The sequence below is a fragment of the Pipistrellus hanaki genome, assembly GCF_964339955.1.
Source record: "Pipistrellus hanaki genome assembly, chromosome: 4".
Taxonomy (NCBI): domain Eukaryota; kingdom Metazoa; phylum Chordata; class Mammalia; order Chiroptera; family Vespertilionidae; genus Pipistrellus; species Pipistrellus hanaki.
The window spans coordinates 12,847,536-13,731,380 of record NC_140506.1 but is presented as its reverse complement, the minus strand read 5'-3'; the positions used below and the strand labels follow the sequence as shown (position 1 = coordinate 13,731,380).

Genomic DNA, 883,845 nt, shown 5'->3' with positions numbered 1-883,845 from the left:
TTGGATGGGTTCTATTTGTATATTGATGGGAATAATCCAGTGTTGGGGCATGTGTAATGAGACAGAAACAAAATCCTGGAGGTGAAGAGAAGGATGGGACCTGGAGCACAAGAGAAGAGGCTGCCCTTGGCTAGAAGCAGGAATCGAAGCTCCACCCAAAGAGAGAGAAGGTGGGGTCTGGAATCACATGCAGGTCAGCGGCTGGATCTAGGGGTGAGGACATAGGTTGTGCTGGTCTAATTTCTTCCATAAGCCAGCACCTGCCAGGGGAGAAAACATCACTGTGTACATCCATTCAGAAGCTCCACCATACAGAAAGTATGGTGCTTTGTTAGGCAGGCAGGCATATTGCCAGAAGAGATCTTAATCACCTCTGCCTGGTACTCACACTGTCCTACTCATCCCAGGTAGGCTGCCTATGTGCTGGTCCAGCAAGAGGCTGGTCAGAAGGATTATAGTCAGAATGGATTGCCAGGGCTCAACTGCTGCTAAGCAGCATCACAGCAGCCTATGGAAGTCTTGGCCAATTGCTCAACCTTTAGTCATTTTCTCCACCTTTGCTCTCTGGCCTAAGCCACTGACATCTTGCACCAAGATTATTATTATAGCCTCCCTACTCTACTCTTTGCTTCTCCCTTTTAGTATATAGATTTTTCAGAATATATTCCCTGACAATATCATCCAGGATGATTTCTTTTTAACAGGTTAGGCCATGTTTCTCCACTGTCTTGAAATCTCTTGTTTTCCCTTCTGATTCAGAATACCATCCAAAGTCCTTTTAATTGCCATGTCTGTACTTACATAACCTTCCTGATATCTATATGGACTTTTTACCTGCTTTTCCCCCAGACTCTCAACCTGGATTCTTGACCTTTGCTCCCCAAGTTCACAGACTCTGGGGCCTGATGGTGTACCACACTTTGGTGCTGGCTTTCAATCGTTTTGTTCTGTTAAATTTACTGGGGTGGCATTGGTCAATAAAATTATATAGGTTTCAAGTGTACAATTCTGTAATATATCACCTGTACATTATATTGTGTTCACCATCCAAAGTCGTCTCTTCCATCTCCATTTATCCCCCTTCACCCTTTTATATTTCTCCCCACCCTTTTCCCCTCTTGTAATCATCATACAGTTGGTTGTGTATGTCTAAGGATTTCTCTCTCTCTCTCTCTCTCTCTCTCCCTCTTAATCTCTTCACCTTTCCACCTAGCCCCCCAATGTCCCTGTGGCCCCTCTGACAGCTGTCAGTCTGTACTCTGTGAGTCTCTTTCTATTTTGTTTGCTTGTTTATTTTGTTCATTAGATTGCACATATATGTGAAATTATATGGTATTTGTCTTTCTCTGACTGGCTTATTTTACTTAACTTAATAACTTTTGAAACCACAGTTCTTGGGAATCCAGTTGATCTTAGGCCCTAGCTTATTTCTTACCAGGCACATAAAGACTTCAGAATGTTTGGTTTTCTTGGGCAGGGAACACCAGAAACAATTTGTCATTAATTCTCTTTGTTTCCCCCAAAGTATTACATCTTGCAACTCTTGAGAAGAAATTGGACCAATTTATACAGCTGTTTTACTAATTTATTCCCAGGGCATTACTGTTAGGAGAAATATAGAAAGGTAAACTTTTATGATGTAAGATCACTTTAGATATTATATTTTCAATGATTTCTTTTCTGAAAACAAAATAAAGTGATGCTCACAGAAGTGAAAAGCTTGTCTAAGAATCTTAGCTATATGTAATTTTCAAAATCATTAAACTGGCTAATGGATTTTGACGGGTAAAAAATATGCAATTTCTAAATATCTAAATAAATATCTTAAGTATAAAGTCTGGTCTAATTTAATTTTGTCATGTTAACTTTTATTCTGAACAGAAGTTTAAACACTAATAACCAAAGAGTTAATAACAATCCCTAGCTGAAACCGGTTTGGCTCAGTGGATAGAGCCTTGGCCTGAGGACTGAAAGGTCCCAGGTTCGATTCCGGTCAAGGGCATGTACCTTGGTTGCAGGCACATCCCCAGTAGGGGGCGTGCAAGAGGCAGCTGGTCGGTAATCTCTCTCATTGATGTTTCTAACTTTCTATCCCTCTCTCTTCCTCTCTGTAAAAAATCAATAAAATATATATTTAAAAAAATAACTGTCCCTAATTCAAAATATGCCCCTCCTAAAAATTATCTTTGACTTGAAACATAATTTTATATTTAAGTGTGTCTTTATTTTTAAAATATATATATTTATTATTGATTTTTTTACAGAGAGGAAGGGAGAGGGATAGAGAGCCAGAAACATCGACGAGAGAGAAACTTGACCAGCTGCCTCCTGCATACCCCCTACCGGGGATGTGCCCAAGCCAATGTACATGCCCCTGACCAGAATTGAACCTGGGACCCCTCAGTCCATAGACCGATACTCTATCCATTAAGCCAAACCAGTCTCAGTGTGTGTGTCTTTACTTTTTAAAATAATATTCTAAATTAGGGGTGTCGAACTCAATCAGAGAAGGGGCCAAAATCTAAAATCCAGCCTAAATCGCGGGCCGAATGGTTTACTGAACAGTCATAAACTGACAATGTCATAAACTGACAGCGGAGTGCAGTGATGACAGCGCGGTGCGGGCCACATTGCAAGGCCTGGCGGGCTGGATTTGGCCCGCGGGCCTTGTGCTTGACACATGTGTTCTAAATAGTTAATCAAGAGTATTAATAGCAAGCCTCACAAAATTTGTTAGACTTTACAAAACAGGTAAATTTTTTTCCTGAATTATGAAGTCTGAAATTCCTAATTCTTGAGAAACAGGGCATATATGGAATAGGCATCAGCTCCATAGAGTGATTTTATCAGCTGAAAGAACAATCTGAGGTTGGTCCTAATATCTCTCAAATACTCCTAAATCTAGAAATTTCTTTCTATTTAATTCATTCTTTTGAGTCAAAGAAAATGGACGGGATCATTGAGTCCAGAATGTCATCTTTATCTCCTTTTCTCACCTACAAATCTGTCTGCATTCCCCCCTCTTCCTAAATTGTATTCATTCATCTATCAGTCAATTTGAGCTCCCTGAAGGAAAGAACCAAGAGCTATGCTTGACACATAGAGGAGAATTTACCAGTTTGTCAAAGAAATAAAGATGAGTAGTGATTAGAGAAATCACAATAGAGTACTTCTATGTGAGTTACATAACACAGCCATTGGAAATAACATTGCCAAAGAGATTCATATGACTGGAGAAGATTATATATATATATATATATATATATATATATATATATATATATATATATATATACACAAGTTTGAAGAAATAAGATAGTAACAAGATAGGTTCATAGGTTTATATGCACATGTTTTCGACTTACTTACAATAGCTATTGTCAATTATGTGTTTCTCATCCTATTGTGGATGTCTGGACACTTTCATACTTTTCCTTATCTTTATGGAGTATGTAGTTAAAGAACTATCCTCCTACCCCTCCCACTGTTATTGCACACAGGTGAACCTCAAATAATAGTTCCACCCGATATTCTGGTGCCCTGAATAGATAGCTAGGCAGCAGGCCTATGCAAATGTAGTCTATTGTTATACTTGATTGGGTGAGCTACTCATTACATGAGACCACTTAATCACCTGAAATTCAATCTTAAGAGTTGGCAAGAGAGAGAAGGAAGGGAGGAGAAAAATAGTATTAATGAGCATTAAATATAAATTTTACCTCTCTAGTCTTAGCAGAGTGCCCAAGAACATCTGATTTTCTATTTTAAAAAATCTCTGAACAATACAGACCATAACTTCAAATTAGCTCCACATTCCTCCTGAAAGTACAGCAAAAACTAAGTATTTGAATACTTCAATACAACTTCCTCCTTTTTTTTCCCCCCAAGATGACTCAAAGACACCATTTGTGTGGGAAATACAGACACTGGATAAAGGTCAGTAAGATTTTAGAGTATTCTAAACTTCAAGCAACAAAACACTAATATTGTTCTCCTTTTCCTTTTCCTAAATCCCATTCTAATTTGTCCCTCACGGTGTTTTCTTTGGGTGTTTATAAATTCTCTGTCCTCATTGAAGAGTAGAATTAGAGATTTTGCTCTAGGGAAGTGCACTATAAATATTTACAGTGGATAATTGTTTAACTTTTGTCTGAAAACTCAGTAGTTTTCAGAGAACAAAACTGTTGCAACAATTAAGCTTAAATCTTTTTGCAACCTGAATGCACATAGAAAGAGTCTCTTTCAGTTCTTTCCTGCCTTTCATGCTTCCTCTCTTCCTTCTTTTCCAGAACTTTCCTTTTGGCTCAATCAAAGATCACCAGAAGCAAAAATGTATAAACTTTTAGACCATATGCCTGACTTTACCTTCTCTCCAATGCTGCCTTAGTGCCTTCTATCAGTGACTGATCCACTTAGAATACAAGGCTCTCCAGCCAACTAATTATAAAACTCTTCTTAAAAGGAAAAGATGAGAAATTATGTTTTCTGAGACCTAATGTGAGAATTTTGATTTAGTGTAATTTTGTTTAGAAATCATTTTTATTCTCAATTAATCTCAATTTTAAAGGTGTTTGTTAGTCTTTTATTTGCTTACCTTGAAGCTACATTGGCCCCCTGTTCCTTTTGCTTGAGTCTATGACCTCTCAATTAGATGGGCTTGTCCCTGAAGAAAGCATGATAAATTTGACTTCTTACTTTGAAACCCTTCTCTTTTATCATCATCATGCTGAAATTATATCTGCGATCTATACTTACACTGACTCCAATCATATTACATAAGTATCTAAATTCTTATGTATCTGCATGGCATGTTATTTCTTTACCAATGTCCATCTTTTTAGCCATGGCGAAAGGGAATGGAATTGGAAAGAGAGATACCGGTATGTTAATCAATAATAAGTCTGAAAAATGTGTTAGAACAAGGTCATCTCTTCCTTTTGTGTAATTTTTTTTTCTTTTTCTTTTAACATCAGCAAATTCTTTTGATATTCCTGATTGTCTCTTTGAAATGTCTTAATAATCAAGGTTGATTTCAAAACAAGCACTAGCCAACATTTTATAGTAAATTTGTGGCTGGCGTTTGCATTTATAATCAACCTTTGTTTGTTGCTTGATTCATCCAGAGTTCCTCTGTTTTATATATATAATTTCATTGAATAGAAGATGCTACATGCAAATAAGTACATTTCAGTTACAGAAAGCAGCTGTCAGGACACATTTATATTCTAGCAGCAGAAAAGAAATTAATCTCACAGTGGCTTCAGTTCAAATTGGTATGATAGTCCCATAATAAATTCCCTGCCCAGATGGAATCATTTTCTCTATCATAAATATTTTAAAGCACTTGATCTGTATTAAAGTTGTACAGGACTGAAACTGATTTTAAATATTTTAAATATTTTAAATCAAGCCCCAAATAAAAAAGCAACATTTGGCTACATAGTTTAAAAAATAGTTTCAAATTTTATAGAAGTTTTGCTATCATAGAAATTATTTAAACAAAAAGAAAAGCTCATCAAATGCTAATTTTGTCTGACCTGGAGCACCAAAAAGAAGCATACCTATATACTCTGCATTAATTATATTTCTATCATATGTTTTAATGACACCAAGTCACTCCTTCAATATTAAAGTAAACTGAAAATAGATGTATTGTAACTCTATCCGTTTGTTGACTAGAATTACGTTGCCAGTTGGTTTATTGGTTTGCCTTTTAAAGATGATATTCTTCCTAATGTTAAAATAAAGGTTTTTTTTTGTAGTAAGGAATCTCTACTGTCACATACAAAAGACATCCCAACTCACACCCCTACTGTAATGATCTCAGTATGCTCAGGATCGTGACCTTAAGGAGAGCAGACATTGGCTTCATCAGACCAATGGGTAGAAGCCAATTCCTGAGTTAAAGTTAATCAGTTAGGAATTGCCAGCTTGCAGGAGGTAAAATTCAGAACCCATTGGCTTACATCAACCATCAAGATGATGTGGAGAGAGGGAAGCTGTCTTCAGGATTGCCAAAAATCCAAATCACATGTGCTTTTACAGATTAGCATCAGCCCTGAAATTATATCTGAAAGTAAACTGGAAAGTAGCCTGGTATATTTAGTGTAAGTATTACATAACCAAACAAGCAATCCAGAAATCAATGAAAGTTTTTAGGCACTAGCAGATGTTTTGAACTATCTGTAAAACTAATCAATCCCATGCATAATGCAGGGAAACTGCTCCAATGACACTGACATTCAAGTTTGTCCCTGTTTGATAGTCTATGGACCAATTCCATGTCAGGTTCTGGTTCTCACTCCTTGAAAGACTGGGAAGGCAGAGATGCTTTCCTCCAAGCATCTCAAGTGGATACTATGATTTAGCTTGAGAGAACACAATGGTGGGATGGTTTCAGCAAGATCCAAGTGCTCACACAATCATCAGTTTCAGGTAGCTTTAAAATTTCAGGTCACTGGAGGCAATCATAAAAATGGTACTTAAGAAGAGAAATATAATCCGGGGGAGCGGGAGGGAAGCAAAAGCATAATTTAAAAATTTTAAATAGAATTAAAAATGAAAACAGAAATCCTGTTTGTTTTAGGGTCCAAATAAATCTATAGTTTCTTTGTTGCCCTTGATATTGATTCAAACGATGAGTCAGGGCCATTCGAGGCTTAGGTTTTGTAGTTTTTAAAGTTACCTAGACATAACAAGTCACAATACACGCAGGAGGAAAATGAAAAGAAATTTTTGTTTTCTCTTGTTTCATGCCTATCTGTCTTCCATCGACATAAAACACTTATCATGTGTAAAATATCTGCAGAGAGGGGTGGGGGATTCTGCAACCTTTCCAATAGTCCCCTTCTAATATATACAATTGACTATTGAACAACGAAGTTTGAACTGCGCTGATCCACTTATGTGCAAATATTTTTCAGTAAATAAGTAAAGGTATATTTTCTTCCTTATGATTTTCATAATAATGTTTTCTTTGGCTATCTTATAAGAATACAGTACATAATACTGTATAAAATATGTGTTAATCAACTATTTATGCTATCAGCAAGGCTTCTAGTCAACAGTGGGTTATCAGTGGGTAAGTTTGAGGAAGTCAAAAGTTATACATGGATTTTCAACTGCTTGGGGGGGAGAGAGGGGATAGGTTGCCCTAACTCCCATGTTGTTCAAGGGTCAACCTTTCTTCAGGAGGATTCTAATGCAAATCCATACTCTAGCTATTTGGAATACCTGGTCACCCCCTTGTGTATAATAACCTTCCTGTCAGATAGAATATTATGTCTCTATTTCATCCTTTATTTAATTGCAACAGTCCCTGGGCATATTAATGATGATGTCAAGAAAATTGTAATGCTTACCAATTAGGAAAAGGAAGGTCGGAGAAGTAGAAGAGGGTAAAGGGGAGGATAAATGGTGATGATGGAACGTGACTTGACTTGGGGTAGTGAACACAGTATGATACAAATGATGTATTATAGAATTGTACACCTGCAGCCTATATAATTTTATTAACCAATGCCATCCCAATTAGTTCAATAAAGAAAGAAAAATGGCACATGAGAAGTTTAAATAAAACTGTTTCATGAAAAAAACCTCCTTTGCTATAAAAAGAATACTGTCAAAATAAATGTCAAGAACGAACTTGAATACAAGATATACAGAAATTCTCCTCAGAGCCTGACAGGGATTTGTGGGAGAAGGTAAGGGTAGCAATGATCACAGAATATAAATGCTTAGGAGAATTGTTGCTATTAGATTACCGAAAATGAAACTAAGATCCAGGACAAAGAATGTTTCCATAGTAAGTAAAAAAGTTAACATCAGGGCTAAGACAGTAATACCCAATGCCTTATGCAGAGTTCAGTGTACTTTTCAAAGGTTTCACAATTTTAGTTAGGTAGTCCTAGTATGATAATATGTATATACTTGGACTTACTGTGTGTGTGTGTGTGTGTGTGTATACATGTATATATATGTATATATGTATGTATATATACACACAAGTATATATATATATGTATATACTTGGACTTACTATATATATAAGTATATATATATATATATACTTGGACTTACTATATATATATATATATATACACACACACACACACACACGTATATATATGTATATACATGGAGTTACTATATATATATATATATAATTCCTCATCTCTAATTATTACCTTGTGAGTCACTCTAGCCATAAGTGTTTCAAGAGCACATTGAGACAGCAGGAGACATTCAAGTCCATAGAAATGACTGTTTATATCTTTCAGCATTCCTAGAATGTGGATCAGGACTTGGCTCTTAGAGATGCTCGGCTTCTAACTCTAGTCATCACTAGAGCAGATCTGCTTCTCATCTAGTCTGCCCAGAGATTGGTGGTTCTTGTGAAACAACACAGTTCCATCTGTTTTCCAAACCAACACTCAAATCCTCTAAGTAGCCCAGTGGAGAAATACACTCTACTATGAATTTATATCTTGGGAATTGTCTCTTGACCTTGACTCTGGAGCCAATGGGACAGGTAGATCTGGGCTTTCAATGTCTGACATTAAGAGACATTTTGTGGGATCTCAATGACCATGGTGGTCAAACAGTGACTTTCCTAAAGCTGTTACTAACCTCTCAGCTAACCTCTCCTACTGAAATACAGCAAGTTAAAATAAGGCCCTTGCTCAATACCACAAAAAAGGAGTGACCTGAACATACATTTAAACAAAGAAAAATAGATAAGAATTGCTCAACTCAAGCTATCAGTTGCTCAACAAACAACTCTGCCTTACTGTGGGTTTAAAACAAATTGATATTTCACTTGTGGATTAGTCTACATTTAACCTCACATCTTAGATTACAGGATATTCATCTGCAAAATTGACAATTGGAAAAATGCAGCCAATTTTGGAAAATGATACCAGATTTTTTAAAGATCTGAGTCAAACAAAGTTCTATGTTTTTTCAGGCTGTAAACTATTAAGAAGAACAATTTCTGTCAGATAAGCCTACTTGGAATAAACCCATACCAGCTTACATTTATAGATATTAAAGGCTTTTAGACAATTGGAGACTGGGCTGCAGGTCTTCTGGATCTTTGTCTTTTCCTTGCTATTAACTGGATATGTCTTTGGCCAAGTTACTTTACCTCTCTGTGATTTGATTTCCTCATCGGGAAAACAAGGATCCATTCATACGTTTATCTAACACATATCTCAGAGCACTGTTACCTTCCTGGCTTTTTACACATCACAGAGTTATGTAAGAAATAAAGATGGTTTATTTATAGGAATTCTTCTGAGGAGCAGGAATCATTGAATACATAGGATATCAAAATTATCTGTCCTCTGCTAAAATGATCCTCAGAGGAGAGAAAGCCTAAATATCGGCAGGTCATATAGGAACCAAAAGTGAAGACCCCAAATTATGGACATATAAATTGATATAGATGTTTAAAAAAAACCAGATGCCCGACTATGGTGGTTCAGTGGTTGAGTATCGATCTATGAATCAGGACATCATGGTTTGATTCCAGTCAGGGCACATACCCGGGTTGTGGGCTCGATTCCCAGTGCAGGAGGCAGCCAATCGATGATGATTCTCTCTTAGCATTGATGTTTCTATCTCTCTCTCACTCTCCCTTCCTCTCTGAAATCAATATCAAAAATATATTTAAATACATTTTTTAAGTTGATTTCAGAGACAGAGAGAGAAAAACATCAATAAAGAGAATCATCATCGATTGTCTGCCTTCCACCTGCCCCACACTGGGGACCAAGCCCACAACCAAGGCATGTGCCCCTGACCAGAATCAAACTCGGGACCCCTCAGCCTGCAGGCCAATGCTCCATCCACTGAGCCAAACCAACTAGGGCTCAATAAAAATGTATTTAAAAAATAAAATAAAAAATAAAGGAACATGGATAATATATGGTCTTCAAATTTAAAGTTCAGACCAAAGTTTGTGCTGATTTTGCAAGTATGTAATAGTACATGTTATCATTTCTTGATGGTCTATTATGTGCCAAGTAAGGACTAGTTGCTTTAGATATTAAATTTTAATTTTCAGCCCAATCCTATTAAGTAGATATTATTATTTTTAATTACCTATGACACATGTGTCAAACACAAGGCCCGCGGGCCAAATCAAGCCCGCCAGGCCTTGCAATGTGGCCCGCACCGCGCTGTCATCACTGCACTCCGCTGTCAGTTTATGACATTGTCAGTTTATGACTGTTCAGTAAACCATTCGGCCCGTGATTTAGGCTGGATTTTAGATTTTGGCCCCTTCTCTGATTGAGTTCGACACCCCTAATCTATGAGGATGTTGAGGCATAGAGAAATTGTCTATTTGCCTGGAGTCCCACTCCTAATAAGTAGCAGATTTGGGAGTTAAATCCCCAAATGCATGGCCATAGTTTTGTCCACTACCCTAAATGGCACTAATTGAAAGGCTTTGTTGTTGAGAGGTCAATAATTGACCAAAAAAGGTCTTTCTACATCATACCTATTCTCTTTGTGCATCTGGGGGATAATAGGGTAGCATTTAAGTCTCTGTTTTGCACAGAAATGAGTATTATGCATGTAAGAAGCCTATTTTAAACTTTCTAGCACTTTTCTCAAGAATAAAGATTTTCAAGGACAAACATTATGACATATTTTAACTTGACAGTGAATGTCTTAAAACTCTGCAGTCTTTCATATTTGAAAATAAGCCAAATTTATGGGGGGTGGTGGGAAATGCCCATTTCAAAAGCTTAATGGAGGCAATTTGTCAACAATTTCACACATCATTTGCCCACAACCTTAGAATAAAAGATTTTCCACTTACCTTTTTCCCATGTGAACTACTGATCATTGGCATTTAGTGATTCATTAATCATATCTTCCCCAGAAACAGAGATGCAAGGAGAGTCTGTGAAAATATATTTTATGTGATATGCTTATTGTTTTTACATAATGTCAGAGAGATGTATGTGCATAACACAAGTCTTTTAAGATCAGAGGCTGGTCTAAGACTTGGGATGAATTTGCCATATAAAAGCTTAAAACAACTTAATGCACCTTAGTATATCTATATCTTAGATTTCTAAAAATTCTGTGGAGAAGAGAGGATAGATGAGGAGAAAAGAAGTTATAGATGATTAAATGTGATTTATGCAAAAACAAGCAGAGCCTCCCTGTGGCCCTGATTCTTTAAATAATTAACTAGAAACTCTGCAAAATAACCTACTTGTCAAATAACTAAGTTACAGCCATCAGTGTCCATTGTCTGCATGCTTTTGTAACCAAAATGCCTGAGGGATAAGTTGATGGAAAGTAATTAATAAGACCAAGAATAGGTTTACTGCATGTAACTGATACTATTTGTAAATCTGGGACTCATAAAGTATTATACTGATTGAGGGAGGAGATGCAGATGTTTTTTTTCAGTGAAGAGAATAAGTATAAAACACTGCAACCAACAAAAAAGGGGATGCAAAACATTGGAACTACAGTACTTACCATGGAAACGATTTTCTGTTCCATTTTATTGTAAGGTTCCATTTCCCTATTGCATAGTTGGGGGCACACATATGGAACTCAGGTGTGGCATCTACATTGGCAAATAAAGGTTGTTTTACGTATAAGAAAAGGTGACATGTATGGTTGACCCAGCTATCCAGATAATTTGGCAAAAAGTTATAAAGGTAAAACTGGTGGAGAATGTGGGAAAATTTTGGAATAAATTATTCAGATAATTTTTTTGCCCTTTAATCCACTTTTTCATCATAGAGAAGAATTGTGTTTGCTAAACTACTTGGACCATAATGATTCACAGTACTGGTGTTAGAATTTGGCATGTGTTTGTGTGTGTCTCTGTGCACACATATTTATGTTTATGCTTGTGAGTGCTCTGTCAGAATGAAATGTTTGGGCTACCCTAACTACCCACCTGATATAAATTAGTTTTACCAGATATTTACTGAAATCATTAAAGTTCTCCATTTAGAAATAATTTGGCAAAGGGTCAGTTGCTGCTATTTACATTTAGATATAGTATGTGAAAAAATGCACTCGTGTTGTGATAGACAAACCCTAGGGCAGTTCTTAATGTTCATGCTCTGGATACCTGCTCCCCTTGAGTGTGGGAGGGATTTGTTACAGATAATGTCATCACCAACTTACAAAAATCTACCCCTTTCTACTGCTACAATTTTTAAGCAAAGGCCAATCATTGGATGAAAATGAGATACACTAAACAATCTCACCCAGAAAAACAAAGCAGGAGGATTCACTCTTCTCAATTTCAAAATTACATTAAAGCAACAGTAGTGAAAACTGTGTGGTACTGGCACAATTATAGTCATACAGACCAATGGAATGAAACCGACATTTCAGGAAGGTGTCCACAAATCTATGGTCCACTGATTTTCAAGGATGTCAAGACCATCCCTTAGGGGAAAGAATAGTCTTTACAGCAAGTAGTGCTGGACATGAGGAAAAATAAAGTTAGACCCTTATATCACACCATAAACAAAAATTAACACAAAATGGATCAAAGACCTAAATATAAAAACAGAAATAATAAAACTCTTAAAAGAAAACATTTTATATATGTTTTACTCCCATTTTATAAACCAAAAACACAAGTGACAAAAGAAAGAAAAAAAGAAAAGAAAAATTAGACTCCATCACTTTACTAGTATGTCTCCAATGACATCGTCAGAAAGTAAAAAGACAATCTACAGTATAAGTAAAGATAGTCAAGGCACTTCTTAAGACACAGCTATGTCTTTATTTTGGCAAAATTGACTCCTTTTATTACATAAAATATATTGAGTACAGGAAAGAAATTTAACTTGAGGTCACTTATGGTCCTTGTCAAACCCAGCTCAGGTAGTTGGTAATCATTTTGGGGATGAATAGGGTGACTCAATCCCTGAGTTATACAAGATTTTAGATGAAGCTAAGATCATTGGAGCTATTTTGAGAAGCTGTAGTATAAATCCTGACAGTTATCTTTTTTTTGTATAATACAAGTGCCTCAATAATGCTTTGATTGTCACTAGGCATCCACTCCCCAGAGGCATCCACTTCAAAACTGGCTATTTCCATAAACACATTGTCAGCCACAGGACTAGACTAAGAGCCAGTCCTTCCCTTGCTCAGACCTTTTTTTTTTTTTTAGAGATAATAGCTGACCAGGCTACCAGGGGAGGGCATTTAGGGGCAATTGTGAGGCAGGGGAGTAGTTAGGCATTGATCAGGCTGTCAGGGAAATGTTTAGGGGGTGATCAGGCTGGCAGGCAGAAGTGGTTAGGGACAAGCAAGCAGGCAGGTAAGTGAGTGGTTGGGAGCCAGTGTGAGAGGGATGTCCCAGATTGGAGAGGGTACAGGCTGGGCTGAGGGACATGCCCCACCCCCCATGTATGAATTTCATGCACCAGGCCCCTAGTTGATATATAACATGCATTAAACTTAAGGCATATAATATTTGAAGTGACATGCTTATCTATCGCAAAACGATTACCACCATAGCATTAGCTAACATCTCCATTGTATCACATAATTACCATTTATATTTTGTGGTAAGAACATTTAAGACTTACTCTTTTAGAAACTTTGAAGTATATAATACCTATAATCACCATGCTAATGATAAGTACACTCTCAACACCAGTCCAGTATAGGGACAACAGGTATTTTGCTCTAGCACTGTTATTGACAGAATGTTTGTGTCCCCTCAAAATTCATATGTTGAAATCCTAACCACCACATGATAGAGGTAAGAGGTGGGGCCATTGGAAGGTAATTAGGTTGTGAGGGCAGAGCCCTAATCAATGGGATTAATTACCTTATAAAAAGAGACATAAAAGATCCCTCTGCAAAACCAGAAAGAGATTCTGGCCAAATACTGGACCTATGGTACTTTAATCTTGGACAGTCCAGCCTCCAGAAATGTGAGAAATAAATACTTGTTTAAGCTACCCAGTCTATGAATTTATGTTATAGCAGCCAGAATGGACTAAGACAACCACTATTCTAAATGGTATAGCATGCAAATGCAAACTTTTAAAAGGAGAAATATAATTTGTTAATCTTTAACAACATTAGTATAATATCTCTGTGGTTAATGATGGGTATATTTAATGGCAGAAAGCAAAGCTGCCGTTAGAAAAGCTTTAAACCTTGCAAACAAGTTTGGGAAATCTAGAATTAGAACAAAATAAAGTTATTTTACAGTATGTTTATTAAAAGGTTACTCTTGAGTTTCAGTTTCTTCTCCTGTCTATTGTTTGTGGTGTTGCTAATTGCTATTTTCACTTGCCAGTACTATTCTCTCAGCTTTAAAAAATGTCCTGTGCCCCAAATATGATACTTCAAAAGAAGACCCATTCTGGTTCAAGTCTAGAAGTACAAATAATTTTTAAACTGGAAGGATCCATTTTAAAAAATCAAATAGTTTGCCTGGCCAGTGTGGCTCTGTGGTTGAGCATTGACCTATAAACCAGAGGGTCACAGTTCTGTTCCTGGTCAGGGCACTTGCCTGTATTAGGGGCTTGATCCCAAGTGTGGGGCATGCAGGAGGCAGCTAATCAATGGTTCTCTCTCATTATTTTTGTTTCTCTATTTTCCTCTCTGAAATTAATACAAATATACTTTTTAAAAATCAAATAGTTTAATTTTAAATGCAAGGAAACTCCCAAGATTGTAAGGGATGTAGCCAATGTCGCATAACTTTTTAGAAGCTGAGCTCAGTCTTCTAAAACTTCCACTCTGGGAAGTAGCACAGAACTGCACAGCTAGCAGATAGACAATCCCTAAGAGGAAACATGGAAAATAAAAAGAACTGCTTTCATGGGCAGATTTCTGAATCATTTCCCTCATTTTTCATTTCTTTACTGTTATTGTAATATGCTGTTATAATGAACAAAAACATCGGAAAAATAAAAATGAAACAAATTGCAAACAATTTGATTTACCAGTTCTTCCTTAAAGATAACATATTTAACATATGTTTCTCTGGATTGTAGCAGCCTGGAGGAAAAACAGTTTTGAAATAGCAGCTACAAAGAAGGATTTTTCTGACTCAGGCCTTGCCCACAGGATTGTAAGAAATTTAGCCTCCCTTAAATTTTCCCCAACTAGTTCAGAAAGTCATTAGCTGGGGGTATTTCATCCAAACACACATGCTCATTCCTCCAGCTGAATAGAAGCCTACCATTTCTTTCTCTCTATGCTCTGCTGCTGCCACTCTGGGCCAACTAGCCACTCACCTCTGACAAATTTGGGAATCAGAAGGAATCTATGCATATGGTGCTGTGCATCCTGTATGGCTATGTCTGGGATATTGTTAATGATGAAAGCAGTCATGTCAGGGAGTTACTTGCTTTTGGCCCAGACACCTTGTGATATGTCCCTGAGGCATGGGGTCCATGTCCTGGCAGTGGGAAGACATTACCCTACTTGATTTCAGATTAAACATTCTTACACAAGTAGCTACATGAGCTTCGAAGGCCAAGGAGTGCCAGTATAGTGTATTTTATTTCATATATTCAACGTATCAGCTCTGAATCAGGTGTACATTGCTCATCTACTAGAATCTTAATTTTTGTGCTCAATGTGGAGAAAGACAAAGAAGTAACATCATCTATCAGAGAATTCGGCATCAGGGAGGTAGATAGTTGTTCTGTTTAGGTTGCATTGGATATCTCCTCTCAAGATACACAGGACAGTCCTGAGCTGACGGGTAAAATGAAGAGAGAAGAGCTTGCTAGAGTTCCTCATATGTGGGGATCTAGAAAAATGGAGAGAAAGGGAAAATGTGAGGGGATTTGGAATGAGTAAGATGTTAATACAAAACCTCTCCTTTTGCAGGTTCTGCTACATATTTAAGTGGTAGGTGTGAGTGTTTTCATTGGGATCATAGAAAACGAGCAGTGTTCCACAGTTAAGTAAGTCAGCGTAGAGCAAAGTAATAAGAGAAATGCTGGGAGGTGAGAGCAAGAGCTTGGTAGGAGCCAAAGGTGACCAGGAGAACACGAGTCTCCTGGGAGGCAACAAACTCAGGGAGGCTTTGGACTCCCCACCACGTGTGGGTTATAAAACGTCTTCCCCATTTAAAGAGCTTGAAGGGCCTCACTGGACATCTGAATTACATTCGTTTCAAGAAAGTCAGTTTCTGCTTTTGAAAGAAAGCATGTTTTATAAATCTCATGAAGCAAAGGTGAATTATGAATCTATTACACCATGTTACAATCAGCTGGATGAGAATAGGGGGTTGAGATGCACAGAGAAGAATTCTGGGGTCAAAACATGGAAAGAAGAGCAAGGACATGGCAGCAGAAAGGAAAACTGAGCAGTGAAGATCATTTGAGAGAAGAAACAGGCAATACCAGAATGTGGCCAAGAAGGTTGCAGATAAGGGATGGTTAACCATGATGCTCACCACTGTGGAAGTAAATGTGCAGATTCATTTTGGGGGGCAATGACATAACAGAAAAGCAGGCAGATTTGCTGGGGGTTCTCCATAATCACGTTGAAAATTTTTTTTGAAGGAGAGGAAGCTCTGAGATTTAAGAATCATTTTAAAAACTCAGCTTCGTTTTGGCCATCAGTTTGGTCAATTGTGGCGATTCACGTTTGTTGATCTTCCTAAATATTACAATATGTGGCAAAGTGAAAGAAGTTTTCAGACAGATTGAGTTACTTTTATATTGAGTAACATGGGAAATCTGTCAGTGAAGGTTGTAAATTTCAGACTTCTGAATGAAAGACAATAACTTATCCAGCACATGAACAGAGTTAGCCAATGTAATTATGGTAGATCTTGAGAAATTGGCCAAAAACATTCCAGCACAGTATTTGGGGGAAGAAAAGACCCCCCCCACACACCCTCCAAGCCACACTAAATCAGCAACAAAAACTCATTTTAGACACTGTCTTTCTAAAGGGAAGTAAAGTTAGGGCCAGGAAGATCTATTTTAATAGCTTTAAAATAATTGGATAGGTAGTCAAGTAAACTTTAATATGCCCTCTTGATGAATTAATCCTTTCAATATTAGCAAGATTTTAAAAATCATGAATAAATATTGTCTTTTTCCAAATAATTTTTCTGTATCTATTTAAAGATTTTTTAAAAAAATATTAAACTAATCTTCATTATTTGAATAAATTTGGCTATGATTTATATTTATATAAATACTAGGGGCCCAGTGCATAAATTTGTGCTCCTTGACAGAAACTGTAGGCCGTGAGGCTGAGGTGGGCCCAAGAGCTGGTCTTTGCCCATCCTCTGCACCTTTGCCCAGCCCCTCCTGCTGTGGCTCCCAGTTCCCTGTCTGCCCGCAGCCCTCCTCCTGCTGCCACTACTCCAATGTGCTGATGGCACTGGCCTCACTTGCACCCGCTAACAGTGTGGAGCAATTGGGGCGATCACCAGCAGTGGGTGTGAGCAGGGCCAGCACTATCAGTGGGTACGAGTGGTGGTTGTTGCCCCGATCCCCACACAGGAGCAGGGGGAGGTGGAGAAACCCTCAGGGGTGATCTGGGCCAGTGCTGGGTGTCAGCAACAGTGCGAGCAGGACCATCACCAACGGCAGGTGTCAGTGGGGCCATCACCAGCAGCAGGTGCAAGTGGAGCTGTCACTGGCAGCAGGTGCAAGAAGTTGTTGCTGGCCCTGATGACCCCTCAGGAGCAGGGGGAGGTGGAAAAGCTCTGAGGGACAATCAGGGCTGACAGCTACCGCTCACACCCACTGACCACATCAAGCAATCAGGGATGGCACCAGGCACCAGGTAGTAGGTGTGAATGGGGCCAGTGCTGCTAGGGACTGGCAGCTCACGGGACCACAGCTCGCGGGAGCAAAGAATTTTCAATAACCACCAGAGGCTTGCTCTGATGACAGTGACAGGCACCTGCCTTGGTCTGGTGGCCCAACTCACCTGCTTTTCCATGCAGCCGATGCCTGCCATATTCCACACATGCTCCCTGGTGACCAGCACACGTCATAGCGACTGGTTGTTCGGCCATTTGGTCAATTTGCATATTAGCCTTTTATTATATAGGATGTACATATCGCTTGACTTAAAATTTTCAGTCTTTTGTTAAATTTTTCCCCCATTTGTACTCATATGGCTATTTGTCTGTTGTTCGCTTTTAACTCCTTGTCTGGTTTTAGTGCCAGTGTGAATCTTGCTCTATAAAATGAATTGGAAAGTATCCCCTCTTCTTTTATTTCTGGAAGAATTTATTCAGCCACTCTTGTTTATATATATATATATATATATATATATATATATATATATATATATATATATATATATATATATGTGATTTTTTTACAGAAGGGAAGGAAGAGGGATAGAGTTAGAAACATTAATGAGAGAGAGAAATTGATCAGCTGCCTCCTGCACACTCCCTACTGGGGATGTGCTCACAACCAGGGGATGTGTTCACAAATAAGATACATACCTTTGACTGGAATCGAACCCAGGACCCTTCAGAGCCAAACTGGTCAGGGCTCTTGTTTGTTTCTTAAATGTCTGCATACCAGTAAAACTGCCTGCTCCTAGGCTTTTTATTTGTGAGAAGGTTTTTACTATGCAGATTACTTCTTGACTGAGCTTTGGTGGTTTGTATTTTTCAAATAATGTCTCCAATTTGTTAAAACTGTCATATTTGTTATTTTATATATTTTATATTTGCCCACTTATTGACAATCTGTAAATCTCTTCATTTCTTTGTGCAGATTCAGATTTTTTAAAATCATTTTTCTCCCTTCTGTAAAACTTCCCTGAGAATTCTTATAGAGGGTTGATGACAATAACATCTCTAATATTGGTTTTTCTATAAAAGTTTTTATTTTACCTTTATTTCTATAAGATATGTTTGTTAAGTACAGGATTTTCAGTTGACATTTTCCCGACTCTATTTTTTTAAGATATTGGTCCATTGTTTTGTGGGTTGCATTTTTCCTGACAAGAATTACACTGTCATTCTTATCTTTGTTCCTCTATTCTTAATGGATTTTTTTCTCTTTGGCTGCTTTTAAAATGATCTCTTATTTACTGATTTCCAAAAATTTAATTATGATATAATGGGATGATTTAACTTATGCTTTCTGTATTAGAAATTTGTTGAGATTTTTGAATCTATGGTCTACAGGTTTCAACAAATTTGTAAAACTTTGGCCATTATTTCCTTAAAATATTTTTCTGTTTCTCCTTCTCCTTTTCTGGAACTCCAATTACATACTTATTAAAGTGTTTGAAATGGCACCTCATTGATTCACTGTTAATGATTTTAGTGTTTTTCTTTCTGTGTACTTTAAGTACTTCTATTATTAAGTCTGCAAAGTAACTATATTTTAAAAAATTTATTGCCTACTTCATTTAATTTTATCCTGTGTAATATCCATTTGCAGAGATCACGTTTTCAATGTATAAGTTCTCTATTTTCTTTTTAAAAACTTTTTCATTTGTCTTTACTATGATCATTTCCCCCCCTACATTCTTGAACATATGAAGAATATTTCCAAGAGCTATTTCAATGTTCTTGTTGGCTAGTTACATTATCTCTGTCATTTCTGGGTATGTTCCTATTGCACTATTATTTATGGTTGTGGGTTTTATTTTCCTGTATCTCATGCCTAATATATATATATTTGGATGTTGATTACCATGAAGCTTACAATTTGGTTTTGGTTGCTAGATTATTTTATATGTCTTTGAATTATTTCTAGTTCACACATTATTATTTGGGATCAGCATAATCCTTTTAAGGCATGTCTAAATTCTTTGTTAGGACATGCTAGAACACCACATAGTTTAAGGCTATTTAAGCCCTCTGCTAAGGTGATACCTTTGTGGACTCTACCTGATGAATCATTTATCACAGGGATTGTCTACTCTGGCTGGTGGGCACATGAACTATTCTCAGATTTTATGAATGCTGGAAATTGTTCTGCCTATAGCTTTTCTGTGCTTTTTCCCACCAGACTTGGGCATTTTCTTTTCCTGTACACAAACATCGATACTCAGTGAAATACTTGAGGCATCACTTCCATAAATATCCAGACCTCTCTTTATGGAATTCCTTCCTGTCTGGCATTTGCACCTTTTCTCCATGAAAGGGACAAAGCCTCTAACCTATATCTTCCCAACTCTGAGACTGCATGGCTCTGTTTGGGTTCTTCTTCCTCCCTTTACCACAGCCTAGAATTGTATCCAGATGGTGAGCTGGTGCCATCATAGGTATTACTTCCTGTGTTTTTATTTTCTCAGGAATCATAACATCGCACTATCTGTTGTCCAATGTCTGAAAACCACTATTATATATATTTAATAACACTTTTCTAATTGTTCAAGGGAAGCCATCATGAGAAGAATCAGAAGCAGCATTTCCTCATTAAGAGCTTTGACAAAGGCCATAACGATCCTTGACTTTATCCCAAATGTGAAGATAAGTCACTGTAAGATATTAAGAAGAAACATGGCATAATCAAAGCAAAATGAGGAGCAGACAATTTGGACACTTTCTCTAGCCCTTTTCTGGTATCCATCCTTCAAGAGGAAGCAGAGCTTGGCATCAGTCCCAGAGAGGGAGCTTTGATTCAGAAAAGAAACAAAACTGTTTTTGGAGTTAGAAGGCTGAGAGTAAGTCCTGGTTCTTCCAAAGACTAACTATAGTATCCTAGAAAGTTTCATGAAATAGTTACTTAATAGGTGACACTGGTAAATGAACTTGTTTCTTTACCGGCTAAACTGTGATAAAACCATCTTTTTCATAGGGTTCAGTGGAAAAGTAGCTGGGCATAAGAATGATCAGATTTGTAGATGTTAAGATCTAATTCCATTTCAGCCATTACCATGCTTTACTTACTATAACTACAGAAAGTTAACCATTAGGACCGATCTTGTATGAATTTTAGTATCTTTTACTTATAAATAAGAAAATTCAGATCTTGAACTTACCTACATAATTTATAATATTTTTACTATTACAATTATTTCAGGACTATAGTACTTGGAATAAAAGCATTTCTAGACTTCATGTTTTGGCAAACAAAAATATTTTTTAAAGTTTTATTAATATCTTGCCGAAACCGGTTTGGCTCAGTGGATAGAGCCTTGGCCTAAGGACTGAAAGTCCTGGGTTCGATTCTGGTCAAGGGCATGTACTTTGATTGCGGGCACATCCCCAGTAGGGGGTGTGCAAGAGGCAGCTGATCGATGATTCTCTCTCATCGATATTTCTAACTCTCTATCCCTCTCTCTGTAAAAAAATCAATAAAATATATTTTTAAAGAAAAGTTTTATTAATATCTTCAAATGTCAAGAAGGCAGAAGAGGGGTTTTTAGTTTGACCATGAGTTTATTAAAAATGTACAGTCTAGGTAACCCTTGCTTATGAGTATAGGTGATAAAGTTGGGAACTGGCCAGGAATGTGGAGGGAAGACAAATAGCTCACTCTGCTCCAAAGACAGTATGAATTGGTGATATGAAATATAGTGCTAAATATTTTCCATATCCTGTACCAGAATTTGGAATGAGTACATTCAAATGTCATCATAAACTAAAGATACAGCTACTATAAAACACTTAAAATATTTGTGAGAAAACTTGAGGTGGGAATTCAGTGGAATCTCAAAGTAAAAACAAAATTCTAGTAAGAAATCCTAATTAGGAGTTACTTTTATGACTTCTTGCTTACTGGTGAGCCATAACCCCTTTGTAGTTAAAATATTAAAGTATTATTAACATAATTTATCCTATTACCTCTCTTCTAAAAATGAGGTTTTGTAGTTTCTTCTTTCACAAACTTAAAATAGGTATACTTTTCCCTATTTCTCCTGCCAAGTACATGCAGCTAAAAACCTTGACATTAGATATAAAGCAAACATAAGATTATTTTGAAAGATGGAGAGAAGGCAGTAATCAAGCTAGGACCTCAGGATTCAAATAACAACATGGAGGTGAATCTCCTGTTTTTGTTGTGTTTTGTGGTGTGTGTGTGTGTGTGTGTGTGTGTGTGTGTGTGTGTGTGTGTGTTTATCCTGTTTGGAAGTAAAAAAGCCAGCAATCTGGACATACCAAATAATGCAAATAAAACTCTCTAGCGAAGAGAACAGGAATTTGGGAGTTTCTTACCAACAAAAATTAAGAGCCCGAATTCCATAATGAGATGCCCCAATTTCCTGCTGGGGTGATGTCAGGCTTATTAGGACACCAGATTTTATGCAACTGATTAGGGATTAGGGGTCATCCACCACCCAACTGGCATGATGTTAGAGGATGCTGAGTAGTAACAAAGCCACCCTCTATCCTGTGGCATCATTGGAAACTAAGTGGGAAACAATGAGGCATTTCTCTCCTCCAGACAAGTTAGGATATTTACTTGGGCACTGAAATTCCCATAATGCCCAGCACTAACGAGGATTATCTCCTTTCAGCATCAGAGGAGGCTGAGAAGGGAACCTGAAAGTAATGAGAGTCTCCCCCACAGTTCTCCCGACAGGGTGGTGCTAGATAAGAGATTTAAATAACCCATAACATGATTCCCAAAATGTCCAGGTTCAATAGAAAATCACTCAGCATACCAAGAACCAGGAAGATGGTAAGGTGAGTAAAAGAAAAAAAAGAAGAAAAAAAAGATAACATTGCCTCACCAGAGTGGTTTAGTGGGAGAGCATTGACCCATGAACCAGGAGGTCATAGTTGAATTCCTGGTCAGGGCACATGCCCAGGTTGCAGGCTAGTTCACTAGCATGGGATGTGCAGGAGGAACAAATCAATGAATCTCTCTCATCATTGATGTTTCTATCTTTCTATCCCTCTCCTTCCTCTCTGAACTCAATAAAAAATATTTTTAAAAAGATAACACCAAGATGAAAGAATGTTAGAATTATGTCAAATATTTAAAGCAGCTATCAAAAACAAGGTTTCAGTGAGCAATTGTGAACATGTTTTAAACAAATAAAAAATGAAGATTCTAAGTCAAGAAATATAAAATATTTAAAAATACAAATGGAAATTTTAGAGCTAAAAATATAACAACTGAATTAAAAGCTCAATGGATAATATCAGGAGCAGAATGGAGGAAACAGAGAAAAAAAGGTATAAAGGAATATAGAACAATAGGAATAACTCAATCTGTACAACAATAGTGATAAAATACATTGAAAAATAATATCAACAGAACATGAGACCTGTGGAACGGGGATGATTAATTTTATGAGTCAACTTTGCTAGGCCATGGTATCCAAATATTTTGTCAAACATTATTCTAGATGTCTCTCTGAAGGTATATTTTAGATAAGAATAACATTTAAATCAGCTGAGTTTGAATGAAGCATATTATTCTTCATAGTGTGAGTGAGCTACATTTAATCATTTGAAGGTCTTATTAGAAAAGAATAACCTTCCAGATAACGAGGTAATTCTGTCATCAGGCCATCTTTGGACTTGAACTGTCACTCTTTCCTGAATCTTCAGCCTGCAGCCTACTCTGCAGGTGTTGGACTTACCAAACCTCCACAACTATGTGAGCTAATTCCTTAAAACCTATCTATTATACAGATATAAATTTATTCATATAAAATATGTTAATAGAGATATAGATAGGCAGGTAAGAAGGCTAAAAAGTGTTCAAAGAAAGGATGGCTGAAAAGTTCACAAAATGAGCAATAGATGTAAAATACAGATTCAAGAAGTTGAGTGAAATCCAAACAGGATAAATTCAATGAAATCCACATTACAGTCAGACTTCTGCAAACTAAAGACAAAGAAAACATCTGTAAAGTAGCGAATTAAAAAAAAATGATGCCTTATCATAGGGGAAAAAGAATTCAAAGGACAGTGGATATCTCTAAACAGCCATCAGGGAGACCAGAAGAAAGCGGCACAGTATTTTTCAAGTACTAAACAAAACAAAATCCTGTCAACCAGAAACCTACCATACCGGGACCTTGATTTTGGACTTCAATTTTCCAAAATCATGGGAGAGCAAAGTTCTGTTGCTAAAACCACCAGCCTATGATATTTTGTGATGGCAGCCCAACCTGACAAGAAAAGGGAGCAATTGGGTAAAGGGTACATGGGGTTTCTCCATATTATTTTTAAGAATTGAATGTGAATCTAGAAGAATCTCAAAACAAATGGTTTTAATTGAAAAGAATAAAGTTTTGTATTCATATTGAAAATTAATCTTAGTTTAGGATTATTTTTTGGAATGCCTTAGTGTGCTATAAGATTAATACCTTCCATTAATATGGTACTTTGCTTTGGTGTTTTTATACAAAATCTCTTACTAGAACTTTGTTACATGTTGGAGAGCAATTGTTGCCCTTTTAGAGGTGAGGAAGTTGAAATGACTAGAGGTAAGCTAGCTTGAATATAGCTGTGTAGCTAATAAGTGATTGAGGCTTTGACACCGACTGAGGAACTTTTCCTGTTTCAACAAGTGTCACCAGTTGGCCTAGATGAATTGCTTCTATATTCCTTAGAATAAAATCAGAATCATTAGAGAATTACATAGGGACACATTAAGGCCAGGCTGACAATATCAGGAGCAGTGTGACTCCATGTCCCAGAGAGCAGTCCACGTTGACTTGATTGGTCCTTGATTGGAGATGGATCTGAACGGGGTGCCTCTGAGAAGGCAGAGGAGGTGCAGGCCCAAGGGCCTCACGAGCACACAAGGGTTAACTTGCAGTTGGTTATTCTAGCCCCGGCCCTCCAGATGAGGCTTTCCTGTGCACACCCTCTGCATGCAGAACTGGTAGAAAAAAACTGTCTCCACAGAATACGTTCAAGTATAAATATGTAAGGAATGTATGGGGAAAAGCAGTGATCCTCTGTTTGCTTTTCATTAGGAATGGATGCCTGATATTCACTGTCCAAGCAGAAAATCAAGGCCAATTCCTAAAACCCAACTGTCTTTTCTTTGTAGGCCTCTGCCAGGTTTACAGAAAACATTATACGATGCAAAAATACTGGAGCGGGGTTTTGCGTTCTCTCTCTCCAGCTGCTTTCCCTGTGTTGGGAATGAAATGGCAGGCTCTGCCTTTCAGCCAAGAGCCCAAGGTTTTATTTTGCATTTGAGAATTCAGAACAGAAAGAACTTCTCCAGTAGTTGTTATTTTGTGAAAATACACAGTAAGCTACATTTATTGTAAGAAGAGCCCATTTGAATTTAGAAATTGGTGTGTGTGTGTGTGGTGTGTATGTGTGGTGTGTGTGTGTGCGTGTGTGTGTGTGTGTGTGTGTGTGTGTGTGTGAGACCAGCCATGGCATTTGCCTCAATGTTATTATTGTACTTTAATTTCCTTTTTCAGGATATAAACCACCAAGGTGCTTTGACAAGAGGCTTGTTTAATGTAGAATGGAACTAAGTTATTCACTGTGTTGAGTATATCTATGAAAACCAAAGTTTATCTTTCAGGTAGTCTGATGGCTCACTTTGACTTTTCAGATAACAAGAGGATTATGTAATGCGATGATTCCCACCGTTAGCCTGAACATTTTACCTCATGGCTGTGCCACAAGCCACAGCCAACCATCATTGAACTAGTACTTCTTGGGGCATCTTTCTCCAGGTCTACTATTAAGCCCTATAAATCTAATATCATCAGGGCCATGCTTAAGTAGGCCACTTGGATAGAGGATAGAGGCATTTTGCTCAGGGCATCCATATCATCTGGATCTGGTAGTTTCTTAATTCTTGGATAATAACAATAGTCACTACTTACTAAATTGCTATTATTCACTGTGTACAGGAGCAGATGTGTATTATTATCTCATTTAATCCTCACAAAAATTGAAGAGGTGGTTCAGATTAATATAATGTTAATGAGGATGAGGAAACTGAGTAAGTACCTATCCTGAGATTATATATCTGGCAAGTACAGAGACTGGACTTAAATATAAATCTGGCTCTCAAAACCCATGTTTGTTCATTTGTTTCCAAATCCTATTCAACATAATGGTTGGCACTAAAACGTTTTAAGAGATAAATGCTTGAGAGATCCAGAGATTAGTATGCTGGAATGGAGTGTCAGAATATGGAATTCTGATTATTAAACCTAACAGATTTTAAAATCTCTAAAGCCCCACATGTACCAAATAAAAGGAATCTCTTATGCTGATTTAAGTATCTTTGAACAGTTTTTTCAGGGTTACCTTTACTGGTTGGTGGCATTTTATTCTTCTAAATTAAGGCCTGGACATTTGGCTGGTCAATATTTAGTGACTTCAGAAACTCAGTGTGTTATTGTGGTGGGAGCAGAGGGAATTATAAGCCAGGAGACCTGGGCTCTGATCTTTTCACACTAATTTTGCAGTTATGACATGAGAGAAGTCAGTTCAGCAACCTGTGCTACAGTTCTATGTCAAAAGGATACATATCTGCATTATTTTACCAGTTAGGAATGTTTTCAGATGCAAGTAACAAAATACATGACTAACAGTAGCTAAGGGTATAAGAATATTTATTCTTTATTAATAAAAATTTGGTGGTTGGAGGCCTAAGGATGGACCAGTAATTCAGCAATGGTGTCAAGGACCCATTCTTTTTTATATCCATTGTACTCCACTACTTGCTATTTTTTCATCCTCATTCTTATTGTCCTATGGTTGCAAAGTGGCTGCTGCAGCTTTCATATCATATCCGTATTCAACAAAAGGCCAATAAGGAAGTAATAGAATTAATAAACTCTCCTTTATAGCTGTTCTTTTCATCCACAAACAAACTCTATTTTTTAGAAATCTCATATCACATTCCCATTATCAAAAATTGGGTCACTTGGTCCTCTACCCACAACTGAGAAGCCAAGAAATCAAGTATCTATATTTTCAACCCCATTATTGAAAGGCAGAGAGAAAGAAAATGGTTCAGAATAGCTTTTGTAGGTAATCATCACTGTCTACCACACTCATGACATCAAAGGATTTGTTTCATCAACCCAAACTTTCCCTCTTTCCCCCCCTCCATTCTAACTCATATTTGCAAGCAATATATTAGATATTATTTATATCCAGCCATGTTTTTCTGTGTAGTGTTTCATACATGTAAAGTACAAAAATGCTAAGTGAAAAAATATCATTGATATTCAAGAAATGAATTATTTTAATGCAGGGAAATGTTCACCTGTGATCTAATGCCCAAGACATTTTTCATGTCATTTGAACTCACCTCTTATATTTGTGTTCTCTTCCTGTTTCAATAATAGTAAACTAGACATGAGCTATGCATAAATAATGCCAAAACATCTGGATGAAAAGGAAAAAAAAAACCAATTATCTGGGTGTTTTGTCTACATAACATCAAACATGTAGCATTGTGTAGACAAAACATCTAGATGACTGAGTATTTTATTATTCATCCAGACATTTTGTTGTCATGTAGACAAAAAGTACTGCCAAGTTAGGGACAAAGGAGAAAATATAGGGTACAATAAAACTTGCCTGATTTGTAGAGTTCAAGAATTATTGCTAAGCTTATTATGGGAAAGGAGGACAACTAATGAGATATTAACTAATTACTTTTCAAAAATTCTCAACTGATTTCGAAGAAACTTTTTACTACGGGTTCATCATAAATGATAGTTCCATTATGAGACACTTAATAGAAAACACACAAACTACTTTTTTATGTGACATTGTGTTTATTTTATAAATGAAGCAATGCATTCACAGAAAAGAACAGTGACTACTAAAACCTCCTTTTTATTCTGGGAAGAACAAATATAGAAACTGATCCCAGTTTCCTAATCATAGGTCAATGTGTGAGGCCAGATTCAGTTCAAATTCAAGAATTACTTATCATTGATGTTCCAGGTATTGTGCTGGCCATCATTTAACTTATTCTATATTCATTCTGCGTGGTTTCTACTGTTACTCCCATTTTATAAAGTTGGAATCTGGGTTTTGAAGATGAAGGAAACTTTCTCAAATCCGACAGGTTGATTACTTCTACAAATAACATGATGCTTATTTATTTTCCCCTTTTCATTTAGCATGCATTATTCTTTGTAAAAGGAAGGAGGATCATAGAAAACCAAACTTCCAAAGTTTGGGTGCCACAACTCCTAAAAAGCTAGGAAATATGGCTAATGCACTATCATGCTATCTTATTTCATGTCAGTACATACGTTTTTTTTATATATATATCCTAAATCAAATATACTTCATTGAGTACTTAACTTGAGAAAGAGGGATATTGGTATTTGACAGGAATATTTCATCCTTGAGCACCTGATAGGGCAATATCCTTAAACACTATCTGAAGGGCCTTGCTGAGATAACAAATTGTTTTATGACTCACCATTCCAATTCCTTCTTAAGCAGACAGTTCCAAATTCAATACACAGAGGCCACTAGGGAAATATCCTGCCTTCAAAGTCAGCCTTATATAGTCTCTCATTTTTCTGGCAGTGACTTAGCTGGATGGGGTAGGAAAGGAGAGCGAGGAGAACATTGTTTGGAGCCAAAAACTTTGTGATCAGGACCCAATGGTCTGGGATTTTCCAGTTCAAAAAACTGTCATAAATATCATCCGTAAAGAAATGGGTCTGGTCAGGAAAGGAATAGACTTTTGAACTGTGGAGTCTTACTCACAATGGAGAAACCCATCCTTGTGTTAACCCCTGAGCTTTGCAGCTACTTTGCTAAATAGAGAATTTTTCTGATGTATGGCTTGTGGTATGAGGGCTGGAATGAGTCTCTTTTCTACAGCAAAAACTCACATCACGTTCCAGACCAGGAGTGTCAAGGTGAACTCCACTATGCAACTCATGCATACATTTTCTACTGTTAAAATTCAACATTCTTTAAGATGATGTGTTTTAAACCTCTATTGGCTTCCAAAATTAGAAAGTGGTAATGGTTGCACATCTTTGAGAAGATACTAAAAGTTACTGAATGGTACACATTAAAAGGGTGAAATTTATAGAATGTGAATTATATCTCAATGTATAAAAACGGTGTTGGACTAATTCAAATGGCTTCTTGGACATCAAACAGATCTTACAAAAAATATTTTGGTGATTTAAATGCAAATGAAACAGAAACATGTGGAGTAAATTTCTGCAAAATTGCACATCATTTCAAAAATTAAGGGGGAAAAGTTCTTGGCAAAACCTAGTTTGGTTTTATCTAATCCAAAATACTTGGAAAATAAATTGAGATATTTCATGAACCAAAATACAGCTGGTTTTTCCATTGTAGCACATATTTGTTATGAGCTGTCCTTCTCACTGAGTGCATTTTTACTTATATTGAAAGGTACAGGTAGTTCAGGCACCCAGGTACAAAACTATGAATACTTACGGCATCCTACATAATAAAGCAAGGTCAAATGTAGAAATTTTGCTACAGTCTATCAAACACTATTTTCAAGGAAATATTCCTTACTGAAACAATTAGGGAAGAAAACCTCTTGTAATAGCCTCTGAGTTGTTAAAAAACACAGAATCACTGAAATCCCTGATTCTATTTTTCAAGGTCCAAATTATCTCCATTATGTGTTAACAAACTCTGGCCATATAAGTACTATTGTTACTAAAAATGTAGTCTTCTTTATCCTATATAATAAAAGCCTAATATGCTAAGTGTTTGGTCCATTCAACCAATCAATGCACAATATGCTAATGATATGCTAAGGCCACTCAATCACTCACTATGACATGCACTGATCACCAGGGGGCAGATACTAAATGCAGGAACTCCGCCTGGTGATCAGTGAGCTCCCACAGGGGAGGGCTGCTCAGCCAGAAGTCTGGCTCATGGCTGGCTAGTGCAGTGGCAGTGACGGAAGCCTCTCCTGCCTCTGCAGGTTATCCGTACATTCCCTGAGGGTTCCCAGATTGCAAGAGGGTTCAGGCCAGGCTGAGGGACCCTGCCCCCTCTCAAATACCTGAATTTTGTGCCCCAGGCCTTTAGTGGCTTTATAAAACCAATCACAAAAATGGTAGATATTTACCCATATGTCAAAGTTTTGAGGTTGTCACTCAAGCCCTTTAAATCATTTTAAATCTATTCCTCTTCTTCTTCTTCTTCTTCTTCTTCTTCTTCTTCTTCTTCTTCTTCTTCTTCTTCTTCTTCTTCTTCTTCTTCTTCTTCTTCTTCTTCTTCTTCTTCTGGTTAAAACCTACATTCTAAGCTAGGGGTGTCGAACTCAATCAGAGAAGGGGCCAAAATCTAAAATCCAGCCTAAATCGCGGGCCGAATGGTTTACTGAACAGTCATAAACAGACAATGTCATAAACTGACAGCGGAGTGCAGTGATGACAGCGCGGTGCGGGCCACATTGCAAGGCCTGGCGGGCTGGATTTGGCCCGCGGGCCTTGTGTTTGACACATGTGTTAAGCTCCTAAGTAGCAATGGTGGGTGTCCTTTTTACAGTTTATTTCTAGTTGCCTGATAGATCCTTTGAACCAACGAAGATGTGTTGGATAAATGCTCTTTGATAGAATGAAATTTTAACTTCCCTCACCTCTGCTCAAGTGTCATGTCACAAAGAGACCTTCCCTGGCCACTCATGACCATTGGCTCTCACTCTATTCATGACCTTTTTTCACTTCTGAACATGCTGTAACCTGGCATTATATTAAACATCACTATTTGTTTATCACCTGACTCTCTCACTAGAATATTATTCCATCAGGTTAGGCCTTTAGTTCTGTTCACTGTTCTTTAGTAATCTGAAGACAAATTTTTGAAAGATACAGATAAGCCAGAGTCTAAATCAACTAAGTGGACATTGGCCCCAAGGCCATAGGAAGAAACATTAAAACCCACTGCCCTTCTCACAAAGAGTCATTTTTAAATTACCAGAATTTACAAAGGGAGCCAGCACATAGGACTACTGGACCCAGTTGATATACCCCACAGATATGCTCAGATAAGGCTGTCCCAAGGGCCTTGGCAACTTACCCCACCTCCTGGCCCACATGGAGCCACTGATACTTTATGTTTCTGCTGTGACGGTCAAGCCCCACCATGATGCCTATGGAAAGTCAGAAAGGCTGGTCTGGCCAGAGCAAAGCTGATGCTGGCAACAAGGGTAACAAAGGCCCATTCTTGCACAAATCTTCATTCATGCATATGGCCACTAGTGTATAATACACTGAATGGCCAGGTTATTATGGTCTCTGAATGCGTAATAATCTGGCCACTCAGTGTATATCCTATATAATAAAAGGCTAATATGCAAATTTCCCCCTTGACCAGGAGTTCATGGCAAGCTACCCAACCACCCATGTCCCCACCCCCTGGCCAGGCTGGCCAGACCCCACCCCTGCACAATTATATATACACATATATGTATATTAAAAAACCATATGTAATAAGGCACTATGCATTGTTTTAGGCATCCTCTGGGTGTCTTGGAATGTATCCCCTACAGATAGGGGGGACTCCTATAATTAAGGAAATAAAAGGACAGGTTATGTCTATTACATCGACAGAGTAATCTATTTCCCACCTATTTTTATAAACAGGGTCTAGTATTACATTTTTGTAATCATCTCTGAATTGTCAGTTATGGAGAAATGTCATTAGTGCCATTTTCAATCAATTTCCCTGCCTTAGCAAATTAACCTCTGATGGTGATAGATTTGGTTTTCAAGAAAGGTTTATTTTCCATGATAAACTATAAACAGAACCATTTCAAAATTGTCTCTAGGTTCTTGGTGAGCACAACCCAAATAAATGTTTTCTTTTCAATTCTCCCTAATATAGCACCAGTATTCTGGTGTCCTTTGTCCAGTTAGACCTCTGTCCCACTTCTGTGACTATTCAGGACTTCATAGAGCTTTATGCAACACAAGACTGTTGAAGTGGGAAATCAGCGTGCATATTAACAAGATACTGAGACACTGACATAAACACACAGATTTAAGTAATTGATACAAACCATTCATGCTTAAGCAACATGAAATTAACAGTTTACCTCCCTGTTGATTACAAGTGTTTCCCAGTCTATTGTGAAAGTGATCATCAGCACCAACTGTCACCTCTCGCTTTCTCCCAAGAAACTGGGTCTGATTTACTCAATAACTCGGAGCACTTTTCAAAATGATACTTTTTAGAGAGCTGGAAAATTACATATTTAAAATGTATTTTCAGTTTACTGAACTTTTTCTACAACCTAAACTGAGAGTCATGCATTATTTTTCTAACCAAAACACTATAGCTATAGCAATTTAACCTGTGGAGAATCTCTCTGAAGAGTGTATAAACATGTTAGAGTGCACAAAACAACTAGTTTGAGAGGCATTTCAATAGCTCCAACTGTTGGTCACTGCCACACCTACCTATATGAGAAATTCTAATACTACACTGTATATATGTTTGAAATAAACACACTAAGTATTTGGCTCTGTTGGATATTTTTCTTTCTTTGTGTGTGTGTGTGTGTGTGTGTGTGTGTGTGTGTGTGTGTGTGTTTATTAGCTAAATATAGTGAAAAGTGAAAATTACTTCTTCAGTGAATGTGTCCCATTTTGTGAGCCATTCATTCAGCAGTATTTGGTTAATGTGATTGGGGGGTGGCATTTTTATAAATCCAATATATTTTATAAATCCAATATATTCACCCAATATATTTATTATTTTGGCACTGGCAGCATATTAAAATCAGAAAACACACACACACACACACACACACACACAACTATCTACCCTGACTGGGAAAACTCGATTATATCCAGATGAGGAACAAATCCACTTCATATTTTCAAAGCAAATAAAATTAATTGTGTCAAAAATTAATCCTGTGGAGACCTCTGGAATGTATATTTATTCCCACTGTAATTACTGTGGCATTCCAGTGACCTTACTTTGCACATATTCCCATTGTCTTTCTTGTCTTCCTTTTTATTCCTCATGCTACTTATTTCTGAGTCACACAGTTTTTCTGAATTGAAATGGAAAGTTGAGGCAAGTATATAGGGGATTTGAATAAAGAAAAACCATATAATATTTTTCAAACTTATATATCACTAGAGGCCCAGTGCATGGATTCATGCACCAGTGGGCTCCCTTGGCCTAGCCTGTGGGGATCAGGCTGAAACTAGCTCTCTGACATCCCTTGAGGGATCCCGGATTGTGAGAGGGCTGTTCTCGGGTACCGCATCCCAGAATCGGGCTCTCTCCTCTCCTCCCTCATTGAGTATCTGCCCTCTGGTAGTCTGTGCATATCATAGCTACCAGTCAGATGGTTGGATGGTTGGATGGTCACTTAGGTTTTTATATATATAAATTTTGGACTCCCCCAGCTAATTTGTTTGGCTTTGGAAGCTCATACTTTCCTTTATCAAATGTGCCTCAGCAGATAGTCCTCCTTAAACACCCTAGCAACTTATGTGACATCTTTGAATGCCCAGGGTTGAGAACTACACAAAAGTCACTGCGATGGAAGAGAAAGGAAGATAGTTTATATTAATTGCATGTTGGTCAAAATATACAAACCTGCAACTAGGTGATGAGTAGGTTCTGGGGGTCTAATGTACAGCTTAGTGATTATAGTAAATAATATTGTGTTACATACTTCAAAGTTGCTAAGAGAGTAAAATCTTACATGTTCTCACCACAAAAAAAAGAAAGAAATGATCATTAGGTAATGTAATTACCATGTTAACTAATGCTAAGGTGGTAATCATATTGCAATATATCAATGTTTCTAATCAACTCATTGTACACCTTAACCTTATACAATGTTATACATCAAATACATTTCAATTTGAATAAAATAAATAAGATAAAATTATAGAGTGATTGAATAAACTAGTCTATGAGCCATTACAAAAATAGTGATTATTCACTAATCCCAATTTACTTGAGATTGAAAGCATTATTTCCTGGTTCATATTGCAAATAGGAGCATGGGGCGCTCTCTGGGGCCTCTTTTAGAAGGATATGAGTCCCGTTCATGAGGTTAAGACTTAATCACCTCACAAAGGCCCCCACCTCCAAATTCTACCACCTTTTGAGTTAGGTTTTAACATAATGTAGAAGCACACAAATATTCGGTCTATAGCACCCAGCAAGTATTTTCTTTGGACCACCACTCTGTGTAAGGCATGATGCCTATCTATGAAAGTATTCTTATGTTGGTCTACTCTGAACAGTCTCTAAGGCGTCTTCCCTATCTAAGACTCTATGATTTGAGATGAGCCCAAAACAAAACAAAATTCCATAAGAATGAGTAGAATAAAATAATTTTTAGAATAAATATTCACTGAGCATCTTCTTAGTGCCAGTAACTCTTATTACATTACCTCATTATAGTAGATGCCCCTTCAGGACTGGCACTCCTTGTCCATCTACTAGGAGTACTGAGAGCTGTGCTGACATCTCCTTCTTTCTCTAGAAATTGCTGTTAACTGAAGAGGTCGTCCCACTCAAGGTTATGCCTCTTTCATGGAGGACCCTATCCAATCCAATAGCTAGACTGGCACTCATTGTCTATCTGCTGAAAGTATTGACAGCTGTGCAGACAGCAGTATAGTGATTGCCAGAGGGAAGTAAGGTTGGGGATGGTTAAAGAGGGTAAAGGGGGAATAAATGGTGATGGAAAGAGACTTGGCTTGAGATAGTAAACATACAATACATATATAGATGATGCATTGTAGAATGATATAAAAACAAATAATTTTATTAACTAATGTCATCCCAATACATTCAATTAAAAATAAAAATAAATAGTAAATATATATATCATTGACTCTGGGAAAATGATGAGGGAAAAATAGCTGTTGATATCATTTGTTGGCCTATAGCTGGCCCTTGCTACATACCTCTTCTTTGCCTGATATTCTTCAGCTATACTTCAGTCTCTCAAACTCTCCAAGACTTTCCACCATTTTTCTCTGCTTGAGTCTTAACTTCCCTTCTACCGTGTTTACCTGAAAATAAGACATCCTCTGAAAGTAAGACCTAATGCATGGAAAGATAAGACATCTCCTGAAAATAAGACCTAGTGCAACTTTGGGAGAAAAAATTAATATAAGACACTGTCTTATTTCGGGGAAAGAGGATAGTTTCATTTTAAATGGACCTTTCTTAGGGGAGCATTTTATGGTCCCGACACTAAGTAAGGGTCTTGCTGTTATATGCACACTTAGAAACCTGTACTTTTCCCTTTTAGCATCTATCATTATAATGATTATATACTCAATGGTGCCTTTATCTTATCCATGGCAGTAATCACATACATCCCTTACTGCAGAGCCTAGGAGATAATGATTCTTCAAGAAATAGTTGTTATTGATTGAAAAAATATTACTTGACCAAAAGAAGAGTTTACACAGAATGTTGTTTGTTTATTTATTTTCATGGTAAGGAGCATGAAAGCTATGACTAAATTTGAAAGATTAAATATTTTTTTCATAAGTACTTAAAAAAAGAGAGAAAGCTTCTCAACTCCTTTCTTATTTATATCCTTTGCCAATATACCAACTCATGGCTCCATATTTCTGTAATGCTTTGTAATTTCAAGTAAATTAGAGGATAAAATAAGACTATATTGGTAGAAATTCCCCAACTTTCCAGAGAAAAATGAAAGCATTGTTAAAATAATCTTCCTCTGACTGTTATATAAACTGGTCTTATAATGGTATTTTAAGATAAATGAGTACCCAAATTCTAGAGAGCTTACAAAATTGAAATTCAGCAGTAAAAACCTTAATTCTGGGTAACTGGTTAACCAGGAAATGCCTGGGTATACTGGAATAGAAGTCAGGAGACTTTGGTCAAGTGTTAAAATGTCCCAATTTTTTTCATCAATAAAATGGAAAGTTTATTCATTTAGCAAGTATTTATTTTGCACCTTCTATGTGGCAGCACTATTCTAGGCTAAAAAAGGAAAAATGCCAAAGGAAATAAATGTATAAGTACTAAAATTAGTCTTAGAGGTAGTAAGTGTGGTAAACATTAAGGAAAAGCTGGAATCATGATACAGTGGTACAGCAGGTTCCTGATATGTGTTATGGATTTCAAGTTAGTCAGGGTGTTCTTAAGAGGGTGTCTATGTTTGATAAAACTTGGAGAATGGTGCACACTAAATTTCTTATATGGAGAAACAAAATTCACATAACCATACCAAAATCTCTTAAAATTCTCACAATCAGTACTCACAATTATTCAGTTTTATTTAACAAATACTTTCCCAAAATCTTGTATCTACAGATCCGCATTTTCTACTAAAATAACCTGGACATCTCAAAGGACAACATGATAATCTTGAGGAGAAATAGACATGAAAGAGAACAAAAAAAAGTAGAAATATCTCCATGGTGTTGCTTCCAAAGGATTAAAAGTTAATTGGTGCCAGTGACCCCAGGTAGCAGCTGGAGGAGGAGGGGCCTTTTCTTGGTGTGAAGGGAAAAAGAGTAAGATTGCTGAAACCAGTTTGGCTCAGTGGCTAGAGCATCGGTCTTTGGACTGAGGGGTCCTGGATTCAATTCCAGTCAAGGGCATGTACCTTGGTTACGGGCACATCCTTGGTGGGGGGCGGGGGGGTGCAAGAGGCAGTTAATCGATGACTCTCTTTCATCACTGTTTCTAACTCTCTATCCCTCTCTCTTCCTCTCTGTAAAAAATCAATAAAATATGTATTTTTTTAAAAATGAGTAAGATTGTGTGACAGAGATGTGAATGACCACAGAAGTCACAGATGAAATTGGGCGGGGGGGTTGGGGGGAGAAACGGAGAGAGAGAGAAAAGAAGGGCCAACATCATCCCTGGGAATGTCCACAACCAGTAATGAGTAAGGAAAGAAAAAAGAGATAAGACCATTAAATTCTACAAGCATTCATCAAACTATGATCATTTTAGGCACTATGCTAACTGCTGTATAAACAAAGATAAGGCACAATGATTTGCAATCAAATATCTCATAATTTAACAAGAAAGAACAAACACATAATGTCTGTAGTGATGAACCTTAATGAATTATATTGCCTGTTATGCATGCCCTGGTGCAGTCTTCTCCACATTGAACCTAGGATAGCCTGATACCAACATTGACCAATAGAATGTGGTGAAAATGAAGCTGTGTAACTTCTAATGCTGAACCTTAAGAAATTTTGAATATTATCTTTTGCTATTTGGAACACACCCTCTTAAAACTCAGTTTCCATGTTCTGAGAAGCCCACTTTTCATGGATAGCATACATGGCACATGACCAACTCTGCAGTTGCCATTCTCATCGGAACTTCCAAGTGAAAGCAACAGCCTTTGGACAACCTTCAGAGTGAGCCATCTTAGATATCCCACATCCATCAAGCTCCTAGATTATTTCAGTCCCAGCCAACACCATGTGGGGCAGAATACCTACCTGGCTGAGCTCTGTCAACCCAAAGAACCATGAGATGACTATATTGTTGTTGTTGTTGTTGTTGTTTTAAAGTGTTTCTATTGATTTCAAAGAGAGAGGAAGGGGAAGGAAGAGACATAGAAATATTGATGAGAAAGATATGCTTCTTGCACCCCTACAATCCACCACTGGTAGCAGGAAGGTAGAGACAGGAAAGTAACATTTCAGAAGCTGGGCTGGAAATTGTAGAAAACCGACTTGATATCTAAACAACAGAGAAAGGAAAACTGAGGACAACTCCAGTTTTAATCTTGAATAAAAGAGGTTTATTAACTTAAATAGAAAACATACTAAGAGACTCATATATGGAGAGGAAAGATAATAAATTTTGTTTGTGAGCATTGCATGTGAGGTATTACATTTATATAAAACTTAGTAACTGCAAACCTGTCTACAGTGACAGAAAACAGATCGGTGGTTACCTGGAGACCAGATTGGAGGTGTTGGAAGTGAACCAAGAGATTATAGAAGGTCATCAGAAAACTTTAAGGGGTGATGGTTATATTTATTATCTTGCTTGTATTTTAAAGCTTACCCCCGTGTACAATTTAAATACGTTCAGTGTATTTATTTATCTATTTCGTTATTTTTACTGAGTTTATTTAAAGTTACATGTCAATAAATTTTTTACATAAAGAAATGCTGCATTAGAAGAGATTTATGAAGAATTGCGCAAACATTTGCAAACAAACATTTGCAAACTTGGACAAAAAAAATAAGATTAAAATCAGCCTGAACTACTTGTGATGTGCAAAATAAATTACTATATGATTTAAAGAAAAAAAAGAATGTCCTTTTGACTTATGGACAAATTTTTACTTTAACCTAAAACAAAGATAACAAGATTGGATATGGGATTAGCAGAAATAATTTATTTCTGCTAGTAAGAGTTGAAGGAATTTTTTTAAAGTTGAAAATAAAATTATCATAAATAAGAAAGCAGATTAAAATAAATTGATGATAAAATGAGAAATATAAAAATATCTCAGAAAAGCAACCTTGACAAAGAAAAATCATTGCTTGATGAGAAATGAAACAGAAAATAAAATACCAATAACAGAGAAACTGTCTATAGTAAGTCAAATATTCCTATTTATTATGAGTATTGGTGTGACCAAAGGAAAAAGCATTATCTAATATCAAAGTAGAAGAGAAAATGATGAAAAAATAAGAGTGGAAGAAAAGGCCACAGATTAAATAAAATATAACAATAACAGCAAGTTAAATGTAATAGTTATGTTAAGACCAAGATAATAATCTCAAAATAGAATAGTTTGAGGCCTGTGAATCTCCTGTTTTTCTTCAAGGCTGATCTCAATATTCATTTATTTGTTTATACACAAAAATACTTATTGAAAGCTTTTCTTGTGTCAAACACGGTTCCAAGTGCCAGAGTTATATTAGTAAATAAAATAGATTAAACACTCTCATGGAACTTATATTTATTTATTTTATTGATAAATGTTAAGTTGATGAACTAAAGTATTAGTAAATATGTTAAAATAGTATCTTTCTTATTGGAACAACATAGCAAATTTTAGCATAATGTTGATAAAATATTTCTGCTTTTCCCAGGGAATACATAGCATCAGTTTTCTAAGAGTAGTACTATCTTAGTAGTTAATAAAACTATTTTTATTCTGTACTTTAAGCAAATAGGCTAGAGGGGCTATCTTGTTCTGTATGCTCTCAAGAGACCAAAGCTCAGAAAATTAAAACGTTATCATCATACATTTTCATCCCCTCTGGCATTGCTTTTGTTTCAATCATATCTTGTCTTTCTCCAGTTAAGAAAAGAATTGAAAATCCTTTGCCTGATGGGCAGTTCAAAAGTCAGGATTGGGATAGCATTGCCTCAGGAATTCCCAGCACCAGGGAATCTCCCAAAGAATGCTCAAACCCGAGTTTCTTCACAGCCCCTGCAGTGCATTGCAGGCAACAGCCCAGTTGGACTTGGGCTGCCAATGGAAACATGAAAGTGAGAAATTATGTGCAGGAAAAATAACACGGTCATCTTGTTGGGACTGCCTTATCAAAGGCAGAATATTCAGCTCAGCTAACCCTTTAGGTTTCAAATAAAAATGTTTCTTTTCCTTTATTGATCCTAGATGTGCCTGGTTGGAAGTTGGCTGAACAACCAAGAAAAACAACTTTTTTTTTTTTAATAGCAAAGACATTCTATAGCAATAAAATATGGAAACACTCGAAGTATTTTTCTTTTGGTAGAATTCATCTCCTTATGCAGTGTTGCCTCTATGGGAATTGGCTTTGAATTGCATGCAAACAGCAAAGAATAGCTGCAATCCTTATATTTGGAGAGTGTTATTATCCTGCTATCATTTTCTAACTGATTTATTATAAGTAAAATGTATGACTCCCATTTGCCTTCTCCTTTTTCACAAACAAAAATCTTCCCCACCCAACTGAAAGTTGAATTGTATTTCTCATTTGGCCCAAGCTCCTAAAAATCCTATAATATATCCAATTATATGTAAGAACAGATTAATCTACTTTTAATATGAGTAAGTTTTTTTTTATTTCAGTCCTCATGCGGATACCCTTCAAAAACTTCTAAAGGTATTTCAACATCATCCCAGTCATTTGTACCCCTCAATACAAAAGAAAAATCAACGCACATAAAACCAAAAACTGTATTCAATATAGCTTTAAGCTATGTCTTCTTTGCTCCTAATAAGTTTTTATAAAAGTAAAACCTTATTTCCTGCCAAATTTAGTTTATTGGCCTTTAAAATGAAAATTAATGTTTCCTTGGCATTATGGTTGCCAAATCAAGGAAATTCATAGCATAGGCATTAATGTGTGATGCATAGAAAAGCAGGAAGTGTGGTGACCTTGGCCATATGTACTTTATCTGAGAAAAATCTCCCAGTTCTCCCTTTATTTTTGAAGACTGGTGATGAATCTCACAATGAAAGTAGGTTTCAAATACTCTCCAATACAGAGAAATAGAAAGTATAAATGAGGGCCCATTTAAAGAGAAAAAACACTTTAAGGCAGTAGTTAAAGTGAATGCAAGAAGGCCAAAAGATATTTGGTTTGTCGCTTTTTATGAAGTGCTAACAAGGAAAAGAGTACAACTGCAAAAAACCCTACTATTTAAATGTCTTACTGCTTGAATTTTTCTGACATGAGGCGATGGAATATGGATGTTCTTGAACAAATCTTTTAATAACTAGAGCCTACATGTTGCCTTTAAAAAAATATTGATTTGTCTCCTGGAAAAGAACCCCCAAACCATAATTGTCTAACTTTATTTAGCTTGGGCTAAAAGGCAAATCCTGTACCTACGCACATGCTAGTGTGCCCACCAAAATAACTGTTTAGCTAAACCAGTTTCATTTTGCCAGAAAAAAAAAAAAAAAAAAAAAAAAAAAAAAAAAAAAAAAAAAAAGATTGCAAAGCTATTCTAATGGTCCAGAATTTGAAGATGTAAAAACAAAGACATTTGTCAAAATCCAGTTGGGTCAGCTCACTGGGGAAACTTCTGTCTACAGTTCTAAGGTTTAGGAAATAATTTCCATTTTCACAATTGTGACCCCTAAACCTCTGAGGACTCCTGGGAAAAGTAATCATAGCTCTTTCAATTCAGCACCATTATCTGTACTCATGGAAAACCCAGTTTCTTTGTTTTAATTTCCTTCATTGATTTTAATTTGTAATCTTCAATATAAATAAAATGAAGTTAATTTGTTCTCTGCCTTTTGTTCAAACAGTCAGAAAAAGAGGTCTAAAGGGAAGATGTGTGTATCTCTGTAAGTCTAGTTACAGTTACAACTTCCTCTAATGCCAGGAACTGTGACCTGCCCAGCTACACCCAACAGGTCAGCATCAGCTACTCAGAGGCACCTGGCATTTATAATGTATCTGTACCCAGCAAGTGGTATAATGAATATGACCATCTTTTTTATTGATTTACTGTAGGCGTTTTGGAGTGGGAATTTGACAAAACCTGAAGTTTCTTTTCACATTGCAAAGCATATGCTGTCTAAAATACTTCATCTCCTCCTACAGATGTGTTTAGATAGCGTTTATTTTACAACTTCACATAAATCTAATTGGACAATGTTTTCAAAAGTTATCATAAGATCTAAAATAATTATAGACATTCTGAAATGTAAATTAAAATTTTTGGTGTCCAAATGAATGGGCTAAAAGTATAAAATACATACTAGATTTTAGGAATATAGCACAAAAAGAATATAAAATATTTTTATATTGATCATATGTAGAAATGATAACGTTTTATATATACGGGGTTAAACAGAATCTATTGTTAAAATTTTATAATACTCTCTGTATACTGTAATGATAAATATATGTTATTATACATTTATCCAAACCCATAGACTACACAATACCAAGAGTGAACTTAATGTAAATTATGGACTTTTGGTGATAATGATGTGTTCATCAATTGTAACAAGTGTACAACTTTGGTGATAAATGATAATAATGGGGAAGGCTATGCATATGTGGGGGCTGAGGTATATGGGGAATTTCTGTATCTTCCTCTCAATTTTGCTCTTAAAAATAATAATAATAGTCTTTTAAAAATTTTATTGTAAATTATATGTGCATTTTACCACAATTAAAAATTCAAAAAGGTGTACAAGCAATATAAAACATACAATTGTGAATCACTCTGTAATTTTAATTTTACTCATTCAAAGTTCAACTTATTTATCTTGCACCATGCCAGAAAGAACGAAACTGAATTGATTTTAAGGCAGAGCCATACTCCTGGAGCTTATATAAGACTGTAGAAACTATAAGTGGAACTAGCTTTTTTAGGCCATATATATCCCTTTGCCAAATTGACCAAATTCACCCAGACCTAAAATGAGCATCAACTTCTCTGGCTACACTCAAGTTTAACATGCAGAACAAATCTGATGGATTTTGTCCCGTGTGCACTCCAGATGTTGACCAGATGTGTGCGCATTACAGCCCATTGGCCTGTTTGGGGATGTCTGGACATTTACGTTACAGTCAGTCTCTATTTTAGTATCATTAGAAGGCAATTTGCTTAAAACCAATTCTGGGAAGTGATCATTGTCACTTGAAAACGGTCACGTTGAGGCATGTCATCGTTTCTTTGTCTCTTCAGTCCTTCACTATGGCTTCCCACTTTTCAATCAGTTAATCATCCCCGGTCATCCTTTAAGACCCAGCTTCCATGCTGGGCCTTCGGGAAGCCTTCCCTTGGTTGACAACATCAAGCCTCTGTTGGATGTCCACCCTGCTCTACATGCAGCTGTTTTCCTGGACACCAACTTCCTTGTCTCTCGCATCAGAATCGTCTGCTTTTGGCAATTTATACTTATCCTTATTCCAGCTGGAGTCCTTGCTAAGTACTTCAAAGAAGGAGCAGAGATCTGTGAGCAGGAACCATGCTCCCAGGACCCCATTACCACCCACTTCTAGTAAATATTTCCACCTTCCTTCCCAGCATCTAGACCAGGGCCCAGCAAACAATGGCTCCCTTTTTTTATATGGACTACCTGCTTACAATGTTTTGTTTTGTTTTTATATTTTAAATAACTGAAAAGAAAAAGATGAATCATGCATATTTCATGGCATGTGAAAAATATATGAAATTCAAATTTCAGTGTTCATAAAGAAAGTCTTTTTGGGACAAGGCCATGCTCATTTGTTTACTGATTGTCTATGGCTGCTCTCTGTGACAACCATGTGTTGAGTAGTTGTAGTTTAGTTTTAGACTATATGGCACAGAAAATATTTTCTCTCTGGACACTAATAGGTTTGCTGACCCCTGATCTTAGCGAATCTCCTTTTTTCTCCCAGCAAAACAAAGGGAGGCCCTCCCCTTCCTCCCTTCAAGCATGCACCTCCTCTGTGAGGCCCCTGTCTATACAAGCACCTCACTAGAATCTGTCCTTTGATCCCTGAACCTCTTCACTGCTCCCTTCACAGCCAGATTGTTGACACCCGACAATTGACTTTCTTTCTGCCTTTCTGCTTACTCACTCTCAGCCTTACTGTTCTGTCCTCATCTTCAAGTTCCTCAGCCTCTGTCCAGACGCCTCTCCTCTCTACCATTTGAGCAGGTAATCCCATTAATCACTGGGACTTCAAATAATATTCAGGTACTAAAGTTTCCCAAGGTTATCTTCAGATCTCCAGCCCTGACTTCTCCAACATACAGTGTCTCATGTCCAAAGGTTAAGTTGTCATCAATAATCTTCTCAGTTTTAATGGGTCCTCAAGGGAATGGTGGTTTCCCCCCTCATAAATCTGTCCTTATTTATTTACTAATTTTTATTTTGTTTTCTGGATTATCAAGTTTATTACAAAATTTGAAAGATGCAAGTACTTTAATAAAAACCCCACAAACATTGGAGCAAAAGATAACAGGGGCGGGAAGGGACCCAAGAGAAATTCCAGTCACTTGACTGTTTTTTGAATATTTTCACTCAAGTCATCCCATTCTCCCTGGACTATAACTGCCTTCTAAGTGGCTTGGTCACATCTTCAGGTGGGTGGCAACCAGCTTCCCTAATTAGATGTACTCAAACCCAGGCAGTGAACGGGCTCCTTCCTGAAGCCCAGACAGGGAAGTTCTTGATTGACTTCTTATGAGGTTATATATACAAAAAAAAAAAAATCAACCAGCTTGGCTTTTATTAGGAGGAGTAAATAGGTTAGCAAAAACCGGGGTGGGGCAGTGAGGGTACAGCGAACCCGTGTTTTATCTGCAACAGTGGTTTTCTCTCAGTTTTTACTTCAAGAATCTATTACAGTCTTAAAAATTAGTGAGGTCTCCAAGGAATTTCTGTGTGTGTGTATTTTTGTTTACATAATATATATCTATAGTTATCTTATTAAAAATTAAAACCTATAGGATGCTTCAGTATTATTTTTATTTCTAATTTTAAAAGCTGTAACAATTTCTGGCTTTTAAAGAGCTCATCATGTTTACACTTCAAATAACCAATTACTTTTTCTTTAAACCTTAAATGACTGGTCTCAAAATTAGGCTGCAAATTAACTAGCACTATAATAGTATTAAAACATGTCCTTGCATAAGACTCAGTAAGGTGCATTACTAGCATCTGTAAAGCTGAAGGAATGATTGTTTTTTGACATATTTCCACTTCTTATTTGCAGTTTGGCCCAGTTTTTTTGGAATAAATTCTTCCCTTCCATGGGTCAGAGAATTCAGATATGTCAGTTAAATAGGAAAATTTCAGTGTGATTGAGAAAGCAAATCTTGTAATCATCTTTTTAAAAACTATATATTTTATTCTTGAGAGTATTATAGATATCCCCCATTTTCCTTCATTTCCCCCTCCTTTGCTCCCCCTCCACTCATCTTCTACCCCATCGAGGGCTTTCACTTGTGTATTATCCATGTCCATGGGCTATGCATATATGCTTATAAATTCTTTGGTTAATCTCTTCCTGTCCTCCTTCCCACCTTCCCTCCAATCTCTCTCTCTCTCTCTCTCTCTTTTTTTTTTTTTTAAGCAAGCAACCTGTCAAATGAAAACCCGATTTGGATTTAGAGAAGGAGAAACTATTCAGAAGATGATGGCAATAAAGAGATGAGACTCTTGCAATGCCATAAAATCTCATAGTGTTTCAAAAGTCCGGCAGAAAGGGCTTGGCTTTTATTAGGAGGAGTAAATAGGTTAGCAAAAACCGGGGTGGGGCAGTGAGATGAACTCAAGGAGCAATGGGACTGTTGCCTAGGAAACGTCTTACTTCGTGGCTAGCTATTGCTCCCATTCCAATGCTAGCTTAACTTCCGGGCAAGTTAAAAGGATAGCCACAAAGCCTAATATATTTATTATTTGGTCCCTTACAGGGAAAGTTTGGTGACTCCAGTTCTGGAAAATACAAAATTCACTGAATATTTATCTACTTTTGATAAAGTATGGAAACATAATTATCAGAGTATAAGCTTTATGATGGTAAGGATTTTTGTCACTGTTTTATCGTTAACCCTAGAATTTTGCATGATACATGGTAGGTGCTCACTAAATATTTGTTGAATGAGTGAATACATGTTCACTAAAGCAATTTAAAACGTAAAATTTAATCTATTGGACCTTTGTTGTAGCTACAATATATAAGAACTAATGATAATTTATTTATTTTATTTTTGTATTTCATTGCCTAAAGTAATAAACTTATTCTTTGATTTTGGGCAACAGATTCATACAAACAAAAGTTATTAAAAAAAAAAGGAAGAAATTGTGTATATAATGAATCAAAATGAAAGCATGAATAATGGGTTTCAGTTAAAAGGATATAGTGACCTGAAAATTTTCAACTGTGACTTGGTGTCTTGATATTATTAAAAAAAAAATACCCTGACTTTGGAGGTCACATACCCTACTTATTTTAGCCCAAAGAAAGTAGAATATTTCGCCTAAACTATAGCAACCACTTTGAAGTCATGGAAGAATGAAAAACAGCACAGACACATTTTTCCTTCTATTTGCCCCCTTTCTTAACATATTTTAACATAAACGTACAATGTCTTTAGTTATCAGATCTGCTTTGGCTAATAATTTGAGTGAGAAATTAATATAATTTTCAGCAAGTACAACTGTTTGAAAGATATCTCTATGTTCATCCAACTACAAATGATATTTTTTTCAGGCACTTACACATGCCTAGCAGGACTCTAGCCAATGAAATATAGCAGTGAACAAAATATTCAAAGTGCTTACTCTCACATGAGCTTACCTTCTATATATTCATGTATATAAAGAGCAGAACAATTGTACCACAAGTTTCAAATACTATAGAGGTTACTCTTAGAAATAGATGGATTGCAAACCTTCTTAAACAATCCATAACTAAAAAAAGAAGCAAGCAAGGTATGGAAGAAAAAAACTTTGGATGTTGCACAAAGAGACTTGAATTTTAATTACTCAGCCCCATTAACATCTAAAGATGGCAATATTCTGTCCTGCCTAGAACTGTTCTGTGTAGATGGCTGCATGTCCCCCCATGTTCCATTAAAAATCCTCTCTGGCTTGTGCTTTTAAGGTGGACCTCATATGATCCTCAGTATTATGGGGTCCCCTTCATCACCCACTCCAAGGTTCCATCATCATGGGATCTTCTGTGCATCAATGGACTCAGGCTCTTCCTTATTGCCACACTACAGGTGCCAGCAATCTTTCTCATTTTCTTCCCTCTTCTCTATGTCTTACTTCTTGCTATCCTTTTTATTTCCAGTTGGTTCTACACATCTTGGCTTGGCACAAAAGCAGAGTGTTTCATCCATCTACTATGAATGTCTATGGCCCATAAATGTCATAATGTGGTCCTTTTAGGAGCCGCTTCTGTGGATCAGACCTAAGAAAGGGTCATCAGAGTCTCCTGGTACCTCTTTCGGCTCTTTAGCATTTTTGACTCCCCAGATCCGCCTTCTGTCTATTGTAGTGAAGATTGTGCCCCTTTGGTAGGAGAGCAGTTATTTCATTTCAGAGAGTGACTATCTAAAAACAATATTATTATTAAATTTTATTACTAAATTTATTATTAAATTTTAATAAAGACCCAAAAAGGTGATACTTCTCTTTCTCACTTCTGTGAGATGCCTTATGCACTTGTTCTTGGAACTAGAAGACACATCTGTCTCTCCCCTAGGTGTGAGATTAGTGCTATGGGAGTAGTACCAGAAAATGTCTATGGGTTGGTTTAACCCTTCACAAGCCCAACACTACTCTATCCTAGACAGGAAAAAAGTACAAAATAACCGAGTTTTAAAATGCCATAACCTCCATTTGAAAATATCACGGAGAATTGCCCAACGAGCAAAGAAAAATGGCACATTCCCCATTAGAACTGTAGGAATATTAGCTGAGCACCACAGATTTGCAGCAGACTGGAATAAAACACGTGCTGCTTTTTAGCAAATCTGTCCTCTTTTTTCTGGACTTATTCAGCCTTGGCTTTCTCCACCCCAAAGCAAGCCTACCAAAAATCAAGAAAACATGCCAGATGCTATTGCACTATTATTCAGTAAAATGCCACTTTCATCTGGTCTGTGTTATTTAGTATCCATTCTAAATATGAATAAGCATCTTATTTGTTCTTTTGATGACTGTTGAGCACTTGGCAGCTGCCGGCATTGTTCTACACGCAGTAATTCTGACAACACCCTTGCTCGACAGAACCCAGCAGAGGGCATGGGAAAATCTGGCCAGTCTGTTTGAGAGCATGAAATACCCAGTCCAAATAAACTTTTATTTATAATACAGCCCAAATCCTCTAATCCCCCTAAGCCTATCCAGTTGTTCCTATTAAAGAATTAATGATGTTAAGAACTCAAGCTCATCGTCTGCTAATCATACATGAAACCAATAAAATAAGGTGCTGCGAATATTTTGATTCGATTAACTTTGTCAAACTCCAACTTGGAAACAGTTATGTAAGCAACAAGATACTGACACATCTTCCTTATTCTTCTTTTTGTATAATAATAAAAAATAGCACCACAACAAATATTTGGAACCCCTGTACAATAAATGCCACCAACTAGTTATCTTTCCCAGTGACCTCATTTTGTGCAGGAGGAGGACAGGCGAGAAAATAGTAAAATTAAGAGGAGAGGATCACATCAGAGAAGAGCTTGTTTTTATCAAAGGTTTTGCTTCTTTTTATTTTCTCTATCATTCTGCATCAGTTAAGCAATGGAAATTTCTGGATCCCTGGCACCCAAGTTGAAGCCCTTTAAATGGAAACAGCAATCATGAGCCATGATAATAGATTTCCCATTTCCAAGGGTAGTTGACGTTTTTGGAGTCAGAGCACAGAGGGCCTTTGTGTGAGCCAGAGCTGTGTGTGACAGGAGTGAGGAGAGCTCCAGGTGGTGCGAAGATTCGCTTTTCCAAGCCCTTTAATTCGTTTCCTTCCTGATGGAGCCTCTCTTTATTTGTCACAGACACATTGTGATCAGGTAATTTGGGATATGGGCAAATAAGAGAAAGCAGTAACATTTTCCAGAGTGTAGAAATTGTCACAATAAATAACCAATAGAGTATCCATGAGGAATACTCTCTGTTCATGTTTTTCCTGCCAAAGCTGTCAGGCTCTGACTTGAAAACTTTTGCTAAAAGGCATGGTGTGGAGTAAATATAAGCATTTCCTTAATCATCTGCTTTACTCCTATTCTTTGGAACAGTCCATGGAATGGTGAGTTAACACCCTGGATCAGTCTTATGCCTGCCAATTCAGAATTCCATCACTTGCTCGGTCTTCTGCTGTATTATAGAAGTCAATTAAGGCCAGCTTTCCTTTCAGGCCAATTATTGATCTATCATTCATTAATTTTTTTAGGACCAGTATGTTTCTGGAAATAGTAAGGAATCACAGAATTTCAGAACTGGGAGAATTTCATGAATCATAATTTCATGAAATGTGACTTATTCAAAAAATAATTTTTTCAGATGTAATTACATTACTATCTTGAGATGAGAACATGCTATAGGGGTGCCCTAAATCCAATGAGAAGTGTCATTATAAGGAATGGAGAGAAGACACAAGAGGAGGGGGTCAGGTGAAGACCGAGGCAGAGATCACAGTTATTCTGCCACAAGCCACGGAATTCCAGTGGCCACTAGAGGTCAAAGGAGCAAGAAAGGATTCTCCTCTAGGGCAGTGGTTCTCAACCTTTCTAATGCCGCAACCCTTTAGTACAGTTCCTCATGTTGTGGTGACCCCCAACCATAAAATTATTTTTGTTGCTACTTCATAACAGTAATTCTGCTACTGTTATGAATCTTAATGTAAATATCTGTATTTTCCGACGGTCTTAGGCTCTACAGCATGGCCACAACCCACAGGTTGAGAACCACTAGCAGGGTTGCCTAAGACAATCGGAAACACAGATATTTACATTACAATTCATAACAGTAGCAGAATTACAGTTTTGAAATAGCAACTAAAATAATTTTATGGTTGGGGGTCACCACAACATGAGGAACTGTATTAAAGGGCCATCGCATTCGAAAGGTTGAGAACCACTGCTCTAGGGCCTCTGAAGAGAGTATAGTCCTACCAAAACCTTGAATTGAAACATCTGGCCTCCAGAACTGTGAGAGAATAAATTTCTTTTGTTTTAAACCACCAAGTTTATGGTAATTTGTTACAACAGCCACACACACACACACACACACACACACACACACACACACACACACACACACAAAATGAGTCTCTGACAGACCTACATTCTTCTATGCCCCCTCACCTACACTCCATGTAGACATAACTTCAGATATTAATGGTAAGTGGTATATTTAGTCAACCAACTACAGTTGGTAAGATTTCATTTCCACATTATATGACTCTCCAAATTTCCTGATCAGCATGACCAGAGTTACTTCCCAAACTTCATTAGAAGCCCCATAAAAGAAATACCCTACAGTTGTGAATAAATGTACAATCCCTTAGATACAGATACAGAAAATACAGGACATCAATATTGGATGACCATTTATGATTTTTAGGCTTTAGAAGAATAGCAATCTCATGCTGGAATCATTTGCCCAGGGATTCTATTGTAGAAAGGACTTAGCCCTTGTAGAAAGGAAACTCTACATTCTCTATACATAATGAACTCTGTCACCTACTTAAGTGTGAATCCATCAAGTTGCATTTTATTAGGCTATATCACAGGATGCACATGGAACAGACAGGTGAGGGCTACTCCATAAATGCTTTGCTTATTTCTGAATCTACTTTCAGTATTTTCTACACTTTTTTTCTCTGTTGTTTCTAGTATACTGTGCCAGCTCATTGCTGTCATTCCTCTTCTAAATCAATAAATCTAAGACAGGCCAAATTCTGTGGGAATCTATAAGAAACTAAAATTACTTTTGGTCTGAGGAGATCAAGACTTTCCTGTACTGCCGAAACTGGTTTGGCTCAGTGGATAGAGTGTTGGCTTCTGGACTGAAAGGTCCCAGGTTCGATTCCAGTCAAGGGCATATACCTTGGTTGTGGGCACATTCCCAGTTGGGGGTGTGCAAGAGGCAGCTGATCGATGATTCTCTCTCATTGATGTTTCTAACTATCTATCCCTCTTTCTCCCTCTCTGTAAAAAATCAATAAAATATATTTTTTAAAAAGACTCTCTTGTACTCATAGGGCACTGGGTTTTTCCTTCTGTGACTCTGTGTGAGCTCTGCTTTGTAGTAAAGATGTGTGTGTGTGTGTGTGTGTGTGTGTGTGTGTGTGTGTGTGTGTGATATGCACATGTCTGATCTTAAAAATTCCTTGAAGGTAAGGATGTGTCTCACATGCATGTTCACAACCTCCCTCCTAGCACCCACAGTGTCAACCCAAGGCCCTTCCATACAGAAGAAGCTGAAAAGCCCATTGCTGAGTACAAGCTTCCAAGCTGCTCTGATCTTCTCATCTAGAGATGCTTCAAGGGCTCTGGTGACCAGCTGAATAAGGAGATCAATAATGCAGGAAAAGCAACAATAACTGTGGTCAAATCATGTTCCATTTCTCTCATAAACTTTCCATTTTAGTCAGCATTATCTTGGAGGCTTCCCCCTTGTTGATTACAAAGATTCTGCTGCCTGACCTGGGCAGCTGCATGGCTCATGTTCATCTCCTCCGGAGGACACGTGGGAATGCCCTGATTTTGTCTGCTTGGTCCCAGCCATAGCTTGTTAAAACCCAGCCATAGAGTGTATGTGTTTCAGTTGTCCATTCTGTGGGATGCATTCCCCTATGTGTTTTCAGCCTCACATGCAAGTATGCTGAGCAATTAAATCTGTCATTCTTTAAAACTTAAGCCCTGCTCTTTTGGCAATGGTTGGACTATATCCCTGGAAGTACTGAGGAAAACAACATACTTTTCACATGATTATTTTTATATTTGCCTTTTACTCCTGAATTTTGAAGGGATGTTTGTCAGTGTTTGAAAAAATGTTGGGGTTTCTATTTTCTTTTCTGTTTTAGTGAAGGTTAGCTGCCCTAATGAACAAGCAGACATCCAACTACAGAATTAAATGTATATTCCTTCTTGCAGATACCTCTTATATTGTTTTATAAGTAAATCTTTTCCAGTCTTTCTTCCTGTATTATGGAAAGGGAAAAGAACTTCTTTCCATGAATACTGCATAAAGGTGCCAAGGTTACATAAAATTAACCCTTAATAACTCATGCTTGTTGCTGGCCTGACCTACTGCTTTTTATTAGCTATTTTCTAACTACAGGGTGGTATTCATTTATCCTGTCATGTGCTTAAATGCCTTAGTCTTTATTTTTATGGATTTTGGATTCCCTAGCTTTAAATTATAAAAGAATATTCTTATATTTTATTCATAACTTAAATTTCTTACCTTAAAAATTTAGATATTTGCCTTAAGTGAAATTTAAACTTGCGTATGGTGTGGGGTTGGGATTAAATCATATTTTCTCTATAATCACATTCATTGACTTTGTGAAATCCTGAATTTTTTGCAAGATTTGCAATTTTCACTAAAATTGATTCATCTAGTTTTTACATTTTTATTTGAACAATGTATAGAATCTGTTTATCAGCTAAAAAGGCTTACTACATAACAGTGACAGAGAAATTGACATATTGGGGACACAAGTGGCTTCAAAAAGGAAGAGATAAAGAAAGTATATTTCTCAGTCTCAGTACTTTACTCAACACTTTTGATTATGATGATATTTTTGTTCTAGATGTACCTTCTAAGTGTAATGAAGCAAGTGAAATTTGCAGAGTGAATAGTGCTCTTATCTCTGAGAAGCTCCACATTCACTTATTTCCTTTGGTTGTAAAGCAGTGTAGAGTTGTGAGTCTGGAGTAATGTGGGTGCCATGCAACCTCCCCAATATTTACGACAGAGGAGATAGGCATGTCACCCAGTATCATCCTGAGATTTTCTAAAGTCCCTATTATTCAGTGACTTCCCCAAAGGAAAAACAAAACAAAACAAACAAACAAACAAAAAACAAGGGCTTTTAACCCCAGGCAATAAAATGAGTCCTATAGAAAGAAAACATATATCTTGGAAAAAAAGAAACTTTGGCTTATATGCACTTTGTTAAAGAAATTATGTTAAAGTCCCAGATATTACCTTTATACATTCAATCAATAAATCACATGAGTTTACCTCCCTCTCACCAATTTGCAAGGCTAAATGGAGGAGGAAAGTCAGAAGTACATAATAAATGATCATTATTTGATAAGGTTCTCTTTTCACAAAGAGCTTTTTCTGGGTAGGGAGACAAAACACTTATTTATGAAACATTAAACACAGAAAAAGAAATTCTGTGAGAGTGATGCATCAGTAAAGGCGGTGATTGCCAAGCAGCTTTATAGAGGGAGTGAAAAGCCACTGAGCTCTAAAGAACTAGGTGCAGAGAAAAAGGAGCAAAGGATATTTCATGAGGGAGAAATGTGAACGAGGAAACGAGTGAAAATTCACAAGTGTCATCTTTCTACTTGATTTTACTTTTCAAAAGTCAAATGTGAGGTAAAAACGCTAGACTTTACTTTAAAATGTTCTTAAAATTTTAACTTAATTTTTTATCCCATAAATATTGATGAAAATCTATGAAGATTTTTTCTCCCCAAATTTGTTCTAAAGAGTACTTGTGCTCCAAACAGAAGCTGTCTGATTTGGTTATCACTGTAATGCATTCTCATATACTGTCTTTTTAGTACCTTCACCAACTCTACAGAGAATGAAAATTATTTAGGAAACACTCAGAATATAATATAAAAGACACAATTCTTAGAGATCTGAAATAATTACAGATCACACCAAAAAAAAAGACAACCCGGAATACACTATTGGACAGTCAAGTCTATTGAACTTCAGGTATTAGTAAGAGAGGCTTAAGCAGAAAGCGACAGAACTGCAATAATAATAGTCAGTCTATAAAAAGATTCCATGTTTATTCACCATGCATAACAATGCTTTGAATAGACCCCGGAGTTGGTCTCATACCTCAATCAGCAAAGTTGCTCTGGTTTTGAATTGCATGCTTTCTTTGCCTTTAGCATCTCAGAGATTTTCTACCTTGGTGATGCATCCTTCTCCCACTTTCAGAGCTCCTGGCAACTAACAGAACCTTTTGCAACATTCTGGCTTTTATACTCTCCTTTCCTCCCTTCTCCAGGCTGCCCCAGCATCTCCCCCCAACCCTGGCAAACCCTGGCACTGCATGCCAATTCTAGGTCTTGGAACCACTTTGCAATTAATGTACAGCAAGTCTCCCCACCCCCAGCTCCATTGAGAGTCTCTCAGGGAACCAAATGCTCTGCGAAGCATTCCAGCCCCAACAGCATTGCCCGGCAGCGTTTCTTTTGTGCTGGTTTATGCCGTTAGGCTGAAATGATCAGGGAGGCATGAATAATTCCTTTGCCCGAGTGCCCTAGGAGCACTGAAGGTGCCGTGTCATTCATACAGAATTGCCATGGGAGAATTCTGTCTCCTGAGCTGTTTTGTCCTGTACCCTTGGGGAACATGTCAGTTCCATGAATGGCCCTGTGTGTCTCACAATTCCAACCTCAGTTCTCCCGTTAGATGTACCTGCTTTATTGACTTTTCTAAAACCATCGGCTTCTTATTATTTTTTCCCTTTAAGTTCAAGATCCAGGCACAAAGGTTAATGGCCAGAGCTTTTGGTGGTTGGGGAGGGCTCATCCCGGGATCCCTACACATGCAAAGCATCCCTGGGCACTAATGAGGGGGCAAGGGGCCTGCGCCTTTATTTCAAGTTTTAAACATTTTGTGAGGTTTGGCTGCTGAGCGAGGTTATTTTAAATGTCCCCTCAAACCAAATCGAATCCACACTCCGCTGGCAATTACTACAAAATCTCTTACCCTGGCCAGAAATATTTCAGGGGGAATAAAGTGCAGAGTAGAAATTCTCAGTGTCTTAATTAAAAATGTAACCATTTTTGTTTTCTTTATTCAGAATAAGTGATTAGAAGGTAAAAAGAACTTGCTTCAGTCCACAAGGCAGCACGTTTTCAAAACATACTGCATTGCTTTGGTTTGTTTCTGTGAACCTTGACACATTTTATAAATGAATGCTGGATAACTAAATGATAAGTGAGGTGTTCCTATGCCTTGCACTATCATCTCTCTAGACAGGGACTAGTCAGTCTGCACAGAGAGACCAGATTGTCGGTGGGGGAGGAGGACCTTGGGTTGTCACTTAGCTAACATCCTACTGTCTCTTTCATATCATTATTGCTACACCTTCATTCATGGACTCCTGCTCCCCTGAAGCTCAGGCCAGCCAACCAGCACCACCCTCTGTGCTTCTTCATCACTATCTTCTACTGACCTTCTGGTCAATTCCATTTACTCACTGAATACTTTAAGACCTGACCCACTTTACTCTTCTCTAACAATACTTCAACTACTTAGCCGGTATAGTCTGTGGTTAGAGCTATGTAGGTATTGCCTGTCTGGAGAAACTTAATGACCTCCAGGTGACCTCCTTCTACTCTGAAATGGCATTGCCATGTAGCAAGTGCATCTGGAAACCTAGTCTTGTTTCTTTAATTCCAGTGATCATTCAATCTGCATTTTGTCACTCACCATGTCTCGTCTCAAATCCTAGATTTGGTTATCACCAAATACAATATTGCCTCCATCCACAACTATTTGCAGTTTCTCTCCTCTTTAAATAAAAGACCTTCCTGGATTTTCTAGTTATTAGACTTCACGCTGCATCTAAACACCTCTAAATAGGGCTGAATGTTTGCTATGTTCCTTTCATTGCTCCCTGTCATTCCTAAACCCTTGTGACATGGCATCCCTCTCCACTGCTCTACTGAACGTGTTCTCTCAGGAGCCACCCAATATCTGGATTCACAAAGCTGGAGGGTTTGTTTCTGGACAATTCTACAGCACTTTATTCTTTATCCTGCTTCTTTGTCTTATACATGTGACAGAATGTTTATTGTTCTGCACATATTTTTCTCAGTTATATTCTTTTTATCTTCTTCATGGATTCCTCTTAAATAATACTTTTCTCCAGGTTCTAGCTTAGATTTTCTCTATTTTATTTTCCATTATGCTTTCTCTGGAAGACCTACTCTAATCCCAACCTTTAGCTAATTTTTGAATATATGGCAATCATTTCACAATCTGTATACTTAGCCATTCTCCAAGTTACAGACTCATAGTAAGTATTACCATCTTACCTCTACCTGCTGTCATACAAGTACAAATCTCTACACCTCTACAAGTACAAATCAGAACTCATCATCTTCCCTCAAACTGGCCCTCATGTTCCTGTGTATTCTAGTGTCAGTGGTCATAGCCAGTGACAAAAGCTAGAAGAATGGGCTTACCTTTATTTCTTCCTCTCTTTCATTCCCACTTTCAATAAATATAAAGTCCTTAGCATAGTGCCTGGCTTATAGCAAATGCTCAGTAAAATTTGTCAATTGACATTAAGACACAATTCCTAATTTAGAATTTGGGGGGGAAAAACATGCTTAATTTGAAATGTATAAATCTAAACATGTGGCAGGTTTAGTAAACAGTTGGCTTACTTATAAATTTACCTAAAATAAGCAGCTCATACTATATGTGATGTTACCATTAACATATATCCTTCCTCTCTATGGAAGTAATGGAACATTGCAATTCTAAAGAGGTTTGCTTTCTTCTAAAGTGTGCTATTCTGAAAAATGCCTCCTCAATTTTATTGTCTGGACTTGACTTCATGCTTTATTATCTCCATGCCTCTCCCTGTTCCATCAAGTCTGTCAACCTGTTTTGGCGAGGAAGGAGGATTTTATATTCTACTCATTTTTCCCTCTAGAAAAAGGGAAAATTTAAGCTGAGCATGGTTGTTTGTGATCTGGTGTTACATTTTGAATCACACACCTGACCATTCCTGCTTTTGATCTGAACTTTGGTAACTAGCAAATTGCCACATCATTTATCTATACCCATGTGGCTCTGACTCACATCTAATTAATCGATGGAATGTACTTTTCATGGGCTTTATTTACTAAAACTCAACCACCAGATATATTTTCAACACACCAATTTCTTTAACTGGCTCCCTGACAGTTAAAAAGTTTAGCCTTACAGGCATCTCCTGCTAGATATAAAGTGTACTGTTAAAGTCCTAGGTGTTAGGATGCCGAGGTGCTGTTTACCTGCCAGCAAATGTGTCCACTTTAAGCAGTTGAAATGCCTACAAGGTTATGGCTGCTGTCTTAGTCAGATCAAGCTGCTTTGAGAAAGAACCATAGACTGAGTGGCTTTATTTCTCACAGTTCTGGAGGCTGGATATCTGAGGTCAAGGTGCCAGTGTGATCGGTTTCTGGGGAAAGCTCTCTTCCTGGCCTGCAGTTGGCCATCTTTTCATTGTATCTTCATATGGAAGAGAGAGAAAACCAGCTTCCTGATGTCTCTTCTTGTAAAGACAGTAATCCTATCAGATAGGGCCCTACCCCATGACCTCAATTTCATCTTAGTAACCTCCTTACTCCAAAAATAGTCCCATTTGGTGGTAGAACCTCAACATATGAACACCTGCTTTGTGCTGGTTGCATGGCAAGTTATTTGTAAACAAATTAAAATATTTCAAAAAAGCAAATGGAGCTCAGAAAATAGGTCAGATGGATTATTAATGGGACAATCAGCAAGGTAAGATGTCTTCCTCCATTGATAGGCAGAAGCTCTGGAGCAAAACAGTGAAAGAGAGGGCATCCTTTATCTAGGAATGAAGGTGGACAAGGCAGCAGCTCATAAGAAAAGTGAAAATTTAAAAAGTAAAGATTAGCAAAGAAGTCAGAGCCATTTATTGCTATCAGATAATAAAACTCATCTGATTAAATTTCCCTCAGGATCCAGGTAAGGAAACGAAGGCCCAAAGCCATCCTAAGACAAGGAGTCTATGGCAAACCAGGGTGAGTTGGTCATCCTATCTTTCCAACATGGCATGATACTATAATATATGAATGTAAGAAAGAAGACATTCCTCACAGTCATTGAACCCCTAAGTGCACTTGAACTGCGATGCTCTATGACAAATACAAAATTAAATTTTCGTAGAACATTCCTCTGCAAAGACTGGCAAATTTCAAACTTCCAACAAGTTTCCCCCACACATGGGCCTTATTAGAGGCACTGCATTTCCCTCGGCAAGGGAGTCAAGTTGCATTTAAATACTAACTGGAGCTGCTTTCCATAATGTATGCAGAGTGGGCTTCAACCATGTGGCGGAATGACATCAGCAACCCTCAGACCCAGCTACAGAGGTTCAGAATCATTGCCTGCCAGAAAGATGAAAAGAGTGGGAGTGTTCTGTGTCAGAGAAAACCTGACAAACCCATCCACTCCAGCTAACGGGACTCCCAAATTTGCCTCAAATTGAGTGGAGTCATGAAGAATTCTCTGATCTGAGCTGGAGTATTTATCTATACATTATTCAATAGACATGAAGATGAAGTGCTAGGAAATATGTCCTTCATTTGCATGATTAAATGAGTTCCATAGGAAAGCCATATGAAAGCCCTCATAGTTTGTGGATCTGCTCTGGGACCCCAAAATGTGCACCATACAGGAAATAGACTTGAATCAGACACCTCCTCCAGGTTGTTCCCAGACACAAAACTTTCTTCCCAGAACCCAAATCTTCTAGCAAATAAGTAGAGGCTGCTTTTATTTAAAAGAATGGATGGACCATGTGTCATCTCAACACTTTTTTAAAAAAACTGACTTTCCAAGTTTTCATAAAATAAAATGGTTCCCACAGTTTCTTTGGACTGGTAACGTTCAATCATTTCCTTTTTCTTGACTGGATGGCAGTTCTGATACCTGCCCACAGATAGGTAGAAGCCAAGAGTCTGAAACTTTTGCTGACAAGGAAGAAGATAAATTGACCAGGCTGCTGCTGTTCTATCTGTGAGAAATACTCATGTAAAAAATATCATGATGAAATAAATAGATTCCTTCTTCCTGCTTGAACATGTTACATGCCATTAAGACAAAGAGAATTTCACAGGATTGCTAAGCTGGAAGAAAGAGGGTGTGGAATTTTTAATGGTTTCAGTCTGGAAAGAGCAAGCAATAAGCTTAAGGTTGGAAAAATTGGTTCAAAATGGTGTCTAAGAGTTATTGGTGGTATGGATTGTGCACAGTGATTCATCGCTCAGGTGTAAAGTCTCCTCACCCAATTCAATGGGCCTAGTGCATTAAGTCATGTCTTCAAGCCTTTCCATCACTAAAGTTCTATGAGGCTAAGATCCCTCACACTATAATTCAAAGCACCAGGGAAACATCTTTTCATTATTTTGTACAATACCAGCATGAAGACACACATAAGGCGACCCAAAGAGATGAGCCATGAACTCTGTTACAGACTGAATGTTTGTGTCTTCCTAAAATTTATATATTGAAACTTTAGATTTTAATATGACTATATTGGGTAGTATGACCTATGATGAGGTGATGAAGGTCAAATAAGGTTATGGGAATAAGGCCCTAATCTAACAGGGTAGTACCATTTAAGAAGAGAAACACTCATCCGCCACTCAAAGAGATAACTCTTGTCAGATACTAACCCTGCTGGTTTCTTGATCTTGTCCAGAACTGTGACACAATAAATTTCTGTTGTGTAGCCACAGTCTATGGTATTTTATTATGGCAGCTGAGCAGACATATATACTTATTATATATTTTAAAAAGTTAGTAAAGTCTCAATTCCCACTCTCATACCTTGATTCCAAAGATTCAATTGTGGCTCCATCTAGAGAATTGCAATTCTATACTACTACCACTTTGGAATTGGTCCTTTTAGGCAAAACTACTTTATCACTGAAGTAAAAAAAAAAAAATCTCTTAGCCCATTAACCACAGAGAGTTTATAAAACTTTGAACTTTGATTTCAATCAATCTAAACACAATATTTTTGCTCCCATAACCACGCTGCTGACACTGCTTGGAAAAATCATTTGGGTGAAAAAATGTCAAGCTTTTAAGTGTCCTTAGTCACCAACCTCTCTGCTTAAGAACTATTTATGCTTTCTTGTCTCTCTTTATCCCTTTGCCCCATCCTGACTCTCAGCTGGTGCTTTACTTCTTGCTTCATTGCTGCTTGGAGTTCTCCCAGCCAGGAATTCCATCAGCTATTCCCCATTCAGCTGATAGATTTTCATGCATCTCTGTATATCCATATTCTTGCTTTCTTGTTCAGGGTAAGGCATGGCCATTCCTTAATCTGCTCTCATGATCCCTTCCCTACTTGCTTCCCCTGGTATTTCATTCCATGTGTTTTCCCATTCTCTATAGATCTTCAAATTCTGTCTTCTGATGGCATCTCCACCTCAGCATGTAAGAAACCTCAAACTATATCTTTCCCAGACAAGCCTGGGAAAAAGAGTAGCCAGTGGTCTCTTTTGCCATTTTATCTCTCAGTCCAATTAGGTGGTGGCAAACGCAAACACATCATGCTGCCTCAGAGGGTGTATGAGGTAAAGAGAAGGACTAAGCACAGAAGTTCTTGGTTCTGGTCTTGGCTTGACCACTGTGTGTCTGGGATGAATGACTTTCATCTCTGGGCCTCATAAAGGAAATGAACATATTTTATAAAACAACTAGTGGTCCAGTGGATAAAATTTATGCAAAAGGGAACAGGCCAGGCTGAGGGACCCTACTAGTGCACAATCTGGGCAAAGGAGGGACACAGGAGGTTGGCCAGCCAGGGAGGGGTCGTGGGAGGGTTCCAGGTCATGTCCAGCCCATCTTGCTCAGTCCCAATCAGCCAGAACCCAGCAGCAAGCTAACCAACTAGTCAGAGCATCTGCCCCTTGGTGGTCAGTGCATGTCAGAGACTGGTCAACTGGTTGTCTGCCCCCTGATGGTCAGTGCATGTTATAGCAAGCAGTTGAGCAGCCTTAGCATATCATTAGCATATTATGCTTTATTGGTTGAATGGCCGACCGGATGACTGGACACTTAGCATATTAGGCTTTTCTTATATAGGTTAGATTTTGCATTCAAGCACTTAAATGTGTGAAGGTTTTTATTAATTATAAAGGGATATTTAAATATTAATTTCTAATTATTCTTTCCCATGTTTACATTTTAGACTGTATCTGGATTTTTCAGGTTTTAAATCTCTTTTGAAAAAAAGCATGCTTATAATGATGAGATTTCAGGCCTGGGAGGGGTCAGTACAAGAGTATTTTGGGAAAGTGGTCATCATTTCAGTACACTCAACTTCAGCTTGATATCAGCCCACCATGACTTAGGTTCCACTGGATACATGCAAAAAGGAGTTTAGAATTGAGCTAAGATAACAGTCTTCTGAAGGTCACAAACTACTTTCCAAATGTTTGAGGTTCAATAAATTTCCAGATGTATTTGGCCCTGAGCAATTTCATTTTTTAAAAACCCATGTGTGTTTTAAGGAAAAATTTACCCATATGTTTTTGATTCATTTACACTTCAATCATTAAAATTTGGTTTATTTCATAGTTATCTAATGTCCAAGAAGATTTTTTAAAGTAAATGTTTAAAAGTACTTTTTAAAAAGCAACTCTAAAAAAAAGGTCAAATAACAGGAAGCTATGGTTTGCCAAGAGTAAATAAACTTTACACATCCAAGTTTCCATTTTGAGTCCCAAACTGCAAACCTGTCATCTCTGTGTTGTGTCTAAAGAAACCATAAGAAAATAAGTTTTAATCTCCAAAATAAGCAGAATAGTGCCAGGTGAACACAAACTTAAAATAATTAACTAAATATAGCAGTCAAATCCACAATTGCAAACATCTACCAGCTGATTTGTAAATAGATATCAGCTCAATGGATTGGAATCAGGAGGAGCACTTAGGTTATTCTATTGTGCAGTCATCTTTGGTCAGTAGTTATTTTATAATGTGCCAGTTTCCCCCTTAGGAATATGGAGATAATAAGACCTGTCCTGCCTCTGTCAAAGTGTTGAAGATAGAGTCAAGGCATGTATGGGACATTACAGCCCTTTGGAAAATATGAAGTGCTATGTACTTACATTGTATCCAAAAGAGCAGCAGTAAAAATGTATAATCATTATTGTGGAACAAAGAATTTTATAAAAATATCAACTTTTGATAATATGATGGAACACTATTAAAGAGAAAAAAATAAATAAATTTGAATTCAGATTTTTTGTTTTATTTATTATTTTTAAACAATATTTTTTAATTACAGTTACCATACAATATTATATTACTTTTAGGTGTACAACATAGTGGTCAGATATTTATGTAACTTACAAAGTGATCACTGCAATAAGCCTCGTTTTGGGCTTCTTTACTTTATTATAACCATCTACTTTATAATACTGTGGCATTTATTCACTCTTATTTTTTCTTGATCTAGAGGTATTCAAGAACAAGTTTAAAGAATTTTATAGCTGCAAGGTTGTAGTAAATACCCGTTAAGTATTTACAATGTGCTGGTGCCTTTAATGTATTGTGTTACTTGATCCTTTTTAATCCTGGGAAATAATATCATGATCCTCAATTTGTCAATGAGGAAATGAAAATAAACTAGTTGAAAGTCACATGGGAATTGGTCAAAACAACACTCACACAAACGTAGCCTTTAGACTCTATATTTTACTTCTTTTCCAACTTCTCAAAATGTAAAGAAAATGTGCCGAAACCGGTTTGGCTCAGTGGTAGAGAGTCAGTCTGCGGACTGAAAGGTCCCAGGTTCGATTCCTTGGGTTGCGGGCACATCCCCAGTGGGGGGTGTGCAGGAGGCAGCTGGTCTATGTTTCTCTCTCATCGACGTTTCTGGCTCTCTATCTCTCTCCCTTCCTCTCTGTAAAAAATCAAGAGAATATATTTTTTTAAAATGTAAAGAAAGCGTTCCTACTTCAAAACATAGCATTACCCTTCCTGGAAATATAAAGGTAATAAAAATAAATAAAACAATCATCTTTAACATTTTCCTGGTTCAATCTTTACTTGCCATGGATGAATGGCTATGCATAAAGTATCTTCAAGCATTAAGTTCAACATTTAGGCATTCAGTTAAACGTTGCTATGATTTGGTTCATACAGGAAATTTCATTGCTTCTCTCCTAACATTGGGATTTACATTCTGTTCATCATCTGAAAAGACATATTTATCTTTTCCAGTTTTATGATGCCCCTATGTACTTTTAGAGGGCAGATGGACCACCCCAAGAAATATTTTTAATGAAATCATATAGAACCTGCTTAGCAGCCTCCCATATTTGCCCAATGCTTTGTGTGTCTATAGTCTTCATATGGTTTCCAGCTTCTACAATTCACCAGGAATTTTTTTAAAGAGCACTGTGTCAGTTAGCTTTTTCTAACATAATAAATGTCCTCACAACCCAACAGCTTAAAACAACATTTATTTAGTTCTTAATTCCATAGATCAGCTGAACCATTCTTCTCATCTATACTGGCCTGGCTAGTATTTACTGGGCATCCTCATAGGTATGGAGTCAGTTATTTGGCTGGTTGGTGGCTGGCCAGTTTCACTGAGATATCTGGCAGCTAGCAAACTGGGGAAACTTCTTAAATTACCAAGAGCAATTTTCACTTCCTGCTCTTTAATTTCAAAGAGCATGACACCATCCATGTAACAGATCAGTGTGCAATCCTGTGGAACAGAGAGGTGAACAACATTTACCATAAAATAGAGAAAGGGCTGGAGGGTTGATGTAGCTATAGCTGGGATAGTGAAAATGTATTGCTGGTTGTGTCAGGTGAAAGAAAACGATCTTTACTAAGAGATGAAGAGAAGAAAGAATACTTTCCAGACCAATAACTACAGGGCAGGTACCAAGAGATGTGTTGATTTGGCTTACAACCGTGGTTATCAATGGAGTGGTAGTAGGGAGGGCAGGGAGGAAGTAAGACCAAGAAGAATTGGTAATATCTGGAGATATTTTTAATTATCACATCTGGAGTGGAGAGTGCTTCTAGTATCTAGTGGATAGGCCAGAGATGCTGTGAAACACCCTACAGTTTACTGAACAGGCCCTCACTAAAAAGAATGATCTGTCCAAAATGTCAACAGTGCCAAATTTAAGAAACCCTGATCTAGAGAAAAACTGAACAGGAACAGAGATGCAGTTGGAGTCCATGCCAGTTTAAGTTTACAAGAATCTACTGTCATCTTCCAGGATGCATCCATCTCTTGCACTGACTACATAAGCGATTTGAAAGATAACTATTTACTAGCTAAGCAGCAAAAACAAATTAGAAAAAAATAGACTAAAAAATATCAGCCAATACTTGACTGGTGAAATGTAGCAGAATTTTTTTGACAACGCCTATTCAAGATTTGCAGTCATAAATTTTGTCTCCTTATGAAGTGTTAAGATATGTCAGCCTTTAACACTAAGTAACATCATGAACTGACTTTAACACAGGTCCTTAGGATTAGTGTATAATAAGTGTTAAAATGAGATTTTCTGAAAGTCATATTAGTTTTATCAAACATATAATGAAAGCAAACATTTCATTTTGCTTGTGTGTTATAAGTTACATGACATGAATCTATATCATAAAAGGCCTGTGGTTGTGACACTGTCATGACAAAATGAGCAGTAGCTCTTGCAGTGGCGGGGTGGGGTGCCAACCGCATCCAGGAGTGTGTGAGGCATTGCGGGGCGGTGGACACGACCCTGATGGCAGGCTAGGCCTAGGAGACCCTACATGTGCATGATTTAATCATGCACTGGGCCTCTAGTGTGATTATAAATGTATATACTTTGTAAATACATAAATATCGTTAGAGGAGGTAATATATATGTATTACTTCCTAGAGATGTTGTAACAAAGCATCACAAACTGAAACTTATCATCTTATAGGTGGAGGCTAAAAGTTGGAAATCACGGTGTTGGCAGGGGTATGCTCCTTCTGAAACCTACAAGGGAACATTTTCTTGCCTCTTCCTGGATCCTAGCAATATGCTGGCAGTCCTAGGCATTCCTTGGCTTATACCTGCATCACTTTGATATGTGCCTTCATCATCACATGGCATTCCTGCCTCATGGGTCAGTATCTCTTCTCCTCTTTTTATAAAGACATCCTATATAATAAAAGGCCAGAGACCATAACAGTGTTACGACCATAATGACTATTAGACCAGAACCACCATGGACCCTGCTCCCAAGCAAGTTGTTAAGGGCAATTAGACAGGCAGGCAGAGTGGTTAGGGGCGACCATGTAGGCAGACGTCCCCTCACAGGGCTGGTCATGCCCCCAGCAAGTAGTAGGCAGGCAAGTGGTTAAGGGTGATCAGGTAGGCAGATGGCCCCTCATTGGGCTGTCTCCACCCCCAAGCAAGGGGTTAGGGGTGATCTGGCAGGCAGGCAGAGTGGTTAGGGGCGATTAGGCTGAAACAAAGAAAGAATTTTACTTCAAAAAATAAGACCTATGGTCCTAGCCAGTTTGGCTCAGTAGATAGAGCGTTGGCTTATAGATCAAAGGGTCCCAGGTTCAATTCCATTCAAGGGCATGTATCTTGATTGCAGGCTCCTCCCTGGCCCTGGCTCTGGTTGGGGCTCATGCAGGAGGCAACCAATCGATATGTTTCTCTCACATCAATGCTTCTCTCTGTCTTTTCCTCTCTCTTCTTCTCTCCCTGAAAAATCAATGGAAAAATGTCCTTGGGTGAGGATTAAAAACAGCAGCAAAAAAATCACACCTATAGATATTTCTTTTGTTCCCTTTCCCAAAACAATAGAAAGTTCTAAACTTTTGAGCCCCAAGATACTTAAGGAGCATAGATGACTGTCTGTTGAAAGATTGACTTACCCACCTGCTTTCTGGTATTTCATATATCTTACCTATAATATTTTATCAAATATAGAATCATGTAGTCTCAAAAAAATGAGAGTGACTTTAAAGATAATTTTAACTATGGTCTAATCTCTCAGATTATGTCGCAAAGCTCAAAAATTTTAAAGGACCCTTACAGGTCCACAGAGCTCATGAGCCCTAGTGCTCATCCAGAGACCACATACCAGGATCATCCTTTCAATGCTCTTTCTACTACCTCAAAAAGTGACTTCTTCCTCACATGTATATGCATATGTGAACTCATGATTACAATATATTCTTTTCTAATCACCCTACGTTCATTTCCACTACTCTTTGGTGGTACTTTGTGTGTGAAAATGGCACAATAAGAAAGACAAGTATTTTAGGTACAACGTCAAATGAAAGTTTTTGGTTAATTTAATTCTACCCTCTCAATATACTCAGAGTATCCTCTGAGCTTTTAGAGCTTTGTGTAAATAAAGACAGACTTGTAATATAGAAAATCTTCAGAATTTCTTACTCAGGGTCCAGCCACCAATCAATTAAGTTCCAAATTGCCCAGGAGACACCCTCCAAGTGGTAAGCAATGCATTTTAAACATATTTCAATTGGGCTCCTGGAGCAGCTGTGGGCCTCTTTCTTATTTGTGTGAAGTTTCTGACTGTCTGCTTATTTTATCTCACCATATGGGCTAAATTACACCTTCCTTTAGATATGTAATTTAAATCACCTTCCTGTCCAGCAGCTTGTCAGAATTTGGCCACCTGTAGGAGCCCAAAGAGATTACATGCTGAAAATACTGAGCTTTATGCCAATCCCAACCTCTGCTCTTGAGCCCGAGGCTCGGTAATTTTACAACTCAACATTTCAACAAACATTTATTGACGATTCAAAAGTACTGTGTGAGTCACTCTGGAGGATACAGAGGTGAATTTTACCTTCATCCTCCAGAGATGCACCATCTGGAGAACACAGATGTGCTTGACACCACATAAGGTTGACTGTGATACAAGCCATGGTAGAAGCACAATTTGATGAGATCCTGACAGACCCATGGCATGTCAAATGCTATCATGGGACTGGGAGGGTTGTGGGATGTGCTAAGGGAATGGAAGAATTGCCACTGTCATTGAAGTTAAGGTTTGCATATGTGTTGGGAGGGTACAAGGCTGGAAAAGAAGTTAGGAAACAAATGATAAAGTGCCTTGAACTTCAACCTTCAGGGTGGGGCCAATGTTCTCATTGCAATGGCGACTTATAAAAGTTTTGATCCGGAGAATGATACAACCATGACTGTGTTTTATGAAGACAAGGTTCATGTGGAGGACAATTTGGAATAGAAAAAACCTGGAGACACGAATGGTAATAGTTGTAGACAAGGTCTGTTGTCTCTTGCTTTCTCTACAAAACCAAGCACTCATGGTCTTTTACTTTGAAACAGTTCCTCTGGTTTCCTTTGGAGGACAATTCTCCCAACCAATGGACTTCAAGTGTCATTGACTCAACTTTTGTCCACATTTGACTTGTGGCATCCACAGAAAAGTGTTTTCCCCTAACTATAAGTGACTGGTTTTATAGTAAGTACTAGTGCTCCAGTGAACAGATTCATGTACATTGAAAGAAAATTAATTAGAAGGTTGGCTGGTGGGGCAAGACTAGGTGAGACACACCCTGGAGCCAACCTCCAGTGGTCCTTCCCTGGCTGGTGGCACCTGGGGTGAAGATGCCGCTCGAAGGGCATCTGTGGAGTAAGTGTGGTCCCTTCGGCAGGTGGGGTCCCTCGGCCTGGCCTGTGGGGATCTGGACGAAACTGGCTCTCTGACATCCCCTGAGAGATCCCCAAGTGTGAGAGGGCACTCTGCAAAGTTGCTATCGTACATGGTGTAGATGGCAAACACAAGTGTTCAGTAAACTAGATTGGGAGCCAACAATGCCCCAGCAACAAAATAACCTATGGCCAACAGTAGAATTAGGCTCCCTCCTCTCTGGTTCCTCGGTGTGTCACCCAAAAACCATAGTTGCCAAATTACCGCAGCTCAGAAACTCCTATGTTGAGCATAGGCCTCCTGGTTATCAGTACATATCATACCTACCAGCCAATCAGATGGTTGGACAGTTGCTTAGTCTTTTATGTATATAGATGTTGGGTGTCTTAAAGAGAAACAGATGATTATTTGTATTGAAATTGTACTTGGAAGCTAGAATTGACTGCTATACTGTATGTATTGAGTGATAATTTTTAATAAATGAAAGCAACCATTTGCCACTCAGAGAAAAAGAAAAAGAGAAATCCTGGAAATGGAACTTAAACTGGGATGGAACAAGAGATACTAGGACCTGATGACACTGTTTGAGCCCTGAGTCAAACCTTGTTTAAAACTGTCTCTAAAACTTTTGCCAATGGAAGACTTATAACTGATCAAGTAGAACACCGTGTGCTAGTCCAGGGATCTATCTTCAGACAAAGGGTCTACTTGTATCAGTCAGCTATTGACACAATAATTCTGTGCATTAAACCATATGAAACTTACTGGCTTAAAATAATAATCATTTATTCTTGTTCACAGGTTTTTGAGTTGGCTGGAGGATAGCTGAAATAGATCAGCACTGCAATTTGGCATCAACCTGTGTGTTTGACTCTTTCTTACTCCTCACTGGAGATTTAACTCAGGTCTACCCCATGTTTCTTTATTCTGTAGTCTATAATTGGCAATAGCTATACAAGACAAGTTTTCATAGTGATGGCCTAAATGTAAGATGACAAGCCCAAACATGTGAGTATGGGTCAAGTCTTTGCTGCTTTTATGGCTGCTAACTTTGTTTTAGCCAAAAGTAAGACACAAGGTTGAAACGAAGATCATGATTTCAGGAAAGCTCATTTTACCTATATGAGGTCAAAGCAAAATTCACACAACCAAGTGCAATTTCAATGGGAGAGGTATTTTACTCTGCATAAGAATTAGAGAAAAGGAGTAAATATTTTTGAATAAAATATATTCTGACCTACTATTCTCACAATAATAAGATTGGACCTTATTAATGGTTAGAAAATAACTCAGAGAATGGAAAGAAGGTCCTTCCAGAAGCCATCACAGGGTAAGTTTATGTAGACCCCTACTGCTTAGTCCTGGTCACAAAATAATGAGTCCTCAAATGGGCATATTAAAGTCCAAGTACAATGATATATACAACCAAGTAATAATGACTATTAGAAGCTTATAAATAATGAACTGTATTATTCTAGCGGGGAAAATGTGCATGTCGTAAAAGAAAGAAGCCAAGGACTGAAACTTGTGGGAACTCTACATCCAAGGAGAGGTAGAGAAGCCAATCAGAAGATAGAAAAACAGGGATAAAAAGACAAGAGACTCAAAGAAAGGCATTGACAGAAGAAAAAAAAACAACTTTCAGATATTTGAAGTAGTTGTTCCAGGGTCACAATGTTAAATAGTTTTGAAGAGCTCAAAAAGAGTAAGAACTCAGAAAATGAGATCCTACTGAAAAGTAGGTTCTTAAGAGAACAGCTAGGTAGCAAAGTGGGGTCAGAAACCAATTACAAAGTGCAGGGGAGAAAATTGGAGTGGAGGAAGTAAATAGCCACTGGTAAAATTTTAAAGCATTTTCTTCTTTCTACACACACACACACACACACACACACACAAAATTCTGTATTTTTATTTTAAAATTTATATTATAAAAAGTTTATTTTATTATAAATTCTTTGAAAATACTATTTCTATTTCAAATATGATTTCATAAAACTCATATAAGTATTTTCTTATTATAGGGCATTTAGATTCTCTTCTTTATCCCACATAAAGAAAATACTGCCCTGACTGGTTTGGCTCAGTGAATGGAATGTCGGTCTGCGGACTCAAGGGTCCTGGGTTTGATTCCAGTCAAGGGCATGTACCTTGGTTGTGGGCCCATCCCCAGTGGGGAGGGGGCAGCTGATAGATGTTTCTCTCTTGTCGGTTTCTAACTCTTTATCCTTTTCCCTTCCTCTCTGTAAAAATCAATAAAATATTTATTTTAAAAAAAGAAAATATTACCATATGTTTCTTATGAAAACATAGCCCATCTTTCTTTATTAAAATAAATTATTTAATCAAAGTTTACCAACTTGTTAAAAATTCATATATTGTAAAACTTCTCAGTGGAATAAGTAACTTAATAAAAATCTCAAGTAAGGAGTATCAGACTTAAAACTTAAACCAACGTTTTTTGATCCTGTATATGTTCCTCTTCCTACAATATTATATGGCTACCTGATCTTACTAGCTTCATGAGATGAGCTGTATCACTCTTGAGCCCTTGATTTGTATGAAATGTGTGGTAAAATAAATATATAAGCAAACAAAACCCATGGAATTAGTCATGATTCATTGTCTGACAAAGGCAAAAAATCCAAATACTTTGCAGAGACCTCCTTTCCATAGGAACTAACTGAAAGAAAATAGGGATTTCTTTTTAAGGGCCACTGAATGACAAAAAAGTAACTTTAAACTACAGATTTGCAAAACATGCAGAAAAACTGATCAAATACATGATTCTCAACTTGTCATTGTCATAGGCTGAGCACATAAATATTTAATGTTTACTTGGTACAAGCATTTATTGATGAATCTAAAATAATATGATATATATATTTACCGTTAGTAATTTTTCTGAATGCAGGAATGGCATGTGGGCAATTTGGAAAATATATTCTTCAAATACCACCAGAGACCTGGTGCACGGATTTGTGCACATTGAAAGGAAATTTTAATTTGAAGAAATATTTTAATATCACTATTCACCCTTTCTCTATAATAGAAGTGTCAACAAAATTCATGATTGACAATGACAGATCAAAACACACACATGCAAGCTCCAGTAAGAGCTTTGTATGTATTGTGCATTTGTGAGTCAACTTAGCCATATATATGTATGAACTTGCCTAATAATACCTACTTTCTGATTTAGCTAAACTTTTTCCATCCCACTGAAGCACCCCTACTTCTCTTTCAGGTAATTGTGAGCAACACAGAAGTAAATATCAACACAAAGCAGATTATTATGGTAGATCATGTTGGGAGAACAAAGGGTAAATAAAATATTAACTACAGCAGTGTTTGACTATATTCTGTGCAGTGAGAAAACCAAATGTCATTTTCAAGGTCCACCATTTTTTCTTTTCAGTGGGGTCAAGTTTCTAACCTTTATAAATCTTTGTTTTCCAGCTAATGAAAATAGGATTCTACCAAGTCTCCTATTTACCTACTCCAGAACTTCTGTGAGGATCAAATGAGATGAGGCATGAAAAAATGCTTCTTAGACATTTGGTTAAAGTGTAAAATGTTTGCACTTGACTATGAAGCAAGTCGTGTAACTGGGCTGAAGAAATTGCAAGGAGACTAGTCTTTAGGAAGAGGAAGTTGGGTGTTTTTATGGGACATCATTACCTGGTGCCTACAGTAACCATTTCCAGGCTGGGCTGGGCTGGGCTGGGCTGTGGGCTACATTTTGAGCCATGGGGTCTTGGCAGTGTTGGCTGTGATTTGGTGGGTGTTGCTCTGGGGTGGTGGCGGGGCCTGGGTTCCACTTGTCAGTGCCAAGTCTCCAGTGCCTTTTCTTTGTAAATGGCCAGTGTACATCATGGCAGCTCCTGTGTTGAGTGTCTGCCCCCTGGTGGTCAGTGTGCCTCATAGTGACCAGACAGTTAGAGGGACATTTAGCATAGTAGCCTTTTATATATATAGATGTTTATTATGTGAGCAATTTGCAGAACTTGATTGATCTTATCATGATGGAATTTTCTGTCATGTATTTACAACATCTGTGTAGTTAAAGTGGGAATTCTATGTTTTAGGCATTATAAAGAGTGGAACAAATTTGCCACAGCCCTGAAATGGTCAGTGCTTTGCTTATGTTTTCATGACCCATAAGTTCACCCAACCCACATCAGCAGCAGTATGAGCACCTGATGAAATGTGTTAACCAGGTGAAATGTAGCCTCACAATGCAGAACAATGATTGCACTAGGACAGTGGTCAGCAAACCGCAGCTTGTAAGCCACATGTGACTCTTTGGCCCCTTGAGTGTGGCTCTTCCACAAAATACCACAGCCTGGGCGAGGCTATTTTGAAGAAGTGGCATTAGAAGAAGTTTAAGTTTAAAAAATGTGTCTCTCAAAAAAAATTTCAATCATTGTACTGTTGATATTTGGCTCTGTTGACTAATGAGTTTGCCGACCACTGCACTAGGAGATCTTGGTTCATAGAAAATTACTCCTTCTTTCACATGGTAAATCTCAAGTATAAAGTACAAACTACAAGCAAAAATTGCCATTTCTCTCACAACATAAAGAAGACACCTATACTAGTCTACTTCATGCAAAGATGCCACTGACAAAATCCTCCTTTGATAGGCATGTTAACTTTGGCGGTCTTAACACTTCAATTTCAAATTAAGTGTCTATATGGGGCAATTTTACTCAATGTTGAAATGTTTTCTAAATATGAAGTGTGATTATACTGATTTGACATTCTCTCAGCAATATGTTTAACAAATATACAAGTGAGAAACTTTTTAAAGTCAATTCATATAAGTTATATCACTAATTACATTTTTCCAGCATTTAGCATGTCTGGAGAGTATCAATTCCGACATACTTTGTCAACTGAAATAATAAACAAAGCTTTCCCCATTGTAGCAATACTATACTGACTAAACATTCTACTCTTATTTGTTTATACTGCAATGGATTTATTCTCTTACTATTGGGATCTTTCCCCTTCTAAATACCCAACTTTGATTGTAGACTTGTATGGATCATTTTACTGTCTCTCTAAGCTCAAATTTCCAACTTCCTGAATTAAAATTACATTTTTTTAAGTTCTCAGGAATATGTATTCCTCTCAGATATCCCCTCTAATATACAAAGGTGAGACATGCTTTGCCTAGTCCTTGACTGGCACAAGAGGAATAAAAAGAGTTTAGATTCAATGGCACCATCTATTGGAATGTCCTTGTATGCTACTTAGTACTGTTGTGTGTTTTTTCCTAGGGTAAAACATTATTAATGATAGTAAGTTTAGTATAATAGTGCACATTTCTGGTATCTAGTTTGCATACAGAAAGAAGCAAACTAGATATGTAAATATTAAAAATTCATAAATAGGTTTAAAGATATTACAAAGGGGGTGGGCAGAATTCTGCTATAAATTGAATGTTTGTGTCACTTCGAAATTCAGTTGTTGAAATCTACACCCCAATGTCATAGTGTTAGGAGGTGGGAGCTTTGAGGATGATTAGGTCATGAGAATGGAGTCCTCGTGAATGGAATTAGTGCCCTTTTAAAGAGGCCCCATAGAGATCCCTCATCCCTTCTGCCATATGAGGACAAAGTGAAAAGCTGGCTTTCTATAAACCAGGAAGTAGGCCCTCACCAGACACCAAATGTTCCAGCACTTTGATCTTGGATGTCCCAGCCTCCAGACTTGTGAGAAGTAAATGTCTGTTGTTTATAAGTCACAAAGTCTATAGTATTTTGCTACAGCAATTCAAATGGACTAAAACACCCTCCCAATATAAACAGCTATAATATTGCTCAAAATATATTACAAAACCACTTCTGGCCTTATTTAACTGGCATCAAATTACAGTTATCCTTAGACAAGAAAAATATGCAAAGTTAATGCTGCATAGACTTCAGCATTCAGACCACAAGCACTTACCTCACTATGGCACAGAGAAGTTGTACACAAGCAAAACAGAATTGAGTTTTGCTAGCCTAGGAGACTAAGATAAGACTTCCTGGCTGCTGAGTCATATAAAATTTTATGTGTCAGGATACTTATGAAGAGAAAGGAGAGAGGAACCATGAAATCTGCACAGGTTGCTCTTGAACCCTTGGCTAGGACTGAGCTGTGCCTGCACCAGGAAACACTACATAATGCCTGGCAGAGAGTAGCTGCCAGAATGAAAGCTTCACAAAGGTACAGGGATCATGCAGCTCAAAGATAGGGGAACCTCGGAGCAGCCAGGATGAAGACACATGATTGAGCAATTTAATATAAAACCATGAGAGGTGATGTTTCAGGAATCAAGAGCATGCCCTCAAGAAAGGAACAAACTGTAGGAAAAAAGACAAGTCCAATGCAGGTCTGCTTTAACGCATAATCCGAGTCTGGTAAGATTAAGAGAATGTTCCTATAATTTCATTGCTGTAAAAACAAAACTGAACACTCTCTGAAGGAAGACAACTTACCCAAGACACTACAACAAAATATCCACAATGTTCTGCATACAGAAAAAGAAAAAAAAAGAATGAGGCAGGCAAATGAAAACTAGCAAAACGTAAAAAAGTAGGGCTCACTGACATGGCTCAGTGGTTGATGCTTCTATCTCTCTCCCTCTCCCTTCCTCTCTGAAATATATATATATATATATATATATATATATATATATATATATATATATATATATATATATATATATATATATATATATAAAAGACTTTAAAAAAATAAAGAAAAAACGAGGCAATAAAAACAGACCCAGAAATGACCAAGGCATTGGAATTATCAATGCAGGGTATTAAAAGAAAATATTAACATAATGAAGGACCATAAAAGAAATACCATGAGAGAAATTATAAGTACAAATAATAAGAAATGGAAGTTGTAGAGTAGAATATTATAATATCTAAAAATTTAAAAAGTACTGGGTGGAATTGAGTGGATTGTGGGAGTACTAGTTCCAAGATGGTAGTAAGAGATGCTCTGTGAACTCCCTACCCAGATAAACAAACTTAACTGTTGAAAATTATTAGAAAAACAAAACCATTCAAGTTCTTGAGAAACTGTCCTAAAAGCATACTAGAAACAAAATAAAAATCAAGAAAATCTACCAGAACTCCATTGCACATTGAGAATGTGTTGCATTTTGAACTACTGCCCCTTGCTTTCCTCATTCCTCTCAGCTCAGGATAATGGAAATGCCAGTCCATGTAGATGCAGACATGAACACAGGGATCTTTCTTCCTTCAGATCTCAGTTGAGGTCTACAGTATTGCTATGGTGTGAATGTTTGTGCCCCTCCTCCCATTCATATATTGAAATCCTAACCACCACATGTGATAGTATTAGGAGGTGAGACCTTAGGGATGTGCTTTAATCATGAGAGTGAATCCTCACAAATGGGATTAATGCCTTATAAAAGAGGTTCCAAAGAGGTTATTAGCCCCTTCTGCCATATGAGGATACCATGCCAAGTCTCAGTCTCAAAGAGGGCCCTCACCTCACCATGCTAAAAGCCTAAACTTCAGCCTCCAGAACTGGGAGAAATAAGTTTCTGTTGTTTATGAGCTATCCAGTCAGTGGTATTTTGTAAAGTAGCACAAATGGATCAAGACAAGTATCTTCCCAGATGGGCAGGCCATAGTGCTTCTCATGACCTCCACAGACATGTTGCAGATACTAAGTCCCACATGAGTGCCTCTGAGAGGGGATCCCATCTTACTACCAGAAATAAAATTTAGCAACATCGGAGGATAAAAGGTGAATATACAAATGTTAATTGGGTTTTTGTATACAAAAATAGATTAGAAAATTAATATTTAAATGCCATTTAAAAGAGCACCCGAAGGACTTTCTAGGAGCACTAGGGGTAAAGGGCACCACAAACGGGTTTCTGCAGGGGCAACAAGATGCTACTGCCACGCAACCTGCAGGAACAGACAGGCTTTGAGGAGTATGGTCAGAACCGCTGGTGTGCAACCAGCAAGGAAAACTTACTCCCGGAGTCTCTGTGGGCCATATACTTGGAGGGCTTTATGAACCCCAGCTCCTAGTCTGGCACCATTACAACACTCACTCTGCAAACTTTTGGGGAAAAGTATCTTGAAGTGTCAGTTTTACATTATCTGAAAAAGTACCCAGATAAATTTTTAAGGACCAGGATCTCCTATTTTCAAGACATCATACACTATCAATGGAATAGTATAAGAACAAAATGTTTAAAACAAAAGCTCAAAATGGAGAAGGAACTTTAAAAAAGAAAATAGTTAAACTAAAATTGGAGTATGATTTTTCTTCATTGGTTTTATGGAAAAAGAAAGCTCTCACACACATTCTCAAACTCCATGAATTGCCAGGTGTTATCAAAGATAAAATAGGTTTTAGGTAGCCAGGGTCACTCAAACACCTACACATTCTGGAGAATAAAAAATAAGGGAAAAGTCATCAATACATATAGATATGTATTCTTAATATATTATGTATGCCATTTCTTCTGAAGAAGTGGTGGTTTTATTATTAGAACTGATTCTTTACATTTTGCTAGATGCAATGAAATTCAACCATTCACAAGATTTTTGGAATAAAACTATATTATTGATTTTTAGTAAATAAGAGAAGCAATAAGTCATTTATATTTTTCCCACCTTTGTTGAAACACAAGGATGCATACCAACTTACAGTGGCTGGGCTCATGCTGCCTCTTTGTCCTGTTGGTCTCCTCTAGTCTCCTTTGAAGATTTCAAAACTGCTTATACCTACTCCACCTAGATAGAAAGATCACAGTGTTAACTGCAGACCTAAGTACTAGCCTCAGGCATTTTTGTTATCACCAATCACAAACGTCACATGTTAGGCCTCACGCAGTATACATGAAACCATAAAGGCTACTTAAGAGTCCTACGTCAATGGTTAATTTAAAAGCTAAATTAAACTGAAGAGTTAAAAGGCATTGCAAATATTAATCAAATTCATTCATTCATGGAGAAAAATTCATATTCATAGATTGGAAAATAGGAATGTTTCCATTATTCTTTTTCCTAAAATTGATTTATAGATATAATGAATGCATGGTATAATTTCACAAGCAGATTTTAAAATTTATATGGAAATGAAAAGAACCTAGAAGAGAAAAAAAAAACTATCTTGAAGGAAGAAAACATAGTTGCAGGAGATATACCCTGCTTGACTTATCATGAAGATATAATAATCAAGATAGAGTGATTTTGGCAAAAATAGATAAATATATCAATGGAATAGAATCCAGAATCCATGGGAAAATATATATGTAATAAATTTTCTGTCAAGAATAATGTGAATCTACTAAATGGGGGAAGAAAATCTTTTAAAAGAATAATTTTGGAATAATTAGGTAAATATATGTATACCATTGAAGCTGAAAATCGGCCTAAACTTTAAGCAATAACTTTAAAGCTCCTCAGAGAACACATCAGAAAATATCTTATGATGTTGGGATAGGCCAAGTGTGCTTAGGGATATAAAGCATGAACCATAATATTAAAAAAAGAAAAAAATTGGACTTCAAAATTTAATGCCTCTACACTTTAGGAAATACTAGGAAGATAACAAAAAGATCACATTCTGGGTGGAAAGTATATCTATCATCTATCTTACAGAGGACTTGTATCTAAAAATTATAAAGGATATCTACAAGTCAATAATAAAATATCAAATATAGATATAGAATATAGAATCTACATCCAACATAGATTCTAAGACACTATTTAAATAAATGCCACGTAAAACAGTGCTGCTGTTTTATGAAAGTGATGAAATGCTAAGCAGGCAACGAGCCAGCTGAAAATCTAGAAGGCTACTGTAGATATTTGAATGCCTGAAGTTATAGGTGCTTTTACTCAAGTATTTGTAAAGTGTGAATGATATCCCCAAGGATGTTAGGAATGTTACAGAGCAAATATTTAAAAAACGAACCACAATCTCTTCAAGCAAGATTCCAAATTAGCCAGGAATGACCGAGTAGAACAACTCTGAAAGGGAAACCGAGACACCTGTGGTCTAGGACCATCAATAGTTTAAAGTTTTACTGTGTGAAATCAGCCAAAACAAAGCTTCACTGAGGCTCATTTTCCTTTCATAAACCATGGAATTTGGACAGGAGAGCCCCTAACATTTCTTCCAAATAAAAATCCTATTATTTATTCATGCATTCATTTGTTTCATTTATTTATCAACCATTTGTCGGTGCCGACTATCTACATTTGCTATAGCAGAGGCGAATAAAATAAGCTCTATGCTGCTGAGCTCAATCCAGCAGAGAAACACAGATAAACAACTGGAGACATTTGTAAACTGCTAAAAGAATTCTGATTCGAGCATTGCCCAAGGAAGGGCTGAAAATTCTTGGTAGGTCCAGAAGCAGCAAATGGTCCCACGTGGGAGTGATGCGGGGTGTCTTAAATCTGCATAGTGTCACTCAAGGAACACTGACACATTATTAGAAACACAAAGATTTTCCAGGCAGCTTGTCTAAAGGATATGGAGGAGAGTTAGCTTGTCTAACTAAAAGAAAAAAATAAATACAGTCTTCCCTGCTGAAAGTAGCTATCACTCCCATTTCCTTCTCTTTTTGAAATGCAGAAGTTGGAGCTCAAGTAAGATAGAAATAAATTTTAAATAATAATGTTTTAAAAGGCATATGGTTGGATCTGAAATGACTTTCGTACAACTAAAACTGTTCTTTTATTCCTGTTTATGTTGGCAAACTCACAGTGATTTAAACTGGCAAAAAAAATTGGCAGTATAACATTTGGGACACCAACATAATAAATTGGCTGAATATTCAAGCAGGCCACTTACATCTATTCTGTTTTACAGCTGAACCATTTGAGCTATATTTTACAATATACAGTGTGTTTATTTACATATACTCCTTTTATGGAGTACCTTTGTATTCTCAGAACTGCTGCAGATAAACGCTTACTTAGGCATGCATTTTGGGATACTTTTTGGGAAGACATTCTCAATGTTCACACCACAGTCTTATAGTATCTTCAGAGTAGCTAATGGCCAAATATAGGAATAAAGATTCAGTACACTTATCAGTCAGAACATGGCCAGAAAAACAGAGATTATGCTAGGTATTTTAACCGAAAGGGGAGTAATACACAAAATTACAGTCTTACACAATTATTTCAAAGCCAAGGAAGGTAAACATAGCATCAGCCAATGAGAAAGTAGAAGAATCCCAATAAACCTGCACCAATGACCTATGCTTCATACAGCATTGCCGAAGGACACTGAAAACCACTGGCAAAACCCCTTAGCTGCCATCTGCAGATGCCCAGCTGGTCCTGGAGAACAATGGCTTCTCTCTCTCCTCCACTTCCAAAGCTTGCTCAAATGCCTCCCATTGGCAGAATTTAAAGCAAATCCCTATTGGCCAGGAAATCTGGTTAATGTGGCTTTCAAACTGTCAAGTGCCGTGTTACATGCTGGAGTTTAAAAGAATAGGGATTGTGATATATATATATATATATATATATATCAAGACAGAGTCTCTTGTTTGATTCTTCATATATATATATATATATATCAATAAAGTTCCAAACAACACTATTATGCTTTTGACTATGTCCCTCAATCTATGAAGATGTGCTCACACTCTCCTTTACAAGGCAATTTACAAAAACCCAAATATTACTGTATCCATTACTGAATATGAATTTTTTTCCAGCTCAATCACAGTCCCTATTTAATGTCCTGTAATTTGCAGACTACACTGTAAGTTTAAGTAGCATGAATATTTCTTACATAAACTAGAAGAGCAAGGAGAAAATTAATCTAATATAATATAAGCATAATACAGCAATGAAGAATATAAGCATGGTTACTATATTCCTTTATTCTGCAACTTATCACAAAGCTATAATTGCTTTAGAAATTTTTCTATGACCCATGCCATATTCACTTTGTCCACAGTGAGCATCTCAGGTGGATGTGCACTTTTGCCTGGCAGAACAACCCTAAGCTTCATTTCTGAGTGGTCGAAGCTATTAATAGTCATGCCTTTTCTAGGTAGCTGTGATATTTCTTAAACAACATCGAAAGAAAGCATTAAGAGGCACACTCACACAGTGCCCTGCGTTTTCTGCATACTGCTCTCTCCCTACTGGTGGCATCATCCATACTTCCCTTTACTGACCAGAAATAGTCACCCACCAGTATAGTATTTCCTTTCTTTGTTGTTAGTTCAGTGGCATTGAAAGTCCAATAAGGCTAAATTGCAATCTGAACTTCAAGGTCAATGCAGCTCCTATAGAAACTCTCTTTCTTGGGAACGAATATCTTGTTATCTAATATGAGAACAAGAAACATAACTTTTGAGGAAAGCTTATTAAGTGAAAAGATTGAGAAGAATTATGTCCATTTCCATTTCTTGTTTCTCAGACCTATGATATCCTATTGTAGGAGAAATTTACCATATTATGTACATAGACATAGGTATTTGATTTAGCTCCTGCTAGGTATTGTCTCCTAGCCAGCATAAAGCTAAATCTTCAGCAGGCTATTCAATTTTTCTATTAGGCTAGCTTCTATTATTATAAAACTAATTCTTTGGTTGCAGGTGGTGAATGCATTATTACCATGATCATAAAGTTACAATTAAATCTATAGAGGATGTTACAGAGAACACAGAGACTTATTCATAACAAGAAGAAGTATCTATTCACAGCACTACCCTTCCATGATAAATGAGGTCCAATGTAATCACCTGGCATCAGAGGGTTGGTAGTTGCTCTGGAAAATTATGCCATATCCAGGGGTTCAGTGTTGGTCTCTGCCATTGGCAGCTGGACACCCAGCAGTGATCATGACCAGATCACCCTTGGTAATGGAAGCCCATGATTTTAATTCTAGTCATAACCTCAATCCTATTGCCATGGTATTTAGTTCATGGGCATTGAGGTGGATGGGAAAGATGCTGATTGACATTCACAGTGAGTAACCTTTGATTAGCATGTTTATGGAAAACAAATATTTTCCTAAGCTCATGCCCTCTGAGAGCTCCATTCTTATACCTCCCTGTCTCCTATTCTACTGTATAATTTCATCCAAAACCCTGATCATCTGACCAAGTTGTTAGATACTACACATGAATTTGTATAAAACCTTGTTCTTAGTCACTCTCCTCTCATGCACAATAAAAGACAAGATGCTTGGAGTTCCTTTCACTGAAAGTATTTCTTTTCCTCGCTGCCTTCAGGGAGCTCCCTGGAGGAGCTACGAAGCTACAGCAGTCCAACTGTGACTAGTGCCAGCATATCTGAGGAACCAACATTCTCAGTCAATGGTAGAGGACACATGAGGCGGCAGCATGAGTTGAAGGAGAGGTAGAAATGCATTAGGAATGGTTTCATGAGTCACGTGCTCATTAAACTTATTAGCCTTCAGAACCTACTTAAGGCTGACCTTGTTTGTATGCCATAACCACCACGTGATGATAAGTGCTTCCATGCCAGCCCATAATTTTGTGCCTTTTGTGATTTGATATATCAAGTCAGTTTGATATATCAAACCAACCATTTTATAATCATGTGATCACATTCTGTCCCATGACCAGGCAATTAGTCCCTACATGGTCCCTGTAGCAAATCAGAAGTTGTTCTTTTTTTTATTGTTGATACTATTACAGATGTTCCCCATTTCCCCCCACATTGCCCACTTCCAATCTTCCTCATCCCAGCGTCAGTCCCAGCTCCACCTTTGGCTTTCACCACACTATTGTCTGTGTCCATGAGTTATTCATACATGTTCTTTGGTTAACCTTTGCATCTTCTTTCACCCACTTCCCTCTTTGCTCCTCCCCTCTTACGTTTGTCTATCTGTTCCATGTTTCCATGCCTCTGGTTCTATTTTGTTCATCAGTTATTTACTCATTAGATTCCACTTATAAGTAAGATCATATAGTATTTGTCTTTCTCTGACTGCTTTTCCAGGAGTTGTTTCTGAAAAGGAGAAAGTTATGTGCCAAAGAAAGCATGGCTTTGCTCTGAAACCACAGGGTCTTCACAGTGAAACTCTTGCTAATAACTCCATACACATTCCTATTTGCCCCATAGACGATACAAGCTCCATTGGATGTCCAGGTCATAAAGGCATAGTTGGCAGAGTGGCCTGGACAAGTAGTAGCCTTAAGGAATGCTTAGAAAATGGGTCAGAGCAGCACAATAGTGTAGGTTGCCTCCAAAATAAAACGGGGCTTTCAAGCAGTTCATTTCTTTCTTAGGAAGAGTGAGTTAAAGTTTGAGCAACTTGTTTTTCACACTGAATGTGATATGTGATATCTCAACCAGGCCAGAGCACAAGGCCACTAAAAAATTCACTGAGGTGGCATGTCACTGCATTTTAATGAGGTTATCCCTCATCATTCATCACACATGTGTCTCAGCAAGGCACCTACAGCACTGTCTACATCCTGCTCATCGGATTTTATTAATGTTCCGTGGAACAGTGACACAAGTTACTAAAAACTGACATCACTCCAAGATAAGTCGGAAAAGCTGTGTTTCTGTTTCTTTAAGGTGAAAGCAAACTGCCTCTGATGTTCTTTACTACTTACCAATGATAAAAAGATATTTTCTAGATCAACTAACTGAATACCAGAAATTGTTGTCATTATAGAAAATATCTACTTCAGTTTACAATAATCTACTCATTCACCAAGATCTGCCTCTCCCATGAGCCAATTAGTTGAATTAAATGAGGGATGTAATAGGACTCAACTGCCAGCATCTTTCATGCTTTGATGGTGATATTAATCTCTGCAAGCTCCCCTGTGTTGTTGTTTTTAGTTTACTCTTTGGTAGTGGTTCTGAGGCTTCCACTTTCCCTTTTTCCATAATAGCCCTATTTCCATAAGGGAATTCTGACAGTCCCTAACTATGTCTATGTCAAGCAGGCACACAGTCACAAGTGTCTTCAAATGCTACTCTAAGCTAATGTTTTGTCTCTGTGCTATGATCTACCTTTAACCCATTTTTCTATTTTCAATGAGATAATTAATACCACCTTCAAATCTAACTCAGTCAGATAACAATCTTCGATTCCCATCTATGAGTTTCTGTACCTGTATCAAACATTGGTACCAAATCCCATACCCAAGAGAATGAATCAGGAAATCAAAACCCACTGTTGATATGTGTAGAGGCTGCGTAGTCACTGTAAATAACAGGTCAGAGGACAGGAGTGAAAATCAGGAAGCTGCGATTAGCAAGGAGAGATCAGAGGTGCTGATCCCAGAAAACTGGCACGGGGTGAGGTGACATGCCTGCAGCACTACTCTCGGTGGTTCTGAGAAGTCACCACGGAGCCACTGGCAGCAGCCCATAGCCATTTGTCACTAGAATAGGAGCTTCTTCTCTTTTAGCCTCCAAAACTCACTACGAACATCTCAATGGCAGAATCTAAATTGGACCCTGATGACAAGGAAGTCTGGGGCTTCCCACCTGCCGCATGGAGAAGGGCTTAAAAGGCAGGGATGTACTGAGTTTCAACAGAGAGCATCTGACACAGTAACCATGAGAGAAAATAAAATCTCAAGAATTGGACTTCTTTTCAGAATGTCTCAAACCAGATAAACTAACCATAATAAAATACAAGTTCAATTCTACCAATTCTAGATGGATAGATTAGGATAACATTCTTAATCTTTAACTTTTATTTCCTCCTTTATAATTGGAGTTAATTATGATGAACTTTCTTAATTTTGTTGAGAGGATTGAATATACATATGGAGAACCTGAAACAGCCCTGGCTGGGTGGCTCAGTTGGTTGGAGTGTCATCCCACACACCAAATGGTTATGGGTTTGATTCCCAGTCAGAGCACATACCTAGGTTGCCTGTTTGGTCCCCAGTTGGAGCACATATGGGAGACAACTGGTTAATGTTTCTTTCTCACATTAACGTTTCTCTCTCCGCTCCTCTCTCTTAAAAATAAATGAACATATCCTTGGGTGAGGATTAAGAAAGAAATAAAGAAAGAAGGAAGGAAGGAAGGAAGGAAGGAAGGAAGGAAGGGAAGAAGAAAGGGGAATCTAAAACAAATGTAAACAATAATTGTTTAAAAATATAACATTTTTTTGTTTATATGAATGCTTTATATCTAACTGCATTTCTGTTCATATTACATTTTGTATCTTTAAAAAGGCACAATTTTAGGAATAACTACCAAAATAATATAGGCAGAAAAACAATGTGAAATAAGAAAACTCAAAGTACAATGAGATTAAACGTTATATCTGTAACAATGTATCTGAACTCAGGCCATCTGCCTTGCAGTTTCTTATCTTATTTACTATAGATTTGTGATGACATCAGCACTACATTGTTGTGCCTAGTTTATATACCTTCCTGATTAAAGTAAAATCATTAATTTTGAACGCTTTGCCTTAGAAAAATGATACCATATGGATCATGAAAACATGATTAATGTTTAGTTTTAAAGCCAGAAATTAAGTAATCATTAACTGTGATAATGCTAATTCAAGATGTAATATTTATTCCAATTCAAATCTCTTGAGGGATTTCTCCTTGAGTTAAATGGCAAGTCACGTCATATCTTCAGACTATGTTATTGAAATCAAGATTGAGAAGTAAAATTATATATTTTCTACCTCTATAAAGAAGGCTTTATCTGCTGTAAAATGGTGTGCTTTATTGGGAAACTTCCCATTTTATTACCCATCTGATAATCTAAATTAGTCATCATTGAGCTTCATATGATGAACTACATATTTTATAACTTTGTTCATTTCTTTCATGTGTTTAAAGTATTTCTAATGATAGTAGTAGTGTAGAATGAAAAACGAATGTATACGTATAACTAATTGCATAATAAATTTTTATGGCCATCTATTTAATTATTTCCTTTTCCTATTTTAAACTTATTATCTCTAGTTACATGTTCCAAACGTTGATTAGGGAAACTGTTTTTCAGTGCAAAGGATTTTTATTTTCTCAAAGGAAGGCAACAAGATACAAAATACATGTATTGTTTTCTGAAGGTAACATTTTAAATGGAAGGGGTGTTACTTAGTGATATATAAATTGCCCCTTATCATTCTGCTTCATAAATATATTTTCCAATGATATCAGACCAATCAGAATGTGTATTACAAACATTTCTATCAATACGAAATGCCAGATCAAGTTGTGCAGAGATAAAATATAACTATAATTGGTTTGTCCCAGGATCTACTATAAAATTAGAAGAGTGTGAGGCTAATATCTGACAGACAGAACTCTTCATGTTAACATAAAAGTCATCCCTAAGAAGATCAGAATATCTGTCCTTAAACAACATATGTAGAAAATTAGCTATATGGATATATCCTGAAATAAGGAAAGGATCACTGGTATTGGCAATGATTTTTCTAATGGTTCCAAGTTGATTGCATCTTGTTTTTCTCATTAGTCCAAATGTTCCAGAATTATAGATACCATTTGTTTTTACTTTGTAGAGAGCCATTTTTGAGCCAAAGTAGAGGTCATACACACTTGGGTCAATACATATTGTGCTTATCTCTAGCTTGTTACCTTATTAGTCTAAAATGAACAAAAAAGGCAGCCTCCAAGTTGGAGAAATGTGGTAATAATTATAAAATGGCCTTTTGAAGAGGTGTTTCAAAGAAGTGGCAATTCTATCCCATCACCTCCGTAACGATAGAGGTTGTCAAGGTCATCAACCCTGATTGCCACAACAGATAAGTTTGAGGACCTTAACACATAAAATCCAGTGCAAATCCAATGGCCCTTCCTGTCCCTGTGCCAAGTGCATCCTCCCAAGTAACGTGGCAAGGAAAGAAAGAGCTGGAGAATCTTGAGGAATTTATTGATGGGTCGGGCTTAGAAATGACTTATATTACTTCTATCCACATCCCAATGACCAGAATCAAATCCAACTACAAGTGAGGCTGAGAAATGTGGAGGAGCAGAGGGCCATTTGGAGATCCCTGTGACAGACAGAGCAAAGGTCAATCATTAATTACACAGTTCTCATGCCTAAGAATGAAATGTGGTTATAGCTAGGGTGAGCTCTCACTCATTCTTTCTCTGTCGCTGTATCTATCTGTATCATCTTTCTCTTTCAAGGAATCAAGTATCAGATAATGATAATGCTGTTTTTCTTTAGATTTACTCTTGGGAACTTTCATACTACTAAGCCTTTCTCTCACTCAGGAGGGGTAGATGAGTGGGACTCCTCAATTAACTTACAAACTACAATCAGCCACTATATGCAATTAGCAGATGTGCTGTGTTCATCTGCACAGTTGGCACCACTGCTGCCCTTATACTGGTAAGCCTAGCAGTAAAGCCGCTTTCAGCCTACCCAACTTCGTTTCTCCATGGCTGCTGAAAGGCTGTCCTTTCTTCATGACGCTTCTGTGCCAGGCAATGAAACTGAGCTGCAAGGAACTACCCAAAAAGAAAGAGAAAGATCATATATATAGATCATTAATCTTTTTATAAAAATCTGTTTAGAATAACTATACAAGTCTTTCTGTTTCTTTTCTTATTTTTATTTAAGGAGAAACCACTTTTGAATTTTTATTTGTTTATTTCAGACCTAAAGACGTTGAGATATAAAAAAGAGGTAGTGGGCTTAACCACCCCTGGAAAGGAGTAAGAAATCACTCAGTCTTCCTTACTAGAGTGCTAGAGAACAGAGTTGGAACTCAGTAAATGGCTTTTACTTGAATGGAGCTGTTGGGATTACTAGATCATTAATGATACAGAGCAACTTCCGTTTTCTTTCCCTCTTGCCCATATTTTATACAGGGGAGAATTAAAGAAGGATGTTCATTCCAACAAGATACATATACAGTATATATCACACATATTTTAAAATAAAATGGAAGAGGGGAGTCAGTTCCTTTTTCACCATTCAGAGATTTTTGAAAGTATAATGTTTCATATGATAATGAATAACTGAATTGATCCCAAGTGGAATTAAAATGGTTTAGATTTCAAGGAGACTAAGTGGTCCTCAAATTATTTTTCTTCTGGTTCTGTCAATCAACTGAAATCCAATGTATCCTTCCATAGTTAATTTTTAAAATTAAGATAATAAGCAAGTGTAGATTCAGAAGTTATCTTAAACTTCTCCCTCTTTCTAATCCTGTTACCTAATAGTTGCCAGATCCTGTAAATCCTACTCCTTAATATCTCTTAAGCCTTTTCCCATTGTCACTGCCTTATCTCAGAATCTTCTTATCTCAGTTTACTTCTGACTCTTCTTTCTGAATTTAGTTTCATTTGTGCTATTTTCAGCCTCAAATCTATAGTAATTTTTCTTGAATAAGAATTAACCACAACACTCTTCTGCATAAGATTTCCCAGTGTCTCCAAGGAACCTGTGAGGTAAGTCCCCTGATAAGATGAGTCAGAAGAGATTCTTTTAGCCCCAGACAGTGGTGTCAGCTGAGGCTCTGTGGGCAGGAAAAGCACAAACAAAATTGTTATGGCACATGAAATACTAGGGGGGGCAGAGGGGGGGGACTCGAAATGTCCCCAAACAGTAAAATAGTTAAATAAGATGTACATCCCAAAGATGGGATATTAAGCTGCTATTAAAAATTACTTTGAAGATATATATTTAATATCTATGGAAATAGTCTTTAACATAATTTTATGAGGAAAAAAATCAAGTTGTTACTTCAAATTATTTCTAAATTGAATTTATGAGTTTGACAGCACACAAATTGGAAATAGGTTATAGGTTTTAGGAAAAGGGAGAAATTTTCTGAATTGAGCAGCTAGGTCATTAGGAGTGTCATTTTGTTGAGAAAGAAAAAAGAGAAGAGTACGTTTCTAAGGAAAATGTTAATTTCCATTACAGAAACACTGACATTTTAAAAAACATTTTGAAGTAGGTCACAGAGAGATCATAACCACAATATTTCCCTTTAAAGCAATTGTGTCATTCAAAGGGCTAAAGCCACTAGCATCTTTTAGTTACAGAAGCTGGGCAGAGTTCAGGTTGCCTAACCCTGGCTGTCTGGATCCCAGTCACTTTCCCTAGGTCAAGTCCAAGTTCTGCAGCTTCTTAGCTTCTTAACCTTGGGCTACTTCCACTTCATTAAACAGCCTGCACCTTACTATCTTCATCTATACAGGCAGATGATAATAGTGTCTACTCAGAGAATTGTTGCTGTGGAGTGAACATTTTTCAATGCGTGATTATCGCCCTTGGGGTCATTTGGCAATGTCTGGATACAATTTTGCTTGTCACAAATGGGGTGAAGTATGCTACTGGGAGTTAGTGGGTAGAGGCCAGGGCTGCTGCTCAACATCTGGCAAAGTACAGCATAGTCTCCCCCACTCCATTCAATATCATCAGAGCCAAGGCTGAGAAATCCTGGCTTAGGCAGAAGCTGCCATATAATAAGCTCAAATAATGAGTTATTATTAGTCTGTTCTCAGCCCATGTACTTCCTTACTAGAGTGACTTTTTTTCCGCTGCTGACATTATTAAAACAGAATTCTTATAATGTGAGTGTGCTCTCTGAAATTCTCCCCTGTCTGCATGTACAGTATACTCACTCACTGCCAACTCCCAGGGAGAAAACACAAAAATCCCATCCTGTCACTATGTCCAGGATTGATGGGTAACATGCTATCTGACCCATCCGTCCTACCCAGATATGGCACTGATTGGTATGCCTCCACCTGCCACATGTCCCAAACCTGAAGTCCAACTTAGAGCTCCTAAAACTATCTGTGAGGAAGGACTAGTTTAGCATGCTTGCTTGTCAGTTTTTCCTCCTAATACACCATGCACTGAAAATTCAAAAATTTAATTTAAATACAGGGCTGAAAAAAATTAAAAAAGAAAAAGACATGCAAAATACAACTCCTGGTCTTTTATATTAGATTCAAAAATTGCAGTATTAAATTTCAGTAGATAAAATAATAATAAACTTAGCACAAAGAAACCAAAAAGTTTACAAAGTTATAGTCATTGCTCATTGAAAGTATATACATAGGAGATTAATACTGATAATTATACGGAGTATAAATAAAACAGTGATTCCTACATTAAACATTTTTATGTAAACTTTTAACGAACACTATACATATCAACATGTAAAGCTTTAAATGTAAAAAATGAGCTGTTTTCTAGTTTGTTAATTTAAACAATCTAGGTTGGATTGATAGCAACACCTCTCAGGGCATAATGTGCATCTAAACTATTAATACAATTTGTTTCTATAATCCTCATAACGGGGGAATTATTTTCACAGTATATTTGATGGGAACTAAAATCCTTTTTTTTCTTCTTGGCTTAAAGTCTGGAAGTAGAATTCAAGGTGTTAGCAGTTTTATTTCCTTCTGATGACTCTGAGAATCTGTCCCGTGACTCTCCGAGCTCCTGGCAGTCTCGGATGTTCCTTGGCCTATAGATGGCATTCTCCCAGTGTCTTCCCATCTTATTCCTTCTGTATGCATTTGTCTCTAGGTCCAAACTTCCCCTTTTTATTAGGACACCACTCACATTGGACCAGGGCCCACCCTACTGACCTCAATGTAACTTGATTACCTAGGTAAAGACTATTTCCAAATAAGGTTGCATTCTGAAATACTGGGGGACTTCAACATAATTTGGGGGGAGAAAACAGAATTTAACCCATAACAACGTCTATCCTCAACTCCCCATATTCCAGCCATGCTTCCCTCTTACCTTTCTGAACACCACACAACAGATCCCTGGAGGTCAGCTGCCTCTCAGGCATCTTGGCTTCCAACAACCACTTCCCCTCACTGCTCTCTAGAAAGATCCCAGGGTTCCCACATGTCCCTGCCCCGAGGACTCACCTCTGCAGCCTCTGGGAGTCCCTTCCTCAGTCATTCCCAGCACTGTACTCCACCTTCTTTAAGCTGCCTAGAGAGGAAGATGGATGGCTCCTAGAATCCCAAAGCCAGAAATCTTTCCTCAAGGTACCTCATACACTCAAGGCCAAGGCCTATTTCTCTGTTGCCTTGGGCTATACACCAAATTCTGCCCCACTCTCCCAGCAGAACTAGGCCTATCTAATTTTGGGGTTACAGTATCTGGCATCAATTTTTCTCTTTAGATTCACCGAAAGCAGAAAAGATCTTAAAGCATCTTCAATAAACTAAAAATATTCATTTTTTACTTTAATTAATTCTAAATGAAACAACTAATGAATTTTCAACAGTCATTTTCAATTCTTCACCAGTAGCCAGTTGCAATAATTTATCCATTAAAATTATAGTCAATTTTAAGTTATCATTTGATAAAAGATATGGAATATATATATATATATATATATATATATATATATATATATATATATATAATTTTCATAGGAAGCAAAATTCAAAATGTTCCATCATTCAGGCTATTCTCAACATGTGGCCTCCAAAGGATAGAGAAAAAAGACAAAAATTGTGCAGAGAATTATGGGCCAGAACTGCAAAGCTGTATACCAATTGGCCACACTCTACTGATGAGACTGAACTCCAAGACCATCTAAGTAAACACAGTTAGAAACTCTGTTATTCACACCCACCATTATAAGTAACCTCATCAGAGGAAGATCCAGATGCTCTGGAGTCGCCTATAGGGAGACCAGTAATCCAAATCAAAACGAGATGACAGGAAAGGCTTGAGGAGGTCACATCTGCAAGAATTAGCTGCTGGTTGTAAAATTGGATGTTTGAGTCCCCCGTACCCCAGATTTGTATTTTGAAACCTTAACCACAAATGTGAGGGTATCATTAAGAGGTAGGGCCTTTGAGAGGTGATTAGGATTAGGTGAGGACATGAGAGTAGTCCTCTGCTGGGATTAGTGCCCTTCTAAGAAGAGGGGAAGAGGCCAGAGGCCTTCCTCTCTCTGCCATGTAAGGACACAGTGAGAAGGTACTGTCCACAAGCTAGAAAGAAGGTTCTCACCAGGAACAGAATCAATGCTACATTAATCTTGGACTTCCAGTCTCCAAATCTATATGTCCCCAAGCTTTGTGATTCCATTTCAACAGTCACAAATGTCCTCTAAGAATCAAATGGGGGGAGGGGGGGAGAGATGTATTTAAGAGTTCTCAAGATGTAGAAGGTATAAAAATAGGATTATTTTTTAAATGGTATGAACTATAACATCCCATGTGCAATCAACATCATTCTTGTTGCGCCACAAGGCAACTGTAAAACTGGACAACCAATTGCTTTATCCTCAAATTAAGTACATTTCCATGGCAGAATATTCACATATCCGGGTCAAGTATCATAAAGTCAGTGTCCTTATTGGGGAGCCTAAACCTGCAGAAAGAATTGGGGCACTTATCTTTTATCTGAGATGTTATGGAACTTTGCAGGGTACAAATCTTTAAGCTGCCTCTGGTAAGAGTTACTTGGCAGCTTTTTCTCAAAGAGGTAAGAGCTGAACATAAACCGTTCAAGATAAGTGTGTGCCTGTCAATCCTTTTGGAACGTGGTGAATGGTGTTAATAAGCCTAAACTCCATTTGACATTTGTTGCTTTTTCATTTCACCAAAGTTTCTGTTAGATTTCTCTTCTAGCACTATTTTCAACTCCACAAACCATTTTCTTTTAAGTGAATTTGTAAAAAGGAGAAAATCTTGCAAGGTAGATTTCAACTAGACATAGCTAACACTTTAATTCTTTTTTTCTATTAGAAATAAAAAATATTTTACTCAAAATCTCAAGTTTTTTGGAATTGCTAATATTTTGGTTGCCACACTAAAATTAAATTAATCAAGAAGTGAATAATGGGTTGAGGAGTTTCTCAATAACTGACTTCTCAGTAATGCATAGATTCAATCTTAAGAATTTTCATTTTCAGGCTCATTTTCTTTGTGTCGCAATAAAACAGCAAGATGTGTTTAACCACATAGAGATAATGAAATCTTTTTACGGTTTAAGATTTGGGCTTAGATCATGATTTCCCAGTAATTCACTTTAAAGTTGATTTACAAAAGGTTGTATTTGAATGGGTTGAGATATTAAATATTTAGCAAACTCTATTTATGTTTCAGATTATATCCATGAACTTATATGAAATATAGCATCCCCAGAGAAAACTCTGCAAAAGATAGCGCTCATATTTTTATGTTTTTTACTGTACACACCAGAATTTTAATTCTAATATATAGAATCTATCAAGATCAGGAATATTTTTATTAGTGATACCATAAAGGTTGCCTAAACCTAGAACTTCATGCACAATGTGATCCACTGAAAACTTACATTCTGCGAAAACCATAATCAGTTTATTCAAGTGTTGCGACATGCTGACCTTTACAGATATTGACCAATGTATTATTGACTACTGATTTTTTCTTTTCCCCTCAGCCCCTCTTATGTTAAACAGGAAGACCTTCTGCACACAGGCCTCTCAGAATGGGAGCTGGAGCTGGAAGCAGGGGAATCAGACCAGCCATTCCAGGTTTCAGAAGCTCCATGTTCAGGGAAAAGGCGTAAACAGTAGGTTTAAGAGAGTGTCTGTTGAAGCATGTCTTCTGCTCTGTGTTCTTCCTCTTTCCTTACTATAAACTAAGAAAAAGAAAAAAATCTTTCTAATCCTCGGGGTCAGAAAAGACCCAGAGGGACAGCACTGAGATTGGGTGTCTAGTGAAGGGTATGGGCCCTGTCATTCACCCTACTCCCCGGTTATCAGAAGCAGAGTGCCTCATTTGACCATTTCCAGAGAGATCTAAGGAGCTGGCAAGACCCCAAGGTAATAATGGCTATAAGGTCATCTAAGCAGATGGGATCCTAGAAAGCACAGGGTACCCTTGGCCCATAATGGAGCATGAACAGCTGAAAACCCCCCAAGGGGTTCCTGGGGGTAACCTCAGATGAGGTCCAGTGTGGTAGCATGCACAGAAATGGCTCTGCAATAGCAGAGAGAAGGGGCTTTGAGTTGGACTTTAGGGATGAGTCAGTTGGACTCATCCCTTTGAGTTGGACTCATCCCTTTGAGTTGGACTTGAGGGATGAGTCAGTAGTGCCCTTGGATGGACCTCAATGGACCAGATGGAGCAGTAGGGCCAGGCAATGCTTAGACAGCCAGATAAGTGGCAAACCAGCTCCTTCCTTCCATCTAGTGCCGAGCACAACACAGTTTACTCATTATGTAAACACACATTTGGAGGAAAAGAGGTAGAAATGGTGGGATAAACTTGAATTGCCTGAGATTAAATGTCTACTATCTGATGGAATGGGGGCTCCAAGTTGAATTAAATTCAACTGTTAAAAAATGGAGGTATATGTCGAAACCGGTTTGGCTCAGTGGACCTGCAGACTGAAAGGTCTCGGGTTCAATTCAGGTCAAGGGCATGTATCTTGGTTGTGGGCACATCCCCAGTGGGGGGTGTGCAGGAGGCAGCTGATTGATGTTTCTCTCTCATCAATGTTTCTAATTCTCTATCCCTCTCCCTTACTCTCTATAAAAAATCAATAAAATATATATATTTTAAAATGGATGTATATCATAGAACACTTGAATTTGTGATCTTAAATTTATACCTAGTTACTTAAAAATATATCTTAAGTCTTCTGAAATCAGTCTATAGTCTATCTTTATGGTAGAGCCTAGCATGACTTTCATTAGGCCTAGAGAAATCATGTTGGTTGAATCTGGATCCTATTCAAAGTTCCCTAGGTGTTCTTGGCATACATGAGATGGTATGAGATGTCCATATCTAGCCTTTGAGCCTGTGTTACTAATTCTTAGTATCTATACCCTTATATCTATATGCTCAAAGTACATCATTGGGCTGAAGTTTTGCCAATTGATTCAGTGGAAGGCTTTGCTTTCATCCAAAATGCAATGCAAGATTCTAGTTCTGGCAGTGTTTCCTCGCTGCATTTCTCTCTGATCTCAGGCTTCTGTGTCTGCCAGCAGCTTCATTCAGTCTCTTTGTGGGAACCAGTGCACTATCCCTCTCTGGCAGCTGTGCTCTCTCTGTAGGATCATCAGTCTTCTGCAGGCTGTGGTGATAGTATGGATTTTTAAACTCTTTTGGCAGAAAGAATCACTTCCTTCCCAGAGAAAGATGAAAGTGAACCCCACCCTGTGCAGAAACATGGACACCATGACACTTCCTGCACAGCATGGTTCAGCTCCCACCACGCCGCCATGTGCATTCAGAACTTAACGGCCTCTGCTCTCCTTGACCTGGACCATATGAGCTGCATCCACTTCTCAGCTGATGTCACATCTATTCAAGTAAAAGCTGTATTTGACTATTGAGCTCTACAGCTTTAAAAGTTTAGATTGGTTACTGTATTTCCTACTATTATCTGCAAACATTTTAATATACTAGTAAGACACCCTCAGTAATTGAAACATGTGTACCATACATTAAAAAATAACCACCATGGCCCTAACCAGTTTGGCTCAGTGGATAGAGCATCGGCCTGTGGACTGAAAGGTCCTAGGATCAATTCCAGTCAAGGGCATGTACCTTGGTTGTGGCACATCCCCAGTAGAAGGTGTGCAGAAGCAGCTGATTGATGTTTCTCTCCCATTGATGTTTCTAACTCTCTATCCCTCTCCCTTCCTCTCTGTAAAAAATAAAAATAAAAAAATAACCATCATTAAATCTCTGAAATCATTCAGTGTGGCTATAGTATAGGGGGGGGGGAGTGTTATGTGATAGTCACCGATTATTGGAATGCAAAGGAAAACGCCTATATTCCTGATTCCTTTCTGTGACATGACTTTAAGTCAATACAAGGTAAGGAAGCAGTGCAGAATCTTCTGTGGTCTCCATATGCAGATAAGGTCTTTGCCAAAGCTTAAATAATCAAAGGAAACTGAACTTGTGGGTGTGAAAAAAGTCCTAGGGAGAAATAAGGACATCTAAGCCTTGTGCCAGAGCTGCCCAGGTAGACATTTCCTTCTACTGCTGCTTTTACATGTCCACAGCCCATGAGGATTTGGGAGTTATCACTAGATGGTTTCACTTATTTGGAAAATATATCCCATTCCACTTTCTTATTCATCCGCCCACTGCTCTTAATTGTCACAATGCCTGGTACATTGGAAGAGCTCAATAGCAGTGTGGAAATATGATTGAACTGGGACTTTTAGTAGAGATTGCCCCTCCCTTCGAGGTCTCAGCTAGGAGCTTGTGGGGAGCATGAAGACCCTTCTCCCAGACTACTAGCTCTCTTTACTCAGAGAGCATGCACTCTGGCAGAGGGGAGAACCCCAGATATGAGAGATTTGACCTTTGACCAAGGATATAATGTGTCTCTCTGATGATAAGAGCACCCTTCACTGCTGGATGGCAGATGTGCCCCACCTCATTCCTTAGTGAGATCTCTTGATGATCTTGGAGGACCAGGAAGACAGCCTGGTGACCCTAAATAGAAAATGAGAAAGGAGCACAAACAGCTGGTTTCCACTGACAGTAGTCCCACCGTTTACATTCAGTTTGTTTCTGACACTTCCCAGTTGGAAGCAGATGACAATAAAATGGGCTGTACGTTTTTAACTAAAGCTCAGTCCAGAGGCAGCCAGGCAGACAGTTTCTGGAGTCATAAACCCGAAAGAAATGTAGCACGGAGACAATAATACCTACCAAACAGTTCTCAGAGAACATGAGATTCCATGTCAGGGAACATTATTTGTCTCTGCTACAGGTCCAGTTTACTTTGAAGATTTGGTCCAACCTAGGGATCAGGGCTGAATTGGTCTGAGCCCCAGAAGGGAAACTGGATGCAGCTACAGTTTTCTTCCTTATCCCATGGGTGCTTTTGCCTCTGATCCAAGTAGATAATAAGTTGTTGTATATAAAAGGCATCAGTTCATTAACTTACTGGGTTAGGACTGGGATATATAGTATATTGGGGGAGGTGGCACACTATCAACTTAAGGCAAGTGCTGCATTTGCCTCACCCTGGTCTCAGCCCCACCACAAAGATATGTGCCCTAATGCCTTCTCATCATTAGAAAGTCACAGCTGGTCCTTCCAGGTAGTGTGGAATGAATTAATGAATGGGACAATGAAAAGAGGGAACCGCACACACAAAAACAGGGGGGATGCCCTGTAGCCCATTCCATCCTTTCAGAGAGAGTATGGCAAGGAAAAGAGAAATGTCATTTCTCTGCGCTGAAGTTTCACATGAAAATAAGTTGTAGAGAAGTCACTAATCTTCTGTCATTACAATAACCTGCCTTTTGCGTTTTGTTCACATAATTTTGTCCCTTGACTTGTTTTCTTTCAATATTTACTTTATACATAAATACACAAAACTATTGATTTTTTTAAAAGCACAGCTGCTTGGCTGTTGTAAATCGAAATTCTTAGAGCATGATCTTCTTCCTATAATCATGGGAAAGAGCAAGCTACTTTAAAAACTCACATCCCACCACACTTCTTGACGCCATATGGAGGTTTTATTCATGCAAATAGAAGCTTGGTTTTCTCCCAATTTCCCACACGGCACTCATTAGCTCTGAGATCTTTGCCCCTAAGTAGAACCTGTTAGGCTGATCCCTTCTGATAAAGTCTCCCCCCTCAACTTGCCTTGACTTCTAAATGTGTACATCCCTCATTGCCACCACATTGGCATCAGGGAGCTGCAACATGTGGAAAAAGGTCTGCAATCAGTTCTGATGAACAACTTACATTTTTTAGCTAACATATAATTTCAGATGAATCTACATGTGAGTTTCTATAACGTTAGACAAATTATGAGTATTATTTCAAAAAGTATGTACGAATTCAGGGTGTTTGGGTAAGCTTTTCATATTTACTACATTTAAAACCTGGCATTACGTGAGCAAATTATTTGCAGATTGTTAGACAGGATGAATATTCTGACATCATATGGAGACTAGTTATAAACCACAGCAATTTCCACACAGTTGATCATGTGTAAGATAAACAATGTAACTTAAGTGAATTATTACTTTTCCATTATTTCCATGGTATATTATATTTAATGTTTAAATTGAGAGAAGCAGTTTTGAGAGATCCTCTTATACACATCTTACTATTCACTACTCAGGGGTAATTATTTGGCTTTTTATTTTGTGACTTCAATACAAATCATGTTTTCCTTTTCCTTTGTGCCAACTGATATTTAGAGAAAAGAGTTAAATAACAGAATATTAAGTAAACAGACACTTTTGCTCATGTAAAGTGAATCTTAGAGAATGTATCACTAGGAAAAATGGTGTAAAATAGAGGGCATGTGAGAATGGGTGCATGGTGGACAATAGTTGTGAACAAACAAACAAAAAAGGATTCTATGGAAAGAAACCTCACAGGTAATCTGGTCATAAATTCCTGATTGGGCAAGTCATGATGGATAGTGATGCCCCAGGTTTATCATTGCCTTAAGCAAGCTCTGACCATTGTTTCTGGGCCTCTGTGTTCACACCCCTTTGAAATGAGCCATACCCTCCCTCAAAGGAGCGCATAATATTGTTAATCCAATGTCATCCTTGCTTTTTTCAACTGCCATGTAAACTTTCTCAACTGCAAATGCATAAAAGAAGTTGCCAAACTTATTCTCCAGAGCATTTGAGATTTTGCTCCCCAGCATATGCCGTCAGTTTGGCTCACATAAACTTATAAAAATCTCTACAGGTTTGCACATTTCTTACATCAACACAGTTATAGAAAAATGAGAATTCTGATTGCATGTGTCATCTTTCATTCGAATGGCACTCTCAACCTACCTCCTCATGTGACCATGGGTGGGAGGAGAGGGGATCAGTGAATATTGGAAGAGCCTTGAAGGGACATCATAACAAGCACTAACTACTGAACTACCAAGTTATCCTCCGAACCAATTCTCCTTCGCCAGCTTCTGTGCTACATTCTAGCCTGCACTCGGTTGTTTTAATACCAACTTCACTGCTCTCTACTGCATTAATCCCTCACTCAGTCCTCTCACACGGCCAGAAAATTTTTCCAAAAATACAAAGCTGACATGTCATGCCACTGATCAAAAGTTTCAATAGCTCCTACAAAATAAATTTCTAATTCTAGAGCAGGACTCACAAGACCATTTGTAACCACACAGTCCATGGGTCTGTGCTGCCAGTTACTACTTGAACCAGTTAAGCAGAGACAGGGTTGAATCATATGAACGTTTCAATCTAGTTGTTCCAATACTGCCGGCAGCAGGTCATCCACAAAAATATGCTCTGCACCCCACCATAAGCCAGCTGCAAATATTGGGTAGAAGAAAAAGATTACATGGGGAAGTAAGCCAAAGGGTATGACAAATGGGCATTTTACAGAGACTTGCAAAGGCCTGGGGGTAGCACAGGCTGGGGGTCTTCAAAGGACAGGCAATATGAAAAGGGCTGGCAGCTCTGGTTTCTGCAACAAGGTTGTTAATCTTTCCCTGGTAATAGGCAGCTCCTTGATGGGGAGAATGGGCCACATTTCCAGGTTGAGCTCCCAGGTCCCATGTGCAACTCCCAGGCAGGTTAGAATGTGCCTTCTATAATTAGAACAAAGCAATCATAGGTAACAAAGCATGATTAATATTTCTTACCATTATAGCCAGTCCCAATATTGTATTTCTGGCCCTAACACGTTCATGATCTGACTCAGTCTGTCTTTCCAATCAATCTATCACTTACTCCACTGGATATATTGAATAGTCAACCTCTCAAGAGTAGAGGGGAACCATAATGGTTTGGAAGTAGTGATGAGAAGTGAGAAGAAAAAAAACACACAAAACTCTCCAAACCCTCAGCAGGAGAATAGCAGCATGCACATAAGTGCTTCAGGTGAGTTGAGGGGTATCTGCATCCAGTAGGGGCAGGTTTGAAATTTTCCCTCACAAATATTTAAGCCTTTCAGAGACTTATCCCATACTTTAATATCATACAAATGTTTTATTGATTTTCTTGACTATATATTTTTTAATCAAGCAATGCTCGAAGAGTTTGGAGTCACACTTTATTCACTGGTGGGCTTAGAGAAAATGAATTCAGATTCTAAACAAGGCTACAAGCTGAACTTCCCTTTTTATTTAAGAGCCAGCCCTATGTGCGCTTAGTGGTTATCTCCCAACTGGCCTTGAAAACAACACAATTCTATCCAATTAAAAAATGCACCTAGCATGGCATTGAGAGTATAAGCATATCTAGTCTCTGACTTACAAGGTCAGACAGCTAAGTTTATTTTTCTCATTATTCAAGCAGGCTAAAGCTGGCTAGAAAGCAAAGTTATTTTTTAGAATAAGAAACCATCTAAAAAAAATAGCAGAGAATTCCAATTAGTAGTTTTACAAAATAGGGATTAGCCTTCTCAAAAATGATCTTCACTAGGGAACAAAAAGTCAATATTGATTGAGCTTCTGTAAATTGAAGGTCCTGATATGGGGACTGAGATGAACTGAAGTATAGCCCCTATACTTAAGGAGTTCACAGTCAGGGCCTTTATAAGCTTTGGATTTTTCATGAGAAATTAACATATTGCAGGAAATTGTGGCTCAATACCTCTTGTCATTCTCATATAACCAAAATCCTTTCCAAGACAATAGAGAGATTGAATATGATGAAAAGAAAGATGTCCTGTAGAGAAAGTTTAATGAATAAGGCCTGGGAAGCAGAGGACAGGCAAGGCTGGAGGTTTCTGGTGCATGGATGAAAGTCAAGGGCATGCAGCAGGCAATCAGTGTTGGTCTCAGCAAGAAGGTCCTGGCAGGCAGTATGCATTGTCATTTTTATCTATTGGAGGAAAAATCTTTTCTCTACTCTTTAAGATTCTTTAAGCTGGTCTAATAATTAAATCTGCATGAGACAGATTAACAAGAAAAAATGACCCAATTTAATTATATACGTACATAGGAGAACTCCACATACATGGAAGGCATACACAAAAGGCATAGGGGCAGAAAGTTAAAATGAAGTATATGTGTCATTCTGAGCTAAGGATGGGTTAAGGCAGCTTAGGGCTACTCTTAGGAGATGAGGAACAAGTTAAAAGCTTTCACTGGAGTCTTCCAGCTCTCCAGGCATATTCTTAATTTTGTTCTTATGTAGTGCAATAAGAAGTCAGATATTGTTGTCAGTTGTCAACTAATGATATGTAATAAGCTACCCCCAATGTCAGTGACTTCTCACACAGCATTTACTCTTCTTGATCCCAGACCTGAGGATTGGCTGAAGTGGCTTTGGGCAGAAGTTCATCTGGGTTGGCCTCAGGTCAGGTTCATATCTTCCCATTTGTCTCATTCTGAGAACCAAGTTGAACAATCAGTAGCTAGTGGGGACAAGCTCTTCTAACAGTGATCTTTGGGATGCAGAACTAAGAAAAACTGCCCAACTCGTTAATATCACATTTGCTCACATTCCATTGACCAAAGCAAGACAAGGTCAGGGGGTAGAAAACCCACCCATGGAAGGGTGTAATGCAAGTGCCTGACATTAAGATTTTTTATTGTAATATGTATGATGTTAAGCTTTTGATTGGTGAGGCATCTATTTTTAAAGACTTATTACACAGCATTCAGTAAAACAACTAGTAGATAAGAAACCAGGCTGTCCCACCCATAAAGTTCCCCTTTTAGAAAGGCCTGGGTAATCTAGATAACTGACCACTTGTATGACCCCACTTTTCCCTTGCTGTGTCTTAGTTCTTGCTCTTGTGTTTTCAATTTGCCAATACAGAGGGAACTCATGAAAACCTAGCCCCAGGTCCTTGCTCCCTCTCTCTCTCCCATTCACTTACTGTGTAGCCCTTGAATGTGTTGTGTACTCTCCAGAATTTGTAAGTAATAAAAATCTTTTTTTGTTTTTTCAAAGTTCCCTGATAGTTGCAGCTGAGGTGTATCTTTCAGTCATAATAAGAACCACAAGGCCTGAGCTAACTACATTGGTTCCCATCTGGGAAATGTCTGTGGGGGCTTTGCCATAAGTAGCAAGCGCCCAGGTGAGTGCCCCAGACATTCCTAGCCAATAGCATCACAGTTGATAGACTGAAATGATACAACACTGAGGGGGAGGTTAGTGAAGGGGTACAGAACAATACTCCATTCTGTCATTTCAGGTGAGGCTACAACTTTCGTAATCACAAGGGTTGGCATAGTGACTAAATGCCACAGCTACTACATCTCCAATGTCCTGCTCTACACATGCATTTCACCCCATGTTATCACTAGTGATGATATGATTTACCATGATGCTACTGCATGCCATAAATTACCAGTGTCCTATTTCCCTCAACAACCTGGTTATTTAAGACCTCACCTAATATTAAGAATCAACCAATCCCAGAAACACATTTTCAGGATGTGTTTCCTGAAGCCACTCCTGGTACCAATTATGTTGTCTGACACAGAAAATAAGTTATACCTGGTTTATATTCAAAATACTTTATGAGAGATCACACTGAATATCCAGATTTTATTCATCCCATGGATAGGAAAGAATTGATATCTATATCTATATCTATATCTATATCTATATCTATATCTATATCTATATCTATATCTATCTATATCTATACCTATCTATCTATCCTATCCTTTAATAAATCTTACTATTCAAAAAATACATAAAAATTCTTAGCATTATTCCCTCCTCAGGTTCTTTACAGCAGATATTGAAAACCCCCAATATTACTAAGAGTTTTAAAGACACAAGAATTATATAATGCAAAATTTATAAATGTAATACTAATTTAAAAAATTGTGTTCACGAGGAACTGCAATGTAGAATATATATAAAAGCATAGTAAGCCAGGCCAGCATGAATCAATGGTTGAGCATTGACCTATGAACCAGGAGGTCACAGTTTGATTCCTGGTCAGGGCATATGCTCAGTTGTGGGCTCAATTTCTATTTGGGGTTGTTCAGGAGACAGCCGATCAATGATTCTCTCTCATCATTGATGTTTCTATCCCTCTCTCCCTCTCCCTTCCTCTCTGAAATCAATACAAATATATATATTTAAAATATATATTTAAAAGCATAGTAAAAATTGGGGCGGGGGGAGAAACACCCCACACAGGTCTTTTAATGTGAGTTGTAATTGAAGGGGTTCAGAACAGGTCTCCCTGGGATGTGCCATTTGACATGTGAATTATTTTGATTTGAAGACAATTGAGACCCTGAAGGCTCACAAGAAATTTCTACCTTTTGTTAAATAATTTAAATTAGGGGCCTTGCCCATAATAAGAGTTATTAACAGAGATAATTTGCTATGACTTATTTATAGGCCAGAGCAAACATCCAATTACTGAACATCTACTCTTATTGTCCTATAATGACCTTCCTCTCCTTTGAAGCCCCTGGTACCTGACCTCATCCTTAGTTCACAATGTCTCATTTTCCCTTTCTGTCTCTGAACCTCACATGTATGTGGAATCTCTGCCTCTCTTATGTGAGGTTCCCATAGGTATGTATATAAATAAATTGAGTTATTTTTCACTTTTTAATCTGTCTTGTGTGATTTGATTATTAGACTAAGAACCTAGAAGGGTAGAGGAAAGTGCCTTCCTCCCCCACATAATACTCACAAGTCTCCCAGGAAATTTTATCAATATATCATCTTTATGAAAAGAAACAAGAGAACATAAGGAAATTTTGCTGGTGAAAATGGGAATTTAGACGAGGTCTGCAGAAACTTGGATGGAGATCCTCATCACCCTTTGCTAATATTTTTAAAAAGTGAAAATAAAATCTGGGCTAAACAATATCTTTTAGATTGTCAATCAGTTAGTGTGTGTGTGTATATATATATATATCTCGTATCTTAGATTGTTTTTAAAGTGCAAAACATAGGTATTTCTTGTTAATTGTTAAAGAGAAAACCATAGGCACAAAATGGCAACACTGTGCGAAAGCCCATGGTACCAAACCTAGATTCAATACCTGACCTAGTTGTTGTTAACCTCTCCCAGAAATACAATCTTAATTAACTAGCCTGAAGTTTTCTAGTCAACACCAACTAGGTATCTGTCACTTGGGCCTTCTCTATCTCATTTGCATGATAAAACCCTTGCCATTCTCTTCCCCTAAAAAGAAGATGCAATGCTCTAAAACTAGTATTTTCTTTTCTTTTGTTCATAGATCCCTTGTCTCACCCTTATTTCTATAAAAACCTTCCATCTGTACAACCCCTCAGAATGTCTTTCCAGTTGATAGATTGGATGCTGGCCAATTTATGAATTATTCAATAAAGTCAATTAGGTGACCAAATTTACTCAGTTGAATTTTGTTTTTTAACATTATAAACATAAAACATAAAAATCTGTGGAAAGTATGCTTTCTCACATCAAGCAACTACAAATCACAAGTATTTTTTTTCCTACCCAAAGAGGTGCATGGGGAGTGACAACGGAGATTGCTTGCTGATGAAAATGTGATTACCACATTTGGTGATGAGGAGACACCTGCATTCACTTTTAATTCATCATGTTTGTTCTCACAGACTGGACACCTCAAAAGTCTTCAAAACATACACATGCAAACAAAAGACATTATGTTATCATCTGCATGCTGAAAATTTCATTATTTGCACCTGGCGCTGAAATGTCACTTCTTAAGGAAAAGGATTTAGGGAGGTTTGGAGCATGAATCTGGTGCTGACACTGACAGGCAGGAAGAATAGAGCTTTCTGCCTCACACAGTTATGCTCCTGTCCTGTCTGGGAGGGCCTGGGGATGCCCAAGTGGCCCTGTCCTGTTGTAACTCTACCTTCAGGTAAAGTGAGAAAGATATATTCCCTGGGAGACTGCAAGGTCTGGGTGAAAAAAGAGTTTGAATGCTCTCCACGCTCAGGTATGATAAATGTGGAGATTCCACTGGCACGAGATCAGAAGCACTGATGCTGGGATGGATAGCCACATGCAATTATTGGCAAATTTGAGACTTTCCTTGGTAGCTTTTCTCTTCCTCCAAGCAAATACTTCTTTCTTTTCTTTTCTTTTTTTTCCATACAGCTAAACTCAACATTTATTTTTTAAACTCAAAAATATTTAATTGAGATTTTATCTGCAGTCTTGCAAATAATTCAGTCCCTTTGACTAAAATTTCTTTTTCTTTCTTTCTTTCTTTCTTTCTTTCTTTCTTTCTTTCTTTCTTTCTTTCTTTTCTTTTCTTTTTTTTCTTTTCTTTTTTTGTCAAGCATTTTTTAATTTTTAATTTTTTTAATTTTTTTAATTTATTAATACTTCTTCTTAGGCATCAGCTAGCTATAAAAGGTAAATGACTTCAATAACCAGGTCTACTGGCAGCTCAGACACTTTATTTTTCAGATCTCAACTTTCTTTTCACTTCAGTAGGATGGCAGGAAACAAATCCATCTTCTTTTGGGTTAGGGCTGGGTGACTGTGTGTTTTGCTTTGCCTGGGACAGTACTAACTTATGCTGTTTATCCCAGCAAAATTGTAAGTACTCTCAAATGTGTGCCGGCATTGACATGTGCTCACCTTGGTAAATCACCTCCCCAGGCCCCAAGTCATTTCAAAGTTCCCAGAGGCTTACATGCTTTGGTATAGGAGAAGGGGACAAGGATCTGATCATTAAATTACACAGATTTCCTCAGAAATGCCCATCTTTTGGGATGTGTAGACAGCCATTCTATAGGCTGGGACTTTCTGCCACTTCTCTGCCATGCATGGGAAGGGCCATCTTTCTGAGTCTGTCCATATCATGATGCAGAGAAGCTGACATCTCCTTCTAGAGTCTGGCTGCTTCCCTGATACAATTCCATTGCCCGTGTGGGAGGCAGACTGCTATGGAATCCTGATATTCATGCTGTGGGGTGGACTAGAGACATGCTTCTAATAGAATACAGCAAGAGTGGTGGGATGTCACTTCCAACATTAGGCTACAAAAGACACTGGCTTCCATCTTGTGTGCCACCTCTTGCTCTTTTGCTTCATTGCTGATGGAAGCCAGTAGCCATATTGCAAACTTCCCTAAAGAAAGGCCCATAGGAGCAAGCAGCAAAGACCCCAGGCTCTCAGTCCAACAGCCCACGTTGAGTGAGCTGGGAAGCAAACCATCCCCCTGTCTTGACATGAGGTGACTGAAGCCTGTGAGAGACCCTGAGTAGATGACACAGTTTAGGGTGAATTTAGGTCCTGATCACAGAAACTGAGGTGGTGAATCTTTGTTGGTTTAAGGTGCTATATTTGGGGTAATTTCTTACATGGAAATATGAAACTAAGAGAGCCTTTTCTGTTCCTGGGCCCTACATATCCATCTCATTGGTACCAGTAATTAGGAAACAAATCCTTCCTCATAACAACAATGTCTTTTACTTCCTGTATTCTGAAAATGAAATACAGAGAATTCTTTGGCATCTGGGGCCTTGCTGACTCTATAGAGACTTCTTCTCCCAGGATGAGCCAATGCTTAGAGATAGTAAACAACTCCCCTGCAAATACAAATAAACTAACCCAGAGCCCACACCTCAACAACCTTCTCTCTGACTCTCATACTACAGGCCACTGGCCACCTGCCCTAAACACCCCCAAGGTCAAGTACCAGACAACTAGGAATAGCCTCTGGGCTCTAGAACCTGAGAAAATCATTCAAACTAGCCAATTCTAAGCCAGCTTCCTCTGCCTTCCCCATTCTTACCTGCAGAAACCACAGTAAAAATTCTCACCTGTTTTCCCCCATTCCACCTGGCTCCCAACTGACCCTGGTGCTTCCCCAAGTGGCCCCTCATGGTTTGGCGTGCCCCTTGAGAATTGTAACAGACTGATTTTTTAATGCCAGTGGTGCCCTGATCTATTTGCCATATTATACTTCAACTTTCCTCTTAATTCATTAATATGTCAAAACACTCCTCTTTTCATCTTCCCTCTAATCAGAAGTACCTTTTGTGGTTTTATTGATATAAGTTTAAAGGAACCTCCACCATCCTTCCTGCTTCTGTCTAAATACCTTACCCATCTTATTTACTCAACCCAATCACTAAATGTCATGGACCAGAGGTCTTTCTTATTCTCAGTCTATGTTCCTAATCTTTTTATAAATGTAAAGGGTGAAAAATACAGAGGTTAATACAATAGAATATACTGCTATAGCTGTGAAGGACTTACAAGAATGTGAAGCTTTTTCAAAGATAGTCTTGAAATGAGAGGACCTCAGGAAAGACCTGGATAGGAAATGGATAGAAGGTGCGTCTTCAAGGTCCATAAGACAGAAACTGAAGTCCTACAGGAAGCAGGCTGTGGCTGAAGGTGATTTTAAGGATTTACATGCCAAATAGGACCATCAGAAGTTCAGTAAGTGGATCAAAATGCACAATCCATGGGGTTTCTACATGTAGACTATTTTTAAAAGAACTAGTTTCTCCTATTCTCCAGCTCTAGAAAGAAGTCTGTGATTAAAAGCAAATTCTGCCACAAATGTTGACTTCTGAACAGCAAAAAGTTTTTTTTTTAAGCCTTTGGGTATAAAATTAGAAGAAATAGAAAAAGGGCTATTCTAAGTATGTGTATGCTTTTCCATCCACACACGCACCCCCAGGGTAAATTTATATTGAGTAGTTCATTTAATAGAAGCCTTCTTGAAAACCACAGCCCATGTGGCAAGGTTTGTTTTACATGGGTCACTAATGTAGAAAACTTTGATACCTTATGTTGAAAGTAGAACAGTCAATTAATTCCATGGGTGTGAACTTGGCATCATATTCAATTTACCCTTAGGTGAAAGCTGCCAGCTTTCCAAATACTGGTTTCTAAATAAAATAAAATATTTAGTTCTCTGACTTGAAGTAAAAAAAAAATGCTGCTTTAATTCAAGAAACATGAGCTGAAAATTCTGTATATTTTGTCTTCTTGTTTCCCCTAAAGGAGTCCTGGGCAAAATTTGTCTTCAGAAGAAACAGGGATTCTGCTTCCTAACCCTCTGCAGAGAGATGCATAGCCATCTGTATTAGTCAGGATAGAATGGGTTATGCCACAGTAACAAACAATTCAAAATCTTAGAGGACCAAGGGGGAAAAAAGATTTATACAAACTTTTTTTTTTATATACAAACTCCCTCATACAAACTATCCATCAGAGATTGGCAGTAGTGTTCTGCTCCACATAATCTCTCAGTGATTCACACTAATGGCAAAGCCATAGTTTAAATGTTGTCCATTTTCTATTCTAGAGAGAAAAAAACATATTGGAGGATGTTGAACCTGCCAGTAACGATGAAGCCCTCACCACACTGGGCAGTGCTACTCTCATCGTCCCACTAAAACATAGCAGGTCCAGAAATTCAATCTTTATGGGGTTCAGACAGAGAGGACAACTGGATTTTGTGAAGTTGTCCCAATGACAACCACAAGAACCCTTATGAAAACCAACTTGAATAAATGAAAATGCACACCAGGCCCAGCTCTCTTGCCTGTGCAGTGGATTCAATAGCATGTATTTGATCAGATTCCAGAGTGCTAAACAATGCTTGGTTTTGACCATTTCATCGAGTTTTAGAGTTGCTTGGGGCAGGGGACTTGCATTGCCAGAGTCAGAATAACTCCCAGAGCAGATCTTTTTTTTTTTTTTTTTTAAGGAAGAGAGAGAAAAGGATAGGGAGAGTAGAAAGAGAAACACCTAGGAGAGTGATACTTCTGATGGCTGCCTCCTGCATACCCCCCTTGAGCCGGTAGCCTGAGCATGTGCCCTGACTAGAATCAAACCAGGAACCTCTCAGTGCATGGGATGATGCTAAACCAACTGAGTCACACTGGCTAGGGCTCCCATAGCAGATCTCAACCCCCATGAATTCTTCAGAACAGCTTTCACACACACAGACACACACACACACACACACACACACACACACACACACACACACATTGCACTCCCTTGTTTATCACTATCTAGTACTACTGATAATCAGTGAAGCACATTTCTGGAATTAATGTTTCCCCTGGTAGAGGTATTGAGCGACACAGGAACACTCACCCTCTTCATGCAGCCCCAGAACCCAGCAGGGTGGCTGGCCAGGGCACAAAGCATTGTCTCTTTTGACATCTAAATTTTTAGTACAAATTTCAAAGGCACCTTGCTCCACCACCTTATTGTAACGAGTAGTACGTTCTAAGTGCCTAAGCTAAAAAGTGCCGCCAGCTCACAGGTGAGGTTAAGGGCGCTGAAACCATACCTGCTCAAGTATAACAGAACCCACTGCTAGGGTGCTTCAGAAACATTCTCCCTCCAGAAAATTTCCCCAGCTCACACTGACAACATTCTGAAAAGGCTTCCACCACAACAAAAAAGATAAAGAATTGTTTAGATAGAAAACACTCCAATCTTTTCCATGTATTGTCTAAGCTGATCTGATTATCTCATGAGAATAATTCCAAACCCTTGTCAAAGCATAACAGGTTTCTCCATAGGTCTAGTTGGAAAGAGAAAGAAAAACCACGTACAGCTGTTCCAAGGCTGGGAAATGCTGTGCAGACCTGACAGCAGCTGTTTCCATGCCAGAGAGTTCCAGCAATTTCTAATTAATTCCAGCTCAGGAGAAATTTTATGATCCGAGGCACATAATTCTGCATATATCTGGGATGCTTTCTCTGCCTGTTTGGAAAGTCCCTCCAGCAAAGTCTGTCTATTTTCTTCATATTAAAGGGCTAAATAATTAAGAAGCAAAAATATCATTTTATTTGTGAGGTTAGCACACCCACAGGAGTCAACCACCAGAGTTGTAAGGAACTAGAAAAGGTAAAACAAGAAATGGAAGAAAATGGTAGCAGTGTGACTATTGATGGTGCACCTTTGGTAAAGATGAAACAGAGCTTAAAAGCTGAAGCAGGAAACTGTTCAGGTGGACATTGGAATGGGTGTTGTGGAACACATATTACTCCAACCCTATGATGCTAAGAGATGAGCAATTGGGATGATTGCAGTGAAAGCCCCTAGTGCAGCCCCTTCCGGTAGCTCCTCTGTAAGGTCGTCGCATCTACTAGCAAATGGCATGCACATTTGTGCTTTTTCAACATTGGTGACTCCTTAAGAATCTAACTTAACTGTCACAATCCATTGGTATAAAACATTTTATAAAGCACTTTCATGCACAGACTGGGAAGATATTTATTATGTCTATCTAACAAATTAAAACACTGAAGTTCTCAGACTGGATGATTCCTGGTCAATGTTAAGGTAAAGGCCAGTCATTATCAGAAAATACTCATCAGCAGATTTCCCAGTCCCATGACCATCAGTACTTCCATTTGGCTCACTTCCTTATCACCTTATTCAAAGGGCACACATGTCAAACTTTTCCTATGTTCAAAAGTGCCATCTTCCCTAAGTGCATCTATTTATTCTGCAGGGGAAATATCCATATTTTTTATAACCTGTGTGTGGTTCCAAATTTCATTTTTCCAACAGTTGACAGAAATGTGCTGTAAGAATAACTGTCCATGAGGCTGACTGAAATGAGAGCACGAGACAGATCAGAGTACGCATTAGTGAATACACAGTATACTTAAAATTAAGAAGTATTCTTTATCTATGGCTGACTTTATCTTAGTCAGCCATAAGAAAGGCTGAAATAGTGCCATTATTCAGCAACATGGATGGACCTTGAGAACATTATGCTAAGTGAAATGTCAGTCAGGGAAAGCTAAGAATCATATGATTTCACCCACACGTGGGATATAAAATTGAAACTCATGAACACAACAAATAAGTATTCTTGCCTGAACTGTACAGGACTCTTTTCCCTGGGACAAAATTCCCAGAAATCAACCTATAATACACATTTGCAAAATCCCTGATACCAAACACTACAATAGAATTTATTTCTTGCTAAAATAGAAGTCGGGCAGTGAAAACAATTTCCATCAAGGTAAACAAAATAACAACCCATGACCCTTTCACACATTCATTCAGACTATGTCACTACACATTCTAGTCTATTGATAAGTGTTTGAGGGGCTGAGGAACACTTTTCTGCCCTTGTTAATGAGATCTTTATTTAAGGGGACCAAATTTAATAGAGGTATATTTTTTTAACAATATGATTTATTTTTAGAGAAAGAAGAAAGGAGAAGGATAGAGAGATAGAAACATAAATGAGAAACATCATCAATCGGCTGCCTCGTGCCTATGTCCCCTACTGGGGATTGAGCCTGCAACCCTGGCATATGCCCTGACCAAGAATTAAACTGGGACCTCTTGGTTCACCGGTTGATGCTCAACCACTGGCTGGGCTGATGGAGGTACTTGACTGTCATCATATTTGATTATTTTCTGAGTTTATTAGTCAGGATAATTAACACTCTTTGCAACAAACCCCAAAATCAGAGACATAATACAAAAAGTCTATTTGTCACTCACACAAAGTGTGGTGAAGTTTTTGGGGATCTGAACTGCTCTCAAGGGGTGGTTTTAAATGCACACACTACTGAGAGTAGCACACACTACTTCCATGCACAATACAGCGACCAGTTTCATAGCCCAACCCCACAGCCAGAGATTTTGAGTAAGGCAGTCTTCCTGTTTTGCCATGGAAAGCAATGGCAAGGGAGGCACACAGCCTTGTTTCTGCCCACACTGAGAGATGTCTATGCAGCTGGTCTCCTTCTTCTGCAACCACATCATTCCAAAAGTACCACATGCTCTGTTTTGGAGCAATAACCAACAAGAAGTTACTACCATTAAAGGGGTTTGTCTGTTGAAGAGTTATTCTCAAAGCTTCAAAAACTCCTTCTTTAAAGACTAGAAGTGGAAGATGTACAGGAGGAGGTTGTACTGAGGAGAGGAGATGACTGACCTATCCACAACTGTCATCCCAGTTTCATAATCAAATACAGATTTGTCTATCAAAATGTATGCATTCAGCCGAAACTGGTTTGGCTCAGTGGATAGGCCTGAGGACTGAAAGGTCCCGGGTTCAATTCTGGTCAAGGGCATGTACCTTGGTTGTGGGCACATTCCCAATGGGTGCTGTACAAGAGGCAGCTGGTTGATGTTTCTCTCTCATTGATGTTTCTAACTCTCTATCTCTCTCTTCTTCTCTGCAAAAAATCAATAAAATATATATTTTTTAAATGTATGCATTCATATATGTATGTAATTACTAGTTTATATACTAGAGGCCTGGTGCATAAAATTAGTGCACTCAGGGGGGCCTCCCTCAGCCCAAATTGTGAGAAGACACAGGCCAGGCTGAGGGAGCCCTCTGGTGAAAAATCGGGGCCAGGGAGGGATATGGGAGGTTGGCCAGTTGGGGAGAGGTCATGGGAGGGCCCGTCTCTTTCTGTCCCTATTGGTCAGACCCCAGCAGCAAGCTAACCTACCAGTCAGAATGTTTGTCCCCTGGTGGTCAGTGCACATCATAGCGAGTGGTTGAGCAGCCTTAGCATATGATTAACATATTACGCTTTGACTGGTTGAATGGCCAACCAGATGATTGAACACATAGCATATTAGGCTTTTATTATATAGGATATACATATATGTACACATATAAAGAAATATATAGGTATAGACATTATATACCTAGAGACATAGACATAGATATAGAGATTTAGATAAAGATATAATTAAGTATTTCTGCTGAGCTGACCAGGGCAAGCTTTGTCATAAAATTTGGATTGACCACCTTGAAACCACAATTGTTTAGGGAACTCTGGATTCCCACAAAGGATGATGTTCACCAGCATCCAAATGCATCAAATGTTTAAGAAACTCTTCTTGTAGTGTTGTCTTTGCTTTTCTGTAAAGCAGTGCCAGTGGGTACACTCATGCTCTAAGTCATGTGCTTTCCTCAGGATTGAACAAGAAAAGGTTTCTGTGATAATGCTTCACTTTACTGTCCCCTACATGCTGTTTCTCGGTGCCCTCACAACCATCACTCTGAGGTGCTAGAATTCATGATCTTATTATTCAGCTTTTTCATAGCTCAAGAAGTTAAGCTGCACAGGTTAGTTCCTTATACAGTCCAATTATTTTGTCTGTGTGGTTTTTTTCCTTAATCCTAGAAGAAGACACAGCTAGGCTTAGCCTTACATATCCTGACCTGCATTAAACCTTCTCCCATTAATGAGAGAGAGAGAGAGAGAGAGAGAGAGAGAGAGAGAGAGAGAGAGAGAGAGAGAGAGAGAGAGACTAAAATAATTTTGCTAATCTTCCAGAACACTCCTAAGGGAGAAGAATGGACAAAACCCTTGACACTGAATTCCCAGCCATGCATGCTATTGCAATTCAGCTGCCCACTTTTAAAATGTGGGTGCATCAGACTCTGTACAAATACAGTATGCATATATATTTTGAAATAAATTAAATAAGGCTGGTCAGTTCTCAACAGCTCCATTAATATGTTTACTATACATATTTATTTCCCCAAGAGTGGAGCAATGTATGTGAGCCTAATAGAAACAGAACTTCAGTTTCTTAAACCATGCAGTCCATTCCACATTGACACAGACAGTATCACTTTTTCTCTCATCTCAAGAATGTTCCAGATTCTGTGGCATGTGTAACATATCAAGAGACAATTTTCTGCCCATACCAGAGTGGTGTACATTTCATGTTCAAAGTGGAATCAGTTCTGTGTGACAACAATGCTGTGCCATTGGGAATTTTGAATTTATTGTGGAAAAAATTAAAATGATCACTAAAGTAGGTAGCTGTAACTATTTCCTCACTTTCCGAAGAGCATCATTTTTGCCTTAGAAAAATATTAGAAACCATAGAACTTTGTTAGGTATTTTAACCACTTATATATTTTCATATACTTCTGAGGTTATTATATATTTTAAAGAAATAAAGGGAATTCTTACAAGCAGCAGAAAATAAATAATGTTCAAATTTCTTTTTTATTTTTTTTCTATTAGATTAAGAATATATTAAGAATCAGCACAACTGATATAAATACAGCATTTTCTAAGCCATGTGTATGGAACACTTAATACCATTAGAAATAGAGCTCATGGCCAAAATAACTGGGAGTGCTTGAGTAAATTAAATTGAACAAGCTCTTTTATTGAAGGACTTTTCAGAGCCCTTAATAAACTAATATACGTTGAAACTCTCCCAGATGTATGGTTTCCAAATGCCGTATTTTCTAAACTTACCTGGCCACCATAAAGTCTTTCTGGCAGATCTCAGTTTAGCATCTTGAGTCACATTAGTATTTACAGAACAAAGTTTGGGAAAGTTGCAGTCGGTACTAAAACCCCCTCTTGCAATTTCTAGAAAATTTGTCTTTGCTATGTCTACACAATGGCAAAGGAATTCATCAGGTAACTGGTGGTGGTGGTGGGAATCAAAACCAATTAGATCTATGTGAAAGCATTTTGTCAACACAGCAATAATACACTGAGTCATTGCAATGAGATACCTGTGCCATCTAAAAGTAATCACCTAGTCCTTGCCAGTTTGGCTCCGTGGATGAGTGTCAGACTGTGGACTGAAGGGTTCCTGGTTTGATTCTGGTCAAGGGCACATACTTTGTTGCAGGCTCCTCCCCAGCTTGAGCCCCTCAAAATTCAGATGTGTTTCTCTCACGTTGATATTTTTATCTTTCCCTCTCTCTTCCAGTATCTCTTAAAATCAATGGGAAAATATCCTCAGGTGAGAATTTAAAAAAATTAAAATAATAAAAAAAAGTAAGCACCTAATTAGGAAAATAACCTAGAAGTAATTAAACAGTCACATGGAAACTGGTTATATCTCTCAGACACACCACCTTTTATTTATTTTACAAATAATGTAAGGCATCGTATGTATAAACCAGGCATTGGGCCAGTTGCCAACTGCACAGTAGTGAGCAGACCCCCAAAATCTCACTTGCACAAAAATTTCGGAATCTCTGGTGAAACCATCCAGGCATTATTTTTATATCTCTTCTTCTGGTGATATATGGGGTGGGGCAAAAATGTGTTTATAGTTGTTCATATGGAAAATACTACAATAATTAATAAATAATAATAATACAAGAATAAACTCTCACAAGAGTAAACCTACTTTAGCCCCACCCTGTATATCAGACTTACATAGGTTTGCCACAATAGAGAGGAATTATACTTACCATTACAATAAGAGAATACCAGAAATGTGTTAAAACAGAACATTCCTACTAAAGAGTTGCAGATATGTCAGTATGCAGATGATTAAATGTTTTATTTTAAATCTTTTTAAATACACATATGGAACTCTCTAAACAATTAGTGAAGTTAGAGCCAAAAATGACATTTTTATCTCAAGTTTCTATTGAGTTTACCAAACAATGTTTTTTACAGGTTTCCTCTAGACACTTTCCATCCCGAGAAACCATGAAGCTATTATGTTTAGGAAATGTCACAACATTCCCCCCACACCATAAAGGAACCGTACTACCATTTCCAGGCAGTCATACGTTTTCCAAACAAAACATGAGCTAATCTAGAAGTCTTTTTTCAATATGTAAACTTTCCATGTTGTCCATGCTTGCCAGGTTAGAGATGAGGCCAGAGAGATTACAACAGTAATGGAATGTAACTTGCTTATGTAATATAGGAAACTGCCATCCTTTTCATCAGGTCTAAGGGCGGGGTAAAGAGGGGAAGGAGATAAAAATGGATTGAACCCCCTTTTTCCTTTCTCGCTTGAAGCTTTCCCCTTTGTCCATCCCACACTTCAGGCTTTAGTAGCTAGGAAGAGAAGCAAGAAGAGGAGGGGCAGTAATGGAGGAAGATGCCTAGAAGTGTCTGGAGTGGGCAGTGTGTGAGCATGTACAGGAGTGCCTGGGTGAGGGGGAACATGAAGGGAGAGGCACTTTTAAAAAATGAAGAATGACGTTGGCTTTTTTCTTCCCTCCACTGATGTCTTCATCTACAGTAGGGGTGTCGAACTCAATCAGAGAAGGGGCCAAAATCTAAAATCCAGCCTAAATCGCGGGCCGAATGGTTTACTGAACAGTCATAAACTGACAATGTCATAAACTGACAGCGGAGTGCAGTGATGACAGCGCGGTGCGGGCCACATTGCAAGGCCTGGCGGGCTGGATTTGGCCCGCGGGCCTTGTGTTTGACACATGTGATCTACAGCAAATTTAAAAATTCCACCTTTAAAGTGGGGGGATAGGTGATTACACTTTTATTTTATTTTTCCATCACCATTTAGTCCTTCTATGCCCTCTTTCTGCACCCCTGCCACCCCGTATAATCACCACACTGTTGTCCATGCCCATGAGTTCTCTCTCTTTTTTGTTCAATCCCTCCACCCCCAACCTCCACCAGAGCTGTCAGCCTGCTCTCAATCTATGAGTCTGACTCTATTTTGCTTGGTAGGAGACTTGGTTCATATTAAACTGTTGTAAAGTCCTTGTATTATGTGACAAGAGAATAAAGATTAACTTTAGACTATGTTAAATCAATTATACAATTGGATTTTTAAAGAGTAACCACTAAAATTATATGAATGCCATGTATAACCTCCAGGAATATAAAAATTTAAATCACTCAATTGTATATTTTTAATACACAAACACAAAAGAGAAAGGAGAAAAACAAAATCCAGGTATATGTGTTGTAATGGACAACTTTAACACATTAAGACACAGACTGATTGGCTAATGAATTTCCAGGTGAAAAGAGATACCAGGAAAAACTACCCAAAAGAAAGCAGATAAGGCTATGTTAGTAACACACAAAACAGGCTTTATGCCACAAAACATTCTTAGTGATACAGATTTATCACAAAGATAGGATATAAATGTTCATATACTATTATATCACACAGGCCTTGAGGCAATTAAAGGTTTTCGGCTTTTATCTGCAATGAGGTTTCCAAGTAAACTCTTCTTTATCCATTTTCCCTTGTGCCCATATGCCACCTCAATCTATAATTTATGTCTGCCTTCATTTAGGGGCAAGCTTCCTGTATTATACCTCTGTGTGCTTTTCTCTGTTCCACTGGTCCAGCTCGCTAATGAAATGAAATCAATGATTTCTATTTTGCTAAAATTTCACAGGATTCTGTTGATTATCATTATTTTCTTGGTAATGTTCATGACTGTTGGTTAAATCGATGCAGAACCACTTGTAGCTCTGTCCTTGCCTACCAGCTTTAGAAAGTTTTAACATAAAATTATATATTTTTATAGTTTGTTGCTACTAGTAAATTTTAGCTTTTCTTTTAACTTTAAATGTTTTATTTTGATAGATTTTGGAAAAATATTTGTGACCTTACATTACTCTTCCATCTTTCTTCTTTGTTAATTTTTACAAAAAATATTTAGTCCAGAAGAAATAATAATATCCCACATACTAGTAATACTGGCATGCATATCACCAGATAATCCAGTGATTACTGGAGATGGTGTCTTCACAGTTACTTTTATTACCAGAATAGAAGAATTTGAATGATTTGAAAGTAATATCTCCAAATGCCTTGAATCCAAATGGGGGGGCGGGAATCATGTTCCCCCAAAATCTGTATCTTTGTGTCAGATGAAGCTGTTGTGTTTATGCCTTGGAATATGCATATTATGGACTCCTAGAATTCACAAGAGTTAAGCAGCTATTTAGCAAATAGGTTCCACCTCCATTTTATTCTCTTTCCCTTCTTAATTAGAGTTTTGAGAACATTTGTCATGACAATAATCTTCATTTCCAAGAAGTGTAAAATTACACAGTCACTGCCTGTCTATCTGCGGTAGCTGATGGCCTCCAAGATCGATGTCTAGTGTATTGGTCTAACCAATTCCTCAAAGATTTCTCTGAACAGCTCGTGAGAAGAGACAAGGAAAAAAGAATGAGTAAGGAAGCTGCATCAAGGAAAAAGAAATATTTATTAAACTCAATGTATTGAATACTTTTTCTCAATGTCATTCTGCAACATTTAGGGTTTTCCATGGGGATTTGGTCTTCTCCTCTATGGGTGAGCCCTCCCGGTGAGTAAGTGGTCCCCAGGTGTCATGTTTGGGGCACATTCATGTGAGTATGAGTCAATTAAACTTAAACTATTTGCTGAATGTCTAATTGGTATTTTTAGCATTATTAGGCATCTTTCCAGGATAAGAGTTGCAAAATAAGCAATTTTTAAGTCAGAAACATACTATAATAACTCTAGTTTTAAGTGCTCAATGCCATTTCGAGTCATTTGCTAAGCAATAGGGCTAACACCTCTCCATCACACGTCTGATACAGAGCTGGAGGGAGACCAGAAGCACGGACCACAGTGGGTCCTTGAAAGCTCTGGACTGTGCCATTCAAGGTGGGAGGATTTGCTTCCCTGGTAAGCGGAGGAAAGATCCTCCATGGATTAAGACCTTTTGTTTCTCTTAAAGGATGAATGGAGATTATAACTCCCAAGGATTCAATAAAACCTTTATAACTTTAGCACAGCAGAGCATCCATCAGCCAATTCTGTGATTTTACTGTGTTTGTCTTTTGCAGAAATTCATGTGAAACCTCAAATGTTCCTTTTACGAGTTCTTTTGTTATACACACATGTTTTTGGTTAAATTAGTGGTGGTTCAATCTGGAAAAGATATCTGTAATTAGAGTCTGATTTTTGAAGTTAAAAAAGGGGGAGTTAGCACATTTTCTATCAACTATTCCTTACAAACAACTTGCTTTACTTTCAAAGGCAGTGGCCTAAAATAGCAGCCCCTGGGACCTTCAAAAAACAATATTTTTCTTACTGTCATATTGTTAGAAAAAGAGAATTCTAGAAGCTTTAAAGAGCTTTGTTTTTGTCCCCTCAAAACTCAAGTGGATACTGATCCTATATAATAAAGAGGTGATATCCAAATTGGCCCTCATGCCCTAGCAACACGAGATGGCCACCCCACGTTGTCACAAGATGGCTGCCCCATATCATCACAATACAGCCACCCCCATATTGTCACAAGATGACTGCCCCCACATCAACACAGGATGGCTGCCCCCAGTCATCACAAGATGGTCACCACAAGATGGCTGCCCCCACATTGCTACAAAATGGCCAGCAGGGGAAGGTCGTTGGGGAGATCAGGCCTGCAGGGGAGGGCATTTGGGAGGACCAGGCCTGCAGGGGGGGGCAGCTGAGGGTAATCAGGCCAGCAGGGGAGCAGTTAGGGGGCTATCAGGCTGGCAGGCAGAGTGGTTAGTGGTAATCAGGTAATCAGGCAGGCGTGTGATTAGGAGCCAGCAGTCCTGGATTGTAAGAGGGATTCCAGATTGGAGAGGGTGCAGGCTGGGCTGAAAGAAACCCCCACCCCAGTGTATGAATTTTGTGCACAGAGCCTCTAGTTATATAATTATTCGTCACTTTTACAGTATTTTAGCTTTCAAAAGCCATGTACATAATCAAATCTGATTCTTAAGCCAGTATTTCACTTATACAGGATAAATATTATTATTATCCTCATTCAATAAAAATTATGCCTTTTGTCAAACTAAGAGAGATTAGGTGAAAACTTACCTCTCCATGTAGAAAACTAATTCCCATTTCTTTTCTCCTGTTATCTGTGTCAAAAGATACAACAGGAGCCCTAACTGGTTTGGCTCAGTGGATAGAGTATCGGCCCATAGACTAAAGGTCCTGGATTCGATTCCAGACAAGGGCACATATGTGAAAATGACCCACATCCCTCATGGTGCAGGGTTCAGGATCTGGAGAAGAGGCCAGATGCAAATGAAAGAGATGAGACAAGAAATAATAATTTGGATATTGGGGAGCTAGGTGGGAGCCCATCCCAAAAGGAAGGACTCAGCCTGGACTCAGGCCTCGCCACCTTTTATTCAACTTTGGAAACACCTATAGCCCTTAGGAGGCAATTTCCGTAATAGATGGACTATCTTATCAGTAAGGATTTACATGACTGTCTGGTAGGGAAATTGCTTCAGCTACCATTGTCTCAGCTAAACTGTGGGTGCATAGCTATGACCTTTGCCAGAGCTCAAGGGTCACCAGCATTCTAGTCTTTGTCCACACCTCTCTGCTAGTGAAGACAATATGCAGTTTCCCACAAACATACCTCGGTTGCAGGCTCAATCCATAGCCCCAGTTGGGGCTTGTGACATGCAGCAACTAATCAATGTGTCTGGTATGTCTCTCTCACATGTAAGTTTTTCTCTCTCTGTCTCTTCCCCTCCCTTTCACTCTCTCTAAAAAGCAATGGGAAAATATCCTATGGTGAGGATTAACAACAGCAACAAAAAAGATACATCAATACAGTGTCTTAGCAGAGAGATGGCAGAAATATCACAACTCTGGCATTCCCTAAAGTATTGCTGGACTACATTGCCATTAATTTGAATCGAAGACCAAGCTGCTTTACAGGCATACCACATTCTTAACCATCAAGAAGGAAGTGGATAGAGAAAAAGTGGAATAGAGGGTAAGTTCTTTTTCTAGTTTAAAAGACTCTTGTGACAGCTTCTTCTCAGATTCCCACACTAACCATCCTGCCACTTCCTTCCCTAAGATTACCACAGCTCGCTTAAGATTGCTGAAGTAGTAAATGGATATCTCAGGTCATAAGCAAAAATAAAAAGTATTATTCCCTATTTCTTTATCCTTACCATGCCCTTTCCATTTAATTTCTCCATTGCAAAATAATATTTGAATAATAAAAAATTAAATATGCTCATGGGAACATTTTATTCTATGACCATATTTTGAAATTTTAAACACAGGCTATTGAAAACATTGAGAGTACTTTTTAAAAATATATGCAAAGTTGGGATCTGTTTTACATTTTTAAATCAGATTTTTAAAGCAACTGAAGTATTACTCTATTGAATTTATGCCATAAGTTGAAATGAGCAATGAGGATAATAAAAATTCACACTGGCATGAAAGAAAAATCATAGAATAATTCTCAAAAATAGTTTTCAGTAATCTCCCAAGATAACAAGAGTTGTTTTTCCAATGAAATGTTAAGTGATATTTATTTCATGTTTCTGGTTATTAGTAGTACAAGTCTATATCAGAATTTCTCAACCTCATCACTAATGGCACTTGGACTGGATAATTCTTTGTTGTAGGATATTGGGTAGCATCTCTGGCTTCTACCCACTAAATGTCATAGCATTTCCCCAACCCACAGTTGTGACAATGAAAAAGTGTTTTTAGATATTACCAAATGTCCCAGGGGTAAAAATTACCTTCAGTTCAGAACCATTGGCTTAAAGTATACAAAAATCATATGTAATATTTCTAATAATATTATATTATTCAAGTAATTTAAAATAGAATTACATATTCAATTCACCAAATATTAAATGAGCCTCTGATATATTTTAGGCAGTATGGGGATTACAGCAATGAGTGTAACAGTCCCCAGCCTTAGGAACACATATTTCAATAGGCAGGAAGAGTCAAGTATACAAACAATAGTAACAACATCAAAATATGGTCAATGATATAAACATATTTTTCCTGCTCACACCCCCCCCCCCCGCAACACACACACATCCAAAAAAGCTATTCATGCCTAGAAAGAGAATAATCCAGATAAAGAGAAATTGTTCATGGATAGTGAACAATAGCATACCAATTATTATGATCTACAAAATCCTTTCACATATTTTTATTTAATCCCCACAAATTTATTAAATGGTTTATTATTAAACCTCTGTTCAAAATAAGTTATGTGTCTTTTTTATATAAATATATTTTAATTATTTTTTTACAGAGAGGGAGAGAGAGGGATAGAAAAATTAGAAACATCGATGAGAGAGAAACATCGATCAGCCACCTCCTGCACACCCCGTACTGGGCATGTGCCTGCAACCATGCTACATACCCTTGACCGGAATTGAACCCAGGACCTTTCAGTTCGCAGGCCGACGCTCTATCCACTGAGCCAAACTGGCTTCAGCAAAAAATAAGTTATGTGTCTTAATCATGGTCAACAATAGGCAAGTGGTCAAGCCAGAAATCTAAGCTAAATTGACTGGTCTCAAATCCTGGTTTTCTGGTTACAGGGAGATGTCCTCAGCATCTTCTATGGTGTTATGACAGAGTTATGGTGGTATCACAGAGGTGTCACATCTTTGGAATGAAAGAAGATTGAGAGAAGGCATTATCCAGGGAGGGCATTTAGGGGGACCAGGCCTGCAGGGGAGGGCAGCTGGGTCTTGTTGGACAATTAGGCAAAATTCCATTGGATTGAGAAAAGTGAGATTCTTTCAGGTGGGGGAACTGGCCAGGAGTCACAAAGGATTCTGGCTGCTTGACCTGGTATAGAGTAAGAACTTGCAGAAGATAAAGTTGGCCAAGCAAACTGAAGCCAGAGATTTAATGTTCTTATATGATAAGCTTTTTTTTTTTTTTTTTTTTTTTTTTTACTTCATCTTAGTTTTTTTGGTGATCAAAAACTATTCTAAGATTTTAGGTATGATAGTAATATCATTTTTCTTGTTTGGATGAGGTTTGATAAAGAACGGAGCTAGGGAAAGGGGCATAGGCAAGAGACAATTTCAATGGTGCAGTGACAGGTGGGTCATGAGGATCAAAGAAGACAGATCAATCAGCTAACTAAAAAATAGATCAGACAAGAGATTTGGGGATGACTGGATATGGAAGATGAGAGTGTGAAAGAAGACATTGAGGCAACATGATTCCATTTTTTAGGGCAATTTATGCAGGAGACTCCTGCTTTCGAAGGCAGAACACAGTAAAGGACTAGTGAGAACCATTTAAGTGTAGGGTGCCCAAAGGATAAGCAGGTTGTGATTTGCCTGGGGAAAAGGGAATTGTGGGTCTTGAGCTCAGAGGAAAGGCCACATATGAAAAGACTGACTGGAAGCGCACCAGTATATATGGTCAGCAATTGAGAAATGACATGATAGGCTGTGGCAGAAAGAGAACTGAGAATTCTAACATTAAAAAATGAGATGAGTCTGAGAAGGAGCAGGTAGGGTGTGCAAGGCCTTGCTGTAAAAAAGTCAGCAGGGGTGAGGAGGAATGGAAGAAAGCTGCCAGATACAGTTAGAGGACAAGAGGGTGGGAAAATGCAGAAATGCAAAATAAGATGAGATCTGAAAAGAAGCCAGTGGATTATTACTTTTCACTATCACTCTTCCAGGCTTTGCCAAAGAGGCCTAAGATTCTTCCAAAAAAAATTTGTGTTGTCTCTGCAATATACTGCTGGTTCTCTCAGGCAGAGGGAGTCTAAGGCATGGAGGCATATCGTATCAAAGCCACAAAGATCTATCTTATTTATTTATTGTTTTTAATACCCACCCAAGGATATCTTCCAATTGATTTTTAGAGAGAGTAGAAGAGAGAGAGAAAGACAGAGAGAAATATTGATATGAGAGAATTGGTTGCCTCCTGCATGTGCCCGATCATGGCCCTGGCCAGGGAGAAGCCTGTAGCCAAGGTATATGCCCTTGACTGGAATAGGACTCGGAACCCTTCAGTCCACAGGCTGATGCTCTAACCACTGAGCCAAACTGACTAGGGCCACAAAAATCTATCTTACAGTGAAATAAAATACAAGGGAAAATTTAAAGCCTCTCGCTGTTTTCTTTCTCCCCAAATTGAAGTGTTAGTAGGAGAGCAGAAGCAGAAGTCAGATGGTAACAGGTTGAGAGGTAGCAGACAGTTTTGAGGAATTTTGTAAGAGAAAGGAAGAAGCAGTAATATAAGTCAACAGCTGTAAAGCATGGCAGGTTAGATGAGTAGCTGCTCACTACTTCAAGGAGAACAATGGAAACCATTATGCCAAAATACAGCCCTCTTAGAAACAAAAGCATTGCTAATGGGCTTCAAAGTTCAGAGTTAGAACTTCCCACTATAAGGACAAGTTGATATCTCTGACCCAGTTACTATTTAACTTCACTAAATTTGGTGATCTACTTAGACAATTTTCTTCTCACAGTTTTTCTCACAGCAAAAAGACTGACCATCTTCTGTTTTCTTCACTTAGCATTAACAAAAGAAAATACTCCATGTAAGAGGTTTTGTTTTGTGCAGAGAAGTAAACTTAAGTTTGGGATTGATATGTACTCTGCAGAAATATAATAAATAAAACCCCTAAGGCCACTCTTAGTACCCTAAAAAGATGTGACACCTCTGTTGCTTTTCCCAGGATGAGTCAATTAAGTGGCTTTTAAAAACAGGTTTTAATGACCTTCTCCAGAGAACCAGGAATGATCTATTTGTCAAGTCACAGTGTGGAGGAAATAAAACGCTTTATCCTATAAAAATTTTAATGCTTTTTTTGAATAATAATAAAGAGAAATTTAGACCCAAGACTAGAGAAAATCAACAAATCCACTGAGAATGGTAGAACGTGTTCTGCTCTTCTTAGCTTTTTGGGGTTTTGATTTAAATTTGAGGTCTACCAATAAATATTCACAAAGCACATTACTGCTGTTTATGAGAGAGAGAAAGAGACACACAGAGAGAGGAGAAGATAGATTGATTGATTTTTTCCTTCTGTTGTATCATCACCTTGGCTCCAAGTCTTGAAATTTAAAACCTCATTTGCCCATTGTTACTATGTTTTTCTACTCATATAATATAGAAGATTAAAGGCAGAACCTGTGGGAAATGTGAAAATTAATCTTACTTTAAAAACAGTGAATTAAAAAAGCACTCTGCTGAGCATTTCTAATGTGTTAAAACCTGTCCAGAACAATGAAACAATAATAGAAAGAATTGAACTCTTGAGAGCTGTGAGTAATGTAATGAAAATAGCTGAAAATAGATGGAGGATGGAAACAGAAGACTCATATAGTGCTAAACCTTCCATGGAAACATTCTGAATTCAATATGTCCCAACAACAAGCCTATGGGACAGAAGTTTACGGTCTGTTGCCTTTCAACATTTTATTGTGTGGAATTCATTCAACAAGAATCAGTTGAACACCCACCAAGCATACTCCAGTTGCTTTGGGGAATTCAAAATAAGAATATGGATTTTTTTTTTTTGCCTTCAAAAATCTTCCAAGCCAGTTACACACACTTCAGGATATGTCTGCATTTTTGTTCTCCCCTTTGATTTGCTGTGCTAATTCTTCTGGCATTAAGTGTATATTTCTAACCCTTTTATTTTTGTTCATATATGCATAATAGTAAATCATTCATCAGCAAACTTACTAGACAGTCAGCTGGTCAATAGCAAGAATAGAATGGCCTTTGTTCTATCCAAGGGCATGTTTGATGAGTACAAGAAAAAGAATGAATATTATGCTAAGTAACCATCCTAATTCCCCCTTGCTACCATTGTAATTGGCTAGTTATTAATAATAGGAAGAAAGCAAAGTAAAGGCCAGACATTATAGACGTGGCCTTCTGGGAAGCTTCATCCAGAAGCTGCAACTTTACATTTCTCAGGAAACCACCATTCCCAGCAAATTACTGGGGGCAGGGGTCCAAAAAAAAAAAAAAAAAAAAAAAAAAAGGAAGAAGAACACATGTAGTAAAGTCAGGGTGGCCTAGGGAAGATACTTGCCAGTCAATCTAGCCTAGGAAACCATGGATTGGCTAGAGAGGATGGAACCAATGCAAGTGTATGAAACCTTAGACATTAAAATCCTCAGATAAGGAAATTCTATCTCTCTTGTTGCTCCTGATCCCTTGCTTTCTCTGTGTTTCCTCCATAGTCATGTGGACCTAGAACCTACATGGCCCATGCCCATGCAGACCCCACATGCAACAGACTAGAGCTGAAATGCAGAGTAAGCTAGTCTGATGCAAATAAGGAATGGAAACTCTGGACAATGGCTTTAACCCTAGCTCCACTGAAGACACAGTTGGACTTTCCTCCATGGCAGGATGGAGGGAGAAGGGGCCTTGGAAACTCAGGGGTTAATTCCATGCAAATAAACACCACTCATTCTCCAGTGTGAATCTCAGAAAATTCCCTTTCTCATAACATCGCAAAAAGCCCACTTCCACCGGCAACCAGCGGGGACACAGAGAGCTCCCCACTAATAACACCCTTAGCACACATTTTCTTGTCTGGATGAATTTCCAGAACTGCAAACTCAACAGAGCCATGAATGAGTTCAAAAGATAGCTAACCAAGGCTGTGGTTTCTAGAAATCACCACAGTGGTATATGACATTATTTTGAATATTCTGGGAATACTATTAACTTACATAAATGAAACCAAAGAGAAACCACCTTCTCTCTGTTTCCAAGATATCATTCATCTTAATATGAGGTGACCACCTTACCTTCTATTCCCTGGTTTCCATAACTCTTCCTGGGCACTGGAAGTAATTTAAAAATTTCCCGTTTCCTCTTGGGCAGGATTTCTGTCTCCAGTTGGCCCCTATTAACTAACTCAGGTTCAAACACTGAGAAAGCTCACCCCCAAGTAAACCACATATAAATAAGAACTGAAAGTATTACTTGACTTACTGTAAAAAAAAATTACTTCATAGCATTATTTTGTGGGTGTTCATGTAACTGCAGTTATTAGATTTCAGTGATATATTCTTGAGACAAGTGGAGTCTCACAACTGGATAGATAAATAGACAGACCAATGGACCTGTAGAGATACTCAACAATCTTTTCAAAGCCTTGCTTGTCTAGTTTAAATACATTTAATTGTTTATTACTATTTAATTACCTTTAATATGACTAACTTTAGCATTCTCTTTCATTGAGCTCATCTTGGTCCATATTTCCTTTAGAAAACAGGCTCCAAGCTAGTGGCATTGAAGGCTCCCTGGGTTATAGAGACAAGTGCTCAGAAAGCTGGGTCTGAGATCTCTAGACTTTTCAGGGCTCATTCCGATACTTCAGTTTCACATCTCAAGTAGCACTCCTCGATCTGCCAGTCTGGCTTGTGCTCCTTCACTCTTCCCGCCACCAAACACTACCTCTAGAGGCCAGGAAACTGCCTATATCACAGTAGTGCTATGGCTGAGACCATAGATGGATCAGCAGGAGCTGGGAGCAGCCTCTTCTCCTGAGGAGCAGTGAGGAGAGAGATCAAAGACCATGCAAAGTCCAAGTAAAGTTCCCACTGGGGGGGGGGGGGGGGGCGGGGGGGTACTGCACATAACCTTCTTTTTTTAAAATATCTCACCTGTGACCTATAAAATGGCATTGCTTTTCTGACTCGGCTTCTCCGAATATAAGAAACAAAACAATCTTCAAAGCAAGAAACAGGTAAAATTCTTAGGATAGGTTGATATTGGTAGAAAACTATGAAGGTTTTTAATGAAAAATAAATTTCCTTCAACAGAGACACTTTGGGCTGTTAGCAGGGCTTGGGGATCTTGTTGAGAAGATTTTTTTGGGGAGAAGCAAATATGTATTTGAATTACTATTACAGGCAGTCCTCGGTTACATCGGACTTGACTCATGTTTCATAGTTATGTTGCCATCTCCCATTTATTAAAAAAAAGTTCCATCATTTCGACATATGTCCATATGTGCTTTTTGTTTATTTATTATTTATTTACCACAAGTAAAGGTCAGAAGTTATCTTTCTTTTAAATTTTTTGATTGTTTCACTTCATCACTGCTGTGTATGTGCTCCATGTGAGCGATGTAGGTGCTTATGGAGGTGGGTTCTGACTTATGGTGAAAATCCCATTACGTTGCAAATGGATCTCCGATGTAACCTGTATTGTAATTCATCCTTCTCTCCCAACCCTGGAAACCTGCCTGGGGAGGGAAGAAGGGAAAGACCGAGTGTACCAGTACCCCAATGCCTGTGTCCCCAAGCTACCACAGTCAATCCACTTTTGATATCCCCAGATTCTAAGACACTAGCCTACTTTGAAGAGTTTCATTTTCTTATGTGTTGCTTTTTCAAACCTAAAAATTTAGAACATAAGATTGGAAGAAAGATGCAGTTAAAAATCATAAGTAAAACACTCTTTACTAAAGGTCATTGATTTCCCTTTACAAAATAGAATAGACAGAATTACTGATCTATGCAGGACAATTAAAGTTTATGTCTTCTCTCTGACATGTTCCCTTCATGTTTAGCTGTTTCTGTGATGACTGTACTCAGCAGTGAAAAGGGTTTGCTCTTTGGGATGTCAAAGTAACAATTTTTCAAGTGTGGGTGGGGTTAATCGGATATGCCCTGAAACTAAGATCCCCAATATTTTCTATCTGCCAACATCTGCATGTGTTCAGGGTTCTTTTCAGACCAGACAATTCCTAATTAGAATCCTAGGTTCTTAGTGCCATGACTGATGCAGAAGGGTATTTACTTTTATCCATGCAGTAGTTTTTTAAAAAAATTAAAAAAACAACAACTCTGTGACTCACAATGTCCTTCACTATGACAAATATATAGTATCTAGAAATTCTATTTTAAAAGCTCATCCTATATAATCAAAGCCTAATATGCAATTTGACCAAACAGCGGAATGACTAGTGGCTATGACATGCACTGACCACCAGGGGACAGACGCTCAATGCTGGAACTACCTCCTTGTGGTTAGTGTGCTCTCACAGGAGGAGCTCCTCTCAGTCAGAAGCAGGGCTCATGGCTGGCAAGTGCAACTGCAGTAGCGGGAGCCTCTCCCACCTCTGTGGTAGCACTAAGGAGCAGAAAGCCCAGCATTAAGGACCAATGAGTGGGCAGGTGGTAAGGAGTGAGGGGTCTTAGACTGTAAGAAGGTACAGGCTGGGTTGAGGGACCCTCTCCCTCCCATAGCACAAATTTCTTTCACCGGGCCTCTAGTTAAAAATAAAGTTATTCATTATATTTATTTTATCTTTCATTCCATCCACTCCTTTATCTAAGAAAATAAATGTTAGTGAGAAGAAAAAATAACCCCATTTCAATCAGAAGGGTGTCAAAGCAAGACTGCCCCAATATATATTTATACATAGAATCTCCTTCAGAAAGGGGGTATATTTAATGAGAATATTTAAGAATCAATGGTTTGATTTAGCAGGCTATTCTCTTTGTTCCAAGTAAAAGTGTTTCTTTACTTTCTCTGGGTCACATAGGGAGTCAGTATAAGAACATGATTAGAATTTAAATAATCCCATGCTGTTTAGCCTGTTTCAAATGTAATAAACCTTTTTCTTCCTTAAACATGAATAGTCATTAGATAATGGTCCCACGACATGGGTGGTAACTATGAAATATTGTGCATGATTTCCTTAAATCATGCAAGAAAATAGTTCCACAGATTTATCATGATTGCACATTCTTATTAAGTACCCTAAAAGAGTAGAAAATGGAAAGATGAAAACAGAAACAACATTTTAAATTAATATTATCAATTTTGAAATAGGCTACTTTATGGGTATTAGTTTTACAGAATCCATGGATGAAAGCAGGAGAAGCATAGGCATATAACAACTGTAATCAAGGATTATTATTTCTAATGAGCCTGTGTCCCCAGTCATTTTATAAATCCTAGCAGAATAAATTAATCTGTAATAAGGGAACGTCAAGGTCAAGAGCTTAACTGCATTGATGTTCCATTAGTTAACAACACACAATGCTGTCTTCCTTCCTAAGTCTGACATTCTTTAGCAGACTTATAGCGTTCTCAGTTCCCTCTCACAAAAGCAAATTTAATTAGTGTCTATCCTTCCTCAGAGGTGGATAAGAGCGTGAGATGTGGGTAAAATAAGATTCATGAACCTAGCTACCTCTAGTGAATTGACATGAAAGGAAATTGGTCATTAAAAGCCAATTTCTCAGGGCAGAAGTTCTCTGCTGAAACAGCTTTCCTTTCTGGGTCACCTCAATTAAAAGTTAATTCCTCTACGGTACACCTAGTAGGTGATAATCCTCTCTGGTTTGTAAACTGACATAAATCTGAACTGATGGTACTACTTCCTGTGCTCAGAAAAAGGTTGGGGGAGAAATACAATGGCAGCCAAATTTGTCTAATCTTTCCCTCTATGGCAGGAAGTCTGAGATAAATGTTAATTGGGAAAATATAATGCCTGACATAGTCTTCCAAAAGAAAGTCTTCTTGAAACTGGTTGCCTCTGCCCTCCCTTTTTTTCAGCGTCTCCTATGGGAATGCAGGTTACAGTACAATTGCAGGTGTTCCACAAGTGACCTGTTTTCAGCCCTGCTGAGAGCTCACTCTAGCAAGAACACACATCAGTTCTCTGATATCACATGCTTTGGTCCAAGTTACCATTATTATGAAACTAGAGGCCCAGTGTGCGAAATGGCACATGGTAGCCAGCTGCTGCTCACAGCCCTGCCCACCTGCCCGTTCACCACCTGCCTTGCTGCTATCGGAGCCTGTGGGTGATGGGGGAGAAACCAAGAGGTGCTCAATGTACCTCATGATGAATGGTTGATTGGTCATCAGGGTCATCATGAACAGTGGATTTATAGATTAGACAGATAGATAGATAATAGATGATAGATAGATAGATAGATAGATAGATAGATAGATAGATAGATACCCAACTCTGACCCTATAATTCAGGTAGGAATGTTCCTAACCTTACCCCTGCAATTGGGCAGGTGACCCATACCCATTCAATCATAAAATTCCATCTCAGGCTCCAGAGGTTGCTTCACGGTCAAGCATTTAACCTAATCCAGGCCAATCAGAGTGAGTCCCAGGTTACATGTCAGAGGTGCTCTTTTCTCCTCTGAGTTAACTTGGCTGATAGACTGTAAGCCTGCAACTGCTGGATTCATCTTGTCTCCATGAAGAAAAGGGCTGGCTGGGAACAAAGCTGAGACAGAAAAAGTATGGCCAGGAGATGGGGAGAGAACAGGTTCCAGATGTCATCATGTGTGCATTTGACCTTGCCTGGTATTATCCACCTTAGAACTGGTATCATGTGAGACAACCAATTCCTTCCCATGATGAAGATACTTTGAGTCAAATTTCTCACTTCCACTAAGAAAATGCTGACACAAGCAGGAGCCTGAGTATTTTCCTCTTTTGTAAATGCTTTTTAAAAATATATATTTTATTGATTTTTTAAAGAGGAAGATGGATAGAGAGCTAGAAGCATTGATGTGAGAGAAACATCGACCAGATGCCTCCTGCATACCTCCTACCGGAGATGTGCCCACAACCAATCTACATGCCCTTAATTGGAATCGAACCTGGGACCTTTCAGTCTGCAGACCAACGCTCTATCCACTGAGCCAAACTGGTTTCAGCCTCCTTTGTAAATGTTTGATCATGATTTGATACTCTCTAAATAAGTGGCAATGTGTTATTTAAATATTTGTAGCAATTATATGTTTTAAATTCTTTAAAATTTATTTTTATTTTTAAAATACCTCATAAAATATCAAGTGTTTTGCCTAAATCAACAAGCTACACTAGTCTATTTATGGAAACACACTACATTCCAAAGCTGAGGTGCTCAATTTCCCAGAAATCCTCTGATCACATATCAGAGCTCATCAGTGCCCAAGACCCCATTTGTTACAGCTGCTTCCGCTGAGAGGTGTGCAGAAGGGTGTGGCCACTTGGTTTTCTGAAAGGAAATGTCAAAGATGATCTAGACCAATGGTCAGCAAATCAGTGGACTAGACTAATGTTATTGTGTAGTTAGAAACTGTAAGGATTAGACAATTCTGGCATATTATGTGCAAAGAGGTAAAAGGTAGTATATGACAGTGGTCGGCAAACTCATTGGGCAACAGAGTGGCAAACCACGGCTCTCAAGCCGCTTGTGGCTCACGAGCCTCGATTTGCCAACCACTGATCCAGACTGTGAAATAAAGCCATGACCATTTTTCTCTCGCTAGTGTCTTAACCAGGCAGATAATTGTTTCTTAGTAAAGTGATGATGCTCTTTTTCCTATTTTAAGAAAGATGTTGCACTTTGGACTGACTTAAATCCAAGAAAGGGCACCTTTTGTAAAATGCTTCAGAATGACTATTAGATTTGTTCTCCTGCTCCTTCCCATGATGGAATAACCACATTTCTTGAATGAGATGGGGGACACCTCTTACGCTCAAGTCCACAGCATTGTGTGAGGGTATCTGAAGTCTCTGAGGACAAAGCAAGCATTCCTTTGATACAAATAAGTGATTCCCCAGTTCTTCCTAAAGGGGCCTCTGACTGAGGAGTGCTTCATCAGGAAGGCGGCCTATGGGAGTAGAGACTTGCTCAAACAAGGAGGAGTTTGTGTTATTAAAATGTTTATTTAAATATGGAAAGGATGTTAATATGACCAGGAAATTGAAGGCTATCAATTGAAGGTTGAATCCATAGGGCCTAAGTCTATACTGCTATAAATTCTACAACAAAACCAAATTCCAAACCCAATCAAGTCTTAAGTTATGCTGGTAGGCAAAAAGACTGGAATAAAACAATGGGGTTTGCTTAATTTGCTTCTACTTGAAACCTATAAAATAACTCCATTTTTATGTTTAATATTCATCTCAAATATAAAATGCCAAATATTGAACTCCTGGTTGTCTCTGAACACACACAAAACATTCTTTCTCATCTCAGTAAATAAAAAATTAAAAAAAACATTTTTTCCTTCTTTCTTTTACTTTTTTTCCTTATTTTCTTTCCTACTTCTTTTCTTCATCACATTCATTTTTGTTATAATTAAACAGTAGATTTGTAGTATAGAAAATATAAACAAGTGTTTCAGGCATGAACTTGTGGGCTTATATGCTTTTAAAAATATTTTTTTTTGTTGATTTTTAGAGACAGAGCGAGAGGGAGAGAAACATCACTGTTGGCTGTGTCCTGCACAACCCCTGCCTCCTACAACTCCCCTACCACTACCCCAGCCCACAGTCTGGGCATGTACCCTGACCAGGACCCTCTGAAGCCTGGGTAAAGTCCCAACCAACTGAGCCACACTGGCCAGGGCTGGGCTTATATGCTTTTAAATTTCATTATACTATTGCTCCATTGCATTCCAATCCAGCTTATGGCTCATCAGTGTACTTGAGAGGGGCAATTTTTCTGTACTTAGAACAGCACCAGGTACTCATTTGCTTTACCTTTATTATCTCAGTGGGCAAAAATTAAAGTAACATTGCTTTTAGACTTTTAGTTCTTTGATTACCAGAGGGGTACAATTTTCCTTTCTAAGGGGGACATTACACTACCTGCTCTCTTCTCTTGGAAGTTTGTCTTATGGTTTATAGGATGTTAGAACTGAGAACAGTACTCACTTCACAACTGAGAAGATTGAAGCCCGCAAGGCAACGTGTCCTTCTCTAAGTCATTCTCTTAATTTGGAAAAAAAAAAAAAAAAAAAAAAAAAAAAAGACTGGAACCAGCATAAGTGACCAGGACCAGCTCTCCGTCCATGAGACTGATTTTTAAAAGGACCATTTTTTAGGCTGTTATAATGGAAAAGTTATTTAGAAAACACGAGCAGTGCTGGACAGGGTGCTTACACAAAAGCAGCTCTTTGAGAAGCTGGACAAAGGTGGATGGATCCTGTGAGTAGCAGCACTAAGAATTCACGGTTGAAGTTTCATGATTATGCTCTGAGTTCAGAGGTGTGGCCCTTTCTGACACACATGAAAATGTAAGATTTTCCTCTCCTGTAAACATACAAACGTTAAGTTTGCCCAGTTCTGCCACTTGGCAGTGCACCTGAGGACTGTGTGATCAGCAGACATAAGCAATCACCCCAGCCATCTTACTGATGTTTTCAAGACCAGCCCCTTAGCCTTTGTCATTTCCTCTTCATTACAATTTCTTTCACTCTCCCAGACAGAGGGAGGAGTTCTCTACCCAGAGATATCTCCCTGGATGACTTGGCCTCTGCTTTTTAATGCATTCTCTCCCTGATTCTTGCCTGTCTTAAGCAAAGAATGATTTACCATGGTTGCCTCTACAATAGACAAAAACAGACTCAGCCTCTGTCTGCAAGAGATTAAGATCTAAACACATTTGACAGAGAGGCCCATGTTTTCTCCGGGAGAGGATGTCTAAGAGAGTAATTCTGCAGTGAGATTGTGCCAGGTGCCATGGAGGGCGGACCTGGACCTACAGCCTCCTGTAAGGAGAGCTGGAGAGATGGAAGCAGTACAGATTCCCGAAGATCCACGGATCTCACCATCTCTCACCTTCCCAACGGCTTCAGTTCTGCCCCATCAGTTTTTGCCTTGCTTCTGAATAATTCTCAGCAGTGTACAATTGAGCTCTAGTAAATACCGTCTAAACAAGAGACTCCTTCATTGCTCTTTCAGGCCTTTCCATTTCTAACTGCCATTTACCTCCTCTCTTTCAAACAAAAATGTGTAAGAGATGTGTCTGTTGTTGCTGATTCTGGTTCCTCAGCTAACATTCTTTCCTCAATCCCCTGCAGTGTAGATACTATTCCATTGCTTCAGTGCCATTGCTCTTGTCAATAACCACACAGCTCCAAATCCAGTGGTTGGTTATCCAAACTCACTTTACTTCCCAGCTCAGCAGCATTCATCACAGGTGGCCCACCCCATGGTCAGGACATCGCACTGCCTTAAGTTCCTGGTTTTTCTTCCTGTTCAGCTTTCTTTGATGTGTTTGTCTCTGAGAGATCTAGAGATGCTGGAATAGCCCATGGCTGGTTCTAAAAACTTGTTTGGTGTCAGTCCACTTTGTCCATATATATAATATAACTTCCTTCCATGGCTTAAAATTCCATCCTTATGCTAAGAAGTCCAAAATGGAGTGGTGTATACATTTAAAATAGTCTATACACAATTGGAAATTAATGCAGAAGTAACAAATATGTATAAAACATAAAGCAATCACCTGGAAATGTTTTATTTCTAAAGAACATCAAATGGAATGATAAGAGTAATCAGCAACCTAGTGCACATATGTGCTATCAACTCAGGGATGAGAAGCAAGGACATTCTGATACTCTATGTGATCATGTGTATAAATCGCATGTATATGTGTGTACTTATTTAATTATAAATGATATATAGCTTTTATCACATTCTCTGTGAAAACTGGGGTAAACTTGGTTTTCTGAAGCAACTAATTTAAGAACTCTTTTATTGGTTAGAGCTTATGCCACTGTAAATTTATTTTTTGTCCACCCTTAACACCAACTAAAAATTTTCTGAGTCAAATTTATCTGATATAATTTTATTAGTAAGCTTTAGTGCCTATATTTCATTTTTATGTGACTATATTTACTAATGATTATTAAGTATATAAATTGGATAAAAGACAAATAGTTCTGTGTGTTTCCAGCCCAGGAAGGATAGTTTGGCAGACAGGATACTATCACTGGCCAACCAGGAAGCAGTTCCTCTAAATCAGCTGAGTTATCCTTTAAAAAAAAAAAAAAAAAGGGCAGTGGAGGGGGAGGTAATGCTGGCCAATTCAACTATAAGTACTCATTTCAAAAAAGCCAGGAGAGCCCTGGCTGGTGTGCCTCAGTTGGATGAGTGTTATCCCATGCACCAAAGGGTCATCAGTTCAATTCTGGCCAGGGTACATGCCTGGGTTGGTGGCTAATCCCAGTAGGAGGTGTGTAGGAGGCAACCAATCTCTCTCTCTCCCTCTCCCTCTCCTTTTCCCTCTTTTTACTCCTCTCTCTAAAATCAACGAAGAAACATTGTTAAAATTAAACGAAAAGCCAGGAAAGGTGCTGCAGTCATATGGCACATCCTCCATGCCACCTACAGCGGGAGTCCCATAAGATGCTTTGGAACTTTGTATCTGAAGGCTTCTCCTTTGCTGCTGTTTCTAGAGTCATACCAGAAGCGTTTCAAGAGTAAATTAAATATTTTTGCTACCTGAGAGTCTTTTTATTGAAAACATATTTACATAGAGCATGGAATGTAAAAACAGTGCAGCAGGGTTGGGACTCCTTTTCCGGGTGGCAGAATTTGGCAGTTGGTAGTGGCTGCTATGGCACTAATTGTTTCTTTTCTTTCAGCGCTGGCATTTGTTGGTAGTGGAAAGTGTTTAGAACCTTGTACAATCTCCACTAATTTCGGCTGTAATATGCTCTTCATATCATGAAAATTGAATCTGGTCTCTTTTGCTCAGTTGTACCAGACCCATGCAGATTTGCAGATTTCATTTTAAGGCACCAAGAGGCTGGAAGGGTTTTCAAAGCCACAGCAACTGAGGCCCACTCTCCCCAGTACTGGGTTCTCGTTTTGCTTTTCAAAATGAAGTGAACTTTTTTTGGTCTGATCATAAATAAGTTCTTTGGACAACAAATTTCATGGAATACAGCTTTGTTACAATAAAGCCATTTGAAGAATTATTCTATTAGGACATTTCTTAATTCTCTGGAAATAAATTCAGAATTGTGTATTGTAACTTGTATTTACCTATAATTTAAATAACAGTTAAATCCAATGAAAAGTGATTGAATTTTGTGCCTGGCGTCAATATAATGATTATTATTGCAAAATAGGGCCTTTGGCAACAACGGGATCCCTGAGAACTATCAGAAATGGACTAACTCATGTTATTTGTGTTCAGTGTTTGCTTTGTCAATATTTAATCCTCAAATAACCAAAATGATTAGTGTATCAGAAAATCCTAATATTAATATCCTAGATAACTGAAAGTTTTCTATACTTTTATTTAAATACAATTAATACCATTGTTTGCATCCTGAATATTATACAGTCAGTTAAAGAAATGTTATTACATAACAAGTAAATGTCTTATCAAGGACCAAAATGTAGAAACCTCTGCACAGAGTTTGGCATGGAATGCTTACCCAACATGTCTTATATTGGCCAACCTTGAGTAAGAAGCACATTTGATCCTACAGATCAGCAAAGGAAGATTTTGCAGGTCTGGGAACATCAGTTTAGTGAGAAGCAAGGCAGAATTGTATGTTTTATGTCAACATTAATTCAATTTCATACATTTGCGATGTCTTGAGGTTCTACTATGCTTACTTAATTCCTTTCTTTTTTGTTCTACTGCATCATCCACTCCCCTTATTTTAACTTTCTCATGCCAATTTTTCTCCAAGTAGCACCTATTTTTCTTAGCCAAGGGATTGTGTAAATGTGGACTCAGCACTGCTCCCAGTTGCCTAATCAGGAGCTCATATCTGAAACCAAGGAAAAGATTTAACCAAGTATCCAGAACTGATTAGATAAGAGCGCCTTGGTGCTTATTGTGAGGTACTTATTTATAACCCTGTAGGATCACCACTAACACATGTCCTTGGCAAAGTCAGTCAGGCAAAATTGTTGCAATTATTCATTTGACATTCACTTTGGAGGTTTGGTCACGACGCCTTCTTTTGTGTCGTGGGATTTGATTCCTGTCCCAGCCTAACAGCTAACTGTCCTTTGTTCATTTTGGACACCTGTTTCATTTCCTGGCCAGGGTCAGTAGTCCCCCCTGGGCTCACTTCTCCAGCATCCTCTTGAGCACATGACTCCACTTCTGACTGCACCAAAGACTCTGTCTCTTCCAGTGAGTGTCCTGCATTCCCCCAGAGCACTTTCCCTACACATGTGCCTATTCGTTCCCACGTAGAATCCAAGTAGTGACACAACCCTAATTATTCTCAGATGATCTTTAATGACGTCGTTTTATTTGAGTATGAAGTGAAGAATAAAAGTGAACACACACACACACACACACACACACACACACACACATCTATGCTTGAAATAAGTACCTAAAATGAATGAACTTCCAAATTCCTTTAACAACTAATTATATGTTATATTTATATACTTCTGTGTTTGGTAAAACAAACTTCCCAGTGTGGTCTTCATCCCAAAGAGATATTTTAAAAGGCAGTATAGCTGCATTTGAGTGAGCCAAAAAGTCCCTGGAAGTGAACCAGCTAGTCATATGTCATATATTAGATGTTTCAAGTACCAAGATCTTGCTATCTTTTCTGTTTACAATAATCACTTAGGTAATATAATAAAAGCAAACCCATTTATATTAGCAATGGTTAATATATAATGTTTAGAAAATTGATTTTATGAGAAATGTTCAAGCTTAATATAAAGAAAAAAAATGGAAACTTCTCCAAAAATCATAAAAGAAACATTTAAAAGATAGAAAAATGTCTCATGTTCCAATCTGGATAATTAATAACATAATCCTGCCAAGTCATCTAAAATTTATTCTGTAAATTTAATACAATACCAATCAAAGTTCCAAAGTGTTTATTCTGTTGGCAAATTGACTTTAAAGTTCATTTGAGAGGTTTAATGCTCAGATGCAATGCTAACTATAAGTAAACTAGAGGCCCAATGCACAAAATTCATGCAATAGTAGGCCTTTGCAACCCCAGCCACCCTCACAGCCCTGGCTATATCTGGAAGATACTCCAGAAGGGACTTTGTCTGTAAGGTAGTCCAGAAGGTTGTCTGCATGGTCATTCTGCTGTTCAGTGGTTTGGTCGATTTGCATATTACCCTTTATTATTATAAATTGGTCTGGGAACATAATGGCAATGTTATTAGATTTTTAACTGCACCATGTAGCCACTTATATGATAATTATGTAAGAAAAAACTAAGATATTTTACTGACATCTAGAGATATAGGGAAAAAAGATGTTGAAATTTAATATTATCTTTGACTTTTTCTACTTCCCCTTCTCTGTTCCTCTAAGTCAGTAGTCGGCAAACTGTGACTGGCAAACCACATGTGGCTCTTTGGCCCCTTGAGTGTGACTCTTCCACAAAATAGAACATGCTAACATGCACGTACAGTGCGATTGAAACTTCGTGGCCCATGCACGGAAGTCAGTTTGGGGCTCTCAAAAGAAATTTCAATCATTGTACTGTTGATATTTGGCTCTGTTGATTAATGAATTTGCTGACCACTGCTCTAAGTAATCAATGACTCTTCCTCAGTGATGTCTATTAGTTGTGATACTTGTGCTGAGCTAGCCTCTTCAAATGACCCCACATCTTCATCTCTCAGTGCTCCAAAACATTCAAAAGACTGCTTTCTTACCTTACACAATAGCTTCAGAATTTGCAAAGACCTGCAGATGATTATGAAGTCAAATTAAAATGACAACATACATGGTTTCTAGGTGCTATAACTGTGAAATTAACAGACTTCCTACCAACAACGTAATCATAGGTATATTTCTAAAACCTTTCAAAGCTTCAATTTCCTCCTCCTCAATGAACATTATAATATTACTTCATAGGGTTGTGTGACAAGTAAATGTGCCAGGATGCCCTAGCCAGTTTTGTTCAGTGGATAGAAGGGTCCCTGGTTCGATTCCCATCAAGGGCACATACCCACATTGTGGACTTGATCCCAAGTAGGGGGCATGCAGGAGGCAGCCAATCTACGATTCTCTCTCATCATTGATGTTTCTTTCTCTCTGTCTCCCTTCCTTTCTGAAACCAATAAAAAATATATTTTTCAAAATGTGACAGGATAATGAATTGAAATATTTAATTCAGGTTTTTGTGCTCAAAGACATAGAGTACCAAAAAGAGTAAGACAGTCTTCTCTCATCACAAGAAGCTAGATGGACATTGTGCTTTTTGTTCTGAGTTTCTTACATTGGGTTTTTGAATCATAAAGATGACAATAGAAATCCTGAAGCGCTCATAGCATCCAGGCTTTTGGATATGTCAACATTTCCATGGGCAGTAATAGGCCAGCATAGAAATGAGAAATTTTGAGAGCCCATCCATAGACTTAAAGGGTGGTTAATGGGGACTTTTCAGGTCCATGAATAGTGAGATTAATGCCTGGTTTCCCCCAGTGGCTTGGCTAAGCCTTAGAACCTTAAATGGGAGAAATTAATAGATTCTTCTACATTGACAAAGATTTTTCAGATAGTGGTATCTCTCTTGCATTTTACTAAAGGGCAGAAATATGCAGATATTTGTTGGTTTACTTGGGACTGTCAAAATTCCAGCCTTGACTCAAACAATTTGTGTTGGTTCACAACAGACTGCAATGAAATATCTATTCCTTCTTCTGCTTAAAATCTTTGACTTTTGCTTTTCTTCCTAAGCAAGAGTTCCTCAGTTGGGAGCCCTCAAGACTTCTATTTTTAAAAAGTGCATTTATTGCCCTGGCTAGTATTGCTAAGTGGTTATAGCTTTGTCCTGCAGACCAAAGGGTCACAGGTTTGATTTCTTGTCAGGGGCATGTGCCTTGACTGCCCCAGCCCTGGTAGGGGCTCATTCAGGAGGCAACCAATGGATGTGTCTCTCACACATCAATGTTTCTCTCTCTCTTTCTCTTCTCCTTCCCTTCTACACTTTCTAGAAATCAACTGAAAAAATATTATTAGGAGAGGATATATTTATATATATACATATAGACTCTCAGTCATGGAAAAATGATCTCATTACATCAACCATAAATAAATATAGAGTCAATATAGAGTCTAGAATAATCAGACAACTTAAATATCAATAAAATTTCTAATATTAAATATGCATACACATATAGTATACTATATTTTCATATATGTTCATATATTAAGTATATATGAATTTTAAAGAAAGAGGTAGAAATTATTAACACATGACAACTAAATACAAGCAAATTTTAACAATCTAAAATCTGCCAATATGAACTCAGAATTTTCAGAAAAGTTAAATTTTCATTAAACCCATCCTCCTCATAGGCAAGGGCTACTGATTTTCATGGATCTTACAGGTAAGGATTTTTCTGCATAGAAAGTTGTTGTTTAAATATAGCAATTTACCTACATGTATTAATTGCATTAGCAATCAGAAGACCCAGTTTAATTCATTAGCAATCAGAAGACCCAGTTCAAAGCACATGCCCGACTTTCAGGCTCAATCCCTAGTAGGAGGCATGCAGGAGGCAACTGATCATAGGTATTGATTCTCTATCATCATTGATGTTTCTATCTCTCTCTTCCTCTCTGAAATCAATAAAAATATTTTTAAATAAAAATAAATAGTAAATATTGAAAATGCATGAAGTTGCCAGATACATTACCTATAGCTTTGATGAGCTTGAGATCTTCAGCAAATAAAAGTTTGGAATTCTCCCCACATAAAATATTCATGGGTAAGTTGTTGTAATTTTCTATTATTACCTAGGGCCCTCCAGTGGCAGAACATTTGTGCATCGCATAATGTTGGGTTACAATTATTTTGACATATTATTGAAATATACCAAAGACCAAATTTACTCCTTTCGTTAATTCATTAATTTAAAAAATATGTATTGTGCACCTACTGTATAGAAGCATGGTCTTTAGGTTTCATCATTGGAAAAACAAAACCAAAAACAAAGATTTTTGCACTTTAGGAGCTCATAATTAACACTGATGATAAAAAAAAAATAAGCAAAATAATTAAGTGATATGGTACTTTGTAAGGTAATAAGGACTATGAAAAATAGAAGAAATAGTACAGCATAAGGAGGTATCAGGAATGTGGAGGAGGTGGAGAACATCCAGTTGCCATTTTACATGGAGTAACCAGTGAATAGTAATACCAAAAGAGCTAAGACAACCATGCAGATATCTGAATTGAGCATTTATGGAGTTTGTCAAAGAAAAATGTCACTTGAATCCTATTGCCAAGGATATTACCAACACTTACTGATTGCCTACCACTGCTCTCCATGGCCAAGGTCTTCTACAATGAACCCAACTTCTCTAATGGAAGTTGACATTGCCCACAGTCATTTATCAATTTCTCAGCTCCCAGATTCAGGAGCTGATCATCCACTGCTGTGCCAGTCCAAAGAACACCTGGTTGATCCAAACCATACAAGCTAGCTGATAAGTCTCAAATTTTACCTATAATTTATAGACAGCTAAAAACAAACCCCTAGTTTAAGAGTTATCAATCTGTCCTTAATTGACCTAAGGTGACTCTTGCCCACTCAGGGAATACAGAAAATAATCTCCAAAGGATCTCTATCAGACCTGTGTCAGCAAGGAAACTTTAGAATTTTAACTGTTGGTTTCCATCTACTTTTTTTTTTTCTTATTTATTTACCATCTACTTTTGAATTTGCCCTAAATGTTACAGGTTATCATTGTTATCTTAAAGTAATTTTAGATTGGCTGCCTTTAAAAAAGGAAAACAAACAGCAAATTTGGAGACAGACCAATGCCAGGTGGGGGTGTAGAAGATGAGTTGAGACCTGCCCCTGTACCCACCACAGCCTCGTGGCCCACAGTTCCTTTCAAGGTAGACAAATTGTGCACCAGGCCCCTAGTATCCTATCTAATAAAAGAGTAATATGCAAATGAAACATCACTCCGCTATACCCACATGTCACACCCACCAGCCAATCAGAATCAGATATGCAAATTAACCCCAACCAAGATGGCTGCAGCCACAGAGAGCAGAAGGGAGGCTTGTGTTTCCCTGGCAACGGAGGAAGCCAAGCTTTCTACCTGCTCTTGCCAGCCTAGGCCTCCACTCAAGGCTACAAAGTTTCAATGATAGAAGATAAATAAATCCAAACAGAAATGGCAGCAGCCACAGAGCTGGAAAGAGCAGGAGGCTAGAGTTGCTCCCGGTGATGGAGGAAGCCAAGCTTTCCACACACCTTGGCTGGCCCATGCCTCCACTTAAGGCTACAAAGTTTCAATTATAGCCGATACATAACCAAACAGAAATGACTGTTGCCATGGAGCAAGCAGAAGGCATGGCTCTGCTCCAGGCTACAAAGTTTCAATTGTAGAAGGTAAATAAATTCCTGATAACAGGGTCTCCACTTGGGTTGCCAGGGGGCATGGCCAGCCTGCAAATCACCACAGGCCCCTCATCCAGGCCACCCCATATTCCAAAGAGAACCCTTACCCTAATCCAGGATATCCTTCAGGGCAAAAACGCTGGCTCCCACATGAGCACCAGGCTTCTATCCTATCTGATAAAAGAGTAATATGCAGATTGACCATCACTTCAACACACAAGATGGCTGCCCCTTGTGGTCAAAGATTGCTGCCCCCATGTGAACACAAGATGGCTACCACAAGATGGACAGCAGGGGAAGGCAGTTGGGAGGACCAGGCCTGCAAGGGAGGCAATCAGGCTAGCAGGGGAAGGCAGTTAGGGGTGACCAAGCTGGCAGAGGAGGAAAGTTGGGGGTGACCAGGCCTACAGGGAAGGGCAGTTGGGAGGGACCCAGGCCTTCAGGGGAGAGCAGTTGGGAGGGACCAGGCCTGCAAGGGAGGGCAGTTAGGGGTGACCAGGCCTGCAGGGGAGGGTAGTTAGGGGCAAACAGGCTGGCAGGGGAGCAGTTAGGCATCAATCAGGCTGTCAGGGGAGTGGTTAGGGGGTGATCAGGCTGGCAGGCAGAAGCAGTTAGAGGCAATTAGGCAGGTTGTGAGCTAGCAGTCTTGGATTGTGAGAGGGATGTCTGATTGCCCATTTATGCCTGATCTCACCAGGCAGTCAGACATCCCTCAAGGGGTCCCAGATTGGAGAGGGTGCAGGCTGCGCTGAGGGACGCCCCCCCCACCCCATCCAACATTCATGAATTTTGTGCACCGGACCTCTAGTATGTATATAAATTTGGGGAGGTAGGTATTAAAATCTGAAGTGAATCTTATACAGATATAACTTTAAAATAATATGGTGCCAAAAGAGGCATCAAGAAGAATAACTATTAAAGAATATTAAACCTGTTTATTCTTTTCTTAAAAACAGACTCCTAAATCTTTTGTTAAGTATCAGTTTCCTTTAGGCCCTACATTCCTGATTCCATTCTTACTAAAAGAAATCCTGTGTATAGCCATAAATATACAGGCTTTCCTATTAAGTTATGTTTGTAAAAAGAATTCTGAAAATATGGGTGGGTTGTTTATGTAGTTACCAGAAAGAGATGGAATTTCAAAAGTAAGAAAGACCATTAAGAAGAAATTTGTTTGATACAGTTGAAGGCTGAGAATATTCACTAGAACTAAATTCTCTTCAGGGTTTAATAACTAAACAAGCACTCTTTTTATTTGTCTATAAAATCCCCCTTGGATCCTAATGGATTTCAAAGGCTCATTGTTATCTGTAATAAAATATGAAAATATCACATGCTAATTGGATATCATGGTACCAATACTGAAATTGGCATCGTTAAACCTGAAAAGTTTTGATTGGCAGGAGAACCCAGACTCATTCCATCTCTTTTCTACTTGGCCAAAGGAAAATTTCAAATCAATGATTCCACAAGATAATGCATAGAGAATTTGTATGGCCACTTCCAAAGCAGAGAACAAGAGAAGATTAAGCTAATATTCTAGATCTATGACTAGACTATTTTGTCTTTTCTTTCATCATCACACTACATTCCTGAAGGCAGGGGAACTTGCCCTTAGATCCTGTATATCTCTAGAACCTTTGACTCCATACTTTTAAAACTTCAAAATTCTCCCATTGACTTTAGAAAAGTCAAATACTGCTGATCCTAGCAACCAAGATTCTTCATAATCTGGTTCCCTCACTACCGTCCATTTTCTCAGTACATCACAATGTGAGACTGAACCAGCCACAATGCTTCTTCTTGCCCTGAAACACACTACACTGATTCTTTTATGATCTGGGAAATGATTCCTATCAAGTTATCCCAATTCTACCCAGAGATGGGAAACAGAATGATGCCTCCAATTCCTAGCAGCTGTGATTATGTTGCCTGACATGGTTAAACGACTTTGCTGCTATGGTTAATGACCTTGAGAAAGGGAAATTATCCTGGATTACCTAAGGCTTAGTGGGTATGTGTAACCGTGAGGGTCCTTATTAGTGAAAGAAGGGGACAGGAGAAGCAGCATCAAAGAAAGACACATACACACAGAAGCAGGGATTAGAGCAATGTGATTGCTGGCTTTGAAGATGGAAGGAGGAATCATATGCATCTTTCACTTCCGATAGACAATTAATATTGAATTAATATGTTATGACTTCCCCCATAATTTAAGAATCTCACACCAGTACAATTCCATTTAAACCCTCATTCATTTTTGCACTGTTATTGTTATATATTTCATTTCTACATATATCACAAACTTAGTACTCTGTTAATATTTTTGTTGTAAGAAGACAATGGACTTTAAAAGAATTTGGGTTGTTTGGTATTTAAAGTAACTGTAGTGAATATATTAGAAGAAAGTTAATATTCTTCAGATAAGTTGGAGTTTTAAGTAACAAATATATTTTTTTTCTTTTTTAGTTGGTATAGTCTTAATCCAGAAGTAGTAGAGGTAAAGCAGGGAGATATCTTAAGTATAACCTGAGTGTAGATTTACATGTTGTTGTTTTTTAATTTAGTCCCTCGCATAAGGTGATTCTTAGGATATTGCTTTTACTGCAGAATGTCAAGTTTATACCAATTTTAGATAGATGTTCTGTTCCTAAATATGATTGTAATGCAGTGTGTGATATGTTCCTGCCTTATTTTCTGTTAGCTTATTGGCCCCATTTCAATGCATCCTGTACACACAAGGGGGCAGAATTAAACTAGTGGTGAGAATACAGATTCTAAGCTTTCTGGTTTGAAAATAGATGAGATTTCATACTTGATTTACAACAATTTTTCCTATGTAGAATGTTTTTCTTTTCCATTGAAACATATTTGTTCGTCAGAAGCAGTCTAGTTAAATAAGATAAAGTCTATGCCTTAGAAATAAATGGTCAGTTTATGTTTACAGGGTTATTCTTATTCTCCAATGTCTCTCATTTAAGTATTACCTAAATTACACTCATTTTTGGTCTCTGAGGAGAATGATCACATAAGTAAAACATAGTGACTGTCTCAATACTGAGAATGCAGACCTCCATTTGTTTCTATCAAAAGAAGGATAAAATTCAAAGGAGACAAGACCTCAGAGTAAGCTTGAGAGTTGCAATCAGAATTAAATATCCTGATTTCTCAAATATTGTCCAAGACTTCTCAAATATGCCCCTGTTTCTCAAAAACAAAACTCTTCACATATCTGTTCTCTGTAGCCCACAGGCATTTCAGGGGGAAAATGTTCATTCCTTTCTTGGTCATCATGGTCCATCTTAAGTATAAAATATATTGAGTAGCCAGATAATTATGAACTGTGAATGCATAATAATTTGGCCACTCAATATATATCCTATATAATAAAAGGCTAATATGCTAATTGTCCCCTTGACCAGGAGTTCAACTAGCAGGCAGGCCAACAAACCCCCCCATGTTCCTCCCCCTGGCCAGGCTGGCAGGACCCCTTCCATGCACGAATTCATGTACCGGGCCTATACTGAGTGGCCAGTTTATTATGTATTCAGAGATTATAATAATCTGGCCACTCAGTGTATATGATCATAGAAAGACTAAATAATCCTTTCTTTTCTGTTTTATACTATCCTTCCTTCACCTGTTAAGAATGTAAATGTTACCAGGGAGAAAGTATTGTCTTTGATATTTATTGCTAACACTTAAAATGCTAATATCCATGGGAGAAATAATTCACTGGCTTCAATTTACATAGAGAAAACTGGATGAAATAAAATCCCTCTTGCATATTTCGAAGAGCTGAGAGGGAGGGGAGACGGAAAGTACTACCTGTCAAGGGGAAGTTGAGGAAGAAACTAAGAAAATGGGAACCAACCCGGAAGTAGAAAAGGGTTGATGCTATGACAACATATTTATATCACAAGTTAACTTTGGGAACAACCTGCTAAGCAGGCTTCTTTATCTGTCATTTATTTTCAGCCTCCTTTGAGAAGATATTTCACTGAAAATTGATATAGAAATGGGATCTGTCTGATGTTTGACATGATAGCAAAAACTAATATTTCCTCCTCTTAATTCTTGTGAAATTTTTGGTTAGGTGTCAGTAACTTGACTTATAAAGCAATTAATTTTTTCATCTGTGAAGGTCACATACTGTATCCAAATATAATGAACATATCACTAAAAACTAAGACTACAAATATATAAAAGTATATCATACCATATCTGCATTTTGTCATTTTGAACGTGTTTCTTTTGTTCAATTAAAACAGCATTTTTACAAGGGTAATAATCTCAAAACAGTTAATATCCTGTTATTAACTCAGGGGAGCTATTAGAAAGACAGCCTCATAATTTCATGTTGTGGTTAAAAAAACAACTGAAAGTCAACAGTATCTTTAAAAAATGAAATAAATGAGGCATAAATGAAGAAAGTGCCTGGAGAAAATTTGAATGGAACTAAAAAACAAGCATCATGATTTCTGAATCCTAATTATCTACTAGTTAACAAAGACCATCCCCTGTCCCATTTTTTTATGTAAAAATGTAACCATAAGGAAAAGTTCCACAGCTACTAGATTCATTCCGAATGTTTAATTTTAACATTTTAAAAAAATCCATCTAACTGCTTTTTTAAAAAAGCATGCTGATTAAACTTGCCAGTGTGCCAGGAAAACTAATGGGTACTTTTTGCTGATTATTTTAGGAAGGCCTCATTTGATATAAAATAATTTATTAGGTCACATTTTTTTAGACTTCTAATATTTGATCCTTAACAGCATCTTTCCCCCTTCCTTCCATATGAAAAGGAGTTGCTCTCTCTTAATTCTTTCAACTAATATAATAATAACCATTCGAACATTGAAATTAAAGAAGTATTCAGGTAAGGCATTTGAGGAAATAATACAGACAGGATTCTTACGAGACAGTAAAAATTCATCAAAGGAAATGCTCACTCTCAAGACCCCTGCACTTACAATTATCATTTACTCCTCATGCATGAGATTGGTTATAAACCTCATTTTTTTGCGAAGACACTGAGGCACAGAGAAATTGAGTGACTTGTCTGAGTTTTCAAGGCTAGCAGAAGAGCTAGGGTATCACCCTGGGTTCTCTAATTTTATTATAAAAAGATGAATATAATTAACATTAAACAAGTTCTCATTGTATGACAAGCACTATTCTAAATACTTTACATGCGTTATTGTACCGAATCCTTAAATCAACTCCTTATTTGTATCCCTGTCTCAAGAAGAGAAAGCAGGTGTGGGGTGTTGAAGTAAGAGTATAAGTGGTCAAGGCAGGATTTGCTTCTCATGCTTTGCTATCCTCCTCATTGAAACGCTTTCACTCGTAAATGCTGCAAAATGTTTGCCATCTTTCTTTGCTCTTAATCTAGATTCCCAAGAAACATTTGAGGTTGTCCATCATGGGCTTTGGTGTATTTTCCTTTTCTTTTTCTCACGTTCTTAGCTGGGGACTCAGACCCTGGCATTGGGAAGCAGAAGGCTGGAATTCCGGACCCAGCCTCCCATCACCAACTGTCACCGTGGGTGGGTCATCCAAACTCCTCCAGGCCTTCGTTTTCCCTGAAGAAAAACTCTAGTTTGCTCTAAAGAGGCAGGGTTAGAATTGATAATTTACAAAGCCACTTTCTATTCTCACATTCACAGAGTTATGCTTTTGAAGTCCACTCCTATTTTTGAAAGAAAGGTTGTTTCTTTTTTTAAAATGTATTTTTATTGATTTCAGAGAGAAAGGGAGAGGGAGATAGAGATAGAAACATCAATGATGAGAGAAGCATCGATCAGCTGCTTCCTGATGCCCCACACTGGGGACAAAGGCCCACAACCTAGGTATGTTCCCTAATCGGAATGGAACCATAACCTCCTGGTTAATAGGTTGATGCTCAACCACTGAGTCATGCTGGCTGGGCTGTTTCTTTTTTGGTTTGTTTGCTTTTTGTTGTTAATTCTCACTTGAGGATATTTTCCCACTGATTTTTAGGGAGAGTATAAGAGAGAGGGAAAGACAGGGAGAAACATCGATGTGAGAGAAACACATCAATTGGTTGTCTCCTGCATGAGCCCTGACCAGGACCGGAGCCAGGGAGGAGTCTGTAACTAAGGTATGTGCTTTTGACTGGAATCGAACCCAGGATCCTTTGGTCCATAGGCTGACACTCTACCCACTGAGCCAAACCTGCTAGGGTATGAGCTGTTTCTTTTTGAATTGTGCTGCCATAATGTACAACTGTAAAAGCTGCATGATTACTGTACCAAGCAGGACTATAAAATGGATTTGATTCCACAAAACTTCATTGAGCACCTAAACAAAAATATTTTCAATTAGCAGCTGTATAAGACAATATACATAAGCCAACCATAAGTTATGCATTACAAAAATGAAAAACAAGAAGAACATCAATAAGATGTTATTAGATAAGACTTTCAAAATATAACTTGATTTTAATAAAGTCCAGAATTAGCTCTATAAATAATAAAATTTACTCAGATTATCTCAAGTGCAAACTTATTTCTGATGTTCAGTGTATGATTGAGGTGACAATGTAGGTTATTATGAAAAGGCAGAGGAAAAAATGTTTATAAAACAATTCAAAATTAAATCTATTTTTGTTATTACATCTTTCAAATGGGTACAGTAAGAAAAAGAACAATTTAAAACCAGTTTTTATTGATTAAACTCTTGTTGTTACAGCAAATTTTACAAAAGACACTGCATATATTGGAAACAATAAAGTTTGGAAATAGAATAACTAATTTGAAATTCTGACTTCAAATTACTTCTCCTTGGGCAAGTCCCTTAATTGTTCTGAGTCAGTTTCTTGTTTGTATTATGTGATACCTGTCTTGGCTACCTCAGAATTAGCCCAATTCTGGGCTAATTTTTGTTTTCTTTATGTATTTGGCCCCTGAGATATTTTACTGAGTTTCATGCTTTTAAATGGCATCTGTACATTCACAATTCAAAACTTTATTCTGGTATCTGGTGTTTTCTCTGTCCTCCAAAACATACATCTGACTCTGTGTTTAACATCTCCATTTGATGTCTACTAGATGTCTCAAACTTAAAAAGAACCAAGTTTCTGAATCAAGCCTTTCTCCATATCTTGGAATATGCTTGATTTTAATAAATAGTAATTCCTGCCCCTCATCATTCTAATCTGTGCCACAAGCCAAGAGATAACTGAATCTATTAGAAACTGGAAGAAGGCAAAGAACAGAATCTCCCCTAGAGCTCTGGGAGGGAGGGGGCCCTGTGATTTTTTAATTCTAGCCTCCAGAATTGCAGAATGAATTTCTAGTGTCTCAAGCCACCAGTTTGTGGTAATTTGCTACAGCAGCCCTAGGAAACAAATATGTTTGTGTCTCTTCAAGTACTAGTAATCCTAATAGGTTTCAAATTGGCAGTAGACATTAACCCAAATTGATGTAACTGTACTCATTCATCCTTCTGTGATTTTATTTATAAAGTCAAACTCTTACTACCACCACTAATAATTATAATAATGTTATATAATTATAACAAGCATTATTGATATTATTATAGAATGATTTATGAAGCAGCAACTCTTCAAGTTTAAAGTCATCTTAATCTCAAGTAAACACTATGGATTAGGTGCTCTTATCAAGGCAGATTTTTTCAAATAATTAGACAGAGCTCAGCTTAATTGCCCATGATGTCATAGTTAGTATGTGATGGAAATGGTATTCAAATTCAGATTTTATTCTCATCTATTTCTACTATACCACAGTGCCTCCTTATACAGTGATGGATTAGTTAATTCCTTCAATTACCTTTCATTAACGATGAGTATAGTGCCTCTCTTGTATTCAAACAGTCTCTCTCTCTCTCTCTCTCTCTCTCTCTCTCTCTCTCTCTCTCTCTCCTCTCTCTCTTTCTCTCTCTCCATCCCCCCCTCCTCTCTCTCATCTTTTCTTCTTCCCTCCTTCTCTCTTTCTTTGTCTCCCTTCCTTCCTTCCTCCTTTGAATTCTTGCCAGCTGAAGGAACCCATGTCTCTGGACACTCTGTTCAGTTGAAATATTCAGAGCTCCAATCACATGAAGCTGGCAGGTTTGATACAATCCCAAACTTCTGAGTCCTCTAAGGGTTCGAGATTGGGCTTTGTGGAGGAGATTTCCTGGAAGAAATGTCACATCCATTATTTTCAGTTTTAGCTTTGGAAAGGTTGCCTGGAGAATGTCACTGAACACCAAATTTAACCTTTCAGTGATATTTGATATGAGAATAAATGAAACAGTCTATAAAGCTTGGACCTCCCTAAAATAAAGATGTTAAATAAATCCAGCAAATGTGCTGGAGCTATTTGGGAGTTTTCATGGCTAACTTAATGGGTTGGAAACAAAGTGTTCAACTGTTCCAACTACACAAGTCTCTGCTATGATACAGTTGTTGAATTTGAATTTATGGATGGAATAAATCTGGCTAAAGAGTGGCTGGAAAGAGTTTTAGGTAACTCAAAAATAGCCCTTGACCTCACGTAGGCGGGCATAGAATAGCCTGGGAAACTCTTATACTTTTTTGGGAAATCAGCTCAAGGTGACTTCTCTTCCAGAAAGCCTTCCCATCTCTCCTCACGCCCTCCCAGGAATGAGCTATGGGCCTCTTCTTGGTATTACCTAATCAACTTGTTATATTCAAATGTTTTGTTCTTAATGTCTCTCCCCTAAAGGACTTTGAGTTTCTCAAGAATGGATGACTTCATGTCTCTGCATCCCAGTGCCTAAGCCAGTCCCACTGTGAGTCCTTCATAATGGTGTGTTCTTTACGCAACTCTTAAACCTACACAAGTGACAGAACCTGACTTACAGGTAAAGAATGCAGTATGGTCCGTGGAACAAACACAAGACTTGGTGGTGCTTTTCATGTGCTTTCTCGGCCTTCCATTTGGAGAGGGAGAAGGGTGAAAGTGGAGGTTGGAGAGGAGAAAAATTAAAACAAATATCACAGTAAATAATCCGATGAGCACTGAGTTTTGAGTCCTCCTGAACTTCCATGTAATGCTAACCCTGACTGAAGATCCCTTATTGACTTCAAGGGTCCATAAGTTCTCTTCCTAAGATGAGAGTCCTTCAGAAAATTCTACTGTTCACCACCAACTAGAATATCAGAGTGGTTGCTTTGAGCACAGTCTGAAATCTAAGTTATAGAGATCCCTAGCAAGTGAGCTGACCTTAAGAATACCTTTAAAAAACCTGATTTTTCCAGAGAGAAAATGCTAACATATCAGAGAGCAGAGAAGAAATAGGGTTTGTTGTATGGCACAAATTCGCTGGAATTCAAGGACCCTGTTCTAGTCCTTGCATTTCCAAAACATTACTCAAAAACATCACAAATATAAATTTTGGAGTTATAAATGGATTTTAGCAAGTAGAAAAATTTGCAAATATGAAATCCACAAATAATGAGGATTCACTGTAGGTATAAGTATTTTTTCAATGTTTTAATTTCTATTGAATTTCAGAAATGTGAAAGCTGTGAAAATCAAGGGAAACCTGTACATTGGCTTAGAAATTTACCAAAAATTAGTCAGTATTTTGTGTTTTTGAAGACAACACTGCTAGTCAATATTTTGTTACTGAAGTTGACACTGCTAGTGAAATTTGAATCACCAGAACAACACACCACTGCCACTCTGCATTGCATACTGCTCTTGTAGTTCTCAGCATAGGTGCAAGCAACTGTTTGCTTCTTTATGGTGTCTATCACAGTTATAGATGAGTGTTTTAGCACTGAAACACACAGAATCTCAGTATAAGTCAGTGTCCTTTCAAGTTAACTGCTATCTCTATTCCACTCTCCTAAAATTAAGACCATAAAACACAATTTATTGAGTTACCACATGCCTGCCATCTTATTTTTTATTTCATATAAAACATTTCTATCTTTTTTTAAAAACATAAGAAAGTAGTCATTTTCATAGTTGAAACCTAATTTAATTCCCCGAAGATTTTTTGCTCACAGGTTTTGTTTTGCTTTGCATCCCACTTCCTAGAGTGTGACTACCCTTAACTGGTTCTTTCAATGGAAAATTATGGCAGTCACACTCTAGATGCTTGGGAATGTCTACATTTAACCCTCATACATAAACTATATCTTAATATTCCAAGTTAAAACCTATTTTCCCTCAACATTTTGAATATATTAGGTTTATTATATATATATATATATATATATATATATATATATATATATATATATATATATTGTACGAACTCAACCATCTTAATTTATTGTAGACTCTTCTTGTTTGGGTCATGATTCCAGTGTTCTGAACATTAATAAATATACATTTGTTTTTAAATCTTCATATATTTTTATTGTCGGGAAAATTACTACCAGTCGGTTTTCATTTGCAAGTAATCTGTATTTCCTGTCACTAGGTCTTAAGATTTTAAGATACCTTATTTTCTTTTGGTTGTTTTTAAGATTTTCTCCTAGTATCTATTTTGATGTGTTGCAGCTTCTCTCTTATCCATGCCTATTGCATTAGTCAGTGTTTTCCAAAGAAACAAAACAGAGGAGAGATAGATAGATGACAGATAGGCGATGATAGATGATAGATAGATGATAGATAGATAGATAGATAGATAGATAGATAGATAGATAGATTATATGGATCTGTTTTAAGGAATTAGCTCACAGGGTTATGGGGGCTGGCAGGTCTGAAATCTGGGCAGGCTGCTTAGCTGGAAACCCAGGTAATACTAGAAGTTGATTTGCAGTCTTAAATCAGACTTGTTTCTGTTCTGCTAGTATTTGAGGAGGTGTTTGTTTGCTTCTTTGTTTGGTTTTTCTCTGCCACTCTGAGCTGACCCTTTTCCATTAAGCTGCTTTGCCTCCATCCAGCTATTCAAGGTATTATCTTAAGGTGATAATAAAGACCTTGTTGTCTCTGTCCCTAAGCCAGTGGTGATTTGGCCCATGTCCTGCTGGTGTGACAGACTCTGTCTCTCCTTCATTCTCTAAGAAGTGGACCATAGGTAACAACTGGTCTCAACTTCTCACTTGCTTTTTAGCAGTAAACTTTACAGCACCTCACACACATCACTTCATTTTTCATTAACATGGGAGCAGAACATCCAGGCACCTCTGCTAACTTATTTATTTGGAGTCAACAGTTCTGTCCAATTTTAGTTCTATGAGTCCTGTGCTATCAGTTTAGTTTAGCTCAACTTCAGTTCTAGACCTGTAACATTGCCTTGAGATTGTGGCTCAGACTTTTTTTTCTCTTTTTAAATGGTTAACTGAGATATAGATAGATAGATAGATAGATAGATAGATAGATAGATAGATAGATAGATGATAGATAGATAGATAGATATAATCTGTCATTGTTTTGTTTAAAAAATAGTAAAGCATCTAAAGCTACACATATCTACTGAGCCACCTTGACAAATTTGCTCATGTGCAATTTATTTAAATGCCAATTTGGTCACTATTTTCCATCAGAGTTGGTTTCATATCTTTCAGTTATTAAGGAACAAAAACACATTTTCTAAAGTAGGAGAGTTTCTTGAAACAATACATGAGCAATTTAAGATAACAGAGGCAGTAAGCAAATAGCCTTTATGGAGAGCTGGATGCTATTCATGAACCTAAAGCCAAACCAGCATCCCAACCATAACCCTCTCCACCACCACTTTCTTCTCCGTGCCCTGATTTCTCTGTTTCTGTCATCTAACTGCTTCTCACTACTTGCTGCTCTACCTCATCATTTCTGCCAATTCAAAGCTTCTGCTGCTTCATTGCTTTCTGCTCATACCCCACCCTCTCTGCCTCTCTCAAATTTTGTTTTATTCTACTATCTATTTTGGTTTTTCTTATCTTACTTTTAAACTTCTCCTAAGAGAATATCTCATTGGCTTGCTAAAGTTACCACCATCAGGTGCCAAACACCCCTATTGGGTAGAGCTTTCATGCAGAACTGTATTCTAAGCAGTTCATCTTGCTCATGCCCAGGTTGTATCCCTGGTCCCACCAGTAGTAGCCAGGTCTACAGGTCTCAATCTATCCCATGAGAATCTAAATGCAACACAGCCTCTTGTTTCTCTACTCAGAAGGGGAGAGTGTATGTGGCAGGCACTTGGAAAAGAATAAGCTATGCAGAGCAGAGCTGGTCTAAATCCTTTCTGTCCCTGGCCCCAAGTATCTACAATTATCTTCAGGGTAATTGAGGGTTCTTTGTAAATGTCATTATAAGATTGCTTTTATCTATTAGTAAATCCTCATTTTGTGGGTAGTATTTTTCTTGTGAAATTATACCCTTGGAAAATGTGCATTTCTTAAGACTGCAAAATACACATAAGCATTCCTCAAAATCATGCATACTGTCTCTAAAGTGATGTGCACAACTGTGAGAAAGATGAAGAAATTAAGGTAAAACCGTGTCTGGAGACTTTGCCAAATACTCTTTAAACACATATTCTAAAGCAAATCTCATTTTCTTGGCATTATTTTAAATTGTCTTATCTGCCTTTTGGGCTTAAATGTAACAAATATAAAGTCCATCTAACAAGCCATCTGTGCTTTTAATGGGCCACTCTACCAAAAGTGAACAGTTGCTCTAGATAGCATTTGGAAACCCTATGCCAGCAATTGAACAAATGGCCACATTTAGGGACCTATCTTTTGAATCTCTAATCCAAAGGCAAAGACTATTGAAGGCCATTCATATTGCATTTAAGTTCTACTTTCCAATTAAACATACCACGTATTGTTAAAGACGGCAATATAATGTTGGTTACTATGCTATAAACTCCCTCAATTTCTAAAGTTATTTTTGCTAATTTTGTTCCCTCTATGGTGGGTTGGTGAGAGAAGCAAATCCCATCTGTTCTCTCTAATGGGACTAGGGAATCTATATGTCGTATTTCATATATGGCCTTTGGCTTAAGTTTATGTTTGTAAAACCCACAAGGAAAAAAGCCCAAAGGACTTCAATAGTGCCTGAAAGCACTTAGAAGGCCCGACTGTGCCACACAGGGAGAGAAGCATTTCTGGTAATATGGTAGGCTGTGTATTAGACTAACTTTTCCGTGCAAAATAATTAAAGTCCTAATTCAAATAAAAAAAATTACATCTTCCTAAACGTATGGATGCGCTGCAAGACAGTAAGACAGTCTGTGGTCAAAATGTAAGCAAAAAGTTGGAAGCTATGAGAGAAAGTGTGTGCTTTAGTCCCTTTGGCCTGAGGGCATTTGCCAAAGTGGGAACTTGAGAGGTGATTTTCAAGTTCTCATTAGGGCATGAGGAACAGAGACAACGTGGGTGGTCTAATAACAAGCCTTCTCCTCATAAAGCTGGGACCCCATAGAGTTCCACTTTCAGTTTAAGGATTAACTGGAAAAAAATGATCACCCTCCTCACTGAAGGCTGCAAAGAAAGTTTGCTTTGGTACTCTGGCAATGAGGAAAGTGTGGGGGAGGAGAAGGATGGTAATGACAAGCTGATTTTTGCAAAATGTTTGTCCAAATTCACATAAGCAAATTCAAGCCATCCATTTTGTTTAAAGAGTGTCTAGATTGGGGTGGCACCTGGAAAATTCTATCTGGAGGAACTTGCCTTCTAGACCTCAAAAGTTTCCACAATTAATTCTCCAAGGAAGTGAGAACCATGAACAATAACCAACAGTTCAGAGTGAAAATTAAAATTCAGGCTTGAAAACAATTCCAACATCAAGGAAGCTACAAAGTATGACACTGTACAGTGAAGCAAGAAGCAAATTAAGCTTTTAGATAGAAACACAAAATATAATTGAAAGTAAAAAGTCAGTGAGCAGGTTTAACAGTTGAGGAGAAATGAAGATTAGAGTGAATATATTTGGAGAGATTTCAGCCATTATCACTTGAAATATTTCCTGTGCTCCATTATCCCTATTTTCCTGGAGCTCTCAATATATGATTTATATAACTAATAAATATGCACTAACCTCCAAAAACTCAGAGTTTCTTGAGCATGTTTACTGATTTCCTTACTGCTACAGATGATGGTATTGCAACTCTTCCCCATTAATTATCAAGGATTTCCTTGCTTCCAACTTCCAATAACACCTTTTTCATGTTCCTATAAGCCTTTACTGACAGACACCCTTTAGACTTTCACTAACACTCTCCTTGAGGTCTCGTAAGCTCTCACTAACCATCTCCTTAAAGTCCTTCCAGCTTCTGCCTGTTACTCAGGCCCAAAGCCAATGTCAAATGTTTTCCATTTTTAATGGACGTACTCCATGCTAAGAAACTAAATCTGCTGCAGTTTTCTATTGTGTAACCAACCCAAAACTCAGTGGCTTAAAACATCATAAGTTATTTTACTCATGGGCTTGATATTTGGTTATGGCTTGACAGGGCTGGCTGTCTCTGTTCCATCTAGAACCAGCTGTAGAGACTTTACTGGGGGATATAGGATCTGCTTTCAAGATAGCTTATTCAGGGACTGGCTAGTTGGTGCTGGCTACCAGTTGGCAACCCTGCCAGGGCTGTGGGCCAGGGTTTTAGTTCTTCTCCATGTGGCCTCTCCGCAGACTGCCAGGGCTTCCTCACAATGTGGTGACTGGCTTCCAATATCCAATATCCCAAGAAAGTCACCTACAAGTATATGGCTGTTTTATAGTGCAAATACATGGTGTCATTTCTACCAGACACTATTGGAAAAGACAGTCATAAAAAACAAACAAACCAAAACTCACCTATATTTTATGAGGAGAAAACATAGACTGCACTGCATGATAGGGGCCACTTTACAAAATGAAATCTACCACATTACTTAAAAACAATAGATAGGTATGGGTATAGGTATAGGTATAAGTATTGGTACAGATATAGATAGATATGGATGATCTATATGTACACATGTAGAGATATATTTAGATAATATTTATGCAGAAATAGATACAGACATAATAAATATATTAGAAAGAAATTTTCTTATATCAATATCCATTTCTATATCTATCTCTAGATAGATATCTTAAAAACAGCCAAAAGAAAAAAAAATATTTTTTAAAGGAGCAATAGTCAGACTGATGACTTCAGAAGAGCATCAGTGGCAGGCTATAACAGAGAGGAATGACAGTTTAGTATAATGGTCAATTTTTACAATGTCTATTTTTTCTATCATCCATTCCCTATTACCCTTGCACTTTGTTGTAATCACAAATAACTATTATAATAGATTAAGCACCATAGGGGTGTATTTTCTCACATATAACAGTTTGGCAGAGTGTCACTGCCTCATGTTGTCATTTAGACCTCAGCTACCTTCCGTCTTGTTCTGACACCCCCAAGGCTATTCTCGCTGTCTGTGTGGACAAAGCTGGGAAACGTCCATGTCCACAGTCCAGGCAGAAAACAGGGGGAGGGGCATGGAAGAGTCCTTATCCAATGCTTCTGTTCACACTTGGCTGCAACACACATTTCTTCTCATAGCTGGATTCTAAGGACTTGGTAAAATGACTACAAAAGCTAGAAGGAAGCCATGAACATAAATCTGGCTGGGTAGCCAAGACTGCAACTAGAGAGGAAAGTGAGAAAGGTTTTTATTGCAATTTTCAGTCACTGCCAGTCATGAATCTCAAGTGGATTCTCAATGTTGCCCAGCAATCCTGCGATGCATCCTCAGTCTATTTTCTCTCCCACTTTTTAAACCAGCGATTCTCAACCTAGGGGTCATGACCCCTTTGGGGGTCGAACGACCCTTTCACAGGGGTCATCTAAGACATCCTGCATATCAGATATTTACATTACAATTCATGACAGTAGTAAAATTACAGTTATGGAGTAGCAACGAAAATAATTTTATGGTTGGGGGTCACCACAACCTGAGGAATTGTATTAAAGGGTCTTGGCATTAGGAAGTTGAGAACCACTGCTTTAGACAGACCATTATGTCATATTTCTTTCTCTATCACAAATGGACAGCTCCTCCCTCATCCTCACTCTGAACCCATAGGCTTTGCTTCCGAAACTACTGAGAAATTTGCTTTATTCAGAAGGGAACTTCCTCAGGCTCCAGACATTGCATCTATGCACCTGCCTTCATGCCCTCAGTCACTAGCTCTATCTTTTGCATAAGTGGACTGTATTCCCAACCCGTGAAAATTGTTCCACTTGTCCACCAGATCCTGTGCCCTGTCACTATTCAAGGACATTGGTCCAACGGTGGTCCCTTTTCTCTTCCCACAGCAGGTCAGTTTGGAGTGGCCACTTTTGCAGTGCTCAAGAGCTGCATGTGGCTGAAAGCTACTATATTGGACAGCAGAGGTCTAGACTTTACTTATTTATCTTGGTTTTGTCTTTCCTCCAAGAATGAAAGCCATATAAAGACGTCAGTTTTTGTTGTGTGTGGTGTTGTTTTTTCACTCATATATTTGTCCCTGGAAACATGTCTGACTCTAGTGGCCCTCAAAAATATCTGTTGAATAAATGGATTGATGAATGTCATTAGTGTGCTGAGAAAAAGCATAGGATTAGCTACGGTTTATGTCCTTTCTCAGAATCTCCCAAAGATGTAAACTCACTAGTAGCTTGCATTTTCCCTTCCTGACCCACCTCTTTACTCCCTTCCTAGGGGAGTAAGTCTTTATCGCAGGGTCTACTTTGAGGGAAATCCAAACCAACACATTGGCCTCAGCCTATCGCTTAGTTCCTTCTGGTTTCAGCTAGACATGAGTCCCTTTTTCTTAGATTCCCTCTCACTGCTGGAAGAGGGCCTTGATTCATTTACAAAAGAGACATGAGAGTGAGTAAAATGCTCAGCATAGTTCCTCACCCAGTTGCCATTTCTCCATTCATCTTTTTTCAGCCAGTAACAGATTCAAAGCAAGTCATTTGTTAGATAGAAATTACCAAAATATTACCCAAGGCCCATTAGCATGCCTGGAAACATTAAACATGAGCTACATCTCAGAAATTCCTGAGGAGTGACAAGGCTTTCCTTACATGTTCCTTCGGTGTTGACAACTGAGAAAAAAATGCATGCAAAACAGTCCATTGAGATAACTTAACCTAAGGCCAGCTCAGGCTGGACAGGGCCATTTCATTTTAAGTGACAGAAACAAAAAAGCCTTTTATTTAGGATCACTTCTCCAAAATCAACATTCTTGAAACGGTGCCCATTCTCATAGCCTCCTTCTCTGAAGCATAAACATTGTAACCACCTCTTTGAATCTTAAGCGTTAGGCCACAGGGTGTGGGTACAAATACTGAGTTCCAGTATTCAAGGCTAGATCAGATATCAGCTGTAATCCCTTTTAGTACAGAATAGCTGTCTGAAGGGGAAACATTTTTTCCCCCAACATAGCAGATTCTGCAGCTCTGAAACTCTGAGTTCTGGATCGAGTTTGTTTTGGTAATGCATACCTCAGCTTCTCCAGAGAAAGTTCCTCTCAGGAGTGAAATGATGGCTTCAATTAGACTTGGCTGCACCAGTCAAAGCCTGTGATTGTGATTCAATGGGCTGTCGATGTTTTATTCTGTCACCTTTGACATAAATTGTTTTCTGTCTGTGGCTCAGCTCCAGCTCTGTTCCATGGAAGCCATCCATAAGTGTAAAATGTGCCCTGTGCACAATAGAACCATTGATGCCTTCTGAATGGAAGGGTGCCCATATCCCGCTTTCAACCTGCGGATTCCTCTCTTAAAGGAGAGCCCTCTATCCCACTTTCTCTCTACAAAGGTAAGTCCATGTGTTATTTGCAGGGTGCTAGGATAAGCCAGGGAACTCAGAAACCCTAAAAAAAAAAAAAAAAGTGAGATGCAAGCTGACTTCTTCGCTGACTTCTTGCGATGGTGCCTGAAAGATTAGGAAAGCTCAGAAACACTGAAGAAACTGAACTTTTAACATGTACGTAACGTTCTTCCAGAAGCAGAAAAGCCATTATCTTCAGGAGCTATTTGAGATAAAAATAGGTTTCCATTCACAGGAATGATTCCTCTACCCATTTTCTCATTTCAAAAGTTATTTCCCTTCCTTTCCTCAAGTCTTTGCTCAAATACTCAGTTGTTTCCTTCCCAATAAGGTCTACACTAACCATTTGATTTAAAATTGCAAAATCAATACCTCTCCCTCACCATATTCTCTCTTTTGCTATACTATTTATCACTTTCTTATATTTTACATAATTTACTAATTATATTGATTACTTATTATATTTAAAGCAAGCTCCATGAGAGAAAAAATTCCATCAGTTTTGTTCAAGCATCTAGAATAGTGTCTGTCCGAATTGGCACTCACTAGCTATCCTTGAATGGATGTAGGAAAGAATTAGTGAATTGAGAAGCCACAATGTAGCATACACGAATCGGGGCCCTGTAATGACTGGATAATGTCATACTGTTCATCCTGAATCAGGGATTGCAAACTAAAATTCCTTCAGGGCCCAGGGAAGTGCGGTCCATGAATGAAGTGGGCCAGGAATGGAATAATGGGAATTGTGGAATTGGAGGGTGGCACCTGGAGAATACCTACACCTCCTAAAGGCATAAAATTCAGTTTAGAAAATTTCTTGGTCAAACGAAATATATCTGATGCATGCATGGGCTTCCACATGATGATTTCTATAATTCTCTGTAGTTTCAAACATACCCATATTTTCTTCCTCCTGTTTTAAATTATTTTCAAACTTCCTATCTCAGAAAGTCAAAATACTAGAAAATCAGACTCAACTTAAATAAAATTGATGCTCTGTTTGAAAGTTATTCCATTTCTGGTTCTAATTAAAAACAGTTATGATCAAGTATTATTTAAGAGACTTAAAGTGTTTCATGTGTAAAAAACTAACCACCTCTCAGAATCTGCATGATTGACAGCTGAGGTATATATGGAACCCCGGATTAATCAAGCTTGTTTTTTCATTTAAATTGCCATGTGAATTGAGGAGTTTTACTTAACCTTTCTAGATCCCAGTTTATTTATTCATATAAGAAATATTGTGTTTTTCTAAATTTATGACCCTACCTAGATTTTACTTTTCCTCCTTGCCTTAAAAATCTAAAACCAAACATATTTTAGTTTATGCTGAAGAATGCTATATAAGGCTTTTTATATCAGGCCATGGTATCAGTCAGCTACTGCTGTGTAAGAAACAATCACAAAATCTCAGAAGTGCACACATTACTCTGCAGGTTGGGAAGGGTGGCTCTGCTGCACATGTCTCATGCCGGCTGCCAGTTATGATGGCAATGGCAGCAACATCAGATGACAAGTCTACCAAACACACATTTTGCAAGCCTCTGTCCACACCACATTTAATAACATGTCTCTACCCAGGGGAGGCATAAGAATACACCACTCAGAAATGAACCAACTAGCCGAAACCTGTTTGGCTCAGTGGTAGAGCATAGGTCTGCGGACTGAAAGGTCCTGGGTTCAATTCCGGTCAAGGGCATGTACCTTGGTTTTGGGCACATCCCCGGTAGGGGGTGTGCAAGAGGCAGCTGGTAGATGTTTTTCTCTCTCATCGACGTTTCTAACTCTCTATCTCTCTCCCTTCCTTTCTGTAAAATATCAATTATATATATATATATATATATATATATATATATATATTTAAAAAAAAAAGAAAGAAAGAAAGAAATGAACCGACTGTAGATCCCAATTGTTACTACTGTGCACCCACCTCTATTTTATGGTGGGGCCGCATTTCCCTAGGGCTGCTCCCAGCCAATGTCTGAGTTAAATGATAGAGAGTACTAATGCAGGACCATTCCTGTAAGATATGGGACTCTTCAGTTGGGTGACTTTGACTTGAGGACTTCCCATGAGTTTGGCCAAAATTTTCCTTGAACTGCCCTGAAGTCTGTCTTCTCTCCCACTTTCTTCATTTCTCCTTTCCTGCACCTGTCAGGTTTGCACCTGGGTCTGAAAAAATTTCCCTGTCTCTCAGCACCATCTCCTTTATCTTTCCAAGCAAGTTGCTTGGTCAACCCCAAAACCAAGGAGTATAAAATTATCCTCTTCTCACTGTAAAGCCATGGCAAGTATGCAGATGTCTCATGCTCCTACAGGGAAGGGAAACATGGGAATCAATCCTTCAGTTTGCCACAGTAACAAAATGTAGTATAATGTACGAAGTTGTTATATAAAACACAAACAAATTATAAAGAATTGTGGTAGGCAGAATTCTGTGATTGTTTCTTACACGACAGATGCTGACTGATACCATGGCCTGATACAAAAAGCCTTATATAACATTCTTCAGCTTCATAAACTAAAATAAGCTCAAGATTTCCAACCCCTAATATACATGCCCTGAATTGCCCTCTCCCTTTTAGTGTTGTCAGGAATTTTGAATATGATGGGATTTTACTTCCATGACTAGACTGCCAATCAGTTGACTTTCAGTGGGTTATGTTGGGTGGGCCTTACATACTCAAGTGATCCCATAACAAGAGGAAGTCAGAGAGATTCTCCCACTGGCCTTGAGGTAAGCTGCCACGTTGAAGAGGGCCACGTAGTGATGACTTGAGAGTTGTCCCATCTAATGGTCATCTGGAAAACCAGGACTTTAGCCCTACAATTGTAAAAAATTGAATTTTGCCAACAACTCAAGACCTTAAAAGAACCTGTGCCTCACATGAGATTGCAGACCCAATCAGCACCTTGATTTCAGCCTGGTTCAGACACTGATTAGAGGACCCAGGTAATGTGTACCCAGACTCCTGATGCATGGAGAGTGTGAGAGAATAAATGAGTGGCATTTTAAGCAGCTAAGGTTGCAATAATTTGTTATGCAGCAATAAGGCCTTAATATAAGAAAAAACATTATAAACTCAGTGGGATAGGATGGAAATATTTCAGGTTTACATAAATTAAAGAAGCCCTTCAAAAATTAGTCAACAAGTATCTGAGAGTACCTCAACACACACACACACACACACACACTCACACACACACACACACACACACACACACACACACACACATACACACACACACACACAGTAGTTGATAGCAGCCCTGATCTCCTACCTCCACTGTCCCTCTAATTACCTATGAATTTCTTCCTTAGCTGGATTTCTTTCCCATCAACTTTAGCAACAGCCCGCCCCTGTCTGCTCCTCTCTAAAACATACAGCCCCTCATGTCCCCTTCAGTTCCAGATGACATCAGCACCTAATTTCAGCCACATGGAACAATAAATTCCATGTGGGTTTATGCCACTTTGATTTAGGCTTTCTGTTGCTGGGAATAAAAGATTCCTAGTGAGCAAATCTCTTCCAGCAATCACCGTTCTCTCCCTATTTCCCCTGTCCGGCCAAAGCCATGAACACTTTGCTCCATTCCCCACCACTCCAGATGCATGGTTGCTGCCAAGCTCCCCACAGTCTTTTGTCCTTAGGACAATGGCTTATTTTACTTGGTATTTCAGTGGCAATTAACAATACTGACCCCTCTTTCCTTTGAAAATATGCTCCCAAGGCATCAGTTCTTCCTGATTTTTCACTTTTGATCATTCCCTCTTAGTTAGCTTTTTGGACCTCTTTCCCTCTGCTTTCTCCTGAAATGATGATATTCTGGGGTGATGTTTGGGTCCATAAACCTGAAAATTATGCTCGATTTCATCCTCTTCCTCGTTCCTTGAAACTAATCATGTATCAACTTCTACGAGGTCTCCTTCCAAAATATCTCCTAAATCTGTCCACTTCTCTTCCTTCCCAAATGCCACCAGTGCCACCCAGGTCATCATTATCCTGGTAAATATTCATCTAACACCTCTGTTTTCACCTTGCACAAATCCATAATCCTTGCTGCCGATGGGTCTTTCCTTCTAAAATGCAGACCTGGCTTCATCACTTCGGAGCCTGAAACACTCCCCACCGCTCTCCAAAGAAATGTGCCCAATGATTTACCTGTCCATCTTGACTCCTTGCCTTCTCGCCCTTCCCACATTCTCAGCACCAGCCATGCTCTGGTTTCAGAATAAGCCACTTTCTCTCCTGCTTTTGTTTCCTTTAGGGGAGGGGATTATTTTCAATCCTTGCTCCCCAGTACCTCCTTCCTCCAGGAATTTCTTCCTGGTCCTTACACTCTGGGTGGGTATCCTTCCTGTGTTCCCTAATGCCTAGACAACATTGCCCTGGCACTTCTCACTCTCTTTTAACTGATCCTTGCTTGCCTCTGTCCTCCACCAGACTGCCACCTCCATGAGAACAGGCACCACCATGTCCCCAGCATCCAGCATAGTGCCTGACACAAAATCAATGCTCAGAAATCATTGACTAAACATTGAATGAATGAGTATGTGCTATGTGTGTCAATTAGCATCATGAAAGAGTATATGCCTAACAGTGCTCAGTAAAGAATGATAAAAAGGATCCTTGGCTCTTGATTTGTTCCAGAAGACTCTGCTTCTTCCTGTGCCCCAATTCCCCTCCTACTCTGGGATGAGAAGCCACTGGGCAGCTGAGCAATGTGGCTTAGCAAGAGCAGGGAAGACTTTAGCAACATCCCAGGCATTGGTGGCTTGGAGTGGACACCACAGGTGCACCCCCAGACACCCTCATAGCAGAACTCAGTCTACAAATGATCCCTCTTCTGTTACTGGAAACACCCTGGAAATGCTACTTCAGATAAGAGATGTCCCCTTCTACTCTCCCTGTCCAGCCAACCACTTCTCAAAGCTCCACTGCCTCATTGGTGGCCATGACCATGGTAGTTAAGTGGCTGACACTCAGCACTAGACTCACTATGCCACCCCTTTTCCTTCTGCCCCTGCTTGACTCAAGAAAGCAAACTGGTAGATAGTTCAGGTTTTGAGGAGCCAGTGTGCAATTCCCTGTAAATACATTTTACTTTTCCATTTTTCTCTCTCTGTGTTATTTTTATTTAGACATCTGCAGCCATCCTGGAAACTCATGCATTTATGATGCCATCAGTGTTTTGAAAAGCCAGTGCATCTTTTCCCAGATGTCATTTTGTATAATATATTTCTTCTTCTGTACTAGTTCAAATAAACCAAGGCGTGGATCTTTCTTGAGTGAAGATGCAGACCTCACTCTCTGTCACACGCCAGCTGTTGTGAATAAATATTATGACAGCCCGGACACATGATGAGTCTCAATGCTAATAAGGACAAGGCAGGCTTCCACTTAAGAAGGCAGCAAAAACTCTAATGTTGGCACACTGCTGTGGTCTTCTCCCAGACTGCTGCCAAGCCATCTGAAGGAAGCACCAGCATAATTTGCAAGCTATCACAGGACCTCAGAATCAAAGGGGTGGCTCTAAGTACCCATAATTCTGTGTAATTGCTTAATTCAAAACTCTGAGATGTACAAAAGTGCATACAGCACACCCCAGGGTTGTCCTTTTAAACAGGAAGTCCTAGTATGTTATTCTGGCCCCTGAAATCACAGGTCAGGTAGGTTGACCATTAGGATTCATCTTAGAAATAGAAAAATCTTAACATGAAGAAATAAATTGTCAGGGTAGAATTTAGAGATCATAGATGGAGATATTTTCCCTCAGAACTCCCTTGCCACTCCTTATATTACAAAATGTAATCCAAAGGCTATTTCTATTGCCTAAAAGGAGCTATTTTTAGGTGACATAAATATGAGCTATTGGTATCAATTGCTCAGTGTTTATGAAGACAATTTTGCCCTGCCCAGAAGGAACTGTAGCATTTTTCTCAGCACCATGCTTCTGACAGGGGAGATAAAGCTTACCTTGCCTTCTCTGTATTAGGATTTTGTAAGTGAGAGGAAAAAGTGAAAGTGGGGAAAGATCAAAGAAAAAAGCCTTTCTCCCATCACATCTATCAAAGTCCTTATGATCCCAAAGCCAACTCAATATTTAGGCCTATTCAAAAACTAAATACCCAATGTGAGTTTCTCAACTTAAGAATTCAATCCCAGAATCTGTAATATTCTGCAATATTACCATTCGATGGCATGTGCACAACATACCACTTTGTAGAATGATTGTGTAAACATTTCTATTATCACCATTTTTTGTTTTATTTATTCAGCCACTTTAAGGAACAGTTCATATGTGCCAGGTTGTGGGAGTAAAAAAATGTGATGATTAAATTTCTGTCCTTGAATTGCTCACAGACATAACTATCATAAAAAGGCTTAAGAACAATAACGTGTTTTTTAATCCATTTAACTGTATATATTTATAATGGGTAATTTTTAATCCATAACTGTATATATTTATAATGGGTAAATAGATATATAAAAGATAATAGGTATATAGAAGATAGATAGATAGATGATAAATAAATAAAAAGTTAAAATCAGATCTAGAGAAAATATACATGGGCAAAAGTACTGGTAATTATATAGTTGTGAGTACATGAAAGACAAAAATTTATTCTCATATTATTTATTAATTATTGTATTATTTTCCATAAGAACAACTATTAGCCTACTTTTGCCCACCTGTGGATATGGAAATGAGGCTATCTAAGGAAAGAGGATATCTCAGGAAGAGAAGGAGGAGAATAAAACAAAATATATAACTCCATGTTAAAAAGCACCCAGATTAGGGAGAGAGTGAAAATGCATTTGGACAGCAAGATAATGTGTGAACATTACATTCTCTTTTTCTTTTTAAATATATTTTTTATTGTTGATAGTATTACAGATATCTCCCATTTCCCTCTCCCTTTAACCTCCACCTCCCAGCTCCTACCCACCCACCCCACTATTGCCCATGTCCATGGGCTATGCATATAAGTATGTAAGTTCTTGGTTTATCTGTTCTCATCCTCCCAACTCCACATCGAGGTATGTCAGTCTGTTCTATGCTTCCATGCTTCAGGTCTTATTTTGTTGGTCAATTCATTTTGCTCATTAGATTCCACAAATAAGTGAGATTATGTGATTTTTTTTCTCTATTTGGCTTATCTCAGCATAATATTTACAAGGTCTATTCATTCTATTCCAAAAGATAAGAGATCACTCTTTTGTTACAGCTGCATAGTATTCCATAGTGTAAATGTCCCACAGCTTTTTTATCCATTCATCTACTGATGGGCACTTGGGCTATTTCCAAGCCTTAGCTATTATAAATAATGCTGCTATGAACATAGGAATGCATATATCCTTTCTAATTGGTGTTTTGGGATTTTTTAGGATATATAATATTCCCAGAAGAGAGATCGCTGGGTCATATGGAAGATCCTTTTTTAATTTTTAGAGGAAACTTCTTAATAATCTAAGTTATTAATTTTTAATAACTAATAAAGTGTTGATATTTACTATTTTGAATAAATTGATAACTTAATAATTTAAATAAAATTAAATGAAATTTATTTAAAGTAAACCAATATTTTTATAGTAAATGTCTAATCATAAATAATTTCATGGGCACTAGAGTAGTACTCTCTTCATTCACTAAAATTATTGTCAATGTTATAACTTTCATTTTAACCTACACACAAAACACATTTCAACCTGGAAGCTTTAAACCTGCCCAATACACCACTTTTCCTCTTGGAAGAAAATGTGAGCATACTCAACCAAACTCCCAAATAACAAAATGAAGTGGAGCATTTCCAGGTATGAATATGGCTCCATCTGGTCAATTACTCCATTATTTATGACAAGCATGATTCTCTACCTGTGCTAAGAAGAAACAATTTATGCTCTGCAAGGGTCCCAAATCTCTCGCTTCTAATAATAATGCCTTTTTGAGAGATACACAAATGAATAAAAACCTTAGAGAAATTTAAGTTGATTGTTATGGATTATAAGTACACAAAACAGGCATTGGGGCTTCTCATTGTCCTAGCTCTCCTGGACACATATAGAACCCCTACACTTTGCTGAATGGGGCCGGGAAATAACCTTGACTGTTGAATATATATTTGTATTGATTTCAGAGAGAGGAAGAGAGATAAATAGAAACATCATTTATAAGAGAGAATCATTTATTGGCTGCCTCTTGCACGCCTCCATTGGAGATCAAGCCCACAACCTGGGAATGTGCCCTGACCGGGAATTGGACCGTGACCTCCTGGTTCATGGGTTGATGCTCAACCACTGAACCATGCCAGCCAAGCCCTTTGTTGCTTTAAACCACTGAGATTCAGAGGCTGCTTTTTAATCTCAGCATAACCTCATTCACAGTCATCTATAGAAGTGATATAGAAACATCTTGTTTGAAAACATCTTTTGTATCAGTCTAGATCCCTAAAATATTTAAAATATTTTTTTCTCTTTTCTGAAGGGTTTGAAGCCATAAGAATTTAATTGAGAGGCTTTTAAAAAGAAGTGATCTCTACTATAGCCCATCAAGTATACAGAAATCCTCTTGAGGAGAACATATCTCATCTTACAGTTTAATTTCCCATGAGAAAGAACATTTGTATTAGAACACCTTGTTTAGGTTTCATGAAGGAAGACTTTCTAACTCTTTAGCTCTCAGGTTGACCACCGTTTAGCTATTTATATTGAAGAAGAAAGACTGGAGAGTCTTAGTTCACTTTGAAACAATAAATGTTTCTGGGCTTTGTCCAGAAACTTGTGAGCTCTTCCAGGAGTCACCAGGAAGAGCTCACGAGTTGCTCTTCTGCTCAGGAAAGTCAGGGCTCCTTTGCTCGCAGGGTGACCTGTCAGATTAAATATATTATACACCATGCTATAGCACATGCAAAAATTGTTAAATGCATTTTACACCAAACCAAATATCAACTTGCAAGCAAAGTTTACAGAGCCAAAATAACTGTGAACTACCACCACATTAGTTTCATTTAAATAAATGATCTCATCATAAAGTTAGGGCATGTAATTAGCATTTTCTCTTTCCTAGCAGTGAGAAAACCACCCTCCAGATTCCAAAGAATGGAAAATCTTCTAGCTACATTAAAAAATCTCAACTGTGCTGGGAAATTTTTCCTATCAATTCAAAGATTCATTGAGAATGGCTGAAAATGTGATTGGTCCCTTGTCCCTCACCAAAATTTGTCTTCCCCTCTCTCTCTCTCTCTCTCTCTCTCTCTCTCTCTCTCTCTCTCTCTCTCTCTCTCTCTCTCTCTCTCTTACACACACACACACACACACACACACACACACACACACACACACTAAAGACTTAGGGTGTGCCTGGGCTCTGGAAAAACAGGAGACTTTGTACATGCTCCTTCTTCAAAAGAGAAAAGTATAGACGGTAACTCATAAAATTATCTAAACTAATGATACATATCACCTACATTAAATTTCCTTCCTAGGGGCTATGATTTTGTTGGGCTTGTAAGAGCCAAGATGAAGCTCTTTCATCTGGGATATAAAAAGCAATAAGTGATACACATTGCTGTCTTTATTAAAAGAAATCAAGTTATCTTCATTACAGAATGTGCCATATGCCCTTGGTCTTTACAAAGGCTTGTGCAATCAACAAGGGAGCATGTCAAGCTACCTACATGGATCCTTTGTAATTATAAGGAGCTCCCACCAAATTGGAAAACCTGGTTGAATGTGAGGATATGGAAAAGCATTCTGAGCGCCTTTCCGAAGGTCATGGCTCCCACAAAACCTCAAGTGCAACTGGCCCACCACGTTCACCCTTCACTCTCAAGCTCATGTGTATTTTAAGGGAAATTTAATCCATATGTTTCTGCATCATGGACACTGAACCCATTAAGATTTTTGTTTGGTAAGAGTTTTCTAAGTTCCAAGATGACTTATGGGACTTTTTATAGCCTGTTTATTTTGAAGCAAAGAAGTCACGTTTTGCTGACAATAAATAAGATTTTCAAGTAAGAAACTTTGAGGCTTAGATAATACAAGAGTTCAAGAAAATGTATGCACATCAAACCTGCGCAAAACTCATTTAGGTGAGCCCTTCAATTTACTCTACCCAAAGCAGAAATAATGGCACCTTGGGCCAATAAATAGTTATTTTTATAAACATAGTCTCCGTTATTTTAGAACAGCATAGCTCTTTTATTTAAGGCAATAATTAGTCATTCAATAGAATAGCATATTTATTCCTTCTTCAGTGGAAACATTTTCAAAACTGAGTGTTGCTGATTGTGAGTTATGACGTGTGACTTGATTTCAGAGTGTGGGCGCGCTCTGAAGTGCTCTTGGAAAAAATCTTCATTAATTCACGTGCTGTTAATTTGGAATTTATGACTTGGGATAAATTTACTTATAATTCAACTGTGGGAAAGGGTATCAAAACAATTTCTATATAAGCAAATGTTAGAGTCTTATTTCACATATTCATGATAATAAACTTCTTTAAAGTATTCAATAAACACTCCTTTTCACATAAAAATATACTCCTTATAAATAACTCTCTTTACGGCAAAGTTACTAAAATACTTTAGTTGTCAGAAGTGTAAATACCTTGATTTAGTAGGTGTATGTACTTGATAGTAACATAATCCAATTTATTTAATTAACCTATCAGTTGGGTTAGCCATTCCTTTCTTATGTGCCTAAATTACTGATGTGTATTTTCTGGTGTCAGAAATTTAGTAATTCAAACAGATTATCAAAGTCAAGGCTACACCACTTTTTACTTTGGCCACATTAGTTCTAACATATTCTGGTTCAGAATCTGTGTAACAGATATCCCAGAAGCCACCTCAATCATAGTATTTCCTCAAATGGTTACAGCTTTGAGAATATCAATAGCACACACTTCATTAATCTAAATGTCTTGAAATAAGTCAGCAAATGGCAACAATAAATATATTTTAGGCATCTGTTATGTTCACGGCATCATACTACATACTATAGAATCATCACCAATAAGAGACTACAATTTTATTGTGGGGTAAACTTATAAAAATATATGTGATTAATCCAAACACTGGCTGAGTGGTAAATATTTTAAAAATGTACTAAAATGTTGCCTGACCGGCGTGGCTTAGTGGTTGAGCATCAATTTATAAAACGGAGGTCATAGTTAGATTCCCAGTCAGGGCACATACCCAGTGTGGGGCGGGCAGGAGGCAGCCAATCAATGATTCTCTCTTATCATTGTTGTTTCTATCTCTCTCTCCCTCTCCCTTTCTGAAATCAATAAAATATATTTTTAAAAATATATTTTAAAATGTTTAAAGAATGTACTAAAATGAGATAGGGCAAGACTGGAGAGAAGACCATAAAGAAAGCAGCTCATGATGTGAAATATACACAGAGGGTGGGGACTCTCACAGTGGATGCTGTCCTCTTTGCATGTGTTAGCAACTCTGCTGTTGATTAACACAAACAACCAGCAGACTGAGAAGTACAAGCTCAGCAGGACTACCAGCAACTGGAGGTTGGAGGAGCTCTGAAAGGTATGTGGGGAGGAGCACCCAGTGTGTTCGGAGCCAAGCTCCCTCTACCTGTGCTTCTGCCTGAGCTCTTCTTCCCGAGGGGCTTCTTCTCCATGGCAACATGGATCCAAACAAGGAGGGAGCTGATAAATGGATAGTTTAACCAAAGTGATGTCTTTCTTAACAAGTAGACTTTTTTTAGTCTTTTGAAAAATATCTTTCTTCAATCCATCAGGGGGTAGGGGAGGGCTGGGGGAAGGTCAATGGGGGGGGGGGGGAAGGAGATATGTGTACTACTATCATATATGTAATTCTTTAAACAATAAAAAAATAAAAGTATTATGAAATTAAAAAAGAAAAATACCTTTCTTCAATAGCCATTTCTATTTCATTTTGTGTTTGTATTTCCCTATGAGAGATGAATCTAACCTACCGCAAAAGCCCAAGGGCATAGATTGTTTTATTTCTGTGCATTTCTATGGTACTAAAACAGTAGTTGGAAACAATTATTTCTTTTGTATTTCCTCTGTAGTGCACACCAGAGCCTCAGAAGGTGGCCCTTGAGAATGCAAACAAGCATGTGAGCCTTGTTTCAGCTCATTACAGCACTGTGTCTATGCCTATGCTGTGTATGGGGAAGTTCCCTAGTGCACTCTGATTCACTAGGGTTGCAGGAACCCAGAGGCAGAGGCATAGGAAGGTCAGAGACAATAGCAGAGAGACAGGGTGGGACTTGGAGAGGCTGAGTGCAAATGCATCTTAGGTTGGGATCCCCTAGAAACAGTCCCTGAGAAAAGCATTTTTAAGCCAGTAGTTTTTTTGTTTTTTTGTTTGCTGTTGTTGTTGTTTTGAGAGATATACTAGTCAGGGTTCTCCAGGGAAACAGAATCAGTAGGATATATAGAGATGTATAGGAAGAGATTTATTATACCATGATGCATTTGTTCATGTGAATGCAGATGCTGAGACATCTGGTGATCTGCCACCTGCAAGCTGGAGGCCCAGGAACGCCACTGGAGTTCCAGTCCCATCCAAAGGCCTGAGAACCAGCCGAGCCTATGATATGAATCCCAGTTTAAGTCTGAAGGGTCAAGAGTGGAGCACAAATGTCCAAAGGCAGAAGAAGATGGATGACTCACTAAAAACAGACAGCAAATTCTCCCTTCCTTGGACTTTGATGCTATTCGTTCTTTCAACAAACTGGATGATGCCCCTTGCATTGGTAAGGGGTGGTCTACTTTACTCAGCCTATCGATTTGAATGCTAATCTCTTCTGAAAACACCCTCACAGAAACACCCATAAACAATGTTTTACTGGCTACCTGAACCCAAGCAAACTGACACATAAAACCAACCCTTACAAGAGGTGATCCAGGAAATTGAAGGAATGAGGATATAAGAGAAAAAAGCCAATGGGCAGGGGATATATTAATTGGGTGACTACAATGGAAAACTGATGCTCTATCCTGCCCTGGACCCTCTGAGAGACTATGCATGTCACTTCTCAACACAATAGGCACTAGCCACCTGTGGCTATTTAAATTAACTAAAATTTAAAATTAAGTTCCTTGTCCTCACTAACCACATTTCAAGTACTCAATTATGACATGTGTCTAATCACTACCATATTGGACAGGGTGGATAACAGAATATTTTAACCATCACTGAAAGTTCTATTGGACAGTGCTAGTATAGATCTCTCAACACGGAATTGTCATATCCAATAGACAAGGAAGCTGGGGTAATTATCTATTGATTTTCAACCGTTAACTGGGTAAGGGTCATTCATAGAGCCTTAACTATCTTACACTCTGGCATTCTTCCTCCACCAGAGACAACTCTCAGGCAGAGCGATGTACGGAGCCACCTATGTCACCAGGTATTTCTTGCAGGTGACCTCTGGAATAGCTGCAGGAACATGTGTGGGGCATCAAGCAACTGAAACAGTTGCATCAAAAAAAAAAAAAAAAAAAAAAAAAAAAAAAAAAAAAAAAGATGGGAAGATGGGAGGCAGAAATCTTAAGAGACACAGTGAAGATTAGAAAAGAAAGCCTGTTAAACAAGAAAAGAAGAGAAGAATAAGAAAGAGGAAGAAGAAGAAAGAAATCCAAAGGACGGAAGGAAAGAAGGGACGGAAGAGGGAAGGTAGGAAGAGAGAAAGGGAGAATGCGGGGGGGGGGGGAGGAGAAGAGGGGGGGGATAGAAGGTAAAAGAAGGAAGGAAGGAAGGAAGGAAGGAAGGAAGGAAGGAAGGAAGGAAGGAAGGAAGGAAGGAAGGAAGGAAGGAAGGAAGGAAAGAAGTCAGAAAACAGCCACATGCAAAGTACAATACATAACTTAGTCAAAACAAGGCCCTATCTCATCACCAAAGAAAGATGCGTGGCAAATATCTATATTGCACAGCTGGGAAATCCAAGCCTGCATGCACCCACACACCCCAGCCTGTTTCTCTCTCAAATGGAACGTTGACCTCACTGAGACCCAGCCCCAGGCCATGGTTTACTGCCTTTTTAAAAGAGTATTACAAATGGGAAAGGGAGCCCGGGGCAGGACTTACTGCCTAGAAGAACAGGCAGCAAGTTAGTCAGAACAGTGTCAAAGCTTCTGGAGAGAGAGCAAAATCTTCCCAACTCCTCTTTCCTCCCCTGGCCTGACTGATGACCCAGGAAAATATTAAACCTTTGCCAAGCTGCCTATCTGGCTGCTTGCTGGCTGAAATAATGTTAGTAGGAAGCAAAACCTTCTCTCTCTAATGATTCTATCATTAGAGATAAAGCCTGGAATCTAAGCACTCCTGGTGAGGAAAGATTATTAAAATATTTCTTGTTTGTATACAATTCTCTCAAATGTTTTCCTGAGATTCATGTGTTAAGTTGAGAAAGGGAATCATTCCCCCCCCCCTGAGTAAGAAGAAGGGGGTCATGGTGTGAACAGTGGGCTATGGAGGATGACAAGTAAAAATAGAGAGGCTGCCTAGTGACTGGGACCTGTGGCAAGTGGTAAATTTCACCAATGAGGACTGAAGTCAATCTCAGATGCCCTAAGAAAATGGAGTGAGAATGGCACTTCACCTTTGCTGTATTCTCAAATATCAAGAACCCCCCATGGAACCATGAGAAACACATCAGGCACACCCAAGTTGAAAGACAGTCTAGAAAATTCCTGAACTGACAAGATCATAAACATACACCCACACACACACACACACACACACACACACACACACACACACACAAGAAAAGACCAGGAAACTATCACAGCCAAAAGAGACAAGGAGAGATAAAGATTAAATGCAGCACTGGCTGGTTTGTCTCAGTGGATAGAGCATGGGCCTACGGACTGAAGAGTCTGGGTTGGATTCCAGTCAAGGGCACATGTCTGGGTTGTGGGCTTGATCCCCAATGGGGGGCATGCTGAAGGCAGCCAATCCGTGATTCTCTCTCATCGTTGATGTTTCTATTTCTCCCTCTCCCTTACTCTCTGAAATCAATAAAAATATATAGATTTTAAAAGACTAAATGCAATAAGATAATCTAAATGAGATCCTGAAAAGGAAAGAGACATTAGTGGAGAAACTAGCAAAGTCCAAATAAAGAAGAGAGTTTGGTCAATGGTTAAGCACCATGTTAATTTCCAAGTTGTGATAAATATGCCACAGTTGTTTCAAATGTTAACAATAGGAGAAACTGGGTAACGAACACTCACTTTTGTATAAGACTAAAATTGTTCTAAAATAAAGCTTACTTTTAAATAAAGGCTGTATTACCAAAGACCAATTGCATAATTCTACCTCAGGCTAGTCCTATGATGAGAGAAACTACAGGGAGGAGGGGGGAGAGGAAAGTTATAATGCCTAAATGTTAGAGACATTGGAGGGGTGGATAAATGGTTATATAACAGGGAAATATAAACGATAAAAAGAAAAAAAATTCTTGTTCCCTTACCTGCTTATCTTAAACTTCCTAAACTATTAAAAACCACAAGGAAAGGTAAAGTATTTATGTGCCAGAGAAGGTATAAGCTAATATATCAAAATAAGTTTAACTTGACAAAGTATAATATAAATAGTTGCATTCAGACGAGTGATGGGGAAATTAACTATGCTTTATGCGCCTGAGCCAAACAGAATGGTCTCGAATCAGTGGTAACAGATGGTGTACAGAAATTAAGTCCAGCCCAAAGCTTTCAGATAAGTCAGTTAAAATTAAAGGAAACAAAAATGTTGAAATGTGTATGCTTTTAATGTGTGTGCTGTGCACACTGGCCTACTGACAAATGACAAACTACAGTTTGATTTCGTTCCAGTGACAAAACTTCTAATTCAGGGAACTTTTTTGTTATTGTTTTAATTGACTTTCATTAAACACACACACACACACACACACACACACACACACACACACACCATATTTGTATGACAAATAACTGACTAGTTAACAATTCCAAGACTCAACAACTTCAGCAAGTGTTCTATAAATGGAAAAAAATCCTCCAAACCCACTAACAATGTAACTGGAAATATGGAAAACTTTACCTAGTTTACAAAAAGAAATCCTTGAGTCATATGAACCAAACAAATAAAGAACCCAGATTGCTGACTTGGGGTTTCAGAGGATGGAGATTCAACCATGGTAGGAAAAGCAATTAAGATGGGAGGACCATAGCTACAACAACGACACAGCTGAAAATAAGACTTCTACACATGCCAGTGTGATGACATGAGATGCAACACTCTTGCTAACCCTAAAACTAATTCCATGTGACCTAATTACTCTTAAAAATGTGCCACCTCATCTTTCTCTTCCATTTAATTTTCATCCGTTTTCTGTCTCAGTGTTTCATTATTCGGGACCATATGGGGCATGTATGTTTACCAGGATGCTAACTGAGACTTTGCCCAGTCTCAGCAGAGGTCCCAGGTGCATTGTGTAGGCACCATCCACTCCTGTAAATCCGTGATCATTTGATCATTGCCTCTCACATTTTAATATGCATAGAAGCCACCTGGGTATCTTGTCCCAATGCAGGTTCTCAGGGGTGGGTGGGGGTGTTGGGGGGAAGCTCAGTGCTCGTACATCTAAAAAGCTCCCAGGTGAAGTCCATGCCTCTGGTCCAAGAGTCTAGAGAACTGTGAAGGGACCAACTGAAAGATGAATAGCTTTGCAGGTATGGCTGTTTCACTTCCCTCTGGGCTACACAGCAGAAGACAGAGCCTCAGACAGTGCTCTGATGTGCTCCAGGGTTTCCCCTTTCCTGGAAGCCAGCTGGAGGTGGTTTTGAGAGAACTCCATGGATAGCCTAACTGTATCCTGTTTAAGAGACAAGGAGATGGCTGCCTGATTCCAACCTGTGTATAGGTGAGAGGTGGGGTTGGGAGGGAATTAACTGACGTTTAAAGTTTACAGGAGCAAGGATGCAAGGATGCAGCCACAAGAGAAAAAAAAAATTCACGTGTGGAAGCTACCATACCCGATGGAACCAACATCAGTCTACAATTCTCCCAGGAAAGTAAAAAGTCCCTCGCCTTTGCTACTCCAAATAGCAGCTAGGGAGCAGGGAGAGGAGTAGAGCCAACAAGAGAGAAACAACCAGTAAAAATGCCGACATTCCCCAACTAGACCCCTGCAGCCATGAGCAAAAGGCTGGCCTGATCCACAGGTGGGGAGAAGCTCTCAGGAAGAACTGAAAATGTGGCATCCTGACTTTGTCTTTATGAATCATTTTGTAAATGAATCACTCATTTTTGAGCCCTGTAAACAATGCTGCCTCATTCATTTTAAACATAATAAATAAGCACAAAGTAACATTCTAAATGTACATGTAAAAAATAGCAATACTTTGAAAAATTATGTAGCCATCATCTAGTTAGCATGAACTTGAAGACCTCAGTTCCATTTCTTTTTCTGACCTCTCTGAGTAAGCCACTCATTTGCTTTTAAATCTCTGTGCTTATATAGCCCAGCTGGTGTTGCTCAGTGGTTGAATATGGACCTATGAACCAGAAGGTCATCATTGGATACTCAGTCAGGGCACATGCCCAGTTATGAGCTAGAATCCCCAGTGTGGGGCATGCAGGAGGTAGCAGGTCAATGATTCTCTCTCATCATTGATGTTTCTATCTCTCTCTCCCTCTCATTTCCTCTCTGAAATCAATAAAAATATTTTTTAAAAAGATAAAGAGAAACCACTTATATTACAGAATCTGCCTTTACAAGGAAGACATTTCCTCCAGAAAGGTAGCCAGGAACCTTCCAAGCCAACTGGATGGTCTATATCCAGGTGACCTGAAAAGCAAGACACAAAACCACATGGGCAATTGTGAGTCACAGTCACAGGCTGCCTCTGTCTTCTGGGGAGCGCTACTGTAGTTTAAGCAATAAATCATCAACTGGAGAAATATAAGCACTAGTTACACAAACAATTCAATTTGAGATTGCCTCTATGAACCTATAATGAGTGACATGTGGGCAGCAAATGCCCTGCAGGCCGCCTCGGTGTGTTTGCTTTTGAAACAAAGAAAATTAAAAACGCATCAGTTCCCCTCATCTTATGACTCATCTTATTAGCAGAATGCAATTGAAACAACTGACTTTTGAATTAAAATGCTATTTCCAGAGGAGGAGGGAGAGCACATCTGTCATTGATAAAGAAATGAACCAGCTGAGAAAATATAATTCCCTCAATTAGGAAAGAAAGGAGCACACGGACACAGATCTTTCTCTTGATGAGTTGTGACCTATGAAAAAATCAGAACTTTCCATTTACCATATGTGGTGTCATAATCACAGTGACCTTCCTCACATGGGACTTTAAAATTATAGAGTTGTCCTCCTTAAAATTTATCGTTAGGCTGACACCTAAACTAAATAAACACACACACACACACACACACACACACACACACACACACGTACATAAAGCATTTCACTAGGGAGGGAAAAAAGATAAGGATTTAGGCTTGTCTAATGAAAGACTAGATAACAGCAGGCAGTGAGAGCTATGAGTTTTTCCATGAAGACGCAAATCAACCCACATCATTCCCATTTACTGATAATGAGAAGCACAGAGTCAAAATAGATAGGTCAAGAGAACAGTAAAGAATGAGCTTTATTAAAAGACTAGAGGCCTGGTATAGGTACCTGGTCAACCTCTACTAGTTCCTGACCTTACAACCCAGCTGTACAGTGAAATGACCTGGAAAATTTTTGTAAAAAATGGAAATATTCAGCTCTTCTGAGAGCTTCTGATTTCATGGGTCTGAGGAGGCTCCTGGGCATTCAGATTTTTTAACGTTTCCCAGAAGATTCTAATGCAGAGCTGGTGGAGAGTCACTGTCTGACCTGAAGATCCCTTTTCTTGGTAAACATCCCCTTTGCACCTTTAAGTTAAACTCCGTTTGAGTTGCTTTCTGCTCAGGAGTTGGCCATGGTGTTGCTTCTCTGCACAGCTGCTTTGAGCAAGAGGTGTTGGAACTGGATGTTTATGTCTCAACACTGACTGTTCATAGCTGTTTTTTCAGTTATATCCTCCAATAGGGGAGCCACACAGGGGAGGCCAGGGGCAAATGAACCATTTTCCTCAAGCCTCGTGTAGATGGAGGTCTCAGATGCAGATTTTCAGCCTTATCAATAAGTGGCTGGAGGCATGCAGTCAGATAGGTACAGTGGCAGGTTTGAAAGAATACTTTCATCTGGCACTTGAACCATGAATGCCATTAATCAACTGCCACCTAGACTGCTCAATGAACTCACGTTTTTATAAATTATAAAGTTCATTTTGAATAGCACAACTAGAATACATTTTATTTGGGGGTATATTTGAAGCACCAGTGAGTTCAATTGCAAGCATTGGAAACTCGCCACAAATTTTACAGCTCTGCTTTGGCTTCTTTTGTTTCAAATGTCCTGGCAGAGGTGAGAGCCCTGCCACATCTAGCCCAGCTCATAGACCTTACCCAGGTACATCAGGCCCCCACTATCCACAATGGACAGAACATTAAGCCAGAAATTTTTCCACCCTACCCACCTCATTCATTTCTAGTCACAAGGCCAGGACTGGAGTGTGATAAGAGAGATACCCAGGGTCAATATTTAAGGAGATACTCACTCTCAGGTGCCAGCTCTGCACTTGCACAACTCTTGAGAGTGAGGGCCTCCTTAAATATTGTACTGTGGGTGCTCAGGTACTTTCTGAGCCAACACACTCTTGCACACTTACGCACACATGCACACACATGCACACATGTACACACGCAAACACACACCCAGCCATCTCAAGACCAATGTGATGATGAAATTCCTGATATAAGGATATAAGAAATGCCTGTTTCTCAAAAGTATTTTTGCATGTAAGAGACATATCTGATCCATTGATTTTCTATTATAATAATGAAATAAAATGTTGACCCTGGCTGTTGGACATGAGTAATCCTGAGTTGGTTGTAAGGTACATGGAGAAGAGAAAATAAAATAATGAGTTGAAAAGGCTTATTTGTATGCAGTGCCTGACCTTGCAGAAATATAAGCAGGAGGGAGCAACAGGAACTTTTGGCAAGAGAGCTACTGAGACTGTTCATTATTCCTTGTGTTTCTTTCACAAAAGTTAAAATAGATGGAATTCTTCAAAATGGTGGAGACAATGAGGAAAAAGACCAAATCTAACCCAGCCAAATTGAAAGCAATGTGGGTCAAGAAATCAGTGATATGCCTGTGATTGATCCTGAGGCATTTTTCAGTGAAAAATTGGAACTACAAGAGAGCATCGTTCTGTTCTTCCTTTTAAAAAAGTCATAAAAGTTGATACTATTTACATCAGTTTTCTTTATTGTTTCAGTTCATTGCAAATTCAAGTAACTTGTCTGTATTTGAAATGATTCCTACATCACTGCATGTATAAATATGAATATATCAATATTCACACACACACACACACACACACACACACACACATACACACACACACAGAAACACACCCTAATGAGACAGCCCACTTGAACTCAAGATCACTTGCTCATTGCCTCAGCTCTCTGAAGAGAGAACCGCTTTTGCAGAGAACACCAGAGGAGAGCAGCTTGTCTCTCCATGGAATCCCCTCTGGAAAGCCTCTGCTTGATTCTGTCTCAGCATCCAATGAGCCTTGTCCATTTAAGAGTAGGGATAACTTAAAGAGTACGTCAGTGCAGAGAAAGGAAGGAAACAAGTGAGAGCAGATCTGTTTCCTGGGAGTTGGCCAAGGTCACTGCCAGTCCTAGGACTGCCATTTTTCTGAGTCTGGTGTCATTGAAATCACTATAAAAATAAATGACATTCTAGATTCAGTCTTCTGCCTTTACCTGGAAATGAGGCAAAAAAAAAAAAAAAATTATATTCTATTTACTTTACAATAAGGGGAAAATCCATTTTGGGGAAATTTTACCCATCCAATGAATTTCTTATACTTTAGTTCTTTATCTAAATATCAGCTTTTTAAATTTGACTTTTATAAATGAATAACCAATGGGATCAAGACTGAGAAGTAATATGGCTTTGTTCTTTTTTATTTTAATATATTTGTGTTGATTTCCAAGAGAAAGGGAGAGGGAGAGAGAAATAGAAACATCAATGATGAAAGAAAATCATTGATTGGCTGTGTCCTGCATGCCCCCCACTGGGGATGGAGCCCACAACCCAGGCAAGTCCCCTTGACCAGAATTGAACATAGGACTTTTCAGTCCACAGGCCAACACTTTATCCACTGAGCCAAACTAGGGCTGGCTTTGTTCTTAAGAGTTTGTTGATTTCACACATCTAGAGGAAATCATGAACAACATAAACTGATGAACAAAACCAGACCTAGAGAAAGAGAAGCAGGATCAGACTCTCAAACTTCAGAGGGAAGGTAGGGGAGAGTGGGGTTAAGGGGGAGAGATCAACCGAAGGACTTGTGTGATGCATAGAAGCCTAACCAGTGGCCAACCAGGGGGGTGGGGGCATATGTGGGTTTGGGATGAGAATGGGGGGATGAGGACAATTATGTGATACCATAATCAATAAAAAAAAAAAAAGGTTGCTTTTTCTTGGGGCTATCATTCCTCTGAAAACAGTGACTATTGTCTCCAAGCCCTGAATGATGGGTCCATACTGTTTGCTTGTAACAACAGAGGTCAATTGCTAGAGAAATATATAACTTCACAGTTTACACCAACAAAAGGCTCTGAGTGGAATAAACTAGCTGTTAATGTGATTGGAACCTATAAAATGCATGAATAGTAATCTTACTGCTAAATTCTGTGCTAATGAAATGGACTTTCTCAACTTCTTTCCATAGGGCCACTTTCAACATAGGCTGATGGTTTTCAAAAGATCTTCCAAAAGGACTTTTTAAAAGATCTTGTACCCTGGCAAATTATACAAGATTTTTTTTTTTCAGGGCAATCAACAATTATTTTATTCAGTATTTACTGGGAATGCAAGATATGTTTTAAAGGGGCCTTCAAAAATAATAAATAAACAAATAACCCCTTCAAAGGATCCTGCATCCTGACACATTACTTAAGGAGTCTTAATAATATTAACTATAATGGGAGCGACATTTTGAGCCCTTTCTTTAAAGGCAGACAATGCTCAGAAGCTCTTGCTAAGCACTTGGCAAGCATTAAATGCTGACGTTGAGTCATTAGTCACTAGAGTTTGCCCAAGGACATGTGGGCAGTAAAGTTGTTGGGGAGCACCCGAGACTTGGTTGGAAAGTTTGTGAGGAGGACGTTCTGATAAAAGGGAAGTGAGTGGAAGGCTGTCCGCCCTGTTTATCAGAATTCCAAGTTAGGGGAGACTTAGGGGAGTGTCGAAGGCGGCGCCCTTAATTATTCCTTGACCTTTCCAAACAAGTCTGTACGCACAGACCTCCGAGTGTTTACTGGAGTCCTTATTCTTAATCCCTGGATGCCCTTGCCTAGAGGACAGTGTAAACACATGTGTCCTTCCAAGATTACTCACCCTGCTGATTGTATCTAAAGATAAAAATTCCAATAAAAGGCTAACGAGGCAGGCAATCAAAGCTGCTCTGGCCGCTAGAGCCAGGGGCCCCTTAGCCGCCTCTTGCACAGACAAACTGTCTGAGTAATCTGGTTCATCTGTCGTTCAGGAGCTGCTGGTCAGCCCCGGCACAAAGTGGCAGATGCGTATGTATGGGTTCTGGCTCTGCCTCTTCTAGCTTTGTAACCTTCAGTAAATTCCTCAGTTCTCTGAGCTTCCATCTAAACAGGGGGTAATTATACTTACTCCACAGAATTATTGAGAAGATGCAATGCATTCATAGAAGAGCAGCACTAGTACAGTGCATGCACACAGTAGGTGCCTTGTTACTGACTAAGTATGTTTTATATCAAATTTCCCCCTCCCCCTTTTTAAATATTGCCAGTGGGTCATATTGCCTAAACCTGGGCATCAAACCCCTCAGCATGGCATGCCATGCCATCCTGGCTCTAACCCTGGCCTAACTTTCTAGGTTTTCTTATATCCTACCGTATGCTTCAGTCACAGGCACATGGTAATCCAGGTGCATCATGCTGGATTAAGCAAAACCTGACATACATTTTGCTCATCTCCTTGTTTAGGCTTTTATTGCCACTCTTGACTAAAGGCCCACTTTAACCAAAGTGCTTTTTAAAAATATTGCATACCGCCAAGGCCTGAATCAAATGAACTGTCATCCAGAAATATAGTTCTGGTCACCCCATTTGGAAAAATTATCTTGTGCACTACATTTTTCTGGCGCCTTCACTCTGCTATAGACACCCTCACATTCGCTCTGACAGTCCCAGAGTTGGGGGGAGGGGCAAGGTACCCAAAGGTGAGTCACCAAAAATGATCCCAGATCGCACTCTGTGATGTTTCTGCTCTGAAAGGAGAACATCCCTTAGATATAAGGAGAAAAGAAGGGAACTGAAGATGACCGGGAGAGCTGTGCTAACATCTGACATTCCAAAAAGGGAGGATAACATGTCCAACAGTAGTGGGACCCATGGCTTGAAGGAAGTAGCCATGGGGTTGAAATCATCCAAATCTTTCCACTCAAATGAAGGCAACTCTGATCCATTCAATAGTTACACTATCTTATACTTTACCATAAAGAGCATGTCTTCTCACTTGAGCTGTTGCTCTTAAATCTTTCTGAGAGCGTAGCTATCGCCAGCTAGTGTTACCTTCAGGCTTGCAAGATACTGGAGCCCCTTCAAAAGCAAAATGGGATGCCCTGGCCAGTTCCTACCCTAATGGTTTATGACGGTGCAATTTGCTAACATATTAATAGGAACAGTGTCAGAAACTGTAACTTTATGCAACCACTCTTTTGTGTGTTTATAGGCAAGATAATACTACACTCCACAGCAATTCACCCTTCGCCCACAATTAATACCTAGGATTTTTAGAAAACTGGAAACAAAAGGGAATCCATAACTTTGAAATAGCAAGATATGCTTTACCCCCAAGACAGGCTGTGCATATCTGGGTTCATAGGTGCTATCCAGGCATGAGCTCTCTATGCTTATTGCCATGTCCTTACGCAGAGGGAAGCCGTTTCGGCAGTTGGCCTGACAAATGACCTGGGGCTTAATTCAGTTTGTGGGTTCACCAAGTGAAAGACAAACGTTTGCGCTTCATGCAGGCTGGGATAATCCAAAGGTTATATGGCTCTAACAAGATAATCCTTTAAGCACCATTGCTTAAGTGTCTTTCCATTTGGGGGTAGAATTTATCAGGAGGTTGTCAGAGGAAAAGAACCCAAATGATGCTTCTCCAGACATTGAGCTCACCCTGCAGATTTGAGAAGGGCCCTTGCCAAAGAGCCCACACCGAGAAGAGCCTCCGAGCAGATTTATGGAGCGAGGAGACCACACTCACTGAGAGGGTCCCACGGCAGCCTCCTCACCTCTTCACAAGCTTGGGGGTTCGGCTTTACCAACACTGAACTCTCCTAGACATTTATAAAGATCTATGGCCTCAGTTTGAAGCTCATCCAAAGATAACTGCAGAGCCATCAAGTTTTATTTCTATTAGGCTACTCTGGGATTTACTGAGTCTGCACTGGATTTTGGACCCAAAAAAAAAATGACCTTGCTTTGCTTTGTCACAGGAACATGGGAATCATGCATTTCAACTATTAGCTCCTCACAGAGTATGAAAGCCCAGTAACAATAGAACCTATTAAAGATGACATCCTATATAAAGATTCTAAGTGAAAAATGTTTTTTTTTCTTTGAGTTTGAAGGATAATGGCAGTATAATAAAGATGCTCACACACATTAGTTCTATAGATACTCATAGGTAGAAAGAGTATTTTTTTCTTTGGTGGTTATTTTTAGAATTCATGTGACAAATAGAGTTTAGTGAGTTTTAATGGGTCATGGGATAGTAGAGGGAGATGCTAGGTAAAGTCCTAGCATAAATACATAAATAAATAACTATTGTAGAAGAAAATTACAAACGTAGTATAAGGACAGACAAGAAATATTCCATGCATGTCCATGGATAGCTGCCATAGAAAGTGGTTGAGTACTAGGCAAAGGATATCACAAGAACAACTCATACTGTCTTTTTCCCAATCCACCTTCCAAGTCTTTGTTTCGAACCTTTTTTATGATGAACACAGCATCAGAGCTGCCAACCTGCCATCCATGCCCTTCAGCCACACTCTCACATCTAACTTCCAAGCAGAGCAGCATTCTGAAACACTGCCATCTTGTGGCCACTCCCAGAGAGAGCATGAGCACTGGGTACCTCAAATACCAATCACCCAAGAGACGAAACTTGGAGAACCAATTTCCACAAATGGGCATTTGTGATTCACATAACAAGTGACATTTACTTAAATAGAACTTAGTTTTTAAAAGTATAACAATATTTCTAGAGTACTGAGTGTGTACACAGCCAAGGCGTCATCCTAGGTAAAATAAAATAGAATTAAAGAAACAGAAACAAACACTGAGCAATGTCAACACTGTCCAATATTTTCTGCAATGATTTTTTAAAAAGAAGAGAAACTAGTAAAACAAGCCTCAAGAAGATGTGTGCACATGGAAGACATTCGGGAGATGGTTGCTGATCTGTGAGAGGGACAGTAGTAGGAACAATGTTCCCCAACTTTTTATTTGGAAAATTTTCAAACCTTACAAAAAGCTGAATAAATAGTACCATGAAACACCTTTATTTCCATTCCTTAGAGTTCACCAATTGTTAACATTTTTCTGCTTTATTTATCTCTGTATTTTGATCCACTTTCTTTTCTCCTGAATGATTTGCAGTAATCGTGAGATCTGGAAAGTTAAGCATTTCTGTCCCAAGGGATAAGGGTCTTTTCTCTATGACCACAACATCAATGTCACACTTAAAATTAGCATCAGTCAATAACATTTTATACTATAGAGTCCATATTTCAATTATCCCCCAAAATATCTTTTTTCTTTTTTTCTGATTCAAGATCCACTCAGGGTTCACACTTCATCTGATTATTGTGTCTTGTCAGTCTGTATACATCTAGGACAGTTTCTCCCCATCACCATTTTTGTCATTCACAACATTCACACATCTGAAGAGTCCAAACAATTGTCTATTATATCATTTCTAACATTCTGGATTTGTTCACCCATTTTGACCTCAGATGACAAGGTTAGCTGATTCCTGCCTCTCTCATAACTGCTCTCATTTTTATTAAGTCTGGAACTATTTTTTCTGTGGGTTTCTAAGATGAGCACTGGAATGCCTCTGTGAGAAACTGAGAGATAGCTTTATCTTTAAACACCATGCCTATCTCTGCAAAATCTCAAGGGACAGACACAGAGATCCTGGGATTCCCAAAGGGGGTGAAGGAAGGAGAAAAACAGTTCTGCTCGTGATTGGCAGTTACTATCATAGGCTCCCTTCTCTTCTGATTCACATCCACACAAGCAAAAGTTAACAACTAACCTCTCCTTTTCAATCCCATGTTTACAGATATGTTTAAAATACATTTTTATTAACTTTTAGAGAGAAAGGAAGAGGGATAGAGAGAGAAAAACTACAATAAAAGAGAAACATCATCGATCGGGATTGAACCCACAATCCAATTATATACTCTGACAGGGAATCAAATCGTGGCCTCTTGGTTACTGGGTCAATGCTCAACCATTGAGCCATGTCAGCCAGGACAGATATTTTTATTAGAACTTTAAGAAAAAGAACAATAATATGGTCCAAGCATGCAAAAATATTCTGAAATCTATCAAATTTCAAAAACTTGCTTTGTTGTTTATCCTTTCCTACCTTCTCAGTCATGATCATTTGCAACTAAGTGTGTGTGTGTGTGTGGGGGGGGGGGGGGAGACGGGAGGCGGGAAGAGTTCCTTGCTACACCTTGCTACACTGTATGGTTGTGTTTTTCCATTGTTGCTAAACTCTGCATCTGCCATCAGCCTGGTATCCAGTACATCCCCACTGAGCTCTTTCTGATTTTGTTCTGTGTTCATTTGCGTTATTATTTGAGGTCTTACATAAAATGAGAAGCGTATAGGTTCCTTCAGTTATTTTATAAGCACATTAATCTATAACATAGAACTTACCAATGTCAAAGCCCATATTACACACACCCCCCTCTGAGTCTTACCTGGCTTCTTCCTTCTCCCAGATATTGTCCCATTTCCAGCACCCCATCATCTAGTGCTCCAGTAAAAACCTGAAAAATAAAAAAGAAAGAAGAACATGAACTCTGATTCTGAAGTCATATACCTGAAATGCCAGCTCAGCCAACCTCTAGGCAGTTAATCTGTGAGAAGTTACTTATCTCTGTTTTCATTTTCTCATCTGTAAAATATGAATACTGATAATAGGTACCCCACAGGCTGCTTATAAATCCTAGAGAGAAAATATATAATATGCTTTCTCTTTCAGGCACCTTCAAATATCCCAACACGATTGCTATGCTGATTTCAATGTGTATTACCCGTTGTTATGATGGTTCAGAAAATGCTCAGATTTTTTAAATTAGTGAGTTCCTGTTGGAAAGAATAAATAGTAGAGTTAGATAAGAAGCTGCAAATCTGAAGGTAGTGGTGCAGAAATTCTTCATGGATGATAAAAACGGTTACTTTGAGATAAAAATGAAAAGCCCAATTAAAGGACATTGCATACTAATTGTCTAGGAGCTTTGAACAGAGGCCTTTGCCAACAAGGGGAAATGTTAGTCAGCTAGGTCCATCTCACAGGATAAAGGACTATTTAGCCAGTCGCTGCAGGAAATCCTGACCACGCTTGGCTGAACATTTGGCCTCAGCTGATAGAAGCACATAGACCAATGTCCTGGCCAAATGGCAGAGATTAACTGTCTCACTCTCTGAATTTTTCCAGAAGCAAATTTGGATCAATCAGCAGGTCTGGGAACGTGAACTCACACTAGGTGGGGGAAGGCAGACATGGGGTGTGCATGCGCACACACAGCTCCTGAGCTGGGCAACCTTCCTCGGTCCCACCTTGCTTGCCCCTCCATTCACACTGGCCTCACCCGCTTCTCCATTCACCATGCTAAATTGTCATTATCAACTGATGGGCTGGACGCACCAGTTCCCACTAGTTTTCTGCTGGTAGATCACTCTCACTCTGCATATTGGAGATGTCATTAAGTTATTGGTATCGGACCCCTTTCAAAAGTTTATCCTTGTGATGCTTGAGTGTTTTTAATCCCAATATAGATCAGTCCTCTTAGTATTAACTTCACCTTTACTTTATTCCTTCTAGAAGAACGAGAATGAATAATAATCATATGACAAGAGTGTGCCATAGACTATGTAAATGCCTTATATTAAGTCATTAAGTTTGCCTTAAAGTTTGATACCACTATGATCACATTAGACATATGAGAATGAACTCAGAGAAGTTAAGCAGTTGGTTCAAGGTCCCATAGCTGGGAAGTGGCAAAGCTGGGATCTGAATTCAGGTACCTATACTGGAGTCCATGCAATTAAACACTATCCCACATGTGCCACAGATTCTAGTCAAAAGACAGTGGGGCAGGGAGAGACACAGGCTTTGTTAAGTCACACTATGCTGTGCACTTAGAATTCTCTTTCTACCCTTACAGCCACCCTGGGAGGCAGGATTCTCACTGCACAGAGCCAGAGTCTGTTACAGCACAGAGAAATGCCCAAATCCCTTCTGCAGGAAACCTGCTCTCAATGAAGGCAGTTCCTGGAATGGAAGTGACTTTGTACCATACCATGTGACCCCACCACTCCAATCCCATTTAGCATAGACAGGAGATGAAGGTGTCATCTGATGCCAGCTAGTCTCACAGGTATGTCTAAGAGAAACACGGTATGGGCTGGCTAATGGAATCATGTCTTTCCTGGGAAATCCAAACTCAAGACATACGGAAAAGGTGGTCAGCGGGTGGCAGAAGTAGTAGAAGAAACCACGGGACAGTGGCAAGTTACCAAAATGGTGGAGCACTAGCAACATGACCAAATGTCCCCGCCACTGAGGAGGAAACAGCCCATTTTCTCCCAGATGGCCATAGGCCATGCCTTATCCTGGGAGGGAGAACAGAGTTGTCACCAAGCACAGATGGGGTCCATTTAGGCAGGACACTGTGAAACTGTGTGATAACCAAGAAGAAACATGAGAATGACAAGTAAATGTCATGATTAAAAGTTAGCAGCAAATACAGGTCTCAGGAACCTCATACACCCTCCAAAGGGAAATAAGTTGATTTGGTTAATAATAATTTTTAAAAAAGGTTTTAATTTTGTTATCTTTTTAAACTACTTTCTCAGGACTGAAAGCAGCTACAAGATTCTATCTGCACAGAAGAAGCCAAGCTGACATTCTTCTCTGTCTGGTCTTCACCCACATGTTCCTCGGTGCCAACAAGAGTCCCATTTGTAGAAAGACAGCTGTGAAATTTCAGCAAATTGATTTGGCCACCACCACAGCCCAATGCTTTCCTTTCTCAGTTGCCTTTACAATGAAGGATGTTACTTCTAATGTAGCTGCTGAGTGGATGATATTTTTAAGAGCCATCTCTCTTCCCATGTCTCTCTGGGCTCCTACAAAAAGTTTCATCCTGACCCTTGTGAACTGGTACTCAAGTATGTACATTTACCTTTCCATTGCTCCTTTTAAATTGTTTCTAAAGAAAAGAATATATAAAAAGAAAAAAATGCATAAATGTATACATATATGGAGAGAAAAAGAGAAAAGGATATAGATACAAAGGTTATATATGGACCATTTTATATATTCTTTCATATCTACATCCCTTTATGTATATGTGTGTCGATACTTCATACATGTATTTATATCATACTAGAGGCCCAGTACATGAAATTTGTGCACTCAGGGGAGGGGGGTTCCTCAACTTGACCTGCACCTTCTCGGAGTCCAGAAGCTGGCAGTTCAGACATCCTTAGTGCTACCATGGAGGCAGAAGAGGCTCCCACCACTGCCGCCACCGCACTGACCACCAGAGGGCAGCTCCTCCATTAAGCATCTGCCCCCTGGTGGTCAGTGCATGTCATAGTGACTGGTCATTCCACCGTTTGGTCAATTTGCATATTAGCCTTTTATTATATACTAGAGGTCTGGCACACAAAATTTGTGTACTGGGGGAGGGGTCCCCTCAGCCCAGCTTACACCCTCTCACAGTCTGGGACCCCTCGGGGGATGTCCAACTGCAGGCTTAGGCCCACTCCCCAGGGAAATTGGGTATAAGCCGACAAGCAGACATTTCTCTTATAGTCCAGGGATCTCGCAGTCTAGGATCCCTCACTCCTTACCGCCCACCTGCTGCTTCTTAGTGCTGCCAAAGAGAAGGGAAAGGCTCCTGCCACTGCTGCTGTGCTTGCTAGCTGTAAGACTGGCTCTGGCTGAGTGGCACTCCCCCTGTGGGAGCACACTGACCACCCTGGGGCAGCTCCTGTGTAAGCATCTACCCCCTGGTGGTCAGTGTGTGTCATAACAACCAATCGTTCTGCCATTTGGTCAATTTTCATCTGAGGCTTTTATTATATAGGAGGATATGTGTGAATGTATACATATATATGAATGGATGGATGGGTAGATAATAGATAGTATACACACAGAGTTTATTACATATCAGATTACTGGAACTTAAACTAATTTTTTAAACCTAAGTATATACCATTTACAGACACCAGGATAATAGCATATTTATGGCCTAGATTTTATTTTAGAAATTTTGACTTTTAACTATTAATAGTTCATACATTTCTGTCCTAAGGCTCTTTACCAGTCAAACTATAACTTATATAAGCATTTGACAAGCACTCATTAGCTCTCTGACTCTCAAAAGAAAAGGTGGCCTTTTCAGCTCATTCTATTGATATTTGAATTTCTGATCTGGATAACACTTGAAATTGTAGGGTCATGCTGCCAATCAGACAGGTTTCTTTTCAAAGGTTGTCACTGGGGTTTGAGAAGAATAAGCTACATGAATGTAATCACATGAGGTCAGGCTGGTAGATTTCCTGCACTTCTGAATGTACACTAGCATGTTGCATTGTTCTTAGCAAAGAAGGAATCAAGTCTAATAAATTGGTGTCTTTCTAGGCTCTCAAAGATACAACTGTTGGCTTCCTTAATACATCACAAAGCTGTTTCATTTGAGATAACACCTGGGAGAAGCAATCTTCAACCAGGTAAGTGTCCTCGTCTCTAATTGCTATTCCAGAAATTCAAATCAGTCACCATAGAGAATCATATTAAAATCCCTGCATTATCCCAGGGAGGTTAAAAGGCTCAAGACTGACAATCAGCAAGGTTTAACTTAATAAAATCATGACCTACTTCGACATGTCACTTAACACATCCTCTTATTAAGTCTAATGGTCAGAGTTTTTAATGCTTCTGAGTAGTGTAAAAATTTTAGGTTAGAAGGTAAAGGCAGCAACACAACTCAAAACAGTAATATTATGAGAGAGGAAACATTGGAATACTAAATAGTCAACAATTGAATTCTATGCATGTTGTATAGAGTTAAATATGTCATATATACTGGGCACAAATCCATCCACCTCCCAAACTGCCTCTTTCAAGCGTTGAAAACTATGTCAATACCACTCCTCCTCACAACACCCAACTTTCTTAATTCCAGAGTAACGCATCTATTCACAGTGGCTGAGTCGCCATTGCATTTCGCAGCCAGTGCAACCTGATAATATATTACTCAGAGGTTATCTATCACTTGGTTCCTAATTGTTATGCAGATGGCTCCTGGGCCTCATTTCTTAGCATCAAGGCTAATTTATCACCATTTCCATTACTGCCAGTTATTTTTTTCTTAATGAATAAATAAATTGGGTTTAAAATTTTTGTCAATAGTTTCATGACATGCTTATTCTGTCTCTTCTTCTTTACTTTTTTCTTGACACTGTAACTTATCGCTTGTGTGAATTAATCCAACTCACTCTTCCTCAATAGCTAGGCTAGTTATTGGTAAGCTAAACCTCACCAAGAAGGGATTAAGTATCACACTTTTCTCAATACCTTAAAAATAATTTTCTGGAGAGCCTATAATTGGCCGTGATAAATGTCTGGATCAATATAGACAGCAGTGGTATCTTTCAAGAAGGTTTAAAACACACAATTCAGGTTAAATTATGTCAAGGAGTCACCATGGCCTATTGGGGGGCCTCTGTCATAGAGGCAACAGGATCCACTTAGCTCACAGAATCCCAGGAGGGTTTAAGGCTCCTCGGTGTCTAGAACACCTTTGTATTCTGGAACTCACCTCATGCCTGGATTAATGGGGGCAAAAGTCACAAAAAAAAGTTACAAATAAAATTTCCCACCCAGCCCAACATTATAATATTGCCTCCTGATGCCCTCAATTTTATTTATGCCCATAACCATAACAACTCATACCTATGAGAAAAAGGGTATGAAAGACTTTGATGAGGTCCAAGCAGCTTGGGCAATGAGAGAAGCAGCAGTAAAGCCATTTGGCATGCCTCAGCCCTCAGACACCCAGCACGTGCCTGATCCGCAGCCACAATGCCCAAGAGGAAGGTCAGCTCTGCCAAGGGGCGACCCACGAGGAGCCCAAGAGGAGGTCAGCCAGGTTATCAGCCAAACCTGCTCCTGCAAAAGTGGAAACAAAGCCCAAAAAGGCAGCAGGAAAGGATAAATGTGCAGACTAAAAAGTGCAAATGTGAGGGAAAAGGGGAGCAAAGGGAAAGCTGGCAGAAGTGGCTGATCAGGAACCTAAAGAAAATCTACCTGTGGAAAAGAGAGGAACTAAAAACAAGGAGAGTCCAGCCTCAGAGGAAACAGGAGGAAAAGAAGCCAAGTCTGATTAATATCATGAACCATGTCTTATCAGTGGTCCCTGCCTCCCTTCTTGTACAATCCAGAGGAATATTTTTATCACCTATTTTGTAAATGTATGTTTTTTTAGTAGCTCTAGAAACATTTTTAAGAAGGAGGGAATTCCAACTCATCCCATTGTTTAAAGTGTAAATGCTTTTTTTTTTAGGAGTTAAAATCATTTGCTGGTTGTTTATTTTTTGGCACAACCAGAAAATAGTGGGATATTGAATATGGAAGACATTCATTGTCTTGGGTGTCAGCTTAACATTCCATAGATGGGAGTCATTTTTATATCTTATAATATAAAGCATATCAAATGGCAACTTGGAGTCAGTCATGTATTTACTATGTCTTAAACATTTTAAATTATGTCTATTCACATGTTCTTGGTAGAATTGTTTCCTAAAGAAAACCATTCCTTGATCTTGGCTCTCCCTGTCAGAATTTTGTGCATCTGTAACATCTTTGGTGCGGTAGTCCAGTTTTCCTAATAACTTTGTCAATGTGTTGTGAACGATTGGAAATTTGATTATGTGGTATATATGATATTAAATTGTGAATTAGTGGGACTTTGATGTAACAGCATAGCAACACTTGAAGATATTGGCACTTGATACTTTATTAAGGAAAATTAGCCTCCAAATTCTAAGCTGGAAAGTCACTGGAATAACTGTTTAGGAAAGAATCACAACTACATGACTTTACATTTTGGTACATATGTTAATAATTGTGTACAAATTGAAATGTCTGTGCACTGATCCTCAAAGAAAACAATAAAATCTCAATTATGAAAAAAAAAAAAAGACTTAGATATTCATAGTTTTGTGGCTATTTAAGGGTCCAGCACTACAACTGAGTTCAAAATCAGGCCATTTGAGTGTTCATGTAGCGGCATGGGAAGGTCCAGCTAACATTTTAAAGACATGATTGTAACCCTAACTAGTTTGGCTCAGTGGATAGAGTGTCGGCCTGTAGACTGAAGGGTCCCAGGTTTGATTCTGGTCAAGGGCATGTACCTTGGTTGCGGGCACATCATCAATAGGGGGTGTGCAGGAGGCAAGCTGATCAATGTTTTTCTCTCATTGATTTCTCTAACTCTCTATCCCTCTCTCTTCCTCTCTGTAAAAAATCAATAAAATATATATTTTTAAAACAATAAAGACATGATTGTAGCTGGTGAGTACATGGCAGGAAAGAAAGCTGGAAGGGGGCCAGTAAGGGGGGCTATTGAAAGAGATGATGATACAGACAATGGAGATGAAGAAAACTGGGGAGGGGGTGGGGGAATCAAGGTACATTGGTAGAAGCAGAATTAATTGTATTTGTGGATGTATTAGTTGTGGGTTTCATAGAGGAGAAATTAAGGCTTACTCTTAGATATAGATTGGAGTACTGGGTGGATTTTGGAATCAATCCCAAGATGAGAAATTGAAGAGCAGAGATTTGGGAGGACTAGAAGTCAAGTAGTCTCAAAAATTAAGACTGTGATGCTTGTGGGACAGGACTTGCGAGCAGAGATGTGAAATAGACCTGCGAGTACATGACTCTGAGGCTCAGTGAGGTCTGCCAAATGCATATATGTTTGGGAGTCGTCACAATAGATGAAGCATGGGAAAGGGTGTAACTGCTTGGGCTTCCTCACAGCAGGGCGGTCTAGGTTAATCTCCTTACATGTCAGCTAGCTGTCCTTCAGAAAGTGGGTTCCGGAGAACCAGGCAAAAGCTGAAAGGTTTCTTATGATCTCATGTCGCAAGTTCCATCATAAACTGTGAAATTTTACACTTTGATTGGACTTTTCCCAAGTTCCTCTCTGCAGATTGCCTAACTGTGTCTGATTCTTCCAGACTCCAGGTTTAAGTTGAGATTGTTTTCTTACTGGGTCCATATTTTAAAATTGCATTCTCAAATGTGAAAGTTTTATTACAAAATATACTATCAAAAGTAAAAGTTGAAAGATAGCCTTCCTGGTAGGACAGCAGAAAAGGGAACACATAAATCATGAGAGAATGAATAGAAAATGGAAAACCCATTTAAAAAAAAAATGCGACGTTATTTAACACCAAACACACAAAATCTAATATGGATGTGGTTCACAGTTTGAGTTACAGAATAATCCCTACAAAGTGTTTCACAAACATAACAGCTTCTCTCTCCCTCTTTTTTACCCAATATCTCATTTCTAAAACTTCTTCTCTTTCCCTCTTCATAAGATTATTCATCTCCAAACCATGCCTTCAAAAAAGCACCACAGCCATACAGTATCGTTCCTCTTTTTGAGTTTTCTTCTATTTAATTAAATTTCAGGTCCAGATAGTCTACCAGTCTGTCTAGACAGCCACTGAAATTTGATTAAAATAGTTGTGCGCATAATTATATCAGTAATGTGTAAAGGTTATTGAGACTGCAGTATTTAATTACATAAACTTTTCTGCAATTATTTTTTCATAATGAATTTCTGGCCCTGGTCCTAATGATGAATGTGTCTCTATATTTCTATATTAATTTTTATTTCAGGGAACCTTTTCAATGCTACCTTGACAGGAGTTAAGTAATTGTGTGGGTTTTTTTTTTTTAATAAATTTTTATTGTTCATATTATTACAAATGTTCTTTTTTTTTCCCCTCCCACCATTGCTCTCCTCCACCAGGTTCCCACCCCACCCTCTGCCCTTTCCCCACTCCCCATTGTCCTCATCCATAGGTGCACAGTTTATGTTCAGTCTCTTCCCACATCCCCCTCTCCCCTTTTCCCTAAGAATCGTCAGTTCACTCCCCTTCCATACCTCTGATTCCATTATATTCAACAGTTAATATTGTTCATCAGATTTTTTTTAATTTCCTTGGTTTTCAGATTCACTTGTTGATAGTTACGTATTTGTTGTTCATAATTTTTATCTTTATTTACTTTCTCTTCCGAAAGAACCCCCTTCAGCAATTCATATAATTCTGGTTTGGTGTTGATGAACTCCTTTAGCTTTTTTTTATTAGTGAAGCTCTTTATATGACCTTCGATTCTGAGTGATAGCTTTGCTGGATAGATTATCTTTGGCTGTAGGTTCTTACTATTCATCACCTTGAATATTTCTTGCCATTCCCGTCTGGCCTGCATGGTTTCTGTTGAGAAATCAGCTGACAATCATATAGGTGCTCCTTTATAGGTAACTACCTTCTTTGCTCTTGCTGCTTTTAATATTCTCTCTTTGTCTTTTGCTCTTGGAATTTTAATTATGATGTGTCTTGGTGTGGTCCTCTTTGGATTCCTTTTGTTTGGAGTTCTGTGCGCTTCCTGGACTTGTAAGTCTAATTCTTTCACCAGGTGGGGGAAGTTTTCTGTCACTATTTCTTTCAGTATGTTTTCGATATCTTGCTCTCTCTCATCTTCTGGGACCCCCATAATTCTGATGTTGGTTCGCTTGAAGTTGTCCCAGAGGTTTCTTACATTATCTTCAATTTTCTGGATTCTCTTGCCTTCTAGCTTCTGCAGAGGAGTATCTTCTGGCTCTTTATTTTCCAACTCTTTGACTTGATTCTTGCGATCTTCTATTCTGTTTTTAGGACTCTGTATAATATTTTTTATTTCAGTCAATGTATTCTTTATTTCTTGTTGATTCCTTATCATTTCTTGTTGATTCCTTATTAATTCTAGTTGATCCCTTTTCATATCCTCATAGGTCTTATCCATCTTTTCTAGGAAATTCTTGAAAAACCTTATAAGCGTAGATTTGAACTCTATATCCAGTCGCTTTTTGTCCTCCATTTCTTTCGTTTGAGATCTATTTCGTCTCGGCATTTTTGCAGCTTTCCTGAGTTGGTAGCCTTAAAAGTCTCTGTGTTCTTGTGTGTGTGTGTGTGTGTTGGGGGGGGGGGGGTTGTTTGTTTTTTCTTTTCAGATAGTATCGAAGTACCAAATGCCACCAAGTTAAATATTGAGTGGAGAGACTGGTAGGGAGCACAGAGCCTGGCCACCAAAGGCTAATTTGAGGTGACTCCCTCTAGAAGTGTAGCTCTGGTCCTCCTCAGAGGGCAGCCTGTTGGTGTTATCTATTGTATAATAATAAAAGAGAACAGTGGAACAACCATCTGGGCGACCACGCTATGGCACCCACTGGTGCCACGCCAGACAAGGAGGATGCAATATGATTGATCAGAGGGCCCCACCATCTTCCCATGATCACCCCACAGAGAGAGGATCAGACCACCAGCCAATGGGGTGATCAATCGTGGGGAGGGGGCCTCCATGATCATCCCAAAGAGGGAGGTCCACTCTACCCAGTGGTGGTGCTGCAGCGGGTGGGCAGGGCTTCCCTCTGTGGAGCCATTGATTGTGGGGCTCCCAGACTGCGAGAGGCCACAGGCCAGGCTGAGGGACCATCTCCCCACCCTTCCCCCTCCGTTTTCAAGTGCATGAATTTGGTGCACTGGGCCTCTAGTGAATAAATAACAGATGCAGCATATCCCGAAAATAGGTAAAATGCTATGAGCCATAATTAGAGAGCTATCAAGACACATTGCCATTGTTAAAAACAGGTAAAATTGTTTTTAATTCAAAGGAAGATAGAATAAAACAACTTTGTCATTCCTACAAGTTTGGTAGAGAAATATTTGAAATCATCTGAACTATTAAAATGTCAGAGTTTCACCAACATCTATATTATTTAAAATTAGACATACTATAGATGTTTATTGATTCTTCTTGAGTTCTTTAGAAGATTAATAACACATGTCTGAAAAACTTTCATGTTAAATTATTATAGCGATACTTTTTGGCAGAAATCACAAATTGGATATCCGTAGGCCAAATGCAGACCTCATATGCGCTTTATTTGACCCACACCATGTTAAAAAATAATTGAGAGATTTCATCCAAAATTATTCACTCATGTATTCAGCAAATATTTACTGAGTACCCTCATGCATGCCAAGCTCAGTACCAGATGCTAGAAATATTTCATGAAAAAGAGGTGATCCCTGCTCTTATGAGGCTTAAAGCCAAGAAAAGAATACAGATAATTAAACAAGCAGTTAGGAAGCATGATAAATGTTATTATAAAGTCAAGGGCACTGTTGAATGTGTATAACTATAATAGTATTTATTGGGCATTTACTGTGTACTAGAAATTGTCTGATGTGCTTTATCACATTTTTAAAAATATATTTTTATTGATTTCAGAGAGGAAGGGGGAGGGAGGGAGAGATAGAAACATCAGTGATGAGAGAGAATCACTGATCAGCCGCCTCCTGCACACCCTCCACTGGGGATTGAACCTGCAACCTGGTCATGTGCCCTGACTGGGAATCGAACCCTGACTTCCTGATTTATAGGTCAACGCTCAATCAATGAGCCACCGCAGTCAGGCTGTGCTTTACCACATTTAATCACGTAATAGTTCTATGAAATAAGTACTGTTATTATCATCTCCATATTTCAAATGAGCATTTTAAAGCACAGTTTTAGTAATTTGTCCAATATCATATAACCCCTTTGAATTCAACATTTTGATTTATCTATTCTGTATTATATTCTCAAATCTTTAATTTCATGAAGGGAACATGGGTAGTTTTATGATATCAACAATTTTTCATATTCTATTGGGGATGCTAAACTGTATTTTCTAATATGTTTTTCTTATTTTAATCCATGGATACTGTCTTGATGATATAATGAATGAATACAGACTTTGAAGCTACTTAGACCTCAATTTGCATTTGAATCTGCCGCTTTCTAGTTTTATGACTGTGGTAGGCAGAATTTTAGTGCACATGACCTTCACCCTCTGGTGTTACACCCATAATTATGCTATGCTACATGACATAAAGGACTTTGCAGGTGTAACTAAAGTGCTGCACCAGCTGACCTTAAGATACAGAGATTATCCAGATGACTTGCCCCAATCATATAAGATGACTTAAAAACAGACAGCTTTCTCTGGCTGGGGGAAGAAGAGATATTGCAGAAGTCAGAGAGATTAGAAGCATGACTCAATGTGCTGCCACTGGCCTTTTGGGTGTCACATGGTGTCCTTGGCCCTTAGTAAACAGTGAATCTTGATGTCATTTAAATCTTAATGAGAAAGGCATTTTCATAATGTAAAATTACTTGCAACTATTATTATCAAAATCTAAGTCTCATAGCCATAATTATTTATTGGCCAACATCTGGATAGACCCAACCAAAGTCTCACTCTTCTTTTTCTATGTAACCAGTGGGCATCAGTGTTCACCATCCCACTTCAAACCCATCTTATGCTTAGGTATAAAAGCTTTCCTTTATTGCTTGTCCTCATTCATTTGTGTATCTCTAATCTGGTGTATTATAACTTTGTTTTAGTGTTGGAAACATTATAAGAGCCAAAAAAGCAGCCAGTGATTATGAGCCATGTATTTGCATTATGATTTAGCAGTAAATAGCTTCTAATCTTTTGAGGGAAAAGGCAAAATATAAACCAATGATTAACTGACTTTTCATTCCCAGCCAAAAAAAAAAAAAATGATTTGTATACATGGCAATAGACAAAATATACAATAGATTTGTTAAAATATGACATCTTCTAAGCTAGAAATAGTCTCTGCTTTGTTATACATCATTTTGAGTACACCATGTGTTATTTTTTACTGTAAAACATTATCAATAGATAAATTAGTAAAAATTTGACCATAAAATGAATTTTTTAAAAGTGAACTTTAATCCCTAGCCTGTTTGGCTCAGTGGATAGAGCATCAGCCTATGGGCCTTGGTCGGGGTGCATGCAGGAGGCAAGCAATGGATTTGTTTTTCTCACATTGATGTTTCTCTCTGTCTTTCCCTCTCTTCCACTCTCTCTAAAAGATCAATGAAAAAAAATGTCCTTGGGTGAGGATTAACAAAAAAAAAAAAAGTGAACTTTAACCTTAAGGCAATTTTTATTTAAAGTAAAATACCTATTTTGAACACCATCTATAAATTCACAATACTCAAAATTTTTTTTTATTTCAATACACATCTAACAATGCAGCTTTAGCAGGAAAATTAAATGTGCTGTATAGTTTCATCTATCCATCTATCCATTCAGGTATCCATTCATTCATCCTTTCACTTATTAGTAACATTAGTACATATTGAGCTATATTATAGACAACCGCTATTTTCATTTTTCTGCCTCCAAGAATTTTCAATCCATTATGAAGATAAGAGAGACCTGAATCACCATGCTACAAAGAATACAAGATAGATGTATATAGGTCACGTCCCAAGGCTGTGTGCAGAATCATCCCACACTCAGGTAAGACTTGGAGTAAATGTTATAGCAGTGAAAAAATAATTAGACTATGAAGCCCTGTCATTCATTCTTAGTGGCTTCAGGCAGCAACTTTGCCTCTCTGGATTCTGGTTCTCAAGGAAGTGGAGGGAACTCTCCATATAAAACAGAAGCAGTCACTTGTTGCCCCAGGACCTCACAGCCAGTCCACAAAGCCCTCATCCACTTAGATTCCACAACAAGAAAGTAAGGAGAACAAAGAGACTTAGGGGGGAAAAAAAACCAGCTTTCAGCCTCTTTCTCTCTCCAAATTAGGAGCAGGGAACTGAAATTTGCAAATGAGAAAGGAAAACATAATGTGGGAACTTCACCTAGATAGCTCAGCAATGATACAGGAATTAAAACCTAGGCTTCCACAACTTTTAGATCAATGGTCACATGAATTCAGAACAAAAGAAACTTTAACAAGTCTTATCTTCATGCCTAAAAGAAATCACCAACACCTGACATTATTGGAATTATGCTTACCAGAATTTATAAAACTATATGCTTCTAATATACAACTGTCTCCATACCTTTAATGAATAGAAACTATCAACATAGAATTTGGATTCAAGTCTCCCTCTTTATGTGAATGATTGGCAAACTTCTTTATATATTTATACATACCTTTTTATTATTGATTTCAGAGAGGAAAGGAGAGGGAGAGATAGATGGAAGCATCAATGATGAGAATCATCCATAGGCTGCCTCCTGCATGCCTCTACTGGATATCAAGTCTGCAACCCGGGCATGTGCCCTGACTGGGAATCAAACCATGACCTCATGGTTTATAGGTTGATGCTCAACCACTGAGCCATGCAGGCAAGGATAGAAGCAAGAGCCTTTTTATGACTGTCTCCAAAGTCTCACATCATCACTTTAGCTTTATTCTACTCATTTCAACTAGTCATTAAGTCCTGTCCACATGCACGAGAAGGGAAATTAGACCTCTTCTCTTAAAGAAGGCATCTGAGAGAATTTGTTGACATATTTTTAAAGTACAAAGTTTTCTGACAGGATTATGATAAAGAGTAAATGAATCGATACATGTAAAACACATAGAGCATGTAATGAGATTTTGATAAATGCCAGCATTTATCACTATTTTTATTATTCATGGTGTGTTCACTGTGTTTCAGGCCCTGTGATCTGTCAAGGAGAGGCAGAGCCAGAATAGAGTTTATTACAGTCTGACTGGAATGAGCGTTGAAACCAAGGATGGAGCCACACGTGGGACTGAAGGGAGACGAAAGAACACCCCGAAGCAAAGACGAAGTTAGGGTTAGGCCAGCCAGAATCCTGTCCTCCTTCTGGACTTGCCTCTTGCTTATGCCCATTCACATTTGTCATTGATGTTTGCACCCTCCCTGATCAACCCCTAAACATTCACAATCATTGATCTTCCCAACTATGTCTAGGTGGGTAACTTTGGTTATGGAAATGGGCTCAGGATAGTCTATTTTGTTCATCCAAATTTCATAGTACCCACATTGAAGGTACACATTCCAAGTGCCTGGTTAAATAGAAAGTACCAATGGTGGACTGGCATGAGGGTAAGTGTTATTATCACCTTGTAACATTAGTTTCACCATTTCAAGATTTAGACAATATTAGCAGGAAAATACAACATAGTAGCTCCTAGCTAAGTATACTCTTTAAGCATATTTTTATTTCTTTGAGAATATTTAGTTTGGAAAAGAAAAGGAACCACAGAATTTTTTAATAAATTAGAAAGAATTCCTGTGTGGAGTTTCGGTTAATTATGGGAACTCACACACTGCTAAGTCCTAGCCATCCATCTTTGGGCAGACTCTTTAAATTTCTTATTGGAGTCAGGATATTTTCTTTGGTTTGACATTAATGATAGCTAAAAATTAATTTTTCACCCACAGGAAATATTAGTCTCTCATTTGAGAGTCAACAATATTATTTTTCTCAGATAAATCATCAGTGAGTCAGCCAGCTCTGAAACCCAAGCTTCATAAATCATAAAAATCATGAAGTTGAAGGCATCTTACAATCATTCAGCCCTGTCCTTATATGGATAAGGAAACTAAATCCTAAAGAGACTAAAAGAATTGCCGCCAGTCTCAGAAGTTAAAAGCAGGCAGGTCCACACCCAGGTCTTCTCTCTCCCAAGGCCTTTATTTTTAAACTACATTATTACTGGAATTAAGATATTAATTAACCTAGTATTAATTCCAGCAATAATGTAGATATTAATATATTTTGTCCAAACCTAGCAAATTTGGCTTAGTGGATAGAGCTTTGGCCTGCAGACTGGAATCCAGGTTCAATTCCTATTAAGGGCCCATACCTCGGTTGCAGGTTCAATCCCTAGCCCTAGTCTGGGCTCATGTGGGAAGCAAACAATGGATTATCTCTCACACATCAATGTTTCTCTCTCTGTGTCTCTCTCCCTCCCTTCCACTCTAAAAAAATCAATAAAAAAATTCTCAAGTGAGAATTAACAACAAATATTTATTCTAGCAATAATATAGATATTAATCCAATTGTTGTTTAAATAAATAAAAGTATGAATTGAATTTTAATATGTTTTTATTGATTTCAGAGAGGAAGTGAGAGGGAGAGATAGAAACAGGAGTGATGAGAAAGAATCATTGATTGCCTGTCTCCTGCATGTTCCACACTGGGGATAGAGCCTGCAACTTGGGCATATGCCCTGATCTGGAATCAAACCTTGACTTCCTGGTTCATAGGTTGACGCTCAACCACTGAGCCATGCCAGCTGGGCTGAATTTTAATCACTAATCAGAATGGAATGGAGACACAGGTTCTGTTCTTTCCCAAAGTTTTGACTTCTCCAACTGACCTGGGTCTATCATGACTTACCTTATATTTTTAGCCTTAAGAGAAGGTATCTCACTTTTATGTTGCAAGTTAGAAGGTGGGAAAGTTCTACATTCTCAAGTAAAGGTCATTAGCTTTCAAGTCAGCCATTTAATTAGCCATCAGGTTTCCCTAAGAATGATTGGTGTTTTATAACTTGACCCTCTACAATTTGTTCCCTTCTCACCCAAAGATGAGCAGAGTTCTTCCTATGGTTGGTTGCAGCTCAAATACATCTGAAAATAACAGAGAATTTTATTTTGTAGCCTTATACCCATGCTCTTCACACTTCTGATCTGCCCAGGGAACACAATGAATAGCACTTATTAATCTTGTTGAAAGAATGTTGGCTTGGAATTCGCAATGTGCTCTTCAGGGAAAATCAGCTTTCACCTTGTGCGTCCTTCTCAGCATTTCATCACAGAATCTTAAAAAGGGAGGAGGTTGTGCTTTTACAAAAAAAAGCAATTTTCTTGTTTTACATCAGCTTCTTGAATTTCTCTATGAAAATTGTTGCCCAAATGTTTCATATTCATTGATTCCATTTCTCAGTTAATCACCCAGTCAACAGAGCCTCAATGACAATTTTTCATGTTGTAGTGTATCTTAGACTTTCTAGAGCAGAGATATATTTATATATCTTGGAGATCATTCTTATAATTAAAGAATATTGCATTTCTACAAAGCCGTAGTCAAACAGTATGTATTGAGACACAAGCTATGTCTCTGCCCTACGGCTATTAAAATGTTAAATTGATCAAGACTTTTCTCAGAATGCACCATGGAGTTAACTGGTAAAATGCAGTAGATTGATTCTTTGAAAAAGGAGTTCACAGTCCTGGCAGGCGGTTCAGTTGGTTAGAGCATTGTCACTACACCAAAAGGTTACAGGTTCCATTCCCAGTCAGGGTATATACCTAGGTTTCCACACAAAACCTGCATACAAATGTTTAGCGCAGCCTTATTCATAACTGCCCCAGACTGGAAAAACTGAGGATGTTCTTCAAAAGGTAAAGAATAGACCTGGTGGTTTGGCTCAGTGAATAGAGCATCAGCCTGTGGACTGAAGAGTCCCAGGTTTGATTCTAGTCAAGAGCATGTGCCCTGGCTGCGGGCTTGTCCCTGAAAGGGGGCATGTAGGAGGCAGCCGGTCAATGATTCTCACCATTGATATTTCTATCTTTTTGCCCTCTTCCTTCCTCCCTGAAATCAACAAAAATATATTTTAAAAAAATATTAAAGAACAAATGAACTTAATTTTAAAGTTTCCTATAAGAACCGTTAGCAATAAACACATGAACGATCACCTTTGCAGCAATATTTACATTAATCATGAAAAGTTGTTAGAGTGCAATCACAAACACAAAGCACAATTAAAAGTAAGAAAATCTGCATTTCACACTTGCTTTAAACTTGTATCATCAATTGCATTAAAAGTTAGAACTCACATAAAAGGAGAGATTTGATTAAAAAAAAAAACCTTTTGGTGTGCATATTTTCAGATTTGGTTTAGATAAAAATTTGAGAACAGATTAAAATATGTCCTCATCAAATAGTTTAATAAGCTCAAGAGGCATATTGAAAACCTGACTCAGAAACTGAGGTTCTCTTTTTGCAAATAGCTGAAAGAATAAATGTTCAATATTTTGTCATTTTAGTGGTGGTCTTCTGTAAAAACATTGCAACTTGCAATATAATTGATGGAAAATAGCTAGTGAGAAAAAAGGGAAGACAAAAGATCAATGAGTATTTCAGTGAGTACTTTAGGCTCAACTGGAAAAATTGAATAAAAAGCAAGTGTGGTGCTAAGTCATGAAGACAAAACTGCTGGAGTGGTAGTTGTCAGGCTCCAGGCTAAAAACAACAAATGCACCAGTGTTCATTTCATCATTCTCTAAGAATAAAGTGCTTGCCTCTTGATTTTCTTATTGTGTTTGATGGGGTGTTAAAAGTAAAAGGTATGGGCAATTTGATAGAACAAATAACATGACAAAAAAAATGAGGCTTAGAGATGTTGTCAATGAAATGGGAAGTAACTTTGAAAACTTACTCTGTCCCTAGCTGGTTTGGCTCAGTGGACAGAGTGATGGCTCATGGACCAAAAAGTCAAGTCAAGGGTTCAATTCTGGTCAAGGACACACATACCTCAGCTGCAGGCTCAATCCCAGTTGGGGTGTGAGTGGGAGGCAACCAATCAATGTGACTCTCTCACATTGATGTTTCTCTCTCTCTCTCTCTCTCTCTCTCTCTCTCTCTCTCTCTCTCTCTCTCTCCCTCTCTCTTTCTCTCTCTTTCTTTCTCTCCCTCACTCTCATTCTCTCTCTTTCTCCCTTCTACTCTCTCTAAAAATCAATGGAAAAATTCTCTCAGGTGAGGATTAACAACAAAATAAAGAAAACACTCTGGAAGACAGGAAATAGAATGAGAAATGTCAACTGATTTGTAGGAGCTGAAGAAATACAAGCCAATAATACATATAAAGGGAGCTGTAGGAAGAGAAAAAGGGGGTGATTTAAGACTCCAGGCCGAAACCGGTTTGGCTCAATGGATAGAGCGTCGGCTTGGGACCTGAAAGGTCCTGGGTTCTACTTTGGTCAAGGGCATGTACCTGGGTTCTACTTCGGTCAAGGGCGCATCCCCAGTAGCGGGTGTGCAAGAGGCAGCTGATCGATGACTCTCTCTCATTGATGTTTCTAACTCTCTATCTCTCTCCCTTCCTCTCTGTACAAAATCAATAAAAAAATATATTTTTTTTAAAAAGTAAACAAATTACCTTCTCACGGTAGAATTAAAAAAAAAAAAAAAAAGACTCCAGTTTTAGGGCAAGATGATGTTTTAGGGCAGAAGTAAAAAGAGAGCCTGGAATCCATTGACATTATTACAGGAGGCACTCATTTCCTCTCTTCCTTTTCTACACCAGTCTAGAAGGGAACTGAAAGATGGAGAGCTCCAGAAAATAGTATCCAGGAAAAGGGGATATTCCTGACATTTGAAATATTTGATACTGTCAGTAACAGTTGCCATTCTTTACAGTTTTCGGATGTGATCCATTTTACCAACTGAGAGCCCTTATGTGAAAAGGCTTGAGAAAATTTTTAAGGAAGACTATTACAACACACTCCTCCACCAGCAAGGGACCCATCATCACTGATCAGGATAAACTGTTCTGTGAGTACTCCTTATCCTCTTTCTTTAGTCACCTGTTCTTATGCAACAGACTCATGAACAAAGCGGCTATGATGACACAATGGACCTTACATGACCTTGATAATAATGGGAGTCTCCTTTCAAAGACTATCCTGATTACAACTGCAAGTTCCTGATATTCAAGCAATAGTGACCTAACCAGGCCTGAACTATGAGACTACACTTCAAGAGAACAAGTCCTCATGACATATCAAACAAATAGCAGTGTTTTTGCCATGAAAAGGAGAACTATTTGACAGACCAGCTTCTGCAGCCCCACCTTCACATCATCACATTTCTGTGGGCTGCATCCAGCCAATGATAGAGTATGGCAGGGATGTTTTAACCATGTGCAGGTATTGTCCTAATAAAAGTGATGCATTTTAATATAAAAATTTAATGTAAAAAATTTAAATTTGAGAGTTAGAAAAATAAAAGGTTAGTGATGAGCTCATGGGAACTAAGAGTTAAGACTAGTGGTTCATTTTCATTTGATTAAAATTATCAGTGGTAAAATAAAAGATTAAAAACATCAGCTTTCTTTTGGGGAAAAAAACTACTTTGAGAAATGCTTTCTTGAGGCAATAGAGGAGATCTGACTCATGAATCAGAAGTTATTCCTGCCTACATATTATTCACCTCTCGAATCTCTCAAAAAAGAACTCATCAAAATGTCCACCAAGCCTGGCCAGTGTGGCTCAATAGTTGAGTGTTGACCTATAAACCAGCGGGTCACAGTTCAAATCCTGATCAGGGCAAATGTCCAGGTTGCAGGCTCAATCCTCAGTGTGGGCCATGCAGGAGGCAGCTGATCTCTCTCTCTCTCTCCCTCTCTCTCTCTCTCTCTCTCTCTCTCTCCCCCCTTTCTCTCTGAAACCAATAAAAAAATTTTTTTAATTAATTCTGAGTTACTGAAATATGTGACACTAAGAAGCAGCAGGGAAATAACCTATATGGCATTAGTTCAATTCATTCCCATTTTCTGCAAATTATAATTTTAATTCATTAATATTTTACACATAAACTAATCACTCAGTGAAATAGGGTTTCAGGAATGGAACATTTTTGTCCATATTTGTCTGTTGTCTTGAAAGTATTTTAAAATATTATTTTTATAACCAGAGAAATACCTACCATTTGGATTTTACAGATTTACTCATGAAAATTTAAGATTAAACACAAACTTACAAAGAGTTCCATTTGCGGTTGGCTTCAAGCCACTCTCAAGATTCCCAAGGTTCAAGTTCACGGCCTTGCCATTAGGAATACTTTAGTGAAAAATTGTAAAAAGCAGATATTTATGGATGGTGCCTTGAATTTGGAAACAATGAGAAGCCATTTAAAGTTCAAAATAGAAGAATTATATCAATCTATGAAGACAACCAAATGGAAGATAGGTGCACAGGAAATTCAATGATTTTTGGTGTAAAATGAAGATTCCTTGCATAATGGAATGTTAAATAGAAATAAAGAAATTTATCCTTTATTAAAATTTCTAGTTATCTTATTTCTACTCTATGCACACTAAGCTAATACCATAATCTCTTACAAGCTCTTATCAAACTCTGCCAATCAATTCTTTCCTTCTACCCTCTCTTTAAAAGTTCTCTTTTTCAAAGCCATTACAAAAAAACACCAGTTTTAGAAAATCAACACGGGACTCAGTTGTTCTAAATATTCTTTATCTAGATCGAAGGACCTAGAAAGGATTGCTTTGAAATCTTGAATTGCCTCTGGCGAGCATATTATTTCAATCTTCCAAATGAATTTCCAGGCAGCAGTAAGGCTGGTTTTCCCTAATGAGGTGTCAAAAACTAAATAAGTATGTTACTTACACTTCTCTATGCTCCCCGTTTGAAATTTATTTCCCTTTTTGAAAAAAAAAAATTTATCTTTGGAATGAATACAAAGAACCTTCCTTATATTCTTTCTATTTTCTATTTCCTCATATTTCTCTCCACATGCTGCAAAATGTGCTATTGAAAACATTAGATAGATGATAGATTAGATAGAGGAACAGATGGATAGATACATATATACAGACAGACAAAGACAAAGAGATAATGTATATGTACATGCATACATACATAACAGGAATGGATATAAAATGTAGGTAAATAACTATGCTTAACTTTACTTAGGATAAAATAAAAATGTTTGAATTTTCAATTTGCTGTGCTATTTAGTTCTTAGGTAGCCTGGGAACTGTGCTGTCCAATAGATTTGCCACCAACCACATGTAGCTATGTAAATTTAAAGTAATTAAATTATATGAAAATTAAAATTCACTTCCTCAGTTGCATAAGCCACATTTCAAGGCTCAATATTCCTGTATATGTAGTGGCACCTGAATGCGACAGCATAGATATGGAGCATGTTTGTCATGGCAGTTCTTTCAGACAGCTGCTATTCTGCAATATTTTCACACACATATTTTTTCTACCATTAATAAAAAGGTTTAATTGAATATTCAAGGGCTGAAACATTCTTTTCTCAAAAGGAAAATTGCTTTTCTCAAATTCATCTAAGAACTCAAGAGATGTTCTACAGATTAATTTTTGAATCATCAGGAGAGTAGATTATAAAAAAGCAGAGCCCAAGACCTCTTGTTTCAAATTCAAGATTCCATCCAATAATCATTGAATCTCAGGGTTGAAATAGACTTTACAGGTCAACTGAGCCAATCATCCTTTCCTTGATTGCTATTGCCCCTTAGAGAACTCTACCAAAATTCAATCTACCCTATACTTGAAAACCTTCAGTAAAACTTAGTCATGCTTCCAGGATAAATCACCCCCTCCAAAAGGTCCAACCTAAGGGGTGTTAAATCAACAACTAATTATAGAATCATAGGTCTCAGTTGTTCCTGGCTTTGCTGCTGGTGATTTTGTTAAATTGCCACACTGTTAAATGCAGTAAGACCCTTCCTTTAGTGACTTACTTAAAAGAAAATGAATAGCTTCTGGCCAAAATGTGATTTGGAAGTCTTTAAGAACACATCACTGCTTTTCATAAATTACTTTTGTTTTGACAAAGTACTTGCTCATTCAAAAAAGTGTTTTTATCATTTTTTGCTAGTTCTTCACCTAGACTCACGCTAAACTATTGACCCTAACCCCAGCCACTATTTACATTGAACCTGAGCATATACTGTTGGTGCAGATACAGCAGAAGTCTTTTCTGCAGGGTCTATTCCTAGATGGAATATGGCTATGATGGATAATGAGGATTGAATTTGACTTGTTTATGATACCCTCATATGTAAGAGAACCAATAAAGTTCTCTTGGGAACGAACAGCGGACGAGATATTATAAAAGGGGTAATGTCATTTTGTCCTTCTATGTTTAGAAAGTCCCAGCCATTATAAAGATGCTATCAGGTCTTCCTAATGGAATTGTCATGGTTTAGTTATTTCACGCCAATAAATCTGCCTTCACCTTGGCGTAGCAATCTAGAAAATTTCTGGTTAAGAGAAAAATGGAACTAAGCCTATTCTGCAGTTCATAGATCATAATTAGTATTTGAAAGCCTATAAATAAAATCCATAGAGTTTCTTCAAACAAACAGCAGTAAATTGATTCAAGAATAGAATCTGTTCTCCACAAGGTTGCTGTGATGATCCCTTTAAAACATACATCAGATTCATCAGATTATGTCACACCCCAGCTCAAAGCCATTTCACTGGTAATACATTCAGAATCCTCTAATTTCCCAGATTATGGATCCAGTTGGACTCTTTGCCTCTTCTCTTCTTTCTCTCTGTCCCTGACTCGGTGCTGGCCACTTTGCTATTCCTCAAATATACGTAGCACATTCCTGACTCAGGATTTTATACTTATTGGTCCCTCTGTCTGGAATGCTTCCCCCTCCCCTCCACCATATATTCACAGGGTTCTCTTCTGTCGTTTCAACCAGGGCTCAGATCAACTGTTATCTATTCAGAGAAGATTTTCACACTATGAAAAATAGTACCTCTCTTCCATCACTTCATTGACCCTTACCTTGCTTTCCTCGTGGAACTTATCCACACCTTGAAATGTTACTGTTTTTCCTATTTTAAAATAAGCCTGTGAAATAGATGTCTTTGTCATTGCTATATGTTAGTAGCCAGATCAATGCCTAGCATTTAATAGGGGTTCATGAGTAAATGCAGCAATGAGTGAATGAGCACCAGCTCTCCAATGCTTCTCTCTCTGATAAGAGTACCCAGTATTTTCCCTTTACAACACTGATAGCTCTTGTAATTACTTGACATTTTTATTCTCTGCTAGATTATGGCTTCTTTCATTCATTGCTGTTAAGCCCCCCTCCCCATGCATTTAAAAGTCTTCTTTAAATATGCACTGAGTGAAAATGAATGAATGAATTGTCTCCTTTGATTACCCATAGGATCCATCCTGATGACATGTTTGACTCAACCTCAAGCAATAAAGGTAGACAGGAAAAATCTCATAGACTCATTAATGTTGTCATGATCACTAAATAAGAGGATTGAGAGTGCTGGAATCAATGGCCAGATCAACTCAGGAAAAGCAGTGCTCTATCAGAAGTGAGAGCCTTGTAGTACCCATGAAAAGTGCTCTACATTCCTGGCAACCAATAGCCCTACTGAGCACCAGGCCAGGAAATAGATCCAACTGTACCTGCAGACAGGCTTGTAAGGAATTGTTCATGCCACAAACCAATTTAGAAAATATTCTTCATTCATATTCTTCATTTAGTGAATAGAAGTGGCCTGGGGAATTTATTGAAAAATGTGGGTACTAGACATGTCCCTGTAATGCCCATTAGACACCCCCCCCCCTACACACACACACACACACACTCATATACACATACACACCCTTCACATTCTGAGTTAAGCTGTTCCCTACTTGGGAGACATTGCTTGAGGCAGGTATGAGTGTCTGACCCAAGAAGGCCAGAGACCAATGCAGCTGTCCTGTGTAAAGAGAACCAGGACAATGGTAATTAAGGAAGTCAACTGACTGGTTTTCTCTATACTTTCATTGAAGATTAAGGAGAGGATTGTCTAGCTGGTAGCAGATGGAAAACAGTAAAACAGAGATGCTTTGATAAAAAGACGTCATGTGGACCACAAGAGAGAGAAGAAAACCATCATGGACTAGGAGAGCCACAATTCCTGAAGAGCTTCCTGTGTCCTCTGAGGCTGCTTATATTCTTAAAAATAAGCAATGTTTTATAAAAGTAGCTAATGTGTGTCACTTTCAGTTCCTTAAGATACAGAAAAGACTGCCAGGCTGAAGGCTCTGAGCAATTTTTCAAAGAGAATATAAAAGGAGCATTACCTCTTCAAGTGGGTGAGGATGTGAGGTCCTTTCATCACTGCATGGAAAGCAAACGATCCATGCCTCACCACGAAGGGCAGTTAATAGCTGTTGCTTCTGATCTTTTGTGAGAAAGGCAGCTCAAAGGGCATAAGAAATACAGGCCAGCAGGGATAGAAGACAGCTTCTCCCAGGATCAGACTGTTTGCACTGCAAAAAGGTCTCAGGTTGCCCAGGGGAGCAGATAAGGACACAGAGCTGGCCATTGTTTAACTCCACTGCAGGAAAAGTTTCTGCTCAGCTATACAGCCTGAAGGCACACCAGGCACAAAGGCTGAAGACAATCATCAAGTGCTGCTGCTGATCTCTTTTTAAAATATATTTTTACTGATTTCAGAGAGGAAGGGAGAGAGAGAGAGAGAGAAACATCAATGATGAGAGAGAATCATTGACTGGCTGGCTCATGCATGCCCCACAGGCATGTGTCCTGACCAGGAATTAAACCATGACATCCTGGTTCATAGGTCGATGCTCAACCATTGAGCTATGCCATCTAGGTTTATGCTTTTTAATTCACAGGTGTCCCAGGTTTTGCTTAAAATGAATGATCTATTGGCAAAAACTATGACCTGAGAGTCAGAATGGGAGAACCCCAAGATTCTCCAGACATGAATCAGCAAGTGAGTCCGTCTGCCTTATTGTGGTTCATACATACTCAAGAGAGCTGGAATATAGCATAAGTCTTAGTAATGTGTTTTATAAGTGGATTGATGAGCAGTGCCCTCAGGGTCCTGGATCTGTCTTGCTTTAACAGTGTTTATTTTTTAAAATATATTTTTATTGATTTCAGAGGAAGGGAGAGGGAGAGAGAGCTTGAACCGTCAATGATGAGAGAAAGTAATTGATTGGCTGCCTCTTGCACGCCCCCTACTGAGGATCATGCCCACAACCCAAGCATGTGCTCTTGACTGGAATCAAACCTGGGACTTTTTATGCTGACACTCTATCCACTGAGCCAAACCAGCTAGGGCTAACAGTGTTTAGATGAAAAAAATCCAGGGAATGCCCCTTCCTCCAGCCTCCCACCACCCTCCTGCGTCTTATCCAATCACCACTTTCAGAACCACCTCTGAAACCAGCCAATACACTGGTGTGTGTTTTTTTCCCCTACCTTAACCCATTGCCAAACAACCCTGAGCTCCCAAATTCGTCAGAATTATTCCACCAAGGTGGAGGCCGGCCAACATACATCTGTGGGCTGCCCACACCTACCTCTCTCTGGGTTTGTGTTTTGACCTGACAATGGCTCTGGAGGGCGTGGACCACCACTTCCATGAGTTGGTGGAGAAGAAGCTGAAGGCGCTGAGCAGCTCTCTTAAAGATGCAAAACCAGTGCGGTAGCCACATTCTCTTCCGGGACATGCTGAAGCCTTCCCAGGATGAGTGGGTAAAACTCAAAATGCCTGGGAAGCCACGCTGGCCTTGGAGAGGAACATGAACCAGGCCCTCTTGGAACTGCAGGCCCCAGTTTTTCTCTGCAGACCCTCATCTCTATGACTTCCTGAAGAACCACTTCCAGGGTAAGGAGGTGAAATTCATCAAGAAGATGGATGACACCTGACTAACATCTATAGGCTTCCTGGCCCCCAGTCTGAGCTGGGCAAGGATCTCTTCAAAAGGTTTTCCCTCAAGCACAACCAGGAGCCTTTGAAACCCAGAAGCCTTTGAAGGGGTCCTCTACATCTCCTGGTGTCTCTGGCTTTTGCCTGAGCCTCTCCCTGAAACTACAAGCTATTCTTTTAATCACCCTGAAGCCCTCTCCCATGCACTGGAAAATTGTTGAAGACTAAGGAAGAGAATGGGTTGCTAAGGAATTTACAAGAGCTCATCCAAGAAGGACAAGTACCATTTTAAATCATCCAAATTCATTGTAATGAGGAGAGTGTACCTAAGATGCACAGAATCAAACACTGGCTGATGATGGCTGATATTAGGTAGTGCAGAAGGCAGAAAGCAAAGACTGGAAGAGAATATGCCAGCTAGCCCTGCCAGCTGTTAAGACACTTGGGAAATGGGCACCATATAGACATGACAGCAGAAAGTAATCAAAATGAGCTTATGATAGTTGGTGTATATGAAGATATACAGTGAAGATAGTTGGTGCTGGAGTTGATAGGTCCCAAGTGGCAACAATTAAAAGCAAATGAGAAGCTGTAAACAAGAAGGGAATCTTACCCTTTGAGACAGCATGGATGGACCTAAAATAAGCCAGTCAGAGAAAGACAAGTACCATATGTGGAATCTAATAAACAACGTAAACTAACAAAATAGAAACAGATTCATAGATAGAGACAGACTGAAAGTTGTCAGAGGGGAAGGTTGGAGAGCTGGGTGAAAAAGGTGAAGGGATTAAAAAGGAAAAAAAAGAAAAAGCAATTCATAGATACAGACAACAACACAGTGATTACAAGAGAAAAGAAGTAGGGGGAGGTAGAGGAGGATATGGAGAGATAAATGATGATGGAAGACTTGATTCAGTATGGTGACCATGTTACAACATATAGAAGATGTATAATAGAATTGTACACCTGAAACCTATATAATTTTATTAACCAATATCACCCCAATAAATTCAATAAAAAAGAACAAAAAGCAAGGAAGAAATGAAAACAAGGCTTCAGCCAGAAATACATATATATATATATATATATATATATATATATATATATATACACACATACACATACACATACACCCATGCACTGAAGGCAGTCAGGTGAGATGGAAATTTTTAAGATGCCCAAAGAGATTTCCACCCAACTACATGATATTTGTGAGAATGAAACAGATATTCAGCTCACTAAGTCTGTTGAATTTTTTGATTAGTTTGTTATTTTTGCAAAGCTCAATGGCTTAAAACCATCGTTCAGTATTACTCATACATGTATCCCCCTGCCAGCTGGGCATCTGTCTGCTGATCTAAGCTGGACGTGGCTGGGTGGCTCTGCTCCACATGTCACTCAGTCTCCTTATGCCAGAGGACGAGCCAGGACATCCTGTCCTCCAGGCACGGCAGAGGTGCCGGAGGGAAAGAGCAAGTGTGTGAGGCCTCGTGAAGCCTAGGCTCAGATGTGCACACGTTCCTTTTCACCCACGTACCACTGAGCAAGGCAACTCATGAGAGCCAGCTTAGAGCCAGGGGAGGGAGGGAATATACTCCACAGGATGAATGATGGGTGTGGGGAGGAATGAAGTTCTGGGCCCGTAATGAAATCTGCCACAGCGTGCAGCACCAGAACCCCAGGCCTGAAGGACAGAGTTGTTATTCTTCAAAGTTTCCAAATGTGAGCCATTTTGCACAGCAAATGGAGCCCCTTAAACAAACAGGTTTAAGAAATCTTTAAGAGAGGCTGTTTAGTGCATTCGTCTACTGAAAAGAGACCTGCTATCAGTTACCAGGATGAACCTCTCTGCAGATATTAGTCATTTTCCTCCCTCAATCAGCCATTTCCTCCCCCTCTTACTTCCCCCCTCCCATCCCTTATCAACTCCCTTAAGACCTCCCAAGGTCTTCACTACTCTATTGCCCGTGTCCGTGGGCTATGCATATAAGTTCTTTGGTTTATCTCTTCTCATCCCCCATCCCCACATTGAGGCATGAAACTCTGTTCTATGCCTCCATGCTTCAGGGTGTTTTTATTTTTTTATTTTTTTAGTCAATTAATTTTGTTCATTGGATTCAACAAGTAAGTGAGATAATGTGATATTTGTCTTTTTCATACTGGTTTATTTCACTTAGTATAATATTTTCCAGCCCCTCCATGCTGTCTCAAAGGGTAAGAAATCCTTCTTTTTTACTGCTACATAATATTTCATGGTATAAATGTCCCACAGCTTTTTTACCCATTCATCTACTGATGGGCACTTGGGCTGTTTCTAAATCTTAGCTTTTATAAATAATGCTTCTATGAACATAGGGGTGCATATGTTCTTTCTGATTGGTGTTTTGAGGTTTTTTTAAGATCTATTCCCAGAAGTGGGATCGCTGGGTCAAACGGAAGTTCCATTTTTAATTTTTTTAAATAAATTCCTTACAGTTTTCCATAGTGGCTACACCAATCTGCATTCCCACCAGCAGTATACTAGGATTCTCTTTTCTACACATCCTCTGTTAGCACTTGTTGCTTTATTGGTGGTAGCCATTCTGACTGGTGTGAGATGATATCTTATTGTGGTTTTAATTTGCATCTCTCTGATGACTAATGACATTGAGCATCTTTTCATATGTTTACTGGCCATCTGAATGTTCTCTTTGGAGAAGTGTCTATTCAGATCCTTTGCCCGTTTTTTAATTGGATTATTTGTCCTCTCGGTATTGAGTTGTCTACGTTTTTTACATCTTTTGGAGATTAACCCCATATCAGATGTATCACTGGCGAATATGTTCTCCTGTGTTGCCTTTTCATTTTGTTGTTTCTTTTGCTGTGCAAAAACGTTTTAAGCAGATGTAGTCACATTTGTTAATTTTTTCTTTGTCTCCCTTGCCCTAGGAGACTTATTAGCAAAAATATTGCTACATGAGATTTTACTGCCTATGTCTTCTTCTGGTATTTTTATAGTTTCGTGACTTACATTTAAGTCTTTTATTCATTTTTAGTTTATCCTTATATATGGTATAAGTTGGTGATCTAGTTTCAGTTTCTGGCATGTACCAGTCCAATTTCCCAGCACTACTTATTGAGGAGACTGTCTGTACTCCAATGCATACTTGCCTCTTTTGATAATAAAGAAAGTCTCACCCTAGCTAGTATGATTCCAGTCAAGGGCATGTATCTTGGTTGCAGGCTCGATCTCCACCCCAAACGGGCATGTGCAACCAATCAATGGGTCTCATTTCTATCGCTGTTGCTCTCTGTGTGTCTCTTCCCCTCCCTTCCACTCTCTCTACAAATCAATGGGAAAATATGCTCGGATAAGGATTAACAAAAATATTAATAGTAATAGTAATAGTAATGACAATTTATGCTCAAATGACAACCTGGCTACAACATCTTCAAGTTCTGGGATTTCCAGGCCTGGGAGAAGATGCCACTGCTTCGTGAATTTCCTTAAAGTATTTTTTCTATTCAATACATCATTTTTTCCATGGTTTAGATTATAACTGAAAGATATATACATACATATTTAAAGACAGTTAACTCAGTAATACTCACAGGTTCAGAATGGAGTATTATTTGAAAGGGAGTGTGCTAACTAAACATGTCTGCTATTGGATGGTTAAAAAAAATGACTCAGTCCATTTTATTATAAGAACCAAAAATTGTTAAATTCCTTGGCAATTAGATGACAATTATGGAATTCTGTGCGATTCTGCTTTTGTAAGAGCAAAAGGGCTTTTTGTTTAACAGTTCTTTTACATTGTGTTCTGCTGTATTATCAGCTTAGCATGTGCTGGAAAATGAAAAGCACAGTAGCTTTTAATATAGTTATAAAATATCTTAAATAAATCTGAGCAGTGGATTGAAAGATGTGCATTAGGGAACATGTTACCTGATATAGAAAAAGAAGCCAAAAGAAAACTAAGAAGTTTCACCAATAACCTCCTAAATCAACCTGACAGCAAATAATAGAAACTGTTCCTGGCTTAATGTTCAGGAATAAATGACATCCACAGCCTTGAGTTCTTCACTCACGTTTTACGGCCTTGCATACCTAATAGATGTTAACTAGGGCATATAGTCAGCAGATTGCCTTTTCTGTCAGCTCCTTTGGGTTCTAGCTCAGCTGCTTAGAGACTCCTCACACTAGGTCACCCCTTTTGGCGGCAGCCCATGCCAGCAACTGAGCAAAGGAAGAGTATGAAGATGCCACTCATTTGGTCTGACAAGGACAACTTGGATGAGAATGTTCCCCTCAGAGGACCCCACAAGGTTGGTCAATATTTATCAAGCTTACAACACCATGTCACTCCTTCCTCTTTCCAGTGTCTGTCCTTTCTGCTGATTCCTAAAAAGAAAAATCTCACACCCCAAACTCCATTTTAACTTCCAACCTGTGACTCTGCTGCAGACCCTGTCTGCCATTGGCTGCATGGTCTTAGCCCTACAGATGAAGGGTCTGGTTTACACAAACATAACTACACTCTTGGTTCACAGTTTCATCCCTCACTTCTTCAACTGAAGTCTAGGAGTAACACACACACACACACACACACACACACACACACACACGTCTCACCATTGTGATCCACCTAATCTCTAATTATATATGTAGGCAAGATCTAAAACAGGGATAAACGAGTGACAACTCACCATGTGCCACTGGGTCCCTGATATGCAAGAATTAATTCTAAACCAGGGGAAAGTCTATCCATTTTTTCTCTATGGAAGTGATGAGGTAGCTGGCTGTTCTCCTCATGCCTCCATGCCCCTTAATCGGAGGCATGAGTAGAACATTGAATTCAAGATCGCCTGATCAATAATAGAAGAGTAGAAAACTGGAAAAATGAAAAAGGCAGTAGGAAAAGAAAGAAAGTCCGATTTAGTAAAGTTGTGACTTTGAGTCATTCCTGATTTACAATTTAATTCTCAGGCTGAGTCTCAGCCCTCAGCAGGGATTTAGCACAAATCCTTTGAGCCCCAAACTGGTTCTGGAGCTAACTATCCAGGCTTCCAATGGTGCTTGTACAAAACCATCAGCAATCACAGGCTGTGGCTTCAGGCAAATACTAGATTAAGGAGAAAATTGTTTCATTGGTGCTAAATTAAACATGATCCAAATCCTCACATGACTAATATTTTGTACTTTTTTTTTCTCATCAAAAGGTGATTTATTGAGTAGGGGAAATGGACATTGGGAGTAACTTGCAAAGTGAATGAGCATGAGTAGGTAGAAGAGGCAAATGCACTGCATCAGCCTTTGTTTGCTAGTGAATCACCCCCTGTGGAATTATCACCAGCAATGCGAGAAGACATCCATCAAGCAGACAGTATGCTAGAGAGTCAGTGAACAAAAGCCAAGGAACCAGCCACTGCCTCCTGCTTTCCCAATGTGAGAGCATTCCAGAATTCAGAGAGCAAACACCAGAGTCCCCAGTTGTTCATATTACCCTCAAGTGAAACCTCATTACTATGAGTCATTATGTTCCAGAAGCTTTATCTTTGGTGCCTTTAAGTTGCAAGACTGTGAATAGTTCAGCTGGGATAGCGTGTGGTTTGAGGCAGTATGGAATTGCAAAAAGCAACCTAAATCACTTGAAGAACCTCAAATCAAATTGGATCAAGATGGCAAACTGAGAACATAGGCTGCTTCCTCTCCTGTTCCAAATCCCCAGAAATTTGATAAGCGCGCATGTGCTTGTGTGTGTCTGTACACATGAGAATAAATGTAAAGAAATTTGGCTAATTCCCAAAAGATGGAAGGCAAATAAGTTTGCTTTGACAGAGGAAACAAGAACCCAAAATTCAGCCCAGGAAGGGCAAATTAGAAAACAGAGCAGAGCTGGGTATGCTCTAAGCCTGGATAGAGCTGGAGCATATATAGAGAGGGAGCTGGAGAAACCATCAGAGCTGTGAATCACTTTTGGAGAATTTAAGGCAGCCTGGTGGGTCCATCCTCTTGCACCATCTTTTCACTCCCCACCTTCAGTGCAATCAGGAGAAAGCAATTGCCCTACCTTAGCCGTTAGTTCTAATGCTCAGGTTGGTGCCAGCATTGGCTTCTGACAAATTGGAGAAGCAGGAAGCCCCATGCCCAAAAGACAGAGAAATCAAATGTTCCATCCTGTCCTCTTCTCCAAAACACTGGAGTCAGGTTGCTTCAAACAAAAAAAAAATCACACGTGTCAACAAGAAATCTCAGATTTTAAAAATGAGTACATGGGCTGGGGGGGGGGGGAGGGGGAAGGGGAGATAAAGTATTTCTTAAAAAGTAACACTTTGCAAGAGAAGCATAAGAGATAGCCAATAGGAAAACATGCACAACAGAGCAAACAAAAAAAATATTTTAAATGAAGTATAATTAATAACCTCAGCATTATAAGAAAGGTTCCTATCTTATGAAATAAAAATGAGTTATTTTTACAAAGGACCAATGAGAAATCTTGGAAATAAAAGAACAAGATTACCAAATAGACCAAATATTAAAATAGGCACCCTGAGGGATAAATTACTAGGTTGGAGGACAGAACTAAAAAAATTCTCTCAGAATTCTGTATGGAACAAAAAAAGGTATAAAATAGAAGTCTAAAATATGAAGGATACTTGCAAGTATTTGAAAATAACATCAAATCAGAGAAATTCAGTACAATCTAAATGAAAATGCCAATACTTTTATTGAACTTGATGAGTTAACTATAAAAATGGAAAAGAAACATAGAATAAAAAAGAACAATGAGAGCAACTTGACCTATGAAATTTGAAAACAAGCTGAAAAGATATATCAGCTAAGACAATATAGTGATTGTGTATTGATTGGGTCTTTCTTGATACATGAACAAACATAGGTAACTATTTAAGAAATAGAAAGTTTATATTAACACTAGAAGCCCAGTGCACAAAATTTGTGCACTTGTGGGAAGGGGGTCCCTCAGCCTAGATTGTGAAAGGGCACATGCCAGGCTGAGGGACCCCCATTGGTGCTTGATCGGGGCTGGGGAGGGACATGGGAGGTTGGCCAGCTAGAAAGAAACTGTGGGAGGGTTCCAGGGCGTGTCCAGCCTGTCTTGCTCAGTCCCGATTGGCCAGGCCCCAGCAGCAAGCTAACCTACCAGTTGGAGCATCTACCCCTTGGTGGTCAGCACACATCATAATGACTGGTTGACCAGTTGATTGTCTGTCCCTGGTGGTCAGTGCATGTCATAGCAGGTGGTTGAGTGGCCTTAGAATATCTTATATAATAAAAAGGTAATATGTAAATTTACCCTAATGGCGAAATGACCAGGAACAATTGGTCACTATGATGCACACTGACTACCAGGGGGTAGACGCTTAATGCAGAAGCTGTCCCCTGGTGGTCAGTGCGCTTCCACAAGGGGGAGCTCCATTCAGCTACAAGCCGAGCTGATGGCTGCAAGTGCAGTGGCCGTGGCAGGAGCCTCTCCCGCCTCCTCGGCAGCGCTAAAGATATCTGACTACAGCATTAGTTGGATATTCCCCAAGAGCTCCTGAGCTGCCAAAGGGATGTCTGACTGCCAGCCTGGGCCTAATCCCAGCAGCGGTTCTCAACCTGTGGGTCACTGAGAACCACTAGCAGGGTTGCCTAAGACCATCGGAAAACACAGATATTTACATTATGATTCATTAACAGTAGCAAAATTACAGTTATGAAGTAGCAACAAAAATAATTTTATGGTTGGGGGTCACCACAACATGAGGAACTGTATTAAAGGGTCACGGCATTAGAAAGGTTGAGAACCACTGACTAGATGGTCAAGGTTCGATTCCCAGGTTGTGGGCGTGATCCCCAGGATGGGGCATGCAGAAGTCCAGCCAATCAATGATTTTCTCTCATCATTGATGTTCCTATACCTCTCTCTCCCTCCCTCTCCCTTCCTCTTTGAAATAAATAATAAGAATATATATTTTTAATAGGCAAGAAATGAGGCCAACTTTGATGGGAAGATAATCCTAAGCAATTGATCAGTGGAAATTGAGCAAAAGGAGTTTCTAAAGAGTCAGGAAAAAGTAAAAATATTCATGAGGAAGGGGAGATTTTATGGAAGGGTTCACTCTGAATTTTATAAACAATTCACAACTTTTGGCAATAGTGTCAAGGCAACTTTGGAAGGAACAGAAAAGAGTAAGTTGCTCAGTCCAGAAGGGGTTGGGGGGGGGGGATATGATTATTCTGCCTGCAAGAGCTAGAGAGAGGGCTTTACAGTTTGGGATATAGATTTTGCCTTGAGATCTAGACTGAATATTGATATCGTTGCTGAAAATACATCCAAAGGCAATAACCTATCCTCATTTGGTGCTGGAATACCTTTTTATTAGCAAAATTCACTGTTGCAAAATTCACTGTTGGGTGGGATTTTCATGTCATGTTCTGCATTGTCACAGTGCTAAATGCTTTCACATACTTTCTCTCATGTCATGCTTCTGTAAGAATAAATTAGGTAACTATTCCAATTTTGTAGAAATTGAGACTCATAGAGTTTATGTATTTTGCCCAATATCTTAGGGAAAACTAGGATGTCCAGGACTCATCCAGGTGTGTCTGAAGGCCCATGGAGTAAAATTAGTTACATAATTTCTCACAAGTTAGCATGGCCCTGGCTTCACAGCTTCTAGAGAAAAATGTTTAAAGAAAGGAAAGGAGCTACACACTGCAGACCAACCCTGCCTCTATGTTGTCAATTTTGTTTTTAATTCATACAACCTTTCCTCAATGTATGTATGGGAAATAATGTTGCTATACTTACTTCATTCTCTTGACTTTGACCTCCCAAAAGATGACATCATTGTGAGTTCAAAATAAAATAAAAATTTTCTTTGATCATACTAGGAGCATGGGGGTTTACAAATTATTTTATTTCAAGAACTATATTTTGGAAGAATGGTTTTAGTAAAAATCCAAACTATACACACTGAGTATGAAATGTTGCTGTGTGTGTGTTTGTGCATGCACATATCCTGTGTGTATGATCTACCTAGCACATCGTCCTAACATAAATCCTGGACATTTCACTATTGCTTGAAAACAATAAATTGTGTTTGACTGTCACAGGACCTTAGATTGGCTATAACTCCTTATCAAGGATCTGCTACTTATGCGAGCCTTACATCATTGTTCAAAACGGTCTTTTTCTGGTATCTTTCAATGAATGAGCTGTTTCTAGCAAGCAGAAGAAAACACTGGTAACATTTTTACCTTCATTACAATTGAAAACCTTAATTAAAAATGTCACCGAGCTCTAAAATAACAAGGTGAATTGGTTTGCAGTCACATGTGGACCGTGGGCCATGCTACCCAGCATGAAATAAAAGAAACAAATCTGAACACTAGAGGGCAACATTGTTCCTCAAATACACACTCAAAAACTAGGGAAGTATAAAAATCTCTCCTTATTCCTTTTCCCTTTAAGAAGTCTCCCTTTTGTTGTATACAGTACTCATGAAACCAGCACCACAACCGAGGTAATAGACGTACCCCTCATTTCCAAGTTTATTCCCTGCCCTCTCCTCTTCCTTTGTGTGTGTGTGGTAAGAACACTTAACATGAGAGCCACCCTCTTAACAAACTGTCAGGTGTACAGTGCATTATTGTTAACTGTAGGCTCTATGTTATACAGCAGATCTCTAGAACTTCTTCATCCACTGTTACTGAAACTTGACACCCATTAACCTCAGCTCTTTATTTCCCCCATTTCCCAGCCCCTTGCCAACACCATTTCACTCTGTTTCTATGAGTGGACCATTTTAGATACTTCATATAAGTGGAATCATGCAGAATTTGTCTTTCTGTGATTGTTATTTCACTTGGCATAATGACCTCCAAGTACATATCGATGTTTTCCCAAACAGAAGGATTTCCTTCTTTTTAAAGCTGAATAATATTTCATTGTATGTATATACCAAATTTTCTTTATCCACAAATGCATGGTGGATATTTAGGTTATTTTCACATCTTGGCTACTGTGAATAACGATGTAATAAACATGAGAATGCAGCTATCTCTTTGAGATCCTGATTTTAATTATTCTGGGTGGGATAGCTGGGTCACATATTAGTTCTACTTTTAATTTTGGTGAGAAAATGCCATACTGTTTTCCATACCCATTTTTCCAGATACTACAGATGATCTTCCCATGTTCCCAGCAATGGCCAAACCCTCTACTTGTCTACTATTTTCCATATCATCTGGTTTATTCAAGGGTGTTGCTCTGGTAATAGTCTTCTCCCACCTACTGCTTCAATTTCTTCCTCTGTACTGTGTATTTTCTAAAATCGGTAGCTAAAGTGAGAAATGGGATCAATAAAGTTAGTTTAAGTAAATACTTTATTGAAATACAACATATATACAGAAGTGTACACAAATCATAAGTGTGTATAGATCAATGTTGGTTTTTGTTTTTGTTTTTTTTCACAAAGTGAACACAGTGATATAACCAGCACAGAGTTTGGGCAGATGCTTAACGCAGGAGCTGCCCCCTGGTGGTCAGTGTACTCCCACATGGAGAGCACCATTCAGCCAGAAACTGGGCTCATGGCTGGAGAGTTCAGTAGCAGTGGTAGGAGCCTTTCCTGACTCTACCACAGTGTTGAGCCATCATAGGACATCCCCTGAGGGATTCTGGACTGCAGGAGGGCACAGGCCGGGTTGAGGAACCTCTCCATTCCCCCCTCCACACCCAAATGCACAAATTTTGTGCACCGGGCCTCTAGTATATATATAAGACTCCCTTTTGGAAAAACATTCCTATTTTCCAATGACATTGAAAATAATGTACTATATTCTACATATTCTATTGTAAACTCAAAAAGTTCCAAAACAGACAGTGTCTTTTCTGCTTCTAGACTTTCTGATTTGGTTGATATTAAGTAGCAGCTGATGCCAAGATAGAAATCTAGAAGGCATTCTGCCACCATCATGCTTGTCTCACTTCATTTCCAATGTGTCTTTAGTTCTTTTTTATCCTCACCTGACCTGAGTATGTGAGAGCATGAACTTGAATTATCTTACTGACTATTGTGTATTCAATGTTGCCATCATACCTATTATAATGTAAGAAATCTTGGTTAGATAAATGTCACTGAATACATTCTAGACTTTTTTCTCTCTTACATTCCTCACTTACTAAGAGTCATCAAAACCCTTAATCTATTCCCAAATATCTTTCGAATTCACCTCTTCCTTCCATTTCCAACAACTTTGTCCAGGCCTTTCTCATCCTTCACATTAATTTTCTTTTTTTTAATCTTCACCTGAGGATATTTTCCATTGATTTTTTAGAGAGAGTGGAAGAGAGAAGGAAAGACAGAGAGAAATATCAATGTGAGATAAAGACATCAATTTGTTGCCTCCTGCACACACCCTGACCAGAGCCTGGGCCAGGGAGGAGTCTGCAACTGAGGTACATTCCCTTGACGAGAATCAAACCCAGGACCCTTCTGTTTCCAGGCCAACACTCAATGCACTGAACCAGACCAGCTAGGGCCTTCACATTAATTCTTGCAACAAGCAATTAAATAAACTCTGTATCCACTTATCCTGCTCCTGTCCATCCTCTGCACACCACCACATCTTTCTAAGTATCTGCTTCCACCCTTTAATTGATTCGCCTTGCCTATGGCAGGAAGTCTAATTTCTGTAAATTCTTGAAGCTCACCTCTTCCCCACTTCACCAAAGTATTCATGGTTCAGACCACAGCAGGCCCTGTCCTGCCTCTGCCTTTACCACACCAGGTGTGGTGGCCTCCACCTGCAGCACTCCCACTCACCTCTTTATATCTGCTTAATTAACACCTGCTCTTTTCCCCACTGTACCGTAACATAGTTCGATGACAGCCATGTCCCACGGCCTAGAACTCTCTGTTCATCTTCCTTCCCCACCTGTGCCTTGAGGGCATGATTAGCTGTGTTTCCTCTTTGTATCCCAACCTCCTCACCTGGTACCTCTGGGATGGCATGCCCTTCAAGGACATTTGCTGAACTCCAGCTTGTGAACACACCTTTATTTATAAACATAAGTCTTTGCTCCCCCTCATTATTTTACTTTTCCTTGCTACTCTGCTTTTTATGCTTATGAAAGGTTGAATTTGTACTTTCATAATGACTTTTAAGAAATTTTTATTTTCAAAAGTACTCATTAAAACTAATTTGTGGTAACTGGATTAGGAAAATTGCAATCCAAGAGTTGACTGAATTTTCAGACAGTTTACCGAAATATAAGGTTTTCTAGTTTCCTAGACTCCTGGGGTAAGTTATGAACTTGGTGAATTCTCTTTGCCCAGAACTGCACTGCTCCCAGACAGCACTGTCCACCATCGTAACACCCATGCTGCTCATTCAGGATGCTTCCTAGGAGCTGCATTGTGTCCCCCAAAGTTCCTATGTTGAAGTCCTAACCCCAGTACCTCGGAATGTGACTATATTCAAGGACAGGGTCTTTGCAAGTGTGATAAGTTAAAATGAAGTTATTAGGGTGGACCCTAATGCAATATGACTGGTGCCATTATAATAAGAGGAAATTTTTGGATACAGACACACACAGGGAAGATCATGTGAAGACAAAGGAAAAATATGAGCATCTATAAGCCAAGAACAGAGGCTTCAGGAGATACCCTGTTTCCCCAAAAATAAGACATCCTCCAGCCGAAACCGGTTTGGCTCAATGGATAGAGCGTCGGCTTGGGGACTGAAAGGTCCCAGGTTCGATTCCGGTCAAGGGCATGTACCTTGGTTGCGGGCATATCCCCAGTAGGGGGTGTGCAAGAGGCAGCTGATCGATGACTCTCTCTCATCGATGTTTCTAACTATCTCTCTCCCTTCCTCTTTGTATAACATCAATAAAATATAAAATAAAATAAAATAAAATAAAGACATCCTCCGAAAATAAGACCTAGCTCATGGAACAATAAGAACCATCCCCTGAAAATAAGATCTAGGCATCTTTGGGAACAAAAATTAATATAAGACACTATCTTATTTTCGGGGAAACGGTACCAACCCTGCTCACATCTGGATCTCAGACTTCTAGCCTCCAGAATTGTTACTAAGCCACCCAGCCTCTGGTAGTTTGTAATGACAGCCTAGGCAAACGAATGCAATAACATTCATGTGTCTTTTCTTCCAAACTGTGGAATCTTACTGTGTATGCGATTTCACAGTTGTCTTTTTCACGTAACAAGAAGTGACTGTCTTTTCATGCCTAGCAGCCATTTTGGATAGAACAAAACATTATGCATACAGCCTTTTCTTAAAGGAAACATGTCTTTCCAGGACATTTTAAAACACACTTGACAGAAACAGAATCATTTTTGCAAAGTGCCCCATAGGGGCATGATGTCCATCTAACCACTCGTTGATTTCACTTTTTGAGTTAGGAAGGAGGAGAAGGAAAAAAAGAGACCCTTTTTTGGAGAATTGATGATTTCTTATTTTCATGGGAAGCACAAATATGTAAATTCTTCAAATACTATAAGCCTTAAGTGATTCTATTTTTAAATATTCTGGAAAGGCCCTGACTGCTGTGGCTCAGTTGATTGGGTACTGAAAAGCTGCTGGTTCTATTCTAGTCAGGACACATGTCTGAGTTGCAGGCTCGATCCCTGGTAGGGGTTATGCAGGAGGCAGTGAATTGATGTTTGGATATTTGGCTCTCACATTGATCTCTCTCTCTCTCTCTCTCTCTCTCTCTCTCTCTCTCTCTCTCTCTCTCAAAAATCAATAAAAATATTTAAAAAACAAAAATAGTCTGGAAAGTAAAAGCATGATCCAAAAGTAGCTTAGAATTCACATAGGGTTGACTTGCAAATAAAACAAGTATTATATAAACGTTGCTTTCTTGTGAATTCTTTGTTTTATATTTGAGTTTGTTTTTTTAACTAGAATGGAAGCATCTTTAAAAAAAACATGTTTTGTGCCTCCATGTAATGCTTTGTTTATGAAAGACATTCATTATATAATCAGGGAAGAATTTAAGCATTGGTAGCTGCTAGACCTCTGTCCTCTACTGACAAACCATGCCATGGGGCCCAAGCATCTTTAGCTCTCTGAGTGGGTTTCCATGTCTGGACTTCTGTAACATGTCCAGACTAACAATAGGGCTGTGAGGAAGAATTAATAAAATATAAATTACTTAGTGTGGTGCCTGATACATAATAGATAATAGGGTTTTTTTAATGATATTTTATTGCTATTGTCCCTGCAACTTTTCCATAAGGAAATCTCACATTCTGAGTAAAATATTCATATCTTAGATGTTTAAAACATACTGTATTAGGTAATGTATCATCCTACTCTTTATTTGTTGATTGGTGAGAAGAGCATGACCTAAAAAAAATTAAGCTTTCAAAAAGAAATCTATAATATAAACCCAGAAATTAACTTATTCTTTATTGTTGCCCCAAGAACATATTAATACATACTTGTAAATCTTTCTTTTCTGCTTAAGATACCTTTTTATGAACAAATAGTTTGGCTGCTGTTGTTCAGTTTAATTTATTCCCTTGGTAAATGTTTCAGAATTTTGGAAAATAAATATAGACGGGCAGAGAGTTACCAGAATTGACAATTCTTGGGTCTGAGGCCTTGGGTACTGAATGGCACAAATAAAGCTGAGTGAACTTCAATCATCCATTGATATTATCGGGTCTATTATTTTGTGTAGAATTATTTTGGGCACTTCTACCACAGTAATGTAAAGGCACTTATTTCTGTATTATTGGGGGAGCAACAGTTTTATTTGTTTTTATTTTTAAAATTCATTTTTAATTATAGTTGACATTTTATTATTAGTTTCAAATGTACAACATAGTGATTCAACATTTACATACCATACAAAGTGATCAGCACACTAAGTTTTGTAACTATCTGTCATCATTTTATAATCCTCCATAATAAAAGCCTAGTATGCTGTCTGGTCATCCAGTGGGCTGTTTAACCAATCAAAGCGTAATATGCTAATGATATGCTAAGGGATTGCTCAACTGCTTGCTATGACCACCAGGGGGCAGACAGTTGACCTGTTGACCAGTCAATATCACATGCACTGACCACCAGGGGAAGATGCTCTGACCAGTAGGTGAGCTTGTTGCTGGGGTCCGGCTGATCAGGACTGAGCGAGATGGGCTGGACATGCCCTAGAGCTCTCCTGTGGTACCTCCCTGGCCCCAATAATGCACTGGTGGGTTCCCTCAGCCTGGCCTGCACCCTCTTGCAATCTGTCACCTCTCAGGGGATATCAGAGAGCTGGTTTCTGCCTGATCCCACAGGCCAGGCCAAGGGAGCCCACTGGTGCATGAATTCGTGTCCCAGGCCTCTAGTGTTTTTATAATGTGATTGACTGTATTTCATGTGGTGTACATTACATCCTCATGACTTATTGTATAATTAGAAATTTGTACTTCTAAAGCTCACCCCCTCACATCAGTTTGTTCTTTGTATCTGAAAGTTGTTTTTTGTTTTATTTATTTATTTATTTATTTATTTATTTATTTGGCTCATTTGTTTTGTTTTGGGTTTTTTGTTTTGTTTTGGTTTGGTTTGGTTTTTTTTAGAGGGCTCTCTGTTATTTTAAATATATTTTTTGTTGATTTCAGAAAGGAAGGGAGAAGGAGGGAGAGATAGAAATATCAATGATGAGAGAGAATCATTGATCAATTGCCTCCTCACACTCCCAACTGGGGATTGAGCCTGCAACCTGGGCATGTGACCTTGACCAGAATTGAACCCAGGACCCTTCAGTCTGCAGGCTGATGCTCTATCCACTGAGACAAACCAGTAGAGTGTGTTTTGTTTTTTAGATTTCACATATAACTGAAACTATATGGTATCTGTCAGACAGTCAACAACACTGTCTAATTTGTTTTACTTAACATAAGTCATTCCATGTTGAGGGAGCAACAGTTATAAATAAAGGCACTTTTCCATCACGAATGTTCATCTCAGTATTTTACAAATTAGAATAATACACCACTGTAATGTGAGTCAGACACATTTTTTAGCTATTTTGAGAGGGTACTTAAAGGAAAAAAATTACACATCACACTTTATTTGCTCAAGAAATTAACTCATTTTTGCTGCTTTTTTATTAAACGTAGATCTCCCTTCTTAAATTCATTCCATGTCCCCCAGAATCCTACCCCTTCTATCACTCATCAAAGCATCTTTAATTATTATGTTAAGTGCCTGCCTCTTACCCAGAATCCCCTAACCCAACTACTGATATGCCTGGCTGGTCTAACATTTCACCCATAACTCTGAGACTCCTAAAATGCATCTTCCACTGAACACCAACGGCCTCCTGGGCTCTGAGCCCAAGACAGCTGTTCCCCCTTGGCTAACACTGACCCAGAATAATTCTTAACCATCTTTGATAAGTGATTTTTCTATGTTTCTCTCCTCTTAGAAGGTGATTTAGGGAATGATGTGTTAAAGTAATACTTTCTTTTAAAAGCAGAAAAAGGGGCCTTATAGAAGACAGTCTTTGATTGCTGAGAAGTTACTTTGGGCTTCACTCCATTCCCCCTTCTCTGCCTACCCACACCTCTGGAGTAGGCACCTACAAGAATCCATTGGGGCCAAAATACACTGACTAAATGGAACCACAGTGCTTCCTGAACACTCAGCCTTCAGATGACGCAAGATAGTGGTGTAAGTTAGTCATGCGCAAACAAGAGTGGCTCTTCACTAGCTTTATTTGCTTGGATTCCAAGTTTCACCACTTACACTGTACCAAGCCTGTGGTGGTAATAGCACTACTTGTTCCTTTAGTCATTGGTACAGCAATTGTTTACTGAACAACACTGTGCGAGAAGGAGGATGAATGAGTAGCATCGATTGTCACCAACAACACAATCCCATGGAGGAGAGGATAATTCCCAAAACAACATGGTAAGTGATAAGTGTGCAGCATAAAATAGGGTTTATAACTCAGAGAAGGGAAGGAGTTAGGAGCAAAGCCTCCACTGAATCTTATACTTAAAATCTCAGAGATCTACAGAGATCAAAATATTTTTACATGCCCAAGAAAATCCCCATGTTTCAAGGAGATTACTTCTCAAGCCAACTTGCTTCACAAATACCCTCAATTCCAACTGGAAAATGGGCTCCTGAGCCATGATTTTTAAATATAAAATTAAATTTTGTCCATTTACTTTTATTTCTTCCCATACAAATGAAACCATAAATCCTGTTCACAAAATAGGTGTTTCTCGACTTCCAAAACTTTGGTTCGGAAAACATCCATTTCCTGTTCGGTTAAATAAGATTCTGGCAGATGCAGGTTCTCACCCTGCTGCCAAAGCCATTCTACACGTGGGCTGCGGTGTTTGGACAGACTTTAAGTAGGAGCATTGAATCCCAACGGGTGTGTCCTGATGTGATAATTGCTTTTGGGACAGGTTATTGTGCTTGGTTTCCCAGCCAAGATTCAGCTTAAAATACATTTTGCATATTGTGCAAATCATTTGGGGGGAAAAAATCCCTGATGAACTGTCTATAAAATTCCTAACACAGGCTAAATCATATCCTCAAGGATTTTATTTTCCATTGAACCCAGCTTCCCCAAGAGATGGAGGTTTTTTTTATAATAGAGATTTTAATTATAGGTAGATTTTTTAAAATCCTCACTGAGGACATGTTTTCATTGACGAAAGGGAGAGAGAGAGAGAGAGAGAGAGAGAGAGAGAGAGAGAGAGAGAGAGAGAGAGAGAGAGAAACATCAATCTGTTTCCTCCTGTACACATGTCCCTACCAAGGATTGGAACACACAACCTAGGTATGTAACCTGACTAAAAATCAAACCTGACACTTTCTGATACGTGGCATGACACTGCAACTAACTGAGCCACACTGCCAAGGCATAAAGGCAAATTTTATTCCTCTTATTCTCAGGGTGGAGAAACTGAGATACTAGTGTGAAATGAATCACCTGCAGTTTCAGAAAAGGTTAGATGTAACATCTATCAGTAAATGATAGTTGAGAAGTCTATTATATGTCATGACTTCTTACATTCCTTTTCAATAAGACAGTTTAAGATACCATGCAACAGATCTGCAGAAAAGTGAATACAGAAAAGAAAATATAAACTATTGAGATGGATGTCAGGATATGTAAAAACATATCTTTAATTTTTTAGTCTCTGAGTACATATCTATGCTGTCACTCAATATAGACTATTAGGAGCTGTAAACTCTGCCTATTTCTGGTCTCTATAAAGTAGATTCTAGGACTATACTGATACTTTTAGGCTACTCCCATGCAAATATATTGCTCTATTAACTTATTTTTAATTTATTGTACATACCAGTGAATACTAACCAAGAAAATATACTTTCAACTTGAGTAACAGTCAAATGAAACTATCCTTTGACTATTGAGTGTTGAGAATGCTTTTCTTGGTAAATATTTCCTACTGAAGACAATTAATTAAAAATAAGTTAATGGGCTGATACCTTTGAGGGAGGCTGTCCAGTGGTCAAATGTAATCCTTGATAATTCTGGTCTTTGCCATGGCCTTATATTAGGTGCATTCCCAAAGGCAGGGATGGAATTGTGGCTGCCTCCAAGCAAGGAACCCTCTGCATCTTAGCAGCTGTTTAACTGACTTTCCTCTGGGGCATGTGCCTGAGCCTCATCAAGCTGCTGCTTCCAATTCTCTTGAGTGGGCCAGCTGCCAACAGTGGGGAAACCCATAAATCCACTATTCTTTCCATGGTTATTTATTGGGCACCGGTGGGGTGCTGGACCCTGTGTGACACCACAGAGAAGTGAATGCAATAGGTACAGCTTCATGGAGCTCACAGGCCAGTGAAAATGTGCACGGTGCTGAGACCATGGAATGAAGGTATTCAAGCTAGACTGGGAAATGGGGAAATTATGCATTTCTGTGGAGAAAACATCTAAGAACTGGTTCTCAGATTAGCTATACATTGAAATAGTTTGGGAGCTTTAAAAAATACTTTATCCTGGTTCCCACCTCCAGAGATTCTAATTAAACTAGTATGGGAGGAAGACTGGGCATCAGGGTTTTTTAAAGTTCCCTAGGCAATTCCAATGTGTGGCAGTTTAGGGTCATGAGTCTAAGGATAAGTAAAAGTGAGTCCAGTCAAGCCAGTGTGGCTCAGTGATTGAGTGTCAACCTGTGAACCAGGAGCTTGTGGTTCAATTCCTGGTCAGGGAACATGTCTGCGTTGCAGGTTCGATCCCCAGTAGAGAGTGTGCAGGAGACAGCCCATCAATGCTTCTTTCTCCCTCTCTCTTCCTCTCTGAAATCAATAAAAATACATATTTAAAAAAAAATAAAGGGTGAGTCCAGGAAAGACTTACTAGTGGAGGGAAATGCAAGTCCACAGAATTAAGGTCTGGAAGGAGCTTGGTGTCTCTGGAAACAAGGTGTCTGGAGGGTGAGAAGGAGGCTGGAGGAGCAGGAGATGGGACTGCAGGTGAGAGCCTGATGACTCTCTGCTTGGCTGGTTAGTACCATAGCCCTGGAAAGTAAGTTACAGATTTCATACTTTTCAGTAACAGCTATGAGAAGCTCCTGTCTAGCATTAGACAAGGATGTGATGTTATCAGACTTAATAAAAGGCATCCCTGGGCAAAGAATGTATTGGAGGTGATATGACATCCCCTAATACGACATATTAATCTAAAGCTCTATTTTTAAGTAGATCAGAACTATAGAAAGAGCACAGTGCTAGAGCAAGACAGGGGTGTGATTGTGCCCAGCAAAGCAGAAAGGAGTTAGGCTGTCAGCTGATTCTGGGCATTGGGAAGAGTCTGATTTTCATTTAGATGAGCCTCAGTGAGGCCAGCTTTCCTCCCTTTATGTTGACTTACTGTCTTTCCCCTCCAGATATAAATTCTGCCTTTGCCTATCCCATACTCCCAACCATCCAGTATAAACCAAGACTGTGTCCAATGGACAGACACAAGAGCACAAACAGAGAAGAGAAAGCTCCAGGGAAGAGATGGCTTTGTTTATCCCTGTTGGTCTCCTACAACCGGAAATGAAAGGGCCTTTGACAAGGACTTGAGAGCGGACAGGACCAGTGGCCAACTCTCCGCCACCTGAAGCTGAGGTGCAGGCCAGAGGAGCCACCTGACTACTGTGAGACCTCCTCCAGGATGAGCAAACTTGCCACAGCAGCATCGCTCTGTGGGGTGAGTGAGCCACTCCTTCCACAATAAACAACAAATTAGGAATGGAGTTACACTACTTTCCTTTCCAGCCCAGATTTGCTATGAAACCCTGAAACAAAGCCTCCTTGTCCCACTATCTGTCATCCACAAGATGAGTGTTTTGATACCTTGGGAGGAAGGCAGAGGACTCTAGTCATGGCATGATTTTGGAACTCAAAGAAATTAAATAGGTACTTAATAATAAAAGTCTAATATCTTCCATGAGCCAGACTCTAAGCACACACACTGCACACAATGCTTCCAACTCCTTTGTGAATAACATACAATTATCTCCACTTTACAGAAGCGGAAGCAGAGGTTCTCAGTGGCTACTGTAATTTGCCCAAGAACATGGGAGGGATAACAGAGTGGGCAGGGACTGGGACCCAGTTCTAGTTGACTTTGGGGCACCCATTTTTAGTCAGTAAGCCCACTGTTGTTCCTCTCTCTGCTTGGGAAAAGTCCCGAGCTCCACCTGCGTCAGAGCAGCCCAGCAGAGGTTCACCTGGTGGCACCAGCGTGAAAAGCCTGAAAACTTCATATTGGGGAGACAAAGAAGGTTTTTGTCCTCGAAATACCAGATGTGAAATCTGGGCCAGTTACTCAAACTCTTCGTGCCTCACCTGTAAAATGAAGGTAATAAGAATAATACCTACACCATACAGTCTTTTGAGAGTTGAACAGATCATTTTAAAAATTATTTAGTACAAAATCTATCATATAGTGCTCAATAACTGTTAGTGATGACTATTATTGCTATTATTACAATAGGTTTGCACACTCCCCTTCCATCTTTTTACCCCAGTTGGGCAGTTCCTTTAACTTTTGAAACTAAATTGGCAACAAGTTTAGATAAAAGTCTATAAATAAAGCTCAATCAGCTATGCTTTGGTCAGAATTTGTTTGATGGAAGTGAGGTAAGGGGTAGTGAAAAAAAAAAAAAAAAAAGACTGCTTTGACCATTACCACTAGATGGCGCTAATATATTATAACCCACCCACAATGCTTTTCATATAAATTACATAATAAAAATGTGCTTGAGGACTGGCAGGCGCCAGGGTATTATTTCCCAAATGTTGCCTATTATTCTGCTTCTGGCACAGGGCCTACAGTGCTCTTTCTACTAGGCCATGCCCTGCCCTGAGAGAAAGACAGGATTGTATTTCGATTGCTTTATTTTAGATACAAGGCAACTTCAATAGTTGCCTTTTGAGGTCACAATTAGGGTCACGCAATCAACTCAAGAAATCTACCCTTTTTTGTCTTTGTTCTTTTGTTTGTTTATTTCTTTGTTTTGCTAAATGTGAAGTGTAATGAGTCATTGCTATAAAAGACTGCCCCGGTGCAGAACCAGTGAAAGAATCTTAGAGAAGGAAGTTTTACAGTTCATGTATCCTTGATTAAGGAAAATTACATGGCTGCCTGGAATTAAAATGTCCTCACAGACTAATTTAATGAATATGATCATGCATTTTTCCTGCCACATTTTAAAAGTAAATTTTTGCCTTTTTTCAAGTTTTCTGTATCAACAATACCCAGCTTCACCCACAGATGGAAGCCTTAACACAATTTCAGGCTAGTTTCCATGTAAAGGTCATTTAAGGATTCCTGCTGATTGCCACATTGCCTTAGTGATGAAATACTGTTGCCATTGGTCCCTGGGAAGCACAGGTGGGAAGAGTTTTTGGCAACCTCTGTCCCAGGCCACAGAGGACTCTTTCCTGAGTTGCATGCATTGCTCTTCCAAATGGAAAAGTTCTCTCTTCACAACCATTATCAGCAGATTTCACACAAGGTGTTCAGACATCTCTCACTCACACATACTCCAAATGATGAGGCGAGGAGCTATTTGCCAAAGGGAAAATATCATGCTGTTTTCTCACAGCCAAAAAAAAAAAAAAAAAATCAAAGGAAGCCTGTTTTTAATTTCTTGCTTTGGTTTCCATTTGGACATGCTGAAAAGTCCTTGAAAGTTGTATCCTTGGGGATTCTGGATTCAAAGGAGAAAGACTAGCCTGTGCAACCCTGGTATGATTCAGATACCTCCCATGATTTGAATGTCTCCCATATTTCATCTTCCAGCTCACAGCCCATTTTGCATGCATTTTCTCATGTTGGCTTCCACACCAATGCTGTTGGAAGGCAGGGCAGGCAATTACTGTCAGTTCATAGGATCTGATTTGCCCAAGATTGAAAGTTAGCCACTGGTAGAGTTGGGACTCAACCCCAGGTCTTGTATAACATTGCTCTGGTTTTCACTAACACACATCACACACTGCTTCTTACTCACTTTTGCTCACTTGATAGTCATCAATTGCCTTCGGCTCTTCATGGATATATGTAGTCTCTGTCCAACTACATTTTAAGTTTAAAGACAGTGACTATGTCTAATAAACTCACAGTTCGCACAAAACCTTAAATATATAATAAATAATTAATGATTTGATCTTTATTCTGTGAAGAATGAGAGTTTTAATTGTGTTTTATTTATACACCCTTAAATCTAAATAAAATGAAATGCTTAGATTCTCCTTTTGTGAAAGGAAAAACATATCAGGGCTGAAAAATGGACAACTTTTTCAAATTCATTTTAAACGGAAGAAGTATGTCAATTCAGGGCAGATTCATTTCCTATTCTATATCCATTGTGGGTTTAGGTTATAATTTTGATGACAGCAAAGACACTAGGGTATTTTTCTGTTTTCCTTTGCTAAATGACATGATTTGGATACAAGTAAAATTGTGTTTCTGTGGGTTCGCCTCTATATTTACTCTCTGCCTGACTCCCATTTTCCAGTGTTTCATAGTCTGGAGAGGAAGTGTGGTCTAGTGGTCAGAAAAACAGTTTAGGAGACGAGAGTCGTGGTTTCTATTCCTGTTTTGCTTCCTGAGTCATCATGAGATCCTAAAAGAGTCACTATATCCTATTCACTTTTTTTCCTACCTAGAGTTATTGCTCAGAAATAATCAGATCATCCAACAATGAACATGAAATGAGAAATAAGTTTGGCTCTAAAAAGAAATAGTATAATCTCAATATAAGTCTTCATGAAATGGATAGTAATGGCTGCTTCCCTCTCGCCTGTTCTAGTTGAGGAAGGCAGCATATCTCAGTGGTCAGGATCATGAGCTTGTCTGACAGCATTGGGTTTCCTTCCTCATTCTATGGCCACAGAATGTGAAAATAAAATTTCAATAAGGTGATCTTATCATTTATAACTCAAACTAGATCACTTTGAAAACAAAAGTAGGGAGGTATTAGTTATTAACTACCCGAGAACAACCGATAGACCAGGACTATCTCAGGCAAACTGGGACATATGGTCACTCTAGCTTTTGTGGAAATCTATCAGTAAAATATTAGTAGAGCAATGTTGGTAATAGTAAATTATCTACACACACATAGACATATAAAAGTGTATATAACATAAGTAGAGAGCAATAAAGGAGGCAATGTAAAGAGAGTATGCTGAAAATATTGGTTAATCCTGACACTGATCATAAAATTAGCACATTGTCAACTTATGGAAGTAAGGAAAGACTTTAATTACCTGGAAATACTAGAAATTTCTATCTGAAAATGATGTTGTCTGATGAATGAACTTAATTTGTCTTGCTTGCAATTTCACTTCTCAGAAAGTAAAGGAAGTGGCAAAGGAACAGCTACTTTGGACGTGATTCACCTTAATAAAGAGGAACTTCTAGGAGATGTGAGATCTAACGCATGCCCAGATCTGTGTCCTGCTGCCATCCCAACAGTTTCAAAGGAAAGAGAGGCAGGGTCTCTCAGACTGAGATGGTTCAAAAGGGAAGAGAAGCCCATGAAAATGAAAATCATACATCAAAGTCACAAATTATCTCTACACAGTAAAGGGCACAATACAAAAAAAAAAAAATCAATGAAAATAGACCCAGAGATGCCATCTCCAAGACAGGTGAGGCTGTTGGAAAAAGTTCAAAGTCACGAAGGAGACTTTCTTTGGAGCAAGATGGAAGACATTCTCAAACATGTCTCTCCTTGGAGAACCCCTGTCATGTTGAATGAGCACAGTAAAAAGAAGAGATAAGTGCTATTTCATGATTTTGTTAATTTCCATATTTTTCAAGCCATGACAATTTATTAACTTATTTCTACTGAAGAATTCCCACTCTGAAGTTAGCCATCTCTGTGTCAAAACAAAACAAAAAACAAAACAAAACAAAAACAAGGAGAATCTAAGCTGAAGACAGTCTGTAGGAATAAATTATAGATGTAAGACAGCTGACAATAGCACTGGGGCTTATGGGATTTGAATATGCTTTGATATGTGGAGGTTTTTCTCATAAAATTGAAAAAAAAATAGTGTATGAGACACACTAAATATGAAATATTTAAATAGAAAACTTCCAGGAACTGGATTGCATCATGCATTACCACATTGTCAGGTTCTTGAAGTCTTACACTTTCCTGCTGTCTCACAGTGCCATTCACATAGTAATACTCAATAAGTATTTGCTCAATGAGGTAGGGGTGATACTCTTAAGATCAACATCCATCAATATGGTACACCAATATCTGTAGAACAATCCTTAAAGGACTTAGCATTTTATTAGCAATCTAAGGAACCTGAGTAAACATTATTTTTAAAAGACTCAACTTAGCATAATCAGCGTAGCTCAGTGGTTGAGTGTTAACTTATGAATCAGGAAGTCACGGTTCAATTCCAAGTCAGGATATATGCCCAAGTTGCAGGCTCCATCCCCAGTGGGGGGTCGATAGGAGGCAGCCAATCAATGATTCTCTCTCATCATTGATGCTTCTATCTCTCTTTCCCTCTCCCTTCCACTTGGAAATCAATAAAATATTTATACTTACAGTAGAGTAATATGCAAATCGGTTGGGACATCATCACGTAACAACCAATCAACAGGCTGCATGCACTACAGGCATGGGTGGGCAGGTACTTGCAGCATCAGGGATGGGAGTGGAGACTTTCACCCTCCAAGGCATGAGGCTGCCTCCCAGCCTGGCACCTGGCTGGGGATGTAAAGCTACCTCATTGGCTCCTGGTGTGAAAGGTGAGCTCGGGTCCTCATTCTTATTCAGTATAGTGGAGTGTGGGAATTGGTTTATAGAATCCAGTCCCACTTGGGAAAATGTTACTATAGTCTGAAAGCAGATGTAAAATGGGGATCATATTTATTCACACACAGGCTTGCTGTAGAACAGACTGTCCTCAGAAAATTCAGGATGCCCCATGTGCAAACCTAGAATGCAAAGTCAGCAACACCCCACCTGGCCAAGAACTAGAAACTGCCCTTTAAAAGGAGCATATACAACAGAACTATGAGTCCCAGGAGGGCAAAGAGGAAAGATGTCCTTGCAGTTAATTTAAGAGTTTAAGGTGCAAAACTGGCATCAGGAAGTAGTGGCATAACACCAAGTCATGCAGTCATGTGGCAATACTGAGACCATGGGAACCTTGGAATGAGTGGTTTCCAATGCTGTGGGACCCCCTGTCCCCACCCTGACTTCTGGGTGCTGGTTACAGGGATAAGGGCTCCTGGCCTGCATTAGTGGGGTGAGGGGACAGAGGATCTCTTCCCATAAAGTCTCCCACAGCCCACATAGCATCAGGCATCACCAGGTGATGTCACCTAGAGGGGTCGCTAGGACGGTTTCCCTGAAGCGGGGCATGTGCCCAGCTCAGGGATGAGGATGTACAGGCTTAGGGGTCATATGATTCCCTCCAGCCCCTGCAGCACAGCTGGAGCTGAAGCTGCAGGTCCATCTGCTGTCACTGGGCCTGAAAAGTGAGGTGGCCCCAGCGCTGGTGGCAAGTTCTGGGTGCCTGAATACGGGGAGCTGCCTAGATTCGAGGGCCTTCTCAGCTAGACCACTCTCCTCCTGCATCCCTCACCAAATCTAGGTCTGACCCTTATCCTCCCCACCAGACCCCAGGGGCCTAACCTCCCAAATGATGACCTTTGACTGTGTGCCCTCACCCAAAAAAAATTTCAGTCTCAGAACCTAGCACCTCCCTTTACCCCCTCACCTCTGATCTAACCTTTAACAGGAGCCACTGCCAACCACATCTGGTCCAGCACCACTCTCCCTCTTCTAGCCCCTCACCTTCCTCTATGGAAGCTACTATTGCTTCCCATGAATTCAAACAAAATAGGATTAATCAAAGAAGACTATGTCCGAGCAAAGACCTTGAACTAAAGAAGAAATAAAGTAACCAATATACATGAGAAGAGTTAACTTCAAAGGTAATCAAGTAATTGCAAAGGAAGGATACCTGTAACATTTTTAAAAATCACAATATTCAGTACTGGAGAGGGTGTAATGAAACAGACACCTAGAGCACTGCTCCGGAGTATAGGGGACAGCATTTCTGGCAACAGTTTGACAGGATGTAGCAAATATTCAGGCTCCTGGGCAGGATGATTACATTCCTAGGAATTTATAACACATAATAATTTTTAAAAGTTGGGCCAGATACGATCCTATCTAATAAAAGGGTAATATGCAAATTAACCATCACTCCGTGACAAAAGATGGCGGCACCCATAGCCACAAAGATGGTAGCCAAGCCTCCTGCACGCCCAGGCTGGCTGCTGAGGGAGACATGGAGGGAGTGCAGTAGGGAGACATGCAGGGAGTGAGCAAGGTTCCCTGTCTGGGAGTTCCAAATCTGATATTGGTTTCTTTCACCACTGATTCCCCTCCTCGCAGGTATCTTCCACTCAAGCCGTTCCGTGAAATATGTCATGTCCTTATGGGTGAATCCTAAACAAAATGAGTGTCACATCTGGGCAACCTAACTCCTGTTAGAGAAAGGACCTGGGAGGAGGGATTTAGGAATCATAAAGCTATCAGGACCTGCTGGGTATCTGGAACTGCGGTCAAACACAGGCAGTGTGAGAACTTCCCATACACCATCTGAGCTAAACCTGAGAACCAAGATATTTTTAAGGCCCAAAGTTGACGGGGGTGAGAGGGCAGGGGAACAAAGCAAGCAGAACAGCCAATTCAACCAAAGATGCAGGAGCCTAAGATAATGCAGAGAAATGTCCTGGCCACTGATGCTCTCCACAGATGTGGTGCCCACACTCAGCTGCAGGGAGGGGGTGTGTACATGGCCGCCGGCAGGAGGGAAAGTCAAAGCATGCCTAAGGATTTTTTTGTACATGTCCCACAGTCCAGAAGCAGAGTCAGAATTAAGAAGCAAAGTCTTACCTCAGCACTGGAGTGTTTAAAAGTATCTAAAAATATCAGTTCCATCGCTGAGTCCACCTCCATGTTTGTCGTAGATGGAGGTGCTCAGAGGACTTCCAGGACAGCCCTATAACCTCAGGGGCGACAGCAGCTCTGGAGAGGGAGAGACTGCAACACTTCCAGTGTCCAAAGAGCTAGCACCACAAACCTTGGCCTATCCAGAAGCTTAGTGCTGCTGAAGTTGCTGATCCAGCCTTCTCCAGCATGGTGGAGAAGGCTGAGAGAGGAGAGGTGGATATCGTGGCTCCAGTGGTCCCAAAGCAGAGCCTGAACAAAGGCTTGCATACAGGGAGTTATTTGAGAATGTGATCCTAGGGAGCAAAAGGGCAGGCAGGACCAGCCAAATGAAAGAGGCAATGAAGGAAGGGCCATTAAGGATGTGCAATCTAACTGGCTATCTCCATGTGATGACTATTCTTTCCAGGCACCTCCAGAGGGACCTTAGGAAATGTGTATTGGAACATTCTCTCTGGGGAACAATAGCAAAAAATATTTATTGACCCCTCCTGCCTCTCTGGGCACGAACTGCCTGCACTTTGGGGTGGTGTATGTCTGAGTATAGATGTCCCAAGCTCATCATCAGATTCTGTGCAGAGCTGGCCAGTCTGCAGGACTGGTGTTGGCAGCAATGTCCAGAGTGGAAGGGAGGACAGTGAAGCAGTGCAAAAAGGAGTTCCATGTGGTCATGAAGGGAAGATTTCCACCCCCACCAACAACGTGTCACCCTTAGACCTAAGCCCCATCTCTCTTCCCTCCTCTGCATTTCTTCATTGCTCTTGCCAGCATCTGAATCTTGTGCTAAATATGTGATTTAGTATCTGTATCTCCCCATTACTGTGTAAGCTCCACACAGGCAAGAATTGTTACAGGTTTAGTTAATGACTGTATCCCCAATACCCAAAGTCCACCCGGCACAGAGTGAGCTCTCTATATATGATCAATGAATGGTAAGTGAATGAATTAATGCATTCATTTTGAAATATTGTGAGAGATTATATCTTAGTGAGATTCTTATGAATAGAAACTCACAGGTGAAGTATATCATCACACATTATTATCTTCAAAATTTATCCATAAGTAATTATTTTTTAATATATTTTTATTGATTTCAGAGAGGGAGAGGGAGAGAGAGATAGAAACATCAATGATGACAGAGAATTATTGGTTGGCTGCCTTCTGCATGTCCCCATTTGGAACTGAACCTACAACCTGAGCCTGTGCCCTGTACAGGAATTGAACTGTGACCTCCTTGTTCATAGGTTGACACTCAACCACAAGCCATGGTGGCCGGGCCATAGTAATTCTTAATTTTCTTCATGCCTTAACCAAAAGCTGGCCATAATTAAACCCATTTAGACAGAAGACAAAAGCAACTAAAAATTCTTCAAAAGAAAATAGAAACATTTTTAGTACTTTCATTTCTCTAATTTTCTATCCCACTTCACCGAACCATATGTCATTTTGAGATGGCTAAGGGCAGCCACAAAACCTAGTTCCCTTTGCCAAATATTTTCCATTGCTTCCAACAAATATAGCATTCAGCCTTAATTGGCTTAATTAACTTACATTTAATATATGTATGTTTAATATATATTTATGTATAAACATTTTTATTTTTATATATTAATATAGTCACACAGATGCAAATTTTATGTCTTATTATCTTACTTTACAAATTAATATCTCTTGCTTTCCTTTCTTATTGCCACACAAGTTCAAATTTCTAAGCCCCTTCCTCCAATAGGACACGCTTAAAAGGTTACCCAAAATGTATTCAGTAAATAATCTAATTTAGGCACTGACCTCTTTGTGCCACACTCTTCACATCTTTGTGCTTTTTGTTGTGATTTTGTTGTTTTTGGCCCTGAATATAATCATCTCACTGAAGTGCTTTCTAATATTCCTGAGGGCAGGAAGGTTGTGATGTGCTTTACGAGGAACATACAAGTGTTAGGCAAGCTTCCTCAGGCATTAATTATAATGCTGTTGGCCTTGAGTCCAATATTAATTAACAATATATATTAAATAAGCTGTCTTTCAATAGAAACACATAAAACAAGATTATGTATTAATGTGCTGAATCATAGCTCACAGGCTCCTAACCCTGGATTTCCTCTGAGATTAGCATTCACTAATTTGGTGTTCATAGTGACTTCATGGAACATAACTACCACAACCAATGAGAATCAACTGTATAAGGTACTCTAAAAGCACAAAACAGGGATTTTCCCTGCTGTAGAGAATTGGTCAGTCCTCTGTCATATCTCCTCAGGCCCCACCTCTATATGTGGAAGGCTACCTGGTGCAGTGCCAGTGACTCTGAGGTCTTCTATCTGACCTCAGGACATGCAGAGAAGCAGGTACAAGCAAGTTCAGGCCTCTGGAATGACTCTCAACCAATGTTTCCCCTCAGCCCTGTAAAAAACCATATCACAGACACCACCCAACTTCCTGGAGCCTTAACTCGGATAACTCTGAGGCATACTCCCAGAGTTCCCCAGAGGAAGTGGACTCTAGTGGCTTTGTTCCCTGCCTGTCCCATGCACCTGGGACATTCAGATACTTGCACTGAAATCCTTGTCTCAAGGTCTGCTACATGTAGGAACCCAAAGACACATGATGATCTCAAGCATCTCAGTTGAGGTGAGGCCACAGCAAAGCCACCACCAATTCAATGATACCCCACACCATGCAAAGTATTACATGACTTGGAGATACACATAGCCCACAACACAAGGAGGGCACAATCACAAGGCTCCAGAACCCCACACTAGGGACCAACCTGCAGGCTAATCCCTTCACAACCCTCTGGAGCTGCTGAAGAGTCTATGACAAGACAGCTCCTGACAGTGTCTGGCATGTGATATGTGCTCAAAATTAGTTGGTCAGTGAATAAACATACAGAAGACTCTTCTTAACATCATCGTGTGAGTAATGCAAAATCACTGTGGGATTTTGAGCAATGAAATACCAATGCAAATTGTGTTTCAGAAAAATTAATTTGATGTTGGCATAAAGGATGGGTAGGAAGGGAGCTACACTCTTATTTTCCAGTTAAATGAAAAAAACAAAAACTAAAGCATTTATTTACATAATCAAAAGAGATCAAATTTTAAATGGAGAGAGAAAGAAAAGAAATGGGGAGAGATGAAGGGAAGAAAAAGGGAAGAGAGGAGAGGAGAGGAAAGGAGGGAGTCAACATGGAAGGATAGAGGAGGGAAAAAACCAAGAGAAAGAGAGAGAGATCCAAGTCCTATAATGAGCCCAGCAAAGACCTCCACCCCCACCAACAATGTGTCCCTCTTAGACCTGAGCCACGTAAATAAACCTACAAAACAAAGGTCCAGTCAAGGCAGGGTTAGTGGGAGCAGCGAGTTCAGCCTACATGGGGCTGTTGATAGCACACACAGCAGCAGACAGCTTCCTGTGCGAGGGGCAAACCACAGCAGGAAGCAGCCCTGTCTTTATTCCTTTCTAAGATATTTATACACTCTACTGTGGCCAGCAAACATAACTGGTATAACTTGGATGAAATTTTAATTATACGGGATTTTAATGATTTAAGTTGCTGTGGGTGGACAGGGGAAGCCAATAAGGAGACAGCAAAGGTTCACCCAAATGCAGCTGCCTGTTTCCCCTCAGCCTTGTAAAAAACCAGCGGAAGGTCTCAAGGTTCATGCGTAAGGTAGGAGAGAGCCACATAATTCTAGCTACTGGCTAGGGCTCTGGCTTTGTCAATACTCAGTCTCACCACAACATGTCAACAAGTTTACAGATCTGGACTCGATAATGTTGCTATAAAAAGAAATTATGGGGATAATTGTCATCTCCATAGTCCCCATTCTTTACCCACAATTTTCTTCTAGACCTTTTTCCCTTCTCTCCATTTATGTATCATTCTTCTGGACTAGCCTGTCCACACTCACCCCATTGTCAGGAGCAAAACCATTAGGAGACCACTCTGTTCTGCCCAGAATATGCTCATTCTTATCTTGCAAACAAGTGAGAACAATGTCGGCTAGACTGGCCTTATTGTGGATGGGGCTGGGTGACTTTCACCCGACACTCACACTATGGACCCATGCCTGGCCTGGGTTAGAATGAGGTCAGCACTTGCTCCAGTGGTACCTACCAAGAAGTTGAAAGGCCCTTTTTAAATTATTATGGAATCCTATTCAGCAGACCTACAACATCAGACTGCTCTGGGCAGGTTTGCAAGATGGACAAGTTCACCACACAGTAATAAAGTATGCGTTTTCATTCATTAAAACATTCACTGAGGGTTAACTATGGTTCCAAATGCCTTGATGGCTACAATAAGGAATATGACTGAGAAGAGTTGTTCAACTTGTTGATAATGGGTAAGGAAGCAACACATGTTCTCAAACAATACAACATAGAAAGCATCCTGACAGAGAAGATGAATTAAGACAACTCTCGGCTAAGAGTTCAGAAAACATCACAGGCAGCATTTGAACTTGGCCTTGGAGGATGAATGGGTTTTTTATATAGAAAAACAAAAGATCCCAGGTGGAATTAACAGAGGTAGGAATATACAAGTTGGAAGACCAGGAGACATTTATGCAAAATATATATATATATTATTTTGGCCAAGATATATATATGTTTAAGGAGTTAAGGTTGAAAGAGATTAGGGCTAGAAATTTTTTTACAGATAGTGAGGAATGAGCAATGAATACCAGAGCATCTGGTCCAACCCCTTACCTAGAGATTGGAACCCTGCACCTAGAGAGTTGTAAATCTTTCCAAAGATTCCATAACAAGTTAGAGCTGGCTCTGGGTTCCCAATCCCAGGCTCCCTCAGTGTGTGTGTGGCTATTCCACAATCAGAACTGAGCCTTAGGACAAATAATCTGGCAGAAGAAGAAAAAAGAGATGACAGAAGTGAAAGGCCGTAGGCACAGCAATGGCCAGGAGGCCTTCACAGATGCCAGGAAAGGACTACTGGGCACCTGGACCAAGTTGTTGGCAGAGGGAATGTGAAGGAAGGTACGAGTCCAAGAGTAATTGTCGGGGGAGAATTTACAGGACAAGGTGACTGTTTACATGTGTGGGTTGTGGCACGGAGAGGCAGGAAAGTTGATTCCAAGGTTTCAAGCCCAAGTGACTAGGAGTCCCTTTTATGGAAAAAGCAACTCGCCCACTCTTTCCTTCACTCCTGGCCGTGCACCTTCCACTCCTCCCCTCTGCTGCCAGGAGCACTCCCTCGGAGTCTTTCCTGGGCCCTAAGTCAAGGCTTCTGTGTAGAGCCTTTGCTCCCAGACCCATGATGACATCAACACTGTTATCTGCCTCTCCTTTCTGATAGCCTCCTCCTTCATGGATTTCTTGTCTCCATAGACTTTTATTACTCCCTCTTTAATTTTTCATCGGCCCTATAAATGTAATTGTTTTCTAAGTTTATATTCTTTTCTCTCTTCATAATAGTAACATATGACAGAAACCCAATTCAAACTAGTTCAAGAAAAAGAGGGAACTTATTGGTTTCAGAAACTGAAAAGCTCAGAGATATGATGGCTGTAGGTACATCTGGATTAAAGGTCTAAATTGTTGTATTTCCGTATTTCCTCTCTCTCTCTCTCTCTCTCTCTCTCTCTCTCTCTCTCTCTCTCTCTCTCTCACACACACACACACACACACACACACACACTTTTGTGTCTGTTGGCACACACATACACACTTTTGTGTCTGTTGGCTCTGCTCCTAGGCTGATTCCACTGGTAAGACGGCCTCCAGCAGCTCAATGGCCTCCCAGCTCAGCTGCTGAAGTGAAAGGAAGCGCTCCAAGGGTTCCAATAAAAGTGATGGAATTTAGTTTTATTGGACCTAATTTCTAACCCAGTCATTGTCACCAGAGGAATGGAATGTGTGATTGGCCAGGCCTGGGTGAAAGGTGATCAGGGTTAGCTTCATCCAAGTCACATGAACTAAGAGTTGGAAGGGGATCCTTTAAAGGAAATCACATCATTGCAGTCATCGGAGAAAAAGAGTGGATGATTGCTGGGGAAAACAACAGGTTTTTGTTGTTGTTTACATCTATTCCCACCCTAAGTATGTAGTTCTGGTTTGTGTTTTTAGTTTCTGGACTCCTTACTTTCTCCTAAAGACCTCACTTCAAGTTCTATACATTCAAAAATGAGTGTTTCTCCCACTATATTTCCTATTTATTTATATCATGCCACTATATTCTAACTGATCTGCAATCATGACTTTGGAGTTATTTTTTATTCTCCCCTCCTTTACACCAGACACAGTTTCCACTCCCCAAAAAGCAGTATTTGCATATGCAAATACACATAAACACATCCAGCCCGCTCTGCTTCAGCTCTCACATCAGCCATCTCACCAGTGTGGTAGATTATAAAAATGGCCAAGTATTTCATTCTTCTCTACCCACACCCTCTTTAATGTATCTTCCACCTCTTCCTAGCGATATGTATAGTTTATTTCTAACTCCGTGCATCTGGGTTAACTTGCAGCTTTTTTGGCCAATCTTCCTGACTTTGCTTAATACTTGCTCCCCTGTCGTCACCATGAGACCGGCTATGGAACAAAGATAAACTGTCCCAGCTGATTTTGGCCTAGACTAGCCAGGTAGCAGATGACCTATCAGTTGGTCACAGATGCTTGAGAACAGAGCCAAAAGCGGAAAAACTGCCAAGCTGAGCAGAGTCTAATTTGATGAACCATAAAATCATGAGCTAAATAAACAGTGTTATTTTTAAAGCACTAAAATTTGGATTTTAGTGTTACACAGCAAATGCTAACTGATGTGCCTTCCCTCCTTCTGACACTAATTTAATCCATACTTCCCATTTTCATCACATCTGGTTGGTGAGTTGTTTAAGCTGGTCTTGGAATGGTTAGTAATAATTATTTCTAACATTTGAATCTAGGCAGGATTCTAAGCATTTACATATAATAATTCATTAAAAGTTTCACAGCGGTAGACTGAGTCACTGTCCAGGATACAGGGAAATCACAGTGCATGTGATAGAAAATCATTGGAAAACATTATTCATCCTGGAAACAGAAGCCAGACACTCAGGAATATTTGGTCACCCAAGAGGCATCATGGACTTCCATGACCAATTTCACATAATATACACTGTCTCTCTCCAGTATAAAACTGCCAATCCAAGCATGCACTCTTCTTTAAAAAGCAAACAAAGACACACACAGTAAGCTTTTCATCACTCTTAAAATACACAAGAATTGCAAACAAATCAATGGGAATTGCCTATGTATCTCTGAGGACTAAATTGATCTTTATTAATTAAGAAACCCACTCAAATGAAATATTACAGTACTAAAAGAAGGATTGCATTACTGTATCCTCTTGCAATGTTTATCAAATTGGTTCTGTTCAACAGGCCAATTTAATCAACAAAATTATCTACGTATTTTAAAATAGCAATAACAATTTTACCTTAAATAGTTCAAAATAATAAAGATTGCCCAGACACTGCCGAAACCGGTTTGACTCAATGGATAGAGCGTCGGCTTGGGGACTGAAAGGTCCCGGGTTCGATTTCGGTCAAGGGCATGTACCTTGGTTGCGGGCATATCCCCAGTAGGGGTTGTGCAAGAGGCAGCTGATTGATGACTCTCTCTCATCGATGTTTCTAACTCTCTATCTCTCTCCCTTCCTCTCCGTACAAAATCAATAAAATATATTAAAAAAAAAAAAAAAAAAAAAGATTGCCCAGACAATCCTGCTCCTTCAATTAATCTGCCATTGTCCCCAAAATAACTTATATCCAAAATGAATAGAGACCATTCTACCATGACAAGGTCTCCATTGTAAAAGAATTCCCAGAGTAATGATGGAGGGGGCAAGAAAGAATGGGAAGAGTTTTAGAAAAACACAGCATTTCTAAAACTTAAATTAAAGATTAAATCTGAGAAATATTTGAAAGTCTTACACAATTTAAGACTAGACTCAGCAATGCCCTCAATGGTCCCCAATCTGTCTCTCGCTTCAACAGTGTTTGGATGAAACAGACCCAGGGATGCCCCTTCTTCCAGCCTTGGACCACTCTCCTGTGTCTTATCCAGTCACCACCTTCAGAACCACCTCCAGGACCAGCCAACACACCAGTGTGTTGTTGTTGTTGTTGTTGTTGTTGTTGTTGTTTCTACCTTAACTCCTTATTGCCGAACAACCATGAGCTCCCAAATTCATCAGAATTATTCCACCCAGATAAAGGCTGTGGTCAACCATCTGGACAACCTGCATCTGTGGGCCCCCTACACCTACCTCTCTCTGGGCTTCTATTTTGACCTGACCATGTGGCTCTGGGGGGCGTGGACCACCTCTTCTGACAGCTGGTAGAGAAGAAGCCAAGGGTTCTGGGCATCTCTTAAAGATGCAAAACTAACGCAATGGCAGCATTCTCTTCCAGGACGTGCTGAAGCCTTCCCAGGAGGATTGGGCAAAACTCAGGACACTAGGGAAGCTGCCCTGGCCTTGGAGAGGAACCTGCACCAGGCCCTCTTGGAGCTGCAGGCCCTGGGTTCTACCCCTGCAGGCCCTCATCTCTGTGACTTCCTGCAGAACCACTTCCAAGGTGAGGAGGTAAAACTCATCAACAAGATGGGCGACACCTGACTCACCTCCACAGGCTGCCGGTCCCCAGGCTGGGCTGGGCGAGGATCTCTTCCTAAGGCTCACCTCAAGCACGACCAGGAGCCTTTGGAGCCCAAAGGCCTTTGAGGGGCCCCTCTGCATCCCTGTGGTCTGACTTTAATCTGAGCCTCTCCCCCAAACCACTAGCCATTCTTTTAACCACTCTGAAGCCCTCTCCCATGCATTGTACCAAATGAAACAATAAAGCTTTTTGCAGCAAGAAAACAAAACAACAGCCAAAAAAAGACTAGACTCAATACTTTTTTTTCTCGTTAATCCGATATTTTTAATAGCTATATTTCTTATTTTTATTCAATTTGTCCAAGTATAGAAGAGAGGAAGAGCTGTTAACAGCCCTCTGTTAACAGGTAGGGTTGAAAATAAAAATTTTATAGTCAGTCATGAAAATAAGTCCAGCTAAGAATTTTATTTTTCTCAGAAAAAAACCACAGATAGATAGAGGTCAACGTTAACAAGATCATAAAATAAGAAAAAGTTGCGGAATCAGTCTGGCCCTGATTCCCAGCACAAAAGAGCTCATTGTACTAGTCATGCTCTCGAAATACGAGTTAGGCATTCTGTGGCCTGGAAAACATCATTTCAGTGTTGTTCTTGGAGCCTGACTGTTTCATAATCTTTGTGCTGAAATACGCACAACATCCATTAAACATATATGAGCAGAGGAGCAATGAGGAAATAGAAATGGGGCAAAGATGACCTGATTTTGAAGGAATAAAATGAAGCCTAAAATGTTCTCATGTTGCAAAACCATTAAATATATGTCACACAACCTGCCAGGTGTTTAATTGTTCAGAATTATTTAGTGTCCTACTGAGATACTCTTGTTATATGGCTTTTTTTAAAGTGTAATTTCATTTCTCATTATTGGTAATTGCAAAATGCAAGTGTTAAAAAAATAAACAAACAAACAAAAAAACACTTCCATAATGGGTAAAACATTAAAAATGCCAAACAAGAAAAATCTCCTGGCTAAGTTGAGAAAAAGTGACGGTGGCAATGAAATGTCTTATTGACAGTCCAGCAAACATTGAAAAATGTTATTAATATACAAGTTCCATTCTGTTTTACTCTACAATAAATACCTTTAAAGAGCATACCAGGAAAAAAATGTAACCCTGCTTTCCACTTATTACCTATATCACATTGCTGGGTATTCTTTATTGTCTCTAAATTCAACCTTGGGGTGATTTTGTAACCATTTCCTAGTATCTCTTAAAGACAAACCTAGAACAAATTTAGCTCTAAAGGAGTCATATAGCCTTTTCTAATCACACAGCTTAGTGAATGCCCACAGTTAGACAATCTGAAGTGGCCCATCAAAGACTTGCCCCAGTAGCATTGCTATGACTTCCTCTTCAGAGCAGAGCTGCTCTCTAACCATTTCTTAGTGGTTAAAATAGATTGTACCAGCTACAAAAATAATAGCTGGCGAACAGGCTAGTCTTGTCAGCCATTGAGAAAGTATCCATCATTTCAAAATATTAATGCTCCATATACACTCAATTTCCTGTATGGGTAAGGATGTTTTAAGTTTCCATCTGTATAGCTATATAAATGTTTCCTTATCATGTTGCTCTTGATTGATAGTGCTAGACTTGGATATGCCCCCAGAGACCATCAGTCCTCATTTCATAAATAAATAAAAATGGAAACCTGAAGGGAAAAAAAGGAGGGGAGGTGTAATTTCCCCATGATCACACTCCCAGCCAATTGCAAAGCAAGGATGAAAACTCAGGTCTCTAGACTTCCAGTAAATTGCTCTTTCCAATTATGAGAAATATGTGACCTTGAAGCTCTGGAAATGCACACATGTTCCTTGTAGCAAAGCTGATAATGCTGGACTGTGGAAAACAGGTATGCACTTAGGAGAGCTGTGCTTCCTAAAAATCCCAGAACATCTTGTGGAACACTTCTGTGATCGAGTTGAAGAGAACATCATTGAAAGTCATTGCAGGCATCCAAAAACTTTGAGAACTCTTGCTGCAGCCCAGCCAGCATGGCTCAGTGGTTGAGCATCAACCTAGGAACCAAGAGGTCACGGTTTGATTCCCAGTCAGAGAATCACATGCCTGAGTTGCAGGCTTGATCCCCAGAGTGGGGTGTGCAAGAGGCAGCTGATCAGTGATTCTCTCTCATCACAGATGTTTTTATTTCTTTCTCCTTTTCTCTTCCTCTCTGAAATCAATAAAAATATATTTTACAAAAATAAAGAGAACTCTTGCTACAAAGGATATTCCAATAAGGGTAATCAAGGCCCCATGATGCTTAGATCACCTGACAGCAATGATCACGAGATAAATTGCTTCATGGAGTACCAGAAAGACCAGTGAATATTGCATAAGACTACTATAAATTCTTGTCATTCCTTTGGTTTTACCCAACCACTCACATTATAAATTCTGGGATAGTCACCACCATCCTTGAGTTTCATGTGACTTGCTTGTCCTCCGAATACCATTTTACACCAGAAGTTAATATAGTGCGGAAATTACCATTTTACACCAGAAGTTAATATAAGTGGCATAATAGCTCTGACAATTAAGGCAACATAAACTCCACCATCATTTAATAAACATTTGCTCTCAGTACCTGCACTGTGCCAGGTACCGTATTAGGTGCTAAAAGTAACACACAAAAAAGAATAGCTTTAAAGCCTTGCCCTCAAGAATTTCACAAACTTTAACAAACTGTTAAGTGCTAGAAAAATAAATAAAATGCTAAAGGGAACACAGAGAACAGCTATTAAAATTCTGAGCAAAAGAAAACCAAGAGGTCGAAGGGGTGACCTCATAGAGGAGGTGTTTCCACTACTTATTATTGTTTAACAGACTGCCCAGAACTTAGCAGCTTAAGCCAATAATGACATTTACATTGCTCTCAAATCTGCAATTTGTTCAGGAGTCAGTGGGGACGACTTTGCTTTATTCTACTCAGTGTCAGCAGAGGCTGTTGGAAGGCTTGGAACTGGAGTCATTTAAAGACTCATCCTTTCACTTTCCTGAAGATTGAGGCTGATTACTGTCTGGGGCCTTACCTAAGACTGTCAACTACAACACTTATATGTAGCATCTCCATGTTACCTGGGCTCCCTCACAACATGGTGGCTGGATTTTAAAGAAAGAGAGAGCCTGTCTCGCATGGTTCAGTAGTTGAGCATCAATCTATGAATCAGGAGGTCGTGGTTTGATTCCCAGTCAAGGCGCATGCCTGGGTTGCATGCTTGATCCCCAGTGTGGGGCGTGCAGAAAGCAGCTGATCAATGATTCTCTCTCACCATTGATGTTTCTATCTCTCTTTCTCCCTTTCATTTCATCTCTGAAATCAATACAAAATATATTTTTAAAAATAATAATTATATAAAAAAGAGAGAGAAAAAGAGGGTAAGAGAAAGAGAGAGCTATGATCTAGCTCAGAAATCATGCATCATCAATTTTGCCACACTCTAGTTATTGATATGGTTACAAAGTGCTGTCCACCACTTGATGGAGAAATATTTTGATTGCTGGAAGAGCTTGTGAGATCAGAAATATTGCTATGGCCATAACTACCACAGCAGGTAATTTTTGAGCTAGACCTTGAAGGAGATAACTTGAGAGTGATATCATGGAGCCAAAAGGTTGAGTGACCTATGTCACAGAGGGCTAGAGTAAAATAGGACATAATGTGTCCTCCGGATTTGACATGTGCATGGTGACAAAGCAGAGGCCAGATTTCATGCAAAAGCTTAGGTAGAAATTTAAGAAAAGAATTTGTACAGCTAACAAAAGTGTATTACTCAGAGCGATGGGTCTCAAACTGGTTCTCCAACCATCAGCATCACCTGCGAGCTTGTTAGAAATGCACACTTTTGGATGCTACTTCAGACCTATTGAATCAGGAACTCTGGGAATGGAGCCCAGTAATCTGTGCTTTACCAAGTTTTCTCAGTGATTCTGGTGCACATCAAAGCTTGTCAGACACAGGCCTGGAGAAGTTTATACCTGGAAAGAAGAAATAGTAACTGTTGGTGGGAAGAAGACAGTCAAGGAAGGTTTTGTTTTCCAAGATGGGGAAGATTTTGTTTGCATACAAAGAAGAAAAGAAGCTGCGTTGGTGGTATAGTGGTGAGCATAGCTGCCTTCCAAAGAAGAAAAGAATCTGTATTTTAAAAGAATGAACTGGATATATAGAAAAAGAAAAATGTTGGGCTAAGTCTTTGGAGAGCCACAAAGTAGATGGTGACTATTTTGAGATATAAAGAGAGCCAAGCAGCCCAAGAATTATATCCCAGTATCGGTACCCACCTATCCATTAGGTAAGGCAAAGAGGACAACGGATGTTTATTTTGACAAGCCTGCTTCTAATACTTCAACCACTGCCTCCTCCAGGAATCTCCATATTTTCATTTACTGAGTGACTAAGATCTGCAGAGCTTTGAGCATTTCACTTCATCTGAGTTTTAAAGTCTAGGCAGGTCACAGTCCAGCTAGACCAGGTCTCAGGCTATTGAAACACGTGAGCTGGACTCCACCATGCTTCGGCACCCTGGCCAAGGCCTCTGTCTCCACACTGGATATGCCCCATCCTTGGGGCAATGGAGCTACATCACTCAGAGTCATGGCCCAGAGAGGCTGGGAAGAGCAGTGTTTTCCTAGGGCAGAGGCAAAATGACAAGGGGTGTCTGGAACTTTTTCCAGACAAAGTAGGTAGGAGACACCCAGTAGCTTCAACAAAAACAGTATTCCATCTTCTAGGGTGATTCAAAATGTCAAATACAGACAAAATTTTAAAGGGGAAAAAAAGAGATTTGTCTGATGGGGGAAAGAAGGGAGGCTGCCGGTTATGACAGCCACCATTGGTGAAGTTTTCCTTGTTTTTCCTCTGGTCAAGTTGGTCTGCAATGACTTGGCACACCAGGCGAGAGACAGTAGCAAAACAAGTGTCTGCACAGAGTCCTACAGGGAGAGTCAAAGGTTTTTAACTTTCATTAACCCCCATTTGACTTTCTTTTTCTTAAAAACATGGTGCTAAATCTTTGTGGTTAGAACCCTGGGTTCACAGCCTTTAATAAAGAAGTCCAGACATTGGGAACCCCAAAATAAATAGAACTCTGGACCAAATGACACTCCCCTTTGAAAGTTGCTTTTGAAAACCCAAGGGAGCACCATTGAGACATAGGAAAAGAAAAGTAGGCAATTAATTTCCTTTCAAGGGGTTTTTGGAATGTCTCTCTTCATGGTCAACCAGAATTGACCATGAAGAGAGAATTAATGCCACATCAAGGTATTAATCCAGATCACCAATTAGTTTGTCTACCCAAAGTTCTGTCTGGTGGTAACTTCTGCTTACTACTCACATGGAGGAGGCATGAGAGCTGTAAAAAGAGCCCCTCTTCCCAGCACCACTCCATGCACTGTCCAGGTTTCAGCTGACACTAGTTTTCTCCTTTCCCTTTCCCATGCACTTCAGGGAAAGGGAAAGAAGAAAAGTAGTATCTTACTGAAAGGGACACCTTCCACTCTTCTCTCCTTTAGCCTTCTGACTGAGGCGGGAGCGGGGGCAGAGAGAGAACTGGGCATGTTGCCATAAACCAGTGTATATGTGGGCCAGACTGCTCAGTACAGAAAAACTTCTTTCATCGTCAATGTCCATGAAAATCTACCAACACTGACTATTTTCTAGGAGTAGATCCAGTGTTGTTATTTTTTTTTTTTACCAGAGATTTAAGTGTCATAAAATTAATTTAATGAATCATGGCTAGTAATTTGGATATGGATGGGATCGGATAGGATAGAATAAGGTGGAATGGGATAGGACAAGATGTGATGGGACAGGATACAAAATATCAGAACAAATCACAGGGAACAGGGAGGAGAACTGACTCTGGAGCTTCTGTTTAAGTTTGGTGGGCAAGTGTGTACGTATATACACAAGTGCAGTTGTGTTATAAGTTACAAGGCAAAGGGATCTTTCATAATCAAAAGTTTGAACACTACTGTAATAGAAATGAGACTTTCCACCTAAGCTCAGTATTGCAAGTTTTCACCTGTAGATAAAAAACTGCTTACGTTGGCTTAGCTTGTCAGGAAAATATTCATTGAGCGGTGTCAAAGGCAAGAGTGGGCCCATCCTTACTGAACATGGCCTCCCCAGCTCTGTGACACCCCGAAGCGAGGCCTCGCTGGGATACTGTGGGGACAAATATTCTGGAGCTGAAGGGATGTGAAAGCAGAAAACTGTGGGGCTTATTTCCAAGGTTTCTCAGAAATAATGTGTCCAGGCCTATCCACACCTCATCACCCCACAAAGGCAAACACCCAAACTCTGAAGACCACCCATCAATAAACTCATGAGCTCCACAGTTTGCATTTTCAATTTCAAATGATGTTTTAAGAAAACACTTAAGTATTACTTTCCAAGGAAATGGTTACAAGAGGCTCAAATACAAATACTCCCTGTATTTCACCCTCAATCAAGACAAAAAGGTCGGGGACAAAATTTTTCCTCTCTAGGCAGCAGATTCCCTACCCTGAGCTTTTCCACCACAAGCTGAAAGATGTCCTGCTTGAGAAGCATGACCACCCTCGCTGCTCCCAAATGGCTCTCCTTGGGGGTCCCACTCCTGTTAGCTCGCTGGATGTGCACGGGGGTCACTCCCATTTGCTCAAAATGTGGACAGCATTCTTTTTTATCCTGGCAATAAATACTACTGCAAAGTTGCTTGGTTCCCTCCACTCCCCTGCTTGAAATTATCTCAAGATAATTTTACTTGAAAATAAAAATCAAAATACTTAAACTTTCCTTTTCCTCTTCACTGACAGTAACAGAATTTAGAGGCCTTAAAACAGTAAAAAAAAGCTAAGGGTTTTTATAAGGAATATCTGTCACGCTCAGGAAACATCAAAGCATCTTAGTGTGCATTTAATATGTTCATATCAGCAGAACGTGTATTTTAAAAGTTACATTTGATGAAGTGCAGGCTACCCAAGAGATGAAAAGATCAAAGAAGCTTTTGGTAGAAGAAGAATTTGTATAACACATCCGATAAACTCCACTTACCAAATAAAATGGATAACTATTCCCCTTTGTATTTCACCTTGGATGGGTCCATGGTTAGTGAGCAAGGAATTTACGCCTCTTCCTTTGAACTTAGACCTAAGTTCAAAGTTTCTTTCTTACTAGATATAAGTTGCATTCATTCTCATTGCATTCATTTTGTATATTCTAGCATAATATACTATACTTAAAAGTATAAAATTGCTCAACAAACAAAAGGAACTATGTGTATCATACTTAACATTTTTCAGCTATAAAAATATATAAAGTCACTATGAAAACTTCTATGAATAAATATTGATGGACCAAGTGCACACTGTTCTAACAGAAACATTACTCATAAGTAAAGAATCTGTACCTACACAAATTATACTCATTCTGGTATCTTTTGAATGAAGAATCCTTCAGAACTAAGCACAGATAACAAATTCTCTAAGACCTTTCTCTGCACCCCATCCTCCAGAAGCAAAGGCAAAGTGGCAAGGACAGCAAAAGTGTGGATATTCATTCTGAGAAACTTATATGACAAATAAGAAAGTTCTGCCTTGGAGTCTATTGTATTAGGAACCCTGAAAAAAGGCAGCATGATCTGGGCTTTGTCTCACAAGCAGGCGAAGGAGTCCACCTAGGATGAGAGAGCAGACGTGCAGGCCTCTCAGGCTGGAGTCATTATAGTGAATACACTACATGGTCCTCCCAGATCGTTCCTTTTAAACCAGAGGTGAGTTTTTCATGACCAACTCTTAGTCTTAGGTGTCATTGCATCAAGGCTACCTTACTCAGTGATTCAACCCCACATTGGTCTAGGTGAAAGTATTTTGTAAATGAGGCTATAACTACAGTCAGTTAACTTTAAAGAAAGGAAACCACCCTTGCCCTACCTGGTTTGGCTCAGTTGATAGAGTGTTTGCCTGCAGACTCAAGGGTCCCAGGTTTGATTCCAGTCAAGGGCATGTACCTTGGTTGAGGGCATATCCCCAGTGTGGGGGTGTGCAGGAGGCAGCTGATTGATGTTTTTCTCTCATCAACATTTCAAACTCTCTGTCCCTCTCTCTTCCTCTCTGTAAAAAAATCAATAAAATATGTTGTTGTTTTTTTAAAAGAAAGGAAACCATCCTTGATGGTGTGTGTGATGGACCTTGCCTAATCTGCCAAGGCTTTAAGCATAAAAAAACTGAGTTCTGCCCGAGATTTTCCAGACAGTTCTTCCCGATGGCCTGCCTTCATAATGTCAGACTGCTAGCCCTCATAGATGGTTCTGATCACCTGATAGAATCCTGACTGAAATAAAAGTAGACTGGTCTGAGATGGTGTCAATCTAAATTCATCTGAGAATATAGGGCCTCAACATACTCTAAATTTTAGTCAGTTGACAAACCCCTAAACACTGGTCTTATAAACTATGGAGCATACAGTATCAGACCTTTAAAATGCTTTGCTGCTCTGTTCTTAAAGGTTCTTTAAAGATGGGAGTAGTACAGATTATACTCTAATATACAGCTAGTTAATCTCAATTTCTAGCAAGTTGAAGAGACACTTGAAATTGGCGCTTGCAGTTCAGTTTCCATTGTTAAGTGGCTGCAGCCCTTCAAGGCAGAAAGAAACCCACAGTTTCTGAAATGTTACCAAAACCAAAGTCATCTAAAATAAGTAGGGCTTGATGAATGTTAAGTTGAAGTTGAGATTGGTTTCATCCCATTTCCTAAATTGCAGCTGTTCTTAGGATTCTACTTCACCTGCCTTATTTCAGTAGTTTCCTGCGGGCTGTTTTTATTTTTTTAATCCACATCTATGAAAGAATCTGTATTCTAAATTTTTCACGCAAACTATCACTGAAGAGTCTTAACACCGCAAAAGACTACAATTTTTCTTCCTCTGACATTTCTCTTTTGCCAAAATAGGCCCCTATGGCTGGGTGGCTTGGTTATGTTCCATCATAAGGGAGTTTAATATCAGCCTGTCAAAAAAAGAGAGAGAGACAGCAATGACAGTTAAATGAAAAGTGGTACCAATTAACATATTTATAGAATACCGCAGGCAGGCAGACAACAGATGAGGAGAAAACATTTATACAGCCGAAGCATACCCGCTTCAGCATTAATCAATTTTGCAGAAAGGCTGTGTCCCTGACCTATTAATTAAAAATTTAAAAAAAAAACTTCAACATTCTAAATAAGGTCATTTGTCCTGCCACCTGACTTTCCCTGGACCACAACTGTGACCTGGGAGGAAGTGGCACAGGGGTATAGGCCACCAGAGGAGGGATGGACTGTCACCCTCTCAGTTACCCATCTGCTGAGTACTGTGGGTCCATGTAGGAAATACAGGCCATCAAGTCACCCGGCCTCTCTGGTTTTCCTGGCAATAGAAAGACCACTTGCCCCGGTGCCCTACACACAGACAGAGACATTTACAAAATGTTGGTAGACTGTGCTCCTCTTTCCTGCCTCTTTTCCTCTGTCATAGCTTCTCCCTTTACCTCAGGCCTACTCTTAAGGAAAAATCTGACATCTGTCACTCATGGAAGTTAATGTATTTCCTATTCCATGCTCTCAGACTTTTAAAAAGTTTCAACAGATTCCTCTAGCTGTGGAATATCTTCCTTCTTGAAGGGATTTCTGGCATCAGCATCAGGCAGGAGTGAGAGAGAGTAAGAAGGCACTAAGGCTGGGGGGCTCTCCTGGCTTCCTAAATGACACTAATCTTTCCCTGCACGGTGTGTGTCCCTCTGGAGCAGCAGGGGTGGTGAGAGGTGGCTCCCAGAGAGTAAGGTGTTCTCTCTCCGCACTATAGGTCACTTCAGAAGAAGGAGGGTCCGGAGTTGGCAATGGATTCACTGAGACAAAGCAGCCTCTCTAGTGCTTCTCTCCATATATAGACACTTTAAATGCCACAAATGCTACAGACTGAATGTCTGTGTGTCCCGCCCCCCCCAAAAAAAATTCATATCTTGAAACTGAATCCCCGAGGTGATGGTCTTCAGAGATATAGGAACTGCCAAAGCAACCAGGCAGAATTTGGGCACCAGATCCAAGAAAAAAGGGAAACCTACATAGGTGAGCCTAACTTTCTGCATTCCCATTTCACCTGCAGGTTAGAACAGATTTTGTTCAGGAACTATTATAATTGGGGAAAAGAAATTTCAGTATAGAACTGGACTCAATTCCAAATACAGTAAAGCCATCTGGGAATTTAATTTTTTATAAAAATGGCACATCAGTAAGGAAAGAATGGCCTTTTTGATAAACTGTACTTGAGTAAATTAGAAATCTATATGGAAAGAAAAAAATTTAAATCCCTACCTCACACCAAACATAATAATTAATTCCATGTGTACTGTAGCTATAAAAATATATAGAAAAAAAATAAAGATTTTAGGGAATAAAAAAAAGAGAATATCTTCATAACTTTGGGGTAGGTAAAAAAAATACTTAAGAAAACACAACATCAATAACCATATATAAAATGATGAATAAAATTGACTAAATTTGAAAGAAAGAATTTTAGTTCAGCAAAAAGATACTATTAAGAAAGTGAAAAGGCACATAACAGACTGGGAAGGGGTGGGGATTGATATTCAGACATCCAATAAAGAACTTATATTCAATGTATTTCAAATCTCATACAAGTAAAATGAGACAACAAGGCCATTCAATAGAAAAATAGGCAATAGACTTGAACAGGCACTCAACAAAAACAAAAAACACACACATCCAAATGGCCATCTAACATATGCGAAGTCATTTATCATTGGTCATAAGGAAAATGCGAACTAAAACCACAATGAAATACTACTATGCACCCTTGACTACATGCTTCCTCCATGTTCAGCAATTCTACTTCCAAGTATAATCCCTAAAAGACAATGAGTACATGTGTACCAAAAGACATGTACAAGAATGCTCATAGCAGCAGTCTGCATAGCAGCCAGAAACCGGAAACAACTAACAAGGTCATCAACCACAAATGGATAGTGTTTTGTGGAATGGTATGTAGTAATGAGACTGAACAAGCCCACTAGATCAAGCCTGTCAAACTCAAGGCCCGGGGACCACATGTGGCTCACAATGAATATTTTTGCAGCCCAGTCAATAAAATGATATATAAAAAAAATTCAATAAGAATTTTGTAACTTAATTTTTACAATATCCTGTTATACAAAATTATTAATAACAAACTACAATGTTCGCTAATGACTGATTACTATATTGTTTGCATTATTTTTCTTGTGTGCCTTGTGTGCAGTCACACCGTTTCTCTCTACTAATACTAGTGGCAAATATTTTAGCAGCTAATTTCCACATCATTAATCTTGGACTGACTTGTTTGGTGTGCACAAGGGGAAATATTTCGCTTTTGGAAAACAAGCAAAATAGGTTTATTTGCATTATGCTTATTCATTTGTGCAGTTATTCAGTGTCTGGTAAACTAATGTTTAAGAAAAAATATTAATTTTAATTAAAATGTTCTATTATTTTATGTTAATTATTACTCACTTATTTCAGCCCTTTGTAGTCAGCATGTCTCTATCAAAATAAGCCTACGTTTCTATGAAAATTAAAGCTTTTAGCCCTAGCTGGTTTGGCTCAGAGGATAGAGCATCAGCCTGTGAACTGAAGGGTCCCGGGTTCAATACTAGTCAAAGGCACATGCCTGGGTTGCAGGCTCGATTCTCAGTAGGGAGGTGCAGGAGGCATTCAGTCAATGATTCTCTATCTTTCTCTTCCTCTCTGAAATCAATAAAAATATTTTTTTTTAATTAAAGCTTTTGTTTTTTGAAGCCCACATAAACTTAAACATCGTTTATTTGGCTCGTGTTAGCTTTTGAGTTTGACATGCTTGCACTAGATTAACAACATAAATGAATCTCAAGGTCAAATGTTGACTAACAAAAACCAGACACCAGAGAGTATCCTATCATTTCATTTATATAAAGTTCCAAAACTTGCAAAACCAACAATTACTGGTTGAAGTCAGGATATTGTTACCTTTGGGGGAAGAAGAGGATTTACTGAGAAGGGCCTTAGGAGGGCTTCAGAGTTACCAGTAATGTTTTACATCTTGGCCTGGATGGCACTTATAATTTGTGTTCCCATTGTGAAAACCAACACATAATTTTCTTTACTTTTGTTATATTTTAATTAATCATTTATTCTTGTTGTATAAGAATATACAATAGTAAATGTACATGTTCGCTCTTATACAATAGTAAATGTGGAGGTTATTTCTTCAAAAATGTGTAGGTGTGTAGAACTATGCAAGGGGTTGATTTTGCCTGGGATTGCCCTGGGAGCTTAAGAAGGCTAGAAGACTACACCAATGCTTAAATTATTTGCAAAGACATTAGACAACTTGTTTTTGCATTTATAATAACCTCTTGTTACTTTATGTCTCTTATGTCTCATTCTATTCTTTCCACTCAATTTTCTCAATGCCCTAAATAAAACTACATAATACAACAAATTGTGCTGTGTTTTCCTGGCCCATTGACATCCCATTAAAGCGTAGGCTAAAAGAATTAAAAACTGAAACCCCAATCTCCTCCTCACTATAACATGGCCATGGGAAGCACACAATGGCCCAGAAGTGGAAGCGAGCATCTTGACCGGTTCCCTGAGGAAGGACCGCCTCAAAGGCTCATTGTGGTATGGCAAAGGACAAAGCTTCCAGGGCTAAACCCCTCAACAGGAAGAATGTGCCTCACCAGGGCTGTTCCAGCACAGCTTCTGCGGATTACACTGCAGAAGTGAGTCCTTCCTGCTAGGGGCTAGTAAATAATGATCAGAGGAAAGCGTAAGGAAAGGAAGTAGGTAACGGTATAGTAGGAAAATACTACTGAATTTAACGTTTAGCTCTGTTTCTAACCAGTTGTTGAGTGCTGGCCAGCTCATGAAACATATCAGTACTGAATGCCTTTGAGGATGGATATATGATTGGATGATCACTAAGCCCCTTCCCAGGGCAAACATTGTTGGATACTTGAGTGAATCCCTTAAAGTGAATTTTGAAAATAATAATAAAATAATAACAATTTAAAGCCCCGCCTTGATATTATGGTTCTAAAGCTGAACTACATACTGGTGCCCTCCAGTGGATGGCATATGCCAATGCTTTGTTACACATAATGGAATATTAACTGGGGGCATGTTGTAAAGTAGTTGTTCTTCATTCATTCCCAGCCAGTGAACTTGTGTTTTGAGAACTTAATATTATATTCCCCCTGCTAGAGTCTCAACCAGGCAATTGTATTATTTAAGCTCATGACTCCTGGTTCTTGTTTTTTACATATCAGTGAATAAAATGGTACACAGTAGCAAAATATAATTCTTAAATAAGGGCCAAAACCCAGGACAATTCTCTCTCTCTCTCTCTCTCTCTCTCTCTCTCTCTCTCTCTCTCTCTCTACATATATACACACACACACACACACACACACACACTAGAAGCCTGATGAACAGATTCATGCACATTGAAAAGAAATTAATTAGACGGTGGCTAGTGGGCAGAACTGGGCAAGATGGTCTGGACACACCCTAGAGCCAACCTCCCTTGGTCCCTCCCCAGCTGGTCGCACCTGGGGTGGTGCCAGGGCAGGTGGGAGCCCTTGGCCTGGCCTGTGAGGATCGGCTGAAACCGGCAGTCTGACGTCCCCTGACCGAGGGGTCCCAGAGTGCGAGAGGGCACTCTCCAAAGTTGCTATCGCTAGGCATCTCCTGCATTGAGCGTTTGCCCCCTGGTGGTCAGTGTGGGTCAAACCTACCAGCTGGTGGGCCAGTCAGCCGGTCGCTTAGCCTTTTATACATATACTATATATTTTAATAGATTTCAGAGAGAAAGGGAGAGGGAGAAAGAGATACAAACATCAAATGATGAAAAAGAATCATTGATCAGCTGCCTCCTACACACTCTACACTGGGGATTAAGCCCACAACCCGGGCATGTGCCCTGACCAGGAATTGAACCCTGACCTCTTGGTTTATAGGTCTATGCTCAGCCACGGGGTCACGTCAGCCAGGCCCAGCACAATTCTCTTAATCCACCAGTCAGCTGGTCATAAACAAAGAGTTTTTACTTCTGTTTTCCCAAATGTTTGAATGGGATGTTATTTCCAATCAGAGGCATTTTAAATGGTTTTGAGCAAAATTTAAAACCTGCATCCAATTAACATGTTCTAAAAATGAAAAGTTTCCTGTTTACTTCTCACTAAATAGACACATTAGACAGCTGCCAACCTTAATGTTCTGAGCATGATGTGGCCAACATGATTATAAGTTCCCAGATACTCAGGACCAGGTATAGAATGCCTACTTGCCCATGCTCAGGTCCTCAAACCAGCACTACCAACATCTTTGAGCTTCCTATGCTAGCCAAAGGGCAGACTGCATGCTGAGAACAAGACAACAGGAAGTTTCCTGTGAAGCTTAACTGTATGAAAGCCCTTCTAACTCTCAGTTTAGAAAATATCTCATTAATTTTGTATACAAGGGGACAGGACTATGAGGTGGTAGTGGGGGGCAGGTCATCCCAAGACATTTAATTATTATTATAATTTAAAGTTGGTTCTATATGTTAGTGATGAAGTCAATGTAAAAGCTGAATATATAGCAGAAATGCAATCCCATATAAAGTAGCTGTACTCTCAGTTTGGCTGCTAACCAAGTAATAACACAGGTTGAGAAACTCTAATATTTTCCCAGAGAAGACAAGAAGAGATCTAACCAGAAGCATGAGGAGAGTAAACCCTGGCAGGTTGGGCTGCTGGAAAGAAGCCTGTGACATCTGAGGAATCGGAGACAGAAGAACTGAGTTTGGAAGAGAGTTGGACTAAAGAAAGAGAATTGTTCTCTTGGATCTTTGATTTGGGCTGAGTAGTAGGAAAAGATTTATTTCTTTCCCAGAAAGTTTTAGTTTATAGATTCTAAAGAGCTCCAAGGGGAGGGTTGGCTTGCTCACAGACTCATGAAGGGTCAGCAAAAGTGGAAGAGAACGCAGAGTTCTGCAGGTGAGTGACACAGGCAGAGAGCGTGAGACAACCAGTGAGAGAACTTACAGTTTGCTGACTCACTCCTCTGTGTGGGCAATAAACTCTCTCTCAGGGGAATTCAAAAATGGCCTATTATTTGAACAAATAAAATGCCCACTTTGAGGACAGATGCATTTGTGGTTATGATTGTTTAAAAACAATCCCTTAAGTTAAAGTTATATATTAGCTAATCATAAACAACAACAACAAATAAAAACAACCCTTGCTCTAATCACAGCTGTATTTTTACGAAGATACAACACTGGGCTTTGAGTTGAACAGAAAGGCCCTGCAATTGGAGATAGGGGTCATGTACCTCAAAGTCAGCTATCATTTTTTAACTTTCGGAAGTAACAATGAGAGACCAAGAGACAAGCAATTTGTGTAAATAACAGAGATGCTTTGCTATCAGGTGAAAGCTAACAGTCCTGGCAGCTTTGATAACCTGTGAAATTTTCCACAGGAAAGTCCTGCTTGGCTCCATGACCCTGACACATCTATGTATCCTTGATGCATGGTTGTATATACTAAAATAAGGCAGGACCGGTGAAAATGAGAATTTTGAACAATGTATTATAACATGTAGCTCTAAATGCAATTTTGCATCATTGGTTATAGGGTCTAATTAATGCATGTGGTTTTAAAGCAATCATATTTTTCAGGTGCATCATTTAGTTGATTAAATAGAATGTCTTGACATTTCTATGAAAAATTGAGCATCAGAGTAAGCCTCTCTCATACCAATATTTCCAAGTACAAATCACTTCAGATAATAGCCCCTTTCCTGAATGTAAACTCCCCTAAATGGTGTATATGCGTATTGGCAAACCCTCTTTTGAGCTCTAAACAAAAAAGAAAGATTTCTAAAGTTAACCTTCATTGTTTTCAGTGGATCTTAGGAGTCCATTAAATAATGCAATCTTGTCATCCTCTCCAACCTACATTTTTTTTCGAGGATTTGATAAATGTCACATCGGTGAGTAAGGTAAAGAAACAGAACTATATTTAACATGACCGATGTAAGTAGCTGTCAGGTTAGGGATTTCAGATGAGGTAATCCTTTAGTTCCTGCCTCTATGAATATCTACAGAGCATGTAATTCCCCTGAGACCATGAAATTGGGAGGAAAGAGCTTTATGAATATGGAAATTCTGATTTGTATTATCTAGTAGATTTTAGGTGTTTTTTTTTTAATTTGTCTTAACTGTTGTTTATATTTATTATTGGGTACTTAATAGGATTAAAGCAGAGAATAAAAATATATCAAATCACCCCTTTGCTCAAATCCCTAGGAAATAGGAAAGGGATAATGAATTTCAAATGTTATTTTGGAACCAAGCTAATGTCACAGTTTCTAACCTGCTGAGCTGCCATATATGCTGAGAAACAAAAAGATAACCCAGAAATAATGCTTAAGATAAAAGTATTATCTGATGTGATTTGATTTGGTTTGATAGGTTAGCTTTCCACAGAAAATGGAGAAAATGTATTCCATTCCTTTAGGATCTTTGGGTCTGTGAGCATATGAGGCAGGTTTTCCAGCTCGCTGAGGTCTCTACATCTTTCCACAGAGGTGCTGGGGGAAACAGAGCATGCAGGTGGCTGTTTCAGGATATTACACCAGCTACTTCACTTCCTTGTACCTTCAAGCCAAAATGTGCTCTGGGAGGAATTAATTTTCCCCTCAACAGACGGCTGCAGTCCATGAAAGAAATATCTACCACTTGTATCTTTTTTCATTCCAATGCCTAATGGAAGAACAGCCTCTATCGAAGATCTCTGCCTGCTCTAACTATATTAAAAACAAAAATAAAAGGCAAGAAACATGCTCTGGAATTGAACTTTCAGAAAATCTTTTCACAACAGCTTATAATATAACTGCTGTTCCCAACAGGGGTTGGGATGGGGGCTAATGACATCAGTGACTTGAGTGGGCAGCATTGAAAAATGATTTCTGTTGACTAATTTGGCCAACTTCAAGCCTCTTTTCATTTCCCTATAACATAATGTTTCCGAACACAGTTTTAAAAGGCTTTTCAAAAGGAATTCTTTTAAGGCATATAAAAGGGTTCTTGCAAAGCAGTTTGAAATTTAGGGTAAAGGTTCTACAAAAGAGAGAGGAAAGAACCATTCCACTGTTACTGCTAGAAAACACTGAGCACTTTTTTCCTATGGACTTCTTGGAGCCATTACCCTTAATTCCACTTAGATAACTATTAGTCATGGTTCATGATTGCGTGATCATTAGACACTTTTCTAGACTGTTTTTTTTTTTTGTGCTTTGTCATAAGCATAATGAGCTGTTCTTGTCGCAACATCAAACGTTCATTCAAATGTAAGAAGAGGGACAGAAGTCAGTAGAAGAAAAAGGCAGAGGCTAAGGGCCACTTGATATGCTAAATGCTAAGCAGATTCCAGTCATCCAGGAAAACTAGTTTGGGTACATTGTCCAGACCAGGACAATTTGCCAGAAGATTATCTCAATTGACATTGGAAGCTTCAGGTCCTCAAATATTTCCTTCAGAGAATCCAGTCATAGAAACGGTTCTTCATTCAGAGAGGCCTTAAGCATAAGCACTGTCTTTGTGGATTTGTAGAAGACACAAAATAAATGAGGATTTGTCTTATCCCAACAAGCTTTCATCAGGAAAAGCACTTTCCATTACATCACCACATGCAGACTGTCTAGCTCATTGTTCCCTTCTCATCAAATAGGAATTGTTTTCTTTCTCAAGGAACAGATAGGGGTGTTCTTATCTAGGTAGCTGTCCTTTTGACAATGGGCAATGGTATTTCAGTCCAGATTGACTGCAAGCTAGTACAAGAATAGCATTTAAAATAGAGTCCTTAAATTGCCAGGAAAGAGATACAGAATTTTAGAGGTGCTATTTCTCTCTTGTCAAGACATTGAAACTCTTTTTTTTTTTTTTTTTTTTTTTTTTTTCAAAAGTCACTGTAAGGAGTAACCAATATTTTCTTGGCTTTCCCCTCCCAATCCAAAAAGAGTATAAATTTTCTTGCATCTCAATGTCTTCAGTTAGAATTATAGACTCAGTTTAATTGAGAATGGGTGGGTGGTTTAAAATACTTTACTACAGAGCTTTGTCTATCTGCACATGGAAATAAGGCTTCCATTCCTTGGTTCCAACTTACTTTCCTGTTCTTATTTCCTCAAAGAAATAATAAGCTCAATACCGTGTTTCCCCAAAAATAAGACATCCTCCGAAAATAAGACCTACCGCATGGAAAGATAAGACATCCACTGAAAATAAGACCTAGCGCAACTTTGGGAGAAAAAATTAATATAAGACATTGTCTTATTTTCGGGGAAACAGGGTAGTACTTTCCTCACTTCAACCTCAGTCCCACCAGAATACACTAATCTCACATTGTGCTTTTTTTTTCTTCTGTTGTTCAGACCAGCACCCATTGGTACATACTAAGAGCTGTGGTGGGAATAGCAGTAATATTAGTAGTAGTAGTAGTAGTAGTAGTAGTAATTAACATTAATTAGAAATATTCATTACAAAGTTTAATTAATATCTGCTTTCTATATGCCAGTCATTGGGCTAAATACATTATCTAATTGAACCCTCACAACAAACCTACAAGGCAGGTAGTATTGTTAATTTATTTCTCCATAGTGGATACTTAGGTATGAGAACCTATTTAAGTTGTTCAAGGTCACATGACTGATAAATGATAAAACACCAACATGTGAATTCAGGTAGACTAACACCAAAACACCCCACTTTTAAGAATTTGGGATGCAGTACTTTGAGTGAATTAATAAAGAGAAAGAAGAAGCTACCAGATGCCATTCCCAGGGACTCCCTTATTATTATCAATGTTCTTTGAATTTCCAGGATGCCAACATTATCAAAGTACTGTTAATACTAACACTTAGAAACATATTAGAATCTCACATACATTTCTGGAAGCTAAGAAATAATTTCCCCAAAGGCCTGCCTTGTAATTTGCATGAAAAATTATTGTAATGAATATATTTGCATTGGGATGGATACTCCAACTAGAAATTGAGAGAGAATACATTTCATCCTTCACATATCTCCCCAGAAACTACACAAAAATCTCAGAATAAAACAATTTAATGACAACATATAATAAACAATAACAATGAAACAGGGACTAGACTATTGATTTTTTTGTACTGGTCATGGTCTACCCAAGTGACTACATGTGCAGAAGGCCAAGGCTTTGCCATCTCCATCAATGAAGTAGCCTTAGAAAGCATCTGCTTCGAAGAATTTCTCTAAAAGTTACATACTGTCAGATGGCTTAATCCTTCCAATCACTTAGTATAGTAGTCTTGATGGTTAACTCCTCAAAATTCATTCCACCCCAAATGGCCAGCTATGGTGATCCCGACCCCATTCCTCTTGTTGGCAGTGGCTTAGAGGTGACATCCAATTAAATATTGGCAAAACAAAACATAACAAATAAACAAAAATACCTTTGGGAAAAGTTTACCTTTCCTGCTTTAGATAATGCCTTGTATACTTCAATACCTGAATTGCAGCCATGTGGTCAACCCACTGTGAAAGTCAAAGTAAATAGAATTTACAGAAATGTATGAGAGGCTCTAATGTGTTTCCACGTTTTGCTATTAACAATATTTTGTTACTGTTGTCATACTGGAAATTAAAGAAACTCAGAAAGCAGAGCTAGGACCCTGAGATAACAGCAGTAGCCAACCTACCTATGGAATTCTTGTTAAGAAACATAAAAAAGTTCCTACATTTCCATCAGTTTGAGTTGGAGGTTTCTATTATTGAAAACCTCAGTTGTTCTAACAGCTTCTCTTAACATTTAAAACCTAAGAAATCCTTTAAAAAACAAAACCTCAAATTTCTTAATAATCATTAAGGATGTAGAAGGCATTCAGAATTGTACTTATTTATGAAGAAATTAATACCTGCAAAAAACTCAAAGACTAACCAACCAAAGGCACCTTCCTAGAAACTATTGAAAAGTGGGGTGAATGAGGAAGGGGAAAAATCATTTCTCTCCCTGTCTTTTGCACATCTAAATACAAAGGAAAAAATCAAACAAAGGAAAATGTCACAAGTATGACTGAAATAGAGTCTTTTTACTAATTCTTTTCACAGTGCTTTATACCATGAAAAGTATTTTTAAAGTACTTTGCACGCATCACATTTGATGTTACCACCACCCTGAGATTCAGGTAGGATCTGTATTAACTTCCTTTAGCAAATGAGGAAAATATGATACTTGTGGCTAGTACTTAGTAGATGCTCACAGATGACTCTCATTACTTTTATCATTGTTCCAATAGCCACCCTTATCCCCTATGTCTTCATCAAAGGGATGCACAGGCAATCTTACACTGGAGAGTGATTATCAAATGTAAGATCTTGCTACAGTTGACAAGTAACTTTTACCATGTTTACCTAAACTGAATCATGTCTGATTTTTAACCATCATTACCTTTTAGCCCTTGGAATCATAAATGACATTCATATGATTAAGCATGTTCCTGTAATAGCTTTCCTTATGGTGGTGATTGCTTTGATGTGAAATTACTTATCAACAAAATGACAGGGAATGAAACCATTCCTAATGAGAAGGGTTATCTTTCTCAGTTCCTGCTAATACCTAGAAACTAGTCCAGACCAAATCGTGGGTCTTTTCCACATGATGTGGGCCCTGAGGGGACTCAGATGGTCCCAGCCTACTTTGTTTTGCTATGAAGATTGAGGGGGACACAAGAATGGCCAAAAAGATCTGAGCTGAAGCCAGCTCCCCATCACCCTGATCTCTGCATGGACCTAAACCCACCAGCTCTGTCTTGGCCACACTCAGTATCAACTGGATTTGGGTTGACCTTCAAGCAGCCTCACATCACCAGGACAAGAGACTCCAGAAAAGAATACAGAAAAACTGGAAAGGGCCACCACTATAACAATGAACTATAACCTCACTTTCTTCTCCATAGAAAATCTGATTTGCAGCTTGAATAAAATTTTATCTTGTTACTAATTTTTTTCCAGGATAACACAGTGGAAATAATGAGGGAAAACACTCACGGGGTCCTAGTGGTTTCAGTTAGAATGACCAGCCATCTCAATTTGTCCAAGACAGTTCTGGTGTATGCCTGTTGTCCTGGCAAAATTAATAGTGCACCCCTTCTTTCTCAGAAGTGTACTGATTTGGACAATAAATTATATGGTTTCTAAGATTTAGTTGCTAGAGAAATGACCATGTGTCTCTTGGTCTAAATATTTATTGGTAAAACTATACTCAAATCACCCCCACTAAGCTCTTGTATCAATAGAAAAAATATGTCAGATAACTCTGTTTCAAAAGTTGTTTTATCATTTCTTATAATAACTAATTTCCCTGGCATCGGCAAGGAACAAGACATGCAATGTAAGTATAAAATTAATGAAATTGAAACTTGCTTTTCTGAAGATTTTTTAATTTTGTGTTTAATTTCATATGTAAATGTACTGAATGGGTTATTTAAACATAACTTGATTTCTCATGGCTATCTCAGTGTTATTGAGTTATTGATTTCATTGATATGGTCACTGAAGTAATCAGCATTTCACTTGCCCTGTTATTGAACTCCTTCTAATTCTGTTTTTCTCCCACATACTCCCTTGTTGTCAATTGTCATTTTCCTAAGTGTTAGCTGATGGCATTCCCAACTCTCTCACTGCTTTTAATTCATTATATGTTATAAAGTAGAAAAAAATACACGTGTCTATTGAAAACATCAACATGACTAAATCAGTAACCCTAATTTTAGAAATGGTTCTTAGTTAATTGGTTCTTACCAGAAAGTAAATCTCATCAATAAGACACAGCTTTGTTCCTTTTAAGAGAACTATTCCAGTTTTTTTGTGTTCTTAGATATGTTCAATATAGCAATTTGCCAAAACACCTAACCTCAAAAAGGATGGGGCATTGTTAAACCACTGGCTTTAGTTTGTGAAATGGAATAAATGAAAAATGTTCTGCAAAATCCATTACTTTTGGTAGAATGTTGACTAGAAATGATGAAAATGGGCATTCTTGTCTTGTTCCCATTTTCACCACTATTATTCAAACTTGTACTGGATGTCCTACCCAGAGTAATTTGGCAAGAAAAATAATAATAAAAGGCATCCAATTTGGAAAGAAAGAATTAAAACTATATTTATTTGCTGATGGCATGCATTCATATAAAGAAAATCTCAAAGAGTCTACCCAAAATGACCAGCAAAGTTGCAGGATATAAAACCAACACACAAGAGCATCTATGTCTTTATATATTAGCAATGAACAATTCAAGGAAAAAAACTAAGAAAACAACTCTATTTACAATAGTATACAAAATAATAAAACCTAGCAATAAAATCAATCAATTAATTCTGTAAGAAAACTTAAATAAATGAAAAGACATCCTCTGTTCCTGGGTAGGAAGACTTAATATTGTTGAGATGACAATACACCTCAAAGTAACCTACAGAGTAATTACAATTCTCAATAACTATGCAGTACCCCCAAGTTTATGAATCTTGGTTTCACTAAAATGTGGTATTATGGAAAAGTCTTTCTCACAAGTACACTGTAGCAAATCAGAGATGTGAATCGCTGGGGTTATTAAAAAATATATGAGTAATTATAAATTAGGCTGCTTTAAAATGCATAGGTTATAATTTTATAGAAACCAAAGACACAGATTATTAATATTCTCTTTAATCCTGTTCAGCTCCTGCAGGGGGAATATAGTTTGAATACCCCAATAGCACACTTTTCTGTTTAAATTTTCTCTGTCACCTATGGACCTTGGGAAGTGAGTTTCTGTGATGTAATTGGTTACTAGCCTTCATGCATGGAATAACATGACTAATGTAAATTGTAATTGAGAGACAGGGTACATAGCATAGATCTCTGATCATCTGAGAAAGTGTTCATGTTAAGTGGACCTCTGCCTCCCTGTCGTTGGCAGGCAGAATGTCATGTGTGTTAAGCAGTCTTCTTACATCTAATTTTTCAATAGAATTTAAAGGGCAAACATTCACAGCTAGTATTTCCTTTTACAGAATGATGAAAAGGAAACTCAGTTGCTGCCTCAAGCTAAGGCTTGCTTACATCTTTCATAGAAAACAAAGTGGTTAATACTTGCAATAATGGCTCTCTATTTCTAAAAGATTATTCCATTCACCATCTGTACCTGGTGACTCCCTTCGAGTGGTTTTTTGTTTGTTTGGAAAGCTCCAGGAGAAAATAAAATGTAGCTTACTTTCCAATTCTTTGAAGCAAAGAGAAAGCATAGGAAAGTCATTTAGCCCATTTAGAATTTAAACTAATTATAAAGAAACTTAATTCCACCTAAATCCTGATGAAGTTGTCACAATTTAGTATTATCCAGAATTAGAAGTCTGGTTTTCCTTCATTTGGGTAATGAAAATATTGCAGGCAATAAAGATTAAAAGAAATTGAGCACATAATATGACTGGAAGCCTTAATGATCCCAAAGTACCAATAATAATATTTTGTCTCTCTGGAGCAGCTCTCAGCCACCGAGCTCACAGCGGAATGTAGTCAGAGATACGAGCCTCTAAATGTCCTTGAGAAGCACAGACTGGCATTTCGGGGTGGTGAAGTCGTGGTGAGGACTGGGTGTTAGAGCAGATTTGGATGGGGAAAGCCCCAAAAGGAACAGGGACGGTCCCGTTCCCTGCCCCTGCTCTTACCAGCTCACCATGCCAGTTGCCTCACAACCCAGATGAAATCTTACCTCATTCAACGGAAGTACCATACCCTCCGCACCCTGACTTATAGCCATCTTCTGTAACAAGGTGGGTGACTGACCCCTTTGCACTCATGTTGACCACAATTCCACTTCTCCCAAGGTAACTGACCGGAGTAATTCCAAAGGGGTGGGTCTCCCATGGGGAGAATCAGAGCGCCGTAGGGGAGTTAGCCCAGTGGGGTAAAAAGGACAGAGATCCGGAGGATAGAAAATGGGAAATGGGACCCGCTTAGGACTTGACCCCTAAACAATGTCATTGGGCCTCAATGTCATCGGCAGCAAAGCAAGGAGGCTAAGGGATGGCCCCCAAGGTCTCTCCTCGTGCTAGCAGCTAAAGACCCCGAGAGGAGTGTGGCCTCTGCCCAGCACCAGTGAGCCGGCCGGGACCCAGCCCCGCCTGTTGGGCACATAATGCAGAGACGGGATATGACTAGGTCGCAAGCACAGGGTGAGTCAGCCTGGAGGTTAGGGAAGGCCGGCTGTCCGGAACTCAGCCCACACTGGGTAAGGATGTGTGGGAGGTGGAGAAGCTCTCTCACACCAGATCTCTCACCACGGCTGCCTGCGTTCCACCTTCTTGGCCATCCCCGGAGATGAGATGCAATACTAGAAAAACATTCCGAAGGCAAGGGTGGTGATTAAGCCCTGTCAGCACTAAGGGGACTCCACAGACTGTATCCAAACCTCAGTTTCCCTGTTAAGTCTCTTGACTGTGAGCTGAGGAGGCCCTGGCTTTTGTCCAGAGTCCAATGGTTGAAACAGTAAAGAGAACATTGGGCAGATTCTTGGGTAATTCTGGTTCTTATTCCTGCAAAGAAATAAGTAACATTTTTGTTTTTTAAAAAATCAGTCTTATCCATCATACGCTGCAAATTCTTATGTGTGGCTGAAGACGTGTGTTCAGCATTAGCAAACCTCTTGGAGCACACACCTGGTTTTAAAAACTTGAGCTTATGAGTAAAAGTTTTATTGTGTGCTTGTTTGTCATAGTGAAAATTTTATGACAGTGGTGAGTTTGTTTCACAATTCTTGTCTGTAAGAGAAGCCACAGTTAGATATTTAAAGCAAAAGTGACAGGCTAACCACCTCTCCTTCCTGCAGTTAGAATGATAGGAAGTGATTTGAACACTGTCGTCAGAGTTAACTTGGCTAAGCCATGTTGGCTTTTATCCCATTTAGCTGGCATGGTTTTAAACTCTAGGCAAACTAAAATAAAAAGCATAATCTTCATCTATTGTCAAACAATGAGATTCACAACTCAAAAAAAAGTTTTTAAAAAATTAAATGGGGGGTTATATGTAGAGAACCTTCCAAAACTTTGGCCTTAGATATATAATGAAGTTATCTCAGTGAGGTCTGGGCGGTCTATAAAACAAATCTTTGGGGGCATAAGCTAATTCCTAGAGAGATCAAGGAGAGTTTGACAAGAAGAAGCTAATACTGTTTTACTATTCTCTAAAAGTCAGATATGCTCTGCACTTGAATGCAAAATATCAGTAACAATTGCAGTGGAAATTTCAATAAAACTGTAAAAACTTCATTGCTTTCGGATGATCAAGCCTCTTTTCCAACAATTGATTCATATACAAGTCACCACCTTTGTTATTTCGGCCCAATTTTCATCCATCCACAGAAATCCCTGGCACATGTTCTACTAAAGAACTCTGTGGCAAACCACTAATTAAAGTGAGGTTTGTATCTTACATAGTAGAGATTCTCTAATATTTGTTCATTTATTGTCCTAAACTTTACTTCATACCACTCACATTAACTAAGGATTATTATCTTGGCCCTAAAATAGAGTAACATATTTGAATGTCATTAGAAGTAAGTAGATAAAAATATCAGTGTAGTACCCTAGCTGGTTTAGTTCAGTGGATAGTGTTGACCTTTGGCCTGAAGAGTCCCGAGTTCAGTTCCAGCCAAGAGCACATACCTCAGTTGCAGGCTTGATCCCCAGTCCCATTCAAGACACATATGGGAGGCAACCAGTCCATGTATCACTCTCACACTGATGTTTCTGTCTCTTCCCCTCCCTTCCACTCTCTCTAAAAACCAATTGGGGGGGGGGGGGAGTAACATATCCTCCGGTGAGTATTAACAAAACAAAAACATCTCAGTGTATTAACATCATCTTATTAATAAAACTTCATTGTTAAATTTATTTAAAATTTAAGACATATAATAAGCTTTCAAATGACAGTGGCCAAATAGCCCCCATCTGTAAAAATTAAAAATTGTTCAAAAATCTCATCGATGGCCAAAACTGGTATGGCTCAGGGGATAAAGCACTGGCCTGTGGACTGAAGGGTCCCAGGTTCGATTCCAGTCATGGCCATGTACCTTGGTTGTGGGCACATTCCCAGTAGGGGGTGTGCAAGAGGCAGCTGATCGATGTTTCCCTCTCATCGATATTTCTAACTCTCTATCCCTCTCTCTTCCTCTCTGTAAAAAAATCAATAAAATATATATTTTTAAAAATCTCATCGATGGATGCATGAATTATGTCAACACCATAGAATATTACAGAGCCATTACAAATGAATTGGAAATAAATAAAAATAAAAGTAAATAAATTTAAAAAGTGAATTGGAGCCCAGCTCGTGTGGATCAGTGTTGAGTGTCGACCCATGAACCAGGAGGTCACGGTTCAATTCTGGGTCAGAGCACTTGCCCAAGTTTCGGGCTCAAGACCCAGTGGGGGAGCATGCAGGAGGTAGTCAATCAATTTTTCTGTCAATCCTTCTCCCTTCCTCGCTCTAAAATCAATAAAAGTGTATATTTTTAAATGAATTGGATTTATGCCAATTGACTGGGAGACTTTCCAGGAGGTATAGTAAATCCAAAAAATAAAATGCAGAAATGTGTTATTAGTATGATTCTATCACACACACACACAAAAAAAAAAAAATTTATAAATGTATTTACATATGTATATATCTAAATATTTGTATGCAGGTATATGATGTATATATGCCTATATGCATATTCAAATATATTTATATATGGACAATTGATTGTCCATTACTAGGTACCCAGGGCTTCCACCCTGGGTACCTAGTAATGGACAATCACTAAAGTATACACACGAGGTTGCTACATTTTACCTGAGAGAGTAAAAGATGGGGTGATAAGAAAGAGGGTAAAAGATAGAAGAAAAATTTAAAATAATGAAAAAAAGTGTGATTTTACTTGTGTAAAATTATATGAGTATGTGGCTTCAGAATACTATGTTAAGTTGCAGGCCTGGCTGGCATGGCTCAGTGATTGAGCATTGACCTATGAACCAGGAGGTCAGGGTTCGATTTCCAGTTGGGGCACATGCCTGGCTTGCGGGCTGTATCCCCAGTGTGGGGCTGCAGGAGGCAGCCAGCCTATCAATGAGTCTCTCTCATCATGCATGTTTCTATCTCTCTCCTTTTCCCTTCCTCTCTGAAATCAATTTTTAAAATTTTAAAAATAATAACAATAAAAGTTAAGTTGCAAAGTAATGTGTCTGGTATGATTCTCTTTTAGTCTCTTTTATTTTTTAAATAGATTTATTCTTTTCTTTGTTATAAAATGAGCATTTTCTCACAACAAAATATATTAGAAGTAAAAAGTCAAGATTATCTGTAATTCTAATAAGCAGTGCAGCCACCATCAAATTCTTGTCCCACATCCTTCCATGTTTTCCAGGTTTTGTATTAATGAATATGGTCATGTGTATGACACTCTAGTCTTTCCTTACAGGGTCAAAATAAATCATTAGTAACACGTGGTCAGGTGTTACTCCTCGCTGGAGCCCCAACCCTCTAGCACATTCTCCTTTCGCTCTCAGCCTGAGTGGTTCTTCTTTGGCCTTCACTGAAAGTCCACTTCCTGCTCTCCTTCTGGCCTGAAACTCAGTTCCTTTTGCATGTCTGTACCCACCCCCATCACCAGGAGCTCCAGGGAAATTCTAGGCCCCATTCATGCCCCTCCAGAAGAAGAACAACTCAAGCAAATGAAGTCCTGGCCCACTCTGTGATTCCAAGTTTACTTCCATGTGGATGTCCCCAGGTCTATTGTATGTAAGACAATCTCCTCCTAGACCTCCAAACACAAAGTTGGATCAAAGATCCAACAGTTTCAGTATTGCCTCAACTTAGTAACACACCTTCTTTCACTGGACTCTCTCCCAGAAAGATGCAATCAAGACAATGTGGAGAAAGGGGAACCTTTGTGCATTGATGGTAAGAATGTTGTAATCTGGTGCAGTCACTATGGAAAACATAGAGAACTTCCTCAAAAAATTAAAAATAGAAACTGTGATAGGCAGTTAGACAGACATGAGCAGAGCAAAGACCATGGGCCTGGTACAAAAGGCCACCAGGTTGGAAGCCCCAGGTGCCTAGTAATGGACAATCGATTGTACACTTGGTTGTCCATTACTAGGCAGCTGGGGGACTTTCCAGGCTTAATACCTTCTGTACCTGGCACATCAACCTTGCTCTGCTTGTGTCTGTCTAACTGCCTACAACACTCACCATCCGGTCTAGTGTCCTTCCCATACCACATATTGAAACCCCTTTACACACTTCCCTCACCCTCTACCTGGCCTCATCTAGTAACCATTCTTTTGTTTGTATCCATGAGTTTGTTTCTGTTTTGCTAGTCCATTAGTTACTTTTTGTTTTTTATTGCACATATGAATGAAATTAAGTGGTTTTGGGGGCTTTCTGCCTGATTTATTTTACTTAGCATAATATATACAATTTTTAATTGTTAATTATTCTTCAAAAGAGCTGGAAGTAGGAAAAGACTACACTTTTATTTCTTCCTTTTCCTGGCTTTTTTCTCCCTCTTCTTCCCACAAAAGCTCGGGAACAGAAGGGCTGGGTTTCAGACTTTGATAACTTGGGTTCTCTGTCAGCAAACCCTGGCCTTCAAGCCTGTTGTTTGGCAACAAGAAACTATTTGGACTGTCAGAAGTTGAGGATTAATTTTTTAATTTCCCTTGACATTTCTGTTGTAATAGCAACAGAAATATCATTACTTACCCCAGTGCATACCCATGAGGCAGATGGATACCTCGGGGTCATAACAAGAAGGTAACTTACCAAAAAGTTCAGAAGAGAAAGTACATTAATTTTTTTCCTAATATTACTTCCATTTCACAAGGAAATAACATTTCAGTAATCATCAATAGCCTTAATAGTCTCTAAATGTATTCCCAATTGTGTTATACTCTGAGTGACATTGGTTACACTACAAAGTAATTTAAACCGAAAACTCCTCCAAGAGTAAAAACAGAAGATAACCAACAAAGAAGATATGATCAGTTAAACACAGATAAAGAGCACAGCTTTAATCTAAAAGATATAATCAAAGTATACTAAAGTATGATATTTCTGGATCAGAAGTTGAATTTTCATATTTTGATGAATGATAGGAGAGAGAGAACTTAGAAATCTTGGGTTCAGTGTGGAATGACTGAAGAGTATAGGGGTCATGTAACAATGTCAGGAACAAGGGCACCACTTCTTTTAGCCAAACAGGCTCAAGGAGGGCAGCCAGGCCAAGGACAGGACCAAGAGGGAAAATGTAATGGTTGGGTCCAAGTCAAAGCATGGCTTCCAGGGGCCCAAGCTGGGCGGTGGGTGGTAGATTTGAACTTGGGCAAAGCTGAGGTCAGGAAGCCAGCACCCAAGAGTTCACATTGAGCAGGGAGGCACAGATCCAAAGAGGCTGGAACCCAGCACAGAAAACTGGTAAGAGCAAACAGGCAGGTCGTCAGAGGATAGCATAAAGGGGACCCACCCAGGTGACTGTGGTCTGCCCTCTGCCTGGCTGAAGCAGTCTCCTGGTGGGGCAGACAATGGCTGGCAGGCAGGTGTTACTCATCAGAGCAAGGACAGGCCCCGAAGCTGTTAGTGATTGCAGCACATCTCTGGGAAAAGAAATACAGACTTCACAGGAGGAGCATTGGAGCAAGTGAGAGCCTGCCTTTAGAATGACATGGGGCTCTGACACCAGATATGCCCTCTCTCTGCCAGAGCCTCCATCTACTGCAACTCACAGATCAGGGGCAAGAAAATTATTAATGAAATGTAGGTATGCCTACAAGCTACAAAAGTTTTACCTCCGTGGGATCAGAAGCAAAGTTATAAGGGAGGGTGCTTCTGCAATATGTAGAATGAGTCATAGTTAAAGAAGAAAGATGAGAGAGAGAGAGAGAGAGAGAGAGAGAGAGAGAGAGAGAGAGAGAGAGAGAGAGAGAGAGAGAGAGGAGAGAGGAGAGAGAGAGACAGGGAGATAGTAGAAAAGGGTACAGTGACCTCTTAGATGCAAAAATTCTGAATTAAATGCATTTCAATAGGACTCTATTAAATATAGAAAGAAACACACGGTAGAGCCAAACAGATGGTACTCAGAAATTCAAATACAGTGAACACAGTGGCCATTCTAAAAACACCAGTTCCTAGCAACAGCTGGTGCCTGGCCAACATTCTCAGCTGGAAACCATAAACTCACTTTATTTGGGGACATCTAAGGCCTCAGGGCAGGATATGATGAGTCCAATAAGTGCCCACGATCCTCCCTACAAATATTTCCAGAATACATCACCTCCAGGCCATTCTCACCACCTGGGTTTGAATGCAAGCCCTCATGGGTTCTCACCTGAATTACTAACACAGCCTCCTCCCCAGGCTTGCTGTGCCAAGCTCATGCCTCCACCCCCATCGCCAGATGAATGCCACAATGTGCTTTTTATTAAGGCTCCAGGAGCCACTCCGACCCAGGGAAGTGAAAAATGGATTTGCCAGGGGTTTCCTCTCCTTGTGTGTCCTGACATCCTGTGGGTCCCGTGTGGGTGGATCCACATCCAGGTACTGAGGGGAGAGGAGGGGGGAAAGAGTACAGAGGCTCAGTAGAGAACCAGCCATTCACAGGGACACCTCCTGGGGCTTACATTTGACCTTAGCCAGGAGGCTACTGGATGGGGTTTATTAAAGCTATTCCCTGCCCTCTTTCATCATGAAAAAAGTTTACTCATTGATATAGCTCTTCCTTCTCTCCTCCATCCATCCATTTACCCACTCATTCAATAACTATTCAGCAAGCACCAAGTAGGGTGCAGGCACTGCTCTAGGAGCTGGACATAGACCACTGAACAAATATTGAAGGGACTATGACTGCCTGTATCCTTCATGGCCTACAGCTATGACCCACATGTTTCTTAGCAGGAAAAAAAAAAAAGTGGCTTCACACTTTAAACACAAGAATGATGGGCCCGGAGAGAAAGAATATTTCAAAATTGGCCTGCATCAAGGCCACGTGCCTGCAGAATTATCTTGAGTGGGATTTCACATGAGTCTGAATTTTAATGTTGACTCTTGCCTTTGGCACCATAAACTTGTCCCTGGTTCCCCCTGGCCTAACAGTGAGGTCCCCTGGGCAGTCCTGGGGTGACCTCATCCCGTGTTCCCTTTTTAGACACAAAGAATTACTGGGGACATCAGCGGAGCATTGTTAGCTTTTACAGCAGTTCTCTTGGCTCACTCTTCTCTGCCCATAAAAGAGGAAAGAGTTTTGGATTTGGGCAGACCTGGGTTCCACTCCCAGTCACTCACTTACTAGCTGTGTGGTCTTAGACAAGTTAATTCACACCTCTGAGCCTCTGAAATTTTAGAATTGTAATAATTGCTATTAACATATACATGGTATGCCCTGTGTAAAGCACCAACCTAAGTTCTTCACATATGTTCCTGACCCAGGGCTCACAACCACCCCTCAGATGCACACGCTCGTTATTGTCACTTCATAGTGTGGGGAAGGAAGGAACTTTCCTCTACCTTCTAATTCTTCTAGCTAGTCTAATAATCAAATAGATTATTAAGATTAGCAAGAGAAGACCAAATTTAATTATATATGTAGATGTTCATCCTGCCCTATAGATAGCTCATGAAGAGTAATCTCTGGTTATAACTCTCACTATGGTCAAAGCCCCTAATTTAGATTCTTCTTTAAATATATATATATATATATATATATATATATATATATATATATATATTACTGATCTCAGAGAGGAAAGGAGAGAGAGAGATAGAAACATCAATGATGAGAATCATTGATTGGCTGCCTCCTACTGGAGACTGAGCCCACAACCCAGGCATGTACCCTTGACCAGAATCAAACTGTGATCCTTCAGTCTACAGGCAGATGCTCTATCTACTGCGCCAAACCAGCTAGAGCTAGTTTAGATTCTTTAGGGAAGAGGTAGAAGCTCCTCAATCGCCTTCAGCTCAGAATAGACCACTTGCCACAGTGAATCACTGTTCTGTGGATAATATCTCTAGAAATGTTTTTTAATAGATTTTATTTATTCAATACTTCTTTATTTTATGTCTTCTTCAAAAGAGATACCAACATCTTGGAAAGCCAATTCTGAACCCCTCCAGCAGGCAGGGAAACTGAGGCTCAGAGAGGTAAGTGACAGGGCCAGAATAGGAAGCCAGGCAGCCTCTCTCCAGAGCCTTTGCTCCCAACTCTACTGCTTCCCTGGCTTGTCAACCAGCAGCGGACTCCCAGTGAAGGTCAGGCACATACCCACCAACACACTGACTCTGGCGTGCCATCCTACTCCCCTGCCACTACCCGCCACGTCCACCAGGCTCTCCCAATGCACTGTCCAGGCCTGAGTCACCCTTCAGGACTTAACACATACTCAGATATAAGTCTGAGGAACAAAAGATATTGAAAAATAAGCCTTTATTTTACCTCCTCACACAGAGCCTGTTGCCTTGTTTATGGAGCATGAAAAATAAAAATTGCCTTTTTGCCTGCTGAGGGTAGTCTACTACTTTGAGACAGGTCTTTAAGAGTAAGTAAAAGTTATTGCTTTCATTATAAGTTTTTCCCTCCAGCTCTAAAACTCTCTGCTTCAATAAGCAGCGTTGTGAGTGATTACTAGAAAGGTGGCTTCCCATCACTTCCTCAGGTGAAAAGTTCAGGGCTAGGATCTCACAGTGCACTGACTGCAGGCCATTATCGTGAAGGATTGTCTTGCTCGCTAATGTGGGTGCATTATGCCATTGCAGTGGGTAATGAGACGCAACACTGCCTGAAACACGAGTATCAGTTCGACCTAGAAGCAAAAACAGAAAGAAAAGCACCAGTAGCTGTTGCCAGCTGGGATTAACCTCTTTGGGACCCCTCAAAACCATGAACACTCGGGAAAGCCAGAATTTCGATTCAACAATCCTCAAAATGGCAATTGGACTAGTGAGAGAATATATACTGTAGACTCAAACAGACCTGGCCTCTAGCCTAGGCTTTTCCCCTTTCCAGGTGTGTGATCTTGGGCTGGTCAATCACCTTCTCTGAACCTAATTCTTCATCTGTAAAGCAGGCAATAAAATCCATTTTGTTGGGTTGCCCTTATTATGGAAGGAAATACGGTAAACACACCATAGTAGTATCTGGAAAGTAGGAGACAATCAACAAATATTTCTGACTTTATTTTAAATGTATAAAGTACTTTTAAAAGTATAAGATACTTTTAAAACAGGGTCATTTTTCTGAATCTCTGTTTTATTAATAACCTGGCAATGTTCCTGGGGGATTTCTATAGTAGACACATATAGGGTTATTATACCCAAAGTTTAGAAAGTTCTTCTCTTTGTTATTCTATTAACCAGACTTTCCACACATCTTTAGCACAATTATTATTGTTACTCATAGTCATGGCTCCTGAGACACTGCTATCTACGGAAAGATCTTCTGAATCATCAAGAAGCAGATGGAATTATGTTTTAAATGGCACTTTTTCAAATGTATCTTATTGTATTTTTAATGCACATTTGACAAAGAAGAGGTGCTCTTTTCTTTTAAGATACAGTGAAATATCTCCCCCTCTATTTCTTGTGAATTTCTAATTAGACAAAGATGCATATAGCAAGAGTTAATGAAGTTGCCTCAATTATTCATCTGTCAAAAGTTGGAAAATACATAAACCTTCAAAAAGTTGTTTAGCCATCAGGATCACAGCAGGAACTAGGGGGCACACACAAACCAAGAGTATTAAAGGCGCCCTGCCCTACCTCACTCTTCTCGCACCCTCAGATCCACTTTTTACCTCCCATTGGCTGGACCCAACCTGGGGCCAGTGGCAAGAGAGTTGCCATTAATGTATGCAGATAAGTCTAGTCTCTCAGGCACAGAACATAATGAAGAAGGAAGAAGAGTGGATTCAGAGGGTACCCGGTATACTTCTGTCATGAGGGGAGAAGGTCTATTTTGCCCTGGCCAGTTTGGTTCATTTGATAGAGCATCGGCCTGCGGACTGAAAGGTCCAGGTTCAATTCTACTCAATGGCACATGTCTGGATTGCGGGCTCAATAGCCAGTAGAGGGCATGCAGGAGACAGCTGATCAATGATTCTCTTTTTATCATTGCTGTTTCTCTCTCTCTCTCCCTCTCTCTTCCTCTCCGAAATCAATAAAAATATACAACAAGGGGATGGGGACATGTGTGGGGAGGGGTTTTGGATAGGAATGGGGAGATGAGGACAAATATGTGATACATTAATCAATAAAGAAAATTTTTTAAAAGTTTTTTAACTTAGCTACAGTGTGAGTGCTTTAAACTTTCCCTGACATAAAGTTTAAAAAAAAAAAAAAAAAAAAAAAAACAATAATCACACTATTATGTGGATAAGTCACTTCCCCTTATTCATTCAACACTTCACTTCATGTCTGCTTGAAAAGAGACACCAACATTTCTGATAGATTGTGACATATGCATACCTGAAGACACCTCACAAAAAATCACAGCATTTATGAGAAAAATAGGGTAGGGCAGATCATTTCAAACCTATGCAATTGTGTAACCAGAGTTCTCACACACACAAAAAAAAAAAACCAAAACAAAACAAAACAATAATTGGCCCTGGACAGTTTTTCTCAGTGGATAGAGTGTCAGCCCTCAGACTGAAAGGTTCCGGGTTCCATTCCAATCAAGGGCATGTACCTCGGTAACAGGCTTAATCCCCAGCCCTGGTCAGGGTGCTTATGAGTGGCAACCAATCGATGGACCTCTCTCATTTTGATGTTTCTCTCTCTGTTTCTCCCCCTCCTTTCTACTCCTTCTAAAAAATCAAGGGAAAAATATCCTTCAGTGAGGAGAAATAACAACAAAATAACAATAATTGGTTCCTGGGGAGATGAAGCTGCAACCCAGGTATGTGACCTTGACCTGGAATTGAACCAGAGTACCCAGGCTGATGCTCTAACCACAGAAAATGCAGCCAGGGCAGAAGCTATGTTTTTAACAAATACATAAAATAGAGATCTACAAAACATATGAATACTTATTCTCACCTCACTCTCCATAGCAACCAGTGCATATTGGGATGATTTTAATGCATATCTCTTCATATCACTCCCTGCCTGAAAGCCTTGGCAATTCTTTAGTTTTTTGTGGTGTGTTAAATCCATGCTTCATAATTTTGCACACAGGTCAACTTATCAAAGATTGTCCTTTTTAAGGGCATCTTTTCCAAATCAAACAGTTCTCAATTGTTCCCACCTCTCTGCTCTCTACTCCCGCTGTCTCTCTCCAATGCCCCCTTCTGCTGTGGGCCCCAGGGATGATGGCTGAGGTTGGGAGAAAAGTGAAAGGGTTAAGGCTGCTGGTGAAGAGATTACTATCTCACTGTGATAATCATCCCTGAATTAACCGAACAAACAGCATTTGGTTTCATAAAAGTGATGTGGCTTGACAGTTACCTTGATCCACCTAGAATGTCACATTCCTGAAAGGCGACGTCAGACAGTTTTTATCAAGTATATTTCCATGCCTTTCTGCCCTCAGACAGGTACTCATCAAGTTTTCCAGAAATATGGGATTAAAGATGCTTCTTTATTTCCTTGAGTTGAAAAAGAAATCATAATCCCATGAATATGCAAGTGGGGAAAGAGTGGCTGTGTTTTATTCCTTTACTTACCATCCATCCCCTTTCTCTTTGTCAGGGCATATGACCAGGAATTGAACTGTGACCTCTTGGTTCATAGTTTGACACTCAACCACTGAGCCATGCCGGCTGCGATTGACTGTGTTCCTTTAAACACTAGTCATATTACCAGCAAGATGGTAATATGTTTTTTAAAAAGAAAAGGCTTCATGAGCAAATAAACCAGGGACAAATGGGGTTATACAGACGTAAAAAATGCATCTTCACTGCAGGACCTTTATGTGAATGTAATCCTTCCTCCAAAAAGAGACTAAAACATGCAGTGTTCCCTTCCCCATTTTTTTTGAAATTTTTTGCCAGTGTGACAGTTACTTTCATATGTCAACTTGGAGGGTGTTTTTGGACTAGATTAACATTTAAACTTTGAGTAGAGCAGATTGTACTCCATAGTGTGGGTGGGCCTCCTCCAATCAGATGAGTGCCTGGCCAAAACATGAAGAGATCCTCCAGCAGAATGCCTTCAGACTTCAATGTTTCTCCTGAGCCTCCAGCCTGCCCACCTTCAGACTGGGAAAACCCTGCCTGGTACAGAAGTGCCAGAAGTGGGGTGATAAGCTAGCCAGGTTAGTTACACTGGACTGACTGTGTGGGGGCAGGTCAGTTACACTGGACTGCTTCCATCATAGAATGGGCAGTGTTTTGTTCTTACTGAACAAAAAAAAAAAATAGACACCCTGGATATGGATTTTCCTTCCCTACATGCAGCACTTCTGCCAAAACTACCATCCATGAGTGTCCATCAGCTTCATATGCACATAGAATTGCTTTTGGTGATGGAACTCACTTCACGGTCTTCAAGGCAAATGAAATACAGCAATGGGCCCATGCTCAGGAACTTACGGGATTCCCACATTCCCCACCCTCCTAAAGCAGTGGGCTCACTGGAATAGCAGAATGCCCTTTTGAAAACTCAGTTACAGCGCCAGCTAGATAGCTATACCTGGCATGCCTGTGGCAAGATCCTCCAGAAGATTGTATGTGCTCTGTGTTAGTTTCTATCATGTGTTGTTTCTCTGGTAGCCAAGATTCACAGACCCAAGAATCAAGGTGGAAATGGGAGTGGCAATCTCTCGCAATTACCCCTATTGATCCACCAGCAACATTTTTGCTTCTTGCTCCCATGACCTTCTGCTCTGTGCCTGATGGCCAAGTGATCTTAGTTCCAAAGGGAGAAATGCTTCCACTGGGAGACACACAGTGATTGCACTGAACTGGAAGTTAAGACTGCCACTCAGCCACTTTGGGTTCCTCATGACTCTGGATCAACAGACAGAGAAGGGAGTTGCTATGGTGGCTCAGGTAATTGGTCCTAATGACCCAGGGAAAATTGGAGAGCTACTCCACAATTGAGCTAAGGAAGAGTATGTCTGGAACATGGGAATTCCCTTAGGGTGCCTCTTACAGTACTATGCCTTGTGATTAAGGTCAATATAAAATTACAACAATCCAAGCCAAACAGGACTATTAATGGCCCATATCCTCCAGGATAAGATTAACATTTAAATCCAACATTTTGGATAGAGCAGATCTTTCTCCATAACATCGGTGGGCTTCATCCAGGCATTTGAGTTCTGAATAAAACAAATAGACGGGCCCTCCCAAGCAAGAGGGGCTTTCCCAATGACCTTCAGACTACATGAGCACCATCAGCTCCCTGGGTCTCCAGCCTGTTGGTCCACATTGCAGATTTGGACTTGCCAGCCTCCATATCCACATTAGCCAATTCTTTATAATAAATGTTTTTCTATTTATACACACTATCAGCTCTGTTTCTCTAGAGAAACCTGACTAACAAAGCCAGGAAAATCCTTTCTTTAAGAAACAACTATTAAGATTTTTGAGAGACACGAGAGTTCCAAGAAGAATAATCGATCAGAGAAAATGCCACCATAGGCCACAGCCTTCTAGAAGATCTACCATTGCACAAATGCAGAATGTTAGTAAGAACAGGATCTGAAGAAAGAAAAAAAAAAGTGAAGAAACCTAGAGCAATTATCACCATTGGTCGGCAAGCATTCATGTTAATGGGTTCATTCCCAGGGTAATATTTATATAACTAAATAGCCATTTATTCACATGCCTCTAGAAAAGAAATGGTAACACAAATATAAATATGACCTCAAGAACCCTTCGGAGATGTTCTTTCCATTTGACACACCTATATTCCATTGCACACATGTCACAGCTTTTCCGGGAGCTCTAATTTGCAGGAGAGGCCACAGCAGCATCTATGACACAACCAATGTTGACAGACATTCCATTTCAGTTCCAGATAGCTGGCGTACCGTCTCCACTCCCATCCCTAAGCGATGAAAGATAACTTGCGAAGGAATTTTAAAATGTTTTCCTGACCCAAGCAACCAATTATCTTGTAAGCAGGACAAAACGTGGACCAGTTGGGCAACAATACTAAGATAGATATCAATTCTTTGCTAAAATGCATGATAAAAACATAAAGGACTGGTTATTTTTATAACACAGTTACCATTAACTTCATTAAAATCTTAAGCAAATAAATTGGCCATTTTTTGCTACAGATGGAGGAAATTATCTTGAAATGGATTGTTTCAGGTACTAATATCTGAGGACTAAAATAACTACGTATACTTAAAATGTTATTAAAACCCAGGAAGTCCTTCCCATGGAGGAGGGGAAGAAATTAAATGTAGACTCATCAACAATTTTTAGGTAGTAAAAATATATTGGCTATAGAAAAGTCTATTTTGCTAGAACAAGCCCTATGGAAATTCTTTTTCTAACTGTACAACTGATACCGTAATAGGCCATGTGAGTTGTCTTACTTTACATGAAAAATTGGAAAAGTATCTCCTCCAAAACAATTTTTAATATATATTTTATTGATTTCAGAGAGGGAAGGAGAGGGAGAGAGAGACTGAAACATCAATGATGAGAGAGGGTCATTGATTGCAGCCTTCTGCACACTCCACACTGGGGATGGAGCCCACAACCCAGGCATGTGCCCTGACAGAGAATGGAGCCATGACTTCCTATTCATAGGTCCATGCTCAACCACTGTTAACAACTTTAAATATTTTAAATAGAAGGTGCTAAAAGTCCACAAAGTATTGTTTTTAAGGAATAAAATGTTATTACACTGGAAAATTCTGACCACTAATAATCTTGCTTTTTTTTTTTTTTGCTTAATCTTACTGAGTTAATATTAGCAATAACTTTCATACAACAAATAGTTTCCTAAATACAATAGATGAATTATTTTATATACATGCTTTAAACATATTATGTATTTACGATTCAGAAGCAACCTTGAACATTTTTAGGCAGCTACAAAATATTATTTTAAAAGATGGTAGCATTTTAGCCAGGCTAGAATGGTACACAAAGCATAAATTAACACAGATCATCAAGTGACTCCCAATGTTGGCAGTTCCAACAGATTAGACAAATCTGCGAGTAGATAAGGTTGCCAAGCTTCAAAAATGGGCTTCACGGCCCAGAAGAAAGGGCCTGAGATGCAGTACCCCACGAGTGATTGTGTGAGATCTACCCTAAAACTGGCGACTTTCCTGTAAGTGAAAGAAAAAGGCAAGTGAGAAGATGTGGCCCTAAGAATTATTATCCCCACAAAGATGAGCTGAAGGATGGGTGCCTTCCAGGAAAGATAGACAGCACGGCCATCCTTCCTCCAGGAGACTATGTCATTAGGCGTCATGCGATGCTCTTCAAGTAATGAAATGCCCTTGCCTCTCCAGTTCCAGCCGGAGTGTTAGTTCAGCATTTCTAATAGAGCACTGCAATATCATTAAGGTAGCAGAGCCCTTTTCTTAGTACATCTGGATTTTACTAATATAGCATCAAGGTATTAAAATAGTCACTGGATATCATCATTTGTGAATTTTATAGTGGTGAAAATGGTTCTTGAATAGGAGTTTAAAATATTTTTCTAATATTTTGACCCTTCCAGGAAATGAAAATAACTACATAACCAGAAATGTATTATCTTAATTGAAAGTCTTTTACAGGAAAGTAATGGGTTTAGAAAAATCCTTAAGGCAAATAACTTTATTCTGATAAAAATCACAAGACTCATCCTAGCTGGTGTGGCTCAATTGGTTGGGCGTTGCCTCATGCACTGAAAGATTGCCAGTTCCATTCCTGGTCAGGGCACATGCCCAGGTATCAGGCTCACCCCAGGTGGAGGGTATATAGGAGGCAGCCAATCAATACTTCTCTCTCTCTCTCTCTCTCTCTCTCTCCCTTCCTCCCTCCCTCCCTCTCCCTTCCTCTATCTCTAAAAATCAATGAAAAAAAATTTTTTTTAATCACAATACTCAAAAAGCCCTGAAGAATGATTTTTCTTGTAGAACAGCCTGAGAAATTTTCCAAAGCCCAATGAGAGGTCACGCACCTGCCGATTTCCATTAGCATCTGGTTAAAATAATGCAAGAATAATTAGGTTCAGGAGAACCTCATGCCCTAGAGCACTTCTGTGGTTGACTGTTAAAAGGGAGGCCAGCATCGTTCAGGGAACTGGCTCAGTGTTCACAGTGGACAGAAGTGACATGGAACACACAGACAGAATGACCACTCACATGATGTCCGTCATTGAGAACAAGGCTACTTTTTGCAGTGCCTGAACATTAAGGTGATAGTGCAGAGAAGAAGGAAAAGTTAAATAATTTTTACAAACTAGTTTATGACAGGTGTCACCTGTCACTGAGTAGGAATTTTTCATAAAGGATCTACATAGAAATAATAGCACCTAAAAACGTCTTCGGCTTACTTCTTAAATCAAATGTACATATGGCCTTTCCGTTTAAGGATATGTTGCCATTTTATTTACTTCCCATCTTTTTGGGGAGGAGGGGGGCACTTCATCTTTGTTTCTCTTCTATAGCTGAAGAGGCAGATGGAGAGAGAAGAAAATAATTTACTCAAATCATCAAATTCAATCAACCTCAGGCTGAGGTGGGAACCCACACCTCGCAATCCCTGAGCCTGTTCTAACATTTACCAGGGCTTTTTAGGGTTTTTGTTTATGTGAATTCAGAATTGCTATTTTGACTTTTTGACAATTTTTTTAAAATCTGAAAATCACCTATCAATCATTAAAACCCTATTGTCAACACTTGGAAACATATCTGCTGCAAGATATGTGATTTGAGTGTAATTTAATCACGGGAAAAAAAAACAAAGGATTTAGAAATGATATCTGTTCACACTTTTTTAAAATATGCAAAAAGACATTACTTTCAAAAGAACACCTGAAACTCAAGGGAACCATAAAACACAACATGGACCGCCCAACAGGTTATGTCACAAACAGAAGTATTTTGTTAGGATGCCCTAAAACACCATGAACTTCCCCTGCTAGACCATGGGCTTAGAACAATTTTCTATGGCACCTATTTTGAAAGCTGGGAGAGTCAGCCCAGCTCTTAGGAATGAGAATGTTCAGGCACTGCTCTTGCTCCAGTAACGAGGGCTAAGACAGCAGTTAGGGGAAACACAACCTTGCCCAGCTGTGCCCTAAACCCAGGCCACGGGCCCCATCTGCAGCTCTTAGCTCTCACCTCTGAATGCAACACACCCTTTGCATTGATTTAACCATCTAATCTCACCACATCCTGAACATGGGCTACAGCATGAAAAGACCCATAGCTACAATAACACAATCTGTCAATGTATACCTCCCTCCTCTGCACAGCGAAGAAAAAAACAGCCCCTTTACACCCTTGAATGAGTTCAAAGGCAGAACACACCAAAGAAGAAGTGACTATTGCAAAGAAAGATCCCTTCACTAGGCACCTTCTTGTAGTTTTAACTTATGTGACACATAATAAATACCTAATTATTGATCTTTTTAATATTTGAGCAAGCAAAAAAAGTCATTTACTCATTCTATGTGTGCTGTATGTAAAAACTACAAAGCAAGGAGTTTACAGCCTGGGAAGGAAACCAGCCACATGCAGGTCTGACCGCATTCCACATAAGGAGCATGGAGACATGGAGAGCCGCAGGATAAGCCCAGATAAGTGCGCTAAGGCTGGTCAAAGGGAGGTCAGAGTGAGGGGAAATGGTCCAGAAGGCAGAGCAGCCTGAGACTTGGGTGGATGAGATTGGCAGGGAGTCAGGCACAAACCAGGGTTGACCAGAGGGAAGGCTGGGAAGTTAGAATGGGATCTGACATGAGAAATATTCTGTGAAGAAGGAAAAAATAACATTTGTTCTACTCTTCTAAATTCTCCTAGCTCAGTGGTTCTCAACCTTTCTAATGCTGCGACCCTTTACTACAGTTCCTCATGTTGTGGTGACCCCCAACCATAAAATTATGTTTGTTTCTACTTCATAACTGTAATTTTGCTATATATATATATATATATATATATATATATATATATATATATATATATAGAGAGAGAGAGAGAGAGAGAGAGAGAGAGAGAGAGAGAGAAATTTTCCAAAGCCCAATGAGAGGTCCTCTTTGATATATATATATATATATCAAAGAGGAAGGGAGAGGGAGAGATAGAAACATCAATGATGAGGGCGGGTCATGATTGACTGCCTCCTGCACAACCCCTGCTAGGGATGGACCTCACAACCTAGGTACATGCCCTGACTGGAATCAAACTGTGACCTCCTGGTTCATAGATCTATACTCATCCACTCAGCCAAACTAGCCAAGATACCTAACTTCTTTTCGGCAGTTAGGGGGAAGGTCAACCTTTTGGGTTTAAAAAAACAGCTAAAAATAATCAATATCCCTTAAGTCATATTTTAAGTGGCACACTCGGCTTCCCCTCAATACATACACCAGACTGACTCAGGGGGTTGATGCTCTCCTCCACAGGTTTATGAGGATAATGCTTTATGGCTCAGCTAGAGACCAGGGGAGTGAGAAGACCATGCCCAGACCTTAGACAGATGACTCCCATGATGGCACCTCACTCATCTATGTGGCATTGAATTAAGTCGGACTGCTTACTGGAAGGAAAGTGTGGAGGCCTGTGGAGGCACCAGCATGGGGCAAACAAGAAGTAATGAAGGCCTAGAAAGGGGGCGCAGCAGGACTGAAAACGCCCAGCAATAATCTCTTAGAATAAACATGCTCCCATGCTATTTCATGAAAACACAGAAAAGACAACAATAACATCCTGACCACAACAGAGAGAGCAAAGGCAGGCCCAGAAAACTGGGGCTTTTCTTTAGAAAAGGAGCTGGAGTCTGAGCCTGTGAGTCTGAGACCAGCACCCCACCCTCCGGCTTCTTTCCCCTCACTGGAGGAGGCAGGTCCAGAGCAGCTTTGGTCCTGGTGGTCTGCAGTCTTCAGTTTATCTCCACTACGACACCTACCGCATGTTCACTGTCCCTTACAAAACACTAGGGGGCATTGACTTCGTAAAGCAATAGAAGACATGGGCCCTTTACTCTCACTGGGAATATACAACCCACAAGCTAAAATCAAGTTAATAATTTCACACTAAAATGATAGCAATAATAGTGATGTCTCCCTGGCTGGTTTGGCTCAGTGAATTGAGCGTGGGTCTGCGGACTGAAGGGTCCCAGTTCGATTCTGGTCAAGGGTGCATGTTCAGGTCGTGGGCTCAATCCCCAGTGTGGGGTGTGCAGGGGGCAACCAATCAATGATTTTCTCTCATCATTGATGTTTCAATCTCTCTCTCCCTCTCCCTTCCTGTCTGAAATCAATAAGAATATTTTTTTAAATAGTAATAAACTCAATAGGCATCTTTTTATTGAATGCTTATTGCATGCCAGGTACTTAGCTGGACACTGAGCATGCATTGATCTCTTTTAATATTGACAACCATTCTTTACTAGAGGCCCAGTGCATGAATTAATGCACAGGTAAGATCCTTTTGGATAGCCTCTCCTCCTCCGCCCATCCCGCTTTGCTTTCTCCCACCTCTCTAATCTATCACCAATAGATTTCATGTAACCCACCTATGTTCCCTCCTTTGATTGCAATGTATAAAAATGGATGAAAACCTGCCATTCTCTGGAACATTATCTCAATCCACTGAGGTTCTGCTTCCTAGCAATTGTTTGGCTCAAATAAACTCACAAAAATTCTTTACAGGTTTCAATGTTTTTTTATGTTAAGAAAAGGACAGTCACACCCAGCCCACGTGGCTCAATCGTTGAGCATCAAACTATGAACCTGGAGGGTGTGGCTTGATTCCTGGTCAGGGCACATGTCTGGGGTGTAGACTCAATCCCCAGTGTGGTATGTACAGAAGGCAGCCAATCAATAATACTCTTTCATCATTGATGTTTCTCTCTCTCCCTATCCCTTCTTCTTTGAAATCAATAAAAATATTTTATTTTATTTTTTAAAAGAAGAAGAAAAAGGGACTCTGTGTTTTGGCTAAGAATATTGGCTTCCTATTGATATAAAATAGCAACAACTGCAAAATAACAGGTTGTCCTTCCTCTATGAAGGAAGACTAGGATACGTGTTAGCCACAGAGTAGGAGGCGGTGTGCAGTAATAAGACGCCCTCAACCTAATGACTGGAAGTGACTGAATTCATCTGAGGGAAGAGGTTGGCCCTGAGGTTCCCACAGGAGCAAATATTAGGGAAATCGCCCACCTGGCCTGTCTTGCAGCCAGAAGCCACTCCCTTCCTGAGGCCTAACGGCCCACTAGAGGAAATCCAAAAAAAAATAGACCAGAGGACCAGGAAAAACAAATTTGCAAAAGAGGTAGGGTGAGTTTAAAGTCTTATTATTGAATTAAAGGATCTTACAATCAGCTTGTTTCCTATACAGTACTGGTGGAAGTGTCAAACTTTTGGAAAACCATTTTGGTAATGTGTATCAGTAGCCTTAAAAATTCCCATACATTTTGAACCCATAATTCTATTCCTGGACATTTATCTTAATGGAATAATCAGAAATATACAATGCTCACAGTCTCATTATTTACAGTGACTAATTGCTGGAAATAGTTTATATATCCAGGTATGGAAAAATGATAGAATAAATTGTAATTTATGCAGAAAATGAATATTTTATAGCCACTGAAAGTCATGTCTTTTTTTTTTTTTCTGTTAATCCTCACCGCAGGATATTTTTTCACTGATCTTAGATAGAGTGGAAGGGAGGGAGGGATGAGGGGAGAGAGAAAAAGGGAGAGAGACACACACATAAATGGTTGCCACCCCCACTACCCTGATGGGGGCAGAGAGCAAGTCCAAAACCCAGGTACAAACTGGCAATTGTCGACAGTTTGGCTCAAATAAACTCACAAAAACTCTTTACAGGTTTCAATGTTTTTTATGTTAACAAAAGGACAGTCACACCCAGCTCACGTGGCTCAATTGTTGAAAATTTGGGTTGGAAATTGAACCTGAGACCCTTCAGTACAGGGAGAAGGGCAAGGGGCTCTAACCACTGCAAAACACCGGCCAGGGCGATAGTCATGTCTCTAGATGATGGCAAAGGAAAATATAATACATTAACTTTAAAGAGCATAAAACTGTATGTACAGTACAATTTTAAACATACCATCTACACACACATCGTGATAGGACAAAATGATGGCAGCGATTATGAAACCAGACAACCACGGTTGCCTGTCTCTACTTGAGCCAATTCAGCAGACAGGGTTGAGTGATATATGAGCATTTATTCCAATACCACCACCAGTATGGGAGAGTAGCAGGTCATCCGCAGAAACCAGCTCTGCAACCCCCATAAAGTAACTGCTTATATTGGGTAGGACAAAGATTACATGGGGAAGTAGAGATTACAGTTCTGGGGAAGTAGGCAATGTGGGTTGTGTGTGTGTGTGGGGGGGGGGGGGGAAGGTCGGACTTCATTGTTTGGTCACCGAAGTTTTTAATATTTCCTTGATAATAGGCAATTCTTGAATGAAAATGGAACGCATTCCAAAGCTGACTCCCAGGTTCCAGGGGCATATAACTCCCAGCCAGGTTATAATGTTCTTCCTTCAATCAGGACAAGGCAATCACAGTTAACAGAGCATAATTAATATTTCCCATAACTATAGCTAGTCCCCAATATTCTATTTTTACCCCCTAACAATTACTAGTATATCTGAATAGTTACTTGTTTCTTCTATGCTTTATTTTCTAAATTTTCTACAATGGGCACACAAAAAAATTTCTATATAATAAAAGGCTAATATGCAAACTGGACAAACGGCAGTTTGACCATTTGCTATGACACACACTGACCACCAGGGGAAGATGCTCAAAGCAGGAGCTGCTCCCTAGTGGTCAGTGCACTCCCACAGGGGAGCACTGCTCAGCCAGGAGCCTCTCCCACCTCTGTAGCAGCACTAAGGGTGTCCTGCTGATGGCATAGACCAGGGCTTAAGCCACCAGTCGAATATTCCCTGAGGGCTTCTGGACTGGAAAAGGGCACTGGCTGGGATGAGGGACACCCTCCCCTCACTGAGTGCATAAATTCCGTGCACCAGGCCTTTAATTTTAAATAAGAGAAAATACAGAAAAATAAGAGAAAGTACATGAAATAATGGACTTCCATCCAGAATTAACTGTTGTTTTTGCATAACACATTTAATGAAGAAATAGAATGGCCTGGCCTGAGTGGCTCAGCGTTGTCCCTTTGGTTGAGCATAGTCCAGTGCACTGAAATATTGACTGTTCAATTTCCAATCAGAGTACATGCCTGGGTTGTAGGTTGGTCAGGGAGCATATGGAAGGCAATAGATTGATATTTCTCTTTCTCTCTCTTTCTCTCTCTCCCCATCTCATTTTTAGCATTTATATTCTTGGGTGATATTAAAAAACAAACAAACTACTGACAAACTGTAAGAAGGAGAAGGAGGAGGAGGAGGAGGAGGAGGAAGAGGAGGAGGAGGAGGAGGAGGAGGAGGAGGAGGAGGAGGAGGAGGAGAAGAAGAAGAAGAAGAAGAAGAAGAAGAAGAAGAAGAAGAAGAAGAAGGAGAAGAAGAAGGAGAAGAAATAGAATTTTTGAGATGACATTTGAGTCCATTTTGTTCCTAGTCTTAGATCCTCTCTTCCTGAGTATACATTCATCTAGTAGTCTGGGGTTTTTTTATATTAATTTTTATATATTATGCTCTTATTATCATATAATATTCCTTTTTGTGTACTTCAACATTTATGTACATTTTATTACACTATGACTTACTTTTTTTACTAACATTAGATTTTGAGAGTCATTCAGGTGGCTATGTATTGAACCAATTTATTTATTTTGACTGCTTTAGAATGGTTATTAAATTTACTATAATTAATTCATTAACTTATTGATAGACATTTATGTAGCTTCCCATTTTTATCTATTATAAATAATGCTGCAATATGGAGCCTTCATAATCAGAAAAAAGTCACTAAGTTAAAGAGATGGATAAAGGCGTAACCGGTTTGGTTCAGTGGATAGAGCGTCAGCCTGCAGACTGAAAGGTCCCAGGTTCGATTCCGGTCAAGGGCATGTACCTTGGTTGTGGCACATCTCCAGTAGGGGTTGTGCAGGAGTCAGCTGATCGATGTTTCTCTCTCATCAATGTTCCTAATTCTGTATCCTTCTCTCTTCCTCTCTATAAAATATTAATAAAATTAAAATTAAAAAAAGAAATGGGTAAAAATATGAAAAGCCTACTAAATCTAATGAAAGGGTACTTTTGCTTTCCTAACTCTTTGCCCTGGGACCCTCCAGAGGCCCCCTACCTCAGGGTTCCTTCTAATGCTATAAAGATGACCCAAAGGCCCGGGGGCCCTTGATTAGATGCCCTCTGTCCTGCCTTGTACCTTTGCACCAATACCTTCAATTGCTTGGACACCTGCAGCTCAAGCAGTGTCCCTGAAATGGCTCTCCTCAGAGGCAGCAGGCATCTGAATAGTGTGCCGGGAACACAGCAACCTTATCAACTTGTTTATCTTCATAACAACCTGATCTACTTGTTTAATTCTCACCATGACATTATCACCTAGTACCGTTGTTTCTCCTGCTTTTCAGTTAGGAGAATGAGGCACAGAGAGGTGAAGTAACTTGCTCAAGGTCACACAGCTAGTAAGAGTTAGAACTGGATTCAAACCAGGCAATGTGACTCCAAAGTTCACACTCTGTACTCTGTGGCCTCCGATAATTTTCCACCTGCCCACTCCTTATCTCATTTCCCTTTTAAAAGCCTCACCTCTCCCCCTGTTTCGGGGGAGAGAAGAAAGGTTATCCTGCTTCCCTGGGCCTGGACTCTGACTCCTCTCCCTGGTAGTCAACCACACTGGCTCCTGCACTCACTACTTTGGCCTCTTAGCCACTGCTACCCCACCCCACAAAATAAATCTTTGTATTTATAATTCTGATCGTGTCATCACTTGTACATTTCTTGAATCACTCAAATCCTAACTATCCTGGATCCTTCATTTCTCCTAATGGTATAGGCAGTGGGAATGGTACCAGATGTCCTTCTGGTAAGGTTAGATCAGTGGTTGGCAAACTCATTAGTCAACAGAGCCCCAAACTGCAGCTCGTGAGCCACATGCCGACCACTGGATTAGACCAAACCTGGGGTTAGCAACCTCGGTACTTGGGTTCTGGCTAGAAAAAAAATCAGAACCAAGACCCAAACAGTAAGTTATTTGGTAAACCAAAGAGGTAGAAGAAGTAATTCATAGAAGGAATGGACTTAGGAAACAAGTTATGAAGGTAAAGGAAGGGCTCTCGGAGCGTGGGTGTGAGGGAGCTAATGGTTAGGCACCTGGGGTGATGGGGAAGGGAAAGGGAGAGGCATAGACGTGCTCCTAGAAGTTTTAAAGGTAGAGATTTTAAGGGAGGTCCCAGGAAAAGATCTTACCCAGCCTTATTATTCAGCCTTACCCAGTTTGGCTCAGTGGGTAGAGCATCAGGTCCTGGCTCAGTTCCTGTCAAAAGGACACGCCCAGGCTGCAGATTTTATCCCCAGTAGGGGGGCGTGCAAGAGGCAATCAATATTCTCTCTCATCCCTGATGTTGCTCTCTCTCTCTCTCTCTCTCTCTCTCTCTCTCTCTCTCTCTCTCTCTCCCCTCTTCTCTGAAATCAATAAAAATAGATTTTTTTTTAAATAGAATATTCAGCTGAAACTGGTTTGGCTCAGTGGATAGAGCATCAGCCTGCAGACACAAGGGTCCCAGATTCGATCGATTCCGGTCAAGGGCATGTACCTTGGTTGGGGGCACATCCCCAGTGGGGGGTGTGCAGGAGGCGGCTGATCGATGATTCTCTCTCATCGATGTTTCTAACTCTCTATTCCCCTCTCTTCCTCTCTGTAAAAAATAAATAAAAATATATTCTTTTTAAAAATAGAATATTCAGCAGTTTTCCAAGTATGTCCTTTCAGGCTTTTGGTCTCCACTGATTAATTGGCGGGCACCAAAGCAGGGAGTTGTTATTTCATGGAGCTGGTCCTGACATTAGTGCTGGCTTGGTTTTGTTGCTTTTCTGGGCCTGGAGCTGTAATACAACTGAGACCTAGATGCTATTTCTAGGGAGGTAAGATCAGGGGGTCCAAACCTCATGACCAGAGATGTGCTAGGGGAGGGAAAGACACCCTAGGGGTGAGCTCCCACCCCACAATTGATTGTCCATTGCTAGGTACCTGAGGTTTTCCATTCTGGCCCATCATCCTTGCTCTGCTCATCTCTGTCGAACTGCCTAAAACACTAAAGTCCCTTCACCAAAGCATTGGAAGGTAGGAAATAAAGCAGGAAAGTTGCAAGCTATTCCCACTCTATCTTTATAGAGTGTCTGTGTAGAAGAGGGAAACTTTTTAATAAATAAACCAAAAACCAGCCCACACTTTGGAGATGCCCATGATTTGAGCACTGAGCCGAGTTAGTGCTTAACCACCGACAGCTGGATGTAACCACCGACATCCATCTGCCGGTGGTCAAGTACTAGTTCAGCTCAATGCTCAAATCAAGTTGGTAAATTGCGTTGCTCAAATATTTTGTTGTGCGTACTGATTTTTTTTTTCATGTAAGAATGTCCAAAGCTGTAGAGAATTTTCATAAAAATTTACTTGAGCCAGGGAGAGCATAGGAAGCAAGATTTCAACAGACTGAAATAAGTGTTTTGGATAATTACAGCTTGCAGCTTCTTTTATGCATTTGAAATGACTGAGGGCGTCTAAGGAAGATTATATGAAGGGGTGAGGAAGAAATTTAGAAATGGGATTATAGAAGAGTAAAGATTATATGTTCTACTGATGGGTCTGAAAGGGAGTATTTCAAAGAAATGATGGACAGACCTTGCTTAAGGCAAAGATGGGCCTTTTATTTAAAGAAGTTGCAGGCCTGCGGCATGTCTACCCATCAATGATCTGCCCAGTTAGGAATTTATGATCAAATCACTGTTTGACTTCACTTTCCATAGAACCCCATGTTTTGTCCACATTGCTTAGTCTATCAGTTACTGAGAGATATGTGCAACAATATCTGTAACTCTAACTTGGACCGTTATTTGTTCTTTGAGTTCTGCTAATATTTGCTTCATATAGTTTAAAGGCATGTTATTAGGTGTATACAATTTAGGATTGTTATTTGTTTCTGTTGAATGGCTTATTTTATCGAGATATTTCCTCTCACCTAATCTACCTGGTTTGATCCTAATATCACTAGTGTTTGTGTGGCATATTATTCTCCATCTGTTGACATTAAGCTTATCTGTGTTTTTGTATTTAAAATGTGTCTTTTACAAGCAATATATAGAGAAATATAGGTTATTTCTCATTAAGCATGATAACCTTGGCCTTTTAATTGCAGTGATTGTCTATGTGTTAGTTTCCTAGAATTTTCAGAACAAATTAGATTAAAACTGTCAAAACAAATTGGATTAAAACTGGATGATTTAACTGAAATGTCTTCTCTCAAAGCTCTGCATGCTAGAGGTACAAAGTGAAGGTGTCACCAGGACCACACTTCTTTGGAAAGCTCTAGAGAGGAATCCTCTCTTGCCTCTTCTCACTTCTGATGGTGTGGCAGCTCTAGGCATTTCTTGACTTGTGGCAGAATAACACCAGCTTCTGCCTCCATTGGCCTCTTCCTCACGTGCCTTCCTCCCTGTTGTCTGTTCTGTGTCTATGTCCAAATCTTCCTTTCTGCGAGTGACAGCAGTCATGGCATCAAAGGCTCACCTCACTCAGTGTGACCTTGACGTTTTCTTTCCAGTTTTATTGAAATGTCATTGATATACAACACTGTATAAGTTTAAAATGTGCCATATGCGTTAACTTAACATATATTGTAAAGTGATTACCATGGTAAGTTTAGCTGACATCCTTTCATAGAAATACAAACACACAAAAAAAGAAATTTTTTTTTTGCCTTGTGATGAGAACTCTTAGGATCTACTTTCTTGTACTTCATCTCAACTTGATTACATATACAAAGACCCTATTTCCAAATAAGATCATATTCACAGGTACCAGAGGTAGGACTTGAACATATCTTTTGGGTGTGGACACAATTCAACCCACTACAGTCCATCTGTGTTTAACATGATTACTGATCCTGCTGTGGGGTAGGAAGGAGGTGTTAACATGCACCAACAACATAGGTCAAAGTGTGGAGGAGAGCTTTCTGGTGGCCACTGTCCTGGGTTAGTACAGATCTCATGGTTCTGTGGTGGAATTAAGTTGTCCACTAGAATGAATCAAATAAAAATAAATGTGTTGTTATCATTCCACACTGTTTAGAAAGTTATTTCCTTTCCAGTATTTGTGAAGTGGCTTTTGTAAATTTCCTTTTACTCTAGATGGCTCTCAGATGTGTCCTCTTGCTACAATGCTCCACAGACTTTATTTTGTACTTGTGGTTATCTCAGGTCTCTCTCACTCCTGCCACTCACTCCTCCACCATCTCTTCAGGGTTGTCCGTAGAATAAGGTGACCAGACGTCCCGCTTTTGGCAGGACAGTCCCGATTTTTAACAATTTGTCCCGCGTCCGGTGGTTTTTTAAAAAAGTCCCGATTTTTGCCGATTTTTTGAAAGAATCTTTCCAAAAATCGAGAACTTTTTTAAAGCGCCGCGGGACGCGAGATAAATTGTTAAAAATCGGGACTGTCCCGCCAAAAGCGTACGTCTGGTCACCTTACAGTAGGAAGGAAGGAAGGAAGGAAGGAAGGAAGGAAGGAAGGAAGGAAGGAAGGAAGGAAGGAAGGAAGGAAGGAAGGAAGGAAGGAAGGAAGGAAGGAAGAGAGGGAAGGAGGGAAGGAGGGAGGGAGGGAGGGAGGGAGGGAGAGAGGGAGGGAGGGAGAGAGGGTGGGAGGGAGGAAGCAACGAAGGATCTGATCAGCTCAGACCTCATTACTCTGGCCAAACACTTACAAAGCTTTTTTATAAATGCTAATGCTCTATAAAGTGCAACGTTTATGATCTACTCTGCTAGCAAAGAAAACAAAAGAGAAAGTAGTATCTGCAGAGTTGGTGAACAGCAGCATTGTCTACAATAATCACATACAGAATAAAAGTCAAACTCTTCACTCTGCTTTTCAAAGCTCCCACAATCTACGTCCATCTTGTCTTCCGACCTAACTCTACTGCTCATCACTAGGAGCCCTATTTTCCACCTGCCCAGGTTACCCCATGGAAAAAGTCTTGTGCTTTCACACGCATGCAGTTTCCTCTTCCAGGAATGCATGTCCCTACATCTTGAAGCACCTACTCTTACTTAGTACAACCCCAAATGTTTCAGGTCCTCTTCTAGTCCCCACCCTGAGGGCTCAGTGCAAATGCCACCTGTTCCATGAAGCTGTCCCAGCCAGAACTCCCTCCCTTCTTGCCTCCTATATTTATCTCTCCAGCATTCATCACTTTCTACCTTTTATTAGGGTGGTACATATACATATCTTACATCCCATCTAGATTGTAAACATCCTGAGAACAGATTCCATCTTGATTGTCATCCCACTGCCAGTCTCCAACACATCCCTAGGAGGCGGACGCTGAGAGTATTTGCTTAGTGCTTTCATTGGAGATTCACTATATTCCCAACCTACGACTACTTTAATCCCACCCTCACCCACAAATCAATAAAGATAATATAAGTGTAGGGGGATCAGCTCTCTCACAGGGAAGAAATATTCTTGGGCCTTTCTCTCCTTTGCCATTCAGAAGTCCTTGTTTCCTTCTAATATTGAAATATTTAAAGGTGAGAAATACAACCAGATTTGATTCTTAATTGCTAATTCCAACATTATCTGGTTCAGAAAAAGAGGCAATTGTACATGAGACATAATAAATCCATTATGCGGCAGGATCGTTCTGGTTCTGGTCATATGCAATCTTTCTGATGTTGCTCTGATGCTTGTTGCCTCATACAGGTGGCTTTTTAACTTTTGAGCTACTCAGCACGGAGGGGTAGTTTTACTGCCGGGGTGGTGAATTCTGCTGGAAAGTGTGTCAGCAGTTTATTGGGCGCAGTGATTCATGACTCACCGAGGGGACAATAAAAATGAAGCCTGCCACATACCACGCCCTTTCTGGGGTCATGGTACATGCCTAAATGTCTCTTATGTTTTGTGATCTACTGCTTGACTCAGGATATTCTTTTTGAAGCTGTGGGTATCAGATCAGTTGTGTTAGGTAAGGCTGAGTGTTGTAAAGTGTGGGTAAGAAAGAGCATAATTACCCATATTTATACTGTCAGTCACTCTAATCGCCAGGAATGATATGAACACAATGAGAAAGAGATCATGCATGACTCTATTCTTCCTGAATTGGAGAAACTGTAAGAATTCCATCAGCTCATTTGATACTTCCATGTGGAAACTAGCCCCTTTTTTATGACATCGTGGGAGTTTTGTTGCTTGTGCTTATTTTTATTTGGACTTTTGCTTTTCCTATTCCTTTTTTGAGATAACATTAGTTAATAAAATTATATAAATTTATGGAGTACCAACATTGTAATTTGATATCTGTATAATCTATTGTGTGTTCATCACCAAAAATCTAGTTTCTTTTTTTAAATATATTTTTATTGACTTCAGAGAGAAAGGGAGAGAAATAGAAATATCAATGATTAGAGGGAATCATTGATTGGCTACCTTCCGCACTACCCCTACTGGGGATTGAGCCCATAACCCAGACATGTGCCCTAGACTGGAACTGAACCTGGGACCCTTCAGTCCACAGGCCAACTCTCTATCCACTGAGCCAAACTGACTAGGCCAAAAATCTAGTTTCCATCTGTTAGCATATATTTGGTTCCCTTTACCCACTTCTCTCACCCTCTTTTTCTATGGCAATCACAATTCTGTTGTCCATGTCTATGAATTTATTTTGTCTTGTTTATTTATTACTTTTTTTGTTTCATATTCCACATGAGTGACATTACATGTTTTTTGTCCTTTTCCATGTGACTTATTTCATTTAGCATAATACCTTCAAAAGCCTCTGCATTCTTTTATCTTCTCTCTGTGCACTTGATTGCCAATACTCTGGGTATGCCCGTTATTTAAGACTTGCTCGCATTAGCCCTGTTTCCTTATTCAAACACTCCTGGCCTTTCTAGGAAGTGCCCTGTTCTCCTCCCTCTACTCACCCCTCAATCACCCTCCTGCCTGGAATTCCAGCTGCCTTGCTTTCAGTCTTTAGAAACGTATGATCTCCAAGGACCTCATTTGAATAGAACTTTTAAAAAGACAAAGCCTGCAACGATTGTTCAACTCAAAGGGGTGTTACTCTTGTGGATCTGGTGTGGGAGGGGGTGTCTTATGATATGGGCATGATGGAAAAGAAGGATATTTCTGAGAAGTAATTCTTATTGCAATTTCACAATCACACACTAAAGGCACCTGCCTATCTGCCCTCAAATAGGGACTCTGGTTGGTTGTTTCTTAATTGTCTCTAGAACAGTTATTCCCAGGCATTGGGATCTCACAGAAGCCTTTTTTTTTTTTTTTTTCTTTAAAGGGATTCCAACTTAAAATGGTCAGTCTATTTTGCCAAGTAAGAATGTTAAAAACAAACAAACAAACAAAACACTACTAATTGTGTAAAAATATAAGAAAAGAAAAAAGTTCTTTTAGAAATGTTTTTATTTTATTTTTTAGAGAGAGAGGAAGGGAGAGGGAGAGAGAGAACAAGAGAAATATGGATGTGAGAGAGAAACATTGACCAGTTGCCTCCCACACAACCTTCAACAGGGAATCAAACCCAAAACCTGGGAATTTGCTCTGATCAGGAATCAAACCAATAAACCCACAGTGCCTAGGACCATGGGATGGTGCTCAACCAACTGAGTCACACTGGCCAGGGCATACAGGCAGTTCTCTAATAGAACAAATTTATTTTCTATCCAGAATATCCTTATATTAAAGACTGGTAAGTCTTTGGTCCTGAGCTGACTCTGGCCCACGGACCAGCACCGGGAACCATTGCTCTGGATAGCCTGCTAGGGAGAAAAACTTTTACTCTACCCTTCTAGGTTCTTCTGGCTGGTCTCATAATAAAATTGGCATGAGATAGATTGGCAGGAGAAAAACAAATTAAATTTTAATAATATGTATACCTCCTATATATATGGGAGGGGCCCAAGTAAGCTGAGTAACTTGCCAAAGACCAAAGCTATCACCTTAAATACCACCTTCAGCCAAAGACAAAAGGAGATGGTGGTGGCGGCGAGTCAGTATGGGTGGTGATGGGGAAAGCACAGTAAACAAGTGTAGGGTGGCTATGCAGAGTTAAATCCTACCTTCTCAATTGAAAAGAGTTTCTAGGGATTTAGATATGCTCCTCTTCCTAGCTCACCCTCACAAACGGGGAAGTCCTTTTACAAAGGATGACTGCTACTTAGTTCTTAGAGTTTCTCCCCTGTCTGCTGTTTCTTCAAGTATCCAGCCTAAAATTACCAATATTCCCAGAGGCAAACTCTGATCCCATTCAAGGTCAAAGCTATGATTAGCCACCCACGCTTTGCAGGTTATGGTAAACATAAATTCATTGTAGGTGCATGTACTCATTCAGTCATTCCAAAGTGATTAGGAAGAACGTGGGCTGAGGAGCCAGACATACCTTCATTCAAGGCTCAGTTCCACCACCTGATGAATGGGTGACCTTAGGTACATCACTTAACCTTTCTAAGCTTCTGTTGCTAAGTCTAACTGGAGCTATGCCTGACCAGAGTGGCTCTATGATTGAGCATCAACCTATGAACCAGGAAGGAGGTCACGGTTTGATTCCTGGTCAGGGAACATGCCCAGATGGTGGGCTCAATTCCCAGGGTGGGTGAGGCATGCAGGAGGCAGCAGACGAATGAATCTCTCTCACCATTGATGTTTCTATCTCTCTCTCTCCCTCTCCCTTCCTCTCTAAATATAATCAATAAAATATATTATAATTTTTTTAAAAAATGAAGAGACAGCGAAAATTCACTGCATTGTTATGAGGATTAAATAAGGATTACCAAAGAGTCTTTGTTTTGTCAAACCTGCATAGAATTTTTATGAGTTTGTTTAAGCCAAATTGATGACAATTGCTGAGAAGCAAGATCTCAAATCTTCTGGAGAATGCCAGTTTTGCAGTTTCTTATATGCACATGAAATTAAGGAGGGAACCAAAGGGTAATTACATGAAGGTGGGAGAAAGCAAGGCAGGGATTAGATTACAGGATAGTTAACAGGGTCATGTGTTCTCTTGAGGATAGTTGCTCTTCCATGGAGTCTGAAAAAATAAGCATTTCAAAGGTGTGTTAGCCTACATGCACAAAAACAATGAGTAGGGCTTGCTTAAGGCAAAAATCCACCTTTCACCAAAAAGTTCTATGCCTGAGGCATGACTACTCACCAAGACCTGCCCAGTGAGGAATTTATAATCAGACCATCCTGTGAAGTTATTTTCAGATGGATTTACTAAGGTGTGCCTTTTTTCCCCCACAACTTTTATATAGTGGGTAGAACAGTGTCTCTCAAAACATACATCCAAAACCTAAGCCCCAGAACCTGTAAATAAAATATTTTTTAGAGAAAAGGGTCTCTTTAAAACTATATATTTTATTGATTTTTTTTTACAGAGATGAAAGGAGAGGTAAGAGTGTTAGAAACATCGATGAGAGAGAAACATCGATCAGCTGCCTCCTGCACACCTCCTACCAGACATGTGCCTGCAACCAAGATACATGCCCTTGACCGGAATCAAACCTGGGACCCTTGAGTCCGAAGGCCAATGCTCTATCCACTGAGGCAAACCGGTTAGGGTCTTTGCAAATATATTAAGAATCATGAAATGAGCCGAAACCGGTTTGGCTCAATGGATAGAGCGTCGGCTTGGGGACTGAATGGTCCCGGGTTCGATTCCGGTCAAGGGCATGTACCTTGGTTGCGGGCATATCCCCGGTAGGGGGTGTGCAAGAGGCAGCTGATCGATGACTCTCTCTCATCGATGTTTCTAGCTCTCTATCTCTCTCCCTTCCTCTCTGTACAAAAATCAATAAAATATATATTTTTTTAAAATCATGAAATGAGATAATCCTGGCTTTGGGATGGGCCCTAAATCCAATGGCAGAGTTCTTACATGAGACAGGCAGAGACTGGGGTGGAAGCCCGGGAAGACAAAGGCAGAAATTAGTTTTGATGTCGCAAACCGGGGAATGCTTGAAGCCATCAGAAACTGGGGGAGTCCAGGGAGATGCTTCCCTGGAGACTCTGGAGGGAGCATAGCTCTGCCGACACCTTGATTTTGAACGTCAGGCCTCTAGAACTGTGTAAAATGTACCTATTCTAGATCCATTCAATTTTAGATGGGGAACTTAGGCTTGGAAATCTATGTTCAATGTAGTACTAATTTTATATGTATAATATATGTAAATAATATATGTAAAGTAGGGCAGGGTATTAGCTACTTTTTTCCTCAGAAATTGAAAATGGCTTTTTGTGCAAAATATTTTGCAGTCAATACATAACATTTTTAGTTACTTATGCTATTCCTACAGTGTCCTAATTAGTTTTTTTAATGTGCATTAAGCATAAAAGAGAGGGAAAGAAAAAGAACAAACATAAAGAGTTTAGATTGCACACACAAATCTGTTTGGTAGCCTGCAACTTCTCAGAAAAGCCTGCAAATTCCCCACTACATTTTTTGGTTATAAACACTTTTTATTTTGAGTCTCTCTCTCTCTCTCTCTCTCTCTCTCTCTCTCTCTCTCTCTCTCTCTCTCTCTCACACACACACACACACACACACACACACACACAGTGCATGCTAATAAGAACATTATAAAGCAATCATGAACACAAAATGGAGATAAGTGGTGATGCAGGATTCTCTTAAATGATCTTATCCTCACTGTCCTCGTTTGAATCATTCTCTCAAAAGATTTTGCAAGAACTTGTCACCCTCCAAATGGAGCGGAGATAGGCTTCTTCCTTGGAGTATTGTCCCTGTTTGCCTGGGAGGGGAGGTGAAAAGTCCACGACTCACAAACTGGAAGTAGGAAGGGGAATGGGTGTCCCCAGTGTAGTCCAGGCAGGGAGCTGTGAGATCTGGACTTAGCCTGACTGGTGTGAGCCCCAGCAAAGTTACTAAGCCTCTCTGAGTCTTGCATCCTCATTTGTAAAGTGTGAATAACTATAGTGCCCACCACATAAGGTTTTGAGATTAATGGAATGCATGTTGCTAAACCCTGTGGCCAATTCTATCTTCATCTTACTTATGAATGCACTTGACATACTTGGTCACTTTCTTGATTTGATGTCAAAATAGGCACTTTCTCTTGGTTTTTCCTTCCACTTCTTTGAACTCCCCTGAGCACCTGTCCATTTCCTACTCATGCATGTTGAAGTATTGTATCTTCTCACTCCCCTGATAGCCTCATCCAGGCCCATGACTTCACATAGCACCTTTTTCCTGACATCACCAGATTCTAATCTCCAGCCTCCCCTCTGAGCTTCAGACTAATTTATCACTCAGCTGTCTCTCTGACATTTCCACCTGATGTATAATAAGCATCACAAAGCATCACTAAACTTGATTTTCATCCCCAGGTCAGCTCCTCCTCTGGTATTGCCCGTGTCTGCAAATGGTTTTGCTAGTTTGGATTCAGGTCAAAACATGCCTTCTCTCTCATCCTCACCACACGTCCAAATCCATCTGCAAATACAGCCATCATAACTTCAGGGTACAGTGGTGCCTCGCATAACGAACGCCTCGCACAGCGAACTTTGGACAGGTTTTTCATGAAACCATCGGCCAAAAAGCAGAAAATGGATGAAGATGTGCAAGATTTGGTAGACTCTACTTAGTCTGTCTTAAAATTAAAAAAATGTGTGTGTTTTTTTTTTTAAATTATGTTTTTAGATGTATCTAAATAAAAATATGTCATCTTAGCATATTTTTTTATGTCATCTTAGCATATTTTATGCTACAGAACGAATTATTTTTTTTAACATGTATTGTTATGGGAAAACACGTTTCACATAACGAACTTTTTGCATAACAAGCTTGCTCCTGGAACGAATTAAGTTCGTTGTGTGAGGCACCACTGTATTTCCGGAATGCACTTTTCTCACCTCCTCTAATTAAGCTCATGGCTTCATGCCATCACCATCTCCCTCCTAGACAAAGGCATTAAATAGCAGCCTCCAAACTGGCCTCCCTGCTCCCAACCCAGCTTTCCTCCACTCAGCAAACAGACAATTCTTTTAAAACCTATGTCAAAACATGTCCCTGTCCAATGATCTCCAATGGCTTCCTGTTCCACTCGAACCCCCAGCCACACCGGGAACCTCATCACCCACCACTCTTTCTCTTTCTCCCTCTTTCAACACGCCACACCCTTCCAGGCTCAAGGCACTGCTATTTCCTCTTCCTGAAAAGCAGACAGATACCTCCTCAGCAGAATGACTTCTCTTGGCCCCTCTCTGTTCCCCTTTATCTGTGCTCAGATTTATTTTTCTTCTTAGGGCTTGTCTACTTTACGTTATATGTGTATTTGTTTGTTGTCTGTCTCACTTCTAGGATGTAAGCTCCATGAGAGCGACTCTTTGTTTCATTCATTGTTGTATCCTTGGCATCTTAGCACCTAGAATGCTGCTTGACTCATAATAACTGTTAAACAATTGAATGAATGAATGAAGAATGGATGAATGAATGAGGAGGTACTGCATTAAAGCACTGAGCATAGTATGTATGTCACTGATAAATACTACCTGCCAATGTACTTGTTATTTTTATTATTAATTATTATTTGTCTAGGCATTTTACACATCCTGCCTTTCTTCCTGGCCCTTCAACATCTAGACCGCCCATGGTCACACCCAAACCTCCCCACTGGAACCTAAGAACAGTAAGAAGAAATAAATGGAGATCACCAAGGCAAGAAGGAATGTCATTGGCTAACCCTCTTCTGTTGTCACAGGGTTTGCTTCTGCCAGATACACATGTAAGGAGGATAGTTGGACTAAATTGTCATCTCGTACAGTCAATAAATGTCCTGGACATTTTTTCCCCAATTTCGAAATGTGTTCTTTTATCTTTATATTCTAGCTAAAACTTAGATTTCTGCCTTTAAACTACACCTCCAACACTGGCTTTGAAATGTAACCAAAGATAGCATCTGGAGTTCAAAAGACAGAGTCAATCTTACCCTTAATGACTATTATGCTGCTTTAAAGATTATATAGAGTTAAATACATGGAATTTTGTGGAGAAAAGTTAGGTAAGTCCTGTAAAGCAAACCAAATAAATTGGTCCCAAATTTGCATTGGAAACTGCTGTTCAATGGCTCTCTCAAATCTAATTTATTATTCATCTACACATTTTTAGGATATGTTTTTATTGATCTGAGAGAGAAAATGGAGAGGGAAAGAGAGATAGAAACATCAGTGATGAGAAAGAACCATCAAGTGGCTGCCTCCTGCACATCCCATACTGGGGATGGAGCCCACAACCTGGACCAGAACACTGACCTCGGATTTGATCTGCATATTTTTTTAGCTTTGGCCACATGTTCTGCATGGAACACCAGGGAGAGGTGAGCATATGAGCAATACATCATTATAAACATGCCTTAGAAGCACTAAGCAGAGCTCTTAAGAAATGCTGGGGCAAGTATGAGATGCTTTTCTTTACTGCTTGAATGGGGCCTCCTGCAGATCAACTCTGGCCTGGTAGGCAGCCAAGCCACCCCTAGATAAGGCTCCTCACGGATACCTGGTCTGGTAGACAACCTGGCTACGGGAGCTGATGGGGTTAGTTAGTGTCAGGTTCAGGTCAAACATCCAGCTGGAGCCCAGCACCAGGAGAGAACTGGAAAATTCCCAACTCCAAGCTAAGAGGATTCTGTCTCATTCCAGAGCCACCTGAGCCCCCATCCACCCTAAGGGCAAAACATTCTTTTGGAGTCAAACTGGCAGCATTCTTAGACAGAGGGAGAAAAAAATCACTGACTCAGGAAAACCAGACCCTCTCTGAAGGGGCTAAGTCTTTCAAGACATGACTGGAACATTTCTTGGGTTAGGCATTTCACCAAAAAGCAAACCTAGAGGTTCATCTCCAACCAAAACAAGTCTCTCTGTGAGCAGCTCCCAGCCACTGCCTCCACCTGGGTGAAGCCACTCCAGCTTCCCTAAAGTCCAGTCTTGACCTTGGCCACAGACACCACACCCTGATGTGTCCCAATTCCTGACCTGCCACAGACCCCAGCCTGCCTGCAGGCTTCCCTTCCTCCATCCAATTTGGGGCTGCCTTCCTGAGCAATTCCTAGCTCAGTCCACTTCGGACAGCAACCTCAGCTCAAAGTCAGTATGGATGTGGCCAAGCCAAAAGGCACTTCAGAGAAAGTAACTGGGAGAACTGGCTTTGGAATCAGAGAGACCAAAAATTTTATGTCCACCATTTTCAGCTGTGCAGATGAGTGGGTCTGCCTGGTGAACGACTATGGGTACTTTTCTACCTTTCTGTTTCCTGCAACCAGCCAGCCCCCTAGTAACCAACTTAAATGAACCAGGAGGCCAAGGGTCTTAGGATCCACAAATCAGAACTACAACTAGGCAATACCCAGAGTATTCCTAAGGAGAAAGGAAAGTTGAGAGTTCTTATAGTGAAAAGCACACTCTTAAGAAGAATCCGGCTTACATTAGCCTCTGGATTGGTCCTTGGTTCTAGTCCTTTCCTGAGGGAAATGCTATGGGTTTGGGTTCTGTGGGACATACATGTATCTTCATAATCAATCCTTCTTTTCAGCTCAGGCTAGTTTAAGACAACTCCTCTTGCATTCAACAAAGGGACTCAACTAATATACCTTCTCATAGATTAGGTGCGAGAAATGAATGGTTTTTATATGTGGTTTGTGCTTTTGATGTGGATGCAAGAAATATTTCCCTAATCCAAGTTTTTTTGTTTGTTTGTTTGTTTTTTCCCCCAGAGGAAGAGGCCGGGAGAGAGAAAGAAACATCAATGGTGAGGAGAGAATCATCAATTGGCTGCCCCCTGCACACCCCACACTGGGGATTGAGCCTGCAACCTGGGCATCGATGTTCAACCAATGAGCCACCGTGGCGGGACACAAACATTTTTCTCCTATATTTTTGTCATTGCATTAAATCTATAATCTAATTTTTGTCCATTTGTATATATGACATGAAGTATGGTTGAAGGTTATTCTTTTGCATATGGATGTCCAATTGTCCCATCACCATTTATTGAAAATATTATTCTGTCTCCATTCAATTACCTTGGCATTTAGGTGAAAAATCAATTGGCCATATATGTGAGGATCTATTCTGACTCATGCTATTCCCCTGATTTGTATGTCTATTGTACCAGCACCACACTGTGGCGATTAAGCCCTGAAATCAGGTTCTCTGCATTCCCCAGATTTGTTCTTCACATTGTTTTGACTATCCTCAGTCTCCTGCTTTTCTTTTCCAAAGGATCTTGATTAAGATTATGTTTAATCTGTAGGCCAACTTGGAGAAAATTAATATCTTAATAATGGTTAGGTTTCCGATCCATTAACACATCACACCTCTCCATTTATTTAGATCTTTTTAAAGTCCTCCTGTTTGTAGTTTACAATATATAGGCTTGTACATGTTTTGTGGATCTATTCCTAAGTATTTCACAGATTTTAATACTATTGTAAATGACAGGGTGTTGTTTCTTTTTTTCATTTCAACTTCCAATTTTTTACTGCTAGTATATGTAAGTACAATCAATTATTGTATATTTGTATCCATCCTGTGACCTTGCTAAGCTCACATATTACTGTGTAGTTTTCTTATAGAATCTCCGGGATTTTCTATATAAATTATCTCATCATCTGTAAATAGCAAATTATTTTTTCTTTCCAATGGTGTATGCCTCTTATTTATCTTACTTTCCTGATTGCATTGGTTAGGACTTCCAGGATGGTGTTGAAAAGAGAATGTCTTTTATTCTCAGTCTTAGTGGGATTACGTTTGTTTTATTCCATATTATACACCCAGCACATTGCACCAGGCCTGGCACACCGAAGCCACTCAAAAGAGGTTGCTGAATGAATTAAAACAACTTTAACTGATCTATATGGAGATTTCATTAACACCTTGCTTAATTAATCAACCTATTGAGTCACAAGTGCAATTATGTAATAAGTAGCAGGATACCATTTTAAAATCGGGAACATTTTGAAATAAGCAAATGCTCTGGTGGGAATATAGGAATTCAGGGATATGCTATAGGTTAGTAGGGGTGTCGAACTCAATCAGAGAAGGGGCCAAAATCTAAAATTCAGCCTAAATCGCGGGCCGAATGGTTTACTGAACAGTCATAAACTGACAATGTCATAAACTGACAGCGGAGTGCAGTGATGACAGCGCGGTGCGGGCCACATTGCAAGGCCTGGCGGGCTGGATTTGGCCCGCGGGCTTTGTGTTTGACACATGTGGGTTAATGTGAAGGTGACACTACTACATATCTGTCTGATGAATTAATACCTGCTCTAATTTAATGGGTAACACTAAAAAGAAAAAAAAATAGATTCTATGAAATACAGTAACAATCAAAACAAACATTCTCTTCCTACCGCTTCTCTGGGATAGTAAGGCCTGAAATGCTAGAAATCTGATTTCTATGTATTATTAAAGTGTTAAGGATGTGGATGTACAATGGAAAGGATAATACACTTGTCAACTTACAGATTAACCATTAAAAACTTGCCTGGCAGGTGTGGCTCAGTTGTTTGGGAATCTTCTTGTGCACCTAAAGGTTGCTGGTTCAATTCCCAGTCAGACACATGCCTGGTTGCAGGCTTGATCCCCAGTAGGGGAATGCAAAAGGTAGCCGATCAATGTTTCATTCTCACATCACATCAATTTTCTCTCTCTCTCTCTCCCACTTCCTTCCTCTATCTCGAAAAATCAACAACAACAACAAAATAATGAAACACATCATTAAAAACTCGATCCAAAACATATTATTTAGTGCTTATTATTGTCCAAGGAGGGGAAGTGAAAAGTAGGGAGGAGAAAGGAGATAGAATAGTATTTTAAATAGTTCCCAACCTCAGGAAATTTAATATTTTGTGATAGATATTAGACTTACATACTAGAAATGGAGACTAATGCACCTCTCACTGTGATTGCCAAATATAAAGTGAAAGAGAAATTTTCAAAGTGAGATAGAATTATACAAGAAATATTTAAGACACAATATTTTTAAAGAACTTTAAAAAGTAAGTAGGCCTTGGATAAGTAGTAAGAATAAAAATGTAAGCATTTAAAATATTTTTAATTACAGACATTTTGTGACACTTAAACAAAAGCAGAAGTTAAAGAGAGGAAAAAAAGGAACAAAAAGTAGTTACATTTTTATCTTAGTTACATCTTCCATTTCATTTGCTTTATTAAGAATTGCCAGACCTTAGATTTGCAGGGCAGGATGAAGTACATACACACTCACCTCCTGTGTTTCACCATAGAAGCCAGCAAATCATCATATGCTCACCGACAAAAAGTGCATCCGTTTCAGAGCTCTGAAAGTCAGGTGATAGTGTTCTGAGTGGCATGAGCAGAATCCATCCCCAAACTTTTGTTTCATATGCCTCTACTCAGATGTAGGAATGAGTTATAATTGACCTAGCAAGAGGCTCCCAAATGTTTTATTTTCTAGCAATTAGAGGAAAATAAAAATTTATAAAAATGGTTAAGGCATATATATATATATATATATATATATATATATATATGCTCTGATGAAAGCTACCTCAAATCCTTTTCTCAGATTAAAAAAGGAATAAAAAGGGGAAAAAATGAAATTTGTTTGCTGTCTATAATCCTTTTCTTTTCATTTAACTTTATGTACAACACTAGAGACCCAGTGCACGAATTCATGCACTAGTGGGATCCATCAACCTGGCCTGCAGGATCAAGCCAAAACCTGTTCTTTGACATTCCCTGAGGGGTCCCAGGTTGCAAAAGGGCACAGGTCAGGCCGTGGGATCCCACCAGTGCACAATCAGGGCCAGGGAGAGATGCGGGAGGTTGGCCAGCTGGGGAGGGACTGCAGGAGGACTTGAGGGCATGTCCAGCCATCTCGCTCAGATAGGCCAGACACCCATCTGCTCAGATAGGCCAGACACCAGCAGCAAGCTAACCTACCAGTCAGAGTGTCTGGTGGTTAGTGCACATCATAGCAAACGGTTGAGTGGTCTTAGCATATCATTAGCATATTGCATTTTGATTGGTTGAATGGATGACCAGATGAGCAGACACTTAGCATATCAGGCTTTTATTATATAGGATGAACATTTCCAAAGCCAGAAGTAGATAAGGAGGTATAGTTAGAGTTCTTCTTCCATCCCTATTCTATCATGTCCTCTTCCTCCTAAATTAAAAACTATTTAGAATTTTTTGGCTCATGTGTTTTTTTCAGAAATATAAGCATGTGTTTGTTTTTTTCAGAAATATATGCATATGTACACATATTCATACACAACCATATTAATACTTCTTTCCTTTTTTACCACTAGCATACAATTTTATAGTCTGGAATCTCATTTGTTTTTCAAGTGCCAAAATACTCTGCAGATCACTCCATACCAGCATGTACAAATTTTCCGCTTTCCTTTTTTACAACTCAACATTTTGAAAGCATCTGTGTATTTTAAAAATACACATATGTAATTTTTAGTTTTTCTTTTTATATTAGCTTCTTCAAATATTGGAGTTAATAATTTAAAGCATCAAAATAATAATATATTGTTGGTCATTTATAATATTGTTCTGGGAATAATAAATTTTCTGTGCTTTGAAATCAATGCTAACTTGCACTTCTGATGAAGCTTTATAAATATTTTAAAGGTCTTTTTTTCTATCTATAAATTTATAAATGTTCATTGAGTTAAAAACAGAAAATGTATAAAATAAAAATATGAGTACTGATAGTAATAATAATAAATTATAATAAATAATGCAACTATAACCGTTGTTAATAGTTGAGCATATTTTCCCAGTACTTTTTTCCTATACTGTATGTGTGGGGTTTTTTTTTTTTCTTACACTGTTGTTTATAGCAATCAAATCTAACCTGAAGACTTTTGAATTTAAGATAAAGCTATACCCTCTGAAAAATAACAACTTCTGAGTCTAATTTAAATGACTGAGATCTCTTCTTGGGGTTCTGGGTAAGAGAGAAAACTTTCTATTAATTATCATTACTTACATTCTGGAGTTGTCTTTTCAAACAACTATTAAGTTAAAAAGAGGAAAAGAGAGAGGCCAAAAATTCCCCCTTGAAATCTATCTGATTTTGACACTTTTTTCCCTTTTCTAAATTAAATCTTTATGGTTAAAAGTATTATGTATCTCCTCCCCCACCCCCCCCTCATTGACCCCTTCTAGCCTGCCCCCACCTAGGCCCAGGCCTTCACGACCCTATTGTCTGTGTCCATGGGTTAAGCATATATGAATACAAGTTCTTTGGTGAATCTCTTCCTACCCATCCACATTCCCACTGCCCACCCCCTCCCCCTCTGAGATTTGACTGTTCTATGTCTCTGGATCTATTTTGTTCATCCGTTTATTTTGTTTATTAGACTCCACATATGAGTGAGATCGTGTGATACTTGTCTTTTTCAGACTGCCTCATTTCGCTTAGCACCCTACTCTCCAGATGATTTTGACTCTTTGATAGAAAATAAATAAATAAATAAATGTCTTACACACTGCCACACTGAGGACTTTCAAATCTAAAAATTTATGGCTCTTTGCCATAATCAAAGATGATGCTCTTAAATTGCTCATTTAAAAAAAAATACACTTTTAGAATACTCAAACAGGGATGATGATATTTCATTGACTTACTAGAACCCTCACCATTCCTTCTGTGGGTCGCAGGTGTGTGTTTGCATCAGTCAGCCGCAGCCGTGTGTCCTGACCTTGTCTAGGGACCAGCCAAAGCAAACTGCACCTGATGAGGATTGATCCGGACCTCACCAAGCCACATGCTAGCCAAAGGTCAGTGTAATTAGATTGCTTTAATAGAATGAGCCCACAGAAATCTAGACTAACAGAATGGGTAAACTGTAAGGTGATATTTGCTTTAGAGAAAAACTCCTTCCCAGAGAATTCCTTAGCATGTTTAAAAAGAGAATTGACTATATTAAAACATACCTTTCAGGAATTTGCTACTCGGGAGTGTCCTCTACATGAGAACACCCTGTTCTGCTGGGCAGTCTTTTCAATAAAGTATTTGACACATTTATAGTAACACAATGAATAATGACCAAAATTTCATTTTAATTACCGAGGATGCAATGTGAGGTTACGTCAGAGCCACAAAGTAAATTAGCTTCCTATTTCTCAAGGCCTTGTTCACACTGTGTGGGATTTACAAAAGGTCTCTCAAAGGGCATAAAACACGGAAAATGTATAATACTTCCAAATAATTGCAAAACACCTGAAACCAGGGCGTGGAAGTCTCAAGCTCACTATTGACACAAGCTATACAAAGCCAAATGTGAGGTAACCTTCCCAGGTGCAAAACTACTTTGTTACTTTTAATAATAAATTACTTTAATTCATTATGCTAGTTAAACTTTAAGATGCTTGTGGTCGTGGGGAGAGTGCAAAACGATGGGAGCAGGACTGGCTTCATCATTTGCCATGCCCCTTCTAACATGAGGAATTTCAAGAGAGCCTTAAACCGGCCACAGGTCCTTCCAGGTGCCGGGACCTTGGTGACAACTGCACATGAAACTGGCCATACACGAGGCTCTTTCCGCCCTCCCCCTTTTCAACAGCTCCCCCCCCTTTTTAGCAATTTTTGGTTCAAGGAAAAAATTGAGCGAAGGTACAGAGATTATCCATATATCCCGGCCTCCCTGGCCCTTCTCACTCATCAGTGCCTCCCACCAGGCCACAGCACGCTGGGTGCAGAGACGGAGGCCGGCTTTGCTGTCAGACTGCTCTGGAGTTTTAGGTCAAACACTCCGCACAGCTCTCATCTGCTCCGAAACCACGGGGCCACAGTATTATAACACAGATTTGTCTTTCTTTCCCCTTGCTTGTTCAAAAGAGACAGACTTTTCTAGTTTTTGTTTTGTGTGTGTGTGTGTGTGTGTGTGTGTGTGTGTGGTGTTTACAACCCTGCTGCATCCAGAAGAATCCCGGCTCCCTGTCTGCAAACTGTGCTGGGGGCAGGTGCGAACGCCCTGAAGCCTGAGCATCCTCCTCTGTGTGTCCAGAGGCCACGGTGACCCGCATCCCTGGAGCAAAAGGGCGCAGTGGGCCTCCCAGGGGCACCTCCATCTCTCCCGGGTCCCTACTTGCCCGGGTGTACCCTATGGGCCACTGGGCCCCCGGATGCAGATCGGGGACCCCAGCCCCGCACCAGGATGCACAGACCGACCGATCGCCCCTGTTCCCCCTCCCCGGGCCTCCGGATCGCTTCGTGCCCCCCGCTGCTCAGTCTCCCCCACCCCCACACCCCCACACCCCCCCCCCCCCCGCCCGGCCCTCGGGCTCCGAGCCGTGACGCCACCGCCGGGCCAGCGGGAACCGCCGGAGTCCCGGCCCGCGCCCCGGGAGCCGCGGAGGCGGCCGCTGGCGGGCGTCCCGGAGGCAGGCGGCGGCCCGCGGCCTGTGCGTGCGCAGCGCCCCCTGCGGCCGCGCTGGGGACGGCGGCGGCGGGGAGAGGGAGCCGCCCGCCCTCCCGCCCTCCCGCCCGGCCTCCTCCCCAGCCGGCCGCCCTCCCACCCTCCGCGGCCGGGGAGTCCGCGCCTCCGCGCCCGCCCCGATTTCCTCCGCACGGCGGCGGCGGCGGCGGCGGCGCCTCGTGCGCGCGGTTATTTATTTATTTCCGGGCCCGGAGCGCTTATAATGGAGCCGCTGTCAGCGGAGCCTTCTGCTGCCGCCGCCGCCGCCGCCGCCGCCGTCCCTCCTCTTTTTCTTCCCGGCAGATCTTTGTTGTGTGGGAGGGCAGCGGGGATGGACTTGAGCTTGCGGAGCTGCTGCTAGAGCCGCCGCCGCGCTTGCAGAGGGCGCCGCAGCCGCAGCCACCGGGAGCCGCCGCCGCCGCCCGAGGCCCCTCCGGCCCGCGCCCCGAGCCCCGGCACCGCGCCCCGCGCCGGCAGATGTGCGTGGGGTCAGCCCACGGCGGGGACTATGGTGAAATTCCCGGCGCTCACGCACTACTGGCCCCTGATCCGGTTCCTGGTGCCCCTGGGCATCACCAACATAGCCATCGACTTCGGGGAGCAGGTAAGCCCCGCCGCGCCCCGCGCCCCGCGCCCCCCGCTCCGGGCTCGCTCTGCCTCGGCCTCCGACGCCCCATCGCCATGGGATGGGGGCACCCGGGAGTCACCTGCTCCGAGTTCCTTTTTTATCCCGGAACAGTTGGTCGGGATTGCAGCCTGTCAAAGGATGACTTTTCCAGCAGTCCGTTGCCCCCTCCCCCAGTTATTCAGCAGAGTTTCCCGGCTCGCTCGCTCGCTCTCTCTCTCTCTCTCTCTCTCTCTCTCTCTCTCTCTCTCTCTCTCTCTGGAAATTGTTAAAGCATAGGCGGGTTTGGCGCTTCACCTACAGAAGGGTTTTTCCGTGCACAGTAGGAGTGTTATGTAATTTGTGATTATGTAAACCGCTGGTCTGTGCGTAAAAATGTAGTTTCTAGTAGTTCAGGTGCTGGTTTGCTATCTATCCGGGGCTGGCGATGATGGTGATGGGGATGATGGGGAGATGTGCGTTTTCAGCCCAGCTATGTATGGATGAGGGGTGTCCCCGGTGTGTCCTGACACGCCACCATTGATCATCTCTAGTTTAGGATTCGGGTGTGTTTTGTTTTTGTTTTTTCTTGCACCGCTCAAAGAGGGGAAATACGTTTTTGTTCCTTACTTTCCTGTCCGTGTTTCTTTGCCATGTTTTTCACCATTTGTCTCCATGTGGCGTCATTGCAAAGCGGGCGCTGCAGGCTCCCCAGCAGCCAGGCATCCATTGGTGCTCTGCACTGAGCCTGCGGGGACCGGTTCCTCGCCGGGCCCCCAGCGGGGTGCAGGTGCATTAGAAGGCCAGGAAGGGGAGGGGGGTGGACAGTAAGTAACATGCCTCCTTGATGTGCAGGAGCTGGAACTGGCCAGTGCGTGTCAAGGTCAATACTCCCGGTGTTTTGTAGCACCTTATTTATGTTCTTTTTAAGTCAAGAACAGCTTAAAGGATGTTCTATTTTTAAAATGCACCTATTTGGATGAACTTTTAGGTGTTTTTGTTTTTTTTAAAAAAGAACCAGGTTTTTTTTGTTGTTTTTTTTCTTTTCTTTTCAGAAAAGTGTTGATTTGGCACCTCCTTTTGGTGACAGTCTGCTTGCATTTGTTTCTTTGCTGAGAACTTCTGATTGATTGCTACCCTATAAGCTCCCTGATACTTAGTGACATTGAAAGCTACTTTTGCTTCGAATTTTATTGCAGCTAAGTGTCCACAGTGCCGTACAGCCTCTAGAGGCCTTTGTCTAGAGGCCCAGTAATTTCCTTTGATTAGCTGTGATCCCTTTTCTGCTACCTCTGTGCTCTGCGAGCACCACCCCAATGCTCCCTGCTGCTCCACCTTCTTCCTGCCCACCTTGCCCTCTTTAATAATTCCCTGGTCACTGTGGGCATTTCCTATAAGCTGTGGAAAGGTCTGTAGACCCACATTGACTACATGGCACATTTAAGGTGAGTCAAGTGCTGTCTGTTCACCTGAACCTTTTACTATATTAAGGCTTATTTTCCTGGAGCTGCTCCCAAGATTGTCAGCACAGGATGCTCAACGGATTGCTTCGCCCTGAACATTGTAGTGTGTGTGTGTGTGTGTGTGTGTGTGAGAATTGGATAGGGATAACTGGAGGAAATAAGAGTATTCTTTTTCATAATTAAATTGACCTGAAGCATGCCACAGTATTGTCTCACATTTGCTTTGATTTTTAAAAAATATATATATATTTTTATTTTTAAATATTTTTTTATTTCAGAGAGGAAGGGAGAGGGAGAGAGAGAGATAGCAACATTAATGATGAGAAAAAATCATTGATCGGCTGCCTCCTACATGCCCCACAATGGGGATCAAGCCCACAACCTGGGCATGTGCCCTGACCAGGAATCGAACTGTGACCTGGTTCATAGGCCAATGCTCAATCACTGAGCCAAGCTGGCCGGCCATTTACTTTGATTTAATACAAGGCTAATATTTGATTTTAGGGTAAGGGAAAGGATCTCCTGAGTTACAAAAGGGTGGGTAGACATAAAAGACGACTAAACAGAGGGTTTACCCTAGTGGGTCTACTAATTCAAACTCATCTTTACAACGTTGCTAACCTCATAATCATGGCTGACATAAGCAACGGACTAGAACAGTTATCTTTTTGCACAGAAGCAAGTTATATCAACAAATGTTAGTTGAGGGCCTTATCCCTTAAATGCCAGCATATTTAGGAGGGGAAAGGCTGCCTGGAAGTGGAGGTATTTTATCAGGGTTAGCGGTGGGAAGATGCAGGGAAGAAATTCATAGGTTCCCAAAGTCTTGCTTTGCCTTCCGGTAGCAGATGCCAATTGTTTTGCAAACTGTGCAGGGTGGGAAGTGAGAAGAATGGAGCTTATTTTTTCTTAATTTTAAATGAGGGAAGAATTACAGCATGAGCTAAAGCATGGCCTGATCATATGTGGGTAATAAATACAAGGACATTTTACCCCAACTGTTTCAAAGCCCAATAAAGATGAAGAAAAATGAATCTATTTGCAAAAGTAGGTCTATGTTAGGCTTTGAAAACATACAGCTCTTGACGTGAATTTTTATTAAGTTCTAGAGAGAGGGACACATGTAGATCTCTGCTATTCTTCTTTCAGAATTACCAGGTGAATAACGCCTCGGCCTGAGTGGACAGTGATTTCATATTTCAGTAATTGCCTAATCCTAAAGTATGCAGGTGACATGGGAGTGTAAAGATCAAAACAACCTCTGGTTCTCAAGCTTTTGAAATAATTAAGAAATGCAAGCTTAGAAAATAAAACATTTGTCCAGGTCAAAAGGATAGTAAAATCATTTTAAATGTTTCTTAGAGGAGTGTGTTTTTGTTATTATAAACATCTCAGTTTGTGGTTTCTGTAGAAAATGTGGGCAGAATTTTTAAAAAATTTTTTTTCATTGATTTTAGAGAGGAAGAGAAATAGAAACATCAATGATGAGAGAGAATTAATAATCTGTTCCCTCCTGCCCCTGCTGGGAATCGAGCCTGCATCCCAGGCATGTGCCCTGACAGGGAATCAAACCATGACCTCCAGATTCATAGGTCAGCGCTCAACCACTGAACCACACCAGCTGGGCCAGAACTTTTACAATGGAAATCCAGCTATATAAAAGATTCCACTGAAATTTGAATAAGCGGCACATATGTGATTGTGTGTAGGAATTACACATGAATTATCTCAGCTATTAGTGTATGTAGGGTTAGGGGGCATGAGGAAGTCTAACAATTTGTCCAGAGTGTCCTGATATTCTCCAAGAACATTATTGATATCGTATGTAGATTTCCCTGCAATTTCAAAGCTCAATCAGGGAGGGACCCAAATATTATGGGCTACTTACTCTGACAAGACTAGCAAAACCTATTACCATATTTTCAGTTTTGATGGTGGCAGTCATTTAAGGGAGGAGGGAAGGTTGAATTCTACACTGAAAATAAAAAAATATATGCAATAGAATGCTCTGCTTTATAATATTAAACATAGGGACAATAGAAAAGAATGTGAATATATTCATTATTGAAAAATGTAAAGTGACTTTTGTAGAGCCCTGTAGGTGAATAGAATAGTCTACCATACTGATAGTATACATTGAGTGGCCTGATTTTTATGATTTCTGAACACATAATAATCTGGCCACTCAGTGTATATCCTATATAATAAAAGGCTAATATGCAAATTGTCCCCTCAACCAGGAGTTTGACCAGCAGGCAGGCCTGCCAACTGCCCATGTTCCCTCTCCCTGGCCAGGCTGGCCAGACCCCACCCATGCACGAATTCATGCGCCAGGCCACATATACACACACACGCGCACACACACACACACACACACACACACACACACACACTGAGTGGCCAGATTATTATGCGTTCAGAGATCATAATAATCTAGCCACTCAGTGTATGTAGAATTATTATTTTGTGTTTATTTTTATAGATTGATAATCAAAAGTACTAATTACTTCCAGTTTTTGAGCACTTAACATGTGCTTACAGCAGCTCAATACATGTTTAATATGAGGAAAGAATGAGAGGCCTAGGCATGTTACTTGTCCAAGATCACGCAGGCAGTGCAGGACGGAGCCTGGGTTCACATCCATATCTGCCTGGCCCTTCGCCATTCTGCTCTCTGCCTCCTCTAGTCACGCTCACATGCTGAGATAGGCCCAGGAGTTTTATCATTTTTATAAATATATTTTTATTGATTACAGAGAGGAAGGGAGAGGGAGAGAGATTAAAAACATTAATGAGAGAATCATTGATTGGCTGCCTCCTTTTGACCCCCTCTGGGGATCAAGCCTGAAACCAGGGCTTGTGCCCTGACAAGGAATAGAGCCGTGACCTCCTGGTTCATAGGTCGACGCTCATGAGACAGAGTGGCTGGGCTAAAGCTAAGTTTTTAAGTAACTGTAAAGGAGAAACCTTTCCCTTCCAATTTATTGTACACTAATGGAATGAATTTCAAAATAATGTTTCTTTTTCTAATTATAAGAGGAATATATGCTGTTTGAAGTTTGGTTAAGTATAGAGGGAAAAATCACTATAATTATGCTCTAAAGGAGAAAACAAAACAAACAAACCTCCTTTAACATTTTGGATATCTCATCCCAATCTTTTCTTTCTCCAACATAATTGAAGATCTGCCTCTGTTTCTCTCCCTTCCCCTACCCCCCCCTCTCTCTTTCTCCTCTCTCTCTCTCTCTCTCTCTCTCTCTCTCTCTCTCTCTCTCTCTATATATATATATATATATATATATATATATGGAAAATGCATTTTCCTTATATTTAAAAAGTGTTTAAGTATGATTCTAAGTAGCATAATATTTGATTATATGAGAATACTGTAATTTCCTTTGTGGTATATTCCCCTATTGTTTAAATGGTGAGTTTAGGGGGAGGGGTGTTATTGTTTGGTTGGTTGCATTATTGTAATATAAAATTTCAGTGAGCCTCTTTTTTGTAATAAGATGATAATGTTTTCTCTGACAACCTTGGGCTTTCTGCTTGGCATAACTTGCTGCCTATTTCAGCTTCTCATTCATACATAGAAAATGAGGTCACTCTCCTCTGGCAGTCCATATTTAGTCAAGGACACAGTGACCTCCTTAATCCAATTGGTACCGACTCCTCTGCCATGTTTCCCAGTTCCCTTCAGATGTACTTCCATATTTAAAGGATCTCTTTCAATGTACTTAGGAACACAGATTGTTCCTAGAGCCGTGATGGTATAATCAATCCTATGGTTAGTTTGTTTGCTCATTTATTATTTTTTTTAAATATGTTTTTATTGCTCTCAAAGAGGAAGGGAGAGAGAATGAGAGATAGAAGTATCAATGATGAGAGAGAATCGTCATTTGGCTGCCTCCTGCACGCCTTCTACTGGAGAATGAGCCCGCAACCCGGGCATGTGCCCTTGGCCAGAATCGAACCTGGGACCCTTTAGTCCGCAAGTTGATGCTCTAACCACTTAGCCAAACCAGCTAGGGCTGTTTGCTCATTTATTTATTGAGGTGGTTTGATGACCAGCCTAACTACTGATTTGTCAAAATACTTCTTACCAAGCATGTCTTTCACAAATATTCAAATATCACACACATTAAGGCAATATCTAAATCCCTTTCTAGTAACACATCAAATTCTTTGAAAGCAGTTTTTAAAGTGTTCTGTGTGCTATCATTTGCACTTTGTAGCCATGACAAGCGCAGTTTTGTATTAGTGGCAAATAATTTGGTCTCTGTGCTGTTTCACTCTCGCTTGTCTGTTTGAGGCAATGAGGCAGAGGGCTTGTTGAGGGGGTTTAGGGTACAAGAGACCATGTGTGTTGGAATAAATAAATCTCATTAAACTGCTGGTGTAATATACTTAAGTAACTTGGATGATGTCTACATTTAAAAAAATCAGTCTGGAATTTTTTTTAACATCTGTGATTCTATTAGTTGCTGTGGAGATGAATTAAAAATATAGAAACCATTTTATGCAGTGTTATGTGGGTATGAGCTATCTATGTGATAACTGAAGCTTATCCTTTTATAAAATATATATATATTTTATTGATTTCAGAGAGGAAGAGAGAGATAGAAGCATCATACTGGGGATTGAGTTTGCAACCTGGGCATGTGCCCTTGACCGGAATGAAACCTGGGACTCTTCAGTCCAAAGGCTGATGCTTTATTCACCGAGACAAACCAGCTAGGGCTGAAGCTTATCCTTTAAAATGCAAATTATTGCTTTTTTTTTTTTTTTGCTTTTTTTTTTTAATATATTTTATTGATTTTTTACAGAGAGGAAGAGAGAGGGATAGAGAGCCAGAAACATCGATGAGAGAGAATCATCGATCAGCCGCCTCTTGCACCCCGCCCCCCACTGGGGATGTCCCTGCAACCAAGGCACATACCCTTGACCAGAATTGAACCCTGAACCTTTCAGTCCACAGACCGACGCTCTATCCACTGAGCCAAACCGGTTTCGGCGCTTTTTCTTTTTTTAGTATGAAAATCATTGTTGCTGGAAATCTGTGTTGCACATTTCTCTATCTTATTGAATAAACATAATATACAAAATGTAACATAAAATCTTTTTGGTGACTTGTGAATATCTGTCATCATATTGGGCAATTTTTGGATATCCACTGGCAGGTGATATTGGCACCAACCAATAAAGTAAAAATAATCCTATATAATAAAAGTCTAATATGTTAAGTGTCCAGTCATCTGGTCATCTATTCAACCAATCAAAGAGTAATATGCTAATGATATGCTAAAGTTCTCAGCCGCTCACTATGATGTGCACTTACCACCAGGGGGCAGACAGTCAACCAGTCGCTATGATATGCACTGACCACCAGGGGGCAGATACTCAATGCAGGAGCTGCCCTTTGGTAGCTCATGGCTGGCAAGCACAGGTGCGGTGGCAGGAGCCTCTTCCGCCTCTGTGGCAGCACTAAGGATGTCCAATTGCCAGCATAGGCCCGCTCCCCATCAGCCTGAGTCATCAGTCGGACAACCCACAAGGGCTCCTGGACTGTGAGAGGCCACAGTCCTGGCTGAGGACCCCAACCTGAGTGCATGGATTCCATGTACTGGGCCTCTAGTAAGTAATAAAAGTAGCTAATACATGATGACTACTTGCTTTTTAATTTTCTGCTTTGGATTTGCTCCAAATCCAAAACTTCATTAGCTTTCCATGAAATATGAAGAATAAATAATTTTGGAGGCCTCCTTTGGGAAAAACATCTATGCTCTATGCCTCTTGCCTTCCTACCCTGCTCGGATTTTGTTTCTGTTCTAGAGTTACCATCAGTGACGTGATCTAAGCACAATGTAAGCGTTGCCATATTTCACACAACCCCTGCCCTCAAATTGCTAAGAAAACATACATGAGCCTAGCCAGTTTGCTCAGTGGACAGAGTGTCAGCCTGTAGACCCAAGGGTCCCAGGTTCAATTCTGGCCAAGGGTATGTACTGCGGTTGCAGGCTCCTCTCCGGCCCAGGCCCTGGTCGGGGCACCTGCAGGAGGCAACCAATTGGTATGTTTCTTTCACACCGATATTTCTCTCTGTCTTTCCCTCTCTTCCAACCTCTCTAAAAATCTATGGGAAAATATCCTCAGGTGAGGATTTAAAAAAAATGCATATGAAACAGCTTTGCAATCAGCACCATGGGGCAGAATGTCTAATTGCACAGTGCAGTTGGTGATAGCGATGTGCTCGGAGATTGCAGTAGAGCAGTAAGAGTGTGGTCGTGGCAAGCTGTTTAGACATAGTTCTAATCTGGAGATTGTAGCCCCTGCTTCCTCTTTCTAAATGGACAGCACCCATCTGAGATGGTGAGATGGTTAGAAGGTAGGAAGAAGTAGCCCACTTCCTATCAAGCCCTACAAACCCAGGTTTTGTTCTTCATTTTTGCTGCGTCCGTGGTGTTGAAATCATTCAGCTGCTGTTCCAGCAACCAGACACCACTCGCAGCGCTGAGAACAAATGAGCTGAAAATGACAGACACGATAGTTATCTCTGTTAACTGCAAGACCTACGCATCCCAGCTTTCTGATTCTGCTGTGTGGTTGCTTCTTCAGACCGAACGTGTTTTCAAAGTCCATCTGAGAAGGGGCATAAACTTGATTATTTGTCAGGGCAGAGAGGGTGCTCATTCCCCTAGATAAAGAGTTGTCAGAGAACAGGCTGTCCGTCTGGCTCCGGAAATGCTCCGGGACAGATGCACCAACTTCATTTCTCATTGAGAGGAATACAGTTTGATTTGTTCCTCCCTGATTTCAGACTTTTTTATGGTATTTTGATCTGACTAGATGGATATGGTGAGGCATTCAATGAGTCGGACACCTCGGGCGCTGTTGGAGATTGCCTCTCTGTAAAGATGGGTTTGCTGGTATGAATCGGCAGTCCTCTTATTAACATGTATCAACATCTCTGTCCCCAACCTCAGGGCTAGAGGAGGGACTGTGTGTGGCTCCTTAGCCTGGAGCTTAAGGAGGTAAGAAACCACCCATGCACCTCCAAGCCCACATTCCCAGAGCACTTAGTAATACACACACACACACACACACACACACACACACACACACCCGCCCATCTGTGTCTGCATGATACCAGTAATCCATCGGAGCACCTGGATGGAGATGAGGCTGGCAGGGGGCGGGGCCTGACTCAAGACTGGGAGGATTTTAAAAGCCTAAGTGGGAATCCCTGGATAAGAACTTTCAAAGATGACTACAGAGGTGGGGCTCCTCTGGGCAGGTAGCTGGAATTCAATGGCTGAAAAGCAGAACGTCTTATCAGTAGGAGCAAGATGAGCCAAGAAGAAGGGGCAGGAGCCGGCTGTGAGAAGTTAAGTGAGAGGTTAAGGTAGCTCGTTTCCTGAGACCCAAGGAGGACTAGCTTTCAGCATCAGTCAGGCTGGTCACTCAGGCTATTGTCTTCACTCAATGAGTCCACACCGATACGTTTTAATGTTATTAAAAACATAACACCGAGTCTAGGGACGTATGTGAGTCCCTGACCGTCCTTTTTCTAGTTTGCCATTTGGCTTCGGTGTGTGGCTGTTTAGTTTTTAAAGCTGCTTTTCAGTCCCATCAGAAACCCATGCGCTCTTGAATGCTGCTCCACAGCAACCCGAGATCTGCCGGCCACCGTGCATTTCAATAAAAGGACGCAGTAGTGTGGAGAATCTAAAACAGCAGATTACAAAAGGAAAAAAAAAATTGTCTGACAGTCTGGGAGCTTTAAACGGCTTGGCAGGAAATTCACCACCACTCGGGCAGAGAGGCCTCCCACAATGCGCAGCCTAAACTTGACATTCCAGAAAGACAGCCTGAGCAGAGGAGGGTAACAAATAACCACATAATAAGAAAGAGGTAACTTGCACCCTCCGGCGTTCTGGCCGAGGCCAGGGCCAGAGCCAACGGAAGGACACCTTGCCCGCAGCCCGGGTCTGGCCTCCTGGCTCCAGACTCCACACTCAGATGCCCTGGCCCTCTCTGAGACCTTGTTTCTCCTCGGGGATGGTTATGGTCCTCGCCCCGCCCTTTTCTGCATTTCCTCCCCGGAGCCTGGCGTGCAGTCAGGTTGTACCTGCTTTCTGCTCCCACACAGCCGCACACCTTCAGGTGTTTCCCCACCTGGCCTCACCCCTGGTGGGCGGTGTACCAACCTTGGGCAGGTTCCTGGCACCACCTGAGGTTAGTCCACCATGTGGTTCCCAGACGTCCCCAGACAAACCTGTATCTCCAAGGCCGGGGCTTATTTCCAGGGACAGTGGAGACTCACCGAAGGGTCCCTAAAGCAGAGGGTGGCAGTGAGCGGCAGAGGCAGTTTTTTGTGTGTTTTTTTAAATATATTTTATTGATTTTTTACAGAGTGGAAGAGAGAGGGATAGAGAGTTAGAAACATCAATGAGAGAGAATCATTGATCAGCTGCCTCCTTCACACCCCTACTGGGGATGTGCCCGCAACCAAGGTACATGCCCTTGACTGGAATCGAACCTGGGGCCTTTCAATCCGCAGGCCAACGCTCTATCCACTGAGCCAAACCGGTTTCGGCCAGAACCACTTTGGTTTTTCAAACATTCTCATTTACTCTGATTTCCTTTAGGCATACCCTGCCTTCTTTCGTGGAAGGGGGCTGTTTTCCTCTCATCTTTGAAAATCAAAGTAAAATTTACATACAGTGAAACATACAGATCTTACCTGTACAGGTCCACAGGTATTGGCAAATGCCAAATGCCTGCCTGTACATAAGCCACACCCCAATCAAGGTGTGGAACATTTCTATCAGTACAGGAGGCTCCCTGACACCCTCCCCCAGCAACAGCCACTGTGCTGAGTAGAGAGCCTTTTTAATAGCTCGTGCAAAATGGCACACAGACATTTGGTGCCAGATAACTGCATTGGGGGTAACTGATATATAGTATATTTTATTGATTTTTTTACAGAGAGGAGGGGGAGGGGAGAGAGAGAGAGAGTTAGAAACATCAATGGGAGAGAAACATCGATCAGCTGCCTCCTGCACACCCCCTGCTGGGGATGTGCCTGCAACCAAGGTACATGCCCTTGACCGGAATAGAACCCCCGGGACCCTTCAGTCCGCAGGCTGACGCTCTATCCACTGAGCCAAACCGGTTTTGGCACTGATATTCTTTCCCGTCACAAAATAGGGCTCAAGATTGTGAATTTTCGTGGATTTAAAGCAGCTAGAGAGTTTGACTTTGCTTTTAATTCTTCCATTGACATATATCCTTCAACTGTATGAACTGCTGATCATTTTGAAGTTCGGGCATGCTTAAAATTAAAAGTCTGCCTAGAAAGCTAACATCATAAAACAAAATGTGATATGTACATTCAATAAACATTTACTCATCCCTAAAAAGGAATGGAATTATGATGTGTGCTCCAGCATAGATGAACCTTGAAAACATGATGCTACATGAAATAAGCTAGACACAAAAGGACAACTATTATATGCTTCCACTTATCTGAGGTGCCTAGAATAGTCAAATTCATAGGGCCAGAAAATAGGTTAGTAGTTACTAGGCTTTAGGGAGAAGGCAAAAAATGGGGACTTGGTTTTTTTTTTAATATATATCCTTTATTGATTGATTTCATAGAGGAAATGAGAGGGAGAGAAAGAGAAGAAACATCAGTGATGAGAATCATTGATCAGCTGCCTCCTGCACACCCCACATGGGACTGAGCCCACACCCAGGCTTGTGCCCTGACCTGGAATTGAACCATGACAGTTGCACAATAATGTGAATGTACTTACACCATTGAACTATATTAAAAATGTTTAAAATGCTAAATTTTATTTACATATGTATATTTTGTCAACATTTTTAAAAAATGTTTTTTAATTACTCATTTTTCCCATGTGTTTCAGCATGTTTTGGATCAAGTACATACTCTGAGTGAGGTCAGGCATAAACTTGGAAGGAAAAGGATTGTGTTCGTTTTACTTGGATGTTTCTGGGAAGATACCTGCCCCTGCAAGTTTCAAGGCAGAGAAAATGCTGTGTGTGTGTATTTGTGTGTGTGTGTGTGTGTATATTTGTGTGTGTGTGTGTGTGTGTGTGTGTGTGTGTATGATGAGTTCGGTGAGGCTCAAGGAGTTTCCTTCCCACAACTTCCCAGTGAACACGTAGGAGAGGAGAAAAAATGTCCTGACCTTTCTAGGTACCCAGGCCTGTTCTTGGCACATGGGGTGTCACCTTGCCTACTTTAATTACTTTATTTTTTTACATATATTTTTATTGATTTCAGAGAGGAAGGGGGAGAGAGAGAGGTAGAAACATCAATGATGAGAAGATCATTGATCAGCTGCCTCCTAGGCAGCCCAGACTGGGGATGGAGCCTGCAACCCAGGCATGTGCCCTGACAGGAAATTGAACCGTGATCTCCTGGTTCATAGGTCAACACTCAACCACTGAGCCACGGCAGCCAGGCACCTTGCCCACTTTAAACATGAATTGAATAGCTGTGCCAGGTCAGCCTCTCTGCAGCAGCCTGGCTCCTCTGGCTGATGGCTCATGCTTAGCATCTCATAGGAGATCTGGTGTTGGCTGTGTTCTCAGGACACGGAAGCTAGTGACATTTAGGGAGATGGAAGGGAAAATGTTCTCTCTTTCCTACCACCCTGACCGCAGTTTCCTCCATCTACCCCTGCCTCCTGGCTACGTACAGGCCACCTTAGAGGAAAGGGGCAGAGCAGAGGAAGAGGGAAGAGGTTCCTGCTCATTCCGGGGTGCACTGAGTTCCGTGGCTGCTCCTCCATGGTTTCCAGCAGTGGTGCAAGCTGACCACAGCATGAGCAGAAGCGCACCCACTCCTGACAGTCAGGATTCTTGGATTTGACCTCTGTCCCTGCACCCACTGGCCCTATGACCTTGAGCAAAGAATTTGACCTCTGTGGGATTCAGCTTTCCCAACTGTCAAATGGGGATAAGGGGCTTACTTATCGTCTTTTGGAGGTGTACACCAAACAGAGACTGGGCACAGAAGTGCTTTGAAAAGCATGAAGTGCTACACATAGGTGAAGTAGAATTGCATAAGATTTTGAGCCTGGAATGCTGCTGCTACACCTGTTTATTTTTATACATTGACTAGCTGACTTTTCTTGCTTTTCATTGGTTCATTGACTTGCATAAAGGGGGTTTCTTAAATTAGAACCAGTTGGGTTAAAGGCAAGCTGAAGCATGCTGGAGGACAGATGCTGGGGACTCTTGGATTTTATAATATGTGTGTCAGCAGTATTGTTGCTGCTGTTTGTTTGTTTTTATTGGTTTTTAGAGAGAGGAAGGGAGATGGATAGAGAGAAACATCAATGAGAGATAAACTGCATCAATCGGTTGCCTCCTGCACACCCCCTACTGGGGTTCGAGCCCACAACCTGGGCATGTGCCCTGACTGGGAACTGAACTGGTGGGTCCATGCTCAACCATTGACCCACACCAGCCAGGCTTGTTACTGCTGTTTTTTGTTTGTTTTGTTGTTTTCGTTTTCATATTTTGTGGGAAATACATTTAAGGCTGGATTTGCTCAGTATAGGGTTTTTAATGGAATTACTTGGATTTAGGCAATATACTTTTTGAAATGATGAGTTAAATTTAATTTCCCTTTGATTATTGTTGGACACGGGTTTGGAGGATGGTGGCTACATATACCACTGACCCCTTCTCTAATCTAGACTTACCAATGGGACCAAGCCTTTCTCCGTTTTGTTGACAATCATGGCAGTAACACACCAAGGTGTTTGAAGTGATGTATGGTGGCTGCTTAATGAGATGAAAGTTATACCTCACTTCCCAAGTGCTAATACATGATTTGGAGTGTTTTCACTATTAAATAATAATAAGGACTGTGGAACCCAGAGGGCAAAGGTGTCTTCATGAGTGAGTTCACTCAGCATATGTTTCTTGGACACCTGCTGCGTCCTAGGCAGTCACTTAGGACAAAGAAGAAAAGGACCGATGCAGTCCTGGCCTGCAGAGATTTATCCCGTAGGGCAAGCAGTCGGCAGGCGCTTACCAAATAGTGTGGTCAGGTCTGAGACAGAGGAAGAGCAGGGTTTCAGAGGATTGACTCAACACAGGGTTTAAGGTTCCTCTTACAAAAGGAGCCTTTAGCCCGTCATCCTAAGGGCTCGGGAAGCTTCCCGTTCAAGCAGAGACCTGAGACCTAAGGCAGATGGTGTGTCCCTATCCAGGAAAGGCAGGGAGTTTCGGGTGAGGAAAGACGGGTGCTTAGCTCTATTGGGACAGGGAACATGACCAGGAGGGAGCAGGCAGCGGGATGAGAGGGTGAGCAGCACACAGTCGGGGTAAGGAGCTCGGCCTGGATCCTGAGAGCCCTGGGAACTGGAAAGGTGTGGTCTGATTCACATATTTGAAAGATAATGTTGGTTTCAGTGTAGCTAATGAATTAGAGGGAGGTGAGACCAGAGGCAGGGAGATCCATGGAGAGGCTCCTGTGGTGACTACCAGAGAGGCAGAGGTGGCCTAGATTCTGGATTAGGTTTGGGGGCGAGGGAGAGGGGGAACAAATTGATTTTGGCCGCATATGATTGGGGTGGGAAGGGATGGGCAGATGAGGTCACCACCAAACTTTAGAAGAGCTTTGGGAGCAAAGAAAATGGGTTCCATTTCATCACGTTGTTTCTTTAATACATTTAGGGAAGTGTTTTAAATTGCTTGCCTGAGAGAGAATACTAGTTATGCATAATGGTGAGAGCCGCAATAACTACTTAGTGTCTGGATAGTCTCCTATCCCCGCTCCCCTTGCTCTCTCTCTCCCTTCCCCCTCCCTTGACCTCCTTCCCCCCCCCCCCCCTTCTTCCTGGGGCACCTTCATTAATTCTCTGTAAAGGAGAGATTTTTATATTTTTACTTAAATGCAAATGCTATAAATATTCCCTTTTTTTTAATTTCAAAATGTAAATCTACTTTATTATAATGCAGTCAGTTCTCAGCCGTTTGCCTAATGAAACAGTGATGTGGATGATTCAAAATCATTTATGAATATTTGGCCTTGGAACACGCTATTAGGACTCGGAGGGAAGTCCTCTCCGTGCTCTGCCGAGGATAATATTAGCGTTGGACCAGGTGCCTGGTGACAGGAGCGGTGCCATCTGGAACTGGCTCCGCCGCGCTCCTCAGTTTGCTCCGTCTGTGCATTAAATGTTTACTGTGTAAGCTGCAGGGAGCAGGCTAGCCTTGGACTGGCTCTTTTCGTGGCTGTATGTTTGTTTTTCGTGCTGTCCTCAGCTTGTCGTCTGGTTGTAATTCATAAAATGTATTTAGAATGCATTTTCCTATAGAAATAATATCACAACATCAGGGTTAGGTTTCCAGGCCTCTCCACCACAAGTTACATAGCCCTTAGTGTTATTAAAATACTGCATATCTGCACGGAAGAGGAGTCCACAGCCACACTGTTAGAAGAGTGGTCTCAGGGAAAGCAGGAATATGGAAATCTATTTCTTGTCTTCGTTGACTTTAAGAACAGTTGGTTTAATAACAATAAAAGGAAGGCAAGGCGGTGGCAGTTCCGAGGGGGGTGGGGGGGTTGGTGCCACACCTCACAGATTGGGCTCATTTACAGTCAGCCTCTTCTGGATGCACGTGACTCTGGCTGTGAGCCCGCTAATTTGAAAACCCGTAAATGGGAGTGCCACACGCTCCCAGGGATGACTTGACAAAACTTAGAAGAGGAGGATGGATGTGAAACAGAACCCCGTGAGTGGAATAAACAAGTGGGGATAAAGTGAATTCTCTTAAGGGGCCTGTGAGAGACCAAGGGCAGAGGAGAGAGAGACTGGATGGCCCTGTGGGCTGCTACAAGATCCTGCTTCCCACTGACCCTGGCAGCAGGGCCGGCTGGTGGTGAGCCGGAGTGGAGGAAGCTATGTGGGGTCAGCCCTTTGCCTGTGACTTGCCACAGTCCGCAACATGCTGGTAGTGAGCTGTCTGCTGTGCAGCCTGGAAGGCAGTGTTAAATGTTTCACACGGAAAATGACCCATTTCTTTACGGTTAAGGAAACACTTGTCATAATCAGTATCTACCTGGATTTAAAGTCCCTGCTCCCCGCCTGTCATTTCTTGTTCCCCAGCCGTGTCTTGCACGCCCAGTTCATTTCCAAGGGCCCTGCCACTTCCATGTCCCATTTCCTGTTCCCTAATCAGTCCTTCAGTGGCATTCAAGTTCTATTTTTAAATGTATTATTGTTATGTTTTCTAGTGAGAGTGAAATTTAAAAACGCCTACCTGCAGTTACAGACTGAGGCTTACTTGTGTCTCCATTCCAAGAACATCTGGAAAAAGCAGCAGTTACTGGGAAGGATCCTAGCTACAAGGAAGATCAGAATCTTCTGTAGTTAGACCACATCCATATTGTAAAAGAAATACCTCTACTCATATACATTATATTCAAACACATATGCTTACATTCACATATTCTTTATTTTAGAATCAAACCAGTGTAATACAGATGCCTTAGATTGAGAGTCAGGAAAACAAATGCTTAAGCCCTGTTTTTTTTCTCTGTTTACTTGAGCAGAAGTGGGTGGTCTTATTTGGGATGCAACAAGAGGGACATGGCTCTTCCCTTGCCTGGTGCACGCTTCTCATCTGTAGAGCACTTTATAGTTGGTGCATATATTCTCATTACATGTAATAGTGCTTCCACAGCGCACGGGCCCTGCCTGGGAGCAGAGGGAGGCCACCCCCAGCCTCACCTGGAGAGGACAAGGTTTGGGGAGCCCACTGGCCCCCCAGCGCCCTGGGCCCTCCTGCTGGGAGAGCTCCATTTCCCTCCCGAATCCTGGAAGATGCGTCCTAGCGGGACGGCAGGGGTCCCCTCGGAGGGCAGAGGAGCACGAGTCCAGTCGTGGAGTTACAGAAAACTGACCCGGAGAGCAGAGAGGCAGCCAGGCCCAGAGCCGCTGAGAGCCCACGATTGTGCTTGAGCCGAAGGGCCACAGCCCGTGGACAGCTGACCCTTCTCGAGATGCTTCTCAGTCCCGACCTCCTCCCGTCCCCTGTTTGAGGGCCTGTTCTGCCACAGTGAGGAGGATGGGTGCTCCTGTCAGCACTGGGGTGTGAGGCAGGGAAGGGGGTGGGGGGGAGGTCACAGCACAGGCCTGGCAGGGTGCAACAGCACCTGCAGGTTCCGCCCCAGGCTCCTGAATTCTGACCTATACACACAGCTCTCTAATTCCTTAAACATTCATGACATACAGCTCTGCCTTCGCAAAACCACTGGGCCATGTTTCACCCGGCCCCACCCTGCCCGAAGTTCCTTCTCCTTATCTAGGCTGCAAGTATTGCTTTCTTCCTTTCTTATTTATTTTTGTCTTTAAATTAAATGTATTGCCCAGCTGGTGTCACTCATGGTGGAGTGTCGACCTATGAACCAGGAGGTCATGGTTCAATTCCTGGGGTCAGGGCACATGCCCAGGTTGCAGGCTTGATCCCCAGTGTGGGGCATGCAGGAGGCAGCTGATCAATAATTCTCCGACATCATTGATGTTTCTATCTCTCTCTTTCTTTCCCTTCCTCTCTTAAATCAATAAAAATATATATATTGTTTAAACTGTATTGGTATAAACTGGTTAATAACATATAATTTTCAGGTGCACGAGATTTTAATTCTACCAATGTGTACTCTGCTGCGTGCTCACCATTTGAAATCTAATTTCCTTCTGTTTTGACCCCCTGTACCCACTTCCCCCTCCCTAGAGTATGACTTTCTTAAAATCTAATCATCAGGTAAAAAAAAAAAATACTCCGTGGGGCTCTCTGGGCCTTAATTGGCTGAACCTCCTGGCAGACATTACAGCTTTCTTTGCTTTTCAGCACCTTTTCATAAATCAGGTGTCTTTGTTTTAAAGATTTCTTTTTCCTTCCAAGCATTCATTAAGTTCAGATCAGGTAGCCTGCATGTCTATGGTGATGAGTTTCTTGCCTTTTCATGGCAGCGGCTCCAGAAGAGGCCGAGAGTCACATTCATTCCACCTACTGGGAGGCGCCAGTGCTGCTGCCATCGTCCGGTGCATCCTCCCGTCTCCGAGGTCCATCCACCAGCACATCTGTCTCCTCATCTCGCCACGGACCCCCGAGGGTGGGCTGGTGTGGGGCTCCCCCTTGAGCCTGCCTGCTGGTTCCTTCCCTGCAGCACTCTGCACAGAGGAGGAACCAGAGAAGGTGCTGGAATGAAATAAATAGATGAAGTGACTAAATGCCTGAACATAGAAGCGACATGACATATGCAGCTTGCTCAAGGTTGGAGCAGGTGTTCCCTCTTCTCTCAGCTGAGGCACATCTGTCCCTCTAAACGAGGGGACAACAGAATTTATTGGATTTCCTCCTGTGCACACTCCCCGTGCTTGCACTTAGCTCAGGGGGGCGGCAGGAGGATGTCCATGTGTTAACGTGCAAACAGAATGGCCTCCTTCACTGCCACGTTGAGTCTGGAACCCTGTCAGGGAGGGCATTGCTAGTGACATGGACTTGGTACTTGGGTTTGTCTACCGGTTGTCATGTAGATACCAGTGTCACTGACTACCCTGAAAAACAATCTTTTAAAAACATATTTTTTATTGATTTCAGAGAGGAAGAGAGAGAGAGAGAGAGAGAGAGAGAGAGAGAGAGAGAGAGAGAGAGAGAGAGAGAAACGTCAATGATGAGAGAGAATCATTGATCAGCTGCCTTCTGCATACTTCCTACTGCGGATCGCGCCCATAACTCAGGCATATGCCCTGACCAGGAATCAACCATCGGATTCATAAGTGTACGCTTAGCCACTGAGCCACATTGGCTGGGCTATTCCTGAGTTTGGGTGGGAATCCTTTCCTTGTGAAAGGAAACATGTAGAACCATGCCTTTTGCAGGAGGTGATTTCACCTCAGGGAAGGAAAGTCTGGGTGATTTGTGTGCCATTACTGCCTGGTGAGAAGGAGGGGATGGGAGGGCAGGTGAGATGGATGCTGGAGCCCCCTGCCCACACTCCCAGCCCTCAGCCCTGAGTCCACAGAGGAGACCAGCTTCTCCTCAGGGGTACATAGCCCAGTGACCATGGAAGCAGAATCATAGGGATGACAGTCTGGTCTGATTGACATGCATATATCTCCGTCCAGGGAGAGGGACCATCCAGCACAGCCATGGCTAAGAATTAGACTAAATAGGCCAGATGCAGAGCAATTTGAATGAGAAGAGTGGTTATTATGTTAGCACTCTTGATCGTCAGAGTGGGCTGTGGCCAAACCAAAAAGCTTTTAATATGCCATATTAATATGTGATCATAATGGCAATGTTATATGACACATCACAGCATGGAATCCAAACATAGAATAACTAATAAGTAATCTCATGGTTAGCCAGCAATATTGCCATTAAGTCTTCTCCATCACTATCACCATCTATTAAATTTATATCAAAATAACCTGTAATACATTATGGACTATGTCTATATGTTTAACACATTAAGTGTCCAGCCTGTTTTGCCTTCCAGACAGAGAGTATAGTGCCAGTCACTGGTGACTGGGCGCTTAACATGTTAACATTCTAAGAGGGGAGATTCCTTTGCTGTGTGGGTTCCGAATTTGTCACCTCACTTACCATTATACAAAGGGAAAGACTATGATCCAAAGTAGAACTAGAATGCTTTCCCACCCAAAGTCCAAATGAGAAGAGAGAAGCAAAAGTGCACTGGGGCCAAAACCGGTTTGGCTCAGAGGATAGAGTGTTGGCCTTCAGACTGAAGGGTCCCAGGTTCGATTCCGGTCAGGGGCATGTAACCTCTGTTGCAGGCACATCCCTGGTGGGAGAGGGGGGTGCAAGAAGCAGCTGGTCAATTTTTCTCTCTCATCAATGTTTCTAACCCTCTCCTGTCTTCTCTCTAAAAAATTTTATTTATTCATATATATATATATATATATATATATATATATATATATATATATTTAACTGCACTGGGGACTTAACCTGCCTTCCAAAGTTTATAAAGAAGAAATCTGCTCTCTAGTACTAGTATATACCAGCTCCTTAGCAACAGAGGTGGAGATGCAAAGCCTAAAGGAAAAAGATGGAAGTAGGAGTTATATATGTTTTCAAAACACAACACTGTTTGGTAAACTAGGGCCATGTCTTCCTTCCTCTGAACCAGGACAGGTACTTGCTTGCAGCAATTTCACTTTTTAGGTTATTAAATCATTAACTACATGACCTTGGAAACACTTTGATAATTTTCTGTGGTTTTCTGTAAGGGGTATTTCCCTGAGCATGATGTAAAGTATTATAGGTTGTTTCAAATAAGCCAGCTTTAAAAAAAAGAAGAGAAAAAAAAGGACGGTGTTTCATTTTAGAAAGAAAAAAAGTAAAAACATTAGCCAGCAAAACATGCACTTGCCATAAAGCTGATAGGAGTGCTTTGAAAATAAAGCCTGCAGCCCAAACTGGATGGGAGTACAGTACAATTAATCTTTTGGCAACTCTAGACTCCCATAGTCTACATATTATTATTTCTACATGTCAGAGTCTAGAAGTAACCTTTTTATTCATGTACTGTTGTTATTGTTACAGGAATGGACAGTTCCTAGGCATAAAAACATTTTTGTTCTGTTATCTTCTCTTTGAGGTATTGTTTACTTGTTTGTTTGCTTTTTAATTTTTTTAATTTTTATTTTTTGGAAGGCTGGGAGGGTAGGATGAGGGGGAGAATGGAGGAAGATAAATCACTTTTTTTTCTTTTTAAAAATAATTCATAATTTAACTTCTCTTCATAATAAATAGCATTTTCTTCCTAATAATGACTACTGCGTTATCACAGAAAAGTGCAAAATGACACTCTAAGATTGCTTTTTCATAAAACAGAGTGTAACATTTTAAAGAGCAAATTAAAAACCCTTACTGACTTCTCCACTGTCATTTCCATTGGTTTCATGGTGAGCATGGGTTATCTGGAGGCATGTGCTCCCCGCACTGAGTGTGCGGAACTCTTTCTCCTAAGGTTGTCAGGAAGACTGGATCCATATCTACAAGCACAAAACACATGGGCCCTTACATGTGTCTTGGCAGCCTGAGCACTGGGTTGTCCCTTAGCTGGTTGGCCCCAGGCAGGTATGGATTGAAGCACAGCAGAAATGAAAGGCTTGCCCTGTGCATAGGTGGCTCCCGGGAATACAGAGGCGACCTGGCCACGCCATTCTTCTTGATTACAACCATTTTGTTCACTTAGCCTCGCTGTGAACTTGCTGCTTCTCTTTTGCCTGCATGTCCCGAAGGATTGCAGACTTCCTCCCTTTTTTAAATTTTTCATTTATTGTTGAGAGAGAGAGAGAGAGAGAGAGAGAGAGAGAGAGAGAGATTTATTGTTCCAATTATTGATGTATTCAATGGTTGATACTTGTATGTGCCCTGACCGGGGATTGAACCTGCAACCTTGGTGTATTAAGACGTCATTCTAACCAACTGAGCTACCTGGCTAGGCAGACTCCCTTCCTTCCCCCTCCAGTCAGAGCGTCCTTCTAACAGCAGGTATTCAGAGCACAGTGGTGGCAGCCTCCACAGCAAAGTCAATTTTATTGTTTTATTTTATTTTATACTTGTAAATATTTTTTTTTATTGATTTCAGAGAGGAAGGGAGAGGGAGAGAGAGAGAGACATCAATGATGAGAGAATCATCCATCAGCTGCCTCCTGCACGCCCCCCAACTGGGGACCAAGCCCGTGACCTAGGCATGTGCCCTGATGGGGAATGAATCGCCATCTCCTGGTTCATAGGTTAAGGCTCAACGACTGAACCATCCCACTCTGGCAGCAAAGTCGATTTTGTTTCAAAAATTGTGAATAGCACTTATTCCCCCCTTGATGACCTCAGTTTTCTCTACTGGCCACATAATCATTCATTCTGAGGTGCCATTTACCTCTTCGTCTCCCCCCACCCCCCAATATGGTTGAAAATAATACAAGAAAGATTTTGCTCTTGCCCACCGAGCTTTTAGTGGTTCACCGGCCCCCTTGCTCTCCTCAGGAGCAGGGCACTGCTTGTGATGAAAAGCCCTTCATCTGACAAGACAACCTGCAAGGCTCTGGTTTGAAAAGCACCTGATTTGAGATTCATTCTCGGCGGTGCCTTCTGCCTTAGCCGTGCACTTAACCACTTAAGTGTGCCCTCTCTCTCCAATGAGTGGTGTGGAGTGACCTGAACTAGCCCCGATAGAAACAGCCCAGAACCATCGGGAGGTGCGTATCTGTGGTTTTGTAATTTACTCTTGAACTCTCATTGCCCATTTATAAAATGATTTTTTTTTAAAAAAAGAAACCACCTGAAAAGCTGAATGACTAAAAAAGCACTTACAAGTGATTATTAAATACATCTGTCCACTTGTCATAGTCCAAACTCTGTCACACCTGACTTTTGTAAATGCATTGTAAAGACGGTTGTTTTCCTGCCGCTCCGTGTGGAAACTAAAGGAGAGCCGTGAGGTGGCCTTCTTGAACGCTGAAAGTAGTAATCTTAGTTTGGTAGCAGTCCTGAAACTTTTATAATTATAATCGCTTCTTGGCACCTTGAGGTGGTCCTTTAAGCCTGATTTACCAAACAATACTCACAAAATTAGGATTTAACTGTGTCAAAATAAGAATCTCACTAGAATTTCAGGTGGAAAGCCTGCATAGGGATTCTCTGTGGCCACAGTTTGTAGTACCAGGGTGATTAACCCACTACTTTTGGCTCATCGCTAGTCAGACGCACCCTGGGTCTTCTTGCACCCATGGTCATGGCCCAGTGTTGTAGGATGTTAAAGCCGCTCCATAGAGCCCAGTGTGGGGAGAGTCACTCTGGACTCTGCTGGCTCCCTCGGGGGGTTGGAATCTTCGGGGAATGCTGGCACCTTTGTGTGGTTTCTCCTAGGGCTGGGTCCAGGGGGACCTTCTCTCAAGTCACTGCCAAGCCAAGTTTTGTGTAGGGGTTCGGAAGACCCTGTGAATATGTGGCACTATATGACAAGAGCAGGAGGCACTAACATCATATGAGACACTCTTCCAAAGTAGCTCCTTCTGGACACACACCCCTAAACACACACACATACACACCCCATTTTGATCACTTTATGTTGCCTTCTTGTATCTTCTTAATGAAATCAGAAAAGTTAAAAAACAAACAAAAGCCACCATGTGTTCTGCCGACAGTGAAGCCTTAACCTCAGGAGGGTTGTCTCAGGTAAAGAATCGGGGGCAGGGGGAAGGGGGTGGAAGGACAACTTGGCTCGTTTCCACCCAAACTAGGCTCTCACCATAGTCACTCGTTAGGTAAACAGGTAACATGATGCTTGTTGGTGTGTTGTGTGTTTTGTTTTGTTTTGTTTTGTTTGCCAAAATAATGAAATGGCTGGGTTACTGGAAAGCATGCTTCTGTCAGCACCATTCATCTGGATGTTAAGTGATCAGATGTGTGGTTCAGGTCTCCTCTGAAAGTTCCGTTGTACAGAAAGGCTTTTCCCCCTCCCATGCTTCCAGACACAGGAATAGGGGAGCAGGAAGAAGTGACAGTGCGATGGGTTGGAAAGCAGTTTCTCTGCCTGAGGGAAACGTTTTTAAGTAGAAAAATGATAGCCACCTGATGTTTCCAGGGCTCCTGGAAAACGGTCCTAGAAGTACTGGAATCCTGGATGCAAACAAAGAGTGTGTTATACCCAGAAAACTGGGGGAGGGGGGATATGCACAAAATACAGAAATAACTCTCAAACTCAGACTCATGAAAAATCCTTAAGGTGTGAGGGGTGCTAACCAGCACATCCCGGATCTGCAGGGTCTTCTTGTGCGCCCGTGAGGCCAAATGTGGCAGCTGGGGAAAGGGGTCCTCTTCACACCGCCACCTGAGGGAGGCACGTGGCTGGGCTCCCACTTGCAACTGAAACCAGAAGGAAAAAAAAGTAACCTTGACCTCCGCTGTCCTCCAGATGTGAGCTGTAGCTATGGCCCCCTAACAAAATGGAAATAGCCATAATGAAGGCTGAGCAGAATGAGAGCGAGTCAGAAGCTGGAAGGCCACAGGTGAGAAAGAAACAGCACTGGTGTCTTTGAGGTTAAAGAGCCTCCTCTACATGAAAGTGTAACTGCTGCTTATGAGCTAGGAGCCAAGGAGTTTGGAGGAAGCACTGAAATAGTGCATGTAGCTAGAAACACCTCAGGCCAAAAGTGAGGTCAGGGAAACTTGGCAAGGAGAAGGTAATTGTGTGCTTGGGAAATAAGCAGGCCTGGTGGCTTATTATGTAGAGAAAGATGGACTTTAGGAGAGAAACAAAACATCAGAATTGTCCCAAGACTGCCAACCTTGGGGAATTTTAAATAAATAAATAAATAAATAAATAAATAAATAAATAAATAAATAAATAAAAGACTTTATGCCATAGCTAAATTTGGGGGCACTAAGGCCTAGGCAGAGAGGAGACAGCTCCCGCAGCCCAGCTGAGGAAGTTGCCTGGTCTGCGGCCAAGACCTCTTCTTTCCTGTTCCACAGCGGAACCACAGTGGGAACAGAGCGTGCCCAGCACAGGTGTTCTGTCTAAGCTTCTTTACGTGCTCTGCCCTGTGTGTCCAGAACATTCTGCCCTAGGTGCCACTACTGAGAGAAGAAGGGGAAGTAAATCACCATGAGGTAGTGACATGATTGGTCAGTCATGGCTCATGGGCACTTGGTGAATGGAGGACACACTTCGTATTTGTCATACTAAAGGTGTCTTTTTTTAATAATAATAATAATAATTATTATTATTATTATTATTATTATTATTATTATTTATTTCAGAGAGGAAGGGAGAGGGCGAGAGAGAGAAAGAAGCATCCCTGATGAGAGAGAATCATTGATTGGCTGCCTCCTGCATACACCACGCTGGGGATCAAGCCCGCAACTGGGCAGGTGCCCTGACTGGGAATCGAACCATGACCTCCTGGTTCATGGGTCGACACTCAACCTCTGAGCCACGCCACCTGGGAGCACTAGGGGCTTTGATACTCTGCAGGCTTGGATGACCCATTCATTTCAGTTCCTCCATGTCTTATGCAAAGTGAGGCATAGCTGGTTGCTAAGGCCCTAGTAGGGGCTGAACCAATAGGCATGCTATGGGCCAAATCACACAACCCAAGTCTGAACCAGGACTCCTTAGAGTTGCTGAACTGGCGTGGGCCTCCCAGGCCAGTCTCTGAGCATGTCGTTTGGTCACAGCCTGTCTCTTGGCCTTCAGATCTGCCAGTGAGCTGAGCTTTATGTGTGGTTCACTCCTCCATGAAACCATCTCCATACCCAGCAGGTAAAGATATGATTGGCAGGCGATGAGCCAGTGAGAAGCCACACCCCATCCTTAGGGGAGATCACTAAATGGAACACACCAGCTAGCTGTTTCACAGTCACCAACTTAGTAGAAAACTGTAGCAGAAACAATTTTTTAAATGGGTTCCAGTCTAGGACAAAATGGAAAATGATGGGTCATGCTGGAATAATATAATGTTACTTCCTAGAAATCTTTGAATCGTATCTCAGATACAGAAAGAGGAAGAAATGAAGTGTTATAAGAAAAATTGGGGGAATTCCTTGCTCTGGCCAAATGCTTCACTTGCTGAGAATGAAAGATTGTTGGAGTCTCTTTATGAGCAAATCTGTCCACAGGCTGTGTGGTCAGGATGAAAGCAAAGTATTACCACCCATCTCTTATATGGCTCTTGCCATGTAAGAACTTGCATTTAAGAACTTTCCATAGTTCGATCTCCAGTCAAGGCACATGCAAGAGGCAACTGATCAATGTTTCTCTCTAACATCAATGTCTCTCTCTCTCTTTCTTTCTCTCTCTCTCTCTCTTCCTTCCTTCCTCCCTCCCTCTCTAAAAATCAATAAAAATCAACAAATATATTATAAAAAAAATAACTTCTCATTATATTCTAGCATGTTCTCTAAGGGTTTCTGTGACATTCGTAGAGGGTGTAACTAAATGATATGGACAAAGCCAGCATGGACATTTGTTTGTTTTTTAATATATTTGTATTGATGAGAGAGAGATAGAAACATCAATGATAAGAATCATCGATCAGCTGCCTCCTGCACACTCACTACTGGGAATACAACCCAAAACCCGGGTGTGTGCCCTAATAGGGAATTGAACTGTGACTTCCTGGTTCATAGATGGGCGCTCATTCACTGAGCCACACCAGCCAGGCAGCAGGGACATTTGTTACGCTAGCTCACAGAAAGGTCAGGTATGGACCATTTTCTCTGGTTCAACCTGCAGTTGGCTACATGGTGTTTGATAGTCAAGACCGAGATTCTACTTCTGATGGTGTGTGTCCGATCTAAACCCTGGGTCCTACAGACACCCACAACATGCATGGAGTGTCTTATTTGTGGTGCATAGTTAGAACATGAAGCTCAAACACTAACAAGTGAATGCATTAGGACTTTCATTCTGTTGTCCAGTTTCTTCCAGGAAAAGGAAAATCCAGGGCTTGCAATTTCTAGTCTTGATTTCAGGCTAAAAGTAATATGAGTTGGGAGACTGATCAAAATCTAGCTAGCCTTGAAAATAAAACCAAACAAAGGCTCTTTTATATACTTAAGATGGAAAAAAAAAAAAAAAAGACCCTCTCTGGGTTTTGTTCTTAACTGATAAAACTCTAAGAATTCAGTCTAGACACTTACCCTTGACAGAATACACCCATAGGTTGTGTTCTGAGAGGTATGCCAAAACCATGTGTGTGTGTGTGTGTGTGTGTGTGTGAGTGAGTGTGTGTGTGTGTCTTCAACTTACAAGGTTTTAATTTACTAGTAACTTATGTTAGCATTTTTAACCTGTGTACAGTACTCTCTATATTAAAGATTAAAATTAAATAACATAATCTTCCCTTTTCCAAAAATAAAAAGTAAGTCTATATCTTTTCTAATTCAACACTTAGGTTTAAACCTAATTTAGGAAGTGAAAAATGAGTGCCATGGTCACTATGGCAACTTACACATACATCTCATGCTTTATTCTCTAGACCGCGCCCCTCTGTTAAACTTCATGGATGGCACTAGGCTCAATGTGCTAAAAGTGAAGGATAGATTAAGTCAAAATCACTTTAAGGATCTTTGCTGAGACTTTTATGCACAGTTTTTCATTTGGGTGGTTGTTCAAAGAGATCCTCAGACTGTTTACAAACACCCGAGTCCCCAGGGCCCAGGCCTGTGGTGCTCCTTACCTTCACCTGGATAATGATTCCCTTTTGAGGCCAACATTCCCTTCGGGGCCAGGAGAGATTTGGCTGGGGTTTGCCTGCGCACACCTGTGGTTTGTATACCCTGGCAGAAAAATTCACACCGCACAGTGCTTTGTTCTGTGCATTAAGTGACTTATTGGAAAAATAGTTTCTAAACTTCCCTCAGTCAGAAAGTGTGCAGTGTCATCTGCCAAATAAGATAATCCTGTTGGAGTTAAGCAAACAGCTCCTCCCTGGGGGACGCGTTGTTGGGGTTTCTCCCCTTTTGTCTCCCCTCCTGTCTCCTCTCCCGTCACCTCAGCTAGGCAGCGGTCCCTCCCGCAGGCCAGGCGAGCCTTCTGGCTCGAGGCTTGCAGGTAGGAAGAGCATGGCTCCGAGTGAAAGATGCATGTGGTTTTCTAAAGATGGAGAGGGATGCCCCGGAGTGTGATTCTGTCAGAAGACAAAGAGGGTTGAGTGGTTAAGCAGAAAGACAAACAGGAAAAGTGATTCGCAGCCAGCAGGAGCAGCTGCCAGAATGTCACACGCCAAAAGGTCACAGTGAACGCTGTATGGGTGTCTGTGGATCTCCTGAGGGCTCACCATAAACTGATGGTGAGCGGGGTGAGCCGGCGGTTAGGGCAGAACGTGGGATCCGAGCTGCTGCTTATCACCAACACACCACACTCCCGGAAGGATGAATGGTGTGGTTGTAAAATTGGTTTTCAGGGTCAGTAGTGCTGGACTTGATAAGCATTTTCAACATGTACGGCACTGGGCACAGGCTGTTAGGTGTTTCTAAGGTTTCCTTTTACAATGAGCCACACGCTCCCAAAGACAAATTATTCTAATGATTAACCAGAGGCACCCATTCATCTCTTTAGCAACATTAGTCTCTCTTAGTCTCAGAATAAACAATAAGGGTGGAAGCACTCCGATATTTTATAAGCTCTGTCCAAATCCAAATTATTCATATATATAAATAGCACCACAGAAATTAATTGTATTAGTATCGGGAGTTTGATTCATTAATATAATTGATATCCATAAGCTTTTTTTCTGACGTTGGCTGAGTATTTGAGTTGAGAAAAGTGCTTTTCTTTGTTCTTATGATGGTTCTAACAGTCACTTAGCCTGGACTGCTCTAAGTGCTTTATGTATATTAACTCATTAACATGCCAAGTAACCCTACTGTTATGATCCTCTTTCTCCAAGTGAGGAAACAACAGTACAGAGACATTAAGTAGCCTGCCCATGACCACACAATTGTCTTTACAAGTTTTTAAGAATCTCGAGAAATGCTCTAGTAAATATATGGGCTTCCCCCCTAATGGTGTCCATTTCTCCCTGTGCTCTTTGAGCGTGATTGTCTGTACTGAAATTAGTAGTAATAATTCTATGTAATAAAAGCCTAACATGCTAAGTGTCAGTCTACCAGTCGGTTGTTCAACCAGTCAAAGCGTAATATGCTAAGGCTGCTCAACTATTTGCTATGACTTGCACTGACCACCAGGGGGTAGATGCTCCGACCGGTAGGTTAGCTTGCTGCTGGGGTCTGGCAGATCAGAACTGAGAGAGATGGGCAGAACACACCCTGGAGCCCTCCCATGGTCCTTCCTCGCTGGCCTACTGAATGCCAGGCACCTTCTGGATGTGGGGTGACAGTGAGTGAACTTCAGTGCTTTACCAGCTGGTCTGCCCAGGGCTCTTTTCCTGGGCAGTGCATGTGAAGGAGGTCAGTGGGGAGGCAGTTTGGGGAAACAGACCTTCAACCTTGGACTCTTAACTGCTCTTCACTGATGCGTTTGCATTTGCTGTTGTAACCTTTTAGTTGTGTCCACATTTTTCTTCTAAATTAGCAATGTTGCTTTTTTTCTTAAAGGTGCACACACACGTGTCCTTCCTCCCCCCTCCCCACTTACACACGCGCATTTGCACACAGATACATTCATTCCCACTCCTACTCCCAACCCACCACATTTAAATACTCTGGCCCATGAGGGGACATCTCAGCCACTGCCTTTCCCCGCAGCCCCCAGTGTGTTTGACTTGGCCTCTTCACTTAGCATAGTTCCTCCATTTCTTATTCATGCTATTCCCACCTTCACTTACCACAGCCTGTGTAAGTGTGTAATGGGAACCAGGCATCCCAGTGTTAGGGGCCAGCCACAGGCACATGCCACTGTGTTCAAAAACATGTTTGCCCACTGAGCCCAGACACAAGGATTCTAAGGTTTTGGAGGGCAGCCCCAGACACACAAGAAGGATTTTTTTTTTTTTTAACACTTTTACTGGCCAGAGCCTTTTTTTAAAAAATCCTCATTCGAGGATATTTTTCCATTGATTTTTAGAGAGAGTGGAAGGGAGGGAGGAGAGAGAGAGACAAATGTGAGAGAGACACATCGATTGGTTACCTCCCACACGTACCTTGATTGGGCCAGGATTAAGCCTGAAAGCGAGATATGTGCCTTTGACCAGGAATCAAAACCGAGACCCTTTGATCCGAGGACTGGCACTCTAGCCACTGAGCAAAACTGGCCAGGGCTGGCCAGACCCATTTTAAAGAGCATGCCGAGTAGGTATCCTTAAGTCTATATTCGATCTGCCATGGTGGTTTTAGTGTGTTATTTACAAGGTGCTTTTCAACTTGAAACACTATAGTTTTCTGACATTAATTCTTCCCTCCAGCCATCTTCCAGATAAGGAGCAGGTGGGTGACTTTACCCCATGCTCCCAAAATGCCAAAACCAGAGTCAGCAACTGAGTGTTAATAATTCCTGACTTACACAGCCTGGTACAACTATTGAGAGGGGTTATTTTAAAGGGTAGGTTGATGTTTTCCAGGCTGAATCTACTTAGTTGAGAGAAAATTCATGAGTTTTGATGAAGACACAAAACTTATTCATGTATTTCTAGATTGCGAGGATGCTTATATTTGTCACAGTTCCCTTTCTAAAACGCAGGAAATGTGCAACAACACTTTTATTTGGTTTGACTTTTGTGGGACAGTTTCCTCAAAGACTGATTCTCAAGACACATGATGTGTAATGGTTGGGCCGCACGAGCCTGGCAGCGAATTCTCCATCCTGTCAGGCATTCCCATTGATTCGATGCACGAGAACGAGCTACTTTCCCAAATGCGTTCTTCCTAAGCATTTGGTAGTTTATTTATAAAGCAGGGATTTGACACTTCTCAGAGAGGAGCCTGTATTATTTGTAGAACTTGACATTTTTCCGGAAGAAGCAGAATTCAAATGTTATAGTATGTTTGGCTTTTGATTCTGTGATCCGGTTATTTCTAGAAGTCTCACCAGCCAGATTGCAGAAGGAGAACAGAGGGAGCTCAGCATCTGTGTATTAAAATTAGTGTTTCTGGCCATACCCGGTATGGTATACTGACCAATGGACCTGATTGCAAGTACTGGCCTTGCCACTTACTAATGGTGTGATCTCCGTCACGTCACCTTCTCCCAGCCTGCTTCCTCCTCTGTAAAAGGCTGGTAAACAAATGATGGTAAAACGTATTTCATAGGGTAGTAGTGAACGTTAGACTAGAGAAAACACATGGGGTGCTTAGAACAGAGCCTGATGTTTAGCTTCTTCCGGATTCTATTTTTTTCTCTTCATTATAATGGACCACAAGAGTCATCAGTTAACTAAAATGGTAGCAAAAGGTCCATGCTTTGAAATTGCTTCTTTGAATGATTGACCCATAAGGAATTCCCTTGAGTAATTCAGGCCTTAAAGATAGCTGCACTGGACTCGGGCTGGTTCTTTCAGCTCTGATTTGGATATAGTGAAAGGAAATGTGCCTTATCTTGATAAACTGATACTATTCTAATAGCATGGCTAGAGGCTAGGCCATGAAATATTTTTAAAAGTAAAATTTTCATATAATGAGATCCTAACTGAAGGGCATATATTATTACTAATGGTTTTTTCCCAGGATGGGGGCTCAAAGAACTGAATTAAACACAAGCTTGTGCATATATATATATATATATATATATATATATATATTGATTTCAGAGAGAAAGGGAGAGGAAGAGAGAGATAGAGACATCAAAGATGAGAGAGAATTACTGATTGGCTGCCCCTGGGGATCGAGCAAAAAAACCCAGGTATGTGCCCTGACTAGGAATCAAATTGGTGACCTTCTGGTTCATAGATTAACACTCAACCTCTGAGCACAAGCTTGTTTTTAATGATAGAAGATATCCTTGGATGGAATCCAAACTGAGCTGTCATGGGCAGCTTAATGGCTGATTGTGTGGTGAGATTACCATGGTCCCTTTTTCTAAATAACATAAAATAGATGGTAGTGCTTAAAGTAGGGTGTTGCAACAACAGCTTAGAAACAAGGGGATGTGTTTTGCAATTTGTCTGTAGTCAATATGTTTTCATCCTATGATACAACAGTTCCCACATGGAATGATCAGCAGTGTGCCAAATATTCCTTTTTATTCAAACAAATATAACCCCTACATCTACCTGGAAACATTGGAAACTGTCCAATTAACCATTTCAGATGACGACATTGTCTCTTGAAGGCTCCTCCTAAATCTCTGTTGAAATTAAAAAATAATAATAATCTAAGAGGAGAACCTTGACATAACTATCAAATTGCTGAATTATAAGCTCTCTGCAAGTAGAATCACAAGAAAAATAGGTCATAGGTCATAGGCCAGAGCAGTTTTGATATAAGGAGAGATGAAACAAAGGTCAGAGAATTTATGGATTGTGCCCAGATTGGATCCTTAGTTAGAAACCTGGGAAGCCAAAGGAATGATGAGATACCTGCCTAACAGAGAAAGTGAGAAATGCTATGAAAGGGAACTTTTATTGGCAATCTTCTCAGCCCTTCCTGGACTGAGTAATCGTGTGTGCCTTTATATTTAAAAGGCAATATAGATGAGTGATTGAGAACACCAACTCTATAGCTAGACTGTTTGCACCTGAGCATATCAACTTGCCTTGGCTGTGTACCTTAGGTAAATGATTAAACTCTTTGTATTTCACTTTCCTTATCTGAAACAAACAAACAAACAAACAGCAATAACAAAAACAAAAAAACACCTGGCTCACAGGATTGTTGAGAGAATTAAAAGAGCTAATATATGTCAAGCATTTAAACTGTTTGGCTCAAGGTGAAAGGATTAGCTGTTATTGTTACTACAATAGGTGAGAGTCATGCCTGAGGGAAGGAGAAAGCCTGGATTAGGGTCTGTGAACAGTGCTGACATCTCAGTTACTTAGCATAATAAAAGTTTCTTTCTTGTTCTGCCATAGCCCGTGTCAGTGAGATGGCCCTGTTCCATGTGGACATCTAGGAATCCCAGTGCCTTGTATGTAATAGTTCTGCCTCTTGAGTTTCTTTGCTGATTTTCAGTATCCAATTGGCAAGTGAGGGAAGATAAGGTTTGTTTGCTGAGTGAGGATTTTTTTAGGGGCCAGACCTCCCACATTCCCACATGGTCCACATTCCATTGACTTTATTACAGTTCATTACTTCTCTCACATTCCATTGGCCAGGACGGATCACATGGTCCGATCTAACTGCAGAGGAATGTGGGAAATGTAGTTTAGCTACATGCCCAGGAAGCAGAGAAGAACGTGGAAGTTGGTCAGACCATGAGTAAACCTGGAGCAAAATGAGGACTTTGACTGGCTTATGGTTTCACTATGAAGCATAATAATTTTTCAGTTTCATTTTAAGAATGAATGGAAAAATCTACTCCCTTTATCTGGCACACAACCCTCAACTTCTAATGTTCATGCAGAAGGAAGTCAGTGACATTATCATTTCTGAATAAACTAAAAAGCTAACATCAATGGAAGACTTACTATATAACAAAATAATAAGAACTTTCCATGCTTAATAAAAGTTAATTTATTTACTCCTCACCACATCTCTTATGAGATAGGTACCAGAATGGATGAAGAAACTGAATCACAGAGAAGCCATTAATCCAAATAGGAAAAAAAAAAAAAAGTGAATTGTTGAATATAAACAGGATTAGCAGCCAAGCTGCCAATTTGTGTTTTCCTCTATCTCTTTAATCTATAACCTGATAAAGCTGGTAGATAGCAAGTTTATTGTCGTCAACTCTGTTTTCTGCTTAGGGAGTCAAATCCAGGAGTACAGTAGAAGAGACTTAATCCAATATGGGGAGTACATTCTACCTGATACAGCAGCACCCATTAATTTGTTATGAGCTGGGTAGCTTGGCAAGACAACCTAATACACATGCCCATGGAAAAACACACATTGGTGTGTACCTTATCCTTTGGTTTACTTTAGTTTATTTGCTTAAGCATGCTGTTTATTATCAGGTTAACCATGCATGCATTGTACTAGTCTGAAAAAGGGAGCTTTAATGTCTTAACCTCTGATATCTGTTTAGATATTCCTTGAAAAATCAGTTAGGTCCCTTGCATTGGATCTGCCATTAATATTTTAATCACAGGGGTTAAATAACCTGATGTCACTGGTAGGAGTGCTATACTCTTTTGAGCACAGCATCAAAGAGAGAAAAGATAAGAGTACAATTTAAGACTGATCTTTGAATTAGGCACTTAGTTTCTTAAGGGAATCTACATGGCCAGTTAAAATGAGTCAGTTCATTGCAATCTTGATCAATTCCAGAGATGTCAGGTGTCTGTATGGAACTAAGATATGTCTGTAACATTTCTGAAAAGTGGAAATTTACGCAGATGTCAGAAGGCAGCAGCAGATGTGGAATGGTACAAAGGGTTTTGTTAGGCCGTAGAATAGCTGAGTAATTAGAATTTCTGTGTGCCGGCGTCTCTACGTAAACACTTTTGGCCAAAACATGGGACAGTTGGGTGTTTGCCCAGTTGTCTGTGGCCTCCTCTGCCTCTTAAAAAGTCTCAGCAAGGCAAGCAAGTGAGGATGGCACCTACTTTTGAATATTTGGCTCAGATACTTGATTTCGTTTCTATGCTGCCATGTTTTGGATTTATAAAAACATGAGAAAATTAGGCTGCCTGTTTGATCTGTCCATTCCTAACACATAATAGTCTTATGCTTTTCACCTCTAGGTCTCTCGGTGTTTTCCACTGTGCAGAGTTTAGATATTCCTTGAAAAATCAGGTCCCTTACATTGGATCTGCAATTAATATTTTAATCATAGTGGTTAAATCACTTGATGTCACTGGTATGAGTGCTATAATCTTTTGAGTATAGCATCAGCGAAAGAAAAGATAAAAGCACAATTCTGGGAGCCCTTGTAAGTGAACAGTGTGATAATTTTCCTTATCACATTTGCTCTTCAAAGTCATTTTCCCGAGTTGATAAAGTGACATTGCTCTTCTTCCAGGGTGTGTGACCAGGCTCCTGGGGCCCAGAGGTGAGCTCTGGCAGGCCGCGCTCGTCTGGGCCAGGCAGAGAGGGGAAATATCCACGGCCAGCTTCGTGGGCTGTAACTCTGGTAATTTAGCAGGGACTTTGGACTTGGGACCTCATCCTTGAGAGCCAGGGACCCTTTTACAACGCACTAGGAACCAGGAGTGTTGGAAGTCACTCACATCAGCCCGCTAAATGCCCTCACACCTGCAGAATGTGTCATTGAGTTTATTAGCTGGCATTATTTGGAAATGATTCTCACCCAAGGATATTTTCCCATTTATTTTTAGAGAGAGTGAAAGGGAGGGAGAGAGAGAGAGAAAAAGAAAGAGAAAGATTGGTTGCCTCCTACATTCACACCAGGGCCAAGGATAGAGCCTGCAACAGATGTACGTGCCATTGACTGGAATCAAATCTGGGACCCTTCAGTCTTCAGGTTGATGCTCTATCCACTGAACCAAACAGGCTAGGTCTGACTGCTCATTTTTATTATGTGTAGCACAGCATGGTGATTCTCATTCCATGTGCTGCCCTTTAGGGTCTCTTTGGTGCTGTGGCATATAGGGCTGCTGTGTTAGATTTCACAGCCATGGACGTGCATGATCGTGCCTTCCCTAATTCAAAGCAGCTCACTTAGAACATTCAAAAAGAAGCCACTTTTGCTATCTGTACTCACTCAGGCACTACTGCCCTTTAAGCTTCCAGTCTAGTTTTGATTTTGATTTCTAACAAGAATAGGTTGTATGTATCAGACGAACTATTTCAAGACTAAGGCTACTTGACTTTCATTCTCCACACCCCCACCCCCACCTTGACCCCCACCCCGAATCCACCCCAACCATTAAAAAATGGGGGGAAATGAGTTTTCCATCAATTTTTAACTTTTACCTCTTCATATTTCATCAGAGCCTATGTTTTTCCTCTTTTAAGGAGGAATATCTGGCTGGGAATATGTCGTTTCAGCCTTGATATTTGTGGAGACAAAATGTCATGGGGATGGTGTTTTTCTCCAGCCAAGGCTGTCTGCAGCTTCGGCAGACTCTCCGTCAGTGTGATATTCTTGCTGCCACCTACTCGTTCAGTGGGTTTCTGTCTGCTGCCTGTTTATCTGGGCAAAGGCGCCGCAGGAAAAAAGGAAAGTTTAAATGTGGAAATGACTTCTTATGCATCAGAGGCTGTGAACTTGAAAGGCATTTGCTAGTTTTGATCTCCGGTTGGCTTGAAAATAACCCACATTTTCTGTCTCCATTTCCCAATTGTTGAGTTCTTTGTAGGAGGATTGCCCACTCAAACTCGGTGCTCTGATTGCTGTCTTGCCACGTATCATTGTAAATTATTCATTTCCACAACAAATTTGTCATTTCCTAAACAGGATCTCTCTTCTTTTTAAAAAATCATTATTTTTTAGTTTTTATTGCTGTTGTTATTTCTACAAATAACTAGATGTAGCCCCACTGACATCTAAATGAATCACACAGTCCATGCACTTAGAACCAATAAGATAATTTCCTTATACTGTAAGTTAAAAAAAAAAAATAGTATGGATTTAGCGTTTTGACTGCCCAACTGTCAGCAGTAATCTCTGAAGTTCATACTTTGCCCTTTGCAACAACTAGAGTCAATGTCAGATATGTAGTTGAGAGTTTGGTGTTGTAAAATTTCATAATGGTGTACTTAATGTCACCAGGCCCCGATAATCTCAAATTAATACTGTTTTAGTAGTTTTCAATGGCAGGTACATAGGGCACAAGAAAGGGCAAAAGTGGTTTTCCTGTATTTCTTGGATTTGAACATTTGTGGTCATGAAATTTCTGTTGTTTATTGGCAGGGTTTTTACTATTGCGGTTGGTATTGCTTCTGAAATGCAAGCCGTATATCGTGAAAAATGAAAGCCATTCTCTTTTTATGTACAGTCAAAGGCTTATATAACAGAGTTATATCAGTCTCTGAGCAGATGGGCCCTGGTAAGGTCATTCTGTGATTCTGCTGGTGTGCTGTTTCTGAGGTGTGAAATACTCATTCTGCTCAGCTGGCTAGGAAAAACAGCCTTCCCAAAAAAATTGGCTAATGCAGCTCTAAACCACAAAACTCACGGGAGCCACGTATGTGATTCAAAATTTTCTAGCAGCCCCATGTAACAGGTAAAAATAAACATGAGCATAATTTGTGTAATATATTTTTTAATTCAGTATGTCCCAAAAACTATTATTTCAATGTACAATCAAAATAACATTACTATTAGATATTTTGTGTGCTGAGTCTTTGAAGCGCAGTGTGAGATTTGCACTTACAGCACATCTCAGCTCGGACTGGCCACGGCCCAGGTGCTCAGTAGCCACATGTGGTTAGTGGTTGCTACATTGAACAACCCAGAGCAGACGTTTTCATCGAGTGAATTCATTGGTGGTCTGGTTATATTCAGGTAGGAGGAAGAAAGGGATTCTATGAAATGTCTGCTCATGTGCAGAAAACTGAATGTTGGTTCTTGAAAAGGAAAACGTTGACAGGATTTTCTGGAAAATATAACTTAAAATTTGAATTCTTTATTTGTACAGGTCCAATGTTGCTCTACAACAGTGTTGACTTTGTCTTGGTGGGGGGGACCCCACTAATCTGATGTTAGTACTTTCCTAAAGGAAATTAAAATTCAATAGCATACAATCTTAATGTAAAGGAATCCTTTCTCTCACTCATTTATCTGGGCCCACTGTTGCCATAGCTGCATGGATGCAATACAGTCAAAAATAAAGACTCAATTATAGTAACAATGCTTTCCTTGGCTATCATGTTACTTTCCAAATAATGGCTGCTTGTATTGTAATAGGCTTATGCCCCTGAAAATGTGGACGTTTTGCTTAATGAATGCTTATGTCTTTATTTGGTCTGGTCAGTGGGGAAATGGCACAATGCTATTCCAAATGCCTCAAAGCCCTCACTTACAGCAGCTCTAAGCTGTAATTACCAAAACAATTAGTGTTAACTTATTACCAGAACCATTGGCAGAGTCTTTATTTGTGGTGAATTTCCTCCTTGCTGCTTCCTCTGGAAGTTGGGGCTATTTTGTGCTGTTCCATTTTCAGAGTAAAAGAGCTGTCATTCTAAGTAAAGTGACATCATGCTGTGGTCAGTGTCAAGAGATGGCCGACCAGATGGCCCTCATTCTGAAGAAGCTGTGACCTTTGAGATTTTTACTGTTGATTGAAGAGGGAGGTTTTGCTAGGTGATGCCCTCAAAGGATTAGCAATAGAGGCACGTGTTCAGAATTACATGGGCCTTCTTTACAAACCCACAAATCTCTCATCCTCTTGATGTCAGGCTTTCATAAAGTCTTTGCTTGTTTTTGAAGTTCAATAATTAAAATTTTTGGTATCGTAGAAATTGACAAAGATTCTACCTATAACCAATTTTTAGTTAGCCCTGTTCTTTACGAGGCCTTGACCTTGGCCTTCTGTGTCTGCCCTTGCCTGGCCAGCCTTTAGCAAGAATCCTGCTGTCAGTTTAAAGGGACTCCTCACCCTTGATATCTGATCACCTTCAATATCTAATCAAGTTCCTCATCCCCCTTACCCTCCATGTCTAAGAACCCTTGGCCAGCCTTTAGTAAGAACCCTATTAGGCTAGTTTGGCAAGAATCCTCCTACCCCTGATGTCTCCTCTTAGTAATTTTTCATTTCTAACCCTCTCACTCTTCTCATTGGCTGGCTATAAAACCTAACTTGTCCTTGCTGTATTTGGAGTTGACCTTGATCTCTCAAGGTATTGCAATAGTATTGACCCCTTAATGGCAATAGTCCTGTGTAAAGTCTTTCCTGCTATTGAAAACTATAAGTTGCATTGAAAGACATTCATTTAAAACTTTAGGACAATTTTATTTTATAACTATAGGCTGGTGCACGAATTCATTCATGAGTGGAATCTGCCACTCTGCCCCAGTGCGGGGCAATCAAAGGCCAGGCCAGCTATGGGGAGCAGCCACAGGAGATTGGCAGGCCGCCCCTGCCCCCTATTGGGGTGGGAGTGCCAATCGGGGCCCTGATCAGGCCAGTTGGCTGCCGCAATGCACATCATAGTGAGTGGTCCTTCCAGTTGTTCCGGTTGTTCTATTGTTCTGGTTGCTTGGCTTTTATATATAGAGATGATACATAAGTTCTTATTTATTCCAACTTAAAAAAAAAAAATACTATTTTAAGCAGGCTAAAATAAAGTCAATGATTAGAAGCAAAGTTCTTACTTATTTTGAAAGTTCATTGTTTTTTACTATTATATTATTTATTATACTTGCAACCAAAAATGTAAAAACTGGCCTAAAACCTTAATAAAGCTTACTTATAAAATACTGAATTTTCCTAGTCTTAACAATTTCTGTAGAAATAATGTTTTTTTATAGAAAAAAAAATCTGACTATAATTTTTTATTAAATTTATTGGGGTGACTGGTTAATAAGATAATATAGTTTCAAGTGTATATTTCTATGATACATGATCCATATATCGTATTGTGTGCCCACCACCCTAAGTTAAATCATCTTCTGTCACCATATATTTAGCCCCCTTTACTGTTACCCCATCACTTCTCCTTCCCCCTCTAGTAACCACCAAACTGTTCTTCATTTATACCACGGTGTTCAGCCCAAAATATGTGGGCATGTATTTCCAAGTGATGCTGTCTACTGAGTTGCAAAGGTTTTTAGAGATTAGGTTTAATTTATTTTAACTCACTTGCTGGAGGTCAATGAGAGTTCGTATGGAAAGTGGCTCTCTCTATAGCAAAAGTACGCATACTAAAAAGATGATAAAGAATTCCATTGTAACCTTAGAGCAGCTTTAACTTCAGAGAGGACCTCTGTGTATAAATGCTGGGCCCCTTGGCGAAGGCTTATGTCATTAGAGAGTCCAGAACCTGGGGCAAGCCTTTATGTCCCACGTAGCATGGGGATGCACAGACCTGGCCTTGGTCTATTTCCTCAATGTTTGGCGATGAGTTATGCCACAGAAAGAGAGAAAGACAGCACAATAGTATGGACTGCCAACATTTCCTTTTTCTGAAGGTAACTATGGAAAGTCCCCAGAGAGGCACTGTCCAGGCCTGAGATGAGTTCTTTCAGGACGCTGGCCCACAGTGACAGAAAAGGGGCAGCTCCTGCCAGCAGCCTGGTCATGAATTCCCTATTCCCAGTTGAGCTTATAGTGAAACTACTCCTGCTCTCTCTGGTCACACCTCAATAAACTTAGAATAAGGTATTTCATGATTTTTTTTTTTAATTAGCTTTTTTCAGAAGGAGTGAGTGCTGCAGAAGCAATTCAATATGAATTCTTTGTTAAAGCCTTTGCTGAAAGATCCTTTACTTAGTGTCTATTATGTGCATGTTTCAAGGGATCAAAAACCAGAATGATAGTATTTCAGTAAGGTGTTTTATTTCTTAGTGAAAGAAGCCAGGGCAGACTCGCTACATTCCTGCTAGAAAGACGGCAACCAGGAAACTGGCGGTATGTGAAAGCCGGTTGCATAGAAGCAGCTGCTTATATGGGTATAATCCTTGCTCTGCATCTGCCTCGATAAAATAAAATTAAAAAAGTAAAAAGCTGGAATAGCTCAAGGAGGGGTAGATGGCAGCAGAAGGGGGCAATTTCTCTGCCTGCTAGTTCTTCTGGAGAGCAATGAAAACTTGAATGTGGAGTCTGAGCAAAACCCTGGCTTCTAAGTGAAATCAAGGAGGTAAGAGAAAAAAAACTAAAGGTTTCACCAGGATGCATAATAAATCATAGCCAGTATGGGCAGACTAATTGGATACGTAACAAAGTGTACCTAGCTATTGATGTCTTAAATCTTGCTGCATCCACTTTTTGCATCCACTTTTTTTTATTTTTTTTTTTATTTTACTGCTATTATTATAACAGACTCTTTATCTTGCACCATGAATGTGTGGGTGACACTGTTACCCTGGTAACGCTTATCTATGCTGAATGCTGCTCTTAGAGGCTGTGCAGACTTGAAAGGTGGCTTCCACTTGGGAATGATTCTCTAGAATCGCAACCCACAGGTTGAGAATTGCTAGCAGGGTCGCTTAAGACCATAGGAAAACACATATATTTACATTATGATTCATAACAGTAGCAAAATTACAGTTATGAAGTAGCAATGAAAATAATTTTATGTTTGGGGTCACCACAACATGAAGAACTGTATTAAAGGGTCACAGCATTAGAAAGGTTGAGAACCACTGCTCTAGATAAAGTACCCTTAGGCAGTAAACACTTAGACATATGAAGTGATGGCCTGTGTCACATTCTTGCCTATTTCTATAGAGGATAATGCAGTGGGGTATAGAAGAGGTGATTGGACAGCAAACGCAGAATGTTTATACTGGGAGAGGGTTGACTCAACACTATATATGTGTCCTATCTCATGATAGTTCAGAAATATCTGTGTTTCTTTCTTACATTCATGTGGACTCGTCAGGTTTTCTTTCTTCTTTTTAAAAATATATATATATATCTCTATTGATTTCAGAGAGGAAGGGAGAGGAAAAGATAGAAACATCAATTATGAGAGAGAATCATTGATTGGCTGCCTCCTGCACATCCCCTACTGAAGATCAAGCCCACAACCCACACATGTGCCCTTGACCAGAATCAAACCTGGGACCCTTCAGTTCACAGGCCAACGCTCTTTCCACTGAGCTAAACCAGCAAGGGCTCTTCAGGTTTTTCTCTATCCCTTTTTGATCATCCTATTTTCATCCTTTCATTTCACTCATTTCCCCTAATGCTTGAGAGTTTCCATAGCGTCACACATAGAATCCTCCCCATCAGCCAGCACCACGCAGAGTCAGACAGCCTCTGACACATGTGGCACAGGCTGCCAAGACGCACCCTGGAAAGCCAAACAGACTTTGTCAGCCTTGATTCATCATTTCTACTCCACAACGACCAATCCTAGACTCTTACACGATACATCCTTTCCATCTGCCTCCTTGGCAAAAACAACAGAAAAATGAGAAACCATGGCTAAAGGAATTTAAGCATTTTATTCAGTGTAATATTTGAATTTAGAAAATAGCATGCCCCACGATCATCAAAGCAAACGTCCTATAATTTTTAAATTTAAGATCTATATCCAGCAGAAGCTCATGGCAATACATGTAGCAAAGCCAAGATCCGTAGAATTAGGTGAAAGTACGTATTCCCAGCCTGTGGCTGCTTCTTTCTTCATATCCCTAAAGTGTGTTTTTCTTTTCCCTGTGGGAGAGTTTGTTTTGCCATCACGTTGCATTCTGGCTGGGGCTCACAGCTTGTCATGACTGCCCTGCCTCTCGGTCGGGTGAATTTTTGAGAAGCTTTTCTTGGTGCCAGACCAGCCTGTTACAGAGGCTCCACTGAGGAACAGTCAGGTGGGCTCGTCATCCTTATTCCAAGAAAGACAGCGGAAAGGCTTGGGTCTCATGAAAATATTGACGCCTGAAAAAGAACGTTCTGTGAGAGAGGAGATCCAGAGAGACGAGCCGTCAACAAGACTTCTCCATCCTCTGTCAGAGGTCATGGTCTGTTCTCCTTCTACACTTGACCATTTCCAATCTGAACCATTCCCTCCCTCTGTTGCCTGCTCCTTTCTTCTGCCTCCGATCACTCTCTGATGGGAATCAGATCGTTGGAAGTGGAAGTGCTATGAGAAAGAAATAATCAGCAGCGCAGTTGTTCGAGGCAGGAAAGAAATTAAACTTTGACCCATGTGAAGTAGCTCCTGTCTCTTTGCTTGGAGCTTCTAAACCAACCCTCTTTTATTTTGTCTGTAAGGAAACTGAGGCCCAAACAGGTGAGCTGTTAAAGATAACACACTCAGATCTGGCAGATCCAAAAGAAGAATGTCTCCTATGACAGCCACCTCCTTCCTTCAACCACTTTATGTCAACGAAGAACAATATTTTTAGGTTGGGAAAAGAAAAAATATTAGCATAATATGGCCTCTGCGTTATAATAACAACTGGGTATACTTTATAGGTCAGGAATACTGTTCACTATCTTATCTACAATGCATTGTCAACCGATTTGCCAATTTGTAAGTAGTGAAATTTTATTTAGAGAGTTGAGGGAAAGCAAGAGAGAAAGAATTGAATTGGGTGACTGTTAGTGAACTTAATGACCCCCAGGAGGTGTAGGTTGAGAGTGTGAGCTATTGCAGATGGATAGATAGATCCAAGGTGTATCCTTGAGTCTGAGTCAAGGAGTGACATAAAATGTATCTTGGTGTTGGAAATAGACTTTTGAGTTGTTAACATAAAAACATTCAAACCTTGCAGAAACTGGTTTGGCTCAGTGGATGAAGCGTATGCCCGCGGACTGAAAGGTCCAGGGTTCGATTCCGGTCAAAGGCATGTACCTTGATTGCGGGCACATCCCCAGTAGGGGGTGTGCAGGAGGCAGTTGATCAATGATTCTCTCTCATCGATGTTTCTAACTCTCTATCCCTCTCTCTTCCTCTCTGTAAAAAAATCAATAAAATATATTTATAAAAACAACAACAACAACAAAAACAAACAAACATTCAAACCTGTAAAGAATTTTTGTGAGTTTATTTGAGCCAAACTGTCGACAATTGCCGGGAAGCAGAACCTCAATGGATTGAGATAATGCTCCAGAGAATGGCAGGTTACAAAAAAAGAAAAAACAACTATCTTTAGGAACAAATGATTGAGAATATCTAGTCAATAATTTTATAGAAAGAAATATAAACATAGGGAGACAGGGAGGAAAGGACTATGATGGTACCATGAATTGAAAGAAGATAATATATTATTTTCTACATTCAAACTTGGAAAAGGGCTTCTATTGAGCCACCGAGGGGTCGTGTGCTTTTCCTCTTGGTCTTCAGACCTTGAAAAATTCAAATAGAAGAAGAAATTGAATAAGACAGATAGTATTAAACATGGACACTATAAAAAATAGTGAATATGATATTCTAGCCCTTGTTGCCAAGGTGATTTGGTTGTTTAAGTGGGAAAAGCGTTAACAGCAGACAAGAATTTTCTTTTTAAGGAGAAAACAGGAACTTGAAAGAAAGGGCCAAAGTTCCTCTTTAAGTTGGAACCCAGGGCAAGGAAAGGGGGTTCCTCTGAAATTGAAATGTGTTCTGATGTTAGCAACCTAACCTTTCAATGGGTTGGGAAAAAAAATAAAAGTTTCAATATTCTCTTTATTGCTGTTTTTATCACACAAGGTTAATTGTTTGCTTGCATTTAGGGACAATGTGTAACATATGCAGAATGCTCTTAAACTGGTAGTCACAACAGTACTGGTACACACCCACAAGGCAATTAAAAAGGGTCTACGGTAGACTGGGGGTTTTCTGAACTGAAGCCAGCAATCCTGCCTTCCATTGACAGTGGGCAGTTGCACATGGAGGCTTCTTCGTCTGGAAGTATGTGTCTGATCTGGGTGGCTGGTGGAGCGCTGAGAGGGGAGTCCTGGCTCCTAAGAGTTCAGGTTCCTCTTTTCCTCTTCCCTGTCTCTGGGTTGCAGTCATTGGTCAGTCCTGTCTTTTTCTAACGTATGAGCAAAGGCATGCGTGGCTGAGCTTATTTCATAGGCAGAGCTGAGACTTTGGAAAGCCAATGACTGCTCTGTTACCAGCCCCAGCCAGAGTTCAGAATGCACTCTGCTGCTCCAGGCAGTGGGGTTCCCTTATGTAGGAGGTTGTGTGGCTGTGCTGGACAGATCAGGAGCTGTAGTTACAGGAACGTGGTTTATCTTTGGCTCTTAATAGTACCATATGTTTCCCACCTGCCCTCTTCACCCACAGTGTCCTGTTGAATCATAGTTCTGTTCCATAACATTTTTCTCGCTACCGAAATGTTGGATCTGGAATTTTATGAATGCCCAATGCTACCATCCAGTGTAGAAGAGGTAAAAAAAAAAAAAATGACCTTGATGGTGATTCACAAGGTTCGATCTCCTACTAAATGTTTTTTCTTTTTGCAGAATTTGCATTTTAGAAACAGGAAGTTCAAGGAATAATAAGGCAGGGAGGCAAGGGCAGACAAGTAATGGCTTCTGAGGGCACTGAAAGTAGAAGGTACATGTGCAATTATCTCTTTAGTTTCCTGGTGTTGCAGGAGATTCCTGAAAACACTGAAATAAATGGCCAGGCACTGAATTCAAGGTTATTGTAATTAGTCTTGTTACTTGGGTTCTTTAAACTCAAAATCAATGATCATTAATCCTGCTCGGTGCTATCAGGTACTGCTCGTCATTTTAAGAGTTAATAATTGACATGCTTTGATAATGGTTATTCTCCTCTCCTGTGAAATTCAGGATTGCATCTTGCGTCTCCCCTCCCTTGGACAGGGTTCAGAAGCTGGTGGTGGTGCACATCAGGATATCGGGTGGCAGTGCCACCGGGGACTGGAAACAGAGTCCATGTCTGAGGCTGCAGGCCAGCTGGCATCCAAAAACCAGCTTCCTGTTTAGGCTCCTTTGGGAGCAAAAGCTTGGTTTCAGACCTTAATTCTGTTTTGACTTCGGGAGCCCAGCACCCACTCTAGGGGGACAGTGAGCCAAGCTGACTCAGAGGAAGGAACCTCCTGTTGAGTCAGCCGCCCACCTCCCCGTGGTCCAAGGTTTTCTTTAGAGGCTCCTGGCCCCAGCCTGAAAGGTCTGTGCTACCAGAGGGATGAGACTTGAACAGTGTAGGTCGTACTTACTTCTGTACTTTCTCTCCCTGGAAAAGCATCATTTCATCCCATGAACAGTTTATTTCAAGACCTACAAAACTGGAGCAGTGGTGGGAGAGTCGGGGGGAGGGGGGGTCAGGTCAGAGCTTTCGGTTGTGAGGCGCACATGACTCATCAGAGCTTTCAAACATTTCCCTTACCTGTGCCACTAGGGGGTCACAGTGCCTGCTTTTTAAATATTTATAATCTAAGCCCTGTGGGTAGTTCAGTGGTTGAGTGTCAACCTATGAACCAGGAGGTCATGGTTTGATTCCGGGTCAGGGCACATGCCTGGGCTTTGGGTTCGATCCCCAGTAGGGGCATGCTGGAGGCAGCCAGTCGGTGATTCTCTCTCATTATTGATGTTTCTATCTCTCTCTCCCTCTTCCTTCCTCTTTGAAATATGTGTGTCTGTGTGTGTGTGTGTGTGTGTGTTTGTGCGTGTGTGTGTGTGTGTGTGTGTGTGTGTGTCGCAGATGACTTTACCACAGGTACATGTAAAGACACACATAAAAATTGAAAATATTTTAATAGGCTTACCTATCTCATAACTGGTTAAGAATTGGAACCTAACAAAACAATGCTCAAGAAATATTAGAATCCTTCATCTCATGAACTCAGTGTGTGGACTCAATAACATAGAAGGGATATTATGGTCATCCCTGCAGCAGAGCCCCGTAGCTGATAGTAAGAAAGAGGCATAAGAAACATTTCATCACATGGAGTAAAAAATAAGAAAATATTTATTAGGTAGAACTGTATCTTCTGCATGCATGACAGCCAATCCTGTTCAGGGTTGTATATCTGAAACCCCTTGGGCTTCCTACAGGGAAGAGCTCTGCAGTGCAAAGGTGCTTTGTTTTTCTTTCTCCTTTGATAGTGTATCAGGTGCTGACCGGTTCAAGGGCCCGCTGTCTTTTCTGCATTTCCCTTTTATACTTACAAGAGGTTACAAGAGGACAGTTCAAACGGATGATGACCAAAGATAGAGCACATCTGATAGAAGAGCCACCACGGCCCATTCCCACTAGAAGGGCCTCCAAGAACAACACACACAGGAACTCACCCTTTCCGTTCCGAATGGTCTACAAAGTCATCGCTGCCCTCCTGGCAGGAGGGTAACCTCCAGCCAAAGCCCCAGCGAGCACTCCTCCGACCTCCTGAGAAAGGGTGGGGTTCATAGCACGATGATGGTAAAATATCAAACGCTCACCAGGCACTGCCATAGGGAGTGTTCTGTTCGACTCCAAGACAATTATCCAACAGTGATTTAAAAATTATTAAATTGTGTTGTGTATTCCATTTAAAACATTAAGCCCCCTGTTTTGTTATTGTTCATGTTTTTATTGATTTCAGAGAAGAAGGGAGAGGGAGAGACAGAAACATCAAAGATGAGAGTGAATCATTGATTGGCTGCCTCCTGCACACGCCCTACTGGGGATCGAGCCTACAACCCTGGGAATGTGCCCTTGACTGGGAATGGAACCCTGACCTCCTAGTTCATAGGTCAACACCCAATCACTAAGTGACACCGGCTGGGTTTAAGCCCCCTGTTTTAATCCTGTTCCAGCAGTAGGCTAATACAGATTGTTTCCACCCCTCAAATATATTTTTGATGGGTTGTTTAGAGTTTTGTTGTTCTTGTTGTTGTTATTGTTTTTTGGGGGGAACAGGGTGAAGGTGTAGTGAGAAAAAAGAGGAGCTACATGGGGGTAATTCTCTTTCATTTACTAACAGTTTTATTTTATTCAACAACTATTGACTTAAGAAGCTTATACCTTTAGTGTTTATAAAACATAAATGTGTAGACATGGCAAGGTGTGGAAGAATTGAAAATCACGGCACAAAGTCACACCGAAGTGTATATGACTATATGTCTATTGTATACGTTTACCATATCTCCCCGCCTTGATTGTAAACAAGTACTAACCAGATTACTTAACAGCACAGACCGTGGAGGTCAGAGGCCATCAGAGGACCTGTCAAGTGACAGCGGGTTAAGCAGGGTGCCATGGTATTTAGATAAAGAGCTGGCAGCACGTGCTGCCTGGTATCAGCATGGTCCTTTCTGTGGGCAAAGTAGGGTAATATACTTGCTGTTGCTTGGAACTGTGTATAAAGTGGTTTATACATCCTTTGATACCATCAACTAATGTGAGCTACTGTCTGGTACAGAGAAGACATGTGTAGGTTAGATCCGTAGACAACATCAGGAATCCTGAAACAGACTCCGTGGAAACTAGATACCTCAGATAAATACCTACAGCAAGAAAGGCTGAACTAACCTTCAAAAGAGCTGGACCTGGATAATCTCCATCTTCCTTGGGCTGTCATGCAAGGATGATGAGAATCCATCATAAAAGAACCTCTGAGGCCATTGAGATCATACAGAGTGACTCAGTGACCTCTAGGAAGCCTAAGCCAGTTGAGCCTGGGAAGGAACTAGATTTTTCCTGATTATACTGCTCCTCAGGGCATTGCCCTGTTAGATCTCCAGTGAGCACTGATAATGAGTCCTTTTCAAAAAAAAAAAAAAAAAATACTATACTATATTCATTCAGCTGTGTATGCACACCTGGCAATAGTATATCTTATTTAGACAAGTCAGCAGTGTGATGTGTACCCCAAAGACAGGCTTGTGCCAGCAAAAACATCTGGGAATACCATTGTTTCCTTGGAGATTTATAATACGCATTGTCATATAAAGTCATTGAGAAGGTGGGTCTTTTGAAAAAACCTTGAATCCTAGAGTTATTTACATACCTAGGCTTTTAAAAATATATATATAGCACCTATTAACATCTCGAAGCAACAGTGTTCCTGGAGCATACTTTCAGAAGCACTGTGTGAGCTCATCAAATTCCAGACATAGGCCCAGCAGGCATGGCTCAGTGCTTGAGCATTGACCTCTGAACCAGGAGGTCACAATTTGACACAGGGCACATACCTGGGTTGCGGGCTCGATCCCCAGTGTGGGGTGTGGGCAGTCGATCAATGACTGTCTCTTATCATCTTCAATTCACAGTCAGGGCCTCTCTCTGATGTTCTACCCCCTCCTTTCTGTGTATCCCAACCGCAGCCACACTGTGGATTCGTAGGCCAGGCTAGGCACACGGGGAGTTGCAGGCCACCCTTCCAGCTTTAGTAATCTGGCTTTTTTCAGGTCTCCATCCATGGGGGCTAAAATACGTGTCTTTCTGTAGGCCCTGTGGCCCCAGAACAGGCTGGTTCCGAGCAGGCTTCCCAGGAAGGCTTCCCTGCCCGAAACTGCCAGGACTTCCCAGAGTCCACACACCCGTCATCCTTTGCTTGAGAGAATAGAGCTATGCAGTTGCTCTGACTTCTTCGCCATCCCACGGGGACCTGGGTCTCAGCAGTGTAAACAGATCCCAGAGATATTTCTGTTTATCCCAACAGAACTTTGCCATCAGATAAGTGTCGGCTTAGCACAGACGTTTGCTTTGCCGACGCCAAGGCATCATTGGTGAGCATGACTTCTCGCTCTTAGAGAAACACATTTTTCCCCCAGTGGGCGGTCACCCCGTTCATTGTTCAACAGTCAGTAACAAAGAAAAGCAATGATAGCAGATGAAGAGGGAGAGAGCAAACAGGGCAGGGAGCCACTCTTGCCAGGGCCCTGCTCGCTGCCTCCCAAGGCCACCCAGCACCCTGAGCCACTTGGTCATCACCTGCAAGCGTCCAGTGTAAACTAGCTTGGAACTGGGTGTCTCCAGTGAGGAGTGGGCATAGAGAAGGCAAGTAGAGCAACAGGGTGTACTCTTGCCATCGCCTGTCTGACTGTCTTACTCCCTGTCCCCCAGAGCTGTCATTGTCCTGGTTCTGGCCCCTGGCCCTTTCCTCTTCATTCTGCCTCTTCATCCCCGTGCGTCTCAGACCACTTAGCCTGCTGTCCCTTTTTGGGAACTGCACTGCTAGATGTCCGGTGGCCCCCTGGCCCTGATGCCCTGCAGTCCTTACCAGCTACCAGGTCCACACGGGCACAGCTCTCAGGGCAAAGCCACCAAAGGTGAGGAGCACTTAGTGGTAGGGGTCAACGGGGTCCTGTGAGCAGTCCTTGCACACAGGGTGTGATCAGTGTGTGGCTGACTGACAAAGTATAGTTAGTCTACAGCAACTCACCATATCCCTGTTGCCATTTTTCATGACCAGGATCCTCAGATGTCAGGGTCAAGGCTGACAGAGACCAAGGCAGCTTGGTGATGGCCAAATGTCCTTCCTTGTGGGTTATATTCTTCTTTAAATTTAGGCAGGAAGTTCACCTCTTCAATTTTAGGCTTTGTTGGAATGAAGTGTTGTTTTATTTTCATTTTACATGACTTGGAGAATGAGTGGTCCCAGGTGTTGTTTCCACCTGTGTCACCGGTACCCAGCTACAGGCAGTGACGCCCCTGCTGCATCTCAGCTAGACAACTAATGTTGGTTGACAATCTAGAGACAGGCCCCACCCTCAGGGAGACTGACTCAGGAGGGCGGTGTTTGAGGCAAATGAGAAACAGACCTTATTTCTTACATCAAAATAAATGTTGGCTCCCAACTTTCTTTCCTGTCACCAATGCCTTGGGTTCTGGATGCCACACCTTTTCCCTGGGATTCTGCAGCAAGGGGTAGTTTTCTAACTCTGCTTTCTTGACATTTTAGTCCATTACCCACATTCCTACCAAATCAGTCTTCATAAACTCTACCCTCACAAGCTCCAGGTCTTTCCTATTGCCTATCGCATCCAATCTAAATTCCCATGCCTGGGATTAAGGAGATAGAGGAGGATTAGGTAGTCAGGGATGGGACCATGGGAGGGAAAGTAGACCCAGCTAGGTGGGAGCTGCTAGGGCAACCCAACTGGGAATAACCAATAGATTGAGAGTTTTCTCTTTGAAAGAACCAATCAGAAGCCAGCAGAGTGTATATCTTACCCCCCCTCCCCCCAGACAACTTCCAGGGCAACCCACTTGGATCTCCTCCATGCTAGAGGGAGTGTGTCTATCTCTCAATAAACTTTGCTTTCGATTACCTCTTTGTCTAACGAACTTATTCTTTGATTTTTCAAGACAAGGAGAACTCAGTCCCAAACACAGCATTTTGGCATCAGGATAACGTGACCCCACCTGACCCTCCACACCCAGCTCTCCTTTGAGCTGCCTCTCCATGTTCCCAGCAGCCAAGATAGATTTCTGACTTAATGAGGCGTCACTGTGAAAGCTGCTTTTGAACATGTACATGGCACACACTGCGCGCGTTTCCTTCTAAAGCTGTCAGACTAATGGGGACAAATATTACGTCATGAGAAGGTTGCTTGCTTTTGCTTAGCTACGGCTGCTTTTGACTGAGGCTGAATCTTTGAAGCCAGGGAACCATGCTTATAAAAAGAAAAGGAGGGCCAGATGGGGCTAGTAGAGCTGGAGGAGCCTGGCTGGGCAGCTCGGGCACGTGGAGGTGCTTTTAGAACCACTTTGTTGAATCTGTGTCTTTGCTTTTTTTTATGGAAATCACAAAGCAGCTACATCGTCATCTATTTCCTTGCTGCCCTTCTCCTTACTGACGAGAGGCATGAACTCTCAGGCAGTTTGGGTCCGCATGGTCACTTCTGGAAAACTGAGTTCGTCCAATACCCAGTCCCCACCGGACCACACGAAGGGGCCAAGTGAGAGTGACCCCATTCATCAAGGGAGTCATTTTTGCCTTGAATCACTCCACTGGCTGTGGCTATTCTAAAAAGCAAGAAGATATTTAGACCCTCCACAGGTCTTTAGGGCTAATTTTTTTTTTTAATTAGATTTATTGGGGTGGCATTTGTTTATAAAACCATGTAAGTTTTAAGTACATTTCTATGATACCTTGATCTGTATATGGCATTGTGTGCCCACCACCCAAAGTCATATCATCTTCTGTCACCCTATATTTGTCCCCCTTTACCCTCCATGCCCTTCCCTTTGGTAACCACCATACTGCTGCCTGGATCTGAGTTTCTTACATTTTAGTCTGCCCTGAACCAGAGCTGCATCCTGAGGCCCCTTGGGGGTTTGGGCATCTCTGATGTGTCAGGGCCTGTGCTGTAGGTCAGGGACTCACCCCCAAACATTGTATCTCCAATCTTCTAATTGGAGGGGGGAGAGGGGGTTGATGATGTGCCTCCTTTGGTACTAAGCACTGTCACACACATACTCTCAGTTAATCCTAAAATCTGTCCTACAGGAGACAGATTTGGGTGAGCATTCCTATTCTGCTATTCTGAATCACAGAGAGATAAAGTCACGTGCCCAAGATCACACAGCAAATCCGGGAGGGAGCTCAGATCTAAACAGATGGCCCTCATGCTTTCCAGAGTCCTTGGCTGGATTTAGAGGCCAGAATACCAGTTCTGCTACTGATAGCTCCGTTTTTCTCTATGAGCCTCCGTCTCCCCATCTTCCACAAGAGCTGAGACTCCCTACTGTGCTGGGTTTTCAGAGGATCAAATGAAAAGTGATAACTCAAGAGAAAATGCCCAGCACAGACCCCTATACCTGCTTAAGAGGTTGCTTGGCAACAGTCAGAGCCTCCTACAATTCTTCCATCTATACAAGGAGGAACATGAAAATAATCTGAGATTTCTACTTAGCAGTTCCTCTGAAATATATCTTACAAAAGGAAAGCAGTCGAAAAGAAGCAATAAAAAAGAGTTTGAGTCTCCTTCCGGAATATTTTTAAAGCTCTATTCCTTTTCAAAATTTGCAGCCAATGTCAACAAATACTTAGTTTGTCTAATCTTCTAGTGGTTTGCATAGAAGGTGGAATGAGTTTTTTTCAAAGTTGGGACTTCCTGTTTTTCCCTGGTCGGTGTTTTTCTCTTTGACTTCTTCAATTTTTGCATCAGCCCAGAAAACATGTAGTAGTCATATGGGATGAGTTTTAAATGCATAAGTGTTTGAGAGGGTTAGAAATTACATGATGTAATAGTTTATATCCTATTTTCTCTATTTAGCATACTTTCATCTTTACATAGAGTGAGTAATTATAGAGAAGTATCTTTTGTTTTATAGAAAGGGTCTTTTAGAAAGACCAAGGGGAAAATCTGAATGCATTTTAATTTTTGAGGAAGCATCATATTCTGTATTGAGCAACTAACAGGCTTGTTTTAAAACACATTATTTAAGCTTATTTAAAACAGATTATGTAAGCTTATTTTAAAACAGATTAAATTTTACTGTTAGAATTATGAATTTTATATAATGAAAAAATCTATTTACTAATCAAAGTCCAGAATTACCATTATTTCTGTCCTTATAGTTCAATTTTAAAAACCTGCACTGTATCATTTAGAAACTTAATAAATAACCTTGGAAAATTCCCTTTTACTCCCAGTAAAATAGGAAGAAAAGTTTACTTTATTTTTTTCTTTAGTGTTAAGGTGATTTTACCAAGCCAAGACACTGAACACTCCAAAGAATTTCTAGAAAAGGGTCTTCTGAATCACTGCCTCTTTGGAAAAACAAATAAGTTTAGGGCAATTGAACTAGACTAAGATAATTGAAATGTGTTGTGGGAATATTCGATTTGCTTTTAAAACAAAAACAAAAACGCATTTAACCCATTAAGGAAGCTCAAGCTCATGAGAAGCAGTACAAGAATCCTAACACTGAGGTTGGACTGATTCTAAATTCTTATGTAAATGCTGTTATAGGTAATGTCAGATGAGTTTAGATGTGGTTATACTAAAAGAGTTCAAGCTAATTCTTTTTTCTTTTGCACAGATATTTAGGTCACATTCCATATATTTTTGTTCAGAAGTTCCCTTTTGGACCCATTTGATCAATTAGAATTGCTGTCTTGTCTATATGTTTTTTTAAAATTTTTAAATAATTCTTTATTGTTGAAAGTATAACATATGTCCCCCTTTTGCCCCCATTGACCCTTTTCAGCCTGCTGTCTATATGATTTGACAAGCTGTAGTGCTGTGTTTATATTTTAGCACACTTGTTTCTGTGATAGCCTTTCTATGTGTACCTCTCTGAGCCTCTATCCTGTCTTCCCCACCCACCACTTTTTTCATCTTCAGGTTCTCAAATCTGTCCTTCTGTTCATACAAAACTGCCCTGGTCCTTACGACAGCCAGTGAGTAACAACTCATTCAAGCCCCTAGTTCTAAGATTTGTGAGGGATATAAAGAAAGATTCAAATATATGTAGGGAGTATGTCTTGTTGGCCTGGCACTGTGCTCTTCATTGACTAATGTAATAAGTGATGACCTATGACAGGAGCTGTCCTGTGACTGAGACTGGTTGGGGGAGGATCCCTGGGGGAGGGAAGACTTGACCTTGATCTCAGAGGATGGGCCGAAGGGACAAGGAAGATGCTGACATTTCAGCTGATATTAAGAGGTAGCCCAGTGAGGGAATTCATTGAGGGGGGGAGGGGGCTGACAGCCTCCAGGAAGCTTTCTCTGACCCAGCAGATAATAGACCGGCAGGGTAGGCGCCTTTATGCTCTAGTCAGATTGCATTAGAATATTTGTTTCACCTGTTTGTAAATAAATCATGATTTAAGTGCTAAAGTAAAAAAAAAAAAAAGAAAGAAAAATGGTGGAAGTAAGTCACCTTAAGTAAGTAGCAGCAGGACAGAGTGTCAAAAGAGAGAGGATTCCTCTTTTCTCCTGCCCCAGGTCGAGGTTTTACAACTGTCTTTTGGCCAGCACACAGCATCTAGTATTCAGCCTTGTTTTTAAAACTGTTGGGAACCATGGTGTATTTCAAGTGAGACAAACAGAGGGAGTTAGTTCTTATAAGAGGTCTCATCCCAGGTATTATGAAAGTGTGCCAATAACAGAGCAACGTTCACTTTTGGGGTGGTTACTTGGCTTTGCATCCCAGGAACTTGGCATTCCATTTATTTTGATGATTCGGTTTGATTCTAATTGATCCAAATACGTGGAAATTAGTGCATTAATGAATTTACCTTTTTTTTCTTTTAAATGATCAGAGTCTTGGTTGTAGCTCTACTGTTTTGATAGACACCTTTCCCAGGCGCTCACAGGGACCTCCCTGGAGGCTTCTGCCAGGCAAACACCAAAGACAGCTTTGTCACATTAAATATTGTCTTCCTGAGTGTTGTTGGGATTCCTTTTCAGGTGTACGTGTGTGTGTGTGTGTGTGTGTGTGTGTGCCTGTGCATGTGTGTGTATGTGTACATAAGTCACTGGTATAGAACATCAGTGGACGAGATGGACTGACCTGTTTAATGCCCAATTTTTACTCTCTTGCACCCACCACCTAAATGTAATCAGTTCAAAAGCCCAGACCCTTAGAAACCTTCCACAAGGCTTATGTGTGCCAGTCATATAAATACCAGCAGCAAGTCATAACTGAACCCCAAGCAAAAATAGATGAATTCTGCAGCTGAGAAGCCAATAAAATTTTTGGACAAGTTGTAGGTACTGGGGTGACGCATTATTCCCTGTGTGAAAGAAGCCCATAAACATCCTTGTCCACTCTCCAGAGCCTCTGAGCATCAGGCCACACTGGTGCTGGTGGAGCAGGTGCCTGAGCTCAGGGTGGCCCCTGCGGGGCTGGGGTCGCAGGCATGTACTTGTCCCCACGCTGTGTGGTGCTGATGGCAGAGCATAAGTAACCTGACCTTTCTTCTCGTTTTCTTGTCACAACTCAAATGTGTGATGACTTCAATCTCTCTCCATTTGGCTTCCACATTGGCAGGGTTAGTACTTAATACACATTACCGTTGAAAAAATAATCTACATTTCAGGACCTTGGGCAATTTTTATATCCAAAAGGTGTCTTTGATCTAATCAGCTAATCCTCTCTGTTTACATTGGCAGAATCTGTAATATCTGAAGCAAAGTGGAAGGAGGGCTTGGTTTCAGTGTAATAGAGTGATGGTTATGCTCCAAAGACCTGAGGTCAGCTGTCTGGGTTCTTCAGCTCCCTGTCTCCCAGGCAAAGTGGCTTAGACTATCCCTGCACCAGCTTCCCCAGCAGCAGGCTGGGAAATCATGGTACCAGCCTCACAGAGTTGTCTGGAGAAGTAAAGATCTGAGAGCAGCAATTGTCACAGAGCGAGCCCACAAATGTTGGTGGCTAAGATATTCTCATCACCATCGTTATTGTGCTAACTGGATTTCATGAGATCCAAATGCAAGTAGACATCCCCCTTTCCTTCTCTTGGTATAAGTGCATTATAAATGTCAATAGGAGACAATAGGAGACACTTCCAAAGGTTACAGTCGGAAAAACAGAATGGCACTTCTGAGATGCTCAGAGATCCACAGCTAAATTTAAGGTGCTGGAGTAATCAGTATGTAGGCAGGGAGAAAGTTAGGGGGAACCCACAAAAATAACTCCCTGATCTCAGAGTCTATTCCAGACTATTTTTTAGGAAGTTGTATTGTTTTTCAGTATAAAAGCATTGAAAACTCAGTTTGGAAGTGGAATAGATATATCGATAATCTTGAGATATTAACCAAGAAATATTATCATTTGGGGATCATATAACTTTATAAGTATAAAAAATATGGGCATTTCTGCAATAAAGATGCCATCTCAAGGTGAGGAATAAGTAAAGGTTCTTAAGTGGCACGGGAAACTTTGGGGATTTTTTTTAAGCACAGTAGAATGTTCATAGTAATAATATCTCTTCCCTATCAAGCCTCCCACCATCTTGAATTAAAGTTAGATTTAGGTGAATAAGATTTATGTTTACAAGGGGATTTGAGGAGGGTCCTAAGACGCTACAATATATTGAATGAACTAATATATTTCCAGATGATGAAGTCAAAGGCAAAAGGCTTTTATTTTCACTGAAGTGTAAAAGAAACCCACAGGAGAAAATGGAGTTAGCCAGACTTCATCCTGTTTAGTAGTGTATCTATCTATTCTTTATAGAAACTCCTCTCCAGGTTTGGGAAGTAACACAAGTGTCGTATTTTGGACTTGCCCTGTGTTGCCTCCAGGTTTTCGGGAAGCTCTAAATATGGACACTGCCCCACGGAGCCTTGCCTAGGACACTAAGGAGGCCAGGCTTCGTTTGACCGCTACTCCCTGAAACCACAACCTCATGTGTGGGTGTCAGGTTCTTGGCTGGAGCGCCAGCCAAACAGAGCGCGGGTGTCTTGTTTAGAGCACTATAGATCCTTGAGAAAATAAAGCATGGCTTGGAAAACTACCGGGAAGACAAATGATCTAATTTAACCCAAACCACTTTTTAAAATACAGACCAACAGAACAATAACAGTGGAAAATTACAGCACCCGGGCTCCTGGAGACGATGGAAGTCCAGGATGGTGATTACCCACCTCCTTGGGAGAAGCGGTTCCCACAGGTCGCTTTGCCTGCGCGTGGGCCTCTGAATTTCCACATTTCCACAAATGTGCATTTTCTGAGGACCCTGGGTTTGAAAAAGACCTTAAAACCATTTCATCTGTGACAATAGTGGGTTCGCTTTATGTTGAAGCTGTAGACAGGAGTAGTCTTTTATCAAAGAGATTAGATGGCAGTCTGTAGCAAGGCAGAGTTCTTAGCCAGCCCTGTGTGCCATTGGTTTTCTAATCCAGGATGAGGCCAGCGAAGGCAGTATTCATCTTACTCAAAGTAAAAAAAAAAAAAAAAAAAAAAAATGGGACAGTTAGCATCTCATAGAATAGTCTCTTGCTATTTTAGGGAACAATACCAGTTTCCAACTCAGCAGCTTTTTGTGGAGGAAATTGAAATGCCATTTCTATATGAGCAACATGATCAATTTCTTTCGACCACGTGGCCATGAATATGTTACAAGATCAGGGTCCAACAGCCTTTGGCCCTCCCTGAATGGTGTGGCTGTCTCTCTCTCTCTCGGAGCCTGGTTGCCCTCCCAAGCACCCCCCTTTCGGAATGTGGAGGTCATGCCCTGGCTGTCTGGGGCACACTGAGCTCTCAGCAGGGTTCCCTCCGCTTCTCCGGCATCTGGGCAGGAGGTTCTCTTACCCTCTGAATCTGAACTTCTTATTTGCTTCTGACAGCAGCTGACTTCTGTTACAGGATTCGACTCCATAGAGGAACAGTGTGTCCTGTATCCCAGTTGACATCCAAAGGATGGGGGGGGGGGGGGGGGGGGGTCGAAGAGTCAGAAATAATCTTTGCCTAAGCTTTACACCTAAGAAGCTAATCATGTGACCCAATATTGAATTCTATTTATGTCTGCGTGTCTGCAGTTAAGCAGACAGCCTTCTTCCAGTAGGTACCCGGTGCCAGTGTGGCAGGGGAGAAATGCCAGTGGAAGCCCTTGCCTGTCTCTTGAGATAACATCAGGACTCCAAGAAGGTCTATGGTGCTACCGCCATCCCTTTGCGTATTTTAAATACATAGATTCCACCAAAAATATGTTCATTTACCCAGAAAACCAAACCTGCAGTTGGAGATTTTATTGACCAGATATAAGATATCAGATTTGCTACCAGATCTAGTCTGTGTGTTACAGCAAACACATTCACTTCCTCACATACTGATTTTCGACTATGCTCAGCACTGTGCTGAGTAGATGTAGGAAAACTGGTGATAAACAAGCCAATTCCTACTTCAAGGAGTCTAGTAGATGGAGTTCAAGTACACAGGCAGCCACAGCACCCCTGGCGAGTGCAGTGATGGTCCCAGGGTCCATGTAGGTTGCAGAGCTCAGAGAAAGGGCTACCCCTAGGAGACAGCTTCCCAGAAAATGCGATTCCTAAATTGATGATGAGTTTTCCAGGTGAATGGGGTGGGAACAGGGGTAAAGGTGGTTCTGCGTAGAGAAAAGAGCTTAAGCATAAGCCTTTAGATGAGAGGGAGGATGATATATACTAGTTTATCCAGAAAACTTCAAGCGGCACTCATAAAACACACAGCACTCCTGACAGGGCAACTGTGGAGGCAACTCTTCCCAATTTGCTCTGGGCAACATGCGGCTCAAAGGCCTTAGCTGGCTCCGAGGGTCTGGCTTACGGTTTCCCGGTGCCCGGAGGGTAGGAATGGCTGTGGAAGGAGATAACGAGGTAGAATAGCTGGTGGAGAGTGTCACCGAGTTCCTGCGAGGCCCAGGCTGGTCCATCCCCATCTTGGACATCATGAAGCAGAAAATTTGAAATTTTTGATGATGATGAAGAAGAAGAAGGCAAATTGACCTGTGCTGAGATACATCAGGAATACAAAGAACTAGTTGGAAATCTGTTAGAAAGTTACCTCAAAGAAGTTGAAACTCATGAAGATCAATTTCCAGAAGTGTGCACTTCTCTTGCAAAGACCTGCACGTCACAGACCACTTTGCGAAGTGTGTTGGCCGCAGGAGGTTTTACTCTCTTTAAAGCAATGGTGGTCCAGAAAAACATAGAAGTGCAACTGAAAGTCATTCGAATGATTCAAGGGAGAAATGATGTATTCCCTGACTGCTTAGCAGATGGTTCTAATGTGGTCAGTGATCTCGAACAGGAAGCGAAGAAAATCCTGAGGAAAGTTCTTAGAAAATCAAAGGAGGAATATGCCCAAGGGGAAGAAAGGAAAAGAAAAAAAGCAGTTGTCAGAGGCTAAAACAGAAGAGTCCCCATGCATACCGATGAAAGTGCAGAAGGGATGGTAAACATGCACACCCACGCTCAGAAGTGAAAGTGCATTTTGCTAATCTGTCAGTGCATCCCTTGACTGGAAATGTTGCCTGAAACTTCCTCTCTCCCACAAAAAGGCCTGGAGAGGTGGATCTAAGACACGGAGCAGACAGAAAGTAATTGAAGTTGTGGGAGGGGGTGGGATCACTGAGCGAGAATGGAGAATGAAAAGAGGAAAGGGCCCAGACAGACCCCTGGGAATACCCACATTGAAGAGATGAAGAAAGAGAAAGCATCTAAAGCAGAAGAGGTAGGAGAGAAACGTAGAAACCTCAAAGTCATTATAGCCAAGGGGAAGGGGGATTTCAAAGAGACCATGGCCAACAGGGTCAGATCTACTGAGAGGTGAGACTGTTGAGGACAGAAAAGTACCCAGTTGGTTAGCAGGAAGACATGTGTGGGGAAGGGAATGCAGAAGCCAGAACTCAGTGTGTATTCAACAAATTATTTCTTATTGACCCTGTAATGTGGTAAGACCATGTTATAACTGTAGTTTTGGGGGTACAGACCAGGTTCCTGCAATTTGGGAGCTGCTATTTGAACAGGCTGAGAGATAAATGAAATGATGAAAAGAGGTGAGAAGGAGGGTGGTAAAGAAGGTAGAGAAGAGCTGGGAGCAGGTTTATTTTTAAAATGGAAGAAACTCATGTTTGTACAAGTAAATGTTGGGAAAGAGCCAGGCAAGTAGCATAAATCAGACAAGCAGGAGAGGAAGATGGTGGCTTGTGACAAGACTCCTGGCAAGGTTGGAGGGACACAGTTGTAAAGACCCAGGTAGATAGCCCTGCACTCACCCTGGACAAACTGACCTTTCTGTTGGATCAGGAGAGAGGAGGTGAGGGCACAGATGTGTTTTGCTGAGGTTTGTTTTAAGGGAAGACGCAACAACATATGTTCTTTCTACCTGGTGGATTTCATATTCCAGATGAAATAAGAGGTGAATTTACCTGCTGAGAATGGAAAAGATGGAAGGATAATGGAGCAGCTAGCAGCCCAGTGGAGGATGGAAACTATGAGCGTATTGTGGTCACAGTCTGTGTTGTTATATGTTTGATTTCAGCCCCATATAAGTCCAAGTAGAAGTCTATAAATACGGATAAGAATGGAATAGGTAAATGATTTGATGACTCCAAGAACAGAGAGTTTTCAGATAATAAGTTGTGGGTATTATTGACATGGGTGTGATTAAAGGGATGATCATAAAATCTAGGCTAGAGTAGTATGGAAGAACAGATAGGAGGAACCAAGATAGAGAAAGTAAAGGAATCAAGAGAGTGAGAAGAGTAGTGAGGATTAGAAAAGAGAGAGTGGGAGAAACAGAAGGAGAGCCTCACAGATCTCCCAGACAGAAGATAAGCTTGCCCCAGACCTGCTCTCAGGGAGGAGATGTCACCCCCTGGACCAGTTCCCCAGGGAGCACAGCATTCCTCCCAGCTAGCAAGGAATGCTTGCTGTTAACAATGGCATGAAATGATGGGAGGTGAGTTGGCGACACTTGGTCTGAAGAATCTCCATTTGCAGTACAGAGATGTTTCTGGTTTCCAGAGCCCAAGTTTGAAATATCAGAATCTCCCTTAGGGTTTAACGATCTAAGACCGCTCATACCAGAGAGATGACATGTGAGATTTTTTAGCCATTTCCCTGGAGTTGTGTTGTTGGGTATTTTTTTTGTTCTTCACTTTTTAATATTCTGTCATTTGCTAACTTTGGGGGGGGGGGGGGGGAGCGGTGTCATACAATAGAGCACCATGAACTTGGCAAACACTATGAGATACTCAGGCATGTAGGACCCACTAAATGCTTTCTGAACCCCGGTATGTTTTTAAGTCAGATGTCCCACATACATGGCTGGGTGTGAACAAGACCCCATCCCATTCCATCAGGGACCAGGCCAGCCCATGGCTGAAGAGCAGCTTTATTTTTACAATAGTTAGTTGGAGTACTATTAGATATGGCTCTCATCTAATATTTGTTCACTTTCTGAGTGTTTAGAAACTTGCTTGTAGACAGCAGGTGAACCTACTTCTGACTCTCTGGGGACAGTATTCTGACTCGAGGCCTAATTCATTCTAAATACATCTCAGACACTTGTGTAGCTGAATTTCAGGACTGTGGCTCTTCCTCTTTACCAGCCAGAGCAACTTTTCTTTCTAGTCTTGGCTTGAGATGCAGCCCATGTTCAGGGGTAACATGGCAGAACAGGCTAGCTCATTAATGCTGAACTACAGCATAATTATAACACTGGTGTAACATGGGAGGCTTGCCATATCCTGAAGCTGTTTAAATTTATTCCTAGAGTGCTATAGGACTAAATCTTGGACCCCTTTCAATCTGTATTCTGTCTAGATGATCTCATTTAACTCTTGCCTTTCAATACTGTATTATGTCCATAGTCCACATCTCTCCCCTGGACTCCAGTCATGTAGCCAACTATCTTGCTTGACTTTTCCGCTAGGATTCAACAGGGGCCCCCAAATAGAGCTCTTGCTTTTTTCCTCCCAAATCTTCCCTTCCCAGTCTCCTCACCCCAGTCAATAGCTACACCATTTGACCAGTGACTCAAGCCAAAACATTCAAGTCATCTTTGGTTTTTCCCCTTTCTTTATGTCCATCCTATAGTCCACCATCAATTCCATTTTTTATTCTAAAAAAAAAAAAGAAAGAAAGAGAGAAAAGAAAAGAAAAACTCTCAAAGCACTCTGCTTCTCTTCATCTCCTCTATTTCACCCTAGTCCAAGCCAGCGCCTTTTCTTTCCCAGGTGACCACAAAACTCTTGACTTCCTGCTTCTGCTCTTCCCTCTCCAATCCATTTTTATCCCCACAGCCAGTGTGAGCCTCTATCCACCCTCTACTCTGATCCATTAATGATTTCCCATCACTCTTAGAACAAAACACACATTCTTCACCAAGACCTGGGATGACCTCGAGTGGCCTGTTTTTCCAAACTCACCCTATCCCCCTCTCTATTTCTCTTACTGGCCTCCCTTCTGTTCTAAGCCCTCTGCAGACCTGTGCCTTCCTCTAGCTTTTCATTCAACTGGTTCATTCTTATTCTTCAGGACTCAGTTCAAATGTCACATTCGTGGAGGGATTTTCTTATCTAGTTCATCTGAATCAGCTCCTCTCGGGAGTCCCCAGCTCATTAGCACATTTTATTTCTTCACCTGTCTCAGTAAATGTTTATACTGCTTTTGCCCACTATACTTCATTTTCTCAAAAACTGGTCATGTGACCCCCTATCATGTTGTAGGTCTTTGGATGTAGCATGGACCAGACAAAGTTTTCTAGGCCATGGAACTTGCTTTCAAATGCACAAGAGAGACAATACAACAAATAACAAGTAAACAGACAATGTAATGTCAGGCGATAAAGGAAAACAGGGTAAGCAAAATGAGACAGGTAGACGGTAGATGACTGAAGACCATGTAATAACGAATGACTGATAAGTAAACATCCCAAATAAATGAGTATTGAGTGTTCTATTCAAGAAATAAACTATTTTTGAGAAAATTAATTTTAAGCCATATCTCACAGAATAAGTTCCAGGAGGACTAAAAAGCTAAGTGTGCAAATGAAACCATAAACCAGAACAAAATTTCCTTATCTGTGGGCGGGTCAGAATACAGAGTCCTTAAGTATGGAAAGAAACTCTATGAAATGATTGATCGACTACACAATAAATTTTTCTGTGTCAGAAGAAAATTATGAAGTTTAAGAAAGTGAACAAATTTGAGGAAATGCTTGCTACAAATGGGAATAATAAAAAGGCTGATAATGTTAATATCCTCAATCCTAAAGCTCCTTTTTTCCCTTGCATTTCAATATTTCTTAAAATCTGGATATGTTTTCCAATCACTATGTACATTTAATGTGATCACTAAAAATGTTAAACCAGTGGTTTATCTTACAAGTAATATTTCTTAATAAAATATTTTTTAAGTTCATAAAAACCAGTATGAACATTAAAGTTCCTGGTAGGAAACAGCTCATTCATTTAACAAATATTTGAACTTTTGTGCTGTAGCAAAAGAGGTGGGTGTAGAGTGGTAAACAAAATAGGCAAAAATCCTTGCTTTTAGTGCCTTCTCCAGTCACTGCTTGTATCCAGTCTAAGATCAGTTGAGCTGTTTCAGCAAGAATAAGGATCTTGGCCAAGGCCACTCAGTAGTTTAGTGATTGGAGCCAGTCCAGCTCAGCCTGTGTGGCTCTAAACCCAGTGTTCTTTCCTCACATGACCATAAATGGTGAGCTAAGGGGAGTTTTCACACTCAGTGTTGGGGACAGCACTGTCGCTTCTATGCCCTTTTCCTTCTCATCTGCCTCAGCACTGGGCTTCGGGCTCAGTCAGTGAACTGTCGGTACAAGTAGAAAGCATTGCAATGGACACATACGAAGTCTAACTCTACATTATTTAGGTGCCCTCTGCTATGCTTTTAAAACTTGTGCGAAGTTATATGTTCGTTTAAATTTGAACCAACGTTTCAGCAATGAAAGGTAAACCAATATACAGCTATAAATTTTGGGAAGGAAAGAAGGAAAAAGAACCAACCATAACAATTCTCAGCGTCTGAGAGGAGTGTAATTAGAAGGTGTCCTGAGTTGGGTTCTATGGAAGCAGACCCCGGGTTGGGGAATTCTTGTCCAAGTGACTTAGGGAGTGAGTTTCTCGGAAGGAGAGGGAAGCAGTGGGCGGTGGGGAGGAGTTAAAATTAAGTAAGGATGTGGTCTCCTCTTTAGATTTGCTTCCACCTAGTCCCACGGGGGGCTCTGGAGCACCAATTGTGCCAGAATGGTCCCTCACTGAGACAATGGTCCCTCACATGAGGCAGTCATTGGCCCCATGCTGCCTGGAGTCAAGTGTAGCTAAACCTACCCAAAGTGGCTGAGGGCAGCTGTGAGCCATTAGTGGACAACTCATAATATCTGGGGATGGGTGCACTGCCCAGTATGGGGATCTGGTTGGGACACCGAAGGGTTAGAGATATAATTGGAAACAATTACCAGAAACAAACAGAATGATACTGAATTACTGTAGCTTTTATATATGTTTTTAAAAATAGATTTTTATTGATTTCAGAGAGGAAGGAAGAGGGAGATAGAAATCAATAATAAGAGAGAATCATTGATTGGCTTCCTCCTGCATGCCCCACACTGGGGATCGAGCCCACAATCGTGGCATGTGCCCTTGACCAAAATTGAACCCGGGACCACAGGCCGATGCTCTATCCACTGAGCCAAACCAGCTAGGGCCTATCATACATTTTAATTCTAGATTTTTCTCAAATCATTTTGCACGTTGACACTTGCTTATAAATTCATTTTTTGCTAAGTGCTTTGCATAGAATGTTCAACTATATGATGATGGATGTATATCATTACATAGTTGCCAAAACCCCTAGAATATATAATACCAAGTTAAACCCCAGTGTGCACTGTGGACTCTCAGTGATAACGATGCATCCATTGTGGACCCATTGATTGTAATAAATCTCCTACTGTGGTAGGGCATGTTGACAGGTCGACGGGGGTGGGGGGACGGGACTGTGTGTGCTGGGGCAGCAGTTGTATGGAAACAGTACTTTCCTCTATGTTTTACTGTGAACCTAAAACTGCTCTAAAACACAACATCTACTTTTTGGAAGTATAGAACTCTGCAGAAAGCTGATCCTTCTACTCGGTCAGTTGTCTACACATACAGACTGAGACAATGTACTGGCAACAGTTAAACAATAGAATTCTCTCTCTTTGGACGCCCATTCCCACCATTTCCAGTGTAATCTATTGTCTAGTTGATGGGAAAGTTAGCTTGGAAATGCCACCCTGACCAGGCCCAGCCCTGGGTGCCTCACAGGGCCCTCAGGGAGGGTGGTTAATACAATCAGAATAGTCTATGATTGCATCTTGTTGAGCAGGCATAATTTAAAAACAGTATATTTGGTTTAATGATTTTCTTTTCATATCTGTCTGCACAGAACTTAGGAATATATTTCAAGTTAAAGTATAGTAAGAATCGGGTGAATAGCATCCATTGGTAGCATAATAAATTCCTTGGACACCTTTATTCACAGCACAGAAATCATTCTAGGTCATGAAGGATACCTACCTAATGCACGCACAATATTTTAGGTTATGCATGTAGATATGTACCCCCCCCACACACACACACACACCTCCATTTAAAGAAACAACAAATAATTATCCACTCCATCTAAAGCGGTTGACTCATTTCCAGAATGCCTATCACTGTTATACAGATTCAGCCTACAAATAACATTTAATATGTTAAGCTTTTAACCAAAGTTTCTTAGAATTATGTTCTGACATTAACATAAAATGCTCGTTGGGTGTTTTTTTTTATTACTTTAATGGACAGGCATCTCCCCTGTAGGAAGCTACTTCAGACGGAAGCTAATATGGATGAAAATGAAAACTAATAACTTTTATGAAATTACAGTGAGATTTGCCCTATAAGCTGCTTAGCGTTTCCATGGAAACGTGATCTGTTGAGCTTTGTTTTAGAAGTGTGATTCCCAGGAGATGAGAAGGGCTTTCTAATGCTGTCTGTGTGTTGTCTTCCCCCTCGCAGGCCTTGAACCGGGGCATCGCGGCTGTCAAGGAGGATGCGGTGGAGATGCTGGCCAGCTACGGACTGGCCTATTCCCTGATGAAGTTCTTCACGGGCCCCATGAGTGACTTTAAAAATGTGGGCCTGGTGTTTGTGAACAGCAAGCGAGACAGAACCAAAGCCGTCCTGTGCATGGTGGTGGCCGGCGCCATCGCCGCCGTCTTTCACACCCTCATAGGTAAGGCTGTGGCCTCGCTTTGGTCATTTCTCATCTCTTTACATCTAGTTAAATGTATGTGTTATAATAAGTGATTTCTTCAGCAATTATTAAATCTTCCTCATTCAAATTTCAAGAGCCGGAGGTTAATAGAGCTCGTGCTCCTGCTTCAAGAAAATGGATGGGGTAAGGCCTGGTGGTTTGCCTTTTGAATGTTGTGTGTTTTCTCTGGGAAACTGTAGTTTCGTTTCTCTGGTTCCCGCAGAAGGAGAGATTTCATTAACAAGTGATGCGGTCTGGGATCAGCATTCAGTAAAGCCCACAGGAGCCCGGTGCTTTTGTTAGAGATGCGCATTATTGTACACTCACTTAATCTGGAGAATTAGAATACAAGGATGTTATTTAAAATGAACACTTATCCGCAGTGAGAACAAATGACAGATTACATATTAAAAATAACTTCTTCCAAAGGGGTTTGTTATTCTGTTTTATTCAAAGACAAGCCTAAATACTTTGAGCACAACATTCTTTCCATGAAACAACAAGGAAGCCATATCACATATATAGTCACGTGCCTACAGTTTCAGCAGGACCCTGGAAAAGCACCTACCTTTAGGGCCACAGTCTATGTCTACTTCTAGGTGGTGATAAAACCCAGAGGCCATAATTTCAGAACTTCATGGCTTTAAAACAGCTTAGCTTACCTGGTATAAAAATTGAATGGCACATGTATTGGACCCAGTTGCCCAGAACCTTCAAATGACACTTCAGAAACCCCTTGTGTACCTTTAAACCAGCACTGGTTGAATGAAGGAGGAGGAGATTAACCCAAGCCATTTGCAGTGTACTCAGATGGCAGCTAATGCTTACTCCCATAACTGCGAATCTGAAAGGAAATGGCGGGGGGGGGGGGGGGGGGGGGGTGTCTTTGTGTCTTGCCTTTTTAATGTAGCAGAGAATTTTGAGCTAAAAGCAGTGGGGAAGATGCTACTCATGGGCCAAATGTTCGGCCAAAGTGTTGATATTCACCATTTAATTTGGGCTCAGAGCTTCAGGGCATGGGTTGAGAGGAGGTCACCATCACGCCCCAATATATGCCCTAAGTTTTGAAGAAAACTTCTGCAGCTAGATTTGATCTGGGCCATTTTCAAAAATGACATAAGTATTTGAGAAAACTCCATACATGACATATGTCTAAGCAGGTAAATTTGTTCCTTTTTGCTACTAGTGTTTCTGTATGGATTTCTGAATGAACCTACCACTCGGTCTCAGTCATGGTTGAATAAGACTTTTGGGAGGAATAGCTTATTAGTAGTAGCTGTTAGTAAATATGGGAGAGAAAAGTTAAGTGTTCACCTGTGCCATTGAAACTGTTGTGAGGAGCATGTGGTCATGAAGAAAAACGTCAATATCATTTCCAAGTTAAATCTAAGTTTTTCCATTTTAGAATAGAATAATAAAATCTTAAATTTGCCCCAAAATGGTTCTACTTACCAGATATATTTAGCAGTCGGTTTTTTTCCACTTTTAATATTTTTATGATCTTAGCGTTTTTTCTTCCACCAAACAGATGCTTTCTCCAATTGCTGAGAAAGCACATGTCAGTTTCTTCTGAGTACTCAAAACTCAGATTTTAATGATTTGCCCTCTTTCTAGTTTGTTGGCCTCATTTCACTTTTCTGCCTAACCCTTTAATCACTCTTGCCTTCTGCTGTCCCTGCATCAAACATCTTTGCTCCCCTTCCTTCCTCCTTCTTTTTTTAGTAACCCCATTAGCCTTTCCATACCTGGGGCTTGTTCATTTATTGTTTCCCACTGACTTGACCACAGGCTCCTGACGGCATGTTGCCCTGTCACTATCCCCAACCTTTTCCAAAACTATTTTTCTACCATCAATAAACATCCTCCCCATTCAGAATCTACTTTATGTGTCACCTACATAGACAGTTAAACCCATGTTCACGTCTTAGGCATGCTGAAAACAGTTACTTACATTTTTCTTTTAGTAATCACTTCTTGAATAGCTATGCTTGTGGCAGGGGAACAGTGACATAGATAAACCAAAAAGGCAAATATTCCCAATACATGGCACTCAAAAGTCATTGTGGGTTCTCAGGCCATCTTCCTAATGATACTTAGTTGGACTGATATGGAAATGAATATCTACTCTGTTCATGCTTGGCTCCTGAGGGGCCTGCAGGAAGCATAAAAAGCTATATATATATATAATAAAAAGCTATATATATATATATATATATATATATATATATATATATATCATTAAAAGCTATATATATATATATCACAAACTCACCAGGCTTAACTCACAGAGTGGAAATACAAACCAGGGGATCCAGGCTTGAAACCTATCTTCTCTACATTCTTTCATTCAGGTGAAACTAGCCTAATGGTCTTCAACTTTCCCCTTGGGGTGCTATTTTCATCGCCTTAATGAATTTATTTTTTAATCAAGATCATAAGTTTTTCTTTTAACTTTTAAAAAATATATTTTTTATATTGATTTCAGAGTGGAAGGGAGAGGGAGAGAGAAGATAGAAATATCAATAATGAGAGAGAATCATTGATCAGCTGCTCCCTACTAGGGATCAAGCCTACAACCTAGGCATTTGCCCTTGACTGGAATCCTTCAGTCCACTGAGCCAAACAGGCTGGGGCAAGATCTTCCAGCTTTTCAGTAGCATTTCTATGAGGACATGTGAGCATGGAGGAGGAAGCGATTCCTTCTCTCGGGGGTTGGTTTGAAAAGCCTCCTACAGGGAGTGAGTCGTTGCTTCACTGGCTCTGAATGCGTGAGTTGTATTTCAGCACAACTTTTTCTAATTTTTCCCTTCTCTCTGATATAAGATAGAGTCAAGAATTTGACCCAGTGCTCTAAATTAATAGTTTGCTCTAGTCTTGTAAAATTCCAAAAGGTGGCTCATGATTGTAACAATACCCGAGTGTTGTGCAGTTTTTCAGTTTCATGGCCAACTCTTCTCACCTGCAGGAATTTAGTGTTACCTGACTCCCTACTTCACATAGATGTAGAAACCACAGCTATAGATTTATTTCTTTACACGTCTATTCTCAACAACGACCTGTAAGCCTCTCCCATGACCTAAACCACCTGGGCGGTCAGCAGAGCTCAGAGCAACAACAGTTTTGCCATGAACAAGTGAAGTCATTTCTACAGTGGTTCTGTTTCTCAGTCTTCCCTTGGCAACAAATTTTTCTATTATTCATGGATCATAAGGCATCCCTCAAAATGGTGAATTGCTACAAATTGATGTAATTTAAACCAATGAGTGGGCTTGGAATGAACGGGCAGTTTCAGTACAGTCTTACAACTTACTGCTATAGAACAAACCACCCCTATATTCAGTGATTCATAACACAAGCATGTATTCTTGCTCACCAGACGATGGGTTGGCTGGGTAGTTCTTTTGGACATGGCTGTGCTCATGCCTCTGGTCAGCTGATAGGCGCAGGCTCTGCTGATCTTGGTGGGCTCACTGGGGGGCTGTCAGGTGACTGGAAGCTGGTCTAAATAGTCAGCGGGGACATTTTTGCAGTCTGTCCCAATCACCTCTTTGGGATAATGGATTCATGAATTTATTTAATTAATATATAATGCGTACCTCCTATGTGGCAAACACTGGGCTAGATCTGGGAATCCAGACATACCGTACTAAGGCATGTTCTCTAGAGAAAAGCAGATATTATACAAAAATCATTACAAAGCCCTGTCTTCCATGTCTTGATGCCAGTGAGATAGAATTGTTGTTTTTGTATTAATATGCCACATTAACTTTACTTACTTTGTATATAAGTTTATGCTACCTGTCCAAGGCCTGGGCAATTTTGTACCTCACATCCCCATATCTTCCAGATGAATGTTGCACAGTGCAGATATGGATGAGCTGATCATATGTCTGTGACCCAGCCTGATGCAGAGGACTGGACTCTGTACAGCTATATGTTATGTGGCACACTGCCTGACATACAGAAGTCATTCAACCACTTTTGTTAAAGTGATTTCAATATTAGTCATGCAAACACACCACTTTGGAAATGATACATTAGAGACACAAGAGTGAAGTTACCAGCTGCTATGTCTAATAAACAGAACATAGTGGGCCAATCAGCAGTGAGACTTTCAAGCTTTGAACTTGGGGATTTGAGTTAAAATAAGGTTTCTCAAATTTGCCTCTTGGAAATACACATATTACCCTGTTCTTAAAATGGGAGGAGGGCTTTCTGCTCGATTCCATGGGGAAATGCAGGTATATAGACTTGTTTTGGTGAATATTAATTTTCATGGCCTTTTGCAACAAGGGCTGGGTAATTACTGGATGAACAAGCTTGCGAGCCACTGATTCTGGAAAGGATCCATGACCCTGGCAGGCTGAGGTCAGAGGAGCCAGGATTTGGATGGGCCCTCTGGTGTCTTCTTGTTTGGGCAGAGTCAAAGCTGCCGACCTGTAAACAGGTCAGGCCCATGTCCCCTTACTGCGGCCCCGGCAGGAAATCCATTTACATCTGCTTAAACACCTTGTTCAATTTTCCTGTTTAACAGTTCCGCTCTTCATAAGGACTACAAGCTGTTACAGAGCAATCTAGGGAAGGCAGTGTAGAGAAGTTGAAGGTTACTCCGATGTTATTGAGGCAGCTAACCTGGTGATTAGGGACTCCGTGTAAAGCCCTTTAAACAAATTACCCCCAGCCAACAGCATAGCCCAAACAGCTCCAGGCACAGGCTGGGGAGGGAGGGGGGGCGGCAAAGACAGCTGCTCGGGTTTCTCTCCCTGCTCACAAGGGGGAAACAAACTTTGCAGTTATGATCAGTCTCTTCTTCTCTGTGTAGGGGAGGAGTAGAGGGAAGGAAGAAAAAAAGAAAGAAAAAAAAAGGAGAAAAAGCTTTTCTTGACCTCCAAATTTTTCTAGCTCCCAAAGGAGGAAAAGAAGGGAAGGGAAGCAAAGGCAGCCTTGAACCCATCAGTCCCTAAGAATGGGGGTGGGGTGGGGGTATGGGGGTGGGGACCGGGGACCCTGGAGGGCTCAGCACCAGCTGCAGCTGCTCACAGCAGGGATGAGAGGACCCTGCTGGCAGCAGGAAGCGGGGCTGGGCTCAGCACCATCAGCCTCAGACCCAGCAAGCTTTAAATGTTTCCTGCATCACCCTGCAGAAAGGCCTGCCTTTGCTGTTTTAGTCACACTGTCCTAACATGAGCAGGAATATTTACCAAGGCCGAGCAGCCCATTCGCATTGAGCTCTACCCTCCCAGGCCACACAGCAAACATATGCCCGCTCTCAGCACAGGTCCCATCTCTCCTGCCGCTGCCCTGGAGTCTCCCAGGAAAAAACTCTCTCCCTTTCTGAGGAGCCGCCCGTGTGCTAACGAAGTAGTGCAGCCTGGGCAGCTCAACAACAGAAATGGGCTGCCTCCCCGGTCTGGAGGCGAGAGGATCCAGGTGTCACAGGGTTGGTTCTCTCTGAGCCGTGAGGGCCACTTGTCCAGGCCTCTCCCCACTCCAGTTGCATCACCTGATCTCTCTCTCCTCGTTCACGTGGCGTTCCCTTGTGCATGTCTATCTCTGTCCAAGTGCGAAGGGCACCAATCCTATTGAGTTGGGAGCCCACGCTACTCCAGTATGACCTCACTGTAGTTAATTATATCTGCAAGGTCCCTGTTGCCAGATTAAGGTCACATTCTGAGGACAGGGGCTAGGATTCAACAAGGGAATTGGGAGGGGACACAGCTCAAGCCACACCATCACCCTCCAGATCTCAGCCTGTCACCGTTGTGCGGCCCCAGCTTTGGCTGTACAGCCAAGTCCGCTCGGCTGGCGTTTTATATCGGCTCTAACCTTTAGCAGGGAATTCTAGCTCCTGCGCTATTCATAGCCAGCGCTGGCCTCTTGCACTTGGCATCATGCCGCTCTGCTCGCCAGCCTGACTGCCTTGTGTGTGGCCAGCGGCCTCTGCCAGGGTGGGGCAGTGGTGTGGGCAGGGTCAGCACCAACTGCTTGCCGGTCCCGGGGGACGTTTCCTGAATGAATGAAAACACACGTACAGATAAACAGCAGCAGCAATCGATTCTGAGATGAAATTCCCAAGATTCAGCACCTAACCTAGACAGTTGGCATGATAAAATATATCATGTTACTTTGTGATCCCACCAGCTTAGTTCAGGTCTGCATGCCTCCATCATGCTTCTCTAATTCACGTTCTGATTCAGACAAAGAAGCTGCCTCCTTCCTTCTTCATCCCTTGCATGTAACTAATCCCACTTTCACACCCTCTTTCTGCCACATGACATCCCCCTCCCCCTTCCCAGATGTATCTTCTTGCTGCCTCAGTGGCCTGCTGGCCCTGCCACATTCCACATCTGCCACCTCTGTTCACCTGGCAGCCCACCTTATGGACCCTCCCCACGGCCCCTCCTCGGAAGACTCAGCCTCTCCTCCTGCTTTTGCCTTCCCTAATGGCTTAGCCCTTCCGGCCTCCACCCCCTGTAATCACAGACTTGCACCTCTGCGCCAAGTATGCATTTAAATACCCTTGATGTCATCCTATAGACCTCACTAAGTCCTCACCTAATCCCTGTAGTTCAAGAGGAGTCCTGACAAAGGATGAAGAGACATTTCTTTTCACCAGTTAATGTGGTAATGAGTTGTCCCCAAGCTTTGGGGGGGGGGGGGGGGGGAGAAGGGGTCGGCTTATTGTTTCTCGTGAAGCGAGACTCTCGCTGCATTCTCTCTCCTTTCTGCTTTCAAAGCAGCTTCTGTGGTTGTCAAGTGCATGAATGCTCATATTTAGAAAAGAACGAAGATAGCAGGGCACTCCTGTGAAAGCGCTATGTAAAACACCGTGAAAAACACAAAGATGATCATCTTCCTGGCTTGTCTAAACGTGAATCCGTGAGGAAGAAAACACGTAATCGTTTACTTCACCCCCGCTGATCCTGTCCGTCGGAATGCCTAGCGAACACAGGAGGAAGACCTTCCTCTGTCTTCCCTTTGTGCCTAGCTGGCACCTGCACATTCATTCAGCCCACGTTAGTTAAGTGCCATTATGTTCCAGTCACACACTGGTCACAAGTCCTGGTGTCGGAGGGACTTTAAAAGCACCTCAGAGATACCATTTCTCCACCAGCAGAGCTATCCCCAAGGTTGCCACACTCTTCCTCCCACCCCACCCCCGCCCCCAAATAAAACAAAATGGATAGCTAATGCTGAAAAGCTAACTATAAAATTTTTTCTGAGAAGGCATAGTAACATCTAGGAATTTTCTCTTAGTAAATGATTAAGAGTATGTTTAAACCTTGAGCTCCAAACCTATTCATCAAGCCTTCTTTTATAATATCAAATAATGGAAACCACCTAAATGTACAATAATAGGAGACTGAGTACGTTGACACTTAAGTATACCTACAGAAAGAAATTCAGTGCAACCATGAAAATGTAGAAGCATGTCAGGAAAAGGTATTCATGGTTTACAAAAGAGTGTATGTAAGTGCTAGAGGCCCGGCACACAAAATTTGTACACAAGTATGGTCCCTAGGCCTGGCCTGCGATCAGGGCCATCTTCCCCAGCTGCCTGCAATCAGCCCCGCCCCCCCCCGCCCCCCACCCCCCCCCCCCCCGCTGCCACTCACCCCTGTTCCCCATTAGACATCAGGCGATCGGTGCTTGACAGCCAGGGGAAGGGACAAAGGGGTCGGATGTTCCTGCCCACTCGCTGGCCCCAGCCCTGCAATGGTGGCCATCAGGCAATCGGAGCCTACCGGCTGGGGAAAGGAACCAAGAGGTAGTCAGTGCACCTCATAGTGATTGGTCCAGTGGTCATTCTGATTGTTCTGCCATTAGGGTCAATTTGCATATTACCCTTTTATTATATAGGACTAGTAGCCTGTTGCAGGAAGATTCCTGCAATAGGGCTTCCTGCTGCACTCTCCCCTGCCCCACCTGCTTCCCTTTCTTCTCCCCTGCCCCACTTGCTTGCTTCTCCACAGCTTCACTCCCTTCTGCAGTGCTTGGCTTCTTTCTACACTCTCTTGATATGCAAATTAACCACCATCTTGGTTGGGCTAATATGCATACTCACCATGATTGGCTGGTGGCGTGGCTTGGGTGAAGTGAAGGTGTGGTCAGTTTGCATATTACTCTTTTATTAGGTAGGATGATCACATTTTCTCTTAAAACACACATGCATACACCACACCCTCTCACCACAACCCCCCATAAAAGAACTGAGCAATTAGAGCCCAGAGAATTCACCATGACTCCCACCTTTCACCAGGTAGAGGGATGAGATTGGGGATGGTTTTCTTCTTTTTGTTCATCCAAATTTCCTAATTAAAAATATATATATATATTACATTTAAAATTGTTTTTAAACTGTTGAGAGAAAAAGCATATAAAGATAACGTTTTTCTAAATATCACTCTGTATGTTTGCAGCTTACAGTGACCTAGGCTACTACATCATCAATAAACTGCACCATGTGGACGAGTCTGTGGGGAGCAAAACGAGAAGGGCCTTCCTCTATCTTGCTGCCTTCCCTTTCATGGATGCGATGGTGAGTAGGGAAGATGGCTGGCTTGTGTTAACTGTGGTAAAATATACAGAATGTAAAATTTAGCATTTTAGCCATTTTTATGCGTGCAGTACATTCACACAATTGTGAATCTTCAGAACTCTTTTCATCTTGTAAAACTGAAACTCTGTCCCCACTAAACTCCCCATGCCCCTCCCCAGCCCCTGGCAACCACTCTTGTACTTTCTGTCTCTATGATTTGACTCCTCTAGGGACCTCATATAAGTGGAGTCATACAGTATTTGCCTTCAAATAATGTCTTCAGAGTTCATCATGTTGCAGCATGTGTCGAAATGTCCTTTTCAAGCCAAATAATATTTCATTATATGTATACTTCACATTTTGTATATTAATTCATCAATGGACGTTTGGTTACCTCCACCTTTGGTTATTGTGCATAATATTGCTATGAATGGGTGTCCAAATATCTCTTCCAGTCCCTGCTTCAGTTCTTTGGGGGAGACACCTACAAGTGGAATTGCTGGATCATATACCAATTCTCTTGTTAATTTTTTGAGGAATCATCAAACTGATTTCGATAGTGGCTGCACAATTTTATATCCAGTAATGAGAAAGGTTCCAATTGACCATTGAGTAAACCAGTCCATCTTGTCAGTGTATTTTATGAGAAGTGTCTGTACTTGCAGTAAATTGTGGCAGGCAGCAAGAGAGCCCATTCGAAAATTTTGATTGAAATATGAACTTCTATTCTGATATATTCAGGATATGGGGGATCAGGATAGCTTTCTGATAAATGTACCACTTGTGTGGTATGAATACCTAAAGCTTTTTAGTGTAAGAATCTCTTTAATATACTGATAGGATTTCATTCCTTTAAACACCAGTTTTACCACATTAGCTAAGGGCAGCTCATTTCCATAGATTAAATTCTTTGTCAGGATTCTGAAAAATTCTCATGCAATGTTTTCCTTCCATCCATCTGTATTATAGACTTAAAGGAGACTTAGCAAAAAACATATATATGTGTATCTATATGTCAGTCATATCCAATGCTAAAAAATAAGTCTTTTCTTTGGGCTTCATTTTAAATTACCGTTGCAAGGAGACTTAAAAATATGAAGATCAGTACAGTTTTTACCATCCCTACCTCAGGTTTTATTTTCATCAGACAACTGAGGTAAGGAGATATCTGTATTAGGGTGAGGCAGCAGCCCCAAATCTATGGAAGATGAAACAACATAAAATATACATGTGGCCCATCTTCTCAGATGTTACCAAAAGTCTTGGTGTGCCTACAGTTAGATCAATAACGGCTTTCTATAAGTTTGCAGGGTAGCCTTAACTATTAAACTCTTAAGGTTTGATGCGAAGATTCTGATTCTCAATTGTTATGACTTCATTTAAGTGGGAGAATTTAGCCATTTGAACACGTATATCTAGATTTTATTTTCTTTAATCATCAGGTTGACACATAACCAGAAAAAAATAGAAAAGCAAATGTGTTGGGACCCATAGAACCAGGTTTCCCAAGGTATCCCTGCTGGCTCACTGTGGCCTCACAGTACTGTCTTTTTTCTTTTTCTTTTTTTTAATATATTTTATTGATATTTTACAGAGAGGAAGGGAGAGAGATAGAGAGCTAGAAACGTCGATGAGAGAGAAACATCGACCAGCTGCCTCTTGAACACCCCCTACCAGGGATGTGCCCGCAACTAAGGTACATGCCCTTTTTTTTTTTTTAAATATATTTTATTGATTTTTTTTTACAGAGAGAAAGGGAGAGAGATAGAGAGCTAGAAATGTCGATGAGAGAGAAACATCGATCAGTTGCCTCTTGCACACCCCCCACTGGGGATGTGCCCACAACCAACGTACATGCCCTTGACCGGAATCTAACCCTGGACCCTTCAGTCTGCAGACCGACTCTCTACCACTGAGCCAAACGGGTTTCGGCCCCACAGTACTTTCAAATCAGTCAGAGCTGAATGAAGTGACAGCCTCGCATCCCAGACAGAGTCCAGGATATTGCTCTATGCCTGCCCACTGTCTGCATGGGACTCTGTAAACACCGAGAATTAAAGTCACACAGTGAATTCAGGAAATGGGACTATTAACAAAAATGAATTGCAAACTCTTAGTCACTCTGTATTCCACTTTCCTTCAGCTGTGTTTATTTGCAACAGTAGAGTTTCTAACACTTAGTATAACACCAAAATATGATTAGTACCCTTTTCTTCCTTGTTTCATCTATCACTTCCCCAAAAAGACACCAAAGGTAAGAGATTTCTAATAAAAAAAATAAATAAATAAATAAATAATGAACATGTAGAAAGAGCAGGTTATCTCCCCCAGCGCGCACACACATACACACACACACACACACACACACACACACACACACACCTTCAGCATGGCCCTGATATATTAGTTGGAGAGATAATATTTGAAAACCACAAAGCTTATCATCCAGATGGCTTTTGGTCAACAAATATAGCCCTGAGGCTATTTGCAAATGTTATCTACAGTGTGCATTTCTTTTCACATTCGGCACCTTAGGACCCAGAAGCTGAGGAAGGAAGTAGATGTGGCAGCTGCTATGTAAAATCATTTAGCTCAGATGAGATGTCGTTTCTGTGTCAGGCCAGGTCGGCCTTTCCAGGTTTGGAAGATGATCCTTGAACTGATCCTATCATGAACTTCAACCCTGCAGTCCCCTGCACTTCTCATTGTCTACTGCCCTTAAAGGACCTTCCTCTTCCTTCCCTCAAAGGCACAAAGTGGTAGATCAGATCCCGCCCAAACTTGAAGAGAAGGAAACAGTGGGACCTTAATAATCAGTGAGAACCAGTAATGACAGTGGTAACTCAGAACCAAGTTGAGCCCCATTATGATGGTCTGCTGCTCTGTGGTTCTGGCGGCTTTGAGAGAGAAAGAGAGAGAGAGATTCCTCTATTCTTGGTGTTTGCCCAGCTCTCCCACCAGGCACAAGACCCTAACCAGTATACTACTAGTCTGCATACAGTTGGTATGAGATAAATGCTGTGCAGCCACTAATTCCTCTTAAAAATCTAACAGGGATGTAGCCCCCAGGCCCAGGTATAGACATTTTACCAAACAAAGAGTTACCAGCCTACACTAAAGAGGTTTTAGGGGGTATAAAACCTATTCCAGGTATGCCCAGTGCATCACAACAACCAGAAATAATATAATCCCAAAGGTGTATCTCATGCCAAATTTTTTTTCTTCTGGCAGGCATGGACCCATGCCGGCATTCTCCTAAAACACAAATACAGCTTCCTGGTGGGGTGTGCCTCAATCTCCGATGTCATAGCTCAGGTAAGTATGGACTAGGGTCAGTCAGTGTTCTCAGAACTGGCTGATGCCTCCAGTCCATTCATTCACTCTGCGGTACATCAAATGTAAATGTTTGTGAATCCAATGAGAAAAGGAGTCTCCTGTGATATAAGTCTGTATGATCTCACTAGAATGAAGGTTTTAGGTAGTTAATTTAGTATCAGAGGTTCTGACCTTGACTTTTAAATAAGAGTTTGCATGTGGAATGACTCTAAAGTCACAGCTGGGACCTCTTGGGGTGGCCATAAGGTCGCTGTGCACTTGGCTGCATGGACCCTCAGCCCTCCATGTGGCTAACCACACATGGCCTGTCACTCAGTTTTAGAGCACTAAAGAATTATCCTTAAATGTTGCTAATGGCATGGCCGGTGTGGCTCAGTGATTGAGCATTGACCTATGAACCAGGCAGTCAGAGTTCGATTCCCGGTCAGGGCACGTGCCCCGTTTGCAGGCTCAATCCCCTGTGGAGGCTGTGCAGGAGGCAGCGCATCAGTGATTCTCTCTCATTATTGATGTTTCTATCTCTCTCTCCCTCTCCCTTTCTCTGAAAAAAAAAAAATGTTATTGCTCACTTTGCCACGCAGGGCTGCTATCCACACGTCACTTCCCACATTTAAAAGAACCAGGAAGTAGAGGCTGCTGGAGAAGAAGCCTCCCTTGCACTTTGTGCTGAGTCCAGTTCCCTGGGGTCTGGCACCAGCCCTGGTTTTCCATTCTCCGTTCTTCCTTCTCCTACCGGGATACCACATGAAAGATGTCAGCAGAAACTCAGATTTTATTACTATAATCTATAAATTAGACTTAGTTCAACATTCAGGGATTTAGGAGAAGGATTTTTCCATGGAGGAGGAGGAGACTGGACTGATTTCTAAGCTCCCTTCCCAGTTCTCCGTTCTATTCCATGAACATTTCCATGCTTACCTTCCTGGTTTTCCCTATTGTACACACTAGCCATCTTTTTGGAATGATCTACTGTTAGACTGTTAGTCCCGCCCTAAAGACCAAGAGTTAAATTTTCAGATTCATTGCATTTACTCCACGGATCACAATTGAAAGCAATTTAAATTCATTCCTGCTAACACTGTGTATGTATGCCTGCACACGCATGTCAAACAGCTGTGCGTGAACCTACAGCCATGGTCCTTCACAGTTTTAAACCTTATCCTGGCCTTCCCCAGTGGGGTGGGCTCCCAAATTCAGAATAAACGTGTCTGGTTAGTAGGAGTCATGGAAGCTGGATTCAGTTGGCATCTGGGCTTGGTCTATTCCTGGCGAAGTAGTTATTTTAAGCCTTGTAGTTTGAGTTTCTAACACAATATGGTTGGGGGAATAAATATAATTTTTGTTCTTAAGTATTTTACTCCTACTCCCACCGCACCCTCAGCTTCATTTCTCTTATTACCTAAAAGCATTTCTTAATTATTGAATTTGGAAATGAGTAAATAGTTTCTACAAAAAGTCCTTTGAAATACTACCTAGGCATAGATGGCAAGTAATCACCAATGTCAAAATGAAAGTAGTTGATAATGCTTTGGACTGCAGTGGCCATTCCCATTATTTACAAATTTTACTAAGCTAATTGATGTCACACAGTCGCACAATAAAACTCCTAGTTTGGTTCAAATGTGCAATGCTTTTCTGTGCCACTATTACTGTAACAGTCATATGTTCCAATGACATTGCCAAGGGATTTATGAAAAATGTTGCTGTGTTTGTTTCATTTCATGATCACCTGCATGTTCTTAGCTTGTTCAGTATCAAAATGAGAATCCTTTCGAGGCTTCTGGACCTTCCTGGAACCTTCAGTCCTTTAATCTTTCTGCTGTCATCAGCCCTTGCCTTTGGAAGTCATCTAGACCCCAAGGATCTGGTCAGACAGCTGGGATCCAACCTGGAGCACCCCTCTTCATCACCAGCCTTTTCAGTTTTCATCCTAGACTTTTCTTAAAAAATATATTTTTACTGATTTCAAAGAATAAAGGAGAGTGAGATAGAAACATCAATGATGAGAGAGAATCATTGATCGGCTACCTCCTGCACACCTCCTACTGGGGATCAAACCCAAAACCTGGGCATGTGCCCTTAACTGGAATCAAACCCGGGACCCTTCAGTCTGCAGGCCGATGCTCTATCCACTGAGTCAAACCGACTAGGGCTAGGTTTTTTTTTAATCTCCCCTCTTCTCCCCATCTCTGCTGTGCTCCCCCTGGTCTGAGGAAGCCCCTGTCATCTGCACTACCTGAGGTGCCTCCTAACTCATGAGCCTTCTCCTTTCTGCCCTGGATGTCCATCCTTACACCTCGGCCACAGTGATCTACTCTCAGGGGAATTCCCGTTCCCTCACAACTGCCCTAAAGCCTGCTTTAACATTGCTTCCTGGTGTTCATGAGATAAAAAGCCACAGTCCGTGGCCTGCACTCACCGAAGACCCACAGCCCAGCTTCCTCTCTGAGGGCCTGTCCTCCTGCCTCAGTGGCAGGCCCTCCTTTCGGGGCCTCGTGCGGCCCCGCCTCTCCCACTGGGGTGTTTGTGGAATGCTCTTCCCAGAAGGCAATGTTCTGCCTCAGTTCTCCTGCCTCCCTCTGGCTCCTTCCCCCTCCCCGCTACTTCTGCTGAGGTTGTAGGTCTCAGACACACTCCACACGGGGTGTCCTTCCTCCCCCACAGCCTGTCCCCCCAGCCATCGCCCTCTTTCCTTCAGGCCCTGTCGCAGTTTGTCAGCGGTCGCTCACTGGCATCACTGTTTGGTCCCCATTTCTGCCTCCTCCCCTAGACTGCCAGCTCCAAGACTACAGAGCCCGGGATGTGTGATTTATCACTGACTCCAGGCACTTGGTATGGGGCGAGCACATAACAGGCTCTCACCGGGAAAATCCTCACAGTAGGTTTCCCTCAGAAAATAACCTGACATTCTTCGATGGCTATATGAGATTCAAAGTCGTAATTCTAGATTGAAATGCCAAGGCTCAGGGTTATTTGGATTGATAAGCGATACCATCCACTACGAAGATGTAAGGGCTATGGCAAGTATTGGACCACATGGCACCACGTCCTTAAAAAGACAGAAGAGTGACAAACCTTCACCTTGATCTCCGGAGCTTTACTAGCCAAATGCACCCTCCTGTCCCTTCGTCCCACTCTTGCTCGCTGCACTTGGACCATTTTCTTGTTATCTCCACACTTAACGCTTTGCTTGTGGCTCCTTGTTCCTTCAAGTCCAGACCCTGCACTTTGGTCCTGCGTGGCCATCCTAATGGCCCCAGGAGCCTTCCTGGACTTGGCAGATGAGAGGTTGGCCTTCACCTATCCATTTTTCATATAAGTTTTAAATCTCTAAATATGGGCCGGCTGGTGTAGCTCAGTAGTTGAGCATTGACCCATGAACCTAGAGGTCACTAGTTCAGGGTTGCAGGCTTGATTCCCAGTAGGGAACGTACAGGAGACAGCCTATGGATTATGTTTCTGTCTCATTGAAGTTTCTATCTCTCACTTCCTCTCTCTCACAATCAATAAAAACATATATACTTTTTAAAATCTATAAATATAATCATCTCAGTTTAAACAGTGCATGAGTCCTATGTTACACTTGTGTAGACACACTAATCTGCATTAGCATGTTGGAAAGACTTAGAGGCCTCTGATTCATTAAAGAAATTTATGGGCATCTTGTCCACTACACAAAGGTCTCAAACTTCTGATCCAAGCACAGTGGGTTCTTCACAAGGCTTCCCTGCAGTTCTTAGTTGACACGACAGTTGTTCCACTGGGAAACAGTGGTCATGGCAACAGCCATGGGCATCTCGGCTATATCCTTGAAGCTTGAGCATGGCTGTGAGTATTGCTCCAGTTTGTGACCTCGCCCTGTGCTGCGGGCAGCCTGGTGTGTCCAAGGAGCCATGCAGCACCTCAGTCTGCATCCCCACGAGGACATCTGTGCTGGGGTCTCTCTCATTTACTGGGTTTGAAATGACTGCCTGTGTGCAAGCAAATCACCTCTATAGCTAATACTTTTATGTCGCTCAGAAGAGTTTCTCTGGATCTCCCTGCTTTTCTGTGGTCACTATGCAGCGGATGTACTTCATCAGTGAGTCTTGCTCGGTCTCCGCTTCTTTTTAACTGATTTCTTGAGACTGCAGTGATCAGGATAAGCCTCTTTGGTCAGGGTCACTCATTTTGGGGGGTTGTATTTTACATGCCTACCAGTTGGTGGATATTTGCCTATTGATGTAACTCAGGGACATCCCCCCTCGCCCATTACCCTACTTCTGCACTCAGTACACCCCAGTGGTCTTCTGAATGTATGGGTCCCAGGACTCTGGACAGAGGCTGGACTGCTTCTTGGATTATTTTTTTCTTCTTTCAATCTCCTCATCTTTATTTATTTATTTTTTATTAAGGTATTATATGTGTATATACCTTACCAATCCCCACCCCCACCCACTCCCATTTCTGCAGGTCAGGGAGGGTACATAGAATACTACATTTGCTTTAGAGACTCTTTATTATTTATAACCCTCTTGACTATTTTTTTACTATTCCATTTTTATAAGTTAATATTTTTAATTTAGCTTGTTTTATAATAACTGGTATTAGTACTTTTGCAGCATTTTTAGTAAATTCCATCTTATAAACACTAATATAAACTCTTCTGTATACTATTGTTGATCACCACTGTGTATGTGAGTGTGTGTATATGTGTGTGTGTGTGTGTGTGTGTGTGTGTGTGTGTGTGTGTGTAAGGTAACTTAGGGCCTCAGGTATCTAGCTTCAAGAGGGTAATGCTCTACTGCATCTTTCGGGGTCTGAGAAGCCAACATTTTTTAGCAATAACTTTAACCATATGTGTAGTTACCTGAAAAGAATGTTGGTGGTGAATATAACAAAATGATGGTATCACCTGTGAATCCTGTGAACCCCAAATATCTGGCCCTGAATTCTGTGAGAGCAGTACTGAGCCAGAGCCCAATTTCTGTTCCCTTTCTCATCAACATGGAGGTTTTCCCTCAGAAATCAGTTTCCTTTGGGTGCAAGAAATTGGGCTGTGCCTCTGTTGACTGGTACCAACTCCTCTCCTCTAACTCACTCTCGTCTCCCCATCTCGCAGGTCGTTTTTGTAGCCATCTTGCTCCACAGCCACCTGGAGTGCCGGGAGCCCCTGCTCATCCCCATCCTCTCCTTGTACATGGGCGCCCTTGTGCGCTGCGCCACCCTGTGCCTGGGCTACTACCGGAACATCCACGACATCATCCCCGACCGGAGCGGGCCGGAGCTGGGGGTACGTCCTCGGAACTCGTGGCAGCCTGCCTGTACAGCTGAGTGGGATTAAACTTTACCCCACCCCTCTGTGAGATGAGACGTCAGAACACTCAGCACACTCACCTAGATGTCAAGTGCCAGGGGCATCCACGGGACAGACAGCTGGAGAATTCATGAGCTCTGGAGGTGGAAGGGATCTTAGGATCTGTCCAGCTCTGTATCTCTGTATGAGACTGGGGCTCAGTGACTCAGGCCGGGCTGAGGAGTGCATACACCATTGATGGTTTTTCTTACTCTTTCGTCAACAGTAAATTATTCTACAGTCACCAAAGACTTTAGCCCCCATGGTCCCTTTGAACTCACATTTGATCATTTTTAATTTACACCAGGGATTCAGGCAATGTTCCTACACTCTGTGTTGGCCAAACACAGTCGCTCATTCAGGTACCTTGTGTGGAGAGAGGAGAGCATTTAGGTACCATAGAGGGACACAGGAAATTTTAAAATATGGCCTCCACTGTCAAGCAGCTGTATTCCCCATTCGGCAGATAAGGCCAGTACAGATGGGAACCCAAGACAATGCATAGATGCAGTGAGAACACTGCAGTGAGAGCCACTGACGCTGAGAGGAGGAAGTGGGTGAAGTGGCCGACAGGCCTCCCTGATGGAGGCAGAGGTTGGCCTGGGCCTCGAAATTTGAGTAACATGCAAGCAAGGTATAATCTTATTATACAAATGACCAAAGTTTCCTTTCCATCAAAAGGCCTGATTTATAGGTATGCTGATCTCCTACCCTTAGGTACTAGACATCATTTGGATTTATTTCCATCTGGCTATAAGGCAGATGTGCGTGATTAAATGTAGCCCTGAATAAATCAGCACACTCCACCCCTGACCCCACCTTTGACCACATGTTACTTTCATCATGTCAGAACATTAATTGTATTGCCCACTTACCTCAATTCCGGGCCAGGCCACCAATAAAACCATTTCTGTCCCAAGGACAACCACATCTAATTGACCTTAATGATGGCACTCCATCTCTTAACAGGCAGCCACCAGCTAAGGAAAATACATTAAAGTGGCTGAGATGGTCCCATGATGTAACTTTTACCCTCATGAAGAATCAAAACCAATGTTATTTAGTGAAAGCTGGGCTGGAGATAGCACACATCTTTGCTGTGGCATGTTCAACAAAATACTTACATTTTTGTTACCATGCTTTTATTTTACTTATGCTTCCAAACATTCATGTGATTTCTGTTAGAGCTTTTTTTTTTTTTTTTTCCCAGAGAGGAAGGGAGAAAAAAAAGATAGATAGAGAGAGAGAGAGAGAGAGAGAGAGAGAGAGAGAGAGAGAGAGAGAGAGAGAAAGGAAAAGGGAGCCATCAAAGATGAGAGAAAATCATTGATCAGCTGCCTCCTGCATGCCCCCTACTGGGGATGGAGCCCACAACCCAGGCTTGTGCCCTGACCGGGAATCAAACTGTGACCTCCTGGTTCATAGGTTGACACTCAACCACTGAGTCACTCTGGTCGGGCTCGTTAGAATAAGTACCTCTGTAGGAGATGAACATAATGCCCAAATAACTAGGCATATTTGTGAGCTGATTTCAAAATATTTTTTTTAATTATAAATATTGTTTACTTTTAAAAGTTACCTCTTCAGGGATGCGAGGCAGGTGAAAGACGGTAAAGGGGAGGTAAATGGTGCTAGAAGGAGACTAGACTTTGGATGGTGAGCACACAATGCAATGTGCAGGTGATGTATTGCAGAATTGTACACTTGAAACCTGTATAATTTTATTGATTAATGTAATGCCAATGAATTCAATTTCAAAGAAAGAATAAGAAGAAAAAAGAGTTACCTCTTCCTGACATGGCTTCCAGCCAGTCATCTTGAGGATTTAAACAAAAACTAATTTCCAACTTGTTTCTCGGACCATGGAGTTGGTTTCTGCCTGGGTTAGAGTTGCCCTGTTTGGAAAATAGTGGTTTGGATCGCTCAAGGCTAAATGTGTGTTTTGATTTCACAGCAGCATGCCAACTGTCTGAGTTCATTTCATTTTCACTGTACATTTTATTTTAATTCAACTTGGCTTGTCTACAGAGGCTTTTCCTTATATTGTTTTTTAAGTCCAGTGAATTGACTTGGGATCGACATCAAAAAAGAAAGGCTTTGGCTCCTAATTGTTCTTCCTGTTTCACTTCTAGCGTTTAGTGAACTTTTGCCTCCGTTACTTTTTTCTTTTTTCTTTTATTTATTTTTTATCCCCCCCTCCCCCATGGCCATTTATTCCCTCTGTTCCCTCTTCCACCTCCACCCACCCCTTCCACCTCTGCTATCTCCACACTGTTGTCCATGTCCATGAGTTCTCTCTCTTTTTTTTTCTTTCTATTTTGCTCAACCTCACTACCCACTGCCCAACACCACCACCCCCAGAGCTATCTGCCTGCTCTCTATTTATGTGTTTGCTTCTGTTTTGCTGGGTAGTTCAATGTGTTCATTAAATTCCACATATGAGGGAAATCATGTGGCATGTCTTTCTCTGACTGGCTGATAGTCTACCTTCGTTTCTTGATGCAGGGAGATGCAACAATCAGAAAGATGCTGAGCTTCTGGTGGCCGTTGGCACTCATCTTGGCTACCCAGAGAATCAGTAGACCTATTGTCAACCTCTTTGTTTCCCGGGACCTTGGCGGCAGTTCTGCGGCTACAGAGGTAGGGGAGTTTCAGAGGATGTGGGCACTTGTCACCTTATTAATGAATAGGGGTTGAGGAGGTGGGTTATAGATTTGTTTCCAGTGCATCCTAAGAGCTCAAGTAATCCTGTGATATTACATCATATGACACATTCCCACTAGGAAGCCATGAGGAGCTCATTCAGTGACTTATAATCATGTAATTCCATATCTCTGTGAGTCTGAAAGAAGACATCTCATTCATCCTTCTCAGTGACCACATGCGGAAACTGAGGCAAGGACCCACGGTTAACAACACAAAACTGGCAAGAAGCTGGGCCAGTATTAGAATCCAGGTTGTCTGGCTCTCGTCCAGTGACCTCTCCATTTTTCCGTGGAGTCAGCATGATGCCTCTCTGCTGTCCTGCAGAGGACAAGGGAGCAGGCCATTCGGCTGCAGAAGGGAAAATACCCAGAGGGTTTGGGGCCCATGCTTCCATTTGGACCCACCTGCTGTCACCTGATTTTTACTCTGCCCTCCTGCACATCCCGCCCACCCATTGTGGCTGTATGTGCTCTTTGGCCATCTGCCCTCTTCCAAATGAGGAGCTCACTCGCAACTCATGAAATTTACCTGGAAACTGGCAGCTACTCCAAAGAAAGAGTTGAATCTCTTTTTCCATCTTCCATGGATGGTATAAACAAATAAAATTACTTCATTAGTTTCCTCTGCTGCTGCTGCCATTGCTGCCTCTGGAGAACCAAGCCTGTCTCTGGAACGGCCTACCCTTCAGGAAGGCCAGCGGCTGCTCCTCGGCCTCCTGTTTACACTGTGCCCTGACAGCGCTGTCAGCATGGCTCCAGCCCGGGGTCTCCTGCCAGTTTCCATGTGCTGGGAAGCCGTTCCTGGCGACTTGGAAAGGGGAGCCCATAAATCACAAGCAGAACCCTTTCTCTCGCCTCAGTTTGTTCCTGGATTTGTGTATTGAGTCACATCATCTTGGGTGGCTTCTGAAACACAGCAACTGTGTTACTTAAAGATGGCGGTCTGGGTTGCCCAGTGAAAAGAAGGTGACCCCCATCAACTGTGGGCTGGAATTCCATCCTCCCCTTACAATAAATAAGGCAACTAATTTATCTGTTAGAGCCATTTCTCAATTGCCCTCCGTGGCACAGAGGCACAGCCCATGGGGTACAGGACTCCACTGTGTGCCTGGGAGTGGTGCAAGCTGGCCCCGGGACAGCACCTGGGACCAGGAGCATGGTTTTACAGGAATCCAACAAGAAACAGGTCCAAGTCCAGATGGCTGGCTCAAGAAGCCAGTTCAACCCAAGTCCAGACTCCAGAATCTTTGCTCTTTCCATAGAGCCAAACCACACCCTCTAGTTATCATCTATTTATCATCTACTTATGCACATTTCATTGGCTCCCCATATGCCTGTGGGATGGATGTTGTTTTTCTCCTGGTTCTGCTGGAGGAGCGGGAAGGGAGGCCTGGCAGGTTCGTGCAGCACACAGCTGGCAGGTGAGGAAGTGGAGGTTTGAATCCAGGCCCTCCTAATTCCAGCGCTCTTGTTTCTGGCACCGTACCCGTCCCCACAGCGGTTTCTTCAGCCTGCTGAGAACGCCCCTCGTGCTTCTGGTGTGGCTGTTACGTGAATTAAAAGCGAGGAAGCCTGCACTCCTCCTTTGCTACCTAGCTAGAGAGTTGGGCTTGGCCACAGTGTAGAGTTAGATGCTTTGTTTTCATTTCCTTCCTTGTCGTTCACAGAAGGAAAGAAACCCACTTTCATGGAAGAACGTATTTGACTTTCTGTAAGCAATAGCTATTTAGTTTTCTTAAATTAAAACTAAAAACCGGGCTCTGCTGCCTGCACCGATTGGAAGGGAGTTGAGAGTCAGAAGGAGAGAATACGTAAAGCCATCAACCAACACATGCCATCAGTCGCCCTGAAGGACAGGATGGAGTTGGAGAGAGGATCCTGAGCAAAGGCCATCCAGAGAGCAGCGAGGGCTCAGAACCACAATTGGAGATTCAAGAATTGGGCTGGACTAGAGGGTGTGGTTTGGTTCTATGGAAAGAGCAAAGATTTTGGAGTCTGGACTTGGGTTGAACTGGCTTCTGAGGCCAGCAATCTGGACTTGGACCTGTTTCTTGTTGGATTCCTGTAAAACAAGACCCATGCTCCTGGTCCCAGGTGCTGTCCCGGGGCCAGCTCGCACCACTCCCAGGGACTCAGTGGAGCACCTGCCCCTCCCAGGCCATCCTGGGGTAGGCCGATGCCTGTCACCCTGTGTGGAGTGACAGCTTGCTTTGCCGCATGGCAGACGGCCGCTACTGGAGATGCTCTCTGCCAATGCCCAACGCTAACTCTGCTGGCTCTTCCTCTTGCAGGCAGTGGCAATTTTGACAGCCACATACCCCGTGGGCCACATGCCATATGGTTGGTTGACGGAAATCCGTGCTGTCTACCCCGCTTTTGACAAGGTGAGTACCTGTGCGGCATGGCGTCTGAAACACACTCTGTAAATTAGTGTTTGCTAGACAGGCATCTCTGGAGAAGAGCACTTTGATGTTTCCCAATCTCCCCTCCCTTGGGAAGGTTAATGTGGTATTGGGGATGTTGACAGTAATTGTGGAATATTCCCTCAGAAAATAACAGAAGTAAATTCAAGCCTACCTTGATGCTGAGCCTATAAGGCCTCTCCAAAATGAAGTTTGTGTTTGGGTTAACCTACTGAGTAATTATGTTTGCAAAAAGGAAAATATACTCTCAAAAAAAAATTAATACTTTGGATTTTGTTTCTGTGATTTTGTTTTGTTTTCTTTAGTTAAACTAACCCTAACTTCATAGCAGTTGTGAAGGTACAGATAGGAAGTGTGTGCTTGAGCTCAGAAGTTTACGGAAGTCTTCGGTGTGCGGGGTCCACGCACGCCGGAGTGGTCTCTGCAGCGGGTGTGGGTCCTCGTGGGTCTGGACGCAGTGGCTTGTTGCAGCTGGAAGCTGTTGACAGAGCTCTGTCCCCGGCTGCTGCTGACACAGCCCTCTGGTCATGTGGCCTTTGGCTGCGTCAGGAACATCCCGTAAATGTCTATGTCATCAGGCTTCATTATTTGAACCTAAAACTAGTAGCCTTTTATCCTAAAACAAATGTCTAGCCAACGGGCCCCAGAAAAAGATAGTTAGTGTGCAAAGTTTTAAAATCAAACATGGGAAGAAGCACACAACCTGCTCCTGGTACTCTGAATAGCAACTGTTTGGCCTTGAGTTCCTATAGAACTAGATCAGAGCCATTGCCAATGTAATTTTATCTTTTTTTTATTTACTTTTCAATCAAAGTTGACATACAATTTTATAACAAGTTTCAGGTGTACCTCCTAGTGATTAGACATTTGTATACCTTACGAAGTGATCGCCAATATCATTTTATCTTATCCCAACAAAAGCTCAAAAGGCAAGGAGAGGAAGCCTCTTTGCCTGAGGTCTCTAGCGGGTCACCTGCCCTTATTCCCACACCCTTAGTCACCCATAAATAGCAACTCACCTAAAAACAGGCCTGGGATTGCCACCCCGCAGCCTCATGGGAGATAGAGCAGCAGTGGTACCCAGAAAGCTTTACTGGGTGTGGAGTCTTCCTGGGAGACCATCAGTTGGACTGTCCACCTTTTGCAAACATTCTTTGCAACCTCAGGATGCAGAGCAACTCTTATAAAAGAAAAAAAAATGCATTTGAGTTCTGCTTCCCAGGGCTCTGAGCACAGACTGCAGAGGCACAAGGCACTTGCAGGAGAAGGTGGGCAGCCCTTGTTTGAGTGGGTTTCATTCAGTCTACTGACAGAAATCATTGTTTTCATTTCAAGGAACATGTGTAGACAAGTAAATCCTAGAAAACCAAAATGGGTCTAAGTCCTCCTGCTAAATCTCTAGCTCTAGGAGAACAAGATTAGATAATAAAACTTGATGAGCAGAGCAGGTATCGAAGCGTTAGAGCCTCCTGGCCATGAAAGTCTCCTCTGAAATTGTTTCTGACTCCCTTGAAATAATAAAGCTTAACAATACAGCACTGTACAGTTTCGCTAGGCGCATCCAAGAACAACATTGTTTTATGCATGATCGCAGAGGCTGGGCGCTGGGAGACAATTCCTTTAATGAGCACACCTCCAACCAGAAGCCGGAGTTACTTACTCAGAGCCCTGTAGAAACCCCACCCATTGTTTCCAGGCATTCTGCGGGGCCGCTCCGGCCATTGCTGTGAATGCTTCTGTTCACCCAAACCATAGGCTTCCAGGATTTGCCGCACTGAAAGTTGAAATCCTTAGCCTCTTTGTGGGTTGCAGAGTCATAGATTTAACATTTCTCGCATAACTTCTGAGGGTGCTAGCTCGACACTGAACTAGAGTTTTCCACTTGCACACACTCTCTCTAATGTTCGGTTCTCATCTGCGAAAGAGCATGTTTCTGAGCAGATTGGACAAGCAACACAAAGCGCAGATGCCAATCTAGTGATATGTGCTAGCTTATCCTAACCGTACTTGCAGAAATAGTTGCTATTTAAAAAAAAAAAAGAGAAAGAAAAAAAAGGGTCCCTGAAGGGGCCGTGGCACGTCACTGTCACCCTGGGTGGCTGCTTTCCAGGGTGGCTGCTTTCTCGCTCCGCTCATGGGGGGGAGGGGGGACCACTCCCACATATCCCTGCGGTGGGTGGAGATGGACAGATGTCCTACCCACTGTGGTCTGCACTTGGCCATGGCAGCAGATGTGTAGTAGAGATTGGAAATGAGGCCGTGTCAGCTCATCCAGCGTTTGTGCTGGCCGCATCTGCGAGAGGATGGGACTGGAGAGATTGCTTTGGCCTCTGAAGTTGGGGAAACATCAACGGTTCTTTTCCAGTTGGGCCTGTATTATCTCCGCTGTGTGTCTCTCCTTGGGCGGGATGTGGGGTATGTTTTTGTTCGTCTGCTCTGGGGCTAATTGGATCCACAACGAGGAGGAGATTGTTCTGCTCTGCTGGTTTCCACAGTAGAGGGCCAGGCACGCGCTTGGACTGGGTGACGGCACGCTGAGCAGTGGCCCTGGGTGGCCTCAGCAAGGCTCAGATTCAGGGATGTGTAAGAAGACAGCGGAGCCATCTGCGTTACTTGCTTAAAATTCAATGTCACAAAGGCTATTGAGCACGTTTTGTGCTGGGGAAGATTGTGCTGAGTTGCAGGAGCTAAAGAGATGGGTGAGAGGCATGGTCCTTTATCTCAGAGAGCAAGCCCACCCCTCACGGGGCTTTGACACAAGCCCTGAGGACAGGCCAGGACGCCAGCCCTGACTTCGGGGTCTACACTGCAGGAAGGGGCAGAGGCAGTTTGGAGGGGAAAGATCAGAGAAGCTTTAAGGAACTGGTGGGCTGTGAGGATGTTGAGCCTTGAATAAAGGGGTGTTTTTGATGATTAGAAGATCCAACGGGAGGAAGAGGAACACAAAAGTACAAAAGCCTGGAAGCACCAAGTGGGTGAGGGGAAGAGCAAGTCCCTTTGGGACTCGGCTTGAAAAGTCACGGCAGAGAAGGGAGCCTGGGTCAGGGCAAGCAGGGCCTTGGATGCTCACTCCATCTTAGTGTCCGGATGGTAGGGAGGAAGGGCCCAAAGATCATGGAGCAGGGCCCTGGCATTCGGGGAGATGCCCACAGTGGCCAGGAGAGGGCACACAGGGCCAAGGCCCTGGACTGGTGTGGTGGGCACCCAGCATCAAAGGGAGGGGTCTGACTCAGGAGGCACTGGCCACTGTTCAGTCTAGAACTCTCTCTGGATACTGTTCATATCCAGAAACCGGACAGCTGTCTGAGCGACAAAACGTGACAGCCATCTTCCAAGCTGTCACTTGAAATCTATACTTTAGGCCAGGGATTGGGGACCTTTTTCCTGCCAAAGGCCATTAGAGATTTATAATATCATTTGTGGGCCATACAAAATTATCAACCTAAAAATTAGCCTACTATATTTGGCCAAATATTTAATTAACTCACCCCTAATGCCTTGGCAAGGCCAGACTAAGCCCTCGGGCTGATGTTCCCCACCTGTGGTTGAGGCACATCACATAGAACACAAACGAGATTCTCACACAAGGATATTTTTCCATTGATTTTTAGAGAAAGTAGAAGAGAGAGGCAAAGACAGAGAGAAATATCAGTGTGAGAGAAACACATCGATTGGTTGCCTCCTACACAAGCCCCGACGAGGACCCGGGCCAGGGAGGAGCTGACAACCGAGGTGCGTGCCCTTGACGGAAATCAAACCCAGGACCCTTCAGTTCAAAGTCAGGTGCTCTATCCACTGAGCCAAACTGGCCAGGATGAGATGCTTCTTAAGATGCCCATGCGGTCAGTCGAGGATGACCCGGAGCCCAGTCACCATTGTCCTTTCTCCCCCTAGAACAACCCCAGCAACAAGCTGGTGAGCACAAGCAGCACGGTCACAGCAGCCCACATCAAGAGGTTCACGTTCGTGTGCATGGCCCTGTCGCTCACGGTAAGGAGACACCCCCTCGCCATGTTTTTGGAAAAGGAGAAATGGTTGTATTAAAAGGAGATGTCGTGTATCCCAAAATGTGATGTTATGCTAGGTTAATTAACAAGCTCTTCAAAACATGTTCATCCCAAAACACGAGCGATTGTTATTTGAGGGAGCCACTGAGTCCAGGAAGCAAGGGTCGCGGTGTTTTTCAGGACTTCTCACATGCTGCAGGAAGGTGGGCCTTGCCTTCCGTTTTAATCATACTCTCGTCTTGCTGAATAATTTCCAGCCTGTTTTTTAACATCCAGAGTCAAACGTATTACCATCCCTGTCTCTTTTCCAAACTTAATGGGTGATATTTTGATTTCCCCTGTGAAAGTTCCTTTCCTAATTACGTTGATGCTGATGGCGCATGTTTAATTATTCTCCATGCAACACATGTCAATGGAGCACCTACAGCATCCCGCTGTCTGTGCCGTCTTCCCAGGTGCAGCGGTGAGCAGGTGCCCCTCCCACCATCCCGCTGGCAGGGCCTGTGGGTGACTGCACAGCCTTAAACAGCACACCTTCTTCCTTTACCAGCTCCCATGGCAGTTCAGATGTAGAAGATGATGCTCAAAAACGTGAAGAAAACACTGTACATGCACTGTAATCCAAAGCACATGGTATATAATTTAAGGCTGTTTATAACACTTATCAACAGTAGCCAAAGAGCACACACACCATTTATAAACAAGCTTACATGGTAGATTGTGCCCTTTGGAGACAAGAGGAGGATCAAAGGGAGTTCTGGTCTTTTGAACTCTGTTGGTTTCCCTTTGTTGTGGTGGTGGTCCGCATTGCCTGTCAAGTCCTATGGAAATTCCCCTTTTTTCTGAGTACAATATGAGGATCTTGTGCTGAAATGCCTGTGTGTGCGCACTTCTCAGCAGCAGTGACTGATAGTGGGACCTAGGCAGTAAGAGGTGTTGGGCTCTGCTGGTGACGGGGACACAGTAACTGTAGCCCTTCCTACTGTCACCACGAGAACTGTTTAGCTGGATGAGTCCTGGCAGTGGTCCTTTAAAATTAAGCCTTATATATGTTTTAAATATTTAGTGGATTTTTTAAAAACCCACAGCTTAATCTTGGATTCATTGATCCAACACCCGAGTAGATCGTAACAAGGGGAACATGGGATAAAGAGCCCATCCCAGAACGCCTCTGACAGCTGCTGACCTTGTGTCTGTCCTCAGCTGCCCGTCACTCCAACCCAGCCCCTCCCACCTATTTGTCTCTCATGAAACCGGTAGGGTGTCAGAAATATATTCCAGGGCCACCTGACCCGAGGAAGTTCTGGTGGCATGCCTGTGCGAGTCAGGACAGGTTACCCCGTGCAACCCGGCTCCCCTGTTTTCATTATTTCTCTCTATGGTGTGCAAATTTTTCCCTAATTGCCTAAAATATTAGCAAAACACAGAACAACCTGGAATCTGTTTAAGAGTCATTTAGGAAAAACAGAGAAGGCTTCTGTTGCGGGAACAGCCCTCAGCGCTGGGAGACATGTTAAATGACTGGGAGTCCTGTGTCCAGTTGGGATGCCAGGTTCTGTGCCTTGGACCCTTTCGCACAGAAAGCTGGAAGCTCTGGGTTGTTGCTGGCTCTCCTCGTCTGTCTCCTTTCGCTCCATTTAACCATCTTCCCACCGCTACAGTGAGTCCGAGGGGGGACTCGGCCAGATTGGATTTGAGGATATTTTATCTCTCCTTCAACTCACGGGCAGTAATCTATACTTCTAAATCAAGTACAAGTTTATTTTGAAATGACCACTGTCTATGATCTAGAAATATATTTTGGTTTTCCATGTAGAGTTTTTTTTTTAACTTAGTTATACTAATGCTACCTTCTGTAACTAGAAGTACCTGAGGGTAGATATCCACCAAGAAAATAGAGACTCAGAAACCTCTGTTGGAAAGGAACTTGGAGATGACCCATCATATTTTAGGAAAGGAAATGACTCAGGGAGAGTGAGTGACTTGTCCATACACCAGCTAGAAACCAGCAGGCTCATTCTTCATGCCCACCGCTTCCTCTGAACCACATGAGCAGGTGGTGCTGGTGGTGCTGGTGATGGTAAGGGTGCTGGTGCTGGTGGTACTGATGGTGCTGGTGGTGGTAGTGATGGTGCTGGTGCTGGGTGGTACTGATGGTGCTGGTGGTGGTAGTGATGGTGCTGGTGGTGGTAGTGATGGTGCTGGTGGTGGTAGTGATGGTGCTGGTGGTGGTAGTGATGGTGCTTGTGGTGGTTGGGGGCCAAACACACTGTGGTGCTCGTGGTGTCCTGGTTTGCGATCTCAGCACCTGCTCACACCCCCGGTGCGTGAGGCTCTGACCACGAGCACGTTCCCGGTGGCCTGAAACGCTCCGTGTCCTGTTGACTGACATCAGGTCAGCATGCGGGGAGTCGGCAAAGCCCAAGTCAAACACTTCAAAGTCGTTTTTGTAAACGATCTCAGATATATTAAGAAACACCCAGCAGAGGCAGGTCCATCAGGCAGTGTGTTAAATGAGCATGACAAGGACACAAACACCCCGTTAGCATGCTAAGTGGCCATTTTGTGTGTTTAATGAAGCCAGAAACCATTAGGCCCCGGAACGTAGGAAAACAATCACAAAACCACCTGGTCCCACGGAGGTATTCCTCCTGGCTGACAAACTGCAAAAGTGACCCGGAAAGTCAAGTTACTGTTTGCAGAGTGACCTGGGGCCTTTCTGAAAACCCTTCTTATATTTATCCTCATGAGTTTACCGCATTTCCAGCTCTGTGTCAGACGGCCCGCTGGTTCCGGCACAGTGAAGTTGTCACAGGTTATGCCGCAAGATTATTCTGGGGGTCTTCTAGGACCTTGTGAACAAGGTTCAGAGAACCAGGGCTGATGCTGAGAAAACAATCGTGCCTCAAAAACCTCCTCGCCTTTAACCAGGTGCCAGGAGGTTTGCAAGAGCCTGTCTGTCTCTGAGAAATGGCCCTTACCCACGTGGTTTGAAGAATGAATTGGCCTTTACAAAAAATAAAAAAAGAAGAAAAAGAAGTTCATAGAAAGCCATTGGGGCAGCCGAGACTGGTTTGGCTCAGTGGCTTGGGGAATGAAGGGTCCCGGATTCAATTCCGGTCAAGGGCATGTACCTTGGTTGCGGGCATATACTCAGTAGGGGGTGTGCAAGAGGCAGCTGATCGATGACTCTCTCTCTCTCATCGATGTTTCTAACTCTCTCTCTCCCTTCCTCTCTGTACAAAATCAATAAAAATATATTTTAAAAAGAAAGCCATGGGGCACTCACTAAGCCAGCGCCTGTGAACTGATGGCCTGCATGCCCCTGGGACTCTGGAGGCACCTGGCTGCCCTCTTTTGTTTTAATGAGTTGAGAAGAGAGGGCCAAAAAAAAGGGATTTCGCTCAAGCTTGAATTCAGGGCCACATAGCGCAGTGCTTATGGATGTGGGCCTGGAAGCCCCAGAGCCTGGGTTCAAGCCTTGGCTCCATCACCCACCGGCTGGGTGGCTTTGGGAAGGTCACTTAAACGTACCAGCCTCAGACGCCCTGCGTATGTATTCGTGACCCGCCGTGGACCTGCACCCCGAGTTTGAGGACACCTCAGTGCATATTCACCTGCATTCCTCCACCCCTCCTTTCTGCTCGGCACTGCCTCTGTTTCTCCCTCTCTCTCTCCAGTTTCAGCCTCTCCCAACTCACTGCTTTAAATATATTTAAGGCTCCCAACCTTTAAGAAAATTAAAGGATGCCGAAACCGGTTTGGCTCAGCGGTAGAGCGTCCGTCTGCGGATTGAAAGGTCCCAAGTTCGATTCCAGTCAAGGGCATGTCCATTGGTTGCGGGCACATCCCCGATAGGGGGTGTGCAAGAGGCAGTTGGTCAATGATTCTCTCTCATCGACATTTCTAGCTCTCTATCTCTCTCCCTTCCTCTCTGTAAAAAATCAATAAAATATATTTTTTTTAAAGAAAGAAAATTAAAGGAAACATAAGAACCATCTCTTTTTTCGCAGGCAGACTACATTTCTCTCCTTGACATTCGAACTTCTTGAGACAATTACCTGAAAGCACCCTCCCCCACCTTCCTGGCTACCAGGCCCTCTCCTCCCCTGCCCAGCCACCTGCCTCCTCTCGGGGAGCAAGGGGACCCTGCTTCCTTTTGAGATCGCTCCTTGGATCGGTATTTTTGCCCGTCTCTTATCTCCTTACAGAGCTCAGAGGTCCCCACTGTCTCACTGCCCAACTCTGGGGGCCCCCGTCCGGTACTCATGTTTCGTGTCTGATGCGGCCCACTCCTCAGTCCCCTGCTCATGCCTTGCCATCCATGACACTGTCCTCGGCTGGTTTTCCTTTTCTCTTTCTGATTTTTCCGTCACCGGCTCCTTAGTGGAAGCCCCTGTTCCTCCCTATTGAGTGAGCCCCAAACTCTGCCCTGCTGCCTGCCCCCTGTCCCCTCTCCCTGCAGGGCCTGCCTGAGGACACCGTCGCTGGCCTGCACTTGAGCGGCATCTCCTCCTGGGCCATCAGGCTCTGTCCGTGGACCCCCAGCTTCCGGAGATCAGCCTTGTCTGGGGGGTTAGGTTGGAATTGGTGGGAAGAGAGGAGGTGACTTGCAGCAGGCAAACACGGGTAATCGCCTGGTCATACCTTGAGGCCAAGAGGACTTAAAACATTTTCGTTCCAAAGCTTCGGAATCTTAGGCCTGAGGGCCCAGGGCAGCAGGGGAGGAGAGCAAAAGGCGGCCATCAGAGGAGGAGGCAGTCAGGCTGTCTCTGTGACATACTGCGATAATCCCCTCCAGTGAGGTTCAGCTCATCTTAAAACACCGTTATGCTGTTCCCACTGGTACAGGGACCCGGCCCCAGCTCCCTGCTGCTGACCTCACCCATGAGCTGTCACTCAGCTGTGGGGCAGGGACACCACAGGCCTTATTCCAGCCATGGCCGTGGTGCCACGCCGACCCCGTGTCTCCAACAAGGACGGCCTGTTTGGGGCTTTGTTTCTGCCGGGCAGCCCCACCCCCGCGCCCCAGACTGCCTCCTCATTGTTCCCGGGACCCAGCAGAAAATGGCTCCCTTGTGCACTGGGGGAGCACTGAAAGGACCAAAGGTAAACCAGCCGAATTGAAAACCCTCTCATCTGGCGCCTCTGGGAGCTAGTGTGGGTCACTGGGCTCTTCGGGCAGCTTCGGACACCCTGGAAACATGGGGGGAGCAAGGCCTCTGAGTTCCCAAGGCCGGAGCTGAAATCTTGGCCCCACCCTCTACCAATGGGGTGACCTGGGCCAAGTCACACAGCCCTGCTAGGCCCCCGTGACCCCTTTGGTAAAGGAGTAGAAAACCCTGCCTCTCCCAGGATTTTATGAGGGTTAAATGAAATCCCCAATGGAAAGCCCTTGGTGTGTGATTCCCTCCTTCCCAGGGACCCTCTGCTCCCCGCTTCACACTTTAGTAGCCCAGCATTCACTTAAAAATATATATATATATATATATATATATATATATATATATATATATATATATATATATATGCCGAAACCGGTTTGGCTTAGTGGTAGAGCGTCCGTCTGTGGACTGAAGGGTCCCGGGTTCGATTCCGGTCAAGAGCATGTACATTGGTTGCGGGCAAAGCCCCGGTAGGGGGTGCGCAGGAGGCAACTGGTCGGTGTTTCTTATCGATGTTTCTAGCTCTCTATCTCTCTCCCTTCCTCTCTGAGCCAAACCGGTTTCGGCTCTCCCTTCCTCTCTGTAAAAAAATCAATAAAAAAATAAATAAATAAATAGATAAATAATAAAATAAATAAATAAATAAATATATATATATATATATATATATATATATATTATTGATTTTTTACAGAGAGGAAGAGAGAGGGATAGAGACTCAGAAACAAATATCAACTGCCTCCTGCACACCTCCCACTGGGGATGTGCCCGCAACTAAGATGCATGACCGGAATCGAACGTGGGACCCCCTCAGTCTGTAGGCCGACGCTCTAGCCACTGAAAAAGCCAGGGCCCAGCATTCACTTTTTAAGTCATCATTATTGCAGATTTTAGGGGTTGGCTGGTTTGTTCAGGGGAACTCAGAAAAGAGTAAAGCAATCAAGAATGGTCCCCAAAACTCTACTTAAGTCCTTGTGATAAAAAGGCAGTACAGATGCACAGTGCAGTCTTAAAACAATGAACAGGTGAAGGAGCATGCTCCAATTTTTTAAAAGTAGTTCTAATTGTAATAAAAATACACCTAACTTAAAGCTTGGCCTCTGGACCATTTCTAAGTGTGCAGGTCAGTACACTGTCCTCCTGTCGCCGCCATCCAGTTTCTGTTAACAGTCAAGGAAAAGTAAAGGCTAAACAGAAGCTGGATTGGAATCTTCTAAATATTCTTCAAATCGGAGTAAGAATAGGAAAGAATTAAACATTCCGCAAAGGGATGGAATGGGCAAAGGTTTGATGGGCAGAGGTCTGACAGCCGGAGCGCCCTCTGCAGGCTTGGTGCGTGGCGCCCCCTGCTGTTTGAAGTGTGTATTGACCTTCCTAAGATTTGTCAGCTGAGGTCAGAAAGGAGCAGAGTACTCTGACGCAGTGTGCCTGTTCAGCAGTTTCATTTAAATGATAGTTGTGGTGATCTCGCTTTCATTTGCTTTAAAAATAACTGATTTCAAAACGACTTATGTTAACTTTTCGCCATTAGATGTGCTATAATCATGGTTTCGTCAGCTCCCTTATGGAGCCATTCCAAGTAGATGTGTAACAGTGGTTACGATGGTCAACAAGCCATACTGAGAATACCAGGTGCTAGGAAAACACTGCATCAAGTGCCCATCCACGCTCCTACTTTCACCGGAAACAAAGCTCTTTTTTCTCAGTGGGAGATGGAGTTTACTCCCTCTATTCCAGCCCCGTAAATAGTGTACCTGGCCTGATCTTACATAAAAAGTCCTCTGCATCTCCTCTCCGTATACCATTGTAATAATAGTAAATATTGTGATTTAATGTGCATTCTGTATTGTGCATGATAATACATATTGTTATATATGGTAATTATACGAATGATCCTTCCTCAGAGAGTGCTCCTTCCCTGTGCCGTTCTCCCGTGCTGTGCTGCGGTTTTCCTGCCCGCCCCCCTTCGGAGCATGCTCAGCTCTGCGGGCAATAGCTCCCTCCCTCCGGCCATCAGGACAGGCTCACTGCCCGCCACCCTCTGTCATGCTCCTCCCCAGAGAGTGGGCTCACCGGCCTTTCCACACACTATGCAGACGTTAGGGGTTTGCACTCTAGTAAAAGGGCATTTTTTTTTTCTTCAGAATTGGGACTCTCCTGGTTCCAAGAGCCATCCTACTGGGATGCTGCATCATCCAGGGGGACGTGGTGACTTCTCATGGGCTCGCTGTTAGCCTTAGGAGGACACTAGGGAGTGAACCCCAGGTGGTTCAGCTGGCGGTCAGCACGCGAGAGTGGGAAACCGTGGAGAGGACAGGCCAGAGGGTCCCCAGAGGGTGGCCAAGCTAGAGAAACACTCACTCACCTAACATCACTCTCCTCGTACCCAACACGGGTCCCTCAGCACATCCTGTTAGCACTAAGTGCAGATACCTCCAATTCCACATTCCCCACCTCCTCATGATCCCAGGCCATCTCCCTAATGTTACTGTAGCCCCCTGGCGGGCCTCCCTGCTTCTGCCCTGCGCCCCCACCCCCATACTCCATTCTCACCCAGCTTGTCAAACGGCAGTCATCACATCACTCCTCCACCTGCCACCTCCCATGGCTCCCGTCTGTCTGGGACCAAAAGCTGGAGTCATCCTCGAGCGAGGTACGCATGTGTGATACCTGACAGTGTCCTGCCTTGTTTGGGCCCCTCCATTCACAGGGAAATCAAATTAGTGTGCCTTCTGTGGAGTGACACCAGGCGCAATGTCCCAAGACGCTGCTTGTGAAACCCAGCTGTCAGCCCCTCCCTCTGAATCAGGACTTTGCTCATCCCTGTCCTAAATACTTATGAAGATGGACAGATACAGGGGCCCCTGCCATTTAAAAAAAAATTTTTTTTTTTTTCTGGTAAAGAAAAAGGAACACATGCTCTTTGTGGAAAACGGGGGAATGTTCAAAGAGGAAAATAAAATCAATCCTAATCTCACCACCTACTGACAGCTCACTGGTAGCATTTTACTCCAGTCCCAGGAAACCTTCTACAATAATGAGAGTAAGACCAACTGGTCCCACTCACTGTGCCCTTCTTGGGTAGAAGCATCTATATGGGTCATGGCACCACAGACATGCTGGTGGTCTGGTCATCCGGTCATCCGAGGGCTAAGGAGCTGGCACCAGAATGTAAATCAACTTACTCACCATCTTGCAGCCCCAAGCCAAGCTGTAACCACCTCTTTGTATGTGGTATTGATAAGGGTTAACCTCAGGTTTAGGCAGTGGAGACTTAAACCCAATTAAATGGTTGTTGAACTTTTCTTACTAAGTAAAGGCTCCCAATGAAAACTATGCCCAGCCATTTTAATGCATAACAGCTGCATACATTTCCTTTCTCACTGCAGGGGACAAGACTCTCTGGCTTGGTACTAAGCCTGATTGTTCAGGGTAATGGCGGCAGCTTGGGGAGCTCTGGAACTATGTCACAACCAGAGCTCTTGGCAATGTTCCCTTGTGGGCTGGGACCCTCTCCAGCTGTGCAGAAATGGCTGGGTTGGTGGGTGCTCCGAGTTCAAATGCTGATGGAGGCAACTGGCTTCTTCAAATTCCACATTCTTGGGAAAGAATCTGAGACTGTCCCAGGGCAGATCAGAAACAGACTCTGGTGGGGGAAGCGGGGGGCGGGGGGGAGGAAGCAGGCCTTGAGGAGGATCCTCCTTCTGTGGGCCTAATCACATGGATTCAGACTGTAGCATCTCAGATGGGGTGTTATATCTCTAAGGGTTGGGACTTCCTCCTTCATGCACACTATAATCCTACGTGGAGACTTTATCTGTGGTAAAACTTAGTCATCACTTAGTTCATCGTTATAGGGATTTAGAAATGAAAGATTAAACGCTGCCTCCAAGGTGGAACAACCCCACACAGGTAAAGCCTGCTTAACGGGTTGCTTCTAAGGAAGATGCTAAATTACCCATTGATCTGCCCGACCAGACCATCACTGACCAGACCATCACTACAAATCTGACCGTGGCACATCCACTACCCAGAAACTGCATGGGCAGGCTGTGAATGCAAGGGCTGCAGCCCAACGGGGGTGAGTTTCCAGGGAGGCTACTGTAATGAAAGAAAGGAGGTGCCAGTGATCGTGAAGGCAGAGGTGTGTCTGGAACGGACTATGCTTTACAAGCAATGAATATATGTTGAAATGCCAATAAATGTTTCAAAGTAAAAATCTCATGGTCAGTATCTGGTCCTGACCATGAAAAAGAAGCACATAGCCTGTCGAATAAAAGGGTGTTGGGTCTTGGGTCTCCTCCTTTCTTCCTTTCTTTCTTCTCCTTCATCACCTTTTTGTTTCAGAATTATTTCCAGTTGACAGAAACACTGTGAAAATTGCACACTGTTCCCACCCACCCTTCTCCCTCACTTGGCTGTGGTCCGTTGTCACAGCTAAGGAACGAACATTGACACGTTACTGTGAACTGAACTGCACAGTTGATTCAGGTTTCACTGGCTTTCCCCTCACAGCCTTTGTCATCGTGTCTGCTTAGCCTAACCCTCTGGTGTGTGTGAGTTTCTCAGACGTGGCTTGTTGTTGAGGCATTCCCAGTTTTAAGGAATGCCGGTTGGGTTTTGTGTAAATGTGCCTCAGCTTGGGTTTGTCTGAGGTTTTTCTCGTGGTTAGAAGGGGCTTTGGATTTGGGGAGGAAGATCACCTGAGTCAAGTGCAAGTCTCATCCCATCTTATCAGGAGCACAAGCATGACTCATCATTGCTGATGTTGACCTTGAGCACCTCCCGAGGTCATGTTTACCAGGTCTCTCCACTGTAAAGGTACTCTTTCCCCCTTTCCATGCCGAGCTCTCCTATATCAATACTATAGGCCTGGTGCACGGGATTCATGCACTGATGGGGGGCGTGGCCTGAGAGGATCTGCCCACTGCAGGAGTGTTGCTCCCACTGTGAGAGTGCACTGACCACCAGTGGGCAGCTCCTGCATTGAGCGTCTGCCCCTCGTGGTCAGTGCACATCATAGCTGGTTTGACAGGTCATTCTTGCTGTTCCACCATTCGGTCGCTGGGCTTTTATATATATAGATTGACTCATGGGTATCTGTTGTATACTCTATATTCAGTACTAAAGTATTTATTTTGTTGCCAAAATTGTTCCAGCTTTGCCCATGGGGAACACTTCCTGCTGGGCTCTTACATCCTTTGACATATTATTCCAGGCGGATCTAGAATGAGCCATTTCTCCAGGCAGCTCAGGTTCCTTCTATTGGGAAATAAATAGAAAAACCAAGATCTGGGCACCGAGTGGGTACTTCTATGTGGTTGGCTGCTTCCTAATGAGACAATATTGACAGCAAGCTCTGCAGCAGAAAAGCCAGCCCTGCAGCTGCTCTAAGGAACAAATCACTTCCATTGTCAGTAGTTTATTAGGTTTGTTTTCCTGGTTTGGAAAAGTCAACGTCGTTAAGCTCTGCAAATATTTGAGGAACACAGCATGTTGTGGTCAACTGGGAGGGCATGTTCCGAGCCAAGCCTCCTCTGGGTGAACTCATTTGAATCACACTTTCCTGAAATATTCTTTGTTAGGTTCACCTCCGCAGCTTCCTGTTTTCTGAAACTGCCTGGTTACCTTTGGTCTGGTTGTTAGCTGGGGCTCCACACGTTCCTTAGGGAATGCTGACCTCCAGAGAGGAACTGCAGCTTTTAACCAGCGCCGGACCTATTGTTATGTTGCAGATATTCCTTTCCAGGCAAAGCAAGAAATAGTCACATTTTTAGGAACTTACTGGCAGGCAGGGAACATTTTCATCTGGAAGCATGGCAAAGGCAAAGGGTTGAATTCAGAGACTTCCAGAAGAAATAGAAAGGCAGCTTCAATATGTTACCCGTGGCATTCCTTCGCTTTCAGTAATGTTCTGTGATTGCTTGAACCCCAGGCTGACGGAGTTCAGCTACATCGTTCTAGAAGGCCCAGCCTAGGCTCTGGTGGGCGTAGCAGACAGCTCTGCAGAGGCGCCTCAGGAGCATGCGGCCTGATAGGGGAATCAGGGCACGCTTGGCACAGATAGTACCAGGCAGAAGAGAGTAGTTCAGTGGTGCCACATTGAATCACACTGTGGCATTTGAGAAATGGAATATCAAAACCACCCTCCTCAGAAGCTCTGTTGGGGATCCACCAAACCTAACATTTTGTTCTCAAGGGGCCATTGCAGTCACCGGCCCAGGTTACTGGGTATTTTTTGTAAATGTCTCAGGTGATGTGGGTGTGCTCACCATGGTCCTGCCTTCAACTGGGCTCTAAGGTCTTCCAAGGCCATGAAACGCCTCGGGGTGCCCATCACCCAAGCAGAGAATTCAGAGTGGGAATCCCCTGGCTCTGCCACAGGCGCTGGCTGCACCCTGTGTGACATGCAGGGACACCCTCCCTTCCCCCTGACCTGTTGTGACCGAGAGGCCATTGTGCAGTGATTTCCCAAAGCCGAGAGATTGCCACAGGGGCATCGCCTCATGTTCAGATCATTGCTGGCTCCTAAATGCACACGGTATCACAGGGATTGTCCTGGAAGCCCTGGTTTTTAGCAGAGTGTGGTCTTTCCGTAAGTGTGGCTTCCTCTTCCTGGGTCTTGAGGCACAAATCAAGTCCGGATAGTTCCCACTGCCCCGCTCAGTGTTATTGTGAAGTTGCCACACGAAATGGCCACCTTACCTGGGCTGTAGGCATGAGCGGTCCCACACTGTTTCAGGCCGGCGCTTTGCCAAGGGAGGAATGATGACAAGGCCACCTGCCCGGGGCACGCAGAGGCAGTGAGAGAGCCTCTGCGCTCTGAGTTGCGACATCTGAGGGTGTTTTCCTTCATGTCAGAGAGAGGCTGTAAGGACGGGCAGCAGGCATGAGGCTACATGATGATGCAGCCCCCGGGGTATTCTTCCCAGATGTTGGAAAAGATATGGCAGAATTAAAGCTCCATTGCAGTTATAAGTGAAATATATACTAGATCCTCCTCTGTATTTTTTTTTTTTTTTAATATTTCGACATGACACAGTAAACAGGACCAGCCTAATTCCGGGAAACCTAATTTACCCAAAGCCTAAAGGGTGTTACAGTCTAAAATGCCAGTGTTCTGTTTTTGCATGACTGTCATTCGTTTTATAACGCATTCACTTTCCTTTTAGAGAAGAATCGCTCTCTTGCACCTTCATGAAGGGAGAGAATTAATTGGGAACTGGCGGGATTTTCACTCCACTTCCCTCCACCCCCGTCCATTTCGGTTCCCACTTCCTCAAAGGGATTCAGCACCCAGAGTTCCCCACCTCATGGCTGTGGTCTCTCATTCTCTGGACTAGACCTTGCAGGCTTCCGGGCCTGTGGTTCATCTCAGCATTGATGTTTCCCTCTCCATTAGCTGTGCTGATTCAGGGATGCTGCATGCATCCAGATGCTTCCAGCACTTTTTAATATTGGGTGAAAGCTGTAAAAGTTGTGTTAACAGACAAGTTCCCCCTGAACAGACTGAGCTGGTTAGCAGTCCAGCTAAACCTTCCATGAGAGTGGTCCCCGCTCACCGGCCAGCTCACCCACTCAGTGCGTCCATATCTGCCGCTGCCCGGGCCCCTGTGGGGCAGATGTGGCAGGTGGGTGGAGGCCGGTGCGAGCCGTGAGGACAGAGCAGGGTGATGGCGGCCTGAGGACCAGTATGCCAGCCTCCAGCTTGGGCAGCTCACCCTCTCTCTGAGCTCCTCGGGACATTAGAATGCCTGGCTTCCTCATTCCACTCGTTGATGCCTTTTCCTCACAACCTGGCTGACTCCTCTCCCTTCCCCCACAACCCCCCAGCTCTGCTTTGTGATGTTCTGGACCCCCAACGTGTCCGAGAAGATTCTGATAGACATCATCGGCGTGGACTTCGCCTTCGCCGAGCTCTGCGTCATTCCCCTGCGGATCTTCTCCTTCTTCCCCGTCCCAGGTAAAGCGAAACCGACCGAGGGGCGGGTTCCTCCTCACCCCGCTGCCCGGCTCAGTCTTCTTTCTTTGCAAGTGTTTGCAATCGTGTCCCAGACAAAACCGCAAATCCTCACCATGGTCCGGAAAGACACGGGGACATGGCCCGGTAGGATGCAAGTTCAGGACACGACGCCTACGGGAAATAATCAGTTTCTTAAAGGACAGCGGTTGCAAACACGGGAAAAAGAAAGCTGACCCCTAGGGACAGCGTGAGGAGTTCGGGGGCAGAGAACTGCCACGCACCCTGATCGTGGTGGGGACACGAGTCTAGGCCTGTGTCAACCCCCTGAGAACTGTAGATGCAGAAGTCAAATTGTAGGTATATCAATTTCAGGAGTAAAATGGGGTGAGGGGAGCAGCCTGTGAAACCTGGATCCGTACAGAGAAAGAGAGGGACCGCTGGAGACGAGGATCGAGGGGCAGAGTTGAGGCAGGAGAGCATGTGGCCAGAGAGAAGCCCACAGCCAGTTTGAAAATTTGAAAATCGGCCGAGTAGTGTGAGGTGTGCCACAGAGAAGGAGATAGCGCTTTATGAAATGAGAAAAGCGGGCTGCAGAACGGTTGCTTCGTATGTCTGCTAGCATGTCTGCAGCACATGTACCGCCCATTGTGTATGCCTGTGTATGCCATGTTCAGGGTACGTGCCTGCCTGTCTGCACACCGTTTCTAGAAGTAACTCACTGAAGGCAAACAGTGCTTGCCTCTGGGAAGCAGGACAAGGGCCCCCGGGAGCCAGGCCCGGAGGAAGACCTTTGTGCTATATTCCCCCGTTAAACTCTGTACCAAGTGCATGTTGTTTCCTGTTAAAAATCTTCTTGCCCAAAAATTCCACCCCAGTCAGGGAGCTGAGGAGCCAAAACCTACAGAGAGCCCAGTGAGGTTAAGAGACGGGCCATGGAGCTCGGCCAGCCCTCTGCACCTGCCAGCCCAGTTGTCCCCTGAGTCACACAAGCTGCCCTGCTCTTAGGGGCCAAGCGCTCCTGGAGACTGGGTCCCTTGGGTGTCGCCTTCTTGGCTGTGGCAGTCACGGAGGGATGAAGGAGCAGGGGTGGAGGGGAGGCAGGACCCTGGGGAGCCAAGCTCTGGAAGGCAGCGCCACCTTGAGGCGCTGCCCTCACAGTGTTGCTTGGAGGAGGGGCTGGAAGTCTGGGAGACCCGCTTCATCTCCGCTGGAGACTCCCTCACCTGTGTCACCCTAAGGGCTTGCAGACAATCCAGTTTCCACCTGTGTGTGCAGCCTGCAGGGCGCAGGCCAACCAGATTAGCATTCTTTTTTAAAAAATATATTTTATTGATTTTTTTTTATAGAGAGGGAGAGGGATAAAGAGTTAGAAACATCGATGAGAGAGAATCATCGATCAGCTGCCTCTTGCACACTCCCTACTGGGGATGTGCCCACAACCAAGGTACATGCCCTTGACCGGAATCGAACCTGGGACCTTTCAGTCCGCAGGCCGATGCTCTATCCACGGAGCCAAACTGGTTTCAGCTAGATTAGCATTCTACCTGTGTCCTCACCTGCGCCTTTGCCCAATCCCAGGTGTGTGTCTGAGCCTCCTAAATGCAGCCCTCCCCCCTGGGCGGGCAGGGCACACAGAGTGAGAAGACAGCAGGCCCTCCCTCCAATGGGCTTACTCCCTCGCCCCAGGTGAGCGCTCCTTAAACACCCTCCAGGTGGAGGCCATATATCCAGGCACTTCTTGTTGATAACTGTTTTCCTCCAAAACCAAAATCAGCCAGCAGTTCACACCTGTGGCTGGAGCCCTCCATGGCGCCCAGGTGGGGTGCCTGCCCTCCCGCAGTTCCCGTGGGGATGGGGAGACGGGGAGAGGTGTCTGTAACACATCCACCTGTAGGAATGACAGGGAACTGCCAGGGACAGGAGGAGGGAGGTGACTGAGGTTTGCGGTCGGGACGGCTGAGGACATCAGGGACGCGGACAGAGCAGCCCCTTTCCCTCCCTGACAACTTGTCTCTGGGCTTTTGGTCCAGGTTTGCTCCTCACTCAGAATCAGGTTTGATCACGGGCAGCCGTGTCTTCTCCCTGAGTTTTCTCTTCTCCCTGAGGTTTCTCTTCTGGAAAGGAAGGGTCTGAGCTTGAGACTGGGGGAGGAAGGGGGGCTGGGATGGCGCGGACAGGATTGTCTCTGTGGAGGAGGGAACTGCCTGCAGCCACTCTCTGTCTGGATGCTCAGGGCTGTGATGGGGCAGGAGCCGAAGTAGGGACGGGCTGCCAGGGAACCTGACAGGAAGATGGGGTGACGTCAGGGCAGCAGCAGCAGCAGGGCCTGGGTCCCAGCCAGCGCCCCAAGGACCCCGGTGTGCTGCCCAGGGGCTGGAAACCACAGGCTGCAGGCCCCCAAGGAGAGGTGGTGCTGACCAGCCCTTTGCTCTCCGTGCAGTCACCGTGAGGGCTCATCTCACCGGGTGGCTGATGACCCTGAAGAAGACCTTCGTCCTGGCACCCAGCTCCGTGCTACGCATCATCGTCCTCATCACCAGCCTGGTGGTCCTGCCCTACCTGGGGTGAGTCATCGGGGGCGTGGGGCTTCGGGTCCCCCTGCCACTTGAGTTCTGTTCAGATGGTTGCATTTGCTTTTTTTGTGTGAAATCCCCACACATAACTAGAAGTAGAAATGCAAAGTTGCATCCTGTTCTCTGCCTGCGAGGCTGTTGAGATTCATTCTCGAAAAGTCCTTTCAGGGTCAGGCCCCTACACACTATTCACTGAGCTCTCACCACAACTCCCAGTCTCCCTCGGAAGGGGTGTTACTCGGTCCCTCCAACTTGGAAGTGTGTGTCGTGTCCCCCCCACCCCCACCCCACCCCCCTGCACTGTGGGGGTTGCTACAGTCTGCGGTCTCTCGAGGGATGGGGACATGGCCCGGCCACCAGAGGTGCTGAGCTGAGGCAGAGGTCCAGGTCCCCACCCCATGCAGGTGCACGGTTTATTAGGTACAGACTCTGAATGCGATTGTCTACACCTGGTGCCTCTCGTCTACACCGTTCCTGGGTGTCGCTGGATTCTGACACTGTGTGTGCCTCCGCACCGATTTAACACACTAACGGCCTTTGCTTTCTCATCCCCAGGGTCCACGGAGCCACCCTGGGCGTGGGCTCCCTCCTTGCGGGATTTGTGGGAGAATCCACCATGGTCGCCATAGCCGCGTGCTACGTCTACCGGAAACAGGTGCGACTTGGGGACAGGCTCCCTGTGTGGCTGGGAAGCCTCCTCCCGGGTGGAGGGAGACCTGAGTGGCTCCTGTGCGCCCACAACAGGAGGCCTCCCGTCCTTCCGCTGGGCCCACACCACAGGGGCAAGGCCTCAGGGCAGCCACCCGGAGTGAGGACAGCCAGGCACAGGGTGGGAGAAAATGACAGCAAGCCCGGGGCTGGCCCGGAGGGAGGGATGCTCCCACAACATCAGGTCACATGCTCATCCCGAGGACAAAGGGTCTGTAGGGCCCTGAGCAGGAGGGTGGGGAGAGCACAGGCCCTGCTGGGAACTGGGGGGCAGAAGTGGTGTCCCCGGGTAGAGGCAGGTTGCCATCAGCTGACGGTGCGTTCAGAGGGCACCGGGGAGAGTGGTTGGGATAGGATCGCCCAGAGTACCTGGCACAGTGCCGGCGTCCCGGTAACCAGACAGAGGGGCACACGCTGGACCAAGGGGCAGCTTGGGTGAGGTCACCCCAGCCATCCTCGAGACCCAAGCCCGAGACCCTGAGGGCCTCCCCCTGCTCTTGGCCCCACTGTGACGTGTCCCGCCACAGCCCACGCTTACGTGTCTGCCTTGGTCTAGAAAAAGAAGATGGAGAACGAGTCAGCCGTGGAGGGAGAGGACTCGGCCATGACGGACATCCCCGCCGCCGAGGAGATCACGGACATCGTGGAAATGAAAGAGGAGAACGAATGAGGCGCGGGACGCACGGGCACGGCGGGGACCGCGGGGACGACACCCCGGCACCATCTCCTCTCCTGTCGCGTTTGGGTTTCGGTTGTTTTGATAATGAAAGAGGCCCTGGTTGGAAGGTTTCATGTGAACTCCGTCCGGCATACTGGGTATGCTCCCACCTACAGCAGCGGGACCCCGGGGATGGTCTCTGCCGCTGCTTTGTGAAAACCCACACCACGGGCGACTTCGAGCCCCGCTAGACGGAAACCCACTGGACATCGCTGCCCCGTAGTCGTCTCCTCTCCCTCGGACAGTATCCACTTGGAACCAAAGGACCGCGGCCCTGCCCTCCCTCGCCCGCAGCCACCACCGCCCAGCAGGCCACGCACGGCGCCTGCCCTTCTGCATCTCTCCGAAGAATCCACCGAATTACAACTCGGCTTTCCACGGCTTCCCAGCGGCACGGCTGTGCAGGGAGAGGTGACCCCGGTGGCCTGCCACCACGGAGTCATCGCCTGTCCACCGCACCCGTGCAGAGGGCCAGCCCGCCGGGGCCTTTCCCACGGAAGAGGGGAATCTGTGAGTGTGCGGGGCAGCTGGATGCAGAGAAAAGTGTGAGATGCCACAGGGACAGCCCGCTGCCAGCACCGACCACTCCGTCTCCCCTGGCCTCCTGCTAGGCCCGGTGAGCGCTCACACCCTGCCCCGCCGCCTGCCGTGTACATACCCGAGCTAACTGTAACCTTGTCACCAAAGCGCAGCATCTCCTCCGAGAGTTCCTGCATCCTTCCGCATGGCTTCCCCCACCCCCGAAGGCTTGCTTTCCACTCACCTCTCCTGAAGGTGGCGCTAGAGCAAGGGGATTGGAGCGTCCTAACTGGACCTTTTAGTTTTCACAGTGAACTGCAGCAGCTTTAAGTCGTAACCTAGCCTTCTCCTGCCAGGTTGTCGTATCTCGTAACTTTTGAAGTAGGTGTCTTACCTGGTCCAGCCATTCTTAGTCATAACCGTGCGGTACAGGTAATTCCTCATGTACGCCCCTCCCACGCCACAAGATAAAGCAAGACATTTTATAAAAACAACTTCCAAAGTCACTATGTGATGATACTTCCCTGAGATGATACTTCCCTGAGATGATACATTTGAAATCCATTTAGTGCAGTATATTTTTCTAAGTTTTGGAAAGCGGGTTTTTTCTTTTAAAAAAAATTAATATTAATAATATGGACACCGTTCAGTAAATTCTTGATTTCGTCAAAATTCCTAGACTGAAAGAACCTAGACACAAAACTATTTTAAAGATATAAATATATACTGTATATGTTATGTAATTTATTTTAGGCTATAATACATTTCCTATTTTCGCATTTTCAATAAAATGTCTCTAATACCAATATGGCGATTGCTTGTGTGTCCACATATCTGCCTATTGAAACGTACTGTATCGATGAACATTGTCTCTTATTTGTAGCAGTTTTGCAAAGCCTGTCATTTGTACCTAAATATAAGGATCTGTAGATGACAAGAGAACTACTTTTGATCCTGGATACGGGTATCAATGGGTTAGCTGGAGTAGACACTGGGGAGAGTGGAGGAGATGGATACTGGAAAGGGAAAAAGACGAAAGGAGAAGGCCAGGCGCTTGTACTTACTGTCTTCAGTGCTGTGTGATCCTATTGTTCCTCTAGAAAAAGGGATGTAAGGGCATAAAGTCAGGCATGCGCATCACGGGCTGCATTCATGTTTCTGGACACCCAGAGACCCTCAGGGATGCCGCCGCCAGGACCAGCCGGCAGGTGCTCCGCCGGAGGCTGAGTGCTGAAAACGGGATACACAGCTTTGGGAGCTTTCAGAGGCAGATCTGAGACAATGGGGGAAAATCTGATTGTACCGGCTTTTCAAGTACATGACTAGAAAAGTAAGCAGCAATGTTCCTTTAACCCAGGTGATATTTCATGCTGTTGGGTTAGAGCTTAAAAATTGAAAAAGCAGGGGAAAAATTGAAAAAGCGAATTCTTTCCCTCTAAATCAGGGAACCATCAACTAGAGATGCCAGTAGGCAACAAGATCATGTTGTGAGGACTTCCAAACCCTCTCGGTGAAAGGCTCACAGGCTACAGTGTTTTGGTAGACTTTTGGAGAACCCAGGAAGCAACCCGCAGACCAGACCACGGCGATGCCCCTGGGACAGTCCTGTCCACTCCTGCCACCCCAGCCCACTGCCTCTCTAGAAGAGAAAACTCACGGCCTCTCAGACGGTTCCTTCACCTGGGCTGCAAGCATCCTGACAAACACACACCTTAGCTTCCCAAGCAAACCCCATGCTGGCAGGGTCTGCCTCTCTTCTGAGAACCATGGCGGGAAAGGCAGCCAAACCGGGAAGTGGGGCCACTTCTTCCCCCTTTTTAGAGTAAGGAGGGGGCATTCTCTCTCTCTCTCTTTTTTTTTTTTTTTTAATGTTATTGATTTTTTACAGAGAAAAAGAGAGAAGGATAGAGAGTTAGAAACATCGATGAGAGAGAATCATCGATCAGCTGCCCCTTGCACACCCCCTACTGGGGATGTGCCCACAACCAAGATACATGCCCTTGACCGGAATCGAAGCCGGGACCTTTCAGTCCTCAGGCCGACGCTCTATCCACTGAGCCAAACCGGTTTCAGCAAGAGGAGCATTCTCTTGACTTTGCTGATCAAAGAAACATCCCCCAACACAGGTTTTTGTGTTTTGTTTAAAACATTTTTTTTTTTTTTGAGAGAGAGGGAGGAAGGGAGAGAGAAACATTGATGTGAGAGTGGAACATCGAGTGGCTGCCTTCTGAATGTCCACCCTCTGCCAGGGATTGAGCACGAAACCCAGGCATGTGCCCTGAGCAGAAATGGAACCAGCAACCTTTTGGCACATGGGGCAGTGCCCAAACAAATGAGCCATACCAGCAGGAGCAACACAGGTTTTTTGTTTTTATTGCACATTCAATGCTCAGCTTATAGCCTTGAGGGTCTCATGTCAAGGACCATGAGAAGACCTGGTGTGACGTTCTCCGTGCTGAGTGACTGCTTGTAGACAAAGAGAACCTAAAACTACAGGGGCATCAAGGCATTTTGTTAATATGAATGCTGACAAGGTGAGTTCGGGCAGCTCAGCGCAGTGTTTCTGCAGAAGGGTTTTCCCTGCACAAGCCCAGGTCAGAGCATCTCCTCCGTGGCCTCCCTGCCCTTTTGAGGGGCTGTGTGCGCTCTGCCCCCAATAGCGGGATCTCGGTGGCCCTGGGCAACAGTGAGACACCCAGGAACTGAGCTCCAGGAAGAGCCAGGCAAGGCTTCCTCCAGGAAGGTCTCAATAGGATGGGCCGCCGGCCACGTGGTTCAGGGTGTGTTGAGAGGTTTGGACATGGCAGGAACCTCTCACCTGTTTGGGATTCTGTAATTTGGGCACAGCCACAGGTTTCCATCATTGGGTGGAAGTCAGGTGCACCCCCTCGCTGCCTGCCTTGGGCTTACCTTGTGCTGAAGATCTCCTCCCCCCTACCCACCCCATTGTGTTTTGTTTTGTGCTGTTTTAGCGTCAGCAGGTGATTTGAGTTTGAGAAGTGGTTTTGACTTCTTTGACTTGAAGAAGTGGTTCTAACGCTGAGCCACACTCAAGAAGCCAAAGAGCCGCATGTAGTTCGAGAGCTGCGGTTTGCTGACCACTGGGTGAGGCACTATTGGAGGGGCCAAATACAGTTTCACTAATGGAGATGTACCATTTCACTCCTCGAGACTCGCAATGAAGGATCATGGGAGGGCGGGGCCGGAGGCCATGAGGAGGGGGCGGGGCTCCCCAGCCAGGGCAGCTCTGAGGGCTCACAAGCAGCTTCTTCCCGGGTTCTCTCCTGATGGGGCTAGTCATTCCATTCCGCATATGAGAGCAGTTATCCAGTGAGATTTTAGCGTCAGAAGTGAAAAGATTCCACGGCTTCCCTCCCCTCCTAACCAGTCATTCGTGGGGTCTCATCTCATGGGTAAGTGGATTTTTTTTTTACTTTTTACTTCAAGCTGAAGTGGGAGACTAAGAGCCTGCGTTGCGAAATAGAAAGTATTTATGCTGTAGTAACTAAAGGACGTGAGCTTGAGGAATACTTTCTTGTGTTTGAGAAGACGGCTCCAGTGCCTCTCCGAGCAGACCATGGCCCAGGGCAGCCTGTACCCCATGGGCCAGGGCCCGGCCTCTCCCTGTGCGGGTCCCTGACCTCTAACTTAAGATGCAGTCTCCAAAGGGATGCACAGGCCAGGGAGTTCCCAAGGGCTGCCCTTTTTGGTGGGGTGTGTGTTTTGGGAGCAGGGGAGAACCAAAGTTGCGATGGGCAGGGCTTTCTGAGACATGGCAATGTGTACACCAGCCGCCCGGCCCGCCTCCTGCAGACGGCCATGCTCACACACAGCTCTCCCATCGGAAAGCGTGTTTCTGAGCAACATGTTTGGTAAACATGCGAGATGCCCTCCGCCTGGGTGTCTGTTTTGGTCATTTGCGGCAGCCAAACCCCCCGTGGCTCATCAGCTGCCCTAACCGCAGGTGAAACAGGAGGGAGGGAAAGTCTGAGGCCACGGGCCCGAAAGCCCGGCTGAAAGAAAACACATGAATGTTCTAACGGAGAGAGATTGTGTTATGGAATCAAAATAGCCCACTTTGGAGTCAGGTAAACGTGACCGTCCAGTCTCAAAGGGGAAATTGAGGAGGAGGGCTGGTGAGATCTTGTGGGTTTCCTGCAGTGGCCTCTCCAGAGGGGAGGGTGGGACTCTTAGCCGTTGCCGCCTCAGCGGAGAACAGCAGCAAAGGTGGGCCTCCTGGGTTTGTTTTTCTTCCATTACCGTTGCCAAGTCCAAGTGGTTCCAAAGGAATGTTTTTCTCAGCTTCGTCTGCGTTCCGCCAGGGTCTCTCGCAGACTGCTTACGGAACACACGGTGGTAAGACCACGGCCCACCCCCCACACGGCAGAAGGTTCTTACAGGGTACGTCTGGTTAAGTTAGGCAACTCAAAGGGTACTTTGCTCCAAGAACTTGAGGCTGTCTTCTATGGTCCGTGCAGAACAAAAGCACACAAGAGCTAGGAGCCCTTTCTCTCTCCAGAAGTATATGTGGTTTCAGGTTAAAGAAGGGGGAGGTAACAGCTGTAACCGGTTTGGCTCAGTGAATAGAGCGTCGGCCTGCGGACTCAAGGTTTGATTCTGGTCAAGGGCATGTACCTTGGTTGCAGTCACATCCCCAGTGAGGAGTATGCAGGAGGCAGCTGATTGATGTTTCTCTCTCATCAGTATTTCTAACTCTCTCTCCCTCTCCTATCCTCTCTGTAAAAAAAAAAAATAAAATATATATTTTTTTAAAAAGGTGGGGGGTGGTGGAGGCAGAGCAGCCATGTGTACCATTGCCTGTCCGGTCTGGTGGAAATCTGGCCTGTGGAATTGGTGGTTACTCTAAGATTTAGCAGATGTCCTCCAACTATGAACCCGGGACAGGAAACGGTGCCTTTGGAGTTGGGGAACATTACAGCCAGCTGGCCTCTGCTTCCCTGAAGCATGGGGCTGTGAACATGGGGGACCCACAGTTTCGGTCCAACAAAAGAGTATAGGGTACACATATCCATGCCAGTCACTCAACGCCCGAAGGGTGGGCCAGTCACCCCAAAGCAGCCCCTTCCCTGGGGTGCTACGTCCACAAGGTTTGTGGGGCAGATACACAGCCCCTTGGGTCTCTGACATATTTGGCTTGCTTAGCAATGTATTAAGAGAGCAAAAGTCAAAAGCTAGCGTGACCAGGGAGCTGGTGTAGAGCTAAGAAATCTTGACAGGCCAAAACCGGTTTGGCTCAGAGGATAGAGCGTTGGTCTGTGGACTGAAGGGTCCCAGGTTCAATTCCGGTCAAGGGCATGTATGTACATTGGTTGGGGGCACATCCCCAGGGTGTGCAGGAGACAGCTGGTCGATGTTTCTCTCTCATCGACTTTTCTAGCTCTTTATTCCTCTCCCTTCCTCTCTGTGGGAAATCAATATATATATACTGTATATAAATCTTGACAGAGCTACCCAGGAGTCTGTTCAAGCCCACACCCATTCATCTAAGGTAGGGGTGTCGAACTCAATCAGAGAAGGGGCCAAAATGTAAAATCCAGCCTAAGTCGCGGGCCGAATGGTTTACTGAACAGTCATAAACTGACAATGTCATAAACTGACAGCGGAGTGCAGTGATGACAGCGCGGTGCGGGCCACATAGCAAGGCGTGGCGGGCTGGATTTGGCCCGCGGGCCTTGTGTTTGACACATGTGATCTAAGGGGAGCTTCCGTGCTGGGCCGTGGGTTCATAGCATGACAGTCCATATCACTCACACCTCTCCAGCCTCACCTTGGTCTCCTGTCCAGTGAGAGGCCTGGGCCATTCCTGCTCAGGCTCCTTCTGGGCCAGCAGTCTATGTATGATCTAAGATTTAGAACACAGCATGGGCCCTGCCATGGAAAAATAAAATTGCCTCATTCTTCATTTCATATCAGATCATCAGCAGTGATCCAGGTTTTTTTAAAAAATAAAATTAAGTCTAGTGGGAGTCATTCCTCGTGCGCTTGGTGGTCAATTCACGGGCTTTCAGTTTCACAGTAAAACAGTGGGTTTAAACTGCTGAAACCAATTACATTAAAATAGTTGTGCAGCCTTTAATTAAAATTGACTGCAGAGGTCAACATAAAATATATGTTGTATTTAAACAAGTGCTACATATGGACTTAACAGATGTAAATTTTTGCATTGTTCAGAGGATTTCTATCTACCTGCTTTGCTTTTAAAAAATTATTTGGGGGATTTGTGCTCATATATTGTCAAGTAGCTTTCATATTCTAACTTTAGTTTAAGTAAAGTTTCAACAGTTGGTTTACAATTGCGATTGCTTTTAGCTTCTTGATTTTCTTATTTTAACCATGAGTCTGTTTACACACCCCAAATTACATGGCAGCTGACTGCAATTTCCTTTTTTTTTTTTTTGGTCAAACGTACTGGAGATATTAAAATTTTGACCTTTGCCTATGTAGCTAAAACCCCTAACCATTGGGATAGTTCTCTAAATGCCTTAGTATTTAAATATGACCTATTTCTTCAAGCTCTACTTTGTATTAAAATAAATTTGTACTTCCCATAGCTACAGTAATATTGAAAGTACTTCTCTGAAGCCCAACTTCTCTTCCCTTCTAAAAAGGCCAGACTTAGAGGGATGCTAGGAAAGCCAGAGGCACAGAACCCCAACACCCCCTCCTGCCCACATCTAAGAGACTGTCCTTAGCAATCTTTACGTGAAAGGCATGCCTCTTTTTTTTTTTTTTTTTTTTTTTTTATGTAATGTCTTAACCTCAAAGAATCTCAGCCCTCAGTTTCTGTGAACTTCTATGGGGGGTGACATGGAGAAAGTGTTGTAATACATTGTGCACCAGGAGTTTTATTGCTAGCTTTACGCAGTGGCCAGAGAAGTTTTGATTGAACAAGGACAAAACCTTTTACAAAGTATCATACTTTAAAAAGATATTAGCTTGTAAGGACATGTAATAAATAACTTCAAAGTTTCAAGGCGTGCCTTTAATGTTTATGTAAGACGCTGTGTCATAGGAAAACACGAGAATGCTCGTGATCCGCCCACAATGTGTTAAGACACCTGTAATCAACAAGGGTGTAGGCATTCCACGGACTTGCTTGGCTTGGCCTGTTTCCCCCTGAGCTGCTTCGTTACATGGCTCTGAGTTAAAATCCCAGGCCTCAGCCCTGCCTCTGCCACACTTCCCCTTTCTGCCACCAATGCTTTAACACTGCCTTGATTTTTAAGTCTAAGAAATAGGCTTTGGTTCCACCCATGGCACTGGGGAGATGGCGTCTTCCTGCCTGGCTCTAATGTCACGCTGGGGAGCTGTGCTGGCATCAAATCGTGAATTTTCCCCGCAGCAGTACCACGAGGGCAAATCTCTCCCACGCTCCCGCCTGACAGCCAGGTGAATCCCTTTATCATCCACTGAGAAATCTCCCACACCCATCCTCTGACCCCCAGCTGTTTTCCCTCAAAGAATCTCTCACCCCTCCTCTGCATCCTCTCTAGTCAGACTGGCTCAGCTCAGGCGCTCCCGGGTGCTCTGACTCGAAAGACCAATAAGGAATGAACAAATACAATAATTATCATTCACCTCTACGCCCAAGTTCTTCCATCACATTCATACTCTGAGGGAAAGTGGCTGAGGCACACAGGCTGGGTCAGCTCCAAGACAAAAGCAATCCTAACTGTGACCCTAACCCTAAATCCTACCCATAACCCTAACCCTAGCCCTAAATCCTAACCCTAATATTAACCCTAAACCCAAACTCTAGCACTAACCCCAAACCCTAACCTTAACCCTAACCCTAAATTCTAACCCTAAATCCTAAACCTGACCCTGATTCTCACCCTGGTGGGACAGAAGCTCACAAATTCGTGCACGACTGATTCAAAGAGCGACATCTCCCCTATGCCTGGCAACTCCACGCCCTTACTTAGTTCTGCTCTGCCTTCCCCCACCTGCCCCCACTGCCCAGATTTCAGCACCTCCCTCACCCACAACTGTTCTAAATGCTGTTTAATTCCACCTTCTTTGTAAAAGAATAGAATGGCTCCCGGCCCCGGGCTTGCTCCCTCCTTAGCTGGGAATCTCGTTCTGCATGTTCCCAGGTGGCCTAATCTGGGCCTGTTCTGATTCCAAATTCACGATGATCCTCAGGGCTGCTAGCCCAGCCCTGGCTTGTTCCAGCCACCTCCCAGCATCTCAGAGGGGCCGGCCAGACCTGGCCTTCAGCCCCTCCCATGCTTTCTCCTGACAAGGTGAATGATGTCATCACCACCCAGAAACCTGCTCTACTGGCCCGTCCCCTTGCTGTCAAGTCACTGCCTTCGGCCCTTCCTCCTCTGTCTCTCCATCCCTCCCTCTGTCCTCTTCAGAGCAGGTGCTCCTGGACCCCGAGGGCCTGGATGCTGCAGGAGCCTTCTCCAGGCTCAGGGCCGCCAGACCAGGATGGAAGTAACCCCTCCTGGAATTCTGCAGTGCACAACCTGTACCACCATTCCCAGCGGTCTGACCACCTGCCCCCCACCCCCTTCACCTGCCCTTCCAGGCCGGCCCTTCCTCTCTCTCTTGGTCTGGGTTACTGCCAGGATGGCCCTGCTGAGCCTGGACTATGGGTAGTAAATGAGAGCCCAGCCAGGGAGCAGGAAGGTGCTAACCCCCCCAGAGCAATAGCAACACACAATGGGAATCCTGCTGGCACCCAGCCTCCTGCTCCGGCACCTAAACTCTGGCCCCATTCCAATCTTCTCCGTGGCTCTTCATTCACCATGAGGGCATAGAAGAGGAGACATTTAGAAAGAGAATCTGGAGAGATGGTTTCTCCTCCTCAGGGGTGTGTGCACATGTGTGGGAGAGTCCCTGATACTGAAGCCTAGAAAAGAGCTTTTCAGCGGGTACTCAGGGAGCTTGCAATGGGCCCTTCACAATTGGTCACCTTTGAATCCTATACCAGATTAGTTACTCCAGTTTTACAACTAGAATAGCATTTGGCAACTTGAAATAATGTGGTCTCTTTATTATCCAAGCGTGAGCAAGGTGGTATTCTCCTACTTGAGCTGTAGGAGACAAAAATAAAGCTGCTTTGTGATTCTACCCCTGGAGTCACGGCTCTCAAAGGTGGGGAGGGTAAGAGAGGACTAGGGAGGGCAGGGCTGTGCCAGCTCATCCTTGCCTCTGGATTTGGAAAAGAGCTGCCCTGACCAGGCTCTCTTTGGTGAATGAATGAAGGCATTCACACCTTCCTCACCTGAACAAGCTCTGACCCTACGTCACCTGCACATCAGCTCTCCCTCCTATGACCTTCTCCTCCAACTCTATTTTTATTTTATTTTTAATGTGGTTTTTTTTATTGATAGTATTACAGATATCTCCCATTCCCTCCTGCCAGTCCCTACCCACCCCCTAGGTCTTCACTACCCTACTGCCCATATCCATGGACTATACATATAAATATACTAGAGGCCTGGTGCATGAATTCATGCACGGGTGGGGTCCCGCCACTCTTCGAGTTGGCCAGGGGGACACAGGAGGTTTGCAGGCCAGCCCCGCCCCCGATTGAGGTTAGGAGGGGGAGGGGGCAATCAGGGTCCCGATTGGGCCAGTTGGCCATCACAGTCGTTCCAGTTATTCTGGTTGTTTGGCTTTTATATATACAGATAAGTTCTTTGGTTTATCTCTTCTCATCCCCCAACCCCACAATGAGTTATGTCAGAGGTCTGTCCTCCCTGCTTCGGGTCTTATTTTGTTGGTCAATTCATTTTGTTCATTAGATTCTGCAAATAACTGAGATCATGTGATGTCTTTCTCAGTTTGCTTATTTCACTTAGCATATTTTCCAGGTCCACCATGCTGTTCCAAAGGGTAAGTGATCCCTCTTTTTTTTTTTTTTTTAATTTATTTATTTTTTATTTATTTATTTTTTTAAATAAATTTTTATTGTTCATATTATTACAAATGTTCCTTTTTTCCCCCCCTCACCATTGCTCTCCTCCACCAGGTTTCCACCCCACCCTCTGCCCTTTCCCCACTCCCCATTGTCCTCATCCATAGGTGCACAGTTTATGTTCAGTCTCTTCCCACGCCCCCCTCTCCCCTTTTCCCCAAGAATCATCAGTTCACTCCCCTTCCATACCTCTGATTCTATTATATTCAACAGTTACTATTGTTCATCAGATTTTTTTTTTAATTTCCTTGGTTTTTAGATTCACTTGTTGATAGTTACGTATTTGTTGTTCATAATTTTTATCTTCGTTTACTTTCTCTTCTGAAAGAACCCCCTTCAGCAATTCATATAATTCTGGTTTGGTGGTGATGAACTCCTTTAGCTTTTTTTTATTAGTGAAGCTCTTTATCTGACCTTCGATTCTGAGTGATAGCTTTGCTGGATAGATTATCTTCGGCTGTAGGTTCTTACTATTCATCACCTTGAATATTTCTTGCCATTCCCTTCTGGCCTGCATGGTTTCTGTTGAGAAGTCAGCTGACAATCGTATAGGTGCTCCTTTATATGTAACTACCTTCTTTGCTCTTGCTTCTTTTAATATTCTCTCTTTGTCTTTTGCTCTTGGAATTTTAATTATGAGGTTTCTTGGTGTGGTCCTCTTTGGATTCCTTTTGTTTGGAGTTCTGTGCGCTTCCTGGACTTGTAAGTCTAATTCTTTCACCAGGTGGGGGAAGTTTTCTGTCACTATTTCTTTCAGTATGTTTTCAATATCTTGCTCTCTCTCATCTTCTGGGACCCCCATAATTCTGATGTTGGTTCGCTTGAAGTTGTCCCAGAGGTTTCTTACATTATTTTCAATTTTCTGGATTCTCTTGCCTTCTAGCTTCTGTGGAGGAGTGTCTTCTGGCTCTTTATGTTCCAAATCTTTGACTTGATTCTTGTGATCTTCCCTTTTGTTTTTAGGACTCTGTAAAATATGTTTTATTTCAGACAATGTATTCTTTATTTCTTGTTGTTCCCTTATCATTTCTTGATGATCTCTTTTCATATCCTCATAGGTCTTATCCATCTTTTCTAGGAAATTCTTGAAAAACCTTATAAGCGTAGATTTGAACTCTATATCCAGACGCTTTTTGTCCTCCATTTCTTTTGTTTGTGATTTATTTTGTTGTCGCATTTCGCAGTTACAGATGGGGCGAGGTTACAGGGTGGAGCCTGCAGCTTTGGCTTCCGTCAGCCCCGCCCTATGCGGGTCCTTCAGTGCTCGCTGCCGGCGCCTCTGAGAGAAAGGTGCCCTCGATTTTCGCCTGCTGCCAAACAGTCTATGTGCTCTCCCCCAATGAGCCCGGTATTGGGGTTCAGTTCAGTTGGAAGTGGAGTTGGAGGTGGCGTTCAGAGCAGTCTGGAGCCCCAGTCTCCTTCCGGCCAGGGCAATCCCGCGGCACAGCGGACCGTCCCTTCTCTGCGCGCCGCCGGGACCTCCTTTCGCCGCGGCTTCCCCGGGGTCCCGCCATACAGCCGGGGTCCCGCCTTACAGCCCGGCTCCCTATGGATGAGCCTTGGTCTCCGGGGTCTGGGGAACTGGGGTTCAGAGCAGTCGGGGGCCTAGCACAGTTGGAGTTTTATCTCCTTTCCGCTAGGGAACGCCCGCCAGGCACTCCGTCTCCCCCTCCTCTCTGGCTCCGTCCTCTCCGCGCACCGTGTCTCCGTACCTTGGGCTTTTCCAGCTCCTCGCCTCCTTCTGGTTTTGTCCTTGCTTCTCGCTGTAGAATTTCCAGTCAGTCAACCTTCCTGTAGTTCTGGGCAATGTCCGTTTTATATTTTAGTTGTATTTTATTGAAATTGTTGTGTGCGGCTGCGGCTAGGTCTTCACCTGGGCGCAGCCATCTTGGATTCTCTGATCCCTCTTTGGTACAGTTACACAGTGTTCCAGTGTAAATGTCCCACAGCTTTTTTATCCACTCATTTACTGATGGGCACTTGGGCTGTTTCTAAATCTTAGCTATTGTAAATAACGCTGCTTTGAACATAGGGGTGCATATATTCTTTCCGACTGGTGTTTTGGGGGTTTTTTAGGATATAGAAGTGGGATCACTAGGTCAAATGAAAGTTCCATTTTTAATTTTTGGGGAAACTCCATGTTTTCTACAGCGGCTATACCAATCTGCATTCCCATCAGTAGTCAACTAGTTTTCCTTTTTCTCCACATCTTCGCCAGCACTGTTGTTGATTTTTTGATGATAGCCATTCTGACAGATGTGATATGTCATTGCGGTTTTAATTTGCATTTCTCTGATATTAGTGATTTTTTGCATGTTTTCATGTGTCTCTTGGCCATTTGTATGCCCTCTTTGAAGAAATTTCTATTCAGGTCATCTGCCCATTTTTTTAAATTGGATTGTTTTTGTTGAGTTGTATGAGTACTTTCTATATTTTGGATATTAACCCCTAATCAGATGTATTATTGGCAAATATGTTCTCCCATTCAGTGGGTTTCCTTTTCAATTTGATGGTAGTTTCTTTTATAGTGCAGAAGCTTTTTATTTTGATGTAGTCCCATTTGTTCTCTCCTTAGTTTCCTTTGCTGTAGATGTACCCTTAAACATATTGCTGCGCAACATGTCTGAGATTTTACTACCTATGTTTTTTCTTAATATTTTTATGGTTACATGCCTTACATTTCTTTTACCCACTTTGAGTTTATTCTTGTGTATGGTGTAAGTTGGTGGGCTAGTTTCATTTTTTGCATGTACCTGTCCAATTTTTCCAACACCATTTATTGAAGTGAAATGTTTCTACTCCAATGTGTGCTCCTGCCTCCTTTGTCAACTATTAATTGAGCCAGAGTGGCTGGGCTCTTACAGATTTTTAAAAATTTTTTAGTACATCACAAGCACAATTAGGATATAATCATGTAGTATATGTGTCTTTTACTTTCTCAGCATACTGACATTTGGAGTAGGGCCATTTCCTAAATAAACAGCACAGCACATCATAAGGGCATTTCATCTGCCCTAAACTGCATTCTAGTTCTTGACTTGGGGAGATGTCACTACAGGAATATTTAGAAAGCACTGTTTTAGGCTGTAAGAAATAGCCTAAATTGTCCCAGTGAATGTAAAGTAGCATCAAACCTCACAGCCATCCTTGAGGGTGGAGGCTGGGCTGCGGAGTCATGGAGCTCCAGGGAATTGGGGGGTTGAATGTCACTCAGAGCTTTTCCACCCAAGGGCCAATTCTGTCCTGCCTCTCTGGAGCTGTTCGGGGGTGGGAGGCAGACAGGTCTTTGCTGGTTCATCCTTCATCCTCTATGCCCAGGAATACCTTTGAATGCTCAGTCTTCCCCCATTTCACATCATTCACTTCTGGTTGGCGGGCAATGCACAGTTCTTGCTATCACACTTTCGGGTGCGTTTCCAAAAGCCTGAATAGTTTTGAACACCTAAGAAGGTTGCACAGACAGCAGGCCTCTCCTCTGACACCCAGGAAAGCTGGGTCTGGATTATGGCTATCGCCTTCCCTTGCAGGCCTAGGGGACCTTCCTGGAAGTGTCTCAAATGTTGTACCTCACTTCACACCCCACCCCGCCGGAAGACAGGCTGTGTGGTGGGGATGCAGATGGAGGGAGTTCAAGTGACTGGCCCCAGCTCACCCTAATAGTGAATGATGGGACTGATACTGAACCCAAACCCAGTTCCAGAACCAGGCACCTACTCAGGCCTAAGAACATCCTATGAGTTCACACTGTGAAGTCACTGGGCACCGCAGGCCTGTCTTGGGGGTATTGGAAAGTTAAAGCATTAGACCCCAATCTCCCAAAACTCTCAAAGGCAGGCACTGAACCACAGCAACACAGCCAGGCCACTGAGTTTTTATTTTCTGTTTATTTTTTTTACTGTGAAGATGAGACTCAACAAGTCACAAAGGAAACTCTTATGCCCTGAGCCAGGTGTCCCACTGCAGAGGCAGGTGGGAGGCGAGGCTCCAAACTGACCAGAGCCTGGGGCATGTTTTTCAGAAAAGGAGAATTTTTTAACAAATGTTGACATTTTACAGTGTAAACAGAGACTTGACTAAAACAAGCCACGAAGAGCAGGGCCAGGTTCACACCTCGTGTACCTGCTGCTCTCTCTCCCTTCCCAGCCCCGCCTGCAGAGGGAGAAATACCAGACAGGTGACAATACCAAGACATTTCTATAAAAGCAATGGAAAAGAGCAGATAACTCATTAAATACATTCATTTTGGCTCTTTGTTCCCATATCTAAATACTCAGAAGTAATCGGAGTGAACCTGAAAGGGAGGGGTACCATACTATAGCACCATTTACATGAAGGCATTTTTCAATATAATACAACTGTTAAAATTAAATACAAAATGACTTTACTAAGCTTAACCACAGGGAAACGACTGCTAACTTGAAATTTCAGGCCGGGACTGGACCGTTTCCTGCTGTTACCCATGTTTTGGCAATTTCATCCCTGACCCAGACTTACACCCAAGAAATCAACAAGACTGAGATAAAACTCCAGTCAGTGTTCTCCATTAATAGCTCTGGCTATTAATAAGCATTTGAAATCTTTAAATAAACAGGTGGCCATAAGGCCTGGGAACAGAGACATACAATAAATGGTTTGTTGATATAACATTTCAATACAATTAATGTATTTTCAGATTTAATGGCCACTCTGTATAGTTTAATTATACATACATACTAACCCATTCCACTTTTTCCAGTCATAATTTTCAATTTACCAAGAAAAAAATACAAATGGGACAGCTCCCCTCCAACCTATCCAATTCTGATGGGCCCTCTGCTGTAGGCCTCCTGACATAAGACAGTCACTATGTGACTTCAGTACACATACATTTATATACATGCATGTGCTTGCATGCACATACAACACACACCCCTCCTGGGCATGGCGAGCCCACCTTGCTCCCAATGCTACTGCCACTAAGGTGCTGTCACAAGGAGTCAAATGAGTTTTGTGCTTTCCATGGCTCCCGGTTATAAAGAGAATTACACTAACATTTAAAAGAGTTGCCAGAAATAAGTCTTTATTCTCTGTACAACTCAGCACTGGCTCCCTGGTCTCTTCACCCCTCAGAAGAGATCACCAATGAGGTTGCCCAAAGGCATTAAATATTACACTTCTGTTACGTAGGGAATTAAACTTTAGAAAAAGGAATTTGCAGAATCCACCCACATAGGTCTTCCCTCTCTTTCAGATTTGTATTCTTTTATAATTTAAGCCCAGGAGGTCTGCAGGGCATCTGTTGCTTCGTTTCTGTGTGGCATTTCTCATCTAAAAATCAGTCCTCCTTCGGTTCACTTTGTACAGTTCCTTGGGCCATTTTTAAATGACTTGACATTGGACTCTGCTTCTGCTAAACTATTTGGGGACACCCCAGGCCTTTCACACACATTTCAGATTCACTTCACAGTAGTCACAGATCTTTTAAAAAGGCATTTATTTTTAGGTATGCCTACAAGTGAGATGCCCTGGAGGTATATATTTCTGAAAATAACTTTCTGGCTTTCAAGGGAGAGTGCCTGCAAAGTGTTGCTTAAGAAAGAGAAAAGAAGATAATCTAATTTTATTTTAATATCAGAAAGGAGAACAGCCAGAAAGAATACTGGAATCCTACATCTATGCTGATGGTAAAGGCTACATCATTAAATGCAATGATATCATTTTCATAAGCACTTCAGTCATTATCTGGAAGAAAACAGCATGTAGGGGTGAGGGTGAGAGCAGGAGGACTATCACAGCCCTTAAAACAAAAATACTTAAAGAAAATAAGCATATAACCTGCAAAGGCCGTTTCTCCCATCAGAGGTGTTAGTGCATGTGGCCTGAGATTTTACCTGGTAAGACTAATGAAAGAACACAAAAAGACAGTGTCTGTTTTTCTTAATCAAAGAAAAATTTCATCAGGTATTAACTGAATATATAACAGTGTAATAAAAGTGGAAATTGCTATATAGAGAAATCAGGGTCAGTTTTGTTCTGTGTATTTAAAACATTTTCAGACATGCCGTATTCGAACGAAGATGAACTGCAAGCATTTCAGATCAAATTCCACCTACGTCTAGATCACAAGTGAAAATCCACACACTGGCCTCATGTTCTCCACTGCCGACATCACCGTTCCACGTGTATGGGTGAGATGAACAGCTGTATATGCAGGTGAGGAGAGGAGCCAGAAAAAATTCTGAAGGAGCAAAGCTAATTCCATGGAACTTGCTACACAGAAATTCTTTATTAATTTTTTATGTGCCATTAATATTTAAATGAACTCAAAGGAATAAGTCATGCCTGCTTAAGGTGGAGATCATCTTTCTGCCAAAATCATAGGGTCCAAAATCTCTGAACTCTTGCAATAAACTCTGGGATTGAAAGTAAGCACAGTGCAATTCCCACTAACTTTCCTTATAGATACTTGATCATTTTAGAGGTCTTTCTAAATTATTGTTCTCTTGAATGGAATTTTGGTCTCAATTCCATTTTTATTCTGCTCATGTCACTGACCAGCCCAAGACCAGGAATGAGAAATGGAATTAGGAATCTGAGTAACTGAAGTTGCATGTTGCAACAAACATTATTTTTAAAGTTGGCCAGTCATCTGTATTTCCTGAAGCACTGTTTCATGGACAGCTTTGCTCCTCTTATGCTGTGACCTCACTAAGCCTGGATATGTCTGAGAGCAGAGTCAAATAAGGCCTTGGGACAGAAAACCAATTAAACTTATCTTTTTGAATTTTTAGAAGTGTAGGAGTGAAGATCACAATTTAATAATACCGTACACAGAAACAAAAAAGTATAAAATGTAAACAATTAAGTTGCCTAGAAGTCCAGTTCAAGTTCACTGAGATTAGATTATTTTCAAAACTCAAAGACAAATGATCATGAGTACCATTAAATTCAATGGTGAGTATCAACAAACGGTGGTATGTACTTCCTGTTATGTTACAAATACTAAAATGAAGCATCAAAACCAACAAGAAGTCATTATTATTACTTGAACTTGGCTTCTAGGCACCTCCTATCCAGGCACCATTGCATTTCACAGTGAAAAAACACAAGCCTCTCCAATCCACACACATTTAGAGCAGAATTTGATTCAGGGAATTAGCATCTACCAAAATGTGGTGACCAGTACTGACGAGGTCATGGGGAAAATGCTAATGTAACAGTCTGTGTAGTTTTGTGCGACCTCTGAGTTTTCTCAACTAAGAATTTGAAGTGAAAGCAAAACTTAATTTTCAAAAAAGGTTCGCCCTTCTGAAAAAACACAGGTTAGAGAGCTTATAAACTATTAAACGGCACCAAATAAAGACTTAAGTTATTCTAAAATAAAGCTCAGTGCTTCAGGGAAACACCACCTCCACAAATGCTGAGCCAATTCAGGTGCTGCTGGTACAACCCTAAGAGTGACGTGTCTGGTTACTGTGAGCAGTGTCCACAGTCCATGCAGACAATTCAAGTCCTAATGCAGGCCATGCTCGGAGAGGCTGCCCCGTAACCACCACCTGGTCACCAGGAAGGCAACTGCTCATGGCCCAGAACATTGCCTCCCTCAAGCTTTCCAAAAACAAAGCAGGGATACAGCATAGCCATACTTTTGCACTGTTTTAGTACTGCGTAGTACTGCTGGCAGAGATACTGCCAGCAATAGGAACATCCTTAAAAATAGCAGGAAAAGGGCACAGGAAGATCTAGATCCAGCATATCCCACCCCTAAACTCAGACGAGTGCCTACAGTCATTTGGCCTTGGCTTCCTCCTCTAAAAACACAGGTAGATCTGAGCTCTGTTCTGACTTTGGTAGTGAGCCTATGGGCCACAGAGTAATTAACAGCCCGACCCTAAAGCACCCCACTTGCACCCCGCACCAAACCTGGTGTGGCTGCGGACTCAACACTGGTCATGTCCTCGAAAAGCAAGGATTTCCAGGTGCCATCGTCTCCCTTCTGCTCCTCTCCAGCCTTTGAAAAACCAATTCTCAGTCTTCCATTAAGTAATCTGTTTAAGGTAGCTTTAATTAGTATGTAAATCCAAATCACTGCTTGCCAAGACTATAAGAGGATGTTGAGACTGTGCCATTAGCAGACTCCATCCCAGAATTATACTGCGTAAGCAGACTGCATAGGAAGGGCAGGTACCAGACACCCTTTACTACCAAAACAAAAAAATTGCTATTAAAAAAAACAAAACTGAAAGCCAGTTTACTAATAGAGAAAGTTTGGTTTGAGATAAAAAGAACATATTCTCCTGATACTAAAATATTTGTTTTATGGAAAAGATGTGCACCTTTCAACAGATGTGGCTCTGAAAGGTCCTACTAAAACATATTGCATCATATATGAGGAGAAAACTTGGTTAACTCATTATCAGAAGCTAGTCTTCAGAACATCCCACGCCAGCTTGGCTCGCAGTGTCCAAGAGTCCATGTAATTCATTCTAAGAGACCAGCAGGGCGCAGCCCGAGCTGAGGAGGTACCACACACTCTGGCCCTGCTGCCAGGCTAGCTAAGCTGTCCGGGTGTGTGTCTCTCACAAGCTCGTCTCCTCACACACTCTGACGGGGATGTTGTAGTGCCGGTCGTCCTCAGCGATCAGGGTCACCACCGGCCAGTCCCTGGGTGGGTCTGTGGGGTAGACCGTGATGAACTCCTCAGTGCTGTATTTGGAGAGCCGGTACACCTGGATGGTGTGGCGCACTGCATAGGCCAGGAGAAACATTTCAATCTGGGGAGGAGAACAAACAGGTAAGTGAAAGATGCCACCTACCTCCCGCTCCATCCCAGGTGTCCCAAGCCATGCTGGCTAAGCTAAAACCCTTCTTCCTCCCCATGGACCTAGCCCCAGCCCTTTCATATGGTCGTTGTAAACAAGCAAATCACCAACAATGGATTGTTTCTGATGAGGGACTTGTAACCAGAATTTATAAAATTCTTACAACTCAGCAGAGTCCAAAAGATAGCTATCCAAAGAAGATATGCAAACGGCCAATATGCACATGAAAGTCATCAAGGGAATGGAATCAAAACCATGGTGAGATACCGCGTCACACCTCTAGAATGGCTCTAATCAAAATGACAATAGATGTGGGGAGTGACTGCTTACCAGGTTTTTTCTTTTCAGGCATGAAATGATTTGATACAGGTGATGGTCACATAACTGGTAAATGTGCTTAAGGACACTGAGCTGTACACTTTAAAATGGTTACTTGTATGTTATATGAGACGTGGATGTGGGACTCAAACACTGCAGGTGGGAATGACCAATGATACAGCTGCTCCTCAACACTAAACAAAGAACTGCCATATGACCCAGCAATTTCACTCCCAGGCACTAAAAACATGTCCACTCAAAAAACTTGCACATGAATGTTCATAGCAGGATTTTTCAGAATAGTTAAATGGAATGAACCAAATATCCATCAACTGATGAATAAAATGTGATATATCAATATCATGGAATAGTATTTGTCAATAAAAGGAATGAAGAATTGACACATGATACAATATGCATGAATCTTAAAACCACTAAGCTGTGAAAGAAACCAGTCACAAAAGACCACATATTATATGATTTATGATTCCATTTATATGAACTCTCTCCATAGTAGGCAAATCTAAGGTGACAGAAAGTAGATTACTGGCTGGCTAGGACTGGGGGGGGGAGCAGGGAGTAAGAATGGGCATGAGGTTTCTTTTAGGGGTGATAAAATGGTCTAAAATTAGACTGTGATAGCTGCAAAACTCTGTAAACATATCAAAAACCCATTGAGCTGCATACTTTAAAAGGGAAAACTTTATGGTAGGTAAATTATCTCAATAAAGCTGTTTTTAAAAAATTGGACTCTCCATAACAGCAGACCTTGTGGAGACCCAGAAAGGACTACCTTCAGCCTAACATGCAAAACGCGCCCTAGCAGGATTTTCACTGCAGTGTCCTTGCTACTGTTCAGAAGACATTAGGTAACTTACAGATTGTTTTTAAAATAATGGTTATCTTCAATCCTGCCTGACCCAGCATGACCATCATCTTTGCTCTTTCAGACAGATCAGGAAAAGGCGAGCCAAAGAGCCAGCCATGGAAGAAGGAAGGAAGCACTTTGGAAGGATAGCCTTATTGCGACTTTAGTGGCTGGCTATTCAACTAAAAAAAGACGTAAGCTTTTTAAGGCAACATAATAAACCTCACCAAAGACAGTGAAAAGTGAGCCAACTGTTGCCTCCTGGGACAGCACTGCATTGGGTCTCTGTGTAAAAGATCCAAGAGCAGGCTGCGCTCTACTAGCTAAGGTGACCCCATTTCTATTTTTAAAGGATCCTAGCTAATACAGCTACAGCTGCCAAGATTGAAAAAAAAAAAAAGTCATGTGAAGGGTGTTTAGACTACCAGATCCAAAGATACTGATCCCATTACCACCTTCAGAAGCAAGCCCAGGCTGAGATAATCATGTTGTTCCTAAAATAGGTCCACAATTCTGCAAGAGTGGGGTGAACTTAGTGACTTGCTAACAAATATAACATGGGTAAGTGTGATGGGGTGTGACTTCCAAGATTAGATCATAAAAGGCATTGTGGCTTCTTTCCCACTCTCTTCTGGAATTACTTTCTGAGAGAAGCCAGTTGCCATGTTGTGAGCCCTATCTATATAAAGCCCCACATGGCAAGGAACTATCCCCTACCAGTGAGGAACTGAGGCCTCCTGCCAATAGCCAGGTGAGTGAGCCATGTTGGACATGGATCCTCCAACCCAAGTCAAGTCCTCAGATGATTGCAACCACCGGAGACCTCAAGCCAGAGTCACCCACTAAGCTGCCCCTGAATTCCTGACACCCAAGCACTAAGAGGTAATGTTTGATGGTTAACGCTGGTGTTTTGGGATAAGCAAAGGTATAACTCACCTGTTCAAGGCCACCAGTGTGTCCCACCTGATTTAGATGGTTCGTCAGTAGCTGTCCAGGGTCACTGGATGTGTCCCGAGCAAACAGAAGCACAGAGAAAAATGGTACGTCCTCTCCCTTCTCTTTATCATCATATAGTTCAATGGCTCTGTGTAACATTAAAAATTTTACAGCTTCATAAAGGCTATATTCTTCCTCTTCATTTGTGAACAGTTCATCGCAAGCTATCTGCCTTGCTTCAGCAGTTCTCAGTTCAGCCAAGCCTGCCCACTGCAATAAAAAAGTTACATAATAATTACGTTTCTGTTCTAAAAGTCCCTGGTATACTTCCATACTTTGAGCACAAAATCACCGTGGGTCACTACATTCAAGTTTCCAGCTCAAACAATGGTACCACTCTTTAGACCACACAAAATCCTTATTCAGTTTCTGCTCCATTAATTTGAAATAAAAGTACAATACACTAAGGAGAAGCACTGGGACTGAGAAATGGCAATTTGGAACCCTAACTTCCCAGGTAATGAGACTCAATCAATCGGAAATATTTATGGAAGACCTAACGTGCGTGTGTGAGTCCTAAGGGCAAAGCTGTGAAGAACTAAAATTACTCCTCTCTGTAAGGGGGCTTACAGGTACAGTTATCCAGTAACCTTCAAAAATGAAGATGGGCAAGGAAGCCTAGGGGATCTCCTAAATATTAGTTTACTAGATTTAACCTTCCAACCTCTTAAAAATTTCAAATGAATAACCCCATTCAGGAAATTCTGACTCCTGATTAAGAACAGAGCAGTGTCAGGTATTCAGCCAAAATAGACACACTCTTTATGTGAACAAGAAAACCCCATAAATACATGTACTTTTAAATTGAGAATAAAAGATGCCAATATAAAACTAGTCCTTATGAGAATAAAAGATGCCAATATAAAACTAGTCCTTATGAATCACCAGTAACTACCTCTCCCCTGAAAACCCATTAAAATTTTAAATCCAAGAGTAAATGTTAATGGTAATGACAGCACAGGACTCTCCAACAAGAGGGTTGAAAGCCGGAACACCTCATTTTCCAGAAGGAGACACGTTGCCAGTCAAGAGCAAAGCTCTAGAGTCAGGACGGAATGAAGGCCTCACCCAAGAGCTGATGAGCTGATGGCTTTTGCAGGGCATTAACCAACTGCGGGGCCTTAGTTTTCTCAGCTGTAAAAATGGGATAACCATAGCAACATCATCTTGGTAGTTGTAAGAATTAAATACATACAACTTTTAGTGTATGACCTGGCCCATAGAAAGTGCTGGCAATGAAGCTCAGTTTATTAATAATTTTCACATTACTGTAAATTGGAATCACTTAAACATTCCCCAAAACGAGGATCCAGTTACCCTAGATACACCTAAAAAAAAAAGCCAAAATTGCGATTTCACAAAAACTTAAAAGATAAAAAGGAAATCACAAATGATTGAACTCAAGAGCCTTCTCACTCACTCCTACAGGGCCAGAGCCCTGCCCTCAACCCTCCACTGACCCGGGGACTGGGCAGCACAGGTCTCCAACCCCCACAAATCCTGTGCTCTGCTTAACATGCAAGAACAAAGGAATCCCTCTGTCTTCCTTGTCCTCCCATTTCATCACTAGTGTTCCTGTGACAGTGTATTTTGCAGTAAATATTGGATCGGCAACTAAGTAATTGCGGGTTTCACACATGGCTTCAGTTGAATTTTTAGGTTTGCAGACGTAGTACAAATGTAAAACACATTTTGTATTTGATAGTTGGCTATTCAGCTGTTAATCAGTAAAAAAAGTTTTTTGATCTGTTTTGTAGTTTTTGTTTGGCGTTCGTTGAAAAATGGAAAATCAAAAGGAACATTTTCGTCATATTTTGCTTTTTTATATCCGCAAGGGAAAAACGCATCACAAGCTCATAAAAAGTTATGTGCTGTTTATGGTGACGAAGCCTTAAAAGAACGGCAGTGTCAAAATTGGTTTGCCAAATTTCGTTCTGGTGATTTTTCACTCAAAGATGAAAGACGCTCTGGTCGTCCAGTTGAAGTTGATGACGCCCTAATCAAAGCAATAATCAATTCGGACTGTCACAGTACAACACGTGAGATTGCAGAGAAGCTTCATGTATCACATACATGCATTGAAAATCACTTAAAACAACTTGGCTATGTTCAAAAACTCGATACATGGGTTCCTCACGAACTGAAAGAATCACAGTTAACGCAACGCATTAGCAGCTGCGATTTGCTAAAGAAACGTAATGAAAATGATCCATTTTTAAAACAACTGATAACTGGCGATGAAAAATGGGTTGTTTACAACAATATCAAGCGGAAAAGATCGTGGAGCAGGCCAGGTGAACCAACTCAAACAACATCAAAAGCTGATATTCATCAAAAGAAGGTTTTGTTATCAGTTTGGAGGGATTACAAAGGAATTGTCTACTTTGAACTCTTACCACCCAACCGAACGATCAATTCTGATGTCTACATTGAACAACTAACGAAATTAAACAATGCAGTTGAAGAAAAGCGGCCCGAATTGACAAATCGAAAAGGTGTTGTATTCCATCATGACAATGCAAGGCCACACACATCTTTGGTCACTCGGCAAAAATTAATGGAGCTTGGTTGGGATGTTTTGCCACATCCACCATATAGTCCTGACCTTGCACCATCTGATTACTTTTTGTTTCGATCTTTACAAAACTCCTTGAATGGTAAAAATTTCAATAATGATGATGATGTCAAATCGTACCTGATTCAGTTTTTTGCTAATAAAAACCAGAAGTTTTTTGAACGTGGGATTATGATGCTGCCTGAAAGATGGCAAAAGGTCATTGATAAAAATGGGCAATACATTACAGAATAAAGTTATTTAGTTCCATGAAAAAATTGTCTTTGATTTTCTTTAAAAAATCCGCAATTACTTAGCTGCCGACCCAATACTTCTATGATTGCAAACCCAAACTAGGTTCCAGGAAGTCAGGTCCTCAGTTCATCCATCAACAAGGTATTTACTGAATGCCTATTATGTGGCAGGCTCAGGTCTAGACCCTGGGTATAAAGAAATGAACAGTCTTTCATAAAGCTGAAAGCCTAATGGGGCATAAATTCATATCACTGATGTAAGAAATTTGGACTGTCCCTAAAAGGTCACTAGTTCGATCCCAGTCAGGGTACACGCCCAGGGTTTGGACTTGATCCCTGGTTGGGTGCATGTAGAAGTCAGCAGATCCATGTTTTTCTCATATTGATGTTTCTCTGTCTTTTTCTTCCTCTCCCTTCCTCTCTCCCAATTCAATAAAAACATTTTTTTTTTTTTAAAGAAAAATATGGACTAAATGTATCACTGAAACTTGTTAGTATGACTTAGCACAAAGACTATATTTGTTATGGTTTCCTTTTAAGACAGTTAAACAAATCATTAAACATATCTTCTCCAAGAATACTTGATGTTGATATTTCTCAATTTTATCAAAGACCTCACAGGAAGGGTTTGTGTTTGTCCAAACTTATTTTGCCTAAAAACCAGCCAAGAACATCTGGTAATCCACCAAGTGAGGACTAAGAAGTGGTCTGCTGAGGGGGGATAAGTGGGGATGGAAGGAGATTTGACTTAGGTGGTGAACACAATACAATATACAGATGATGTATTATAGAATTGTATACCTGAATCCTATATAAAATTATTAACCAATGTCACCCCCAATAAATTCGAGAGAGAAAAAAAATGGTCTGCTGGGGCAATTAGGAGCAGGAGCTTTTGCACTTCACACAAAAAAGAAAATTACATGTTCCAAACCTTCTTCCTTAGTAAAGTGAGGGACTCCTTAATTTTATCAACCAGGTCCTCGCTCTGTCCCTCAAATTTCAATCCAAGTTTCCACTGCTTGATCCAGCTGTATTTGCTTATGAGTTTTTCTGGTAACTGGAGTATAAAGAAACAGAGAGACAAAGAACATTAACCTTCCAAAAAGTCCATCACACAAACCAAGCTGTAAGAAACCACAAAGCCCTTTGTCTTTCTCTTTCTCCCATTTCTTTATCACTAGTGTTCCTACCTTCATTTCCAGAATTAATCCCTGCAAACCTATCATGTGGGTTTAGGCTGCATCTCCTAAACCTGAAGTCAGGAACCCAGAAAGTACTGCCCTAAAAAGGACTGCTGGAGTGAAATGAAGGTTAGGGTTGAGATACAGGGGCTCAATCTACCCTGCACAAGCACCTCAGCCAGGGACTCTGCGCAGCACTTTGTGAGTGTACTCCCCAGCCTCCCTAGTACTCCATGCTGCCTGCCTCTGGAAGGGGCTCCAGGACTTGAAAGATGGTCCAGGATAAAGTAAAAACCAGCTCCCTTCCTGACTAAGAAAACCTAATTTTGATATTAACACATATACTCAAAGTTTTAATATTCAATGAAGCAATATTGTATCTAGTTCAACTGCTAGTATAGTAAAATAAAAAACAGCACTGAGAATAAGAAGTAGGGGTTAAGGGAGCTGTAATGGTGGCAGCTGAACTCATACTTGTCTGCTTCCCTTTTGTAATTTCCCACCAATCATCAGTGAAATCTGGAGTCTTAAAGGCAAGATGGGACACAACTTGATGGATGACAGCATGGGAACTCACTCTCCCAACAGTGTCCGGTGTGCCAGGAAAAAATCCATATTATTAGGTTGGGCACAGGCATGTCATGCCACTGCTATAAAATTTAGAGAGGGGAAAAAAAGTTCACCTCCATATCAAAAGATCATTAAAGAATAATTCCTACAACATCCTATGTGGAACCTGAGCTTGTTTAACATTATAAATAGGTGGGGTTTTTTAAACATTTTGTATTGATTTCAGAGAAGGAGAGGGAAAGACAGAAGCATCACTGATGAGAAAGAATCACTGATTGGCATGCCCCCTACAAGGGATCAAGGGATCGAGCCTGCAACCGGGCATGAGCCCTTGACTAGAATTGAACTCGGGACTCTTTAGTCCAAAGGCCGAAGATCTATGCCCAAACTGGCTTAATATTTAATATTAATTAAATAGTTTTAAATGAGACCATATGTTAAGTTCTTCCGGAATCTAAGACCCTATCTACCCTTTCATAATGGTAATTCCAGTTTTACCTTCTCAGTCTATACCAATCATGTAAAACAAAGGTGGTTTTATCTTTGCAAAAAACAAAACCACGACTGGGATATAAATTCCTCTTGCAGTTCCCACAGTGATGCTCATCCACTCACTCATAGGTGGATAGGTGGAAGGGGCTTATCGTAATGACAAATGACCCGCCCCCCCCATGAGCCACCCAGCTCTGTGCCCACACTGTCCTGCATTTTGGCAGCATGTGGGCAGCTCTGCTGCAAACCTTCAATTAGGTTCTCAGTTTCATCCAGAACCTAAAATGCCCTCAAGTGGCAACAAGCTGAAATCACAACGGGGCACAGAGAAGTGCAAGTGAGCAGAAAATCTGGGCCGCACAGATGTGAGCTGGGAACCGAGGAAAGGGAAGCCCGTAAGCCCATCTGAGCATCACAGGACACAGCAGGTATTTAATAAGCAGGCACAACACTCAGCTGAATTACCCAGGAGACCCCAAAGATCTAACTATGCAGCCAGAAACCCAAATAAAAAGTCCATCTCCTCAATCCTTCCATGCATTGGTCAGTGTTGCTAGAGCAATCATCCAACTCAGGGTGCATAGTTCTGGAGACAGTGGAGAAAGTAAAAAAAATAAGGTGTGAAAAAGAAACTACAAGAAAAAAAATAATTGAGTTGGAATTATTTATTCAGAAGAAAGAAGTGAACATAATTTTAAGTGTTTTCAGGGCTCCTAATACATAGAACACATAAATAGCCATTCTTTTCTCCTGTACCTTAAGAGACTGGACTTTTGTTAAAAATTTGAGCAAGAAACAAGACTTATACACAAAATAATGATGGGAGATATTTAAGAATAAAATAGGTAATTAGCTTAAGTATAATTCAATTTGTGACTGAATTATAAAAACACCCTGTTTTCTCTAACAAGTCTATAATTCTTGAAATCAACACCATGTTAAAGGGATAGCAAATAAAAATGTGTCATCCCTACAACTAACTCATAAAGTAAGTTTCAGTATACCTTAGAGTCTAACCCACTCTAAGCAAACATTGCCCCAGGGCCCACCCACTCAGAGACATTCTAAAGCTTAGAAAACTTGGAAAGCAAAAGACTAAACTAAAGGACACCAGCTCTCAGGGACCCAGGCCTGCTCCAAGTTTAAGAACAGCCATGCCAAGCACCTCCAAGGTTGTTAGGTAATCTGACTGCAGTCAAATACCAAAACTGGAATCTGACAGATGCAGAAACAACACATAGGGAGCCCAGGCAAGGACAGGAGGTGAGGGACAGCTGAACTGTCCGAGGGGCAGGGAGGACAAGGCTTAACCTCCCAGGTGGGGAAGGAGCAAGGCCAGAGGAGCTGAGCACAGGCAGAAAGCCAAGTCCAGGCCCTCTCCACTGAGATCAGACTAAGGGGAGGGGCTCTCAGCCCAGCTCTCCCGCATCCCTTCCATGTCCTGTTCCAGAAGAGAGGGAAGAGGGCAAAATGCAACAGGGAACACCTTTCAATACAACTAGCGAAAGGGCACGTGTTTCTTGGTAACAAAGGCAGCTTCCCTGGCAGCATGTGGGCAGCCCTGCTGCAAACCTTCAATTAGGTTCTCAGTTTCACCCAGAACCTAAAATAAGCACAACACTTCCAATTTTTTTCTAATTATGCCCTATTGTCAGCTTGGCTCAATCATTCCAGCCCACCAAACTCTCTGAGGTATTCTATCACCCAACCTATGGCATGACCTCATCTGATGTTTGTGGACACATGACACGAGACATGCTTTTCAGGTGTCACTACCACATCCATTCAAATCAGCACCAGCTCAGAAACCAAACTGCTCCTTTACAAACTCTTAACACCTGCTCACTAATTCAGCTCAACTGTTCAAATAAATTTTACCATTTTTCTTTTCTGGGAAATACTATTTTTGGTCGCTTTTGCTATGCAAAATCATCCCAACCACACAAAACCCAATGAACCCACATGCTGACGTCATATTGCAGGCTAGGCTAGCACAGAGCACGGGCAGAAAAGGGAAGTCTTTCTCACAGAAACGATTGGAAACATTACGGACGCAAACCTGCAGCAGCAGCGTACCAGCGTGAGCTCCGGGTCCTGCAGCCAGGAGGGCAGCCCCGCCGGCTGGCTCATGGCCTGGAACAGCGTGGCACGCAGCGCACAGTAGTTATCTCCGCGGACTCGCCTTATGGAGGTGAATTTCTGAGATACCTCTTCGTAGCCCTGGGTGAAAGCATCAAAGAATTCAAATTGGTTGTTACTAACTTCAGGGAGAGTTTATTCCAGTAGGAAAATGTGCCCCTGAAAGACTGGAAACAAGACTGGTTGAGTCCTTCATGTAAGACATTCTAATTCTTTCTTTATTAATCAAAAGATATTAACAAATGTTAGTATTGTACAGAATATCAGCATGTTAACAGATGCAATACACTATACCATATAAATAATATACACAGTATTATTAAAATACCAACCACTCTCAAAATTGGAGATATAAGTCCTTCCTAAGCAATTATTGCACACTTATGAATTGGTAAGTGAATGTATGGGTAATTTTAATCATGTATTGATTGACTAGAGGCTGGGTGCACAAAATTATGTATTGACAGAGGCTGGGTCCCTCAGCCTGGCCTGCACCCTCTCACAATCCAGGATCACTGGTTACTAACTGCTCACCTACCTGTCTGCCTGATCACCTCTAACCACTCACCTGTCTGCCTGATTGTCCCTAACCACTCTGCCTGCCTGCCTGCCTGATCACCCTTCACTGCTCACCTCCCTGCCTGATAGCCCCAAACTGCTTGCCTGCCTGCCTGGTCGCCCCTAACCACCTCTGCCTCAGCCCCCGCCATGGCAGCTTCGTCCAGAAGGACATCTGGAATGACATTAGATGTCCCATCTAATTAGCATATTATGCTTTTATTATTATAGATAATTCTGAAGGGCTTAATCTGTATTTAAATTGACCCTAACTCTTTAATGAAAAGATAGGAAAGAAGAGAAAGATGTACTACATTTGTATCTCTGTATTAAAACACATACGGACACACACACATCCCAAAATCCCAATTTTCCATGGCACATTTTAAAAAGTCTAATTCTTGGGTAATTCTGTTATACTATTTTAAAAGTGGATTTAAGCCGAAACCGGTTTGGCTCAATGGATAGAGCGTCAGCTTGGGGACTGAAAGGTCCAGGGTTCGATTCCGGTCAAGGGCATGTACCTTGGTTGCGGGCATATCCCCAGTAGGGGGTGTGCAAGAGGCAGCTGATCGATGACTCTCTCTCATCGATGTTTCTAACTCTCTGTCTCTCTCCCTTCCTCTCTGTACAAAATCAATAAAATATTTAAAATAAATAAATAAATAAAAGTGGATTTAATTATCATTCTTGTTCAATCTGGAAGTGAAAGAAGGAAATGAAAATGTTCAGTGACATGCTCTCAAAATCAGCATTCAAATGGAATATTTTGAAGTATACTCTACAAAAGGACACTATAAAATCCTAGTGACCGGTCCACAGGCCTCTGATGATCTGATCTCCCTGGCTGGGCAAACTGCTCAGGCATCATATCAACCTCAGCACTCCCCCAACTCGCTCACTTCTATCCTGTCTATCCTCTCGCTTGGCCTGTTCTCCCTCGACAGTTTCTGGAGACCGTTTCCTACCCTGCACTCATTCTAAGGAGTCTCTCTCACCACGCAGACAGCCACCCTGTGTCCAAGTGCTGCACCCTCATCATGAGCTGTGTTCAAGGTCCAAGTCACAAGCAGTGCTCTTAGTGGGTATGAAACTACTACTTTATAACAAAATGTTGGGAGTCCCCTTTTTAGATAGTGGTCTAATCACTGTGACAGATGAGGGACCATCAAGCAGACTCCTGTCTACTAATGTGCATCTCTTCCCTATGGTGGATCCTCAATTACCTTGAATATTCACGATGACTTATTCAACAGCAACTGCACCTCTCAAAATGCATACATTACTCACGCTATTTCAGAGGTGAGTCAAACTTTGAAAATTAAATTTGGATTTATACACATCTCCAAAAAAAACCCAAACAGACAAATGAGGACTAAAAAAAGAACCGAGACCCATGCTGTTATCAGGCCCGAGATGCTCTACAAAAGGACCATGAGTCCTAATGTGACGATGTTTTTCTAACTGATGTGCCTTTGATTCCATTTGGTCCCTGAAAAACCCAACTACAGGGTCAAATCTTTTTCTTGAAATAAAATGACAGAGAAATTATTTCAGCATGAGTTCCAAAATATGGAATATTTGGATAACTTAGGGGTCATCTTCAATTATGGACTTTCAGGTGCCAGTTGTTAGAAAAATCCTTTAAAGAGAATGAGGTCATATAATAAAATTGCAAGCCAGTGGAAGTGGGGAACATGAAAAAATATGGGCATATTTAGGAGATATTACAGGTTCAGTTCCAGACCACCGCTGTAAAGTGAATATCTCAATAAAGCAAGTCACCTGAATTTTTTGTATCCCAATGCATATACAAGTTATGTTTACACTCCACTGTAGTTTATTAAGTGTGCAATAATATTATGCCTAAAAAAGCAATGTATAATCCTTAATTAAAAAAACATAATTGGCCGAAACCAGTTTGGCTCAGTGGTAGAGCATCGGTCTGCAGACTGAGGGGTCCCAGGTTCAATTCCGGTCAAGGGCATGTCCGTTGGTTGCAGGCACATCCCCTGTAGGGGGTGTGCAAGAGGCAGTTGGTCGATGTTTCTCTCATTGATGTTTCTAGCTCTCTATCTCTCTCCCTTCCTCTCTGTAAAAAATCAATAAAATATATATTTTTTAAAAAACACACACACAATTGGTAGTTACAAAACAGTCATAGAGATATAAAGTACAACACAGGGAATATAGTTAATAATATTGTAATAACTATGTATGTGCCAGCGGGATACCGGATATATCAGGGGAACACTTGTAAAGTATATGACTGTGAAACCACTATGCTACATACCTGACACCAATACAAAATAATACTGAATGTAAATTGAAACTGAAAAAAAATAATAAAAAACCCCACCCCACTTTATTGCTAAAAAAAAAAAAATGCTAACAATTACCGGAGCCTGATGGAAAAATGGCATCAATACACTTGCTCAGCACAGGATTGCGTCAAATCTTCAATTTGTAAACAAAGCAAAGCACAATAAAATGAGCTATGCCTGTGTTTAGATACTGGGCTACTGGTTATCTAGTCTGATACCAGGTGAAGGTTGTTAAAAAAATCTGAGTGGCTGATACGCAGATTCGGCTAATGGCCTCACCAATCTAGATGTTCTTCACCCTTCACTGCTGGCAGGAACTGAGAGTCCTGGTACTTCCTGATTGAGTTCTCTCACAAGGGACTGAGACACAAAGAGCCTGCAGTCCACACCTACAGGGGGCAGAGCTGACATTTGCTCTCAGAGCTTGAAAAGTGACAGCTACACTCTGAGTTAAGAACAGCTCATTTCCAGGTAGGCCTGGGCAGCTGAGTTGCCTGCTGAAAGATGTGCAATACTGTCTACAAAAACAAGCTCTGAAATAAAGACCAAATGTATTCAAATATTTAAACATTTTAATTTTTTTATATATTTTATTGATTTTTTTTTTTTTTTTTACAGAAAGGAAGAGAGAGGGATAAAGAGTTAGAAACATGGATGAGAGAGTAACATCGATCAGCTGCCTCCTGCTGGGGATGTGCCCACAACCAAGGTTCATGCCCTTGACCAGAATCGAACCTGGGACCCTTCAGTCCACCTGGCTGATGCTCTATCCACTGAACCAAACTGGCTAGGGCTATTTAAACATTTTAAATACTAAACAATAGTTACAAACAAAAAAATCTATTAGAAAAATATCTACCAAGTATAATAGATCAATATCTCCAGTATACAAGAAGCACATTCAGATTCACAATGTAAATAAACCCAAGAGAAAAATGAACAGGAGATATGACCCAGAATTTACAAGAGGTGGTGGAAGACTTAGACTGAAACTCATTTTTGCAGCTCACAACTGTCGAATGGTAGCAATTTTGCATGGTTCACACTAGTAAGGAATGTTGGATTCAGGACACGTTCAAGGGCAAGCAATGGTATGCTGTCCAGCTGGCTGTGCAGTAGGAGTGAGTCAGGGGATCTGATCTGAGTAATGAGCCAGTCCAGTCACAACAGGACCCTGGCATGTCCCACAGCCTTGGAGACTACCATAGGGTCACCAATCTGTACAATAGTGTTGGGAGGGGACAACTCCTGGGATGCCCTAAATGAGGGGGAGTTCCAGATCCCGGTGCTTGGGGAGTGTAGGAGCCCCCAAGACTGGAGGGCATGAAACAAAACCCAGGGGACAGTAGGGGATTAGACATCTTTTACCTCACCAAGCCAGTACGGCATTCCCAAATGATTCCAAGAGGACAAGCAATGGCTGGCCCAACTCTAAACAGCAGAGTCATTTCTGTGTTTTTCAAGGAACTTATACTACTAAAAAACTGATGATTCTATTTTAATACTGGGACTCGGAAAAAGTCCCTTATCTTTGGCAACTGTTCCTTATCTCTAAAATCAGAACACTAATATTTACATAGTGTAATAGCAATTGTCATAATTAATGTCTAAAAATATAAAAGGACACACTAAATAATTACCTATGACAGACTATTTGAAAGACTTAAAATATGTGCATGCAGGTGTCATACCTTTTTCATACATGTAGCTTTTTGAGTATTTCCCCTCCATTCTTTTTTGCAGTAGTCCATGATATCCATTTCAGGAGCTACACTTAATTTAGGTTCTGTAAAAGAGTCAAACAGAAGCAGAGAGGGGGAAATAATGAAGAAGAAAAAAAAAGCATAATCAGAACAACGGTACTTCTTTATGCAGGGATTATTTTCTCTCATTTCATTCAAAAAAAATATGGGATCTACCATTGCCTATCAGCTGATCCAGACCACTACCTCCTCGCTCCTAGATAACCCAATCAGTTTCCTTTATCACACACCCTACTAGCCATTCTCCAAATGGCAGCCAGAGTGATGTATAATACTTTAACATCACTCCTGGGGCCTCCCATCTCAGTTGGAGTGGAATTGATGTCCTTACTACCTACAAGGGCCACTGTCCTGGCTAACTGTCTATCTGGACTTGGCTCTCACCACTACCTCACTGACAACTTCTGCTCCACCTGCAGCCGCCCCTGAATTCCTTCAACACATCTGGCTCTTTCCTAGGCACCTGCTCCCAAATTCCATGCAGGCCTCTGCTCACCTGTGAGACCCCTATATCATAATGTTGCACACCTTCACTCTATATTCTTCTTAACACTGTTCTGTTTTTCTTCTTGGCAATGATCAACACCCAACATATTTCTTTTTCTGTATCCCCCTCCCCACCCCACTCCACTCCACTCCACACTCACACCCACACACAAACACAGTAAAACACAGCTCCTTGAGGGCAGGGGCTTATTTTATTTCCTGGCTGTGTCCCCAGAACCTACAGCTGCTCAAGACACAGGTGTCCACAAATACTGTTTCAATCAATTAAACAACAGTCTGAGCTATGAGAAAATACATCTAATTACTTGTAATAAGTTTTTTTCTCATCCATTATACAAAGAGATAACACTTTGGTAACAAAACATGTATTTGTTCTTATTAATTTATATCATGCCCTAATCCCCAAAGACTACAATAATTAATAATGAGTCAGAAACTAAAAGGGCTCTCAATGTTAGTTGAACCACAGACCTCATTTTACTCTAATAAAACAAAATTAAAAATATAACTTATGACCAGACAAATGACATAGTAAGAAAATGGCCTTTAGTTTTCCTTACTGTTTGGAGTTGGATTTTGTGGTCTACACATATGCACGTACATGCCTATATCTATGCATATGTTTTAGGAAGAAAGGGAAGTATATTCTCAGGCATATCTTGACTTTCTTTTTAAATTATTGAAGAAGTAAACGTTAGCAAAAAAAAATTAGGATATAAACACAGAAGAACCTTACAATGTATCAACTCCAGAGGAAGTTGACATAAAATAAAAATATTATATTCAGCTCAATTCAGCAAATATTTATGTCTAATACACATCAAGCATTGAGTTAGGAATATGAAGGCTTATGACCCAGATTTTGTCCTGAATGGGTTTAAAGAGACTCCTGAAGAAAAGACAACAGGCATTCACAAGCAAGGGTGTGATGGATGCTGAGATGATTAAGGAGCACAAAAAAGGAACTGCTAAGCCCTTCCTGTAGTTCAGGTAAATCAGGTTTTTTTTTTAATATAAAACATTAAGAACTGTATTTTTTAAAATCTCATGGTGAATCCCTTTATGAAGAAAATAAACTCTGTCTGAAAAGAGGAATAATACATATACAGACAACATAGATACATGTAGCTGACAACTCCTGTAGCATAAGTCAGGATTGGCTTAAAGGTGAAACAGACCCCTACTCATTATACAGAGACCTGAAACACCAATGCTCCACAGCCAATCTTCAAATAAAGACCTATAGCTTGAAATTCAAGAAACATTCTTTGACTATTTAGTAGAGGAAAGAGTTGTCTTGTATCTGCCTTTCCACTCACCTCCCCACAAACCACAAGGAACTGCTAATGTCCAGAGTCAAGGACATTTACTGGGCCGTGTTCTCCCACCAGGCAGAGCATGCTTCCTGCTCAGCGGAGGCCTCCAGGAAAGAAAGTCCAGCCTTTCTCCTCTCCTCGCTTGCAGTCCTCATTCCTGCACGTGCCAAAATGACACCTGCCTCCTGGGCAGGGCAGGCCTACCCCTCAGGTTTGAGGGGGAGAAGCAGGGCACCTCACCTGGCCAAGAAGCCAGGCCCAGGCCACAATCCTGTGCTGAGTCAGATGTGCACACTGGGCAGTGAGGGTGAGAACACGGGGTACCTGCACAGCTGCTAGATCAAAATGGTACTTTAATTCCCCTCCTGCCGCTGTTTTTTGAGAGGTGGGCTCTAGAGCCACTGACTGCCAACCTCTAGGCCAGGGGCAAGCTGCTTAGAGTGTTCAACAGCTCCTTTCTTTAATTGACTCTGATTATCAGAAAGAACATTTTTAATGGGAAAGGGGGGAAGAGGCTGAAAAACAGAAGGTAACCAGGAGATGAAACAAAAGGCCTGGTTCTTAACACCATGTGGTGACCAAGTCAAAGATCAGACCCTTGGGACATGGGAAGTTACAGATGAACCCCTCCAGAAAGCTGAGACTCAACAATAAACTATCAAAAAAGACCAGGCAATTTTTTTTTTTTTTTGGGGGGGGGAGGGCAAGAATTACACAACTTTTCTATAATGAACCAGACAGTAAGTAACATAGGTTTTGGGGGCCATAAAGTTCTGTCACAACTACTCCACTTTACCATGCACAAAAGCCACCACTGACAATATGTAACTGAGAAGTTCTAATGACATCCTTTCTACCAAAACAGGTGGCATGTCAAGTTTGGCTAGGGAGCCATAGTATGCTGATCCCTAGAGAAGGTGCAAGAAACCTTTTCACTAACAAAGAGTGAATATAAGAAAACCTTGTTGACCTGAACTCTGACTTGAGAATTCATAACCACAGGCCGGCTCTCAGACAGGGACAGGATGTAAATTCAGATCAGCCACAAGACCCTGGAAACACAAGTCTGGAAATTCATATAAAGTGGCCCAAGGGAGGTGACACCCTGGGTGCCTGGCAGAAACAAGGCCAAATTTTCTCACACTCAAGCCAAGTTGCATGAACTCTACACAGATACGCAAGAGCTGAGCTTATAATTCAAACTTTAAAGAAAGAAATAAGCAAAATAATTATATCTATCAGGATTTGTAAAAAATGAAAGACCCAGAAGAGTATGTTTAAAATGCTTTAAAAAATAAAGAAATTAAAAACATGAGCAGAGAAAATAAACTAGCCAAACGATCAGGCAAATGGAGGAGGAGGGGGAGAAAGAAAATAGATCTGAATAAACCATCTAGAATGCAACAGAGGCTACAAGATTAAAAACATATATGAAAATGTGTGTAATTGAGAGCCTCAGATGACTGAATGGGGGCTAGCAAATATCTAATTAGAGTCCTGGAAGGAGTGAATACCGAGAACTGGAAAAGGCAATATTCATAAAGATAATAGCTGAGAATTCTCCTGAACTGATGAAAAAAAAAAAAACTAGGCACCCAGAAATGCAAACAGAAAAAATATATATATATATATCAAGCAACACGTTAAAAAAAAAAAAAATCCACACTTAAAGAGTTATCAAGGAGAAACACCTAAGACAAAGAGAAGGAAAAGGCAGATTATCTACTAAGGATTAGTCTGACTGCAGTGTTTTAACTAACAGAAACCAGAAGACAACACAATAAAATGTTCTTCAAAAAGATTATAGGCAACAACTCTTCATCTGGAGTTACTCAAGAAAAAAATTGAAATAAATTTTTCAAATACACAGAGCTTCCCACCAACAGATCCTTACAGAGGCCCTTCCAAAGGTTGTTATTTCAGGAGGGCCCTGAATAAGCCCAGAGGGCTGAGATGCAAGAAAGAATATAAAGGGTTCCATTTTAATCTCAGACTAACACTGGAAGTGACCAGGCCCACTGAAAAGCTCAACTGCCTGCAATAGGGCTGTTACTGGCAGGCAAAAAAGAGCCTTCAGAGTGAAGGAGAAAATGAGGACTCTGCAAATGTAGCAGGAATGCCCAACAGCCAGAATCACTTCTTCCTCAGGAATCCTATATAATAAAAGGCTAACATGCAAATTGATCACACAGCCATGCACTGACCACCACAGGGGAAGTGCTGCTTAGCCAGAAGCCAGGCTCACAGGAAGCAGGCCTAAGCTGTCAGATGGACATCCCTTGAGAGCTCCTGGACTGCAAGAGGGTGCAAGCCAGACTGAGGAACCCCCACACCCACACCTCCCTAGACCCCCCAATCCCTAGTGCATGAATTTCGTGCACTGAGCCTCTAGTATGACTAATAAGAACTCTGCATCAGAAGTGAATTCTGTGTAACTGCAGCAGTAGAAACCAAGCATCCTCAGCAATTTCATGGAGGACTAGAACAGTGTGGCCCAAGAATACATCTGACTAGGCTCCTACAAAGAACATCTCCTATGGCCACCAGTGAGGAGTTCCACCAATTCCTAGTTGAGGAAGACTTGAAAACCATCAACAAAACCCCACTTTGTATCATTTCTTCTGAATTACACATACGGTAATGTTTTTGTTAACCATAAAATAAACAGAAGCTAGTGCTCAAAACAAACCACTAGAACACACACATTACATTGGGAATAAGAGAGAAAACGCCACTTGTGCCTCTCCCATGACACATCCCCAAATGGATGTGAAGTAATGAGGTGCTTCACACACAGCCCTTCTGGCTGTGCCCACAGTGGAGGAGGCCAGGATGTAACGCCTTGCTCTAGCAGCAATGATGGGTCAAAGGTCCCCGGTTGGGGTGAGAAGAGCAGGCATGACTGAGCAGAAACATGAAACGAAATCATGAAACAAGAGGATCAGTGCTACCAATCCCATGATCATTCTTTCTTACAAGTCAGTCAAATCCGCATAGCCATCTGATGCAATGACACGGTTCTCTATTAGTCTTCCCATGTGAAATGAAAACTGCATTGCAAATCCAAACTCTCCCTCCAAGAATGTAAGGAAATCAAGAACTAAGAGAGGGCAGTGTCAAGAGACTCAACCAATCCTGATGGGTACAAAAATGGCATGAAAAGAATACGTTCAATAAAATGTTAAGACCTCAGGAAACAATACTCACCAGACTCTAACAAAATGAATAATTGCACGCAGCTAAGACCATATGCATACCCCCTAGGAAGTACATCCTAATATTTTATGAACATGGATATACGGATTTAACAGCATTATCTACTATAAACAGTAGAACAATAAAACAATAAATAAAACAATTCCAAACATACCTGATAACCCTCTTTCATGTATAAGTAACTCTTTCTCCTTTTCTATTTCATCCGCAGCACGATACATGTCCTCCTCGCTGAAATCATACCAAATAAGACATTTCAAAGCTGTTTCACTGACAGTTTCCCTCTTATCACAAATGCAGGTGCTTAAAAATTGATAAGACATTTGAAGTTTAATTTTTTTCTTATTAATGACAATTTGATAAAATATGGATCTTTCATCTTAGATACTCGTGTTTCTATCATTCCACTTCAGAGTTTCTTACTTCAAATGAGACATTTTACATCACTCCATTTGCCACCTGGCTCTAAGGCCATTTTAATTACAAGTCTATTAATGCCTCATCTGCACATGTAAGCACCTTAGCATGTGTCTTATCAATGAAGCACTGTCATAGTCTATCAAGTTCCGAGAATAAATACAGTGCTATTAAAAGTGTTCATATAGGTATGCAGGCCGATGGTCCACCTTAATGTCACAAATTTGACAATAGCTACTCTAATAACAACAATAGGCAAGCATCAATTATTACAAGTCACCAGAGCTAAAAAAATAAATACCTTCCAAAGGCTCCCCGTGTTCATATTCATGTTCCCCTGAGCATATCCCTATTGTCCCACATACTCTTGTTGCTGCCACTGCTACTGACTTGGTACTTATATAATAGTTTCCTAAAGAGTCTCTAGTCTCACTTACTGAACTAATAAGAACCTACTAAGTACTAGAAAGGGAGACAAGGGTGCTAGACAAAGATGATGGGACTTTTGGTTTTAGGGTGCCTTCTCTCCCCCTCAACTTACACCACAACATGACAATGATGGGCAACAGAAACACTATGTTTGCTAAAACCACAAGACAGATGAAAGTCCAAACGTGGACAAAGGAGTAAATGATGAAGGACGGGAATCCTTGCTGCCTGCAGAAGGGCATCTGTTGAAGAGAAGACCAGTAAACCCTGCAGAACCCCAGAAAGGCCAAGTACTTCATTCAGAAGGTACAGGAGACACTGAGAACTGAGACCAAGGAAACTGACTGATGTACACACAAGGAGTGTTCAGACCCTCAATTCCCTATACTCCTTCCCGATGACAGCACACCCCCATCCTCACACAAGACAGGAGGCTCCAGGCACAATGGCACACAGGAAGGAGGAGTTAATAGGTCAATAAACAATAAGGAATTAAGTGAACGACTGAAATGCTCCCATCCCCAATTCCCTTAGTTCCCCCTGCTCCTTCTCCACGGCCTAGTACTGCTGGAAGAAAGAGGAAGGGGTGAGGGGAGAAAGAGACAGATGAAGGTGTGTTGAGAGAGGTGGGGAGTCTAATATATCTGCCTCTCCCCACCCAACCTGAAACTCTTCAATGGTTCCCAAATAAGCAGAAAAGTCTAAAATGTGGACTTAACCTACCAGTCTAGCCAGTATTCCGTGATTCCCTACACACACCCACACCAGTCCAAGGTTTCCCAGGCAGGCACTTTCACACCCTGTGATTGACTCTCCCCATTCCCTCTGCCTGATGGGCAATGGGCTAGCACAGCCCGACAGGTACTATGTGGGACCCCACTGGAGTGGGAACCCAGAGGTAAAATGTCCTCACTGCAGCCCCTATCAGCCATATGTATGACTGTAGAACTAAAGTAACTACATCTGTCAGCGCCTAAATTTAACCAAGGACAGTAAGAGTACCCACCTCAAAGGGTTGTTATGGGAAGAGACAATGTAAAATATTCAGCACTCAAAGTTAGCTATTCCTATTAATTCTCATACTATATCCATTGGTTCAAAGTATTAATAAACAATAATCTTTTTGCATACCCTTTTTCTTTCTAAAATAAAGGTGCTGGGGTATGTGTGGGCTGATTTTTTTTTAATGTTCTGGGGTTGAGGGGTCATATTAGGGAAAAGGTACTTTCCACATACTCTGGATCATCAGATTTCAAGTAAAAGGTGTGATGTCAACCATGGAGCCTGTGCCAGAGTTCAAAACAAACAGAAAGCAGATTCCCAGAGCCTATACCTCAAACACCTAAAATAAAAAGTGACTAAATGTGTTAGTTCTTCTTTTGCTAATTTAATATCTTTCGAGCCATGTTCCGAGCTTGATCAAATGTAAAAAATTCTGATCCTAAAACACAGGCACTCAAGTGAATCACTTTCAAAATATTACCAGAAGCATCTCTTTGGGCAAGCACTTACCTAATCTTGTCAGTTCTCTCGTCTTCATAAAGAGAAGACTGGATAAGATCTAAATGACCTACATCATCTCATGATACTCATAAACTAATTAGTAAAATTCTGAACCACACCAAAAAATGTATTTTTTTGCCAACTTGACAAAAAGAAATAGGTATCATTTGGATTGTTTCACATTGGACAGCTACTCTTGTGTTGGCTGTTGTCAGTTTGTTTTGTTTTATTTTTTTTTAAATATATTTTATTGATTTTTTACAGAGAGGAAGGGAGAAAGATAGAGTTAGAAATATGGATGAGAGAGAAACATCAGTCAGCTGCCTCCTGCATACCTCCCACTGGGGATGTGCCCGCAACCAAGGTATATGCCCTTGACCAGAATCGAACCTGGGACCTTTAAGTCCACAGGCTGACGCTCTATCCACTGAGCCAAACCGGCTTCAGCTGTTGTCAGTTTTTTATTTGACAATCTAAGGGAGAAAAGGTCAGTGCCCCTGATGAAACAGATATCACATGTTTTAAAATTCCTGTGGCATAAGGTTGAAAATTGCTGATCTACATGGTTCCTCTTCCAGTTCTTACTTCTAACAGACCAGGAATCTATTAGTCGTTAAACATTCTACCTCCAGGGAAAGTCTGTAGCTGTGCTACATGCACATTTGGCTATACTTTGTCCTCTTCCTTTTCAATCTATTATACAAAGTAACCAAAGTGCAATGCAATACCGGTGCCCAGATGGGGTTCTCTGAACAAACATTTCTCAGACCAGTTACAAATGCAAATTCCCACAAAGACCAACAATAGAGGAACAGAAATAAATCAAAGGGAAGATAGAAACAGAAAGTGAGATCATCTTATCTAATAAGAGTAATATGCAAATTGACCATCACTCCAACACACAAGATGGCCACCCCCACATGGTCAAAGATGGCTGCCACCATGTGGACATAAGATGGCCACCACAAGATGGCCAGCAAGGGAGGGCAGTTGGGGGGGGGGGAACCAGGCCAGCAGAGGTGGCCAGTTGTGGGGACCACACTGGCAAGGGAGGGCAGTTGGGGGTTCCGGGGCCAGCAGGGGAGAGTAGTTGGGGTGATCAGGCCTGCAGGGAAGGAAAGTTAGTGGTGACCAGGCTGACACAGGAGGACAGTTAGGGGCAACTGGACTAGCAGGGGAGCAGTTAGGCATCGATTGGGTTGGCAGGGGAGTGGTTAGCGGGTGATCAGGCTGGCAGACAGAAGCAGTTAGTGGCAATCAAGCAGGCAGGCAGTTGAGTAGTTGGAAGCCAGCAGTCCTGGATTGTGAGGGGGATGTCCAACATCCCTCGAGGGGTCCCGATTGGAGAGGGTGCAGACTGGGCTGAGGGATACCCACCCCCCCATGCACGAATTTTGTGCACCCAGGCCTTTAGTCTATATAATAAAAGACCAGAAACCGTTATGGAGGAATGACCAGAACGACTGGTTGCTATGATGTGCACTGACCACCAGAGGGCAGACGCTCAACGCAGAAACTGCCCCCCAGTGGTCAGTGAGCTCCCACAGCTGGAGTGCCGCTCAGCCAAAAAGCCAGGCTCACAACCAGCGAGCACAGCGGCAGTGGCAGGAGCCTCTCTCCACAGCAGCACTAAGGAGCAGCAAGCCGAGCAGTATGGAGCAGTGATCAGGCAGGCATTAAGGAGCGAGGGGTCCCACCCGGAGAGGGCCCAGGCCAGGCTGAAGGACCCCACCCCGCCCCATAGCAAAGTTCCCTCTGGAACTAGTACTAGTAAAGAAAAGTAAGACGAAGTCATAAATGTGACTTGATTTCCTGGGGAAGATGGCATGTGAATCACACTCAATTATACAATTTAATTAAATTTTAAAACCAAACTGTTAGCAACTCCTCCTTAGAAAATGTTTAGTTTAGCACCGTAATGTTATTTTAAAGTGTATATATTCAAGTTCCCATTTTCTCTTATGCTAGAGGTAACATATCTTATTAATATTAAGGCAACATACACCATTGAGAAAGTTACATGACATTGCATTCTATTGTAAATTATAAGCTTCCTCTTGCTGTTCAAAGACCTACATAACAATACATTTTTGAAAACTTAATTTAAAAATGCTTACTACCTAGAAACAAAATTACACTATTCCTAAAAACAAAAGCTATAATCTAAAAACATAGAGCACAGTGAAGCAGAACACATTTCTGTGAAGCCAATTTTTCAATTTCTGATACAAGTAAGATCTAGCATGAAAAAAGTCAATGCTGACATATATGCAAAGCTAACAAGACAGCATTCTAATCCCTCACCATTATGATCACTTGCACAAACTTCCCCTTGTCTAAAAAAGCTAACATGAAGATGATTTTGTTCAGCTCTCTTAACCTGAACACTGCAGTTCACGCTTAACTTGGCCTGTCCTGGGAGACTAGTGGCCCAGACAGTGTTGGTGAGACAGTGTCAACCACTGTGACACCAATGCACCTTCCCACACAGGAATAGCAAAGACCATTCAACCGAGCCTTTCTCCTCCGCTTACCAGTTGTAGAGATGGGTGAACAACACATCAAATGCAGGAAAGTACCAGCACCCAGGCCAAAATTCCACCACACTTCTGCAACTGGACTTTCCATGACTGGCTCACGATACTCCACACGACTTCCAGAGGTGTATGGGGATGACCCTGGACCCGCAGCACTGAGGCCTGATTCTCAGAGATATCTAAGCTCTCAACTCTGAAGCTGGCTCTACATCCAGGTAAGGGGAGGGGCAGGAGGGCATAGCTGATACCCCATCAAATATAGCCCCTTGAAGCTCCTCACGTGTGAGCTGGGTGGGAAAACACACTGGCACAGTGGTATATTTAGCAACACCCAAGAACAATGTTTTAACAATTTGTTGTTATTCACAGATCTTTTGAGAAGCCACAGCTTTCATCAGAAGCTCGGCCCAGAAACACATAAATACACATGAAGAGTTGCCTTCAATTTCAGTTCACAGTCATGCTCCCCCTACCCACCCACGGCCAACCCGTGGACCGCAGATTCAAACCCTGTCCTTCCACGAGGCAAGCAGGCAGAGAAGAGCCACAAAGCAGTCTCGCTTCTCACTTCCCTAAGCAAAGACGTGGACATAGCATAAGCTTCAAATGTAAGACGGGTGAGCAGGAGATGAAGCATAAGAGACCTGCTGATGATACAAGCAATGAAGAAGTGTCCAAAAAAAAACCAAAAAAAAACGAACTGAATCTGATCTGACCTACAAGGTATTTAAATGGGGCTCATCTCAGGAGCCATTCTCAGGGCTTAAGGGGGGTGGGGAGGATGCCAATCAACCTCAAAGGAGCTAAGAAGGAAAGAAAAGAAGGGAGAGAGGGATGAAGGGGGAAAAGATTTACCAAGTAGCTTATCCATATGATTTTTATGTCATTCTTTGTACTTCTCTCCCTTAGGAAATGCAGTGAACTTAGTCTAAAGCAGCAATTTCCAAACTTGTTTATCTAATGGCACACCCAACTAATTACTAAAATTCTTCAGTACACCAAAAAATATATTTTGCTGATCCGACAAAAAAAAAGGTATAATTTTTTTTTTTTTTAATCATCCACATTGGATGCTATTGTTGTATTGGCTGCTATTATTTTCTTCTTTAACCCTCACCTGAGGATATTCTTATTGATTTTAGAGAGAGGAAAAGGAAGAGGAAGAGAGAGAAAAAGGGGAGATAGAGAGAGAGAGGGAGAGGGAGGGAGAGGGAGGGAGAGGGGGAGGGAGAGGGAGAGGGAGAGGGAGAGGGAGAGGGAGAGGGAGGGAGGGAGGGAGGGAGAGAGAGAGAGAGAGAGAGAGAGAGAGAGAGAGAGAGAGAGAGAGAGAGAGGGAGGGAGGGAGGAGGGAGGGAGGGAGAAACATCGATGTGAGAGAGAACACTGAAAGGCTGCCTTCTGCACCTGAAACTTAGGTATACGGGACAATGTTTCAACCAACTGAGCCACACTGGCCAGGGTGGCTATTGTCATTTTTTTCATTTGACAATCTAAAGGGAAAGAGGTCAGTGCTCTTGACTCAATAGTCAGATATTGCATGTTTTAAAAATTCTTGCAGCCTACCGGTTGAAAATCGCTGGCCTAAAAGAATCAGTATCTTACAGCACTGCCTAGATAATGATCCATCCCTTCCCAATGTATCACTGCACACTTCAAAGAGACACATCTGAAATGATTGGTGGCTATAAAGTTGGGCTATGGTTTGTACTCATAAGTACTGTCAATAGAATGCATTAAAAATGACTGCAAGGTATCTCAAAACATCTGTAGTTTTATGCTATTTCATATATTCAGGTACAAATATTTTATTCAAATTCCTGTGCAGGGAAAACCCAATTCTTTGAGTGAGAAGAACGAAGTTGGCTCCAATGACAGAAAAACACAATTTAAAAGTATTTTAGGTTGTAATTCAGACAATTACACTATTTACTTAAATCTTTACCCAACTATTAGGTTGCATATTTCATCATATAAGAACTGATGTGCACACATTATATTGCAAACTATAAAATAAGCAGTTTATAAGATGCAGTTTCTCTAGCCCTTAAGAAAGTGTCACAGAGCAAACAGAAATAGCCTCACTGCTTATATAATTGGCCAGAAAGCGAAAAAATACAAGATGTGATGTTCTGCAGTTGGTGACACTTTAAGTTATCTTCACCTCCTTTCCTTGCTTCCTCTTGTTCTGAGTTAGAGAGAGTAAGATCACCGACAACAAAAAGCTCTAAATAAACTACATAACGAAACATCTGGTCCAGGAAAACAAAAATCTGAAGCGTGCTGTCCTAATTCATGTCCCTCGGCCTGCTTTGCTGAGGAAGCCGGAGAGACACTGGAGGAGGTTCCCACCCAGGCATCAGGGAACTTGGCCTTGAAACCTACTCCGTTTCTCCCTGGGCAAGCTGTACCTATCGATCGGCCACTCAGTTTCCTAATGTATAAAATGACAAACCTAGGCTGAGCTTTTTAGATTCCTTTCAGCTCTAAATCTATAGTTCTACTGGCAGAAGACAGAAGAGGCCAAAAAACCTCTTCACCGGGAAGGAGTGCTCCCTCCACACCAGGGGTCCTCAAACTTTTTAAAGTGGGGGCCAGATCACAGTCCCTCAGAGAGCTGGAGGGCCGGACTATATGAACTACTAATTCCTACTGTAACACCTCGGCTGCGCTCACTGCCCAAAAAACCTGGCGGGCAGGATCAGACTCCTCTGCGGGCCGCATGTGGCCCGCAGGCCATAGTTTGAAGACCCCTGCTCCACACCATGACCCATTTCCCAGGTGCGCAGATGCTGGGAGCCACATGCAGCAGGACAAGTTGCCAAGTAACTATATGTATACTTTCGGGAACATAATGCTCACTTCATAATTTCTGCATCACCCAAGGGGCACGAAACTGCTCTGCAGAGGCTGAGGATCAGCATCTGAGCAGCAAGGCCATTAGATGGGGGCAGAAGTGAGGTGGCAGCAGTTAGGCACCGCATGGGCCGGGAGAGGGGAGAGGCAGAAAATGCTCCTATTTTACAGGCTGCAGAGTCTGAGGTCTCCAACTCAAGGAGCAAAATGGAAGCCACAGGTCACACATCAGCTCACACATGGACCAGTTACTGGTTTCAATTAAAATATAAATATTTTAAAGTCAGGACATTTCATACAAAAGTCCGAATATCAGTTTGTTTGTTTTAATATAGAAAAGCCAACTTATAGGCTGAAACTTAGACTACCCCCCAACAGAGAACACCTACCTGGCCAGCTTTACCAAGGTTACCTACCTCCTCACTCCTGGGGGCCAGAGTTTGAAACCTCCTACTCTAAATACTTCCCAGCGGCCATTAAGTGTGGATAATTACATCGAAAAGGGTTTGGGTGCGCAATAAATGAGAATGCCACACAGCCCATGGTAAAGAACCACGCAAAGGAGAAGTATTACAATACACTAGCTGCCTAACAATCCTGCAACGGACCCCTTTTTAGGAAATGCAAAACTTTATTTTTTTTTTTTTAAAGAGCATTTAAATACACCTTCTACTTCAGCTTTCCACTTACGTTATCTATCAAACCGGTTATCGGCATGCTTTCCTCAATTTAGGAACTCAAAAACATGTGCTTAGAGCTTGCAAAGTGCAGCAAAGCTTCAGCCTTCAGCTGTGTATTCTGCTTCCACCCCCATATCCCCTTGCAGATCCTATGCCGCTTTCTCGCAGTTCCGTAAGGGATGGATCTAACCCGCACTCCCGTATTTAAGGCTAATGGGTGATCTCTGGCAAGCCGCTAACAAGCGACCAGATTGGAGCAGACTCCGCGCCAAGTCTAGCAACAGGTGGGCCGCTCCTCAAGCCGCGACTTGCCTTCCGGAACACACCTGCCGCCTGGCTCCATTTTCCTGCCAGGTTGGAGGAAAGATCCGCTGGGTGTTCGGTGTAACACAGTAGGTTTCCCAAGTTCCTGGCGCTTTCTTAGACTTCAGAGTTACCCTAACCCTAACCCCTGATGCAGACAGACTATGGGGGGGGGGGGGGGTCGGGCACTAGGTGACCATACCTGGGAGGGGGTCCCTCCGAAAAAACCTTCGTACTCTGGTTACAACTGTCTCCAAACGCCGCTGCCCCGACCACCTTACTGAGAACCGAGGGAACCCCCTGCCGGCTGCTTCCCAGCCCAGCCCACCCCATGCCCAGCCTCCCGGGGGGACCGAGCCCGGTGCCCCTGCCACCGCCCGCGCCCTGCCAACTTACTGCTCGGCCGGGCACCGCACCGCGGCCCGCGGCTGCCCGCCGGCCGCCGCCTTCCCGCCTCCCCGCGCGGCGGCTCTGCCGGGGCCCGGGGTCACGGCGCCCGCCTCCCGCGCCAGCTTCTCCGCACGGCCCGCGCCCAGCCAGGCTCCCGGCTGGGGCATGGTCTCCCGACTCATGGGGCCGCCGCGGACGGCGGCGGGGCCGCGGGGGGTCAGCGCCTCCGAGCGATCCAGGGCCCCTGCCGTCGGGGCGCCCGGCCGTGGCCGCCGCAGCCGCTCCGCCGCCCGCCGGCTCCCGAGGCTGCCCAGGGCGCTTCCGCGCGCGTCACGGCCGCCAGCCCCGCGGCCTCTGACCCCCGCCGAGGGGGCGTGGCCTGCGAGGGCGGAGCGTCCAGGGGCGGAGCCTGCGCCTGCGCCTGCGCCTGCGCGGCGGAGCCCGACGGGGAGGCGTCCGAAGTGGCGTCGCCACTGCGCATGCTCCGCCCCCTGGAGCTGTCACTTGGCCCCAAGGCGTGTGGTGCGCCTTCCTTTTTGGGGGGGGTCGCGGGCAGCCCCGGGGGGAAAGAAGAGGGGCAGGACCGGGAGCCCAGCGGGACGCGTCCTCGGTGAGGAGGGTGAGGAGGACGGAAACCGGCCCGTGGTGTGAAGGGCGCTGATGTGTTTGTTTGGGCACCTTTCAGTGGCACTCGGTGCTCCCGAGTGTCGCCCAGCGCCCACCCGCGTTTCCTCAACTGTAAAGAGAGGGATGTGGGCAGATAGTGTGGCGCGGCCTGCCAGCCCTTCCGAGAATGATGCCGTCACGGTCCGCCCCCGAGGCCGGAGGACCGTGGCCTTCCATGCCGAGTCAGGCTCCGGGTCCCAGGGCTTGGAAGTTACGGTCCCTCCCCTGCCTGTGGGCGGTAAGGGGGCGAACCTGTTCCACTGCGCAGGCGCGGCCCTGTGTGTTCTTGACTGTGCTCTTTCAAGTAGAAAACTTGATTTTAGAGGAACAAGAGTAAAAGGAAAATATTAACAGGACTTCAAAGATCAAATAGTGAAATGCCTGCAGTTTTAAGATCTCCCATACTAGCAAAGAAGCAGTTAAATCTGATTTTTTTTTTTTTTCTGGAATGGTTTTGTCACCCTCTTGCAGTTCAGTATATTTTAATATCTAATAGGTGCCCTTTTTTTTCTTTAGAGTTGAGAATAATTTTGAATGAACTGGATGATCTATTTTTTTCTAATTCTTAAGTGAACTATGTTATTTGTATATGTTGACTATAATCCAAAAGAGTAGACAACTATTTTTTTTACCCAGTTCTTTAAAAAAAACAAACAGATTATTGTTTAAACACCATAAAGTTCACTCATTTTAAATGTACAATGCAATGAGTTTAAATAAATATACAAGTTGTACAACCATCACCACCACCTAATTTTAGACTATTTCCATCACTCCAAAAATATCTTTCATGCCTGTTTGTGATCAGTCTTCATTCTCACCACCATAACCTCAGACAACAACCACTACTTTCCTTTCTGTCTCTATAGATTAGTGATAGCCTCTACACGTGAACAGCAGTCATGGGTACAAGGGGTATTATCAAGCAAACAGTACAGAACCAGGATACAGAAGGAGGAAAGGGCATGGCAATTGAGAAACCTGCAAATATTCTGGGGCAAAAACTAGGTAGCAGAGATTTTATTGAAAGACTAGGGGCCCAGTGCACGAATTCATGTACCTTGAAAGGAACTGTGGGTCACGAGGCTGCAGTGGGCACAGGGGTGGGTCTCAGCCCATCTGCACCCTCGCCTGGCCGCTCCTGCTGCAGCCCTTGGTCCCCTGTCTCCTGGCAGCCCTGCCCTGCCCCCCACCATTGCTCCTGGAGCATTGGGGCCAGTGCTGTCAGCAGGTTTGAGCAGCTGCTGTTGCCCTGATTGCCCCTCAGTAGCAGGGGGAGGTGGAGAAGCCCTCAAGGGTGGATGGGGCTCGCAGCTGCTGCTCACATCCTCTGATGGTGCCGAGGAATCGGGGTGATGCAGGGCACCAGCAGCGGGTGCGAGTGCTGGGCAGGGTCATGGCACACGAGAGAAAAAAATTTTCAGGAACCTCCAGAGGCTCACCCTGATGACAGCGACCAGTGCCCCACCTTGGTCTGATGCCCCAGCTCACCTGCTCCATCATCCCACCACAGCCGATGCCTGCCATGTTCCACAGGTGCCCCCTGGTGGTCAGTGCACATCATAGCAACTGGTTGTTGAGTTGTTCTGCATTTTGGTCTATTTGTTTATTAGGGTTTTATATATATATATGAAACTGGAAGAAGGATGCTGGAAACTAGATTATGAAAAGTCAGCTTCGGCTAACCAGGGAGCCTGTGCTTGGTCCTTGTTGAAACACAGGAAGGATTGTTTTGGAAGATCATTTTGTTTGCAGTTAGAGAAAAGATTGGAAATAGGCAAGACTGGAAAACCAGCATAGAAAGATTATATGATAGTGTGCACCAAAAGGAGAAACTGGATGGAAAGAATATTTGCATTTTAAAGCAAAGAATAGTGGGTATTTTACCCTTTTAATTTTATTTTAAATAGTAATAAATACACATGCTCAAAAAATCACAGCAAGTGAAAGAATATGTGAGTTATATATCTTATGAATAGTAAAAGTATATGATTATATTGGATTAAATATTGCCCAAAATTCATGTCCATCTGGAACCTCATGTCACTTTATTTGGAAATAGGCTCTTTGCAGATTTAATCCATGTAATGCTGGATTAGACTGGGCCCTAAATATAATGACCAGTGTCCTTATATGATGAGAAGATGAAGAAATATATAGACACTGAGGAAGAAGGATGTGTGAAGATGGAAGCAGAGATTGCAGTGAAGTATTGATAGCTATAAGCCAAGAACTTCTGGGAGCCAGTAGGAGCTAGGGAAGGGCAAGGAAAGTTTATTCCAAAGAGCCTTTAGAAGAAGCATAGCCCTGCTGACAACTTCATTTCAGATATTTAGCTTCAAGAACTAGGAGAGAATAAATTTCTGTTGTTTTAAGCCACTCAGTTTGTGGTACTTTGCCATAGCATCTCTAGGAATATAACAAAGGGATTGAGATGAAGAATTATCAAGTGCTGCCGAAACCGGTTTGGCTCAGTGATAGAGCGTCGGTCTGCAGACTGAAAGGTCCGAGGTTCGATTCCAGTCAGGGGCATGTGCATTGGTTACGGGCACATCCCCAGTGGGGGGTGTGCAAGAGGCAGCTGGTCGATGTTTCTCTCTCATCGGCGTTTCTAGCTCTCTATCTCTTTCCTTTCCTCTTTGGGAAAAAAATCAATAAAATATATTTTTTTAAAAGAATTATCAAGTGCTATCAGATTGAATTTATTGATATGAGCCAACTAAGATATTCTTCTTTTTTAAATTAAAATTTTTTAAATATATTTTTTAATTGACTTTAAAGAGGAAGACAGAGATAGAAACATCAATGATGAGAGAGAATCATTGATTGGCTGCCTTCTACCTGCCCTTCACTGGGGATCAAGTCTGTAACCTGGGCATAAGCCCTAACCAGGAATCAAGCCATGACCTCCTGTTTCATAGGTTGATGCTCAACCACTGAGCCAGGATGGCTGGGCTAATATATTCTAGATACAACATTTTCCCTGAAAGGGCTAGAAAAGCTTAACTGTTTAATTGGTTGTCTTTTCCTGTCATGAATGATATGAAACTGGGAAGTTAACCACAAGATGGCTTTGGGAACCCACTGTGATGGCCTGGTTGGGATCCTGGAACCAAAAACGACATTAGGTTAAAGACATATATATAATACATTAACACACAGGTACATGTGTGTGTTTTAATATGTATGTATATTGGGATATATTAAATTTTTTTATTAACATTACAGAAATAAATTATTAGCAAGTATATCAAACTAAATAAGTCAAAAGCTAAATTAGAGTTTCTTAGAAGAATTATGAGAAGCCCATTCCTGGAGATGACCAGCAGACCCTGAACAACAGGTAAATGATTACTCTGACACACGTTTCTGTGAAAGAGAGGGCTTAGGAACTACTTGGCTATCGCCATCAAGTAGCTCTGTTCGCCTGCCTCCTTTGGCTTTTATTGTAACAACAGCTTGAACTAAAATTAACTATTAGATGCTATTAGCAGAGTAAGCATCCTTGAGAAAACACATCCGTCCTTTAAGCAAGGACATTTTGAAGTCTAAACATACAGATTCTAGTAAAATACCCAAGAGATAAGACTTTTTTGGAAAAGTCAAGGTAGGGGCTGCCGCCTTTGGCAAGGTCCCCCCAGAGGCCCCAACCTTTCACAGCATCCTCCTAACAGACTTTCCAACCAAGTCCCGTGCTTCCCCATTGCCCATGAACTGTAATATAATTACAACAGTTAGCCTATTCTTATGTCAGGATGAAGAAGTAATAACAAAATATCTATAAGCTTAAGTGAAAGCCTACATACCAGTATTAGATATAATTACTAGAGATAATTTCATTTCATTTCTAGTTTCCCCTTAGAATCAAACATTCCTAACTTAGATAACTAAAAGTTATATGATGATACTAGAAGCCCAGCGCACGAAATCACGTGGCCCCACCCACCCACGCATGCCTCACCATGCACGCAGCCTTTCCCACCCATGTATTCCTCGCCACACCGGTCTTTGGTCATTACAGCATAACAACTACTAGGTTTTTATTATATAGATTACAATTTGTAAGTCCTTAGACTTGTAACTTACATTTTGAATCATCTCAAGTTAATAGCTATGTCAGTGGCCTTTCCTGGAATAGATAAAGCATGAAAGACTCTGAGTTCCTCTTCTTTGAACTCCACACTTACAATAACTTTATGAAGAACACTATTGAACCATTAGAGTGTTTGTTTTGTTTGTTTGATTGATCCTTAACTCTGCATAAGGAACATAGTACAAGTTGGATGCATATCTCCAGTTTCCGTACCATAAATATCACATTTTACAACAAAATCAAAACACACTAAATTTTCACTTTATGGAATTTCCCACTGTCACAGCAATAAAAAAATAGATTTCAAGTGTACACCAATTTTAAGATATTTATAGGAAAGGTACTTTTTAAATTTATTCTAGTTTCACAGGTTTGTATATTGTGTGCACTCAAGCTTGGAAGGAAGTATTGCTAATTTCACATAGAAATTAACTATTCTAGAAATACCCATACATTTATTTAAAAGACCCTCTTTTCCTCTTGACTATGGAATGCTCATTATTTTTAAACAGGACGGGTGGAGGAACCTACTCTGTCTTTGCAGTTCTGTGACAAGAAGAAATAACTTTATAGAGGGAAAAAAATAGGAGAAATAGTTAATTAGAAAAAGTATCTTGCAGTAATATTAGTTTACCTGGAAACCCCCCAAAACTGTCCCCATGAGTTTTTCTTGGGAGAAGTATGGGTCATAATGAAATTTATTTTATCATGAAAATGAAACTTTTGTACTCTAGAAGATATCAGAGAATGATGTTATACAAACCCTTGGAATTTTGGAAAATACAAAACTAGTCATTGGCCTCAGGTAAGTGGAATTTCATCCTAAGGAAATCATCCAGGCAGATGATAACCTTAATTTATTTAGAGAGCATCTGAAATGGAATTCCGTACTCATAATATCTGCTCTGAACTGAATTGTATTCCCCCTGCAAAAAAAAATAAAAAAAATTATATGTTAAAGCCCTAACCCCTAATACAACTATATTCAGTGTGTGGAATAAATGTGTCCTCTCCCCCAGCTTATATGTTGGTTGGCAAACTGCGGCTCGCGAGCAACATGCAGCTCTTTGGCGCCTAGAGTGTGGCTTTTCCACAAAATACCACGGCCTGGGCAAGTCTATTTTGAAGAAGTGTTAGAAGAAGTTTAAGTTTAAAAAATTTGGCTCTCAAAAGAAATTTCAATCATTGTACTGTTGATATTTGGCTCTGTTGACTAATGAGTTTGCCAATCACTGCCCTAGTGGAATGGTATTAGGAGGTAAAGCCTTTGGGAGGTAATTAGTATTAAACTAATGATCCAATGTATGAATTAGAAGAAATATTTCAATATCACTATTTATCCTTTCTTTATAATAGAAGTTTCAGAGATGAAAGAAAATTAGTAAAATATATATGAAAATAATATATAAATTGATTAGTAACAACATGAAATAATAAAGACATGATATAAAAACAACAAAACATGATATAAAGACAACAAAAACATATAAAAACATCATATAAAAACAACATTGATAAAAGCAATGACTGATAAATTGATCAAAATTATTCCAATATCTCCCTATACACCACATTAAGAGTAAAAACATATTCAGAGTGCTTGATTAATTTCCCTTGTGATGAAGTTTTTACAACTTTAACTTTAACATCACACACTCTTCAAACCTGAGAGAAAGCAACATATAACTGACCATGTCCGAAAACGGATTCAGGTAGGAATTTTCCTACTCTGTCTAGATTGGTGCCAGTGAGAGCTTTATATGTATTGTGCATGCACAAGGCAACCTTTATTTTTAAATTGCCAGTGTGAGTCATATGTATCAGGTGGTTGGACAGACATACAGTCAGTCACCAATTTTAAGGCCAGGGCCAGCGGGAAGCTTGGCTTCCTCCATCACCAGGGCAACCCAAGCCTCCTCCTTGCTCCAGCTCCATGGCCAACTGCCATCTTGGTTGGGTTAATTTGCATACCCCCTCCTGATTTGCTGGTGAGTGTGGCTTGTGGGTGTAGCAGAGTGATGGTTAATTTGTATGTTTCTCTTTTATTAGTGTAGATGAGGTAAAGAGGGTAGAGGGTAGAGCCCCATGAATAAGATTAGTGTCCTTATAAGAATCAGAAGAAAGCTTGCTTTCCCTCTCCACTTTGCACCAGGTGAAGATACAAGAAATTGGGAGTCTGCAAACCAGAAGAGGACCTTACCAGAACTTGACTATATTGGGACCTTAACCTAAGACTTCCATTCTCCAGAACTGGAAAACAATAAATTTTTGTTGTTTAAGTCACCCAGTCTGTGGTACTTTGTTCTAGTAACCTGAACTAAGACATCTGGAGATAAAGATTAAATAAGGAAGTAAGGGTGGGGCCCTAATCTGATAAGACTTATAAGAATAGAAGAGGCACCAGACTCTCACTTTCCATCATCCTGAGGGCATAGAAGGCAACAAATTGTAAGCCAGGAAGAGAGCTCTCACCAGAAACCCTAGTCAGCTGGACTTCCCAGCCCTAGAAATGTGAGAAATAAATTTATGTTGTAAGCCATCCAGTTTATAGAATTTTATCAGGGATGCCTGATAAAAAGTAAACTAGAGATTCTTTGTCAAGTCTGTACCAAAGTATAGGAAAACTTCACCTCCCTAAGTCATCTGATGTTAGGTTGACAATTTTTATGTAATCCCATGTTATCTCCATCAGAGTCAGAGGGGAAAGTATCACCTTTCTATTACCAAAAACTCTCTCCTGTGATAAGGTTGTCAACCTTCTCTTCAAAAATTGTATCAATATATTGCTGACAGAGTAACAAGGGCTTTCTGGGTCTCCTACTAATCTTTTGTGTCATGAATTTTTCTTTTCACTTGGTCCAGAATTTTTTAAGGATAATTGACTAGGTCTTCTTCAGAAGACAAGAATGTATAATTCCATTGTTATTGCATCTTTGCCAAAGACCTTGGCAGCCAGAATCCACCTTAAAATTATGGTCTTCATGCTGAGGTGGCTGTTTCATTAGGTCCACTTTATACAGCTGTGGAGGGAGGCCCTGGGGTAAAAGATACATTTTACAGCTGTATGAGGGCATGGATAAGCCTGTTCTCCTTTCCAACAACTCCTTCATCTTTATCATACTCTTATTTCACAAAAGCAAAAGTCTCATCTGTCATCCATTCCAAATGTCATTTTACAGTGTGTGCCTCAGGGTAATGGTATCCAGTATTTAGCACCTGAAATGTAGCTGGTCAGAATCAAGATTTGCTGTTTGTGTAAAATACTACAGGATTTCAAAGACTTAGTACCAAAGAAAAACAATGAAAAGAATATTATATATCTCCTTTTTAAAAATTTTATACCGATTGACTATTGAAATAACATTTAGAACTATCACATTATATATAATATTAATTTCACCTATTTCTGTTAGCTTTTTAAAATATAATACTAGAAAATGTAATATCACCTGTGTGGCATACATTGTATTTCTATTGGATGGTGCTGCTCTAGAACCTCAAAACAAATGAACAATTTGGATCTTGCTTTCAGAGAAGCCTCCAACATAAGGGACCAAAAACTTGCATCCCGACCGGAGATCTAAACTGCAACCCCAGCACATGGGGACTACTTAGCCAGGGCTTTTTTTTCTTAAGAGAGGAAATTTTTGTATTTAAATTATTTGGTCAATGTGCAAGTTCAGATATATTCAGAGTTGGGTTATATGAATGATAACTTCACTCAAAGAAAGTACCACTGAGTCAAGACTTGAATGCCTTAGAAACTTCTGGTGCCAAGCCCAGAATTCTTCTCACTGTTCAAAGTGATCCAAGACCTTGCAGAAAGTGTTCATTGTAAGATAACCATGGGTGCCACTAGGTCATAATTTCTGTTTTGTGGAATGAAGTAATTGACCAGATTGGTCTAACCCTTGAGGCAATAAGAGGCCAGGTAAAGAAATCTGCCTGGTAGGGAAAGAAAATGAGAAGGTGTTTTAATAGCTATTCTCTTGCAAAATTAAGCATTTACTTGCAATTTCCTTTAAAAAAAAAAAAAAAAACTACTTTTCAGAATATTTATAGCCAAAGCCTTGTGGTAAGTCCAGTCATGGACACTAGGTGGCAGCATAAGAACCTCTCCTGGACCAGTTCCTGACAGCCCATCAGCTCTTCCCCACTAGTACGTGCAGCCTGAAGATTTGCAGCACAGTCTGGGATAAAGAAAACTTAGAGAAATGCTCTTCCTTTTCTGTGTAGAGTCTATGAGTTTTCTTTCTAAGAGGTTGCTTTTCTGTGAGTATACACAGAAGAGCAAGGCCTTCACAGCAAACGCAGCAAGGAAACTTCACCTGAGACCTAATGCTGGCGAGAAATAATGGTTTTCTTGGAGAAAATGTATTTCTCTTCCTGTTTGCATCTCACCAGATTCCTGGGAGGACCATAGGAAGTCATGTATGAGAACTGCCATGTGCTAACTAAAAACCGAGGTTCTTCTTCCTCTGCAGCCCTTTTCTCCCTCGGAGGCTCCAACCTTACACCAGCTCCGGGCCTCTGCTAACCCAGCCCCTGCCCACTCTTTACCAACTCCAAGACCACTCTCAATATTTATAAAGGATTCTGACACCAGATCTGTTCATTTAAACATTCACTCAAACTACTGAAACTCACGGTCTGTGTCCTCCACACCAAGGGTGTTCAACTTCTCTTTAGCTTCGTCCAATGACTACACCCCGGGCCATGTTATCACCTGGAATTAAACCCCCTTAAAACCAGCAGCTTTTCATCCCACTCTATGTCAGAAGTCAGCTCTTCTTCCCCTCTTTCTCTTGCTCCTCAAGTCCATTGGGACTCCCAGCATCTTCACTTCTCTCCTGCTCATCAGTCCCCACTTCTCTATCCACAGAGCCTCTATTCTTGCCTAAACTGTTAACAGTAAGCAGCTACTCTCTCGTCAACACCCACAACTCCCTCCTGGTCTAGTCCTCAGTGTGACCATCCCTCAGCACCAGCCCCCATCCCCCAAGACCAGTGCAGCCCTCTGCAGCAATGCTGAGGGGGAGGAGCACAGGCACAGAACTGAATGAAACCCTCTGAGCACCAGGCTTGAGTAGTTAGGTTGCTGCAAGCATCTACTCACAAGAGATGTAATGGGTGAAATGAGACTTTTTAAAATATGTTTTAAAAATTAAGAGAGGTAATGGGTGAAATGAGACTTTTTTTAAATATGTTTTTACCTTTCACATCTTCCACATCTATGACTTTCCCTGTCATCCAGAGATATCTATCTAGAGGACAAGCAGGTGAATGGGTAGACTACAATTATTAGAGTAAAAATTTAATTAGAAGAACTATGCAATAGGTAACTGAAACTCAAAGCTAAAGGCCTGAGAAAAATAGGACTTAGAAGTTATGCCAAAATATAGTTTGGGAAGAAAATAGGAAAGGGCCAGGTGTACCTGCCCCTTATTTACCCGCCATCACCAGTGAGGATCAGGGAGGCCATAGAAGAGGATGCTGAGCAGGGCATGCCCTCAAAGGAAATGAGGAGGAGTGCAGAGAGGCTGGGCTTGTCCCTTTTCAATTCAACACCTACCAAAGCATGAAACCACAAAACCAAGGTGGGGCCCTCAACCCCCAGCAGAGGGGGTGTGGAAAGAAAATGCGTAGCATATATTAGTCATTTAATATATTCCTCAGACAACTCCACAAAACCTTTATTACCCACATTAAAACACCACCACAGACTATAATTGATCCCATTTTACCGAATAGGAAAGTATAGTAATGACAGAGTCAGGAATCCAACTCAGGCCCGCTGGCTTCAAAGGCCCTTCTCTTAACCACCATACACACAGACTCTCAATAAACATCCTACACTCACCCCAACCCTTTCTCTGTTAAATGCCAGGTTAAGAAGCCTATTTAGAAAAGTTAGGCTACCATGCGTTTTGTGCTTATTATTTAAGGTTTAAATTGGGCTTTCGGTTCTGCTCCATCACCTGTTTGTCGTCAGTCCACTCCCTTCCCCAATTCCTGCAAAGGACATCCTAAACCTTCATCATTCCCCACCTGACTCACTTTTAGCAACACACTCGCCTGTGATTCATATGGAGAGAATTGGTGTCACCAAGGATGGACTCTCTCAGCTTCTCTCCTTCTCCCAAGTAACTTATCTTCAAGGACACCCTCTCATCTGCCTTTCCAACCAGTTTCAGAGGAAGAGATGTCTGTCTGTACATCCCCCTGTTTTCAGACCACTCCCTCCCTTTCCCTTTCACCTCCTCCAGGATATCCATTGAGTGTCTCTTTCCAATATCTTCAAACCCCGCCCCCACCACCACCACCACCACTCTGCTGAGTTCTTTGAGCATATAGGCAAAGTAAGATCTTACCTTTCCTTCACATCGTTTCCATCCATAATTGTCCTAGACATCAGAAGTTTCCAAGCACCAGTCCTGGACTCTTACTAAGAAGTGACAAAATTTCACTACTTCTTTAAAATAGGAGAAAAAATTAGGATAAAATGGGGAATTTCTCATTAAATTTAAATGATTTTCTTTTCTTCAATTTTCTTTTCTTCTATTATCCTTTAAGAAATGTTCAGACATTCTCTGTATACCATTTTTCAGAAGCATTAAGACTATGCATGAAAAAGAAAAAAGACCTCATTGTTCTGTTAAGATACTGAGATTTGGGGCTGCTTTGTTATTTATACAACTTAGCCCAGAAGTTCCAACACTTTTGGTCTCTGGAAAACCTCTACACTCTTTACACTTTTAAAAACAATTAAGGACCTGTACTAACTATATTTTCTCATGTTCTGTATTCTCAATTGATACCCCTTTAAGAACCAGCTAATTCCTGGAGATAACAAACTATTTCCCCGTGAGCGCACCTTCATATGCACACTAACCTCTCTTTTAGAGATCACAGTTGCATCAAAAATAGAACACAGGTCCTATGACCCCCACTACATATGAATTATTTGGATAAAATATAAAAAGTACTTCAGATGACCCTAACTCTTACGACTATAAGATACAAGAGTGAAACATTGAAAGCTATATAAATTGGGTGGGAATTTCAGTTACTGGTAAATGAAACTATTATATTGTTCTCATTTCTGTTCAACAAAATAAGCATTAAAAATAAATATTAATAAGTTTCATCTACCATTAATAAATTAAAATCTAAGTGTTTAAATGGTTTTCTAATTATATTGATAGCCATTAGTGATTTTAGCAGAAGAAAGAACATTCCCTTAACTTAATTAAGCACATAGTGGAAAACTGCAAATACTGGGGAGATATATTCTCAGCCCAAGACTCTGAGAGTTAGAAGATAATTTTTCAACTAACTGTAGGTGTTGTAAATACTGTATTTGGAACTTTTTAAGATAATAAAACTGATCTCAGTTAATTTGCTAGATTCTTTTCTTTACTGTGCTTATCATGAAGGGGGAAAACACGCTTGCAGAAGATAATACTTTTCAATTAAAAAATAGTTCAATCTATTTCTGATTGTATAAAAGGGATTATTTTCTTGCCAAGGAACAGAATTTAAAAATAAGAGCTTAGGGAGTATTAGGATAAAAAGTAGTTCTGTGCTTCCATTTACTATTTTCTGGCTATCATTTCCAAGCAGTATAATGAGAAAAGTACAGCAGCTGAGGCATACCTCTTCTGCAGGGAACAGATGTCACATATTCTGCATCATTCAGTTTCATAAGTCTATTACCAGAGAACCACTAAAATTTTTCTTTCACATGGTATTTTCCAATGATTATATTGTAAATGAGTTTCCTACTACATAATCAGCTACTTAGAGATAGATATTGGAATTTTTATTATATTCTTTTAACAAACCCTTGGAAAGTGCTGAGGGAATGACTGAGAAGAATCACAGAAAGATCATGGTTTTGAAAAAATAGTCCTTTACATCATCAAGAAATTGAAAAGACAACCCACAGAGTGAGAAAATATTTGTAAATGATATATTTGATGAGGGGCTTGCATTTAGAATGCAAAAAGAATACTTTTACAATAGCAATAAAAAGAAAAATCACCCAACTTTTAAAATATGGGCAAAAGATTTAAGTAGACCTTTTTTCCCCAAAAAAGATAACAAATTGCCTATAAGTACATGAAAGGATGCTCAGCATCATTAGGAATTATGGAAATGCTAGTGCAAGTCAAACACACTATGGTAATTAAAATCAAGAAGACAAGACAATAACAAATGTTGACAAGGATGTGGAGAAATCTGAATCCTCATGCATTGCTTATAGAAATGCAAATTAGTATACCTGCTTTGAAAAAGTATTTAGCACATCCTCAAACATTAAAAATATTATTTAATCCAGCAATTCTACTCCTAGGCATATGCCAAAGGGAATTTAAGCAAATGTTCACAGAAAAAAACAACAACCTGCATATGGATGTTCCTAGCCAAAGAGTAAAATTTAAATGTTCATAGACTGATGAATTAAAGATTGAAAAGTGGTATATCCATAAAATGGAGTATTGTTTATCAATAAAAAGTAAGAAAGTGCTGATACATATTACAAAATAAGTAATTCTCAAAAACATTATGCTACATGAAACAAGCCAGTTCCAAAAGGTCATATTGTATGATTCCATTTATAAGGAAGTGCAGAGTTGGAAAATCTGGTTTCCAAAGGGGATAGGCTTCTCTTTTCAGTGATAAAAATGTTCTAGAACTAAGTAGTGGCAATAATTCCACAATTTTGTGACTATACTAAAATTTGCTGAATTGTATACTTTTAAAAGATAGATAACAATGGTATGTCAATAATAATAAAGCTATAATTTAAAATATAGCATTTAAAATGTTTGAAAAGGAAAAATTTATTATAAATACAGCTTTTATTAATAATATTGTCCCTGGTAATAGAAGCCTAGAAGAAAATATGTGCAAAAATTGAAGGCCATCTGCTGACCTTGTCACATGGCAGGTTCAGCACCAGGGACAGCTCCTCCCACAAATGCCCTCTTTTCAAAAGTAAGCACACCAAAGACTACCCAGGCCCTACAACATTGACCTTTCTAGTATACACTTGCTTTCTTTTCAACACTGCCATATACTATGGCAGCTATGATTGTATATTTTGTGAGAAATTGACCAGGAGCGAAAAGATCTACTACGTTAATCTATTTATATGGATTAATTGTTAGGTGCAAATTATATGGATTAATTGTTAGGTGCCAAGCATGAGATCTTAGACAAATCACTTCTTTTAGCTTCATTTCCTTATCCAAAATGTGTGTATAATTTGCATGCATGATAAACTAAGAAAATAATTGTGAAATAACTCATGGCTTGCGTTCATGAAAGGTATTATTGAATTCTTAATAATACTAAGATTTGGTAATAGAAGGCTAGAAGAAAATATGTACAAAAATTGGTGAAGGCAATCCTCTGAACTATTCATTGCCAAGTTCAGTACCAGAACAGCTGAAGTCACCCATTACATTATTAAGCAACTTATTTTTTTTTTCCTGGACATATAATACACCTAGATTGGATATACTTAGGTTTAATGTTAATTCTGTTAAGAGTCTTCAAGAAAAGAATCATCTTCTTAAGCATGCTTCTGATAAATTTCTAAAATACAATCCTGGATCTTGCCTGATAATGCGCCCATTTCTAAGGATGAGGAAAGGATTACAAATTATTTATCTAGCCCTGGCTGTGTGTCTCAGTTGGATGGAGTGTAATTCCACACATCAAAAGGTGGCAGGTTCAATTCCCAGTCAGGGTTGGGGGTTAGATCTCCTTTCAGGGCACAAAGGGGAGGCAATTGATTGATGTTTTTCTCTCACAGTGATGTTTCCCTTTCTTCCTTCTTCTCTCTCTAAAAATCAATAAAAATATATCCACAGGTGAGGATTTTTTTAAAAAAGAAAAAATAATAAAAGCAATGTATCCAATCACTTACCTACATTTAGTAAATAAAATAAATTCAAAGATGAACTTCAGTTGATGCATGATCCCTACAGATATTTCTATATGATCAATTCTGTCATAACTGAATTTATTAGTAAGGTAGATGTTGATGCCAACCCCATTTACACTTTTATAAAAGAATTCTATAATATTTAACACTTCAAAACTAAGAAATTATATATTGTAGAATAGTCCCACAAATGTTTGAACAAAATTGTGTCATATCATGCAACCTCGTGAGTTCATCTGTATGACTGTGATGGGGAGGTAGACCAGATGATCAAACTAAATATAATTGTTTAGTTTCACTGTTTTTCATAACGCTCATAACTACTCAAGTGGTTCAACTTTAATTGTCACTTACCAATCTTACTTATATTTAAATATCAAAATAACTAGCATAGGATGCTCTGAACTCTGCCAAATTCCACAAAGCCAGATGCCATTTCCTTGAGAAGAAAAAGAACCATAAAAAATAATTATTGATTTTTAAAGGGAGCCAAGTAGGAGGCAGCCCTTTGATCTCTAGATGTTCATTATTTCCTTTACTTTGGCTTAAGTAAAAATGTTGTGTAAGAGGTCAGAGTACATTTCCGTAGGAACCCTGGGGTTCATTAACACAAAGTCGTAAATAGTGTTTCCCTTCCTGAGGAAAGTGCAACATTTTGAGTGGGCCAAACAGGAATCTAACATTCTGAGAAGTTGGGAGATGGATCTCGAGTCCATATGTTTCAAAAAGCAAAAGCTTCCTATTCTCATTGCATAATGATTCTTTTTAAAAATATATTTTTATTGATTTCAAAGAGGAAGGGAGAGGAAGAGAGAGAAACATCAATTATGAGAGAGAATTATTGATTGGCTGCCTCCTGCCCACAACCTGGGCATGTGTACTGTCCAGGAATTGAACTGTGACCTCCTGGTTCATAGGTCAATGCTCAACCACAGAGCTACATTGGCTGGACCCCTAATGATCCTTTCATTTAATCTTTATATTTTCATTCAGTGAATAGTTAATTGCTTTCTGCAATGATAAGTGCATCTGAAAGATAGCTATTCTCCTTTTTGGTGCACAGAATTTCAGCAGTCTGCTTCTTTGCCTTAATGATTTCCCCCCAACTCCCCATCTCCTGCAAACTTTAAATGTGCCATATCATTTCATATCACTCAGCAATATTTACTATGCTTAGAATATCTTGTTTCCCAAAGTCATTAATGGATTTTCTTTCTGGTCAGTTTTAGAGCCCCACTAGAAAAAACAGCAACAACAACCCCATAACAATTAGTACACACTTATGGGAACACTTGAGGTAAGAAAACTGAAAATAAAGTCTGTATTGAAAAAACTGACACCATGAAATTCCCTATTAATAAGCCATCAACACAAACTACTGTATTGATTTCCTTCAGGCAAGAGGCAAGCCATATTATATCTATTATGTTGGGTTTAGGACCATAAATTCAATTCCCACAGATTTATAGCACAAAAGCATTAGCGCACATCTTACCCTCCTCAGTGTGGACCCCTCACTCAGGAATGCAGCTGGGTGATGTGTTACAGGTGCATCTGTATTCTGGGGGAAGTCCGAGGGACACTGCCCTGTGCACACTTCTCCCCGTGGCTCCTCTTCCATTTCCAGCCTCAAGAAAGGTGTGTTTTGTCTCCTGATGTCCATCAATCCTTCCTAAGAACACCCTGAATTTTTTGGGAAGTAACCCTTCCTATTTATGTGCTGGAACCGTGATATCAGGAAGAAGCCTTCCTGCTATTGAGATGTTCAGGGGTCCTGAGCACCTCCCAGTGGGTCCTGGTGTATCCAGAGACGGGTGTAATGAGTCAGGTGCTCTCTTCAAGGACTTAGACACTTGAACCAGTGACATAGGTTTGAAGTAAGATGGAAATTCATTGGTTCCAGTAGACACCTGACCAGACTCTCTGGCGATGGACCATCCCTGGAGTTCCTGCTTCCTCCCTGCTGGAGCTGCCTCCATTCCAGGACTACTTTTCTGGTCTTCCCAATAATGTTCTTCCCTTTAAGTCAGCCAAAGTCAGTTGCTGCTACTTGCAACCAAAGAACCTTGATCCCCTTATTTTTAACTTTCAGTGGGGTTTCTTGCCATGCTTACTTAGGACAATAGTTAGTATTGTATGCTATTACAAGATAAGATGCTAAAGTTATTCCAGGCTGAACTGCCTTCAGAGAAATATTGCACAAAATGTATGTCTTTGCTTTCTCTCCACAAAATGAGAGATGCATAGAAAACTATAATACATTACATAAAAGGAAAATATTAACAATATTGTTATAAATTCTATTTAACATTTCTGTTAACATTTTGTCATGTACACATTTCATTTTGCTAGTCTCCTGGTTTTTCATCACCCCTCCCTCCAACTACCCATAAACAAACAAATGTTAACACATTGTGGATGGATCATGAGAATTCTCGTGTTTCCTGTACTAAGGCTTGTAGCCAATCTTGAGAAATCTTTAAAAAGATATTAGCTTGTAAGAACATGTAATAAATAACTTCAAAATGCAATGGGTATTTAATTTTAAAGCATGCCTTTAACATTTATGTAAAACGTTTTTTTATACTTCTTCAATAGAAACTTATCTGGCTACTAGGTAAAGCTAGCAATAAAACTACTGGTCCACACAGCCCAATATTTATTCTTCCACACTTTCTCCATTCTCATATTATCATGTATGTATGTATATATCAAGAAATAGATGCTGCTTTCTATCCACTGAATCAAATTGAATCATACTCTATTACAACTCTGCATGTTGCTGTTTCAATTTTACAACACACCATGAAATTCTCTTCATCAACTGGATATGATTCACGCTTTTATTTTTATTTTTTAATTTATTTTTTATTTCTTTATTGATTATGTTATCACATAATTGTCCTCATCCCCCCATTCCCATCCCAAACCCCTCCCCACATATGCCCCCACCCCCCTGTTGTCCATGACCACTAGTTAGGCTTATATTCATGCACACAAGTCCTTTGGTTGATCTCTCCCCTTTACCCCCACCCTCCCCTATCTTCCCTCTATGATTCACTTTTTTAAATCAGAGGGTTTATAACTATTTACATTTAATAATTGGGATTAAGCCTACCATATTGTGTTTGTTCTCAATTTATCCCATCTGTTCTCTGCTTACTTTTCCCCTTATTTCCTATAATTGGTTTGTTAGCTATACCTCCACATTTTAGCTTTTAGCGGTTGTTAATTTTATAATATATTAGAAGCCCAGTGCACAAAATTCGTGTATGGTGGGGCAGGGGCGGTAATCCCTCAGCCCGGCCTGCACCCTCTCCAATCCAAGACCCCTCAAGGGATGTCTGACTGCCTCTCGCAATCTAAGACCGCTGGCTCCTAACCACTCGCTTGCCTGCTAGCCTAATCACTACTAACCCCTCTGTCTGCCTGTCTGATTGCCCCTAACCCCTCTGCCTGCCTGCCTGATTGCCCCTAACTGCTCCCCTACTGCCCTGATTGCTCCTAACTGCTTCCCTGTTGGCCTGATCACTTCTAACCACCTCTGCCTCGCACTGTACCCAGGACCCAGGATTCCCTCTTCCAGCTGGTCACAGGCACCCAGGACCAGGGCCAGCTATGCCCAGGCTGGCTGCGGCCATAGGGGACTGTGGGTGGGTGGCTTGTCCCTCACCCAGGCCACAGCCTAGCTGGTCCCCATTCCTCTCTTGCAAGCTCATTTGTGCCTGGCTGGTCCCTATTCCTCTCTTGTGAGCTCATTTGTGCCTGGCTGGTCCCCATTCCTCTCTCTCCAGTGTTGAGTGTCTGAGACATTATGGTGTGAAGGCATGACAACCATTTGCATATTAGCTCTTTATTATATAGAATATCCTGAACTCACTAAGTCTACTTTGAATAATAATATTGAATGTTTGTAATAACCTTCTAATAGTATACTTTTATTTTCTCCTCCCATCCTTGTTGCTAATGTTGTCATACAGTTTATTTCTGCATCAGTTATGAATCCAAGTTGTGGTGAGGGTACATAGAATGTGAGGTTGGCTGCAGCTGTGCAGGAGGAGCAACTCTATGGCTAATGCTGAGAAATAGAATGGTCCTATAAAGAAAAGTAGCTGTCAGAGAGTCCTGTCAGTAATCACACGGTCCGTAATTCCTATGATACTTGATTCTCTGTATATATCAGGATTTGACAGCTTTCCAGCCTGCCACGTAAGTGATGCTGAACTTGCTGGCTCTGTTGGGATACAATGGCTCTAGGAGTGCATTCATCTGACGGCATCACCTTGGGAGCCATCAGCCCACAAATAGGAACTCTGAGGTATTGTTACACTTCTGAGAAGGGTTGTCCCATTAAGTGTCTTTGCATACATTCCTTTACTTTGTAAACTTCTTTAAACAGTTTTATGGAACTGTTTAAAGAAGTTTAAACAGTTCATATTTTAAAATAAACTATTTTCCCCACCCATTTGAAAATATCTTTGGTTACAATCTTTCATCACTGCTCCTCGTTCAACACAATAACTGACTTTAAAAATCCCATTATCTGGAGGTTGAGGTGTAAAGTGAGGGAGATGGCTTTGGAACCATTTGAAATTACATCACTATAGTGGTGAAGCTGTAAGTCTGACTGGCTTGTTATTGTGGTTTTTATAGCATTGTTTGACACATTTATCCACTTACTTGGTCTTTCTGATCATTAGCTTGTACGAAATAGTTTCTCTTCTCTGTATTTATTTTTTAAGTCAAAACTGCTCTTAGCTTAGCTTAGTTGCATTGATAACCTTTGAAATCTAGGAGTTTAATGTCTCCAACACTGGCTGGTCCAGAAATATAGTGCATTATTAATCTTTAATACTAAACTATCTTTTCTAATGTCAATGAGGCCTTCCAGGTATTTGCCATTGTTTTTATTTCCTTAATGTCTAGAAAACCACAAATGCAATCCGGCTAGTGATAACAACCACCAGGTTTAACCTTTTAAGGGTTTGAGTACTATGCTCTGTCCCCTGGCCCACTGTGTTTTAACTAATATCCAGTAGAAATCATAAGAGGCATACAGAAAACAATATCTCATTACAGTAAATATAAAACTAACCTGTAATAAAGCTGTGGGGAATTCTGGGCAGGAGGTTCCAGACAATTAGATTTGACCTTTGTGCCTCTTCTGCTTCAGAATGGAGGAGCCAATTTCCACCACTGGTCAGAATTTACTACCCAGGCACAAAGAGAACAACAAATTAAGGAAGTTGTCATGGAACCTGGAGGAAGCAGACAAAACCAAATCCACCTTTGCCACAGGAAGTGCAAGTACTGGAGCCAGAATGCTTTTCAGAGCTGACCAACTGCAGGCCAGAAGTGTGGCTGAAAATGCACTTAAGAAGAGTTAGAGGACAAAGAACTGTAATTCACTTTCTATCAAAACGCTGCAGGAGCCCAGCTGGTTGAGGGCTGACCTATGAACCAGGAGGTCAGGGCACATACCCTTGGTTGAGGGCTCAATCCCCAGTGGGGGGCATGCAGGAGGCAGCCGATCAATGTTTCTCTCTCATCATTGATGTTTCTATCTCTCTCTCTCTCCCTCTCCCTTCCTCTCTGAAATCAATACAAAATATATTTTAAAAAACACAAAAAACTTTAGTCTGCATTGTAAAATCAGCTATTCAGTTGATCAACAGCAACAAACCTGCACACGAAAGGAATTAATCTGGACGCCTGTAACTTTTTTTTCTTTCTATCTTCCACCCTGACCACTGAGACAAGTACTTCATGCGGGCAACCTAGTGTGACTGCACCCTAAGTGCCACCTCACATATGTCTTTGTTTTTCAATGAACTCATGAACATTCCTATCAGTGAAGATGCTAATTGGATGATTACTAACCTTATTTGTGAGCTAGATTCTTCATCCATCGCTGAAGATCGCTGGTGTGTGCACTTTAGCTGAAAAAATCTCCACGTGTATTATATATGTGGTTTGAAGCACTTTGCTGTGAGGCCAGAAACTTTAAATCAGTGCTGCAGGCCCCCAGACCCGACTACAGATAATTGGGTAGAGTTGAGTATATGGTTCAAGGGCCATAGGTGGGCTGAGCCAATCAGCCACCTGTCAGGAATCTGAACTAGTGCATTCAGATGCAGTTTCCCCTCAATAGTAGGAGCTGCCTTGTGTGCCGGGAGGATGAGAAATAGGGACCAGAGGTGAAGAGAGACAAAGAGAGAAAAGGAGAGGGAGAACATGTACAGAGTGAGGCAGGGAACTGAGCGATGAGACCATCTCCCACATGAACCATGCGAGACACAGCTGCAAACCCTAATTCTTGGCTCTCTGGGTGCCAGACAACTTCGAGCACTGGCTGTACTTCCCACCCTGTCACTCCGTGGGAGTCTCCCTGGCAAACTCACTTCAGTGGTTTTCTCTCCTCACAACTTAAACTGCTTGCGCAGACCCCAAAGTATGTTAGGAACTCTTACTTTCTGGCAAGACTGACTTAAACTCAGGCTATAGTTCATACTAATCATAAAACAGCAACTTCAGCTTGTAAACATGTGTCGTTCACAATAAAACCCACTCAGAAGTGGGATTCATGGATTTGCTCCAAGCTCTTACTGGCTGTAGACATTTAACCTGTGCCGTCTTCAGCCCTGCATCTGCGGGGCATGAAAAGGCCACACACAGCGTTTGTCTCTCAAAGGTGTAAAGACCGGCAGGAACAGAGACGTGATCAACGTGCCTCGGTTTAATAGTCTGGTGGAGAAGAGGCCGCCGAGTGCCTCCCTTGGTTTTAGAACTCCCTCCAGTCCCGCTGGCTGCCAAAAGGTATTTTCCTTTGTGTTGGAGATAAGCTTATCTGGGATTTCACTCTTCCTGATTTCAGCTGTGCACCTTGGGCGTGTCCCTCTGGTTCGGACTCTGATAAATATCTGAGGTGGACTCCAGTGTTTTTGCCACGGCTTTTCCGATCCAGGCTGCCTTGCTCTGGCTTCCTGTTTGCCACGCCAGCCTAACCCCACGTTGCTGTCTCCAACCTGGGACCTGCAAGGAGGCTCTGTGGCATCCAGACCAGAGTCAGGCCTTTTCCACTGGCTGTGGACATGGCACGTGTGTTCCCTAATCATCTTAAGGCTCTGTTCATTCTTAAAAATCCACGAGTCCATAAATAGCATTTTTTTTTTTTTCATGAGCCATATTTGTTTAAGAACCTGTTTCTGGGTGAACTCGATGTCCTTGGTTAATCTTAACCTCACCAGAGATACGATGTTAGCAAAACTTGGTTTGACCTCTAACATTTGGTGTGGCCATTGCATAGGTCATACTCACTTGATGAATGTCAGGGTATTAGGAATTTCAGGAAGCTCTTCTCCTAGGGGGTACATCTAAAAAGTTGCTCTCTTCAAGTCCTAGATCAATAATAATTTTCAGGGAGAAATAACTGCACTTTAGATTCTTTGTTTCTTTAAGAAGTAATAGCTGAACTTGGCTCTCATTATAAACTTGCAGTTCAGAACTCAATCAATATTGGTATGAACACTGTTATCATAACAATGATATAAGCCTTCCTACAGGAGCTTGAAATCCAGTAAAGAAATAAAATGTGACTATTTTCGTTAAGCACAAATAACTAATATAAAAATGAGATTCTTGCTGATTTCTGCTAAGAGAATATAGAAATCTAGGAAAGCTTTCTCAAATAAGTATCATCCTACTGTAAGCTGATCCAAGGACCTCTGCCAAGCAGACCTCTTATGCAAGTGTTGTCCTTAAATAAACAGCCAGATATTTCTCCAGTAAAATGAATTTATTGGGGAACAACAAAGAAGTACATTCAGGTGAACCATGAGCAAGTCCAGAGAAGCAAAGGAGAGGAACACTCTTTTTTTAACTTGGGAGGGGCTGATGTAATTGAAGGTCTACTGAAGGGAACTGTAGGTTGGAGTCATAGTGACTTTTCATTGGCTGAGCTATGGAGGTCTCCCAGTGGCTGAGCTGTTACTGGGTCAGGAGGAATCTCTTCCTCCTCCTGCTGAGGTAGTAATGTAGTGTCACTTTCTGTTGGTAATGCAAGGTACCTACCGTACCTTACTTCCTGTTGGGGTCTGGTGATATGCATTGAGTGATGTGTATGTACCTTACTTCCTGTTGGGGTGGGTGATATGCATTGAGTGATGTGTAGCCTCCTGACTCCATTTTAAATAAGGTTTCTGTTTACTAATTTTCATGCAAGTTAGGAAAAAGGTGCCCCTGCTGGTACAGGACTTGGTCAGTGAAGTGATCCTTGTTGGTAGAAAAAGACACACCGTCCTCTGGGGCAATGGCATACCTTTCCTCAACGGCCATTGCTTAAAGGACAGATTCCAGCACCTACTCACTTCCTCAGTCAGGGTCCCTGAGCAAGGCACACACTGCACAGTTCCATGCAGAGGGAAGGAAGGAAGGGAGGAAGGGAACGGGGGAGGGAGGGAAAAAGAAAGGGGGGGAGAAAAGGCCCACAACCTTGGTGTATAGGAATGACACTCTCATCAATTGAGTACCCAGCTGAGGCTATCCAGCATGTTTAATTATAGCTAAAGGTAGCTTCTGATAAGAGAGATATAAATGTTTATCTTTCCTCTTTACCAACAATGATGTGAATATAATATTTTATAACAAACATCAATTTCAATGTGCATCACCTTATCCCTGCTCCTTTTTTTTAAGGGAGTCATAAATGTGTCTACTTAGAATCACATAGTAAAAGTTCCAGAGCATTCAAGCAGCCTTTCAGGTCTCCATCTTAGTTGATACTCTGCACCAGCTGCTTCTCTTCACCCATCCTTGGGCCTTTCCTATGAAGTTCAGTCCCACAGACAAGCCAGCACCGAGGAAGTCTGTACACAGTGGACAAAAGCCGAGACTTGAAGGGTCCTGGACATAGTTCCCAAGTTACTTCTCTGACTTTGTCTTTTGGGATGGCAGTGATAACAAGAAACAGGGCCAGGAAAGTCTCAGACTTCTGCGCTTGTCCTTGTAAATGCGTTGGTGTATGATTAGCGCAATGAAGGAAAGTCACGCACTGTCCATGAAACATTCTGACGTTACTGAGTTGACCCACATGCTGCCCTTTCCAACATGAGGGTGAGCAAAACAAAAATGTAAATTGCTCTGCTGAAGGTTTCAACTACTGTCATCTATCTAGCTCCATCTTAATGTTCTGTCTGAGATTTTATAAATTAGGAACAAGTAAATATTCTTTGTTTACAAGTAGGCTATCCCATTGGGAAAATATTTCTGTACTCCAGGAATGCTCCTTACAACACATTCCTGATTTAAATACACTACTTATTCAACCCATATAGACTAAGCTGAAAATACTCAAAGCAAGCTTTTTTTTTTTTTTTTTTTAATTTTAGAAAGTTCTCTTGACTAAATTTTCCAAGAATTATTAAAAATGAGTGACATTGCCGAAACTGGTTTGGCTCAATGGATAGAGCATCGGCTTGGGGACTGAAAGGTCCCAGGTTCGATTCCGGTCAAGGGCATGTACCTTGCTTGGTTGCAGGCATATCCCCAGTAGGGGGTGTGCAAGGGGCAGCTGATCGATGACTCTCATAGATGTTTCTAACTCTCTGTCTCTCTCCCTTCCTCTCTGTACAAAATCAATAAAATATATATTTTTAAAAATGAGTGACATTGTTGGCGTTAAAATGACTTAGACAGCAATCTAAGACCTGGGACATTGACTATAAAAACCAACAGAGCAATTATATACAGAGACTTGTGTTTGTTTTATTTTTTTTTAACAGAGGTTGGTATTTTTCCAGAGACACCAGCTAGGAATATAACTTGAACCCTCCACATGTAGCCGACTCATTCACACAGCTGGGACCACACTGTCAGAGCTCTCACTTCCTCACTCTTATTCTGTGCTCTTCACATGAAGACACATGGCATAACTTCTGGCTGTGCTACTGAGCACTTCGGCCTAGGGGTTGTTGAATATGCCAGTGAGTGGTGTTTCCATTATTTATAAACCATGTTGACATTAATATCAATCCACACAAGCTTTCATTTTCTTGGACTATACGAGTTTGTCAAGAATGAAGCCGACATGAATTTAGGGATGACAACTGTTTTGAACAAATAACATAGAAGTGACTGTACAATTTGGACCCACTTCTTCTGTGTCTGACGGTAAAATACTGTGACAACAGTAACATTTAAAGAAAACTGTATGGCTATAGATAAAAATAGACTTAAAAATGGTCAATAATATATTGCAACGGTATTCAATTTGTGACAAGCAACCCAAATGACTGATAAACTTTTAGATCCACAAAAAGATATTATTTTAAAATTTTACCCAGCAATGGGTCTTAAGCAATGTGAAACTCATTCTTATAAAAAGAATGACTCAGCTTTAGGAACTTGCTATTTAAAAGAAAACTAAGATGAATGGATTAATCATCTCTTGACTCAAATTTGTATAGGTTTTCACATATCAGGTTAGTTATCAATCTAAAAATAGTTACCTTCTTTAGTGTAGAATTTACAACATTTTCAGAGAACTCTGGAGTTAAATAGTTTCCTCCCTAAGACCAACCAACTTAGACAAAATTAAATTGGTCTTTCTCTGATCCCACTACAATATGAGAAAATCATCTGCTATATAACAATAACAAATATTTCCATCCAAAATGCATTTGCAGGAAGGCCCTTGGAAATGACACGTGATTGCCCCTGGTCCGAGCTGTTCCTGACTAGCCTGGCCTAGGGCTCTCCACGCACTAGAGAAGGTGCTGGGCTTTCCCCTGGCTCCCCAGTGAGTGGACATGATGTTCTGTCAAGACTGTGAAGCTCCACATCCAAGAAATTCCAGGCACCAGGGTGGCCCTGAACTAACAGTATCTTGAAAAAAGCTTTCAAATGAGAGTATTTCTAGGACAAAACCAGAAGCCACCTGTGATTATTTCTTTACTTTGGAGATGAAGTGAAACATGAATAGCCTGATCTATTTGATCATCTAGACCTCCCTTACACTGGACATCTGCACTGAAAGAAATACTCAGAATTAGAGGGTATGATATAAAGATAATGTGAAGTTAAAAAAAAAAAAAGTTCAGCTTTGCCCTGGCTACAGTTGCTCTCAGTGCACCAAAGGCTACGGGTTCAATTCCTGGTTGGGATGCATGAGGGAGGCAACCAATCAATGTGTCTCTCTCACATTGATGTTTCTTTCTCTCTCTCTCTCTTTCTCTCCCCCTCCCCCTTCCTCTCTAAAATAAAATAAAATTTAAAGAAAAAACAAAAACAAACCAGGTACCAGGTAGGAGAATTAAACTTGCCTCCTATCAAAAAAAGTCAGTCTTGCCTTAACTGGTTTGGCTCAGTGGATAGAGTATCAGCCTACAGACTGAAGGGTCCCAGGTTCAATTCCAGTCAAGGGTATGTACCTTGGTTGAGGGCACATCCCCAGTAAAGGGTGTGCAGGAAGCAGCTGTTCAATGTTTCTCTCTCATCGATGTTTCTAATTCTTTATCCCTCTCTCTTCCTCTCTTTAAAAAAATCAATAAAATATAAAAAATAAAAATAAAATAAAAAGTCAGTCTTGAGGATAACAAAAGTTCTGAGGATGGGTGGTGATGATGGTACCATGACAATGAGGAGGTACTTAATGCCACTGAACTGAATATTTAAAAATAGTTAAAATGGCCGAAGCCGGTTTGGCTCAGTGGTAGAGCGTCGGTCTGCGGACTGAAAGGTCCCAGGTTCGATTCCGGTCAAGGGCATGTACATTGGTTGTGGGCACATCCCTGGTAGGGGGTGTGTAAGAGGCAGTTGGTCGATGTTTCTCTCTCATCGACGTTTCTAGCTCTCTATCTCTCTCCCTTCCTCCTCTCTGTAAAAATATCAATAAAATATATTTTAAAAAATAAATAAATTTTAAAAAATGGTTAAAATGGTAAATTTTATGTACTAATGGTAAATTGTACTAATATTCATACCACCGCTCAGTATGGACACACATGCCCAAAACTTGAGAGAAACACTTAAAATCAGAAAAGACAATGGCATATCTTTTCATTTTTGCTATAATTTTCTCATCATTTAAAACAAATAATGTTAGAAGGACACTAAATGTTGGCATAACATAGGCAATTCACCCCCAATTAATTGCTGGCATTTAAAAAGTGGTGCTAATTTATATGTAGTTCCTCCTAATTAGTTTGTCACATTCAATATACAACTGAATTGAAAATAAAACCACCCAATACCGCCTCCCTTAAAATTCTGTGTTGATATCTTTCCCCAAATAGCAACTATTTAAAGGTCTCCACCTTTTCCTTTCGTTGTATTGAAGTGTCCTGTTCTTACAATTTGGTCTTGCCCCTCTCTTTAAAGAATTCTTGCCCCAGTCTGCCCTATGTCCCAGCGCACAATGAAGGGTAGACATAGTGGGCCACCATGTCACAGAGCCACAGGCTGCCCATCGCTGTGACAGAGTTTTTGCCTTCAATCCTGGATGGATGAGGAAATAATGACACTGGATAAGGGGATGCAAGGCGAGCCGTAATATACAGATGCCGGAAGTCAGAAGCAGCAATCCTACGGAGTGTCCGTCACAGCCCATGCAGGCTCTCATCTGCTCTGTTTGTCAACACAAAGGGTAGAGTTCATTTTCCCAGGTCACTGCAATGCATCAGTGTCAATCACATGACAGGGCTTGTGCAAAACCATAGACACTTCCGGGCAGGAAAGGACTGCAGCGATCAACCAAGAGGTCCTGTTTTGTTTGTGTGGCTCTCCAAGTAATGCAAAGTGGTCTGAGCTATTTACTCTCCAACCAGAAAACAAAACGACAGCGGGCAGAACGCAACGTGCGATTAGACATCTGGCTTATGTAGGACACACAGGTGATTATTCAAGAGTTAGTGTTATTTTTGTACATCACAGCATTTACCATACCTTTTTTTATTTATAGTAGAAGCGATATGAAAATGTGAGAAAACATCAGCCTCAAACACATCAAGGAGGCCAGTATATCGGTAGCCAAGATTTGAAAAGTTATTTTGTATTTATTGAAATTTGCGACAGACTAGCATAGTACCTCCAAAATAAAAATTACCAACATAAACGAGCAAAGTATTTCCAAAAGTAGTTAGCCTGAGAACTGTCTATTCTTGCTATAACACATTTCTGAAAACAGCTACTGGAACAACAGGAATTTATTAGCTCACAGTTCTGGAGGTCAGAGGTCTGGCCCAGGTGTCACTGGCTAAATTCAGGGCACTGGCAGGGCTGTGCCCCCTCCTGGACCCTCCAGAGGGATCCTCTCCCTTGCCTTCTCCAGCTCGCGGAGGCTGCACGCATTCCTTGGCTTGTGGCTCCTCCCCCATCTTCAACACCAGCATGTTGCATTTCTCTCTACTGTCCTTCGGATTTCTCACCTCCCTCTGACTTTGACACTCTTCCAATCCCTCTCCCCCCTTGTCAGGACCTTGTAATTATATTGGATTCCCCTGGAGAACCCAGACCCATCTCCCTAGAACAAGGTCAGCAGACTAGTACCTTAATTCCACCTGCAACTTGACCTTCCTCTGCATTTAACCCAACATATTCACAGGTTCTGGGATTAGGATGTAACATCTTTCTGGTAAAGTGGAGAAACGGGGCATGATTCTATCTACCACACATTAAATATACATGTCAATACAACACAGTTTAATATTTTCCTGATAGACACCACAGATTAATATTTTCCTGATAGTTTAATACTAGTAACTGTCATTCAGTTCCTTAATCTACAGAATTTATCATTTTTATCTCTATAAAACACATTAAACCGGCCGGAGGCAACAATAAAAAATGCAAAAATGTATAAGACAAATTGTACAACATTACCAAGTAGTGGTAATTTGTGTGTATGTGTTTGTATATGTAGATATAAAACTATACATGTATACAAATGGATGTATACATAATTTTACAGTTAATCAAGTGGTTCTAGAAAATCAATATATCATAGATTCCTGGGAACTAATGCTTATAAAACGAGGCCATGTTTATGAGGATCCAAAATCAACCAAAAAAAGAGACTCTTAATGAAAACGAATTCATTCTTTCTAGGTTAGAAGGAAAACCTGCTCATTTTCTTTTTTCCTGTTGTCGGTCTTGTCCAAATTAAATGTTCTCATGCTTGTCGCGGCCCACCGTGTGTGAACTGACCACAACCCTTATGAATGAGGTCAAGCCGCGACCCACAAATGCATTAGTGCAGCTGCTTCGGAGGAAATCACTGAAAAACAGAGAACAGCTACCTGTGCACTGCTGCGTCCCATGTACCTGTAACTCCAGAGAAGGTCCTCACTCCTTCGGTGGCTGCAACACTAGTTTCAGTTTCCCAGAAACGCTTTGCTGGCAGATGTGACCTCTGTCATTGGCGGGCGCCGGTCCTCACCAGACTTAAAAGACGGGAACATGGTAGTGGCGGTCATTCTCAGTCAGCAGGGAGATCTGCGGCCACTCCCGGAGTGGCTCCTCTGGGTAGCAGACTTCAAAGTCCCTGGAGTTAAACTTGAACAATCTGAACACTTTTATCTTGACTTCAAGGGCATATCCAAGTATAAACATATCAATCTGGGGAAGAGACGAGAGAGGTCACAGATACACATTTCCAGGTTCCTGCCCTCCCCCCAGCGCGGGAGCATGCTCCTCAGCAGCGTGTGACAGAGCGTGTTTGTGGACAGACCCACGCACGGACCACCTTATGGGCACGGGGTTAGGCACAAATGTCCGCTACGTGGAAGGCAGGGGACAAGCGGACGAGCATCTCTCTAGACTAGCATGAAGAAATCACAGGAAAAGCTGTTGTGGTTTTTTTTTTTTTTTTGGGGGGGGGGAGGGGGAATCTAATAAAAAATAAAGGAATGCTCATAATAAAAATTACATTGTTTTCCTACCAGTGTTATATCCTTTTAAATCAGTTTGAATAAAAAGTGCAAATGATTCTGTGCACCTTCTGGGAAAATAAAGCAAAACAAAACAAACAAAATCCTTTTTTATGGGGACATAAAAGCATTTTTTGGATTTAGAAAAAATCCAATTAATTTCTATTTATCTGCAGTAAGTAACCCAATGCTTTCCCAAACCTTATCTCATTTTCCGACTGGAATTTCTCCCAGTTCACCTCCGTTGTGGGAAAACCTGTTATCAACTGAGAGGCAGCGGGCAAGGTCAGAAAGGCTCCCAGCACCGGGCTGGAGGGGCACATGGCAACCAGCTCGGAGCAGTGAGGCTCGCTATTTCTTTTCCGCCCTTCAGGGGCAATAACACCAACCGGCCACTCTGTGCAGCTGGTCTTATCACTGCTGAGAGCAAACACCCAACGCCTACGTGTTCAAGGATTGCCAATACCCTCCGTGATCAAACACACACCATTCTTCTGCCCCACGTACCTGCTCTAGTCCGCAGGTGTCGCCTACAGAATTTAGGTGATTCATCATGAAGCTCAAAGGATCGGACGACGTTTCCCGGGAGAACAGGAGTCTGAAAAGACTGGGAATGACCTTTTTCATCTTCATTTGTTCGTAAGCTTCGGTGACCTGATACAGCATGATGAACTTTAAAGCTTCATACAGTTTATATTCCAGAATGGCATCGGAGAAGAGGATGTTGCACATGCTTCCTCTCTTGTGATAATCTTTAATTCCACTGAATTCAGTCCACTAAAAACACAGCCGCAAAAGTGAAACTTAGAAGGGTAAGGCTAAATATACACAACACTGCATAACTTTTTTTTTTTTTTTAATCCTCACCCTAGGATATTTTCCCATTCATTTTCTTAGAGAGAGTGGAAGGGAGAGAGAGAAACATCAATGTAATAGAGACACATGCATTGGTTGGATCAAGCAAGCAATTGAGGTGCATGCCCTTGTCTGAGAATTGAACCTACAACCCTTCAGTCCTCCGGCTGATGCTCTAACCACTGAATAATCCAGCCAGGGCAACACGGCATAACTTGTAAAGTATTTGTAAAATAAAACTAATAGAGGGGAATGGAACTTTAAATTTTCATTTTATATCTTTTGATATGGACTTTTTATTTTTATTTTATCTTATTTTTAAATATATTTTATTGATTTTTTTAGAGAGGAAGGGAGAAAGATAGAGAGCTAGAAACATCAATGAGAGAGAAACATTAATCAGCTGCCTCCTGCACACCCTCCACCGAGGATGTGCCCACAACCAAGGTACATGCCCTTGACAGGAATCGAACCTGGGACCTTTCAGTCCGCAGGCTGACGCTCTATGCACTGAGCCAAACCAATTTTGCCTTGATATGGACTTTTTAAAATAATAGGCATTTATTACTTTTACAATAACAAACTAGTTTCAATGAAAGAGTTTTTCACAAAAGCACCACCCACTAGGTAAAATACTAAGGGAGTCAGTTTCCTAAAACTGCCCAAGATGGCTGGGTTAGGCAAAGGCTATTCCAGCGGCACACAGTGATACACCAGCCGTGCTTTAAACCCACCGGTGCCGGGCACAGGTGAAGGCACTCTACGTGTATTGTCTCATTGAATCCTCACCAGAATCGTACAGGGTAGATACTATGTACAGTTCACTTTTACAGAGAAGAACACATGACCCAGAAAAGTTATGGGGTTTCCCAAGGAGAATCCATTCCAACAACCCCAAATCTGTTTTTATTAACGAGTTAACTGCCACAATATTTTTATTTTTATATTTTTATTTTTTTTAAAAGAGTTCTTTTTTTATATATATATTTTATTGATTTTTCACAGAGATGAAGAGAGAGGGATAGAAAGTTAGAAACATCGATGAGAGAGAATCACCTATCAGCTGCCTCTTGCACACCCCCCACTGGGGACGTGCCCGCAACCAAGGTACATGCCCTTCCCCGGAATTGAACCCGGGACCCTTCAGTCCGCAGGCCAACGCTCTATCCACTGAGCCAAACCGGTCCCGGCTGCCACGATATTTTTAATTTAATTACAAAAGGTCTGCCACTTGCATCTATAGACACTTATGGCGTACAAATGGTTAAAAGGCAGGGAAAATTCCGAGTCAAATGATAACATCTCGGCCGTTGCCCAGTTACTAATAGGGCACATTCCAGAAGGGCCTTTCTGAGCGTCTTGTCTGGAGCGTCACCTTATATTTCTGAGGACACAGGCCGATGACCGTTCAGGTTCCTGGCCAGCCCACCAAGGGCTTCTTAGCCCATAACGTGCCTAACGATCATGTAGAACAGCAACATTGCTCTCTCTCGTTCGTCACTCGAAAGGGAATGAAGATCAAGAAGAAACCATCAGTTCCTTGAAGCAGCTTTCTGCCTGGGTATCCCACTTCGCTGACATAAAGAGAGAGGCCTGACATCGGAGAAAAGCGGCCACATTTGGGACGGATGCTTTCATTCCTAGCCTTTCACCCCAGCCGCCCAACACTCACCTGTGTTTTCAGTAATTCCACACATTTTCGCAATTTCCCAAACACATTTGAACCTGTATAGTTCTCAGGACCAAAGCTGTATTGCTGGATCCAATTACAACCTTGTGAGAAAAGCAGTTTTTCAGGAAGCTTGAAAAAAAGAAAAATAGATGCCAAAAGTGATTAGTATCTCCATGTTTATTACAGTTTTTTAAAAAAAAATACATTTTATTGATTTTTTTACAGAGAGGAAGACAAAAGGATAGAGAGTTAGAAACATCGATGAGAGAGAAACACTGATGAGCTGCCTCTTGCACACCGCCCACTGGGGATGTGCCCACAACCAAGGTACATGCCCTTGACCGGAATTGAACCTGGGACCTTTCAGGCCATAGGCTGACGCTCTATCCACTGAGCCAAACCGGTTTCGGCTATTACACACAGTTTGGAATATGTCACAGCATATAATCTCATTTAGCAATCTTTATCTAGAAAGGCTATGACTACAGTTAAAGAGAACTATATAGTCATTCATTTTCTTTCAGATTTGTGGATTCTGTGATATGGATCATATTCTTAATTCACAATTTCACAACTGGTGAAAATTGAAATACAAGATTAAGTCTACAAAAAAGAAATAGGAATGTATCTATGACCATACAAGTTAAAACAAAACAAAACAAAACAAAAATTAAGTCTACAGAAACAAACTTTTTGAATAAAATATTTCCAAAATTACCTGGATATATCCCTTTAGAACTTATATTTAACCAATGTCAGAGCAACATAGTATATCTGGGAAGATGTGGACTTTAGAATGATGCACATTGATGTTCAAACCCAGCCCTGTCACTCGCCAGCTGGGAGGCGACTCAACCAGCAGATTATTTGACCGCTCAGCCTCATCCTCCGCTGTAAATCAGGGGCAATTTTACAGGATTCTTGTTGAGGTTAAAAAAGATTATGGGGCACGTAGGAATCTGGTTCATCGCATACATCCCATGCATTTCCCACCCCCTCAGCTTGTGCAGGAAGGCTAGCACAGCATACGCCTGTCAAGTATTTGCTAGATAAAATGAAACTAATAAAAACAATTGAAAATTAAAAATGTTGCAAATAGAACATGTGTAGCTATATACAGTATATAAGTATACATGTTATATTTCTTTGCTCCTCCAACTTAAATGTATATCCTAGATTAAGCATACTGCTTTCAAAATAAAAATTCAGGTTATCATCAAGAAGGTGCTATCTTCCGCTGTTAAGAAAGTAAGAAAACAAGGCACAGTCTGGAAGAAAATATCTGCAAATCACATATATGATAAAGCACTTGCATTCAGGATATATAAAGAATTCTTAAAACTCAATCAATTTAAAAATAATGATAATAAGTGGGCAAAAGATTTGAACAGACATTTTTCCAAGAAGATAATATGGATGGCAAATAAGCTCAACCTCATAACTCATCAGGGAAATGCAAACTAATAGCAGAATGACACTAGCACATATCTATTAGAGTGGCTGAAACAAACAAGAAATAAAGATTTATTTCTACCAAGTGCTGGTGAGAACGTGGAGCAACTGACACCCTGACACATTCATGATGGGAGTACATCAGGGCAGCACCACTCTGGAAAAATGGGGAGGGGGAGGAGGTTCTTATAAAGTAAGCACACCCCTAACATAAGACCCAACAATCTCCCCAAAAAGGAATGCAAATGTATGTTCATAAAGATTCTATGGGGACATTTATCACAGTTTTATTCATAGTATTAAACACTGGAAACAATCCAGATGTCTTTCAGCTGGTGAATGGATAAACAAACTGTCACAGTCATGTCAAGGGGCATCACTCAATAATAAAAAGGAACCAACAGCAGCACATCTGGGGAACCTTCTGGGTGAACTGCACATGCATTATGCTAAGTAAACGACCTTGATTCAAAAGGCCACCCACTGGATGATTCCATGTATATGACATTCTAGAAAAGGTGAAACTACGGGGACAGAAGACATGCCAGTGGTTGCCAGGGGTTGGGAGTGAGAGGACTGGCTATGAAGGGAAACGAGGGAACCTTTAGGGTAGCAGTTACACACTGTATTTGTCAAAACTCAAATATAGTAAAAAAGTGAATTGTAGTAGCCCACCTTACTTATAAAGGACAGATGTCTCTCTCGATGGCATTAAAAACAAAACTGAGTATAATTACCTTTCTGAGATGGTCTGTCAGCAAACGGACATGAGCGACAGAGGACCTGGTTAAAGGCTCTCTCAGAGTTCCTTCCATCTCAGGCCACCATGCACCCCGGCCGCCGCCCACAGGAGCCCGGAGTGGCCATCACAGTCACCATCAGGGTGGGTCTCACGTGTTTCCCGTGTGAGGACATACCTTCACAATGTCTTTTTCTTTCATCCAGGATGGGAAAGAAAGGCCCTGGCTGAATATCTGGAATAACACGGATCTTAGTGCATCGTAGTTATCTCTCTTTACTTGTCGAACACATTTAATGTGATGCCGCCAAAACAGCTCCTCATAAGCCTGGTGGCACAGAAAGAGAAAGTTCTTTTTTAAAGTCCACTGGATAAGAAGTTAAGAAAAGTGAGTTCAACACATTTTCAGTAAAATGTACTCCCTAATAAAGCAGACAATACAAACAAAAACAATTACAAGTGATGCGTTGGGTCACACGTCATTTCAAAGTGTGACTAGTCTGTAGAGAGACAGTGCCATGCTAGACAGCAAGTTCCCAGAAGCCCCGGGCCAGGGAATGTCACTGTGGGGATCCCACGGCCAGCTTGATCACAGTGGAAAACGCTGGACACTTTAAAACCATGCTAAGAACTACTTTAAATGCTCCACTTTCCTCCTCCTCCTCCTCCTTCTCCTCCCCTCCTCCTCCTCCTCCTCCTCCTCCTTCTCCTCCTTCCTCCTCCTCCTCCTCCTCCTCCTCCTCCTCCTCCTCCTCCTCCTCCTCCTCCTTCTCCTCCTTTCTCCTCCTCCTCCTCCTCCTCCTCCTCCCCCTCCTCCTCCTCCTCCTCCTCCTCCCCTCCTCCTCCTCCTCCTCCTCCTCCTCCTCCTCCTCCTCCTTCTCCTTTTGCTAGGCAGCACTGCTGGGGATGTTTACCAAGGCTTAGCCAATGGAAAATTCTGAAAATCCTCTAAATACTTTTGCTAAGGGGACTGATCCCTGCAACAACAGAAATCTCCCCCCCTGTGCAGAGGTTTCACAGGCCCGGCCAGGAGGGCTGAAAAGAGCCCATTTTCAGATTTCTGAAATCACAGACTGAGTTTGCCCCCATTCTCGAAGGCACTGGCTATAGGTAAACAGCCCAAAGCCAACAGTCTAGCAGCTGTTTAGCTTTTAAATTAGAGCCACCGTTGTCCCTTGTGCCATATTTGATATCGACTGGGTCCATAAAGCAGAATGGGCTGTTTGTTTCCTGACTTTTCCACACACACACTCTCCATCTTCCATGACCTTGGACAAACAGACACACCTTCCTCATCAGCTTGGCTCGGGGCGTGTCCCCTTTCCATTCTCTTGCACAATAGCTGAGTAAATCAACTTCCGCCTCCACGCTGAGGTTCCCTGAACCAAAGGAAAAAGAGAAGGCAGTTAATTTTCTCTTTCCTCTTCTTTCGTGAAACCTCTCGGCATCTTAAAAATAAGGGAAGATGTGCATGAAAACACTTACTTTTGAATTTTCTTTGCAGATATCCACTCCACCTAAAAGATAAAGGAAATAATAATAATACCAAAAACTGGAACAAGGATATTTAAAAATCGGAAGATGCTACAACCACCTACCATTTCAGCCGGTGCCCTACATGGAAGTGCAGCCTGCGGAAGTAGCAGAGGGCGGCCACCAGGAAGGAAACCGCCAACATCACGGACCCCTTGGCTATTCCCCACGCTACGTCTAAGGCGTGGCTTGTGACGAGTGCCCAGGAGTGAACTTGGTCATTTCCTACAAAAATTTTATTGGGGATAAAAATCACATCATAATTCCATAAGTTTGCTTTGTTCAATGGGTGGGGGGGGTGGGGGGGGGGGGAGACACACATTGGATAATTTTACCTGCAGTGTCTATGACTGATTTACATAAACACTGTTTACAACATTCAAACATTCCATCTGAAAAATTAAAGAAACGCCTAGTTCTCCTATATAATCAGTGTCATCTACAAGAATAGCTTTGTTCCCAAAATGTAAGAGGAAGAACGGAAACAGGGAGTGTGGGTTTCAGAATGCCTCAGACCTGGGCCCAGAGCCTGCTTCTCCTCCTAACCTGGCTGTGTGACTGCGGGAAGCCTCCCCTCTTTATGTGGCTTGTCTTCATTGTAAAAGAGGGGTAAGCCACTGGCCCCCTGGGGAAAGGCGGAATGAAATGATCTAGGAGCCAGCACAGCATGCCATGCTAGGTGCTGAAAATACAGTGATGCCAGGGCTTCACAGGGCACCTAGCACATAGGGGAGGGGGACAATCACAGCAGGGGCCTCTAGTGACGCCGCCACCATCCCCTTCTGCCCACTATGATATTCTTTTTGTTTCTTTTTTTTTTTCTAATACATTTTATAGATTTTTTTACAGAGAGTTAGAAACATCAATGAGAGAGAAACATCGATCAGCTGCCTCCTGCGCAACTCCTACTGGGGATGTGCCTACAACCAAGGTACATGCCCTTGACCAGAATCGAATCTGGGACCTTGGAGTCCGCAGGCCAACGCTCTGTCCACTGAGCCAAACTGGTTAAGGCCCACTATGATATTCTTAATCAGCACAGGCCATATCAGGGCATCACCCTACTGCACGGGATGGGTGACTCAGACATCATTGCCGGCCAGCGGCCCTTACGAGCCGTGGAGACAGCTGTGCTGCTGGGTCCACACTCCCACTCCTGATTTGACAGGAGGGGCACCTGACAGGCCTGGAGAGCTCAAACGGAGCACTTGCAGTATTTCACCAAGTGTGGAGATTCCTAAGGATGCTGCGTTTGCGCATGTGAAATGCTGAAGCCCAAATGAGGAAGAGGACTTCTGGACGGGGGCCAAACCTCCTGGGGTTCGTTGTGAAACAGTTTCTTCCGCAGTGTGGGGCTTAGGAAAATTCCAGTGATTAACGGAGTGGAAGCTTCACCAGTTTGGAGTCTACACTGCTAGCATTTTTTATCATCCTTGATGTGCAGTTACACTCTCAATAAAGAATTTACCAGGAGAGAAAGAAATGGAAAAAAATTACCAGCAAATAAAAATACATATCATTTTTATTTTATTACTTAACAGGTGTTTATTGTTTAGAATTGATTAAATATTCATTATAGACTTATTCCTACCTAGAAATTTAGTAAAACTTCTTATGAATTGTTTAAAAATGTAGAGCCATACTGCTTTACATCTATAATTTAGACTTTTATTAATTCAGTCTGATTTCCCAACTTTGAAAATTCTGGTATATGCAAATATTTTTAGTAAGTCCTTAAATTCGCATATGAACTAGAATATTGTCTGTGGTGCATAATTTCTCCTATTGTGCTCATAAACATTTTCTAGAAAAACGGAATGCTGCACAAGATTTGTTTTTTCTCTTCATATCAACACCATATCAAATTATACGTTGAACATCTTTTTATATCACTACATAGATATACATCATTCTTTTTTTTTTTTTAATCTTCACCCTGAGGATATGTTTTTCATTGATTCTAGAGAGAGGGAGGGAGAAAGAGAAACATTGATTGGTTGCCTCTTGTATACTTCCTGAATGGGGATTGAGCCCACAACCTGGGCATGTGACCAGAAATTGAACCCTCAACCCTTCGGTGCATGGGATGATGCTCCAACCAACCAAGCCACACTGGCCAGGGCTCCAATATTCCTTTTAAAGAATGCATAATACATTTCAGTATAAAGACAGACCATCACCTCCCTAACCATTGCCTAATTGATAAACATTTTCTTGTTTCCATTTTCTACTTACAAACATTGCTGAGACAAACATTCTCCAACAGCCCTTGTGGCTCATGACAGCTCTTAGCTTAATTTCAAGAAGAGGAAACTCTGGGTCAAAGGGTGTGCACATTTTTAGTTTTGACAGATGTTGCCAAAGTGCCTTCCAAAACAACACTGCCAATTAACACTCCCACCCCGGGCCCTGGAGCCCCCATTTCCCTGAATCCCACACCAGCTATGAATTATCGCTGCCGTCTGCACTTCTTCCTTTGTGAAGAGCCTCTCCCTGCATCTGCCTGCCTCCCACTGCGCAGTCTCATCTGTCCATGGACTTGGAGAGCCCGCGGTCTCTCAGGGGGGCTTGGCTGCACCCTCAGAGGGGCTCTGCTCTCACCTGTCACAGACTCCACCTGAACCGCTGAAGGTCTTACGTCACCATCTGGGCACTAGGGTATTTGATTTGAGGCCCCACACGAGGCAGGCCCCTTCTGAGCAGCTGCCCAGGCCTCCAGCAGGACCCACTGCAAGCCATGGTTCTCCCTGCTCCTACACACACACACACACACACACACACACACACACACACACACTTCTCTGGCCTCCAGTCCCTATGCTCAAAATGAAACCCTGCCTACAACCCAAGAAAGGGTGACAGTATCAGCTTATCAGAAAGACATATGAGGCTCAATCCCGCCTTCTCAGGCATGCCTCGCACAGAAGCCTGCACTCCCGCGGCCCTCTGCCTGGTGTGCCCACAGTTTTTGGTCAAATGACTCAAACCAGGCTATCTTGCCTTTGAGTTACGTAGCTGAGAAATCTTCCAATCAGCTTTGCCGCTGCAAATAAAGCCTTTAAAGAGAGAATAAAAAATAAAAAATCCCTGCATGTGTCAATAACTGGATGTCCCCAGACAGGGAACACCATAAGTTAGGGGCCTCGCAAACCCGATCATGACCCCCAACTTTGATGATGCCCCGAGTCAAATCTCATCTCCTCAAGCAGAGCTGAGATCAAATCAAATTCTCCATGTTATTCTTCACCAGGGTCCCCCTTCTGCGGGCCTGCCACAGAGAACTCAGCACCTGTCCACCCACCGTCCGCACCCCGCACACACCTGCCGGGAGAAGTCCTCTCCCTAACACGGAACTGGCTTCGTGGGCTCTGACACAAGGGTAGGAAGGGAGAGAAGGCCCCACCACCAGGGATTCAGTCATTCGACATCCTAACAAGAGCAGTCAGAGCGAGGGCAAGAAGCAAAGGGAGTGTGGGTGGCAGGTGGCTTTGGAGAATCGCCAGGTGGTGAGGGTGGCAAGGCGACACAGGAAACAGAAGCACTGCTGGGAGTTACAGATTTGATCCTCTAATGCTCGTCAAGTGACAACAATGGAAGTTGCTTTTTAATACTTTGGACCGGACTGCTTGGGTGGTGGCTGACAGGAGGCGCTATAGACAAGCACCAGGTGTTTCTATCAGATGAGAAGGCGGACTAACTAGGCTCACACATTGCCCCCGTCATCAGCACCCAAACATACCCAGAGACCCCAACTCACACCGTCAGAGGTTACACTTAGCAAAGACACCCCGAGTAATTCCCAGAACCTCCAGAAATCAACAGCGCGGCTGAGACTACAATCTCATCTGTGACCTCAGACTATATATGGCAGATGAGACCACAGACTAAAACTGGGGGGGAATGCCACCGTTTCTTGTGGTAAAATTCTACTTAGAATTTTTTTCCGTTCTCTAAAAGGTACCAAAGCTGAAATAATTCAAACAGGAAACCAAAAAGAAAAAAGAAAGAAAAACACCTGAAAACAAAACTAAAAGACACAAGAGCCGGAAACGGGTGAGCAGGCAGAGACCACCCCCCGGGAGCCCCAAGCTCGCTCTCACAGAAACTCCTTGTCTGGTTGGCCTGGGCCTTCCACGCTGCTCCAGGCCTTCACCACTTCCCTTTCCCCACGGCCTGCCACACTGTCCCCTTCTCCTCCCCATCTCTGCAGCACGGCAGGCCTGGGCCCTCCGAGCACTGACCTCCCAGCCCGGGGACTTCCACCTGCAGCAGAGCTGGTGGGTCAAGGGCTACCAAGTGGGCCACGGAGGGAAAAATCAGGCCTGAGCGAAAAGGCAGTTTCAGGGCAATGTCTGAGACAGCAGAGGGGATAGAGATATATACGTACATTAAAATCATCTTGCTAGAAACATTGAAGGTAAAAAGTGCTAAGTCTGATTTATTAAATATACTAGCTATTTCTATCTGCTGCAATGTCATGTTATGGTTAATCTCCAGGAGATAGAAGAAAGGTGGATTAAGAAGCAGACAGAGGGGGTGGGAAGCGGCCATCCCAGACAGCTGTAACTCCCCCTGTGGCAAAGCAGTGGGGGGGACGGGGGCGGAGTGCTGAGGGAAGGACACAAACACACACACACACACGCACACGCACATCAGAGGTGTTGGGTAAATTTTCCACGCTTTTCTGAGCTGTGTCATGGAACACTAATCCCTTTGAAAAACACGACTCCTCCTAGGTGATTCTGAGAGGAGCACACTGGGCCGAGCGGGCAGGGAAGGGCCTGGAAAGACCTTCTTCCCCTGCCCCTCACCCTTTGCTTATACTTCTTCCCACGTGGGCTGGGCGCTGGGCTGGCAGGAGGTGAGGTGACATGAGAGATGCACAGCCCGCTCCGGCCAGCTGGCTCCGTTGGGAGCATCATCAGTAAGAATATGAGGATAAAGTCAGGGAGGAAAAAAGAAAAACATACAGCCTGCCCTAAGGGAGCACATGATCTTCTGGTGTGATGTCTTGTCCAGGCCCACAGTGCCACCCCCCACGCACCCTGGGGTCAGCGCCTCCTGGAGTCGGGGACTGGCCGGGACACAGAATAACAGGAGCCCTGGGAGCCACAGGTGGCAGCAGACCTCCGTTCCCCAGTGGGCCAGCTCTCCCAGAGGTCAGTGTGAGGAACTCCGAGGCTCCAGAATAAAGCTTTTGTCCAGACAAACTCAGCAATGTGGGGACAGAATGATGGACATGCAGAACAATGCTGACAGGCCATCAAGGTCTCTAATAACTGGGAGCACTGGGAGACCATGAGCGGTTTTCCATGGGTCAGCACGGCCATGTAAAAAACTGAGTTTCAGTGGTCTTGGCTCTTGTAAAAACCATAGATGGTTGTTTTTATATCTGTTAGGGGAGAAATATTGAGAAAAAAAGGTCCTCTCAATAAACCTCTGAAATGGCGAAGTCAAAAAACTTTCTAGATGCTTTTGCATTTCAGGTATTAGTTCTGCCCGTTTTAGAAACGACAGTTTTCAGCTTAGTAAAGCACTGTGACCGACGACAAGATCGGTATCACGGAGCAGAAGCACCCGGTGAAAGGCTTTTATCTTGAAAGTCATGACCAGCAAGATGTTCCGTGGCAGCCCTGTCGTGCAACCTACTTTGGCGTTTAGCACAACCCCCACAGGACTGGGCTGGTTTTACCAGGGCTCCTGTGAAACTAGGAGTGTCGGTAATACAACAGGAAACTGCTCCTTGCCAAACACTGAGTTTGTGTGTGTGTGTGTGTGTGTGTGTGTGTGTGTGTGTGAGAGAGAGAGAGAGAGAGAGAGAGAGAGAGAGAGAGAGCATCAAAGCTCAGAAGGTTTTTTTAATGTATTTATTGGGCACATGCTTAGGAGTGTCAAATGCAACCCGTCATATTAAAAGGTGTAAGTTTATTTGTTTAACCTCATAACTATTAAATCACAAAAGCTGCAGGTGGGACGGGCTTCAGTTGAAGAGCAAGGTAAGTCTTCCCGGGAAATCCCAGAACACCAGGGTCACTTCAGCCAGCCAGCCAGCAAGCTCCCTGGCTGGGTACAGCCGATGGGTTTGGCCAAACAGGCCGGGGACTCTGCCCTCACTTGGCCACTTCCTAGCTGCAGGTCTTGGGGAAATTACTCTGCCTCTGTGATCCCCAAGAGTCTCCCCCAGGGCAGAGACCAGCAGTGATGACAGAGAATTGGAACAAAATGGAACACAATCGGCACGAGAGAATGCCCGTAACCACAGGCACTAACGCGCAGATGCAGACTCTCCAGTCCCTGATCCAGTCTCCCCTCCGCCTCCTCATGGACCAGTGTCACATACCTCTCCGCATGGGCACTCGCTCTCTTCCTACCATTATTCTATGAATATAGATTAAGCTCCTCTTGCAGGCCAGGCCCTGTGCTAAGAGCTGATGCTACGGTTGTGAACACAACAGACCAGACCAGTGGTCGGCAAACTGCGGCTCTTTGGCCCCTGAGTGTGGCTCTACCACAAAATATCTACCATGTGTGGGCGCGCAGGTACAGTGCGATTGAAACTTCGTGGCCCATGCGCGGAAGTCAGTTTTCAGCTCTCAGAAGAGATTTCAATCGTTGTACTGTTGATATTTGGCACTGTTGACTAATGAGTTTGCCGACCACTGGACTAGACCATTGTAGGGGCGATTCACAGATGGACCCTCCAGGTGTGTTTAGAGCACAACCACCGCCAGGGCCCAGAGGCAAGGAATGTGGCTCTGTCAGCAGAGGTAACATGGGAACCGACCTAGACCTGTGTCAGATGAGGGGCAGGGCTGAGACCCCAAGAATGGACCAGAGTTCATGGGGCCAGGAAAGGAGGGGAGGCCTGCCGGGCTCAGGTCTGCAGGGCCTTTAGACACGTGGCTGACACTGGCGTTTAACTGGAGAGCAAGCAAAGCCCCCTCAGGGTTTTAAGCAAAAGGCTGATGTGATCAGATCTGTAACCACAATTTAAGTCGTTATTGCTTGGGGTCATGAGACACGTCTGATTCCTCTTCTGTATGACAAGCTTTTAGATCTTTCACAGAATCACAGAACGCTTTGCGCTGAAGGCACTGGAATGCCACTGGCTCTCCAAGGCCTGATTCCCTCCCTCTATGCCCGTCCACACTGCATGGAAGCCCACACTGCAGGTAGGCTTATTCATGACACGTTCCCCACTGGCCTGAAAGCATCTCCAAGATGAAATCTGACTTCGTTCACTGTGCACGTGGTCACCTGAGGAGCTGTCACACGCAGCTTTGAGGTGAAGACACTGAAGCCCAGAGAAAGCAAGAAGTCTGAACTTGAACCCATGTGTTCTGACCCAAGGTCAGGGTGCCCTAAGCTACATACATAACTGCCTTCACTTAGTGATTCTCCTCCAAGAATTCAAAACAACGAACAAGCATGCACTCAGAAGGCAGCTATCCCTTCCACTGTGCTTCTTCCCGTCTAGATTAAACCTTCTCTGAGCCAGTTCTCACAGGCCATGGTTTGAACTGGCCCAGCCACCCTTCACTGTCTCTTCCTTCTCCTAGCAGCTCGTCTCTGAACCCAGGGACCATCCCCGAAACCAGACGAGACGTCGGAATGGGCCCACCACTGATGGAAGCACAGGGCAGAAGCTCCCTGTCCATCCCCCAAGTCTTTCTCTCTCTCCTCTCACAAGCCCATCTCCCTTTGTGTGATCCTTCAGGTCCGTGCTCCTAAAGAGAAGCCGGTGGCCTCAAAACCATCACATCACACAAGAGCTGTGTACTCCGAGTCTTTGGCACAGGAACGTCAACACAACCTGGGCACTGAGAACCACAGTCCAGAGCATCTACCAGACCCCAGCGACTCCCATGCACATGGAGTCTGAGGCACCTGAGAGTCTCTAGGAGCAGAGTATCACCTGGCCTGGATGCCCTGGGCATATTAACTGGAATGGGGCTTTTTAAAGTTCTTTTTGAAGCTCCCAGGTGATTCCAATGTATTGCCGGTGCTGAGAGACATAGCTGTGGCGTAAGGCTGCCTCCACCCTTGGCTGTTTCTGTAATCTCCAATATATCATCACATGCCAATTCATCTCCAAAATTACAGTTAAGAGCAATCATGCAGATCAAGGAAAGTCTCACTGGTCGTGTCATCCAACTGCACACAAGTGCGGCCTATGCTTTGTGCCTCTTCTGTTGGCCCACGTGAGGGGCGGCATTTAGCAGTCAACTGTTGTTTTCCTACGGCTGGGAGCCATGCTTACCTACAAAGGAACTTTCCTGAAATTAATAAGAAAAGAGCCCAACTATTAATGTGACCAGCTCATCCTGGCTGGCCTGGGACTCTCCTGGTTGTAGCACTGAAAGTTCCATGTCCCAGGACATCACCCCTCAGTCCCAGGCAAACCGGGACAGTGGCCACCAGGTCTGACCCAGGCTCCCCAGTAACCTCTCACTTCTTCCTCTTCCCAGCCACCTTCCTCCCTCACTCCTGCCACCTCCCACCCCTCATTCTCTGTCTCTCAGCTCAAGTGCCACTTCCGCGGGCAAAGCTTCTCTGCCCATTCCCAGCCCTCAGGCTGGGTCAGATCCCTGTTACCTCCTCCCACAGCACATGGTGTCCCTTTCCCCCGCGGCTCTCGTCCCAGTTTATACAAGTGTGTTTGTGTTTGATCAGGGTCTGTCTCCCTTTGTAGGCAAACGTCTTAAGGACTGCAACTGTGTCTGCTTTCTCTCTGCTTTCTGGGTGCTGAGCGACACTACGGACCGCTAATAAATATTTGCTGAATAAATAAAACGAACCCATGTGATCCAGATCTAGCCCCTATGTCTCCAACACAGATATGCTAGTGTCCACTCTCCCTGGTACGTACCTACTCAGAATAAAGCACGTTCCATCCTCCTGAGGTGCTGGAGGTAGCCGTGTGAGGGAATGCTAAGTGTTGTGTGCAACTTTCAGAAGGCTCTGTTGAGGGGGGGGAGAGGGGGTGTTCCTCACCCTTGCTCCTCCAGACTAGCTGGAATGTAACTGTGATGACGGGTGTTTGGCAGCCATCCTGGACCAGAGAGTAGCTGTGAGCATGGAAGCTGTGCATGGTAGAAACACGTGGAAGGAGTCCGGGCCGCTGCCACCCTGAAGCCCATTCCAGCCCCGGAGAGCCGCCTGTATGCTCTGACACGGGAGGAATGGATTCGTTTATTTGGAATTGTTCCATTATTCCACCATACCTAGTCCTTCCCAGTAGCCCTGGTCTCGGTGGTCCCTTCCAACTTTTACCATGTATGTCAGAAACAGTGAGCCGCCAGTGTGTTTTCTCTTCCCTTAACTACACTCACGACAAAGGAAAGCAGGAAGTGAGAATGTGAAGTGGTCACCTAGCGGGATGGTTGGAAGGCAGTGGAACAAGCAGGCCCTAGGCAGTCGGGAACTCAGGGTCCCATGCTGGAGAACTGAGCAGCTCTGGACCTCAGCTTCCGCCGCTCTGAGCAGACACCAGGGGCCAAGCCATTAACCACTATTTCCTTCCATCCTCTAAAGGCCTCTTGATGTTAATGTGCATCAGACTTATGTCGGAGGTAGTCGCATTGGGGCATACGGCACAGGATTTTACGTAGTTGTGATGCACCTGAAGGTCAACCAAACTCAAAATACTCCTCAAAACTGGCACCTCAGGAACTATGCCCTGAGCACGTTCAGTAGACACTTGAGACCTTGACAAATACTAGCAAATATTCCAACCTTCAGACGTTGACTTGAGACATAGTTTGTTAAAGAGCCTTCCATGGAGGTGACCAGTTTCCAAAAAATAGCAAGAAAAAAAGGAAGACAGAGAAGACTGGGACAGAGGCGAGAAGGAGTCACGTGTTGTAGGCTCCACGTTTTGAATGAACCAATCAAAGAGGCATAAATGGGAGAAGACACTGGGACATTAAAGCATGACAAAGTGACAGTTCAGGCAGGTCAGCAAGCATTGGCTGTACAAGGCCCATCATGACAATCAGCTAAGTACCCAGAACTGAATACTGGGATATGCCATAGAGAAAACTCATCTAATAAACGCTCTCTCAGTTCAGATGATTCTTCTGTTTCAAATGCAAAACTGAGACCCAACGTTTATACTAATAATTCCATTGGCTACGTTTGCATTTCAAAGTGAGCAGCCAAGCTAATCCTTAGCTACAAACTGAACTCCACGTTCATTTTTTTAAATGCCAAGTAAAGTGACAAAGTGCTGATCTTGTTCACTGACATGAGCGTCATCCAGCCCCTCATGCCTAGATGGGCACTGATCACACTCAGCCCACGCAGACGTTGGCTTGCCATCTCTTCCACTTCTCCTTTCCTATCAGCCCTTCTGCTTCCTCCACGGCCTTTCGACCTGTCCTAGCAGTTGATTTGGAAGACACAGAGCATAGAGTTCTCATGGCACATTAGTGATCACACAGGAAAGCCGAGTCTTCTTGTCATGGGTCAATAATACGCCAATGATGTGCAAATAAGCCTGTGATGTGCCAGGCGTTATTCTAAGACCTAGGGAAAGAGTCTCTCTTTTCCAGGTAAGAAAGAAATTTTTTTTTTTCCTTTTTATTTATTTATTTATTTATTTTTATTATTATTATTTTTTAATAAGTTTTTATTTTTCATATTATTACAAATGTTCCTTCCCCCCCCCCCCACCATTGCTCTCCTCCACCAGGTTCCCACCCCACCCTCTGCCCTTTCCCCTCTCCCCATTGTCCTCATCCATAGGTGCACAGTTTATGTTCAGTCTCCAGGTAAGAAAGAATTTAGTTCATTTCTCTTAATCTTAGGAGACTAAATGCTCTGAGGAACACTCCCTGCCCTGGCTTAGAGGAGGAGACACAAATTGTTCCAAGCATGTACTTTGATGAACTCCCTCCACCAGCTCCCAGCCCACCTGGGTCCTGAGCCACTCAGGAGCTGGTCTGTATGCTGAGGCTGTCCCAGACCTGGAGAGCAGGGAGCTCACGTCCACCGTAATGGGGACAAGAGCGGGCAGCCTGCTTGTCTTTTCTTGACAGTCAACCCTTGATGCTAAATGAGATTCTACTTCACTCTGAATTGGGCCAGGTCTCCCTTGAGAAACTGACTTCCAATGACTTTATTACTCCCCCTCTTAGAAGACTAACCCTATTATTCATTAAATAACAATAACAAGGCAGCCCTAGCTGATTTGGCTCAGTGGACAGAGCATCAGACTACAGACTGAAGGTCCCCGGTTCAATTCCCAACAAGGGCATATACTCAGGTTGTGGGCTCGATCCCCAATAGGGGGCATGCAGGAGGCAGCCGATCAATGATTCTCTCTCATCATTGATGTTTCTATCTCTCTCTCTCCCTCTCCCTTCCTCTCTGAAATCAATAAAAATATATATATTTTTTAAAAAACAGTAACAGGGCAAGCAAAGAAATACTTAATAAGTTATTTTAAATTACTGTGTATCTATCATCCAATAATTCCACATAGACTCAGAGCAGCAGTCACCTGGTTAAATCAACAATGAAAGACTTAAATTCTGAAGTCAGAATTTAGCAAGCATAGTAATTTATGTGCTATAGTTTCTGTGATTCTATTACATGGGAGAAATGGATTCACTTGTTTGGAATTTGTTCCATCATTCCACCATACCTCAGAATGCCAGCAACAGCACTAACAGTCCCCTTGATGTCCTAGAAATGGACTTATAACATTTTATCATCTTCTTATTTTAAACATGAGGCCACCTGTCTATTCTGCCTCCAATTAAATGGAAAAAGTAGGGAAAAAATGGAGCATGACTAGAACAAAAGATTACTGGCAAAATGAGTATGTAAACAAAAGCTTTTCTCTTTGGTTTATTGTGAAGTGACATCTAAATATTCTTCCATTAAAATAATGACCAATCAATAAATGTGTATGGTATACAACCTTGATTTGCAAAAATGGGTTGTTCTACGCCAGTGGTCGGCAAACTCATTAGTCAACAGAGCCAAATATCAACTATATAGCAATTGAAATTTCTTTTGAGAGCCAAATTTTTTAAACTTAAACTTCTTCTAATGCCACTTCTTCAAAATAGACTCGTCCAGGCCATGGAATTTTGTGGAAGAGCAACACTCAAGGGACTAAAGAGCCGCATGTGGCTCTTGAGCCGCAATTTGCCAACCACTCCCCTAAGCAATTGAACCAAAAGGCCAAATACAACTGGTCCGATAACTCCTCCAAGTTCCAGAGACTCCAATAGCCATGTAGGAGGACTGTGCCTGCAGGAAATTTTAGCGGCTAAAGATAACTTTTCATTATCTCTCTTCTCCCGTACCTCAGACCTGAGAGTTACCTGGAGCAACAACAACGGTATAAAGACAATAACCCAACTTTACTTTAGAACAGCTTAAGTGTGATGCGGTAACCTTGGAAACTAGAGTGCTCTCAGGTATAAGCCTGCACTGTTTCGGAGACAGATGCAGGCGGGTGGTTCCGAGTCTGTAGTGGGTGGAGTCACGCCACCAGGGTTGGAATCCTGGCCACCACTTACCAGCTGGAAACTTTGAGCAAATTCCATAACCATTCTCAGCATCACAAAGTGGCACTTAGACAGATTACATAAGACTATCTGTGGGCATGGTCTCCCGTCCAGCACCAAGAAGAGAACTAAAATGTCCACTGTTACAGTGACGGGGACAGCACTGGGTGCTACAGGCATATAGGACAGCACCCACCCACTCCAGGGAGCCAGGTGAAAGGTCACTGTCAGTTTACTAATTGTGCCAGTCAACAATGTCTACGAAGCTAAAACACATGGTACCAAAAGTTACATTTTATTTGGCATTTAATCTAACAGAAAGGTTGAGAGTAGCAGTATAAAGTGGGGCAAAGAAGCTGCAAAAACATCAACTATGGGCCATTGGCTTTAAGCGTCCTGTTGTGTGTGTGTGTGTGTGTGTGTGTGTGTGTTTAATTGCAGTGTTTGTTTTTTCCTAAGCCCTCAAACCATTTTTCAAAGTATATTTTTATTGATTTCACAGAGGGAGAAGGAGAGAGAAAAATCATTGATTGGCTGCCTCCTTCACGTCCCCATGGGGCATAGACCCACAACCTGGGCATGTGCCCTTGACCAGAATCAAACCCGGGACCCTTCAGTCCACAAGCTGATGCTCTATCCACTGAGCCAAACCAGCTAGGGCTCAAACTATTTTTTAAGGAAGGAAAATATTTCTCCCTAAGGTTATGACTAGCACACGAAGAACCACAGCTTCTCACCCCCTTCCCCTTGGCACACCTCCTGCTCCTGCTTCCGCTCCTTGAGAGCGAGGCTTTGGGGGCACTGGAATAAGGTTCTAGAATAAGGGCACTATTCTAAGCACTGACTTGTGTTGAGAAGGGAAAGTCGAAACCCCACAATCCTCATCACTCCAGCCAGTAGGTTCCAATCTGCCTTCTCTCTTCAACACAGAGGAGTGCTCACCAGGTTAACACAACTGCCTGCCTCATGTGGTACCTGGGATCCCATGGGAACAGGCCAGACTGCTCATGGCAGGTGGGAAACATCGGCTTCATACATACAGCCAGCCACCCTTGAATGGCTTTGGAATAAAAGAATCCATGACATTAAGAAGTACACCTTCTGCCAAACCGGTTTGGCTCAGTGGATAGAGTGTCGCCTGTGGACTGAAGGGTCCCAGGTTCAATTCTGGTCAAGGGCATGTACCTTGTTTGTGGGCACATCCCCAGTAGGGAGTCTGCAGGAGGCAGCTGGTCCATGTTTCTCTCTCATCAATGTTTCTAACTCTCTAGCTCTCTCCCTTCTTCTCTATAAAAAATCAATAAAAATATATTTTAAAAAAGAAGAAGTACACCTTCCACCCTCACCAGTTTGGTTCAGTAGTTGGAGTGTCGGCCTGCGAACTGAACGGTCCTGGGTTAGATTTCAGTCAAGGGCACCTACGTGGGTTGCAGGCTCAATCCTTGGCCCCAGTCAGGGCCCGTGTGGGAGAAAACTAACCGATGTGTCTCTCTCACATCAGTGTTTATTTCTGTGTCTCTCCCCCTCCCTTCCATTCTCTTGGAAAAAAATCAATGGAAAAATCTTCAGGTGAGGATTAATAACAACAAAAAGAAATACACTTTTTAATTAGCAGAAAACTCTAGGTGAGAAGTGGGAGTCTTAAACCAGTTTGTATGTGATTCAATTTCCTAAATGGGGATTAAAATTAACAACTACCTCATGTATAAGGTAACGATAATAATAACAACAGCAGCTAATCTTTGAGCACTTGTACTGTAGGCCACACGCTGTTCTAAGCACTTTATAGGCAATAAGTGAGCTAACACACAAGCAGCACTCAAACACATGAGTCATGACCTTTATTTCTGAACTTTTGTTTAGCATTAGACTCTTCGCTCCAAACCAAATCTTACCCAGAACAGCATATAAAGCAGGAGGGTGGCAGCGGATGGCTCAGATAGCTGGAGTGGGGGGATCTGGCTGATGGGTCCCCCATCCCACACTGGGCAATCCTGCTCCCCCTCTCCCAGCCAGGCCAGCCCCGAGGGACCACCATGGAGTCCCAGGACTCCTGAGAACACCCCTGAAAACTCTGATTCTCCGAAACAAATGGATGGATAGTGGTGAAGAAGAGCCACCACACACTTAAAAAGAAATAGTAAAGATGGCTGCCAGAAGCCCCTGTCCATCCCTGCCCACTTTGTGAGTTTTCTTCTGCTACTGCCCATTTGCTTTCTATTGTCAGGTGTTCCTTGTTATTCTTTGCTATTATCTCAAAAGCAAACCTTGGTCCCTCTCTTAGGGGTAGGTTAAAGAGCTGTGGCAGCCCAGCTTTGACAAGTGATTTTAAACTTTTTGTTTTTTCCAAACATCCCCGACAAAGAAGGGAAACTATGCTCCTACGTCCTCGGAGGTTATGTTTGGGAAAGAAAAGTTTTCCATAACCTGATCCTTGAATCGCATTCTTCCACCAACTGCAGGCCCCACCGGCTGGAGCAGGGGAAAGAATTCTCGCTGGGCCCACAGGGCTGGCACACCTTGACCGTGGCGCGTTGGAAGGAAAAATTCCTGGCGGTTATGTTAAGCCCAGAGTAGGCACCTTTCCGCTCCCAAGGCAGCTTTTTCCAGCTGTGACCCTACCTCTATTTCCAGCATTGCTTTCTCTGCCAAAATAAGACAGGGAGAAGATTAGAATAAATAACATACTGAAAGGTTAAGTGGATACACCCACAGGAAATATTTGGCTAGTTCTATAGTAATCCAAGGTGCAGAAAGGTTGGAAAATGAGTTTCTTCTCCAAACTTTTGAGAGTGGGAGGTAAGTCGATCACAGAATTCTCGCCTGGGGACCAAGCTAGCCCAATGCCCTTGTTTTATAGGTGAGGATGGATAAGTCCAGAATGGTTATGGCTTCTAGGCACCCAGTCCTGGGCAAAATGATGCCTACAACTCACACCCTGCCTCCCAGAATGGTGCTGTTTCCACTGTTCCCAATAGCAAAACCCCCAACGGTCTGCTGCGGGACCAAGAACAGCAGCAATCCATGTGCAGACCTGGCACCTGCTAACTTCCCATACACGCTGCAGAACCTGGAGCCCAAACGCAGTGAACAGGTAGCTCCCCAAATTCGGCGGTGGGCTCACCCCACCGGGACGGTCACCACAGTTACAGAAGGGGCATGTGCTCCAAGTGGAGAAGCGGTCGTGCCCCTCTAGGAGCTGAGACCACAGGATGCCTGGGGGGGAAAAGTAAAACCTTCACTTCTAAGGTGAGGACCCCGCTGCCCACGCAGAGGGCGGGGGCCCCGAGGCCCGGCGTGCCCAGCCCTCAGCGGGGATTGTCACCTGTGCCACCCGCGCCGCTGCTCCTGTCCTCGGTGACACTGCCGTTTAAAAAAGCCCGTTTTCTGTTGTTTGGCGAGTCTCGCTCGCATGGAAGGTGTGGGCCACATCCTCTGCCGGCAACAACGCGCGAAACCATCAACTTCCCTCCGACGACGACATTCAGGTTCTGAGGGGGGACGCCGAGGGGGACCCCGCCGCTCCCCGGAACCCCACCCGCGCCGCCCCGGCACCTGCCCGCCCGCCCCAGCCTGGACCCCACAGCTCTGCCTCCCGAAGACGTAGCATAACCCCGACGGCGCCCCAATCCTGCAGGGGGTGGACGTGCACACCGTCTCCGCCCCGGTCAGGGGCCCCCCGGCTGCCACCCCTCCGAGCGCGGGACTCGGACCCCGAACCAAGACTGACCGGGGCGGGGAGAGGGTGCCCCAGGGTCCCCCCACCCGCCCCAGCCCGGGACCCACCTGAGGCCAGGCCGCCAGGCCGCTCCCGCTCCCGCGCCCGCGCCCGCGGGGGGCTCCTCTGCGCCGCCATGCGGGCCGCGCCTCGGCCGGTGGGTCAGGAGCCGCGGCGGCGGCCGCCGGGCCCGGGATCGCTTCCCAGCGGCGGGCGGGGTGGGAGGCGCGGGGCCCCGGCAGGGCGGGCGGTGCTCCCACCCAGGCTCCTGGCGGCCGACGGACGCGCCGCTGCACCAATGACAGGCCGCGGCTGGGCCTGTGGGCGGGGCCTATGGGCCGAAGCGAGGCGGGGATAGGCGGGGCGGGGTGGGCGGGGCGGGGATGGGCGGGACCTCAGTCTTGGGGGGCGTGGGATGCTCCGGAGTGGCGCGGAGGCTGCTCCCGGGATCCAGGCGCTGCTCCAAGGGAAACAGCCCGGGAATGCCACCTGGACGCATCCCGGGATCTCCCTGGCGCTTCACACCGACGGCCCCGTTGAGTGGGAAGGGGAGGAAGAAACCTGGAGGCTGATGGATGGGGGGAAGGACCAGTGCCTTTCCTCTCCACCGCACAGTGTCATGATTCCCTTTTCTCAGGTCCCGCGGCTGGTCGGTCAAAGCCAAGACTGGAGTCCCGATACAGCTTTGCCCCAGAGGCCTGCTCCACTCGGTTGAGCATATTTTTTTAAAATTTTATTTCCCTCTGGGTCAGCAGGACGGGGTTATGCTTATTTAGAACTTGCAGGTTACTCGAGGAGCGGGAATGTGTGCGTTATTGGCAAAATTAATCCTCTGACAAAATGATCTGAAAAGGGAAAAATGTGGAATAGCAAACGGTAAAAATGAACAGCCCAACAATAAAAAAGATGCTCACAACAGGTTCTTTTGCCCCCAATTTCATAGTCAGATGGATATCCCCCACTTTTTTTTTTAATGTTTTTCAGGGAAAAAATAGAACTCCAGCGAACACTTCCTCTTTTTCCAATATACACAATTCCAGAGAAAGATTTTCTTGTGCATGTTTGGCACCTTTGGAAACAAATTTCACAACTAAAACAATATGTGGGAAATACCCTGCTCCCTAGCCAGTTTTGCTCAATGGATAGAGGGTTGGCCCTCGGACTGAGGGGTCCCCAGGTTGGATTCTGGTCAAGGGCACACATCTGGTCTAGGGCATGCAGGAGGCAACCAATTGATGTACCTCTCTCACTTCCATGTTTCTTTCTTTCTTTCTTTCTTTCTTTTTTTAATATATTTTATTGATTTTGTACAGAGAGGAAGGGAGAGAGATAGAGAGTTAGAAACATCGATGAGAGAGAGTCATCGATCAGTTGCCTCTTGCACACCCCTTACTGGGGATATGCCCGCAACCAAGGTACATGCCCTTGACCGGGATCGAACCTGGGACCCTTCAGTCCCCAAGCCGACGCTCTATCCATTGAGCCAAACCGGTCCCGGCACTCACTTCCATGTTTCTCTGTCTCTCCCTCTCCTTTCCACTCTTTAAAAATTAATGGGAAAATATCCTCGGGTGAGGATTAACAAACAACAACAATAACAAACAATAAAACGCCCTGCTATTTTAGGTGGCTTCAGTATACTTAGGACAATGTCTACAAGTAACAGAATCACTTTTCCCCTTTTCAAGAGCAAATAATTAGCAGATCACAGGTTTTTGGTGAATCCAATAAATTTCTGAATCAGAGCAATAGCAATTAATATAATGTTGGACATTTGCTGACAGCTGATAGCTATCAGGCCAGGCACTTGGGTAATCCTTTTACCTATTATTTTAGGCCTTCTTTCACTTAATCCTCACACTTGCTCAAGAGGTAGGTACTGTTATAATCTCCAGTTTATAGATAAGGAAGACAAGGCTCAATAATTGTGAGTGGAGCGTTTGAACCTAGATCTGATCTCTCAACCACCCTACCATGACTCATGGAAGATAATAAAAATGTTTCCAAACTCTGCTGCATGTTTAGGAAAAAAAAAATCCCTTTTATCCAAATCAGATTTTAACATAGAGGGAAGTGTTCTACAGCCATAAACCAACTTTCGTGTTAGACCCACATTACTCATACAAACCAAATATCTTTGGATTGCTGTGTTAAACTAGGTTATGAGCAGGGATGAGTACAATTGTCTATTAAAAATTTTTTAATTGATTTCAGAGAGGATGAAAGAGGGAGAGAAAGATAGAAATGTCAATGATGAGAGAAAATCATTGATTGACTACCTCCTCCATGCCCCCCCCCCCCCCCCTGAGGATTGAATCCGAAACCTGGGCATGTGCCCCTGACCAGAATTGAACCCGGTACCACTCAGTCCATAGGCCGACGCCCTATCCACTGAGCCAAAACCAGCTAGGGCTATAATTGTCTATTTTAGAAGCTGAAAATAGTATGACTACATTATTGTGGTGTAATAAAATAAAATTTACCTAAGCCTTTAAACCACATAATAAATTAGCCAGTAAATTCCTCTTCCTCCCACAAGATAACATTTATGAAACCTGTTGTTTGGACTCAGCCTAAAATAATCTTTTCAGTAAATTCATGCTCAGGATTTCATGGTTTGCTGTTCATTGTCACTCCAAAAGCTGAGTGGGAGGCCTCTTAGTGTGGTACTTACAGACCTAGACGTTGAAGCCAGACTACCTGGCTTGGCTACATATTAGACACCATCTTATGCAATTATTTAACCTTTCGTGCCTCAGTTTTCTCAACTGTAAAATGGGTCTCATAAGATTTTTTTCCTCATGGGGTTTTATAGGCATGCAATGATTAAATATGTGCAAAATCCTTAGAGTAATGCTTGGCACATAATAAACACCATCTAAATATTAGCCAAATAAAGAGGATGTGGCTACATGTAAACATTTGTGATTGACTTTCTGAGTGACCCACCTGTGAATTACCAAATGCCTTAACAATTACAAGGTTGTTGATTTTTTTTATAAAACACCTAGATTGTGAGCTTTTTGAGGGTAAGTACTCTGACCTGTTGTCTAGATTAGAGTTAGAATATTGGTGAATAGGATGAGAATATGGTGTGAGGCCAGCTAAAGATGGTCTCAGCTAAAATGTTCACACAAATAATTACACTCACCAAAATATTGACATTAGGCAAATTGAAAAAAAGGCAGTGCCCAGCATTATGCCTGGAAGCCATTGTGATGCTGGAGAGTCAGATGTGTGGCCGGTGCAGTGGCCACTTAAAGTTAGTCACATGAAGGATCCTGATACGGCTTAAATCAGAAGAGAGAGAGAGAGAGAGAGAGAGAGAGAGAGAGAGAGAGAGAGAGAGGGAGAGAGGGAGAGAGAGGGAGAGAGGGAGAGAGAGGGAGAGAGGGAGAAAGAGAGGGAAAGGGAGGGCAAACGAACAAACAGCTCAACAGCTCTTTGCAAATATTTTCTTAGGCTTTTCGTTTTCACAAAGTTTTGGCCATTTGAACTCTGAAATTGGAATGCCAACCTCCAGAACCTTTGAAGACATTTCAAAATGTATTTTCCATTGCTATGCCAAATCTTTCATTTCACTCACTTATATCTGGGTCAGCCTCGAGCTGGGATAAGTTGACATGGGAAACGGGCTATACCTTTGGACAGCAACTGCAATCTTCACTTCTACTGAGAATTTCCTTGGTTGACTGACCTCCACTTAAACATCCTCCTCAAGAAGAGAGATTGCAAAGGAAGTTGCTGGTCAGTTGCTACAATTCCTGTACCAAGAATGCTGCCTGGCACATGGAAGGTACTTGCTCAACATTCATTGGATGATAATATGAACGAATGGGTGAGTGAAGGTAATGGCTACACTTGCTACTAAGAATCAGTGAAATTTCCCCACCTGACCTCACTTCCAATTGACATCAAAATTCAGTGTGTGTGTGTGTGTGTGTGTGTGTGTGTGTGTGTGTAGTAAAATATATTTAAAATTTACCATTTTTAAGTGTAACAGTTTAGTGGCACTAAATACATTCATACTATTGTGTAACAATCACCAGCCAGCCATCTCCAGAACTTTTTCCATCTCCCCATATGGAAACACCATAACTCCATTTCTCCCCTCACACTCAAACCCCTAGCGACCATCATTCTACTATCTGTCTTTGACTACTTTCTGAATTTGACTACTCTGGGTATCGCACGTACGTGGAATCATACAGCATTTGTCATTTGTCATTTTGTGACTGGCTTAGTTCACTTGGCATAGTAAGGTTTTCAAGATTAGCCCCATGTTGTAGCATGTGTCAGAATTTCCTGCCTTTGTAAGGCTGAAAGTACTCTATTGTATGTTTAACACGTTTTGTTTACCCATTCAGTTCTCAGTGAGCACTTGGGCTGTTTCCTCCTGTTGACTACTGTAAATGCTGCTACGAACAGAGGTGTTCAAAAATTTGAGTCTTACCTTAACCGGTTTGGCTCAATGGATAGAGCGATGACCTGTAGACTCAAGGGTACCAGGTTTGATTCCAGTCAAGGGCATGTACTTGGTTGTGGGCACATCCCCAGTAGGGAGTGTGCAGGAGGCAGCTGATCAATGTTTCTCTCTCATCGATGTTTCTAACTATTCCTCTTGCTTCCTCTCTGTAAGAATTCGGTAGGGTATATTAAAAAAAAAATTTTTTTTTTCTTTTGAGTCTCTACTTTCAGTGCTTTGGGGTATAAACCCAGAACTGCTGGATGGGTTCTTCAAGCAGTTCAAGCTGGAGCCCCATGCTACCATTTAAAATGTGCTCCTTGGTCTGGGATTTAGTCTAATAGCCATCATCTAAGTGACAATAATAGTCATTGATACCTTAGCGCCAGCAGGCCTGAGTTCTTCCCAAGAGCAGTTGTTCCTAAGGAGAGACAAAAAGAGCTCAAGTGCTGGCGAGAGGAATACAGGAGGTCAGCTGAGGGCCCGAAGGGGAACTGAAAGGTGCGGGGGTGGTGTGTGTGGAGAAGAACTTCACAATTTTGTGTAAGTCCAGACCAGCTCCTAGCATTTCCTAACTTAAAAAAAAAAAGAAAAGTAGACAGCTTCACTGTTTTCCAAATTCCCCATATATGTCCTGCCTGCAGTTTGCCTAGAGTGGTGCTCACTCACTGTCTCTGGCCTTTGACCTTGATGTTTGCATTTCCTGGGCCCTGGCTGACCCTCCTGGTTTTTGCAAACTCTGCTCATGCCTCCTCTCCTTGGGGAGGCATTTCTGGACCACCCACGATGAGTTAGGAACTGGGCTCCACCGCCCTCTTCAGTATCCCCCTGTTCCCACTGCATGCGGGGAGCCACCTGTCTGATTCCTCGTCTCTCCCACACTTGACTCTGAGCTCCCGAGGCCAGCTTCTCCCGAGTGTCCTGCTCTATGCCTGTTGGAACTGAATGAGCGCTTGCAGGGTACAGAGTGTACCCATTATGCCTCTCTTCAAGGGCTTACTGTCCGCCTTGCTCCTCATCACCAGGTTCAGAGTCTGCAGGTAATCCCTTCCCTTCCTCGACAAACGGGCTCTGAGTACTTCAGATGTCCTTGTCTAGCGTTCTCTTTCCGAAAGATGGCACTTCCTCCTTCCTGCCTGGTAAGCTTTTCAAGATTGCAGGGACAGCAGGAGCTTTGGCACATGAAATATACAAGTGAAAAAAAACATTTGCGGTATAATCGGAAGATCAAATAAAAATATGTGGACAGCTACAATCTCTAAAACTTTGAGGCCCTTCACTGAGCTTGCAGCTCTGATTAACCAACAAAGCATTTCTTTTTTATATTGAGTTAAAGAGGAACAAACAAATGGCAGCCTTTGTGGCTTTGTCTACCCCCACCCCACCCCATTTTTAGAAGCAAATCCAAGAGCAGGGAAAAAAACCAGATTGCTCTTTTTTTTTTTTTGCGACTCACTTATTTCTCAGAATCCCCAGGCAGGCACACAGTTAGTTGACTGCTTGTCTAGCCTGAACTTTAAAAAATATATATATATATTATTGATTTTTTACAGACAGGAAGAGAGAGGGATAGAGAGTTAGAAACATCAGTGAGAGAGAAACATGCCCTTGACCTGAATTAAACCTGGGACCCTTCAGTCCACAGGCTGATGCTCTATCTACTGAGCGAGACCGGTTAGGGCTAGCCTGAACTTTTGCTGCAGGGTTGAAAATTTAAGAGAGAATAGCTGGAAGAAGAAAGTGAATCTTGGAATCATCTTGATCTGGCTCCTCACCATCAATTACAATATTGGGAAACCACTTACTCTTTTTGGGCCTCAGTTTCCTTTATGGAAAGGAATAAAGGTACTGGTTGATTTCAAACCCGATCTAATCCTGTAATCATGATTCTGAGATTTTAAAAAAAAAATCCTCAAAGAGATCAGTTTAAAAACTTGTGGTACATTTAAATAATGCAGCAAACAAAACTCGTAGTGTCAAAACTATTGACTGACACTAGGGAGGCAGGGGAGGTAGGGATTGCTGCTGTGTGAAAAGGTACCTTAGCAGCCCTTTTGTCACTATAAGGAAAGAAACTGCCTGATGTTGGCATATGTATGAAGTAAGTGGAAGAGCCCTAGGACATTGTGTGAGCTCCTGGATTCAGCCATACCTGAAGCAGTAATATTCCTATGTCTTTCACTTAGATGAGCCAAAAACTGTTCCTCCCTATTTTTGTTTTTTAGTTTTAGCCTATTGAAGATCAATTTCCTATTAGTTGAAATAATATTAGTATAGTGTGTGCAGCCAAATTATGTAGAAAAATATTTATGTACAGAAAAATATTGGAAGAATAAATCCCAAAATATTAATGGTTGTTAGCATGGGTGATAAGATTATCAGCCATTTTTATTTTCTTCTGCATACTTTTCAGTATTTTCCAAAATATATATCACTGGTATACATTTTTAATGTTATTGTAACATACAATTTCCTATGCTACTGGGAGACATTTCTATATTATAATCTTGCCTTATTTGTTGGTCCTTTTATATGAGTAATAGTTAAGATTTAATACACTTTTTGATGTTTCTTGTGGATTGGGTCATTGCTCAGGCCTGAAATTCTATAGAGGTGGCAAACTTCCTGTAAAGAGCCAAATAGTAAATATTTGAGGCTCCGTGAGCCATTATGGCATGAAAGCAGTCCCAGATAATTCGTATTCCCAAAAAACATTATTTCGGAATACCATAGTTCAAATTTCATATGATATTCACAGGTCACAAAATAGTCTTCTTCTTTTGATTGCTTTTCAACCATTTATAAATGTAAAAACCCATCTAGCTCACAAGTCAGACAAGGGCAGGTCCATGTTTGTCCCGAGAAATGAAGTTTGTTGACCTCTGCTCTACTAACATTAGTATGTCTGTCATCACATCCACTTTGGGTGCAACTAGAATTTCTGTGACTTTCTGGTTGAGTTTCCCTTAGGAATGATCATCCCATGATGGCCTGGCGTGTTTTTAACAAGCCTCATGGGTTTGGGTATTGTGGATGTTTGTGACTCCACAGGCATTTGTGTTCTTCCCTTTCACTGAGATGTTTAGAGGAGTCTTCTTGCTTTTTCCTTTCTTCACATTAGAGGCAGTGTCCCCATGCCTCTGCTCAAGAGAGTGGCTGCAAGACACTAGGGGTTCTCAAGCCGCATTTTGGAATCTGAGTTGAAGCTAATTGACCTTAAAAGGATTTTTTTTTTTCTTACATGCTGCCATAATGGGATAAGTTTACTGCTCTGTCAAACATATATATGGCTAATATGCAAAATGTCCCCTTGGGAGTTTGACCAGGAGACCAGGAGTTCAATTGCTCGCTATGACGTGTGCTGACCACTAGGGGCGGTGCAGAATGAAGGAAGCTGGGGAAGGAAGCCTGGCAGCTGACAGCCGGGGAAGGAAGGCCCCAGCCGGCAGCCGGAAGACCGGATCGGCCCTGATCGCCAGCCAGGCCTAGGGACCCTACCCAGGCACAAGTTTCATGCACCAGGCCTCTAGTATTAAATAAATGATCAGTCAGTGGCAATTTAAATCTTGTAAAGAAATTCAATTTGAGAACACTTTTGAAATTTCATTTTTTAAGGAAGAGAAAAATAAAAGGGTGTGCACTGATGGCTACCTTGATATGTTTCTAGTGATAGCTAACAACAAACCTAAATGATGGTGGATGCAAAGAAGGAAAGTCTCAGGTCACAGGAAGCCCAGAAGCAAGTATTGGTGCTGGTTCTGCTTTTCTAACCTCTGACTCCCTTGGTCCTTTGGATAGGAAGGCTGTTGTAGTTCTAAGCACTGTTTTCAAATTCAGGGAAAGAAGAAGGAGGAGAGACAGCACCAGATACATGTATTCTTCCCAGAAGACCTGGTAGTTAACAGCTCATAATTAACACTGACAAAATGGCATCATGTGACTACCCCGACTGCAGAGGAAGCTGGGATGGCAAGGTCTAGCTTTTTCAGTCTCTGTGGAGGGGCATGGCAAAAGAGAAGTGAGTTAGGAAGAGCTGTTGGGTTGGCATAACTTTTATGTGATGTTCAATAAGTCCCCATGGCAGGCAATGCTGTTTTACCCTACACCAGTCGAATGGGCCACTCAGGGAAGCATCGGCTTCTTCTGTCTTGTGCAATGAGGCATCCCAGTTCCTAGCACATTGCAGTCACTTGATAAATATTTGCAGAACTCTTGGAAACGCATTGTTGTTATGACCTATCCTTTTTTGGACAAAACACCAACAAAGAATCCTTTGGGTCCCTCATGATGCTCTGATCTTCAAACATGGTCCAAAGCTGTGCTATGTGACAAACGGACCCCCACTCACAGCTCAGCCAGCTGTCTCTGTCCACAATTCAATCCTGGTGAGGTCCTACCTGTTCATAGACATCTTTCTTGACTGGTAAGGGGAAATGCAATGTTTCCACCGTCTTGCCAAGTTCAGAATGAAGCTTATTTAGTGGCTTCCTAGAGCTAGAAATAATAAGATATATTAAGACAAAGAAGATAAAGATAAAGGGAGAGAGGGGTAGGAATTAAACTCACTTTCGCCTGACTTAAAAAGTAAGTAAATAAAGTTCGGGAGGTACCACAAATGTTCATTTAACCCTTCCTATGTGACAGACACAATGCTGGAGATTTTACATATGATTATTGACACTTCACTGAGGAGTAAGAGCAAGTTCATGCAATTAAGCACAAGCCTTTGAGAAACATCATGGGTTAAATGAAACAAGATAAAAAAGGGAAAAATTAAAATTACCAAATGCCAAAAATTGGTAAATAGTGCTTAATGGGGACAGGTTATCTGAGTGTTTTAATAACCTCTTCTACCTTAAAATGATGAGAGAAATTAAAAGAGAAGGACACAGAAAATCAAAGAAGAGATACCAGTGGACAAAAACTTGATCACATTTTTGGAGGAGAAGTAGGTGGAGAGGTGTGCCCGAGTTAGCAGAGAGAGAAAGCTGTCCCCTAAGATGCCTACTGTCCCTTTGAAAAGGAAATTCAGCCGGGACCGGTTTGGCTCAATGGATAGAGCGTCGGCTTGGGGACTGAAATCCAAGGTTCGATTCCGGTCAAGGGCATGTACCTTGGTTGCGGGCATATCCCCAGTAGGGGGTGTGCAAGAGGCAGCTGATCGATGACTCTCTCTCATCGATGTTTCTAACTCTCTATCTCTCTCCCTTCCTCTCTGTATAAAATCAATAAAAAATATATTTAAAAAAAAAGAAAAGAAAAGAAAAGGAAATTCATATTTATAAATACCAAAGTATAAAAACAACAGGGAGAATAGCTAATAATAATAATATTGATACTATGTAATGAATGATTATTATATTCCTGGCACTTCTCAGTGTTTTACATGTATCATCTCATTTAACCCTCACCAAGACTTCACATACGAGTAGGTAAGATTATTACCCCCATTTTACAGATGAGGAAATGGAGGCACAGAGATATAACAAGATGCTTTGAAATTGGATCAGAGGACAAGAAAGAATTCTTGGAAATAAAAAATGGGGTAATCCAAACAAAGCATTTAACAGTGCCTCACCCATAGTAAAAGTTAATCAATGTTAATGATTGTTTTGGACCATTTACTTTCTGGTTCCCCTTTCTTTTCCATGATTGTTTTGTGATGTACACCGAGGTCTAAGTCAGAGCACCCTTTATGTTACAAGCTCTTGTAGGACAGAGGGTACGATTTTTTTGGATTATGTCACAAACTCTAGTCTAGATCCTTCCTTTGAAGGGAATGGACACTGAGGTGAAGAGAAGCCCATGTAAAAGGTCATGTAACCATTATGGGTGCAACCAAGAATAGAGCCCTGGTCCCCTGGCCTCCGAGTTACTGTCCCTCCTGGCAATGCCTTTTCTTGGTTCAGCACAGCAGTGGACATGCAGGTGTGTCAGCTCAGCCCTCTTCTTTCAGGAAACACCCACCACTCCTTGGTTCCATGATGTCTTAACGGGGATGCCAAGCACAGGTGCCCTTAGAGCATCCTCATTGCTTCTGGTCAAGAAGGGGCCAATGAGACAGCAGGGGCCTTTCCCAGGTTTGGGATATAGACATTAAAACGAAGAAGTCACTTTTCACTAGGGTTGGTAGAACAGAAAAGGGAAAGTAACCTTTTTCTCTTACTCATCTTAGGTTCCCTAGCTGGGGTCCTCTAAATCAGACGGGCCAAAGATGGATTAACAAGAGAAAAACAAGATTATTAACAAGTTAATATACATGGGAGTACCCAGGCAAGAGTGACCCAAAGAGGTGGCTAGAAATGGGGATTATATACTCTCTGAGGCTAAACAAAGAAAGGGGTTTGGGACAGGGAGGCAAGTTTGACCAGGGAAAGAATAGTAAACAGAGTTGTTTACTAAGGTTGTTATGCAGATGTAGGTCCCCGGCTTCTCCGTTGATAGAGCTGTTAAGAGTTCTTCCCTTCCCCGTGCAGAGGGAGACATCCTGACAAATGGGAATTTGTAAATATGAATTTCCTTTTCAAAAGGACAACTTGTGTCTAGAGATCCATCAGTCCCATTGGGACAGGAAGCCAGGGGATTCCGGAAGGGAGGGCTCCAGGGAGAAAAATGGAATTGGTTATGTATTCATGGAAAATAACATGGTAGGCACCTGATAAAGCTGACGGCACACTTGGAAAAAATTTAAATGTGGGTACCTAGAAAATGAAGCAAGTGAACAAAAGGGAGGCAATTAACTCCAGGAAGAACGAACAGTCATACAAAAAGGGAAACACCCTGCCTCTTGGCTCAGCAATAAGCAATTGACACGGTTTTAATAAGGTTAGAAAATGGCACCGTACCTACCATAGCGGTAGGATAAAAGTGAGGAGATAAAAATGAGGGAAAAGAAAGAACTCTTACCATTCACAACAGCATGGGCAGACATGGAGAGCATTATGCTAAGCGAAATAAGCCAGTCAGAGAAAGATAAATAACACATGATCTTGCTCATTTGTGGAATAGAATGAACAACATAAACAGATGAACAAAAAATAGATACAGAGACAGAGGAGCAGTGAAGAGACCGTCAAACTTCAGAGGGAGCCCTAGCTGGTTTGGCTCAGTGGATAGGGTGTTGGCCCATGGACCGAAGGGTCCCAGGTTCAATTCCAGCCATGCCTGGGTTGTAGGCTCTATCTCCAGTAGAGGGCATGCAGGAGGCAGCTTAACAATGATTCTCATCATTGATGTTTCTATCTCCCTCTTTCTTCCTCTCTGAAGACGATAAAAATATATTAAAAAAATTAAATAAAATAAAAACTTCAGAGGGAAGGCAGGGGAGGGTGGAGGGCAGTTTAAGAGGTCAACCAAAGGACTTGTATGCATGCATATAAGCATAAACAATGAACACAAACACTAGGGGGGAGGGAGAGGGAATGTGGTGGGAGGTGGGGGTGGCTGGGGAGAGATCAATGGGGGGAAAAGGAGACGTATGTAATACTATATCTACTACTTTAAACAATAAAGAATTTAAAGAAATGAGGGAAAGAGTGACAGAGACAAATCATCTTGTAACTGGAAGTCAAAAGATAATGTCTAAAATGATAAGGAATAGAAAAGGCATATCATTTAGATATATGAAAAGAATTACCAGATGAATTAGGAAAAGAGCTGAAATTTTAGAGCAAAAGCTGAGGGGTTTTCTGCTGTTTAAAAGCAAAACTATGTAGCTCTTAAGACCATAAGTAGTTACTATTTTATATATATAGTATCTGTAAATAGTAAATATACAAAACCATATATACTATTATTTTATATATAGAAAGTATATACATATATATTCATGTTATATATTTCCAAAATGTGCATATTTTATTTTTATTTATTTTTAAAATTTATTTTTTTAATCCTTACCTGAGGATATTTTTTTCATTGATTTTTAAAGAGAGTGAAAGAGGGAGGAAAAGACAGAGAGAAATACTGATGTGAAAGAAACACATTGATTGGTTGCCTCTTGCAAGTGCCTCCACCAGGGACCAGGGCCCAGGCCGGGGAGGAGTCTGTTACCAAGGTATGTGCCCTTGACCTGAATCAAACCCGGGACCCCTTTGGTCTGCAGGCTGACACTCTATCCACTGAGCCAAACTGGCTAGGGCCAAAATGTACACATTTCAAAAAAGTATGTATTAAAAAGTCCCCAGAAGCCATAAATGTGGGTTGCATCATGACCTTAAAAATAAATCAGTTATCTTACTCCATGAAAATGAGTCAGTGAATATAAACATAAGAAACCAAGAACTATGTCTCCTTTAAACACAAGTCTCTGTGAACACAATGAAATTTAATGATATAGAAGGAAGTAAAGACAAGAAGAAAAGGAGTTTTCATTAAAAGCAACCTCTCTACTACAAAATGGCCCAGAAATACAAGGAGAGTCTTTATCTTGATGGTGGCCCTGAATCCAGCGAAGGGGGAGGTAGCCTGGGAGCAGGCAGGAGCCAGGTTCTGGCTCCATGCCCTTTAGAACATCATGCTCAAGGGCAGGGCTGAGATTTCAGGGCATAAAATATTAAACCTCTTCAAAATAATAGCTACAAAGGTGTGTGCATGCATCTGTGCCGGAGAAAAATGAAGAGTTTCCATTTTCCAGGAACTTGACATTCTCAAGTCTTCTTTGCTGGGCCCAATTCTTTCGATTAACTCCCTGTAACCCTGTTCCTGTGATCCCTGCCCTCCATAGTAACTTGTGTGAGGCTATCAGTTCCACCCCGGAGGCTAAGAGAAGATTCCCAGAGAGTACTGCTTGGTGCCCTCTGCCCAGCTGACCTCCAGAGCCATGAGGGACTGATTTAGGTCTCCCCATTCCATCCTGGGCCTAGAGTGCCACTCTAACCTCACTGGGAGGAGCTTTCCCACCGGAGACCACGCGAAGGCAAAAGAGAATGGCGGATCCATCCTGTGGGAGTTGCTTATGCACAAATAAATCGGGACCTTGTGGTTCTAAGGGACAGAATCCCAATCAGAACCAACATAGGTTAAAGATGGAACTCATCGACTCTCTGTTAACTGGGGAAGTCCAAGGGCTAGCTCTGGCTCCACGTATAACTGTTTCCCACTGTCATTGCTCTCTTGGTCTCTGTCTCAGTCTCTAAGGCCGATGGGATCCTTACTTAGCACACAGTCCCAAAAAGAAGGTCCTCTCTTCCCCCGCAGCCACAGAAATCTTAGAGGACGGGTGTGGTCCCACAGTAGACTCCACACCAGAGCACACATACAGGCACACATACACACTTCTGGAACAATCACTGCATGAGTCATTGCATGGACTTGGCCTGGATCATGAGCCCAGAGGAGCGGTGGTGGGCACTTGGTTTACCAGCCCACCAGCGAGGGCACAAACAGTTCCCACAGTGGACAGGCCTGTCTGTTAGCAGAGAAGGGAGAAGGAGTCACGGGCAGGCAAAAACGACAGACATCCATACTCCTAAAAAAAATATACTTAAGCACAACTGTGACGGAAGCAGAATCACATACTTAATAGAGTGTTATTCTTGCATTAAGCAGTTACCACCACTACCAGGAAATCAGTGAAACCCAGTGCCAGGAATAAGCCGCTATCCTGAGAGAGGTGGAGAGCGGTTGGCAACACCCTCCTGAATGACTCCTGAATGAAGTGGGTGTAGACCCGAAGCTCCCTGTGGTGTTTACTCTCAGGTTGGCCGCTCGAACTCCCACCTCCTGGTGAGCTCCTCCACGCCCATTCCGGGTTCACCCTCATCTGCTCCATTGCTCTGGCCCGACCAGCTGTCCTTTGCCCAGAGAGCCACTTGGGCAAACAGAGCGGTGGGCAGGGGGGGCAGGGAAGAGCCCTAATTACCCCAACAGAAAACACGAGGCAAAGAGGAAGGGCCTCGGGCTGGTTTACAGCAGGGCAGGAGCCTCACCCAGCAGGGCCCACAGGAAGCGGAGAGAAACTGAGCTCGCCACGCTAGGCATCTCATTGGCTCTCACTGGTGTGCTTTGAAGCAGTCTCATAACTAACATTTCAGCAGCCACTCAGAGAAAAGCAATAACATCAAGTGCGAAATCAGCGTAACTGTCCTGTGCTAGATGGCCTTATAGTTAAACATGGAGATTTTTTAAAATTTTCTTTCTTTACTTCCTTTAACAAGCAAGCAAGCAAGCAAACAAACAAACAAACAAAAACAGCCCTAGCCAGTTTGGCTCAGTGGATAGAGCAACGGCCTGCAGACTGAAGGGTCCCTGGTTGGCTTCCTGTCAAGAGCACATGCCTGGGTTGTGGGTTCGATCCCCAGTAAGGGCTGTGCAGGAGGCAGCCTATCAATGATTCTCTCTCATCATTGATGTTTCTCTCTCTCCCTCTCCTTTCCTCTCTGAAATTAATATATATATATATATATATATATATATATATATATATATATATATGTGTGTGTGTGTGTGTGTGTGTGTGTGTGTGTGTGTTTAAAAAATATATTTTATTGATTTTTTACAGAAAGGAAGAGAGAGGGATAGAGAGCTAGAAACAATGATAAGAATCATTGATCAGCTGCCTCTTGCACACCCCTCACTGGGGATGTGCCCGCAACCAAGGTACATGCCCTCGACTGCAGTTGAACCTGGGACCTTTCAGTTCGCAGGCCGATGCTCTATCCACTGAGCCAAACCAGTCTCAGCCATAAAATATATTTTAAAAAATAACAGCAGTCAGTGACCATAGAAATACAGCTTTGCTTCTGTGGGTTGATTTGAGACTTGTGATGGCCAATCGGGCTCAGTCCCCAGACTCCCTCTCCCGCCCCCTCCTCTTGAGGCTGCCCACGGTCAGCGGGAGCCTCTGCACAGACAAAACCAAACCAACAACGGGCACGGGGCAAAGCGCATGCGGATGCCTCCTCCTTTGGAGGACTTTCCCCTCTGCAAGTGGAAGGTGTGGGATTTAGAACGCAGTGCATGTTCTAACTACAAGTTGCAGATTTTCTGGTGGCATTTGCTTATGTAACCTGAGAGGCCAGGGCCAGTGGGCGGTGTCTGTGGTTTGCAGACATCTTCAGTGGAACCAGAACCAGAGGAGTCTGAGAATCACCCAGAATGAGGACTGGAAACCCATCACGTCACACTGTGTGCTTCAATGACAAGGGGACGTGATTTAATCCAGATCTTTTCCTTTCAAGCAGTGATCAAAAGTAGATTTTATGTGAAGCTTCAAACATTGTACATAGTCAAGAACCACCACTGTGACCCTGTCCTGCTCTGGACTCCTCTTCCCCCATGAGAAGCCCTTGGCTCATATCCACGGAGGCTGAGCTGACTCCCCAGACTCTGTGTTTCCTACCCTCCCACCTCTGGCAAGGGTCCCACCAAAAAAAAAAATCAAGAAGTAATTATGGAACACTGTCGAATTTCCTCTTAGAGAGGCTGTCTGTTGGTAAGCAGTTAGGAAATCAGATAGAGCTCCGGGCATTGTCCCTCTCTAACTCCAGAGCCCTGAGAGGCTCACCTGGCTCAGATCGGCATGGCTACTATGCAATAAAATGTCTGGAAAAGAGGGCAGAATATTCTATTCCCAGCGATGAGAAAGCATCCTGGGTGAGCTATAGTTTCAGTAGAGCCCAATGATACCCTTGTGATGGGCAAAATGCATTTGTCATTTTATAGAATAATAGAGGCTCGGTGTACAGATTTGTGCACTGCTGGGGTCCCTTGCCTGGCCTGCGCCCTCTCACAATCCAGGACCCCCAGGGGATGTCAGACTGCCGGTTTCAGCCTAACCTCTGCAGGCCAGGCCGTGGGACCCCACCGGTGCACGTTCGGGGCCAGGGAGGGACCACCGGAGCGTTCCAGGGCGTGTCTGGCCCATCTCGTCTAGCCCTGATGGGCCGGACTCCAGCAGCAAGCTAACCTACCAGTCGGAACATCCGCCCCCTGATGACCAGTGTGTGTCATAGAGACTGGTTGAATGGTTGAATGAACTGTCGGACACTTAGCATATAAGGCTTTTACTAGTATTATAGAGGATTGTAGCCCACAAAATACTAGTCATGTGACAATGAAAGCTGACATTCTCGAGAAGATGCTGCCCAGGATGACCCAAGTGTCACACAGATCTGCCAATTTCCACACCAGTATTCGGGGGAAAGGCCGTGCAAGGCCAGGCAGAGCGGGGCATGGATGTACGGGCTGCACTGACACAGAGCCTGTCTTCTCTGGGCACCCTGGTTGCCAACAAACCTCTCGTATGATTTGCAACAGAACCCCCCCTGACTGACCAGCGCACACTACCGTTTATGTTTGCATCACGCGTCTTAGGACTCTGGCGGTTGTGAGTGACAGAGACATAACCCAGGCTGCCAGAAACAAAAGGGGAATTCATGGCGGATGTTACTAACACGTCTGGGTTGCTTTGGGCTTTAGACATGCTGGACCTTGTGTTTAAACCATGTCCTCATCAGCCAGCCTACCACCGGAAACACAAGCAGACATTTAAAAACCCACTGGGACAGAGGAGATCCCCAGCCCCCAGCCTTTCCGAAGCTGGGTGTCTGGCAGGCAGGAGGAATAACGATGTGGACAGCAATCTGGTCCCAGGCTGCCCTCCGTGGTCTACTTAGCCGAGTGGGGATTGAGCCAGATGATGGGGAGTCCGTGTCATGGAGAAGGGCAGTAAAGAAATGCCGACCAAAAAGCCAGGGGTTCCCCACCTTTGTTGCTGCCTCTAGAACGCACGTGAAGAACAGGGGCAGAAGGACTGGCGAGAAGGGAAGTGGATGGAGAAACAGTCTCCTTCTGTCTTTTTATAATTCTGAAGGGTACTCAGGGCCCTGCCAAGGACTTGGGTAACCACAGCACCCATTCTGTGCAAAGTCGACTCTCCCCTGGAGGCGTGGGTGTGGAGGGCGGGGCTCGCTGGGCGGATATGTGTGGAGGTGCCTGAAACGCAGGCCGTTAGCTCCTCCACCACACCCCGAGGCATACACGGCACCTTCTTTATTTTTTAAACCACACACCTAACTGGTTGCTGGTATAAGAGAAATGGCAAGAACATCTGTCTCAGGCGTGTGGACGGGGGAAGTTCCCGCACCCCCCGTGTTACGCAGACATTCCCTGAACGAATGCTGTCTAAGAATCAGGGGCAGAGCTTCTGGCGTTCCCTGAGAATGGCAACAGTCCTACCAACGACTGCCTGGCACTGTTCTAGAGACTGAGTGCGTGATGACTCATTTCATTCTCGCCACATCACCACAGCCCTCGGGGTGAGAACTGTTTCCATATCCTTGGCTCACAGGACCTCCGCTAACAGGTGGAGCTTACCCCCCAAGGCTGCCTCCTAGCCTCCGACCCTCCACCTGGCCTGGGAAGCATGAGTCTGCCTGTGCCCCCCAAGCAGGGCCCCAGCCACAGGGCCCTGCTCTGCACCCCAGGAGGCTCAGCTGCGTGTGGAAGGTGGGGTGGGGCTGGCTGGGGAGGAGGGGTAACTGGCCACCGCTCTGTGAGCAAGGCCCACTCAGTGGAATATAGGAATATGGGGACCTTCAGCTAAGATATTTTTTTTTTACCTACATTTAGGAATTGAGGACACACAGAACTGAATTCATAAACCAACACAGAAACTGCACTAGGCCCGTGGTTGGCAAACTGCGGCTCGCGAGCCACATGCAGTTCTTTGTCCCCTTGAGTGTGGCTCTTCCACAAAATAACCATGGCCTGGGTGAGTCTATTTTGAAGAAGTGGCACTACGTTTAAAAAAGTTGGCTTTCAAAAGAAATTTCAATCGGTGTACTGTTGATATTTGGCTCTGTGGACTAATGAGTTTGCCGACCACTGCACTAGTCGAAGAATCAGAGGTCAACCTATTATAATGGGAACAAAAAAGTTGAAACTTACAAAGTAACGGATACACATCCTAAAAGAACCTAGAGGGTCGGGTGAACTGATAGGATGAGGACAAGCACACTAGGGTGTAGGGGCCCCAGAAAAATGTGCCGAGGGGGGAGGCCTAGAAAGAAGGTCCCAAGGGCTTGCTGCAGAGACCCCGGAGCTGCCTTGAGTTCCAGCATCTCTCCATCTGTCTCCAGGTGTGCCGTGTCCACGGCTGCCAGACCCCAAGGCTGCTGGTCCCCATTCCCAGACACGTGCACCCCCACGCAAAGCCCCGTGGCTGGAGAACACGCTAGTTAGTGAAACTTCGTTCTTTGCCTTGAAAAGCGTGCGGCTCGCACAATCCTATGCTGTATGTGCCTTTGCTCCGATGGGAGGGATCAGCGGTCCGGCCACCCAGCCAGTTTGCCTGCAGCTCATCCTGTGCTTCGTGGGAGGGTCCCAGCCTGCACTCATGACCCCCCACCCCACCCCCTGCAGTGCGGGGGCCGATGTTCTGGGTTGTGTGTAGGTTTTAACGTGGGGTGAGGAGGAAGAATGACATCTAAACTACAAGGGCACTATGGAAGCCAGCAGGGTGTGCCAGGGATTGCCTTAATTAAAAACAGGAAGCATTTTCAAGGATTTTTTCAAGAGCCTTTTCCGGATAAAAGCAGGGGTTACAAAAACACCACCCTGAGCAAGAGTTCCCCTCAGGGACTAGTGGACCCCAGTTTGGGAAGTGTCTCCCCTGCCCTTTTCTCCTCCAGAGCGGAGGTTTCCGACCCACACTGTGGACTTAGAGATTCTGACCCGAGCAGCACTGGCAGTGTCTGCTGCTGGGCACCCGGAACCCGCCGGAGCTGTCGCACAGAGCCCATCAGTCCCCACTGCAGGTTAGTGGGTGACTCCTATTCTGGCTTCCCCTGGGCTAAGGGGTTCCCCAGGGTGTCCAAACTGGCAAAGTCCCAGGCAAACCAGGATGCATGGCCACCCTAACGTGGCACTGAGACAGCAATGACTCCTCTACCGGCTCCTGCCCACCCATCCCCGGGGCCCCCCAATAGGACTCCATTCAGCCCTCTGCTGCCCCTCTCTACAAACCGGTCTTAGTTCTTGGACTGTCTCAGCTCCAACGAACTTCCTCCGCCAGATTACTGCTGGTGGGACCTCTGGACAAAGAAGAACATAAAGCTCAAGTCCTAATCTGATCGAACATTTAATTGCAATTTCATTACCAATTTGACAGAGAAGAGCTACAGGGAAGGGGCGGCGAGGTTTTGGCGACATGGTGGGATGCAAATGCCCTTTCTTCCCATTCCCAAGGTCCCCGCTGTCTGTATAGTCTGGTCACATATTTCTTGAGAGTCTGGTCCCTGGCCAAAGGCCTTGATTTCCTTCCAAGTTGCCGCTGTAATTTATAGGTTAACAACTCTTTCCTCTCGCGGGACATTGTTTGATGAGCTGTGTACAGTGCTCTGTGTTGTTTATCAGGCAAGACTAACACAGCCTGGCATGTTTACCTCGCCTGAAGAACCATGGCTGCGAAGAGACAAAGGCCTGTCTGACTCATCGCTGCTCCCACGCAGACTGCTCTCCTCCTGACCCTGTCCCTGAGCCCCCACCTACTTATCTCAGGGTTAATATACACTGGGGATGCTGTGTCCTTCCCAGCTGACCTTCCACTTTCATCTCTGTCATTTAAAAAATCTGCATGGACGAGTGAAAACCAAGATTTCGTCTCTGTGTCTGTTTTTGACGACACCGGCTTGGCTCTCGGAGTCTCCGTCAGTGGAGCCACGGGAAGGCCACCGACAGTGCCTTCTGCCCACGTGTGGCCTGCTCAGGCCTCTGAGCGCGCGCTGCCCTGAGGAGCCTGTTCTCAGGCAGATTCAGATCCAGTCGGTCTGGGATGGGGCCTGGTGTAAATATATTTATTTAATTCCCTATTCATTATAGATATGCATGGAAAGCAGTAGCAGGCATGAATGAAGTAATGAAACGTCACAGGGTAACGAGATGTAAGGTCAGTCCCTTTTGTAGGTGGACCTCTTAATTACCTCTACCTGCATCGGTTCACAGGCTCTGGGGCAGCAATGCATTGTGGGTCGAGTGCAGTGTGCAATCCTAAACTCTTCCAGCACGTGGATTTTCACAGTGACCACTAAGCTTTATACGTGCATCCACAGGTTAGAAACAGCATGAGGGGTGCTTTTTGCTTTTGGCAGAGAGAATGGCGGGAATGAGCACTCCAGGCAGGCAATGGCAGGCAGCGTTTCTCACCGCTCCTCGGCCACGTCGATGCTGCTGGCCCAGGGGCCACGTGCTGAGCGCTGACAGAGTGGAGATGCCAGCATGGAGGGGCCGGGATGAGGTTAACAATCAAAGTCTTCCTAAGACACCCTGTAAGTGTTCTCTAGACCACGGACTCTACAACTCAAGCACTTCTGTTTCTTCACCAATGAATAGGATTAATTAAATGTGGTTATGGTCATTGAATAAAAAATTAATCTTCACTACAGCCCTATTTAAGTATTGTTTAGACTTTTTAAGTTTCTCAACAACATTGTGTAGTTTTCAGGGAGGAGGCCTTGCATAGCTTCTGTGAGATTATTCCTGGGTTTTTAAATTTTAAAATTCATTGGATATGAGCTAGTTTATATTTGTAAAGGACCCTGGCTATTCACTGCTTGCGAAAGTCTTGCATTCATGACTTTCACTTACATTTGCTTAAAACTTTTTTTTTTTTTAATTCAGCTGAACAATGGCTTCCTGATTTGGGACTTATCACCATCCCTGAAACTGGAATGCCTTGGGGGACACTGGGAATCATTGATAGAAAAGATAAAATTTCACAGTAATTCTCCACTATTGACAATTACCCTGTTTCCCCGAAAATAAGACAGTGTCCTATATTAATTTTTTCTCCCAAAGTTGCGCTAGGTCTCATTTTCAGGGGATGTCTTATCTTTACATGCGCTAGGTCTTATTTTCGGAGGATGTCTTAATTTCGGGGAAACACAGTAGTAGCCCTGAGGGGGGAAAAGATAGAAGATGGAAGAGATCACATTTGTGGGAGATGAAGCTGGGGCCAGAAGGTTATGAACCCGCCAACCGACAGACACAGTGACCACATCACCCTGGCCCTCCCTCCCTCTCAGCTTCTCAGATGCTTCTTAGCTATCAACATCCCTAGGTTTGTCTGCTCTCCGAACCTGGGAGCATGTTAGGATGTGAGGTGCAACCAGTTAATCAATGGTGAGGACTGGATGTTCTTGCCTACATGTAGGACTTTAGCACCACTTTGCCCAACCTCAATTTCTGCCATGGAGTGGAGCTGAGAGTCATGACGGCTGGGTGAGCGAGCAAAGAAAGGCCTGCAGGGAGACCAGGCTCAGCGGCCAGTAACTGTGATGCCCACCCTCATTTACATTTTCTATGATGTCCACTCAGCAATCAAATTAAAGAAAACAAGCGCCGAGTTCTTCCCCCCACCTCTGATGAGCATAGCATGGGAGGCACTTTTCCTGTCTGCAGAAAGATGGATGCTTTGCATTGCTTCCCTTTCCACGTGAGGATCTGAAAAAACATATGAAAACCAGGGCGTTACCGTATCTTACAATCCAGCTGTGTGGGCAGTTCTCAAATACCAACAGGTGTGTCTCAAAAATCTGTTATTAGGTCACTTGTCCGGCTTATTCTTTCTTGCACGAGCACATTCACAGGAAATAAACTTAAAACGGATGGATATGGTAAAATGGAATAAAAGGGGTCTTTTTTAGACATTCCACATTATTTTACACTTGTTTTAGGTGCACAGCATATATTAGACATTTATAGAATTTATGAAGTGATGCCCTCCGCCCAAGTCCCATTATGTCCAGTACCCACCTGGCACCATCCATAGAGTAAAAGGGTTTGAACTAAAAATACGAAGCAGAGATGCATGTTTTCTATAGGCAGTAACTGCAGAAGAGACAGCTAGTTTTAAAATCTTAATTTTTGTTGGATTTTCGGAAGAGATTGCCTTGCAGCAAACCCTTGACTCTCCTATTCCCTGGGAGATTCCATGGGAGAAGGCAGGAAATGCCCCTTCATCGCAGGAGAGACAAAGGGAGGCCTCTGAGCTGGGATTTCCATAGCATGAGAGCTACAGACCGGGATAACCAACCCCCTAACAGGTTTTTGAATTGTAAATAAGAAGTGGCCGATGGATGAAAGAGATAGGAGGAGGCAAAAGCTCTGTCTCCTCAGATTACACCAGAATCCCCCTGCCCTCCCAGGGACACGGAGGAGGCAGGGTTCAGAGTGAGTGCCCAGTGTCCGGCCCTGGCTTAGGTCTCAGGGCCGTGCTGTTCTTTCTCGCCTCTTACCTTCAGGACTTCTGCAAGCAGGTGAAAATGTGAGCCCTGTTCTTCCCGTCCCCCAGGACAAGACGACGGCCATGTGGGGCAGGGTGGGGTCTTCACAGGTGCAGGGCCTTTGGTTTGCTGGGAGCACTGGTGCTTGAACCCAAGAGCTTTGTTTTCGTCAGCTCGTGGACAGTGTTGATTTTAGCTCTTCTCTCTGCTCCGAGTCTGCATCCCCCGAGAAACAGGGAACCTCAGATATTCTAACCAAGACAAGGCGTAGCCCACCTGAAGAGCTGACATTCTGGCTTATACATCTGGGTTCTGAGCACCGTCTGCAGGAGCCTCACCAGCTCCCAGTTTTGGCATGTTCAGCACACTCCCAGTCCCTGACCCACGAGCAGCCAGTCCAATTCAGAATACCCCCTGATCCATGAGTGGCCAGTCCAATCCAGAATACCCCCCTGACCCATGAGTGGCCAGTCCAATCCAGAATACCCCCCTGACCCATGAGTGGCCAGTCCAATCCAGAATACCCCGTGACCCATGAGTGGCCAGTCCAATCCAGAATACTCCCTGACCTGTGAGTGGCCAGTCCAATCCAGAATACCCCCTTGGGCCCTCCCTGACCCAATCTTCAGTCTCTCCCTCAGAGGCCAACCTCTCTTTTTGATTCAATAGTGACCCATTTAAATAAAAGGCCTAACACAAAACATCAGGCAAATATGTTTAATTTTTTAAAATAACTGATGGCAAAATAAAATATTTACATCACATCATACTGTGTAAACATGTAAGGTCTCTGTACAAAGAAATATACATGCAAAATAATGTAAAAATTTAACTGAAATGATATAAGAAACAATGCACAAATAAAAGTCGTGAGGTTACGAATACACATCCAGTTCTGAATCCAATTTATTTTAAAAAGTTTCTGTACAATTTTACAAGAAACAAACAAAACCCAGAAGAATAAATAAAATACACCGGAAGCTGCAAAGCTTAGCTACGCCACTGTATGGCTCCAGACCCAGGTATCTGGCTGGCTCGGGAAGCGGGCTGGCCTCTGTTATAGTGTATTTCACACAACGAAGGTAAAAAGACGTCCAGAAAAATTCAAGCGTGCCCAGAACCCCAGCTGAAGGCCTTCCCACACCAGCGATAGCTCTGCCCAGCGACAGGCAGGGGGCGCCAGCTCAAGGCTGCGAGTGCTTAATTGGCTCATATTTCTTACCAAAAGCTCCATGTCCAGCCAATTTGTGTACAGAAAGTTGAACGTCAAAAAGTCTAAAAAGTAGTAAATGTCCAGACTGATTTTTTTGGGGAAAAAAATAATACTTTGGCATTCTGAATAATAGCATAATACATTTTAAAACATTACCCTATTATCCAGTTTTATATTCAGAGTATGAAATCACTTTGTACAGTCCTCAAAACCGACAAGTTTCACGAAGAATTAAGTCTCCTGAATGGATGGCACAGGGCTGCGACCCCCCCAACCCCCGCCCCACCCCGACACACGCACAAAACCATAAAGCTCACCGTACGAAGTATGTGCTTTTTCTATGTATTTATTACAGGTACAACAGAGGTCTTCATAAATAGTTGCATAAAATGTTAAAGCCACAACATTGCACATGATATGAAATAAAACAAACAAACAAAAAAAACCCCCCAATGAGTGCATTTACAGTATTTTCATCTGACTGTATACTGCTCAACAATCTGATTGATGGCTTGGGGGCGGGGCAATGGGGTAGGGCCCAACCTGCCGTCCTCAGCGGATGGGCAGAGCCCTCTGGCCTCCAGAGGAAGGCCAGGCAGGGAGTGGGAGAAAGGAGGGGGTGGTGGTGGTGGTGGTCGGGTAAGGACAGACCGAAGGCAGGACCAGTCTTATATACAAGTAAGGCCTACATTTCATCAGAGCAAAACAATTCATTCGATTTTTATGCAAAAGTTTGAGGTTGAATGCACATTTCAGAAGCCCAGTCTGGCGTCCCTGAGAGACGCACACAGACCAGGAGGCTGGGGAGCTCGGACCGGGGGACGCCAAGCTCCGTAGCAGGTGCGGGGGGAGGCGGCCGCCCCCGGGGTGCGTCTTCCCCGGAGGCGGCCGGTGCCTCTGTTTTGTTCGTGAACACCAGTGGTTGAACATAGGCATTTCGTTTCCTTGAAGGAGTCTCTTGTAAAATGTTAAATTTGCAAAATTCTATGTGTGTTCGTTTAAAAAAAGTTTCTTTTTTTAAATTTTTTTTAAAATTTTTTTTTTTGCAGAAACCTGAATAAAAGACTGTGACACAGCAATGCTGTCTCGGCTCTCAGAGGTGAGAGAGGGTCCTCCACGCGGTGCGCTACGGCAGCGGAGCAGCTATGTTGGCTTGTGTTTCTCTCCGAAATCCAAACGGACAGCTGATTGGCAGGTGAAAGAGAATGAGAAAGGTCAAACCCGAGGCAGAAGCCTGCTCTGCAGGAAGTTTTTAACGCTACGGATAGGTCGAACGTCGTTCTGGTGTTTGCGCCGCTCAATGAAGGAGGTCAGTCTGGACGTGTCGAGGACGCCCGTGCCTTTGCCGTGGCCGTGGCCCGCCTGCAGCCACTGCTCCTGCAGGGCCAGCGCGGCCGAGGGCCGCCGGGCGGGGTCCTCCTGCAGCAGGAAGCACACGAAGTCCTTGGCCTTCTGGCTCACTCCTTTAAAGTAGTCATCTGGGAAACTAAAGTCTAGTCGGCAAATGTTCAGGCAGGTCTCTTCCACGCTGTCGTCCAGGAAGGGGGACACGCCGCTGAGAAGGACGTAGGTGAGCACTCCCACACTCCACGTGTCCGAGGTCAGGGAGACCGGGTTCCCCAGGATGATCTCGGGGGCTGCGAACTCGGGGTTCCCCAGTAACTGGTGGATGTAGTAGGTGGTGTTGAGTTGGACGGCATCTCCGAAGTCGGCCAGCTTAATCGTCGGCGTGGCGGAACTCTGGCCAACCAGGATGTTTTCGGGCTAGAAGACAGGAGAAGGCAACCGTAATTCTCACCGACACCCATCGCTAGCTGAGGCACGAGGCTCACCAGAGCCTGTGATGTCGACCGGAGCAAGCTGTTCACGTGCAAAACGAGGTGAACCTCGTGGCGGGCACGGAGGGAGGATCGGGCAGCATGGAAGACCCGCCCGAGGTGGCTTGGACCGGCCTCCCTGGTGGTCGGTGTGAAGCAGCGTTCACTATGCTGGGGGAGGAAGCTGGGAGTTCCTTTTCCTTCCCAGCAACAGAGCAATCCTCTTCCTTCCTCACTCCGTCACTGAGCCAGCCCACACCAGCCCAGCAACTTTCCGAAATCCCACGAAGTGTGTAAGATCTCATGTCACCGAGAGCAAACTCTTAAACGCGGAGTGGGAATCAGTGTTCCCATCTCCCACGCCCCCGTGTGTCCCCAGTCCCCCCGGGGCACCTGGCCTGAGTTCCGAGGACCGGCGGAGAGTGGCTCCCAAACGCAGGGCCGAGCCGCCGTCAGACAGGCTGCCGTCCCACTCACCTTGAGGTCCAGGTGCGCGATCCTGCAGTTGTGAAGGTATCGGACGGCCTCCAGCACCTCCCCCAGGTACGCCCTGATCTTCCCTTCGGTGAGGTTTCCCCATCGCACCACGCAGTCCAGGAGACGGCCCTGGTCAGCCCTGTAGAGGCAGGAAGGGGCGTGGCCGTCAGCATGGGGCTGCTGTACTTTGGAGACCTTTCTAGTCTAATATGAAAGAAACACAGCATCTCTGTCCCTACAGATTCTACCTCCACCTGAAAGCACGGCTGGATCAGGAGGCTGTGGGTTGCAGGCATGTACCAATTCTTAAAAAAAAAAAAAAAAAAAAAAAAAAAAATATATATATATATATATATATATATATATATATATATAACAGAAAATAATGCCCATAAAAAGGAGGAGTCGAAACTTAAGGCTAAATGCCGAGATGTTTCATGGAGCCCAGGATGCTGTAAGGGCAGGGCTTCCCAATGCCAGCACTGCCGACAGTTGGGGTGGCCTGTCACCCCAACCCTGAGTTGTGACACCAAGAAAATCTCCAGACACCACCCAGCGTCCCCCGAGGGACAAAACTGCCCCATGGAGAGGTCCCTGTGCTCGGGTCACGGCCCTCCACGCCTCCTTGTGAAACGACTGAACCGTTTACTGAGATGGCCGTGGGGGCCAGCGAGGCTGCTCTGGTGGGAGGCCACCCCAGGGCGTGAGCCATCAGAGGCCTGGAATTCTGGAGCCCTTTGGGGACCAGGGAGCACCCCAGGTTGGCTGAGACCACGCAGGAGCCTGGACGGGGCTGGCTTGCCGCTTCCCATGGGACGGCACATACGAAAGTGTTCTTTCCACGTTTACCAGAAAGCTCTAAAGCTGTGGTGTGAGAGCAGGCATATTTTTAGAAGTTCTGTGAATGCTGAAATCCCCATTTTTACTCCAAACAGCAGTAAAGCACTTGAGGCTGAGGCGGAGGGCTGCCGAGAGAGAAGGGCGGGTACGCACATCTCCAGAACCAGGACGTAGCTGGTGGGGGTCTCGAAGGTGTCGAGGAGGCCGACGAGGAGCGGGTGCTGGACGTTCCGCAGGACGCCGAGCTCGTGGGTGACCTGGTCGCGCTTCATCAGCTTCTTGTTCACAAACTTGGTGGCCACTGCTTGCTTGGTTCCTTTCTGATCACATTTCTTAACGACAGAGAATCTGCCCCTGGAAAACAGGTGGAGAAAGCTTTCAGGACACCGAGTGAGCCCCGGAGAAAGGCGGGAAGAGGCGGCCACCCATGCACGCTGCCCCTCTCTGCTGACACCTTCTCCTGGTCGGGGCAGGAGACCCCTGCTACCCGCCTACGGCTCCCTGTATAGCTGGAACCCGAGGGACACATGCAGCCTTTCCCAACCTGGACTCCACGGGAGAACCATGCCCTACAAGAAGTGGTATGGATGGCGCCTCCGGATTTCCCCCAGCACGGGGCACGGCTGTGCCACCGAGGTGCAGGGCAGGAGTCGCCCCCTGCCGCCACGGGAGGCTGACGGCAGTGGGCCGTCCCCCTCTCTTGGAACCTGAGCTGAAAACGTCTTGTTGCTTCCAGGGCTTAGTACTGAACGGTGACCACAGGCTGCTCTGCGAACGTAACACCTGTAACTCCGCACTGGCACACAGTCCGTGTACCTTCACTGTCTACTGCCACCTGAGCTACGGCCTGCCCGCCGCTCCCCCGAGAGGGGCGCGGGTCGTACCTGCCCAGCTCGGCCACTTCGCTGTAGAAGGAGTCGAAGTTGTCCTTCCAGGTCACCAGGATCCCGTCGCTCCCTGGACCTGCAAGAGAAGCGGCAGCTGCCTGAGCCCGGTCCCGGCGGAGGGCGCGTCTGGGGAGGAAGCCTGCAGGCCTGGCTGCCCGGTGTGGGCGCTCGCCGCCGGGAAGGGGCGCTGGGCGTGTACCAGGCACACTGCACACTGGGCTCAGCATGAAGAAAGACGGACTATGCGACAGAGACAACACACACACTGCCTCCTCCACAGCTGCCCGCTCTCCTGTTGTCTGAACTCGCTGCCTTAGTTTTCACTCCTGACTCTTATTTTTTAAAAAGCCACCTGCATAATTTGTGACGTTTCTTAAAAATGAGAATGTTGGTGGTTCTTTACTCTCAGATTCAAGGCTTGCTTTCTTGTGCCGTGACTTCCCAGTCATGTTACTTCCTTTCTTTGACTTAAGGAGGTTAATATATTTAGCCTTAATATATGTGGGATAAAAGGTCCAAGACAATTCTGTTTATTGTCTACACACAGGGAGCTCCGGACTCAAAGCACCTTTCAATTCAGTTTTTTATTTTCGCTCTTGGATACCTGCGACTTCCGATACCTGGCACAGCTACAGGGTGAGCAAGAACCCACATCAGCCCTATCACACACTGGCCCCGGGCAGCATGACTGCTGGAGGCCAATCAGTACTCACTGAGCACCTCCTTATGCCAAGTGCTCGTACGGGGAATTTGAAAGGCTTACAATATGGGTTCTGCCTCACAGCTGAGGGGAGGAGGGGAAAGGGCAGTAGAAAGAGCAAGGGCTTAAACCAGAGACTCCTCTCCCACCAAGGAGGCAACCAATCGATGTGTTTCTCTCTGTCTTTCCCTCTCTCTACTCTCTCTAAAAATCAACGAAAAAAATATCCTCGGGTATTAAAAAAAAAAAAGAGAGAGAAACTGCTACAAGGATGTGTTTTGAAATTCACAGCACAGAACACTCCTAGTTCCAGGTGAGAGGTTGGCTCAAGTGCCCAGCGGCCAGAGTCAGAGGCCTGACCTTGTGAGATGTGGCCAGAGGTCAGCCACCCCAGGCAGCCCCGGAGCCCGGGTCTGCCACTCGCAGCTCCTGTTTGGACCTATCTTCACGTTTCCGGCCGTGACGGGGTCGGGACGCTGGGCTGGAGGCCCCCCGTGCAGGAGTGCAGCTCACCTAGCACCCTCAGGCTGGCCGAGCAGGAGGCCGACCCCATGTCGTTCACAGCGATGCACGTGTAGATGCCGTCGTCATCCATGGTCACGCCCACGATCTTCAGAGAGGCCTCGCCCAAGTCACTGCCACAGAGAGAGCACGCCTCGCGTCAGAGGCCCAGCCCCCAGCCTCTCCCCTTCCCAGTCCAGAAAAGAAGGAGTTCATGCCAAAACCGGTTTGGCTCAGTGTATAGAGAGTCAGCCTGCAGACTGAAAGGTCCTGGGTTCGATTCCAGTCAAGGGCATGCACCTTGGTTGCAGGCACATCCCTAGGATGGTGTGTGCAGGAGACAGCTGATCGATGTTTCTCTCTCATCAATGTGTCTAACTATCTATCTCCCTTCCTCTCTGTAAAAAATCAAGAAAATATATTTTAAAAAAAGGAGCTCAGGGCTGACGAGGAATCTTAAGCGGAGGTTTCATTTCAGTGGCACACCCAGGTGGAATGTCCCCCGGTGGGAAGCTGCCCAGTGTGTAGGTGGCCATGGACTCAGCCAGGTCAGTCCCAGGAGAACCCACCTGCGAAAGGACCGCTTGTGAGCCGCCCTCACCTGTAGGAGATGCTGTAGTGGCCGTCGCTGTTCAAGGTGTTGTGCTCAGGGCCCTTCCAGGTGACCGAGGCCTTTGGGCGTCCACACACGCGACATCTGAGGACGACGGTCTCCCCTGCCTCACACGTGACCTCGCTCAAGGGAATGACGAATTCTGGGGGGACTGCAGGAGAAAGCGGTCAGTGCTGCGGGTCCTCTGGGCCCCGTCCCTCGCCCACCAACGCTTTCCTAACAAACAAATGGGACAACCAAGAAGCTGCCTGACCCCAGAGCTCCATGGAAAACCCGTTTCCCCAGGCTACACGTGTGTCCTGAGACTTGTCCCTGGACCCACAGCCTGTAAGACCAGCAGAAACGGTGATGGCACTCACCGTCATAAATGTAGTTGGGACTGAGAAGCTGAAAGGAAAAAGCACACAGACGTTAATCAAAGCACTGCGAGGCGTACTGCTCCACTCCAAGGCTACGATAACCCATGAAAGAGGAGAACATGTCTGGGTTTGCCTGGGTTTCATTCATAACCGGCCATATTTTCATTCCGTTAGACGCACTTGAGCTTCCTGTCATAAGAATTTGGGTGGATCTGCTAAAACATGGACATTCTGTTTTCCTACAAGCCGAGTCCAGCTGTCCCAAGACCCCTTCCTTCTGTAGAATGGCCATGTCCTCACCCAGAGTCCCCGGATTCCCAAGCAAACCCCTGGGGTTAAGGCAATCTGAGGAGGCCTGAGCCACAGCAGCTCTGCTCTATCCGCTTCTGAGAATCTCGCCCCTGCTCCTCCGAGAACCTAACGGTGTTCTTTGTAAAAGGCAGGTGGGCACCTGTGAGGTGTCCGCATGTATGCCTGGCTCCTTAGCACACATCTGTGTACCCGTGCCGGCCAGCACCGTCCCCGAGAGCCTCTGCAAAGCCCACGGGTCTGCTGGCGGGGCCCAGGGAGGGGGCATGTGGGTGGCACCTGGCGGCCAAGCAGCCCGGCCCGGGTCTGTGCCAGCCCCTCTGGCCACTGGGGACTGCACCAGTCCTTCCACCGGCTCAGGGGACACTGGGGCTCACCTTTACAGATACCTTGTTGCTGAGTCCTTCCCGTGATTTCCGATAACCGTTCTCTAACTTGCCTTCCCGTTTGCCGTCTTTATCTTTTTTCTCAGATTTTTTCCTTAAACGGAGTGCTGTGTGCCAAGATGTTGACTTCCTAGGGGAGAGCCACACTGTTAGTGCTCTGCCTTCCCACCCAGTGCTCGGCAGGGGATCCGGGAAGCGCTGGAGAGAAGCTCAACACGTGCAGACACAAGGCAGCGGCGAAGGCCCCAGTAACTGTGATCTCTGCCAAGAGCACGCTCCTGTGCTTCTCAACAACCGGGGACAGAACCGCCACTTTCTTAAGTCAAAGCGGGAGGACAACAGACCAAGGTGCCTGTGATGGCAGCTTTATGTATCAGCTTGGCCAATTACTCTGGGCGTTTCTGTGTGAGATTAACTTTTAACTGGTAAAGCCGGTAACTCTTCGAGCAGTGGTGGGCCTCCTGCCATCACCTTAAGGTACAGCTAGGACAAAAAGGCCGTCCGCTTCGAGCAAGAGGAACATTCTCCAGCAGAATGCCTTCAGATCGCATCTGCACCACAGGCTCCTGGGCCTCCAGCTGCTGGCCCCCAGGCAGAATTGGCCTGGCCGGCCTCCATAACTGCATGAGCCAATTCTTTATAATAATCCCCCCTCCCTCCCGCCCCTGCTCCACACACACACACACACACTCACACATCCTCTCTATTCTATTTCTCTGGAAAACCCTAAAACAGTGCCTAAGGATATTTTTGGAAAAACGAAGTATGAAATTGGAATTCTTGGACAATGTACTAGAATAAGATATTTCTGTGTACCAAGGGAGACAGGCTTTCTGCAGCCTGAACTCAAGCCCGGCCTCCCTGGGGAGTGAGGAGGGGCAAGCGCCGAGCCCAGAGGCGCAGCTTGTGGCTGGAATGGCACACAGCCTGTGCCGCTAACCCAGCCAAGGGCACAGCCGAGCTGGGACGGGGCTGGGTTTCTGGGCTGAAGCCTTTCGAGACCTCAAATATCACCAAGTCCTGCCGTGTACCCCAGAGGCCAGGGCCAGCCTTGGCCACAGCCGGAGGGATTCAGGAGAGGGAAGTTTTGAATCCAGCATGAGCCAATTCCTTATAATAACCGCTCCTCCCTCTAGTTTTTTTTTTTTTTTTTTTTTTTAAATAATATTTAACCCAGTAAAATTGTTTTCAAGTTTCTTAACTGATTTAGCCTTCCAGTATATACACCGAGTGGCCAGATTATGATGTGTTCAGAGACCATAATAACCTGGCCACTGAGTGTCTAAGGTAGGGGTGTCGAACTCAATCAGAGAAGGGGCCAAAATCTAAAATCCAGCCTAAATCGCGGGCCGAATGGTTTACTGACAATGTCATAAACTGACAGCGGAGTGCAGTGATGACAGCACGGTGCGGGCCACATTGCAAAGCCTGGCGGGCTGGATTTGGCCCGCGGGCCTTGTGTTTGACACATGTGGTCTAAGGCAAGATACCCGTCCATCTTTGCCTGCAGCTCCCAGAATGAGTATCCTCACTGAGGTAGGCCATTGAGTTAGGGGTCCCTGGAAAGTCCCCTCCCCCAGACATCCCGGGACTGAAATATCAAGGTGTGTCTAGTGGCTTGAAAAAGCCGTGCACGTCCAAGTGCAGGTCGTGAGGAGAACCGAGAACCTGTGGAACGCGTCTGAGAGATGGAGAGCCATCTTCCCTCGGGCCCACCCTGCCTGGCGAGGAGCTGGCACGGACGGAGGAGAGCTGCTCTCTCCCCCCGCGGGCGGCCCCGCACTCACTTGAGGGTCCCGTCGGGGCTCTCCATGATGACTGCGCTGGTGTGCCCCAGGACGAAGCCCGGAATCCAGCCCTCGGCGGCGGGGCACTGGTCCGTGGCGGCGCGGAACACCAGAAACATGTTCTGCTGGTTGCTGGCCAGAATCTGAACGACCTCTCCTTGATAGACGTTGATCTCATCCTCCTTCACTGCCGTGTAATCGTGTGTCACCAACATGGTGGAGATGTTGCTACTGCTGCTACTTTCACTCTGGAGGGGCGGACACGGAGAGAGAAAGGCAGAGGGACCTGAAACGAGGCCCACCCACGGACGCGCGGGCCAGTGTGCGTCGAGACAGGACCGCTCGGAGCTCGCTCACCAGAGTTCCCCTAGAAAGCAACTCAGGAACAATCCGAACAACATAGCAGCGCAGGCATGACACTTTACATGGGGAAGCTTTTATTCTGGGGCCACGGTGTCAGCCCCACCTCCTGGCGGCTCAGGTCTCGCGTTCGTGCCGTGGGGGGCCGTATCCACGTCACAGCAATGCCACTGCAACCACCACGCTCCTTTAAACAGTGTTATTCAACGGAAGAGCCGCCAGCAGGAGCCCTTCTTCGCACTGAAGGATTAGAGGGTACAGGAGCCCCCAGATCTGCCAGGAGAAAGTTCATGGAGAACGCATAGTCCAGGGCCCGGCCACATGGCTGGCAGAACTAAAGTCACTCCCGCCTCTTTTTTCCCTTCTAGAACGCAGAATACCTAAAAAGTAAACTGACTGCTATTCTGCTCTGAGGGCTACTGCTCCGCCTTCTTTACGTGTCCCATGGCGGACGTCCCGCCGTGTCCTCAGTGTCCAGCGCAGTGACGGGCACGCAGCTGGCACTCACTCCGTGTTCGGCCGCTCAGTCAGCCAGGCAAGGTTGCAAACACAGAATAAAGATCGTTGCCTAGGCCCACTGAGGGGCCCACAAGCTGAGTGGTATTGGCGGGCGAGTGGAAGCCACACAAAAGGCAGTATTTGTCCCAACCTGTCCAATGTTTACCAAGTGACCTATTGGTTCCGGGGAGGAGGAAGAGGAAGCGGAGACCGCCGGTGCCGCCGCCGCGTCCTGCGCTACATCCTGGCCAATCCCTTCTAGGAAGAGCCGGAACATGGGGGTGGCATCCGGTGCCCTGCTCCCAGGAGCTGGTTCTCAGGTGGGCCTCACCCCATCAGTTGAAGGCACCAGCGATGTTGCCTAGAGGCGTGGATCCCGGGGCCTCTGATGACGCTAGCCTCTGCCTGGCCCCCCGAGGCCCGAGACAGGTCCTGGTGGGTCGGGGTGGATGTGACGGAGTGGATGTGACGGAGACAATCCTGCCACATGCGGGTCACCCAGCTACCGGGCTGCTGTCAGGATGGCCGGGGCAGGTGGCAGGCTGCTGTCAACAAGCCAGCGCGCTGGGAACCGGCTCTGAGTCCAGACCCGCAGGGATGGGTAAAGGAAACACACCGGAGGGCTGGCTGCCGTTCTCTCCCTGGGGAGCCTGCTGTGTTCTCACCCCTGTGAGCGCGGGCCTGTGCACTCACGTACGCAGCTTTATCCTTTCGGGGAGCATGCTAGTGTTCTGGCCTACAGAGCAACAGCCAGCAGATTTGAGATCACAAGGCCAAGTTTGCTAGAAAAAGGAGCAGCCTCTTCTGTTAACATCGCACAGCGGGCTCTGCCTCATCGTTGGAGAGTTTTTCTACAATCGTGATAGCTATTGGTATTTTCTGAACACGTCCTATGGACCAGGCTAAGTACTGGGCGTCTACAATCTATCTCAATGTTCACCACCACCTTGCCAGGGGCAGGACCATCCCCCCCGGACGGCATGGGAGGCGGGAGGTGAGGGATTCACCCGGGACACCTGGCCCCGAAGGTGACCGCTGCCCAGGTGGATGTGTGCGGGGAGGGTGTGCCTCACACTTGGGGGCTGCCCAGTTTGGCTGATCCACTCCACTCTTGTCCTCGGTGGAACTTTCCAGAAGGTTCCCATAGAAAGGAGGAAGAAGAACCTGGGTCGTGGGTCAGGCACAGCCGCCTGCCTGCCTGCCTGTGACCGCAGACAGTTCCCCGGAAGTGGTCAAGAGGAAGGCGGCCGTGGCCGATGGCCGGGGGTGAGGTGGCCCCCGTGGGTGGGCGCAGGGCAGGGCAACAGTAACTTTTAGCTGAAACAGTCTAGAGGCCAAACCCCCATCTGAGCCTCTCTCTAGCGGTCTCCCCAGGCCTCTAGGCATTTCTGTCAGGACTCAGCAGCTCATCCACAAACACTGGCAATGTCCCCATCACTTGCCACGTAAGAAAAAGAGACCGACAGAAACCAGAGGCGGCTTTTGTAACCTACAACCTGCTGGTTACGTGCCTCAGAGGGAACATCCTGGGAGGCGGCCGCTGTGGGTGGCACAGGCTTGGAGGACCCCGGGGTGCTCAGGGGATGAGCTGAGGCGACGCTCCCTGGTGCACTGCGCAGGGCTTGCAGCTGTGAGAGGCCTGCAGCTGTTGAGTGTTCACGGGGTGCGTCGCTGGGCCCCTGCACCTCCTCCTGTGGCTGAAATGGGGTTCTGACCCTCACTGCCCACCGAGCACTGCAGGCCTACCACCGGGCCAAGCCGCCCAGCAGCTCACGGAAGGCCCCGGAACACGGACACTGGCGATGGCCATGCCGAGGGTGCCTGCCCGGCCACTCGCGTTTGAGAGTAAGACTCGGGGTAAATACAGGTACCAAGACCACTTCCTAATTCCTTCCTTGATTAAATATGGAGTTTAACAAGGTACATAACAAAAAAATAGGAGGACAGGGTAAGGCCACGCCAACCCAAACAAAGAATTAATAGAAGTCCAGAGGAGAGAGAGACATGCATAAGCCAGATGTTTTTATATATGTATATATAAAGAGAGACACACACCCTTTTAGGGAAATGTATTTAAAAACGTATAAAGCAATCAAACATACACCCATTAGAACAGTTGTATGCCCTCACGCATGCCTTCAGGAAGGTGTTGTGGGCCAGGCCATCTGCCGTGTAGGAAACAGTTGGGGAGGAGAGTGCGGAGGCCACAAAATGGGGGGGGGGGGGGGGGGGGGAGGGGGAATCCACCACAGCAACCTTTCTGCTTGAGATCACAACATAGGTGGCAGGCAAAATGCGGGTGAGGATTCCTGGGGCGCCGCAGCCCGCACTGCGCCCCCTGCTGGACAGATGCAGACACGCTCCCACTCCAGCCTCCGCCTCCGCTCCCAGCGCTGGCAGGAGCCCTAAAGCAGCCTCTCTCTTTCAGCGTGAAACTGTGGAGGGAGCAGCAGGTCCTTCCACTGGAGAGATTCCTTCCCCCCATTTGGTCAGCTCAGTTTGCTCTGAGTATCTGATGGACGTTTTCTTGAGTTGTTTTTTTTTTTTTTTCCTTTCAGATTTTATTATCCCTGCCCCCCACCCCAGCAGATGAGTCAAAAAACGCTGTAAAGATAATTTAAGGCATAAAAGAGCACAACCAAGCGATGAGCGAGAAGCGTGTAAAGTGTAGGTTTCGGATTAAACAGGAGGCAGGCAGCAGGGACACGGACCCTCTGAAAAATGAGTGAGGAAGGCGGGACACAGAGAGAGTTCCAAGAGTCTGCCGGCTGGGCCACGGAAAGGACGTACAGACGCCGAGCTCGGAGGGTTAATGACCGGTTTCCCCACGTGGAGGGAACACACACGAAGCAGAGAGCGAGTTAGTAGAGATGAGAGCAGCGCTGTCCCCGGAGCAGGGGGGTTAGGAGGCGTTTGCGTGGCTCGGCGGCGGCCCGGCTGCAGGCGGCGGACACGCACGCTGCCCGTGTCCGCGCGGCCGGCCGGCCGGGGCCCAGAGCGGCCGGAGGGAGGAGTCGTGGCTGCAGGCGGCGCGGAGGGCCGGGAGTTAGTACGGAGGCGGCAGCGCCGAGGTTTAGAAGAGCTGGCGGGACAGAGGCAGTGGGGCGGGCGGGCGGAGGCTGCCGGGCGTTCTTACCCCGTTGCTCTGGGTGGACTGCACGGACTGCTCGCTGGCCGAGGAGCAGGTGCTCATGCGGTCCGTGTCCTTGCCGGGGGCCGAGTGGCGGTGCGCCTGCCGCTGGAGGGAGTCGCTGTCCCCCGGGAAGGTGAAGGAGCCCGGCCGGCTGGCGGGGGAGGCAGGGATGGAGCTCCAGAAGGAGCCACCCTTCTGCAGGGGGCTGCTGGGCGGGAAGGGCTCCTTGCCCAGCGGAGAGGGGAACGCGGCGGAGAGAGGCGAGTTCAGCGGCGAGATGGCCCCGGGCCGGGGCTTGGCCAGGGGCAGGGCGCCCAGGCTGCCCCGCGGGCGGCCGTCCTCCGCGTGGGCCCGCGCCTCCTTGGCCTCCTTGGCGTGTCCGTCCTGGCTGGCCGCCGTGGCGCTCCCGGCCTGCTTCCTGGGGCTCTCCAGCACCTTCATCTTGGGGATCTGCTCCGCTTCCCGCTCGGCGCCTTCGGCCGGGCCGCCATGGGGGGGCCTGCCGGGCTGGCTGGGGCCGGCCTCCGGGCTGAGGCTGCTGCTGGGAGGAGGCAGTGAAGGGCCGGGAGTGGACGTACCTGACATCTTGTCTGCCTCTGCTTGGCTGGAGGCTGCAGAGGAGACCAGCACGGGGGAGTGGTGTCGGACGGGCTGGGGGATCCGGGAGGGCCTGCTTCTGCTCGAGCTGGGGAGGCCGCTGCTGTGGTTGCTGCCACCACCACCACCGCTGCCGCTGGGGGCCCCGCCCCCGCTGCCCCCGCCCCCGCTGCCCCCGCTGTGGTTCCTCTGATACTCGATGGGTGATGTCAAGGCTGCAAAACATGCAAGACAGTAGAAAGGAATCAGGGAGGGCACTGAGAGGCGTTCCGTCATGGGGCAGAGAAGGAGGAACACGGTGCAATCCAGAGGGGGTGTTGGGCTGACCCTCAGCCACGGGTCATCTCATGGCCGGCCTGCCCTCCAAGCACCGGCCATTCTGGAGGCAGCAGAGGACACCCCCTGGGTGCCCAGCTTCTAGACAGAAAAAGGTCTCAGTGCTGTCCATGAACTAGGCCAATGGGCCCGATGGAGGGGTGGGCATGCTGAGTGCCCCGGGCAGGAGCCCTGGTGCAGGAGGGCAGAGTGAATGAGGCCCGGGCGCAGGGGACCCACTGCCCGGGAGCAGCAAGCAGAGCCTGGGCCTCCCTGCCAGGAGAAAAGGAGTTGTTGGCCGGAGGATCCCAGGCAAAATGCTGGTGTCAGCGGGTGCCTCGGGCTGCCAGGGAAGCCGCGCCTGGAACTCCAACTGCTCCCGCGGGGGAGGGGGTTGGGCCAGCTGCCGCCTGGGACCTGCTGGGAGCTGAGTCCCTGGGTCACCAGGAGGCGGTGGGAATGGGCACCTCTGGGCTGCAGATCGGACACGAGAGACAAGGGATGGAAGAGAGCTCCGCACACTCCCCTGGGGGCCAGGGAGCTGTCTCACTTCCCAGCGACAGGACTTCGCTTGTTACCTAATCATCGGCAGGAAACGCAGCAGACACTAACACACATTCTTAAAATGTAAAGCCTTTGAGAAGCACAACCACCACAGATATGGGCCCTCCGGCCTGGGAGGCATCAGGCATGTGTGAGAGGCATTCTGGAGCCAAATGACATTGCACAAACTCTGCGTCGGCCACGCATCCGCTCAGGTCACCGAGGGAAACGCTTTCCTGCCCGCACAAGGAGCCCTGACCCTACACATCCGATTTTAACTGCAGCGTGGAGGGTGACTGGCCACAGTCTGGGCAGGAGCTTGGAGTTCACACCCAGGCAGCCGTTACCATGTGGCCCAAAGCGCCACACGCCCTTGGACTCCTCCCCGAGAGCCTGTGTCCTGGCTTTTGAAGGTCATGCAAGATGTGAAGGTGGTGTGGCGGCAACAGAGAAATTACCATCCTATCGGACTGGGGCACAGACACGGACCATAAACATGGAGGAAAAGACAAAGAAAAGACATTAGGTATTCAGCCTTGAATCCCTGAAGGTCTTCTGTGATCCCTGAATTAAAAGCAGAGACACACAAATAAAATAATAAAATGAAATAAAATAAAATAAAATAAAATAAAATAAAATAAAATAAAAGCAGAGACAGCCCAGCCGGCGTGGCTCAATGGATAGAGCGCCAGCTTGTGGACTGAGGGGTCCCAGGTTCGATTCCGGTCAAGGGCATGTACCTTGGTTGCAGGCGCATCCCCAGTAGGGGGTGTGCAGGAGGCAACTGATCGATGTTTCTCTCTCATCGATGTTTCTTGACTCTCTGTCCCTCTCCCTTCCTCTCTGTAAAAAATAAATCATATTAAAAAAAGAAAAGCAGAGACAAAGAGAAGCAAGCCACTTCAGGTCACGGACATAGTCAGTGCTCATCTCCAATGTAACCACTCACTCATGTCATGGAAACCGGAAAGGCAAAAAATGTCTTATTTTTTTAATGGAGGAAAGAGGTGCAATGTAACTGGACACAGTTTTTAAAGGTGCCCTGGAGAATGCCCCCAGTTCCACGTGCTGCCTCGGTTCCCCTCAGACATTCCCACCCCAGGACAGGGCTCTGTACACATCCGGCGGAGAGACCAGGTGGGACGGGGGGGGGGAACAGAACAGCAGAGAGAGGCACGTGCCCGAGAGCCAGGCAGTCTGCTCAGAATCCTGATTCAGCCAACAACCTGGGGGACTCTGGGTAAATTACTGCCTCAGTTTCCTCATCAGTAGCATGGGCACAGGAGTACTTGGCACACAGAGTGGCTATGGAGAGGGAATGAAGCAACATATGGATGGTGCAGAGAACAGTGTCTGACCATGCCAGTCCTGTCATCACCTTCCCGTGTGGCGGGAGAGAGAAGAGAAACAGGAGCGTGCACATTAGAGAAAGAAGACATGCCAGACGTAGAGCACACATTACCATTTAGAAAATTGCGCTGGTTTTCTAAAATTTGGTTGATTTCATGGATCCACGCCTGCCGGACACTCGGACTGGACGAGTGCAACACGAAGGTCTCCACCACGTCACCCGTCCGCGACGTCAGAGCAAACTTACAGGGGTCGTTCTCCACGCTCTCCTCCAGGCAGAGGCAGCTCACCTGGAAGATGTTAACCCGTCATCCCAACGGCCAAAAGGTGGAAGCAACCCAAGTGCCCGTCACAGGTGCGTGCTGGTGAACGTGGCGTGGCCCAGCCACACGATGGGACACTGGTCAGCCTTAAAAAGGAAGGCCGTGCTGACTCTTGCCTCCACGTGCATGAGCCTGGAGGACACTGTGCTCAGGGAAAGAAGCCAGTCTTTCACCGCTACGATTCCGTCAGACCAGGTCCCTAGAGTTGTGAAATCCAGAACAGACAGAAGGAGAGAAGCTGCCTGGGCCGGGGAGATGGAACAGGAGTGAGTGGTTAGTGAGTGTGGTGGTGATGGCTGCACAATATGGGAATGTGCTGAATGCTACCGAGCTATATACTTCAACACGGCTAAAGATGGAACGTTCATGTTACGTCTATTTTACAATGAAAAACAAAACAGAACAAAAAACACACTTATTCTTACGGGCCTGGTGCAAAGTAAAATGGAAGCAACCACACTTTGGTAGCCTACCAGGAGTTCAACTGGCAGTTTGAACGATGAACCAGAAATGTAGGCCTGGGATTGCCTGTTTTCAAAACTCTCTACAACGACCCAGTGTTTCTCACTTCCCCAGAAAGAAAAGGACACCGTTGAAAAAATCTTGATCAATACAACACATGCTATAAAGTTATGCGGGACACGGCAGGTAAATATGTAAAACAATTTTCCTGAAGCAAAATGTGTAAATTAGCATAGAAAGAGAATTTCTTTGGTGACGGAGTGGTTTTCTGCCAAGAGACTTACGGAAAGGGTGAGAGGTGCAGGTGGAGGGTGGCTGGACAATGATGGCCATGGAGGGGCCTCAGGCGGTGGGAGGGCGGGAGGGGTGTGAGACAGGGGAGGGCCTGTAGCCCGGCTTCATGCCACCAGCTCTAATGCCTCCAGCTGCGTGGGCAGAAGCCCTTCCCCAGCCCGAAGGGAAGGACCAGGGGGCAGGAGGCCACAGACGCCTCCCTGGGGAGGTGGAGGAAGAGGGTGTGGTGTCCCAGGTGTGTGCTGAGGCCTCAGAAGGTCTACAGGTTCCCTGTCCCCAAGAGGGACCCTGCCAGTTTGGGGCAGCAGCCCCTGACATTAGGAAGAATATCTGCCTTCTGATCTCAGGACCCCCACAGTGCAGAGGCAAAAAGAACTGGGGGTGCGGTGGGGTGGTGTGTATCTCCCATCTGCTGGGACCCCAGACCTCCTCCTCTGCTTTTCTCTAGCTCCTCCTTGGGTTCGCTGGTTTGTCCCCTTTATAGGACTCAGGGCCATGAGCAGTCCTTTTGTCTTTCTCTTCTATCAGGGAGCTAGCTGCCCAGGGCCCAGGCTGCCCGGCTCCTCCGTGCCTGCAGGCCAGCCGAACACTGAGTGCTTGCTGAGGGCAGGAGAGAGCCGGCACAGGGTCAGCTCTCTGCTCTGGTCAAAGAGCCACAGCCCAGGTCTGCCTCTGAGTTCAAGGAAGCTGTCCACGCTCCTAGAGCCGGGGCAGCACGGAGCCCGCTCGGGAGGAGCCGGCCCGCAGAGCGGCGGGCACTGAGGAGGCGCCGACGCCGTACCTTGATGCTGTTCTTGAAGAGGAAGCCCGGCGTGGAGAAGCCCTTCTTTTTGTCCAGCGGCTCGCTGAAGATGACGATCTGCTCGAACAGGAACACCCGCCGCTCTCGGCAGCGAGGCAGGAGCCCCGCGTCCTGGTCTGTGACCAAGAACGTGTCCTGCAGGAGCAGCTTGCCCTGGGCGACGATTTTACCCTAAAACGGGGACACGGCAGAGGAAGAGGAGGAGACGTTGCAGTCTAAGTGAGGGTGCAGGAAGCTCTGTTTTCATTAGATTCCCTCCCACCAAATTCGACCTGTTTCTTCTATTCCTTTACAGAGCTTAACATTCTTTTATTGTCACGGGTCCTTAGCCCCAAAGAGAAAAGGTATCTAAATAAAATTCTTGCCAATGTCTGCATAAACCCCTGGCTCAGTTCCAGTCACAGGACGTGGGCCTCAAGTGTCCAGCTCCCGGGGCAGGGGTCTCTAAGATGCAGTCCTGCACCCTCGGCGCCACGGCAGGGCCAGGGCGCAGCGCACGCAGCGAGCTCTCAGAGCTCCCCGCAGGTTCTGCGTGTGCCTTTCTGAGAACCACAGCAAAAGGACTTTAAGCCCAAATCTCGAGCAAAACGGCAGGCCAGAAAAATGTTCCCTCTCCTTACTCAACACATTTTAAAAAGCTGCTGGTTCTGAACGACCCTGAGGATACTAATGGGTAACATGGAACGGGCAGAGGAAAGTCCGTTAGACTAAGATGGGACCCTGCAGCCAAGCTCTGGATGATGCGTGAGGAGGCCTCTGCTTGCCCCCTCTTGCCGGGAGGGAAACCCCACTCCGGGCCGCAGCCACACAGCAGGATCCTGCCTGTTTCCGCCACGAGGTGCTGGGCTCTGAGCAGAGGAAGGTCCCCCAAAAGCAAATCGAATGCTCCAAAAAGGAGTGAAGGAACATGTCCATCAGTTTGAAGTGAAGTGAGAGAAGACAGAAAACCGAGCAGACAGGACGCGAGGTAAACAAGCCGACAGGGAGGAGCTGGGAGCCAGGGGGGGCAGGGTAAGGAAGGACAGTGCATTACGTCGAATCCCTGCAGCCGCCCGACGTTCATCATGTCGTTGCACCGCTTCGGGACGATGCACATGACCTCCACGGCTCTCTGGGGGTGGGGACACAGCGGAGACGGCCGTCAGCTTCCAGGGAAAAGCTGCAGTGCCGACCCCCGCCCACACCCCGGGGCCCAGGTCCTCCCCTCCAGCCCTCCGCGGTGGGCGGAGGGCCCAGGTGGTGGCGAGACCCACCCCACCAGGGACGGGCTGCTTGGGAGGCCCAGGCGGTGGGGGGTGGGGGTAAGTACCTCTAGTTCTGACGTGTCCAGGCTGGCTTTCTTGGAGTACTTGAGGAAGTCCTGCAAAGGGAATGGAGAGGACTGAGCAGGGGCTGGGGGGCAGCAGCTAGCCTTGGGATGGTCCTGCCGGGCCAGGCTCTGGGGGAAGCGCTTCAGTTCTGTTCCGCGTGCTTCCCTCCCAGTGGCATCAGGAAAAGTTCCCCTAGGTGGACTTCACGCTGCAGCCATGCCAGACCAGGCCAACCCTCCCGAGCAGGCGAGGCTCCTGCTTCAGTGCAAGCCCAGCTCTGGCCCCTTCGCACCCTGTTTCTAACTTTTATGGAAGAAAGAAATGGCACATTGAACTGTCACGTGTCTCGTGGAAACGGCGATGAAGCCGAGGAATTTAAATCCATCGAGGGCTCCTGATGAGCCAACAGAGAGGAGCAGGCAGGGATTAAGCATTTAATTTCATCCAAGGCTCAGAGGAGATGAGAAAATATGTAAGGTCAACAGAGCGGAAGAAAAACCATCCGGATTCAAAGGTCTGGGGGCGGCGAGGGAGGAAGTTTACTTCAATCGACATTTTTACTCAGAACTTGATAGAAATGAAAAATTGAGAAAACAGCGTAAGGTGTCTTATTCCACTTTTAAAAACCTTTTCTGAAATATTTAAAATCAGAAATAACCAGACTGCTTCATGTTTTGTTTATAGAAAAGAGCCCCCTCCCCTCCCGGCCCCTCCTTCTCCCTCCCCTCCCGGCCCCTCCTTCTCCCTCATCACCCAGCCCCTGCTTCTCCCCTCACAGTGTCTTGCTTCACCAAACACCTGACACCAGAACGAGCACCTGGCGGGCCCTTACCTTCAGTAACAGCTGGTATTTCATAATTCTCTGCACTGGTTTGATTAACAGATCTGTGAGCTGCAACCTATGGCCAAGGCGCTGCTTTAAATCCTGTGGTTTTAAAGGAGGGGGGGGGGGGGGAAGAGATTAAGTGTGGCTTTTTTTTTTTTTTTTTTTTTAAAGGGCATTTTTTAAGTCCCGGGCACTTGTCAGAAATGTTCAATACACCAGAATAAAAGTACCGAGAAAAGAGGCCAAGCTACACAAAAACCACAAGTGTATACTGTTCTCTCAGAATGCCCCAAGTTTACATTTTAACCTTCTTGAGCTGTTTTTCAAAAAACAGTCTTTGCTTTGATGCTTGTTTAAAGACTTTCTTTCAATTGCTTCTTTTCAGTCACATACATATTTTCCTTTTAGGCTAAAAATGTAGATCATGAATTATTCTGAATTTGTAACGAGCCTTAAGTTGAAAACAGATTTAAAATGAAAACAAAAGCCCTATTTTTACAATGACCCCAGCCTTCCGAATGCTAAGGGATGCACCCACAGACTGAACTCATACTTGTTCTGATTCACAGGAAAGAACCAAGCACACGTCCAGAACTCCTAGAACTGAGGCTAGTTTCCCGGGTCACCTTTAAGACTTCACGTTCTGAGAAGCTTACATCATCACAAGAGATTCAGAAAAACTTCGTTTCTATCGTGGATCTTACCTCAAAGAAGGTGTCAATGTATTCGGAGACAATGTGCTCGGACTTGGGTTTGTTCTGACAGTAAACTATGTACATGTGCAGCCTTCGCTCCTGGGGGTGACAGAGGCAGACGGACGGGTTAAAGAGCGGGAAGTTCATTAGGATGTAACCATGTGCATGTTTCAGTACCTCCAGAGAGGACATTTCCCAGAACAAAACCGCACGGTTTAGACCTGGGAGCACATTCCAGATTCATGACACAGAGCAGCCCACTCCTCCGTGGCTCCAGAAACAGACCTCCTTTATCACTCCCTCCGATATGTCAACCCCCCCGACACACACACATACACACACTCACACACTCTACCTGGCAAAGACCAGGCAGCAGAAGAACACCGTTCTCACCAAAGGAAGAAACACTCGCACCCTTCAAACCTGCCAGTGGCCCTAGAAGCCTGGTTGTTTTTATCGGGAAGAAGCAGTTCTTTCGTCTCAAATGTGAAGGCAGGGCAGGCAGACAGTGAACCATCCTCCACCTGGCGAAGCTCCAGGTGTGGTGTGCACCCTGTGGCCCCTCAGAACTGCTTCCCAAACACTAAGTGTCACCAGCCGGCTGCTCGGTGCCACCAGGTGCCCCGAGGCGCGGAGCTGACGGTGGGAAACGGCCGGCATCTCAGCAAATGCTCGTCACCACCTCATTCGCAGTGAAAATGCCAGCTTAGACGTTTTGTTAGACTGAACCACAGCAGGCAGCTCTTGAGCACTCTCTGACTCAGGGAGATCTCCTCGCACGCTGCCCCCGGCTTCCCCGGGCCGCCTCATGCGGCAGCTTTGACCCTGACTCTCGGCACTGAGCCGTTTGGCTTATTCTTCACACACACACTTGTGTCCATGGCGAGCTCGCCTTTAGTCTGACAAACCAATCACTAACCATGACAGTATGGGAACAGCACAGAAGCAGCAGTGTGTCACTTACATGTTTCACAAAGAGGGATCCCAGCTTCTCAGGATCTTCAAGGCACTTCTCCAGCTCTCCTAAAAAAAAGCTGAGACGAGAGAAGTATGACAACCACAGAAACCAAATAGCATGGACAAGTCCTCATTGCTGGGATGGCAGGGTGTGTATGATGGATGTCCAAGTTAATATCCTTCCCATGTGTCCTCATTTATGCTTGTTATTAACCCGAAAACCAATCAATGCTGCACTGAACTTGTGCACGTTTGGGTTGCAATATCCCCTAGGTCTGCAGCTGTTGTGGGTGACACAACCTCTGGGTGCCAATTTCTCTGTCTCGTCAGCCAGGGCCAGTTCTTTCCCCCTTCCCTGTCACAGCTTGAAAGTCAGCGTTAGGCGTAGAAGTCTGGGCAATAGTACCAAATACCCCTTTATACAGTCCACAGTCTATAGAGCCATAAGTTAGAGCTGGATTAGATATTATAGGAGATATTACAATGAACACCCGGGCTCAAGAGTCCTACAATCCATTAGGAGAGAGAGGTACTGAAATAATAAGACCCCAAGGGAGACACACCCTGGCGATCCCTCCTTGTATGTGTAGTGTGTTCAGCTCAGAAACTCTCTTGCACGTGTCATCCGCCTGGAGGGAGCACTCCTGCCTGGAGAGGTCGGGGCTCACAGGGAAGCGAGCACCTGACTGGGTCTAGGAGGCGATGGCAGGTGCTCCAGGCTCAGGGACGTGATGCCCACACAACAGGGAACCGACAATGCAGCTGAACTGTCCGCCACAGCACCAGCAGCTGACAGAGAGCACTCCCTGCACTAAGGATTTTTAAAGTCAGCAGCACGATGACCGGAGGGAGGGTCGTGCGGTGACCAGCTCTGCAGGCCGGGTGGCCGCTGCAGCGTCAGCCCTGACCCGGGTCTCGTTATGGCAGGCGTGGCAAAGTGCTGCGACCAAATCTGACTCCCGTGGGCAATCATGTACACACTTTCCATTAAGACTGAGTTGGAAGATGAGCATCTTCAAGACCCTCTGAGTGTAATCGGTATGTATTCAGGTGGTGGCTGCAATTCTTTAGAAATATGTATCGAGACTTACTCTACGCAGCTGATGTTCTAAGTGCTTCACATGTATTAACGTGTATTAATGGCTACACACCTGGGCCATTACTATGAGCCAGGTGTGTAGCTGAAGACGGTGGCACAGAGAGGGGACATGAAGGGCTCAAGGTCAGGCCCGGGCTATGAACCAGGTGGTGAGGTTCAGCACCCTGAGGTGGGGCCCCTGGCAGGAAGGAGATAAGACCCTTGAGTGGTCTATGAGATGCTACCACAAAACTCCTCGGCCCAGCAATACTTCCTGTGCACCAGCTGCCTCCCCCAGCTGCACAGACAAGGAAATGCAATGACCCAATGACCCCTTCGCTGACATGCGGGGAGCTGACAGTGTCACGGTGGGCACACCACCAAGCGTGACTCCACAGTACGTGGGTTTACGTACTCTCTGTGCCAGTCATAAATCTGATGGATGTTGCCAAATACAATCTTGTCCTTTCCTTTCATGTCATCAGGAACACCATCTTCTTTCATCAGTGCCATGTAGCCCTGTAATAAAATATTTAAAAATATGTTTATTACACTGAACATGGTTTAGTAATAAGGGACAAAACACATATACCATGTCTTGTAACCAATTCTTCATTTAAAAACGAGCAAAAATCCTATATGGAAAGGGTCCTTATCTGGCACTTGAACAACCCAGGGGTTTAGGAGTGCCAACCCCAGTGCCTCCCAAAATACACATATAACTTGACTCTTCAAAAACTTAACTTCCAACTAATAGTCTACTGTTGACCAGAAGCCTACCAATAACAAAGTCAATTAATACATCTTTTCTCTGTTGTATGTATTACATACTGTATTCTTACAATAAAGTAAGCTGGAGAAAAGAAAATGTTATTAAGAAAATCATAAGAGAAAATACATTTACAGTATTTAATGGGAAAAAAAATCCACATGTAAGTCGACTGTGCAGTGCAAACCCTTGACATTCAAGGGCCAGTGTGTACATTTAAGCAGAACAGACACTGTTATATTCATTGCCATGGTTTTCTCTCCATGTGTCTTCACAGTCCTTCCAAGGAACTGAAGAAGTTTAAACACATGTAGATGGTTCCATAAAACAAATCATCTTATTAATATTAACTATGTGCCCAGAGACATTTCCTCTGTTCACAGCATTTCTCATATAAACATTTTCTTTTCTTTTTGGATTATTTCCGTAACTTATTTAAGCAGTATTTAACTATACTCTTTTCATAGATTGATTTTTTTTTTTAAACAATGGCTGATTAAATATGTTGCTAAAATACGGTTAAAACTTCTATTTAACGCACATGGAATTCAGCCTCTTAAGTATTCAAGTGATTTCTTCTGCTGTTAACAATGACTGTAGGCAAAGCAAGTATGGTAACTCCTTTTGTTTCACATTTAACTTACTAGCCATTACTTTTAATAGAAGATAGACCCCAAAAGCATTGTCCCACACATTTCTGCAAAGTTGAAGGGATAGGTGGTAAGATTTTATGCTATACAAATAGCTCTATGACGAGCTGAGTTTCCGGAGAAGATCAGGCTCTGAGCTTAAGGCAGGGAAAAGCCTGGAGGTGCTCCTTGATTCCGGCAGTGGTTTCTGATGGCTACGCAGGGCTGAGCAACCTTCGGGCAATGAAAATGGTGAGACCTGTGTCTGGGAAAACGATAAGCAGATGGTCTGGAGCAGGGGTCTTCAAACTACGGCCCGCGGAGGAGTCTGATCCGGCCCGCCAGGTTTTTTGGGCAGTGAGCGCAGCCGAGGTGTTACAGTAGGAATTAGTAGTTCATATAGTCCGGCCCTCCAGCTCTCTGAGGGACCGTGATCTGGCCCCCACTTTAAAAAGTTTGAGGACCCCTGGTCTGGAGCATCTGCTGACCATTCTCTGAGGCCAGGCAGATTCAGGATGGAACTGAGTCCACAGCTGGGCACAGACTCTGTTAACTAGTGATGTTTGCATTTCTGTGGTGATATCTACCTCTTGTAAAATAATTAAAGGCAAGACTCCTATATAATAGCTACAATGGTTAGATATCATAATTTTAAAACTTAATTATTAAAAAATGAGCATGTCAGGTATGTCAGGCAGAAAGACCTTTAAAAGTGAATATTGGTTGTTAAGATAATTGGCTCAACTTTATCTTTTTATTTTTATTTATTATTTTTTTTTAATGTTTCTAATTTTTTTAAATATATTTTTTTTTATTGATTTTATACAGAGAGGAAGGGAGAGAGATAGAGAGCTAGAAACATCAATGAGAGAGAGTCATTGATCAGCTGCCTCCTGCAACACCTCCCACTGGGGATGTGCCCGCAGCCAACATACATGCCCTTAACCGGAATCGAACCCGGGACCTTCCAGTCCCCAAGCCGACGCTCTGTCCATTGAGCCAAACCGGTCCTGGCAGGATAAATGGCTCAACTTTAAAGCTTTGGAGAAAGTCTCAGTGTTAAAATGTAACATGATTCCCCTTTGTGGACTCTGGGGACCGATACAGGTTATTGAATCTCAGAAAACATACCTCTACCACATAGCCGAGGTCCCGCACGTAGTCGCGCTCTGTCTCCACTAATTCTTGCAAAACGTAGCTAGAAAGAGAGAGAAAAAGTGTTTACAATCTAGACTCTTCATTTTCTAAAGGAATTCTTCCGCACTGCTGCTTTTGTGGGGGCAGACTCCCCCAGAAATGCGAAGAACCATGTCAGACTTGCACCACGGAGTCTCCAATCCTGAGTGTCCCAAATCCAGGGAGGTGCCCTGGGTGACCCCTGAGGGCTGCGGAGGTCACACTCAGGGTGAACCCCTACCACCAGACCCGATCCCGTAAAGGAACCACCAAGAGAAGCACAGACATAATGCATGACACTGCAGGAAGCAGGCTTTTGTTTTTAATGATTAAGTCACTGTGAACTTCTCCAAACATACAGGAAAAAAACTTAACACAGAAGTGTTTCTTTTTGTAAGGTTCAAGGTAAGTGCAAAGGCCACTCAGATAGCAGAAGACAATTAGTAATCAGCAGAGCACATCCTCACCCAGTTAGCCTGAAGCCATTCCTTTCTTGGTTCATTCATTCATTCATTCGTTCATTCATTCAACCAGCCACCTCCCACGTGCTCACATTATCTAGGTACCCGGACACAGCACCTATGCAGCTTTCCCTGTTCTTTTCCTCCAAAGGCAAGTTTAACCTAATACTTATCATGGCTCTTTCTTCTTCTTTCACTATAAGATACTTTACTGGAACAGAAAAACACTACCACTAATATATATTCAGAAAATATTACTGTTTTGGGGACTGAATTTAATTTTATGTTGCCTTATTTTTCCTTCACAACTGTGCATACAAAAGAAAGTATAGGAGTTTCTCACCACAAATCTGAGGAGATATTCTTGTCTCGAATTTATGAATAAATAAGAATGATTTGTGCCCTGGCCAGTGTGGCTCAATGGTTGAGTGTTGTCCCATGCACCAAAAGGTCAAGATCAGGGCACATGCCTGGGGGTTGCAGCTTGATCCCCAGTAGGAGGTATGCAGAAGGCAGCCAATCAATGTTTCTTTCTCATCTCTGATGTTTCTTTCTCTCCCTCTCCTTCCTCTCTCTAAAAATCAATAAAGACATATTAAAAATTAAGTTGTATAATATACAAAGGAAACAATAAAAACTGCAGTGATGGCTGCCCGAGCCCTATGAGGGCCTGAGAGCTTTTCACGCATCTGTGTAGATATCAGAGACCCTGGGTCTCCTCATGGCGCTCAGTCCCGAAGGCGACAGTGACAGGAGGAAAGCCACGCAGACGATGACAGTGCAAACATGGGTGTCTTACTGCCGTCTCTTTAGGGAGCTGGACTTCCTTTCTTCCATCTCATCGATCGGCGAGGAGGAGGAGAGAAGGGAATTGTCTGAGGGGTTGAAGGAGGGGCTGCTGCTGTCTCCCTGGTCAACGAGGAGGGAGCTGGGACGGTCCTCCAGTGCCTGAAAGAAATGACAACCCCAGTCACGCTTCTGCCCGGAGCATTTAGGGCCGAGATCCGGATAAGAAAATCTCACACTCAGAAGATACAGCAGAGCTGATCGCAAAGTTAGGAAATCTATTTTTGTGAAATTATACAATATTTAATAACAATCCTCCCAACTTTATTAAAAAAACTGAATAAGAGGGGCTGGATAAAAGAGGAACATTAGAATGAAAAAAAAAAAAAAAGAGGGAAATTTATAGCCTTTGATATAGTCTATTCCTTATTACAAATAATTAGAAAAATACACAACATGTTTACACCACGGCACTGCACCCAATTCAAATCCAGAAATTGTCTTGGTTATATTCCTGCCCTTTGAAAGTGTGATCGGTTCAGAAATGTGTGCCATTGCCTCCATTGCCCGGGTTACCCCATACGTCCACCCACGTGCCTTACCATGGGCCACGTGGCAGCATTCACCATCTGTATTTTAGTTTAAACAAACGTGGTTTGTTTCTTGATGATCTATGAAGCTTCTGGTGCACACAGATCCCTCAGCTAACAAAGATGCCGGTCTTGGAGACACTGGCACTTCCTGTCTCTTCTGGAGGAAGCAGGCATGCTGGCCTCAATTACTGATCAAACCTGCCCCCGCCCCCACCCCTCGGATTTTAGTTTCTGCAGGAGATTGTTTTTTTCTGTTGTATCTACTGTAGAACCTCAAGCCAAGCTTTGCAGGTGATTAAACCTGGGAGTTAAATATTGGTGACTTCTCTTTCTGGATTAGCGTGGACCATTTGCAACTGGTACTTTCTCATTGGTACACATGACTTTTTTTTCTCTTTAGCCTGAGCTCACAAAGCATAGGTTATGGTTTGAAAGTTTCCGAAGCAGCCCCGCTGGACATTCAGAGATGACCGAGAAGTATTTAGCGACTTGAACTGGGAAAATGTGATTGACTCATCTTCAAACAAAAAACCCAACACAGACTGCAAGAACACAGTATTTCCTACCAAACTAAAACCTCAACACGTGTTCTGTTTTCTCTCCTTCAGAGAACAACGCTGACTCCGTCACAAGGCACAGCTTGGAGGACACAAAGTCTGTGCGTGCAATCTTGTCCATCACACCCACGGAGCTGTGGAAACACACCAACTGCTGCTCTAGCTTGGGAATGCAGTTGGGGAACGGGGTTTAATGAGAGAAGAGCACTCTGAGTTTCAAATAAATGGCTATTGACCTTTCCTGGCAGCGAGTGATCTGCAGTGAAAGCGGAGGCTGGTTCTGGGGGCCCTGCAGGAGGCGAGTCTGAAGAATGAGGGGAGGAAGCTCTGCTCTGCCTCCTGTCCAGACTCCCAGCAGCTGATGCTCGGAATGAACTGTCCACTTGAAAGGTGAGAAAAAGAAGGGAGTCAGAAATGCCCCAGAGGTGCCCTTGCCCAGGAGCGAATCTTGGACTTCTGTGATGTCCTCCAGGCAGTTTCGGTAGCGGGTGGAAAGTCTGTCTGGACAGACATGGCTGGTCCGAATGAGGAGGCGGGGGGGCGCGTCCAGAGAGGCCTGGGTGCACACGCCGACAGCACACCCTCAGGGTTGCGTGTTCTCGTCACATTCATGCTGCCCATTGCCTCTTGCACAAGCCATGTTTGCGGGGAAAGGCCGCCACAGCCACAGCTGCCTCGGACCCGGGATGGCAGATTCAGATGAATGACTTGTGGGATCCTCTGTGCCTGGCGGTGTTTGGGGGGTAGGTTCTTGCCAACTTTTTTCTTAGACGAAGAAAGGTCTTATAGCAATTCTCTCCTCTGAGGTTGGTTTTGATAAATTCTATCTTAAAAGCTGCTGATTTCATCCAGGTTTTCCAACTTATTTTTAAAGAGTTAAACAAAGTAATGTTATGACTGCTCCAATTTCCTGTTTGCTGCTGCTCTATAACTTATTTTGTGAGTTTGTGCTCTGTTTCTTTTTTCTTTCTTTCTTTCTTTCTTTCTTTCTTTCTTTCTTTCTTTCTTTCTTTCTTTTTTTTTTTTCCTTCAGGTTACCTGATATCTATTTTTTATTTTGAAAGAACCAACTTTTGATTTTATATATTCTACTATTTTTCTCTTTTCCAGCTCAATAATTTCGGTTTTTATCTTTATGAACTCATTCCTTCTGCTTTGGCTTATTTTTTTGTTCTTCTACTATCTTGAGTTAGATGTTTACTTCATTAATCCCCATTTTTTCTTGTATCTCACTTTGTTTAGATTAGAACAACGAACAGAAGAAAACCCCAAAGTCAAATTCCAGCAGCCACCATAGCTGTCGCAGCTGCTGCCGCAGTGCTGACGCTCAGGGGAGATACACCAAAGATACACAATCTCTCAGGAATGAGGAGACAGGACAGGGGAGCAAACCCAGGGAGTTTTCGGGGTGCTTCTGACTTTTCAGGTAGAATGCTCAGGTTTTCAGGTCAGGAGGTTCCTTAAATACTTCTGCACAGGAGTCGAGCACCAGTCCAACCCATGCATACCTTGCTTCTGATGCATAAACCATTCAGGGTTCAAATCCTAGAAGGTGCCTGAGCCTAAGAGATCATCATCCACGTGGAAGTGAACATGAGGCACGAGGCTGGATGGGCAAGAGCAACTCAGAGTCCCAGGGGCCAGGAGAGGGTGAAGAATATTAGAAAGATTCACTTGGGTTTTTACCCACAAAAGTAGTTCCTGTTCGTCATGGGAGGATCAGTGATTGGAAATCAACACAGTTATGTTTCTCTTGGACCAGGAGAAAAGGCAGAATCTAGATCGCGTTCCATGGAGGGTGGAGAAGGGGCTAGTCCATCAGAAAAAGAGTAAGTGTGGTTTTCCCACTGGGAAGGCGAGGGAGGCATCAGTGAATGTCCACATGAAGGACGCTTACTAGGAGCTTAACAGACCGCACTCCATTCACGGTCCCAGCTCACAGCTGAGAGGCAGTAAGTAGGAGAGTTTCAACCCACATCTGCCTGACTCCCAGGCCTATGCCCTTCCCGCCATGCCAACAACTTCATGCCTGTTAACTTCAGAAGAGACGTGAGTGAGAGAGCTGCAGAGGAGGAACAGGCCAGTGAGAGGGGAAAGAGACAGCCATTGGACTCCTCTCCATGGAGCAGCCATCTAAGGGAATCACAGTGAGTCTCCACTCACTTAAAGTGGAATGCCATTTAAACACGTGCAGACTACTGACGGGCTGGTTGACAAAGCGTTGCCTTATAGCATTTCTTGGGAGAACTATTTAATTTCACAGACACGGATGATTTTCCTGGTCATATAACTGCTGCGTACCAAAGGCTGTTTTAAGCTGTTTAAGGATGCTTGAGACGCACTGATTACGACGTAAGCGTCCTTGGTTGGCACCATTCATCAGCCGTCCCTCAGAGAGACAGCCAGGCTGAGGTTTAGCTCCGTTCCTACGGACACGATCCGCAGTTCTTGACCAGCGGCGCCCAGTTCTTTCCTAAGTTACCTGCCAACTCCTCACAGGCTTCCCTGTCTAACTCCCTCACTTCCTGTCTGACCTCGAAGCCCGCTGCGCCTCTGCCCTGCTGGCTTCTATCTGTGTCTGTTCACAGTACGACTCTGCAATGGTGGCTTTTCTAAGTTCTGTGAGCCCTGCCAGGGAACTACGGGACCCGAGGATGGTCCTGGGCACCCGACTCTGGCAGCTGGTACAGGTGAGGGTGTACCCCACTGTGCGAGAAGTCACAGACACTGCAACCCACGTGACAAGGGCACGAGAGCCACACCTGGGCACGGCCCGTGCCTGCAGCGGCATGCCGCGCTCCGAGCCTCTTCCTCGGAAAGCCTTACCATCTTGCTTTTCACGAGTTCCTCAATTGCACTGACAAGCTCAGCTGCGCTCGGCGTTTCGGAGCTGGTGGGGCGGACTAAGAGCCGAGAAGAGGCCTATGGAAGAAGTTAAGAAAAAGAAAGGGGGGAGGGGGATGGATGCCTCATGTTAGTCACTGGACAGACAGGAAATCCTCCTGCAAGCTCAAGCTCTTCTTAAAAGTAATTCCAGACAAAAAGACCACAAGTTTTGTCTTTGTTTGCATTTATTTAAAGCCATCCTTCTAAATTTACAATATTCTGACGTGAAGGATTAAATAAAACCTGTCTGGGGTACATGTGGAAAGCAGACCGAGTCTGTTTTCAATCCGCGGCCATGTAGCATCGTAACGCTTTTCAGAGAGGTGCCTGGGCACGGGAGGGTCCTAACTGTAACTTTTGCAACTGCTGGCTGGGCTATTGGCGAAGGAGGAAAAAAATAAAAAGATAGACTCTGATCCATGGAGGAACGAAAGGCTTAAGGTCTAATGAGTGAATCCTCAAATAATCAGGAAACAAAACAAGATACTAACAATGGCCTTACTGTGCCTACGGGGTTGGAAGAAGGAAATGAGAAAGGAAAGGAACCAGGGCACGCTGAGCAGACAGGGAGGAGGGGGACGAGCTCACCATTTCCGGTGCCATCCACTTCCCCCATCATTAGAGCAGGGAACAGAAGATCTGTGGCCTCACAAGCTACCGGGCGCCATGTACGGCGAGAACCAGGGAGCACAGGGGTGACACTTAGGGAGTTTGGGGCAAGGGCCACTGCATTCAAGTTCAGTAATTAGCAAACACCGCGTGTTTGCAGATTACTGGCGCTGGTCACCGACTGGAAACTAGGAGAGGGGTAATATGAGCCTCGCTTCATATTAAGGGCAGCGGAGACGCATGCGACACACAGCTAGCTGCCTAGCAATGTGTGTCTCGCAGCAGACAGCACGGACTTATACATTCACGGCGAGGCTGCTACATGTGTGGACTCAGCTATGCACTTTGCAAAACGAATGCTGGCTTGGTCTAATGAAATCTGGAACATGAGGTGAAGAAAACAAGGAGGAAAAAAATTCAAATGGAGAGGTAAGGGAACTGAGCCAAAACAGACACAGAACACAAATCAACATAATGCTGCCGTGAAAGTTTACAAAAAAGAGAAAAACAGAACAAAACAAAAGATTAGTCACAAGATATATACTCTCTGGGAACAACACTACAGCTTTTTGTAAATGAAGAACTGCTGTGGATAATACCCCTATGAGGTAATGCAATAACCAATAAACCACTTTAGCAAACAAAAGAATTATCATGCAGCCAATCCACTGTGTAAAAAATACTCTTACTTGGTAACTAACCAGGCCTGCCTAGCACCTCCCTTTTGGCTGACCATGCAGATTTAAGACATTTCAGGTTTCTGCTTTTAAGAATGGTACAGCTTAGAACACTATGAAACAGCTTGGGGATTGTTAGAGAAATGACGCACCCCATTTCCTGATGAGTCCGCTCTGTGCTGAGGGGTGAGGTCCTCTTTCATCTCTGCTCCCACCCACCCCGACAGTGGAGGGTGTGTACCTCAGTCGCCCCAAACTCCAGACTCAAACCCAAGCTACATCCCCCAGCCAAGCCCCGCAGCTCCCTGACTGCGCACTGACTGCCAGGAGGGGAGCGGGAGGTCAGCACTGCAGACATGGGGCTGGAGAAACGCCTGCCTCAGGCCCAGACTCCTGTGCAGCCTGGCTGGGCAGCTGTCCATCACTGGCCCTGGCTTCCCCTCCCCCACCAGTCAGAAAACGGGCGATTCAGCAAGTGATCGTGATAACGCTAAGGAGGGATTCAGGGGAGGAGAAATGGGAAGAATGGGCAAAACTGGTATGTTTTATTCCTAAAACTTTAGCTACTGCAAAAAAAACAACAATAAAAAAACAAAAACGAAAACAAAAAAACCCCACCAGCGATGACTTCATAGCACGGTTTTCAGCGCCTGACAATTTGGAGGGGCACAGTGGGCCAGGATGCGAGGGGATGCACAAGCCAGCCACCAGGTTTCCTTTTGATATTTTGGGGTCTACAGTTGGGGTATATACAGTAATTCCCGATTACGTAAGGACTCAAAAACACAAAAACAGATGGGCTTGGCTTGGCGCCTCCGCACGTCTCCAAGGAGGAGTTTCGTGGCTCTGAACTTGGACACCTGTCCCCACACGCCAGCGCGATCCTGATCTCTGGCATGCTGGAGAAAGGCCCTGGACACCAACGGCCTCCTCCGCACAGCCTGTGCAAAAACACCTCCCAGGAGAACGGGCTGGCCTGACAGGCTGGAGGAGGCGGTGGTGCAGACAGCTCATGGCTGCTCTCTCAGGGACCCCATTCGGACAGTAAAAGAAAGCAAACCTTACTTTAAAAGTGGCAACTGCTGAAGCACCATTAAAAGTGCACGGAACATATTTATACAAAGGCACGTGTGTGAGGAACAGCACATGCCGGCCTACTAGTCTGACTGGACTTTGTCATCCACAAAGCTTTTGGGATGAAAACCGGCCTGAAAAGCAGAGTGTTTCCCAGGCGCCCTTGCAAGGCCTGGGAGTCACCTATCTCCTGCAATGAGGCTGGAGCTTAGCGGCTCCTGAGGGCGCCCCCATCACGCGGGCGGCCCGGGCTCCTACCTTGTCGTCCTGCGAGTCCGGCTGGAGCAGGCTGTGCTGCTGGATGGCCATGGGCGGGGGTAGGGGCACGGCGTCGGCCCCCTCCTCCCCTTCCTCCTCGCCGCAGCTCTGCATGCCCGAGGAGGAGGACTTGGAGAGCGTGCCGCTGCTCAGGCCCTCGTTCCGGCCTCTCTGAAATGGAACCGACACTCAGTAACAGACATTACACTGTGGGTCCCGACTGTCAATGCCAGTTCACAGAAAGGAGCCCTAAGGGGTGAACTGGAAAACTACATCCCGGACAGAAGCTCCGATGGCAGACAGAGGAGCCATCTCCCGACCCTGATGGTGATTCCTCATTCCTTCCTGCAGCCCAACCGCCCTGTCTGCCAACTTGGACGCGAAGGGCCATTGAGTGTGTTTAGAAGGAACTGCCAAGGGTATGTGAGGCTCTGGATAAATCTCAACTTCGAGCAGAAAAAAACTATCCCGTTCAAAAGTTTGAGCCCTAACCCTGATGGGGCTCCAGGCCCCCTGGCCCATGTTCACTCCCTTCTGGCACCTCGCTGGAATAAAATCCATGGACATAATAATGGTGTACGGAAAAATGCAATCCACGGTGCATCTTAAGAATCTGAATTATCCCATTACTATCCCTCTATTCTTACTTTTGGAAAACATTTCAGTTCATTTCTAATAAGAGGACACTGATTTAGAAGGAAAACTTGAATGCAATGAACCACACGTTCCAGCACAGCCTGCAGCAAAGTGTGCGGGGGCCCGGGCCCGGGGGCGGGGGAAGCGGCAGGACACCCACACCCACAAACAAATTAAACCACACAGAACCACACAGTACCTCTCTCCCTCTGCCCTTTTCTTTACAAGCCGGTGAGGGTTAGGGTGGCTCTAGTTAAAACTCTGCAGGCCCCTCACTGACACCACCAGTGCTTTCAGCCCAACTTGGAAATCGTGAAAGAATTTTGAATAAAATGTAATTAACCCCACTGAGCCCCCCACAAAAGGAAATGAAAAAAAAAAAAAAATTCCTGGCTGACCTACCTATACTTATCTTGATGACAGGGAAATAATCGTGTTTACTGCTCAGGACAGAGGTAAGTGTGAATATGGGGTGAGAAACATTTTTCCAGCCTCAGGGGCTGCTGAGACCGGGCAGCTCTGGCCAGCACTGTGGCCTTGGCCCTGGGTGAGTGAGGGGGAGAAACTGAGGCACAGGGCACCCACCTGCTCCAGGGCAGGCCTGGGGTGCCCTGCCAGGGGAAGGAAAGAAGCTCCCGGGCCCCTGACTGGGTGTAAGAGCCGCAGGCAGGTCCTGACCCTGCTAACCTGGAGCAGCTCCTCCAAGGCCTGACCCCACTGAGCCTGGCAGGCCGCTCACGGGTTCAGTGGGCCCCCCCCCACTCCGGGGCACCACGGAGCACAGACGGAGTGAGAACAGTCAGACCGGCAGCCGTGCCTACAACCCGGGAGAAGGTGCTGGAGGGCTCTGGGGCACTGACCTCCTCCACCGTCTCGTCCTGCGGGGTGGCTGCGCTGTCGTCCGAGTCCTTCTGCGAGCCGGCGTCGGCGCTCTTGCGGACCTCCCGGCTCTTCTTGTGTTTGTGGGCCAGCTTCTTCACGTGCCCGTCCGCCTTGCCGCTGCTCAGCCGCCGCACCGGGCTGGTCAGCCACTTGCGCAGCGTGTTGCCGGGGCGCTTGGGGCCCGGGGAGCTCTGGGCCCCCATCATGTGGGGCTGAAGGGAGGCCACGGAGGCGGGCGGGCTGGCATCGTTACTGGAGACGGACAGCGAGTCTGCGGGGACCAGAGAGAGACCACAACGCGTGACTGTGTGGCCCCGATTCTCCCCGTGGCCACGTCCGGCCACTCACCGAGGCGCCTCGGGACCGCCCAGCGTGTGGCTAACCCGACGGGCAGAAATACCACCGAGAAGGCCCACCACACACACACACACACACACACACACACACACACACACACACACGCTTTTCAGACGTCTAACGCCCTTGAGTGACGCTAGGGACCATTTTTCTCAGGATGTACTGCCCCCTCCAAAAGAATCCCAAGTCTCCAAACCAGTACCATGTTCAGTTTTAAAATGTCATTGTCACTTAGAATGTCATGGACACCGCAGGATAGGATAGGATGTTTAAGTCATTTCACCCATTTTCTTGATAAACAAAACCCAAGAAAGGATGGTTTAAAGAAGATTTTAAAGGAACTTGAAAACTAATCCTGTTGGATAAGGGTATTAGTCTGACTCATTGCCAGTGAATAGAAGGACAGCTCAGTAAATAAACATGTGTGCATGCGTGCGTGTGTGTGAGTGCACATTTGAGCGGGGCTGACTCTGACCAACAGCAGCTTCTGGGGCGTGCGGTGTCAGGGTGAGCAGTGGCCATGGCCAGGCTGGCGGAGGGGGGGGGGGGGCCCGCCGTGCCCCCTTGCTCACAGCCAGACTTTGAAACCACCGGCGGGTGCTTCTTTGCTCCCGGCCTCAGCCAAGTTGCCTCTCATGTTGGAGTCAATACCGCCAACAATTAACAAAAGAACACGTTTTTTAAAGAAATATGCGAGGAGGAGGAGCTCTTCCTCAAATAACCAAGACACTTACAGAAGCCATGTCCACATGAACCGTCTGTCTCAGCGGGGCTCAGAAATTAAATGTAGTCAGCCCCGAGGGGATGGGTTTCCAGGAGAACAAAGCAGATGTAAGAAAACGTGGGTAACGGCTGACACTCACAGACCCATGGATTATGTATGAGGCGTTCGCGTAAAAACTGGAAACCAGAGACCTTGGACGCTGGCCCTCTCCTGAGTCCCCGAACCCGGGCTCTGCCACAGGGGATGGGATGAGGAGGAAGAGCACTCACTATGCGTGTTTTCTGAAGCAGTTTGAAGTCTCAACAGTAAATGAAACTAAGCGGTTGAAGAGATTCTTCCAGACAGACACCTGCCTTCGCTGTATTTACCTCTGCGGCCTGCAGGCCATGATGCAGATACACTTAGAAAGTAAGCGAGTCACTTCCTCCCAATCCTGTGATTACCGAGAGTCCACAGCCATTGCCACTCCACTCCAGACGCCTGGACTAGACAGCGGAGCCCCGGCTAATTGCTGTCCCACTCCTCCTCTGGCCCCGGCCTCGCATGGCAGAGGGTGCAGTCTTCCATAAACAGATGAGGCATTTCAAGGAAGATACTCCTTCTTAAAAATCTAGATCTTCTCAGAGGCTGACTGGTTCAGAACTAATCCAAACAGCAACTACCTGTCCCCCTCCATATGTATGGTAGATGTGTGTGTATGAACATGTATTTTTATTTTATTTTTAACGAGTTACTAAAACACGTCCACATCAGTTTTATTTCCGGAAGGTGCCACCTGGAGGAGGCGGGGAGAATGACAGCAGGAAGCTGACATTCAGCAAGCAAGGCTGCCCAGGGGCTTTCTCAAGGTCTCACAAAGGTCACAGGAAGGAGATGTGCCCCAGGAACCCCCTGTGAGAACAGGGGGGACCAGAGGAAGAGGAGGGTTTGGGTAATCCACATGCCAGGTGACAATTTATTTAACCAGTTTGTTTTTTTAAGTACTAACTATTAGAAAGACACGGTGACACATTTCAGCCATTTATTGTGCGGACTCACATCAGGCCCTATACTTGCCACCTGACAGAGAGGAATGGAACCCACCTCCTTCCCTCGTGGGGCTGGCCACAGTGTTTTCTGGAGTCACCCAGCCATTGCACAGGCAGGAATGGACACATGCTGTGAGTGAGTCTCCCTGCTAGAGGCTGGGAGGAAATGGAACCAGGTGGAGTGATTGTGGAGGGCTCCGTGGAGGTGGCGGCGCTGAAGCCAGCCTTGGAAGCAGTCGGGCCTAATACCCAAGCACTAGAGAATGTAAGCTCCATGAGGGCAAGGGCTCAGCTCTCTGCGACTTGTTGTGCTCCTAGGGCCTCGCACATAGTAGGTGCTTATTAAGTACCGAATGGAAACACCAGAAATCTCCAGTCTAAAGAAATCGGCCAAGCTGACTCACAATCCATATGTTCAGAACAGTCATTTCCTCACTGTTTATGCCCTCCATCGAGGAACTGCCCAAGACAAATACCTAGGAAGGAGGTGCACGGGTGGAGGTGGGGCGACACCCCGGACAGGCCGGGAAGGGGTGAGGTGTCGCTGAAGGAGAGCTGCTGTGTCTTTTATGAACCAGAGGAGGCAAAGGGCTGAGGCCCACACTCCACTCCAGGTCTTTACACTCATAAGCAGACACTCAGACATCAGAAGTAATGGGAACACCGAACACCACCTACGTGAACAAATGAACTTCACGTGTATTTTTGTGCCTAAGAATGAGGACTGGGGGCGGGGGGGCGGGGGGGAGAGGACGGGGATGGACACACAGGACGATGACTGGCATGGGAGCAGTGCAGTAGACAATAAGAACGCTAAGTGGAAAGAGGATGACTACCAGGAATCCTCACAGTCTCCTCATCCTCCCAAACTCGCAGGGTTACAGAAAAGTGAGAGCGCTCTGGGACGGGGCGAGCAGCCAGGGCAGGGCCTCAGCCTGAAGGTACAGACCGGTGGGCATCACCGGTAGGAGGGAAGGACCTGCAGCCCATCAGTAACAGTTTGGGGACCCACATCAGAAGGAAAGGAAAAGGGTCCATATCCTGCCAGCTGCAGACAAAGAAGGATCGCATTTCATTTTAACCCTCTCCTCGCTCTCCGGACGGGAAAGTATAAGATGCTTCTGAGAGGTTACAGTGGGCACTGCATTGCTAAGCAGGACTGGCTGTAGGTGGACGATGCTCAGGGTGTTCTAGCCTTCCTTGGGGAAGGAGCTGGTAGTTGTACAAATTGGTTCCAAAGAAAAAGAAATCAGAGACGCCGTTTCCTAGCCTCTCAGTGTGGCTCAGCCGCATAGGATTTGGTCCTTTGCACTTTGGAAAGCAGGTTTGAAGGAGATCTCCCCCTCATCGGGCAGGTGGGGCACTAACCATGGCCGCGGCCTCGATGGCCTGCCCGGGGCCAGGAGGGGCAGAGCGCCCAGGCCATGCTCGGAGTGCTGCAGACCGATGTTCTGCAGGGAGCGGCAGGGCTCCTGCCAAGCCGCTCTTCACCAAACCACTGCGTGACATTACTTCACTCCACTGGAATATTTATGACTTAGAACAAGGCTGGCAGCAAAGATAAACCAAGAAGGGAATTTTTGCCCATTTTTATTTATTTTTAAAATTTATATTTTCATTGATTTCAGAGAGAGAGAGAGAGAGAGAGAGAAAGAGAGAGAGAGAGAGAGAGAGAGAGAGAGAGAGAGAGAGAGAGAGAGAAACATCAATGATGAGAGAATCATAGATTGGCTACCTCCTGCACATCCCCTATTGGGAATCGAGACTGCAACCCAGGTATGTACCCTGACCAGGAATTGAACCGTGACCTCCTGGTTCATGTGTTGATGCTCAACTGCTGAGCCCAGCATACTCAAAATCATTTTTAGATGAAGGATAAATAAAACAACCTACTGAATTACTTTATTCTGTTTCTCATTTAAAAAAACCACCCACAACTTGTCCCTTATTAAGGGGACAAAAGAAACATCAGCATAAAGAGATAGATCAGAGCACTGAAGTCATTTTAAAAAATGCTCAAGTGTGTACAAGAAAGTGATCTGCCTGAAGCCCCGAGACAGGAAAATCAATTAAAATAGGTCTTTCCTCATTTTGAGGGGAAAACAACCCCAAGGAGATGAGTTCACACAAAGTCCATGCTAGATTTCTTCTTAAAATGATGAAAAAGCTAAAGGAAGGGGGGCAAAGCTGAGCCCTGACCCTCAGCCCCACACAGGAAAGAATTCCACCACGTGAACACACACACTCACTCTCTCCTCCCTCACCACCCCCCCCCCCCCCCCCCCCCGCCCGCCAAACTGCTGGGAGAAGAGAAATCGCCTTCCAGTCCCGGACTGTGAATGTGAGACATCTGTGATTAATAAAGCATTTAAAAAAAAAACACGTAAGAAAAGGAAAGGGTCCATATCCTGCTAGCTGCAGACGAAGAGGGATCACATTTCATTTTAACCCTCTCCTCGTTTTCAGAAGAGAAAAGCCTAAAGATGCTTCGGAGAGTTTGGAGTGAAAACCGGCTTACTGAGCGGGAGGGAGCCCTGAAAACAAACTGCAGCCTCCCAATCTGAGCCCCCAAACCTGCCCCCTTCCCTGCGGGGCTCAGGGTGTCTCCTCCGCTGTCTCCGCTGCACACGGGCAGGGGCTCCGGGGGCAGAGCTGTGAGCTGCTTTGTTTGGGCTGCACGTTCGAGTTTACAGCCTGCCTTTCCCTGACGGTGCTCACTTTACAGACCAATGGGCATTCACAAGCGAGGGGCCACCTGGAGGGTCTGCACTGGGCCTGGGCATCGCACAAGGCCCTGGTGTCCTGGTGGTGAAATGCCTGACTCCTCCCCCGGCTGCTGGGGGAAAGGAACAAAAATGTGTTTGTAAACGGACAGCCTACCATGCAGATGAAGCAATGTCCCATTTTGCACAGAAAAAGCAATAGCAAAGGAGGAGGAAGGAAGCGGGACAGAGTGGAGCTGGGAGACGTGGAAGGAAGACAAGCCCCCTGGCAGCAGCAGGAAGACGGGGCTTCCCTGTCCCTGCGACAGGCCTCCCTGGCTCCACATACCGTCAGCTAAACGCGCACAAGGGCCCACGCTGACCGCCAGTCACGTCTGACGAAGCTCGGCCTCCACACAGATGCACGGGTTCCACCCTGGGAGACGATAACTAAACGGCTGTCTGGCATTTCTAATTCTCATCCGGAGCCTCCACGAACGATTTCAGCTCGTTCATTTTAAAGAGAGACATTCCCACCTTTCTGTCCGTGGGGGGTGTTCAACCACGTCTGTCCAGGTACCAACGCCGGGATGCCAGGCACACGTCCAGCACAAAGTGCTGACTTACATTCTGGTCCTGAAGACTCGGAGAAATGTTTATTTATCAGTGGCTGCGATGTGCAAGAGAAAGATAATTCCAGACGATGTTCCAACAGACCAGGCAGGGTTTAGTCAGGGGCACTTAGCCTGCTAAACCTTTGTCTTGTCAAGAATTCAATGCAGCACACCATGTTTTTAATTAGGAAATTCTTCTACCACACCAGGAAGGCTGACATGCACATGTGAAAGTCAGATCTGTAAGTGACTTACACAGCAAAGAGCAAGTGACTGCTAGCTTAGGGCTGCTGCCTGGGTTGGTCTAGACCAGGGGTCCTCAAACTTTTTAAAGTGGGGGCCAGATCACGGTCCTTCAGAGAGCTGGAGGGCCGGACTATATGAACTACTAATTCCTACTGTAACACCTTGGCTGCGCTCACTGCCCAAAAAACCTGGAGGGCAGGATCAGACTCCCCTGGGGGCTGCATGTGGCCCGAGGGCCATAGTTTGAAGACCCCTGGTCTAGACTCTAGAGCAAATTTTTCTGTATAAATGACTCATCTCTCTGATTTTCAAACTGGATTTTAATGCGCCTGCTTTTGAGATCAAGTAACAATTTTTTTGGAACAAACAAACAAAAAAATAGATCATAGCACACTAGAATCCTCTAGAAGATTACATAAAAAGCAAGGTGATCTGTAAATTATCGTCTCCAGGAATCGTCTCTTAATTTTACAGGGATCACTTCGCCTCCATATGCCAGCGCTAGGTGTAGTGGCTGACAAGGTCTGAGGAGGAAGGCGAAGCTGGGGTATTACTTGGGGGATTTTAGGAAACTGACCTGTCCAGAGATGGCCATACTTTCAGTGGTTCAGAATATAGGATTAGGTCTTCCTTGAATACTTTTTCAAATTCAAATCTATATCCTATTTGTGAATGAGTGTCTGAAAACTTGATTGCTTTCCAGTTTTTCATTTTAGCTATTACTTCACTCTTTCCTACGGGCCGGCCCTCTTCCAGGTGTGAGTCAGCGATCCTTACTCTGCTCCTCTGCTGACTACACACGCATCAGGGGCTGCCACGCAGCCCGGACTGGACATGCATCCTCACCGGGTGCCGCTCTCTGTACACACCTGGGCCCAGGTGCTCCAGGCTCGGCTCCGGGCTGAAGTCTCATGCAAACTCATGTTAACACGGGAAAGAATCTTTTAAAGAAGTCAGAGGCTGTCCAGAGGCACCAAACACGCGGTTTGCAGGATGGGAATGGCTGACAATGAGGCAAGAGAACATCGGATGAGCATTTACATTCGTTCACAATTGGGTGAACTATTTCACCGTGGGTCCTTAATGTGAAAATGTGAATTCTGTGTTTGCTTTCAAATATGACGTGGACACAGAAAACATGAAGGAGAAGAATAAATTCCCCCAGCTTTCTTTAAAAAAAATAAAATAAAAAGATCCTGATTCAGCCAGAGGTCCAGCGCGGCAGGGCCCACGCTCACGCGGTAATGAAGAACACATGGTCCTTGCCGCCTGCACACAAATGGCCCGCACACTCACTCCCTGTGCACCAGCCCCCCCCCCCCCCAACTCACAGGGGAGCCTTCACTTGCAGCCCACCTCCTCGACCCCTGAATGAAAGAACACAATATAATCACCGGCATTAATGAAAACAGACACAACCAGAAACAACTGGACTCAATTAGGAACAACTGCTCTAGAGGCCTTTCTGTGAAGGCTGAAAGCAAGGAGCGTGGGCGCATGCGCACAGCAGTTCCCCTGTTTTGTGCTCTGGTCCTAGGGGCCACGTTGTGAAACAGCCTCCTCAACGCCACCTTACCAAGAGCAGAGGAACGAGGTTTGTCACATCCATCTAACCTAACAGGACGTGCAAACTTGATCTTGGACTCTCAGAGAACTTCTAAATGCAATTCTCAGGGTGGTTTCTGAAAAGAGTTAAAACATGACATAATTGTTGGGAAATACGCTTATGCCACAAAATGCAAAACTCCAAGCATCGTTTTTCCTCTCAAACTCATGCATGTGAGGGGAAGGCTGTCAGAATTTCTAGTCAGAAAACCGTCGAAGTTTGTTTATTGAATCCTCACCCTAGTGTATTTTTTCCATTGATTAATTGAGAGAGAGAGAGAAAGAAAGAGAGAGAGAGAGCACAGAACACAGATGTGAGAGAATCACATCAATTGGCTGCCTCCTGCATAAGCCCCAACTAGGGCTGGGAGTCGAACCTGCAACCCAGGTACCTTCCCTTGACCGAAAATTGAACCTGCATCCCTTTCACTGCCCAGGCAAATGCTCAACCATTGAGAACACCAGCCAAGGCAGAAACCATCTCATTCTAAAGGTCTTTCTCCACGTGAATCTCACCACTTGCACTTCCAATAAAGAAATGTAGAGAAATTAAATAAAAAATGAAAGAAGATGGTGTAATCCTCTGCTTGGCCAATCAGATAAATAGCACATGGCACGATGACTAAGTGTGAATCTGAAAGCACCTCAGAAATGAAATAACGAGGAAAGAGGCATTATTGATAATGAGCCACAGAAAGAATGGGCCAGTTTTGATCAATGTAAGGACATTAGTAGAATCTACTGCAATGAGTCATCCAGGCTGGGTCAGGAACGCCCTCGGTGCCCGTGATCTGTGGCTGGCCAGGTTAGTGCCAGGTGCTGGTTTCCAGAACAAGACGAGCGTGGTGGCTGGCCTGGCCTGTGTCAACATCCTGCTGGCCCTGTGGAGGTGGGTGCCTATCTGACATGCCTTGGCGGGGGGGGAGGGGGGGGGGAGGCATGGGGGAACCAGGCACAGAGAGTCACACACTGCTGAGACCACATGGTTATAAAACACTTCTGTTAGCAGAAGTTCTCCTCTTTTTAAATTCTGCTTTATGTTGAAGCTTACTTTTTTCTTTTTCTTTTTTTTTTTTTTTTTAACACATTTTTATTGACTTTAGAGAGAGGAAGGGAGAGGGATAGAGAGATAGAAACACTGATGAGAGAAAAACATTGATCAGCTGACCCTGAAACCAAGGTACATGTCCTTGACCAGAATCAAACCCGGGACCCTTCAGTCCTCCGATGGAGGGTCTATCCACTGAGCCAGACCAGTTAGGGCTAGTGCTTACTTTCTAATGCAAACCTCCTCCCCTGCTTCACCCCTCCTCTTCCCCCCCCCTTCCCGTGCAAACACCGGCTTTGTCCAAGGGGAGTTTCTAGCCTTTGCCCCTATCTTCTTGAAATGACAGGGCCATTCTCTCCGCTTTTTATGGGAGTCAGCCCTTGAAATATGTTTTCGGGAGATGAAGAGCAGGCTTTTTCTGCAACCAAAAGTCTAAGCTGTCACAAAAAGAAAAGAAATTCCCAAGGGAGTCAGATTCCTGACTTTTACCCAAGGACAAAAGCAGATGTTTCAAGATATCCTTGCTGGATGAAAGACAGACAGCTTTCCAAAAGATTACATAAAAATGAGAAACACACACTCAGATCCTGCACGCTGCAGGCATTTATGTGCCCCAGAGCTTTCCGACCCCCCCCCCCCCCCCCAATGGGGAGCCTCAGGGTCCTCAGTATCACCAGATGGGGAATCAGACCAGGGAAGGGAGGTTTCCCATCAGCGCTTACATCAGCCCAGCCAGGTCATGGCCCTACTGCCCACACCGAGCCAGCCCCACGTGGCACTGCTCCACATAAAGCCTGGCAGTGGAAGGGGTGGCCTGACAGAGAGGGAAGAGGCCTCGAGTCCTCACCCGGGCCCACCTCCCCTCCTACAGGAGGAAACAAAGGGTGTAAGCCCGCGTCCAGGCTGCTTCCCGGAGCTCTGCAGGGGAGGGCGCTGCGGGGGCCGGCATGGCCACCCGGCCCGCCAGGCAGGCAATTAATGACATCCTGCGGCATGCTGATGTTGGCCCCGGTCTGCTGTGAGGCTCAGCAACCAGGAAAATCCCTGAATGTCCCTCTGTTCAGGAGGCTTTCTCAGAGGCTGAGACCCTCTGTGTTCCTAAGAAGTCAAATGATGAATGCCACTTACACAGAGAAAGATTATGGAAACACAAACTCTGTGTGTTGACCAGATTACTTAGCATTTAGTATCCTCTGACTTAGGGATAAGGAGGCTGCTCTGTGATAAGAGTGTGTTCTGGATTCCTCATTGGGAAGTCACTCTCCAGGCAATACAGCGTTTACTCTTGTCCTGAACAGATAATCGTCCTTTAAAGGAACAGAAAGTTAACTCGAGGGGAGTAAGCTCCCACAACACTCCCTCTGTCTGACTCTGCCTTATTTCAGAGGTCCTAACACTGCTAAGATCATGAATGTTTAACCCCTGGGCATACTTATTCCTGATACTAAACACAAAGTGCTAGTCGTGAAAGTTCTCATTTGTAGGAGGCGGACATTTGCAACAACGTTCTTCCTGATGAATATTGATGCTTTTGGTTGGTGTCTTCTTATTACTCATTTTAAAAAAAAACAACCACCATGAAATAACTTAGGCTACCTTCTTCTACAAGAAACCAAAGACTTGCCGAAACCAGTTTGGCTCAGTGGATAGAGCGTCGGCCTGCGGACTGAAGGGTCTCAGGTTCGATTCCGGTCAAGGGCATGTACCTTGGTTGCGGGCACATCCCCGGTGGGGGGTGTGCAGGAGGCAGCTGATCAATGCTTCTTTCTCATCGATGTTTCTCTCTATCCCTCTCTCTTCCTCTCTGTAAAAACTCAATAAAATATATATATTTTTTTAAATAAAGAGACCAAAGACTTTTCTTAGGGCGTGATTTGTAGATTTTTAGAGTTGGAAATGTCTTTAAATGAAGACAAAGACATCCCATGCACGATGGTTTGAAGACCGGTCTGCAGTTAGCAGTTGAAACTATGTGACTGATTTATTTCAGGTGGTGACAGCTCTCTCTCCATTCATATAGAAGTTTATTATTTTAAATTAAGACCAGATTCAGAATGCCAACATGCCAGAGTCTTTTCCCTACATTCTCGAAAACGCATGGACTGCCTAAGACCACGCCTACCCCAAATATGCTATAAACCATGCAAACGTATATCTGTTTTCATAAAGCCACATATCTCATTTCATAGAGCCGTACACTCATTTTTATACGGCATTAAGTAAAAACAAAATTGGCCTTGGGACGCCCTGCCGCAAGCCTGCCAAGCCGCATCACTCTTCACATCATCCGCCCGCAGGTTAGCTGGAGTTTCAGGCTCCAGGGATGGAATATTAGCTTAGAAAGAGTTACAGCTGCAGAGAATCAGGAAATGGACAATCTCCCCCCCTTCTCCACCCTTACCCCAAATCACAAAGCAAAGATCTAGTACTATATTCTAGGGTCCCTGGTGGTTTGGTTCAAAAAAACAAAGAAACAAAAAGCCCCAACCAGTCAGGAATTATTTTCACAGTTGTATTGTAGTAGCACCTCTACCAAAAGCAGAATGCTGCTCTAATGAAAGCGAGGCTGTTGAAAGCGGGATCACCACGCGGCGGAGAAGGCAAAAAGCCTACCGCGTCCGTCCACTTGCAAGAACACAAGGATGAAGGGTTGCAATGCCACAACCCCAGCTACATGCGATGTGATGACACCCTGCTCCCACTATCCTCCAAGATTGAACTGAATGGCACTGAACTTCAGTTCTCAGCCTGTGATTCTGTCCTTTGTCCAGGACCGCCCACACTCCTTCCAGATCACACACTGAAACGATAGCGAGAAAAAGCAGAAATAAAAGTGGGCTGGCGCAGGGCTTCTGGCTATTCGCGCATCCAGCATGGGATCTGAGAGCTCCATGTGTGAGGAAGGCGTTCTGGGAGGAGGGACCGAGCACAGGACAAGGTGGCTCTAAGATGCAGTTAGTCCTCCTCTCCCTTTTAGGAACTGTCACCAGCCGCGCTGTTCAGGCAGCCGAGGAGCTAACTGCAGAGAAGGAGGGAAGGAGGGCAAGGAGGCCTGGAGCTGTTCCAGGAAGGAACAAAGAGGCCCAGAGACAAAGGGAATGAAAAGAACGCCTCTGCTAGGAACGCCGATCATTGCACAAATCCTGCCTGTGGCTTTAATTGGTGCCCGGTGTGCGGAGGGGCACTGCCGGGGCAGGGAGGGCAGCAGGGGAGCCATGCAGGCAACAACCCAGCAGCCTCCTCCGGGGAGCGGGGGCGGAGGACGGCCGGGGCGAGCGCTGTAGCTGGCTTTCTTTCTAGCTGGAGAAAGACGGAGGGAAATGTCCAGTTTTAGCTGGACGTCATGAATAGGCACATTCCCTTCTTGTTACGGGAGACTCCTACTCCACCTCGCATGCAGCGGGGCCCTGGCCCCTTCTCCCAGGGACCCAGCAGCTTTCAGAGATAAAAGGGGAAGGACTGTCCTAGGGCTGTCCACCTTGTTCCAGCAGTCCTTCTGTGGCTTAGTCTTAGACGGGAGAATGAATACCTCTCGTCTCCACGCTGATACGGTATAGGCCCATTTTCTGACAATATGAATCAGTATTAATTTAATTTTATTAAAAATTTTTAAAATAGATTTTTTTATTGATTTCAGAGAGGAAGGGGATGGGAGAGAGATAGAGAGAGAGAGAGAGAAACATCAGTGAGAGTCATTGATTGGCTGCTTCCTGCACGCCCCCTACTGGGGATTGAGTCTGCAACCCAGGCATGTGCCTTGGCCAGAATCGAACCTGGACCCTTTGGTCCTTAGGCTGCTGCTCTTATCCACTGAGCCAAACCAGCTAGGGCAAATCGGTACTAACGTTAACAGAATGCCACAGGAGAAACCTTCAGCTGTGTATTTAAGAAAATGGACAGTAGAAAGGATTGGGATGTCTTCTTTCAGTCAGATTTAAAAAGCGTGATAAAAGATGCATCACTTTACACGGAAGAAAACGGGTCCAGCTTACCAGAGGTTGCCTGTGGCATTATTCCATTATTCCCCTCTCTGTTGCTCCATGTGTCTGTGAATTTTCCAATTTTTTTTTTTTTACAATTAGTACCTAGTTTCAGAGAAACTACCTATTTTTCGAGATGCGCTTTTGTTCAGGTTTGGATGGTTTTGTGGGAGCGTGTGGGCGGGGGTCCTTCCAGCCCCGTCCCCCAGTCCTGGGAGCCAGGAAGAGGAAATGAGGGAGCCCTCCCTGAGAACTCCAGGCTCATTACCCAGGCCCCCAAGCCCCCAGGCCCCCAGGCAGGCGGCAGGGTTTATGGACTTGCTCACTCATCCCCAGGCCAACTGCCAGCACCTGGAGGAAATTCTTCACAGTAAAAAGCCATAAATTCCTGTTCCCCTGAAGCCCAGCTAAAGGGAAATACTTAGAAAGGCCACATTCCAGAGAGAGAGGACAGCTGAGAGAAGAAGGGATTCCGTTTCCTCGGAGGACTCCTCACCTGGACCCCAGGTTTCTGGAGCACTGCGAGGGGGCCTTCAGTCTGTTTTTAAATAGGAACTTTAAAAAGTTTTAATATTTCAAACGTTTATATTCGCCCTAAGTAAGGCCAAATAATGTTCAGTTTCTTTGCTTTTTGGCTGGAGATGTATATAAATTCAGTGCACAAAATGGCCTTCCCCCCAAATGGGCATCGTAAGCTCAGAGTGACAACTACAGCTTGGGTCAGTGAAAACCGAGAAAACACATTAAGATTATTTTAAAATTTTAGTTTGCTTAAACGTTCCATGTAGCTTTTGGAGAACATACCCATAGCAGGCATCCTTTTTTTTTGGCAGGTGAGGAAACTGCAGCTGAGTGACATTAACAAAGATTTTATCAAGGTCACACCGGCAAGGCGAGCCAGGCAAGGACACTGGCTGTCTGACTTCCACAGTAACATAGTATCCGCACTGCATTCTGCACATCGTGCCTCCAACTCTCACTGCTAGAAAATGCTGAAAGAGCAAGAACTGTTCGGGACAGACCTCGGTTCGCACAGTGCGCTGTGTGACATAATCGGCCTTCATGGCGGAACAATGCCGCACTGTGCCGAGCACTGCGAGGCTCTCCTCCCTCCGGAGGCGGCGGCCTGCGGGCGGGCGGCCTGGGTGCAGGGGGCCTGGGCCTGCAGGAGGGCAGGGGGCTGGGTGTGCAGGAGGGCAGGGGGACTGGGTGTGCAGGGGCCTGGGTGTGCAGGAGGGCAGGGGGCTGGGTGTGCAGGGGCCTGGGCCTGCAGGAGGGCAGGGGGCTGGGTGTGCAGGGGGCTGGGTGTGCAGGAGGGCAGGGGGGCTGGGTGTGCAGGGGGCCTGGGCCTGCAGGAGGGCAGGGGGCTGGGTGTGCAGGGGCCTGGGTGTGCAAGGGGGCCTGGGTGTGCAGGAGGGCAGGGGGGCTGGGTGTGCAGGAGGGCAGGGGGCTGGGTGTGCAGGCGGCCTGGGTGCAGGGGGCCTGGGCCTGCAGGAGGGCAGGGGGGCTGGGTGTGCAGGGGCCTGGGTGTGCAGGAGGGCAGGGGGCTGGGTGTGCAGGAGGGCAGGGGGGCTGGGTGTGCAGGGGGCCTGGGTGTGCAGGGGCTGGGTGTGCAGGGGGCTGGGTGTGCAGGGGGCCTGGGTGTGCAGGAGGGCAGGGGGGCTGGGTGTGCAGGGGGCCTGGGTGTGCAGGAGGGCAGGGGGCCTGGGTGTGCAGGGGGCCTGGGTGTGCAGGAGGGCAGGGGGCCTGGGTGTGCAGGAGGGCAGGGGGGCTGGGTGTGCAGGGGGCCTGGGTGTGCAGGGGCTGGGTGTGCAGGGGGCTGGGTGTGCAGGGGGCCTGGGTGTGCAGGAGGGCAGGGGGGCTGGGTGTGCAGGGGGCCTGGGTGTGCAAGGGGGCCTGGGTGTGCAGGAGGGCAGGGGGGCTGGGTGTGCAGGGGGCCTGGGTGTGCAGGGGCTGGGTGTGCAGGGGGGCTGGGTGTGCAGGGGGGCTGGGTGTGCAGGGGGCCTGAGTGTGCAGGGGGGCTGGGTGTGCAGGGGGCCTGAGTGTGCAGGGGGGCTGGGTGTGCAGGGGGCCTGAGTGTGCAGGGGGGCTGGGTGTGCAGGAGGCTGGGTGTGCAGGGCCCGCTGCTGGCACGCTGCCTGCTTCCATGGGGGGCTCAGACTCCGCTTCAGCAGCGGAACGCCTTTCCTGCATTTAGTCTTTGCAATGTGTCCCTTTAATTTATAAAAACAAAAACTGCATTGCTGAGAATCCACACACTCCTCTTCGAAAAGCAAAAACCAGAGGCGGCTGGAAGACGGCTCGGGGACCATGAGGCTCGCAGTGCACCGCGAACACGGGCCTGCTCCGTGTTACAGAGTCCGCTGCGTGACGTTCCCCTCACTCGGGGGACCCGCTCCGCTCCGAACAGATTCCATGTGTCCCATAAAAGGCACATTTATTTCAGAGTGGAACAAATGCGAGAGTTCCCCGATCCCCCGATAGAGCTGGGCTCTCCCGGGGAACCCTCTTAAAGGTAATTTACAGTTCTTCCTGACCTTCCGCCTCTCGGCAGTAAAACTCCCGGGCCGAGGGCTGGGTAAGTGACTGGTGTTGGCAACATCTGCAGATAAAAACACGCTTCCAGCCGACTGTCCCAAGCAAGACTAACCCACATGTGGACAAGGAGAACGCCCCGGTGAATATGTCAGGAAGAAAAACTGCCTGTTCCCAAGGTACCCCCAACAAACGAACCCCCAGGTTGCTTGTGAGCGGAAAGAAAGGGTTTACAATTGCTCTCTGATTTACTGGGCATTTTAAAGTTACTTTAGGATTTATTTCTGGAATATTACTCAAAGCCATTTTTTCCCCTTTTCAATCGAATGTGTATATATTTTCCCGTTATCAATTTAATATGAGGAATCACTGTATTAAATTGTCACTCGTATAACATGGCATTGGGGAAATTGTTTTGGAATTACTATGAAGTTTTTTTTTGGGGGAAAGTGGAGTCATATTCCTCCAGGAGAAAAAATAAAAAACCAAACTGCCTTAACACCCCAGAGTTTTGCTTACTCTCATCTATCCTTTACTGTAAAGAGATTAGTGGTTTTCTCCCATGAAAATTCCACTGGACATCAATTTCTTTCCAAATTTGTGTTAGCTTAATTAAACTTTTGGGGGTGACAGCTGGGATAACATCACCTGGAGTTTCCATTATGGTTTGAGAATTCCAGAGCAAATATATATCTAGGGAAAACCAAAAACGTGTTAGCATAGCTCTCCTCCTGGGCTCACTCAATAATCTCCCAATCCCCCCCCCCGCCCCCCCCCCCCCAGAATGGCCAGGAAGCCCCAACACTGCTATGCTTCAAAACTTCCTCTAGCAGAAAAATGCCGTTTCCTTAAAATCCATTGCTTCTTAGCAAAACTGCTTCTTAAAATATTTCAGCCCAGCCCTGGCTGGGTAGCTCAGTCGGTTAGAGCATCGTCTCAATACGTCAAGGTTGCGGGTTCGATCCCCAGTCAGGGCACATACAAGAATCAACCAATGAATGCATAAACAAGTGGTACAACAAACAAATCAATGTTTCTCTCTCTCTCTCTCTCCCTCTCTCTCTCTCTCTCTCTTCTTCCCTCCCCCCCTTTCTAAAATCAGTAAGATGAATAAATAAATGAATAAAAATTCGGCCTGCCGTAAACTTTGGGATGTTTATGATAGACACATTGCGAGGATGCTCTATTGTTACTCTCATCCCGCAGATGAAGAATGAAGTTTAGAGAGGTAGGTAATTTACCAGAGACCCGAAACTACTGACATGCAATCAGACTTCTGATGCTATCAGTTGTTTTCGTCACTGCACAGACATTATTATTTTCAGTAAAGAGGCCACAGGGTCATCTGCTTTCACAAGCCCAGTGCGGAATTCCTGGTCACAGTGTCACCCTGGGCCCGCCCAGCCTGACACCTCCACAGAGGGAGGCCGTTCTTAAACACTGTAATTAGCATAAATATAAACCATGTATGGTCAGTGACTTTTAAAAAGTGTTTTGATAGCTTGATGAACAAAAAAATAAAAAAATAAAAAAAATACAAGAAATAGTATCAAGAACAATGTTCCTACCGACAAATTTAATATTCACACAGCCAACACTCACTCCCTGCGGGCCCGTTTTCCTCTGGTATGTCACAAACAGACATGTCCACAGTGCCAGCCCCTTCACATCTGAAAGCACATCTTCTGAGGCTCCCTTTTCCCCAGAGCCCCCTTTGCTGGGTCGCTCGCTCCCCCCAACCCTTCTCTACTGAGCTCACAATGACCTGCGGCCAGGTCTCCCCGGAGCCCAGGCCCCCTCCTGAAGCACCCATGACCACACGGAAAGGGCCCAGGTCAGGAATGAAACCCGTGGACGCCGTGCCTGCCGGTCTGCAGGAGCCAGCCCCGTGCAGGAGGCAGCCCGTGAGGACTCACTCCAACGACTGCCCGGCTTGGACAGATGTCAGCGGTGGCCAGCCTCCCCGCGGCTCTGCAGTTCTGTGGGGACCCACAGACCTAATTCCTTCCCTCACTTCACTTCTATATCCTCCGGCCTTTTCTCAAGTGGAGGGAAGCTGATTGACTTGGCAGGAGTCGTCGTGTTTGCTGGTCTGGACTCCAGTTCTGTGTCTAAAGCCAGAGCCCGGCAGACACCCACACTGCCCGGCAATGCGCCGGGGGTTACCGAGAGACCCTTCCCCCCTATGACTTTATACTATCTTAGTCCAGGGCCGTGGTTCTTCAGAGAAGGACCCAGGCAATCTACATATAACCGTGAGACACTGCCCCTTCTCTGATGGGTTGCTGGAAAATCCCAAACAAAATTAAACCTGGAACAGACCTAAGACGAACTAAAATCAAAAGAAGGCAACTGGCAGCTTAGATTACGTTACTGTGTACATGCAATTTATGAGAAGAAAAAAGGATCACCAAAAGCAGTCCCCAGACATGAAGAGTGCCTTACACCCCAGCAACCAGCCTGTGGCTGCACAGAGCACAGTCCCATTCTGAGAGGTCCCCACACACCATCCCCACACAGCCCCCTCTCACGCAGACAGCAGACAACACGCTTCGGGGGAACACACATCTCAGAGGGGCACACAGCACCGTCCCAGCGCCACCTGGAAGGCAGCCCAGGGGCAGGGGCTGGGGGCACGGGTACCTAGGTCGAGGATCCAGTACTTGCAGGTGCCTGGCTGCCCGCCGCTGCGGTAGGCTGAGCCCACGGGAGAAAGCGAGTCCAGCGGATCAGCCGGCTTAATTCCATTTGGCATGGTGCGCGCTGAGCTGGCTGGAGGCTGAAGGCTCGGATCCCCACCCGGTCTGTCCCTGTGAGCAGCCAGCGTAAGCCGCTCGTCAAAATCAGGTTCAACAGGCACGGCAGCCGGCTGGGGTGGCCACGGGGGCAGGCACACTGGCTGGACCTGAGGCCCGGGGCCCTGCCACGGGCGATCTGCAGCTCCTCCCCTGGCCAGCCGCTCCCTGCGCCCGCCTCTCAGCTCTGCTCCTCTGCTCCGCAGTGGGTTTCACATGTGGGAACATCCAGCCGCCCTGGATTACGTTCTACCACAGTGACTCTAATTGGAGCTCACGGAGATTCCGAGGGCGCAGGGAGACCAGATGTTTCTCCTCCCCTCCACCAGCAGAGCTGCGATTTCCTTGCTCAGGGAAACGTCAGGGGACCGCTCTGCGCCAGGCTTTCTGACTTGGGCTCTGTGAGCGTCCGGACGGACGGAGGTCTTGTCTGAGATATACAACCGACCGCCTCCTGGTGCGACTTGATAGCAAGAAGCAGCGGTGACATCACTGGGCTGCCGTGTCGCTCCCCACTTATTAGAAACACACCTCCCTCCGTCCTCCCAGCAGCAGCCACGCACGCACGTGGGGAGAAAGACCCTTCCCTGGGACTTGCAGGGGCATTTGCAGGAAGGCGTCTGAGACAAGCTCATGTGTGTCCTTTTGGAAACTGGAGTCTCCTTTAGCCATCACAAATCCCTGCTCCTTATTTGAAAGTTTCCCTGTGTTCTCCCCCTTGTCTCCCACTGCACGGGAGGAAATGCCCATTGTTTGACCATCACGAAGGCTGACTTCAGGAGGGTGTGCGTGCTCCTGTTTCTCATGAATTCAAGGAGCACACGCGTGCTCTCCACACTCGACGGCGATGGCCGTCTGAGGGTCCAGGCTGCCGTGCAGCCCCCAGAGACTTAGACATTTCCAGAGGGGGCGTTACTTGCTGAGGCCTACGCTTACCTTAACAGACAGAATCAGGTGCTCCCTTCTGGAGTTCAATGTATGAATAACTCTTCTCATTTCTGCTTTCTCTAGCCTGATAGTATAAGTGGTTTTATTTGTGTTGTATGATTGCTTTGCTAAGTAACATGTTCTTTTTTAGTTGGTCTTTAAAAATGGTTAAACTTGGGTTCTCCCACCACCCTCCCTTGCAAAGTATATTTTAAAAATTGTCAAACTAAAAAAAACAATATGAAAACAGCATAGACTTCTAATTCTTTCTCAGTTTAAGACAACAAATAACCATAAAAAAGAAGATACACTCAGGGCATCCCGAGAAAGCGGTCTCAGGCGCTGTGTCCCTCCCTCAGACAAACAGCTAAGAGTGGGAGAGGGCATTCCCAGGCCCCCGTTAGGCCCATATGCCTCTTAAAGCACCAGGAGCAAAGCATGAGGCTGCTTCTCCCTATACACGGTCCCGGCAGATCCAGATGATGTCCTTATGCCAGAGCCAACCCAGAGGCAGAATTCTGCACAGAGCACTTTTTATGCAAGAACCCCCCCCTCCTCCCCAACCTCCCGCCTAAAACTTTACAACCAAATAAATAATCTTCTCTCTTGCTGGGGGGTGGGGGGGGGAGGCAGTAAAAATTATGTCCTAAAGGAAATCAAGTTAATTGACATTCTAAGGTTTCATTTACTACAACCTTTATTAAATATTTTACTTTTACTTTATCCCTTTCCGAAAACACAGACTGCCAAGCCAGGACTATTAATTAAAAAATAAAAAAAAGAGCTGTCATGGAAATTAATTATTTTATGTGTAATATATGTTCTCTACTAAAGAGGAGGGGAATGATGCTTAAAGAAAATGAATAAAATATTTTGGCTAAGATGTAAGGGAAATCTCCCCAGTGAGCACTCTCTTTCAATTTCAAGTTCACATCTGTCAGAGATGCAGCACAGCGGGAATGAGGAAGGACGCGTTTCTCATCCCTTCTTTCTGTTCATGAGGTGTGAGGTCACTACGTAACATGGTATTTATAAAGCAAGTAAAGACAAACCGCATCAAGTACAGGCCCCACCTGCTCCCGACCCGAGGGAGTGATCATCTAACCCGCTGGACCGACAACCTGGAGCCAGCAGAGGGCCGTGCTGGTGAAGCGGTGATGCTGACCCACAGCCCGCTGAGGCAAAGGGAAAGGGGAGAGCGTTCCAACAAGCGGGAAAGCTCCCCTTGGCGGTGTGACCAGGAATCTGTTCGACGAATCCGAACCAAGTTCAAGCGAGAAAGACCCGAGCTGACGGCGCAGCCTGTGGGAAGGAAAGCTTGGTGGGAGCCGTGGCGGGAGGGGGAAGGTGGGAGCTGAGGCTGGTGGCTGCAGCGAGGGGGAAGAAGGATTAGGGAAATAAGAAAGTGCCATAACCAGGCAGCAGATCGGAAGTGACGAGAAGCTCGGGAAGGAGCGTGTCTGCAGGTGAGAATATCCTCAGGTAGGAAAGGTGGCAGGAAGCAATGACAAGAGTCTGAGAGGTAGGGGTCAGGGCCTCGGAAATGCATGGAATGGGCAGATCAATGTAGAACAGAGGGAGTGAGCCCTGCAAGAAAAGACGACGCACAGACTGGCTAATGTGGTGGGTTAAGGCAAGCATGGTAGGCATGAGGCAGAATAGGAGACACACAATGTAGAAGCTAAAAAGTGGAGTTTGGGCAGGAACGCAAGAAATTCTGTTTTTTCCGTGTTTTTTTTAATATGTTTTTGGTATTTTCATTTGATGGTTGGACATAGATTTAATAACGTCACAAAGAAAACAGAAGAGCCACTGCCGAAGACTGTACTCTTAAAGATATTATGTAACGTGTGTCTGTGGGGACCAGAGGGAAGGGGTGCTGGGAAGAAAAAAAAAAAAAAAGAAAGTTATTTATATGCAAGGAAATTGAGTGTTGACTCATGGGGCCATGGTATGTTCACATACCCCCCAAAATAATAATCAAAATCAATCAGGATGTGAGGAGAGGGGGTGTGTGGAACTCATGTGTCTCATATATATGCATACCGGTACAGTCAGAGAGACAGAGGGGGAGAATATGAATGTAGACATGTGTGTACATCCATGTCCACTGAAAAGACTCATAAGTCATGACACCACACAGCAACGAGCAGAACTAGCACTGAGGTTCTGGTTTTTAATAGTATTCTCCAACAAAAGGAACCAGGGCTGCCTGGAGCTGTAAGAAAGATAAGGTGGCCAGGAGCACCTTGGAGTGCCAGGAAGTAAGGAAGTGCTCCCAGAAGGGTGGGGGATGACCAAGGTACACGGAGGCCAACCTGAAGGTGCTCCGGTGGCCAGGCTGCAGCAATGTGAGCCACAGGACAGATGACGACAGGATTGGATGATGGCCCGGAGTACAATGAACACCCAACTCCACACTGATATATAAATAACTGAGTAAATAAACGAGGCACAGGGACCACAATAGTGGTCTCTGTTCCCTATAGAATGTAAAAGAAAGAAGGAAAACAAAGTCACCAGCAGGCAAACACCAACCACAGGACTAATTGCTGCAGGTGAGAACCACGCTGCAGGCTAACCTGTGCAGATAAAGGCAGGATAACAGAGGACCTGAATTTCCAGGTATCGCCCACAGGTAGCTATTAATTACAAAGAGAGAAACAGTGGCTTTTCAGTGGGAAAATGCTGCAGGCACCACCACCAGCAACAAGACATTTCAGGACCACCTCGTGCCCCTGACAGCATGCTGAGGTCACAATATCCCTTTGGTGGCATACATTCCATTTCATCAGGGGAAGTATCAAGTAAACCCAAATTAGGGGACATCTTACAAAATAAAGGGCCAGAAATACTGCACAAGTGTCACAATCTCACACACACACACACACACACACACACACACACACAAAAAGGATGTTGGACCTAAGACAGATCTAAGAGAACTAAGTATGTTGTGGGTCCTGGATTGGATCCTGAGCCAGGAAAAAGACATTAAAGCAAAACCCAAAATCAGGCCCAGCTCTGTTTCCTGTTTTTTGTGTTTTTTTTAAATCACTCAACCAGAGTCATGTGACATGCAACATCAGGGGAGCTAGGTACAGGGGGTAGAGGAATTCTCAGTACAATTTTTGCAACTTTTTTGTAAGTTATATCAACTTTTCTTTTGATACAGTCATCTAAGATTATATAAAAACTAAAGCCTTGGTGCATGGATTGGTGCACATTGAAAGGAAATTAATTAGAAGGTGGCTGGGCGAGACTGGCCAGACAGGCCCTGGAGCCAACCTCCCACAGTCTCTCCCCCACCCACATGGGGTGGCACTGGGGTTCGAAGGGCATCTGCGGAGTGAGCTGGCAGTCTGACATCCCCCGAGGGGTCCTGGAGTGCAAGAGGGCACTCTGCAAAGTTATTACCGCTCAACAGCTCCTGCCTTGAGCATCTGCCCCCTGGTGGTCAGTGTGCATCGTAACTATCGGCTGGTCGCTTAGCCTTTTATATATATAGATAGGGTGTTTTTAAAAATAAAAATGTTGACTGTTAAGTTATATAAATGCAAATAGCTAAAGAAATTAAAATTGTATAAAAAGTTTTCAGAGAAAATAGAAGAAATTTTGTGGGAAAATAAACATATTAGGCAAATTTATTGCCTGTGATAAAGGGATCTGTGATTAATTAAAAAATATACTAAAGAAATATAAAATCACTATTTGTGTGCATGTTTATGAGGGAAAAATATAACAGCCAATCTCATTCTCATGAAAATAAGGGCATTTTTATTCACATTGATTGAAAGAAATTCTTTTGGTCAAAATTTTATGCCTGCTCCTCAACAACTTTTCATATAACCTTCTTTTGTTATAATTATGACTCAAATATTTAAAATTAGAACTTCAATGTTCAAGTGGCTGCTATTTATCTGTCCCCCCAAAAAATATGAGACAAGGTCGTTTTTGCCACAGTTAAAAAAAAAAAAAAAATCCAGTAAAACAGTTCCATATACAAATGATGCTTTTGAAAGCAGGAGTAAACATATACTTAAAAGAAAACTATCTGTAAAACAAAGACTCAGATGTGCCAAAGGACCTAAAGTCTTTCTATTGAGATTAGAGCACCTCTGAAGCAGAAACAAACATTAATAATCAGGCCATTAATGTTAGGATGAAAAGGTCCCCAAAATCTTACAAACACAAGACAGATACGAAACAGGGTCAGCTACATTTTAAGATGAAAAGTCAAATGGCATAACTACTAGGAATATTATTTATAACTTCCTCTAAAAGTCAGTAATGTTTAGCTGAGACTGGAACATTAATAGTGATAAACCTTCAGTGGTCTGTCTTCATGCTGGTCCTGAGCCTGGCTATTTCCAGTGGAGCGTGGTTCTGCGGTCGGGGCTGGGGGCTGGGGAGGGAATGGGGGCTCGGGGAGCCACGTGGCTTCATTAGCACAGGGCTCCAGGCGGTCTCTGGGCAGCCTCCCAGCCCTGCTGTCTCCCTGCGTTTCCTCTCTGCCTTGCGTGCCCACAGCACCGGCCTCAGCCCAGCTGCACCAGCGGGACCGCGTTTCTCAGGTTCCACGCACAAAGATACTCCTGTTCGGAGGGCATTTTGTGCGGTTCCTTACTCCACAGATAAGCCTCCGCGGGGGAGGGAAGGGACTGCAGGGCTCAATCCTGCTTCTTAGGGCTCCATTCACACTGTATTTCCTGCTGCTCCCAGCACAGCGGCCAACCCACAAAAGCACCTTTATGGGGCACTCACCCACTGCACCGCGTGCCAAAAACCCGATAGGCTCCTTTTCATTGCTTCACTTTCTATCTTTTCACACGGGATGATGCGAGTTTTTCTCTTTCTCTAACAAGACAAACATTCAAATGCACCTTTCTAACACTGCGTTTTAATTCGCTGGGTGACATTCTCTGTTTGCAGCAGCACTGTGGGCTGTTTGCAGAGTGGCAATATGAGATGATAACCTCTCAAATGTGATCCCTAAAATAATAACAAGAACAATCCTGTTAAAAAAAAAATTAGAGCACTGTTGCCATTCCCGGAGAGTCCGGGTTCTGTTAAACCTCAGAGAGGGTGCTGTGGGTGCATGCCACTCCGGGAGGGCCAGGAGAGAACACCTGACCGGAAGCCTCATTCCCAGTTTTCAGGAAGCGCTGGCTGACCAGCAGCTGATTTTAATTTTTAGTTGGGAGTATGGTGGGGAGGATAGGGGTGGTGGAGCAAAACACTTCTGCTCCAGGATGCAACTGGATTGAAAAAAAAATGTTTTTACTTTGGGGATTGGTTCTTCCATTCACTGGCTCACAACAGGCCCACTGTGACTGCATTCTGGCTGCACTCGGGGAGCAGGGGGAGAGGGGTGCGGCCTACAGGAAGGAGGGAGAAGGGCAGGTTTCCATGGGGGTGAAGGTTAACTGAAATTATAATCCATCAGAAAGCTGGAAGTGGATCCCTCTCAGAGCAAGCTCCTGCTGGAAGCCGAGGCCTCTCGGGGAAGGACGCAGCTCTAGGAAAGCAAGGTCTGCGTGCAGTGGGCTGGAGACCGGCCTCTGGAACCGGCTGCTCCACCAACGATGGGGCCTGAGTGGCTGGGTTTCTCTTGAGGCTGCAGCTTGCTCCCTGAACCCAGCGGTCCCTCAGTGTGCATGGGGAGAAGGGCTAAGTGGTTAGGAACTTGAGTCAGGGGCTTAACTGCTCTTTTAAAACCCCATCTCCATCACCTACTAGGCTTGGTCAAGTTCTTTTCTGTGACCTCCACTTCTCATAAAATGGGATGTGATAACACTATATATCGCATGGGGATACCCTGAGGATTAAAATGTAAAGAGCATCCCTGTGCCTGGCTCCCTGCAAGCCCTCCACACACCCTGTCTGTTTTTACTGTTATGTTTCTGAGGCTCAACAGTCCCCTAGTTATAGGCTGATTGTGTCCCCTCACAATCTGTACGTTGAAGTCCTAATGTCCAGCATGTTGAATGTAGGGTCTTTGAGGAGGTGATCAGTTAAAAGGAAGCTGTCAGGGAGGGTCCTAATCTAATAGGGCTGTGTCCTTAGGGACACCAGGGGTGTGCACTCAGACAAAAGGCCATGTGAGGACACAGCCCTCTGCCAGCCAAGGACAGGGGCCTTGGAAGAAACCAGCCCTACCAGCACCTTGATCTTGAACTTCCAGCTTCCAGATCTATGAGAAAACAGATTTCTGCCCCTGAAGCCATGCAGCTATGGCAGCCCAAGCTGACAAACACACCCTCCGGTAACAGTCTTCCCTAATCCAGGACTGAAACAGTCTATTTTTGAGAAAACAGGAACCTAATCCATCTCTAAGAACAAAACTTGAACAGTCCTCCCTTCCAGTAATTGCAAAGTTCTGCACTCTGGGGAAGTGTGGGGGTGGGGAAGGATGGACTTGAACGCCAAGGGCTGCACTGCAATTAACAATGATGTGGACCTCAGAGCTGCCTTGCAAGGCCGTCACGGCAGTGAGCCTGTTTACTGTCCTCCCTGAGGTTTGAAAGGGCCCTTCCGATAATAAGCACTCTGGGTCCCTGTCCTGTGCTTGGCTAGAAAAGATTTGGGAACATGATGACCCCCTTGAACAGCAGACTGTGGAATGACCAAGCTGTCCAGAGACTCCTCCCACTGCTGGCCAGACCACACCAGGTGCCCCGACACTCGGGCGCTGAAGTCTCAGAAGGTTCCAGGGCGGCTGCTCTGACCCACACGGACACGGAGAGGGAAGCCAGAACCCTTCACCCACACAAAGCTGGCTGTGGGGGTGAGAGTTCAAAGGTTAACCCTCCAAAGCCCTTCACCTCTCTCTTTTGTCCCCTCCAAAATCTTTCCATAGTGTCAGTGAAGAAGGAAGTTAGATTGGGGAGGGTGGTTTTTTTTTTTTTTTTTTTAGTATTTTTTAACACTCAGTGTGAAATGTTACCATAAGAAAATGAATCCTTCAGAAAGCACTCAGATACTATGGAGACGGACAGGCCCATATAAAACCACAGGCAGCACCGCCGAGAATGTGTTTCTCAGGAGACGCTGTGGTTGGACTCACAAGCAGCTCTGCGCGGGTGGAAGGCAAACACAGGGCCCCCCTGGGAGCCACTGATATGTACACACTGAGCAAGTGACCGACTCTCAGGAACCATCAAGCTCAATGGCAAACTCCCCCTCAGCAGCCCTCTGACGGGATCCGCAGTACAAGTGAGGATGTTGGTGAAAATGACCTGCATTCCCACCTCCATACACGCTCCTGCACAGTCCTGAAGGGCAGTGTCCCTCCGAATCTCACCCCACAGCCACACAGAAACCTGTGGTTCCATTTAGATGAGTGATTGTAAAGGGGGCAGTGTTTTTTCTAAGTGGGTAAAATGAATTTAGAGAATTCAAGGGGTTTGGAACAGCTCAAACACCATTAAAATATATAAATAAAAGTGTCATTATTTAGTAAGTTTACTGTGGTTTTTTCCTGGTATAGTTAATTTATGATTCAGGTGATTCTTCTGCAAAAGTTCATTTGCCATAAATGCATTTATCCTTCACCCCATCAACCCCACTTCTTGAATTCCCTTTTGTAGATACAGCTGCACGCTGAACACAAAGTTGGTATCCATGCTTGGTGGTCCACTGTGCGCTACTTACATGCAGTGAATAACCTACTATGTGCACATGAAGGCCCGCCCATAAAAAGGTGCAGCAGGTCCCTGTGCTGGTATGGAGACCTTTCTAAAAGGTGTGGCCCAGTGACCAAAAGGCCAGGGCAAAACATACCAACTTTTATGTACGAAAACGAAGGAATGAGTACATTTGTATTGGCCTAACAATCTACTGAACTAGAAGTCAGAGATGGAAAAAATAAATATTTAACTAAACATGACAAATGGGATTGTGGAAATAAGTGCTCTCAGTTTGTGCCTTTTCGTGGCTTTATTTTTGAACGAGGTAAAACGTCTGTATGAAGTGTCGAAATCTGGGTTTTCTTCACTGAAGTCGTATGCGGAAGTTTTGAGCTCTGTATGTTTTTCTGGGAATAGGACTTTCTTCACATCTGACCAGGGCACATGATTTAAAGCCCTCAGGGCCCCCTGCTTTGGCATTAGCCAGAATCCGGGCCAGGGTTTCCCTTCTCGTCACACTTTCTGCCCAGCATCAGGGTCGACAGTCAAGTCGATCACAGTACTAGCTCTTCATGGGAAAGAGTCTGCTCTGGGAACAGAACAATCACATCACGACCCCGTGCTTCTGTGAGAGGAGAAGGGACACAGGCAAAAGCTGAAAGGCGCCCTGGTGTGTCTGGCTCACACGTCTCAGGCGCTATTTCACCAGGCATTAGAGCCACAGCTAAATCACGAAGCATGGGCACATGGACTTGGATGGAACACACGATGGTGTCCGTCCAGGTACGGCACTGATTCATTTTCAATATTCTTAACGGAAAGCAGTACCCCGTGCTTTTAAACACTCTCTTACAAAACTCATCATCTCTTTGTAACTGTTCACAGCTTCCGCAGACACTAAATTAGAGGGAATCCATTTTAAAAGAGAACCCCCCCATTTGTCTAATAAGTTGTGAAGACTGATTAAACCCAAATGCCGGGAAGGAAGCAGTTAGAAAAGGAGCGTCCGCAGAGGGGTCGGAAGGGGTCACCCTGTCCCGGCCCAGCACCAGCCCTGCTCGCTTCTTCTGTCCCCGAGGTGTCTCCCCTGAACACAGATCTCCCCGAACACCGTGTCTGGCCATTTCAAGCCAAGCGTGGGAAGGCAGCTTCCTCACTGTTTACGGCTTTGCTATCTATATAATTTTGTGATCATCTACTATGGATACTGTCAATACCTGCTCATGCTTTTTTCCTGTTTTAATAAACACTTAAATGCAAAGTTGGAACAGGAAAATACCTCCGCCGAGAAGCTCTCGGCAGAGTAAGGGCCCACTTGTGCGGCCCCGTAATTACACGCTGCACCGAGATTGTCCCGTAATCACAGGTCTGGGCGGATCACGGAGCCCTGGATTCGCAGTGCTCGGGGGGACACGTCTTTGTTCTCCGTGTGACTCCGTGTCTCCCTGGTGCTTCCCACAGGGATTTACATTAGCACCTGCTCAAGCACACGAAAACCACTCTTTCCGAGCTCATTTAAAAAAAAAGTCTACAGGTCTTCCACTACATGCGCCGTTAAAGAATACGGGAGCACACACAGGTTTACCGAGATGTCTACGCCTAGGTGCGCCTGGGTGAGTTTTCCGATGCAGAGGAGGCAGCCTGGCATTAAGCAAATGTCCTTGTGCACCGGAACCACAGTACAGTCAGCTCAGTCTTTTGACATCACTGAAGCCTTGTGAATGCCCTGCCTTTTTTGAAAACGGCTAGGTCACTTAAAAGTCCCCACCAGCTATAAGAGGTAGGAGACCTGGTGTACCTTTGGTGCGGAGTGATTCATGGTCTGGGAAAGACGGCATTTGCACTGAACACACTAAACTCAGTCATCCCATGCACTTTAGGGAAACACAGGAGGCCCTGGACCAGAGAACCCCACTTCCGGTCTCACAGGCTTTGGGAGAAGGTAGAGTGTCTCAGTCTCCCAAGCTGCTGCTCTTCTGGGGGGTGTGGGAATGAGGGTGTGGGGGTGTGGGGATGTGGAGGTGGGGATGTGGGGGTGTGGGAGTGAGAATGTGGGTGTGAGGATGTGGGAGGTGGGGATGTGGGGGTATAGATGTGGGGATATGGGGGGGTGGGGATATGGAGGTGGGGGTATGGGGGTATAGGGGAGTGGGAGTATGAGGGTAGAGATGTGGAGGTGGGGATGATGAGCACAGGATGAGGCCTGGCTTTCTCTCCAAAGAGAAGCTGGCCCTCTGGCACTGGCTGCCCTGGGCTGCTGCTGTCCCGGGCACTGGGAAGGTGGCGTGGACAGGGCCAAGGAGTCTTAGCAACTGCGTGTACTCTGTGGAGGGAACAGCTTAGTCCCGGAGCTCATCTCCCTGGGACTGTCCTCTCTGAGCTGGGGGCCAGCTGACCCCTGAGGACGGGAACAGGCTGGGAACCCAGAGGAAGGCCCAGACCGGAGGGCTCCTGGGAGAGGGCTCACTGATGCCCTCTGCATCCTTCCCTCCCACCCCCGAGACCCTCTGGTTCAGCCCTGTCACCTGGCCTCATCTGTGTGACATGGAGACCCAGCCCAGGGCGCTGAGGGCGCTGAGGGGAGACCTGCCAAACTCAGAGCCAGGGAGCGGCAGTGCCAGGCGGTCACCACAGACAAGGCTCCTGGGTTAGACAGAGAGGCTGAGGAGAGGGCGGGGCAGAAACAGGGGCTCACAGGGAGCCACGTCCTTACACCCTCAGAGAGGCTGTGCCAGTGGCTACCCCGAGAACAAACATGGAGCCTATAACCTCCACCCATGGGGTCAGGGCTCTTTCGTTCATTTTATAAAAGGAATGGACCCAGGGTATTTATCTATATAAACTGTGTATCTTTAAAGAACATCAGAACAGAACTTGGCAAAGTGGATTACAATGAACTGGACTCATCTGCCCACCAGCACCCGGTTGAGACAGTATGCCGGCTGGATCCCCCCCGCCCCCCCCCCGCCCCCATTGCACCAGTGATGGGCCTCATTAAAGCTCCCTCTGGGCCCCCTTCATTCGCTCAGTTTCTCTCTCTCAGGGCTGGCTGCATGAGGCGCTCTGCCCCCTCGTCAATCCTGTCGTTTAAGCCTGAGGCAATGGCGGCATTGGAGGAGAGAATGCGTATGTATTCCATCTGTAGCATTTACAAGCCATCACTCCGTCAGTGTTCCCGGAGCTCATCTCCCTGGGACTGTCCTCCTCGGGTTACGCTGGTGTTGCCTGAGCGTTGAAAACACTCATTACCTGCACCAAGATCTATCTGTTCCCCTCTCACCACCATGGACCCATTGGACAAACGTATTGTGTTTCCTTTAGGCTTTTTCATTTTTTACTGAAAATAGGCAGAATGCCCGGTAGGGGTGAGAGACTAAGGAAAAACCCTCTGTGCCGAAACCGGTTTGGCTCAGTGGGTAGAGCATCGGCCTGCAGACTGAAAGGTCCCGGGTTCCATTCCGGTCAAGGGCATGTACCTTGGTTGCGGGCACATCCCCAGTAGGGGGTGTGCAAGAGACAGCTGATCGATGTTTCTAACTCTCTATCCCTCTCTCTTCCTCTCTGTAAAAAATCAATAAAATATATTTTAAAAAAAGAAAAAAGAAAAAGAAAAAAACCCTCTGTTACCTGAGCAAGGAGTGAGAGAGGGGGTGCACACACGTTGTTCATGTGCATGCGTGTACCTGTGCACACACGTGAGATCCAGGCCTTGTAAGACATGCCAGGAAACAGGAATTTTATTTTATAACAACAGCTCACTGAAGGAACTTAAGCAGGAGCTCCTATAATTGGATTTGTGGTGCAGTCGCAGCAAGAGGGTGAGAGGTGAGATGGGGAAACCTGGTGGGCAAGAGGGAAGGGAGGCGTCACACAGGCACACGGTGTGAGCACGATACGAGGGCCACAGGATATGCGGCAAATGATGGGTCCCTGTCTGACGAATCGGCGAATGCAGTCTACAATCGGGTAACAGATTTATTTTGTGTATTGTAAATAAAAAGAACAGCGAATGCAGTCAAAGGACTGCCTCTATGCATGTGCCCTGCAGTCACTGACACAGACAACCCCACTGGTACTGAGTATCTCCCTCCGACCACCAGCCACTCTGGGCACAGCTGCCCATCCAGTGCCCCCGCTAGGTGAGCCAGCTGGGTTAGCATCTGAACCCTGAAGGGAAACCTTCACACACTGTCATACATGGTAGTTTGGTTGTGAAGAAAGGGAAAAGCTGAACTACTCAGTCATACAAGAGGCGATGTTTTAAATTGGCTTCACTGGAAATACAAACACTTCTGAGTTTACCTTCTGTGACCAAGACTAAGTAAATAGAGGAAAGTGACAAGTTAGACGAGCCGAGACACTAGCAAAGGAAAAGCCCTCGGATTTAATAAGAGATTAAAGATAATTATGTGGTACCTATTCCGGGAGTCAGACCGGGCCTCAAACACAGGGGCTGCGGGAGATCAGAGCCTCTCGGCCCGGATGCGGGTCAGACTCGCTGGGACAGACACAAACTCCCCCGTCTCGGCCCCGACCCCAGAGGCTCTGATGTAATGGTAGATGGTATAAACCACAAACACAAATAAGACTGGACGAGCACAAGGATTTGCTGAATCCTTATTTCATCTTAATGGGCTGGGTCTCTGTGTAGTTTGTGACTAGGATGCTGTGAGGGAGAGCGGAGGCTGGAGCAAGACAAGAGTGAAACACCCAGCCTGCCTGTCTACCAAGACCGTGCCTTCGGCCATCTTCTGAGACCGGCCTTTTCCACAAATGGGAAGTGTCTCAGCATGCGCAGTGCTCCAGGCTCCTCTGCGGAACTGACCGACTTCGAAAGAAAAGCTGGGCTTTATTTTCAGCTCAGATCCAAGGGTTTGAATGTGTTATGCAGCTTGGGAGACACTCTGGCAGGGGGCTAGTGGGCAGCCCAGCCCAGTCTGCACTTGACCTCCTGTCCTTCTCTAGACTCCCGGACAGCTTCGCCGGAAAGGAAAGCAGACACTTTGGCATTTGGCCAGACTCTGAACATTCCGTCTTTTCCTCTGGGTCCCTGAAGAAATAAAGACTGAATTTCTCTTGTTCCTCCCTGAGGCGACAGGAAGCTCCTAGCAGGCCCGAGGGTCTGGAACAGGCCTGGGCCTGTCACTCCAGAGGCAGCTCCGTGTCGCTCCAGGCTGTGACTGACCTCCATGGCCAGATGTTGGAGCAGGCAGGTCATGATGTGTGGAAAGAGGACCCAGATGAAGGACACAGATGACACGCGGAGGGAGCACCAGGAATGCTCCAAGATTAGCAGAGCGGGAACTGCGAAGGGCGGACTGCAGGGCTCTCCTCTTAGGAAGGGAAAACAAACTGTGTGGCCTCCAAATCTAGAAAAATCGGCCATGTGCCAATAGTGCAGGAAAGTGAAGACGGTGGCATGATATGAGTCAAAGCAAACAAACTCTACCCATCCTGCTCTGTTTTAGAAGCTACAGACCGACTTTTCTTGAAAAGGGCTTGAAGTCTCAAATTAGCTTTTCACTAAGATGAAAGGTTAAACCAGCACGGTCCGACAGAACTACAGTGCAAGTTCATATATAGTTTACATGTTTCTAGTAGCCGTAACGTGAGTGAAAAAAGAAAGAGGTGGCACTGATTTGAATAACACATTGTTTTAAACCAGCTCTATGAAATATATTATCATTTCAACACATAACGGATATAAAACAGTTTATACATTCTTTTCTCAGACTGGCTTTTGGAACCCGGTGTGCACTTTATACCTGCAGATCACCTCAACTCTGAGCAGCTCAACCGCCACACTGCCCAGCACCTGAAGGACCACTGTCCCTGTCCGACCCTTAGAACCAGCAAATGCAGTCAGAGGATACCTCTCTGCATGTGCTTCGCAGAACGCAGGTGATGCTAGTGCTTGGGTCACTGACACAGACAACCCCACTGTCACTGAGTGTCTCCCCTTCCGAAAACACCAGCTCTTCCATGTGGCCGCGCAGGAGAAGCAGACCCACCCTCCATGGAAGCTGTTTCTGATCCATCAAGACCCCCCTGGGAAAGCAGGCCTGCCAGTTACCTGCTAGTTACCCAGGAGCCACCGCAGGTGCACCTGAAACTAATACAGAGTAATACCGAATGTGGACTAGAACTGAAAAGTAAATAAGGGAGTCACTGAATAATGTGAAATGCTGTTCTGTTCAAATGCTCTCGTTATTTCGGTTAAAAGTGCTCCTTTTGCCCTGCCAGCGTGGCTCAGTGGTTGAGCGTTGGTCGACCTATGTACCAGGAGGTCATGGTTTGATTTCCTGGGTTGCTGGCTTGAACCCCAGCGTGGGGTGTGCAGGAGGCAGCCGATCAATGATTTTTTTTTCTCATCATTGATGTTTCTCTCTCTCTCTCCCTCACTCTACCTCTGAAATCAATACAAATCTATTTTTAAAAATATATAAATAAAAGTGCTCATTTCCAAAGCCGCGTCCTTGCCCGTCACTGTCGCAGCCGCAAAGCTCTCATGCCAAGCTCTGCCCGACTCGCCAGCCTCTCCCGGGGCCAGCTCCCCTCTCTCTGTGCAGACTCGCCAGCCTCTCCCGGGGCCAGCTCCCCTCTCTCTGTGCAGACTCGCCAGCCTCTCCCGGGGCCAGCTCCCCTCTCTCTGTGCAGACTCGCCAGCCTCTCCCGGGGCCAGCTCCCCTCTCTCTGTGCAGACTCGCCAGCCTCTCCCGGGGCCAGCTCCCCTCTCTCTGTGCAGCCAGCTGGGGGCTGTGCTGAGACACTTTGCAAAGCTATAAAGATGGCACGGTTAACCTCTCAGGGCCTGCATGCCTGACTTTCTGGGATCTCACACAAACAGAATGACGAGCCCAGAGCGTGAACACCTGATAAGGAGAGGCTGTTTCACATCGCCTGCCTGAGAACAGTGCCTTCTCTGTGCTCCCCATTTACAGGTGACACTGGCCCCAAAGGAACAGCCGCCTCTCCTTCCCTAAACTGGTCTCTCATGACACGGCCGCGGGAAAGGCGGCGATGGCTCCTCACTTCTGAGTAAGCAGGCCAATCGTCGTTTCCACCTCAGCTCCCGATGGATAGCACGGCCAGAGACCCAGTGATAAACAGCGGCTGCAGCGCGGCCCAGGGAGTCCTGCCTGTCACTCGGCTGCACAGACGCGGGGACAGAACGCCGGTGTCGCGCCCCTGGGCACCGCCACCCGGGCCCAGGCCCTACCTTTGTGGTTGAAGATGCCCTCCATCTCCATGCTGCTGCGGGAGTGCGCGATGCACAGCGAGCCGCAGGGCACCAGGCCCTCCGCCGCGGGGGACCGGTCGGTGGTCCGCACCAGGCACCAGTCGGGCTTGTCGTGGGGCCGCTCCAGCACCTCCACCGTCTGGCCGCGCCGGATGGTCAGCTCGGTGCTGTTGCAGGCGGTGAAGTCGTGGATCACCACCGTCAGCTCGCAGCCGCCGGAGAGCTGGAGAGGGAGAGGGACGGTCAGCGGGCCGGGACACTGACTCCGCGCAGGCTGTGACCCTCCCCCATCCCCGCTCCCCTTTCCTCCCCCACACACACACACCGCTGGGTCAGTAACAGCAGGAACCCCCTGAGGGGCAGCTCTCCTGTTTCCTGGTCCCTAATTCACCCTCGGAACCACGTGACAGTCATTCACGTGCCATGTTCTAATGTTCTAACGTGTGACCATGGTTTTCTGTGTGCTTCCCTGTAACAATCTGAGCTGATGTTTCGCGCACATCCAAGACATAATCATTCTCAGTAAGTGCTCTCTACTGATTTTTTAGCTTCGGGCAACTAGTCCACATTGTGTCTGAAGCCACTGGGGGGATTGCTGTGACATGTGGTGATGAAATGGGAAGTTTGTCCCAATTTGGTGTCTGGGCGCTCGGCGTCCTGTCTGCCTGAGGGCTCTCCTCCAGCGGCAGGGAGAGGCAGGGAGACTGGAGAGGATGGGCCTCTAGATTAAGGTGACCAGACGTCCCGATTTTTAACAATTTGTCCCTTGGAGTTTTAAAAAAGTCCCGATTTTTTCCCGATTAAAATCGGGACTTTTTTTTTTTTTTTTCCAATATATTTTATTGATTTTTTTTACAGAGAGGAGGAGAGAGGGTTAGAGAGCTAGAAACGTCAATGAGAGAGAATCATCAACCAGCTGCCTCTTGCACCCCCCCACCGGGGATGTGCCCGCAACCAATGTACATGCCCTTGACCAGAATCGAACCTGGGACCCTTCAGTCCGCAGACCGACGCTCTACCGCTGAGCCAAACTGGTTTCGGCAAATCGGGACTTTTTTAAAATTCCGAGGGACATGGGACAAATTGTTAAAAATCGGGACTGTCCCACCAAAAGAGGGACGTCTGGTCACCTTACTCTAGATCCCAAACCAGGGCAGGGCAGCCTTTCTCTCTCCCAAACCCTCCGGACACTCCTCAAGGGCGTGCCGGACCCCCTGCCGCCGGCCCAAACCATGTGCAGGCCCTCTGCCCACCCCAGCTTCCTGTGCCCGGGCACTGGCTCACTTCCCACATGCCACACATTTTCTCTGAAATTCCTTCCCTCTTCTCTCCTCTCACTGAGCTCCCATTTCTGTCTGACTCCCGGGAACACACTCCATCAGCACACCACCATCAGCATCTCACTTGGAACATGGCCTTCCCATGACCCTTCTCCTACCGTGGCCTCTGCCCATGTCCCCTTAGCCTGTCCGCTCCCTGGGACAGCTCACACCCAGGCTCACTAACGCCTCTCCCCCCGTGAAAAGTCCTCTCCTTGGACTGTCCCCTCTGGGCCTTAACCCAGGCGGCCAGGAGGTCACGCCCGTCTGTTCACTATTCACCTGTGTGGGGTCCTGAACCCCACTCTATGCCGATTACTCCCGAGCAGGCACCCCGCCTGCTGTTCCCGCCTCCCTCCAAAACACGTGGTGGAGGGCATTATCCCCCCACCCCAGCCCCAGTCTGCTTCTCTCGTGTTCCCTTTGGGTCGCGTTCTCGCCTTCAGTCACCCGAGCTGCTGAGCTCTCTCACTTTCCCTCTCCAGATGCCATTGCATGGACTCCAGGACGGCTTCCCGCTGCCTCCCTCCTCTGCACGCCCTCACCGCTCACTGGCAGGCCCCCGGCAGTGCCTCCAGGTGGGCTCCAAGGTGGGCCCCAGCCGGCCCGGCCACCCCAGCACGGCTGCCAGGGCCCACTTTAACACGCGAGCCTGCCACTCAACACGCCTCCCCATTCACCGGCCTCGGCTACCTTCCTCAGCGCGGGATCAGGCTCCCGCCAGCCCGGCCCACCTGGCAGGCCAGCGGTGTCCCCTCATGTGCCCCCCAGCCAGCGACCGTGTCCTTTTTGAGAGGGGCCCCGTGTTCACTGCCCCCCACTATCCCTGCTGCTTAGGGCTTCCCACCAATCTCTGAGACGCCACTTTTGTATCTACCACCATCCTTAGCATTTCTTAAATAAGCAAATTATGACTCGATTCTGAAATGAGACATGTCTTGGGTTACATGTGTGTCACTTTTCTGCGAACTGTCCATGATCTGTCTGTCCGTGGCTGGGAGCCTGGGCCTGTCTCTGCCCCTGCTGAGCCCCCCGGCCAACCACGGCAGGCACAGGGTATGTATGTGCAGGAAGCAGCCCACGTGTCCCCTAAGGCCTGCCTCCCGCAAGCAGTCACACATGTGCTGACGTGGTGGGTGGGTAGAGACCAACCAGGAACTTGTATGCATATATGCATAACCCATGGACACAGACCGCAGTGTGGTGAAGCCCTGGGATGGGGGGCAGGGGCGGGCTAGAAGGGATCAATGGGGAGGGGGGTCGAGGGGGAGGAAGAAGGCACTGCATTTGGAAAACCAAAAGGAAGCACAGTTTTCCTCTGTGGCTTTAGGAGCTACGTCTGCCGTGTCTAACCCGAGACCTTCCCAAGAACATCAGCACAGAGAAGGCGAAGGACAGGAGAGGAGACGGCTGGGCGGCGGGAGTGGAGCAGGAATGGGGCCTCCTGAGGGGGACATGCTTGTCCAGGGAGGCCACCGGCACAGGCCACTGGGAACCGACCCCCGGCGCAGGCTCCCAGCTGGCAGTCTGTGGGCCCCGCCAGGCCGAACACTGCGCCCGCCAGGCCCCCCCCCCCCCCCCATCCATTCCCTTTTGGTCGAACAGCCTGTCTTTCAAGAGAAAGTTTAGATATTTAGAATAAGAAACACATGTCCACTGGATAACCACAGAAACCAACGCAAAACAAACTCCCTAATAAAGCACAGATATGGACACAATGAACGTCTCTGCTAGGCCACAAAGGGAGTTCTCCACGAATGTTTAATCGCCTTCCACATGTTGCAAATTGCTCTGTGGGAGAACCGTGCAGACCTTACACATTGCTCTGCGAATGAACAACCGAGGACCTGATGGGAGAAGGGAGAGGCGGAGGCCCGGCCGGAGAAGTGATTTCCTGGGAAGCCCACGTGCTGGAAGTGGTTAATCCCTGTGGCGAAAAGGAGGAATGTTCCCAGGTCCAGGGAAAGCGCGAGCCTGGAACTAGCTGGAGATGGGCCCCGCCTGCCGAGGCCCCCGGGACCTGCCTGCCTGCGGTGCCTGTCACCCCTGCCCAGAGCTCCTCAGACAGGCCTGTGAGGCTGTCCTGTCACTGGCCCACCCCCAGCCCTGGGAAACGCCACCTGGAGACACAGCACCTCATCACTAGTCCCCCGGCTTCACCCCGCGTCTCATTAATTTTTCAGAGTGCTCAGAGCCACATGGGGCCATCAGCGGGTGGGGGAAGGGTGGGAAGGGAGAAGGGGGCTGCCCAAGGAAAATTAAGCTGAACCTTATTTCTGGCACTGGTTTTCGTAGCCCCTCGCAGAGTAATCAAAAACTATTGGAAACATCTGTGTACTTGACAGAGCATGAGAAATAAAAGTCAAGCCTGCTCCGACAAAGAATTGCATACTGAGTTAAAATTCCTTTTCAAAGGCTTTAGGGAACTTAGGAACAAAATTTAGTACCAGAAGACTGTTTGCAAACAGTGCTAAAAATCGCCATTAAATATATATATATATCAGAATCAATGTGTTTTTCCACAAGAATCCTGCCTGAATTTAAGGGGAGGATTGAGTGGATGTTTGCTGGTTCAGAGAAAAGACATCTGTGGATTTCTGTCTCAATGTTCACATTTGAACGTTTTAAACTTCTGATTATAAAACCTCTCTTTAAAACCAGATTTGCAGTTTAAAAAACAACACTCTTCCCCCCCCCCCCCCCCCTTTTGTATAGAAGAGTTAAAGTAACTCTTTGGAGTTTATACAAAAAACAAGTCAGAAAAAGGTCAGATAAAATATTCTACATCATTAAGTTTGGCTGGGGTCTTATTTGCTTTCAATGACATTCCTGCCCTCAGTGACCCAACTTCATTGCTATGCTGAGTTGCCATTCCATTTATCTAGTTAAAATTCACTTTTCCTTTCCAAACATGCCTTGTGAAAGTTGTTAAAGTATCTTCTTAACTTCTGTGTATTTTATGGACTTCTATCATGGGCTCCCAAACACATGCATGCATTTAGTTTAGGATTGCAAGTTATGAAAAATCTCAATTTCCATGACTCACATTAACTCCCGTGAGATTCACACCAGAAGACAGATTTTGAAAAGCATATCTTTATGCTTTCACCTTTAAAAAAATCAATGTGGTGACTAAAAGGTACAACAGTAACATGGCCTTCCCCGGACCAGGGACAGCACCAAAGCTCCTTAGACCGCCCTGTGTCCCTGTACGGGGCGGCCACGGATAATGCCAGGGCTCAGATGCACAGACTATCTGCAGAATCAAACCTGGTCCCTCCGCCTGAACCCCCCCAGAACGGCTGAAAGTGAACACATTGCTGTTTCACACAAAAGAATGAAATATCTATGGCCGCAGGCACGTGAGCCTTCAACCATCAGCACACAAAGGTAAGGCTACCAGATGTCCTGCTTTGGGCGGGACAGTCCCGATTTCTAACAATTTGTCCCGCGGCATTAAAAGTCCCGATTTCCCACCCCCAAAAAATGCCGCGGGACAAATGGTTAAAAAGCCGGACTGTCCCGCCAAAAGCGGGAGGTCTGGTCACCTTGCAAAGGAGAGTTCTGCTTCACAACTATTGGAGGAACCAGGTGAACCGAGCCAATGGCAGTGACTCCAACAGACCCTTGGAGGGGGTTTCTGATGCCATCGCTCCTCGGTGCACCCCTCCCTGTTCTGTGCTGGAGGGAAAACTACCATGAGGCAGCTTTCCGTTACATTTAATGTAACAGTTACAAGAACAGATAGTCCTCAGGAGACAACGGCAACACCTGGTTGGAATGGCCAAGCCCCAGGAGCTCCGGGCCAGCTCTGCCAGAGGAAGAGGGCCTTTCCGGCAGCCTGGCCAGGCCGCAGCCCGCTCTGCGAGTGATCTACGCCAGGAACCCCAGATCGACTGCAGGTGGGTATCTGGCCAGTTTTCTGAGAGCAATTCAAACGGAAAGGAGGCATGTGGTCTAATAAAAGCCATTTCCCCTAAAGAACAAAGTGCATCAATTCTTGTGAACAGTCACATCCTATAGTCCAATACAGTCAGTCCTTCAGAAACCTCACAAAGACCTACGGTTTCGTGGGGGTTTCACAGTGAACAGAAGACTGGAGAGTGCTGTGTGGTTAAGGGGGTCAGGGAGACACCTCCATTACTGGTGAAAGGCAACCACTGGTAAGAACGACACCCCAAGTAAATGAGTTGCCCTGCCCGCCCGGTCTCACCCGACCGCACTCTCCTTGGGCAACGACATGGAGGCTCGGGCTTAGCAGCAGCCCTCTCCTCCCCGACCCCAAGGCCTGGTTCACAGAAATGTTCACCAGAATCCATCGCTGTGTTTCAAAGGGGCTGACTTTGCTCATCTCTCACACATTGGAGGTACGTGAAGAAATGTGTGAGAACTGAAAAACAGTGAAGGGAATACATTTTATATGTTTTTTAATTACAATTACACTGCCCTCTCCCCAAAAAATCTGTGAGATGTTTTCAAAAGCAGAAACTTACCATACCCAATATTTTATCCAGAAAATACGTGGTGAGTATGGCATTTAGGGGCATTAATCCTCGGTCCTTACCAAGGCAATCGATCACACATTGGTTTTCTGACATGAAAACAATTCTTGCAAGGCTTTCTTGACTGATGCCCAGGAGGTGGAATGGAAAATGAGATGCGAGGATGTTAAACTGAGAAGCGACAACTAAAAAGGCAAACTTCAGCACTTCAGCACGTCAGAGAGCTGGGTCACAGCAGCTGACGTGGCTGCAGGTCCCGCCCTCTGACCGCCTGAGAGAGAAGCGCTAGCCTGTGGCGGGCAGGTCCGCAGGCTCCTCTGCAGAAAAGGGAGTGAGGGCTGGGAGAAGGAGGCAGTTGAACCTCCTGGCTCCCTATGGGCACCAGGCCCTGGAAAACAAACAGCTCCTCAGGACAATTTAACCCAAAGAAACCCATTTCCTGCATTAGCATGGCAATCTTCTACCCAGAGAAGTTAACCTGGTGTCTTTCTGTCTGTAACAAAGGGACAGCAACCTGAAGAGTTAAGATTTGAGAGCCAGTTAACCAGATGGCTGGGCCCTCCCTACAAGGAAGGACAGGCAGAACAAGCCACTGGCCTCAAGTCTGAACCAACAGTAACTGGTCAGTGGTATAAAATTTACATTGAAAACAGTTCTCAGTGCGCCAGTATTCTTATAAACACGTTGTTGCATGTCTGCCCAACGTTTATATTTAAAAATAATCCTTTTTTTTTTTTTTTTAGTTGAGGTATTCTACTTTAGCATGAGGGATTTTGTTTTTCTGATTGAGTACCTATGATTATCAAAGATTACATTCATTTTGTGGTTTTATGAGAGCACTTAAAAACCCGTTAAAAATTACAAAAACCCACAGTCACTTAGAAAAACAGAAAACAAGGATTAGCCAAAGGAGAAACCTAACACCAAGTGCAGTCCATCACCTGGCTGCCAGGGGCGGAAGGGCTGTCTTCTGTTCATTCCTGTGCTGGAGCATCTGTCCTGTGCTAAAGCATCGCTCTGACTGGAGCACCTGCTCTGGCTGGAGCACCTATCCTAAGCTGAAGCATCTGTTCTGGCTGGAGCACCTGCCCTGGATGGAGCACCTGCTCTGGCTGGAGCATCTGTCCTGGCTGGAGTACCTGTCCTGGCTGGAGCACCTGCCCTGGATGGAGCACCTGCCCTTGATGGAGCATCTGCTCTGGCTGGAGCACCTGCCCTGGATGGAGCATCTGCTCTGGCTGGAGCACCTGCCCTGGATGGAGCACCTGTCCTGACTGGCACATGGGGTGATCCACAGGAATTTGTGAATGAATGCAGCTACCTTGTGAATAGTATGAAGCCATTTTACATGCCTGTTGCCACAATGCAGCCGATTCAGCAGGATCAAAGGTGTAGCTTGAAAAATGTTTTAATCAAACATTTGCTTAAAGTTTTAATCTCTTCTTCAGTGATGCCCTTTCAATAAATACGTGGCCAGTATTTTGTTGCTGAGGCACCAAAATGAGTAAATGCAGGCACTAAGGCTGAGCGGTTTATCCTTAGGACAGCTGCGACCTCCTAGCGAACAAACCTGGCTTCTGAACGCCCTGCCACGAGGAGTGCCCAAAAAAGAGGAAAGAGAGGCCGGTACGGACAGCAGTCTGCAAAGCCAGTGCTGACGCCAACAGCCCATGCAGAGGGAGGAGGGAGCAATTTTCAAAGTGAAGAGACGGCAACTGCTAATATTTATTCAGGCCCAGTACATGATGGATGAAATTCTAAACCCATTACACACTTTTACTACCGTGTTTCCCCGAAAATAAGACCTAGCGCATGGAAAGATAAGACATCCCCTGAAAATAAGACCTGGTGCAACTTTGGGAGAAAAAATTAATACAAGACACTGTCTTATTTTTGGGGAAACGGGCAGTAATGCTCAGAGCCTGTGAGGGAACATCACCCCCATTTACAGATGAGGAAATGAAGGCGCAGAGAGGTAAAGTGACTTGTCCAAGGCCATCAACTGCTGAGAAGCCGAGGCCCAGCTGGTGAGTGCTTCCTGTTCTTGGCCACCAGCTATTGGATGTTAAATGCTCTGAGGAGCGACAGGAAGGCCTCACTTAACTTGCTGACAGGCTCTGTGACTTTAAGTGAAACGAGAGATAATGAGACCATGTTTACCACAGGCTAACTGAGATAAACAAGAGCCAGGTTCCTACGATGTCCCATCAACCTTATGTCTGAACGATTACACTCTGAGCAGAGGAAGCTAACGGTGTCCAGAGCATTCTGCCCGAGGAGGTCACAGCTAGGGTCACCCCGTAGAAAGGCTCTGAACTAAATGACTCAATCTCATGCCTGCGTGGGGCAACCCTACATGGGGTCCTGGGAGACTGGCATGGCTGGCAGCGAGTTGAGCGCCTCCTCTGGGCAAAGGTGCCCTGTTGCTTCTGGCACCTTGGCCAAAGGAGAGAGGGCTGAGCAGAGAACCGGGGCTCCCGTGGCTCTTGTCTGTGACCTGTGCTCAGGGATGCGGGCTGGGTGATGGAGGCGGCAGTCCCTACAGAGGCTGAAGGCAAGTTTCCTTCTCAAACTCACAAATCCGCCACATTCGAAGATGGCCTGGCATTAGCCGCTCTATACACTATCTCAACACTGCACTTTCCGTAAACCCAGCCAGCTCCTGTGGTGCAGAGGTCACGTCACAGAGAATGCCGGCTGATTTTTTAAGCTACATGAAACCTCAGGTCCCCAGCACAGTGCGACCGCTGTAGTAAGAGGAACGGAAACCATTATATACTTCCAAATATGTGGATTCACATATTCCTATTATCATAAGTTCCGGACAGTTCATGCCAAGTATCAGGCTCCAGTGAATTCATCATGCACTCAACCACAACGGATCCCCTCAGGTCCAGCAGAGCTCACCCTGACCCCTGCTGGCTCGGGCAGCTCCCCATACACACCTCCTCTTGACCCCAAGATGCTCTGTTCTCTAGCAGCCTATGTTTGGATCCATGTTTTCTAAAAAGTTTTAAAATGCTACTTTTTATACTAAAAAGTAGTTGCATCGTATTCGGCTCTAGTGTGAAATGAAGAGGTCTCCATATCGACGGGTAATTAAACCCACATTCCGTTCCTGGCGTCAGTGCTCTGGTGCTGGGTGGCCGGCGGGTCAGCTGGCCTCTGCCGCTTCCTCACCGCCCAGGCTGGCTCAGCACGCTCCTCCCTGCCTCCCGGGACACACGCGGGACCAATGAGATAAGGGTCTGGCAGGCACTTGATTTCTTTGGAACTGAAATTATATTTTTGTAAGATCATTTTTATCAGCATAAGTACTATGAATATGGGCAAGCATCGGTGCCAAGCTCACTTGTGGGACAAAGAGATGGTATCTTTTAAAACTGTGCCCGTGGGGGCATGTGGTTTGTATCTCCGGGCAGCCCACTCAGCGATTCTGACAGCGCTCCCTGGACAGAGGGTGTCTCCGGGCGCCCCCCCTTTAACAGACTCCTCCCTAAGCCTCCTGCGCCCCATCAGAGGATTACACAGCCCTGGCAGGTAACTTTCACTTACGAATTCTCCAAGAGCCTGAGTCAAAAACATTCCCCCACCCAGTTTCTGAAATGGAACCACATTCCATGATAACAACTAACTCACAGCAGACGAGATAAATTAAGTCAGAGGCAGAATATGGTTAAGTAATTTCCCTTGTCGGAGCTGTCTACCCGGGTCCTCGGAGGCTGTTTAAACTTGAAAAATGAATGGTGGGAAGGGCCTCGAGACATATGAAAAGTTACTGCCCTGGAGGGAGAGGGAGGCGGGGTCCTGGTGCAGCCAAGTGCAGGCAAACTGCGTGTTTTGCAAAATGACAGGAGAAAGAATGGCAGTTGCCTGCTTTTCACAATGTTTTCTGCTGCATCATCTGCTGACCCGAAATGCTCTACCAGAGGTGTAAGGGGGGACGGCAGCAAGAAAGCCCCCCAGCAGAGGACACGAATGCAGGCATGTGGAGGGAACATGCACTTCTCTTTCTAAGGCCTCATGGGTGTGTCCTCTCAAACCCCGGAGTCTGACTTTGAGCCTCACGTGCTGTTTACGTGAGTCCCACGTGCAGATCCAAGAACTGAAGAAGGGAACACGTTGCAATTCTCCGATCCGGGGAAGCCCTTTCGTCCTTTTTCACTTTTGAGGCCATGAAGGACCTGTGGTCTCGTGAGGGGTATTAGGAACGAGTGCCACGCCCACTTCAAACACCTCAGTTCTGAGTGTCACTCCTTCATGATGGGAGAGTGTTTAGCTGGGTGCTGCTGAGGGACAGGTTTTGTCACAGCTTCCCCGGGGCAGGGGAAAGTGGGCCTTTCGGGACACAGAGCTACACAATGAAGTTCAGAGAAAGCACAATAGATGAGAAAAACAGAAATTGGTAAGTTACCTAAAATATTTAACCGGCAGTTCTTTTAACATTCCAATCGAGGTAGAATGATCAATTTCTGCAAACCTACACTTTTCTCGTTGTGGTTATTCTTCCTCTATCATTGGTTACTAATAGAATTTGCTGTTCATGGCATCCAGCTCTTAGGATGATGCCTGCTTTTTCTACTGGAGTTGTGCGGGCTAGGTTCCAAGTTCACATAAGCCTGTTAAGCCGTAACAGATCCGAAGCAGAGCTAGTAATGCGATTCCTAACTCCAGGGTAGAGCCTTATTTCTGTGTGTACCCTCCGTGGACTCGTTGGCCATGCCTCCGGGGACCAGGAATGTACTGGGATGCTAGCACTCGAATTCTCTAAGGTGAGAAGGCACCTAGGAGCCTTACTACATCCAGGGGGCATTTCCAGACTCCCACCACACCCATCCTATATTATAAAAGCCTAATATGCTAAGTGTCCAGTTGTCTGTTCAACCAATCAAAGTGTAATATGATAATGAATGCTAAGGCGGCTCAACTGATCGCTATGACATGCACTGACCACCAGGGGGCAGAAAGTTGACGAGTCAACCAGTCATTATGACGTGCACTGACGCTCCAACTGGAAGGTTAGCTTGCTGCTGGGGTCTGGCAGACTGGGATTGAGCGACATGGGTTGGACTTGCCTTGGAGCCCTCACACGGCTCTTCCCCCAGGTGGTCCCACCCCTAATGGATCCTCATTGAGGGCGGGGCTAGCCGGATCCTACCTGTGCATGAATTCGTGCACGGGCCTCTAGTCTATAATAATAAAAGGGTAACATGCTAACTAGACTGGTCTTCTTCCAAGCATCCATCCTGATGAAGCTGGGGCCGGAGGAAAGCCAGTGAGGGCCCCAGGTGCTTGTTGGTGGCCCCAGGGAAGCCAACCTGGGTCCTGGGTGCCTGCCGGCGGCCGGAGGAGGGAAGCCTGGGTGCTGGAAGGAAGCTGGTGCCAACAAACGAGGGAAGGAAGGCCTACTCTTTACTCTTGCATGAATTTTTGTGCATTGGGCCTCTGGTTTATACATAAACCCCATGAAGAGACAAAGTCAGCCTTTCTCCTTGGAGAAATCTCCAGAAAAGTCTTCGCACACCTTCCAAAAGACAGAACTTTCTGCATGTATTTATCTCTTTAGCAATCTCATTCAAATGACTAAAAAAACCCCTTTAATCTCACTTCTATAAGCCAGGCCAGATCCATGAGAATATATGTGGTAAGAAGGTGAATTTGGGGCTTGAGGGGCCTAGAGCTGGAGGGTGATTCTCACCAAGGCAAGGCCGTGAGACAGTCTGAATGAAGGGGGCTTTCCCCTCAACTTGAGTGTCTATGTTTCCATAACTATTAAGAATTATTACTATAATTCTTATGTAAACAGAGTATTTAAATTACTCAATCACCTCAATTAGTATCTTTTTAATAAAAAAAAGAAAATAATCAGAATTTTTCTAATGAAATAATTCCAGGCTCAAACTTTATTTTCTTAACTCAGCGGCTCTGGGGTGGGACCGCAGAGAGCGATGCTATTAAACACCACAAGCCTGAATACGTAATTTATCTTATTCCTCATTATTACTCCTGGCAAGAAATATTTGCTGAATTCTCATCCACTGAGCTCGGAGCAAAATAAAACGAGACATTGTTTTTATTCTTCAGTCCTCATATTCTAAGCATTTGAAGTTCCAGGACTTATTATTAAGAGAACTCAAAAAGAAGAAAAAGAAACAACTAATTACTCACACTAGAAGTATCTTGAAAGTGAAATCGTTGTAGAAAAGTTGTATTTTAAAATATACTTACTTGTGTCTTGGAAATGACATTTAAATACCATGAATTCTCCTGTAAAACTAGTGAGGAAAGACCAAGATCTGGGACGGGAAGGATTGCCACCTGACATAGCCCCCAGGTGGGACGCCCTCTCTGCCATCGATCGTTCCCAAATGAGGTTAGGGCACCTTCCTGCGCATGAGCGGGCCCTGGAGACGTGTTACCAAGAGCTCCTGCAACTCACGACCCAGACTAAGGTCTCAGCACAGCTCAGCTGGTACCAGGCAGAGAGAACCCAGGACTTCCGAACCCCTATTCTCTGACAAATAATTTTTGTTATAAAATCTGGCTCATGTCTAGGAAAGAGCAGACCAGGTGCTCTTCCCAGTTGAGACAGATGTGGTCGAGATGAATGTCCCCCACGGGCTTTCTGAGGACACCGGGGCATTGTGTAAGCCCAGGAGCCCAGCTTCTCCTGCCCATTTATTCTGCAGGCGTTTGGAATCCACAGCCAGAATCCGGGGACACTGCAGGTCCCCTCTGTGGACTCTGACACAAATCAGATCTATCTCACTGGCGGTCGGCGCAGGCCCACTTCCTGTGTCTGGAAGGCGCCTTAGGGCCAAGAGGAGGGAGTCGTGTCCCTGCTTCGACCAGAATAACTCCAACTTTTACATACCAGGGCTCTGGGCCATATTGTTTTTAAAACAACAGGTTCTTCTGCTTAATATAAAATGAAAAAGCTTGCACACACTGCCGGGGACACCTGATCGATCAGGCAAAGCACTGGGAAGGGCAGTGGTTTGTCTGAATCCTCGGGGTAAACGTCTTCTAACCCCGAAGCCCCCGGTCTCTGCCTCAGTGCCAGCTCTGGCACCGCAGGGGCTCAGCACAGAGCAGCCGTCGGACAACGCTGATGACAACTGTCACTCACACACAGAACGAGGCTGCTTCCCGTCGGCCCAGACTGGCTGCACCCGCCTACCTTGTCGCTGTCCAGCGTGTTCTGCGACGTCCGGGAGGCGATGGAGATTGTGTCGGGCTGGCTGCTGCCGTCGCCTTGGCTGTCCAGGTCCTCTCCGTCCCTGGGGACACAGGGGATTTTGAGTTCCTGACTCTGTTGGCTTTGTTTGCTAGACTGGTGAGGCTCGCCCATTGGTCATTGGAGAGAGAATAGATGTTTCAAGGGAAGCAAGTCAGTCTTCGCGACTGCTGCTACCTCCGCTGTGTTCGTGCGGACTCCGTACCTCTGTGCTAAGCCCAGGCTTTCTGCAGGCACTGGGCTAAGTAGCTACCATAGATCACTCCACTGAATCCACGTAATAAAAAACAGAGTTGACGTGATCATGTCCAGGTCAGAACTAAGAAACAGAAACGTGTGGACTTGCACACGTGCCTGGACAGACAATCCATGGGGGCGGGACGCGGAAGGTGCAGAGGCCGGAGCCTCGCACATGGCCCTGCACTTACTTTAAGTGGAAGCAGGGTCCTGTCTTGACGAAGCAATGTCATTGCTAAGAATAAACTGTGTTTAAAAACCATATCCCTCCAAGTGTCTGAGAAGAACAGTTTTTGAAAAATATTACGTTAACACCGCCTTGTTCCTTCCCTGTTACATAAATAAGCTTGGCCAAACCTCCCGCACACGCTCACCTCCTGCCCTTCTGCCGCGCGGCCGGGGCCGTCTTGGGGATGTGGATGGGCTCCTTCAGGGCGCCTTTCAGGTGGATGGTCCTCTCCTGGATCACCTCCCGGATGTGCTTGATCCAGTCCTGCTTGTTCTCAATGCTGGAAGCCTGAACCAGTGCGAGAACCCGTCAGACCCGGCCCCCACCTCCAGGCCTCCATAGCGCTGGTGCTTCCTATTTCAAACATCCCTTTCCAGCAGGACAGCAGCCCATCCTCTGTTTACTGTGCCACCAAATACAGGACCCTCGTTTTGAATGTTTTTTTTAATCAAAACCATTTTTATTTCAGAGCACTCGCGTAATTCCTCATCAATGGATATTCTAATCAATATTGTTCCCAGGCCCTAGGAACTTAAAGCGGCCCTGGGAAGACAGGGAGACACAGCCAGCCCAAAGCAGAGCTGCTCGGAGGCGGCTCAGGTCAAGAGGAGTGGCCGGTGGCTGGCGAAGTGTCAATGGATTCTGACCCACAGGTCATGCTGCCCTGCCGCAGGACTCATTGGATGGCAGCTGCAGCCTCCACATTTCTGCACCCGCCTCCTCCCCTCCCTCCCGCAAACATGAGTGGATGCAGGCTGCCTCACCCTCGTGTGAAACGAGGGGCCGTGGCATGGACACAGAGATGTGCCAGCAGGTGAGGCTGCAGTCCCAGAGCACAGGACACAGCCTGCCCCCCGCTCTGCACTCATCGGCCCCGAGCTGTAAATTGGAATAAACAGCTGGAATAAACGAGCGTGTCCTACTGCCAGTTCCACGTGGTGGACTGACCCGGACTTTATTAAACCGGTGGAGAAAGGGTCTCTGGGCATGGCACGTGGCAGGCCCTCCACAAGCATTTGTTGAATGAGCACACATGGAGCGACTTTGCCTGGATTTTTCCTCTCACTGTGCCTCAAAGGAGGCGCTCTGTTTTTCCTTTTTACATGTCCTGGGCCTTAGTAACAGTTTTTAATTTCCTTATGGAAAACATCAACCTCCTAGGATATAAACATAATTCCCTGTGAATGATTAAAACAATCGTCAGCGGGATTGCAGATGAGATCACAAAGGGAGGGGAACCCACCGTGCCCTCATGGTGGGCCTTGTTTTGAAACTAGAAAGCCAAAGCCCATGGTAGGAAAGGAAATTAAAACTGAGAACTCTCTAAATAAAATGCTTTAACTGGAGGACATGGCTTTAAAGGTATTGAGGGAGAATAACGGAGAAATAAAGGACAAAAGGGGCCTCTTGCTCCCATTCCGGAACCTGATGCCAGGATAGCAGTCACGCCAACGCTGGGGTCAGAGCAGAGTGATTAGGGAGCCGGGGAGTTTGTGCATGAAATCAGCGTCTCAGGGTGGGACACTTGAACACAAAGACCTCCTGGAATGTAAAAGCCTGGTACAAATGCTCGGGAACCTACACAAAGAGAGTATCTGAGGAAGAACATCTGGCCCAGTTTGGAGACAAATGAGGAAAACTGTTACTATGGGTCAGAAATAAAGAAATTTTTTCATGATATAAAGCAAATTTATTATTACATTTATAGAGGATAATTCTCCTAGTAGTCTCAATCCATTTAAGGAAGGATTTAGAAATAGAATTCTCCCTTGCAGACTATAAAAGTGAAAAAAAGGCCACATTTTGTTTCACAACTACTAGGCCATCAGCATCATTGCCATGACAGCCATGACCACCATGACTGTGACCACCTCCTTCACCACCACATCCCACCACCCCCAAAACATTTTCTCAACCACCAAATCACTCACAGTCATCTCTACCATCATTTATACCACCACCATCTCCACCGCTGCTGCCACCACCACCATCTCCTCCACCGCCACTATCTCCACCACCACCACTACCATCTCCACCACCACCACTATTATCTTCACTACCACCACTACCATTTCTACCACCATCACCACCATCTCCTCTGCTGCCACCACCACCATCTCCTCCACCACCACTATCTCCACCACCGCCATTATCATCTCCACCACTACCACTATCATCTCTACCACCACCACCACCATCTCCACCACTTCCACTATCATCTCTACCACCACCACCACCATCACCACCATCTCCACTGCTGCCACCACCACCATCTCCTCCACCACCACTATCTCCACCACCGCCACTACCATCTGAACCACCATCACCACCACTTCCACTACCACCACTACCATCTCCACCATCATCACCACAATCTCCACTGCTGCCACTACCATCTCCACCACCACCACTACCATCTCCACCACCACCACTATCATCTCTACCACCACCACTTCCATCTTCACCACCACCACTACCATCTCCACCACTATCTCCACCACCACCACCACCACCATCTCCACCGCTGCCACTACCATCTCCACTACCACCACGACCATCTCCACCTCCACCACTACCATCTCCACCTCCACCACTACCCCCACCACCACTACTATCTTCACCATCACCACTACCATTTCTACCACCATCTCCACCACCACTGCCATCTCCACCACCACCGCTGCCATCTCCACCACTGCCACTGCCACCAACACTACCATCTTCACCACCATTTATACCATTACCATCTCCACCATCACTACCATCTCCATCCACCACCACCACCACCACCACCATCACCATCTTCACTGTCACCACCTCAATATCCACTGTCATCACCATTCATACCAGCCTCATCACCACAAAGCAATCTCTAAAATTAATGAGAACATCATTTCGTTTAGTCTCTTGTTGGAAGTCAGAAAAATATTACTCAGAACTCCCTAGAAAACTTTCATCTGGTAAAGCCCACAGGAAATCTTTTGTTCAATTGCATCATGAGTATTTTATTATGTCCCAAATGAAAGTAATCCATAACTGGCTAAAATATCTGGCACTATTTCTTAGATACACCCTTTGGCATATGTCATTGAAGCTAATCTGGATAAACACTTAATATAAGTTGGAAGTTTTAATGTCCTGAGGATACTTTAAAATTTTATGCTTTAGAAAAGCTCAGATATCTAATATTTAGCTAACAATGCAATTTATGTTTTATAGGGCTTTCTGCCAGTACTAACAAGAACACACTGGGATGGTAATAATATATTCATTGCACAATGAATATTGCTCATTTCTATGAGAGTAAACACCTTAAAACACAATGGCAAACAGTCAGCGGCTCTATGAGAGTGGCCTGCTGCTGAATAACCTGGGGTTGCTGGAAATACCACAGAGACTCAAAGGAACATAAGACAAAATTGCTGATGTGCAAGTTCACCCAGAGGCCCATTTAGCTTTTGGCTCGACTCCCAACATCCTACAAATCTTTGTCTACATCTTCCCCAGAACATCCTTAAGTCAATTATGGTCTTTCCAGACAGCTCAAACAGACAGTTCCATCTGTATTTTCTCAAACACAGAAGGAGGGAAGTACATTAGGACACCCTTAGGGCCCTCTGCCATTCTTAGGAGAGGGTAGTTATTCAAGACAGAGTTCAAATCAAATATCCAAAGACACTTTCCCCCCCAAAGATGAGATACCTCGAAGTTCCCTTAGTGTTTTTTAAACACTTTAAATCAAAGCATTATATAAAACCCTGTAGCTGATCATTATCCCTTTTTCCTCTGCCCTCAAACTAGAAAGCCAAAGAGCCAAGGACCCCATGGAGACATATGGCAGGTTCAGCCTTGAAACGTTCCAAGGCCATCACACTCCACCAGGTGCCCATGATCTTCCAATCCAGTGGTTCTCAACCTTTCTAATGCCGCGACCCTTTAGTACAGTTCCCCATGTTGTGGTGACCCCCCAATCATAAAATTATTTTCGTTGCTACTTCATAACTGTAATTTTGCTACTGTTAATGAATCGTAATGTAAATATCTGTTTTCAGGTGGTCTTAGGAGGCCCTGCTAGCGGTTCTCAACCTGTGGGTTTCAACCATGCTGTAGAGCCTAAGACCATCGGGAAACACAGATATTTTCGATTCATTAACAGTGGTAAAATTACAGTTATGAAGTAGCAACGAAAATAATGCTATGGTTGGGGGGTCACCACAACATGAGGAACTGTACTGAAGGGTCGTGGCACTAGAAACGTCGAGAGCCACTGCTCTAAAACCAAAGGTCAGGTGTGCATGGAAGCTGTGGGCCCCTGATCCCTGTCCCAGACCTGAACTTCCTGCATCTCTCAGGAATGCACAATTCTTCTTAAGACTGGAAGGACGGGAAAAGTTTGAAGACGCGCTCCATTTGATTTGAGTAAGCAAGCAAAGTTTAGCTCACGTTATTTCATCCCTGGAACACCAAACTGAACTTATTCTACTGTTCTTGCGGGAATCTCTAATCCCTACAGAACATAAAAGCAACACACAAAGTGACATGAAAACCAGCAGTTTCAACCACAGGAAAAAAGCAAGCATTCACGGCCACGGTAAGCATGTCTCAGAGCACGTCCCCAAGCTTCCCGCAGACGTACCTTAAGGACGATTTTATTATCTGACGTTGGCGTCCTCCCCACCCACAGTGCAAATTTGCAGGGATCTCCTTCAACATGTTCCGTGACACCCAACTCTGAGGTCTGGGTAAAAAGACAATGATATAATTAGAGGAGAGTACAATTCAGAGACCATGTGGTCATGCTAGGTTATAACAACGTAGCTTGGTAAGTTTAATAAGTAATCCTTAGCCCTCACTTTGGTGAAAATAAGGAAATTTTGTTCTGAGGCTGCAAACGACCGGTTTCATCTTTTTCATTTCCTGTGAGCACCGCTGCTGGAGACTCTGATGCAAGTCCACATGCAAATCCAGAGGGGGAAAAAGCAAAATATCTGAAACCTCATTATCGGGAAGACTAAGGGTTGACTCATTTCAATCTTATAAATGACAAATGCGTTTGTTCTGGTTGAGAAAGAGCTGCCCCCTTCCATTTTCCGCATGAATGAAGTACCTTCAAGGAGGGCAAATGGTGTTTTCAACAGCTCAGTTTTTTCCAATTTGCTTATTAGTAGCATAAACTTTTATTGATTTTTTACAGAGAGGAAGGGAGAGAGATAGCTAGAAATGTCGATGAGAGAGAAACATCGACCAGCTGCCTCTTGCACACCACCTACCGGGGATGTGCCCGCAACTAATGTATATGCCCTTGACCGGAATCGAACCTGGGACCTTTCGGTCCGCAGACCGACGCTGTACCACTGAGCCAAACCGGTTTCGGCCAGTTGCATAAACTTTTAGTATTTCACCGATAGCTTTAAGGGCTAAGGACAAAATTGCTCTCTGTAATATATGTAGGTGTAATATGCAGAACACGGAAGAGTGTAGATGAAGGTCAGCACCTTCAACTCCGCCACATCATGTCCCCCCTATAGCATTCTTCTGCCTCCAGTGAAGGAAGTGATTCATAACCCACAGCGCAGAGGTGCCGCCCAGGGAACCTCAACTTTTGAAAGATAAATTAAGTGAAGATGTATCGGCTTCTAAAACAGACTAGCCTGGTCTCTGAGGCTAGATTAGAGCCAGCTCGTGAAATTACTAGCCAGCAATGCTGCATTTTTTCTTTCCAGTTAGAATATGATCTAAAATGATGTAAGGTGGCTGTGATCCAAAAGACAATCTCAAACAGGATGTCAGCCAAAGGAAAGGGTATGAAAACCATTAGCTTGAACTTGCAAATTCCAGATTATTATTAAGATGCTCTCTACACTTGGTAGTATTTTATTACTTTGGGAATTTGATTAACATATGGATACCATAAAAACATACAATGAATAAAATATAAATTATCCAAGTATCTATCAATATGTACAAGCAATCTACCTTACTTTGTAGAAAGAAAACAAATTCTAATGCATTTTCTATTATTTCTCTGACGGTGATTTTTCTTTAGTTTTGCCCAATCCTCCACTGCCTGAGCCTGCTCAGTCATTTTTTGATGACAGTCCTCTGAAATATTGCTACTAAGGGAAGAAGGAAATATAGTGGACCCTGGGGATGACATGTGCCTGAGATTTTTCTGAGTTGACATGTGATTTTATAAAGAGGCTGGTTGGACGTGCTCCCAATGGAAAAAAGGCACCAGGTGTGTTTCTCTTGCCAGGAAGTACAATGACAAGTAAGAATTCATCACTGTAACTGCCGAGCACTCAAGGGCAACTGTCTATAAACAGGTGGGATTGTGGTTCTTTAAAACGATTTTTGCTTACATAGATTTTTCTCCAATAATAATATTTTGCTATTGTAAAACCCATGTATCTATTTATTTGAAATTTATTTTTAATGAAAATATATCAAATTTTGTCATAAAGATCCCACAGTGAGCCACCCTATAAGGCTGCATAAGTATATTCCAATGTTGATGAATGAGAAATTAATTATAAAGATATGAGAACTTCACAAAATCATAGTGAGATATAATCACTTTGTGTATTTATAAAGCCAGTTAAGGTACACAAAAATCAAATGATTTAAATTAAATTACAAAGTGTGTTCTTTTCCTGTAGTTAGATTGCCTGGAATTTAGAAAAAGCAACTGTCCTAAGTCTAGGAAAACACAAACTCAGGCGCGCCCTCTAGTGGACTCACGGCTGTCAAAGAATTTCACTGAAGATGAAATCATGACAATTTTGGACTTTTCACATTTTAGGATAACCTGCAGGCAACGAAGAGTGATTTTTCTCTACCTACAAAAATGTTGCAATTGTGTTACCTTTAAACTTAAAATTCCGAATGCCAATACTTACAAACAATTTGCTTTTATAAAGGTACTTGCTTCTCCCGCTGGAATCTTTCACTTCTTTACTAAACACTAAGGACATTTCAAAAAGGAAGAGATGCCGTTCTCGACCCTTTCGAATTAAGGTTTTTGGGTCCCACACTTGGAAGGATTCCTGCAGGATGAGTTCTCCCTGAGACTCGATATTTTCATCAAACCCTACAACATAAAACAGGAGGCACAACCAATTTAAAATAAAAAAAAGACAGCATTATGATTATTAAACATTTGTAAAATGCCCATCAATTAAATCTCAGATTAGCATTTCCATTTGGGCCCCTGACTCCAGCTTCCCTAGCACTGGCCCACCCGAGAAAGGATAATTCTTCCTGAAACAAGATTTTACATATATTTTTCGTTGTTTTTCTTCTTCTTTTTTTTTCCTGTTGTGTGTGTGTGTGTGTGTGTGTGTTTAAGGGATTCCTCTTGGCTTTATTCCTTGTGTTCTAGCTCCTTAGGGTGTCATTCTCACCAGCTCAGAATGCCACATCTGGTCACCTGCACTCACAACACTCCTCATACAGACCTCCTCTGCCCAGAATGATTCCCTGACGTTCCCAGCTCGCGTCTTGATTCTCTGCTTCCTCGGCCTAGAACACCCTTCCAGGACATCCAACAGTCCCGGCCTTTCCACAAGGCCCTGGTCTCGCCTTCCTTCTGGGTACTCATCTCTGTGGAGTTCTCCTTCTGCATGCAAACTTCTTCCTGCGCATCAGTCATGCTCTGGCCACTGGCTGGCTTTCACTAATCAATGCTCATCTCTTCATGGAAGGGACCGTTGCCTGGACTCTAAGATTCCTGGGGCAGGTGGGGGCTGCTAATTGTCTCCCAACTTCCACTCTCCCCCTTCCCTAATAGCAGAAGCCCCCTCTACACTGCTCAAATGAGCACTACATTTCCCAGCATCCTCTGCAGCTCTGGGAGCCCGAACCTATGCTCAGGCCACATGGGGAATCACATGTATGACGTCTAGCTGCTCCATGCTGCCCCACACCGCACGTCTTGCACGATGCAAGGTTAACACAGTCTAGAGACATCCTGAGCCGAGCCAGCCAGGAAAATCCGAGTCGTGGAGACAAATGAGCAGGAACAGAGCCCGAGTCGTTGGCGTCAGAAGGGCTGCCACGCCAGCTCAGCATTTTACATCAGAGAAAGAGAAAGCCATGCCACTTGGCCTTCATTTTGGTCTCTGACCAAGAGCAACACCTTTGCGCTAACTAGTGTACGGCTCAGTGCTACCAGCAATAATGACACACATAGGCCAGCAGCGCTTCTTGTAAATGTGTGTAACCCGAGAGTGACAGTTAAGCTCTGTAACACACAATCGCCTTCTTAAGCAGAAGCATTCATAGACATTATATAATGGTAACATTTTAAAGTGTATTTATCTGATTCTCCACCGCGTTATATACCACATTCACCTGCATAAATAAGAAGTTGTGTGGTACTCGCTATGTTCAGGCTCCAGCAAGTAATGCCATGGATGCAGAGATGGGGAAGCAGCAAGTCCTTTTAAGGATTTTCTCCTCTTAGGGGTCTGATCTACCCTAACCCATCACCTAGCAGAGACCAGGCAGGTGAAGGCCAGTGATACGAAGCTCAGAGTGTGGGGAGGCCATTCCCAGTACTGGGACAGGGACAGGGACAGGGACAGGGAGAGGGACAGGGACAGGGTCAGGTGGTTAGGTGGAAGCATTTCATGTGATCTTTAAGGGAAACAATAAAACCAATTCTTCTTTAAAAAAGAAGACATTCACATCTAGACTCTTACTCCTAAGTAAACACAGAAGCATGAAGCCAAGGTTCTCAGGGAAAGGGAAATCCACCCACAGACTCAGCAGGAAGCGCACACAGGTGGGGGGCGTCCGGTACCTTCCAGCATGCTGAGGTGCATGGCGTCGTTGGCTCGCTTGGGCACGCTGAGCATCACCTCCAGGCCGTCTTTGATCTCCCCTTTGCCTTCCTCACAGCACGTGAGGAGCTCCTGCAGAAGACCAAGACTGTGAACTAGCGAAGACTGCGACATTCTCTACCACCGAGATCTTTGCAGAAAAGAAAGAGCTTTGATTTTCAAGATTAAAAAACCAGACTGTGGTCTCTTGGGCATATATTCTCATAGGAAATGAATTACTGTCTTTGTGTCCAATGGACAGACGGGTCTGTCCTGCTCAATTAGGACATTTCTTCTCATCAGAGAATCCAGGAGGAGTCTTAAGTTAAGATAAAATTAGTGTACATGTCAACTACCAAGCCCTAAAAGTGACAAACAAAAATATTTAATTAGGAGAGCAGAGCAGTCAGCTACTGGTGTGACTGAAGGTCACGTCAGGGTCCAGCCAGTACCACTGAGCTTCCACAGGGCCCAGCAGGCCTCTGAGCCTCTGGTGCCATGAACGCAGGGCCATCGAACCTGGAACTGTGCAGCGTGCGGCAGGAGCAGTGACACTGTAGGAACACCTATGGTGAAACACCCTTTGCCTGTAGGATGTTTAGAAGCTCCCACGATTGCATCACATTCCCTGAGTGATGACACCTCAGATCTTAGGGACACCGTCTTGGATAAAGATAGCAAGGGCGGCAAATTCCGACTCCTCTGGGCTCCCAGACATCTGACCTGTGCATTAATGACTACTGGTCAGGCAGTACTACATCAACAGCACTCTGGGTCCCAGGACTCAACAGAGGGACATGACAGTGAGGTCAGCTCTGGTCTCACACCCAATGGTCTGGAGCAACTGAGCTACTGACAAGCACCTTCCCTCATGATGAGATGATGTTTACACGATGCTGAACAGCATGGCAGAGTGCTTCCATACACGGAGACCAGCTGCACTGGCAGCAGCTCCCAGCTGGGGATCACACAGCTTACTTCTGTTCTCCAGAAGGACCCTCCGCAGAGCCAAGGGAGGGTTCTGAGTTCCAGCCCCCGCCAGGAGTGAGTGACCAGACGTGAGGTCACTGAGCAACGATCTTAGAGAGCCACAGGCGAAAACAAAGTCCTCGAACCTGAGGACATCAGAGGTGAGCCGCCTTTGTGGAATAGGAAGCAAAGAGCAAATGTTAAGATTAACAGCGTAGCCTCCGGCTTCCACTGCGTGGTTACAGCCCACAGGACTCTGCAGGGACAGGACGGCCAGACAGTCCCTCAGGGAGATCCTGACATTGAGGGGCAAGGGAGCTGCTCCGACAGAAAGTTCCAGAATGGAGCCACTTCTACAAAGGAAGGCAGCCACTTGCTAACTATTTCTCCATTTTTCTTACCAATAGAGTAAAGAATTTCAGATATTCATAACTCCTTCTTATGAATGTCATGATTGCCTCCTATCATTGTGCTAGGACTGAACCGGGGACACAGGTTCACAAAATATAGTGACTGGGATGAATGATTGGTACATTCTAACGTTTCATTACTAACACTCAACAGACAAGGAAATGGGAGGGTGAACACCCTTAGATGGAGGCTGCAAATTATTTTCCTTGTAGTCAAGAAAATATGTATCAATCACATGTAGAATGCACTCTTAGACATTCTAACCACAAATTCTGTTTTCTTTACCATCCAATTGCCACGACTAATAGTTATTGAATTTTTACAATCATTCGTAACCAAGAAAAATTAGAGGTCAGTGAGACTCAAATACTTGCCATTTGTATGAACAAAATGTACACATTGGTGTGTGACAAATGACCAGACAAAACTGTAGTTCTTCTGGGGTCAGGGGAAACCTGGGTACCAGCCTGGCCTGAGGGCAGAGCCACGCCCAGGTGGTAGGGACCAGTGAAGCCTAGGGGCGTGCCCCACCCTAAGGCCAGGCTCCTTCCTGCAGACAGCACTGTGAGGTGAGCTTCATATATCAAAGTGTACAGCACAGGGCCTGGCCCATAGTCATCAGCCATACGAGGAGCCATGGTACAAATATCTAGGACTGACAATTCTCTTTCCTTTCTCAAAAATGGCATGATTTAGAACAAAACAAAACATGCTAGGGGCTATTTTTTTTTAAATGTAAATGATACCTTTATTATTGTTGTGCCTTTCCTACCACACTGGATTAAATAAACTTGTCAAAAGTATGCTTCTGCCACTTTCTAGGACACTTAGCACTGTGCCATTCTTTCTTTAATGCACACGAACACTTGTAACCAGTGGGTCCCATGTTACTAGAACACACATAGTCAAGCTCAGGGCACTTTACAGATAAAGAAAAAAGTCATGATAGCAGTGTGCCAATCGTAAACTCTGTAGGCTGTATCATACGTACTTTCAAAAGGAGCTGGTACTTGGTTATGCGCTGCACTGGTTTAATAAGGTAGGAGGAGATGGAATTGGCTAGCCCGTGCCGCTGCTGGATCTCCTGAATTAAAGAAAAGTTACAGAAATAAGTAAATAACTATTAGCACCACTGGGCAAGTTAGAGAGCACCAACTCACAGTTTACATTCCTTATATCCACACAATGAATATACACACATTCTTTTCCTGTAAATATAAAGCAGAAATCGCTGCTTATTCTTTTAATATGGCCAACCTAAAAGTAATAAATGTGTCATCACTTGGAACCCCTCCGATGGCGGCGATGACTCTGCATCGCTGGCTCTCAGATCAAACCGGCAAAGTCAACCCCCAGCGCTGTCCCCAGAGGCTGGCACAGGCGCCCTTGAAGCCGTCACACCTGAGTCAGGGGCTGACTGCCCTCCCTCCCTCCAGCTCCGGAAGCTTCGGCCACATGTGCCCGAGTCACCGACCACAGCCCTCCCCACAGACACTTCCTTCTTCCCCACTAACAATGTCAGGGAACTCTGCTCCCCTATCCGCTGCCTTAGCCCAGACTCCCCACACCCATCTGCTGTGGCTGCCTTTCCTCAGTTCTCAGCACTCTCCTCAGAATTTACCAGGAACGGCTATCACCCGGGAGGCCACGCTTCACAACGGGCTCAGAAGCCACCACGTGGCTGTGCTCTCCATCTGTTAGTCATTGGGCCCCGGCCGCCAGAAAAGGCAGACCAGAGTGCCGGCCGCACGAATCACCAATGACTTGTTCCTCAGGCATCTAGCAGATTAAATTAAAAACTGACAACTCCTCCTCTGGCTCCCACATCAGAAATGCAGTTTCCAAGGTTTCTTTTCAATTTGCCATGGTTTGAAAACGTGGGATTCGGGATGTAATGATGATACACACGTTTGTCATTCAATAGTGCCTCTAAAGGGTTTCTTCCACATACAGTAAAATTCAAAATCTTAAGGGCAGGTCAGGGAGTTCCGACTAAGGTTAACCCACTGACAAGCACTCCCAAACCAAGAACATTCCCCATCACAAAGTCCTCTCTCCCCTTCCAATCTCCTCCCCACCCGTGCCCCCACCACCTCCAGAGGCAACCCTGGTTCCGATTTCTATCACCACAGATTCATTGTGCATATTCTGGAGGCTCACATAAAGAAACCATGCAGAACGTGTCTTTCTATATCCAGCTTCTTCCAGCCCATGCTTTGGAGGTTAATCCATGCTGTCATTTATCTGGGCTTATCCCTTCGCAAGGCTGAGCAGTATGCACCACAATGCGTTGGAAACACTTAGTAATATTTAACATTTTCAGAAACGCAGCTCCAATTTCTGTCGGCATCCTTATTACCTATCGTAGTATTATACGATTCAAAAGGTTACAAGATCACTAAGTTTTAATACCTCACTAAGATTTAATCCTGCTGAAATAAAAATGTTTCCCCTTTTAAAAATCTCTTTACTTATAAAATTTTGGGTGGGAGGGCAGAGAGTTGGGGGGGAAAGCAGGACCTAGCTCCCTGGTCAGTGGCATATCTAATGCCATGGCTGATTCTCCCTGTGCATTCACATCGTTTCCCTGCAATCAGGTCCCTGCCGTTTGCATCCCTCTCTGCGGAGGGGCATGCCCTCTGTGGATTTCCACTCTCTGCCCAGCACCTCTGCCACCACCGCGAACTAAGGGAGCCCTGAGGGATGCACAGCTGTACGAGGAAAACCACGGGCAAGCAACCTGTGCGATCTCTATGTCAGACAAACCTGATTTCCTGTTTTCTTGAGTGTTTTTAGGGCAAAGTGTTGTTTTTCTAATGGCTTTGATTCCAAACATTCGACGTGCCACATGCTCTCAATGCTTGAGCCTTATATAACTCTAACTCCGCATGTGGCCACGTGGGTGTGGGGTTTCTCCGAGCAGCAATGACCTAGGGTCTATGAAAGACTGAAAAGAAAAGGCAGCTGGGCTGGGAGCAGGCCTATGTACAAAGGCAGGGAGGTGTAACTGCTGGTCAGGAGAATGGCACGGACACAGGGTCATCTGCAGGCAGGCCTTCATCTCAAAGAGAGAAGCTGAACGTATTCAGTCCCCAGACTCTCAGAGAAGGCAGATGGTCACACTCGGCCATGCACGAGCACACGTGCATTCAAAAGCACCCCGCCTTTCAATCAGAATGTATTGATATATGGCACACACCTGACTGCATTCTACAAACCCAAAAAGCATTCTGCATGTTATGCACCGTGACACTGCTTTCCTTTTGTACTAAATAATCACCTTGCAATATATTTTAAAAAAAGGATGAGCTATATCTACAATATATTTACACCAACGAGAATATAATTAATAAAACTCCTAATGGGCCTAGTGGTTACAGTGCTATTTGTAAAAGTTTACCGGTAGGCCACTTTTGGAAAATAACAACATGAAATTAAAATGGAAAAAAGAAATGATAAAAAAAGATTCAAAGTTACTTTTTTTTAAGAGGGAAAAAGAAGATTAATAGTTTACATCTTTTATACATGTAAAAATTTATGATTACATAAAGATAGTAAGTAATGACATACACATACATGCATATTAAGGCCTGAATTTCTGACAGATAGATAGCTTGAGAAGGAGCTTTTAAAACAGAAGACAGTATAAGCCTATCCCACCATATATGTGACAGATGAAAATGGAACTGTTGCCCCACCCATTAGGTGAAAGTTATGAGTAATAACGCATTGTGTATGTACAAATATAACTTAGGAAACCTGTTTCCTCAGTAACCTGTGACTTACATCAAAGTAGGATCCTGCGTGCTCTAATATCAGCTGAGTGGAGTCAGGCTTATTTTTGCAGTAAGTGACATACATCTGAAACTTGTCTGCCTATAAACAAAAAAGCATTGAAATATCATTTCGAATGGCGGTATGTCAAAATATGGTTAACTTTTAGATAGAAAAGAAGCTGTGTGGACAAAGGCTATGTAAGGCCAAATTAAAGAACCCCTGTGTTATAAATAAATCTAGCAAAGTGAGACACACACCTCCAGAAGCCTCCCCCGACCCAGCACGCTGGGGTTAGGCACATGCTCTCTTCCCCCACAATGGCGTGTGGGAACCCGGGCAGCGCGCTTGGATGGCATGATCACAGGTCAGTGTCTGCCCCCTCTGGACGGGGAGACCTCCTCACTCCCACCCTGGGAGAGCAGGGCATTGACGTTTAGCTGGGAACCCCCGGAGCCACGCAGAGGTCTGGCACACTGAATGGTCTCCTTTAAATCACTGCTCCTGCGAATAAGCTCATTCTGCGTCAGTAACTAGCCGGGGAAGGTAATTCTCTGGGACAAAGCCATTTCTCTGTCTGCAGGTACCAGCAGAGTACGGTGACAGAAAAGAAATGGACGGTGTTCCTCCCAACTCCCCTCAAAGCCACCTACTAGGTGCGAACAAGAAGCTGAGGTTTCCTCACCCAGGTCACAAAGCAGTGGCCCACGTCCTCCGGCAGCTGCTCGTACTTCTCCAGCTCCTTCAGGAAAATGCTGCAGAGAATGCAAACGTTATCCTACTAGTATGATGTTATAAAACACTTCGGTAGGCAAATATGCCAGAAATTAGACCAAGCATACCGTGACCTCGGGCAATGCCTGAATTTCATCACTTTAATCAAATGCAGTGAAAAACCTGTGCCACTTAGATTTTGAGATTTAGCGAAATGTGCCGCTCTTAACCAGAGCCAGTCACTGTGACGTTCAGCTCCCTGGTTTAGCATTTAAACACTTTCTAATAGGAACTTTAACCTGCGGCTCACTTTTGGGAAAGTGCTGTTTAGCAGTTAGAGGCATAATGTAGGGATGGAAATATTCAATTAGAAGAACCCCTTTACCCTGGCCCGGGTGGCTCAATGGTTGAGCATTTTCCCATTCACCGGGAGGTTGCTGGTTAGATTCCTGGTCAGGGCACATGCCCAGGTTGTGGGCTCCATCCCTAGTAGGGGGCATACAAGAGGCAGCCAATTGCTATTTCCCTCTTACATCATAGTTTCTCTCTCTCTCCCCCTCTCCCGCTCTCTCTAAAAATCAATTAAAAATGGTTTGTTTGGTTTTCTTTTTTAAAAAGAAAAGAACCCCTTTAGATTTTAGTATCCTTTGTTGGGGTAGGGACAGGGGAATGAGGAAGACCCCAGAAGTTCTGGCCCCACTCGTTTTTCCATAGACTACTGGCCGCACAGACTTCTCCTAAAAGAGCTTCTGCTACTTTTTAATATATATATTATTGATTTCAGAGAGGAAGGGAGAGGGAGAGAGAGATAGAAACATCAAGGATGAGAGAGAATCACTGACCAGCTGCCTCCTGCATGCCTCACACTGGTGAGCCTACAACCTGGGCATGTGCCCCAACTGGGAATCGAACTGTGACCTCCTGGTTCATAGGTCGATGCTCAACCATGAACCACACTGGCTGGGTGACCTTCTACTGGTTTAAAAAAATTTCTTAGAAATGAACCTGTGTCCTCCTCTGACCGATGGAAAGTGCATCTCATTCTGGACAGACTGCACATCTGTTCCGTCCTCCATTCCCACTTCCTTCTTATCTAAAAAGACTGAACATTGCCCTAGCCAGTTTGCTCAATGGTTAGAGCCTCCGCCTGCGGACTGAAGGGTCTCAGGTTTGATTCTGGTCAAGGGCACGTACCTCTACCTCTACTAATCAATGTTTCTTTCTCTCTGTCTCTCCCCCCACCCCCAGCCCCTTCCAGTCTCTCTAAAAATCAATGGAAAAATGTCCTCTTGTGAGGGTTAAAAAAAAAAAAAAAAAAAAAAAAAAAAGACTGAACATTGCCTGTAATCAGAAACCTCTTCTTTCTTTTAATCCTAAGTATTTTAGGTAGCAGTCAGTGACACAGCTTGAGAGGAGTTAGGGTCTCATGAAAACAGTTTTCACAGTTTCCCGAACCTCATTTCTACGGAAAGTGAGCAGGAATGCGAAGCTGAGCCTGCATTAAAATTGTGTTTAGAATGGCAGTGTTGCTGAAGAAAGCCTGGCAGGTTTCATTTAATTTCAACCGCCGCCGAAACCTGTCCTCGGGGCCCAGGAAACCGTGGTGGCTCTCTGGCTGCCAGCACCGCCCCGGCTCCCGGCGCCCGGCGCGCACTCACTTGTTGTGGAACTCGTAGATCTCCTGCATGTTCCCGAAGATGATGAGCTCCTTGTTCACGATGCCGGCCGGGATCTCCTCCACGCCGCTCGTCATTTCCCACAGGTAGGTCTGGCGGGAGGGAACGGGGGTTACACAGAAGCCGACACCAAACTTTTAAGAAACTGGATTTCTGACATCCATAGGGCTGGACCCAGAGTTCATGTATACCCGAAAATATGTCTTAAGAATAGAATCTTTTAGAGAAATGTGAAAAACTGAAAAAAAACAAAAAACAAAACAAAATACAAACAAAAAAAACCAGCAACAAACACAAAAAAACCCTCAGTTGCTATAGTGCTTGAGAACAGTTCCTATGCTTTTTGACTCTAGACTTATTCCGAGGTTTGAATTTTGGAATTAAGCCACTCCACAAGGTACAACAGACATTCACAGAACTACTGGGCATTAGTTGCCAGTCATCATCAATAGGCACATCTCCTGCAGCTGCTGTGAAATTCGATAAAAGGGCCCGGCCGCCGCCATGGGACACACAGAGCAGGAGGATCAGCGCTGCCTCCGCCCGCAATGAGCAGTTTTACATCGAGCCAGGACATCACAGAGGCACACAAACGTGGAACTGGCTGCCTATGACACTTTAATCACACAACTGAAGAGTGTGATTATTTGAAGAATTACTAATAGGTAAGAAGGAATGCAAGGCTGCAAACAATCTAAGTGAACAAGCAAAAAAAAACTTACTTACATCCATACACTCCCGGAGGTCCCTGACGTAAGCCTTTTCCGTCTGAATGAGCTCGGCCATTATGAACCTGAAACCCAGGAAGACGGCAACGAGTCAGTGCCCAGTCAGGATGCACTCCCACCTCTATGGCTTGTGGAACAGTGTGTGGCTTAGAAATCACCAGTCAGTCACGTACTTGGGAGAATGCAATCGAGAAAAGACAGAATGAGAGTATCTAGCCACCAAGTGGAAGGAAAACAACAATTGGGTACAAATTGGGAGCTTCTTGAAATCGGGTTTTCTCATTTCAAGAAATGAGATGATGCTGTGAGGATCACGGACTCAGAGCAACCTTCTGTACCGTTCACTAACGTTTGAACACCTCCCCTCGTTAGTCACTTCTTCTCCTTAGCATTCCCACTCTGGTCCACGGAGGACAATGACACTAACTCCATGTGCCAGCCCCTGTGAGCCGGGAGTGCAGGAACAGGTAACGAGCGACTGCCTCTGAGGCAGGTGGAGAGGGGACAGTGCGTGTGTGGATCCTGAGCTGCAGAAGCTCAGCGTGTTCCAAATAGGCAGATGTCACAGCGCCATTTGACCTGAAAGCACCCACAGGTGCCTGTTTGCCCAAGTGACATTCTCCTCCCTTTTTCAAGGGATCCGGCAGGTTCTGAAAGCCCGGCTTACTCTTTCCTGCGGGCAGACTTCCGTTTCTCCTCGTTAAGCTCGTGTGCAGCGTCGCGCAGCTTCACCTCCGACCCCGGGATGCTGGCTGGGATGATGTCGAGCTGAAGACTCTTGCTCTGCGGGAGAGGACAGGGGTGAGTTCGGCGGCCTGAAGCTCCTGCAGGACGCGCAGAGCACCCTGATCGGTTCCGTTTGCACACAGCCATTTACCGATTTGTTGGAATCTGACGAAATCCCCAGGGCTTTCTCCAAAGAGGTCCGGTACTTCTCCATCCGCAGGGAGAAGTCTCTGTACCGCTTATCCACGGCGGTGACACATTTCTTTATCTCCGCCGCATGGGCGTGGCCCTTTTCGCAGAAGCCGTCAGCCAGCTGTATCAACAGCTTCACCCTCTCCTTGGTTTGCTGCGAGAAACACACACAACAGGAAAGTATGTGAGGCAAAAGAACATACATGCAGACACCAGGAACAGTGGTACCCTACCCACAGCTCAGCTCTGAACAGGGACTGAGCTGTGGGTATGGTACCAATGAATGGCCTTATGAAGCCCGCGGATAAAAACAATCTAGACTTTTCTGCCAATGTCCTCATCTGCTGGATGCTTAGCAGAAATCTGTAAAATGCATCATCACCCGTTCCCTCGGGCCGTCCTCTGAATTCCGTGACTGTCCTTGAATGTGTGTGCACTGGGTACAAATACCTTCCCTGCTTCACGCATGTTTACTCTGCACCCAGTCAGAGCAAAAGCTCTCCGAGGTGGCAGCCACCGGAGACTGGCTTTCCTGTGCATGTGGGGCCGGGAGCTCACGTGGCAGATCCCTGCAGAGGAGACATGTGCCTCCCACGCTTGTGTTGGCTTCACTCACAGGTGACAGGGAGGAAAAGCCAATCAAAAGATTCTGAACTTTGTTCTTTGTTTTAGAACTCCCTCTTCAAAAAGATTATTTCATTGTATATGGACCTAGGACAGATCTTTTGTTAAGTTAAGCATTACATTTTTTACTGCATATAAAGTGAAGGCTAACCATTTAATATTGGTTCTACATAACAGCAGTAACTTCACTCGACCCCAACTTCCCAACCGATCTTTAGTCTCATCCATTTCACTTATTCTTTTTTTTTTTCTTCTTTTTTTTATATTTTACTGATTTACACAGAGAGGAATTGAGAGGGATAGAGAGTTAGAAATGTCGATGAGAGAGAAACATCGACCAGCTGCCTCTTGCACTCCCCGCACTGGGGATGTGCCCGCAACCAAGGTACGTGCTCTTGACCGGAATTGAACCCAGGACCTTTCAGTCCGCAGTCCGACACTCTATCCACTGAGCCAAACCGGTTTTGGCAATTTCACTTATTCTTACAAGAGGCTTCCTTCAATGCTCCCACTGGCAATGCAAACTCAGACAAAAACTCTTCAACTGTGATAAGCTTTCACTAGAAAACCCTTAACTAACGTTTAGGAAATCGATTTTTTAAACCCCGAGAGATAGGTCAGAGTTCAGAACCTCGACAGATGATCCCGGTCTGTCCAATAACAGTTCTGAGCCAGAAGCCACCAGGGAACTGCCCCGTCAGCTCTATGCTCAGACTGCACACAAACCCGTAGCCTGACACGGCTGAGCCCCCAGCACCCCACCCCCGGCAGGCTCCTGCCTTTGGTTCTCTGCACAAGTGCCCTGCTGCCCGCAGTGCTAGCCTCCTAGATGCCCTCATGGCTCCTTCAGGTCCTTGCTCCACCAACATCACCTTCTCCACATTCCTGCCCGGCCCAGCCACCCTCCCCGGCTGCTCTCCTGCTTCTGACAGCCTCAGCCCCTCCTCACAGGATGCAATGTGCTTAGGACACTGTTGACCGCCTCTCTTCTGTTAGAAGGTAACCGCCAAGGGCCAGCCCCCTCACCTCTCTCTCTCTCTCTCTCTCTCTCTCTCTCTCTCTCTCTCTCTCTCCCTTCACTCTCCTTTTTTTTCTAAACACACACACACACACACACACACACACACACACAAATGGAAAAAATATCCTCCCATGAGGATTAAAAAGAAAAAAGAAGACTAAGAAAGAAAAAGAAAATCCAAGTAACATTAATTATCTCTGTGAAAAAAGGAGAATATCTGCTAAAGCAGTCTCTGGCTTGTCACCAGCAGGAGACCTTTCTGAAGATGTCAAGACAAGCCTAGTTATAAACCAAGGAAATAACAAGTTCAAGTTTCCGATACGGAAGCATAAATTCCTAAAGGAATTGAATTAGAAGCACTACTAAATTTAACATCACATAGAATTAATATGGCAAAGGCAGGATTAATATGGCAAAGGCAGATTAGGCTGCCTACACCAGGTTTCACTGCTGAGGGCCAAGATGGTAACCTGCTGAAAGGCACAGAAAAGTGACGCTGTCTCCCATGTAAGCATAAACCACTCGGGGGTTAAGAAAGCTGGGTCGAGTTCTAAGAGCCAGGGACAGAGGAGTGGAGATAAAACAGACAACGCACTAAAACAAAACACAGCAAAAAATTTCAGGGAGATTTATGTACGTGTCTACACACATCACAAAACAGACCCACAGCCAGCACGCAACGCTGATGGCTGATCCTGACTCCAAGAACGTGTGTTAAATGCTCTGAGTTGCATTGCAAATGGACGGACTTGGTTTAGTGAAATGAACGGAGGCTTTGTGTCCACGGACACCCAGCCTTACAGTGTGAATTCCTGTAACAACGGGGCTGGAAGACTGCCCATCAGAGGAAGGATTCTCTGTGTGACAGAAGAAAAACGATTTCTTGGAAGACATACGACAGGGTGACAGAAGGCACAGGAACGCAGCCTAGTTTCAAGAGGAGAAACTAAAGTCACCTTCAAGCACCAAAGCAGGCCCTTTCCGAGGAAATGGAAGGAAACCAGAAACGGGAGGAAGAAAGTTGCTAAGAAAAAAAAAAGTGAGGGACGGTTTTTCAGAACGGACCAGTTCCTCTCAGCAATGCATCCAATGAAAGAAATAGCTTCTATATATTTGCAAAACAGAAAGGCCAGATGTCACCTATGAGTTCAGATGCTTTAAAATAAGAAATACAGGGGCCAAAAAAATGCCTGTTACTGCTCATTCTTCTAACGAACCTACTCCCAATGTGAGGACAAGGGAAGCTAGGAACAATGGAAAAACCCTCTCCTGCACAGCCTGCCAGGCCGCTCGGCTCCTGAGGGGGCGACTCCCCTGGCCAGTGCCCGGCGCCCCTGGGGCTGAGCGGAACTTCCTGAGGGGAGCGTTGCTGAGACTCTCAGCCAGAGAAAAGGAACAAACCCTCCATCTACCGCTCAGCACTATCTTAAGTATTTCCTACAGACCGTTATTTAGAGCCAAAGGATATTCAGAGGAACAAACGAAGGTCATGTAGCGCACATAAATAACTAATTTTCTATCCAACTCTTCATGCAAATGAGAATCGCACAGCTTAAGGGGCGCTGTACCTGGAGGAAGGAAGACTCGGTCCTTACCCGCAGAGGTAGGCCCGGCCGGCTCTCCTCCTGGCGCCCGAGGCCCGGCCGTCATGGTGAGGCTGTCCTTGCCTGAGCCTGCCCTCCCCAATGCTCACGGGGCCCACGGAGCACTGGCCTCTCACGGGCTCTGCCGTGGCCCGTGTCTGTGGCTCCGCTAGGTTACATGCTTCTCCAGAGCAGAGACCGGGGTTCCCAGCACCCCGATGCTCAGTGAAAGGAAGTAAGTTAGAGCTCGGCCCGGGAAGGGAGGGTGGGCTGGGAGCAGAAGATTGGGAAGAATGGGAGGAGGAGTCGAAATCGTTACAGAAAACACAAAAAAGTACAAGTAAACACAATACAAAGTAGCTGCCTTCACCCCAAGTGATTAAAAAATACCTCTCTGATATGTCACCAAAGCCAAGTGCAGGGGCACCCACACCACGAAATCAATCTTTTCACTCTGCAGGGATACTTCCTTTTAACCAAAAATATTACTGAGGTTGATCATCTATTTTTTGCTCTTGAATTTTTAGTTGGTTTTTTTTTTTTTTTTTCTAAACAGTCAAAATGCATCATCAAAATAAATCATTCCTCTAATGAACATACTCCAAATGTGAGGAAAAGGGAAGCTAGGAACAATGGAAAAATCCTCTCCAACACACTATCATTCAAAAACTCTGACAAACAAAAGGAAAAACACCACCGGTTGAGAAAGACTCTAAGAGAATCTCAGAGCGTTTTGAGGCCTCTGCAGGTCAATGTGTTGACTCACATATTTGCTTAAACATTAATATGTACTCACCTACACTGCAGAGGCCATAAAGGTGTATTTAATTGTATTTTGATTTTCCAGAGAAAACTGAAAGTGCACACCCCCACCCCCTAATTTTATAAAACCTATGGACAACCTAACTGGAAACACAGACTGAGCAGAAAATGCTACTGTAACAGTTTTCACCGGCTCCGGCGGAAGGAAAACACCCACAGCACACAACCAAGTCAAATAGCGCTTCATAAAACAGCAACTACTCAGAACACGCAATCGGAAGAGCAATCGAAAGGAAGGCGACAGGAAGTGCCTGCAGAAACCAGAGGACCAGCAGCCACCAGGTAAATGAGGGGAAACCGAGGGGCACGTGTGGGAGGCAGAAGGCAGTATCACAACTCGTGTCCGCCGCGCCACGTGGTCACCCTGCTTCTCGTTACACAGTGTGCTTCTGAGACGACCTGTTGGAGAACTCCCTCATGTACCCAGTGCCCTGCTCTGGGTTGTTCTGGACAATCCCAAGCAGACGCGCAGGCCGCTGAACGCACCTTGGCGGTTATCTGGAACTCCTCGTGCTCCTTCAGCAGCTCCTGGGTGTGCTGGATGCTCGAGCCTGTGGAGGTGTGTGTGGACAGGTAGAACTCGCCGTTGTCATGGATCCATTCTAGAGCCTGGGCAGAGAAGGAAGGGGAAAGGGTTCAGGGCTGAGCAGCCCAAGGTCCTCAGTATCTCATCCAAATGCCAAGTCTCAGGCCTCTGCCAGCCCACATCAGGGAGCAGCCCAATTTCTGAAATAAGGGTAATTCTAAAACTTGGGGGGCAAGGGGTGTCATTGTGTCACAATAAAAAGATCAAGAGTTTCTTATAACCATGAACCTAAAGTCACGATAGAAGCGTAAGAAAAGGAAAGGAGCCACACGCACTGGGCAGGTGTGGGTGAGGGGGTGGGCTGAGACCTCCACGCTGTTAAATGCGGGGATGTTCACATCATGGGAACTTCACAGCCAGAAGAACAGGAGCACAAATGAAATTCCCAGCTTTCAAAAGTACGTTGTTAGCCCCTTCTTCCAGTTCCTGAACCCGGTGAGTGCCCAGAGGGCCCCCCTTCACTGGTTTGGGGGCCACGTGCGTGGTGCCACATGCGTGATGGCAGAGCCCCGTAGCCCTCCCCTCGGGAGCGGTGGCCACGCCGGGAGAGCAGGGCCAGCAGGCGCAGGCTGCCACAGAACGGCAGCTCTGCCTCCTCTCTCCTTGTGGCTTAGATGGAGCCAGTGTCCTCCTCCTGTGCTCCCAGGTGGGAAGTGCAATCGGACATACTGAAACACACACATCCCAGAGAGCGGTGTATGGAAAAGAAGCATAAGAGTCGAAGCTTTTCCATGTGTTCTTCCTCATCTCCAAGCCATCCACTGCCAGGCTGGTGCTGGCACCGAAAGATCCTGCCTTTACTGGGTCATTTCCAGCATTTTAGAAGAAAAAGAAGAAGAAAACCAGGACCGACTACTTCCCACGCAGCCCCCTGGCTGGGATTCACCGTTGGTGTGCCCGAGCTGCCCCTCCCATCTCGGAAACAATGTTAACCGGACTCTGAACGGAGGCAAAAAGCCACGTCTGCCCATTTAGTCAAAGGCCATTGATTTCTCTGCTCACACAGCGAATCGTCCTGAGTGCCCATGATGGAGTCGATGCACCAGGGAATGAGACGCTTGGGCCCCGCAGACCGGAAGGGGAGAGGGATGACGAAAGACACACAAAAGACAAAGGCGGGAGTGGGAGGCCTTGCTCAGAAGGCGGTCAGCAGAGGAGGTATCAAAGCTGGGGCCTGGGTGAGAAGGGATGGGCCAGGGAGGGGTGGAGAGACCCAGTGCCGGCGGGATGCGGGGAGGAGTACACTCAGTGGTCCCAAGCTGAGGGGGCTGGTCCCCCACGGGGGGGGCGGGGGGGGAGGAGGGTGAAGGGGCTGGTCCCCCACGGGGAGAGGATGGGGGTGAGGGGGCTGGTCCCCCACGGGGAGAGGGCGGGGGTGACGGGGCTGGTCCCCCACGGGGAGAGGATGGGGGTGAGGGAGCTGGTCCCCCACGGGGAGAGGCTGGGAGTGAAGAGGCTGGTCCCCCACGGGGAGAGGCTGGGGGTGAAGAGGCTGGTCCCCCACGGGGAGAGGATGGGGGTGAGGGGGCTGGTTCCCCATGGGGAGAGGATGGGGGTGAGGGGGCTGGTCCCCCACGGGGAGAGGCTGGGAGTGAAGAGGCTGGGGGTGAGGGGGCTGGTCCCCCTCAGGGAGAGGGCGGGGGTGAGGGGGCTGGTCCCCCACGGGGAGAGGAGGGGGTGAGGGGGCTGGTCCCCCACGGGGAGAGGGTGGGGGTGAGGGGGCTGGTCCCCCACGGGGAGAGGGTGGGGGTGAAGCTGTGGAATGCAGGGGCTGCTGTGGGGAAGGGACAGCGTGAGTGGAAGGAACACCAGTGAGCAAATTGGTCCAGAGGTTTGGACAGGAGATGGCATGACCGCTCTTGGGAGGGAAGGGCAGATGTGACACGCATGGGAGGTCTGCACCCACAGACTGATGAAGGGGTGAAGGTGGGCGATGAAGGGAAGACAGGAATCAGGAATCACACATCCTGTAAGATTAGGGGGGGGTGTGGGAGACAGTTCTGCCAAGGAGGAGGCTAGGGGAACCGGTCTGGAGGCCAGAAATGGAGGTGCGGGCTGGGAGATAGTAACAGAGAAGACAAGCAAGAGACACAAGAACACATCCCACTGAGACCTAGGGAAAGTCAACCTTCGGAGGCGGGATGAGGAGGAGGGGCAGCGAGCCTGGGATGGTGATGGGCAGGATCACTGCGGGGGAGAGGGGGGGCAGGGGCAAGGGCAGGGCGGTCACCTCTCCACCACCCTCCAGTGAAGCGTCACCCAGTGACCCTCAGGGTGCCACCCTGAGACCTGATTGGGCCGGGGCCTCAAGGACAGATTCTCCAGGAGGGATGGATACCCACTCCGCACTGCGATCGGTACAGAACCTGACAGGTCCACAGGGCCTGGGGCTGGCACTGCTCAGGGCCTAAGTTTAGTGATTTTATAACTGGCAAACAAGCTGGGCTTTAGGAAAAGGCAAGACAATTTCTCTGACAAAGGAATTATTTACAATTTTGTTCTGTGTAGCTGAGTGATTCGATTCCTTGTTTTTCAACAGAAATAATAAAGAATTGTGGGAAAGGATTATGAAACCATCTCTAATGAGGAACAAAACCAGGCTGCCGTAAATTTCAGACATGGCTGACCTGTTTTTAAATAAAATGGTAAGCAAACATAATTTAAACGTTAACGACACTACTGCTTCCCGCCTCTGTCGGGAATGTGATGACTACACTTGGCATGGCCAGCCGAGATGAGAACAGGCCGCAGGGTCAGGATGTCAGGTCCGAGGACCGTGCCCCCCAGCTCCTCCGCCTCTGGGGACCAGGCCACCCACTGGGATGAACATTTATCCACAGAGGATAAATGTGCTCCCTAAGAGGAAGCCACCACCTCTGTTAGGCTGTAGGAGCTCACTAAATGCCTGGCCTGCGACAGCACACAGTAGGCGGACAGGTGGAGTCAGAAGGAGCCTTGGTCCGGGTTTGACATGGAGAATGTGAACGGCCCTGTGGGTTCTTATGCTGCCGTGAAGGCCCAAGAGGAGTAACAGGGATCTCGTGTCTGAGTTAGGGGTGCGACAGGCTTTCACCTAAAACGACCTTCCATGACTGACGTTCGGGCAGAAGCACTGTACCCCAAACTGACTCCAGAGCGTGTAGGAACCTTGTTGACTATACTGGATTGTTAGAAATCCTGTCACATTTCTTATGTCATTTTTGCTCGATTTTTCTGAAGAATGAACTTTTATCTTGCACACATAAATACAGCGACAGAAAAGGGCACCCACCACAGTATTTACGCAAACACTGAACCCAGATTCCATGATGATTTTTAAATCATCTTCTCTCACTTGTGTTTGCTGTCTGAACCATGGGAACTGACAAGCAGAGAGCCAAACTCACCAAGAGACACGCCTTTTGAGGCTGTGGGTTTTCTTTTCAGAACAAACTGTTCATGACAAGGCCCGACTGCTTGGATCGTTAGAAAGTGGTTTGTGAACCTGCTGAATGGAGGTCTGAATACAGGGTGGAGGGCAGGGCGCCCCGGGCGACTGACCTGCTTGGCACTTCGTTCAAAGACCACGTACTGCTGGCACTGGTCCAGCCGCCTCTTCCTCATGGTCCAGTAATGCAACACCCTGTTCTCCCGCTGGAAGAGTTCATTCAAGATATCTGAGTGCACAGAGGAAAGCGTACAATCAATGAAACCTGCAGAAAACTGGTTTGCGTTTTTTCCTGATTTATAATATTTTTACTTACTTTAACAAAACAGTCAATATATCACCCTGAATTACGTCTTTTCTCCCTGTGTATATTCTTCAACTTTACTGAATAAACTAGAGGCCCGGCGGATGGATTTGTGCACCGGTGGGGTCCCTCGGCCTGGCCTGTGGGTAGCAGGCTGAAACTGGCCGGATACATGGATTCGTCCAGGGTGTGTCCAGCTCTTCTCGCCCAGTCCTAATCAGGACCAACTGGGACTGGCCAACTGGTGAGGGACCATGGAAGGGCTCCAGGGCATGTCCAACCCATCCAGCCCAGTCCTGATCGGCCAGACCCCAGCAGCAAGCTAACATACCGGTCTGAGTGTCTGCCCCCAGGTGGTCAGTGCGTGTCAGCGACTGGTAGAATGGTCGAATGAACAGTAGGACACTTAGCATTTTAGGCTTTTATTTTATAGGATTACCTATATATTTAATATTTTGTTACTAGGCTAAGATAATGAGTAAGAGCTTTAATACTGTGAAATGGACCTTAAAGTGAAGCCCAGGACAGGATTTCCAGGCAATCTCGCCCAGCCCCTCCCCTCGCTGTCAGTCACACCTCCAGGCTGACTCACTTTTCACTTGCTGCTCGGGGGCCTTGACGTGCGTCACCATGCCCGGCATGCTCACGCTGTTCCTGTGCAGGTACTTCAGGAAGACGTCCGCGTTCCTCCTGGCGAGCGTGCAGGCCTAGGCACAAGGGAGCAATGCGCTGCTGATCCCACGTATGCAGACACATTGGGTCCATTTGGACGACAACATCAGGTGGCTCGCACTCACATCTTTACCGAAAATGTTCACCTGGTCACCTTGTGGTCATAAATGGAAAGGACCGAAATTCTGCACCTCTCAAGATGCTTTTTTGGAAGAATGATGTGAGGCTGTTATTAAGAAACAAAAGACTCAGGAAAAACCTTTGACCCTCCCCACTTTCCTGCCTGAGAGATCCAGACAGAGAAACCTGCTTCAGGAGATCTTGGGATGTTCCCCCCTTAGTCGAAACCTGAATGAACTATGGCCAACAAGAGGGCCCAGTCCCCAGGAAGGATCTGCCTGCGGGTTACTCTGCTCTTCCTCAGCTGCCTACACACCGCCCATCCTCACTTCCGAAAGCTAATACCCATTCCTCCCTCTTGCTCCTTTGTCCAAAAATGTCTTATATATCCAACGCTGCCTCACTCGCTTTGAAATTTTCATGGATTTATCCTGCCTATGTGAATTCTCCATGCACACATATTAAATTTTTATTTTCTCCTATTAATCTGTCTCTATTAATTTTGTTATTAGGCCAGCCAGAAAAACTTAGAAAATGGGAGGAAAAGTATTATTACTTGTTTTAGCTGGAGTCACATCTAAAGGACAGCTGTATCACCTGGCCCGAAGAGGCTTCCCCTAGGGGACAACTTGAATATAAAGATAAATGACTCCAAAGGATTGGAACATACCAGATACATTACAATCCAGGATGATGGTAAAGAAATAGTGATAAAACAAGAAGAAAAAAACAAATTAAGTGTATGTAGAAGTTGCTAAGGGAACAGCTTGTTATTCTGAAAATGGTAAGCAACGGGAAAGAGTCAAGTATTGCCATGCCTTCTCTGCATGGATGCTATTTTAGATTAACAAATAGCTCAGGGGTACTTACTAATTCTAGCTAACCGAGAAGGAAGGAATGACAGAATACCACCGTTTTGCAACTGCAAAGGAACAATATTACCACTGGCTACTAAACCCACAAGGTGAGAGGCTGGTGGGGAGGAGCAGAATGGATGAGCTGGAAGCACCATGTTTGAAGCACTGACAAATTCTCATATTGCAGTGACAGGAAGAAGTGTAACACTGGGTGTGCCTAGTACACTCGCACATGCACAACTCACACTTGAAGCTGATCAGGGCTCTCATCCTAACTAACAGAAATTTAGAGAATCCAGGATGGTGCTAAATGACCCCACAGGACACAATGACCCAAATCTGGAAAGCGGGAAACACCACAGTATGAATAACTTATTTCTTCAATTAATAAATGGTAATGCAAGGAAGGGTGGCATTTAGATGAAGAGAGACAGACAAATCAAACCAATAATTGGACTTTTTTGGATCTTGATCAAAGCTATTTGTGAGATAATCAGAGAAATTTGAACCCTTTGATTCTACATGAAATAAGTTACCATTTATTTTTAAGATTTGATCATGGTACTGTAGTTGTTTTAGAAAAGTATAATTTAATGTGTAAAGTATTTGCAAATAAAATGATGTAATATCTGGAACTTAAAACAATCCAGTGAGGATGGGCACATCCCCGTAGGCTGGTAATCACTGAACCTGGTGAGATGCATACGCGTCATCTTTCCTTTGTACACATCTGTAAACTTACCCCACAGAATGTTAAAGACATCCGATGCAAAAACATTACAGAATTCTAGTGAGCAAAGGAATCTGAATAGGCCTGTTTTATCATTTCACCTACATATCTTTCTTAATTACTATATTCAAGTAGCATTCAATGTTGTTTTATACTAACTGGAATCCAGAGAAGGGGAGGTAAATTATAATTCAACTCAAAACACCTAACAGGGACTGGCATTTCATAAACGTGAATAGCAGCAACAAGCAGGCCTGTGTGAAATAGATATAATTAGTTACCGGGGAGGGGGAAGCTCAGAGTAAGTACACCAGCTAAGAATTTTCAGTTACAATTTCTCTCCTAAACGAAACAATAACTCTCCCTGTCAGGGAACGAAACAATTTGTTAAATATAACAGGAAATCGTGTCAGAGGAGTCAGAATGCTGATGCAATGAGAACAACTAAACTTAATGAAGCAACCAGGAAAAATAAACACCACTTCTATTTTCAACAGGTCAGAGCGGCAGCAAGAGCCTCAGGAAATCTGGTCCAAGAGTGAAAGAATGCAACGTGGAAACAGTCAATAGTGTATTCTGATATCAATAGCGTATTGGCCACTGTTTCCAACTTAATTGTTTTGAAGCACATAAATGACTGTGGTATGAATGTAAGTGTAAATAACAAAAACATTAAGATTATCTCTGAACAGCGGGCTTATTGCTGATGGGATGCTGCCCCAATCACTGTCCCATGAGGTGGAATGGTGACGGCAGCGCGCCTGGCCTGCAGGGTGTCTGCGGGTCTCTGACCATAGTCCCACCTCAGGGCCGTCCTCAGGGAACGTGCTGGATCTATGTACACGGCTCATGGAGGCATCGGCCCCCCAGGAAAGGCTCGTACCTTCAGGAACGCTTCCTTTTGTTCAAGGTGCTTGCTGATCATCGGGGTGACGTGATCGGTCTCGGAGTTGGGGCCCAGTTTGTCGGCTCCTCCGCACCAGTCCTCTTCCCTCTTGTATTCCTGCTCCAGGCTCTCGAGGACACTGCAGACCTGGGGGCGGGAGACAGTTCCGGCTCAGGGGGACCCCAACATCCGAGGGCAAGAGCTGGCACCTATGGGGAGCATTTTCAAAGCGGCCCGAGGACCAAACCACTCGAACCGCGGCTCTATCTAACATAGGATTGCAAATGCAGGCCTTTCAGGACAAGGACAAAACTAAAGCTGAGTTTCCTGTCTCTATAGACATGTTTCAGGCCATAGACTTAAGTCAGCTGTCTACAAACTCATTAGTCAACAGAGCCAAATATCAACAGTACGATTGAAATTTCTTTTGAGAGCTGAAAACCAACTTCTGCGCATGGGTCGAGAAGTTTCAATCGCACTGTACGTGTGTGCCCACACGTGGTATTTTGTGAAAGAGCAACACTCAAGGGGCCAAAGAGCCACATGTGGCTCGCGAGCCGCGGTTTGCCGACCACTGTCTTAAGCGATAGGAAAAGGGGTGCTTCTTAGCCACTTCCCAGCCTATTTCGCTTTGATGCCTACGGGCGCACAAGTGGTGTCCCGTCTAATGATGCTCCTCCTCTCTGCTGGACCTGGAATGGCTGGGTCAGTGATGACTGACGAGCTAATGATTGGGTTGTTCCATCAAATCGAGCTCAAAACAGTATGCCAGTGGGAGCTGAGGGCCCGGGCCCCCTCCCTACCTGCTCCGAGGTTTTGTAGAAGGCCACGGACGCGTTCACCAGCTTCAGGCGGTCTTCCATCTTGAGCATGAGCTGCTGCCAGTGCGAGGCCACCTTCTCGGCGCAGTCCCGGATCATGTCCATGTCGTAGTGGTTGGCCTGCAGCATGGCCTCTGCCTTCTGCTGCACCTGCAGCGCGCTCTGGTGAGTTTTCTAAGGACAGGAAAGGGGGGCAGGGGTGTGCTTAACAGGGTGCCACGCACTCACCGGAGAGGTGCTGGGCACGCCACAGCCCTCCCGTGCTGCCTGCTTTTATGGAAACCGCCTCAGTTAATACTCATCAGGACACTTCTAAAAACACAGCAGGTAGCTTAGTTAAAAAAAAAAAAAAAAAAAAAAGTTTTCGGGCCTAGCAACGACTGCTTCTATTTAAACGAGCTAATGAAGGATGAAACGCATTAAGGCTTTCCAGGCCTCCGTGGTGGGGTCTCGGCCTGAGAAAGAGCAGGAGAAACCTTTAGCAGCCAATATTCTAGAAAAGCCGTTGGATTAGTCCAAGCGTATTATTCCTATTGATCTCTCTTATAATAGCAGCTACAGGCAAAGGAACAAGTGGGGGAAAGGTGGCCACAGTGAAGGCTTTCTTATTTTCATTTTCAACTTTAACTTTGGACGAGAGTAAAATGTTCTCAAGAACTATTGACTTAAAAAAAAAAAGAAAGAAAGAAAGAAAGAAAGAAAGAAAGAAAGAAAGAAAAGAACAGCTAAGGCTGAACCAACTGTTTTCCCTGGAGGTCCAGCCAGGATGAATCTGCGAGCATCCAGGAGACCGCCTGCTCTGTGTCCTCCGGGAAGGCCAGGCCCTCAGGGAAGAAATGACTTCTGGGTAGGGGAGGGCATGGGTCTCTGTGGACTCAGATTCCTTATTTCTTTTCATTATGAACAATACCAACATTGTGTATTTCACCTGAAAAGGAGCTAATGATTCCACAAGACACGGTCCCCGATACAGTCCCAACAGCACACAGTGATGGGCACGGACAAGGTGATGACTGGAAATCCGCGGCACAGTGTATGATTTGGCTTCAAGAAGTGTTCACGTGTCTACTGTCTACTCAGTAGTTGAAAAGAAACCAATCTAAGGCACCGCCTAATGGCGATTGCTGTGGCTCCTTCTCTGGCTGACAATACGTATGTAAAGAGAGGAGAAGACAAGCTCTCTGTAATCAAATGCTCTCCCACCTTTGGCTGTACCTTGAGACCACCTGGCACAATTGTAACTGCCCCTCAAACCTGAAAATAGCCATCTGCCTCCTTTGAGGGTGAACTTGAGCAGGCCTGCAACAGCAGAGCCGTTGTGCTAACGTCCTGGGTGAGTGATGCCCTTCCCCAGGGCACAGGGGTTTGTGGACAGCCCTGGGTCGCCCACCGGCAGCAGTGAAGGGTGATCTGTGCCTGGTCTTGGTGAGACCAGGTGTTCCCAGAGCACTCTGATTTGCTGAGGCTGCTTATACTGTTATAGCAGGCGCGTGCCCATGAGACCGGCAAAATATAAAACGCCTCAGCCGATATGCCAACTCGGGGTACCTGGTGCCAGGCATTCTGGACCGAGAAGGTCCACCTCAGCAGGACCGAGACCCTCTGGCCTTGGGGACCCCCTGCCGTGAGGCGGCCCGGCCAGCATGCACAGCCCACTCCTCCGCAGGGCCAGGGTGAAGCCTTCTGTGGCACACTGTAGGCTTGTAAGCATGGCCGTTTGGGGTCCTGAGGAACCCCACTTTGGCTTCCAGGGTCGGTGCCACAGGAGGGACGAAGCAGGCCTGCCTTCCGGGGGAAAGACCCACCTCGATGGCGTGCTGGAACTGCTCGTGCTCCCGCTGCAGCTGCTCCGCCTCCTGCAGGGAGCTGGCCGTGATGAGCCCGGCGTTCAGCATCGACTCGCCGTTGCGGATCCAGCCCAGCACCTGAAACGGTACACGGGTTGTCCAAGCTCGGCCCTGCCCAGGACAGCCTGGGTGCCAGCAGTGACACGATCCAAGCAGCAAGGACGCTGAGTGGCTCACACCCGCCACGTGGACCCTATTGCCCATGGCCTGAGACAGTCGAGAGTGTGTGACCGTAAGTGCTGCACTGTTAAACGGATTCTGTTACTTTTTAGTTGCAAATGGGAGCTGAAAGGGTAGAGGGTCCAGAGGATGGTTATTAGTCCACAGGCCAAAACTGGTTGAGGACTATATGTCCCAAAACCAACGGCCACAAAGAATTCTCTGCTAATAATACATATATATTTTGTTCTTTCAGTCCTAATGAAAATGCAAAATTGCTTGGTAAGGGAACTATTTCATTCCAGGAATAAAATTTTCCGTTTTAGCATCAGTATTAAGTGGCACAATAACTGAAGTATGAACAAAGCTGACTCTATGCTCAGAGGCAAACCATGAACTCCTCAACTTCACACACGAAGAGAAGCCACCTGTGACAGCCGAAGCCAGCGGCTGTGGACGGTCTCTCCGGGTAGTCATTTGCGGCAGAGATGCCTCATTCCTACCGGACCACCTATTTTTGAGGACAGCTTAAAATAAAACCACCTCTCAGCCCCTGTGACAGCCTGGTTTACAGAGATGACATCATTCTAGCCACTGAGTTTAAAGCAGTCCCCTCTGGGGAATTTTATGAAAATAGTTTTCTGGTACACGTTTTGCCTCTTTCTTGTTACCTCTTCCCTTCCTGATGCCTGGACTCTGGAAGTGACGGTTGGGGCTACACCACCATTTGGACCATGAGTAAAGGGGCGCCCACCATCGAGATCTCAGCTAACACACCACGGGCAACCTCTTACTCGTTACGTGGCTTTGGACTCTGTTACTCGCCAGGCAAATACAATTCCTAAATAAGTCTATCCCCATATTTTTTAGGGGAACTGTTTTATGTTTGGCCAGAAAGAGCACTTCATTAGCTGGTCTTTAAAAGGCAGTTCACTTACTTTATCTCATCGCAACAGGTGCTCTTTTAAAGACTTCTGTTTAATAATACGTCTGCTTTAATGCGAGTGCTGCCCACCTGTGCACCACGCCTTGCTCGTGGTCTAGAGCAGGGGTGGGGAACCTTTTCTCTGCCAGGGGCCATGTGGAGATTTACAACATCATTTGTGGGCCATACAATATTATCAACTTAAAATTTTGCTTCTATATTTGGTCAAACATTTAATTAGCTCACCCCTGATGCCTTGGCGGGAACAGACCAAATGATTTTGTGGGCTTTATACGACTCGTGGGCTAGATACGCCCCACCCCTGGTCTAGAGGCACTTAAATCCTCTCCGATCAAACTAACATGTGCCTTTCTGTGCATCTACCAGCAAGCCGCACTGTCCCTGCATCCAGCCAGCATCCCTGCTCATGAGATAAAACGCCACCTATAGGCTGAATATATGCATGCATGGAATCCCGCTGGCGCCAGCCAGAGAGCAATCTCTTCCAAATGCCCCACTTTATGTGGCCATGTATCCAGGACATGGCCACATAGACGATACAAGAGAAGTCGAGCCATACACAGCTCTCCGGACTCATAACAGTGTATCTGGCAGTAAAACCACATGGCCATTTAGACCAGAAAGCAAAGCGCATGAGATTTTAAGCAAGAGAATAGCAATAACAAAACAAGACATGGATGTCCCTCTCGAGTGTGGTACCTGCTGGGCAGCAAAGCCTTTCCCACCACAGCGCGCGCACACAGCTGTCCAGGCAGTGGCTCAATTTCTACGCTCGATGTGGTGCATTAGGGTGGGCGTCAGGTTATGCACCAGGGCAGCTGTGCTCTGATCAGGGCCAACCGTCCCAAGGCGTCCAGGTCAGAAATGCCGCCCCCCCCCACCCCCACCCCCATGTGTCTGTCCCTGGCTCTAGGCCAGCACGGGCTTACCTGCTTCACCTCCGCCTGCAGGTGGCGCAGCTGCACACACTGCTCCAGGTGCTTCCGATGCTGCTCTGCGGCCAAGTCCAGCTCCTGCTGCTTTTCGTGAAGAAACTCCAACAAGTCCTGGACCCGCGTAGCCATGTCCACGTCTCTATCGCAAAGCAGCTCCACGCCTGCAGACACCAGAGGGAGACCCTAGAATTCAACTCGCATTTCAATTTGTTCTTAAGGTTGCACGCAGGTCTATCTATGTGAATCACCTCCCGGCGGGGGCTGGGCCCTCACGCTGAAGGCCACGTGCAGGGAGGGCCCAGGGCTGGGCCGTGTGACGCCTGCCTGGCAGCACATGAGGTGTCCCAGAGAACGTATCTAACATGTTCAAGACGAAGTAATAATGTCCCACCTGCCGCACTGAGCCCGCCTCCTATCAGTCCGCATCTCCTACAGTAACCATGAAAGTGGGGCATCCTTTACAAATGAGAACTTTGGCTTGTTTTTGTTGTTACCTGCTGTACATCTAGTTTAGATTTCAGGGAGCATTGAAGAATATGGTTTGTGTTAAATGAGTAATGGCATGTTCAGGTGGTTGCTAAGATTTTTCCATAGCCTTCTTCCCTCTACATTTTTGAGCCCATAGTGCCATCTGCTGGTAAAGTATAAATTTAAAAAGTATAAAGAATGGGAAAATATTTTGTAGGGATTTACATTTAACTCAGAGAGCTACAATAGATCCTTTACAAAACTAAAGTTCATGCTACTTAGAATCATATCTAAGAATATTAAGGGTAACTGCACTGACCGTAATGTTAAATGTGATCGTATTGTGTGTGTGTGTGTGTGTGTGTGTGTGTGTGTGTGTGTAGGAGGAGAGGGGGAGAGGGGAGAGCGACCTGAACCCCACAGGCATCACACTGCGATAACCTGGATGGGCCCCCCGGGGACACGGGAGCCCACCGCGGACACAGAGGGGAGCGCACGCCTTACCGGAGGCCTGCACTTCATTGACATACTGCAGGAGGTCCTGCCCTTGGTGGATGACGTCGAAGGTCAGGTTGTTCATGGTCAGGGCTTTGTCTGCGTGGTGCTGAAGGCGCTGTTCCGCTATTGTGAGGTCTTCCGTGTCAAAGTCATTCATTTGCTGAGAAAGCTCATCGTTCCAAGACTCGAGGTCTGAGATGATCTGGCATAGGAAAGTCTCTCTTTAGGATCAAGACTTAAAAATAAGTATCTGTTGTAATAGCTTCCATGTCCGGTAAGGAAGGAAGAGACCATGGGATCACGTCAGAAGGACACAAAGGCCAACTTAAGGGGCTCCCACTGCCCAGTGATGGGAAAATTAGACACCAAACAAATGTAAAAATGACCACCACCGAATAGAACATATAAAGTACACAAAAATCCATGAATTCCTAGTGATGTTTAAAAAGAAGAACTAAAAGCCAAAAGTTAAATGAAAAACTCTTTGGTTCTGATTAGAGGTAGTCAGGGAAGTAATCTTTACCCTGAAAACTGTGAACTATCGTAGAAAATTATGTAAGCATATAACGGGGAAGGAAAATTCCCCTTTCTGGATAAATCTAGCTATTACATGTAGAAAGCATAATAAAATCAGAACATTTTATTCTAATTACTAGAGGTCCGGTGCACGACGTTTGTGCACTGGAGGGGGGGGGGTGTCTCTTAGCCGGACCTGCGCCTTCTTGCAGTCAGACACCCCCCGAGGGGTCCTTAGCGCTGCCGTGGAGGCGGGAGAGGTTCTCACCACTACTGCTGCGCTCGCCAGCAGTGAGCCCAGCTTCTGGCCAAGCAGTGCTCTCCCTGTGGGGACGCACTGACCACCAGGGGGCAGCTCCTGCATTGAGCGTCTGTCTCCAAGTGGTCAGTGTGATTCATAGGGACTGGTCATTCCACTGTTTGGTCGATTTGCATATTAGGATTTTATTATGTCGGACTTTTTAGATTCTAGTAAACTGGGTAATGATCCTCACTGCATAGTAAGCCATGGGGAAGGCTGATGGGGAACAAACAATGGAAGGATCGGGCTGCCGCCCCCTAAACCCACAGACCCACGGTAGCTTTCCCGAAGGCGGGCCAGACGGACAAGCCCTCCGGCAGGAGGAGCTGTGGTGTGCCATGTGCAGCATTCTTGCACAGAAAAAGACCTCGATTCCAATGAGGTCTTCACCTCTAACTGCTGTGTGTGTGTGTGCAGGAAGTACTGGAGAAAGAAAAACCGGTGCACAACTTGGAAGAAATCAAGTGAGCAAATGCAGAATGTGGGACCTGACAAGGGATGAAGTTATTTTGACAAGTGGGGGTGTGCAGGCAGAAAGGGCGGTCGCAGAGTCCACTGTAGATAAATAGACGGAGCGGCCAGGGCAGGAGCGGACCCTGTGCAGCCCTAACTGAGGTTCTGCGGACTCTGGACAGCTGGGCAGGAGAAGACAGCCAGGGTGACTGCTGGGCTGCTGAGGTGATTAGTGAGTTGTGGTCACGGAAGAAAATGGCCTAATTTTTTAGGGAAGTCCACAGGAGTGAAATGACACACCGACAACCTTTTTCTCTAAAATGCCACAGCACACAAAAACAAAAAGGGGCCTCAAGCAAGGAGGGCAAGGGTCGTGTTGGATTCGGGGACAGGCAGTTCACCGTGCTGTCCTCACCACCTTCGTATAAAACTTGCATTATATACTTTTTAGAAATTAAGAGTAAAATGAAAAATATCCAAAAGGGAGAAAAAATCTTGAGGAAGAATATCATACAATACACTTCAATGGAAGCACGTCTCCCATCGATCCTAATTCGCCTTCTCCACATGAGCAGGAAGTGAATTAGTTTGGAAATCTGTGAACGGGAGGGTGTACACTGACTCTGGCTAGGAGATGGGAAATAATAAAAAACTTACGGCTTCCCCAAACTCCTTGCACAAGTCTTCTCGATTTATTCTTTTATTACAGAGTTCCGTATACAATATGTATAGTAACCTATTAAGTTATACTTATTAATAAATCAATAAATTTAAACAATGCCAAATTAGACATAAACCAAAAAGCCACTGGGGGAAAATATTGTTATGAAGGAAAAATTGACCATATCTTTAACCTTTATCTCTCCTCTAAGGGGATTCTTGCTTAGTGTTTGTTTTCTGGCGCTGAGGGAGAAGACACGGTGTGTGGTGAGAGACAGACTCGGGAATGGCCTCACGGAGGAGACACCACCAGGCTCAGACGGCATCAAGCAACAGGCATTAAACACCGATCAATGTGCTCAGACCAGCAGGATGTGAAAACGCTCGCCTAGCATAAAGAGACCCTGGCATGACCGTGATCAAAGGATCATCAGGAAAATCCCGCCCGCAGATTAGCATTCTAGCTGGCTAACCATCCCAGCCAAGAAAACAAATCTGTGCCAAAAACAAAGCTGATGAGAGTGGAAGTCATTTTTTTTTATATGAATTCTTTAGAGAAATAGCTTTGAAACAACTTTTTAAAATGTATCGCAGAATTTTTATTAAGTCTAAGTTTTTCTTCCTAAACACACAGATAGCTTAAGGATGACTGTTTCCTGTACATAACCTGTCACAGGATGCTACAGTAATTATTTTGTTTTTCAAGCAACAGAGCAGGTACACCTGGAAGCTGAAATCGCAGTAGTCTAAGGCAGAGAAAAATCTCCATCCACTTTTCAGAGCTGGAAATGCTACTCCAGCGGAAATAGAGAGATGTGGGGGATTTAAAAAAATTAACCAAGTAACAGAGGAATTTCCACCAACAATATAACTGCAGGCTTCCTATGGGTAGTCAGATGAGGCATTTCCCCAGATCAGAGAGAAAATCCCAGCTGAAACCTCAACTGCTCAGATCTTCACATTTCAGGATCATTCCAGAAAAAGAAGGTCCTAAGGACCCGACGTGGAACGATGTGAAACTGTGTCCTCGCCCTATGACTGCACTGCGGGGCCTGTTTCCCAGGCTCAGGCATCGGCCTGGCCTCCCTGAAACACACGGGACTCCCGGCTTCAGTGGGGGAAATGGTTTGGGGTTCCGACCTCCATTTAAAACCCTGGTTCAGTGAGAGTAGAAATACAACGAATGATTTCCCCCTTTAAAATATCACTAGTACAAGTGAAGCCAATTTGGCCCCCAAACAGCCAAAGGTCCTGGAAGGAGAAACTTCAAATAGTACTTCTGACCGCTTTGCATTGCTTTAACTGAAACTATTTAATAAGCAGCTACATTAACAAAAGTGATGCCTCTAAAGCAGAGGTCAGAGAGGAAAGAAGGCTGCCTCGGGGTCCTCCTGCACAGGCTGCAGGCCTGACGGCTGAGGCCAGGCGCCTTTCACCACATGGCTGCAAACCACGTGGCTCTGAGTGGATTTAAGTGTCAAGACTCAGATAGCAGGTTGTTGTTATTTTTTCAGGGATGTGTGCAGGGTACAATACCTTTCTTTCATTAACAGATGACGATAATGAACATGGCCAAGGAGGTTTTCCCTTTAGAAAACCATTGATGGAAGTTCAGAGAAGCAGCCAACCAACCGGTCCCACAAAAGGCTGCCCAGGGCCTAGCTTGGTCCCTGCACCACACGCCCCTCAGAGCAGACTCACAGACAGGCCTAGGGCAGCACAGAAGGCCCACTTCAGACTAAGGTAACCATGGCAGTGACACTGAGCCCTGCCTCTCCCTCCCTTTGGCAGCCCTTGGGGTCCACACCAAGGCCTGCCTCCCCTGCCTTTGGCAGCACGTGGGGTTCGGGCCATGTGCTCTCACAGCACTGCTCCAACCCAGGACACGTGACCGATATGGGAAGGGCCTCCTCCGTGCAATCCTGGTGGGCGGTCTGGGGACCTCCCAGGTGGCCGTCACTACCACCAGCCCCTGGACACCGGCCTCCCCGCTGAGGTGAGCTTCGGTTCCTTCCATCACGTTTCACAGACACACGCAGTGTCATCCAATCGCACTTCCTTCTGCCTGCACTTCATCAAGTGCAAACAAAAGCCCTTCCCGGGCACAGAACGGAGAACCACCTCCTTTAGGTGAAAAATAGGGAAAGAAATCTGAACGTCAATCTCCGAGTCACACATAAGGAGTAAAAGTCAGATGTTAATGACAGACCATCTGAGAACCCTTCTGTGGGGGAAAACCCCTAAAGAGACCATCACCGCAGGCCCAGCGTGTTCCCAGTCTGGGGCAGAGCTGGAGGGGGAGGGGAGGTGAGAAGAGAGGATCCCTGCCTTGAGCTTGTGCCCCTGCCTCCAGGACAGGGAGACCTGCATGGGACCCAGTGGAGGCGAGAACACAAGAGGGCGAGAGGGACCCATCCCAGCAGCTCTGCCCTCACCCCTCCACACCGGCCTTGCTCTATCCTGTGTGCAACGCGGGCCCTGCTGCGCCCGCTGCCTCCGCCAGCTCCAGCTTCAGACGGAGGAGCAGAGTCCCAGCCCCCAGCTCCCTTCCTCTCTCCTCCTGGCAGAGGCCCAGGCCCGGGAAGGACGGGATGGGGCGGGGCGGCGGGCACTCACGTCGATGGCGTCCCTCTCGAAGATGCGCAGCTGCAGGAAGAGGTCCAGCTTGATCTTGCGCTCCTGGAACAGCTCCTCCATCTGGGCCTGCGCCTCGTCCAGCTGCTGCAGCACCGTCTCGATGTGGCTGATGGAGCTGTTGTGGGGGGTCTTGTTGTTGGAGATGGCCGAGTCCCTGGGAGGGAGCAGAGGGGGAAACGGGATTTCAAAGAGACAAACAGGAATTGGAGGAGCGAGGCGCACATTGTCAGATCCCAGATCCGGCGGCCCGGGGCCTGGGGGGAGAGAGGGCAGGAAGCGGGCTGCCTGTCTCAGAGAGGACGGCCGCCCCTCCCCAGAACAACAGCGGCTTCCTCCTTGCGCAGCGGCCAGACCGAGGGGCCCGGGGCCTCTCCCGCCTCCCAGTCGCTCTCACAGGAACCTAGTGATCTCTAAGGCCATTCCGCAGGTAGCACTCCAGCCATTTCCATCCTAAGCAGACGGAATAGGTGATATCTGTTTACCAGGAACGGTGGCTATGTTAGTCACGAGGGGTTAAACTATAATGCATCAGTGAAGCCTCTATCGAATGTTTGCCTGACTTCACAGAGGAACATCAGGTGAAGATTCAGCACACCGGCCTCTGAGGGGCAGTTGGGAGACTTCATTTCTGGAAACGGTCCTTGCGATGCTCCCAGCCCCAGCTCTGTCCCCGACCTCCTACCAGCAGGGGCCCCTGAGGGGCAGGCGTCACCCGGGCCGGGCCTGCCTGGGCCTCAACTCTGAGAAGGGGACACCCCACCACAGTTTAGAGAGGCAGGTTACCCGGGGCCTGAAGGACACGGTCCTAGGAGGTTTAAGTAAAATTGCAATAATTACTAAGAAAGCGTTAAGAGGGAATATTCATAAAAGCTGAATTCTGGGAAGGTTATTAGTCAATGATGCCATAAGGGGGAGAGAGAAAAGAGAAAGGAAGATGCTACCCTGCATTACACTCGCAGACGCCATTTGTTCTCTACCCCGTCGGACAGAGAATTATGGGCAATTGTTCCCAAAAGCGAGGGGAAGGGGAAACGCTGGCAGGGGTTCAAAGGGCCTGCGCTCCGGCGGGAGGGGGCGGGCCCACCTCAGCTGCTGGATGAGGTCCTCCCCTTCCTTGATCACGTTGACGGTCACTTGCAGGGTCGTCTGCTGCTGCTGGCCGAACCGCTTGATGAGGTCCTGCACGGCCTCCACCGACTCGGCGTACACGTCGTCCAGCAGCTCCTTCTGCAGCTCCTCCAGCCATGTCCACAGCTGGGGGAGACAGGAGCCCGCGTCAGCGCCAGCGGGGGGCCGGAGGGCAGAGGGGCAGCTGGCCCCGGGAAAGGAGGAGGGAGGAGAAGTCCCCCAAACATCCAGCAGCCAGCAGGAAAGAGGCATAAAAACGCAGCACACGACCGCTGTGAGGTGAGAACGTGGACAGGCAGAGAGCCGAAGGGACAATGACAGGGATGGGAAATCGCTCTTTCCACGTCTGCCCAGGCTCACCTGGGTGCAACAGAAATCAGAACGGACCCCCTCCAACACCTGCCACACCTGACGCGTTCCCTCGCGCATCCCGGGTGGCTTTTATTTCACTGTCAGCAAGGGCCCTGCAGTCCGTGCTCATTATCAAACCGCTGCACAGACACGGGTGCTTTGCAGCCCTCAGAAAAGAAGGAAGCGTCGAGCGTGGTGGAATGATGCATCCCCAGGCCTGGCAGGAGATGCGATGTGGCACAGTTAGGTACCACGCCCAGCCAGGCCAAGGTCACGGTCACAGTCCTTCCATGAAGGAGTGAGCACCCCGAAATGCTTTGCAAACGCTCACTGCCACCACCACTGGGTAAGACCTCTGGCTTTGGTCTGGTGGGAGCAGAGCACTCGGCCCGCTCCGGGGAGCCGCTCCGGGTCTCAGGGAGCCGTTCGGTGAGCCGGAAAGGCAGTTAATTAAGCCGAATGGGCCCTGGGCGTGGAGATGGTTTGTGTGAGGAGAAAACGCTCCCTGCTTCCCCAGGGATGTGAGAACCACCTCCAGCACCTTACAGTGCCGGTGACAGCGGCTGCCCAGCCGCACGCGGCCTTGGGGGCTGAAACAGCACAGGTGCACTTGCCGAAGCAAGTGTGTGCATTCGGCTTCCTGTTTCCAAACCTTCCTTTTGGACCGGCTTTGCTGAGGTCTGACATGCAGTGAACGGCACGTGTTTCTCTGAGAAATGCACTCCTGCACCCCACCCCACCCCCCATTTCTGGCCGTCATAGTAACTTCTTGAGGACGGCAGACACTCTGAGGGTCCTTGGTGCAGCAACAAAATGCAGTGGCCTCTTAGGCCCGGAGCCAGCGCTTTGTTAAAGCACCTCTTAAATTCCCGGGCTCCCGACAGAGGGTGCCTTTTTGGCAGCCCTTGGACATCACGCCCTCCCACTCTCGGATAGCAAGAACGGACACTGTCCTAGGATGGACACTGATGGAAAAGGGGACCTTCGTAACTGTTTTTCTTCTGAGAAAAAAAGAAAAACAACAACAAGCCGCTTACTTCACTCCCTTCTTTCAAAGTCTCCACTGTGTTCCACCTGAATCCACATGCTGCTCCAACGCTGCCCCCAACCCCGTCACTGTGGGGGAGCCCGGGGACAGAGGGCCCTGAGCACACAGGACAGTCCCACAGCTGGAGTGGTGGCAGACAGTGGAGGACTCTTAGGGAATGAACGGAGGGACCTAGCGCAGTAAGCTGCTGAGTCTTTAGGAATAGTGCTCCCTCAGCACGTTATGCTCATCCAGGGGAGTTGAATGATTTAAGCAAATGTACATCCAAAAAACAGCGCTCTTCTCTCATGTGATCTAACACTGGTATCGATGAGAAGGAAGGTAAAGGAGCCAACGCTACCCCGAAAACTGACTGCATCACAGGAGGAGGGTCTGGCCAGCACATCAGACCACCCCTGCAGCCACTGCAGCCTCTAGTTATAATGACACTGTGCCTTTAAAAGCTAGCATCTCATAACATTAGTAGAAATGAAATTCGTTGAGCAGACACATAGAAATGCAGGTTTTTAAAAAGCCCACTAGAAGAACATGGCAGTATCAGCAAAGCAACATTAAGACAGCTGGTAGGAGCCTGCAGGTCCCGGATGAGACACACCCTCGCACACAGCTGTCCCAAGTCCCCTCCCCCCATTCAAACAACTGGGTCAGGCCTCCTCGCTGACCCAGTGTGACCCGCCTGGGGGACAGGATGAGCGGCGGGCGGAGGTGTCTGCAGAATTCCTCTTCTCCAGCAAACACTGCCACCGAACACACTACCACTAAGTGCCGTTGAAAGGACAGAACCGGTTGAGCAAGTCTTGCTGCTACACACTGGGAAGAGGAGAGGCGTGCAAACCCCCTCTGGAGACACGCTGTGCTCCCGTCTTTGATCCCCAAGTAATTAAACACACTTCTCGTGAGGGGGAACCTGGGAGAACAGCGAAGAGCATGGGTTCTGAAGCCAGGCTGCTGGAGTTCCAATCCTGACGTGACGTTTCCTACGGTGTGACCGCGGTCCGGTCCTTACCTGGACCCGGGTGTCAGCTTCTTCTTCCGTCAGACGGGCCCAGTAATAACGCCTGCCTCACAGGCCATGGGGAGGGGAGGGAGGGCCATGTACCCGGAGTGAAGAGGTACGTAAATGTTAACCACCACCGTGAGTTTTGTTCTTGCAAGGAGAATCCTTCTAATGATAAGACTCACAATGTTTGAAAAGCTTTCTTTCTCTAGGTATTTTTCAGAAAGTATCCAGGTTCCTACCAATTGTTCAGAATATGTCACAGTCTGGCCAACTTACCAACATCCAACATTTTAAAATCCTTCACACCTAAAAATAGGACGGCGCGAGGACAGCTGCTGGGATGTCTGGGCTTCTGTAGACATTACTTCCCCCGGCTCCCGGGGGACGTGCCCGGCGCGAGGCCTTTTCCTTCCCTCCTGGACCCGCAGCTCCTTCCCTCCACATCCGGGACACCTCAACGCCTGTCCACGGAGGAACGCGCCCGCCCAGGACAGCGCAGCTGTGCAGGAGCCCGCAGGGGCCGTGCTGGGATCAGGCAGGTGAAGAGGGGGAAACCGAGGCAGGAGGGGCGAGGGTGCCTCTAAATCCATGATGTTCAATTGCCCAAAGGTCCTTTCCCCTTTAGAATGTTCCTGTCTGGCCCAACAGAAATATTCTCTTTCAACAAAGTCTCAGAGAGAAGTACCTCTGATGTCAATGTTAGATGAACCGATGCATTCGTAATGCAACAGGATTCAGGCAGAGCCTACTGTTTAAGCTTTGAAAGTGGGACCTCTGCCTTCTAAAATACCCTCTGCACAGAGCAATGAGAAAAGGTCTCCCAGACGCCTGGATTTTTTTATTTTTATTTTATTTTTATTTTTTTTACCAGAAACGGCCTGAATGTGAAGAAAAGGAACCTGTACTTCTGTGCTAGCTGTGAATTTACAATAAAAGACAAACCTCTGCTTGGCAGCAAGAGTTTCCTTCTAACCAAGTTCTCATCGGCATGGACTCTATGAATAAGAGCTGTGCCCACAGCCTGGGCTCCTCAGGCAGCCAGACTCAGGCAACGCTGCCCCCTAGAGGCCCTCTGAGCCGTAGCCAGGCCCACTGCATGGAAGAGAACTTGAACCCAGCCCACAAGAGGCTGCAGGTGTGCACAGGCCTGGGTGAGGGACCAGGACCACAGAGAAGGCTGGGCTAGGGAGACACAGGGAGTTCTGGGGAGAAAACTGATAAAAACTGGATCCTGTGTCTGCCCGAGTCTGACCCGGTTACACCCTCCCCACAAACCGTGCTGGGTGGAGTCTAAAGGAGGGACCTTGCTCTCCCAGGAGAAAACTCCCAAAAAGTTCCTTCTTCACTAATTGGGGAGGGAGACCCCACCAGAAAGGACTCCTAGAGGAACTCATTGGTGGGGTGGGGGTGGGGGGAAATCCCAGGGAAGGACTGAGCTTCCAGCTGATTCTGTGGGTGGCAGAATTGGAACCCCGAGATTTGGGGATTGCTCTAGGGGCAACCACTCTCCAGTGCACAGTCTTACACAGGCTACACACTTGCTCACAACACACCAGCTGTGGGTGGCCTTGAGAAATCCTTTGGAGCTCTCTACCCTCAGTTTTCTCATCTATGAAATGGGCTCATGTTACCATACATGTCTTCCCTAACTGGCAAAGCCAGTTTGAGAGTCAATTACTACAAGCACTTTATAAACAGAAGCTACTGCTCTTGGCATCTACTCCTGTCTCTGACTAAGATGATCATTCGTAAGGGGGTATGGGAAGTACCGAAGCCACAGCTCCCAGCTGCAAGCCAGGAGCAGAAGTAGGTAGTTTCAATGACAGCTGGCAGGTGGAATTTCGGAAGGCACCACTCTGAACTGAAAACAGAACCCAGTTTCAGGGATGAGAGCAGAAACCAAAGGGGAACTGCTCAGCTGTGAGCAGCACAGCACCTTCTTCGGCCCGAAACTGCCAAGGCTCTCCTGGTGCACACGCCCGCTGCCCTGATCGAGGGGCGAGGGCTCAGCGGCCCCTGGCATTCTGGGTCAGCACAGAGCTCAGTGCTTCTGGATAAAAGGTCTCTTAATATGATGAAAAGGGATTTATGAAGGATGCATGGGCTGGGCAAGTCAAAGTCAGTACCATGAAATAATACCAGTGCAAACACGCATAAGAAAAGGAGAGAAGCCAGGAGCCAACTAGGTGAGGATGGGACAAGAGGTCGCTCCCAGTGCTCTGCACCCCGGGGAGCGATGAGAGCCCCCGCTTCCTGTGACCCTCCTCCGACCACAATGCAAGGTCCAGGGAGAGTGAGCACCCGCTGGGCACACAGAAAGACGTCTGCGTGCCTCAGTGGTGGGCATAAAAACAGAGCCAGGCTGGCACGCCAGACAAAAACTTCCCAGGTGACTGGGGGGCTTTCTTTTCGACTCCTGAACAAAGTGAAAGGGTCTCCCAGGCATTACCCAGACAAAGCCCGGTCCCGGTTCAGAGGGTAAGTCTGCAGAAGCAGAACCCAAGGCTCCTTTCCTGAAACCCAGCAAGAAAAGCAGCTGATCCAAATGAGAAGACTTTTCCTGGGGAACCGTGGCTTCTCGGGATCAATGAACAAAACCCCACGGATGGCCCCGAGTCAATCCCAGAGACAAGCCCTGCCAGGACCTCACCGCAACCACCTGGTGGCCTCAAACAACCCACACATTTCCCAACTCCGGACCCCATTCTGAGAGAGAAGCTGGGTGAGTACAAATGGGTGAAGAAAATGGTGCTTTTGCTATATTTGAAAATGGAAACATGTCCCTCCATCATTAAATCTCAGAACATGTGCTAGAAATAGACATCATTATTCCCAGCGACTGACTCTGCTGAGCCTGGCACGGAGGCCAGCTGTGGGTACAGAGGTAAGAGAGACAGTTCTGGTCTTCAAGGCACTAAACATCCACCAAGAGAAACGAACCAACGTCTGAAATGTGTGACACAGAATATGTTTTCCACTGTCATTCCCTGGTGCACAACCTCCTGGGACATTACAGTGGCTCAGGAGACACTCTGGGATGAATGAGCGAGAGAGTGAAGGAATGAGCAGTAGAAAATGCATTGGAAAGGAGAGGACAGGTAACAAAGGGTAATCATGGAAATATTATAATCAGAACTGATGTGAATAAAACACTGCAAATAATACTAAAGGGACTACAGAGATTGAGAGGTGGAAAACAAATGCAGGAGAATAAAAGTTCTCCTAAAATACAATCCAAAGTTGTCTTAGACTAATCAGCAGTTCTGTTAAATACTGTTTTGAAAACATGTTTTGAAAAGGAGGAGCACCAGTCTTCATCTTCTAAGAGAAGGGTAAGCATCTCACGAATTCCTTTTGGAGAGAAAAATAAAGAGGGAGAAAGGGTGGGGAATGTTCCCAAACCCAAGTTTAAGGGTGAAATTGACGCCTCCATCAACCACTTTCCACATGCAAAGTGGAAAATACACCTGCCGTCTCCGTGGAAATACTGCCCCTTCTCTCTCCCCAGAAACAAGTAGTATTCTGTGTTCTGTCCTCTGGGGGTGAGAGAGTAAAGAGCTCAGAGATCTCCGCACACAGGACTGGAATGCCTGGTCTGGGACAAGAGTTACAGGCACCAACCTTTCCCCAGGTGCGATTCTTAAAAAGATTGCGGATTGCAGAGCTAATACTGAACTGACATCACCAAAGCCGAGATGGCCTTAATTAATTAACGCTGCTGTCTGGTACAGTCAGTGTTCCGGAAAGCTCACTTTTATTAGTATCTGAGAATGGCCACACAGTCAGATAAAAATCAGAAGGCAACTGTGACTTGAGCCACATGACAGGCTGACACAGAAGGGAAACCCAGCAGCTCTGACCACAATGTGTGGGCCGTCTCTTTATGCAAAAACAGGTGCACGCCTGTCTCTCTCCAACTTAAAGGGCCTCCTTCAGCTCCGCTCACCTCCTCATCCACACCTCTCCCCAGACGCCCACCCCTCCCGGGCCAGCCCAGCAAAGGCTGCGTGCGCCTGTGCTGCCAGGAAGGCCTGCCGGCAGCCCGTGGGTCCCGTCCACGCTGGCCGCTCAGCGGGAGGGAGCTGGCTGCCATCGCCACGCCAGCTCTGGTCCGCACTCTCATGTCACAGACCCCGCAGTCCCGGGCCCCCGCCCCCTCCCGGGTCTCACCTCTTTCACGTGCGTGTGAAAGGACACTGACATGTCCAGTAGGATCTTCCGCTGCTCGACGCGCCGCACAAAGTCCTGGATCCGGTCTTCCAGCTGATGGGCGGCCTGATAAATCTCTTCGGGGTCACATTCCCCCGTCTGCGCCAGCTGCTCTGCGGCCTCTAGCAGCTTGTCCGCGTTGGTGTACGTGTTCTGCACGGGAGAACAGCCGGAGAAACACACGGTGAGCAACACACACTGGCCAGGCCGGGGGCCACGGCGCTGCAGTCAGCCTGCGCCGCTCCCGATCATTTCCGCGAATCACACAGAAACACGACGGATGGAAAAGCTGACTTCGGTTACTGCACCCCTATCAGCGGCCCCATCCAGTCCTGTCTTAGTCAGTCAACCTCGAACCTCAAGACCGGCCCTTCCGTGTCCGGCGGCAGCGAGAGGTATCTGCAGGCCATCGCCGGCCGTCTCCTGACTCACGCTGTGACAGGGCAGAGTTCCAGTTTTGTGCCTTTCGCTATGATCATTCCAAGCGCAAGGGACAGGTTCATTCCACAAAAAACGTAAGTGCGCCACTGCCCCTTTTCACGTGTTTCTACTTTGCTGGCACATTTTCTCAGAAAAAGGAAGTAGTAACTATCATGGCTACAAGAGAGCCAGCGTTAAAAAGAGTTGGAAGTTAAGGGGGAAAACAGGTGTCTACTCTGAAAGTTACCCCCGCGTTGATTCTTGCTGAAGCAGAGGTTGCAGATGTGTTCCTCAAACAAGCAGGTAGGCCAGGGCCTGAGACCGTTAACTATCGGGGAGAGGGGACTGGGAGAGGACGGGGCAGGTGCAGGGCTTTCGAGAAGTACTGGGAACCTTGCGTCTCCCTTTGAAAAATGGGTTCAGCCCTAGCTGGTTTGGCTCAGTGGATAGAACATCGGCCTTCGGACTGAAGGGTCCCGGGTTTGATTCCAGTCAAGGGCACATGCCTGGGTTGCAGACTCAATACCCAGTAGGGGGCATGCAGGAGGCAGCAGATCAATGATTCTCTCTCATCATGGATGTTTCTATTATCTCTCCCTCTCCCTTTCTCTCTGAAATCAATAAAAATAAAAACATTTTTTTTAAAAGAGAAAGAAAAATGGGTTGAGCCCTTCACCCTTCTCCTCCAATATTTTAGTTCTACAGCCGAGCAAGGTCAGGACTCATCAGTGAGGGTGGGCAGTGCCCCGAGTATGGGGAGGGTGTCCCTGTGGGAGTCCAAGCCTGATGGGGGCAAGGGCACCCCTTCACCCAGCTGCTTATGGCCAGGGGCACTAATCTACCGAGGATAATGAGAGACAGGTACCTCACTGAGGGGAATGGAGTCACAAACATGGGAAAGGGGGAAGCTGAGCTAACTGCACGGCACTGGAGGAGAACTGGAGGAACCACTGTGAGCCAGGAGGAGAGACGGCAGGGTCCTGGGTGCAGTGGGCACAGTACCCTGAGACATGTTACAGGGCCAAAGCATGGAAAACCTCAAGAACAATGCGGGCAGGACACAGAAGCTGGCCTGAGGAGGTTCCGCTGCCAGTCAGGCCATAAGGGTGAGCAGTAACGTAGCCGATGTGATGCACTGGATGCGAGGCAGCCGAGTCCACGCTGACAGAAATAAAACTGGACGAGGACCAGGCGTCTATAGAATGTCAGAGCGCCTCCCACAGCGTGCATACTAACGACCCAGGGGGAAAGACTCGCTGCCCAGAGGAGAAGGCAGGAGACGCACACCGCAACCCAGGGGTCAGAGTGAACCAGGGCACCGGACAAGTTAGAATCATGTGCCCCGGCAGGTGGGACCCAGCTGCCCTCCCTGATGCCCCGACGAAGACACAGTAAACAGAATCTAAACAGAATCTAAACATCGGACAAACCCACGGTGAGGTGCATTCTCCAAACAACGGCCTGAAACCTTCCAACGGGTCAGGTTGCAAGGTCAAGGGAGAATGAAGACCCTCCAGGCCCGAGGACCTCAGAGATGTGACAACGGAAGGTCTACACTGACCCCCTTGGCTGTGAAAGCCTCGTGGGCTCGAGGGCTGGGAGGCCACCAGGCATCAGTGTTAGCATTCTGACTTTGGAGGTGGAATAGCAGTTGTCCACCAGAATTTAAGTTAAGAAGCACAAAGTAAGTTCTTTATGCTGCACTTCCTGCAAGGTGAAAAATGTAAAGCAGGTGTAACACACAGCATGACCGTGTGAGGTGGCCTCCAGGGGGGCAATGACTCACACGTACAGAGCACGTGCCCCGGTGTGCCGGGTGGGGTGGAGGTGGACAGTCATCCCTGTGTGGCAGCATGGGGATGCGGTGCCAACAGTCTACAGGGATGTCCGTCTGCTCTTCTTATCACATCCCCGTGTCGCGTATTGTGCATCAGAAACGAGTGCTCCCCTTGCACGGGCTGTCCCATCCCAACCACAGCCTTTTACGGGTAAGGAAACTGAGGCCCGGAGGGAGCCAATGGGCTCACGGAGGAGGCAGGCAACTGGTGAAATTGGGACTCGAGCCCAGGCATATCTCACCCTGATGCTGTTCAACACCTGGGCTCCTCCATGCGGAGCCCCGTTCATGCACCGCTGCAAGGCCGGGTCCACGGTCACCTCCTCCCCCGTCCACCTGAGAAACCGTCTTCAGGGGTCTTTCCATTCCAATACTATCTGAAGTCTCATACAATACTCTGTCCTGTTAACAAAGGACCTCTCAGAGCTCTTTCTAAATAAAAGATGGAAGAGATACTGAAGAATCCCTTAAAAGCAACTAATTATGGCCAGACTTGGAGAAGGCCTGTGTACATTTTACATGTTCTTTGCAATCAAATTGTTTGACATAATGTGAAAGCAGTCAGTTCCCAAGCTAAGTGCAGAACTTTTAAGAGGACTGCTATATATTGAGTTCTATATAAACCCAGTGTGACATAGACGCTGAATTATAATAATTCCTACATAAAGCAGAAACAGTGAAACTGCCCACTTCAAAAGACCTCTGTAACAACAGAAGCATGTTTTATAAACGCCCATCCTATGTCCTGTGCAAGTCTTCCTGGCCCTCCACATACCCGTGGCGCAGTCTGGCAGCCTGCCAAGCAGGCCATAGGTGCCAACTTCGGTGCACTTAGTCTGCGCCCACAACAGCCCTGTGATGTGGGCATCATTTTATTCCCAATTCACAAGTGAGGAAACTGAGGCACAGAGAGGAGAAGTAACTCACCCACGTCAATTAGCAGAGCTAGGATTGTTCAAACAACAACTGCCTAGGCCAGGGCTCATCTTACAAAAGAAAATGTAGTCCCTTCCAGTTAGGCTTACAGAGGAGGGGTGTCAGGAAAGAAAGCCCATTTCAGAGTCTGAAGATCCTAGACGTCTCTCCTACCTGCCAACCTGCCGCTGGGGGCATCTCTCCAGGCCCAGCTCCTCGGCTCCTCATCTGAGGGACTAGCAATCACTGCGGGGGAGGACTAAGGAGATAAGGGCCAGGCCAGCGTGGGGGCCCAAAAGGCTTCCTCTTTTCTTAAGAAATAAAATAATTGCATAATTGCTACGAGTCAGGAAACAGGGCTTTTCAAAGGCAGACCAGAACTTCCTCTCTACCATCCTTGGGAGCTAACGTCCCAAAGAATCTGGTGGAAAAAATGGGTTTTCCTGATCTTAGAAAAAAAAAAAATAGGACAGGAGAAAACCATGAGCATTTCAAGGACTGACTTTAGGCTCTGCTAAAAAATGTGGAGGAGTTCTGTATGTCTGTCTGCTGACTGCAGAGCACCCTCCTGGCAAAAGCTAAGTGAGCTCAGGACTGGCCTGGGAGTTAGAGTATCTGCCAGGGAGTTAGAGCATGGACCTGGGAGTTAGAGCATGGACCTGGGAGTTAGAGCATTAGCTAGGGAGTTAAAAGCATGGACCTGGGAGTTAGAGCAGGGACCAGGGAGATAGAGCATCAGCCAGGGAGTAAAGAGCATGGACCTGAGAGTCAGAGCAGGTCCCAGGGAGTTAGAGCACAGACCAGGGAGTTAGAGCACAGACCAAGCAGTGAGAGCATCACCTACTTATCTTCTGGAAATATAGAGTGGAAGGTAAGGTTCCTGCCTTCTAAATCCCAGTTCTTTCTCCTGGAAGACAAGCTAATTCATGGGGCATATAAAATGCTGCTGACAGAAGTGGCTTCATGGAGAATGACTTCCTGACAGGTTATGTCTTTGGAAGGTAACCTGAATCCCAAGGAATAAGCAAACCAGACAGGACGGCGATGGGAAGATGCTATGCCAGCGATGTACCAATCAATCGTTTTAGAGAAATCTGTGATCCCAATATCAGCGTCTCCCTTGAGCCAGAGTTTCCTGGGTGTTCCTGGCTTTTGTGTTTGGAGCTTGTTCCATCCAAAAGGGAACATCAATGTAGACAACTATTTAGAAGACGGCTGTCAGAGAGCATCTTCCTTTCCGCCAGTCATCTGCAAAAGCCTCACGGGGAAAGCATTCTAAATCTCTTTCTTAAAGCTCCTGCTTGAAAACTCAACATGGCTGCGTAGGCAACACACACACACTCTATCAACTCATTCGCAAAAGCTCATTCAATAGGATATAGCTACTCACAATCACTGTACCAAACAAAGAAGGCCTGGACCTTCAGATTCGTGCAGAGGCCTGGGCTCTGCAAAGCTGTCTGCAAAAATGAGGCCAGTGCTTCCCGCTGTGGTGACAGTTGCCTTGGAAACAAAGCCCGAAGCCAGACCTGCAGGGAAGGCATGTGCCTTGCAGAAGTGCTGGCTGCAAGGCTCTCCACCCAGCAACGAGGAGGTTCCTCTCAGGTTCCTCCTTCCCAGAACATTCGAATTGTTCTAAATAAGCCTATATTTAGTACATCTTAAAGGAATTCAACCATGCAACTTCCACCACTTCCTTTCTGAACCTGCTATGTTAATTCATTGTGCCACAACTCACTATTTTGAAGAAGCTAACTAGATTATTCACTAAATCAATTACTCATTCAAGGTCTCTACACTAAAAACAATTTAGAATTTTTTACCAAGGGTCCTTCAACACACATCTCCAGGAAACAAGCTAACCAACTTCAAACTTAACTCTGAGAGGACCTTTCTTCTCCCTAAACCCAAAATTTGCTTTACCTTTTGAATATGCTTCAAAACATGAAATAAGCTCCTCATTAAGCCCTAAAGTACCTGTTTCCATATTTAAGATGCCTCCAATGGCCATACTGCCAAAAAACACACACGCCCATAAATCCAAAATATGAACTTATCCCATCCATTACAATTTGCTTTGACAGAAAGCAGTCAGATATATCGAGGGCAGGGAAGGAAAGCTGGGGAAGGTAGTAACCCACATCAGTGGGCCTAATTCTCACTGTGCTAAAGCAAGACATGTCATTTTGTTGTTTGGGATGAGCTACGGAGCTGTCAATGAAGGAAACTACCAACACAAGGGTAATGATACTCAATACTGAGGCCACTGTCTGTCTAAAGCTCCTGCACACGGGCTTAATAAAGCCATGATCTTAATGGAGCCCCTCACAGCCAAGATCTCTCCTGGCTTACAATGCTGTCCTCCTCTCTCTGACCCCACCCCATCTTTATGAAACAAGGTGGAAGGGCTAGAGTGAAGTCAACCCTTACTTTCCCAGGTCTTATGGCCCTCTCCCCACTTACTATGCTTGTGACTAGTTCCCATCGTGGAGGGCATTCACCTCAGAGGCCCGATGGTGTACTCTGAGGCACAGCCAACTCCTAGAACCAGCCGGAAGTAGTTCCAGGGGTGCTCTCTGTGATGTACCAGGTCTGCACACCCACTGCTATAGAGTGACTATTATTCCATTCCTTATACTTACTCTGGGTTTTTCTTGTTATTCTATTTCCAGTTATTTTAGTTGTTGTGGTTAGAAAACTTATCTGAGATTTTTCTTGTTTCTTGAGGTAAGGTTGTAATGCTATGAACTTCCCTCTCGGGACTGCTTTCACTGTGTCCCACAGATTTTGGTTGTTTTGTGTTCATTTTCATTGTTTCCAGATAATTTCTGATTTCTCCCTTGATCTCATTGGTAAAGCATTCATTATTTAATAACATGCTATTTAGCCTCCGGGTGTTTGAATGTTTTAAGTTTTATTGTGGTTGATTTCTAGTTTCATGCCCTTGTGATCTAAGAAGATGCTTGATATGATTTCAATCTTCTTGAATTTGTTAAGACTTATTTTATGTTCCAACATGTGATCTATCTTTGAGAATGTTCCAGGTGCACTTGAGAAGAATGTGTATTCTGTAGCTTTGGGATGAAATGTTGTATAAATGTAATTAAATCCATCAAGATCTAGTGTGTCATTTAAGGTCACTGTTTACTTGTTGCTTTTTCTGGAAGATCTATCCAGTGAAGTCAGCGGGGTGTTAAAGTCATCTATTATGACTGTATTGTCATTGATCTCTTTCTTAAAGTGCACCAAAAATTTTTATACACACACACACACACACACACACACACACACACACACACACACGGGTGCTCCTATATTGAGTGCATATAAATTCATGTTTCTTGTTGGATCAATCCCTTTAGTATTATGTAGTGACCTTATTGGTCTCTTTGTTATAGCCTTTGTTTTAAAGTCTATTATGTCAGAAAAAAGTATTGCAATACCAGCTTTTTTGTTTGTTTGTTTCCATTTGCATAGAATACTTTTTCTATCTCTTACAGACAGCATATATACCAGTATTTGTTGTGTTTTCTTATCCATTCAGCTACCCTATGTCTTTTGATTGGAGCATTTAATCCATTTATATTTAAAGTTATTATTGATAGATGCTTACTTATTGCCACTTTTTCTTTATGCCTATGTTCCTCTCTCTATTTCTTCTTCTTAAAGCAGTCCTTTTTAGCATTCCTTGTAATGCTGGTCTGGTAGTATTGAACTCCTTATGCCTTCTTTTATCTGGAAAGCTCTTAATTTTGCCTTAAATTTTAAATGATAGCCTTGCTGGGTAGAACAGTCTTGGTTGCAGGTTCTTGCTTTTTATTACTTTGAATACTTCATGCCAATCCCCTTTGGCCTGAAGTGTTTCTGTTGAGAAATCTGTGACAGCCTATGGGAGCTTCCTTGAGGGTAACTGTCTCTCTCTTGTTGCCCTTCAGATTCTCTCTCTGTCTTAAACCTTGGCTCTGATAGACTTTTAAAGGTCTACATTGATCAATGACAATCACTGCATGTCTATTGTGTGCTGGATTGCTGATGATGATGGCAGAGGAAAGTGGCAGAGCATTTCTTCAAAACCAACAGGGCATCTAAAAAAGAGCAGTATCCAGTGACATTTTCAGAAGTGGGGAAAGCCTATAAGTATTTAGTGCCAGAGAGAAAAGAACTAGGAGTGGGAGAAGTTGAAGATGTTGGGAAAAGAGGCCAGACTGAAGGGCCGGGTCCTGGCAGTGAAGTGGGAAGTAGAGCACAAGCAGAGAGTGGGAAGGAGAGCACAGGCAGAGCACCGAGATGTGTGAGAGAGAGAAAAGAGGCAGGTGTTGGGTGGAGAGCTTGGAGCCTGCAGCCATCATGAGTCTGCAAAGGAGAGAGGCCCACAGAGAGGAGGCCAGTCACCTGCACGTAGCTCCCCAGAGCCCACCCGGCCACCTGGCTATGCTGCCCAGCAGTCCCAGCTGTTGTCCCCCATGCCCGCCTCTCACATCCTCTTCATGTCAACAAATTGAAATCGACTCATTAGTAGGTCTCAGCTTAGCCAGCAAGAACTACCAGGGAAAGCCCTCTGACAGGTGGCCATGCCCATTCAGGGGGTCTGGGTCTGGCCTGTCGGTCCACCCTTTGCCTCCCCTCTCCATCCCCCCACACTTGGCAGAATGCCTGACACATGGCAGGTGATTATTTGAAAGCCAGAGGGAGAGGATGTGGGCACAGATGTTTGCAAAGTCTGCAAAAGGTGTTTCCATTTAAGGTTTCTTTCCACAAGCCGCTCAGATTTAGCCTTAAGCCCTTTCAGTTTAAGGAAAAGTGTGCCAGGCACTCCTCAGAGACCCAGGGCCAATGAGCAGAGATCACAGGAAAGAAGCGAAACACCGATGGGTGGAGGGAGGAGCAGGCAAGCTCCTGCCTATCTCTGAACCAGTATAGGAAGCAGACCATGGCTCAGGGCTCTGCCCTTGGCTTGCCCTGGAAACCTTAAAGCAGAGACATTTCCTACAAAAAAGTGTTCTCACTCTTGCTGCCCCGAGAACCTATCTCAACAGCTTTGATGATTGTCTTAGACAGAATAAAACAAGTTCACAAGAAAAACATAGGGCACGACTGGCTATAGGAGAGATTCCCTGATTGAGAATGGAAGGAGCGACAGGACTGGGAGGGAGAGGGTCATGGGTGCTGAACACACAGGAGGACGTTAGTAGACCCTCAGCCTCTGTATCTGAGAGCGCTCAGGCAGTGAGGCAGGGCTGGGGGAAGGCGCTGCATGGGACAGAGCCTGCATTTCCAAAGCTTGGTTGTTGCCAGTCCCGCCTCTTAGGTTCTTTGGTGCCTGAAGTCTTTGCTCACATGATCCAACTTTCACATCCTTCCTCGGACCATATTGGTCATAGCAGTGCCTTATCTTATGGAGAAAATAAAGGGGAGATAAGAGCACATTTCCCACATATTTTTGCTACGAGAGGAAGGCAAATATTTTCCAGTGAGTGCAAGAAGGGGGACCACACATAATGTAGATAAGAAAAAACCCAGCTGCATCCACCTGTGGTGAGGCAGCCAAACACGATCTTTTCTTACTTGTTTCTTGAGGTTGAGAAGCAGGAAGGTTGGGATTCTCGTTTTCACTTTACATATGAGGACATGTAAAGAAGATACCGTTGCCCTAGCTGGTTTTGCTCAGTGGATAGAGTGTCAGCTTGCAGACTAAAGGGTCCGGGTTCGATTCTGATCAAGGGCATATGCCCAGGTTGTGGGCTCGATCCCAGTTGGGGGTGTGCAGGAGGCAACCGATCAATGATTCCCTTTCATCACTGATATTTCTATTTCTCTCCCTCTTCCTTTCTCTCTGAAATCAATAAAAAATATTTTTTAAAAACACAAAAATGATAATGTTTTAAAGTTATTTTCACTGAATAGGAGTTGAGTGCAGTTTTAGTTCCCATAATTCTAGCCCATAGTTAGTTCCTCAGTAAATATAGAACCTATAGACAGAGCAGCCAGGATTTACTGCTGTTTACCTGTTTTATAGACTTTGAGATTATCATGTTAGATATATATTGGCACTCTTCCTTTTATAATTGAACACCCTCTTTATTTCTAATAATGATTTCATGCTTTTAAAGTTTATTAGTTTAATATTCCAATTCCTATACTAGTTTTTGTTTGCTAGATTTTCTTAGTAGATCTTTTTCTACTAGTTTATATATTTTTTAAACTTCCTGGGTATTTATGTTTTAGGTGTGTCCTTTGAAAACAGTATACAGCATGATTTCTAAAAGGTATCCATTGAATAAATCTTTGTCTTTTAACAACTATAATCTATTTGTGTTTGCTGTAATTACCAATACTTATAGACAAATTACTACATCTTATTTTGTGATTTCTATCATAATGTTTGTTCTCATTTCTTCCCAACAGATTCATCTGGTGAGTTTTATTTATCCCATTTTCTACATTTCTTTCCCCTTTAAACTTAATTGGAGGTGATTTCTATTCCTGCACGTACAGTGGCCATTTGAAAATGCTCACACACACTCCTGGGTTTGCACGTGGAAGAGAAACACTCTCCTGTGTCCTCAGAACGCCTTTCCCTCTCCGTGCTGAAGTGGTTGGTGCTCCAGTTCCCTCTTAACGAAAGCTTGCAAGTCCCCATCAAATCGCTGCCTTTCATTTAAGTGGTCAATCCATTGAGATTTATAAACATATTTGCCAACATCTGTGTTCACCATCGAGCCCAGTCCTTTCTTCCTAGATGCACTTCCTCTCTAGGAGCCTATTCTTCAGACAAGAGAGTTAACCTCAGAAACGTTAAGAGACTTTCCAAAGTCATAGGCGAGTGAGCACTGTGGCCCACCCTGAACTCCACAACTCCCGGGTGCTGGGCACATCGCAGCCTCCCCTCCTGCTTCCTAAGCATGCACACCAAGGACTGGGAAAAGGACAACCTCTTTAAGGTTTCTTTCCACGAACATCATCACAGAAATACAAGGCCTATTACCCTCCGGGTATGAACTAAACTTTCACAAGCTAATCAACAGACACTGGCACAACACACATGGCAGAAACATCCAAGATGTTTTTCTGTTTCAACAACATCACAGTTTTCAAAAGGGTCAACCGACTGCATCATCTCTTCGGAGTCACCTTCACACACTGTGGTTAAAACAGAGATTCCAAACCAAGCACACAGAGATTTATAGGAGAAAGCAGGGAAAGCATTGTCTCACCTGTGCTACTTCTTCAAAATCTTCGTGGCGTTTCTGCAAAGCTCTGGCCCGATGAAGAGATTTCCCCACACCTGTATGTTTGCTCAGAAATGCTTCCCCGTGGTTCTCGATCCAGTCCAGCACCTGCAATGAAAACAAACCATAAAAAACGATGGTCTGCTTTGCTCAAGGCTTTGGGCTATCTACTGAAGATACATACTGCTGTCAAAACTCCATTAAAAAAAGAAGAAGAAAAATGAAAGCAATTGTATACTAATCTAACATGTTTGAGAATTACATATTCTATCAGATTTCCACCTCAATTCTAATCAGCTCTTACTTTAAATGTGTAAATCTATGTAGTAATGTTACAAGCAATGATGATTAATTTAAACCTCACCTCACTTCATGACCAAGCCACCAAACCTGACTGCATATGATCGTCATTATCAAGCCACAGAGACTAAAGTCAAGCTTCACAGCGCAGGCAATTCAGGCTTACCTACAGTTAGTGTTTTCCTGTCTCGTCCTTAGAAGACTTGACACATTTCAGTAAAATCTAAGAAAACAAAGCCCTCGAAAACCTCTGTCCTGGTCTCTGGGGGCAATTTCCTCTATAAACTAAGCTGTGGGGAAAGCTGAACAGTCCGTGGATTTAATTACTTAAGTTCTTGTTGAAATCCACTCCATTCCCCTACAGAGGGAAAATAGAGCATGCACCCATGTTTCCAGCTCACAGTGGGGACCGAGGAGTTTGCTGGCTCGTGGACTGGAGAAAAGGCTGACAATAACTCATGAACTATTTACACCACATCAGATGCACACATAGTCACTTTCTGATAGAGGGGGTAACTAGCAAGAAACTCAGTCAGTGCTATCTTGGTCTAGAAACTAAAAACACTAACTAGAGGTGCCATCTAAATATTTAAATAGAGCTGTGGTTATGCAGCTAAAGTACTGAAGGCTGCCTTGAACTTGCATGTAAGTGACTATGGTAACTATGCATATGGATCAAAAGGGTTTGGGACTGAAGAACCACCTGGGCAGGCACAGCTAGAGCTGAGGGTCTGAGGGGGTCCTTTCTGCACAGGCTTGGCAGCATTTGAGTAAATAAAATGGCTTGCGAAGGGGAGTCCATCTCCGTGGGCCTCTATGAAGGCTCTTGCAGAATCACAGCTGCTGAGAGCAAAGTGTGTGGCTATGTGGGAGGGGAGGGAAGGAGCGGCTATGGAGGCCGAGCTCTGCGGTGGGTGCTCGGGCCTAAGCTACACGTTTACCTTTGACTATAGTTCATGTCTGAAACTTTCTGTCAGGACCACCACTCTGCCGGTCACGTGGGGGCACACTGCAGAGTCAGTCTCGTGGGGTCCATTTGTATTCTATCACCTCAGCCCTCCATCCCCCTAAAAGCTCTCTCATTTCCCCCCTTCATCTCCGGCCCTTGCACACAAACACAGGGTCTAGCCGTGCGCGTGTGGAAGGTTCCTGACAGGTTCTGAGCTGCAGCTTCCCTATTTGCTCGGGGGTGATAACCAGTGGCAAATGTCCCGTGATATTGAGGTGAGTGGCACATACACAACACCTGGGCAGCCCCACCACAGATACAACCCGAGGCAGGCGTCCACCTAACTGCAAGCACTGTGGGGCACAGCTAAAAGGTTCCACTGGTTTCTGACTAGTGCACTTAGTACATTACGTACTTTTCTTTAGAGAGAGAGAGAGAGAGAGAGAGAGAGAGAGAGAGAGAGAGAAAGAGAGAGGCAGAGAGAGGGAGAGAGGGAGGGAGAGAGAGGCAGAAAAAGGGAGAGAGGGAGGGAGAGAGAGGCAGAGAGGGGGGGAGGCAGAGAGAGGGAGGCAGAGAGAGAGAGAGAGAGAGAGAGAGAGAGAGAGAGAGACAGAGAGAGAGACAGAGAGAGAGACAGAGAGAGGGAGAAAGAGAGAGAGACACCTTTAGTATCAGTGCTGCCATTAGAAGGTGGTGCTACACTCACTGCTGGACTTTAAGGCAGAGATCAAGCTGCCAGACGTTTAGACCGCAGGCTCTCAGTACAGGTCTTAAGCCACGTACTTTAAAATGCACTCCTGAATTAATGTCCATCAAGACATCTCAGCCTCAAGGAATGAACCCCGTCAATGGAATGTGCCTCTGGACATGAGGCCAACCCCAAGCAAAGACAAGGATCAAGCACTGTAAGATGACAAGAATTCAGGATATAGACCTGATGATTAATGGTGCTTCAATACGAACCTGATATGTGGCACAATTTCAAAAGATAAAAGGTGAACATTATTCTTGATAGAAAGGGTTGGGAAAGCGAAATGTATTATTTAAAAAAAATAATAATAATCACTTGGCCAGTGTGGTTCCATGGTTGAGTGTCAACTCATTAACTAAGAGGTCCCCGGTTATACCACTGGTCAGGCACAGCCTGGGTTTTAGGCTCAATCCCTGGTATAGGTGGTGCAGGAGGCAGCTGACCAATGATTCTCTCTCATCAGTGTTTCTTTATCTCCCTCTCCCTTCCTCACTGAAATCAATAAAAACATATTTAGAAATAATAATAATAATAATTTTTTTAAGCCTAAGAAAGTGTTTAGGAAGCCTAAGTTGGAAATGAGAGCTATTATAAACCAACTGCTCAGGGTTATCATGGCATTTTTCTTTCATCAGTGGTTCCTTTAGACAAAACTGTAAATACCAGGTCAAATTATACTTCCGACAAATAAGAAAGCAATTCAAAGAAGAGTGTACAAAGTCCACGCACTTGATTAAAAGGGTAGCAAACAAGTATGAAACCCAGCTCATGCTCAAAACCAAACTCCTTCCCAGACTTCCTAACATCTTTCACTAATTGGAGAAAATTTCCCAGATTGCCGCGGAATCCTGAATCAATAAACTGGCCCATGGAGCATTTCAAAGAATGCCTGTGGATTCTCTCCACGTAAGACAGACATATACTATTTGTAAACCAGAGGCCTTCATCAGCCTAGGCAGGCCGCCTTCCAACCTGAGCTATGGAGGCGGCTGCCACGCCTGCCTTGTGACCTCGAGCGCAGGAACAAGGCCCGCCAGGATTTGCTGCTTTGCTGCCAGACACAGGGAGAAGGCAAAGCCCATCCCTTCGGGCAGCCTCCCTGGTTCAGGACAGAAAGCAAAGCTGGAAACCCCGTCTTGCTTCCCGTCAGAGGATGTGGTAGGAGACCCCTCCTCTGTATGTCAGTGCCTCTAATGCACACAGTGACAGCAAGGAAAGCGAGAGGCTATCATGGACCTTATCAGGGGAAGGTCTCCCTTCCTGAGGGGCTTCCTCTGGGGAGAAGCCTGCACAGTGCGGGCCACCCCACCCCACCTGCTGGAGGGACCAGACCCCACCCACACGGGGCAGGCGGGCTGGACTAGTGAGCAGGAAAACGGGTTTGGCAGCATCCTGCTTCCCAACAATCATCCCGTTTGAAGAGAACGACAAACATACATTATCTCGTTCTGGTAAAATGAAGCCTGCTCTCAACAAAACAACACTGCTCAGCCGTAACCCAACCGTTCGCCAAGTCAACCAAACACCCAGCTGAGGGCTGCTCCAACATAGAGAGAAGGCAGTGGGAACGCATACTATTTGATCATCTAGAATATGGCACAAAGGGTACTATTTTGAAATTCACGACAAAGGTTAACCTCGATGAGTAGTTAGCGTTAAGCACGGGCCCTATCTTCAGCAAGACCTCCCACTCCCGACCCCGTCCTTTGATTTGGACAAATGCTAAGTGTTTATGTAAAGCAGCTTCACCTGCCCCCCACGCCACAGCATGACTCCCTCTGAAATACCTTCCACCTAGAAATCACAGAACTGCCTCTGCTTGTTAGGAAAGAAAATTAACCACTAAACCAAAGTTACTCATGTTTTAAAAATCAAATGCCCCCTGCCACGTTCCCTCCGGTCCCGTCCTGGGTGGGGTGGGGTGGGGGGGGTGTGCTATTGACAACAGTCCAGTGTCTATTCTCCCAAGTATTTTTTTCACAGACACATAGTGACCCATTCGGAGGCTTGTTTTCATCAAAATGTCATCATTCCACACCTACGAGGGGGTGAGCTGCTTTTCTTTTGTCTCAGCAGAGTTTACAGATGCTTCCTCCTCGTCCAAAACAAACAAACTCACAGCATCTCTAGTCCGCTTATTATGTGTCTGTGGGTTTTTATTGTTTTTGTCTTTATAAATTTACCTTCTACTGACGTCTTTCTGAGGTACTACATTTTTTTCACTTATTCTCAGCTTACCTCTCCTGCTCTGTGCTCAGTATGGCAAAACTTTCCATGTGTCCTAATGTCCTGAGTTTCAGAAACAACAGTTTTGGTTCTGACATCCTATGCACTCCTTCAAGGTAAAAGACTGCTTCGTCTTATCAACTCCGCTCCCGACTTCACAAGTCAAACCTACACAGCAATTTCCCTGTTGGCACCACAAGTCCAAACCTTTCCCGGACATTTAATCAACGGAACCTTTCGCTTCCAGAGCACTCACCTGCTTCTGATGGGACACTAGCAGGACCTGCAAGTGGTCTGTGTTCTGCAGAACTTTCTCTTGCCGACACCCCACCCAACCGACTGCTCGAGAAAAAAGCTAGCTGAAAGCGCCGGCCTCGTTGTTGCCATAATTGCCTTTCGAACATAAAAATTAATGTTTGCCTTTTTCAAATTCAAGCACCTTAAGTACTTGGCGCCAAATCAGACGAGACTCCTCCCTACTCCCACGGCCTGCCTTTCCTCTGCCTTCCCGGGACCTAAACAGTCCGGTGGCTTATTCTTATGGGACTAGAGCCCCTAGGAGCCCCCGAGGTGGGAATGGGAGGGGCCTGCTGCTGCTTCAGACACACGTCCAGCAAGTGTGTGGGTCCGCGGGGGTGTAATGAACACTTGATCCGAGAGCCAGAGAGGTGGGCAGGAAAATCCTTTCATAATTACATTTAAACAATTTTTCCATTTCATTGTCCAACGTTTTCGGACAATTCAGAGCAACCAGCACTCCTGTTTTCAACCCCAGCATTTCAGTTTTCACAGGGACGCCCGCCCGCCGCTGGCTCCTCCCCTCACTCCTCGCAATTATCTCCCTGGACTAGCACAGTGTTGTAAGGAAGCATGACTCACATCGACCATGATTCCGGAGGCACTGTGCATGCGGGACTCCAGAGAGCTCAGACACCGTAAGGAGAAGCAAAGCACAGGGTGCGAAAAGTAAAAATCACAGCACAGCACCAAGAACTGTGAACTCACCCAGGTCCAGTCCTGTCGTGTGAGGAAGGGTGCTGAGTGCCGTGGAGAATCGGTGTTCAGAGAACACAGCGCGGTCTCCGCACTCTCAGCCCATCGGGAGGAAACCCACTCACCTCCAGGTGATCCGCAGGGAGAGTGAAATCTGAGCTCCTGCAAGTCTGAGCACAGCCGGCTCCCTGACGCCCAGGGGGAGCTGGTTGGGTCTATCACCCTGGCTTCCTGCCAACTCCCCTGGATGCCTGGGCTCCCCTGCACCCCCCAGAATTCCTCAGCCCTGCGTTGACACCTCATTCACACCCTCCATTTTAGAGCAAGGACACAACTAGTATGTTATTTATCACTAAAGCTAAGTCATATTTTATACGCTCCCCCATTGTTTTAATCCTCAAAACCCAGGTAGCAGGACAGCCTTCCTTATTCCATACTACGGAGATAAACAGTATAGGGACTGGGCTTACTCTTATTTTTATAACAACATCAAAGGAGATATCAACTGCTTAGAAATGAAGAGTCACAAACGTCCACTTTTCATTCATGAGGCGGCCACTGATTAAGCACCTACCGTGCCCCACAGGCCACTGGATGAGAAAGTGTGCCTGGCTGAGAGCTGAAGCAGAGGAAGAGCAGAGAAACCTCACACTGTCACGACACCTGGTGAGAGCACCTAGCGTTGTTCTCACAAATAACTAACTGTGAATGCCCTGTCTCAAGAACAAAACAAAACTCCAGAGTCTCCATGAATGCCCAACCTCTCACATGCTCCGCGCACACGTGGGGAGTTAGCGGCTGAAAACAGGAGCTGCGTGTGTGTGCCTGTGTGTTTGGTTTTCTCCCATCATTATCTCCTACTCACTCCATCAGCACGGAGCCCAGTACCAGGACCCACACCCCTAATTCTCGGTTCAGCACGATCAGCCCCTTCGAGGAGGCACGCCGAGCAACTCACCTGCTGGACGTCCTGCTGGAAGACGCACAGCTGCAGCCGCTGGTGGAGCCGCACCTTGCGGTGCTGCCAGATGTTCTCCAGCTGCCGCTGGTGGTGCAGCACCTCGTGGATGACATCGAGCACGTGGTGCACGGCCTTGGAGTAGTTGGCGGAGGCCGTCAGGGAATCGGAGCTGCCGGGAGTCAGCGGCCGCTGGAGCTTGTCGAGCAGCGACTTCCCGTCCTGGCTCACCTGCCCGGAACAGACAGCGATGAGCACCGGGGACGCTCGGGGTGTGCGGTTTGCCCCGGCCGCGCTGCAGGCCGGCCTCGATGCGGGTGTGCACGCATCGATGCGTACACACGCTCCCACACAAACGTGAGCCACGGTGTTACTCAAAGGCATATCTCATAATGAACAAACTGAGATGAGAACAACCCCATCAGCTATCGATGACACTGCAAAACCAAATGTGGCAAATCGCCGAGTGAAAAGAGCACCTGTTCAGAAAACATTGCAGACGCTGTTCTTTATGAACACACGCAGTATTTTGCCTTGTGACGTACGTCAACAGATATAAAATCGCACTGCTGGAATATCCTCAAATTAACATTTAAACGTAGTGATTATTAGAGAGAAAAACAATCACAATCGAGAAAATGTTAATGTTGAATCTTGAAACCTGTTGTTGTTTTTTTAAATCAATAATTTGACACTAAGCAAGGAATATGTACATAATAAACTTTCTAAAATAGTTGGATAGCAGTTTTACTTCACGAAATAAAGAGAAATGTTAAAAATGCCATTTAACCTGGTTCATTGACTTTAAAAAGTGATGTTAATTAAAATGTCACCAGCTTAGCACAGTGAACTATGGAAATACAATGAAATGAAAAGCATTCAGACTAACCGAAGAAGTAAGGAAAGACGAGGGCAGAATATGAAAAGGAAAGCATGATGTGTTTTTCATTTTTAAGTGAGTCTCAAGACTGAGGACTGATTAAGCCAAGCCAGATGTCATAGAAGAAAAACATGCCCGATCAGACAGCAAAAGGACTCGTAGAGCAGCGGCTGTGTGACTCAGGGGGCTTCTTAAGTCAGGCTTCATCTCGGAGCCCTTGCAGCTCAGACACCTCTGAATTTTGGGTCTCTGTGGTGGGGAGCAGCAGCGCCTGGCTACAGCACAGCAGGGTGCAAGAGCAAGCCCTTGGGGCAGAGAAGGGGTGGATGAATGGGACCGGCTAACACAGGGAGCCTCTAGCAACCCAATCCTGCAGGCAAGTGGATTTTCTAATCTCTTCTTTTAATCTTAAAAAAATGGTAAATCATGTTGGAATGTAACTTTTTTTCCTTCATACCAGATTTTGAGGTCTTCGTTGGAAGTGCTGACTGTGGCTTATGAAGGCTGCCCATCATAGATTAAAATTGATCTAATACATCAAGATGGCAACTCTTAAGCAAAAACAAGCCACGCTGAGGTAACCAAAGAAAACAGGTAGGAAAAGAACCAACTGAACCACTAGTAGGGTCAGGCATGTGCAAAAGCAAAACAGTGAAAATGTGCGACTTCCAAAGCAGGGACAGCAAGGGTCATTTCAACATGAAGTGTCCTGCTTTTAGTAATTACCTGAGCTAGGTGCTATCCTATATATTAAAAGCCTAATATGCAAATTGTCCCCTCGACTGGGAGTTCGAGCAGGAGTTTGACCACTCGCTATGACGTGAGCTGACCACCAGGGGGCGGCATTGAACATGGTGGGTGTAGGTGATGTGGTGCTGGCAGTGTGGTGCTGGCAGTGGGAGGCAGTGGAGATGCTGCCGGCCCCGATGGGCTCTGATGAGAGCAGGACCACAGCAGGATGGTAGAGGTGAGTGGGTGGCATCAGGCCAAGATGGATACCAGCGGGTCTCGATCACCCCACAGAAAGCGACCAGCAGTGGCAGTGGGGGGCCACTCCCAGCTCCCGGGTGCTAAGGGAGCCAGGCGGGGGCCCAGTGACTCCAGTGGAAGGGGGCTCACAAGAGCCTGGAGGTCCAGGTGCTGCCCAGGGCCCAGAGGTCAGCTGGGACCTGCCCTTCCATGCCAGATGCTCGTGCTTTGATCACACCTGTGCACAAATTTCGTGCACCGGGCTTCTGGTTTAACATATAAACATGAAGTTACATCTTTTCTTTGTCTTGCCTACTCTAACATTCCCTTATTTTTCTGGGAATGCAATTACCATGTGAATCAAAGCAAGGCAGTGCTTGCTTTTCTTTGGAACTTTACAAGAGCTGCTTACTATTTCAAAATATCAGCAGAATAACAGAAGTCTCAGTATCTGAATCACCAAACCTAACTCATGATGAGTCTGCATCTGCAGTTGCCATATTCATGATGGCTTTATATTTATGGCCAGAGCATGAATATCTCATTTTTCTCTCTTCTATTATTTCATGTACTTAGGCATTTATAGACTGAAACACATTTTATTATACATCACCTTTCTTTTGTCTCTAACTTATACTATAGCATGTATGTAACTTACATATGTGAACATATGTAAACTTTGTGAAAGCTAGATTACTAGCCATACACTTATTTCAGCAGGCATCACAATCTTTTTGTTAAACATGCTTTGGTGAACATGTCAGATGGACATCGATCAGAAGGTGTGGCAGAAACTGACAGCTGGTTCCTCAAAGTTACTTCCTCCATAGCCAAACCCTACTCAAGTACAGCAATGCCCCAGCTATAAACTTTACTTCCCAGCCTGGATTACAGAAGTGGCCAATGTACAGAAGTAAGCATGCTGAATGGGACTCCCAGAAAAATGCTGAATAGGAGGCTAAGCATGCTCATTCCACTTCTTCGTTCTCCCCGATGCCAAGAACTTGGTGGAGATGCCTGGAGCTTCAGCAGCTATTCAGGACCTTGAGGTAACCTTAAGGATGGCGGCAAACTTGTTAAAAGAGCAAAACAAAAAGATAAACGGGTCCAGAGAGCCTCTTACTAATAGCCCTGGAATGCCAACCTTGGGACTTCTACATAGGCCACATGTGTCAAACAGAAGGCCCGCGGGCCAAATCCAGCCCGCCGGGCCTTGCAATGTGGCCCGCACTGCGCTGTCATCACTGCACTCCGCTGTCAGTTTATGACATTGTCAGTTTATGACTGTTCAGTAAACCATTCAGCCCGCGATTTAGGCTGGATTTTAGATTTTGGCCCCTTCTCTGATTGAGTTAGACACCCCTAACATAGGCAGAAGGCAAACCTCTATCTTAAGTCATTGCTTTGGATCTTAAACCAGCAGTACAAGATGCCCTTAGCAAGTCTCCAAAGATATCCATGTGACACCATTCATATTCTACCACTGAGAGGGAAAGAGTAATCTGAGCAAGAATATTCCAATGACTGTGGTTGTGAGGGTTCTTTTAACAGCTCGAGAGCAGACACTATTACTGGATTGAAAAAACCAGGCTTCTCATGGAGGAGGGGTGGTGAGGAATGGCTGAGTGTGAAACACACAAACACCTAAACATAAAACAACTCAGTAAACAAAGCTCTGCTTTCTGGGAATTCTGAAGCAGGGGTTAAAGTGTCTCTTGGTGCCACTGCTGGCTGTCACTCAGTGGCAGAGATGGCAGCAGAAGTAGCAGGAAAGACTCTGGGCAACAAAACACATCTGCATGCACTAGGACCAGACAGCCTGCAACGCCGAAGGCACGCTCAGGTACCGCATTTCCCCCAAAACCTTTCAGAAGCAATCCTATTTTATTCCATAGATTTGTCGACTTAAAAGGTTTTCTTCAAGCACATAAAGGATTCCATATATTTAGCAAAATATCTTTGTTTTTGTAAGAACAATAGTAGTATGTAGGGGGGAAATGCTAGAATTTTATGAAGACTAATGTCCTATTTTATAGAAAGAGATTTTAAAATGGTACAGAATAACCGGAAAATTATTGAAAGAAGAGATTGAAAAGTATATAGAAGCCAAAATATTCATATACAATTCAAGTACTAAAACAAATAACACATCTAAGTTTGTGGTATGTGATACAGTTTTGATTTCTTAACTAGAGAACCAGATGAATTAATTAGCTTAAGTTAAACCTCTTGTCTAAAAATGAGTTTCCAGCCTTTAGGCAGTCAAATCCTATCGCCCAAAGGAACAGTAGCTGCAGAAAAGAAAATCAATCTTTATTATCAAAAAGCAGCACTCAATCTTCTGTAATTTTTGAACAGATCAAAGTGGCTCATTGTTTGAGGTTCTGCTCTGTGTTGAACACAGTGCTTGGGGCCTGAATGGCCACAGAAGTTACATTTTACAAAGATTAACATTTTATAGATACTAGAGGCCTGGTGAACAGGCAGCTGATCAATGATCCCTCCTCATCATTGATGTTTCTATCCCTCCCTCTCTCTCTCTCTTCCTCTCTGGAATCAATAAAAATATATATATATTTTAAAAGCATAGTACAAATTGGAGAAAAATAACAGGCCTTTTAATGTGAGCTGGAATTGAAGGGGTTCAGAACAGGTCTCCCCGGGATGTGCCATTTGGCATGTGAATTATTTTGAGCTGAAGACAATCGAGACCCTGAAGGCTCACAAGAAATTTCTGCCCCCCCCCCCTCCACAGCTGCCCTGGTCGCCCCCAACTTCACCCCCCCACACACACCAGCCTGGTCTCCCCTAACTACCCCTCCTGCCAGCCTGGTCACCTTAACTATCCCCTGCTGGCCTGGTTGCCCCTAACTGCCCCTTCCTGCCAGCCTGGTCACCCCCAACTCCCCCCCACTGCCAACCTGGTCGCTCCCAACTGAACCACCCTGCCGACCTGGTCTTCCCACACAGCCTGCTGTTCAGTCGTTTGGTTGTCCCTCACTAAGCCCCCTGCTGGCTGGTCACCCCACTCAGCCTGCTTGTTCAGTTGTTTGGTCATCCCTCACTAACCCCCCTTGCCAGCTTGGTCAGAGGCTGGTCATAGGCTGAACCTCAAACAATGAGCCACTTTGATCTGTTCAAAAATTACAGAAGATTGAGTGCTGCTTTTTGGTCTTGTGAGGGCATGAGGATCAATTTGCATATTACCCCTTTATTATATAGGATGAACTAATATGCTCGAATACCTAATTGACTTAAGAAAATGGAAGTATTATACTAACTAAAGCGAAAGGGATTAAAGTTTACTATTATATATCAAGGTATGTTTGTTCCTTATATTTAAGTGGAAACTTAACTGTTAAAAACATAGAACAAAAGTCTGGTTATTGAATATTTACTTTTAATCACAACCGTACCTTTTGAAGAATTCAAACATTTCTTGCTTGAATTTCTATATGTCACCCTAAAAACAGTCACCAAACCTCACAGAGACTTCCTATCCTTATTTCTGGTCCTTGGATCAATACATTTCCCATTAAGTCAGACTGGAGCTAAGACTCTCTGGGAGGATATTCTTCACTCGCACAAAGTAAGAATGTTGCTCTGAGCTAAGAGAACAGTACTTGCAGATTATTGCTTAAGTTTGCAAAACACCACCCAAAGACCAACTATGACCTATGATAGGTCAGTCAGGTCCAAATGTGGTGTTCTAGATCTAAAAGTGTAGGAAATGGCATGGCCAGTGTGGCTCAGTGGTTGAGCATCAACCTATGAACCAGGAGGTCAGGGTTCGATTCCTGATCATGGCACAAGCCCAGGTTGTGGACTCAATCCCCAGGAGGGGCGTGCAGGAAGTAGCCAATCAATGATTCTCTCTCTCATCACTGACGTTTCTTTCTCTCTCTCTCTCTCTCTCTCTCTCTCTCTCTCTCCCCTCACTCCCTTTCCCTTCCTCTCTCTGAAATAAATTTAAAAATATATACATAAAAGTGTAGGAAATATTCTTCCACAGATATAACCCAGATAGGCAAAATACACAAATCACATAAAGGCATGGTTGGAAATAACTGGACAAAGCCTGTCGTAAAGAAACAGCGGTCCTTCAAACGTTCATGAGATGAATTGCACCATGTGCGTTGGCCAAACCAGCATCACCTGTTTTGATTCTCTTGCAGGGCTGGCTTGCTGTGGCCTGCGGAGCACAGACCTCCGTGCTAAGCCTGGAAATGCTTTCACAGCCACCACTAACCTTTCAATCTCTTATGTAAATATTCTTCAGAACGGTTTTAGCAGAGCAGCGAAGAGTTATGAGGATGTCGGCATGTGACTCTCAGGCTTATTTTGTAGCTAAGAGTGACACTCCTCAGCCAAACAGGGGCACACGTTGCCTTTGTGTAAGGAGGTCAAACCCGTCGTAACAGGGCTACAGGAAGAAGCTCCTAGCACTAGCACAGGCCTTCCGGAAGGTCTCCTGTGCCAGGTCTTCTCCCAGCCCCGGGAAGGCCGTCTGAGGGAGGGAAGGCAGCCTGCTCCCCTTCAGAGCTCTCGGCCCCCCTCTGAGACGGTTCTTTCCCCGGTGAGTTCTTACACATCAGAGTGTGGAGGGCTGTCCTATTACTTTTACATTATTAGTTTCTCACTCAAAACCAGGCCGATCTAACTGTGTTTGACTCTGACACCTCTGCCTGGGATTAGCAGAAAGGAAAAACTAAAACAAGACCGAGACCAGAAACTGCTGGGGTAGACCAGTTAGTAAGTCAGATTCACGCAGAGAACACGTGTGTTCTGTAGATGCCGCGTGGGCTTGACCTTTTCCGCTCCTGCATTTCAAGCCCTTGCATGCTGATGTGGGGGAAGGAGGGAGACTGCTGCGTGGCCCGCTGGCTCAGATGCGCTGCCAAGCGTTGACGGCAGCACCCGGACACCTCCAGCACTGCCGCAATGCTTAAAGAGGCTCAGAACCAACAGCCTCCTGGCATTCCTCTGGAGCAGGGCAGATGAGCTTCCACACACCGCGGACACATGATCGCGGCAAGGGTGCTAGCCAGAGGACTCTCTTTACTGTCTGTGTTCTTCCCAGGCCAATAGCACACATCACAACGTCACCCATGTACCCAGCGCCTTCAAAGAGGAGCTCGACCAGCTTTGCAGGCAGCAAAGCAGCCATTCCCAGGAAGCCTGCTGAAGTGTGCGATAGGTCAGCATATTTGTTAAATCGGGGAAAGTGATGCAGAAACTACAATAAACCCTGGAGTACACTGGATCAGTGCGGGCCTGAATGTGGCGAATCCTTTCTCCGCCAGGAACGCCGGCCGCACTGCAGCCGGGACCTTCGGCAGGTGCGTGGGCTCGGTCCGCACAGTCTCACCTCACAATCGCGATGCTTGATGTTCAGGTTCCAGCATGGCGTGGGCGTATGAGCTAGTCATTTGTATGGATTCAGTTTGCTGAGGAAGTAGTTGATGAGTTTGCCTGCTTAAAATAAAACGTTAAAAATAACCACTCTCTATGCTGTTTCTAAAACTACAGCTTAGCCCAGACGTTTCCATGGCTTCACTCTCCTGTGGTCAGCTCCATCACACATGAGCCCAAACCTGGCGAGCTGCAGCAAGGGGTGTTTACCAGGCACGGGTATGCTCCTGTTGCTAAAACACAAATGGGAACAACGTGGGACGGGTCTAATTAAAACACAAAAAGGCAGGCGTTTGTGTCCGAAGCCGGGGAGGGGGGAGTGGTGGGGTTTCCCACTGCAAACTTATTATTGTCAGATACTGACAACTATAGACACGGTTGGAGGGAGAGGACAAGAGAAAAGAAAAAGGGAAAGCAAGGCTTGCTGGTAAAATTTCTACTCTTAATGACCCTGTGCCCATAAGCAGGCGAAGAAAGCTTTCCGAGGACGGACGTCCCCTGAGCAGACCCACCAGGGAAGGCCGGCTCAATGTGCGGTCTGTGAAGCATCTGCATCAGTCGCGGAATCACTAAAAGAGCCCACTGAACATGGAGATTCGTGGGGAAGGGGGGGTGTATTATGTGAAACTGCACTTTTAACCAGAACACCCACGTTAGAAAACCACAAATTTAGGAAAGAAAAAACAAAAACAAAAACACTTAAAAAGTATGTCAGCCTTCCTTCCCAGCTTTCTTCCCCTCCCCTCCTGGCATGGAGGACAGGGTGCCAGGCGTTCTGAGGAAGTGGGTGGGCAGGGTGAGGGGCTCACAGAGGCCAGGCAGAAAGGCTGGGAAGTTGAGCAAATGCACTGAGTAAACAAATGAGTTCATACACGGAGGGAGCCGGTTTCGTTGCTGCCTGGGAGGAATGTATAAACAGATGGGGAAAGCTGGAGAGAACGCTGAGATTGGATCAGAAATGGAAGCACCAGTAAAAACACATGCAGTTTATAGAGATAGACACAGGTAGATGCGGCAGTAGTTGTGGATGTGTATGGGTGGATGGAAGGACGGATGAATGGATGGATGGATGGATGGATGGATGGATGGAAGGATGGATGGACAGATGGACGGATGGATGGATGGACTGATGGATGAATATTAACATATTTTTCCTGACTCTGACTGCTCAGAGGGCCTAGAAACACTGACTCCCACAGGTAGACAAGCCCTCTCATGCACCCAGATCTTAGTTTCTAAATACCACACAACAGCACAGTAACCAGAGCTTCTTGGTGAAGTGGTTGACCTCAGGGATGATGCAGAGAAAGGCCAAGATGAGTTGGGGACCATCTTGGTATACCAGAAAGTAATGCTCAAATAATAAGGATGTATCAAAAACACACAAAAAAGGGACTCCTGGTTAGCCAAATGTGGACAATTTAGGCATCAAAACAGAGTATTGGATTATAGCCCATTGAACATAAAAAGATTTTATAAATCCATACCGAATGAATGAATGAGTGACTGAGAATAAAGTTCTTCCTTATGCAGAAAAGGCCACCTAGTGCAGTGTTTCCCAACCTTCTCTCATGATGAGAATCACCTGGTGGAGTTGTTAAAACACAGATTCCTGAATCCCAACTAAGAAGTGCTAAACTAGAATTTTTGGGAACATATAGGTAAAATTGTATACCTAACTTAGTGCTCTGAGAGCACTAAGTTAGGTATGCAATTTTACCTATATGTTCCCAAAAATTCTAGTTTAGCACTTCTTAGTTGGGATTCAGGAATCTGTGTTTTAACAACTCCACCAGGTGATTCTCATCATGAGAGAAGGTTGGGAAACACTGACCTAGTGAATACATAAGTGATAGACCCTCCCTTCCTCCAGCTGATGGACAGATGTAAACTCCACCAGCAGCCGGACATTCCTGAGCACTGAACCACCAATCAGCTCCTGCCAAATACCCTAAGCCCCTGATTCCTAAGTCCCTTGGTCCCTAATCATAGGCCTTACATGAAACCACCAATCAGCATGTGCTGAGTGCCCTAAGCCCCATCCCTTATCCTCCCCTTAAAAAGTGCTTGTACCTGCGCGCTCCCTCTCTCTCTGGAAGCAGCCAGCAGTGGTACTCTTCTCTTGAATAAAGCCTGTGTCCTGGCATCCTGGTCTCCGACCCTTCTCTATTTCATCTTTTAAGAAGGAGTGATGGAAATATGTGCCCTTGTCAGACAGCCACCACAGTGGCCACCAACACGGCAGGAGTCACCGGAGGATGTGGGCGGAGGCCCCAAGAAGGCTGATGAGGAACAGATACTGTTATATCAGTATATCTCTTCAAATTGCTTAAGAGGACGATTTTTTCTCTTTTTTAAAATATATTTTTATTTATTTTAGAGAGAGAGAGAGTCTTTCCATCTACCTGGTTCAAATGACTGTCTCCTGGAGTGTATAGGGCAGTTGCAAACAAGTATTTGGACTAAAATCTGTGGTTTAAGACCCCAGCTTGGGAAGCTGTTTACTTGCTATTGAATTATTAGTGCCAACGTGAAAGCTAATAAGTCTGCACCACAGGTAAATACAGTTCCCATGTCAGGATGCCCTTTTTCACAGAATGCGGTGGTCACAGTGAGAAAACACTGTGCTTTGCTAGCAGTACCCAGGGCAACAGGCAGGCTGAACTGGCAGCTGGGCCGGAGCATGCCGTGGTCGGGTCACGCTGACTGTGAGGAGGTCACGTAGGCAAAGGCTGAGCCCGGCTCCTGCCAACCCGGCCCCCTTGGGTGTGAGCTCCTCAGCCCCACAGAGGCAGGAACCGATCACGGGAATCAAAACCAGCTCCTTGGAAGACCCCCTTCCACGGCGGCTAACAGGCCATTCACTTTCTATGTCACAGGTCGAAATCAGACGATACACGCGGGAAAGAACTTACTGCATCTGACACAAAATCTTCAGGAATCAGTGCAATACAAAATTACAGATCTGTTCAATTCTCATTTTTACTATAAAAAGGCTATCCCTTATGATGTAGTTCCTAATAAACTAGATAATCAAACTAGCTAATAAACCCTGGATGTAAAGTTCAGAAGCATATATATATATATATATACATATATATATATATATATATATATATATAGCGGTAACTATTCTTAATTCCATGGACAGCGTGAAATAGTGCTGAGAGATAAAGAGATCTTGTTAGGCACCAAGAGAGCAAGAGAAACAAGCAGGTAGATATCACCTTCCAGGGGAAGGAGGTTAGACCACATTCCAAAGCAAACACCCTTAGGCTCTTGGGGGGCCAGGGACTTGGGCCTAGGACAGGAGAGCGCCAGCCTCTGGGGGAAGCAGGAAGTGCCAGACTCAAAACAAAAGGCCAGCTTCTTCCCACAACTTTCACAGTGGATGTGGTTCACATCAAGGAAGACTTGGGTTTAAACATCTACTCTGTGCCCAGCCCTCTGCCCAGACAGTGTGGCTCAGTGGTTGAGCATTGCCCCGTGCACCAGGAGGTCATGGTTTGATTCCCAGTCAAGGCACTTACCTGTGTTGCAGGCTCAATCCCCAGTAGGGGAGGGAGGGGGGGTACAGGAGGCAGAAAATTAATGATTCTCTCTCATCATTGATGTTTCTATAGCTCTCTTCCTCTCCCTTCCACTCTCTGAAATCAATAAAAACATTTTTTAAAAAAAAACAATCCACAAGTGACATGCCTTGACACGTCTGTAGTTGCCATCATCACTTCACCTAACATGACATGACAGAGGCAGCTGAGAAGGTGAAGCCGGCCTGTCAGGGCTCACGATCCGGCTCCACCTCCCACAGCTCTTGATCTGTCACTTTCTCGCTGAGCCTCAGTTTCCTCATTTGTCAGAGCAGGGATAATACAGTACGTGCTCCAGACTTGTGAGCAGTAATATATAAAGTCCTTACAACAAAGCCGGACACAGAGGAAGGTGGCAGAAATAAACCAGGGTAATTACATGAAATATTTACCCTAAAATAACAAAGAAAACACTACCCTGAGATTTCTACAACGGCGAGCAGCTTTGCGTATTTGAGAAAAATAGTGTGTGCTTTGCAAGGCAGAGCAGGAGGCTGCGTTGGGTTTGCTCTTTTCTAGAAAGTTCATTTAGGGAGACTAACTGGAGTTTGACCAGACTGAAGAGCATGCAAATACGTATTTCCTGAATACATGGAGACAAGACCAGGATTTCAGAGACGTTAGCAGATGAAGGCCTAAGCCTCTAAAGGACACCCACAAATTGAGAAAAGTTTGCTCACTGCCAACCATCACCACCCTCTTTTCCTTACTAGCGTTCGCCCCCTACACAAATGTAAAAGTTACAATAAAATTGACATTTCTCTCAAAAATCAAAAGTTGTTTGTTTTTTTTAGGCTAGCCCAAACTTCCTTTTTTCCTAGCTTTCATGCTATGACACAGAAATAACGGTACTCTGTAAACGTAGCAGAGAAGCCGCCTACCTCTGAATACGCCAGGGTGATGTGCTCGTAGATGCCCTGGTGGTGGTGGATGGCGTCCTCCAGGTCCTGCAGCTCCGAGGGCAGGTCCACCTCTCCGCAGGCCTTACACCACGAGTCCACGTTGCTCATGTACTTGGAAAGAAAAAAAAAAAAGATGGCATCTGTCAATGGCGATGTATAGTCAGAAGTGGCTATTTTTTAACATGGTATAAGGGTAGGAGAGGCATTCTAAGAACCTGGTTGAATCTCCATGGCTCTGCTATGAGCTCTCAAACGGGATCCCTAGCACCCACCCCGGGGTTAGGTTCTGGCAGAGCTGGAACCGAAATGTTGGCCTCGGGTGCCTCCGGGGCCAGGTCTAGGATGCACCCGGAGCAGCGCCGCCCTGCATCACCATTTTGGGCATGCCGCTCTTTTCCCACTCCAACGCTAACTTCACATTTCTAACAGCCCTGCTGGGCCAGCCTCCAGCCTCGGCAGGATGGCGGTGCAACTCTCCCGGAGCCAGCCAGCCCTCCTGCTTTCCTCTTTCACTCAATTGCTCATGTTTCATTATTTTGCATCTATCTGTCCAATTTTCCCAACACTACTAACTGAACAACTAACTGTCTTTACCCCCTTATACCTCATACAAGAATAAACTCAAAATGGATTCAAGGCGTTAAATGTAAGACTCAAAACTGGAAAACTCCTAAAAGAAAGCACAGGCAGCCAATCCCTGACGTCTCTCTTGGCAACATTTTTTTTCCTGATATATCTCTTCAGGTCAAAGAAACAAACAAACAAAAGTTAAACGAACAGGACTACACCAAACTGAAAAGGCTTTGCACAGCAAGGGAAGCCATCAACAAATCAAAAAGAAAACCTACTGAACGGGAGAAGATACTCACCAATGACACATTCGAGAGGGAGTAAATATCCAAAATATATAAAGACCTCATACAACTCAACAGCTTAAAAAAAAAATCCCAATAAAAGACGGAAGAGGACCTGAATAGACATTTCTCCAAAGAGGATACACAGTTGGCCAATAGACATAGGGAAAGATGCTCAACATCACTAATCATCAGAGAAATGCAAATTAAAACCACAACATATATCACCTCATACTTGTCAGAATGGCTACCATCGATAGATCAACAAACAAGTGTTGGTGAGGAAGTGGAGAAAAGGGACCCCTCGTGCACAGTTGGTGGGAATGCAAATTGGTGCCATCACCATGAAAAACAGTGTGAAGGTTCCTCAAAAAATTAAAAATGGAACTGCCTATGACCCAGCCCTTCCACTTCTGGGTATATATATAATTCCAAAGAATATATGTACCCCTGTATTAATTGCCACGTTATAGGGAAGCAGCCGAAGTGGCCATCAATAGTAAAGCAGATAAAAAAGCTGTGGTACATAGAGGGTGGGCAAAAGTAGGTTTAAAGTTGCTCATACAGAAAAATAATACAATAATTATAAATACTACTTCAAGAATAAACTCTGGGTTTCATGTATCATAACTATAAGCCTATTTTTGCCCCACCCTGTATATACAAGGGAATACTGGACACGCAAAAAAGAATGATATCTTACCATTTGAGAGAGTATGAACCAAGAGGATATGAGGGTATTATGGTATGTGAAATCAGTCAGATAAATATCGTATGTTTTCACTTATATAAGAAATCTAAAGAGCAAAATAAACAAGATAAAACTGAAACAGACAGATGGCTATGGGGGGAAAGGGGGGAGGGAGGGTATTGCGGAATAGGTGAATAAGGTAAAGAGATAAAAATTTACAAATTGGTAGTTACACAACAGTCATGGGGATGTCCAGTACAGCACAGGGAATACAGTCAATAATCGTGTGATAACTATGTATGGTGCCAGTGGGTACTTGAAATCTCGGGGGGGGAGCACTTTGATTGCCTAATACAAAATAATACTGAATGTAAGCTGTAATTAAAAAATAAAAATTTTAAAATGCTAATGGTGAAATATCTGAAATCATTTACCTAACATCAGAAAGAGCACAGGCCCATTTTCCTATCTTTTCAAAAGCAAATACACACGGGATTAAAAGAAGGCCGAGAGAAGGCCTCCAACTCCTAGGCTGTGCCCGGAACCTAAGGGTGGGCCGAGGGCGCCAGCCTCTCCCACTCTGCAAGTTAAACAAGAGTGTCAGCCAAAGGCTGCAGAGCCAGGCTGCTGACTGCCACTCCGCCTCTCCTCAGCTTTTTTCTCGGGCACCCCCACTTCCCCAGGATTCATCAATAGCTGAGAAATCGCTGCCAAGTGTCCTAGGGAGATCCTATCAGCATGCATCTCGCTGAGTGTCAAAGGCAAGCGGCAGAAGGCCCAATTAGGGATGCTAACTCAGTTAAACCAAGGAGACATGGACTCATTTCCCTAGGCTTCCCCTCGTTTACACTGCCTCGCCGCTCACCAGGGAGGCCGACGGTGACTGTTAACATGGGGTAACTGACCTGCCCTCCCAAGCACTTATGACTTTTTAGAAACTTAAAGTAGATAAGTCATCCAAATAACACTGTTTATAAAAATCCTTTTACCATTACTGTCTTGGCTCAGAAAAATATCTGCGTGCAAATCTTAGGACTTGAGAGTAATGATACGGCATTAAGTGTCATGGTACAGGAGGTGGTTTCTGATGGCTTCAAACATGACTGAACCAACACACACACAGGGAGCACCTCATCACCCCGCTGCGGGGTGCCTGCCTCCATCCTCCAGGCGATGGAAGTGTTATAGCTTACTTTACACCGCTCCCCTCTGCATTGATGCAGGCATGACTCATTGGGCATATTTTTAAGCATTTCTGGGGTGTGTGTTCTATAAATGTCAAAATAGGTCAGGGTGAATGAGTCTAACTATTCCTGATCTCCATTTCACTCTCTCCTCTTTGATTATTGCATTTAACATCAATTATTAAGTTATCATAAACCTTTTTCAATTATGAGTTGACTGAGGTTAACCAGCATCATTAACAAATAACCAGGTCAAGTCACAAATTAATGGTTGCTGTACACGGGCCACTATAGCACGCCCCAAACAACGCAGAGTTACAGCATATTCCTAAGAAGCTAAAACACTTCCGATGTAACAGGAACGGTTTTAGGTATATAATACTTCACAGTAAGCAGAAATGTCAGACTAGTATGTCAGTGTATCCAAATGACTACTGAAATACAGTCAACTCTAATTTTGAAGCAACCAATAAAGAGAAACATTCAAGAGTTTATATGCCTATAGTAAAAGTAGTTTACTTATAATTTTTTAAAAATATTTTTGTTGATTTCAGAGAGGAAGGGACAGGGAGAGAGAGAATCGATGAGAGAGAATCATCGATTGGCTGTCTCCTGTACGCCCCCTACCAGGGATCAAGCCCACAACCCAGGCATGTGCTCCTGACCGGAAATGAACCTGGACCCTTCCACCCGCAGGTGGACGCTCTGTCCACTGAGCCAAACTGGCTAGAGCTACTGATAATTTCTTAACGTACTGTGAGAGGGTGCTTGATTACACAAACCCGAGAAGACGTGGCCAGGTGCTAATGCACAGGAAAGGCTGGCCGGCCATGTGGGAGCCGTGTGGAAGGATTCTGCACGTCTAACCTCCCTGGTTAAGCTATCCCAATGACAGAAACAGACTCGGCCATGGTTTGGCAGGGACTTTGGAACAAGCATAACGTTTGTCTTTTACTGGTATGATGGCACCCCTACGCTCCAATGGGTAAGCCCTATGCCCTGAATGCTTTCTGAAAGGCTCGTCACCCGAAGGTCTGAACCAGGGTGCCACCCAAGAGCAATCCTGTTCAGGGAGCCAAGGAGGAGAGTGTCAGCAGGTCTTCCACAGAGAAAAAGTATGTCGGGGTCAAGTCTAGTGCCAAAGTTCAACAGGTATCTACAGAACAGAACCGTTTAGACACCTGTAAAAATGATCATGTGAATTATGCCCATGGGTAGCTTGCCTGTTGTTTAAAAACTTCTCTGACTATTCTGCTATATTTCACCACAACCATCCCCCCCCCCCCCCCCAACACACACACACACACCGGAGGACCAGTCTAGAACAGAGCCCTACCCATCATGAAGGACCACAGGAGTTGAGTTCTGGGCTCCAGCGAGATCAGAACAGCCAGTTCAGAATCTGATGCTTTAAATGCTCAAGAGACCAAAATGTGTGAACACCCAGCATCTGGCTAGACGGAGGGTAAACAGGAGAGTGTGAGAGAATGCAATGCTGCTCCCTGAATTCAAACCAGGAGCCGGCTTCAGGCCAGGATTCTGATGGCAGCAGAACGATGACTTTTCCTAAAAGTGTGGCGGGGTCCTGATGAAAGGAGCTTGAGTCCGCTGGTTTGCAACACTGAGGCAAGCAGGTGAGGGAAGAGTGAGTAATACATAAGCTTTAAAGGATGAGCTTGGGTCATTAATTAGCAGATTGATTTCCATACGCATTGAATCCATGAATCTCCATCTGCTGAGTGGGGTCTCCCACTGGGAGAAGCTGTGTGTGTATATTACAGAAATATGTTCATGAAATAGTATTCAGATGTATGGTACCTAGAGGCTCACTGGCCTATTTTGGTTCAAACTGAACCTGCCTCCTCCAGTCGAGCGCAAGGAGCCGCCAGAACAGGCCTCACGGAGGCAAGTGCCCCCTCTGTCCTGTGGTTTTGCCTCCGTCACCCCTCAGGGCTGGGTCCTGTCAGCTAGTGAATTGCACCCTACTCTCACCCTGGGGCTGGGTCCTCACAGCTGATGAATTGCCCCAACCACCCAGGAGGGAGTGGACACTGAGCAGGTGGCTAGCCCAGTGCAGGAGACAAAGGGACAGAAATCCCCCAACTAGAAAGTTTTAAAATATTCATTTAAGAGAACGTTCTCTTTGGGAAAATTAGGTGGACTTTTATATTCATATGTAAAATATATAGGGCTTCCAACTTCAGAGTTCTTATCTCTGATTTCCTCATTTTCTGTTTTCATTTCTGGAAAACAATACCTTAAGCTTTATTTGATCATTTCTGCTCCCTGAGTCTTAGCCAGCACACTCCCTTCTCCCAGCACCCTTGAGGGAGAGGGGCTTCCATCTGGCCCAGGGGGACCACAGGACAGAGGGGGCACTTGCCTCCGTGAGGCCCGTTCTGGCGGCTCCTTGCGCTACTGGAGGAGGCAGGTTCCGTTTGAACCAAAATAGGCCAGTAAGCCTCTAAGTATCAGACCCCTGAATACTATTTCATGAATACATTTCTGTAATATACACACACACAGATTTATTTACTCCAGTTCCTTCTACTCCATGAGAATTCTGTTTTTGTTTTACTACAAGCCAAGAATTATGTGTATGCTTTTACTAAAGTAAAACATTATAATGGGAACAATTAGATGTGTATTTCTGACCTTAGAAACTCAATAGGGAATACTGAAGCAGTATTATTTTCCTCTGGATTTCAACCCAGACTAATGATAAAATTAGCCAGACAACAACTATAATTTTTTTCCTTTTTTAAAAAAAGTATATATTTATTGATTTCAGAAAGGGAGAGAGAGGGAAAGAGAGATAGAAACATCAATGACGAGAGAACCATTGATCAGCTGCTTCCTGCATGCCTCCTACTGGGGATGGAGACCCAACCTGGGCATGCGCCCTGACCGGGAATCCAACCGTGACCTCCTTGTTCATAGGTCAACATTCAAGCACTGAGCAACACCTGCCGGGCTCCTTCTATAATATAACTTGTAAGAGCTTGTTTCTGAAACTGTGTGCTGTCATCTCAGGAACTAAAAGATTTTCATGGCCCTAATGAAAGACCACAGGCAAGTCACTCCCCAAATAGAACATAAAGACAAAGACAGCAGCCTCATGCACTTCACTGGCCTGACTTAATGAGGAAATGAGGCTTTGTGTTAAAGAGCTGTGAATTTTAAAAAGCCATGCAAAAACTGGCTGTTAGTTCCTTTTTGGCTATTAAGGTCAGTGGCCCTTAAAGACACAGATAAATAAGGTGATCAGACTCACCGGTCCCTGGGAAGGTCAGCCGCCATCAGCACTAACAGGCGTTTCGGCAGTAACGGCCATGTAACCTGCTCTGCCCAGTAAAAGTAGCCACAAGCCCATGTGCTCCTGAGCATGTACACTGTGCATCCTGTGACTAAGGAAGTGGATTCCATGTCATTCAGCTTTCAGATTACTTTGTTAATATATGTGAGTGAATGTGAGGGAACTCCAGTAGCCACAGGCGCTGACTGAGCTACATAATGGACAGTGAGGCTCGAGATCATATTACTTAGTAGTAAAAATGGGAGATTTTAAGGTGTAGTGAAACCAAGTCACTTTATTTCTTTATATTACAAAAACGCAATTCTAATAACATTTGTCTTGGGAGCTTTTAATAGGAAGGGGCTGTCCAGTGGCTGTACCACATGACCAGAAAGTGAAGACTGGAGCCCTCAGCGCCATCTGCTGGCGAAAGTCTGACAGAGAGGTCATGTCCCCACACAAACCGATACCCTGACTTGGCCTGTCCCTGGAGGTGAGGACATGAGACGGAGTGGCCCAGGCACCTTCGGAAAGCAGAACACCTACAAAATGTCATTCTTTTCTAGTTTTAGCCTCCAGGTTCATGTTCAGGAACCCACAAGCAAATACTAACACCAGAGCAACCACAGAGACAGGAAGGAGCCAGGCGGGGAGCTCAGCGCACACGTGTCCCTCCCTGGCAGCTCTGTCCCGAGAGGGAAGGCCACTTCCTGTCATTAGACCACTCACACAGGGTCGAATATTTGAGCCCTACCTTCCCCTGAAAAGATTGAAATTCTTAATGAGAAGTCTGATGGCGTTCAGAGAGGTGGCTATGATGGACCCCTAACCTGTGACATCCAAGTTTCTGGTCCTTTCCCTACTGTGGTTAGGAAAACAGCTTCAGCATAACTGGAAGGTAAAGCATTTAAAAAGAAGGGACAAAGCTGGCCTAGTCCTGTAACTGGTCTCCTGGGAGGAGGAAACGTATGTTAGTAAATGCGACCTTCTTCTCCGCATCAGAATCTCAAGGATCATACTGTTACTCAGTGAAGAGGAAGATACACAATGCATTTCGCTTGAGAGTAAGGAAACACTTTCTGAGGGCATCAGTCGGAAGGTTCATCCTCACTGCCTCACCAGACACTCTGTCCCTACGCTCGGATTTGACTTCTTCTCGGGCCACTGGATCTGCATGGAGAGCCCAAGCGTTGCTATTGTTCAAGCACAATATCAAAAAATTCTGTCCAATATATATTCATCTAGTTTCGTTTCCTTCAAATCCCTAACTCACAGCCACTCGTTTTATCCAAGTAAAAACACCCCAGGCTCTTTCAACTGTGCTACAGGATGAAAGGTTTAATAATAAAACGTTGCAGAGGAAATGCCCCATGGCACTCGCTCTTCTAGATTATTCTCAGGCAGGTCAGAGCAGCAAGTAACCTTCTGGGTGTATTTACAAGTCTGAGTCCCACCATGTCTATGAAAGAGATTTTCCTTTGCGTCACCATGCTTCGGTCTACCTGCCATTCACCTGCACGGCTTGTGCTGCTTCCAATTTACTCATAGCTCTTGACATACCTTTCTGGGCACCCACCACCAATCTACAACCCCAGCCCCAGTTCCAGGGGGCTGCTGCACCTCATGCTAGGTTCCCACTCCAGCTGACTCGTGGGAGGGCAGCACACAGCTCGCCTGCCCACCCGCAGTGATGCCCAGTGAATAGCACGGCTACATAGCACGATGACGGGACCGGAATGGTTCAGAGTTCTGCAGACACTGCTATTGGATCCTGAGGGGGATTCCTATTACTTTAGAATAGCTACTTTTTGTGGGGAGGGGCTTTTACTTATCATTTAGTCATAAAACCAGTTAAATGCATATTAATAAGCAGAAAAATACTTCCTACTAAAACCTGAAAGTTCCTTTTCACAGCTTGGCTTTTACATGAGGCGATCAAGGTTTTTTCCACTGTTTCCTCTCTTGCTTCACATGTTAAAGGTCTTTACGGTTGAGATCACTGCTAATGAGTGTCTTGTGCAACATTCTAGCTGCCCTGCCCAAAGCCAGGCAAGCTGGGGCCTCGGTTTTACCTCAACTGATTTCATTCCTCAACAAAGACCACTTCTAGATTAAAGAGAGTATTTCCTTCTTAGAATCATCAGTGCAAATCCCTATAAATATAGTTTTCCCAAAAAAAGCTCTATCAGTATCTTTCCTTTAAAAATAAGGCAACCGCCAAAAACCGGTTTGGCATAGTGTATACAGCTTTGGCCTGTGGACTGAAAGGTCCCAGGTTAGATTCTGGTCAAGGGCATGTACCTTGGTTGCTGGCACATCCCCGGTAGGGTTGTGCAGGAGGCAGCTGATTGATGTTTCTAACTCTCTATCCTTCTCCCTTCCTCTCTGTAAAAAATCAATAAAATATATTAAAAAATAATAATAATGAGGCAACCATTTGCCTCTTCCCATGTGCCTTCCCGGTAGCCACAGGTTCCTATGCTCTTCCTGCGAAGGAAGTTCACCTTCCACGCTGACGTCCCGGTCAGGAACGCACCGCTTTCCTTCTGCTGCCTCCACCGTGTGCTTGTTCAAGCCAGTTTGTTGCGAAGAGGATGGTGGAGGTGTGGGGAGTGCTACAGACACATCTTACAGGTTACCTCTTACATCAGGTAGTATTTCCAAGAGCACAGCAACCAATGTGTCAGAATCCACGCAAATCATTTAAAAATCTGACCGACACTGAAAGCTGCCTGCCCCCAAGCCACGTCACCCAGTCCTTGCTGGCAGGGCCTGCCTACAGCGGGGGGCTAAGAAGCTGGGTCCCCCTCCCAACCTCCCCACACCCAGTCCTGGACTACGGAAAGCACTGGGGCGGAGGGATCTCCTGAGAGAAATGCTTCCCTGATAAAAGTGGTGACGACACTCACTGCCAGTGGAGGGCTGGGGCTGGGAGCATGCATGGGAGGTCGAGCAGCCCAGCCCTGGCATTGGCGTCTGGCTAGAACTGCCTATGCTTTGTCACTTCCTGTTTGGGGAGGAAAGCAAAGCCCTGTTTAACTCTGACAGCCAGACATTCTGCTACCTGCTGCCACAGCACCCTAATTAGAATCTTGCAGGAGGGGGAAGAGGAGGAGGAGGGGGAAGAGAGGGAGGAGAGGGAGGAGAGGGGCAAAGAACAGCGGCTACCGCTTGCTAGTACCCACCGTACACCAGGCACTCTGCAGGGCACCTAATGTGAATGATCTCATTTACACGATAAAACTCCTCTCAGGTCTAGTTTTATTTCCACGTTACAGTGAGGAACTAAGAAACGGGAGACTAAACCACCTGCCTCAGGCTGCAGAGCAAGGGGGAAGCCAGCTGACCGTCTGCAGAGCTCCGGGGACTGGGTGCCCCACGGAGCCCCCAAGGATCTGGCCGCAGCAGGGAGGTACCGGGGAGGCAGCACGAGGTCCCACCTCGGGCGGGCACTGACCTTCTCGGCCTTCTGGTGGAAGATGGAGGACATGTCCAGCAGGGTGCTGCGCTCGTCCAGTGCCGCGGCGAACGCCTTCCACTCCTGCTCCAGCTGGTTGGCGATCTGCTTGATCTGCTGGGAGGCGTAGTGGCCGGACTCCACCAAGCGATTGGCCACCGACATGATCCGGTTTATGTTGACATACACATTCTGGGGAAGGGGCAGAGAGAGAGGGCTCCTCAGGGGAAGGCAAACAGGAGGCTTCCTTGAAAACACACGGACAGCGTTTCCTGAAACAAGGCCTGTTCACATAGAAGTGATGCTAACGGCAGAGTCACCTGGTGTAGAATGGTATACCTATTCGCTGTCTGGATGTCCCTGGGCTCTGAGAGTGTTGGCTTCCATTTCTGCAAAATTACAAGTCAACGGGCTGAAAGGCACCTTGTCAGGCCAGAGCAATCAAAAGCACAAGTGTGTGCACACAAATACTCCATTACTCACTTCCTGGCTCCTGGGCCTGACAAGGGTCCAGATGGCCAGCCGCCTGACGCGCAGTTACCCAGAACGGCAGGACCCCAACCGTTCCGCTTCTAACTAGGACCCAGAAACCGCTATGTCCGCAGCCACCCAAGACCATTTGTGTGAAAACAAGCTCTCCTTTCTCCATAAACCCAGGTCATCTTTCTGGTGCCAACTGAAAATATTCTGTAAATGGATGCACTTTCTCCAAGGAATATGAATTGGGGCACAGGACAATGCTCTGTTCAAGTTCTCAATTGAGCCTTTCTACTCTGCTGAGGTTCCTATCTCAGGTCCACCAGGGCCCTGCAAAAATAAGGGAGCGAGGATTAAAAAGAATGCACTTTTTGCAAAACAAGTTTTTGCTATGATATTTCCTTTTCCATCTCCGATCTTCTTTGAGGCCCCGTTACAGCCAAGGCCAGGGTGGGGATACACACCTTCAACTAAGCCCAAGCCATGGGATTCACATATTTATGACACTTGTGATGCATCAGAACACTGTGCTCTCTCTAGTCCCCAAAATCACAGACACAACTTTGCCTCCTCCCAGTCTTGCCCTACATCTCACTACCTTCCCTGTCCAAACTCCTCTGCATTTCCCTTCCCTTCCCAAACTGGTCCTGTGGGCCAGTCTCCCACGGCCTGGCACCCAGACCTCTGCAAGAGTCTTGGGGTTGTTATGTCATCTGAAGCCCCTCTAAGAACTTGTCCATTCTTCCCCTGTACAGTCTTTCACTCATTTCTGACCCAAACCTAACTAGGAGGAGTCGCCTACGCCTGGGCTCAGCAAGCCACAGACTGCATGCAGCCTCTGAGGTACTTTCCTGGGCGGTGTGTGTAAGCTAAAATCAGCTAACAGAGGGGGGTTGGCAGTGGCAGGGAGAGGGGACACTTTGTGAGCTTGTGACAGCCAGTCAAGGCCACGGTCGGCAGGGAACTGGCCTCCCTGACTCCTGAAGGCATTAATGCTTATAACTAGTGTCCTTTAAGCCAAAAACAGTGCCTCTCCTTCACATACGCATGCTCTTGCTCTAGTGCCAGGTGATGACATTTGCTCATTTTTGCTTTCTCTGTCCCCTTAAAGGGGAACGGTTCAAGCAGATGCCCTCTGCTAGAATCCTGATGAGAGCTGTCCATGTGGACGGCTCTGCTGTGGGACTCTCTGTGGGTACTCATTGCCCCTCGAGCCCATTACAGTTTCCTGCATCACTTTTATGTCCTGAAACACTGTGCTCACAGAGTGCTGGTTTGCACAGGGTACCTTCTCCACATCCCCATTACTTCTGGCACAGGTAAGGGAACACGGTGGCAGCCAGTAGCCTACAGTTCCCAAGGGGCGGAGCACAGGAATGGGCATCAAAACTATCCATGGTGAATTGGCGACGTAGCTGGTACAAGTTTCACTGGTTGGTTGCTTAGCTTGCTTTCATTTTTGTTTGTTAAAAACTGAAAACAAGCTACTTAGACACTGCTAGCACTGAGAACTCCCCACATTTGGAGGTCAGCTGCTACCATCACATCAGAAACTCTGAAGGCCCACATGGCCTCCTGGTTGCGTGCTGGGATGTGATGTGTGTGTGTGTGTGTGTGTGTGTGTGTGTGTGTGTCCCATTCCTTAAAATCCCTTCCCTTACAGGATACTACTATCCCGACAGTCTTACCATACAGTTCATAGCAAAGTGGTTGTGCTGCGTCTGAAGCTCCATTGCGTGAGGGTGGCTGGTCCCAATCTCAGTGTAGCTGTTCAGAAACAGGCCCTTGTTGTGTGTGATCCAGTCAAACATCTACCGGAACGAAAAAGACAACCTGAATCACTCCAGGAAAAGGAAACAACTGACAGGAACCTTGGAACAGGGCTAAATGCCGAAAAGGCAACGTACTCCCTCGATAACCTCTCAGCATTTGGGTCCAGGATTCTTGACTTCTCAGAAATTAGCACAGTTCTAAACCTGCAGGACCTGTAAGAAACTCTTATCTAACAGATGGTTCCTTTGATAGATGAGAAAGGAAGAGCAAAGACATTCAAGTCCGCCAGGCTAATGACAAACTCTTATCTTTTGATTCTCAACCCAGCCCTCCAGCTATACGGAACTACTTAGTGGCCCAAACTACCCTCCAACTACAGACTGTTAGGAATTAGGGATTTATGATCTCTGGGTGGGTTCTGGAGATAGCAATGTCAAATACTATAAGGTAACGTTCTTGAATGCAACAAGTAAAAAAAAAAACACACAACAAAACAATACAACAACAACAAAACCCTAAGCAAATGCAAACAATAAAATTTACTGTGAAAATAAAAAGGATTGGGGAAAAATTTAACAAAGACATCTCTCTTAAGGTTCAATGGGGAGACTACCTGGACAAAGATGTAGATTACGTTGTTCACAAGGAAAGTATTTAAAGAAAAACTAGAGGCCTGGTGCATGACATTCATGGACTGGGCTCTGGGGATGTCAGACTGATGGCTTGGGCCCACTCCCCACAGTTGGACATCCTTAGCACTGCTGTGGAGGCGGGCTGCTGCACTCACCAGCCATCAGCCTGGCTTCTGGCTAAGAGGCACTCCCCCACGGGAGCCCATTGACCACCTGTGTTGAGCATCTGCCCCCTGGTGGTCAGTGCGCATCATAGCGACTGGTTGTTCGACAGTTCAGTCAATTTGCATATTACCCTTTTATTATATAGGATAAACGCCTATCAGTTAGCACTGCTACTATGCCTTGAAGCAGAATCTGAGATGGCTACCTGTGTGTTTGTTTGTTTTTTAATGATTTGAAGGAAGATTCTCCAGTGTCTTTGGCAATGCAGCACCTAAAATCTAAGTGCACTGGCAGGTATGCGAAAAGCTTACCGAAGAACAATACTGGAGGGTCACCTTTGAAAGTCCTTTATTTCTAATGTAGCTTTTGTTTTTACTTTACAAAACATTCTCCCGTCCATGAAAAGCAGTCACTGAGATCAAATGAAGAGTGACCAATTCACCCACACCATGGCTTGCACCACGTTCCCATAAAGAAGTGTACTGCTTTCCCCTGGCTAAGACTGAGTTAGCCGGTAACTGGCAAGGATTCTCGCTGAGTAGCTGGTTTATCCAGAGCACAAGAATAAGATATGAGACCATGAATTATTATTGCCTATATTTTCCAGAAACTATTAATTTTAACTCATTATTCACAATTTAAAAAAAAAACAAACACAAAAAAACCAACAGATCTGAATGGTGTATTGTCACTGGCTTTGTACGTGTGGAAGAGCAGAAATTAGCAAATGACATACATACATACATACATACATACATACAGGGTGTCCCTCAAAAATGTATGCACACACTTTGAGTAATTATAAGGCAGTGTTTATTAAAATACATTTAATTTTCAAAATTGAGCTATCAGCTGTTGAAGTGTATGTACATTTTTGGGGACACCCTGTACATAACTATTGCTTTCAATAATATAATGCTATAAAACATTCACTCTTTTAGCTGAAGATATTCATTCTTGTCTATCTTATAGGCATTCGAAACCATCAGTAGTTAATAACTCAAAGTTTCTAAAATAGCCCTGCACTGCACAGTGAATGACTGAGGGAAGCAGATTGAGGGGTGGTCCCGAACTGACACTCTCCGTCTCTAGTCTCTAACCGACACCGGGAAAGTGGCCCTTTCTCTAGACCAAACAATCCAGAACTCTTCCCGGTGTACCCCCTTTTTGCATCCCCCTGCCTTCTCCTTTACCTTCTCAGCATCCTGTTCAAACAGCCGCAGCTGGAAGCACTGGTCCAGCTTCAGCTTCCGCACGTGCCACATCTGATGCAGATGCTGCCGCGTGGAGTGCAGCCGGTCCAGCATGGCGGACACCTTGGGCAGAAGGCTCTGCAGGTCCGCGTTGCCTGACCCTGAGTTCTTTTTGGGAAAGCTGTCGCTGCTCTGGATCCTCTGGAGCAGCTTCTGTCCCTCCAGGTCCAAGTCCTCGATGGGGGCCTTGATCACCTTCTTCTTCAGCTGGGAGTGCTCCTCCATCATGTTCCGAGCCCCCTCCAGGTCCTGAGGCAGCTCCTTCTTGGCCAAGATGTCCTGAAGCTCCTCCAGCCGGGACAGCATGTGGGTGGCGTTGCTAATGTAATCTTCAAAAGCAACTCTGATCTCAATCCACTCTTCATGGTTGTACTCCAAGCAGCCATCAAACTCGGGTGTTAGCTGAGAAGGGTCAACTACTTTGGTAAGGCCTTCTAAAGAGACCATATTTGTCTTAAGGGGGGAAAAAAACAAAACAGATATGAGAAGATGAACTAACTCTGTATGGTGTTAGCATAAAGCAGTTTAGTCACAGATCTTCAAACTTAAAGCAAGTCATCTATTTATAGAAAACATAAAACCTTGTTCTGACCCATAAATATAAGTAAACAAATAAGTAAACAGTATGGTTGGTGAAAATAAACCCATTAGAGCAACACATGTATGTTACTTGGAATATCTAGAATGATAGACTTATATGTATTTCATGAGAGTGAAAGGTATTAGATTTCTTTCCAAGAATGTGGACTCTAACCCACCATTTTAGGCACATTAACCATGAAAGGTGTCAAACTGCCAAGTACAGAGCAGACGATTCAGACATTTCCCTTTTGCAAGGCATCCTTCCTCACCCCCACCACTCCACCATCTCACCCCCAGCGGAGAGCTCTGCCCAGGCTTCCTTCTCCCCGCAGTCACGCTTAGGTCCTGTTCATGAGTCTCAAAATCCCTCTGGAGCAGCACCTCCACTAAGGACACTTGTGTGGGGGCTGCTTGTTAGAGGGCTGACCACCACTGCTGCTCCACCCAGACCAACCTCATCATCCCCCTTCCTGACTCCACCACCTGTCAGGGAACGCCTCAGAGGACATGGATGGCTCTCTAAAATGTAGAAAACAGACAGGGATTAGCCAGAAGGCTGGCAGAAGCTCTTTTCACAAAGGTAAAGACAGAAGGTTTATTTGCTTCGATAACCCGCCAGATTCTGAGCAGTGCCAGTGTTGTACTACGTTTTATGTAACACAGTTATAGTCAATTACAACCTAAACAGGAAATCCTAACCTCACCCTACCCGTCAGACCGGCTGCAGGATTAGGTAAGAATTTTGCCTCAAGGAAAGCATCAGAGGGCGGGGTGACTAGATGCAAAAACAAAGGTAAAGGAGGAAGATCAGATCGGTGGCCTAGAACCAAGAGAGGAAAGAGAAAAAGGCTGGGAGCCGCACCTGTCACCTCCAGTCTGAGAGGAACCCACACCTGCACTCTGTGCTGTTTGGCGTGAGAAACTGTGAAGGCAGCCAAGCTACAAAGAGGGGCTGCTTCTTAGCAAGCACCTCTGCTGCCTTGTGACTGGAGCTCCCTCCCGTCTCATCTGCCCGGACTTTTAATAACGTCCCTGGAGGCAAAGAAGTTCAATGGAAAAACCGGTATAGGCAACCTTGGAGGCCAAGGGACAGATCAAATTTCAACGAGCAAAACCTTGAGTGCATTATTCTGCCAAACCAGCACTTCTGCTTAAAACATGTATAAGGAAATACAACAACACACTTCAAATGTGACATCAAGAAAATAGTAAGACCCAATAAATGTCTTCCTAAGTCACTTCTAATTGTATATGAAGATAAAGGCTTGCCGGTTTCATGTTTCACCTAAATCTCTTGAACGTAGTTTCAAATTAAAACTACATTCGGATTTCAGACCGAAAATCAGTGCCAGGGAAAGAGATGTAAAAATGGAGGTAATACACAAAAATGGAAGTAACAACACTTGGAAAAGGGTAACACGTCACAGAAGGTTTGAGGATTCATACTGGGGCTTAATACCATTATTGCTGCTGAGGGGGAATCAAAGTTTTGCTTCCTCAAAACATGCCTTTTGGGATATTGATTTTAAGCTGGCTATTAAGAAAAATAAGCTCAGAAAGAACCGCTGACCCTTCACCTGTTTCAGAGAGAAAAAGCTGCTTGAAGGAAGAAGCATCTCCGGGCACCAGGATATGAACTACCGCTGGCGAGGGGACGGGGAATGGGGAGAGTCTGGCAGAGCTGTTTGCTGGACTCTCCCCAACGCCCAGCTGCTTCTGGGTGGCCCAGCAAGATCTCTTTAAGACATGTTTGCTCTTTCTCAGCTACCTGTAAACTACCTGCTTTCCCTCTGACACCCCAGACCCCTGCCTCCCTCTTCTTTGTCTAGAACGGCATATAAACCTCAACTGCCCATGCGCCTGCGGGCCGCATAGTCTCATGGCACTCCAGCATGTACATCCGGAATAAATTCCGGACATTTTCTCATAGTCTGTCTCCTGTTAGTTTGATTATTAGACTAGTCTGAAAACTTAGAACGGTGGGGTACAAATTGTTTTTTGCACCCCAACACTGTTTACCTTAAGATACATGAATATAGTCACTGAACCCTAATGTTTGGTGAAAAGTTGCTAGAAGAAGCAATCTATTTGACAAAAAGTTATTATTATATATTATTAGAAAATTTTCAAATTTTATAAAGAATTTGTACGGCATGAATCCAGTTTCAAGATGGCCAGACACTTTCTTCCGACAATCATCTCATGGAACTGCCTGCACCAAAGCCTTGCCAGAGCCTTGGAAACCGAAGAAGTGGTGACAGTAGAAGGAAAATAAATTAACGCTTTATACACTGTCTGCAAGACAGCATCCTTACGAACCACCCAAACCCACCTTGGGTACACAACCCACTAGGATGACACACGATAAATGAACCTGCTTTTGTTACTTCATGCAATAACTAATTTCACATACGTACATAAGATATGCGTTTTTATGTCGTTTTTAAAAATCTAATACCAGCCTATAATGAAGAGGGGGAAAATAATCTTTTTTTTTTTTTTTTCATTAAACCATAGGTATGTTTGTAGCTGGGCTGGCCACACGTGGAAGTTACCTCAAATTCAAACTTAGAACTGCCAAAGTTAGTCCTCTGTTTCTGCCAGAAGTTGTCGGGCTTGATGATGAGGGCCACGTGGATGCAGCAGGGGAAGGACTCCTGCAGGATCTTCAGCAGAGGCTTGATGGAGTCCCACTTGGACCCGCGCATGTCCACGATCACCGTGAAGCCTCGCTTGCAGACTTCTTCACTAGAGAGAAAGGAAACACACGCTCAAGCCATGCAACTCGGGCCACTTCTTCTGGGCAGAGTCCCGCCGGGCGATGCTGACACCGCGTCCTTTCTCCTGATCTGGGGCTCCGTGGGGCAGGGCTGCCCCCTCCCCCACAGCCTGGCTGCGGGTCAGCACTGCGAGGGGGTGGGGAAAAGCATGAAAGGATATGGAATCGGTTCAGAAAGAGCTCAGGTCTTCCCAGGAACCAAATGCTCTTCCCTTCCCTTGTCATAAAAGAGCAGACTCTGGCTATGCGGGCATCAGAACAATGATGACTCGGAACAGGGTTCAACTCTGAAAACCTTTAAAACTTTATCTTGTGTTCCTGGTTTCGTATCCTGTCTCCCTCTTTAGGAGAAAAACCACCTTGTGTGTTAACTGATCACACACGCTGCTGCCTAGCAACTACAGCACAGAGGCTCTTAGCGAGCAGTGAATGGGCCGACCCCTGGCGGCGTGCACAGACCCCAGGTGGAGAGGTCACACCCCCATCAACAGCAGCCCCCTAGACTCCCCAACCACAGGCGTGAAAACCACCCCGCCAGCATGCTGGCAGCAATGTCCCACTTTTCCCCTTTAAAGGTGTCCCAGGGCCCTGGGCTGGGGGGTCCGTGGCGCCCTTCTGGCAGAGTCTTCGGGGTCAATCTTTTTTCACGATAAATATCTGCCTTTCACCAGCTGCACTGACAGGTGAAGGCAGTGGTGGGAACTGTGCTGGCCCTTAGCACCAAGCAGGGCAGTGCAAGGAGCCACCGTGTCCCTCCCCTCCACGCGCTCGCAGCATCACAAACCAACCAAAGAGCCTGTCCTCTTTAGAGGGACTTTGATGAAGCAATGAAAGTGAGTAATTAAATTCCCAACCCGAGTGCATGGTAAATACATATGATGCACTTGTGCAATAAAGAATAAACAACAAGAGTCAGAGTCCTTAAAGACGGGGGAACCCTGGTCTCGTTCAGCTGTAGTGTCAGTGACACCACCAAAGGCGTCCCTCACAGATCCTAAAGGTAAACAGGGCTTTCAGAAATGCCAGAAAAACTCCCGGGTCACTGAAACGAGAGGGTCCTGGGCCTCCCTGAACTCTAATGGAGTGAGCAGTGCAAGGTCCCACCCTATAGACACGCCAGGGCTCCTGAGGCCCGGGCCGGGCCAGCCTGGGCAGGAGGAAGCCTGACCCGCTGGGTGTTCTGCTCCAGCTCCGGCTCTGCTGCCCCACAGCCGGAGACTGCAGCCTCCCTGGGTGCTGACAAGTGTTAATAGCTGCCGTTTGGGAGGCTGCACTTTAAACATTAGTTGTCACCGAATCCAGACAAACTCTCTGGCAGTCTGGCTTCCTCCTCACAGGGCCCCGCACAGTGTGTACACACACCTGCAAAGTCCTCCACTTGAAAGGGGCTTAACTGAAATCCCGAATAACTCCAGACTGAACAGCAGGAAGAAGCCCAAGAAGGACCCAACCAGAAGGCAGCCTGAGCTTGCATCCTTTCTAGAAGAGTTAACCACTCCCCTTCCTCCACAATCCAACTGTTAGCACCCAGAAACTTCCAAGAAATGAAAACTACATGGGAACTGGGCTGGGAGTGCACACCCTTTCAGTCCATCTCTCTTTACCAAGTTCAAAGCCAGTCACTATTAGGAAAATCGTGGCTTGCAAACTTCCCCGAACCCAGTTCTGTATGTGAGCAGCTAAGGAACATGTGCAGTTAGCAACAGGAGACGGCTACAGCTATTCCTCGGCCGTGAAGACGTATGAACCAGCACACTGGGAAGTGTGACTTATTCACCAGTTTGGTTGGCAGTTTTATCAAAGAACCTCGTTTTATCTATGGAATACAGAAAAGTTAGATAAAACAGAGGTCTCCTCTCAACACAAGTCTCTAAAAAAAGAGAAACTCTACTTTCTTTAGTCCTTAGATAAAGAAAGTCCCTTCTTGAGGTACCATCTCACACCTGTCAGAATGGCTGTCATCAACAAATCAACAAAGGACAAGTGCTGGCGACGATGTGGATGGAGAAAAGGGAGCCTCGTGCACCCTTGGAGGGAATGCAGACTGGTGCAGCCGCTGTGGAGAACTGTATGGGGTTTCCTCAAAAAATTAAAAATGGAACTCCCACTTCTGGGAATACATCCCAAGAAACCAGAAACACCAATGAGAAAGGATATATGCACCCCTATGTTCAAAGCAGCACAATTTACAATAGCTAAGATTTGGAAACAGCCTAAAGTGCCCTTCAGCGGATGAGTGGATTAAAAAACTCGTACATCTACACAATGGAATTTATGCTGCTATATAAAAAAGAACTTTTACTATTTGCAATAGCATAGTTGGAACTGGAGAATTATGCTAAGTGAAATAAGCCAGTTGGAGAAAGATAAATATCACATGATCTCACTCATATGTGGGATATAATGAACAACAAACTGATGAACAAAAATGGATCCAAAGACAAAGTAACACTGAACACACAGTCCAACCTCAGAGAGAATGCAGGGAACGCGGGGTGGTTAGAGAGCAACCAAAGGGCTTATATGCATGCATATTAGCATAACCAATGGACACGGACACTAGGGTGGTGGGGGCTTGTCTGGGGGGTGTGGTGGTGGGGGAGGTCAATCGGGGAAAAAGGAGACATATATAATACTTTAAACAATTAAAAAATAAAGTCTCTTCTTATATGAAAGTTCATGAATGAATTCACTCAAAGTCTCCACATTATTTCATTAGGGACCAAAGAGAGTGGGAGTGGTTTATCCATTTAACTTCTATAAATCATTTTAATGTTCTAGAGCAGGGGTCTTCAAACTACGGCCCGCGGGCCACATGCGGCCCGCAGAGGAGTCTGATCCGGCCCGCCAGGTTTTTTGGGCAGTGAGCGCAGCCGAGGTGTTACAGTAGGAATTAGTAGTTCATATAGTCCGGCCCTCCAGCTCTCTGAGGGACCATGATCTGACCCCCACTTTAAAAAGTTTGAGGACCCCTGTTCTAGAGCATAATTCACATAATTCAAGCAATAAGGACAATGAACACCTAGAGAGGACATACCAAGTCCACTGTTACTTTCATGGCTGGACAGGCATCCCCACCACACCAGCAACAAGTTCTGCTGCGACTCGCTTCTCCTGCACTCAACCCACGGGCAGTCTCCTTGCACATGCATTCTTTGAAAATCACTCTGTTCCTCCTTTTTCTTTTAAAGGAGGGGGAGGGGAATGGAAGGTGACCCAAGTAAGAAACCACAGCTCCTCACCCCTCCCAGATCACATTACATTTAACTCTGGGGGCCACGCTCTGAGAGGCACAGACCACCTAGAGACCATGCAGAAGAGAAACGGGCTGATCTGTCTCAGAATACGTCAAAGGGAAAATAACTGAAAGAACGGAGGAGAGCGAATGCGAAAGATGGAAATTATTGCACTACCTACTTCTGAGGCAGCTTCGGGACCTGAGGCCCTGCGCTGGGCGTGTACATGAATCATCTTACTCAATACTTACAAGGATCCAAAGAAGTATAGATTAGCATCACATTTTGTAGATCGGAAGACGGATAAAAGCAATTAGTAGCTCGTACCAGGTCACTGTCAGGCTGACTGCCTGTGAGTCCCAGAATGGCACACCTCCACATTCTGAAGGGCACAAGGCGAGACTGTCTGGCTGAGGGACAGCCAGGGGCCCTTCACATCCAGGAAGCTTCGGGAGTAACGGGCAGGGGAAGGAATCTCAAGGACCCTCAGGACTGCTTACACCACTCTGAGACTACAAGCAAACCCTAAGTCCCAGAGAATTCACACACCACGGCCCTGGCCGAGTTCCACAGTGACAAATAAGAACGTCAGCCCGGCCGAAACCTTTGGTTTGGCTCAGTGGTAGAGCGTCGGTCTGCGGACTGAGAGGTCCCAGATTCGATTCCGGTCAAGGGCATGTGCCTGGGTTGCAGATTCTATCCCCAGCCCTGGGCGAGGAGTGTGCAGGAAGCAACCAATGGATGTGTCTCCTTCACATCAGTGTTTCTCTCCTCCCCTCCCTCCCTACTTTTCATTCTCTCAAAAATAATGGGGAAAAAATATCCAAAGGTGAGGATTAACCAAAATTAAAATAAACACTACCTGCATCATTCATTATTCAAAGTGTATATATACATTTCAAAAAATAAAATGAATTTCCCACCCCATTAATTTGATGATGATTTGTATCAATCCTACTGTTTGGCTAAAACAAAGCCGTGCTCACCAGGGGCCGCCCAGCGCTTTTTGGTCAGGCAGAGTGGGACCAGACAGGATGGACCCAGAGGGGACTCAGGTGAAATTCTCCTCCATTATCACTTGGCAAATGCATCACTGACATGTTATTCTCGCCTCTCTATTTGCTCATTAAGCAACAACAAGCAACATGGCATTTCCTGTCACTTGGAAATGTAAATACAAAAGCAAACCTAGGCATGAAATGAAGTGACTGCTCTCAGCAGCTGGAGGGTCACCCTACACATGTAAGTGTTGATGAGTGAAATAACAGAATGCTTGGGGTTTGTTACAAGATATTCCAGGGCAATTTTAGAGTAAAGCAAGATTAGCAAAACCTGCTAATCACTGAAGCTAAGTGGCAGGGATGTGAGGTTTGCTACGCTCTTCTGCCTGCTTTTGTGTATGCTCATAATTTTCCAATGACAAGGTTTTTTGTGTTTTTTGTATTTTTTAAGGTGGGTCATCCAGGTAAATGCAAACATACCTGAATCAATTTTTAAAAAAAATAATATGTACACTCCTTTGTCTGCTTAGAATTCAGGCTGGGTTTCAATGTTTTCTAGAGAGCACAGTGTCACATATTGAAAAGTGAAAACGGTGAGAAACCCCAAACTACCAGAACTCAATGTGAATGAAAATGTTCACATTCATAGTCAAAACAGATTTCAAAGCAAGAAAGCAAACGGCCAAAGTTACAGGCAGCAATTCAATTATGTAACTTCAAAAAACCACCTGGATAATAGCAATTCAACTTGTTTTTCATTCAACTATGTGACAATTCTCATTCTGCTAAATAAGAACTTTCTTTACTGCGTCCTTTGTATTGCTCTACCTCTTTTCCCATCATCAGCATAGTACCTGGCACAGAACTCAGTAAGTGGCAACTATCAGCTATACTGTTATTGATAGTGATTAGCACTGAACTTCTAAAACTCTTTCCAGCTCTGAGATTTCAACGGTTCAAGAGGAAAGGGAAATAGTAAAAGGAAAGGGGAAACCTTTCCGCACGTGCTATCCCTTTATCGCTGACGATACGAAGTGCAGTTCTCCCAGCAGGATCCCCAACCAGAAACCCAACACCCTCCTCAGCCAACTGGACCGTCCGCTTCCTCGGCCCTGACAGCGAGGATGGGTGACAAGCGGGCACAGCCGTCCTGCCCGGCTGGACACAAAGCCTGAGCTGGGAGGATCGAGTACACTCACCCATCTTCAGAGCCCACTATCCTGCTCTGGACCACCCTATATTGCTCTCTATGTAACATGCTCCTGAAAGTTACCGTCTCCTTGAGCCTCTGTGATGACCACGTCCTGTTCTTATTGCACGTCCTAATGTAATCTCTTTGGAAATGCCCTCCCTCTGCATGTGGCTTTCCAGAATAAAGATTTCCTTTCTTCAGAGGGAAGCACCCCTCCAACCTCAACACACAGCAGCCCCTGTTCTAGGCATGGCTATACCCTGGGAGGTGTTAGAGTAGTATTCCATTTTCCAAAAAGCAGCCTGAACAATTAAATGGATGTATTCATGGGGGTCGGGGGGAGGATTGCTTTCACTGGTCATCAGCTAGCGCTGCAAGTAAAACCTCAGTGAGAGCAGAAACAAGGACACGGGCCAGATGCTATCCATCGATCCTTTCCAGGTCTGTCTGGAAAAATGAAGCTTTGCCCATTCTTGGTGTTCTTCAGAATCCACACTAAAATCCTCCCTCACCATCACGAACGGTGTCCCGGATTGAATGGGGGTTCCCCAACCTGACGCCCTGTCGTATCAGCTGGGAAGGATGTTCAATGCCACACAAACTTCATGTTACAAATCAACAGGATGCTTGCAGGGAACCCCAGCTCGGCAGGAAGACAGCTGTATCGTATCAGAAGCAGCGGCTACTTCCTGGCTTCCAGGATCAGAACCATCAACCACAACTCTTCATTTCTACCTCCGGCACCCATCCCGACACCCCACCCGTGGGCCTCCCCACCCCACTGCCATCACACAAAGCACTTCACTCCAAACACGACCTCTCACCCCCATGCCAGAGTGCTGTAAGCAGGACAGAGCGGTCGCCACGCGAAGTGAGGAGAAGGAACATACTTTTAAGTTCACACCCCTTGTCTGCTTGGCACTCGGGCTGGGGCTGAGCTGTTTGCTAGAGAGCTCGGTGCCACGTCCTAGGACAGAGCTGCCGTGAGGAGCCCGCACATCAGCGCTCACCTGGGGATGCAGGCGAGGTAGGAGATGAGCCTCCGCAGGTCCTCCTGTCGTATTCTGTCATGATTGCTGCGGGCCGGGAACGTGAGGATGGGGCCTCCGCGCTTGTCTCTGCCGCCTGAAACGAACACGGGAGCACGCTGAGACACAGACGGGAGAGGACGGCCCAACCGGGTCCCAGCCACTCCACAAGGCTGTTCCTCCATCAACCGCAGGGCCTGAAAGGTCCCTGCTTTCGCGGGCACATGGCCAGCCCAGCTCACCCCTCCCGGGCTCGGCAGAAAAAACCCAAGTTCTGCACACCACCTGGAAGACAGTCCAGAAGGCCTGCCCTTCCTTCCAACGTGTCCTCCTTCCCTCCGGTTTGTGTTTGGAGAAAGGAAGTTTTCACGTACAAGTGCTCATTCGCCTCGAACGACCAACCGCGTGTTCCCACCGCCCGGGTCCCTCTCACTCTCCTCCACATTGTCCTCTCTCCTCTCCCAGCCCTGCCTTCCAAGCTCTCCCTCTGCTACCATCCAAACTGGGACTTAAGTCTTGAAAGGGAAGAAGACAGGAATGCTCTTCAAACTTCACGCTGATGACCTCTAAATCTGGATCTAGGGCGGCTTCCTCTCTCCAGGGCTGCGCCCAACCCCACTGGCCAGGTTTTACCAACCTGTCCCACAAAGCCACTGTATATAAAAGGAGGTGGGGGAGGGCTTTGCGTTCAAGAGTTATAAAGCAGAACTATATTAGTTAAGGACTTTGGAAAAATCACATCACATAAGCACAAATCTCAGGTGATGACTGGTCTTTGATAGACAGGCAGCCATGTTTCTCATTAACATAGACACAATGTCAATGAAGTCTGCCGCACCTCTGACCACTTTTGGTGAAATTGTCACATATACTTTATCACTTCCATCGGGGTTCTCAGAAAGGAAAACTGAGCCTTCCTAAGTGGATCCTCCATTTAGTTTTTCAACTCTAGGCATCTCTTTGGGAAGCACAGCACGAAGATCTCAACATTCAAGTCACAGTAAGCAATTCTAATTATTTTTCTCATCTTAATTGCTTACCTCAGCAGCATAGGTAAAATTAAAAAAAAAAAAAATGCAAGCGGTAACAACAGAAAACCAGATTTTTTGCTTTTAAGGCCAAGAAATTATCCAGCAGACGTTATTTTAAAAATACATGTTACCAAGAAGGGGATTTACAATTTCCTGGAATGAATGACACTGTTTCTACGCGGAAATAAAACAAATTTTGAACACTTAAAACGATACACGTGTAGTCACACCATCTAGAAAAGTGTTAAATTACTCATAAGCCTAGTAATCTGGTATTACGTGGTAATAATACTAAACCGTAGCTACCAATACATGCTGTGCATGGTGTCCAGAGGTTGACACACACATTCTTGATCATCACAGTGACCTTGTTAAGAGTTTTATGGCTGCAGTATAATTGAAGATACTGATGCTCAATGATGCTTAAATAAAGACAAAGGGACTCTGCCAGCATACTCCAGCTGGGTCCTTCCCCCTGACAAGAACTTATATAATTTTTCAAACTAATGGCTTCAGTTCCTTCTAAAGTACTAGAAATATCAGAAGGACAACTAAACAATGAGTTCATAGGCCTTTTTTGATGAATAAAAAGTACTATTAACCCTAGCCAGTGTGGCTCACTTGGTTGAGTATCTTCCCACGCACCGAAGGTCACTGGTTCAATTCCCAGTGCCCGGGTTTTGGGCTCCATCCCCAATAGGAGGCATGCAGGAGAATGTTTCTCTCTCTCTCTCTTTACCTCTCAAAATCAATAAAAACATTTTTTTTTAAGTGGAAGAGAAGCAATTCTGTTAAATGAATGGGAATGCCATTACCAAGTCATTGTCTAATATCAGATAGTGTTATTAAGGTAATATCAATGACTCTAGGTTTTGGAATACCTCTTGTCTCCAATATAAGACAGGAAACATTTCACTATTTTAATTCCCCAACATCTTTCATTCTTTTCAAAAAGGAATCCGTTACCTTAATCAAAAGTATTCCAGCTCAACACATATTACAGAAACTTGAACTTTTAAAGATACAGTATGAAATTTAGATAAAAACATTCACCTGACTCTTGGTAAAGTGAATCGTACCCAATATGTGTCTGGATTCCCATTCTGAATTTTTAAAATGAAACATAATGTTTGACTCAGTAGGAAGATGAAATGCCAATGACCCGTGTTCAGCTCTCCTTCCTCTGGGATCAGCGTGTCTCTTAATGTAAGCAAGGGAAGCTCTACCAAAACGGAATCCAAAGTCCGCCCATCGAAGAGTGTCACGTGGGGAGTCAACAGGTGCACACACTGCACACAGCCACCTGCTCGCTCCAGTGAGAGCTCAATGAGGTGAGGTGATGTGCTGACTGCTTCTGTGGTACTGCCTCACCTTTCACCTACAGGCATCTTCCCAGCTGGGACCACTGATGAGGAGTCCCCTGCGACGTACTGGCAACCTCACCCTCCAAATAGGCTCCCACTCATGTCCTAAAAAAAGCTAATTTAAACCTAAACTTGAATTTCAAAGTAGAGGGAAAGAATTCAATTTGTCTTTTTCCTTTTTTCCAGAATAGAGCTTCAGAAAACTTTCTAGGGTCGTTTTAAAACTTCATCAAAAATCACTCATGAAATAAAAATTGCATATTCTCTATTTAAATAATTTAACATTTTCTTTTCACGTGCTAACCTCCCTGCATTGGGTGTACCTTCCAATCTGTGGTGTGTTACAGTCAGTGATGGACAGGTGCCAAAATCACCCATCTGCTGACTCCTCCCATGGGGTTAAAAAAATCAACATGTTAGAATCAATGAAATGCAGTGTTAGTTCAGAGGCACATGGTCTCTGAGCCCAAAGGAGCTTGAAAGCAATCCACGGATGTCTGTTTAGATTGTATGCCCCAAAGCTCTGTTTGTTTGCCCATGTCACAGAAGGCACCCAAATGAAAATACTGTTTGGGTTAGGAAGCAGAAAAGTTACAGCTTTGAAGTTCTTGTTCCTGAACTAATATATATATAGTGACACTGCAGCTATAAAAGCATTGCCTGCTAGATATGCTAACATGTTGTCTGTTGTCAACCCACAGTCTCATGGTGAGGCTGGCAGGACAGATGTCAGTCCCATTTTATGGACAGGAAACTCAGCACCTTAGCTGGGACAATAAAAAGAAAAGGGCAGGAAATCCATTTCCTGCACCTACCAACGTCACAGGATGTCCACGTAGGAGAGTTCACAGTCTCCGGACCTCCCTTGTGTCTGTAACCAAACACCCAGCACTCACGAGGGAGTTATCTGCCTATCCAAATGCATGTTCGTCGAAAACAAAAAGGACAGTTTTTGTTCATAATAACACTCCTTTCCAATTCTATAAATAATGCTTCCTCTCTACTCTTCCTTTCCCCACCCTTTATTTCTGTATGGTACCTACGGCCTTCTGGTCAACTGTGTAACTTTTAACATTTCTGTTTGTCTGTCTCCCCAACAAGAATGGAAGCCCTACGGAGGCAGGCATCTGTTCATTCCCTGAGACCAGCCTAAACTCTCAATGTCTAGTGAGAGATGGGCACATAAAAAAGGGGACACAATAAATGTCTGCTGTATGAATGGATTCTTCTTCTACATTCCACACAAACTTAACTAAAAATACCCACCACAGGTATCAGGAAGTTAAAAATGGGAATGTTCCCGGTCCACGACACAGATGGGGTTCTACGAGCAAATGGAGGACCCCGCTGGTAAAGACCACCAGAGCTTTCATGGTCCACGGCAAGGGTTCTACAAACTCCAGGACCAGAGGCCAAGGGGACAGCAGCCATGGATACATGGGCATCCTTACCTCCCCAAAGAGGAGGCAGCAGGTAGCCACAAAGTACAAGAAATCAAGGTAAAAAAAATAGCAGGATGCGTCCAACATGGTCACATTCCCACCACCTTTGTGGCGATGACAAACTTAAAACAATCAGTTGTTTTACCTAGTTGATCGGGGCAAAAGAGCCAAATGTTTGTGGAATGACAGACACAAACATTTCAGTCACCAGTGTTACCTGACTTATGATGTACCTGCCAGAAGGAAGAAGATGTTCATGCACTAACATCTCAGGAAAATGCTACAAGAAAAAGCACCTAGAAATCTACTGAAATACACATGCTCCTGGCAGGGGTGGCAGGTGAGCTATTCAGTGTTTGAGGCTTTGTCTGAGACTGTGTCAGAAACAGTCAGAGAACCAATAAAGCAGACGATAACGTTAAACTTTACCTGAAAGGTATGCAACTTTTTCCTTTAAAATTGGCAGGACATCCATAGCTTTCATTTCATCGTTTTTTCGAAACCCTGAAATAAAGAAGAAGAAAATAAAATTACTAGGTTGCTTGAGTGACATTTAATTTTTTTAACCATTCTACCAAATGCCAGCTTTTTTTACACCATTAAATCAACTCTAGAAATATCATCATTCAAAGACACTCGAATTTTGTGAGGGAAAGTCTCTGATCACAGAGTTAGCTTCTATTTTAATGCCAAGCAGTGATTTGCCCACAGACGCAGAGGTGAATGTACCAAGCAGGCTCTCAGCCATTACTAACCACGAAAATCCGGTCCCAATAATCAGTCCACAACATTTCAACCATCTTCATTTTAATCTTGTAGCTTCATGTAAATACTGGCAAATAATGCGGCTAGTTTTCTAAAAACTGCTGTTTTGGCACACTAAATCCTCTAGGGGGAGCCCAATGCCTCAGCTATCAGATTTGAGTCACAAACAGTGGCAGGGAGGAGAGCAGGGATTATAAATAGCTGGGGGCTGGCCTTCGCTCCCTGTGGGCTCGGCCCTCCCTGGCTTTCTGGGTCATGCTCCCCTGGAGGAATGTCACTGGCTCCTGGGGTAAGATGGCCCAGTGCCACCTGCTCCAGAGGGCGGCCAAGGCCCTTTTCTCAGTGCAAACCAGCTCTCCCCCACCCCGGTCTCTCAGACGGCCAAGTGGAAATCTTGTGGAGGAGAAGCATGCGGCAGGCAAGTTGGGCCACGCCAACATCCAGCTAAGCAGAAGGAATTCTTGCAGCTCAGACATGTCCAGTCCAGCCCCCCAGGGTGAATGCCCACATGGAAGTTTGAGGTCATGCTCATAATAACGCCTCAGGATATTTCTCTTGGAGGTCTCTAACAGAGGCCATCTGGGTTCATCAAAACTAGCAACTATGGTGACTGGCAGAGAACTCTAGAAAAAAAATAAAAGATTGCTGCCCCATCCCTATTTTCCTGTACGTTTTTGCCAAAACAGTACAAGAAAGGCATTTGAAATGTAAGCTTTGGTAACACAACCAATGCCAACAAGGAAACCTGGAATTAGAAAGTAAACAAACGGAGCTTCTTCCACTTCAGGTCTGTTTGAGGGGCTCTGATTGGACCAGGCCTGCCACAAATTAAATCTACAAAACACAACTATTTCGAGGCACTGGAGAGTGGCCAAAAGGCAGGAGAGACTCTTGGGAAAAGGAAATGACATTGGGTGAAACGCCCCTACCAGGGCTTTTAGCCAGAGGCCAGGGCCCCATCTGAGCCAAACGGAGCTGCTAAAACAGGAACTGGGACCCAGCTCAGGGTGGCCTCAGCGGCTGAAAGTGAGAATTTGTAGGAAGGAGGAAGGGGAGCCCCAAATTCAGAGCATAAACTTGGTCCAAATCTCTGGCTGTCCCCCTAAGCATGGGCCAGGCAAGCTCCAAGCCTAAACTCTACGCTCAAGAGGAAAGATCTCACCAAGGTTCGAGTTGGTGCCCATTACAGAGATTGTAGCTTGAGTCCCACCAAATTAGTAACCTGCTAAAGGAAGCAAGAAAACAACAAAAGCAGCACCTTTGGGAGGAATATGACCAAGTCCAGTCCCTACAGCATTATCATTCATAGGAGCAAAGAATGACTGAATTAACGGTGTGGTTTGATTTTTTTAGAGTAAATCTTTCCTGTCCATAGGATGTATATACTGACAACCCAGATTAACAGGATTAACAATGACACAGAATCACCAGAGACTGCACAAAGAAGGCCACGAACAAGCCCTGGGGTCCAGGAGGCTTTGTGTACTTACTCCCTGGCTGGTCGCGAAAAGGCTCGACACAACTTGGACCTCCAGATCACCAGGCCATTTTGCTTTCCAACATACCACGCTTGGTGCTGGCAATCTATCAAGCTTGTAAAACAGTGACTATTTATAAAACGCAAAACAAGAGCCAAGAATTCTGCAATTTCATCCTCAAGATTCCTTCAAAACTCTTGAATGGATGCAATCTAGTCGCAGCAATTCATTGCCAGTCATTGGGTAATTCACTGAACGTCTGCAAGATTGATTACATCCGATTCCATTTGAGATGGACCCAGGTGGAAGTAGGGCAAATGCAAGGAGAAATGAGGCACCACCTCAGGCCTCAAGGAGCCAAGTTTATAAATATATACACACAAACACATTTTCACAGAAAAGGTACAGGATGCTAGGATGCCCAGGCAAATGTGGAAGCAGACCAAATCATAGAAATACTAGAAAGAATTGAGCCTTAACTATAGATGCCAGTCTACAGGGATTTGAGAAGGATCCCCCTTCTAGTGCTACCAGCAAAGACAAGGCCTGCTTCCTACCATTCCCACAGAGCCCATGCCCACAGATGCCCTGGCCAGGACACAGCAAAGCCCTCGGGAGGTGCCACCACAAACTGCAGTCCTGGACTCCCACAGTCCAGAAACAGGAGCCCCATGTGTGGGTCTGGCTCCCTCTCACACACCCCTCCACAAGGAGAATGTCCTAAGCCCAGTGCTGTGCCTCAGAAGAGGACCGTGGGACTCCTAATACTTGCAAAGCATCCTGACAATCCCCGCTGACTCTGAACCCCACCTACTTATCATAGCCCTGAGGGAGTGAATGGCGGAAGTTAGTGCTGCCATGTTTCAGGTCACCCCACGGGAAGAATAATGTCATATTGATGTAAACGGTGAAGAAAACAAAATTCAACAATGAAAACCACAACTTCCTATATCCTACTATAAGCCACAAGCTCATTCCCATGTAGCTTCAGTTTCTTAAAACTGCAGTTACCCATTAGCCCATCACGGTTCCTGAATTTCTCCTCTGAATAAAACTTGGTTTTTCTGGAGGGGGAAAGGCACAGAACCAATGGCTTTACCGGTGTTGGAATGTGTTATGCTTGCATTGTGATATATGTCCATGTCCACACACGGACTAGAACACAAATTCGAAACAGTTTTATCACCATGTTTTTGTTGAATGTGTCAATGGAAAGATGTTAATTTTATTAAAACTGTAAATTAAAATTATCAATTAAAACTTTTTTAAGCAGGAAAGAAAACAAGAGGTGGTAGAGGGAGCAGAAATATATAACTAACCACACAAAAAAACTGAGTGCGTGGCTATTATGGTGGTCATCTAAAGCATTATTTTTTATCTCATTTCCATTTTTAAAAACACACCCAAGAAGCAAAAGACTGGGAGAGTATGTATACATATTAGAGCCAGATTAAGTACATCGAGTAACTTTCAATTAGAAGCAGGAGGAATTCAGCCATGAAATATCCTTAGATCAAAAAGGCAGATTCTGTACCATGCCCTGAGGAGCCACTTATGAAAACAGAGTATGTGGCTATGAAAACAAATGACAAAGAAATGGCTTCTGTGCCATTCCACTGATTCTAGATTACACCACAGACGACTCCTACTGTCTCCTTTCCTTGTGCATTACAGGGCCTTCCTGTAGTTCCTAAACTTCAGGAACAAAGGGTTACGCTCAGCGACTATCCCGGGAAGCACACACCTCTCCTCCCACATGCACCAAGAGGGAAAGGAACAGCACATGCCACCTGGAGCGATACTTCTGAGACCACATCTTTGGGCCACAGACCAGGAGTCAGCAGCAGCTTTACTTCTAAGTGTCACCAAGGGAGATAATTTTGGTTAAAAAAAAAAGTAGCCCTAGCTGGCTTGGCTCAGCGGATAGAGCATCAGCCAGCTGACTGAAGGGTCCCAGGTTCAACTCTGGCCAAGGGCACATGCCTGGGTTTCAGCTTGATCCCCAGTAAGGGGTGTGCAGGAGGCAGCCGATCAATGATTCTCTCTCTTCATTGATGTTTCTATCTCACTCTCCTTCTCTCTTCCTCTCTGAAATCAATAAAGAAATATATATTTTTAGAAAAACTAGAAGAGATAGGGCAGAAGAAGAAGAGCACATTGAAAGAGGTAAGTGGGCAACGTCGGAGGGCACTTAGTTGTACTCATCTCGAGAATTACTGCATATACCTTTTCCCAAATGCATAGAGCTTACACTGACGTGCACAGAAAGAGGGATGGGTCCTTGTCACAATTACACTTTGCTCCCTGAAACAGAGAAGCCCATGTGAGTTTTAATGAAATGCCAGCTCCAGGAGACAGAACTCGACCCAGGCTGCAGTCAGCCCAGGCTCACCCGTTTCCTGGGGACGTCCTACGCCACCCAACAGTGCTCTTTCAGTCCAGGTCTACGAGGAATCTGATCAGAATGTTCACGTGATAACATATGGCATTACTCTCAGATCCTGAGATGTAACAGTTGCTGAATGCCATTGGGGAAAAGGGTTTGGGTTAAAAATCAAATTTTATCAGTGTTACTACAAATGTGCAGGTAGCGCTTGACGATTTTATTTCCTCTTTCCAGTTTCAAGACAGTACAAATAACCCCTCTTCCTAAAACAAATGAATTTGAATATTTAGAGGTTTTAACATACTCTTTAAAAAAATTGTAACGCCCAGGTTCAGTATGGTATAACTTGCCAAGTGACTGTTACCAACTTTTAAACTGCTGGTAGGTTCAGCAGCATGTCAATTTGAGATGCACTCTACACCCCTGCTCATAAATTACTCATATTTCCCTTAAACTTGCCTGCTAACCAGAGGATGGCTGCTTTGTTCCCTGCTGACACCAGGACAGGGCCAGGCACAGCACAGTCAATAAACATGGATGGGTGAATGAATGAATGAATGAATGAACGAACGAACGAACGAACAAACAAACATAATTCCCCAGCTTCTCACCCCTGAACCGTCATTCAAGCACCCACTGCTCCTCAGCATATTTTAAGTTGTGAAATATAAACTTAAGTGTCGCTCAGATGGCCACTCCTATAGTATGATTTATAAGATGGAAAATTAACCTCTCCGCCCTAGGAGGAAATATTCCACAAGCTATCATTCAACAACGGAAAATCTTTTAGCCGAATCGATGGTCTGAAACGTCAGCTATCTAATACCTCACTGGTCAAATCAACTTCCGTTTTTATCCTGAGGCTCTGCGAGGAAGTGTTGTATTATTATTGTTGACAAATACCTTTTGAAGCGAGTCATTGCTGACCAGAATGCTCACTCACTTGGTCACTTCCGTGGTATTAGATTTTTTTAAAAGACAAATAGAAAAGGAACAACCACCCGCTACACAATTTTTTTTTATTTAAGAAGGAAAATAAAAGTACTATGGAAATATGTTCACAATGAGTAGAAGCTTTTATGCACCACACTATTCTAAAAGTGTGGGGTTTTGGTGTGTTTTTTTACATTGAGGTAAAAAATAATTAAGGTGAAATAAATGAGTTAAAAAAATGAATCAAATTTGTAAAGAAAGTCTTAAACTAAAACACAGGTTAATTTTGGTTAAATTTATTTTTATTTATTTTTCATTTTTTAAATCTTTATTGTTGAACATATTACATATGTCCCCCTTTGCCTCACATCGACCTCTCTCAGCCTGCCTCCCCCTCACCCCCCAGCCCAGGCCCTCACCCCCCTGTTGCCTGTGTCCACTGGTTATGCTTATATGCATGCAAGTTCAAGGGGTGATTTCTACCCGCCCCCCCAACCTTCCCTCTAAGGTTTGGCAATCAGATACCAGCAGTAACCATAGTTGATTCCTGATCATTTGCGCTGAATGAATGAACCGCTCCCTTGCTCTGAACTGCCTGCCTGCCTGCCTGCCTCACCTCCTGCACTGGGGTTTGTCCTTAGACAACAGCCCACAAGGCCAGCTGTGCTCCTCATCTGCTTCAGAGACCCTGTCAGCTAAACTGTAGCATTTACTAAACGGGAAAATGGAAAGTGACAGAAACTGAAACATGAAACAAAAATCATCTTATCCTTTAAGAACACAGATTCTCGCAATAAAAGTGTGTTTCTAAATAAAGCAGCATTTTAAAACAACAAAAAGGAACATTGTATAGTGAGCTGGAAGATTACTATGAGTACCAAGTCTTGGTGGTAATTACTTAATTTCACGCATTGGTTTATCTGGGGGAAACGCGGGCGCCCCGCACCTCTGAGCACAAAGAGCAGGCTGATAAATCCCTGCATCAGGGGCGCTGCGCATGCGCGGGCACCCATGGGGGTGACGTCACCCCTTCCAGGCAGGCGGTCCGCAGTGACTCCGGACAGAACTCTCTGCAGCGCCTGCAGGATTAGTCACAGATCACAGGGGGCCGCGGGCGGAGGCAGTGTTTGTGCTAGCAGGCTTTTCGATGGGCAAGCATTTAAACCAGCATTGCATAGAAAGGAAGCACTGAACTATTCCGGATCCTCTACAAAAACATTTAAGGGGACAGATACAAGGTTATAAATCAAATGGTTTAATTTGATTCATAACCCTGTTGCCCTTACTAACATCTAAGAAATTAAATCATGTAATGCAATGCTTATATTATTTTACATAAATTATAATATACACATACACTATATTCATAAAATGCATCAAAAGTGAATTAAGTACTTAGATCAAGAATATGCACAAGTTCACAGACACTCCAGGAGTATGAATGGAGTGTCATAGTGCAGATAATAATTTTTACTTGGAACCTTTATGGTTTTTGCCTGGTGCCAAAAGAAAGTGTCTTACAGTGAAGCTTGTCAGGAGGTGCCTCTGGGGGAAGCTCATCCAGCCTGTATTCTGGGGCCCCAGTCACCCCCTCCTAAGCTACACACACACACACACACACACACACACACATACACACATACACACACACACAAACACTTATGTGCTGATGCTGACCTATTCCAAAGAAGATTCATTTTACATAAGAAGCAGCTTCTCAGGAAAGCTGTTTAGAAACTAAATTTGTATCAAATGAACCACAGTGATACAACCATATTGTCTGATCTGATTGCTAGCAAATCATCCAAGCTTCCCTGCTAAAAGAAACCTTGTTTCATCATTACATCCAACACTTCATATGTGCTGGCACCCTTGTCCTCTAGCAAATAGGGAAAGAAAAATTCTAATGTGCACATGTCATTTAATGCAGATCACAGTCATGTCCTGTACAATAACGCTATGTTAGACTTCCTTTCCTTTAGATAAACACTTTTTCATTATTATACAAGTGCAGAAAGGTTTTCAAGTACAGACCAGAAGTATAAATCAGTGATAGTAAAATGCCTCTCTCTGTACATGGACTTGCCCTGCATCGGGTGGCATGAACACAAAATACAACCTCGGGCCCTTGCTGATCTCGGTCTATTTGGGAGAGCAACAGAGGCGCGCGTGTGGTCAGTTCTGTGGTGCCGGTACCTGGGAGAGAAAACCCAGGGTGAGGGATCAGAATAGGAGGATATGTCCTAGAAGACAAAAAGCCTGTGGGGCAGGGACCATACTGTGGGACGGGGACCATACTGTGGGACTTGTCTGTCATCACCAGAAAAAAGGAACATCATGAAGAAGGGGCACCTGCAACCTATGGTATAGCCAACTCCACCTGTGTGTCTAACCCTGCGTGCACCCATGTCCCCCAACCCGCTCCCCACTGTGTGTGTCCCAGCACAGCACCTGGCCCTACATTCCATCCACCCCATGGCCAAACCAGGAGCCGGCTGCTCCCTGCATACTCTATGATTTAGCTGGCGAGCCATGTCTGCCTGCCTCAGGCCAGCATCTCCCCTGTGTGGGTTGCTCCAGCAATCTTCTAATGGTTGCTCATTCAGAACTCCCTCTGATCCATTCAGCTACTCCCCTAAACATACCTTCCCATCATCTGACTCCCCTAACATTCTTCAAATAAAGCCCAAACTCCCTGACATGGCACAAAGTCCCTCATGAACTGACCCCTGCTTTCCTCTGCGTCCTCACTGGTTCCCTCTCATTACCCTCTCCCCACACCCATACCCGGAATTACAATCACCTGCAGGTAACATGCCCTTGCTCACCACTGAACTTACACACACTGCTCTCCCACAGCCGTAAAACACACCCTCACCTCCCAACCTGTGCACACACTAACACACACACCCTCACCTCTTCAACATGCATGTGTGCACACTAACACACACACCCTAAGCTCCCAACATGCATGCACACACTCACACTCACACACTTTTCCCCTTCACAGCTCCTCCTGAAAGTCTGACCAGGCCCACCCTTTCTGTGACACTCCCACTGCTGGATCAGACCCCTCCCCCCCCCTCCCTAGGCACCCCAAATCCTTATCCCACGGCAGTCATTACCCAAATACACATCAGTACCCTCCCCCAAAAGTTGAGCTCCTGGAGGAAGAGGTCTCTCGGACAAAATTTAACAATGTGATGTTTTAATCATTAGAAACCCACTTGAGAGCATACATATAGCTGCTCCACCTACTTTGCTTTGACAACCTTCTCCCTGGTTTTCTGGTATACCAGGAATACATCTGAAATTCACTGATACGTCCGATGCCTGGGGACACGAGCAGGACCAAGCTCAGTCCTGTCCTCCAGGTGTGTGCTGACCCACAGGAGGCCGAGCCTGGAACAGGACTCAGATCCTCAGAGCAGCAATTCTGCCAACCCCATAAGGACCCCGCCCCAACAAAAAGTGGTGCTTCGTAACTGCTTTATTTTGGGCTGAATTCCGAGGGCGATGTCCAGTTACCTCTGAAGTTCTCTTCAGATCCTCTGTTTGGCACAACACGCTCTGAGGCCGAGCTGCTGGGAGAGGGGCCAGCCCGCCTTGGGCCGCAGGTAATGTGACCTGGTTTAACATTGTACCAACCAGGGCAGCCTCAGCCTTTAGGACTCCGTGGCTGGCAGTTAAGGTTAAAGCAACTTCCTTTGTTCCTGCTAACTCCGGTTACTGTGTCCTGCTTTACCCTCCTTTCCTGCAGGGGGAAAATTCTAGTAAAAAGGCCCGTATCACTTACCTTCCTATTGAATTCGTAATAAGAAATTTAAGAAACTACAAAAAGGGTTGAAAAAAGTAATGCATCTGCTAATGTGAAAAACAAAAAAATTCATTTCCATTCTCTCTACCTCACATCTCGCCTCAAATTCCCTTCTGCACATACAGAGAAGTAGATTTTTTAAATTCTGGTTATAGAAGGTATTTATTAAGCCAAATAACTTAGATATACTGATGGGAAAACAAATTTGGACATAAAAATGGACTTAATGTGAACTGACTCATCACATACTTGGTATTTCTATGCATATTCATTGATGAACAGAAAAAGATGCAAATTCACAAGGTAAAGAGGGCAGAAGTGCCCTGGAAGGGGCAGGGAAGTTAGCTGGGAAGGAAGTCACTTCTGGGGACCTGCTGACCTTGAGGAGATTACCAGCCCAGCCCAGCCCACAGCGTCTCCTCCCTTAACTCAAGGTCAGAGCGGGAGCTTGGGGAGCAGAGGCCCGCGGGGCTGGGCAAGGCTGTGCCCTCTCAGCAGGTGAAGCACGTCCAACTGTGTGCCCACAAGAGGCACCATCCCAGCTGGAACGCCCCTGATGCCAGGCGGGGTGACAGTGTCACCGGGGCCTGTGCTGAGGACACGAGGCCTCCAGCTTGCTCTGGGGCCCCTGCCTTAAATAACCCCGGGAGGAGGAGGGGAGAGGGGCAGGAGGGCAGATCACACTCTCCCCGGGTGGACGTCTGCAGACTTGCCCTGCAGCGCCCATGCCTATGCTGAGTGCCTGAGACCCAAGGATGTGTTCTTTGGCCGATGGAAATATGTTTCCCTTTTTCCAGTCCCCTAGTTGCTACCAGTATCTTATCTACTCGGAATCCCAGGGAACACCCCTCCCCCCATTGGCCCCGTATAGAGACACGAACGCACTGCAGTAAAAACATGTAAAGTAAGGCGTGGGGACTCATCCTCCAGCTCCACCTGCAGGACCGCGGAAGTGCCTGAACACAGACCTGCATGCACCTGTCACCAGGTGCTTAGGACATGCAGGAGAGGACCCAGTTACACACAACCTCCTTCCAGGGAGACGGGGCACAGACACCAGAGGTGGGGACCAGAATTCACACCTCACTTCCACCAGCACCACCTTCTACAGACACCACCTGCAAGCCATGGAGCCGAGACTCAAATCAAATCTCTCTGCAGGTACAAGGGTGTCTGTGCAGAGCGAGGGCCGGGCCCTCCCGGGCGGGAAACCGTGGGTGGGCGCTGAAGCTCCCGGCACCTTGGCTTCCTCGTCTGTGAAATGGGGTTCCAATAACCTCACCTCCAGAACTGACTAATGAACAGCGCCCAGAACACGAAGGATCGATACCGCTGCCGTCTGAGGAAGCAGCTGACTCTCAGGTGCATGCATCTGATAAGGGCTTTAATAGAGCAATGTGGGGAAACTGCCATTTACCTGCAATGACTGCATTCTATTAAGGAGATGCATTTTGACTCAGGAAAAAAAAACACACAATATAACTGAGAGATATGCAGTCGTTGTCAAAGGCCACAAAAAATACTTTTAAAAATCAGCACAGTCATGGCAGATTAACCTTGGACCTTCCTTCCCTCGGGACTGACTATAAATCATTTAAGGAACCGAAGATTTCTCTTCAGAAATCAGAACACGTGTCTGCCTGAGAGTCCCACGGTGTGTCCCCAACCCGTGCCACACTCACCCAGGACACCCACCTGCACCTGAGCACCAAGGCCGGCCGGCCTGCTCCCACCGTGGAAAGGGGCAGGTCAGAACACAACGGATTTGAAATGACACTGAGGAGCCAAAGCCACCTGAAGGGAACGTACGTATCTTTCTGAAAGAGATCCCACCTCGTCTCTAAAATGGTGGCAGCAGAGCCTTTAATAACCTCAGAAGTGCTCCCTCCCTGACATCTTCCCTCTGTTGTCAGCAGCCTGACCACTGGTGTGAGAATTCGCTCCTCCTGCCCTGAGGGATAGGGCAAGGGATCTCAGCCACAATATCCCTGGCAGCGCTCCCAGCCAGGACTGGAGCTTGCTCTTGACCCCAGGACCTGGTGGCGATGCCAGGCCGGGCTGGTTTGGTGCCCAGAGGGAAAAGGGCAGCTGGCTCCGGGGCCAGGCCCTCCACCTGCACGGACCCTGTGTCCAGGAAGTCTAACTCCAGGAGGAGGGCACACTCGGCCTCTGTGGCGCTACCTGGCTCAGACCCGAGGCCAGAAGGCACAGACAGACCACACGGTCCTCCATCCTCCTCTCTCATTCAGTCTCTGTCTTTAGTATAAAGATCATCTCTCATTTTAATAGATGAACAAGAGCAAACAGGATTTTCCTACTCTAACTAGACACATGGTACACAGTGAAATGAACAGTTAGTTGTGCTGTTCAAAAAGATGCTGGCTGTGCCCTGGCCGGTGTTGGTCAGTAGTAAGAGAGTTGGCCCACCCACCAAAGGGTCGAAGGTTCGATTCCAGGTCAAGGGCACACACCTAGGTTGCAGGTTTGATCCCCAGCCCAGTGGGGGGATCCTGCAGGAGGCAGCCAATCTATGTGTCTCTCTTATATCATCATCTCAATGTCTATACCCTCCTGCCCCTTACACTCTCTCTAAAAAAGCAATGGAAAAATAAACTTGAGCCCTGACCTGTTTGGCTCAGTGGATAGAGAGCATCGGCCTGGGGACTGAAGGGCCCCAGGTTCGATTCTGGTCAAGGGCATGTACTTGGTTGCAGGCACTTCCCCGGTGGGAGGTGTGCAGGAGGCAGCTGATGGATGTTTCTCTCTCATCAATGTTTCTAACTCTCTATCTCTATCCTTCTCCCTTCCTCTCTGTAAAAAAAAAATCAATAAAATATATTTTTTTAAAATAAAAATAAATAAACCCGAATGAGGATTAAAATAAAAAGATGCTGGCCTTTGTATATACAGGGTCCCCAGCTGCCACACCCTCAGCCCACTTGGGTGAAGGCAGGACTCGTTCACAAATAAGTTTCTAAAACCACACTATCTTCCTGCTTCGTTTCTGTGACAACAAGCCCAGATGGTCCTGTGGAAGCTCACAGCATGTTGTCAGTCCCTTTGCAATGGCGCCAGCTCAAAACCTTCGCACGGGAAAACAGGTGAGTGCTATTATAGTAAATAACTTCTAAGAGCCCCGGTGGCTTTAATATCCAATGACTTACTTTATGATAAAATAAGAGGCTTTTAAATCAATTTTTCTCAGCTACTAAAAGGACGGCCCAAGCAAAAGAGACTTAGAAGGGAACGCGGCTGGTCTGCATGAAGGAGCGGTGTTGTGAGTGACGTGTGCATGTCTGAAACCAGCATCCTATTTCAGGACGAGGACACTCCCAGTACCCCAGCAGCCTTCTCCACACCCCCTGATGGCGCCCACCTTTAGCTCCAGACATAACCCCCAGGATGACTTTCAGAACAACCATTTGCTTCCTTTTGTTGTTGTTGTTGTTGTTGTTGTTGTTAATATATTTTTATTGATTTCAGAGAGGAAGGGAGAGGGAGAGATAGAAACATTAATGATGAGAGAGAATCATTGATCGGCTGCCTCCTGCACACCCCCTACTGGGCACTGAGCCTGCACCCGGGCATGTGCCTTTGACGGGACCCTTCAGTCCCCAGACCGGTGCTCTTTCCACTGAGCCAAACCGGCTAGTGCCGCTTGCTTTTCTTTATAGTTTTGCCATTTATGACTCTACTGATACACAATATTACTTTATTTGTCTTTAGCTTCAGAGGAATGCAATATACTACATGCATCCTCTCTGACATGTACCTGGTTGGATGGTCAATACACATTGATGTGCATGCTGAGTGGTATTTAATGCTCGGTTCTATGGCTCTTCCTCACACCTGTCCGTGCAATCGTGCTAACGGACATTTGCTCATTGTAAGTGATGCTGCCATGACCAGTCCTGTCCATGTATCGCAGAGCACTCTTCCAGGGCCTCCCCAGCCTGGGTCGGCGTGTATGCACCTCCAAGTTTACGAGGTGACCCACGCTGCTTTCCCAAACCCTCCCTGGAGCCTGTGTGGCTGCCAGATGAGTCCAGGTATTTAAGGAGGCAACCGTTGGGTAAATTTTGCCAAAATGAGTTGAAGAAAATAAAAACAAGCATATCAATGGGCAGGAGATTAGATTAAGATTAATTTGGAGTTCTAACCTCTGAGCTAACAGAACAATACACCAGATCCTCACATTTCACCCTGAAGCTCTGACCCTGAACGAACAGGATACCCCAGATGTTTCCCCTTCTATTTCTATCTCAACTGAGTTCCCCTAATAGTTCCTCCTATTTAAAACTCCACACGAGCAACTGCCAGAAAGGAACTGCTCGGGGACCTGGGCAGAAACGCCATCTCTAACCTCCCAATGGCCTGCGCTCCAAAACTGTGTTAGTGAATGCTCCATGACTCAATTTCAGGAACTGGTCTCCCCAAAGACATCATGCTTAGGGTCTCAGGGGTTCCCTCAAAAGCCTACTTAATACACAGTTACTCGTCTATGCTACTAGGGTGGGTTGGAGCAAAGAGAGGAAGAGGAAGAGGAAGAGGAAGAGGAAGAGGAAGAGGAAGAGGAGGAGGAGGAGGAGGAGGAGGAGGAGGAGGAGGAGGAGGAGGCGGCCCTTAGGGAGGATGGGGCCAAGGCAGAAGGCAGAGGCGGACCTGGCTCTCACCGCCTCCGACTTGCCTTGCCCAGGCCTCCTTCCCGTCTCAGCCCGCCAGCAAGCAGGGCACCAGGCTTGGGTCTCCAGACCCCCTGACACGCTTATAGCTGAGTATCCAGAGAGCTTTGGTTTTGTGGGCTCTTCCTCTGCTCTGTGGATTCTATGTGCATAGGACTTAGATACCTAATATGGATACGTATTGCAATTAAAACAAAATAAGTTTAAAATATTAATTTCTTTAAAGGTAATGATATACCCATTACATGTTAACAGTAATACTTTCTATTTAAAATGTCAGTATTTTCAAAACTAATCACTGTGAGAAGGAGGAGGGTGAGAAAAGTGAAGGCTGTACAGCAGGTCCTTGAAAAACAATTCATTCAACATCCTTTGAATGGCCTGCCTTAGGAACTTAACTCTTTTATATCAATTACCCGATGGTAAAATTGGCTTTGTTATACATTGTTTTGCTTAAAGTCCCAAACCTGTACATATTAACTTAGGACTTATTGCATTCACCTCCTGTGGAAACAGCTTTAACTCAGTTCCTGAGAAGCAAAGGGTCCTGGAACCACACTTTGAGAACCACTGCCCCAAAGCAATACCCCTCAAATGCTTTTGCTCAAGAATCCCATCTCCAAAGAATTTTACTACATGCCGTCAATTATGCTTTAGATATACTATTGTACTAGCGTATTACATAACCCCAAATAGACACCTGAAAATGATAAGCTATAAACAAACATCTGTAAGAAGCTTTTGACATTTTCTTCCAACCCCTGCTTTGGTGAATGCAGAGCTCATCCTCTCTGGATCAGCATTTCCTTTTCTTCAGCCAAGACCCTCCGAGCTGCCACGGGAAAGACAGTGAGATGACAGGGCAGTGTGCACCAGTAACTAAAAATCATGCTGCTATAGAAGGTATGTCCTTGATCAAATAAATGGCTACTTCTGATTTGGGGGCCAGGCTCTGCGGTGAGAAAATTGGGACTGTGTGTATGGCTGAACCCCAAGCCCAGGAGCCCCGAATGTGCAGAACCCCAAGCCCAGGAGCCCCAAATGTGCAGAACCCCAATCCCAGGAGCCACAGTCTTGCAGGAGTCTGCCCAGGGTCAGCTCTCCCCCTCTGCACCTGCTCCTCTCCCTCCCCAAGAGCCTGGCGGGAACAGGGCAGGCTGCACACCTGTCCAGGTGCAGAACCTCTTCCCTCTGCCCTCCTGGCAATACTACAGGGACCGCCTTCCTGGCTCATGAACTAAATAAGGTAAACCCACACTGGAGCGGAGTGATCCAGAACAGAAGGCAGCTTTAAAGGAATGGTTCCATCATTCCTTGCGCTCTCCTGTCATCTTTGGTTATTCCCGTGAGAGATGACAAGAAAGGGCAGCTGTCCCTGAGAGCTGTCCTGGAACAGGTCCCACAGGGAGGGCCGACACAGGCACACAGGTGAGGCCACCTGAAGAGCCCGGCCGGGAGCAGCTGATGATGAATATGCCCATGTGTTTGCGTCTGGGCGGAGACGGTGGGCTGAGGGCAGGCAGGCCAGGGAGGCAGCCAGGCTCGGGCTTAAACAGTGGCGGGTGGAGTGGTGAGAAGGGACCAGAAGGGAATGACCACAAACGGAAAAGCAATTAGACCTGTCAGCGGACGTGATGGAAGAGCAACGGCCCCGGCATTCTGAAGACGTCTCCACAGACTCCTGCGCAAAAGATGCTTAATTTTTAATGAGACAAAATCTTGAACAAGACGCAAAATGACCGCAACTGAGTCTTCAGTCAGAAAGTGACCTTTTCCTTTTGTAAACAAGTATAAGCAACGCCAAAGTGGCATTTATTTTTATCTCAGTGCCTCATTGCACAGGATCTGGCAGAGGCTGAAGGCTTGGGAAGGGCATCTGCAAGGGAGGCTCCTTCCGAGGCCTGTGCTAAGGCAGCACTGCCACCTCACAGGTGGTCCAGTGAGATCCCGGGCCAGGCGCCCCGTCCCCATCCACAGGACCACACGCCAGTGGACAGTGGCTGCAGCCGCTGTGGCTGTTCCCAAGTGCCCTGCTCGCCTCATGCCCGGGACCTCCTCCCACCCTCTCACCCAACCGGCACGTCTTCGCCAAGAAAAGCCAGCTTGTACACTGGGTTTTCTTCCCTTCCACACCCAGGCAGCTCTGCTGCTAACTTCCCTGCTGATTTCTGAGAAGAAAGAGACTCAGAAAGAAGGATCCTGAGGCTTCTGTTGGCACCTGCTTCATCTATTGATTAGATCATTCCCACCCCTGACCCCTGACCCCTGCAGATGGATTCATAACCCCCAGCCATCCAGTGCAGGGACCATCCCCACCTCCCAGCTGCTGCAAGGTTTCAGAGGTGACACCAATAGAACACGGAAACTTGCTTAGTAATGGTGCTCTGTGCCCGTCAGCTCAACAAATCAGATGGCCTGCACCTCTGCTCCCTGTGGCCCAGCCCTGAGCCTGCACTGCCCACAGGGAGTGAGGCCGCCCGGCTGGGGTGCGGCCCATGGCCACACATGCCAGGGGTGACAAGGGCGGCACAGCCCCGTGCTCCTCTCAGTCTTTCAGCGCCTCCATCTCCAAATTCTCCAAGTGACAAGGCACTTTCAGAATCTGGGATTAAGGTGCTCTGATTTTTAGTTATATGAGAATTAAGCTCTGTCCCTTTAAGTACAATCCATAAATGCTGGTCAAAACTGGTGCTGGCAGAGTTTAGCAATAGGTTCTCAGAGGCATGGGGCTCCCTCGATCAAGGAAACCTTGTGAGTCCTTTACTAGTACAGGTCTCAGCACCTCACCACTGCAATGACATCACCCAGGGAGCCAGGCTCAAGGTGCAATGCTGTCTGGGTGTCATTAAGCCTCAGTGGCTGGGGACCCGCACACGCAGGGACTCTTAACCACTGGTGAAAGAAGGCTCCAGACTGAACCTTTCGTTTAAACAATAATTTTTTTTTTTTTAATTTCCTGGGGTCAAATGCCAAGTGGTCCCCGAGCCCGGCTCTGTCTTTGGCCGCAGTGCTGGGTGTCAGAGCTGCCGGAGAACCTACGGGGCCAATGCAGGGAAGTGTTCCACCCTGCGCTGCAGAAACGGGGTGCAGTCATCCACTGCAGTGACTGCGCAGCTGCTATGCCTGAGTCAACAGGATGGAGGGACAGCCGCAGAGGAAGGCAGCCAAAGGCAGCGCGTGCGGTTCAGGATGTCCTTCCCCGCACACGCGGCCGGCCACGCAGCCTCCTGTGCAGCTGTCCCGCGTACCGGCTCCGAGTGCTGCCAGAGCTCAGGAGAAAGCCCGAGCTGCGAGCTTTCACCCTCTAATAAATAGGTAAGTGGTTGCTAATGGCAACAGAGTCCCCCTCCCCCCGTTTTCAGTCTGCACACACACAGCCTCCGTGGGCCTCTACAACATGCTACTCTGGTCACGTTTCTGTGTTAAAAAAAAAAAAAAAAAAAGTCACCCATGGAACATGAAGGCACACGTGCGTATGCAGAGGTGTGTGCACAGCCTTGCAAGGAGGAGTGAGGCGCAGCAAGAGGAATGCGATTTAATTCCAAAGGCACAGCCCTTGGAGCTGATACGGAGCGGGCAGCGAGCGGGCAGCGCAGCGGTGTCTGAGGACAGTGACGGCATGCTCCTGCCACGTGGCCGCGGAAGGATTACATCACCTCCTTTGTGCAGAGGAGCTGCGGGGGAGGCGACTGCGCGCCAGTGGAAGCGCCACGCGGGGCTGCGCTACAGTTGGCTGCCGTTTCCGTGAGTGATAATCGCTCTTATGGCTCCTTTGTGTCAAAAATAAAGCATGCCCCAAAGACAATAAGATCGTAAAGCACGGATCCTCTCTAACAAATCCATAGTCACCGTTTCCCTGTGCTTCCTAAAGCACACAGTTTCTCAACAGGAAAATTCCAAAAACTGCAAAGGGAAAATATATGTCTATTTATGAGCTAGGTAAGAAAATCGGCAGAACATTCATACATTCCAGATCTACCCCGGCTTTCCGCTCGGTGCAGGGTGGCATATTACAGATGTACACCTGGTCGCCACATTCTCTCCCGCCGTGAGCTGGAGCTGCCTGGGCGTCAGGGAACTCTGTTCTCTGCTCCTTTGAAAATGACCCTGTTAACCAGGCCAGCCGGGAGTCCGCTCAGAATGGCAATATTACCCAGAACCCCGCTCAACAAATGTGTCCCGTGAGCAAACGCCTGCCCTTCGCCTTCCCTGAACCTCATCCTCAGCTTGGCAACAAAGTGCTCGTGCCCAAGGGTCCGTCCAGCTGTTGACCTCGACACATGCAAATTGGACTGACACAAAGGAACGAGTGAAAGCCCCACCACATGAACACACTCTCCATCCGCAGTCCCTCCCTAAAGCCCAGGCAGTTCAGCTGCTTTTCAAGCCAAAGTAATAATGAAGGTGTCCTCCTACCCCCATCCCCTGCCTTTGTAAATTGCCTTGACCCGGAGCGATGGGCAGTCAGCAGAGGGGGCAGCCTCTCTGAGGGCTGAGTGTTGTCAGCTTCAGAGGGATGGCTCTAGGACCCAGAAATCCACTGAACCAGAAACCATTTTCCACCCTTCCACTTGCAGGTCTGCTTTACCAGCAAGACCATTTCCATGTCTCTGCCCATTTCCACCGCCTTCTTCAATGGAGAAGCCACACACCCACCTCTGAGAAACACCACACAGCTCAACCTGCAGAACACATGTTTGTGGGTGTGCGTCCCATAAAAACTCCGCCAGGAAATTCAGTGAGTTTCCCAAAACCATTTTCAAATTATCAAGAATTTTTTCAATAACTTCAATTTCTAAGTTAGCCTATAAGCATGAGCGCCTTTAAAGACTTTAATTTTGTGCTGACTTCGGCAGCACATATACTAAAATGGGAAGGATACAGAAAGGATTAGCATGGCCCCTGCACAAGGATGACAAGCAAATTCGTGAAGTGCTACATATTAAAAAAAAAAAAAAAAGACTTTAATTTTTTATAACAGGGTACACTGATATAAAACTGTTCACTTAAATTTGAAAATAACTAAATTGTATATTAGAATTTTTCATAATTCAGACTGATCTTCCCTAGAATTCCCAGGCTTATATCTACATACAAAACAAAGGATGAAGGCAGCGGAGTCCAAATCCCCACAGTGACCATCACGGGACATTCCCGTGGTCCTGAACGTGGCTCAGACTGGGGCGGAGGGGGAGGTCCCCATGCACCTGACAGACCACAGGTCCACCTGCAAGGCCTCCTGGGAGGCCCCAGCCCAGCCGCGCCCTGGTGCTGCCCCTGCTCTGCAGGCGGGTGAGGGAAAGAGAGAGGGCTGCAAAGACAGAAGCTGGCTCTTTGGCGTTTGGGAGGGCACCTGTACTGCTGGCGTGGCCAAAGGGACTGAGGAGAGAGGCAGGAAGACAGCCTGGCAGGCCAGAGGGCCCCAGAGTGGGCAGAGCGGGTGCACCTCCAGGGGCAGATGTGGAGGGAAGGTGGGAAGAGGTCACCAGGATGTGCAGAGACAGACGCGGGGAGAGGAAACTTAAATTTAAGTTTTAAATGTGAGAGCAGTAAGGTATCAAAACTAATACTGTTGATCCTGAAATGAAGTCACATTTTATTTTTCTGTTTTAGAAAGGCATTCTGTTTGTTTCAAAGACAATTTAAATAAAAGAAATTGCTTAAGTTGAGAGAAAAAGTAAAATTTACAATGGATTTAAGCAAATCAAGAGGCAGGATAATGTTTTCCCCCATTATACCATTAACTAAGTTACTTTCCAGAAAGATCAAGCCGTATTTAAGCTCCTCTACACCTAATCTAGCTTCAATCTTTACCTGTCTGGAATAGCCACCATATCCTCAAAACTCAAAATAAGCCATCTAATTCCATGGCCTCATTTAACTGAAACGGCAATCATTGACTAACGGGGCTTTGGGAAGGTCAGCCCGCTGGAGGGCAGGGTGACAACAAGACCAGCACCACCAGGGGGTGGATTCTGAGGCCCCGGGCACGCTCGGCGGCACTGGCTCTTCTCAATGACCCTGTGTGCACAGGGAGGCGGCTGCGGAGGCCGCGGGCCCGCACAGAGAAGCCCTTCCACGGGGCATCGCCCATTCACCGCGGCAGAGTTGTCACCGGCTAGGCCCGACGCACGCCATTATTAAGCAGTGACAAGCACAGCTCTTCAGAAAACAAGGTTTTTGTGAGCAGCTGCCTCAAAAATAGTCTAAGCCTTTCTCTTCTTCATCTAAAGGTGGAGGAGGGGAGAGAAGGAACGGCAAACTGCCCTGAATGAGAAAGCTGCCATTGCAGAGAAGACTGGGCCATTTGAAAACTGGACACTGATCCTATCACATGCATTCAAAAGGATGCTGCAGCTGAAATAAGACCCTTCCGCAAGGGAGGGCTCAGAGGACTGGGGTGTACTCATGCAGAAACTATGCCAGCATTTTCGACAGGTGCACAGGGGCTTTCTCAATAACCCAAGTGCCCTGAGCAACAGGACACACCACGGAACCGCGACGTTAAAAGTTGAGACGGGTAGAACGATTACACGGGGAAAACATTAGACATGCTTCATCACAACACGTGCTCTCTTTTCACTCACCCAAAAGACTCGCTAGCTTTTTCAACCCAGCAGGGAACTTTGTACATGCAGCTCTCCAAGTTAAAATGGCACAAGCCCAAACCTCCTTCTCCACCCCCACTCCCATGTGCTCCCTGCTCAGGTGACTGCAACCCCCCGATGAGAGCCAGACCCCACCTGCACCCACCAGGAGTCTCCGCCCCGTGAACGGACAGCAGGAGCAGCACGATCCCGGCCACGGCCCAGGTGCTTCGTGAGCCTCACGGGGCACATGTGGCCAGGGGCCATCGGAACTTGGGGTCTGTCTAATGATCACTGCTTCTTTTCTCTAGCATTGTCAACATGATAAATCAGAGAAATTACAGGGTAAGTCGATTTCTAGGGCCTGGCCTGAGAGCCTGGACACTGGAAATAGGCAAACACATTCTAGGATGTAAATAACCGATACAGAAAGGTTGGCCATAAGTATTGTGGCCATATTCAATATACCCCAGTGCAGTGGTCGGCAAACTCATTAGTCAACAGAGCCAAATATCAACGGTACAATGATTGAAATTATTTTTGAGAGCCAAATTTTTTAAACTTAAACATCTTCTAACGCCACTTCTTCAAAATAGACTCGCCCAGGCCGTGGTATTTTGTGGAAGAGCCAAAGAGCCTCATGTGGCTCACGATCTGCAGTTTGCTGACCACGGCTTGAGTAAAACTCAACAGCCTTCAAAGAAAGCATCGGTTTCTACATTCTCCGAGCCAGACAGGTGAGTTGGCCTTTTCAACTTTGTAGCCAGACCCTAAATCAGAACATCTATTCATTTCCATCCCAAATGCTGTGAATTCAAAAGGAAATCTTAACGTCTGTGTATTCCCGAAACTAGCAACTTCAAATGCAAAACAGCCATCTTTATGAAAAACAGGTTATATTTTTTATAGTATTAGGATCTACTTACATGAAAGAAACATCCACCCCCATGTTACCAAAGTATTCTATTCAAAGACCTTAAAGTTTTTCCATGATGTTTTATTTTCCTTATTTTAACTAAGGGACCAAAAGCATAAAATACCAAATCAACGCATGTCTGTCAGGCAGTGGCTGAGCAGTAGCCAACCAGACCCTATGCAGGACCTGAGGGGCCCCTCCCTAAGAGGGACCCCTCTGCACCCCCTGCCCAGCTGCACGCGGTGTGTCAGTGTTAGCATGCTAGCTGGATTGCTGAACAGCAACAGCAAGCTCAGATGAGGCCTTTGCTATTTTTCTAGAAAATATCCTCTATTTGATGAATTAGGAAGCTCGAGGCTTCTGGCACACTCACACCTAAAACTGATCATACAAGAAAAAAGCTGCCCTGACCAGTTTGGCTCAGTGAGTAGAGCATCAGCCTGCCGACTGAAGGGTCCCAGATTTGATTCTACCATGTACTTTGGTTGTAGGCACATTCCCAGAAAGAGGTGTGCAGGAGGCAGTTGATCAATGATTCTAACTCTCTATCCCTCTCCCTTCCTCTCTGTAAAAAAAAAAAAAAAATCAATAAAATATTTTTTTATAAAAAAGAAGAAAGTTAATGAAAAATATACACAATTAAGGGGAAAAAAAATGCCAGCCTAAAAAAGTCGATATGGTCTTTTAATGCACTTATTTTCATGGCACGTTTTCCTTATTCAACATATGAGAAAAGCAAATACTAGGAAAACAGACTTGGCTGATATCTTCCTGCTGTATAGTTTAAAAAAAAACAAACTCAGAATACTACATTCATTATCTATATATACAATATAAAAGCCTAAGCAAATGTCCAACCAGTAGCAATGACCATGATGGGCAGACACTCCAACTGGTACTTATGAAGTACACTGGTCACCAGGGAGCAGATGCTCAACACAGGAACTGCCATGCTGCGGTGACTAGGCAGCTGCGATTCTTGGGTGACACACTCGGAACCAGAGAGGAGGGAGCGAGATTCTGGAGTGTGTCACCCGAGAACCATCCTCTGGCGATCGGGGACCCCTCGGGGGATGTCAGTGAGCCGATTTCAGCCCAATCCCACAGGCCAGGCCTCTAGTAAGATATAATGTTTTCTCATTATCATCTCCATTTGAAGTATACCTTCCCAAAAATCATTCTAACTTAAGAGACTCTCATAATAAAAGTGGCCATTAGAACAGGCAGGCTCGTAGAAACTTTTAAAAATCGAGTACCACAAAGGAAAATCAACCAAGGACTGTATAAGCTAAAAACAACTTGGTAGGAGGGAACGAAAAGTTTGCCAGCAGCTGAAAACACCCATCGAAACAGCAGTATGTGCTTAAGAGCGAAGGAGTAGGACCATACTGCTGGAGTTCCAGACCTGGCTTTGCCGTTAGGAGGTGTGTGGCCTGCGGTGAGTCACTTAACCTTTCTGCATCTCGGATTCCATATCTCTAAAACCACGCCCACCTTGTAGTGCTCCAGTCAGAGTTAGAGTTAATGCAAGTCAAGGTTTAAACCAATGCCTGGTATACACTGAGACCCATAAGTGACCACGGTTGAGGTGACCGTGGTTGTTTGTTAGAATGCTGTTAAAGTAATATTTTCTTTTAATTTTACTAAAAATTATAACACTCAAATATATTGCTACAAAAAACTGTTCCAAGCTACCCATAAAGTATAATGTACTCCATGTCTGACAGTGACGGGCTACAAGGCTGATAGAACTGGACTATCTAATGTGTAAAACTAGGAGCCAATATGATTACAGAGAGTGCCTGGGTGAGAGTGAAGAAGGAAGACCCTACAGTGAGCAACTGTATTATTTAAAATGAAATAAAATGTGAAGAACGCTGCAGAGTTTTAGAGCTGAAAATGTATCTGTATGCACAACATAAATAGGTTAGAATAAATGGAGTTTCAATTACATAAAAAGCTCTAATGACTGTTTTGAAGTGCACAGTCTTGGTTAGTGACCGCTGGCAGATTCTACCTACCTCCTGGGCTGCTCCCATGGTCTCCGGTAAAGAAAACCTTAATTGAGTTATTGGTTTTACGAGGCTGATTTTATAATCATACTAAACAATCCCTAAAAAAGTTACAAAATCTTCTGCCTACTCTGTAATTCTACCTGGTTTCCCTAAATCAGTATCATTTTATTCCCTACCATGATACAAGGCAAATTTATGGTGTTCAAAGAATTACCTAACTATGAATTTGAATATGTAGGCCTACATTTGTAGTTAAAATGAAAGAAAGGTATTTGGAAAATACTCTTCTTTAAATAAAACCCTCAAATTGTTTCATCTATATTCACCAAAAGTAAGCTGTGTGTGTGTGTGTGTGTGTGTGTGTGCACCTTAACTATACACATTGATAAATAACAAGTAAAAAAAACAATCAGCCTAAACCGGTTTGGCTCAGTGGATAGAGCGTCGGCCTGCGGACTGAAAAGTCCCAGGTTCCATTCCAGTCAGGGGCATGTACCTTGGTTGCAGGCACATCCCCAGTAGGAGGTGTGCAAGAGGCAACTGATGGATGATTCTCTCTCATCGATGTTTCTAACTCTCTATCCCTCTCTCTTTCTCTCTGTAAAAAATCAATATATATATATATATATATATATATATATATATATATATATATATATATAAAACAATCACAGTGGCATTTCTGTTTCTTTCAGCATATTCAATGCATTGCTATTTCCTTAAGAAATTACCATTGGTATTTTAAAAAATATTTTATTGATTTCAGAGAGGAAGGGAGAGGGAGAGTGAGAAGGAGATAGAAACATCAATGATGTGAGAGAATCACTGATCCGCTGCCTCCTACACGCCCCCTACTGGGGATCGAGCCTGCAACCCGGGCATGTGCCCTGTCGGGGAATCAAAACGTGGCCTCCTGGTCCATCGGTCAGCATTCAACCACTGAGCCACACTGGCTGGACTATCATTGGTATTTTAATCACTAAGACACACTATGGACCAAAGGGCTGTTCTTAAAAACTTGTTTCAAAAATACATGGGAAATATTATAAATTTCAAACCTTTATCATATTATGTTACAAGATAGGTTTTGTCAACAGCTTTAATGAAGAAATTCCATCTTGCCCCGGCCAGTTGATTCGGGTCAGGGCACATGCCTGGTTTGTGGGCTCAATCCCGAGTAGGGGGTGTGCAGGAGGCAGCCAACAGATGTTTCCCTCTCACATCACATGGATGTTTCTCTCTCTCTCACCCCCTTCTCCTTCCTACCTTCCTCTCCCTTCCTCTCTCTAAAATGTATAAAAATATTTTTACAGGGAAAAACAAGAAATCCCATTTTGATAAAAATAAAAAAGAAAGTAGGTAGAAAAATCAAAGTTTAATATCCTTTCAAATTCAAACCAATTGGTAGATCTGCAGAATTTATCAGATAATGACCTCTGGGGTCCTGTTGTCTATGACTTAGCATGACTTGGACTTCTCCGCTGTCGGTAAACTCTCAGTAGTGTTTCTTGTCTGAGAGGCTGGCTTCCCCCAGGGAAGGCACGCAGGCTGCCTCCTGGGTCAGAGCGCGTGGCAGGCAAGCCCTCTCCTTACAGCTGAAAGGGTTTTGGAAAATGTCTGGCTGGTTAACAGATGCTTGGCTTGGATTTCCTCCCAAATATGTTTTTAATGCTGATAATGCTTAAATGCAACTGTTCACAGCAAGGGAAAGAGTGAGGGGAAGGAAAGTCTGCTGTTGGGTAAAAAATGGGGGGACAGCCTCAAGATAGGAGCTTGGCTGAAACTGAACAGTGATTTTCACACACAGAGACTGTCAGTCGTGCCCAATCATCTTGTCACCGGAACGCCGTTGTCTTCCATTGTCCCCACTGAGCTCATGATGTGGAAGTCTCCCTACTGACCTGCATATAGGAGAAATAACTGACCCCATTAATAGAAACAATTTCCCTGCTAGAACAAACCAATGTACCCACACTGTATTCATAATAGCAAATACGCTTCAGGCTTCACTTGGTGACCAAAGCCTTCTTCCGTTAACTTTATTTGAAAACGTATTACTCACAGACTACAGACAAAAATCCTACAAAATATAGGCTGCAAAGTAAGGAAAGAAGGTACAGCTGGAGAGACAGGGAAACCCAGAGAACCTTTTAGATGGAAAGATGGAGTCCTCGGGGTCAATTTATAAATCGTGTGTGAATTCCTTCAAAATCAGGAAAACACTGCTCCCATCATGATCCCTTTCCTCCACTGCCCCCTGAAGCATACTTCTTTTAAGGCCAGTCTCAAAGTTCAGGAAGCCTTTCCTAGAGATGGGGGAAGAGGGAGGGAGAAGAGAGTGCTGTTCCCTCAGGCCCCATGCAGTTCCCCCACAGTTCCTGTGCTGTCCCTTCCACACAACGTGAAGGCAGACAATGATGGGAAGGGTGTGTATTTTCACAGCTGGCTCAGCCTGATCAGAATTCAGTTCTGCCTTTTGGTCTCAGAGTCCCCATCTGTGAAATGGGTGGTAGCACTACCTGATGAAGTCAGTGAGGAAGTCCATGACCAATCTAATGCCCAGTTAATGGAAGTCAGTTATGTGCTTATTGATTATGTGAGCAACATCTCCACATCTGCAAGGATCTGGGGGGAGTAGGCTAGGGGGTGGCGTGGGATGACACTGCTTCTCCCATGTCAGTGAGCCCAAGACCCAAACTTCTGGACCCACGAAGGCTGTCAGTGCAGATTGAATCACTGCATATCATTCTTATTCTGTACATTTCAGCTAAGTATAGGAGGAGGAACAGTAGGTACATTTTGAAAGACACCCACAAAAGCACCAGGAAAGGCTGGGAGAAAGCTACAAAGTAACTGTTAGACTTTCTATCAAAAACAAATATATAAGCATAATGTCAGAATGTTTTTTATATATTCTGGGACTATTCCCGTTAGCTTAGCATTTCAGTTCTTAATATTTTTTAATTTGATTATACAGCCACCGTGGGCATTCTGCTCTATATCTCAAAAGCCCATGCCCAACAATGCCAGATTACATGTGACCTCCTACCATCCTCTATGAAAATACGGCCCAAATATAGCATTATCACCACTCACTGAGTTGATACCATGAGCTGGCAACTCTCCTAATTCTATGAAGCGCATGTTTCTACCCATCTTCCACGAGAAACGGAGGTTTGCAGGGTCTCATTAACTAGCAGAGGTGCCGGAACTGGAGGACATGAGACCAGGGGCTTCTCAGCATCACGCAGCCCCTTGCAGACCAAGCGGGAAAATACCAGGGTGGTTGCCCCAAGCTCTTTACAAAACCACACTGCAAGACTTAACTTTAGGACCACTTTATGAATCAAAGGGGGGGAAAAAGCATAAAAAGTTAAAGAAAATGGACAAAGACTGAATCCTGTTTTTAACACGGTCCTGATGATACGCACTCGGAGCATCGAGGAGGCAGGGCGCCTGCACCTGAGCCCGCGTGGGGATAGAGCTGCCGCCAGGAGCCAGCCACAAGCACGGCATGACTGTGTGGCCTTCAGTTTACTCTGCAATGCCACAGGGAAGGGACTCTGTCGTTGACATGATACATGTCTTCAGGTACTGAGTAGGTGAGTTTACATGTTCAAACTGGCATTAAAGAAACACTGACATGTTCTTCACCTCCAACTACTGCTTACTCACAGAGTCCTCCCTGGCATGCGGGGAGCCAGTGCATGCACAAACCCTGCGGTGCCCTCCGGCAACAGGATCACTGTGCATCTTCCCAACTTCTCCTTCTGCTCACATCTCCTTCTGCTCACAGCAAACCTGGCCCACACCCAGCTTCCTCACGTGCAGGTCACTCCAGATCTCTGACTGGAGCATCACAGTCAGTTTTAAATTCTTAGGAAATAAAAGGGAAACGCATCTTATGTAGCTCTTCTCCATGCCCAGCGGACTACAGTCAGGCAGGACGGGGGCAGTGGCTATTCTAAATACTGGAATAGCATCTTTAACGGTAATCTTCCCAATACATAATGACAGCACTAATGCTAAGAAAGAAGAACGTGGTTGGCTATTAACTCTACTTCAGAAAGTATAGCAACCTCTTGTGGAAAACCGGGCAATTGGGTGCTGGCTCAGTTTGCAAGCGGTCTCCCTTTCAATAAATACCTCGCGAGCAAGTCCGAACCACCATTGGAGGCCAGTGGATTATTATCCGTCAGAGAGCGGGATGGGTGCGGATGAAGTGGCCAAGTTCAGGCTGCTGACGCACCAGGCCGGCCAGTGACTTGGTGACTGTGCTGAGGGTCTGATGTCTCAGATTCCTCTGTGTCACCTCCATCTGTGTCAAGGCCACAACTGTTGTTGGTTTCCACCCGGCAACAGCTGGCAGCAGCAGGTGCGTGCGCCATGTGTGTGCAGGCATCTCCAGCGTGTGTGCCACGTCAGCCCACCCCCCCCCACTCTGGTTCTCTGTCGTTCCCAGCAGCATGCAAGCCTCTTGCTACCAAGCCTACATCACACTCACCACACCTACAGCAGCACTACAATACCACGGTACCCACTGCTTCCTCATCGCTGCATCAACAACCGCTCAGTGCCAGAGGGAAATAACTCTGATACTGTCCGAGGGAAACAAAACGCTGTGACGCCGATGAGCAGGCAGGAGGTGCCATCCTCTCTCAGCAGCTTAGAAAGACGCACCAAGTTCTCTCACAGGACAGCACACAGACGCCTGGACACTTCTGGAGAACAGCTCTCTCCAGTGACGAAAACAGGTTGTTTTATGGGCACATCCACAGAGAAAGAAAGTAGCGTAGCAGAAGCCTCGGACTAGAAGGGATGATAAGATTGGAGGGATGAAGGTTAAGAGGAATGGGACTTCTTTGATGTGTTAAAGATATCCTAAAATTGGCTGTAAGATCGGGTGTTCAACTCTGTGAATATACTAAAAAGCCAATGAGTCATACTTCAATGGGCGATTTTAGTGCCATGTCAGATGCATGTCAGTAAAACTGCAAAGTAGAAAATGTTTGGAAATGTTACAAAAGCAGTCTACACAAAACACTGTCCTGTAGCTGATTAAAAAACATACAAACAGAATGGAGGAGAGGTCATTTTGAGTAGACACTGTATAATTATTTCTTCTCTCCTAAAAACACACAAAATTTTGGCATATTGAATAACTAAATAGTAATAAAGTTTAATGATTTGGCCAAATACTTCTCTGGAGAAATAAATGAATATATTCTAAGCAAGCAATTCCTAAAATCAACAGTTCTGTCTGGGGCACTGAATAAAAAGGGGGCTGCTTATGTATTCGTTACCTTTGTACGGCCAAGGAGTTTACTAAAACACTGATACCTGAAGAGTAAACACGTGGATTTTATAACTAAGACTTTTTTTCTTAAAATGTTTTTTGGTACATTAAAAAAGGTGAACATTTTCAAGATTTTGAATCTTTGAATTAAAGAAACTACCTTTAGCCCAAGCGGTGTGGCTCAGTGGTTGAGCGTAAGCCTATGAACTAGGAAGTCACGGTTTGATTTCCGGTCAGGGCACATGCCTAGGTTGCCGGCTCAATCCCCAGTGTGGGGCATGCAGAAGGCAGCTGATCAATGATTCTCTCTCATCACTGATGTTTCTATCTCTCTCTCCTGCTCTGCAATTAATAAAAATAGTTTTAAAAAAGAAACTACCTTTAATCACCAGTAATTTTTTAGTCTCTGGGGACATTTGATGTTCTGGGAAAACAGCTTTATTAAACTGCCCTGTGAAGGACCAAACCACCACAGTTCCCTGTCATTTGAACTTTCGTTCTGAGAAACCAACAGCTCAGTGAAATCAGCATGACCCCTCCCATGAAGAAAGTATTAGTTAAATAGGTGATCTAACTGACCAGGCCAGTGGGTTGAATCCACGATTGTAAGTTTGATGTTTTGTCAAAAATGTTTTGTTTCATCAGCGAAACCACAAAAAGCAAACGTCTCCTTCCCAAAAGCTTTTGATAACTTTCCCGTGAACTTATTCCATAAATACTCACTTGCAGGTTAAATGAGTATACATCAGTGCTAAAATTTCATTATGGTTTTCACATTTGCGGTTTGGAAAGGGCAAAAAATGTTCATTTCTGTAGATTTCCAGTTTTTGTAAATTAAACCACATTTGGACCTAGCCAAATGATTGCTGGCCAATATTCTCACCTTTAAACTGTTAAAACTGTTAATATTTTATATAGCCCTTTACAGTTTTCAAAGCATTTCCCAAACCAATTAGCTCACCCAGTGACTAACCAGTCTGTAAGATAAATGCATCTGTGGTCTACACTTTGGAACGCAGACACTCTGGGGTCACAGATGACACATCGCCGTTTACTGGAGCTAAGGCGGCCAGGAAGCCATAGCCAAACCCTGACAGGGTTCCCCCTCCCCTACCGCCCCCACAACCCTGTACTCAACCCAGAGCCTGAATTTTATTATTCATATGATCTGTTTCATTTCTAGAATTTCTTAGTTTGCATAAATAAATTAGATTGCATCATAAGATGCTTAAAATATACTGTTAAAGTATCAAATAGGGTCTGAAATGAAATTTGCTACAAGTAGCAAACTATACTTCCTAGGTTTGCCTTATGTTCTGAACATATTATGTGAGAATGGATAATGTTTTATTTGGTTTTGTTTGGTTTTTCAGAGATAGCATTCCCCTCCCCTAATTTCTTACTAAATCAGAGTCCTCAAAAAGAACAAATGTTCATCGAGTCTATACTAATACTTTACTCAATTTTTCCAAATTACTGGAATATAATTTCAGGCAAAGTAAAATCCCTTTCTTTTATATACTTTTTAGAAAGTAATATTTTAAAAGAAAAATAATGCCTTTTAACTCAAAGCAACTAATCTTATAAACATGCTGTATTGCAGACATTCCTTGAAAATAATCTAGCTTTGTATATGAACTCAAAAAATGTTTTAATAGTAATTTCAGACCTTTTCACAAATAAAACACTTCTCAATGCCCCACACCTCTGTTAAATGACCCGAGGACAATTCGGACTGCTGAGTCTGACTCTATGAAATAGGATAAACACATTCTGTACCACAATCTACAATCCTTACAATGCTTCCCTTTGTTACAGTTAGAACAGAAACCATTTCAATATTTCACTCCCTACACTACACCAAATATGAGTTTTTAACATTGATTGTCGAAATACAACTCTCAGAACAGGTCCCTCAACGCCACTATGTTATAAACATTCCCTCAAGCAGGGAGATGCTGAGGTTGTAAAACTGCCCTGTGGGGGGCCGTGCCTCTGGCAGGCAGCAGCTCCCCTCAAACCCCCTCCCCCCAAAGTCTCTGGCAGCCGCTCCCAGTACCACCCTACCCACAGGTCAGCCAGTGAGCAAGCATTTCCCCAGCACAGGTCTGGCCACCAGCTCTGAAGGTCACAGCTGCCTGCTCCCTGTGTCCATTGCCCAGCTCACCCCTTGTCACCACTGAGCTGAACTGTTTGATCCTCTGCCATTCATTCATTCTACCTCTGACACTGCCACTACTTCCCTAGGGGCTTAAAGTGGTCCATGGCATCATGCTATGACAGTCTTTGTATAGGGCCTTCACCAACGTTTTCAATTGCAAAAAGGAGGAGTAAATTTTTGAGGAGCCTGTAAAAAAAACTAAAACAATCTCATTAAAAATGTAACCAAGATCTTAAGAAGGGATAAAATGCATTGTACTTTATTTCCACTAAAGGATAAGAGGAGGCAGTTACCAGCTTCCTCAAGAACCAACAACCTGTCATTCAGGATGGTGAAACCTTACCCCTGGAACTGGTGAGACCTCAGCCACAGCCACGCTGCAGCCTTCACGGTGGGTCTTCCTTTCCCACCACTGCCCCGTGAGCCTTTCTGCTCAGAGGCCCACCTGTCCCTGCAGAGCCCAGCACTTCCCACTCTCTGCCACTCTACTCTGAGCAGCCCCAGACCGATCCCACCCATCACTGCCTTCGCCCACAAAGCCTTCCCAGCCCCAGCGACAAGTGCAGTCAGAGCCCTTACACAATGGATCCTCTCATGTATAGAAATACATATTAGAAACTCCATGTTTTTAAAATGCCATCCTTTTTAAAGTTCCAGTTTTGTGAAATTTTGCAATAGACAGCATACATTAAGTAAACAAACAGAGAAGTTGAAAATACATACTTTATTTACTTTTACTGATGTAGTGTGCAGTTTTTCAAAGTCTGATGCCCATGGCCCGAGGAATGCACACCTCTTTCTGGGAGCATCTCTCACTTTCTGCTCTGTGTGCAAGGAGCACAGGACATGGTGGGCAAGGGCGTGAACATTCATTCACTCGTTTAATAAGCACTGCTTGGACATCCTCCATGCTAGGCCATGAGCACAGGCTGTTCCCGCCCTCTGGAGCAGAGTCAAGGAAAGCAGATACACATAAAATAGCGAATACCATAAATGAATTCAAGTATGAAGCTGGGAATGATACGCAGCGAAGGGAAACACACAGCAGGAGTTGGGTAGGGACGCAAAGTTCACTCAGGGCAGCAGGAAAAGCCTGCGACACTAACACCTCAGGTGAACTTGAACGATGGTTACAGTGTAACCAAGCTGGGGCGGGAGACAGGGGCAGGGAGGGTGAGTCCGTTGAAGGCAGAAGAAACAGAAGCCAGAGACAGCGAAGGAGGCTTGCCTGGCTGTCATTCAAGGGCCTGGAAGAAGCCCAGTGTGGCGGGAATATGCAATCAAGGATGGTGGCAGAAACACACACTGTGTGACCTTGAAACCACTCAGCACCCCTCATCTTTAGTCTCTAGCACTCTAAAATGAGCAACCAAGCCGCCCTCTGGCAGGACTGTGGTAAGGCTTAGATGAGATAACTTAGGTACCTCTCATCACAGGGGCTAGTGGTGGCTGCTGCTACTGCTGTTATAATTCCGTCCTTACGTTCACAACTAGCCTTTAATACCTGCGGCCAGGTTCTCTACCTGAATGGCCTTGAACATGCAGGTTCTCAAAAGTATCTGCTCCTAACACCCATGATCTATGACAATGAATATATAATCAGAAGGAAAATGCCTAAGCCACCAGTTTATTTCCAAAGGAGAGCCAGTCCCAGGATCAGCAGGGATCCCCTACTGAGTCTACAATAAAGTAACTTTCTGTAATTCTGCATGCTGAAAGTTTTACATAAGTGCGCCATAATGAAACATTTTGCTCTTGCCTACTTTCTGTCCTAACAGTACTATTAAATTAAACTCACAAGGGTGGAGGAGGAGACGGGCACACAGCGCAGACTTCGACTGCAGAGAGGGCCGGAGAGGGCAAGGCAGGCCCAGGAAGAGGTGTTAACACGCTTTCAAATTAACCCCAAGAAAGGTTTTCTCCCCTTCACGGACAGCCTGGAGGGTCCGAGAGCAAAATGTGTTACCCCCTGGTTTGAGAAAATTAAGTGGTGATTATGACTCATTCCTGCTCAACTGTGAAATCCATAAAAGTCAACTGAACATAGCCAACCCTGGTTCATAAAATGTAACCTGGACTCTTGTTTCAAACCCAACAGTAGTAACACTGCTCCCCCTTCCAACATACACTTTAATGCTCATATTCACACATCACCAAAGGGTCTGCAGGGGGTGGGGAGGGTATTATTAAAAATGGGCTTCTTTGGCAATACTGAGTATAACCGAGGTCATGACTAAGGGACAGAGTTGTTGAAGCAAAATGCATTTCCTAACTGTTGGACTATTAACATACCAAATGAGAGTAAACATGAAAAACGTTGTGTGTCCCCCTCCTGTGTAACATACACCGCTAAGCAAGTGCTTCAAAAGCATCATCTTGCAAATTTCACCCTCAAGCAACCTCACATGAAAGGTACTAGTGTTTGTAGGATTATGATGTGCATCGAGCCTTAACTCCACCACTTTCTTTCCAGCTTAAAAAAAAAAAAATCAATAGAGAAGTGAGTGATACTGGAAAAAAGTACACTGCAAATTTCAGTGCTTTAATTATTACTGGGAATAAATTCTTCTCAACAACCTAACAAATGACGAAACTCTCCAGTATGTTGAACGTCAACATACAAAACTTTAACGGAAAGAATGATACAAAAGATAAATGACCAGGGAAATGGAATGATGCCGGGAAGGGAGGGAGGGAGCGAGGGAGGCTCAGGGAAGAGACAGAAAAGTAGAACACAAGAAAGGAAGAAAAGCGATTGAAGAACAACAGCTCAGAAGCTCTGGGGGAGACTGCGTTCCTCACCTCGCAGGCCATCAGCACTGCCAGGCACAGCACAGCGCTGACCTAGACACTCGCCCTTGTGACTCCACTCTTCATGGATTCTCGCCTCCACAGGCCTTGTTCTATTTTCTATTTGGAAATCTATTGGTGGCATCTGTAATGGTCACACTGATGGGGGACACCCCTGGCATGTAGAGGATGAGAGCCAGGACTGCTGGACAGACCCCCAACTCCCCACTCCCCACCCCTCTCTCTCTCTCTCTCTCTCTCTCTCTCTCTCTCTCTCTCTCTCTCGGGCAAGCACCCTTCATTAAGCATCTTGCCTGACTTTCCAATGTCTTTCGCCAGATATTCAATGACACGAAAATCCTGAGCTTAGACCCTAACTTCATTCTGTGATCAACAAAAACAACATGGGGGCACAGTTAACATGCACCACATTTTCCGGGAGCGCAGCTCTCCTGCGAATGAAGATATTTCTACAGTACGTGGTTCGGAACTGGACCAAGTGCTGTTCACTTCAGAAAACCCATCACCAGCAGCAATGTGGCTCCTGATCCCTGAGTCACCAACTCCGCAGTAGCAGGGGGCCTCCGTGGACGTCCCATCCATGGAGCGTCTACGCGTGGCTGCAAACATTACTCCACCTGCTGGAGCTGTGCTTCCGAAGGGCGAGGGCTGGCTGCACGTCCACAAGCTCATTAGCACCTCTCTGCCCTTAGATAAGCAGTTTCATCTCTAGGGCTGGCTTTATTTTTCCTCAGCAAGACTTCACAAAGAGAGCTAGTAGGCCATTTGGATTTACATCCTCAGCACCACGGTTCCAGTGCACACTCATACCTAAGCACATACATACTTAAGTCAGCGTTTGCCAGTATCATGTATCTCATTGCTACTTGATTAGTTAAAGCAGGGCCTGATTTCTGAATTAGGTGCTCATTGTGCTTCAGGATGGCACAGGGACATTGCACACTATGCTACAACGAGAGCGGGGGTGGCAGAGCTGGGCACCAGTGCTGGGAAGGAGAGCCTCCTCAGACCCAGCCTTGAGCACTGTCTTCCTGAGGGCACTGGAGACCTATGGGGGGTTGGGGTGGGGAGGGGGCACGGTTACCTGGACTGCTCCAACCTGATGAAAATTACATCACCCAACCCTAAATGAAACTCCTGGCCCAGGCTCCAGAGACCGCCGCTGCTGTCTTACCACCTCACTGCTCTCCAAAGTACTGGAGGAAAAAAGAGAGGCTGCCTCCCCTCCCAGCCTTCAGACAGCGCTGCAGGCAGGGCCGGGCAGGCCTGGTCTCCACCGTCCTGCTTCCCAGCTACAGCTGTGGGCTGAGCCGCTGCGACGGAGACCACATGCGTCCAAAAACCCTAAAATACTATCTGGCACGTCCAAAAAACATGCCAACTCCTCTTCTATCTTAAATCTATTTTAAATGCATAAAACCTACATCAATCAATATTATAAATTTAAACACTATGGGGGCTGTCTGAGATAAGCAGGATGGTTTGAATTTCTTTAACTCGGACTGAATTGTAGTCTTTCACTTTCTGGATGTAGATCTAAAATGTCCTGTCCAGGTTTTTGCTTTGTTGCAGCCTACAATGAGAATGGTCTGATCCCATCGATTATAATTTGATATATCCAAACACCATTATTACAGAGAAATCTTTTTCCTAGCAAGTAAATAATTCTCAAGTCCAACAGTTGTGTAAGTACAAGGGGAATGATGAAAGAGTTATAAATTCCATTCTAAAGAGCTCATGCAAAATGGCGTGATCTGTGCCGTGGGAATTACCTGCAGTGAAATCCACAGGCAACCCCCGAAGCTCAGGTGACTGAACCCGAGGGGACACGGGGCGGGTTTTCTCCACCTCAGAGGCCGCTGGGCTCAGGGGTTTGCAGGCAGGCGTATGCCGCTGTGGCCACACACCCCTTCTCTCCTACATCCCCGGCCCTTGTCCTCTGGTTCCCAGCCACTGAAGCTCCTGATGCACTCACAGGCCCAGCTGCAGGTCACCTGTCCCCTTCAAAAACTGGCCACTCACCGCTTCCCAGCGGGGGCCTGGGGAAGGCCACACTGGAGAGAAGTCGCCTACTCCAGACAGTGTCACTGCCCAGCTAACAAGAAGGGATTTCTGTCTCTGACCCAACACACGAAACATAGCGGAACTGAGACTCTAGGTGCAGATAGAAACCCTTAGGGGCCTCTCTCACAGAACACTCCACTAGACGTTAACACGAACTGCCCTCACTGCAGGTTTCAGATACATCAAATACAGTATTAGCAAAAAAAACTCGTAAGATTTTTCCCATCACATAGGAAAACTTGATTCTTATACCATAATCTCTTCATTGAGACTGAAGAACAAAGCTAAAGTTGTTTCCCTAAATTTCATTTCTAAATTAAACAATGCAATTGTTAGACTCCTTATCACATGACCTAAAACAAACCCTCCCGGTAAGATTCCGTCCTATTGCGCACAACTGAATTTGCCTCCTTGTACTGGGGAAAACCACGTGGGGGCTCTATGTCTGAGTGCTCCCCAACGGACTGTGTAACAGCAACACCAGCGTGCCACTTAGGTAAGTCTGCAGTTTTCAGAACCACAACTGAGGAAGCCCACAGGCACCCCGGGTCACCCAGCAACCGATGGCCTACTGGAGGGTTCAGTGTCACACAGCTCCGAAGGATGGAGGCCCCCGTCCTGTTCCTGGAGGCCCAGTGGGCTGTTCCTGGATTTTCTCCTGGAGCAGTGATCTGCAGGAAACATCCTCTTCTTACCTTTCTGAGCAGCGACCTCAGAGCCGTTTCCCCACTTTTCTGACACAGTATGAGCTGCTGACACCAAGGATGCAGAGGGGGATTGGCCAAAGTGCTTGACATCCCTCCCGGACTGAGGGATGTCGAATAAAACAAGCCTGGCCTGCAGACTGAGGGCGGCAAGTGACAGAGCATTTCCTACTCCCCGTTTTCCCCAGGCCGGCTCCCTGCGGACACCCAGTAGCTGTGAGCTTACTGCGGCTCCCGTTTTGAGGAAGCAGCTACAGGGGCATGAGCCTTGGCCCTGCCACTGAGGAACTCAAGGTTGACGTTTCATTTGTTACTACCCCCCCTCTCCCCTCCCTTTCACTCACCAGTTCAACCACAGGCAGGAAGCACTGTGGCAGGCAGAACTCGGAGAGGGCCCATGACCCCCTCCTGGTGTTGTGTCCCTTGTACACAGTGCCCTTCCCTGCAGGGGACCAGTTCACAGGGAATGTCACTCCTGTGATAAGGTGTTGGTTCATCCAAAGGGAGATCCTCCTGGTGCACCGGACCAATCCCTGAGGACTGAGAGGAGGTGATGCATCAGAGGTTGGCTCCCTGGGCTACGGAGCAAACTGCCCCGTGGTGCAGCGAGGACTTGAGAGTGACCTTGCTGATGAGACTGACTTGTGGCCAACAGCCAGCGAGGACACTGAGACCTCATTCTTCAACCACAATGGACTGAATTCTGCCAGCAGCCTGAATGAACTGGAAGAGGCCGCCACACTTCGGAGCAGAGTAGACTCCGAGCAGAGAGCCCAGTTATGCTGAGTCCAGAGCTGGGCCTGCCAGAGTGTGAGACAATCAATGTGTTCTTTTTGTGGGGTGGCTTGGGAGGCAGCCACAAAAACTAAGATGGGCACCCAGGTCAGCTTTGGGTTCCACAGACTTTAATTCCATCCGAGTTTTCTTCTTTTCTCAAGAAGTGTGCCAAAAACCCAACAACTCCACACTGACTCTCTAAAATTCAAGCCACACTACAAGAAACTCCATGTTTCAAGTAGCCTGCAGGTTCTCATGACAGAGAAGCATGTAACTTCCTGGCTTTCAAAAATGATGAAAACCGCTCAGGACTTCTGCGCTGGATGCAGTGACAGGGCACAACCCCATTCATTCTTAGAAATGAAGAAGCTAATGTTCAAGAAGTGTAAACACTGAGAGACCAATCGTCTTTTTTACACAGTTATTAAAAATACACAGTATGTCTTTAATATAATGTCATCTATTCTAAACCTGTGTATATGTTTAACATCCTGGTGTCCTACCTCTTTCTCTTTCATTTAAAAACTGGTCGCATATCCTAGTTCTCAGTTCTTTATTATCTTCCATATTTATAATTTCTACACCCATGCTTACAGCATTAGGGTTGAGACTCCAGAAAACGATGCAGAAAGACATTAGTTCATTGCACATACCAAACGTTACTTTGTGAGACTGAAGTCAGTATGTGTAACTCCTGTGTCCATGTATTATTGGGTTGCATTGTAAAATGCATTGTTTACCGTGGGTCAAGGCCAGTAAAGGTGAGCTCCTCTCCTCATGTCTTGTTTGCAACCCTTAGTCTACACACCTGCCAGTAGATCATCTACTTTGTGACGAACATCAATAATGAAGATGCCGGGAAGCCTTTAATCTGTGCTTGGCTGTGGATCTCACACTTGGTGCGCGCTGGAATCTCCCCAGGAACCTGGCAAAGTGCAGCCTGCTCTCCATCTCCTGCCTCAGGACCCCGGGCCGGGCGGAGGACCCTGCATGTTAACCGGTGCCCATGTGATCCTGCGGCCTGTGTGTGTGGGATCACCTTCCCGGAAACGCTGGCCTGCCTGTGCAGGCGCTGCCCATGCTCTATGCCAAACCTCGGAACTATTCTGTGAGGTGACACCTCACCCCCATCTAACAAATAAGGACCCAGCAGCCACACTGATTCGATTTGGGGACTTCCCGGGCATCCCACAGACGCTAAGGGCAGGGCCTGGACTCACACCCGGGTCAGCCCTCCCTCCTTGGAAGGAATTGAAAGATGTGATGTGAAAGATAAATGGTGCTGACGGAGGGGGAAAGAAACAGGACTGTTATAAAATGACAATTTTCAGAGAGAAGACGGCCTGAAGCATTCTGTCTTGGAAGCAGGAATTGTTACTGCGGATCCCTGGACGGCTGTTTAGACCTCTGTCCTTTGTGATCCAGCTGGGAGGTGAGACGCGAGAGCACAGAGTGGTAAACCGCTGGGTGGACTGACTGCGGTGCCCGGAGTCACCGCTCCAGACCAGAGTCCAGCTCTGCCTCCAGCTCTGGGTCCCGGGAAGTTCACGTTTGGCCTGCCGCCTCCCTTGTAACACCAGGCGTTGTGTGACAGCATCTCACCCTGAGAGCTCTCCAGACATCCGAGCCTGTGATATTTATCTTTTAAAAAAGTAACATTGCCCAGCTAGTGTGGCTCCGTGGCTGAGCATCGAAGGAGGCACCAGGGAGTCACGGCTCGATTCCTGGGATGTGAGCTCGATCCCAAGGTGGGGGTGTGCGGGAGGCGACCAACCGATGATTCTCTCATCACTGATGTTTCTATCTCACTCTCCCTCTCCCTTCCTTTCTAAAATCAATAAAAAAAAAAAATTTCTTAAAAAAATCAGCTAATTAAAGACAACTTTATTCCTCTAATAAGAAAAGCAAAGTATTGTTTCTAAAAGTAATTGAATGTTTTTAAATCTTTGGTTTCAAACTTAGAAAAGTTACTTAATGTTTTCCCCAAACCGTAGACTCTCGGGTAATTAGCATCAGTGACCGAACAGACAGAGGAACGTGCAGATTACCTCCCCACCCTCTCTCCGGCGCAGACGGCCCCGTGCCCCGGGGACCTGCCCGGTGGCTAACCCTCCCAGTGCCCTGGCCCCGCGGGCCCCACTTGGGGACTGTTACCTACATGTGAAATAGCTGCTCACTGTTTACTTTGTCGTTTTCTCATTAACTGCCCACATGTGCCCTTGTCATGGTTGAGAAAAGGTAATTTTCCTATAAATCATCAATCTGATTTGAACACCTGAGAAAGTCCCTGGCTGAGCTGGTGGGAGAAAGCCACAAAACCCTCATTCCCAACCTCTGAACACTTTATACCTGGCATGGGGGGGGGGAGGGCGGGGGCGCGTGATGATGATGGTGTGGTGATGATGCTTTGGACATTTAAATAAAATACTCTCCTGAGGAGACAGGGAGAGGAAAGGTGACTACAAGAGCCGTGATTAACAGTAAGAACGAGACCCGAAGACGGAGCAGAGGTGGAGTGTCCTCGCGGTGGCCTCTGCCGCAGTCTGTGACGGGACAGCCAGGCCGCCTAGGACAGAGAGTCCGCCCTGGGTAGCCGGGCACAACGATCACATGCCGCATGGAGCTGGGTTTGTTGGTGTTTAACTCCTGGCTCTCGGTAATCTTAACAGCAAACAGCACGTCACACGGGGAGGGATGAAGTAGTATGTGAAATACACAGAGCAGCTACATCCGGCAATTCCGAATCTACACCACCTCACACCCTGGTGTGAGCCAAATTCACCACCTGGTCCTCAGCCCTGGTCCAGGCCGCGAGGTCCTGCTCTCAGAAGCCGATTCCCAGCGGCTCCTCATTGCGCAGGGGCTTCTGATGGCAGCTGTGGGTCTCAGGAGAGGTGGCAGAGCAGGTGAGAAGCCAGCCCCGGGACCTCGGCTGGCTGCCTACGGCACCAGGTATGACAAGGGTTTAGTTAGCAAGATAACTAGGCCAGTCATGAGAAAAGAGGAAAAACAAATACACTGGCCACAACACTCTCAGGTAATTCCCCCCAAATCACTGAATCATGTTAACAGTAAACACGCCTTTATCCTATACCTCCCGTACCAGCACAGGCCACACGGAATGTACACACAATTAGCAGTATACTACGTGATGATACACAGGGTCTTTAAAACCCAAGAGGTATGGCTGAAATCCACCGTAAAAAAGTTTTCACTCTGACTGAAAAAAAAAAAGTGCATTCCTCATTAAGACACCTCGGTATTGCTAATATCAGAAGAACATGGGGTACAGGTTATTTCTGGAAAAAACATAAATGCTCCAGTGACCATCCAGGCTTCTCTTAATGGCTAGGGTAGGTGACCAACCGCAGCAGTCCACAAAAGGTGAAGCAAATCCAATAAAGAAAATAAAAATAATCTTGTTGTTGGGTGCTTTTGAATAATCATATAAATAAATGCACAGGCAACAATGCCAACAATGACAGAGCCAGCGTGAACCCATGGCTGGCAGCAGACACAGGCGGGTGTAGGGGCTCGGTGCCCAGCCATAGACTCTGGAAGAGCACCCTGCATCTCAAGTGTTTCCGCCGTCAAACCAGACCCTGGGGCCAGATGCTGGGGACCAGCTCCGAGACTGCCCAGCTCTCAGGAGGACAGTGTTTCTGCAGGCTGGAGGACAATCCCCGGCCAGCCTCTGCTCTTACTATGTGCCCCGCTCTGCACATACTGTCTCACTGCACCCCATGGTAACAGTGATGGACACCATTGCTGCTCCAAATGTACAGAGGAGAAAGCTGGAACACAGCGAAGGGAAGCTGCATGCCCAAGATTAAATAGCTTTTGAGGGGAGGGAGGAGGGATGGTTTCGATGCTGACTCTTTCGATGCTACCAATTCCTAATCAGTAAAGTACAGGTAAGTTAAAAATAATCAAATCAGCATAAATCAATGACCAGTTCTCAAATCTAGCGTCTATTCTCAAAACTCTGTTTACAAAGAACAAGACCAGGGACTTGGTTTCTCAATGCCTACACAGTTGGCAGTAGCGGAAGCAGAACTTTGCCCATGCCACTGGTGAAACTGCAGATGAGGATCTGGCGCACAGGTGAGATGGCCCGTGTCCCGGATGGGGGGGCCTCAGAGCCGGAGAGGCCTGAGGAGCAGTCTGGGACAGCCTTCCCTTCACGGGTGGAAAACAGACGCACAGAGAGCTGAATGGAGTTCCCAAAGTCACACATGAAGAAAGCAGGCCTAAATAAAGCCAAAGGGAGGGGGAAACTCACATTTTTACCACCAGCACATTCACTAGTAAAATATAAAAGCATAATAAAGTGTGGCAGGCTTCTAGATCACCATCGAGTTTGTCATCGCCACCAACAAGCATTGACAGTGTGCAGCAGCAAACACGAACGACAAATCCACCCAGAAGAAGGTCCCTCAAGGCGGCGGAACAGAAACAAACGTTACAGCTCAGCACGTTCCTAATCAGCATCACGTGGGGGGGGGGGGGGGGGGGGACGGGGCACGCTTTTGAAGTAAGTTTGTTACAGTATTTTTTAAATTAAAATAGTTACAAACAAGATCCAGCGGTCCCAACATTAAAAGCCAGGAAGACAAACTCCAAATCATATTCCTTAATAATAGAAGAGCAGAAAATCGAGGCCATTTTTACTAATGGAAATTCATTTCTCCAATCTGAATTTTCCGCTTCTTTTTTTAATCACATAGGGTCAAAAGCAAATATATAAAAGATTAATTTTTTATCAAAAATAAATTTCTCATCTTTTTGCTTTCTTCCAAGTTGTTTTTATGTCACTATAACATTAGATTTTAATATAAAAGATATGTCACCATAAATGCTGCTTTGAAACCAGACATTGAGGCAAAGGATCTAAAACAGGACGTGCCATCACCTAAGGGGTTGCCTTCACATTGGTCAGAAACAGAACACACCCTTCTCTATACACAGACACCAACTGATGCCACAGACAAATCAATGAGGTCCTCTCTCATCAACCTGAAATGTAACTCTCAGGTTAACATACCTGTTAAAAAATCATTAGGGGAAACAAAGTGGCAAGGGGATTGATTACTGGTTTGTGTGACAGTAAGTTTTCATTCCATCTGTTGTCTTCTTCCAAACTTTCTGGAGAGCTATGGCCGATGTAAACGTTAAGTAATAGATTTTTCCTAATCTTTTCAGGTGAACCTGTATTTCCAAACTGAGATCACCTTATGCCCTTTCAGGAAACAGGAGGTAAGGAAACCCAGGTAGAGCTGGCCAGTGTAGAGCCTGCGGTGTTTAGCGTGGCCCGAAGCCTGAGAGACGTGGACAAAGCCCCGGACTCCCTGCCTGTGAACTGAGGCAGGGGACCCACACCACATCCCCTTCCTGGAGGTCTGCAGGTTCGCTGGATCAGCCGGGTTAGCTGGGGACAACTAAGGCCAACAGGTCGTTTTCGGCCTTAGTGATGGCCAGGCACCCAGTCCTCTGGCTCCTACACACGTGAGACTGAAAGGGAAGGAAATGAACCACTGCCCAGCGGGAACGCACCATCCATCGGGACTACCCACGTGGTGACAGAGACCGTGCCCCTGGCTGGTCTATGCAGAAGCCTCCTTTTCAGTGTGATCACTGATGAGTGGTCAGTTAATGTTTAACTAAGTCTGTTACAATGGGAAGCCATTAAAAAGTCACATAAAGATTCTGGTTCTTTCCTCCTCCCATTCAGTATGGACACAACACCGAGTCCAGTGAAGAGCCTTGTCCGTTGCTGCCACCTTCGGACCTGGGCAAGGTCTTTCCTTTGACATGAGGTGCGGATGGACCTCCCCTCTGACTTACTGGCATAAACCCCACCATGCCGGCTCTGGTATTCACTCTTAAAGGAAGCTGGACGACAGCTCTGCTCCAGAAGAAATCTCAGGGCAGGATGCTCACAGGCATGTGCGGATTTCCCTTCCTACCACTGTCTCTCCCACACTTCCGTTGTCCGTTTATTCTAAGCCAGTGGCCCGGTGCACAGATTCGTGCACATTGAAAGAGAATCTGATGTGGGTGAACCAGATTCGGGGCCAACAGGGCCCCGGCAATAAGCTAATCCACGGCTGATTCTGCAGTGAATCGGGCTCCCTCCTCCCTCCTTTCTGGTGAACCAGATTTGGAACTGACAGCAGCAACCTAATCTACTGGTCGAAGCATCTGCCCCCTTGTGGTCATTGCATGTCATAGCTACAGGTCGAACGGTCGTGTAGGCTTTTATAGAGATAGATATTCTGCCTTTAGGAAGCCTCCCCCAATCATTCTTTAGCTTTTACAAAAGTGTTTTCTTTTCCCACTAATGTCTTAAACCTTGGTTATGCTTAATTAAATTATATGCTGATTGTACACTTGATCTTAGCCAAAAGGCCGAGAAGCGATATATATGCTGATTGTAAAAGGAGACCTGGCATACACAAGTTTGGAAACAATACGGCTAACTTGTTCATAGTGTACTATTAAACTGGTGAGAGCCGAGTGCCCAAGCCAGCTGGAGTGGTGCGCTCTCCTCGGCCAGCAGCTAGACCTAACTACCAGGTTAAGGTTTATTTTTAAAAAGGAGAAGAGGAGGAGGAGAAGGTAGGGAGGAGAAGTGAGAGGGAGAAAAGGAAAAAAAAAAAAAAAGGATATTCCTGTCCCTTCGTTCCACTCACAGGAGTCCTGCTCCAACTGAAACCACTGGCATTTACAAGTACAAAGCAGCCTTGTTTCCCTCTCACCCTTATCAGTGCTGTAAGGTTGTTTGTACAAAACACACAAAGCTCCGGGAGGAAGGACCTCTCAGCTGCTCTGAATCCCTTGCACAGACACTGTCGGGGCCGCTCAATGGCACTCAAGCCTTTCTTAGGTCACAGCATGAATTCCAACTCAGTGGATACGGGCACTGGTCTCAACTCGGTCACTAACTGTACCCCACTTTTCTTCATCCAGACGGGGAGAAAATACAGCTGGCCCTATTTGGCTGTTGGATTACCACAAAATAAGGGGCCCTGTACAAATAAAAACCATGAGAATTGCTTTCTCAGATTTTTTGACCCAAATCAAATACAATCCGCAAATTTAAAAATCAGCACAATGGGGTACCAAACCCCATCTTCCTGGCTACACACTCCGCAGGCTTTAGGCACCCTGGTTGAAAGAGAGTCATTTGCTTTGTTCTCCCAATCTTCCAGGAAATTAAAAGATTAGCTCTTTTCTCTTCAATAATACCAACAGTTTGTACCCACCTGCCCCAGCCCTTCCTGGCCCTCCTGCCATTGTAACCGGCCCAGGCCGGCAGGAAGGGCTTGGTAAAACACCGCGTGCCTGAGACGGAGTTCAATGGCAGGGGTGCATGTGTCTGGGCGGGAGGAGCAGCAGGCCTGAGCCTCCCTCCCTGCGTCAGTGCTGACACAGGTGTCCTGCGCACGTGCTCACGGCCTGACAGCTCCATAAAGTCGCTCTCCTTCCAACAGGGAGGTGGGGGGACGAGATCAAGAATTTTTAAAAACAATTTTAAGAATGGATGTCACCTTTATGTTCACATGGAAAGAGTGATTATAGGCACACTAAGATCAGAGTATGTGCACCAAGCAAAACATTATTATAAAAGAAGCAATTCAAAAACTGTTTTTTCAACTATTCAAAAATTAAACATTCTATTTTAATATCAATCTTTGATCTCCAAAAATCAGTTTGTTACTCGTACAGGAGTCACTGATTTCTGTGCACTCCATGTTCAAATACAGGATTATGTCAGAGAGAATACATTTAGAGGAATAAATGTTGTAGCCAATTAGGGAGAAAGGTCTTTTATCCTTTTTTTTCCTGGTCACAGATTAAAGGCTATGCTGATAATATCAAGCTACTTTTTACAAAAATAATACTCCATTATAAAACATCTGTTTGACAGTAGAGAAAAATATCAAAAACCCTTTATGTTTCATGATAATTCTATTTTACTTCCAGGAATCATGTATCAGTCCTCTTTGTACACCACCCCCCTATCCTTACCCCACCCCCATACCTAGCTTTCAATAAATAATGTACTGACTCAGAACCTTTTAAGTGAAAAACATCCCAGGATGAAGCCGGCACCACTCTGGCCTTCTCAGAACTTGGTACATGAGGTTACGGGAATTTACAGCAGGCCAAAGAGGCTGGCTGGAGGTGCTGCAGGAGCTGGTTCTGGGCTGGGATGTGACTCTTCTGAAGGAACCAAGGCCCATGCACCAGTCAGAATACAAAAAATAAATAAGTAAAGAATCCCCATATATGACAAAAATATGTTCTTACTAATTTCTAAAGAATGGGTCTTAAATTTATATACAAAAAGAAACAGAACCAAGTGTGCACAGAAATGCTCTACATACTTCAGTGATAAATGCTTGTTTAAAATTTCACACTCTCAGTCACATGTGGTAAAATATTCCATTGTTTCATATTTTAATTTACTGTTGTGTTCTATTGTAGATTAATTCACAGCCAGGGCAGGTTTATAATAGTAATGACTGCTTATGTTAGTATTTCAAGTGAGTAACAGCAAACCATTTTAGAATATGGGTTGTACACCAGGCATGCTTACAAATAACTCCAAATTACTCATTATTCACTGTATCGCATACTAACAACTGAACTTACTGCAACAAATCTTTGAGATGATTCTTTTGAGATACGAAATGTCAACCTCTTCGATCTTCCCTTTTGAGGAAATGATTTTGGTAGGTCTTATAAATATGAATCATCGGTCTAACTACAACCTATAGCTCTCATTGCAAAGTTAGAAGAAGATAAAACCAAGAGGTCAAGAAATAACATTAATATGACTCTCTCTCCACCACCACCACCACCACCACCCCCAGTTATAAGGAATCCTCAAAAGCTCTATCTATTCCCTTCTTGGCATGGTTACAAGTGGCCACCAGTAAACTTGAGCAATTCCTAAAAACGTCAAGGAAACAGACCCAAGGTCTGGCCTAAGGGCTCATGACAGACTTCTAAGGGTAGGAGTGGAGAGGGTAGCAGAAAAGATAGGAGAAAGAAAAGAGATAAGGGAGCCAGAAAAAGGGTTACGAAAGGCGTTGATGCCAGAACACAGTAAGAGCAAGGCACACTTCTGGAGCATGGCTCACTCTTCAGAGTCCACCTCCTTTTGGCTGGCTTCAAATTTTCATTCTAATCTAACGTCAAACTACTGGGCAGTGAGTGAGGCTGCGCTGAGGAAGGTGACACTTTAAACCCACACCATCATAATAACTGGTGACAAAAATGCGGGTGTATCCATGATTCATACTGAAACAAAAACGTGACTATTTCCTTCCCCTTCTGTGGTTTTTACCCCAAACACTTTATGGAAATAGTAAACATTATTTCAAAAAAAAGTGTCTGAAAGGGGTGGAAATATATGTAATGCCTTAATAAATAAATAAAATTAAAAAAAAGAAATGATACAAATATAGTTCCTGACATAGAAAGATGTTCATGATACAGTTCTTTAAAACATGCTCCGAGGTATTTCAATAAAGTAAAATTTATGTGTCATAAAATTCATGAGCTCCTGAAGGTGGCCACCTGAACCATCACTTCCTCTTATGGAAAACAGGTAGATCATCTACCTCTTAGAATCAATATTAAATAGCAAACGGCAACGGGTTCTGTACATGGCAACCTGTCAAATAAAATTTGATTGCACTATCATTTAAAATATTTACCCACTTTAAGTGGGCTGTTCAGTGAGCTTTAGTAAACTCACAGCTGTGCCTGCACCGCTCCAAATTAGCCCCTGGTGCCTCTTTGCAGGCAATCCCCTCCCACCCCTGGGCCAAGCCAACCTCTGACCGGCTTCCTCTGTATTGAGGATGTTTGCCCTGGCCATTCGCAGTAATGATGCTGAACACGTGTATAAAGTCTGCGAGGACAGATGTTTTCATTTCTCTTGAAACAGACAATTCGAAGTGGGATTGCTGGTTCATATGGTGAGCATATGTTTAATGTTTTTAAGAAACTGCCAACTGGTTTCCAAAGTGACTGTACAATTTTATATTCCCACCAGCAACTGATGAGGGTTCTAATTCCTCCACATCCTCATCAGGCTGATAGGGTCAGCGTCAGGCTTTCTTGTTGTAGCCATTTTAGTAAGTGGGTAGCAGTACCTCACTGTGGTTTAATGTGCACTTGCCTAGTGACTAAGGGTACGAGACATCTTCCCACGTGATTATCTGCCCCCCCCCCCCAATGTCTCTGTTGAAGTGTCTATGCAAATCTTGTTATTTTTCAACTTGGTTGTTAGTCCTATTACTACTGTTGTAAAAGATCTTCACATTATCAGGTCCTTTAGGCCCTAAAGTTTAGGGGATGTACGATTTACCAGTACTTCCTCCTGGTCTGTAGCTTATATTTGCATTTTCTTAATGGCATATATTTAAAAGCAAAATTTTTAAATGTTGACATTCAGTTTATCAGCTTTTCCTTTTGCTGAGCATGCTTTTTGTATCTTATCTAAGAAATCTTTGCTTAACATAACATCACAAAGATTTGTTCTGTCTTATACTTTCTCCTGGAAGTCTTACTGTTTGACATTTCAGTGGAGATAAAACTAGAGACAAAACTACTGGAAAATGACCCCTTTAAGACATGTAAAGTATAATTATATATGCTTGCATACAGTTACATACATACAAACATAAATAGAAAGAGAAAAGCCTAAATGGATATGCACCAAAACAGCAGATAGGTACTTATATTTTAGAGAGTTTATTTTATTTTCGTCAGTGAACACGAATAACATATAATGAAGTGGTTTGAACATGCTACACTCCAAACTGTAGACTTGTCTCACCCAAACAGTGAATATGTACCACTCATGCACATGATACACAAATATATCAAAACAGAATGACAAATTTCCAGAGCAAGACAGCCAACTGTCAGGCCAGAACAGAAGGGACTCAGGAGACACCCTGGAGGGCAGGCCCTTAGGGAAAGGGGCTGCTGGGACCTGGGAGAGCCTCCTGGGAAGAAACTGAGTGAGTCAAACTCCTGTAGATAACCAACATCTGGAAAAGCTGGCTGCAAGCTGAGCGCAGAGATTGCAAATTTCTCAAGGCTGAAGCAAAAATCTAGATGAGCTGAGCAACATGTTCAATAATTTAAAAAGAAGTGTCTTTTTCTAAAGAATAGACTTTTAAAGGGAAATACTGCTATGTTCTGAAATACCAGTAATTCTTCTGTGTTAATGTTTTTAACAACATAGTGGCCAGATGAGAAAAATTCATGAGTCATTCTGGAGTGTGATAGGCAGCTTTCCACGAAGTAAATTTAATGACAGATGCAACTGGAAGATTCCTATTTTTGCCAGGAGCTTTTAACCTTTATCTCTGGCTGGTGCACAACAGATACAAGATAGGTCTTCATTGTGAACCAAATGTAATGAGCAGCATATTTAACCATAAGGTTACTGTAAATGCAGGGGAACTACTGTTCCCAGCCATGGATTCTCTGAATGAAACAGCTGGCTACTTCACTATGCTGATTAATGTTTAATTCCTGTTTCTCTGGATCACATGTCCTCTTTTCCAAAGAATTTCCAATCCACAGCAGACACAGCCAAGGCAGCCTGAGATGGATGTGCTCAGCCAAGCCCACCCACCCGGAGCTCAGCCCCCACAGCAGGCAATTCCTGCAGCTGCAGCTTGTGCAAGGATGCTGTTTGGATAACTCTGGCAGTAACTGATGATTTAGGACAACAAAATTCTGTACCGTCCCAATCCATGGGCAAGTCCCTTGCACCACACATACTTGCTGGAAGAAAAACCTCGAAGTGCATTTTTTTTTTAACCCTCACCAGACGATATTGTTTCCACTGATTTTCAGACAGAGTGGGAGGGAGGACGGGAGTAGAGAGAGAAACATTGACGTGAGAGAGACATATCAATACCGGTAGGTTGCCCCCATACACACCCCCAACCTCAGCCAGAATTGCACCCCCAAATGAGGTATATGCCCTTGACTGGAAATGGAATCCCAGGCCCTTTGCTCTGAGGGCTGGTGCTCTAACCACTGAGTAAATAGGCCATCACTCCATAATCTACCGATCTGGGATAAAAGGAGGAATGGGAGGGTAAGGAACAGAAAAAAGAGATGGTAAAGAGATACTGCATAATGCCACAGCCCCAACAAGTGTCTCAGATATCCTCTCCACAAAGTCCAGTCAATAGAAAGACAGCGGAGTAGAAATAATCCCTAATATCAACAGCCTCTTCCTCGTTCAAGAAGCCGGAACTTGTTTGACTCTTTAAAGACAGCACATCATTATAAATTTCCAAGAACTAATAGGCCTTAATTATTCAACAAAGAATAATATTTTCTTGAAAGCAAGATAAGACAGCTTTGTGCCTTTCAAAAGAAAGACGCCATTCTAAAGAATATTCAGTAATACTGCCTTAATCCAAATCTCATAGTACCAATTCTATATTAAATCAAGGCAAATTCTATTTATACAAATGCCTCCTAAGTGTCTTTTATGGAACCTAGAAATATGAATATTTAACACCTTGAGTTGCAGGTTTGGGGGGATCCTTTTCAAGAAAAGATTATTCAATCGTTTTTAATAAACTGAGAGAAGTACATGTCTGGAAATGATCTGTCTTGCTATTATTCACAAAGATTTGAGTCAGACCGAAAGAATAATTTTTAAAACTAACTCCTGCATGGTCAAGTACCTCCCAGGCTCTGTGCCACTGGAGCCCTGACCACCACTCTGATCCAACGGGCTCTGGGTTTACAGGTGGGTAATAAGCACAAGTGGTCCTTGGAGCATCTGTGGGCTTGACTGGGCAAGATTAAGGGGGTCAAAGAGTTTCTAAGAGCCAGTCCCCAGGTTTATACAACCTGGTCAGGACCTCATGCGAAGGCCCTTGTACCTATGGTTTATGTCCGGAGTAGAATAACCCACCAACCTCCCACAATGCCCCGAATTCCCACCATTATAATTCCATATTAAAACTGTGTTGTTGCTTCTAGAAGTTCTCAGTGAAACATAATTATATGTTAAATGTGAACATGAACAACTTAACGGATTGGACCAAATGATCGGAAATTCCTGAATCTCTAAAACTCTGATTCTATGCTAAGTATAACAGTGTCAGGCTAGGAACCATGGGACTGAAGAGGGGGCAAAGATGCTCACCATGCCAGCAAGAGCCTTGGCGGCAGGGAGAGGGGAGCAGGCATAATATAGTGTTAGCTGCAGAAATCAAGTCAGTAAAGGAGATGCTCTATACAACAAGGAGATAAAACACTAAAAGTAAATATTATAAAACTTTAACCATGATTACCTTACAATGGAACGATTACAGTGACTTCTAAATTTCCATAATGCACACTGTTGCTAGATAATTTTCCAGGAGTCTCACGATTCTACACATCATGCCAGCAGAGGCACTATCTTTGTTCCAGACCCGTGGTCAGCAAGCTGCGACTCGCGAGTCACATGCAGCTCTTTGGCCCCTTGAGTGTGGCTCTTCCACATAATACCACGGCCTGGGCGAGTCTATTTTGAAGAAGTGTTAGAAGAAGTTTAAGTTTAAAAAATGTGGCTCTCAAAAGAAATTTCAACCATTGTACTGTTGATATTTGGCTCTGTTGACTAATGAGTTTGCCGACCACTGTTCCAGACCATCATTATAAGAATATTACTACAATGAGCAAACTTAAAAGATAGAGATTATGTCTCCTTCCAACACAAAGAGCAGCCAAGCTTACAGTGTAAGAGATTTGGACTTTAAGTTCTGGGTTCTTCTCCTGTAACACAACCCACTAGTGAACAAGTGTCAACTGGCCTTCTGAACATCACCCTTTGGGTATTAGGGCTTGCAGAAGGTCCGCCCACCCCCCCCCACCCCCCCCCCCGCCAAAAAAAAGAAAAGAAAAAGAAAAAGAAAAGAAAGAGAGAAAGAAAAAATGCTGATACCATGACTACTGTTACTACCATAATAAAAATCCTTAATCTCAGACCCAGGAGTCTCATATCTTCTGCCAGCATCTATCGAACCATGATAGGCAAACTTCTTGGCTTGGAAGTTGAATTAAAAACTCAGCCCCTCCACAGTTCTTTAAATATGTACTATTGTTACCACCTGAGATACTTAAGCTAGAGACGTCTCCTACTGCTTGGAACCAACAGCCTGACTAATGATATAATTGCTTTAGGAATTAGATTCTTCAAATGTTCTTTAAAAAAAAAAAAAGGGGGGGGGGGGGGTCAGAAGAAACCCCACCTCTGCAAGACAGCACTCGGGGACAGGACAAAGGGCATCTCACTTCTACCGCAGGCCTGCGTGGCAGACACTTGCCTGGAGCTAAGGACAGAGTTGGGCACAGGACGGACAGGAACACCTCCATGCGTGTGTGTGACTGCCGTCACGGTTAAGTCAGAAAAGCCAGGACCAGGTGCTCTAAGCAGTAGGAGAGGGGGGTTAGAGTGAGTCTGGGGCACCCAGCAAGGCTTCCCTGACATTCTACAGATGTCACTTAACGGTGCACACACAGACTCCCTTCTCCTGGCAGGCATGTCTTCACTCCAGAGTTTACAAATGTAAACTATTGGCCCAAATTGACCAGGCTCCTATTCTTCCCATCCAAGTATGTTTTCACAATTGTAGAGTAACCGTGCAGTGTAGCAGTGGCCTGGTCAGCATTTCACAATGACGGTCTGCCAAGAAACCAATTTAGAGTCCCTTGAAGTTATCCATAGTAACCACAGCCAAATGGACTTGGATGACTTTTATATATAAAGCCTTGGAATATTACCCAATGAACGGCACATGCAAATTTAGGCTTAGGGCCCTTAAACAGTTCATAGAGTACTGTGTAGTTAGAAGGCAGTTGAAAAACAAACACACACAGTGAGTGGTAAGGGTCTCCTAAGGCTACTGGACTCAGCGCGAGACTATCAAAGCTGCTCGGTACTTTGACTCTGGGAAGTCACTTAACCTCCTGGGCACCAGAGAACGCCTCTGTCATAAGAAAGAACTAGAAGAGTGGTCGGCAAACTCATTAGTCAACAGAGCCAAGTATCAACAGTACGACAATTGAAATTTCTTTTGAGAGCCACATTTTTCAAATTTAAACTTCTTCTAATGCCACTTCTTCAAAAGAGACTCGCCCAGGCCGTGGTATTTTGTGGAAGAGCCACACTCAAGGGGCCGAAGAGCCACATGTGGCGAGTCGCAGTTTGCGGACCACTGAACTAGAGAATAGATTATTGTGACTTCTTAACTTCTAAAGGAAGAGCAATTATTTCAGCTCCTTAGCGTATGCATGCAGTGCTCCGTTTTATGATGGAAATTACCTTCCCCATCTACAAGGCCACCTACCTGTTACCAAGCACTTTTTAAATGACATGTAGTCATTTTCCTCTTGTTTTGGACCACGAGAATGAGATGATAATGAATTACTCCATCATTTGAAAAAATTTTCTTGGACATAAAGAACTAGCTAGCTTCAGAATACAGGACACCACTTTTATAAAAGGAAAAAGGTTAATTTTTAGGTTTTCCTATTTTAAAGGTACACGTGAACAGAAAACCTGGTCAATGTGTCATCTGCCAGAAGAAAGCATTTAAAGTCCACTAATCCTGGGGACGGGGAAACCTCGCCATCTTGAGAGGAAGATAGGATCGTGTCAGAGGCCTGAATATCCACAGCCTCAGCGACCACCAAGCATCTGTGACCCCCAGAACGCGGATCCCAGGCGGCGCGAACACCTGGCCGAACTTGAGTGCCCCACTGCTCGGCGAAAAGCTTCTAAAATTTACTTAAGCTAAGTACAGTAGTACTTTGACAAATAAAAACCATCTAAAATGTAAAAAAATAAAATAAAATAAAATAAAATAAAGTCCACTAATCCTCAAGTAAGCAGTTAAATGTAATGACACATCTTTGCACTAGTCTGTTCAGATGTGTCGAAGGATATATTTTTTTCTGAAATAAAAATGGAAGCAAATAACAATACTGCTTTGTAAACTGCTTGATGTTCTTATTAACAGTGAACATCCTTCTGTGTCACAAATTATTATTATTATTATTATTATTATTATTATTATTAAATGACTACTACCTACATTATTTTTATAGCTGCATGCAAAATAGTAAATGTAAACTGTAATTTAAAATTTTTTTAAAATATATTCATCAAAAATAGGTATGACGAAATAAACATAAATTCAAAATTGTTCCTAACAGACAAATTGTTCCTATCCGCAGTTTTGCAGATAACATTTCCAAGTTTGAATTCTTGTAACGAGAGCAACTGACACAGATTTCTGAGTTGCTTCTCAGCAGGGTCTCCACTTCATTCCTAGCTGGGCAGAAAGCTTTCTAAAATACCCAGAGTTCTCCAAATCTCCTAAGCTGTTAAGAACAATGCCATATATGGCACTTTTCCTTAACTATAATCACTCTCTTGCCTACAAAGTAAACTATGCCTTGCAAAGTAATCACTTCTAACTTGTAAACCATCATAAAAATAAATCAATACCGCACTCAAGATTTAAACCTCAATTTTAAGGGCCATCCAAACTCAGCTCTGAGGCTAGGTAATGTCTATATAGAATTTCAGTTCAATCAGTGTAGTAGCAAACCAGATAAAGCTAGTGAGCTGACGTTCTCCTTCAGTTAAACAGATACCCCCTCTCAGTTTTGACTTGTAAATGTTCATGGAAAGGCCAGCGTTATCTGTTTAATGATTAAGTACAGTCCTGTTATTATATCTTTATCTTTAATTAACTGCCTTATTTGCAATCCTGATTTACACCTGACATCCCAGCATAGTTATGAATAACATGACTGTTCATTCTTAACCTGTTAACCGGGGAGTTCCCTTTTTAATGACGCAACCTGTAACGGGCGTGTACTCTTTCACTAGGACGTGTCAGTACGTCACACCCGGAGGACATAATTTCATATTATTTTTTTTTTGTTTATACTTAATGAAAATAAATTATATTCGTTTATTTATATATATAAAGCATAAAGGAAAATACAAAATTACAAAAAAAATAGAAAGAATACCGACAAAAAAAATGGACACGTCGAATTAAAAAATTATAAATTTTACAAACAATGATAAAGATTACAAAAAATAGCCGAAACCGGTTTGGCTCAGTGGATAGAGCGTCGGCCTTTGGACCTAAAAGTCCTGGGTTCGATTCCGGTCAAGGGCATACACCTTGGTTGCCAGCACATCCCCAGTGGGGGGTGTGCAAGAGGCAGCTGATCGATGTTTCTCTCTCATCTCATCGGTATTTCTAACTCTCTATCCCTCCCCTTTCCTTCCTCTCTGTAAAAAATCAATAAAATATTTAAAAAAAAAAAAAATATTACAAAAAATATATACCGTCCCTCTCGGGGCGCAACATATATTTCAAGGACGTATTCATACATCCTACCCGTTCCCGAAAGTGTTTACGTTTGATGTATTTATAGGTCCCGCTCGGTTAACAGGTTAAAACACTCTGGTTTGTACAACAAATTATTTGGTAGCCTCCAAGACATTTCACGGGGCACTTCCTTTAGATTAGAAGGAGATCGTGTATGTATCGCTAAGTGAAAGCACTCTTTATTACTGTCACCATCACTGTCCTTACGATTACTGTGAATGTTAAATAGGTTCCTCTTCTTTAAATACAATACAACCACATCATCTCCCACAATCAGGTGCCTCATTCTTCCTGAATTCCTTTCATTGTTTTCACATTAGCATGCATTAACTCCTGATTCTGCTCTGTATTACTCTTCCTAAGTTACTTCTACATTTTTTTTCTTGCATTTCTGATATGTCATCATCCTCTAATATGTTTGTGGTGTGTGTGTGTGTGTGGGTGTGAGAGAGAGAGAGAGAGAGAGAGAGAGAGAGAGAGAGAGAGAATACATGAAACAATACATGAGCTCTATTTAGTGTTGTTATTGAATTCAAAGAGTTTACTCAACAAAATCTAGAATTCGTGAAGCAGAGTATTAGCGAATGGAAGACATATTGAGAACCACACAAAGTCTGTACTGATAACTGCCTTTTCCAGTCTGCAACCTGAGACTGTGGCTTACTTCTCTAATCCCAATTACTGTCTCCTTTATCATCAGGATGAGCTTCCCTACCCATTCATCCTATAATTTAATCATCCACCCAACTATAAATTACACTCTGTGTGTTAATGATGGACATACATGGGCAGGTTGCTGTGGCCAGTCTCAAAACTGTGATAACATATGCACCCTCCAGGACCAGCAAGGGATTTGTGGTAACTTCTCAGTGACTTTTACAAAAACCATCTGAATGTTTATGGATGCAGAGTGCAACATACATAGATGCCAAGTAGGTCAAATTGGCTTTTTTGATAAATAGTAGGAGAACCTGAATAACCCAGCTTGCCCCACGTGGTGAGCAGCTGGCAGTGCAGGGCCTCCTTGGGGGAGGGGGAGGGAGTCCGCCTGCCACTGCCCCCTTTCCAGACCTGGCTGGCTAGCTAATTATATATGTATCAATCTCAGGGGAAGGGTATTGTTACCTAATTCAGGAGGGAAATCCTAGAAGCCCTTGTGTGGCTACAAACTGATTGAATTACTATGCAGCGTTATCTGCCTTTCTCTCTAAAAGCCACAGGTGTCAAGTGAAGGGGTGTGTCTGTAAATTTGCCCTGAGATACCTCCACGTACAGGAGGCCAGCCATGTATGTCTTGAGGAGGAATTTTTTTCTAAATCTGGTGAGTTCTTCAAAGATGGGGGAGCCAGGTATAGGCAAAGGATTAGAATAGGGGTGTCGAACTCAATCAGAGAAGGGGCCAAAATCTAAAATCCAGCCTAAATCGCGGGCCGAATGGTTTACTGAACAGTCATAAACTGACAATGTCATAAACTGACAGCGGAGTGCAGTGATGACAGCGCGGTGCGGGCCACATTGCAAGGCCTGGCGGGCTGGATTTGGCCCTCGGGCCTTGTGTTTGACACATGTGGATTAGAAGTTCCACAAATCACCGCTCCAGGCATCTGAGTTGGTCTTCAAATGAATAAGTAAAGGGCAGACAGAGAAGGCGAATTAGAGAAACATTTAAACGGAAGTCGCATGTGCCCGGATCGTTTAGGCAGCAGGCTCTGAGTGAATGCAGAGCTGGGCCCCCAGGAGCCTGTGCCTGCAGGAAGGCCAGGGCATGAGGCCGCAGGGAGCCAACGACCACCTCCCCTCCGACCGACTCCGATTTCTTACAGGAGCACACGTATTTGGAACATACATATTTTTTAAATGATCTCTTATGAACAAAGAGGTTCGCCAATACTGATTTTTAAATATTTGTGTAAGCAGTTGACTTTGTGAAAGGTGTTTCTTTTTCTTTACAGACTGACTACATGTGATGATGTTTATTGCCTCTGTCACCAACCAGGCTTCCTTACACACCTGCGCGGTTTCCCTCGGCCCGGCAGTCCCTCTCACTGACACCGGCAGGACCAGGGCTAGCCGTGGCCCCTGGGGATGAAGGAAGCCTTTCAATAGGGTGTTTTCCTTCTGTTCGGAGTGAGTAGCCTCCATCAGACAAAGCATATAAACTCTCTGATAGGCCCACTCACTAACACTGTGTGAACCGCTCTGCAGACCGGAGAAGGCCAATGTCCATGCCAGGTGGGAACTAACTTCTGAAGGCGGTCCAAACAGCAGCACCTCGGCTCCCGCAGCCCCAAAGCACTGCAGAGCCTAATGCCCCGGCTGGCAGCCACGGACAAAACACTCTCCTGAGAGCCGGAAAGTGCACCGCTCATTCGTGAATTCACACTGTATACAGCCTAAAGTGGAATTCCCCAGCCACACCTGATTATGATACAGAGGAACTGCCACTTTTGTGTTTTTCAAGATTCACTCTTTCCTGGCCTCTCCAATACAACTCTACAGACATACTGGGTGTTTAGGAAATGATTGAAATTTCAAAAACTCCCATTTGTCATTGGTCTAGGACTTGTAGTCCAAATTTGACAGTAGCTACAGCACTAGGCATATTCGGGGCCGCATCAGCTAAGGGGCCCAGGTGTGCCAGCCCTCCACAGGGTAGGCAGAGGGAGGCCAGTGCTCCGAGCCCTGTGTGTCCTCACTGATGCTCAATGGACAATAAGCTTCCACGCAGACACATTTTTTTAAATATATGTTTATTGATTTCCAAGAGGAAGGGAGGGTGGGAGAGAGAGAGGGCGAGAGAAACATCAATGATGAGAGAGAATCATTGATCAACTGCCTCCTGCATGGTCTGCACTGGGGATTGAGCCAGCAACCTGGCACGTGCCCTGACTGAGATACGACCCATGACCTCCTGGATCATGTGTCGATACTCAACCACTGAGTCATGCCCAGCCAGGCCAGACACATTTAAAAAATCCTACTATAACAGAAAAACACACAATACAAAAATAAGTCTTTAATACTAACAATAGAAATAAACATAATCCAAAAGCCACATGACTCCATAACTCTTATACCAAACTGGCCATTTTTATACATTTTTCAAGGAGAGCCAGAGCTAAACTTGTAACATCAGCAATAAAACCCCAAGACCAGCATTAAAGAATTATTCACGGAAAAACATTTTCACTACCATGAGCCAAAGCTCAGCTGCTAAAAATATACTTAATGGGCACACAAGTGCATGGGTTCATGAAAGTATTCGTTTCACAGTATTTCCACTTGAACTCCATCACCAGACTGCCCCCACCCAAATGTTCCCAGGCAACATGCGATTGGATCCACAGCACAAGCTGGAAACTAGTGAGAATCAGAGCAGAAGGGCTAAAAAGCATCAATGGGTAATAAGGAGGAAAGCTGTATGAATCCAAAAGTTGTTACTGCGGGGCTCGCCTCCTCCTCCACAACCCTCATGTACAGGTGATCAGCAGTGGCGCAGAGGAAAATGAGGGCAGAAAAAACGACCCAAAAATCGGAAACAGCTTTCATAACATCAGACTCTGTGTAAGGCATAGAAAACACTGGGTCTGGTTTATGCCACATTAAAAAAAAACACACACACACACACAAATTGATTAATTTATACTCATGTTTACTCAATTATTACGTTTAAACAGTTATATAGCTAAGTGGTTATGAGCATGGAACAGGGCCCAGGTTCAAAACACCTTTTCTGTCACTCAACTTGACACCTGGGGCTTACTTTATTCTGTGCCTCAGTTTCCTCATCTGTGGAGTGGGATAAGAGTACACTTATTACCAAGTAATGCAGGCAAGAAGAACGGCCCTGAGACGAGCAGATGGCCTGGGGCCAGCACCCACGAGGGGCAGTGGCGTCACGACCAGTCTAAGACCACCTGAGACGGTATCACAAAATATTTACTCAGTTCCACGAAGCACCCTGTTGTCATTCTCGCCAAAACGGTTTTTAAACTTATTTTTTCTGCATAACCTGGCAAATGTCACAAATAAAGCAGCAATAAAATGTATCTTTTATAAAATGTATATCCACAAATCTGAAGTTATGGTCCATCCTGATCGTGCTGCAGGGTAACTTCTTGGTGGGCGAGGGGAAATTGAAATTATCGTGAGAAAAGCAAAGACAGATTCGAAGAACAGCCTGCCCCCACACCCCCACCCTTAAGCCAGGACTTGCTCAGCAGCAGAACAAATGAAAATTTCAATGACAAAACACAGCATCCCTACTATTTTAATAATCCCTTCCTTCTCCCCTTCCCCTGTGTCTCATTCTACAGTTATTTTATAAGCGAGTACATCATTTTAATAATCAGGAAACTCCAGAAAACGTTAATAATAACAATATCCCTTAAAGTCTACAATGGGTGGTCCGTGAGGTCCGAAAGGTTGGCGACCGCTGCCTTAAAGCATTTCCTGTAAAACAAACATTCGTGTCGTCTTTTTGCTCAATCGAAGTTCTACATGGAATTGATTTAAAATAAAAATGCAGAAGTCAAATCCCATCACAAATGTTCATTTTTGTTCATAAATTTAAGACTTCCAACAACAACAAAAACTTAATTTGTTCAGATTAAATAGGATTTAATTAAATAGAACTACTATGCACACTCCTGGGTACAACAATTTTCAAAAACAGATCCAAAGGTTCCCTCTGACCGAAACGCCGGATATTGTGCTAAGGACTGCAGGCAATAAAACAGACTCCAACAAAGCCCGGGACACAAACGTTTACGATTTCATGGTAACACAGAGGAGTGGCCATTCTCGGCCATTCTCTCCGTACTTTTCAGCTCAACCACCAACACAAAAAAACACAGCACAACAACAACCTTGCGACGCTTGCTTTTTCTTAAACATCTTTAATGCCCCTGTTACCTGGGCATCAGCCCTGCAGCTCTTGCTAACATTACACACTGCACAGCACCATGGTGCAGGAAATGGCATTCAATGCATTTTAGTACTTACCAACTTACTGTATGTGATGCCATAATCAGACATCAGACAGACAGACCAAAGCTGGCGTTCCAGAAAACACTATCACATTCATGCCTATCGGCTGCTCTGGCCAGATAGCTTTTTCATCTCATGCCTTTCCCACACTGACACGGCTTGGCATTACCAAAGCATTTACGCTGTCTGATCTGCCCAAATATCACCAAGCATTAATATAAAACTCCACATAAACCTGGGCTTACCCACCATGAAGAGAGCGCACTGGCTCTCACTGGCATGACCGAACCATGCTTCCTGTCCAAGCGACTCAGGGCGAAGGCTGGCTCCTGATGCGAGAACGGGAGCCGTCCCTTGAGGAGAGAACGCCAGCAAACCCAGCGCCTGGCCTAGGTGAGCTGGCCCGCCCGCCCCAGCCCCGCTCACCAAGGCACCGGCCGGCATGCTCCCTGGGGGCAGCGAGGGCACAGCCTTCACTTCCACTTCAAACGAGTCCAAATTTAGCCTGTGCTCTGGAACAATGTGAAAAACCATCCTGAACTGTTTTTATAGTTCTTTAATATCCACTGGATGACTCAGGGTTATGTAGCCCACAGGCCAGGTACTTTTATTCCTAAAAAAGGAATCCGTCTGAGTCTTGGCAAGGCTGGCCCAGGATTCTAAAGCCTGCCGACCGGGCAGAAAAAAAAAAAAAAAAAGAGAGAGAGAGGCGAGGTCATCTCTCCCTCTGGAAAAGGGATTTTGACCCATTTCAAATATCACACTCAACTCAAATGTGCCACTTATTTTCCAGCATAGCCTCATGAATCTAGTCAACATTTAAACACTACTCAGTAGTGCTAATTGCGTCCACCTCTTAAAAGGCTGTTTAACAAGCTCTTCAAAACACCCTGGTCCCAAGCTGCCTGAAAAAGTCCTGTGAAGCCTTTATAGGGCATGGCTAGGAACGAGTGTTCCCGGCAGCTCTTCCCGGACTGCGGCACCCAGAAAGCCCAACCGTCTTCTCCGGTTGGAAGAAAAGCCTCCCTGTCCCCGCGCCCAGCCCCCACTCCATGGCCACCTCCCATAAGGGATCTATCTGTTCATTAGGGAAGGTTTGAAAAGCTTCAAGGAATCACCAAGCAAGGAGGGAACAGTCGTCTATTCCATTCTGCAAATGAGAGAAATCAGCCCGTGTGTAAGAGCAGCAAGAAAAACACATTGCAGTTGGATTTTCCAAGGATATGCCCTCAGACGATGGAATTCTCCCCCAAGTGTCCCCAGTCTGGTTTATTCCAAATGCAGTGTGCCAGATATAAATGCAACACCAGCTCTCTCTCTCTAAATCAAATCCCCTGTAGCAGAAAGCGAAGTAAAGAATAACTGTGGACAGGCCCTGTAAGCCATCAAATAAACATCGGAGACAATTATATCCCCTGTTAAAGTTTCTATTACTGGCCACAAACTGTGTAACATACTCATAATTTCAGGTAAAGCAACATAAAATGTTAGTGAAGTTATACAAGGCCTAAAAACTTACCTGGCAAAAGTGCAAATTAAATAAATTAGCAAATGCCTTTTAAAAAAAAAATCAATTGGCAGTAAGAAAAGGCTTCATTTAAATTTGTTATGGAAAAAAAAAATAATAATAAAAATAAAAAAAAAAACCATGTCTTGAATTAGCCAAATTCAAGTAAGTCTACTTCTCATCAATTAAGTCAGCTTTAAAATATGTTGAGATTTTTCCCCAAGTGCCCAAGAAGTCACTCACCTACCGCCTTTTCCTCTGTTTTCTCCCAGCCACTATTTCCATCTACTGTTTGGCCTCTCCTCACCATGTCCTAGGTGTTCAGCCTGAGAACAGTAATCCCCCAGTTCTTCTCCCTGCTCCTTGGCCACCTCTGCAGCCGCACTTGGGCAGGAGAGCATGGGAATGCACAGGGTGTCAGTACACACAGAGGTGGGTGCGCACACGCAGGTGTGCACGTGGGCAAGAATGCACGGGGGTGGGTGTACACAAGGGCCAGTGCGCTCGTTTTGGCAGCCAATCGGAGGCGGGGAGCCTGAGCCCAGCACACCTGTTCTCACTGTCATGCTTAATAATCTTATGTTGGTCGTGTCTTTCACCTGGTGGTCAGGGCAGGCCCACCCCACCATGAGCAGGATGTCCAGCCCACTTAGCAGTGGAAGGATATTACTGCCAATGTTTTATGTATTTACTTTTCAGTTGATGCTAACAGTTTTCAGGATTCGATTTGGATGGAAACAAAAGGACCAAGCTCTCTGTAATCCTCCATAACTTTGTTTCGTTTTGGGCTTTATTAAAGGGAAGGAAGTAAAGGAGAGAGAGAAAGAGAGGTGGAAAGGAGGTGGAGGGTCACTAATTTTATTGGAAAAAGTGGAAAGATCCAGGAGTTCTGTATTCCGTCACTGAACATGAGTCAAATGCTTTTGAGACCTGACAGTCATTTACAGTTTAGGGAAATCCAGTCATACACACACACACACACACACACACACACAATCTCACTTATGCCTACACTGTCGCATACCAGGATCTATTGATCATTGGTCTGAGAATCACTTCCAAGCTTGGTTAAGCAAACTGATCCATTTTCCACTAAAGCACGTAAGCAAATCATTCGTTTTTTCTTTTCTCAGTATGCTACAGATTATAAGACACACTAAAGATTTTAGTGGCAGCGTTGAGGGGCAGGGGGAGATAGTAAAACATTAAATAAACATCTCAGTTGGATGGTACACAAAGATTTCACAAAGTTACAGTTATCTATAGTTACTCGTCCCTCAGATATGGTTACAGATAGAGACTTGACTCATAAAAGCATTGATCAATTTTCAGACTAAGTTTTGCAAACACTGGAACTCATAACAATGATCCAATGTCTAGAGCCCTAAGAGTCTAAATCTAAACTATAGGAATCCTGAGTGTAAAAATACAATGAACTGAACACTGGACAAGATGTTTTAAGTATATGGGTTAGAAGAAGCTCAGAACTTTTAAGTCATGACTAAAATCATGGCAGCTTCTACTACAAATAATTAGCACTAATGTTTAAAATAAATGGTCTTTTCCTTTTTCAAATTATTGCTCTCTCTTTTTGTCACTTCACTATATTCATCAACAGGGCAAACTTTTTTGCAATTACATACAAAAAAAAACACAAGACAACAGTCAACAAAAAATGAAACAATATTTTAAATTACAAACAAGGTTAATGACATAAAAATATTCAACAACAATGGCCACAGAATACATTCATACAAACATTAAAATGTACACTACTCAACATCTCGGTCCATTGACAGCTGGCCCTGTCCGTCAGCCACTATGGGATGAGATGGATCTTGCACTCAGGATGCTGGCCACCCTGCCAGGCCTGGCTCAGAAGTTGCACTGAGTACATGGCTCAACAGGCTGCTCCCAGGATGATCCGTCCGATCTTAGTTAGGATCCAGAGCAGCAAGAGTGAATAAGCTGCAAGATGACCATGGGTGTTGAGAAGCAGGGAAACCATAGGGAGAGCAGAGCAATGCTTTCAGGATGCCGAAATGCAGGGTGAAAACAACCCACCAAGTGTCTGTCCTCACTCCCACTAACCTATTTTTTTTTTTTTTTTTTAATGTTTGGGAAGGTTTTTTTTTTAATTTATTTTATTTTATTATTTTTTTATTTTTTTTATTCAGGTATTATTTGTGTACATATCTTAACATTGCCCCCACACACACACCCACTCTCATACATGCCTTCCCTCCCCAGAGTTTTTTGTCCATTGGTTAAACTTTTTTTTTTAATTCTCCTGAAACACCAAGAACTTTCCACATATTTAGAGAATGTTCTAAAAAGAAACATGATAGAATGTATTACAATGGAAGTTCATTTCAGGAGCATTTAAAAGCTGTTAAGATGCCATCTTTCCTCTGAAAGGACATGTGTTAATCACACGCAGACATGAACAGTTAGCAGGGAAAATGAGACTGCCACACCAATGAAGCCCTGAATGATACAGAGCGCTCCTTTTAAGCAAAGGCAAACCCATCCCAGCACACCAAAGCCTTAGGGTTGTCTCAACGTGACAAACATTGGAAGTTCAAAGCAACATTGTCAAGTGCCTTTGGTGGATCCCAGGGCGGGGAAGGCACCTTGCAGAGTGGATGCAGGGTGGGCCCGCAGCCACAGGACACAGAGGCCATGGAGCAGGACACAGTGTTTCCAGCTGCTGCCAGTTGTCTTCTTGCCGAGAGCATATTCCCTTCGGTTCTCCAAACGCTGCTGCGGCGGCGGCTGCTAAGGTGAGCAGCAAAGCTCTTCTAACAAAAACATATCAAAATCCCCACGGAACGAGATCTGGGAAGCATTCCGCTAGCAACCGGCTGGATTTTCATAGACGCGGGCCCAGCTCGCTGGAGGAGGAGCTGTGCTGGGACCACTGCTCCTCCGGGTAGGGCTCTGAAGGCAGGTCAGCGAGAAGCCCCTCTTCTGAGCCCTGAGCACACAGGAGCCTGTCCGGGCTCAGGGGAACCTGCCCCAGCCCAGGGGCTGGAGCGGGGAGTGTAAGAGCCTCTACTTGCCATCCCTGCTCAAGGGAAGTGGTTCTCAACCTTCCTAATGCCGCGCCCCTTTAATACAGTTCCCCATGTTGTGGTGACCTCCAACTATACAATTATTTTTGTTGCTACTTCGTAACTGTAATTTTGCTACTGTTATGAATTGTAATGTAAATATCTGTGTTTTCCAATGGTCTTAAGCGACCCAATGATTCAGGGTCGCCCAATGGTTCAGGGTCGCCCAATGGTTCAGGGTCGCCCAATGGTTCAGGGTCGCTTAAGAGATGTCTTTTTCGTAGTACAGAAAAAGGCTGTCATGTTAGCTGCTTGTCCTGTATAAAGACAGAGGCTGGGACACAGAGCAGATAGAAGAATCGACCCCCACATGTGCTGTGCAGTTCCACTGTTGGTTATTTTATACAGTCCACGTAGCGGAACCACGGAACATGCTAAAAGTGAATGTGTGACTGCCATTTTCCCACATGCTCTTTACACCTTGGCTTTTTTTCATGAGGAATTTTATTGGACAAAATTAAATATTTTCACAGATGGAGACAAATAAGACAACTATATTAACAAACTTCCAAAGAAAATTAAAACCATCTACGTACTTGTATTCTCAGATTCAAAGCTCTAACAGTTCTAACTAACGCATGTCCTACTTCAGTGATTTTTTTTTTTAGCTAAAAATATGTTACCTGTATCCAGTTTAGGTTACAGTTTTTTTAAAGCGAACAAGCCTCTCTATTGGAGGGTGCTGACAGCCGCCATTCCCCCCCCCCCCCCCCCCGCTCTCGGCACAGCCGTACCCCTCCGCCCCTCTGCGGAGTAACCTGCTTTAATCCAATGAGAACACAGCGCTCCAGGCAGCGTGTTATGATCAGTCTGGAAATTCAGGCCACGCTGACTGAAAATATCACCATGCAACCGGCTCTTTATCTAGGTTATTGCAAGAGGCTGGGCCCAAAAGTGAGGGGCTCTGAGGCCCTGGTCTGACTACACCTGCATCACAGCTGGTACTTTACCCAACATGCTTTAGAAAACCAAGTGGATGTAAAATATACAGGGGTCCCCCAAAAATGCATACATACTTTAATAGATGATACCTCAATTTTAAAAATAAAATGTATTTTAATAAACGATGTCTGTATAATTATTCAAAGTGTGTGTATACATTTTGAATATACACTCTCTATATACTATATACACACACACACACACAATTCCAGGTTGTAAGAAATAGATGTTTTAACACATTTCTTTTGGTTGGTTTCTTTAAAAGCTTACACTACTGAGCATTCTGAGGGCAGAAAATGTTAAAAGTTAAAATAATATATTTCATTTTAAGATGGTTTTAAAACTGCATTTAAAAGGGCATTTTAGCCTAGCATCACAGACCAATTAAAAACAAACACAGCCCAATTCCTCTAACACACAGTGACGGGCCAGGGGTTTTATTTGGAGAATCTAAGTAGACAAGAACATTTTTTCCTCATCCTGGGACAACTCAGGGGGGCGGGAGGGTGGGGATGGGGGGATTGGGTGAGATGCTGGCAGGGAGCAGAAGTGGATTCTGACCAAAATAACTCTGGGCTCATCAGAACCAGACAGAAGCTAAAACGCCCTTTTCATCCCCTCCTTCCGTGACAGGGGAGGGAGGGGAAGCACAAAGGCCCCTCTGGGTTCTTGTGAGGAAGGGGAGGGTGCAGGCCAGGTCCTGAGTGTTGACAAATCCTGATTCAAGGCTCAAGTCACACTTAGCTCACACACAGAACGGGTGATTCAGCCACTGGGGAGGGGGCGAGGGCAGCCTGCATGTACTCCAGGTCTGTTTTCAACAGACCACCATTGACAGGAGCCCTGACTCAGCAGCATCTCTTCTGACCACTCTCCTCGGCCAACTGTGATGCCTTTGTGTGTCCCACACTGAGTCTAACATCATCTTAGCCGAGTTAGGCGTCGACGCAGAACACTCATTGCTGGGAGTCGTGCATATTATAACGTGACTCCCATGCTCTGCACGTGGAGATTCTAAAACTGTGGTAAGTCAGGTGACCATCCATCCTGGTTGGACAGGGACAGTTCCAGTGGACACTTATTATTCCAGCCAAATGATCAGTAAGCCCGCTTCCACTCTCACATTCTCTCTGTTTAAACCATAAATTATATGGTCAGGCTCTCGTTGGTTTGGGTAGAGTGTTGGCCTGTGGCCTGACGGTTCAGAGTTTGATTCCAATCTTAGGCATCAAGGGCACATACCTTGGTTGCAGGCTCCATCCCCGGGCCAGAGTGTGTGTGGGAGGCAACCAATCAACATGTCTCTCTCACAGAAATGTTTCTCTGTGTGTGTCTCACCCTCTACCTTCCACTCTCTCTAAAAACCAATGGAAAAAATATCCTGGGGGGGAAGGGGAGTACATAATTAATTAACTATATGGTCAGCCTGTCAATAAAGAATGCCAAGCTAAGCAACACCTATCCTTTTAAACAGCAAGCAAGGGTGTACTGGGCTTTTAACCATGCCATAGAGCACAAGACGCAACCCTGGGCTTCTCAAGCTGAACCTGTGCAATAACTCCGCATCAGTCCACTGGAGCATCGCTCCTTTTCCCTCTGCCCTCCTAGGCAGTGGCACCCCTGTGCTGACAACCAGCACTTTCGCTGCCCTCCCTCTGATCTCTGGCACCGAGGGAGAGCCTTTGCTGTGTGGTCCTCACACACACAGGGGCTGCTTCTGCTCCGCAGATGCAAGCAGTGAGGGCCCAATGAAATCCCCACCCTTTGCAGTTCTAGGGAAGAATGGTTAAATAAAGGAAACAAAGAATTCATGACCGAGGAAAATCTCTGGGTAGGAGTATTTGTAAACGTATGAAAATTAAAGCATACGCATACACAATAAACAGTACCCTATGATATTAAATGATAAATTATAAGTATAAAACATAAATAAAACGGAAAAGTAAGCACTGATAAAATCCTTGCAGCGGGCTAGGCAGAGCCAAGGTATGGGATCGCCAGGGCAGATTTCATTTCTCTGTGGACAGTGCAATAATGGGCCTGTGGCAATACCGGGGAAAGTTTTCCGTTCACATACAGATGCAAAGCAGCCGAGACATTCAGAGCAATAAAGCAGCAATCAATCAAGAGGAAGGAGGGGGCTCCGAGGTGCCTCCCCGGGAGGAGAGGAACAGGACAGCTCTGGGCAGAGAGGGAAGCTATTCGTGCTCTCCAACGGCCTGGGGCCTGGGTCCCAGCAGACCCAGCAAAGCCAGTTAGTCCAGAAATACTGACCTTCTTTCCTCCTCTCTCCTCCTCCTCTTCTGCCCATCAGCTACCTTTTCCATTTTTACTGCTTGGTGTCCTATTTGCTAATAAGCCATAGGCAGCGGCCAGAACCCCCTGCGGCTTGTCTCAGGGCGGCCTGACACCCAGAGCCAACACGGAATCCACACAGCAGAGGTTAAGCTTGAAATGCCTCTGTGTTTGAAATTTTCCATCATAAAAATGTCCTAGTCCAGGAAAAATAAATAGAAATATACTAAAGGGTGACTTTTAAACTTGGAAGCCTTTAAACTTGTGAAATATAAGCTACTGAAAACAAAATGTAAATGGGGTGATTTATTTATAAAAGCTTTAAGTAGGTGAACATTAATTTGTTTTCAACATTGCAAATTCTTTTGTAAAGGCCAGATTTAATTAGTGGTCAATGTTTCAGAAGACGCTGCATTTATGAAATAAATACACCTGACGTCACCCCTGTAGATATGTGTGTGCATCAGATATTCAATAGCCATAAGGATGGGACTTAAAAACGAAATTTTCCAATGACTATGCCTTAAGTATTTTGGGCTATCTCCACTTAATTGACATTAAGTAAAAATGTTATTTTTAAAAGTTTTGATATATCCAAATTTTAAAATTAACTTTAAAAGCACAAATTAGAATTTTTAAAAATTGGCATAGAATGTATTTTAAATAAGAATTAGTCTTGATATTTATTATTCCAAAATGCATTAACCTCCAGGTATTCTTCACAAATCAGTATTTCCAATGCAAAGACAGACCCATAAGTGACATTATGTGAACTTGTCTTGCTGTCTCCCCCAGTACAGTAGTATCTGTATTTATGTATCTCTAACCTAATATCCCATATATTTTCATGACTCTCAGAAATTGTGCTGAGCTAGTAGTAAACAGATTGATAGTCCTATATGAGAGACAGGCTACCTTATCATACAAGGAGTTTCCAATACAGTCATGTAATGTGGAAAACTGGTATTATTTTAAATGCCCATATAATAAATAGAAATAAATACAAATCTTAAAAAATAAAATGACTAGGTAGATGTAAGCGACTTGACTTTGAGTCACACCTAACCTTCAGAAACAGAAGCTCGAACTGCACATCTTGCTCCCACATTTTGATCTAGTTTTATCCTCAGGTAGCTCTGAATTTTAATACTATAATAATCTAGAGTATTCAGCTCCAAAGAATAAATAACTTATGCAAAGGACAAACAAACAAAAAAGTCTACACCTTAGAAGACAAAAGGAGGTAAGAACTGGGAAGGTAGAAAGGAATTGTAAGTAAAGGGTGGGCAAATTGGAAACTCCTACAAAACATTTTAATACTGACAGCCTTTGGGAGAAAATCATAGTCTCAATTCCATCTAGCAATTTTTCAGGAGTAGTGTATACATAATTAGTGGCAGTCTAATAAAACTTAATGGACCTCTTCTCGGAGGTCCAATTTTCTGTTTTTAAATGTGTAAAAATATAGAGAGAAGCTTATATAGAAAACCAATTATACTTTAAAGTTATCAAAAGATTTTAAAGTATTATATGCCTCTTCTCATAAATTAAAGGTCTAGCAATCAGTGTAGTAACTTCTGTGATTTAGAGGCAGTGATGAGCATAAATGGTATTTTGAGAGACCTGCAGTAACTAACTGTAATGTTAATTTGAAAACATCCGTGACATCCACTGGTGACAAGTCACAGGTACTACTAAAACTACTGTATCACACTCATAATTGAAAGAGATACTGTATCCAGTTGGAGAGCGGTGAAGACAGATGTAATTAATTTCTTTCCCATCCAGGTTCAAGGCCTCTTGACTCGGGACCAAAATCTCTTCCTCGAGATACTTTGTTACTCATTTAGCTTTTACTCCACTTTGGGAAGAATGTCTTGGAAAGTCACCTAAGAGCAGGTTCTGAACCAGGAACCATATACTCCACAGCATCTTCTTCTCTTCCCTCGGGCCAGGGCTCAGGGGGCAGCCATGTGTGCCAAGTATGCCCCTGGCCATAGCTGAGCAAACTTCACGGAGCTGCTGGTCAATCCTCTCTTCAACTATGAAAATGAGCTCAAGTTGGCTGGGGAGCCAGACAAACAGGCAGACAAAAAGTAGACCAAAGAGGAACAGGAAACAGACAAACTTAGAAGCAGCTATTTCCAAGCTCGCCAGCTCCCACTCCAGCAGCTCCTCTGGGGGAGGTGAGGCCTCGCCACCTCCCTCCCTCCTGGGCTGACTGAGAGGCTCCCATACACTTAGGATCAATTCCCTGTTTGGCTCCAACAACCGAAAGAGCCTTACCTGCCCGGCCTGTGTTGCTCAGTGGTTGAGCATCAACCTATGAACCAGGAGGTCACCGTTAGATTCCCAATCAGGGCACATGCTCAGCAGGGGGCATGCATTAGGCAGCAGATCAATGCTTATCTCTCGTCGCTGACGTTTCTATCTCTCTCTCCCTCTCCCTTCCTCTCTGAAATCAATCTATAATAATAAAAGCATAATTAGACCAGACTACCTTCAGGACAAAGCCAAGGCTGCGAGGGTCCCGGGTGCCAGAGGGAAGCTGGTACTGGCAGCTGGGGGAAGGAAGGCCTACTCTAGAATTTCGTGACTCCAGTAAAAATATATTTAAAAACAATAAGAGCCTTAACTAAGTCAGGCCCTGAAAGTACATGCCAAACTGTGCATGTACCTACTCACATGTAAAACACTAAAAACCAGTCACAGAGTGTTAGCTCAGTATAGACGGGTGGCAGCTAGAGCGAATTCTCCCATAAATCAGCAACATTATCAAGTAGATTTTTCTAAAAACTACATGAAGACTCTATGCTACGCCTAAGTGATGCTGAGTGTCCGCAGACAGACTCCTCTGCTTCGCTCCTGCAGTAAGTAGTCTTACCTACGCCTGCCGTCCTGAGTTCACCACTGGTGATTTTGGTAGCATCATTACTGTCTTTACAGAGCACAGCCAAGACATACAGACAGCATGTGGCTCTCCACCTATGAAACCACTACAGGAGGGCACAGGTCACAGAGACAGACGCTGCTCATTTATTATGTGGGAAAAAGCAACCACCAGCAAACCTCTGTGTCTTAATGCGGTGTTTTAATTTTTAATTAGCAACCAACTAATTTCTTTTTGCTCTCTAACATAAGTCCGAGGAAAAAGTTGGAGCTTGACTGAGAAATAATGCAGGAACAGCAATGAGCTGGTCCTTGAACCTAGTCTGGTTTCAGATAAACTTATGGTCTATTAAAAAATTATTCTGATGCAACCTCTCTACCTCTGTGGGCGGTTTCTGTCTGCACTCTGCCAAGTGATAAGACAGATGTGCAGAAAACCCTGCCTTTGTCCTGCATTATCACAAATAATTTAGATGATCTCATTTTGACCCCGGGCTCTTTGGCTAACGGCTTACATTCAAATGTTACAAAATTTAGCTAGGCGACACTACCTTAAATGGCGCAACTTTAGAGTCTTTCAAAATACTAAAAAATTTAGATTCGCATTCCTGTGTTTTTAGTCAAAAGTTCAAATACTACAGTGACCAATGAGACTTCGCCAGTGGGTTTTCTTATAAGGGCACTCTATTTTTGGCAAATTATTATAAAATATTTTGTTTCTTTTACAAGAGTAAAATAATTTGCTGTGTGTACAGTTTTTGCTAAACATAAGTTCTTTCTTTGTGGTCATACAAATTGAAGTAGTAACAAACCAGATGTTTTATTTACTCATTTTCTTAGGCAAATCGGGCATGGTTGGGTCTTTTGGATTTACTTTTTATTTTATTACTTTATCACTGTAGGATTTTAAGAATCTCCAATCAGCCGAAACTGGTTTGGCTCAGTGGTAGAGCGTCGGTCTGCGGACTGAAAGGTCCCAGGTTCGATTCCGGTCAAAGGTATGTACTTTGGTTGCGGGCACATCCCCGGTAGGGGGTGTGCAAGAGGCAGCTGGTCGATGTTACTCTCTCATCGACGTTTCTAGCTCTCTATCTCTCTCCCTTCCTCTCTGTAAAAAATCAATAAAATATATTTTTTTTTAAAAAAAGAATCTCCAATCATCCCTCAAATATCTCATGATATTTGATTTTAGGTCAAGGTTGGATAGAATTTAAGAACTAGAACGCTAAAATAAAACCAAGTTTCAGTAATTTCTTATTATTATAAACTAGAGGCCTGGTGCATGACATTCGTACACTGGGGGTACCTTTCAGCCCAGCCTGTGCCCTCTCACAGTACGGGACCCCTCAGGGGATGTCCACCTGCTGGTTTAGGCCCCCTCCTGCCACCGCCACTGTGCTCGACAGCACTCCTGTGGGAGTGCACTGACCACCAGGAGGCAGCTCCTGCATTGAGCATCTGCCCCCTGGTTGACAGTGTGTGTCATAGCAAACAGAGGTCCCGCCGTTCGGTTGATTTGTATGTTAGGGTTTTATTATATAGGATTCCTAACCCTGGCCACTGCAGCTCAGTTTATTGGAGCATCGTCCAATGTACTGAAAGGACTTAGGTTGTGGGTTCCATCTCTGATTGGGGCATGTGTGGGAGGCAACCAATCGATGTTTCTCACATCAATGGATCTTTGATCTCCCTTCCTTCCTTCCTTCCTTCCTCCATTCCTTCTTTCCTCCAGCCCCCTCGCTCCCCCCGACTTCTCTCTCTTTTTGAAATAAATATATTTTTATTGATTTCAGAAAGGAATGGAGGGAAAGAAACATCATGATGAGAGAGAATCACTGATTGGCTGCCTCCTGCTGGTCCCCTATTAGGGATAGATACCTGGAATCAAACTGTGACCTCCTCTCCTGGTTCATAGGTCAATGCTCAACCACTGAGCCACACAGACTGGACCCCCTTCCTCTCTCATAAAAAAATTTGCTTATATTCCATTTTCATTTCATCAGAAGCTGCAACTGTATATCAAGTTAAAAACTGTTAGGTATTTAAATTTTGTTTTAATATTTTTAATGAAAATGACTGAAAAGTGATTATAAATATAACTGCTTCAATAACTTCAAATTAACTTCAAGGAAGGTTTACACTTCCTGACTGCTTAGCACAGAGCAGATGCTCAAGAAATGATGCACGAATATATAAACGAACATTAATGATTGTTTTAAAGAATGGTTAAACTGAAGGGTGAAGGGTTTGTTGACAAGCTGAAGATTACCAAAAACATACATATCAAATTTTTAAGTATAATCAAAGCTTTCTAACCACAGTACACAAACTACTACCTTCTTTCTACTGAATGTGTTTTCAATTAAAAAGGAAACAGCTAAATATTATCTACATTATAAAGACACCACAAAGAACTTTTCTATTATCCCCTCTCTTGTATGTCAAATATGAAACTTAAAAAACAAAAACATGTTAAAACAGGAATGTCTGGTTTGGGTAGAACACAAGAAATGTATCCAGGGCAGAGATGAGTTCTGTAAGGCATTTCCCTAAGTCCCTAACACGTGGCCTGATCCCCCATCCTCCCAAGTCCTGCTCCCTGTCTCCAGCTTCATCTGCTTCCCATTCCATCACCTGGAACCCGGCTTTTCTCAACTGCGTTCTCTTTCGCCTATCAAAACAACTGGCATGTATCTGCCCTAGCCGGTTAGGCTCCTGGATAGAGCTCAACCTGTAGGCCGAAGGTCACAGGCTCTTCTCCGGCCAGGGCCCTGGTCAGGGCACATGCAGGAAGCAAACCAATGGGTGTGTTTCTCTCACATCGATATTTCTCTGATTTTTCCTCTCCCTAAAAATCAATGGGAAAATATCCTCAGATGAGGATAAAAAACAACAAAGCTATCATTTGTTTTTAATCATAAGCCCTTTCTTAAATAGTTTGTCTAATTACCAATTCACTCTACAGCTGGTGACATATGTCTTATCTATATATACATATGTCACCAGCTGTAGAGTGAATAGGTAATTAGACAAACACAATTGTATGACCTAAGTATTATCAACAGATATTTTCAAGGTAATCCCAAAATGCCATTAAGTATTTATCACTTTTAATTTTCCAAAAGTAGATTTAAAGGTGGGTGATCCTTTTTCTAAGCACTCACTGTGAATCCAATATGTCAAATCATAACTAAGAAGTTTAAAAATCAATTTTATTACCACTATTACACAGAATAAACAAGTTACACTGTGTTTCACAGATATGCATATAATGATAACTCAAACACTCCAGCTGAATAAAACAAAGAACATGACAGACTTGATAAGACAACATATAAAACATTTATGAAACAAGAGCAAGTTTTCCTGGGACTCAGTGGCAAAATCAGAGCATTAGCTCAAATTTTTCACGTTTGAAATAAAAATCACTCATTTTAGTCACTATAAATGACAAGGGGAGTTAAAGGGAGATATCCAGATATACCAATTCAGTGATCATCAGAAATGACATCGTCCTATGAGAGTAAAGGACAGGAAAATGTGGAACACTTTCTTAAAAATACAACTCTTACACGGTCAAATAAAACTATGTGTGAAGAACATGTGAAAATAAAAATGGGACCTTCCCAGCTATGAAAGAAAAAAGGATGAAAAAAGGCAGTCAAACCCATTAAGAATATAACAGAGGTAATGAACAAAGGCAGACCACAGGATGTCTTAAATTTCCCTTGAACTCTGTCCTACACAAAGAACAAGGAACTTGGTCCATGCATTCACCCCAAATAACCTCATTAAAACTTACAAGTCAAACAGAGGGAGTCAAAAATCTCAGCCTGTAAGAGAGGCCCTGAGTCTGGTGACTGCAGAGAGGGCCTGGAGACCACAGCACTGGCATCAGGTCTGATGGGCAATGAGGCCTCCTGCTCCTGCTCCCAAGCTCTCCCCGCCCTGGGGACAAAGGCCATGGCCCACCCAGGAGAGGCACTCCAGAGAGACTTGGGTTTCCTGGTGACACTCATTCCAACACAGGTTACTCCAAAAGTCAAGCTGCAGCAGAAATCAATAATTAAAATGAATAAGCTAGACACATCATAACATGAATGTAAACATTTGTACTGCAAATGGTAAGCCCTGGCACCACCACCAAGTCAAAGAAGCCAAATACATTAAAAAAAAAAAAAAAAAAAAAAAAAAAAAAAACTGAAGGCTCACTCAAAAGACAGCATTCCAAATCAGATAGGTCAGAGCTAGGCACTCACCAGCACTCCCGGGGCTAGAAAACTGTACCCAAAGCCACACAGAAGCAGGATATTCTGCTATGATACATTGGAAGCCAACCCTCTTGCAAACCAACTACAAGACAAAAATTGAACAAAGTTATACCAGGGTGTGTAAGTCACATTCCGTTGCCAAATATTCAGATTCTTGGGAAAATCTCCTATTTCAAAAATAGAATGAATGATTTATTTGGGGAGAGTCCCAAATAGTTCACCAATGTTGGGACCACGCTATTAAAGGGATATCTCTTTCTTGCTTTAGGCTATGTTAACAGCACAGGAAACTTAATCATGAATTAAATACATGGCACGTGCACTCTTCATGGATGATAAGGACCATGAAATCAGCAAGAAGGCGTTTCCCTGATTTCAGGATGATAGCTTGCGTGTGATGCTGTGAATGTTGGCACCTGTGAACACACACAGCCAGTTCTCAAAGCCATTCGGGCTTTTCCATTTCATACACACAATATAGAGTCCCGGCACCTTCTCCAAGGATCATGCCAGAAATGATCACCATCCTTTCAGGGTATCTACTCCCAGGTAAATGTAAAGAACTACATGGCAAATCTCACATAGCTTAGTTTCTTCTTTTTCTGCTTTGCTGTGGTTTGGATACCTTCTCCATATCATCACACTATCATCCACTGGTTCTGATGTATAGGAAAAAAGCACAGCCATCAATCATTAAAGAACTTAGGGGAGAGATTTAAGTAGCTCACTATGAAGTAAGAAATAAATGTTCTGCAGTTACAAAAGCAAAATTATGTGTTCTACCGTAAAGAAACTCAGTGAGTGACCCTCCTGCGGGGAATGCAGCAGGGAAGGCTGGCTCCTGGGGGCACTTTCAAAACCAAGGTGCTTCTCCAAGCTCGGAGCTCCTTCCAGGTCTGCACCGGGCCTTTCTCTGACACCTATCCCTGTCTGGCCCACAGCAGGCTCTCCCTGAGTGTCCGTGGCACCTGGCAGAATCACTAATCGTCCAAGGCCGGCCCAGAAATCAGCATCTTGTAGTGCACAATTCTCAGGCCCTGGCAAAGGCTAAGCCGGTCATCTTCCTTAAAAGGCCTTTTCCTTTAAAGAATAGGATGTTTCTGAAACCCTATTTTGTAGAAACATCTTGACCTATTTATGAAAAACTGGGTTGACCCTATATTGATGTGTTTAATTTTAAGAGGCCCTGTGGCCTGCTTTCAGATTCCTGTAAATAAAGCTTTAGGGGGGGGGAGGGTCCCAGAAATGGAAGAGCTGTAGGGAAAAGGGGGAAGACCAAGAACGGCCTGAGACATTCCTATCGGGCCTGTGGAAAGCTCTTCTATACAAACATTCCCGAAGAGAAAGTCACCGCACGCCGTGTTTCCCTGGTGCGCCCTTTCCTCCATCCGCTCATTGGGAAACTACCTCATCACAGATAAAAACACTCAGGCTCAAAGGAAACCCGATAAGAGATGCCTCCTCGCCCTTCGCTGTGACGGATCAAACCCAGCAATCAGTCAGCAAATATTGATTAGGGCCTGTGGTGAGCTTGGCCGGAGAAGAGACAAGGATTTCATAGGAGTCACAAGTCCGAGCGCAAGAGGCCTGGGTCTTGAGGATTAATTATTAACAGTAAACAGCAGTCAGCGGATCAATGGCAGCAACGGGAACACAGTCAAACAAGAAGGGCTGGTGACTTCGACCTCCCTCCTCCGGGGCTGCCTCTGCCCACACTCCACGTGCACGCTGCACACCCACAACTTTCTGTGGAAGAGGATGCAGCACCATAAAAAGGTCTGGGCCTCTTGCCCAGATTTGCAACCTCCTGTCACAGTATATGGGGATGCAACATGCATTTCGTCATGCATCTGGCAAGCATTTAGTAGCACCAACTTTGGATCACGGGGGATATGCATATGAGCTAAGATTTAACCTCAATGTAAATGACAGCTTAGGAAAGAAAATATCAAGAAGAAATTATATGGTGGCTGTGAGTCAAAAGGAATTACAAGACTATGCCATAGTTTAGAAATAGAGATTAGATTACCCCCAAAATAAAAACCGTTAGGTTGATGTGCTGAAGCAAGTTTATTAGAATCATCATAAAATTCAAATTTTATATTTGATAAAATGTGGGTAAGGGAAGGGGGAGTCAAGTAGAAAGAGATTCAGTCAGGCACAGGTGTAGACAGAAGGGAACACGCATGTCTCAGACTGAAGGTGCCACGAGACAGAAGAGAAGGGGGCCTCTGAGAACAGTGGATGTAGGTGCCAGTGTAATCCTGATTCTCCAGAACCCCTGCTCCAGAAACCAAACTCTCACCTCTGCCTCCATCACCCTGTAGCATGGCGTGAGCGGCATTGTCACTCTGATGTGGTCAAAGAAAGACAAGAGAAACAATGAAAAGAAGATTAAGGACCCCTTTGAGGAAAAAAATGTATTTGTCAACTCAATAAACCTGGACTGCCCTAACAGCCACCAACCATCCCATTCTAGCTGATTTTATCACCTGTGAAAGCTAGAAAAATCAGAGACACGGGGTTAAGAATGATAGTGCTAAGTGGAGGCACTGGTGACAGGGTCCAGCGGCCTTTATGAAAAGCTTATTTCTGAGTGGAGGGAGCTCTGACTGGGAAGGGCTGAGGCTGGGAGAATAGCCTCTGGTGAGTCACTCTCTTAAAGAGAGGAAGGTCCCCTTGAAGGGCCCAAGGAGACACGGAGCCTCAGGAAGAGAGATGGGTGTTCAACAGGAAAGATAAATAAAATACAGCCAGTAGCAAGTTTAAAGGGAGCAGGAGAAGGGTTGCTTTCATTCACTCGTTTTTTCCTTAGCGTCCTTCCTCTACTGAGGCGTGGCTAGCTCCACAGCCATAGTGCACTCAGGGAACACGTGGGAAGGGTCCTCCACCCTTACATACCCTCAGTGCTTCCAACCAGGAATGCAACAGGCAAAATGACTGACACTTCAGGGCACAAGGTCTGTATGTGAAAAACTGGATTTGGATCAAACGTGCAGGACACTCCGATAAGGAAATTCCTCAAACGGACAACCAAGAGAATAGTTTTAGGGGATTATTATGAGGAAAAAGACAATCACATCGACACCAGTGAGTTAGCAGAGAGGAACAAACAGGACTCATTCCAATTCTGTCCAAAGGCAAAAGATTAGACTTCCCCCCTAATGAGAAATAAACTCATGAACAACTATCCTGTGACTCAGTAAATCCAGTTGGCTGGCAGGTGGTCATGCAGATCTTCCCAAAACAATCTGAGAAAAACAAGGTCCCGGGCTTGGACCCCTTTCTTCCCTTGATGCAAATCAGATCCCGGGCAGACTCTACTTTCAGTCTCACCTCATTATCATGACAGGTGGTTTTACAGAGCCAACTAACCTCCCCTCGGGCCATGCATCTTAATAATTGGATAATTTGATCCCAATTCATTCAAGCCAGCAGGAACAGGCAGGGTTGTTCCCAGGAGGTTGAGCCAACCTTGCCAAATGGTATCCACGCTTATCAAAGAGATTAGGGCTTAATCATACACTCCTTTCCCTCACTCCTAAGATGGCTCTCTGCCCTCTAGTAAGATTATTTTTCAGATTTTTTAAAGAATAATTACCAAGCACTTTTTAATTTTTTTTCAGAAGTGTCAATGGACTTAAGTCATCTCAGTGATTCATCCAGAAGGAGGCATGACTATATCCGTGGGAGTTGGGTTCAGAGCTGATCTACGGGCTCCTCCACTGAGTGGCAATAGAAGCTACCATCAGTACAAGCAGCAGACAGCAGTGCAAAGTGCTCGTGCAGGCAGAGAAGGATCCAGAAGGGCCCTATGCATTTAATGTTGGGACACAACTTAAGACACACATTCACTTACAAGCAACTCAGGAATTGTCTGGAGACTGGAAAACTTGCTTCTTAATTTCCTTTGCAAGTAACTGTTAAACTATGTCACATGGGAAATGAGTCATGAAAATGTACAAAGGCACAACCTGTTAAGATTTCTGAATACTTTAAGAATGTGATCATTAAAAAAATATAAAAATTAGCTTAAACACATGCTTACTACAGGTACCTAAAAAAACAAGGTAAGTTTTACTGAATTTTTAAATTACACTACTAGGATCATCATTTCCTCAATTTGAAGTGGTTTAGCTATATATCCACGCTGGTCATTTACACATGTAAATTATAAGCAACTCAGAGCATGTGCATGTGTGTACATGTATACGTGTGTGCATGCATATGTGTGCATGTGAGTGTGGGTGTGTGCATGTGTGTGTGCTTGAGCCAGAACTCCAACAAGTTGGCAGTTCCCAGCAAGAAGCAAAGAATGATTGACCTTAACAAGATACAATCTTTAAGAGTTGCACATCAGTCACAGACCAGAACAGGAAAGATTGCAATGTGGTCCTCTTGAAGGAAATACGCTTCCATGGCTGATCACATATAAGACATCTTGAAAGTGACCATGTTGCCTGACTCTACATAATCTTTGTAGTTCCTTCACGAGCAAAGCTCTGAGACGATGTCTCAATTACTATCAAGCCAGGAGATAAAAATTATCCCAGACTGGTGCTATAAAAAGAAATAAATAAATAAGAGGGAGTATGAATTCTCTATGTGGAACTTACACAATATGTGGGTTCTAGAAGCAGAGGGATAGAGACCACTCCTAAAATGCTTTAAATAGTCAGTCCAACTGACATCCCTGCCATTGCACACTGTGCCTATGGCATAGGTAATACCCATTTAGAACCTTCTCTGAACTCTGGCATTTTTACAGGTGAAAGAACAAAGTAAGAACTGATATTTTAAAATGTTCTCAAGTATCAGGACAAAGAACGTGGGCTAGGAAAGTGTTAAATTACAAGCCATCTGTCCTGATAATTTACAATGTGATTTCTCTCATCTCCTTCAACACTGCATAACATCTCTATGGCAACACGGAGACTTCAACTGCGAGTCTGGAGGCCAATTGTGCTTCAGTCTGTTCACACAGAGCAGGCCCGAGCAGTCTGTGAGCTGCTGCACGAGCACGTCTTCTCCTGCAGAAGGATGTCCCTGTCGTAAAGGGGCTGAGTTCACTCCTGATTCCCTCCAGTTAGGTCCAGGAGATGATTCTGCAAACTGCACATACCGTGCCTGACAGACTGGCCGAGTTCCAAAACCCGCAACCAATACATGTACCTTTATATAACGCAGGGGTCCCTAAACCCAGCTGTGCAGCTGAACTCCCAGTAGGGCTCTTGCAAAATACAGACTCCAGGGCCCTGTTCTGGCTACTAAATCAGAATCTCTAGGGATTCTGTAATTTTTTTAAACTTTCCAGGCAAATCTGTTACGGTCTGGGTTAAGGAACCCACAGGAGTAAATCACAGGGCTACTTGGGCTCGTGGCTCCACACTCCACCCTCCCAAGGAACAACCACAGCCCAAAGGAACCAGAACCAGAAGGGTCTCCACGGGATGCCATGCCAACGCTGAGGCCAGTGGCCAAGGCAGGACAGACAAGGACAGCTGCCCAAAGGAAGTGATCCTGAGCTGAGTCAGTCAGAAAAACCAAGAGCAGGAGGGAACACCCAACACCAAGGCAGGTTCCTGAGCACGTGCACAGAGCTGGGGGTGGAAAGGGGGCTGAGAGGCTGACAGGGGCAAGAAGTCTAGAAGCTTCTCTCAACTGGGGATAAACTGACCAGCTCTGAAACTCAAAAACCCCCACCTGTGACTAGAGCTGGCCTTGGTTCCAAAGCATCATCCAAAGGATCTGGGGGCAGTAGAAAGAGAACAGAAAATAACTCTTCACCAAAATTCTCATCTGTGACACTGGAAAAATACTACACATCAATAAATGTGCGATAAATGAGAGCTAATATACTGTGTCTTTTTGAGAGCATCTCAGACTTTATTTTCACCTTGAGAACAACTGCAATTAGGTAGATTTGAACTGGTCCCTCACCTCTTATTTTAATTTCTACATGATTCCCCAGCACATCTGAAAAAGAGGCCAAAAGAGAGAATCGCCTAATCGTCTTGTCTCTTTAGAATATACGCTCCCACTGGCCAGAACATTATTTTTGTCTTCTCCAGCTGTAGTACAGCACCTGGCACACTGACGCTGCTCACAGGACACCCAGCTCATTCATTACACAGTGCCATGTATATTAAATAATGCCCATAAAGTCCTTTGAAGATGAAAACCACTTCAAGTGCTAAGTAATTCTGAGCTGGGCATCTGAAACCGAGAAACAAAGATGACAGACCAAGCATCATAAAAAGGTCACCGCCCAGCAGGGAGGCTCTTGCGCAGCCAGACCTCTGGTCGCTTTGCAGGCAAGCTCCACAGCAGGCCCAACCCCAACCTGCTTTACGTGCTTTTAAAATGCATCATCGGTCAGGGGAAGCTTTCAAAGCACCGAAAAGAACAAAAGTCTTCAGCGGTTCCTTTCTTTCAGGGCCCATTCCCAAAAGCCATTTCAAAGAAACACAAATTCTTCTTCTTTCCCGGATGTCTCCTTTTCAGTGAAGCTAAAATACTCTGTAGAGAGCGTCAACTCGATTCTAAAACAGGCACAATGAAAATTCCCGCACAGAGCATATGTGATTTTATGCAAATCAATACAGTGTCTATGCAAATCGATAAGTTTCTGTCCATATATGTGCACTCTAGGTCTCAGTCACGTTCATGAGTGAGCAGAGCTGATTCCAAAGTTCAAGGACACAGAGCTCACACGAGCAGGACAACCCTGGCTGTGATTCCTAACGTCAAGGCCACGTGCACTTTCAGGAGCAGGACGGCACAAAGTTGCCTCTCCTTCGCCTGTCCCAACCTTTGTTAGGAAGACCAGAGTATCATCAGCCTCAGAGGCGCACTCGCAGTCCCCAATCCCAGCCCATTGGAAAGCCAAGTCTGTCTTTTCCTTTTGAGACTGAGACTTCCTCCAATTTTCCATGGGACAGATAGTTAATATGAAGTTTTCTAAGAAATTACGAAATGTAGCATCAGATCACCACTGACCCCCCAATGAGATCTTATCCCTCTCTCTCTCTCTCTCCCCCTCCCCCCCCCCTCTCTCTCTCTCTCTCTCTCTCTCTCTCTCTCTCTCTCTCTCTCTCTCTCCCCCCCCCCCCCCAAACGCAGTCAGATATCTTGGCACGATATACATGGCAGGACTGGAGGCAAAGTCTCGTTTCCGCCCAGGACACCCCTTTTGGGGAGACAACCACTGTGCCTGTGGCATCCTCACGTCTGTCCCCAACAGCTGCTGATCTGCAGCAAGTTCTAAAAAACCACTCTGCACCCCCTTCCTCAGGTGTAACCTTAGATGTCACTGCCCACCTACCGTCCTTGCAGGGAGCTTTGAAAATCAGCAGCTGGTGGATAGTAAGGGCTCAATAAATAAAGCTGTTTAAGAATCTGAAATATGTTGCCCATTTTGCCATGACCTTTTTTCTTTCTTGACTGATACATAACACATGCTGTGACACTCACCCTTGAAAAGTGCACAATTCAGTGGTTTTTCATATATTGACAAGGTTGTATAACCATCACCACTAGCTAATCTGGGATCATCAATCCCAGCACAATTACAGCTGAAAGGCTATGGTTATAAGCTTGACCTTAGAGTCTGACTCCGCAGTCCTGGGTAGCTGAGGGATGTGGGCTGCGGGGGGTGCAGCAAGTGCTAACAAACAAAGCTTGATGGAAAGCAGAGAATGGCAACAGGAGAATGGCAAGCAGATTTGAAATTCGCAAGAACATTGTAAACATCTTGCCCTTGTTTTGCTTTGTGTGATCTGACCATAAAATAAAGCTTCGGCTTACAGGATGTGTCACTGTTTCCTCATCCAGGCACAGTGATTCACCTGGTCCCAACTGTATTCTCTCGTCTGTTTTCTTTACTCCTTCACCGCCCCTCCTCAGGTTCACCCCTGGCTGTGCTGGACATGGTTCATTTCCCCAGAATGCTTGACCCATTAGCAGTCATTCCCACTCCCCCCCCACCATCACCACCACCAACGACCTTTTACTCTCCAAATTTTTCAAATATCAAAAAAGCCTTTCCCATTTAAAATGTGAGTAAGAAAACTCTGACTCTTCTTTCTTGCTCAAATGTCTAGTTATAGGAAAGGCATCTAGAACTAGAGGACTAATTTCCCAGGATACAATCTAACAAGCATGAGGACGTTTATGGAAAATACGGAACATCATGATCTATGACCCTGAGCCTTTCTCCCAAAATCAAGGGCCTATGTTCTAAGTCATCGTTTAGCATAGACAACCACAGAGCAGCAAACACTTTGTCACGTGAGATCTGCACCCACTGTTCCATGGCTCCTGGAACTGGGCGCACATCCTGCCCCCAACCCCCGCTGTGTTAAATTCACTGCAGGTGGTTTCCGGGAAGAAACACTTAGTCAATGAGCAGCAGCAAGAGTCTCTCCAGCCATGACTCACGGCTGACTCCAACCCAAGCTCGGGCTCCTGCCCTCCCCACAGAGGGTGATGGATTCCTGAGAAAAGCCAGCCCCACCCATCCTGGTCCCACCACACACCAACCCCCTACACCCATCACTCGGTCTTAACCATCTCAGCGCTCGCCTTGTCGTCTTCTCTTCCAGAAATCAGTACATGCAGTGGACACGATAAACGTTCCCACAACAGGTGTCATCTTTACAACGTATGCACTTATTAGAAATTAATCTTCCTTTTTTTGGCAACCCCTCCTTTTTCAAATCCGAGCTCAACATCACCAGCAAGCGAGCTGCTGATGGAGTCTGGCAGCTCTTCTCGCCGGCACGCCTCCGGGGAGTCCGGGCGCATTACTTCATCTGTTTTCCTTGGATGACTAGCTGACAGGCCCTGAGCTAAACAGAAGCTGACCGCTAACTGCTGATCCGAACGGGAAGAGGGAGGTTGGTTTATCCCAATGGTGTGGATTAGCATTTTGAAATGACTTTCTGCACATCCTAGGACTGAATAAATCCATAAAGATACTGAGGATAAAGGAAGCCTTCTCTGTCAGAAAAGGGAATTACAGATATGGAAAAGGGAAGACTAAATGCATCCTGTAGCTTTGGAACCGAAGGCATGAGTATAAGCTCATGGGTTTGATTATAAACACATAAAGGCATACCAATGTACACATGTGTCCATACACACATCACACGTCCTAGCTCTGTCCACGGAGAGGTTCTAGAAGCAATGACACCGCTGTAGCAATGAGCTCATGTTGTGTTTCTAAATGCTGTTCTGTGCTCATGAACCAGCGCTCCTTGGAGAAATGGTTAATTCCAGGGCAAGAGCAAGGAAAGTACAACATAAAGCCTAAAACATCTTATGTTCAGAAAATAAGAAAGTTCTCAAAAAAAAAAAAAATGATGGGGTCCCGACTGGCATGGCACAGTGGTTAGAGCGCCTGCCCCAGGAACCAAAGGGCCATGGGTTCACTTCCTAGTCAAGGGCACGTAGCTGCTTTGCAGGTCTGATCCCCAACCTTGTCGGCGTGGGGCAGGAGGCAACCAATCGGTGTGTCTCTCTCACAGCCATGTTTCTCTCTATGGCTCCTCTATCTCTCCTCTCCCCACTCCCTTCCACCCTGAAAAATCAATGGAAAAAACATCCTTGGGTGAGAATTTTTTAAAAAATGATGGGGACAGGTCACAAAAGATAAAGGAGTGAGGCTACAAAGACTCCCACTGGCCCGATCTTGGACAATTTGAACACCAACCCAAATAAGATAGCAAAGAATCATAACCCATTGAGTAAAAGAAGAACCCATGAGGATATATCAGTAAGCATCTGGGGCACAAGGAAAAGCTCTTCCTTATGGTAGAAAGCTGGCAAAATATAGAAGAAATGATGAAGTTAAAAAAATCGCCATTTTGCCATCATCAGAGGAATCAGTGATTCAGGCAAGAATCATCAATGGATTCTACACCCAGCAAATAAAAGTCAGGAAACATAGTCTCAAATTATCTCCTCACAAAACGCTAATTACAGGGGGAAATTGGTGAAGAAACCTGGTCGTCTTTCCACCTGAACCAAATGACTGACGTGACCATCTCACGTGGGACAGCTGGGTCCCGACAGGATGTTCGGGGCAGAAATGTATGGCCCGAATCTCACCGTGAGATCCCAACCCAAAATGATGGTGTTCTTCCACAGAACTGACTGTAATCTTCAAAAACATTAAAGTACCGGAACAGACAGACTGGGGAAATGTTCCAAATCGAAGAAGACCAGAGACAGCAACTAAAGGCAATGCTGGTCCTAAACACAATCCTGGACCACAAATATCAATGGCCAAGATAGATGTTTCTGGAACAACTGGTAAAACTGTAGTTAAGTCAGTAGATTTAGATAATAATATTGTACCAAAATTAATTTCCTGATTTGGGTCATTATCTATAGAGAATGGATGCCCTGGCTCCTAGAAAATATTACCAAGCCGCTATTTAGATGTAAGCACATCATCACCTCTGCAACTTACTCCCAAACGGTTCAGACACAAAAGAGTATGTAAACCATATATACTACACACACATATATGTACACATGTACGTGTGTGTATGCACTCCATTATATTGGGGGAGGGGGGGATCACCACTGTGGTGAAACGGTAACAAATGGGGAATCTGAGTCTGAGTTCCCACTTCTTTGACCATGAGTTGTGACTTCTCAAAACAAACTTACCCTCCCCCCACACACACACACACACAAAAGCAAGCAAACTACCAAATCAACAATGAAGACATGAATCAAGGCAACAGCCAAAAATAACAGTTTAATTTCAGTTTTTCTAAGCTAATGTGAATTTGAGTTCGGTACCTCCTTCGATTGTTTAAAATCAAAGGTAAACTGGCCTGGCCAGGTAGCTAAGTTGGTTAGAGCATCGTCACCATACTCCAAGGTCCAATCATGCTCTGGCTGAAATATTCAAAGCCCAAGGTAGATGTGGACTTCTCAAACACAGAGCAGCCCATGTTCCCAGTGTGGAATGGTGCTGGGTGGTCCAGATGGGGATAACCCTGTGCAAGCATCCCATAAATCAGGCGCCGGTGGTGAGGGGGCGGGCCGGATGGGCTATGATTGACGAAAGTGCACCCCCACTGCAGGAAAAGCCTGGGACACACCTCCACGTTATCTCACTAAAGAGGGCAGTGAAACGAACCGTATTTCCCATGACCACACATCGACGTTTCAATGAACAGCAGCAAAGAAATGAGTGGCTGCAACAAAACAGCTATAGAGAGAGACCTGGTGCTACCACACCCACCCACCCTATAAAACTGTCCCGAGAAGGAGCAGCTGAGCAGCCTCCAGCCCCTCCCCCTCCCCCCACCCCCACCACTCCCTTCCTAAGTGAGAAAGGAAGTCCTGGCAATTTTTATGTGTCACACAACAGCGCAGGCTGCAAAACTTCCCGCCCTGCCCGGCCCCTCCTGGCCACCCTTCCCTGATTTCCCTCGGCCGGCCCTGCGGCCATGCCAACCCTGCAGCCACGGAGGCTTCCTACCCAGCGCTGCAGCCCCTGCCCAGCCAGGACTCCTCCAGGGAGCGGGGCGGGGGGTGCCAGGAAAATTCACCTAGCCACACGCCTCAACTAGAGAGCTGGGCTCACCAGGGCTATTTTGGTAAAAAAAAAAAAAAAAAAAAAGGAACATCAGTTTTAATTAGTTGCAAAGAGGAAAGACATAGAAACAAAATTACAGGGCCCGGACCAACATGAGAAAAGGCTGCTGTACCCTGGAATCTTCCACTCAACTTCTGTTTGGTGTGAGACTTGTAAATTACAGCCTCGCTCCTCCGCACACACAGATAGACGCATCCACTTTTGAAGATTTGAAAATTACAGCGCAGGGGCCTGTGGGATGCTGAGGGTCATTCCCATTCTCCCTCCGTTGGGGAGGGGAGGGCATCGGCGCTCTGCGGTCTGGCAGCCTTGGGTCTAAATTCCACTCTGGCCCTCACAGCAGTGCGGCCTGGGCAGGTCCTTCTGCCTAAAGAGGCTGAGGTCTTCATTCTAATTCACAGCAGTATCGTCCCCTGCTGAAAGCAGGGGGGTGGGGGAAGAGTGGGGCTTGATTCTATACAAGAAAACGCACATAAAGCAACTGCACAGCATCTAGGGCCAGAGGCGCTAAGATGGCAGCCAGTGGTGGCACTAGCAGAGGTAACAGTTAAAACGGGCTTGACCAGGTTTCCTGAGAGGGCAGAATTGGTATTAATGGCGTTTGGAGAAAATACACATATTTGACATGCCATCCTATGACCTTACAAGGGGTTACTGCTTTCTGGATGCACGTAATTTACTCTCTTCTGCAGCATAATTCCAGAGGTGCTCTCTGACCCCTGATGGCCGGCTCCTGGCCTCTCACAGGAGTCCAGAGAGCATGGAGACCAGATGGCCACTGCAAGACTGCCCGTCAAAAACAGCCCATGTCCACGCTGCAAACTGTCACAGGAAATGTAGAGATCCCCTCTGAATCCTGCATATGGTTACGGTCAAAGGTTTCCTGCCATTTGGTTCCAGGGACAGGTCCCGTCTCGCGTACAAGCTGAACCCTTCACTAAGTTAGGCAACAGCAGAGGTGCGGCAGGTCCTAAAAAGCAATACCATCAGAGGAGAGAAGCGCCTGACAGTGAGTCCTGCCGAGTCTGCTCCTCAGCACTGCAGTTCAGTATTGGGAAAGACAGGGGTACGCAGACCAGCTAGCAAACACTGAAACGGAACGACTCCCCCATGAAGCCCCTCCCAGGAACAGCTGCCTGGCACAGGTAGACTGTTGGGGGGTGGGGTGGGGGGCATCTGCACTGAACCGTCGCAGAAGGAAAGGTCGGCCTGGTCACCATCACATCAGCACCGTTCTCAAGGCTCCTGAGAGGACGAGTGCGCAGAATGCAGGTGGAGGTGATATCTCCCATGCATACACGAGTGAAGTATCCTCTGCCTCGATGCAGTGTGTTTATCTGAGCTAGGAACGGCCCCCTGCGTGCCAGCCAGCATCACTGTGGTTCTAGAAAGGGCAGTGAGGGATGGAAAGAATTTCTCATCATCATGATTTAAAAAAAAAAAAAAAAAAAAGCTACCTAGGAACAAGAAACAGCGATTAGTAAGAGACTAATGATCCAGTTATTTGGATGCCAAGATATTAAACAACTTCAACTTTAGAGATTTTATTGTGTGAGACTAGTTAGGTAGAAATATTTATAACAACATGTTAATCAAACAATTGTCTCCCAGTTCAGAATAAATAATAGAGGAAGTGTACTTTCTGGCCCTTATTATTTGACATAGGTCCTTTAAAAGAGATTTCAAATATTAGTCTCTGATATATTCATTCATTTCATCTTGTACTGAAACCACCCATTCCACAGAATTCCAAAGTGGGGTGTTTTGTAACTTTTCCAAGATCTATACAGGTACCTATGCATACATTGGGGGGGGAGGGGGGGAGGGGAGACAGCAAGGAACACTATCCTATATAATAAAAGGCTAATATGCAAATAGACTGAATGGTGGAACAACAAGAACCAAACAACCGGTCACTATGACGTGTGCTGACCATCAGGGGGCATGTGCAGAACATGGCAGGCTAGGCCACTGCGGGATGGTGGAGCAGGTGAGCAGTGGGGGAAGCCAGACCAAGGTGGGGCGCCAGTTGCTGTCATCTGGGCAAGCCTTTAGTGGTTATTGAAAATTCTTTGCTCCCATGTACCACAGTCCCACCCAGCGCTCACCTGCTGCCAGCGCCAGCCCCACTCGCATCTGATGCTGGCACCAGAGCCACTGCACCCGGCGCCAGTCCCGACCACTCAGCACCATCAGTGGGTGCCAGTGGCAGCTGCCAGCCCTGATCGCCCCTGAGGACTTCTCCACCTCCTCCTGCTCCTGAGGGAGTATTGGGGCAGCAGCGGGTGCGAGTGGGGCCAGCACCGTCAGCATATGGGAGCAGTGGCTGCCTGTAGACAGGGGGCCGTGGAGGGAGAGGCCGGGCAAGGATGCAGAGGATGGGCTGAGAGATGGCCCTGTGCCTACCAAAGCCTCAGAGCCCACAGTTCCTTTCAAGGTGCATGAATTCATGCACTGGGCTCCTATCCTAAAAATATTCAAGGATTATACTTTTAAATTTGAGTTGTGTTTTTCTCAAGTTCAAGACTAGCTTTATTTTATGGTTATGAATGTTGTGAGGGGACTAACAGTTTATAAATTCACTCATTAACCATCAATACTGGGAAATAGGTAGCTGCAAAGTCAAATATACACCTGAAGGTCCAAGTGCAGAGAACAAATAGATACTCACAGAGATATTAATGCAGAAACAACCCCTCTCCCAAAGGAAGCCTTTCCCTGGAGACTCCTTAACACCAGGAATACTGAGACACTGCAGACTATCCTAAGTGTATTATTCTTCTTCTTTTTCAGTCTAGACAGCAGCAAACCTCACCTGAGTGGAAACATTTGAAGCAGGAAAATGGTGCCTGTTTACATCTAAAGAGAGTCTTGAAGTCTGCCGACTTGACTTACATGCTATATGGATTCCCCAAGTTAATGCTTCTTGCAGAACCCAAGAAAAGTTATTTCCTTGTAACTATCTTTAAAGTTTCCCTACCCCTAGAAATTACAGGAAGTGTGGTCCCACATAGGGCAGATTGAGTGACTATTGTTATTTTTTTAAATCAACATAAAACCTTTCCAAAATAATTCGGTTTTGCTCCTGTCTACCTAGAGAAATGACTTGCTTTGGATTTGGTTTCTGTTGGTATCACATGGTTTTTATTTGTGTTTCCTTGGTTGCTAGTCAGGCTGAATACTTATTGTTGGACACCTGTACCTCTTTGAACTGTCTGTGTGCCTATTTCTCTTTTGAGTTGTCTTATTGATTTGAGGAAGCCTTTTATTTTTATTTTTTGTTAATCCTCACCTGAGGGTATTTTTTCCATTGGTTATTAAAGAGTGGATGGGAGGTGGGGAGAGAGAGAAACATCGATGCGAGAGAGGCACTTTGATTGGTTGCCTCCCCCAGGCACCCCTTCATGGGGCTGGGGATAGAGCTTACAATCAAGATTTATGCCCTTGACCAGAATCAAACCTGGGACCCTTCAGGGTCCGACACTCTTAACCACTGAGTCAAACCTGCTAGGGCAAGAAAGCCCTTTTTTTATTTCTTTGTATGATTTTTAATAAATGCTTGCTCCCAGTTTGTTGTTAGCCTTTTTTAATGTTATGTTTTAATTTATATACAGTAAAACTGGATCTTTGGGGTGGGAGGTGTAAAGTTCTATGAATCCTGATACATATAATCACCACAACCAGTATAATAAAAAATAAAAAATAAAAACACCAAGCTCCGTTATCCCCCCAAATTCCCCTAATACTGTCCCTGATATTCACATCCTCACTACCCCCAACTCCTGCCAACCGACCACCCTGGCCTCTCACTGCAGGTCTCTCTTCCTGAGAACGTCGTGGAATCATACAGTGTGTGGCTTTGCAGAATGCCTTCCTTCACTCAGCAGTGAGCGGACATCAGTTTGTTTCTCTGTTCACAGCTACACTGTCTCCATGCTAAGAAGGGTAGCAGGCGGGAAAGGACCCCAGCACCAGGACAGCCAAGGACCTCTTTCCGGGAACTGAAGGGTCCACATGGCTGCCCAAACTCTGCAGAAAGCCCTCCTAACGAGAAACCAAGAGCGCCCCCATCACTGTCCACAACAAAACCATCCGCCTCCGTAACTCACATGGACACCTCTAACCCAAAGTATCCTAGACCTACAGTCTGTTCTTTGTGCTGACTGACGTTTTCCACAAAGCTCTCAGTCAGTGTAACTGCTCAAGTGCACTCACTTATGATAAAGCTCATGTCTGGTGATGCCTCCAAAATACAAGATTTGATCTGTGGATTACTTCCCAACCCTTCCCACCCGCAAAGGAGTGGATATGTGGTTCATCAAAACAGTAAGCTATAAACTCAAGCATATTTTTCAACTAAATGAGGTAATCTCTGCACAGCACAGCTGGCACTGGACCAAATATCCCGTCACTGTGAAGAACCCCCTCCTCCAGCTCAGCACCGGGGCCTCATGGTTGAGAGTCTGTGCCTTCCACTCTCTTGCCCCCGACACATACCCTTTCCAGAGGGCAGGGGACTCGTAATTTGGGTTTCAAGGGGCTTCCTTACATGGAGGGGGAATACAAGAGAGGAAATTTGGTAACGACAATTCAGTAAGCAAATGAAGTGCTTCCATTAGTGAATGGGAAGTGAAAAGGAGTATTTATGTCCCCGCTAATCATTAAACGTGAGAACATGATTTCCCATACACGAAAATGTCTGTCTGCGAGTAAGGCTTAATAATGTCAAAAGTTTGGGAGACTGCACTGGAAATTTGAGCCAGATGTTGGTTTCCTCTTTATAAACTGGCAGGGGTGGCGGGAACGCAGGGCCTGGTACGGGCTGGGCACCGCGGTGAGCAAGCAGGCAAAGGCCCTGAGGGGCAGTACCTCCACTGTGGGCACAGGAGGCACAGGAGGGAAGGGAGCGAGCAAAGGGGAAGGTAGCAGAAAGCATGCCCTGCAGGACCTTGTCTCATTCCTGCCTCTTTTCTCCTCTTTGCTTCTTTGCTCTCAGTGCGGCAGAACAGCAACAGGAATTCCAGAATGGCTCCAGCTAAACAGTCACCAGCAGCATTCCTAAGTGCAGGGACACTGAGAGACACCGGGTCCTTGCTCCTGCCCTCGTTCTCTGTTCCGCTGAACGCTCATCAGTAGATATTAGAGCAGGGCACCAGAGACAACTGCGTCCTGCCCCACCTAATCCCGCTTACCCTTTCTGCAGCCCTAGGCCATCCTGTCCACTGCCCAGGACCAGCTGAGGAGCATGGAGAAGATGGAAAAGACAGCATCCCCATCCACAAGACAAAGAACGCAGTCAGTCCCCCGAGTCCAATTAGCTAAACACTCAGGGAAGAAGGAAATCAGAAAGGACATCAGAGCGTGTCTCTACCTTCACCGAAACAGCAGGATTCTCGCTCAAATGCATCCCTTCACTGTCCACGGAGGAGCAGCTGTCCCTGCAGTGGTGCTACCAAAACTCTGGCAAGGCAACACACTGAAGGAAATAAAAAGCAATTCATTACAGAATTGAGGAGGAATGAAGGGGGATGGATGCGAAGGCTGCTTTTTATAGCAAAGCACAATTCATCACTATCAGCATAAGTGATTTTACTAGGCATAAAGTGTGGCTATTGATTAAGAATTTGACTTTTCTCTGGAATTCTGCCAAGGATATGAAATAAAATTTTATTTTCTCAGTAGGGGAGTGAAGTACATAAACTTAAAATATCAGATACTTCTGATTTAAATGACAGCTTCAAACGTATCTTTCATTTCCAGTTAAAAACAAACCCCACATTTGCCCTCGTATTCAGAATGTCTAAAAAGACGAGCTCAGTCACCTCTTTTAACGTACATTTGAAACAGAACCTTTGTTTTCACTTAAATCTTGTTCAGTCATTTAAATGGTTAAAATGTCTTCATTTAAATCTTCATTTGAATCTGGTTAAACTGCAACTGGAAAGATACAATATCACAGCCCATAAGTCAGTTTACAAGGTCTCAGTGAAAAGTTTCTGTCAAAGACTGTTTTACTGCTCTTTGCTTTCTTGAAAGTCACTTCTAGGAGTATTTTTTAGCTATCGCTTTGCTCTCTTTTAAAATTGTGACACTGAAAAGGAGAAACCAACACTTACTATCAAATTACATTTCCTTCAGAGTCCCTTTTCAAAATATTGAGGGTAAGAAGGACGGACTTGGTAGGGCAATAATTCTTACTGGCGCTCACAAAGACCAAAGCTGCCAGCTCTGCACACACAGAGGTAACCCGACCAGCCTGGGGGCCTGCTGCTTACGGGGTGTTAGAAGCGTAAATATGAAGACATGCTTCCTTTGATGCTCCATGAGGAAGCCGTCATATCAAAACATGGGAAGGTATGCACGTGTGTCCCACCCGACTCCTCCTCCACATAACCCATAGGAAAGAGAGGGTCTGCTGCCAGGAGTCCAGAACAAGATTTAACGAAAAGAAACAAACCATCAATCAAAAAAAAAACCAGCACCAAGGGCCAGGATGCTTCAGAAAAACCACAAACCTTCTTTGCACATTCATTTAATCCAACCTAAAACATGCCAGGCAGGTTAAAAATAATGCATTTATGTAAGCACACCTACCCCCCCCCCCCACACACACACACACACACACTTGCAAGGTTAAATAGAGAGCTCTGAAAGAATGATTTATTGCCACAAGAACAGAGCCCCAAAATAGATTGGCAATAAAAGTGATTGGTCCCAGTGGGGTTGAGAACTAATGTAAGCAAAGTCCTTGCCATGAGAGGCGTCCAGGAAAGAGTACCCGAGCCAGGGGCGCTTGCCCGCCCTGACCCCACCTCTACCAGTCCCACTCTGAGCAAGTCGCTTAACCGCCCTGATAGCCTAGATAAAACGTCATAGTAAATTAAGTAATTAAAAAACCGTACTGGCTCAGCTCTGTGACGCTTTGACGTTTGCTGTATCCTTCTTGATGCTGAGTTCTGTGCAAAAGAGGACAGTGAGGTCTGAAAGTCACTAACTTGCGGAAAAATCTCAGTTGCGCTGTAACACACCATAACCACATTTTTTTGGCTCAATGCAATTTAACAATAATTGACCTTCCTGCAAGTGCCAGATCTATAAAAGGGGGACCAGGATTGTCCAAATGAATGGGAGGTTTCTGAGCCAAGGACCTGAGTGGAGAATGAAATGACAGACGATGAGGTGAGACCTTGAGCAAGGTGGACACTGGGTGCCACAAAGCGGGCGAAAAACAACCATTGCCTGAAGACCTAAACCACCCAAGAAACATGGAGGGAACCACAGAATCCGAGAGAGTGAAACAGCCCTGAGCCATCTTCCCAGACCCCTTCCCAAGGGCAGGAGTCCTGTCCCCAGCATCCACCTCTGAACCTTGGCAGGCGGCAACACCCCCGCTTCAGCACTTCCTGTAACGACAAGTCACGTGGCAGCCCGTTCTACTCTTGTTTTTTGTTTTAATCCTCACCCGAGGATATTTATCCATTGACTTTTAGGGAGAGTGAAGAGAGAGGAAAAGACAGCGAAACATTGATGGGAGAGAACATCAACTGGTTGCCTCCTGCATGAGCCCCAAACAGGGCCCAGGCCAGGCAAGGAGCCTACAACCAAGGTAAGTGCCCTTAACCAGAATCAAACCGGGGACCCCTGGGTCCACAGGCTTACGCTCGATCCACTGAGCCAATCTGGCTAGGGCCATTCCACTTTGTTTAAAAGTCCTGTTGAACTAATGTCTTTCCCCTTCTTTCATCCAACCCTGGGTACCACTTTTCAATGTGTGTTTACAAATATAAATTGTATAGCAGCACAGATAAGGAGTAAGAGGAAGAAAAGAAGGTAAGGTAGCCAAGCAAACAGTTTAAGGCTGAGACATGAAAAGCAATGTGGAGAAGCACCAAGTCTAGGTCAGGTTGGCATTCTTAAATCCCAGGCTCAAAAACAGCCTGGAGAAAAGTTCACACCTAGACCGGTCCACCCCAACCAATGACTACTGATTTCTGTGTTTCTATATCTTAGGAAACAATGTTGCATTTCTCTAATAGATTGGCCTCTCCATTCAATCAAAACTGCCCAGGGGCACCACTATCTGAGCCATTCTACCAGCTGAGCTCCCCACCCAGGTCCTCTTGCTTGTCTGTCCTGACTGCCCAAAACCCTACTAACCCCCACCAATCCAACTGAATGGTCCCTCTCTAGCCTCTGCTAGACATCACTGCCCTAGATGACGGAGCCAAGATCTAGGTCAGGAATTTCGGATTTGCCCAAAGGAGGGAGACGCACTTTTAAAAGACCTTCCGGATTTCCCTTGGGATGGGGCAGCGATCTGCTCTGGCTCCTGATTCCACATCGAACAACTGAAGAGATGATTTGTCAGATCGTTTTGGAGGATGAAAGAAAAAAGCGAACCAGTGAGCAGCACTGTCTGGTTCTGCCCCAAAATGAGCATGGGAGCAAGCATGGCCAACAGAGGCATCTGCCCCGCTAAGTCCCCACAGTAACACGGAGCAAGTTTCCTGCGGGCATCCAGTCCTCCCTGATGTCTTTGGGGGCTTAGGGGCAGAAGTCATGCCCCTAATAGGTATAATAAAGGTGTGAGAAAGTCTGATCTCACAAGCACTGTCATTTCTATCCGCAGAGCAGGGAGCCTTCCTAGCTGAGAGGAGCTGCATTCTGCACAGAGTCTATTATTTCGTGACAGGTGGTGGAGTCGAGAGAGAAGACAGGCTAGACTTTAGCTTCAGGGCACGAAGGGAAGACGACCCAGTTCTGCTATTAGGAAGTAAGACGGGGCTGCTCCACCGCGCTGGGTGCACACAGAACGGCTTTCATGTTTTTTTAAACCTTTGCTTTCTGCAAGGACCTCACACGGAAAGAAGGAGCACCACCCAGGAGTATATTAACCACAAGCTGACATTCTAGGGTCGGCATATGTCACTCCCAGCTACGATCAATCTGTTCCACCGACTCAGAAATAACGCCGGGTGGCCAGGATCAAGAAATCGAGCGGAAGACAGCGCTAAACCAGGTTATCTACCGACACCGCTAACTTCTGCCTCCGACCATCGCCCTCCCGATGCAAACTGCTCCTGGGGACCAGTATGAATTGCCAAACTGATCTCATCACCGAACCTGGGGGCTGCATTTGGAAAGAGGGGATGGAGAAGCTGAGCCTCCGACCTCCCGGCACGCGCCCCAGGACCCGCCGCTCCCCCCAGCCTACCTGGCCTGCCACCCTCCCCGCTGCCGCCACCAGCACCCCGCACACGCCCCGCGCACGCCGTCCGACCCGGCCCAGACCTGGCCCGCCTCCGCTCCACAGCCCGGAGGCTGCAGCCTCCCTGCACCGCGCCGGGCCGGCGGGACCCTGCGCCCCGGGATCCGGGCCCGCGGCCGCCGCCACCGGCACCTCTGCAGCCGCCCGCACGGCGCGAGCAGACGGGCCCGGGCGCAGGGACGTGGACCCGGCTCGCGCGGGATCTGGACCGGGCTGGGACGGAGGGTGGTTAGAGGGGGGTTGGGGGGGGATGCACTGCCGCTTGGGGCCCGGGGACCTCCAGTCACGCCCCCCGCGCCTCCTCCGGATCGCAGAGCTCGCCTCTCCCGCGGCCACCCCCTCCGCGCCCGAGAGACACCTGGCACTGCCTCCACCTCCGAGCCACCCAGGCGGCGCCCCGCGGGCTCCCGCCCCGCGGCCACCGCGCTCCCAGCTGTCCCTCCCGGGCCGCCCCCGGAGACAATGGCTCGGCCGCCTCCAGGCCGGCCACCCCACCACCACCACCACCACCATCAACCCCAACACGGGTGCCGCGGCCGCCCCGGGTCACCGAAGAGTAGACCGAGGCCGGGGAGGTGACAGGAGGAGGGGAGGGGAGGGCCGAGCTAAGGAAGCTGCCCGCTCCCGGGGTCGGGGAAGGGCCGGGCACACACTGGCCGCCGGCACCGGCCCAGCGGAGAGCCCGCTTCCCGGGGCCCGGCCCGCCGCCCCCGTCCGGCCTCCGGGACCGGAGCCTCCGCCCTCGCCTCCGCCGCCCCCTCCGCGGCCCTCCCGCGGCAGAGACAAAGAGCCGGCGCCCCAACCCGGGGAAGGGCGGCCGCCGAGTGGGTCTGCAGCCGGGGAGGCTGCGCCCCGGGCCGGCGTGCGGGCGGGCGGGCGCGGGGGGAGGACGGGCCGGGCGCGGGGCGCGGGGCAGCGCGGGCAGCGACAGGGCACCGCGCGGGCAGGTCCCGGAGCCCGGGGCGGGCGCCGGGGGTCGGCGGGAGCGCGCCGGGCCCGACGTGCGGGCGAGCACGGGGCGCGCGGGGACCCAGAGCCGCACCTCCCGCCGGCGCCGCAGCGGCACTCACCGGATCGGAAGAAGGCCGCGATGTCGGCCAGGTCCTTGGCCGCCTCCTCGGTCCCCTCGCCGGCGCCGCCCCCGCAGCCCGAGCCCGCCGCGCCGGCCGAGGCGGCGGGGCCGGAGGACGCGGCGGGGGCGGCGGCGCCGCCGCTGCTGCCGCTCATGGTGCGGCGGCGCCCGCGGCCGCGCCCGGCTCGGGCCCCGCGCCCCTAGCGCCCCGCGCCCCGGCCCCGCGCCGGGCCTGGCGGAGCCGAGCGCCCAGCTGCCCGCGCCCGGCGCGGACGCCTAGCCCCGGGGCGGCGGCGGCGGCGGCGGCGGGCGGCGGTGGCGGCGCGGCCCGGGGAGCGCCCACATAGACGAGGACTCCGCCCGGGAGCCGCCGCGAGCCGGCCGCGGGGCGGGGGCGCGGGGCGGGCGCAGCCTCCGCGGCGGCGCCGGCCGGAGCGGCTCGGGACACGCGATCGCAGGGGCTGTGGGCCCGAGGCCGGCAGGGTCTCCGCGATCACGGGCGCCGGCGGCAGCCGCGAGCCTCCATCTTGATTTCCAATGGGGAAGGAAGGAGGGGGCGGGGGGAAATCACAGCCCAGGGAACCCGGGTGAAAGGAAAAGGGAGAGCAGGGAAAGGAGAGGAAGGAAAAAAAGAGGGGCTTCGGCAATTTCCGGCGAGCATCGTCAGGGGCCCGAGCGGGGCTCGGGGGAGGGCGGGGCCTGGGGAGGGCGGGGCCTGTAGGAGGGCGGGGTCTTGGAGGGGCGGGGCCCCTCGGGGTGGCCCGGCGCCCAGAAAGCGGGCGGGTGGCTGCCGGAGCGTTCAGCCGAGCTCGGGATCCTCCTCCCAGCAGCTCCGGCCCCTTGGAAGGAGCAAGGACAGCCCGGCCGGCGAACCTTTCCAGGCCCGGCGTTTTTCCCCCCGCTGTGCGCTCGCTCCTACACCGTCGATCAGCACCGAGATGTTGATTACTGATCTCGTTAGCAGGGCGGGGGCTCGGCACTGGCATGTACTAGGTTGCTCCGTAATAGCTGATGAGTGAAGAGACATCGTGAAAGCAGGTTAGCGGCTCCAGCCCCGAGGGAGGCAAGCCTCTGAACTCCTGGGGGGAAGTCTCTCCTCGTCTATAAAATGAGATTCTGGACTCACTCCACCAAAATGCAGAGAATGGGGAAGGTGATGGGACTGGGGAGACCCAAGGGAAAAGGGTAGGTGACCTCCAGGTTTAGGGAAGGTCCGAGTCAAACCAGCACTTGACAAATATCCACGTATAAAACCTCAAAGATGTGGCTACAAGAGAAATGATCAAAAGGATTGGTGCCAGAGGCTAGAGGATCCAACGTGGCAGAAAATAAGAAAAGACAGAAACAAGATGAATATTTTTATAACTGGATGCTGAAACCACTATACATGTATCCTGGAAATGAACAAATGAATGAATGGTGTACTGGGTTTCTCACTTAGGTAACCAATAAGCAAGGGGAGGAAGCTAAATGACCCATGTGGATTAAGTTTGGAGACATCAGTATGAGTTTATGTTTAGCTTAATCTAGATACAAATGGATATGTAAAATGATTTACAGGTATGCATATATGCGTGGGTTAGAAACACAGGCATAGATTTCCTTGCTCTGTCAGCTAAGTGGTCTTAGAAATAACACTCCAGCAGCAATGAGCATGCCTGGCACTCAGATCTTGTCTTTAACGTGGTCTCCAATAAAAGGAGCAAAGTCTCCTGGGAAAAATGGCTGGTTCTAGGACTGGGACAAGAAATATGCAAGACCAGCCTGGAGCATGTTCTGCCTGAAGGTAAAAGAGTGTTCAAAAGATTTTTTTTTTAACCAATAACAAAAACAAGGAAAGTGGTATGTCAAAGGAGGCAATTGAAAGAGCTCCCAATGGCCAAAGCTAGAACAATTTGAGCAAGAAAATAAAGAAAGCAATTCTTGATTATAACCCAAAGTATAAATAAGTATCCATGAGTCTATTCTGATATAAAGAAATGATTTCATAAGTAAATGGAGAGAAGATATCCCATGCAGAGGGATTCCAAATCATTTTTGCAGGTACTCCATCCTCAGTGAGATGGGATAGAACTCCTCTCTCCTTAACTACCGGCTGCACTTCTAACAATTACAAAGTGGAAAGGGAATGGAAAGTAACCTTACGAGGGAGAAACCTAACGAAATACTACTTTGGCCATGCGATCAGCATTACATTAGCATCAACAGTAATAAATTATGTGGACGGTATGGTATATACCCTTCATATGCCATGATGAGAATGCCACTTCCCTCTGTGGCCCTCTTCCCCCAAACACATAACCCCAGGTTCATCATGAGAAAAACATCAGACAAATCCCAAATGAGGCACATTCTACAAAGTACCTAACAAGTACCTCCCCCCAAAAAATTCTCAAAGTCACCAAAAATAAGGAAACCAGAAAAACTGTCACAGCCAAGAGGAGTTCAAGAAAACATGACAACTAAACAAAATGGGAACCAATAAAAGAAATCAGGTAAAAACGAAGAAAATCTGAATAATGTATGCACCTTGGTTGGTAATAATGTACCAATGCCAATTCATTCATTGTGAATAGTGTGAAGTAACTGGGTGGAGGGTATATAGGAATGTCCTATTTTCACAACTTCTCTGAAAATCTAAATCTATAAAAGAAAGAAGTTTATTTAAACATTATTTAATTGTGTGATATCTCACAATGAAAAAAAATGCAGGAGGTCCGAATTTCACAGGCCATTAGCTCAGGTGTGCTGACAATGTTTCTTTTCCTTCTTTTTCTGTTGGGTAATTTCTTATCTCCAGCTCCCATTCCTCCCCTTGGCAGAAAGCTTAATCCTGGTTCAGGAAAGACTGTCTCCAGGATTCTTCTTCGTCAGTTGAATGCTTTGCCCCCTGCCTTCTTCCCGAGGTTGCAGCCAAGCTCCCGGGGGCATTGGCGAGATCTCAGTGTGGGGCGAGGATGGAGAGGTTGCCCAGGGCCCTTGGTCATCACGGGCTCATGCTGGCACCAGTGTGGCTGGTGGCCCATGTCTGTCCTCCTCCCTGACATTCCCACCTGGACTGCAGGCAGTGCTATGACCTTGCTGCTTTGTGTGGTGAGTCGTCCTCACCCAACCGCTTGACCTCTCCAGGTCTGCTGGCAGTCAGAGCTGCTCTCAACCACTCAGGACAACATGCAGCTGCTTACAGAGCTGTCTCACCCCCCTTCCCACCCACCCAGAGGATGAAGCCAAGTTCTCTCTGTTCCCTGATCCGTCAAGCCTGCCTGGGCACAGGCTTCCTTTCTCAGAAACTCACGTCAGGGCCTAATGCTACCCATTGCCCCTTCACCCCCCAACTGCAGAATTATTCCCTCTGCAAGAAGGAAAGCTCTCTCCAGTTTCATCAGGCTTTCTTCCAAATGGATTGTTTTGGGCACAGCCTCTGTGTTCTTAGGAGGCTCAGTTTTAGTATTCAAAACCTTTTCTCTCCGATTATTCCCTCCACCGTGAGTTCCAAGAGCATTTTGAAACTCAGAAGTCAAGTGCTGAGTTCTTGCTTTTGCTTTGCATTCCTCCTGCTCTGTGGGTAGTGCATGCTGAGGCCCTCACTGCTACCTAAATGGTAAAGAGAGGTCAGGACCTTGAAAAATAAAAACTGCTGGGAGGTGAGGGGGCAGGTTGTATATCATGCATCCACAGAAAGGTTCATAAATACCATAGTAATAGTGGTGTTCTCGGGAAGTGGCAACTAGAAAAGGCCCATTTCTGTGGGCGGGTTCTCAGCTGAGGGCAAGTTCTGGGAGTTGGGAGTTGGCTGGAAAGAGAATGTGACTGAGTGGTAATGACTGCTAAGGGTGCTGGGGATCAAGGTGGCCCCAGAATACATGTGTTTGGGTATGAGGCACCCTCTAGGGTCGAGGCCCAGACATGGACCAATTCTTCTATCTCAACTAGAATCAATTCCAAGAAAGCAATATAGAAGGTTTGGGTCTGAGTGTGGGACATGCATGAAGGCTCACTCAGACTAGAATAAGAGAAAGAACTGCATACAGATTGTTGTGCCTCCTGTCATCTGAGCAGTGGAGGGGAATCTAAGCAGGTTTCCTGGCAGCTGCTGCTAGTCTGTCAATCCCACCCCACCTTCAACATTCAGCTCAGATTTCATCCCCTTCCATGGTGCTCCTGCATAACTCAGATGGACCTGTTCCCTCCTCTGCGTTCTGCAGCACCAGTCGTTCTGGCATTTGAGCGTTACTGCATCCCATTGCGTATGTCATTTGTGCTTAATGTCCTGCCTACAAGATGAGGAGATCCTTTGCAGTCAGTACACAAGCATCAGCAAGTCTCCTGTGTGTGCCTAGAACTGTATCAGGCCGGAGGATACGAAGCAAAAGGAACAGCAAAAGCCAGCTGGGACAGACACTGCAAGCTGTCTGCTCAATATCCTCTCTCTCCTTCCTAGCAGAACCCATGCCTGGCTAAAACATTTCATTTCCCAGCCATGGTGGCCATGTGACTTCGTGCTGGCAGATGAGATATAAGTGGAAGGGACTGGGCAGGGCTCACAAGAAGGTCTTCAGACTCAGCATGTGCGTGCCCTTTGCCCTTTACCCTTTGTCCTTTCTTCTCCAAAACACGGACAAGATGCTAGAGGTAAAGAGGCTATGCTGTGACTATGAGAGGGTGAGCATATGGACAGAAGAAGCACATGGAACAGATGACTGAGTGAGCTGCCCAGCTCCGGTCTTCTTGTTCCGTACAAGACAGAGACTTGGCTTTAGTTACGTGGCTGTAAATTGTGCAGCCAAAACAGCTCCTGACGGATAGACCAGCCCTGGTTTTCTATCAGTGTTTTTCAAACTTTCCCACCAAAAAACCTTGAAGATGGAGGAGGGTGAAGAGACAAGGCAAAGTTGTATCCTTGGAGGCCTGGAAAGGGAATTCAAACAGCCAACACAAGATGAATATGTCTTTTTTTTTTTTTTTTTTTTTAACATATTTTATTGATTTTTCACAGAGAGGAAGGGGAAGGAATAGAGAATTAGAAACATTGATGAGAGACAAACATCAACCAGTTGCTTTTTGCACACCCCCTACTGAGGATGTGCCTGCAACCAAGGTACATGCCCTTGACGGGAATCGAACCCGGGACCCTTCAGTCCGCAGGCCAGCAGACACTCTATCCACTGAGTCAAACCGGTCAGGGAAAGGTGAATATGTCTTTAAAGTTGCTGGCTTTTTCTTAGACATGCATGTGAATGTTTCCTCTTCCTTATATACCTGCATTTATTTTAACAAAGAATGTCTTAACTCCCTAGCTGCTTTGGGTTGGATCATGTCCTCTTCCCCGCCTCCTAAAAAAGATTCATTGAAAGGTTAACATCCCCCCACCCCTCACCCAACCATAAGATGTGAGCTTATTTGGAAGTAGTGTCATTTTACTATTCCTGGTAAGTAAGTGAGAAGAGTGTCTAGAAGAAATGACAATATTTCTATTTGCTGCTTTGGCTTCAAATTGATCAATGTTACAGGCTTATTGCCTCCTAACTGCTGACTTTCTGTTCCTGGCCAGTAACTCAGAGTGCCAAATTGAACCCCTAGCCCAAAACAGGCAGAATCTGAAATTCTACCACGTGAGATTTATCCATTCTTTTTTTCTTTCTTTTTTTTAATTTTATTTTTTTAAATTAAATTATTATCTGTGTACATATTTTACCATTGCCCTCCCCCCATACATATCCACCCTCCCCAGAGTTTTGTGTCCATTGGTTGTACTTAAGATTTATCCATTCTGATCCTGGCCATCTTTTGGTATTTGAGATTTCTTTTTAAAGGATAAGTACTCCCAGGAGCACTAACACCTTAAACCTTCCTTTATCGTTTAATGCATTCTAGAGAAGATTAGTGGATTAGCCCAGGGTTGGCCTGGAGTAAAGAGATGAAAGAAGGGAAAGAGAGATGGAAGGCACATAAGAAAGAAAGAACCCACTTTTCCCTGGCCTGCCGACTCAGTTAGTTGGAGTGCCATCCTATATACCAAAATATTGTGGGTTCAATTCCAGCTCAGGTTTGAGCCCAGGTTGGGATTCTTACAGGAGGCAAGTCCTATCCATGTTTCTCTCTCATGTGATGTTTCTCCCTTCTCCTCCTCCTCCTCCTCCTCCTCCTCCTCCTCCTCCTCTTCCTCTTCTTCCTCTTCCTCCTCCTTGTTCTTTTTCTTCTCTCCCTTTCTCCCTTCCTCCTTCCCTCCCTCCTCTCTTTCTCTCTAAAATCAATAAACCATATTCTCAGGTGAGAATAAAAAAAAAGCACACTCACTTTGCTTTGGCCTACAGCTGGTCTTTATGCTTCTGTCAAGTGTAGGCCCTGAGGAAGGCCTGGCCCTGTTTTGCTGTTGTTTGCAGGAATAGTGAAGATTTTATATTTCAGGGTTATTGGGTACTGACTGAAGGCTTCCCATCACACACAGGAAGCCATGAAAAGACTCCAGGGCTTTTCTAGGAATCCTGATTGATTTATGCAGTCAACATTTATTGAGCCCCTGCTATACAGCAGGCACTCTTAACATCCACAACAACCAAAACAAGCAAAAATGCTTGCCCCCACAGAGCAAACTTCCTAGTAGAGTGGAGAAAAAAACAATAAACCAGTAAAATGCATAGTGGTCCAATGATAATATATACAAGGGAGAAGAGTTAGCCATGCCGGCCAGGCCCAGGAGCCTTTATTTTAAATCCCTATTTTGGAGCCTGCTCCAAACAGAATGTCTCGGGGTGTTCTAGGGGCCCCACCATTCCAAGGCCCTGATGTCCATTCCTGGTATAGGAGCTGGACAGCAAGGCTCTGGAATGCGGTGGCTTATTCAGACCAGGACCTCAGCCACTTCTATATATGGGGCCGGTGGGGTACAGCCAGAGAGCACCCACTGTCCCAGAGTCTTCCACCACACCTGTGCTCCCCAGGGGACCTCTGCCCTCGATCGCCTGATGTGAGCACATTCTGTACCATCTCACTGCTCTTCTGAATCATTTCCCCTTGTAATCCAATGGGGCTTTTAATGGCTGTCTTTCCCACTCCTTCCCGGAGAGCGGAGACCAGCCCATGTGTTCTTCGTGTCCTTCATTGTTTTCCCTGCACTGCTTCACAGATTTAGAAAAGGTTCAAAACATAACTGCTGAAATAACAAGTTTCCAAAGCTGCTTTTCATCACTTATTTTTAAGTAAGGATGTTAGTCAGGCTATTGCCTCCCACAAGACAATTTAAACCTTTTCTCCAATTACTTTTCTCCAATTATGCAACTGAATGTGTTAAATAAGTTTTCCTCATTAGCAGGCACTGAGGAGGCGTGGGGCACCTTGGGGGCCCTTTCCAGAGCCCCGGGAACCACACCAGCGTCCTCGAACACCCCCGCCAGCCACAGTCCTTACCTAATGCTCTCCTTGGAAAAGAAGGAAAAGAGCAGAGGAAAATCTACCAAACCAAGACTTTGGAGTGACTGGTTTTAACCCAGCCCAACCACTCTGCTTTTCTTAGCATCACTTTTCCTTGCCCCTGATTATGGCCTCCAAACCAACGGGCAAAAATATAGGATGTGGGGAAACTTGAGTAAGAAAGCAAAACCAGAATGTTTTCAGCTTTGGGGAAGAAAAATACCCTTTTGGGGGGTTGGTGTAGCTGTTGTCTTTTTTTTTTTTTTTTTATTGACCCTATTCTGTGCTAGGTATTGTGTCACATGCTATGGATCATAATTTTCATTTCAATTGTGTTTATTTCTTTAATTTAAACATCTGTGTCTGTTAAAACAACAACAACAACAACAAACTTTTCTTTAAGATGAGTGAAGAATCACTGTACTTATGTGAGATTTTCATTCAGGAGCTTACCAAGTCAGTTTCTCTCCTCTTCAAAGGCTCACCGACTACAATTCCCAGACTTCTTGCAGTTAGATGGAGCCATGTGATTATATTCTGTCCAATGGGATATGTTTATGAACCTCTATTCTCCACTCTCCATCCTAATTCGTCTTGGAGGCCACATGTCCTAGATGGTGAAAGTACAAAATGAAGCAGAGCTTCCAACCTGTGGTAGACTAGGACGTGAATGAATTATACTCTCACTTTTATTAAGCCTCTGAAACATGGGTGCCTATTTATTAGCAAAGTTTTTTTTTGAGTGATATATATTCTTTCTTTAATTTAGTGGAGGGGGGTTTTGGTTGGCTTAAATTCTTCCTAATAAGCTCTTTATCCTTTTTCTCCATTAAATGAATCTAGCCAGTGAATAATCTTGAGAAGAAATGCACATGCCCTGGGCATTGGTGCTCTTTCCCGCCTTTCCATCAATTTCCCATGACCTGACCCTAGGTAGTTTCCTTGTGAGTCCTCTGGTCACAACCCACATTTTCATGGCTTACTTTAAAAAAAAAAAAAAAAAGTTTTATATATATATATATATATATATATATATATATATATATATATATATATATAATTGATTTTTTATAGAGAAGAAGAGCGAGGGATAGAGAGCTAGAAACATCGATAAGAGAGAATCACCAGTCAGCTGCCTCTTACACACCCCCTACTGGGGATGTGCCGCAACCAGGGTACATGCCCTTGACCGGAATCGAACCCAGGACCTTTCAGTTCGCAGGCCAATGCTCTATCCACTGAGCCAAACCAGTTTCGACCATGGCTTACTTTTTATATCTTTCTCTAGGAAGTGTAGCAAAACCTATTCAGCTCCTCATGCCAGAGTTACCCTAAAATACACTTAGGAAGTTAAACTCTGCAGACACTAATTCTACCTACTGGAGTAGTCATTTAACAAAACTTGAAAAAGTTGTGGAGCTTCGTGGCTTTCACTCCCACACCTCCTGTTCTCTCCCTAGCCCCTGGCAATCTGGCTTCCTCTCCACCACCCCCGGAACTCACCATCACCCAACAGTCACCTTCCAGTCCTCCATTGTATGGGTGTGCATGGGAGGAGCGAGAGTAGGCTTGTTCCCCAGTCCCAGTGTTTTCTCTCATGTGGGTTGGCCTACCTGACAGGTGACTTTGGGAGGGGGGACAGGGCAGGTCCAGCCTTGCTACTCCTTGGTTTCCTCCTGGGAGCAGCTGCTACATGGAGCTCCCATCCTGTCTTGCTCCTAATCATGCCTCTGAGTGGGGAGGCCCACAGTGGTCCAGCACTGCCCATGCCTGGATGAGTCAAGAGGCCAGGATTCAGTCCTGGGTGGTGCATTACTGCCACACACAGGGTTGGCTGTCAGCTTTATCAATAACGAAGATGGTAGTTAGTTGTCCATCTACTCCCTTATGTATCTCTTAACCGGCTCAGAAAGCATTTAAGGAAAACAGAAGATATTTATTAACCCCCCACAACTCCCGATATAGTTAGCTAATCTCTCAGATGTTCATGCTGAGCCCTGTATTTAACTTTCTTATTCCATCTCAGTGTATTGAAATTTCCCGTGTACTTCTGTCTATCTCCCAACTGGACTGTGTATTAGTGGTGGGTTCTGTGTTGCACCAGCCAGATCTCCCTTCGGTGAAAGACACATTGCCCCAGCTGCTGGGAACACTGTCAGCAGACAGCTCCCAGCTGTCACCCACTTCAGGGAGTGTCTCCACTGTATAAAACAGTCTTCTTGCCCAAGGTCATTCCTGGGGCAGCCCATATATCCACATTGAATCATGGGTAGAAGGGCTTTGTCATCTCAGCCAAACTCAGGACAACTCTGGCAGGCTATTCTAAGTCCTGGAAGTTGGCTGAGACTGTCATTGGGCCTGCCCTGTAGCTAACAACTATCTGACAGTCTTTTGTGTTACTCAGAAAAAAAAGCACAGGGTTATCCGCTCAGACCTGAAAGGTCATTCTCTCTGGATGTGAGACAGGAAGGTAGAGATGAAGAAACTAGTGGTGTTGCAATAGCCATCGTGCAACCCTCAAATTAGGTGAAATGAAGTCTGTCCTGAGCAATGTCCTTGTGAGATACTACACATCTGTTCTCCCATCTTGCCTTGAGGTGGCATCAGGGCAAGGGGAGTTTCTGCTCCAAGTCTTATATTTTGGCATGTATCTCTGTGACTGGTCTAGAGCCAAGTAGATTCCATTTTCCTTAAGTATTGAAACTGACTTTGGTATGCTCTGCCTTTCAAAGATCTGTGGATAAGGATTACCTTCAAAGCACTGTAAATGAATGAAATAACAGATGTTGACATACTGCACAATCGTTTGATTTGAATTAGGGTCTTTTTTTAAAAAAAATAACAAGTTCCTATGAAATGGACGAGAAAGCAAATGAAAAAAATAAAAAAAGAAATTATCTATCTGAAAACTGGAAAGCAAGGTTATGCTAAGAGATTCCTTCAAATTTGTAATTAAAGACACATCCTGAGTCTCTCCAGTCTAAAGTAAATATTTCAGGGGACAACGGGTCTGCTTATTGTCTTATTGTTGGAAGAAATAAAATAATGATAGAAATGCAGGACTTTCAATAACAGATAATTCCAGTGTCATGGGTGTGGTAGAAGCCTACTCAGTTCCTACTGATCAGAGACCTAAGAATCTTTTCACTTCCAATGTAGGCATTAAGGGGCCGGGGGCAATGTGGTGTCCTGCTTTACAGGAAGTCAGCAGAAAGCAGACAGATACACATTCCTGCCAGGCTAGGCTTCTGCATAAAACATGGGTTTTCCTCTGGCCATAACCATGTCTCATATTTCTAAAGTGTGTCCCTTCTTACTTACATTCCTAGATGCACAGCCTTTTCATGTGAAGCCCTCCAGGTCAAGGACCCGTTCTGCAGCCCCACACAGAATTCAGCAGGTGTTGTGCTGTGCGCAACTTGTGTAGGATGAAAAAGAGAGAGAGAGAGAGAGAGAGAGAGAGAGAGAGAGAGAGAGAGAGTTCTTTCTTTCTGTCAACTGATGTGAGCATCTCCTATGGTGTGTACAACATGTATGGAAAATTTAAAAAAAAGAGAGAGAGAAAGAGTAAAGATCATTCATGGATCCTCATTTAAATGAGATTAGAGTCTGGCAGAGAAAATATATATAGGTACCTACCAATAATAGGCTATACGAAGAAAGTGGTAGTTGACCAAGATAAGCAATTTGGAGGAAATGGAGATGACACCAATGGCACCTCTTTTCTTGAGCAGGTACCATCACAGGTGAGTGGGGCGAGGCCAGGTCCCAGCTGGAGAAGGAGCCTCCCTGACACTTGGGGAGATGGACTTCTCACTGAAGGAGGACAACTGACTTTCTCTTCGAAGCACATGCTCTTTATGATATCGTATTTCACACAAACCTTTTTTTCTCCCAAACACGATAGCTGTCTGCCAATTGCAGAGGAGACGGAATTGGGTGGAGTGGGGAAGACGGGGTTTTTAGTTAGACACACCTGGCTTTCAATTTTGTGTCTGCCACCTTCTAGCTTCTGGTTCCCTGAGTAAATTATTTGACTTTTCTAAGCCTCGGTTTTCTCATTTGTGAAAGGGGTCATAAACCAGTGCTCAGAGCCCATGAGGATTCCCTGGAAAGCATGCAGCATGGAGCTTGGCACATCCAAATGGAAACATGTTTTTTTCAGTACTTTCTTTCATCAGAAAAACCCAGCTGAGCAAGTTCCCAGTGCTGTTGTCTGGGCCCTCCCTGACTGGGGGACATTCAGGGACCGGGTTTGGGTGTGGTTGTTGCCGGGAACTGGTTGGTCCACCTACAGGCTGGCAGATGAAAGGTTGGTCCCTGGAAATGCCCACCTTTGTATTCAGCACTGGGAGGGTGGAGATGGGGGGTGGGAGGAGGAGGAAGGGGAGGACAGAAGGAGGAGCACTGTAATAGATATATGCACATTACAGCATCCTTTCTATATATCAGCCTTATATCAGGACACCTGCCAAGACTCTTCCATGCTAAGTGTCTTTGTGCCTTTGCAATTCACTGCATTGTGAATGCCCGGCTCTGGCCCTCAGCCCTCATGGGCTGCCACTAGGAATGAGCCTCCTTCTCTTTACAAGGATCTGCAGCCTGCAAGCTGGACTCTCTCATCACAGCGTCTTCTAGTTATTTCTTTAAATGGGCTTCCTTAAGGAGCTGTTAGTTCCAGAATTCTACCTGTGGGGTTATCGAAGAGGTTTGTTTGCTTGCTTTTGTTTTAACCTGATTTCCCTTGCCTCTTTACAGGAGCTGTATTTTTAGGAACTGCCCCCTCTCCCAGCCCCAAGTAAAAATAAAAAGCATTAGGCTAAGTCCATTTAGCATGAGGTCATTCCCAGTTTTAATCCTGGATAGTGCTACCTGGACCCCCATCTGTGCCACCAGCCAGGCCTGACCCTTTGCCCTCCCGGCCCATGTCAGACACCATAGCACTTGTCATGTGAAGGCTTTGATGAGCTGCAGAAACTGTTCAGAGAAAGCTGCAGACAGCAGCGCGGAGATAATTCCTCTTTACAAATGCTCTTAGGACGCCCTTGCGTGCTTTCTTCATCTCTACCTACCACGTGCTTGCTTTATTCATCCAGAGTGTTCTGCCTATCAATGTCAAATAGCTGCCTGCGGCAGTGGCAGTGTCCGGTGAGGGCCCTGAAAGAGCGCATCCAATTTTGAATAGTTCCTGTGCTTTTAAAACTTCTTCTTTTTCTAGGCTTTGCCCGGTGGTGGGGTTGGGGAGTGGATAGAAGAAGTCAGACTTTTTTGCTTATTCATCCAGCCAGGAGTGCATCCAGGTGGCTGTGGGGCAGTTTTCGCTACAATTGACTACAGTTTGCAGGGAGGGAGCTCTAGAGAGTGTGGGACATGCAGTAAATGCCAACTCTGGGAGGGAGACGCCACGGAGAGCCAATGGCCCATTGTCCGGCCTGTCCCTGGGTCTCCTGTGGCCAGGTCCTCTCTAGACTGAGCCCTGGCTCTTGGCAGCGATCCCTCAGCTGCTCTGTCTGCCACGGCTGGGGACACAGGCGCTTCTGTGTCCCTCCCCACTGTCCCTCCGCCACCAGCAAGCGACTGACCCCAGCATCAGCAGCAGCTTTCAACTTGAGCCTTTTGTGATGAACAATGGCTGACTATGGCTCTCCGAGGACCTCGGGGGCAGTGTCTCTCACAGTGGGATTTCCCCTGCTGTCTTTGTTTTCGTCATGTCTTACAGATGTCTGTGGCCTTGGAGAGCCTTCTGAAAACACCAGTGACAGCTAGATGTGGGGCCCTTCCGGGAAAACAGCAGCCAGGGCCCTTCCGGGGTCAGCTGAGGCCTCGGCAAGAACAACACCGGCCAACTGCAGGCCCGGGCCGGCAGGCCGCCACTTGCCTGTCCCCTCTGTGTCCTTCCCCAAAGGTGGCAGAGCACTTGGGGACAGCGAGGGGACGGCTTCTGGGGCAGTCACATGCAGATTAGAATCAGATTCCGAGCATTCCTCTCTCGGAGGCCTCCTGCACATTTATAAAGAACCCCTCAAGCATGTGAAATATGAAACCACTGGGGAAGCCTATTGGTTTTTGAAGCAACACTGGGAACCTGATGTATCCAAAACAGTCAGCAGCGAAACCAGCGGACTCATTCCAATTATGGTTGCACTGCTTCACACGGCACTGGAATTCCTCTTTTTGAATTGTTTTCTGAATTAACCACATCAATAATTAAAAGTGAAAGCATGACCAATAGCCCACAGAACTAATAATGGAGAAGTAAAGAATAGCATGTTATATACTCATTAAAATATCATTTCTATAGACCGTGGGACTGTACTTATGGAAAAACAAAAAGTGAGAAAGGAATATATAGATATACAAAAGTTACTTCAAATATATTTTAAAAAATAAAGTTGACACAAAGACAGAAAGAAAATCCCCTCAATGCTAATAGTAGTTGGATTAAGTCAGTGAAATTATAGGTGACTCGTTCATGTTTTTTCTATTTTCCAAGTTCTCGGCAGTATGAGTATGTACCTGTGTAATAAAAAAAAAAAAATGTATAATTTTTTTAAAGTCCTATGGAAATTATTGCCTAGGACAGGTAAATTTAATAGGCTTAGGAGACAAATCGGTCTTATTCATTGAAAATGGCAATTACTTTGGGTAAAAATTGCTATTATGCAGCTAATTACATCTTCTCTGACATTTGGCTATTTCTAAAAGACCTGCTCTAAAACGTGGTAAAATTGACTATTTCCACGAGAGCACAGGCTTTTAGCTATTTCGTTTAGTGATACATTGCCAGGCCCTAGTGTGGCAATTGGCACAGAGTAAGACTCAGCGAGTTTTTGCTGGATGGGTGATCAGGCTGCAGGTTGTAAAGGGGCTAGAGTGCAGGGCAGAGAGTAGGGGCTACAGAATAAAAGGCCGATCAAAGACAAGAGGTGCAAGGACTGCTTTGTGGAAGACACCATGCCTCACACTCGGGGCCTCACCCAGGTTCCCTGGATCCCCTCCATGTGCTGCTGGTCCCTCCCAGGTCCAAGGGCGTTTGTTCCTCAAGGCCCACATCTGCCCCTCTTCTTGGAGGACAGCCCTTGGGGTACGGGTTTGCCTGTCCATCCATGGCCTGCAGGGGATTCTTCCCCAGGAAGTCCATATCCTTGGTGATATGGGTGCCCCACATTCCTGATTTCCTTGGAGAATTAGGCTGAAGCTGCCCTCCCCGTGACTTTGCCTAAATCAGACCTTTCGTTGTCTCTGCTTCTGAGAAAAAATGACCCAAGACAACAATAACTGAATAACAAGAAGAAAACGTAACAATCACGGGCAGCTTGTCAGGGACCAGGCACAGCTGTAATGGGCGAAATAAGGATTATCATTATCCCCATGTTCCCCCTGGGGACACGGAACACAGAGTGGCTACATAATCTGCTTTTGTACATGGGAGGACAGTCCCACCTTGAGCTGGGTGTTTCTGACGGTCTTCCCTGAGGGCCTGGGACTCCTTTCTCTGTCCCTTTTCCTGGCCTCAAGAATGACCTAGCTGAAGCCGGTTTGGCTCAGTGGATAGAGCATTGGCCTGCAGACTGAAGGGTCCCGGGTTCAGTTCCGGTCAAGGGCATGTATCGGTTGTGGGCACATCCCCGGTAGGAGGGTGTGCAGGAGGCAGCTGATCGATGTTTCTCTCTCATCGATGTTTCTAACTCTCTCTCTCTCTCTCCCTTCCTCTCTGTAAAAAAAATCAATAAGATATATTAAAAAAAAAAAAAAAAAAAAAAAAGAATGACCTATAAGAACATAGCAAAGGCAAACCCAGGGAGTGGAGCAGGTTAGGATCCACATGGGGAGCATGGCTGGATCGTCCCTGCCCAGTGGAGATGGAGCAAAAGCAGAATCAGGAAGGGTCAGCAAGGAAGGCCCCACAGATGTGAACGTGGGGGAAACCTTTGAAACCCACCTGGAGGTCTGGCTGCCACGGGCATACTAAATAGAAGAAGAAAACCAGGATCCTCCTATGGAGGCAACTTCCAGGCCTTTGTGGAGAGCCCTGGGTCCAGCTCCAGGAGGCATCTCTTTGGGTCTTCAAGGGGCTGGGATTGAAGTGACATTAATGCCAACTTCCTTTGGGAAGACAGTTTTGCTTGCAGAAGAGGAACAATTCAATGTAAATCCAGAGCTGCATGAAAACATTCTTTCTCTTTAGCACCGGGACTACGCCCAGTCAATACTTGTTGAACCGTAAGTGGATGAATGAATGAATGAATGAATGTGAATGAACAGAGCTCCCTGAGGGCGAAGGAGCTCTTTTAAAGGCCCAGACAGTTAGATAAAATGACCGTAAGATGAGAATGACATTCCTGGAAGTGCAATCCAATCCGTCACCTGTGGTGATGTGCTGAGTTGTATAGGGCAGTGGTCGGCAAACTTCAGCTTGCGAGCCACATGCAGCTCTTTGGCCTCTTGAGTTTTTAGCAAAGGCCAGCTTACGAGTACCCTAATTAAGTTAATAACAATGTACCTACCTATATAGTTTAAGTTTTAAAAATTTGGCTCTCAAAAAAAATTTCAATCGTTGTACTGTTGATACTTGGCTCTGATGACTAATGAGTTTGCCAACCACTGGTATAGGGGATGTATGCAAAGGTGTGGGGAGGGAATGAGACAAGCCCAAACAGGACTGTGACTCCCAGTAGATGAGGTCAACGGTGGCAGGCAAGGGGCACAGGAGTGCCGAGAAGAGCAGGGTCACATCCACCTGGCAGGGAAATCAGGAATGTCAATCCAGAGGATAGTGCTATTTGAATTTGCCACGGAAGAAGTAGTATTTCAATAAATGGGGACGTGGAGTGGAATCTGAGACTATGGCGAATATAAAACAAGCAGGGGTCAGGGGATGGGAGAAGAGAAAGCAGAGCAAACCAGGCCGGAAGCATGAGGTGAGAAGTCTAGTTTGATTGGAATATGGATGCTGCTGAGAAACACTGGAACATAGGTCTGAAAGAGAGGTTGATGGTGAACTTAATAAAAAGAGATTTCATTATTGTGATGGACTTGAACTGATCTATGTACCTGTTCTTGCCTGGTTCTCATTGAGAGGCTGGGAAGCTCCAGGGGTATACAGAACTATTGTGAGTGTAAGACAAACAGGGGTGGCTTCACCCATGCCCTGGACCCCTCCTCTCTCTTACCCTGGGACCTAAACATGCGTTTGAATCAGAATAGCCTTAGAAGGTATAAAGGGGTATGAACTAATGACAGGGAAGGCCAGAAACGTAACCTTGGCAACAGTTAAAAAAAATAAATAAATGGACTATTACTCTGTGCCCAATTAAACGCAGACTAACAGTGTGGAAATGGAAATTTATCTGCAGCTGGATAGCTTCACTGCAGGTTATGACAGAGCTGAGTGCGTTGGATCATATTTTCCAAAAATGGCTGCAACAACAGCTCCCATCCCACATGCTTTTCAGTGACACGGCCTTCCTGCTCCCCGTTAGGAGGGCGATGTGTTTCTCCACACCCTGGAACCCGGGTGGGCCCCGTGGTGGCTTTCATCAATAGGATGCTGTGGAAACAACGCTGTCACAGATCCAAGTGAAGCCCCTTTCTGGCCCAGGGGCCTCTGCTCCCGCCCTTGGAAAAACTGGCTCCTGGAATGCTTCTCTGGAAACCCAGCCACCATGCTGTGAGGAGCCCAAGTCACAGGGAGAGGCTCACAGGGGTCAGGGGTCAACAGCCCCCCTGAGCCATCCTCCCGCTGGCCATGGGAGTGGACCGTAGGGGAAGTCCAGCCCAGTGGAGTCTTCAGGCGACATGGTAATAGGCTGCAGCTACATGAGAGGCTTTGAGCACGAACCACTCTGCTGAGCCCAGTCAACTCACAGAACTGTGAGAGATGATAATAAACGGTCATTGAAGCTGTTATGCTTTGGAATGGTTTGTTACTCAACAGTATATTTCTGGAACACCGGGATTAGGAGAGCTATAGATGCAGGCCTGTGGTTGTGAAGGGGGTGGGGAGTGGAATGGGAGTGGTCAGAGGATATCAGACCCCACAAAGAACAAGGCAGCCCAGCTAAATGCCCATGGTGTGGGGATGAGTCAGTGGGACCAGGCTGGATTGTGGCTATCACCTTGAGCCCCAGCTTTCTCACTCATAGCGTGGAAATAAAGCCTCACTAGGTGTTATAAGGATTAAGCAAGAAGGCATAAATAAAAGTACTTTATATGCTATGAGCCTTTCCCAGAAGGTACCATTACGATTTCCTGCAGATGGTTGATGTTGATGATTTGTTAGTATTTGAAGGTGGTGCATCATGAATGAGTTTCTCCTTGGAATGGTCCGCTTCATAGCAACTCGAAGAAGCACCTCTTAAATCATAATCATAAAGCCCCTCTCCAGCAGCCCTGTAAAGTTCTCCACACTCATTCATTCAGTCATTTCCTCATTCATTCAATAATTGCTTGGGTGTCAATTATATGCCAAACAATGTTGTAGGCACAGGGCCTAGAACAGTGACCATTCCTCAAACACCCCTTCTCTCATGGAGCCTGCAGTCTAGGATTAGGTATATGGTAACACGTTGCCAACAGTCTTAAACTGTTGGGAGCATGATGATTGGTAGTTCTGAGGTCAGAGAGAACTGGGTTCATCCTGATTCCACCATTTAACAACTGTGAGACTTTGGGCAACACACTGTGCCTCAGTGTCTTAATCTGTAAAGTAAAAATCATCATCATTATCATCATCACCATCATTAACTAGAGGCCCGATGCATAAAATTTGAACACAGTGGGGAGGGGTCCCTCAGCCTGGCCTACACCCTCTCATAATCTGGGACTGCTGGCTCCTAACCGCTTGCCTACCTGACTGCCTGATCACCCCTAACCACTCTGCATTCCTGCCTGATCACCCTTAACCAATTGTCTGCCTGACTGATTGCCCCTAATTGCCTCTGCTTCAGCCCTTGCCACTGTAGCTTCATCCAGAAGGATGTCTGAATAACGTCCGGAAGGTCGTTCTGCTGTCCGATCTAATTAGCATACTATGCTTTTATTATTATAAATGTTTATTTTGCAGAGCTGTTATAAGGACCAAAGGAGTTAATGCATATGGTCTGATACAGAAAAGCTGTCACAGTAAATATTAGTAATGATTATTATTATTATTTTGTTTCTGTTAAGTATTTCCTATATCTCTTCTTATTTTATGATCAAAAGCACACTCTCTATTCCATTCAATGTGGTACCTTTTTCTTTCTTTTCTTTTTGCTGTGGAAAGAAATATGATAAATGATTTCTGATATTTGTTTACCTATCAAAATTATCCAGGCCTTGCAAGTTTGAGAAATCTCATCTAAATTAGCCCCTGATAAGATTATAAAGCCACAGATTGAATTAGCCATTGCTTGGTCAATACTTGAATCTAAAATCACCTAATACTTATTTCCCTAAGGATGTAACCCCCAAGAAGATCAAAAGGTGAGCAGGGGATTCCGTGAAAGCAGGGGGAGTGAGGGCTCTGCCCACACTGCAGTCCGTGAGAGAGGTGTCCCCTGGCCCACAACATGTATGGTTCCTCTGGAGTTATGTGACAGGAGGCTTTAGCGCATCAAGGAAAGCAGTGCTGACTGTACTTCCCAGAAAAACAAAGGCAGTTTTACAGAGAAAATAAGCAGACTCACACTCTAAAGGCCATCAAGTTGGCTGTGCTAGTGACTAAATAATGAAAAACTCAAGTAGGAGGCTTCTGTTACGTAAAAGAAATCCCAAGGCAGGCCGTTCAGGGTCAGTGTGACATCGACACGGTCATTAGACATGAATGTTCCTTGCATCTTTCTCCCACCACCCTCAGGGTGGCCTCCCTTTCTCAAGGTCTACCGCCAGGCACAAAATGACTGAGAACTCCAGCTGTCACCTCTCCATGCCAGGCAGGAAGGAGGAGGCCTAGGGGGAACAGCCTTCTTTTCTTTTATTTATTTTATTTTATTATTATTTTAAAAATATTTTATTGATTTTTTTTTTTACAGAGAGGAAGGGAGAGGGATAAAGAATTAGAAACATGGATGAGAGAGAAACATTGATCAGCTCCCTCCTGCACACCCCCCACTGGAGATGTGCCCGCAACCAAGGTACATGTCCTTGACCGGAATCAAACCTGGGACCCTTCTGTCCACAGGCCAACGCTCTATCCACTGAACCAAACCAGGTAGGGTGGGACAACCCTCTTTTAGAAACCTTTCCAGGGGCTTTGCTCAGCAAGCTCCAGTCACATCTCACTGACCATGTCAGAGTGAAGGATGGTCCCTGGGGTGCTGCCTGATGTTGGGAAGGCCTGTGCTGACCCCTCACTGATGAGGCGGAATGCTCTGGAGTAGGGGTGTCGAACTCAATCAGAGAAGGGGCCAAAATCTAAAATCCAGCCTAACTCGCGGGCCGAATGGTTTACTGAACAGTCATAAACTGACAATGTCATAAACTGACAGCGGAGTGCAGTGACGACAGCGCGGTGCGGGCCACATTGCAAGGCCTGGCGGGCTGGATTTGGCCCGCGGGCCTTGTGTTTGACACATGTGCTCTGGAGGCTCAGTGCCAGCTCTGTCCCTACTGACACATTGCCCTCTGAGCTCCTTTGAAGTCAAAACCCACCAGATAGAATAGACAACATGTGAAGTGCTAATTATCGTGACACTTCAAGTCTTGAAAGTAGGAACTCTTTCTCCAATTTCAAATAAAAATCATAAATATTTAAAGGTTTTGTCTTCTTCCCCCACTTCTAATTCCCTTCCACCCATCCTCCCATCTTATCCTCAAACCTGAATTCGTAGATTAATTTCTAATAGCAATAGTTTAGGGAAGAATTATTGTTTCCACAATTTTTTAAAGTTGCGATATTCCTTGGTGGGTTGCTTCACACATTCCACCCCTGGAATGTCAGGTGCTGCTGCCTGAAGGTCCTTAGTGCGAATGTGATGTCACAAAGCCTGAAAAATGAGCGTTTCTTCTGAATGAGCACAGGGCTGTCAGGTTCTAGTCTCATGATGTCAATTACTTTATTTAGTTAATTAGAGTTTACATAAATTTATTCCCAAGAGACTTTAGGTAATTTGTAAAATTAAATTAAAAATAAGAGTGGTAGAGATAGAAACAAAACGGATAGCCTTAGAAAGGCAATTATTATTCTTTTCTCTGACTTATAAAAAGGACTATCACAACGTGATGAAATGCAATGACTATTTTCCAGGTGCTTTGAGATTCCGCGCTAAAAGGTGTTATAAGCTTCTAGCACCACTATTATTAAGCACAGTCATTTGAACATAGCTTGAACCATGCACATCCTACTTCTGATGTAATGTGAACTGTAGGCACACTTTAGATTCAAGGGACAAATCACATCCCAATATAATAACACATCCTGGCTCTTACTCCACCCAATAAATAATTATAGGATAAATGACTAGACTGTATGGTGACACATACAATAGCCACTAAGGATGGATTTTTCTTTCTTAATGATTTTTCTTATAAGCACTTCGATTTTGTTTCTCTTGACTCTTTTTTAAAATTTCAATTACACTTTACATTCAATATTATTTTGTAGTAGGTTCAGGTACACTTCATAGTGATTAAACAATCATATACTTTACAAAGTGATCTCCTGTTATTTTCAGGACCCACCTGCCACCATACTCAGCCATAAAAAACAATGAGATTATCTAAGTGCTTTTTAAAAGGTGGTAGTGACAGCATCCTTAAGAAGCTGAAAGCCTGGCGGGCTTCTTAGAGAGGAGTTGCTTGATCCAATCTGGCGTTAGCATTGCCTTATTACCCTGTTTCCCCGAAAATAAGACAGTGTCTTATATTAAGTTTTGCTCCCAAAGATGTGCTAGGTCTTATTTTCAGGGGATGTCTTATTTTTGAAGAAGAATACGGTACACATTTATTGTTAAATGAAAATAAAGGAAATTTATTACCTGTATACAGAACGGTAGTACGGTAGTTGTCAACACAAACCAGACAAACTGTGAATCCTACAGTATCAAGAATTTACTCATTTATTCAATGACAATCATATCATCATCTTCTGGAACATCATCACAACAATCTCCATTTCTTTCAGAATCAGTGGACCAAATCTCTCATGTTTAGCAATAGCATTCTGAGACAGAGCCTAGGGGGGCCTTATTTTCAGAGGGATGCCTTATATTTCACTCAGAAGGAAACCTGTAAGTAGGTCTTATTTTCGGAGGATGTCTTATTTTTGGGGAAACATGGTAGTATGCCTTTAAAGAACTCAGGCGCAAAGGAGATCCCTTTAAGATATCATCTCTTGCTGACAATGCAAAAGAGTAATAAGCTATGTGTATAGATGAAGAGCATCATATGGGGAACAGGTCCAAAGGGTTGGATTCTAGACTATTTCCTCACTAACTGGCCGTGGTCTTTTGAAAAAGTCACTTTGATCTCCTTTGACCTTACTTTTCTCATGTATGAGATGCAATGATCCCTTCCAGCTCCATTAATTTATAAACTTGTGAGACGTTGAACTTGATGACCTCTGTGAGCTCCATTTGCCTCCACCATGTGAGGCCATGTTAGGTGGGTGGGGATGTGTCATGGTTTGTGTATTGCATGATGACTGTTCACTTCTGCTGTGTGACCAGCAGGAACTGATGATTAACACTTGAGTCAAGCTGAATCCTCTTGTATCTTATGTAGTACATAAAAAAAAAAAAAAGTTTCTGGAGTAAATATATAGTTACAACACATATTTTTAAAATCTAAATGGAGAGAAGACATGTGTGGAGATGGAAGAGAAGTAGGCAGAAAGGAATTAATTTAAAAAAATTTTTATTTCAATCCATCTCTGCTTATAAAAGGCAAGACAATCAACTTTGCATTACTGGTTCCTGATTCACCAACACAGAGACAACACTCAACCTGTGAGCACATTTTGTTGCTTTTTAAAAAATGAGGAGGCAAATGGAGTGAGGGTCTTCGGATGTATCTTCAAAAAAACGAACTAGTTGTGTTTTAAATCATTAAGACTAAAAAACGGTCAAATGGTTTTGTCTTTGTTATTAGGTCCCAAAGGACAGTGTTTTGGTTAGTGGAGATTACTCATAGTTGTGAGTGATTGGAGGAAGGAGATAGTTGGACTGTTGCTTATTTATCTGTTTAATCCCTGACAGCTTTCTGTAAACATATGGCTTCTTTGAAATCTCCAGAAAAAACACTGAACTAGTGGGAGATTATGGGCACATCTCCCCCTACTGGGCATAATTTGCAACTGCTTACTTGTATGGACCTTGCTGACAAAGGTGGGTGGATGGTGGAGGGTTAATTACCCTGGAAATAGAAACCTTGGGATTCTAACTCTTGTTCAGGAGGGAAGAATAAAAGAGGGGGGTGGGAGGTGGGTGGGAGTGGAGGTGGGGAGGTGTGTGTGTATGTGTGTGTGTGTGTGTGTGTGTGTGTTTGTTTCTACCAGACAGAAAAAACATCATACAAAAAGGCATGAAAGTCAGCAAGTAGATTCCAGTTTAACTGGAGAAGACACACTATGAATGCAAAATCATGAGGAAGCAGCTGGATAGCTAGGTTGGAGCTAGTTGTGAAAGATTTTGAACAACCAGATGTAAAATGAGGAGTCACTGAAGCAATTATTATTATTATTATTTACTAAAGCTAATTTTAAATAGAGATATTCACTTGTCTATTTTTAAAATCTTCTCATCAGGCATTTGTTGAGGACATGCCATAAAGCCAGTTCTTTGTTAGATTCCTTGCACAGAGAAGATAAATCTCTCTGGATTCTAACCTTAAGCAGCTTAGAGTCCAGTAGTTGAAATCAGGCAGGTATCTATGCAACCATGACACAAAGTAGAAAGTGGTGCATCATATGAAGTAAAACTTGGAAGCAAAAAGCGTTACTTTCAGCAGTGGACTAGGCCAAAGTATAAGAGAAGATTATCCGTGAAGGGCAAGTTGATCTTGGCAGGTAGAGTGTATTGGAGGCTGGAGTGAGAGAATCCAGCTAGAGGCTACCAAAAATTTTGTATATCATATCTTATATTGAATAAATACAATTTTAAAACATTACAATTTAGAAATTGTTTGTATTCAATATAAGTATGGATGGAATGAATGTGGGTAAACAAAGTATGGTATATTTACACAATGGAATACTGTTCAAACTATACAAAGAAACTAACTACTGTACTGAGTCATGCAACCATAGGAATAAGTCTCCAGACATTATTCTGAATGAGAGAAACTGGGCACAAAAGTGGGAAGATTGCATGGTTCTGTTTATATGACGAAATTCTAGGTTAGACAAAAGGAATCTGTATTGATAGAAATCAGATCAGTTGTTGACTAGGGTGTAGTGTAGAGGTGTTGATTGAGTACAAATGAGCTCAAGGAAACGTCCTGGGAAGACATTCTGTATCTTAAAATAGGGGCAGTGGTTACATGGATAAATACATTTGTCAGAATTCATCCATTTCCACGTAGAATATGTGAATTTTGTTGTGTGAAAATTATACCACAAGAAAGTTTACTTAAAAACTAGGAAATGGTGAAGCATAAGAAGTTACTATGGTCAGCAAGGTACTTAATTTCTAATTGGTCATTTCTAAATTGTGCTAATTAGTCATTAAAATATAGTTTAATAAAGCAAGGAAACCCACTTCATAAAAAATTGTGAATTTACTCAAAACAAAGCAAAAGACATGGTGGAGAGAGTAAGTCACTGTCACATATTTTCTAAAGGGTGAATGGATACCAGGGAGTAAAAGGAATATTCAAAGAAATGATGGCTATAGAATTTTAAAACTGCATATCTTCATTCATAGATTTAATCTACTGCAAAAAAAAAAAATTTAAGAACAATAGGGATTTTAGTGGAAATAGAAAAGAAAAACTTACAACACTAGATGAACCAAGGCAGCCGAGTAGTAATAAAAAGATTTGCAAAGATTGATCCATCATTGCTCTAATTAAACCTTTCCAATGCTTTCTAAATCTGCCCAAGTTTTCACATTCTTGGTACTTTTATTTGAAAACCAGTCAGGTTTTCTGTGGTCTCTCAAAGAAGTAACTTTTTCAAAGGAAGTTAGAATGAGACCTGTGAATATTTAAGGGGGGTTACAGTAAATGAGAGAAGCAGTTTGATTTGCTCTTTCAGTGAAATTTGAAAGAAAATTCCTTGATAGGCAAAATTCCCCATAAAAATCTCTCTATAGAAATGAGCCCAGTGGAAATTTTTTTCCTTCAGTGTTTAGGCAAGCTCTCCATATATCAGGAAAAAATGTTATAGAAATGAAATTGAGATAAAAGACCACAAATATGTTTCCAGGTGCTTAAAAATAGAACAGGGAACCTTGCCATGGGTTGGTGGTAATGGAAGTCATTTACTTTGGACATCTGATTTTATTATTCTGTAATCATTTACATAACTATCTGCTTAAGCCATGCATTTGTACATATTCCTCTCATGCATTCAGATTTAAGGAATAATTTTGTTTTCTATAAATAGATAAGAGGGGAGTAGGAGATAGAGATAAAAAAGAGAGAGAGAGCCATACATTCGGGTGCAAAGAATTTTCCTTTATTCCTTCCTGCATCTAGTTCCTTGTCCTTATTTATTTCTGCCATTGGCAGAGAGCCCAGGGACCATAGGCTCATTTGTTAATCAGATTCCTTACTGATGACACTAAGAAGGGATTTTGGTGATGTCTAATCTGGGAGAAATGTGGTGATTTCCATTCATCCGTTCAAAAGCTCCACGGAGGTTAGAGTGCTGATCAAGGTCATTCAGCATTCCAAAGGGGAGTCACTTGCCTCCTTTTCCCTAAAACATCAGAGTTTCAAGGCACTACCTGACTTTGAATTGATCTTTCCATTCAAGCGCCTGGAGATAACAGCTTTTTGTTTGTTTTCTTTTTAATGGTTTTTATTGTTTAATTGATATACAATATTAGATTAGCTTCAGATGTACAACCCAGTGATTTAGAATCTATATAATTTATGAAGTGAGCACCCTGATAAATCTAGTACTCATCTGACACCATGTACAGTTACTACAATTTTATTGGCTATGTCCCCTATGCTGTACTTTACTTCTCATGACTATTATGTAACTGCTTATTTGTACTGCTTGGTCCCTTCACCTTTTTCACCCATTCCCCCAATCCCTCTCCCATCCAGCAACCATCAGAACGTTCTCTGTATCTATGGGGCTTTTCTGTTCTGCTTTTTCATGTACCTTGCTTTATTTTTTTATTTTTATTTTTTATTCCACTTTTAAATGAAATAATACGGCATTTGTCTTTCTCTGTCTGACTTATGTCACTTAGCACAATGCCCTCCAGGTAAGTCCATGTTGTTGCAGATGTCAAGATTTAATTCTTTTGTATGACTGAGTCATACTCCACTGTACATATGCACCACTTTTTTATCCATTCATTGATGGGCCCTCACATTGGTTCCGTATCTTGGCTATTGCAAATAATGCTGCAATGAACATCTGAATGATAAATATGTACTTATTTCCAAACCAGTATTATAAGAAATGTTAAATGGTCTTCTTCAAGAAGAAGAACATAAAAGACAAATAATATGAATAATAAAGTGGCAAGAGGTACAAAGCACGCTGAGGCTAAATGCTTCCTGTGATTTGTGAACCTTTGAGAGATTTGGGGAGGTCTGAAGCATGAGCCAAGAAGATGGTCTGTATGGAAAAGCCACTGGAAACAGCTTGGATGAGTGAGGCAGGGTCTCATGGAACCATCAGGGTGGGGCAAACTGTGCAAGCCAGGTTGATGGTGACTCAGATACGGCTCCTGCCGGCCTGCCGGCTCTGTAGGGTGAGGGTTCAGCAAAGGAACAATAACCTCTGCCAGTGCTTTTTGTCTTGGAGAAAGCTGACCCTACAGCCCTTATCCTGAAGCCTGACAAATCAGTGCGGCCCCATGTGCCACATGCCTTTCAAGCTGCTGGCCCAGCACTGGAGCTCAAAGCATCTGAGTAAGTTCATGCGTGGGCCCTTTAAGAGAAATGCCTGGGACTTCACTCAACCACAATCCCTGCAGATTTTCACAGTTGGGAGCCAGCAGTCCTGGATTGTGAGAGGGATGTCTGACTGCCCATTTAGGCTCTGGGATCGGGGACCTCTCTTCCCAGAAGTTCTGGGGACCTCTCTTCCCAGCACTAGAACCATGGGGAGAAGGGACTGGGACTCCTTGCTCCTCAGGAGGACCTCTGCAGCTGAGATAGCCTTCTCAATTATTTTTTAAAAGTTTTTATTGATTTTAGAGAGAGAGGAAGGGAGCGGGTAAGAGAAAGAAATACATCAATGTGAGAAACATCAATTGGCTGCCTAGCATTGCACTCCAACCAAGGGTCAAACCCACAACCCAGGCATGTGCCCTGGCCTGGAGTTGAACCAGTGCATGGGACAACGCTCAACAAACTGAGCTATAGCGGCCAGGGCCCCTCCTGATTTTTAACCACCACACGTGGGTGCGGGACCAGCCTCTTCTGTGTCCCTGCCCCTCCATCAGTCTCCATGTTTCTTCTTCTTTATATCCTTTATTATAGGACTTTTGTTCAGCTAGATTTTTGGCAGTTTTGAATGATGATTGTTTCGTAGCTTAGTTGTAATTTTGATGTGGTTGTGGAAGGTAGTGAATATCGCATTTACCTATACCCCTATCCTGACCGGAAGCCTGGAGTTATTTTCTTTTCCCTGAAAAATGTAGCATGTTTCCAGAGATGGGATGTGTACCAAAGGGAGCACAGGCTCACATAGATGCCATTCCATCACAGTTTGTCAATTTTCTTTACTTCCTGTCCAGAATTCCATTTCCATTGCTCTTTAGTCATTGTGAGGAATTTACCTAATTCTATCCCCTTGGTGGCAAGGAAGAAGTGAACAAACAGTGAGTAAGCAGTACATACTCCTCTTAAAGATAAACCCTTAAATATCTGTACTTTTCTAAATACTATAAAGAGATCCTTGAATTTATTGGGACCTTGGACGAAAATTTTGGGAAGTATCTGCTCACAAATTGTTTTTCACATTTTTAGTGTTTGGGTGTTCATTGTCCACTTGCATCAATAAATGTGACCAACTTTCTCCTTTTTTTAGTGTATTAAGTGAATATTTTTTAGTGTAACATTTTAATTCTTGTAATGATCTTGTTAAACTATATTTTTGAGGGGCTTTGGTGGTTTATTCAGAGCCTGCCATATACATCTTAATTTGTCAGACTCTGCTTCAGATTTATATCAACATAATTCCAGTTAGATATAGAAATGTTACATTTCACACAAATAAATTCATATAATTTGTGATCATTTTTTCACTTGCCATTATGTTTTCAAACTTCATATTGTAGCATGTGTCAGTAATTCATTCTTTTTCTTTTTTTTTAATACTGAGTAATATTTCATTTATATCCAGTCGCTTTTTGTCCTCCATTTCTTTCCTTTGTGATCTATTTCGTTGTCGCATTTCGCAGCTACAGATGGGGCGGAGTTTCAGGGTGGAGCCTACAGCCTTGGCTTCCGTCAGCCCGGCCCTATGCGGCTCCTGGGTCTCAGGGTCCTTCAGTCTGAGTAATATTTCATTTAAAACAGACTCACATTTTTAATCTATTCATCAATAGATGGCATTTGGATTATTACCACTTTTTGGATATTATGAATAATCCTGCCATAAGCATCTGTGTTTAAGTTTTTGTATGAATATATGTTTTCAGTTCCTTTGGGTATATACTTAAGAATGGAACTGCTGAGTTATATGATAACTCTATGTTTAGCATTTTGAAGGGTTGCCAAAGTATTTTCCAAAGCAGGTGCATCATTTCACATTCCCACCAGCAATGAATGAAGGCTCTAATTTTTCACATATTCATAAGTGCCTGTTATTGTCGTCCCTTTTATTTTAGCCATCCTAGTGGGTGTGACGAAGTATCTCATTATGGTTTGATTTGCATTATCCTTATAACTAATTACATGGAACATCTTTTCATGTGTTTATTGGCCATTTGTGTATTTTCTTTGGAGAAATGCTCATTCAAATCTCTGCCCATTTTTAAATTGATTTATTTGTCTTTTTGCTGTTAATTTCTAGAAGATTTTTATGTATTTTCAGTATAAATCCCATGTCAAATATATCATTTGAAAAAACTTTTCTCATTCTGTAGACTTTCTGTTCACTTTCTTGTAGTGCTCATTTGAAGCACACAAAAAATTTAATTTTAATGTAATCCCATTTGTCCATTTTTTTTTTCTTTCTTGTGCTTTTGATTTGTATTAAAGAAATCATTTTCTAATCCATGGCCACAAAGATTTTCTTTTAGAAGTCTTATAGTTTTAGCTCTTTTATTTAGATCTATGATTAATTTAAGAAAATATATATTTTATTGATTTCAGAGAGGAAGGGAGAGGGAGAGAGAGATAAAAACATTAATGATGAGACAGAATCATTGATCCGCTGCCTCCTGCATGCTCCCTACTGGGGATCAAGTTCACAACCCAGGCATGTGCCCTTGACCGGAATCAAATCTGGGACCTTTCAGTCCACAGACCAATGCTTTATCGACTCAGCCAAACCAGCTAGGACAGATCTATGATTCATTTTGAATTAATTTTTATGTATACTGTGAGGCAGGAGTTCAACTTCTTTTTTTTGTATGTGAGCATTCTGTTGTCCCAAAACCATTGTTGAATAGACTGTTCTTCCCCATTGAATTGTCTTGGAGTCCTTATTGAAAATCAATTGACCATAAATGTAAGGTCTTATTTCTGGACTTCAATTCTATTCCTTTGTTTTGTATGTTAATCTTTATGCCAGTGCTACAGTGTTTTGGTCACTGCAGCTTAAGCCTTCAAATTGGGAAGTGCATGTCCCCCAACTTTGTTCTTTTCCAGAATATTCTGGATTTCTTGCATTTTCATATGAATTTTATGATCAGTTTGAAAAAGATCCACCTGGGAGTTTGAAAAAGATTGCATTGAATCTGTAGATCAGCTTGGAAGGTATTGGCATCTTAACTGTATTAAGTCTTTTGACCTGTGAACATAGGATGTCTTTCCATTATTTGAGATGGTCTTTAATTTCTTCCAACAATGTTTTATAGCTTTCAGAGTACAAATTTTACACTTATTTTGTTAAGGTTATTCCCAAATATTCTTTAAAAATATTTTTATTGATTTCAGAGAGGAAGGGAGAGGGAGAGAGATAGAAATATCAACGATGGAGAGAATCATTGATCAGCTGCCTCCTGCATTCTCTACTTGGGATTGAGCCCTAAACATGGGCCAGTGCCCTTGACCAGAATCAAACCTGGGACCCTTCAGTCTGTAGGCCAACGCCTCTGTCTACTGAGCCAAACAAGCTAGGGTCCAAATATTCTGTGTGGTTTTTTTTTTCTATAGTAAATAGAATTTTCTTAATCTGTTTTTGGATTGTTCCCTGCTAATGTACAAACATAGAATTGGTTTTTGTATATTGATTTTGTATCTTCACTTTGCTGAACTTATTAGTGCAAATAATTTTTTAGTGAATTCTTTTTGGATTTTGTATATGTAAAATCATGTCATCTGAAAAAAAGTAATTTTACTTCTTTCTTTCCAATGTGGATACCTTCTATTTCTTTTTCTTTCCTAAGTGTTCTGGGTAGGACCCCCATACAGTGCTGAATAGAAGTAATGATGGTGACAGTTTTGTCTCATTCCTGGTCTTAGGAGGAAAACCTTCATTTTGTCTTCATTAAATCTGATGCTAACTGTGGGTTTTCCATAGATAATTTTTATCAATTGGCAGTTCTTTTCTATTCCTAGCTTATTGCCAAAGTACTATTTAACTACTCTTTTTTTACAGCAAAGAAGCTGAATTAGTTTTCATTTTTTTAAATTTCCTTTCTCGCCGAAACCGGTTTGGCTCAATGGATAGAGCGTCGGCTTGGGGACTGAAGGGACCCGGGTTCGATTCCGGTCAAGGGCATGTACCTTGGTTGCGGGCATATCCCCAGTAGGGGGTGTGCAGGAGGTGGCTGATCGATGACTCTCTCTCATCGATGTTTCTAACTCTCTATCTCTCTCCCTTCCTCTCTGTACAAAATCAATAAAATATATTAAATAAATAAATGAATAAATAAAATTTCCTTTCTCCCCTCACCATTTTTAAAAAAAACATATATTTTATTGATTTTTTTACAGAGAGGAAGGGAGAGGGAAAGAGAGCTAGAAACATCGATGAGAGAGAAACATCGATCAGCTGCCTCCTGCACACCACCCACTGGAGATGTGCCCAAAACCAAGGTACATGCCCTTGACCAGAATCGAACCCGGGACCTTTCGGTCCGCAGGCCGATACTCTATCCACTGAGCCAAACCAGTTTCAGCTCCCCTCACCATTTTCCATTCAATGTTTAATTTGCTCAGAAAATGTTTATTTGGCCTATATTCAATAATAAGGTCATTTTAAGCAATTACTCAAGAAATTGATTGTCTAGTATGGTATTCTCTTTTCCCACCCTCTGCAGGCACAAAAATTTCTCTTTCCCCTCCCCCGTCTTTCTCAGTATATGATAAGTTACTAATAATTTATACTTCATGTAGAGCTAACTCAAGGTATCACTGGCTGAGGGAGTTTGCATTTTAAACCTTTCTCTAATTGATATATTATATGAAAAGACATTATCCATTTAGGGAATTTCAGACATCAGTAATGATTACTTAGGCCTACTCTGGTTAAAAAAAAAAAAAGCTGACATTTGATCTGCAGTCCTCTTTAGAAAAATGCTATTACAGAAGCTCATTCCGAGTTGCATAGAGTAATTCAGGCACTTCAGTCTGAGGTTCAGTTTCCTATGTGTTCGTGTCAGCTAGTTTTTGAAACTAACCTCCTGAACTCTGAGTTTGGATGACGTGCAGCCTGGTAACTAAATAAACAGTGGCATGAATGGGGTGGGCAAACCAGCTCTGTTGCTTTGGAGAGCTGCTGTGTTTACTCATGTCCAACCTTCTTTCAGAAAGGATTTAAGGCCACTTATGTGAAGTGCTGAGGAAATTGGGATGCTGAGAGTGACGGAGCAGGAGAGATAAGCTGCCCCAGATCCATTTGGGGGGTGAGAATCCCTGCCGGGGTTATTGGAAGATTCTACCTCACCCTGGAAATGCATGCTGCTACCCAGCTAGCCAGGAAATACAGAAGGTGATGGAATCACCTCTTCAATTAATCCAGATGAGGCCCTGGTCTGATAGCTCAGTTGGTTAGAGCATCTTCCCCAGACACCAAGCTTCTGGGTTCCATCCTGGTCAGGTCACATATCTACAAGGGGCAGCCAGAAATGCATAAATAAGTGGAACAACAAATTTCTCTCTCTCTCTCCCCTCTTCCCCTCTCTCTAAAACCACCGCATAGTTTAGTGGTTGAGATTCCTGATTGGGGGCTCCATCCTAGTGTGGGGCATGTGTGAGGCACCTGATCAGCGAGTCTTTCTCTTGTCATTGTTGTTGCTATCTCCCTCACCCTTTCCCTACCTCTCTGAAATCAATAAAAAATAGTTTTAAAAAATTTAAAATAAAAGTAAAAAATTAATCCTGAGTACACACCCTCCAAGGACCCTGAGGAGCCCGTGTTGAGGGAGAAGATCCCACAGCCCACCCTCCACTCTGTGCCTCCTTTCCTGTCCCAGGCATCTATCCATCCCTTAGGGTCCCTTCAAAATCACTGCCGGCTACAGCCAATGAGTATGAAGGAATTTTAGGGGGAGAAAATGATAAAAACACACTCTCCAATGTGTGTCTGGGATTTAAGTGACAGAAGTGGTGCAAGACTGCTCACTTCCAGTCCTGGCTGTGCCCTTGCAGCCTGCTCTTGGCACAGAGGAAGTGCCCGAAGAATTCCACTGTTCTCAGGACTGAGGTTCACCCCTTTAAACGAGTGGGGTGCAATGCCTCATTTTTAAATCCTAATTCAAAACGGGAAAATAAACGTTAAAAATAGGTCCTTAGACCTTACAGTAGCATAGCATACACCTATCAATATGCATAAAAGGGAAATTTATTGCAGTGCTAAAATGTCTACCCTTTTCTTAGTTCATGAATATTCATTTTCAGGTAACTAGGGTTTAACACGGTGAGATTACGTATGCAGGTCTGGTTCCGTATTACATCTGTGACTACCGTTTCATACTTTGCTATTTATCAACCATATCAGATTATTTCCACTGAAATGATGAATTTATGCTACCAATTGGTTTGGAACTAGGAACCCAAATTCCAGATGACATGATGGATTCTTCTTCTTAGACATGTTTTCATGACTTCGTTGATGTCAAAGGACTCTGCAATCAATCTGCATAACATTAGTTCCGCTGGTTTGTTGAAGAGTTTTGTCTAATACATTATACACCGTTGTGGGGTGACTTTTCTGAGTTTTTAATGAGACCATGTCTTGCTTCATGATGCCGTCTACAGATGGACTCTTGTTGCCTCGACACCTCTGATATTACGGTGTACATCTCATTTAAAACTTCTGCATTTGTTAAATAGGATTCCACTATAATGGCTGTAAAATCAAGTCCTAGCTTCCTTTCTTATAAACGTAGAAGTAAGAATGACCTGTATCTTACTAGGAAAAAATGGGAGGCCACATAATAGGAGCAGAACTTTGTCATTAAGCCAACATTATAGCTATTATTCCTCTTTGTTTCTTTTCTAAGTGCTTCCTGCACAAGCTGTAAAGACAAATGCAGAATGGGAGGCAGGAGAATACCCAGCCTCTTTGAAACTTTCTCAGGCCCTGATCAATTCTTTTGCTTCAGTCTCTGGAGCCAGGGATCCCTTTGTCTCCAGCTAAGAGGCAGGAAAACATATACTTTTCATGAGAGCATAAGAGTCTATGCCATCTACCGAAGTTTCATTCTTATAAAATTAGGTCAGATATTGACTTTGTTTTTTCATCAGTCAGTGGGAGGGTCTTTGCATTCTGTTCTTTTGGAAGGAGTGTTTATTTACTCACCCTTTATTTCACATTCTCTTTGCTTTCTCTCTTTAACAAGAATATGAAACAAAAAAGAGCATTTTTAAAGATCTTCGCAGACAATATCACCAGGGCTATCTTTAACTTCAGTGTCTGCAAATATTCTGCCTCCTTTCCACAGGGAGGGAAACAAAATCATTCTTTTATATTAGAAAATAAGGTCATGTTGTAGGGAGTTCAGCTTTACATGTATTTATTAGAGATTTTAAAGGAGACAAAACCCCTAAATCGCACAGTATTTGATTTCCCATACCATGCATATATGCAACAGCATATTACTGACTTAACATTGCTCCATTTTTAATTTTCTTTTACTTCCTCCCTCCTCTTCCTGCCCCCCACTTCTCTTTATCTCATTTTGTATGGGTATTTAGAACACTCTCCCATCATAGCGAGTGGTGACTATTTCTTTTACCAGAAACTTGTGACTGCTACATGATGCTGGCACTGTTGTGCAGCTCAGTGATGGTTACAGTCAAGGGGCAAATGCAGTGCCACACTTTTTTTTGTTATGCGATTTGGTAGTGAGGTACATGTAACATACACACAAAAAAGAAAGTCTTTTTTTTTTTTTTTTTTTTTTTTTTTTTTTGCTGAAAACAAATTCCTTTGTTATTGTAAGAGACAATGTTCCCAAATATTTTAGCAAAAATGTAGGAATATTTGTAGTCATTGGGAAAAACTAGCACATAAAACTTTTCTTTAGGATTAAATCAGAAATTTGCTTTGGATTGAAATTTTGAGGACAGGTATAATTTTTCATCTTGGGTTTGGAGTAAGACTAAAATCAGAGTCTTAGAAACCTATCCTTGGATGAGTAAAAACCCTTGCTAGGAAATTTGCTCCAGTATTTACAGGATTGATTTTTCTATCTGACTTCAAAGACTGGTGATTATTCAAGCACTGCCTCTACTTCATCCCACTGTGGATATTGAATATTTCTAATTTTATTACTGAAGTTGAAAAATGGCAGTATCATTTAACCAGGCTGGTAAACAGAAAGGTTAATTAAATATGCCATGATTATCAATTACCAAAACATGGAAGACAAAACCTATTTGCAATTTTTGCTGTGATCACTTTTTAATTTTATGATTCAGGAAGTATCTTGGGAGTTTTCAGGGTCATGAATTATCCTTATGAATGGCAAGGCTATTAATATTAGGAAATGCTCTTTCATACAGGTGTGATGGGAGGCACCACAGCAACTGGGTTGGTTGAGCATCCTTGCTGCCACTCTTATTATCTGTATAGCTTCAGACAGGTTAGCTCTATCAGTTACTCATTGCCACCATAGTGCTATGGAACCAACGATTTTAAAACTCAGTAACATCAAATAACATGAGTCCGTGGGTTTGCCTGGCATTGGCTGATCTAGCCTGGGCCCACCTGGGCTTGACTTGAAGCTATAACTTAAGTCCAAGACTATTTCTTATCCTCCTTGGACCAGCAACACATGCTCAAGACATGGTTTTCTTACAGCAATGACAGAAGCACAAAAATGCAAGCCCAACCATGCAATCACATTTATCCAATACCATCTCTCCATTTAAATTAAATCCCAGGGCCCAAACCCAACAAATATGGGGTAGGGAATATATTCTTTGCTCATTGAGGTTAGGTGTGTGTGTGTGTGAACATTGAGTAGCCATTTCATTTAATATATTTAACCTTTCTAAACCTCTGTTTTTTCTTATCAGTAAAATTCTGACAAAACTAATTGCCTCACTGTTAACGTGGTATTAAATGAGACATTGTGAAATATATGTCAGAGATGGTAGCCAATAAAATTTCCTGAGATGGCAGATATTATCACCATCAAAAGGAACAGGGTGGACTCATGGAGCAATGTGACGGGGGCGGGGTTGGGGAGGGCTAAGGCATCATTTGGTATTGAAATGGACAGAAGAGCTGCATGCACTTCACTCAGATTCACCAGTTGCTGACCTTTGACCACATTTGCTTTTCCTGAACCATTTGAGAGTTAGTTGCAGATGTTATGCTTGTTTCTCCCTAAATGCTTTAATCTGATTTTCTAAGAACAACCTGTTTTACAGCCACAGTACAAATATCAAATTCAGAAAAGGTAGCATTGATTCAATATTATTATCTACATATGGGCCATATTCAGTCACAGGAGTTTTATGGCAATCTCTGTCCCCTCTCCTGATTTTGGAATGCAGAGCTTGTTCCAAAATCACACATTGAACACATTGTATTTAGTCATGGGTTTTTTTGGGTTGTTGTTTGTGTTTGCCTTTTTTTCTTTTTTACTCACCTTTAATCTGAAACGGTTCTTCAAACTTTTTAAATCTTTCATGGCATTGCTTTTAAAAAGATTATAGGTCAATCATTTTGTAGGCTGTCCCTCAGTTTGGTTTTGTACGGTGTTTTATCATGATTACACACCAGGGGCAAATACTTCACAAATGATATGTTCTTCTCAGCATGTCTCATCAGGAGACAGACACATTGTGCCCACTTGCTTGTCCTATTGCTGGTGATACTAACTTTGATCCCTTCATTAAGGTGGTGCCTATCAGGTTTCTTCACTAGAAATCACTATTTTCTCCTTTATAGTTCATATGTAATCTACTGGAAAATACTTTGAGATGATGTAAATATCCTGTTGTTCTTCATATATTCACCTTTTTGCAGCGTTGAGAATTGTTCCTTGAATCAGTTATTACTATCGTGGTCACACAATGGCGATTTGTTGTTTTTTACATTTACTACTTAGCATTATGCTATGAGGAATCACTTTCCCTTCTCCCCATTTACTTATTGAACCAGAATGGATTTACAGTGATTTTTTACTCTGTTCCATGGATTAGAGGGTATAGCATATTTTAAATCACATTTTGATGTTCACATTGTCCCATATTTGGCCAGTTTTGAGTCCCTTCAGACTGGCTCCTGTGTCCTTTTGATCATATTCTTACTTTGTGGCATGACAAGGTGTTATAGGCTCATGTACTTTCTTGCTCCAGTCCTGGAATTTTCCATTTCTCCAGAGAGCCCTAGTTTAATATGATCTTTTGCCTTCAGGCTGAATTATATTAATTTGGATGAAAATGAAGCCCATAAGCTCAGTAACTTAGATTTAATAACATTGTCATCAGCATCCTGAGGAACTATTTCACTCCAACATGTCTTACTGAATTTTACATAAGAAATTCAAGTTGATGAACACATTATAAAATGTCATAATTTGGCAAGTTGACTAATGCACAAAAATTTAACAAATTAATTAATTTACCACACCAAGTTTATTTAAGTATTCAATATAATATGAAAGATGTGACATTGCAGGTTCTACACTAAATAAAATAGATAACATGCTATCATATAATAGACATTTAATCCTGGAATTTTAGGTGTGGTTGTTTTTTTGTTTTTTTTTCCAGGTAGAAAATCGTAAATCAGTGGTGAGGCACAGAGGTCATCGATTCTTGTGTTTGATGTTACTTATGTACATTAGAGTTGCCAAAGTCCCTGTCAGTGATCTTTTTGTTTACTCACAAAGAATCAAATACAGTGAAGAACCTGGACATTGTCTTGACTGTTGTAGGAAAAAGCTGTCATCCGTCTGAATGTAACACGTACATTTGAGTGAACATATTAGCAGCAATAACTCCTACAGCAACATTAGTCAGAAACCCAGTTGGTATGCCTGCTCTCTTAAATCTTCCTACTTATCAAGCAGCCTTTTCATCATGCAATTCAGGTAGGCAGTGGGGTTAGCTATTCATGAATGGATTATTTTCTACCACCTGCTACTGGCCCTCACTTCGAGATTAACATTCTGTTTACATTCCCACGAATGTCAAACATAGCACCCTTCTTGTCACACTGGTAGCAACTCATACCCTCTCCTCGTGACTCTGGAGCTATTGAGACAGAAGTGTTTGGAAGGAGCCAGAGCTTCTGCAGAGAATTCCAGCCCTGCCTCCTCTGAGGGATGGCCCAGGGGCATCATTCCATCAGCCTCCAGTGTGGTGGATGGGACTTGAACTTGCCCTTAGGCTATGGCAAAGGGAATAGAGAGTGTGCAGACATGACCACAATCCTATACTGCGCCCCCAAAGCCCTTAAAATACCACCTGTTAGTCCTAAACTGTGGGAGACCCTTTCTTCCTCATAGGGAATCCTGGGCAAGTTTTTATTAATAGTACTTTGTCTGCAATTGTCATTATATGGTTACTTTATGCTGTCATTTGAGTACTTGTGTTATCTCCCTGCTTTCCAAGTGTTTATGGCAGCACCTCGACATCAAAACTGTCCCCGGCTGATCTATACACACCTCTTACCATCATTACAAGACAAAAGGGCTTAATAAATACTATTTCTTGACCTGAAATTTGATTATACTTCTAATCTCCAATATGTAATTATGCAATGTATTCATCCACAGGGGTTATTATTATTTTTTTCTAAAAATATTTCACTTCTACACTGGCAACGCTCCATTTAGGTGCTCATCACTCATGACTCATTGCATTGCTTTAAGAATGGCCATCAGGCACCAGGGTTTGTTTGAACGAGGGGGAGTGATGGCGGCCGGGCTCAGGCTGTGCAGATATGAGCTGTCACCACTATTCGTCATCTGTTCGCTGGGAGTTGGAAGGTTCCACAGAGAGTCACAGATACCACCTTTCTGAATTAAATGCCTCATTTACAGTTCTAGAATAGCAGCATATTTATTTATATCTGTTTGATTAACTTCATGAAGTCTTTAATCCCCAAAGCATAAGTGCTTAATACATGCTTAATCATTTAAATGAGCGATTTAAATAGGGATTGGAGTTTTTCTTAAAAAGAAATAACAGTTGGACAGTGCCTTTGGCAGACCCAGATCTGTTGCTCCCTTTAACAGTGTTTGGATGATGCCCCTTCTTCCGGCCTCTGACCCCCCTCCAGCGTCTTATCCAGTCACCACCTCCAAGACCAGCCAACACACTTTTTTTTTTTTTTTTTTTTTTTTTTTACCTTACCTCCTTATTGCCGAACAACCATAAGCTCCCAAATCCGTCAGAATTGTTCCAATCAGGTGGAGGCTGTGGTGGTCAACTGCCTGGTCAACCTGCATCTGTGGGCCCCACACCTACCTCTCTCTGGGCTTTTGTTTTGACCCAACTCTCAAGGGCGTGGGCTGCTGCCTCGGAGAGCTGTTGGAGAAGAAGCCGAGGATGCTGAGCATATCTTAAAACCAGCGCGGTGGCCGCATTCTCTCCAGGACATGCTGAAGCCTTCCCAGGAGGCGTGGGCAAAATTCAGGAGGGGAACCTGAACCAGGCCCTCTTGGAGCTGCAGGCCCTGATTCTCCCCACAGACCTTCATTTCTGTGACTTCCTGTGGAACCACTTCCGGGGTGAGAGGTGAAACCCATCAAGAAGATGGGTGACACAGGTGGCCAGCCCCCAGGCTGGGCTGGGAGAGGATCTCTTTGAAAGGCTCACCCTCAAGCACGACTAGGAGCCTTTGGAGCCCAGAGCCTTGAGGGCCCCTGTGCATCCTCTGGTGTGTGGCTTTTGCCTGAGCCTCTCCCTGAAACTCCTAGCCATTCTTCTAACCACCCTGGAGCCCTCTCCCATGCATTGAACCAAATGGAAACAATAAAACTTTTTGCAGGAAAAAAAAGAAAAAAAAAAGAAAGAAAGAAAACAAAATACCAGTTGAGCATAAACCAGAAACAAGAATTCTTTGTGCTATGACCTCATCGTCCTTGAACTTGGACCAGTTTTGTCACCCAGGCTCTGGAGAGCGAATGTCCTGCTTGGATTTCTATTTCTGCCACTTTCTGAACAAGTTTCTTAACCTCCTTCTGCCTCCATTTCTTCATCTTTAAGATGGACATTATAACAGTTCACCTACTCCTCTTAACATTGTTGTGAGGCTTAAGTAAGTAAACATGGACTACAAGCTCACCGTCGAGCTTGCCACATGTTAAGCACCAGAGCCTGTGAAATGCTTGGTGAGAATGGGAGGTGTACTGGGAACATACATGTGGTACATGTACATGCCTACATGCCAAGGCTCTCCCAGGGATACTCTGGCTCTTTGGTTCTTCTCCTAATATTAAAAACAGCTGAAGGTTCTGCTGATTGTTGAGGCTGGGGAGAGCTAAATTAATCTTTTGGGGCTTGGAAATATTTTGGGGCTGAGGTTATAGGTTTATGGAATGGAGTTCCACCCCCTTGGGCGCCTGAAACCCTGAGAATCTTGGGAATTCTAGCTGTTGCTTCACGGGTGAGCAAGCTGGCTTTTGAGGACATGGAGGTATGGCGAGCCAGGCCCAGGGATATGAGGATCAGGGGACTCATGAGGAGGAAAGCCACTGGGAGAACAATGAGGAAGATGGAGGACCAAGGTACCAAAGGTCAGACTTTTAGCAGGAGTGGAAAGGTGCTATGGATGATGGTCATTAGGAGTTGGAGCATATAAAGACTCACTCCCCAGGCTTAAGTGTACGTTAGGCAGATGCTGGGTTTTATTCTGTAGGGGCAGTGAGTCTCGGGGATGCTCTAAAAGCCCTCTCTCTCTTTTTAAAAAGATTTTAAAAATTGATTTTGGTGGGGGGGGGGGAGGGAGAGAGAGAGAAACATCTATGTGAGAGTGAAACATTGATCGGCTGCCTCCTGTACTCCTCCTGCTGGGGATGGAGCCGGACACCTGGGCATGTGCCCTGAACAGGAATCAAATGGGCAACCTTTTGGTTCATGGGATGATGCCCAACCAACTGAACCACACGGGCCAGGGCTGTAAAAACTCTTTTAAAGGAGGCTCTCCACCCACTAACATTCCGTACCCACTAACCTTCTGCATTCTCTCCTTGGAGAGAGAGCTCAGGATATCTTTCCCTCTGCTCCCCAAATGCAGGCTCACCTGATGTCTCTTAGCAGGTGCCGGGCAGCCAGATGCAGACACTTAACCCCAAGGACCAGCAGAGGAAGTATGGCCCACAGTATGGCCAGGGGTAGCTGTCTGGCCACTGGCCCAGCTCTCCTGGTTTCTCTTGTGTATTTCCTTGGGGCTGGGATGCTTGGCAGCCTATGGCCTGTCTGCCTGCGTAAGGAGACTGCTCTGAGGACATTCAGATACCTGAATAAACTTGAACGCAGGTTCTGATGTTCGGGCAATTCTGCAATAAGCGAGTGGCACAGGTTATGTTTGCGCTTTCATTTCATGCTCATACAGCATTTGTTTGCTTCTCTTGGAGCTATTATGCTTCAATGTATTGTGTTTTAGTTACTTGACTTCCTTGACATCTAAAACAGGGTATCAGTAATTAAAATCAAATATTGCCTCTCTTCTGTACGAAAGAGATACCTGCCTGTTTTGCTGAGAAAATGGCTGCCACATTTACCTTGACACCACCTGCATTTTCCAGCATTTTCCTTTGCTCCCATAACAGGAAGGGAAATGCATGCTTAGAATCCCATAGTGGATTTGTGGAATGGTTCCTAAATCCACACATGCGTGGTGTGTGAATGAGCTCATGCCACTAGTACAAGAAGAAAATCCCGTAGGCGATTGCTTTTCCTAATTCTGTTTGATTTTTCTGGGAGCAGTTACCATTATTCAAAGCACATACGAAACCATGCACCTGGGCATTTACATTTGCGACCGACTCTCCCGCAGAACCTGAGCTTGAGAAGAGGCTTCAGGGAATCCACGCTTCCCAGCACCAGACTTAATAACCCTGAAAAGGCGTTTGTGAACCCTGCTGTCCATCACGGAGCTCAGTTGTTTTAAAGGGCACTGCAAGGGAAATAGAGTCTGTTAAGGAGATTTCTATGCCAGGGACAAGGTCTTTGCAAATTGTCATAGGCATAAAAAACGGATCGTGTGTGCTTGTGCGAGATGATTTGTAAGGTGTCTTTTAAGTTTCTCTTCTGGCTTTGCTAGTTGGCAGTGCACATAAGCAGTGCCAGACAGTGTCACAGATAGGGGCGTGCTTTGGAAAAATAAAACACAATATGTGTGAAATCTACAAAAGAAATATTCTTCCTACCATCATTCTGCTCTTTCTCATGTATCATTCATTCATTCTTTCATTCATTCTTCATTTTGATTTCCTTGTTGCTTTCTATGCTGCAACATTCATGGCCCACGATGGCTCTTGTGAGAATTTGGGAGGACACGCTGAGCATCTTTTTCTTGTATTTGCTTTTCTTGTTATTCTAAAATCATATGCCTATGTGCCCATGCATTTGTAGAATCCATATCCTAGTGGGGGTATTTTGGGGTCCTGGGATACAGAAGCACAGGGGGGGGGACTGCAACTGAGCCATGACACACAACACTGCCATCTAGCTGTGATTCCAAACAGGACAAGAACGTCATTCATTCAGGACATTTGGACCCAATTTTCAGCTATTAAAGCGGCATCATCAGTAGAGCTCCTGGGTTTTCTAGAATGATTGCCTCAATTGTTCACTTTGGATTGCCACCGTAAATGTTATCTGTTTACCTTTTATACACATTTTTATTTATAATCACCCACCCATCCACTCTGCAAGTATTTACTGAGCATCTACCATGTGCCAGGCTGTTCTGGGTGCTGGTGATAAAAGACTGGAGGAAATAGTCATAGGCATGGTCCTCAGCACCACACCACAGAGATGCTGGTTTGGTGAGAGGACATGGAATAAAGAGCAACACAAATATATAAACTATGGGAACAGGGCGACTTTTTGAGAAGAAAGTCTTAGTGTGTATTCAGTGACTCTAGCAGGGGAATTGTTCTAGAATGGTGGGGTTCAGGGAAGCCCTTTCTAGAACTAAATTTATGGGCAAAGACCTAAGAATGACTGGGTGTTAGGCAGGGAAAGAGTTGGGCACAAGAAGTTCCAGGTAGAAGGAACAGCATGTGGGAAGGCCCTGACTCAGGACAAATGAAGGCCAGTTTGAGTGGAGAATAGTAAAGGTAGCAGATGTTGTTGTTCGCCCATCCGTGGTCCGTGGCATCCACCATCCCAGTGCACACGGTGGCTTCCTACAGCAAGCTTCTGCAATTCTCCATCGGAGAGCTTCTCTGGTGTATTCATCCTGTGCAAGCAGAGCAGACAGGAAGTACTGGGTAGAGAAGTAGCCATTAGCCAATGCTGACTGAGTTGGAGGACAAATACCCCAGCTTCCTCAAACCTCTGGTGGCCTAACTCTGAGACAAGCCCTACTCTACCTCCTAACAGTCCCTCGTAGGACTGAGCCTCAGTTGTCCACAGGTTGAACCAATATTTTCCAAATGATCAATGCGTGATGGCTCACAATCATGTATGAGTAAAAGATCCATTCAAAAGGCAAGATAGTTGAACGGTTTTGAGGAAATGGAAATGAAAAGGTCACTGATATGATTTCAAGTTCCACACTGGGACTGTTAAGAAATGACCACATGCAGAGACTTGGTGTAGAATCAAAAAAAGAATGTCCACAGTGATCTGAAATGCCTATTAAAATATTTATTTCTTTTCCAACTGCCTATTTGTATAAGTCCTAGTTGTCTTCAGATTTATCAACATAGTATATCACAACAGATTGAATGCAGATGTCAGAATCCAGATGTCTTCGGTTATCAGGCACTGGAGAGATTTGCAAAAATGTAAAACAATGTCTTTTTTTACTAAAAATTGTTTGTTCTGGCAAATAGAATCAGTCTTTATAAGCCTGTGTTTTCTTTCTGTTAATCAGACATGTTACTTATATTAATTACGCTAATATGTAATGGTTTCATTATCATTATTTAAAAATTAATTCATAACTAAAAATAACAGTTTCTGAGTTTAAATTTCTAATAGGGTTAAGTGTTGATAGAGATGGCCCGCATACACAAAAACTCTTCAAGGTTCTTTACACCTTTTACAGGTACAATGGAGCTCCGAGATTTAGAAGTTTGAGACTTGCTGATACAGAGCCTACTGGTTGTAGGCCTGTGGCTATTCTCACCAATTTTGTGGTGGGCCACTGAAGAGTTTTAAGCAGATAAGTTCTGAGTTGAAGCAGGTCTTAAAAACCATTAACCTTGCATGTGTGTTTGTGCGCATGATTACAATATGTTAACAACTTCTGCAGCGAAGGAAGGCAAAACGATCCTAATGGGGCATTTACAATCTGCTCCATCAAGCCCTGCTAGAGAGAGACACCTTCTCGGCTGCTGTCTCCACCTGATGCTCAGGGGTCTAGCTCCCTGATATCAGTGAGGCTTCCTATCTCTGTCTTCAGTTAACTGCCTGCACACCACCCGAGGCCTGCAGAAAGCAGTTAGTCACAATCCACTTAACAAACACTCAGAAGGCACATTGTGGTGTCTGAGCTGATGGAAGGCACCTGAAAAAGATAATGCAAAGTCCTCATCCTTGAGAAGTCTGGGGCCTGGGAGGGGAGAGCAGAATCCTCTTTCTCCAGGTGAATAATCACCACCTTCCCTTCCAGGCTCGCTGTGACTGCAGGCTACTTTCCTCTCCTTCCTCCTAACCTTCCTGTTTGCTCTGGAGGGCGGAGTCCAGTTGAGCCAAAGAAGGGTGAGAAGGAATACTGAAGCGGGGGAAACAGGAAAGAGAAAGGGAGAAAGGCATTCCAGCGGAGACATCATTATCAACGTGTTGAGAGCACATTATTCAAGCTCCTGCTTGCCTAGCGGCTCTGACTCCAGGGGGTTCCGTGTGAGTTTAGAAAACAATGTTTAATGGGGTGAGTGGGGAAGTGAGCATTTGTCTCGCTGAGCAGAGGTCAGCCCCTGCAATTGCTGCAGGCTGGAGTGGGAAGTAGAAGGAACTGTTGTAATATGGCCAATGTCATGCCAAAGTGGAGGCGGAATTCTGGAATGACAGCAAGACAGTTGACAGACTGCGCGTGCCAGCCTTCACCGACCACACACAGAGCTCAGCTCTTCAACCCAGACCCAACCCGGCCCCTGCTGCACCTCCGGTCCTGAGGCTTTGTGCCTGGGAGGCACCCTCCGCCTTGTGCCTTGTGCCTTCAGGGGGCCAGCCGGCCTCTCCCCCTAGTGTAACAGTCCATCCCTTTCAGGGTTGTGTCCAAAAATTCTTTCAGGCAATAGATAGGCAAAGGCTGTTTCTTTCTGAGAATGCATAGTAGAATGGGAGGCAAATAAGAGTACGTGTTCCCCAGGCAGGGATGTGCACACGGGGCAGGAAAGGTGGGCTCCTTCCTCCCGGAGAGCTTTCATCTCCAAGGACATCATCCTCTGCGTCCTGGGTTTTTTTGCCCCGGGCCCAGCACTAACACACATGGATGTCACCACCTCCAGCTGGGCTCAGCCTGGAGCTTTAGTCTTTCTCTCTTCCAGGAGCAGTGCTGAGCCCCTGGGCACTGTCTTGCAGAGCTGGAGTCAGAGTGGGAAGAAGAGGCCTGTTGGCATTTCTCTGAAACTTGTTCCTTTCTCTGGATTCCGATATTTCTTTAAAAAAAATAAAAAAAAAAAAAAAAAAAAAATATATATATATATATATATATATATATATATATATATATATACACACACACACACACACACACACACACACATATATATATATATGTGTGTGTGTGTATATATATATATATTTCTTTATTGATTTCAGAGAGGAAGGAAGAAGGAGGGAGAGATAGAAACATCAATGATGAGAGAGAATCATTGATTGGCTGTCTCCTGCGTGCCCCCCACTGGGGATTGAGCCCACAACCCAGGCATGTGTGCCCTTCGCCAGAATGAAACGGGCCCTTCAGTCCACAGGCCAACGCTCCATCCACTGAGCCAAACCAGCTAGGGTCCCACATTGATATTTCTGATTTGAGTTTGTGCCTTCATCAAATGAAAAGGTTTCATTAGCGCTGGTGGTATCCACACTATGGGCACTATAAGCAAAATGCTGTTGCATTGTGAAGCCTTGCAAAGTTTCTCCAAAGCAGAGTGTATTCCTTTAGCTTAAGCTCTTTAATATCCTGCCCAGGGACTGGAGAGGCAGAGCTGGACAGAGGGGCAAGGTCTGGGCTCTGGGTAACCAGGGTCCTAGGGCCTGTGCCTCTGTTGAGCCAGCAGGAGCTAGAAGTAATGAAGAGGGTTCCCAGGGTTTGTGATTCATATAAAGGGGCTGGATGGGGAGGAACAGAACGTCCTGAGGGGGCGGGGCATGCTGGGTTGTGAGGGCCTGAAGGAGAATGTGGTGATTTGGGATGCAGGAACACTCTGGAAGTCTAGGCATGAGACCTTGTGTTGGCCTTTTAGGGTTGCAGGGAGTGAGCTGCGTCAGGCTGTCCTGCTTTAGATTACCTAGCAAACCCAGGCCCCTCTTTATAAGATTCTCCCTCCTCCCAACTGGTGGGCGGAGTTATGACATTACTGACATCTGTCACAGAGACATCTCCAAGACATTGAGCCATCAATCAGCGCGTGCCAAAGTGTCCTGGAGCCCACCTCTTCCTGTTCTGCCCTGGATCCAACCCTCTCCTGTTCCTCCCCTTAAAAAGACCCCCCAGACAAGCCACGTGCTGCTGATCCTCCATGTCCAGGTGGCAGCCAGGCTGGGTCCATCCCCCCTCCCAACTCCTTCAATTCTGATTTCTCTACCTCCGTAGTGAGTCCCACTCATTACTGGGGAATAAACTTTATTTTAAAACTCCTTGGTGGTCAGTTTCCTGCCTCTCAAACCTTACACTCTTCAGGTTGGAATCAGAATTCAAGTGCCTTTGGGTTACATTTTTATTTACCACTTGGCTCAGATACTAACATCCAATTCTTGGTGGAAATACTCACCCCTCTTCAGAGGCATGGCAAATGCCTTTGGTGGACCCTTCACTCAAACCTCTGTGCCCTCCCAGGATTCCTAGAAAAGTGGAAAGACAGAAATGTGACTTCAAGGAACAGAGGGATTTGTTTCAGAGTCAGACAATGGCCCATTCGTACAGGCCCGGCAGAGTTAGCTCATGTCTGGCTTTGATCACTAACCCAAAACTCTCAATGACCCAGCCATTTCCTGTGCACCAAAACCTGCAGCTGCTGCACAGAATGCTGGCTCTCCAGAACACAAGGTGATGTAGGACCCGGAGCCCAGTGTTTGAAGTCAGGCAGCACCGGGAAGGAATCCCAGCTCGCTCATTCCCTGTGTTACGTGGCTCTTCCACTTGTTCATCTGAGAGCATCTGCTCTGCAGGTGGCAGTAAGGGGGGCTGAGGCAGAGGCAGGCAGCCCTCAGCATAGGTTCACACGGAATGCCTGGTCGCCTTCACATGTATAGGAAGGATGGGTTTTGAGGTTTAATCATAGAATTTATTAACCAAACCAAGACGTTGTTGAGGGTGAAAAGAAAGAAAGAGGGCGCTCTTAAAAAAGTGTACCAGACAGCAGCAGGCCTACTGTTGCACTGAACCTGTAAACCAGCATGTGTGGTCTCTCCAGTTATAAAGAGACTAGAGGCTCATTGCATGATATTCATGCAAGAATAGGCCCCTGGCTTCACTCCCAGTTCCCCTCCCCCTCCCCTAGGAGCCAGCAAGTCCCCGCTCCTTACCCCAGATGCCTGGGAGCCGGCATGTCCCCGCTCCTGAGCCACCCGGAATCAGTAAGTCCTTGCTTCTGTCTGGAGAATCACTCCAGTAGTTCCCTCCATGGCCTCCCTTTCCTTAAAACAGCAGGCTTCACACTGCTCCAGTCTGCATATGCAAATCAACCTCCATCTTGTTGGATAAATTTGCATACTCACTCTGATTGGCTCTGGGCATAGGGAAGGTACAGTCAATTAGCATTTTCTCTTTTATTATTGTAGATTCCCATCAGAGGAGGCCCGGGCTGTGGCCCCAGATTGTTGTGGGAGCCATCAGGTAGCCCTGGGTGGCCAGTGAGCAGTTCGAGAAATGGAAGAATCCAATGAAGGCACTGACAGGGCATCAAGGGGCACCTGGGCAAGTACTTTGTGATTGAATCCAAGATGAAAGAGGTTCTGATCAGTTATGGAGGTACAAAAATGAGGACATGTTGCCTGGGCCAGAGTGGCCCACTTGGTTGGAGGGTCATCCCATATGCCAAAACTGAGGAGACACACTTAAATGTGAGGCTTGTGACAGACCCAAGAAGAATTTCCTGGTGCTGAGAAGGCATTTCCGAGGCCAGGGGTGTGAGTGCCTGCAGGGGACTGTAAAAGCAGCATGAGTTCACTTCTTTCAAGGCAAAGACCTACCTGCCTCAAGGAAGCTAGATAAATGAGCAGATGTCTGAGCCCCTTCCCTCTAGATCTGGAGATAAAACTATTGGTTGTAGGAAATGTTCCAAAGATGGAAAAAAGTTTAAGCCAGATTTACGGAAAAGAATTGTTAAAAAGTAAAGCACAAAGTGTGAAGAAAATAAAGGGAAACCCCCAACATACATTTTGATGACTATTGGTTCTGCAGAAAGTAATGATTCTCATATTTTATTTACATGGGCTTTAAGAAGAATTACTGTGAGAAAGAGTCTTTCTCAGCAGCTTTTCCTCACAAATGTTGTTAAAAACAACTCCAGTTTTGCTTCAATATGTATCTAAAGGAGATAATGCTATTTTATGTATTACATTAAACCAAATGTTTTCAGCTATAAATTACTTTCTATTGGAAAATAATACCAAAGCAAACATCTGTATTATGCATCATCATATTCAACCGACATTTATTTTTCTGGACTTTCTCTTTAAATTGTCTAAACTTTTCATCATTAAACAAAAAAGGTGTTTTGAGTATTCATCAAACCAAAATGGGCAGGATAATTTCAGCCAATTAACAAGTGAATAAAAGATAACTTGGCTGATAGGAGGCTGGGATTCCAGTTCCAGTTTTGGTCACATCAACAATGGGATATAGAACAAAGCGATCAACCTCTTGGGGTTTTGGTTATCAGGATCCTTTCTCCTGTGAGCGATAGAAACAGGAATCAAAGTGATTTAAGCAATAAGGACACCTGCCATCTCACATTGGAGGGTAGCTTGAGCCACAGAGACTCTAGGGAGAGTTGATGCAGAATCTTCAAGGCCAGGTCTGCAATCTGTCCCATGTCATCATGCTCAGGCTGGTGTGGGAACAAGAAGGCTGTGGCAGATCCAGGTGCGCTATCCAGACAGGATAATATCCAGTGCAGGCAGAACAAGAGGTTCTTTCTTCCTGTGGTTTTTCTTGAATCACCTTTGAGAAGTTTCTTCACATCTCATTGGTTAGGTTGCTCACATGCTACTTTCTGAATCATCCACTGGCTTAAGGAATGGGATTTTTCTCTGATGAACTCAGACAAAGCATCTGGGATGGGATCGATGATGTCAAGTCCACAACGCTGTCCTCTGCATGTTGGCGCCTGATAAGGGTTGGGAAACCCCCAGGGGATGGATACTTGGTAACTGGTAATACAATCTAAACAGAAATTTATACCTCAAAGTCATAAAGATTTACTCCTTTTCTCTAGGTATTTTATAGTTTTAGCTTTTGCATTCAGGTTTATGATGCATTCTGAGTTTTTGAGAATAGTATGAGGTAAGGATGGAGGCTCATTTTTTTCTTTATGGATATCCAGGTGTGCAAGCAACGTATGTTGAAAGGGCTATTCTTTCTCGGCATCTTTGTTAAACATTAATTGGCTATAAGTGTTGGTCTATTTCTGGACTCCCTCTTCTTTTCCATCCATCTAATTACTGTCCTTTGCCAATACTACACTGTTGATTATTGTAGCTCTATAATATACTACAACATTTCCCAGCCTCCTTTGCTACAAAAAAGCAGACATGTGACTTAGTGTCCGCCAATCAGATGCACCAGCTGGGATTTTGAATCCCCGGGGGAGCAGTGTGAGTAAGTATAAAGGAGGATGGGACATTTCCGTCTTGCACTGGCAGCATCCTTCTGGGGTCTCTTTGCCACATTCACCAAGGAGTTGTTCCTAGAAACTCATCCAAGAACCTGGTCAATTCTTCCTTCCAAAGACTCTCTCAGGAGGTCATACCTAACAATACACATTCGTTCTAGTATAATATTTACTTTTTCCAACCAACTAGAGCAGATATTATTGCTACAATTCAAAACCTGGAAGCAATACACACTAAGTACCATGTGCCCTGCCCTGACAGCCTTTTCTCTCACACCACCATTGCCAATCATTCACCAAGTCTTACTGATTCTATCCCTGCCCCTCCAAGCCTCTTCTGAGTCTACGCCTCTCCTCTCCACTCTCCAGCCCTGCTCAAACACCATCACTTCTCATCTGGGCTTGGCAATAGTCTCTAAACTTTAGAGTCTAAAGCGTTTCTCCTTCCACTCATAGTCCCCACTTCCATTCTTGCTTTCACATTCTATCCAGAGTCATTTTTGAAAGAAAGCAAATATAACATTATTATGTTTTTGCTTAAGACTCTTCAATGGCTCATTATTGCTCTTGGTGTAAAGTTCAAACTGGTTTCCCCAGCCCTTCGCAATCTGCCTCCTGCCTCTGTCATCAGATCCACCAGACACCACTCCCTCCTCCCTCTATCTCCCGCTACACTGGCTTTCTCTCTGCTCCTCCAATGGACCAGCTTTTCCTCATCTCTAGCCCTCCCTCATTCGCTGTTCTTACACCTGGAATTTGCCCCATTTCCACCCAGAGAGCCCATCTTCACCCTTCAGATCCTGGCCTCAGCTTTACACCTCAGGGAATCACTGCACATTCTACGTCAGGGCGCGTCTTACAGCTGAAACATAATTACCCTGAATCTGATTTAGGAGGTTGTAGAGCATAGGCTGCAAAGCATGGATTTTATAGCTTATTGCATTATAGCTTTGATTCCTACATTTCCTACATCTGTGACTTCAAACGAGTTCCTTCGTCATTCTGTGCTTTGGTTCCCTCTTCTGCAAAAATGGGTGTAGGAAGAGTACTGTACCTGCAACTAAGGTTTGTTGTGTTTAGACCAGTGGATGGCATATTTTCCTACAAAGGGCTGGGTAGTAAAAACTTTAGGTGCATGGTCTGTGTCTCATTTACTCATCTCTGCTGCTGTAGTGCAAAAAACAGCAATAGACAACAATCCATAATGAATAAGCATGGCTGTATTCCAATAAAACTTTATTTACAAAACAGGCAGTGGGCTAGACTTGGCCCATGGATTGTAGTTTGCCACAAAGCACATGCACAGTGTTAGCTGTTATTATTAATTGTTTAATTTTTTTCTTTCCTGTTAGAATTAAGCTTCATTGCGGCGGGGACTGTGTCTCTCTTTGGCACTGTATCTTCAGTGGTATGTAGTAGAGGCTCTATAAATGCATATTTGAAGAATGAGTAAGTCAAGACCTTACCCCAGAAACCAAGGAAGAGCTGGTGCTCAAGAATTATTAATTTTTCTATCTCCTTCTTGTTTAAGAATAGTACTATTAAATCTGTCTTTTTTTAAAAAAATATTTTTATTGATTTCAGAGAGAAAGGGAGAGAGAGTGATGAAAACATCAATGAGAGATAATAAATCGGCTGTCTTCTGCACACACACTGGGGATCAAGCCAGCAACCCGGGCATGTACCCTGACTGGGAATCAAGCCCCAGTCTCTTGGTTTGGTTCATAGGTTGATGCTCAACCATTAAGTCACACCAGCCAGGCTTAACTCATTGTTATATATTTTGAGGTTTCTTTTTAGGTGAAATGGGTGACTTGATTTCTTTGGCATATATTTTCAAGGACATAATTGTCTAGTTATAACATGACTCTTATGGCTCTTGATACATGACAATAACATTATGCATTTTAATAGCATCTAGAATTTATATGGTAACTACAAGATGCCAGGTATTTTAATATAAGTTCTTAATCTTCACTGCAACCCTATGAAGCAGATATCCCCCACTTACAGATGAAGAAACTGAGGTTTGAAAGGTTAAGCATTTTGCCAACTAGAAGTTGGTAGAATAGTGAATTAGACCCAAGTGTATTGGCTTTGAATTTTATTCTCTTTCTTACTGTAAACACAGTGAGTCTTATGTTACCAGATTGCTTCTTAAAGGGGCTGACGGCAATGCTTCCTTACCAGCCCTCAGTGTTATCATTAAAAAAATTGCCCCCTAATTCATTTGGCAAAACACCATTACCATGTAAAATGGTGCAACTTTTGGTGGTTTCTCAAAAAGTTAAAAAGATGATTGCCAGAAAACCCAGAAAACAAGTAAAAAAAAATATTCATAGCAGCATTATTCACAACAGCCAAAGAGTAGAAACAACCCAATGTCCTTTAACAGATGAATGGAAAATGATATGGAGTATTATTTGGCCATAAGAAGGAATAAAGTTCTGATGCATGCTACAACATGGAGGGGCCTGGAAAACACGCCAAGAGAAAGATGCCAGACATGTTCGGCACATATTGTATGATTCCATGTACTGTATATATAAAATAGCCAGAATAGGCAAACCCATAGAGAGAGGATTAATGGTAGCTAGAAGCTGGGGGGAGGAGGGGAAAGTGGGCATGACTGCTAATAGGGTTTTTTTGGGTGTAAACGTGTCCTGAAATTGACAGTGATGATGGCTGCACGACACTATGAATGCAATCCTGAACTGTAGACTTTAAAACAGTGCATTTTATGTTAGGTGTGTATTTTACCACATTTAAACATGTCCATAACCAATTTGGAATATGATAAGGAAATCATTTTCTTGAAATGTTCACATCTAGGTACTTCCACACCCTTCCTTACTATCGATCACCCTCCCCCTTTTCTTCAGCGACACATTCAGCTTTCTCCCGCTTATGCTCGGGTCCAAAGGCCTGCGCCAATCTCCGCCGATTGCGCCGTCTTCGGCCTCCTGTGGACCCGACAATGCGTGTGCTGCTTATCTCAGCCACATCTGACTTAGTCTGGGCCGTCCTAAGTAGCTTTGCCGAGTTCCATCAGCGCGAACCAGGCTTTGTGCTGACACAGGAGGCTGCCGGGAACCACAGAGCTTCTCTCCAGCGCCCCCGGCGCCTCTTGCTCAGTTTCCCCCAGCGGCAGAGGGAGAGGACAGAATTTCCTGGCTGCTTCCGAGTCTGTGTCAACTCCAGGACAATCTTTTTTTCCAACCTGCAGAGTTTCCTTGGCAACCAAACGAATAGTCAGTCACTCACTGCTTTCAACTCTTCAACTTATTAATGCTTGTTCAGTTTTGAACAGTTTGTCTCACTTGAAAAGAAACTGCATAAGCTGCACTTTTGTTGTTGCTATTTTTTTTAATTTTTAATTTTAATTTTAATTAATTAGTTAATTTATTTTATATAACCTGGGTTTCTGCCAGGCTTTTTAAAGGGCCCATACAGATTTTCCCCTAAGAACGCTTGGAAACACGGTTAATGAACACAACAAATTATACTTACTAAGCATTACCCTCCCCCTTTTCCCCACATGATCACTCATTTCACCTGTATGACAATCCATGAACAAGGTACAAGTACTATTGCCATTGTACAGATGCAGAAACTGAGGCACAAGGAGGTCAAGTACCTTGCTCAAGTCATCAGGCAGTACCATTTTTAGACTATTGTAGGGTAATTTCTTCAAACCTGTCTGGGTTTGCATTTTATGGGGGGCTCTGGAGAGGGATGTCTCAGCATGAAGGAGGGACTTTTCATGATGAAGTGGCAGGCCCTGTTGCAGGTGACAGGGGAGACATTTGGGGGCAGGGGGCCTTTCATCAGAACCCCACATAGCCCACCCTGTGGGCATTCCAATGAGCACAGTAGAATGTCTCTATTTGGACTGACCTTGGCACATGACAGAGGGGTTTGAAAAGCACAGACTCTGGGGTCAGGCAGAGCTGGGAACACATCCTGCCTCTATCACTTAGTCACTCGGCAAATGACCTTGGAAATTTTTAAGCTGAGGCTGGTTGAGCCAGGAGGGAGTTGTTTTTTTTTTTTTTTTCTGAGGACGTGCATGTCTGGACAGGATTTTGGATTCGGCTAGGATTTCTCAACCTTGACCTTTGGGCCACATACTTCTTTGTTGGGAGTGCTGCCCCATGCATGGTAGCTTGTTGAGCAGCATCCCTGGCCTCCAATCACTGG

The 883,845-nt window shown here is 43.8% G+C and overlaps 4 protein-coding genes, 2 long non-coding RNA genes and 3 pseudogenes across 15 annotated transcripts; 6 read left to right on the top strand and 3 right to left on the bottom strand.

Moving 5' to 3' along the window:
• Positions 1–80,671: 80,671 nt before the first annotated feature.
• On the bottom strand, positions 80,672–830,588 carry TRIO (trio Rho guanine nucleotide exchange factor). Of its 6 annotated transcripts, XM_084881638.1 has the most exons (57): positions 830,373–830,581; positions 733,993–734,067; positions 729,709–729,823; positions 723,046–723,238; positions 719,849–720,361; positions 717,774–717,896; positions 715,609–715,800; positions 706,107–706,238; positions 694,375–694,605; positions 688,183–688,305; positions 677,758–677,949; positions 671,145–671,314; positions 670,040–670,214; positions 665,500–665,695; positions 664,522–664,688; positions 662,446–662,565; positions 660,623–660,814; positions 659,817–659,966; positions 657,147–657,261; positions 656,364–656,479; positions 652,724–652,846; positions 648,147–648,341; positions 647,937–648,052; positions 647,268–647,334; positions 646,524–646,633; positions 644,837–644,906; positions 644,164–644,253; positions 641,369–641,461; positions 638,979–639,090; positions 637,075–637,265; positions 634,812–634,913; positions 630,321–630,463; positions 629,653–629,752; positions 616,631–616,874; positions 583,201–583,493; positions 581,705–581,875; positions 579,027–579,122; positions 575,064–575,212; positions 573,759–573,825; positions 571,645–571,748; positions 570,159–570,228; positions 569,204–569,293; positions 568,506–568,598; positions 567,673–567,723; positions 567,397–567,474; positions 566,343–566,534; positions 564,595–564,772; positions 561,681–562,489; positions 557,687–557,934; positions 555,891–556,029; positions 555,205–555,232; positions 554,834–554,996; positions 554,245–554,366; positions 553,029–553,107; positions 552,298–552,498; positions 551,305–551,443; positions 550,019–550,774 (listed from the first exon to the last, which is right to left on the bottom strand). In XM_084881638.1, exons 1-57 carry the CDS (start codon positions 830,527–830,529, stop codon positions 550,226–550,228), a joined length of 9,312 nt encoding a protein of 3,103 aa, XP_084737764.1. In that variant the 5' UTR covers positions 830,530–830,581; the 3' UTR covers positions 550,019–550,225. The 6 variants fall into 6 exon arrangements, with proteins under 6 accessions (XP_084737766.1, XP_084737764.1, XP_084737765.1 ...); XM_084881639.1 differs by lacking the exon at positions 579,027–579,122; XM_084881640.1 differs by lacking the exons at positions 550,019–550,774; positions 551,305–551,443; positions 552,298–552,498; positions 553,029–553,107; positions 554,245–554,366 and adding an exon at positions 80,672–80,682 and having other exon boundaries at positions 554,814–554,996; positions 830,373–830,583.
• LOC311620930 (non-histone chromosomal protein HMG-14-like) lies at positions 190,624–191,198 on the top strand (annotated as a pseudogene). The gene has a single exon. The product of its transcript is annotated as a non-histone chromosomal protein HMG-14-like (transcript).
• On the top strand, positions 246,836–247,384 carry LOC311621068 (ferritin light chain-like; annotated as a pseudogene). Its single transcript has one exon. The product of its transcript is annotated as a ferritin light chain-like (transcript).
• ANKH (ANKH inorganic pyrophosphate transport regulator) lies at positions 316,388–426,865 on the top strand. Its single transcript, XM_084881649.1, has 12 exons — positions 316,388–316,826; positions 381,831–382,047; positions 390,489–390,607; positions 393,839–393,922; positions 399,045–399,215; positions 401,784–401,918; positions 404,275–404,367; positions 408,301–408,396; positions 421,412–421,541; positions 423,982–424,105; positions 424,670–424,769; positions 425,379–426,865. Exons 1-12 carry the CDS (start codon positions 316,731–316,733, stop codon positions 425,490–425,492), a joined length of 1,479 nt encoding a protein of 492 aa, XP_084737775.1. The 5' UTR covers positions 316,388–316,730; the 3' UTR covers positions 425,493–426,865.
• Positions 373,741–375,715, top strand: LOC311621786 (cilia- and flagella-associated protein 36-like; annotated as a pseudogene). The gene has a single exon. The product of its transcript is annotated as a cilia- and flagella-associated protein 36-like (transcript).
• On the bottom strand, positions 439,877–473,328 carry OTULIN (OTU deubiquitinase with linear linkage specificity). 2 transcript variants are annotated; one of them, XM_084881652.1, is made up of 7 exons: positions 472,990–473,328; positions 464,026–464,102; positions 458,761–458,855; positions 454,125–454,268; positions 450,737–450,862; positions 446,935–447,204; positions 439,877–444,764 (listed from the first exon to the last, which is right to left on the bottom strand). In XM_084881652.1, the coding sequence occupies exons 1-7, from the start codon at positions 473,163–473,165 to the stop codon at positions 444,570–444,572; spliced, it is 1,083 nt and encodes a 360-aa protein (XP_084737778.1). In that variant the 5' UTR covers positions 473,166–473,328; the 3' UTR covers positions 439,877–444,569. The 2 variants fall into 2 exon arrangements, with proteins under 2 accessions (XP_084737778.1, XP_084737779.1); XM_084881653.1 differs by lacking the exon at positions 464,026–464,102 and having other exon boundaries at positions 472,990–473,112.
• On the top strand, positions 473,416–496,333 carry LOC311621683. Its single transcript, XR_014794864.1, has 2 exons — positions 473,416–473,498; positions 492,871–496,333. It is a non-coding gene; the product is annotated as an uncharacterized lncRNA (long non-coding RNA).
• OTULINL (OTU deubiquitinase with linear linkage specificity like) lies at positions 497,747–525,359 on the bottom strand. The gene is made up of 8 exons (XM_084882006.1): positions 525,177–525,359; positions 508,935–509,094; positions 508,822–508,853; positions 508,624–508,715; positions 507,515–507,664; positions 505,146–505,274; positions 503,126–503,395; positions 497,747–502,307 (listed from the first exon to the last, which is right to left on the bottom strand). The coding sequence occupies exons 1-8, from the start codon at positions 525,244–525,246 to the stop codon at positions 502,134–502,136; spliced, it is 1,077 nt and encodes a 358-aa protein (XP_084738132.1). The 5' UTR covers positions 525,247–525,359; the 3' UTR covers positions 497,747–502,133.
• LOC311621524 lies at positions 556,577–557,835 on the top strand. The gene is made up of 2 exons (XR_014794843.1): positions 556,577–557,186; positions 557,381–557,835. It is a non-coding gene; the product is annotated as an uncharacterized lncRNA (long non-coding RNA).
• Positions 830,589–883,845: the final 53,257 nt, after the last annotated feature.

Excerpts from the sequence above, each read along its gene's own strand:
- TRIO (XM_084881638.1), bottom strand. The coding sequence starts at position 830,529 with ATGAGCGGCAGCAGCGGCGGCGCCGCCGCCCCCGCCGCGTCCTCCGGC. Across the intron at positions 644,254-644,836 it reads GCCACTGCTTTGTGACCTGG|GCAGACAAGTTTCAGATGTA; the intron begins GTGAGGAAACCT and ends TTTTGTTTATAG. Across the intron at positions 583,494-616,630 it reads GGGCATCTTCAACCACAAAG|ACTCGCTGTCCGTCTCCAGT; the intron begins GTAGGGCCTGGG and ends TGGTCCCCGCAG.
- OTULIN (XM_084881652.1), bottom strand. The coding sequence starts at position 473,165 with ATGAGTCGGGAGACCATGCCCCAGCCGGGAGCCTGGCTGGGCGCGGGC. Across the intron at positions 458,856-464,025 it reads ACATGAAAGAGGGTTATCAG|AACCTAAATTAAGTGTAGCT; the intron begins GTATGTTTGGAA and ends ACTCTTTTACAG. Across the intron at positions 454,269-458,760 it reads AAGCTACATGTATGAAAAAG|GGCTACGAAGAGGTATCTCA; the intron begins GTATGACACCTG and ends GCTTTCACCCAG.
- OTULINL (XM_084882006.1), bottom strand. The coding sequence starts at position 525,246 with ATGGCGGCGCAGAGGAGCCCCCCGCGGGCGCGGGCGCGGGAGCGGGAG. Across the intron at positions 503,396-505,145 it reads TGGAATTACTGAAAACACAG|TGGACTGAATTCAGTGGAAT; the intron begins GTGAGTGTTGGG and ends CTGTGTTTTTAG. Across the intron at positions 502,308-503,125 it reads ACACCTGCGGACTAGAGCAG|ATTGATATGTTTATACTTGG; the intron begins GTACGTGGGGCA and ends TCTCTTCCCCAG.
- ANKH (XM_084881649.1), top strand. The coding sequence starts at position 316,731 with ATGGTGAAATTCCCGGCGCTCACGCACTACTGGCCCCTGATCCGGTTC. Across the intron at positions 382,048-390,488 it reads CGTCTTTCACACCCTCATAG|CTTACAGTGACCTAGGCTAC; the intron begins GTAAGGCTGTGG and ends GTATGTTTGCAG. Across the intron at positions 404,368-408,300 it reads TCTACCCCGCTTTTGACAAG|AACAACCCCAGCAACAAGCT; the intron begins GTGAGTACCTGT and ends TTCTCCCCCTAG.